The sequence below is a fragment of the Diceros bicornis genome, chromosome 17, assembly GCF_020826845.1.
Source record: "Diceros bicornis minor isolate mBicDic1 chromosome 17, mDicBic1.mat.cur, whole genome shotgun sequence".
Classification (NCBI taxonomy): Eukaryota; Metazoa; Chordata; class Mammalia; order Perissodactyla; family Rhinocerotidae; genus Diceros; species Diceros bicornis.
Genome location: NC_080756.1, coordinates 59,263,115 through 60,295,969, shown reverse-complemented (window position 1 = coordinate 60,295,969; position 1,032,855 = coordinate 59,263,115). Strand labels below are relative to the sequence as shown.

Sequence of the window (1,032,855 nt, the reverse complement as noted above, 5' to 3'; positions counted from 1 at the left end):
AATTCCAATGAATGTGATCACTGAGGGTGGGGCTGTGGGATTGGGGTTGATCTCATAGGATTATTTCCCTGGTTTGTTTTTCTTTCTCTGTTGCTTTAGATTAGAAGTAAAAGCAAACTGGGTAGGAAAAGGGGACTCTGGCAAAATACATGATTCCTACAGAAAAAGTGCCCAGACCATCATGAGTCTTCCTCCCTCCCCTCAAATTTTCTCTTTGTTTAATAATTTCATATGCTTCAGCCAAGTTTAGCCATGGCTGGGGTACCACTAACAGGCCCAAAATAAGGATAGAATAGAAGAGGAAAGGGGACAAAGAAGAATAGAATGTGAGAGAGCAAAAAGAAAAGCTGAAGGTGGTGTGAGGTAGGTACTCCCAGCTGCCTCAGGCAGCCATCCAGGCAAGCAAGTCAAACACTTTGAAAAGACAGAATTTCATTTTCTTCTTCCCAAGCAAATGAAGAAAATAAATGGAAAGTTTTCGATGTTTTATGTACAAAATCAGCACCTGGAGAGCTTGTTAAGTATGTCAATTCCCAAACACCATTCCCAGAGATTCCAATTCATTGAGTCTCTGGTAGGCCCAGAAATCAGATGTTCACCAGTCAGATTCCACAAATTCTGTTGCCATGGGCTCCACAGAGGCTTGGCTTCATGGATGTACAACCTGTGCAGTTGGGTCCCTCAAAAGGACCTAGACGTGGTTTAAATCTTGAAATCTGAATAAGAAGCCCCTCATTTTCATTTTATACTGGGTCTTGCAAACTATGTAACTGGTCCTGTCCCCATGGACCACATTTTGAAAAACACTGCAGTGGGGCTTAGATCTCAGGCTTCCGTCTTCCACCACTGAAAATACTAAGACAATTGTCCGTAGACCTATTAGATTTTCTAAGTCTGATAGACATCCAGCATCTGAATAAAATCACCTTACGCAATTTCTGCTTGGCACTCTTGGTTCAGGGCTCCCAGAGTGGGTTTGTTTCCAGAAGGAGAGCCCAGGGAGAGATGTAGCCATTGTTACAGGAAGCAAATTCCTGGAAGCAGTTGTTGCAGGAATTGGCAATTGTTTGTGCAAGGAAGGGATAAAGAAAAAATAGAGACCTCAAAAATATTACGTGGAAAAAAATCACCCTCAGGCATTTGAGGGGAGGCAAAATTGACCCAACAAAGGTAAACAGATAACTCTGAAATTCAATTTTCTAAAGAAAACTTTGGTCATTAAAAGCTAGAAAAAGTTAAAGACCTTTGGAACAAATTCTAATCTAATCTAATTCCAGCAATCCTTTCAGCAGTGGAGGTCAGTGGGTGGAGATTGGGACTTAAAGAAAATGTTTCTCAGATTGTCACAGTATTTTGTCAGAGAACTGAGAGAAAGAAGCTTTAGGACAGCTAATCAAAAGTCCACATCTTCCCATTCATTGTTTATCATTGGTAGAGCATCAACAACACACATTCCGTGGGTAAAAAAGATAGAACTATGGCAATGAGTCAGTTCCATCCTAGGCTAACAAACAGAATCAGTATACATTTTAGTTAAATCTAAAAAACAAATTGCTGTTGCCATTATAATTCAACTTGAATACACTCATCTCACCCAGGTTTAAGAGTCTGACTGGCCTTCAAGCAGAAGGAGAAGGGAAAGGCTGTATCATCTTTGCCTGGAATGGGCAGCTGGTTATTCAACGTTTCTTGTGGCTGTTTATTTTCATTCTTAAGTGGCTTCAGGAAGGTATAAGTCATCATGATTTTCACCATCATTATCATCAATGCCATGTCTACGTAATAATTATAATAACAATAGCTAATATACATAGAATATTTACTGTGTGCTTAGCATTTTCTGAGTTATATATATATAACTCATGTAATCCTCACCACAACCCCATGACATAGTACTATTGTTAGCTCCATTTTACAGTTGAGGAAACTAAGGCACAGAGAAGTTAGTGACTTGTTTAAGGTCACACAGCTATTAAATAGCAGAACCAGGGTTCAAACCAAGGGATGATGACTATATTACCCAAGGACTTAACCACTAGGCTATGTAGCAAAGGGCACTATTCTGGGGGCTTAATGAAGGCAAGCAAACAGTTGCTCTTGACATTTTGTGGGTTATAGACTCCTTTGAGAATCTAAAACCCTCAGAAAAGTAAATATATACACCACATGGTTACAGATTGCCAGAGGACTGCCTCTGCCCCTCCAAGACCATACATTTACCTTTATGACTCATCCCAGGTTAAGAATGCCTACTCCAGACACGAGTTGCTTAAAATTGTAAGGTAGCTGTCACTACCAAAGACAAACAGACTTTAAAAAATCTGATGGCTCTGTGAAGTGTAGACTCAGAGCAAAGAGAAACTGTAAGCCTTACCCTGCACCACGTCCTCAGATCCAAGAACTGAGCTATTTTTAAACAACAAACTTTAAAGCTTTTCATCAACTGCCAAATTATTTCAAGATGGGACAGTAAATCACGGTCACTTCCGGCATGTAACATGGTGCCTGGCCGGTACTGAGTGCTCAGTAAACGTTGACAGAGAGAGAGAAAGGGAGAAAAGGAGGACAAAGGCATGCTGATGCCTTTTAGTAGTGTGCTAAATGTGACTTCAAAATATCGTTGAACTTCTTTTTAACAGCATTCACTCATTCACTCATTTAATAGGATTTATTAAATATTTACTGTGTAACAAGAACTACGCTAGGCATCAAGAGTATGAATTTAAAAGTTACTGTATGGGCCGGCCCCGTGGCTTAGCGGTTAAGTGCGCACGCTCCGCTGCTGGCAGCCCGGGTTCGGATCCCGGGCGCGCACCGACTCACTGCTTCTCTGGCCATGCTGAGGCTGTGTCCCACATGCAGCAACTAGAAGGACGTGCAGCTATGACATACAACTATCTACTGGGGCTTTGGGGAAAAAAATAAATAAATAAAATTATTTTTAAAAAAATAAAAAATAAAAAAATAAAAGTTACTGTGGAACAAACACACCAAAAATGTGAGATCTGTGAAATGCCAGTTGTCGAACAAAACCAGCAATCAGAGAAGCATATCAAGGTTGAAAGCAAAATCTACACAGATGTTGCAAATTTGGTGAGGGAACTGCAATATTTGCCTTTACTTTCCAGGTGCTTTCTTCCCTAGTAACTCTCTCTCTCCACACCCACATCTTGATCACTCCTTCTCAGAATCAAGTTATTCCAGTTCTTCTCCAATAAACTCCTTAGCTTCATAGTCCTACTGCTTTTCATCAGTTCACTCATCAATTAAATACTAAATGTGGCATCTTTAAATAGCTGGTGTTCATTTAAATTTAGCCAGCTAAGAAATATGTTATAATACAATCCACAACCATTTGGGAAGGGGAGACTCACACACAGGACTTGTATGAAAATAATCTTACCAGAATAATGTGAAAACAGGTACAAACAAAGACAATTTGGGTTGCCACCATGCCAGTTGGATACATGATCCAGTAGGAACATGTGATTAAATTGGCCTGCTAAGAAATTTGGAGATCAAAAGTCCAGAGCAATGATTTTAGAAGATCTTGTTAACAATAGTAGCAAATAACAAGAGACCACTTAAACTCTTTCTGCTGACACTAAGAACAGTTGTTTATACTCTGTAGAGCTTGGATCTCTCTGTTTTACTCTGCTTTCTCTGTTTTAAAAATTGTTTTTCAAACTACACTAATGCATCCTTTTCAAGCCTGGGTTCAATAGCAACAGAGCTCCAGCTGTTGGGAAGCAACTTAGCTCTAGAGAATGCCATCATATGTCTATATTGGCATCCCTTCTCAGCCCCAATTCAGTTAGTAACTACAATTATACTTGGTCATTTCAACAGCTCTCAGCCTTGGTCAGCCCTTACCCCTATTAGTGCCTTCATACCTTCTTCTTGGGCTACTACAGCAAGTTCCTAATTGATCTCCCTGCCATCAATCTCACCACCCTCCAAACCACTCTATATATTACTGCCAAGGTAACCTTCGAAATGGATTAAGTTTGAAAACTTGCAAAGGCTCTCAAAGTCCAAATTCCCTTAAACTGAAAGCCAAGGCCCTCCACAGTCTGTCCCTAATTTACTATTCCAGAAATTCACTCACATTACTCCACGTACCATGCACTGTGATCCAGCCAAACCAACTATTTACTATTCCCAGAATATGTCCTTCACTTTCTGCCTCTCTGTCTTTCATTCCATTGAAAAACCTTTGCTTTCTACCAGCCTATTATGAAGTTCTTCCTAATACTGCCGGCATTCTGGGGCTGGCCCGGTAGCGTAGCGGTTAAGTGCGCACACTCCACTTTGGCAGCCCAGGGTTTGCAGGCCCAGAACCCCGGGCGAGCACTGATGCGCCACTTCTCAAGCCATGCTGTGGCGGCGTCCCATATAAAGTAGAGCCCAGGGCCAATCTTCCTCAGAAAAAAGAGGAGGATTGGCATTGGATGTTACCTCAGGGCTAATCTTCCTCATACACACACACAAAAAAGTGGGCATTCTTTTTGCAGTTTTACCCAACCTATTAAAAGTTAATTAATAAATTTTATAGTATGTGTATTTTACCACAGGTAAAAACATTTTTTAATTAAAACACACACAAAATTAATAGAATTCACTTTTGGCAAGTTGGCAGACCAGATAACCTGAAAATTCTCCTGCAACAAACACCTAGAACTGCTGCATAAATTCAATAAGCTTTCTAATAAAGGCAAAGCTGAATACTCAAGAAAGAAAGTTAAATTCCAAGGTGCCAGAAACATAAAGAGAATGAAAATCACTGTGGTAAATGTGAATTAAAGTTTCATTTGCCCTTGGAGGTAGGGGACAGGGGAAAGAAAAAAGCCTTTCCTGAGAAATTAATAACCATGTGCCTGTGCCTCATGTGAGCTTAGGGTTTAAATTTAGAATAATATTATTGAGGCTATAAAATAAGTATTTTAAAATTATAAAATATCTAAAAGAAGAAATGAAACAAGAACAAGTAGAAATGCAAAATAATCAAACTTCTAAAATTATAAATAAAAAGTGAATAGGTTGAACAGCAGATTAGATATAGCTGAAGAGAAAATTAGTGGACTGGATGGATTTACCCAGAAGGCATCACAGGATGAGAGAGAAAAAAAATAGAGATTTAGAGAGAAAGAGGATAATATGTCCACTATAACTCTAATAATAGGTGATCTAGAAGGAGAAAAGAGATAGAATGGAGGAGAGTCAATATTCAAAGAGATAGTCACTGATAATTTCTCAGAATTGATGAAAGATATGAATGTTCAGATTCAGGAATCACAATGAGTACCAATTACAATAAACAAAAAGAAGTTCACACCTAGACACATCATCGTGAAATTGCAGGCACTACAGACAAAGATCTTAAAATCTTCCAGAGACAAAAGACAAGGGAATTACAATTGGATGAAACAATGAAGGCCCAAAGATGATGGAATAATATTTTCAAATTGATGAGAGAGGGGGGCCGCCCATTTGCATAGTGGTTAAATTCGCATGCTCAGCTTTGGTGGCCCAGGTACACACTGCTCATCAAGCTGTGCTGTGGTGGCGTCCCATATACAAAGTAGAGGAAGCTTGGCACAGATGTTAGCTCAGGGCCAGTCTTCCTCACCAAAAAAAAAAAAAAAGTGATGCGAGATAAACAAAAAGCAACATCAATCTAGAATTCTATGTTCAGATAAATTCTCATTCAAGAGTGCATGCAAGGGGGCTGGCCCCATGGCATAATGGTTAAGTTTGGCACACTCCACTTCAGCAGCCCAGGTTCTCGGATTCGGATCCTGGGTGTGGACGTACACCACTCGTCAGTCATGCTGTGACAGCAACCCACATACAAAATAGAGGAAGACTGGCACAGATGTTAGCTCAAGGCTAATCATCCTCAAGCAAAAAGGAAAAAAGAGGAATATTGAAAACCGATGTTAACTCAGAGCGAATCTTCCTCAGGAAAAAAAAGAAAGAGTGCAGGCAAAATAAAGACATTTGCAATAAAACGAAGACCAGGAGAGCTTAACATCACAGATTTTCTCTGAAAAAACAATTAAAGTGTATACTTCGGGAAGAAGGAAACTGAACCCATAACGAAGGAATAAAATGCAAAAGACAATGGTAAGAATTCTCACCTACTTCTGGCAGGAGTGTAAATTTGTATAACCAGTTTGGAGAATAGTTTGGATTACCACTTATAGTTGAATATGTGACATCCTATGACCCAGAAATTCCACTGCTAGGTATAGAAACTCCTGTATTGTGTACCAGGAGACATACATACAGGAACATCTAATAGCATCATAGTTCATTATAGCAAAACCCTGGGAACAAGCCACATGGATAAATAAGGTGCTATATATTTACATAATAGAATAAACAGTGAAAATTAATGAACAAACAACAGCTACATGTATTAGCATAAATGAATCTCAAAACATAACGTGTTTTGATGTAAGCAAGTCACAGAAAAATACATATAATATGATTTCACTTATACAAAAGTTAAAAAATAGGCAAACTAACCAATGTATTGTTTAGGAATAGATATAGGGTTGGTTAAAAAAAAAAAGCAGAGAAATGATGAGAAAGTTTGATCAGGGAGAGGCACACAGGTGGTTTTGAGGCATGATAATATTCCATTTCTTGGCTTGGGTGCATTTTATTGCTGTTTTTCAAACTGCACATATTTTTTTGTTCATTCACTAGATATTGAGAGCCTGCTGTGGGTCAGGCCTCATGCTGGGTGTTGGAGATACAACAGTGCCCAAGTTAGACAATGCGCCAATCCTCATCAAGGAGTTTGGTATGAATTAGATTTATGAATTCCAATTACCTTTTTTGCAGAAATAGAAAACTGATTCTAAAACTCATATGAAAAAGCAAGGGACATGAAATAGCCAAAACAATCCTGAAAAAGAACAAAGTTGGAGGGCTCACACTTCTCAGTTTCAAAACTTACTTCAAAACTACAGTAGTCAAGACAGTATGACACTGGCATAAGAACAGACATATATATTAATGGAATCAAATGGAGAGTCCAGAAATAAGCCCATACATCTATGGATAATTGATTTCCGACAAGGGTGCCAAGACCATTCAATGGAGAAAGAATAGTCTTTTCAACAATGGTGCTGGGACAACAGATGCAAAATAATGAATAGACCCCTACTTCACACCATAAACAGAAATTAACTCAAAATGGATCAAAGAGACCTAAATGTAAGAACTAAAACTATAAAATTCTTAGAAGAAAACATAGTGTAAATCTTCATGGTCTCAGATTAGGCAACAGTTTCTCACCTAAAGATACCTAAAACATAAGCAACCGAAGACAAGTCGCTAAATTGAACTTCATCAAAATTAAAGACTTTTGGACCGGCCCCGGGCTTAGCGGTTAAGTGCGCCTGCTCCGCTACTGGGGGCCCGGGTTTGGACCCCGGGCGTGCATCGACGCACTGCTTCTCCAGCCATGCTGAGGCCACGTCCCACATACAGCAACTAGAGGGATGTGCAACTATGACATACAACTATCTACTGGGGCCTTGGGGAAAAAAAAGGAGGAGGATTGGGCAATAGATGTTAGCTCAGAGCCAGTCTTCCTCAGCAAGAAGAGGAGGATTAGCATGGATGTTAGCTCGGGGCTGATCTTCCTCACAAAAAAAACAAAAAATTAAAGACTTTTGTGTATCAGAAAAGTGAAAAGACAACCCACAAAATGGGAGAAGATATTTGAAATCATATTTTGATAAGGGTCTAGTAGCCAGAATATATAAAGAACTCTCCCAACTCAATAACAAAAAGACAAATAGCTCAATTTAATAATAAGCAAAGGATTTGAATAGACATATCTCCAAAGAAGATCTACCATGGCCAATAAGCACATGAAAAGATGTTCAACATCATTAATCATTAGGGAAATGCAAGTCAAAATCACAATGAGATAGAACTTTACACCCACTAGAAAGTCTATAATTAAAAAAAATATATACCAGAAAATAACAAGCGTTGGTGAGGATGTGGAAAAACTGGAACCCTGGTGCATTGCTGGTGGTAATGTAAAACGAGGCAGCTGCTGTGGAAAATGGTCCAGCAGTTCCTCAAAAAACTAAAAATAGGGGCCAGCCTGGCGGTGTAGTGGTTAAGTTCTCACGCTCCGCTTTGGCGGCCTGCGGTTCAGATCCCAGGTGCAGACTGATGCACCGCTCATCAAGCCATATTGTGGTGGCGTCCCATATAAAGTAGAGGAAGATGGACACGGATGTTAGCCCAGGGCCAATCTTCCTTAGCAAAAAGAGGAGGATTGCAATGGATGTTAGCTCAGGGCTAATCTTCCTCACAAAAAAAAAAACAAACTAACTAAAAATAGAGTTACCATATGACCCAGCAATATCTCTAGGTTTATAGCAAAGAGAATTGATAAGATATGTTCACACAAAAACTTATATACGAATGTTCATTGCAGTGTTATTTGTAAGAACCAAAAAGTGTAAAGAACCCAAATATCCGTCACCTGATAGTGGTTAAAAAAAATGTAGTATTATCCATACAATGGAATATTATCTGGCCATAAAAATGAATGAGGTACAGGGGCCGGCCCAGTGGTGTAGTGGTTAAGTTCGCGTGCTCTGCTTCGGTGGCCCGGGGTTCACAGGTTCGGATCCTGGGTGCAGCCCTACGCACCGCTTATCAAGCTATGCTGTGGTGGTGTCCCACATACAAAGCAGAGGAAGATGGGCACGGATGTTAGCCCGGGGCCAATCTTCCTCAGCAAACAGAGGAGGATTGGCAACAGATGTTAGCTCAGGGCTGATCTTCCTCACACACACACAAAAACTGAATGAAGTACTGACACATGCTACAACATGGATGAACCTTGAAAACATTATGCTAAGTGAAAGAAGGCCACATATAGTATGAATCCATTTATTTGAAATGTCCAGAATAGGTAAATCCGTAGAGACAGGAAGTAAATTAGTGGTTGCCAGGGACTAGAGTAAAAGAAGAATGGAGAGTGACTGCTAACAAGTATGGGATTCCTTTTGGGGTTGATGACCACGTTCTAGAATTAGATGATGATGATGATTGCACAACCTTGTGAATGTACTAAGAACCATTGAATTGCACACTTTAAAATGGTAAATGATATGCTATGTGAATTATATCTCAATAAAAAACAATAACAACAGCAACAACAAGAAAGATTTATGATATCTCTTACCATGTGAAAGCAGGAAGGGATCTTGAACATCATCTGGTCCAGCTCGATCGTTTTAGAGGGAAGGAAGCTGAAGCCCAGAGTAGGGAGTGACTTGTGGAAAGTGACACAGCTAGGCAGCTGCAGGGTGAGTACGGGGGCCCAGGACCTCTGCTGCCAGTACAGTGCTTTCTCTTTTTTCTAAATTCTTTAACATGTATGAAGATTTTCAATCATATATAAAAATAGAGCAAATGGCATCAGCTCCCTGTATCCATAACCCAGCTTTAATAATGATCAGTATGCAACCAATCCTACTTCATTTATGCCCTCACCCACTTTCTCCCCTCCCAGATTATTTTGAAGTGTATCTCAGACATCATATTATTCATACATAAACACTGTAGTATGTGCATGTTTTCATATATTTTCACTTGTATTATCTATTTCTCACATACACACATATGCATACAAAAGAAAAAAATTAACGATCTCTCGAAAAAACAAAGAAAGAATGGTGAGCAAAGAAACTGGTAAAGCCTTAAATAAGTCTAAATATGCATTCACTGTATAACTGTATATTATGATAACTGTATGATTACTGATGATGAATATATAAAGAAAGTGAAACTAAAGTACCTCACCAAACAGCATGTAAGATACAGTGGTGGTACCTAGAAGTAAAGCGTGCTAAGGTGCTCATATTTTTCAGGATGAGGTGCGAGAGGCTGAGTAACAATCAGCTCTTGTGCAGTGCACTGGAAAACGTGTGCAACAATGTTCATGGAATTCTTTATAGTAGCAAGAGAACTGGAAACAACCTAAATATGCATCAGTAGAGGAATGGATATATAAAATATGGTATATGCATACATTGTAATACTGTGTGTCATTAAAAGGACTAAACTAGATCTGTGTAGATCAGTGTACACAGATCTTGAAAATGCACCGACTAAAAACAAGCTGCAAAACAAGGTGAACAGTAAAATAGCATTGATTTGAATTAAAAAGAAAAAATTATCTGCTCCTAGGATGGAGAGGAAGAGGGAATAGGACTAAGAGTGGTGGTTAAAGGGATTTTTAGCTACATTCATAATATTTTATGTCTTTGAGGGAAAAAAAGATGAAGCACATATGACAAAAGTGTAACCGTTATAAATCTTAGATTGTAAGAATAGGGGTGTTTGTTATATTATTTATGTTTTCTACATTATTATTGGTGCTTAAACTTTTACAATATCTTTTAAATTTCTGAAAATTATATACATATATATTTTTTTTAAGGAGAATTAAGGAGTCCAAAGAGCAATCTAAACTTTTGGCCCAACGTCATCTATGCTATATAAATAGTCCCTGCTAAAAGGTGGACTTGATTGGAGCTATGCACCTATTCTATGGAGGGAAACCCAGCATTTTTGCTCTCCATTCTCCCATTTCTAGATTCTGACAAAGTTGATCCACATTTTCAGATTTCCTGTCCTCATGAATTTAACTCTGGAATAGAATTCTGGGTAAGTTAGAAAGGAACACTCTATTTGAAGTAAAGTCAAAGATAATATCATGAATTAAGGAGAAATGTTTATCTTGCATTTATTTTTGATATTTACTATATTCACATTGTCACAGTAGGAATAGATTCTGTTTGCAATATGTAGGTTTGTGGGAAAGGGTACAGCCAAATACTAAGTAGAGCAAAGGAGCTGAAGAATCAGAGCCAGGTGCAGAGGCTGGTCCTACGCAGGGTGGCATCCAGGGGTCATGACAAGTTCAGATACAGTTAGGGCAGACGTCAGCCCTGAAAACAAGGGACAGATGATCTATCTGGCAGTTGGGATATAGCAGTTGGATTAAGAGTATTGGGTGGTGGGTGAGATTAAAGATCAAGATATTGCTGTGGCAATAGTGTAATTGCTGGTTATCTGACCATTTATGTCAGGATTCCAGCAGGAATAGAGAGCCAATATTCTGGGAGAGGGATTTGGCAATGGCTAGTCAAGGTAATATGACTACATCCTAAGAGCTTAGGAAAGACTTTTGCATTAGTCAGGACTTGTTTGGTTCCTAATAATAGAAACTCAACTCACATAATTGGGTGGCATTGACTTCAGATGCAGTGGGATCCAGGGGTTTAAATGATGTACTCAGAACTCTTTTTCACTTGTCATCTATGTTAGTCAGATTTGCTATAATCATGCTATGTAGCAAGTAGCCCCCAAATCTCACCGCTATATAATGAGTGATCTCAAAATCTCAATGGCCTACAACAACAAACATCTAGTTTATGCTTGTAGGTCTGCAGATTGGCTATGATTAAGCTAATATTGGCTGCGCTTGGCTGGGCTCAACTGGACTCCAGGCTTTAGGCTGGCTATCAGTCTGCTCCGTGTCTTCACCCTGGGACTAAAGCAGAGGATAAACAGCTCCCAGGGCCGGCTCTTTTCATGGCAGAGAGCAGAAGTTCCAAAATGGTTGGTGGAAATTCTTAAAGCCTCAGCTTAGAATGGGCACACTGGTCATTTCCGCCCACAGTCTGTTGGTCAAAGCAAATCATATGGCCAAGTCCAGAGTCAGTGGGCAGAGATGTAAATCCCATTTACTCTAGTGGGAGGCACTGCAAAGTCACTTGATAAAAGAGATAGAGAGATAGATGATAGATAGATAGATAGATAGATAGATAGATAGATAGATAGATAGATAATCTCTCTCTACATATAATTTCAGGGAAAAATGAAGAGTTGGAAACAATAATCCAACCCACTGCACTCTCTCTGAACTTTGCTTGTCTCTGCTTGGCTTCACCCTGCGTGCAGGCTCTGTTGCCAAGGGCTGTCCCTGTCTCACTTTCTCCAAGTTTAGAAGCCCTAATGGACAGAGACCATCTTTCCAGGTAACTTTAGTTAAAAAAAAAAACATCTAAGAAGGGCTCTAGGGGCCAGCCCCGTGGTGTAGCAGTTAAGTGAATGTGCTCTGCTGCTGGCGGCCTGGGTTCAGATCCTGGGCACGCACTGATGCACCGCGTGTCAGGCCATGCTGTGGCGGCGTCCCACATAAAGTGGAGGAAGATGGGCATGGATGTTAGCTCAGGGCCAGTCTTCCTCAGCAAAAAAAAAAAAAAAAGGATTGGCAGGGATGTTAGCTCAGAGCTGATCTTCCTCACAAAAAAAAAAAAAAAGAAGAAGATGAAGGGCTCCAATTGTGCTGGCATGTGTTCTATACCTATCCCTGAACCAATCACCACAGCCAGGGAAGATGGCCAGCCTCTGGCCAGCCTCACACACCCACACTCTATTATCTAGAGTTTGGGAGGGGGATGGGATCAGCTTTGATAGCCTCACCATGATGACATAAAACTATTGAGGGGTGCCTAAAGGAACTAATACTGGGCACACATAAGTACTACAGTCTCCATTCTCAGCAGGAAACTAGAAGCCTAGGCAGGGAAACCAAGTAAAAACAGCCGTATGGTGTCAATGTGAGAGAACTAGGGAGGGAACGGCAGGCCCTGGGCACCAGAGTCACAGCAGTGGCCTCAGGCTGAGGCTTCTGTGCACTGATCCTTACTGTGGACCTGGGATGGGCCTGGTGGAGACACGGAGCTCTAGGAACATCCAGCGTTAGGAGCTAGAAAAAGCAATGGGAGGGGAAACAATGTCTGTTTAGCTGTGTAGGTAGAGTCAAAATGTTGTGTTTTGGGCCGGCCCCGTGGCTTAGCGGTTAAGTGCGCGCGCTCCGCTGCTGGCGGCCCGGGTTCGGATCCCGGGCGCGCACCAACGCACCGCTTCTCTGGCCATGCTGAGGCCGCATCCCACATACAGCAACTAGAAGGATGTGCAACTGTGACATACAACTATCTACTGGGGCTTTGGGGGAAAAATAAATAAATAAATAAAATTATATATAAAAAAAAAATGTTGTGTTTTAAAAGGTGAAAAAGTCAGTGCATCTGAATCTCAGGGAAAAGCTGTGTGCTCCAGCTGCAAGACTCAGACCCTGGCGCTGGCTGAGAACAGGACGGAATGACTACCGCAGCTCTGCAGGTGGGACTGCAGTGCGGCCACGTGGCTGACCTTTCACCAGGCATCAGGTGTGGTGCCCTCCATAAACTCATGACTCAGAGCACCGTACGAGGCATCATCTGATAACACACCAACAACTTCATGTTGAGAAAGGTCATAGCTGAAGGGAGAAACTTAAACTGGAGTAGAATCTTTTCAAATGAGATGTAAATTATATCATCTCAAATTAATGGAATGAAGTCTAAACCTTCAGTGATTTTTAAATTATGTGCTCAGTATATACACAGTGCATGAACAAATACGTCGTTGGGATTTCCTCCATTGAGCAGTTTTGTGAAAGACCTGTACCACGAATGTGAAAGAGGGGAAGATAAAAACTGAGGGGAATGAAGGGCGGCAGCCTGAGGGGCGGTGCAGAGTCGTACAATGAAAAGGTAAGGGCGGGCACTGTTAGAGTTGAAAGCAAGTGAAGAGAAGGTGATTGCATGGTTTCTCCAAGCTGAAGAACCTTTTGCAAGGTCTCCAAGGAAAACTGTAAAGGGCCCAAGCAGGCCCGAGCATCCTCTTTCTGTCTTGGCTTACTCTTGCTCCTTCAGGAGCTGGTTCTCCTCCACTCTCAAATTCTCAGCCCTCAGAAAGGGAGGTGATATTAGCACTTGCCTCTCCGCTTCTTTCAGAAAGAGAGTTAGGGTGGAGTGTGGAAAAAGCCAAATGTCACTTCCGGCCTGAGTTTTTGGAGGTATGTCAGACTCTAGAATGAGCTCTGTCTTTCTAACACCAGAACAAACAAGAGGTGTGAGGGGTTCTTTGGCCTGTGAAAGGGAGGTACCTCAACAAAAGCTTGTGGTGTTTCTCACAATTTCTTGGAGATCATTTGAGGGTGATACAAAAAAAAATAATGTATCAAGGATTCAAATTGCACCCAATTATTATAATAGTCTACTTCTCCCCAGTCCTCCTCCCTAAGCCAGAGCTCCTATTTGCCAGCCAAATAAACTACAACCGAAGTAAAAGGTCTTTGTGTGTGTGTGTGTGTGTGTGTGTGTGTGAGGAAGATTAGCCCCAAGCTAACATCTGTTGCCATTCTTCTTTTTGCTGAGCAAGATTGGCCCTGGACTAACATCCTTGCCTATCTTCCTCTACTTTATATGTGGGATGCCTGCCACAGCATGGCTTGATGAGTGGTGTATAGGTCTGTGATCGGGATCTGAACCTGCGAACCCCAGGCCGCCAGAAGCAGAGCGTGTGAATTTAACCACTACACCACTCAGCCAGCCTCAGTAAAAGGTCTTTTTAGACAAAGATCAAGCCAGATTAAGACTCTTTTAGCTAGGTTTCCCAATCAGTATCAGGTGTTTCAATTCCTCCCTTGTCTAGGTCTGAGGCAGTGACATGTCCATGCCATCAGACCAGGTGCTGATCCCATGGCGCTGAGTGGGAGGCTCAGGGTCCAGAGGACAGGCCTTGGCTGGGCACCCCAGAGGAGTCCTCTCATTGGTGGAAGTGGTATAGGGTGATGTGGCCTCACTTGGCTGTCACTCAGACTGTTATTTCAAAAGCAAGAACAAAATAAAGTGGGCTGATAGCCTTGGGGCAAGCAGAGATTGGGCCATCGCTACAGAAAGTTACAAAACCAGCATTTGGCTGGCATAAAGCAACAGCAATATCTCTTCCAGATACCAGACTCCCTCTGCCCTAGTTCTGTTCAAAGACCAAAGACCAGGACTTGCCCTAAAGCCCAAGCTTGAGATACGCTTGCTTGCACATATTCCGATGCTGACTTTGGAAAGAAATTCAGTTAGGATACTGGTGAAAAGGTCAAAAGCAGTGAAATGCCATCCAGCTGTAGATTAGCGAGGGGTGGCTGTGCTGGAGGGACACGTTATGTTATGTCATGTGCTCACAACATGGTTAGTAACAGACGTGTACGTGTGTATATCTATATATATATGAAAGTCAAAGCGGTATTTCACACTCTTGGCAGAAAATTTATAGGACAAAAATAAAGGAAGGTTTGGTTAAAGATTATGAGGCAGTAATAAGACCGGTGAAGCAGTGAACCTTTAAATGTCTAGTTAAAGGCTTTAGGCTTGTCAGGATTGTCAGTCAGCTGGGGGGGTAATTATTTTTTTAATTGTGGTAAAATATACATAACATAAAATTTACCATTTTGATCGTTTTTAAGTGTACAGTTCTGTGGCATTCAGTGCATTCACATTGCTGTGCCACCATCACCACCATCCGTCTCCAGGCATTTTTCTTCTTCTCCATTAACACCCCCACCCCAGGCCCCAGCAGCCACCACTCTACTTTCTGTCTCTGAATCTGACTATTCTAGGGACCTCACAGAAGTGGAATCACACAGTGTCTGTCCTTTTGTGACTGGTTTATTTCACTTAGCATAATGTCTTAAAGCTTCATCCATGTTTGTTGTTAGATTTTTACAGTCTGTTTTCCACTGATTGGACTGTTTGTTTTTGTTTTCTTGCTGAGGACTCTGACATTGAAAACAGGATAACCATCTGAAAGTTGGCCTGGCCATGGAGTTTCCTTCTCACCACCCTGAAATATACTTATTTTTGCCATATTGGACATTTTTCAGTGTTTTTTTCCTGCCTTGCTCACTACATAATTGGTGTGTTAATAGCTGTTCAGGGCTCTCAGCATGGCCCGCACTGAGAGGATGGAGGCATGCATCTCTCTCTCTTTCTCTCTCTCTCTCTCCCTCAGGCAGAGACTTCAGAGAACCAAAAGAAGCCCTTTCTTCCCCAGGCGCATGAAGTACTCCTGACCTAGAGGGCAGGCTGTGCTTACCTTCCTCTTGAAGCACAGAAGGCTCTTAATGCATGCTTTTCGTTTGTTTGCTCTTTATTTTATTTTTTTAATTTTTGTTTATTGCAGTAACATTGGTTTATAACATTGTATAAATTTCAGATGTACATCATTATACTTCTATTTCTGCATAGATTACATCATGTTCACCACCCAAATACTAATTACAACCCATTACCACACACTTGTGCCAAATTATCCCTTTCCCCCTCCTCCCTCCCCCCTTGCCCTCTGGTAACCACCAATCCAATCTCTGTCTCTGTGTGTTTGTTTATTGTTGTTATTATCCACTACTTAATGAAGGAAATCATACGGTATTTGACCTTCTCCCTCTGACTTATTTCACTTTGCATAATACCCTCAATGTCCATCCATGTTGTCACAAATGGCTGGATTTCATCGTTTCTTATGGCTGAGTAGTATTCCAGTGTGTATATATACCACATCTTCTTTATCCATTCGTCCCTTGATGGGCACTTAGGTTGCTTCCAAGTCTTGGCTATTGGGAATAACGCTGCAATGAACACAGGGGTGCATGTATCTTTACGCATTGGTGTTTTCAAGTTCTTTGGATAAATACCCAGCAGTGGAATAGCTGGATCATATGGTAGTTCTATCCTTGATTTTTTGAGGAATCTCCATACTGTTTTCCATAATGGCTACACCAGTTTGCACTCCCACCAGCAGTGTATGAGAGTTCCCTTCTCTCCACATCCTCTCCAACACATGTTGTTTCCTGTCTTGTTAATTATAGCCATTCTGACGGGCGTGATATGATAGCTCATTGTAGTTTTGATTTGCATTTCCCTGATAGTTAATGATTTTGAACATCTTTTCATGTGTCTGTTGGCCATCTGTATATCTTCTTTGGAGAAATGTCTGTTCAGGTCTTTTGCCCATTTTTTAATTGGGTTCTTAGTTTTTTCGTTGTTGAGATGCATGAGTTCTTTATATATTTTGGAGATTAACCCCTTATCAGATGTATGGTTTGCAAATATGTTTGCTCTTTATAATTATTATTTTTAAGTAGTACATGCAAATGGTTAACTACATACACAGTAAAAATGTGCAGTGAAAGCAAATCTCCCTCCCACCCCTGACCCCACTTCCATGTCCCCTTTCCCAGCAGTCAACCACTGGTACCCTGTCTATCTTCCCAGAGAGAGTCCACATGTAAACCAGCACCGTGGGGTCTTTTTTACACAAAAGATGTCATCTTATACCCACTGATCTGTATCATGCTTTTTGGAAAAATACAGAAAAGAGTGTCATATAGGAAGTTGCCACCATCCAGAGCTGATAAGAATGTTTGGTCATAGCTGTTTCTTTTTTTTTCCCTGCATAATGAAGTAAAATGTTACAGATAAAGTTGAAATATTCTGTGACCTTCACAGCCAATCCTATTCCCCCCCTCGCATCCCCAGAGGTGAGCATTATCGTGAATTTGTTATAACCTTTCAGTAATTTTGCATATTTTCACATGCGTACATATATATGTCTGTGAACAATATATAGTATCATTTTGTGTGATTTTTCAATTTAGATAATAACCATGTTTAATATTCATTCCCTCTATTGAGAGGCATTTAGGTTTTTTTCAGACTTTTACTCTCCAAATAATGCTGCAGGAAACGTCTTTTGCATATATCTTTGTACACACATGTGAGCGTATGTCTAGGATAATTTTGTAAAAGTGGGTTCACTGGATGAAAGGATATGCACATTTTTAATTTTGGTAGATTGCTCTAAAGAAGTGGTACCAATTTTTACTTCCACTAACAATTCATGGAGTACCTATTTCTCTACATCCTTTCTCACACAGTTTATCAAATTTGTGCATTTTTACTCATCTATTAGGTGAAAAATTGTATCTCCTATAGTTTAAATTTACATTTCTTATGTTATAAATGAGTTTGATCACCTTTTCGTGTGTTTGAAAGCTATGCATATTTCTTCCATGATTTTTTTGAGGTCCTTTGCCCATTTTTCTTTGGGTTGATGATCTTAATGACTTTTAAGTGTACTTTGCATGTATAAATGAAAATTAGCTCTTGGGGCCGGCCCCATGGCGTAGCGGTTAAGTGTGCGCGCTCCGCTGTTGGCGGCCCTGGTTCGCGCACTGATGCACTGCTTGTCAGGCCATGCTGTGGTGGCGTCCCATATAAAGTGGAGGAAGATGGGCATGGATGTTAGCCCCGGGCCCGTCTTACTCAGCAAAAAGAGGAGGATTGGCATGGATGTTAGCTCAGGGCTGATCTTCCTCATAAAAAAAAAAAGAAGAAGAAGAAGAAGTTTAAAAAAGAAAAGAAAATTAGCTCTTTGTCATATGTGCTGAAAATATTTTTCCAGTTTATTGCTTATCTTTTGATTTGTCTTGGCTATTTTTGCCACATGGAAATTTTAAATTCTTATGCAGTCAACTTTATCAATCTTTATTAATGCTGTAAAGGGCTGACACATGTATTGCTTTCTCTTCCTTCTCTTTGTCTCGCACCTTCCCATTTCCCCCAAATACCAAAATTAATCTGACACCATTCTAACCCAAATCATTCCTCATCTTCCTGGGTCTAGGGACAGATCAACAGCTGGAAGTCCCCCAAAGTTAATCCAGGTGAATCCTGGAGGTTCAACATAACCACCGAGGCTCCAGGTAGCCTTGCATCAACTTTGCCCTGGTGTGTATTTATAGAGTGTCCTAAGTCGGTCCCAAGCAGTGCCACGTCTGGGACTTCCTACAACCTGGAGGTGCCCCGCCACCACTCTGGTCTGCTTTGGCCGCTCTGCCCTAGTGTGACCTACACCTCAGAGGCATCACAGCGGTGCTGGCACAGGGGAGCTAGGACCATGGTGACCTAACACTTCTTTTTCATTCTTTTCAGCTCCTTAAAATACTCCCCATTGGAACCAGGAAACAAGAATGAACTTGATGGTGTTGGATTGGATTTGGAATGTGGTTATCAGTGTGAACTCATGATTTCCAATACATAAAGAAAGACACAGAGATAAATACAGATGTACAGGTGTATTTAAAATTTTGAATTTGCTTTTGTGTGTTCTTCACAGGTTTTACATACACATCTTTTCATCCTTTTCAGTAGTCATTCTCCCCTGGTTTGTACGGGCTGGGGCATGCTCAGCCATTTCCTTTGCTCTCTCCACATCTCTTCTGCCATAAACACAAGGGTCTGCACAAAATCTCATTATCTAGGCATTAAGAAATAAAAAATAAGACTGAGGAAAAAAAGATCATTGTTCATTGTCATGGACTGAGTGGCGCATCCCCTCACCCTTCTCGCCTTCCGCGGTCCTCAGCGGTTTGACATTCTGCACCTATAGAAGACTATAGTTTGCTTTCTTAAATTCAGAGGATACTTCCAGTTCCTTATATTCATCAGCAGGCTTGTAGGGGAATACAAACGGATCGGGCGACTGCTGCAAGCTGGAGTGTAGCCCAGGCCTGGGGGAGGGAAGGATGAGGAAGGCACAGTCCTTGTCCTTAGAGAGCTTGTGATGGAGGAGGCTAACTAGATACGCAGACGCTCTACTGCTGTGAGGAGGGAACTTTGGGGGGGTATGAACAAAACACCACGTCGGGACCCTCCTAGAAGTCTCTCTTATCCACAGCACAGGCTCTCAGGGAGGAAGAGGGACTTTATGGACAAGTTTGGAGGGAGAGGGGAGAGGAGTGTCAGAAACTCATGATCCTCTTTGCACCAGCTGAGCTCGAGTGGAGCAGGGTCAGCAGAGAGGACCTCAGGCGTGCAGGGAATGTGAGAGGGACCACGGAGGGGACAGGAACACAACAGAGGAGCAGCAGGGTGGAGCCGCCAAGGTCCAGAAGCATGAATTCATCACTGGGGTGAATTGGCCCAGGTATGTGATTTTCTTCAGCAAACTTTGCAGCAGGAGAAAAGAGAGAGAAATTGGACAGCTGTTGGCCAAGGGGAAGAGGAAATCCTGCAAAGTCATGCCCGTGTAAGCGCTTTGAATATATAAAAGCTGTATGTACACAGATGCAAGATACTGTTATTACCCCGTGGGGATCAGGAATCAGGTTGCTCAATTGCTCTGAGAAGGCTGTCTCCCCCAGTGGGCGAGAAAGGAAAGTGCGTTTCGTGAGTGGCTGATTCTGCAGGTTTTACCCTTGTAACTCACCTGCTGCTGAGCGCTGCTCTCTTAACAAGGCGGTCCAGGGGGAGGTGGAATTTGAGGGTGCTGGCGGGTGCGGTGAAAGTGACTGGGCAGGGGAGGGCCCTGGTAGGGGAGAGAAGAAAATGAGGGCAGGAGAGGGCAGACAGCCTGGGAGAAGGGATGTGATGAGACCGCAGGGCGGGTTTGGAGGCCTTGAAGGCGAGGCAGGGGTCGAGGGCTGGGGGTTGGGTTGGAGAGGGCATCTAGGTGTTGGAGCTGTCAGAGAATAAAGAAATGATGGGATGTGACAAGCTCCAAGGCTGTGGCCAGCCTGATGCGTTACTGATGCGGCTCAGCTTGCTGTCACGAGACAGGCTAGGAGGAAGATGGCAGCCGCGGGCCTCGATTCCCAGTGCCTTTGTGGAGAGGCCCCAAGGTGGCTGGAGGACAGCAGCCAAAATGGGGAGAGCACGGTCTGGCTGGAGCGTTGGCTGAGCAAGTTCTGAGTGGTGTGTGGAGACCCCGAGAGAGCCCCACAGCGTGACGGCACGGGAGAAGGAAGAGCCTCTACTCCAGAGGGCTGTAAACTAAATGACATTGCCAGGGAACACCCATAACTTAGTTAAGGCAAGAAGGAGGGAGAGTGTTTTAGGAAGAGTAATGTAAAGCTCTGTAAGGTTGCATTTTCGTGGAATCTTCTGGATGCTTTCCCTAGAACCAGAGTTGAATTTTCCATGGAGAAAATGAAGCTTAAGCTTCAGGACCTCTTCCTTGCCTTGTAAGGAAGGCCCTGGTCATAATTTTGTATTTGTAATTTTTAAAATTGCCCCCCACCGCGATTGTATAACCTTTAGCCCCCACAAAAGCTTAATCTACCTCTGCTTAGAACTCTACAAATTGGGGGAATGGAAGGACCTCGGTGTTCTATAAATCAGTACTGGGAATGTGAGGTACGACATGATGACTACAGTTAACACTGGTGTATCTGAAAGTTGCTAGGAGAGTGGATCCTGAAAGTTCTCATCACAAGGAGGAAAACATTTTTTCTTTTTTTGTATCTATATGAGGTGATGAATGTTAACTAAACTTATTGTAGTAATCATTTCACAAAATATGTTAAGTCAAGTCATTATGCTGTACACTCTATACTTATACAGTGCTGTACGTCAGTTATAGCTCAGTAAAACTGAAAGAAAAAAATAAAACACTTCTCTACTTGCAATGCAAAAAGAAAAAGAAAAAGAAAAAGAAAAAAAACCCTCAGTGTTCTGATTTCCAAACAATTTCCCTCTCCCTGTATTGTTAAAAGATAAGCACGAACAATGATGAGTGTTGTACCTGGGAGTGAAGTTTTTTCTTAACACATTTGGCCTGGACAAAATCTGAGGCTGGGTTCCTATGACCTCAGTAGAGGACACAGTTACCCAATATTCTTCAGCCCCGAGTGAAGGTTAGGTGGCATGTTAGCAGGATACGTGACTGTCATGCATAGGGTGTGTTCCTCTGGGCAGGTCACCAGTGACCACTGTGTGCCCATGGGTTCCTAGCAAACATGGACTTGGGTTTCTCGGCACAGCCACTTTGTAGGGATGACACCCTACCAATCTCCCTCTCCTGAGAACTGCGACTGCCCAGACAGCAGTCACTTGTACAGAACGTCCCCATCTTATGAATGGGCATTGTTCTCAGAAAGAGAATTTGTAAGTCAATTGTTGAGAATTGGAAGGCATTTCCCCAGATAAACAAGGGTATGTGTAACCTTTATTATTCAGGACAGCCCAAAGAACTTCTTGTGTCCCTGAAATCAAGGACTGTACAATGGTAACAGAAACCACACCCTGAGTAAACTTGTGTCTCTCAGAAAATGCCTTCCAGCTTCTAACCTGAGATCCTGGGAATCTTCTTCCCTCATCACAGACCCTCTGTGGACAAGAGCAGGGACCTTCCCCACCTCTCAGCCCTCCATGTGGCTGCCACGGTTTGGGGTGGAGGCCAGTGAGGAGCAAGAGCTGGGAGTGGAGTGGCCGGACCCACCCCGTGGAGGGCAGAGTAAATCTCAGAATTCCTTTTAGAATCTGGCTCCCTATCCACATCTTCTGAAGGCCACAGGGATACGCCTGCTTCCCTTCTGCTTCTAGTCAAGGTTTCTTTGCCCTTTTGAAGTTTCCTACAGCCTTTGTACCGTAGAAACAATGGTAAATAGACTGGAGGCTTAAAAAAATTGCTTCCTTTTGAGGAGGAGTAGAATGCTCATTTTTCATTTAATGGCCCTCTCAGGAAAGACCAAGGTTGACAAAGGGAAGAATGGTGGATTTCTGGGTATACAAAAGGCCAAACAAATCCAGGTTAAATTCCTTGCGTTTGTGGTTGGTTTTAATCAAGAGATGGTTCCCGAGATCTTATGTGTCATAATCTTATACTTTTTAAAAAATCGTTTTCTTTGATCTTGCCTTGATACAAGCTCAATGTATCTATACCGATATCTCAGTCTTTAAAAGGTTTATATTTTACAAAAGGCTTTCACATCCATTACCTTATTTGAGGTAAAGATATTATTACCTCTGTTTTATTGCTAAGGAAACTGCCTGAGATCGCTGAGCTAGTTGGTTGGGAAGCCAGGTCTTGTGCACCAAATCCGTGCCCTTGCTGATGTGTGTTAGAGGTTGGCTAATTCCCTAAAGGGAGGCAGGACTCACAGTTCTGTAGCTGAACTGAGTCTCCAGAGAGGATCTGGTTTTCTCGCTGTCTACAGCCTCTGCTAAATTATCCTAAACACCTAAATGACTCTTATTTTCTTACACTTCTCTAGGGAATGAAATCTAGAACTCGCACTTACCTGTCCTGGTTGACAAATAATAAACTCTCTCTGATTAGAAAGACATCCTTTATTTCCACCTTGGTTCTTTTTGTCACCAGAAAAAAGTTTGTTTGGCAGAGAAAGTGTTTTTTTACTATTTTGTTGGGAAAATACAATAAGGGGCTTAGAAAACAAGAGACTGGCCTGTGATTATTGGGTCTGTTCACAACAGCCCACAGAAGGCCTGAAATAATAACCAAGGCAAGGTTGGGATCGTGTACATTTCCAAGCACTTCCTCATCCTCTGTGGCAGCTAAGCCTCACGAGACGCCTGAAGGGCAGGCAGAGCTGGCGGCGGCGGGAGCCAACAAGCAGAGTAAACCCTGGAAGCCTGCTGTCTCGTCAAGGCTCTTGCATAAATGGACAGCAGAGCTGGACTAGAATTCCGGCCTCTCCCCCGGGATTAAAAAGCTAAGTCTCTATGCCCACCAAAAAGTCACGTTGAGGGGCCGGCCTGCTGGCGTAGCGGTTAAATTCGCGGGCTTGGCTTTGGTGGCCTGGGGTTCACAAGTTCGGATCCAGGGCTCAGACCTATTCACTGCTTGTCAGGCCATGCTGTGGTGGCGTCCCACATATAAAGTGGAGGAAGACGGGCACGGATGTTAGCTCAGGACCAATCTTCCTCAGCAAAAAGAGGAGGATTGGCAACAGATGTTAGCTCAGGGCTAATCTTCCTCACACACAAAAAAGTCATGTTGACTTTATAGATTAGCAAGGTTTTCATTTGGGGGAGTTCTTAATTCAGTGCCCAAGCCCAAATTCAGGACTGCTGAAGGCAGAAACAGAGATAATCCCTGGGGACTTTCCTTAGCGAGAACACGAAGCCCCAGTTGGCTGCTGCCAGGGGGTCCCGAGGCAGAGCCAGGGGAGTGTGTGCAACTCTGCAGTTGCTGGCTTTGCCCTGCTCAGGCCTGCGTGGGAACCAGCAACATTCAGACATTTCTCTTGAGCTGTGACCCATCAGGTCTGTCCAGACCTGCACACAAGCCACATGGCCTTGTACAATCTGATTGCAGTGCTACTTTTGATGCACGCCGTCTCTGTGTATCTCTCCAAAGCCAGAGAAGACAGGACACGCAAAGACGCAGGCCAAGCTTAGGCTTGGGTTTGCCTTGAAAAATCCCCCTCCTCATCTGATCATATAACGTGGTCCAACTGACCGCTTTGGAGATTAGAAACAGGTCCAGGAAGTTACGTTCACACATCTTGTTATGCAGGGTGTTTGGGGACAGACTGTACTGATTCTAGTCTCTTGGGAGACTGATCCAGGACAGTTTACCATTCCCTCTCCCAGGTTCATTTTGAGTGTGTAGACACTGACAAGTTACTCTGGATCCCCACCCTCAGCCCTCTAACAGCCCGATGCCCTGATCACGCTTCCTCTAAGCCCAACTCTTCCTGCAAACAGCCATCTCACTGCGTGGAAGGCTCGGTGTAGTCAGACATAATCACCTGTCAGCAGTTCTCAACCTAGTTGCTCAGCACTCACCCAAGGCATCTTTTGAAAACACAGATTCCCAGGTCCTACCCCTGATTTTCACTCAGCATCTCTGGGTCTGGGTCCTGGGAGTCTGCATTTTTAAATCTCCCCAGGTGATTTTAATTCAGCCAGATCGAGGGCAAGTAATTAGGCACACAATGAAATCCTTCCTCCTGGCACCACCAAAAGGGGGGGAAAATCACCACCCTCCCCATTTCCGCCCATTTCCGTACCACTTGGGACACGCAGTAGGCTGTGGTCCCAGCTCTGCTCAGTGTCCTTTCCAAGCCTCCTCTCTCGTAACACATAAACACCATCTTCCTTTGACCTGGGCTCTGTTCTCTCTGGAGATGGAGGGTGGGGAGGCCCGAGAGTGCTCCTTCCGCGCTCTCTTCTAAGACTTACACCCTCCTGCACTCCTGCTCTGAACACAGAAGCCCAGGCAGAGCTCTTCAGGGAGCAGGTCACTGCCCGCTCTCGGGAGTGGGGGCAAGAGGAGCTCGCCTTCTCACTAGGAATCATAGTACCTGCCTCCATTTCCCACCTCTGTCCCCGCGGTGCCTCAGTCCCTCATTCCAGAGCAACGTGCAGGCTCCCCGCCTTGACTGCTCTGACTGCACCACCAGCACGCTAGAGGGCCAGGGCTGTACTACGCTTAGAGAGAGGCCTTTGAGTGGCTGAAAATATGACACGGAATTCGAAAGTATTTTAGGTTGTCTCCTTTTCTTGTGATAGAAATTACTCACTTGTGGTGGGGAGTTAAATCTCGGCATGGACACTGACAGGCTGAAAGAGCTAGTTGGGAAGGGGTTCAGAAGCTCAGTTCATGGCTTCATCTGTTTGATCTTGGACATTTTCAGAACACTTCTGAATTTTAAAGACCACCACTACTCAAAACCTCAGACTCATAATACCTGGGAAAGTCAATGGAAAGAGAGTTTCCCTTTGTGTAAGTTCAGGGAAGCGGCACCATAGAAAATGCCCATTCTCTACTGGGAGCGTCTGGGGCCTCCTCCTGTGGGCTGGTACATTCCCACCTCCTGGGTGCAGGTTGGGTAGAAGGACATTTCTGCCAGGATGTTGGCTGCTACTGACTGAGAAAGAAATTCCTGGAGATAGGGGCTGGCCCGGTGGCATAGTGGTTAAGTTCTCTGCTTTGACGGCCCAGGGTTTGTGGGTTTGGATCCCGGGCAGGGACATATGTGCTGCTCATCAAGTCATGCTGAGACGGCATCCACATAGTAAATAGAGGAAGACTGGCAACAGATGTTAGCTAAGGGCCAATCTTCTCACCAAAAGAAGAAAGAAAGAAAAAAAGAAATGCCTGGAGAGAGACTTGACTGCTCCAAGGCTTTTGAGACACAAAAGAATCCCAACAAGCCGGGATGGGACGGGCTGGAAAGCGGACATTCCCAGTCCTGTGAGCTCAGGTGACCTCTTCAGAAGGAAGAGATGCTGCTCTGGCCCTGGGGGCTGAAGTCCAAGCCCAAGGTTTGACTGGTGGACCCAGGGAACTATGTGACCCCCTCTTCCCACTCTCGCTCCCCCACCAGCCTAATTCCATTCTTTCCCTCTGTTCTCAGACCCTATATGTCCACAGAGGGGCAAGCAACAAGCAACCTGACCCTTTCCCCTCAGAACTCTCTCTGATAATTGAAGGGAAGGGTGTTTTTTCTTGTTAAGCTCCAGGTTAAGGCTGGGCAGTCCATCCTTATCCCTCTTATCGCTTGGCCCTGACACCTAAAACCTTCCCACAGTTCATCTGTGTAGCTCCTTCCTGTCCCACCAAGAGTTCAGCTTATTGCCTCCTGCCAGCTGCCTGCGCTTTCTTCAAGGGCCATCCTATCTTGCCCAGCCTGAGGGCTTAAGTCCTTATGCTATGTTGTTACATTGCCAGAACAAATTAAGATTTTCAGAGAATTAGGGGCCGGCCCGGTGGCGCAGCAGTTAAGCGCTCCCACTCCACTGCGGTGGCCCAAGGGTTCACAGGTTCGGATCCCGGGTGTGCACCGATGCACCACTTGTCAAGCCATGCTGTGGCCGCGTCTCATATAAAGTAGAGGAAGATTGGCACAGAGGTTAGCCCAGGGCCAGTCTTCCTCAGCAAAAAGAGGAGGATTGGCATCGGATGTTAGCTCAGAGCTGACCTTCCTCACACACACAGACAAAAATTTCAGAGAATTCAAAAGAAAGCCAGCTCTCCTGTGTAAAATGAACCTCCCAGAAGGCAGCTCCATGGTTCATGCTGAATCCGAGCCACCTAGTGAGTTCCATCGTCCTAGGCACGTACTCCCTGAGCTCAGCTCTCCTCCAGCTCTCTCCCTGCTTCAACATGTGCATCAATATACTCTCTTCATGTTGTGCATAATTTTCCGTCATTAGCCCTGTACACTTTGTCTTTTTACTTTAGATTCGGGACCACCAAGTTCCCTCTGCAACGTAGAGGGGAAATGTCCCTCATCACTCTTCTCATTCAAGATTCAGGGTGGCAAGTAAGGAAGATTATTGTACACACCTTGCAACTTAGAAGGAAATGGGCCCCTCTTATCAGGTGATTAGATTCTATAATTACCCAGAAGTTCACTGAGGAACCAGAAAGAGCTCTGGAGTCAGCATCAATTATCAGCTGTGTGAGGTGAATGATGTTACTTAACCTCTCTGAGTCTTAGTTTTCCCATCTGGAACAGGTGGATAATAATGCCTACCTTACAGAGGTACTGAGAGAATTATACGTAAGTGAAGCAGCTGGTACACAGTAAGCACTCAATAAATGGTAGCTATAATTATTCCCCACCTCTGTAATGATAACCTTGAAGCATGCAAAGTATTCAGCTGCCTGGAAACTACTTAGGAGCAGGGAACAAACAGTGGCTAAACTCACCCCCGGGGACGGCAGCCGCTGCCTCCGCCTGTACTCCACCGTCACCCTGGACGTCTCGGCGGGCTAGGAAGCAGGACTAGGCACTCCCCTCGTGGTTTCCTTAACTGCACTACCCTCCACTTCAATCTTTAAGAAATAACTAAAATAACACGCAACTAATTCTTCCCAAACTCATCCAAATGATAAATTTAATTAAAACTCGGCTCTGCAGGGTCTAGATTCTGTTTCTGCCATCAATCCACGAGGATCCCCCCACCCACGGTTTGAACTAAGGCGTGAGCCACAGACACTTGGCTAGAACTGATGAAACGGCGACACCGTGTGGCCACACGGAACTGCAGTCCGGCCCAGGGTGTTGCTGTCTGATCCCAGGGTCTTGGTGCCGGCAGAGGAGCGCTGAGGTTCTGTCGGTTGGAAAATCAAATGAGGAAGCAAGCACAGCACCCTACAAATGTGAGGGGAATTCCTTCTTGCTTTACAAATGTGTCCTTCCTGTCCACGGCCTGAGATCTCAGGGCTGGATGGCTCGTGCTTTCGAGTCAGAAAGGACAAAAGCAGGCCAGCCATAGGGCATGTGTCGTGTTTCACGTTTGCCGTGTGGCGCCCCAGGAGCTGTGGACGATTTACAAAGAAACCTTCGGAATCCTTAACCCGCTCAGGTATTTCTTTTAGTTGTGTACCCAGACCGTGAAGAACTAGGAAAAGTATGAAGGAAGCAATTGATAGTGTACAGCTATACTGTCAAAGGGACGATATCTTTAAATCATTAACACGAATGATTGGCCCTTCAAATAGAGCTCGGTAGAAAAAAATTAATCTCTCTGTAGGATAGAATGTCAGCCAGGGCTGTCACTGAGTCTAGTCTAGTCACCTGCTTCCTAGCAACTCAACTCCCTTGATTCATCTCATCCCTGAAGTCATTCAGGGAACAGGAGCCTTCCTCTTCACACTCGTGGGCTCAGGTCTTTACCTCTTTGAGAAATGTCTCAGGACTTGTCCCATAATTTTGCATTTTCACAGATAAAGGACTCCTTACTCGCACTTCCAGGGTAAATACTTAGGGTCTCGCTGCACAACAAGCTGGGTTACACGTTCTCTGATCCAACCATCAGCAGAGAAACGGATGAGGACGGAGCAGCTCCTCCCGTCTCCACGAATTCTTAAACTTGTCTGCTTCATGGACTTGACCCACTGTAAGGTCATGGGATGGCGGAGAGAGCCCTGCACAGGGATTTGGAACAAGGACCGGGAAAGATTCAGAGCCATGCCTGTGGCTGGAACTGTAGTCCTGTCAACTCGGAAGCTGTCAGCTGTCATGTTTCCACCGGGAGAAGCAGCGGAAGCTGGTCTGCAGAGAGACAGAGAGGGGGAAGCAGACCACAGAGGAGCAAAAGGAGGGAGGGAGAGCGAGCCGAGGCATCTGAGTCAGCTCCTGAAGGGTCTGTGAGCCTCTCCTAAACATATCTCCCTTCTTTTAAACTGGCGCAAATCCATTTCTGTTACTTCCAACTTTCAGAGAACAAACTACACGGTGGCCAGGGCAGTTAATCTCCTTCTCCTTCAGTTTCCTCATCTGCTCAGTGAGAATCATCATTCATTTATTCATTCATTCAGCAAATCTTTATTGAATGCTTTCTCTGTGCTAGGCACTGTTTTAGGTTCCGGGAGACAGAGCTGGGAACAAAAGAGATTTTTTTTTTTTTTTTGGTGAGGAAGATCGGCCCTGAGCTAACATCTGTTGCCAATCTTCCTCTATTTTGTATGTGGAACGCCACCACAGCATGGCTTGATGAGCAGTGTGTAGGTCCACACCCAGGATCTGAACCTACGAACCCTGGGCCGCCTAAGCAGAGTGCATGAACTTAACTATTACACCACTGGGCTGGCCCCCAAAAGAGATTTTTTTAAAATTCCTTCCTTTATGAAACTTACCTTGTACTGAAAAGGCCTCCGGAGATAAAGTAAACATATGAGAGAAGACATAACCTTCAAATCAGGGACCAACCAAAGGGCTGGTTGACCCAACAGAGAGAGCACAGCCCCAGGTCTTAGAAAATGTCCCAGAGGATTAGTGGCCAGGGCCACTTAAAACAATACACAATCTTTTTGGCTTTAAGATACAATTGGATTAAAAGGATTCACCCTTTCTTTAGTATCTTTTCTTTTATATCTTGGTGCAGCTGCTGGAGGCCCCTTCTGATACTCTGCTGATAGGCCCCACACTCAAGCCAACGCTCGTGTTACTGCGGCTCCCCACTTGTTTGGCGGTGGGCAGCTTTCAGTCTATCTCAGTTATCATGGGGAGCAGTAGATAATACACATAAGTGACAAACTAAATTCACAGATAATTTTAAAATTTAATTTTGGCCACCACTTCTCCCTTTGTAGTTATTTATCGAAACTACTTAGAAAGCCCGCATTAACTGATTTGGTTCTATTTTCTGTTGCTGCCTCTGGGAGAGGTGCAGATAAGCAGAGTGAAGACCAAAAGGCAGGCAGCGGGAAGGAGACAGCAATGCCGTGGATAATCCACATGGCGAATGCCCAGACGCTCAGACAGTCTAGAACGTTAACTGTGAGGGCCCGGCTTCCATATTGCTGAACGCCTGGCCCTCACTCCTGGGCTAAAATCTTCTCACTTATGGGCAAATTACCCAGCATGTGTATGTAAAACACCCTTTACTTATGGTTTTAAGTATAAATATAATATAGAGACTCGTATGTAATTAAGGACTAATAAAGGACTTAGCAGCTGTGGCTGATGGCCCTTCTCAGCTCTCCAACATTCCTTCTAGATACTAAGCTGGTCATCACTAGCCAACCAGAGGCAGGGATTTCCAATACAGACAGACCATCTACCATCTACCAGCCAGAAGTGATGACAGTTATTTTTATTTATGATTTTTTAAAATTTTATTTATTTTTTTGGTGAGGAAGATTGGCCCAAGCTTACATCTGTTGCCAATCTTCCTCTTTTTGCTTGAGGAATATTGGCCCTGAGCTAACATCTGTGCCCATCTTCCTCTATTTTGTATGTGGGACGCTGCCACAGCTTGGCTTGATGAGCGGTGTGTAGGTCCACGACTGGGATCCGAGCCTGCAAACCCCAGGCTGTGGAAGTGTAGTGCACGAACTTAACCACTATGCCACTGGGCTGGCCCCGATTTTTATTTTTTTACTTATTCTATACCTCAAGTGCCTCTCCATCTCCCCCACAAAATTAATGAAAAACATTCATTCCTGTGTGCGTGGGTGTGCATGAGCGGGTGTGCACACACCCACCCCCACACACACACTGAGGGTCTCCCAAATACGTGACCAGTGTCAGTGGGATTTGGCAATGTATCACAGCTTGTTTTAAGATGGAAATGACTATTTTTTTCCACTCTCTCAGGATGGCATGGCTCTCTGCCCAAGAAATAGGTTTCTCTCTTGATAAACTCTTGCAGCTGTAAGATCTCTATCTCATGGAGCAATCTCAACCACAGATGTCTTGCTGGCCCTAGAACTCCAGGGGATGACAATATGATTTAAGAATGGAAGCAGGGCAGAATCTCAGAAGCAATAACCAATTTCGGGTTTTAATACAAGTAGCAAGTTTTGTTTCTCCCCTCAAAGAATGGAGAGTGGAGGCCCACTAAATGAACTCTCCAAGTGAGGACTCTGAATCCAAGTTTTTGAGACTTTCATGACAATGCCTTTATGAATGGAGGCCTGCCCTAATCTGAACCCCCGCTGGGCCTGCCTCTCTACCCCCCCATCTAAATGGAGGCAGTCAGGCCTTTCTCCCAATCTTATCTTGAAGACAAGGTGAATACATGCAGACAAATAGCTAAGCAAATATTGCCTTATTATATTCGTAATGGATCTGTAGGCTCCCCTACCAGTTCCAGGCAGAGGACAGTGGTGGAACATCCCAGGGCAAATCAGTTCTGCTCTGTGCCAGGATGCTCTTTCTCCTCTCATCAAAAAGTCTCCCTGAGATGGCTAGAACTGCTTGGTCCAGGCATTACATCCAATGCAATGATCTTCCAATTAGACTACACGGTAATAATAATACATGTCAGGTACCAGGGAATCCTACACAGGGTTGCCGAGAGCACTGGGTTGGGAATCGGGACCTGGTGCCTGTCTCCCTAAGGATCTTGGGCTAGTTCTTAATGCCTGTAAGTCCAGTGTAGTCTTTGGACCACGAGCATAGGATTCCCTCCTGTCCTTGTTAAAGACAGTAGTCCCAGCTCCACCCCAGACCAACTGAATAAAAATTTCTGGTGCTGGAGGCCTAGGACTCTGCATTTTTGCAGTACACTAAGCTTTGGGACCTGTTCAAGATTTGGAAGTCTTTATCTGGAAACGCAGGAGCTGGAGATCTGACTGCCATGTTCTCTTCCTGCTCTAACATTCTATGGTTCTGAGCAGAAGCTCGTTTTTTTAGGTTGGTCTCCATATTCTCCAGCCACATTCCTATGGCATTACTCATCACTTTACAGACAACTGCCAATCCAGCAGGATTCAACAAGCATGTGACAATAATTATAACTTCATCCCAACTTATTTTGAAAATTAAATATTTCCTAACTCTGGTTGTCAGTGGATACAACAATCACCCTGGTATTTGAACATATGACTTACTCCCCGTGTCAGAAAGAAAACATTCAATATTTACTCCATCCCCTTGCCATGACTGTGCAGGAAAACCTTGACGTGATAGGGATGATCCATCTCCCTTCATGAACATGGAAGTCACTTTTTGGGATTGTGGACAAGCCACTCTCAACTAATTTCCTGAAGATTCTAAGGATGAACTGGATTTCAGCGTTTAAACACTATGAGCACTCGATATAAGGTAACTCTCCAGGCCTCTACGACAGTGATACAGGAAAGAGCAATAATGCCAGCCAGTGTTTCAAACCCTTATTATCATTATTAATCTGTGTGATCAGTTAGTTCATTTGGTTAAATGCCAACTAATGAAGCCAAGGACATGGTTTTGATCTTTTGTAGGCCAGCTAACTTCAATCACTTTCTTTCATGGACCACTCATCTTGTAAACGTCAACCAAAGGAATCTGAGTAACACTGTGAGGAATAGTTACTGGTAAAATAACCCTGGGTCTGATGTTCTCTCACATCAAGTCAGAAGGTTCTTCTTTAGTTACTAAAGACACAAGTAGTACACATGGCCATGGATACCCTCAGGCAGAATCTCTTTTAGATTGTTTTTTAATATCATTTGTTCATTATAACCCAAGTTAATTTCTTAATTCTATTATTTCCTCAGAAATAAACTTTTCTAGAATAAAACTGGTGTCTTTATGTGGTTCCTGGCTCACCTGCAGGATGGTCACCTCAGTGCAGCCTGGATCAATGTCTCTCCCTGTAATTCCCCCCTCCCTTTCTAAGATATAGCATCTCCCTTCTCGGATCCCCGAGCTCTGTCTTACTCACTCTCCTGGCCCCACATACTGGAGTCCGCCACTGGAGACGGCAACATCAGTGGCTGCAGAGCATCCCCACAGCCTGTGCTTCACCCAGGACCCCGTGAACTAACCAGCGTTAACGTGGCGGCTGTAAAATGGAGAAAGAAGGGAAAGGGGAAGGCAAATGCGAGGTTTAAACTCAATCTCTAAATTGTTTTGTTCATAATAGTTATATTAATAGCTACTATTTATTGAATATTTAACCTTGTGCTAGCTCTTGGGGAGAGTGCTTCAATATATTACCTTATTTAGTTCTCATAACATTCTCCTGTCCCTGTCTCTAATCGAGCTCTGAAGTTTCAAGGGTAAAGGGTAGAGGGTAAAGTTTCCTTACCCTCTTCCATATGTGCACCACGTAGCAGGGCTCCATGGACAAGACCGAAAATAAAAGGAGACTAATGAAAGATAATCACATGTCCAAATAAGGAACGGGAGAGCAACTTCACTGAGGGGGATTTAATGTCAGAGAGAAACTGTACATCTGGGGCAGAGATGAAGAGACCGCGCCAGGCTGGCCAAGCCTGACCTGGCTACGCATCCTGTCATTCGTGAGGCCTCCCTTGACGGAGGAGGCGAAAGCAGCAGCATCACAAGTTTCCTCTCCCAGGCGGGAGCACAGTGCAACGTTAGTGCGGTCCAGTTTGCACCTGGATTTCTGCAGCTCAGGCACAAATATTCAGTTCATGTCTTTCCTAACGTGTCAGGCCAAATGACCCCCTTTCCTCTTGGTGCAGGGAATTGGGGCAGGAGCTAGTGATCTGTGGAGGAAGAATAATTCTTGCTGGAAAGACAGGCCTGGGAGTCTGGGGAGGTGCAGGTCCCCTTGTGGTCACTGGTCAGAGATGACTCGGACCTCTCCTCATTCCTATAACTGTGGATTCTGCAACTATGCACAGAGATGAAAAGGTAAGAAAGCACTGGGCCTCTTACGGAACCAATCTGTATTCTGGACAAGACCCTGAAGACATCACAGTTTAAGCTGAGTGCCTGCCACCTTCCAGAGGGCCTCTCGGCCTAATGGCTGGGGTCATAGGGCCGTCATCTACCCAGCAAAGACTCCAGACTTCCAGACAAAGCCATCTTCCCCAGCTAACCACCACCTCTCTCCTCAAGGCCATGGTGGAGAGACAGTGAATATTCCCGAGTCCCTACATCCTGAGAGTCCCCACCAGAGGGAGAGAAAAAGCCCTTTTTCCCACCCACTGGGAGTCGAGAGCCAGCAAAGTCCAATCCTCAAAGATCTCCAGCGTCTCTTAAATAAGCTTTTCCTTTTCATTTTCTGCTTTTCCTTTTCATTTTCTTCTTTTAATTATTTATCATCCATCCATTTATTTATACAAATATAAAATATATTCATATAGATTTATATAATATAAACTTTGTGAGGCAGAGTGGAGAAGAGGGCCAGAAGCGCGGGCCCCGCCCTGGCTATTTGCAGACATACTGGTCGACAATCTCGGTGCACTTCTTGCACTTGACAAAGCAGCACCAGTGGAACTTGCAGTGGCAGCGCTCCACCTGGACGCTCTTGAACTGGTCGTAGCCGCGGCCACAGCACATGAGCTCGCAGCCGTCCATGCCCTCCGAGGTCTTGTTGCAGAGGCGGCCCTGGGTGCCCAGGGAGCCTGTGGTTTCGTTGCGCAGGCAGTAGTCAGGGCTGGGGTCCACATAGACCAGGTCCTCCGCGGTGGGCTGGGTGAAGCGGCTGTTGACCAGCTCCAGCTTGCCTTTGCGCGTGATGCGCATGGCTGCCGCACTGTCGTACTTCTCCTTCAGCTGGTCCCCCACCTTGCGGAACTCGGCCAGCTGGAGCCAGCAGGTCTTGAGGCTGCAGGACCCTGAGACGCCGTGGCATTTGCAGGCTATGTCTGCCATCTTATACACAGCCTGAGGAGAGGAGAAGAAGGGAATGAGAAGGAGCATCCCGATGGACGATGTCGAGAGCGTGGGAGGGTCGCCACCTGTACAGAAGAGGGCTGATGGTGTGTGTGTCGGGGGGGGGGGGGGGGGGGGGGGGGGCGATAATTTTTCAAATGTATAGAGAGATCTTTCTAGGATCCTCAGGTGCTCAGATTGAAAGCAGACAAAAGGAGCACCACATAGAAAAACGCTGGGAGGCAATGTTGGTGTCTGATCAGGTACAAGGAGAACACCTGGAGCCCTTGCACATTTTACTCTGTTTCTTATTGCTTGAAATTTGTTACCATAAATGCGTCATCTTTACCATTAGGGAAAAAAAGGACATTTCTATCGTGATCAAAGTCTCAAACAAACAAACAAAAACCAACAAAACCTGCCTAGTTTTAAGCACAAGTCAGAAAAAAGAATCCAATTACTAGCCTATAACCGAAACTGCTGGCGTGGCCCCGGTTAGCCAAAAGCTCTCCCTGGCCCTGCCAAATCCCCTTAGAATTGAATTGTCCCTTTTTCTGTGTTAACATTTGGTCATTAACTCCACAGAGTCATCAGGAGCCTCACCGTAAACCATACCACATTTGTGAGCAAGACCACTTTCTTCCACCCCAGCAACCCCAGACACCCCCTGGGAGAGGCTGTGAGGGTGGAGGGAGAGGGGCAAGGCCCTGTGCAATGAAAGAGAAGGTCGGCAGGCTCACCTCTAGGGGTGATGCATTTGAAAACAAATTTACCCGGAAGTCACTGAACCACAACAATGTGGAGTGGATTGGAACTTGTTTTATCCCACATCAAAATTTAAAAGCAAGAGTAGACCAGAAAGCTGCTTACAAAGTGTTTTCAATGAAAGCATACTGGCGCAGTGCGTCAAATAACCCTGGCAGCAGGCCCAGAAGCGCAGATGGCAGGATAGAAACGCAAGCCTGCTGCAGAACATTTTCTTATGCTACAGCTATTGTCACCAACTGAGTTGAGACTCATTTTTCAAGGGCTTCTCTCAGATTTCTTTTCAAGAGTCCCCAGATTGCATCTTTATTCAGCACTATGCAGAGACCACTGCAGGTGCAAGAAATAGCTTAACCATCATCAGCTCATGTTACTATTGTCAAAACTCTTCCTGATTTTTTTCTGGTATGGAATTATGCCCACTATTTTATGGTGGAGAAACTGAAGCTCTAGAGAGTCTCAATCACCTGTTCAGGGCCACCCAGGAGGGAGTCTGAATGACCAGCACTTCTGCACTCCAGTCTCGGGGCTTAAACACGGCTTAGGGTGGAGGAGGAAGGAATGCTCCTCCCCAAGGTTAAAGGCACTTGGCTGGCAGCTCCAGGCCCACAGCATAAAAGAACCAACTCCCATTCCAGCAGGCACTTCAAAGACAGGGCCTGCAATTATCCTTCTGGCACAAATCCCCCGGGTCTGAGCCGGAGCCTGACATTCCTCTGGAAATGGTCCTTGGTTTAGAGAGGGATGTCAGGCATCTGGCACTCCTGGAAGGAGGAAGCATTAAGGGCCTAAAACTGTGTACCCTGCCGCTAAGTGCCTAAGAGGACAGGATAAGCATCTCCCCTGGGAGCAAACACTGAGGGAGATTTGGGGAAGGAGAGTCAGAGCAAGACCACAGATGAAGGATAGAGAGTTTAGGAAGACAGACCCAGAGGCAGAGTGTCACTGACTCCCACTATTCAGACATTCACTCCACCCTTCCTCTAGGAAGGAAGACATTGTAGAGACAGGAATATTTATATTTTTAAATATTTTACTATTGATAGTATAGATAAGCTCCTCTTGTAGGAGAAGGAGGAAAAATCCTAATTTGTGGCCCTTTCTGCTAACTGAAAAAGCAATAAAATGTTTTTTTATTTTCTAGTTTTACATTTTGCTCCCTGGCAAAGCACTGCCCCCCCCCCGCCCCCACCCAGTCCCTCTTCTACATCTATCTAACGATGTGACTGAGCTTGGTCACTGACAGGAATGTCACAAGAATTAGGCAGCTTTTATCTGGAAGATGCTTAGAAGCCCTTAAGTGACAAGGCAATATCAACCCACGGCTCTTGCCATCAATACCTAAAACGGAGTTACTTGAGACTGTTAAAGGCCAGGAGAAATTTCTTGCAAATATGCCCAAGATTTCCTCTGTGGTCGAGATGTCAGATCCTAGATATTCTATTTAAAAAAAAAAATCTGGTGGTAAAATACTAGTCCAGGGGATTTTCAATCCCTGCCAGCACTTAGTCCTTCCTGAGAAACTTCTTATGTAGGTGTGAGGAGGTGGGAGGTGAATACCTTTAGCCTCAGATGGTGATTGATGGCGGAAGCCTGTTCCTTGGAGAGAGGATAAAAAATAGAAGGGGACAAGAATTCCCAATCTGGAGCAGACAGAGGCAAAGGGAGAGATAAAGGGCTATGGAAGAGGTGTGGAGACGGAGGAAGGGGGCCAAAGACAGGGAGACAGACAGAGAAAGACAGGGAAGGTGTGTAAGTGAGAAAGGCAGATGGAAGGGAAGGCGCTGGCCGAGATAAGGGCCCAGGACAAACAAACAAACAATTAAGGGCAATAAAATAAGGAGCCAGCAGAAGTGGGGTCAAGACTGTGACTGAAATGGGGCCCAGATTAGGATGAATGCCTAGTCACCTCCACATCTGCCACAATGCTCCAACGATAGCTCTGAGCAGAGACAGGAAACAGCCTTGCGTGAATTTGACCTCTTACTAGGAGGCAATATGTGAATTTTTCTCTGCATATTCACATGAACCCACAGACGTAAGGCACAGTAAGAGCTGCTCCAAAGAGGCTAGATGGCTGATCGCTGTCCTCAGGAACTCACAGCCAATAAGATGAAGTGGAGTAAGCAATACCTCAAGAAAAGTATAAAACGCTCCACCGCAGTTCAGATGCAGAGACTACTAATTATGGAGGAGGGGAAAGATCTTAAGGAATAGGTGGTATTTGAATTGTGATCTCGAAAAATGGATAGAATTTGGGCATTCTAGAGATAAGGTGAAGATCTTAACCTTTTTCACCAATCCTATTCCTCACGGTTAGACACCCAAAGACTGGCAAATGGACAGGCAAACAGAGGAAGCCCTGGGAGACTGAGGCAGCTCCACAGATGCCCTCAGGGTGGAAGGTCATCCAGGACAGTTCTAGTCTCGCTGCCCTGGTTTAAACCATAAAAACCACAGGTCAGAGCATCGACCAGAACTCCCAACACTGCCATTGAGTAACACCACCCCCCACATACCCATATCTGGCTAAACAAAACTAGCCTCTGAATATGGGGCACGTAAGGAAGACACCGGGCAAATGACCACTTCTAATCTCTACTTGGCATCACATTTGACGTCTACTTGATGCTAAGTTGACACAAGTGTGCCATGTTCTACCAAGCCAACATCACAAGATCCCAATTCATATAAAAGACATTCCCAAGTCCATTATTTGATATGTGCTCCTATGAAACGTGAGTCAATTTATTAAAAATTGATATATAAACACATGTTTAGAAATATATCCATATCCTATTACTGAATCACCAATGAACCAACATTAAATTTCTGAATTTATTTCTTCTCAAGAAACTGCCGTTCTCACTTGTTAATTAGTTCGTATTTCGTCTCACTACAGTACCTTGCCTGGGGTCCCGAGCCAGCTGGCTTGACACAGACCTGAGTGTGGACAACACTCCCAGAAAGAAGTTTGTGTTGTTTCCTGAGAGGTCTGTGGTCCCCTGGCCCTTTGCCACCACCTGGCGCTCAGACTTCAGACCTCTCTATGGGGGGACCGGGATGGCCATCCATACTCCCCTCCACAATGGATACACTGGGCGAGCCCTCCAGTTTCCTGTGCCAGAGCCAGACCATGTCGGGGCAGCCAAGGAAAGAGGAGGCCAGAGCATGTGCTCAGAGGTGGGGTCTTCATGAGCACGGTGCAGATGGAGAAGGCATATGCTCCTCAGCACACCATAAAGGAAACCTGACGCTGTTGCCCAGGTATGCTCTGCACATACAATAAACCAAGCTCACCTCAAAACCTCCATTTTAGTTTCTACTGAAATTGAGGCTCAGAGACAGTCACATCTTGCATGAGATTGGTGAGACTGTCTACCTTAGCCTTCAAAAGATCGTTGCCTTTCACACTTCCACTTTTGTTTAAAATTCCTAGCATAGAAGTATGTTTGCCATTAGTACTTAACAGTGCTTTTGGACTGGGTTTCTGGATACATACGATAGCAGCTCTTAAAAGTCATCTCTGGTTTTACCTGAGCATCCAACAAACCAGAAACCTAGAGTAGGTCTAATGGCCTAAACTTCCAATCCTCCCATGTGTTCAAATGACAGGAGGGGCAGTCAAGACAAGAACTCCACTCCCTATGTCTGGAATTCTGATCATAAGACTGCACCTAAGTCCTGTAGGGACAGATGTCCTGTGGAGAAATAAATAAAGTTAAAACAATGACAACTGCACAATGACAAGTGCCCTTGGGAAATGGAGTTTGTTGAAAGGGATTAGTTGAATAATGTGGGCATCTAGGTCGGCAGTTGCAGGTAAGAATCTCCATAATCAAACCAACCCCCTTCCTTGATGGCCAGGCCACGGCTCCAGCTCAGCCCAGGAACAGCCCAGTTGGTCTGCAGTGTGTGTGGAGGTGGGGGAGCTCCAGCTTACCCTTCGACCCGCCTCGTTGTTCTGCAGGTTCATGAGCACTCGGCCCTGCTCCTCAGACCCCTTGGCAAAGTTCTTCTCCCGCTCCCGGGCATCCACAAACTCCTTAGCAAAGCGGTAGCCGTACTCCACATTGTCCCCACAGCCACCCCACAGCCAGTCCCGGGGAAGATCCTTGGGCCGTGCTGTCCGGCTGCAGCCACATGTGGAGAGCTCACCCTCGCGGCAAGCCCGGCTGATGGCGTTCACCACCCCCGCGGCACTCACTGCGTAGGTGAAGGCAGTCTCTCGGCTCCCTGCAAGAGAAGGCAAGAGAGGTGGTTGTGAAGGAGGTCAACTCTCTGGCGGGGCCCTTCCTTTCCCTCTGCCTGCTCCGGACCCAAAACCATCGCCTGGGCTATGACACTCCTGGGAGACGCAGCAATGTCAGGAGGGAGCACCTTTCACTGCCCATGGCTCTAATGGTTAGAAACATCTCTGGATAATGAGCTGAAACTCGCCTCCTCTGCCATCTGAACACACAGAATAGAATGAATCCCTCGAGTCCTGGCCTATACTAACATCCATTCCAGAGCCGTTTACATGACCAGTAGGAGGCAGACCTAAATGGAAGGGAGAGTGGGCATTAAGGAATTTATGGAACACGTGGGACGAACAGAATGAGACGGAGTAGAAATCTTGGGACCAATACCAGGACTCTGTATCTTAGCAAAAATCTCTCCCTCACAGATACCAATTTCTCCCCACTCCATGAGCCACACATCTGTCTTTTTTATTGCTTCCATTATCTAGCTAGACAGTGGCAGAGACCAGGAGCAGAAAGTGAACTAGAATCACAACGTCTAGAATCATCCAAGCTGTCTCCCTCTGTCTTCCGTAGGGTCCACGCCGCCTCCTAACCCGAGAGCATGGGGGAACCACATCTACAGGAGACTCAGCACGGTCTCTCTGAATATCCAGATCATTTCCAGTAGAAAATCCAAATTCTGTTCCTCTTTATTGCTGTAGTGAACTGCTTAAAAACTCATATGATGTGTGCTCTACTTCAATAAAAATGTTTATAAAAAGTAATATTCAGCCACCAGGGAAATTCAAATCAAAATCACAGTGAGATACCACCTCACAGCCATGAGGATGGCTATAATTGAAAAGGCAGATAATAACAAGTTGGTAAGGATATGGAAAAACTGGAACCCTCATGTCCTGCTGATGGCAACACTAAATAGTGCAGCCGCTTTGGAGAACAGTCTGGCAGCTTCCTCAGAAGGTTAAACATGGAATTACCACACGACCCAGCAATTCCACTCCTAAGAATATATCCAAGATAAATGAAAACACATGTCCACACAAAAACTTACACATGAATGTTCACAGAAGCATTATTTAAAATAGCCAAAAAGTGGAAACAACCCATATTGACCATCAATGGGCAAACAAAAAGTGGTATTACCCATACAATGGAATATTATTCAGCCATAAAAAGTAGTAAAGTTCTGGTACATGCCAAAACATGATAAACCTTGAAATTATTACGCTAAGTGTACCACTTAGCGTTTTGTATCTGTATTGAACCAGATACAAAAGGCCACATATTGTATGCTCCCATTTATGTGAAATGTCCATAATATGAAAATTCATAGAGACAGAAAGATTAGTGGTTGCCTAGGGTTTGGGGAGGAGTGGGGAGAGATGGAGAGTGACTACTAATGGGTATGCAGTTTCTTATAGGGTTATGAAAATGTTCTGGAGTTAGATAGTGGTGAGAGTTGCATAATCTTGTGAATATACACTGAACTGTACACTTTAAAATGGTGAATTGTATGGTATGTGAATTATATTTCAAGAAAGCTCTTATAAGAAATAATAAATAATACTCATATGGACTCAGGTATGGAGGGAAGGGAGTGGTTCTTAGTAGGAAACTGAGACTCAATCCTGATCTCAGCTATTAAACCAGGCGCAATCTTCTGCTCTCCGTTTCCTCCTCACCTGAGTCTCCATGGTCAGAAGTAGACACCCCACAACCCTGTCTTGGCAGGTGGAGAGGGAAGCAGTCTGCAATCACCAGTAGGTCTAGAGTCATCTCCCACCTCACCCTACTTTTTTTTTGTGAGGAAGATCAGCCCTGAGCTAACATCCATGCTAATCCTCCTCCTTCCCCCCGCCCCCCACAAAGCCCCAGTAGATAGTTGTATGTATAGCTGCACATCCTTCTAGTTGCTGTATGTGGGACGCGGCCTCAGCATGGCCGGACAAGTGGTGTGTTGGTGTGCGCCCGGGATCTGAACCCGGGGCCGCCAGCAGCAGAGTGCGCGCACTTAACCGCTAAGCCACGGGGACGGCCCTCACCCTACTTTTTGATTGTCTAGGCGCAACATGGTGAAGTCTGCAACCAGACCACACTGGGCAAGTCAGTTTTTCTCTATTAGCCAAGGGTCAGCTTCTGGTCAGATGTGGACTAGGAACAGCACGAGAAAAACCCAGATGATGCGGAAGTCACACTCGTGATCTAGCCATCAGGACTGACGTTTGAGTCAGTTTCGAACCACTGCTAGAGACCAGAGGTCTGTCCCGTCTAGAGTCAGATGGGAGTGAGCTCCCACAATGGTTAAGATGGCTAAGAAGCTCTTCGAGAGGAGGGCCTGGGCCCCTCTTTCAGGGAGTCATGCCTGAGAAGTCCTCCTAAAATGGAGCTTCAAGCCCCTGACCTGGCATCCTGGGTCAGGAAGGAGCCTCTGAAGCTGCAGCCCAGATCGACATTCCATCCACTGTGAGCAATCCTTCTACAGCATTCCTCAGAGAAGCAGAGTGGGTTCTCAAGGCAACCCAGTCTATCTTTTTTCAAATGACTCTAATCACCATTAGATTAAGCTGAAATATGCCTCCATATAACTTCACCTGCTGGAGCCACACTGTCGAACCCCTTTTCCAGTTGACAGCCCTTCAGTATTTAAAACAACTACTATGTCTTTTATGTTTCCTCTTTTCCAAGCTACATACGTCTGATTTCTTCTACCATTCTTTAGCAAACATGCTTTTCAGAGCTGACTCATTTGTCTCAGAATTGCCTTTTAAAATAATGTACCTGCAGCTGAGCATAATATTGCAGACGCTACGTGCCCTGACAGTCCTGGCCTATCACGGTAGCTGGGATCCCAGTCTGTTTGCGCATGAATTAGCAGTCTCTTGCAGTCACTGCGTCTGCCTCTTTGGGTTGGGGGCATCACTAGGCACTGTGTGCAGGTAGCTCTGCCTTCCTGGGGTAGCATTTGGGTCTCTGGTAAGCCTGGTAAGCACAGTGCTACTAGAACTACTCTCAGCAAGAAAGAGATAACTCGGGGCTTCACAATGGATAAGCAGTACAGCGGGCCTCTTTATATGTGAAACAATTCAGAGTGGAAACTCAAACCACCTCAAGGATAAAGGCTAATAAACCAGCAGCCATGGAGCTATGAGAGAGATTTTTGCATCTTCCCCCTACAAGGAGATAGCAGGACAATATCATGCTCTCTGTTCCATAGTAGCCCAACTACCAGGAAGGTACCCCCGTGTTCCCTTGGGCGGAGGCGGTGCACTGCCAATGGCTCCCTCTGAGCTGCTCTGCTGCCCTCTGGTGGTGGACTTTTGCACAGGTTTCAAAGAAGGAAGGAATCTTCCAGAAGTCATACACAAGATAGTAGTGAGAGGACTCACCAGAAGCTAGCTGGGCCCAGGGGGAGGAATGGAGGACAGCTTCCCAGGTAGCATAGCCTGCAGGGAAGCTACAAAAAGGAACGGTGAAAATAAGGCAAAGAGAAGGGTTCCATTTGTAACAGAATAGGGTACAGAGAGATTGGTGGATCTGCTTTCACAAGCCACTCCACCAGACAAATCTATACCAGAGAGTTTCTATTCCTGATGATCCCTCTGTTTCCTAAAGTAAAGCCTCCCTTTTTGGCCTTCACTCAAACAAAATAACACATGAAAGGGATCTAGCCAACGTCAGGCATACATTAGGCTCCAAACACATATTAGTTCCCTTAAAGCGATTGGGAGATGCTTCTGTCTACACCTGGGCCACCCTAGTTTCCTCACCTGAAACCCAGGGCAGGGAGTGCTGCTGCCCAAGAATTTTACAAGGAAGAAGGGACAGATACTAAGTGTGTCTGAGAAGAACTGATAAATTATGAACAAGTTCCACTGAGCCCCCAAGTCCATTCTTTTGAGAAAGTTGCCCAGGAAGACTGTCACATGAGCATTCCTTAATGGACCTTGAGTTGGTACTGAAGGAAGGAAGAGAGAAGCAAGGTTCAAAGGGTCCTTTCCCCTGGTGCATGCTTCTCAATTGTGGGCAAGGGCAGGAGGGGAAGGCAATCAGGGCAGGGAGGGGCCGTCCAGGCATCCTTCGTAACAACTCTCTGACATGCTAAATCATTCTTTGGGAAAGCCCCAGCCTCAGGTAACTCGGGAAGCTGCTCTGGGAAAATGTGAGACAGGGAACACAGTGCTCTAACACCTTCCTTTTATGGCCCTGGGAATAAGACCCAGTAGAATGGGGCCGGATTTCTCAATTTCTTGCCAGGGAGGGGAGGATTGCATTTCAAAAGGACCTAAAACAATTAGACCCCAGATCACACCTCCACCTAAGCAAGAGGTAGCCAAAGAATCCTAGACCAGGGGTGGGAGCGGGGAAGGGATAGGAATCCGGGAAGAGGTGGCCCCCTCCATCTTTCTTCTCCAGTCTGACCCTTCCCCCACTTTCACACACATCCCCTTTCAAATGAAAAAGCCAGGACTGGATCAGGGTCGATTTAATGACAGCTATTACCAATTTGGCTCAAAGTTTCTATCTCTCAGGGTCCAAGTGGAAGAGGCAAAAATCCTACTTGAGGGCTGCAATTTTCAGTTCTCTGCCCAAGGCTCTCAAAGGAGGCCCTTGTGCTGAGACAAAGGGCAGTGGTGCTGGGTGGGTTTCCTAATGCACTCTAACTCAACTCAGATGTTCTGACCCCTGCCCACAGTGAGTCACACACAGGCTGCCCCACACAGGGTGAAGCTGGAAGCAGAGAGCCAGCTGAGCGCCAAGCTGCGTGCTGAGACGTTGCCTGAGCCTCTGCCTCCTGCGTGTGTCTCCCTCTCTCCCTGCACACCACTTCCACCGAGACTCTCCCTGTAGCAGTCCTGAGAGACCGTGCTTGCACCCAGGCCAGGTGAGCACAGCTCCCTTCACCAAGGCCTGTCTTGCTGGCCTCTTACCTATCTGCATGACTCTCCCAAAGACAGACGCGTTGTCCACGGTGCTGCAGTTCCATCGCCTCTGCCGGAACTGGTACTGGCACTCCTTGATGCCCGTCTTTGCTCCCTCCCCTATGTAGGCCATGTGCTCCTGGTACAATTGGCACAGCTTTCTCTGGCCAGGGGAGAGCCCAGGAAGCTGGCTGCACACAGGCTGGGCACCGATGATAAACATCTCGGGTCTCTGCACCGGGTTCATAGCTAACGACCTACAGCAACGATCCAGAGAGAGGGGAAAAAAGGCCAAGGAGTGAGCATATGCTGTGTGCAGCCATAAGTTATGCACTCAACACATTTATCGAGTGCTTTCTGTGTATAAGGCTCTTTATTAAGGGCTTGGAAAGGAAAATTATTAAAAAGAGTCCTTGCCTTCCAAGGGCATTGTCAGGAAACTGAGGCATGAACACAGATGACATGTGAGATGTCAAATGCCTAAGACAGACTTGAGCTTCTGGATCCACCGTGATCAGAAAGGGAAAGAGCTCTTACAGCTGGGGAGAAGCCTGTATAAGGAGACAGCCAGAGTGTGAACTGGGTCGTAAAGAATGGTGGCTGGGGGGTGGTGGCTGGGGGGCCAGGCAGAGAAGGCGAATGAGAGGGAAGGGTATGCATTTGAGGCAGAGAACAGGACAGCAAACCTCCCCAGGAGAGTGCATGGCTTATTCAAGGGGAGGAGTGATCAGCTCACTTTGGCCCACGTGCAGGACATGTGATGGAAAGCAGTCAATTCCTTTCAACAGAACTCCCCTTATGCCTTTAAAATAGACTCCAATTGACATACATCGAAATATCTTCTATGTTTTCACTTCTGTATCTCACGCACACATCCCCTAGCCCACTCTTAATCAGTTCAGGGGCTCTCCCTTTGCTCATCGTCTACCAAATATAATAAAGAGTTAAGTTAGAGAAGAAGGCTGTAGATCTGCCATCTGAGTAAAAACGTGAGCAGGGCACAGACCTGTGCAAAATAGGTGGTGAGTGCTTGCGTTTCCATGTTGACTTGGCAACGACAACAGTCTTAAAAACAAAAAGAAAGTCACACATGGTCCTGCAAACCTCATCTGCTCTTCAGACTTATAAAACAGGAATTCTACTCTCCTTGCTCCCACCAGCAAAAAAAAAAAAAAAAGGATATCAATATTCTTATTGATCCAATAGCAACAAAAGAACTATTTCTAACAACCCATGAGAATAGAGGAAGTCTAGGAAAAGGGGAATGCGGACAGCATCACAGAAAAAGCCAAATGAACTAGTCCTTTATCCTCAGGGAACCTTTATCTCTGCGGGCTTGAGAGAGAAAAAGAGCTGTCCTGGGAACTTTCCCTGGGATAAAAGAGGTCCTTAGGATTCCTACGGATAAAGGAGTGACCACGACACGAGGGGACCCTTCTCCACATTTCAATTACCAAAGGAGGCGCAGGTGGGACAGGAGGACTGCAGCCCCTCTCACTCACCACCAGGAGCTGGCTTCGGCCGGAAGCTGAGCCCAGCTGGAGAGCAGCGCAGCGGTGAGCAGCAGCAGGCCGGGCATGGTGGGCCTCGGCCCTCCCCAGTGTCCTGGGGAATGGAAGACCCCCGGGACAGACGGCTTCCAAAACAGGGCTCCCTAGACAAAACAGAAGCGAAGGGAGAATCAGTATGGAAATGCAACAGATAGCGGAACCAGGAGAGAAGAGCGTGGGCTCTGGGATTCTAACGGCAATTTCTGCTCCCCCAAAGAAATTCAGCCTCTTTCCAATCTCCATCTCCTACCTCCTCTTCTCACCACAAGCTTGCCTTTATGTCTCTTACCCAAAAGTGTGGGAACTCTACTTGGGAACTAATTCCAAAGGAAACAATGAGCTGAGAAACTAGAAAAGAGGAATGAAAACAAATCATTTCAAGAACAGAGTGCGCCCTACGCAGAATTTAGGAAGATGCTTTGGCTGTTGCAATGCACACCTGCCCTTCTTCCAGAGCAGCCAAACAAATGAGTGCCATCGCATCCGCTCTTCCCTTTACCTATCACTCCAGCCAGAGATGTCTCTCTCTGACCATCAGGCTCTCTTTTGTGAGTCGGATTTACCTACAGCCAAACAGGAGTCCTCCCTCTCTACCTGTACCCTTCTTACGCTAAACAAGCTTCCCAAATCCCAACCCTTGTTTACCGGATTACTGGTAGAGAGAAGGGTGAGCACTTTTCACTTTCTCAAGGCAACTTCTCTGAGAAATGTAACAGGTGTACAGCAAACCGCCGCCTCTAAACCTCTGGCGGCTGAGCTCTGCCTTCCGAGGTGGCCCCTTCCCTTCCTCTGCACTCTGTGGCCCACAAGGGGCAGCCACGAACCCCTTTCCCAGGAGCACAGCCAGCAGCAGTGGGGGCAGAGCCAGCTCCTGCTCTGCAACCCTTGCATCAAACGTCTGTGCCGAGGATGTGTCTTCCAGAAGCAACAGCCCCTTCCCTGGTAGGGCTCGAGAGCTTCCCACATCTTTGCCGTATGCTTTTTGTAACTAACGCCTCTGCCTGTACCCCCAAAGAACACCTATCCTCAAACCCTTAAAAACACATAGAGAATCCATGCTTCTGGATCCTAGAGCAAGTCTATAAAAACACGCCTCCTCCCACGCACTCCCACCTCGTCTCTCCCTTAGCTTCCATCCAAGGCATGACCCCACATCTCCAGTGAGTCTTCTTCCCACGACTCCTTAACACCTCCAACCTTACACACGCAAACACACTCGCACACGTGCTCCAAGCTGCCCCACCCCACCTCACCGGGCTGCTCCCACGGTTCTGGGTCTCCAGGCTCTCCGGGAGGGGGCGGCAGGTGCTTTGGGTCATCAGCCCAGGGGATATTTTTGTCCTGGGGCCACCAAGAGAGGAAGCTGGCCTGAGCAGGATCCAGGGAACCTGGGCCACGGCCTGTTCCCCACCCCCTTTTGGTTATTCTTCTTGAGGTCTCAGCTGGGGCAGGGGCACCAACAGGCAGGTGTGTGGGGCCGGCAGGGAGCAGATCAAAGAAGAAACTTGCTCTTTCCCCTTTGTCATGCAGAGCCAGCTCGGAAATGATCCGGCCTCTAGGCAGGCCGACTAACAGCTCCCCACACCCAACTTTCCTAACAGACCTCTCTTCCTCCAAAGGATGCCCCTCCCCCTCCACCCTCTACCCCCCATAAATCCTCCCCTCCCTCAGGGCAGGAGGTCTGTGAATGCACCGACTGGAACCAAGAGAGATGGAGCAGAGATAGGGCTGGCACCAGAAGCTAATGGCTTTATGGAGGGGAGGGGACCAGGTCCAGAGTAGGGAGGACGAGAGAAAAGCTTCAAAGAGTTTCCTTGTCCAAACATCCTCAACTCCACCTACCAGTCCTCCTTGGGGACTAAGGAGTCAGAGCTGCCCCTATTCCCTGTGGTCCTTCTCCCTCCCCACACCCTCCCTCCCACCCATCCACATGCCTCCCCAGCACCACACCTCCTGCAGACCCCTACTCCCCGCCCCGACATATATCCTCACACATTTCCACACCAGATAGCTGAGTTCTTTCTCCCAACTGGTGACACGTCTTATCTCCATGGATTCCCCCCTCACACCAGCATCTCTCACTTCTGTCACATGCTTCCATCAGGCTCCTGTGAAATCTCTCTGGCTCTGCACGTCCTAAGTTCAACCGAGGCCACATTGGGGGGCCACTGTTTCTGAGCCAAGGACAGGAGTCAGTGCCTGCTAACAGTCACTGTGGCTTTGACTCCCCAGTGACAGGCTGACAGGAGAGCTAAGGCCACACTCCCCAAGAGCTGCTAATCCCGCCCCTCTGTGCCTTATAAACATAAACGGAGACAGGAGTCACTCTTGGCAGCTGTTGCCACCACCCTGTGCTTTCCATCAAACTCAGCTCATTAAAAAAAATATTTTCAAAACTTAAAAAAGAAAAAAAAAGACTGGTACATGTGATGGCTTCTCTCTCTGCCTTCCAGATGTGTGGCAGCTGAAACTGAACACCCCCACACACACAACCCCTCACGATGCTCTCTCTCCTGGCAGACCGACGTGAGCCACCCCTCAGAGTGGTCACAGAACCAAAGCGGGCAGCCTTTTGCCCTCGCTTATATTCTTTGCTTTCCTTGTGAGGGCTGGGAGGAGAAAGGTGAATGTTGGCGATTGGTTTCATCAGTTTTGGCAGAATGAAAACTTCTTGCCTCAACCTGTCTGGGGCAGAAGAAAGCTGTGTGGGGACTGATGGTTTGCTCATAATGAGTAGGACACATTTGGACACAGAAAGCCCTGTTTGTGGGTCACTGGTGAGTTTTACAGCAGATCTCAACCAGGAGAGGTCCTCCCGTGTGGAGGAAGAAAGATCTATTAAATACCCAAAAGAGAGAATTCCTTCTGCTGCCTTTGTAATAACTACAGATTTCCTCAGAGAACTAAAGTTTCCCCTTGCTATGAGACGTGTCATTTCACACACACCAAACACAGTTCAGGAGGAGGGAACCCAGGGTCTCTCTTCTTTAGTAGTGACAGGAAGGTCAGGGCGTGGGAAGATGCAACATTCTCCATCAGGACCCCTCCAGAGACCAGAAGGAGCTGGTCAGACATCTGCTCTGCTCTGCTTCTTCATTCAGTGATTCATTCGTTCCATAAATTCATGAATCAAACATGTGTTGGAGGCCTAGGATGTGCCAGTTTCTACTCTAAGTGCCAGAGACATAGCAGTGAACAAATAAATACGTAATATGTTAGGTTCAGTGAAGACTACGCGGAAAAATCAAGCAGGGACAAGAGTCAAGACTAAGGGGGGTAGTTTTCATTATTTAGGGCCTTGGGGAAAGCCATACGCTGAAGTATGTGCCCACCCATCGCTCTGCACACCACGATGTAGGTGAAGGTAACAGGGATGGAACCCTGTGCACATCTCAGGCCCTCTGTGGCATGTCCACATTCTTACTGAGACTGCCTCGCCCCGCTTTACCATCACAACCAAAGGGGCACACATTTGGAAATAGGAACTCCAGGTTCTCTTCCTTTTTCTGGTTGGACTCAGTCACCAATTTTCATTCCCTTAGGAGGCTGTGGCCATCCAGCCCAGAGATAGGAGAGCAGGGAGAAAGACCTGGACGAGTGGAGCTGAGACCCTAGCAACTCTGTGCTTTCCACACACACTTCAGACAGCGCCTGAGACGAAAACTCCAACCCACGGGACAAGGGCTTGAAAAGGTCACTGGCTGCTCATAAAAACCACTACCGGTATCTTCAGAACTGACTTCCCTCAAAGCCCAAGGACTCAAGCATCTTATGAATTGCATGGGAAATGGTGTAATATCCCATACCTGTCCCCGTGCCCTAGACAAGCACCCTCACACCTAGAAACCTACTGAGAAATAACCAAGAACGTTGATGGGAGCCTTTTCACGGTTGCCACTAGCTACTTCTCACGGTGTGACCCAATGAGGAGCTATTGAATGTGTAATTTAAAAATACATTTGCAATTTTGTTAACATTCCTGGCATAGCAAGGTAGACCATCTTAGCAGTCTTTGAAAAGGGAACGCTTCCCTTTGTGAACTCCTGGCTGCACTGCTGTGAAGTGTCTGCCTGTTGTTTGATGGTTTCTGTGTGTGGGGGGGGGGGGGGACAGGTGGAGGAGGAGCACAAGTGACAGAGCTGTAATCCTGAGCCTTCTCTCCCCCAGGTCACTCCATTTCCACCACCATAAAGAGTAGAGAAAGACTCCTAATGGATCTCAAAAGACTTGACAAACGTCTCCTAAAATGTACCTCAAGTTCATTCATTTCCTTCTCTATTTTCAAGTAAGTGCTCGCCCTCCTCACATCTGAACACCAGAACAGTTCTTTGTGGTCTAACCCACGTAGCTCCAACACCATTTTTCCTAAAATACTATGCGTATATTGTAATAGTCCCGTTTGAAAACTTATAGTGGTTCTAAGTTCTCCAACCATTCTAAACTTGCCAGCCTGGCCTGATTTTCCCTCTCATTCTTTCCCTGAATCTCCCACTATGGGGTCTCTTTTCCAATCTCCTCCTACTCCTAGAACAAGCCCTGCTTTCCCCCAACAAGACCTCATTCTGATCCTCCTCCCGGGGATGCTTTCTCTTCTTCTGCAATCCAAACCGTAAACTACTTTCAAGTCAATGCTCAAGGTTCATTTCCTCCATAAAACTGTCCTTGATTCATCCAACACCATGAGAATCTTTCCATTTACTTGGTATTTCCTTAGCATTCAGAAATACAGGTTCTAGTCTGCACTGCCCTATCCCAGACATGCTGCCTTGGAACTGTATGTATTTCTTACCTTCCCGGTAGATCCAAAGTTTCCTGAAGGTGCAAACTTCTCACCTACTTTTTCTCTGTGCCCCATTGGGCCTAGTACAGTTTTATGAGGCAATAATAAAGGGTTCTTGGTTGATAATCAGTGGCAATCCTCATATTAGTTAACATTTGTTGAGCACCTGCTACACACACTGAGCCAAGTGTTTTACATCCATTTTTCTAATTTTATCTTCACTAAAATTCTATGTGGAATATGCCATTATTATCCCCACTTTGAATAGAGGGACACTAAGCTGTAAAGAGGTTAAGTAACTTGCTCGTACAGCAATTGAATGGCAGACCCTGGCTTGGAATCCAGATCTTTCTACTCTGCCCCAAACACAGGCACGTACATCACATGCTTGGTAATTCCTCCCTGGCCCTGGAACATAACGCCTCCTCTGCCTCGCTCTCCTTCTTTTCACCATTGCTCCATTACGAAGGCTTGAATAGCAAGGCTGGCAGATAACAACATCCTGATTTATAGGAAGCAGCACAAAAAGCAATGCTTATAAAAACCATTTGTTTATAAAAACTTTGCTGATTGCAAAGTTACTAGTATAAACACATACACACAGCCTTGTAGGGGGAAAAAAGCCAGACTTTTCCCCAACAAAAATGATACGTGGATGGAGAACAGGCCAGGCTGCTTAAAGCTGGAGAAATTAAAATAGTATCATAGTTTTAGAGAGCTCGTGTTTATGTTTATTTAGGGATGGAAAAGACAAATGAAGCCAAGAGATAAAGGTCTGGGAAGACGGACCCTGACGTGGTGCGAGGGCTCAGGGGAGACACTGGCAGAGGTAAGGAGCAGAGGGGTTACATGAAGAAATGTAAAGTTTGGGGAGAAAGTAGAAAGAAGTTTTAGATTACTCATAACAGAGAAATTGACCAAGGGACTATGTCCTCAGCAAGAGAAGACTCTACTGTGATAGCATAAAATTGCCTTACCTTTCAATGAATACAGCTACCAAGAGCTCTTTTTAAAACTCAGATTTGACCATGTGACTTCTGTGCTTAAAACCCTTGAAAGGTTCCCCATCTCATAAAGGATGAAGTCAAAACGCCTCACCACATTATACAAGGCCGTTCAAAATCTGATCCCTGCCAACCTTTCCATTTGGTTCTAGTTTTCACTTTGCCCATATATACTTCCTTACCCACCCCTCATCCTGTTTCTCCCCTTTGTGCCTTGCTGACTTCTGTTCTGGGAACAGTTTCCCCTCTCTCTGTGCAGAACAGGCTCCTTTGTCCTTGAGGTCACACCTTCAAAGAAGCCTTCCCTGACCATCCCATCCAAAGAAGGCCACCACCTCCATCATTTCCATCCTAGATTCTTGCATGTTTTTGTCATGTGGCATAATTTGGCATGCTAATTTATTTGTGTTTTTGTTTCTTTCCTCAAAAGTCCTGCAAATGGTCTTGTTCACCATTTTCTCCCCAGTGGTTAGGATAGTGTCCAAGGGTACCCAGTAGGTGCTAGATAAGTATTTGCTGATTGAAGGAAGAGAAGAGCCCTCTTTGGCTCTCAAGGAAATAGGAGGCAGGCCACTAAGTCCAGCCTCTCATGGAGACAAAGGAGTCCTTTTGGCTTGTGTATGGCCCAGCCCACTGACCAGGGAAAAAGCTGCTTCTACTGGCATATACCTTTATTTGAGAAGCTACTGTCAGCTGCTAACTGAGATTTTGGAGATTCCAGGTCCCAGCTTTGCCTCTACCTTTTCCTCAGAGGAAAACTACCACTCAGCCCATGAGTACCTCTCAGCTTCTGATGCTGCTTATTATAAGATAAAGTAAAAATGCAAGAGACGATGCTCCTTGAGGGCTTTGCTCTAGTTGGGGGGAAACATGAAAAACCTACTCCGAAAGGCAGGACACACGAAGTACCTGAGGAGTCCACGGGAGCGACCACAGCAGATGTGGATTGAGAATGTGTAGGCTTTAAATAGGAGGAAAAGAGCGAGAAGGGTTTCACACAGAGATGGAGCTCGGTCAAAGAGAAAAGATTTCAAGCTGCTTTTGGAAGGGTAGGAGAGAGACTGCGATCAAGGAGGACTTAGATAATTTCCAATGTTCTCAGAATTTTTCTGGTTCATTAAATTTATGTAGTCCCTCTGAAATCGGATATTGAATTCCCACTGAGTATTCCTATCAGTGGCCCAGGGAAACTCTCATGATCATATGCTTCCAGTTTCTGGGGGCAACACTGCAGGAATGCGGCCAAAGGCTTAGGAGATCAGTCATCTTTGGACCATGAAGTGATGGTGAGTAATCCTAGAGAGCCGAAAAGTATAGAAGTTAAGATACTGATTGATTACACTCTTTCCTGGCAATTCTGCTTATTTTCTGTCCTCCAATTCTCTTCTGGATCCAAGTCTAAAGTCTTGGTGTCGTTTTTGACTCCTCCCTCTCCTTTACCTTCTATGTCAAATCAATTGTCAAGGCCTCTTAATTGTGTCTCCATAACATTTTTAAACTTCATTCCCTACTCTCCATTCCTACTGCCATACTCTGAGCTACTACAAAAGTCTGCTAATTGCCTTCTTTTCCCTCCGACAAATGTAAGTGTCTTTTGTCCCACTCTTATCTATTGAACGATTGAATGAATTCCTTCCTCACTCAGTTCTCTAATTTCCAACATAACAGTCAGCTACTAGGTTTCTCAAAGTATGGTCCCCAGACTAACAGTATCATTATCACTTGGAAACTGATTAGACATACAAATTCTCAATCTCAACCCAGACCTACTGAATCTGAAACTCTGAAGAAATGCCTAGCAACCTGTTTTACCAAGCCCTCCAGGTGCTTCTGATGCCCATGAAAATCTGAGAACCACTGTCATAAAGCCATCCATAGTAATATGTAATAAATTAAAGCAATAAATCTTTCAAGTAACATATATGTATTATAATGGCAAATTTCTACACGTCAATGCCTAAGGCCAGTGGTTCCTTACCTGGAGGCTAAAGACCTCTGGGGGCCACAGAACCACAGAACATGTGCAAGCCAAGCTCTATCTCTAGAATGAATAAATATGTCCACCTACTTCTACTCTGATGGTCTACATGTATGTAGACCCTTGTAATTCATTTAAAAGTGTTACCGACGATTGTGGCGATAGCTGCATAACTCCAGGAATATATTAAACAACATTAAATTGTACACTTTAAACAGGTGAATTATATGATATGTGAATTATATCTCAATAAAGCTGTTACATTTTTTAAAAAGTGTTCCGATGATGCAGCAATTCCATTCTCCTGGAGAAATCTACCCACTGGTACACCAGGATACATGTCAGAAATAGCAGTGCCGTTAACAGCCTCAAACTGCAAACAACACACATATCCATCAACCATGGATGGACCAATTGTGATATATTAATGCAATGAAATATTAGGCAGTAATTAAATGCATTAGGCAGTAATTAAAATGAATGAACTACAGTTACGTGCAACAACATGCATGAATCTTACAAACATAATGTTGAGAAGAAGCAAGTCACAAAAGAATATATAAACTATGATTCCGTTTACATCATAACTTTACTATTTAGGGATCCATACATAAGAGGTTAAGCTATAAAGAAAAGCAAGGAAATGATTACTGTACACATCAGGAGAGCGGTTTCCTGGAGGGTGGAAAGAAGGGATTGTGATGAGGACAAGACAAGGGAATTTCTGGAGTGCCAGTAATGTTCTATTTCTCAACCTGGGTAATGGGTACCCAGAGGTTCACTTTATAACAATTTACTAAGTTGTGCACATATGCTCTATACACTTTTCTGTATATGTTACATTACACAAGGGTAAAAAACATTTTTAAATGGGAAAAAGTCTTATTAATACCTAATGGTTTGAGGGGATCTTTATATATTTCCTCAGTGGAGAGTACAACTATAGTCCCACGGGGCACAAGATTTTTTTGTGTGTGTGGGGGCCTTAGAAAAGGGCCCTCATACTAAAAAGAAACCTCTCCCTTAAACGCATGCTGGAAAATTTAGGCACAGAGATAGCCACATGGGGTAACTACGTGAGGGCAGGTGGGGCTGGCGGGGAGGGAGCAGGTCAGGGCAGAGCACACAGCTCCTTCCACGGAGTGCAAGGCCTGGATTAACTACACGTGAAATAGCAGGCCCGTGGCCACGCCAAGGCCACGCCAGGGGCTGGCTCAGTGCGTGGTTTCTTCCATTCTCCCTCCAGGAAGCAAGGATCCGGCAAAACCACTTTCTGGCAAAACCATCTCTGTCTCACCTTCTATTTTTGGTCAATTTTTACTAATTTAGTCCTGTAGCTAGCTGTTTCTCTTATATGAATTTTTTTTCATAGATACTTTTGTCCCTTAAAAATACTTTTTAAGTAGAGACCAAAGATTAATGCAATGATGTATGCAAGACTTTATTGGAATATTCCATAACCTCTTAAAAGAATCCCCAGCTGCTCATCTTTTTTCTCAGCTCAATTAAGGCAGCCTTACCCTGCCAGCCTTAATTCTTTCTCCCAAGGGTCTCTCTCTGTCCCCAGGTCTCCCCAGTCCTCTCTTCTAAGCTCTGCTCAATGAGTCCTCTCAGCCCTAAGGCTCAGCATGCCTTTGTGTGATCTACTTTCTCCACATTTGGTGGAGATGAAAATAAAAAAGTTTTTTGGAGGGGGTATCCCAGTTTCCACCACATCACTTCGCAGCAACCCTTTGGGAAGCCTTATCTCCCAAACAGTCAGTGTCTTTTGCCATTGCTTCTCTGGCTTGGGGGAGAAATAATGCCTTGGGGGTGGGGAAAATGGGAGACAGAAGGTGGGTAGGAGTGAGGAGATTTTAATTCTGGCCCTCGAGGAAAATGCAAAATTGCCCCTCCTCAAAAATGTGTTTGTCATTCACGGTGATAAATTTCCCAGATTTGGGAAGTATAGAGCAAAATGACCCAATCACAGTGCAGGGTGGCAGGGACACAGAAACACATCCTGAGACCTCTGCACTGAAATCGAGTTCTTGACATTTCAGAGAGTGGCCTCCTCACACCCTGCTAGAATAAATCCCACCAGACAACCAGAGCAAGTCCCCAACGTCAGGTCCCTGCAGGAGCGGCAGACCCCAGCTGACTCCTCCTCTTATTGGGAAAAGCAGTTTTCTTCCCCGGGTACCAAGCAAAACTCCATCAGAAGTCTTATTCTGTACAGAAGAGAAGAAAGAGGAATTTCTCCTTCCCCTGAATCCTGATCAATTAAAATCATTTCAAAAGATGCTCCAGAGGGGGCCCGGCCTGGTGGCGCGAGCGGTTAAGTGCGTGCGCTCTGCTGCGGCGGCCCGGGGTTCACCGGTTCGGATCCCAGGCGCGCAATGATGCACTGCTTGGCAAGCCATGCTGTGGCGGCGTCCCATATAAAGTGGAGGAAGATGGGCACGGATGTTAGCCCAGGGCCAGTCTTCCTCAGCAAAAAAAGAGGAGGATTGGCAGATGTTAGCACAGGGCTGATCTCCTCACAAAAAAGAAAAAAAAAAGATGCTCTAGAAAAGAAGGGAGAAACGTCTGGCCATGGATCAGTGTGGTATAGGAAATTATTTTAGAAGCATGGCAGCCATGGCTGTGGACTTTGTTTTCAGCGGGGTTGGAGAGTTGAGGGGAAGCTGTCTGGATGCTCTCACATCTCTCCAAGGAAGCTATTATCACTGGGTCTGTGATTGTGGGGAAAAACATTTACCTGGGCAATTGCCACCCACTTCCACAAATTCCACGGTTTGGATAGAGTGAATGAGGCAAATAAATGGAATTCTGGATCCCCATCATGGGTAGGTTGATGACCTCTCTCAACGCCATGAGCTAATTAGAATAAAAATGCATCTTTTGCTACCAAGTAAATGTGTTCCTATTTTTGCAAACTGAAGTATATTTTCAAAGGACTTGGCAAAATTGTACTATTTAAAAAAGCAGGGATCACCAACTGGCGGACACCCAAATCTCTTTGGCTAACACAATGTTTTAAAATTTTTGGAATATGAATGCATTGGGGGGGCAGTGCACAGATTCTCTAATTTTCCAAAATCCCCACTATTCTCTGTTGCATTTTTCCTGGCTGTTTCACACATTCATTTTGTCTATCAGTTGCCCAAAGCTGATATTAAGTATGCCACACAGTTATTTAAAGGAACCTTAATATATGTATTACATATTATAATTCTATTATATATATTACTTATGTAATAGTCCTTTTACTATATGAACTATCTATAAACCTGGATTTGCACATGTGGGGTTTTCTGAAAGCAGTTATATCGATTCTTCTTTTTCCTAAACAATTCTGTCATTTCATCCCAGACACTAAGTTTGGATGAGAAGTTATTGCTTCACCTATCCCAGTCTTCCTGCTCACTTTAAATCTTACTGAAGCTGCCAATCTTCTGTTTCAAAAATAGGCAATTTCCATTTGGAAAAATGGGGTAGTTATTTCATTTTTATAAACAAGTAGGAGGTAAGTATTGCAGTGAAAAGAACAGCAGAAGCAGCAGCCCTGGACCCACAGACGCCTTAGACGTCGAGTGCCGGGGACCACCCTCTAGCCGTCATCAGTCAGTGCACAGGGAAAACGGCGGAGGAAGCCTGCGGCTGCATGGGCTCCCATGGTGAAGCGGGGAAGGAGAGATTGCCAGCTAATTCCCCCCGTAACTTACTGCTCATGCAGAAATGACGGCTGGTTTTTTATTTGGGGAGGAACCAATAACTCTAAGTGATGTGGATCTGCTTATTGCTGCCCCTAGCTGTCGCTCCTATGTTTCAAACTGATCGTTAGATTGTGCTGTGAAGAGTTCCTAATCCTCAGAGGGAAGAAGTGCCAAGCAGCTTTCTAATGAAAACCCCGGGCAGACAGAGTTCAGCCCCTCTCAGGCACAGCCCCACTTCCTTCCTCACCGGATGAGAACATTCACAGCCACGCTGGCCACCTCTTCTCATCTCTCCACAGTCAGTGATGAGACACACACTTTCCTTTGCCAAAACTAGAGTCACTGCCAGCAGTCTTCAGACCAGGTTTGTGGGTCTCACAGGTTCTGGGTTTTGGAGTGAAATGACTTCTGCAGCTGCCTCCAGAAAAGGTATGATCACCAAATTCAGGCCTGGGCAGGGCAAAGGGCTTCTGGTTCACCGCCGAGATGCTTTCTTTTATTTTATGGCTTTTCCAGGCCTCTTTCCACAGGACTCCCAACCCTCTTGCTAAATTGCTCCCATGGCTGCCTGCTCTCCTGGTAAAGGCTGCAGTGATGGAGGTCAAGCCTCCGTCCGTGCTGCTTCAATGAGGGACTCTGCAGAAAATGAAGGTGCACACAGCACACAGACGGTCCCCGGCAAGCACCTCGCATTCAGCATCCACTCAATAAAGGTTAAATGTTCATCATCTAACAAATACTTATCGTGGGCCTACTGAGCACCTCGCACTATAAAGGAGATTACAATAAACTAGTAAAATGTTACTTTCCTAGGACCTCAGTGTCGCTGTGCTGTCCAATATAGTAGCCACTGGCCGTTATGTGGCTGTTTACATTTAAATGAATTAAAATTAAATGTTCAGTTCCTCAGTAGCAGTAGCCACATTTCAAGTGCTCAATAGTCACATGTGGCTACTGGCTATTGTTCTGGACAGAAGAGATTATAGGACATTTCCATCACCACAGAGAATTTATGGGTGGTGCTGGTCTGGAGCGGAAGCCAGGTAAGAAAACAAATTACCACTCACACAACCAAAAGCTCCACCTGAAATCTACTATTTCCGTTTGGTGTAATAAGGCCATAATAGAGGTAACATGCAAAATACTACGGGCACTTGGGTAGGACAACTAACTCTAACTGATGGCCCAGGATCAACACCTGCCTACCAGCCTGGGAGATCAGCGTTTTCTAGCCCAACGACAACCTCCACTTCTCATCTTTATACTTAATCATTAAGAAAAGCAGACACTGTAATGATGTTGGGAGCAATTTCCCATTATCAGAACTAAATGGGTAGCTATTTTATATTTGCTACTCAGAGTAAAGGAAAAAGTTCAGACTCAGTGAAAATGTCAGAAAGTAATTTAAGTGGAATTCTTTCTGTGACTCCAAATCAAATCAATAAACATTATTGAGCATCTACTAGGTCTTACTCGAAGACAAGTAAGAGAATTTTTTATAATCTTGTAGGGGTGAGGTAAACATGTACAAGATTATTATATTTAGTAGCGTGATATGTTATAATGGAGGTGCCAATTTCTATCCAATTGTTATCCTAATAATTATACCCAATTATTAGTCCTAAAAAAGACTAATAATTCCAAAGGAGGGGATGCTTCAATGGAGGTGGTATTTGAACCTGTCCCTAAGAGGACAGGCAGGATTCCCACAGCTGGAGATGGAAGAGTGAAACCCTCCCACCGGGCAAAGGTGCAGAGGCTTGAAAATGCATGATGCATTTTGAGAATGGCAAGAACATCACACAACAATTTCATGTCCAAAATTCAATTATAGAAAACAGAGAGAGAGAGAGAAACAAAGCCAAAATTCAAAGAAAAACAAAAGTCACTAATGCTTGGTGAAGGAGGACCATCATGCTGGGACCTCCTCATGGAAGACCTTAAGGCCCCTCCAAGGAGTCTGGGCTTCATTCTGTAATCTGTAGGAGCGATCCAAGACATTTCAACAGGAGAGAGGCACCACCAGATCTGTATTTAGGAAAACTGGCGATAGTTTGCTAGTGCTAATGATTGATGGAGTCTAGAGAGAGTCTAGAGGTGGGGAGCCCAGCTGGGAGGGCTAATCCAGCAGAAATATGATAAGTGGCAGAACGAAAACATTGTCAGCCTGAGTGGAAAGCAGGGGAGAAGGTGTGGTCTGTGCATAATGCTGCCATGAGAATGACAAATGTTAGCAGTGGGAAGCAACCACCAGTACAGGCCCTCAGACCACTTACCTTTGGTCACCACTGAATTGAAATAAAGAATACTGATGGTAGTACACCTACATGTGCCTTTGGGGAGAGCCCACTGTTTCTGTGCTCATCTCCAAGGCTACATTAGGTGGTTGGAGCAGGGTTGATCCATGGGACCTGACCATCTTGCAAACACATGTCATTGATCAGAAAGAGTCACCACTACAGAAAAAACAAACAGCTTGAAGTACATATACCACCTGGGACGAGTCAGCAGAAATACCTTTATGAAAATTAACAAAAATTATAGTTAATAGTAGAAATAATTATTAATAACTTCGGCATTCCTGGGTGTATATATATATTTGTCTAATAAGTTACTTCAGCCTCATAAGATGTCTTCCCACTTTGGACCCTCAGAGCTATTTGTGGCAGAGCTCACTTGATAGTCACTAAAACTGCACACAGGTTGACTACATTCTCCAGCCTCCATTGCACTAAGATGTGGTCACATGACTGAGTTCTTTCTAATGGAATGTTAGAAGAAATGATGCCTGCAACTTCCTGGCCTGGCCCATAAAAACCTCTGGTGAGCAGTCCTCCATGTTCTCTTTCCTTCTTTCAGCTCAGTAATGGCTAAAGATAGAGTCCTAAGACAGAAGAAGCCCAGGTCCCAAAAGTACCACTTGGAGAACTGCCTGCCAGTGAGGAACATGCACTCTGGTTTTTACATGGGCTAGAAATAAACCTCTATGGTTTTAGAGCCAATTTACATTCGGGCGTTTGTTTACTACAGAAGCTAGCAATACCTTAACTAACACAAACTCTTACAACTCTTATGCTACTTTGTATTAGGCTCATCTATGTACTTCTTAAAAATCCCCTTTTAGACTGTAAACACATTATTTTTATCTGTAGTTGCTCAAATGGTTTCTAACTAAGACTATAAAAGGGACTTCGACTGTGGACGGATTGCTATCCTCATGAAAAATAGAGAGAGGGATCCAGCCGCTCAGTCACGTAAGGACAGAGAGTGAATGAGGAAACAATGCCTGAATTCCTGTTATTTGAAGTCTATGACATTTTGTCTGTCTAGAAAGACAGTAAATTATTAAATTTACTGGAGGTATTAAAACAGAAAAAAAGTTTAATCCTCTATTAAGCTATTTACCTACAGCGAGATCTAATAATAGCACTCATATCTTACTAATGCATTTCCAGCTCTTCGTAACTATGTGCCGCGGACAAGTCACACAACTGCTCTAGATCCCTGATTTCTCAAGTATAATTGAGAATGAGGGGCTGAAGCATATAATCCCTAAAGTCTTTTCCAGTCCTAACATTTCTGGCATCTATTAAGCAGTCAATCAATCCAGTTAAACTGGCTAATTAAGTTTACTGGGCAATTTATTACTCTTTCAAAGTAAATTATTTTTAAAATTTCCAACCTTTGATGAAAGTAAAGCCTAATAAAACACTAAACTAGGTTTTAGTTTTAAAAGACAAAAGTTAATTAACATGTTTGGATAGTATCATTTAAAAAAAATCTTTTCTCATGATAGGTGAAAAATGCTATCTCATTTTAAACTGCATTTCTTTGATTATTAGTGAAGGCATACACTTTTAGATGTTTATTAGCCATTTGTATTTCCTCTTTCACGGATTATTTAGTTTTAAGATTAGAACACTGCAGTAGGATCACAGGAGGGGATATGACCGCCTGCGTCTTTCAGCCAGCAGCCAACTAAAGGGGGTTAAAATACCTTCCCAGAAACATCACCAGCTCAACGGATGGAACTGTAGGACTCCTAGCACTGGTTCAGCTCCGTGCCTCCCAGAGCATGCCTGCCTTTCATTATGCGTTAAATTCAATGGAATAAAAGTGGCTGCAGGCATAGCATTGTGGGGTTCCATATTTATTCTCTTTCTGTGACAGCCGCATCCAATTTTCTCAGTTGAGAAGTCAAGGGGGTTACGAATTCCACCGAGGACCTGGAAATCCAGCTGGGCTGTTTGAGTTCCTTTCTACTTCTCCATGAATAAAGATTCTACAGAGGGGCCCTAAACAAATAATGCTGCTAATGACGTGTGAGGCAGATGGGTCCTCAAACTCAGTGGCCAGGGAGACACTGGCTTTGCCTGGCTAACTGCAGCGCAAAAACTTGTTTTTGCCAAAGAAACCTTGTAACTAGATATGCGCTGAAGTCACACGGAGAGCGGAAGTGTTGAATCAGAAGTCATTTCTTGGCTCTGTTGCTTTCCCAAACCTAACCATGCTCTGCAGCCACAGCACTGTCCTGACATCGCCCCTCGAGTCTAGGTGCTACAGTGCATGTGCAGTGACTCAGCCGATGGAAAAACAGCTCTCTCCTGCCATCTGGGTTCCATCCACAAAATAAAACAACATTGTTGCTTTCAAAAGCATTTATAAATTTAGTTTAAAAAATAGATTTAAAAAACTGACAGAGAGGGAAATTCTAATGAGGATCCTCTGCAAAAAATGCCCAGTAGCCAGTGTCCCCAAATTCAAATCAAGGAAACTGTTAGCAGGAGTGCTGTCAGATCTCAGCCACTAGAGCAAGCAAAGCATTCTCGATCTTCTGCAAAGGGCCTTATCCCTGTGGGTGTCACTGTCTGGAATGGCAGGAACAGGCAAACACAGCTGGATCTGAAGCTCTGTTAGACCACAAATGTGTGTTAACGGCACACAGCATTACCAGGGTTTCCTTTTCATCCCGGCTGCATAAGAGAAGCTGCATTTTTTCTCCTTGTACGTAGCACGTCCAGCTACACCACAGAAAGCCCATGCTCTGGGTGCACCCACAGATGAAAGCAAGAACAGGAATGTCAAAATGCATCCCAATGACAATTTCCAGCTTAAAATGACCAGACTCCTTGGAAAATTTCAGTGGTAAAATATATTCATGTTTGTGTCAAGAGAAACCACACACCCAACCCTAAAAGCCAGTATCAACAACCTAAAAGTCAATGGAAAACAGCACAGCATAACACAGCAAGTATAATGTGACCTGATTTGGTTCAGTGGAACAGCATGGAATGGTGTGCAGCAAATGATAAAATTATTGCATTCTTCCAACATTAAGAAAACATGCTCAAAGACTGAGGCAAAACCAGAAATGTCTAGGTGTTCCCTGTCCCAGCTCCTGCCCAATCCCAGGTTGCTCCCCATGACACAGATTCCCTGATCTATTCCTTAAAAAAATCTTCCTTTTCCCCTTTCTCTCCCGCTCTACTCCCCGCCTCTAACACATATTAACCAAAGGAAAATGATCAGAATTAAAGTCAATATTTATTGAGTGCTAACTGCATACGCTGTACCAGGGGCTGAAGGATGGGGGTGAGCAGAGGCCTGCAGGTGAAGAGTAACAAAGAAGGGCAGAATCCTCGCCCTCGTGCAGCAGGGAGAGCAGCCAGGCTGGGCAGGTCCAGCAGGGAGTGCCAATCACAGGCTAGAGAGGGTGGTGGGGCTGAGGATAGGGCCGGGTTACCATCCCTATTCAATTCTGGGCAGCAGCTGCTGCAGAATCTCTACCTGTTTGGTTAGCCTGTTGAACAAACAGAACTTGTGATAATTTATATGCATAGAAGAAAATCTTCCTTAACCCATTAAACCCTCTCTGACATAAACAAACAAACAAACAAACAACTTCTTTATTGAAACAAAACATACATAGAGCAAAATTCGAAAATCTTAAATATACAGCTTGATGAATTTCTACATTTGAATACACCCACGAAACCACCACCCAGATCAAGTATCATTTAACTATGAGGCAAATCAAACTGGTATGCTGCTGAAAAATGCAGGCAGACTCCAGATGGATCTCTAACATGCCTCTTATTGTTGTTGTTGATTTTATTTTGATGTTGAGAGAGAGTTTACTCTCTTTTTATGGGGGTGGAGGAAGGTCCACTCAAGTAGGCTCTAGGAAACACTCCCCTAGCAGGCACACAGATACTCATTCAGGAGGGAATTTTCTACTTGTTTAGGGATCTTTCAGGATCCCTAACATTTAAGAAATGTTTAAGAAAACATTCAGGCTTCAACCTACGGCTGCCACATGTTTGCATCCTTATGTTTAGGAACAGGGTGTGAAGAAGTTTAAACTTTTATGTGTAATCTGGGTGCTTTCTCCTGCAGAACACCACAAACTTAATTCCTGGCAACATTTTTTTTTTTTTGCAAGCCATTTATTTTCCATGGTAGAACAGCAATGGCAGACAATGTTATTTTTAGATCTTTAATTCTCCCTCTTCCAGCTTTGTCATCGAATTTAAATGAACAGGATAAAAAATAAAACTTGATTTTTTTTTAAAGAAAAATGAAACAAACAAAAACATCCTCAGTTTGGAACATGATCCATGCATTAGAATTGAACAATCAGCCCTCTCCCAGAGCCACGGATAATTTAAGATGATCTAATGTTAACCAGGTGATTCTTTATATTGGTCAAGGATTAAGAAATGCTCAAATTTTAAGCAAAATTACTATCTTACAGTACACAGAAAAATATGAGTTAGCATATTAATTCATGTAGTAGTCACAACTTTCTATCAGTTTATGACACCTTACAGGATGTTTTTAATAAATGCTATGTTAATATTGAAAACTATAATGGTCAGGATATTAAGTATAGCGTTAGGAAGAAAATGTGCAATTTCTATAGCGAAGGCTTACAGACTAAAACATGTTGCTGATGAAATCACAACGCAAGCTAATTCAATTTTGGCTCTGCTAGCTACGACAATTTCTTAGTTTATACATTATTTTTCAAAGATATATCAAACTTTTTAAATTTATAGATATAAAATCAGGAAAATGGAGAAGTAGGCTGAAAGAGGATCCCAAAGATTGTGTTTTCCATTTTCCCACAGCACTTTAACAGTCACTAACATGCTTGGGTGACACACATAATCACTCTATTTAAAATGTCTACTTTTCCTCCCTTATTGCAGTTATAGTAATCCTAATCACTTAGTAGCATAAGTGATCAAATTTCTGTGTACTCTTCTGCCAATGTCTGATTACCCTTCCAATTGCACACGAATTTTACTGAAACATCAAGTACAAGGGTGTAGGTGAGTGTGCCCCTTTAAGGGGTTCCAAGATGCTCTGCAGATCACAGGAAAGACACACTCAACCTCGACTGTTCCCACAGCTCTGGGAAAGTCACGTCTTTATTCTACGCCTTATTTTCTCCATTTGTAAAAAAAGAACAAGCGTTGTCATTCAATGTCTACACAGTGCTCTCAAAGCTTTACAGAGAAGGTGTCATCTAATTACTAGGTTTCGTTATTATGCCAAAATGTTGACAACTCCAATTTAGGCTCCCTCAACCAGCTAAATCAAGGAATTCTTGATGGTTACAAGAGTAGGCACTAATTACTGGAGTAACTTGAATGTTTTGGCCTTAAACGGTAAGTGAAGTTTAAAAATAAAAAGTAAACAACAAACAAAGAACCTCACTGAATTTCTAGGTCTCAAGACTGAGACAAGTTGTTCCAACTTTGGAAAAAATTTGGACAGGGTTTTCCTACTGTTTTCATGTCCCTCATACAGGGGTGAAAAGCCAGTGCTTGGTGTTATGGACATCTTTGGGAATAACTGGTATTCAGGAAGGCAACAGTAGCACATAAGATGAAGATCTGATTTTTATCTCCTAACCGTCTTTTCTGGGGTGTGAAGAGTTAACACTAACAAGGTTAATTTTGCTTTTTTACCCCTTGAGATTCTGGCTATTTTTTTAAACCTTTAACCCCTATCCTCTCAGCAGGAAAGGGGACCCGGCTGTGAACTCTGCGACGGGGTGGACCCCTAATACTCCTCTGGGTCTGGCATTACGTAAGAAATGTAAATGCTCTGGTTCATCCAAATAGAACTTTCCAGCAAAGCCTGGCTCAGCGCCAGCATCTTTTCAAAAAGAGAATAACCTTCAAACTCTGGCCCACTAAGGGTTTAGACAGCAGAGTTCAGGCCTGATGTGGAGTTACAAACCAGGTCTGAGTAAGATTGATCTTGATCCCCTCCTTGCCTTTTGAAATATTTATCAAGATATGACAAACCTATGAGGATTCTGGTTTAAATGACCTTTACCGGCAGAGAACACAGCCTCGGACAATGGAGAAGCAGTCAAGTCAGCTGTCCGCTCCAGGGTGGTGGAAGCTTGGAATCTAGTCAGTCTTTGTTAGTCACACAGTCTGTCCCTACTTCTCCTGCAAAAGAGAACTGAAACTGGTTAAAAATATTCCTTCTCCATTCCCACTTCAGCTCTCTGTCCTGAAGCTCTGGAAAGAAGCCTAGATGCAGTAACTGTCCTGTCCCACAAACATAAAACGGTACTGGATAAAAACGGATATGCAGGAGCCTCGCTTGAGACCGTCTTCCTTCCCCTCCTCTCTCCACATGTCCTGCCTTCCTGCTTCCCCTTTCTTCTCTGCCAGCAGACTAACAGTTATTCCTGGTAGTATTTTCCCTCTCTTCAGATCCTGCCACTCTCTTCTTGCCCGCGGCCACACTCCTCTTTTCTCAGCACTGCCCCTCCATGCCAAAACCTCCCTGGGGTTCTGCTCACTGAATCTCATTTGGAAGAGCGGTCACCGACACCAAAAGTGGTCTGTTTCATGGATAAAGGGCTAATAGGGAAGCAACCACTAGAGGGTGACATAACTATACACAAGCACATTCCCTTGGGACTATACAAGGCCAGAGCCAGTCAGGCATCCAGCTGTGGGCCTGGAGGTATAAAATGGATATCAGCACGTCTACCCACAGTGTGCACACTCACACAGGCGCCCCTTTTCTCTCTCTGTCATACACCCACACACACCCACACACACCCACACTGACCTACTCTGGCTAGCAAATCAACAAGGGCCTTCAAGTGTTTCACATGAAAGCCACACCTCACCACGGCCCAATACTGCTCACAGCACAGTCAATATCTAATTCACTGCTGACCATTGCTTTCACGGACCCCTCTTTATGTGGTGTCATACAGAAACTGCATCCTAGCAAGGTGGAACAATAAACTTATATTGTTAACGCAGCAAAGCACAGTGGTTTAGAATGTGGTCTCTAGATCTAGACTATGGAGTTCAAATTCCAATTCTGATAGCTGTTTGGTCTTGAGCAAGTCACCTCCCTGTGCCACAGTTTCCTCATCTGTAAAATGGAGAAAATAATGGAAACTTCTTCATACATTGTGCAGGTTATCTATTGTGAAGAATAGATAAGTTCATATATGTAAAGACCTTAAAAGAATGTCTAATGCACAATAAATGCTCAACAAATATTATCTTTTCACTACAGTCAGGAACTGTGTTAGGAGGTTACATGCATTATCCCATTCAATCCTCACAAAATTCCCAAGATAGGAAAATCGCTAGTGCCATTTTACAGACAAGAAAATTGAGGGTCCAAGTGGTTAAATAACTTGTCCAAAGTCACAGAGCTAAAAAGTCATAGAGTCAAGATTTTAACCCAGAATCTGTCTGACCACAAAACCCACATTCTTTTCACTATATCACTGGGGAAAAAATTCAGTCTTCATACTAGAGGACTAAAAGACAAAAGATGGGGGAAAAATGGTTTTTCTTCTATATTACTTTTATTTTACTAAAAAGGGAGAGGCTTTAAGAAGTATAATTTATCAAAAGTTTCAAAGCATGAGAAAGAAAACTGGGTAGTAGGAGGTCGTTCTACCACTGGTTCTCAGTGCTGTGGTCCCAGGTCAGCAGTATCTGCATCACCTGAAAACTTGTCAGGAATGCAGATGCTTGGGCCCCACCCCAGACTTTCTGACTCAGAAGCCTTCAAATTATTCTGATGCATACTCAGGTTTGAGAACCACTCTCTAAGCAAAAGACAGGTGAGAGCTGGTAGTGAAAATACAGGTCAAGGGCAACAGGAGGGATGCGTGTCTGGCAGAAGAGAAGTTTGGGACTACCTCTTGGCGATTGAATGAACATGCTACTCTCCCTGACTTAGGGAGGAGAAAATGAGGTGCAGAGAGATAGATGGCTTGTTCAAAGTGAGAGACCATTTCATTAGGCTCTTGCACTTTCGCTATGTTTCCACTCCTTTAACCTGCATATTTCTTAAAAACAGGAAATAATGTTTAAAAAATGTTTAACTGTCAGCATATGTGTATCTGTACAATTTTCGGGCACATCTCTGTGGGGTTTCTTCATGGCGCATTTATAAAAGAAAAAATAAAAATGGCATTTTTAGGTGCCTGCTATGTACCAGGTTCTACACTGGGCCACTCCTTTCTCATGGATTTTTTTCCTCAATGAATTCTCTCAACAGCTCTGTGAACAGGAATTACTTTCTTTTCTTTTTTTGTGAGATCAGCCCTGTGCTAACATCTGCCAATCTCCTCTTTTTTTGCTGAGGAAGACTGGCCCTGGGTTAACATCCGTGCCCATCTTCCTCCACTTTATATGGGACGCCGCCACAGCATGGCTTGCCAAGCACTGCGTCCGTGCACCACCGGGATCCGAACCGGCGAACCCCGGGGCCGCCGCAGCAGAGCGTGCACACTTCACCCTTTGTGCCACCAGGCCAGCCCCTACTTTCATTTTACAAATGAGGAAATTTAAGTCACTTTGCCGTAGGTCATGCAACTATAATGGGAGAGCTAGAATTCCCATGCGCAACTTCAGACTCCAAGTCTGGTGTACATTTAGCTCACAAGGCTGCCTTGGGGACAGAGGTGTGCTAAGGAGCCCTCACGTCACAGGCACTTAAGGGAGACTCACGCATGGAAGCCACCCTGTCACCGGGGCCTTCCTGGGGGCCAGGCAGAACACTCCGAAGGGCTCCCCCCTTTCCATCGCTGCCTGGATATGGACCACCAAGCTCTATTGTCAGAGAGCGGTGAACTGGGCAAATGAAGAGAAAGACAGTTGATTAAAAACAATTTTTTTTCAAGGCAATCTTGGTTGTAAAAACAGTAGCAGAAGTCCAAACCATGAACTAAAAATTTCTAACTTCACATACTGAATTCCAACTCCAGATAAACAAGAGTTAAAATAAATGTTCCTTATTTTTTGGGGAAAAAAAAAAGCTAAGAATACCTTGAAAAAGTGATTTTTAAAATTAACCTGGGGCCGGCCCCGTGGCTTAGCAGTTAAGTGCACGCGCTCTGCTGCTGGCGGCCCGGGGTTCGGATCCTGGGCGCGCACCAACGCACTGCTCCTCTGGCCATGCTGAGGCCGCGTCCCACATGCAGCAGCTGGAAGGATGTGCAACTATGACGTACAACTATCCGCTGGGGCTTTGGGGGAAAAATAAAAATAAATAAAATTAAAATTAACCTGATGCCTCAATATGGAAGAACCATAACAGTGTATACAATATATGGTTGCTGTTATAGTCTTCTTATTTTTTTCTAAACAAGTAAGGAAAAACAAGCCTGTTCTCTAAATAAGTTTCCACCCTATGTAATGACCTTCCTCCCATCAACACCTATTCAAATTCTAGGCTTCCCCGTGGTGATCTCTAGCCTGAAGACATTTTATTTATAATATCACTGTTGGAACTTATACCACTAACTAATACGGTCACTCTCAGTAGGTATTTTCTAGCTCATTGCTGGGTCCCAAGTCCTCAAAGGCAGAAACACCATTCATCGTTGTCTACTTCGTAGCACAAAGCACTGCACGTAAATTGTATTAACATTTCCTGAACCATTCAGTGATTGAAAACCCACCTTTCTAAGTGTTCAGTGCCCTGGAAATGGCTACGTTTACAACTCAGCTTGTTTTTTTAGGGTTGTAACAAGTACCTAGGTGTTTGATTATATTAATAAATAATAGCTGACATATGGGATTATTCCATCAAAATATTTCTAATCCTTTGGTCGAGTGCCTGAAAATATGAAAACATATATTAGAGTTAACACTCAAAAGCTGCAAATTACAAATTACAAATGGCAACCCCATTTCCACAGTAGAGGAAGGGAATGACCATTCAGCAAGGGGTGATTGTTAATAGCACGCCCTTTCACTCTCATGAGTTTTTTCCCTTTGGACAATAAAGTGTAAGTCATCCTAATGGGAGGGCTCTAGCTACTCAGACCTCAAGCCCTTATTTTTATTGTGGTGGATAAAGCCCATGTTTACAGGATAGAGCCAACTAATAATTTGGGAGAGAGTAAACAAATATTTTGAGGTGTTCCTGGTAATTTGTTGATTTGAAAACAATTTTCACATATTTTTCCTACTTATTTACATCTTTATTTCAAAATGTTTGTTCTGCTTAAATCTTCTCATTTCTAATTGTGGTGAAATATATATAACATAAAATTTACCATCTTAACCATTTTAAAGTGTACAATTCAGTAGTGTTAAATATATTCACATTGTGTAACAAATCTCCAGAACTTTTTCATCTTGCAAGACTGATACCCTATACCCATTAAACAACTCCTCATTTGCCCCTTCCACTAGGCTCTGGCAGCCACCATTCTACTTTCTGTTTCTATGACTTTGACTACTCTACACACCTTATGTAAGAGAAATCACACGGTATTTGTCTTTTTTTGTGTGTGTGTGAGGAAGATCAGCCCTGAGCTGACATCCATGCCAATCCTCTTTTTGCTGAGGAAAACCAGCCCTGAGCTAACATCTATTGCCAGTCATCCACCTTTACCTCCCCAAAGCCCCAGTAGATAGGTGTATGTCATAGTTGCACATCCTTCAAGTTGCTGTACGTGGGACGCCGCCTCAGCATGGCGGGACGAGCGGTGCGTGGGTGCGAGCCTGGGATCTGAACCCGGGCTGCCAGTAGCGGAGCTCGAGCACTTAACCCCTAAGCCACGGGGCCAGCCCCAGTATTTGTCTTTTTGTGACTGGCTTATTTCACTTAGTATAACGTCCTCAAAGTTCCTCCAGGTTGTAGCATGTGACAAGATTTCCTTCCTTTTTAAGGCTAAATAATATTCCACTGTATGAATATACCACATTTTGTTTATCCATTCATCCCTCGATGGACATTGGGTTGTATCCACCTTTTGGCTATTGTGAATAATGCTATGAACATGGGTGTACAAATTGTTCTCCAAGATTCTACTTTTATTTCTTTTGGATATAAACCCAGAGTGGAACTGCTGGATTACATGGTAGTTCTATTTTTAAGTTTTTGAGGAATCTCCATAGTGTTTTCCACAATGGCTGTACATTCCCACTAACTGTGCACTAGGATTCCAATTTCTCTACATCCTCACCAATACTTTTTACTTTCTGTTTTATTAATAGTAGCCATCCTAATGGGTGTGAGGTGGTATCTTATCGTGGTTTCGATTAGCAACTCCCTAACAATTACTGACATTAAGCATCTTTTCATGTGCTTTTTGGCCATTTGTATGTCTTCTTTGGAGAAATGTCTATTCAAGTCCTTTGCCCATTTTTTAATCAGGTTATTTTGTTGTTGTTGTTTCTAGTTAAATCTATTTGCAGTCAGTGAATCAAGTCCTCACTCTCTCTCATCTTCAATACTCAGGAGGTGCTCTCCTGCTTAGAAATACTTAGGAATATGGACCAGCCCATGGCTTAGCGGTTAAGTGCGCGCGCTCCGCTACTGGCGGCCCGGGTTTGGATCCCGGTCGCGCACCGACGCACCGCTTCTCCAGCCATGCTGAGGCTGCATCCCACATACAGCAACTAGAAGGATGTGCAACTATGACATACAATTATCTACTGGGGCTTTGGGGAGAAAAAGGAGGAGGATTGGCAATAGATGTTAGCTCAGAGCCGGTCTTCCTCAGCAAAAAGAGGAGGGTTAGCATGGATGTTAGCTCAGGGCTGATCTTCCTCACAAAAAAATAAATAAATAAAAATTAAAAAAAAAAAAGAAATACTTAGGAATAGACAACGTTGCTCTCAAGAAATCTTGAAGTTGGAAAGGCACCATTTTATAAACCTTAGAAATTTATTGCTGGGTCGGCCCCGTGGCTTAGCGGTTAAGCGCGCGCACTCCGCTGCTGGCAGCCCCGGGGTTCGGATCCTGGGCGCGCACCGAGGCACTGCTTCTCCCGCCGTGCTGAGGCCGCGTCCCACATACAGCAACTAGAAGGATGTGCAGCTATGACATACAACTATCTACTGGGGCTTTGGGGGGAGAAAAATAAATAAATAAAATCTTTAAAAAAAAAAAAAGAAGAAATTCATTGCTATCGATTGTCCAGAACTCTTGGAGAGGTTTTGATATGTATGAAGTCTTTCACAAAGATATGATATTATTGTTATTGTTCTCACTCATTTTAGTTCCACAACATTGACAGAGTGCCTACTACATAGCAGGCATTGTGCCGAGGGTGTGCTAGAGTTAATATAAAACACACACACAAAATTTTAACTCCTTTGATCCAACACCCACCAGCTAGACTCTGGGTCACTATTTTTGGATACATATATTCTTGAATGAGGAATTTAAAAAACTACAGATCTCTTCTGATCTTTCCAGCCAGATCTTCTCTCTCTGTATGAGGAAGTATACATCCTTAAGTAAGCCTGATCTTTGGGTTGGGCTTCTCAATTTTCCCAGGCCCCACTCAGGTGAAAAACACACCCTATCTGAAAATATAGTTTTTTTTTTGTTTTTTTTTTTTTGTGAGGAGATCAGCCCTGAGCTAACATCCGCCAATTCTCCTCTTTTTTTTGCTGAGGAAGACGGCCCTGGGCTAACATCTGTGCCTATCTTCCTCCACTTTATATGGGACGCCGCCACAGCATGGCTTACCAAGCAGTGCGTCGGTGCACGCCCAGGATCCGAACCAGCGAACCCCGGGCCGCCGCAGCGGAGCGCGCGCACTTAACCGCTTGCGCCACCGGGCCGGCCCCTGAAAATATAGTTTTAAAAAAATTCTTGGTAAAGTTTTAGAGACTCCCTGTACAAGGCTATCACCTCTGCTTCTAAACAGAAGTTCACAGCTCATTCAGGAAAAACTTCATTCTGGCTGCAACTTGTTAAACCACATACAAAAATCTCAACCCGTCTTCAAAACATGAACAGCTATCCACAGGATTTTCTCCATTGGTATACATCTTCTCCAGACAATCAGAGTCTCTGGTCCATGATACCTTCCATCTATTTTTGTGTCCCCCATCTGAGCCTAACCCAAAACCCCCAAGAAGCCACTGCATGTAGAAATGTTCTTAATCTCAGGCCTGCATTAGGAACAATGCATAATGCCAGGGTTCAGGAGACAGCAGGACTAACGTAGGCTCTTGATCTCACAGAGTGTTACTGTCGGAAAGGACCCTGGAGATTATCCAGTCAAACTGCCCTAGTGTTACATGAGGAAACTGAGACCTGCAAAGGGGAATCATTTTCTCAACGCCACAGTCACCAGGTCTTCAGACGCAACATAGGGCTCATGTGATGCCACGCTTCTTTCTCCCACTAATGTTCATTTTCGGAGATGCTTCTTTTCCTTTTTTTTTTTTTTGTGAGGAAGATCAGCCCTGAGCTCACATCCATGCCAAGCTGCCTCTTTTTTGGCTGAGGAAGACTGGCCCTGGGCTAATATCCGTGCCCATCTTCCTCCACTTTATATGGGACGCCGCCACAGCATGGCTTGACAAGCGGTGCGTCGGTGCGCGCCTGGGATCTGAACCCAGGCCGCGAGCAGCAGAGCGCGCGGCACTTAACTGCTACGCCACGGGACTGGCCCCAACTCCTTTTCCTATTTACTGAACACGAAAATAATCATATTGCCGAAAATCTTTAGAATATATGTTTGAATGCCTTAAATAAAAGGCTCTGTGTTAATAAAATTCTAGACTTCAACTCAAGAAAAAGTTTTGCTAGAACTAGGACCAGGTGGCCAACTTCTTGAGAAAGTATTTCCAGGCACCTCTGAACAACTCCGAAGACTTGAGAGGAATGGCCCATCTAGAGGAGGAAACCCACTAGGCTCCTTCTCCTTAGGTCAGGCCCCCCACCCCATAAACCCTCCCAACCTCCCATGTGTTAAACCGGATTAAGGTGTTTTGGATTAAGACTCTGACATCAACACAAACACATCTACATCCACAGAAGAACAACAAAAAAAGTGAGTTTCACGTAGAGTCTAAGGTAAAAGTTTAGACAGAAGTGACTGAGACAAATACAAGCCTAGGTACACTCCAGGAGAAGAGTATAGGCCCAGGTATGCCCCAGAATTGTGACACTTATTGCCACAGCGCATCTGGCATCATCTGGATGACTAACAGAACAGCCTGTTACTTCAGGAAGGTTATAAAAATCTATGGGCCTCACACCATGTGTAACGTGGGTCAGGGAGGAAACTTGTAAGAATTTTTGCTTCTGCATTTCCTGGTTTAGGAACACGAGAGGTGGGTGAGGGTCTAAAATGTATTATGCCTACTAGTGAATCTTTATGCATTTGGTCTAGTATTGCTCTCTACAATCTCATATACTTAATACGGAAATTAATATGGAATCAAAATCTTGTTCAGGTCCTCAAAGAGTCAATGAAACATTTTCCTTTTCTGATAGACAAATCAGGTTGTCTTGTATCTAGTTTTGTGGACCCATAAATTCAATAAAATTAAGGAGGGTCATTTTCCCTGATCCAAAAACTCTTGGTTTGGGGGCAGTTAAAATGAAACTCTGAAATCCTATCCTCTGTGTGGGCATTTAAGACCCAGGAGCCACATTCTAGAATGGAACATTGCCCTGGTTCCATAAAACAGTTGATAAACCAACAGATATTGGCTGGAACACCTTAAACCAAGTCCAATTGTCATTCTATTTTATAAAAATGTAAATTTGTATTAGCACATACAAATATATTGACTATCAGCACACTTGGGCCATACAATTTATATATATTCTAAGAGGCTGATGAGAAAGAAAAAGATCATAAAACAAGGCGTAGGGAAGGCTGCCCTTCTAAGTGCAAAGCAGGCTAAGGAGCTGCGAGGGCATCAGGGTGGCGCTCCGACAGTCCACAGTTCAGCAGCGAAGCGCGGAAGTGGAGGCAAGTTTTGAGGTATAAAGTACTCACAGCGCTGTCTGGAAACAACCAGAAGATGCTAGGAGGAGGTAGTAATGGATAATTCTAGAATGAGGACTGGAGAGGCTCAGTGTCAAGTTAAGGTATGAATGAATAAAGCCGAGTTTCTCCGTAATATAAGACACAAGACTGGAGAGAAAGGAATCGTAGGAAACAGCCTCACTGGGGAGAACTGGGGTGTGATAACAGAGACGTGTTAAGGGGCATTAGGGACAGTAAAAAAAGGAAGGAGAGTTGGGGTGACGGTTATTGAGTACTACTACTGGGAGGAGGGTCTGGTAACGATAATAAAAGGAGAAGGGTGTAAAGCAAGGGTCAGGAACTGTAGGAGGAAACTATGGGAAAAGACTGTGCAGACGTCAGCAGCAGAGAAAAAGAGAAGGAACAGGCTTGGGGCGTAGCCCAGAAAGGGAAGGGCTCAACAGCGGGCTACGGGGTGAAAAGCAGACGGGTGGGGAAGCGCTAGGCTGACAGCTGCTCTCAAACGGCGCCTACAGGGTTAAAAAGCAGGGGCGGCGAGAATAGGAAGAACTCGGTTTCCAGGGAAACGGCTCCTCCAGTTCCGGCAGCGCCGGCCCGTACCACTGCGCGGGCGCGCGGGGGGAGCGCCGAGGGGCGGAGGGCCGCGCGAAGGCGCAGTCGAGCCGAGGGTACGGCCCGGACTCTACCAAACGCGCGGCCCGCCTGCCCGCCTGCCGCCCCGGGGTCCGCGCCGAGCCGCGCTCCGGCCGCCGCGGCCGCGGCGTCCTCCGAGCCGGGGCCGGCAGCTCCCAACTGCCCGCGGGCAGCGGGGGGAGAAGGGACGTGCGCCCGGTGGCCCGGGTTGGCCTCCTGGTCCCCCCGCCTGGCGGCGGAGTGCGGGCGGCCCGGGCTGGGAGGTTTGAAAAGCGGGCGAGAGACAAAGGCAGCAGGCAGCCCCCGCGGCGCCCGGAGCCCGTGCGCGCAGCCCGGGGCCCTCGGCGGCCCGGCGGCAGGAGGTGGAGATGCGGCAGGGGGCGTGGGAGCGGCGGCGGCGGAGCGGCGCGGCCCGAGCGCGGCGCGAGTAGACCCCAGGCGGCGGTGGCGGCCCGGCCGGCTCGGGAGTGAGTGAGGGCGCCTTCCCCGCCCGGGATGTGAGGACCGAGCGGAGCCCGGGGCGGGGGGAGGGAAGGGAAGGGAGGCGAGGCCGGCAGGAAGGAAGGACGGACGGACGGACCAGGAGGAGGAGCGGCGGCGGCGGCCGGAGCCGGAAGGCGGGGAGGGGCCGTCCGTTGGGCCCGAGGCGGCGGTCGGGGCGAACCGCTCTCGTCGCCTCCCGGGGCCGGAGCGGCGGGGCCGCGCCTCCTCCCCCCAGCGCCGCGGAGGGGGGAGGAGGAAGATGGAGACCCACATCTCGTGCTTGTTCCCGGAGCTGCTGGCCATGATCTTCGGCTACCTGGACGTCCGGGACAAGGGGCGCGCGGCGCAGGTGTGCACGGCCTGGCGGGACGCCGCCTACCACAAGTCGGTGTGGCGGGGGGTGGAGGCCAAGCTGCACCTGCGCCGGGCCAACCCGTCGCTGTTCCCCAGCCTGCAGGCCCGGGGCATTCGCCGCGTGCAGATCCTGAGCCTCCGCCGCAGCCTCAGCTACGTGATCCAGGGCATGGCCAACATCGAGAGCCTCAACCTAAGCGGCTGCTACAACCTCACCGACAACGGGCTGGGCCACGCGTTTGTGCAGGAGATCGGCTCCCTGCGTGCCCTCAACCTGAGCCTCTGCAAGCAGATCACCGACAGCAGCTTGGGTCGCATAGCGCAGTACCTCAAGGGCCTGGAGGTGCTGGAGCTGGGGGGTTGCAGCAACATCACCAACACCGGCCTCCTGCTCATCGCCTGGGGTCTGCAGCGCCTCAAGAGCCTTAATCTCCGCAGTTGCCGCCACCTTTCCGACGTGGGCATCGGGCATCTGGCCGGCATGACGCGCAGCGCGGCGGAGGGCTGCCTGGGCCTGGAGCAGCTCACGCTGCAGGACTGTCAGAAGCTCACTGATCTTTCTCTGAAGCACATCTCCCGGGGGCTGACGGGCCTGAGGCTCCTCAACCTTAGCTTTTGCGGGGGCATCTCGGACGCAGGCCTCCTGCACCTGTCGCACATGGGCAGCCTACGCAGCCTTAACCTGCGTTCCTGCGACAACATCAGTGACACGGGCATCATGCATCTGGCCATGGGCAGCTTGCGCCTCTCGGGGCTGGATGTGTCCTTCTGTGACAAGGTTGGGGACCAGAGTCTGGCCTACATAGCCCAGGGCCTAGATGGCCTCAAGTCCCTCTCTCTCTGCTCCTGCCACATCAGTGACGATGGCATCAACCGCATGGTGCGGCAGATGCATGGGCTGCGCACGCTCAATATCGGACAGTGTGTGCGCATCACGGACAAGGGCCTGGAGCTGATTGCTGAGCACCTGAGCCAGCTCACTGGCATAGACCTGTATGGCTGTACGCGAATCACCAAGCGCGGCCTGGAGCGCATCACGCAGCTGCCCTGCCTCAAAGTACTCAACCTGGGACTCTGGCAGATGACGGACAGTGAGAAGGTCAGGTGAGGGCGGCAGCACCACCTCCCCTCGTCCCGCCCTGTTCATCCCCACCCCGCCCCGTCACCACCACGCACCCCCCCCCACGCACACTTATACATAGATCATTGCGGTGGATGAGATGGAGGCAATGACACGAAGCCTCAGGCCCATTTTCTCTTCCCTTCTCCAGCATCCCCGCCCACTACATGCCCATTCTCCTCATTGTATCTGGGGTTCCCCTGCTCCCCCTCCCATACTCCCCTCTCTTTTTCCCAGAGGATAGAGAGATGGACTCAGCTACTTACCCACCCACTCCTCTCTGCGGGGGGATGGAGGACTGACTGAGCTACTGTATTCCCACTGCGATGCATTTGGAAATGGGGGTGGGGGTGGGGAGTGACTAGTCCTTGCGACCCTGGGGAGCTGAGGAAAATGTCTGCCTTCACTTAAAGCTTTCATTTGAATACTGTGATCTGGTTTTTATTTTGAAATGTATAAAAAAGCAAACGCAACTGCAACGGCCTTTTCACCTTCTTCCACTTTGTAACTAATCCCAGTCTCTTCTCATCACTGCTCCTTTTACAGTACTCTGCTATTCACGATCATTTCATTTTTATTGTCTGTCTTTTCCTTTTTTTATTTTTTGAAGAAATTTGAAATCATGGTCCCTTTTTTCCGCTGAATATATTCTATATATTATATATATATAAATTATATATATATATATATATATATATATATATGTCTGGCTACCTCGTTTTAGTTTACTTTTTTCTCTGAAGCCCTGGAATTCTACAAGAGAGATATTTTGAGACTAAACATTTTCGTGCCTAGACTGGAAAGATGCCCATTGGGTTTGTACGTCCTTTCTGTTTTGGCTTCTTCCCAAACCCCATCCATCCAGTGTGTCCCCTTTCCACATTCTGGCTATAATTTTCTTTTTCTCCTTGTCTATTGGGATTTTAGGGCCCAACCCTGTTCCTAAATCTTGACTTAATTTATAGCACAAATGTGTGGGAGAAATGAGTGGAACTGTTTTTTTTGTTTGTTTGAGATGCAGATTGTGTCTTGAAAATGATTATTATATATGCAAATTCTGCCCTACCCTCACCCTCTTCTGAGTTTCCCCACAAAAAGGTCACACGGTGAGGCTTCCTGTTGGAAGCACAGGAGCAGAGTTGGCCTTCAGAGCCCCTGGGGCTGTGATGTGAAGGGGAGGAGACTGAAATTCTCGTCTTATCTCTTGTTCTGTTAATAAAATGGGAGTTTGTGGGTTTTAAAAAATTCTGTTTCTAAATGGAGGAATAGGTGACTTTATTTTGGTGGGGGTTGGGACTTGTGGCTTTAAAAAAATCGCTTTTGAGTAGGATGTATATTTTTGTTGGATTTTTTGTTTATTTTTTTAGAATCCTCCACAGCAACATGAGAGATCATGGAGTTAAAGAAACCCAGAGACCTTTATCAATTAATTGTACTGTTTGTGAATTTGTATAAATAATAACAAAGATCCTCTTAAAACGTTTATATTCTTACAGTAAAAGGTTAAACTGATATTTATATAATAAAAGAGGAAATATGAAGTATGTTTTTGAAAAAAAAAAAACAAAACACCTTGTATCTGTGAATTATTTTTAAGGCAGTGTGTGTTTGGGTACGTGCCAGAGTAGGAGGTGCTGTTCGTGTACTCTACAGTGAAGGGAAATAAGGTACAGAGTTTGGTGCATCCTACGTGGTCTGAGTAAGCTCGTGGTTCAAAATTTATTCTGTATAAGGTTTACTACTGACATCTAAATGTTTTGTTTCTAGAAATGTGATTAGACTGGAGATTTATATAATTTTTGGTTTTAAACTGTCAACAATATGGAAATTTTAAAAAATTGAACAAAATGAAACTTTTTAAAAAACCAGATTTGTAAGAGTCACAATTTCCCCAGGGTGGCCAATTTTTCTTTGGGTGGAAACAAGATCTAAGGGTAATGTTGAAAAAATGGGTCATGAGATGTGGAAGTGGGGAAGAAAGATGGGTTTCTTTACACTTTTGAGTGAGTGTGGGGAGCATGTGAAATGATGAAGGGTGGAGGGAACTGAAGCCATTGTTCAGGAAAGTTACAAGAGTGCTGTCCTTGCTCGTGCTCCCTTGCTCAGTCATGCATGCTGAACCTCCAGTGTGAGTGAGGGTCCAAATGGAAAGGAGGAGGGCAGTTCTACCCCTCTTTTTAACATTCTCCTCCAGGCCTGGCTGTATGTAAGCCCTTTCCTGGGGGATGGGGAGTTTGGCCAGGAGTTCCTGCACATTTGCATTTTAAGCACTTCCAGCGCTGAAGCTGCCCACTCATCCACCCTGGTCAGAGTTCTCAGGCCGAATTTGGGGCAGATAAATGAATACCAACAATTCTAGCAAAGAGTTCCCTTTGGTAGACAATAACTAAATCATCGGACACCCTGTGGTTGGGCTGTGGAAACGAGGGAGCATAAATGCTCAGACGGTGGAGTAAGTCATATTTCCTGGTTTCACATAGGTCTGTCTTAGTTGTTTGAGATTTCTTTTTTGAAACAAAACATACTGATCCCAGCAAGAGCTGATAAGAGTAATATAAAACTTTCCTCGATCTACACCTCTTTCCAGGAAGAGAGCTAGAACCGAGGTTTCTCTTGGAGTAAGATTGTTTTGTAAAATTTCCAAGCTTTCTGCTTGTGCATATCACAAAAGCTGCATTGTTCCTTTTTGGAGAGCCATCACAATTGGGTCTAATTGAGCCTGACACTAGATCCATCTTCCTTTTCTTTGGGGAAGGTGTGGACCTCTTTCTTCCCTCTTAGGTTACAGTGCTTATTGCCCGAAAAAAAAAAATGTGTGAACCCCAGTAAGTAGTAGGGACTTTGAATTAGGGTCAGCTTTCTAATTTAGCATTTGACACTATGATGCATGAAGGTTACACAAGCTGTAGGTCCTGAGATAGTTTTTCTTCCTCCAAGAGACTGCATGGCTGTACAGATGCAGTCAATAAAAATGTGAGCACCTCTCAAGTCTTAGACTCTGTGTTCACATTCTTCATATTAATACGTAAAACAGTCCTACCAACTGTAACCGAAAGGGTTTTCTGCTTTTCTGTTTTGTTTTGTTTTTTACTTTAAAGGTTAAATATAAATTTGACTAAAGGTCAGTAAGTTAATGTTTGAAAGTTAAGATCATGGGCCTAGTATCCTCATCCTGAATTGGACATGCTTAAGAATACATCTGGAGTGGCTCTGGAAAAGATGAATAAACCACTTTCATTAGTCAAGGTTAACTGCTTATCTCAACCTTTTTGGATGAAAAGAAATGAATATGGTGTGCTTTGCATGGTGCTTGTAAATTTCTCCTTTTAGTCCTCACAGCAATATGCTGAAACGGGTAAGCTGTTTTCCAGATAAGGCCTACTACTTGCCTTAAGTTATCCAGCCACTAACTGAGGGGAACCAGGACTCAAACCAGGTCCAGTTCCCAAGTCCAGCTCCCTTCTGCGCCATGAGATGGTTCAGTTACTGATCACACCTTGGTTTCCAGTAAGGTGACCTCACAGAAGTGGTTGGTAGCTGTCTGAACACAGATGGACGAGCTCATGCCACAGGGCACTACTTTAAAGGGAATATGGGTGGATGCCATCTCCACCATACCTACAGGAATGGAAAGAAATGCTTTTCAAGAACAGAAGCACCAAAGAAAACCAATTGATACATATTTTATGGGTGGTACAAAAGTTAAAAGGCACTTCAGGGCAATTTTTAGAATAACACAAAAAACCTGATTCACACATTTGCTGAAACTTCAGAACTGAAAAACCAAACTAGGAACTTAGTGTAAACTTCATCATTGAGAAGTAATCAGCCTCATAGAAACTGGGTAGTAGTTGAGAAAGTGCTCCGTATACTTGTCTTTTCTAAGTGTCATTGGGCTATTAATGTCTGTACTGAAAAAATGATCTACAAAGGCAACTGTGTGACTCAGTCTCTGCAGACCCCTAAGGACCATGACAGGCCTCTAGCTAAGCGTACTGGGCATTTTGGCATAGTTCACCCTGCAGTGCACTCCTTCCTGCCGAATTCCTCAGGCCTAGGGTTGGAGGAGGGCCCACTTGATTTATTCCACATTTGGCAACAGCGACAAGGATGCTTGCCTAACTTACAGTACTTGCCCTTAAATAGTTAAGAAAACTCAAACTGATAATATTCTCTCATGATTCAAGTCAACAACAAAGATCTGACAAAGCAAATGTTCCTTTTATTGGCATTTCTTTTTAAAGGTAAGAACTTCTCTTAAATAAGGACGTGTGACATGTAAATTGAAGCATGGCCTAGCCCCCAAACTTGGGGCTTTCCTGCAATGGTTACTAGACAGGTGCTGGTCTGGGAATATAACTAAAACTTTTCACTTTTGACTTAGAGAATTTGAACTCAGGTTTTCAAAGGAGAAAGAGTAGTGGCCCCCAGGGACCACTGTGTTTCCAAAGAAGAAGAACCTCTTGATTACAAGATCAGATTTGTAAAACAAGTCAAGACCTCAGGCAGCTTCTGACAACCGTCCCTTCCCAGTCCCATGCAAGGGAGAGCCCTGGCCTCTGCTCTCAGCTGCTCTGCATGAAAAGGGGAGCTACAGTGAGTCATCTAGTGGTCACTCTCTGTTCTTTCTCTTCCCTGCATCAGACATCACCCCCTTTTAACAGTTAATTGTATCCCTTTAGTAGAGGGCAAGACCTACATTTTGTGCCACTGTGAACCTCTGAGGAGTCAGGGTGAGGCTTTCTGATGAAATAATGTGGATCACGGGATTAGAAATTGGAACGTGCATTCAAACCTAAGCTTATGCTTGGGCTGCATATTTATCTCATTTTTGTCAACGTACTTGTTCAAATATTAGGTAGCGAGTTAAATTTTTTGAAAAGTGAATGTTGTCAAACAGATGAGACATTCATATTTAGATCAGTGCCAACTATTAATAATTTAGAACTTATCAAAGGTAAGTGCACAGCTGGAATAAAAGCATATACTCTGAGGTCTTGGATTGAAAAACGGGTATTTGTAGACAATTGGTAAATTTAAATGTCCACAAATGATCAGTTTTAGTCTTTTCCTGTTTTTCAGGGATTGCTCTGATTTTGCCTGGTGGAGTTGCCTGTACCAACCCAGAACATTTGGTACTGTATAAAGCTGAGTCTTCCAGTTAAGGTGCAAGAGAAAATAAGAGATCTTAACTGCACAGCACTAGAGTGGGGTATGTTAAGCATCCCCCCAAATAAAACAAAATAGAAGTGGAATTCCTCTGCCTGTGTTTGTTAACCCAGAAAAGTGTACATATTTTCTTTAAAAAAACAGGACAAGTTTTTATCTCATTACCCTTCCACTTTAATTTTCTAAGGGACAAATGCCAATATCCTTGTAAGTTTGCTTTTATTTGTGATAGTGGAAAGTAGTCTCAATTACAGAGAAGAGAAGAATGAGGTCTTCTGTGGCAGCAGCAAAGAAACCCAGGTGAGAGGTGCTAGGGATGTGAGTGGGATCTGCTGGAAGAATTGTCATAACGCGGTGCTCAATTTCTCTATCTCAAAATTTTTGTTTACCAAATCTGGCAGATATTGTACATTTAATTTTATAAATGAGGAAAGAGGCTTGACAAGTGAAAAGATCCTGTCCAGGTGGTGCGAGGAGTCAGTATCAGCACCGAGGCTGCTCCAGACTGTCAAGACCACAGCAGAGAGCGATCGGCGTGCAAGTAGCTCTGACTTTTCCCAGAGACGTGACCAAGCAGCACCCTGACCTCTCGCTTCAGAAAGGTGCTAAACTAGAGCATGTTATTTTCATTTGGAGTAAAAGAAACCCCAAATGCTGAAAGTTATTATTACTATTTAATGAGCATTAAATTATGCAAACTCAGTTTATGTTCTGCAAGCATTACATACAGGGTTATTCAAGAAGCTGAAAAAGTAGTGCAAGTTGGTAAATGGGCTACGGGGTACCGAAGTAGCTAGTAGTGTCAAATCTGTCACCTGTTGTCCTCGAGGATTTGAGCCAGTTTCAAAAACACTGCTTTGTCACAAATAGTAATATGAAGTACAAACGCTGGAAGTCTGTGCTTGTGACAGCCTCAAAGCTAAGAACTTACATAAGTTAACATGTTTACAAATGTCTGTCACAGTGTCCTTTCATAAAGTAGAATCGGGTTGCAGGAATACTAGCTATTTTCTCTTCATCCAAGAATAAAAAGGGTTGACTTCACAGATGTTTTAGTTACAAATCCCTCTTGTCCAGAAAGAGTAAAAGGGTCTAATTTGTTAATATCAGGCACTCTCTTATGTTTATTACTCCTCAATTTATGTAATCCACACTCCAGAAGGATCAGGCCTAGCACACAGCCGACTGTCAATGATTACTACTCATATCGTGGATCTAAGTTACTAAACTGGACTGTGGGAAAACAGTTCTCGGAGACCAGATTAACTTTTTTATAAATAGTATGGAATCATTCAATATGGCTTGGAAAGCATTGTTTTCCTCATCTAAGAGGAATGTGAAAATATTTACTACAAAGGTACATAACAATATTTCTCCTGAGGAAATCTTTACCCCAAACTGGCATTTTTATGTACACATTTGTGTAGGAATAGCTGCCTGTTTCCATTTTGGTCTCTAAATAGGGAAGAACCAAAAAAATTAGTCCTGATATTCCTTAGAATCTTTAGTAAAATCACCAAGGCTAAAATTGGACAGATGGGTAAAAAAAGGGAGGAAGTGCAACAGTTAAGCCCCTCAAATTCTTAATGTTCTTGGATGGAAGACAACCTAATAGAGTCTTCCATTTTCACTACAGTGTTTGAAAGCTGAGCTTCATAACTCAAAAGCCCACTGCTGTGAACTACCAAGAAAAAAGGACCAGTAGATGTGTCTTATGCAAACAATATGAAAATGACAAAATTAAAGTGACAATTTCTAGTTCTTCTAGTTCATTTCAAATGCATAAAATTTAGACAGAGTCTTTCAGGAATCTGTAAACACAGCATGGCCATGTTCTGTGGTCTCCTGAACTTTATGAAGCTTGTAGCTTGCTGTTGTAGGAAGCAGAGAAGCCTTCACGTCTCCTGGCCTGGAACAGACAGATGACTGGCTCCTCCAGCCCTGGCTCACGTCTGCACACTGGAGCCACATGCCCTGCCACTGTGCTCAGAATCAACTGGCGACAATCAGAACAGTGTGACCCAAAGGAAGGCCGCTGGCCTATCTTTTTGCCACACACATGGGTCTCGTTTCCAATGGATTCACAAGAGGAACTGCAGAAATTTACTATAGTAAGGACGACACAGGACTTAGCAGCAAACAGCCTCATCGCTGCTTACTTTAGAAATAAAAATGTGTATATGCAAATTAGGAGCTAGAAGTCAAGCACTACACTTCACTGAAAGGCAGGGGTGGGAAATCATTTTTGTCTCTTTCTGGATTGTTCTTTGACCTTCCCCCCCCCCCAAAAAAAAACCTCTCCCACCAACTGACGCAATTTACCCTCCCCACTGTGATGCAGCTACGAATCATGTCCACACCAGATTAGGTAGCTAGGAGTCTGACCCTGTGTTTTCCTTTACCCAAAGTTTAAGATGACTTCAGGATCCACTAAAAGGCAGAAAAAGTATGGTTAATGCAAAACTCTATAAATACTTGTTTTCCAGTGTGGAAGATGGAAAGTGGAAAGAGATGTCTTTACCCACCAAGTCTGCACGCCCCGTGGGTGGTCAGCAGGCGGCAGCATTGTCTGTGAGTTGGAGGCTATTTCCAGCGGGAACCACGACCTCCTCCCCTCTGACAAATGCCCTCTGGTCAGCCCCCACCCCTCCAAAGAATTCCCCCAGGGCATAAGAGTTGACAAGAGAGGAATCTCACGTGACCAAAAGATAAAATGAAATTTTAAAATAGTGAAACGGCTCAAAGGAGCCCCAGGTGCTAGCATTTGGTTTTTGGACGAGGTAACCCATGCGACCTCCTCATGAAGGTTCCTGATTTAGTTCCAGCTCTTCGCCTGGAGGCTGTGGAAATCAAACCTCAACTTCTAATTTTCCGTAAAGACCATTTCATACAAATCCTGTTAGATTGCCATATTTGGGAAGTTTGGGAGAACCATTGGGGAAAAATTTTACAATCATATATGGAGATATCAATTTTAACAGCAAAAGTACTAGCTTTTTTTATTACAAAAAAAAATAGAAAGTATACTGCCTGTGATGAAAAATTCTAGAGATCTTTTGAGGAAAAACAAAAATATTTTTAAATTTTTAGGAGTATCTATTTTTATTTTTTTATTATTAAAATGAGAATCTTTATTGCCCAGATGAAGACATCTTCATAGAATCTAAAGGAGTCTATGAAACTGAAAATGATTAAGAGCCCTGATAAAGAAGTAAGGCTGCTCACATACCTAAATTCCTCCCCTGGAAAACAGACATTAGGAAAAGGTAGCAGAAATTAAAAGAAAGAGAAAGAACTTCCAAGCCAATTTGGCTGGATTCCATAAAATACCACAATAAGGGACAGGCTGAGGGCAGGAGAGGCCTGGGGCTCTGGCCCTCATGGCACTCCATAGTCTGGCCTCAGGGAGTCAAAGCGTGGGTCTGAAGGGCAGTTGGTGCAAATGTGGAATAAACACGTGGAAGGTGGAAATCCCCTGTGGCTACTTCTACCAAGCTGAGTAAGCGGATGAGGCGCAGCTTATTAACTTGGTAATACAGAGGTCATTTTTGGTTAGAGAATGAGAGAAAAGAAAAGAAAAGCTTCTGGAACTCAGGGCCCAGGCATGTAGCAGATTACGATTCCTGGCACTATCTGTGATGGTCTTATAAAAGAAGAAAAGCTCCCCATGCAGCTTTATGGACACCGTAGCTGAAATATGCCCTTGTTAGTGACCATACCAAATGAATACAGATCCAGGGAAAACAACCAAATAGGAAAAGGAGTGGTAGCGGAAAGAAAAGAGACCAAGTATCACTCCACACAAAGCTGAGGAGGAGAAAACGGCAGGCTGAGGAGCCAGGATAATAAAGACACATTACATGAAATTATTTTATTTATTTTTTTTTTTGTGAGGAAGATCAGCCCTGAGCTAACATCCGTGCTAATCCTCCTCTTTTTGCTGAGGAAGACCGGCTCTGAGCTAACATCTATTGCCAATCCTCCTCCTTTTTTCCCCCAAAGCCCCAGTAGATAGTTGTATGTCATAGTTGCACATCCTTCTAGTTGCTGTATGTGGGACGCGGCCTCAGCATGGCCGGAGAAGCGGTGCGTCGGTGCGCGCCCGGGATCCGAACCTGGGCCGCCAGTAGCGGAGCGCGCGCACTTAACCGCTAAGCCATGGGGCCGGCCCTCATTACATGAAATTAAATGAGAGAAAGTATAAACTATTTAAGGACTAGCAGTTCCTAGAGGTGGTCGTTGGGATGAACTAGGAGGGTTGCTCTTTGATCTGCAGTCTCCAAGGACAGCTTTCCTGGGCTAGCACATGATTCCAAGAAGACAGGCCCTCTCTCTGGTTGTTTGAATCTGACTTGAAACAAAAATTCCAACTAATAGGTCACCAAGCTGCCCTGAGGTGAACCTGTCACTGAGGAGATGGATGTACGGTGACAGCGTCACACACCTGAAAATGTCCTACTCAGAGACAAGCTGTTACTGCCCCACCCTCCTCGGCCATCATCGTCTCTAGCCATGTGTTCATGGCAGTCAGGAAGAATGTTGTTTTATCTATTATCCCACTTTTACAGGGAGAAATAGAAAACAAGAGTTTCCAGGGCAAGCTGTTGACATCCCTCAACACAGGCCCTTCAGGTAGCAGCTGGCTTCAGTGGCCTGAACACTGCCCATCAACCCCACATGATTCAGGCTTCTACGCTCCATTCTGGCCAAGAAGGTATAGCTGACAGCTCTAGTAATCTCGAGAAGATAGACTTTCTATTTTAGGTAACTTTCCCCAAATCCTCACCTTAGAAAGCTCCCATGGCACAGTTTGCAAATCCACATAGCCCGGATACTTACTTGCAGACTGGGCAGCCACTGCTACGGCCTTCTTAACCTTCCTCTGTCCTCTTAGTCCCTCCCCCACGAAAAGAAGTGTCCACATAGACATCCATTTACCCTTTCGAGTGATCCAGCACGGCCCCTTCCCTGTTCCTTGATTTCCTGCTGCCTCGTCTGTGGAGACGGTGGAGAGGGGCACGGCGAGTTTTGTGATGGGAGGGTTCCAGGTAACGTGGCTGTGCAGGACCTGTAATGAAGCAAGTCTTATGGCCTCTTACACACCACTGAGCAGGTCTCAAGCATCACCTTGCCATCCTCCCTGATTTGGGTTGCCTTCCCCTTGATGCTGCAGAGTTAAAGCCCCCTCTGCCATTCCCAAGCCTGTTAGCTCCCACTCCTGTGTTCATTCCTACTTCTGCACCTGTCCGGAACTTGCAGAGAAACTAAGGCACTTGTGTGCAAATGGCTGCAAACACCTTCCCACCCTTCCACTAGTGCCAAAAACAAGCCTGCTAATGCTAATCTACCCCTTCACTTGCAGCTCAACAGCTTTTCTCCTTTAAGCCCCTGATAATGGTTTTACTAAAATCCCCTTTTGATGGAAAAAAATCCCAGCTGGACATTTCAGGCCTCAGCACAATGTACAAGTCTGCAGGTCCCTTTCCCTACCTCACAAAGGCCTCTAATCAAGTGGAAAATGTGCTGGAGGCCAGAGGTTTGGGTCTGCAATTATTTTTTAAGGGATTACTAGAGAAGAATAGTGGGCAGCAAGGACCTCCCCCGCTTTGTTTTCCTGCTTTTAGACAGATTGAGCCAGTGTAGCCGTCCAGATCTCCAAGAACAAGAGCCTCATCTCTCCCTTCCCTAGTGGAAGGATATCATCTTTGAACACCATCACTTGGAAAAGATTTAGAGAGTGAGGAAGCAATACGCAGGTCCTATTCTGACCCCATTTAAGCCCTTATTTATAAAACCACTATCAAACAGGATCTCATGTGTGAGGAGAGCACTCATTCATTAACCTCTCACCCCACTTGGTATGCAGAGGGGAGAGTTCGCACCCTGTCCATACACTGCTAAGATTGGCAGCATTCATTCGGGCTTCCCAGGCTTTGGAGGGCAAGAGGTCATGTTCCCAATCTTGCCAGATATCCTTCTTCTTATTTATATACATTGGCCCTTCCCCTCAACACGAAGCAAATATCCAAAACTCCTAATGCAAGACATGGATAAAAATATAAACTGCAAACCATTTTTATTAGCCTATTTGGAATCTTCGTTTAAAAATGTACACTACAGAAGGGAGTTTGTCTTCTCTGTATATTGTGAAGGACCTTCTTTGATGTCATTTATACATGAATGTTCAGTAAGAATTAATTGATAAAGATGAACATTTCAGCTTGGCCCTAAGATCTCATCATTCTGTTTCAGCATAGAGAGACTGCTCATCCTGTTAAACCTAGGTGGTTAGTATGGATGCAAATACCCAGTAACAAGGAAATGGTCACAAATTCTTAAACTCATTCTGGGATGATCAAGGATTAGGCTGTTCAACTCTGAAAGCCAGAAGTCAGCATATATTTCAAAATAAATACCAGGCTGAGTAATAATTTTCAGGTTCTTTCTTCCAAGTTCCTAAAATACCTTTGGTCAAAAACAACTACAAAAAACAAAACAATAACTCTCATCTGTCTTCATCAGTATAAATGCCTTACTGACATATTTTGCCTTATTGATTTTTCAGTTCTCCCTCAGAAGAACCCTAAACAACTGAGAACTAGAAAGAGAGAAGCACAATTATAACATTTAATATATTACATTTAACACTTAATGAAAATATTGTACTAGTATTTGATGTTGGCCTTCATACTTCTTTGGATGGGTGTTACAGGAAGCGGGGACCATATAGTTTCTCTAAAGAAAGCAAGCAAGGGTGGACCCTCTGGAGTCCTCTCCCCAAATGACAGAGGCTTGCAGAATCACTTCTGCTAGCTATCAAAATGTTCTGACAGCTTCTTCCAAGAGTGAATAATCTTCACCCCACTTTAGATGTAGAAGAACTTCTTTAGAAAGGTGAAGTGATACATTAAGGGCATCAAAGGAGACAGCGGACTGTCTCTAAAGCAGAGCCTTAAGAGGGCTGACTCCTTAAATAAAGAGCAAGTCCTGAGATAAGTCTGCCTTCCAGGGAGAGTTGTTCTAAAGCTTCCTCTCTTGGATTCACTTCCTGAATCATTACTCAGAATGCCCCTTTACTTCTTTCCTTGGCCTAGCACCATTATTTTGGTATTCATCAATATTCTTATACTTCTCTGTCCTTTTAACATACTATATTGAACAAAATATCAGTTGTTTCAGAAGTCGCTCTTCCTATTAAAACCAGCTTAGGGAAGAGTAAAATAGCAATTTGGAAACAATACTTTGATAAAATGGTTGACAACAACGCATCTCAGATTTTTCAGGGCAGTTGAAAATTTTAGTACTTCGAAATATAAACATCTTTCAGCCTCTCATTAGATCACAAAAGTATCTAAAAACCAACTTAAGACCAACTTTCTTAATTTTCCATTCAAAGAACAAGACCAACATAATTAGAATTAAGAAGTACAAAGTATGGGCTTTCAAAGTAACAGAGAAAATTTTGGTCAAGGTCTAAAGAGAAAAAGAAATGATATCTTGAGTTTGAAATGCTATTGGTCCAAAGTTCATTGTGTCTAACTGGCATACGTACAACAGTTGGGAATTCCCTTGAATCCACGAAGAAGACAGGAACTATTACTTCTCCAGATCGCACCAGGTGGGGGAACCTACAGGGAGAAATGGAGCCTCACTTCTCTATGCTATTTTCTCTAGCTCCTTCTCTCATGGTCTTTATAACCGAGGTCTGCACCTAAGTCCTGCTCAAATTGTCTCTGTTGTATTGCTTTATATTTCTAAAAGTCTCTCTGTTCACTCATTTTCCATCATAGGGGCACACATATCATCGGGTTCACCTAACTCTCTAAACCACTATCTTCTTGCCTAACAATCTCAATTCAGCATCTGCAGACCCTGCTTGGGATGGCTGCACTCCTGACTTTGTGGCTCTCTGCTTCCCCTGCTCTGGCCCCAAACCCATCCCCGGCATCTCCCAATAGCCATGGAACTTTCCAGAATCATCCAAACTCGTGGTGGCCAGATGAGTGATAACTGCCATTATGGTATTTGATTGGCAATCTCTACATTACAGTTTTAAAATATTATTCTTACTAAAATATGCCTGCCTATTTAAGGCTGCTCTTAAAAGTGATACATAAATCCTTATTTTTAAAAATCCTTATTTAAAAAATTGTCCAGGGCCAGCCCCGTGGCGTAGCAGTTAAGTATGTGCGCTCTGCTGCTGGTGGCCCAGGTTCGGATCCCGGGCGCACAGTGATGCACTGCTTGTCAGGCCATGCTGTGGTGGCGTCCCATATAAAGTAGAGGAGGATGGGCATGGATGTTAGCTCAGGGCCAGTCCTCCTCAGCAAAAAGAGGAGGATTGGCATGGATGTTAGCTCAGGGCTGATCTTCCTCACACAAAAAAAATTGTCCAGAATAGAAAAATTTGGATGATAAGGCAAAGTTGCCCTTCAATCCTCATCTGATGCCACTTCCCTCCCCTGAAGTCCCCCAGCTGACAGAGTGGGCTGTCTCCTTTTGGACCCAGCTCCAGCTTTCAGAGTTACCAATAGTAGTGAGGTGACAAATGCCCCAAATTTGGGTCTGATAGAGAATCTTATTCCTAATTTGTATAAGATCTTGAAATTAAGCATTTGTCACCACAGGTTAAGCCCCCAAAGGGTCTATGGTAATGAAGCAACATTAAAAATATCTCTCCCCTGGTCTCATGCTTAAGAATCTCTTCAAGTTCCTCTCTGGGAATTATTATGAGTTTATCTACATAGTGCTGACAGTCAAGTGGCAGGACTGATAACGCTCGTGCTTGGTTTTATCAGTTATAGAGCTAAAAGTACTTTCAGAGCCTATAAAAATGCTAACAAATATTCCTTCTGACCAACCCATCACAGCACACCTTCACAATCACAAGATCCATCTGGTTTATTGGGATTAATTGCTAACTAATAGTTAAAATGCTAGCGTTTATGAATGACTTTTTAAAAATACGAATTAGTGTGGATTCAAGGCTATCTTTTACTTAGTAAATATTTCTTTGGCAGTTATTATAGGCGGGAGTCCTGTGCCAAGGGCTGGGGGTACAGAGCAATGTCTCACACTTTCTTGTATGGAGGTCTGCTTTCTTGAGTGGCAGAGAAAGAAATGGAGTTTCACTGGGAACTGCTCCCAACCCACAGCTGATTTATCTGTGCCGCAGCCTGTAATTTGGATATGCCCACGCGAGTGTGTCTCATGTGTGTTTTAGGGAAAAAAAAAAAGCTGGGGGTTGCTGCTTCACAGAATTCACTTCAGACTCTCAGCGCAGGAGGGAGCCAGAGCCAGCCAGTGGTGAATAAGGAGGAAGAACCAAGGTTAGACACATACCACACGAAATTCCCTCTAACTGCCCGAGGGGCAGCCTCCTGGTCCGTGCCTGAACTGCTGTCCTCTTTCCTCATCCCCCACTCCTCCAGCTGCCCTCCATGTCAGTTTCAACATGATCTCACTGGTACAGAAATATTGAGTGAGGGGCTAAATGAGCACACAATGGCCCACCCCCAGGCCCCGTCACTGGAACTGCCCCCTGCCTTTCGCTTGGGTCAGCTTAGCCAGCCTGGACTTGATCAGCGTAGCACAAGCTAGAATGTCTCCAGGGGAGGTCAAGCCAAACCAGGTCCTTGATTTAAATGACCATTTGAATTATTCCCTGCTTCATCTCCAGTAATTTTGTTTTATTAGAGAGAGCATTTGTGAGAAGAAAAGGAAATATTTGTTTTCCTCTTGCTATTCAAAGCTAGTTAAATGTAAATAGAAAAAACCTGTTGGGCTGTGTTGAGGCATTGTGTACAATTTGTCATGTGCATCTCCGTGTTGACACAAACACACATGCTCGTGGGCTTCACAAGCAAGGGGAAGCTCTCCTGAGCTGCTTCCTCAGGACAGGACCTTGTCTACCCAAGATCCTGCAGAGGAAGAAAGCTCAGAGTCTGTGCCCAACCTGCATACCACTTTGTAATAATTCCCCAGGATCCAAGCACAGACAGTTCCCCAAAACACTGCCACAGAGACGGTACCCCTCCCGTCACTCTTCCTCTAACGCGCACATAAAAACTGATTGCACACACTCCTCTCGCCCTTCTCCTCCCCAGCAACCACCAGGTGCCTTCGTAAACTCCCACGACGGTCAGCTCCAGACACTGACTCGGCATGGACAGGAGCCAACAGCAAGTCCAGGGGCAAGGATCACAGTGTGCTTGGGGGCGGAGGGGGTTGACTCCACTCCCAGAGGCCTACATGGGCTTCAGACACAGGCTTGTTGAAGCTGTGAGCACAGGATTCTCACTGACCAATGAGGAGGAGGACTTTTTCCCCAGGGGATCCTGAGCGGCACAGTGTTAGTGTTTATTCAAAGTACCATTAATGCCAGCCATGCACAAAGCTCTATTGCTGTGGCTGGCATGTTCAAGACCAGAGGTAGACAGACAGACAGACGGACAGACAGACAGTTGGAAATACTTTCTTTTTGTTCAACTCTTGATCAGCATCTCCTGAGAAGCCGAACTACTATCTCAAAGTGAAATAAAGGAAACCCCGTGAGCAAAGGAGGAATAAAGCTGTGGGGGAGCTTTATTTTTATTTTAATTGAAATTTTTTTCTCCCTTGGAGTTTTGTTTATCTGTCCATATATGTCCAAAGAAAATATTATTCTTTGAGTCCAGAGTGTGCTCACATTTGTTTGTACAGATTTTTAAGGGCAAATAAAAGATAAGCAGGGATACTTTTGATACTTACTGTTGTCTTTAGATGATGTGTTTAGATCTTTCCCATCTAGTTCAGGAGCAATCTGTTTATCATTACTGGCCAAAACGTACTTTTGAAATACACTATTAAGTTCACGAAAGATAACTTGTAAAAGAAAGCCCCTAACTTTTCTAATGATCTCCTACCAAAACCTTTTCAATAGCCATAATAATGCTCACACTATACTAAAATCACATCAGGACACCAGGGACTGCGAGCAGATCAAGTCTCTAGGTAAGGCAGGATCCTGCTGACGGCACACTGGCATGGCCGTGTCCCCAAAGCTTTCTGCCCACATCCAACCATTAAAGCAAGCCCTAGGCAGGACTGCAAAGCTTCATGTGGTTCATCATCACTGATGCTCTGGGATCTCTGAGGCCCTGAATTTCAGATCCCTCAGAAAGTTCTGAAGACTCCTTTAGCTAACTCGTTGGGGTGGCCCTCATCAGCTCTCACTTGCGCTCACTGTCCCTGCTTCCTAAGGTGCTCCTCTGCGACCAGCCTTAACTTACTCCAGCTTCTCACTCACACCACTGTTTCTCCAGATGTGGTCTTTGGATGACCTACATAAGAATCACCTGGGTACTTGCCAAAAATGCATTTTTCAGGAGGAGGGGTTCACAACCTCTCTACTCTATCCTGAGAGATTTCTTCCTAAAAATGTAATCAGAGCATATTGCTGTGCTGCTTAGAAACCTCCACCAGCTTCCTGCTGCATCAACCATAGTCCCAACTCCTTACCACAGTACTGCAAGCCTGCAGGGCCCCAGTTACTCTTCAAGCGCCATGGCCGTCCAGACCTCATCCCCCTGAATCCCAGCCTCTTATTCTGGACACAAACAGCCCTCTCACTCTTGTGTGACCTTGTGTATGTGTATGTTGTACCCTCAGGCCTCGAATGTTCTTTCCTCCCTGTTTGATAGGAGAATCTTCCTCACCCTTCAAGGCCTGGCTCAAATGAACTTCGTAAAACCTTCTATTACTTTCTCCTCTTTGTCCCCACAACGTGTTCTCTGAGGCACCAGTATTAGCACTTCTGCCACTGATTGTAATATCTTCTTTGCATTATTTCCTCTCCCTAGAAGGATCTCCTAGTCACGGATGGTCGGGGTGGCATTCAATTGACAAGTATGAAAGGATGTACTGAGTTTCTACCAGGTGCCCAGCTCTGTGCTAGGGACTGAGGACACGGCAATGGACAAACCTTGGTTCCAGTCTCACAAACCTTATAGCCTTATGGGGAAGAGAAACAGTTAGTAAGTAATTACCATAATGTGTGATGAATGTTTTGATAGGAAAAGTACCTAGTGCAGGGTTGGGGTGAGGAACCCAAACCAAGAGGACTTTACCTGGCCTAGGGGTCAGAGAATGCCTCTCAGACAATGCCAAAGCACTGCTGCCCACACACTCGGAGGCTCTGAACAAATTTACCTAAGTGAAGTGTCACTTAAATGAGGATGATCCTCAAATGTTCAGCCCAGACCTCTGGACCCACAGGCCCAACTATTATTAGACACTTCTACTCTGTATCCCACAGATATCTCAACCCAACCCATCTAAAACTAAACGTCTTCCCTCCCAAACCTACTCCACTTGCCCAAATAATCTACAGCCTCCATAAAGGCACCACCTGGTTGGCCAAACAATAAACCTGGGAGTTATGTATGATTCCTCCCTCTCTCTCCTTAAACCATACGCCCAACCAGAGCATCCTAGCCTGTCAATTCTGCTTTCTAGATTCAGAGTGCTTTACCCTCCTCTCCATCCCCCCACCACTGTCCTAAGTTAATCTTCATCATTTGTAACATCTAAAAGTGATTTTTCTAATATACAAATCTGATTCTATCACTTCCTTGGTCACAATTCTCCAATGGTTCCTTCTTGCCCATAGGTTAAAATCTAAATTCTGTTGCCCACCATCCAAGGCCCTTGGTGATCTGGCCCCCTCCTTTCCTCTCCACTGCTCCCTGCCCCCAGCCTGTATGTGCTGGCAGCACTGAGCCCCTGCAGTTGTGGTTGCTCCATGGCACATCCTCTCACACCCTGGCCTGTGCACAGGAATGCGGCAGGACCCCTGGACTTGGTGGTCCAGTGCAAGGGACTTTGTGAAGTACCAGGCGGGCTGAGACCGAAGGACAGTTGAGGGTGCCTGGTGCATCTTACCTGGTAACCAAAAAAGCCAAAAGTATAATGAATAGTGTTTTGATAAGATCAAAATGTTCCTGCATTGAAAGAGGCACATTATTTGCATTAAAATGTTCCCTGCATCAGATTGCAAAGGTGGAAGAAGAGAATTTTCGGGATGAAGAAAAGTTCTGTATCTTGATTGTGGTGGTAATTTCATGGAGGTATAGATTTGTCAAAACTCACCAAACTGTATTCTTTAAATGCATGCAATTTGTTGCACATATAAATTATATCTCAATCAAGTTGTTATGAAAATGTCTCCTCTGTGAAGACTAACTGTTGCATGAATTGTCAAACGCTCACCTAAAATGTTCTCTCTCTGCCTACCTGCCTGTCACCTCTCCTTTTTTCTTCACTACCTCCATGAAGCCATTCTTGACTCCCCCAGGCAAACTTGGGTGTCATTTCTCTTGTCCCCCACAGTTTTAGTCATCCCTTCTCGTCCTTGATGCTGAGGTCTCTGAAATCCCCTTGATAGAAGAACTGGCAGTTAAGGAACTTAAGACTTTATAGAAATGATAGGCTTGCGGTGGAGAGGTCTCAAGTGACGAAAGCACAGGAACTGTCTTGTCATTTTGGTAGCCCCTGCACTCAGGAAAGTGCTTCGTATATAGTAGGAGTTCAATAAATATCTGAGGAACAAGTGGAGTAGACAATAATACTCTACATTAGGCTCAAGTGATTCTTACTTGAAGAAGACAGATGGAGCTATTGTCTGCCATGGCAATGACTCCAATGGGATTTGCGGTCTCACTTGCACTTACCTTGCTAGTGAGGACTGTATTAAAAACCCAGATTTATTAAAAAGTCACTCTTTGATAACTGCTGTGTTCCTGACCCAAGGTAACCATTTCAAAGTCAAAGAAACAACATACATGATTAGAATATTTCAAGTATCTTTTTTAAAGCATTATTTGAGTTCATGCAATCGATGGGCTATGCTGCTTAAGCTTTGCTCATTAAAAAAAGTAAGTGTTGGGGCCGGCCCGGTGGCGCAAGCGGTTGGGTGCGCGTGCTCCGCTGCGGCGGCCCGGGGTTCGCTGGTTCGGATCCCGGGCGCGCACCGATGCACTGCTTGGTAAGCCATGCTGTGGCGGCGTCCCATATAAAGTGGAGGAAGATGGGCACCGATGTTAGCCCAGGGCCGTCTTCCTCAGCAAAAAAGGAGGAGGATTGGCGGATGTTAGCTCAGGGCTGATCTCCTCACAAAAAAAAAAAAAAAAAAAAAAAAAAGTAAGTGTCCACAACTGCTACCATACAAAAACCCACTTTTGGAGATATATACAAGTGTATCTAAAACCTAAGATACACAAGGGCCGGCCCGGTGGCGCAGCAGTTAAGTTCATGTGCTCCGCTTTGGCTGCCCGGGGTTTGCGGGTTCAGATCCTGGGCGCGGACCTGTGCACCGCTCATCAAGCCACTGAGGCGGCGTCCCACACAGAGCAACTGGAAGGAGGTACAACTATGCCATACAACTATCTACTGGGGCTTGGGGAGAAAAAGGAAACAAGGAGGAAGACTGGCAACAGATGTTAGCTCAGGGCCAAACTACCTCAAGAAAAAAAAAAACCTAACATACACACAAGATAAAACAGTTACTGAAGGACCATCCAGTCAAATGGTCATAGCAATACTGATTACTAATGATACACAAATGCCACACAGGGAGAGGACTACTAACAGTAATGGCATAGTTAATTTGCCCTTGTCTTGCAGTGATCTCTCACCCCAGACTCAGCAGACAAGGGTAAGAGGAGCTGGACTCTGCGACAACCCTGCGGTCTGTGCTGTGGCCCTGCCATCATGGCTTCCCCCGTCATTACCACAGCCACTTGGGAAACCGCCAAAGGGATAAAATCAAGAGAGACAGAGGAAAATTAATAGCATTTGTTCTCCATGATCATATCATCAAAGATTTATTGAACATTTACTGTATGCTCGGACTAAAACAGGCAAAAATGGTCAAGAAACTTGAGTTCTATTCTGCTTTGCTCATTCAGTCCTTGGCTTAACTCGATTGACCTTCTCTTGCCTCACTTTTTTCACTTGTAACTCCAGACAAGATGCTAGACTTAGTCTTCGCCGGTAGATCCAGGAAAGACTCTAGGAATCACAGAGTGAAATAAACTTCAGTTCAGCAAGGATGTGCTGCGAGTGTGGAGCGTGCAGCTGGTGACGCCCACATCCCCTCACCTCCACCACTTCAGGGCACAGGAGCCCACCTGTTAACTGCCAGACCCTGCATTTCTTTGCAGAGCCCTCTTTGCCCATCCTGGTAGGAATTAAACAATGAGAATTAACGCTCCTTGCGACAGCCCTCAGCCAGTGACTGACAGGAAGTGGGGTAGAACCACTCCAGCCCCTGAGGCGTGTGTTCTACCCTGGCTGAGTTCCCCAGCGGGTTCAACCCCAAAGCCCCCAGTGGTAACCGGCTTGGCAACGCACCCTTTACTGGCTGCCTTCCCTTCTCAGTCTCACTCTCCCGCTCCCTGACCAGAAGTTCCCTCACCTCACAAATAATCTACACAAACAACTGCTGTCTTTCCTCACCTTAGAAAGGAAAGAAAATGAAAAGGAGAAAAAAGATGAGGTAAGACAAAGAGATAGGATGAATTTAAGCTACCTCATTCCTTTTACTTCACACACAGTCTCCATAAATACACATACATATGCATACAAAGATAACACTGACTATATTAGCATGTGTAGCGATAAAGATGCACCCATCTTCTCCTTTCAGTTCTGTAAGAACTTTAATGTATTCTCTACACAGCACCCTTACAAAAATGTTTTTAAGATTATTATTATATTATTAAAGATAATTATTAAAAGTTATTCTTGATGTCCCAGGACTATACTTTGTGCTGCCCAGTCCAAAGTGACCCCAAAGAAGCAGAGTTTAATTATATATGTATGTATATGTGTGTATATATCTATATGTGTATGTGTGTGTGTGTATACATATATGTAAAACAATGATATATGTAATGATGATATATATTTCTGAGAAAGAAAACTATGATTACACAGCGATAGCTGGACACACAAGGAATTCACAACTCCCCAAAGAAAATGCATCTGGATGACCTGCCTAGCAATTCCCCCCTGAGATATAGGAATGTCTCCATATTTCATTCCCTGTTGCTGCCCTGAAACAGTTTCAATCACTTGACAAATCATTATCATTCATTAATAACGTTTACTGAGCGCCCATATGTGAAAGAAATTCACTACACATTTCACAGATACAATTCCTTTCCCCAAGGACTTTTCATTCTAATGCAAACAACATAGAATATATGTCTTCCTTTTACATCTTCTGTTTGGGTTTCTTGTTGTGTCTTTCTCTCTCTTTGGTCCAGAGGAATAATTTCCTGGTTTTATAAACTAAGTTGGATCATTTCACTTCCGTGAGTCAGGGAATACTTTATGAAAGAGTAAAGATTTACAGAGTACAAGGGATAAGAGATGAAGGAAGCTCAGGGGAAGCACACTCAACTGGCTGACCCGTGATGCCTGCGCCTCCTCAGCATGGAAGAAGATTCCTGGCTGTGGGTCACCTTATGCAGGGATCAAGGAATAATCACTGGGGACAAAAGGCGCACACGACAAGAAGAGGTCAACTGACAACAAGCCAATGTTGTCCCATCAGCACTGTTCTCAACGCCTCATCTCAAATTACTTTGTCAATTTGATGGGACCAAATTCTCTCTGTCCCCATTTCAGAGCCACAGAGACTGAATTCTGTACTATATACACTTTAGGAAGTCTAGAGAGGTGGAATCTAATTTTCTCTTCCAAGGCTCTCTATCAGGCCTGCCTTAGTTCAGCTATGATGGCCAAGGTGTTGGAGAACTTTGTCCCTTTTGATTGTTCTAGAAACTGCTAGGGACACTGATAAGAATCCTCTCCCTGCTGCCCAAAAAGACCTTCTGGTTTGAATTCTGGTATAAGGGTCCCAAGACATGAGCTTCCCTACATTCTGAATCTGGTGAACTTGGACTTTTGGTGTAGGCAGGCTTCCTAAAAATATGAGAGTATCATCTGGTGGTGTAGACAATTTGATGGTAAACCTTATACTGAATCCTGCAGGTTTAGAGGTAGTGATTATCTAGTTCAGTGGCTTTAAACTTATTTTTTTTAAGAAACAGAACTCTGCTTTCCCACTAAAATCATATGTTGAAGCAACAGAAATAAAAACATTTACGTAGCTGAAACTTGGGGAAGAGAGGGATCTCCACACTGGCCCCTAAGTAAGAACTGTCTCAAAAACCACTGTCTTGCCCAGTCTCTCCATTTTGTGTGTGTGTGTGTGTGTGTGAGGAAGATCAGCCCTGAGCTAACATTCATGCTAATCCTCCTCTTTTTGCTGAGGAAGACCGGCTCTGAGCTAACATCTATTGCCAATCCTCCTCCTTTTTTTTTCCCCCAAAGCCCCAGTAGATAGTTGTATGTCATACATCCTTCTAGTTGCTGTATGTGGGACGCGGCCTCAGCATGGCCGGAGCAGCGGTGCATTGGTGTGCACCCGGGGATCCGAACCCGGGCCGCCAGTAGCTGAGTACGCGCACTTAACCGCTAAGCCAGGGGGCCGGCCCCCAGTCTCTCCATTTTACAGACGAGGAAATGGTACACAGAGAGATCGGGTAAATTGCCCAGGGTTACAGAGCTAGGGACCAATCCAGTTTCCTGATGTGAATCTTGTGCTCTTTCTACTTTGTCACCCTGTTTTGAGAATCTATTCTGAACCTATGGAACTACATGTGGCAATATTGAGCCACAAAAAGTACTGACTCAATGCATTCATTAAAGACTCCCTCCTGTTTATTTCCTGAGAATGAGAAGTTTTTAGTTCTTTGTACCGCATTAACTCCAATTGGTAATTTTGCATTCCTCCTGGCAGAAGTAATATAGGTCAGATTCCATTAGACACATATCACTATAATAAAAAAAAATTCAACCCAGCTTATGGTCTACAAACTCCAGTCAGATCTAATCAGCAAGAGTTTAGTACTATACTACAAAAGAATTTGGACAGTGTTTTGGATTTTACTATAAAACGATTTTGCCTATACTGTATATACTGGCTTCACGTTGGTTGATTCAATAATTCAGACAACAGTTGGCTTCCAAGTTTGTCACCATAAAAGTGGCTGCATATTACAATTCAACACTAGGACATCACTACCCAGACCCCTGAGGAGTTATCCCCACACTTCATTTAGTTTCACCAGGTAGTCAGATATGATATGCAATTTGCTACCCTGTCACAGAGAAGAGAAAAAGAACCACTAGCACTCCCTAGGTCCACCCAAGGCCTCCATGCGGCCCCTCAGGGGGCCCTGTGATTCCAGCTTTGTCAATAAGGAGTCGGGTTATTTACAAGACAAGAGAATTTATTTTAATATGTCCAAGGCCGTTTAAAAAAAGGGAAGGTGGGGCCGGCCCGGTGGCGCAAGCGGTTAAGTGCGCGCGCTCCGCTGCGGCGGCCCGGGGTTCGCTGGTTCGGATCCTGGGCGCGCACCGATGCACTGCTTGGCAAGCCATGCTGTGGCGGCGTCCCATGTAAAGTGGAGGAAGATGGGCACAGATGTTAGCCCAGGGCCGTCTTCCTCAGCAAAAAAAGAGGAGGATTGGCGGATGTTAGCACAGGGCTGATCTCCTCACAAAAAAAAAAAAAAAAAAAAAAAAAAGGGAAGGTAAGTGAGAATTTGATAGAAATGTATGTACATGTTTGAGGAATTCAAGGACATGGAAGTGGGCATGGAAGTAGGATGAGGTAGGGCATCAGACTGATAGGCTGACACCTCTGTGAAAGAACCTGTTGGGGGGGGCCCTCTTACTCATTCCTACACCACTGAGGTTGGGGGAAGGGGTGATGTTGCAGTTTCAGAAAGGATTGGTCACGGAAGAAACAGCAATGAAAAGGAGGCCACAGGAATGAGGAAATCGTCTACATGGAGTATAAATTCAAGGCCAAGATCCAAGTAAAACACGGAATTGGAAAGAAAAAAATAACAGAAACATTTCAGATGACAAAGCTGAAACTCCATCTCTGAGATGTGAGGTCCCCCTCTCACGCCTGACAGCTAGAATCCGAGCCCTGTCATTTCTAGACCCTGAGTCCCTGACACGCGATGCCTCTGGTACAGACGGAACCCCTCACTGTGCAAGTGATCTGGGCAGGGGACTAGGTGTGTGGGGCCAACTCACATCCCCTACTCAGGTTTCTCAACCATTAGCTTGTATTTGAAACCCGGTATTAGAACAGTTCATGCTGGGACACTCTCTGAACTCTGCTTGCCCTGGTCCTGGCACTTCTACCCTACAAAGGGACAGGAATTTTAATAGCATTGAAAAAACAAGAGAAAGGGGATGAAATACTTGTAAAGCTTTTGGTAGTATTGAGTCATATACATATAAGCATGCAAGTGCTGAGAGTACTGTACGTTCTATAACATACACAATAAAACTTTCAGTACAACAACCTTTTATATTACCTCATGGAGCAGCAAGGCTAAGATAGAGTTAAGAACCAAACAGAAGCCTCTAAACATCTGGGACTTTTGAATACCTTTGCACTATATATTGTTTTGGAGTGACCTACAGCTTTCTGAAGAAAGCTGAGCACTCAGAGCATGTAGACTCTGCAGCACTGTTGAAAGAGCGCTGGGGTTTAAAACTCAGTTACACCAATTATTTGCTATGTGACCTTGGGCATGTCTTCTAACTTCTGGTCCTCAGTTTCCTAATCTGTAAAATGGGAATATGAACACATACTTCATAGGGTTATAGTTGGAATAAATGAAATGAGATGATGTATGCAAAGCACCTACTATAGAGCCTGGTACATAGTAGAGGCTTCATTCCTTCAACCAGTATTAGTTGAGCACCTTACTATATGAAAGCACTGTGCTAGGTGCTGGAGATAAGAGTTAGCACAGACAGACCTAGTACCGTCCTCTTGGAGCTCTCAGTATGTCTAGTCACTGAATAGGAGCACTTACTGTGAGCTGTTTGTCCTGACGGAGGTGTGCCGGTGGTACCACATAGGTTACAAGATAAGAGAGGTACAGACTCTGTTCCTCAACTGCTTAAATCTGATTGAAAAGGTAAGAGAAACCATATAACTGGATGGCTCTGCCACTAATTATGTGACCTTGGGCAAGTCATTTAACAATTTTGGAGCTCAGTTTCCCCATAAGTAAAATTAGGAGACTGGATTGGATTCATGGTTCTCAAACTTGACCATGTATCAGCATCTCCTGGAAGAGCTTTTAAAAATACAGATCCCAGGGCCCTACCCCAGACCTGCTGATCAGAATCTCCAAGTGTGGGGCTCAGGGGTCAGCCAGGATTTTTTAAACGTCCGCAAGTGATCAAATGCAGATATTTGGGTCTTGGTCCTTCTGTAAGATCCCTTTGAACAGTCAAGTTCTATGATAAATTACTGTACCACAAAGCTGAAGCTAAGAGTGCCACAGAAAAGTCACCAGTAAATGCTATGAGAGTTAGGAAAAGGCGGGAGGCGGTAGCACGGAAGAGGAACTTAAGCTGGGCCTTGGATGAGGACTACAATCTGAATTTGAGGAGACTGAGAAAAGGAACAGTATGAAGAACAGAAGCCAAATATTCGGCCGGAGGATAAAGTGTTTGAATGGGAATGATGGGACATGAGGTTGGCAAGGTAGATTGAGACCAACTTCATTAATTATTTCATTCATTCATTCATTCATTCACTATGTGACCTTATTTGGAAACATGGTCTTCATAGAGATGATCAAGTTAAAATGAGGTCATTAAGGTGGGCCCTAATCCAATATGACTGGTGTCCTTATAAAAAGGGGAAACTTGGACACAGACAGAGATGCGTGGAGGGAAGACTACGTGAAGAGACACAGGGAGAAGGCCTGTGAAGGTGGAGGATCAGAGTGTGCATCTACAAGCCAAGGAATGCCAAAGATGGCCAGTGAACCACCAGAAGCCAGGACAGAGGCATGAACAGATTCTCCCTCACAGGCCTCAGAAGGAACCAATCCTGCTGATGCCTAATTTCAGACTTCTAGCCTCCAGAACTGTGAGACAATAAATTTCTGTTTTTTTAAGCCACCCAGTTTGTTGTACTTAGTTACTGCGGCCCTAGGAAACTGATAATGTAATGGCAAAGGGAACAGAGGCAAAAGAACTGTTAGAGATTGTGTATTAGAGGCTTGACGATTCATTTTCTGGATTGTTGCATTAACCAGTAATTGTGTACCTAGATTGGTGCCTGGCACACCTCATTTAGTATCATCCAGGATCAATAAATATTTGCTGAGTAATTAATGAGATGTTGAGGGAAAAAAGAGAGTAAAGATGGATTCTTGGGGAGAATGGTGGGATATGGGAGGAAATGCACATTCAGCCTCAGACACGTAAACTTCTCCAGATGGAGATATCTAGAGGCAGCTGGAACTCAGAAGCGAAACTTGGGAGAAAGTCTGGGCAGAGATTAAGTTTTGGGAATCATCCATATAGAGATAGTACACTACACACAGTTATGAAAAATTATATAGGAAAAGAAAAGAGCTAAAGGCAGACTCACCGTAATTTAGGGTCTCAGAAAAGGACCGAGAAAGAAGAGAGGAAATAGACAAGTCTGGTGGCACAAAAGACGAGAGGAGATTTCAAGGAGGACTTAGCTAAAGAGAAATGGAAAAGGAGACACGAGTTTTGACATATCTCAAGTTATTTTCCTTCCATATAATAATGGGTCTTTTTTTTTTTAACATAAGTCGATAACAAGTCTTGAATGCTTTTAAATGGAGCAGCTTCTGAATTTCTTAAATTCAAGAAAAGGTTCTGGGGAAAAAAAGTGGTAGTGTTAATCTTGAGTGTTTCCATAGCAATCTTAACCTGAAAAGCTCGAAGAGTGTTGGCTCAGGCAAATAATCTGGTGGCAGACATCACCTCCCAAATGTCACAGATAAGAAGGCTCAGAGGATAAAGATTTGTAGCAAAGTTTTACCCAGAAGTTCAGGTGAAGAGCTGGGATTCCTGGGGCAAATATTCAAATCAAAGCACCAGCCAGATCATCCATTTATTCGTTCATTCAACACATTATTGACCACGTGGCACTGCACTAGAAGCACAAAGATGAATAAAATCATCAAGGAGCTTACAGTCGAATGGGGAAGATAGACACGCTATCAGGTAGTTTAAAAATACGTTAAAGACTTTAACTAGAGAAACTTCAAAAAACAATAATGTTCCATCGATGGATGACTGGATAAACAAAATATGGTATATACATACAATGACGCATAGAGGAACCTTGAGGACATTATACTAAGTGAAATAAGCCAGATATGAAAGCACAAACATTGTATGATTCCATTTAGACGAGGGAGCTAGAGTAGTCAAATTCACAGACACAAAGAAGAACGGTGGTTGTCGGAAGCTGGAGGGAGAAGAGAGGAACGGGGTGTTACTGTTTAATAGGCACAGAATTCCAGATGGGGATGATGAAAAAAGTTCTGGGGCCGCCCCGTGGCTTAGCGGTTAAGTGCGCGTGCTCTGCTGCTGGCGGCCCGGGTTCGGATCCCGGGCGCGCACCGACGCACCGCTTCTCCCGCCATGCTGAGGCCGCGTCCCACATGCAGCAACTAGAAGGATGTGCAACTATGACAGACAACTATCTACTGGGGCTTTGGGGGAAAAAAAAAAAGGAGGAGGATTGGCAATAGATGTTAGCTCAGAGCCGGTCTTCCTCAGCAAAAAGAGGAGGATTAGCACGGATGTTAGCTTAGGGCTGATCTTCCTCACAAAAAAAAAATAATAATAAATAAATAAATAAATAAATAAATAAATAAATAAATAAATAAATAAAAGTTCTGGAGATGGACGGTGGTGATGGCTACATAACAATGTGAATGTACTTAAAACCACAGAACTGTATGCTTAAAAATGGTTACAACGGTAAATTTTATGTTGTGTACGTTTTACCATGATAAAAAAACCCACAATAATGTTTGTGAACCTATCAGGTAACTGAATAAATTGAAAATCTTTTTCCATGAGTCCGTATCAGAACATAAGCTCGTTCAGCTCAGTGAATGGCTAAGTTCTTATGCTTACAGATACTATGTTGAAAGGAAAGTATCCCACTTTCTATTGCCCAATTTGACAGCTAGCAGCACCCCATGGATCAAAAGACACATGGAGGCCTTCTTGACTGTGACCTTGTGTGTAACAGGTTCTTACCCTGCACAATTAGGGATCAAATGAAGCTGATACAACGTTCCAGGGGTTCACTAATTACTGCCCCTCATCAGGGAGAAATAAGGACACCCCGAACTGGCTCCCTCCTCCCACTGCCACAGAAGTGAAATTTCTGCCACAGCCCTCTCAGAAAGCGACCAAACTCGGACTGCAACCAGGGATAGTGTCACCTAACTCAAACGGCATGTTACTACTGACATTAACTACTAACATTGGTCTTAATAGCGGGCATTCCAAATTTCATTTTAATACACAGAAAAGGTATGGAGGGGGCCGGCCCCATGGCTTAGCGGTTAGGTGCTCGTGCTCCACTGCTGGTGGCCCAGGTTCTGATCCCGGGCGCGGCGCCAACGAGCTGCATCTCTGGCCATGCTGAGGCCGCATCCCACATACAGCAACTAGAGGGCTGTGCAACTATGACATACAACTATCTACTGGGGCTTTGGGGGGAAAAAATAAATAAATAAAATCTTTAAAAAAAAAAAAAAGAAAAGGTATGGAGAAGTTCAGTGACTGACTCTGTCGAATAATGTCAATGTCAAATTCAAGGAAAGAGACTAGGTCTAAGCTGCTATTCCAGTACATACTTCACATTTTAAAGTTTTTATTACTTAAATTAATTAGTGTTTGCATCTTTTAAAGTAACTTTGAGTTTTACTTTTTGTGTGTGTGTGTGTGTGAGGAAGATCAGCCCTGAGCTAACATCCATGCCAATCCTCCTCTTTTTTTTTTTTTTTGCTGAGGAAGACTGGCCCTAGGCTAACATCCATGCCCATCTTCCTCCACTTTATATGGGACGCTACCACAGCATGACCTGACAAGCAGTGCATCGGTGCGAGCCCTGGATCTGACCCCGGCCGCCAGCAGTGGAGCGCGCGCACTTAACCACTACGCCACGGGGCCGGCACCGGGTTTTACTTTATTATATGTTTACCTTCAGAAATGTTAAGAATAAGAAATGGGACGGAACAGCACTTAAAACTCTATCACCTAAAGAGAACGAATATTAATACTTTGCACAAGATTTTTAGCTATAATGTGTCCTATATTCATTTTTTTTTAAGTTCAAATCCTTATATGGGAATTTATCATTCTCCCTAGGTACAAATGGCAAAGTGTCATCTAAAAGGAAGGGTCAGGTGACTCTCCAGCATCTCAAATCTGTCAGGAGGGAAGCCAGAATTAGAATTCAACTCTCCTCAGCCATCCGGGCCTCTCTGCCACTCCAGTAACTATCTGGATGATCAGAGTCATCGCCTACCACAGCCAGAACCCCTGGCTAAAAATACAACCTCCTTTGAGATGGTTTCTGTTATTTAAATGTTTGAGAGCAAGCCAGAGCCTGGCCTGGGCACTGAGCGAACACCTGGGTGAGGGACTGGCCAGAGAACCACCCGCAGCTGGAGGCCAACTGGGCACTGAGCCTCTCCAGCCAGCAAGGCCTCCCTCCACGTCCTCCCCCTCCCCACACACCTCCGCCTTCAAAGCCTTCCGCCCCCTCTTTTGCCAGATCACAGCTCTCCTTCACTCCTCTGCCCTACCTCACTTCCCCACTCTGCCCAGGATAATCATTTCTCCTGCTTTCTTTGTTCCTTTTCTTCTCGTCACGTCTCCACCGTCTTCCTTTTCCACTCTACCCTGCACCTGGAAGAGTGTTTCCCTCTCTTGCTTGTCGGTCAGTCAGATGGTTTCCTCTGACTGCTTCCTCAAAAGCCATTTGTCTCTGAAAGGCTTCCATGGATTTCCCACCCCGGTGGCTTTGCTGCAGCTTCCCCAGACCAGTTAGCCTTACCAGAGAAGGGTCATTCATTTAATCAGATTCACCAAGACTGGCTCTGGGTCAAGCACAGTACTGAATGGGCAGGGGTCTCTGCCCTCAATGGCCTGAGCCTGGTGAGGGGACAAACCAAAATCAAACAGTTAAAGGAATGTGCTAGGCTGTATGCTAGAGTTTTTGTGTACAAGCATCTCTGGGAGCTTTGAGGTAAAAACCAGCCCTGCCCCGGAAGATCAGGGAGGCATGAAGAAAGGGCTGTTCTGGGTGAATCTTGTGGTAAATGTAGTGTCTGACAGGCTCTCAAGGCGCAAAAGGGCATTGCAAGTAGCAGTGAGGGCATGTGCAAAGGACTACCTGGGCAGGAAGGGCTTGGAACTCCACACCCAGGAGTGAGGGCCAAGCTCCTCGTGGGGCTACCGTGTGCTGCTCGCATGTCCCTAGTCAAAGGCGCTTAAACCCACTACAAGCTGACCAGATTCTGTATCTAATTCTTATGTTCCGTTGGGGAAGTTCAGAACAGTTTTCCCTAGGCGTCAGTTCACAGCACAGCTAAAACCATTGCTGCATGCACTGTTAACGGTTCATAAACATTACACAGAGTGGCATCATCACAATGGCCCATTAAAGCCACGACACAGTCCCCAGAGTCTACCTAAAAGACGACTAACCCCAGTGAAGTCAGGTTCTCAGTACTCGTGAGTTTGCTCATCTACTAAATACGGCAAGGGATTAGACCAGGGACTTGCTCTGACAAAGAGGGTTCCACAGTCAACTGAGTATGGGAAACACTCCCCTTCCTGAGGGATTCATGGCACACATGGACACATTCAAGTTCTGTGGTAAAAAAAAAAAAGTGTTTAATTTGGCTGAAATGAACACATCTCAAACTTATTTGATCACAACACATTTTTTCACCAAATAGCTATTAACCTGTAGGGAGGAGCACATGCTGGAAAGTGTTGGATTAGATGATTTCCAGCCTACCTTTCAGCCATTAAAACCCTCAATCTTCATGGATTAAGAATAAGTCACTGGGGGGCCGGCCCCTGGCTTAGCGGTTGGGTGCGTGGGCTCTGCTACCGGCGGCCCGCGTTCAGATCCCTGGCGCCCACCGACGCACCGCTTCTCCAGCCATGCTGAGGCCACGTCCCACATACAGCAACTAGAAGGATGTGTAACTATGACATACAACTATCTACTGGGGCTTTGGGGAAAAAAAAGGAGGAGGATTGGCAATAGATGTTAGCTCAGAGCCAGTCTTCCTCAGCGAAAAGAGGAGGGTTAGCATGGATGTTAGCTCAGGGCTGATCTTCCTCACACACACACAAAAAAGAAACCAGTTTAAAAAAAAGAAAAAAGAATAAGTCATTGGGCTGGAACTGGAGTAATCAAAATATAATTGGGTTTTATATATATATTAACATTTACTCTAAGAAGAGAATGAAACTGGAAGTGGGGCATGGCTTTATGAGAAGGTGTGATGATGATGATGAAGGGTGAAGCAGGATGCCCAGGGGACCAGACGTGAGGACAGAAATAATTCAGAAAGCAGGAAAAGGAACAAGTCCTGAGGGGAAAACAAATTGGTTAAAAGATAAAGCTAGGAAAACCTCGATCAGAAAAAAAAAAACCAGTTCTAATAAGTTGGGAAAGTGCAGAAAGTATGAGACAGTTTCACAGAAACTCTCGGGCACCAACGAAGGCTGAGACAGGGATCAGGAGGCCATGAGAACAGCCTCTGCCTCAGACTGAAAGAAATCCGTGTCCTCAGGGACCACGATGGGGAGAAGGAAACTCAGTAGCAGGCAAGGGAAAAGTGAGGAGAGCCTAGTAAGAAACATAGGGTGAAGGAGGGGAAGGAGAGAAAGACTCAGATAACCTTGGGGTGAAAAGGAAGGAAACAAGGGCTGATGAATCCCTGAAACTGGGCAGACAGACTGTGGGAACAGCAGGGTCCTGGTTCCCTGTAATCTACCCACTTGGTGGGAATAGTTACCGGTTAAACCCCTCCCCTGTGTTCCCAATCCCTCTCCTTCTCTGGGACCTTGTCCACTAACCACAGTCCTCTCTCAAGCATCTCACGCCCCTTTGTAACCCACTTCCAAGCTTTCCTTGACTCTGCCACCCACCTCAAGTTACTGCCCAATTTCTAGCCTTCATTGCCAAACCTGTTGAAAGAAGTTCCAGTGCCACGTTTACCACCTCCAGTTTAACATAGCCAACAGTGAATCCACCCACTTCCCCTTCAATCCATCCCTAACTTAGTTACTCATGTGAGTGCCACAACCATGTTCCAGTCAGCCAGTCTTAGAGCCACAGATACGTCCCCGTGACTACGTAGGTGACAAGTCTACCTTTGCACTGTCTCTTACATCTGCGCTGCTCTCCAGAGTCTCACCGCACCACCTGACCCCGATTACAGTGGCCTTCTAAATGTTCTCCGTGGTCTCATCCTGGAAGGCAGATACTCACACGCAAGGCCCCACTCCCTCTTCCTTACCAGACACCAGTCAGAAGACACAGTGAGGGAAGACAGCGCTCCTTCCTGCTGAACCAGACTTAGTCTCACAATCCTTCTTAACAAGTACACCACCCTAGGAAGCCACCATCAGTCCACTAAAGTTGACACTAAAGATGACACTCAAGCCCACCTTTCATCACAGTTTAACAACTTTGAAATCTGAATGCAAATGTCAATGCTGTCAGCCAAACGAATTTCAGTGCTGCAATTATGCAGTCACGACATAATTGCTATTGCCCCTGAATGACAGAACTTGGTCACAGTTGTTCATGTTGTTGTCACTTCAGTTGAGTAATGTACATTGTTGGTACTATGCACACTGAGTTTAACTGTCATTTGAAATGTCTTCAAAAAGATGACACCATGATTTAGCATTGAAACACAGTTATTGGTACACAGAAAGGTATAGAAACAGAATAGTAGAATATAAATTTTATATTACATAAAATGTTTGTCACTGGAGGAATGACCAAAATTCCATACCTTATTGCAAAGCAACAAGCAAAAGCTTCATGGGACCTAAGAAAGGAAGATACCCACAGGTAGATGAAGTTGGGTTACTTCTTACTAAGCCATCCTTATCACAGGCCAAACAGTGTACCTATGCCCCTGGAGGCAGGAGACATGACAAATCCCTCAGAACAGAGCAAAGAAACTGTAAAGCAAGAGAGGCCGGCATAAATTCCTATGTTTCACAGGACTATCTTAAAGGCACTATATCATAGGTGATTGGCAGTGTTTTTCTTTCTTTGTGATACAGAAAATAAAAGCACAGCATAAAACCAAAGGCATGTTGGAGTCAATGAACTCTCGGTTCATGTCACACTTACAGCTGCGTGATTTTTCCATGGAGTCCCTAGGCCAAAAGAAATACCTAACAGGTCCATTTATTAAGTAGTTAACTCCAAACAACTTAATAAGCATTTACGTTCCAACAACTTAGTAGCCATTTGAAAAGATGATACACATACATTGAAAGAAAAATATTTTTATTTTATTCTTAAGGAACTTCACAATAACCCTTCCAAGTGAATTCTCATAACCTCCTTTAGGGATGAGGAAGTTGACACCCAAAGAAGTTCAAAGACTTTCCCACGGTCCCAGAGCTCATCAATGGTTCTGCCTTGTAATACACTAATTTGCATAGTATTTTTTTCTCTCTCCTGTAGAACATAAGCTCCTTAGAGGCAAGAACTACGCCTCAGTCATGTCTGTAGTCAGCAGAACCTAGCATAGCATCTTGCCACAAAACAGACGGTGAATAAATACTTCTTGAATTAAATAATCTCTATCAAAAGAACCCCTCTCATTATAGCATCTTGGCATTTTTAGTCGCTAACTCTCTGTTTGCCACATTGAAGAGGATGGTAAGAAAAAGGTACCAAAGGAAACGGAAAGAAGAAAGGATGGTTGATTGTACAGCCTGGACATAGGTGGCCAAGAGTTACCCAAGTGGTGACCCCTCCTGGCCAACAGCAAGTTTGCCTGGGGATGTCTTAAACTTAGAAGCCACTCCCGAGCTGCTCAGCCTTCTCAAATTCCAATATGCAGTGCCCCACTCGGCTCTGGAGTGCCAACGTGAACTCAACTGAAAGGACTCGTGTCCTCAGCCACCCCAGCATGCACACCTCCACTGTAAAACTAAGGCAGTGTGACCACCAACGGGTTAATCACGTGTGTGCTGAAACCAGCTACACCAACGGGCATGTGGAGAGCCACAGGCAGGTGCCCAGCTCCCGGTCGGGGTCGGGGAGCAGCTTGCTGTCACTGCTTCAGAGCCGACGTCTGAGGCCTGACTCCCCGAGGTGGCAGTCCAGGGCCTCTGCGAAGGAGATTGCTGAGTTCACTTTGCTTGTGGAAACAGCAGCTTCCATCACAGCTCCGACCACGTGAAGCACCTCCGGGTGGGCCCTTACAAGGCTCTGCATTAAACGGTTCCAGCTGTACTTCAGGACCCGCTCTGACTTCTGCTGTAACACCCAACATAGTAAAATCCCAACCTCACACACGTAGTTTACGGCATGGTTGTGAGCCACATTTCCCAGTTATCTGTCCTAAAAAGGGTTTTTATTTCTCCTCTGGAGGAAGATCACCTCTGAAGAAAGTGCCAAGCGTGTTGGAGGGAACTGGCTCTCCACAGGAATTCATTTAATTCACTTCACCTCGTGTACCCTCCTCAATCCTGAACCTGAGGTATGTATGTATGTTTAATATGGGGTGGCTGACAGAAAATGTCTCCCCAGGGAAAGGGCCCAGGAGAAACTCCATAAGGATTAAATGGATCTACCCTGCTGAAGTGCTGACAAGCCGCTGCAGTCTTGAAATGACAGCAAGTTAACACAGGATGCATAGATCTCCTGAGACCACAGGAATCATCCGGGGAAGTTACATGAGAGACAGAAAGCTTAGTAAACAGGACTGGACAGAAACAATCTGGGGGCCACATCGTCAATCAGCCTGGAGACCTTGCAAAAGCCCCAAGGGAGAAGTTCCTGCCTTTCTTCTCCCAGGCCTCCCGGTTCTCTTACTGCCCATTCTGATGTGGGCAGTTGGGGCAACAGGGTGGCAAAAAAAACCCTGACAGAACCTCCTACGATCCTTCGCATTTGTGGAAATGAGAGCAGCGTTCAAGGTAGTCTCACGTACATGACTTCATTTGATGCTCACAATACCCCAGTGAGGTGGAGGGCACACATTAGCTCCCGAGGAAACTGTTACTCATGAAAAGTAAGTATTGGCCTGAGGTCAGACAGCGAGTTCTCAAATCCAGATCTCTCCAAGTCAGGACTTGTCCACTCCATCTTTAATCCAAACATCTCAAAGCATTCTTACCACCACACAAATGGGCAAATGGCAGAGTAAAGTGATTTGCCTGAGATCACACACACATGCAAAGCATTATCATATTATCACCTACTCTTGGAAAAAGAGTCCCATAAACCGTAAGGTTGTTAGTTGATGGAAAGAACAGGCTAGCATGGGAGACTTTACTCACCACCAATGACAGACATGCCATTGAAATATAACTCGTAGAAATGCTTTTCAGAATATTTAACAAGACAATAATATTCAATTAGAATTTTGTGTTATCTCTAATTAGCTCCAATTATCTTAAGAGGTATCATGAAATACAAAACTAAGTTAATTTCAATTCACATTTATTTAAAAGACATACACCATGCAGTATTTTGGGAGAAAGGAGAGAAGAGGTGTCACAACCCATAATTATAAACGTTTCCATTCCAAAAAGTTTACTTGTATTTTCAGAGGACTTTTATTCACCCCTAAGCTTCTAAAATTGTGCAAAGACACTACAGCATAATGCTCAAGTTACTGTGGCATTTGAACATCCCTAAGATTCCTGAGCTCTAACCACTAGTGCCTCACTCAGAATGCTCCCATTCAACAAGCCAACTGTCAATGGGGCTTTGATGCACAAGAAAGTCCCTAGGCTTCTGAGCTCCTGGAACCCTAATGATATTAGTTAGTGACAATTACAGGATTTCCTACTTACTATACAAGAAAACAACATTAAATACTCCAAATATATGAAGATTTATGCTGTGTCAATTTATAATAGCTTGACTGGATTTTCTAAAGATGTTCAGGTTACTTCCTCTATTGATAACTAATGCAGGATGCCTCAGAGACCTGTATTAGCTGCTTAACATGCTTCAAACTTCCATCCTTAGTGGCACAAACAATGCACCCAAAAGTCAGTAACCCACAAAACAGGAGTAAGTATTTGCAAATCATATATCTGATAAGCTACAATATATTAATAACTCTTACAACCTAATAATTAAAAGACAAATAATCTAATTTTTTCAATGGACAAAGGATCTGAATGGATATTTCTCCAAAGAAGATATAGAAATGGCCAATAAGCACATGAAAAGATGCTCAACATCATTAGACATTAGGGAAATGCAAATGAAAACCACAATGAAATACCACTTCATACTTGTCTTAGTGTGCTCAGGCTGTCATAACAAAATACCATAGACTGTGTAGCTTAAACAGCAGAAATTTATTTTCTCAAAGTTCTGGAGGCTGGAAATCCAAGATCAAGCTGCAAGCATGGTTGAGTTCTGGTGAAGGCTCTGTTCTTGGTTTGCAGACAGAGCTGCCTTCTCACAGTGTCCTCACATGGCAGAGAGAGAGAGAGAGCATACTCTGGTATCTCTTTTTATAAGAGCACTAATCCCATTATAAGGGCTCCACTCTCATGACCTCACCTAACCCTAATTACCTCCGAAAGGCCCCATCTCCAAATATCACCACATTGGGAGTTAGAGCTTCAACATGTAAATTTGGGGAGAACATAATTCAGTCCACATAGCAATACCCATTAGGATAGCTATAATAAAAAAGACAGATAGTAACAAGTGTTGTCAAGGACATGGAGAAATTGGAATCCTCATACACTGCTGATGGCATTGTAAAATGACACAGCCACTTTGAAAAACAATCTACCAGTTCCTCAAAAGATTAAACATAGAGTTACCAAATGACCCAGCAATTCCACTCCTTGGTATGTGCCAAAGAGAAATGAAAACCTATTTCTACACAAAAACTTGCACACAAATGTTGATAGCAACATTATTCATGATCACCAAAAAGTAGAAACAATCCTAATGTCCAATAACCAATGAAAAGATGAAAATGTGGTATATCCATTCAATGGAATATTATTCAGCCACAAAAAGAAATGAAGTGCTGATACATGCTACAACATGGATTAACCTTGAAAACATTATGCTAAGTGAAAGAAGCCAGTACAAAACACCACATATTGTAGGATTCATTTTTATGAAATGTCCAGAATAGGCAAATCTATAGAGACAGAAAGTAGATTAATGGTTGCCTAGGGCTGGTAGGGCGTTGGGGAAAAATGGAGTGACTGCTAATGGGTATGGGGGATAAAAATGTTGCAAAATTGATTGTGGTGATGGTTGCACAACTCTGTGAATATACCAAAAACCACTGTATTATACATTTTAAACGGGCGAATTGTGCGGTATGTGAATTATATCTCAATAAAACCATCACACATATATAAAAAAGTAACTGGTAGTTACCTGTAGAATCCAGCTGAAACATGCCTTAGGAGTAAGGACCATGCCCTTGATGAAGACCTCTTCTAGACACAATCTAATAAAATCTAAAACCAAGTCCTAACAAAATCTGCAGGGAAGATTGAGTCACAGTTTGAGTCCCGCCAAGTTAAAGTTTGTGCTTTCCACAGATCCACATTAACAATGTGTCAAACCAAGCCTATACTGGCAAAAAGTGATCAGCCAGTAATTTAACTGTCTGCCAAAATAAGAATCAACACACTTCAGAGAATAATAACAAAATCGAGTCTTTAAAACATATTATCACAATGCCCAATATTCAATGAAAAATCTCTAGACAATAAATAAATAAATACGAAAAAGTTGAGAAAGAAAGCCAAAATACACTAAATTTGGGGCCAGCCCGGTAGCGCAGCAGTGAAATGCACGTGCTCCGCTGCGGTGGCCCAAGGTTCGCCAGTTCAGATCCTGGGCGCGCACCAATGCACTGCTTGTCAAGCCAGGCTGTGGCCGCGTCCCATATAAAGTAGAGGAAGATGGGCATGGATGTTAGCCCAGGGCCAGTCTTCCTCAGCAAAAAGAGGAGGATTGGCATCGGATGTTAGCTCAGGGCTGATCTTCCTCACACACATACACAAAAAATACATTAAATTTGACAGGCTTTGATGTTGAACTTAGCTGACAAAGATTTAGAAGCAGCTATTATAACTATATTTAAATTATTAAAGGAAAATATGTTAAAAACTTAATAAAAATATGTTCTTAATGTGGAAATAGACATGGAATCTCAGGAGAGAAATGAAAACTACATAAAGAACAAAGTGAAAATTAAAGAACTAAAAAGTGCAAATCCTAAAATGAAAAATTCACTGGATAATCTTAACAGCAAATTGGAGATGGTAGAAAGAAGAGTCAGTGAACATTAACACATCAATAGAAATGATCTAATCTGAAGAACAGAAAGAAAAAAATAATTAAAGAAAAATGAACTAAATTTCAGCAACATGGATGACAATACCAATCAGCCTAATATAAGTATAATGAAACCATCAAGATAAGAGGATGAGAATGGAGCAGAAAAAAATATTTGAAGAAATAATGACCAAAAATTTCCCAAATTTGATGAAAACCACTAACGTATAGACCTAAGAAGCTCAACAGACTCCAAGAAGGATAAACATAAAAAGAACCATGCCTAGGCACATCACAGTCAAAATGCTGAAAGACGTGATAAAATCTTGAAAGTTATGGGGATTGTGGGGTAGAGGAGACACATTACAGGGAACAAATATCTTGTAGAAGACAGCCAACTTCTCATCAAAAGCTACAGAAGACAGAACACAATGAAATGACAGCCTTAAAGTGCTGAAAGAAAAAAAATGAATTTTATATCCAGCAAAAATATCCTTCAAAAAAAGGACGTAATAAAGACATTTTCAGATAAACGAAAGCTGAGGGAATTCATTATCAACAGACCTGCACTACAAGAAATGCTAAAGGATATCCATCCAGCTGGAAACTTGGGTCTACTGGAAAGAATGAAGAGCACCTGAAATGGTAAATAAGAGTGTAAGTATAAAAGACTCTTTTCTTTCTTCTCATAATTTACTTTAAAACACAACTGACTGTTTAAAAGCAAAAGCAATAACTCTCTAAAGGGGTTTATAACATATGTAGAAGTAAAAGATATGACAACATACTACAGGACGGGAGCAGGTAAATGGAATTACACTGTTGTAAGTTTATCACGTCTGGGAAGCACGGACTGTGCAGAGGTACTCCAAATAGACTCTGACTGGTTAAGGATGCATATAGTGAGCCCTAGAGCAATCACACACACACACACACACACACACACACACACACACACACACACACAAAGCAGGGGAGAAGATGAATGGGAAACAAATAGCAACATGGCAGACTTTAACCAAACCATATAAAAAATTACATCACATGATCAAAAGTTAACATCACCAGTAGTAAGAAACACTGACATCAGGACCCCCTGATATGATGTGTTGAGAAGGGCACAACATCACTTCTGTAGTATTCCTGCCAGAAATGCATAACCATGATCTAACCACGAGAAGACATCAGACAAGCCCAAACTGAGGGTGGAACCGTCCATAAATGTACACATCAAAAGTGTCCAAGTCACGAAAAAGGAAGTGTCACTGACTGGAGGAGACTAAGGAGACACAGCAACTAAATTTAATGCGAGCTAGTGAAAAAGATATTATGTAAAAATTGGTGAAATTGGAATAAGATCTGTGAACTACTTAATAATACTGTAACAAGATGAATTTCCTGTTGTTGGTAATTGTACTATGGTTATGTAAAATGTTAACATTAGGGGAAACTAAGTGAAGCGTATACAGGAATTCTCTGAACTATTTTTGCAATATTTATGTAAGTCTAAATGTAAATAGACTAAACATTCCAATTAAAAGACAGAAACTGTCATATTAACCAAAATCTAGAATAACCCAAATGTCCATCAAAAGTGACTAAACCTACTATAGCATTCATTCAATGGTATACTACTCAGCAATAAAAAGGAACAAACTACTACTCAGCAATAAAAAGGAACAAACTACTAATACTTCAACAACATGAAAAAATCTCACAGATATTATGCAAAGCAAAAGAAGCCAGACACTGGGTCCGGCCCAGTGGCATGGTGGTGAAGTTCACATGCTCCGTTTTGGCGGCCCAGGTTCGTGGGTTCAAATCCCGAGGGTGGACCTACACACTGCTCATCAAGCCACGCTGTGGCAGTGTCCCACATACAAAATAGAGGAAGACTGGCACAGATGTTAGCTCAGCAACAATCTTCCTCAAGCAAAAAAAAACAGGAAGATTGGCAGCAGATGTTAGCTCACAGCCATCTTCCTCATCAAAAAAAAAAAAAAAAAAAAAGAAGCCAGACACCAAAGAGCTGAAAGAAAAAAACAGAGAATTCTGGTATGATTCTATTTATGTGAAATTCTAGAACAGGTAAAACTAATCTAGAATGACATAAATCAGATCAGTGGTTGCCTGAGGTGGGGGGATGGCATGTAGAGATTATAAAGGGGACCAGGCAACTTTCTGGGGAAGTAGAAACAGTATCTTCATTGGGATGGTGGTTTCATGGGTGTATAATTTGTCCAAATTTATTGAACTGTACACTTACAATGTATGAATTTTATTATATGTGAATTACACTTCAATAAAATTGATTAAAAAGAAAAAGTAAGGAGCATCCCCACCATTCAGCTGTGGCAACATAGGGCAGCACATGAAGAAATAGGACAGAATATATGAAGCTTACGAGTTTTGACACTGCTAAGACTCTCCGTAACCCCCAAATGCAAACAGATTGTGGAAGCAAGTGGATGATACTTTTTCAAGCAGGCCTCCTGGGCTTTTAAGCATAAAAACAAGATGTCACTTAAGACTCCTCCTCAGCATGTGGGATGGTTAACAGTACACTGCAACAATGTCACTTGAAAGAAAATATTTAAAAGCTGTCTGCTAAGGTTTTGACGAGGATTCTCTTGATTTGGTTATAGTACAACAAACTATGTATCTGAAAATGCAACGTTATTGAGATCAGATTACCATCAAATTGATGTGTTTGTGTAGCTTATTAATGCCATGCTTAAGTATGAAAATAACACCAACTCTATCCCTTCTTTCCAGACACAGCCAAGCTTTTGATTATGTCAGCAGAACTAGTCACTGGCGATTGCACAATAGCATTTTTTGTGGTTGTTTAGAAGCATAATTAGAATGAACATCTACTGGGAGCTTTCTATGCACACAGCCCTGCTAAGTGTTTTTCATGCATTTCGTTTAATTCTCATAATAACCCTTTAAGGATTTTTCTTTTTCCTTTTTTTTTTTTTGTGAGAAAGATTAGCCCTGAGCTAACATCCAATGCCAATCCTCTTTTTGTCGAGGAAGATTGGCCCTGGGCTAACATCCGTGCTGATCTTCCTCTACTTTATATGGGACGCCGCCACAGCATGGCTTGACAAGCGGTGCGTAGATGCACACCCAGGATCCGAACCTGCGAACCCCAAGAGGCGGGGAAGCACACGCACTTAACTGCTACACCACCGGGCCAGCCCCCACTTTAAGGATTTTAACAGACGAGGAAACTGAGGTGGAGAGTGTCTGGGTAACTTGCTCAAGGTCACCTCTGTGCAGTGGTCACACTGCTGGTGAGTTTTGGGGTCAGGATTGAGCCAGCACATAATGGGCTGCAGAAGTTGATTTCTTAAGCACTGTGCAGAAGAGATTAGACTTATTCTTTCATGATAAAGATACTTGTGTTAATGTTAATGATATTTTATCAGAATACTTTCCAATGCCAAGGCAGGGAAATGGAAAAATATGAAATGAGAAAAAGAAAAAAACCTTGTACTCTAATTATAGGATGTAACTTCTTTTTGATCCTTTGGGATACTATTTCACCTCACCGGACAAGCTTCTACAAGGTTTTCAAAGACTCTCTCCTAGAAACAGAGAAATAAGAAGACAAGTGCCAGGTATGAATCCCTGGTGAGTCACCTGGGGCTATATTTTGTGAGTGGATTTAAGAAGTCTCTGGGTCACATTTCCACTCTGCTCATCCTACAGGTAGGAACAGTGATTTACATTGGTTACAAACCACTTTCATACACACTGTCTCAATCCTACAATAACTCTGATAGGCAGGTAGGGGGCTACATTGTGAACCCATCTATGAAAGAGGAAAGGGAGACTTGTCTAAGGCATCTTTTGCCCAAGATCCCTGGAAACACGGGGGCAGTAAGCTAAACTTCTGATTGACAGCTGGCTGCAGGGAGGCTGATCCTCCAGCATCAGGGTACAGGGTCCATGGGACATCTAGTCTTTGCCTAGAATTTCTTATCTCAATTTTGACTCTTAGTCCATAGATGTTCATCATGAAGGTGACACTCTAAATACTCTATTTGGCAAAAGAACAGAAGCACGCTTCCAAGGGAACCACCAAGGCAGGCACCAGGAAAAGACAACAGGTCATCTTAGCAAGCAGTGATCAATGACATTACCTTATTTCACAAAATTTAAGAAGCTACTCATTCTAAAATGCACCATTATTTGTACCACTAAGAAAGAGAAGTACTCCCAATTAAACTATGACACATTGATTTTAAGATGCATCCTGACCTCAGATATGTTAAAATGTGTCTTAGTATTGATGAAATATGGTAATTCAAGACCAGCTTTCTCCAACAGGGGATTATAACCTTCTTAGAAGTCACTAGCTCATTAATTTACCAATTTTATTGAGTAGTAACAACGCTGATAGCCTAGACTGTCAGTGGGAAGAGAGGAAAGGAACAAAGATCACTTCCGCCATCCAGGAGCCCACCTCTCAGACTGGCTTCTTCAAGGAAAATTCCAAGAGCCCGGAGCTGCTGAGCTCTCAATAGGTCTTTGGTAGAAGTAGCTGCCATAAAAGTGAATTTTCAGGTCTCCTTTGTCTCCTCAATGTCAAAACAACCAAATTCTAAAACACCCCGTTCTTCTGGACCAAACTCTGAACAGGTATTTGGAGCAGCTAGGTGACAATTTCTTTACACTTTCATTTTTTTCAATAAAGAAGGGAGCTATCACTGCCTGAGTACATACTATGTGTCAGGAATTGCCCTAATTCACATAAATTATCATGCTGAATTCTCAAAATAACTTATGAGTTGGACATTATTATCCCTGTTTAAAAGATGAAGAACTGGGAACTCAGAAAAGCCAAACAGTTGGGGTAAGGTCAATCAGGTTGGGAATGTGAGTCAGGATTCAAACCCAAGGCCGTTTGCCCCCAAAGGCCATGTGCTTTCTACTGGACAGGGGACAGAAGGCATGGAAGGCAAAGGCTTTTCTAAGCTTGAAAATCACTGCTAGACTAAACTGAAGTCTGGAAGGCTGCCATTCTATTTAAACAACTCCACAGTAAATAACAAAAGCCCTTCTGCTACAGGACACCTCCCTCAATTTGAGAACCCGTTTAATCAGTAGGATGGCTGTTCACCTCTCTGAGGTGATTTCTAGCTGCATGTAGGGGCTCACCTAAGATCTACTGAGAAGACAATTTAACCAGCCACAAAGCTAGTAGTGAAGATAAGATGTGAATACAAATCACTCCAATACACGACAAAGTGTGGAAAGGGCCATCATAACGAATGTTCTCTGAACTGTACTAGCCCTTTGGGGAGCCAACTCCCAGCCACAGAGACATCACTTCTGACAGAGGAGATCAGGGAGATGGCATCTGAGCTGCGCCTTGAAGAACAGGTAGGTATGAACAGGAAGAGAAGGAAGGGGAAGGGCTTCTGAGGAGCAAACAGTCAGAAGCAGACTTCGAGTCTGGTGCAATGTAGGGAAGCACTGAAGAGAAAGGCAGGTTAGGGTAAGATTTTGAAGGGTACCAAACACCAGAGTAAAGACATTTTATTAATTCACTAGGGAGATGAGGAGTCACTCAAGAAGTCTGAGCAGGAGAGGGACCTAGAGCAGCAGCATGACTCGTCTGGGAGCAGGTGACAATGTCCTGGTGAGGAGTGGACCAGGGACAAACGGCCGGTGAGAAAGCGAGGCCATAATTCACATCTGATGCATAAGGGCTCACACTCGGGCAGTAGCATGGACACAGGATGCAAAATGGAAAACAATTCCAAAGGATTGAGGGGAAACGAAAATCAGGCAAGACTGTCGGGAAAAAAGCAGAGACACTTTAGAACAGTGGTCCTCAACCAGGGCAGTTTTGCGCCCACAGGACATGTGGCAATGTCTAGCGACATTTTCGGCTGTCGTCACTGCGAGGCGGATGCTACCGGCATCTAGTGGGTAGAGGTCAGGGATGCTGCTAAACATCCTACAAGGCACAGCACAGCTCTCCTCAACAAAGAAGTATCGGGTCCAAAATAATCAATAGTTCCATGGTTTAGAAACAGTTTTAGAACCATAAGGAAACACAAGCAGTAAAGATGTTACACTCACCATGCAGCTCATGAGCCAAACAGGCAAAGAAACCGCTGAACCTGGCTCTGCACAGAGACGACCACTCACAGGACACAAGCACACACGTCTTCATTCCCTCCTCTAACCTACACTTTCGTGCACCTGCTATTGGCCAGGCCTGTAAGCCCTGAAGATAAGGAGACCAGGCAGGGTCCTGGCCTCAGGCATTACCACCCAGAAGGGAGAAGCATGTAAGAAACCTACACCTGTCTGAAAATACATATGTGCTTGTGCATATACATGTATAAAAGACTGAAAAGGATTGCACCAAAATATTATCAATGATTAACTTGGAATTATCGTTTTTATTTTTCTTCATATTTTTCAAGAAAATATGAATGAATTGAAATTGAAAACATGAAAAAAATTCAATGTTTTTCAGTGAACGTTTTAATTTCATCAGTTATAAGAAACAGAGGTATGTCCTAGGGCCACACGTCCTCACCAGCTGCCCCACCTCTGTGGTCTGGCGAGGGGAAGGGGAGAAGGACAGGAAGGCACAGACCAGAGAAAGGACTGCCTCCTCGATGTCAGACTCGTCCGTGTTGACACGCAGACTTCTGTTGTTCACTCTTTTAATTCCTTCACCCACTACATGTCAGGCATTGTCCGTGTGCTCCACATACAACAGCGAACAGAACAAACATTCCTGCCCTTGTGGCGTTTCTGTTCCAGTAAGAGGAAGCAGACAAGAGAACAAACAAGTAAAATATAAAAAATATGTACGTTCAGCGGAGAACTCTGGAGAAAAATACAGCAGAGAAGGGGGCTCGGGAATGGGTGGGAGGGTTGCAATTTACATGGGGAAGTCACAGAAGACCTCGTTGGGGTGACATTTGATGAAAGATCTGAGGAAGGAGTGGGGAGAGGAGGGAAGGGCAGAAGGAACAACAGGGTGCAAAGCGCCTGGTGGGCTCACAGACAGCAAGGAGGCCAGTCTGCTGGAGCGAAGGGAGAGAAGAGACGAGGTCGCAGAGGGAAGCAGGGGTCAGATCACTCGGGAGTAAGCCACTGTGAGGACTCTGCCTTTTTCCTGCCCGAGACTGAAGGCCATCGGAGGGCTCTGAGGAAAAAAAAACACGATTTGACACGTTTCAACAGGACGCTGCAGCTGACTAAGGCAGGGAGACCAGTTAGGAGGCTATTACTATAATCTGGGAGAGTTGCTGCTGGTGGAATGAGCCAGGAGCAGAGGGGGGAGGAGGTAAGAAGTGGTGAGGGGTCTGGGTATCTTCTGAAATTAGACTTGGCAAGATTCACTGGTGGACTGGATGTGGGCAGTGAGAGAAAGAAAGAAATCAAGAATGACTCCAGGGTTCATGGCATGAGCAACTAGAAGGATGAGATGGAGAATTGCCAGTCTGAAGGACAAGGAAAGGAACAGGCAGGAGATGAAAATGTGGGATTAGTAAAAGTGCAGATGGTATTTACAGCCATCAAAGTGTATATAGAGAAGAGGTCGAAGAAGAGAAAGAAAACCAGGAAAGCTGCTGCCAGTAAAGGAGAAGGGAAACTAGGAGAGTGAGGTGTCCTGGAAGCCAGATGAAGATCCTGCATCAAAGAGGAGGCAATGATGCAACTGCCCAGGGCAACCAAGGACCAAAGAGATGAGTTCTAGTAACTTCTAAGGGTGCCAGTAGTCTGGAATGACAGCCTAGCAAGGTAGATGACTGTGTGCCTGGGATACAAGGCACTGATCACGGAGCACTCATGGAACTCCTAATCCAGTTCCTTCACCATCTCCCAATCTGGTCACATGTGGGTGAAAAATACCCTACTAGTAATGGCAGCACGGAGGAATGTTCCAGTTCCCCTTGAGAGCAGCCCAGGATCCAGCATGAGCATAAGGTCAAGTCAGCTTCCTCTCATGGATCTACCACTGGCCTGAACAGCTTCCTCTGGCTTCCTGTACTTCCTGCATTTCGGCTCTATACTGCATCTCAAAACCAGCTGTGATGTATGTGATTGCAAGATGGGTCTTCAGCACAGGGTATGGGAGAATAAAAGACTTGAGAGATTCTGGAATGCCACGCACTTGCTACTTGTATGCAGTAAAAGTTACTAGAACAAAAGCTACTGAAGTTCAAGAACTATACATCTCTAGCACCTGGGACACGCCTGAGTCAATATTTATTACATGAATAATTCAACAGTCAACAGAAAATTATTAAGGATGGTATATTTATTAGGCAAAATGGGCCTATTTCTAGCAAGGAACATGCTACTTGCTACAATTACAACTTTGCTACGATTACAAAGTTCACTGCCCTAAGATCAACAATAACAGATATTTACCAAGCACCTCTTAAGCTCAGGCACTGCTGAGACACTGTTTTAGCTCTGAGGATGTGTGGAAAACAGGACAATCATAGGGGGAGCAGACATTTAACAAGAACTAATAAATAAAAAAGAGAGTTACAGATGGTGATAAGGGCTCTGGAGAAAACAGTGAGAAACAGAGAGGGCCTGGGGGTGGGCGGCAATTCTGCCTGGCAGGGCCTCTTTGAGAAGCTGAGACCTGAAGGGCAGGGGGAGCCATCCAGCACAGAGAGGGCAGGGTGGTGGAGGCAGAGGGAGCAGCAGGTACAAAGACCCGAGGGCACACGGGGTGTCTGTGCAGCATCATGGACGCCCACATGGGGCGTGTTCACACCACTGGGTGTGAGAGAGAGCCGTGCGAGATGAGGCTGGAGGTCAGGGCAGGAGCCAGGCAATGGAGAGTTTGGTGGACCATGGTGTGGAGTCTGGGTTGTATTAAAAGCTGCCGTAGAGAAAAAGAGGGTGTTCTCTGGGATGTGTGAAAACTCCTTGTTAATATCAGGAATGATAGACAAAGTCTGTAGAAAACTCCATTTGTAATGGCACTGTACCTGATACCTCTGAAAGAGATGGCATTCTCTTAGAGAAGCCAGGAGATTAGGTTCAGAGCAAAGCTGGGAGTGAGTAGCCCCTGGGCTTTGATGAGTTAAAGGACCCGACCCAACCCCCCAGATGAGGCCTCACCTCCATTCTGGAGAAAGGCCTGTAGCCAGGAAAGCACGTGGTCCCCACCTGTCAGCCTGAGGTCCCCTGCAGTCACAATGAAGGTCTCGGACAGCATCCAGCCAACAGGTGTTTGGTAAGGCTGACTCAGTGAGTTTTAAATGTGAGTTTTAAATGTCTGAATTCGGATACCTTTAGGTGGGAACACACTCTCCAGTTTGCAACAGGGAGCGTACCTCCACTCACTAGGGTATTATAAACCCTCCCATCCTCCCTCACTCATTTCGGCTACCTGCTTGTTCCTGGGGGCACCTGAGGATGAGACCCTGACAGTTTTTCCTTCACAGGTATATTATACTGTCTCACAGTGGTAGACAGACCTGGCTGGACTAGGGGGAAAAGAAAACTCTCAAATCTGATCTTCCCTTTTATATTTAAAGCTTATTTTAGTTTTGATTTTGCAGAGGTTACCTTTTTAAGAATAAGAAAATACAACATGTCAAGATTTTAAGTGGTTTCCAAACATAAGGAATGTATTAGCATCTGCTTAGTTAAAACAACAGACTTGTTTGAGATGGAGTCAGCAAGACCCCTTCCTTCTCAGCTAAGACTTGCTCAATCCTCAACATCCAGGACCATATCAGAATCTAACTCTCCCATTGACAGTGTCCCACTTTTCCTTCCCTTCATGACAGCCAACAGTGAACATATATCCTCTCCTGTCATTGGTCATTCCACAAACTGGGAGCCTCTACTCCCATCGGTGTAATGATCAAAATGACATCTACACCTGACTGGACACAGTCAATGGTCATGAGAGTCATTTCCTTCGAAAATTGGCAAGCACATGCTGACATAAGCAATGCGTATGCTGCTAATGTCCCATATGAAGCAGCTCACATCTTTAAATGCAGAGCAAGTCAGGGGTGGGGGGCCAAGGAGTTCTAACCGCCCTGCCATTGGACCCTCATCAACAGCACCATAATAGCTAACACTTTCACAGCCCTGCAAAGGGCATGGTGTCAGTGCTTCACATCCTCCAACCCTCACCGCAACCCACCTCACCGCAACCACAGGAGAAAAGTGTCAAGTGACCGTTTCCGTTTCACAAGTGACAAAACTGAGGCATGGAGAAGTCAGGTAACCTGCCTGCCTAAGACTACAGAACTGGCTACTAAGTGCCAGGGACTTAGTCTGACACTAAAGCCCTGTCTCCATTGTCTTAGCTGTCTACAGCCTCCTGCCCCAAGGCACATCCTGATAGTACAATCTAGAGCCCCCACCACCACCACCAGTTCATCAGCTCCTGCTCCTGAGTGTGACATGGCATTTTCTAGTTCTAAACTTAGACATAAAACCTCTTTAAAGGTTTAATTACTTTGATTACAGGTCTTGTACCCCAAACAAGATTTGTATGAAGTATTTAGTAATTCATCACTCAAATTTTCCCAGGTGAAACTTCTCAACGAATATGGATGAGGTGTAGATATTAGCGATGTCTACGAAGGGACTCAACTGTACTGCCACCTCCCGCAGCAATGGAAGCCTCTTATCATCTCTGAGTATTTGCTGGGAAGAGAAACGGGTGGGGGTGCACGGATCCTGGTTCAGACCCAGCAGCAGGAACAGAGCCCAGAGCTCAGAGCCGCCCTGCGCTCCTCCCTGAGCCTCCGGCTGCGCTCTGCGGAAGGAGGCAGACTGACAGCAGTCAACAGGATTACCCCAGCTCGTGTCAGAAAAGCTTTGTGACCATATTTTTCGCTCCCCCAGCAGGACTCAGAGCAAATCTCCTGACTGAATATTCCTGATAACTAAGTGACGTTTAAGTGACGTTTAGGGGCTAAAGTTTGTATACCGAGAACTTTAATCCACTGCCTTTTTTAACGTAAGCCCAGCTCTCGTTTCCCAGGCCTGGGGAAATTCCCTCCTGACCCTTTATCAATTAGCCGGACAAGACTAACCTTTGAGGGGTTAGCATTTCGGGTCAGAGAAGCCGTAGAGCAGAGAGGACTGGAAACTCGTTTAAGAATGGACTCCAGGTGCCCCCCTCTAGAGACTCAGGCACCATCCCCCAAGTCGCCGAAGCTGGAGACAGAGCCTCGTGGTAATCCTCGGGATGCCGACGAACCACAGAGGCCCCTGCCAGGCCGGAGCCCAAAGCCAGGAGCTCAACCTGAGCCTCCAGGAGATCACAGGCCCTGCGGGCAAGAACAGGGCTCGGGGAACAGTAACCCCGCCGGGCAGCGGGCCAGCCGCCCTCGGGGACGCGCCGCCTCTGATTGGCCGCTGCCCCGCCCCAGGCCTGGTCCACAGCAGAGGGATTTCCAAAGGTGAACCAGCTAGAGCTGTTGACCACGACAGGGTGTTAGAGCTGGAAGGGGCCTCTAGGACAGTCTAATCCAACGCCTTCATTTTACAGAAGAGACAACCGAGGCTCCGAGAGGAGAAGCTACAACGCGCCCCCTCCCGCCGCCCAAAATAAACCTCCGGGGCAAAGCTTCAAGAAAAGACAACAGGACATACAGGCTGCTTGGGTTCTTGGGGCTTTGTAGGTTTGGGGGTGCAAAAAGAAATTCTGAGAAAACACCCCTGTGCCTTTAAGGGCTGCAGTGCTGAACGCACTGTACTTGCTCAAAGGGGGTCCCAGGGCCTGTGGGCTGGGCTGGGCAATGAGTACAGTCGGCATGGCCCCTGAGGACCTTCGTGGCAGTCTGAATCTAGGTTTCCTGAAGCCTCCGTGCATGGCATTTGGAGGGGTCAGGGGAGAGTCTCCCCCAGTGCCAACCAGGTTCCAAATCACCCAGGAGCAAGAGTTGGGAAAAAAGCCACATGGGTGGAGAAGCAGGAAGGAGAGAGACCAACTTTAGAAAGTCTAGAGGAGGCTTCCTGCAGCACAAACAGACCTGATTGCAACGACGGGGGCCAAGAAGTCAGGAAATGCTGCAGGGGGCCGCCAGCCCAGTGGCGAGACCGCCAGCCAGTGGGTCAAACTGGGATGGAGGGGGCAGAGGTTTAAATTTAGCGAGGTAAACAGAGCCGGCAGTGGACAGGACCTGGTAACAGCAAAGCCACCACCTGCGCCGAGCAGTCAGCGCTTCTTGCTGAAGGGCAAGTGTGGCCAGAACTGTACCAGATGGCAGGTCCGCTTTCGGGGCTCCACCAACTTGCTGTCCTCGAGTGGGCAGACAGCTCCTCAGAGCTCCTCAGAGATGGGTAAAGAGTGTACTGTTACCTGAAAAGGTAGCTCAGATGCAAACCTATCAGGCTTTTTCATCATTATCACAGTATCTAGTCTCAACCCTGCTCCTGGATTTTTCTGGACTCTTGAATGCAGTTTGAAGATGCTCAATAGAAGCCAGCTGAGGACGCCCTTAGGTGAGGGTGGGGAGCCCCATATTCTCTCCTCACTAGGGGATTTTTACATCTATTGCTGTTGTGAGTCTTGAGAGACCTGACGGAGTTACAAACACTACAACCATCCACAACCACAACAATGCAACTCTGAGGACTGTGTTCAGGTGTGGGGCTGGGACAAATGGGGTTTGAAGACCAGTTCAAAAGATTAAGGAGATAAATGGCAGGGAGTTTGAAAAGGAGACAGGGAGAACAAAATCAGAGGAGCGACAGGAAAGCTTTTGTGGACATCCTGGTTTTTATTTCAAAGAAGGCAAGTATCACTTCACGCAAAATCTCCTCCCCTGCTAGAGATGGCAGGCCATGACAACCCAGAAACCAGCAGAACTGTCCTGGAAGTAAAAATTAGAACAGACTAGCCTGGTCCTCTGCCCTCCTTGGAGAAGAGCAAACAGAAAATCTTTCCACTGCACTCGAGTAGGAGGAGGGTGGAATACCAGGTGAAGTACAATCCCCAATTTTTTCTTTTTGCAGCTTATGACTCCCAGCAATTTGGCAGTATCTGTTTAACTTATGCTTTAGGGATAGAAAAATTTTTAGAAAACACTTGTTTCAAGTCAATAAGATACCCTTGGAGATATTACAACAAACAAATGAACTAAATAGGGGACTGGTTTCAGACACCTTGAGCAAACACCTAACTCACACACCCTCGCTCACATATTCATACTCAAATATCTAAGAAATCAGAGCCTGGGAAAGCAGGAAATCTACAGATGGAAGAGGGCCAGGAAGCTCTTCCAAGGCTGGCTCCTGTCCCCTGGCGGGCAGACCCCACAGTGTGTCACACGCCCTCTGTCTGATTTTCTTTAGGAAAGGAAAGGGAGCTGTTGCTCATGGCTGCCCTTAGGTATTTATCACATATTGTCCTTTTAGGTCCCTTTGCTCCGTTCGCCTCCTACCCTGGTGTCAGCTCCACCTGCGCCTTTTAGCAGGAACCTGGCTTTAAGTCTCCCTCTTGCCTTGGGCTGCTGGACATGACCTCCCGGCGAGGAGCCCAGCTGCATGCTTCCCTCACGACTCCGCAGAGCTCTCTCAGCACTGCCTTTCCTTGGGAGGAGACACACCTCCTGCTTCTTGCTATTTATAACCACAAATCTTCTGTGTCAAAGAGAGAACAGACACTATTTTGAAATGGAGAAAAACCACCACTCAGCCTTCCACCTCTCATGGGTCGGTGTGTTTGCCAGGACTTGTGTGCGTGAGTCTGGACAGGCGTGTGGGCACAAGCTCAGGGCCTGGCACCCCCTCATCCATGCCTGAGTTTGGGAGTCTTGCCTTTGATAATCTGAATCAGACAGCAGCAGGAGTGGCTGGGTCCAGAAAAGGGTCCTCAGGCTTTGTGAGGTGTGCCCACTGCTCCCAGGGACCCTATGTTGCCTTAGGGCCAGCCACAGAAGGGGTCACCCTAAGCTCCCACCCATATGTGTGCACCAGTCCTGGTATTTGGCCAGGAGCGTGACCCTGCCCCACTGACCCAGAGTTTTCTGCACCCATACTGATGGCATGGCACAGATGTCCCCTCAGGGCTCTGTCAAGTGGGCACATTCCTTGGCGACTGGAGCAGTTCAGGGGATTGGTAACATGATCCCGAGCCTTTCTCCTCCAGGTACCAGGCTGAAATTACTACCAGAGCGGCAGTAATTGAAAACTGTTGCCACCATGGCCAGGTGGCCAAAGCAGTGAAGATGGCACCGGGGGAAAGCGGTGAGCAAATCCCCCATTCACTGCCCGGTAAACACCCCACGGCCTGAGCCGCCTCAGTTTCCCTCTCTGTGAAACAGAACAAACCATGCTCCAAGCAAACGGAATGACCTCTCACATGGTCTGCAGGATGAAAGTATCTAGGAAATTTGGCTCTGACAAGAGTGCACGGCCAAATATCCACTGAGGCTCCACAAGAAGACGGAGGAGGTCCCTTCTCACTTCTCCCAGGGCGGGGATGGATGCAGCCTGAGGAGCGGAGGAGCAGTGAAAGAAAACAGAACTCGGCACACCACTCAGGGCTTTACCTGCTCCGGCTTAGGCAGGAATTCTGGCACCACACTAACCCTACTCGCGGAGGTTAAAGTAATCCAGATGTAGTCCTCGCCCCAGTCTGGTGGATGCGGGGCGCAGACCTCAAGCAGAGGATTCCAGCTGGCCCGACAAGCCAGGAAAAGTGGGGCTCCGAGGGGCTCACACTTCTCGGACAGCCGCGGGCAGTCCTGGCGCACGCCGGGGGCGGCGGCTCCCGCGCTCCTCGGCCGCCACCTTCGGAGACGGAGAGCCGCGAGCGCCCGAGCTGCCGGGAGAGGCGGGGAAGCCCTGCCTACCTGCCCGGCCCGAGCGCCCTCCGCGCCCAGCGCCGCACGCCCGCTGGGGGCAGCAGCTTGGTCCGCGGCCGGGGCGGGAGTGACCCTTTCCCCCCACCCGACGGGCTGCCCCCCCCCGCCCCCCGATCTGCAGCCCAGCTCCCAGCCCAGCTCCAGTCTGCCCGCTCCCGGAGCCGCCGGCCGCCCGCTCGTCCCTCCGCGCGCCCGGGACCCGAGAGCCCAGACCCCGCCGGCCCGCGGGCCGGGAGCTCTAGGAAGTTTCGGGCCTGGCCGGGGAGGGGCGGGGGCGGAGGCCGGCGGGCGCCCCTTTCCCACCGCGGGCAGCGGGCTTACCTGCATGGCCCGTCAGGCCCGGGGCTCCGGCTCGCCGCGCTGCTGGGCCCGCTCTTCTGCGCTCGGTCGGCGGGGCGCCGCGGCGGGAGGCGGCCCGCGGGGTCGGGGCGGCCGGGGCAGCCGCCCCGCCGGGGTAGCCGCGCAGACCCTGCCCGCTCCTCTCAGCGCGCGGGCCGCTCGGGCCGCCGCACCGGACTCGGCATCCGCCGCCGGGCGCGGGGCTGCTGGCGCGGGCGGGCGCGCTCCGCTCCGGGGGTCCCGCCGAGGCGTCGGCCCGCCCCCCGATGCTGGGGCAGCCTCCCGGGGTCCGCGGAGCCTAGCCGGGCGGTCCGGCCCTCGGAGTCCGCGCTGCGCCCTGCGCCGGGAGGGCTCCCTGCTCGGCGCCCGGGACCCCCGAGCTCGGCGGGCGGGGCGCGGAGCCCGCGGCCGAGCCGGAGGAGGCCCTGGGCCCTGGGCGCCCGGCGCTGGCCGCCGCCGTCGGTCGTCGCTGGGCTGCGCGCCCTGCTCCGGAGCGCGGGCCCCGGAGAAGTTTCGGCCCCGAGTTGGCCGCGGGGCGGGTGGCGGCCGAGCTCGGAGTGCAGGGGCCCGGGCTGGGCGAGCGGCTCCCGGGGCTCTGCCGCCTCCGCCCCGCCTCCCGCGCCGCCTCCCCGCCCCCCGCGCCGCGCCGGCCCCCGCGCTGCTTCCCAGCGGCCGAGCCCGCGACACTCCTCCCGAGGGCTCCTCCCGGGCTGGGACCGTGACCTCCGCACCTGCCCGCCGCCTGGGTGCCCTCGCCCTTCCCCTCGGCGCCTCGGCAGAGCGGCCCGGGCCGCGACGAGGGGTGCGGATGCGGAGCCCCCGCCCCGGAGGACCCCGCCCGGCCCCCTTCCCCGGCCCAGCACACCGCTGCCTTTTTCTCCCGGAACTCGACCTGGTCCTCCGGGAGGACCCGTGGACTCACCACGGCCAGCAGCCCCCTCAGGCCGCCCAGCAGGAGCACCCACCTCAGGGGCTGCGGAGCTGGAGGCTCTGAGAGGGGAGGGAGTCACATCAGTAGCTCTTATGTTTCCAGCAAACACTTGCACGCGCTTTATCCTCCTCTGTATCCCCCAAAGAAGTAGCGTGAGCTATTATTTCCGCTTTACAAATCCAAGTCATTCGTCTCCTATTCCTGGACGCTTTTCCTTCAGCACCAGGCAGAGAACTCTCTGGGATAACGAAATCTGATGGAGGGGCACACCAAGAAAAGCGTCTCCAAATGGGACACGCGTTCTCTCATCACTTCTGTGATAGCTTTAGGGCTGAATTATTCACCTGACTTTTTATGGGGAAACCAAAGCACAGAAAAGTGGCACGACCGGCCCATAGTCACTAAAGGGAGTTAGTGGCCTGAAAAGGTTAGTAGAGTCCAGTTTTCAGCCTCAGTTAGACGGAAGTTTAAATACTTTTATTGAGCTCGCCAAGCCCTGTTGGGGACCGCATAGCACCCCTAGATGAGCTGCCCGGAGCTGGCCAAAGTCCCGGGTGCTGGAACTCAAACCCCGGCTGCTGCACCCTGTTTCAGACCCAGTAACAGGGCACCCACGGGAGTAGTCGGCCCGTTTGAGGCCTGCCCTCCAACGCCTTCAGTTTACATTCGGAAACCCCCTTCTCTTCCCTGAGTAGGATGTTACCCTGCTAAAGAAATTGCCTTTGAATGCAGTACAGTGAGAAAAAAAAATAGTAATAATAGAAGGCTTTGCCTTTCTTTAGTTAGTAACCAAATAAGGTGACAGCCTTCCCCTTTCAGTGAGAGGAGGGGCAGCAGGGAGGTTCAGGGACTGAGGGACCAGGAACCCACCACACTGGGTTGGCGACAAGAAGCAATTGTCCTCTGGGTTTTACAATAAGGAGAGTAAGAGCTGTTTTAGCAAATACCTGACTAATTAGAGGAAAAGGCTTCCTTGGAATTGTGCTGGCTTAGGCCGGAGGTTCACTCTGACTTTTCTCACCTCGCAGTGAATGGGGTTTATGAGACCAGGTCCAGCAACCTTAAATGAAGGGCCTGTAATTGCCATGGGGATGCCTGCCTTCACCAAGGGGAGCTAGTTTCAGGCTTTATTTTTGGGGACAGATGGGACAGGGAGGAGAGCTGGTCTAAAACAGGCATACAAGCTTTGAATCCACTTTGTCAAATTACCAAGAGGCTCAGTTCCTCTCCTCCTCGGAAACAAGCATCAGTGCTGGGGTTGCAGTCTTTGTGGGAGGTCAAGGGAAGGCCCTGTCCAGGAGGCCCTAATCATTCCGGAATGTAACCTGGGAGAATTTGGGGATTCACTTTATACACAAGTTTATTGAGCCCTAAACACTCAGAGATGACAGAGACCAGTTCCCAACCTGAGGAGGTTTAAAGTCTGAAGGAGTAGGATAGGGGTGGGGGACAAAATTCTGTTGGGGCCCAGAATGAGCACAAGAAGGGACGGCTCTGCTTGGTCCCCAGCTGACGACCCAGGAGAAGAGCAGGTGACGGATGACAGCAACCTCAGCTGAATGTCCCACATGTCTTCCTGCACCTCCCACCGTCTTGTCCAAGATGAGTCAAAATTTGTGGTTCAGAGAGGGAAGCTGTAGCGCCCCCAGGAAAGGAGCCTGTGGCTGAGTAGCTGGGAAAGCATTTGAATGAGGAGACAGTGGGCCAGATTCCCAAGGGAAGTGGTGAGGGCCCCGTTGCTTGAGTCACTGCACCGCTGAGGCCTCTCCAGCCGGCCCGGGAGGCAGTACTGATGGGAATGTGGACAGATCTCACCCATGTTTTGTCTGTGATTGCTGGGTGGGGTCTCTCGTCTTCTCCCCCAAATAAAACATATCCCGACTTAGCATTTGTGGTTTAAACAAAGAAAGAAAAAACAAATACTTGGACCTATGGAAATTTGTAGTGATTCCTGCTCTGTTTATTGGAGACACTGTTCCCCTTCCTGGTCATGCCCTCGCAGCCCACCAGCCACACTCAGAGGTCCCTTCCAAGCCAGAATGTCTAACAAAAACCCTGTCGGAAAGAGTCAGAGAGGAGCCGGCCTCCTCCTTCTTCTTGGCTCTCTGTGGTTTTCCCATGGGGGTATATCTCGGGGTAACCAGTGGCCCTGGGGCTGTGCGTTCTTAGGGCGCTCGTTCCCTTCCCCATTCCCAACACCAGGAGCAACAGCATCAGGGAGCACCGAGGGTCCTGCTGCTGCTGGTGGCAGGAGGAGGCACCCTGCGGCGAGACAGTCCTCCACTCCGCCTCAGGCTGCTTTCCTGGCCCCTGTCAAAGGCGTTATTTGGGGTGCACAGAAAATTTCTTGGGGGAACCAGCCTGATGAGCCTTCGAAGTCCAGAATAGGACGGAGAGGCAAAGCTGATAAGCTCTTGTCCCAGCAGCTATTTCACAGGCATTTTACCTCTATTGTGGTCATTTTACCTCTATTCAGTGTTCATTTTGTGCTTGCTACCTGGATGTTTTTCTAAGAACAAGGGCTTAAAAAACTCATAGATTCTGACCCAAATATCCAGACACCATCCATGGACTACCCCCCAGACCCACAGCAGTTGAGACACTTTGGGACATCTGGATCCGTGGGAACTCTAAGAGCTGAAGGCAGCAGGATTGGTAAGAAGAAAACTCCGCTATCGTGAGTTCAAATCTGGCTCTGCAGTTCACTTGTAGGGAAAATGTTCGCACTAAGATAACAGCAGCTGAAGGAATTTGTATAAAGGCAGAAGGAGAGCTGAACTATTGACAGTCTTAACGTGTGCAGAGAGCTTACCAGTTTATAAACTGCTTTTACATTTTCATCTTAATTGAGATCCACCAAATGAGAACAGTCCGGCTCATCTCACTTGGAGGTCTCTCCTTGAACCACTTCTCCCCAAAAGAGACCCTAGCGCCCTCCAGGGAGCGGGGTTACTGAGCAGGAGGCTCCAAATCAGCCCACATGGGAAATCCGGCCTCACCTCCTGTGTGATCTTGGGCAAGACACTGATCTCTCTGAGCCTCAGTTTCCTCATATGAAAGGGAGTGGTGGTCAGATCATCTTCCTCGTGGGACTATGAGAGTTAAATAGGACGATGCAGATAAAGAAACTAAGAAGCAGGTCTTCCCTGTAGTGCGCACTGCGTAAGTACTAATAATGGCGTTATGACTACCAGATGGACAGGACCTGAGTTCCCGTTTGGACAGTCTAATGTTGCTCTCAGTCCTTGAACTCCTGGATTTTAATCCTCACTTTTTCTCCTAAGAGAAAACAGAGTCCTAAATTGTTCCTTGAATGAATTACTGCTTTACACATATCTGAATGAAGCAGTTGAAGGTGTCACTAAAAACTGGCAAAATCCAGAGACACCCACTGACTGGGCTGGCGGAGAGTTGTCACCCCATCAGCATCACTCATCAAGGTCTGGAAAAAGAGAATGAGAAGTACTAATGAACGTGGTCTTGTTAATAGACTGCTCCAATGCTTAACCAAAAACTGAGGTACTAGGGGCCAGCCCATGCCTAGTGGCTAAGTCTGGCATGCTCCACTTCAGTGGCCTGGGTTCACAGGTTCAGTTCCTTGGCGTGGACCTACACCACTTGTCAACCATGCTGTGGCAGTGTCCCACATACCAAGCAGAGGAAGACTGGCACAGATGTTAGCTCAGGGAGAATCTTCCTCACCACAAAAAAAAAAAGAAAAAAAGTGAGGTACTATTTGGAATTGGAATCCACATAAAACACTGCTACCACAGTACACAGTTATATATCCTAGTTGTAGGTCCTTCTAGTTGCTCTATGTGGGATGCTGCCTCAGCATGGCTTGATGAGCAGTGAGTAGGTCCACGCCCAGGAGCCAGACCCACAAACCCCAGGCCGCTGAGCCAGAGCGGCCAACTTAACCACTACGCCACCAGCCCGACCTCTGCTTTCCCTTTTGAGACTCTAACGTCCCCACGTCCCTCCTGTTTTCCCCCTTCTCGATGTGACCTCAAGTCCTTTCCTGTGTTCTGTACTGAGGGACGTTCCAGAGGAAACGGAGACAGGGTACCTGCCCTCAAGGAGCTTTGCTGTCAGGGTGGGGCCAGGGTATAAGCACATGGACAGTTGCCCATGTCGTGTATCCCCAGGGGCCCAGGCAGCTCCCGGTGTCAGGACCAAGGGTGGAAGCCGGGGCTTCCCTTCTTTCTGAGAGCTTCCTTCTCTGGGTCTGAGTGTCCTCGCTAAAGGAATCTACGACTGAGTCAAAGGGAAGTGGAGGAAGATGGAGGTGTGGGTGGAAGACAATGAACTTGACTTGATACATATTTCGTTTTGCGTGTCAGTGGGGGCATTCAAGTGTTGACAGCAAGAAAGAGAGAGCTGGAAGGAAGGTTAGAGGTCAGGGTAGCTGGAGATGTCGTCTCAGTGAAGTGAACTGATAAATATGAGGGCCCAGTGGCAAGGGGTGGAGGGAGGGCCACATGTGTGGATGACCCTACAAGTTTACGGGAGGGCACCGGGAGGGGCCCCGGGGTCAAGTGATGGGTCTTCACAATAAGGGAGCCCGGGACACACTTGAAAGCAGAGAGAAGAAACGTGAGGAGGGTGAGAAATTCCTGTTGTTAGAAAGAGATGGGAGAGGCAGGGAGCGAGACCTTCCTGGGTGGGAGGAGGGGAGGTGGGGAGCTCACTAGGGGTTATCATTCCAGAGCTGAGGGGCCCCTTCTTCCTCCCTCTCTGGAGACCCTTAGGATGACAGGAAAGGCAGATACCCAAAGAGAGGAGTTCGCAGTGAGGAGCCCTCTTCGAGGAGCACCAAAGTGGCCCCGCGTGGGAGAGACACCTCCGCCTTGTGACTAGAAGGTGTCTCAAGGTCATTGCTCTCAAATATCTCCTTGGGGGGCTTCCTAGGGCTCTGATGGGTTGAATTGCTGCTCTATCAGAATCTCCCAGGAAAGAATGTTAAAAACACAGATTCCCAGGCTGCACCTCAGGCCTTCTAAATATGCGTGGTTGCAATCTGTAACTTTTAAGTCCTCACAGGCAATTCTAACCCTCAACCCAGCTTGAGACCCAGCCACGGGGTCCCAAAGGTCCAGCACTGAGCAAGCCTCCTGGGAGGGGGAGAGGTGCCTGCTGAAAGGTACAAATGTAAACCTGGAGAAGGCCGTGGCCCTCCCCTGAGCCCCAAGAAATGATCAGTTAAGTTCCCTCAGGCTACACTGAAGTGGGTGGGGGAGCGAGGGGGCTATGGTAGAGCCTGAATCGGCCTGGTTTTCTGCCTTGGCCTCGGCAAGAACCAGGCGTGGTGCCCTCATCCTACAGGAGACTGGGTTCCGGTTCCGCTGTGGCCATGTATTTGAGAGTTAACTTTTGCTAAATCGTACTAATAAGGATGATAAAGGAAATCCACAGGTAATCCAAACGTCTCAAGGTAAGTAGTGGTTTGTCTCCTGACCTATAATTATCATCAAAAGCATCTATAAACTCCTGAATTCCGCTCCCTGAGCTGGGATGCTTTGCTAGGCAGTTTCCCATCTGAAGCCTTTGTTTGGCTTGAGGAAAAGTGGTTGTACCACAAACAGTGACAAGGGAATTTTCACTTGTATCATTGAAATGGACAATAGTTAAACATTCAGAATGTTAAATTTAAAGCATTATATATAATATTATATAATTAAAGCATTATATATAAAATTCAGCATCCTGCATTAGTCCTTGAGGTTCTTACATATATTGATCAATAAAAATGACTCATAGAAAATAGCAATCAGCTGCAATGTTCATTAGACTCCAACATTTCTCCCTTTTTCGATGTCCTTTTCAAAGCTTCATGCATTGACCGTAAAGACAGTGAGAGAAAGATGATTACCAAAGAGACTGAAATTACATTCAGTATTTCCTTTCAAGTTTCACATATGGGCCTGAAACACCTTTGATTCTAAGAGAAGAATGAAGACAAATACCATTGGTTTTCACAGGCTCCAGTACAGTGTGCTGAAGGTGCTGACTTACATCTCCCAACCCTGAGTAGGTAGGAGGGAAAGAGATAAGGAGAGAACAGGGCAAGAGGCGACTAGCCCAGGTTGGAGAAAGCGCTGCCTAGTGACCTCACCCTCATGTGAAACACTGCAGATCTCTTTCATGTCCACACTCCTACCTCCCCTTTTAATTTCCTTTTTGTCTTCCTTGAAGCCTGGCAACCATACCTGTATCCCCACCTGCCTATTTCATTCTTGGGCTGCCATCTGTGGTGCGTTTTAAGCAGGATTTCTGGAAACAGAAAAGATACCAGACCCACAGCAGATGATTCTCCAGTGGTGGAATTTCAGGCACCGTGGCATCCAGTGGAGGAGATATTTCAGGGCCCCAGGGGTGGGTGGCGAAGCTGACCGGAGCCTTCCCATTACCTTCAGATCTTACCACCTAGACGGCTGCCTGCTCTGGTCCGCTGCCTAAGGCGCTTTGCTCAGGGCCCACCCCACCCCAGCCAGCGGCAGGCAGCCGGAGCTGCCTGCTCTGCTTCTTTAGTTTAAACATCCATCGGGGTTTGCAGTGAGTTACAGGGACACGGTCTCCAGAAGCTGACAGTGACGGCCCAAGTAATGGAAACCTATGCCAGGCAAGCCACAGTCCTCTGGAATTTCCCTCCCAGGGAAGGGTTTTGAGTGTGTGTTTTAAAGATGCCTTCAGTCTAACAATTAAAGGATCAGAACAAATCTGGTCACAATCAGTACTTTTAAACCTTCTCCCTTGGCACTTAGAGAACCCTCAGCATCACCCTGCTTGTAATGATGGCTGATGAGGGGCCCCAGACAGACAGAGGAAACTCACTTGCTCCAGATTCCAGGCACAAAAACATTTGCTTAGATCCAAGCAATGGCCTGACTGCCTTTTATGTGGCAGGGAGAGAGGAATGAATCAGGCAGGTTGGCAGTTGGTCCAGGATGGGTGGGGGGGGCGGTTCTTCTCTGGGAGCAGCTAAGAGCTGCCAGAAGTAGGAGAGGGGACTCTGGAGCTGGGGGAACTTGGGAATGGGATGTCCTGAGAGGGCGCAGGCAAGGGGAGCCAGTGGGCGTGCTGGGAGGACGGAGCTCTGCCTGAGAGGACCGTGGGTCACTTCACCAGCAGATGCCAGAGGCTGGAGGGGCCCTGGCGTTTTCACCGCTGTTTGAAACAAAGATTGTAATCTCAGCCTTGTCTTCCAGGGCCAAAGATGGGAAGAGGGAAGAGACTAACACCTAGTAAGGAAGGGTGTTGACACTGAGGCCCCTTCAGCTGCCACCAGCCTGCAGTGCCAGCACTGCTGAGGACTGGGTTCCAGAATCCATGCTACCAAGAAAATGGTCTTGCTGTAGGTTATGCCAGAGATGGTGTGTCTTCTCCCACACAGGTAGCACTATCACCCCAGTCACGCCCTTGCCCCCACGCTGAGACCAAGTTTTAGCCACAGAACCCCACTGTGTTTCCAATCTCAGTGGGGTCAGGGAGTGCTGGGCTGACTGGTAGCAATAAAGGATGTTTTGAGCGGTTGAACCCAAAGGCATAAACTGGCATCCTGGGGTTGGGCCAACCCCAGGACAAGCTATGGGGCAGCCCCGTGCATCACCCCTTTGTGTCCCAACTCCTCGTCACTTAGGGCTGCTTCCTCAACAGGGGGAGCCACTTCACCCGGAGCAGTCTCTGCATCCCCTATTTGACCGCTGTGCTGCTCCAGAGGCAGCAGAGAGAGAAAGAAGGAAGGCAGGGGAAGTGATTCTATCTGGTCCTTGTTCTAACTAGAGGAGATGTTCATCTTCTCTGAACCAGGCCCCAGCCACCTCCTCTCTGCTCTCCCTCCAGTAGCCCCTCTGGGTTATCAGGATCTTTCATTCCAGGGGCCCAGGTGTGGTAGTTGGGGTGGGGGTGACGGTGTTGTCTGAGTTGGGGAGGGAACACCTGCTCCAGCAGAATCCAGCATTAGAACTACTGTCTTGGTGGCATAGATTCTGGAGTCCAGCCTGCAGGAAAAGTTTGTGGATTAGGATAGTTTCCATGGCTATTCAATGAGGGTGCTTTGTCAATAGCACTGTAATGTGCGTATAAATGTTAGGTTTTTTTTGTTGGTGTGTTTTTTGTTTTTTGTTTTTTGTTTTTTTTTTGTGAGGAAGATTGGCCATAAGCGAACATCTGTGCCAATCCTCCTCTATTTTGTATGTGGGACGCCACCACAGTATGACTTGATGAGTGGTGTGTAGGTCCATGCCGGAGATCCAAACTCAAGAACCCAGGGCTGCCAAAGCGGAGCACGTGAGCTTAAACACTACACCACCAGGCGGGCCCCAAATGTTAGTTTGTATATGTATTCTCTTGGCATGTGGTGTGAGGCAGAATGTGGGGGGACACCTGCAGCAATCCAGGACTAAGTTCCCCGGGAGATTTATAACGTCAGGACACCAATCCGTAATAAACAGTCCTAACTGAGCACTTACGGTGTGCTAAGGCATTTAATCCTCACAACAACACTGTGAGGTTGGCACTATTACCCCATTTCACAGATGAGAAAATGGAGACCCAGCGAGGTCAAGTCACTTGCCCACAATTGCACAGCTAGCAGGGATCCAGGTCGGGCTTCACCCCCAGCTGTAGGACAGCCTATCCGGAGAGAGAATGAGGAGACTCCTTGCTGCTGGTTAGGCCACGCTCTCTCCCCCAAACCACCACGGACCAGGAAGCAGTTCTCCATTCCTGCTTCCCTACAGTTGCTCAGGCATGGGAAATCTGCCCTGGCCCTAATTCTACAAATGATGGGAGAGGAAGAGTTGGACTGGAACTTGAGAGAAACGCGGAAGATAAAGTACTTTTTATAGATAATTTGTTCAAGTTCATGGTGAGGCAGGAAACCAATTTTCCCCAAACTAAGAATTGAGGAACGAGCAGCTCTTTGATTCTTAACCTCAATCTCTCATCCCTGGGGCCAGAGATGTGTTGCTTTTAATAAAGCAATTTTGAGGCCGTGCTTGGAGCTCAGGGAACAAGGAGCCTGAAGTCTGCCCGGGCTGTGAATGGGTCAACCCATGAGAAATGGCTCTGAGAGCTGGGAAGGGCTGTGTTTCCTTCATTTGATTCTTCCTGTTTCCTTTCTCACCTCCACCAAGCTGGAGGCTGCAAAGAAATCAAAGACCACACCAAATCCCAGGGTGGGGAGCTCCCCCTAGTGGCCCAATGGACCCACTTGCTGGTGGCCCCTGGGGTCTTGACAAAAGAAGGGAAGGAAGCAGATGTTTGAACGAGTCCAGAGTCTGGCATAAGGGAGAACCGTCTACCTCTGGGTATATACCCAAGAGAAGTGAAAGCAAGGACTCGAAGATATTTTTGAACACCCACGTTCATAGCAGCGTTATTCACAGCAGCCAAAAGGTGGAAACACCCATGTGTCCCTTGATGGATGAATGGATACACAAAATGTGATCTATACATACAATGGCATACGATTCAGCCTTAAAAAAGAAGGGAATTCTGACACATGCTACAACAGGATGAACCTTGAAGACATTATGCTCAGTGAAAGAAGCCAGATACAGAACAAATACTGTGTAATTCCATTTACATGAGATACCTAGAGTAGTCAAACTCAAAGAAACAGGAAGTAGACTGCTGGTTGCCAGGGAATAGGGGGAAGGGGGTATTTAGTGTTTAATGGGTACATAGTTTCATTTGGGGATGATGAAAAAGTTCTGGAGATGGATGGTTGCATAACAATGTGAATATGCTTAATGCCACTGAACTGTACACTTAAAAATGGTTAAATGGTAAGTTTTATTTTATGTATATTTTACCATAATAATAAAAAACAGAAAAAAGAGAGAGAGAATGAGTTTACCTACTTTTGTGGAAAAAAACACACCTTTTTAAAGGTTCCTAAAAAATTTCCCAAATCACCCAATTTAAGTTGAAATTTCCTGTGCTTTGTCTCAGCCTAGAATGAAATCTAGAGTGAATATTGTCTTAAAATCCACTCAGTTTGGAAGAATAAAATGGAAGGAATTACTCTATTTGATGTGAAAACTAACTGTATAGTTAGAGTAATCAAGACAGTATGGTCTTAGTGGAAGGACAGACAGATCGGTGGAACAGAGCAAAGAACCCAGAAACAGACCCACACAAATATGCCCAACTGATTGTTGACAAAGGTGCAAAAGCAAGTCAATGGAGGAAGAATAATCTTTTCAACAAATGGTGCTGGAGCAACTGAATATCTATGGACTAAAAATATGAACCTCAACCTAAATCTCACACTTAATACAAAAGTTGATGTGTTCATCATTAACCGCTATGGAAACACAAATTAAAACCACAATGAGGTATCACTACACACGTATTACAAAGAGCTAAAATACAAATAGTGACAACACCAAATGCTGGCGGGTCATGGAGAAACTGGATTTCTCATACCTTGCCAGTGGGAATGTAAGATGGTACAGCCACTCTGGAAAACAGTTTGGTGGTTTCTTAAAAAACTAAACTTACGCTTACCAAACAATCTGGTAATTGTACACCTGGGCATTTATCCCAGAGAAACGAAAACTTATGCTCACACAAAAACCTGTACATAACCTTCATAGCAGCTCTATTTGTAATAGACAAAAATTGGAAACAACCCAGGTATCCTTCAACGGGTAATGTTTAAACAAACTGTGGTATATCCACATGGTAGAATACTACTCAGCAATAAAAAGGAACCGACTATTGATACATGGAACAATTTGGATAGATCTCAGAGGTATTACACTGGGAAAAGCCAATCTCAAAATGTTACATACTGCATGATTCCATTTATGTAACAGTCTCAAAATGGCAAAATTATAAAGATGGAGAACAGATTAGTGGTGGTAGGGGTTAGGGTTGAGGTGGGAGGGAGGAGGATGGGTGTGGCTATTAAGGACAGCACAAGGGAGATCTTTGTTGCAATGGAACAGTTCTGTATCTTGATTGACAAGAATCTATACATGTGATAAAATTGCATAGACACACACACACACACACACACACACACAAATGAGTAAACTGGTGAAATCTGAATAAGGTCTGTAGCTTGTACTATGTCAGTTTCCTGGTTTTGATGTTGTGCTATAGTTATGAAAGATGTGACCATTGGCAGAAACAGGGGGAAGGATACAGGGAAACTTCTGTACTATTTTTGTAACTTCCTATGAATCCTTAATCTCAAAAAAAAAAAAAGATTGGAAAAAATCCACTCAGCTCTTCAAGAGACAAGGAAGAAAAGGGAAGTGTCATGGAGCATTTACCCCTTGTCGGGATCTGAGCCAGGCACTCTGCGTGGGTCTTCTTATTCCGTCCTCCTCACGGCTCTGTGAAGTATGTTATACTCCATTTTATAAAGGAGACCAAGGCCCAAAGTGGCAGAATTGTGTTTCAGACCAAGTCTGTCTGACCTTAAAGTCTGTCCTCTTTTAGGGAGCTGAAGTATATGTGAGCTTTTGAGGTTGTGGGCTTGCAGAGAATAAATGGTCAAGTTTTGCTTTGCCTGCCAAAATTAGCACCTTCTCAGAGATGAGCCCTGTGCACTTTATTTCAGTCATCATTAACTGAATGGCTCGTCTCCTCAGGTTCTCCTGTTTAAGGTCATCCATATAAGCTAATCAGAACAAAGCTCTGCCTTCCGAAAGCTTATGTCCTCCTTTAAGCACCACTTTTGTTACGTCGCTCTCCAGCCCATAAATCTAAGTGGCTATTGAATGAAGGCTAAATCCTTCTGCTTGGACACTCAAGGCCCTGACCAATTGCCTCCTGAACAAACGTCTGGTGTTTCCTCCCACTGCTCTCCACGTGAACTGTCTCTTCTAACTGAAACAGTTCATGGCCCCCATACTGACTTGCCCACAGTCTTTAGCTCCCATTGGTCCTTTCACTGTTCTTAGCCCATCTAGATTCTGTCCATTTTTACGGGCCTGTCTTCATTGCCCATGGAGGCCACCCTGACTACCCCAGCACCAGGGCATTTCCCGTTCTTCACACTGAGGTACTTAGGCCTCTGCCTAGCATGCAGTAGGCACTCAGCACAGGCTTGTTGAGTAAGTGAATTGTGAACTTGTCACATATGGCCTTATATTGACATTAAGTGTATATTTATGTGTTCCTTTGACCCTTCTCACCAGAAGGTAAGTTCCTTAGCTTACACTGTTTCATAACCTCAACAGCCCTTAGCTCAGTTTGTTACTGATTTTAGAACAGCCACTAATAATGAGAACTTGTTCTCACACCCACAACTGGACATCCATCTTCACCCCTGGTCAGCTGTTGGGACGATCTTGCCTCAGACACAGTCACTGCTGAGGGTGCTGGGGGCCTGAGGTCCAGTCGCCACTGACTTTCTAATTCTTGCTTCTCCTCTTCTTTTGTGGAGAAGTTTGAGTTGCAAAGGTCCCAAGATGTACAACCTCTTCACAATAGCCCATCCACCCACCTCTCTCCTCATGATTATTTCCTCAGCAATAATCTTCCTTGGGGGGCTGACTTAGCTCCTTCAGTTTCAAGCCCATGTCTGGAATGGACTTAGACACCGGCGCTCATAGCCTTGGTCTTCTATCTCTCAGGATGAGGGAGCTATAGAAACTGTTAACTGAAGAAGAATTAGTTACACTGGGGAAAGGGCTGGGGCTGCTGCTATGAGTGGGCCTGACCTCATCGCCATGCATAACATAAGTCAGGGCTGAGGCCTTGAGGGAGACATGCTAGAGGGAGAAAGGTGTTTGTGGAGCTCAGAAGACTGGAGAACGAGCTTGTATCAGAGATAGGGGGTAGGAAACGCTGCTCTCCTTTCTGCTCTCCACACGCTTCTCAGAGAGCTCCAGGAGCCCTCTTGAGCCAGTAAGATGTAGAGGCATCTGCTCAGGGGGGCCTTTCAGAGGGAGGTTCTGGGTGTTCTTGAGCCTTGGTGCTCAGGAGTCAGACCGAGGTTCTGCCATCCAACCTCACTCCCCAGAAAAACACTGTGGAGTCCACATGTAGAGGTTCTTGGAACGGATTCAGCCACCTGTGTCGATGCCGAGGTCTCTAGTGTCCCTCCTGTTCTCTGGTCAGGCAGAAGAAACAGACCCAGGATCACAATTCTGGGGACTAAGGTGGCTTTGTAGAGGGAAGGAGTAAGAGGGAGGGAGTGGTGGCCTAACCTCCACCTCTGCTTTCATTGGTTGGTCAGATCCAGGGCACCAGAAGGAATAGGTGAATTAGCTGGAAAGGTGTTGCCAAAAGGTACATTTCCCTCCTCTACACCGCAGTGTAGACACACACAGTTCTAACTGATAACACCCCATTCCTGTGCCCAATATGGCAGCACTCTAGCACGACCTGTGCAGAGTAAGCCTGGTAAATTCCCAGGAATCCAGAATTTCGATAAGAGGAAAATTATAGTCTCTCCAGATTTTTCTCTGGGCCAAATTTCAGCCAACTATAACTCAGGGGCTGAGTTCAGCCCACCACCTGTTTTTGTGTGGCCTGCAAGCTAAGAATGGTTTTTACGTTTTTAAGAGGTTGGAAAAAAGTTTTCTTAAAGAATGATATTTCATTCTTCACGTGAAAATTATATGAAATTCAAATTTTAGTGTCTACAAATGAAGTTTTATTGGAATGCACACCTCCGTTTACATACTGCCTATGGCTGCTTTAGTGCTGCAGCAGCACGCCTGAGCAGTCGCGTCAGAGACTGTAGGGGCTGCAGAGCCTGAGATCAAGACTGGCTACAAAATGAAAACGTGGAGCCCTTTGTTAAAAAAATGATTAAGACTTCCACGATGGCAACAGGAGAACATTAAACCAAGTGTGGGGTGTGGGCCCCTCTAAACCCAGGGTCCAGTGTGACTGCCCAGGAAGCCAGCCAGGACTGAAATATTTACTATCTGTCAATTTACTTACAGCAATTTTGCTAGCCTCTGCTCTAGGGGTTCAAACACCGACATGCTTTTTTTTTTTTCATGATTAATATTAATCTCTAGCAAAAAATTTAGAGGAAATTATTAAAGTGTTTCTGGATATTTTGAAAAGAAATTATTAAATACTAGGACTCCGTATGGATTCACTAAAAATATATTATTCCAAGTTAGACTCATTTTCTTTTTTGATAAGATTATCTATTGGTGCGGGAGGGTGGATGAGGCAGGGCGGGCCAATGCCGTAGTTATGCGCCTCAGCCCTTCAGTTCAGGCACTCATCCCGCATCCGTACCAAAGTATCAGGGAACATATGTGACATTCTCTTCATGCATGAAGTTAAAATTTAAAAGTATAAATATTTTTGAGTCTTCTTATTTCTCAGATACCACGATAGTTCATTCGAAAGTCTACTCCATATGCCTTATTGTTGGGTTGAGAAGTTAATTTTGAAAGTTATTTTGAAGTTATTTGGGCTTTTTCTCAAGCCATTTCAGAGGCTGTGCCTGAAGTTGAATACATATTAGCATTTTTGTCAGATACAGTAATTGAATTTGGTAGAAAGCTAGGCAGCAGATACAGTTTATGGCTCCAAAATGGGGAATGGGGGTGAATCCCCATCTAACCCCAAAGGCTCATATCTACACCCTGTAATTGCTGGCAATTTTAGAATCCACATGAACGTTATAGTTTGCAAGCTGCAACATGGTCTTTTGCTGTCTCTACTCGATAACATCAGCTTATTAAATAAAATGTGAGATGTAGCTTCTGTAGGAGGTCCTGATGGGGTATCCATTTCTAGCTGGAGCGAATAGTACTGATCTTTGCTATTTCTAGGAGAACAGATTTATTCTTGTTGAGGTAGAAAGGGCTGGGGCATGGGATCCGCGCTCAGCTTGTGCCTAGCCTCTAGTCGACTAGCTCTTGGGTTAACCTTGGGGAAGATGTGCTCTTCACTGGCCGTGGACAGAGAGGTTCCCTGAGCAGGGGAGCACATTGTCAAGGCTAAGGCAGGAAAGAACTGGCTGTAGGGAAGGCCTGAGCTGGTGTCTGATTTAGCTGGGGTCAGGCTGCCCCAGCTCAGAGGTCTCATGTGCCATGCTGGAGGGAGCCCTGGGCTGGAGAGCGGAATCTGGGGCTGCCACTAGGGACCGTGGGACCTTGACTGCATTGCTTAGTGTTTCTAGACCTCCTTCTGTTTAAAATGAAGAGACTGGACAGGATTATTTCTAAGACCCTTTCCAGCTCTAATCATCTATGAATCTATAAGGAAGACTTGTTCAAAAATAGAACTGGCTGCCTTAGAGAATAAGAGGGGTTGTATGTAGCGGAGGGGATCCTGCAACAAAAAGGAGGTAAGGGTGACCCCACTGCTCTCTTACAACGCCTGTAATAGAAAGCAGCCTTTCTTTATTCTAACATAAAATGAATTCCTCAGGAGGTTTCTGCTCTGAACCAAACATATCTAATAAAAAAGAGTTTACTCAACCTCCTTGTGTCCATTTGGAAAATGGAAGAATCACTCAGGTATACTTTAGGGTAGACACAGGGAGCCAAAGGAGTGGCCAGACAGCCTGGGGCAGCAGGGATGGAGAGGGCCAGAAGCCCCTAGGCTGCTCGGGAAAGGGAGTGGACAGGCAAAGTGCTCCAGAGACACTAGCCCTACACTGGGGCCAAGGCTGAGCACAGGAGGTGGGAGGCCCCGGGATGCTGGGCCAGTGAGCCCCGAGGAGCCTTGGTGCCAGGCTGACCAGGCTTTATCTTTGGCTAGAAGGAGCCTTTGAAAGACTCTAGACCAGGGAGCGACAATGGCCAAAGCAGTGCCCAAAGCTGCAAGGATTTGGTATGGTGGGAGACTTTAAAAATTTAAAAAAAAAAAAATTTTTTTTTTCTACAAACTAGGAAGAAATTTATTTTTTATTCTATTATTTTTTCCCCAGTTTTATTGAGAAATAATTTACAGACATCACTGTATAAGTTTAAGGTGTACAGCATGGTGGTTTGATTTACATATACTGTGAAATGATTACCACAATAGGCTCAGCTAACATCCATCTTCTCATTAAAAAAACACAAGAAACCAAACTCATAGAGAAAGAGATCAGATGTGTGGTTGCCAGAGGTGGAGCGGAGAGGAGGGGGAATCGGAGGAAGGTGGTCCAAAGGCACAAACTTCCAGTTACAAGATGAGTGAGCACTAGGGGCGTCCCATACAGGCGCTGCCGGTAGCTGACTCAGCTGCACGATACATGGGGACGCTGTGAGGAGACTAGGTCCTGAGAGCTCTCGTCACAAGGAGAAAATCTGTTTTCCTTTTTTCTTTTCTTTTTATTGTATCTATGTAAAAACTTTTTATTGTGGTAAAAAATACACAATATTTATAATTTTAACCATTTGTAAGTACACAATGCAGTGGCACTAAATAAATGCACAATCTTGTATAACCATCACTACAATCTACACCCAAAACTTTTTCATCACCAACAAAAACTCTGTTCTAATTTCTGTCTGTATTTATTATTTTTTACAAATTTTTTATTGTGATAAAATTTATATAACATCAAAGTTACCATTTTAACCATTTTTGTGTATAATTCAGTGGCATTAAGTACATTCACGCTGTGGAGCAACCATCATCACCATCCATCTCCTGAACTTTTTCATCTTCCCAAATTGAAACTGTGTACCCATTAAACACTAACTCCCCATCTGCCCCACCCCCAGCCCCTGGCAACCTCTAATCTATTACCTGTCTTTATGAATTTGCTTAATCTAGGTACCTCATATAGGAGGAATCATAATATTTGTCCTTTTGTATCTGACTCAGTGACTTAGCATAACGTCTTCAAGGTTCCTCCATGTTGCAGCAGGTGTCAGAATTTCCTTCCTTTTTAAGGCTAATATTCCATTGTATATATCTATTTTGTTTAACTATTCATCCATCAATGGACGCTTGGGTTGCTTCCACCTTTTGGTTATTGTGAATAATGCTGCTATGAACAGAGGTGTACAAATATCTCCTTGAGGCCCTGCCTTCAATTCCTTTGAGTGTATATGTCCGGAAATGGGATAGGCATATGGTAGTTCTATTTTAATTTTTTGAGAAACCACCATACTGTTTGAGGGCAACCTTTGCGAGAGCCCCACAAGCTATATCCAGAGAAGATGTGGAAGACCCTGGAAAGGCAGGAGAGGAGGAGCCCAGGCTGGGGGCCAGGCAGGCCTGGGCCTCCATCCACCTGGCTGTACCGGGCTGGGTGACTCCACATAAGTGGCATCCCACTCTGAGCCTCTGTTTCCCTTCCATTCACTTCTAGAACACATTTTTATTGAACACCCAGAATGCCCCAGCCTCTCTTCTAAGCACAGGGATACCCTGATGATAAAATAGATGTGGACAGTGTTCTCATCCAACATCTGGATACAACGTGGACAGTGCTCCCCAGTAACATGTGCAAAGGGCTGGCTCAGTGACCAACTCAGCACAAGCTCGTAATAGAGTTCTTTCCTTCCCGTTAACTTGGCAGCTGGATGATCAAGGATACTGTCTGTTCTCATATAAATAACCTCCTGCTGAGGTATTTAAATAAATAACTCCCTTCTAATTCTCACTTTTAAACTCAAAGAGGGCCACTGTGAAAAAATAACAACAAATCCAAGGGGTGCTTGTTTGAATGAGGAGCAGTCTGTGAAGGCTGGTGCAAAGCAGAGTCGGCTCAGGCCAGACTGCTGCTCATGCTGGGGCGGGAGGCATGAGGGGGACCGTGGGGAGCCAAGGGGCCCAGGCTTGCCCTGGTAACTAAACTTACTGCCAGTCAACAGTGACTGAGGCAAACCTGGAAACAAACACATATCAGCAAACCTCAGAAGGATCCCAGAGCAGCTGCTGAGAGACACAGAACAAAAGTAATGGAGTTTGGGTCAGGAAACTTCTCCAGCAACCGGCCCAGCTGCCAACAGCGGAGATTTTGTGTCTTGGGGACCCAGGAAAAATCCTTCCCAGTTCTGCTGGGAACAGATCAAACCTTGAAACCGCCCCTGGTCCACACCTGAATACAGTGAACTCCTGCCTGCAGACCAGTGCAATTTCCAGCCCCTATGGTTTGCTGATCTGGTTGCTACATAGGGAGGCCAAGAGAAGAAAACATTTTTGCGGTGGGATCTTTTTAAGCAAAGGGGGAAAATGGGAAAGAAAGAAAGGGCAGCTGCTGAGAAACGCTTGCCAGGTTTGGGGATGGCACTGCCTCCACAGACCAGATTAGCAGCAGATGTGGGAGAGGAGGGCCAAGGGAGAGCAGGCCTCGTCTTCCTTGGGCCGCAGAGTAGCTCCCGGCTCGTAGCACACGCCTCTCCTCTCTTTCAGTCTTAAGCCGGGGAATTCAAAGAAACTCCAGGAGGAAGTAATTACATTTAATAGAAGCCTTGGTTTGCAGACACAGATATCCAGTCAAGAATATTTAATCGCTATTTACAGAGACACCTACAAACACACATATATGGGAAATTATTCCAAGGGAATTAGAGGAAGTCCTGCCAGACCCACCCCCATGCCTCACATCTTTGAAGGTTGCAGAGAATCTGGGCAAAGGTCCTCCCGCTCCCAGGAGACAACACTGAGGAGAATTATAAGAATGTTGTGGCCAGTCCCAAGCTGTGCTGATGACTTTTAACACCTTATAATAAAACCAATACTTTTGTTAAGACGGGAAAGATCAAGCAGATCTCCTGAAGTTGTTCTGCCACTGAAGTCTAACACGGTTGGAAGATCAGCGCGTTCCCACATCCACCACCTGAGGCTCCCTCCCTTCCTCCTCGCACCGTGGTCGTCTAGAGGGCCTCATGGCTCCCTGGGGTCAAAGAGCTCAGAGGGGCCAGCTCAGGGACGGAGGGCCTACGTCAGGTGTGGAAGGGACGGCTCCTGACCAGGTGCCGCAGGGCTCTGCAGAGTTGGGCTCCCGCCCTTGGCAAGCTTGTGTCAGAGACGGGAGAGGAGGCACTTGCAAGTTCAATGACACAAAAATCACAAGAGACCCTGAGAATGCAGAAACGCCCTCAGGAGTTGAAACAGATCAAGCACAGGAGGTGGGCCAGGTGCTAGCGAAGGGCCTGAGCTTGGCAGGGCCCTTATGGGAAGACGTCGTGGAGCTGAAGCCGGGTGGGAGGTAAGAGTGCTTCCCTCTGCCCTGTGAAGGCTCTCCGGTGGGTCCCCTACACCCTGATTCCCTCCTGAGTTACAGTGCTCACTGCTGATTCCTGTCTTTTTTCTCATTCTTCATCTGGATTTAGAAATCCTCGCAGGCAGGAATCTTATTTCCGTGTCTTGTGAGACGCTGAGCGTGGTCCCTGCCCCCGTAGAGAGGCAGCTAGTCTTTGGAGGAGGGGTCCTCGTGGTGGGTGGGGAGGAGCCCAGCGGGGGAGCAACAGGAGCTTCCCTCTGCTGCTTGTATCTCACGGCTACTCAGTGGGCAATTCTGGCCAGCTCTGGGACCCGCTGGAGTAGATGCTCCCCTCCCTTGCCGTGAATCCTTGAACCATAACCAGCCTCCATTAGTTAAGAAAATAGTGTGAGGAAAGGTAGAAAAAAGAACCAGTAGTTTAAAGGCCTCCCCGGGCTCCCGCAGCGGCCTCCCTGGTCGGCTGGGTGGGTGGCAGAGTCCGAGGTTGCGGCCCTCACTCCTCCTTCTGTAGGTCGGCTGCCTTGGCTGACTCCCACCCACTGTCTTCCTCCACCTGATTCCTCTGGATCAGCTCAGAGGAGCTTTACTCCCAAGACTCTGTCCAAGTTGGCGAGAGTCACACATTGGCCTGTTTGGCTTTTAATAAAGTTTATGATTTAAATCTTGTGCTCTTAACACCTTCTTTGCAAGCCTCAGAGGGGGAAAAATACTGAAGTTGTTTACTCATTTCCTTCATAACATGGAGACCCTCACACTTGGCCAAAGCCTGTGTGGGGTGTGTGTGTATATTAACATAGAGTGAGGTTGTATGGCTGTGTGTACACACACACACACACACTCAGAGGGAGAGGGGGAAACTTTAGAAAGACTGGCTGCATTTCAGTCCCTGGCAAGTTCCCCAAACATCAGATGAGCCCTTTAGCCTGATGACATTCCTCTGAAGAACTAATATCTGCATTAGATGCTGAGTCTTTGCTCCCTCACCAAGGTCAGTGAGGTAAGGAAGGAGCCTTATCAGACTTCTCTAGAGCTCCTGGAGGGAATTAAAGTTCAGAGACACCAGGGGACCTGAGCAGAGTTCGGCACAGGGGAGTGGAGAAGGCCATGGTAAGATCCTCAAACAGGATCCTGAGGCCCCAAGGTCAAATGCTAGCTGCTTCCCTCCTACTGCTTCACAGGAGATGCAGGCAGAGGGACCTGCTGCTCCAGCCCCGGCCTAGAAACAAGGAATTTGACAGCAGGCAGCAGACGGGACTCCCCATGACATGAAGCAGCTCTGGTGCTGGCTTGTTCTGAGCTGTTCCGTCCACAGGGGAAGTTCAGTTCATAACAGATGTCCGTGCTAATAGTCCAGAAACAGATACATTTCTAGTGACATGGGCTAAAACTGGGCCAGCTGTGGAAAAGAGTCTCCCGGAACACAAAGCTTGTGGGAGGCCGACAGGTGAGCAGAGCAGTCTGAACCACTTGGTAGGCCCTAGTGTGAGCACGAGCGTGTGACACTGGCATGCAGGGGACACAAAAGGAAGAACAGACACATTCCCTGTCCTCAGAGGCCTTTTATAGGCAGTGAGCGGACAGGGAGAAGAACAGGCCACCGGTTTGGGTGGGAGGAAATGGAGATCAAAGTGTCCTCTCACTTCCGGGGTTGAATGGGGGCCACTCAGGCGCCTTCTGCAGGTTTCAGTACACGTGGGAGAGCTGGGAGGTACTGGAAGCGGGTTTGTTTGTACGCTGCGGCCGGAGCTCCACGATGTGATGTCCTAGCTGAAGAATCCAACGTCAGGCTCCAGTCTCCTGGGTCTCTTTTGTCACAGTGACTAACAGGCAGGACAGACAAAGCTCGCATTCAGGAGCCCATCCCTGCAGGAGGGTAACACGGCCCCAGCTGATGAGGCAGGCACATTGGCACCTGGGTTTTCTTCCTCCTAAAGCAGAAGCAATATGATTGCTGGCATCTGACTGCCCTGGGGGAGGGGACTGCAGCCCAAGCCCAGGGACCAGGTTCCCAGGAAGGCAGGCCCAGAGCCCTCTGATGGTACTCTCTGAGTTCAGAGAGGGCCTGGGGGAGCCTGGAACAGGGGCAGAGTGAAGAGGGCAGCAATCCCCTGCAGGAGATTCTCCTTCTAGGCCTCAGTTTTCCCATCTGTAGATAATTTCTACATCCACGGAGGATTCCAGATGGCAGGAAATAGCCCTTGGAGTAGACCCTGGTCAGAGGGGGATGACCTTCTATAAAGGTGATGGTCCCATTTTCAAGGCTTTATAAGGCGAAACAATATGTGGATTTCCTCGCAGGCCACAGGGATAATCCTACTCTACACATGGCGGTGCTGCCCAGCAAGAGCTTCCCAAGCAAGAGACACTCACTCAAGCTGATTTAATGCAACCAAGGGCTGCAGGGGGCCCACCGTGTACTGTGTGTGGGGCTTGATGCTTCCCATGCATCATCTCATTTACCTTCACTACACACCTGTGAAGTGGGCAGCATTATTTCTATCTTAAAAATGAGAAAACTGAAGGTCAAAGAAGTCAAGTGAATTCTCCACGGCCACACACCTAATAAGCAGCAAAGCCAGGGTGGGAATGTAGGTCTTCCAATTCCTGGCCCACTTGCCTTCACGTTCAAGGCCAAAGTTCCCATAGGCCAAGCCCTACTTTGCCCTGAAATCGAGAAGCTGTTTCTCTCCCATTCAGCGGGATAAGCATCCCGTTCCCCACAAACCCCGAAAGCCCCACAGAGGCTGCACTTGGGCGAGGAGCTGGTCTGGCCTGAAGACAGCCTCCCAGAGACGGCCCAGCCCCTCCTGGACAGGCTGTCCTTTAGGCAGCTAGCACCATGGGAATGTCCAGCGATGAGCCCAACTGATGAGGAAGGCTGACTGGTTTCTGGAGTTTTCTTTTCCCCTAAAGAGTCAGACGACTCCTAAAAGCTGCAGGATCCTCCTGCCATCAATGCTTATGATAACAATCCAAGAAAAACTGGATGCAGTCACCCATTCACCCTGGAGCCTGCCCCATGTTTTCAAGGTCTCTGCCCACTCGGTTCACCATTTACCTCAACGCCTGGCCCTGTTGCTGTGGGAGGGGCAGCAGTGGCTGGAGCACTATCACAAAGTTCTCCTTTCTGGGTTGTGTTCCCAACACATGTACGCTGCACAAACGCACAGTAAGGAGTCGTCCAGGGACACCAACCCGTTAAACCATGCACACAACTTCAAGTCCAAGTTAAGGTTGCAAACAGATTCCCTCCAAAGCCTCATTTCCCACAACCCTTAAGAATAAAATCCTGATAAAAAAAATTCAAGCCCAAGATGAATGAAACAGGAACCACCTCTTGAGTGTAAATTCCACCAGAGGCCAGAGACGGCTTTTTGGCATGGAAACTCTGCAGACAAGGGACGTTTTCCTCACACGGCCAACTCTCCCTCTTAAATGGAACATGGCTCAAGTTCTTCGCCCTCATAAGCAAGGCTGAGGAGACTGAGCGCTGAGACTGAGAGATTGGAAGGAATGTTAATTCAGGAGGGGAAAGATGAATGTCAGCACACTGTCATGAACAGTTTGGAAGGAAAACAGAGCATTCATTTCACAGGAGGACCAGCACGAGGCTGGGAAGATCCCACAGTCGCCCTCTGAGCCACTGCTATGGCAGGGTAATAACTTTTTCCCCGCACACCATGGCAAAGGAATGGTCTCTGTGGACGGGGAGGGCTGATGTGGCACTACCAAGTCTTCAAACCTCATTCCTTTCCCACGAAGGGCCCAAAGAAGGTGAGAACATTCATAGCGTTTCATCACCTGATTCTTGGTGAATAAATGGCTTCCGGAGCCTAACAGGGCACGAACTCCTGGTGGGACTCACATCCATCCTGCTGGTGAACAAGCCAGGTGTATTATTTCCTTCTTTCCTCCGAAATCCCAAACCACTTCCTGGCCTCGATGCCTCAACTCCTCCAAGGCTGGCAGGAAGTCTCCTCAGTGTCTCATATCACACATTAGCCTCCTACCTGGCTTTGAGCCTTTGATGGTGCTGTGGACTAGTGGAAGGAACTGGAGAGAAAGGTCTCTTTGGAGAGAGACCCACTCAGGTTTGAACTCCAGGTCCATCACTTCCTGGCTGTCTAACTTTGGGCAACTTCCCTTGACAGCTCCAGGCCACAGCCTTCTCTTTACTTTCTCCAGCTGCCCTCAGGGTCAGCAAAGCTGGAGACTTTCCAGAGTGGACACGCCCAGATGCTTTTTTTTTTCTGAGGAAGATTCGCCCTGAGCTAACATCCGCTACCAATCTTCCTCTTTTTTTGCTTTATGAAGATTAGCACTGAGCTAACATCTGTGCCAGTCTTCTATTTTGTACGTTTGTCATTGCCTCAGCATGGCTTGATGAGTGGTGTGTAGGTCCGTGCCTGGGATCTGAACCTGTGAACCCAGGCTGCTGAAGTGGAGCGCATGGAACTTTAACCACTAGGCCATGGGGCTGGACCCCAGGTGCTTTTTTTTTGATCAGCCTCTTGTGGTGGCTGTGGTTAGGGTCACTGGTGGTGTGGGTAATGCTCTCCTAAACTGGCCTTCCTTTCCAGAGTGTTTCACAACATGGGCTAATTCAACCTCCTTTTAAGCTACATTTTTGGCCACCATGCGCCTTCCTTCATGCTCTGAAACCAAGCAGTATTCTATCTATTGACATTGGTCTGATTGCTTCCAAACACCTCGTGTCCTTTCCTACCTCCCTGTTTTAGCTCAAGCTATCTTTTCTGCCTCCTCTCATCCCTGAACTCCTTTGCTGGCAAAATTTATCTTTTAAGGTCAAACTCGAATGTCTCTGAAGAGATTGCCTGCTCTTCTGTGCTCCCGCAGGACGTTTTATTGAGATTAGTTTCCTCCACTGGATTATGAGCTCCCTGAGAAGTGGCCACAATAGTGGTTTAAAGAGCACAAGGTGGGTCTGAATTCTAGCCCTACCACTGATGAGCTGTGTGACCCTGGGAAACATGAGTAACCATTCTGTGCCTCATCTGTAAAATAGGGATAATAGCACCTACCTCATGGGATTGCTATGAAGATGAAATGAGATACAACAAGTACAGCGCTGAGGACTGAACCCGACACATGGGAGATGTCCCACTAGCTATGAGTATTTGCACGCCTGGTGCCTAAAACACATGGGTATGAACACTCGACTGAGTGCTACAGTGGCAGTTTGTGTATGTGGATTACCTGGATCCTGGGGAAAAGTCCACATGTGATGACTGCGCACGTACAGTTGAAAGATGTGACTATTTAACTTACAAAAATTTCAAACACACAGAAGAAGAGAGAGAATAGTATAATGAACCCCATGTACCCAACGCCCAGCTTTAACAATTATTGACTCACGGCCAATCTTTTCTGTATCTATAGCCTGCTTCTCTCTGCCTCCGCAATACACACACTGGATTATTTTAAAGCAAATTGCAGATGTGAAGAAAGCAATTTTATGCTTTAGACTCTTAAAGGAGCTTCCAAAAAGGAAAAATGTCATTATGTATTTTCCTCATTATGGCTTGTGACCTAGATGAAGGCAACATTATTTTAGAGGGCAAGGGTGAAGAGGGGCCGAGAGATCAAGGGCAGACAAGGGCTCCAGGCTGGAGTCCAGGGCTCTGTCCAGGACATCCGGGAAAGCTCGTGGATCTCAGACCGCTTCCTCAGAACACTCCCTCACCCCAGGGCCTTCTTAACCATCTTTGAGCTAGCCTGAGATATTCCACCTCAAAAATCGAATAATAGCAGTCTTTCCCAATTCAGAGAAAAAACCAAGTTAATGGATGGAATTCTCAATTGCAAGTTCTCCTCTCACGTATTTTCCTTAAACCTTGTAGTCTCTGTGTCCATTTGTCTGCAACCGAGTGCTGCTAGACCACAGAGTGAATAAACAAACAGTGAAAAAAAGATTAACGGAGAACCCTGGAAACAGCTGACCAGTGTAATCTGACAGCTTTCTGTGGACCCATCTTGTGGTTGTGATTGTGTACTGTGCAGTATGATACACATTCTGCTAGGAAAACCGTTCCTGCTTCATGATGGAATGATGAGCGACATCAGGTTCTCGGTCCTGTAAACAGTGCCATCTCCCAGGTGTTCCTCCACCTGGCAGAACTTCCGAACAGCTGCTCCGGCTGGAGAGAGCCAAGCAGGGGCAGAGCCTGGGCACTGGGAGACCCTACAGCAGGGGCACCGTTCGACCCTCACACTCCAGTTCTCAAGTGGCAGCGCACCGAGGGCAAGAGAATTTACAACGGGAGAGGGACGCAATGCAGCAAGCAGGCTGATTCCTTTCTGGGGCAGACACAGAAATGAAGCTAACCAGAAAACTAATTCTCATAAAAGAAATTCCCCAGGATAATTTCTTATTGAGCATAAGGCCCAAGACAAATATCAGAGCTGGAAATTTTTCCAACACTTGGCTCCCTTTCACTCTTGGTATTCACACTTTCTGTTGGCTGACGCAGCGCACACATCCCAGAGTTACTACATCAGAGTGCACCCCAGCGAAGCTCCAGTCCCAGTTCTGAACAACCCCTCAAGTCGTGGCCTTCCTCACTGCTCTCTTCCATCTGGGCATGAGCAGTGCTCCACGGTCCTCGGCAGGGGGTGCGCACTCCAAGCTCGGGAACACAGGTGGATCCTAAGCGGAGAACCTGGCTCGGGCCTAGGGTGTAAAGAAGGAAAGAGGGAGGTGGAAATTGACTTGGAAAGGCAGTTATGGGGGCTGCCAATTCAGAGTTCAGGCGGGACCTAAAGGAGGCCTACTCTTCTCTCTGAGGAGATCACCTCACCAGGCCCGTCAGAGCTGGGTGTGGTGTCAATCCCTCCGCCCCTCCCTTAACCCTGGGCATCCCTGGTTCTCGGGTTACCCACCACTGGAAGTGACCTCTTGGGGACTGCTGGCCTCTCCTTGCTTTTCTAGCATTTGAGGACACATGTCACTTGGCTTATCAGACTGGATGAGACTTAAAGAAAGATACAGCACATGATTTTTAAATAACTTTATAATTTCCTGATGGGTTTAGTTTGTGAATAAAAAAGAAAAAAATGAACAAAGTGTTTACAATAATTATCAAGGCAAAGTTGACTATAACACAATTTCTTTGTAATGTCATTATCCTGTCAGTAACACGACTCTGGCCATCACACACACACACACACACACACACACACATACATACACACACAGTTGAAGGCAGCGGGTGCATTTGCATCACAGACACCACCATTGCGGTTGCTATTGTCACCAAAAGGAACTCAAGCTACAAGGAGTCAGTACCCAGTGCTCCTCAGCTCCTCACTAAAGTGCAGCACTTCTCTTTTGAAGCAGAGGGGAGTGAACCCCAGAGAGACCCCAAGTCTCCTGGTGTGCTTGGCAGGTTCCTGGCTAGTCCTGCACGGGGGAGGCAGGCCAGACCAGGCCAGAATGGGTGGTGTGTTGCCCTCAGGTGGGTCTAGCTGCATTAGAGGATGGATGCAATACTGGTGTGGTGTGGAAAGAGGGGCTGGGCTCAGAGGGCTTGCTCTGGCCCAGGGGTGGATTCTCTGGCTTTAGTAGAGTTCACTTCCTTTCCTGACCACGGTATCTCTGGGGCCAAGAGAGACCGCCTGGGCCTGGATCTGGGGTCTAAAAAGCTTTAAAGGGAAAGAATCTAGGGACTGAAGCCAGAAAGAACTGAGATCTGAGTACAATTCATTCGCCTGGATTGCAGGCTCCAGGTAGCCCGTGCTTGGCCCACACTGGATGGGTCCCTGGATGATATAGCACCAAGTGGGCAGGAAAGAGGTTCTGTGGCCTGTACAGGGCTGCTGCCAGGTGTGGGGCTTGAGAGTCAAGCCCAGGTTACCACACAGTATTAGGCACACTGAGCTGGGACCAACGTGGGCGTGAGGGTGGTTATGCAGTCACAAAGTTTGAAATCTCTACCCAGAGGTCCTGAGGATGTATAGGAAAAACTCTGGCACAACGGGGACTCTCTGAGCCCCAGGTTCCTGTTCCTTTTACTCAGCAGTTGCTTCCTTCACCCAGGCAGTCACCTACCTGGAGTGTGGTCATTGTGTTGCCCAAGCAGCCAGCCCAGCTGCCACCTAAGCCAACTTAGGAGGAGGGGGAGTTTGGCTGCCCTATAGCTTGAATTCCTTTATTAACATGATATTGGTTTGCATTTTCTTTAAATACAGCTCTTTAATTTTTCAGTTCTACAACTACTTTTCAATATCTTAATAATCTCAACAATGGACAAAATGTAAGTGCCCCAATTCTCTGAACCACACAGACAATATCGACAAGCAGAGAAACGAGAGGAGGTGGGAGGGGACAAAAATCCGCTCCTCCCAAATCAATCCTAAAACCACCTCTCCCCCAAAAGAGTCAGGGGGAGAAATACCTACAGCAGGGTCACAGCACTCGCCAAATACATTGGGGAAAAATCAGGAGACACTTGGTTACAGCTTGGACACTAAAAAGTTTGGAAACAGTTTTTCTTAAAAAGCATAAGTAAAGAAGCCATTTTGTTCAGAAGGATTTCCTTGTAATATATATATTTTTTTCCCCCAAATATTCCCTTAGTTCACATAGGGGAAACTCCAGATTCTTTTTCAAATATTTCTTTGAATGGTTCAAGTCACTGTCCTGAGAAGCCCGGGGACTGGCAGTGATAGATGGGTTAGCCTTGCAGGCTTTGCAAAGGGCAGCGTGCTGCACTGCCTCTATTCTCTCTTCTCATCGCCTTTTCCATAGTTCTGAACTCCTGTAGGTCGGGAGATGAGGATGGGGAGGGAGACATGAAAGTTACTGATATTGCTGACACAGGGCCCACTGTGACTTTGGAGGTGCCATGTGAGGGTCACAATTCACATGGCAACATATTCCTCAATTTGCTCTTTCCTCCAACACCCCAAGGGTAGCCAGTGGGTCCATGCTTAAGTAATGGAGTCAAACAGGAGGGCAGGATGGTTCTGGGATCAGCAGGACTCTCTAGCAGCAAATCCAAATGCCAATCCTGACCATCCACAGGGAAGGGATTAGTTCAGCAGTTGACTAAAACTTTGTGATGACTTCCTCTTCCTCTTCTCTCACTCTGAGGAGTGGATGAGCCAACGAGCTCCTCACTGAAAACCAGACAGACTTTTATTGACAAGAAGTGCCAAGTCACATCGCCACTACTGACACTGAAGGTGGTCTTGGGTGCAGTCTGCTTTACTAGTACTTCTAAAGCTCAAGTGTAAGGAAGAGAGAGAAGCACTTAGATCTTCTTTAGATTGTGAGGTACAAGGTCAAAGGTTAGAGCCGAGATAGATTTGGGGAATCCCATTCATATTTCTTAATATGTTAAAGACCAATTAAAAATTGTTTCCATTTCAAATGGTATCCAAGTCCTTGCAAATCTCAATTCAGATACTTCATTAAGAACTCAATGAGTACCTGGGACAGAGGTATATGAAAAGATGAGAAAGTCACATTGTATTTCTTTAGTCATGAGTCCCAGGTTGGATTCTACCCACTCTTCTTCTTCTTGTCCCCTTTAAGATGACCTTGATTTGGGGTACATATCTTTAGGTGCTGAGGGGCAACTAGATTTGCCAGTGGAACGGATGAGTTTGGTGAACATTACAGGCACCTGCACTGCGTTTTCAAGGCTACCGACCTTCAGTAGCAGTTGAGGGACCTTGTGAAATCATGAAGACCAGAAGAGGGTCATGGGATGACAAGTCTTTGTGTGATGGGAATTGTGCATTTAGTATGTTGGCTCAACGGTCTAAACTCAGTAAGATACTCTAAATGCTAGAAACTGTATTAACTTTGCCCCTATAATATAAAGACAGGTCACGTTCACTGTTAAACTTTAGCCAGAGACTACTTTCATCTATGACCAAACAGTCCCCAGAACCACGTGAGATGCCAGGATGACCACCCAAGAAGAATCAAGGAGATTCCCTGCTACGGTTCATGGAGACTAGACAAATGATGTCTGCCCCAGAAATTTTTCTTCTCAGAAGCACTTACTTGTCCAGAGGACTTCCATAAGGTTTTGGAGGAAACAACAGGAAGGGTTGAAATGAGAAGGGGAAGGAAGGAGGTGCAGTGAGAGTCATGTACCAAGTGGGCAAGAGTGGTAGGTACTGTATTTGATGGTAAAGGTAGAATAAGCGGGATCCAGGGAGACCTGCTTGATGCCTTCCCTTGCCAGACCAGCTAGAGAGCAGCCAGCCGGTACCAAGCCAGGCCATCTCTTTGGGCCTGGCCTCTTCTCCTGATTTCTCTGTTCTGCTGTAGTCCTGGGAAGGATGTTATCATACCTCTGTTCTTTGCATTATGATACATCAAGTGAGATTCTAATATTCTAGCCCTAAAATACTGGGGGCTTTCTACATGATTTATGGGCAGTGCAATAAATAAATGGAATTGAGGTAACTGACCACAAACAACTATGGCACTTACTATCTAACTCCTGCACCCTCGCTCTGGCCAGCCTGGAAGCATCTCAGTAAGAAGTTTATGAGCAGAGTCCATTTAACCCTTTGATAAAGAACACTCTACAGCTTCTCACAGGGAGAGATTGTTTTACAGCGGGGAATCAGGGCAGCTGCAGATTTGACCATATAAGTTAATGGGACAGTCAAGGGCTGCTAGTGGGAAGATACTGAACTGATGGCTGTGATGACTTTACAGGCAGCATCAGATTCTTTGGGTGAGTAACTAGGGAAGGGGAAAGGAAAAAACGCAAGACAAAAACATTTAGCCCAGCAACTTTTATCAGAAGATGTGAGTGTCTGGTGGGTGTCTGGCCGTACAGGTGGTCACAGGGCTAGATTTGGGTTAAGTGGTCTAGTTCTTGGTGCCTGACTATTTATGATTGCCATTGTCTATGCTTGGGAAAAATGTCCTTCAAAATGCCAATACTTCCAACTGGATCTGCAACTTCGCGGTCAATTTTCTGATATGCAACATGGAGCTGGCCAAGTTCCACGATGTGCACAAAGATGTGTTAAGAAAACACTATCCGCTATCGTGGCCTCCTAAACAGAACACTCTTTCAGGGTAACAACAACAAACAAAAATCCTGAATCACCAAATGGAGTCCTGCAGGCAGTAAGTGACTCAGCCCTCTGCCCCCAAAACCCATCAATTCCATTATAATGAGAAATGCTGATTTGTGAAAGATTTTTCTAGAAAAGATACCTCCTATTAGGATGGGAGAGGGGAAAGGTATGCCTTTTACTGCTATGACTCAACCAGGTATGTCTCATAGAATCCTTTACACCTCTCCCTCACTGAAAAGATACTTCTTTCAAAGATGGGTGCCTAACAGTGACTTGCATGCAGTAGGCATTTCATATATTCTTTGAATCAAAGAAGGGAGAAAGGAATGTCTGTGGGATGAGAAACATTCATTTGGGCCAGAAGGAGGTTCCAGGCAATGCACGAGGCCCACGGTTCTGGGAGTGCCAATCAAGAGTGAAGCTAAAAGGGTGGAAAGGTGGGTCATGAACTTCAGTGACCACTGGGCTGCAAGAGCTTGGAGCATGCATGGCGGGAAGGCAGAAGCATTCTTTTGGGGCTCAGGGGCCTAGAATGCTGATCAGGGAGATGTTTGGGAGGAAGCAGCCTGACCCCAAGGAACAGTCGGTCATCTTCTACAGAGGCAGAGCCACAGGTGGTGATGACAGTGCCTCAGGTCAAACCCTCTTCTCTTTCAATTAGAGACATATGATCTGACAAACCAAGTATAATCGGGTCAAAGGCCTTAAACAAGACGGACGAGGGGAGAACTGTTCACACCACCCTCTTGTTCACTGGTTGAGGAGAAGAGCAAGGACAAGTGTGACAGAGACGGCTGGGTGAAGACTCGAAACCTGGGGTATTAGTGTTCACTAAGCCATCATGAGGCCTGCTTGCAGCTCCTCTGCGTAAAACGTTATACATGAAAAGTAAACAAAAGAAACAGTAAAAACAAGTGTCAGTTCTCTCTTTTCCCCTCTCTTTTATTCTAATCCTCTCTTTTTGAGATTTTTTTTTTTACCCTTTTAGGAGAAAGCACCTGTTGTGATATTAGAACAGTTAGCTCTCTGGTCCAGTGGGAAGCATTCTCTCAACATGTTGAACTCCAAGTAGATTCCAGATTTAGTTCTCATGTCAAGTACAGAGGTAAGAGGGCTCTCTATTACATGTCCCTCTGTAATGGCAGAGCCACCAGCTTCCACAGTTCTCCACTATTGATGACTGGATGGCAGTTCTTCATGGAGACTCAGCCACTTACCTGGACACCAAGAAAATTAGTGTAGAGACAACATCCAAAGTAGAAAGGCAGAGTAAGATGACAGACATAGAAACGGTGCTGGAATCACACTTGAAGGACTAACCAAGACAGGATAGAGTTTGTAGTGTTTGTTTGGTGTCAAGAAGTTTCTGGGTGCCTGTTCCTTGTAGTTCTCCTTTCTTGGCTCCTGGGTTCACTCCATCGGGCTGCTGGGCTGGCCAGTCCCCATGAAGCAAGGTCAGGATGACTCTTCTAATGCGTTGACCACTTGCTCCAGGATGTCAGGGCAATGATCTGCTATCTGCTGGAGAATGGCATTGGCAAACTCCTGCAGTTCTGCATTGTCCCGTTCACCTTTTTCTAACTCATTCTGAAGCTGAAAGAAAAAGGAAAGATGGATTTCAGATAAAATAAAACAATCCTATTTGCACTGAGTTAAGAATTATTGTTCATCAATAAATGACATTTACAACATGGATGAACCTGTAGGGCATTATGCTAAGTGAAATAAGCCAGACAGAGAAAGACAAATGCTTTCTTTGGTATCACTTATAGGTGTAAAATCTAAAAAAAAAAGTAGAACTCATAGAAACAGAGTAGAATGGTAGTCACCAGGGATGGGGAGCAGGGGAAAGTCTGATAAAAGGGTACAAACTTTCAGTTATAAGATGAATAAGGTCTGAGAATCTAATGTATAATACAGTGACTATGTTAATAATATTATATAATTGAAACTTGCTAAGAAAGTATAACTAAAGTGTTCTCATAAAGAAAAAAAGGAAACGTTGAGATGACGGATGTATTAACTCGATTGTGGGAATCCTTGCACGATGTATACATATGTCAAATCTTTGTGTTGTACACTTTAAATATATCACAACTTTCTTTGTTAATTACACTTCAATAAAGCTGAAAAAAAGAGAAATGACAAAAAAAGGCTCTTTCTACGTGAAATCTTCCTGCATCAAAATTAACAACCAGGAAAGTGTAAAAGTAAATATCATACATCTCTTTATCAACACGAGGCCCTGACGTTAAGTGACTAGTCCAAGACCCAAAGATGGTAATTTGCAAACTGGAACTCCAATCCCAGGCCTCTCGTTCCAGGTGAAATGTTCTCTCCACTGTGTACTGTGTATCAGGAGCGGGAGAGGGGTACATGGGTGATCTCAGATAGGATCTTAATCTTGCGTAATGGTCTTTGACCTAGGGAAACTTATAATTTTAAAGACTTTCCTCATTTGCTATGTACCATTCTTATTCAGTACATTAGACTATCCTACCTTAGGCCTGCTAATTTAGCTAAGGAGATTATTTTGAGAAACATAAGATAGTCTTCCTGTTTGTTTAGGAGCAAGTTCATTTCTAACTTCCTATTGTTTTAAACACTCTTTGGCATGTCTTCTCAAACATAAAACCAACATTTATTGAGGGCCTACTATGTGCTAGGTGCTGAAAGATTAATGGATTTGGTGCTTGCCCTGAAGACCCATTTAGGTTAATGGAAGAGACAAACACACTAACAGATAATTACAACCCAGTATGGTAAGGACCGTAACTGAGGCATGTACATGTGCTACAGGGGAAGACATAAGAATGACAGTTTCATCCTGGAGGAGTCTGAGAAGATGTTACTAAAGGCAACATGTGATCTGGATCTTGAGAGCTGAATAGAAGTTTGCCTGGGAGATCAAAGACAGAAGAGGCTTTCAAGCAGATGAAACAAATGCAGATCCGCAGAGCTATGAAAGGGCTTGGCACAGATCTGGGGAAGAGTAAAACATTCAATTCGGTTGGAGCATAAGGTAAGGGGACTGGGGCAGAATAATAGGAAATGAAGCAGAAGACACAGACTGAGGCCAGATTGTGTATGTAAAGCTAAGGAGCTCAGATTTAATCTGGTTAAAACAACAACAACAACAGTAAGTCCAAGAGTTTTTAAAATGTGCGGTGACATGATTAGCTTCATTTTCTTAGAAGATAAGTACCAAGATAAAAACACGTGAGATTGAGTGGAAGGAAGAAAACGTCAAGGGAGGTTATTGTTACAAGCCCAGGTGAGATTTACAGAGGGCTAAAACTAAGGTAGGTCGGGGGACGTGGAGAGGAACAAATGGATGTGGGACTTTCCAAAGGTAGGACAGATAGGAGGTGGAGTTAAGTGAGAGAGAATGAAGAATAATTTTGACAGTTCCAGCTGCAGAAATTAGACAAATAAGATTGAAAACACAGGAGGCAGAGCAGGTTTTAGGGAAAGAGGGAAATTAAAAACTGAGTGTAAAGTGTAGTTGATAACATAGGCTGCCTGGGTTTCAATGTCAGCTCTGCCAATTATTAGTTTGTATGACCTGGACCTCTCTGAACCTCAGTTTCCTCATTTGTAAAATGGAGTAATAACATTTATACAGTTGTTTTAAGGACTTAATGTTTTAAGGATTTAGTGCAATGTACTGCACTTTAATGTAAAGTTAATGTAATGTAAAGTTGTTACTGCTGTTTTTATTAAATAGATAAGATTACCCAGAAAGAACATGTTGATTAAAAATCCAAAAGAATCAAGTTTTAATTACACTGTTGATAAAATCTAGATGCTCTAAGCCTGGAATTAGCATGCTACTTCTTCAAATATATCTAAGAGTTGGGAACAGATTTAGTAATCTTCTTTCTGGTAAATATTGACTTTAGTCAATTTACAAAGACCAGGACATACAAGGGTCAGATTTAGACCACATTAAGTCTTGGTGCATCTCAAGGTCTGGCTGAGATGAGACAATATATAATGATAAAAGGGACACTCCACCAAGAAGACATATCACTTATAAACATATATGCACCCAACACAGGAGCACCAAAGTACATAAAGCAACTATTAACAAACCTAAAAGGAAATATTAACAATAACATAATCATAGTAGGGGATCTTAACACCCCACTTACGTCAATGGATGGATCATCCAGACAGAAAGTCAATAAGGAAATAGTGGACAAACGAAAAACTAGACGAGATGGACTTAATAGATATATAGAGAGCACTCCATCCAAACACAGAAGATTACACATTCTTCTCAAGCATGCATGGAACATTCTCAAGGGTAGACCATATGTTGGGAAACAAGGCAAGCCTCTATAAACTTAAGAAGATTGAAATCATAACAAGCATCTTCTCCAAACATAACGCTATGAAACTAGAAATCAACTACAAGAAAAAAACTGGGAAAGTGACAAAGATCTGAAGACTGAACAACATGCCAATGAACAACCAATGGATCACTGAAGAAATTAAAGGAGAGATCAAAAAATATCTGCAGACAAATGAAAATGAAAAGACACCATGCCAACTCATATGGGATGCAGCAAAAGGGATCCTGAGAGGGAAACTTACAGCAATACAGGCCCAGCTTAACAAACAAGAAAAATCCCAAATAAGCAACATTAAACTACACCCAACAGAATTAGAAAAAGAAGAACAAACAAAGCCCAAAGTCAGCAGAAGGAGGGAAATAATAAAAATCAGAGCAGAAATAAATGAAATTGAAACAAAATAACAGTAGAACGGATGAATGAAACAAAGAGCTGGTTCTTTGAGAAGATAAACAAAATTGACAAACCTTAGCCAGGGTTCTCACTAAGAAAAAGAGAGAAGGCTCAAATAAATAAAGTTAGAAATGAAAGAGGAGAAATTACAACAGATACCACAAAAATACAAAGGATTATAAGAGAATACTATGAAAAACTATGTGCCGACAAATTGGACAATCTAGAAGAAATGGATAAATTCTTAGACTCATACAACCTCCCAAAACTGAATCAAGAAGAAATAGAGAATCTGAACAGAACAATCACAAGTAAAGAGATTGAAACAGTAATGAAAAACCAGCCAAAAAATACAAGTCCAGGACCAAATGGCTCCTCTGGAGAACTTTACCAAACATTCAAAGAAGATTTAATACTTATCCTTCTTAAACTATTCCAAAAAATAGATGAAGATGGAACAATTCCTAACACATTCTACGAGGTCAACATCACCCTGATACCAAAGCCAGACAAGGACAATACTAAGAAGGAAAATTACAGGCCAATATAGCTGATGAATATAGATGCAAAAATCCTCAACAAAATATTGGCAAACCGAATACAGCAATACATTAAAAAGATCATACACTATGATCAAGTGGGATTTATACCAGGGACACAGCGATGGTTCAACATCAGCAAATCAATCAATGTGATACAACACATTAACAAAACAAGGAATAAAAACCACATGATCATCTCAACAGATGCAGAGAAAGCATTTGACAAGATCCAACATCCATTTATGATAAAAACTCTCAACAAAATGGGTATAGAAGGAATGTACCTCAACATAATAAAGGCCATATATGACAAACCCATAGCCAACATCATACTCAATGGGGAAAAACTGAAAGCCATTCCTCTGAGAATAGGAACAAGACAAGGGTGCCCACTCTTGCCACTCTTATTCAACATAGTACTGGAGGTTTTTGCCAGAGCAATTAGGCAAGAAAAAGGAATAAAAGGAATCCAAATAGGCAAAGAAGAAGTGAAACTCTCCCTGTTTGCAGATGATGTGATCTTACATACAGAAAACCCTAAAGAATCCATTGGAAAACTATTAGAAATAATCAACAACTACAGCAAAGTTGCAGGGTACAAAATTAACTTACAAAAATCAGTTGCATGTCTATACTCTAATAACGAACAGAAAGAGAACTCAAGAAGACAATTCCATTTACAATTGCAACAAAAAGATTAAAATATCTAGGAATAAATTTAATCAAAGAGGTGAAAGATCTATACAACGAAAACTATAAGACATTACTGAGTGAAACTGATGATGACATAAAGAACGGAAAGATATGAATTGGAAGAATAAACATAGTTAAAACATCCATACTACCTAAACCAATCTACAGATTCAATGCAATCCCAATCAGAATCCCAATGGCATTCTTCACAGAACTAGAACAAAGAATACCAAAATACATATGGGGCAACAAAAGACCCCAAATAGCTAAAGCAATCCTGAGAAAAAAGAACAAAGCTGGAGGCATCACAATCCCTGACTTCAAAATATACTACAAAGCTATAATAATTAAAACAGCATGATACTGTCACAAAAACAGACACACAGATCAGTGGAACAGAACTGAAAGCCCAGAAATAAAAACCACACATCTATGGGCAGCTAATCTTCAACAAAGGAGCTAAGAACATACAATGGAGAAAGGAAAGTCTCTTCAATAAATGGTGCTGGGAAAACTGGACAGCAACATGCAAAAGAATGAAAGTAGACTATTTTCTTTTGCCATACACAAAAATTAACTCAAAATGGATCAAAGACTTGAAGGTAAGACCTGAAACTATAAAACTCCTGGAAGAAAACATAGGCAGTACACTCTTTGACATCGGTCATAGAGGGATCTTTTTGAATTCCATGTCTACTCAGACAAGAGAAACAAAAGAAAAAATAAACAAGTGGGACTTCATCAGACTAAAGAGCTTCTGCAAGGCAAATGAAACCAGAATCAAAATGAAAAGACAACCCACCAGCTGCGAGAAAGTATTTGCAAATCATATATCTGACAAGAGGTTAATCTCCATAATATATAAAGAACACACACAACTGAACAACAAAAAAACAAACAACCCGATCAAAAAATGCGCAGAGGATATGAACAGACATTTTTCCAAGGAAGATATACAGATGGCCAATAGGCACATGAAAAGATGTTCAACATCATTAATTATCAGGGAAATGTAAATCAAAACTACACTAAGATATCACCTTACACCCGTTAGAATGGCTGTAATCACCAAGACAAGACAAAAGATAACAGATGTTGGAGAGGTTGTGGAGAAACGGGAACCCTAATCCACTGCTGCTGGGAGTGCAAACTGGTGCAGTCTCTATGGAAAACAGTATGGAGATTCCTCAAAAAATTAGAAATACCTTATGATCCAGCTATCCCACTACTACGTATTTATCCAAAGATCCTGAAATCAACAATTCAAAGGGCTTATGCACCCGTATTTTCACTGCAGCATTATTCACTACAGCCAAGAAGTGGAAGCAACCCAAGTGTCCCTCGACTGATGACTGGATAAAGAAGATGGGGTACATATATACAATGGAATAGTACTCAGCCATAAAAAAAGACAAAATTGTCCCATTTGCAACAACATGGATGGACCTGGAGGGTATTATGTTAAGTGAAATAAGCCAGAAAGAGAAAGACAAACAGTGCATGATTTCACTTATATGTGGAAGATAAATTAACACACAGACAGAGAGAACAGTTTGGTGGTTACCAGGGGGTTTGGGGGTGGCCACAGGGGGTGAAGGGACACATTTATATGGTGACTGACAAACAACAATGTACAACTAAAAGCTCACAATGTTATAAACTATTATGTTATCAATAAAAAAAAATCATGTGATCACCTCAATAGATGCAGAAAAAGCATTTGACAAAATTCAACACCCAATTATGATAAAAACTCTTAACAAAGTGGGTATAGAGAGAACATACCTCAGTATAATAAAGGCCATATATGACAAGCCCACAGCTAACATCATACTCAATGGTACAAATCTGAAAGCTTTTCCTCTAAGATCAGGAACAAGACAAGGATGCCCACTCTTGCCACTTTTATTCAACACAGTATTGGAAGTCCTAGCCAGAGCAATTAGGCAAGAAAAAGAAATAAAAGGCATCCAAATTGAAATGAAACAAGTAAAACTGACACGATCTGCAGATAACATATTATATATAGAAAAATCCTAAAGACTCCACCAAAAACTGTTAGAACTAATAAACAAATTCAATGAATTTGTAGGACATAAAATCAATACACAAACCTGTTGCATTTCTATACACTAGTAAATAACTCAGAAAGAAATATTAAGAGAGCAATCCCATTTACAATTGCATGAAAAAGAGTAAAATACCTAGGAATAAATTTAAGCAAGGAGGTAAAAGACCTGCACGATGAAAACTATAAGACACTGATGAAAGAAGAATATAAAAATAAATGGAAAGATGTTCCGTGCTCATGGACTGGAAGAATTAACATTGTTAAAATGTCCATACTACCCAAAGCAAGATACAGATTTCGATGCAATCTCTATCAAAATTCCAATGGCATTTTTCACAGAAATAGAAAAAACAATCCTAAAATTTGTATGGAACCATAAAAGATCCCAAATAGCCAAAGCAATCCTCAGAAAGAAGAACAAAGCTGGATGCATCATACTCCCTTGATTTCAAACTATCTTACAAAGCTATGGTAATCACAACAGTATGGTACTGGCATAAAAACAGACACACAGAACAATGGAACAGAATAGAGAGCCCAGAAATAAACCCACGCATATATAGTCAATGAATTTATGACAAAGGAGTCAAGAACATACAATGGGGAAAGGACAGTCTCTTCAACAAATAGCGTTGGAAAAACTGGACAGCCGCATGCAAAAGAATGAAACCACAATCTTACACCATACACAAAAATTAACTCAAAATGGATTAAAGACTTGTATGTAAGACTTGAAACCCTAAAACTCCTAGAAGAAAACATAGGCAGTAAGCTCCTTGACAACGGTATTGCTGATGATTTTTTTGATTTGACTCTAAAAGCAAAGGCATAAAAAGCGAAAATAAATAAGGGGGACTACATCAAGCTAAAAAGCTTCTGCACAGCAAAGGAAACCCAATACAATATGATCTCACTTATGTGTGGAATCTGAAAAAAAAAACCAAAAAACAAAATGAAAAGGCAACCTACTGAATGGGAGAAGACATTTGCAAACCACATATCTGATAAGGTGCTAATATCCAAAATCTATAAGGAACACATACAACTCAGTAGCAAAAAAACAAACAATCTGATTAAAAAATGGGCACAGGTTCTGAAAGGATATTTTTCCAAAGAAGACATACAGAGGGCCAACAGGTACATGAAAATGTGCTCAACATCACTAATCATCAGGGAAATGCAAATCAAAACCACAAAGAGATATCATCTCACACCTGTCAGAATGGCTATTATCAAAACACAAGAAATAACAAGTGCTGGCGAGGATATGGAGACAAGAGAACTCTTACACACTGCTGGTGGGAATGCGAACTGGTGCAGCCACTGTGGAAAATAGTATGGAGGTTCCTAAAAAAATTAAAAATAGAACTACCATATGATCCATCAATTCTACTTCTGGGTATTTATCTGAAGAAAATGAAAACACTAACTCAAAAAGATATACGCACCCACATGTTCACTGCAGTATTATTTACAATAGTCAAGATATGGAGGCAACCTAAGTGTCCAATGATGAATAAATGGATAAAAAAAATGTAGTGTGTATATATACACACACACACACAATGGAATATTATTCTGCCATAAAATAGAAGGCAATTCTACCATTTGCAATAAAATGGATGGAACTTAAGGGTATTATGCTAAGTGAAATAAGACAGAGAAAGACAAATACCATATGATCTCACTTATGTGTGGAATCTAAAAAAAAAACAAACAAAAAACAAACTGAAATCATAGATACAGAAAACAGATTGTTGGTTGTCAAAGGTAGGGGCCTGAAGGGTGGGCAAAATAGGGGAAAGGGGTCAAAAGGTACAAATTTCCAGTCATAAAATAAAATTAATAAAATGTTATGAATTGAATAAAAAATATAAATATATAAAATAAATAAGTTATGGGGATGTAATGTACAGCATGGTGACTATGGTTAATAATAACATACTGTATATTTGAAAGTTGCTAAGAGAGTACTTCTTGAAAGTTCTCATCACACACACAAAAAACTTCTGTGTGGTGATGGATGGTAACTAGACTTATTGTGATCATTTCATAAGATATACAAATATTGAATCATTATGTTGTACACCTGAAACTAACACAATATTATATGTCAATTATATCTCAATAAAAAATTATAAAAAAATTATACTGTGAAAGTACTAGAAGCAAATTTAGGAGCATGTTTTACAACTTTGGGCTGAGGGACAGGTAAATGCTTTTTATTTTACTTTTTTTTGGGTGCAATGGACTGAATGCTTATGTCCCCCCCCCAATTCATATGTTGAAATCTCAATCCCAATGTGATGGCATTTTAAGGTGGGGCCTTGGGGAGATAATTTGCTCATGAGGGTGGAACCCTTGAGATTACTGCCCTTATAAAGAAGAGTTCAGAGAGCTAGCTAGTTGTCTTTCCACCATTTGAGGATACAAGGAGAAGTAGGCAGGCAACCAGGAAGAGGGCCCTCACCAGAACCAGACGACACTGGCGTCATGACCTTGGACTTTCAGCTTCCAGAATTGTGAGAAATAAATTTCTGTGGTTGATAAGCCATCCAATTTATGGTATTTTGTTATAGCAGTCTGAACTAAGACAAGGGGTAATGCTTTTAAAAAAAGCTATAAAAGGAAAAAAAAAAAAGGGCAAATTTGACTATACAGAATTTTAAAACATTTGTATGAAGAAGAAGAGACATAAGTTAAATTAAAATACAAGTGATGGCTTGAGAAACATTTATAATAAATAAGACAAAGAATAAAAAGACAAAGGATTGATATCAACATATTATGAAAGTAACTTAATAGAAAAACAGGCAGAGGATATGAACAAAAAACTCACAGAAGAAATACAAATGGCTAATAAGCACATAAAAAATACTCACCTTCATTAATAATTAAAAAAATCCACATTAAACAAGATGCATATTTATTTTTCCCCTATCACATTGGCAAAAGTTTCAAAGATTGTTAACAATCAGTGTTGGTAAGGATTTGGGGAAGTAGGTACTCTTACTAGTATTAATGGGAATATAGATTGGTGAGCAATTTGATCTTATTAACCAAATTTAGTTGTATATATCCTTTGACTAAATAATTCCACTTTTAAGAGTATATTCTATAGAAAGAGTATATTCTATATTCAAGAATGGGGGCCGGTCCTGTGGCGTAGTGGTTAAGCTCTCACGCTCTGCTTCGGCGGCCTGGGTTCACAGGTTCAGATTCCGGGCATGGACCTACACCACTTGTCAGCCCACATGCAGTGACCCATACGCAAAGTAGAGGAAGACTGGCACAGATGTTACCTCAGGGCTAATCTTCCTCAAGCAAAAAAAGAGGAAGATTGACAATAGATGTTAGAATCCTCCTCAGAAAAAAAAAAAGAAAGAAATTCAAGAAAGCAAGCACAGTATGTTTATCAAGGCAATTTGTAAGAGCAAAAATTTACTAACGACCTCAGTGTCAAACAAGAAGTGAGAGAGATCTTTATGTCTGGACCTATATATATAAAATGTATGGAAAGAAAAACACAAAACTATGAAGAGTGGTCAGTTTCAGTGGATGGAAGGACTTTTGATTTTACTCTATATACTTCTGTACTGTTTGATTTAATATCACAAGCAACATAATTTTATGATAAGAAATATATATATAAATATATAATATAAATATTCAAAGCTGCATGTAATTTAAAATGTGTAATTCTTATATTCTAAGACACTGAGAAGGGACAATAGAAATGTATACAATATTAATTCAAAAAGCATTGACTTATTTGCCAACGAAAAAGAATAAGTTCTGATACATTCTATAAACATGAATCACGAAAACATTATGCTAAGTGAGAGAAGCCAGTTACAAAAGACCACATATTATATGACTCTATTTTTATGAAATGTCCAGACTAGGCAAATCTAGAGTAGTTTAGTGGTTGCCTAGGGCTGGGGTGGGATGGGGTGATTGGAAGTGACTGCTAATAAGTAAGGAATTTTTTTTGCAATGGTGAAAATTGATTGTGGTGATAGCTGCACAATTCTGAAAACATACTAAACCTACTGAATTGTACAGTTTAGACAGGTGAATTGTATGGTGTGTAAATTATATCTCAATAAAACTGCAAAAAAACATTGATACTCCATGCAAATGCAAAGCACAGTGTAGTAAATGCCCACAGAGAAGTATGGCATGCTGCTGCCTTCCGTGTGGGCAGAAAGAAGGAGGAGAATGAGGGGAAAGTTTCTTGAAGAATGTGGCAGTTGATATTGGAGGACAGAAAAAGAGTCATCCAAATGGAAAACTAGTATGAGCTAAAAAGGCAAAGAGGAGGAAATGCACTTGGCTGTTCACTGCAGTCCAGGAACACAAGAATTACTGGGTCTTGACAGAAGTAATACCAGCTCTTTGAGAGTGACAAAAGGCCCCTGGGCTGGCCAGGTTTGGGCACTCTCCCTCAGAGGACCCCCTTCCACTATACGGTTTCAGTGAAGCCACACCTAGGGCACTGTGTTCCACTTCACGTACCTCATTAACAGAAAAATGGAGACAAACTGGAATAAGTTCAAAGAAAAATGGCAGGCAGGATTAAGAAGCTGAAAGGATCATTTTATGAGACAGGATTAGAAGAACTAAACAGTAGACCTGAACTAACTGAAAATGAAGGGGAGGGAACGTGATTATTACCTACAAAAGTCAGGAGGGTGTAAACAAGGAGCGGGATGAGTGACTTAGCACTGGAGGAGGAAGTATAACTAGAAGTGATGGGAAAAGATTAGGGGAAAAAACCCAGAGGTAGACTATAACGCTTTTTCCAAGGTGTAATGAATGGTTTGCCTGGGAAAAGGTATTTAAAAATAGAGAGGATCTGAAGAATCAAGAAGTTTTGAGACGGAAGTGCTCCGTCATTAGCCGGAGTTGCTTTCCGTCTGGTAGGCCTTTCTCTGTTCTCCAGGGATTATGCAGAGTTTGCATTTTATCTGAAAGCAGTATTACAGGTGGGCATGGCTGAGCAGGGAGAGATTTCTTCGGCACTTGATCCATTATATGCTAAAATTTCCTGTCTTGAAAAAAATCTCAAAGATCAACCTTTCTTGTGAAATTGGAATTACTTTTAAAACAAGGATTTCTATTTTGACTTTGAAATGCAAAGCTTTAGTCATTCTGAAGTCAAAGGAGTACAGGAACGTGTTGTTAAAACTTTTAGACCACTTACGGAAAAAAGGCAACACAAAGTAAGCAAACTAAAAACTTAGATGTGTTATATACAGCACAGGTGTGAAAACAAATCTTGAGATGGATTAGTATCTCGTTATTTTAAAATATTTCTTTAGCATGCACATCACATGTAAAAAAGGAAGTTTTTGTATGGCTTCGGTAGGCAGCAGTCCTATGGATAAATCGGGAAAGGTGTATTCTAGCTTCTAAAAGGTAATTGACCAGACCTCACTCAAGATATTCTTGTTCCCTCTCCGCCTTGCCCACTGCCCATACCCACCCCATCACGCTTGCCTATCTGTCTCTCACCTCCTCCCGAAAGAAAGGCTCATTTAGACTTAACACTAGAAAATAATTTCCCCAAAAATATAAGCATGTAATATTTGGAATCTAATGAAAACGCTTATTACATCCTAGCTGCAGTGAATTAAATCCTTCTCTCTCCCTCCTTCCCTTCGTGGTTAAAGCTACAAATCCAAACTTAGACTGAGTAATCCAACAAGAGCTTCCATTTCCGACTCTCTACTTTCTGAGATTGGCAGGCTAATTCCACCACTGCAAGTACTACAGTGAAAAATATTGTCTTCTCATTTACTTTCTTAAAAACAACATAATTGTACCTAGCACATAAGTTTATATGATCCCCTCTCTAGATATAAAGATGCAATTTTCTGTGTCTGTATTGAAAGCTGTGCACCTAAAGACAAACAACAACAAACTTAAAAACACTTCCAAAGTAAAATAATTCCCACTAAACTGCAAAACAAATTTGTTTCCAGAATCCTGCAAGCTTCTGTAACTTAAGCATTAAATCCCATATCTCAGCACCTTAGTTTCCTCTCTATCTAAAATATCTACTAAAATTTTACTACAAAATTTTCTTCAAGCCTCTTGGGCAACTCAAAATTTAGTGGAGAAGCCCCTTTCTACTAAACCTTAATTTAACTAAGATACTCTGGAGGAAGGAACTATTGGAATAAGAGATGTTCAGGTATGCACCTCCAGTAGAAAAAACATAAAATAACATGCTCTGCATTATTTACAATAGCCACGACTTGGAAACAATCTAAGTGCCCATCGACAGATGAATGGATAAAGAAGATGTGGTATATATACAACAGAATACTACTCAGACACAAAAACGATGAAATCTCACCATTTGCAACAACATGGATGGATCTTGAAGGTATTATGCTAAGCAAAATAAGTCAGATGGAGAAACACAAATACTGCATGATTTCACTCACTTGTGGAAGATAAACAAAACAATAGCAATCAAACAAACACAAAGATACAGAAAACAGATTGGTGGTTACTAGAGGGGAAGGGGTGGGGGGAGGGTGAAAGGGGTAAAGGGGATCATTTGGAAACTAGACTTTTGGTGGTGAACATGATGTAATCTATAGAGAAGTCAAAATACAATGATGTACACCTGAAATTTATATAATGTTATAAACCAATGTTATCTCAATAAAAAAAAATGCTCTGCTAAAAGAAATAGGGATTTGAAAATGTGGATCAGGATGACCACGAGGGCAGCAAGTCCTGCTTCTCCAAATAGCCTACATGTGGGGTCTGGTGCTATTAGTGGCAAAGGGCACAGCACTCACAATGGCTCAGGACTGTTCACTGTATAAGCAACCCGAGTCTGAGGAAACTGTTCCTAAGGTAAGGCAGCCACGAAACATCCTGTCTCAAAGTGACCCCACAACACTCCTTATTTCAGCCTAACTTGAGCCACCCTTCCATGTCCCCGTCCCTTCAATTAACTCTTGTGTTTCCACCCTCTCCCCTCCCCTGGTCTTTCCCCATGGTTTCAGAGGGCACTCTCTTCCTGAAAATACCTTTTGAATATGCATCTCTCACAAGCTAGTATGAATTTTTCTCTTTATTTCACCATCAAACATCTCAAAAAAATAGTCTACATTTGCTACCTCTGTTTCTCATTTCCCTCCGTAACATCTAAGAATTTAGTTTTTCCCATTTCACTGAAATTGCTCTCTCAAAAGGTCACTAAACTAAGACCTCTACATTGAAAACTAGAAAACATTACTTAGAGAATAAAAAATATCTTAAATGGAAGGATACAACATGATCATGGATTGGGAGACTCAATTAATTCTGCCCAAACTAATCTATAGATTCAATGCAATCCAAATCAACACTTTGGCAGGTGTGTGTGTGTAAACTGACAAGCTGATTCAAAGTGTAAGTGGAAATGCAAAGAACCAAGAATAGCCAAAGCAATCTCAAAGAACTAAGTTACAAGAAAAACATGAAGAACTATCATGAGGAAAAATACTACTATAAAGCTATAGTTATTAACACAGTTTGCTACTGGCATGAGGACAGACATATAGACCAATGGAATAGAAAAGAGAACCCAGAAAAATGGCCCAAATCTGGGAATAATGCAAATGTCCATCAACAACTAAATGATAAATTGTGGTATATTAATACAATGGAATACCATACAGCAATGAAAATGAATGAACCATACCTATGTCTATCATAATAGATGCATTTCATAAACATGATGTTGAATAAAAGAAGCTAGACACAAAAGAGTTCACACTGTATGATTCCAGGTATGTAAAGTTAAAAAATAGGCAAAACTCATCTGTGGTGTTAGAAGTGAGGTAACCTTTGGAGGGTGGAGTAGCGACTGGAAAGAGGCACGACAAGAGGATTCTGAGGTGCTGGTAATGTTCTGCTTCTTGTTCCAAGTGTTCGTTATATATATGAGTGTGTAAAAATTCAATGAGTTGTACACTTACGATTTGTGTACTTTTTTGGATGCATGTTATACTTCAAAACTTAAAAACAAAACCAAGAACCAAACCTCAAGGATTACCTAACAGCACAGTCCAATGGTCTTTACTCAGTCTTCATCCTACTTCAGCCCCTCTGTGATACTTGCCCCCATAACACTTCTTCTAAAATCTCTCTCTCTGCTTGACTTCCTGGCTCTCCTCCACCCGTTCATATATTTCTTCTCGGTCCTGCAGCTGTTCTTTCTGCTTCCGCCCACATGTGCAGAGGTTTCCTGGGGTCTAAGGAGACTTTCCTCTGTTCTTCCTTTGTAATCTCTGCTTGGGTAATCATGTCTATCTTCAGCTTTATAAAGCGGTAATAATAACAGCAACTAACTTACTGGACATTTATTACGGGCTAGGTATTGTTCTAAGAGTTTTAGTGCATTAACATACTTAATCCACTTTCTTTGCCAGTTTATTTCTTTTGAGGTGGGTTTTTCTGGGCTTTTAAAAACTTTTTATTTAGCACAAGAAATTTCACGCATATACAAAAGAAAAGAGAATAGTATAATAACCCTTATATGACCTAAAATCAACCATTATCAAGGCCTATCAACATAATTATAACTCTAGCTCCCTTCTCTCTCCTGAGTTTCAGACTCACATTTTTCAGATGCTTGACAAACATCTCTTTGTAAAGTTCCATTTATACATCAAATCATACTGTTCATACTATCTAATAAACTGTTCTTTTCACTTAATAATTACTACAAATAGTTTTTCATGTGATTAAGTGTTCTTTGAAAACACAATTTTAAAACGAGCTGTATTGTAATCCATTTTACGGATGTATTATAATTTATTTAACTAATTCCATTATTAGAAATTTAGTTTGTTTTCAATTTTTCACTACTACAAATATTAGTGTGTTGAATTTTCCTATATATTAATAGTTGGATATGTAAAATTGTTTTCTTAAAACTCCTGGGTCAAAGGGTATACACTTCTTTAAAGCTTTTGACATGTTACCACACTGTTCCAGAACAGTTGTACTAATTTTCAGCCCATAGGCAACAAATAAGGGTGCTCATTTCCTCCCTCTCTCAACACAGTGGGGTAACAGACACCCACCCCAACCCTGCCAATATGACACGGCTGTTTTCATTTGCAGTTCTTTGTACTTCTTTTCAGTTGTAGTGAGGCCAAAAATTGATGCAAAACATTTAAAAATATATTTATTGGCCCTTTCTTCTTCTGTGAAATTCCTGTTAACACCCTTTCTAGGCTATGTTTCTCTTGGTTTAGTTTCTTCTGGTCACAATTCTAATACAAGCTCTCAGATCATAGCATCTTTTGCCTATTGCAATAGGTTCACAACCACTTCAGCCCGGTTTGTAAGAGTAATTTTTCTAAAACAGGTTGATTTAGGTTCCCTCTTCCTCTTCCAATACCTTAAATGATTTCTTACCTACAAAATAGAGTCCCATCTCCACAGTCTGGCCCCATCCTACCTTTCCAGTTTCATCTCCTGGTATATATCCTTACCATTCCCTTGTCTTTGCTTTTACTTTGATGTGGTTCTCTCATCCTAGGATGTGGACTATCTTACCTCCTACACATCTCTCTTCCCCATCATACAACCTCATCTTTCACGGTTGAGCTCAGTTGCCCCTTTTCTCTGTGAAGCCTTCTCTATTCAGAGGCGAATACTGCTAAAGTATTAATTTTGTCTTGTGTTTCAAGAGTTGGCTATACGTTTAACTCCCCAACTATTCTGCTAACTCTTTGATGAATTTTTTTTCACATGCCAACGTTGCCTAGCAAAATACCCTCCACACAGCAGACAATTGAAAAACGACTGGTGAATAAACTAAAGGAACAGATGCTAATCCTGGGGGAAAACATGAATAATTTTCCACAGAGCTGTTTAAGATAAAATTTGAAGCATTTCCAAATTAAGACTGTCTGATGACACAGACCTTATAGCAGGGCACATAAACTATACACTGTAGCACCCACTTGGTTTAAAGTTCTCATAAGACGGAATATGGGACAAGAATAGGATCCTAAGGTGCCTGGCCTCTGGCAGAAATTTTCTGGCTTTGTCTGCTGAATGTTATTATAATGTATTCTGTACTTAGTAGCTATTCCAGCCCTCCCTGAACTCAGAGTAGTAATATGATTTCTAGAGGGACTCGAGCCAAGAATCACAAATGTAACAGCAACTCAACCTGAATGCTCAAAGCAACACACAGTGGAAGTGTGTGTAGCAGAAGGGAAGGAGAGTATGCTTCACCTCCACCACTGCTCAGAGGAGAAACAGACAGAGGAAGCTCAGAAAGAACCAGAGGCATTTCAGAAATGATGTTCTACAACCTCACACCCAACAAAAGCATTGTTATGAAAGGCTGGCTGTAGGGGAAAGCACTCAAGCTCCCTTCCTGCTTTCCATGTTAGGATAACTGTCAGAGAAGACAGCTGATGGCGTCAAGAATAAGGAACACAGCTGGGAAGGATGGAGGAATAGAAGTAGTATAGCTGAGGGATGGGCTATTGATTCAGAGAAATTGCCCCAGAACATTTACTGCTCAGCACAGGTCATGATTTTAGAATAGGTACTACATCTCTCCATAGCCAAGTAAAAGCATCAGGGAGAGCTAATAGAGATCCACAAAATAAGAAACTCTTAAAAGAGAGAAAATAGCCTTATTTTAAGGTAGACAACTCTCTATTCAAAGTCACAAAGGATGAGATGACAGAGGAGGATTACGGATGGGTATAATGAGGAGATGGTTACAAGAGAGGTTACTGAATGAATTCAGTTGTGGTTGGCAGTGACTCAGATTAATTCCTTTCTGTAGATGGTTTTGTGGTGGGCAGGAAATTATACAGAGATGCTTAGTTTGATTTAAGCAGACAAGAATCTGAACTTGAGGTTTTTAACAGCTAGGTCCCAGGATGCATAGGTCATGAGGTCTGAGCTGTAAACTGGCATGGTGATCGGAGACTTTCAGAGGTGACGGATCAAGCTGAAATTGTCCTCTATCTTAGCCAGATCTGGGCTTCAGCCCACAGGCCCAGTCAGCAGGCTATTTAACTATATCTGCTTAGGAAACATGAAGACATGAAATAACTTGTGAGTCTGGATTTTCAAACTAGAATAAACTGAAATGTATTTTGCCATAATATCTGTTGAATAAAACATAAAACTTATGTGGTCAGAGGGATCTGAAAGCATGGTGGATAGTTCTTGCCCAGTCATTTACTTTTCTACAGGTATCTGTAGAATCCCTCTAGCATTTAGTACCAGGGAAAAGTAAAGTTGCTTTTGAAGTATCTGTCCTAACGATTATTTCCCACAGATTAAGACTAACTCCAAAGTCCTCTCTTCCTGGATATTTCAAGTCTGAGCTTGTGGCCTGACTCTCCAAGTTTCTTTCTATTGTCTCCACCCGCCCCAGCCTCCCGTTGTGTAAAGCCTGAAGCGACTGCCTCCACGGCCCTGGGCTCTGTGTAGCCTGACTGTAAGTGGCAATGATCATGAGGTTGCTATTGGGCCTTCCCCTTCTCCTCCCTACCTTGTGATCACCCCCTTTGCCGGGCAATGTCTGGATCTGTTTCTGTAAGAAGGAAAGGCTGTTCTTGCTTAGGCCAAAAGTAAATAAGATGTTACTGCTCTTCCGCAACTCATCTTCAACAACATGCAAAATAAAAACAAGAGCTTAGCTTACTCCACCAAGGGGGCCTGTGTATACACGATCCACAGCCACAATTCCACTGCTAAACAGTCTGATATTTCACAGTAACCTCCGCAGGTTTCACTTGGTGACATAAAGGAACTTCCTCCTTTCCTTCCCTCAGGACAGAAGCATCAAGGAGGGAGGGAACCCCAAGTACTTTAAGCCTCTCAAAATATGAAACTCATAAAATTACTTTCTAGTATTATCAAGAGCACTTTATGCCTGGGACATAGAAGGTGTTCCCTAAATATTAATTGCATCAATGCTGGCCACATACCTTAGGGTACCTAGATTTTTCAGTGCTATATAACCATGCGTTTTTATCTTTAGTTTTCAAAGGTTAAAAACAAAACAAAAACAAAAACAAATCAAGAGCTTCTCTGCTTCCCAGCTATGGCACTGAAAACTCTGCAATGTGATACTGGCAACTCCCTAGCCCTGAAAGAGATAAAATGGTTAAGATTTTTAGTGAATCTTTATTAATACAAACTTTTGTTACTTTTCTACACTAACCCACTCCTCCCACAAAATATCAAACAGTGGAACTACTAGACCTAAAAGCAGGCTAATTCTGAAATTTAGAATCATGAACCTGGAAGGGAGCTAATAGAACCATCAGTCCAATTCTCTAACATCACAAGGAAGACAACCCAAGCCTAAGGAGGTCAAGTGGCTAGTACAGTTTAGGTGACAGAAGTATTTGCCTCAGGAAAACTTATGTATTATCCTTTAAGCCCAACCAGTGAGTGGTTAGGGGATAAAACTCTACTGTCTCCAGATGCACAAGTTCTCCAGAGAGGAACAGAGGAAGTCTCTCTTGCCTAAGAGGAAAGTTTTAGAAGAAATCTGGTCTTGCTAGCTCACTACTAGACCTCTTAGAGTTGTCATATCACTCACGGCTGCTTCTCATTCTTTTGAAGGTTAGAGTCAGTCATGATTTTGTGAAAGTCAACAACTGAGAGGTCAAGTAACTCAGGTAAAAGTGGACAAATGAATTAGGGTAAAGGGCAACCTATAGGACCAAAACACATGTTGCTAACACCTGTCACTCCAAAGTAATCTCCTTACATATAGCAAGAGCTAGAACCAGGAAGGACAATGGAAGCAACAATCCAGCTTCAGACAGTTATCTGTACATAAATCAGCACAAACTTTTGCTTTCTGATGAATCTATTTTGTATTTGCAGACGTCATTAATGTACTAATATCTTAATTTCTAACCTACATATGTCTAGACACTTCTAAAATGCTGGCTGCTTTCTTGCCTAAAGCATTCTTCCGTGACTCAGGTAATTTGAGTTTTTTCAATGTGATATTTTGTGTCTATAAGAACCTCCCAGGTTACCATCTTTCTTGATACGTTATATCTTGATACAGGTATTATACCTTGTCTTAACAAGTGGGGGAGCGGAGTGAATAGAGAAGGAGTATGGCAAGAAACAGAAAACATGGCTACAAAAGATAAAAGTGGGAACAGAATCCCCACCAAACGTTAACAGGAGATTTACAGTGGTCTGGCCGACTCCCTATACGTTAAATTTCAAGAGCCAAGAGAATGGGGAATCATCTCTTGTGTAAAAATGTTCCTGGAACACCAAAGGAACTGTGATGTATCACCCCACTCAAAGAACAAGCCAATTGTGACTACACTTGATAACACTGTATTGTATAATTGAAATTTGCTGAGAGTAGAACTTAAAAAAAAGTAAATATGTGAGGTGATGGATGTGTTAATTAATTCAAAGGGAGAATCCTTTCACAATACATATGTATATCATATCATCACATTATACACTCTAAATATCTTACAATTTTATTTGTCAATTATACTTCAAAAAAGCCAAAAAGAAAAAGAACAGATCAGTTACCCATCTGGGTGGAGTGCTTAGATGAAGCACAGTCCTGAGGCAAAGAGATAGATGAGATGGTCACTACAAGACTTTACCAGTCCAAAGACTTGCTGAGGTAGTACTCTAGTCCTGAGAAAGCATGGAGTGTTATAAACAAAGAACCAGATTTCCCAGCTGGGTGGAATTTCAATACAGTTGTCTAAGTTGACTTGGTAATATCTCACATTATCTCTTACAAATCTGTTAACTGATTTGAACAGAGATACTCAAATTAAGGGCCTGTCACTATCAAAATGGAGAAGAATTTCCCTCTTAGCCAAAGGGATCCATCAGAACAGCAGCAGGGTTCTGGGAATCGCAGACACAGCCATGCTAGCTAGCCAGCCCAGTGTATTTGGTTTGGCTCTTGAAATGAAAAATGTCAAAAGGGAAAGGATGAAAAAAAAAACTCCCAGAACAACTAATAGGAAATCTAACGCTGAAACTGTCAGGGCGGTAAGAACAAGCCTTTGTTGCAACTGAGATTTAAGTGCTAAACCAGCACCCATCCCAATACGTGTCCAGCCAACCTCTCTAGCCAAGCAGGAAGAGAGAGGAGGACGTTTCTTCCAGTCACAGCAGCACGTACTCAATGCACATTTTACGTCCAGGACTGCTGTCTGCTGTTTCCAGCACACAGTATCTGATTCTAGGGCCAGTGTGACAGGGAGAGACTGGAAACGCTCCCACAGGGAACTATGGATCTTGCTTTTCTTTCTTTCTTTTTTCCTTTCCTTTCTTTTAGTTTCAACCTGATACTGTCAGGGTGGTGTCTCCTGACTCTCTGGTGAGATGACGAAATGACCCTTTAGTGTAGTACAAGCTCCTGGCCCAGTAACTCAGAAGGGTCATAGAAGGGGTGCCATTACTGACCAAGGCTCTGAGGTTATGTGGGCTATTCTGAGTGATGGTACACATGACCATCTTATGGAAGACCATGTGCAGTGGAGAGGGGCAAGCATAATATGATGATACGGCAAGTTGTGGCTGACGTGGAGAAAGATGGTAGTGGGGTGGGAGTCTGGAGGTGCATGTTACTAATTTTGGATTGCTAAAGGGAAGAAAGGATGTGATGTGATTTGAAAGCCCTTGGGGAAGGGTGGGGTTGAAAGAAAAATATTCCCACAGCCCCCTAAAGCTCAGATAATCTTGCAGTCAGCAGTTTCTTAGGTGAAGAAGAGTGAAAACGAGAGACTCCAGGGACATTTCCAGTCCAATCTGGCTCAATCAAAGCTCAAGGTCCACCACACTTGTGAGCACAGTTCCCTCAGAAAGTGTGGGCAAAGCCATGGCATTCCAGGGCTCAAATGGCCTCACACACCTTTATTTCCACATGGAAGGAATGGCCAAACATAAGAAGGAAAGTCCACACCAAAGCAAGGACTTCTGGGAAGTTTTCCCTAGCTTATTGAAGAGGGGAAGGACCACCAGATCTTTCCTCTCTACTTCTTTTGCTGAGGAAGCAGCTGGCGAGGGAAGTGTGCTCAACCTTCAGAAGCAGCCGAGCGATGAAGCGAGCTCTACATGAGCAAGAGAGATGGAGAAGTCATGGGTCACCTCCCTGTGCACAACCCAGGGGGGCTAACCCAAATAAACAGGCCCTGCTACTCCCACATGTGGCTCTTTCCAATGATCCCAGTGCCCACAGGACTGCTGCCTGTGGGCTGCGGCATACTAGACAGTGCTTAAGAGCTGAGCACAAAGGGTTCAACCGACAGTGCACGGAGAAGAGAGGTGTTGGCAAAGCTACAGCCCTGAAGGAGACTCAAGAAACTTAATAGATACTTGTAATTATCTACCATTCACCTTTCTCCCCTCAAAGAAAGCCACAGTGCTTGGTCGGTCAGCACACAATGCCTGGAACAGATATGCATCTATCTGCTGTTATCCATTCCTGAAATGCACTCTGCTTGAGCTGGAAGGCAAATGCCCATGCAGCATCCTGCAGATGATTGAACATTACTGTAGGAGACCACAGGTATTATTAAAGCTTCCTCTGACAGGCTAAGAGGATTTTCTTCCAAGGGGGCGGCAAAGTGAAGTAGTCTGAAAAGGTCTGAAATGGAAGAAAATGTCCAGTCCCAAGTGTGCCACTTCCTCTCTCTGGCCTCAGCTTACTTACGTGCAGAAAGGAAAGTGGAGATTAGATGATCTCTAAATTCTTTCCAGCTTTAATAATCTCTGAATAAATATAGCTCATTCCTGATAAAATAACATTAGAACAGTGATCCCCAGCTGAGTGCCTGCAGGCTATTTCTAGTTGGAGGAGTTTCTCAGCTCACCAAGGCTTCTCACTGCACCTTCTCTGTGTCTCATCACAGGATGCGAGAGAAAACTCGTTACCTTATCTTTTCAACAATTCCCCACCTTCCTGCTAGGTGCATCCTGACATTCATCTGCGGTAAACTTACTTTTAGGAATAAATATCTCTTGACTCAAATTTAGGCTAAAGACTTGCAAAAGGTTGATGTGATTTCCCACATACTCTAGATGTATCAAATAGCCAAAAGTCAGACAGTTCTAACGATAATGAGCCATTATTGCCAGGCCTGGGTTACACTGAAGAGGAGATTAATCTGGTTTTTAATTTGGCAGTTTTGCCCTTTTTTGAACTCTTCTTTTCCCAGTTACTTGCTGTTCTTATCATTCTAGCGTTCAGGTACCCTAGCATGCTAAGGTGATAGTGACAATGTGCTACCCTTTCTAGAAATACCTGCATTTAAAAAGGCAGTACGTTGGAGGGATGCTTGATTCAGAGGAATAAATTGAACCAGTGAAATTTCAGGCCTATAGGTAGGAGAGACGAAGTCAGGCAGGAGCCTTATCAAATATCTCATCACACTATTCTTAAGCCACTACCACATACTGCTCTTCTGTAAGTTGGCAATAAGATGTTAGCGTCTGAAGTTTGGCTCAGGGTTTACACTAGAAAACGGTAAGATTTTTTTTCAGTCTGGTAACATTAGAAACACTATTTATCTTTAATGAGACTCCCTGAAAAATCCCATCAATCAAAAACTCATCTTTAGAGTAACTAGGCATCACAGCAATTTACAGCAAGATCTGCTATCTTCAGTGTTAAAATTAAAGGTTGTCTTTCACCAGAAGAGCACATGCTAGGTAGGGGCATTTTCTTTCGTGCCCAGGTGGTCTTCTGTATAAAAAGAGGTAGACAAAGCAATAGGATAGCATTTATATAATGTAGAAGAATACCACAATCCTATCTATAGAAAATTCCCAATTCCATTCATTCAATGAACAAGTATCTCCTTCACATTTTATACCTTTATGTCTATTACACAGCTTTTTAAGAAAAGTCCAGTTACTACCTTCTTTTTAAACAGCACTCTGGATTCCAGTCGCCAGCAGGCCCTGCATCTCCCCTAAGGGAGTATTCTGTAATTGGTGGATGTGAGTAACCCTACCTTTTAATAGGCAGGACCCCATGATTTATTTGGAATGCTGTTTCCAGAGTTTTTTTGGAAGTCAGTTGTTTGAAACTCTGAAACAATTACCTAAGTAGTAGTTAGGTTCCCCAGTAGTCCCCACGAGAATATTGACCCATAATGTTTATTATCAGCTGAAACGTGCTCCCCCACCCCCACCCTGTCAATTCATATGTTGAAGCTCTAACTCCCATAACCTCAGAATGTGACTGTATTTGAAGAGGTGATTTAAAGAGGTGCTTAAGTTAAAATGAGGCTGTTAGGGTGGGTCCTATTCCAATTTGACTGGTGTCCTTCTAAGAAGAGGAAATTTGGACGCACACACAGACACCAGGGATGCACATGAGCAGAGGACAGACCACCTGGGACACAGCAAGAAGGTGGCCATCTGCAAGCCAAGCAGAGAGGCCTCAGAAGAAACCAATCCTGCCAACACCTCCATCTTGGACTTCTGGCTTCCAGAACTGTGAAAAAATAAATTCTGTTGTTTAAGCCATCCAGTCTGTGGTATTTTGTTATGGAAGCCCTAGCAAATTAATACAATGTTGTTGGTGTACAGTGTCACAGAACCTAATCACCATTCATAACATTTTACATATTGGAAGATGCCTTCTGAGTTCTAACTCCAGACATCAGAAATACATCTTCACTTGCCCCAGTGGCAAGTGAGTGTGGCCTGGTCCCATCTTTCCTACTTAGCACTGGAAAGGGATCGGGGTGAAAACTTTGCTTCTATGGCAGTGGCCCCAGCAGCAGCACATTCTTATAAGGGGTGCAGGAGATTCTCTTAGAGGCTCAGGTTAACAGCAACAATAGCCAGAACATCTCGCTAGTGGCTGCTGTGGAAGGCTGGGTCATTCAAGTAGAAGAGACCCTGCACTAGTGAATAATATAGAAAGGGAGGTTGTGGCAGTATTTCCCCCAACTCTCTGGGGGAAGTGTTACGGGGCACAGGGGAGTCAAGTAGGGAATGGCAGTACCGTCTATTTGTATGTAAACTGGAGACTGCTTACATTTCAGGGTACTCCTTTGATTTTACACCTGGGAGAAGGTGTAATGGTCCCACCCCCTTTATTTTTTTTAAGTTTACATAGGTTTCCCTTAGAGAATTATCCATATATCCTTAAGTGTGCTGGAGCAGAAAATGGTTGAGAGCCCTTGGCATACACCATAGTAGATACTGTCTATAAGAAATTTAAGTTACTTCTATTTCTAGACTGTCCCAATAAAACAGGTACCACCAAACTTTTTGTAAAGAATTAAAGAGTTTGGAAGAAAATTAAGGACAATTTATTTCAAATGCTCTGACTGAAATGGAAAACTGTCATTTCTGAAGTTTCTAAGTTCCACTGGCTTTAAGTTTGCAGTGCCTATGCTGGTCATATTTTTTTGGCATTCACAAGGATTAATTTTCTTCTTTGCTTAGCTGGGGGAGTATTATCTCTGGAAGACGACATTAGAGACGACAGACCCGTATTTAATGTACTGGATTGTAGTAATTGTCAAGACTCATTAAAATTCCAAGATGGTAAATAATTGCTCCTGCAGGAGCTCTAGGAAATCTGGAGTGCAAACCTTCTTCTCCCGTGGGAATACTTTAAACACAAAGGAAAAAATGCAATTAGGGCAGCTAGCAAACATTAGGATCTCTATAAATACAGAGCTTTGTAATTAAAAAAATATTCCATATTCATATTATAGAAGTCTAAAGAGTCTAGTGTGAGGCCAAGGTAATAAAAAGTAGACTGAAAAAAGGTTCTTGCATTCTTTGCTGCAAAGCCAAGGGTGCATGAGACCTGAATTCAGAGTAGGTGTTTTATGTTCAGTTTTATTTAGTCCCTGTGAGTTGGGGGTGGGCACCAGTAATAAGGATCAAGAGCTGCCCTAGTCAAGAAGTGGAGGGTAAGACCCATAGACAAAACAGAAACAGCAGAATTCCTCTTCTCTGAGACAAGTTAAGGAAGGAAATGGTTGGAGGGATTTTTTTTGTATCAAAAAAGTTTTGGCCTAGCTTGGTCTCTCAATATTCTTTCTCTCTCTCCACAAACAAGATTATTCTACATTTAGCACAAGGCCTATAGTTTGCCCCTATTTAAGTGCATCCTTTCACCTGTACACCATAAGGCTGCTCTCACACTGGGAGGGAATTAAGCAAATAATGCTTAATATCAGTGTAATTTCAACTATGTAAAAGAGTTCCTGGGCTGGCCCAGTGGCATAGTGGTTAAGTTTGCGTGCTCTGCTTCGGCGGCCCGGGGTTCGCAGGTTCGAATCCCAGGCACAGACCTATACACCGCTCACCAAGCCATGCTGAGACAGTGTCCTACATACAAAGTAGAGGAACATGGGCACGGACGTTAGCTCAGGGCCAATCTTCGTCACCAGAAAAAAAAAACAAAACAAAAAGAGTTCCTTATCTCCTCTATATTCAAATCCTCACTGCCTCTTCCTTTCCCTAACTTAGTTTTAGGGGATTTTAGGCAGCAGATTTGTGTCTAGGGCCCAACTTAGCACCTTGTCAGCCCCCGTCCTCTCTTGTGGAGTCTGCCCAGCTCTTCCCTATCCTCCTCCTTTTTTTTTGAACAAGCTTTTCATTGCCAGATTTTCAATATCTTGCCATCCAACTGCAAGACACTCTGCTCTTTGCATAAAAAGGTTAATGGCAGCTGTTAGAGGAAGGAGAAAGTGCCAGACTGTGTGAGAGCAGAGAGCAGAGAAAAAGTGAGGCTACTCCACAGAGTTTTTCTCATAAACTTTTTAAAAGACACACACATGTACACACATACAACCCCACTCTCAAGCCCAGTCCTGATACAGAAACACATTTGTCTTCATGGTTCTGCAGTTCTTTTTGTTGGATTGTTGGTCTTGCCAATCTCAGCCTCTCACACTCTGCTGGTCTAAGTCTTTTGGACAACAGTTCAACATCGGAGCTGAGGAAACAAGTTCCAACATCACAAAAAGAAGAAAACCAGATCAGAAACAGTCAGGCTGGGAACCAGAACAAAGTCTGTTGCTTCACAAAGAACCATTCCTCTTTTTTCTTTCTTTCTTACTTTCTCTCCCTGCTGCCTCTTATCCCTTGCCCCCCAACAGCTCACATGTCCATCTGGCTCACTTCTGCGGTACAGCAATTTGTGCAAATACATTTGAGAGAGAAGAATGAAATGTCATGTGGTGACTGACGACTGATGCATTCCCTGAGTGAGGGAGAGGACTTTTAGGTTCTATGCCCAATACTGCCCAAGCATTAACACCCCTGATTCACCACCTTGAAAAGAGAGAGGTACAAGTCAAAGAGTGACCGATCAAAATCGAAAAAACAAATGGATGAAGGAATCCAAGGAGAGGACAAGGTCTGAGCCAAATTTTGGAACAATACTTCCCTGAAAATTAAAAATGGCACTGTGTGCTGGGAAAGGGAGCTGGAATCCAAAGTTCCATGACCCACTGAGCGGCCTGGCTGATACAAGTTCATTCCAGTGTGGTCGGCCCCTGATGGGAGGCTGGCATGCATGGTGGAAAAAAAGAATTTGTACTCTAGGGAGAAATTACACTTTTAGCTTTTTAACAGAATCTGCCTATCAGTCAAACTGCTTCAACAAGTTCAAAAGGACACTAGTAGTGGGGTCTGGGTTTTCTATTTTTGTTTTAAATTAAACTATCATTGACATACAGCAAAATGCACAGATCTTTAAGTGTACAATTTGATGAATTTTGATAAATACATACACCCACATGACCATCTCCCCAACTAAAATATAGAACATTTCCATCATCCCAGAAAGTTCCTTGTACTCTTTTTTCAGTCAATTCCTATAGGCAACCAGTGTTCTAATTTTTATCACCATAGATTAGTTTACCCTGTTCTTGAATGTCATATAAGTGGAATTGTACATTAATTACATATTCTTTTGTATCTGGCTTCTTTTCCTTAACATGGTGTTTTTGAGATTCATTCATAAAGTTGCTTGTATTAGCAGTTCATTCTTTTCTATTGCTGAGTAAGTACTCCATTATATGAAATATAATAATTTAAAAAAATCTATTCAGTTAATGAACGTTTGGGTTATTTCCAGTTTTGGGCTTTTACAAATAAAGCTGCTATGAACAGTCCTGTACACATCTTTTTGTGGACATGTGTTTTCATTTCCCTTGAGTAAATAAGAATGGAATTGCTGAGTTACAGGATGGGTACACATCTAATTTAAAAAGAAACTGCCCAACAGTTTTATAAAGTCTTGTATCATTCTCACCAGCAACGTATCAGAATTCCAGTTGCTCCACATCCTCACAACAATTTGGTATTGTCAGTCTTGTTAATTTTAGCCACTTTTGTGGTATTATAGTACTGTCTCATTGTGGCTTTCATTTGTGTGAGCATTTTTTCATGTACTTACTTTGTGCCTTTTCTTTTGTGAAATGTCTATTCAAGTCTTCTGTCCATTTTAAAATTATGTTGTTTTGTCTTTTTATTACTGATTTTTAAAATATCTTCTGGATACAAATCTTTTGTTCAATATATACAGTGTATTTTCTTCCAGTCTTTTGATGAACAGAAGTTTAAAGTTTTGATAATGCCCAATTTTTAATTTTTTTCTCTTACATTTAGTGGTTTATTTCTCTGTGCCTGCTGAATTGGGGGTAGTTTTAGCAACATATGTGACATTTGGCTAATATCTGGAATTAAAACATATTTCTTTATGAAGGCTTAAAAACAACCACCTATTGCTAATCTTTGGTTACAAAGGATGAATTTTAGAGCCAAAACCATTGGCTTTACCTAAAATTCCAGGGCTACTAAGGTTTTAAAAATGAAAGATGCACTTTCAAAAATATTCAACCATACAACATATAGGTCATATATGTTTACTGATAGGATGAGATGATCTGTACTAAATGGGCACAATACTGACAAGTATGATAGGGTTGGGGAAGGGGTGCTAAGTGTTTGGGACTCAATCTTAGTTTTTAAATCTTCTCTGAAAGGAAGTTCTAAAACATTCCTTTGAAATTTATTCCATATTCACAATTCTATAGTCAGATTCTTCCTTATGTTTAACCGAAATATTTCTTTTTATACTTGAATATATTCTCTCATTCTGTCCTCAGTAGAAATAGAAAAAAGGAGAAACATGGGCCTCCTCACCATTTAGACAAAAGCCTTCATCCTATAACTGAGTTCTATACCTTTGTAAGAGGTACCTCTTACCTCTATGTAAGCTGCCCTTTCTAAACAATTGTTTATTTTTTAATACTCCTATCTTCCTCTTTTCAAGTCTTTTACCTTTGTTTTTTTGTGTGTGTGGAGTATGAGCTAGGATGTCACATTCAAATATAGTCCTAAAATTTGGGGGGCTATTTTACATACTCTTTACACTAGAATAACAGACAACCAGGGTTGGAAAAAATCTTAGAAATAATCTGACTCAAATCACCTCCCAGTGCTGAATTCCTTCCATAACCTGACTGAGCAGCTTCTCCTCCACGAAGAAGAACTTATCTCATATATTGCTGTCCATTCTTTTTGTCGACAGATCTAGGAAGTTTTTCTTTTTGTTAAGCTAAAACCTGCCGGTTTATAATGTCTGCCCACCGGTCGTGGAATAACACTGAATCAGTTTATATACAAAAAGTTTATTTTTTCACCTGTAACTGATTGTACATCTTGCTGCTGCCTGTGGGTAGTACCTTGGGGTCATCTAGGCTAATACACTTAGTATTCTCAATACTCTTAGGCATCTCCACTCTCACGAGAGGATGAAAATATGAACTCCAGATTTACTGACTTAAATTTTAAAAAATTTATGTAACTATAAATAAAAACCATGTAACTATAACTCTGTATGTAATTGTTAAATTCAGGTTACAAATTGTTTGGCAGGAATACCCACTTGTGTTCTTCTCAGTACACATTATCAGGAAGCCCATAATGTTGATTTGTCTCACTACTGGTGATGTTAACTTTAGTCCCTTGGTTTAGATGGTGTCTGCCAGGTTTTTCCAATGTAATTTAACTAAAAGAATTTTGTGCTAATTAATTGACATAGATTTTTTGTGAAGAGATACTTTCGGACTAGCAAATATCCTGTTCTTCAACAAACTTTTACCCATTGGTTTTCACATTCATTGATGATTCTTGTCCAAATCAGTTATCACTATGATGGTTGCCAAATAGTGATTCTCTAATTCCATTATTCCTTCTACATTTATTTGCTGGCATTCTACTATAGGACACAGCTTTCCTTTCTCCCCAATTTGTTTATTAATTCATTTCCTTATACCATACAGATTTATAAATTTCTCAATGGGTTATAATCTTTTACTATCATTATTTATTTTGCAGCTCAAATTCTTCAATATTTTGCCATTGGGAGCCCCCATATCCTTTCGACATAGCCCCAGAACTCTTGGAAGACTTCCTTACTTTCTGGTATAACAAGATGTTCTGGATTTATGTTATACTTTGCTACACATAAGCCCTAGACTCAGCCTTATCTCCAAGGAGCCTTGATTCCTTTAGGTGGAAAAAGCCATCTAGAAACCAAGATTTGGGTGCTAGATGAGCTCTTGTTACTGGTGTATCACTGCTTCTATGTCCTCTCAGTAGATAAAGCTAGGAAATATATGTATGTATACATGTAGCTGAACACACACATATTTACACACAGAGATATCTAAATCTATTTATCTATCTATCTGTTAAAAACCATGGGTCCATATTAATATCTCCAACAACAATCCAACACCACAGGGTTTGCCTTTACCCTTTCTATATTTGTTACTCCCTTCTATAGTGACAAACCTGGCTCCCATTATCCTCAACATATTTCCTCATTTGCTCAATCTCTTTGTACACAACCAATCTCCCAACCATGTGCACCATCATTTTGGTCCTGGACTACTAGTTCCACCATGACAGCTGAATCCTCAGCCCTGCCAAAAATGCTGGCCATGCGGGTTGAATCTTTGGCCCCAGCATGCCAAACATGCGAGCTGTGCTGGCAGAATCCTTGGTCCCACCAAATATATAGGCCCCAATTCTTGGATCCATCTCCAGGCCAAATATGCCAGCCATGGTGACTAAATTCTTAGTCTCTGTTCTGCTGGCCGTTTTGGCAAAATTAGCTAAAGCCTTAGCCCCAGCCCCACTGACCATGCCAGCTGATTCCTCAGTCACAATAAAGGGGAAGGGGCAGATTGGCTGACTTTTAAAGTATAAAAACAATTTAAAAGGAACACATAATATCTACATTCTCGTATTTGTCAGGGACTAAGTCCTTAAACCTACTACTGCTTAACATATAAAACATTTTGTTGAGACTACTAATATTTAGGGAGTATTGCCTAAATACTTTCCAAAGACTTGAAAATTTATTACTTATGTTAAATAATATATTAGATATCCAAGTACTTGGGCAGCAATATTTAGGGTTTCCCAAAGAATGGTTTTTATTGAAATAAACTCTGGTGTTATGATATTGTTGAGATATTTTAAAAAATGGGCATACGAAACTGATTTTTGTATATAATGGAAAGATGCTGAAGATTCTTTACAATTTGATCTTTTAGGAGGACTCATGGGGAAGAAGCTTTTTTCACGATCATTTCAATAGATGCAGAAAAAACATTTGACAAAACACAACATCCTTTCATGATAAAAACACTCTCAACACAATAAAGGCCACATATGACACAATCACAGCCAACATCATAATGAGGAAAGTTTGAAAGCTTTTGCTCTAAGATCAGGAACAAGACAAGGGTGCCCACTCTCACCTCTCCTATTCAACACAGTACTGGAAGTCCTAGTCAAAGCAATCAGGAAAGAAAAAGAAATAAAAAGCATCCAAATAGGAAAGGAAGAAGTAAAATTGTCTTTGTTTGCACATGATATGACCTTATATATAGAAAATCCTAAAGAGTCCACCAAAAAACTGCTAGAACTAATCAACAAATTCAGTAAAGGTGCAGGACACAAAATCAACATACAGAAAACAGTTGTGTTTCTATACACTAACAACAAAACATCTGAAAAAGAAATGAAGAAAACAATCTCATTCACAATAGCATCAAAAACAATAAAATACTTAGGAATAAATTTAACCAAGGAGGTGAAAGATCTGTATCCTAAAAACTACAAGACTTTGATAAAAGAAATTGAAGAAGACATAAACAAATGGAAAGATATAACATATTCACGGATTGGAAGAATTAATATTGTTAAAATGCCCCTATTACCCAAAGTGATCTATAGATTCAATGCAATTGCTATCAAAAGTCCAATAGCACTTTTCACTGAAATAGAAAAAACAATCCTGAAATTTGTATGGAGTGACAAAACCCTGAGTAGCAGAAGCAATCCTGAGAAAGAAGAACAAAGCCCAAAGTATCATACTTCCTGATTTAAGACCATACTGCAAAGCTACAGTAATCAAAGCAGTATGGTACTGGTATAAAAATAGACACAAAGACCAATAGAACAGAATTGAGAGCCCAGAAATAAACCCCTGCATGTATGGTCAACTAATATTTGACAAGGGAGCCAAGAATACCCAATGGAAAATGATAGTCTCTTCAATAAATGGTTTTGGGAAAACTGGATAACAACATGCAGAAAAATGAAAATGGATCCCAATCTTACACCACTCACAAAAATTAACTAGAAACGGATTAAAGACTTAAATATTAGACCTGAAATTGTAAAACTCCTAGAAGAAAACACAGGGGAAAAGCTCCTTGACATTGGTCTTGGCAGCAATGTTTTGGATATGACACCAAAAGCACAAGTAACAAAAGGAAAAATAATTAAGTGGAACTATATCAAACTACAAAGCTTCTGCACAGCAAAAGAAACCATCAACAAAATGAAAAGGCAAACTATGGAATGGGAGAAAATATCTGCAAATCATATATCTGATAAGGGGTTAATATGCAAAATACATAAAGAACTCATACAACTCAATAGCAAAAAAAACCAAACAACCTGATTAACAAATGGGCAGAGGAATTGAATACACAGCTTTTCCAAGAAGACATACAAATGGCCAACAGGTACATGAAAAGGTGCTTGGCATCACTAATCATCAGGGAAATGCAAATCAAAACCACATGGAGATATCACCTCACATCTGTTAGAGTGACTATCATCAAAAAGACAAGAGATAAATGTCGGCAAGGGTGTGGAGAAAAGGGAACCCTTGCTTGTGCATTGCTGGTGAGACTATAAATTGGTATAGCCAGACGGAAAATAGTATGGAGGTTCCCCAAAAAATTCAAAATAGAACTACCATATGATCTAGCAATCCTACTTCTGGGTATGTATCCAAGGAACTAAAATCAGGATCTCATGAAGATATCTGCACTCCTATATTCATTGCAGCATTGCTCACAACAGCCAAGATATGGAAACAACCTAAGTGTCCGTCAACAAATGAACGAATAAAGAAGCCACGGTATATACACACAGTGGAATATAATTCAACCATGAGAAAGAATGAAATCTTGTGGTTTGTGATAACTTGGATGATCCCTGAGGGCATTACGTTAAGTGAAATAAGTCAGACAGAGAAAGACAAATACTGTATGATAACACTTATCTGTGGAATCCAAAAAAGTCAAACACAGAGAAATAGAGTGTAGAATTGGTGGTTACCAGGGGCTGGGGGTGGGGGAAATGGGCACACATTGGACAAAGGGCACAAACTTCCAGTTTTAAGATTAACAAGTTCTGGGGATCTAACATACAGCATGATGATTATAGATAATAATACTGTATTATACACTTGAATATTGCTAAGAGAGTAGATCTTAAATGTTTCATCATAAAAAAGAAATGGTAATTATGTGACAGGACAGAGGGGTTAGCTAATGCTATGGTGGTAATCATTTTGCAATATATAAATGTATCAAATCAACACATTATACATCTTAAACTTAAACAATGTTATACGTCAATTTTATCTCAATAAAGCTGGGGAAAAAACAAAGAAATTTCTTTCAGATCTCAGGACCAGAAACAGTCATACTTTTGTTTAACTACTGGTTTGTTTTAATCTTGTAGGATACTACAAATTGCATAACTAGTTAAATTTCTCTCTTGACAGTGCCTGAGAGCTCACTCCTAGATTCACCTTATTTTTCTCTAACCTCATTTTCCCTTGATTATTAGAATCATGGATACGGGAATGCAGAAGGGAGGAAAGTTCTTTAGGATATTCTGATATCCTCTACCCTTTCTGAGAAACACTGCTTCAGAATCACTCACTCACTTGGGACTACTGTAAGATTTAGAATTGAGTTTCTGATTACTCATTCCATCCTTTTGAAACATGTTCCCCTTTAACCTTAAAGCTGAACAAATATACTATTATGACTATAATTTCTAATTTTATTTAAGAAGTATAAATATATAATGTGAACTAGAAAAAAAGTTATCTCAAAGAGATAAAATAACGGCCTTCATGCATACAAGATATTTAAAAACAGGCTTTTCTGGCCATAAAGTATCTGAAATGTGACTTAGTCCAAATTTATTTAGTTGTTGGAACTTGACAAGATTGCAGATAGAGGCAAAGTGGCCTTAAATTCATTATTTGAACAAAGTATGCTTGGTAAAGTCTAGAGAAAGAAAACCAAAGGAATAGGATCTAGATACTTAAGTCTTCAAAATATAACTTGCATGTATCTATTCACCTGCCAATCAAAATATTTAAAGTGTATAAAATTAACTATAGGTAGCCAAAACCAAATTTATTTAATCTATGGTGACTACGTGACTCTGGCCAGAGTATGTAAAATCACAATACATAAAATTTCTTCAAACTAGGATACTTTGACTCAAGAACAATATTATGCTCCAAGTTGGTTACCACATTCACTTTATAAACTATATGAGCCATTGTACTGGTGACAAGTTGAAAAGTTGAAGTTTACTATAGCAGGGAAATCATGTTACACAACACAGCAGTGCATGGATAAGAGAGCCATATAAGACATAAATGTTTCCTCACCTCATTGTAAAGCTGAAAACAACCTCTTGCAGCTATGAGAAAGATTACACATATGAGTGTGGTCTTTCCAATATCTGCATCTGCAAATATCTGGAGTGTCCCACCTTGTTGCATCTTTCTGAAACTAAGGAATTGATATGTAGCATATGTTCAACATAACCTTTTAAAAACATACACAACATTTATGTTAAACTCATCATTATCCCTCCCAAACACACCAAGACCCAAATCCTTGAGCTCTATGAAAATAACTAAGTTTGAAAATTTAAAACCTCAATCTGTTTGCATTTATAATGACGGGAAAAGCCATTTGTCTGAAAAGTTTTAGTTGAAAATTTCCCACAATTTTCATGTAGTTCTATAATACTTGACCTAAGAACCAATAATTCAACTCCTTGTAAATGTTAGTTCTCTGTTAGCTAGTGTCAATGCTAGATTCATGGAGACAGTAACAAGGTCTCCTCCCAAGAGTTAGCAAGAGGGCTTGGCAAAGAAATGAAGGCACCTTATGGAAGGAGGAGAAGGTAGAAGTGCAGTGTAAGAAATGTGGACCTAGAATTTCAATAATGAGCTATAATTCTGGAAGATAACAAACAGTGGTCAAATACAGGACTGTCCTAAAATAAACAGAGAAGATGCTTAAATCTAAAACTGAACTTATAAACTTTTTCTTAGTGCTAGTCACCTTGTACCATAATAGCATTCTACTTTGACACCACTTCAACCTATTTTTTCAAAGAAAGTGTTTTTAGGGACTGGCCCGGTGGCGTAGTGGTTAAGTGTGTGTGCTCTGCTGTGGCAGCCCGGGGTTTGGGTCCCGGGCACGCACCAACACACCACTTGTCAAGCTATGGTGGCGTCCCATATAAAGTGGAGGAAGATGGGCACAGATGTTAGCCCAGGCCAGTCTTCCTCAGCAAAAAGAGGAGGATTGGCGACAGATGTTAGCTCAGGTCTAATCTTCCTCATAAAAAGAAAAGAACAAAGAACAAAGAAAGCGTTTTTAGGGCTCTAGAGCCATACATAAAATGGTATAAGTGTTACACTTATCTGAAAAATTTCAACAATGGCTCTTCTTCCAATACCAAGTGACTAGAGGGCCTGGGTTCAGTAAACAATAATGAATAGAAAGATAGCCAGAGTAGTATCACAGCATTTATTTCAAATTTAAATCAACATTAAACAATATTGCATACTGTTTATGGAAACAAATATGTGTATTAAAAAGATAAAAATATGGACTGTGAAAATGCACACCCATTAAGGAAAGTGGTTGCCAATGCAGATGGAAAGAGACAAATGCAACTGAAAAGGGGTACGAAGAAGACTTGAAATATATTTAGCGTTAAAAAAAAAAACTCTGAAGCAGATATAACAAAGTAGTATTTGGTAATTCTGAGTACAAAGGTGATGTCATATTAATCTCTATACTTTTTCTGAATGCTTGAAATTTTCATCAAAAATAATTTGGTACAGCCACATATAAAAAATAAAAGAGCCTAGGGACCAAAATTGGCACTAAATATATATTCCATAAAAAATGGCAACTGTTTATAAATCAATGTGACCTCAACAACAACAAAAAAGAATACCCACCCATGCACATAAAAAAATGGCAACTGTAGGTTTTCACAGAGGAAATCATATGGAATCCTACGCAAAAAATTTCTGTGACTCCTAAAATATATATATTTAAGACTGCTCTCTTGGATCACAACGTGGATACAGAATGATAGGAAGCTTGAAATTAAGAAAGCCCAGATATGACTAGAGATGTAGGGTCAGAAATTTTTATGCTCAAGATTCTAGAAAAAGAAAATTTCAAAATTGATGTGGGGGTCATCAGGCTGATTCTTAGTAAAATATTAACTTAAAATAATGATGATAGTAATAGCAATAACAACTGTCATCTACATGCATTATAGTTCTCACAACAACACTATGTCCACCGAAAGGTGAAGGAATAGGTAGAGATGTTAAGAAAACTAAGATCAGGGAGTGATGTCAGCATCATGGTGGAGTCGAGCTTCCCCCATTGAACTCTCCCCCTCTAAGACACAACAAAAAGAGCATTCATATCCCAATAGAAGCTATTCACACAACACAGGGGACGTCTGAGGCAGCCAGGCAGCTGTACACTTGAGGACCAAGGTGCTGGAATCCCCAGAGTAAGTGGAAGGAGGTAAGAGGAGCTCCCTTCCTTCCCTAAGGACTGCGACACAGACTGAGATTAACCTGGCTCTCAGAGTGGGTGGAGGGGCAGCTTGCCACATGAAAACCGGCGCTCTCCAAGACCCTTCACAGCCCGTGGTGATGCCCCTATGGAGGCAGCAGAACTGTTGTGAGGGTACTTTCAACAAGCTAGCCCCTCAGGAGAGCAGAGAGTGATAGCGAGGTGAGAAACCTCTGAGATAGGGGAGGTGAAAGTAAGCACCCTCCCCGACCCGGCCCACCCGACCGGCACTTCAGCACAGCGGTGCTTCAGCGCAGCCCCATCCCCAGAGGCAGCAACCCCCAGGTGCCTGGTATCCACCAGCAGGGGCAGCATGACTGTGCCCTGCTCCCACAGACAGCAGGCCCCAGGTGCTCGGGCCCAACCAGCAGCAGGGCAACCCAGCGCCCCCACACCAGAGGCAGTGGCAGCTCAGGCCCCACCACGCCACAGCCCCAGCTGCTCCGGCTGGACAAGGCCAAAGCCCCAGCTGCCCCGGCTCCACCGTGCCACAGCCCCAGCTCCTTCGGTTTGACCGCCCCCCGGCTCCAGCTGCTTCGGATGGGCCTGTGCTCAGGCTCCAGCTGACTTGGCGCCAGCAACTTTGGCCCACCACACTCCAGTTCCAGCTTCTTTGGCCGAGCGGCGCTCCAGCTCCAGTTTCTTTGGCCCAGTGGCCCTCCAGCTCTTCCTTCTTTGGCCAAGCGCACTCCAGTTCCAGCTTCTTCGGCCCAGCGGCGCTCCAGCTCCTCCTTCTTCTGCCCAATGCACTCCAGTTCCAGCTTCTTCAGCCCAGGGGCACTCCAGCTCCTGCTTTTTCAGCCCAGCAGCACTTGAGCTGCAGTTGCTTCAACCCACCTGCACCTGAGCCCCAGCTGCTTTGGCCTAGCTGTGCTCCAGGCCCAGCTGTTCCCATGCTCCAGCTCCAGCTGTTCCTATGCTTAACCCGAGCAGCCTCCAGCCAGATCAGCCAGGGACTGAAAAGAGTGCCTGTGGATTGAAGTGGGCCAGAATACATAGCCCTTGACCCCTACCCAGCAGCAGCAAGAGGAAACTGTGACCATATATTTTCACTATGAGGAAAAGTAAGCCAACACTGACAGGCACTATGCAAAAATATATTAAATCTCAAGACCGAAAGGAAAATGACAAGCACCCAGAAGTCAACCCGGAAAGCACAGAAATGTATAATCTTAATGACAGAGAATTCAAAATAGCCATCAAAAAAAAGCTTAATGAAATACAAGAAAACACAGACAGACGATTCAATGAAATCAGGAGTCTCTTCACAAAAGAGATTGAAACTATTAAAAGAAAAACCAATCAGAAATCTTAGAGATGAAAAACACAATAGAGGAGATAAAGACAAATCTGGAAGCCTTAAGCATCAGGGCTGACAATATGGAGGAAAGAATTAGCAATGTTGAGGACAGCAATCCAGAAATGCTCCAGATGGAGGAGGAAAGAGACCTAAGACTAAAAAGAAATGAAGAAACTCTCCGAGAAATATCCGACTCAATTAGCAAATCCAACATAAGGATTATAGGTATTCGAGAGGGAGAAGAGAGGGAAAAAGGAGCAGAAAACTTGTTCAAAGAAATAATATCTGAGAACTTCCCAAACCTGGGGAAGGAGCTGGAAATACCAGTGAATGAAATCAATAGCTCTCCTAAATATATCAACACGAAAAGACCCTCTCCAAGGCGTATGGTAGTAAAGCTGGTAAAAGTCAATGACAAAGAAAAAATATTAAGGGCAGCTAGCCAAAAAAAAAAAAAAAAACAAAAAAACATACAAAGGATTTCCTATCGGGCTCTCAGCTGATTTCTCGCCAGAAACTTTACAGGCTAGGAGAGAGTGGAACGATATATTCAAAATTCTGAAGGACAAAAACTTTCAGCCAAGAATACTCTAGCCAGCGAAAATATCCTTCAGGTATGATGGAGAAATAATAACTGACCCAGATAAACAAAAGCTAAGGGAGTTCATTGCCACAAGACCCCCACTACAAGAAGTGCTCAAGAAGGCCCTCATCCCTGAGGAAAAAAAGAGAAAGAGGATTCAAAGTTTTGAACAAGGAGGAAAATACGTCAACAAAACCAGAAAAATTGCAGTCCTCTATCAAAATAGATTAGCAAACACTTAATTATAAAACCAAAGATCAAGGAAAGGTAAGCACCAAGCATAAATATAACCTCATCATGTTAAACACAAATGCACAACACAAGAAGGAATAAGATGTGACAACAATAACTTAGAAGGCGAAGAAGAAAGGGATCAAATCGACTTAGTCTAAGGGAATAAAAGGCCATCAAAAAATGGACTTATTACATGCGCAAGATCTTTTAGACAAACCTCATGGTAACCATTAACCAAATAATCAGAACAGAATCACACATGATAAAGAAAGAGAAAACTAAGAGAAACCCTATACAGAACTACCAAACTGAATTGGTAGTCCGAAACACACGGGATGAGAAACAAAAGAAATGCAAAAGAACCAGAAAGAGAGTGATAAAATAACAACAACAAGCCCCCATATATTAATAATTACCCTAAATGTAAATGGACTGAACTCTCCAATCAAAAGACACAGGGATGGATTAAAAAATAAGACCCAACAATATGCTGCCTCCAGGAAACACATCTCACCTCTAAAGACAAACACAGGTTCAGAGGGAAAGGATGGAAGACAATACTCCAAGCTAATGGCAAACAAAAGAAAGCAGGTGTTGTCATACTTATATCTGACAAAGTTGACTTCAAGATAAAACAGGTAATGAGAGACAAAGAGGGGCAATATATAATGATAAAAGGGACACTCCACCAAGAAGACATATCACTTTTAAATATATATGCACCCAATACAGGAGCACCAAAGTACATAAAGCAACTATTAACAAACCTAAAAGGAGATATTAACAACAACATAATAGTAGTACGGGATCTTAACACCCCACTCTCATCAATGGATAGATCATCCAGACAGAAAATCAATAAGGAAATAAGGGACTTAAAGGAAAACCTGATGAGATGGACTTAGATATACACAGAGCACTCCATCCAAACACAGCAGATTACACATTCTTCTCAAGTATTCATGGAACATTCTCAAGAATAGACCATATGTTGAGAAACAAGGCATGCTTATATAAATTTAAGAAGATTGAAATCATAACAAGTATTTATTCTGACCACAATTCCATGAAGCTAGAAATCAACTACAAAAAAAACTGGGAAAGTGACAAAGCTGTGGAGACTCAACAACATGCTACAAAACAACCAATGGATTATTGATGAAATTAAAGGAGAAATCAAATCATATCTGGAGACAAATGAAAATGAAAATACACTGTACCAACTCATATGTGATGCAGCAATAGCAGTCCTGAGAGGGAAACTCATAGCAACATGGGCCCACCTTAACAAACAAGAAAAGCCCAAATAAGCAACCTCAAACTATGCCTAACAGAATCAGAAAAAGAAGAACAAACAAAGCCCAAAGTCAGCAGAAGGAGGGAAATAACAAAAATCAGAGCAGAAATAAATGAAATTGAAATAAAAAAAAACAGTAGAAAGGATCAACGAAACAAAGAGCTGGTACTAACAAAATTGACAAACCCTTATCCAGACTCACCAAGAAAAAAAGAAAGAAGGCTCAAATAAATAAAATTAGAAATGAAAAAGGAGAAATTACACCAGATACCACAGAAATACAAAAGATTATAAGAGAATACTAGGAAAAACTATATGCCAACAAATCAGACAATCTAGAAGAAACGGATAAATTCTTAGACTCATACAACCTCCCAAAACTGAATCAAGCAGAAATAGAGAAGCTGACTAGACCTATCACAAGTAAAGAGATTGAAACAGTAATCAAAAACTTCCCAAAAATTAAAAGTTCATGACCAGATGGCTTCTCTGGAGAATTTTACCAAACATTCAAGGAAGGGTTAATACCTATCCTGCTCAAACTATTCCAAAAAATAGAAGAAGATAGAACACTTCCTAACACATTCTACGAGGCCAACATCACCCTGATACCAAAGCCAGACAAGGACAATACTAAGAAGGAAAACTACAGACCAATATCCCTGATGAACATAGATGCAAAAATCCTCAACAAAATATTGGCAAACCGAATACAGCACTACATTAAAAAGATTATACACCATGATCAAGTGGGATTTATACCAGGGACACAGTGATGGTTCAACATCAGCAAATCAATCAATGTGATATACCACGTTAACAAAACGAGGAATAAAAACCATATGATCATCTCAATAAATGCAGAGAGGGCTTTTGACAAGATCCAACATCTATTTATGATAAAAACTCTCAACAAAATGGGTATAGAAGGAAAGTACCTCAACATAATAAAGGCCATATATGATAAACCCACAGCCAACATCATACTCAATGGAGAAAAACTGAAAGCCATCCCTCTGAAAACAGGAACAAGACAAGGGTGCCCAATCTCACCACTCTTATTCAACACAGTACTGGAGGTTCTGGCCAGAGCAATTAGGCAAGAAAAAGGAAAAAAGGAATCCAAATAGGCAACAAAGAAGTGAAACTCTCTCTGTTTGCAGATGACATGATCTTATATATAGAAAACCCTAAAGAATCCATGGAAAACTATTAGAAATAATCAACAACTATAGCCAAGTGGCAGGGTACAAAATCAACGTACAGAAATCAGTTGCATTTCTATATACCAACAGCGAACTAACAGAAAGAGAACTGAAGAAGACAATCCCAGTTACAATTGCAACAAAAAGAATAAAACATCTAGGAATAAATTTAACTGAGGAGGTGAAAGACCTATACAATGAAAACTATAAGACATTATTGAGATAAATCAATGATGACATAAAGAAATGGAAAAAGATTCCATGCACTTGGATTGGAAGAATAAACATAGTTAAAATGTCCATACTACCTAAAGCAATCTACAGATTCAATGCAATCCCAATCAGAATCCCAAGGACATTCTTCACAGAAATAGAACAAAGAATACTAACATTCATATGGGGCAACAGTAGACCCCGAATAGCTAAAGCAATCCTGAAAAAGAAGAACAAGGCTGGAGGCATCACAATCCCTGACTTCAAAACATACTACAAAGTGACAGTAATTAAAACAGCATGGTACTGGTACAAAAACAGACACACAGATCAATGGAACAGAACCGAAAGTCTAGAAATAAAACCTCATATCCATAGGCAGCTGATCTTTGACAAAGGAGCTAAGGACATACAGTGGAGAATGGAAAGTCTCTTCAATAAATGGTGTTGGGAAAACTGGACAGCCACTTGCAAAAGAATGAAAGCAGACCATCTTCTTTCGCCATACAGAAAAATTAACTCAAAATGGATCAAAGACCTGAAGGTGAGACCTGAAACTATAAAACTGTTGGAGGAAAATATAAGTAGTACACTACTTGTCATCAGCCATAAAGGGATCTTTTCGAATTCCATGTCTACTCAGACAAGGGAAACAAAAGAAAAAATAAACAAGTGGGACTTCATCAGATTAAAGAGCTTCTACAAGGCAAATGAAAACAGGATCAAAATGAATAGGAAACCCACCAGCTGGGAAAAAATATTTGCAAACCACATATCTGACAAGGGATTAATCTCCATTATATATAAAGAACTCACACAACTGAATAACAAAAAAACAAACAACCCGATCAAAAAAAGGGCAGAGGAAATGAACAGATACTCCTCCAAAAAAGATATACAATGGCCAATAGGCACATGAAAAGATGCTCAGCGTCACTAATCATCAGGGAAATGCAAATCAAAACCACACTAAGATATCATCTTACACCTGTCAGAATGGCCATAATCACCAAGACAAAAAACAACAAATGCTGGAGAGCTGTGGAGAAATGGGAACTCTAATCCACTGCTGGTGGGAATGCAAACTGGTGCAGCCTCTATGGAAAACAGTATGGAGATTCCTCAAAAAATTCAAAATAGAAACACCTTATGATCCAGCTATCCCACTACTGGGTATTTACCCAACGATCCTGAAATCAATAATGCAAAGAGGCTCATGCACCCCTATGTTCATCGCAGCATTATTCACTATAGCCATGACATGGAAACAACCCAAGTGGCCCTCGACTGATGAGTGGATAAAGAAGATGTGGTACATATATACCATGGAATACTCCTCAGCCATAAAAAAAAGACAAAATTGTCCCATTTGCAACAACATGGATGGACCTGGAGGGTAATATGTTAAGCGAAATAAGCTGGAAAGAGAAAGACAAACAGTGCATGATTTCACTCATATGTGGAAGATAAACCAACACGTGGACAGACAGGACTGCTTGGTGGTTACCAGGGGCTCAGGGAGTGAGGGGTGGGCACAAGGGGTGGAGGGATGCACTTATATGGTAACTGACAAAAAATAATGTACAACAAAAATTTCACAATTAAAAAAAACAAAAACAAAACAACAAAAAAGAAAACTAAGATCAAACAGATAGGCAGTAGAGGTAAAACAATGCAAATCTAAGTCTGTCTGACTCTAAAATGTGTGCCCTTAACTCCCATACTACCCTGAAGCTGCCACCAGTAGCACATGACACTACTGTACATGTGTTTGCCTGTTATCCAAGCACTCATCTATCAAATTCAATCCAATCAAAACAAATAAATTGCACCCAAAGAAAATTCCAGAGTATAAAATTTGCAGGCAGACTTACAAAACTCAAAAATTAATAGTCACTGCTATGAAGAGATTCAAGGCAGAGCCTAGAAAGGAATTCATCACATTCTGCCATCTAGCTATTCTATAATTATCATTCAGATACCACAGGAAGTTTGATACGTTGGAAAAAAAAAAACCTTAACAGTTCTACGGGTCTAAATAATCTTCTAACTTTCAAAAATGGAATGTTTTACTGCATAAGTCAACCCCAGTTTGGTCAATTTTATAGCACCAGGAATAAAACAACATCAATCATCACATTTTCTAAATGGACGATTATGGAATTCTGACACAATGATAAGACTTTATTTCCTAATTTTATTAGCATTTACTGTGTGTTAGAAAGATTAGGAGCAGAGCAGGAAACCTGAGAGGGCCTTCCCTCTATGGTGCAGGTGTGTGAGGCCTGGCAGGGTTTGAGGGTAGAGCAGGAGTACTACCATAGGAGAAAGCTATCCATGCTCTAGGCCCTGTTTGAGCACAGCTGGTAATGGGCACCAGCCATGAGAGGATGGGCACACAAAACCCACCTGCAAAAATTATGTGCCAGGGAGAGGCAAGAAACCCTTCAGTGCCTAGAGCCTGACCCTGCCTTGACAAGAAAAGCTGTGTGCTGCTGAAGGCAGGGTAGGAAACCCTCATGGCCCCTGTTCCTAAGCAAAGATTGGCTGCCACTAGAGTAGTAGAAAATCTACCCTATCTCTTGCATTGACAAGGCAATCTGTCACTAGAGAAGAGAGAGGAAGTCCACTAGACCCCTAAATTCTGACCTGATTCAAAGCAGCAGTCGGCTGCTATTAGGGAAAAGGGCAGGAAATCTATCTGCAGTCTAGGCCCTGTACTGAAGAGCAGGGAGAGGTATCTGTTACTGGGGTGAGGCAGGGACACTGAGACCCAGGCTGCCTAAGACTGAAGCTGGAGCAAGAGAATGAAGAAATCTCCCCTGCTCCCACCATGAGTCTTGCACTGAGTAACAAGTAAGCGAAGCCTGACATTTGGAGAAGGGCAAGAGCATAAAGAAAGAAACCTCTGTGGTGCAGGCATGAAGGACCTACTGAAAGCTGAGAACAAAGTAGGAAAACTGAGAAAAATTGGCACTCTAGAACTTATATTAAATGTAGGATAGTGGCAATCTACCACTGGAAAATGTAAAGCCTGTCGTACAATGACGATAACTACAGCAAAAATAAAACTCAAACCTGGCTCAATTACTGACTTATTTGACTCAGCCCCCAATGCTAACAGCCTGATGGAAGAAGAGGAATGCCTATTTCCAGATGTAAATATTATTTACCTCACATATAATATTTCATATATATATGTTCTGTTCTTTCACATATAATATTTACCATTTAACAAAAAATTATGAGACACAGAAAAAAAGCAAGTGAACCTGAATAGAAAATTATCCAAACTGATAGTAGGAATCTCCAAACATAACGTGAAAAAAACAAAAAACAAAACAGAAATCCAGGAGATGTGGGACAAAATCATATGATCTAACAAGTATGTAATTGTACTTATAGAAGGAGGAGAGAGAAAGGGGCCAAAAAATGTTTGAAGAGATAATGGCCAAGAATTGTCCAAAATTAATGAAAGACAACAAAACACAGATCCAAGAGACTCAGAGATCCCAAACAGGATTTTAGCACAAACAGGAAATATAAAGAAAAACACAAGGCACATTATTTTCAAATAGCTGAAAACAAAAGATAAAAAGAAAATCTTGAGGCGCTGGCCCGGCAGTGTAGTGGTTAAGTTCGTGTGCTCCACCTTAGTGGCCTGGGGTTTGCAGATTTGGATCCCAGGCGCAGACCTATGCACTGCTTATTAAGCCATGCTGTGGCAGGCCTCCCACATATAAGGTAGAGGAAGATGGGCACGGATGTTAGCCCAGGGCCAATCTTCCTCAGCAAAAAGAGGAGGATTGGCAACAGATGTTAGCTCAGGGCTAATCTTCCTCACCAAAAAAAAAAAAGAAAGAAAATCTTGAAAGCAGTCGGAGAAAAAAGAAACATGACAGAGTGAAAAAAATATGACTATAGCAGACTCTTCAACAGAAACTATGGAAGCCAGAAGAAAATGGAACAATATTTTAAAGTATTAAAAAACAAAACCAAAACAATCTGTCAACCTAGAACTCTATAGCAGAATATCTTCTTTTTTTTTTTTTTTTTTGTGAGGAGATCAGCCCAGTGCTAACATCTACCAATCCTCCTCTTTTTTTGCCGAGGAAGACGGCCCTGGGCTAACATCCGTGCCCATCCTCCTCCACTTTATATGGGTCGCCGCCACAGCATGGCTCGCCAAAGCAGTGCGTCGGTGCGCGCCCGGGATCCGAACCAGCGAACCCCGGGCCGCCGCAGCGGAGCGCGCGCACCCAACCGCTTGCGCCACCGGGCCGGCCCCATATAGCAGAATATCTTCTATACGTATAGAAGAATATCTTCTATACGTATAGAAGAATATCTTTCAAAAAGAAGATATATTAATTTGCTAGGGCTGCCCTAACAAAATACCACCGACTGGGTTGGGTTCGCAACAGACATTTATTTTCTCATAGTTCTGGAAGTTAGAAGTCCAAGATCAAGGTGTTGGCAGGGTTGGTTTCTTCTGAGGCCTCTCTCCTTGGCTTATAGATGGTCACTTCTTGTTGTGTCTTCACATGTTTTTTTTCTCTGTGACCTCACAACCTATGCAGTCTCTCTGTATGTTCTAAACTCCTCTTCTTATAGGGAAACCAGTCAGAAGGGATTAGGGCCCACTTTTAAAATCAGCCTCATTTTAACTTAATTATCTCTTTAAAGGCCCTATCTCCAAATATAGTCATATTCTGGGAGTTTGGGCTTCAACAAAAGAATTTGGGGCAGGACACAATTCAGCCCATAACACCCTGCCCTCTGTACCCCCAAAGTTCATGTCCATCTTACACACAAAACACATTCACCCCCATCCCAACAGCCCAAAAGTCTTAACCCATTCCAGCATCAACTCTAAATCCCAAATCTCATCTAAATATCATCTAAATCAAGTGTGGGTGAGACTCAAGGTATCATTCATCTTGAGGCAAAATTCCTCTCTAGATGTGAACCTGTTAGAACTAGACAAGTTGTCTGCTTCCAAATACAGTGGTGGGCCAGACATAGGCTAGACATTCCCATTCCAAAAGGGATAAACTGGAAAGAAGAGAAAGGGATCATGGGTCCTAAGCAAGTCCAACACGTAGCAGGGCAAATTCCATTAGATTTTAAGGCTTGAGAATAATCCTCTTTGGCTGGATGCTTTGTCCTCCAGGCCCACTGGGGTGGTAGCTCCATCTCTCTGGCCCTGGGTGGTAGCCTGGCCTATTGAAACTGAGGAAATAGCCCTGCCCTCCAGAACTAAGGAAGAAGAGAGAGCCTTGTCCCCTAGACCTGTGCCCTCTGGGCTGGTGGATATATGTTGTCTTCAAGAAACTCACGTTAAATATAAATATATGGAAAAAGATTTACCATGAACTCACTAACCTAAAGAAAACTGGAGTGGTTACGTTAATATCAGACAAAGCATACTTCAGAGTATGGAATATTACCAGCTATGAAGACAGACATTATGATAAAAGAGTCAATTCATCTAGAAGACATAAAAATCCTTAATGTGTATGCACTCAATAACAGAGCTTCAGGATACATAAAGCACAAACTGATAAGGCAAGAAAAACAAACAAATCTGTAAATTTAGTTGGTATGGTAGCTAGCCTCTAAGAAGGTAAAGGAAACAAAACAACTCAGGGAATCTTCAGGTATAATGTTATATTTCTATAGGCCAGGCAGTTCCAGATTATAGGGTCACTACTCAGTATGGAGTCTGACTGGTTCCTGACATCAATAGTCAGATTATCCAAAGCTATTGAATGGCACTGAAGAAACTGTCTTGGGTCGCCAAATAAATAATCAGCAAAGTATATACTAAGCATTTTCTACACACATACTACTGTGCTAGAAATAAAAGACATCGTTCTGACAGTGAAGAACTTACAATCTAGTTGGAGAAATAAGAGTCACAAATATGAAAGACAATATAATAAACTATGCAGAACTGACTAGAATTCAGGCACTCATTTAAGTTACTGAGCAAGGACCAAGCACCTGACGTGGTGCTAATTTTAAGATGAAAATGATATGGTTCACATCCTCAACAGACAGAAAGCCTAAAATGGGAAGACATATGAAAACAAGTAAGTATAAGTGTTATAGGTACTACAAAAGCCCTCAAGAGGGAGTGGCACATTCTGCCTGGAGTTTCAGGAAAGAATGCATACAAGAGGGGCCAGCCCAGTGGCGCAGCAGTTAAGTGCGTGCCCTCCACTTTGGCAGCCCGGGGTTCACAGGTTTGGGTCCTGGGCGTGCACTGTTGCACCGCTTGTCAGGCCATGCTGTGGCGGTGTCCCATATAAAGTAGAGGAAGATGGGCACGGATGTTAGCCCAGGGCTAGTCTTCCTCAGCAAAAATAAGGAGGATTGGCAACAGATGTTAGCTCAGGGCTGATCTTCGTTGCAAAAAAAAAAAGAATGCATATAAGAAATGATGTCTGAGCTGAGTTTAAAAACTCAGATTCCTATTTAGGTATTCCACAGAGAGACAAGGTAAGGAAGGGCATATCAGGCAGAAAGATTAGTAGGAGCAAAAAGAAAGAAGTATGAAAACTGTAAGTAAAAATGTTAAAAAAATTAACTTACATTAAAAAATGCATTACATTAAAAAAAATGAAATGCATTACATTAAAAAAATGTAAGTGGTTGGATATGTTTAAGGATAGGGTGAGAAGAGATGTGCATTTAATAATTAGGCCAAATGAAAGAAGGCCTCGTATGATATGATAAGGAATATGGACTTTATCCTATCTGCCTTCGTCTTCCTCTCTCTCTTATTCATTCAACAAACATTTACTTAGTGGATACTATATACTAAGCACCGTTCGTGGTACAGAGGAAACAGCATTGAAAAAGATAGACAAGGCTCTTGTCCTGTCCTCATGGGGGTGCTATTGTGGGGAGCATGGTGGCAGTGAAATGCACTGGAAATACCGAGTTGAATAACACAAATGTCAGTTGCAGAAGGCTCTACGTCCCTAAAACAAAAATATATACAATATACACATAGAAAATAAACCAATATGCATATTTAGAAGTGATTAATGTCTTATGTTTCTTGGGCTTCAAAAACCAAAGTCCAACTTTGATCACAATACTTTCATAGGCAAATCATTTTGTGTTATTAGAGGTCATCTTTCTCAATAGCCTGCATTATTCCCTTAAACTTTCTTTCTTTCACTTTCCATGTCTGCTCTCTATTCCGATACTCATCCTGTTGTCTCTGTTTCCTTTATTCACGGTTTTTGTCTCCAGATTAGCCTTCTCATTTCTTTATTGAAATAAAAAAATCACAACATGAAAAAAAAAGAATCATTGGATTTTTACAGGCAACAGTAAACAGAAAATGTAGCATGGGGGAAAACCTAAACTAATTCACCTAGTGGTTCTTTTACTTAAAAACTTAGTTATGTTGTAACCCACAGTTCCCTAGAGACAACTGAAGATACATGCTACCAACTTGTCAAGAATCCCTTATCCAAATATCCTTAACTCAGACTTTCCTTCAATGGCCGTAATTATTAGTGGCCATCACTTCTATGAAATAACTATGGCATGTTAACAGATTGTCCTTAACCCTTTCCCTTGTAAACCAGCCCTTTCTGATACTTGAGCAAATTACACTGAGGGAAGAATAAAGTGGCACTTCCTTCAAATGGTAATTTCTATTATCTGTTGAAGAACTAACCATTGCTAAGAATCTTGAATCTGAACACTGAATTTCCCAAGGTAGCTCCTGTTGCATCAACCTGAATTGTAGTTGCTTTTTAATAGGGTTTTGTCAAAGTTCAAGTGAGAGACTTACCTCTTCCTGGGTCATCTTCTGCAGCTCATTCTCCCAAGCTGCCTGGTCATCGTCCAAGTTATAGGAAGCTGGTGGAGTGAGTCCACGAAGGATCAGGGGGTCTCGGTCATGGCAGAGGGCTGTCAGGTGTCCAATATACAACTTTAATTTGCTTCTATTTTGGTCAAGTTCTAAGAGGGGCTGGATGATCTGAGGTGAAAAAAATGAGGAAAGTCAAGGTCAATTTGATACAAGAAGTTCAAATATCTTTATGCCTCCCAAGTCAAAAAAAATTGACCAAAGACTAAAGCTCTGCTAATCACTATTGAGATCTTCAGGCTTATAAAAAGAAACAGTTCACACACTTGCACATTTACACTGTCACACCCCCCATCCCACCCATTCTGGGAGATGGGTAGGGAATGTTGGCTCCGTATATCAACCCGAGACTGAGAGTTCCGTACTTAGGGAGGGGATTAAGCACAGGACTAACTTGTTTCTACAGAGATGACATTCCTGATAACAGAAAGACTCCAAGTTACCTCACAATTTCTCTTTCCATTTATTTAAGAGTAGAGTAGGTTACAAATAATTGCTAGTGAAATTTGCTCATCTGAAAGCCTGGACAACATACATTTCATGTGTTCCTCCACCTCCCAAAAGGAAAGAAAAATTCTGTCTCTGGAGAATGTGCATGTTTTTCTTGGCCAAGAGATGTGATGAGTGAACTCATTACTAAATCTGCCTCATCCTGGCTTAAGCTCCTTTCCTTCACTTCACAGAGGCTATCCGATATTTTTTTCAAACAGTGATTAATAAATCCTTTGTAATACCAAACACCTAACTCACAGCCAAGGACTCTCTGCAGTTCTCTCAGTTGTAACGTTGGTTCTATGTTTTTCCTGTTCTCTACTGTTTTTCTACTCCCTTTACCCTGGATGAATAACTATCCCTTTGACTCTGTTTGGAAGCACATTAAATGACAGACGACTTCTGCCCCAGAATTTTGTTAGACAGCTCTCATGACAATTCTCTGGCCAGGTAACTTGGTAGTTAGTCAAAGCCTGAGGTGTTTAGGAAGAGCTGGGCCAGCTCTCCCATCTCAGAACACTGAAATGTTAGAGCAGCATCTGCGTGATATACAGCAGCTGTGAGAGCTGCAAAACCCTGCCAAAATGCTAGTGATTCTCAAAATGTTCCCAGGGCTTACAAGGCAGAGGTCTGCACCTGTTGCATGTCACTAGGCTGGCATTTCTCATCAACAGGACACCTATGACACACCTCATGAATAAGGAGCTCAATAATCTTCAAGTCAACAGAAACAACGTCTGGTATTACTTTCAAGATGACACTGATTTCTCCCTGGCCTCCTCAGAGAACTGTTCCTACTACTTTCCTTTATTTCTTTTTAAGAGTTTTTTTTAAGTGAATAAAGTTTATGTTTTTTATTATGAGATCAATACATATTTTACTCTGAAAAATATGGAGAAAGAAGTACAAAAGAAATAAAAAAATAGCCTATAGGTCCATTTGCAACAGTTTTGTGATTTCCTTCCAAGTCTTTTTTTTTTTTTTTTTAAAGGAAGGGGCAGTTTGTAATTTTATTTATTTATTTATTTTTTCCCCCAAAGCCCCAGTAGATAGTTGTATGTCATAGCTGCACATCCTTCTAGTTGCTGTATGTGGGACGCGGCCTCAGTATGGCCGGAGAAGCGATGCCTCGGTGCGTGCCCGGGATCCGAACCCGGGCCGCCAGCAGCAGAGCGCGCGCACCTAACCGCTAAGCCGCAGGGCCGGCCCCCAAGTCTTTTTATAAGCTCATGTAAGTCAACTTTTAACAGTATCATACTTCACATTTTGCTTGATACACTGTTCACCCATTTAATGTCATAATGTGAGTACTACTTACGACATTACGTATTCCTGGAAAACATGGTTTTTAATGCTTGCTTTATAAATACACCACATTTCCTTTGTTTCTCATACTATTTCCGGGAAATAATTGAGAGGGAAGGGCCCGAGTTTAGTGGCTAAAACAATCTTTAGCTTACTCAAGAGATCAGAGTTCAGAGTTTAGGCCTATATCATATAACATAGAAGTTGGAGCCTGGCTAGATAAATGAGAAAAAGTGATTCAATTTAGCGTTATTTTCATTTTTAAAACATACACATGCACACACAGTTCTTTAAGGATAAAGGTGAAACACTTGGGAGCTGGTGTGAAAAGCTCTTGGGCTCTATCAGTAGGCTCATGGTACCAGTTCTGAGCTGGCATTTCCTACCTATGATAGGCATATCAACACTGCCAATCTCAGAAGGAAGAGATTATTTCAATAAAGCAGAGGATTTGGAGACCACCAATCTCTGTATTTTACTTCTGACCATAAATGCATACTCATTGTAGAAAATTTAGAAAGAACTTCAAAGTGCAACCTTTAAAGCAAATTTAAAGGAAATTTGTTTTTTTTTTTTTTAGTAAGTCAACCTATTTTTTTTTTGAGGGAGATTGGTCCTGTGCTAACATCTGCTGCCAGTCTTCCTCTTTTTCTTTTTTCTCCCCCAAGCCCCAGTACATAGTTGTGTATCATAGTTGCAGACTTGCAGCTCCTCTACGTGGGACGCCGCCTCAGCATGGCTTGATGAGTAGTGAGTAGGCCTGTGCCCAGGATCCGAACTGGCGAACCCCAGGCTGTTGAAGCAGAACACGTGAACTTAACCGCTACGCCACCAGGCCGGCCCCTAAAGACAATATTTCTTTAAATGCCTGTACAGTTTTAGTTATTTGCACTTCAATAACTAAACTGGCTAGTCATGGTTCTACTACCACACCCCTCATGCCTCCAAGCAATGCAGCCCTATTTCATTTTCCATTTTTTCTTAGCTTGGCCTTCTCTATCTTCTTTTATAGATGCATTGATAAAAAATCACTTTTGGGATTTCCACTGGGTTTGTGCAATTTAATAACCATTCCATGTGTATGTGTGTGTCTGTGTATAGTTGCCATCACATCTGGGCTGCAAGGCTGAAAGAGCTGATATTAATTACTGTTTGGATTGGAAAGCTGGCATAATAAAGTATGACCACTGAGGAAGGGGACAATGTGATAAATGGTAGTAATGAAAAGATCAAATTTCTTACAGTAAAATAAAATTTAGAAGGATGCTAGCTCACTACTGTATGACTGTGGATGAAAAAATTGACTTTAGATCTCTGTTCTTAATAAAAGATGAATTTCAAACTGATTTAAATGCATTTTATGTTTAAGTGCTAACTGATTAAAAAATATGATAGTGTTTTGCAATCTGTAATTTTTCAAAGTCCAATTGAAAACTCAAAAAATGATGGAATTTGAAATTTTTTTCCAGGATGAAAATTCATTCTACGCAATAGCCAAGATGTCTGTCCTTTTTTCCCTGCCAAAGGGAACTGCTTAAAAAAAAAACTCCAAAACAAAAAACTATGGAGGTTATTATGTGAAAGTATATGAAACTGCCCCACTAGTATAGTTCCCAAATCTATATATAAAAAAAAATCACTTTGGCATCTCTGGGACACATTTAACCATGTCAATCATGTGGGAAATGCCCTTATCTCTTCCTTTTCTCCCCTATCTAACTTGGGTAGGCCACTTAGAACAGAAATTGCGTTTCCCACAAGGTAGAAACTGCCACTGTCTAATCTCAAGAGGGAAGAGGGACACTTGCCAAGTAGAAAGAGGATGCCTTACAAGATCCATAAGTCATATCTTTTGTCCAAATACAACCTCAGTAGATTGGCAAGGAGTCCTACCAAAAACCATCAGAAACGTGATCAGGCCACATTAGTTCTACAGCTATGCAGAACTATATCTTTTTTGGCAAAAACAAGTTAAAAAATGAACTTGTCAAGATAACCTCTGCTTCCATCAAATATAATGCTAAAACAGCAATATTCCCCCAATCCTACATTTACCAAGTTGTTAAAGAAAAGAGTTTAAATCATAAAAAGGGATGAGAGATTTTTGGTTGATATACTGAGAGCTTTGTTGCTTCTTGCAAGGATTTATTTGCTTACATATTAATCCTCAAATTGGCTTTGGAGGCCAGCATTTGACGACATATGGTGACAGAGGACAGAGATCTTCTGAGGTTGTTTATTTTATCCTTCCCATTTAAGCAAGGTTAGATGGCTAACGGTCTTCTGGAAGACAGGTAAGTTGCTCCTATACTGTTTAATGCAGATTGTAACTGAAAATTCTATAGTATTCCATTTCTGCAACCCATTTATCTATGAGATTTGAACACACTTTCTTAGACCATTTGACTTTTCAGTACCAGGATGGACTGTGCGGACCGAAAGGCCCCTAACCAGTCAATTATATGGCCTGCTTTTCTCTTCCTATCTTACTGTTTCTGTGTCAGACATTTACTCTAAGTACAGGTTAGTTGGTTGCAACACATTCTATGGGCTCATTTTGAGAGGAACGCTCATCATAAAGACTTGATGAATAGGTACTGAGTATTATTTGAGGCTTAAGGTATTTGCCCTTGGGGTACTAATGTTTTGTTGTTTGGAAGATGTGACATTTTTTAAGCTAATATTTATTGATCATTTACTGTGTTCCTGGCAAATTATTTTAACATTTACTATGATTCTTCTGTGGCTAGCCCACTGCCCTTAATTGGCTATAAAATATTTTTGCTCTTCTTTCTATCTGCTGAAGTCTTCAAAAGCAGGTTCAACTATCCATATATTAACTGCATAAATGCTAGTGGTACTTTTGACTTCTCAGTGGGCTACCATTACACTGCTGTCCCCAACACAGGTACATCAAGAAAGTCCCAGAACAACTAACATATTAACTTCCCAGAGACATTATTCTCTTAATGGCATTCTTGTGCAGAGGCCCCAGCAGAGAGCTAAACTCTCAAAAGTGAAAAAAGAGGCAAGGGGGGCCGGCCTTGTGGTATAGTGGTTAAGTGCACGTGCTCCGCTGCTGGCGGCCCCGGGTTGGGATCCCGGGCGTGCACCAACCCACCACTTGTCAGGTCACGCTGTGGCGGCCTCCCACATAAAGTGGAGGAAGATGGGTACGGATGTTAGCTCAGGGCCAGTCTTCCTCAGCAAAAAGAGAGGATTGGCATGGATGTTAGCTCAGGGCTGATCTTCCTCACCAAAAAAAAAAAAAAAAAGAGGCAAGGGAATAAAATTCATCAATCCAGCCTCAAAGTCTTTTTTTCCTCAATAACTAAGCTTATCTTCTTGGTTAATAATGTACTTCAGGCTCAAGAAGATGAAGGACAGTGTCAAGTCTCTTCACAAAGGTTTGGAGCTTTGTGTTACATTCTCACTTAAACGTATCTACTTTGTGAAAGAATAGTTCTTTGAAAAAATATAGTAAGCCCTCATAATATTTTATCAAATCATACATATTGAAACTAAAAAATTACATTTAACAAGCATGTAGTGAATGCCTTTGTGCCATATCATATCCAGTATTAGCAGATGGCAAAATTAAGAATAAGATGTGGTCCTACTCTACATTAAAAAGAAAATGAAATAATAGAACTAATGTGTTGAGGGTATATAAGAATTAAAATGTGTAAATTCATGATTTATCCTTGTTTTAACTTTAATTTTGAAGTTTACTTCAAGCAAGCCCTTAAATTGTTAAATAAATCTCTTTGCCTCGATTTGAGGCTTAGTCTGATTTAGTCTTCACATATAAGGTTATAAAATTCAACAAGTTTTTTATTCTTTTTTTTTTTTTAATTTTATTTTTTTATTTTTCCCCCAAAGCCCCGGTAGATAGTTGTATGTCATAGTTGCACATCCTTCTAGTTGCTGTATGTGGGACACGGCCTCAGCATGGCCAGAGAAGTGGTGCGTTGGTGCGCGCCTGGGATCCGAACCTGGGCCGCCAGCAGCGGAGTGCGCGCACTTAACCGCTAAGCCACGGGGCCAGCCCAAGTTTTTTATTCTTAATGGTCTCTGAGATCCAACCTCTTACTGAGCCTTCCCATATGAAGCACAAACAGAAGGATAATTAATGGATTCTCTGAATGCTTTTAGTGTTACGGTCCTTACTCATTCTTAAACCTAATGAATGGAAAAAAATATACATTTGAGAATAGCCCTCATTTTATACCTCTCCTGCAAGAGACATACTGGACAAAGACATGCCTAGCAAGTCTGCATCTTCATAATAATCTATAAAGAAGTCAAAATTTCAGAATAGTTTATAAGATACGCCTATATAATCTCCATCAAAAAACAAACCTTATCATTAACAAGGAGAATCCGGAAAGTTTCAGTAGCTTTAGACTGAGTATGTGCTTAGCTAGAGGGCTACAGTCACTGAAAAAAAAAAGTTTCTATTACAACATAGGTGCCTTTCTTTTAGGGGTAAGACAATAAACTTCTAAAACTTCAGGAAAAATTAAGATAACCTAACGTAAAATTAAGATAATCTAACGTTAAAGGAAAGAAACTGCAGAACTCCAAATCCTAACCCACTTCATAACTATTTCTCATGTATATTTATTTGACTCCCCAAACAAATTTTATAGAATGTGACTGTCTCACATTTATCTTCCAAAACAAAAATAAAAAGTCATGACAGGGGGCCAGCCCAGTGGCGTAGCGGTTAAGTTTGCACGTTCTGCTTTGGTGGCCCAGGGTTCACTGGTTTGGATCCTGGGCACAGACCTACTCACTGCTCATCAAGCCATGCTGAGGCAGCATCCCACATAGAAGAACTAGAAGGACCTACAACTAGGATATGCAACTATGTACTGGGGCTTTGGGGAGGAAAAAGAAAAAGGAAGATTGGCAACAAATGTTAGCTCAGGGCCAATCTTCCTCAAAAAAAAGAAAAAAAATCATGACAAAAGCAAAAATTGCAAAATGATATTGCTTATACCATAAATGTCTACTAAGTACTTAGGACATTAGTTCTATACTAAGCAGGGTCCCTTCCTCAGCATCCCTTATAGATGACCTACTATTATTACTTGTTTAGTTAATGAAATATTTGGTCCAGGAAATCACTTAGGCTCAACTAATTTTTTCATTCTCCTTATCTATATACTGGTGACAAAGATTCTCTCTTTGACCAAACTTTGGTCAGGCTCCTCTGAACTCTCTTCTCAACTAGGCCCTGACTTTTGGGCTTTTGTGTTCATCTCTACATTGTCCAATTCCAGCAAGAATCTGCTCACGTTGGTTCATCAAGAATCTCCCATCCTCGACATTTGATCACCCTCAATTTCTGATCAGGTTCCTCATCCTCCACTACCCCTCAGATGACATCTGATCATTCCGGCCTGCCTTAAGGAAGAATTCTGTTAGGTTGGTTTAGCCAGAATCCCCCTGTGTCCCTGATGTTTCTTCTTAGTAAGTGTCCATCCACTGTCCCCTACCCTGCTCCTCGGCTATAAATTTCCACTTTTCCTTGTTGTATTCTGAGATGAGCACAATCTCTCTCCCCACCTGCAAAACCCCATTGCAGTGGTCCCTATACTTATTATGATGGTCCTGAATAAAGTGTGCCTTACTGTTCTTTAGTAAGTGAACAAATAATTTTTTCCTTAACACTGGTTAAATGAGAGGAATAGTAAATACTGAGTTACCATTAGGAGTTCAGGTCCAGGGACCACTAGGTCACCAATGTGGATAAATGTTAATCAGAAATCTTACTACAAATAGAAACATCTGGTTCTAAAAGTAAAAACTCTCTCCAAAGGTTTCAGATACAAAGGGATTTATGATTTGTTAAAGTATAAGTGTGTATGAAAATTGCAAAAGGCTATAGGTTTTGAAATATGAAAAAAAAGTGGGAATTATTTTTTAAAATAAAATGTGATCATTTCCTCTTACAGCTCAGAAATCTGTTGTCACTTTTTCTTCAAGCATACGTTACTACAGCAAAACAAAACAAAACATCCCCTATTTCTTGATTCAGATATGGAGAGAAAAAATTCTGTACTCAAAGTTGTAAGGAGACAGGAAACAGGGTTTAGAATAAAATGAATCTTGAAATCTGAATTATAGACTTGCTAACTGCATTCTGCCTATTTGCTATTCATTTAGTTAAAACCTATCCCATCTTATGCAGTCAGCATAATACATGCTACTCAAATAGAGAGCAGAGTGGTGGGTGCCTGCCCACTAGTGAGGGAAGGAAGTCTCCTGCTATTCATGTGTTTACGGAGGATGTTAAGGTTATAGGTATTTCAAGTACTTGCTGCTTTAATACTTGGAAACTTGTAAGATACATGAAAATAAGGTCATTCTCCAGCAAGAAGGCAGACAAGTAGGTACAGATGAAGACAGTGTGGATGAATGGGCATTGAGTGGAGAGAATGCTATTTTGAGGCACAGAAGCTATTATAAGCTAACCAATCAAAGGGACACAGAGTATGCACCCTGAAGGGATGGTCAGATGAAAGACAGTGAGATAACTAGAATCTAGAAAGCCACCACTCTGCTAGATTTAGAAATGCTAGAAGCATGTGAGTGTTCCAATATTCTTTTTCCTTGCTCTTCAAAGCTAATAAAGATGGGAGAGCATCTTCAATTCAGTTCTTGGCTTGAGGCTTGCCTCTCCAAAATAAACCACTTATTGTATTTTAGTGAACAAGTAGCGGTTAAATATTAGTGTGTGTGTATACAGATGCACATATATAGAATAAAATAGCTGAATGACTTCCCCACTGTACGGTAAAGTCCCAGGGCTATACACTTATGAATGAGAAATTATGGGGGGAAAAGTCTAGGCATGGGAAAAAATAAGACAAAAGAGGGAGAACACAGGTTCATCTTTTTGAGCAGACGAGCCAAATGAAGGCTGATGCTGAATTTAAAAGGAAAAACTAGGTAGGCAGTTGGCCATAGGCAACAATGGTGGCCTTCAACTCCTTACATGCCTGTGCACATACTCAAGTGCTGAAACTGATAACTCACACTCCATTCTGATCCTTTGGGGTCTGGTACCTAAAGTACCCAGGCTATAACTGTTAGCTATACTCAAGCACAACACCACTTCTTGGCATTATTACATGTCTGCTCGACAGATGGATCTGAAAAACAGCAACATGCTTGTTTCCTGCTGGACAAAACACAGTAACAACCTTATTACAACATTTCATTTTCTTCTCTCTCTAATACAATATACCAATTGTATTGGAAGTGGAGGGGAAGGCCAAGTGGAGTTGCCCAGAGTAAACAAAAGGAACCTTCTGACCTTGACAGTATCTCAATAAATAAGGAATAATGAAACAAAGGATGTGAATCTAGATTATAGGGAACACAGCCATTGGCTCCTTCTCACAGTCTATAGGAGTATAGAGAAGAAAAGAGCCAAGTATGATTATCTTAGTAACAATGAGATGTGATAGCTTCTCTGTACAAGGGCTCCCAAACAGAGGCCAGTCTCGGGAGCAGACTTTTCTGTGATTAGCAGTTATTTCAAGGTCACATTAAAGGTGCATATGTGTGTGTGTATAACAGAAGAGCTGGCGGAGTAGAGAAACAATTTGCCATTAGTCACATTATTATTTCAACTCCAGTGTCAAATCAAACACAACAGATCAGGGAGATATTTAGAAGTCTACTGCTGAATGCTCAAAGGTTGTGGCCACTGAGAGTCTTATTCTGTGTCTGAAGCCTTTGATAGACATGGCTCTTCAGCAAATAGTGCTTAAGAAGAACTTGACTTAAGAGGGTAAAGGTGGGAGGGAAGGAGAGTTTACCTATCACCTGGAATGCAGGGGAGAATGTGTCTGTAGCTGTGTATAAACATCAGAAACAGGCATCTGTGCTACTTAGAGAAAGAAATTACATACAGGGATTTGATCTCAATGCTAAAGTCGTAAATAGCCAGGAAACAAACTCTGACAGGCTAGAAACATTTGTGATTTGGTGTGTATGAGAACGCACATGTATATATGCCTGCAGAAGCAAGAGGGTGCAAGGACAAGATGGGAGGAAAGATCTGAGCAAAATGGCCCTTAGCGAATATTTTCAGCTTTAGTACTGCTTAGAACTCTGCATAACTGAGAGGATGGAAATGTTTCTGAATATTATAAAAGAACACTCCAAGAAGTGAAACCAGTACCAGGACAGGAGGCACAAAGGGTGTCTCCTTAACTTCTTCCTCTCATTACTATAAATTAAAATAAAGCTAGGCTCTCAGTGAGCTAACAGCTAATTCCAGGAAAGGCATGGGTATACACCCCCCACCTCCACCCCAGCAGCTTTGTTTTGTATCCACCACTATTACTCTCTTCCTTTCCTCTTGTACCTCCTCTCTCCTCCTGACCTACCCACACAAAGAATCTTTATTTCCACTCCCCCACCCTCCACACACATACACACCAAAAAATGTCATATATCTGAGAAGCTAAGAGGGATCTTGGCTGCTCTGACAGAGTTGTCCTTCCTGGATTTGTCTGCCACAGTCAATGAGGAAATCATATTTAAAAAGCAAATTCTTTCAGAAAATTTTATAGACCAAGAACAAATCTCATGGATTAACGATTTCCAGACATCACCCCTCTCACCTTGGGAGTAATACAGGTTTTGGGTGGAAAAAAAAGATTTGAGAAAAACAAAAATTAGGAAGACTATTTTCTCTACCCATTTTCTTTGAGTATAAAACCTCCCATATAGTCACTGAATTAATCTCCCCCTCTTCCCTCTCTGAAAGTGGCTTAATTGCTTAGCATAACACAAAATCGGACAGACATCACCATTTCAATATTGCTAGTTGTCGATGCTTAAGCAAAATTTTATTATTTGAGGATATACAGACATACCTCGGAGACATTGTGGGTTCGGTTCCAGACCACCGCAATAAAGTGAATATTGTAGTAAAGTGAGTCACGTGAATTTTTTGGTTTCCCAGTGCATATAAAAGTAATGTTTATACTATATTGTAGTCAATTAAGTGTGCAATAGCATTACGTCTAAAAAAACAATGTATATACCTTAATTAAAAAATACTTTAATGCTAAAAAATGCTAACCATCATCTGAGCCTTCAGTAAATCATAATCTTTTTGCTAGTGGAGGGTCTTGCCTCGATATTGAGGGCTGCTAACTGATCAGGGTGGTGGCCGCTGAAGATTGGGGTGGCTGTGGCGATTTCTTAAAATGAGACAACAATGAAGTTTGCCACATCAGTTAAGTCTTCCCTTCATGAATGATTTCTCTGTAGCATACAATGCTGTTTGATAGCATTTTATCCACAGCAGAACTTCTTTCAAAATTGGAGTCAATCCTCTCAAACCCTTTATCAGCTTTAAGCTTTACCAACTACTAAATTTATATAATATTCTAAATCCTTTGTTGTCATTTCAACAATCTTCTCAGCATCTTTATCAGGAGTAGATTCCATCTCAAGAAACCACTTTCTTTGCTCAACCATACGAAGCAACTCTTCATCTGCTAAAAGTTTTATCATGCGATTGTACCAATTCAATCTTCAGGCTCCACTTCTAGTTCTAGTTCTCTTGCTATTTCCACCACATCTGCAGTGACTTCCTCCACTAAAGTCTTGAACCCCTCAGAGTCATCCATGAGGGTTGGAATCAGCTTCTTCCAAACTCCTGTTAATGTTGATAATTTTGACTTCTTTCTATGAATCATGAATGTTCTTAATGGCATCTAGAATGATGAATCCTTTCCAGAAGGTTTTCAATTTACTTTGTCGAGATCCATCAGTAGAATCACTATCTACCTACGGCAGCTATAGCCTTACAAACTGTATTTCTTAAATACTAAGACTTGAAAGTTGAAATTACTCCTTGGTCAATGGGCTGCAGAATGGATGTTGTGTTAGCAGGCATGAAAACAACATTAATCTCGTTGTACATGTCCATCAGAGCTCTTGGGTGACCAGGTGCGTTGTCAATGAGCAGTAATATTTTGAAAGGAATCTTTTTTTCTGAGCAGTAGGTCTCAACAGTGGGATTACATTCAGTAAACCACACTGTAAACAGACGTGCTGTCATCCAGGCTTTGTTGTTTCATTTATAGAGCACAGACAGATTTAGATAGCATAATAATTTAGATTTAGCATAATTTTGAGGGTCCTAGGATTTTCAGAATGGTAAATGAGCACTGGCTTCACTTTAAAGTCACCAGCTGCATTGGTCCCTAACAAGAGAGTCTGCCTGTTCTTTGAAGCTTTGAAGCCAGGCATTGACTTCTCTTTTTTAGCTATGAAAGTCCTAGATTTCATCTTCTTCCAATATAAGGTTGTTTTGTCTACACTGAAAATCTGTTATTAATTATCTTAGCTAGATCTTCTGGATAACTTGCTGCAGCTTCTACATCAGCACTGGCTGCTTCACCCTGCACTTTTATATTATGGAGACGGCTTCTTTGCTTAAACTTCACAAACCAACCTCTGCTAGCTTCAAACTTTTCTTCTGCAGCTTCCTTACCTCTCTCAGCCTTCACAAAACTGAAGAGAGCTAGGGCCTTGCTCTGGATTAGGCTTTGGTTTAAGGGAATGTTGTGGCTGGTCTGATCTTCTATCCAGACCACTAAACTCTCTCCATATCAGCAATAAGGCTGTTTCGCTTTCTTATTCACGTGTTCACTGGAGTAGCACTTTTAACTTCCTTCAAGAACTTTTCCTTTACATTCACAACTTGGCTAACTCTTCGGCCAAAAAGGCCTAGCTTTCAGCCCATCTCGGCTTTCAGCGTGCCCTCCTCACTAAGCTTAATCAGTTCTAGCTTTTGATTTAAAGTAAGAGATGTGCAACTCTTCCTTTCAATTGAACACTTACAGGCCACTATAGGGTTATTAATTGGCCTAACTTCAATATTGTTGTTTCTCAGGGAATAGGGAGGCTTGAGGAGAGGGAGAGAGAGCGGGGAATGGTTGGTCGGTGAAGTCAGAATACACAGAACATTTATCGATTAAGTTCACTGTCTTATATGGACGTGGTTTGTGGAGCCCCAAAACAATTATAATAGTGACAACAAAGATCACTGATCACAGATCACCATAAAAAATATAATAATAATGAAAAAGCTTGAAATATTGCGAGAATTACCAAAATGTGACACAGACATGAAGTAAGCAAATGCTGTTGGAAAAATGGAGCTGACAGACTTGCTTGACGCAGGGTTGCCACAAACCTTCAATTTGTAAAAAATGCAATATCTGCAGAGTGCAATAAAATCAGGTATGCCTGTAAAACTGACCATGACAAAAGAGGCTCAGCACAGAAATCCTACAAGTTGTGACTGATGTTATAAGTTAACAGCCACAGGAATTCAGGATTAAATAACCTGGGGCATGCCAAGCCTTTTTGTGTATATATAATCCAATCTTTGGAAGAAGGGCCCATGTGCCCTGATTCCCTCTGATCTAACACAGGGCTCATTAACTGCTGACTGAGGATCAATTCTGAAGCGTAGTGGCAGAGTGGAGCAGGCCCACTAGAATGTGAGAAACAGAATGGTCAGAAAGCCAAATCCTAGTGTTCTGACAGAGCTGACAGACCCTGAGAGAAAAACAGCCGAGTACTAGCAAGTGAAAAAATGGGGTGCAGGCAGGCTGAGGGAGAAAGTTCCAAGGAACCAGAAATGGGGTATATCTAGACTGAAGCACGTGAAGCTACATGACCTAACAAAGAGTAAGTAGGCTCCTAGTATAGTTGTAAAGTGACTTGTCGGTGGGGAAAAAATCAGTTAAGTTTGTACAGAATCTTCGTATTTGTTTTATCTGCCAGGCTCTAGCACCACTATTAGTAGTCATAAAAAAGCTATCATACACATGGACTCATATCTAAATTTTGTAGCAATTTTAGTGAGGAAATACAAAGGAAACCGTGTTTCTGATATAATCAGAGTACCTAATATATTACGGGTGCTTAGAAAACAGGAAACAGAATAAGAGTGAAATAGAAACTCCAACTCTAGAGATCAAGCAAAGAAGAAAAGGGACAAGAGAATGCAGAAATACATCTTTTCTTCACTATGTTAATCTGCTCATGTTATTAGTGCTTTTCCTTGGTCTCTTTCCAGGGAGTATCCTTTTGGTGTCATAGACTTGAACAGCAACTAACAGGAGGAATAGCTCTCTCCTTGCTTTAAGCAGTCTGCACAAATATATGCTCCACACAATTTGGGGAGATTCTTCATACTCAGTTGCCTTGTGAGTTTCAGCAGCTATAATCTTCTTATATATGAGATGCCACTGCTGACAAGAAATAGAAAGCCTTTCTTAGATCATCCGCAGGGAGCAAAGTCTCTGCTATCTTATTCACCTAAGCAATAAGATCTCATGCCACTTGGTCTGAATCACTTTTGTTATTTGTTTCTCTAATAAACCATCCACATATTATTTCCCAGATGTACCATTTCAAAGAATACTGCAAAGCCATCCTAAGGCTGACATGTGTGTCTCAGACAATGTCATGAGTTCAATGCTGTACATTCTTCTACAAAGGTTTTCAGTTTCCCCTGATTTCATTAACATGCCAGTCTCAATGATCATATACTTCCGTGTATGAGAACCAAGCATCAGGTTCATGCATTACTTAAAACACACATGCATGTACGTACACACGTACAGACACACACACACACACACACACACACGCACACACAGAATGTGGTCTGATCGGCAGGGGCCAAGATCCTCTGAACTGGAACTCCTGCATCCTAGTATCTCTTGGAGCAATTACAACTTGTACTTTCTAGGAAAGCACAGTTGTTTGCCTAGCTGCTTGCCTTGACCGTTCTCATGAATTACCTCCCTAATAAATTTTTTGTTAGTTAGCTATGGAATTAAATTAACTTAGGTGGTCCTCTGCATCTCATGATCTTAACTAAGAATTTTACCTACTTGAACATTTCCCTGGCAAAAGCTGTTGTGGCATCTCACACCTTACAGCACTATATGTCAAGCAGACACAGTGGTCTCCATTCGTTAGTGCCAGGGAAGGCAATGTGGCTAGCTGTGGCCATGGCCATAAACATCACCCATTCAAATACTGTAGCCATAAGCATGCAGGTCCTTGGCTGGTAATCATGTTGACTACTGGGCATCTAGTTCCAGAGACTGTGGCAAAAAAAGGCTTTTTTACCCAGAGGCTTCCCTCATCAGAGACAGATGTGTATCACTTACGTTACGTGCTATAAAATCTTTGTACTGTACTGATGACTCTGTGAAGCACTGCAGAACTACAGAGTAATAAAGCACACTAGTTAAGAGCATGGGTTCTGGAGACAGACTGTTTGGCTTAACTCCAGCGTCTGCAACATTCTAGCCACGAGACCTAGGACAAGTTACTTTGGAGATAGTATAATTCATGGGATTGTAATAATCCATACCACATAGTAAGCTTCTTCAATAATTATTACCTATTATTATTTCCAAGAATTTGTTTCACCATCTGTAAAATGGGAATGATAGTGCTCGTTCTTGTGAAAATTTGAGTACATGTAAAACACAAGTTATTCTTTTTTGTGAGGAAGATTAGCCCTGAGCTAACATCTGTTGCCAATCCTCCTCTTTTTGCTGAGGAAGATTGGTCCTGGGCTAACATTTGTGCCCATCTTCCCCCACTTTATATGGACGCCACCACAGCATGGCTTGACAAGTGGTGTGTCAGTCCACGCCCAGGATCTGAACCTGAGAACCCCGGGCTGCCGAAGCAGAGTGCGTGCACTTAAGTGCTACGCCACCGGGCCGGCCCCCAAGTTATTCTTGGTAACTCTAACTGATATTCTGACCTTAAGGACATCTCAACCCTATCATCTGCATTTAGCTTTACCAACAGCTGTGGATGGCCAGATAATGGCACATGAAGTGATGAGAAGCACAAAGAATTGGATGAGCAATACAATAGACCAGAGGTTGGTAAATTATAATCCATGGACCAAATCCATTACCACTGCCTGTTTTTGTACAATCCATCAGCTAAAACTGGGTTTTACACTTCCAAATGGTTGAAAAAAAATCAAAAGAAGAATATTTGGTGACATGTGGAAATCATATGAAAATCAAATTTCAATGTCCATAAATAAAGTTCTATTAGATCATAGTCATGCTCATTCACTGACATATTGTCTATGGTTGCTTTCACACTACAGCAGCAGAGCTGAATAGTTTTGACAGTGTATAGCTCACAAAGTATGAAGTATTCACTACCTGGTCCTTTACAAAAAAGTTTGCCAATCCCTGCAATAGATCAATTCCAGACAAGAGGGTAACTATTACATTAGAGAGGAAATTCTTATAATTTTCTCACAGATTAGTTAAGAAATAAATAATAATTACTGTTTTTAAAAAATTCAATTAAGGGGCTGGCCCAGTGGCGTGGTGGTTAAGTTTGTGCCCTCTGCTTTGGTGGCCCATGGTTCACAGGTTCGAATCCTGGGTGCAGACCTATGCAATGCTCATCAAGCCATGCTGTGGTGGCGTCCCATATACAAAGTAGAGGAAGACTAGCACAGATGTTAGCTCAGGGACAATCTTCCTCCAGCAAAAAGAGGAAGACTAGCAATAGATGTTAGCTTAGGCCAATCTTTCTCACCAAAAAAAAAAAAACAAAAAAATTCAATTCATAATGAATATTACCTGTATCAATAGTAATATCAACACAAAATAAAACATTGGCTAAACAGAAAATTGGATTTGGCAGCAGGCATAAAAAGAAAATACACAGTTGCAGAAAGTTATAACTAGTAAAATTTGATATGGACAAAAACTCTGACTGATAAATAAAATCATTATAAAATTTAAATATGGAAAAGAACTGATACTAAAATGATTCAGTAAAATATGAATATTGAAAAAGTTGGACATTTTCAACTACATGTATGGAAAATTGATAGGGAAATTAAATCGAATTAACTTAGTTTCAGCTCCAGCTGAAATGTTCAGTGAAAATTCCTTGACATTGGCATAACCTGATTTAAATGTCTGTGAATAGGTAACGTGTTTCTGTTGACTTTAACATTCTCAAGGTTAAACAAGTATAAAATACTAATTGGATCAAATCAGCATCCTGTACTCACTTTGAGTCCAGAACATAAAAGATGGAAAGAATTTTAGAGATCACCTAGGTCACCTACCCTCTTTCTCCTTGCCTCACTTTCTAAATGAAAAATTTACGACCAGGAGAGGTAACCTGATCTGTCAATATGCTTAGAAGCTAAGTTACTCAGGTCTATGCATCACAGCTTGATGCTTCTCACCTTGACCAATTATAGAACAGGCAGGCATCATTTTATTACTTTTTATCTGAATAGTTCCCGTGGGCAAGTTAACTTTCTGAACTATAACTGGGGTTTCAGATTGTGTTATTTATTTCCTAATCCAAAGAAGACTGGAAACAATTTGGGACATGTCTAAGAAGAACCAAAGCTTCTTGATAACGAAGACATTCCTACTTCTCTAACTCTTCCATCGTCGCACCCATTCAGGCCCACAGCATCACTTTCCAGGACAAAGGAAGAAGCTCTTAACTGGCTTTCTTGTTTCCAGTATTCTCCCCTTTCTGTCCATCCTCTCCAGACTGCAATGGAATACTAAGGTCCTTATGATCCACCTGCTGCTGACTGCACCAGCCTCATGACTTGTCACTCCCCTCTAGCCCCAACATCCCATGGTGGTTCTAAAATAAGTCCACAAATTCTTGGACATTCCTCTTTTCAAAAAGTAGAGCTTAAGACACCCTTCCCCATTAAATGTGGGATGGTCTTGGTGACTCGCTTCTAAGGAACAGAATGCGGTAGAAGTGACAGTGTCTAACTTCTGTTCTAGATCATAAAAGGCATTGTAACTTCCTCTTTGTTCTCTTTTCCTGAATCATATTTTGGGTGAAGTCAGCCACCATGTCATGAGGCCACTCCAGCAGCCTTATGGAGAGGTCCATATGGTGAGGAACTAAAGGTTCTTGCCAACAGCCAGCATGAACTGTGGGTAAGCCATCTTGGAACTGGATGCTCCATTCCCAGTTAGCTTTTGGATAACTGCAGTGCCAACTGACATTGACTGAAACACCATGAGACACTCTAAGTAAGAACTACTCAGCGAAACTGCTCCTGAATGCCTGACCCACAGAAACCATTGAGATAACAAGGGTTTATTGTTTATTTATGCTGCCAAATTTTGGGGTAATGTGTTATGTAGAAACAGATAATATACATCCTAAGCACTATCTATAGCGAACTACTAAGAGTATGCCAAATTTGTTATGCTGTTTATGCTTCTATATCTTAGCAAATGTCTAAAATTATATCTGCTTGGCAAACGCCTATTACTTCTTCAAGAGGCAGCTCAAGTGTCACCTCCTCTGTGAACCCTTGAGTCTCTTGTGGAGACCTGGGTTTTCCTGTTGCACCTTATATAGTTTTTTCTGTGGAGAAAATCTGTTGTTTAGTATTTGTTTTATGGTCTTGAAACATGTATTTTAATCCATATACCCAGTGTACTGTAGGTACATGGTAGGCTCCCAATAAATATTTTTGACTTATTTTTTTCATTTTTAAGTCAGTTTTAAACCAAACAATAAACACTTCAAACCACACTTATGGAATTATTCTATGTGAACTTAGGACCCAGATGCCAATGATAAAGGAGTGTGGAGAATGTGCTTTTCAGTTTTTTAAAACATAAAGTCAGGAAAAAACATCCTAGTTCAATTTCTGGAAGATATAACAATATGAATACTAGATTTTAAATATTGACCCACCAATAAAATGACTATGAGAATTTAAACATTTAAGAGGTTTTCATTTAACACCTAGAATGCCAAAAGCAAAATCTGAATAACTTATTTCATATTCACATGAAAAGGAACCTAGCTAGTCTAAGAGCTTTCTATGTTTGCCAAATCCGTCCTCATGCAAAAAGTTTGTGATTCCAGTCTTGAAACTGAGGAAGAGTGGTATATGTTCAGTGTTGTCTATCTTTCAGTGAAAAGAAATGAAGCCTTGCTAACAAGTGGTTTGCCTTAAAACCTGAATATTCACCAAAAGAACCAGCCAACTGTTTTGAATATTTTAAAGACTAAGCCTCTATTTGTGCTCTGCTTTGATCTTCTCTGATAACAGGAAGACAGTGCTACAGTCCAGCTACACCTCAATCAAGTGTGCTCATCTAATTTATCCCAGAAATGCTGACTGCCAGGTCCAGCTGGAAACTTTAGTTTTGCCATGCTAAGATCAGGAAGAAGAAGGAAGACACATCAAGGGAGAATAGCTCTTTTGTTTTGGTTGACAATGCATTTTTGTGTCCAAGAAAATATTCCTTTAACCCAAAACAGATAGTAATCCTAAAGACAGAGAGACTGTATAGAAAATAACAAATTAGTGAGGAGCTGAGGACAAGTTAACGAAAGGAATACTGTAAAATCCTATTGCAACAAGACTGCTGTTTAATAGTTCAGATAAAATGTGAATCAAATCATACCCACCAAAACATAACTCTATAAAATAAAAATGTGATATAATAGGCAAGTGTTAGACCTGTCTTACAAAACTGGTATTTTTAAAAAGGAGTCCTCTCATATATTAACTGAGGGGTGTGGGTAGTGAACTTGATATATTCTAGAAGGTACATGAGATATTGACTGGAGCTGAGATCAGTCTGGGAAACTGATACACATGAATTGTGTCAGGTTAGAGGATAACCTGGTAGGGTACGGGGGAAATTAAAAGATTAAAAATATCTACTCCTAGTGCATAAAACTTTAAGTAAAATACATGCAACTTTTCTTCAGGGTAAAAACTCACCACTGTTTTCATTCAATAAATATTTACTGAGCTTAGTAGTGTCACTAATCCCATTCATGAGGGCTCCACCTGCATGACCTAATTACCTCCCAAAGACCCCAACTCCTAATACCATCACATTAGGCGTTAGAATTTTGAAAGCTGTATTTTTTTTTGTATATATTCTTTATCAAGTTGAGGAAGTGGCTTAGCGGTTAAGTGCACGTGCTCTGCTACTGGCGGCCCGAGTTCAGATCCCAGGCGCGCACTGATGCACTGCTTCTCCGGCCATGCTGTGGCGGCATCCCACATATAGCAACTAGAAGGATGTGCAACTATGACATACAACTATCTACCAGGGCAATGGGGGAAACAAAGAGGAGGAGGATTGGAAATAGATGTTAGCTCAGAGCCGGTCTTCCTCAGCAAAAAGAGGAGGATTAGCATGGATGCTAGCTCAGGGCTGATCTTCCTCACACACACACAAATGTTAAAAAAGAGACCCAGAGAGCTCCCTAGCACCTTCCACCATGTGAGAACAAGTGAGAAGGCATTATTTATGAACCAGAAAGCCCTCAACAAATGCTGAATCTGCTGGCACCATGATCCTGGACTTCCCAGCCTTTTGATGTGTGAGAAACAAATGTTTGTTTTTTATAAGCCAAAAAAAAAAAAAAACAAAACATCTAACATCATACTTAATGGTGAGAAACTTGATGCTTTCCCACTAAGATCAGGTACAGGCAAGGATGTTCCCTCTCACCACTCCTTTTCAATATTATATTGAAAGTTATAGCTAATGCAATAAGACAAGAAAAGGAAATAAAGATATACATATTGGGAAGGAAGAAATAAAACTGTCTTTGTTCAGAGACAACATTATTGTCCAGTAGAAAATCCAAATGAATGAACAAAACAACTCCTGGAACTAACAGGCAATTATAGCAAGGTTGCAGGGTACAAGATTAATATACAAAAGTCAATTGGTTTCCAATATACCAACAATGAACAAGTGGGATTTGAAATAAAAAACACAATGCCATTTATCTTAGCATTAGTATAATTAAATACTTAGGTATAAATCTAACAGAATTATGTACAAGATCTATATGAGGAAAATTACAAAACTGATGAATGAAATCAAAGAACAACTAAATAAATGGTGAGATTTTCCATGTTCATGGATAGGAAGATTCAATATTGTCAAGATGTCAGTTCTTCCCAACTTGATCTCTAGATTCAATGCAATCCCAATCAAAATTCCAGCAAGTTATTTTGTGAATATTTTCAAATTAATTCTAAAGTTTATATAGAGAGTCAAAACTCAGAATAGGCAAAAAATTTTGAAGGAGAAAATAAAGTTGGAGGACTGACATTACCTTACTTCAAGACTTAACATAAGGCTATAGTAATCAAGAGAGTGTGGTATTGACAAAAGAATAGACAAATAGGTCAATGGAAAATAAAGAACCCAGAAACAGACCCACACAAATATGGTCAACTGATCTTTGACAAAAGAGCATAGGCAATACAATGGAGCAAGGCGGTCTTTTCAACAAATGATGCTGGAACAACTGGACATCCACATGTGAAAAAGATCAATCTAGACACAAACCTTACACCCTTTACAAAAATCAACTCAAAGTGGATCACAGACCCAAATGTAAAATGCAAAACTATAAAACTCCTGGAAGATAATATAGGAGAAAACCTAGATGACCTTGGGTATAGCGATGACTTTTTAGACACCAAAGGCATGACTCATAAAAGAAATAATTAGCTCCACTTCATCAAAATTAAAAACTTCTCTGCAAAAAACAATCTCAAGAGAATTAGACGACAAGCCACAGACGGGGAAAAATATTTGCAAAAGACACATCTGATAAAGGACTGTTATCCAAAACATATAAAGAACTCTTAAAAACTCAACAGTAAGAAAACAAACAACCCATTAAAAAAAGGCCAAAGATGCTGACACCTCACCAAAGAAGATATGCAGATAGCAAATAAGCATATAAAAAGATGCTCCACATCATATGTCATCAGGAAAATGCAAATTAAAACAACAATGAGATACCAGTACACACCTATTAGAATGGCCAAAATCCAAGAAACTGTTCACCTCAAATGCTGGAGAGAATAACAGGGACTTTCATTCATTGCTGGTGGGAATGCAAAACGGTACAGCTACTTTGGAAGACAGTTTGGCAGTTGTGTTTACAAAGGTAAACTTACTCTTACCACATAATCCAGCAATCATACTTGTTGGTATTTACCTAGAGTTGAAAACTTATATCCACACAAAAACCTGCACCTGGATGTTTACAGCAGCTTTGTTCATAATTGCAAAAACTTGGAAGCAACCAAGATCTCCTTCAGTAGACTAATGGAAAAACTGCGGTACGTCCAGACAATGGAATACTATTCGGTGCTAAAAAGAAATGAGCTACTGAGCTATGAAAAGATATGGAAAGTAGTTACAAATTAGTCCAACATACGTATGTTGTTACTAAATGGGATCAGAGTAGGCCATCCCAAAATATGCCACTTTGGCATAAGGATTGTTTTGAGCTGAAGGCAATTAGCTCTTTGCCCTCCTCCTTTCTGTCTTTATTATTATTATTATAGTTGACATACAATATTATATTAGTTTCATGTGTACAACATAGTGATTCAACATTTATATAAACGATCACCATGGCAAGTCTAGTAACCATCTGTCACCATACAAAGTTATTATAATATTATTGACTTCCCTATGCTGTACATTACATCCCTGTGACTTATTTTGTAACTGGAAGTTTGTCCTTCTTAATCACCTTCATCTATTTCGCCCATCCCTCACCCCTCTCCTCTCTGGTGACCATCAGTTTGTTCTTTGTATCTATGAGTTTGTTTCTGTTTTGTTTGTTCATTTGTTTTGTTTTTTAGATTCCACATAACTATTATCAATTTTTAGTTTGTGGTTACCATGAGGATCAGATATAACAACCTATGTATATAGTAGTCTGTTTTAAGTTGATGGTTGTAAGTTGATGGTTGCTTAAGTTCAAGTGGGTTCTAAAAGCACTACATTTTTACCGCTCCCCCACTCTACGATTTATGTTTTTGACGTCATATTTTACATCTTTTTGTTCTGTGTATTTCTTAACTAATTATTGTAGATATAAACGATTTCACTACATTTGTCTTTAACCTTCAAACTAGCTATATAGATGATTGGTTCACTGTCTTGACTATATGTTTGCCATTAACAGAGAGTTTTTCTTTCATAATTTTCTTATTTCTAGTTATGGCCTTTTCTTTTTCAGTTAAAGAAGTCCTTTTAACATTTCTTGTAAGGCTGGTTTAGTGGCGATGAACTCCTTTAGTTTCTGTTAGTCTGAGAAACTCTCTCTTCTTCAATTCTGAATGATAACCTTGCTGGGTAGAGTATTCTTAGATGTAAATTTTTTCCTTTCAGCATTTTGAATATATCATGCCACTCCCTTGTGGCTTGTAAAGTTCCTCTTGAAAAATTAGCTGACAGTCTTATGGGGCTTCCCTTGTATGTAACTAGTCGTTTTCTTTTGCTCCTTTTAAGATTCTCTCTTTATCTCTAATTTTTGACATTTAATTATAATGTGTCTTGGTGTGGGTCTCTTTGGGTTCATCTTATTTGGGACTCTCTGTGCTTCCTCTACTTGGATGTCTGTTTCCTTTGCCAGGTTGGGGAAATTTTCAGCCATTATTTCCTCAAATAGATTTTCTGTCCCTTTCTCTCTCTCTTCTCCTTTTGAGACCACTATAATGCAAATGTTAGTATGCTTGATGCTGTCCCAGAGGTCCCATAAGCTATCCTCCTTTTTTTCTTTTTGCTGGTGTGATTGGGTGATTCCCACTACCCTGTCTTCCAGATCACTGATCCATTCTTCTGCATCATCAAATCTGCTGGTTGATTCCATCTAGTGTATTTTTCATTTCAGTTATTGTATTCTTCAGCTCTGATTGGTTCTCTTTTATATTTTCTATCTCTTTGTTGAAGTTCTCACTGTGTTCATCCATTCTTCTCCTGAGTTCAGTGAGCATCTTTATGACCATTACTTTGAACTCTTTTATCTGGTAGACTGCTTATCTCTGTTTCACTTAGTTCTTTTTCTGAGGTTTTGTCTTGTTCTTTCATTTGGAACGTATTCCTATGTTATCTCATTTTGCCTAACTCTGTGTTTGTTTCTACGTGCTAGGTAGATCAGCTACATTTCCTGGTCTTGAAGGGGTGGCCTTATGTAGAAGGACTCCTCTGGGGCCTAGTAGTGCAACTCCCTCCCAGTCACCAGAGCCAGGTGCTCCAGATGTATACCCTGTGTAGGCTGCATGTGCCCTCCTGTTGTACCTGGGCTGCAATTGCTGCAGGTGCACTGGTGTGCCGGGGCTGGCTTCCCCAGGGTGGGAGCCACTTTGGAGGGGCTCTGGTGCCATTCAGGGCTGCCTGCCAGGTGGGGCAGTGCAGGAGTCACTTTGGAGGGGTGTCAGCCGGGGCAGGTCCACAGGGGAATGCTGGGGTGGAGCAAGGTAGATGGAGAATGTTGGAAATGGTGCTCACCAGGGTTGGGCTAGCTAGGTAGAAAGAGAGTAAAGAAAAAAAAAAAAAAAAAAAAAGGCACCCACCAGTGTTTCCATCCCCAGAGAAAGTTCCAACAAATCCCTGCCCATCTGGCACATGCCCTAAAATCAGTTAATGAATCTTCTTCATGTATAACTTAGGCACTTTTCAAACTGCTGCCTCTGTGCTGGGACTCAGAGTGAGTGAGTTTGTGCATGTGCCCTTTAAGAGCAGAGTCTCGGTTTCCTAGAGGCTTCTGCTCTCCTGGACGTAAGCCCTGCTGGTCTTCAAAGCCAGATGTTATAGGGGTTCTCTTCTCAGCGTAGGTTTCCTGGGCTGGGGAGCCCAATGGGGGCTTGGGCCCATTGTTCTTCCAGGAGAACTTCTGTGGTCGTGAAATCCCTCCCGCTTGTGGATCACCATGCCGGGTGTGTCCCCCTTCCACCCAACTCGATGTGGCTTTTTCTTTATATCCTTAGTTACGGAAAGTCTGTTCTGGTAGTCTTCAGGTCATTCTCAGCAATAGTTGTTCTATATATATAGTTGTAGTTCTGGTTTGTCCATGGGAGGAGGTAAGCTAAGGATCTTCCTACTCCGTGATCTTGATCTAAACACAAAGATCTGTTTTCTCCTTTCTGTCTTAAAGCAGGGCATAAGTTTTCCTTTATAGAGGTAACCTAAATTTCCATTTGTAAAGGTGTCTCTCTCTCCTGTACTAGGAAAAGAACAACTTCAGAGACAACTCTTATCACCTGAGGCTTATTTGCAACAAACCTTACTAAATAACCCTTATTTACCATACATTTCCAAGTTACCTTCCCATAACTTACCCCCTCCTCAGAAGCCCCAAATCCCTTTACTCCACACTTTACATTCTTTTGTTAAGATGGTATATAAGCCCCAAATTCTAACTGCCTCCTTGAGTCACATTTTTTTGTAAGCTCCTGTGCATTCAAATGTAATTAAATCTGTTTTTTTCTCCTGTTAATCTGTCTTTGATTAGTTTGATTCAACAGGCCTCAGTCACTGAACCTAAGAGGGTAGAGAAGAAAGCTTTTCCTTCCCTACACTACCTTGGGGTCCCCTTCTACTTGTTTAGCTAGGTTTATTGATATTCTTAATTTTGTTTTTCTTCGTGAGGAAGATTAGCCCTGAGCTAACATCCACGCCAAACCTCCTCTTTTTGCTGAGGAAGAGCGGCCCTGGGCTAACATCCATGCCCATCTTCCTCTACTTTATATGGGACGCCACCACAGCATGACCTGACAAGCAGTGCATCGGTGCGTGCCCGGAATCCAAACCCAGGCCACCAGCAGCGGAGCGCATGCACTTAACCACTACGCCATGGGGCCAGCCCTTCATTAATTTTTAATTGAATATTCTTACTCTCCTTTCTCTTATAATTAGCATAAATACAAAGGCATAATAACCTCTTTAAAAAACCCTTCTAGCTATGTTTCCTTATTGGAGTTGGGTCATATTCTGGCTTAGTCAGTCATATCTGGGTTCAAATCTGGCCTCTACTATCTCGAGGCTATGTGAACTTGGATAAGTTTGCTAAATTCTTTCTCTGCAGTTTAGTTTCTTCAGCAGTAAAATAATGAGAATGGTTCTATCTTCTAGGATTATTGTGTTGGATTGAATGAGAATATACTTATTAGGGGCTTATAAGCTTAAACTAAGTGTTTGGGACTTAGGTAGTAGGTATTAGGTATTCTTTAAATGGTAACTACAGCATCACCATCTTTTAGTCTGTATTCCCTAATGCTCATGTTGAAAATACCTCCATTTTCAAAAATCTTTTTGGATTCGACATAAGTTCAAGCTGATTGAGACCAGGAAAAAAATGAAGCAGCATCTAAATTGTGTATGTATACAGTTATATGCTAAAAATAAGAAGCGATGGTGGCTTAAACACGGGTCCTATAGAAGAGACTTACTGAGTATGGTATGCAGAGACAGCTGGGGGAAAGCTTGGCACGATAACAGCAGAAGACAGAGTTTTGAGACAGCTAGAGAGAATCCAGGATGGAAAGATTAGGAAAGGAGGGAGTAGAACCCTCTGGAAAATCATGAAACGCAGAAATAAATGAAGATGTTAAAATTATTTTCAGGAAGGAGAAAGGAGAGAGGAGGAGAAGCATGAAAGGCAGAAAGCAGGCTGTGTACCTAGGACAAAGAAGAACCAGCTAAAGACATTTCTGAGGAGAGTATACAGGAAATGCTATTAAACTGGTGGTGTAAGAACAGTCTGAATCCAAAGCTGAAAATTAAGGAACTCTCACCCAATCCTCCTATTTAAAGGAAGAAGAGAGCCAAGACGAAGAAAAAGAGAAAGTAGGGAAAGAGGGAGGGAGGTAGTGAGGAAAGGGGGAAGGGTATCATGTATAAATGGTCAGTGTGTGTCTTCAGGTTAAAGACATTAATAATTAACATCAATCAAGCAATCATGATATACAAAGACACTGTTTTAAAGGCTTAATATTATCTCATTTAATCATCCAACAACCGAATGAGGTAGGTATATTATCTATTCCCATTTTACAAATTAATAAAGTTAGGTACACAGAGGTATGGAGCAAAGCAATCTGGTCCCAAAACCCACATTCTAACTAGGACCCTAAAGCACCAGAACTAGATGAGGAGGCAATCAACTCAGAACACAGTGATTCAGACAATGTCCAAGGGAACCTGGTTGCTATTTCAATCTTCTGTAAAGCTCAATATATAATTGTTCTTGTGAGCCACTCACATTTGTAGTTTTTCTGAGCCACTCACATTTGTAGTTTTTCTATTTGAATTACGGCTACCCTGTATTACAATAGAAGTGTGGGTGGGATATAAACATGGAATGAATGAAAGGACAATAACATCCTCTGTTTTAGTTGGGCTGGTTTCCATACTGGCCCTGACATATCATATTCTCATTCTTAGGGTCTTCCTTCAAGTTGGTTCCTATCCAAGATTCTTTTCCTTTCCCCTTCCATCCATCACACTTGACCCAACCTCGAAGATCTACTTCTTGTCCTTTCTTAATCTCTACAATTCCAAATTCCTCACTAGATAACTAGGCGGTTGCATTTATTAAAAAAATACCAGTGGGGGCCAGCCTGGTGGCGCAAGCAGTTAAGTGTGCACGCTCTGCCGCGGCAGCCCGGGGTTCGCCAGTTCGGATCCCGGGCGCACACAGACGCACTGCTTGTTAAGCCATGCTGTGGTGGTGTCCCATATAAAGTGGATGGGCACGGATGTTAGCCCAGGGCCAGTCTTCCTCAGCAAAAAAAGAGGAGGATTGGCATCAGATGTTAGCTCAGGGCTGGTCTTCCTCACCCAAAAAAAAAATACATATATATCAGTGAAGTGATTTCAGAAACCCTCTTAGGTTTCTTTTAGTAAGGGAAATTCCTTGCTGGTAAAGGCAGTTCTGTTATTTCCCCACATGGGAATACAATTCAATTCAACATGCCTCTACTGAGCGTCTATCTTCTTGAAGAAACTACAGTGTGAAGCAGAAGAATCCTTCTCTTTTTGGTATGGTATAGTGAAAAAGCATAGTATCTGGAGTCAGTCCTGGGTTTAAATGTCTGCCCCTTGTTACCTGTGTAGTCTTGGAAAATTATTTAATTTCTATGATCTCTGGTTCCTCTTTTATAAAACATGTTCTTAGGACGGCTGTAAAAATTAAATATGAGATAAGAGATATGAAAGTGTCTGGCCCATAGTGTTTAATAAATGTTCCTTTTCTCCCTCTCATTTCTCTGCAGCTAGGATCTTCCTTCTTCCTGAATTCTACGGGCTTTTCTAAGCTTTTCAAGAAAGAAGCATCTTGCTAAAATCTCTGATCTACTTCTGAAAATATGAGGTCAAATTCTTCTTTGCCTGTTCTGTCAAAAACTGGTCCTGGTATTGGTCCAAATTGTTTAAACAGTTGGTCCAATAAACAATTTGGACCATTCTGACAAAATATTCCAATTCACTATCCCATTCAATTCTGCAAGATGACTAACACCTCCCTTCTACAGATATATTCTCTAGAGACTTCCACTGTAGTACTCATGCAATGGAATAATTTTAGGATGTTTCAAACTGGTAAGGAAATTATGTGGACAACCCAACTAGGACAGACAAAAAAGAAAAGGAAATGCCAAAAGAAAAAGAGACACTTGTTTTAAAACACTTGTTTTAAAAGCTTGTGTTAACATTTATATCGTCTCTAACTAAAAAAGAAAAGTTTCATAACATACTGGTCCACATCCTGTTTTGGGATGTTACAGTGCTGATCTAATAGGCATGCAACCCATTTCCAGATTTTAGTCAATGAAATGGTCTTACATCAAGATCAACTGCTAAGCCCCTTGGCAGGTTCATCCTTCACTTGAGGCGCCTGGCACCAGTTTACAAAAACTGCTTCCATAGGATGAAGTCCAGATAGAGCACATGGCCATGGTACCTACTATGCTCCAGGCTCTTCTTGATGGCTATGAACCACAGGTTAGCAGGAGAAAAGTTTCCACCTGAAGGATGTTCAGTTAGCATAGAAAATATTTCTGAATTACATTCAACTCCTTCTTATTTAGCATGAAATCATAGGAGCTAAATTCTATGACTTAACTATGACTGCCCTTCAAATTCTCAACACTTCTCTACAAATCTTTTTTCTAGACGCTTTTCTTATCTCCTCTTTCAAAACTTCCCTTTCTTGTACTAGTAATGCTGATATTAAAACTAATAGCTAATTCTATGCTCTTGCTTTCAAGGTAAATTTTACTGTTTCTTCTCTGGATTTCATGAATTCAGAAGTTAATGAATTCAATATATATTTACTGAGGGCCTAAGGTATACCAGGCATTGTTATAGATGATGGGAATACAAAAGTAAATGATAAGTCCCTGTCCTCACCGGGGCCTACACTCTACTGTAAGGGGAAAAACATAAGAAGAAAACTCAAATTAAAGGGATAGAGAGTGGCAGGGATACATTTCACATGGATTTCCTATAGGCTGAGGGGAGGGAGAACATAGCTCTGTCACTTTTTCTAAGAGGAGGCAACACTTGCTTCACACTGTGTGTCTTAGGAGGGTTGCTTGGTGGCAACGAATTCTTTCAAAGGAAGTTTCAGTGACTAAATTCCTTTTATAGGGAATTTCTTTATAAAATTCAAGATGTTTTTCCTAAGGGAAAAAATTCCTCAACATATAGGAGATTAATCTTTTGAAGATGAAAAGGGAGATACAATCATCAATATGTCTTGGATATCTCCTTCACTGTCATCTCTTTCCAGACCATAGAAATGCCTGGGGACCTTAAAGTCACAACTGCCACATCTCCCTTCCAAACCTCCCTTACCTATAAAATGAGGGCACTGGACTAGATATTAATAATAACTAACATTTACTGAAAGATTACTATTCCCCAGAGATGGATTCAAGTTAACCATGACAACAGCAACAGCAAAAAATAACAACAGCACGAACAGAGTACTTGCTGGTAGAAGGCACTGTTCAAAGCATTTTACATATATTAACTTATTAATCTTTCCAACAACCCTATGGAGTAGGCACTAGTAATAAACCCATTTTTACAAAACACTGGGACTCAGAGATTAAGTTATTTTCCCAAGGCCACAGAGTAGGTAGAGGAGTCTACACTCAAAGCTGTGCAGTCTGGCTCCAGAGTTCATGCCTCTTACAACTCATTTGCTTCTTACAACAACCTCATTCTAAAGATGAAGAAATTGAAGTACAGAGAGATTAAACACCTTGTCCAAAGTCACAAGCTAATAAGTGGTGGTGTTAGGATTTAACCATAGGCATTCCGCTCCAAAGCCTAGACATTTAACCATTATGCTCTACCACTTCTGATGAAATGGCCTAGACCCCTTTCAGCTCTATACTTCTATGAGTCTCTTCCTGAGTACTGATTATATCTAATAACGCTCATACTTTGCTAGTATATATGGTGTTTTAAACATATGCTTTAGATGGAAAACATTATGTTCTTAAGTTTGATAAAATAAATCATCAATTTCAAAAGTTTGAAATTTGGTTAAGAAAATCTGTTCTCTGTAGAATTAGCAAGGAAACAAGTAAAGGAAACTGGATAGCAAGTAAAGACTTCTGCAATATTTTAGGGGTCACTCATGCATTTCTCTAGGTAAAAGTCTTATGGTATAATGATATTTACAGCACATTTTAGAAAATTTGAAATACCATATCATAGAAACTCCAGCTATGTCCAGCTAACATCAGCTGTACTGTGTTAAACCAATGGCAGTTAATATTTTAGTGCAGTAAGTTCCACAGTGCAGTAATTGGAAAAAACAAAATCAGTAACATTTGAACTCTTGCTAGGAGTTACTCTATTATGGGAGAAGAGAAAGGAAAATGGAGACTTCAGGAATAAGTCTATGTGAAGAATTGTTCAGTTTTCAGTCTCCTGGTGAAGTTACCTGTGGGCCTTGTTTCCTAGAAAACTAACAGGTTTCTTCTGATTGGCTAGAAAAACGGTGTACAACCAAAATACGATCCTGTTCATGTATGTGGTGGAGGTGCTTCCTGCTAAGGCATGCGAAGAAGCTCCTATGTTTTGCCAAAACAGACAAGGCAGGTTCATTTAGAAGGAGGAGACTGGTGAACTACATTCAACTACTGTATGGCCCCCACGTGCTTAATGATGACAAATAACTACCCTTGTAGGGTGTAGTGTAGATAAAGGGAATTAGCACACTAATTTTCTCAGCTTTAGCTTTGTCTGGTATGCAACATTCTAACCCAAAGAGCTTTTTGGTTGGTATTGTGCATTTCACATTCTTTCACACCCTCAGGATAAAGTCACTTGGAAAGTTTCCCATCTTCACAGTATATGCCCCTTTCCACAACTTACCTTATCATCCTTCTTGGCTGTGTTTGCCAGTGAGAGGTCTACACATGTCCTCATCATTTTAACACATACAACACCAAGACACAGACTTTTCAGGGAGAACTGACTCCAAAAGAGCGAGATCACCAATAAGAATGGGCAGTGAATCCAGGGAGTGCAAGGCCACCAATATGTGTGAACTTATTAATCATCATTATTATTTTTTCTAAGAAAAGGATTTCCTTAGTCAAACCTCCAGGGCATCAGATCAAAGGGAGATACTGCCACAGCTGGACTACATTTTCTAGCCAATTGGCCTGGAAAGGAGAATCTAGACAGTGTCCTGGCAACTGTTTAACACAGCAGCAATCCATAAAAGAGAGGAAAAAGAATTCTTTAGACAAATTTTTTTAAAAGTCTTCCTTTATTTCTCCTTATTTTTAGAGACAGCTTGAGAGTAATGTCAAAGCCCTAGGGGATGTCCTAGGTACTCACTCTATAAGAATTACTGACCCAGAGAATTCAGAGCATTCTTCTATAGATAGAAACAAAAGGTTTTAGTTCATAGTACAGGTTTTTTTTTTTTAAAGACTACATATTTAGAATTAATTATCATAAGAAGTATATCCCAAACCTACTGGCAGAGTATTTGATCAATTTTCTATTTCCAGTTTGATATAAGTCACTATAAACCTTACCAGGACACTGTAAAATCATGCTAGATAGGGAAGGTAGTTTATTAATAAAATCATAATAGGACCAATTTAGTTACATGCCCCGGAAGTTCTCCCAAATGTGTATAAAAAGAAACTATAAAAGTGACTATTAACACACAACAAGAAAAAAAGCCACAAAACCCAAACCCCACCAAGTCAGAAGCATAGCAATACACACAGGAATCATGTGAAAATGAGAAAACAAACAGCATACCAAAGGATTTCATGAATTACAGAGAAACAAGATGTGAGAATGACTGTGTAAAAAATAAAATAAAATAAAAGCAAACAAACAAAAAGCATTTCTATAGTTAAGGAAAGCTGTTTCTCACCGTTCTGAACAAAATGGCTGAACTAAGAGCATCTGATTGGCTATGCCCATATACCCTCCTCCTCATCCTATGGGGAGAGATGACAAAGGGAACATGCCCCAGAGCAGCATGGGAATGAAAAAGAGTTGGTTAGTATTTAAAACAAAGACATAAGCATAATGTAGTAGAAGAAAATGGTCTCTTAATTTCTTGACTATTTTAGATTTTAATTCCCTAAACTACCAAAATTAGTAATTGGTTTGTCATCACACTTCTACTCTTCCTACCTTTCCAAGATGCTCTCTCTATCCCAGGGCTGGATCTGGGCAAAATTATCAAGTTGGACGCTTTTTATTTTTTGCCTTTTCTTCAACCCTTCTCCATTTCTGCTTGCCTCCCACTACTCCCAGGCATCCAATTCCTTGTATTTATTACCAAAACTTGTTTCACAGAAAGGATCTAATACTCATCTTATATACCCTGGCATAAATTTAATTCTAAGTATCAGGAAGCAGGCGGAGAAAACAAAATGCTTTCTTGGCAAGGAAAGACTGCTGACATCAGGCAGACGGCTCTCCATTTTGCCTAAAGACTGGTACTGTTTTCTCTCTAAAATATAAGGCTTGCCTCAACTGTTTAGTAAACATCATCATACTATGACAATACCTTCTCAATCTTAGAAAAAATTGCCATTGGATATCATTGCTGCTTTCGTCTGCAATATTTCTTCTTCTTCTTCTCCTAAGACAACGCCATGGCTATCATTCAGTGGAGATGTTTAGTGAGGGAGTTTCCCTGACTCTAGTCATATGGCTGTAATTACTTACTATCACTTTTTTTCCTCAGCTACATATTTTAAAATTGAGTGTGATGGAGATGTTGAAATCTGATTTTTGGCAATGGGATATGAGGTAATCTGGTCACTACTCTCCCCATCCATCATTTTCAAGATCTTGGGAGAGTTCCCTTTTTCCAAAAAACTGGAGTTGAATACGGTTCCCTTCAGACTCATCAATGCCTCTTTTGCATTGACGAGAAGCTGAAGGCAACAATTTTCCTTGAGAATGACATATTCTGGAGGGATCCACCAAGGAAGTGGGAATGAAGAAACTAAGTTTCAATCTTCACGTTTAATAGGTGATGAGCAGAGATTTTAAAATTGCAATTAAACAATAATTACCTCAACACTGAGTTGTGCCTCATTGAGATCACAAGGAAAGAGTCTTGTTTTTCTAATAAGGCATTGTTTCTTTAATAAGGAAAGCAGGACAGTTACAAATTAGAATGTATCTCTGAGAAGATTAAACTTTTTTTTCGCAACCCAATTCAAAGATTCTTTATTGTCCTCAAATCTTTTGAATATCTCCTCTTAAAATATTCAGAATCATCCATCACCTTCCTATATAGAAAGTGAATCTGTGTTTTAAAAAAAAGTGAAGGAATTTTCAGAAACTGATTATTTTTATTTTTCTAACTTATACCCCAGAATTTGTAACATGCTAGTACAAAATACACCAAAATAAAAGCATACTAGTTTTTATAAAACATTCAAGAGCAGTCTTACCTGGTCTGGGGAGGGTTTATGATTGGTTTGATTGGAATGGGAGGATTTGAAGTGGTCATCCTCATAGTTATCAGCCATTAGCTTCATTCGATTTTGTGTCTAAGAGGAAATGATTCATAAGGTTAAGTTTAGATAAAATTTCTGATATGCTGTAAAGTAACAAATGCCTTAAGAACGTCATAAGAAAGGACAAAACTAATCTTGTCTGAAATAAAATAAATTAAACACAGGATTTCTGAGAATATTAGGGCAAAAGTTTAGGCACTGCCATGAACTGAACTGTGTCCCCCCAAAAAATTCATGTTGAAGCCCTAATCCCCAATGTGACTGTATCTGGAGACAGTCTTTCAGAGGTAATTAATGTTAAATGAGGTCATAAGGGTGGGCCCTAATCTGATAGGACTGTGGTCTTGTAAGAGGAAAAGAGAGCCCATTCTCTCTCTCTCTGCCGTGTGAGGACACCATGAGAAGGCAGCTTCTGCAAGCCAGGAAGAGAGCTCTCACAAGGAACTGAAACAGCCAGCACAGTGATCCTGGACTTTCTAGCCTCCAGAAATGTGAGAAAACAAATTTCTACTGTTTAAGCCATCCCATCTATAGTATTTTATTATGGTAGTCTGAGCAAACTAAGACAGGCACCTAAATTGGTACAGGAATTCTGGGGGGAGAAGTAATCTCCCCAAATTAAGCACTTTATGCAGTGTTTGCTTTTTAAAGTGTTTAAAGTACTTAAAGTCTTTAAGTGTCTAAAGACTGGATTATACTATACAAAGGATAGGACTCTATAACTCTATTTTTTCACTTTAATATATTGGACTCATCTATCCATGTTGTTACTATAACAACTACTTATCCTTTTTAACAACTATTTCATTTTTGGGGATGTTATATAACACAGAGACCATAAATATTGGAGAAAAAAGTTATCATTATCTGTAAATGAAATGATTATATACCTAGAAAATCCAAGAGAATCAACTGAAAAATTATTACAACTTACAATAAAGTTTAGTAAGGTGATCATAAAGAAGCTATGTATATAAAATTCAATAGTTTTCTTTATACCATTAATAAACAATTCAGGTTTCGAAAATAAGTCACAGATTCTGAAATCTTTCTCCTCAACCCTAGGCTAGAAGAGGATTATTACCCCACTGCCTTTTCTCCACATTTACCAACAAGGAGGACTGGATTGTGTGTGATTGGTTAATTTAAGCTCTGAATAAATGAATTTATATATATAGAGAGAGAATTAGAGAATTCACTTTGCAGAGCAGGCAATTCATAAAACACAGGTTACATTACGCATAAAATCAAATAGCAATATATATCGACTAATAAAGTATCGACTAATAAAGTATTGTTAAAATTTGAAATTTTAAGAGCACTAAAAATAAACTTGCTAACATTGTATGATTTAAAACGTTCGCTGTAGATAATCTGAAAAATAAAAATAAAAAAAGAAAAATCACCTGTAAATCCCTATAATCAGTGATAATCAGTATTAATATTGAGGTGTATCCATGCAGCCTCTTCTCTATGAAAATAAAAAGTAGCATGCTCTTCTGACTTGTCCTCTATTTCTGCTACAATATGGTATTTTAAAAATTACTGTATCTTATAGTATATTTTGATATCTGGTAGGAGGACATGCTGTCCTTCCCCTCCACCAATTCTGCTTTGTCAAAATTTGATTGGGTATCTTTAACACATTTTCTTTTCTAGATGAATTAAAAATATTTTGTCTAGTTCCATAAAAAAGCTTACAGAGATTTGTGGTATTTTTGCATATAATGATGCCTATGCAAGGGCTCTAGAGCCAAATTGCTTGGGTCTGAATTTCAGTTCTGCCTCTTACCAGCTATCTAAGCTTGAGCAAGCTACTTAAATGCCTGAGCCTCAGTTTCCTCACTTCTAAAATGAGGATAACAATACTTTCTCCCCACAAGACTGTTGTGAGGATTAACCAACCGAGTTAATACAAGCACATAAAATCTACACCCAATAAATTTTAGCTGTTACCATCACTATGAACATTTTTTTTTGGTCACTAAATATTATTCTAAAATCTAATTTTAACTGGCTGCATAGTATTCAGTTGAATGGATGTTTAGTTAGTCCCATATTGTTGGGCATTTAGGTTCTTTACATTTTTATCTAATAATATATGCACATTTCTACGCCAGTTCCTCTCTCCCGTATATAATGATAGCAAAGAAAAAAATTGTCTGTGATATCAAATTTCTCTTTTCTGAGATGACTTACAGTGACTTTGAAAATATGTAGGGTAATTTTTCTTATGTCACATGATATTGCATGACAAATGGAAAGTCTTCTACATAGCAGTTCTTGAGAAAGAGGGAAGGAGAGCAGAAAGGGCAAAGAGGTGTACTCAGAAAGTGAGCAGAGCACTTGCACGTCATTCCTGTGGTTAAGAAACTTTCCTATGTCGACTTTAACAGGAATGTGCAGTGAAAGGATACTTGGCTAGTTACTTTCTTAGAACATGACACACTTAAACCTTTAATACCTGATACCTTCTGTAAGTTTAAAAACTTAAAAAGAAGTACTAATAAAGCACACACAAATCTAGTTTCAAGGCAGAATGTATTTCAAGTACTTCTTAGGAATGAGTATGAAATCCTCCTGAAGGAACTGATCACAGTAGACAGATTAAGACCAAAGATTACTTATTTGATCTGTGCAAGCGAATGAAGAAATAGTCATAAAAACTTACCTCTCCATTTCTAAAAGACATGAAGATTTTCAAAGTTTAGTGTTACTAGGTCTAGTATTCAGAAATTGGGTGTGAAGTCTGTTTCCCCGTATAGTCATGAAGTTGAGCATTAAATATCTGACAGCTCACAGAGCATTATACAATCATACAGATTGTATAAATGACTCTCTGATCTTAAGGAGCTCTTGCACTACGTTCTTGTTAAGATAAGACCAACAAGCAAAAGGAGTAAGTCCTTTATGTTTTACTGACATGAAAAGTACTTTATATCTAAATATTTTCCTTCTTGAACCACACCATGTGCCTGTGCAGATAGTTGAACTCCCCTGGTCCCAATGACATAAGGAATAACATTGCCTGAACGAAGGAAGGAAAAAAAAAAGAAAGGAAGAAACTTGCTGAAATAAACTTCTTTAGCTGTAAACACATATCTATGTGTATAGGCATGCACACTCTCCCAGAGGAAAAGAAGTTCATGGTTTATTCTGTTAATCCTTTCTTCTAAGATTAAGATGTCAATGCCCAAACAAGGTGTTACAGAAACTATATTTCACAGAAAAATACTTATTTAAGCTAAGAAACAGTATATGTTAGTTATCCAAACCCAGGCCTTAGAAGAAAAGGTTTGAAATCCAAGCAGAGTTATTTGGTTGTTTACTGATCTTTGCTTTTTGGTTTGTGATAATGCTATTAACCTGCCTAAATAAGTTTTAGAAATAATAATCCTTAGACATATTCTGAAATTTTTCTGAAAATTTTAGAAAACATATCACAAATAAATCTTAACCTTAACTAATTTGGGTTATTTCCAATTATAATTATCTTTAAGAAAGTATTAAAATTATTTCCACATACGTTTGTTAAATCTTGGAAATAATTTTATTATAGTGAATTTTAATTACATTTTAATTTGTTATATTGGTATTTGATATACAAAATGAAAAAAAGAATAATCTCTATCAATTCCAATTAGGTGGTCAGATTCAGTGTTGGTTATAAATTGAACAAAATCTCAACAAATTACCTTTGAGCTTTATTATAAACTTTGATTCATGAAAAAATATAAATTAGTCATTAAATATTCTTGAGTTGTTCTATGTGTTTGTCTTTTTATATACACTTGACTGAAGATTATCTTTCTAGCTGGGAAAGCTCCTTTTCCATTGGTTGAACAGCTTTGGGAAGAACTCACATAAAGCAGTGGGGCAGAGGGGACAGCAACAAGATTAGAAGAAATAACTGTTGAATTTAGCCCAACAGCTGTCACAGACAGATTACCTTTACATCCCATTTTATTTTCTCAAATGGACTGTAAAATCTATAATAGAAAAGTGTGTCTTCTACTGATTTTGTTTTGATTTTTAAATAAATCAGTTTGGTAGTTTAATTTTGGGCCTGATTAGTATTTTTCATTTATTGATGAAATCTTGAAACTTATTATCCTGCATATACTTTCTATCATGCACCAAGAAAAATGAAACCATGAAGAATCTCAGCTGTAGCAACTCAAAAGCTGACCAACTCTCATTATTGTCATGTTGTTTTTAAAAACTTTATTATTATTTTGAATATTTTTGTACATTTATATGGTACAAGAGTTTGTAACAGTAAAAGTAAGTCTACCTTCTACTCTTGACAGTTTCTCTCCAAAGGGCTACCACAGTTACCAGTTTCTTGGGTATATTTCCAAAGATTTCCTGACATTCCATGGTTACATAAGTGTGCATACACACACATGCACACATACACTTTTCTGTCCAACAAATGGTAGCATACTCTATTCACTGTTCTGTGCTATTTTTTCCCACCGAACTAGATCTTGAAGAACCTTCCATATCAGTAAACAAAGAGCTGCCTCATTTTCTTTGCTGATTTGCTGATGCACATTTAGATTATTTCTAATGTTCTGCTGTTACAATGTTGTTAAGAATAATCTTGCACATATGAAAACCTGACAAATTTGAATTGTCAAAATTAAGTATCATTATGTTATATATCACTCTTCCTCCAGATAACAGCTTTTCCCATAAGGTAAAAAGCCTAAATTTGTTTGGTCATATAGCTGGAATGGTTAGAAAGTACAGGCCCCTAGGACACACACCTGGTTTCATAGAAAGGTAAAGAGGGGTGAGAATGCATAAGAACATCCATATGTCTAGTGGACTTCTACTTAATTTAAATAGAGAACAATGAAAAATATTGACACTAAAAAATGTATACAGCTGTTAGAAAAATTTATTCCTATTTGATATGGAAAAGTCAAATGTATTCATATATAGTATTTGTACCCACTCTATTATTTCTAAGGCTTACGGAAATAATGACATGTGTATATATATTCTCACTATTTGGAAAACATCTAAGAGTTATAGTTGCAGGCTCTGTTTACCAGCCTAAAACGGTTTCTTAATCTTTCAGTAGAGACCTAAAGAGACATCAGACTAAATCACTGTTAAAATTATTATACTTGTGACAAATATGAATATTATAGAGGCATTTTGTGAGGCTCCTTATGAATAAGTTGTTCTTCCAAACTGTTCTATGATTTCCTTTACTTTGTTTCTTGTGATCAGAGTCACATCTTCATAATGAAGAGACACATAGAGGACAGCATTATGTCAAATACATCACCATGCAGAGAGCACTGTGAGCTCCCCTTTCCTTCCCCAGGTCTTCTCACCATTCCAGGTATAACTCTCTGCTTGGTATTTCTTATCTGTATGAATGTAGTCTTTTTTCACCGAGTTGCTCAATCTAAAATTCTCAGAATCATTCCTAACGACTCCTTTTCCACTAATGTCTATATCCAATCAAGCCACAAAGTCCTATTGATTCTGTTTCTAAATATTTCCTCTGTAATTAATTGCACCATTTCATCTGCATTACAACTGGTGTACTATTTTGTTGCTTCTCTTAAATTGTTGTCACAGTTACCTTCCAATAGCAAATTTGATCCTGACGCTGTCCTGATCAAAAGAAATATACATATATCCACTGTCAGCAAGCAGCCACCAGAGTCCAGTCCTCACAGTGAATAACAGAGCAAGGCCCTTCACTGTCTGACCACATCCTACCATTCCAGTCTCATTTTCTCAAGGCTTTTTATAATATATTGAGATTATCCTATTTTTCTCCTTCACTTTAAATCTAAATATTAAACCATCCCTAAATTCCTGAGATAAACTGTATCTAGTAATAGTGTAATATTTTTACACATTGCTGAATTTGCTAATGTTCTATTTAGAATTTTTGTATCTATATTCATAAAGTAATACTGGCTTTTTTGTATTGTCTCTAGTTTTAGCATCAAAGTTATGCTAACTCATGAAATGAGTCAGGAAACTTTCCTTTCATTGTATTCTTTTGGAACAACTGTTAAAAGATAGGAATTATTTGCTGTTTGATGTTTGGTGGAATAAACCTCTAAAAACAACTAAGCTTTGTACCTACTAGTAGGAAGATTTTAAACTGACTTAAATTTGTTGGTTCCAAGGACTACTCAGGTTTGGTAAGTTACATATTGGCATAAAGTTCATCCTATTTTTCTATGATTTTAAAGGTCTCTTTTGTAGCTGTAGATGTGTCTCCTTTTCCCTTCCCAAATACTGTTTATCTGTATCTGGTCTCTTATTTCTTGAACAATCTGTCCCCCTATCTTTGATATCCAATTTAAGTCACTAAATTCTGTCTATTTTGTAAGTCTCCTCCATAAATCAGCTTTGTTAATCTTCTATATGGTTTCTTTGTTTTTCTTTTCATTCATTTCTGCCTTTATTTCCTTTCTTCTTTTTGGGGGGTGGACGACTTACTTTGATGTTATTTTTCTAATTTCTTGAGGGATGCTTAGCTCACTAACTTTTAATCTTCTAAAATATGCATGTAAGGGTATAAATTTTTCCCTAAGAACTGCTTTAGCAGCATCCCACAAATTTTGATATATAATTTTTCACTGTTGTTCCAAATATTTTGCATTTTCCCTTAGGATTTATAATTTGACTCATGATTATTTAAAAATGAGCTTTAGGGGCCGGCCCGGTGGCGCAAGAGGTTAAGTGCGCACGCTCCGCTGCGGCGGCCCGGGGTTCGCTGGTTCGGATCCCGGGCGCGCACCGACGCATTGCTTGGTAAGCCATGCTGTGGCGGCGTCCCATATAAAGTGGAGAAAGATAGGCACAGATGTTAGCCCAGGGCCGTCTTCCTCAGCAAAAAAAGAGGAGGATTGGCGGATGTTAGCTCAGGGCTGATCTCCTCCCAAAAAAAAAAAAAAAAAATGAGCTTTAAAATTTCCAAATGTATAGAATTCAGTTGGTATATTGTTATTATTGATTTCTAATTTTACTGTATTCAGAGAACTTGCTCAGAACAGCATAAATTCATAAGCATTTGTTAGACTTATTCTAAGATTTAGTATAGAATCACTTTTTATAGATGTTTCATGTGTGCTTTTAAAGAATATATATTTTATAATTGTTGGGTACAGGGCTCTATATGTACTCAGAGATAAAGACTGTTAATTGTATCTTTTATATCCTTTTTAGTTTTTTCATCTGTTTGATCTGTTCAGTTTCTCAATATGATTGTGAACTTGTAAATTTCTTTTTTCCAGCTATGTTCTTAGGTCCATAGAGCTTCTTTGGTAAATATCACATATGTTCTTTGATTATACCTTTTAGGTAAATTATTCCTTTTGTAAATATACATTGAATATTTTTATACCTAATATTGCTTTTCTGCTTTAAAGCCTACTTTGTCCAATAATCATAGAGCTCTACTGGCTTTATTTGGGTAGTGTCTGCCCAGCATACCTTTTACAAACCTATTTTACTCTTTTTCATTCTGTATCATTTTATTTTAGGGGTTTCTCAAAAATAGCATATTCATTCATTCAACAAATATTAGGTGTCTGACATTGTTCTAGGTGCTGCGATAAATGAACAAAGTCCCTGCTCTCATGGAGCTTACATTTTAAAGACTATTGGCTGAACTTAAAAATAGCCTATAGCTGGATTTTGTATTCTTCCATCTGTCATCAAAAAAATGTAACTTTCTTACATTTAATGTATTACTGATATATTTAGATATATTTTTAACATTATTTTTGGTAACACATGTATTTATCCCAACACCTCTCTTTCCTAACTTCTAGTGAATGGATCAACAAAATTTTTATTCATTCTTTTCCTTATTTTGAAGTTTTGCATTCTATTTCTATCACTTTACTGCTTACCTGTAATATTAGCATATATAGTTGACAAGTCAAAAGTTATCATATCTCTATTCTCCTTCCTCTACAATACAAAGATTTTATATAATATTCCCACTGGTCCTACTTACCATTTATTGTTTCTGTCACTCTGTTTTTAATCTCTCATCAAATTTGTCACTGGTATTGAATTATGTATTATGTTCAACGCTCATTTAGATTTGCTTATATATGCATTCTCCCCACTCCCCAGCATTGTTTCTGGTATCTCATCTAATTTCTTTCTCACTGAAGTAGTTCATTTTTAATGAGCATAAATGATAAACTCAAGCGTTTGAAAGTATTATTTTATCCATATTTTGGGTGCAGAATTTTAAATTTGCATTTATTATTCCTTATCACTTTGAAGATATTTGTTACCCCACTCTCTTATGCCTTTTATTGATTCTATTGAATCTGTTGACAAATTCTTGTATCTTTGTAGGTTATCTGTTCTCTCTGGTTGCTTGTTAACACATCTTTCTCTTTGATGATCTATAGTTTCACTAAAATATTTCTGTGTGTAAATATTGATCTTTCTCAAGACTTGTAGCGCCTCTTCAGTCTGAAGATTCATGATTTTCACCAATTCTGGAAATATGTTTTTATCCATTCTAATATTGTCTCTTCTGAATTTTCTCTGCGATATTCCTCAAAACTCCTATCAAATGAATGTTGTACCTTTTCAGTCTCTCTTCCATGTCTCTTAATCTCTCTTTCCTATTTTCTATCCTGTTTTATCTCTCTGTGCTGTATTTTGGGTAATTTCTGCAGTGTTTCCTTCCAAATCATTAATTTTCTTTTCAGATGTCCACTAATTTGTCCATTAAGTTTGTAACTGAATGACTAGATTTTTTGTTTCGTTGTATATTGATTATTTGGCAAATCTACATATAGTTTTTTAATAGCCTATTTTTTCTCCTATGTGCCAAGCACTGTTCTAAGAGCTTTAGGTAACTTAATTAAATTAATCCTCATAGCAACAACATGAAGTAGGTACAATTATCATCCCAATTTTATAGATGAAGAAACTGGAGTACAGAGAAACTAAATAACGTGGTAAAAGTTCACGTGACAAATAAGTCACAGGGCTGGAACTCGAATACAAACAGTTTAGCTTCAGAGCCTGTACTCTTTTTTACAACTAAAAATGTTGTATTTTATATTGAGAATTTCTAAACATACACAAAAGAAGAAAACAGAAACAACCCCCATAGATCCATGTCTCTCTTCAAAAACCATCATTATACTGCTCTACTTGTTTCCTTTATCTTCCCTTCTCTTTATTTGCTAGAGTATTTCTTCCTTTTTAAAAAAGTTTTTAAATTTGAGATAATTGTAGATTCACATGCAGTTGTAAGAAATAATACAAAAATAGCCACAAAAATCTTGAGACAGGAAAACAAAGTTGGAGGACTCATACTTCCTGATTTCAAAAGTTACTACAAAGCTTACAGTAATAAGACAGCATACTAAGCATAGAAAAACAGATCAATGGAACAGAACTGAGAGTCCAGAAACAAACTTGAACGTTCACAGTCAGTCAGTTTTGGACAAGGGTACCAAGACAATTTAACGGAGGAAAAAATACTCTTTTCAACAAACAGTGTTGGAACAAATGGACACACACATGCAAAAAAATAACATATAAAAGAATGAATTCAAAATGGATCATAAACCTAAATGTAATAGCGAAAACTATAAAACTCCTTTAAGAAAAGACGGGTAACTATTCATGACCTTGAGTTATGCAATGATTTCTGAAATATGACACCAAAGAGCACAAGTGGCAAAAGAAAATGCCAAATAAATTAGACTACATGAAAATTAAATAACTTTATAGTGCAAACTATACCATCAAGAAAGTGAAAAGACAACCCACAGAATGGGAGAAAATATTCACAAATCATATATCTGATAAAGGATGTGTATCCAGAACCCTTAAAACTCAACAAGAAAACAACAACTCAATTAAAAAATGAGTAAAGGATTTGAATCGACATTTCTCCAAAGATATACAAATAACCAATAGGCATACGAAAAGATGTTCAACATTATTAGTGATTAGGAAAACGCAAATCAAAACCATTATGAGAAACCACACCCACAAAGATGGCTATAATAAAAAAGAAAGACAATAATAAGTATTGGTGAGAATGTGGAGGAATGCTTATATAATGCTAGTGGGATTGCAAAACAGTACAGCTCTTTGGAAAACAGTTTGGCAGTTCCTCAAAAGGTTAAACATAGAGTTGCCATGTGACCTAGCAATTCCACTCCTAGGTATATATCCAAGATAATTGAAAACATATTTCCACACAAAAAATTGTACATGAATGTTCATAGCAGCATTATTTATTATAGCAAAAAGGAGAAATAACCCATTTATCCAACAACTTATAAATGGATAAGTAAAATGTGATTTATCCATAGTGGAATATTATTCAGCCATAAAAAGGAATGAAGTACTGATACATACTACAAACAGATTTAAATTGAAAATATTATGCTAAGTAAAATAACCCACACAAAGGGCACATATCATATGATTCTATTCATATGAAATGCCTAGAACAGGCAAATCTACAGAGACAGAAAGTAGATTAGTAGTTGCAAGGCCAGGGGTAAAGAAAGAATAGCTGAATATGAAGAAGTTAAGTATCAAAATCAATAATGCTTTCAATTTATTAAAACATATTGAATATACTAATGCTACAATGGCAATCACATTGCAACATAAATGTATCAAATCAAAATGTTGTACACCTTAAACTTACATAATGTATGTGTCAAATATATCTCAATTAAGGGCCGGCCCAGTGGCACAAGCGGTTAAGTGCGTGTGCTCCGCTGCTGCGGCCCAGGGTTCGCTGGTTTGGATCCCGGGCGTGCACTGACACACCGCTTGGCAAGCCATGCTGTGGCGGCGTCCCGTATAAAGTAGAGGAAGATGGGCACGGATGTTAGCCCAGGGCCAGTCTTCCTCAGCAAAAAAGAGGAGGATTGACAGATGTTAGCCCAGGGCCGATCTTCCTCACACACACACACACACACAAAATATATCTCAATTAAAAAGAAAAGTACTACATATATAAAAAGATATGAGACTGAATGATACTAAAGAAAAATAGATACTAAAAAAAATTTAGGAGTTTGTGGTGACGGTTATATATCCCTGCATTTACTAAAAAACATGGAATTGTATACTTTAAATGGATGAGTTACATAATCAATGAATTACGAGTTTAAAAGGTACTTAAGGGGCCAGCCCGGTGGCATAGCAGTTAAGTTTGTGCGCTGCGCTTCGGCAGCCCAGAGTTCGCAGGTTCGGATCCCGGGCACAGACCGACACACCACTTGACAAACCATGCTGTGGTGGCGTCCCATATAAAGTAGAGGAAGATGGGCACAGATGTTAGCCCAGGGCCACTCTTTCTCAGGAAAAAGAGGAGGACTGGCACTGGATGTTAGCTCAGGGCTAATCTTCCTCACAAATAAAATAAATAAATAAAATAAAATAAAATAAAAGGTACTTAAAATAAGTAAATAAATAATAAAATAAACTAACGTGCAGTCACGTGAATAATGCTTTTGCTCTTAAAAAATAGAAGAAAAGTTACCAGGGGCTAGGGGGATGGGGGTGGGCACAAGGAGTGGAGGGATGCACTTATATGGTGACTGACAAACAATAACGTACAACAAAAATTTCACAATAAAAGAAGAAAAGAAAAAAATAGAAGAAAAGACAGCAAAACTAATTTGTCATCACTGAAGTTTGCTAGGGCATCAACTCATTAAACACACACACGCTCTCATATTTTTTTTGCCTTCTTATGAATGGAATTTCAGGGTAACAAAATAGCTCTAATAGATGAGGAAAAAAGTTAAATACAAAATAATTTCCATTAATAAATGTGGAAATCATCCTGTGGGTTTTTCATATGGTATTAGGGTTTCTTTGTCCTTTTGACATGGTCTTTATTACTCTTGCTTTCTGGCAAAGAGGTGCTAAGTTCATCTTGTACATTTCTTGTCCCGGATCTGGAATCAGCCATTTTTCCAAAGAGCTCATTCAGTTCAGTGGGAAACCACAATGTGGGTGCTAGGTATTCACTGCTGCTTACTAGGCCGTTTCAGTAAGAGCCAGGAAACATTTACTTTTTCCTCTTAAAGAGGGAGAAATTTATAAATTAACAATAATATTTTCAATACAGATTTAAGATTCTAGATCTTAATTTTGAAGAATAAGTTTTTACTTAACTTCTTTGTATCCTTTTGATTTTTTTCCTCCTATGCTGAAAAATCTTGGTTCCTAACAATAATAACATAACTACTTGTTATTTGCTTTATCTATCAATATAATTCTTTGAAAACACCAAGACCAGTACAGTTACTATCAATATGCCGGCAGGATGAACTTTAAAATTTCTTTGCTTTTTTTTTTCACTTGTCATTGGAGTATTTTCTACTGAGGATGTACAGAGAAAAATCTCTATTATATAAGGTTAGTTTAAATAATTCTTTGCTCCATGTGGCCATGTCAACAATTTAATATATAATTAGATTCATTTATTTCAGTTTGTTTTTGAATTTCAAGAATTGCTTTTTCCCCCCTTTCTAATCCGATTTTATTTTTGATTATGTAAAACATTCATATGATTCTAGAGCCAAAACTAGATAACTAGGTACATTCAGAGAAGGCTGGCTTCCATTCCTGTCTCTTCTATCCTGTTCCTTTCCTTTTTTGTATGGAATTTTTTTGGGTAAAACTTTGATTTATCTTTATATTACTTATTTATGCAATTATAAGCAAATATACACTCTTACAAACATTTATCCATTTACCCACCTTTCTTACATAAAAAGTAGAATATTAAATATACTATTCTGCATCTTGCTTTTTCATTTAATAATATATTCTAGAAAACACTCCATATCAATGGAGATCTTTTTCATTCCTTTCTACAGCTGCAGAGTACTGGATATACTATAACTGATTCAACCAGTATCTCATTGTTGGACATCTGGGTTACTTCTAACCTATTGCTATTACGATACTGTAGCAAAAATTACAATAGCGAATACTGAATTATCTTGTACGTATGTTATTGTGTATTTCTGAAGATGTATCTCTGCGATGGATTCCTAGAAGTGAAGCTTCTGGGTCAAAAAGTCAAAGCATAGACAAGTAATTTTACCAGTATTGCCAAATTCCCTCTATAGGAGGTGCACATTTTGCACTCCCACCAGTAGAGTATTAAGAATGCCTGATCTACACAGCCTTGTCAACTGAGTATGCTGTTAAACTCTTGATTTTCGACAAATGGTACCTAAGTTTGCCTTTACCTTACTATGAGTGAGGCTGAGCATCTTTTCATATGTTTAAAGACTATCTACATTTCTTCCCTATGATCTTCTATTCATACCTTCTGACTGTTTTTCCCCCTATTAAACTGTTATTTTCTTCTCAGTTTTTAGGAATGCTTTTTATTAGGGATATTAGTTCTTTGTGATGTAAGTTGCAATTTCTCTTCTGTAGTCTGACATTTGTCTTAATTTTCAGAGCCCATACTCTTAACTACCACGCTATACTGCATCCACTGTTCTTTCCTTATGATCCTTATACTTTATCTCTTTAGTTGTTTTAAAATCTTTTAAAAATGTTGCTCCTCTATGATCTCAAGTCTTTAGAGAGGTAATCTTCCTGTTTGTTTCATCTTCCTCATCTTAAGGGGCACTTATTTTTTTCTATGGGATCATTGTGAAGTTTGTGCTGTTGATACCGTGATTGTTTCTGCTAGGCTCTAAAGGGGCATATAAGTCTGGGATAAATTTTATACTAATATTTCAGGTAGGAACTTCCCACACCAAGTGGCAGTATAAATTTGTACTCTAAATGTGCAGGAGGTACAGGCTTCAGAGTTTTGATATCTTATAGGAGACTTTGGGTTTCTTCCCAGAGTCACGGCACAGAAAAGCTCCTTTGTCATTCACCAGCGGTAAAGGTTTGACTGAATTAGTCTTGCTTTCCCTTGTATTACACTCCTTTCACTGTCTTATCCTACAGCAGAGGTTCAGTTCCAACTCCTCACCTCTTGTAATCCTAATGTCTCATCTCCTTTCCCTGTGTAAGCACTAAAACCAAAGCTCCTAGTCATAACTGGGTCATAACTAGTTATAACTTCCCAGGGCTGCTGCTGCATTAGTTCAACACCTCATCTCTGCCTTTCAACCCCCTCCTGGATTCCGACACCTGAAGATTTTCCTTTCTTTCAATGAGCTCAATCATGCATCACAAATTTTGAGAAGTGGTTAAAGCTTATCCAGCATCTTAAAGCTTATCCAGCATCTTTAGGCTTAAAACAAAAGCGTTTCAGTGTTATCTGAAACCTCTGTCAGATTCTAATAATCTGTTTACAAATCTTTTCTTCCAATAGATTGTGAGTTTATGAGGGCTGGGACAAAGACTCATTCACCTTTGTTGCAATCCGGTTCCTAATAAAATTGCCAGCATATATAAGATCCTTAATATATGTCTGTTGAATTTAAGAATCTATTTTCCACGGTTGGTACAAAGGGAAAACAGGTTAGTAGTTCCCACTTTTCCTACCATTTAGGACTATATTTTATTATTTTTCCAGCAGTGAACTTCATATTTTGAAAGTTTTTTCTATCAAATTTATCTTTATTAAATAATATACTTTTCCATTTGCATTAATTAAAAATAGATATACTTAGTAAACAGAATTTCTCATGACTACGAAAAATCCAGCATTACCACAGTGAGTTATGTCAGCCAAGAGGAAAGAAAATAGACATTTTCACTAACTAGCAGAGTTTTAACCCAAATAAAGACATAATTGCTGCTACTTAGTTTCAAAAAGAACCTCGAAATCCAGGGATCCTGATTTATAAGCATTTATAAAGTTTCTTCTTTGATTTCCTCATATAAAAATGGATTTAAATATGAAAACGAGAACTTTTGATTGCAGATATTCATATACTTATTTTAGTGATCAGTGGATTTTTCTTTTTTAAAAGGCTTCATGTAATTTTATTCTCTTATCTCAAGAGTACTCAGATATATCACCATTGAAGGCATTAAGCTCTTAGGATCCAGTTCTTTCAACATATTCTGTACTTCCTACCAAAACTCTACTTTTTTCTTCTCTTGGTAGAAAGCAAAGAAAAATCAAATGCACACTAAATTGTCTATCTGCTTGTTTGCAGGAGCCTAGTCTCTTCCATCTCATTATGATCATTCCTAAATTCTCAGAATGGCTGTGTGGGATGCCTTGCTTCTATAACACAATACAGCTGTGAGGATTTTCAAGCATAGTTAATAGGTTTCACTGAGCTGAAGATATTTCTTCTCAGCCACCAGAAAGAATATATTAATCTTAATGGTTAATCCTGATTATCATGTACATCCAACACTTTCCTCTATGCCATGCAGACTTTAACTTTAAACTCTGGAGGATAACAGCCTACACTTTCTCTCTTCAAACAAATATTAACATGAGGATAAAGATATATTCAGCATTTTTAAATTAAAACACATTTTTTATAAGAATTTCTATTACATTCCTAATTTTTCAGAGCTGTTCTGTTTTCTGGCAAGGCCATGGTGTGTGACTGCAGTACACTGGGGTGAAAAAGTCAGAGTCAGATCCCCAAAGCCATTCCTAAAATTAGGTGAGGAACTTAAGTTCCAGGAATGAAATATCTTGTAGGCCAACTTGCCTATACTGACCCAAACCAATGTCTGAAATTAAACTGTTCTAAAACAAAGTGCAATTAAGACTTTATTCCTGATCACCGCCTCACTTTCTAACACATATTTCCTCAGCCTTGCAATAAACCTAAAGTAACCCTAGTTCAGTTTTAACATCACAAGGATCATTTCTCTCAGTTGTATCGGTTCTCAAAGAAACAGAAGCCCTACATTCTGAAAAGCAACCAGAATGTTTAAGGGGAATATTAGCTGGATCCAGTGAGACTCACCATCGTATCTAAGGAAAGAAGAAAATGTAGGCAGGTGTTCTCTGTTATTCTAGAAATCAGAGAGTATTTACCACAGGGTTTTGTCTATGGTTTAGGTTATCTGGGTTGATGAGTACATAATTAAAATTTTACAGATACAGAAGGCCATGAAAAAGAGAAGTGACACTAAATTTCTTCACCTGTAACAGAAAATACAGGCTTTTTTTTTTTTTTTTTAAATCTTAGATGTTATTACACACAAGTTAAAAAAAATCATTTTCTCAAGGATGATGGCACAAACTAGAGGTATCACTTACAATGCACCCCAATCCAACAACTTACTTCTGACAGCAGAAAAGCTTAGTATTCTCCCTTCAAATAAAAGATTTTCCTTAGTAAATACACAGAAATTACCTTTAAATTATTTAATGCTTTTTATTAAAAAAAAAAAGCATTTTATCCTGAGGAACAGCTAAGCAGGCAGAGGGGTGCTCTTCAAGAATTCTAAGCATTTTAAACACATACACACAAAGAAAAAAACACACTTTAGATCAGAATCAAAATTCTTCTAGTAAGAAGTTTTTAGGGAATTTTATCTTTTCTTTTTACAAAATCATGGTTCATGTGTGGGAAAGGAAAGAATGGAATTGACTCAAAATACGTTAACTATAAACTGTACACTCATGTGCACGTACACTGAAGTAACACCTGGGGGATGTGAAAGCATTCAGATTCTTACTGGAAACCATCCATACTGAAAGCAATTGACATAAGGCCAAACTCCGCAATACCATCTTTTCTTCCTGTTCTGTGAGAATTCATTAGAAAGGGATTTCTCTGTACATATGTGCTTGCACAAACTTTTATATGTGGTTAAACTGTTAAAATTGGCATACAATGACCAGTGCATTCTTGGTGTCTTCTCTATTCTCCAAAGTTACTTTTTGTGTGTGTGTGAAATTGAGCTAAGTGGCTTTTAGTCTTTTGTGTAAAAGGAAAAAAAGAAAACGGACATTTATTAAAATCAGGACTTTCTAGGGAAAAAAAGCTTAAATTATAGAGAAGTATCTTAAATGATTTCATATATTATTGAAATACATGAAATATATATTTCATTGAAATACTTGAAATTGTTGTTGAAATACTTCACTTATCATTTAATGAACTCAAGTACTTGAAAAAATTTAATTTCTAGAAATAAGTAAGAAGTATCAGGCATAGATAGATTATAACAAGGAGTGGATACCTATTAAGGACTATTTAAAAGGAATTAGAAGCTGAATAAATTAATGATACTAGACAGCAGAACTTGTCTGCTACTAGAGGTATCATTTTCTAAAACACATAAATATGTGACTAGGGGTTAGGGGTAGGGTAGTGATGAAAATTATGATTTCAAAACAGTTGGGTTATCTGAATGCAAGCACTAAAATTCAGTCTACTAATCACTTAGATATCTAAACCCAGAACATATCTTTTGTTTTCCTAAAGAAAAAAGATAGTTTTGCCTAAGTTTTCCTTCAAAAATAAATGTAGCTATAACTTGTGCCTTCGTAAGATGGAGCAGACGTAATTTTCCCTATACCTTCCAATAAATACAAAAGTACAACTAAAAACTCTAAGCTATATATATACATATACAACTATATCCACACCTGCACAAACATAAAAAAGGTGGAGAGAAGATGGCAAATTGGTTAGGGACACTGGGACCTAAAGAATCACACAAATGGTAAGTTTCCTGGATTTTCTTTTTGCCTCATATGTCCAAACTTGGAGCTGCAGAAACTGGCAATCTGGAAATGCCAACAGTCACAGACAACAAAAGCCCGTGTTCTCTAGCCAAAACAGTCTAGAAAATAAAGGGGCAGCCTAGCAAGATAGGAAAATTTTAGACAATAATCACTACTCGAAAGTCCACAGAAAAAACCGTGGCGCCACTGCCACTCATGGCAGCAAAGGCTGAATGGTGAGTTGAGATTTCTACCCTCACAACCTCCCCTGCCCCTGTGGAAGGTGTCAGAGAAAGCCAAGGAGGGAGGAAGGGCTTTCACCCCCAGCAGGCAGTAACAAAGTCTCCCCTCCACCGTGTCAGTGGAGACAGGGATGGATCCTCCCCTGAGAATTGTCAAGGGAGGCCTAGTGGAGAGTCAGGACTTCCACCACCACACAGCAATAAGAAGGCCCCCCTCGCCCTCCAACCTCACTCTCCACCCTACAGTGTTTGTAGAGGTATTCCTACTCCTCCCAGGCAGGAATATGTCAGTGGAGATGTAGTAGATATGAACTCACACCTCTGCCCAGGAGTAACAGCAGCCCCCACTCCTTGGGTGTCAACAGAGGCCAAGTGGGAACCTGGACTTCTACCTCCACTGGGCAATAATGAGGCAGTGCCTCCCTCTTCCCCGGCTGAAGTGTATCAAAGAAAACCAGCTAAAATAGAAAGTTTAGGAGTGATGTCAGCATCACAGCAGAGTGAGCTTCCCCCATTGAACTCTCCCCCTCTAAGACACAACAAAAAGGACATTCATGTTCCAACAGAAGCTATTCACACGACACAGGGGACATCTGAGGCACCCAGGCAGCCGTACAACCGAGGACAGAGGTGCTGGAATCCCCAGAGGACATGGAAGGAGGTAAGAGGAGCTCCTTTCCTTCCCCAAGGACTGCGACCCAGAGACTGAGACCATGCGGCTCTCAGAGAAGGGGGAGGGGCGGCTTGCTGCGTGAAAACTGGCGCTCTCCAAGACCCCTCACAGCCCGAGGGGATCCCCCTATGGAGGGAGCGGAACTGTTGCAGGGTAGTTTCAACAAGCTAGCCCCACAGAAGAACAGAGAGTGACAGCGAGGCGAGAAACCTGAGATCAGGGAGGCGAAAGTAAGCACCCCTCTCCCACCCAGCTGGCCCAACAAGTGCTTCAGCTGAGCCCTGTCCCCAGAGGCAGCAGCCCTCATGCACCTGGGCCCCACTAGCAGGGGCAGCGTGACCGCCCCACCCCCACAGGCAGCTGCCCCCAGGTGCCCGGGCCCAACTAGCAGTGGGGCGAGCCTGTGCCCCTGCACCAGAGGCAGCGGCAGCTCAGGCCCCACCACACCATAGCCCCAGCTGCTCTGGCTGGACCTCACCACGGCCCCAGCTTCCCCAGCTTCCCCATGCCACGGCCCCAGCTTCCCCGGCTTACCCATGCCACGGCCCCAGCTCCTTCGGCTGGACCGTGCCGCCGACCCCTGGCTCCAGCAGCTCTGGCTTGGCCTGTGCTCAGGTTCCAGCTTACTGGGCGCCAGCAACTTCGGCCCATCGCACTCCAGTTCCAGCTTCTTTGGCCCAGCAGCGCCCCAGTTCCTCCTTCTTCGGCCCAGCGAACTCCAGTTCCAGCTTCTTTGGCCCAGCGGGACTCCAGCTCTTCCTTCTTCAGCTCAGCGCAGTACAGTTCCAGCTTCTTTGGCCCAGCCCACTCCAGTTCCAGTTTCTTTGGCCCAGCACACACCAGTTCCAGCTTCTTTGGCCCAGTGGCACTCCAGCTCTTCCGTCTTTGGCCCAGTGCACTACAGTTGCAGGTTGTTTGGCCCAGCGGCGCTCCAGCTATTCCTTCTTCAGCCCAGCCCACTCCAGATCCAGCTTCTACTGCCCAGCAGCACTCCAGCCCCTGCTTCTCTGGCCCACTGCCACTTGAGCTGCAGCTGCTTCAACCCACTTGCACCTGAGCCCCAGGTGCTTCAGCCCAGCTGTGCTCCAGTCTCAGCTGTTCCCATGCTCCAGCTCCAGATGTTCCCACGCAGCCTCCACTCAGCTATGCCTTAGATCAGCCAGGGGCTGACGAGAGTGCCTGCGTATTCAGGCGGGCCAGAATACACAGCCCTTGACCCCTACCCAGCAGCAGCAAGAGGAAACTGTGACCATATATTTTCACTATGAGGAAAAGTAAGCCAACACCGACAGGCACCATGCAAAAATATATCAACTCTCCAGACCAAAAGGAAAATGACAAGCACCCAGAAGTCAACCTGGAAAGCACAGAAATGTATAACCTTAATGACAGAGAATTCAAAATAGCCATCATAAAAAAGCTTTTTGAAATACAAGAAAACACAGAAAGACAATTCAGTCAAATCAGGAGTTTCTTCACAAAAGAGACTGAAACTGTAAAAAAAAAAACCAATCAGAAATATCAGGGATGAAAAACACAATAGAGGAGATAAAGACAAATCTGGAAGCCTTAAGCATCAGAGCTGACAATATGGAGGAAAGAATTAGTAATATTGAGGAAAGCAATGCAGAAAAGCTCCAGATGGAGGAGGAAAGAGAACTAAGACTAAAAAGAAACAAAGAAACTCTCCAAGAAATATCCGACTCAATTAGGAAATCCAACATAAAGATTATAGGTATTCAAGAGGGAGAAGAGAGGGAAAAAGGAGCACAGAACTTGTACAAAGAAATAATATCTGAGAACTTCCCAAACCTGGGGAAGGAGCTGGAAATACCAGTGAATGAAATCAATAGCTCTCCTAAATATATCAACACGAAAAGACCCTCTCCAAGGTGTATAGTAGTAAAGCTGGTAAAAGTCAATGACAAAGAAAAAATATTAAGGGCAGCTAGACAAAAAAATAATAATAATAATAACATACAAAGGATTTCCTATCAGGCTCTCAGCTGATTTCTCGACAGAAACATGACAGGCTAGCAGAGAGTGGAACGATATATTCAAAACTCTGAAAAACAATAACTTACAGCCAAGAATACTCTGTCCAGCTAAAATATCCTTCAGATATGATGGAGAAACAATAACTATCCCAGATAAACAAAAGCTAAGGGAGTTCATTGCCACAAGACCCTCACTACAAGAACTGCTCAAGAAGGTCCTCATCCTTGAGGAAAAAAAGAGAAACGTGATTCAAAGTTTGGAACGAGAAGGAAAATAGGTTGACAAAACCAGAAAAACTGCAGTCCTCTACCAAACACTTAATTATAAAACCAAAGATCTAGGGAAGGCAAGCACCAACCATAAATGTAACCTCATCATGCTAAACACTAACTCACAACACAAGAAGGAATAAGATGTGACAACAATAACAGAGAAGAGGAAAGGGATCGAATTGACTTAGTTGAAGGGAATAAGAGGCAATCAAAAAATGGACTATCACATCCACAAGATTTTTCAGACAAACCTCATGGTAACAACTAACCAAATAATCAGAACAGAATCACACATGATAAAGAAAGAGAAAAGTAAGAGAACTGCCATACAAAACTATGAAACCGAATTGGTAGTCTGAAACACACGGGATGAGAAACAAAAGAAATGCAAAAGAACCAGAAAAAGAGCAATAAAATAACAAGAAGCCCTCATATATCAACAATTACCCTAAATGTAAATGAACTGAACTCTCCAATCAAAAGACACAGAGTGGCAGGATGGATTAAAAAACAAGACCCAACAATATGCTGCCACCAGGAAACATATCTCAGCTCTCAAGACAAAAACAGGCTCAGAATGAGAGGATGGAAGACAATACTCCAAGCTAACGGCAAACAAAAGAAAGCAGGTGTTGCCATACTTATATCAGACAAAGTTGACTTCAAGATAAAACAGGTGATGAGAGACAAAGAGGGGCAATATATAACGACAAAAGGGACACTCCACCAAGAAGACATATCACTTTTAAATACATATGCACCCAATACAGGAGCACCAAGGTACATAAAGCAACTATTAACAAACCTAAAAGGAGATATTACCAACAACACAATAATAGTAGGGGATCTTAACACTCCACTCTCATCACTGGACAGATCATCCAGACAGAAAAGAAATAAGGAAATAATGGACCTAAATGAAAAACTAGATGAGACGGACTTAACAGACATATACAGAACACACCATCCAAACACAGCAGATTACACATTCTTCTCAAGCGCACATGGAACATTCTCAAGAATAGACCATATGTTGGGAAACAAGGCATGCTTATATAAAAATAAGAAGATTGAAAGCATAACAAGCATCTTTTCAGACCACAATGCCATGAAGTTAGAAATCAACTACAAGGAAAAAACCAGGAAAGTGACAAAGCTGTGAAGACTCAACAACATGCTACTAAACAGCCAATGGATCATTGATGAAATTAAAGGAGAAATCAAAGCATATCTGGAGACAAATGAAAATGAAAATACATTGTACCAACTCATATGGGATGGAGCAAAAGTGGTGCTGAGAGGGAAACTCATAGCAATACAGGCCCACCTTAAACAAGAAAAAGCGCAAATAAGCAACCTCAAACTACGCCTAACAGAATTAGAAAAAGAAGAACAAACAAAGCCTAAAGTCAGCAGAAGGAGGAAATTAATAAAAATCAGAGGAGAAATAAATGAAATTGAAATTAAAAAAACAGTAGAAAGGATCAATGACACAAAGAGCTGGTTCTTTTTTTTTTTTTTCTTTTGTGAGGAAGTTCAGCCCTGAGGGAACATCCATGCCAATCCTCCTCATTTTGCTGAGGAAGACCAGCTCTGAGCTAACATCTATTGCCAGTCCTCCTCCTCTTTCTCCCCAAAGCCCCAGTAGACAGTTGTATGTCATAGTTGCACACCCTTCTAGTTGCTGTATGTGGGACGCGGGCTCAGCATGGTCGGAAAAGTGGTGCGTTGGTGTGCGCCTGGGATCCGAACCCGGGCCACCAGTAGTGGAGCACGCGCACTTAACTGCTAAGCCACGGGGCCAGCCCAAGAGCTGGTTCTTTGAGAAGATAAACAAAATTGACAAACCCTTAGCCAGACTCACCAAGAAAAAGAGAAAAGGCTCAAATAAATAAAATTAGAAATGAAAAAGGACAAATTATAACAGATACCACAGAAATACAAAAGATTATAAGAGAATACTATGCAAAACTATATGGCAACAAGTCGGACAATCTAGAAGAGATGGATAAATTCATAGACTCATACAACCTCCCAAAACTGAATCAAGAAGAAATAGAGAATCTGAATAGACCAATCATAAGTGAAGAGATTGAAACAGTAATCAAAAACCTTCCAAAAAATAAAAGTCCAGGAACAGACGGCTTTTTGGGAGAATTTTACCAAACATTCAAAGAAGACTTAATACATATCCTTCTCAAATTATTCCAAAAAAGAGAGGAAGATGGAACACTTCCCAACACATTCTATGAGGCCAACATCACCCTGATACCAAAGCCAGGCAAAGACAATACTAAGCAGGAAAACTACAAACCAATATCCCTGATGAACATAGATGCAAAAATCCTCAACAAAATATTGGCAAACAGAATACAGCAATACATTAAAAAGATCATACACCATGATCAAGTGGGATTTATACCAGGGACACAGGGATGGTTCAACATCTGCAAATCAATGAATGTGGTACACCACATTAACAAAACGAGGAATAAAAACTATATGATCATCTCAATAGACACAGAGAAGGCTTTTGACAAGATCCAACATCCATTTATGATAAAAACTCTCAACAAAATGGGTATAGAAGGAAAGTACCTTAATATAATAAAGGCCATATATGACAAACCCACAGCCAACATACTCAATGGGGAAAAACTGAAAGCCATCCCTCCGAAAACAGGGACAAGACAAGGGTGCCCACTCTTGCCACTCTTATTCAACACAGTACTAGAGGTTCTGGCCAAAGCAATTAGGCAAGAAAAAGGAATCCAAATAGGCAACGAAGAAGTGAAACTCTCGCTGTTTGCAGATGACATGATCTTATATATAGAAAACCTGAAAGAATCCATTGGAAAACTATTAGAAATAATCAACAACTATAGCCAAGTGGCAGGGTACAAAATCAACTTACAGAAATCAGTTGCATTTCTATATACCAACAACAAACTAACAGAAAGAGAACTCAAGAAGGGAATCCCATTTACAATTTCAACAAAAAGAATAAAATGTCTAAGAGTAAATTTAACCAAGGAAGTGAAAGACCTATACAATGAAAACTATAAGACATTATTGAGTGAAATCAATGATGACATAAAGAAATGGAAAAATATTCCATGCACTTGGATTGGAAGAAGAAACATAGTTAAAATGTCCATACTACCTAAAGCAATCTACAGATTCAATGCAATCCCAATCAGAATCCCAAGGACATTCTTCACAGAAATAGAACAAAGAATACTAACATTCATATGGGGCAACAAAAGACCCCATATAGCTAAAGCAATCCTGAAAAAGAAGAACAAGGCTGGAGGCATCACAATCCCTGACTTCAAAACATACTACAAAGTGACAGTAATTAAAACAGCATGGTACTGGTACAAAAACAGACACACAGATCAATGGAACAGAACTGAAAGTCCAGAAATAAAACCTCATATCTATGGGCAGCTAATCTTTGACAAAGGAGCTAAGAACATACAGCGGAGAAAGGAAAGTCTCTTCAATAAATAGTGTTGGGAAAACTGGACAGCCACTTGCAAAAGAATGAAAGCAGACCATCTTCTTTCGCCATACAGAAAAATTAACTCAAAATGGATCAAAGACCTGAAGGTGAGACCTGAAACTATAAAACTGTTGGAGGAAAATATAAGTAGTATACTAGTTGTCATCAGCCATAAAGGGATCTTTTCGAATTCCATGTCTACTCAGACAAGGGAAACAAAAGAAAAAATAAACAAGTAGACTTCATCAGATTAAAGAATTTCTACAAGGCAAATGAAACCAGGATCAAAATGAAAAGGGAACCCGCCAGCTGGGAAAAAATATTTGCAAACATACATCTGACAAGGGGTTGATCTCCATAATATATAAAGAACTCACACAATTGAACAACAAAAAAACAAACAACCCGATCAAAAAATGGGCAGAGGAAATGAACAGAGACTTCTCCAAAGAAGATATACAGATGGCCAATAGGCACATGAAAAGATGCTCAACATCACTAATCATCAGGGAAATGCAAATCAAAACTACACTAAGATATCACCTTACACCCGTTAGAATGGCTATAATCACCAAGACAAAAAGCAACAAATGCAAGAGAGGCTGTGGAGAAATGGGAACCCTAATTCACTGCTGGTGGGAATGCAAACTGGTGCAGCCTCTATGGAAAACAGTATGGAGATTCCTCAAAAAATTCAAAATAGAAATACCTTATGATCCAGCTATCCAAGTACTGGGTATTTACCTAACAAACCTGAAATTAACAATCCAAAGAGGCTCATGCACCCCTATGTTCATCGCAGCATTATTCATTATAGCCAAGAAGTGGAAGCAACCCAAGTGGCCCTCAACTGATGATTGGATAAAGAAGATGTGGTATATATATATACCATGGAATACTACTCAGCCATAAAAAAAGACAAAATTGTCCCATTTACAACAACATGGATGGACCTGGAGGGTATTATGTTAAGTGAAATAAGCCAGAAAGAGAAAGACAAACAGCGCATGATTTCACTCATATGTGGAAGATAAACCAACACACGGACAGATAGAACTGTTTGGTGGTTACCATGGGCTGGGGGGAGGGGGTGGGCACAAGTGGTGGAGGGATGCACTTATATGGTAACTGATAAACAATAATGTATAACAAAAATTTCACAATAAAAATAAATGAATAAGTAAATAAGTAAATAAATAAATAAATAAAATAGAACGTTTAAATAAGATCTAGAGCTGCATAATGTAATACCTGAAATGTCCTGGCTTCAATAAAAAAGTCACTCATCATACCAAGAACCAGGAAGACCTCAAACTGAATGAAAAAAAGACAACTATGGTTAAAGGCACACCAAGGACTGGAAACATTCTTCTCCTCCATATACGGTCTTCTTCTGGATCACTTGTCTCAACCAGTGGAACCATCTCCACTTACTCATCCAAATCAGACATTTGGCTCCGGCCAATGGTGTGTGAGTAGAAGTGACCTCAGGGCCCACGCATAGAAGTAACAGCACTCAATCCTCCAGCTAACTCTTCCTATGCCACAGTGACTAAGGAGGACTCACTCTGAAAGAGATAAGCTATAAAAATTTAAGTAGGTCTGGATCATTGTATTGCTGCATGGAGAGCAACCACCTCATCGAGTCAGCAAGACCTGCAGTAGATTCCGCATAACTGAGAAATTAACTTTCACTGTGTTAAACCACTGAGATTAGGGGGTGTTTGATACCACATGATAGCCCAGACTACACATTACCTCGCCATTTCAACTGTGCTGTACTTTTTTTAAATTAAAAAAATTTTTTTTCTTTTTTTTTTTTTCCTTTTTTTTTTTTTGATTTTTATTGATATTTTAATGGTTTCTAACATTGTGAAATTTTGGGTTGTACATTTTTGTTTGTCCATCACCCCATATATGACTCCCTTCACCCCTTGTGCCCACCCCCCACCCCCACTTCCCGGGTAACCACAGTCCAGTTTTCTCTGTCCATGTGTTGGTTTATATTCCACATATGAGTGAGATCATACAGTGTTTGTCTTTCTCTTTCTGGCTTATTTCACTTAACATAATACGCTCCAGGCCCATCCATGTTGTTGCAAATGGGACGATTTTGTCTTTTTTTATGGCTGAGTAGTATTCCATTGTATATATACACCACATTTTCTTAATCCAATCGTCAGTCGAGGGACACTTAGGTTGCTTCCACTTCTTGGCTATGGTGAATAATGCTGCAATGAACATAGGGGTGCATAAGCCTCTTTGGATTGTTGATTTCAGGTGCGTTGGATAGATTCCCAGTAGTGGGATGGCTGGATCATAGGGCATCTCTATTTTTAATTCTTTGAGGAATCTCCATACCGTTTTCCATAGAGGCTGCACCAATTTGCATTCCCACCAGCTGTGTATGAGGGTTCCTGTTTCTCCACATCCTCTCCAACATTTGTTGTTTTTTGTCTTGGTGATTATAGCCATTCTAACGGGCGTGAGGTGGTATCTTAGTGTTGTTTTGATTTGCATTTCCCTGATGACTAGTGATGTTGAGCATCTTTTCATGTGCCTGTTGACCATCTGTATATCTTCCTTGGAGAAGTGTCTGTTCATTTCCTCTGCCCATTTTTTGATCGGGTTGTTTGTTTTTTTGTTGTTCAATTGTGTGAGTTCTTTATATATTATGGAGATCAACCCCTTGTCAGATGTATGTTTTGCAAATATTCTCTCCCAGCTGGTTCGTTGTTTGTTCATCTTGATTCTGATTTCATTTGTCTTATAAAAGCTCTTTAGTCTGATAAAGTCCCACTTGTTTATTTTTTCTTTAGTTTCCCTAGTCTGGGTAGGCATGTCATCCGAAAAGATTCCTTTAAACCCAATGTCAAATAGTGTGTTGCCTATATTTTCTTCTATGAGTTTTATAGTTTCAGGTCTCACCTTCAGGTCTTTGATCCATTTTGAGTTAATTTTTGTGAATGGCGATAGCACATGGTCCACTTTCATTCTTTTGCATGTGGATGTCCAGTTTTCCCAACACCATTTATTGAAGAGACTTTCCTTTCTCCATTGCCTGTCCTTAGCACCTTTGTCGAAAATTAGCTGTCCGTATATGTGTGGTTTTATTTCTGGGCTTTCAATTCTGTTCCATTGATCTGTGTGTCTGTTTTTGTACCAGTACCATGCTGTTTTGATTACTATTGCTTTGTAGTATGTTTTGAAGTCAGGAATTGTGATGCCTCCTGCTTTGTTCTTTTTCTTTAGGATTTCTTTAGCTATTCGGGGTCTTTTGTTGCCCCATATAAATTTTAGTATTCTTTTTTCTATTTCTGTGAAGAATGTCATTGGGATTCTGATTGGGATTGCATTGAATCTGTAGATTGCTTTAGGTAATATAGACATTTTAACTATGTTTATTCTTCCAATCCACGTGCATGGGATATCTTTCCATTTCTTTATGTCATCGTAGATTTCCCTCAATAATGTCTTGTAGTTCTCATTGTATAGGTCCTTCACCTCCTTGGTAAGATTTATTCCTAGGTATTTTATTCTTTTTGATGCAATTGTAAATGGTATTATCTTTTTGAGCTCTCTTTCTGTTAGTTCATTATTAGCATATAGAAATGCAACTGATTTTTGTAGATTGATTTTGTACCCTGCAACTTTGCTGTAGTTGTTGATTGTTTCTAACAGTTTTCCAACAGATTCTTTAGGGTTTTCTATATATACAATCATGTCATCTGCAAATAGTGAGAGTTTCACTTCTTCGTTACCTATTTGGATTCCTTTTATTCCTTTTTCTTGCCTAATTGCTCTGGCCAAAACCTCCAGTACTATGTTGAACAGGAGTGGTGAGAGTGGGCAGCCCTGCCTCGTTCCTGTTCTCAGAGGAATGGCTTTCAGTCTTTCCCCGTTGAGTATGATGTTAGCTGTGGGTTTGTCATATATGGCCTTTATTATGTTGAGGTACTTTCCTTCTATTCCCATTTTATTGAGAGTTTTTATCATAAATGGATGTTGTATCTTGTCAAATGCCTTCTCTGCGTCTATTGAGATGATCATGTGGTTTTTATTCTTTGTTTTGTTGATGTGATGTATCACGTTGATTGATTTGCGGATGTTGAACCATCCCTGCGTCTCTGGTATAAATCCCACTTGATCATGGTGTATGATCTTTTTAATATATTGTTGTATTCGGTTTGCCAATATTTTGTTGAGGATTTTTGCATCAATGTTCATCAGCGATATTGGCCTGTAATTTTCTTTCTTTGTATTGTCTTTGTCTGGTTTCGGTATCAGGGTGATGTTGGCCTCATAGAATGATTCAGGAAGTGTTCCATCTTCCTCTATTTTTTGGAATAGTTTGAGGAGGATGGGTATTAAATCTTCTTTGAATGTTTGGTAAAATTCACTGGAGAAGCCATCTGGTCCTGGACTTTTATTTTTTGGGAGGTTTTTGATTACTATTTCAATCTCTTTACTTGTGATTGGTCTATTCAGATTCTCCATTTCTTCTTGGTTCAATTTTGGGAGGTTGTATAAGTCTAAGAATTTATCCATTTCTTCTAGATTGTCCAATTTGTTGGCATATAATTTCTCATAGTATTCTCTTATAATCCTCTGTATTTCCATGGTATCCGTTGTAATTTCTCCTCTTTCATTTCTAATTTTATTTACTTGAGCCTTTTCTCTTTTTTTCGTAGTTAGCCTGGCTAAGGGTTTGTCTATTTTGTTTATCTTCTGGAAGAACCAACTCTTTGTTTCATTAATCCTTTCTACTGTTTTTTTGGTCTCAATATCATTTATTTCTGCTCTGATTTTTATTATTTCTCTCCTTCTGCTGGCTTTGGGCTTTGTTTGTTCTTCTTTTTCTAGTTCTGTTAGGTGTAATTTAAGGTTGCCTATTAGGGCTTTTTCTTGTTTGTTAAGGTGGGCTTGTATCGCTATGAGTTTCCCTCTCAGGACCGGTTTTGCTGCGTCCCATATGGTTTGATATGGCATGTTATCATTTTCGTTTGTTTCCAGATAGTTTTTGATTTCTCCTTTAATTTCATCAATGATCCATTGGTTGTTCAGTAGCATGTTGTTTAATCTCCACATTTTTGTCACTTTCCCAGTTTTTTTTTTCCTGGTTCATTTCCAGTTTCATAGCCTTATGGTCTGAAAAGATGTTTGTTATGATTTCAATCTTCTTAAATTTATTGAGGCTTGCTTTGTTTCCCAACATATGGTCTATCCTAGAGAATGTTCCATGCGCGCTTGAGAAGAATGTGTAGTCAGCTGTTTTTGGGTGGAGTGCTCTGTATATGTCTACTAGGTCCATCTCGTCCAGTTTTTCATTTAAGTCTCATATTTCTTTATTAACTTTTTGTCTGGATGATCTATCCATTGCTGTAAGTGGGGTGTTAAGATCCCCTACTATTATTGTGTTGTTGTTGATTTCTCCTTTTAGGTTTGTTAATAGTTGTTTTATGTACATTGGTGCTCCTATGTTGGGTGCATATATATTTATAAGTGATATGTCTTCTTGATGGAGTGTCCCTTTTATCATTATATATTTCCCTTCTTTGTCTTTCTTAACCTGTTTTATCTTGAAGTCTACTTTGTCTGATATGAGTATGGCAACACCTGCTTTCTTTTGTTTGCCATTAGCTTGGAGTATTGTCTTCCATCCTTTCACTCTGAGCCTGTGCTTGTCTTTAGTGCTAAGATGTGTTTCCTGAAGGCAGCATATTGTTGGGTCTTGCTTTTTAATCCATCCTGCCACTCTGTATCTTTTGATTGGAGAGTTCAATCCATTTACATTTAGGGTAATTATTGAAATATGAGGGTTGAATGTTGCTGTTTTGTCACTTATTTTCTGGTTCTTTTGCATTTCCTTTGTTTCTTGTCCCATTTGTTTTGGACTGCCAATTCAGTTTGGTTGTTCTGTCTTATGATTCTTCTAGTTTTCTCTTTGTTTATCATATGTGGTTTTAATTTGATTATTTGTTTAGTGGTTACCTTGAGGTTTGGGCGAAAAATCTTCTGTATGAGATAGTCCATTATCTGATAGCCTCCTATTTCCTTATACTAAGTCAATTCAGTCACTTTCCTCTTCCCCTTCTAAGTTGCTCTTGTTATACCTTATTCTATCTTGTGTTGTGGCTGTGTGTTTGCAGTGATGAGGTTAAATTTATTTTTGGTGAATTTCTTCCTTTGATCTTTGAGTTTAGTATTTAAGTGGTTGCTAACCTATTCCGGTAAAGATCTACTATTTCTCTGATTTTGTCTACCTACTTTTCTCCTTCCTCCAAGCTTTGTGTTCCCTTTCTCTTCTTGTTTTCAGGCCTGAGGGCCTTCTTGAGTATTTCTTGTAGTGGCGGTCTCGTGGCCATGAACTCCCTTAGCTTTTGTTTATCTGGGAGAGTTACTATTTCTCCATCATATTTGAAGGATATTTTTGCTGGATAGAGTATTCTTGGCTGAAAGTTTTTGTCTTTTAGTATTTTGAATATATCATTCCAGTCTCTTCTAGCCTGAAAAGTTTCTGTTGAGAAATCCGCTGAGAGCCTGATGGGAGTTCCTTTGTACGTTATTTTTTGTTTTTGTCTAGCTGCCCTTAATATTGTTTCTTTGTCGTTGACCCTGGCTAGCCTTACCACTAGGTGTCGTGGTGAAGGCCTTTGTCTGTTAATATATATAGGAGTCCTGTTGGCTTCGCTTACTGGTATTTCCTGCTCCTTCCCCAGATTTGGGAAATTTTCAGCTATTATTTCCTTGAATAGGCTCTCTGTTCCTCTTTCCCTCTCCTCTCCCTCAGGAATACCTATAATTCTTATGTTACATTTTCTAATAGAGTCCGATATTTCTCGGAGTCTTTCTTCATTTCTTTTTAGTCTTAGTTCTCTCTCTTCTTCCATCTGGAGTATATCTGTATTCCTATCCTCTAAAGTACTAATTCTTTCCTCCATATTGTCAGCTCTATTCTTTAAAGATTCCAGATTCTCCTTTATCTCCTCCATTGTGTTCTTCATCTCCATCAGCCCTGATAGGTTTTTCTTTATGATTTCAATCTCTTTTGTGAAGAAACTCCTAATCTCATTTAATTGTTTGTCTGTGTTGTCTCGTATTTCGTTGAGTGTTTTTATGATAGCTATTTTGAAATCTCTGTCATTTAGTTTATGGATTTCTGTGTCTTCGGGGTTGATTTCTGGGTGCTTGTCATTTTGTTTCTGGTCTGGTGATTTCATATATTTTTGCATTGTGGTTCCTGTGTTGGTTTTGATTTTCCTCATCCTGGAAGTCTCTGGTTGCAATTTCCACCTGCCGCCACTGTCTGGTGGTAAAGGGCTGTGTAGTCTAAGCCCCCTGCGCTCTGCCCCAGTTTTTCTGCTGCGATCCGCAGTTTTGTTTTGTTTTGTTTTGTTTCTTTTCCCCACTGCGATCCACGGGTCCAGTCCAGTTTATTCAGGTCTGCCTCGGACCGCTAGATCTGGTCGAGCTGCAGACTCCGGGTTGCGGGGAGGGGGGAGCTCTCTCTTTTGCCCTCTGGGTCCCTGACGTGGGAGGCTTCTCGTTTGCCCCTCTTTATCCGCTCTCTGGGTTGCTCAGATGTTGATGGTAGCCCTGTGGCTCCTCTGAGCCCTCTGTGCGGGAGTTTCCCACTGGCTGAGAGCGCCCGAAGAGCTACAGTTTCCCGCCGAGGGCCGCCCCTCCCCCCTCTCTGGGAGCCGCGCGGACCGGATCGCTGATCTGATGGGGAGGGAGCGGAGTTCTCCTTACCTCTCCCCACTTCCTCCGGGGGCCCAGCACGTTCCGCTCTCAGATGTGCGGCAGTGTGGATCCCTCCGCTCCAGCTTTTGACTGTCTGGGATTCCGTTGTTGGTCTGTGGCTGTTACTTTTGTTGTATTTTGTGGGGGAAGAATTCACGGGAAAGCTCACTCCGCCATGATGCTGACGTCACTCACTGTCCTGACTTTTTATAAAGATCTTTCTTTAACTCCACTGAATTTTTGATGTCAGTATAGAGTAGGTTTCAGGCAGTACTCTCTGGTAGTTCACTTACTACTAGATGTCAGTAGCAGAGCAGACTCCTCAGGTCCCAGAGAAGAATGGAAATACAAAAAGTATAAAGAACCACAGGTTTAATGCTGACAATAATTTTCATAATACATTATGAATATGAGAAATTAATATTTGAGAAGAAAAGGTTAAAGCCTAAAACATTTTATGTGATGTAATTCAGAAGAAGTTATGGATTTAAAAAAAAATAACCAATCAAAAATTTGGGCTTCTCATCATGAGTGAACTGATTCATATACTTATCTTACTTAGACCTAATTTGGCATTAACCTATTACAGAAAGTAGAGCATCTGCTCATGGAACTCACGAGTTGAAAAGTCCATAGTGAATACCATCAACAAGCACTAAGTTTCTAGGGTAATCTGTGATTATGAAAAATTAGCATTTTAGAGGTGGCTTCTCTTGGTAATTTGTAAAACAGGGATAAATCCCATCATTTTTTTGTGTGTGTGAGAAAGATGGGTCCTGAGCTAACATCTGCCAATCCTCCTCTTTTTGCTGAGGAAGATTGGCTCTGGGCTAACATCCATGCCCATCTTCCTCCACTTTATATTTTACAGATGAGGAACATGAATCTAAAGAAGTAATCGTGTAACTGGTAAAGGGACGCCGCCACAGCATGGCTTGACAAGCGGTGTGTCCGTGCACGCCCGGGATCCGAACCGGCGAACCCCGGGGCGCCATAGCGGTTGCACTTAACTGCTTGCGCCACCAGGCCGGCCCCCACATCATTTTTTTTTTGTTTCAGGTTCTTCATGGGCAGAAAGAGAAGGGAGAGATTGGAGTATAAGTAAATACCCTTTCCTATCTCTCAGGGGAACAAATGAGTGTCATAAGAACTTGAAATAGCATTGTTTGTATTATAATTTCAATACAACCTTTATAATTACCAACTGTCTGGAATTTCCACGTATGATGGGAAGAGTAACAAGAGAATTGGTTATACCAGAGGGGAGGGTGGGGGAGAAGGGCAAAAGGGATAATTAGGCACATGTGTGTGGTGATGGGTTGTAATTAGTATTTGGGTGGTGAACATGAGAACATGATGTAATCCATGCAGAAATAGAAGTATGATGTACACCTGAAAGTTATACAATGTTATAAACCAATGTTACCACAATAAACAAAAAAAAAATTAAAAAAAAGAAGAAGAGAATCGGTTCTAATTCTGGTTCCACCACTTAGTCCTTGTGGAAATTTCACCAAAAAAATTTAATCTTTTGGGGTCTCAAATGCGTCATCTATATAATGAGGATAATATTATCCAGAGTTGTGGTGAGGACTAGATATGATATATATAAAGCAACTGTGCCGAGCATATTACAGTCAATTGATAAGTGGCAGCCATTTTTGTAGTTATTCCATTTTCACACAATTCTGAAAAGTTATACCAGCCAGGGATAGTATGCAAATGGAAAGCCACAAAACTAGAAAGTGAATGAAATAGAATACATGCTTGGGAGTTATAATTTTCCTAGTACTGACAACTTCGGGCAGGCGGGCATTGAAATGATGCTCTTCAATGATGAAAATGTAAGATTTAAGAAAGACATATTAGATTTATTTTTTCAAATGCTATTATTATAATGGATCATTAAAAAAACAGGTAGAAAAAAGGAAGGATAAAATGTACTATTGTACATCTTGTTCTCCTAACTGCTCTGAGAACTATGTTCTTCCTCAGAAGAGTAGAACACAATGTGCTGGTTGCGTAATTCTGAACACTACAGCCATATTGAAAATTAAATAAAGTATCAGAGATGACTGAGAACGAGAGCCAGTTACTGAAACCTCCCTTCCTTCAATGTAACGCACATCACCTAGAGCATGGTTCTCATGTGGAACAGGGATCTTGGAGAGGGAACAGAAGTGGGGATCTAAGTGTTTTAAGTATTTAATTTCACACCAATCCTGTAAGGTAGGTAAAGTTATCCAAATTTTACAGATGAGGAACATGAATCTAAAGAAGTAATCGTGCAACTGGTAAAGCGACAGCTAGAGCTACAACCTAGGTCTGATTAGCTCTCTACCAGGCCGTTACTGGGAAGTAAGACATTCATTTTCCATTAATACAATATTTGACACACAGTAGATGCTCAATAAATCTGAAATGAATGGGCAAATAAATCACGTAATGCAAGGATGATTTGCTGAGGCTGTCAGCAGGAAAAGATGGTAAGGCCAGGGAATATCCTCTACAGAATGGTTTTGCCAAATGTTGAGAACAACTAGTACTTTAAAAACTAGACTGTAAGCTTCTTCAAGACAAGTACTGTGTCTTGATATCCCTCATGCCTAGAAAATGTTGGAATAAAAGAATATATTGTCTGACATTTAATCCTAATGCAGAGTATTATAAAATTGTAGTTGTAAATGAGATTGTCTAGACTCAAATCAAATCAGTGTAAGTTTGTAGCCTTTACTCTTATAATGTTATAATTGACTTTTAAAAACAGAAAAAAACCATCTAGCCTGTCTTCAAAAGCCCAATCTGCCCATGACACATCTGTAAACAGCACATACAGGCAGAGCCAGACTCCACACTAACAGCAAATACAATATGGAGGTTGTAAAATTCTTGAGGGGAAAGGAGAAAATAATGCTGAGAGAAAGGCTATCTTGTGACAGCTGCTGCGGCTAAACAGATTGTGTTACTGCTTTCCAGGTTTCTATCTGAGTTTACATTAAATCCATCATGGGTGCCTGACAATCAGAGTGGGGGCTTCTTCATGACTTATAATCTGAACACATTGGTTGGCACCTACCACAGCACATCTGGAGTCTGTTAGACAATCTTTAGTTTTTATTTTTTTCACTGGCCCTGGCCCCTTCCTCTGATGTGGCCTCTCCAAGTGCTGCTTTGCCACGAATGAGTTAAGGAGACAAGTTACCCTGGAAGGGTAAGTAAATTGGGACTATCTTAGAGGGTGACCCCCAAATCTGTAAATCCCTTGTTGCTTCACTTCTTTCTGAGAATAGAAATCACACATGAATGCCAAGAGCCCATCAGGCTGGGGCAGCTCCATGTACTGGAAAGCCTGGTCAATGCTGACTTTTTCCTTATTAGGAAATGGCCTTTAGATTGAGGCACATTCCAGCAATTCAAAAACTAGAAGCTTTAAATTAAAACAACATTGGTGCCATATCCTCTTTCCAAAAGGCCTCTCCCTTGTCCAAAAGTTAGTACATACACTTAGAGAAATTAAAGAATCAAAATGTCTTTGGCACGACCTGTTCCTTCTTGCTCACAGCATCCCAGACACCTTTTGAGAGGGCAAGAATATGAAACTTTACATGGAAGGGAGACAGAAAAACACTGTTAGGAAGGACCCCCAAGAACCACATTATCTTTCTCCGTACAAAGATTGCATCACTACGGAATATTCAGGGCATATATTTAGTTGTAAAGATATCAGGAATCTTTTAGCCACTCCTTTCTAAGGTTATAAGTTCATGGATTACTTAATATCCTTAACTTTCACCTAATAAAAACATATCATCTTGAGAGCTAAGTAATCAAAAGCCACTGTGAATGAGATACAGTACTCTTGGCTGCTAGACATTTTATTCTATTTGGTGTCTTAAGGTGGAGGGACCATAAACTACTTAAATCATATGTCTATATATTCAGGCCTAACTACTTAAGAGAACTCACATTACTAAATATATATACTTACAAACTAGTGAATGAATGCCTTTCCTCAACAATACCCTTCTATTCCATATTATCAGCTTTCCCCCACTGCTTTATTGAGGTAAAACTGACAAATATAAATTGTATATATTTAAGGTGTATGATGTGATATTTTGATATATGTATATATTGTGAAATGATTACTACAATGAAGCTAATTGATGTTTTCATCACCTCACATAATTACCATTTTTGTGTGTGTGGTGAGAACACATAAGATCTACTCTCAGCAAATTTCAAATATACAATACAGTATTATTAACTATAGTCAGCATGCTGTACAATTCGATCTCCAGAAATTATTCATCTTACATAACTGAAACTTTATGGCCTCTAACTAACATCTTCCCATTTGCCCCACTGCCTAGTCCACGGCAACCACCACTCACATTATCAGCTTTGATAAGCCAAATTTCAGTTTTGAACTACTGGACAGATGTCTTTAATAATAAGCACATTCTTCTTGTTTTACTTAACAGGCATCCAAATACTGGATGATGTCCTCTTTCTGTTACAAATTATTTTAGGACACTGGAAAAGTTTTCTTTTACTTGTAAATAAGCAATGGGTTGTTTTTTCTGGTTATTTATCTCTCCTATAGAAAAGGGACATCTTTTGGTATTTTCTTGGCAAATCAACCACATAAATAAATATAAAGTCTATTTCCAAGCAGTTTTTTTTTTTTTTTTTTTTTTTGTGAGGAGATCAGTCCTGTGCTAACATCTGCCAATCCTCCTCTCTTTTCCTTTTTTTTTTTTTTTTGCTGAGGAAGACTGGCCCCGGGCTAACATCTGTGCCCATCTTCCTCCACTTTATATGGGATGCCGCCACTGCATGGCTTGCCAAGCAGTGCGTCGGTGCGCGCCTGGGATCTGAACTGGCGAACCCTGGGCCGCCACAGCAGAGTGCACACACTTAACCACTTGCACCACTGGGCCAGCCCCCAAGCAGTTTTAATATGGGTCTACAAACAGAGAAAATATCTTGTCTAAATATTGATACTTGTTAATTTGAACATTAAATATTATGCCAAAATACTATCAACTGATGACTGATCCTCCAAAGTTGAAAAGAAGAAATTCTCTCACTTGAAAAATTTTACCAGTCTGATTACTTCAGGCAGAAGAGCAAAACCTAGGCAGGCAAAATGCACAGAAAATGTGACTGAGAACACACGAGACAATACTGGACGACAGGATTGTAGACACTGCAAATAGTACAGAAATGGCCAGTGAAGAGCATTAAAGATAAAGAAGAGGACTCAGATTTAAAAATTCAGCTTTCGGAGGAGTGAAGTCAAGATGGCGGCGTAAGCAGACTCTGAACTCACCTCCTCCCGTGGACACAGCCAATTTACAACTACTCGTGGAAAAATGACTCCTGAGAGAGAACTGAAAACTGGATAAGAGGAACTCTTGCAACAAAGGACAACCCTAATTGAGGTGGAAGAGGCAGAAACTCCCTTCTGGAGAGGAAAAACGCTGCCTTCACAAGCCGCCAGCTTCACAGCCGCCCGGGAGCAGCCCACAGGTACGCAGACCTCCCTGGAGGCATGGGGCCCTGAGCCGGGGAGCGCCCCCACTGTGGGCATTTGGTGGACCGAGCACAATCGAGATGAGTGGCATAATATCTGACTTCGCCTGCTACTAAAACATTGGGGAGTACCCCCAGAAAAGCTGGTTCACAAAGAAATTAAAACCGGCACTTAAAGGGCCCATGCACAAACTCACCCGTTTCAGAAAGCAACCGAAAATCACCAGAAAGAAAGGTGCATAGTGCTTTGGTGAAAAGACACTCACCTGATAGGCCCTGAGTGCATCTCCGTGAGAGGTGAGAACTCTCCAGGGACTGGGACATTGGCGGCGGCCATTACTGTGGCCTGGTGTGGGCGTGCTGACACAGACGCCATTGGAGTTCTCCCTGGGGCCTGCTAGCCCAGGGTCTGCCCCACTCACTAGAGCACTGATTTAATCCAGCTCAGCAAGGGCAGGCTGCCCACCCTAGAGACTGGCCCCACCCAACAACAAGCCCTGAGGCAACTTGTGGGCCTGCATAGATGGTGACTGGATTCTCTGCAGCCTGGCAACTGCGCCCACTTCAATGGGGCAGGGCGTGCACAAGGAGCGGGTGGAGAGTGTGGGGCACTGGTGGAGTGTGTGGGGCTCCCACTGTGGAGAGACTGGGTCCACTTCAGGAGCTCAGGGCGTGCACACGGGGCAGGACTGTGTTGACTGTGTGTGTGGGTCGGTGGGCGGCAGGGCCTGTCAGCTGCAGAAGACTTGTGTTTCTCAAAGACTCACATAGGGGGTTTGCCCCACTTTCCAAAGCCTGAAACAATTGGGTGCTCCCATGCCTGACGCCAGCCCCATGCAGCTGCAATCCTCAGAGAGCTGACAAGAGACCTAAGGCTGGAGGCTTATAGCAATTGTAAGCCCGTGAGCCTAACAACCTGCCACGCTGGGGGCCTACTCATTTAAAAGAAATACTGCAACACAAATGTGGTATTAGAACTTGCAGCCAACTGTGCTGGGGCTCCCCACACATGATAAAGAGACTGAAGGACCCACAACAACTACAAACAGTTGAGCATTACAACAGCTGACCAGGAGCATAACTCGGCCTACCTGGGGGCACACAGGGAGAGCAAACAGGCCACAACAGAAGGACACACGTAGCCCACATAGGGGTCACCCCTGGAACATGGAGAACTGAGGGAAGCACACTGCAGGACTCCTAAGGCATCACTTGTATAAGGTCACCTATCGAAGAGCAGGAGAAGTAGCTGACCTACCTAATACGTAGACACAAGCACAGGGAAAGAGGCAAAATAAGGAGGCAAAGGAATACATTCCAAGTAAGGGAACAGGACAAAACTCCATAAAAGGAACTAAGTGAAACAGAAATGAGCAACCCACCCGACAGAGAGTTCAAACTAAGAGTGTTAAGGATGCTCACTGATGTGGGGAGAAGAATAGATGAACTCAGTGAGAATGCCAAACAAGAGAAACCCAAAGAGCCCCACACCAAGACACATCATAATCAAAATGTCCAGAATTAAAGATAAAGAGAGAATCCTAACAGCCGCAAGAGAAAGACAAGTAACATACAAAGGAAGCCCTATAAGGCTATCAGCTGACTTCTCAGCAGAAACCTTACAGGCTAGAAGAGAGTGGCATGATACATTTAAAGTGAGTGGCATGATACATTTAAAGTGAAAGGAAAAAACTTACAGCCAAGAATACTCTACCCAGCAAGGTTATCATTCAAAATGCAAGGAGAGATCAAAAATTTCCCAGACAAGCAAAAATTAAAGGAGTTTGTCAACAAGAAACCAGTGCTACAAGAAATGTTAAAGGGCCTGATTTAAGGGGAAAAGAGAAGACCACAAATAGGAAAAATTATCTGTTTCCATGATAAGAGGCTAATGGATACAAATGCACAAAAAAGAGATTAGATATGTATCAAAAACATAAAATGAGGGACGAGGGGAGTTAAAGAGTAGAGCTTTCAGACAGAGGTCAAACTAAAGAGACCGTCAATTCTGTATAGAAGGAGAAAGGAACAGAGAAGGACTACTAAAACACTGAGGAAAAAAAAAGTCAAAAAATGGCAGTAAGTACATACTTATCAATAGCTACTTTAAACGTCAATGGAATAAATGCTCCAATTAAACGGCATAGGTGGCTGACTGGATAAAACAACAAGACCCATATATATGCTGCATACAAGAGACACACTTCAGACCTAAAGACACTCACTCACAAACTGAAAGTGAAGGGATGGAAAAAGATACTCCATGCAAATGGCAATGAAAAGAAAGCTGGGGTAGCAGTACTCATATCAGACAAAATAGACTTTAAAACAAAAACTGTAAAAAGAGACAAAGAAGGGCATTACATAATGATCAAGGGAACGATCCAACAAGAGGATATAACACTTGTAAATATCTACGCACCCAATGTAGGTGCACCTAAACATATAAAGCAATTATCAACAGACATAAAAAGAGAAATAGACAGTAACACAATAATAGTAGGGGATTTTAACACTCCACTTACACCAACGGATAGATCATCCAAACAGAAGATCAATAAGGAAACACTGGCCTTAAATGACACACTAGAACAGATGGACCTAGTAGATATATACAGAGTGTTCCATCCAAAAACCAAAGAATACACGTTCTTTTCCAATGCACATGGAACATTCTCCAGGACTGATGACATATTAGGCCACAAAACAAGCCTCCATAAATTTAAGAAGACTGAAATAATACCAAGCATCTTTTCTGAAAGACAACCTAACAACTGGGAGAAGATATTTGCAAACCATACATCTCAAAAGGGGTTAATCTCCAAAATATATAAAGAACTCATGCATCTCAACAACAACAAAACTACCAAACCAATTAAAAAATGGGCAAAAGACCTGAACAGACATTTCTCCAAAGAAGATATACAGATGGCCAACAGACACATGAAAAGATGTTCAAAATCATTAACTGTCAGGGAAATGCAAATCAAAACTACGATGAGATCTCACCTCATGCCCGTCAGAATGGCTATAATTAACAAGACAGGAAACAACACGTGTTGGAGAGGGTGTGGAGAGAAGGGAACTCTCATACGCTGCTGGTGGGAGTGCAAACTGGTGCAGCCACTATGGAAAACAGTATGGAGATTCCTCAAAAAATCAAGGATAGAACTACCATATGATCCAGCTATTCCACTGTTGGGTATTTATCCAAAGAACTTGAAAACACCAATGCGCAAAGATACATGCACCCCGTGTTCACTGCAGCGCCATTCACAATAGCCAAGACTTGGAAGCAACCTAAGTGCCCATCAACGGATGAATGGATAAAGAAGATGTGGTATATATACACAATGGAATACTACTCAGCCATAAGAAAGGATGAAATCCAGCCATTTGTGACAACATGGATAGACATTGAGGGTATTATGCAAAGTGAAATAAGTCAGAGGGAGAAGGTCAAATACCGTATGATTTCCTTCATTAAGCAGTAGATAATAACAATAATAAACAAACACATAGAGACAGAGATTGGATTGGTGGTTACCATGGGCGATGGGGGGAGGGAGGAGGGCGAAAGGGATAATTCGGCACGTGTGTGGTGATGGGTTGTAACTGGTATTTGAGTGGTGAACATGATGTAATCTATGCAGAAATAGAAGTATAACAATGTACACCTGAAATTTATACAATGTTATAAGCCAATGTTACTGCAATAAACAAAACAAACAAACAAACAAAATTCAGCTTTCTCCTTAGTTTCAAAGGGAAATATTTTCCCCCAGTTTTTAAATTGTGGTAAAATATACATAACATAAAATTTATCATTTTAACCATTTTCAAGTGTATAGTTCTGTCCATTAAGTACATTTACATTGTTGTGCAACCATCATCAAAAGGGAAACTTTTAGCTTTTCTTTTCAAAGATGACAGTCCTTACATAAATTTTAAGTATTAAATCTGGGGACGGTTTAGGTTGGAAAAGAAAAGGGCAATATTTGCTCTTAACTTCAAGCTTACCTAGCCCTGAATAACTAGAAATTGTTTAAATAAAAATATACTTAGTGCCTTCTGTAGTAGGAATCTGACTGGATGTCAAAAAAGAGCCTTTTTTTAATTTCAAATGGGCAGAATTTCACTAACTTCACCTAGCCATTGCACACAGTTAAAAAACATTTTCATAGAAAACTTCTGACATCTTCTAAACCAGTCCTTTCACCAACGATACTCTACATTTCCTAGACATAGCCAGAGATTTGTGAAGAAGATCAAAGTCTCTGCTTATGAAATTAACTAGATACAAAGATCAGATGAGACCTTAAAATACAAGCTGGCAAAGACATGAGTTCCACTGCCCCTCCTCCACTGGACCCTCCCTGGCATTTAATTCTACCTGCTGCTTGAGCTGCTGTACCAGGCGATCCTTCTCCCGCTTCAGAGCAGCCACCTCCTCTTGGGTCTTTTTCTTAGAGGATGAAAGCTCCAAAAGAGCTATATTGGCATCTTTTTCACTAATGGCAGCCAGAAGAGCTTCTTGCCTGCAAAAGAAAGAAAACGCCAAGACTTTCATTTAACCCTCACTACAGTCCTTTGCAGTTACTATTATTATTACCCCCATTTTATGGGTGATTAAACTAGGGCTTAGAGAGCTTGTATAGCTTGCCCAAGATCACACTTGAAGTAAATGGTGCAGCCAGGAATCCCACTCAGGTTTTTCTGACTCTAAATGTCTTTATTATGTTGTTATACTGACATCTTAATAAAGAGTTCCTAGATGTAAACTTTAAAAGTAAAAAAAGTTAATGACTTGTTTTTAAGTAAGAATAATCCTGTCACCTATACACTTTTCCCATTTAACTCATTCTTTGGATAAGTATTCTATAGCTTCCCAGCAAATTGAGGCATTACTGAAACTGAAAACACTTTTTTATGCATAGGGTGTGTAACAAATTGTAAATGTTAGTAAATAAGATTTAGAAAAATCAGCCAGCCATCTGTTCCTGGGGCTTTCTGAATACCTATAACTCTTTTTATCTCATCAATGCAAATAAGTTTCCAGTCGTGGCTTTATTTGGCAATAAGCTGTACAATCTGACACAATAACTTAAACTTTACAGATTCCTTGTGATTTAGCTAACTACTTTTTGGTTCATATCCAGAAGGAAAAGAAGATGAAATTTAGTAGGGAGTGAACATGAGAAAATAACAAAATAATCAGAATGAAGTTGGTGAAGAATTAGTCTACAGTCCAAAATGCATTCCTCAATAGATCATCTTCTATGTAAGTCATCCATAAGAAGACAGATTTGATTTACAGGAATTATATAAGTGGCCTGAGCGTTTGATCTGAGGAAATGCTGAATCTGAGAATGCACTGCCCAAGTTTAACCTTGCTTCTGACTTTTGTTAAGATAATTATGCCTCAATAGCAGTCATAAGGAAGAGTTTTGGTTTAGCCACAAACTAGAAGACTATCTCTTAAATTTTCTGAGAAGGATATTCTGTATTCTGGATGGGTAGATCTGGGGAACTCCAAACAAGCGGTACTAACAAATAGCGATTATAGATCAGTTTACATCATGGAAATGAAGATCTGTTTCACCAGTCTTTGCTGTTGGAAGGGAAGAAGATTCTCAGTGACTCCAGTATAACTTGCCACTATCCTCACACTCTATATAATTCTAAGAAACGGCAGATGGCTTATCCCATGAAGCTCTAGTAAACACCAAAGGGATAGCGATAGTCTAAATATATCCACTGACCACTTGAAAAAAATGTTAAGTGGTGAAATGAGCTTAAAGGTGAAGGAGTTCAAGATGGTCTCACTATGCACAGTTTCCTGTTGATTGCTGTCATCTGTTCCCTTTTGGGAAGCTCGAAGACTGACAAAGCTGGAATGAGAAATGCGCTTTCTCAACAAGGGTGCTGCATTTCTGTGCACCAATAGTCAGAATTACACACTTAGCAGCAGGCAAATAACAGAAGATGAATGAAAGATAAATTACTCTATTCAGTTAGACCGAGTCATGAGCACCTTCGCTGAATACAAGATACAAAGGTACTGGGATCTGAGTTCCATTCTGTGCTTAAGGAAAGCACCATCATATGAAATAGTAGTAAAAATTATTCTATATTGTTGAAGCATCTTGACTGAATTCCAAATTCTTTTATAAATGATATGCTTGGCTAGTTAGCATGGCACAGTTAATCTATGGGTAAAATGTCACATTCCCAAACTGCAATAGGATATAACAGGTGACAATTCACATTCTAAATTTTAAAATAAAGAATGTGGCACTGGAGGCTGAGCCATTGGAATAATGCCTTTTAAATAAGATATAATTTGAAGTTTTTTCTTTTTATATACAATTCAAATAGAAATTTTATTATGTCATTGATGCTATTTATTTTTTATTGAGCATTGCTAATATACTATGAACTACACAGAATCAAACTTTCTCTCTCATACCCATGGATCTCACCTTCTAAAAATTCCCTAACAGATTAACATACCATTGTCCTTTCCATTTTAAAAGTATACTCTTGACATTGATTTCTTCATGTGTCTGTGCTTAAAAAGGGCAATTCATAGTCAAGAGAATAAAATGTTTTGATTATACATTGTACATGTAATCATATAAACTCTCAGTATCTTTTATGGGTATATTAGCTTTTAAGTTCTTCTTTTGTTTTTGGAAAGTGACAGAGATAGTATTAATATCTTGTCTATAATTTTAGTACATTTGAAACGGACACTTATAGGGAAGAACAACCTCTTGAAAAAAATTTGGAGGAATAGTAAAGGTGATAAATAGTAACAGCCATCTAACTTTTTGAGAATAAAAAAAATTATTCTTCCCTTAATATATCTGATAGAAAAGACCATATGGTGTAGTTGAACTTACGTGGTTAAGTTTTACAGAGAGCACTCAAAAGTATCTAAACTACAAAATTTTGTTAAAGGCACCCTGCTTTTCAGTGGGAATGGGATTCAAAGTGAAAAAAAAAAAAGCAAACTACAAAAAGAATCTTATTGTAGTAGCCACCTACTCCTAATATAATTGCTTCTTTGAAAAAATATATTTTCTGATAAAAGTAACACGCATTCAGGGCCAGCCCGGTGGCACAGTGGTTAAGTTCGCACGCTCCACTTTGGTGGCCTGGGGTTTGCCAGTTTGGACCCTGGGCGCGGACATACTCACCGCTGATCAAGCCATACTGAGGCGGTGTCCCACATAGAAGAACTAGAAGGACCTATAACTAGGATATACAACTACGTACTGGGGGCTTTAGGGAGAAAAAAGAACAAAAAAAAAAAAAAAAGAGGAAGATGGGCAATAGATGTTCGCTCAGGGCCAATGTTACTCAAAAAAAAAAAAAAAAAAAAGTAACATGCATTCATTGAAGAAAAACTGGAAGATACAGGAAGAAGAAAATAAAAATACCAGAAATAGTTCTTTTTCAATCAGAGTCAATTGCTTGAGATCTGGAAGTCACCTATTCCTATTCTAATATGGCTATTTTAAAGAAAAATGAAGCTTGATGGGGATTAATAATTGACTTAAAGAGCTTTACTAACTAAAGGCTATCCACAGAAAAGGAGGACTTGCTGGTGGAGCAAGCTCTGACTTCATTTCCCATGAGCCCCTAGGGAGTAATACAAGCACATAAAATATGAAAGGTAATATATGTATGCCACAAGCCCAGGGCAATATAAGAACTGCAACGCTCTTCCTGCCAAATTACTCCTTGTTCTGTTAGTGTCTTTTCCTCAGTAAAAAAGAAAAAAAAATTGAAAATGTGGACACACAACGTTTCAAAGTGATTAGCAACCCCCTACTGCATGATTAACATGCCATATTACTTGCATAATGAGTACTAGTAGCAGAAATCCAACTTTTAAGTCATTCAAGTGGTCTATTCACTCCCTCCCTGGTGCTTTAAACTACCAGAAGAGTTGAACCTGCCCTTTGACCTGCAAATTCTAATAGAATCAAGATGTCTCTAAAGTACTCTGCTGTGGAATTTGAGCTAAAGAAATAGTAAGACCACCCCCTATCCCCTTACCCCTTCTGAGTAAATTTCAGAGAAAAGAGGCAAACATCCAAGGCAAAAGGAGCTCAAAATCTTTCTGATAATTCCTGAATCCTTGAGAATAATACAACATTAGCCTTCTATCACTAGTAAATGAGATACATAATCAGTGTTGGAATGATGGTAGTTAACAAATTAAGAGTGAGTCTTAAATATGTGTGTGTGTTTAATAGAAATGCAGGACAGAAAAGGAGTATGAATGAAGGGGTGTTACCAACGTTTATATTCCCCTCTTCCTCAACTGGATATTTCAAATTGAATGATTAAATAATCATGTTTCATAAATTCCATAATCCTGAAAACATCAGGAAAGAGATCAGATGAAAACAAGAATGAGATCAGTAGCTTTGGACGTATTATTGTCATGGACATGTAGTCACAGTTAAATGACTCCAATTTTAAGATAAATGTGAAACCTAGATTCTCTTATAAATGCCTCCTTGATTCTGATGCCTCCTTTACTTGTTATTTAACGAATCAACTACCCAGAGTGAGTAGTAAACTACTAGGCCATCTCTTCCACTCTTTCATCTCATTTCCTGAAGAAATCCTTTCAATCATTATTTTCTCCAACTTCTCTCACAGAGGTCTCAGAGAGTATGGCAGATACACTACCTTAATTAAGCTCAGTGAAAACCAGTCTGGAGTTGAGGCTCTGTGGGTAAGCCTGACTCAAATGCCTGATCTTTCAAACTTTGGTCCCTGAACGTATATTATCTCCTCTTGAGGTCACCTTTATTTAGATACCCAGAAATATTTTTAATGTAAAATGTCAACACTACATAAAGTTTTCCAACCACCATAACAGATTTCCCTTTCAATGTTAATTAAATCACCATATTCCTTGGTCCATATGCTTACAACATTTAAATAATTGATTTCTTCTTTGCTCTCCATAACCAACATTCAAGTTTTGTTGGTTCATCCTTTCTAATAGTTTTTAACGAACTCACTGCTTTGTATCTGCATGTTCACTATCAGAGTCACTACCAGCCTTTTATCATGGCCTGTATTATTCTTAAAACCCCTTCTCTGATTTCCCCATCATTCGATACTGTCCTACTCTTCTAACGTCATTTTATCAGGTTTCTTACCACATCAAATGCTTTGGCCAAATATTTGACCAGCTACCATTTTCAACCTATTTCTTCCTCACTGTTCTCCAAAGACCATGTGTCACCGAGTTACTACTTGTTTTCACTTAGGTTTATGCTATGCTCTCTACCTGAAATGGCTGTAGCTTTCTCTCCTTCAAAATCTGGTTCCTCATCTGACTGCTCATTTCTCTCTATTCATCATTTCCTTTCAGCACTTTCACAGTTTAGATTATATTAACAGGCCTTTGCTCTGTAAATGTCCTTCAATTAATTCTTCTACATGTGCAGGGTCTGCTTCCCCAACTATATACTATATTTATGGCTTATGTCTTCAAAAATTTCTTTTACTATTTCTATGACTTTATTGGTCTTTTAATTTATTAGCTTACTAATTTTTAAAATTTTTTAATTGTGGTATCATACACATAACATAAAATTTACCATCTTAACCATTTTTAAGTGTACAGGTCAGTAGTGTTAAGTACATTCAGACTGTTATGCAACCAATCTCCAGAACTCTTTTTATCTTGCAAAACTTAAACTGTACCTATTAAACAATTCCCCATTCTCCCCTCCCTCCAGCCCCTGGCAACCACCATTTACTTTCCATCTCCATGAATCTGACTACTCTAGGTATCTCATATAAAGGAAATCATACAGTATTTTTCTTTCTGTGACTGGCTTATGCCACTTAACATAATGTCCTCAAGGTTCAGCCTTGTGGTGGCATGTGTCAGAATTTCCCTCTTTTTCAAAAGCTGAATAATATTCTACTGTATGTATACACCACACTTTGTTTATCCATTCATCAGTCAATGGACATTTGGGTTGGTCTACCTTTTGGCTATTGTGAATAATGCTCCTATCTTTAATTTTTTAAATATGTTATTTTCCTTCTAGTGTCTTGGCTCATGGCTTTGAACACCAGAAGCTTGCAAATATTATTAATTTTTTGCATTGCATGTGCCTAAATGGCTTACAATTTTTTTTCCTTTTATTTGGGCAGCAGTTACTCTCCATACTCTGCATACCCTGACATTATTTGCCAGTCTTCCTCTTTTGTCTAAAGCCTTCGCTTAGAAATAACTGGAATACAAAATCCATGAAAGCAGGATCTTTGTCTGTTTTGTTCACTAATGTATCCCAAGTGCCAAGAATAGTTCCTGGCATGGAGCAGGCTCTTCATAAATGTATCTTGAACCAATAGCTCCTTCAATTATAACTCCATTTCTATTTGTTGTGGTGGTTTCCCAACTGTTCCAATGTTTTCACTTATTTTGAAGCTGTGTTTCACCATATTTTTAAGGCTTTTTTTTCAGTCCAAAAGCACGGAAGGCAAGCAAGCAGAGAGTTCGAGTTGAGAATACCAAATTTTGAAAACATGAAAGAAACCAAGACTAGAAAGAGACCACAAGCTCTGGCCAATATACATTTCATTTAAGAAAGAGTTTTGTTTTTCTCTACCTAAATGGATGACAACTAGAGTAGTAGGTTCAATTCTGGATGCCATAATTTAAGAGGCAATGTAAAAGTAGAGGGTATCCAAAGGAAGGTGAGAGGAAGGGGTTATAAAAGGGCATGTTAATCCAAAAGGATTTACCCATACAGCATGATAATTATCAAAATAGCAGGAACAGGAGCCAGCCCTGATGGCCCAGCGGTTAAAGTTCGGGGCTCTCACCGCTTCAGTGGCCCGGGTTTGTTTCCCAGTCATGGAACCACACCAGCCGTTTGTCAGTTGCCATGCTATGGCGGCAGCTCACATAGAAGAACTAGAAGGACTTACAACTAGGATATACAACCATGTACTGGGGCTTTAGGGAGGAAAAAAAAAAAAAGAGGAAAACTGGCAACAGATGTTAGCTCAGGGCAAATCCTTCTCTGGAAGAAAAAAAAAAATAGCAGGAACAGGAATAGCAGAAATAAGATATTTAATCTGTTTCTCTACAGGGTACAAATGACACTAAAGGGAGGAAAGTCATAAAGATAACATTTCAGTTTATAAAATGGACATATTAACTCCTGTTAATAAATAGAATTGGGAGATCTAAAAAAAGATAGAGGTTCCCATGACTAGATGTTTAAAGAGATTATCAGAGATACTGTATAAGTGATTTTGGTCTGAGTGGAGAGTCTGTCCTTCTTAACTGTAAGATTTCACTATAACTAATGAGATGAGATAGTAAATGATAGGTACCAATAAACCATCTGGGCAGTAAATGCTGAAGTAATACGGTAGTCAAGAAATTACCTTCAACCAAGGACATGGGAATTGAGATGGGCCTTATTTTGACAAATAAGAAAGACAGAGAAAGTGGCAAGTGTAAAAAAGTGTCCTCATATGGGAGGACACACTGCAGAACTAGATTAGAGGGTTTCTATAGGGAAAGGAACCAGTGAGAGAGAAGCTGAAAAGGTAGCTTTGAATCAGAGTACAGATGATCTGGAATGGCAGTAAGGAATAAACATAGATTGTGAAATCCTTGAGAGTTCTAACCAGAACCTGCCAGGCAGAGGGTACTCAAAATGCTAAATAAGGAATGATTTGATTTTGAATATATTACAGGAGCATCAAAAGTTCCAGAAAAGTAAACCAAGGTTTTAGAAAGACTAACTTGGAGACAAAGAGGAAAGATTAGAGAATTCTGGAAACAGAAAGGTCAGCATGCTACTGTTAGAGATGTATTATGAGTAGAATTCTTATATTACAAAAATTATTTTTAAAGAACGAAGAATAAAATGCTGCTGTTTGACTCTTGGATTCAAGAGTCACAGGGAAGACTATGATAAATTGCTATACTATTCAATGAATAGGAAATATTTAAGTATCACATTTATGTTTTGCTGCTGGAAAGTAACTTTCAAATGTCACCAAATATAGACTATTTTAGGGCATTTAATCCAATAGTGCATGCTGGGGTCCTGCCTAGTGTAACCTTGCAGCGCAGTGGCAAGGCCTTTGCACGGCACAAGTTTGAATCCTCTTGTTCACTGCTTATCTCATGTCTCCTGAAACAAGGGAAAGAAATTGATCTATATTAAGAAATACACTGACATGAGGATGTGTAGAGAAGTTATCCCAATATGGCCTGACTTTTATTTTTCAGAAGTCCCTGAAAACAATCAAAATCCACATAATAAAGGCAGAAACTGCTGATAGTTATAGCTCAGTAAATGAGGTTGACTGAACAAAATTTTGTGTGGAAAACCTGTGTTCAGTTTTTCTCCTCACTTTTTCTGAAAAATGAGCATTCCAACCCACTACAGATTATGACAAGTTTGGAAAACTTAGTTTTACTGTGTAAAACTTCTTTTACAAAGCTTCTGTCTGCTTCTCAGACTGGCAAAAACTTGATGTCTGTACCTCCATTAGTTAGAAAAAACAAAAGCTTGTATTTTTTTCATTTGTTTAAAATATATAAAAATTAATTGTAATCTAATCCACAAAGAGATAAAAAGTAGATGAGTGGTTGCCAGGGACTGAGGGTGGGAGCTGCAGAATGACTGGAAAGGAACACAAGAGAACTTTTTGGAAATGTATTATAGCTTGACTATGGTGGCAGTTACACAGTATATGCATTTGTTAAATCTAACCATACTGTACACTTAAAAGGTATGCGTTTTATTATATGTACATTATAACTCAATAAAGTGATTTTTAAAATCAAGAAAATTGTCTGAATGAGCAATGTCATACCACAAACATTACAATAAGCACAATGTATTTTTTTATTGTGGTAAAATATACATACGATAAAATTTACCATTTTAACCATTTTTAAGTGTATAGTTTTGTGGCATTAAGTATATTTACAATGTTGTGCAATCATCATCATGATCCTTCTCCAGAACCTTTTCATCTTCTCCAACTAAAACTCTGTAACCATTAAACACTAACTCCCCATTTCCTCCTTGCCCCTGCCCCTGGCAACCACCATTCTACTTCTTGTCTCTATGAATTTAACTACTCTAGGTACCTCATAAATGGAACTATATAGTCTTTGTCCTTTTGTGTCTGACTTAGTTCATTTAGCATAATGTCTTTAAGCACACTGTAAATTTATGCTTCCAAATTTAAGTGACCTTGAAGATAAAAAATACACTGTATTTTTCCCAAGTCTTTTTTCTAACTCTTTTTCTTTACCACCATTCTCCAAAAAAGAAAAATAGATCTCTAAAAATTTATGCCTCTTATTCAGTCATTGTAGGACTAGGAAGGTGATGGTGGGAAGAGCCATGATCAGATGGACTGAGCAGATGAGGAAAGGTCTGAGGTAGAAGCACTGACCAGACTTGGTGAATGATGGTAGCCTCTTTGGGGTCCTGAGGCTCCTCTTTATTAAGTCTAGTGCAAAAGTACAATATACAAGCATGGCTTCAGTGCTGCTAGACTGGATATAACTTAGAATTTCTGTGAATGACTTGTTTTTTGTTGCTTAATGTTGAAAACGTCATTTATAGCGATATTGAAAATCTGTTCAAGAAACTGGAGGTGATATTTATAGGAGTTCCAATATTTGGTTAAACTTGAAATAAATATTCAATTGTACAAAAGCCTGTCCACTCTTTCATAGAGCTGTAAGACAATGACATCTGAAGAAGTACTAGCAACAGAATAAAGCAATTTGGAGATAAAAGGTCTAAAATAAAGAATGAACCTCAGAAAAAATAGAATAGCTTTAAGAAGCACTGGAATCCAGCACCTCTTCTATGAATATTTGTCTTGACATGAGTACAGCCATGTTTGGCCGCTCCATTGACCTATAGCCACCAGCACACAAAGAAATATAAAGCGGCTTTCTGTGTGGTGGGAACTGGTCTTTTCCCAGGAACTGGCCTTTCTCCCGTGGAGAGAGTTGCAAGTTGTAACATTTCAAGGCTCTTGGAGCATCGTAGCACGGGATGGACTGGCCATCTGTGCCGGGCTAGGTCGATAACCAGAGAGAACAATGCACGTACACAATTACTGGGCTGGGACGATAGCCAGGGGGCTCAGTGCACGTACGCCACCGATAACCATTTGTGCATGGAAACACTAAATGCTTGCTCTGCAAACTCTGTAATTGCTTACTCTGAAAATTACTGATAGTATAAAAAATGCTGGAAACTGAGCCCTAGTGAGAGTTCCACCTGTGGAAGGGACGCCTACAGGACGTGTGATCTTTGCCCAGCTGTGTCGATTGACAGGACTCTCCCGGCAGTGGGGCGTGGATGTTGTGAGTAATTGATTTATTATGAAGTAATTGATCTGATGTGTTCTCTTTTCGGTCAACCTGGTGTTTCTCTTTCTGGTTGATTTGTGTCATTTCCCTTCAGTCGATCTGGTGTTTCCCTTTCCGATCAATCTGATGTTCTTCCCTCTTATTATATGACCTATTCGAATCTGCTGCTATCTCAGCCGATATGGATGTTTTCCCTTTCCAGTGGAGCTGGTGTTTTTCCCTTTTATTATTTGACCTATTTGGATCTGTTTGCGGACTATCGCCTTTACTATCCTCTATATAATAAAATATACCTTCGGTCCATTTGTTTGGAGTGGAAAGTTTCTTTTACGTCTCCGATCGAATCCTCGAACCTCTCATAACAATATTTTAAATAAAACTCAGCTTCCCTGACTCATTTAAACAAGGTCCCAATAAACTCTGGAAATTCTTCCTACTCTTTCTCCCCGCATATTTCATTCAGAGTCAGCTATTAGTTTCATCCCTTATTGTGTTGACTAGCTAACAATAAGAAAATGCTTTTCAAAAACTGCACCTTCAGCTTTTGTATGGATAGTCACAGTTTTATACATGATGCATTATGTGGTCCAGTATTCCAGAGTTTTGCTTTTCTGGAGGCATTTTCATAAAACCAATTTCATGAGAAATTTTTCATTCTATATTCATGACTGTGGAATGTGAATTCAAACTAGAGTTTTAGATCTATGTCTTGTTTACAGTACTGAAGATTAAGATGGCAGGAGGGATCTGGGTATTTAAGCACAGCAGAGAAGGTGAGGTTGGCATGCAAAACTCATTTTGCCAAAGCACAGATTTCCATAAATTCTTTATCAGCTTAATACAAATAGGCTTTTTTTTTTTTTCCTTCAGGCCAGAGATGAAATAGCATGACCTCAATTTGATGGCTGTATCTCTGAATACCTTCCACTCATCTTTTATGCCCATCTTTTCAAGTCTATGTTTACTCTCTCGATAAAGCCTTCTCAAGTTCTATTTCTGGCATCTTTCACTTGTCTTATCACAAAGAACTTTACTATCTATACCATATTGTTTTGGAAGAGGCATTGCTGGTAGGTTGAAGACAGCTTTTTAAAAGGAAATTTTACACATATTTAAATCTTGAGTACTCAAGTAGAGTGTAAGTTTCTTGAGTACACTGTATCCTCTACATATAAGCTCTTCCTATAGTAGGCACTCAGTAAATTAGAGTCAATTAATCATAAACTGAACTACTCCAGAACTAAACATCTTTCTTGGTCTACTGTCTCTAAACCAAAGTTAGGACAGCCCATTTACCTGAACACAAGAGAAAAGAAGATAAATGATTAATTGTCGCAGTATCCATTCTATATGCAACAAAGTAGACCTTCCAATAATTAAATAAATAAATTTTAATCAATGCTGACACAGTTATTTAATGACAGAAAGCAAATACCTTTTTGCATATGAACTCATCTAGAGTCACTGTTATGCTCATTCTTCTTTATGCTGACCTTTTAAAGATGAAACTTGCTTGAAGAAGTCCCAGTACATTAAAGGTCGTTAGAGCCCTACAGAAAACAGCATCCCTTTCTGACTCTATTAAGAAACATCTACAATAAAAACTGAATATGATCATAGAGGGAAAGCACAGTATGATTTCCAAGGAAGCAGACACTTGCATAAAGTCAACTCCCATAAGATTTCTGAATGCAAGCCTTTTCACTTAAGCTACTCTGCAATTTAACGTCTTAATGATTCTTCAGAGGGAAAAAAAATCTAATTTCTTTTAGTTTGTCAAAAAACACACAGGAAATTTATCCCATTCATATTCCATATTGTCTTAACAAACAGGAAAAGCATCTTTAAGAAAATGTATACAGTAGAATGTATACAGTAGAAAAAACAAGGGAGAAACATTTTAGTTACTCTAGACTTTATAGATATTGTAGTAATATACCACAGCAAAGTAAAAATGGATGGAACCTCACCAAGCAACATCAGAAGCTCTCAAAAATTATACTGGAAAGTCCCCAAAAGCCAGCTACTGAGAAAAGTAATTTAACAACTTTGCTAGTTCATTTTTTAGGTATTTTTATATGCTGAGCTATAGATCTAGAAGCATGAATTACTTTACTTACTTACTAGCCTATGACCTGACACTTAGAATCCTACTACCACAAACAAAACAAGATGTAAACACCAATTATCAAATATCTGAAGTGCCTACTATGTGCCAGGTTTTATGCTAAGTACTACTGATACACTGAAAAGATGACTTCATAGAACTGAGTCTACCACAGAAGCTAGACATGAAGCAAAATTATGTACATGACTAATAATTATAATGAACTTACATCTTCTCAAACACCACGTCTGACCGGGCAAGAGAAACAACAGAAAAAATAAACAAATGGGACTGCATCAAACTAAAAAGCTTCTGCACAGCAAAGGAAACCATCAACAAAACGAAAAGACAACCTAACAATTGGGAGAAGATAGTTGCAAACCATACTTCTGATAAGGGCTTAATCTCCAAAATATATAAAGAACTCATGCATCTTACCAACAAAAAAACTACCAACCCAATTAAAAAATGGGCAAAAGACCTGAACAGACATTTCTCCAAAGAAGATATACAGATGGCCAACAGACACATGAAGAGATGTTCAAAATCATTAACTATCAGGGAAATGCAAATCAAAACTACAATGAGATATCACCTGACGCCCGTCAGAATGGCTATGATTGACAAGACAGGAAACAACATGTGTTGGAGAGGATGTGGAGAGAAGGGAACTCTCGTACACTGCTGGTGGGAGTGCAAACTGGTGCAGCCACTATGGAAAACAGTATGGAGATTCCTCAAAAAATCAAGGATAGAACTACCATATGATCCAGCTATCGCACTGCTGGGTATTTATCCAAAGAACTTGAAAACACCAATTTGCAGAGGTACATGCACCCATGTGTTCATTGCAGCGTTATTCACAATAGCCAAGACTTGGAAGCAACCTAAGTGCCCATCAAGGGACGAATGGATAAAGAAGATGTGGTATATATACACAAGGAATACTACTCAGCCATAAGAACGATGAAATCCAGCCATTTGTGACATCATGGATGGACATTGAGTGTATAATGCAAAGTGAAATAAGTCAGAGGGAGAAGGTCAAATACCGTATGATTTCCTTCATTAAGTAGTAGATAATAACAACAATAAACAAACACATAGGGACAGAGACTGGATTGGTGGTTACCAGAGGGGAAGGGGGGAGGGAGGAGGGTGAAAGGGATAATTCGGTACATGTGTGTGGTGGTGGGTTGTAATTAGTATTTTGGTGGTGAACATGATGTAATCTATGCAGAAATAGAAGTACAATGATGTACACCTGAAATTTTTACAATGTTATAAACCAATGTTACTGCAATAAACAAAAAATTAAAAAAAAAAGATGTAATTATAATGAACTTCTTTTTGCTCTCTAATATTAGACGTCACACAAACTTTAATAAACTATTTTTAGTTCTACTGATGATACCCATGTGTCAAAATGTTAGAAAATTCCTTCTGTATTAGAAAACAAATCAACAAAATCTTTTTTTTAATTTTTATTTGTTTATTTTTTGTGTGAGGAAGGATTGGCCCTGAGCTAACATCTGCCAATCCTCCTCTTTTTTGCTGAGGAAGACTGGCCCTGGTCTAACATCCATGCCCATCTTCTTTATATGCGACGCCACCACAGCATAGCTTGACATGCAGTGCGTTGGTGTACGCCCGGGATCCGAACCGGCGAACCCTGGGTCACCATAGCGGAGCGCGCGCACTTAACCGCTTGTGCCACCGGGCCGGCCCCAAATCAACAAAATCTTTAGCTAAGTGTTCTTTTAATGAAGTCTGGGGCACCCATTTTAAATTTTATACATGGACAACAAAAAGACTGACTTTGTTAAAACTGCAGCAAATGCTGAGGCACTTGCAAAATGCAGCTGTCCATATGGGAATAATAAATATGGCATAATCTACATTCCATGATTAAATCAGCTTGCCCCAAAGTAAATGGACTCGATTCCAGAGCTTCCTTGGGACTACTGAGAGTTTAATATTACTAATACAAAAAGACGCTCCTTCTTATCCTGTATTTCCCTAAAATACTGCAGAAGTTATCCAGTTGCTTCCTTCATGAAATATACCTATACTTGTACTTTAAATGAAAGATAAGTTCTTCAAAGAATTTATTTTGGGAAGTTATATAAAAACATTTACTCTAATGATGCTGCCAAATTTATCTTTAAAACTGGCTTCAAAATCTATTACATTATATAAGTATTTGGAATTATGACAAATATCCTTTTTATTAAACTGAATTTTAATTTTGACATCAAATCTGGGGCACTGAAGTTAGACAACAAATCAGGATGATATCTCTTTTGGACCACAATGAGGTGTTAAGTTTATATTTATTCTCAGGGGCATCTTGTAAACTGGCTCTGAAAGTAACTTGCAAAAAAAGGCTTACAAATATATTCTGAGCAAGGACAGCATCAATGGAATAAGTGTAAAACTGTCTAGATGACTATTTTGAGACTCAGTTGGATCCTAAGTTCCAACATTCTTATTTTAAAAAAAATATTCTTACCACTTCATAGACAAGCCTCATATTCTTATGTATATATCAAGACAACACAATCTCCTCTATACAATGTTACATCTAGAGATTCCCTCCCGCTGAATACGACATCCAGACTCTTTTGATATTCTAAGTTTCTTTACTTTTGAATTATACTTAATCAAAGTAGCTCATTGCTTATGTAGCTAAGTATGCCCTCGCCTTCTCCCTTTCCTGCTGTCTAGGAAGCAACATGGTAGTGAGCCACCTTGGATTACGTGAATGAGGGTAATACCCTAGGGATGGCAAAGCAACAAGAGAGGATGACTCTGAACCTCTGATAACTTCACAGAGCAGAATTACTACACCAGTTTGGACTCCCACATGAAAGACACATCAATTTATATATAGTTTACTCTGTTATTTTCATCAAAGTTGGTGAACATATATCCTAACTATGTTTTGTATACATGAGGCAAAGTCTGTAAATAGTAAAACAGACAATATAACTGGAAGCTAAAAATTAGAAAAGAGGGGCTGGCCCGGTGGTATAGCAGTTAAGGTCGTGCATTCTGCTCTGGTGGCCCAGGGTTCACTGGTTTGGATCCTGGGCACGGACCTACTCACTGCTCATCAAGCCATGCTGAGGTGGCATCCTGTATAGAAGAGCTACAACTCTACAACCATGATACACAACTATGTACTGGGGCTTTGGGGAGAAAAAAAAAGAAAAAAGAGGAAGATTGGCAACAGATGTTAGCACAGGGCCAATCTTTCTAAAAAAAATTTGAATTAAAAAAAAACACTTTAAAAAAATTAGAAAAGAAATTAAGAGATCAGAATTACCCTCAGAATATAATCAAAAAAAAAAACCTAGAAGAGAAAGAAATACTTTGTTAAGATAATGTTGAGTCACTTGGAATGTCATTTTATTTATTGATTAGAAGAAGATCTATTAAAAATTTACAGAATCCACAATAATTCGTAAAATAATGGCACACAGTACCTTTTTTAAAAAGAAATCTAGAACTATAAAATTAGTCAACTACCAAATTATACATAAAACGTATCTACATATTCTCCACGTTAGAGGATTCTAGTGATGATGCATCTTGTGTGATACCCAAATACGTAGAGATCAATAGTCTCTTCAATATATTATGCAGGGAACTACATTTATGGTGAAACATTATACCAGAAAGGAAAACAATATCATTTAGGAAAAGTCGTAGATTTTTTCTCTATAGAATCACACACAGTTCACCAGATTAACTTGTCTCTGTCTCTGGTTCAGTGCAGAAGTGATTCCTGGATTCTACCTAATGTCTACCTGTTTCCAGAGAGAACTCATAAAAATTAAGAACATGTGTTTCATTTGATCTAAAATGTTGATCGTTCAGACTCTCACCATGCTACAATTACTGATACTCATCTTGAAAGAAAAACCCTCTGTGGACTCTACTCTTCCCTAAGGCTGCTATGCTTTCTTCTTTCCCCTCCTGGTCAAAATTTTTGGGACTCCAATATAATACTAATGACAATTCCGGATTCCTGATTTCAAGATGGCAGAACAAAGACCTATCTGCTCCCTTCTCCTCTAGAAAATCACGCCAAAACAACAACAAAAAACAGAAACAAATCCTATCTTTGATGATCTAAGCAGATTTATGTTATGCCAAACTATAATATACAAAGATAAAATGGATAAGGAAATTCTTAGCACGTGAAAATCAATCCAAAGCACCTACTGAGGGAAATATCTATAAGAGGGAAGTAGATTTACCTTTGGAACACAGTAAGAGCTCAAGAATGGTTAAGTCAAAAGCTGTGGAAAGTTGTGTAACTTAAAAATATGTCAGACTTGCTTCACAAACAGTGGTTCTCAAACATAAAGAAATTATTAAAAATGGAAGTCTGTGCTCTATTCCTGACCTACTAAATCTGAATTTCAGGGGATGGGCATCTATACTTTTAAGAAGCTCACCAGGTAATTTTGAGACCGACTCATTTACAGAAAGATGAACTAATTTAAAACAACAACAGTAAGGTATTAGTTATCCCAGATTCACCATACCCTTGCCAAGACTGGGCGTTTAGCATTTGTATTTACTTTTCCTAATTCAGTAAGTATATAAAAAATCTTCCAATTCCATAGTGAAAATGATCAATTATTTTTTTTTTTTGTGAGGAAGATCAGCCCTAAGCTAACATCCATGCTAAACCTCCTCTTTTTTTTGCTGAGGAAGACTGGCCCTGGGCTAACATCTGTGCCCATCTTCCTCCACTTTATATGGGACGCCGCCACAGCATGGCTTGACAAGTGGTGCCTCGGGTGTGCGCCCGGGATCTGAACCCGGGCCACCAGCAGCAGAGCACATGCACTGAACCGCTATGCCATGGGGCCGGCCCAATCAATTATTTTAAACTCTTAAATTCTAATGCTATTGCAGAGATTCATAATATGGACCAGTACTGGACTTAGAAATATCATGCAGAGATGATTTTTGTAGTGTGGTTCTATCCAACAGAGTGTTTGAAAAAAAGTTTAGGCGAGCATCTCATAATGCATTCACAGGCAAATTTCTTCCTATCTTCATGGCAAGGGCCATTACAAGACAGACAGATGAACTTGGAATCTTTTGCTTTCTAAATCTCTGCCTTTAAAAATAGCTGGCAAGCCAAGGGAGTTTGTGTAGGGGGGATTTACTCAAATCCTATCAAAATCCCTTGTGAATTATGTCTTAAATCCACTGATTCGTGTTGGAGATCTGGGGGGAAAAAAAAGCTTAGCGTGAGCCTCAAGAGATAAAGCTAAGTGGTGGGTTCACGGTAACATCTGCGGATGATGTGTACAAAAAGATTTCTACTAGCCTTTTCTTTCACTTTGACTTTACTATTTCACAATAGTATGTCCTTTCTGCCTCATGTCTGATAGTATAATATGAACAGACAATTTCAGAACACAAACCTCCCTTATAAAGATGCAGTCCCTTCAAAATGAGGTACACCTGTTATTGCTATACTAACACTTTTGCGCTCTACCATTCGCTGTGTCTTCTTTTCTTAGGAAGTCTCTGTTTCCAAAAGAAAATAAAGTCCTCTTATATTGTTTCTCGGAACTCAAACTCCGGAATACCTCCATTTATTTAGATGTCTGTTTTAAGAATTATTGAATGCTTTAAGCAATTAATCCCTGCACTTTGTCACTGTCCCACTGTTTACTTAACCTTTCCAGTCGTAGATGGATAACATGTCCATACCAGCTGTCCATGCTGTGCTACTGTGGGGGCTTGCTTGCCTTTTCCTTAGCTTGCACTACATCTCAAGTCTGTTTGCTATGACATTTGCTAGAAGAATGCCAGTGGTGTCATGGCATTCATTTCTCCACCTTCTCGCACAACCAAGAGTTAAATGTATCTTTTTGTGTGTGTGTGTGTGTGAGGAAGATGAGCTCTGAACTAACATCCGTTGCCAATTCTCCTTTTTTTGCTGAGGAAGATTGGCCCTGGGCTAACGTGTGCCCATCCTCCTCTACTTTATATGGGACGCCGCCACAGCATGGCTTGACAGGCGGTGTGTTGGTGCTTGCCCGGGATCCGAACCTGCGAACCCTGGGCCACCGCAGCAGAGCACACGCACTTGAACACTGCACCATGGGGCTGGCCCCTAAGTGTGTCTTGATTTCACAACATAGCCAACATTATACAGAATATCTAATGTTTGGATTTGTGGTACACTACCTAAAAAAAAGTAGAACTGTTCCAATGAGTAAATATCTAAGATATTCTTCAAGCTGTATATGAAAGTTATAGGGATATATATGAGTGACTACTGGGGTGCACTGAGAGATGACTCACGACACTGGGGATGCTGAGACCTTGAAGGTCACCGAAAGCACTTGCTGGCCAAAATAGATGGAAACACACTCTATAATTTATTACCTTCCTGTATTAATGATTCAACAATTTCATCATTCATATGCCATCAATTTTTTGGCAAAAATTATAAGAACAGCTCCTCTCCTACACAGGTTTGGAATGAAACATCTGGTGAGGAAATTCTGTAGAAATGAGCAAATGACTATGCTTGCATTTGACAGATGAATTATTATTATTGTCAGCTGGGATGATCTTGTCTTCTCTGCATCCTCCCTTAGGTTCTAGCTGCTTGTCAAATGCCAGACATAATTTAGAAAACATGGTTACTACACTTATTCTTCCTTTTTATATATATATGTAAGGGGCACATGGTTACAGTAGGCATAAAAGGATGGGGCATGTAGAATCTTCTGATACAAGTGTTTTTTAAAACATCTGAATTTTTCCTGCATAGCAATGGTATTATTTTTAATAGGGAAAATATGCCCCCAAATAGTAAAGCAATAACAATCACTGCCTACTGAGTCACACATTTACTTCTCAAAGATACAAGAAAATGACAATTGCAAAAATTAATTCAAAACAAGTTTTAGAATTTTACTATATGTAAACTAAAAAAAATTTTTAAACTTTGCCTAGTATTTTAACAAGAGTAGTAAAGATTTGAAAACTATAGGAAATGATAACTATTACTGCTTGTATTTTGTATATGTCCTCTAGATATTTTCCTCCTTGACTGAATATTTTATCTTAAAGGATCTCTATTTTGCCTTATGTTATAGCAACATACACATTTTTCCCATTCCTAAAAGCTAATCGATGGCATGACCTTTATCATGTCCACCTTCAACTCAGCCAATCCTTAACTCAGCTGTAGTGCCTAACTGGTGCCTTCCTCACAGGGGTAATTCCATTTTCCAAACTGCCATTCTTTCTGTGAATAGTTAGCTCAGCTGATCAGAGCAAGAGTAATAAAGAGAAAATACTTTCTCTTATCATTTCCAGTCTGTTCCATAGCCAAAATTTTCACCTCTAGCACATATAGTTATTCTGTAGGTCAGCATTTCTCAAAAGGGTATTCCACAGAAGGATGGCAAGAGATATTAACAAATGTCCTATGAAAAAAGATTTCCATGGTCAAATAAATAGAAGGAACATTGGGTCTAATAGCATACTGGTGCAGAACTTATAAGAGCTTCTTATGGTGTAGGTTACACATCTTTAATAGGAAACTACATTTTAAAGTAGAGGTTGCCCAACTACTGCCCACAGACCAAATCTGGCCCACCACCTGTTTATATACAGCCCATGAGCAAAGAACAGCTTTTGCATTTTTAAATGATTGAAAAAATAAAAGAATAATATTTTTGTGACATAATATAATATATAATAATATTTTGTGAAAATGATTTGAAATTTGAAGTCCGGTGACTATAAATAAAATTTTAATGAAACACAAACATACCTTTGTTCACGTTATTTTCTATGGCTGCTTTAGCACTACAACAGGAAATTTGAGTGGTTGTAACAGAGACTGAACGGTCTACAAAGCCCAATATATTTACTATCTGGCCGTTTACAGAAAAAGTTTGCCAACCCTGTTATAAACCATTTTCAAACTTACTTGACCATAAAACCCTACTTCCTCGTTTTCCAAGTGGAGCGCCAATTAACACCTTAAGGCATACTCGTATTCTAAGAAAACAGTTTGGAAAGTTGGTGATTTAAGGATAAGCCAACGGTTCCTCAAGAGAATGAATAAAAGAGTCTGAATGAACTGGATAAAAATTTATCGTGATCAACACTGTCAGCCTGATTACTCCAGAGCCAGATACTCTGCTAAGCACTTTACACGGATTAAATAATTTAATCTGTACAACAACCTTATGAACTTCAGAGAGGAGATATTTAGTAGGCAATTGTATTGATGGGCCTGCAGCCCCTCAATAGTTAAAGATGGATGTGGAAACGATGAGCACAGAAGATAGTTGAAATAATAGGAGTGCATGAGACCACCAAGATCAGAGGAGGGGCACATAGCACTAGTGGAAGAAAAGTCTGTAAAGAACCAAGGGGGAACAGTCTTAGAGGCAGAAGAAAACAAGGAGAAAGTGGTATCTTGGAAGCCAAAGAAAGAAGCTTTCAAGAAATAAGAAGTGACCAAATACTTGAAAGTGTTTACAGACAAGTCAAGACAAAGAATGCAAAATTTTCATTGGCTTTAGCGGAGAATGTTACTAGTTAATTTGGAAAGCAGTTTCAGTGCTGGGAGAAGCCACACTGAAAAGGGTCAAGGAATAAACAGTAGAAAGAAGTGAAAAGAGACCATAAATTAGTCTTTCAAGATCACAGAGAGCAAAACTAGAATCACGGACTTGGAACAGCAAAGACCTTACAGATCATCAAATCCATCCATGAAAATCATTGCTTGATATTATTCTGTCACATTTCCGTCAAGTGGCCCTCCAGCCTATGCTTAAACATATTTAAAGACATGGAACTCTAGCTATGGCAAAACAGCCTATATCAGCTTTGATAACCTAACTCCTAGAAGTTACTTTATAAAATCAATCCTGAAAGCTGTCTCTTTGTAACCTCTTTAGTACTATCCTTTTAGGTCACATTAAAGAAATTTAATCACTCTTCCATGATTGTTCTTAAAATATCTGGAAATGCTATTCTGTCTCCTTAGTGCTAAACAATTATTTGCCAAAAGTTTGGCCAAAGTGCTGTGGCTTAATTTAGCTCTACACTAAGCCCAAGTACACCGAATAAAAGTCTCATAGAGCTGGGTGATCTGTATGAACTGGCACCTGATGGGCTGATTTGCTGATAAATTTCTAAAATAAGTAGATATGTCTAGATACTTTATTTAAAGCAATCTGTAAGGTGTATCATATGTAAAGTCTAGTCTTAAAATCTCAGATGTTGGCCCTCCCGCCTTGATTACTTTGGAAAACAAAGTTAAGGCTTAAGAAATTTTTATAAAGAGTACAAACAACAAATGTGGATCTTCAATGGCTCATTTATGATTAAACTGATACTAGGAAATTTTACAAAGATTAAAACATAACATTATCAGGGAATGTTCCTGCTTGAATCAGATGAGGGAAAATGAAATGACCTCTTGTGAAATGTATCTCCTGTTAATTGGCTAGGAGTTCCAATATCTTCTCTATGGTAGTTTCTGTGTCAATCTCTGCAGAGCAGGAGTCCTTAATGAACCATATCTCTGCTACTACCCTAGAAAGTTAAAACAATTGAAAGCCTTTTGTGAAGGAAAAAAAAAAACCAACATAACACTATATCTTAATTTATAAAGTTCATTATTCGATTTGTCCAAATACAAATGTAGGTAAAAAGACTTGATTGATTCTCATACCCTAAAATCTTATCACAATGGGAACTAAGACACTGGATTGAGCACACATGCTTAAATAGCATTTAAGACTACACTTTAAAAAGAAAAAAGATGTTTCAAACTTAAAGTAGTCCTATTCTAGAGTAAGTACACACTGTCTTACACAGGAGATCATGAATATAAGAAGTATTATTTGTATGTATTTTGAAAGAAACAAAAAGAAAGCAACAGAAAGATTAAGTAAAAGCAAGTGTTACAGTCTCCACACAAACCCCAGATGCTCTCTAATTATGTGTATTGTTTTTATTTTTGCAGATTTCTGTGATTACTATGTGCACGTGCCAGCATACTTGAGGATACGAGAGCCTAAGAACGAAGGTGTAGGAGAACGAGAAATTATTTGGAGATCTACTGACAGATCTCAAGTGGATGTTTTCTGGATTAAGAAAATGAATTCTAAGAACATTCTAGCTATAAAAATTCACCATTCTATGTAAAATATAAGTATATAAATTCACAAACTACACATGATGACATTCAAACCATTCACAGTCTGGCTCTAACCCAAATTTTCCAGCCCGATGCTTTAGTCATTTGGAAATTTCTGATGTTACCTAAATATATGCTTTCTTTTCTTAGTGCCTATTAATCCTTCTCACTTAGAATGCTGTCTTCTAATGCGTCTTGCCCCTGCTGGTTCAGCTCAGTTCAGTACATATTTATTGTATGTCTTCTATGTGACAAAGGTCACACTAAGCATTGAGCCAAGATAAGGACTCAATCTTAAAATATTATCCTGAGAAATTTTCTAGGTAACTGGAACAGGGTGGCACGATGAAGTCTTATAGTGGATGGAGCCTGGTGAGCTCTAATAGCCCTGTGAGGCAATTAGGTGGGTAAAGCCTGAAGCTTTCTGAAGCTCTGGGGAGAAGAGGGAATTTTGGTACATTATGTTGGATTTAAACTGGTGGCCTAATGGATCTTTGGGCCTTTTGAGGCAGTATATATTAAGCAGTGATTTACTTATCAACTGTTTAACCATATTAAAAAAAGGAACTGGTTGTTTTCTTCTGAACAGTTATTTGCAAATGACACTTATAAACTGAAAAATTAACCAGTTGGGTTTATCATGTATATCTGGAAATTATTTTCCCCTACATTTCATTAATAATGTCTCTCCACTAAAAAAGAGAATCTTAAATTGCCTAATTTAAGCATATAAGTCTTTGTATTCTGGATACTTTTGTTGAAAAATAAACATGTACCATTATTTTATAAAACATATGTGTTTAAAAATTTCAAACATCAAGAGAAGACTGAGGAGACAGGCCAGAGACTGGGAGAAAATATTTGCAAAAGACACATCTGATAAAGGACTGTTATCCAAAATATACAAAGAACTCTTAAAACTCAACAATAAGAAAATGAATAACTTGATTAAAAAAATGAGCAAGAGACCTGGACACCTCACCAAAGAAGATATACATAAGAAAAGATGTTCAACATCATATGTCACTAGGGAACTGCAAATTTTTATTTTATTATTTTTTGTGTGTGTGAGGAAGATCAGCCCTGTGCTAACATCCATGCCCATCTTCCTCCACTTTATACGGGACGCCGCCACAGCATGGCTTGCCAAGCAGTGCGTCAGTGTGTGCCCGGGATCCGAACCGGTGAACCCCAGGCCCCCGCAGTGGAGCGCGCGCACTTAACCGCTTGTGCCACTGGGCAGGCCCGGGAATTGCAAATTAAAACGAGACGGCACTTCACACCTATTAGAATGGACAAAATCCAAAATATGGACAACACCAAACGCTGGCGAGAAAAAAAGGGACTTTCATTCACTGCTGGTGGGAATGCAAAATGGTACAGCCACTTTGGAAGACAGTTTGGTAGTTTCTTGCTCACAAAACTAAACCGACACTTATCATACCATCCAACAATCATGCTCCTTGATATTGATCCATACGAATTGAAAAACTTATGTTCACACAAAAACCTGGAAAGGGATGATTACAGCAGCTTTATTCATAATTGCCAAAACTTGGGGAACAACCAAGATGTCCTTCAGTAGGTGAGTGGATAGACTGTGGTACATCCAGACAATGAAATATTACTTGGCGCTAAAAAGAAATGAGCTATAAAACCATGAAAAGACATGAAAGCAACTTAAATACATACAGTATTACTAAGTGAAAGAAGCCATTTTGAAAAAGCTACATACTCTATAATTCCAACTATATGACATTTTGGAAAACACAAAGCTATAGAGACAATAAAAAGATTAGGGGTTGCCAGGGGTTGGGGAGAGGGAAAGATGAATAAGGAGAGCACAGAGGATTTTTAGGGCAGTGAAACTACTCTATATGATACTACAATGGCAGATACATGTCATTATACATTTGTCAAAAGCCATAAAACGTACAAAACTATGAGTGAACCCTAATGTAAACTATGGACTTCGGGTGACAATGATGTCAATGTAGCTTCATTGATTGTAATAAATGTACCACCCTGGTGCCCACAGTTGATAGTGGTGGAGACTGTGCATGTATGGGGATGGGGGTATATGGGAACTCTCTGTACTTTCTGCCTAATTTTGCTGTGAACCTAAAACTGCTCTGAAACATAAAGTTTATTAATTAAAAAAATATATCCAATAACTAAAGTCACAGTTAGTTAAAAGTTTCTGTTGAGAGGATGAAAAGGTAAGGTACAGACTAGGAAAAAATACTTGCAAATCACATATCTGACAAAAGACTAGTATTCAGAATAAAGAACTCTTCAAAACTCAACAGTAGAAAAAAAATCTAACTAGAAAATGGGAAGAAGATATGAAGAGATATTTCACTGAAAAGGATATACAGATGGCAAATAAGCACAAGAAAAGATATTTAACATCATTCTCCATTAGGGAAATGCAAATTAAAACCACAATGAGATATCACTATATACCTATCAGAATTGCTAAAATAAAATTAGAGACAACACCAAATGCTGGTGAAGAGCGAAAAAACAGGATCACTCATACATTGCTGCTGGGAATGTAATATGGTACCACCAGTCCGGAAAACAGTTTCTTAAAATATTAAACATGCAACTACCATATCACCCAGCAATTGTACATCTGGGCATTTATTCCATAAAAAGGAAAACTTAAGTTCACCCAAAAATCCATACACAAACGTTCATAGCAAGTTTATTTATAATAGCCAAAAACTAGAAACAACCCAGATGTCCTTCAACAGGTGAATGGTTAAACAAACTCCAGTACATCCATACCACAGAATAAATAACAGAAAGCAATGAGCTATTGATAGACACAACAGTCTGGATGAATCTCTAGATAATTATGCAGAGTGAAAAAAATCTGAAAATATTACACATCGTATGATTCCATTTATATAACATTCTTGAAATGACAAAATTACAGAAATGGAAAACAGATTAGTGGTTGGCAAGAGATAGGAAGGGACTCGGGTGAGAGGGGAATGGCTGTGGCTATAAAAGAGGATCTCTGTGGTGATAGAAATGTTCTATGTCTTGATTATATCAATGTCTATATCCTGGTTGTGATATTGTACACAAGAACACATCTTGGTTTTATAAGATGTTACCATTGGGGAAACAGCCTAAATGGTACACAGGATCTCTCTGTGTTATTTCTTACAACTACATGTGAATCTATAATTATCTCAAAATAAAAAGTTTAATTAAAATAACAGACTATTTCATTCAGATAAATTAATTATTATGTTGTCCATTTTGGTTCAATATTTGGTTACCTCATATAAACCCTAAGTGCAATTCTAATAGAATCTCTTTATTAGTGCTGGAGAATCAAATGAAGTTCAAAAAGCTAGGTAGAGGGCCGGCCCCGTGGCTTAGCGGTTAAGTGCGTGTGCTCCACTACTGGCGGCCTGGGTTCGGATCCCGGGCACGCACCGACGCACCGCTTCTCCGGCCATGATGAGGCTGCGTCCCACATACAGCAACTAGAAGGATGTGCAGCTATGACGTACAACTATCTACTGGGGCTTTGGGGAAAAATAAATAAGTAATTTAAAAAAAAAGCTACATAGAATTCCAATTTTATTGTAATACTGGCAATCAGAAAAGGATGACTGATCATTGGCTTAGTAGTCCAATGCAGTATTTTCCAAACAACAACAAAAATTGCTTGAAAAACCTGTGGGCAACAATCTAAAACATTCAAGTCAATTCCACTTTATAGAAGTAAATCCAAGAGAAAGTATGAGTGACAACAGGACTAGACTACATTTCAGAGCTATTTTTCATATTTGTAAGCAATGAATCAAAGACTGGGTAGCACACAAAAAGTCCAAGGACACAATCCAAGAAAGATGCTGAACTTAACCAGTTCTAGAACTGTAGATCCCTATAAAATAGAAAGAGATCTCTCGGACATGACATGAGCTGTGGCTGACTCTGCCCTAGCTCACTTTATGCATTTATGGCAGTTTCCCAGTTAAAGACCCATCCCAGAAACCATGTGTGGCTTACATATTTGCCATTCCTACTATGGTATGGCATAAATAAATCATGGGGCTTGGGTCAGTGCGGCCAGCCTGTAAAGTGATTCATGGAGCCAGCAGTACCATCCCCTAGGACTGTGTACTTTATTACAGTAAACCTCAGAACAAGATACAATTTCCTGACTCAAGAAGTAGCCTTTAATTCAGGACACCTGGACAGGCGTAGCATCACTTAAAAAATACAATAGGTCTCAATCCACCACTGTTTCTCAGTGCTGGCCTACACTTGCCCCAGGCCTGTTTCTTTTAACACTAAATACTAAATTCAAAATGAATCCTTTCTGAGTGAATTATCATGGTAACAGAACCATAGAATAAACTTAAATGCATCCCATTTCTTATCTCGTTTGTCCTCTGTTTTTCCCTGAATTTATTTACTCACTCAAGAAAATAATATTTCCCATGTCAAATTTCCCTCTCAATCCTTTTCCCAGCCTTTAAAACTCATAAACCAACAGCACCTTTTGGTGCCTAAAATAAAAAAACAAAGGACTGTGAACCTGGTTTCTCTGTAGATAACCCAATAAGGAGCACTAGTTAGCCTGAGCCTGGAGACAAAGGGCATTCTCTCAGCTTGGAGACCCACACTGCAATCAGTGGGCTTATATAGATATTATGTATACTTTAAACCAAGACTGACAACAGTTCCACAGTCTTTTTTAGGAAAACTGGAAATAGAACCAGTTGTAAAGGTCATGAGTTTGTTGAACTTCTAAGGGCTTTTTACATTAAGCTCTCAGTATAACCACCAAGCTAAAATCTTTTATGTTCTCAACTCTTTGAATAAAATGCTTAAAGCAGCTAAAATAAACAAAACCACATTACTAGTTATCAAAAAGAACTACTTTTAGGCCAAGATGCCAAACAGTTTTTAGCTAGACAAAAAACTACTAATCCTAATCAGTCTCACTCTATGGATTTACTGAAGCCTCCAAGCCGAAGGCCAATCACATACCAATATTGTTTTATGCTTCTTGTAGAGACTCTGGAGGAAAAAAAAGGGTTGGGACTCTCTATTATGACCATAGAACTGGCTCCAGTGCCTCCCTGATCCTTTAGGGGTACAACTGAAGCAAATCTACTTTTATTCAATAATGACCTACTTGATTGCATATGTTTGGGGAACATGCAGCCAACAATAAATTTAAAAAGCTGCAGTGCTTTACTACATTCCTTTTCAATAAGAAACAAGCCAAGAGAAAACATGGAGTCTAGCTCATTAGCTTCTTCACACATTCCCAAGTCATTGAATTGACTGGACTGTAAATACGCATGAGGTGTTCAAAAATTTGAGCATGGCAACTGGAGGTCAAGGTAAACTACAATAATTAAATCATACATATATCAAGCTTTCCAGTGAATCAGAAAGAGAGGAAAGAAATGACTATGGGAATTCTCAGTAACTACAAACAAACTACATTTTGATGACAATGTGATCTCTCATATACCTCAAGGCACACAGGTCTTTGTAAGTCCTGAGTAGGAAATCTTATCACATTATGTTGTAAGACATTATGCAATTTTTTCCTTAAGCTGATTCTTCATCATTTACCATATAGTACAAGGTTTCTAAAACTAATTCAGTAACAAAAGTTCTTTAATTAATACATATTAAAACTTCCAGAACAAGAGAGGCACTGACATGTTTCTTCTTAATGACCTCTGGCTCACTTCTTGCATCTGTGTTTTGCTAGAAAGGACATCCAAACCAGGAAGAGGCAGTGGCAGATCAATTACATTGGTCATGGAGTTATTTCTCACTAGGAAATGCCACAGGCCTTTGTAGCCTCCCAGACAGTGTAAATAAACACTGCAGATAACATGCTATAAAATGAATCACACTCTAGAGAATCAACTAATTGGAGAGATATATGAGAAACTAGCATTTAAAAAAAAATAACATTCATTTCTAGATAAGCCTTGAATTCTTAACCTGGCGGCAAAAAGATACTTTTTGTGGCTAATGTGAAAATTGATACCAATCACAAAATTTATTTAGTATTTTGTAGGAAATATATCTTAAGGACCATCAAAATAGATGTGTTTGAGTTTTATAGAATTTCTCTACATAGAAATTATTACATTATTTCAATTTCCCTCTTCAAAGTAGTTAATTTTGATTTGGGTGCATTTTAAATTGACCAATAAGTTAAATACACTTTGAAAAAGTAAAAAAGTACCTGGCACTAAAACATATTCTAGTATTTCGATGACATATTTCAAGAAGATACATTTTGAAAACTGCTAAGAGTAAGTCTTGACAAAGATGAATAATTGCATTTGTCTCAATTCTATCACTATTTAAACACTGGACTACAAAATACCATCCTCATTGATCCTGGGTGCAAGTCTAAAAAACAAAAACAAAAACCAAAAACGTCAAAACCATCTATCTATTAAGTAAACAAATGTCACAACACACTCTGTTTCCTATACATTACATCAACTGACTGATAATATCTACTTACTCTATTAGGGTCATTTAATCAGTGGTTCTCCTAGAAATGAGAGGAGGATTGTCAGTTTTTTGAATTGGGCCATAGTTGACCAAATTTTTTAACTAAAACATGAAGCTTCTTCCCATCATTAAGGACTATGATCACTTCTGAAGTTTACCATGCTTTTCCTCCTCAGTTTCCTCCTTCGTAAACAGGGATCCATATTAAATAGATATGAACATTAATAAATATTCGTAAATAGCCCTGAAGAATCTGTAGTGATATAATGAAATGTGAAAAAAAGAACAGGTTTTCATCAAAGGAAAACCCTTTGGTTATTCTCTCCAGTATTAGTGATTTCTATCGTTCAACACACAGCTAGACAGAGAGACAAACCTACTCCTGTTAGTCAGGTCCACTTCTCGCCCAGGCTGCCTACTGTCACAGATTCTACCACAATGATAAACTGGTATTGTGTAAAATCTACAGCTTTTAGATACATGTGTAAAGAAAGAACATAAACATTTTATGTGTAACATGAGCACTGGCTTATTAGAAATGATACTTTTCAAAACTGTATGAAGGAGAAGATTAAAGTCATTTAAAGTTGAATGACAAAAATATATTTTCTTTTTCCTAATTAAGAGTTTTATGTAAAATTAATATTATCTTTCTAATCCTGTGATCTTTTGACATCATAGGGCAACTGCTTCTCTCAATTTGCAATAAAAAATTGAGCAAATATTAAATAAACATTGAACAGACTATGAAAATATATACACAAGTAAAAAAAGAAGACTCAATTCTTAATTTCATTTGGCTATGTTGAACTTCTCTAGTATCTTCAATAAAACAGCTGTAAGTGTTAGACGCTATAGATGCAAATTGAAAGAGACATAATCTCTGCACTCAGTTTATAATCAGGGGTAGTCAACTATGGCCCACGGGCCAAATTCACCCTGCTGCCTGTTTTTGTTTGTTTTAATTTTTTAATTATTATATATATTTTTAATTGTGGTAAAATATATATATATATAAAACATAAAATTTACCATTTTAACCATTAAGTATACAATTCAGTGGCATTAGGTTCATTCACAATGTTGTGCAACTACCATCACTATCCCATTTCCAGAACTTTTTCATATTTTAAACACACTGTACCCATTAAACAATAACTCTCCATTCCTCATTCCCCCAGCTCCTGGCAACCTCTATTCTACTTTCTGTCTATATGAATTTGCCTACTCTGAGTACCTCAGATAAGTGGAATCATATAATATTTTTCCTTTTGAGTCTGGCTTATTTCACTTAGCCTAATGGTTTCAAGGTTCATCTATGTTGTAGCAGGTGCAGAATTTAATTTAAGACTGAATAATAGTCCATTGTGTGTATATACCACATTTTGTTTATCCATTTATCTGTTGATGAACACTTGGATTGCTTCCATCTTTTGGGTATTATGAATAATGCCGCCACAAACATGGGTGTGCAAGTATCTGGTTGAGTCTCTGCTTTCAGTTCTTTGGGATATAGACCTAGGAGTGGAACTGCTATACTACTTGTTTTTGTAAATTTGTTTGGAACACAGTCACATGTATTTATTTACATATTGTCTATAGTTGCTTTTACACTACAATGACAGAGTTGAGTAGTTGTGAAAGAGACCATACGACCCACCAAACCTAAAATATTTTCCATCTGGCTCTTTACAGAAGAAAGTTTGTTGACTCCTGTTATAGTTCATTATAGTAAGATGTGGAAGGGATGGAGAAGAAGCTAATTTGTTTTATAAAGTTATGTGGGCTCTGTGTGTGTGTGTGTATTTGGTGTGCACATAAGCATGCGTGCGTGTATTCTGGAGGGGGCAAAGGGAAGGGAATCATTAGACGCCAACAATACTACCTTGGAAAAAATCATTCTGTGTTTTCACACTGAGGTTAGGGTCACTATGCTAACTCACTAAATTAAAGCATTTAGTTTAGGCTTTTCAAACTATACTATTGAGCTTTACATTTTATGATTATAGCTTAACTATAGTTCCTTATTTTCTCAACATTGTATTCTCCCTTGGCTTCTGTGAAATCTTACTGGTTTACTATCTAACTCATATCACTTCTTCTCTGTCTCCTTTGCTAGATCCTTTCCCTTCCCCAAAACATTGAAATCCCCAGTGTTCCATCTTAGGCCCTCTTCTCTTCTCATTTTATACTCTTATTCATTCCCTTTTGTTTGAGCTCTAGGCCTACAGATATCTAATTGTCTACTGGATAATTCTATCTTAATATCCTATATCTCAGTGGACCACATCAACATCCACCTAGTTTCTCAGGCCAGACATCTAACAGTCATCCTTAACTCCTCTACTTCCTAACTTACCACATCCAATCAATAAATTATGCCTTTTCTGTTTCTTAATTATTCTCAAAAAATCTCTTAAACCTCATAAGCACTGCTTTAGTTCAAGATCTCAACACCTCTACACTACAGTGTTTCCGTGACTTTAATTTTGCCCTTTACACCTCATTCTCCACACCAGAATCATATATCTGAAATGTAAATAATGAACATCACTTATATGTTCAAAACATTTAATAGCTCTTTAACAATACCAGGATGGAGTAGCCAGCCTCCAACATGGCCCCCAATGATCCCCATGGCCTGATATTCACATCCTTTTGTAGCCTCTTTCTATATTATACCAGTGTTGACCTGTGTGACCAAGAGAATATGGTAGAAATGATGCATATCACTTCCAAGGTCAGGTTATAAGAGATACTGTGGCTTCTGTCTCTGGTGCCCTCTCACTCTTAGATCACCTGCTCTGTGGGAAGCCAGCTGCCATGCTGAGAGCAGCCCTACAGAGAGGTCCATTCAGTGAGGAAACGAGGTCTCCTGCAAAACAGGCAGTGAGGAAGTGAGAAGAATTCTCACCACCCATGTGAGTGAGCCATCCTGGCCATAGCTCCTGAAGCCACAATCAAGATGACTGCAGCCTGGGCCGGCCCCATGGCTTAGCGGTTAAATGCACGCGCTCCGCTACTGGCGGCCCGGGTTTGGATCCGGGCGTGCACCGACGCACCGCTTCTCCGGCCATGCTGAGGCCGAGTCTCACACACAGCAACTAGAAGGATGTGCAACGATGACGTACAACTATCTACTTGGGGGCTTTGGGGGGAAAAAAAAAATAGGAGGAGGATTGGCAATGGATGTTAGCTCAGAGCCAGTCTTCCTCAGCAAAAAGAGGAGGATTAGCATGGATGTTAGCTCAGGGCTGATATTCCTCACAAAAAAAAAAACAAAAAAACAAAAAAAAGATGACTACAGCCCAAGCTGACACCTTAACTGCAACCTCATGAGAGATCTTGGGCCAGAAGCGCACAGCTAAGTGGTTCCCAAATTCCTGACCATCTGAAACTACGAGATAATAATTGTTGTTTTAAGCCACTAAGTTTGGGGTAATTTATTATGCAGCAATAGATAACTAATACATAGGATAAAGGACAAATGCCTTAGCATGGTACATAAGGCTCTTCATGAGCCATGATTGTATCTCTCTCTCTCTCCCTCCTCCATTATCCATTGTAATTTATGTTCCAATATTACTGAACTACTTGTAATCTCTATGTCTTATCAACTGCTATCCAGCTTTCAAAATCCTTTTCTGATATCACAACCTCCTAGAAGTTGTCTCTGATCATCAATTCCTATCTCCTTTTATGTGTCAGATAATTTGACTACTGCCAGAATTCTGTGCTACCTTTATACATGGTACATACAGGGCCAGTGGCAAAGCACAACTTCTGCTATAGTTGATATGTGAATGGTACACTGTGGCCACACACAGTAGCTTTATGTATAAGCTCCCATTTTTTAACTTGATCATGGTTTAGCATATTTGTTTATATATCTCTCCTTAGCTCCTAAAATAGGTATTCAATAAATACTTGTTGAATGAACAGACTTGTGTTAAATTATACAACCATATTATACAAACACTTAAAATATACAACTTTAAAAAATGAGAATTGTGCAGATCCAGCAATTATAACTCTCAACTCTTATTTTTAATTATACCAACTCTAGACAGAAACTCTTTACCCCTAGAAAAGGAATAGGCTATAGTGATGTAGAGAATGTGTCCTAGGAACCTATATTTAAAACACACAAAACATTTCTGTTGTTGAAAGAACAAAATATGTGAATTTTAGGTCCTGGAGTTGATTAGTGTTTCCCAATCCTTTTCACTTCATTGAACACACAGAAAGGGATAATATTTGTACGGAAAATTGAGATACACAGAGGAAGCTGCTCTTGGCCCACGTGTGAAACCTATTAGTCAGACAGCAATATGCTGCAGCATCCTGGTTCATATATATGGTATCCTCCTAGGTTGCCTTTCAAATTAAATATGGCAACTTTGCCTAAAGGTGGCAGATTTCAGAATTTCTTCCCCAATACTTAAACGAAACAAACCAAACACTGTAAAAGCCTGCAAAATACTTACCTGCAGGAACCAAACAAGAAAAAGGACATAATCTCAACTTTACCTGCAAGTAATAAAATGGAACAAAAATTCTGGTGGGGAATGGAAGAGTTCTTAACTTGATTCTAAGCCCCAAAACGATACAAGGGTCAGAAGTGAGGTGACAAAATCATAAGAAGTCCCAGTAATATCCCCAAATTTGTAGAAAAAAAGACTGAAAGGGTGAATTGACATTTCAAGAAATCAGCCAGGAGAAAACACGTATCTACAGAACCTGCAGTACAGGCAAGAAAAACTACCAGGATATGTCATCTACTAGGGATCACTAAAGAATTTTGCAAATGATCTGAACTCACTCTGACCAGGATGAATACAGGACATTTATCAAAATTTCAGAAGAAAAAACCTGAGCCGAGGTGCTCCAACAAGTACCGTGCAAGGCTCTAGCTGAGTATTGTCACTGCTCCCCACATTGCTCAGGCTACGGAAAAGAAGACTGAAGTCAATTTCCAGCCCTTATACTCTGACTCAGCGGAGGAAGCAACCAGATTTCAGATAAGGTGGCCATAAGAAGGGTATCAGGGAACGTTCACCCACTCTACACTAGATGAAACATGTCCAAGAATTTCATAACCAGCTAAATAACTCTTCAATTATAATGGCAAAATAAATAATATCAAGCATGCAAAAACAAAAAATGAAAATAATTCAGTATAAGTCTTTCCTGAAAAAGCTGATTAAAGATACAATTCAATAAACAAAAAGATGAATCACAGCAAAGAATTCAAGAAAGCAAAGAGAAAATGTGGCAATAGACAGGTAATAAGCACTGAATTTAAATGTAGAACCTAGACTAAGTAAATTTGAGAATTACAGTTATAAAATCAAATGCAAATGTTAAAAACCTTGGCGAAGCTAAAATAAAAATATATCTTTAAAAATCTGAGAGGAATAAGTGTTCATTTCCTCATTTTTTTTGAGCATGGGGTAAATTAATACTGATTAAATGCTGTTGAAAAGCATGACTGTAATCTCTTAATGTTTTCTCTTATCCTTACAAGGATGTCTTTGGAATTCTTCTACACAGTAAAGAAATATTCAATTGAAATTCCATTTGTTTATTCTATAAAAATCATGTAAAATCAAATTCAACTTTTATTCAAAATGGCATGTTATTATGATCCTGTTACTTTTTCCTCCTATTTTTCCTTCTGTGTATGTGCACAGAAATATGACAAGAATCAATACTCACCTACTACAAATGATGATTATTTCCTAAGCAGTTGACTTTGGTTTTTTTTTTTTTGTCATCTTCTATTTTTTGTTATTGTTTAAATTTTTAAAAAGAATAAAATAATAAATAATTACAGACCTCTGATTTGAGGCACACACTACGAGACATAAGGAAAAGCACGTGCTTCGGACTACAACTTTCCCATTTACTAGTTGTGTGATCCTAGACAAGTAACTTCTTGAATTTCATTTTTCTTAACTATAAAATAATACAAATGTCTAAACTTCTCAGAGAAGTTTTTAAGATTGAGACATTTTAAAATAATACACCTCTATTTCAGCTGTGACTCTGTCACATGGTAGGCACTTAACAAATGTTAGTTTTCCTAGAGAACTCAGGTTGTGACAACAGAAATAGAAAGAAACCCAATAACACTCCAGGTTTTGTGTTTCTCTCCAATTATATCTTTTAACCTTTAGTCAAGAGTCAAATGGATGAGTTTTATTTCCCAAGATTAGCGTGGCTAAGGACTGTTTGCTTTGTTAGAACCTGAGGACCAAAACGTACTATAAGGGCTTTCACAACATAAACTTTCCTGCGGTCCAGAGGCTTTCCTTTCCTCCTCTTGAGAGATCAACATCTTCTTGACTCAATGCAAAGAGATTATATTTAACGTATATTAAAAATCTCCTTTCTCCCACTGACATGTTGACAGAATCTATTGCATCCTGAAAGTAAAGGTCATGATTAGCAAAGAAAAACCACCACCACACAACTGGATCAATAATCTTAAAAAAAAAAAAAAAAAAAAGCCCCGCCCATAAACTGGACACGTCCCCCATTTAGTCCATAAAACTATTTTAACATGGTTAGATGTTTTGTTTATAAATAAAGATAAAAATGTTTTTACATATGAAATCCATAATTTAAAAGATAAGCCTCAGAATACAGTTTATTTCAGCATATTAGCATGTAGTTTAGAAGCATTATTAAAGAGAAGTCCAGCACTAACAGGAATTATACAATGTGCTAATCTCTCCTGGCACTGCAGGGAATGAAATAAAAGCATGTGAGACTTGAGTGAGGAGGAGGAGAGAAAAGAGGATGCAGGACACAGAGCTTCAGAGAGGGTAGAAAGGGTAGTTAAGTGACTGAACAATGGAAGTGATGAGTTAATAACAGCTACATAACTTCCTAAAAAAATGACTCAATATCAGGCCTGCCCGGTGGTGCAAGTGGTTAAGTGCGCGCGCTCTGCTGCGGTGGCCCGGAGTTCGCCGGTTCGGATCCCGGGCACGCACCAACACATCGCTTGTTAAGCCATGCTGTGGCAGCGTCTCATATAAAGTAGAGGAGGATGGGCATGGATGTTAGCCCAGGGCCAGTCTTCCTCAGCAAAAAAACGGAGGATTGGCATTGGATGTTAGCTCAGGGCTAGTCCTCCTCACACACACACAAAAAAAATGACTCAATATCAATACCAACATAACTAAACTCTAAAGATACAAGACAATCTGCTTCAAGGAAGAACAGAACTGCTGTTTTTATGGTAGATACAGTATTCCTGATGTAGCTTATAGGCATCTTTTAAATTAAAAGCATCATGATGACTGAATGGGATATTTTCATGCCAAAATAATGAGCAGCAGAGTTCTGAAACTGTAAAATACAAAGATTGATACCAAAGCTGCTATAATTTGAATGTTCCATGAAATGTTTTAAAATTAGTGATACAGGTAAAGGAGAGAAACACTAATTGCAACAAATGGTACTCTCTTTGGGGGGATGGAGCTTGTAATGGAAAAAAATGGTCACTGGCTTATGAAGCTTATTTGCACAGGGCTCTGTTGATCTCATCTTGCCTACACGAGAAATCCTCAGAAGAGCTTAAAGTCGGCTTTAAGTCCAGGTGCTTCCATTCCTGTCTCTCAAAACAGGGACATTTTCTTAATAAACCTTCCAAAGCTGCCTAGTGCCAGGTCTGGTTAGTTTAGGAGCTGGAAGGAAGACGGCATGAGTGAGAAGCAAAAAAGACAGATAACACAGATACTGGTATTTATTTCATTAAAATTCTATGAGTGTGCTTAATTCTTCAATTTAGAGAGTATTCCCATCTGGACTCATCCAACGGATTGCTTACTGGTGTTCTGCTCTAGTCTCTCCCCATTCCAATCTATCCTTAACAGGGCCAGCATTACCTTCCTGAAATATGGATTGGATCATATCACTTCTCTTATGACTACAAAATAAAAATTATAATTAGTAGCATGGCATACAAGGCCCTTGCAGCTTTATCCTTCGGGATTCTCCCCAAATATTCTTTGCTCCAACAATACTAAATTTCTGATAGTTCCTCAAAAATACCTTAATATTTTATACCTCTACGACTTTTCATGTTCTATTTTCTCTATTAAGGATACTTTCAATGCACTCTTCTCTTATTTATCCTTTAAGAGATAGCTCCTTTGTATCTATTATCATAATATATTACAATTTCCTGTTTTCCATGCCTTTCATCTATGAATTCCTAAAACAGACCAGTAACTGGCACAAACTGGCACCAGTAACTGGCACATTCTGTGAAATATAAGAAGAAATTCTTAAAAATATTTTTCCAGGGGCTGGCTCAGTGGTGTAGTGGTTGAGTTCATGCATGCCACTTTGGCGGCCCAGGGTTCACAGGTCTGGATCCCGGGCACGGACTACACACCACTCATCAAGCCATGCTGTGGCCGTGTCCCACATATAAAATAGAGGAATACTGGCAGACATGTTAGCTCAATGACTATCTTCCTCAAGCAAAAAAGAGGAAGACTGGCAACAGATGTCAGCTCAGGGCCAATCTTCCTTACCAAAAAAAAAAAAAAAACCCCAAAGTTTAAGCAAAGTTTTGAATATCTATTCAGTAAATCAGAAACAAACTTGTCAACAGAATTACCTTAAGTATGCCAGGCTGATCTCAAAGCCTCAAATTCTCTGCCTATTAAAAAATATAAATCCTGTCACACACTACAACATGGATGAACCTTGAGGACATTATGCTAAGTGACATAAGCCAGTCACAATAAGACAAATACTGTATGATTCCACTTAAATTAGGCATCTAAAGTAGTCAAATTCATGGAAACAGAAAGTAGAATAGTGGTTACCAGAGGTTGGGGGGAGGGAGGAAAAGAAGAGTGTCTAGTGCAAGATGAAAAAGCTCTGGAGATCTGTTTTACAACAATGTAAACAATATAACACTATGGAACCGCACATTTAAAATAGTTAAGATAGGGCCGGCCTCGTGGCTTAGTGGTTAAGTGCGCGTGCTCTGCTACTGGCGGCCCGGGTTCGGATCCTGGGTGTGCACTGACGCACCGTTTCTCTGGCCACACTGAGGGCGTGTCCCACATACAGCAACTAGAAGGATGTGCAACTATGACATACAACTATCTATTGGGGCTTTGGGGAAAAAAAGGAGGAGGATTGGCAATAGATGTTAGCTCAGAGCCGGTCTGCCTCAGCAAAAAGAAGAGGATTAGCATGGATGTTAGCTCAGGGCTGATCTTCCTCACACACACACACACACACACACACACAAAAATAGTTAAGATAGTAAATTTTATGTTATGTGTTTTTTGTCTCTAAAAAATTTTGAATTAAAAAAAGACAATTCCTGGGGCTGGCCTGGTGGTGTAGTGGTTAAGTCTGCGCACTCCACTTCAGTGGCCACACTTTGGGGTTTGCGTGTTTGAATCTCGGGCGCGGACCTACACACTGCTTATCAATCCATGCTGTGGCAGGCATCCCATATATAAAGTGGAGGAAGATGGGCATGGATGTTAGCCCAGGGCCAATCTTCCTGAGCAAAAAGAGGAAGATTGGCAACAGATGTTAGCTCAGGGCTAATCTTCCTCACCAAAAAAAAAAAAAAAAGACAATTGCAAATTAAAAAAAATATTTATATATAAATGCCTTTCCACTTTGATTCAAGTCCAACGTTTCCTTGTTGATTTTCTATCTAAAAAGATTTATCCATTATTGAAAGTGGGGTATTGAAGTTCCCTACTATGATTGTATTATCTATTTCTCCCTTCAGATCTGTTAGTATTTGCTTAAGATATTTAGGTGCTCCCATGCTGGGTGCATATATAATTATGATTGTTATATCTTCTTGATGGACTGATCCCTTTTTATCATTATATAATGACCTTTGTCTCGTTACTGCTTTTGGCTTGTTTGGTTCCACATGCATGGAATATCTTTTTCCATTTCTTAACTTTGAGCCTATGTGTTTCCTTAAAGCTGAAGTAAGTCTCTTGTAGGCAGCATATACTTGGGTCTTGTTTTTTTGTCCAACCAGCCATTCTATGCCTTTTTATTGGAGAATTCAATCCATTTACATTTAGAGTAATTATTATATGTAAAGACTTACTAATGCCATCTTATTCATAGTTTTCTGGCTGTTTTGCAGTTCCTTTGTTCCTTTCTTCCTCTCTTGCTGCCTTCCTTTGTGAACTGATATTCCAAAGTGGTATGCTTTGATTCCCATCTCTCTATCTTTTGTGTATCTACTGTAGGTTTTTGCTTTGTGGTTACCAGGAGGCTTAAATAAAACATCTTATAGATCTAATGGTCTTTTTTTTTTTTTTTTTGTGAGGAAGATCAGCCCTGAGCTAACATCCATGCCAATCCTCCTCTCTTTGCTGAGGAAGACCGGCTCTGAGCTAACATCTATTGCCAATCCTCCTCCTTTTTTTCCCTTTTTCTCCCCAAAGCCCCAGTAGACAGTTGTATGTCATAGTTGCACATCCTTCTAGTTTCTGTATGTGGGACGTGGCCTCAGCATGGCCAGACAAGTGGTGTGTCTGTGTGCACCTGGGATCCAAACCCGGGCCGCCAGTAACGGAGCACGCACACTTAACCGCTAAGCCACAGGGCCAGCCCCCTAACAGTCTATTTTAAACTGATAACAACCTAACTTTGATCACATACAAAAACTCTACCCTTTGATCACCCCCTGCCTTTTATGGTTTTTGATATCACATTTTACCTCTTTTTATATTGTGTATTCATTAACAAATTACAGCTGCTAAACTTATTTTTAATACTCTTATACTTTAACACCAGAATTTTAATACTCTTGTCTTTTACTAGAGTTAACACACCACATTACTGTATTAGAATTTTCTGAATTTGATTATGTACTGCCCTTTACCAGAGTGTTGTATATTTTCATATGTTTTCATGTTACTAATTAGCATCCTTTCATATCAGCTTCAAGAGCTAACTCCTTTCAGCATTTCCTGTAAGGCACGTCTAGTGGTGATGAATTCCTTCAGCTTTTGTTTGTCTGGGAAATCTTTATTACTCTTTCATTTCTCAAGGACAGCTTTGCCAGGTAAAGTATTCTTGGTTGGCAGGTTTTTTCCATTCAGCACTTTGAATACATCATCCCACTCTCTGCTGGCCTGTAAGGTTTCTGCTGAGAAATCTACTGATAGCCTTATGGGGGTTTCCTTGTAAGTTACAAGCTTTTCTCTTGCTGCTTTTAAGATTCTCTGTTTGTCTTTGATTTTTTTTTTTTTTTGGGTGAGGAAGATTGGCCCTGAGCTAACATCCATTGCCAATCTTCCTCTTTTCGTTGAGGAAGATCAGCCCTGAGCTAATATCTGTGCCCATCTTCCTGTCCTCTATTTTGTATGTGGGATGCCGCCACAGCATGGCTTGATGAGTGGCGCATAGGTCTGCGCCTGGGATCCAAAGTTGCGAATCCCAGGCCACTGAAGCGGAGCACATGAATTTAACCACTATGCCACTGGGCCGGCCCCTGTTTGTCTTTGATTTTTGACAGTTTATTATAATATTTCTCAGAGAGGATTTCTTTTTTTTTTTTTCCTAGTTATATTGAAATATAATCGACATACAACAATGTAAAAGTTTAAGGTGTTCAGCATAATAACTAGACATACATATATTGCCAAATGATTACCACAATAAGTTTAGTTAACATCCATCACCTCATATAGTAACAATTTTTTTTCCTTATGATGAGAACTTTTAGGATTTACTCCCTTAGCAATTTTCAAATATACCAGACAGCAGTGTTAACTATAGCCATCATGTTGTACATTGTATCCCCAGTACTTACAAATGTTATAACTGGAAGTTTATACCTTTTGACCACCTCCACCCTATTCCCTCATTCCCCACCTCTGGTAACCACATATCTGATCTCTTTTTCTATGAGTTTGGTTTTTGTAGATTCCACATATAAGTGAGGTCGTACAGTATTTGTCTTTCTCTGACTTATTTCACTTAGCATAATGCCCTCAAGGTCCATCCATGTTGTCACAAATGATAGGATTTCCTTTTTTATCGTTGAATAATATTCCGTTGTGTACATATACCACATTTTCTCTATCCATTCACCTGTTGATAGACACCTAAGTTGTTTCCATATCTTGGCTATTGTAAATAATGCTGCAATTAACATGGGGGTGTACAAATATTTTCAAGATCCTGATTTCATTTTCTTTGAATATATACCCAGAAGGGGGATCGCTGGACGATACGGTAGTTCTCTTTTTAATTCTTTGAGGAATCTCCATAGTGTTTTTCATAGTGGCTATACCAATTTACATTGCCACCTACAGAGTACAAGTAGTCCCATTTGTTTATTTTTGCTTTTGTTGCCTTTGTTTTTGGCATGAAATCCAAGAAATCATCACTAAGACTTTTGTCAAGGAGCTTACCTCCTATGTTTTCTTCTAGGAGTTTTATGGTTTCAAGGCTTATATTCAAGTCTTTAATCTATTGTGAGTTGATTTTTATGTATGGTGTAAGATAGTGGTCTGGTTTCATTCTTTTGCATGTGGCAGCCCAGTTTTCCCAACACCATTTATTGAAGAGACCATCCTTTTCCTATTGAGTATTCTTGGCTCTTTTGTCATAAACTAATTGACCATATATGCATGGGTTTATCTCTGGGCTCTCAATTCTGTTCCACTGGTCTATGTGTCTGTTTTCATGCCAGTACCATAGTGTTTTGATTACTATAGCTTTGTAACATAGATTGAAATAATCCTAATCAAGTGAGATGCCTCCAGCTTCGTTCTTCTTTCTCAGGATAGTTTTGGCTATTAGGAGTCTTTTGTGGTTCCATATAAACTTTAGGATTTTTTTTTTTATTTCTGTAAAATATCCCATTGGAATCTTGATAGGGATTGCATTGCATATATAGATGGCTTTGGGTAGAATGGACATTTTAACAATATTAACTCTTCCAATCCATGAACACAGGATATCTTTCCGTTTATTTGTGTCTTCTTCAATTTCTTTCACCAAAGTCTTGTGGTTTTCAGTGTAGCTATCTTTTCACCTCCTTGGTTAAATTTATTCCTAGGCATTTTATTTTTTTGATGCTCTTGTAAATGGGATCATTTTCTTTATTCCTTTTTCAGATAATTCATTGTTAGTGTATAGAAAGGCAAGTGATTTTTGTATGTTGATTTTGTATTCTGCAACTTTACTTAATTCATTGATTAGATCTAACAGTTTTTTGGTGGTGTCTTGAGAACTTTATACATATAAGATCATGTCATCTACAAACAGAGAAAATTTTACTTCCTCCTTTCCAAAACTGATATTTTTTATTTCTATTCCTTGTCTGATTGTCTGGCTAGAACTTCCAGTACTATGTTGAATAGGAGGGACAGGATTTTTTAAATTGATTTCTTTTTTTTTTGTGAGGAAGACTGGCCTTGAGCTAACATCTATTGCCCATTTTCCTCTTTTTATTTTGGCTTAAGGAAGACTGTCCCTAAGCTAACATCTGTGCCAATCTTCTTCCATTTTGCATGTGGGACACCACCACAGCATGACTTGATGTGTGGCGTTTAGGTCCGCGCCCAGGATCTGAACCTGTGAACCCCGGGCCACTGAAGCAGAGCATGCGAACTTAACCACTACACCACTGGGCCAGCCCCTAAATTGATTTCTTTCAGTGACTTGCAAGCTTCATGAACTTGGATATCCAAATCTCTCCCCAGATTTGGGAAGTTCTCAGTCACCATTTCTTTAAATAAGCTTTCTGTCCCCTCTCACTCTCTTCTCTTTCTGGAACTCCAACAATTCACAAATTGGTCCTTTTGAGGAACCCATAGATCATGTAGGGTTTTCTTCATTCTTTTTTCTTTGCTCTCCTCTGACAGGATATTTTCAAAGTTCTGGTCTTAAATCTCACTGAAATTTCTTCTATTTGAACAAGTCTGATGTTGATGCTCTCTATTGCATTTTTCATTTCATTCATTGAATTCTTCAGCTCCAGAATTTCTGTTTGGTTCTTTTTCATGATTTCTATCTCTTTGTTAAACTTCTTGTTTTGTTCATGTATTGTTTTCCTGATTTTGTTAAACTGTCTTCGCGTGTTTTCTTGCACTTCGTTGAGTTTCCTTAAAACAGCTACTTTGAATTCTTTATATGGTAAATCATAGATCTCCATGTCTTTGGGTTCAGTAACTGGAATATTATCATGATCCTTTGACGGTATCATATTTCCTTGATTTTTTATGCTTCTTTGAGTTTTGTGTTGCTGTCTTCACATTTGAAGTAGTAGCCACTTCCTCTAGTCTTTACTAACTGTCCACTGCGGTGTGTCGAAACTTATATTTTTTTGATCCAATGGATTACTGGATCTTCTCCCATGGGAACCTGAACTTCAAAAAGCCTCTCTCTTCTGTGGGTGATTGTCTAAGTCAGTGTTCTCCATGGGCTCCCAGACCATGGTCAACAGAGACTGGAGCTGGTTCACCAGTCACTTCAGGGTCCACAGCCAGGAATGAGGTCTATCTGCCTATTACGCAATGCACAGGTGGGTGACTCCTTCCAGGTTCCCTTGGTGTACAATGGTGAATTCCACATCTCCCACAGAGGCTCCTTTGTTATGGATGGATGCCAAATATTTGTTGTTGTAGGGGCAGGGGACAAAATCGAGAAATGTCTCATGTCACCATAATGTTGACACCATTCCTGTCTTTCCACTTTGAAAATATACTGTTCCTTTCAAAAAAGAACTGTAGACAAGATTAGCAAGATAACAGAAATTGCTTCCTGTAGTCTGAAAATGGCTTACATAAATGTTCTATTTGTCTCCATGGAATTTTGTATTGTTTGTAAGTGAACCTGAATACCTTAAGACTGTCCTACTTCAATCATTTATATTATGTCCCATTTCAATAATTTATATTATCTGCTTGACCACTGAATACATCTGATTTTGCTACTATACACTTACAAGATTGAAAAGCTAGACCAAACAACCATGGCAGAATCTTCTCACTTACACAGATTTAACAGTACAGTCCTCACATTCAGGTAGCTGCTTAAAAATTTAGTTATTTCACAAATTCAAAAGCATGGCAGGTTGGTGGGAAAGGACTAGTTCCAGCATACTGCTAATCCTGGAAGTCTCTCTGGTTTCACCCATCCTGGCTCTGCTGAATAAATGTCTGAGCATTTGAGTGTAAAAATCTTGGAACCTAAGTAGGGGTTACCACTGTGGCCTGTGCAGAAATCTGGGCTAGCAAGGGCACATCACCACAGCAGAGTAAAATTACCCACAGAACTATGCAGGACCAATTATCCAAGCCAAAAACAAATGAGCCATCCTTGATTCCTTCATTTCCATCATCCCCAATATCCAAGCCATTAGAATGCCAAAGGTTCAACCTACAAAATATATTGTAGATTTATAAGCTTTAAAAAGGATAAATTATACCATGCCAATACCTTGGTTAAAATTCTTTGATGGCTTTCCATTCCATTTAGAATAAAATTCAAACTCCCTTAAGACCTTAACTGACCTGAGTCTTGCCTACCTCTCTGAACACATTTCTTATAAATCCCCTTATTTATTACACTCAATGGCCTTGTTTCTATTTTTCAAACTGTCCAACCTCAATCCTGCCTCAGGGCCTTTACATGTGCACTATCTTCTGCCTAAAAACAGCATTCCTGGACCTCCTCATCTAAATTTTTTCCCCACACACCATCAAGCCCCTCCAGCAGTCAATCTCTATGAAAGAACTTTTGTATTTTCTTCCTGTTACTTAATCATTGTCTAAAACTACCTTATTTATTTGTTTACTTATTTTATGACCTCTCCCCTCAACTAAAATGTAAAGTCCATAAATGCAGGGACCTTATCTGTCTTGATCATGGGTGTGTCTCTTGATATTAGAAGACTTTCTACCACACAAGGAATATTTAATAAATGTTTGGTGAATTAATTAATCTATCTTCAATAATTATATCAACTGTTAGTAGTGATTTGAACTTTCCAATTATCCCTTTGAGCTTGGTCTCTGAAAGCTCTTCTAGTTCAATGGAGACCCCACTGAAATGATACTAAAGAAATACAAAGAGGAAATAACTTTACTGCTTTGGGTGTATTTCCTATTTGTATTTCTGTAGTATCAATATCAGATGAGAGAGTTCAATAAATTTCAAGAAGAAATAACAAGAAAGCAAGTATGCTGACAGATGAATAGAAATGGAGGAAACTGAAGACCAGGATAAATGCAGTAAGGAGCTAAAGATAAGATGAGAGCAGATCTTCCCCTGAAAAGCTCCAAAGAAATTCAGGACTCAAAACCAGCATGTGTGAGGGATAGAAATGATAAGACACTTGAGAAAAATACGGGGTTTCATTCACAGTCTGTCAAATGAATAGGTGTAATAGTTGTCCCTCTTCACTTTCCTATCCTCTCGTATGGGACAAGCTGCTTATTATTTTCTCTACCTAAAACAAGCAAGCAAAGAAATCTGAAAGGATCTTCTCTATGATACTAAAGAAACTACTTGGGGAGATATAAGGCTGTTTATGTCAGGGTTGGTGCCCCTAAGTAAATTATTCATTCTTGCCTTTGGTGGGGAGCCTCCAACCTAACAGCTGGATTTATGCCCAACCATCCTAAAGAGATGTCTGCCAACTGACAAGTTGTGCTTCTGCATATAAAACTACTGTCAGCTGCCTCGTTCAGGAGAGACTTAGGAGGGAAGTAAACCTACTAACAATAGCACAGGAATCTTAATTCAGCCACCTAGTGCAATCAACTCAGTTCTTAAATATGAATGGACAATTAAGGATCATCAGACATATGCGGTAAACCTCCAAAATGAAAGAGAAAATAAACAAATCTAATAACTCAGCCAGGAGGAAACACAATTCAGGAAACAGAAAAAAGTTTTGAAAAAGGTCTAAGTACCTTTCTCAGAGAAATTAAAAAAGATATTGAAGATACAATACAAGATTAAGAGGCCATGAAAAAGAACATTCAGATTATAAGAAAATTAAAATGCTTATTATCAAAACAAAAAAAAATTCAAAGGGACTGAAGGTAAAGTCAAGAAAATACACCCAGAACTAAAGGAAGAAGAAGAAAAAAATAAAGATTTAAAAACATAAGAGAAATTAGGGCTGGCCCCGTGGCTTAGCGGTTAAGTGCACGCGCTCCACTACTGGCGGCCCGGGTTCGGATCCCGGGCGCGCACCGACGCACTGCTTCTCCGGCCACGCTGAGGTCGCGACCCACATACAGCAACTAGAAGGATGTGCAACTACGACATATAACTATCTACTGGGGTTTTGGGGAGAAAAAAAAAGGAGGAGGATTGGCAATAGATGTTAGCTCAGAGCTGGTCTTCCTCAGCAAAAAGAGGAGTATTAGCATAGATGTTAGCTCAGGGCTGATCTTCCTCACAAAAAAACAAAAAAATAAAAAAAAGAGAAATTGAGGATAAATCTAGGGAGATCTCAAGTCTACCTACTAGACATTTTAGAAGGCGAGAATAGTGAAAATGAAGGAAAGGAAATGACCAAAGAACTAATACGAGAATTTTTCTGAGCTTAAACAAAGGTGGGGAAAAAAGACATGGATATATCCCCAAATCCAGGAGTCTTCAGATTCAAAGACTTCTGGCCAAGATGTTTTAGTAAATTCACGCTTTGAGGCACAAAATACATAGCCACAACAAATAAAATAAAAGCCACAGATGGGCTCAGAAATACGCGTGAACAAGAAATGGAATAGAAGTACAAAGTGATACGCAGGGCTGAAGCCATGGCCTGCCAGGAACCTGGATCAGCGAGTAGGCTGGGGTGGCTAGGAATCTGACTCCCACTGCATGATGGGGACTAAAAGCACTTTACAGGAGACACAGGCTGATTACTTAAAAGTAGGAGCCAAAATCCTCTACCCCTCACCCTTCCCAATTGTTAACTGCTCTCTAGAATTTGGGCATAGTGAATCAAGACAACAGCCTCAAGAACAGAAACAGAACCGAGATATTTACTGCCTCTGTGACTTGATCTTTGTGAAACCCTCAATATCACCTTGGGTCAGGAACCACTATTATACTGAAAATGGTCATGGTACCACTATTTTTAAGTGCCCCAAACTAAATACTCTATGTTTCCATCAACATTGAATAAAAAAGTAGATAGATAAATATCCATTTAGATAGATAAATAAGTGGTAAGTCACACAATGTAATACTAAATAGCATGAGATTGAAAGAACTATTAACTGCATGTAACAACTTGAATAAAAATGTAAAGTGAAAGAATCCAGACCCAAAAGAATATTTACTGTATAATTCCATTTATATATAATAAAAAACAGGTAAAATTAATATATGCTTTCAGAAGTCAGAATGCTGGTTAATCAAGGGAGGTGTTACTGATTAGAGGGGAGCACAAAGATGGCTTCTGGAGTACTAATAATATTCTGATTCTTGATCTGGGGTCGGGTTATATAAATTTTTCAATTTGTGAGAATGTAGTGAACTGAACTGACACTATATACATTCTTCTGTAAGTGTAGTATACTTCAATAAAAAAATTTAACAAATAAGTTATAAAATTAAAAACTAAAGAAGTGGGAGCCTTATCATTGGATACAGCTAAAGATGAAATCAGTGAACTGGAAGATAGTATTAGGAATTCACTCAGAACACAGAACAGAGAGATAAAGAGATAAAAACAGACAAGAGAGAGGCTGACCTGGTGGCGTAGTGGTTAAGTTTGCACGTTCCTCTTCTGTGGCCCAGGGTTTGCATGTTCGGATCCTGGGCGCAGACCTATGCACCTCTTATCAAGCCATGCTGTGGTAGGTGTCCCACATATAAAGTAGAGGAAGATGGGCATGGATGTTAGCCCAGGGCCAACCTTCCTCAGCAAAAAGAGGAGGATTGGCAACAGATGTTAGCTCAGGGCTAATCTTCCTCACATACATACAAGAAAACAGACAAGAGAAATTAAGAGACACGGAAGAAAGAATGAGAGACTCTAACGTAAGTCTACTAGGAGTTGCAGAAGAAAAGAACTCTGGAGAGAATGGGGAAAGAATAATATTTGAAGTGATAATTGTAGCTAATTTTCCAAAATAGAAGAAAAAGAGGAGTCTTCAACTTTAAAGCATTATTGTATGTACTGTATAAAATGAATAAAAATAAGTTCAACCGTCAGAATTTAGGAACCGAAGGCTGAGGGGATGAGAAGTGGAGGGAAGGGTAGAGGTACTGATAACCTTATTTTACATAGTAACTAATCAAAGAGAGCCTATGAGAAGTTGACAGAACAGAAAGTAGAGTATTAAGTGTATGAGTTAAAGTCACAGAGGTAACAAATAGGAGTACTAAAATAACTATAATAATAATGTGAAAATTGGGACAGTGAGGGAAGGCAGTCAGCAGTTTAAGTGAGCTAAATCTTAACCTTCTGAGTCACCAAGAAATAATAGTACAAACCTCAAGTCCAGAGGGATGAAGAAACCTCAAAAAGAAAAAATAATTCAATCTAGGAGGTAGAAATGGGGACAAAAAAGGTAGTATTGTTGCTTTTCCTTATAAGTCCTTCTGTACTATTTGGTTTTTCACCATCGTCATGTATTATGTTGATTATGTATCTCAAAAAAGAACGTTATAGAAAATGTTGATCCTACAAAAAGTGAAGTTGCTATTCCTAGTTACATAAAACAAAGGATACTGATTAAAATTTCAGCATTGAGTCCACTGTTGCTGGCTCTAGGATTTAAATATCCCCATCTCAGCTTATATAATTTGCTTCCATAGGGAAATGTTAAACTATTCTCCAGAATGTCTTTAAAGGAGAAACCACGCATACTAGAAAACTGAGGTCAAAAGTCTTGGGAGCTTTTAGCTTAAATCATCTTTGACTCCTCCGTTTCCTTCAAACTCCACATATCCCTTTGTCATTAAATCTTCTGTTTATTCTAGCTCCTCAAATTTTCTTCAACCTCTACTTCTAACATAACCCCAATTCATTATTACTTGCCTGAATTACTTTAACATCTCATTTTTTGTATCCTATTTCTTCACATTTTCCCCCTTTCTAAACTAGGTAAGATTTAGAAGAGCAGGATTAGGTGGCAAAAGGAAGCCGAAGTTTTAGATCTGTTCCTTTCCATTTATTAGTGTAATTGGCAAAATTACTCACTTTATTATAGCTTCAACTTCCTCAACGACAAAATGAGTATACTGAAGTCAGCTCTTTCACAGGCTGCTGTGAGGCTTCCATAAATTAACTTACCACAATATGCACTTGGAAAATGTGAAATAGTATGACAATTTATTATTATTATTATTGTTGTATTTATTTCATCTTTTTGCATACCAAACAGGCTATCATTAAATATTTGTGCGATGGGTTTGGTTTAGGCTGTTATAAAATTATTTTTGAGATATTAGATGAATCTACATTGAAGAACTGAGAAAAAATATAACTTTTTCTAAGATTAAAAAAACTTTTAAATAGACATTTATTCCTTTATCATATGAACTCTATAGGAGTTCCAAGAATGAAAAAGACAAGAACTCTCCCTTCCTCCTTGAGAACAGAGACTGTGTCTTATTTACATTACACTGTCAGGATGCAGAACTGCTCCTAACACTTACTCAAGATGCTTATGATTTAACAGAAAAGAAAACATGTACACAGATAATTTCAATCTGTGGTAGAAAATAAGCAATATGAGAGGTTCAGGTCAAACTCAGAGAAAGTAGTGACTACTTCCTGCTGTGGTATCAAATTGACAGAGAAGAGGGGAGAGAGGGAGAAAGAAAATAGAAACGGAGGGAGTGAGGGAAGGAAGGAAGAAACAGAAAGAATGAAAAGTGAGGTACTAAGCAGTTCAGGCAGTGGTGAACAATAGGGAGAGGCCAGATTAAGAAGAACCTTGAGTAACATGCTAAGGAGCCTGAATTTTATTGAAAGCAATGAATAAATAGCCTTTGGAAAAATTTAAGGGGAAATAACATGACCATATATGTGTTTTTAAAAAGTATTAATCTGGGAGAAATGGAGGAAAAGGGCTAGCAAAGGGCAAAACTAGTTAGAGGATCAATTAATTAAGATGCTGTTGCAAAAACAAAAGTGATAAAATATTAGAAAAACTGCTATAAAGAGAGAAACAAGATGACGTGGAGATATAATTCAAAGTTTGAATCAACAGGATATATGCTTGAAAAAGCTGTGGGGGATAAGAGAAAGTAAGTAGTTAGAAATTATTTACTAGTTTCTGCCTTGAACAATGGAGTGAATGGATTACATTCATTGATGTTGAAAATACTGGAGGAAGAGTGTTCTTGTAAAAGAAAATGATGAGCATAATTTTAGACATGTTGAGATTATTTGTGGAATGTTCAAGAGGTCATTTACAGTTGGCAGTTGATACAGAGGTCTAAAGCTTGGAAGAGAGTATGGGCTGGAGAAAACAATGTATGGGTATGTGTCTATTTGTACTTGGAAGTCATCAGCACTTATAGATGGTAGGTGAAGTTTTAAATAGCTAAAATTACTTGGGGAGAAAACATAGAGGGAGGAAGTATAGAAGAAGAAGAGAGCTGAAAATGGACTCATGGAGAGCATCAACTTTAAGGGAAAGAAAAAGGAGCTCTTTAAGTAATGGCCAAAGAGGTAGGAGGAAAACTAGGATAAGTAATTAAAAGAACCGAAGATGAATCTTTGAGTAATGTGAAGAACTTTCTATACAATTTTTTGGGGGGTTGGATATCATTTAATGCTGTATTAGGGTAAAAGGCCTCTAAATGCTACTAAAATACTTGTGTAAGTATACATTTATTCTGCTAAAAGCAATCTATAAGAACACCGTTAGAACATAAAGATATGAGAAGTGACTCTAATGGGATGGGTCCACAGAGACATATGAAAATCACTCTAGTTACTGTAATAGAAATGTCTTATACTTTCCTTCTCCAGAGTAACTGGCCCTTAAAACATAAACGGGTTATAAATTTGAATTAATGCAGCCATTAGTAAACATATGACAGATTTAGAACTAAAACCAGGCCACTAAGATAGGATATAAAATAACTTGAAATTGTGTTGATTTTCAATATTAGATATAAAGAGAGTTAAATAAACAAAAACATCCAGCATTTATGGACCACTATAAATGAGGTAACATGCTAAGTGCTGTACATTCACTACCAACCGAAATACTTTAGTTCTATTAGCGCGTAGGTTAACTTACTTTTGAAATTATTTTTTAAAAAACAGCACAGTAAAGGATTATCTAAAATTGAGTCTGGACTAATGTGACTGTGCCACACTCTTCATTTTGGAGAAGGACATGTAGAAGGAAGAAGTTCTACTTTGTGTTGGCAATCCCTAACCTTTCCAAGAAAGAGAAACAATGAATTTTAAAAGACTGAAGAAATTATCCTATGAACTACTCGTAAACAGGAAACAAAAAAGATACTTAGTTTTTAACCCAAAACATTTGTCCTTACAAGCAGTTCCTATTAAAACTCAAGGGAGAGGTTTTTCTCTATCTCTAAAGCATCAACTTGCAAACACAAACATGGCACCTAGTCTGTTCCAAGCTCTTCTCACATATAATCTTTCTCGCTTTGATAAAGAATGTTTAAACAAAGTTCAATTTGGAAACAGTACTATCATGCAGGATAAAAAGTTTGCCTCCTTTTTCAACTCAGATTAATTGCTTTTCTGCTTCAAAGGTACAATACCAAGGTGACTTTTTGTTATGAATACCTTCAGCTTTACAGATTCAGGATTATCCCAAACCTGACTAGACATTATCAGCCAATGATCAGGCAATTTAAGTGTAATAATGGGACTTAACACAGTTAGTTATTCAATCTAATTTGTCAGGTCAAGGACTGTTAGGCCAGACTCTGATTTAGCCCTTTTCAATTAATAGGGTTTGAGTAAAATGTCTTGCTTCTAACCTTGTTCCACTTTTCCACAGGCTGCTAATCACAATAGTGAGGATTCTTCTACCTTACTTTCATAAAATAAGGATTCAGAGAAAAACTTGTAAAAGATTCTGACATACTTTAAGGAAAAGAAATTAAAATGTATTTTTAGGACTACTGATATCATAATAAACTTTGGCTCATTTTCTCCAAAGGAAAGAGAAGTTTTTGGATCATGAATATCAAAGTAAAAGATTGCTGGTTTTAACTACACTCAGGTCCCTGAAATCAATAAGGTTTATTTGACTTTAGAATGAGTTTGTTTACTATGAAATCAAAACAAATATCAAATTGAAGTAAGTGTATACAGTGGTAACAATTAATGATCAAATAAAGAAATGAGACAAAACTAAAGAAGCAAGCAGGCATGGGGAAGTGAAGAGGAATGAGTAGACAAATTGGTCTATTATCTTGTGTTAAGAAAGAGATTAAAGATAAATTATATTCATGAAAGAAGAAATGCCAAGTCAAAACTGCAATCCTTAGATTATTCTTAATCTACACATTTTCCTAAAGTAAGAGGAATAAGTGGTTGGTATGGTCAATGTTAAGAATTACAATCCTTAAAAATATAATCTGAAAAACAAATGATTCAAAGAAAGTTAAAATATATATAATATTCCCTTTACTAAATTGTTTTCTCCAACCTCTGCCCTTGTAATGTTACACTTACAGGGTTTTATGAAACATGCCTTCCCTTATAAGCTTACCAATAAAACCAGTTGTCTTGGCTTCTGAGGGTTGTTTTCCTATGTCAGGGAAAATGCTAGTTAAATAGAATAAGAAACAAAGCAAACTCAATGGTTACTGGACAAGACCAGCAACTTTGTCCAAACCTCTGGGCACATAATCACTTGGCATTTTTTCAACTTTTCATCTAGTAAAAAATAGCACACTATGGGTTCCTTGAAATTTCCAACGGAAGCTACACGAGACCAGCCAGTTTCTTTGGCCTCTGGCAATGTGCATCAATACAGACTCCTAGAACACTGATACAAACTGCTTTTATTCTTAATGTTTTCTTTTTAAAAATGTGTTTTTTTGTTTCTTCCTTATCAAATCTCCTAAACTGATGGACCACTACTGCAGTTTAAAGACAAAGGGAAACATGGGTGGGGATAATAAAATAATTTTTGACAACTTCCCAAAGTTCATGTTCTCCTAAAAAACCAAAAAAAGGATGCTGAAGAACTTCTTTATGAATACCGAAAGACAAGTTTTTCATTATATAGTAGGACATTGTCTATCAAATATTTCTTTAAATCAGTGAACCAATTTCAAGCCATTGATCAATCTTTTAATTACTATGATAACTGCCACAATCTCAACTAATAATGATAATACTTTAATTTTCACAACTCAAAGAAGCAGTTGCTATTATGCTCATTTCAGAGATGGAAAAGACACAGGTAAGTTAATTAACTTGTTTAAATTCACATAGCTAAAAACTGGCAGAGATTTATATCTAACTTTGACCTATATTTCTCTATAGTAACACTATGAGCAGGAATATGGTTACAGAAAACAATTTAATCTAACAAGACTATAAATCTAAGAATCAATTTACAGAAGACACTATTAGTGGAGAAATATGTCAAATGTCTCAGTGATACAATTAGCAAAATCCAGATCGCAAGGCTAACATCTTTTGTTTTTTTCAATAAATGTACTGGAAGGGGGAACAAGAGGAGGAGGGAGAACTTAAAACAGATTTAAGAGACATATAAACCAACTGCCATAAACAGACTGATCTGGATGCTGAGTTCAACAAACTGTAAAAAATCAAAAGTACAAACCATTAAAGAAACAACCTGGGAAATGTTGACAGTAACTTTGATGAGAATAAAGAATTACTGTTAATTTTTTTTTAGCTGTGATAATGATACTGTTGCTATGTTTTAAAAAAGAATTCTCTCAGAAATATATAGGATAGTCCAGGACCAGACGGCTTCCCTGGTGAATTTTACCAAACATTCAAAGAAGACTTAATATCTATTCTTCTCAAACTCTTCCAAAAAATTGAGGAGGGGAGGGAAGCTCCCTAACTCATTCTATGAAGGCGACATTACCCTGATACCAAAACCGGACAAGGACAACACAAAAAAAAAAGAAAATTACAGGCCAATATCACTGATGAACATTGATGCAAAAATCTTCAACAAAATACTAGCAAATCGCATACAACAATACGTTAAAAAGATTATACACCATGATCAAGTGGGATTTATTCCAGGTATGCAGGGATGGTTTAACGTTCGCAAATCAATCAACGTGATACACCACATTAATAAAATGAAGAATAAAAATTGCATGATCATCTCAATAGATGCAGAGAAAGCATTTGACAAGATACAGCATCCATGCATGATAAAAACTCTGAATAAAATGGGTATAGAAGGAAAGTACCTCAACATAATAAAGGCCATATATGAGAAACCCACAGCTAATATCATCCTCAATGGTGAAAAACTGAAAGCTATCCCTCTAAGAACAGGAACCAGACAAGGATGCCCACTGTCACCACTCCTATTTAACATAGTACTGGCAATCCTAGCCAGAGCAATCAGGCAAGAGAAAGAAATAAAAGGGATCCAAATTGGAAAGGAAGAAGTAAAACTGTCACTATTTGCAGATGACATGATTATATATATAGAAAATCCTAAAGAATCCACCAGAAAACTCTTAGAAGTAATAAACGAATATGGTAAAGTTGCAGGATACAAAATGAACATACAAATTTCAGTTGCGTTTCTATACACTAACAACGATTAGCAGAAAGAGAAATTAAGAATACAATCCCATTTACCATTGCAACAAAAAGAATAAACTACCTACGAATAAACTTAACCAAAGAGGTGCAAGATCTGTACACCGAAAACTATAAAACATTGCTGAAAGAAATTGAAGAAGACACAAAGAAATGGAAAGATATTCCGTGCTCTTGGATTGGAAGAATTAACATAGTTAAGATGTCCATACTTCCTAAAGCAATCTATAGATCCAATGCAATCCCTATCAAAGTTTCAACAACATTTTTCACAGAAATAGAGCAAAGAATCCTAAAATTTATATGGAACAACAAAAGACCCCGAATAGCTAAAGGAATCCTGAGAAAAAAGAACAAAGCTGGAGGTATCACACTCCCTGATTTCAAAATATACTACAAAGCTATAGTAACCAAAACAGCATGGTACTGGCACAAAAACAGACACACAGATCAATGGAATAGAATCGAAAGCCCAGAAATAAACCCACACATCTATGGATAGCTAATCTTTGACAAAGGAGCCAAGAACATACAATGGAGAAAAGAAAGTCTCTTCAACAAATGGTGTTGGGAAAACTGGATAGCCACATGCAAAAAAATGCAAGTAGACCCTTACCTCACACCATACACAAAAATTAACTCCAAATGGATTAAAGACTTGAATGTAAGACCTGAAACTATGAAACTTCTAGAAGAAAACATAGGGAGTACGATCTTCGACATCAGTCTTAGCAACATATTTTCAAGCACATATCTGACTGGGCAAGAGAAACAATAGAAAAAATAAACAAATGGGACTACATCAAACTAAAAAGCTTCTGCACAGCTAAGGAAATCATCAACAAAACAAAAAGACAACCTAACAATTGGGAGAGGATATTTGCAAACCATACATCTGATAAGGGGTTAATCTCCAAAATATATAAAGAACTCATGTATCTCAACAACAAAAAAACTAACAACCCAATAAAAAAATGGGCAAATGACCCGAACAGACATTTCTCCAAAGAAGATATACAGATGGCCAACAGACACATGAGAAGATGTTCAAAATCATTAACTATCAGGGAAATGCAAATCAAAACTACAATGAGATATCACCTCACGCCCGTCAGAATGGCTATAATTAACAAGACAGGAAACAACATGTGTTGGAGAGGATGTGGAGAGAAGGGAACTCTCATACACTGCTGGTGGGAGTGCAAACCGGTACAGCCACTATGGAGGACAGTATGGAGATTCCTCAAAAAATCAAGGATAGAACTACCATATGATCCAGCTATTCCACTGCTGGGTATTTATCCAAAGAACTTGAAAACACCAATGCATAAAGATACATGCACCCCTGTGTTCACTGCAGTGTTATTCACAATAGCCAAGACTTGGAAGCAACCTAAGTGCCCATCAGGGGAGGAATGGATAAAGGAGATGTGTTATATATACACAATGGAATACTACTCAGCCATAAGAAAGGATGAAATCCAGCCATTTGTGACAACGTGGATGGACATTGAGGGTATTATGCAAAGTGAAATAAGTCAGAGGGAGAAGGTCAAATACCGTATGATTTCCTTCATTAAGTAGAAGATAATAACAAAAATAAACAAACACATAGAGACAAAAAAAAAAAAAGAAATATATAGGATAAAATGATATGATGTCTATAACTTGCTTCAAAATAAAACAGAATGGGGGAAGTGAGAATATAGGTAAAATAAAATTAGGCAAAAGTTGATCATTGTTGAAGATGAATGACACATAAATACAGGGGTTCATTGTTCTTTTTCTTCTACTTTTGAGTACGTTTTAAATTTTGCATAGTAAAATATACTCGATGTCTTGAACACTGAAATCACACAAAATGTTATTACTTGAATTATAGATCGAGCATCAGAAATTTTAAAACCATCTTATACTTTCATTTGAGTGGCTTAAAAAAAAAATCACAAAAAATTTTTAAAAACCCAGTTGTCAAAGCAAAGGAAGAAATATACAGCTCTTGTTGTATAATAGAAGGGACATTCCAAGTCATCATAGAAAGTATCCTATTCTGAAGTAAAGATTTTTGGGGCCGGCCCAGTGGCTTAGTGGTTAAGTGCGCGTGCTCCACTGCTGGAAGCCTGGGTTTGGATCCTGGCCGCGCACCAACACACCGCTTCTGTGGCCATGCTGAGGCTGAGTCCCACATACAGCAACTAGAAGGATGTGCAACTATGACATACAACTATCTACTGGGGCTTTGGGCAAGAAAAAAAGGAGGAGGATTGGCAATAGATGTTAGCTCAGAGCTGGTCTTCCTCAGCAAAAAGAGGAGGATTAGCATGGATGTTAGCTCAGGGCTGATCTCGCTCACAAAAAAAAAAAAAAAAAAGATTTTTGTAAGAGTATTTATAAAAGGAACATGGAACAATATAGAGGGGGTATCATCCATTACAATAATGATATTTAAATTTTTACTACAGATAATTATTTTTAAAGATTTTATTTATTTTTCCCCCAAAGTCCCAGTAGATAGTTGTCTGCCATAGCTGCACATCCTTCTAGTTGCTGTATGTGGGACACGGCCTCAGCATGGCCAGAGGAGCGGTGCGTCAGTGCGCACCTGGGATCCGAACCCGGGCCGCCGGCAGCGGAGCGCGCGCACTTTAACCGCTAAGCCATGGGGCTGGCCCATATATAATTATTTTTAAATTTTAGAGAATTTCAAAGCCCACCAATATTCCATGTTTAATACATTTCTAATAATTAATCAAAAACATTTTTTTGTACATTCACATTAAGTTGTCTACTGTGTGGGCTACAAAGTATATGTCTATGAAGGGCTGCTACCAGAGGAGGCAGAGTATGTGAAGTGGGGACGGATGGATGAAGTAAATACTTCATTGTGGTGAAGCCTGAAAATAAAAAAAGGTCAGTGGAAGTATAAACTAAATTTGGAATAATAGGACATTCCCCAGCATTCATAACTGGAAGATTTACTGTAAATATTGACATTATTTTCAAATAAGTTTGAGATTGTTAAAAAACATTTCCAGAAATCAAATAAACAGGAGTAGCTAATAATTCTGGAAAGTCTAATTTGGCATACTGTATGTATTAGATAACTTTTTAATGGAAGGAAGGAAAGATACATATGTATATTTTTCCCTGGGTAAAATGTGGGCATAGTCAATTCTCTGCAACAAACTTTCTGCCCACACTCAGAGAGAAAACTTAGTAAAGAATACATACACACAGGCACACACACAAACTCTGAATTCAAGCCCTACTTGCAGTGCTTCCTCTTTGACTGGATTACTCTCAGTGATTGGCACTAAGACCTGTGATTTACTCTATTGAGAGTAACATAATGTATATTCTGCTTTGGTATTGATGAGTGACAAGTTACACTTATAACAAGGATCCAGGAAAGTCTACCTGTGTTAACATCCTTGAAATGTATTCTATTAAAAAAGTAAAAGGGGTCGGCCCGGTGGCGCAAGCGGTTAAGTGCGCGCGCTCCGCTGCGGCGGCCCAGGGTTCGCTGGTTCGGATCCCGGGTGCGCACCGACGCACTGCTTGGTGAGCCATGCTGTGGCGGCGTCCCATATAAAGTGGAGGAGGATGGGCACCGATGTTAGCCCAGGGCCGTCTTCCTCAGCAAAAAAAAAAAAAAAAAAAAGAGGAGGATTGGCGGATGTTAGCTCAGGGCTGATCTCCTCACAAAAAAAAAAAAAAAAAAAAAAAAAGTAAAAGTCTTGGTGGGCTCCAGAGTGAGGCATGCCTACTGTCTGGGTTCCTTTCCTACCCAGGCAGTAGGGCAGACTTTTGAGTTCATTATCACCTCATCAGCATGTCTGTAAACTGCCAATGGTGAGAGAAGACTAAGCTACTCACTAACTCTTGGACTTTTTGACCTCTCTAAAGCAAAAGCAAATCCCTAACAGATGGATACTTTTCAAACCTCCTATATCCATTTTAATTTATTGGATCAATTAACTCAACTCAGAATAGGAAATGACTAACACTAGATATGCCATTAAATGGGCATATACCCTATTGTCAGGACTAAGAGTAGGAAAGTCAAGATGTGAGTTGGCGGGAGACAAGAGCACTGACTCACCTTTGATATAATGCTAATAACTGCGGTCCAAGTCTGACAGAGATTCAGAGCTTACAAGGTAAAGCAGCAGAAGTGAAATCATGTAAAAGGGGTGAAGTTTGTTGGGAGGGAGAAATAGCAAACAATACAGGTCTCAAGAAGTAGTTTAATGTTGCACATTTAAAATAAGGAATAGAGAAGACAAAAAGAAAAGCAATCATTCTTTCTAAGCAAAATATTTTCCCAGCATCTTTTCTATTTTGGAATGTGGGTTTAAGTCTTTAATTTTTCCCTGGGTAAAATATGGCCACAGTTAATTCTCTGCAACTAATTTGCTATACTTTCTGCCCACACTCAGAGAGAAAACTTAAAGAATACTGAGAAAACAGAATTTAGGTATAAAATGTAAGAGAATGTATTCTAGATATGATTGAGTTTTCCTTATACAAATAGCAATTGATTCCTAATGTTCACAATACACGGGGAGTCTTTTTCAAATGTTGTGACAGCAAAAGGAATTATAGACAATGACCATTTCTTTACATTGAAATATAATTTTATTTATTTATATATATACACCACATGTATATATAAGTACTTTGAAAAGTTACAATATGTAAATGTAACGAGTTGTTATTTTCAAAGTTAATATCTTACCTTGGCTAAAGGGAAAGCCAATACTCAAAGTGAAGGCAAAAAACATTATAAGTAACTATAAAGTGATACCTTTGGCTGCAAGCTTGCTTTCTTCTATCACCAGCCTCATAATTCAAGTCATCACGCAAGTGTGTTGACATTAAAATTATTTGGGTTTCAGACACTACATACTTATGTCCAACATTGTTTGTCAAAAGTTAAATATTCACATTCCTCACAAATATATACTATATACCAATTTGACCTCTCTTTTTGAAGATACAAGATTACTTTACAAATGTAATTTTTCTTATTGTGGTGCTGAACAAGCCCAGCAATGAGAAGAGAGATGGTAGAGAGAGTAGGTTTCTCAATTCCTAGACTAGTTTTCTTTTTATCAATCCACTGTTAAGGCATACAAACTCTTATATATATACACATATATATATTTGTGTGTGTGAGGAAGATCAGCCCTGAGCTAACGTCCATGCCAATCCTCTTTTTTTTTTTTTTTTTTGCTGAGGAAGACTGGCCCTGGGCTAACATCTGTGCCCATCTTCCTCCACTTTTTTATATGCGACGCTGCCACAGCATTGCCCGACAAGCGGTGCATTGGTGCGTGCCCGGGATCTGAACCTGGGCCACCAGCAGCAGAGCGCATGCACTTAACTGCTACACCACGGGGCTGGCCCCCGCACACAAACTCTTATTAATCTTTAGTCAGCAAGACTAAGAAAATCAAATGTGGAAAAGGAAGTCAGAGATAATTGAATTAATCCAACAAAATCATGGATGGTTTAGCTGTTCTAAAATGGACAAACTGAGGTTAGCAAACTGGAAAACCAAGTTAAAAATGAAAGTTTAGAAAATATAAGCTTGCTCAGAATGGAAAAATGACTATAGAGGCAAGTTACAGCAGCTTTCAATAAGGATAAAAGTTCAGAATTGAAAAATTTTATCAGTTGAGAAGAGGTGAACCTAAAAGAAACTGCTGAGATTTGTGGAATTATCGTTACTGAAGATGTTTATGCTGGAACTCAACACCTACCTTTCTGGAATGGGGTCAGTGTAATGAAGCTTAATTCTTAGCAATTTCTATAAATACATACTAGATCTTAACAGGATGGAAAAAAACATTAAGCAATAGTTTTTGTTTTTTTCTCACTGAAAATTGTATACACGAGAATAAATGAATGATAAATAAATAAATAACATGATAAATAACTTTGAATAAATGAACAACCACATATGGTTCTTGCTTGATATAGTGGAAAGAATCCAGTGGCAATCAAAGTTGCAGATCTGGTCCCAGTTCTGTCACTAAATTGGCCTTTTGACTGGGCATAAATCACACAGCCATTCTGAATGCCAGTTTCCTTAAATGTAAACTAAGAGAATGGAAAGAAAAGAAGGAAAGCAACATATACTGAGAGCCCACTATGTACCATGCATTCTTAGTTATTTTCACAAGTGATAATATTCATTTTATGCTTACAACATCCTTGTGAATTAGTTATTAGAATGCTCATTTTCATAAGTTATGAAAGTTGGTTCAAAGAGACTAATTTGCCGAAGGTCACACCTTTAGAATAGGTAGCAGAGCCAAAAGTTTGTGTCCAGCTCTATATGACTCTGAAGTCCATAATTTAAAAAAAAAAAAAACTGCACTGCCTCTCAACAGCCTCAAAAGGTACTAGTAACATTAATTCTCTGTGGTTTTGCTGATTAGACACTCGCCACCCCTTTGGCCACTTCCTTACTGAAGATCTTTCTTCTGGCATGCTGTACTTGCTCCCTAACAGGTTCTCCCTGCTCTGGTCTCTATCCTCCCTCATCTACTTCCCATATTGTGCCTAGAGTGTCATTCCTAAGATATACAAATTTTATTTTTATACCCTTGCATAAAGGCTCAAAACACAGGGAAAATACCAAAATCTTTGGAAACACATATTAATGTCTTCATAGTCCACTTCCAACTTTCCCTCCTAACATCATTCCAGACATAATGAGCTACGTGCTACTGCCCAAACACATCTATGCCTTTCGGAATGCTGAAGACTGGCCTAGAATGCTCTTTCTCTTTCACCTATACAGAAAAAAGTTTCCTCAGCCTTTGAGTGTACAGTCATGTGTCGTTTAACGAAGGGGATACGTTCTGAGAAATCGTTAGGCAATTTTTGTCATTGTGTAAGCATCACAGAGCATACTTACACAAACCTAGATGGTATAGCCTACTGCACACCTATGCTCTATGGTACTAATCTATGGGACCACCATCGTTTATGCGGTCCTTGTTACGTGGCGCGCATAACTGTAGTCTGTCTCCATCAAGTAACTTTCTCCATCCACACAGTTACTAAGCTGACCAGCCCAGAATGTATTTCCTCCTCTTCCCTACTGGCAAAAATCCTACTCAATCTTTAAAGCACAACTCAATTGTTACTCACCTCCTCTGTGATCTATCACCCCCCAAATTCCCAATGAGCTGATTCTTCCTTTGAACTTCCATACAGTGTCTCATTCATACCTTTATAAAATATTATATTAGTTTTGAGGTTGTCTTCTCTATTGTAAACTCTCAGGGTTTTATTTATCTTTGTATTATTGTCCCCCTCTTATCACCTATCAGTGTTTGGCAAATAATAACTACTTAATTTAAGTTTGTTAAACGAATAATCTGAGAAGAGTAGCCCTTTCATCATCAGTAATAAAACGTCCTTGCTTCCTTGTTGACTCTGGAGTAGCCCCATTTCTAGCAAAACATATCAAACCTCAAGAGTTAAAAAATCATCTTATTTAGGTTGTGTGTATGGTGCAAGGGTGTGGGAAGGGAGAGGAGGAGAGAAAAGATGGTAGGCTGGGACCGGATTATGCAGAGCCTTACAAGGAGTTGGGACTTTATCCTACAGGTGATAGGGTGCTACTGAAGGATTTTTAATTTGAGAAATGACATTGCCATATTTGCTTTGTGGAAAGATGTTTAACAGCAGAAGAAAGTCTGAATTAAAAGACAGAGGAATCAGTAGGCAATTTAAACAGGTGAGGTGTGAGATGATGAAGGGCCTAGACTAAGATAGTGAGGACAGAAAAGGGATAAACTGCAGGGGCAAGGAGGGGTAGGGAGAAGAAAGAATCAAGGTTTTCAAGTTTAGGGAATAGGATGGAAGTTAGTATCATTATTTAAGGTGGGAAATATAGGATGCAGAATAGATGTGCTGGTAGAAATTATGAGTTAAGCTTTAGACATGTTAGAATTTAAAATTCCTATAGGAATTGAGTTGAATATGCCAAATGGCCATATAAAAATATAAGCTCAGAGAGCTTTAGGATAAAAGGTTTGAAAGACAAAGATACAGAGAGAGAAGAAAAAGAAAAAAGTAAGCATCATTATTTATTAAGTGCATTTGACATGCCAGGCACTGTTCTAAGGGCATAGATGTGTTAATTCATTACATCTTACAATATAGGAGGGAGCTACTATTACCTCCATTCTAAAGATGAGAACATTGAGACAGAGATTTTAAGTACCATCTTACCAAGTTTACACAGATGGAAATTGGTGGAGCTGGAATTTGAACCCAGGCAATCTAGTTTCAGAGCACCCCTTCTCTAACATAACCTCTTAGTAGTAAGAGGAAAGATTGCCCAGAGTGAGCTTGTAGATGGGAGATGAGCAAGCTCAGGCTGAAAGGGAATACCAACACTTAGGAGTGGGAATAGTTCACTTCCACAAATATTTACTAAGTATCTACTATATAACAATTAATGTGAGTCAGGTATTGGGAGGTATAAGGGTAAATAAAAAACAATTCACAGTCAAGTAAGGGAAACAGATTTACACACAAACAACTAAAATATAGAATGATGGTTCAACAAAAAGAGGTCATTATCCAAGTATTAAAAGGAATAGCTGAAGACAAACAAGAAGTATGAGAGCAAGGTATCACAGAGTCAAAGGGAGGAAACTGTGTCAAGAAGAAAAAGAGGTGGAGGGGCAGCCAAAAAAACCCCCAAAAACCAAAAAAAACACTGTACCCAGCCAAAAAAAAAACCCACGAAAAATCACACACACTATATCCAGCCAAAAGAGAAAAAAAGGGGTAATTAATAGAGTAGCAAATACTACAGTGTCCACATTGAATAAGGACCAAAAAGATACTAGTTTGCTTCTTAACTTTTGAAAGTAAACAAATTTTGAAATTTCATATTTAAAAAGATGGCATCTTCAGTTAAGTATTTTCCTCCAGGTGTAGATTAGAAATTCCCATAATTCTAAACACTGCATTATGACTAATTCGAGTGTCAAATACCTTAACAGTGGGATCTAAGTCCCTCACTGCATCAGGTAGGTAGATATCAACTCACGTATATAATCCTATATGAGCACATTTATTCAACCTCCTCCCACAAACTTAGGAGCAGATGACTGATTACTTCTCAAAGCATTAAAACACAGAAAATGCTCTGAACATTGGTTCCAATAGGATTAGCACTGCTGAACACAGTATGGAAACAAGTAATCCCTTATTTCTAGGAATACGGTATTAATGTGGAAGTGATTCTTAGTCTTTTACTTAATTTTATTAGCACAAAAGGAGAGAAATGCTTAACACTGTGTAGTTGAGTACAGTGAATTCAATAAACTTACGGACGAGAAGTAGAAAACGGTAAAGGAAGACAAACATTATACTCAAGTGTTATTTATAAAGGCTTCTAAAGTATCTGCATGCTTTCCCAGTATATCACCTAAAACTACGGGTGAAAAATACTCTATTTTAAGTGTCCATAGAGAACTTTCATCAGGAACAGAACAAGCTGTAGAGGTCTCAAATTTCTAGGAGTGAAGCTATGTGCCTGTAAATCATTCTCAGCAGTAAAATAGATAATTCAAAGCAGAAGCTGCATTTTCTACGATGACAGTTCAATGTATAATTGATTAAATAAAAACATCATTGACAATCAGGCTCCACACTATATATGTGCAGTAGGCAACTGCTACTTTTATAAGAGATATCTGTGTCTAACATGAGAATATGCAGCAAAAGAAATTTAAGCTTGAGATAAAGTTACATACATATATATTTGTAGCAAAGTGAAAGTCACTTGTTTTGTAATAAGTGCTGGAGGAAAAAAAGACTCTGAGAAAATAGTAATAAATCCAACCTGACAATACCAGGAGTAAAAGGCAATCAAGTACAGTCAATGCTCCTTATTCATGGTAGTTATCTTCTCTAACAGAGCTGAGAACGTTGAATTAGCAAATACTAAGCCACTGCTCCTAAGGAAAAACACAGGGTTAGCCTCCTGCAAGCTTCTCGTTACATTTTCATCAACCAATCAACACATAACCGTGTTTAATGTGTGTTTTTGTTTTAAAACATCTTATTTAATCTAGTTCATATAATTCATCTAGTTCATCTAATTAACAGTGAACTCATGGCCAAGAGCACTATAACTCTTGCCTGAACGGAGCTTAACTACACACGTATTTTCTCTATAAGGCATATCACAGCCTTTGTGTGCTTAGGAACACCACATAGCGTTTTGTGCAAAAATGTGAAAAATGTAGCACTAAACAGACAGTGGAAAGGACACTTACTTATATTATAAGAGCTGAAACAAGAAGGCAAAACATCACTTTGTTCAACCGCAGCTGGCAATGTGCATGTGAGTCAAAAATTTTTGCCACTCTGCCCAGGTCCGTGAATGACTGTGAAAGCATCATGAGTATTGATTTTGGAGTTGCAAATAAATTTTAGCAAGTAGGTGAATTTGTAAATACAGAATCCACGAGTAATGAAGGTTGACTGTACTTGTTTCACAAATGTATTAAGTGAAAACAAACTTTTATTTTCCACTCCATTAATCAATCCTGCTTCCTATTAGAGTGACTATGAACTGGCAGGGGCCATCTCTTCTGGCTTTTGTTTTTGTTTCTAGTTTAGAAAAGAAGCAATGTAGCTACATATCAAGAAATTAAATTAAATGTAGGACAAAATACCTGAGGGATTCACTATTCTTCAATCACAACATTATAAATTCTTGAATAAGAACGTGTAAAGAAAATTGTGAATAAAATCAGTAAAGACTGAGTTTATAAATAGATCTGAACAAGGAATTAAAATTCGTAATTCTTTACCTCATCAGGTTACACTCTACAAGATAAGGTTTCTCTTGCCAATTCTAAGATAAATTTCATTCCTAGTGGATTCTTGAGATGGAAAGGTTTGGAAAGGCAAAAGTCTGACTCTATTTGTCATCAGTACTCTTCTAACAACTCAACAGCCTAATACTATATATGAATACTATACCACTGATTTCATGTAGACATCTTTGTTTCTAAGAAAAATAAAAATGTGCTCAATAGTCATAGAAAGAGTGGAAGAATTTACTAAGTACAGATATGGAAAAACTGCTGCTTAATAAAACTCTACATTTTTCTAGAGTTTTAAAATGGGAGTTCACTTTTCCCTAACAAAGGCCTATGAGTAAACACAGCTGCAGTAAGGAGTCTGAGAATCATAGGACATATATTTTTTAATTATCACTCTAAGAATGGCAATGGGTATTGTCTAATTTGTGTTACAACAGTAGAGTAACCTTCCTCCTCCCTGTCTCCATTCTTTCAAAAAACTTCTATGTCATGTAATGTGCTACAACTTACAAAAATTAAAAACAACATGGCCTCTATAAATTCAAAGTCTGTTGGAAGAGACTATAAGTAAAGAGGCAAATAAAATATAATGTGGTCTATTTGTAATTTCTCCAAACCAGAAACAACCCAAATTTCTATCTATGATTGAATGGATAAATAAACTGCAGTATACTCATAGACTGGAAAACTACCTAACAATGAGAAGAAGCAAACTACAACTACAGATAGGGGTAGCAGAAAGCAGGAGAGAGATCATGAACAGCTACACAAACCATACTAAGAAAAATCTATTTTTTGTGAGGGATATGAGAGGAGGGGATAGGAACACTGAAGATTTTTAAGTAGAAGATTCAAAATATCTGAATTTTATACCAATCATTCTGGCAGGCAATGTGAAGAATGTATCACAATGAGAAATGAAGACCACTTAGGAGGCAATTAAGGAAATCCAATCAACAATCATCGTGAAGGTACAAATTATGTTAGTGACAGCAGGAATAAGGAGAAGAGGACAAGAGAAATCAAGTATATAGAATCAAAAGGACTTGGTGTCAAATGACTGTGAGAAGAGAGAAGAGTCAAACATGAGTCCCAGAATCATTTTGGAAGGAGCAGAAGGCAAATTAGAAAAGACTGCTGGAAAGTTTATTCCCAGTAGTTTCTATTGACATCTTTGACAAGGAAACTTTTAAGAAGTCTTTGAAGTAACAAATGATTTGAGAGGGAAAATAATGGAGCGAATGTGGAAGAAACACAAGACATTTTAATATATTGTAGTGATAATAAGTACTTGGTATTTAAAAAGTTGATATTCTTGTACTATGTGTGCATATATATCACTAATTCAAAATTTCTTTCTTTACAGGAATTACCCAGAAGCTATTACTGGCTAAATTATTGAGGCTTATAAGTAGATCCAGTTTACACACACACAGACACACACAGACACACACACACACACACACACACACACACACACACACACACACACACACAGCAATATAAGACTGCAACACACATGCCTGATAACATATGAACCTGTCCTAAGGATTGCTTGCATCAGCCATAGCTTCTGAGGAAGTGTTTAACTCACTGAAGCACTATAACAGTTCTATTCTGTATTCATTTATATACATATCAGTTTCCCACTCATGTTCATTTTTCCACTGTCTAGTAATATAAAAGAAGTCACTGTCAGAAAATCAAGCCAAGGTACTGGCCTCCTTGCTAGTAACACAAATGGTTCACTTCTGCCTCCATATTCGTATTTCAAGAGAGTGGAACAGCTAACAGACATTCTATGACTAAGTTTTATCCCTCTAAGTATTACCTCTCAGGATTTCATATTACAGGAATAACTCTGGCAGAAAGAATGGAAGAAATCTAAAGGAACTTACAATTTACTTACATGCATCATGCGCTGGCCACTGTGTTATATACTTTCCCATACAATTTCTCATTTAATTCTCATACTTCTTTATTTAAGACAAGCATTTACTTGTTTCATTTACATTCATGAGGAAACTGAGATTCAGAGTAAATTAAATGTTTATGCCTAAGGTCACAGTGTACATTTAAATTTAGTTCTAACTTGAAAGCTTATGCTTTTACCACTACATTAAAGAAATATTTAAAATATTATATAGGTAATACATTTACATAGTTAAAAACTAAAAAATTATTTTAAATAGTGTGTATGTGTATATATATGTAAAAACGTCCCTCTCACCCTTGTCCATCATTTTGCCCCCGGCCACTGACCCAGATAACATATAACTATGTATATGTCTGCATATATATATTCTTATGCTTTCCCTTTTTAAACAAATGGTAGCATACTATGCACACTTTTCCATCTTGCCTTTTTTCATTTAACAATATCAACTAGAATTACAGATGTATATACCGTCTAACCTTATAATTCCACTTCTGGGATTTCATCCTACAGAAATACTTGTATATATGTGAAATAACTTTCATACAAGGTTACTCTTATATTTATGAAAATTTTGTATTATTACAAATTTATTATTATTTTGTAGCATTGTATGTAAAAGAACGAAGTGTTAGAAGTAACTTATATGTTCATCAATGGAGGACTAATTAAATATAGTACTATGGAATCCTACACTACTGGAGGAGAGAGTGAGCAATGATATGGAAAGATATCACAAATATAAAAATAGGTCAGCAAAAATTTAAAAGATAGATAATATAAAGTATGCCCAACAGTGTGGGGATACGTACACTCTCATACACAGTTCTTAGGAGCATATCTGGGTAGAGCCTTTTTTTAGAGCAATTTAGCAACAGGTATCAAAATAAAATATGCATTATGTTTTGACTCAGCAATTCCATTGAAGAATCAATCCTACAGAAACATGCTGACATATGTGAAAAGATGCAAGTATAATAACATGCTTTGCAGTATTGTTTGTAATACTGCAAAACTGGAAATAATCTAAATGACCTTCAGCAGAGAAATGATTAAAAAAATAATGTAACATCTATACAATGGAACACTAAACAGTTGTTAAACAGAATATTGCAGATCTTTATGTTGACATTAAAAAATAACCATGACACATTCTTCAGTTAAAATACTAATTGCAGAACAACGTATCTAACATTTCATCTATATATATACGTAATCAGAAAAACAAAATGTAAAATAAAATGAAACGAGAATCCTCCTCCCACCACAAACACATAAACAGACACACAAATATTCTATATGCCTTTCCACTTCTACCATAGCTTTAGCTACTTTGAAAATGAAAACTTATTACAGGTAAGTAAAGAAATACAGGATTTAAGCATGCCAAGCACATCTTTGCGATGGCCAAAAGTTTGAAAACAAGAGTCAAATTATTAAATTTCTGAGGCCTTTATTTTCTAATGATAAATGACTCATCATGTTTCTTTCAGTGACAATATCGTCACCTAAATAGAAAGACAAAATCTGAAATAACACATTAGTACATCGAAGTCTTGCCATAAAACCCAAGTGATATTTTTAGTAATGTAAGTTTATGGGACTGACCAGCTATGTATGTATGGACACCAATTGGTAAATTATTTGAAAGAAAAGAACATGTATCTCACATAGCACCTAACAGTGTTCTGCATACACAAAGGGCTTAATACATAAATAACAAAAAGCAATGAAAAACAGAAATTCTGTAATATAGAAACTCAATCTGGGTCATGTGATAACAGACAATCACCTGTTTTGGGGATTTCAAATCAGTAACCAAATCAGAGATGGAGTGAGTGATCAAGAATTTTTCTATTTGGTGTGTGAAGCAAAGCAGAAAGCTAACCAACAGAGGCAAATACTATCCTTAAAGAACACATGCAAAAATATACCCATATATAACATAAACAACACAGATGAATTAAACATCAAAACTGATTCTTAAATTATAATCTTGCATAACTAGATAATATCACTGTCGATTTTTCAAAATAGGCAATAAAACTGACATTGACTTGACACTAAGGAACGAAAAATGAAGAAAATGATCACTGTGAAATATAAAATAGCAGAAATAATAAGACAGCTATCATAAAGAAAGCATCAGTCAGTTCAAAAGTCAGGAACATGGAAGAAACACGGCTGAAAACCCTCTTCTTTGGGAACTTTTCCCTCTTTTTGTTGGGGAAGACATATTCTGACACTTAATTGTTCCCACAGAGGAAATGCTTTTCTATAAACTCTTCTTCAAAATTACAGAGAGCTGAGAATTACACAGTAAATTTCTGGCAGCTAACCTTGGAGAGACTGCTGCTTGGAGCTGCTACACCCAAACACTAAGCTTCTCAGCAAACAGGGCCTGCTGCGGCCATAAACAAATCTCTGTGGAGGGCCCCACTGGAGATCTGCAAGTTCTATAGCCAGTGCCAACACCCCTTTGAATACTCCAAAGATTCACTTGCAACTCTCCATAAATTGTCAGTTTCTCTTGGCTCCAGAGACAGCTTCACCTGCAGGGTTTCATTTTTCTGTTTGACACCTTAATGTTGATTTTCCTATATACTACAAAAGATCCCTCTCCAGTGCTTCTCACACAATTACACAATCACTCCATTGTAACTCAGAAGAGGATTAATGACTGGGTGTTATTTTATTGTAGTTTTGATTAATCCTGACTTTGTTTAATTTGTGACCCTTGCTGGAATCCCAAGGGCTGGGAATTAGAAAATGCACACTGTACCACTGTAGTTCAAGCAGTTTAAACTTGCCAATTTACTTCATGCCTCATTAGCCACAAAAGCTATGAAATTTTAGTCCAAAAACAGCTTCACATTTTTTCAGGGTATGGGTACAAAATTCTGTATGAGCTTTTCATTCTGATTTAAATATAGTAAGCCAGTAATTAAGTCTATCCTGGTTATGCCCGTAGGGCTCCCATTCCAATTCGCAGGTATCTCAGTAAAATATCAAACTCACGCAAGCCACATAATGATGCAGCTGTCCTGACTTCCCAAGGATTAGAATTAGTTTTTGTGAAAGGTTGAAGAGAAAATCTGACTCTTTAGATTGCAAAAAATTACAATATTCTTTGACAAATTCGTCTTTGGAATTAAAAACAAATTCATACAAATAAATTTAAACTAGTTTGTGTTAAATCTTAAAGATATCACATCACGGAAAAGGTGCCATAGCTTTTAGTTACTTACTAGTTAAGAACCAGCTACTTATAACATTCTTATACATAATTTATAATACACAACATTTGATATAAAAGCTTTACCTTTTGGAGTTCCCAGAATCAAGAAATTATTTACGAGAAACTATAGAAAATGGCCTTTTATAGGACACTTGATTCTGCTAATTGATTAACTAAAAAAAAGTTTATTAAAGAATGGAAAAATTATACATATAAAAGTACACTGCTTCACCAAATTTTGACGAAAGCAAGGTCCAACCTCGCCATATGATGCAATGACTTAAATTCAGCATTGTCTTTTTTTGTATTCTGTCCACTTCTAGTTTTGTTAAAGTGAGGCTAGTACTTAAAGACATTTGAAAGCAATTTTAATTTAAAACACTTTTAGATTAAAATATCCCCCCAATATTTAATAATTATCTCACTTTTCCCTAATTCAACAACAAATTTTAAATGGCTTCCCTGTATTCTCTTTCCAAAACATTGAGCTTTAGTTTCATAGAAATAGTTTTTTCTTACAGATATGTCATTCATTTCATATAATAATGAAAGTACCTAATTACAATATCAAGAATACCTTGAATAAACATGTGTGGGAACAAACATAACTAACTTTTAATAAGCACACAACTCAACAGGTTAACTGAGATGTGCCGGCTATATGTGAGCGTAGTCTAATAGCTGTTCTAGCATGCTACTTATCAGTATCTTTAGCAGAGTAAAAATAAAGCCTCAATTAATCTGGCAAGTAGGTTAAAGGTTAAGTAGAGGTTGGTCACAAGGGCTTCTTATATATTTAATAGTAGTGCTCAGTTAGTCTAAAAGTGCCCATTAGCGTAAAAAAGATGTTTGCCATTTCAAAACAGATTTGTGTTTCTAGAGATAATATAATTGGTAGCAGTTTTATGAAGTGATGAGAGGCAGGAGCCCTGATCACTTCCCTGTTTTTCGTTAAAGTCAATTACACCATATGTCTCTTCTCTTTCTCTCTCTCTCAATGTACCAAGTCTAGAATATAAAGAATAGAATATTTTACAGGCAGAACAGCACAAGAAAAGGAAAAAGTCTGAGGATTAATTTTGGAAGGGGCACACCTTCATACATTAAAATCTTACAGAAAAGCTTCTGAGTATGTTGTTTACTAACTAAAATGCAACAAAGAAATAGAAGACAGAGCAAAAGGCTCTTATGAAACCTTTGTTAGACCATTAGGTGAGTTTCATTTGGAAATACTTTATTCAGGTTTCACTATAGGTAAAATAGACAATACCAAAATGGACTGATTAAAGCAAAAATCAACTAAACAAAGAAACTCACAATAGTTATTTTTATTTTAAAAAGGTTACATATCTGTATCTAATTAAAGATGGTTGCCATTGTACTCCTAATACAATGTGAAAAAAAGACAACAACTAAATGTTCACAGCTTCCATTTTCTTTAGAAGGAAAAAAGTTTGACAGTAAATGTATATTTATTTCTTAGAAAGCTGATGTGATTTAATTACTACAGGAAAGGAAGAAACTGGCTGGAGTTTAAAATACCTTGTATCAATTTGCCAGGTCAATCATTGTGCACTTGTCTAAAATTTTATTAGGAAAAGTTCCTTGAAGTAGAACTGCAGAGTCAAAAGGTCTGTGCATTTTTAAAGCTTTTGATAAATATGCCCAATTGCCCTATAGAAAGTTTTACTACTTCAGACTCCTACCTTATCATATATGAGAGGCTTGTTTTTTTACATTCTTATTGTAATGGGGTATTATCATATCTCTGCTACTGTTAGATGTTTGAGAAAGCCATCTTTTTAATTTAATTTTCTTTTGTCATAAGTAAGGCTTAATATTTTCTTATAGTTTTATTGACAATCTGCATTTACATTTTCGTGAATTGCTTGTTTATGTTCTTTGCCCACTTTTCTATTAGGGCCTATGTTCTCATTCCATAGATGAAGAAATAGAGGCCCAGAGAGGTTAAATAACTTCCTTAAGGCTCTACAGTGATTTAATCATATTCCTGGAGTTAAAATCTTGGTATCTTTCTAATACAATAGGTGTGTAGGATGCACTGCTGAAACACTGATAGGCAGTAAGCTTAGCATGTCAGCAAAGCAGACTCACCACACCCTCCAGCCCATGACTACCACCACAAAAAAGAGAAAAAAGTATTTTAAAAAGAATATTTGATATTTTTGAAAAAATACTGAAAGTCATAGGAAAAATCAGACCGTTTCTGATCCTCTTTACATATATTTTTTTCAATTTATTATAAAGTTTGAGTTACATATGGGAAGTAAGCTTCTTTCCAGTGAGTTGTTAGCGCCTTTAAAGGCCTGATTCCGCTCTTATAATTCTTCCTTGGCTAAAGAGCCTAATATGCCAGGCAAAATGGAGTTATAATATGTTTCTGAAAAGGAGAGATGTGGCAGACACTGCTGGTTGCCTGTTCAATATCCATTCCATCATCCTTGTTACTAATAGAATCTGGATTTTGAATTAGAGAGTCCCTGCACAACTAAAACATGGTTTTCCAGACTCCCTTGCAGCTGGTTGAGGGGTAGGGAGGGCATACTACATAGTTCTGGCCAATAAGAAGTAAAAGGAAATCTAGTGGGTGGGTCTTTGATAAAAGAGTTAGGCTCAAGTTTGCAAATAACTTTAGTCCCTTGTACGTGTCTTTCTTCATAGTCTGGAATATGCATGCAAGGCCTCAGTGCACAGTCATTTTGCAAACATAAGGAAGAAAGACATATATTAGGGATTGTGGAAAAGAAATAAAGAGCTCAGACCCTTCTGGTATCATGGAACCACTAAGGCTGCACTAGATTGCCTACCTTCATACTTCTTGTTAGGTGAGAAAAATAAAACCCTGTTCTATTAATATTTTCTTATACTTTTACTGGAATAGGGACATCATTAGAATTTTCATTAAAAATGAACAAAGACAATCCTAAATTGTATTAAAGTAACCTGTCAAAAGTAACAATTGAGGGCCAGCCCGGTGGCGTAGTGGCTAAGCTTGCGCGCTCCGCTTCGGCAGCCTGGGGTTCACAGGTTCAGATCCCAGGCGCGGACCTATGCACTGCTTATCAAGCCATGCTGTGGCAGGCGGAAGAAAATGGGCACAGACTTTAGCCCAGGGCCAATCTTCCTCAGAAAAAAGAGGAGGACTGGCAACAGATGTTAGCTCAGGGCTAATCTTCCTCACCAGGAAAAAAAAAAAAAGGTAACAAATGAAAAAAATCATTCTAGCATTTATATGTCAGATAGCTTAGAGCTGAGAGGAGATTTAGCAAGACTGGTTGCAGTTATCCAGGGATAACACGATAAGTGGTTAATGCAAGTGGATGCAGAAGAAGCAGAAAGGAAACAAAATCGAAGAGATTTTGATAGTAAAATGTTTAAAAACAAATTCATGTGAAAGAATAGACCAACCCATAACTATGGTGGATGATTCATGTCTAAAGTTAAATGTTGGGCCAGCCCTGTGGCTTAGCGGTTAAGTGCGTGCGCTCCGATGCAGGCGGCCCAGGTTCGGATCCCGGGCGCGCACAGACGCACTGCTTCTCTGGCCATGCTGAGGCCGCGTCCCACGTACAGCAACTAGAAGAATGTGCAACTATGACATACAGCTATCGCCTGGGGCTTTAGGGGAAAAATAAATAAAAAAAAAAATAAATAAAAAATAAAGTTAAATGTGATTTAACAGAGGTAAATATTCTAGGAGTGAGGAAAGAATCAACTAAAGTCAATATATTAAATCAAACAACTGTTTTACTTCTCTGAGAAACAAATACATTTTGAGAGTCATTGTCACCTTCAGTGGGTTAGGAGGTTACAGGCAAATATATCACTTTCTTTTGCCTCTGGCAACTGTTTTTTTCTATCACCTTTCATTTATGCTTAAGGCCAGAGGTCAAGCTCAAGGTACTGAAGTGGCATTCAGCAGTACTAAACTCAGAACAAAAATTCTATATGGGGAATGCAATCACACTTCTGATTACAGATAAAGAGCCCCATATTCCCATTACTGATGAAATAATACAAATAGTAGCCATAAACAAGAGAAAACGCACTGCAGGGAAAAGAAATTACGCTATCTGACCCCTGAACTGAGATGTAAAAGACAAAATGATGTTCTTGGGGGAAAAAACGGATATATATTTTTCAAACAATGCAATTATGTATCTTGGGTAGCATGAATAATAATTGGTTTAATTTTCCATAGTACAAATTCAATCATATAAAGCCAATGGAAAAGTTTTTATATTACTCAGACCTAATCAAATTCCATTCCATCCAGCTGTTGAAAACACTTATTTTTAGCCACAGTAAGAAAGAAAAGCATGGCTAGTTCAACTGAGTCAGAAGGATAAATGATAACTCTATACAATAAAGCAACTGCTCCTTTTTGAGCAAAAAATAGAATAGTGCTTGTAAATTTTCTGCTATGGATAGCAACCATTTCCAAGAATTTCTAGTCTAAAATAATCTGTACAAGTCTTGGTTACCCAGAACCTATAAAGAAAAAAAGCCTGATTTTTTGTGTGATGCTTGCAGGCAAAAGAAAGGTTCCCTTTAATAAGGCAACAATGGATCTGGGTTAGAAGTGACGATAAAAACTGTATTGATAAATTATTTTCCTAGACAATCTAGAAACACCAAAGGCCAAAGGTACATCTCTCTCTTGCTCTCTAGGCTCGTAAGGTCTTTCATACCTCCCAACTAGAGAAAAAAAAAATTCCCTACACTTGTCCATCCCACCTCTACTATTTTAGGTTGCTACATTTGACTCTATTAACCAATAACCTCTGCCACATTAGACTTAGAATGACAATAATCAACCTACGCCATACTATGTAGCTGAAAGCAATGACTTTAAGGATCTGACTCATTCCAAGTGAAACCAAACACTTTTTATTGTGTTTCTTAAAGAACAAGGTCTCAATGGGAAAATGGGAAAGGAAATAAGAAACCACTCAAAAATAGTGCATTCATGTATGTCAATCCGTTATATTCAATCAAAATTATAAATTCAACATCAAAGACGAAGCAGACTAAAATTTAAGCAAATTACCTCAGAATTTATGTGTAAAATCCTTGACATGGGCTAAAAGGCCCTGCATGATGTAAGTCCTGCTTTCTTCACATATCTTGAATACTTTCGTCCCATTTTCTATACTTAACCACACTAGCTTTCTTTCAGATTCTTGAATAATCTAAGCCTTGGTACCACTGGACCTCTCCTCATGCTGATTCCTCTGCTTAGAATGTTGTTCTCTTCCTCTAATCCCTTACTGCCCTCCCTAGTCATATGGCACTCCCACTCATTCCTCACCTCTTTTTTTATCTAAATCTTTAAAAAATCTAACATATTTTTTCAGTTTACTGAGATATTACTGATACATAACACATGTAAGTATAAGGTGATGATATGCATGTATACTGCAAAATAATTACCACAATAAGGTTAGCTAACACCTCCATTCTGCCACATAATTACCATTTCTATTTTTGGTGATTACAATTAAGATCTACTCTCTTAACAACTTTCAAGTATATAACACAGTACTGTTAATTACACTCACCAAGCTGTACCTTAGATCCCCATAACTTACTCATTTTATAGCTGGAAGTTTGTACCCTTTGACCAACATCTCCCCATTTCCCAAAGCCCAAGCCCCTGGCAAACACCATTCCACTCTCATTTTTATGAGTTCAGCTTTTTTAGATTTCACAAAAAAGGAGAACATACAGAATTTGTCTTTTTCTGTCTGAGTTACTTCATTTAGCATAATGCCTTCAAGGTCCATCCACATTGTCATAAAAGGGAGGATTTACTTCTTTTTTATGGCTGAATAATATTCCACTGTGCATATGTGTGTGTGTGTATGTGTGTATACACACAACACATTTTCTATATTCATTCATCTGTCGATGAACATACTGGTTGGTTCCATGTCTTGACTATTATAAATAATGCTACAATGAACATGAGGGTGCACATATCTCTTCAAAATAGTGATTTCATTTCCTTTGCATAAATTCAGAGAAGTAGAATTACTGGATCATATGGTAGTTTTATTTTTAATTTTTTAAGGAAACTCCACACTGTTATCCATGGTGGCTATATTTTCCATACTGGTACATTTCCAAAATGCACCAACTTACATTCCTACCAACAGTACACAAGGGTTCCCTTGTCTCCAAAGACTCGTCAACACTTGTTATCTCTTTTCTTTCTGTTGCCATTCTAACAACCGTGAGGTGGTATCTCATTGTGGTTTTGATTTGCATTTCCCTGATGATTAGTGCTGCTGAGCCTCTTTTCATGTACCTATTGCCCATTGTATGTCTTCTTTGGAAAAACATCTATTCAAGTCCTTTGCCCATTTTTCAATCAGATTGTTTTTCTGCTATTGAGTTACATGAGTTCCTTATATATTTTGGATATTAAGCCCTTATCAGATACGTTTTGCAATATTTTCTCCCATTTTGTAGGTTGCCTTTTCATTTTGCTGATTGTTTCTTTAGCTGTATAGAAGATTTTTGATGTAGTCTCACTTGCTTATTTTTGCTTTTGTTGCACAAGCTGTCATAATCAAAAAAATGTTGCCAAACCAATATCAAGGAGTTCTTTCCCTGTTTTCTACTAGTAGTTTTATGCTTTTGGATCTTACATTTAAACCTTTAATGCATTGTGAGTTAACTTTTGGGAGTAGTGTAGGACAGACAACCAACTTCATCCTTTTGCATGTGAATATCCATTTTTCCTAATACCATTTACTGAAGAGACTATCCTATCCCCATTGAGTATTTTTGGCTCCCTGGTCAAATATTAGTTGACAACAATCCCCATATACGCACGGGTTTATCTCCGGGCTCTAAATCCTGTTCCATTGATCTGTGTCTGCTTTTACATCAGTACCATAATGTTTTGATTACTAATAGCTTTATAATAAAGTTTGAAGCCAGGAATTATGATGGCTCCAGCTTTGTTTTCTTTCTCAGGATTGCTTTAACAATTTGGGACTTTTGTTGTTCCACGCAAATTTTAGTATAGTTTTTTCTATTTCTGTGAAAAATGCCATTGGAATCTTGATAGAGATTGCATTGACTCTATAGATGGCTTTAGGTAATATGAACATTTTAACAATATTAATTCTTCCAATCCATTAACATGGGTATCTTTATAATTACTGGTGTCTTTTTCAATTTCCTTCATCAAGGACATAATTTTCAGTGTACAGATTTTTCACATCCTTGGTTAAACTTATTCCTAGGTGTTTCATTATTTTTGATGCTACTGTAAATGAAATTGTTTTCTTTATTTATTTTTCAGAGAGTACACTGTTAGTGTACAGAAACACAATTGACTTTTGTTATGTTGATTTTGTATTCTGAAATTTTACTAAATTTCCTTTTTAGTTCTAACAGGTTTTTGGTGGAGTCACTAGTGTTTTCTATATATAAGATCACATTATCTGTGAAAGGAGACAATTTTACTTCTTCCTTTCAGATTTGGATGTCTTTTATTTGTTTTTCTTGCCTAATTATTCTGGCTAGGACTTTCAGTACTATGTTGACTAGGAGTGGTGCGAGTGGGCACACTTGTCTTGTTCCTGATCCTAGTGGGAACTTTCACCGTTGAGTACGATGTTGTTAGCTGTGGATTTGGCATATATGGCCTTTATTATGTGGGGGTGCACTCCTTCTATACTCAATATGTTGACAGTTTTTATGATCAAAGGATGTTGGATTTTGCCAAATGCTTTTTCTGCATCTATTGAGAAGATCATATGATTTGGGGGAATTTATCCATTCTAGGTTATCCAATTTTTTGGCATGTAATTGTTCATAGCAGTCTTTTATGATCCTTTGTATTTACGTAGCGTCAATTGTAATGTCTCCTCTTTCATTTCTGATTTTATTTGAGTCTTCTCTCCTTTATTCTTAGTTAAAGATTTTTCAATTCTATTAGTTTCACTGATGACTTTTCCAGTTTTTCTGCTATTTTGTTTATTCCTGCTCTTTGTTATTTCCTCAGTTCTGCTAAATTTGGGCTTAGTTTGTTCTTTTTTTCTAGTTTCTTCAAGTGTAAAGTTAAATTGTTTATTTGTGATCTTTGTTTTTTCTTAATGTAGGCATATATCACTAAAAACTTGTCTCTTAGAACTGCTTTTGCTGCATCTCATAAATTTTAATATATTGTGTTTCCGTTTTAGTTTGTTTCAAGATATTCTTTGATTTAACTTTTGATTTATTCTTTGGCCAGTTTGGTTGTTCAGGAGTGTGTTATTTAATTTCCACACATTTGTGAATTTTAGTTTTCCTCTTGTTGTTGATTTCTAGTTTCATACCATTGTGGCTGAAAAAAATGCTGGATACGATTTCAATCTTCTTAAATTTATTAAGACCTGTTTCATAGCCTAACATATAATCTATCCTGCAGAATGTTCCACTTGCAAGAGAAAAATGTGTATTCTGCTGCCATTGGATGGGAATGTTCTGCAAATGTCTGTTAGGTTCATCTGATTTAATATGTCCTTTAAGACCAATGTTTCCTTATTAATTTTTTATCTGGAGGATCTGTTATTGAAAATGGAGTATTAAAGTCCCTTACCATTATTGTATTGCTGTCTACTTCTCCCTTCAAATCTGTTCATAACTGCCTTATAAAGTTAGGTGCTCCTATGTTGGATGCACAAATATTTACTAATGTTATATTCTCTTGATAAAGTGCCCTCTTTATCACTATATAATGATCTTCTTTGTCTCTTATTACAGTTTTTGACTACGCTTATTCTCTTTTGTTTTCTACTCACACGGAATGTCTTTTTTCATCCCTTTACTTTGAGCCTATATGTGTACTTAAGGCAGACGTGAGTCTCTTGCAGGCAGCATATAGTTGGGTTTGTTTTTTTTGGAAGAAGATTAGCCCCGAGCTAACATCCATTGCCAATCCTCCTCTTTTTGCTGAGGAAGATTGGCCCTGGGCTAACATCCGTGCCCGTCTTCCTCTACTTTATATGGGATGCCGCCACAGTGTGGCTTGACAAGCAGTGCCTTGGTCCACACCCGGGATCCAAACTTGTGAACCCTCAGCCGCCGAAGCAGAGAGCATGAATTTAACCACTACACCACTGGACTGGCCCTGGGTTTTGTTTTTTAACCATACAGCCATGCTACACCTTTGGATTGGAGAATTTAATCCATTTACATTTAAAGTAATTATTGATAGGTAAGGACTAATGCCATTTTATTAGTTGTTTTTTTGGCTGTTTTGTAGTTCCTTGTTTCTTTCTTCTTTTTTTGCCATCTGTCTTTGTGATTTAATTTTCTATAGTGGTATGCTTTGATTCCCTTCTCTATCTTTTGTGTATCTACTGTAGGTTTTTGCTTTGTGGTTATCATCAGTCTCACACAAAACATATAATAGATATAACAGTCTATTTTAGGCTGATAACTTAACTTCAATTGCACACAAAAACTTTACCCTTTTGCTCCCTTCCTCATATTTTACATTTTTTTTTTTTTTGTGAGGAAGATCAGCCCTGAGCTAACATCTGTCAATCCTCCTCTTTTTGCTGAGGAAGACTGGTCCTGGGCTAACACCCCTGCCCATCTTCCTCCACTTTATATGGGACGCCGCCACAGCATGGCTTGACAAGCAATGCGTCGGTGTGCGCCCGGGGTCCGAACCAGTGAACTTAACCACTTGCGCCACCAGGCTGGCCCCATATTTTACGTTTTTGATGTCATAGTTTACCTCTTTCTACACTGTGCATTTATTAACAAATTATTGTAGCTATAGCTATTTTTAATACTTTCGTCCTTTAAACCTTTAATGTAGAGTCATGTGATTAAAGTACCACCATATTATGGTATTAGAGTATTCTAAATTTGATTATATACTTACATTTACCAGCATACTTTATATTTTCATGTTTCCAATGTTACTAATTAGTGTCCTTTTGTTTCAGCTTGAAGAACTCCTTTCCACATTTCACTACCGTAAGGCAGGTCTAATGGTGATGAACTCCATCAGCTTTTGTTTGTTTAGGAAAGTTTTTACACCTCCTTCATTCCTGAAAGACAACTTTGCTGGATAAATTTATTCTTAGTTGGCAGTTTTGTTTCTTTCAGCAGTTTGAATATATCATCCCACTCCTGGCCTGTGAAGTATCTGCTGAGAAATCCACTGATGACTTATGAGGGTTCCATTATACGTGAGAAATGTTTTTCCCCTTGCTGTTTTTTTTTTTTTTTTTTTTTTTTTTTTGGTGAGGAAAATCAGCTCTGAGCTAACATCCATGCCCATCTTCCTCCACTTTATGTGGGACACCGCCACAGCATGGCCTGATAAGCGGTGCGTTGGTGTGAGCCCGGGATCCGAACCTGGGCCACCAGCAGCAGAGCACACGCACTTAACTGCTACACCACGGGGCCGGCCTCTCTCTTGCTGTTTTTTAAATTCTCTTTCTTCTTTGATTTTAGACAGTGTTATTACAAAGTTTCCTAGAGAACATAATATTGCTTTGAAATTTTGTGGTGACCTATCAGACTCATGAACATGGATGTTCAAATATCTCCCTAGATTTGGGAAGTTCTCAGCCATTATATCTTACATCAAATAAGCTTTCTGCTCCTTTCTTCCTCTCTCCTCCTTCTGGGACTCCAATAACGCATCGATTGTTTCCTTTAATAGTGTCCCATAATTCACATAGGCTTTCTTCACTCCTTTTATTCTTTTTTCTTTTTGCTCCTCTAACTGGATGATTTCAAATGACCTGTGTTCCAGTTAAGTAATTCTTTCTTCTGCTTGGTCAAGTCTGCTGCTGAAGCTCTCTATTGAATTCTTCAGTTTAGTCAATATATTCTTCAACTCGATGATTTCTGTTTGATTTTCTTAAATGGTTTCTATTTCTTTGTTGAACTTCTTATTTGCTCATGTATTGTTTTCCTAATTTCATTTGGTTGTCTGTGTTTTCTTGTAGTTCACTGAATTTCTTTAAGAGGATTGATTATTCTGAATACTTTCTCAGACAATTCATAGATCTCCATTTTGTTAGGGTCAGTCATTGAAGTTTTATTAGTTTCCTTTGGTGGAGTCACATTTCCCTGATTATTCATGATCCCTTTGGCCTTGCATTGGTTTCTGTGCATTTGAGGACGTAGAAACGTCTTCCAGTATTTATAGACTGGTTTTGGCAGGCAAAGCCTTTCACCAGTCAGCCCATTCAGAGATTCTAGGTGGGCCATCTGGTGGTGTCTGTGAGCAGGCTGGCTGCTGGAGTTCTTGGGTGGGTGGGTCTGGTGCCTGGGTCTGTGGAGGCAGGCCTGCTGCTTGAGTCTGTGGTGACTGGGACCTGGGTCTGCATGGGAGGACCTAGATTCTGGGTCCACTGGGACAACCAGGTACCAGGGACTACTGGGGTGGGCCTCGCATCTGGGTCTGTGGGAGGTGATCTGGTATAGGAAGGGCCAGGAACCTGGTTTTGTGGGGGCCAGCCTGGAGGGCCAGTCTGGATCTGTGGGAGTTGGCCTCTAAGGTGGGGTGGCTGGAGGTTAAAGGGGCTGTCCTGGGGCTGGAGTCAGCTGAGAGCCTGGGTCTGCAGTAGCTGGTCTGGAGTCTAGGTCTGTGGGGACCAACTTAGCACTGGAGTCGCTGGGGATCTGGAGCCAGGAGAACTGGCCTGGTACTAGGGTGGGTTGAAAGTGTAAGTCTGCGGTAGTTGGCTTGGTGCAGGGCCCAGCTAGGAGCCTGGTTCATGGTTGCCCACCCGGAGCATGGGTTCATGGGTGCTTTTTGGAAGCCTGGGGCCACAAGAGCCACCCCAGGCCTCTGGAGCCAGCTGGTGCTGGGATGTGCTGGGAGCCTGGGTTCAAAGGAGCCAGGAGGCACTGGCGCTAGGTTCACAGGAGCCCATAGGGAGCCACCTAAGGCTGCAGCAGTTGGCCTGGTCCTGGGGTAGACCAACTCTGGGGTCCATGTTGAAGTCAGGTACTCATTTCACTCTCCTTTTCCCATGAGGAGATTGTCTCTCTCTGTACTAGGCTGCCTTTCTCTGTGCCAGTTGCCTGGGCTTGGGGGACGGGTGATGGGAGTAATGTGAATCTATCTTTCTTACACTCCTCAAAGTGTCTTTTCTTATTTCTGTGCTTTACACAGGTGCTGTAATCCCTCACATGAATCCGTGACACCTGTAATAATATTTTCGTGTAGGGATAGTTGTTCAAATTGATGTTTTTGGCAGGGGCAAGAGTGCTAGCAATTCCTATGCCACCATTTTGCTGATATCACTGTCATTCCTCAGGTCTTAAATGCCACTTCTCAGGGAAAATCATTGCAGATGAGCTCAGACTCCCTCTCATAGATTTTCATTTAACACTATACTTTTTGTTAATTAGATAGTACAATCATAATTAAATTATTATTTGCTTAACATGTCCTCTCATCATTAGAGTATTAGATAAAGGGACTGCATACATCTTGTTCAAAATTATATTATTAATGTCCAGTACGGTTCCTGAGACATAGGTACTATTATAGACATTTATTAAAAGACAGAAAAAAACAAAGAATAGGAGGGAGGAAGAGACAGAGGAAGAGTAGAGGATGAGAGAACTGGGAGGCAACTGAAACTCTTACTGGGAAAACTTTTTTATTATCACTAGCTTTACAAAAAAATAAGCCAAGATATTCCATCATTTGTTCTAATAAAAAAGATGGCTTCTATATCCTCCTAAGATAGCATAACCTAATAACCTGGACTAAGCATTATGTACTACTCCACTAGCTACAACTTCAGGAAATTATCAACTACAATTAAGTGTAGGGACACACTGACAGAAATATTCTACTAGAAATAACTACTGGTCAACTGAGACTGACCTCATATCTTTAACACTATTATAGTGTGATAAAAGCAAATATTAATAAACTTAATATTGTATGAATGGAACAGGAACGAGAAGTTAGTGGTCAATTTTTCTTGCAAAGCAGTTGTGTCTGTTATAGGACTCCTGGAAATTCTAGGTTGTCCGAGCAGGCGCAATTAGGTGAGACAGGCAGGATTCAAATCCTGGTGTGTCTATCCTTAAAGTTCATACCAGAAAGGATACCTAACTGCTAAAAGTTATGAAACATGAACTTGATTACGGGCCTCCTGTATCCCTGTAAAATGTTCCTGCTCTTAGGGTAACATTATTCATTCTCCAGATTTTTATGCCTCTCTTCCCACTCTCACTCCCTTGAGAATTATCTGATTGGCACGTTTTGTAGAAAGAAATGAACATGCTCATTTCAGCCCCTCTGCCCTCCTCTCTCTGGATTCGCCTGTTTTTGCAGAATGTACATCCTGTTCTGCTCTCTGCCGTGTAGTAAAATGCCTCCAGTTATTCAGCTGTGCTAGTTGATAGACCTAATACAGGAGTGAGACATTAGGAAGGTCACTTGGCTGCAAATATAAAGTCACGTACTCTAATCAGCTTTATCAGTATAAAGACAATATTTTCATCTCCCTTGTTCTGACTCCTCTCTTTATCTCCCAACTGGATCCAAATTCAGAAGGGTAAATACAGAAAATCTCTGGCAAAGGATACAAAATACATCTGCCCAGGAGTAAAAATTCAGAAAAAAAATTCAGACTCCTTTAGATAGATATATACATAGATAGATACACAGATAGATAGATAGATATAGAGTACCATTTTTAGAGGTTGAAACTATGTTTCTTTCCAATCCCCCAATGTCCTAACTTCTGATTATTCATTGAGATTCTAGTAATAAATAATATAGCAGTAATTAACAGCCAAGGTCTGTTTCAAGTGTTTTACATGTATTGACTTATTTAATCTCCTCAACACTGTGTATTATTATTAATCCCTACTTTATATGTCAGGAAACTGAGTAACTGAGAGGTTAAATATCTTGCCTTTGGTCACACAGAAAGGAAATGGTGAAAGCTATTTTAAAACCAAGTTGGGTCCCAAAGTCTATGCCCTTAACTAGTCTTCTTCAGTTTAGTAGGTCTTGAGGAACAAGATTTAAAAAAAAAAAGTAAACAAGAATAAACAAGAACAGAAAACATCAGTGCACATAGTAAAAGCACTGTTTTGTTAAATGCTCGTTTCAGCTGTGTGTGTGTGTGTGCATGAGAGTGAAAGAGGGAGAGAGGAGAGAGGAGAGGAGAGGAGGAGAGGGGAGGGAGACAGAGAGAGAAGGGGAGAGGGAAAAGATGTAAAATGTTTTTCTTACTAGAGTTGGAGTCAAAAAACTGTGAAAGCCACTGTTCTTAGTTAATATGCCATGCTGTCTACCCATAGGCAGGCGAAGAGTCATGGTTACCCTGTTAGCAGCTTAGTATACAATTTACCCACTTTCCCTATAGTCTGGCAGGGCAATAATTATTCCTGAACGGAGGTGCCATCAATACTTATTATTAGCTAATCTTACTCTCTACAGTACTACCATGGTTCTCAAATTGCTCAGTGAACTTACAAGGGCACTGCAGAATATTTTAAATTTAAGAAGGAAACATAGTGACATTTGTCAGACAACATGAAAATTACTAGCTTGAAGTAGCGTACAGTTTTAACACTAGATCATGCTACATTCCAAAAAGGACACTCTATCTTTGTGAAACTGTGTTTTCAATGGTTGCCGTGATTAAAAGCACAGCACAGTAATGCACAGAAATCAATGTAGAACAAGAAATGAAGGTGGCAGTGTCTAATCTGATTCCAAGATTTCAAAAACCGTGCAGTGCCCAGCTGCACACATCCCATTAGTAAGTTATTGTGGTGATTTAAGAATGAAATTAAAATATTTTTCCTTTTAATTTATGTATACTATTATTTTTGAAGTAATTAGTAAATTGATAAGACACAAATATTTAAATTATACAAACCTAATTACCATTAGGAACTGTTAGGTATTTATTTTTGCCTAGAAGTCATGAAAAATTTACTGATTGTACTGAAACCAAGAAAGTTTGGGAACCTCTGCCCTACTATAAGTAAATGGACTTCCTTTAAGCAAGTTATAGGATAAAGTTTAGCATTTAAGTTTGAAGAAATTTCAAGTACTCTTTCATTTTGTGCATGTGGAACAACATAAATGGCTTTTGTTTTTCATTAAAAATTCTTCATCTTAATATAATTGAATATGAGCTCTTTTTTCTTTATCTCAGGTCTTTATCTGCTTCTAATCTGTTATAATACTCTAGGATCCAAGGAAAATTGCCTATGATGTAATCACAACTATTCATGCAAAAAACTTATAGCTAAAAAAGAAAAAGAATCTCAACTGCAAAAATATTACAATTCAGCAGCCACTCACCTCTCATCTCACCTCTATCCCTGAGAGTCTAGGACATTGCCCTAACTTACCAGCAATACTGCTGTTTTTAAAATAATGAAATAAGGTCTTAAATATGCACAATGAGCATTCACACCAATGTGACCTTAGGATTTATCTCCTGATATTTTGAACCATGTTGTCAGTATTCAGACGGGATTTAGAATAAATCAAAGCTACGGCTGTCATATGACATTACATCTACAATAGAATGCAATAAGATACCATAATATCTTCATTTGGTACTTTTTTTTAGCCTACAGTTCAGTTCTAGTCAATAAAATACACAGTGCTTTCTAAGTTGAAAGCCTCTATCTTTAGTACTTCTTTAAGAAGCTGAGATGGAGGAGGAACACCACAGAGGATATGATCCCTCTAATCTAAAAAGCAAGTAAAAAAATGCTCAATTTTAAATAAAAAATGTTGGGCAGCATAAAGTAATCATCAACTTATTTAAAACAGTGATCGGTGACTAAAGGGATGCTCTGGTATTAGTTTAAAATAAAAACAAAACATAGCTCTGGAATCTTCTTATGCTTTAAAAGTAAAAACAAAGACGTCATTATTAGCAAGATGCCATAGGGAAGCACCCAAAACTAAAAAGCAGTAGGAGGAGGAGAAGCTACTATAGCAAAGAAACTCCTTCAAACTAACCACACCCCAAGAGGTAATTGTAAAGGGAGGAATCACTTCATTCAAAACAAGTGTTAATTCTAATCAACCCCAAGTTCTAAGAGAGACAAACACCCTACCTAACATGATTCTAGGGCCTCCGGACTTACTCAAGACTTCTGTTCAAAACTGCAAAGCAGGGAGTGACGGGGCTCCAGAGTGTGGGGTTGAAAAGAAGGAAGAAAACACATGCTGACTCAATTCAGAGTCAAATCACAAAGAACTTACTTTATGCAACACTTACTAAACTTGACTATTCCTTCTTTATTTATTGGCCCAAAATTAAGTGACCTAATTAACTATCTTCAGGAAAAAAATTAATCGATCTTTATTTTCAATCCAAAGAAACTGACAACAGCTGACACTTGCTAAAAGAGCTCTCATTTTAGTGATAAAAGAGATGGGATACTAATGAGGACCATATTATAAATGGTTTCTAGGGCTGCTCTTGGTCTGGAGCCCATCAGCACTTCCCAGAATGGTGACTGGGAAGAAGAGGGTATTTGCCCACACAATCCCCACATGAAACCTCCCCCAAAACAACCATGCCAAAATATTTCCATTGTTTGCATGTGATGCAGAAGTTTGTGTGTGTTGTGCAATTATTTGGATACTTTATAACAGATGGAATAACAATAAAATGAGGGGAAAATACTCTCTTAACTAGCACAGACCCAATCAAAATATGTATATTTGTCCCGTAAAGAAACTCTCTGATTAGGCCCTCTGCCACATCTGGAAATTATTGACAGCTTGAACCATATTACTTCATCACAGTAGGACTTCATCCCTAGCAAGAAGAACTACAGGATCTACTTAAAAATACAACAATAATTTAATCCTTTTCCTGGTGTCTTAGAACTTTAGTACTGAGGGGTTTAGTCACGTTAAGCCTGCCAATAAAATAAAAACAAAACAAATTAAAAAATCAGACCTAGAAATAAAAAGAAATGTCCTCTAGCACAGTTTTACATGGAATGACGGAAATACACAAGCACAGTGTGACTTTCTTATCTCTCCAGAAAATTAGTAGCCAAAAACGTTTACTCCTCCAGTTTCTACTTCAATATTATTGGGTTGAGCAATTACCACATGGAACAAGCCCCTTTAATATCACCTGGTCTCTTCCCAGCAGTAAATTCCACTCCCAGGCTTGTCATGGCTCATTTAGATAGTACAGTGAGTTTCCTCTGTAAGTCTGCTCCTAGAGCTGACAGAGTTTAAGATATAATGAGATACGAAGTTGTTTATCATGAGGCAGAATGAAACTCTGAGCCAAAGCAATACGAGCTGGGTATCATGAGCAGGCTGGGAACAGAAAGGTTTTTTTTTTTCTTTGAAGTATATTGGAAAAATCAACTATTCCATAAAACACACAAAGTTCCAGTAAAGACAAGTTTTTAAGCACAAGTAACTCTCCACCTTACAGAAAGTTAAAAGAACAAAATAACATTTCAGAAATAGAGATGAAGAGGGGCAAGTACATCTTTCATCATAAAATTTTGGCTCAAGAGAGTTGTAATTTACCCCATCCCATAAGAAAGGGTAGAAATTTTGCAACAGATACTCTGTCTAAAAACTAGCAATCAAAATTCTTGTTATGGATCTTGAAGATATCAGGAAGGAAAAGTATGTTTATAAAAATAAAGGCCAACAAAAATTAGGAAAGGAGAGAAAAAGACAAAAAAGCTAACATACTGAAAATAAATTTGGTTTCAAGTGGAACTTACGCTTCTAATAAATATTATGAACTAAGCAACATAAAAGGACTCGCCTCTATTGCTCCAAACTCATGAAAATACTGCATAAAATAAAAAATAACAATTACGTATCAAGCATGAGCTAAACGAGGAGAAGTGCCAATACTGAAGACAGAACTTAAAGTCAGAGCATTGATGAGAGCTTAAGAGGAAATGGTTCATGAGGGGTAAAAAGCTGGGTTCTAGGCTCTAATAGTTAAGGACCTGGGAGGAGATCTCAGAATTCAAGCTAAGGGGCAGACAGAAATAATCTATGTGTATAAAGCTAAAGAAAGTCACAATGGTTGGCTCCATTTGTAAAATGGGGACCAGAAAAACTGTCTACCAGCTCAATGGAGCAGCTAAGAGTCTAGAGCTATGGGTAGGAAAAGAAATCATCCACGAGAAACCACTGGTGCATGAGACACACACAGAATTCCACGCACAGATATTCACACAAAAATTGGTTCAGACACACAGTATTTGGTCCCTGCACAAACTCAAAGCTGATCTGAAGAAGTAAGACTCCTGAGGAAAGTAGCCCAACAGAAGATGAGCTCATAATCAAAGATTACAAACCATATGAAAAAACAAATCCTCATGAGAGGAAGTGAAATGTTACAACAAACAGGAGACTTCATACTGTAAAACTAGAAATAACTGAACTGTGTTAAAAGGCATTTAAATAAACACAACAGAAGCTCTCCTAACAGAATGCCATGTATCAGACTCTCCAGATTAATCAACATCCTCTTTCTTCCTTCCAATAAATTCACTGATACCCACAGCATACTGAAATATGGCAACTAGAAGGCAATGTAGAGAAGACTGTATTGGGCTGCCTAACTAACATCCATACTCCCAACTCCCACCTTCTCCCTTCCAATTTTTTTCATGTATCCACCCCTTCCACAGCGTGACTCAGAGATAAAGATCCTATTTCCAGATTTCAGAGGTAAATTCTGATTAGAATAAGATAAAAAGTAATCCCATTTTCCCTTCCCAATGACTTGGCATGTGATTCAGTCTGGCCAAATGACGTGAAAGGGAAGTCTACTGTGGGAGGAGGCAGGAGAGAAGAACTTTTCACATTTCTACTGTAGTTGTATTTATGCCTCCTTTGCTGATCTTTTATAGACTATGTTTACTCACTACAATGCAATAATATTGTGAAATCAACACTGAATACTCCCCCCTAATTTTATGAAATGAAATCACCACATCTTGGATAACACATGGATTAAGGAGAAAAGCTCAGGAAACCAAAAGACATTTATAATACACAAGGAGAAAATTCTATAAATCAAAATTTAGATACAGCTAATGGAAGTCTAAGAGAAAATTTTAGGGGGCCGGCCCGGTGGCGCAAGCGGTTAAGTGCGCGCGCTCCGCTGCGGCGGCCCGGGGTTCGCTGGTTCGGATCCCGGGCGCGCACCGACGCACTGCTTGGCAAGCCATGCTGTGGCGGCGTCCCATATAAAGTGGAGGAAGATGGGCACAGATGTTAGCCCAGGGCCGTCTTCCTCAGCAAAAAAAGAGGAGGATTGGCAGATGTTAGCACAGGGCTGATCTCCTCACACACACACACACACACACACACAAAAAAAAAAAAAAAAAAAAAAAAAAAGAGAAAATTTTATAGCCTTCTATAATAACTGAAAATATTCAATTCAAGTAACTTGAAAAAAATAAACACGGCAAATGTAAGGAAAATAGAAGAAAATCATAATAGAACAGAAACCAGTGGAGTAAAAACAAATACAAAATAGACATTAAACAAAATCCAAATCTTAAAAAAAGGTTCCTTAAAAAAACATATAAAGTATACAAACTTCTGGCAACACTGAACAGGAAAATAAAAGATAAAAGTCACAAAGCATATGAATGAAAACAGGGCATAAATACAGTATAGATTTATTTTTTTTAACTTTATTTATTTATTTTTCTCCCCAAAGCCCCAGTAGATAGCTGTCTGTCATAGTTGCACATCCTTCCAGTTGCTGTATGGGGGACGTGGCCTCAGCATGGCCGGAGAAGCGGCGCGACGGTGCGCGCCCGGGGTTCCGAACCCGGGCCGCCAGCAGCAGAGCGCGCGCACCCAACCGCTAAGCCACGAGGCTGGCCCAATACAGTATAGATTTAAAAAGTACCTACCAATCAGAAATAACAGCATTGGACTGTTAGACAAGTGAGAAATAAACTTTTACCGTGTTAAGCCACAGAAAGTTTGGGGTGAGTTTTTTTACAGCACCTTGTGCTACTCTAACTAACAAAACTAATAAGGGGCAATAGAGTATACAAAATTTTTTTAATTAAGCAATATTTTTAAGCAATTTATTTAAGCAATATTTTTTTTTAAAAATAGTCTTTCTATACACCAGCAATAAAAAACGAGAGAATTTAACAGAAAAAAAATATCATTCATGATAGCAGCGCACGAGGCATCTAGGAATAAATCTAACACAGATGTGTAAGAACTTTACTGAGATAAAGCACAAGATATTAATGAAGGTCATAGAGGAGAACTTAAATAAATGGATAAATAGGCCTTATTGGTGAGTGCAAGACTCACTGTTATAAAAGTACCTAATTCTGCCAAACTTAGTCTATAAAATCGATGCAAATTCCTATCAGAGTTCCAAGAGGATTTTTTTAAAGGAACTAGTCAGTGTCATTATAAAATTCATATGAAAGAGTAAAGGTTCCAGATGAAAGAACACTGAGGAGAGATTTGTTCTACCATATACCAGAACCTAAAAATAATCGTATATAAAACATTAAGGAATGAGTTAAGCAATAACAAACAAGTGAAGGGAAAACTCGACAGAGCCCAGAACAGACTCAAGCACATATGGGAACTTACTATATTATATGGGTGATACTACAACTGGCTTTGCATAGGGAAAAACTAAAATAAAAAACTTTCCTTAAACCAAATATTTCAGATATATTAAAAACTTACATGTGGAAACAAAACTTTAACACATATAAAAACAATTCTATTAAAATATCTCCTCCAGGATAATATATCTATTTATGAATTTACCAAAAGATGCACCACACTCATACTGGCTGTTTAGGTTTTATGTTCACCCACAGAACCCTATGCTTTGCCCTGTAAAAAACTGTGTGTAGTTAAGTCTATGAGCGCTGTAAAGTTAGGAAACATATATCATCTCAATGAGTGTTTTATCCACAGTGCTTAGCATAGTTTTGGAGCATGCAGTAAGTCTAGAAACAAGGCATAAGTAATGTAAAATGCTCCAAAAAACAAAACAAAATAAAGAGCAAAGTGACGGGGGACTAGTGTTGACTGGGAAGATTCAGGCAGGTTGCTTTCGAGCTAATGTGATTTGGTGTGAGCCATAAGAAAAGGGTGAAACCGTAAAAGGCAGAATTATGGAGAACGCATTTGACACAGAACCATTTCAGCAAAACGTGAAGGAGGGAGAATATAAGTAAGTTTGAATAGTTAGATGTTTCTGGAAAATGGAGATAACAAGTATAAAAGGAAATAAAGCCAGATATGTATTTAGGGACACAATTCTGGAGGGCTGATTGAAATATGGAGCTTCTGAAGGTTTCTAAACATAAGCGCAACATAATTAGATTTTTGTTCCCAGTGAAAGTAGGAAACTTCTTATTTCCATTGAGCAACTGATTAGAAAAAAATGTCTTGAATATATGCCTATCTATTAGAAAGGTCATGACAGTACTTTTATCCAGTTCATATTCAATTCAGTGATGTTGATTACACTGCTCACCCCCAAAGATGAAAAAAAGAAAATGAAAGCAATAACATGAGACTTTATTATATTTCATATTATGGGAGAGGGAATCATGGTATGAAAGGAGTATTTCTAATATCTGCCTTTTAACAACAACAAAAAAGTGAGTGAATAGAGATTTGATTCTATTTTTAAAAAGATAATAAATAACATCCATAAACATATCTGAATCAATCATACTTTTATGACAAAAGAAAACTATCCTATTTTCACTGTCTCATTTTTTTAAAAATTTTAACCCTCAACTCCAAATTTGACCATGGGATAAAGGCAATTTAACAATCCTGAGGATTACAAATGTTTCATAAATGAGCTAAGAAAATACAAACACAAAGAAAATATAAACAAGCAGGACAGTAAAACGAAACCAAAAAAAAAAACAAGAAATAATGAACGAAAAGGAAGGTATGCAGGCTGGATGTACCCAAAACAGAGGAACACCAAAGGGACTACTGTATATCTGTATACTTTGAGCTTGAAAGATAACACCGAACATGACACCAGACCCCTGAATAACAGGCAGATGTATTCTGGTAGGTTCACTCCAGATGTGAACGCTTTCACCTGTGAACTCAAGCTTAATTTCAAGATCAGAAGCGTTTGCTATCTCTGCTAGCTAAGTAAGCACCTTGCTCTAAAAAGTAACAGTATCTTTAACCAGAAAATGCATGGCCAGAAACACACTGAGAAGAAATAACTTCATTCTGGGTGGAAAATTATACCAGTGTGGATGGGGTGTTATAAGAATGTCATTATGTGGAAGAAAGGCGAAGAAGAATGAATCCAGCCACAATTGCTTTCACATGCATAGCAAAGATATCCTCTGCTAAAAGGAGAGGTTTATCTGTTGTCTCTCTGACAATGACTTACGTATAAAACTGATGTCTGTCACAAATATTTTCCATAACAACTGTTCCTAACCCAACAGGCATCTTTTATTTAATTTCCTAGAATATTACACCAAAAAGAAAAGATGAACTCTGGATCTAAACAATGTTTAATCTGTCTTAAACATCTAACTTGTAGAAAAGACAAACAATATAAAGGCTATTTAAAAGAATCAGTTTTTTGGCTATATATCCTCTGAGAATAATTACTTCGAGGATAAAATAATTTAGTACAATTCAAAAAATATTTACTTAGTGCCAATTATGTGTTGGGTATTGTACTTGTTTCTGGGGATTCAAGATGCACAATGCTTCTGAATGTCAAGTGTCTGGAGGAAGATAATAAAGCCTACAAATAAATGACTATAATACAATTGGGTAAATCCTATAGAAACACAGATATAATAGAAATTTGACTATCATCTCTAAAGATTCTATACAAAATATTTTCCACATCAATACTTTTTATCTTTATCATTTAATTATATTCATTTTCTTAATGGTGTCTTTTAATGAATAGCTTTTAATTTTGATTAAGTCCATTTTATCAACTTTTTCTTTCATGATTACTATATTTTATATACCTAAGAAATCTTTGCTCACTCCAAAGTTTCCTGTTTTCTTTCAGAAGATTATGGTTTTACCGTTTATGTTTAGGTTTATGATCCATTTTGAATTAATTTTTGCATAAAGTATAAGGTCCTAACCTCATTTTTACCCAACAGACTTCCAGTTTTACACTTTTATCAAAAGCTTTTCGTGAATGTCCTGAGATAATTATATGATTTCTTTCATTATTGTTAATGTAGTGAATTTAATTAATTCGATTTTTGAATACTGAACAAGCCTTGCATTCCAGAAATAAGCCTAACTTGGTTGTAATATATTAACTTTCTTATTTATGTTAGATTTAAGACTTTCTTGGGAAATTTCATGTCAATGTTCCTAAGGGAGACTGATCTGTACTTTTCTCTTTATGTAATGTCTTTATCAGGTTTAAGTGTGAGGGTAATTCTGGTCTCATAAAATAAATTAGGAAGGAAGTATTTCCGTCTTCTCTGTTTTCTGAAAGCATTTATATCAGACGGGTATTATTTCTTTCTTAGATGTTTGGTAGAATTCACCAGTAAAGTAATCTGGGCCTGGAATTTTCTCTTTTGAAACATTTTTTATTACAAATTCAATTTCTTTAATAGATACAGGCCTGGTCAATTTTCTGTTTCTTTTTGAGCCAGTTTTGATAAATTGTATTTTTCAAGGAATTTGTCTATTATATCTAAGTTATCAAATTTATTGGCATAAAGTTGTTAAAATAATCTCTTCTCTTTTTAAATACCTTTAGAATCTTGATTGATTTCTCCTCTTCCCCTCTCTCATTCCAAATATTGGTGATTCATGTGTCTTCCTTTTTCCCCTTGATCAGTCTTGCTAGGGGTGCCTATCAATTTTACTAATCCTTTGAAGAACCATGGTTGACTTTGTGAATTTTCTGCGTTGTTTTCTATTTCCTTGACTTCTGCTCTTTATTATTTCCTTCGTTCTATTTACTTTGGTTTACTTTGCCCTTCTTTTTCTAGTTTCTTAGTGTAGAAATTGAGATCACTGAATTTAAACTTTCTTCTTTTCTAATATACACATTTAAAGGTATAAATTTCACTCTAAGTACCACTTGACCTGGATAACACAAAATTTCACATTTCTATTTTCATTCAGCTCAAAATGATTTCTCATATTCCTTACGACTTCTCTGAGCCATTGTATTTATTTATTTATTTATTTATTTGTGAGGAAGATTAGCCCTGAGCTAACATCCATTGCCAATCCTCCTCGTTTTGCTAAGGAAGACTGGCCCTGGGCTAACATCTGTGCCCATCTTCCTCTACTTTATACGGGATGCCACCACAGCATGGCTTGACAAGTGGTGCGTCGGTCCGCACCTGGGATCTGAACCTGCGAACCCTGAGCCACCGAAGCAGAGCACATGAACTTAACTGCTACGCCACTGGGCAAGTGCCCGAGCCATGGTATTTAGAATTGTATTAAGTAATTTCCAAACATTTGGTGAATTTTCCAAAAACCTTATTAACTTCTAACTTAATTCCACTGTGGTCAAAGAACAATTCTGACATATTTCAGTCTTTTAAAATTTATTAAGATTTATTTTTATGGCCCGGCATATGGACTACATTGGTGAACATTCCATGCAGATTTGAGAAACATATATATTCTTCAGTTGTTCAGTGTACGACTCTATAACTATTTTTTAAAATTTTTTTTTGTGAGGAAGATCAGCCCTGTGCTAACATCTGCCAATCTTCCTTTTTTTTTTTTTTTTGCTGAGGAAGACTGGCCCTGGGCTAACATCCATGCCCATCTTCCTCTACTTTATATGGGAAACTGCCACAGCATGGTTTGCCAAGCGGTGTGTCAGTGCACGCCCAGGATCCGAACCGGCAAACCTCGGGCCGCTGCAGCAGAAAGCACGCACTTAACCGCTTGCGCCACGAGGCTGGCCCCCTACTATAACTATTTAAATAGGTCAAGTTGATAGTTTTCAGATCTTCTATATTTTTACTTTTGTGTTGTTTTTTTGTTCACTTACTCTATCAATTTCTGAGAAATAGGAGTTACAATTTCCAGCGATGACTGATGACTATATTTGTCTGTTTTTCCCTTTTCTTCTGTCAGCTTGCCCTTCAGGTATTTTCAAGCTCTGTTACTAAGTGCATGCATATGAAGGATTGTTATGTCTTTCTGATGAAGTATCCCCTTTATCATTATGATATGTCCTTCTTTATCTCTGGGGATACACTTTGGAAGTATCCTTTATCTGATATTAATATAGCTATACCAGGTTTCCTATGATTACTGTTTACAAGGATGATTTTTTTCCATTCTTTAATTTCAACCTATTTGTGATTATTACAGTGCATGTCTTGTAGATATAATTGCCTCTTTTTTTAATCCATTCTAACCATCTCTGTCTTTTAATTGGAGTGTTTAGTTCATTTGATTTTGACATAACTATTGATATGCTGAATTCATATCTATCATCCACTTATCCCTTCTATTCTTTGTACCTCTGTTGCTCCTTTCCTGCCCTTTTTCTTCTGTGTAAATGAAATAATTTTTATTCATATATTTTATTTCCTCTATTGGATTTTCAGGTTTTTGGTTTTTATTTTTGTTTTTGTGGTTAACCTTTCGTAGTTGCTCTAGAGCTAACAATATACATTTTTAACTTTTCAAAGTCTATTTAGATTAGAAATTATAAAACTTCACAACTGATACTTCATATTTTCCAGTGCACAAAGTTAACAACCTTACAACAGTATAAATCTACCCCCCTAATCTTTTGTGCTATTGTTGTCATATCTTTCACTTTTACATACATTATAAACTCCACTTTACAACATTATTATTCTTGTTTTAAATGGTCACTTGTCTTTTAAGGAAAGTATGAGAAGAAAAAATAAATTTTGTACATATGTCAACTCTATTTACCATGTCTGGTGTTCTTCATCTCTTCCTGTAGATTCAAGCTCCCATCCAGTTTCATTTCCTTTCAGCTGGAAAAACATCCATTAGCATTTCTTATAGGTGTGTTTTCTAGAGACAAATTTTATTCATAGTTGTTTATCTGAAAATGCCTATTTAACCTTAGTTTTTTTTTTTTTAAAGATTTTATTTATTTATTTATTTTCCCCCCAAAGCCCCAGTAGATAGTTGTATGTGATAGTTGCACATCCTTCTAGTTGCTGTATATGGGACGCAGCCTCAGCAGGGCCGGAGAAGCGGTGCGTCGGTGCGCGCCCAGGATTCGAACCCGGACCGCCAGTGGCGGAGTGCACGCACTTAACTGCTAAGCCACGGGGCCGGCCCTTAACCTTAGTTTTTTAAGGGTGATTTTTATTTGACCACAGAATTCTAGTTTCACAATTTCTTTCCAGTACTTGAAAAGAAGTTCCATTTTCTTCTGATCTCCAAGGTTTCTGATAAGAACTCAGCTATGATTGTTTCCCTTTACATACTGTATCTTTTTTCCCTTGCTGCTTTTGTCTCTTTATATTTTGTTTCCAGAAACTAAATTATGATGTTTATAGATGTGGTTTTCTTTGTATTTATCCTTTTTGGTTTCACTAAGTTTTTCAGATCTGTAAATATATGTGTGGTTTTTTTTAAGACTTTATTTATTATTATTATTTTTATTTTTTGGTGAGTAGATTAGTCCAGAGCTAACATCTGTACTCATCTTCCTCTATTTTATATTTGGGACGCCTGCCACAGCATGGCTTGACGAGTAGTGCACAGGTCCTCACCATGGATCTGAACCTGCAAACCCTGGGTGTCTGAAGCGGAGTGCATGAACTTAACAACTACGCCACTGGGCCAGACCCTGAGACTTTACATTTTTAAAGCAGTTTTACATTTAAAAAAAATTGAGAGACAGGGAAAGAGATTTCCCATATACCTCCTTAAATCAATATATTTTAAGTCAAATTAGAGAAATATTTCAGCCACTATTTTTCAAATATTTTTTTCTACCCCTTTCTCATTCTTTTATCCTTCTGGAGTTCTAGTTACATATACATTAGCCCATTTAATATTGTCCAACATGTTATTGAGGCTCTGTTCATTTTTTAAAAACCCTTTTTCTTCTTATTTTTTTGTTTGTTTGTTGGTTTTTGTGAGGAAGATCAGCTCTGAGCTAATATCCATGCCAATCCTCCTCTTTTTGCCAAAGAAGACTGGCCCTGAGCTAACATCTAGTGCAAATCTTCCTCCTTTTTTTTTCCCTTTATATCCCCAAAGCCCCAGTAGATAGTTGTGCATCATAGTTGCACATCCTTCTTAGTTGCTGTATGTGGGAAGCCGCCTCAGCATGGCCGGACAAGTGGTGTGTCAGTGCGTGCCCGGGATCCGAACCTCGACCGCCAGTAGCGGAGCGCATGCATTTAACCGCTAAGCCACGCAGCCGGCCCCACTTTTTGTTTTTCAGATTGGATAATTTCCATTGATCTGTTTTAAAATTTATGGATTCTTTCTTTTGACAGTTCCAATCTGTCATTAAGACCATCCAGTAAGTTTTTCATTTAAATTTCAGTTTTCAAATTTCCATTTTTTAATAGTTTTCCTTTCTTGGCTGAGATTTCCTATCTGTTCTAACATTAACATGCCATTTTCCTTTAAGTCTTTGAAGCATATTTGTATGAGTGACTCTCAAGTCTTTATCTATTAAACTCTATATCTAGGACTTCTCTGAGTTGATTTTTACTGTATGCTTTTCTTCACTATGGGTCACATGTTACTTTTTCTTTGCATATATGGCAGTTTTTAAAAATCTAATATAGGATATTATAGATGATACATTGTAAAGACTCTGGATTCTATATTTTCTTCTGAAGAGTAATGATTTTTATTCTAGTAGGTAATTCAATTAATAGCTGAGCCTCTTGTACTTGTAGGCTTGGATTTACCCAAGATATTTCTCAGACTCTCTATCAGGTTATTTCCCAGACCTCTATATCTTGGTGGGACTCATTCCCCAAATTGTATCTCCTCTGTAGACTTTCTTGGGGCTTTAAGTTTTGTTAGTCTGAGTCTATAGTAGGCTTTATTGTAGGGCATGATTCCTACTCCTAAACCCTAGCTTTTCTCTTATCTTGGCAAGATGCCTGAAGTTTTAACAAGATTGGTTTGAAACTCCAAATTCCCCAGCACTGCTCTGCCTCTAGTATCACAATTCCACTTTCATCCCCATGGCAGCCAATGTCTGGTAAGTCTTGGTTAGTCTCATTCAGTGAATGTGCAGCATACTCCTAAGTGAAAAAAATTCATGGACACGTAACCCCCAATTTCTTCTCAGTATACTATTTATATATGTTACTTCTCTGATTTGCGCAGAGCATTTACAACTACAGAATCAAGGGACCTCAGAAAGTCACCTAGTCAAAGAACTATGTAATTTTTAAAACCACATGGATCTTAGAGATTGAGAAAACCCTTTCATTTCAGAATGAGAAAATGACAGACCTGAAAAGTTAGCTGCAAATTGGATTTTCATTTGTGAGCAATCATGCTTTTCAAATCTTCACCTTTACAAATTTCAAAGTGTTTTCATTACTTTATCTCATTTGATCCTCACAACAACCTCAGCAGGTGGGTCTACATGTTATTATCACTGTTTTAGAGGTAAACAAATTGGCTCAAAACATAAACACAGGCTTCGGCTTCCAGAGGGGGTATTTCCCATGCCGGGAACTGGGAATCTTCCCCCAGCCTGCGAGGGAGACCTGAACTGCGCTGCGGCCTGCGGACAATCCTTCACATATAGACTGTGTTTGGCTTGAAATCTTCCCGTTTTCACTCCATTCAATTGACTTAGCAGGGTTTCAAGAGCAGCATTTGTAAATTTGCAGACTGGCCCTGGGCTAACATCTGTGCCCATCTTCCTCCACTTTATGTGGGATGCCGCCACAGGATGGCTTGACAAGTGGTGCGTTAGTGCGTGCCCGCCATGCGAACTGGCGAACACCAGGACACCGCGGCGGAGCGCGCACACTTGACTGCTTGCGCCACCGGGCCAGCACCGATGTTTTAATATTTTTGATTTATTCGTGCAACAACATTGGTTGAGCATCTACTGTGAGCTCAAGTGTTGTTCAAGGAACTGGGGATACAGAAGTAAACAAGGGGAGGAAGTCAAGAAGGCGGCGTAGTCAGACTCTGAACTCACCTCCTCCCACAGACACAGCCAATTTACAACTACTTGTGGAAAAATTACCCCTGAGACAGAACTGAAAACTGGATAAGAGGAACTCCTGCAACAACGGACAATCCTAATTGAGGTGGAAGAGGCAGAAACTCCCTTGTGGAGAGGAAAAATGCCGCCTTCACAAGCCGCCAGCTTCATGGCTGCCCGGGAGCAGTGCACAGGTACGCAGCCTCCCTGGAGGCGCGGGGCCCTGAGCTGGGGAGCGGCCCCGCTGTGGGCATTTTGTGGACCCAGCACAATCGAGTCGAGTGGCATAATATCTGACTTTGCCTGCTACTAAAACATTGGGGAGTACCCCCAGAAAAGCTGGTTCACAAAGAAATTAAAACTGACTCTTAAAGGGCCCACGCGAAACTCACCCGTTTCAGAAAGCAACCGAAAATCACCAGAAAGAAAGGTGCACAGTGCTGTGGTGAAAAGAGACTCACCTAATAGGCCCGGAGTGCATCTCGGTGAGGGGTGAGACCTCTCCAGCGACTGGGACATTGGCGGCGGCCATTGTTGTGGCCTGGTGTGGGCGTGCTGACACAGACGCCATTGGAGTTCTCCCTGGGGCCTGCTAGCCCAGGGTCTGCCCCACCCACTAGAGCACCGATTTAATCCAGCTCAGCCAGGGCAGGATGCCCACCCTAGAGACTGGCCCCACCCAACAACAAGCCCTCAGGCAACTTGTGGGCCTGCATAGACTGGTGACTGGATTCTCTGCTGCCTGGCAACTGAGCCGACTTCAGAGGGGCAGGAGTGGGTGGAGAGTGTGGGGCGGTGTTGGAGTGTGTGGGGCTCCCGCCCTGGAGAGACTGGGTCCGCTTCGGGAGGTTGGGGCACGCACACGGGGCAGGACTGTGTTGACTGTGTGTGTGGACCTGTGGGCGGCAGGGCTTGTCAGCTGCAGAAGACTTGTGCTTCTCAAAGACCCACATAGGGGATTTGCCCCACCTTCCAAATCCTGAAACAATTGGGTGCTCCTGTGCCTGAGGGCAGCCTCACCCAGCTGCAATCCTCAGAGAGCTGACAAGAGACCTGAAGGCTGGAGGCTTATAGCAATTGTAAGCCCCTGAGCCTAACAACCTGCCACGCTGGGGGCCTACTCACTTAAAAGAAATATTGCAACACAAATGTGGTATTAGAACTTGCAGCCAACTGTGCTGGGGGTCCCCACACCTGATAAACACAGTGAAGGACCCACAACAACTACAAGCAGCTGAGCATTAGAACAGCTGGCCAGGAGCATAACTCGGCCTCCCTGGGCGCCTACAGGGAGAGCAAACAGGCCATAACAGAAGGACACATGTAGCCCACATAGTGGTCACCCCTGGAACATTGAGAACTGAGGGAAGCACACTGCAGGCCTCCGAAGCCATCACTTACATAAGGTCACCTATCCAAGAGCAGGAGACGTAGCTGACCTACCTGATACGTAGACACAAGCACAGGGAAAGAGGCAAAATGAGGAGGCAAAGGAATACATTCCAAGTAAGGGAACAGGACAAAACCCCAGAAAAGGAACTAAGTGAAACAGAAATGAGCAACCTACCTGACAGAGAGTTCAAACAAAGAGTGTAAAGGATGCTCACTGATGTGGGGAGAAGAATAGATGAACTCAGTGAGAATGTCAACAAAGAAATGGAAGATATAAAAAAGCACCAATCAGAAATGAAGAATACAATACTGGAAATGAAAAATTCACTAGAGGGACTCAAAAGCAGAGTAGAGGATACAGAAGAACGGATCTGTGAGCTGGACGAAAGACTAGAAGAAATTACCCAAGCTGAACAGGTAAAGTAGAAAAGAATGAAAAAAAGTGAGGACAGTCTAAGGGACCTGTGGGACAACATCAAGCGCACTAACATCCGTGTGATAGGTGTCCCGGAAGGAGAAGAGCGAGACAAAGGGGCAGAGAATCTATTTCAAGAAATAATAGATGAAAACTTCCCTAACCTAAGGAAGCAAACAGACATCCAGGTACAGGAAGCACAGAGAGCCCCAAAAAAGATAAACCCAAAGAGGCCCACACCAAGACACATCATAATCAAAATGGCCGGAATTAAAGATAAAGAGAGAATCCTAAAAGCTGCAAGAAAAAGACAAGATACATACAAAGGAAACCCCATAAGGCTATCAGCTGACTTCTCAGCAGAAACCTTATAGGCTAGAAGAGAGTGGCACGATATATTTAAAGTGCTAAAAGGAAAAAACGTACAGCCAAGAATACTCTACCCAGCAAGGTTATCATTCAAAATGGAAGGAGAGATCAAAAATTTCCCAGACAAGCAAAAATTAAAGGAGTTTGTCAACAAGAAACCAGTGCTACAAGAAATGTTAAAGGGACTGATTTAAGGGAAAAAGAGAAGACCACAAATAGGAAAAATTATCTATTTCCATGATAAGAACATAATGGATACAAATGCACAAAAAAGAGGTTAGCTATGATATCAAAAACATAAAATGAGGGGGAGGAGGGGAGTTAAAGAGTAGAGCTTTCAGACAGAGGTCAAACTAAAGAGACCATCAATTCTGCACAGAAGAAGAAAGGAACAGAGAAGGACTACTAAAACACTTAGGAAAAAAAAGTTAAAAAATGGCAGTAAGTACATACTTATCAATAGCTACTTTAAACGTCAATGGACTAAATGCTCCAATTAAAAGGCACAGGGTGGCTGAGTGGATAAAAAAACAAGACCCATATATATGCTGCATACAAGAGACACACTTCAGACCTAAAGACACTCACAAACTGAAAGTGAAGGGATGGAAAAAGATACTCCACACAAATGGCAATGAAAAGAAAGCTGGGGTAGCAGTACTCATATCAGACAAAATAGACTTTAAAACAAAAACTGTAAAAAGAGACAAAGAAGGGCATTACATAATGATCAAGGGAACGATCCAACAAGAGGATATAACACTTGTAAATATCTACGCACCCAATGTAGGTGCACCTAAATATATAAAGCAATTATTAACAGACATAAAAAGAGAAATAGACAGTAACACAATAATAGTAGGGGACTTTAACACTCCACTTACACCAACGGATAGATCATCCAAACAGAAGATTAATAAGGAAACATTGGCCTTAAATGACACACTAGAACAGATGGACCTAGTAGATATATACAGAGCATTCCAACCAAAAACCAAAGAATACACGATCTTCTCAAATGCACATGGAACATTCTCCAGGATTGATCACATATTAGGCCACAAAACAAGCCTCCATAAATTTAAGAAGATTGAAATAACACCAAGTATCTTTTCTGACCACAACGGTATGAAACTAGAAATCAACTATAGGAAGACAATCAGAAAAGCCACAAATATGTGGAGTTTAAACAAAGTGCTACTGAACAATGACTGGGTCAACGAAGAAATCAAAGAAGAAATCAAAAAATACCTGGAGACAAATGAAAATGAAAATATGACATGCCAGAATTTATGGGATACAGCAAAAGCAGTTCTAAGAGGGCAGTTTATAGCAATACAGGCCTATCTCAACAAACAAGAAAAATCTCAAATAAACAATCTAACAATGCACCTAAAGGAACTGGAAAAAGAAGAACAAACCAAGCCCAAAATCAGTAGAAGAATGGAAATAATAAAAATAAGAGCAGAAATCAATGAAATAGAGACTAAGAAAACAATAGAAAAAATTAACAAAACCAAGAGCTGGTTGTTTGAAAAGATCAACGAAATTGACAAACCTTTAGCTAGACTCACCAAGAAAAAAAGAGAGAAGGTACAAATAAGTAAAATCAGAAATGAAAGAGGAGAAATTACAACAGACACCTCAGAAATACAAAAAATTATAAGAGAATACTATGAAAAGCTATATGCCAACCAATTCGACAATCTGGAAGAAATGGATAAATTCTTAGAATCATACAACCTTCCAAAACCAGATCAAGAAGAAGTAGAGAATTCGAATAGACCAATCACCAGTAAGGAGATCGAAACAGTAATCACAAACCTCCCCAAAAATAAAGTCCAGGACCAGATGGCTTCCCTGGTGAAATCTACCAAACATTCAAAGAAGACTTAATACCTATCCTTCTCAAACTCTTCCAAAAAATTGAGGAGGGGGGGAAGTTCCCTAACTCATTCTATGAAGCCAACATTACCCTGATACCAAAACCGGAGAAGGACAACACAAAAAAAAAAGAAAATTACAGGCCAATATCACTGATGAACATCAATGCAAAAATCTTCAACAAAATACTAGCAAATCGCATACAACAATACGTTAAAAAGATTATACACCATGATCAAGTGGGATTTATTCCAGGTATGCAGGGATGGTTTAACATTCGCAAATCAATCAACGTGATACACCACATTAATAAAATGAAGAATAAAAATTGCATGATCATCTCAATAGATGCAGAGAAAGCATTTGACAAGATACAGCATCCATGCATGATAAAAACTCTGAATAAAATGGGTATAGAAGGAAAGTACCTCAACATAATAAAGGCCATATATGAGAAACCCACAGCTAATATCATCCTCAATGGTGAAAAACTGAAAGCTATCCCTCTAAGAACAGGAACCAGACAAGGATGCCCACTGTCACCACTCCTATTTAACATAGTACTAGAAGTCCTAGCCAGAGCAATCAAGCAAGAGAAAGAAATAAAAGGGATCCAAATGGAAAAGAAGAAGTGAAACTGTCACTATTTGCAGATGACATGATTTTACATATAGAAAACCATAAAGAAACCACCAGAAAACTTTTTGAAGTAATAAATGAATATGGTAAAGTTGCAGGATACAAAATCAACATACAAAAATCAGTTGCATTTCTATACACTAACAATGAAGTAGCAGAAAGAGAAATTAAGAATACCATCCCATTCACAATTGCAACAAAAAGAATAAAATACCTAGAAATAAACTTAACCAAAGAGGTGAAAGATCTGTACACCAAAAACTATAAAACATTGCTGAAAGAAATTGAAGAAGACACAAAGAAATGGAAAGATATTCCATGCTCTTGGATTGGAAGAATTAACATAGTTAAGATATCCAGACTTCCTAAAGCCATCTATAGATTCAATGCAATCCCTATCAAAGTTCCAACAACATTTTTCACAGAAATAGAACAAAGAATCCTAAAATTTATATGGAACAACAAAAGACCTCGAATAGCTAAAGGCATCCTGAGAAAAAAGAACAAAGCTGGAGGTATCACACTCCCTGATTTCAAAATATACTACAAAGCTATAGCCACCAAAACAGCATGGTACTGGCACAAAAACAGACACACAGATCAATGGAATAGAATCAAAAGCCCAGAAATAAACCCACACATCTATGGACAGCCAATCTTTGACAAAGGAGCCAAGAACATACAATGGAGAAAAGAAAGTCTCTTCAACAAATGGTTTTGGGAAAACTGGATAGCCACATGCAAAAAAATGAAAGTAGACCCTTACCTTACACCACACACAAAAATTAACTCCAAATGGATTAAAGACTTGAATGTAAGACCTGAAACTATGAAACTTCTAAAAGAAAACATAGGCAGTACGCTCTTCGACAGTACGCTCTTCGACATCGGTCTTAGCAACATATTTTCAAGCACCATGTCTGACCGGGCAAGAGAAACAATAGAAAAAATAAACAAATGGGACTCCATCAAACTAAAAATCTTCTGCACAGCAAAGGAAACCATCAACAAAACAAAAAGACAACCTAACAATTGGGAGAAGATATTTGCAAACCATATATCTGATAAGGGTTAATCTCCAAAATATATAAAGAACTCATGCATCTCAACAAGAAAAAAACTAACAACCCAATTAAAAAATGGGCAAAAGACCTGAACAGACATTTCTCCAAAGAAGATATACAGATGGCCAACAGACACATGAGAAGATGTTCAAAATCGTTAACTATCAGGGAAATGCAAATCAAAACTACAATGAGATATCACCTCACGCCCGTCAGAATGGCTATAATTAACAAGACAGGAAACAACATGCGTTGGAGAGGGTGTGGAGAGAAGGGAACTCTCATACACTGCTGGTGGGAGTGCAAACTGGTGCAGCCACTATGGAAAACAGTATGGAGATTCCTCAAAAAATCAAGGATAGAACTACCATATGATCCAGCTATTCCACTGCTGGGTATTTATCCAAAGAACTGTTAAACACCATTGCATAAAGATACATGCACCCCTGTGTTCATTGCAGCGTTATTCACAATAGCCAAGACTTGGACGCAACCTAAGTGTCCATCAAGGGACGAATGGATAAAGAAGCTGTGGTATATATACACAATACACAATACACAATACACAATACTCAGCCATAAGAAACGATGACATCCAGCCATTTGTGACAACGTGGATGGACACTGAGGGTATTATGCAAAGCGAAATAAGTCAGAGGAAGAAGGTCAAATACCGTATGATTTCCTTCATTAAGTAGTAGATAATAACGACAATAAGCAAACACATAGAGACAGAGATTGGATTGGTGGTTACCAGAGGGGAAGGGGGGGGGGGGATGGCCGAAAGGATAATTTGGCACATGTGTGTGGTGATGGGTTGTAATTAGTATTTGGGTGGTGAACATGATGTAATCTGTGCAGAAATAGAAGTACAATGATGTACACCTGAAATTTATACAATGTTATAAACCAATGTTACTGCATTAAATAAAAAATTAAAAATAAAATAAAACATAAACACATTCTTTGCTACTAAGAGCATCTTATAATACTCTTTTACTCAGGATCCTCGAATAGGAAAAGCTTATGATTAAATGGATGGATTATTACCCTCTACATCCAAAGCTTGAGGGAGGTTTTGCCCATTTACAGAATGAGAACCTATCTATATGGTACTCTCTGAGAGACACTGAAAAGGAAGCTCCTGAAAGCAAAAGAGTAAAAGAGACCCAAAAGATCTCAAACCAAAAAAACTCTCATACTGGTATATTATATAACATATTTTCCTAAAATGGGTATTACAATTAGGTTAAGGGATTAGGTTACCTACCTGCAACAATTAACCCTTTAACTGATTCCCCTGTATTTAACAGAAGGGACTAGGAGTGACCCTACACTTCAAGGAGAAGAAAAAATAAAAAGATAACTAAGAAGTAGAACAGTAACCCCACTCCTTTGTTGCTTGGGAGAAAGAGGATGACTTATATTCTTAATTTCATCCCTGCACAGGTGAGGACATTCTTGCACATAAACCATATATTGATAGGGGGAGAGAAAGAATTATAAAAGCTGTAAAAGAGAGGTACTTTGGGGCTTTTATCAGAAAAGCTCATTTCTTTACTTGCTACTTAGAGATTACTCTAGCCATTTGAGGCGTTTTACATGAAAAGATCATTAAGAAGCATGATTTTTTAAAGAACTATGGTTTCTTCTGTTTGGAAGTTACATCTGACCCTAAATGACTAAAAAGCGGAATGGATTTAGGCTTTAAGGTGGAGAAAGTGATATTTAGGGATACCTGTAATTTATTAATTACAATTCAGGTCACAAGAAAATAAAAAGATTTGAGAAAAACATTTGTAAAACTCATGCCTCATCTTGAGAGAAGCTGAGCATCGGGTCAAAGTTCAGAGCAGGAAGAGGTAAGGACTCTAATAATTACTACATTTAATAAACCCATTTCCACCACTGTCCTATAACAACTCAGAGCCCCAACTAAACTATTAGCTCTGTGAGGAAAGATGTTAGGAACAGTAAAGATCACACATTCTATAAGGTGAGTAGCACAAGAGAGCTGGATATCAGGGTAGAAAAAGGCAGGGCAGAATTAAAAAGTTAACCAAGACTAGGGAGGAAGTCCCAAAGTCCCAAGAGATAGTTGATTGTAGACACAAACTTTGCTTTATAATTTCAATTAGGACTTGTCCCACCAGTGTTACTTGTTTATAGCTACGCTGTACAGCATACTTTTTCTTTTTCAAGCGCAGAAAATTTCTATATTAATTTCTGTGATTTCCTACAGAATATTTAAACCTCAGTATTTTATGCCACTGTTAAAAACGCTTCCAACTCCACTAAAAGTCCTTTAGCACATATCTAATGACTCAAATAAATGCATTGGGTGGGAGTATAAATGAGTGCACCTTTGCAAAAAGTATACATGTTCTTATACAACTTAGAATGCATTTTAATTTGTTGCTAGGATATAATTTGCAGAACTATTTTCAATTTGGTGGTTAATTTGGAAGACTGGCATAAATCCACAAATGAGATGTTTTTTAATGTCAGCAAGTGTACAATAATAAATTTTAAAATGAAATACTAGGGGGTATTAGGAGATAAAATAATTTAAAATACAGTCTTATCTTAATTATTCAAGGTATGATAGATTGATCACCTAACTATACTACCCCCAAATAGCCTGAACTTTTTCCAGTAACCATTTTTTATAGCTTTCTTAATTATAATCATACTCTACATTTCGCTTAAAAGGCAAGGATTTTTAAATATCAGAATTCAGATTACTGGACACGTCTTAGGTCCTTATAAAAATTTATTTTCTGTTTGTGGGAAGTCAGATCTTTCTTTAGCCAAAAGGCATCTCAAGAGTATGTAATTTAGCCCATAGAGGTTTGGATTTCTCTGCCAAGTTTATTAATGAGATGCTACTTATCATACAGCTCTGGATTCTCAAAGAAACTAAAGAGCTCTTCGACAACTTCCCCAAACAAACCAGTTTTCAGGGTAGTCAAATTCATACTTTGATAAAAACTTTATTCAAAATGAAAAATGAGTCTTTTAAGCTTTATTCGTAATGCCAACAGAGGGTGAGATTGCAGTAGGAGTTTGAATGCAGGGAAGTGGAGAATGAATCAGCTCATCTAGAAATCTTAATAGTGAAGCTCATGACCTGAACTGATACTTAAAATTTATTATGGTTATTAGAGACATTTTTTTTTTTGTGAGGAAGATTAGCCCTGAGCTAACATCTGTCACCAATCCTCCTCTTTTTGCTGAGGAAGATTTGCCCTGGGCTAACATCCATGCCCATCATCCTCCACTTTATATGGGACGGTGCCACAGCATGGCTTGACAAGTGGTGTGTCGGTGCGCACCCGGGATCCGAACCTGCGAACCCAGGGCCGCTGAAGCGGAGCACATGCACTTAACCACTGCGCCACTGGGCCGGCCCCTACAGCTGTTGTTATTTTATGATTTTTCCCCTTTTCCCATTCATCCTTTCTTTCCTAGGGAAAGAGGTTAACACAAAAGTGGAACAAAAAAATAATGGCTAACAAAACCACAGCATAAGGAAAAGACGAACCAATATGGGATCTGCCAATAAAAACATTCCTTCTCTTCAGGACTAGCTATCGAACTCAAATGTTTCTACTGAATCACTGGCAGGCTACCAAGCGAACAGTTTCCTATCTCCCCAAACTCATGGCCACCATTTATCTGTAACAGACACTCAAAATCATAGTCATAAATGATAGGGATAGAAAAGAACTGTTAGATTATTCCTCTTGGTGTGACTAGATCAGAATTATTCCAGAAAACTAGACTAGTCTAGTGCTTTGCTGAAAAATTTTCTATACAAATAGTCCCATTTCCTTTTCCTCAGGGAAGACTTTTCTTATTCTAGATTCCAAGTCACATATATGCATGTTTTGGTCTCTTTTGCACATTGCATTCCCCTCATATTTCTTCTACATTTCAAGTTCTCTGGTTATAATGAACAAGCCCTTTTACTTGTACAATTGTCAATAATTAAACAACGTAAACATTTAAAATATGGTAGGTCCTGCCATGATTACAGAATGTAGAATCTAGTTGTCATTCCCAACAGCCACATCTAGAATACTGCCTTTCTCCTTTTAAAGTTTGCTTAAATAATTATCTGTTTCCCCACAAATCATCACCAGAAAATAACTTATACCAAGCGAATAATACCCACTATTTTTTTTATTTTTATTTTATTTATTTATTTATTTTCCCCCCAAAGCCCCAGTAGATAGTTGTATGTCATAGCTGCACATCCTTCTGGTTGCTGTACGTGGGACGCGGCCTCAGCATGGCCGGAGAAGCAGCGCATCGGTGCGTGCCCAGGATCCGAACCCGGGCCGCCAGCAGCAGAGTGCGCGCACTTAACCGCTAAGCCACGGGGCCAGCCCTAATACCCACTATTAAGTGCTTAGTGTGCCAGGCACTGTTCTCAATTCTATATATTAATAATTTCTTATTTTATTGTCAGGAAAGCTCTGTGAAGGAGAAACAATTATTATTGCCATTTTAAAACTGAGGAGACTGAGGGGCCGGCCAGGTGGTGTAGTGGTTGAGTTCGTGCGCTCAGCTTTGGCGGCCTGGCGTTCGCAGGTTCGGATCCCAGGTGCGGACCTACACACTGCTCATTAAGCCATGCTGTGGCGGTGTCCCACACACAGAGTAGAGGAAGACTGGCAGAGATGTTAGCTCAGGGACAATCTTCCTCAAGCAAAAAGAGGAAGACTGGCAAGAGATGTAAGCTCAGGGCCAATCTTCCTTACAAAAAAAAAAAAAACACCAACAAGAGACTGAGGCATAGAGAGGTTAAATTACTTGCTGAAGTCACAGAGCTAATAAGTGGTGGAGTCAAAATTCAGATTCAGGCTCTTTTATTCCAGGAAGTATGTTCTTACTAGCTGCTATTAGTAATTAGAGGCAGATATCACGCAGAACTACTTGGAGAGAGTAAACTCCTTACAAATTGACAACAGAATGAAGTAAATTCTGAGCAAAGTTGTAGAAACTGAGATAACCCCAACCAAGGACAGATGATTAACAGAACTTGTTCCACATTAGGGAGAGAAGGAGGCCAGAATACAGTAAAAGAAAGTCTATTCCCTTGGTCAGCTACATAGTGAAAAGGAATCGAAAGTTCATTGTATCAGAATCCACAATATGTCATACACAGTGTTTTCTGTATAATTATACTTATGTTACTGTATAGTTTTCAACTGAGGTTTTATGAATCATTACTTTATATTTGTATGCCAAATTTTTAAAATCTATGTTTTTAAAAATACATAGGGGTTTCAATTCACTGTTCTAGATGGAAAGAACAGAATAACTGTTGTTCCCCACTTGGTAGAACCATATAGCTTGGTCTACAGGGCAGTGCAATCAGAGAACATCTGTGAAGAACCACTACTCTCTCAACAGAATATCTGGATAGAGGATTAGGCCTAAAGGGCTGAGATAATTTATTAAAAAGAAGGCATTAAAAAACCATTTACTAAGATATGAAAAAGAAAGACACAACAAGGGAAAATTTAAGTGAAAATTAAAGCAAGGACTACTTTAAAAACTTTAAGTTGGTAAATCTGCATGACACTAAACTTGTGGAAAATCTAAGAACATCACCATGCCACCATAATATACCCTAAGCAATTGAAGAAGGTGATTTAAGAGGTCATCTGTCAGAGCCAAGTTTTAACATTTTATTTCTAGAACTTTTATTTAATGTTTGTTTATTAAATTTCTATACCACTTATAAATTTCTCTATATACTTTAATTACTTATCCCATGCCTGATTGTGTGAGTGCTTATCTTGCCAACAACAGTTTTTCTAATCATAGTATTTTTCAGAAATGTAACCTCCAACCTGGGTTGGCAAGGGAAATTCATAATAGAGTTTAGTACTGTGGTACCAAAAAAACAACAACAAAAAAATCACACACAACTCTTTTTTCATGGTTTGAAGTCAAGCATTCTTTTAAAAATTCCTTCATATTTTTTCAAAGTCCTAATAATAAAGGAAAATTTGTATACAAATACACCACTATTTTGCTTTAAATAGATATTTGAACTGAATGGGAAATACCTGACAAAGTCAAGATATTGGTACACAGAGAAAACAAAACAAAATTTATACACTGCTGCTTCAGCAAGGCCTGTTTCTGCTTAGAAACATCACACATGATACCTTGTTTACTGCAACATTATATACATCCTTCCTCCATTTTCTTAATTACTTTGGGCCCTGATTTAATTTTCTTGTCGAGTCTATATTTTACCATGTTCTAGGAATGGTTCCCAGACCTCTTTAAATTGAATGATTTTACCCTTTATCGCCCAAGAGTTACATCTGCTACTCCATCTCCAAAATATCAACCTTTGAATTTTACCACCAGTGATTAAAAATTTGTCTTACACCTCCTTTACTAATTTGCTCCTAGGAAGCCTATTTGCAAACTTTTTTTTCTCATGATGACACTCAGAACCCCAACCTAACCTCTCCCTACTCTCCCAGCATATCAATCTATTTCTGGCTTTAAGCAGATCATCTGTAATGCTTTTCTCAAAGGTTAGAATATCTTAACCTTGCACTGTGGCCTAATAATCCATAAGCACAGATGATACCCCAACATTTGCTTCCTTGACTCTTGGGTTGCTGTCATGAAATCACAATAATCCTGTCCCATGAAAATTCACACTAATGTATCGGGCAAGATCCTCTGCTGTTCTATAATTCTGGTATTGAACATTCATTGATAGTTCAAAGTAGCAGAAAAGAAGAGGTGATGTTAGGGGCCGACTGGGTGGCGCAAGTGGTTAAGTGCACGCGCTCTGCTGCGGCGGCCCGGGGTTCGCCGGTGCAGATCCTGGATGCGCACTGACGCACCGCTTGGCAAGCCATGCTGTGGCAGCGTCCCGTATAAAGGGGAGGAAGATGGGCACGGATGTTAGCCCAGGGCCAGTCTTTCTCAGCAAAAAAAAAAAAAAGAAAGAAAGAAAGAAAGAAAAAAAGAGGAGGATTGGCAGATGCAGATGTTAGCACAGGGCTGATCTTCCTCACAAAAAAAAAAGAAGAGGTGATGTTAGCTTAAAGTACTAGCTGAGCTGAGAAAAGTTTGTTTACTTTAGGTCAGAGACACTGTGTACTTATGCAGAAGAAGAAGGAACTAATAGAAAGTGAACAAGATTACGTGAGAGAAAACTGACAGAGGAAGATTGCAGAGGAGGGGACCAGTGCTTAAAATCTGTAACAGAGCTAAGAAGCTAGCCTTATGAAGGAGAAAGAATATCTCCTATGAGACAGAAGGGAAGACAACAAAAATACAGGTAAATGTTGAGGTAAAGAAGGTAACTGACGGATCCCAGGATAGACTTGGTTTCAGTAAAATGGTATAGGACAATTAGGTAGAGGTGAGGGTTGAGAATAGTAAAGGAAACAGTAGTACTGGACCTTCAGAAGGACGTATTTGTTCTAAAGAGAAGTAAACCAGAACTTTTCAAAGTCACAGAGAAGAAAAAGAAGCATCCATTATGTACTAGCAGATGTATACATGCTCCACAATAGATCATCTCAAGAAGCCACAAGATGTGGGGGAAGTATAAAAATGATGTACAGCAAGGTTTTGCTAAAAGTGACAATTTTGTAAAAATTGACTGGAGAGTGCAGCAAAATTTTAACTGTTAAATATGGGTATAGGTATATGAAGGCATTCATTATATTATTCTCTCTACTTTTGTGTACCTTTGGAAATGTTTGCGATAAAAAATGTTTTAAAAAATTGTCTAGCCATCATATGATCTCAAGACCAACAGTCATCTTCCTCAGTAAGCTCAATAATTTGCCTAAACTTTCCAGAAGATTTTAGAAATTTCAGACATGCAACTGGATACAGATACATATACTCTAAAGGACTTTAAAAGTTAATGAAGAGGAGGCAAAATAATTCTATTTGACCAGGATTTGTTCCAAATTTGTTCTATGGATTGAGAAACACAAGTTAGCATTAAAATTACGCTAAGGGTGTCAGGGGTAATAAATAGTGCTAGAAGATGAAGGTAATGAGGAAAAGTATTCATACTAAGCGCATGCCTGAAGAATAAGATTCTAAACACTTACTTCATCTCCAGAACTTCCTCTAAGTGTTTCCTTCTCTCTGCCCGAAGATTGGTCAAATGAGTTTCCTTTTCTGCTAGAGACCGTTGAGTGGAGGACAGCTTTGCTTTCATGGACTCTAGTTCCTGCTTTACTTTCTCCATAGCCATCAGTAACTCCTCCACCTGTGATAAATATGGAAAATAAAAAACTGAACATTTTGATCAATTAAAGTCAGAGGAGCTGGATAATGAGCAATTCTGGGTCCAGAAAAACGAAGACACACACACGTCAAAAATTCTGTACTCTTTCTGGATCAGACATATATCTCAAGAAGATAGAGCAGATAAAGAAATAACTCTCTGATCATCCCTCCACTATAATCCTTCTCAGTGTAGGTCGAAAGAACTTCATTTTCTTTTTGGTAAATGCAAGGCATGTAAGTTAGCAGTTCAAGAAGTCACAGTCTGCCACAGACAATCTCTTTTAAGGAATTTATTTAGAAATTGCCCATAAATTTCCATGAAATAATATAATGCAGATAAAAATATAAGGAACAAATCATAATGAATATTTTTAGAAGGATTTTAGGAAATAAAAGACAAACTTGACTAATAACAGATTCAGTTTAAACATAAATGAGTCATCTTTATTCATCCAAACTAAGATTTTTCTGTTTACAGAATCAAAAAGACTTTCTTTCTTCTTCTTTTTTTTTTTTTGTGAGGAAGATTAGCCCTGAGCTAACATCCATGCCAATCCTCCTCTTTTTGCTGAGCAAGACTGGCCCTGGGCTAACATCTGTGCCCATCTTCCTCTACTTTATATGGGATGCCGCCACAGCATGGCTTGACAAGTGGTGCATCGGTGCATGCCCGGGATCCGAACCTGTGAAACGAAGGCTGCCGAAGCGGAGCACGCGCACTTAACCACTACACCACCAGGCCGGCTCCCCCAAAAAGACTTTCTTTTTAAAGAAATTGCTAGAATTCAATCAGATAATTTCTTGCTCTAAAGCCAGGTAGGTAGAGTTTTTTCAAAGAAGGCAGGAAGAAAAAAAAAGAAAAATATATGACCAGATAGAGAGGAGACAGAATACCTTTAAAAGACCTAAAAAAAAGACCCAAGAGAAAGAAGATAGAATGCTAAAACACAAGAAACTAAGACAGCAAGGTTTGTACTTCATCAGTTATTTCCACTTACTCTGGGTGGTTCCCAAATCAGAATTATTTAAATAAACATGTTCAACTTAATTCAGAAGCAAAAAATATGCTGACAGAACTATCTGTTATTAACAAAAAGCAACCTCAACCAGGCAACTGCACCAATCACAATAGTTTACTTCAGGTTGCTACCTGCTAAGAAATAATTTTGGTGACAATCCTTTTCAGAGGTAGAGGTGAGTGTAGGGAGAGATAGGGGATCTGCCATTCACTAACTCCTACATAAAACCAATTTGTGTGATATGAAAACAGAGCAGTCTGGAGACAAAACTATAGTATAACAAATCAGAGTTGAAACAGACCCCTGGATATTAGCGCCTCATACCTAACCAAAGTCTCCATGTTGATTGCTAACAGCTGCTAAACATTGCTGGTAAACAGATACATTTAGTTTTTTCCGCACCTGAATAAGTTTACTTTGTGTATCTTTTCAGAAGTGATCAAGTTAATGTTCTCAGCTAATAGCATCCTGACAGTCCCAGTTGCTGTGAGAATATATATTACTATGCAGATCTCCTCGGATATGTATTCACATATCTGCAAGTTTTACATGGACATATATCACTATCTGACCTTTTGAAAACTGTCTATACAAATGATTCCATTTTATCAGTTTAATTCACATAAAATCTTATCTAAAAATGGATTGAAATGATACACCAACGTATGTTAACACACAATCAGCAATCTACACCACTATTTACAGAAGCTCTACTAAACAAAGTGTGGGATGTGTCCATCCATCATGAACTTAACTTAAACATATCTCAAAAAAATCCCCCTCCTATCCTGTCTTTAACTTCTCCAGCTTGGAGAGATATCTTATACATACACAAGCATGTACAAATAACTTATTCCTCCTTTTTCTACACAAAAGGAAGCCCACTCTATAAATACTCTTATGCATCTGAAATTTTCAGTCAACTTTTCATTGAAATACAACATAAATACAGAAAAATACACAAACAATAAATGTACAACACGAAGAATTTTCTAAGTGAACACACCTATGTAATCAGCACATGGACCAATAAACAGAACGTTACTAGTACCCCAGAAATTCCCCTCATATCCCCTTTCCAGTTAGAGAGTAACCATTATTCTAATACTCTCAATTAGTTTTGCCTATTCAACTTCATACAAATGGAATTACATAGTATATAATTTTAAGTATAGATTTTTTTCCACTCAGTGAGATTCATCCATATTGTTGGGTAAAATTATAGTTCTATAATTCTCATAACTGTATGATATTCCACTGTGAGAAAATAGCAAAATTTACTAAAGGCATTTGTGATAAATAGAAATCTTTTAATTTAATGGAGTTTAATTTTTTCCTTTATATTTCTTTTACGTTCAGAGCTTTTTGTACACCGAATAAGAAAATTTTGCCTATCTCAAGGTCATGAGGATACTGTTCTATTCTTTCTTCTAAATCCTTTATTGGATTACATGTTTCACATTTAGATCTATAACATATATGCAAGTGATTTTTGAATATGGTGTAATAGGTCAACATTCATTTTTCTCAATATGGATATCCAAATGACTCAGCACTATAAACAGGAGAACTTCAGTCATGGTGGGAAGGTACTTTGGGCCTACTTGGCAAAAGATCAGAAATTATTTAAAGACTACTTATAAACTGTAGGAAAAATAATTTAACAATGCTTTATATTCCACATAACCAACTTTAAATTTCATAAATAAGCAATGTGAAATATTATATGCATATTTTAGAAAAGCAATATGTCCATATCCTAGAACCAAGGGCAAAACACATATCTATATACACACCCCCTAGGAGCTTTGTAAGTGCAATTATCCAACTGTATCCCTTAAATCCCCTGTGATAGATAATCACCATTCTTATTTAGTGTTCCTTATTCCTTTGCATTTCTTTATTTTTACCTCTGATGATATATTCCAAAATAAAGCACTGCTTAGTTTGATCAGTTTATGAACATTGTATAAATGGAATCTTTTGACTTGATTTCATCCAACATTATGTTTTTTCATGCATATAAAAAAAGGGTCCACCATATGTGTATATTCCAGAACGAAGAGCAAAACATACACCTATATATTCACCACTCAGGAGTTAAAATCAATGACAGCCAACAGCACTGAGCACCACGACATAGAGATTATGGCTTCCCGCTAAATTGAATGGGCTCCTTGGAAAAATGGCTGATTCCAGATTTGGGGCAAGATATGTACAAAAAAAGAACTTTGTACATCGCATGCTAGAAAGCAAGAGAAATAGGGATCATGACACAGAAACCCTGATAACAAAACCAGAAAAACACAGCACAAGAAAGAAAGAAAATTATAGAGAAATATCCTTAAGAATACAGATGCGAAAAATACTAGAAAACCAAACCCAGCAACATTATAAAAATTGGGATTTATCCCAAGAATGCAAGGTTGACTTAACATATAAAATCAATACAATAAACCATATTACTAGAATATAGGCCAAAACCCCGATGATTATCTCAATAGATATAGAAAAGCATTTGACAATTTCCAACACCCTTTCATGATAAAAACACTCAACAAACTAGGAATAGAAGAGAACTTCCTCAACCTGATAAAGGGCATCTATGAAAAACTCACAGTTAACATAATTTTTAACAATGAAAGACTGAATGCTTTCCCTCTAAGACCAGGACCAAGAATAAGACCAGGATGTGTGTTCTCACCACTTCTATCATAGAGATGATAGCCAGGAAAATTAGGCCACACAAAAAATTTAAAAGCATTCACATTGGAAAGTAAGACATAAAACTGTCTTCATGTCTCTTGAAGATGACATGATCTTATAGAGGAAAAAACATAAGGTATCTACCAAAAATATTATAATAAACACGTATATGAAGGTTGCAAGATACAAGATCAACATACAAAAAAAAATTTTATATCCATACACAATCAATGAAAATGAATTGATTTCCCGAAAATGAAATTAAGAAAACAATTCCATTTAAAATAGCATCAAAAAGAAGAAAGTACCTAGGTATAAATTTAACAAAAGAAATGCAAGACATGTATACTGAAAATTACAAAAAATTGTTGAAAGAAATAAAAGAAAATTTAAATAAATAGAAAGCCATCATGTTCACAGATAGAAAGACAATACAGCTAAGATGGCAATATTTCCCAAATTGATCTACAGGTTCAATGTAATCTTTATAATTCTTTTTTTGCAGAAATTAACAAGCTGATCCTAAAATTAATATGAAAATTAAAGGGAGCCAGAATAAGAAAAGTAATCTTGAAAAAGAAAAATAAGGTTGGAGGACTCATACTTCTTGACTTCAAAACTTACTACAAAGCTTCTGGGTGGCATAAGGATGGACAGAGAGATCAATGGAAAAGAAGTGAGAGTCCAGAAATAAACCCTAACTTTTATGGTCAATTGATTTTTGACAAGAGTGTCAAGGCAATTCAATGAACAAAGAATAGTCTTTTGAATGAAAGGTGCTTGGACAACTGCCCAAGGCTCTACATTTTAAATTTCCCATGCTGTTGACTTCTTGACAAATACAGGTCACTTGTCCTATACAATGTCCTACATTTTGGATTCAGGTGACTTTTTTTTTTTATGGTGCTACTTATGGTATTCCTCTTATCTTCATGTTTCCTATAAACTGAAAGTTTTATCTGAAGGTTTCATTAGATTTAGGTTTGATTTTTTTGTCTTTTTGACAATAGTACTCCATAGGTAAGGTTGTATACTTCATGTTACATCACATGAAGAGACATATAATGGCTGTCTCTTTCACTTACACTGATCAGTGGGTTCAGACGCAATTGCCTGATTTCTTCCTTATAAATTTCTCAATAAATTTTTTACCAAATTCTTTTATCATTTCAATAATAAATCAATGAGGTTAAACATGTTTCATTTGTTTAGGGACCATTTGTGCTGCTTCTTCCTTGAAACTCTCAGACGAATCTCCCCTGCCGTGTCCCGCCACCACTCCACCCTCCATACTCCTGTCTTGACATGAGTACAGCCATGTTTGGCCACTCCATTGACCTACAGCCACCAGCACAAAAAGAAATATAAAAGCTGCTTTCTGTGTGGTGGGAACTGGCCCTTCTCCCACGGAGAGAGTTGCAAGTTGTAACATTTCAAGGCTCTTGGAGCGTCGTAGCATGGGATGGACTGGCCATCTGTGCCGGGCTGAGACGATAACCAAAGAGAACAATGCACGTACACAACTACTGGGCTGGGACATTAGCCAAGGGGCTCAGTGCACGTACGCCACTGATAACCATTTTGTGCATGGGAACACTAGATGCTTGCTCTGCAAACTCTGTAACTGCTTATATAAACTGCTGGAGACTGAGACCGGATGAGAGTTCCACCTGTGGAAGGGACACCTTGCCCAGGACGTGTGATCCTTGCCCAGCCGCGTTGATTGACAGGGCTCTCCCGGCAGTGGGGCGTGGATGTTGTGAGTAATTGATTTGATGTGAAGTAACTGATTTGATATGAAGTAATTGATTTGATGTGTTCTCTTTTCGGTCAACCTGGTGTTTCTCTTTCCGGTTGATTTGTGTCATTTCTCTTCAGCCGATGTGGATGTTTTCCCTTTCCAGTCGGGCTGATGTTTTTTCCCTCTTAATATTTGACCTATTCGGATCTGTTTGCAGACTATCGCCTTTACTATCCTCTATATAATAAAATATACCTTGAATCCATTTGTTTGGAGTGGAAAGTGTCTTTTACATCTCCGATCGAATCCCCGAACCTCTCATAACAACTCCCTAGCTTGTTTTTCTCATTTTTGTTGATGTGGAGGAGTTTTAAACATATAAATGCATATATATTCTAGATACCAATCTTTCATCAATTATATGTATAGCAAATTTCTTCTCCCAGTTTGTGGCTTATGTGTTCCTTTCATTATGGTGTCTTTTGATGATCAGAAATATCTTAAATTAATATAATCAAATTTACTAAGCCTTTATTTTAGGATTTGTGACTTTTACATCCTATTTAAGAAATCCTTTCTTATATCCAAGGTCATATGATATTTCCACTTTTATATTGCCTTCAGTAGTAGATTGAATTAGGGGTATCAATTATTCATTCCTCTAAAGTATTGGTATACAGCCACATCCTTGCCATGACCTCATGATAGGAAGAGTACACTTCTTTGATCCTTGATTTTGGCTTGGCCATGTGACTTGCTTTGGGCAAAAGGATGTTAGCAGACAAGACACAAGTGGAGGCTTACAACATGTGTGGTCAGGTTGTATTTCCACTATTGCCAAGAAAACAACATTCTGAGAAACTGTTGTCTCTCAGTTGGGTCCTAGAATGAGCCACATGTGGCACAGGCAATTTAGTCAACAACTAAAGCAGAGCCAACCATAGTAACCCTCCAATCTATGTAGCTGAGAAATAAATGCTTATTATTATATGTGTATTAGTCAAGGTTCTCCAGAGAAACAAAACCAATAGTATATATATTGAATACAGTACACGTGTGGGTATATGCATATACATCCAAACACACACACACACACACACACACACACACACACACACACACACATACTGATTTCAATATATATTCTACTGGTTCTGCTTCTCTGGAGAATACTGACAAATAAATCAATATTAATATAATTAATTATAATATAATAATATATTGATATAACATCTTATAACATTATAATTATAATAATATAATACATAAGATTTTTATATATAATATATATTATAAAGTATGTATTTTATAAAAAATTATATATGATATATATTACATATATAAAATTAGCTCATGTGATTATGGAAGCTGACAAGTGCCAAGATTTGCAGAGTGAGTACACAAGCTACAGACCCCAGAGAGCTAATAGTGTAGTTCCAGTCCAAAGGCTGGCAGGCTCAATACCCAAAAAGAGCCAATGCTTCAGTTCAAATCCAAAGGTAGGCAAAAGATGATGTCCCAGTTCAAACACAATCAGGCAGGTTTTCCTTTTATTCAGGGGAGACAAATCCCTTTTGTTCTATCAGGACTTTGACTGGAAGGCCTGAATATTAACAGGATGAGGGTCACTCACATTAGGGTGGGCAACCTGCTTTACTCAAGCCTATTTATTTAAATGTTAATCTCACCCAAAAATACCCTCACAAAAACACCCAGAGTAAGGTCTGACCAGATATCTGGGCACCCCATGGCTCAGGCAAGTTGACACATAAAATTAACCATCACAATTTGCTACTGTTATTTTGTGATTGTTTGTTATACAATACCTGACTGAGAAGCTTTCCAAGAATTTTAAAGTATTGCATGTCACATTTAGTCTTTAATCCACCTAGAATTGATTTTTGTGTATGGTGTGAGATAGGGGTCCAATTTCATTTTTCCCCATAGGGATATCCAAATGTCTCAGTACCATTTATTGAACATCCATTCTACCTTCACCTTTGACATTCATCAAGTATTCCCATTAGCATAAGTATGTTTCTGTGATTTCTATTATGATCCACTGGTTTGCCTACTCCTGTATCAAAAATATACTGTCTTAATTATTATTGCTTTATAAGGCTTGATATCTAATAAAACAGGTCTTTTTTCAAGAGCATCTTAGCTATTCCTGAATTTCTGCAAAAAATATTTATTGAGTCTAATTACTGAGTCCAGGTACTGTTCAAGAACAGTTCATGAAAGAGAGATATATTTAGGATTTCACTATATTTCAAAAATTTTTATAATTTTCCCCATTAAGATCTCGAACATTCTGAAGATATTTATTCCTAGATACTTTATGTTTTTTTAAATGTCACAGTAAATAGTATTTTTTTAAAAAAATGTAGTTTTCTGTTTGGTGCAGGTTATAAAAATGCAACTGATTTCTGAACATTGATACTGTATCTAGCAGCATTCTTAAATGCTCTTATTTATCTACAGATTTTCATTTATTATGGAGACAACCATATCATATATGAATGATAGTTTTCTCTCTTTCCTTCCAATTCTTATAATATTTACTTTTTACTTACCTTACTGCACAGCCTAGAATGTCTACTACAATACTGAAAAGAAATGATGACAGCATGCATTCTACTTTAAAAGTTTTACCCATAAGTAAGTAGTTTAACTTTTAATAGATGTCCTTTATCAGATGAAGGAAATTTCCTTCTATTGATAGCTAGTTAGGAATTTTTTCAAATTATAAATTAATGGAAGCCTGGGTCCAAGATGGCAAAGTAGGAAGACCCTGAACTCACCTCCTCCCATGGACACACCAAATCTACACCTACATATACAGCAATTTCTCCTGAAGGAGAACTGAGGGCTAACTGAAGCTTCTACACAACAAATGATAGAAGGACCACATAGAGCTGGGTAGAAGAAAGGGAGATACAGTATCAATGGGAACCCCACCCCCAACGTGGCGACCTATAGTAGAGAGGGACATCACTGAGGGGACCATGCACAGACGCGCCTACGCTGGGGTACAGTGAAAAAACAGTAGTTTAAAGGGCACTTCGATTGTACAAAAAGGAAATCCATTTACTAACCCTGGAGTGTCTGTCAAATGGGCAGAGAACTGCTGGAACTCTCTCCAGGGTCAGAGGCAGTGGCAAGTGCCACTTTGTGTGTTCCTCTTCCACCTTAATAGCATGTGTGGAAGCATGGTTCAGCTGCTCTAGCTGGCCTGCCAACAACACCCCAGTGTGTCCTGGGGCCCTGGCCCACACCAGCTCCAGTCGTTGTTCTGAGGTGGCCCCAGCATGGCACACCCTGGGCCCTCCAACCACACCAACTCCAGTTACCCTGCCAGGGTTTCCTCAGCATTGTCTGCCCCAGGACACCCCTAGCCCAGGCCCACTCCAGCCAGCCTGTCAAAGCCGCATAGCACAGGCAGTCTACACAGAGGATGCTTCTACACAAGGCCACCCCTTCAAGACCAGGAGAGGTAGCTGTTTCACCTAATTCATAGAAACCAACACAGAAAGTCAAACAAAATGAGACAAAGGAATATGTTCCAAATGAAAGAACAAGATAAAATCCTATTAAAAATCCCTAATGAAATGGAGACAAGTAATTTACTTTATAAGGAGTTCAAAGTAATAGTCATAAAGATGCTTACTAAACTTGGGAGAAGAATGGAGGAACACAGTAAGAACTTCATCAAAAAGTTAAATGATATAAGAACCAATCAGAGCTGAACAATACAATAACTGAAATAAAAAAAATACACTCTAGAGGGAATCAACAGCAGATTAGGTGATACAGAACAGATCACCAATCTGGAAGACAGAATAGTGGAAATCACCCAATCAGAGAGCAAAAAGAGAAAAGAATTTAAAAAAGAGGATAGTTTAAGGGACATCTGAGACAACATCAAGCATACTAACATTTGCATTTAGGGGTCCCAGAAAGAGAAGAGACAGACAAAGCGGCAGAAAACATATTTAAAGAAATAATGGCTGAAAACTTCCCTAACTTGGGGAAGAAAATAGATATCCAGGTCCAAGAAGAACACAAAGTCTCAAACAAGATGAACCCAAAGAGATCCACCCCAAGACATATTATAATTACAATGGCAAAGGTTAAAAAGATAAAGAGAGAATATTAAGGGCAGCAGGAGAAAAACAACTAGTTACACACAAGGGAACTCCCCTAAGACTATCACCTGACTTTTCAGTAGAAACTTTGCAGGCCGGAGAGAAGTGGAATGATATATTTAAAGTGCTGAAAGGAAAAAATTTACAACCAAGAATACTCTCCCCAGCAAGATCATTCAAAATTGAAGGAGAGAGAAAGAATCTCCCAAACAAGTAAAAACTAAAGTAGTTTATCACCACTAAACCAGCTTAACAAAAAATATTAGAGGGTTTTCTTTAAGAGGAAAAGAAAAGGCCATAACTAGAAATAAGAAAATATATGAAAGAAAAACATCTCACTGGAAAAGGCAAATATTTAGTAAAGGCAACAGATTAGACACTTAAAAAGCTAGTATGAAGGTTAAAAGACAAAAGTAGTAAAATCAGCTATAACTACAAAAGTACCTAACAGATACACAAAATAAAAAAATGTAAAATATGACGTCAAAAACATAAAACATGGGGGGGTGGGGTAAAAATGTAGAGCTTTTAGAATTAGAATTTAGCTGACTATCACAGTAAAAAAAACTGCTATATAATATGCAGGTCAATATATATGAACCTTATGGAAACCACAAACCAAAAACCTACAATAGATACAAAAAAAATAAAGAGAAAGGCACCCAAACTTAACACTAAAGAAAAGCATCAAACCACAAGGGAAGAGACCAAGAGAAGAAGAAAGTAACAGAGAAGAACTACAAAAACAACCAGAAAACTACTAATAAAATGGCAATGAATCCATACCTATCAGTAATTACTTTAAATGTAAATGAAGTAAATGCTCAAATCAAAAGACTTAAGAGTGGCTGAATAGATAAAAAAATAAGACCTATCTATAGGCTGCCTACAAGAAATTCACTTCAGATCTAAAGACACGGATAGACTGAAAGTGAAGGGATGAAAAACGATATTCCATGCAAATAGAAATGAAAAGAAAACTGGGATAGCAATATACATATTAGACAAAATAAGACTTTAAAACAAAGATTGTAACAAAAGACACAGAAGGGTATCACATAATGATAAAGGGGTCAACCCAAGAGAAGATATAACATTTGTAAATATTTATGCGACCAACATAGGAGCACCAAATATATAAAGCAAATATTAACAGACTTAACTGGAGAAATTGATAGTAATACAATAATAGTAGGGGTATTTAATACCCCATTTACATCAATGGATAGATTATCACACAGAAAATCAATGAGGAAACACTGGCCTTAAACAACACATTAGACCAGAAGGACTTAAATAGATATATACAGAACGTTCCATCCCGAAACTGCAGAATACACTGTCTTTCAAGGGCACATGGAACATTCTCCAGGATAGATCACATGTTAAACCAAAAAACAAGTCTCAATAAATTTAAGAAGATTCAAATCTTACCAACATCTTTTCTAACCACAATATAGTACAAAACTAGAGTTAATTACGAGGAGAAAATTGGAAAAAACACAAACACGTGGAGACTAAGCAACACGCTACTAAACAACCAATGGGTCATTGAAGAAACCAAACATAAAATTAAAAAATACCTTGAGATAAATGAAAATGGAAACACAACTTTCCAAAATCTATGGGATGCAGCAAAAGCAGTTCTAAGAGGTAAGTTCAGAGTGATACAGGCCTATCTCAAGAAACAAGAAAAATCTCAATTTGACTTTATAGCTAAAGGAACTAGGAAAAAAAGAATAAACAAAGCCCAAAGTTAGTAGAAGGAAGTAAATAATAAAGATCAAAATAAATGCAAATAAAGCATTTATAAATGCAAAAATAAATGAAATAAAGACTAAAAAAAAATAGAAAAGATCAATGAGACTAAAACCGGGTTCTTTGAAAAGATAAACAAAATCGATAAACCTTTACCCAGATTCATCAAGAAAAGAGAGAGGGGGTCCAAATAAATAAAATCAGAAATGTAAGAAAAGAACTTACAATTTAAACTACAGAGGGGTCAGCCCCATGGCTTAGCAGTTAAGTGCGCGAGCTCCACTACTGGCGGCCCGAGGTTCAGATCCTGGGTGCTCACCAATGCACCGCTTGTCCAGCCATGCTGAGGCAGCATCCCACATACAGCAACTAGAAGGATGTGCAACTATGGCATACAACTATCTACTGGCACATTGGGGAGCAAAAGTGGGAAAAAAAAGAAGGAGGAGGATTAGCAATAGATGTTTGTTCAGGGCCGGTCTCCCACAGCAAAAAGAGGAGGATTGGCATGGATGTTGGCTCAGGGCTGATCTTCCTCATGAAAAAAAAAGGAAAAAGAAAAAAAGAAACCACAGAAACACAAAGAAGCATAAGAGACTGCTATGAATAATCATACACCAATAAATTGGAAAATCTAGAAGAAATGGATAAATCCCTAGAAACACACAACCTTCCACGACTGAATCATGAAGAAACAGAAAATCTAAATAGACTGATTACAAATGATGAAATTGAATCAGTCGTTTAAAATCTCCCAAAAACCAAAAGTTCAGGACCCGACAGCATCACAGGTAATTTCTACCAAACATTTAAAGAAGATACCTATTTTCAAAATATCCCAAAAAACTGAAGAGGAATGAACACTTCCAAATGCATTTTACGAGGCCAGCAGTGTAACACTGATACCAAAACCAGACAAAGACATCACAGAAAAAGGAAATTACAGGCCAATATCCCTGATGAACACAGATGCAAAAATCCTCAACCAAATATTAGCAACCTTAATTCAACAATACATTAAAAGGATTATACACAAAGATCACGTGGGATTTATCCCAGGGATGCAAGGATAGTTCAACATCTGCAAATCAACCAACATGATACACCACATTAACAAAACGAAGTATAAAAATAATATAATCATCTCAATAGATGCAGGAAAAGAATTTCACAAAATTCAACATACATTTACAATAAAAACTCTCAACAAAATGGGTATAGAAGGACTGTACCTCAACATAATAAAGGCTATAATTGACAAACCCACAGCTAATACCACACTCATCAGTGAAAAGCTGAAAGCTTTTTCTCTAAGATAAGGAAAAAGACAGGGATGCCCACTCATGCCACTTTTATTTAACATAGTATTGGAAGTGCTAGCCACAGCAATCAGGCAAGAAAAAGAAATAAAAGGCATCCAAAATGGAAAGGAAGAAGTAAAACTGTCAATATTTGCAGATGACATGACACTATATATAGAAAACCTTAAAGACCAAAACTATTAGAGGGCAAGCCCTGGTTGCCTAGTGGTTAAGTATGGCATGCTCCGCGTCGACAGCTCAGGTTCAGTTTCCAGGCGCAGATCTACATGGCTGGTCAGTGGCCACGCTGTGTGCTGGCAGCCTGTGTACAAAACAGAGGAAGTTTTGCCAGAGATTCTAGCTTGGGGCGAATCTTCCTCAAGCAAACAGAGGAGGATTGGGAATATGTTAGCTCAGGGCAAATCTTCCTTAACAACAACAACAACAACAACATCTCTTAGAACTAATAAATGAATTCAATAAAGTTGCAAGATACAAAATTAATACAGTCATGCGTCACTTAACGACAAGGATACGTTCTGAGAAATGCGTTGTTAAGCAATTTCGTCATTGTGTGAACATCATAGGGTATAGTTACACAAACCTAGATGGTAGAGCCTACTACACACCTACACTACATGGTATTAATCTTATGGGACCACCATCATATGTGTGGTTTGTTGTTGACCAAAACACCATTATGCAGTGCATGACTGAATACAGAAATTGGGTGCATGGCTATACACTAATAATGAGCTATCAGAGAGAGAAATTAAGAAAACAATCCCATTTACAATTGCATCAAAAAGAGTAAAATGCCTAGGAATAAATTTAACCAAAGAAGTGAAAGACCTGTACTCTGAAAACCATAAGACACTGATGAAAGAAACTGAAGATGACATAAATAAATGGAAAGATATACTGTGCTCACAGATTGGAATAATTTATATTATTAAAATCTCCATATTACCCAAAGCAATATACAGATTCAATATAATCCCCATCAAAATATCAATGGCATTTTTCACAGAACTAGAACAAAGAATTCTAAAATTTGTATGAAAACACAAAAGACTCCAAAGTGCCAAAGCAATCTTGAGAAAGAACAAAGCTGGAGGTGTCATGTTCCCTGATTTCAAATTTACAAAGCTATAGTAATCAAAACAGTATGTACTGGCACGAAAACAGAGACATAGATCGATGGAATAGAATAGAGAGCCCAGAAACAACCCTATATGTATATGATCAATTAATCTATGACAAAGGAGACAAGAATATGCAATGGGAAAAACACAGTCTCTTCAATAAATGGTGCTGGGAAAATTGGTTAGCTATATGAAAAAGAATGAAACTGGCCTATTATCTTACACCATATACAAATATAAATTCAAAATGGATTAAAGTCTTGAATGTAAGACCTGAAACCATAAAATTCCTAGAAGAAAATATAGGCAGTCAGCTCTTTGATATTGGTCTTAGCAACATTTTTTGGACCAATCTCCTTAGGCAAGGGCAACAAAAGCAAAAATAAACAAATGGGATTACATCAAACTAAAAAGCTTTTGTACAGTAAGGGAAATCAACAACAAAATAAAAAGGCAACCTACTCAATGAGAGAAGATATTTGCAAATCATACGTCCGATAAGGGGTTAATATCCAAAACATATAAAGAACTTACACAATTTAATATCAAAAAACAAACAACTCAATTAAAAAATGGGCAGAGGACTTCAATGGACATTTTTCCAAATGGCCAACAGGCACATGAAAGGATGTTCAACATCACTAATCATTGGGGAAATGCAAATCAAAATCACAATGAGATACCACCTCATGTCTGTCAGAATGGATAAAAAGACAAAAATTAACAAGCGTAAGGAAGGACATGGAGAAAACGGAACTCTTGCACCTGTTGATAAAAATGTAAACCAGAGCAGCCACTATGGAAAGCAGTATGGAGGTTCCTCAAAAAATTAAAAATAGAATTACCATACAATCTAGCAATTCCACTTCTGGGTATTTATCTGAAGAAAACGAAAACACTGATTTGAAGAGATATATGCACCCCTGTGTTCACTGCAGCATTATTTACAATAGTCAAGATATGAAAACAGCCTACGTGTCCATCAAAGGATGAATGGATAAAGAAGATGTGGTATATATATATAATGGACTTTTAATCAGCCATAAAAAACAATGAAATCTTGCCATTTTCAACAGCATGGATGGACCTAGAGGATATTACACTAAGTGAAATAAGTCAGAGAAAGACAAATACTGTATGATCTCACTTATATATGGAATCTAAAAAACAAAACAAACGAACAAACAAAAAAGAGAAACAGATTCATAGACACAGGAAACAAATTGATGGTTATCAGAGGGAGGAAGCGTTGAGGGGCAGGTCAAATAGGTGAAGGAAATTAAAATGTACAAACTTCCAGTTATAAAACAAATAAGTCACGGGGATGCAATGTACAGCATAGGGAAGATAGTCAATAATACTGTAACAACTTTGTATGGTGACAGATGGTAACTAGACTTTTCATGGTGATCATTTCATAATGTATATAAATATCATAGCACTATGATGTACACGTGAAACAAACAGGATATTATATGTCAATTATATGTCAAAAAAATCTTTTTAATTATAAATCAGTGTAAAGTTGTTGCATTTCTTGAGATGATCATATGACTATTCTATCATATCTAATGTGGTAAACTATAGTACCTAGTTTTCTAATGATAACTATCTTGAACTCCTGGAATAAACCTAACTTCTTCAAGCATATTTTTCTTTCTCACTAATTTTGGATTGGCAAGATTTTGTTTAGGAATTTTTGCACTAATGTTCATGGTTGAGACAGGCCTAAACTTTTCTTTTCCTGTACTAACTTTGTCAAGTTTTGATATGAAATTATGTTAGCCTTATAAAATACACTAGTGATTAACTGCTCCCTCTATTTTCCGGAGTTGTTTCTTTAAGACTGAAATTATTTGTTCATTGTATGTTTATTAAAAATCACCAATATAACTCTCTGGGCTTGAAATCTTTGGGAAAAGATTTTATTACAGACTCCTTTCTTTCAGGTTCTCTTTTTCATATTCAGCTAGTTTTGCTAAGTCCCATTTTTCTTGGCATTTCCTCATTTAATCTAAATTTTCAAATGTACTGGCAAAGATATCTTTTTAAAGGTATCTTTCTAAAACCTGCAGAACTTGTAGTTGTGAGCCCTTTATCATTCCAAAAATTGTTCAATGTGCCTTTTTTCTTTTTCTCTTATAGTTTCATGAAAGGCCAATTTTCTTAGTGTTTTCAAAGGACCAATTTTGGACATTATGGATCCTTTTTTAAAAAGAAGGGGAGTGTTGGTAGTCTATTAGACTCTCCACCTTGGGCTGCCATGGACCTTTTCTTTGTCCTGCCAAAATACAAAAACCACTGTTCAAGTTCAACAGCTTACCAAGTACTTTTCTTTGAATACCCTGTCTATTTATGCCCTGACCTGAGAATTTCTTACTTTCTTGCCAACTTATGAATGCATATTTTATCAACCATCTTTAATTGTTTCTGTGGAAGTTATTTTCCAAGCATCAAGTCTGCTATGTCTATAGACATTTTAGCTTTCATTCCAAACTTTCACATACAGAATTTTGCCTGTTAGTAAAACACGATTTTTTTAAATATTGCTTAATTTTCCCTGTTAGTAAAACATGATTTTTTAAAATATTGCTTAATTTTCCCATCCACGTGAGTGCCAGACCCTCAAGGTATTTCTTCTTCAGATCATACATCCAAATAAGTTTTAAAGCATTTCAGTATTTAAGGCAGGAATGGTACCATAAATCAGGATTTCCAACTAATCATCTGATTTGCACTCTGGCTCCAAGTCAGGGAAATAGTTTCAAGGTCAAATTGACATATTTCACTTTCTGTTACTTTTCCACAATCCCAGAGGACACATTCAGCTATCTCTATTTGAATATCTATTCCATTACCTGCCCAGCACACAGCAGTTGTTGTATAGTTTTAGGTATAGTCACTGAGAAATAAAGGTAATGAAAGCTGAATGGAAGAAGAGATATATATACACCACATTAAACAAGGAAGAAACTCTCCACAATTTTTAAATGTGCTCCAGGTCACAGTACAATTTTCAAAAGCATATGTTTTAAGACATAAAAAAAGCCCAAGCCAGAGCTGGGATTCAAGTACGCAACTTAACAGCCTCCAGTAACATATTAAGGAGAAAGCACAGGGCTTGATAGTGCAGTATGCCAGCAGGACCAGATGGTTTGCTTAAATCACAAGCTAATAAACTTTTACTCAGAATAAGAAGGGAACAAATTATGACTTTACCACAGACCCATTTTCCTTAAGAAAGCAAAGGAATTGGGTGCTTCAGGTGCTGGCAAAGATGGCATCTTCAAGTTTTCCACCTTCTTCTGTTCCACAACCAAGAGCAAAATACTTTTTGTAGTTTTCAAGATGCTTAAGGAAAATCTTGTTATAGTTTCTTGGGAGAGTAAGAAGCATAAGTCTCCAAAGGAAAAAAAAGGATTAGAAGAAAAAAAGAGTGGTACAAAAAGATTATTTAGAGGTTAGGTATTCAACATGTCAGTCGGATTTTCATTTGAGAGTTCCACTACTTTTCTTGATTTCAACGAAATTCTAGATCAAGAACCACTCTTATATACAATTATAAAAAAAAAAAGTTACCAAGCTTCTGAGTTAAGGAGCATTTTTGAAGTATTAGTGAGAATTTACATACATACATATACACATTCTACCATCCTCTCCTAACAAACTCCTAAAAGGTGTCTCACAATTACTACTAACGAGAATTTGAATTTACAGAATTCCTAAAAGAGATTTATACTAGTATTTATACTAGAAACCTTTTCTTTATCCCAATACGTTCTTTTTGCCAACGCTTGGTAATTCTTTGACAAGATATACATCAACAGTACGGTATTTTATGAATATGGAATAGCTATAGCTATTACAATAATCACAGCAGCAACTTACATTATTTGAATAGTTTGAAGCGTTCTAAGTGCTCTTCATAGGTATGATACCACTAAATCCTCACAATGATCCTATCAGGTATTATTATTATCCTCATTTTTACAGAAGAGGAAACAGGTTTACAAAGTTTAAGTGCCTTATTGAAGGTCATACAGCCAGAAGAGGCAGAGCTAGGATTCCAACCTAGGCAATCACACTCCATTGTATTCACAGTTAATGCTGCTTTGCTACAATGTATCAGTGTTCAAGAAATTCTAAAACAGCTTTCCACAACTATATCTAATGAATCACTCTGGGGGGGTGTTCTCATACGCACTTTTGCATCTTTCCAGCCAAACTGAATAGAGAGGGAAGCAAAGACAGGGCTAATGATTTAGGTTAAAGCAAAAAGAGACAAGTTCAAATGACATGGCAAGATAGTTGTAGTGGAATACTTGAACAGAAAGATAAAATTATAGGATACTGTGATTAGAGGAAGATGCTGTAATGAGCAGATCTGGACGTAGACCAGATGACAAGGTCCAGGATGCTGGATATGGAATGAAGAAAGTGAATGGAGGCAAAGGCCATTGTCAAGAAACTGAGAGGACAAAGTAATAAATGGTTTATTCATGTAGATGCTGAAGTCAGTGAGGTAACAAAAGTCTTCAATGAAAAGCTTCAATGTTATAGCTGAACAGCATGAGCCTCAAAGAAGCAGGAGTTCTTATAAGAAGGTGATAGGATAATGGTCTAGGATACAGCAGGAAATAAGAATGATGAGAGTCCTATCTCCAACCCTAAGGTTCAGAACATACACTTACTTATCACCAGAAAGGGTTGTCGGGAGTTTTCAGGGGAGAGGCTAGATTACACTTCAGGCAAAGAAGGTGAAAGGTGGTTCAAGAAGGAAATTAAAAATGTATGTGCCAGGGCCTGACACAGAGTAGACACTCAATGAATATTTGTTGAATGAGTGAACTAATGAATTTAGATGAATTTGTGAATTTTGGTGACTTAGTCGAGAGATGTAAAAGGGATAAGAAGAGTTAAAGAGTTGGGTTAAGGCAAGAAAGTACTGAATAATATAGAGATGATGGTTCAGTAGAGTATAGATAACTGGGATCTTATTTTTTGGACAATGGTGAAATCCAGGATGAGAGGCAGAGAAAAATTAACTCCACTAGGTTCTTTGACGAGGGTGGGCACTGGTCCCTTTGGACTATAACTTCAAAATAAATCAGATGCTACCAAAATAAGAATTTAAAATTTTCATTTTTTCTTTTAGTCCCCGTTTAAATGCATATATGACTTACACGATAATGTTGATTATAATTTTCTATTCCATTTATTGAACATCAGATAGTCTAAGTGATTCTTGAGGTAACCTAACAGATGCCACTGAATTCAGCAGGATATTAAACTCAGGAACTGCCAGGTACTACTGCTATCTTTTATGCCTGACTTTACAGAGGACCCAAATATGAGTAGGGGTCACAGATACAGCATTGAAGAAGAAACTATAAAACCCATATTTCCAGGGGCCGGCCCTGTGGCATAGCGGTTAAGTTTGGTGTGCTCCACTTCAGCAGCCCAGGTTCATGGGTTCAGATCTGGATGCAGACCTACACCACTCATCATCCATGCTGTGGCAGCGACCCACATCCAAAATAGAGGAAGGGTGCCGGCCCTGTGGTGTGGCGGTTAAGTGCACGCACTCTGCTGCTGGCAGCCCGGGTTTGGACCCCGGGCACGCACCAATGCGCCGCTTGTCTGGCCATGCTGAGGCGGCGTCCCACATACAGCAACTAGAAGTATGTGCAACTATGGCATACAACTATCTACTGGGGCTTAGGGGAGAAAAAGGGGAAAAAAAAAAAAAGAGCAGGAGGATTGGCAATAGATGTTAGCTCCGGGCCCGTCTTCCTCAGCAAAAAACAAAAATAGAGGAAGACTGGTGCAGATGTTAAGTTAGGGCTAATCTTCCTCAAGCAAAAAAAAGAGAAAGATTGGGAACGGATTGTAATCTCAGGGCGAATCTTCCTCAGCAAAAAACCCCCAAAAAACCATATTTCCACAATTCAACTTTGGGAGTGTTTGTAGATTTCTTGGCTTTTTATATATTGTTGCATTTCTCTAATAAGTCAACACTGCCAAAGGTTTGTGAGAACAAATAAAATACACAAAGGACACTTTAAATAATTAATGTGCTCTATGGGTGAGGAATTTACAAAATGTTTTCACCATTTCTCAAAATATAGCTCATATTTCCATAGGACACTTAACAATGATGGGTATTTCTATAAAAGCTTATGGTTTATAAGTATCCACAGAGTAAAGACTGACTTGTAACATGAGAAAAATTCACATTGATTGACCATATTCCTTCAATGGCAACTGACTTTAAGTCTCCAGTAATATGCTGTGGTAACAAATCTTCAACTGAAAATAAATTTAAAAAGAGTGGAAACCTGACAATATGAAAGAAATGTTTCCTTTTTGAGCCATCTCAATTTTCCTTTTTTTAAAAAATCAACTCAGAGGCTTGGGTAGATAAATCCTGTAATAAGTACTCATCATGCCTAAATGGAACTTGAAAAATCAGACATCAATAAAGTGTGGATGCACATATTCAAAGCAAAGCAAACGTCCCCCTGGTGCTATGACTCTCATCATCTTATGTCACAGAGGGTGGAAAGAGGCTTTAAGAAGAACCAAGGTTTGTCTCATTGCCAGTTCTATTTAGGTGATTTTTTTTGTAACATAACATCAAAACTAAAAACTAAAAATTTGAATTAAAGCACTGCAAATTATTTTTTTCAGAAGACTGTTATTTTATTAACGTCTCCTATAATTTGCTTATTTCAGCAACAAACAGGTTGTACCAGAATCAAGTAAGAAAAAATATTAATAATTTCCTGGATCTACATAAACTCCATGGCTCCCCTCTACTTCTGGAAGAAAGAAGAACAGAAATAATCTAAATAATATCACATTTTCTTTCTACAGCAGCAATAACAAAGAAGATGTGGCAACCATCATTTTACACTCTTCTGCATCTGGGTCTGGGAACTTTTTATATTTCCTTAGGTTTTATGACAAATGAGTAATTTGGGAAAGGAATACAAATAGAAGTGGAATCACAAGACGTTCCCTTGAATTTCAAACTCTGGTAAGTTCTCTTCTGAAAAAAAAAATTTTCTGCATTGCCAGGAAGTCAAGATAACGGCACGAAGTACATGCTAGGAAGGCTATATAAGTTGTCCAGGTTTTGGAAAGAAATTTCCTTGTTAGTTGAAATTATTTGGTCATTTCACACGAGAAAACATTAATTCCATTTTATTACAGAAAACAGCAATCCCCTCACTAGCATAAAGACACCAATAGAGAACAGAGCATCCAGGGCTTAAGTATTTTTTCTAAGAACAAATGAACACCTTGAATAAAACAGCTTCATACTGTTTCCTTAAGTTTTGAACACGAAAAATAAAAGTCTACTGGCATTTTAACTGAAATTTTAATCCTTCTCATCTCAACTGCTGAAAAAAAATCAAACAGCTACCTAAAAGTAAACAGAGTGATATTTCATTAATTAGAGATACACTTTGTGGAGCAAACATATTATTTCAATATAACTCCTGGAAAAGGTCTCAAAGAAAATACTGGCAAATGAAATGATAGTTATTGGACCTTATCCAAACTTTACTATTAGCCAAAAGAGAAAAGCAAAAGGGTGAGATTTAATGTCTGGCAACCCAAGGATACCAAGAGGGAACTCATAAGTATCACATGAGTGTGTGCATGTACACACACACATACTCAGATACATATAGAATTGTTTTGGCCATAGTAATAAGCTCCATCTTTGTATACTGCCTTTGTAGACTACCAAAACACTTGCGGAGATAATAATTTGCTCCATACAGGTGAGGCTACAGAGGCTTAGAAAGATTATGGTACTTACCCTAAATCACAGCTAGTAAATAGAAGAAAAAAACGAATGCACATCACTTGACTTCTGGTTCAGCACACTTGGCACTAACCTTTATTCCGTCTTTATTCATTAAAGAGGGCGGAGATAAGAGAAAGGAACAAGAGAGGGCCAAATAAGAGCTTGAGACATGCCGCACACGAAAACTATCTGTTGTGTAGAATAAATCCTGCTGTGCGTATTTCTCTAGGAAAATATGTTTCATTGAAAACATCCAGGAAGGTGCAGCCAAGGAGAACATACATTGCATATAAAAATAAGTGGAAAGCCATCTGGCTCTCATGACTTCACCTTCAGCCATATCTTGGATGACTGCCTCTATCGTCAATAACTTGGTTTATCAAACTTCTCAGTAGGAGATAACAGAATAAGGGCCAAACACCCCAAGAGCTCATTACAAGCAAACTAAATATCATGTTATAGATCTGCCACATAGATTCCAAAAGTGCTTCCCAGCGCAGTAGTTGTTATGTAGTTTAGACAGAAGTATAAAAACATGTCCACTTTGAAACTCAATATCTACAGACTCTGGCACTCATCTCTGGTTGTTTTGGGGTGTGCCAAGGTTTTACTTCTTTTCCACTACAGCTAATTTTTTCATTTGATTATAACTTTTGAAAACATAGACATGGTACTTTTTTTTTTTTTATTGATGTTTTAATGGTTTCTAACATTGTGAAATTTTGGGTTGTACATTTTTGTTTGTCCATCACCACATATATGACTCCCTTCACCCCTTGTGCCCACCTCCCACCCCCACTGCCTGGGTAACCACAGTCCAGTTTTCTCTGTCCATGTGTTGGTTTATATTCCACATATGATGAGATCATACAGTGTTTGTCTTTCTCTTTCTGGCTTATTTCACTTAACATAATACGCGCCAGGCCCATCCATGTTGTTGCAAATGGGACGATTTTGTCTTTTTTTATGGCTGAGTAGTATTCCATTGTATATATACACCACATTTTCTTAATCCAATCGTCAGTCGAGGGACACTTAGGTTGCTTCCACTTCTTGGCTATGGTGAATAATGCTGCAATGAACATAGGGGTGCATAAGCCTCTTTGGATTGTTGATTTCAGGTGCGTTGGATAGATTCCCAGTAGTGGGATGGCTGGATCATAGGGCATCTCTATTTTTAATTCTTTGAGGAATCTCCATACCGTTTTCCATAGAGGCTGCACCAATTTGCATTCCCACCAGCTGTGTATGAGGGTTCCTGTTTCTCCACATCCTCTCCAACATTTGTTGTTTTTTGTCTTGGTGATTATAGCCATTCTAACGGGCGTGAGGTGGTATCTTAGTGTTGTTTTGATTTGCATTTCCCTGATGATTAGTGATGTTGAGCATCTTTTCATGTGCCTATTGGCCATCTGTATATCTTCCTTGGAGAAGTGTCTGTTCCTTTCCTCTGCCCATTTTTTGATTGGGTTGTTTGTTTTTTTGTTGTTCAATTGTGTGAGTTCTTTATATATTATGGAGATCAACCCCTTGTCAGATGTATGTTTTGCAAATATTCTCTCCCAGCTGGTTGGTTGTTTGTTCATCTTGATTCTGGTTTCATTTGTCTTATAAAAGCTCTTTAATCTGATAAAGTCCCACTTGTTTATTTTTTCTTTAGTTTCCCTAGTCTGGGTAGGCATGTCATCTGAAAAGATTCCTTTAAAACCAATGTCAAATAGTGTGTTGCCTATATTTTCTTCTATGAGTTTTATAGTTTCAGGTCTCACCTTCAGGTCTTTGATCCATTTTGAGTTAATTTTTGTGAATGGCGATAGCACATGGTCCACTTTCATTCTTTTGCATGTGGATGTCCAGTTTTCCCAACACCATTTATTGAAGAGACTTTCCTTTCTCCATTGCATGTTCTTAGCACCTTTGTCGAAAATTAGCTGTCCATATATGTGTGGTTTTATTTCTGGGCTTTCAATTCTGTTCCATTGATCTGTGTGTCTGCTTTTGTACCAGTACCATGCTGTTTTGATTACTATTGCTTTGTAGTATGTTTTGAAGTCAGGAATTGTGATGCCTCCTGCTTTGTTCTTTTTCTTTAGGATTTCTTTAGCTATTTGGGGTCTTTTGTTGCCCCATATAAATTTTAGTATTCTTTTTTCTATTTCTGTGAAGAATGTCATTGGGATTCTGATTGGGATTGCATTGAATCTGTAGATTGCTTTAGGTAATATAGACATTTTAACTATGTTTATTCTTCCAATCCACTTGCATGGGATATCTTTCCATTTCTTTAATAGACATGGTACTTTTGTTGAATAAAAAGGAAAATGAAGCTGAAATTCAGGGACATACATATTTCATGAACTTCCAGGACAATATAATCAGGCACTACATTATCAAAAATTTTTCAAGAGGAAAAAACTACGATAAAAAAGACAAGCACAGAGAGAGAGAAGTCAAGACGGCGGTGTAGGCAGACTCTCAACTCACCACCTCCTGCAGACACAGACAATTTACAACTACTCGTGAAAAATTACCCCGAGACTGAAAACTGGATAAGAGGAACTCCTGCAACAAAGGATAATCCTAATGGAGGTGGAAGAGGCAGAAACTCACTTCTGGAGAGAAAAAACGCCGCCTTCACAAGCCACCAGCTTCATGGCTGCCCGGGAGCAGCCCACAGGTACGTAGCCTCCCTGGAGGGCGTGGTCCTGAGCTGGGGAGCGCCCCCGCTGGGGGCATTTTGTGGACCCAGCACAATCAAGACGAGTGGCATAATCTGACTTCGCCTGCTACTAAAACATTGGGGAGTACCCCCAGAAAAGCTGGTTCACAAAGAAATTAAAAACGGCTCTTAAAGGGGCCACACGTAAACTTACTCATTTCATAAAGCAACCTAAAATCACCAGAAAGAAAGGTGCACAGTGCTTTGGTGAAAAGAGACTCACGTGATAGGCCCTAAGTTGATCGCAATGAGAGTGAGACCTCTCCAGGGACTGGGACATTGGCGGCGGCCATTGTTGTGGCCTGGTGTGGGCATGCTGACACAGACGCCATTGGAGTTCTCCCTGGGGCCTGCTAGCCCAGGTATGCCCCACCCACCAGAGCACCTATTTAACCAGCTTAGCCAGGGCAGGCAGTCCACCCTAGAGACTGGCCCCACCCAACAACAAGCCCTCAGGCAACTTGTGGGCCTGCATAGATTGGTGACTGGATTCTCTGGAGCCTGGCAACTAGCCCACTTCAGTGAGGCAGGTCCTGCACAAGGAGCGGGTGGAGAGTGTGGGGCAGTGGTGGAGTGTGTGGGGTGTGTGGGGCTCCTGCCGTGGAGAGACGGGGTCTACTTCTGGAGGTCGGGGCACGCGCACGGGGCAGGACTGTGTTGACTGTGTGTGTGGACCTGTGGGCGGCAGGGCTTGTCAGCTGCAGAAGACTTGTGCTTCTCAAAGACCCACATAGGGGGTTTGCCCCACCTTCCAAAGCCTGAAACAATTGGGTGCTCCTGTGCCTGAGGTCAGCCCCACCCAGCTGCAATCCTCAGAGAGCTGACAAGAGACCTAAAGGCTGGAGGCTTATAGGAATTGTAAGCCTCTGAGCCTAAGAACCTGCCACGCTGGGGGTCTACTCACTTAAAAGAAATACTGCAACACAAATGGGGTGTTAGAACTTGCAGCCAACTGTGCTGGGGCTCCCCACACCTGATAAAGAGACTGAAGGACCCACAACAACTACAAACAGTTGAGCATTACAACAGCTGACCAGGAGCATAACTCGGCCTCCCTGGGCGCCTACAGGGAGAGCAAACAGGCCACAACAGAAGGACACACGTAGCCCACACAGGGGTCACCCCCGGAACATTGAGAACTAGGGAAGCACACTGCAGGCCAATACAAAATCAACATACAAAAATCAGTTGCATTTCTATACAGTAACAACGAAGTGGCAGAAAGAGAAATTAAGAATACAATCCCATTTACAATTGCAACAAAAAGAATAAAATACCTAGGAATAAATTTAACCAAAGAGGTGAAAGATCTATACACCGAAAACTATAAAACACTGCTGAAAGAAATTGAAGAAGACACAAAGAAATGGAAAGATATTCCATGCTCTTGGATTGGAAGAATTAACATAGTTAAGATGTCCATACTTCCTAAAGCAATCTATAGATTCAATGCAATCCCTATCAAAGTTCCAACAACATTTTTCACAGAAATAGAACAAAGAATCCTAAAATTTATATGGAACAACAAAAGACCTCGAATAGCTAAAGGCATCCTGAGAAAAAAGAACAAAGCTGGAGGTATCACACTCCCTGATTTCAAAACATACTACAAAGCCATAGTAACCAAAACAGCACGGTACTCGCACAAAAACAGGCACACAGATCAATGGAATAGAATTGAAAGCCCAGAAATAAACCCACACATCTATGGACAGCTAATCTTTGACAAAGGAGCCAAGAACATACAATGGAGAAAAGAAAGTCTCTTCAACAAATGGTGTTGGGAAAACTGGATAGCCACATGCAAAAAAATGAAAGTAGACCCTTACCTTACACCATACACAAAAATTAACTCCAAATGGATTAAAGACTTGAATGTAAGACCTGAAACTATGAAACTTCTAAAAGAAAACATAGGCAGTACGCTCTTCGACATTGGTCTTAGCAACATATTTTCAAGCACCATGTCTGACCGGGCAAGAGAAACAATAGAAAAAATAAACAAATGAGACTACATCAAACTAAAAAGCTTCTGCACTGCAAAGGAAATCATCAACAAAACAAAAAGACAACCTAACAATTGGGAGAAGATATTTGCAAACCATATATCTGATAAGGGGTTAATCTCCAAAATATATAAAGAACTCATGCATCTCAACAAGAAAAGAACTAACAACCCAATTAAAAAATGGGCAAAAGACCTGAACAGACATTTCTCCAAAGAAGATATACAGATGGCCAACAGACACATGAGAAGATGTTCAAAATCGTTAACTATCAGGGAAATGCAAATCAAAACTACAATGAGATATCACCTCACGCCCGTCAGAATGGCTATAATTAACAAGACAGGAAACAACATGCGTTGGAGAGGGTGTGGAGAGAAGGGAACTCTCATACACTGCTGGTGGGAGTGCAAACTGGTGCAGCCACTATGGAAAACAGTATGGAGATTCCTCAAAAAATCAAGGATAGAACTACCACATGATCCAGCTATTCCACTGCTGGGTATTTATCCAAAGAACTTTAAAACACCAATGCGTAAAGATACATGCACCCCTGTGTTCACTGCAGCGTTATTCACAATAGCCAAGACTTGGAAGCCACCTAAGTGCCCATCTTGGGACGAATGGATAAAGAAGATGTGGTATATATACACAATGGAAAACTACTCAGCCATAAGAAATGATGAAATGCAGCCATTTGTGACAACGTGGATGGACACAGAGGGTATTATGCAAAGTGAAATAAGTCAGAGGAAGAAGGTGAAATACTGTATGATTTCCTTCATTAAGTAGTAGATAATAACAACAATAAACAAACACACAGAGACAGAGATTGGATTGGTGGTTACCAGAGGGGAAGGGGGGAGGGAGGAGGGCGAAAGGGATAATTGGCACAAGTGTGTGGTGATGGGTTGTAATTAGTATTTGGGTGGTGAACATGATGTAATCCATACAGAAATATAAGTATAATGATGCACACCTGAAATTTATACAATGTTATAAACCAATGTTACTGCAATAAACAAAAAATTAAAAAAAAAAAAAAAGACAAGCACAAATGCATTACGTTAAGAATTACTGTTACGGGGCCGGCACCATGGCTTGCCGGTTGAGTGCGCGTGCTCCACTACTGGCGGCCCAGGTTCGAATCCCAGGCGCGCACTGATGCTCCGCTTCTCCGGCCATGCTGAGGCTGCGTCCCACATACAGCAACTAGAGGGATGTACAACTATGACGTGCAGCTGGCTACTGTGGCTTTGGGGGAACAAAAAAAAAGAAGAAGGGCACGAGGATTGGCAATAGATGTTAGCTCCGAGCTGGTCTTTCTCAGCAAAAAGAGGAGGATTAGCATGGATGTTAGCTCAGGGCTGATCTTCCTCACAAAAAAAAAAAAGAATTACTCTTACGAACTACTCAGGTATTTAGAGATTTTTTTTGGTCATACTACCACTTGTGGTTATTTCCTGGGGGCTTCAGTTTTCCTTTAGAATTCCTTTAGTTGTTGTCTACTGACCCCATCTGGCAAAATTATAGGGGAAGTAATAGTGGCTAAAGGTTCTGCCTAGTCAACTTTTTTATTTTCTGTAAAGAGAAATTTTAAGAGAAATAAGAAAGCAGGTCAGGGCAAAAGAATCTAAGGAGTCTTAGCTTTATCCTTTTACAATACATAGGATGAGAGGGAAAACACATAATTAAGAAAAGTCATGCCATTGACTTATAATGACTTTAAATCATAAATTTCAGCTACTCCTCACTCTCACTTCATATCACATATAAAACCTCCACATTTTTACTGCCATATTATTTATAAAGTTTTCCTTTTTCTTTCTCATGTATACTAAACATGACTCGATCAAAGGGATATCTTTTAGGGTTATCTGTATTCTAAGAAAAAGAATTTATGCTGCTGCCTTTTCCTCGTTATTCCTGAAGATGCTCGTTAGTATTTTGATCTTTTATTGAAAGAGTTTTATTAAAACTCTGAGATCTTTTTTAATAGAAAGATAAAGTAATTATTTTAAAATTGTATTCAGCATAACTAGATGAATAAGATTTTAAATAGTACAAGGTAGTTTAAAATTTTAAGTACAGAGTTACTAAAAGTACAGAAATATCAGTTTAAAACCATGCAAATCAGCCTTGAGATTACAGGCTTTAGTTGTCTGCCATTCTTACTATCAACATTCAGAATTTGATTCTACTCAAGCGGGTCAAAATTACAAGGAGAAATTGAAGGAGAGTTTTAAAAACACATTGAGAGTTTCATTTTATTCACCATCTGACTTATTCCACATTTGTGAAGATTGCTAAAACTTTAATACAGAGTTTCAAATCTTCTTTTGAACATTCATTCTCTGAGACATTTGAGTTTTTAGACTTGCTCTTATTTGAACATATTTGGGTAATTTCCATTAAAAAGTGGACTGAAATGTAGAATAATATTGGGTTGCCATTACTATGGACTATATCATTCCTTTAACTTAAAGCCATTTCATACATCTTTCTAAGATCAAAAGACGGAGAAGTCTAAACATGGAGATTTCTCCTATGGCAGGGTACAGCCATTTAACAACTTCTTTCAACAAGCCAGAGATGGCAGAATTCTCTTTGAAGTGGCAGCCCTGTTGGCCTTTGAAGTCCCTTGTCAATTACAGAATGGCTCTGGGGGGTTTGTTTTGTAGCCAGCTGTCACCATGAAGGCAGACATGACGTATTTCCAGCAGTCTCACTTCAGGGTCTGTCAAGTGACTGATTTCATAACCAGTCACCATAACAAAGGAGATTCAAACTCACTGACATTAGAGCAAGAGTCTATAATGAAATTTACTAGGTTCCTCTTGACAGAGCTTGATTTAAATACTGAAATGATTACATAATTGATAAGAGAAAATGATTGTGAATTTAACTGTCACATCTCAGGAACATTAAAAATGTACTTTCCATATGTTTATCAATAAATAACATCTGTTTTTAAATGAAATATCTTTGAATAACAATATCTTCAATCTTTACATTGATGAAAAATGATGACTTCTGCAGAAATCAGTAAACTGCTTTAAAAGCACAGTTTTATATTGCTAACTTACAACTGGACTTTCTTATAAGACTGAATGATTCTATATAGTTCTCAGAAACATGTTTGTATTTGTAATATTTTTAGACTCCTCAGCTACTCACCTCAAAAATCCCCATCACTACTGACACAGAAATCAGTTTAAGACTTATAAGGGGAAGTAAAGAAAAAAGAATTTAAAGATACATTAAGAAACTTCTATAAAATGTAAATGTAGCCCATTATAACACTATATAAAAAGAAATAATCTTAATATTATAAATCTATTTTTAAGGCAGAGAGAGATGAGATAAAGGTTGAAAAACCTAATGTCAAATTTACCAATGATGATCAGAAGTATTAGACCTACTGGAAGGAAATAAAGTAGGATCAAAAAGATTTTCTACTAATTTGATCACATTTTATATCTGCTCTGTAGAATGTTTTAAATTTTTATGTGTTTTTATGAACATGGCTTACTGCTATTTCAGAGTTGAAGACCAGACGCTACACAAGACTTTTAGCTAGCTCCCACTACCTGAAGTTCAACAACAGTGGGGCTAGAGTGTTGCACATTGACCCCATAAGACACAGTAAGTCCTCTATTTCCCACTGAAGTACAGGTCAGGGATAATGATGATTTCTAAATTTTATTTTTCCATTCTGGCTACCATACTTTAAAATCAAGCACTAAAAAAGCCAAGTTACTTTCAAACAAATAACATCTATTCTAATTTTTTAAATCTACAATTCTGAAATCTTTGAGTTTTTTTGGTCAGATGACAAAGTGCTTCATCAAATCCTGTGGAAAGGAATTGCAACAAAGAATAAAAACGTAATAATTCAAAATATTTTTTTGGTAACTACCAATTATGAAATTACCATTAAATCTTAAATTGTTTAGTAAATAAAGTGATGCTGCTGTGATTAGGGGTGCAAGCATTCAGGAGCTAAGAATAAAATTTCATTCATTCGTTCATTCACTCAATATATTCACTGAATGTCATTATATACCAGACATGGTGGTAGGTATCAAGGATACAACAATAAACAAGACACAGCCCCGGCCCTCAAGGAGCTTTCATTCTATTAGAGAAGACAGAGACAGTCTCTTAAAGTGATGAATGTAAGTAAAAATAAGTAATAATAACAGTGTTGCTTTACAACAAATAGTACAGGGTACTGCTGAAAAACATGGGACAGACTATAACTCAGACTTGGAAGGTCAGAGAAGGTTTTATGGAAGGAGAAGTAGGATTTATCCAGATGAGAATAAAGATGAAGACACTGCTTCATAAAGAAGAACATGTAATTTAATAAATGCAAAACATTCTTCGTTCCTCTGAAAAAGGACACAATGAGCACTGATGCTCTTTTTCTGTCCAGGAAACACTAAATATATCTAAGATTTATTGCTTAAATTATTAAATCATACTATTAAGAAAGTATTTATCATGGTGACTGGTAGTTAATAGGTAATCAATAAATGTCAGTATCTCAAGCCTTGTAATTGTATTAAGAGTAAAATGCTATGTACTTCCTGTGTGTCATATTTTCTAGTAATAAGCCAGTCACATATTTATGGAGTCATCAGAAGCTTAGTTTGTAGAAATATAGAAAGTAAACAGGCAAGTACTCAATTTATGTGCATTTGAGATTAACTTGAAGAAGCCTGTATATGGTGAATGGCTAACACAAAGTTAAAGTAAAAGAAGAAAATTGAACCATATGTTACCCCCCAAGTTTATATTTTTAGCTCAGAGTACTCTTCTGAGCTAAATCCATATATCCAACTGTGTACTTGACATCTTCATGCGAAAGAGGGCACAGACATCTCAAATTTAACATATACAAAGCTAAATTCCTACCTTAAACTCTTCCTCCTCTAGTTTTCCCCACAGTTCAATAAACACCACCACTAACCACTTAGATCCTCATGGCAGAAAATGTGGGGGTCATCCTTGTCAAATCCCTCTCCCTCATCTTCCACGTGCAATCCATCAGCAAATCCTGCTGACTCTATCTCCACATAGATCTCTCCATCTCCATTGCCAATACCCTACTATGCCTCTAGATTATGCAATATTTTCCTAAGAGGTACTCCCCCTTCTACCCTTGCTCTCCCTCTATTTATTCTTCATATAATTGCCAGTATAATCTTTTTAAAATGTAAAATGGATTTTTATCACTCTTTTGCTTAAAATGATTTAAAGGCTAACCATTATGATTAAGATAAAATCTAAAATCATTTACAAGACCATCCTACATAATCGGTTTCTGCCTACATCTCCAGTTTCATGTCACACCATCTGTTCTTTCACTCATTCACTCACTCACTTGTTTAACGACCCACTTAGCCACCAACTCACTTCTACTCAGTATTCTCCACTAACTGGTCTTCTTTTGGTTCCCTGACTATACCACACTCTTCCCATAATTGGGGTGTCCACACATGTGGTTCCCACTGAAGTAAACTTCTTGCCATTCTTAATCTCACTAATTCCTACTTACTTCACCTCTCAATTTAAATATCAGTGTCTTAGCAATGTTTGCCTGACCCTTCATTCTAAATAAGGCCCCCTTGTTATACTCTTTTACAAAATACTATACTTTTATTTACTTCTTTGTGTCATAATTTTAAAGATGTTTATATCTGTGATCACCTAATTAATATCCCTAATAATGTATAAACACTATAAGAAAAGGGACCATATTTGTTTGGTTCAGTAAAATATTCCTATTTTCTAGTACATAGTAGGGTCTCAATAAACATTAACTGAATGAATAATGGAGTAATGGAATAAACGATACCTCTGAAGCCATTAAACTCTTAACAATGCTGGGGTGGCATATTCTCACGACGGACAGATGTCTCTTTCTCACTTCTATAACTATTCTACTCCTTTTTCCTACATTAATTCCATCACTCACGCTATAAACTTAAGTGTCTAGTATAATATGAATATGGAGTAATACCCACACAATTATGACATCTCTTGAAAGTGACCTAGTCTTTTACCCAGCTAGTCTTTCATCATTATTTCTTAAAGGAAAAATTACTTTTGACAAACATGTTTTTAGACCACAGATGTTTTTTCAAAAACAAAATGGAAAAAGGACCAACTACATTAAAAAAGTGCTTGTACTTTTATATTTCAGTACTACAACTCTGTCAGGCTCAGAAGAAAAAACTAAATAGTAGCTGCTAAGTATGTATATGTATATATACAGGTATCCATTCATCCAACACATTATAGAGTTCAGCTGCCCAATGCACTAGCCACTAGCAAGATGTGGCCATTTAAATTTAATTAAAATTAAATAAATGTGAAAACTCAGTTCTTCAGGTGCTCTAGCCACATTTTAGTATTCAATAGAAATGCATGGCTAGGGGCTATCATATGGGACAGGAGAGATATAAAACATTTCCAGTGTTTCAAAGTTCTATTAAACAGTGCTGCTATGAAGACTACAGAGGCTTCAGTAACCAATGAGCACTCGTGAAGAAAAATGTATCTTCACAGAATTCACTTTTTGTCAAAAGAAAAAAAGTAACTTCTGTTTGGAATTCAAATCCTTTTAATAAGGAATGGTATTTACCTACCACACCTGAGCACTAGGAGTATGCATCACTACTGAAATAATCACTATTTTCTAGGTATTTTCAGTACACAGAAAATGTGTGTGTGTATCTGTGTGTTTAAGAGAAAAAAGTCATAAATATTCAAACAGATATTTCCAATTCCAATTTAAGATTATGAGGATCAAACACTTAAAAAAATTTTCTAATCCTAAATTTTCTGTATCCTCTTACTTCTAGGAATAAGGTCTAAGCATTATGTTCTAAAGTCCATATTATGTTTTCAATAGTGCTAAAAAAGTATTTTTTTCCTTTCCCTCTCTCCTTCCCTCCCTACTTTCCTTCCTAAAGGAAACCATAGAATACATGACTTTTAAAAATGAAAAATAATAGCATTAGGGTTGGATTTCACAGCACACATTTCTAGCCATTTACTAAAGCTACCCAAACTATTTTTATGAGGAAAACCTAAAAGTAAATTGGAAAATACTAGTGGTAGTATTTTGTAGTACAGAAGTATCAGTAGCTAATGTTTATTAAGTGCTTACTATATGCCAGACTCTAGGTGCTTTATACATATAACCTCTCTTTAATGTGGCAGATAAAATGGCAGATAAAATAAGTATCTTTCTTTGACAATTAGGGAACTGACCCGGAAGTAACCTGCCTGAGATCACAATTTGTAAGTGATGGAACCATAATTCCAACTGAGACTTCTAACTCCAGAACCCACTTTCATAGCCACTATGTAATGCAGCTTCCCTAGAGTTCTGGAGTGGCCTTCTGAACTGGAGACCCCGAGTATAAAATCTCTGTACCCAACCAACCACTCGTGCCTTTCTTGGACTTGATTCTCCTAACACTCACTATGCCTAATTTCAGCTTTGTAGGGTACAAGTGTTTTCTCAGGTGAAAGCAAAAAGCCTGAGGGAAAGCTGGTTTCAGGGCAGAAATCAAGAATGCTGGATTTGGATGGTTTCAGGTTGAGATGTCAATGAAATAGCAGAGTGAAGCTATGAAGCAGATTTAGTTTGGATCTCAGAAGAGAGAACTGGGCTGAAAATATAAATCCAATGTCACAATAATTCTCCTACTAATGATAATATAGCTAACATTTCTTCAGCACAATTTCTTTGTTCTTATCCTCAAACAAGTTGTTCCCTCACGCTTTCTCATCTCAGAAAATGGAGCTACTATCCTCTCAGTTGTCCAGCCAGAAATGAGAGGATCATCTCTGTTTTCTCTTTCATCCTTACCCATACATGCATTCACCAAATCTTTTCAGCTCTATTTCCAAAAGACATTCTAAATCCATCCACTTTTCTCCAGCTCCACTATCACTACGTAACTTACTCAGCCATTGCCTAATCTGCCCAGCTTCTTCCTAGACCAGGAGTGTCTAACACAATTTTGCTTGTATGCTCCCTAAGAGTTTATATAACTGTGATTTTAACTTGATATCTAATTTTTTTCACATCAAAAGTTTAAAGAATTATAAAAAATGTAATTTCTTAGATATTTTTAAAAAACAAAGTATCAATCTTTTAAAAAAGAAAGTATCGAATGAAATATAAATACCATGGCGACTTAATATCCATTATTAACTATTTAAAAACTGTAAGGACAAAAGGTTCTCTAACAATTAAAATTATTACATTTGCCTTTTTCTCTTTGACCTTGTGTTTCCATTCCATTTCTCCCTAAAATTTTATACTAATGAAATTTATTTTATGCTAGACTGCTTGTATGGATGCTCTCTTGCATTTTCTGCAACAAAAATATGTATATAAATTTAAATTTGATATTTACAAAATTTCCTGTGTTCATAACTCTGTTAAAAAATTCTTTTGGATTGAGTTATCATCACAATTACTAGTAACATACAATCAATCAAACTAATATAAATATTAGATATTTTGAGAGACTATTAAATGCGTCAAGTAAAATTTTATTAAAAATGTATCTCATCATTAAATGTATTTATCTTAATGAGATTAATGGAACTTTTATTTTTATTAGTTTAGATATCCCTTGATGAATATTACTTATTGCTAGAAAGACCCAGGGTTTAGTATCAATTCTACGTATGTTTCATTGTCACAGGTGTAAGCACTAACACACCTTCACATAAAGAAATAAATAGGAATGGAAGGAGTTTTGTTATAGTAATATAACTCAATTTTTTTGCACTTCTTCAGATTTATATACCCCAAATCACATAGTAGCTTATCATAAAAAATTATTTATAATAATCTATCAGCTGGCAACTTAATTAGGTTGCCTTTCAAATCTGTTGAAAACAAAGAACTGTAAACAATCTGACTATTCTTACCCATTTTCTCAACACCAATATTTGGAATTATGCCTTTGTTATTGTTCCAGAGGTTTTTTTCTTCCCCAAAAGAATACAGAATGGTAAGATTCAGGAGAAGTGTGTGTATCGTAAAGTGAGGGATGTAAAACTGTGAAAGGGGAATTGAAAAAAGAGAATCTGCACATCTTACATGCCTTCTTAGGCACATCAATTTGAGGGGAAAGCACCTTTAGAAGCTGAGGAGCTGCACCTATGTGCCTTTTGGGAAAATGCTCGTGCATCCAGGTGTATGTGCATCTCAGTTTGAAGACCTCTGGCTTCGGCTACTCTAATATCCATCTCATCTTCTTGCTTCCACTCTTAGCCCTGTTGAATCCATTTTCCAACTAGCAGCCAGAATAATCTTTTAAAAACACAAATCAGAGGGTGTCATGCCCTACTTAACCCTCTTTAACAGCTTCTAACATGTTAAAAAAACACACACTTCTTGCCACCACTTACATAAGGCCCTGCATCCCTTGCATTGCTCCCGCCCACCAGCTGTCCTCACACATGTCCAGCTCTTCCCCACCTTACTGCCATCCTAGTGCTGATTCCTCCCCACACTTCAGATGGCAGGCTTCTCATCCTTCAGGGCCCAGGTTAAATGTTACTTTGTCAGAGAACCCTCTCTGAGCACTCAATCCAAAATAGGTTCTAACCTCTCCAACCTCCACCAAATTATTGTCTATAGCAGAAAACCTGTTCTTATCCTTTATAGTACTTTGTGACAACTTGTAATTAAATGTTATTTGTCAGGTTATTGCCTGTGTCCCCTTGTGAACTGTAAGCTCTCTTAGGGGAGAGACCACAGCTGCTTTGTTCACCATGATATACCACCCAGGACTACCGCAACACCACTGAATACTCAAAAAAGATCTGTTGAATGAATGAATGAATGAGCAAGCAAACTCATGAAGAAACATTGTTCTGTGCTTAAAATGCCTCAATAGTTCTCCATTGCCTTGAATATAAAATCAAAATTCTGGAATATAACATAAGACTAAACATGCTTCAGCATGACCTGCTTGTGTGCACTTCCCTCTCCTACCCTCCCTCTGTCCCTCCCCTAGATCGTGCCACTCATATCTATCCTGAACTGTAGCTACTAACCACTAGTATATAAAGTTTCTCGGATGCTTCCAGTTTTTACCTATGCTGGTTGCTCTACATGTAATATGTTCAATATCCTTCCACCTCTTCTTTGCCTAACTCTTTTTAAGACTCAGCACATGCATCAGCCATCTCCTCCAGGAAGCCTTCTATGGAGCTCTCCAATCTGGATGACATGCCTGCCCTTCCTTTTCTATTCCTAAAGCTCTCTATTCAGATCACTACCATGGTACTTATCAAATTGAACCATAATTATAAGTTCATTCTTCAGCCTTTTCCAATAAACTATGCACTTCCTGAGGCAGAGGCTGTATCTATTACCGTTTTATTTACAGTGTTCAGTGTAGCATCTATAAAAATACATGGTATTCTATGTTGTAGAAAAGGTAGCATAAGTAAAAGTATCATTATTTCATTTTCTGAGCATTATTGTCACTTAATTAAAAATGAGAGAAATAAACTTCCTATAAATATTCAGATCGCTTTAGGATTATGTTTATAAAACCGAAGAATAAATTGTCCACTCTGGAATAGCTAAAAGTAAGACGGCAATGGGAAGGATTGGGGAGGACAATTATAGTTCTACTATCACACATCATCTTCTACAGGCTACCCAGCTACCAATGCTGCTTCAGTAGTGGTAACTGTTCTATTTGAAAAAATACTGCTGGGTACTTGACCGGGGAGATCTGCAGTCAACAGAGGATTTAATAAATGTTTAAGAATAAAAAAAGATGGGACACTCAGTAGTGGCTACTGTGCAGACTGAACTCCATTCATGCATGTGTCTAGCTCTACTTCCTCTGCAACCACGTCTGACAAACCAGATATGGGTGAAATTGAGAAACTCGATTAAGTCAAAAATGAAAAAAATACATATGCAAGAGAAAACTGCACTGCCTTCAAAAGAAACAATCGAACAGGAGAAGCAAGTAGGCGAATCATAACGAGGCGTGTGCCGCCAATGTGCACTATACAGTCCCCAGGCAGTGCCTTCCTACCTTACTTCTTTCAGCTATTTAACTTTGTGAGATGCAAAGAGGTTGGATCAAGTTTAAACGACTGTGCTGCCCGTTTCACATCAAAGAATCAAGAACTACTGACAATAAAGGCCATGCCTGCCTCTCCCATCTGCCTGTCTGGCTGGCAGGGAAGGAAAAGAACTTGCACGTTGAAGGAAGAAGCTAGGTGGGACAACAGGGAAATCTAGAGTAAAACCCAAGCTGGCCTGAGGCGTCCTGCAGACTGTAAAATGCAGTTTAATCAAGAGTGTCATTTTTTTGTTCAAATTATTTTAATTATTGGAATGCACAATTTTTAATATGCAAGTAAAAAGTTTTAAAACCTGAATTAAAAAAATGAAAAAGATGCAGTCCTTAAAAATGCTCATTAATCTATAACTATCCAGCAAAACAGGCCAAATAATATCAAAATGGCAATGTGAAAAAAAATGAGTATCACTATTAAAAATGAGCTTTTAAAATAAAAATCAGGGGCCGGCCCGGTGGGACAAGCGCTTAAGTGTGCGCACTGCGCTGCGGCGGCCCAGGGTTCGCCAGTTCGGATCCCGGGTGCGCACCAATGCACTGCTTGGCAAGCCATGCTGTGGTGGCATCCCATATAAAGTGGAGGAAGATGGGCACAGGTGTTAGCCCAGGGCAAGTCTTCCTCAGCAAAAAAAGAGGAGGATTGGCAGATGTTAGCTCAGGGCTGATCTCCTCACAAAATAAATAAATAAAAATAAAAATAAAAATCAGAACTCATGCATATGTTAGTTACACTGAAAGGATATATCATTATCATTGTTCAAAACATTAACAAATATTTATTTAGGAACAGATATAAATCCAGCTTACTGAGCCACAAGAAAAAGTCTTATACTTTAGAGGCATTTTTTAAACCTTTAGTTAGCAATCTATTTGCAAATGGCTCCTTCAAAAACTAAATTTACATTCAAAGAATACCAGTGAAGATATTAAAACACTCTTTTCAAGTGCAAAAAAAAAACCATTCCAACAATTTTCAGTTCACAGCAGCACTGCTGAACCAAGGATACTGCTCCCTACCTCCTGATAGTTCTGTGACTTCTTTAAGAGAACAAATTCTACTCTATGCTCATTTTAAGAAAATGGACTTGGGGCTGGCCTGGTGGTGTAGTGGTTAAGTTCACATGCTCCGCTGCGGCGGCCCAGGGTTTGTCGGTTCAGATCCCGCACATGGACCTACACACTGCTCATCAACCCATGCTGTGGTGGCATCCCACATAAAAAATAGAGGAAGATTGGCACAGATGTTAGCTCAGCAACAATCTTCTTCAAGCAAAAAGAAAAAAAAAAAAGAAAGAAAATGGACTCTCACATTCAACAAAACACAACACCTGCCAAAACTTAAGCAGAGAGTAGTTTCAGAAGGAGAAAACCCATGTGAAAAGGAATAAAGCAAAGTAAAGAACTCCCAGGGTTTTCCCCATAAGATTATTCACTTTTACCTCTCCATTTGCCAATAGAGGTTAGAGGACATCTTCCTTCACTGGATCATTAAAAACTTCTCTAAATTTGGGGCTTGGGCTCAATACAGAGCAACATGTATTAGGAATAAAGATACTGTAAGGGGATTCTGTAAGAATATGGCAAAGGCATCAAGAAATGTTTTCCTTTGAGAGTTTTTCCCTGCTCAAACTTTAAAAAGTTCTGTATTTTATTTTAATAAGAGATAGGGTTCCCAAACAATTTTACTCTGCTCTTTGAGAAATCAAGAGATGCAGATATCCTCCTTCTATCAGAGGGAGTCATTTCTTCTCAGAAGCTAAACATAGGCAAGAGACAGATAATTTTTGGACCTGAGAAAGATACTAAGAATAGTGTCCCTAGCCAAAAAAAGCTTCACCCATTTAATATATTTCAAACGAATATGTGTAGATTACCTTATCTTTTTTTGCAATTAATACATATAAGTAAAATTAACAGTGGGGCTTGAAGACAGAAGATAAAAATAAGAAAAGAATAGAAGATGAGAGCTGGGGGACAGTGGATGAAGGTTATACAGCCTCAGAAGTACAAACGTAAAAGCAGTTTCTTCATACCTTAAACCACTTAAAGCCTAAATGACTGGTCTCATGCAATATTTCACTCAACAGCTTCAGACAGGCACTGAGTAGCAGAACAGTGGAAAAAAAATAAACAAGAAAGAGGGAAAGAAAAAAGCATGCAATTAAAAGCAAATTATATATAGCCACTTGGGAAGAGTTTCACAGTTTCTTACAAAGCTAACTATAGTCTTACAATAGAATCCAGCAATCACACTCCAAGATGTTTACCTAACTGAGTGCAAAATTTATTTCCACACAAAAACCTGCACATCAGTGTTTATAGAAGCTTTATTCATAATTGCCAAAAACTGAAAGCCTTTAACATGTTCTTCAATAAGTAAAGGAATAAACAAACTGCGGCACATCCATACAATGGAATATTATTCAGAAATAAAACAAAATGAGCTCTCAAGCCACAAAAAGACATGGAAGAACATTAAATGCAGAGGCTAAATGAAAGAAGCCATCATACTACATGATTCCAATTATATGACATTCTGGAAAAGGCAAAACTATAGAGACAGAAAAAAGATCAGGGATTGGAGAGATAGGGGAGGCATGAACAGGTGGACCACAAGGGATTTTTAGGGCAATGAAACTATTCTGTATGATACTGTAATGGTGGATACATGACATTATTCATTTGGCAAAACCTATAGAACCGTACAACATGAAGAGTGAACCAAGATGTAAACTATGGAGTAATTAATAATGTATCAATATTGGGTCACCAATTTTAACAAATGTATCACACCAATGCAAGACATTAATAACAGGGAAAACTGAGGTGGCGGAAGGAGTATACGGGAACTCTGTACTTTCTGCTCAACTTTTCTATAGACTGAAAAACTGATCTAAAAAAAGTCTATAATAAATAAATGAATGAATGAATGAATAAATCCACAAAAAAAGCACATTATAACCAGTTCACAGAATAGCTTAAAAAAAAAACACATAAAAGCAGTCTATATACCATAATGACATGATCTATTATTATCATTAATAGACAAAATTTCTACACAATCTCTGATATGTAAGACTTGTCACTAAATAATGATCCTGAAGCAGAAAGAAATCTTTATAGAAAGAAAAAAATGGAGAATAGTTTGAAAATAAAGGGAACAATGTAAAAAAAGTAAGAATCAAGGTAAAAGAAAATCCCTCCTCACTCCGGAACAATGGCTGTCCCCTTCCATTCTCTGAAGCTCTCCACTACCCACTACTCTATCTAACTGTACATTAGGAAATATTCAAATAGAAAGTGGACTAAGGCATTTATCTAATAACAGGGCACTGAAAGATATTCATTCTGTGAAAAGATCAATTTTCCTTCAGCTTTCCTTCAGCAAAGCTAATAAATGTCAGTTTGTCTTTCTTTCTATACTTTCTTTCTATATGACTCGAAAGAAACGATATCCTCACATCTAACACAGTTTTAATGGAACCTCCTTGTGGTACATACTACAATATGTCCGCTTTGAAAATGTACCCTTCTTCCTTGCGATACAACTACCTTAACTCACAAGAGCACTGATGGTCTGATCAAGGGGTTCCCCAAAAGATTCATGTTACCCTCTCATTGAACTTTTTACCTGTTTAGCATTTATATTTCTCCAACAAAGAAACAAAAAGGAAACAATCACTGAAAAAATTAAATATCATGAATCTCTGTGTGCGGTAGATTCAAAACCTCAAATCACACTCTCATAATGGGAAATGAGATTAGAGCCTTCACTTGTTAAAACTATTTCTTCCATTCACATCTCCCATCTTTAGTTATTTTTCCTAATAAAAAGTTAAAAGCAAGAGTATGGGGATCTAAAAAGATGTAAAAAAATATATAAAACAAACAGCAACAGCAGAGCTCTTTAACAAGTCACCTCAAGGTTAAGATATGCAGACCCGGGACTCTCAAGTGTCATGATACCTATGTCCTTCATACCTGGTAATAACTTGTTAAAACTTTTACTGTTTTTTTGAACAAGGCAGAGTATAAAATAAATAATCTATCTGCTATTTAAAATTAACATCTTTGACTCAGAAATATTTGTATTTTCCCATTCCATTTTAAAGCAGGGTTGTGCCCAGTCTTGTAACAGACAGACAAGTTCCATTTCATCTCATCAGATATGAGCATATACCACATAAATATATATGAAATAAGTTCCAAATTATTAATGCAGAGACCTCTGCATTAACACAAGTCAATTCTCATGTAACTATATTTCAATTCTTATTTAAATCTAAATACTACTTGATGAAGTGCTTTTGAAACCCTATAAACATAGATTATGTATAGTTTACCTAAACTATACTGGTTAGGTTTTACCTTTTGTTTAACCAGCAGCATTGCCAGTAACTGTATAAAATAGCAGACCTGTTTTTCAGCATTGGTCCTGGCTGATTCCTCTTGTGCTAGCACCATTTCTCGCTCTGCAGTTATCTGTACACTTTCTCTTAGTGCTTCTTCCAGCTCTTCAATCCTGTCATCCTTCTTACGGAGACTGTCCTGGAAAATGATGGAAGACTAGGTGAAGTAGACTAGTAAGTCAACCCAAGGAGAGCCTATTTATCAAGAAACGGGTATTTGCTTATTAAATGTTCTTCCCTTCAGAAGTAAACCCAGGCCAAAAAAGATATCTTCAAAGAGGAAAGAATAAAACAAGGGAAGAAAGAAGTAAAGGAGGTTGAAGAAGTATATTATTAAGAGCAAAGGGTCAAGCTAGTTAAGCAAGAGAAACTTGTGATCAACTTGTTCTCCATAACAGAGAGAACAAAATTGTTTGTGTTAGGCAGCACAGGTAGCAAGGGCTTGATTATTTAATAGCGCAAAGTTGTTTTTGAACTACTCTCTAAACTGTGCTTAAAGCCAGCTTTGATGAAGCCTAAGTAGTAAGACTCTACATCAAAACATTCTCTTTCCCTGCAAAGTTAAGCCTAGATGAAAAAGTTAAGTAAGTAGCATGATCTTTCAGACTATAATCCTCATACAGACATTTGTTGGCAAACTAATTTTTAAAAAAATGAAAAAGGAGATTTTTTCCTAATGAATTCAAGAAAGCCAAATTTTCTCTTAATCTCACATGAGAAAACTAAAAATGATAACTGGATGTTAAATGACTGGTCTGGTTCAAGATGAGTAATTTAGTTAGCCAACCAAACCCTACTAGGCCTGATATTCTACACAGGTTTAAAAAGTAACTTTTGGGGAGGTGAATATGGATTTCTATCAGAAAGACAGACAAAATCCTACAGGACTTTAAGATTACGTAAGATAGGAGATTTTAAAATAAGAAGGATAAATGAAGGAGCATTTAAGAGGATGAAGAACTGGATTCATCAGGTTATTATAAGCATTTTGTTTTTTAATTCTTATAGAACCAGAAGATTAAGAATAAAGTGCTACTTTTGATTAATATATGAAACAAAATAACAAGATTTTCTAAATCATTCTCCAACTTTCAGAATACTCATATCAGCAAAAGATATCAAAGGATTTAGTATTTTGTCTATGCAACTCTCATTTAATTATATAGTAGTCCACTTTTATAAGTACAAGGTAAAAGAAAGTCCTTTTTTGACAACTTCAGGAATCTTTTGTCTTCAGGAATCTAGAACTTGAAATCTGCCAAAGATAAATCAGATTTTTCTCCCAAATTTGAAGGAATGGCATCTATTACTTAACATCTTTCCTATTAAAAAGGTGATAAATCTTTTGCACTCTCTCATTTTTCTTAATTAAAAAAAATGAGATTTAGAAAAAAGAATATTCACATTTTGGTGATACATGTTATGTTCATTTTTTTTAAATGTTTTCGTTCTTCTCGGAGATAATGTTACAAAATATTCTAATTTAGTCCCATAAGTAAGGTTTTGTTTTATGCAGGGCAGTTTAGCTATATCAAAAAATGTTCTTTGTTAAAATCTTAATGCCAGTTTGCTTGCCTTGAACAGCAGAGCACAGTGAGGGTTTCTAAAACGATGCCAAGCCAAGAGGGACAAGAAATAATGACAGTAAAAACAAAGGCCAAGGTAGGTTCTTTTGATTCAAAGAACATGAAATGTAACGAAAGGATTATGCGGAAATGGATGGATGCAATGATCAGTTAGTTCAGTCCTCTCAAATCCTCTAATGAATAACTACATTTGGAGTAACATGGATTCTGAACTACAGATTGCTGTAAGCAAAAAGAAACACTAATGTTTCCCATTATCAACTTGCTGTGAATAACTCAGTATTATGTTTTTGTCCAGTCTATTATATCCTTCACTCTTAAACTGTCTTTTGAAGATCTCCTGAGACGCTTCTGTTATCCTAACATAAATTGAGGCTGAAAAAGTTATTCCAAATAACTTCCCAGGAACCAATTTCAAACAAACAGGTTAACTTGCACTTCGGCATGGATTGAAAAACAGCCTTGTGGCCTTATCAGTAAAACTTTTTTCAGAGAGAGGATGATTAGTAATTTGTCATAATGCAGATGATCGGTGCAGGTTTTCATACTGAAAGTTTCCTCGAAACCAGTGTAAAGCCAGAGCCAACAGAGGAGCTCAGTATGCAAGACCAATTACTTAAGAAAAGTCTTCTGGACTTAACGGCAAAGCTTGGTTCAAAATATTTCTCTATAATAAGGACAAAGAACAAAAGCCAAGTGAAACCACAAATAAAGAGAAAAGGAGAGGATTGTTAAACAATATTTACGAGATACTATAAATTGCATAACATTTCAATGTAAAACTAGGTATGGAACCATCTGCTCTAAGGACACCATAGTAAACCAGGGTAGTAACGGGAGAACAAAGATAGCAAATGCCCTCATCACGTTCATCGACAAAGTCCTTGACTACTTAATCCATCTAGTGAGTGAAATTTAGCTCCAGTTCTGTTTTTGGAATCTTAAGAGATATCTGCTAAGGCAAACCAAGGAAGTTTCCTTTGTACTGAACTACACCTTGAATCTATTTCATTTAATAAAATATTGAACCAGTGCCAGAAATAAACAGAACCTTTTAGTTCTACAAATATTGAAGCCCTAAACACACTGCTAGGTCATATTTATAATTATTCTTTCTCGAAGACTAAGTACATTCTTCTGTACTTAGATTATAACATGAGTACTCTATTTTTTTTAAGTTTAGAATACTAGAGAAAAGATCTTAAAAAGTTTTAGAAAGGCAAAAAATGATTACTCACAAAGAATAAAAAATTGGAAGGCAATGGAATTTTTAATGGCAACACAGGAAACTAGAAGACAACTGAGGTAATACCTTCAACCTCTGAGGGAAAGATGATTTCTGATCCAGAATTCTATATCCAAATTATCAATCAAATGTGAGGGTAGGGGGCTGGCCCAGTGGCACAGCGGTTAGGTTCGCATGTGCCACTTCAGCGGCCCGGGGTTCGCCGGTTTTGATCATGGGCGCAGACCTACTCACTGCTCATCAAGCCATGCTGCGGCAGCATCCCACATAGAAGAGTTACAACTCTGCAACTATGACACACAATTATGTACTAGGGCTTTGGGGAGAAAAGGGAAAAAGAGGAAGATTGGCAGTAGATGTTAGCTCAGGGCCAATCTTCCTCAAAAAAAAAAATGTGAGGGTAGAATGCAAAATCTGAAAAAAGTTATCTCACATTACAGACTCTCTCAGAAAGCTACCAGGGATGTGCTCTATCAAGGTGAAGAAGTAAACCCAGAAAGAGGAAGACATGGGATCCAGAAAAAAGGAGATCTATCACAAGTGAGTGGTGGTAAAGGGAACCTCAAGGGTGACAGCAAGGCTAGAGAATAAGTACAGTTTGGAGCAGAGGAAAGAAACTTGAGGAAAGATGTTTCCAAGAAAAAAAGGGGATGTATAGATTACCTGAGGTTATCCCTTTAATAAGGGATGATGTCTTTTACAATAGAAACAATATTGGGAGAAATGTTACAGTTTGAGAAAGGAATTTGGGAAGAAACTGGTGATATGCATACAAGTAACTAATAAAACAAACAAAAATCCCAAAGCAATTATTACCACCAGGAAAAACTAAAAGTACAATAAAGGAAATGTAATCACAATATGATATGTGCCTTAGACACAAAAATGTACAACTTGATATAACTATGGGAAAGCTAGAAAGAGGGAAGTGTGTGGCGTGGGGCTGCGTAAAAAAGCTAATTCCTCATCATTCATGATAAGAAGTCAATAGGTAACTAATGTCCAAATAAGAAAAATAATGAAACAATAATATAAGAATATTATTTGGAAAGGTGGAAATAAACAGCAGAAGAAACAACTAAAAGTGATTGTCTCAGAGGAGGAGGAATCAAGGTTAGACAAGAATGAGGTAGAGACTATTATTATCTATTATAAGCCATGTAGTATTATTTCACTTTCGGTATGATATAAATACATATTGTTCTGAAAAAAATCAAAATCAAATTAAAAAATATGTTAAAAGAATAGCACATTCTGCAAATAAACTAATAAGAATATAAAGAGAACTTTGGGAAATAGTTATAAATGTGGTGACTATTTCAGATACTGATTTTTTGTGTGTGTGTGAGGAATATTATCCCTGAACTAACATCCGTTGCCAATCCTCCTCTTTTTGCTGAGGAAGATCGGCCCTGGGCTAACATCCATGCCCATCTTCCTCTACTTTATATGGGACGCCACCACAGCATGGCTTGACAAGCGGTGCGTCGGTTGGTGCCCAGGATCCGAATCTGCGAACCCCGGGCTGCCAAAGCGGAGCGCGTGAACTTACCCGCTATGCCACCGGGCTGGCCACCAGACACTGACATTTTAAACATATGGGTTACCTATTTACTGTGGAAAGAGAAAAGTAGACTAGGCAAATATATCTCAAGACAGAGCTAATGGCAAAAAAAAAGTTTAAGAGGAAAAAATGTATGAATTTTAAGTCGTGCTCTTCAGTTTTTTTATTGAAAAGTCCTGTGAATTCCTTCATGCCAATAATTTGCATGAGTCAAAATTATGATGAGAAATACCTTTTAGTCTTTAGGTAACTGTTGGATAGTCAAAATAAGAACATTTTTTAAAAGGACAATATATTGCAATAAGTTGTGCTATTATTCTGAAGATTCTAAACATACCTAAAGCTTAAATAGCCCAAGAGCAGATGTCTGAGACACAGCACCAAGCCAAGAGCTTTCAAAGTTGTCCCCTGTCCCCCTTTCTGTGCAAATAGTTTCCCTTTTCTTTTCATACCTATTAAAATACTAGTCAGTAGGGGCCGGCCCCATGGCTTGGCGGTTGAGTGCGTGCGCTCCGCTGCTGGTGGCCCGGGTTCGGATCCCAGGTGCGCACCGGCGCGCCGCTCCTCCGGCCGTGCTGAGGCCGTGTCCCGCGTACAGCGGCTGGAGGGATGTGCAGCTATGACATGCAGCTATCTACTGGGGCTTTGGGGGAAAAAATAAATAAAGTTTAAAAAAAAAAATACTAGTCAGTAGATTTTGGTGATAAAGTTTGACACAGAATTCTAGTGATAAAACTGTTCATCTACACTATACGGTGTATTTTGATTTGAAGGAAGAGAAAAATCTCTAATCTGTTCAACGCCTGAACTTTGAGTAGAAGTGCCAGTTATCACCAGCTTCTCTGAATATGTGTAAGCCAATAAAATGTCAGTTGGTAAATTCAGAAACTGTGAAACACAACTTGGTATACTTCTGCTCTCAGGCCCAGGCTCAAGGAAGTAAGAGGATGTGCGGAAGTCCTTCTTGGTGGCTCAAATAGTGAGAGTGATTATACCAGGTACAGCCTAAGGCCCTGAATATGCACTTTACATTCCTAACTATACTTTTTCTCTCAAAAAGTCCACATTCACCAGTCTTCAAGAGAAATCATGAGGCAGTCATGCCATTCTGACTCTCTGATCCTAGAGAAATCTACAGAGAATCTCTGAAATTCCTAATCCCTACTATCCCCAGGATATTCCACAGGTTTGAAGGATCTGAGGCATTCAGAAAGTAGAAAGATGACTTACTGGAACTAAATGTAGATAGCGATTAAAGTTAAGGTATAACATGCCACATTAAAGTTTGAGAAAATCAAACTTCCTGTTGTTTATATGCATTGTTGATTTGCTTCTAGCTTGGAATAAAGTCTTAACTTCCTCAGCTAAATACATTATTTGTGCTGTCCAATATTGAAACCACTAGTCACATGTGGCTACTGAGCACTTAAAATGTGGCTAGTCGAAACTGAAATATGCTACAAATACATACTAAATTTCGAAGACCTAGTACCAAAAAAAAAAAGAATGTAAAATATTTCATTAATAATCTTCACATTGACTATATACTGAAATCGTAATATTTTGGATATCTTGGATTAAATAAAATACATTTTTAAAATTAATGTCATGTTTTTAGTTTTTTTAATGAAGCTATTAGAAAATTCAAAATTATACATGTGCTCACCTTATATTTCTTCTGGACAACGCTACTAGCTAGAACAGTTTTTACATATGAAATGTATCTATAAAAGGCTATACAACACATCACATTTTATATAAATTCATAACTCTTTTCTTAGCTTATCAGCACACAAATATGAGTTACACTGAGAATCCTTATGGCCAATACTGCCAAAAGCTCTAACAACCCTCAGTGGTGTTACCATGATCATGATTATATCATGCTATCATATCACTGTGGTGATAACATTAATAAAACAAATTCAAATACCACTTACTCTTCTGACAACAGAGAAATCAAAATGTGCATTAAAGGGAAAAAATTCAGGCATACAGCAGATCACTTTAATATCTAGGATATAAAGTATCTGTTATTAGTTTTTTATTGTTATATAACAAGTTACCTCAAAACTTAGCAGCTTAAAACAGTGACCATTTTTTATCTCACACAGTTTCTGTGGGTCAGGAACTCAAAAGCAGCTTAGCCAAAAAGTTAGCAAAAAGTCTGGTTCCAGGGTGTATCACGGGATTACAGTCAAGACATCAGCTAGAATTTTGCTTCCACTTACATGGCTGGCAAGTTGGTGATAGCTACTGACAAGGGGCCTCTGTTCCTCTCCACAGGGCTGCTTCAGTGTCATTACGACATGGCACCTGGCTTTCCTCAGAGCAAGTGATCCAAGAGAGCAAGGCAGAAGCATCAATGTCTTTTATGATCTAGCTTCAGAAGTCATCACTTCTGACATTTTCTGTTGTTCACATAGATTAATCCTGACACAACGTGGGAGAGGACTACCCAAGGGCATGAATACCAGGAGGTAAGTATGATTTGGGGCGATCTTGGAAGATGGTTATCATAGTACCCAAGGGTGTAGCTCCAGTACAAGAAAACTGGATTATCAATAAAGCAATGAAGAATGAAAGCAGAGATTATCAAAATTGCTTCTGAGAGAAAAATATCTGTTAGGATAACAGGACCTTTACTACAAAGACACAGCTTTTGATTACATTAAAACAGAACTCAATATGCCTAAATGTAAAAGGCAGATATTAAGGAGACTTCACAAAATTGAGATATGGATCAGCATATCGTTGGATATGAGATAAGCAAAATATTCATTCTGTCAGGAATTATTCAGAATAAAATCTGCAACTGGATTGAGTTTTAATGAGAGACGTTTTCTTGTGATTATGGTAAAATTTAGAGTAATCCAGCTTAATTCATTAATAAGTACTAAGAATACTCAATGACATGTCAATCAAAGTTCAACTGAAAAAAACTATTGGGCAAATATTTAGAGAGCTATACAATATTAATAAGTTTAGTCTTTACATTTTAGTGAAGTTCCTTCCTTTTGGGAATCAACTCATTCTTTAAGAAAATATGAGAACGAAATATTCAGAGTCCTGTTGGCCCCACTGAGTAAAGACTCTGTTCCCTCACGAATTTTCATTATAATTGATTCTTTAAGACAGACAGGTGGAAAAGTCACAAAATTTAGCCAAAAGTAAGAATTTAATTTAAAATTACAAAGAGAGGAATTATTTGTACTGTTTTGAGTTACTTTCTAGCACTCATTATTTGGAAGAAAAATATTAAATTGGCAGCCTGGGGGAAAAAGACTAAGTAGAGAAAGAGTATTCAATTTCATTTACCTGCTCTAATTTGGATATTTCACCCTGTTTAACCAATTCAGGCAACCCAAAATTCTGACATAGTTATCTGAAGACAGTAAAGGAACATGCTTTACCATTTTAAATAGTTCATATCACTTAAAATGAAAGCAATATCTTTAGAATTCTACTTCAACTGCTATAAATTATGTTTGCACTCATCAAAACTAACACAGACCAGTTTTCCTACCACTGGATTAGGTACTGAAGCCTACTTATTATGCCAACATTCTTATTAACAAAGGTCAAATGAGACCATTTCATTCACAGAGTATAGGAATCAAAGCAGGAGGTTTGTGTGATTTGTTTTTGGGGAGATGGTAGAGGGAGAGAGAGAGGAAATGGGAAGCTACCAAAGAATTCCTCATATCCTTAAGTAAGAAGACCCCTATATTCAAACGAGATTAGGGCAAAAACTGTGACAGCTGTAAGTGCAACTTCACTTAGGCAGACCCTTTAGCAAAACCCATACTACTCCCCAATACATTCCTCTGAACTTTGCTTCTTGACATCAGCTCTGTCAACATCAAGCTATATAGCTCTGTAGCTGTAAGACTCTAGTCTCCACTGCCTTTCTTTCAAATCAAACATTCAAAAAGGAAAGCAAAGGCAAAAAGAAAAATAGCAACTAAAAATTAATTTTTGGTTCTCTTCAAACATCTCCCTCAAAATTAAAAGGAAAAAGGCTCAATAATACAGTAACATAAAAAGAAATCACTTGATGATGACAGATCTTATTAAGCTTTTCCCTCTTTCAGCTGCAGAAAGAAGGTGACTGCAGATTTCACACAGATTATCCAAGGTAACACAGCCTCCCATGTTCACTCATCCCTTTCCCAACTCAGACTCTGCCATGGTTATGGAGGTCATTTATTTGGGTTATTATTAAGAGCTGCCTCCTTTGGAGTAAATACCACTTACCAGAGAGACTTTAATACGTTCTGAAAGATATTAACGTTAACTGCTATCCATTATCCTTAATGTAAAGAGACAGTAGTTCTTTATCCCCCTCAACCCCACTGCTTATTCTTCCTCCCTCTTCCCTATCCCCAAGCATATAAACACATGCAGAAGATTTCATTAAAATCATTCAACATGTCAGAATTCAATTACCAATTGCTCAGAAGCTTAGTGGGGAAAAAAGAAACTGAAGCCAGATGCATCGATGAACTCAATGTTAAGAAAAGAAAGCTAGCCTAATACACAGAATTTAGATACACACCAACTACTTTTTATTATAAGGAAATGTTTTGTGTTAAAATTTAAAGATATTTTCTTCCTCCTTCTCTTTTAAAGTCCCTCAATTATCTTCCCCCCACCCCCCGTTAGAGCAGAACTCTGTTATAACCTCAATAGTTAAAAATCAAAGTCAAAATAAAAGCAGATGAATTTCATTAAAGAAATGGGAACACACATATAAAATGATGTTTTATATAAATAACTTTTGCAGAGCATCTAATACAAATATTCCATATACATTGGTGAGTTTCTCATCTTGAAAACTCTGGTACTGGGTATCAGAAACTCGGGCAAGGACATGGGGTTTCCCTAATCTTATGACAGGTCTCCTCTGATTGGTAATTGGCAGCTTGGCTATCAAATGAAACTGAATTCTGGCCACGTGGAAAAGTATCTATAAAGTACATTTCAAACACTGCCGAGTTTCTTGACCTTAGGACTTGTTTAGCATTTTTTCTAAATGGTAAAGAGCGGCACAGTTTGAGCTAAAAGCTCTAAAAAGTCGCATACACGCCAACAATTTGAGTAGGTGCTTCACCTGAAGGAAAACGGAATCTTCAAGTTAATTTCAGCAACCGTCCAGAGTGTTATAAAAACAGACGCTGATCTGCATGTACACTTTTCCAGTGTAATCCCTAACTCCATCTAATATTTGTCGAAAACACCGTGAAAACTCACCTATGCCCATAGTCTAGACAGAAAAAGCCCTGTTTTTGCCAAGAAAAAAAATTAATTAAAAAGAAAGAAATGATATAGAATTAAATCTTTAACTATGTCGAGAAGGTCTATTAAGAAGAAATCAAAATTTATTTTTACAACAAGAAGAACATTAATACATTAGAGGTATCTAGCATGTGACACATCACATAGTGTCTCTAGAAAGACATCAGACAATCTTAACTTTTTAAAAAGTTTTCTTAAATAATTATCCCCATGGCCAATGTGAAAGCCAAGGATAAACAGTCTTCATCTCAGAAAGGAAAAAAAATCTCTTACCAAAATGGAAGAAACTTTTTTTGTAGATAGAACAAATCAAATCAAATTTTAAAGAAAAACACAAATATTTCACTGATTCTGCATCTAAAAGAGAATAGGCCTAAATATATGTAAAGCTGATTTCCCCTATCTATATGTATTTCTATTGTTTTCACTTTCTTTGAACTAATATTCTTAATACAGGTTTCCCCACTATCCGAAAGTAGAGCGTTCCTGTGAAAGCTTTGTAAACCGAAATGGCATCAAGTGAAAACATGCAAAAGCATTTCGTAAAAGTGAAAATCGCCTTCGGATTTCTTTTGGTTAGTGAAAACAGGTACTAACATAGGTCTTTCTTAAAAGCAAAGTGGCGTAAAGCGAACTTTCGAAAAGCAGGAGACACCTGTATTCACTGGTCTCAGGAGAGCTGACTCACAAGAGCCACAGTGTTCTTTCAGCAGTTTCATTAATCTCCCTGGCAGTACCCTCTCCCAAGGTTAAATTCAGATACTATCTTTGTTATAAAAACAAAGCACCAGGGGCCAGCCTAGTGGCGTGGCAGTTGAGTTCGCGCGCTCCAATTCTTGGCCCGGTGTTCACAGGTTCGGATCCCAGGCGCAGACTGACACACCGCTTGTCAAGCCATGCTGTGGTGGCGTCCCATATAAAGTAGAGAAAGATAGGCACGGATGTTAGCCCAGGGCCAATCTTCCTCAGCAAAAAGAGGAGGATTGGCATCGGATGTTAGCTCAGGGCTAATTTTCCTTAAAAAAAAAAAAAAAAGGCACCAAACCACTATTGATATGAGCCCCCTTGTCCACCAGTTCAGTCTACTTTGCCTTATTAGAATGTGACTAAACTAAAACTTGCAGTTTTGTCAAAAGATAAAGTGACTGTTACTGCTTAAAGAATAAAAATATATACGGTAAATATTCTCAACTCAGGGATGACAACTTTTCCTTTGTTAAAATATGTGAGAGGTCCTTAACATGTAAACCTATGAAATTTTAGGAATATCAGGATGCTAAATGTAATATTATCATACAAAGTTTTTTTTTAATTTGTAACTAAATTTTAAAATTTTATTTTTAATATTCATAGCAACAATTATAGCTATAATTAATGAACAGCTATGTAAAACACTGTTTAGAAAAAGCTAGAAAGAAATTTAAAAAATAGCCCTTAACCTAAGGCAGATATAAACTAGTTAAGAAGGGAAAAGAAAAATGATTAAATCACATGGGAGCAATTATAAAATAATGTATTAAAAAATATAAACAATAAAGTATAATTAAACATACAGGCTGAGGAACAATGGAAAAGACAGTAACAAGAACAGGGTAGAAGAGTTCATCAACAAAGGTTACTTTTAAGCCGGAATCCTTAGGTGGTAAAACTGAAAATCCACAGGAAAAAGATTCTGTGTAAGTAGAAGAGCACAGATTAGAAGACCCATAAACTATAACTATCAGCTTGTCCAGAAGAGAGTAGCTATGCTAGTGAGTCTCTCACCTAAAAATGAGGTTAGAAATTCTTAAAGGGTTTGGTTGATGGAAGACTCGAAAGGCCAGGCTAAGATGCTTGTGAATGAGAGTTTTTGACATCTGTCAATGCAATTGAAATCAATAAACATTTTTATAGAAAACCAACTATGTGCAAAGTACCAAGACAGGGTTCCCAAGTATATGGCGGCAACAACACACAAACCATTAACATATAATACAAACTAAGATAAAATAAGTCCTAAAATCAAAGCAGAAACAAACTCTAATGGGATTACAAAAGAGGGTATGATTGGGGCTGGCCCGGTGGCATAGTGATTAAGTTTGCACACTCCACTTTGGTGGCCCGGGGTTCACAGGTTTGGATCCCGGGCGTGGACCTACAATACACACCACTCACCAAGCCATGCTACAGCAGCGTCCCACATAAAAAATAGAGGAAGATGGGCACAGATGTTAGCTCAGGGCCAATCTTCCTCACCAAGAAAAAAACAAAAGAAAGAAAGAAAAAGAAAAAGAGGGTATGATTAGTTCCAACTGTGAGGATTTAGGCAGGCTTCACAAGGGAGGGAGCATTTGATCTGAACCTTAAGAAGGGTAGGCTTTCAACAGGTTTTCTAATCCCAAAATCACTATCAGTCAAATCAGCTAAAATTATGCTTCCATATAATGTTTACTGGGGAGGCTCTTGTTGCTGGGATATACCTAACTTCAGTTCTTCTTACAGCAATTACTTATGAATTGCACTGTAACACACCTTTTGACATATCCAGTACAAAAGAATGTTATAACAAGCATTTTTAATGTTCACAGTGAGGAAAAAAACATTTCTTATTTATCTCTATATCCTCACAGCACTCAGCACAGTGACAGTTCCATAACAGGCACTCAATAAATGTATACTGATGACAAGTACAGATTATTCTGAAATCTGATTTAGGCATTAAAGTGAAAATGGTTTACAGAAAATGTTAATGAAACAACTAAGAATTGAATTTAACTAATATAGAGCTAAATTCTTGAGTAAGGGACACAGAAAGTTTGGCAAAATTAAACACACAACATCAACAGAAGAGGCACTATAATAGAAAAATATGATAATTGGAAAGGCTCATCACCAATACCTGTCTCACTGTTTTTGTTTTGTTTTTTGCTGAGGAAGATTCGCTCTGAGCTAACATCTGTGCCAATCTTCTTCTATTCTGTATGTGGGCCACCACCACAACACAGCTGCCGATGAGTGGTGTAGGTCCGTGCCCGGGAATCTAACCCAGGCCACTGAAGTGGAGCACACTGAACTTAACCACTAGGCCACGGGGCCAGCCCCCTATATTGATGAATATCAACTAGAATTGTAAAATAGTTTCAATGTATGTATCAACCATGCCAGAAATACTTTAAATAACCATTGTGTAATCATGTCTTAAACTAGTCAAGTACATACCTAAGGAGACATTCCAAAGATCTTGTGAGAAGCAGTGAATTTTGGTGAGTGTGACAGAAAAACTGGCTAAGTATCTGGATCACTATAGGACTATCTACGATCTCCAAGGTCAATAAGGCATAATGGAAGGAATCTATCTACCTTAGCCCATGGAGATCAATGTATATTCTCTCTTGATTGTTATGGATACACTGGATCAGACCACTCAACTATGTCCTCCTTCTCAGCCTCTCAGCAGCATTAACATTAATGTACTTACTTCCTCCTCTGGAGACAATTTTCTCTCTTGCCTTCTGTGATGCCATACTCTCCTTTTCCTCTCCCACTTCAACTGGACTTTTCATTTTATTTTCCTTTCAAGCATGACCGTCTCCTACTTTACCCTATCTCTAAATGTTGAGGATCCTACGGGCTCAGCTCTAATTCCATGTTCTTTTGTTAATTTTGTTAATTTGTTAATTTTACCTCTAGATGATATCACTGATTTTTATGGATTTCAATATGATTTTTAAGCTCAAGTCTCCAAAATTAATTTAACTACACCAGACTTCTCTAAACTTCAAATCTGTACATCCAACTGCTTGCTCGATATCTCTGTTAGGATATCTCACAGATACCTTCACATGTTGAAAATGGACTTGTTCTTTTTCCCGGGCAAACCTGTTTATCATCACCCCTAGGGTTCCCCCACCTTATTATTTAGCATTAGCATACATCCAGTTACTCAACCCAGGAACCTAGGAATCATCCCTGATTCTTTCTTTTCCTTTAGTGCCCACATTCCAATCCATAAGAAATTCCTGATCACTCTACCTAAAAAAATCCACCCTCTCTTCTTTTTCTCTTCAGAGCCTCCCCAAACCTCTATCATTAACTCTCACCCTCATTATTACTATAGAGCCTCCTACTATGATGTGAGCTCCTTGAGAGGAAGGAGCTTGTTTGTCTTATATGATTACTATTTCTGGCACAGAATATTATGCAGCACAAAGTAGGTGTGCAATACATATTTGTTGACAAATACTTTCTTTGTAACCACTCTTATTCCATTCCAATCCATTCTCCAAATATTACAAAAAATAATATTCACAAAATGCAAATTGGATCCTGTCAGTCTTCCACTTAAAATGCTTCACTACTCATAAAATCTAGACTTCTTATCATGGCCTATAAGGTCCTGCAAGATTAATACCCACCCTTGCCTATTTTCTCCCTTACTCATTCTGATCCTTGAACATGCCAAGCTTTTTCTTACCTTAGGGATTCCCTCCACTTTAAACACCGTTTCCTCTGCTTTTTACATGGCTTCTTTAGATCTCATCTTAACGTCACATCATCAAGGAGACCTTCTCTGATAGTTCTATCTAAATTTGGTGCCCATCATCTTTCCCTTCTCCATTATCTTTCACAGTATCCTGTTTATTTTCTTGTAACACTTAACCATAATTTCTATTTACTTATTTGCTTAGTTTCATCATTACTTTTCTCCCCCATGAAACAATACACTCCAGAAGGGCAGGGAACATGTCTTTTCACTACTGTATAAACAAACTTTAGCAACAAAGCTCTACACTTAGCACTCAATCAGTTTATATTGAATAAATGAAATACATCAAGTATGTCTAAAGAAAATAAGTAAAATTAAATCTAATATCTGGAGGGATACAGACCAAAGTCTATCAACTCTAATAATAATGGCCATATCATCATATCATCACAGCTTTAAGATTTGGCTTCAGAACAATCAACGTGCTCAACTAAATTCTACATTGAACTATGGCCTTATGATGTCAAACAAATATGGAGTATACAATAATATCTGCATTGCAAATTTAGAAATGATATATGAAAAAAGCCCAAGATATCTATCCTGTATCATTAAATTTGGTAGTAAGATGTTTTTGAAATTCACAGCTGACTTATTTCAAGGGGATGGGAAAGGGAAGTGGGTGATTAAAAATGCTAAGGAAATATAGAGTCAATGACTATTTTTAACAAAATTTTTATTCTAAACTAATTACAGACATACATAAAAGTTGCAAAAATAGTACAGAGTTCCCATATACCCCTCACCCAGCCTCCTCTAATATTAAGAGCTTACATAACTGTAGCACAATGATCAAAACTAGAAAATTCACACTGGTGCAATACTATTAACCAAACTAAAGACCATCGTCTAATTTCAACAGTCTTTCCCTAACGTCTTTTATTTGTTCCAGGCTTTAATGTAGGATCCCACATTTCATTAGTTAACATTTCTTGTTTCCTCCAATCCACCTATAACTGTGCTCAATCTTTCCTTGTCTCTCATGATCTTGACATTTTTAAAGTGTACTGCTCACTTACTTTGTAAAATGTCCCAGAATTTGGATTTGTCTGGTGTTTTCTCACGAGTGGAATGAGGTTATGCATTTTTTGGAAAGAATAACACAGAAATGTATTTATCTGCTTCTCACTGCATCATATGAAAGGGTTCATGATGTCAGTATGTCCCATTACTGGCAATGTTAACCTTAATCATTTTGTTAAGGTGGTGTCTGCTAGGTCTCCTCACTGAAAAGTTACAGTCTTCCTTTTATAGTTAATAAACATCTTGGGGAAGATATTTTGATACTATGCATATGCTGTTACTCTTCAAACGTTCACCCACTAATTTTCACAACCATTGACAGATCTTGTCTGCAACAATTATTACTGAGGTGTTTGCTTCACGGTGATTTTTTAAAATCTATTTCCTTCTACATTTATTAACTAGAAATCTTCTATAAGAAAGAGTTATCCTTACTCCCCGTTTACTTATGCATTTGATTATTATCAGTATGACTCATGGATATTTATTTCTATGGATTAAATTCAAATATTATCAGTATTTATTTTTTTACTCAAATTGTTTTAGTATGGGATATTAGGAGCTCCTTCAGGTTGGCTCCTATATTCTTTCCACAAGCCCCCATCCTTTTGTTGAACACTTTCCTACTTTCTGGAACCACAAGGTTGTCGAGGCTCACTGTGTATTTCCCCTGCCCCAGCCTGGAATCAACCACTTCTCCAAGACGCCTTGGTTCATTTGATTGCAGAAAGGTGTATAGAAACCATAACCTGGGTGTTAGGTATGCTTACTGCTTCTAAGCCCTCTTAATGGACAGACTTAGGAAATATATGCATGTATAATAATCCCATGCATATATACACACCAACATCTCTATGTCTTTCTATCTGCATATAAATTAAAGACCATGAGTTCATACTAATATCTCTGATTCCAGTCCAACACCACAGGGTTCATTTAAGTCTTTCCAATACTTTACTTGTTTGCAACTTCTTTCTCAAATAATGAAAAACTCAGCCCTCATTATCTATAATAAATTTCTTTATTTGTTGAATTCTAGTATACAGATAAAGTGGTTTCAGAATGGCTAATCTATCCTCTGTGAGGAACACATTTACCACTAGATTACAGCATTTATGTACAGTTTTTTTGTCTTTTGCTTTACAGTATTCAGTCAAGAAAATGTCTTCCAAAGCTATTTAGGTTAGTTCCCTTCTCAACCCCTTTGACGGTGGTTATATTACCCATTTATAAAACAGGTTCATCTGTTAGTACTTGTGTTCCTTTTGGGGTTCCACCCTACATCTTGATTGGTTGTATTTAGTTTTTAGAGTATGTGAAACATTACTACAGTTCTAAGAGTCAGAGCTATACAAAGAGATATGCTAAGAAAAGCATCACTTTCTCCTCAAATTTATCACCCCAATCCAATTTCCCCCTCCTTTCCACCCCTCTCCCAACCATTCCTGTAGAAAACTGGTCTCTTTAGTTTCTAGTTTATCCTTTCTGTTTTCTTTTACAAAAAAGATCAGACATGTGTGTACTTTCTTATAATAAGAACAGCATACTATAGATAGTATTTTGTGCTTTTTTTTTCTTTTTTCACTTAACAGGATGTCTAGAAATCACTCTATATTGGTTCATTAGAGATCTTCCTCATTCTTTTTTAAAGCTGCCAGTCTCCAATATGTGAATGTACCATAATGAATTCAAGCACTCTCCTACCTATGAGCAATTGAGTCGTCTCCAATATTTTGCAATTACCAACAAGACTACAATTATATTATTGAAGATGTATCTTCACAAACAGCTAGACACTGGATAGCTGGGTCACTAAGTAACTGCATATGTATATGATAATTATAACCCACATAAAAAAATCACTTTTGGGACTGCATAATTTTTAAGAGTATAAAGGAGCTTCTAAAACCAAAAAGCTTGAGACTAGTTAATACAGATCATAGCAATAACTGTACAAAACACAAAGGTACAAACAGGATACAGGCAAGTGGCAATGTGATATCTTAAGAAAGGGTATTCATAACTAAGGCCAAGGTAAACAAAGCCAGTGTTTAGAGTCTGTGGGATCCCTAGATTTTCTCCATTTTGGGATATCATTTTCATTTTATATGTAAGGAATTTGTTTAATCTCTTCAGAACACTTTTAATGCGTTGAGCCAAGAACAAAGAGTAAAGTAACAACTTATTTCCAAACCCACTTTCTGCCAAAAAGGAATACTTTTAGTTCCATCTGAAGTATTCAAAAAACAAAAACTGGAAAGAAAGTTATTTTTTAAAATATTTTCAAGATAAAACATGAAATTTTGAACTAAAAATAAACACAGGGCCGGCCCCGTGGCTTAGCAGTTAAGTGCGCGCGCTCCGCTGTTGGCGGCCCGGGTTCGGATTCCGGGCGCACACCGACGCACCGCTTCTCCGGCCATGCTGAGGCTGTGTCCCACATACAGCAACTAGAAGGATGTGCAGCTATGACATACAACTATCTACTGGGGCCTTGGGGGGAAAATAAATAAATAAAATCTTTAAAAAAAAAATAAAAAAAAATAAACACAGTCAGGCCGGCCCTGTGGCTTAGTGGTTGAGTGCGCGCACTCCGCTACTGGCGGCCAGGGTTCGGATCCCGGGTGCGCACCGACACACCACTTCTCTGGCCATGCTGTGGCCGCGTCCCAAATACAGCAACTAGAAGGATGTGCAACTATGACATACAACTATCTACTGAGGCTTTGGGGGGAAAAAAGGAGAAGGATTGGCAATAGATGTTAGCTCAGAGCCGGTCTTCCTCAGCAAAAAGAGGAGGATTAGCACGGATGTTAGCTCAGGGCTGATCTTCCTCACAAAAAAAATAAAAAATAAACACAGTATAGCAAGGACAATAAATGTGCAAATTCTACGTGCAACTATCACGAATAAACCTCACAGAGGATGCTGAACAAAAGAAGTCACTAAAGAATAAATACAATGCCTCTATTTACATAAAGTAAAAATATGCAAAACTAATCCATACTTTTTATTTAATATATACACAGGCTGTAAAGAAAAGAAATAAAAATCACAATAACGATCTCCTCTGGAGGATGAGGGGAAATAATGATTGGGAAGTAATATATACATGATTTCTGGGATGCCAGTAATATTCTAATGCCTGAGACGATCACTTTATATGTACTATTTGCATCGTGTGTGTGTGTGTGTGTGTGTGGGTGCTATGTACTTTTTTTAAAATGTATTTTATTCTTCAAAATAGAGAAAAGTAAATAAAAAAGTAGTACTACTGCTTTTTTGTCAAACTATAACTTCTACCAGGAAGAGTGAAGCCACAGATGAACTTAACATCATAATTGGCAGTCACTGAATAACAAAAGATGAAAATGAACCTTCTAGATTAAACCAAGTTTTAATCTTCACAAACAAAAGAAAACACATTATGTGTTTATTAACATGATTAGTAGAATTAACCTTTGGATGCCAAGGTGGCATCTGACAAAGACTAAATATTGATTACTCATCAAAGTTCAAAACATTAAATTTCTTTTTAACATAATAAAGAATATATTTTAATCTTAGAATTATTATTATGCCTATCATGAAAATACTAAAATAATTCCTTCCCTTTACTTCTATTTCACAAAAACATCAACAGGTGGATCCAAATGTATATTCAGAAATTTAAAACACACAAAAAAATTCAGGTAATAAGAACATTTTTTTAATACAAATCCCCAGTTAATTGCTTTTCTACTCCCCCATGAATTCTACTATTAGCCATTTCTCCAAATATCCCTAGCTTCTTTTAGGGGGAAATGATATTTAGAGATCACAATCTGGGTGCTAGGGATACTCACTACCACTGGGTTGTCATTTGCAATAACACAGTTAAATAAGTAGCAGAGCTAGTTAGTAAAAGAGATAAGATCAGATCCACAGTATTCTATTTGTAGTCCAGTGCTCTTTATACTATATTTGAATGAATTACATCCACGTGTATCTTGTATATGGCCATCAGCTATCATTTTTAATAACTTTAATATCTATCACTTACTGAGATACTTTGGACAAGTCACTCATCCACTCTAAATTAGTTTTCTCTGTATGTAATATATAAATAAATAATCTGACTTAGTTCTTTCTTGGATTATATAAAGAGGAAATAAGAGGTTACATGTGAAAGCTCGTTTGGTGTTATCATAACAACTGATAGAAGATTAAAAACGCATCTTTCGGTTTACAAAGATAGACTAGCAGTAGAAAACATCAAATGGGGGACAGAAATGACAAACAGTTAAGAGGCTAACACAAAGAAGGGCTTGTCTTATAAATCTTTTCTATAATTAAAAGCTATGTGATCCTAGTTCAAGAGTCTGAATTGAAATCCTAGAAATAGTCTAATTATTAAACAATTTCATAAAGTACAAAGATGCCAATTCAAACTTGTGAGCAATGAAATAATTTCCTATAGTCTAGTGAAATTGTTAGCAATAAAGAAAAAATAAGACCCTCACCACACAGAATATCCTAAAATAATTTAAATTAAGTAGTAAAGGTAAAAAATGAAAGCCCAGAATATCTTAAAAATATTTATAAGTACAGTCATGTGCCACATAACGACCATTCAGTCAACAATGGACTGCATGTACAAGGGTGGTCCCATAAAATTGGTACCACATAGCCTAGGTGTGTAGTAGGCTATACCATCTAGGTCTGTGTAAGTACACTCTATGATGTTCACACAATACTGAAATTGCCTAACAACACATTTCTCAGAATGTATCCCTGTCATTAAGCGATGCATGACTCGAAGTATTTATATGTTCTCAAAATGGGGATGAACTAAGTAAAAAAGCCACCACGGAAAAGAGATAAATTTGAATTACATTAACAAACAAATTAAAATTTAAGACAAGAAAATATATTCAGCCTCACTGGTAATCAGAGAAACATAAATTAAAACAAAAATTAAATATTTTCCACCCATCAGATTGGAACAAAAAAATAAAAAAGAAGGAAGAAAACTGACAGCATCAACTGTTGCTGGCAAGGGTGAGGGCAAACTGGTATGCTGCTTTTTTCAAAAGTTGATGCATTTGAGAAAACTTACACTGTTTCTGTAAAGAGTATGTATTTTATAAACAGTAAAAGTTACATAAAATAGGAAAGAAAAAAAGAAAAAGTTGGATTTTCATGTCTGAAATGAATTTGTTGTAAAGCCTAAAAATGGCTTCCACATAACAGATAACTCCTCTAAATCTCTGCAGTAAAGATTTCCTGATTATGCAATTGTGGCATAAACATTCTATCATACCCAACTAGAAGTTGTAACAAGAGAAAAACAATCTGGCAGTGGCTTAGCAGTCTTAGCAGGAGTTTCAGAGATTTCCAGCAAGTAAATGGTATTCTTCTTGAAAACCTAAACCTTCATTCTGACATGCTAGAGATCCAGGAAGGTTCGGTTAAAATCATAGCTGAGCCACTTATAAAGTTGTGTGCATTTAGGTAAGAAATTCAAGTTCTCTGAGTCTATTTCCTCATCTGTAAAACGTGCACAAAACCATCTGCCCCACTGAATTATTGTGAAGGTCAGAAACAATGAGTGACCAGGGCCTAGTTGCAAGAACTGGGCACATAATTGGCACTTATAATGTGGTCACTGCTACTATTGTTACCAAGCCTGGTTTAACTTAATGTGAATAATTGGGTTTGCAGATCAATTATCACTTCATTGAAGTAAAAAAGTATAGTATACACGTCCTGTATGACTGTGAAATATGCTCTCTAAATTGAGTTTTTTAAAAGGAAGGAAAGAAAGAGGGAGCAAAAAAAAGGAAAGAGAGGTGGGGAAAAAAGGAAGTTAAACAGACACAAACCAAGATTAGCAGTGCACTTTAATGAAGGAAAATGGTAAATAGTTATACTGACCACCCTGAAGCTCAATAGAACCCATGTATTAAACTGACATTGAACTTACCAAATAAATGTGATCAATTCGAAGCAAGATGAACTTTGTCCTATGCTGAGGTGTCCTCACAAAGCTGTGGAATAAAACTTGCCTTTTCTATTTAAAGCCATTCCTTTATTGCTAAAGAGTTGGTCTGAGAGGAAGGCAGCAAGCAGGGTTAGAAAGAGAAAAAAGAGGAGGATAAAGATGAAGAGAAAAACAACATGCAATTATGGATCAAATCTCTTCACCCGATCCTTCCAGATCCTCCTTGCATTCTGACCTGTAGTTGTTGGGAGCTGTCAGTGAGATTGTCCTCCCTTCGTCGAGCCTCCTCTAGCATCTGTGCACTCTTCTTCTTTTCCACCTGTTCTTTGTGCTTCAGATTTGCTACTTTCTTATTCTGGTCTTTCACTTGCCTATTGATAAGGAGGAGAAAAATCAAGCTATTCATATACATGCGTAGAAAAATATATGTTTATTTACAGACTTGCACCGCTGACACCAAGGAACAGCTGAAAACCAACAAAGACTTCCTGCTGCAAAATTTTCCCAACACTTCCAAATTCTTTCCTACCAATGGGAGCAAATTGCTAACAATGATGTTTCAGGAAGATGTATTTCAGCATGTACTTTATGAAGCACAATGAAATCATAAAACAAAAGAAAGCCATGTGATAGTCGGAAATGACAGAAAAAAGAAACCAACTCAGAGATTTATGTTGGAAATATGGAAACAGTCTCCTGACATCAATGCTATCAAATAGTAGAATGGCTGATTAAGAAAGGTTTTGTAATTCAACTCTAATTTTACTATTGTTAACTATTTCAAACTTTCAAAAGGCTATCTATAATGTATATGTATATGAAAATAATGATAGAAAGATCTGGGAACCCAGCTTAAGCAAGAGAACATTATCTTTACTTCTGAAACTTCCTATCCTACTCCACTGCCTCCACACTAAGATAAAAATAACCTATATTCTAAATTTTGGGTTTAAAATCCCTTTGCTTTTATTATAGTTTTGCTACACCTATGGATCTTTCATTTAGTTTGCATGTTTTTGAAATTTATATATAAAGTTGTTAATAAACTGTTTTTTCTTTTCAATATATGTTTTGAGAATCATACTGTTCAATGAGTGTAATGTATTTTTTTATCCCCTCCATTTTCACTGAAGTATAAAATAATATATGGCAATTGTTTTAACCCATTCCCAAGGTGATGGGCAATTGGGTTGTTTTTGTTTTTCTTACTATTACAAACAATGCTGCTAGGTACATTCTGATATCTCTGTGCAAGAGTTTCTCCGAGGTAGAGGCCTAGAAACTAAATTGCTAGGCCATTTAGTACGTACACCTTCAATTTCACTAATTACTTCCAAGAAGCTGTATTGATTTATACTTTCACTAGTAGTGCATAACAGTGCCTGTCACACTTCTACACATCCACTAATACTTGGTACTATCAGACTTTCTTTTACCAATCTAGTATATATAAATAATATCTCGTAGTTTTAAAATGCACGTTCCTGACTACTGAGGCTGAACATCTTCTCATATAGTATCAGGCAATTCCTGTTTCCACTTCCATGAAATAGCTATTTATGTGTTTTGCTCATTTTTCAATTAAGATATCTTTTTCTTAATGACTTATAAGTATTCTTCATATATTCTGGATAATAACCTTTTACCTGTTGTATGTTATATAAATATTTTCTTTCAATCTATGAATTATTTCTTTGATTGTTTTATGGTTATGTTTTCATTCATAAAATTTAAAAATTTTAACTTTCAAATGTACCAATCTTCTTTATGGTTTGCAATTTTGTGACTTTTTCATAAAATCTTCCCCATCCCAAGTTCATAAAGATATTCCCCTAAAAATTTTGTAACCTTGTCTTCCACACTGAAGTCATTAATCTACCTGTAACTGATGTTGTGTATGGTATGAGGTAAAGATATAATTTCATTTTGGGGGTATGGTATGAGGCAAGAACAAAATTTCACTTTTTACATATATTGATAACTAATCGTCCCAGCAGTACTTACATGCATTGCTATTTCTGTCATATACAAAGTTTCTACATACATGTGTGCCTGTATTATGAATCTCTAGTCTGGTATCTTTGTGTATTTCAATGCCAGATCTATACTACTCTAATTACTATACCTTTACAAGAAGTCTCAATAGTATCCAGTAAGGCAAGCCTGCCAACCTTGTTTTTCTCCAGGACTATTGTGGCTATTCTTGGCTCTTTACACTTCTCATATAAATTTCAGAACCAGACTGTCAAGTTCTATTAAACCAACCAACCAACAACCACGGCAACCAAAAGTCAACAGCAGCCTATTGGAATTTTGATTGAAATTGCACTGAATTTAAAAATCAACTTGGGAAGAATCAACACTTCCATGCTCTTGAATCTTTCAATGCATTAACATGGCATATCTTTCCAGTTATTTAAGCTCTCCTTAAAAGGCTTTCAACAAAGTGTTATAATTTCTTTGATAAAAGACTTGCATTTCTTTTATTCCTAGGTACCTTATATGTTTTGTTGTCATTTTAAATTCCAGACATCATGTCATTTACACACGGTTCCTTATATAAAGTACTCTAGAAAAAGTACTCTTTCAACAATGTATTAACAAAATTGACAATAATTCCTTGTCATCATTCAATATCCAGTCCATATTTAAATTTCCCCAGGTGTCTCAAAAACATTTTTTTAATAGTGGCTTGTTTGAATCAGAATCAAAAAAAAGGTCCACAGCATTGTGTTTGTTAAATACTTCAAGTCTCTATTAATCTAGAGGAAAGTCCCTCACCTCCCCCTCCCCTGTTCCCTTTTTTAATGGCACTGACTTGTTAAAGAAGCTGAGACAGGTGTTCTGTAAAATGACTCCCATTTTGGACTGTCTGTCTGCTTCTTTATGGTATCATTTAACTTGTTTCTTTATCTCCTGCTTTTTCGTTTTTCTTTTTTGGATACTTAAAGACTTGAGCAGATTCAGTTTCAACTTTTTAGGTCAGAATACCAAATAATGGTGTTGTATACTTCATATTGCCTCACATCAGAAAGCATATAATGTCTGGTTTTCTCACTCTTAGTGAGGCTAAGATTCACCAATGAATTAAGGTAGTGACACAGCCTGGTTTCTTATGTGTGTAAAGTTCACCTTTTACCAACTTTTCATCTAATGGTTGGTTCCATGCACTGAGGAACCTTTCCTGAATAAATTATTTCAATGATATATTTTTTAAATTAAATTTTCTAATGTCTTCTTGTTAGCATGTAGACATGCACTGGATTTCTGTATATGGATTTTATATCTGGCAAACTTGGTAAATGCTCCTGCTATTTCTAATAATTTTTCTGTGGATTATTTTGGGTTTTCTATGTAGACAGTTATATAATACATAATGATTTTTTTTTCAATCTTTACACTCTCTTTTTTCTTATCTTATTGAACTTGCTAGACATTCCAGAACCATGATGAAAACAAGTAATGAGAGTGGGTATCTTTCTCTTTCTCCTGATCCTAAAGGAAATGCTTTTTACATTTCACAATTGACTATGGTATTTGCTACAGTTTTTTCTGTAGAAACTTTTTATCTATTCCTTGTCTGCTAAAAGTGGCCATTGTTTTAGTTGTGAATGAGTGAATGTTGAATTTATTGCCATGCTTTTGGGATTTTCTAATGTTAAACCAATTTTTTCACAAGATAAACTCTATTTTGTATTTTGCATCACATTTACCACTACGAATTTCCTTACTTCCTTCCAGCTCAACTACACATTTATAAAATTCATGAAAAAAATCTGGCATTTTTATTGTTTTGTGTAACGAAGGTTTCTCAGAGAATACGGTTAATGACATTGTCAAAAACAAAGCTGCGGGGGCCGGCCCGGTGGCGCAAGCGGTTAAGTGCGCGCGCTCCGCTGCGGCGGCCCGGGGTTCGCTGGTTCGGATCCCGGGCGCGCACCGACGCACTGCTTGGTAAGCCATGCTGTGGCGGCGTCCCATATAAAGTGGAGGAAGATGGGCACCCATGTTAGCCCAGGGCCGTCTTCCTCAGCAAAAAAAAAAAAAAAAAGGAGGAGGATTGGCGGATGTTAGCTCAGGGCTGATCTCCTCACAAAAAAAAAAAAAAAAAAAAAACAAAGCTGCGGAAACCCCTCTTAAGGTTTTGAACACCCATTCTCTTTCGGGTGATTTGGATATGATTCTACCTATAGGTCATAAAAAACTTTTTTGATAATTTCTAAATGCTTCTTCAGCATAGAATTTTAATTATGAGAAATTATTCAAAACTAGTATATTAATGACATAGATGGTAAGATAAAAAGTCATTCTCTGATGGAAGTGCACACTGATAAGATATCCAAAAGTCACATTTCATATCTTCACTTTCTGCCATCTTGAATATCTAGAGAAAGATACAGCCACAAAGAATATAATAAAACCAGTTACCACTAGAAAAAAATGGAAGTAATGTCTATATTTGATTCTCCTCATTCCATGTTTTCTGTGCTAATATTTCTATTTTTATTAATCTGATATCATTCATATCAACTAATGGAAAAAACAGATTGAGATCTTTGCATCAGAAAAGACAAAGAAATGGAACAAAATTTTGCTTTCATGAATTGAACTGCTCTTTCTCAACATTAAATGCCTCATAACATTGGTTTACTAAATGCAAAAATTTTGCTGTTTTAAGAGAGAAAAAAATTTTAAATGGTATATAAATTCGTTTTACTTTGCAAGTGTGAATTATTCTGGACGGTGCCTGTAGCAATAGCCTGGTTATTTGGAGCAGTAGGACGCATGGAGTAAGCAGCCTAATTAAAACCACTTGACTCTATTTTGGTTAGAAGGCATGTATTATAGGCTAAACTTTTGATCCAATCAAAGCCAATTTCATTCTTCAGCACTTTTTATCATAATTATACCTGAGAGTGAGTGATTTTTTTATCCTAACTTTACCCCCAAGTCATAGAACTGTCAGGGTATTTTTTAGTTGTGTTTCAGAAAAGAGAAGTAAAAAATTCATTGTCCCTATCCTATCCCCAACCACCACCCAACTTGTGTGTGTGTGTTGTTAAAAAAGATTATTTTGATCTTCAAAATATTGGGCAAATAATTTTAATGATTAGCTCCATCAACTCCAAAAAGACATGATAAAGTGCTAAGTAAAAAATACAGACTATCAAGCTGAATACAGAGCATAATCTTAAACATATGTGTGTACATGCATAATCAAGAAAAATAATTAAAAATTAAAAAGGAAAAAATTTAGGGCATTTAAATTTCTCTCTTTATGGTTTTCTATAGTCATGAAATTTTCTACAATAGACATAAAAATTTTTTTTATTTTGAAGTTACATCTTTTAAAAGTGAGATATAATTATATCTCAAAATAGGGTCTTCATCCATATCAGACTGGATAGAAGGTAGTATAGTGTGGCACATTTGAATTTCCCTTATATTTTTGGTCTTAAATTTTCTATTTCTTAACCCATTTTCTTTTCATATTTTCAATTTCCTTTAATTTAGTTTCGTAGCTATTACTTCTACATTTTTACTCTGTACACTAAAAGATAATTAAATATGAAAATAAAATGATTTTATCTAAGTCAGGCAACCAAGAAAAGTATAGAAAACTGTGAGAGGATTAAATCAATCCCTCTCCTATTGCCTCCTTCTTCCCCACCGTCTTGCATTATTTGTGTGTGCACACGTGTACAAACACGAGCATGAACATATATATAGTTCTGAATTCGTGAATTAACTAGAGTGGATGATACACACTACTTTCTTGCCTCACTAATATCCTTTTCAATATTGTTGCTCAGGGAAAGGACACAAAAACATATCAAAACAAGTTAAAAGTAAAAATGGAGGCCATTTCTTGAATGTATATTTAGGAATAAATATTCTGAGACATAATAGAACCTGTGAAATATGGAATTTCCTTCTCTTTACTTATAAATAGATCAATATATAATTTGATTTAAATCCCAGTTCACAAGAAAATCCAAATGTTAGTAAATCCATACTTTAAAGTGCTACTAGAAAGAAATGGATTGAACGGCTTAGTACAGACTTAACTCACAGACTTCTGTTGTGCCTGAATTAATTTGTGATAAATTCGAAGTGAACTTATATCTTTTACTATTATTCAAGCAGGAAAAGAGGAGAAATGAGATTCATAAACGAATTAATCCCTTAAAATCAGATTCTCAATGGATGAGTTCCCAACTACTATAATAAACAATGAAATGATGACTAATAGATTTAACTCTCTCCCTGCAGATATTAATAAACTAAAGTGTAAAAAGAGAGAAAAGTAGAGATGGAAAGGAAACAGTTTAATCTCTATTGGTCTCTGCCACAAGAAGTTTTATACAATGTGGTCCACCATCTGGCTATTCAAAGTGTGATCCATGAACTCTCATCATCAGCATCACCTGGGAGTTTGTTAAAAATACAGAATTCTCAGGCTCATATCAGATCTACTAAATCAGAATCTGCATTTGAACAAGATGCCCAGGTGATATAAACACACACTGGTCTACCACACAGGCTATGCCAGGCAGGCTCTGCCTCTATTTACTTTGTTATTGTTCCCTCAGCCTCAGTCTCTCCTTATTTTCCCTCTTCTTCACTTGTCATTCTTTCTCGATCATTTCTGATTCCATCATACTCCCCTAGGAGAGAACCTGCTGTCAGAGATGCCAAAAGAAAACAGTGTTTCAAGGAAGGGAGTGTGTAGAACGATGCTGAAAGGTAAAGCAAGATGGTGACAAAGAGTGATTTTTGGACCTGGCAATGTGGATACACATTACTGATAACCCTGACAAAACGAGTTTCAGGAAAGTGATAAAAATAGATTTAAAAAACAGATAAAAATAGAAACCTGATTTGATTACCCTGAAGAAAGGTGAGGAAATGCAAATAACAATTACAGTCGATTCTTCTAAAAAGATTTGCTGAGAAGGAAAAGAGAGAAATGCAGTGCCAGTTAGAAGGGGATATCATGTCAAGCGAAAGCCTTTTAAAGATGTAGGGTGGAAATTTTATGGCATGCCTGTGATAATAACCCAGGAGAGAGATAAATTTTGAAAAATAAAGGAGAGAGAAGGATAATTGAGGGAGCAGCATCCTTGAGCTGAGAAACTAGGATTGGATTAAGAGAAAAAGTAGTCGAGCTGAACTTAGATAGGAACAGTGACACTATTGTAAATTAGGCAAAGCACATAGGTACAGATGCACGGAAGTTGGTAGATTTAATGGTAGGAAGATGCAGTGGATAGCATCCGATTATTTTAATTTTCCCAATGTAATATGAAGTGAAACCAGCAGCTCTGAGTGGGAGGGGAGGGATTTTGTAGATTTCACAAAAGAAGACAGAATATGATATAATCATCTCTGAGACTGGGAAATCAAATTTAATAGGCATTTGTACTAGGACTGCCTATATAATTGGGAGCACACTGGAGATATGTGGCCATAAATTTAAAGTGAGACCAGTCAGCACAGTTGTGTAATTTTTTTTTCCAAGTAATATGCAGCTGCTCAGTGCGGAGGCAGTATAGGTAGATCCTGGATTGGGGTTTTGCAAGGCAAGTATGGCAGAGGAAAGAAGCAAATAAGGGTGTTTAGAAGGGAGTGATTACATTGCTGGATCATGAAATCTGAGCCAGGTAAGGAAGGAAGTGAGGACATAAGAGATTTAAAACAAAGGAGTATGTTGCTATATCCAGGTCCTAATGAAGCCCAAGAATTGTTGGAGTGGGAGACAACTAGAGTAAATGAAGTGAGGGGACAGGAGGTGGTGGTCAGAGCTGCACTGTATTTTTCAGCATCACTAAACCAAGGTGGAGAATTCTGACAGGTAACAATCAACTCCACATACTTAAATACATAGGAAAGGAAAGAGGCAAGTTTTACTCTAGCCAGAACAGCTACACAATCCCCAAATCTAAATGACACTGCCCAGGAATGGTACCAGACCAGAGGAAAGGAAAAGCAGAGAACCTATTCTCATATATCATGGTATAATTTGTGGAGTTGTTTTATTACAACAGTCACTGCCTGTTTCCCAAATTGTGTAAAGATAAGAATGCAGTACTGTTGATATATTCAAAATCAATTTATAAAGTCTGAAAAAAACAGACCAAGGATATGACCTAACGCTACGACTCTACTGTGCCAAGAATCTTAATATCTGATAGAGAAACAGAAAACCAAAGAAAATCCCTGCCTTAAAACGTTGACTTGGTTATTTGGACCTATGACAGAATAAATATTGTCAATTGTTTTCATTTTTTTTTTTAAAAGGTGGGGGGAGGCTGCTTTATGATGCTCACTCTGGATTTCTCCCTGATTTATTCATAATGACAGAGGAAAACACCAAGCATTGTTATGGAGAGTATCCATTTCTTTTATGCATTATCTTAATTTCTATCATTGTCTAAAACAGGACATATAACTTAGACTTTTGAGTAAAAATTTGGTACCAAGAGAAAAAAACATATATATCCTCGTGCCCACTTTTATTTTTTCTCCCTTTTTAATTACATTTATTTTATTCTTCTTCCCCAACACTCCTAATTTTCTTCTCCCTTTCATGTTTTTCTGCTTATATGCCTCAGGTCTCATAGAATCAAGCAGGGATTCAACCCTTCTGGTAGAAGTTAGACCTATGGACGTTACTGGCCCAGTGACTCAGGAAAAGTAATGTTCTAGCATGAACAGAACAATGAAACAGACAACATGGCTTTCTATTTCCTGCTATCTCATTTTCCTCTTTCTATCCGAAAGTGCTTTTGTAGATATTAGCCCATTTACTTTTTTCCCCCCTAAGGCTATGTCAGTGATGAATGCTGTAATTGCTACAGTTTAATCATACTGCACAATAGCATATTAAATTGTGTAAGAAGAAAGAGTACACCATTCATATTTTTCACATGGTGATTTCACAGGGCTGTTTAAAAACTAATTTAACTTGGACATTTCACAACATGCATAGTGTAGAAGTACTGGCTGGAGGCTACTGTGGGAACCAACGCATTAACAAAAGCATTAGTAAAAAGCAGATATATTAAGTAGATAATAGTAACAGTTTTTCTCTGGTGCAAATAAATGCTAGGATGAGAAACCTCATAAGTGGTTTTCTTCATAATTTTGTTTAAAATACAATAAAAATCATTAAATCAATTGGGTAGAAGACTATTAATCACTAAAGCATTCCACTGAAATGGGAGGAAAGAATAAAGTTTCAAGCTTCTGATTTCATTAATAAAGGATAAGCCTAGAGGAAGAAAGGAAGGAGAAAAAATCAAAATTGTAATTTATAAATCTGAAAATGTACAGGACAATTTATTTTCATTACAAAACATTTACATTCCACTTCCAAGGGTCCTTAACCAATAAGGCTCTAATTTTTTGTAAAATTAATGTAATTTTACAAAATGTAAATGTTAAATTATATTAATTTTAACATGATTTAATTTATAAAAATTCAGTATGTACACAATCTAATTATAAAAGTTTAGTTTACATTCCCCTGCTTTTTGCTTTTGTTGGATTCATACTGACTACATAATAAAATTCAAATTCCCTTAATTAGCATTCCCTTAATGATCAGGTCATCTATATTTTTATCACTCCCTCATGCAGTAAGTTTTTTGTTTTGGAGTGTTTTTGTCTTTCCATATATTTTAATGTCCTTACCCTTTCCCTTGCCTTGTCCCTGCCTAAAATACATGCACTCACTCTTCAAGATGAAGATCAAATGGCAGCATCTTGGCAAAGCTTTCTAGCACTCTCCTAAGCAGAAGTGCTTCATTCCCATGACTGAAGGGTCTGCATCTAAACTATAGTACAAGTATAACGTTATAGCAAAATATTTTCTAGATTCCCTGTTCATAAATTATAATACTTAAAAATATACAAATATTAAATCTAGAGTTTACAAATTAAATATAAGGAAAACTAAAATACACAATGAAATGCAAATTACCAATCTTAATTTAATATGCAGTTAAATCACTACTCACAGTACACTCATGGTACTTACTACTATGGTCCAAGTTCTTTTGAGTCATAAGAAGATTAAATTGTCCCAAAACTTTTCTTTGTTAAATTGCTAAAAACAAGTTTGCTTCATACAGTGCATCATAACATCATTTGAACTTTGCTTGAAACAAAAATAACATTATGTGTTAGTCCACCACTCTTTTCTCTTGACCCATAACAATTACAGCAGTAATACTTGAGGACAACACAATCATAACTACAAAAATGGATGATGAAACTACATATGCTATTTAGTTGTAAGACATTCACTCAGATGATCCAAAATATGTATATAAATTATGTTTTTATTGTCACGGAAATGGAAATGCAAAATCATAACATCTGCACGGTAAACTTGTAAATCTCAAAACATATTCATGGTCCACCAGGATGTGAGGACCTCTAATGGAAACACAATGATGAAGAGGTTAAAAGCAAAGGTTTTAAGGGTTAGAGAGCTCTGGGTTAAACACTAGCTCATCATTCATTACCTATGTGACCATTAGTTCTTTAAATTTCAGAGTTTTTTTTTATCTTTTTAATTTGTGATATGGGAATAATGCTCATCTCTCATAGAGTTGTAATGTGGAATAAATAAGATAATGTATAGAAAATGCATAGCATAGGATTTGGCACATTGGAAGAGGCTAGTAACATTCATTCTCTCCCCCTCACACACACACATATTTACCTTATTATATTTTAATATATAAATTTAAATAACTAAATTCCCCAAACATTAGCCTTCAGAGAATCATGGAATATGCTTTTTCCTTTTTGTAGGTAGGGGGAAGGGGTGTGTACATGTATGTGTGTTTGCTATTGAATGTTCTGTGTTATATGTTCAAATTTAAGTCTAGCACTATGTTAGATATAATACTATAATAACCCTATAAGTTACTCATTATATACTAAATACCTTAATGTTTATCATCACATTATCTTATGTGTCACCTTATTCAAAACACTCTTAGGAGGTTTTATTAAGTCCACTTTATAAATGAAAAGACCAAACCTTCAATAAAATTTAGGAATTAGCCCAAAATCACAGTTTTACACATCACAGAACTGGTATTCAAATCCAGATCTGTCTGACTGCAACTGTTGTACATTTAACCTCTCTGCCATAGTTAATAATAAGCAAAAACTGCTTATTTTGTAAGATCTTTGACACCAAACATTGAATGAAGATGGTTTATATAATACATAAAAAATAAAGTAGAAGGTGGAAACCCATTGCTTTATAGAGTTGTGACCTTACATAGCTTCCTTTGTTCTTAAGAAATTTCATCTTTTAGTGTTTTTGCCTCTTTCCAAAAGGGCAGCACATCTTGGCATTCTCAGATTGATTCATTTCATTTTTTTCAGCTGAACTCTTCTGAAAGTGAGCTTCAACTTTAAGGTTAGTAGCATTTCTATGCACTTTGTCTTTTAAAACACTACTACTTTCTCTCCACTTGATAAGTGACACAATAAGTCTTTAGACCTTCCATAGGACTTGTCTCTTCATGAACATCAGACAGTGAATGTGAAAGTATATTGTAAACTATTAGATACTAAATAAATGTAAGACATTATGATTTATTTTATTTTATTTTTTTACTTTATGTGGACAGCTCAAAAAGAAACCAAAAGTTTTAGGCAGAAAGAGTCAGGGAATAATTCTACATCCAGGAGAAATTATCTCAAGGCCATATGGTTGCCAGAAAATTAGACCAAATGCTAGGTTACAGGTGAAGACGACTAATCTCATCAAAGCATGGAATGAGGATTACCAATGAATTAAAAAATATGTTTAAGGCATTGCCCAAGGAGAAAATGGACTCTGGACTATAAGAGAATCTACATTTGCCTAAACTTTAAGTCTGCTAAGTTCTTTACATTTTCATTACTCATTAAATAGAAAAATATTTGGTTAAACATCACTATCATCTATCAAACACTAGGGACATAATGCCATGAATAAAAATAATTCCTGCTCTCAAATACCTCCCAGGCATCCAAGCAAATGCAGTATGTACTAAGTACTATGAAAGCATACAGCAAAGGGAACTAACTTAATCTAGGGGTAGGCGTGGTGGTGATGATCAGGAAAAGCTTCCTAGAAAGTCATATATGAATTTTCCCAAGGGATTAGTCCAGGTTACTAGGCAGGGAGAACAGTATGAGTAAAGCCCAGATGAAAAGGAGAACGTATCATGTTGGAGGAAAACCGCATTCAGTATGACTACAGCCTCAACTTGGAGGAACCAAGTAGAGAAAAAGGAAGCTAAAGGTAAACAAAAGTCAAATAATTACATCATACTAAGCAAGGAATTTGTAGTTTGTCCTAAGTGTGTAAGACTTTGCGTAGAGAAGTGATATAATCAGATTTCCAAAATTTTGGAGAACAAACTGAAGGGGAATCATAATCTGGGGGAGAAGGGGACAATTAGATAGCTTTTACGGTAATGCAAAAAAGAATCAATTTGACTTTGTCCTAAAGTTGCATCAATAAACTAAACTAATAATGAGAACAGACAAGCTAGTATGGTTTATATTTAATTAACCTCCTTGAAATCAGGTAACGATAGCCTGAGGTGAGTTTTCCTTTCACAATACATTCTACAAAAGTTATTTTGATTATCTCCAAACTATGTCACCATGACCACTTTCCCAAACCCATTATTCTTTGCTTCTAGTTCTCTTGGAAAGTCATTAGGCAAAGAATTTTCCTTTTCAACTCAATTTAAAAAACACATTTGAAAAGAATCAATTTTCGCTACCACTTTCAAAATAGAAGTTTAACAAACTTCTTAAGTGATTTTTTAATTTAGAAACTCATAATAACTAACACTGAAACGTTCAACACCTAGACCAAATAGCTAGTTATAGCATCTTAACAATGTCTTTTGTGGCCATTGGTGGCAAATATCCCAACAACAGAAACAAAAAAAAATCCCACCTTAATGAAGAAAAACAAAGTGAAGAAAATTTAAGCAGATATATTTCTTGCTGCCTATGACAAAGGTCAAGTTCAATTCCACTAGACTTATACTTTAAATATGAAATCTGCTTGCAAAAAGAAACTACTTTAGTGATCTTTGCGATCATGTTCTAAAATCCCAGACAAGAGCCGCTCTCCGCTACTGGCGGCCCGGGTTCGGATCCCGGGCACGCACCGAGGCATCGCTTCTCTGGCCATGCTGAGGCCGCGTCCCACATACAGCAACTAGAAAGATGTGCAACTGTGACATACAACTATCTACTGGGGCTTTGGGGGGAAAAAAAAAAAGGAGGAGGATTGGCAATAGATGTTAGCTCAGAGCCAGTCTTCCCCAGCAAAAAGAGGAGGATTAGCATGATGTTAGCTCAGGGCTGATCTTCCTCACAAAAAAATAAAAAATAAAAAAATAACAATATAGCGACTCTGTTCTTAATACAGTTGATAAGAAGTATCCCACGGATTTCAAACGTTTTGAAAACAAGTCTGTAACAGTCACTGCTGAATAAAACATGGGTAAAAATAATATTGAGCTCAATTTGTTTAGACCTAAGAGTGAAAGAGATGACATTTATAGGCCTTACCTCCTGCAAGTCTTGTCTTTAGCCAAATGTGCTGCTATATAATAAAAAGGAAGGATGAATTCTAGACAAATCATATATTTGCATCTATTCATAGTATTATTTCTTTGTCTTCATTCTCTGGGTATCATGTCATTGATCAGGAACTAAAGAGATGTATGTGTTTTAAGGATAGAGAATGTGAATCTTCAGTTATCATCACTGTAAATAAAATCCCTCTGCTCTTTACTGAATGGAAAGGGGGACAGACAAGGGCAGGAGAGGACAAGGGAGGAAGAGAGGAAACAAATAAATCTATCCAAAATGGAAATGCTAAGTGGAGACACTAAAATACAAACACAACAGATAAGTATCACTATTAACACAAAATAGGTGGCTAAAACAAACATCGAAGGGTTAAGTATGTTGCCTATAGTCATATAATAAAGTCACCCAAACATCCAATCCAATCTCAAACCATCAATAAATTATACTCTCTTGATGACCTACCCAATTGGAGTTGGCAAAACCATAATTAAAATGGTGAAATGCTTCTGTATAGAAAAAAATACTGCACTAAATTTCAATCTGGAATGAAGAGATAGCTTTTTTACATACTACAGCCAAAATGATCTTTGCCACTGGAAAAACAAAACCTGCTTTATTCCTTAGAAAACAAACTTACTTAGAAATAAGTATGGTTTAACGGCATTTACTGCTAGAGTAAAAACAACTAAAATGAACCAACTAAAAATATTATAACTAACATAGCTCGTAACTCAGAGAATTATGTATATACCAATGACTTCCATGGACAAATTCTTCTGGAGCATTTCAAAGGGTTTTGTTCAGAGACACTTAGATCAAAACTTGTCATGCAAAAGACAAAATATGGCAAAAACCAATAAAACTTCAGTAAAAATATGTGTAGAGAGCACACAAAATGGAAGAACTTATGCTAAGGACTCATGAAAGGGCACAAGAAAATGGAGTTATGGGTGTACTGACAATGCCTTGACACACCCAGAGATAACCAGACAGCACAACTGCAGATCTGGATAAGATGTGCAAGCAGCACAAAAGGGAGAAAGGGAAAAACACTGATGCCAGCGTGTCATCCCAGAAAGAGGACTATATTTTGCCTTGCTGATTCCCGTGCCTCTTGCCGCTCCCGTCGGCTGGACCAATTTCCCATTATGGACTTGCTGGACTGTGACAAGGACTTTGTGGACTTTGGTTTGTAACCCCTTGCATACTGAATGCTGTGTATGGTGTTAATTAATATGTTTTTATGATACTCGTATGATTTAATTATGTGATGTTTGATTGAGTCTCTGTAAAAGAACACCGGGCTATTACTGCTATTCCTGGACCTCAGTCGTTTGCAGTGAGATCCTCTGAATTTACGCTAATAAATTCTGGCATTGTGGAAAGACACAAAAGTGAGTGGATAATCCATTATTAACTGCTCATTACAATATGAGTCCACTTGAAGCTTAAGTTAAGTTGAAAGTTCTTCAAACACAAGGTACAAGCCTTCACAACATTTTTTCTACTAAAACTGAATTGTTTTCAGATTTTGCCATACTTGGGATTACTTACTGGTACCCATACTGTTTTACTATACTATGTGGAAAAAAATGTTTAGAGTAGAAAATGGGAAAATCACTTTTAAAATGCAGTAGCTGTGCTTGCTATTTTTACTGCAAACTTGTAAGATTTCTTCTGTTACGAAAATAGTTTATTTGAAATAGGAGTTCCATAAAAATTTAAACAAACAAAATAAAACCGAGTCTTTGGTGGTAGCAAGGCAGGTGACCAATAATGTAGATGAAAAAGGAATTTTTTACAAGAACATGAGAAATACCAAGAGTTAAGAAACATGTAAAAGAAGAAAAGCAAAATAGACTGAAAAATCTCAATGAGGTGGTAAGAGAGCTAATAGAAAACAGTGTCACATAAACTACGAAAGAAGAGTTTCTAGAAGGAAAAGAGATAGTCAATACTACGTAACACCCCAGAAAGGTCAGTAGGCCCAAGACAAACAAGGTCACTGAATTTGCCAACTAGCACATCACTGAAGCAATTTAAGCACAGCAGTGAGAGAAGAATCCAAATTACGTTGGCTTGAAAAATACATAGAAAATGTGAAAGTGGAGGCAGCAAGCATAACGGTTCTTTCAAAAACTGTACCAGTAAACAGGAAAAAAAAAGTAGAAGGTTAAAGTAGGATATTACAGTCAATTGAAGCCAAGGAAAAGACATTGGGAAGGATTATTTATGTTTCTTTTTAAGGATGGGGGAAACCAGGATATGTTTTATGTTTGGGAGAATCAGTGGAAAGGAAGAGAATGGAAATAAGGAAATGAGGAGAAGAGGATTTAATTTATTTTATTTATTTTTTTATTAATTTTGTTTATTTATTTTTCCCCCAAAGCCCCAATAGATAGTTGTATGTCACAGCTGCACATCCTTCTAGTTGCTGTATGTGGGATGCGGCCTCAGCATGGCCGGAGAAACGGTGCGTCGGTGCGCGCCCGGGATCCAAACCCAGGCCGCCAGTAGCAGAGCACGCACACTTAACCGCTAAGCCACAGGGCCAGCCCAAGAGGATTTAATTTATGAAGCAAGGTTTTGAAAACTGCTAAGAGGGAAGGAATGAAGGGAACAGTTAGATCTAGCCTTGGAAAAGAGCTGGGACATTAGTCCCAATGAAATAAAAGGAAGTTCAAGATGAGTGAAGATATAAATTTCAAGATTGCTGATACTCTAAACTCTATTTACTTGGTAAAGTAGGATAGGTCATCTGCTAAGAGAGAAAGAAGAAGACTGTAAATCTGACTGAAGAAGCTTCTTCATGAATTAGATTAGTATAAGTAATTATGAAAGAAAGGTTTTATTTTGTTTTTTAACATATATACACCCCACACAAATCGCTTGTTTTTAAATGAGTCAAAGATAAGGGGACTTTTTCAGAAATATCATTTAGGTCCTCAATTTAAATACTGAGAAGAAATAGCAGCGAGTAGAAATGGAAAAGAGAACTTTTTTCCAAAAAAGCCTCAACATCATCTTTCCACCTATAATAGAAATTTTAGCACCTTAAAAGATAAGCAGAGTCTTAAAATATCATTACAGACAAAATATGTCCTCTCTTCTCATTTTCTACACATATACAACTTTGCATTGGGATTCTACTTTGCACTTTCTATTAATACTGGTATGAATCAATAAAAACAATACAGTTTTAAAAAACCTGAAATATATGACATTGTGCTATGATATCCTTGATCAAACAGGAATCCATGAAAAAGGCAAAAAGGAATAATCATAATAGCTCCATTTATTGATTTCTTACCCTGTGCCAGACACTAAGTGCTATTTGTATTAACTCATTCAATGTTTACAACAACCTTTTAGATTAGATAATTATCCCAATTTTACAGATGAAAAATCTACCTAAGAAAATTAAAGCAATCTGGGGCTCCATAGCTCATACTCTAATTCCTAGTCTAGAGTGCATATGACATAAAGAGCCCTGAGGTTGAAATGAGAAGATCTGGCTTCAAATCTAAGTACCATCACTTACTAGTTGGTTGACCCTAGAAAAATCATGTTCATTAATCTTAGTTCCTCATCAGAATAACAATCTGTCCTGTATAACTCATATGCCAGCTGTGAGACCCAAAGAGCTTTTATAAACAGTAAATATACATGATGTCATTATTAATAAATAACATTATTTATTTGTGAAGTTTGAAGGAGGAAAGTGTTCATCACCCAAATCCAGAAATCACTCCAAACAGGAATGCTGCTGTGCCTTGAAGGGAGAAGGCTGGGGCGATCCCTGTGAGCTGTGCTCCACTGAACCCGATGGTATGTCTGCCATCTGCATTTCTCTTTGGGCCATTCAAGGTGCAGACTGGCCATGAAATAAGATTGAAGGCCTACAATCTTATACCCATAAATATACATGATGTCATTATTATTAGAAAATAGCTGCTAGGTAAAATGCATATGGTATTAATACCATTTTCTGAACCATATCAGAAATTCTCACACCTTAATTTACACTGCTAAGGCTCATATGCAAAATAAATAACTTTTAAAATGCAGGTTTCTGATTGTTTTCTGCCAGCTTCTCTTACTAATTTACTTACTAACGAAGACAGACAAGTTACTTAACGGGCTCTGAACTTGTGTTATACACCTAAAAAGTGCAAATAATAAACCTCTCTACGTACTTGCTGGGAAGATCAATTGAAACAAAACATGTAAAGTTCCCACCATAGTGCCTCTGGCACATATAAACAGTAGTCATTGCTTTTGTTATCACTAGTTCTGGTTGCTTTTGTTATCACTAGCTCTACCATTCTACCATTCAGCAGAATCACAAAAAAAACCCCAAATTTAAACGGAGTGTGTGTGTGTACGTTTGTGTACATGAAATAATTCAAAGGTTCTTATACAAATCCACAGACTGTAGCAACTTTCCCTCCATCATTCATGCTGCACTTGACCCTGCTATTCTAACATAACAGCCAGAATGTCTTTGTGAAATTTTAATTAAGTTAAAACAATATTTTGTTTTCTCCTCATTCCCCTGGTGGCTCCTTTCATCTCCATTTCTCTCTCAGTCAAAACCTGGTCAGTCTGATTCTTGCTTTCTGACTACTCCCACTATCTTTTGAAGCACAGAACTCTGAATCCACTCTTCTGATAAACCTAAAACTCTTGCCATTTTATGCAACCATAACTAGATTTCTAGACCTCTCTTTCCTGGAGTAAGTTCTATCATGTCAGTTCCTTATTACAGTTCAAGATAATGTTAGTGTCCAATGTTCTATTACATATCTTTGTATTAGTATAAGCATACTGACCTTGAGGTGAGACTGAAGGAAACAGCAAATCCAGGAAGAAAACGTGAAAGAGAAAGTTAGAAGGCATTAATAAGGACAATATTTAGAAATATTATTATTCATAGATACAGACAAAACATAAAGCACAGGATTAGCGAAGGGGAAGAAGACACACAGATTCTGCACAGGCACTAAAAATTAGTAATTTCAGATTTTCAATTCTCAATAACTATTAGATTTGCATATTAGATTACACCATTGTACCTTAATGTAAATTTCTAAAGGAAAAAATTTTGTCTAAAATTTATCATTTCCTCTGGTGGGGGAAAAAACAATTTCTTAAACACAAAGGAAAAGAAGAGAAGGTTAGCTGCTCCCCTTTTCATTTAGGTTAGCTTAGTTTGTGAAATTGTGATTTCACAACTTTAGTCAGCTTAGTTTTACACACACCCACCTTATAACTGACTACTCCTTCATCCACTCTGCTCCATTTCTTGGATCCAAGTCATCCATGAACAAAAGCAAAAAATCACTGACAGCTTCAGTTATTCTGAAGAATACAGAACTCTAATTTATTTTCCAAATAAATCTGAAATAATTTTCTCAAATGTGAGAACAATCATTATTTTTCTAATTACAACCAATATTTCTCATTCCAAATCTACCAAAATCACCTCAAATGGTGCAATCTAAAAGCAATAATGAAGAATATATGGCTCTATAAACATCAATTCATTTCCAATACTGCTCAACAGTAAGAGATGCAAAGTAGTCATGCTTAATATTCCTACATAGCATGAACCCCTTGTGGTTCATTATTGCTTTTTATAATAACAAGCAGAGGCAGTATTTCCTTTATAAAAATTAATCAATTTCACTGAGATTTAGTATAATCCTTCAAATACTTAGACTTCCAATGGCCAGTGCCATCCAGATTGTCTTCAGGATCTAAATTTTACTTTAAGAATCTATAACAAGATGTTTTCTCTTGAATGCCAGCACCATTTCAATTTGTACTTTAATGTTTTCTAGTGTGTCAGTACTTAAAAAGAGAATTTATAAAAGTCATTTTGAGAATAATGAAAGGTAAGGATGACAACATTTATTATCCCCATTATATAAGATAAGGAGATGAAAAACAGAAACAAAATGACTTCCTCATAATCACACAGTGAGTAAGTGGTAGATCCAGGATAAGAACGTAGGTCTGCTGACATATCACCCAGGCATACTTCAAACATTCTATGATGCTTATAGATTCCTAAAGAGAATCTACAAAAATCCATGGATCTTTGGGATATATAAAACAGTGTAGAATGCAGACAACGTTCAAAGTAAAAGGAGGCCAATCTCTAAAATTATTATTGTTGGTTATGACACAGTAAGTTAGAATAATTTTAGATCAACAATGACACTAATTGAAATCTCCTATAGATTTATATAAGACACAGATATATCCATGGGGGAAAAAAAGAAGTTTATTCCTGTCAACAGTGAGCAACTTTAAGAACTTTCTTGCCTATCTTACTGTTTGTGAGTCATATTTCACTTTGGCATCAAACTACAGCTCTTGGGAAGTAATTTAGGAGAGAAAAATCTGCATATAGAATAACTATATATGTCTAATGCTTACACTTTTAAGTAAAAATTTAAGGTAACCACTAAACACAAATCCCTATCAAGCCTGAGTAACAAATTATAAGGTGCTGTGCCCACAAGAAACTTTGGAAGGATGACCTAACAAAATAGAATACAATAGAATTGACTGTGTAAAACTGTGTAATTTATTCTTCTTTTAAATGAAATCAGTGAAATTCATCAAGGAGGAAGAAGAAAGAAACAAGCAGCTTCCCTGGAAAGCAAGCTGAAGCAAGCAGGATCAGATAAAGAACCAGTCATCTTCAGTTAATAATACTCTCAGCATCTTTCGTTTCCTTTTTTTTTTTTTTTAACACAGCCCATTCTTCCTCAAGCAAGAACACACAACCACCACAGCAGCAGCAAACATTTCTCTTCACTTCAACTACACTAAGAACATATTCTCTGACACTATACTTCATAGACCAAAGACACAGAACCATAAATTTAAAAGTAAGGAAATTCTTCTCTAAGGAACCATTTCCCTCATGAATTGTATACTAGATTATGCCAAAGAGATATAACCTTAATATTAATTTCTATATGGAAGATCTTTGAAGACATTAAACTGAATATCAATTCAAGCTTTCTTTATGGAAAAATATTTACAAATATGTAGGTTTATATTTTCAGGTTATACTGTGACATTGATGCCTGAATACACTGTGATACTAATATAAAATAATCACAAACATAAAGCCTATTTTCCCAATGAAAAGGTCCAAAATTTTTTCAGGTCAACCTAAACGAATAAACGTTCAAGATACTGGTAAAACAGTCAAATATCTAACTATAATAGTAAATATATTCATTTGGTTACACACCTATTTGAAATGGAATACATGAGAAAATAATGTTAATTTGGAAATACTTTCTTCCACTCCCACATTCATTGAAACAATTTTATTCACTCTCTTTGCAGGCATCTTCAATATTAATTCACCAAGCATAGAAGATGCACCATTATATATGTATCACTAAGAAAGAAAAAAATTATATCAATTAAATTATACCATGCCATTATTTATACACGTATCTCAGTTTCAGAGATGTTAAAATGTAAAAATAAAAGTTAGAATTGGTACTTCATTGTAACAAGAGGAAAGAGGTTGTCTATACTTTTGTTTACCCAGAAGATCAAAAAGTAATCCCAGTGAATATTAAATTATATAAGAATATTCTATGCCTGTGAATTTACTTATACTTTTCCTTCTGTAAAAGTATATGTACAATTGTGAGCAAATAACAAACACAAAAAAAGAATATAAAAATAATATTTTCAATATAACTAACAAGTATATAACAGACTATTAAATCTACATCTGTTTGATGAAAGGTCTGAGTAGACGGGCAATGGGAGGATAAAACGGAGGAAATGTGGGATGACCGGATAGTGAAATGAGAAAGGAGCTCTGCTCTACGTTTTAACATATATATTCACTGGGTCCTCAGTAATGTACAATCAAGGACAGAATGTGATAAATACTATAAGAAAAGTACAAATAAACGAAAGAGACATTACTACGTAAGGGAGGTCAGTAAAGTTTGTTTTTGTTTTTTTTTTCCCCAAGGGGTCAGAGTCTCACAAATGAAGAAGGGGAAAAATAATTTTAGTCAAAGAGAAAAGAATAAGAAAAAGTAGATAGAAAAAAAAGCATTCATCTCGGGGGCCGGCCCGGTGGTGCAGCAGTTAAGTGCGCGCACTCCGCTTTGGCGGCCAGGGATTTGCAGGTTCAGATCCCGGGCACGCACAGATGCACCGACTGTCAAGCCATGCTGTGGTGGCGTCCCATATAAAGTAGAGGAAGATAGGCAAAGATGTTAGCACAGGGCCAATCTTCCTCAGAAAAAAGAGGAGGATTGGCGTCAGATGTTAGCTCAGAGCTGATCTTCCTCACTGAAAAAAAAAGCATTCATCTTCTAATTTTGAGGTCCATTTTTTAAGAAAATAGAGTTAATTCTACTAAGACTATGAAACCAAAAATTGGAAATATCATAAACTAGTTCAAGTCTGTCAATACATTTTAGAAGATTTATGAAAAATAAAAACAACTCCATTTTCATTACATAAAATTTCAGATACTAGTAATCTTTAAAAGCAAATCAAAAACTCAAAAAGCCATATCCCTTGAGCCATGAGATTTAAGCCTATCAACTATCTTCTCTAATTCCTCCAAATACCACCAGAAAAATTTTCTCTTGCACACACACACATGCAAATAACACCCCAGATTAAATGTCACTGCTGACAGGATAGGAAAATGACCTCATTCTTTGTGTTCAAGCTCAGTTCAGTATGTTTATCTTGATCTATGGAAGTACAGACTCCTCTCACTTACCAAAATGAGGTCAAAAGTTACTGCTTTAGCAGTTCAGACAGTTAATTCAGGAGCTAACTACCCTGAGCCTAAATTCTGAGCAAACTGAGAACACCCCTACTTTAAAAATATCAACTAAAGTAGCTCCAAATCTTATGAATAGATCATATACCACTTTTTAAATAAAACCAGTTGTTCATAAATCAGAATGTAGTTCCCTTGGAAACAATATTATAAATACAGGTTAGGTTTTCTTGCTAGTTCATAAAATTTAAGTTTAATCATGATTAAAAGTCTAGAACTAATAGTTCTAGATGAGGTCTGGAAAAGATGGTTAGCAAAGAAAATAAAATTAACCATCACAAAGTGGAAAAACTAAGTTTCCTCCATTATAACTACTTACAAGACTGGCCCAACAATGCGTGTGCGTATATCTACTCATATATATATACACACATACACACACACACACACACACACACACGAATGAATAACAAAACTGATCTCTGGTTCTTTGCCTTCTTCAGAGTAGTCATAGTGGCAGTACAATATCCTGGCTTTCCCTCTCCATTTCCTATCTCTACCGACATCCGAGTTCTGGGCCTGAAATTAGCAGTTTAGGATCCAAAATTACTGAATAGCCTTCCAACCAAATGAGTTCTCAAGCCATTATAATTTAAAATTGGTCTAAAAAATTAAAAGACCAGACTTAAGAGTCCACAGTTGAACTAGAAGCCCCTTCTCTATGATAATCCCATATCCTGAGGCACACATTAATTGAGTATGTTCAGTACTACTTCCCAGGAGAGCTCAACCAGCCCTGAATCTGAAACTCATCACTGAAATTTCTAGCTACTGGACAAGCTATGGAAGAATGCCTCTGCTAGCATCATCTACAAAGGAAACGACAATAGCCGCTCTTTGTTGCAGTCTTAGTCTTCTGGAGCCAGAAGTATCTCTTTACTGAGTCCAGACTGACAGAATGGCTAAGAGTCACATATGTGGAAAAACCGGCACCTGGCAGCAAAGCAACCCACACGTCAGTTCCAAAGCATCTGTCCTCTAAGAGGGCATTCCAGCGTGTGGGAAAAGCCTTTGGCCTCAGCAAGATCCTCAAGTGAAGAGCCTCTGAATCATCTAGCTGTCTACATCCTCCCCTTGCAGAAGGTGGGCTCATTAATGAAAAGTGAACACACAAGGTTCAAAAGGAGAAAAGGTAGAAAAGACAGATTCTGGAATCCTTCAGCACAACTCTGCTACCACCTACGTACTTACGTGATATAGGACCACTCACGCAGTCCCTCTGGGCCTCAGCCTCCTTATCTGTATCAAAAAAATCTATATAACAACCCTTTCCAAAAACAAACAAGAAAGTCATGATGCAAGAAGGGGTAGCTAAAATTAACAAATATAACTTTTACACAAATTGCATTAAAATTTTGGGGCATCTTGCTTAGAAAGATAGGATCTACCTGACATATAACAAATGAAACACATGAGGCTTACAGAGTTCCTGCAGGAAATCTCCACCCAAAATATGTGCCAGTTTGCTTTTTAGTGTTTCTAATAAAGAATAGAAAAAGAATTGCTCATTGAATTCAAATGGGGTAAGAGTAAAGCCAATATTTCAAAGTGAAACATGACCATTTCTGCCACAATAAAAATTTATTTTTAAAAAATCAAAATATATTCCTTTTTAAATTATTTGCCTGATTAGGGGCAAAAATCTGCTGTGTAATGCCCCTTTCAAAAAGCAAAGGGGTGAGATCTATTCCTGACATTTTGGTGGGCATGGGATGAGAGTAGAAACAAAGGAAGACAGGATTAAAACAAAGGAAAAGCAGGACAGAAACCTGTGTGGACATATCTGAAAATAACAGCATAACAGAATAATTTATGACTGGTTTAACTGGACCCTCAAATTACTGCCTTATTTTAAAAGAATCAAAATGGGCATAGCAAGTGAATCACTCCTGATCTACAGAAGTAATTAAAACAGTGAGGAAGTCATTTTTGGATTCGTAAGGTATTAAGTAGACAAAAGGACCCCAACCTTGGTCAGGGCCCCTAAGCTGCTTCTGTTCTAGCACTTTCAATCCTTATTTGACTTCCCAAAACTTTAAATCTTTCCAAAATGGTTGCTTCTACTATAGAGAAAAAAAAAAGAGGAAATAAGTTTGCAAATAGCTATAACAGTTTGAATGCTTTTGGCTGCAAATAACAGAAAATTCTGCTTCAAAATGGCTTAAACCATAAGAAAATGTACTATCTCACATAACAAGAAGTCTAATTTCAGGAATAGTCCCCTAGGGTGCTGGCTCTGCTTCTCTGGTTTTCCTGCCTCTGTCACCCTCTGGATGACTTCATCTTAGGCTGATAGAAGGTCACTGCAGCAGTTCTAATCATCATATCCGGACATGATAATGTCCAGAACAAAGTGGCCACCTTTCTTCTGGTAAATCTTCCTTATAAGAAAATCATTTCCCAGAAGCCTCTCTGTAGTTTTCCCCTCAAATCACTTAGGGATTATATGCTCAATGTGTAACTAGTCACTGGAAAAGAAAGTTCTATTACCTTGACTGACTTAAATGAAAAATGATCTACTCCTGGAGCTGGGGGTATAGGAAACTACAAAACTGGGGATTGTGTTAGGATAGAAGAGCAAATGGATGTTTGGTTGGTGTAATACATTCTTAACTCCAAACAAAAAATGGAAAGCAGAAAACTAAAAGCTAAGATAAAGTTAATTTAAAAAGTGGTTCTCAGGGCCAGCCCGGTGGCGTAGCACTTAAGTTCGAGCGCTCCGCTTCGGAGGTCCAGGGTTCGCAGGTTCGGATCCCGGGTACGGACGCACCGCTTGTCAAGCCATGCTGTGGCAGCATCCCATATAAAGTAGAGGAAGATGGGCACAGATGTTAGCCCAGAGCCAATCTTCCTCAGCAAAAAGAGGGGGATTGGCAACGGACATTAGCTCAGGGCTAATCTTCCTCACACATATAAAAAAATGTGCGTCTCAGATCTGTGGTGCTAGGGCTAGGGATGGGAAGAGATTTGCTGCAAAGGGATATGAGAGAACTGTTGGGGGTGAAGGAAATGTGCTATCTCTTGACTGTAGTGGTGGTTACACTGGTGTATACATTTGTCAAATCTCAAACAAAAAGCTTAAAATGGGTACATTTTATTGTATGTAAATTGTACCTCAATGAAGTAGGTTTTTTTAAGGGCTTCTGAGGACTTCTAAAGAAAAGAGCCTCTCCTTGAAGTGTCTGCTCAATCACATTATCAGAAGATCTTTCCTGACCACCCCATAAATATAGCAACCACTCACATTCTCACACCCCCTTATCCTGCTTACTCTGCTTTATATTTTCCATGGTATTCATCACCACTTGACATTTATATCTTTAGTTTCTATTGTCCATCTCCTCCCAACTAGATTATAAGCCCTATGAAGGCAGAGATTTTATCTGTTTTGTTCCCTGGTGTGTCCACAGCCCAGAACAGTAACCAGCAAATAAGAGCCTCCATAAGTAAAAAAATTAATTCACCAAGTAATGAAGAAGGAAAGGGTATATTTTGTGGCAGAGAGGAGAGTAGGTTGTGGAGAGAAAAACCAAACTCACAGATTGGATATTATTTCAAGAGCCTGATAACTATAAATCCTATTAACAAGGGTATTTTTAGAGACACATATTTAAAGGGAGAGTAACCAGGCAAAAGGAATAAGGAATAAAAAAAACTACAAGGCTGTTAAAGATTAAAGGTTTATAAGAAGGTATGTCCTTTCTTCTCATCTTTTAATTCCTCTGCTAAATTGCAAAACACACCCCAAAATGAAATCTACATCCATGAAAATCCCAGTTTTATATTCTCCAAATCAGGAAATATAGTAAATCCACATTTTCTATTCATTATTTAGGTTACACAATAATAGATTCTATTATTCTTTTGATCACTAAAAATTCCTAACTTTGATAAATCAAAGACAATCCTTGATACCTAAATTATATGAAAATCAAAAGATGGCTGCCATTCACTAAACACTATAAAAGTTTCTAAATGGTATGTTGAATCCAATCTAAATGAACTTCATATTAGAATGACCCAAGGATTTCTGCTGCAAACACCAAATTCTGCAGATTCATTAGTATTTCTGTACTAGAAAAAAGGTAATAAAGCAAATACAAAAGCAAAACTTATGAAGCAAACACAACACATGGCATGGGAGATAATGTTTCCAGCATACTGCCATGACAGGAATATCTGGCTAAAAGGAACGGCATTAGTGAAAGAGAAGACAATTAACAATTCTTTCAGGAGTCTGAAAAGATACTAATATCAGAATTCTATCAGCCTACACTACTAAATATTTTAAACATTATGCCAAAGAAAAGCTATTCATTATGAATCTAAATAGAAACTCTAATATGCTCACTTTAGAAGAGAAATTTCAACTACATTCAGTTCCTGAGGCTAATCTAAACCCATCTACAAACTTATAAAAGGACATTCCAAGCTCTAGTTTTGTTTTTGTTTTGTTTTATTTCCTTAAATTGACCTATAAAGACTATCCAGAACTACCAGGTGATGACTTTCTTGAAGTGTTACCTTCAATAGGCTATAGTTCCCAGTTATTTAATCAAACGCTAGTCTAGATGTTGCTATGAAGGTATTTTGCAGATACAATTAAGCCTCTAATCCATTTAAGTAAAGGAGATTATCCTGGGTAATCAGAGTGGGCATAAGTGAATCCTTTGGAAGGCACTAAAAGCAGGGCTTAGGTTTCCCCAGGAAAGAAAAGAAATTCTGCCTGTGGACCAGTTTTGGCCTGTGCCCACAGGAATTTTACCCTGCTGGTGATCTCTTCCTGACAGCTTACCATACAGATTTCAGACTTGCTTAGCCAGCCCCCCACAATCATGCAAGACAATCCCTTGTAATAAATCTGTTTATATGTATATATATCTTCTACTGGTTCTGCCTCTTTGGTTGAACTCTCACTCATATACACCACAGTATGGAATATGATTTTAGAAGTAATACTTCTTAAACTTAATTGGAGAAAATATTTCATATTTGCAGATGTATGGGTGAGCAGACATAATCCTCTTTTTAAAACTGCAGTAGGTCAAGACAGTGGTACAACACTAAATCATCTCCTAACAGAAACTACTGTTGTTCTGTGAGAGTAATGTAAGGGAATATTTGTTTTCCTCAAGACCACAAAAATAGGTCTAGGAATTCTTCATGATTTAATCTAAACCTTTTACTACTGGAGATCCTTACATAAATACTAGGAAACTTGAAAAGAATGCTAAGAATTTTCTTTAGTTCAATGATTATAACAGTCTGCTTTTATTTTTGCAATTAGAAGCTTGCTGAACACTTTTTAGAAATGAATTCTACATCCTGAATTACAGTGGAGCACTACAGTTGCCTCAGTTAAGGGGCTACTACTTAAAGGGCATTCCAGCACAAAAACAATCACATAAAAGATGGGCTAGAAACAAAGACTAAGACAATTATAAACAATATCAGAACCTTACCAGAGAGAATACACACTTTATCCACAAGCAAGGTACAATTCAACTTGATATATAAATGGCTGTTCTTTAATTCTGATCAAGCAAAATTCCCAGCAAGCCCCAGCAGTAGCAAGAGCAGCAGCAGCAATTCAGTCTAGTACAGAAGTGTAGCCTTACAGAACACTCACTTTCCCAGGAAGTCCCAAACAAACCCCCCTGACGGTGCAGGGACAGAAACCTGGCGTGGAAGGTACAAACTGCGGGAGACTGACTTTCTGAGAAACAGCATGGCCAAGAGGGAACACACATATGAACACAAAGAGACCAAAACCCCAATGGAATAGGACCATGATAAGACAAATCAAAAGAAAAGTGAAGAAACGCAAACGATAAATTACAGGGAGACAGACACCCACACATAGGAAATGGTGGAATGGCAACACAAGAAGCAAATGGTTAGTACGAAACACAGCAGCCACACACATGCACCTCAGTACTAAATCTGGGAACAAAAGACATAATATAATCCTAACTATTTTTGACTATTTATTCTTATTTTAAACTATGTTGCTCAGTAACAAACTACAAAGCCAGTGGCAAAAACAGAATTTTAAAAACTGTTTCATTCTTTGGTAACCAAGAAACTTTGTCTCAAATCCTAAAACAAAATTACAGTGCTGCACGACCAGAGAACAAACCTGGACAGCGCTTTTTCAACCTTATAAACTATATTCTGTGCAAAGAGTATGTCATTTACAACTCTTTCTCAAAATACGAAAAAATAGTGGCTAATAAAAGCTATTTGGTGTGCTTTGGATATCAAATATCGATTTAATCCTATTTCTTAACTCTCATTTAAATCTTGTCCATCTCCCCAAATCAGGATTAGGTCCAAAAATGAATCAAAATGTTTTCAAGCAAGCCGTCTGGAATAGCAAAGCAATAATTTCAATGTAGATTTCTAATATAAGAAATCAAACTGAAAAATGAAACTTTATCAAGGAATTTCTTTTCTGAAATATTGAAATATATTTAGTTGGAAGTCATTAATCCATCAAAAGTATTGTATTTTAAAATCTAGGCACTACTGCTGCTGATGTCAGGCCAACACAAAAGCAAAGAGAGGCATGTATTCATGCAAGTATGTAAGGTGTGTAGGGGTGTGTGTGGGTGTGTGTGTGTGTGTGTGTGTGTTCGGGGGGGAGTAATGCAGTGTAAATATGGATGAAGACATAAAAAAATGCACATAATCTAATCTTGAGGTTCCGGTAGTTTGTTAATTCTGACAAAGAATTTTATCTGTTCATCTTATCCACTATAAATAGACTATAAATAGAGTTAATATCAAAACAAGAGGAAACAAGTGAGTAGGTAAGCAGCCCATGTTATTCACACTTTCAATACAGGGAAGGAGAATTGTTAGGGTTGGACTTCATTGTTTTAGTTTCTTGAAAATCAAAATTCTATGGGTACAGAATAGGAGAAAAGAAAACTTCTAGGGGAAAATATCAAGTCTTAAATTCAAGTAGCCCCCAAATTTAAAACTTAATAAACTTATGAAAGGAGTCTAATACTTCCCTACTTTCAAGAGCATGAAAATAAAATATTCCTAAGAATCAGGCCCCATGGAGCCACCAAGATTAGTGACTTCATTCTGTCACTGACAGTCTCTGACTGTTCAGAATACAGGTGATTAATGAAGTTCTACTGAAGAACTGTTTCTGCATCTGTGAATTTACGTTAAATATACGGTGTAAAAGAAGAGGTCAAGAGGCATATGCTCAATCTTCAGTATAAAACATCCTAATAAGAAAAAAGAGGACAAAGAAAATTCCAAGAGAGCTGTCTCACTGGATCTGTTCAAACGCAGCTCATTTAGATGAATTCAAAGTCAGAGCTCTGTAAAAATCAAATCCAAGTCTCCTAAATTGTCCTCAAAATGTCCCTCGACCTTCTAAATTTGACCTATGCACTGATGTAATAGCCTGCTTCTCTACAATACAAACTGTGAAAAGTCTAAAAATTCATAATCCAAAGGAGTATGAGCTCAACAAAAAAAGTCTAAACCTATGAAAAAATATTAATTCCTTGAACTTGGGGCTCATTTGCTCTTTAGATAGACAGATAAATAAAGAGCAAGCAGCTATTTGTACTCTCTTGATTAGCTGGTAGAAAACTTTAGTTTCTTAATCAATGAATACTTTCTGTCTTTCCAATCAATGATGCTGAAGTCCATAGTTGCCCAATTTATTCCCATTCTGTGTTGCCTTTTAGAGACTGCAACAATGAAATTACACTGACTCAGGATAACAAGTAGATGGGGCCAGCCTGGTGGCGCAAGTGGTTAAGTGCACATGTTCCGCTGCAGCGGCCAGGGGTTCGCCGGTTCGGATCCCGGGCACGCACCAACGCGCCGCTTGTCAAGCCATGCTGTGGTGGTATCCCATATAAAGTGGAGAAAGATGGGCATGGATGTTAGTCCAGGGCCAGTCCTCCTCAGCAAAAAGAGGAGGATTGGCAGATGTTAGCTCAGGGCCCATCCATCTCACAAAAAAAAAAAAAAAGAATAACAAGTAGATAATAAAGTAACATCAACCACTCAAGAATCTAAATTCAAAGAAGCAGATATATTGAAAGAGTATGCCCCCCAAAATACATAGTTTTAAAACCATAACTTTAACATTTCTAACATAGTGCCCATTCAGCTTCCCTTTCCCTACCTTTCCAACTCAGCGATCTTCTTATCTTTATCATTCTTCTCATTTTCCACCTCCTTCAAGATTTCCAAAAGGCGGTCAACTTCTGCCTGGGCCTTGCTAGATTCATCTTTGTACCTGGCAATCTCTCTCTCCAATTGCTGTATTCGGTCACTCATCTCTGGACTGGCTCTGGCTTCCAATGTTGCCTCATGTGCCTATAAAGAAAAGTGTTCAAATTCTATCAGATAAACGTACAATGGCAGAAGGCAAACCACGTCCCAAAGAACTATATATATTCCAATTTAAATAGAGTATTATCAAAAATCTAATAAGCTAGTCTTCAATTTATAAGGTTTTTCTCTGTTTAAATACTACATAGACAAAATATTAGTAATAAATGAAGAAATAATTATCTTAGATCCTGAATGAATTAGTTATTTTAAAATAGTACATCTCTGAATATTTATTAGGCCCAAAACCATCATAAGCCAAGAGATGCTTCAGAGTCTAGTGAGATGTACTAACAAGCCATCAGACTACTATTGATCTCTCCAAGATAATGTCAGAAGGCAACATCAGGGGGCAGCCCAGTGGTGTAGCGGTTAGGTTCACACACTCCACTTCGGTGGCCCAGGGTTCACAGGCTCGGATCCTGGGCACAGACCGACGCACCGCTTATCAAGCCATGCTGTGGTGGCGTCCCATATAAAGTAGAGGAAGATGGGCATGGATGTTAGCCCAGGGCCAATCTTCCTCAGCAAAAAGAGGAGGATTGGCAACAGATGTTAGTTCAGGGCTAATCTTCCACACACACACACAAAAAAGGCATCACCAGAGATTTACTGCTGATCTTACCATAGCCAGTACCAATGCTGAGATCTAATTTCCACTTGAGCCTTACTTCCCTTCCCTTCTCCTATATACTGCTTTACCAAGCATGTATGAATCATATGGCCTTGAGCACCTAGAATCATATACAGTCATGCATCACTCAGTGACAGGGATACATTCTGAGAAATTTGTCGTCAGGTGATTTTGTCATTCTGTGAACATCACAGAGTGTACCTACACAAACCTAGATGGTATAGCCTACTACAAACCTAGGCTATATGGTACTAATCTTAGGGGACTACCACTGTACATGTGGTCTGTCAACTGAAACCGCATTATGCGGCGCTGTGGCGTATGACTGTAGATACTGCAAGCGTGATGCCATAACAATGGACTTAGGTTAAGAAAATGGCTATCACCACGTAGGTACCTTCCTAAGGCAAGGATTCAGAATTTTTCAAGATAACACAAGATGAGGTCAGAAATCAACAATCACATTTAGAACCGAGAAACGATTTTTTATTCAGGATCCTGTTGCAATGGCAACGAACACCTTCAATGTGTTTTAGAATACAAAGCAGTTTCAATAAATAAAAACTAATTTTCAAGTCTTCAATTTTCCTCCTGAATCTCTAAAGCCATGCGCGTATAATGTATTTAATCAGAAGGTAAAGGTTAAGATATTTTATTTTCCCTTATTCAACAGACAACAAAACACACTTAGTCCCTTAAAATGGTTTGAAAAAATATTAAAGGGGTAAATATATATTCTTAGGAAATACTTTGGAAAGCTCTGAGGCAAAATACCTTGAGTAAAAGACAAATGTTTCTATAAATTGGGCTAAATCCTTTGTCAAAGCAACAGCTGTACTTTTAAGATTAAGTCCTTTACCAATATCTTTTGTGACAGGTTTAATCAGTTGTGAAAATTCACAATTCCTAACAGTGGCCTTTAAAGGAGATTCTATTGGCAGACATGTATTTTAATGTGTTAGCAAAATTCTGCCCTTAAGTGGTGTAGTTAAAAGCCACAACAAAGTAAAAGCAAGGGGAAAGAGAGGCAGCCCTGAGTGAATTAACTCACTACGCATAAAACAAAGCAAAAGCGACAGAAATGCGAACATTTACCAAAGTTTGGGGGAGAATTTTGGTCTCACAGAAACTTTCCCACTTTGTATCTACCTCAAGATACTTTAGAAAAGAATCATTAAAAAAGAAAAACTCTAGAGTTCCTATTCAAGGAAAGGAGAGATGAGAAGGTCAAGTGTATTCACTTTTCTATAGGGCAGTAAAAAATCACTTGTGCAAAATACAGAAAAAACATCAACAAGGACTTTATGGCACCACTTTGTCAGGTCACTGACTGGCTTGGATGGGTGGCTTAACACTATTTCAGGATGCTAAAGGGAAAGAAGAGTCAAGGAGAAAAGAACGAAAAAAAGTAGAAGGAGATGGTATGAGAATAGAACAAGCAAGAAAAACATAAGTAAAAGTAAAAAATATGGTTAAAAAAAAACTCTACTAAAAAAAATCAGAGTCTATTTCTTTCCAGAGGAGGGAAAAAAAAATTTATTAGCATTTTAAAAAATTCCAATAATACAAAAGTTGAATTTCAATGCTTTCCTCAATAATTCTGAGGTTATTATTTCATGCTGAAGATACAAAATACCAAAATACAGGCATAGGGTAAAAATTTTTAAGCTATAAATAGGTCAAAAATGATTTCAATTTATCATTATTTCAAGACCAGTCATTTCCTACTCCAAACAAAACAGAGAAGAAAATTCAATGATAAGCACAGCCTTTTGAATAAATATATATTAGAACACCAACTTTACACCAGTTATGGTTCTTAGCAAGAAGAAAATATGCCAAATATTACTTCAGGTAAACCTATAACTAAACTATAAAGCAAAAAAGACTGCTAATATAATAGACAAAGATAACAAAATTCTAGGCCTAAGAAGCTACCAAGAATTAAAATTTTAGTGAATAAAAAACCAACTGACAATATTTGTCCAGCTGTTTTTTTTTAATTGAGATATAATTGACATACACATTATATTAGTTTCAGGTACACAATATAATGATTCAATATTTGTATATATTTCAAAATGATCACCACAATAAGTCTAGTTAATATCCTTCACCACACAGTTACAAATGTTTCTTTCGTGTGATGACAACTTTTAACATCTACTCTCTCAGGAACTTTCAAATATACAATATGGTATTATTAACTGTAGTCACCATGCTGTACATTACATCCCCAGGACTTAGTTATAACCAAAAGTTTGTACCTTTTGACCACCTTCACCCATTTCACCCACACACCACCCTGCCCCCCACCTCTGGCAACCACCAATCTGTTTTCTGTATTTATGAGTTCAGGTTTTGTTTTGATTTTTATATTTCACATATATGTGAGATTATATGTTATTTGTCTTTCTCTGTCTGACTTACATCACTGTCCTGCTTTTAAAATGTAGTAATGCTAGGGAAGTATTTATCTACTAGAATGAGATAAAATCTGAAATGCAATACTTAACTATTGTTTTCAGTACATTTTATTACTTAACTCTTATCTCAATCTTACATTAGGAAATATGCTCTCATTTATTCTAAAATATTTTTTAAAGTCAAGGTGCTTTTTTTTTCAATACAGGAAATTTCCAATATAAATTAATAAGAGTTTAAAACACTTAGGTAATATGATAAAATACTCAAGTTCATTTGACATCTAGCAGAACTAAGAAAGCTGTAAAAGACACATATATTGTTAATTAAGACCTCTGTGATTTCCTCTCAAATTCCTGGGGATAGGTAACTTATTAATTCCATAAATGTGTTAATTAATAAAACCTAAATCTGATTCCCAAATATAAGCAATAAATTGGGTTTTTATTATGATTTTAGATTTTATTCTAAATGGCAAAATTCACATAAATATCCTCATAAAATAAGAATGAGTAGGTCTGTTCCACGTGGAAAACTACTGTAACTTCAGCTCCAACATGGAAAAAGCTTGGAAGTCATAACTACCATCGTTACAACAAGAAAAAGTTGAAAAACTTAAGAATCAGTGAATTTTCTTGGACCTGTGAGAGAACTGAGGTCACAGGACAAACTTTCACTCCAAAATCAGGACACAAAGGCAAATCCATAAAGTCGAAGTTGAGATCTGCTTACCTAGAACAGAAGCTGTTAGTAGAAAACACTTAAATGGTAATTTTGAGGAACTGCTGGAGGCTGAGTGTGACAAGCAAGAGAGTGAGAACGTCCTAGGTCCACAGTTTTAAGGGAGCACCACACACTTTCATGGGCTTTACTTCCAGGGACCCCCACCAGGTTCTCAGTGAAGAACTGACAAAAATACCCTTGTGGTTCTGGCAGGGAGAGGGAAAGACTAACAACTGTGACCAAAGGGTACTCTATCCAAAGACTGACTCTCCAGGAATGAAGATTTTAACAGAGCTTTATCTTACTTGGGGGAAGGGCATTTCTCCCACTCTATCCTGCTCTAGCTAAGGGGGAAAAGAAGCTAAGAAACCTTTGTGAAGTTCACAGTCAGGGACACAGGTTCATAAAAGACTGAGACTTAGATTACAGAACGCTCCCCCTCACCTTACCACCACCTATAGTGCACCAACGTAATTACAGGGGATCACAGCTGAAAGAGCTGAAAGATACAGACTCTCTCTGAAGAGAGAAGCCTAAGCCAACAGAGGAGACAAGGACACTAGAGGAATTTGAAGCCTCTGGCACCTACAACTACAGCAAACATTAAATACAGCTCAACTTCCAGCCAAATTAAAAACTCACACACAGGCCTATGACCTCAGTTTCTACTATCTGATACATCACATCTGACTTTCAACAAGGAATTACAAGGCATGCTAAAAGGCAAGAAAAAAAACACAGTCTGAAGACATACAGCAAGCATCAGACATTTGACACAGATGTTGGAATAATCAGACAGGGAATTTTAAATAACTATGATTAATAGTTAAGGGCTGTAACGGAAAAAGTAGAAAACATCCAAGAATAGATGGGTAATATAAGCAGAGAGGTGGACACTCTAAGAAAGAATCAAAAGGAAATGCTAGGTATAAAAAATACATAAGAGAAATGTATGCCTTTGATAGGCTATTCAGTAGACTGGACCTGCCCAAAGAAAGAATCAGTAAGCTTGAAGATAAGTCAACAGAAACTTCCCAAACCGAAAGGCAAAGAGAAAAAAAAGAAATGAAGAAACAGTATAAGACATCCAAGAACCATGGGACAATTTCAAAAAGTGCAACATACACATAATTGGAATACCAGAAGGAAAAGAAAAGAGAAGAAATATTTTAAGTAATAATGTCTGAGAATTTTCCAAAGTTAATGGCAGATAGCAAATCAGGAAGCTCAGAACATCAGGCAATATAAATACTAAAAATCTATACATAGGCAAGTCATAACCAAAAAGTAGAGAATGAAAGACAAAGAGAAAAGCTTAAAGGAAGTCAAAGGGAAAAAACACCTTACCAATAGAGCAATAATGTTATGAATTACAGTGGACCTGTCATCAGAAACCACATATGCAAGAAGATAGTAGAGTGAAATATTTAAAATGTTGGAGGGAAAAAGAAAATACCAACCTAGAATTCTATGTCTAGTATTATTATCCTTCAAAAGTGACAGATATCCAATCACTATGAGGTATACCTGAAACTAGTAGGATATTGTATGTCAATTATACTTCAATAAAAAAAAATTTTTTTTAAGTGAAGGAGTAATAAAGACTTTCTCAGACAATCAAAAACTGAAGAATTCATTGCCAGGAGACCCAATATATTTAAGATATATTAAAAGAAGTTCTTCAGGGAGAAGGAAAATGATTCAGGTAAGAAATTCACATAAACGGAGAATTAGAGATGGAATAAATGAAGCTAAAATTACATCTTTTATTATTCGTACTTCATCTAAAAGGTAATGATTTAAAGTAATACTAAACGTATTGGGTGATTATAGCATATGGGTAATGAAATGAATGACGATAATGTCATCAGGGAAAGGAGGAAGGAATTGGGAATATTCTTACGGTACTTGCACCACACATAAAGTGAGACAGTGTTATTTGAAGGTGGATTTACATTAGTTAAAAATACACATGGCATGATTTTTTGAATATGACACCAAAAGCACAGGCAACAAAGACAAAAATAAACAAGTGGGACTACATTAAACTAAAAAGCTTCTGCAAAGCAAAGGAAACTATTAACAAAATGAAAAGGCAACCTATAGAACAAGAGAAAATATTTGCAAATCATATACCTAATAAGGGAGTAATATCCAAATATGTAAGGAACTCATACAATTCAATAGCAAAAAACCAAAAAATCCTATTAAAAAATGGGCCTTTGACCTGAATAGATATCTTTCCAAAGAAGACTAACCAATGGCCAGCAGGTATATGAAAAGGTACTCAACATCACTAATGATCAGGGAAATGCAAATCAAAATCACAATGAGATTACACCTCACACCTGTTGGGATGGCTATTATCAAAGAGACAAGAGAAGGCCGGCCCGGTGGCGCAAGTGGTTAAGTGCGAGCGCTCCGCTGTGGCAGCCCGGGGTTCACTGGTTCGTATCCTGGGCGCGCACCGATGCACTGCTTGTCAAGCCATGCTGTGGCGGCGTCCCATATAAAGTGGAGGAAGATGGGCACGGATGTTAGCCCAGGGCCAGTCTTCCTCAGCAAAAAGAGGAGGATTGGCAGATGTTAGCACAGGGCTGATCTCCTCACAAAAATAAAAATAAAAATAAAAATTAAAAATAAAAAAAAGACAAGAGATAAGTGTTGGCAAGGGTTTGAAGAAAAGGGAGCCTTTGTATACTGTTGGTGGGAATGCAAATTGATAGAGCCATTATGGAAAACAGTATGGAGGTTCCTCAAAAAATTCAAAATGGAACTACTATATGATCCAGCAATCCCACTCTTGCATATATATCCAAAGGAAATGAAATCAGTATCTCAAAGAGATATCTGTACTCTCATGTTCACTGCAGCATTATTCACAATAGGCAAGATATGGAAACAACATAAGTGTCCATCAACAGATGAAAAGATAAAGAAGATGTGGTATACCTATATATACATAAATACAATGGAATGTTATTCAGCCATAAAAAAGAAGGAAATCCTGCCATTTGTGACAATTATGGATGAACCTGGAGGGCATTGTGCTAAGTGAAATAAGCCAAACACAGAAAGACAAATACTGTATGATGTCATTTATACATGGAATCTAAAAAAGGTGAACTGATAGAAACAAGAGAGGAGAATGGTGGTTGCCAAGGGCTGGGGGATAGAGAAAATGGGGAGGTACTGGTCACAGGGCACAAACTTTTAGTTATAAGATGAATAAATTCTGGTGATTTAATGTACAGGACAGTGACTATAGTGAATAATACCATATTGCATACTTGAAATCCGCTAAGAGAATAGACCTTAAAAAGTGTTCTCACCAACCTAAGTGTCCACTGATGGACGAACAGATACAGAAAATGTGATACACACACACACACACACACACACACACACACACACACACACACAGAGAGGAATATTATTCAGCCATGAAAAAGAATAAAATCTTGCCAATTGTGACAATATGGATGGACTTTGAGGGCATTATGCTAAATGAAATAAGTCACACAGAAAAGACAAACACCGTATGATCTCAGTTATACGTGGAATCTAAAAAAAACAACAAAAACATAACACTAAGCTCACAGATACAAGAGAACAGACTGGTGGTTGCAGAGGCAGGAGTTGTGGGGTGGCTGAAATGGGTGAAGGGAGTCAAAAGGGACAAATTTCCAGTTATAAAATAAATAAGTCACGAGGATGTAATATATAGCATGGTGACTACAGTTAATAATATTGTATATTTGAAAGTTGCTGAGAGAGTAGATCTTAAAAGTTCTCATCACAAGAAAAAAATTTTGTAACTATGTATATTGACAGATATTAACTAGATTTATTGTGGTGATCATTTCACAATATATACAAATATCAAATCATTATGTTGTACATCTGAAACTAATATAATGTTACATGTCAACTACACCTCAATTAAAAAAAAGTTTTCTCATCACACAAAAAAATGGTAACTATGTAAGGTGTGGATGTGTTAATAGCTTGATTTATTGTGGTGATCATTTCACAATATATACAAATATCAAATCATTATGTTGTACATCTGCAACTAATAGAATGTTACATGTCAACAACACCTCACTTAAAAAAAAGTTTTCTCATCACACAAAAAAATGGTAACTATGTAAGGTGTGGATGTGTTAATTAGGTTGATTGTGGTAATCGTTTCACAATGTATACGTATATCAAATCATCATACGCCTTAAATATATACAATTTTGTCAATTATATTTCAAAGCTGGGGAAAAAAAAGAGTCAAAATGCATATAGCAAATTCTAGGGCAACCTTTTAAAAAATTTCAAGAATATAATTGATATGCTAAGACAGGAGAGAAAATGGAATTATATAAAATGCTCAATTAAAACAGAGAAGCAGAAAAGAGGTAAAAAAAAAAAAAAAGAAACTGAACAAACAAAACAAACAGAAAGCTAAAATTACAGTCTCCTTCCTGAAGTAGGGCACCATGGAAGCAGTAATAATAAGAAAACATCAGTAATTATTTAAAATGAAAAGAAATAATTATCCAGAATTAAACAAGGGAAAATATGAAAAGAAAAATGGCCATGGGTAGAAAAACAGGTAATAAATCAAAGAAGGGGAAAGCCATTAACCTCTTCTACCCAAAGTTTATTTTTTCTCATGAACCTAAATATAAAACCTAAAATATAGGAGACCATATAAATAACCAGCTATAGATGTATCATGATAACAAGGAGATTAAAAATAAACAAAAGGAGGGGAGCTGGCCCTGTGGCTTAGCGGTTAAGTGTGCGTACTCAGCTGCTGGTGGCCTGGGTTTGGATCCCGGGCGCGCACCAATGCATCGCTTGTCCGGCCATACTGAGGTGGCGTCCTACAAACAGCAACTAAGAAGGATGAGCAACTATGACATACAACTATCTACCGGGGCTTTGGGGATAAAAAGGGGAAAAAAAAAAAAAAAGGAGGAGGATTGGCAACAGATGTTAGCTCAGGGCCGGTCTTCCTCAGCAAAAAGAGGAGGATTGGCATGGATGTTAGCTCAGGGCTGATCTTCCTCACACACACAAATAAATAAATAAACCAAAGGAAAGAAAATGTGGGACTGTCATAAACAGGGGAGTTTGGAATATTAATGAAAAACATTACTCTTGATAGTTACCACTCAGTTTTATAACCCTAAATATATTTAACAGCCTTACCTTCAATATTCAGGTATTAAATAGAAAATTAACTCCACCTTTTTAGTGAGGAAAAAAACAGCCAACTATCAAATCTGAAATAGTTAAACCAGAATCCTTAATCACAAAAAAAGTATTTCCCTACTTATTCAAAAGTAACTTTAAGACACCGGATTTTCGTCCTTTCCTTAGCTCAAGAAATGATTTTATTTTTGGCATATCCTAAATGATGATTATGAGGGCATCATGTTGAATGCACTCAATATATGGAAAGAGATCAAAACTTGAAGTCTCAAGACTAGGCTGTACCCCTTTTTCATTAGTTATGATATGAACTGTACCCAGTTAATGTAACTGCTCCCAAGTCTCAGTTCTAATTCTCACAGAGTTGATAACTCAGAGAAAATGAATATGAAAGTGCTTTGATAACTATAAATTGCCATATAAATATTAGAGAGGTATAAATCAAAGAAATGGACAGTAAATATCTGCACCATATCCTGATATTCCCCAGTGTAGGTAACTATCACTGTTAAATTATCTCCCTCTAGGAAGCCTGATGCTAATAAAAGGAAAATATCAGATAATTGAGATTTTTACATTGTAGTCTTATATTTCATCCATAAAGGACCTGTATATTTTAATATTCCCCTGAACTGTCAATTTTCTAAGAGTTTGGGAATTCTCAGGAGTAAAATAAAACAGGCTAAGAATACTAAGAGACTTAATCCAGGTATAAATGGTATTTTGAACTTTAGGGGATTATTACTCCATTGGTAAGTTATTCCATATAAACACTGTAGAGTTTTCTACTATGTTCTTATTTAAAGCAAAGCAAGAAAATAGAAAAGTCTTCTTTAACCTTTTTCAACTGTGATTCCATTTTCAGACACTCCTCCTTCTTCTGCTCCAAAGCAATCTCTAGTGTCTTAAGCCGTGAGTCCTTCTTCAGTCCTGAGGAAGCCAGGGAAGAAGCATGCTCTTTCAGATCCAAGAGTGAAGCCTAAAAGAAGCAACACAGATCTAGAATAAATACTAACTATAAACAAAAAGGGCCTTCAAAATTTTTAATTTATTTTCTTGGTGGTTTGTACTTTCTTTCTATTACCATATGCTGACATATTTCCATTTCAAGAACACAAAATGTTTTCAATATTAGCTTTAGCTTTCAAGTGCTAACTAAAATAAGATGAATTCCCAAGAAATACCAATTGAATAGTGATTTAAAGAGTTCTATGAATACATATCCATTTCCACAAAATAAATGGAAGTAGATTGAACTTTGTAAATGTAAATAGTCAAGCTTAGTAGCTACACTGACTTAAATATAAAACACTTTCCCCTTTTAGAAGAAAAATTCTACTAGGAATTTAAATTTCCATAAATTTTCCTAAAGATAATAGAAAGAAAATCCTGAGAATGTCCCTAAGGCTCATGCATTATTATCTGATCACAAGGCATTAGGCATTTTTACTATTTAGGTCACATAATGGGACTCTCCAAAAGCAAGATCAAAGCACAGTAAGTCACCTAATTGGTCAACAATCATTAAGATTTCTCTGCCAATGTAGAGATGCAGTTTAAGAGGCAGTTTAAGAGCTGTTGTAAATAAACTGTCCTCCTTTTGCATATTCCTTTTGTCTGTCACTTTTCTTACCATTAGTACAATGTTTCTCCAAATGTAACTGGGCTTCAGTTATTTTAGGATCTATAAAAATGTCATTAACAAGTGAGAAACCAACTCTCAATACACTGAAAGAGATTAAGACTTAGAAAATAAATGATCCAATCTACTATGTCTCTGCAAAGTTTCCTGAAATATCCCTTACGGTCTTCCCAAAAGGCCTGCTCTAAGAATATTAAGAAAATCTTCCATCAATTACTTTTTTATATGTATTATGTAAACACCAACAACATATACACACAATGCACTGGCTATGCAAATGAAATAATTCCATTTTGGGATCTTAACCTCTTTCTCTGAGAGATCGCCTTGCAATAGGCTGACTTTTTCTTTCAAGTCCTTAAGATCTCTTTTGTAGTTATCAATTTCCTCTTGTTTCTCTCGCTCATCTCTGTCCCGCTGCTCCTTTAAGCGTTCAATTGTCCGCTCCTGATGAGACAGTACATAAATACATGAGAAAATTTCTTTCATACTTGTATCATATGACTGTAATTCAGCTTTTAGCTGATAAACTTTCACACTTCCATCCTCCATTCAAAAGACAGTGATAAATTGTTTTTGTTTTTTTTTTAAAGATATTGTTTATTTATTTTTTTCCCCCCAAAGCCCCAGTAGATAGTTGTATGTCATAGTTGCACATTCTTCTAGTTGCTGTATGTGGGACGTGGCTTCAGCATGGCTGGAAAAGTGGCGCGTCAGTGGGTGCCCGGGATCCGAACCCGGGCCGCCAGCAGCGGAGCACGTGCACTTAACCGTTAAGCCACAGGGCCGGCCCAATAAATTGTTAATAATTTACTTTTTAAAGAATTCATCCTTCCTACCTATCTTGCTTTAACCAAGATCTGGTTTTGTTCTTTTGATTCCCCTAGGTTTCTTTTCCTGTAATCTCAACTAGTATTAGATGTCCCTAAAGTATTCTTTTGGAATTATCCCATTTATTCAATTCCCAAGTAACCAAAAACTTACATATATACCCTAAGGACAATAAGTAACAAATATTTCTTCTTTATAAGTACTTCACATGTTGCCTACAAGGCAATGGAAACAACTCACAATTCATGCACTAAAGGAAGGAAAAGGTTGGGGAGATTATGATATGTTCAGCTTAAAGCATAAAGAAGGGTAAACAAAGGAGAAACCATTAAAACTTCTTTCTGTCAACAGATACTCAGGAAGTTTGAAAGTTGAAGTAATTTAAGTATATTTCTGGGTATTATTTCTGAATATATTCAGGGATCAAGACTTGATCCCTGGCAGGCAGCCTGAAGCATTCTGAATCCAAGAAGCTTAAGGAACAGTGACCCTATTCTTTTTTAAAAATCCAACTAAAATGCCCCATCAAGATTCCTTAAACCTCCTTCCAAGACATTAACACTTGTCATGTTGGGCCACTTCTTTATTTAGTCAACTATTCCTGAAAAACTAGGTTTGCTCATAAAGGCAAAATGAAATAGCAAGGCCAAGACTAGAAAAACAGCAAGTACAGTATATTAATAACTAAAATCCATGAATACATTAGGTATCAATATGGCATAGTAAAGGAGAACTAATTATACATTGCCTCCTGATGGTCAATGTCTGATATTCCCACATCCCTGAATTCTAGCTGACCATATAAATAAAAAGAACTTTTCTTTTTCTTCAGAAGATAGTAAATAGGGAACATATGGCTGATTCTTTAGAAATTTCAGCCACTGCCCTCTAGTGTGGAATCCATCTTGCCCAGCAACAGATGCTTAAATTGGCAACAACGAAATGGATTTTCTTTCCCCTTAGACTATATATGTCAGCAATAGTCCAGAGAGCTCTGTTCCCTTTTGCCCAAAGGGATTTCTTCTCACTTTTATATCCAAGTCTCATCACTAGAGAAAATTTTAGATTAATGAGAAAGCAGAAGAAATGTGTCTATGAAGAGTCTGGACCAGTCACTCACTTTCTCTGCAAGGGCCTCCTCCAAAGTTGTCAAGGCAGTGTCGGTGTTGGTGGTGTCAGCCTGCAAGGATTTGACTCGTTCTTTCAAGCTGCTCATCTGCTTTTCCTTATCTCTAAGTTGCTCTTGAAGATTTTCAATCTGAGTGTGCATATACATTTAAGAGAAAAAAAGGAAATTAATACAAATACAAATAGTCACAATAAAAATCATTTTAAGTTGGAAACAGGTAGATCAGGGTTGTCTCTGAGTATAAAGGTTTTAGAACTGCACGCAAAACTTTAAACCCAGAATTTATAGCCAGAACAGAGAAAAGATGCACACATGGGTATGGGCACACACGCATACACATAAATCTCTAAAGAAATAAGGAAAGTAGGTAGGGAAAAGAGACCCACCATAAAGAGATGGGAATGGAGAGAGGAACTATACAGAGGAAAGCCATGAAAAATTGGATTACTTCCCCAAAACAACAGTGTAAATGCTGAGAGGGATTCCTTCACAAAGAATCAAGGGACAAGAGAGACTGAAACAGCTAGACAGTAAGAAAAACAAATCAGCTGTATAAAGGAAAAATTGTTCTTAAATGCTAGCGTTGTTAGATTTTTATATCATCTTTTATCTAAACAGCAAGCATTTTCAATGAAATTTCTTATTGTTATACATTCCTTCACACACATTTATATGCATTCATTTACTCAAAAAAGTATTTACTTAATTCTATACTATATGCCAGGCACTAGTGATACAAAAAAACAGGAACATACTCATTTTTATTATGTTATGACAAGAGAACCCCGCATTATGTAGCTGGATCCAAGCTATCAAGGGGCTTGTGTGCCATCCTAAAGAGCACAAATTTTATTCTATACAGATGGGAACTATTAGAGATTTTTAAGCAAAGAAATGGTCTGGTCAGTTCTGCATTTGAGATAGATAATTCTGATGGCTGTGGAGAAGAAATTTAAGGGAACTTGCATGGAGACAAGCAAGACAATTAGATTTTATCAATTCAGGTAAGAGACTTTGGAGACTAAATGAGCTAAGAGAGATGGAAAAGAGGGTATGGGTTTGAGAAACAGTGTGGAAATAGCATTCATCACTAGGGAGATTCAAGTACACATAATGAAAAATATTAAACAAAAATATGAAGGAATTGTAGAGAGATATTCTTAATAAACTAGAGGAAAACAATAAGTAAGGCAATTATTCTAGAACTCACAAACTTCATTCAATCTCTCAACACATATTTGAGCTCCTGCTATGTGCCAGGCATTTTTCTAGGTGTTGCAGACATAGAAGTAATCAAAATAGGCAAAAATTCCTACCCTCAAAGAGCTTACATCCTAATATGGTAGACAATAAATGAATGAATGAAATGAACATAGTATGTAGGATGGTGATAAGTTCTATGGAGAAAAACAAAGCAAGAGAATATAATCATAATCTCCTGTTGAGCTAAAATCAGAACTAGCTAGTTTATTTTACATGGCTTTCAAAAAGCAACATTAATGTTATCTCCTTTGGGAAGACTTTCTTGCTCTTACCCCATTAGATGATCTCTGTCTGTACTCCATCACACATATACATGTTAAATATACATACACACACATACATACTTATCTCCATTCTTTATCTATATATTTATCACATTTATCTCCAATATTCCACCTATCTATATATTATAACATTAATCCTTAACCATACTGTAATTATTTGTTTTATACATGTCTCCACAAATAGACTGGATCCTGCCCCCTACCCAGTTTTGTATCTTCATATCTGGCACACATCAGTTCTATAATAAATATTGGTTCATTAATCAGTAAATGAATAATATATAAGCTTGGACCTTTACAAACTATATTTAGGCATACACATAAACTCCTGCCAAGAAAGGAACTACAAAAGATCCCTAGATCCAACCTTCGGATAATTTCCTGCATTAATCAACTTAGTATACGCTCTTTAAGGGTCCGCTTCATTCCACAGGGGAAGAAAAAAAAGTCCCTCTCTAGAGTCAATGTGAATTCCACAACCAGAACAAATAAGCTAAGCAAAAAGATTTAATAAATTTAGAATAGGGTACTATGAACACTGTAAGGCTTGGATTTTCATTCTTTAACAAAGACAAAATCATACAGGTAAACCACTAAAATGGGCTCCAGTCTTTTCATCACTAATAAAAGTCCAAAGCCTATTGTGAGAGAAAAGACCATCAGAGATGAAAAGCATTAATCTTCCTTTAGTTAATCAGACACTACTATTGGAATCTCATATGGATCAATATGGATCAATAGTAGTGGTAAACTCACAACTGCTAAAGAGAGTTTTGCCACTCAAAAATCTAGTATTCCATATACATAGAGAATGCAATGACCTGGTATTCACATGTTTAAACAGCTGTACAGATCATTCCAGTTGCTAACATATAAACCTTATACAAAGACAAGATATGATCATGCTGTTGATTAGACTTTCTTATCAAGAAAGAGCTGGGGCCAGCCCGGTGGCATAGTGGTTAAGTTCGTGTGCTCCGCTTTGGTGGCCTGGGGTTCATAAGTTTGGATCCCGGACACGGACCTATGCACCGCTCATCAAGCCATGCTGTGACAGGCATCCCACATATAAAGTAGAGGAAGATGGGCATGCATGTTAGCCCAGGGCTAATCTTCCTCAGCAAAAAGAGGAGGATTGGCAAAGGATGTTAGCTCAGGGCTAACATTCCTCAGCAAAAAGAGGAGGATTGGCAAAGGATGTTAGCTCAGGGCTAACCTTCCTCACCAAAAAAAAAGTAAAAAAGAGCGGTACTAGAACCATTATTTAAAATGAAATTGCACAGAACCAACCAAGCTTTACATACAAGAAAACATATTTGTTTTATGAGCCCACTTAATATACAAATAGCCCTTATATGCATAATAAGAATAATACCCTTCTTTCTCCTCCATCATTAGTATCTAAGAAAGAAATTGAGGGGTTAAACTGTTAACAATTCCATTTGTATAATTTATATGTAGTCGAACTATTAAAGTAATCCATTATTCTTTGCTGGCAAAAACTTTTCCTAATATACGCAAGTGCAGAAGCTGCTAGTTTAGTAAAAATTTAGTAAAATCCACATCAACAAGTTCTCCCTAAGCTACTTTCTTCTTCAATTACCCAGCTGTCTAAACAAATTGACTGTTGAGTTGGAAGAGAGGAAAGGATGGCTATTCTTGGACTCCTATTTACTTCTAAGGGGAGGAATAAACATTCCATAGTGAAAGGAACTGACAAAATGAAGAACAGTGGACACTAAAATTGCCTCCTTTGGGCTAGTTGCCATCAGTGAGGAAGACTTGAAATAGACACAGATATGTACAAACTAGCTGCATAAGCACTGAACAAACCCAAAAGATGCTGTGTGTGGTGTGTCGGAGGAGGGGTGTGTACAAAAATACTTTTCATTTACCCAGCATCATGGTGGATAACAGTTGAGCCCTACTGAAAGCTCCTTTTACATATCCTAGCATTGGCTGTGATTCAATTGTGCCTTTTGATCAAGGATCTCCAGGTTTACATGTGTCACTAACCAGCTGGTGTATGAATGCTACCAGATTATTCTTGCCATTATTCTCCTCTTTTTCACTAATCTAATGTGGAGGTTGTAAAAGCTGTTCTCCCTGATAGTCCCATATCATATCACTTCAGTATTTATTATGCAATTTCTATAAAATACACAGTGGAGATCCTATTCTATACTCAGTTCAATTGTCCACAGGATCTGAAATATACGATTTACAAAAAGTTTTGAATACAACAGCCAAGAGAAAAACTGGATCAGTTATGCACATTGAATATTAATGATAAAGATTATTGTTTGGAATCATATTAAGTGAAAAAATACTCCTTTAAATATCCTAAAGAATATTCTAAAAAAAATTAGAATATCCTAAAAAAACCCTCTCCATTTTGTAGGAACAGAAACCACAGAATCTCTAAAATAACAATATGATAACAATAACAACAACAAAAATAATAATAATGGTGGTGGTGGTGGTGGTGAGGAAGAAGTAGTGGTGGTAACAGGGACCACTAACACTTAAAAAGAGTGTAACAGGTACGCGTCAGGTACTGTTGTAAGAACTTCATATTTAACAACTATTTAAGCATCACCACAAGACTATGAGATAATCACTTGGCAATCTAGCTCCAGAATCCTATTCCTTTTTTTTTTTTGTGAGGAAGATTAGCCCTGAGCTAGTATCTGTTGCCAATCCTCCTCTTTTTGCGAAGGAAGATTGGCCCTGGGCTAACATCCATGCCCATCTTCCTTTACTTTATACGGGACGTCGCCACAGCATGGCTTAATAAGCGGTGCGTAAGTCCACACCCGGGATCTGAACCTACAAATCCTGGGCTGCTGAAGCGGAGCGTGCGGACTTAACCACTATGCCACCGGGCCAGCCCCCAGAACCCTATCCTTAGTCACTATGCTATAAATAATATGTTCTATGATAAACGAAAAAAAGAAAAACAATCACACAAAGGTGACCCTAGCATCTTTCCATAAACTATGGAAAACAGACTATTTTAATAATACCACGATATTGAAATTCTGATATCAAGTATCTTTGACTTTGCCCATCAGCTTTAGTGTTTTGTGTTTGGATATACATTTGTCCCATGGAAGATGTACTTTTGCATTTGAAGTGGTTTGGTAAATCCACCCTTCATTCTTTGCTTCAGTAGGGGATAACGTTTTAATGTAAGTGACCATAGTAATAATATACTATGTTACCCCTGACTTTCAAGGGGTAGAAGGAAACTAGTTTACTTATATACATGGACTAAGGAATACTTGACAATGAAATAGCTAAAAAGCTTTTCTTCCTTTTCTTAAATAACTTATTTTTAATAATTTTGAAAATTAATAAAATGATTGTTGCAGAAAATGATAGATTTTATAATTCTGTTGGCATTTTTTCTACTTTTGCATACCCTAACTGATATAGAAAGACATCATTAAGTACCTATTAGCATGTATTCAATTTCTGCATGAGTAAAATTTTGTAGAGATTGAAGGAATTGGTGTTTATTCTATATATCTGTGTCCTTGATGATAAATAGGAAGGGGGAGGTCAACCAGATTTATACATATAGTTTATTATCATAGAGAAGAACTAACAATGAGAACTCAAGAAGGAAATATTTTTTAATTAACTATTTAGAGAAAGAGGACATTTTTCTTAAAATAACCTCTCTAATCATAGTATAGTTCTATTAACTGGGTTGGAAAGAAAAGAGAAATAACCTAATTATTCTATTATAAAGAGCCTTTCTTCTCCTTATAGAATTCTATTTTACAAAGAGAGAGAAAAACCAATGAAACCAGAGGAAGACTAATGCCAAATGCATGCTACACGTGAATGCATCAAATCTGCATACCAACTCCACATTGGTACAAATTTCGTGACATCTTTTGTTTTGGTTTTTATCAGCATTGCCAGTTGTCAGGAACTATCATGTTTCAACGGGGGTAATTTATTCTTAGTCAAGTGGAAGTGATTACTCTGCCTTTGCGGCCCTAATCACTGAGTTAAGGTAGAAGAGACTTCCTCTAGGATAGTTCTAAGGACAAGGAATCCCAAAACACTTCTTGCAATCACCTGGCTACTTTAAACATCATTTAAAGGAAAGAATTTTTTTGATGATGACTCTGCAGTTGTTCATCAGCATCAAATTTATTGTATGAAGCAAGTTTATTCAGAAAGGTTCTGACCTTTACCTTCTTGGTTAATAACACCTTTCAGTACTAATGGTAAAGTACAGTCTGGATGAACTGGTCATAATCAGCTGGCAAAAAGGGATCTACGGTAATTAAGAGAATCTAAAAAGGAAAAATTCACTAAGTCCCCTAATTTCTAACCAATTGTTTATCTACCACCCTACACTCCGGCAAAACGTACTAAAAAGGCACAACTATAATTTACCAAAATGAGCAGGTCTTGCCCAGACTATTTATATTGGCATCTAAATTTTACTTGTCCAATCATGCGTTTCCAATGCTTCGTAGAAGACACAAGAGCAACAAAGTCATGAGAAACTCTAAGCAGTGTTTTAAACTCAATTTAGGTTGTCAAATGTTTCCATATCTATATTCTCAATTACTGTTTACAGTCTTTAATAAGTACAGCCGATTTTGGTTGGCAATCAATTATTTCCTTGGTTGAGTTTCCCTCTCAATTATGCTATTCTCTCATCATATAAGTTACGGAGTGAATAACTGTAATAAAGACATAGCTAGCTACGTCATATTGGGCAAGTTATTTGATCTTTCTAATTACCTATAAAACAAAAGACCACTAATATTCCTTTCAATTCTAAAATACAACTATATTATTATGATGGGGAAGATGAGAACATCTAAAAAGTAATAAACTTCATCAGAGTACTACTATATTTTATCTTAAAGACTGTTCAAATTGAACTGTACAGGAAGTATAGGTATGATGTCTAGAAAAATACATTCCGAGTCCACTGCTCCAGACAGATTTTATTAATTGCTGGGTGAAGAAGTAAGTTACTTGATAGACTTGCTCAATGGGACAGATAATGGAACTAGGGACCTCTTGCATTAAAATAACTGGATAATATAAAGCAAAAGCTGGTAAAACCAAAAGTCACTGCCAGTCAAGTTCTGCTCAGCAGTCAATTATGGAAACAGCTCAATACTTTTTTTATATTTGGCAGGCATATATAAAAACTTGACAGACATTCCTGTGCTAAAATTGCTCAAAAAAACAAAAATCCATAAATCCACAATGGCAATCCTTCTGAGGCAGTGGCAATGATGAGATTGCACTTAGGACCTCACATTATATAGATAATTCTCATTACCTATATGAATGGCATCCCCTCAAGTTGTACAATAACAATGGCTATCTAGATACAACAGTCTTTTTTTTTTTTTTTAATTTTTTGTTTATTGCAGTAACATTGGTTTATAACATTGTAAAAATTTCAGGTGTACATCATTGTACTTCTATTTCTGCATAGATTACACCATGTTCACCACCAAAATACTAATTACAACCCATCACCACACACATGTACCGAATTATCCCTTTCACCCTCCTCCCTCCCCCCTTCCCCTCTGGTAACCACCAATCCAATCTCTGTCCCTATGTGTTTGTTTATTGTTGTTATTATCTACTACTTAATGAAGGAAATCATGCGGTATTTGACCTTCTCCCTCTGACTTATTTCACTTTGCATTATACCCTCAATGTCCATCCATGTTGTCACAAATGGCTGGATTTCATCGTTTCTTATGGCTGAGTAGTATTCCATTGTGTATATATACCACAGCTTCTTTATCCATTCATCCCTTGATGGGCACTTAGGTTGCTTCCAAGTCTTGGCTATTGATACAACAGTCTTAGATCTAACAGCTCACTATATTTTAGTGATGAAAGAACCCAGTAATTTTAAATAACTAATTAAAGCAGACACACTAGGCTTATTTTCAAAAAAAAAAAAAAAAAAAGCAACCACTATTCCTTGTATTATTTATTAACAATAACAAAGTTGAGAAAAACCAAATATATAACAAAGGGAGGCTAGCTAAATTAAATATGATCTACCCACTGGAGAGAATATTATGCAACCATTATAATTCATATATTTGAGGATTAATTAAGGATATGGAAACCTGTTTATTATATACTACTACATGAAAAAGTTATCAAAATGTATATACAATATCATCCCAATTTGAAGTAAGGAAAAGTTTATTCTTACATAGAATTTTCCTTATTATAGCTTTTCATATTTTTCAGATATTTAGAACGGACATTCATCATTTCAACGATAATGACAAAAGCAATAATATTATAAATGCTATCCAAGAAATTTTAGGATTTATGATAAGGAATATGGTTAGGATTATGATGAGGGATTCTCTTATCACATGCACTTATCAACATGGGAAGTCTCTAGGGGTCTCTGTGGGACATATCAGCAACTCTTTATTTAAACACACCTTTCCTACTGTGTGACCAAACAAACTGAGCTGTCAGAAACCGTGGGGGTTTTCTGCAAAGCCAAAGAAAGACTGGGAGACAATAAATGAATTCAAAGAAACCAAGACTTGCAAAACTTACTTAAAATAGAAGGTCTGAAGGAAACAGTAATTGGATGCTTCACATATTTTAAGTCTAAATTCCAGTTCATCTCACCAAATTTTTATTTTAGCCAGGCCTACTTTTATGGCCTGAAGTAAGCTAATTTGTGCTAATATTCAACCCTAGTGTGACAATGCTGGGATTCCCAGGAAGCAGACCTTGAGACAGATTTTACTGTGCAAGAAGTTTATTAGAGGGTGCTCTTGAGATCAATACCAGTGGAAAGGAAGGGGGGCAGGGAAGCAGGATTGTGCAGAGGAAGAAATGCAGCTGCCACGAAGTCCCAAAGGATTCAGACAACCCCATGAGGAGCTCTGAATCTGGGATGACCTTTCAGAGCTGTCCCAAGTCAGGACAACGGATTCAAGCCCTTGTAGCCTACAAGGATCAATCACTGGATGCCAATGGGAAGGGGTATGCCCTTGTGCAAGGCAGGTTTCTTTAGCCAAGGCAGCCTCCACAGGGACTAACAACTAAGGGCTGTGTCAACAGCACTTCCAGCATCCAGGGGAATATGTCCTTCAACCCTCAGAGGGGATTTGGGTTACTCATCACAACATCCATTATACCATTATACCCAGCAGCTATACTCTTTCTAGTTAAATTATACTTAACATGAAATTGTAATTGCCCTCAATTTATGTTGTATTTGAACCAGATACATAATTTTATGGCTTTGTAAAACCTAGAAACCCTTGTATCCCAACTTGGTTGTTTCATAGAGGGTGGGCATTTTTAATCAGGACGTAATGGATGGCCTTCAGTGGTTTATGACATCCCAATCCATATAAATAAACTATGTGCGTTTTTACACAGAGAGAGCCCATAGCTTTCACCAGATTGTCAAAAGGGTAGGAGAAGTTACAAATCGTTAATCAGTGGCATTCTTTTCAAATACCCAGAATGTTGTGTAAAATGGACAGCCACTTCACTTAAAACTGCTTGCTTAGCTGCTTTATAAAAATACTGTTACTAAATTTGCGTTGCATAAAATAAGAGTTTGGCCTGGGTGGGACGTGGGGAGAACAGGTCCAAACAATAGTTTCTCACCTATATGCAATGGAAGCCCAAGAATCTTATCAAATTTAGCAAATTTTGCTCAGTAAATTTGGATAATTTTTCTAATCTGAAAAACTCCTCTAGGAAAAAATTATTCTCCTCTAGGAGAAAAAACTAAGGAGGTCTGACAATTACAGGGGGTGAAACAGATAAAGGACAAAATACATGTCTGATGCTTGAAGCTATTTTCTGGTTAGGGTATACATATTGGTGTGGCAGAGAGAAGGAACAGCACAAAAAGCTACTTCATCAAAGGTTGATTTAATAATTTCTTCAGGTGGTTAATTATTTCAACTTCTCAACTAGAGTTGACAGGTACCTGGGCATCTATCCAACCAGCCATTCCCACAGGTGAGAATACAATGCAAGTTAACTCATGTCAAATTATATAGCAGTTTTTAAGCAGAAGAAAATATTGACTATACTTCAAAACTTTAATCAAGCATTTTTTTCAAATCCTTTGTCCCTTTCTAGATACTTATCTATGGATTTATTACTCTGACAAGTTCCTGCTACAAGGTCTCCTGAGAGACCACTAAGAACAACTTTTGTCACAATAGGGACCTGACCCTTCCACACTGACTTGTTAATTACCATTTTTCAAGTTTAAAATTGTGTTCAGTCAAAACAGAAGTCAAGGCACTCTGAACTAGAGCTTGCAAGACTCTGAGAATACTAATATGGCATACTATCAATAGAAAATGGACAAAGATAAACATAAATCCTCAAATTATTCACTAAGTTACTTACTAGTACATAGAAATGATGTTTCAGTAAGGGTCAAAATTACTTCTATGTTGTACAAAGCATTACCAATATAAGCCTTTGAATAGTCCTTATTTATGTTATACCCTAGCACTTGAAAATAAAGCATTTATCCAAAGGCTAAGTTCTCTCAGGTCCATTCCTATTGCCTCCATGATAATGGTAGTAGAACAAGTTTCTACATTTCTCCAGGTGAAAAATACAACACAATTTAAAAACATCCATCCTTATCCCAGGAATGCAAGATTGGTTCAATATATAAAAATCAATCAATATAATGTACCATATTAATAGAAAAAAGAACAAAAACAACATGCTCATCTCAATAGATATAGAAAAAGCATTTGACAAAATCCAACACCTTTTCATGATAAAAACACTCAATAAACTAGGAATAGAAGGGAATTTCATCAATGTGATAAAGAGTATCTATGAAAAACCCACAGTTAACATCACACCTAATGGTGAAAAATGAAAGCTTTTCCCCTAAGAAAAAGAACAAGAAAAGAAAAGAACAAGATGAATATAACGCCACTTATATTCATCATTGTACTAAGCAATTAGGGAAGAGCAATTGCGGAAGAAAGAGAAATAAAGGCAGCCATATTTGAAAGGAAGAAGTATAACTATCTCTATTTGCAGATGGCATAATCTTATATATAGAAAATACTAAAGAATCCACTGAAACACTATTGCAGCTAACAAGTTTAGCAAAGTTGCAAAACAAAAAATCAATATGCAAAAATCAGCTGTATATCTGTACACTAAAAATGAATAATCTAAAAATGAAATGAAGAAAATTTCATTTACAATAGCATCAAAAAGAATAAAATATTTAGGAATAAATTTAAAGACATACAAAACTTGTAAATTGAAAACCTCAAAACATCAATAAAAGAAATTAAAGACAACTTAAATCCTGTGTTGATCAATTGAAAGACTTGATATTGTTAAGATGGCAATAGTCCCCAAACTGATGAACAGATTCAACGCAATCCCCATCATAGAGTTCCAAAGGCCTTTTTTATGGAAATGGACACACTGATCTCAAAACTCATATGGAATTACAAGGTACCCCCAAAAGCCAAAACAACCTTGAAAAGGGAGAAAGGTAGAGGATTCACAGTTCCCAATATCAAGACCGACTATAAAGCTACAGTAATCAAGACAGTGTGGTATGATACATAGATAGACATATAAATCAATGGAACAGATTGAGAGTTCAGAAAGGAATACATGTCTATGGCCAACTGATTTTCAGCAAGACCATTCAATCAGGAAAGAAGAGTCTATTCAACAAATGGTGCTGGTTCAACTGGATATTCACATGCAAACTAATGAAGTTGGACCCATACCTTACACCATATACAAAAATTAACTTGGAATGGATCAAATGTAAAAGCTAAAACCATAAAACTCATAGAATAAAACACAGATGGAAATCTTCGTGACCTTCAATTAGGCAGGTCATATCTAAGAAATGACACCGAAAGCACAAGCAACCAAGGAAAAAACAGACAAATTGGACTTTATCAAAAGTTAAAAACGTTGTGCAAAGAATGCTATCAAGAAAGGGAAAAGATAATGCACAGAATGGGAGAAATATTTGCAAATCACTAATCTTATACGAGTAAAGTCTCCAGAATACATAAAGACTTCTAGAACTCAACAATAAAGACAAATAACTCAATTTAAAAATGTGCAAAGGATTTAAATAGATATTTCTCCAAAGAAGATACATAAATGGCCAAAAAGTACAAGAAAAGACGTTCAACATCATTCATCATTATGGAAATGCAAATCAAAACCACAATAAGATTCCACTACACACGCATTAGAATGGCTATTTAAAAAAGAAAAATAAGGGGCCGGCCCGGTGGCGTAGTGGTTAAGTTCGCACGCTCCGCTTCGGCAGACTGGGGTTCGCAGGTTTGGATGCCGGTCACAGATCTACACACCATTTATCAAGCCAGGCTGTGGCAGGCCTCCCACATATAAAGTAGAGGAGGATGGGCATGATGTTAGCCCAGGGCCAATCTTTCTCAGCAAAAAGAGAAGGACTGGCAACGGATGTTAGCTCAGCGCTAATCTTCCTCACACAAAAAAAAGAAAGAAAAATAAGTGTTGGCAGGAACATAAAATCGTGCAGCCACTTTAGAAACAGTTTGGCAGTTCCTCAAAAAATTAAACATAAAGTTAATATCAATTCCATTCCTAGATATATACGTAAAAGAAATGAAAACATACGTTCATACAAAAACTTGTACATAATTGTTCACATAATCATTACTCGTGAATAGCCAAAAAATGGAAACAACCTAAAAGACCAAAAACTGATGAATGAATCAACAAAACATGGTATATTCATTACAATGGAATATTATTCAGCCATAAAAAGGAATGAGGTACTGATACTTCCTACAACATGAATGAACCCTGAAAACATTTATATGAAATGTCTAAAATAGGCAAATTCACAGAGACAAAAATTAAATTAGTGGTTGCCAGAGGATAAGGGGTTTTGACTGCTAACACACGTGGGTTTCTTTTGGGGGTCATGAAAATGTTCTGGAATTGGACAGTGGTGATGGTTATACCACGTTGTAAGCATACAAAAAAGCGACCAAATTATACAGTTTAAAATGGTAAATTTTATGATATATGAACTATAAATAAATTAGAAAAAAAAATCCATCCAATTAACCCCTTAATGCTAGCTTAAAAGTCAAAGTTCCACAATATCCATCAATGAAGTGTGAAACTACTCTAAGCCTGAGATTTATCTTACTTTACTCCCCAAATAACACAAATCAATTTAGCCAAGTTTGTTCTTAATGGACTTAAAAATTCTTTTGCATTCAATGTGTCATCTCTGCACCAATTCAGTCTGATTATCTTCTAGATGGAAGTCTCTTCCATGTTAGATAACTAATATGCAAAAGTTTCCCTCTAGAGAGTTTTACTTCTCATCTAAGGTGAATTTCCAAAATAAATATGCAGCATTAATTCACCTTCTGCTGTCAGTCCACCCTTTCCAAACATCTTATTCCTCTGTACCCTTTTCCTACGAATTATTTTCATACCCTGTGATAATTCCTGAATTGGGTAAAACAATTTTAAACTGTTTACAAATCCTTCTGGTCTGAGGTGACTTCTATTGGGAGCAATGAATGATAGTAGCCCTAAGAATAACAGACTAAAACACTGAACAGAACATGGAAACAGAAAAATTCTTCTTCTATTCTTACTAATAAGGCTGCAATGTCATAAGATAACAGAAAAGGGAATAAGAGCTTTATCACCATACCACACAAAAAAATCTCACCCTCATATTTTCAATCCTTTATGCAATGTTTTTATTCATTTGGAGCAGATATTTTCTAAAGATGGGCACAACAATATCTCCCACCTTCAACACTCTTCTGCGATGTGGCTTTGCCAGTTCTTCATTAAGAAGTAGAGTCTACTTCTTGACTCCCCTGAATCAAGGTAGGTCTTTTGACTACTAGGACCGACAGAACACAGCAAAAGGAATCCTCTGCCACTTCTAAGTTTAATTCCTAGCATAACTCTTAATTGGCCAGGCGGCTTCCGCCTCTAACATCTGTGACTGTATAAGGCAGGTGCCACATAAGAAGTATGACTACCAGCATCATGCTGTGAGATACCCAGGGCATGTGCAGAAGCCCTGAGGCAAAAGATGCCATGTAGCCAGGGGCCAAGGAGTACCTAGGCAGAATGTATTCAAGTGAAGAAGCCATCTTGGTAGTGGATCATCTAACCACAGACACACTCAGCTGTCACCAAACAAATTAGGAACAAACTACCCAACTACCCTTCCTGAATTCCTGACTCACAAATAAGTGAGCAAAATAAAATGGTTGTTTAAGCCGCTAAGTTTTAGGGATAGTTTATTATGCAGCAATAGGTTTTTCTCCACCAATGTATTGTAAAACAATTCTATTACTATTGTTGTTTTAACTACTTATATCTGAAGTTTATGGTTTCTAGATTATCAGAATGTAGGGATAAGGGGTGTTGTGTCTTGTTTTATTGTTTTTATCTTTTAGAGAGGAGTGTTCTGGAAGTGGAAGGGATGGTGAGGAAGAACATATCATAAGTAAAAGATATTTTATAACAAGGTAAACTAAGATCCTCCCTTTTTTAGGGAATAATTCTTTGATCATTATAAAATGTCACTTGTATAAGATCAGCATCATTTAAAAACCGTTATCTGTTGACAAATTGGAAGTTAAATCAGACTTTGCAAGTTCAAGTATCTACCTCCTTAAGGTTTACTTGAAAAAGAGAGGAGAAAAATGTTATATGAAGCAAAGTAAATCCATATGGAGTATATTCCTCCCTAGAAATTTCATCATCGGGGCCAGCCTGGTGGCATAGCAGTTAAGTGCGTGTGCTCCGCTTCGGCAGCCCAGGGTTCACGGGTTCGGATCCCAGGCGCGCACCAACGCACTGCTTGTCAAGCCATGCTGTGGCAGCGTCCCATATAAAGTAGAGGAAATGGGCATGGATGCTAGCCCAGGGCCAATCTTCCTCAGCAAAAAGAGGAGGACTGGCATTGGATGTTAGCTCAGGGCTGATCTTCCTCACAAAAAAAAAAAGAAAGAAAGAAATATCATCATCAATCAGACTTCATTTACTATGCACTCTCTTTTTTCAATAAAATGATATTTCAAGAATTTAGCTATATATATTCTCCATAAACAAAATTTTAATTAAACTGAGTTCTATTAAAAAATTGTAAGTAAAAGAAAGAAAAAGGAAAATTCTAATGCCTAAGCATATTAAGTTTCCAACTTAAAATTCAATTAAGGCCTGACTTGGTCTTCTCTTAACTTAGTTTCATTAACAGCTGGGTTGTGACTTAAAAATAATAACATTTAGGAAACACTGCAATTAATTCTTATTAAAAATAAAATAGCACAATTTTAAAAAGAAAATATTAATTTTCTCTAAATAAATTAGTAAAAATTGTTTTTGATGATAAAACATATTCTCTTTTCCATTTTATGATATGGAAGAAGTGAAGAAACTAACACTGCCTTAGTCAAGACTCCACAGAAAACAAATAGAATATATAAAGAACCTATTCTTTCTGACTTCCTACTCAAAACAAAATAACAGATGAGACTTAAAGAACCAATGCAGGACCAAAAAAACAAACAACAAAAGCCTTCTAATTCTATGAATCAATCAGCTTTCTGCTACTGTTAAATCTAAACTCTAAATACCAAAACCTAGGAAACTGGAGAAGCAAGCAAAGCAAAATAAACAGAAGTTACAGAAGCACAGAAGAGAATGATGATAACATCTGTGTCAGCAAATTAAACTCCAAGCTACATTATCATTTATAATCAATCAAGCAAGAAGCTATACAATTTTGAGCTGAATACAGCTCAAATTCAAATGCTCAATTACATTTTCCAGGTCAGTGATTTATTACAAAGATAAGAAATTTACTGTAACACAAAACTCCTTTAAACCACAGGGGAGAACCCTGGGAAGGAGGAGCCCAATGCTAATCCCATTGTACAGCATACCTAGCTATCTGCTATTGTCCCATTTCATTCTCTGAGCACAGGGTTATCCCAGTGCACACAAATACATACACTGCCTAGAAAGCTGGGAGACTATGGGCAGGCAGTGGTGGCCTAGACAGAGCCAAAAATAGCCCATAGTATCTGACTCACAATCCAGCCATTATCACAGCTGCTATTGTTCTCAGAAAACAACGATTTTTTTTTTGAAAATGCGTATCAAATATGCCAAAAGTAATGCCAAAGTAATATATTGTTTCCTGGTATTCCTCCTTAAATATACACTTATAAATATTTGTGAAAAAAATGATTAGAGAATGCAGATGCCAAAGAACAAGAAGAAGATGAAAGCAAAGTTACCATATCTCTCTTCCTTAAGTGTCTGAATCAAGAAGCAAAGTAGGTTAAGTGTTGTGCAGAATTAAGACATCTCTCCAGGAATATCCGAAGTTCTCCCTGAAAGGTTATACTTCAATATCCCACTGCAGATAAATTTCTAAAGTTGCTGACAGAAAATCTTCAGGGCCAGAGGAAAGAAAAGTTGAATTCTATTCATTAGTTTTCTAAATAAACTAACAGGACAATCAAGATGAGTATATTCACTGAAAACTTTCTCATTGTCTAAGAACTGGGAATAATTTTCCCAGAGACCAGGTAATATGAGAGTTCATAATAAGAAAGAAAAGGCATTCAAAGACAGAGCTCTGCCAGTAATTTTTAAGAATCCATATTACAAAATGTTTGAAGAACAGAGGTGAAATCCCAAAGCGTAACAATCTGGAATGGAACATCACTCCACGTTTTCATCCACACTGCCCTCTCGGCTTGGATGTCTTACCTCTTCCCCATCTGCCTACCAAACTTTCATTCATCTTTCAAGATTCAGCTCCTAAGACTTTCTTAGACACCTTTCCCACAAGGTCAAATCCAAAACTCCTTGCTTTGTGCCGTACTGTACACCATTCATATCATAACTTCAACTCCCACAACTCTGAGATTTTTAGAGTAGAAACCACATCTTATTTCTTTGTACTTAGCACAGTGGCCTAGTATATAGCAAAAGGTACTATGCTGAATGCATGAACAAAGACAGTTTAGGAAGACTGGGAAGCCCACAAGAACATAATTTTGACTGTGCAACTATAAACGTACTCAAGAGGGGGAAAAGAGGACAAAGAGCAAAGAATATTCCAGCATATACAAATATATACATTCCTTAGAAAGCTAGGAAAATGTGTGCGTGCTGGTGGTCCTGAAAAAGCCAAAAACAGGTGAGTATATCATGTAGCTCATACTCCAGGCATAACTATAAGAAAGAATTATACAGAGTGATCTCTCCAATTGACTCAGATTTTTAAGACAGATTTATAAGAGTCTAGATGAAGAACAGAGAGGAATATGAATTTATAAAAAAGCTAGACCTGCAAACAAACTAGGCTTACAAAAAAAAATTCTACAGACAACAAAAAGAGCTTTTAGATTGTTTTGATAAATATATCAATCTGATAGCGGTTTCTTACAAGATACCACAGAAGTCTTTTTTGGGCCTATTCAACATTTTATCACTTATATGAAAGTATAAAGAATATGCTGTAGAAGGCATAAAATTGAAGAATCAAGATTCAACAAGATGCTCAAAGATTAGAGAAACTGGCTGAATTCAGCAAAGTAAAATTTAATAAGAATAAACAATATTAACACCTTACATCCACAGTATGTAACAGGTTCCAAGGTACTTTCATACACATTACCTCATTTAACAAAAACCCCCTGAGGTAACTATTATATCCTGTTTGTAGATGAAGAAATTGCAGGTTGGTGAGTTTCATTGAGTTGCCCAATATCATATTTCAGCTAGGCCCAAGAAGAGAACATTAATAACGTTCTAATCATCTCTCTTGTAATTAGATCCAAAATTCCAACAGGACAAGTATAGTAGGGAGGAAAAATGAGTTTAGACAAATAACTGCCATCAGAAAAATTAACCAGGGTAAGTAAGAATAATGGAAAAAACAAATTTTTCTCCTAGAAAAATAAGATTTGGGGCTGTCAAATAGCAAGCCTACAATATCTAAAAAGCCATCCTGCAGAAGAAGGATTACACTTGATCGATATGGCCCCAAGCTAATCTCAATCAGCAAATACTAAAAGTAGCTAAAGTCTGGTTCAAGGAAAGAGAGTCAAAACTGTTCAAGTTATTCATTCACCATAATCGGACATATTTGACCATAAGCTGAATAAATCCATTTGCCAGAGACTTTGGAGGAAAAATTTAATCAAATGGACAGCTGGACTTTATCAAATGAGGCTCTACATCTGTATCAGACATTGTTTCAAATGTACAAATGAACTTCTAGGGAAACGTGGTTCTGATTTTAGGATTATAAAATTAAGAATAAATTTAGGGGCTGGCCCCGTGGCTTAGTGGTTAAGTGCGCACGCTCCGCTGCTGGCGGCCCGGGTTCGGATCCCGGGCGCGCACCGACGCACCACTTCTCCGGCCATGCTGAGGCCGCATCCCACATGCAGCAACTAGAAGGATGTGCAGCTATGACATACAACTATCTACTGGGGCTTTGGGGGATAAATAAATAAATAAATAAAATTATAAAAAAAAAGAATAAATTTAAAATAAAATATAGGAAAAATTCTTTTTCAATGAAGATAGATGTGTACATATATATATAGAGAGAGAGGTTTTCTTTCTAAGCATTTTTATTACTAACATTCAAAGAAAAGGAAAAATATAAAGTATATAATAAACACTCACATACCGCCATGCAAATTTAACACAAGTTAATCTGCCTCTAGTTATTTTAAATTATATTACATAATATTTAATATATCTATATTTGTTATGAAGTTTAATAATAAATTAAACACACACAAACCCATTACTCATCCTAAGAACGAGAACATTACCTAAACTACTTAAGATACTTATATATTCCTCCTTATCCCACCTCTCTGCCTTTCCCAGCTCTGGAAGAAATGACTCAGCTGAATTTTTATCCTAAATATTCCCTTTCCTTAAAACAAAAATAATATGTTCCATTGTGTGACTATACCACAATTTACTTACTCAATCTTCTGTCAATGAACATTTGCACAGTGTTTCCTCAGTTTTATTTTGTTTTGTCTTTTTCTTTTTTCTTTTTTTTTTTTTTGTGAGGAAGATCAGCCCTGAGCTAACATCCGTGCTAACTCTCCTCTTTTTGCTGAGGAAGACCGGCTCTGAGCTAACATCTATTGCCAATCCTCCTCCTTTTTTCCCCCCAAAGCCCCAGTAGACAGTTGTACATCACAGCTGCACATCCTTCCAGTTGCTATATGTGGGACGCGGCCTCAGCATGGCCGGAGAAGCGGTGCGTCGGTGCGGCCCCGGGATCCAAACCTGGGCCGCCAGTAGTGGAGCGCGTGCACTTAACCGCTAAGCCACAGGTCCAGCCCTGTTTTGTCTTTTAATCCAAACGAGGTTACTATGAGCATTACTACACATGTCCTAGAGTTCATCTAAGGTAATATGTATCTGGAAGGGCATGCTCACGTTTAATTTAATAAGGTAAGTGCTTTCCAAAGTACCTGTACCAATTTAAAAACTCAACAGCATTGTGTGAGAAACTCAGTTGCCATATTTACCAACACTTGATAGTGTCAGACTTCTTAATTTTTGCCAGCATAGTATAAAATGGTAGGTATAAAATGGTTTCTTAATCTGGTCTTATTTTACATTTCCCTGATTACTAATTACAGTGAGGGTAAATAACTTTTCAAATCTACTTGCCATGTATATTTCCTCTTATTATATATATTTTATTAATACATACATAGGCTGTAAAAGTACAAAAACATGTATCCTGATCTAAGGCATAGGGGCATGCATAAACACTAAAATGAAGTGTTTATCTCTGAGATAGAAAGGAGGAGAATGCTATCAAGGAAAGATATGCCAAGGAACTTCAACTGTACTTGAAATTTTACTTCTTAAGTTGAGTAATTACAATCACTTATTGTATCATTCTCTATATGTTTTTGTATCTCTGTAATAATGAAATTATAAAATATAAAAAGATAATATAAACATATGGTCAACAAGCAAGAACTTGGGAAATACAGCATCCACGACCTTTCTTGAAAAAGAATTCAAAGAAACTCTTGGGCAACCAAGAATTTAATAAAAATTTAAACCTTGGGAATAGTTAAGCTATGATGCTAAAAGACTAGTAATAAACACTTAATTCATTTAAACACAGAATGAAGGCTAAACAATATGAATTAAAATTACAGAAAAGAATGTTTTTCCCCCTCAAAAAGCAACACAGGTAAATCTGTATTATGGACTCAGCAAAAGACAACAAAGCTTACCAACAAAAATTAGGAAGGGGAGATTATAAATAAACTAATTATTTTTCATAAAAAAGTAGTCAATAGATGTGGATTTGTTAAATCAAGACAAAAAAATTAAACACATTGCTTAAAATAATAGAAAGATTAAGGAAACTAGGCACAAATTATAAACTTTTCCCACTCTATTAAACTATTGTAATCAAGGTTACCAATGACCTTTGCTTTATTAAACCCAATGGTCAATTCTCAATTTCCATCTTATTTAACTCATCAGCAGTATTTGACAAAGCTGATCATTCCTTCCTCTTTGAAACTTTCTTGACTTCTGAGACATCACCTTCCAACCAAAATAGTAACAAGATTATTTTTTGGAAGAAGGGAATTTGACAAAATGATACTAAAGTTCATCTGGAAAAAGAAACAAGTGAGAAAAGTCCGAAATTCCTCCAAAAAGGAAAGTTAATAAAGCAAAACAACCTACTAAACATTAAAATGCATTCTGAAACTATAACAATTGAAAACAGTTTGATACTGACACAGAAAGAGAGGCAGATAAATGGAACAGACCAAAATCCAGAAACAGGCCCAAGTTTATATGATAATTTGTGGCATTTCAAATCAGAAGAGAAAAGGTAGATTATTTAACAAATGTTATGATTACTGGCTGGCCATATAAAAACATAAAGCAGAATCATTACAGCAATATATAAATTCTATAAAACAGTATTTAGGTGTAAAGAAAAAAGAAACTTTAAAAGTACCAGAAGAAAGCATGTATTAATTATTCAATAATCGTGGCATGCATAAGTACTTTCTGAGCATGACCTAAAATTGAGAGGACACAAAGGACTACTAAATTTGACAATTCCAAAACAAATACCATAAATGAAGTAAAAAAGAAAATGACAAGAAAATATATTTGTAAAACATGAAGAAAGAGGCCAATCCACTAACAGGGAAAGAACTCCTATAAATCAATAAGGAAAAAATAAACCATCTAATAGAAAAATGTAAAAAAAACATGAATATGTAGCTTCCAAAACAAAGAAACCCTACGAAAAGATGTTCAACATGCACTCAAATTTAAATATAATAGTAAGCAAGAAAATAGATATTTTCTTTTATTTTTTGTGAGGAGATCAGCCCTGTACTAACATCTGCCAATCCTCCTCTTTTTTTGCTGAGGAAGACTGGCCCTGGGCTAACAACCGTGCCCATCTTCCTCCACTTTATGACGCCGCCACAGCATGGCTTGCCAAGCAGTGTGTCAGTGCGCGACCGGGATACGAACCAACGAACGGGCCGCCGCAGCGGAGCGCGTGCACCTAATCGCTTGCGCCACCGGGCCGGCCCCTGAAAAGAGATATTTTAATAATTTTATTTATTTATTTATTTTCCCCCAAAGCCCCAGTAGATAGTTGTATGTCATAGCTGCCCATCCTTCTAGTTGCTGTATGTGGAACGCGGCCTCAGCATGACCGGAGAAGAATGACCAGAGAAGCGGTGCGTCGGTGCGCGCCCAGGATCTGAACCCGGGCTGCCAGCAGCGGAGCACGCGCACTTAACCGCTAAGCCACGGGGCCGGCCCTAGAGAGATATTTTAAAATTGTCTATTAGGTCAGTCGAAATTTAAAAAGGTTTGGTAACAAATGTTTGATGAAGCTATGCAGAAAGACATTCTTAACATAAACAAATACAAGGTTTTTGAAGAATAATTTGGCATCTATCAATTTTTTAGATGCATACAATCTCTAATCATGAATAAGGTATATTTATATCATTATGTTATACCATTATAACAAAAATATAAACAAGAAAAAACCCATTAAAAAAAGAAAAAATCTATAAACATTTACTTATAAAGCTATAGGCCATTAGTTAATTAGATTATGGTGCAAGTATGACACTGAAAACCACACAGGCATTAAAAACAAGGTGAAGCTACATATAAAAAGACATAAAAATATGTTTATTTTCAAATGAATAAAAAGTATGATTCTAGTGGTCTTAAAAAAAAAGATGTGTAGCACATATATACCTATACGTGCATAGATATTTTATAGGGTGCACAAAGAATTGTTAACAATGGTTACATATCCAAGGAGCTGCACCGAGAGGGTAAAAGGATAAGGGAAAAGACTTCCATTTCATTTGTTTTTGTACTTCTTGAATTTTCTTTTTACCTTAAACATATATTACTTTCATAATTTTAACATTAGTTAATTTTTTTAAAACCACGTTGTCATTTCTTAGTTTTTTTTAATTGAGGTATAATTGACATATAACATTATATTAGTTTCAGGCATACAACATAATGATTTGATATTTGTATATACTGCAAAATGATCACCACAATAAGTCTAGTTAACATCTGTCACCATACATAGTCACAAAATTTATTTTCTTGTGAGAACTTTTAAGACCTACTCTCTTAGCAACTTTCAAATATGCAATACAGTATTATTAACTATAGTTACCAAGCTGTACATTACATCCCTATGATATTTATTTTATAACTGGAGTTTGCATCCTTTGACTTCTTTCTTAGTGCTTTAAAAGAATTACTTATCTAGATTTTAAAAGAGTTTAATACACATTTCAAATATACTAGTTGTTCTACATTATATATAAAAATCAGACAAAAAAATTTCAGAGGCCAAAATTTCACAATGACCGTGCAACACTCTCCTCTAAAGAATATTTCAGAATTATTTTCCCTATTAAAAAATAACTGCTGGCACACTGGAAGTCAGTAGCAAAGTTATACCAACAATCTACAGTGAGCATAATCTAGGCCTGACAGCAAGCCAAAACATTGATGTATAATGGCCAAGAAAAAAAAAAATACTCAAGCTGTATAATATGTTTTGTAAAGCTAAAAAGTGTCAAAGTCCCCAATTAAAAGCAATATAGGGGCAGTTCCTCACAAGGTAAACATAGTCTAACCATATACCCAGCCATCACACTCCTACGTATTTACCCAAATAAGTTGAAAACTTATGTCCACACAAAAACCTGTACATGAATATTTATAGCAGCTTTATTCATAATTGATAAAAAATGGAAGCAGCCAAGATGTCTTTCTACAGGTAATTACATAAACAAATTGTGGTAAACCAAACAATGGAATATTATTCAGCAATAAAAAGAAGTGAGCTATCAAGACACGAAATGAAATGGAGGAATTTTAAATGCATACACTAAGTGAAAGAAGCAAGTCTGAAAAGGGTACACACTACATGACATTCTGGAAAAGGCAAAACTATAGAGACAGTAAAAAGATCAGTGGTAGCCAGGAATTGGGAGAGAGATGAATAGGTGGAACACAGGAGATTTTTAGGGCAGCGAAATTATTCTGTATGATACTGTTTATGGTGGATCCATGTCATTATACACTTGGTAAAACCCATAGAACTGTGCAACACAAAGAGTGAAACCTAATGTAAACTATGGACTTTTAGTTAATAATAATGTATCAATATTGGTTCATCAATTTTAACAAATGTACCACATCAATGCAAGATGTTAATATCTGGGGAAACTGTGGGCAGGGAGGAGCGAATATACGGGAACTGTCTATACTTTCTGTTCTATTTCTCTGTAAACCTAAAACTGCTCTTTAAAAAAAATATCTATTAATTTAACAACAATAATAAAAAAATCAATATGGGGTACCTCGAAGGCACAGGGAAGGGAAGAACCAAGGGAACGGCACTTGGCTGGGGGTTGTAGTCAAGATGACACAAAACTAGGCCATGAGGAAGATCTGGGAGGATAAGCCCAGCATCCAGATGCACTAGCTTGGCCAGGAAGGGACTTCTGAACATGTGCTCCTCCTGAATTCACAGCGATCCACTTCTTTTGTCCTCTCCAAGCTCATGCATTCTTCAAGTCTTGGTAACTGGAATGGTTATCTCTTCAGGCTCAAAAACAATCAGTGAAAAAGGAACCAAAATAAATACTTCATTATGTGTCTAGATTAACCTGGGAAAACTGTGTGGCTGTTGACTGGATTGTTTCTCTGAATCAGCTGCTACTCTAGTTTTAAAAGCTCCCAACAGGCAACATGAAATCCAGAATCTTCTCAGAACAGGATGGGGGTAATTCTGAATATATCATCAAACAGTAAGAGTATCAAGCTCTGGAAAGAGTCAAAATATAAAAAGCAAGAAATTGCACAGCTTTGTCCACATTGGTGTGATACCCTGATAATTATCTAACAAATTCAGCATGTGTCCATCCGAGTTCCAGAATAACGAGAACTCTTGGGATTCATCTGATTTAAGAAATATCTTTAATTACGGCTGAGAATCACCTCCATGCTCTTTATACAATTAAGTCCTGGAGTCTTCTCACTGTGTCTGTTCATGTGATGTATGGCTCCCACCAATGTGAAAAGGAAGGATAACTTTGTTCTGTGGGGAAGACAACTATGAAGGAAGGAGCTGTGAGTGTGGAAGAGAGAGTCACACAGAATGCCCCCACCAAACCAGCCAGTGGACAGTCTTTTCCTGGAGGCCTCTAACAGATCCTGGATGCTAAAGAAACTGCAGGAGCTTGGGATCTGGGAGCTTCCAGGAGCTTAAAATCTCTCTTGCTCTGGTCTTTTCCATCATCATACTTACCACGGTCCTCTCCCATGCCTTTGTGCCTACCACCATCTTCCTTGCCAGGAAGCTCCACACTCCAGCCATTTCACTGGCTCCCTGGCCATGACCAATCTCTTGGTTTTCATCTTGGTCATATCCATCAGCATCATATATACCATCACCCACACCTGGAACTTTGGCTAAATCCTATGTGACATCTAGCTGTCTTCTGGCATCATGTGCTGCATGGCCTCCAACCTGCATCTCTGCATCATTGCTCTGAATAGGTACTAGGCCATCACTGATGCCCTATAGTACAATAAACGCCAGATATTCAGCCTCCATGGTGACCATCATCTGGGCCGTCTTCATCTGTATCTCCATCCCATTGCTCTTCTCCCAGATCTCCTACACCATCTACTCCACGTGGTGCCTTCTACATCCTGTCCACATTGCTCATCGTCTTTTACATGGCCTTCTGAAGTCACCACCATTTCACCACGGCCCAACTCATCATAGTTCACTCTACTTCCTCAACCCTAGCCTCCAGGAGGGGCACTTGCACTCAACCAGCTCCCCTCTGTTTGTCAACTACACAAAAATCAAGCTGGCTAACAGTACCCTGGAGCAAGAGGATGTATGCAGCTCAAGAAAGAAAAGTACATCATAAAAATAATTATAGCTCTTTTGAGAACCTTAAAGTATCTCTCAACTCAATGTGTACATTTTATTTAATTTTATGTGGATCTAAAAATCAAAGCTAGTTGTATTTTATCAGCAAACAATGGTCCAGGAAATACACCACAAATGTTGATTCTGCTCATCTTAGTATAGTAACTTCTACAACAAAATAAGTAGACAGAAGATAAAGGCTCTAAGCATTGAAAATGAGAAGTATAGACGTAACTATCATAAAAGAAGCAGTACTAATCTAACCCAGTTTTGAAAGCAGCTGTGTTATCTATTGGATAACTGTTTTAAGACAAATCAAAGTGTGTAACACGACAAATTAGTGAGGCAGGGTAGTATACTAGAAAGAGCACAATTACTGGCCTTCCACTGCCTCCTGCGAAAGATAAACATGCTAGACAAAGAATAATACGTGTACTATTTGTACGATGTTCTATAGCATCAAAAAGTTTTACACACATATTACCACCTAATCATCCCAACAGGGAAGTTGCTGTAATGGGAAAAGCTGCATTTTGGAATCAGACCAACCTTGTATCAAAATCTGAAGCTACTGGGGCTGGGCCTGTGGCACAGCGGTTAAGTACGTGTGCTCCACTGCTGGCGTCCCAGGGTTTGGATCCTGGGTGCACACCAATGCACTGCCTGTCAGGCCATGCTGTGGCAGCGTCCCACATAAAGTGGAGGAAGATGGGCACGGATGTTAGCTCAGGGCCAATCTTTCTCAGCAAAAAGAGGAGGATTGGCACAGATGTTAGCTCAGGGCTGATGTTCCTCACAAAAAAAAAAAAAAAAATCTGAAGCTACCACTTCTTAGCTAAACAAATTTGTACAAATGAAACTCTCTTATCATATGATATGTCTGGACTTTGTTTGCTTCAGGATTGTTTTTGTTTTTGCTTTGAGGTTAGGAATAGGGAAGCATGGGAGATAGGATACCAAGGTATAAAAGTCTTCTATTAGTGGGTACTGAAATAGTTTAACAGGTCAGGACTAATATTTTTTTATTTCCTTTAAGAAATGGGAGAAGACACTTTAGAGTACATTTCATAAAGTTAGAGTAAGCACATTTTGTGAAAGTTTTGTTTTAGCTAAATCCTCTAAAGATCTATACTATATGTAGACACAGATGAATGTGTATACTATATCACATGTAAAATATATTTCTTGGAGAGAAGTCAAGATGGCGGCGTAAGCAGACTCTGAACTCACCTCCTCCTGCAGACACAGCCAATTTACAACCACTCGTGGAAAAATTACTCCTGAGATGCAACTGAAAACTGGATAAGAGGAACTGCTGCAACAAAGGGCAATCATAATTGAGGTGGAATAGGCAGAAACTCCCTTCTGGAGAGAAAAAAACGCCGCCTTCACAAGCCGCCAGCTTCACGGCCCCCCGGGAGCAGCCCAAAGGTACGCAGCCTCCCTGGAGGCACAGGGCCCTGAGCTGGGGAGTGCCCCCGCTGGGGGCATTTTGTGGACCCAGCACAATCGAGACGGGTGGCATAATATCTGACTTTGCCTGCCACCAAAACATTGGGGAGTACCCCCAGAAAAGCTGGTTCACAAAGAAATTAAAACAGGCTCTTAAATGGCCCGCACGCAAACTCACCCGTTTCAGAAAGCATCCTAAAGTCACCAGAAAGATAGATGCATAGTGTTTTGGAGAAAAGAGACTCACCTGACAGGGCCTTAGTGCATCTCGGTGAGAGGTGAGAGCTCTCCAGGGACTGGGACATTGGCGGCGGCCATTGTTGTGGCCTGGTGTGGGCGTGCTGACACAGACGCCATTGGAGTTCTCTCTGGGGCCTGCTACCCCAGGTCTGCCGCACCCACTAGAGCACTGATTTAATCCAGCTCAGCAAGGGCGGGGAGCCCACCCTACAGACTGGCCCCACCCAACAACAAGCCCTCAGGCAACTTGTGGGCCTGCATAGATTGGTGACTGGATTCTCTGCAGCCTGGCAACTGAGCCGACTTCAGTCGGGCAGGGCATGCACAAGGAGCGGGTGGAGAGTGTGAGGCAGTGGTAGAGTGTGTGGGGCTCCCACCGAAGAGAGACTGGGTCGGCTTCGGGAGGTCAGGGCGCACACACGGGGCAGGACTGTGTTGACTGTGTGTGTGGACCTGTGGGTGGCAGGGCTTGTCAGCTGCAAAAGATTTGTGCTTCTCAAAGACCCACATAGGGGGTTTGCCCCACCTTCCAAACCTTGAAACAATTGGGTGCTCCCGTGCCTGAGGCCAGCCCCACCCAGATGCAATCCTCAGAGATCTGACAAGAGACCTAAAGGCTGGAGGCTTATAGCAATTGTAAGCCCCTGAGCCTAACAAACTGCCACGCTGGGGTCCTACTCACTTCAAAGAAATACTGCAAGACAAATGTGGTATTAGAACTTGCAGCCAACTGTGCTGGGGCTCCCCACACCTGATAAAGAGATGGAAGAGCCCACAATAACTACAAACAGCTGAGCATTACAACAAATGACCAGGAGCATAACTCAGCCTACCTAGGCGCATACAAGGAGAGCAAACAGGCCACAACAGAAGGACACACGTAGCCAAGATAGGGGTCACCCCGAGAACATTGAGAACTGAGGGAAGCACACTGCAGGCCTCCTAAGGCATCACTTATATAAGGTCACCTATCCAAGAGCAGGAGACGTAGCTGACCTACCTAATGCATACACACAAGCACAGGGAAAGAGGCAAAATGAGGAGGCAAAGGAATACATTCCAAGTAAGGAACAGGACAAAAGTCCAGAAAACAAACTAAGAGAAACAGAAATGAGCAACCTACCCGACAGAGAGTTCAAACTAAGAGTGTTAAGGATGCTCACTGTTTTGGGGAGAAGAGTAGATGAACTCAGTGAGAATGTCAACAAAGAAATGGAAGATATAAAAAGAACCAATCAGAAATGAAGAATACAATACTGGAAATGAAAAATTCACTAGAGGGTCTCAAAAGCAGAGTAGAGGATACAGAAGAACAGATCTGTGAGCTGGACGAAAGACTAGAAGAAATTACCCAAGCTGAACAGGTAAAAGAGAAAAGAATTAAAAAGAGTGAGGACAGTCTAAGGGACCTCTGGGACAACATCAAGCGCACTAACATCCGTGTTATAGGTGTCCCGGAAGGAGAAGAGCGAGACAAAGGGGCAGAGAATCTATTTCAAGAAATAATAGATGAAAACTTCCCTAACCTAAGGAAGGAAGCAGACATCCAGGTACAGGAAGCACAGAGAGCCCCAAAAAAGATAAACCCAAAGAGGCCCACACCAAGACACATCATAATCAAAATGTCTAGAATTAAAGATAAAGAGAGAATCCTAAAAGCCACAGAGAAAGACAAGTTGCATACAAAGGAAAGCCCATAAGGTTATCAGCCGACTTCTCAGCAGAAACCTTACAGGCTAGAAGAGAGTGGCACGATGTATTTAAAGTGCTAAAAGGAAAAAACTTACAGCCAAGAATACTCTACCCAGCAAGGTTATCATTCAAAATGGAAGGAGAGATCAAAAATTTCCCAGACAAGCAAAAATTAAAGGAGTTTCTCACCAAGGAACCAGTGCTACAAGAAATGTTAAAGGGACTGATTTAAGGGGAAAAGAGAAGACCACAAATAGGAAAAATTATCTATTTCCATGATGAGAGGGCAATGGATACAAATGCACAAAAAAGAGGTTAGATATGATATCAAAAACTTAAAATGAGGGAGGAGAGGAGTTAAAGAGTAGAGCTTTCAGACAGAGGTCAAACTAAAGAGACCATCAATTCTGTACAGAAGGAGAAAGGAACAGAAGAAGGACTACTAAAACACTGAGAAAAAAAGTTAAAAAATGGCAGTAAGTACATACTTATCAATAGCTACTTTAAACGTCAATGGACTAAATGCCCCACTTAAAAGGCATAGGGTGGCTGAGTGGATAACACAACAAGACCCGTATATATGCTGCATACAAGAGACACACTTCAGACCTAAAGACACTCACTCACAAACTGAAAGTGAAGGGATGGAAAAAGATACTCCATGCAAATGGCAATGAAAAGAAAGCTGGGGTAGCAGTACTCATATCAGACAAAATAGACTTTAAAACAAAAACTGTAAAAAGAGACAAAGAAGGGCATTACATAATGATCAAGGGAACGATCCAACAAGAGGATATAACACTTGTAAATATCTACGCACCCAATGTAGGTGCACCTAAATATATAAAGCAATTATTAACAGACATAAAAACAGAAATAGACAGTAACACAATAATAGTAGGGGATTTTAACACTCCACTTACACCAACGGATAGATCATCCAAACAGAAGATCAATAAGGAAACACTGGCCTTAAATGACACACTAGAACAGATGGACCTAGTAGATATATACAGAGCATTCCATCCAAAAACCGAAGAATACACGTTCTTTTCAAACGCACATGGAACATTCTCCAGGACTGATCACATATTAGGCCACAAAACAAGTTTCCATAAGTTTAAGAAGACTGAAATAATACCAAGCATCTTTTCTAACCACGACGGTATGAAACTGGAAATCAACTATAGGAAGAAAATCAGAAAAGCCACAAATATGTGGAGATTAAACAAAATGCTACTGAACCACGACTGGGTCGATGAATAAATCAAAGAAGAAATCAAAAAATACCTGGAGACAAATGAAAATGAAAATACGACATGCCAGAATTTATGGGATACAGCAAAAGCGGTTCTAAGAGGGAAGTTTATAGCAATACAGGCCTATCTCAACAAACAAGAAAAATCTCCAATTAACAATCTAACAATGCACCTAAAGGAACTGGAAAAAGAAGAACAAACGAAGCCCAGAGTCAGTAGAAGAAGGGAAATAATAAAAATGAGAGCAGAAATCAATGAAATAGAGACTAAAAAAACAATAGAAAAAATTAATAAAACCAAGAGCTGGTTTGTTGAAAAGATAAACAAAATTGACAAACCTTTAGCTAGACTCACCAAGAAAAAAAGAAGGCACAAATAAGTAAAATCAGAAATGAAAGAGGAGAAATTACAACAGACACCTAGGAAATACAAAAGATTATAAGAGAATACTATGAAAAGCTATATGCCAACCAATTCGACAATCTGGAAGAAATGGATAAATTCTTAGAATCATACAACCTTCCAAAACTGGATCAAGAAGAAGTAGAGAATTCGAATAGACCAATCACCAGTAAGGAGATCGAAACAGTAATCAAAAACCTCCCCAAAAATAAAAGTCCAGGACCAGACGGCTTTCCTGCTGAATTCTACCAAACATTCAAAGAAAACTTAATACCTATCCTTCTCAAACTCTTCCAAAAAATTGAGGAGGGGGGGAAGCTCCCTAACTCATTCTAAGAAGCCGACATTACCCTGATACCAAAACCAGACAAGGACAACACAAAAAAAGAAAATTACAGGCCAATATCACTGACGAACATCGATGCAAAAATCCTCAACAAAATACTAGCAAATCGCCTACAACAATACGTTAAAAAAATTATACACCACGATCAAGTGGGATTTATTCCAGGTATGCAGGGGTGGTTCAACATTCACAAATCAATCAACGTAATACACCACATTAATAAAGTGAAGAATAAAAATCACATGATCATCTCAATAGATGCAGAGAAAGCATTTGACAAGATACAGCATCCATGCATGATAAAAACTCTGAATAAAATGGGGATAGAAGGAAAGTACCTCAACATAATAAAGGCCATATATGACATACCCACAGCTAATATCATCCTCAATGGTGAAAAACTGAAAGCTATCCCTCTAAGAACAGGAAGCAGACAAGGATGCCCACTGTCACCACTCCTATTTAACATAGTACTGGCAGTCCTAGCCAGAGCAATCAGGCAAGAGAAAGAAATAAAAGGGATCCAAATTGGAAAGGAAGAAGTGAAATTGTCACTATTTGCAGATGACATGATTTTATATATAGAAAACCCTAAAGAATCCACCAGAAAACTTTTACAAGTAATAAACAAATACAGTAAAGTTGCAGGATACAAAATCAACATACAAAAATCAGTTGCATTTCTGTACACTAACAACGAAATAGCAGAAAGAGAAATTAAGAATACAACCCCATTTACAATTGCAACAAAAAGAATAAAATACCTAGGAATAAACTTAACCAAAGAGGTGAAAGATCTGTACACTGAAAACTATAAAACATTGCTGAAAGAAATTGAAGAAGACACAAAGAAATGGAAAGATATTCCATGCTCTTGGATTGGAAGAATTAACATAGTTAAGATGTCCATACTTCCTAAAGCAATCTATAGATCCAATGCAATCCCTATCAAAGTTCCAACAACATTTTTCACAGAAATAGAACAAAGAATCCTAAAATTTATATGCAACAACAAAAGACCTCGAATAGGTAAAGGAATCCTGAGAAAAAAGAACAAAGCTGGAGGTATCACACTCCCTGATTTCAAAATATACTACAAAGCTATAGTAACCAAAACAGCATGGTACTGGCACAAAAACAGACACACAGATCAATGGAATAGAATTGAAAGCGCAGAAATAAACCCACACATCTATGGACAGCTAATCTTTGACAAAGGAGCCAAGAACATACAATGGAGAAAAGAAAGTTTCTTCAACAAATGGTGTTGGGAAAACTGGAGAGCCATATGCAAAAAAATGAAAGTAGACCCTTACCCTACACCATACACAAAAATTAACTCCAAATGGATTAAAGACTTGAATGTAAGACCTGAAACTATGAAACTTCTAGAAGAAAACACAGGCAGTACGCTCTTCGACATCGGTCTTAGCAACATATTTTCAAGCACCATGTCTGACCGGGCAAGAGAAACAATAGAAAAAATAAACAAATGGGACTACATCAAACTAAAAAGCTTCTGCACTGCAAAGGAAACCATCAACAACACGAAAAGACAACCTAACAATTGGGAGAAGATATTTGCAAACCAAACATCTGATAAGGGGTTAATTTCCAAAATATATAAAGAACTCATGCACTTCAACAAGAAAAAAACTAACAACCCAATTAAAAAATGGGCAAAAGACCCGAACAGACATTTCTCCAAAGAAGATATACAGATGGCCAACAGACACATGAAAAGATGTTCAAAATCATTAACTACCAGGGAAATGCAAATCAAAAGTACAATGAGATATCACCTCACGCCTGTCAAAATGGCTATAATTAACAAGACAGGAAACAACATGTGTTGGAGAGGATGTGGAGAGAAGGGAACTATCATACACTGCTGGTGGGAGTGCAAACTGGTGCAGCCACTATGGAAAACAGCATGGAGATTCCTCAAAAAATTAAGGATAGAACTACCATATGATCCAGCTATTCCACTGCTGGGTATTTATCCAAAGAACCTGAAAACACCAATGCATAAAGATACATGCACCCCTGTGTTCACTGCAGCGTTATTCACAATAGCCAAGACTTGGAAGCAACCTAAGTGCCCATCTTGGGACGAATGGATAAAGAAGATGTGGTATATAGACACAACGGAATACTGCTCAGCCATAAGAAACGATGAAATCCAGCCACTTGTGACAACATTGCTGGACATTGAGGGTATTATGCAAAGTGAAATAAGTCAGAGGGAGAAGGTCAAATACCATATGATTTCCTTCATTAACTAGTAGATAATAACAACAATAAACAAACACATAGAGACAGAGATCGGATTGGTGGTTACCAGAGGGGAAGTGGGGAGGGAGGAGGGCGAAAGGGATAATTCGGCACATGTGTGTGGTGATGGGTTATAGATAGTATTTGCGTGATGAACATGATGTAATCTATGCAGAAATAGAAATATAATGATGCACACCTGAAATTTATACAATGTTATGAACCAATGTTACTGTAATAAAAAATTAAAAAATAAATAAATAGAAATAAATAAATAAAATTAAATATATTTCTTATTATGTCTCATGGCCTAAAACTTGAGCCACTGACTGTGATAGAGCAATCAAGATCTAAAAGCCATTGCCAAAGGGTTGCAAGGATTAAACAAGATTATGGATATAAAGGGGCTAGTATAAGTGTTGCTGTTCTATTTTTACAAACTATGACTATCTCTGGATAAAGATGTGCTAATTCGAACTTCAAACCTCCAGTCACAGTTATTAAAAGCTTATTTTAAAATGTTTACCTAGTTAAAAACAAAACATGCATTACTTCCAAACAGTCTTTGGGTTCTAATCAATACACTTGTTACTTGGCAAAATCCACCAACATTACAAATGCATATCCTTTCACCCAGCAATTCTACTTCAGGGAATTTACCTAGAAATATACTTCACATATGAATAAACTAAATGTGTACAACATTTTTTTTTACTGCAGCATCATTTTATGTAACAGCAGAAATTTTAAGCAAACTAAATATCCATCAGTAGAAACTTTGTTAAATAAATTTTAGCACATCCATACAATGCTGTTGGTAACAACAATGAGGAAGCCATTGGAAGGAGTTTCAAAATACATTAATGAAAAAAAAAAAAAAGAACAGGCAAAAAGGAAGGGTAACACCTGTGTTGAAAGAAACATTTTTGCTCTAAAGGGATTATGCATAAAATGTTTCCGGAAGAATACAAAAACAAGTAAATAGAAAAAAGAGAATATATATTTGTTTGTATATACATAGACTGTTTCTGGAAGAATATATAAGAAATAGGTAAGGGGAAGAGAGCAGTTGAGGTGAGAAGGATAGATATATATATATACATGTATGTATGTGTAAAAATTTAAAACAATAAATTAGAATCCACTAACAAGATATAGTCAACTGATATTTAGAGTGATCAAATTTTATGCTTACTTATAGAAAGCAAATGAAAACCAAACTAATATAATGCAGGACAAACATAGGACATGGTCCTCTACATAAAAGAAAAGCTGCATTTGAAGTTTAGCAAAGAAAGTTTTACTCCTTGGCTATTGTTAGAGGTTAAAAATAAACTGGGACAATGTCAAATATTTCTAATCTGTCACCTCAATGAAGATCAACAATAAATACTAGTGTCTACTATATATAACTGTTATCTCTAGCACTCCTTAATTAAGCTCAAAAAAAAAAGGAGGCACTTACTAGTACTTTCCTTATCTATTCCATAGTTAGCCTCTTTGCAATAATGACTAAGGTAAAAAAGGAAAGAAATTCATTCTTTCCTTGACACATATACATTATATGTTAATTACAATAGCATGTTTTTCTATTCAAAATTGTAGTCTTATTAATCACATAGATAGAGTTGCAACCATCCCAAGACCATGTATTATACTAATTCATGTCATTACAGTTCCAATACAAGAAAGAAGATCAGAAGAGGCAGAAGAATGTCAACGCTAACACTTGGGCAATTTACAAAGCACCTTTTGAAAAGAGCAGCATGGAAACTACTACTGAAGATACTAATAGTGTTTACTTTAAAATTTTAAAAATTGAATCTGCATAGCAGTTTCTACCTATTGTAACAACAGTCTCAATTATTAACCATAAAAATATAAATAGAGGAATGAGAAAGAAACCTTGACAGCATTTAGATATAAGTTGGTGGTAGGAATGAGGATGTATGTCAGATGCGGGACACTAAACTCAGAACACCTGCACCTTACCTTCTTCTGAAGAACATTAACCTTGCGCTCCTTCACATCCAGCATGTCCTTGAGGTCATGTATCTCTCCAGCCTGTGTCCCCTTCTCCTCAGCCATATCCTGAATTTGTTTTGTCTTCTTATTCAGCATGGTTTCCTTCTCTTCCAAACGCAATCGGAGAGCATCCACCTAAGAATGTAAGATTTTTACAAATGATTAATTAAAAGAAGGGAATGTAATTCCTTTCAAATAGATGTGTATAGTTGCCCAAATGATACTTATGTAGTAAACTTTCATTAGAATCAAACACAGTCCCACTCTAAATATAATTATTACTACTTAGAAATCAAATCCTAAAACTTTGTGAGCACTTTTATAATAAAAATAAAATTTATATCAGTTAAATTTATATCAGGATAAACAGACCTGAATCAAGGGGACAAAATAGAGAATTGTTATAAAGAGGTTGAGTTTTGCTACTTCTATGAAAGTTGTATAATCCGCAACTATGTTTCTCAAACTTGCTGTGCATTAGAACCACTTGGAGGGTTTAAAGATATTGCCAGGCCCAGCCACCAGAGTTTTTGATTCAGCAGGGTTGGGGCTCAAGAATTAGTATTTTAACAAGTTCCCAAGTGATGCTACACTGCTTTAGAAAATGTAAAATTGGAAAGAAAACCATAAGCATTACCAAGCATGACACTTGCTGTATCAGATAACACAATCTAGCTGTAGGACGTGATGCTTTTAGGGCAGACAATCCCATAATTCACTTAGATATCTGTACAAGGCAAAGCAAAGGTCTACTTTCAGACCCCAAGACTAGTCAGCTAAAGTCTGGTGTCCAGTTATCTTTATTCCTGAAGTTTAACAGCTTTTGTTAGATGTAACTTTAAAATAAATAAAATCTAATCATAGTCCTTTTTTTTTTTTTTTTGGCAAGGAAGATTAGCCCTGAGCTAACATCTGCTGCCATTTCTCCTGTTTTTGCTGAGGAAGATTGGCCCTGGGCTAACATCCATGCCCATCTTCCTCTACTTTATATGTGGGACACCTGCCACAGCATGGCTTTATAAGCAGTGCCTAGGTCCGTGCCCGGGATCCAAACCTGAGAACCCCAGGCCATCAAAGCAGAGCATGCCAACTTAACCACTACTCCACTGGGCCAGCCCCACAGTACTTATTTTTAATTCTATTCACAGTAAATTTCATTAAGCATACTCACACACCAAATTTTTCTGGTTTTTTTGCTTTTCCGCTAAGGATTTATAATTCAGCAAACAGTTACACATTTAATTATAGCAAAACAAGGAGGTGGATTTCTTTCATCTTAAGACAGTGAGACATCTTAAGACAGAAATATAACGTGAGTCATATACGCAAGCCACATATCAAATTTTAAATTTTCTAGTAGCCACATTAAAAAGTAAAAAAGAAACAGGTAAAATTAATTTTAATAATATATTTTATTTAATCTATCTACAATATTGTCATTTCAAGCATGTAATCCATATTTAAAAAACTGTTAACTTATTTTACATTCTTTGTTTCATACTAAATCTTCAGCGTTCAACGCACATTGTAATTTACACTTAACAGCATATCTCAGTTTAGACTAGCCATACTTCAGGTGCTCAACAGCCACATGTGGCTGGTGGCTACCACACTGACAGTGCAAATCTAAGATATCAAGTATGTTTCTACAAAACATCTTTAGTCTTGAACTTGTCCTATATTATTTTTCCTGACTGTGGATTAACAGTTAATGGCTTAAAGAAAAAACAGGTAATATGGGTAATGACTCATATTTAGAGTACACCAAAACTCTCAGGAAAAATCTAATATTATATCTAAACTATAAGGTATTTGAGAACCAATACTATGTGTATGGTGGTACTTACAGCTCAGTAAGCATGGAAAATTTCCTCCTCAACTGCTATAGTTGAGTCACTATGTACTTACACATTATGTTGGACTATGCTGGGAAAACAAAACACGTAAATAAACCAGATTTCACTCTGCTAAACTACATTTCTACCAACCACTTCAATGCCACCAGTCTCACCGAACCAGAAACTGGGGAAGCTATGTTTTTAGGTACCATTTATAATCCTTCACCACAAGTTCTACCATGCCCCCTCAATAAAAACTCTTTCACCTCTAATCTTCCTCTGTTCTGCTTCAATGAACGATATACAGTTAATCTTATCATATTCTGGAAAGGCCCACCTAAGAACTTTCAAACTCTGAAAATCTTATTTCTGAAACAATTCTTTTCTTTCTTCTATGCCTGCTAAATCTACTCTTTGTTCACAGCATAACCTCTGATCTATCATCCCTATGTTTTTTTCCTTATTCATGTCTATTCTGGTTTTACTTGTTTTTCTCTCAGCCTGAACAGTCATTTCAAACACAGCCTCACACCATCTCCCTTTTTTTTCAGTCACATTTGCTTTACAAATCTTTACTTCTATATTAAACAGCTTTCTTTATTCTACCCTCAAACTTCTGACCCTTCCTACATATGGTCATGTATATGCTTGCCAACCATATACATAGTATATTAAAAATCCTTACCATTCTATCCTCAAGTATCGTATTTTCTTCCCCTGCATTCTCCCTGTGGAAAATTTCACTCTCCCATGGCAATCTGAGAAGCTGATACTTAGAGAGGATAGCAGGCCCAAGATCTCATAGCCATAAATAAGTGATAGAGAAGGGATTTAAGATTAAATGGTCTGTCTCCAGATCCTATGATCTTAACAACTAATTCTATAATACACTTCTCCTCTCAGAGCTAGACAAAAAAGAGTATATATTGTATGATTTCATATATGTAAAGTTCTAGAAAATGCAAACTAATTACAGCAATGCAAAGCAGATGAAAGGTTGCCTGGGAATGAGGGCGGAGGGTGGAAGTAGTGCAGAATATCAGGGAGAGGCAGGAGAAAGGGATTACAAAGAGGTACAAGAAAACTTTTGGGGGCCAGCCCCTGCGGCTTAGTGGTTAAGTTCAGCGCGTTCCACTTCGGTGGCCCAGGTTTGGTTCACAGGTGCAGACCCACACCATTCGTCTGTCAGTGGCCATCCTGTGGTAGTAGCTCACATACAAAAAGAGGAAGATTGGCAGCAGTTGTCAGCTCAGGGCAAATATTCCTCAGCAAAAAAGTTTAAAAAAGAAAACTTTGGGGACAATGTTCATTATCTTGTCTGTGGTGTTGGTTTCACAAGTGTATGTGTCAAAACTTACCAAACTGTACATTTTAAATATATGCAGTTTATTTTATGTCAATAAATCTGCTTTTTTGAAAAAGTAAAATTAGAAAACATGGTAATGGTATAGGAATAAACCAACAGACTGTCGCAACAGAAGTGCAAGCCCAGTTACAGACCCACACATACAGGGACTCATACATATATAAAACAGAGGTGACACTGTAATCAGTGAGGAAAAGATAGAGTATTCAATAAATTGTTGAATTTATTCAGCTAGACAATTGGCTACCCATAACGGGGAGGAGAGAGGATCCCTAACTCATATCATACACAGAAATGAATTCTAGGTGAATTAAAGATTTATATATGAAAAGCAAATCTTTACAACTTTTAGAAGGAAATATAGGAAAATACTTTTAAGGTATTGAGGCATGGAAAGATATTTTTTAAAAGACACAGAATGGACACATCATAAAGGAAAAATACTGATAAATCCAACTATGTTAAAATTTAAAACTGCACATCATGATACCATTTTAAAGTGTTTATATTTTTATGTGCCTGAAATAGTTCTTAGTAAAAATAAAACTAAGGAAAATAGAGGCATATTTATACTTGCTTTTAAAAATGTAGATATTTTGTAAACTGGCCAAAATTAAACATGACCCAACACAGAACTACAATTTTTAAAATTTATGACCATTTACAATTGCTCCAAAAAAATTAAATTCTTAGGTATAAATCTAATAACACATGATAGGATCTGTATGCTGAAAGTTAGAAATGGCTAATTAAAGAAATCAAAAAAGATCTAAATGAGTCCTTCCTTTGAGTACTATATGAAATGTAAGCCTACCTAAAATTTTCCTCCAGGACAAAGAAAAAGAAAAGATTACTTAGCAGTGATTTAAAAAAAATGTGTTTTACTAACAAACAGTAGAACTACAATAAGTCAAGCCCAGTGAATCCAAGAGATGTTACACTAAAAATTTCCACTTTTGGTGCCTGACTTCAGCACTGAAGACCTCAGAGCAAGAATTAAAATCCAATCCAAAACAAAGATGAATTATATGATTACCACTGAGTTCTCCAATGGTCCTTTCTAAAGTGCAAGATGACAAAAGTCTTTAAGTTTCCCTTGGTTTTCCTTCATCTACCTACTACAATCAGAAACACTTCACCAAGCAAAGAAGAAAAAAGGTCCAGAAGAGAAATGTCAGAACAGACTGAATATTAATTCAATCGGGAGAAAAGGACTGCCACCACAGAGCAAAGATCTTTGTAGAATATGAAATTCAACAACTAGGCTGCTCAAGATGCCAAAAGAACCCACTGACCCTTATCCACTTGGCATTCAGGCACAGCTCAAGCTGGCCTGGCGTGGCTACTAATCCTATTTGACAGTATCAGATTTGGTTCCTATTAGCTGAATCCATTACAGGGCATCAGTCACGGTGAGTCAAGAGGGTGCTTATTGAATCCATTGACCCTTCTGCATAGTTATAAGAGGTCAAAGTCTTAGAAAAGTATACATGTCAAAAATTTAAAAAATAAATAAATCACACACTAAATAATTTGTACCTAACTTCTACATTCTAATTTGTATTTTGTATACTATATATTCCACCTCTAATATGTATACTATGTATTCCAATAACCACAAGCAAAAAAACTCACCTAAAGCAACTCACCTAAAAAAAAATTTTATGCAACATCCCAGAAATACACTATTCAATTCTTATTATAAAGGCAAAAATCCCTGACATTTAAACCTGTAGATAAGTCTTAACTGCCTAATTTCCTTGTCTCTCAGTTCTTCTGAGCATTAATAGCAGAAAAATGAAAGGCTTTCCGTCCGTGGGTCAGGAATCAGAACACAGCAGGAAAACATCCCTTATCACTTCTAAATGTTTCTCATTCTGATGGTACCGAAGTCTCATAGGACAATAACTGTTAGACTTCATATTGCTGCTTCTTTACGAAAAGTACCTAGATGCCCTTGTTCCACTTTTACATTAGATCCCTGACTCAGGTAAGTGACCTGGAAATGTGCCAGTGCTAACCAGTCATAAAAACTGGCATGCCATTTTGAGGGAATGTCAGGTATGAGACCCACATACGTGACACAAAAGGACACAAAAAAGTAAAGAATGAAAACTCTTGTTATAAACATATAAACCTTTGGTATAAGAATAGCTGGAAATGCAGGCTTTGATATAAGAAATACTTCATATCACAAATATTGAGCACAGAAATTACCCAAGTCCATACTTTAATTACTAAAGGATCTTTTCTTTACTAAGTATTCAATTCAAATCACCTGTGTACACTTTTTCTTAGTCTGCTTTTTCGTGCAATGCAGAATTTAAATGTGCTGGTCTGGAGATCTGACATAAAAACAACCACAAAAACCACCTTGCTACTACTAGATTAATTGCTCTGAATTCTAACTGATCTTTTCGTTTGGAGTGAACTAAATTCACAGTATAATTTTGCGTGAGGTCCACATTTTGCAAACCACAAAAAACATATTCAGGAAAGCCCCTCAGAGACTCAGGGACACAGTCATCACCCTAACACCATTCCTGGCAGAAGGAATAAGACCTTGTTTATTCACATCAACTGAGCTGGAGGAATAGCATCCACCCAGCTTGCCAAGCACAAAGGTCTGTGGCAAATACGTATGCCAAGTTCAACAAAAACAGAAGGTTTTTCTCTAAAAAAATTTCTCTACCAATGGACATGAACAGAAAAATGGCTACCTTGCTGTTTTGGCTTCTCACTTCTGATCACAAAACTATTATGTCAACCTATCTTAACCTTCTTTTGTTTTACATCAATAAATAGATCTACCTAAATGAATATTAGCAGTAACAACTGCATGGAAACAACAGTTTGTTTCCTGTAATTCCTCTCTTGGCTTATCAATATGACTCACCCCCTTTCTAATTCTCTGACCACACCTTTTCAGTTTTCTTCACTGGATCCTCTGTCATTTCCCCCTCTTCACATCTCACTTTATACAACTTCCTTTGGAAAACCCAATTCAATCCTAAGGCTTTAACCACCACCTCCATAATGACAGCTTCCGAATCTTTATTCCTAGCCCCACTCAGTTCTAAAAACTTGAGATTCTAACAAAATTTTCTATTTAAACCAGATCTTTCATTGAATATTTAGTTTAGAATGAGATTTTTTTTAGAACCTTTTCTTTTAAAGGATCTTTAAAGATCACCTAATACAGCCAAACATTAGTGTAAGTTAAATCTGAGTGCTAAGTATCTATTACATTATTTTCTGCATTTTTTCTGTATTTGGCAGTATTTCATAAATTTTTAAAAAATTAAATAATCTAAATTCCTAATTTTAAAGCTGAGGAAATCAAAGCCCAAACTAAGTGACTTGCCCAAGATCACTGTGTATAATTTCCTATCACCATATTTCCCATTGTTCCTATCTGGAAAGGAGGCTGAATGAAGGGCATTGGGCCATGAGATTGACAACGTACACAAGTAAATCTTTTTAAAAGGCTTTGAGGCAACAAATTGCATTGAGCTCTGAAGTCTCATACCTGACAAAACGTTGAAAAGCTCAGAGAAACATCAAAAAGGCCAAGGGTAGAGATGGGCCATTCCAGAGTACACGGTTTATCTGTATTTTGTTTAAAAAAAAAAAAAGGCTGCAAATATATAATCTAAAACACCAATGTTGATATCGTCTCCACCCACTTTCCCTTGAAAATTCGTAGCAAAGAAGACACTATAATGATTATACAAAGTATACTGTAATAAGCTGTATTCAGGTATGCAGCCCTAATAGGAATGTTAATACTCTAGGTCTCTGTAAATGCAATAAAGCAAGACAGTCAGCCAAACTAGTTCTTCTACCTTGATTCCTCTAAGCCAACACATCTCTAACACTTCCTCATTGTGGTATCAGAACTAAAATCAACTAAGCCTTATAGCCCTCTCTATTTGAAAACCCCTAGAATCTCAAAGAGAGAATCTCCATATTGGAAGAACCCTTAAAGGTCACCTGATTCAATCTCTCATCTAAAGCCTGAATCTCTTTATACAACACCCCTTTTAAGCAGGCTTCTCTAGTATTTGAACACCTCCAATAAAAACCAGGTACATGGTTCCTCTCTAGAGGCTGCTCACACTCTGCTTTTAACAAGTATAGTAAAAAGCTATCTCTTACCTGTACGTAAAAATAATATGTTTTTCTACAGTTTTATCCACTGGCCCAAGGTCAACCCCTTAGGCCAGCCGCTCTTCCACATAACAGCCATTCAGATACAAGGTGACTATCATGTACTCCCAAGAGCATTTCTCTTCCAAGATACCCTTCAATTATTCCTTAGTATTCCATGGTTTCAGAATCTTTGCATCTAAACATGCCTAAATGTGCCAATGTCCCTCAAAGCATTGTTTCCAGAACTCAATATTTTAGGTGTGGTCTGATCACCTCATCCTTACTTCTAGACACTTCTAAAACAATCTAAGATTGCATAAAGTTTTTGTTTTTTTGTGGAGTTTTTTTTGGCGAGGTGACTTTGGCAGCCACTTTACAGATATTGAAGGATTACTTAAAGTAGACTGTTTTGTTTTGTTTTGGTTTTAACGGTTTTTTGGGTTTTTTTTTTTTTTTGGCTAGCTTTTTGTTGGAGAAAGGGAGGGACAGAAAAATAAAGAGTTTTACAGTCATCCTATTAAATTTTATCCTGCTTGATTTAGCCCATTACTCTCCTTTAAAGTTCTTTTGGAAGGCTGAATTTCTAATCTAACAGGCACATTACCCACCCCACCTGACATTTTTTTTCCATCCAATTCATTAATAAAAATATTTAACACAGAACAGTCAAGGTTAGAGATACAAGATACAAGGTTAGAGATACAAGAAACTTATACGTAGGTTAACACATATCATTAAACACCATCTTTTGGGAAAAGTCATTTTACAGCTATGAAGAAACCCAATTATCATCTTATCCAGCTTACATTTCTCCATCTTATTTACATCAACTTGCCAATGCTTTGAAGATGTATAGATCTACTATGTCTCCCATATATTCCTGATCTTCCAGACTAGAAATCCTTTATATAGAAAGAATATAAAACGAGTCTGAGATGATCTAGTTTTAATGCTGACTTTTAGCGATCACTGTTTCTACTTCAAGGTCCTCCAATACTCCATTCTAAAACTGCACTTAGGAAAAAGATTAGGTTGTGCATAGATTTGGCAATCCTTTCTTTCCTTTTTTGAAAATCAAAATATTTGCTCAAAGCCAATCGCAGAAACCTGTCTTCATGATTCCTCAGTGATGATCAGTAACAGATCAGTATTTTTATTTGCACCTGGGATTTAAACTGTCCTAACCAAAAGACAAAAAATTTTATAGCACTTCTCAAACTGAGGAAACTGTTAAAATGCAAACTCTGATTCAGGAGGGAGGGCTCAAGATTCTGTGTTTCTAATAAGCTTTCAGGTGAGCCTGTACTGCTGCTCTTTGAACTTTGAGTGGCAAGGTTGTAAACTTCTTGGATGCTTTCTTATAATTTCTCTTTTCACACAACATGGGCTTCATTTTCATGTTTGCACTGTTGAAATATACATTCTACCCTTTTCAGTCCTATGATGTTCATCTTGATGGGGACAACAAAAATAATCTAGATGCAGAATTTCAGCTGCTCTATCATCTAGCAACATTATACCAACAAGTAGAAGCAACCAATAAGCTCCTCCTTTTATGATCTTTCTCCAAAAGTCTTCACTTTTATTGGATAAACTCCAATTCATTTTGGAGTTTTGGTTTTAACAGCACTATTGTTGTTAGGCCTGTGCCAAAATCTTATATTGATATTTGATTATCTTTTCCTACTTGTCACATTAACATCATTTTTCTACTATTCTTTTGTGCATCTCACTCCTTCCCTCTAGCTACAATTTCTTTCTTTTTAGCAATCCTTTCTATGTAGATCCATGGGTAGTAAACTCTCTGTTTGTGTTAGTCTGAAAAAATATCTTTATTCTACCTCCACTGATGAATGACAGTTTAAGCTAGCTACGGAATTATGAGCTGCCAATGTCTTTCACTAAACGTTGAAGATTTTACTGCACCATATTCTCACTCCTGTTGTTGCTGTTGAAAGGTCTGCTGCTGGCCCAACCGTTAATCCTGTGTTGGTTAACTATCTTTTCTCTCTGGCAGCTTTTAAGCTCAGTTTATCTATGGTTTCGTTATGATGTATGTAGGTGTGGATATTTTCCTGCTCAAGAGTTCTTTGTTCCTGAACTGAAGGTCCATTTCTATCAAGTCAGCAAAATGCTCAGCAATTATCTCTTTTAAAATTGCCTCCCATTCCTTCTATCTTCTCCTTTTGAAACTCCCTTAGACTTCCATTTCCACAGACTTCTCTTTAATAAATCTGTCTTTTTATCTGTCCTGTTGCTCTCTGGATAATATCTCATCAGATCTACCTTCCAATTCACTAACTGTCCCTGCAGCTCTCTTTAATCTGCAGTTTAATACATTGAGTTTTTCATTTTAGTTATATGTTTCTTGTCTAAAATCCTATACCGTTCTTTTACAACATGCCTGGTATTATTTATAGTGTTTTGCTTTGTTCATGTTTTAAATCCTTCCTTCATGTATTTAATAATAATAATAATAGTTAATATTTACTGAGTGCTATGTACATATATTAACTCATTTAATTCTCACATTTTTTTTAATTTTTTGTTTATTGCAGTAACATTGGTTTATAACATTGTAAAATCACATTTTAATTTAATTCTCTATGAAGTAATGCCATTATTCTCACAAATGAGGAAACTGAGGCACAAAAAATATAAACTTACATAACAAGTAAGTGGCAAAGCCAAGATTAGAAGACACTACACCAAACAGCTAGTACCTACCTTTACTACATTGCATCAGCTTTTACTCTTAATAGACCTGAAACAACATCCCCGAAAGTTGTATCTGTTCATCCATTCTGAAGACTGCTCCCATGCTTATTAGTCCATCCTTTATTTTAGTCATTTAATTTACAGTTTCATTCTATTATCCAATGTTCCTAAGGGTCTAATCACTCTATTTGTTCTTACTTCTGATATTGGCTCAGAACAGATTTAATTCCACAGGTGATTAAGTAATTTGGGGTTGTAAGTTCATTCTAAACAGGGCTTTTATCTGTGGGAATCTGTGTGGACTAGGTTGAAAGCATGTTCCCTGAGAGCAGCTATGTATATTCAAATTCAAACCTGCATGAGGAGAGATTTTTTCCCCTAACTCAAAGGTCAGGTAAGTCAGTTTCTTATACTGTCAATTAATACTGGTAGGAGGAATTTTTCCTAGTCCACCCTTTCTCAGGAGTGTTCTGGATTCATGCAGGGGTCTCAGTTTCAAATCCCAACCCCATTTAGGGCCAAGGTCTATCTGCTGTCCACACATTACCATTAAAATCCAAGCTCCTTGGTTACAAAAATAATAACCCCTCAGAACAACCCTGGTGTAGAGTCCTTGTTGACAAACGCTCATTGTTGGAAGGAATGAGGAGAGACATCTGCCCTGTCAGAAAGATCAGCCAAATCAATTCTGAGACTCAGTGCGGTAATAAACCACATCCAGCTTACCCTCACAGGAGTTACATAGTCAGAATTACTTTTTTCAAACTTTTATCAACTTGGAGAAAGAACTATATTACTCTCATTCTTCAATTCACTTAAAATTATCATTGATCCATGCAAAGTTCTACTGTTGTTTTATTTTATAGTAGTCTCCCCTTATGTGTGGTTTCGCTTCCCATGGTTTCAGTTACCTGCAGTCAACCACAGTCCAACAATATTAAATGGAAAATTCCAGAAATAAACAATTCTTAAGTTTTAAATTGTGCATCATTCTGAGTAGTGTAATGAAAATCTCACAGCATCCTGCCCAGGAAGTGAATCACCCCTTTGCCCAGCTACCTGTCCATTAGTCACTTAGCAGGCATCTTGGTTATCAGATCGACTGTCATGGTATTGCAGTGCTTGTGCGGTTCAGGTAACCCTTATTTTACTTACTAATGGCCGAAAAGCACAAGAGTAGTGATGCAGGCAATTCAGATAAGCCAAAGAAAAGTTGCAAAGTGCTTCCTTTAAGTGAAAAGGTGCAAGTTCTCTGCTTAGTAAGGAAAGAAAAAAAATCATATGCTGACGTTGCTAAGATCTACAATAATTTTTATTACAGTATATTGTTATAATTGTTCTAATTATTAATTATTGTTGTTAATCTCTTACTGTGCCTAATTTATAAGTTCAACTTTATCATAGGTATGTATGTATAGGAAAAAACAGTATATACAGTCATGCTTTGCTTAAAGACAGGGAATGATCTAAGAAACGTGTCATTAAGCAATTTCGTCAGTGTGTGAACATCATAGAGTGTACTTACAAACCTAGATGGTATAGCCTACTACACACCAAGGCCATAAGGTACTAATCTTATGGGACCATGGTCATATATACAGTCCATCACTGACCAAACAGTTGTCATACAGTGCATGACTGTATAGGGTTTGGTACTATCTGTGGTTTTAGGCATCCCCCTGGAGTCTTGGAATGTATCCAATATCCATTCTCCCTTCAATATGCAGCCATTCTAAAGCATTTAATATGTTCTTGAATATGCATGCATGTTAGAAATATAGAGGCTTCTTTTTGTATACATATGTTTTTAATTTATATGAACGCTATATAACTCATTCTGTGTTTCTTACTTTTAAAAAATATATATCCATGGTCCTATGAATACTTTTATCTAGATCATTGTTGTTGACTTTTACATAACATTCCATGGTACACATCCACTGTGTTTTACTTACCCAACTCCCTTAGTAACAAATCTGTTGGTGGCCTTCAATTCCCTGTTCTGTAGTGAACATCCTTATACATGTCCTCTTGTGGACCAGTGGGAAATTTTCTCTGGGGAATATATCCAAGAGTGGGATTACTGAAACCAACTATGCCGTCTATGCTCCTGTTAGCCCAAATCCTTATAAGCATTGAATATTATCTCTTTTAATTCTTATCAATCTGATGAATGGAATGTAGTATTTCATTGTCTTTAAAATGTGCATTTCTCCATTTGCTAGTGTGATTGAGGATCTCAAGCTGTATTTGTTAATCACTTAGGTTTCCTTGTCTGTTAACTGCCTATTCAAATCTTTTCCTCCCTCTCTATATTCTCTACCTTTTCCTTACTGATTTGCAAGCATCTTTTTTTATTCTACATGTCAATCCTTGGGATTTCGGGAGGCAATGAAAATATCTTCTCCCAGTCAGTCACCCATTTGTTAATTTTGCCAATGTTGTTCTTTCATTCTTTCTTGAACAGAAATACTTAAATTTGATGGAGTCATTTAAGATATCCTACCTAAAATGTAACATTTTCATTGATTAGCTTTACAGCTTTCTCTTTCACATTGAGGTCTTTAATCAATCTGGAGTTCACTGTTTTACACGGCATGAGGTAGGTGGCTAACTTTATTCTCCATATAGTATGTCCGTTTTCTAACACTTGTTTAATTCACACTAGTTTATGATACCCCCTCCATATACATGTCTCTGATTTCAAATTCTCTATTGTTTTTCACCAGTCTATCTGCCCATTCCTGTGCCAGTACTACACTATTCTGGGGTGTATTGTTTGGTTTGGTTTGGTTTATGGCTCTGTAGTATATTTTCACACCTAACAGGACAGGTCTCCCATGTTTTCTTTTTCTTCACTTTAATGCTAGAGCTTTATCTGTCCATATAATTTTTTTCTAATTTTAACTGTGGTAAAATACACATAAAATTTGCCATCTTAACCATTTTTATGTGTATAGTTCAGTGAAGTTGAGTACATTCACATTGTTGTACAACCAATCTCCAGAACTCTTCATCTTGCAAAATGATGCAAACTTGCAAAATTGCAAAATTAAAACTCTGTACCCATTAAACAACTCTCCATTCTGCCCTTCACCGGCCCATAGCAACCACAATTCTACTTCTATCTCTATGAATTTGACTTCTCAAGGTATCTCATATAAGTAGAATCATACATCTTTTTGTGACTCATCCATTTACATTTTAAAATAAAATGAGTTCCCCCAAAAATACTGCTGGGTATTTTCGCTGGAGCTGCCAAAAAAAAAAAAATTATACTAGGGAGAATTGATGTCCTTACAGTATTAAATTATACCGTCCAATGATATCGTATATCTCTTAATTTGTTTTTCCTCATATCCTTTTGTAGAGTCTTGGGCTTTTTTGCTTTTTCTATTTTTTGGAACAACTTGAATATAAAAATGATTATCTACTTTTGGATGTTTGATAGAACTCTACTGGAAAGCCATCTGGGCCTTAGGATTTGGGAGAGAGATAGGATTGTGGTTTACCATTTTAAAACCTATAATGATCGTTGTTCGTGTTTTCTATTATCCCTTAACCTACTTTGTAATATTTTCCAGAAATGTATTTCTTTCCTCTGGCTTTTCAAGCTTATTAGAATATAACTGTTGATAACTGTATTATTTTAAACTCTGTGGTACTATATTAGTTACTTTTCCATTATCATTCTGTAAAATTATTCCTATCTGATTAACGTTTTTCAAATAACTAACTCTTGGTTTGGTTTTGTTTTATCCTATGGTCTATACTCTACTGATTTCTGATTTAATATCTGTTACTCTCTATCTTCTTGTTCTTTTGGATTTAATTCTGTTGCTTTTTTTGTGGTTTCTTGATTTGAATGCTTAGCTTATCTGCTTTCATTATTTCTTGTTTTCTGATAAATATGTTAAAAACTAGACATTTCCATCTAAATACTACTACTTTGTTATATCCCACAGATTTTCCTTTACTTTCTATTCCATACACTTTGATATATAGTGCTTTCACTGTCACTCACTTCTAAAATTTTTATATTTCTACTTTAATCCAGGGGTCATTCAATAGCACATTTTCAGATTCCAAATTATTTTGGTTTTGTGTTGCAACTCTTTATTACTGATTTCTACTTTTGCTGCATTAGGAGGTCAGAGAATACAGTCCATGTGCCTTTGATTCTTGGGAATTTTGAAGTTTCCTCTGTGACCCAGTACTTGGGTTGATTTTTATGAGTGTTCAATTATGAGCGAAAATATTGCTTATTCTCTATTTGTTAATACATATCCAGTACTTTGAGTTTACTAATGTTATTAAAATTTTCTAAATTTTTGTTTGCCTTTGTTTCATCAAATTCTGAAAAGAGCATGTTCAAATAACCAACTGCAACTGATGATTTATCTATTTCTCCCCATTGTTGTTTTATATACTTACAGGCATATTGTTAGATGTATAAATGTTCATAATCACTACATTTTCCTGATCTATTGTTCCTTTTATCAGTACATAACATTGCTCTGTGTGCTTTATAACTTCTTCTTTGTCTTAAAAGATAATTTAATAATGTTAAAACAAAACAAATTTGGGGGGTCATATTTTCCTAATATACCTTTTATTTTTAAATTTTTTCTATCCTTTTACTTTTAATTTTGCTGTTTCTTTTTGTCTTATGTTTAACTCTTGTTGACAACATATATCTGTATCCTATTTTGTAGCCCAACTGAGATTTGTATTTTGATCTAAATTTAACTCATTTGCATTTATTGTCTTTCCCATTACTCACATCTATTTCAGCCAATTTTTTTCATGCTGTCTATATATCGCCTTGGTTCCTGCCCCCCGCACCTCCATTCTATTCCATTCTCCACTGGATAAACTGAGTTTTATACTGATGGTCTGAAACTTCTACATTCCATTTTTATTCTCCTAGTGTACTAACAGACATACTTAAACTTACATTTTACTGTCAATTTCTTAAGCTTATCATTATCTACATCTCCCCAAATAAGACACTGCCCCATCACCACCGTGAGTGGTGCCAACTCACCATTTGGAATGGGGGAAGTAGTGGTGGCAGGAAGCAGCCCCCCAGATCAGAGAGCCTCTGCAGTAATTAATCTGCACCTCTGCTCTCCAAAGCTCTTTTTCAAAAGCTATCTTCTACCTCAGGTAGAGAGAGGATGTGGAGAGAGGAGAAGGCATTCAGAAGCTGGTCAGACTACCTTCACAAGTTGGCTTGAACGGCACACCAACATTACCCTGCAGTACCTGCCCACTCCGCTACCCCATAACTCATATGGGGCTATGCACTGCTCACAGTGGTGATGGGGCAATGATCCACCTAGAACAATCTGAGACAGAAAAAGGACCTGAAAAATATCCCAAATCATCTCATGACACTCAGTCTTCTTTTATTCTGAGCAGCTGTTTCATACACACACACACCCCCCAATCATCTTCTGTTACACAATTTTTATGCAAATTTGTCAAGATTCTTCAACTTCCCTCACTTCTGTGTTATCTCTAGGGTTGGATAGGGGAGAGAGACCTGTCAGCCTTTCTGTTTTATTCACCACTGTATCCCCAGTACCCAGAAGAGTCCTTACCAGGTATCTACAAATAACTGTTGAATGAATGAAAGAATCAATCAATAAATCTTTCTCTTCTTTCATAAGCTCATGTCATGAAAGCATGTTCTCTTTTTCTGAAGCTATAGATTTCCATTATCCTAAATTCTAGGCTACAGCCTTTTCTCATCTCTGCTAACATGAATTGTTTCCTTTTCTCCCACTTTTCTTTGTAGCTAGTTCTCAATATACCAATCAAACAAGAGTCATGGTCTCTATAGCATATCATAATTAGCAGAGTTAGAAAAGATAGGTTCTAGTCTCAAAACCAATACCAAGTAGTCGTACAGGCCATCAGCATGTCACTTACTGTCTTCACACCTCAGATTCCTCACAGGGAGGCATTACAGCATTATGATCAAGAACATAAGTTTTGAAGTTTTAATTGGTCAGGTTCTGAAGCCCAGGTAATCAGGCAATAAGTCATGCAACCTCAATCTCTCTAAGCTTCAGTGTGTCCATCTATAAAATGTTACAACAATTCTTTATTTCTTAGAAGTTTATTGTGAGAATTAATTGAGAAAATCAATGAAAGTATGTGCAACCTGCATAGTGTACAAAAAGCATTCAACATTAGATATTATCATATGTTTTTTAAATTATGGAAAGACTATACGATCTCTAAAATACACTCTAGCTCAAAGAATGTATTATTAACTCTAAGTATGCTGAGGAAGTCAGAATTCTAGCTTGAAGAGGATAGCATACTGGGGTACCAGGTTGGGCCAATGAGCAGAAGGTGCATGTCAAACAACAGCATCCAAGATCCAGTGCCTGAAAGTCCTGGAGCTAGGGCAGTTCTTCACTTCAGACTGGATACCGACTCCTTGAATCACTTCCTCTAATCATCACTAAGGTATGGATGATAATGTCCACCTATAATAAACAGAACCCCAAAACTCAATGTCTTAGGGAAGTAAGAAAAAACGGTACTACTCTGAGGCAGTAAGGTCTCCATATTTTAATTTATTGATAAAATCAGTTCTGCTCTGCACATTGAGAACTCATCCAGAAAATAAATTCAATGAGATGTCCTTGGTATGTCATCAAGATTTACGAACAAGAAAGTGGGCATAAAATAGAAAAATTCCTGTAAATATTGTAACCAATACTGAAAGTCCCTGGGATACTAGTGAGATTGGCCCCAAGTGCCAATCAAAAGGAATGTACTAATTAAACATTTTACCTAATTTTCACTTACAAAAGCAAGACAACAATACTTATCTTGCCTAACCCATACTATTACTCTGAAGATTAAATAAAACCATAGAGAACAAATAAAATAAAAGTGCTTGAAAACTGTAAGGTAATTAAAAAAATGTTTAACCCATTGATATTTAATATTTCCCTCCAAGTGCAGATGAGGGCTACACAATTAAACATCTATTCTAATCTTAGGAAGTTGGTTTATTATTATCCTTATTTACAAATGAGGAAATGGAGGATTAAAGAGGTAAAATAACTCAACCAAGGTCATATAATTAATAGATGTAGAGGGTTGTGTTTCTTCAAGCATTGGTCTGACTCCAAAGCCCATGCTTTTGACCACTACGTTACTAAATCCAGACCACTTCTGTGAAGGTCAACAGATTAAAAGAGATGTTCATAAAATAGGAGCAATCCCATAGATACTGTATATTGTACACTGCCCAACACAAGAGGGCCTCATTCCCTGGACCCTGAACAGGTAGAAAATCACATCTTTTCCCACATCCCTTTTTTCCTTAAATAATTTCAAAATTTAAACAAACTTCTTGATCCATGTTCTCTTTGATACATGCTTAATTTAGTGATTTGCAAGTTACATCAAAGTCTACTATTTGCTGCAGAAAGGAAGACAAGATCAATTAAGAGCAAAATGTGAGGAGGAAGTGAAGATGGCGGCGTAGGCAGACTCGGAACTCACCTCCTCCGGCAGACACAGCCAATTTACAACTACTCGTGGAAAAATTACCCACGAGACAGAACTAAAAACGGGATAAGAGGAACTCCTGCAACAACGGACAATCCTAATTGAGGTGTACGAGGCAGAAACTCCCTTCTGGAGAGGAAAAGCGCCGCCTTCACAAGCCGCCAGCTTCATGGCCGCCCAGGAGCGGCCACAGGTACGTAGCCTCCCTGGAGGCGCGGGGCCCTGAGCCGGGGAGCGGCCCCGCTGGGGGCATTTTGTGGACCCAGCACAATCGAGACGAGTGGTATAATGTCTGACTTTGCCTGCCACTAAAACATTGGGGAGTGCCCCCAGAAAACCCGGTTCACAAAGAAATTAAAACTGGCTCTTAAAGGGACCACGCGCAAACTCACCCGTTTCAGAAAGCAACCTAAAATCACCGGAAAGAAAGGTGCACAGTGCTGTGGTGAAAAGAGATTCACCTGATAGGCCCTGAGTGCATCTCCGTGAGAGGTGAGAACTCTCCAGGGACTGGGACATTGGCGGCGGCCATTGTTGTGGCCTGGTGTGAGCATGCTGACACAGACGCCATTGGAGTTCTCCCTGAGGCCTGCTAGCCCAGGGTCTGCCCCACCCACTAGAGCACCGATTTAATCCAGCTCAGCCAGGGCAGGCAACCCACCCTAGAGACTGGCCCCACCCAACAACAAGCCCTCAGGCAACTTGTGGGCCTGCATAGATTGGTGACTGGATTCTCTGGAGTCTGGCAACTAGCCTACTTCAGTGAGGCAGGTCGTGCACAAGGAGCGGGTGGAGAGTGTGGGGCAGTGGTGGAGTGTGTGGGGCTCCCACCGTGGAGAGACTGGGTCCGCTTCGGGAGGTCGGGGTGCCCACACGGGGCAGGACTGTGTTGACTGTGTGTGTGGACCTGTGGGCGGCAAGGCTTGTCAGCTACAGAAGACTTGTGCTTCTCAAAGACCCACATAGGGGGTTTGCCCCACCTTCCAAACCTTGAAACAATTGGGTGCTCCCGTGCCTGAGGCCAGCCCCACCCAGATGCAATCCTCAGAGAGCTGACAAGAGACCTAAAGGCTGGAGGCTTATAGCAATTGTAAGCCCCTGAGCCTAACAAACTGCCGCGCTGGGGGCCTACTCACTTAAAAGAAATACTGCAACACAAATGTGGTATTAGAACTTGCAGCCAACTGTGCTGGGGCTCCCCACACCTGATAAAGAGACGGAAGGGCCCACAAAAACTAGAAGCAGCTGAGCATTACAACAGCAGGCCAGGAGCATAACTCGGACTCCCTGGGCACCCACACGGAGAGCAAACAGGCCAGAACAGAAGGACACACGTAGGCCACACAGGGGTCACCCGTGGAACATTGAGAACTGAGGGAAGCACACTGCAGGCCTCCTAAGCCATCACTTATATAAGGTCACCTATCCAAGAGCAGGAGACGTAGCTGACCTACCTAATGCATACACACAAGCACAGGGAAAGAGGCAAAATGAGGAGGCAAAGGAATACATTCCAAGTAAGGAACAGGACAAAACCCCAGAAAAGGAACTAAGGGAAACAGAAATGAGCAACCTACTCGACAGAGAGTTCAAACAAAGAGTGTTAAGGATGCTCACTGATGTGGGGAGAAGAATAGATGAACTCAGTGAGAATGTCAACAAAGAAATGGAAGATATAAAAAAGAACCAATCAGAAATAAAGAATACAATACTGGAAATGAAAAATTCACTAGACGGTCTCAAAAGCAGAGTAGAGGATACAGAAGAACAGATCTGTGAGCTGGACGAAAGACTAGAAGAAATTACCCAAGCTGAACAGGTAAAAGAGAAAAGAATTAAAAAGAGTGAGGACAGTCTAAGGGACCTCTGGGACAACATCAAGCGCACTAACATCCGTGTGATAGGTGTCCCGGAAGGAGAAGAGCGAGACAAAGGGGCAGAGAATCTATTTCAAGAAATAATAGATGAAAACTTCCCTAACCTAAGGAAGGAAACAGACATCCAGGTACAGGAAGCACAGAGAGCCCCAAACAAGATAAACTCAAAGAGGCCCACACCAAGACACATCATAATCAAAATGTCCAGAATTAAAGATAAAGAGAGAATCCTAAAAGCCGCAAGAGAAAGTCAAGTTACATACAAAGGAAACCCCATGAGGCTATCAGCCGACTTCTCAGCAGAAACCTTACAGGCTAGAAGAGAGTGGCACCATATATTTAAAGTGCTAAAAGGAAAAAACTTACAGTCAAGAATACTCTACCCAGCAAGGTTATCATTCAAAATGGAAGGAGAGATCAAAAATTTCCCAGACAAGCAAAAACTAAAGGAGTTTGTCAACAAGAAACCAGTGCTACAAGAAATGTTAAAGGGACTGATTTAAGGGAAAAAGAGAAGACCACAAATAGGAAAAATTATCTGTTTCCATGATAAGAACCTAATGGATAAAAATGCACAAAAAAGAGGTTAGATATGATATCCAAAACCTAAAAGGAGGGAGGAGGGGAGTTAAAGAGTAGAGCTTTCAGACAGAGGTCAAACTAAAGAGACCATCAACTCTGTATAGAAGACGAAAGGAACAGAGAAGGACTACTAAAACACTGAGGGGAAAAAAAAGTTAAAAAATGGCAGTAAGTACATACTTATCAATAGCTACTTTAAACGTCAATGGACTAAATGCTCCAATGAAAAGGAATAGGGTGGCTGAATGGATAAAAAAACAAGACCCATATATATACTGCATACAAGAGACACACTTCAGACCTAAAGACACTCACAAACTGAAAGTGAAGGGATGGAAAAAGATACTCCACACAAATGGCAATGAAAAGAAAGCTGGGGTAGCAGTACTAATATCAGACAAAATAGACTTTAAAACAAAAACTGTAAAAAGAGACAAAGAAGGGCATTACATAATGATCAAGGGAACAATCCAACAAGAGGATATAACACTTGTAAATATCTATGCACCCAATGTAGGTGCACCTAAATATATAAAGCAATTATTAACAGACATAAAAACAGAAATAGACAGTAACACAATAATAGTAGGGGACTTTAACACTCCACTTACACCAATGGATAGATCATCCAAACAGAAGATTAATAAGGAAACATTGGCCTTAAATGACACACTAGAACAGAGGGACCTAGTAGATATATACAGAGCATTCCATCCAAAAACCGAAGAATACACGTTCTTTTCCAATGCACATGGAACATTCTCCAAGACTGATCACATATTAGGCCACAAACAAGTCTCCATAAATTTAAGAAGATTGAAATAACACCAAGTAGCTTTTCTGACCACAACGGTATGAAACTAGAAATCAACTATAGGAAGAAAATCAGAAAAGCAACCAATACGTGGAGATTAAACAAAATGCTACTGAACAATGACTGGGTCAACAAGAAATCAAAAAATACCTGGAGACAAATGAAAATGAAAATACGACATGCCAGAATTTATGGGATACAGCAAAAGCGGTTCTAAGAGGGAAGTTTATAGCAATACAGGCCTATTTCAATAAATAAGAAAAATCTCAAATAAACAATCTAACAATGTACCTAAAGGAATTGCAAAAAGAAGAACAAACAAAGCCCAAAATCAGTAGAAGGGAAATAATAAAAATCAAAGCAGAAATAAATGAAATAGAGACCAAAAAAAAAAAGAAAAAAATTAATAAAACCAAGAGCTGGTTCGTTGAAAAGATCAACAAAATTGACAAACCTTTAGCTAGACTCACCAAGAAAAAAACAGAGAAGGTACAAACAAGTAAAATAAGAAATGAAAGAGGAGAAATTACAACAGACACCTCAGAAATACAAAAGATTATAACAGAATACTATGAAAAGCTATATGCCAACCAATTCGACAATCTGGAAGAAATGGATAAATTCTTAGAATCATACAACATTCCAAACCGGATCAAGAAGTAGAGAATTTGAATAGACCAATCAGCAGTAAGGAGATAGAAATAGTAATCAAAAACCTCCCCCAAAATAAAAGTCCAGGACCAGATGGCTTCCCTGCTGAATTCTACCAAACATTCAAAGAAGACTTAATAACTATCCTTCTCAAACTCTTCCAAAAAATTGAGAAGGGGGGGGAAGCTCCCTAACTCAATCTACGAAGCCAACATTACCGTGATACCAAAACCAGACAGGGACAACACAAAAAAAGAAAACTACAGGCCAGTATCACTGATGAACATCGATGCAAAAATCCTCAACAAAATACTAGCAAATCGCATACAACGATACATTAAAAAGATTATACACCATGATCAAGTGGGATTTATTCCAGGTATGCAGGGATGGTTTAACATTCACAAATCAATCAACATGATACACCACATTAATAAAGTGAAGAATAAAAATCACATGATCATCTCAATAGACGCAGAGAAAGCATTTGACAAGATACAGCATCCATGCATGATAAAAACTCTGAATAAAATGGGGATAGAAGGAAAGTACCTCAACATAATAAAGACCATATATGACAAACCCAGAGCTAATATCACCCTCAATGGTGAAAAACTGAAAGCTATCCCTCTAAGAACAGGAAGCAGACAAGGATGCCCACTGTCACCACTCCTATTTAACATAGTACTGGCAGTCCTAGCCAGAGCAATCAGGCAAGAGAAAGAAATAAAAGGGATCCAAATTGGAAAGGAAGAAGTGAAATTGTCACTATTTGCAGATGACATGATGTTATATATAGAAAACCCTAAAGAATCCACCAGAAAACTTTTACAAGTAATAAACGAATATGGTAAAGTTGCAGGAAACAAAATCAACATACAAAACTCAGTTGCATTTCTATACACTAACAATGAAGTAGCAGAAAGAGAAATTAAGAATACCGTCCCAGAGAGTGACGTCAGCATCATGGCGGAGTGAGCTTTTCCGTGAATTCTTCCCCCACAAAATACAACAAAAGTAACAGCCACAGACCAACAACGGAATCCCAGACAGTCAAAAGCTGGAGCGGAGGGATCCACACTGCCGCACATCTGAGAGCGGAACGTGCTGGGCCCCCGGAGGAAGTGGGGAGAGGTAAGGAGAACTCCGCTCCCTCCCCATCAGATCAGCGATCCGGTCCGCGCGGCTCCCAGAGAGGGGGGAGGGGCGGCCCTCGGCAGGAAACTGTAGCTCTTCGGGCGCTCTCAGCCAGTGGGAAACTCCCGCACAGAGGGCTCAGAGGAGCCACAGGGCTACCATCAACATCTGAGCAACCCAGAGAGCGGATAAAGAGGGGCAAACGAGAAGCCTCCCACGTCAGGGACCCAGAGGGCAAAAGAGAGAGCTCCCCCCTCCCCGCAACCCGGAGTCTGCAGCTCGACCAGACCTAGCGATCCGAGGCAGACCTGAATAAACTGGACTGGACCCGTGGATGGCAGTGGGGAAAAGAAACAAAACAAAACAAAACAAAACTGCGGATCGCAGCAGAAAAACTGGGGCAGAGCGCAGGGGGCTTAGACTACACAGCCCTTCACCACCAGACAGTGGCGGCAGGTGGAAATTGCAACCAGAGACTTCCAGGATGAGGAAAATCAAAACCAACACAGGAACCACAATGCAAAAATATATGAAATCACCAGACCAGAAACAAAATGACAAGCACCCAGAAATCAACCCCGAAGACACAGAAATCCATAAACTAAATGACAGAGATTTCAAAATAGCTATCATAAAAACACTCAACGAAATACGAGACAACACAGACAAACAATTAAATGAGATTAGGAGTTTCTTCACAAAAGAGATTGAAATCATAAAGAAAAACCTATCAGGGCTGATGGAGATGAAGAACACAATGGAGGAGATAAAGGAGAATCTGGAATCTTTAAAGAATAGAGCTGACAATATGGAGGAAAGAATTAGTACTTTAGAGGATAGGAATACAGATATACTCCAGATGGAAGAAGAGAGAGAACTAAGACTAAAAAGAAATGAAGAAAGACTCCGAGAAATATCGGACTCTATTAGAAAATGTAACATAAGAATTATAGGTATTCCTGAGGGAGAGGAGAGGGAAAGAGGAACAGAGAGCCTATTCAAGGAAATAATAGCTGAAAATTTCCCAAATCTGGGGAAGGAGCAGGAAATACCAGTAAGCGAAGCCAACAGGACTCCTATATATATTAACAGACAAAGGCCTTCACCACGACACCTAGTGGTAAGGCTAGCCAGGGTCAACGACAAAGAAACAATATTAAGGGCAGCTAGACAAAAACAAAAAATAACGTACAAAGGAACTCCCATCAGGCTCTCAGCGGATTTCTCAACAGAAACTTTTCAGGCTAGAAGAGACTGGAATGATATATTCAAAATACTAAAAGACAAAAACTTTCAGCCAAGAATACTCTATCCAGCAAAAATATCCTTCAAATATGATGGAGAAATAGTAACTCTCCCAGATAAACAAAAGCTAAGGGAGTTCATGGCCACGAGACCGCCACTACAAGAAATACTCAAGAAGGCCCTCAGGCCTGAAAACAAGAAGAGAAAGGGAACACAAAGCTTGGAGGAAGGAGAAAAGTAGGTAGACAAAATCAGAGAAATAGTAGATCTTTACCGGAATAGGTTAGCAACCACTTAAATACTAAACTCAAAGATCAAAGGAAGAAATTCACCAAAAATAAATTTAACCTCATCACTGCAAACACACAGCCACAACACAAGATAGAATAAGGTATAACAAGAGCAACTTAGAAGGGGAAGAGGAAAGTGACTGAATTGACTTAGTATAAGGAAATAGGAGGCTATCAGATAATGGACTATCTCATACAGAAGATTTTTCGCCCAAACCTCAAGGTAACCACTAAACAAATAATCAAATTAAAACCACATATGATAAACAAAGAGAAAACTAGAAGAATCATAAGACAGAACAACCAAACTGAATTGGCAGTCCAAAACAAATGGGACAAGAAACAAAGGAAATGCAAAAGAACCAGAAAATAAGTGACAAAACAGCAACATTCAACCCTCATATTTCAATAATTACCCTAAATGTAAATGGATTGAACTCTCCAATCAAAAGATACAGAGTGGCAGGATGGATTAAAAAGCAAGACCCAACAATATGCTGCCTTCAGGAAACACATCTTAGCACTAAAGACAAGCACAGGCTCAGAGTGAAAGGATGGAAGACAATACTCCAAGCTAATGGCAAACAAAAGAAAGCAGGTGTTGCCATACTAATATCAGACAAAGTAGACTTCAAGATAAAACAGGTTAAGAAAGACAAAGAAGGGAAATATATAATGATAAAAGGGACACTCCATCAAGAAGACATATCACTTATAAATATATATGCACCCAACATAGGAGCACCAATGTACATAAAACAACTATTAACAAACCTAAAAGGAGAAATCAACAACAACACAATAATAGTAGGGGATCTTAACACCCCACTTACAGCAATGGATAGATCATCCAGACAAAAAGTTAATAAAGAAATATTAGACTTAAATGAAAAACTGGACAAGATGGACCTAGTAGACGTATACAGAGCACTCCACCCAAAAACAGCTGACTACACATTCTTCTCAAGCGCGCATGGAACATTCTCTAGGATAGACCATATGTTGGGAAACAAAGCAAGCCTCAATAAATTTAAGAAGATTGAAATCATAACAAGCATCTTTTCAGACCATAAGGCTATGAAACTGGAAATGAACCAGGAAAAAAAAACTGGGAAAGTGACAAAAATGTGGAGATTAAACAACATGCTACTGAACAACCAATGGATCATTGATGAAATTAAAGGAGAAATCAAAAACTATCTGGAAACAAACGAAAATGATAACATGCCATATCAAACCATATGGGACGCAGCAAAAGCGGTCCTGAGAGGGAAACTCATAGCGATACAAGCCCACCTTAACAAACAAGAAAAAGCCCTAATAGGCAACCTTAAATTACACCTAACAGAACTAGAAAAAGAAGAACAAACAAAGCCCAAAGCCAGCAGAAGGAGAGAAATAATAAAAATCAGAGCAGAAATAAATGATATTGAGACCAAAAAAACAGTAGAAAGGATTAATGAAACAAAGAGTTGGTTCTTCCAGAAGATAAACAAAATAGACAAACCCTTAGCCAGGCTAACTAAGAAAAAAAGAGAAAAGGCTCAAGTAAATAAAATTAGAAATGAAAGAGGAGAAATTACAACGGATACCATGGAAATACAGAGGATTATAAGAGAATACTATGAGAAATTATATGCCAACAAATTGGACAATCTAGAAGAAATGGATAAATTCTTAGACTTATACAACCTCCCAAAATTGAACCAAGAAGAAATGGAGAATCTGAATAGACCAATCACAAGTAAAGAGATTGAAATAGTAATCAAAAACCTCCCAAAAAATAAAAGTCCAGGACCAGATGGCTTCTCCAGTGAATTTTACCAAACATTCAAAGAAGATTTAATACCCATCCTCCTCAAACTATTCCAAAAAATAGAGGAAGATGGAACACTTCCTGAATCATTCTATGAGGCCAACATCACCCTGATACCGAAACCAGACAAAGACAATACAAAGAAAGAAAATTACAGGCCAATATCGCTGATGAACATTGATGCAAAAATCCTCAACAAAATATTGGCAAACCGAATACAACAATATATTAAAAAGATCATACACCATGATCAAGTGGGATTTATACCAGAGACGCAGGGATGGTTCAACATCCGCAAATCAATCAACGTGATACATCACATCAACAAAACAAAGAATAAAAACCACATGATCGTCTCAATAGACGCAGAGAAGGCATTTGACAAGATACAACATCCATTTATGATAAAAAACTCTCAATAAAATGGGAATAGAAGGAAAGTACCTCAACATAATAAAGGCCATATATGACAAACCCACAGCTAACATCATACTCAACGGGGAAAGACTGAAAGCCATTCCTCTGAGAACAGGAACGAGGCAGGGCTGACCACTCTCACCACTCCTGTTCAACATAGTACTGGAGGTTTTGGCCAGAGCAATTAGGCAAGAAAAAGGAATAAAAGGAATCCAAATAGGTAACGAAGAAGTGAAACTCTCACTATTTGCAGATGACATGATTGTATATATAGAAAACCCTAAAGAATCTGTTGGAAAACTGTTAGAAACAATCAACAACTACAGCAAAGTTGCAGGGTACAAAATCAATCTACAAAAATCAGTTGCATTTCTATATGCTAATAATGAACTAACAGAAAGAGAGCTCAAAAAGATAATACCATTTACAATTGCATCAAAAAGAATAAAATACCTAGGAATAAATCTTACCAAGGAGGTGAAGGACCTATACAATGAGAACTACAAGACATTATTGAGGGAAATCTACGATGACATAAAGAAATGGAAAGATATCCCATGCACGTGGATTGGAAGAATAAACATAGTTAAAATGTCTATATTACCTAAAGCAATCTACAGATTCAATGCAATCCCAATCAGAATCCCAATGACATTCTTTACAGAAATAGAAAAAAGAATACTAAAATTTATATGGGGCAACAAAAGACCCCGAATAGCTAAAGAAATCCTAAAGAAAAAGAACAAAGCAGGAGGCATCACAATTCCTGACTTCAAAACATACTACAAAGCAATAGTAATCAAAACAGCATGGTACTGGTACAAAAACAGACACACAGATCAATGGAACAGAATTGAAAGCCCAGAAATAAAACCACACATATACGGACAGCTAATTTTCGACAAAGGTGCTAAGGACATGCAATGGAGAAAGGAAAGTCTCTTCAATAAATGGTGTTGGGAAAACTGGACATCCACATGCAAAAGAATGAAAGTGGACCATGTGCTATCGCCATTCACAAAAATTAACTCAAAATGGATCAAAGACGTGAAGGTGAGACCGGAAACTATAAAACTCATAGAAGAAAATATAGGCAACACACTATTTGACATTGGGTTTAAAGGAATCTTTTCGGATGACATGCCTACCCAGACTAGGGAAACTAAAGAAAAAATAAACAAGTGGGACTTTATCAGACTAAAGAGCTTTTATAAGACAAATGAAATCAGAATCAAGATGAACAACCAACCAACCAGCTGGGAGAGAATATTTGCAAAACATACATCTGACAAGGAGTTGATCTCCATAATATATAAAGAACTCACACAATTGAACAACAAAAAAACAAACAACCCGATCAAAAAATGGGCAGAGGAAATGAACAGACACTTCTCCAAGGAAGATATACAGATGGCCAATAGGCACATGAAAAGATGCTCAACATCACTAATCATCAGGGAAATGCAAATCAAAACAACACTAAGATACCACCTCACGCCCGTTAGAATGGCTATAATCACCAAGACAAAAAACAATAAATGTTGAAGAGGATGTGGAGAAACAGGAACCCTCATACACAGCTGGTGGGAATGCAAATTGGTGCAGCCTCTATGGAAAACGGTATGGAGATTCCTCAAAGAATTAAAAATAGAGATGCCCTATGATCCAGCCATCCCATTACTGGGAATCTATCCAACGCACCTGAAATCAACAATCCAAAGAGGCTTATGCACCCCTATGTTCATTGCAGCATTATTCACCATAGCCAAGAAGTGGAAGCAACCTAAGTGTCCCTCGACTGACGACTGGATTAAGAAAATGTGGTATATATATACAATGGAATACTACTCAGCCATAAAAAAAGACAAAATCGTCCCATTTGCAACAACATGGATGGGCCTGGAGCGTATTATGTTAAGTGAAATAAGCCAGAAAGAGAAAGACAAACACTGTATGATCTCACTCATATGTGGAATATAAACCAACACATGGACAGAGAAAACTGGACTGTGGTTACCCGGGAAGTGGGGGTGGGGGGTGGGCACAAGGGGTGAAGGGAGTCATATATGGGGTGATGGACAAACAAAAATGTACAACCCAAAATTTCACAATGTTAGAAACCATTAAAATATCAATAAAAATCAAAAAAAAAAAAAAAAAGAATACCGTCCCGTTTACAATTGCAACAAAAAGAATAAAATACCTAGGAATAAACTTAACCAAAGAGGTGAAAGATCTGTACACCGAAAACTATAAAACATTGCTGAAAGAAACTGAAGAAGACACAAAGAAATGGAATGATATTCCGTGCTCTTGGATTGGAAGAATTAACATAGTTAAGATGTCCATACTTCCTAAAGCAATCTATAGATTCAATGCAATCCCTATCAAAGTCCCAACAACATTTTTCACAGAAATAGAACAAAGAATCCTAAAACTTATAGGCAACAACAAAAGACCCCGAATAGGTAAAGGAATCCTGAGAAAGAAGAACAAAGCTGGAGGTATCACACTCCCTGATTTCAAAATATACTACAAAGCTATAGTAACCAAAACAGCATGGTACTGGCACAAAAACAGACACACAGATCAATGGAATAGAATTGAAAGCCCAGAAACAAACCCACACATCTGTGGACAGTTAATCTTTGACAAAGGAGCCAAGAACATACAATGGAGAAAAGAAAGTCTCTTCAACAAATGGTGTTGGGAAAACTGGATAGCCACATGCAAAAAAATGAAAGTAGACCCTTACCTTACACCACACACAAAAATTAACTCCAAATGGATTAAAGACTTGAATGTAAGACCTGAAACTATGAAACTTCTAGAAGAAAACATAGGCAGTACGCTCTTTGACATCGGTCTTAGCAACATATTTTCAAGCACCATGTCCGACCGGGCAAGAGAAACAACAGAAAAAATAAACAAATGGGACTACATCAAACTAAAAAGCTTCTGCACAACAAAGGAAACCATCAACAACACGAAAAGACAACCTAACAATTGGGAGAAGATATTTGCAAACCATACATCTGATAAGGGGTTAATCTCCAAAATATATAAAGAACTCATGCATTTCAACAAGAAAAAAACTAACAACCCAATTAAAAAATGGGCAAAAGACCTGAACAGACATTTCTCCAAAGAAGATATACAGATGGCCAACAGACACATGAAAAGATGTTCAAAATCACTATCAGGGAAATGCAAATCAAAACTACAATGAGATATCACCTCACGCCCGTCAGAATGGCTATAATTAACAAGACAGGAAACAACATGTGTTGGAGAGGATGTGGAGAGAAGGGAACTATCATACACTGCTGGTGGGAGTGCAAACTGGTGCAGCCACTATGGAAAACAGTATGGAGATTCCTCAAAAAATCAAGGATAGAACTACCATATGATCCAGCTATTCCACTGCTGGGTATTTATCCAAAGAACTTGAAAACACCAATGCATAAAGATACATGCACCCCTGTGTTCACTGCAGCGTTATTCACAATAGCCAAGACTTGGAAGCAACCTAAGTGCCCATCAGGGGAGGAATGGATAAAGGAGATGTGTTATATATACACAATGGAATACTACTCAGCCATAAGAAAGGATGAAATCCAGCCATTTGTGACAACATGGATGGATATTTCGGGTATGATGCAAAGCGAAATAAGTCAGAGGGAGAAGGTCAAATACCATATGATTTCCTTCATTAACTAGTAGATAATAACAACAATAAACAAACACATAGAGACAGAGATTGGATTGGTGGTTACCAGAGGGGTAGCGGGGAGGGGGGAGGGCGAAAGGGATAATTCGGCATATGTGTGTGGTGATGGCTTGTAATTAGTATTTGGGTGGTGAACATGATGTAATCTATGTAGAAACAGAAGTATAATGATGTACACCTGAAATTTATACAATGTTATAAACCAATGTTACTGCAATAAATAAGAAATTTAAAAAATAAAAAATCAAAATCAAACAAAAAAAAAGAGCAAAATGTGAGAACTTTCAAAGAGCTGGTTCAAACTGACTTTTATGGGCTCTAAGATGAGAAAGTTGCCTTGGAAAAAGTGACCTTTGCCAAGTGTCACCAAAGTAATTTGAGGAAAAAAAAGTAAACGCTAATAAATAGGCACATTACATTCATATAATCATCCCAAATTCAAAAGGAAGTTAGCTTTTATACTGTTATCTTTCATGATGAGACAGTTATCTTTGAGCAGTTGTCCTAGTAACTTACAGGAGTAATCACTGAAACTCAGTTACGCCTACAATGGCTAAAAACAAATATAAGAACCATTCAAGAATGACCACAAATACAGCTTTATTCTCTATGGTACAAGAAACCAATCACAAGCCCATCTGTGTGAGACCGAGCTAATAAGAACATTATTTGAGAAGGGTACAAAGAGAAGGATGGATTGTCAAGGGGAAAATGTCATTTATCAGACTGTGTGTGACATGCTTTTAAACGTTTGTATTATCATTAACCAACTGCCCAGGTCTCTGGTTCGCACATTTGCCACCTCCATCCAAAGTTATCATTGTAGCAAACTTGGAAGTAGGCTCACCTCTAAGACACTGGCACCCTCTTCTGATCTTTTTGTAGTACTGCATGCATACCAGTTACTGAAGTGAAAAACTCTAATAAAGCCATAAATTAATAACTTTGCAGGTAACACTTTCCAGATAATTTTTTATTTGCAATTCCCTGAATAAACCTAAATTTACCTTAATAAAAATATGAAAGAGCAGACCTTCTAATAAAATTTATGTCAATGAAAAGAAAACCAACTATGTTCTCATAACATTTTAAGTTTATATATAATTAGCTGATTTTATTATAATTATAATGACAACAATAACTAACATAGCAAAGACCTCACTGTATGCCAGGCACTAGTTGTGAATAAACTAATTTAATCCTAACAACAACCTTATGAGGTAGGCACTCCTATTCTTTTCATCTTATAGATGTGTAGTTAAATAACATGCCCGGGATTGTGCACCTGGTAGTAAGCACTAAGCTGAAGTTCAAACTCAGTAACTATGACTCCAGAGCCAGAGGCTAATTTATACCCGAAATATCCCTCTGAGGTAGAATGGAGCTGATATCATAAAATGAAACACAATTACAATAGAAAAACTGTAAGTTATAAGGAAAACTACAAAGACATCATTCAAATCTCTCATGTTTAACAAAGTCCCAAACTGTACGAAAATCAAATACTACATGCAATAGTTTTGGTCATTTTCTCATTCCTCCTCAGTTGAAGATTCTGATCTTCTGGGTCTATGATGTTTTTCTGCATTCTTTTATTCCCCATTCCTTTTTCTATCAAACTATGCCCTTATTTATGTATGATCTGGTTCTTTAAAAGAAGAGAAAAAACTAATCCATACTGTATGCTTTATTTTTCTTAGATGAAGCAGAACTACTTACCTATTCCTAACTAAATTCTCTACTTCATTGAAATCTTTAAAAAATGTTTGCATTAAGACAGTAAATCCAAATAGCATCATCAATTCTGTTTCATAGCAAATATGATAGATTCTCATCTGTCTGAATTATTTAGTGTATTCCTACCTGAAATTAAGGCTGACAGACTAGATAATCTTCTAAGATTTTAAAAACACTAACTTTATTTTCAAAAAGGATGTGAAGGTACATTGTCTAATGATCTGTAGTTCAAAACGAGATCTAGAACATTTCTAGATTTCATAGTATGCCTACTATTCTACTACTACTACTAACAATATCAAAAATTAAGAACACTTCATAATCCAAACACAGGGTAACAAGCTCAATGCCATTCATGACTGCAAGTTTTATGATGGGTGGGCACAAAAGCTTTATTTAGATTTCTTTTTTACAACTAAATATCTTTTCATTTCATAATGTTAAAGTATATTTAGAAGTAGAGACTAAGTGATAGTCCAAAGTATTAAAAACATATATAAACTGCACCAGCTTTAATTAATTTGTTAGATCCAAGATCAACAGAAACAAGATGATTATATTTTAATACAATAACTGAATCACATTGTTCAAGAATTAACCATAACATTATTCTTATCTCCCAAATCTAAACAGAACTAATACAGCATAGGTAATAATACATATGAAAAGGTGTCAAGGAATCAACTCCCTGCAAATCTGAGAATTCTTCTTACCTCGGTCTGTAGGATGGCAGCCCTTTGCTCCTTAGCAGTCAAGGACTCCTTCAGCACTTCAATGTGTTGCTTGCTGTCTGAGAACTGGTTCGTGAGTGTTTCTAGCTTTGTCTGTAGGGCTAGTAGTTCTGTGTCCTTTCTGGACAGCTCCTGCTTCACCTGGCCAATCTGGAAGAAAATAAAATGCTGTAAGGAAAAAAGAAATGACACAACCACCCCTGATCTGGATTTTTGACAGATCTGAGTCATGAGATATGAAATTAAAGGCAGTATTAATTTTATGACAGGATATAATTCATCTTTTCGCATCATCTAATCTTGGATTACCACCCCTTCCCCCCAAAAAACAAAGCTTATTCAACTAATAGAGAAATTTCCTATAAATTTTCATTTATTGTGTCTCCTAAACATTTTTTTAAATCCTTTAGAAAAGGAATGGAGAGAAAAATCCCAATTCAATTAGATGTCTATGAGATAGCAGTAAGCATCTGAAAACCACTGTGCTGATAAAACAGTTTTCATTTTATTAAGTCAGGCCTCTTCAGAATATAAAGCAGGATTAGTGTAGATGTAATAAAGAAGGAAAAAAAGGAACCTCCTAGTATTGCTATCTAAATTTAAATTCAAAAGCTAGTGCTACTGTATTTTTTTTCATTAAGTTTTTTCTTAAAGTCATGTCATGCCATACCAACTAAATGGATAAAAGTTATTTGACCTAAACAAAGAATGTATAAAATTTCATTCTGTAGGAATCTACATGTGTAATTTTAATTTGAATTACTATGACAGAGTAATCCATAAATCAACAGGTACCATTCATTCTCCCATAAATTTCTCTCATCTTAACTTAGAAAACATTTTATTTCAAACATCTCCTTTATACTTCTACTGTGTTTCTAAGAATTCTTAAAATAGTCTTTTATTCTAAAGGTAAGCCAAAATAACAGAAGTCAGACCTGCTTTTACATTATGTCTACTGCCTAGCAAGGTAGCTGTGCACTAAAAGACAGACTAATCATTAGAAGCACAAACGTGACAAGAAGTCAATAATTTCAGTATCACTGACAAAATGAAAAGCACTTTTTTTTAATTGAATGTATCTAAAGTATTTTAATTGTAATAATCTTAGGTATAAGAGACAAAGCTTTTGAGAATAATTTCCCATGAGAAAGTATGAAATAAATTTTACTTAATTAAAATTAGACTAAAGAGCACTAAAAATAAATTTCTAATTTACTCTTCTATTTCAGCAAGAAGACAAGCATTTTTCTCATATGCATTAAATCTCTATTTACAGATAGTTATTCATTCATTCAACAAATATTTATGTGTGCTTATTATATGCAATGTACTTGAGGATACTAAGAACACCAGTGGAAGATAATCGTAAATGGCAGCTATTTTCATCTGTAATATAGATATGTACCCAGGAGTTACCACACACTGTAATGGTGTAGCATCTTTCATGACATCCCTTTACTAACAAAACACACATATTAGTATTATTCTATTCCTAACATACAGAACACACTAAAAACACATTTGTTGTATGAATGAATATTCAGGAGAAACGTTCAAAGTGTTATCATTTCCTCAGCTAGAGATCTAGGGCTTAAAGATAACTCAAATTTCCAGCTACCTCTAATCATGTGATCAAAAATAAATATAAAATCTCAGTTTCCTCATCATCTGCTTTATTAAGTAATCTTCAAATAATGCTGTATTGACCATAAAGATTGAGAAAGAGAAGAAAATACTCTAAATGGAAAGCAGAGTTTAGAAGCACAAATTTTCCTTAAAAGTTAGGAGCACAAGGCTTTGCAGCCAATCACACATGAGGATGAGTGTGTCTTTGAGTAATTACCTCTCTAAGCCTTGGTTTCCTAATCAGTAATATGGAGAAAGTAAATCAGTGCCACTGTACTATTTAGATATTAAAATAATGTATGGAGTGCGCTTAGCCTGTTTGACACAAAGAGAAATGAATAATAGTAGCTGAGGAAAAAAAAAAAGAAGTTATAGATCAACTTCTCTAGATAATACATGATCACCATAAAACAAATTAGACCCTTTCAGAAAAAATATTTCACTTTTCTATCTATACTATAAAGTGGTCCATAAATAGCAAACATACCAAATTAGCACAAGTTTTTTTTTTTTTTCTTAATGCTGCATTCCAGTCTTATCTCACAATTATTTTCAGAAGCAGTTTTTCTGACACTTGTGTGACAAATGTGTGCACGGCCCAGTATAGGGCAGTAGAGTGAAGAGCTTACCAGCACAGATTCTGGAACCAGATTGCTTGTGTAAAAATCAAACTCTGCCTCTTACTAGCTGTGTTTCCCAAGCACCACTCTGTTACCTCAGCTTCCTCATCTATAAATTGGGGTTGATAACATACCTACCTTAGTCAGTTATAAAATGTTTATAAGTGCTCATGTGTTAGCTATTCTATTATTAACTATTTTATTATATTTTGAAATAGAATTTTAAGTTCTTTAGACAGAAAACTGAACTATATTTAGAGACTTCAAATAAGTTTCATGCTAATTCTAATTTACTAGATAATTCTAAATAAGCTAATCACTTTCTACACATCTGTTTTAAACAAAGTAACATTTGTAGCAAAATCACCTAATGGGCATGTAAAGATGATGCCCATATATGAAGGTAAAGCATTTTACTCAAGAATTTCCAATTCAAATAAACACTAGGTGATGGACCTAGAACATTTGGATATTTTTGTACGTAAGAAGAAAAAGAGACTACCATTCATATAAATCGAGTATCTAGTAACAGAAAAGGAGCTGAGAAAAAACAAGCTTTGAAGTTCCATCCATACAATGACAAAAGCAACCATAAAGAACCAGGTATAGGGCTTCCAGAACACATGAGGGCTCACCGCACACAAAGTGACATATGGGTCAAACTGGTGAACAAGAGTCGGTTAAAGAGCAAAGCAGGCTGGTTAGTGCTAGTATTGGGCAAAGCTGCCAACCATAGAGAATGACAGTGTAAGTCACCCAGAAACCAGAGCCAGCAGGGTCCCACTGTGGGATCACTGCATACAGAGTAAATCTTACGGCAAAGACCTCAGCCTGAAGACCAGCCGCTCTCTTTTTCAGCTCCTCCCCTTGAGCCTCTTTCGAACTTAGTTCCTCCTTCAGTTGCTCTACCTGTCACGACATTGTTATTCTTTTTTACTTATGCGTCAACTTAGGTCTTCTTCTTATCTGCTTTTAAGCCAGAGCAGTAACTGCAAATAATAACAACTTATATAACACAATCAAATCTCTTCCCCTAATTTCCTTTTCAAAGGACCCCAGATGGTTTCTCTATTTTCACAGGGTTTTTTAAATGGACTGGAATGTGCTAATCAGCAAATAGGAGCAGAGATTATATTGTAGTATATTTTGTTCTCAAATTAGGGTGAAAAATTCAAACTAATAGAAAGTTGAATATGTGAATTTTTCAGTTCTAAAATTAACATGAAATTGGCAGCAATCATCGATAACAGATTCTTAAAATAATAGAGGAATATTCTACAGACTTATGTGCCAGGTACGGCTACCACAGCAAGAAGCCAGAAACTAGAGAGTGAGAAACTTGACAGTTTTCACTTCTGAGAAACTGTGGAACTAATACAATTGGGATATGAGGGTTGGGGAGAATACTTATTTTCTAGCTAACATTTTATAATTACAATGATGATTTTTAATTAAACCACAACAAACCTGATAAATTGATAACTGTAATAAACTAAATCCTCCAATTTGCCTAAATAGTTTATAGAATCAAACTAAATGACTTTGGATCTAAGGAAGGAATACTGTGACCTAGTTTATAAATACAGACTGATATGTCTCAATGGTATCTATCTTACTGTACATACACCTGAAGGGCACATGGGAAACAATAAACCTGATACAAATGGATCTTCTCAAAGGGATAGAGCAAAGGGCTTTCCTTTATGGAACTGTATTTGAAGGGAAAACATGATTTTACTTAAGCCATTTCAGGAGAAAAAGAGGGGGGAGGCAGTGCTGGGTTCAGCCTCTTAAGAGTTTTGACTTTTTTTTTGTTTTTTGTTTTTTGGTGAGGAAGATTGGCCCTGAGCTAACATCTGTCGCCAATCTTCCTCTTTTTGCTTGAGGAAGATTGTCACTGAGCTAACATCTGTGCCAGTCTCCCTCTATTTTGTATGTGGGACACCCCCACAGCATGGCTTGATGAGCAGTGTGTAGGTCCGCATCCAGGATCTGAACCTGCAAACCCTGGGGTTGCCAAAGCGGTGTACGCAAACTTCACTAAGCCACCAGGCTGGCCCCTAGGGTTTTGACTTTTAAAACACTTCACAAGAGGTAGAGAACTTGATGTCTCATATAGTGAGAAAAACTCACCTGGATGTAATTCTACTAAACCACCACAGAAGTACTGATGGATATAAAATGTTAAACTTTTATATAAATACTTAGCCTCATACAGGTAATTTTCTCTTAAGTGAAAACACGAATAACTACATGACATCAGTAATTCTGCCTTTAATTCTGGGAAAGTTCCATTTGAAACAATTATGTTAGAAGCATTCTTCCCTGAAGTCTGATAAAACAGTGTGAAGTTCATCATCACTAAGGAAGTAGGAATATGCATCAATTTTTCAAACCCCATTTAAAAATTACAGTATCACACACCATTACCTTATTTTTCATAAATTTAGAATGGCTCCGATAGACCTCCATTTGCTTCATTTCTTCCTCCCGTTCTTCAGTACTCAAAGCCCCATTTGATTTCAGCATCTGAATTTCCTCTTCCAAGTCTCGGAGCCCACGCTCCATAGAGGAAATTTTTGAATCCTGAGGACATTGGAAGATTTAGACATTAAAGTATTCACAAAAAAATCAGAGAAGTTGACTCGATCTTCACAGATGTTAAATTTAATAAAGATAAACACATATGCAGAAAAATTGCTGCCTAGCAATTGGTGCCTTGCTTCCAAATTATATCCTTTATGGTCATTTGGGTGGGAGAAGGAGGACTCATGTCTATAATATGATTCTTCCTCTATCCCTTCCTCCAGTCTACACCTTTTCCATTAAGTTGAGAGAATTAACTAAAGAAGTAGAAGCAATGGAAAACTGGTTAAAGTTTCTTTGCACTCTGTGGTCCACAAATTTCTAGTGAAAAATTTTGTAATATTAACAGTAAAAACTTTTCTAGCTATATTTTATCATTTTACTTGGTGACCCCTAAAAGGTTTATTTCTGCCCCCAATGGTGGGAGGAGAAGGAGAAGAGGGCTTCAAAGATTTATACAATAATATGTGTAACTATATTTACAATAATAAAGATTTTATAACAACCCATTGCACAAAAACAAAGAGGTGAATAATTATATTAACAGTTACAATTTATCATATTAGTAATCTTATTGTCTATACTTATCCATACATTTGAAATATTTCATAATAATTCAAAAAAGAAACATCACTGTCCTTGTAAATCACCACCACAAATTATCAACTCCCAGTAGAACATCATTCTATAGTCAATTTCTTGGTTTTGTTTATCACAGTATCTAGTTTACCCCTGGATTATTTTAGATGTTATCAATTACAGAAAGATTGCTTTAGACGGCATCAATTACAGAAAAACTCCTACAAAGAATGGATATTTTCATATCTTTAGTTGCATATGCTTATTCATCTAAGAAATAAAGACCCTAAAGAGCATAAATAAAGAGCTTCATTTTATTTCGAATTTTAGAGAAACCACTCCTTTAGGAAGTAATTTTGAGATGGACTTCCTTTTGCACTTTACCTCAAGGATTTCTTGACTGACTCCTTGCTATCATAATTCTTAGAGCATGAAGATAAAAGTTAAAGGATCTATCATGAGACAATTACAACTAGTTATTTTTAGGTTCAGGGGAGAGGAAAGGAATGTACTCCCCTGTCTTGCACTGCATTACCTTTAAAAATATCACAACAAATATTTTCTTTTACAAATCTATTCAATATAACTTATGTTTGGTTCAAACTTAAATGTATTGAATTAATACAATCAGAGACATTCTAAACCTAAACCAAGATTTTGATTTACTTGTTTAAAATTAGTGGGTCTCAGGCAATCTCTCAGCCTATAAAGAATAAATAAACTACCTCAGTTGCACTATCTGATTCACTGCTGCACTACCTAAAATTCACGTTTTTGATGTGAGGAAGAGTGGCTCTGAGCTAACATCCACCGCCAATCCTTCTCTTTTTGCTGAGGAAGATTAGCCCTGATCTAAGATCTGTGCCCATCTTCCTCTATTTTGTATGTGGGATGCTGCCACAGCATGGCTTAATGAGCGGTGCATAGGTCCGTGCCCGGGATCCAAACCTGTGAACCCCAGGCCACCAAAGCGGAGCATGTAAACTTAACCACTATGCCGCCAGACCAGCCCCTAAAATTCACTTTTAAGATTACTATAAATCTTCCTGGAAATATCAGGATGTAGTCCCTCAAGAATGACTAAAATACGAGGCATGTGCACGTGACTAACTGCAAATGAAAGAAAGTGAAATGTGGTTCACCTCTGACATCAGCCTGAGTGGTAATGAAAGGGGCCAGCAGAAAGAGAGTGCATTTCTAGCACCACTGGTGCTCCACACAAGACAAAACAGCCTCCAGCTAAGAACTCCAGCTCTGCACATCACATAGACAACCTCTACCTCTACAAAAACCCTTGCAAGGCCCTTGCCAAGAAACATTATCCATCTTCTCCCCTAACCCCAACACAGATAGATGCAGCTCTTGACCAGATCATGCACCAGGAAAAGCTACTCCCCAGAAAGGGGGCATAACTGCAGCTCTGAAAGCCATGAGGTAGGCACTAACTAATCAAAAAAAGAACCTGCCAGACTACTCTCTGAAATCAGGAGACAAAATGAATGCCTAATATGCTCAACTAGTTCTAGCACCAACTCAACCAGTTCTCAGGCTGGGTTTATTTGAGGACAGTCCATCCAAGGAGGTTTCTTATTCCTAGAATGTGTAATAACTAAGTAAATAAATTCCTTTTCATCTTACTAGTCTGTATTTCCCCAGCCTTAGGTCTTCCATCATTAATCAATCAAGCCCACTGAGCCTACTGAAATTCTCTGCTCCTTGTTAAATTTCCCAAATCCTCAACTGTTTTCAAAAGTTGTCTCCCTACCCCAAGTAAAACCTGGCTTTCCCATAGGATATCATTCCCCTGAACTCTCTCCGGTGAAGGTCACTAATCCCCCAGCACCACAAAGGAGCAGGGAAAAAGTGGGCATCCTCCTGATTCCTCTCTGCTGTTCCCCTTTATTTAAAGCTCATACTCCTTTTCACTTTACCCTCCTTACTGCTGCCATCTAGGGACTTTCCAATCACTCTTGCCCATTTTAAGTCTGGCACCTGGCTCACAATCAATATTCCCTCCAAATGCCGTTCTTGCCATCATCCCAGGATTTCAATATCCAAATTCCTTGATGTCTTTAATTCCAGTGACCTCATGCTCCAGTCCATTTTAGCTATCCAGTTTATAGGACTATACTCTGGATCCCATCATCACCTAGGACTCACTTCCCAGGCCCGTCACACCATCACTCTGTTCTTCAACCTCACAGAGATCTCCACTTCTCTGACTTTCAGATTTTCTCCCAACCTGTCACTCCATTCTGAACTGTCTTCCTTCCTATCCAGGTGACATTCCTGGACTGATCACGCAAACTACTCTTTCACTATCACTCTCAATTCATTTGCATCCCAACAATTCTGCTGTATCTCCCCAGCAAAACTCTAACCCTAGAGCAGTACAGTAATTCTTCCCTGCTCCTCCACTGCTAAAGGAAAAAGAAAAAAAAAAAATCAGAGAAGAAGGGAGGAGGAAGCAGAGGGGAAGAAGGGTAGAGAGGGAAAAGATGGAAAGAGGGAAGAAGGTGAGTGAATGGAGAAGGAAGGGAAAGAGAGGAGGAAGAAGAAGAAAAGGAGGAGAAAGAGGAGGAGAGAGAAAAGAAATTATATCACCTTGAAGACTGGGGGGCCCTTTTACTGTCTATCAGTCATCTTCCTTTCTCATTTCCCCCACAGACCGTTCTAGATCTACATAATTCTCTCAAGCTCATGCCAGACTCTCAGCAACTCAACTATTTCAGTTGTAATTTCAGCATAATATCCACCAGACCCCACTGAGCCACTAGAATCTCTTGCTTCTTAGCAGAATGGCTGAAAGTTAACACAACTTAAAACAGATCCACTGCCGATTAATACCATTACACTTCCCCATTCTGTCAAAAGGCGAGTAAAATAATTTTGTGAACATAGGTACATTCATGTGTTTTATTCTCAGGTTTCAACAGAGATTATGTACCAATACAGTTGTGGGAAATGTGAACATGCAATTAAACCTTCCTAAAGGCTCTTTATAAGATTATGCTCAAGACTACTAATTGTCTAACTATAAACAGCCCAGAATCCACTAATTTGGAATTTGTTTGGTAAATCCTTTCCCGATTGAGAATAAAGACGTACACAATATACACAAAGTTTTAAGAGGAAATCATCCAAGAGAACAGTTCTCATAACTGTATTTGAGAAGCATCTATTTACATAAAACTATTTATATACCAAAAACTAAATATTTTTGTCACATCAGCAAATATTAAATGAAGGCCCAAAATGCACAGTGTCAAACTTTTTAGGGGATATGAAGAAATTAAAGAGAGAGAAAAGAGGTCCTTATCTATAAGAGTCTTTTAGCTTAAGAATATGTTGTTAATAAAAATAATAATAGCAGCAGCAGCTAACACTGATTGAAGCTCTACTATGTGCCAGGTCCTGTTCAAAGTGTTTTACTTGTTTTAACTAATTTAAACCTCAAAACAAACCATGGGATAAGTACTATTATTGTCATCATTTATTGATAAAGAAATTGAGGCATAGAGAGGTTAGGTAACTTGCTCTATATCATATAGTTAAGTAAAGCCAGATTTTGAATCCAGGAAACTTAACTCACAAGGCAAGATCTTAAGCACCAATCACCATTTCATACAGCCTAAAGATTTCTAACTGTTCACTAACTTCAAGTAGAGGTTTTCAAAGTATGGTCCGTGGAACCCTGAGGGTCCCCTCCTAGACCCTTTTCAAGAAGTCAGCATAGTCAAAACTATTTTCATAATAATGCTATGACTTTATTTGCCTTTTCCACTGTGTTAACATTTGCACTAAAGATACAAAAGCAACAGTGGGCAAAACTGCTAGTGCCTTAGGACAACACACAATAGCACCAAACTGTACAAGAAGTCACTGTATTCTTCAATGTCGGGCACTTGCAGAACACAAAAAGAAGGAAAAGTTTTAAAAAACTGCTTCACTTAAGAATGTCCTTGGTTATTTTATTACTTTTAATAAATCTCAATCCTTGAGTACATATCTTTTTAATATTCTGTGTGATGGAATGGGAAGGAGCTAGGCTCCTGCTATATACTAAAGTATGATGGTTGTTCCTAGGAATAGCATTTGTGTGCTTCTTTGAGCTGCAAGCTGAATTAGGTACTTTTTTCATGGAGTATTAGTTTTTCTTCTTTGTGAGGAAGATCAGCCCTGAGCTAACATCCATGCCAATCCTCCTCATTTTGCTGAGGAAGACTGGCCCTGGGCTAACATCTGTGCCTATCTTCTTCACTTTATACAGGACACCGCCACAGCATGGCCGGACAAGCGGTGCATCGGTGCACGCCAGGCTCTGAACACAGGCCGCCAGCAGCAGAGCGCTCGCACTTAACCACTACGCCACGGGGCGGGCCCCCTGGAGTATTATTATTATTATTTTTAAAGATTTTATTTATTTATTTTTTCCCCCCAAAGCCATAGTAGATAGTTGTATGTCATAGCTGCACATCCTTCTAGTTGCTGTGTGTGGGACTCGGCCTCAGCATGGCCGGAGAAGTGGTGCCTTGGTGCGCGCCCGGGATCTGAACCCGGGTCACCAGCAGCGGAGCGCGCGCACTTAACCGCAAAGCCATGGGGCAAGCCCTGGAGTATTATTTTTACTTAAAAGAACAACTGACTACTCAGACTTGATATCTGGCAGACATTTTCTTAAAAATGAATGAAATGAGCCTGTCATTTTAAGAGAATAAAGGGGTCCTGAGATCAAAAGGTTTCAGCATAGCAGATTTAAAGAAATTCTGGGGGCCAGCCAGTGGCGCAAGTGGTTAAGCGCGCATGCTCTGCTGCGGCGGCCCAGGGTTCACCGGTTCGGATCCCAGGCGTGCACCGACGCACTGCTTGGCAAGCCATGCTGTGGCGGCGCCCATATAAAGTGGGCACAGATGTTAGCCCAGGGCAGGTCTTCCTCAGCAAAAAAAGAGGAGGATTGGCAGATGTTAGCACAGGGCTGATCTCCTCACAAAAAAAAAAAAAAGAAATTCTGGACAACCCTTTTCGGCCCAATTTTGAGTTATGGTCTACAATTAAAAGGAAATGAAACTGAAGTTCTTTTGAAGTGTCATTTTCATTAGGTCTTACTATGTCTTCTCAACCTACAAAATGAATGAAATATTATTACATACCACTTTCTAAAACTCACACATGAAAGTGTGTGATCACTTAAAAGTGTAAACTGATTCATAAGATTCTTTATTAGAGTCTCACTCACCTTCATTTCAATAACAGTTTGCAGAGCTTTTGTTTTGGCAGAATCAGGAGCATTCTCAAATCTCCGATGCATCTCCTATACAAGAGAAGCAAAAAAGAGAGTAAATGTCCTCCTTTTCACTCTCATTTTTTTTAAAAGGGAAGGCAGAGGAGGGGAGCGAAGAGGGAGTAGATGTGTGCAAAGATGATTACCCCAGCCTTACAAAACACTCTGATACCTTTCTGTCTCCCCAACCTTTCCCTGTGGATCACGGAACCCACAGACCGCATTCAGGCTAAGGAGGCATAGGAGGGTCCCCATCTCTGAACACCTAGTTATTTAAAATTAGTCACACAGACCCCAGCTACTGCAACAGTTGAAACCGTTAGAGTCAATCTTCCACACGACTCCAAGACATATAATCAGAACTCCAAACAATCCAAAAAGGGGATCAGAAATATTCCCTTTTTAAAAGAAGAAATAAAAGCAGCTACAATCAGCCTGTATTGCACAAAGTGACTGAAAGCATTTGTGTTGACAACATCCTTTCCAGAGCATCCACCCCCAGAGTAACAACCACCTAGCTACCTATGATGAAAATCTTTCTCCAGTGGGGCTACAAGTAAAAAGAAAAAGAAGATAAGACTGTTGAACAAGTTTCCTAAGTAGTTCATGTATAGAAAATGTCAGAAAAACATAGCTATTTTTTTATCCAAATTTTACTCAGTTCATGATAAGGAAGGAAGGAGGGGATGATAGTAATATTACAATTAGGGTCTTCAAGGATCACCCTGAGGTTACCAGACCACCTCAGGCTATTTTCTTGACAGACTTTGTGAATGTCTCTGAGTTAGTCAGTATTTCCAAAGAACACTGGGACAGCCTCTAGTGACCCCAGAGAATACACAGATGAATACTTTGCATCTGAACAGTGCTAAACCATAATGTATAATACTTTAATTATACTTTTCACCTAATTTACTCATTCTTGCCTGACCAGGAAGAATAGTTTGAGAGAAAAAGAAAATAGAACTACAAACTTCACTAAGTTGCTTCTTCCTGAAAGAGTAGTCTCAATGAACTGACAAAAGCTCTAAATCATCAACAGGCAACAGTTTCAACACCAGTAATTTCTGAACATCCACACTCCCCATCTGGCTGCTGCTACTATGGTGCAAATCACTATTAGTACACACCACCTTTCTGCTACCTCTCTCCCTAACTCCAATCTTAAATATGCAACTAGCTATCCCTCTTGTACGTTTAACAAACACCTCAAACTCTACACGCCCAAGACTAAACTCTTCGTGGTGCCCCAAAACCTGCTCCATGCTCCCAGTTACTCAGGTTAAAATCCTATGAGTCTTCTTAATGCCCTCCTTTCTCTTTCAAGCCACAGGCAATCAGTCAGGAAATTCAGTTAACTCTATCTTCAAAACCTATCAAAAATCCAAACACTTCTTGCCATCTCCAATACTACCACTTTGAATGAGCCACTAATGAAAATATCCTTTTAATCCAACAATAACCTCCTAGTTAGGCTCTCCACTCTTTTATCTTGCTCCCCTACAGTGTATTTTCAACAGAGCACTCAGAATGACGCTTTTAAACATAAATTTGATCCTCTGCTCAAAATTCTGTCATGGATCCCCATCTGACTCAAAGTAGAGCCAAAGTCCTCTCCATAGCTTACAGGATCTCATCTCTTACCACTCGATTCCCTCAGTCACTATGCTTTAGCCACACTGAACTCCTTGTTGTTCCTCAAATACGCTAGGCATTCTACAGTTCCTTAGGACCTTTACACTAGATGTTCCTGTTGCCTACACTCTCTTTCCTCAGCTCGTGGGGGAAAGACTTCATCTCCTTCAAGTCTTGGCGCTAATGTCTCTTCTGTATTATTAGGTTTATTAGAGCAGTGATAATCACATTGTGGTTATGCAAGAAAACATCCATGTTTTAGGGATGCATATTGAAGTCTACAGAGATAAATTACATTGTGTCAGGAATCTGCTTTTAAAACCTTCTGTGAAGAAAACAAAAAGGAAAAAAAGATACATGAAGCAAAGTATGGCACAATTTTGGTAACTGGTGTATCTGAGTGATAAGTATATCAACATTCATCGTACTATTCTCACTACTTTTGTGCAGGTTTGAAATTTTTCATCAAAAATTAATGTTTAACGTTCTCGGTGTAACCCACCATTTTAAAACTTAAAACTGACAAAAAAGAAGAGTGACGTCAGCATCATGGCGGAGTAAGCTTTCCCGTGAATTCTTCCCCCACAAGATACAACAAAAGCAACAGCCAGAGACCAACAACGGAATCCCAGACAGTGAAAACCTAGAGCGGAGGGATCCACACTGCCGCACATCTGAGAGCGGAACGTGCTGGGCCCCTGGAGGAAGTGGGGAGAGGTAAGGAGAACTCCTCTCCCTCCCCATCAGATCAGCGATCCCGGTCGGCGCGGCTCCCAGAGAGGGGGGAGGGGCGGCCCTCGGCGGGAAACTGTAGCTCTTCGGGCTCTCTCAGCCAGTGGGAAACTCCCGCACAGAGGGCTCAGAGGAGCCACAGGGCTACCATCAACATCTGAGCACCCCAGAGAGCAGATAAAGAGGGGCAAACGAGAAGCCTCCCACGTCAGGGACCCAGAGGGCAAAAGAGAGAGCTCCCCCCTCCCCGCAACCCGGAGTCTGCAGCTCGACCAGACCTAGCGATCCGAGGCAGACCTGAACAAACTGGACTGGACCCGTGGATCGCAGTGGGGAAAAAAAAACAAAAACAAAACAAAACTGCGGATCGTAGCAGAAAAACTGGGGCAGAGCGCAGGGGGCTTAGACTACACAGCCCTTTACCACCAGACAGTGGCGGCAGGTGGAAATTGCAACCAGAGACTTCCAGTATGAGGAAAATCAAAACCAACACAGGAACCACAATGCAAAAATATATGAAATCACCAGACCAGAAACAAAATGACAAGCACCCAGAAATCAACCCCGAAGACACAGAAATCCATAAACTAAATGACAGAGATTTCAAAATAGCTATCATAAAAACACTCAACGAAATAACAGACACTTCTCCAAGGAAGATATACAGATGGCCAATAGGCACATGAAAAGATGCTCAACATCACTAATCATCAGGGAAATGCAAATCAAAACAACACTAAGATACCACCTCACGCCCGTTAGAATGGCTATAATCACCAAGACAAAAAACAACAAATGTTGGACAGGATGTGGAGAAACAGGAACCCTCATACACAGCTGGTGGGAATGCAAATTGGTGCAGCCTCTATGGAAAACGGTATGGAGATTCCTCAAAGAATTAAAAATAGAGATGCCCTATGATCCAGCCATCCCACTACTGGGAATCTATCCAACGCACCTGAAATCAACAATCCAAAGAGGCTTATGCACCCCTATGTTCATTGCAGCATTATTCACCATAGCCAAGAAGTGGAAGCAACCTAAGTGTCCCTCGACTGACGACTGGATTAAGAAAATGTGGTATATATATACAATGGAATACTACTCAGCCATAAAAAAAGACAAAATCGTCCCATTTGCAACAACATGGATGGGCCTGGAGCGTATTATGTTAAGTGAAATAAGCCAGAAAGAGAAAGATAAACACTGTATGATCTCACTCATATGTGGAATATAAACCAACACATGGACAGAGAAAACTGGACTGTGGTTACCCGGGCAGTGGGGGTGGGGGGTGGGCACAAGGGGTGAAGGGAGTCATATATGGGGTGATGGACAAACAAAAATGTACAACCCAAAATTTCACAATGTTAGAAACCATTAAAACATCAATTAAAAAAAAAAAAAAAACTGACAAAAAAGAACCCGCGTGTCCTTTCCCTCCTTTTTTTTGTCCTTATTTTACTTTTCCTTTCTCCTATAGCACTTATCCTCTAACATATTATATAATTTGTTATCTGTACCATTTATTTTCTTTTTCCCTCTACAAGAATATACACTCCACAAGGCCTTTGTTTCATTCATTGATGAATCCAAAGTGCCTAGAACAGTAGCTGCTACACTGGTAAGTGCTTAATAGATATTTAAAGAATGAATGAATGAATGAATAACGAATGGTTACCAAACTTGCAAGACTTAGCTAAAGAGAGAATCTTTTTTCTTTTTTTTGTGAGGAAGATCGGCCCTGAGCTAACATCTGCCAATCCTCCTCTTTTTTGCTAAGGAAGACCGGTCCTGAGCTAACATTTGCCAATCCTCTTCTTTTTTTGCTGAAGAAGACTGGCCCTGGGCTAACATCCATGCCCATCTTCCTCCACTTTATATGGGACACCGCCCCAGCATGGCTTGACAAGCGGTGCGTTGGTGCGCGCCCGGGATCCAAACCGGCAAACCCCGGGCCGCTGCAGCGGAGCGTGTGCACTTAACCGCTTGTGCCACCGGGCTGGCCCCAAGAGGGAATCTTTTAACCCTTCTTACTCCTGCGCTGAATTATATGCACCTCCTCTTATTTCTCATACAGCTTTCTACACAGCCCTCGTTTAACCACCTACAACATTATATTTGGAATAATTTTCTACTCTAACATACCAGATTGTGAACTCTTTAAGGGCAAAAACTGTCTTTTGTATTCCTCAGACACTATGTGACAAGTAAACAATCATTAAAAATTATTTCTGGGGTCCACCCGGTGGCGCAGCGGTTAAGTGCGTGCACTCTGCTGCAGCGGCCCGGGGTTCGCAGGTTCGGATCCCAGGCGCGCACCGATACACCGCTTGTTAAGCCATGCTGTGGCGGCATCCCATATAAAGTAGAGGAAGATGGGCACGGATGTTAGCCCAGAGCCAGTCTTCCTCAAGAAAAAAGGGGAGGATTGGCATTGGATGTTAGCTCAGGGCTAGTCCTCCTCACAAAAAAGTAAAAAAAAAAAAAATTATTTCTCCTCAACATCCATTCCTCTTTTGTTGGATGAAGAAATGAGTGAATACATGAATAAATTATCAGCTAATTTCCATCTTCACCTCTCTATTGGACAACTCTCTCTACCATACCAAATAAAGGACTTCCTTGTTTCTAAACCTAACAGCTGTGGTCAGTCCACACCCTTTCTGAACTCCATCTAGTAGCTGACTTTTTTTTTTTAACCATCTAGTTAAAGGAGGAATATCTTTAAATTTTTCAATTGGCTTCCATTAAAGAATTATCCCAGCTCTAAACGCTTATTCTCTCTGCCGTTTCCCCTATCTTACCCACAGACAAACATTTTCTAAATTCCTGTCTTTGGAACTCTAAAGATCTTGGAAAGTTTCCCAAGGGATACTTGAGAGCTGAAGAATAAGTAGGACTTAACAGTAGGCAAAGTGCAAATGTAAACGGGGAAGAGATAGAAGAACTCACAGATATGTACTCAGCCAAATGTAAAACGTAAGAAATGAGGACAAATGGAAGTTGAGAATCCGGAATTGCCCTGCACGCTGCTCACATATCCCTGGAAAGTCTTTGTGAACTCCAAAATATACAAATACCTCAGCCTGAAGTCTGCTAGTCTATACAAGCTACCTATCTCATCTTCTTCATTTCCCATTCATTCTTCTATTTAATTAATTGTAAAATATTTCAGACATACAAGATCCCTTTACTCATGAAAGCAGCTTCTTTCTCTACCTCTCCATTCAAACAACTCATCAAGATCACCAATGAATTCCAGGTTGCCAAATCTGGACATATTTCTGTCCTCATCTTGCTAGAACTCTCAGAGGCATTCAAAGCACGGCCCACTCCCTCCTGTATTCGTGTTTTCTCTTGACTATTATGACACCACACTCTCCTGTTTTTCTTTCTATCTCTCCAGCTGCTCCTTCTCTGTTTCTTGTGCAGGTTTTTCCTTCTAAATTAGACCCTCAAATACTATAGTCACCAGGTGATCAGTCCTAAGCCCTTTTCTCTTTTTCATCTAAACTCTCTAATCTACTACACTGCTTAAAATTCAGTTGAGATGCTGGTTAATTTCCAGGCCTGCCCTCTGCTCTGATTTCAAGACTCATATATCCAACTGCCCATCTGACATCTCTGTTTAGATGTCTAATAGGTAACTCAAATTTATTTTATCTAAAACAAAATTCTTAATTTTCTCTTCCTTAATCTTTTTTTTTTTAATAATTTTATTTATTTATTTTTTCCCCCAAAGCCCCAGTAGATAGTTGTATGTCTTAGCTGCACATCCTTCCAGTTGCTATATGTGGGACGTGGCCTCAGCGTGGCCGGAGAAGCGGTGCGTCGGCGCGCGCCCGGGATCCAAACCCAGGCCGCCAGCAGCGGAGCGCGCGCACTTAACCACTAAGCCATGGGGCCAGCCCACTCTCCTCCTTAATCTAACCCCTCATCTGATGAATCTGATGAGAGATGAGTCTTCTCCATCTTGTTAAATGGCCCCTCCCTCCCTGTGGCTCAAGCCAAACACCAGAGTGTCTCCTTTCATTCCTCCCAGATCTTCATTTTCCACAACCAATTCAACAGCCGGTCCTAATTGTTCTATCTTCAAAATATTCCTTGAATTTATCCATTTCATTACATTTCCAGTCTAGTTTAAGCCTAGGTTACTAAAACAGCCTCTAGTTAGTTCCCTTCCATTTCCTTTGTCCATTTTCAAGAGGGCACCAGAGTAATCTCGACAAAGCATCAACAAATCATGGCACCAGTCTGCTTTAAATCCTTCAGTGAGTTTCGCATTTACTTCTCACTCTCTACAAGATCAACACGATCTCACCATAAGAGATAGAAGACTGCCCCTCCTGTCATAAACTATTTTAAAATTAGACAAAATGCATGAAATAACTTTTCAGACATTGGAAAACAAGCAGCATAGGACTATGAACCTTGAGAGAAGAGAAACAAATAAGCTGTGGCCCAGACTTGCTATCTAGTATGTGATGCAGGAATAGGAAGCCCAAACAGAAAACAGCAGTCATGCAGAGCTCAGAAGACAGATCAATGGGTAAGACTCCTAAAGACAGGGGAAATGTGCAAAGCAGAATAACACAGAGAAGGATGCTAGCCCGAAAAGAAGCAGTGTCTAATCTCACACGGACCCCTTGAGTCTTTGGCCAAATACCAAGTGTGCATGCACAGGGCAAGACTCCAAAACATCAGACAAAGAACAGATACCCGAGAACAGAACAACCACCTGAGAGCTATGAGTTGAGCAACTACCTTAACTCCCACGGGGCTGGGAAAATTCAACTTCCAAACAGCCCAAGTGGAGAGGACATCAGAGGCATTTAGTAGAGACACCAGAAAGGCCAAGCCTTAGGAGCAAAGCTAAATCGAGCCCAAGAGGGAAGGCTACCTAGACCAGCCCTAGCAGTTTAAAAGCAAGTCTTGTAAGGATCAAGTTAATCCACAATTAAATTAACCCCTGCAAGACAAAACACTTCATATAAGGAAGACAGTAAAATCCAGAACACATTAACCCAGGACAAAATCTGAACACATGAGTTCAGGCCATAATAATCTCTCACCTCTATTAAACCAACAAACTTATCAGCTTCCTCCCAGCCTCCAGTTCGTCCACATTTAATCTGTTCTCCACACTGTAAACACGGGGATCAACTGGGCACTCAGTAGATATTTAATAATATTTGTTCAATAAATGAGTGTAAAACTTTAAAATGTATAAACAAAAATAAAATGAATCCTGCTAATTGTAAATAATCTTCATCTATTAATAAAAATCCTGTAACCTATACTTTACATTTTTCATTTGGTATTTCTGTATCTACTTTAAACAATTAAAACTGCATTTCTTTGAAAATACCTCACTATTCAAATACTGAACTAATTTTATCTGACCTCTTCCCCATTACCTAGTTCTAAATTAGGCAAATTTCCAAATGCTTTAAGGTGAAACTATTATAATTTCACTTTAAACCCCAGCAAACGTGAGTAAAACATGAAGAAACCAGAAATTTATTTGAATAAAAAAATCCTTCTCTGCTAAGGAACTAGGATGCATTTTAAACCATTCACAGGCATAAAGTTTTCCTATTAAGACATTTTAAAACCTATCACTAGTAACAAATTTCCATTCAGAGGGCTACACATTAAAGCTCACTACAAACACATCTTGCAGTCAGTGAGCTGATAAACTCCCCCTTCCCACAGAGCACATCAAGCCTCTGACTCATGTACTGTTAATAAATAGAGGAGACTCTGGTAACAGAAATGAATGTGCTATCTAAACAAATGTAATAAGTAGAATAAGCTATCTGCTCACTTTATTTTACTCCTCTGGGCCTGAAAATTTTCATTCAAAAAAATTAAAGTACAAGTAGAATTATCTAGATCTTGTTATACTGTCAACTGTTGTAGACAGTAGAAAATATGTTCATTTTCTGTCATTAATTTACTAAAAAATAATGACTAAACTTAGAAAACAAACAAGTTAGGAATAAAATTTCATATTTCTCTCTTTAGTAGTTTTTTCTTTTTAAAAGTAAGTCAACTTTTACTTACAACTGAGAGAAAGGAGTATTTGTGACTGAAAAGTAGTACTTAGGTCTGAGGTTTCTTTTTTTCAAGTTTCACGTTTTAGCCTCCAGCACCCTTGGTTCAAGGGTAGAAGCTCCAGATTGCTTGTGAAGTCCCTTCACAGATTCAATCCTCCAAACAAGTTCTGGGTTTACTGTACTCACAACACAGAGGACACAGAAATGAAAAGGGAAGAGTAAACATAAAGAATCCTCACTACTTTTTCTGTATCTTAACTCAGCCAATGTCAAACAGCACTGTGCTTCAACCCTTTACCATCTCTAATAATGGCATTATTCTGAGAAAACTTATCTTCTTGTCAAAATGGAAATAGGGCACAAATGACACAAAAAGGCAAGGGTGGTGGTGGTGGGGGTGGAAATAACCTGAATAAATAAGGTATGCAACTGTTCTCGTTTTCCAAAATCACTACAAAAGAGCAAACTATCTAAGGACCCTTTTTTAGCTTTTTTAATTTTTCCTATTCTTTGCTGTTGTTTCTATTTTTTTCTATTTCTTTTTTTTCCCTCCATTCTCCTCTGCTTATACCTTAAACAATTGCCAATGATACAGACAGGTATTCCTCAGATATGCTAGTTAGAGTCAGAATTCCCAGCCTAGAACCTAGTCAAATACTAGGAGTTTTAACCTCAAACATTTCTGCAAACCTTAACATGATAGCTGTTGTACTAACAAGGTTTGTTGATTGAAATATTATAGAGACAAAAACTAGCATGCATGTAATAATGTTTTAAAACAAATCTATATTATATTCATCACAATAGCATCTACACTTTAAAAAAATAGGAGCACATACAGGTCTGAAATACATCATTTATTTGGCCTACAGACAATGCTTGGTATGCCATATGGATTGCAGATCTCAACATTCCATAGCCAACCTAGGCATGTTCTGCCAAGAGACTGAGAACCAAAATTCGGGCCCCAAACTTTGGTGTATAACAGAATCACCTGTAAAGCTTGCTAAAACTCCATACGCCCAAGCCCCATGCACTAACCAAGTCTTGATTGTAGTTCAGTATTTTTCCAATAGAGGTCTTCACTATTCTATCAATAAAGGAACGGTACTATAGTAAACAATACAAAATCTAACAATAAGCAGTCACATAACGTAATTTCCATACAAACAGAAAATTCAATGCTTGATTTAAATTTTATTTTTTCTTCTTTGGCTTTTATTTGGGGGAATTATTTACCTGTTATCTACAGAATCATGTTCAGAAACAAAACGGAAAACTAATCCAGATGTTACTGGATACAAATGCCATTTTAATGTTACTGTATTTCATCAAATCTCAGATGCCACTGATTGTAGGACACACCATTGTTTTATGTGCTAGGAAAAAAAGGGGGCAAATGCCTCCAAATAAATGATGACACAAAGCTTTATCATTCAGAATTTTTATTTTATACTGATTGCAAGAGTTCTTTTTTACTTATTTAACCATAGAGTTTAATTATATATTATTTTGAAGTGTTTTTATAACTTTCTCCATACTTTTTGTTTCAGTGCTGATTCACAGCATAATATTACTGAATACATACTGAACAACAATTAAAGTTAACATGAGAAATACCAACAATGCTCACATCCTCAACTGAAGTGATAACACAATGAACAGCTATGACTACATTTGTGAAGGTACCGGCAAATAAATCTAGCAGGACTGCTGCCTGGCTGCCAGAGATCATACAATGCCATCAAGGGTAAGAATACTCAATTTCATATTGTTTAAATGGGAAAAACTGTGAGTCTTAGAATTGATGAAATAGCAATTTTTTAAAAGATGGACAATAATCCAATGAACAACAAAACCTAGAGATACCCTGGTGTTGATACACTAGTGACAGAATGTACCACAGTCATTTCAAGTCACCATTCACCTAACGTAGATCAGAGCTGTTAGGTTCTCTACTAGACTTCCTGGTTCATTTTTTATTTTTAATGATTTTATTTATTTATTTTTTTTCCCCCAAAGCCCCAGTAGATAGTTGTATGTCATAGCTGCACATCCTTCTAGTTGCTGTATGTGGGACGCGGCCTCAGCATGGCCAGAGAAGCGGTGCGTCGGTGCGCGCCCAGGATCCGAACCCAGGCTGCCAGCAGCAGAGTGCATGCACTTAACCGCTAAGCCACGGGGCCGGCCCCCTGGTTCATTCTTGACTCTTCCTCCCCCATTTATTCTCAACACAACCAGAGTAAATTTTAAAAGCTAACCAGATTTTATCACTCCTTTGATTAAACAATAGAATGGTCTTCTCTTGTATTTTGAATAAAATTGTTGCATTATCTGCAAGGATCATGAAGGCAAGTGCTTTGTCTCGTAGAGGGCATGGATTTTGTTTTGTTCCCTGCTATTTCCCTAATACTTTGCACACATTAGTGCTCAATAAACATCTGATGAATGGAATGAAAGAATCTGGCCCTGGCTACCTGTTCAACCTCTCATCTCATGCCAGTCTTCCCCTTATACAATATGCTTTTGCCATCTAGCCTCCTTGCTGTTCCCTCAAAAATTCCTTCCCATCAGGCCTTTGAAACTGTTAACGCTTCTTCATGAAATGATTTTACCCAAATGCTCAGCAAGACTGTCTCCTTGCCTTTCTTCAGATCTCCCTTAAAGGGTACCTCCTCAAAGATGCTTAATCTGTTCACAGAAATCCCCTCCCCCAACATAATTAGACTCCATTCAATTCATTAATTTCATCTCATAATTATCAGTTTACTATCTCTCATCAGATTTTTAAGTTCTAGAAGGGCACAGACCATGTGTTCTGACATGAAAAATGTATACCTAGTGCCTATCCCAGGATCAAATACATATTAGGTGCTCAGTAGATACTTGTTGAGTAAGGGAGAAAGGAAAGGTGGTACCAAGGGCTTCTAGCATCTTATTGTTTTGGAAACAATCTTTATATGTTAGTCTAGCCACATGTTACAAAGCTTTACCCCAAATTATCATTTTAACTTTTGTTAATTGTATTTTCCAACATACACAAATTTAATTCTTTAAGGTTCTTGCTATGACAATGAAAGATTCTTTCCTATCTCAAGATTATATTAAAAGCTTTTTACTTCCATTTTCTTCTAGTGTTTTTATTTCTTTTTAAGTAGCTCTTTACTTCAACTGGAATTTTTTTGAGTGTGTGTGAGGAAGATCAGCCCTGAACTAACATCTGCCAATCCTCCTCTTTTTTTGTTGAGGAAGACTGGCCCTGGGCTAACATCCATGCCCATCTTCCTCTACTTTATATGGGACGCTGCCACAGCATGGCTTGACAAGCGGTGCATCGGTGCGGGCCCGGGATCCAAACCAGTGAACCTTGAGCCACAGCAGCAGAGCGTGCACACTTGCACCACCAGGCCGGCCCCTGGAATTTAATTTGATGCAACTATGTAACTGTTTTCCAAATAGATGGCTATTATTCCAAAACATTCATCATATACTTAAAACTATATTATTTCTAGATTCTATTCTGTTTCATTGATCTAGCTATATATTGCTGTGCCAAAACCCTACATTTTAATATCACTGGGTTTAAAACATATATATCACGAACTGTTTAAGCAAGTGTTCCTGTATTGTTGTTCTTGCAAATAAACTCCAACATTATTTGGGCACATTTCAAGAATATGCCCACTTGGATTACATTAAATTTATAGATTTGGGGAAAGTAACATCTTTATATTAAATGTTCCCATCTACACGGTAATGAAAAATCAGCCCTAACCTTTCTACCACCATTACTGATATTATTTATTCCATTTCCCACCTAATTGCACTGCCTAACACTTCCAGAATAATGCTAAACACTGATGAACACAACGATCTTTGACCTCTTCATAACTTCAATGGGTGTGTCCAGTATGTCACGGTAAGCATGATGCTATTAGTTTGAAATATGTTTACAATATACATTGTTATCATTTATTTAAATCGTGCTATAAAAGTATCATTCAATTCTTATTTTTAGTTCACTTGGTTTAGTTTTCAATAAAAATGTCTAACATTTTATCTAATGTCTTTGAGACACCTATCAAATACTACAAGGTTCTCTTTTTCTTTTAACTGTTATAAATTATAATTGTGTATGATATATTGAGGCATTCTGGCATTCATAGAATAAACTCCTTTTGGTCAGAGTATTACCCTTTTATCATAATGCTAATTCTATCTGCTAATATTTTATTTACAATTTCTGTATCTAAACTCATAAGCAAAACTGGTTTGGGGGTTCAGTTTGTTTTCTAATCTTCATCAGGTTTTAGTATCTAGTGGTCATACTGGAAAAAAAGAACTGGAAAGGCTATCCTTCTTTCTGTAAGCTCCAGGTTTAAATTTCTTTGCCTATGTTTCAACTTATTCAACTAACACTTCTTGAGTAGCCACTGTATATATGTTAGACACTGAAAATATAAAGATAAAAAAACATATATCTTTGATGCAAAAAATTAAGTGAATGATGAATAAAACATACTTGTCAGTGTACTATAATATGACTGGTTCACCTACACATACGTATAGAACTGCACAAGGAATTCTTCACAGGAGAACTGAAATTTGAGCTAAGTCTTGCAGATAAGGAGGAGAAACAGAAAGGAGAACAAGCATTCTAAACAGATGTTACTGAAGCAATCATTCCCACTTGCTCTTAAATAATTTTAATTCATATGACTGTATTTTCTATAAGATGATGCTATGTTACTAATAGCAACTGGAATCATATGTTGGTATATTGACAAGACCTGTATTTCTTTCCTCTTTATGTACGTAAGTGGGACTTGATATTTGTAGAGCTTGTTATTTGAAAATCACTCTTAAATTCATGTTTTTTTCCACCATTTTTTCAAACTCACCATATTTCTGACTGTTCTCTGCCAGAATAACACTGTGGCTTTTCACAGTCCTAAACTATTCACCATTTATTAACTCCAACACTCAAAAATAAATGGGTATAGGTTGAAATATTCAGAACAGAAGCAGTAAAAACGTAACAATCAAAGGTCATCATGATGCTGGTACAGTTTTCATGTTGCATGCTGTTTGAGATTATCACAGATTCTCTTACAATGTTCTATGGCTAGGCTCTGGGTTATCTCATTAAAATATAAAGTCTTCAAAGTAAACTGAAAGAAATCCAAGATGTGCCTATAACATAGTCGATAGAAAATTTTCTAAAATAGTAAGGTCTGGTAATTTGAAGGGCATAACGTCCATAGCTGCACATTAACCATAACAATACAGTATAAGCTGTTGGGAGGATAAACTGGTCCAATCACTCTCGAAGATAAGATTATTCCAAGTTTCTAAAATGTACACACTCTTTGATTGAGCAAATTCATTTCTAGGAATGTATCCTAAAGAAAAAAATTAATGTACAGGAATATATGATTAAGGATATTCAGTACAGGACAGTTTTAAAATACTGAAAAATTAATAGTAGTCTAAATTTTCAACAGTAAGAGATAGTCAAATAAATGCAATGGAACACTATAAATTCATCAGAAACTACAAAACTCTACACATACTGACAAGGAAATTTATCTTTGTCCACTGGTCAAGACAAATTATTAAAAAAAGTAGGTAATATTACATTATGCATAGTTCCACTATCTAACACAGTAGCCTCTAGCTGCATGTAGATATTTAAAACTAATTTGATTGATTAAATTTACTTTTGGGGCCAGCCTGGTGGTATAGTGGTTAAGTTCACCCGCTCTGCTTCGGCGGCCTGGGGTTCCCAGGTTTGGATCCTGGGCATGGACACACACGCCCCTTATCAAGCCAAGTTGTGGCAGGCATCCCACATATAAAGTAGAGGAAGATGGGCAAGGAGGTTAGCCCAGGGCCAATCTTCCTCAGCAAAAAGAAGAGGATTGGCAACAGATGTTAGCTCAGGGCTACTCTTCCTCACCACCCCCCCTGCACAAAAAATTATTTTTAAATTAGTTATATTTAAATAAAATTCAAAATTCAATTTCTCAGTCACACTAGCCACATTTCAATTGCTCAAAAGTCACATGTGGCTAATGGGTAGTGGCTACAACACTGGACAGATACAAAACGTCCTCATCACAGAAAGTTATATTAGACAATAGAGTATTATATCTTTTTAAGGGAAAGAAACATAGAAATAATGAAAGAATGTATACATAATAAAAATGACTGGAAACATATACATAATGAAAATTAACAGTTTTTACTAGGTAATGATGCCTTGGGTTTTAAGTTTTTGCTAATCTATTTTCTAATTTTACTATAATAAACTATAATGGATTTACTGTGTAATAAAATCATGTTTTTACAAAACAGTGAATTTCTCCTTCAAAAATAAAAATGTCCCCACTGTAAATAAATATTTCAGATTTTTTACAAAAGGAGAAATTATAGAACAAACTACGAATTTAGAAGTATTCTTTTAAAGTCACTGTTTTGCTGCTTTGGGAATATTCCATTGGTTTAACCTCCTTCTACACATTTCATTTAAAAAGGAATTATTCAGACTGGCACTAACACAGTTCTGAAATTTTTTTTCCCCCTCTCCAAATGTGAAAGTTATCTGAAGTCTCTGACCACATATAGAGAATTACGGCTGTTCATTTTTTTTAATTCAACGTAAGATGAAGTCCTCATTTATGCTTTCTTAAAATGAAGCATTACCTAGAAAAGTGAAAAATTATCAATAGTCACAGTGGTCAGCTAAAGTCTGAGTTTCCTCTCTAAAAAATAAGTGACAGTGTGCCTCTATTTCATTCTTTCTCACTGTGCCTCCATGGCAGCAAATGATTTTTATCACATACCTTTTACAGCAAGGCAACAGTTTCCATGGAAACCACAGGGCAAACATCCATTACTGCTGCCAAGAACTTTACAATCACACCTAAACTGAGGTAACTGCTTACTGTCTCTTACTAATATTTTAAAATTGAGCAATAGATAGCTACTCTGATTCTGGTTTTGTTACATGTATCTGTATGAACAAATCATGAGATGAGTAATCAGGAAAATTCTGTGCCTCTCTAGCAAGAAAATGAGTCTATAGAAACCGGGAGCTGGGGGCGGGGGGGAAGACCCGGAAAGTTATCAAGCTAGTATACGCATCAGTCAATGTCATCTTATACTAGAGAGCAAATCAGAATAGAAATCAGTAAAGCACGTAAATATCCAAGAAGAAATTCCCTTCCACTAGCTCAGTAGAGCATATAAATTTATCTAGGCCAAGATGCTGATTAATGAAGGAAAAACAAGACAACAATAAGTCATAACAACTGAGAAAAGTGGTCACTCACCTCTCTCAACATATTGTTCTCTTTTTCCTTCTGCTCCAAAAGGCTTTCTAGGTGGTGGACGTGCATCTCTGCCTCTGCCAGTCGTCTTGTTCTCTCATGATCTTCCTCGGTAGCCTTAGCAGAAAGTCCTTTGCTCTGCAACATCTCCAGAAGTTTCTTGATGGATTCATCCCGAGCATTTAGGGTTTGCTTCTGAGTCTCAATACGCAGCTCCATTTCCTCCAGAGTCTTTCGAAGAAGGAACAGCTCTTTGGCCTGGCGCTCATGCTCAGCCTGTAGCCTCTGAAAGTTCTCCTCCGTCAGCTCTGCAACACAAGGTTCACCAGTCCTACTGCTACTATCTTGCTGAAATAGCTGGTTCAGGTCCCTCTGGATCCGCAATTCATCCTGGAGAGCCTGGATTGTCATTTGCATGTGCTAGAACCAAGACAAAAAGGAAACTCCAAATCAGCTTTCCTCCTCCAGTAACAAAAACAGAGCAGATTGAGGGGAATCAGGCTACCAGGGTTCTCAGAACCCTGCACTTAGCAAATCAGGATTCACGTCATTCTATTTTACATTGTCTTAAAAAACGATTGAGATAATCTGTAAAATGTCAATAATTTAACTTGTGTTTATTCCCAACAGGAAACAAGTATGGCAGCTCCTCACTTTGCATAAACCATGACAAACTAAAGACACTGTTCAAAATTAATAGACAGTATTACATAGAACTGAAGAGGAGGGGAGGGGAAAGGCAGGGGAAATCTACAGGAATATAAACACATCTTACAAAAAATCTCACCAAATAATACAAAGTATATCAAAACATACATGACTTTTAAGTATTTTACAATTAAATTTACACATTAAATAATAAATACTATCATTTAATGAGTAGTCTACTAGCCAGATTGTGCCAAGCACTTTTTATGTATTAATTCATTTAATCCTCACTATGACACGTACTATTATTTCAATTTTATTGATGATGACACTAGGCTTACAGAGATTTAAGGAACTTGCCCAAGATCACACAGTAAGTGATAGAGCTGGCATTCAAATCAAAGCAATTCTCCCACCCCAATGAAACTAGTACTACCCAAAGGTAATAACATAACTTGAAGCTTTAAAAAACAAAACAAAACTGAGACTATGTGAGCTTTTTATACAGAGGAAGATAACAATATAGGCAAGTAATTAAATGAAGATGTTAATGCAGATAAACTACTAAAATGTTTGAGAGGATATATCTTTAGCCTATACCCCTAATGAAGGTATATGAATCTTTAATCTGAATGGATACATTCCAGCACCTTACACAAAGACTCTAAAAGGATGTTACATCAAGAATCATATTTTTAGAAATGAAGAAGAAATAAAAGATCACTTTTTATACTCAAGGTATTCAAAGCCTGGCAGTGTGCCACAGTGGAAAAAACACTAACCCACAATCAGAAGACGAGAGTTTTAGTTCCAACTCTCACACTAACTAGCTACGTAATTTGGGACACATTGCCATCTTTCTGGGTTTCAGATGCCTCATATTTAAAATGAGGATATAAATATCTGCACCATCTTTCCACAGAGTTAATAATATCATGGAAATCTTTGTGGTGTATATTTTAAAAGATACATTGTTTAAAAATTTTGGCAGAATGGAAAACAGCAGTATAGTAAATATCTCAAAAAAATGATTTTGCAAGTGTACAAAGATGTATATATAAAGATACTCATTGTTTATAATAGTGACAAAATTAGAAATAAGCTAAATGCATATTAATAGGAGATGAGTTAAGTAAATGGGAAATGTCCAAAACTTAATACTATGCATCAATAAAAAATAACAAGGTAGATTTATATTTACTGATGAAAACTATGGTCACAATATATTATTTTAAATGTAAAAAAAGACTATATAATAGCAGGTACAGGATGATCTCAACTCTGATTTTTAAAAGAGTATATACATGCAAAGAAAAGTCTAAAAGGATGTAAACAATTACCAAAGACTATCTCTGGGTATGGGCAGCTTTTACATTTTTCTTCATACATTTTTGTACTATCTAAATCTCCTACAGTAAGCCTATAATCCTTTTGTAATTAAAAAAAATGACATTTTTACCTAAAAATAAGAGAAATAGACTTCAGAGATGCCTGCTTGGATGAAGAATACTGTGTTCAATTTGCTCCGCTTTCATTAAAATGAAGGGAACAATAAATATTTACTATAAACAAAAAGTAAAATATTCATAAGAAATAAAGATATTTCTGGAAAGTTACAGAAGAAAAAATTAATGGTTATTTTTATTAAAAAAGAAAGAAAAACTGGAATGGTTGAGAAACAACTTGTGAGAAGACATTATATATTTATTCTATTCCTCCTAAAATTTTTTTAACTGAGGTATAATCGACATTTTAATTTTGTTAGTAACAGCTTTATTGAGATATAATTCATCTGCCATAAAGATCACCTCTTTAAAGTGTACAATTCAATGGTTTCCAGCATATTAAAAGTTATATATCGATCACTACTAATTCCAGAACACTTTCACCACCCCTAAGAGAAATTCCATACCCATTAGCAGTCACTTTACATCTTCCCTACTCCTAACCTTCCTCTTGAATTTAAGCTAAATAGATGTACTACCCATTCAAAAATTAAATTTAAAAAAATGCCTACCAGGGGCCGGCCCGGTGGCGCAAGCAGTTAAGTGCGCGTGCTCTGCTGCGGCAGCCCAGGGTCCGCCAGTTCGGATCCTGGGCGCGCACCGACGCACCGCTTGTTAAGCCGTGCTGTGGCAGTGTCCCATATAAAGTAGAGGAAGATGGGCATGGATGTTAGCCCAGGGCCAGTCTTCCTCAGCAAAAAAAAAAGAGGAGGATTGGCATGGGATGTTAGCTCAGGGCTGGTCTTCCTCAAAAAAAAAAAAAAATGCCTACCAATATATTTTCAACCTTATAAAGGAATGAAATTCTGACACATGCTACAATATGGATGAACCTTGAGGATATTACACTAAATAAAATAAGCCAGTCACAAAAGACAAATATTACATGATTCCACTTAAATGACATATCTAGAGCAGTCAAATTTATACAAACAGAAAGTAGAACAGTGGTTGCCGGGGCTGGGAAGAGGGGAGGGATGGGGAGTGACTGTTTAACGGGCACAGAGATTCAGTTTTACAGGATGAAAGAGTTCTGGAGATGGATGGTTGCACAACAATATGAATGTACTTTATGCCACTGAACTGTACACTTGAAAAATGGTTAAGATGGTAAATGTAAGATGTATTTTACAACAATAAAAAAAATTGGGGGAAAAAGACATCTGCCATAGAATTCCACTGTATAAATATTAAATAATTTATTTATAACTATTGATAAACATTTAGGTTGGTTATTTTTCACTATTATAACAGGCACCTTCATATGTACATCTTTGCACCTATATCCAAATTGTTCCTGGGGAAAAATGCTCAAAGGTGGAATTGCTAGATTGGAGGGTATGCAGTTATAATTTTGATACATATTACAAATTATCTCTAAAAGACTCTGTACAGATTTAAACTTCCCCCAAACAATATCTGGGAGTGGGCACTTCTCCATACCTTTTTTTTTTTTTTTTTTGTGAGGAGATCAGCCCTGTGCTAACATCTGCCAATCCTCCTCTTTTTTTCTTTTGCTGAGGAAGCCTGGCCCTGGGCTAACATCCGTGCCCATCTTCCTCCACTTTATATGGGACGCCGCCACAGCATGGTTTGCCAAGCGGTGCGTCAGTGCGCGCCTGGGATCCGAACCGGCGAACCCCGGGCCGCCGCAGCGGTGGAGCGCGTGCACTTAACTGCTTGCGCCACTGGGCCGGTCCCCACTTCTCCATATCTTTGAAAACTTTGGGTACTTTCTTTTTCTGGCATTTCTTTGATTACAAATGAGGCTGAACATCTATTCACATATCTACTGGCACTTTGTATTCCTTCCTTTGTGACTCATCTGTTCTTGTTCTCTGCCCATTTTGTTAGTGTGACATTTAACCTGTTTTCCTAATTCATTTTAGGAGCTTTTTATATCAGAAAAATAACCTTTTGCCTGCTGTGTATGTTACAGAATATTTCCAAGTCTGTCATTTTTCTCTTAACATAGTTTATGGAGACTTATTTTTAAATAGACAATTTTTTTTTTTTTTGAGGAAGATCAGCCCTGAGCTAACATCCATGCCAATCCTCCTCCTTTTGCTGAGGAAGACTGGCCCTGAGCTAACATCTGTGCCTATCTTCCTCTACTTTATGTGGGACGCCGCGACAGCATAGCTTAACAAGCAGTGCATCGGTGCACACCCAGGATCCGAACCAGGGCCGCCAGCATGGGAGCACGCGCACTTAACCGCTATACCACGGGGCCGGCCCTAGACAATTTTTTTAATGTAAAGATATCAACATTTTCTTTTATAGTTTCTGGTTTTGGTATTGTGCTTACAAAGTAGTAAACTTTCAATTCTGGTAGTCTTCAAACTCTTGAAAAGTATTGCTTTTTCTTACCAAGAATATATTTAAAATAAAATTATCAGGGGCCGGCCCCGTGGCTTAGCGGTTAAGTGCGAGAGCTCCGCTACTGGTGGCCCGGGTTCGGATCCCGGGCGCGCACCGACACACCGCTTTGCCTGCCACGCTGAGGCGGCGTCCCACATACAGCAACTAGAAGGATATGCAACTATGACATACAACTATCTGCTGGGGCTTAGGGGAAAAAAAGGAGGAGGAATGGCAATAGATGTTAGCTCAGAGCTGGTCTTCCTCAGCAAAAAGAGGAGGATTGGCAAGGATGTTAGCTCAGGGCTGATCTTCCTTGAAAAATAAATAAATTAATTAATTAATTAAATTAAATAATCAGGTATTTTAATTAATGAATATGATTTTTTAAAAGCATTTAACTGCCAGCATCACACTATAAAAAGTCTCAACAGTTGATGGAGTTCAAAATCCTTAATAAAAAAATGTGTCAAAATGCTAATTCTCTGAAGCCTAGAACCAACCCTAGTTTCCTTCCTTACTTCTGGAAGTCAAAAAATCCAGTTAAATCCTGAGCGAATTTATCCCAAAGGGAAAGATCAGAAGTTAAATTCAACAACGAAACTGATTTCTAGGTACAACTTTCCTCCTTTTTTGGACATTCATCACCAATTCATTCAAGTAAGGAGAAACAGACATTGACTACAGCTAATAGTATCACATACACTTCAGCACATACGATTAAATCTAGTACGGCCATTAGTATTTTGGTAAAGAAAGAAAATACAACTACTAATGTGTCCATTTCTTCAGCTCTGCTTGCACCCATTTTACTATGGTATAGAATTAACACAATGCTCTGACTGGTAGCCTAGAAGGCTACACAGCAATTTTCTCCACTGAAATAGGAATCAACGTTCCTACTTGAGGCTACACTCAAGCTAGCTTTACTTTTTAAAAAGTCCTGCCAACTCCCTTGGGAGAAGAAAGAAGAAGCAGTCTAGAAGCCAGGATACTCTTTTTCCAGCATCTTCATACAGAAGAAAAAAAGGGCATATCTGCACATCTCACAGACATTTACAATGACCAGCCAAGAACAGATATGTACAATTAGTAGGAAGATATCAAATGTAAGATATTAGGAGAATTTCTATTTGGGAATTCTGCTCATGACACTCTCCAAAATGATCTCACACTTCTCATATTCCAAATACCGACACTCACTAGTCTACTTCTTTTCACTCTAATATTAAGTTTGATCTGGAAAGACTGGAAAGTAATGGCTTAAAATTTACTCCAAGGATTATGCTATTATTACACCAAGCTATATCTCAATGGAATAGTAGAATATTGTGAACAACAATAATGAAAACTCTTAAATCTCTGATAGGAACTATGACTTAGAAAAATAATACATCTGCAAAAAGGACAAAACATCACAACAACACTTCATATATTTTAGATAAATATTAGAAGCTCTTCTGAGGGAGAACTTCCAACAAATAAACTATCATTAGTTACTTGGAACAAGACAATGATTTGATCCAATTTATCTTGATTTCTAAAATGACAGAACTACGTAGTCTAGAACTATTTTTAGTTAGAGAAAGAGAATATTAGAGATATATGAAAATAGTCATCATTACAAACAATATATCACAGAGAACTCAATGCACTATTTGTGAAGATAACCAGTTAGAAAAAATACCAGTATTGCACCCTATTACATTAAAGAACAATTTCTTTCTGAAACATGTAAATAAATACATTGAGTAAACTTTATTAATATAATATGCAAAAGAGCTTATAATAATCTTACTAAAGTCATTTGAGTCAAGCTTCCAGCTTCCTCACGCTATTTGATGTTCTGATCTGTGCTACCACAATACTGTGTCCCTAAGAACAGCACTTACCAGACTGATCTGCAATTTATTTCTTTGTATCTGTCTTCAATAAAATGTAATAGGTCTTGGGACTGTCATCTTTTTACTCTGTGGCACAGCACAGTGCTTGGGATAAGTGTTCAATAAACTTTTGATAAAAGATTGACAAAAAAAAATTTTGAGAAATTATTCTGAAAGTAAATGGCTACTGGATAGTAGATGCAAATCAAGTCCCTGGAAAGTCCTGTCCTTTCCCTATAATACAGTAAATTACTCCTATTCTGTAACAATTAGTTCTTTACCAGCTAACACAAATAATTCTATGTTAAATACAAACTGGCCAAAATACAAAACACAATCCTAATAAAAAATGTTAATTATATACTGTAGGTTTATTTGTGCTTGATCCAAAGAGCATTTTCAGATAATTAATAGTCAACAAGAATCTTTCATACTTTTAGTACTATACAAAGCACACAAAAAGTATAGGATAAAGTTCTTGTCCAAAAATAAAGCTTACAAATCAGTAAAACACGAAAGTTATACACACACTCACTCACCAGCACTATACCCTATTATAAATTTTAAATTAAGAACAATATTCAAGAAAGAGATATGCGACACATATAAAGCACTTATTATACATGCCATATATTCAAATGAAGTTTAGAATCTATAAGATCACTATGAGCTAGAATCATGAATCTTTAATATGAAAAGAAAGTGTTCTAATTTCTATCATTTTAGAAGAAACTTGGCAAAGTAATTTAATGAGTCTGAACCTCAGAGACTAAGACAGAGGAAGAGCCTCTGAGGTAATTTATTTCTTCTGATTATTAGTCTAGTATTCTTTCAGTTGATGACAAAGATTTATTTTCTGTATAGCAAAGCACACTAAACTCTCAAATATTAAACCAAAACCAAGTTCTCAGACTGGTCTAAACACCAGCAATAGACAGACTACAATGCAAGAAACAAGCACACCAGAACTCAAATGGATAGATTAAATTGTTTAACCTTCTCACCCTTTACTTTGAGCTTATCGTCCTCTAAAAAAGATGTCGGAGTCAAGAAAACAAACAAGGAATTATACTAGAATTCTAGCAACTAACGCTCCGCTACTGAATCCAGGAAAAATAAGAACATCTATCTTTATGCTAGCACAACCCAGAATGGAAGTTCAAGAATAAAGGAAAATGCTATCAAAACGGGGAAGTCCTGGGGCCCGCCTGGTGGCATAGTGGTTAATTTCATGCGCTCCGCTTTGGTGGCCCGGGGTTCACAGGTTCGGATCCCAGGCGTGGACTTACCACTCACCAAGCCATACTGTGGCAGCATCCTGTATACAAAATAGAGGAAGATGGGCACAGATGTTAGTTCAGAGCTAATCTTTCTCAGCAAAAAGAGGAGGATTGGCAATGGATGTTAGCTCAGAGCCAGTCTTCCTCACAAAAAAATATAGGCAAGTCCAAAGGTCATAATACATTCCATACACTATGCGCTCATCAAGATAATCAACAACTTGGGCCGGCCCCGTGGCTTAGCGGTTGGGTGTGTGCACTCCGCTGCTGGTGGCCTGGGTTCGGATCCTGGGTGCGCAGTGACTCACCGCTCCTCCGGCCATGCTGAGGCCGCGTCCCACATACAGCAACTAGAAGGATGTGCAGCTATGACAGACAACTATCTACTGGGGCTTTGGGGGAAAAATAAATAAATAAAATCTTTAAAAAAAAAAGATAATCAACAACTCAAGAAACAATAAACTGCTTTTAGTATAAGTTCTAGAAATCTCAAATAGCTTTTAGTTACCAAAGCCCCATACTATTTATAATTTACCTCTTAACCTCTACATAAGCAGTCTCCTCTGCCCTTTCCCTCTCTTTCACTCCCAGCTAAATCCTACTTGTCCTTTCATTCTTAGCACAGGCATCATCTCCTCTAGAAAGCCTATTCTGACTCCTCAAACAGAAAAAGAAAGGAAGAAAGGAAGGAAGGAAGGGAGGGAGAGAGAGAGGGAGAAAAGGAGAAAGGGAGAGAGAAAGAGAGAGAGACAGAGAGAGAAAAAGAGAGACAGAAAAAAAGAAAGAGAGAGAGAGAGGAAGGAATTGATGGAAGAAGAAAAGTACAGAAAGAAGAAAAGATAGTACTCCAAACCAGAAATTACAATAGTAAAAATATCATACTAACCAATGTCAGAGTTGGAGAGATTCATTCCATTTAAATAACATCAAAATAACTAAAAAAACAAAACAAAAACACTTAAAAGTAAAATTGACCAGCAGAGTGATCCTGTAACAACCATTTCCATAGTGTTTGAAACTTGAGAATGCTCAGCAGTAACAGCGCAATGGCAGAACTACAAGGGTCCATGAAGATACTGCTTATTCCCAGCAGCATCTGAAGTATCAACCTCACTTCTTTCTTGATTCTCTACAACCCAAAAGTTTCCAACACCCGCAACAAAGGTAAACGAGATTAACAAAATTCCCAAATTTAGTCACAGAAATACTAGTATATGAATCAACAAACAGAAAGAAGACTAAAGAAAGAAGAGTTAGGTGATACCAATCAGCCATGAAAGTGGTAACAGCTAATCTCAGCAATGCTGTTACTGGGAGTGGATTTTGCTGAATGAACACACATTGGAGGCAAGAAGCTTGGCTATCTGAAGAGAGTCCCTGCCAACACTGAGCTGCAGCACACAACGTAAAGCCGACAGTGGCTAATGTCTGTGTCTAGCAGAACTTTGTCAACACTGAAGTCACTGTGTACCCAAAGCTTATCAGAAGCTATAGAATTTCTTTCTTCTCTTCCTCCAGAGACAGAAGAAGTGAGGAAGACTATTTGAAATTGAGGGAAAGTACAAAGAGATCATGACCTTACAGTCTTATGGAAAAGCATTCATGTACAGTGCTATTGTTTAAGATGCTTTCACATACTCTATCACCGAAAAATTTTAAATTGAGATGAAGCCAAACAAAATTATTTATATAAATAATTCTCTATGGGGGAGAAAATAGCATAAAACATACATAAAGAACATCAGTAAACCAGAATAAACTGACCAAAATTATTCACATCTTTTTTGAAGACTTACATTCTTAGTAATGTGCTTTCCTATAAAAATCAAATATAGCTATTAAGCAAATCAAGATGAAACAGACTAGACTAGGCAACAGACATTACAATAGTCCACTAATATCTGTATTATTAAGCATTCAGCAATCCTGGTAAATACAAGATCAACATGTAAAATTTAACTTCATTTCTCTACACAGGAACAAATCTTTAAAAAGTATAATTAAAAAGAGAGAAAGAAAAGCTTGATAAGAACAAAACGGCACCTGGGGATAAAAATAACAACAACACGTCAAAGCTTTTATAGAGAAAATCACAAAACACTAAAGTGTAAATATAAATATTTATTGTATACAATCCCTTAATATATTCCATGGCAACCACCAAATAAGGTGTGTCTAAGACTCTTGCCCATGCTTCTGTAAAAATGTTAGGTAGATAAAAGAAATCTTTAAAAATTAATGAAAATTTTTTGAAAAATTAATGAAAAAACAGAAATCAACTTAAGTAGTAAACATAGTACAAAAGATTGCTTCATGTTTTAGTAGCACTGTTGAGAGCAAACAGGAATACCAGACAGAAGCTTCATGAGGTATTTAAAAGGAAAATAATTTGCTTTCTTGACTCTCACCAATTCTATCACATAAACTCCAATAAATACATTTGCTACCATTATTTTCAAACATTTAACTCCTGCATTCACATTTACAGAGATTTTACTTACCATATTGTATTTGCAATTCAAATATTTAGGTCTATGACCACAAAAATCTTTCACCATCACTTCAGCTGACTGTACACTTTTAAGGAAAAGATATTTGGATATCTATGTTAGAAAGCATTGCTCATAAAATTAAAAATTGATAAATTGGACTTCATCAAAATTAAAATTTTTTGCTTATCAAAAATGACCATTATAAAAATAAATTGGTAAGCCACATACTGGGAGAAATGGTAACTGTCAAAGGACTTGTATACTGAATATACTAACAACTCCTATAACTCACAAATAAAAAACAAACCAATGTTTTAAAAATGGGTGAAAGACTTAGATTCTTCAAAAAGGAAGATATATAACTAGCTAATATGCAAATGAAAAAGTGACTAATATCAATTGTAATTAGGGAAATGAAAATTAAAACCAGAACGAGATACTACTACACACCCACTGGAATAGCTAAAATTTAAACTAATGCCAGTATTGGTAAGGATGTGAAACAACCAGAACGTGAAATTATACCAACACTCTGGAAATTGGTCTGGTAGTTTCTCATAAAGTTAAACATGCACCTACTCTATGACCAAGCAATTCCACTCCTAGATATTTCCCCAAAAGAAATGAAAACGTCCACAAACACAGCTGTATAAAAATGTTTATAGCAGCTTTATTCATAAGAGGCAAAAACTGGAAACAACTGCATCAACAGAAGAATGGATAAACTGATTATGCAATATCCATACAATGAAAACTACTCAATATTAAAAAGAGTGACTACAGATACACGCAACGACATGAATAAATGTAAAAAACAACATGCTGAACAAAAGAAGCTACACCTAATAGAGTATAGACTTTATGATTCCTTTTATATGAAGTTCTAGAACAGGGAAAACTAATCTAAGGTGAGAGGAATTAGAACACTATTTGTTAAGGGGCAGGGAAGATATTGACTGGAATGGGATGCAAGGGAACTTTACGGGATGATGGAAATGTTCCATATCTTGATAAAACAGTGGATTACACAGGTGTTGGCATTTGTCAAAACTCACGGAACTATGATGCTTAAGATCTGTGTATTTCACCGTATGTAAACTATATCTCTACAAAAAAAGACTATTAAAAGAGAAAAAGTAAAACAAAGAGAAAAACAAATAAATATTCAAAACAATTTCTTAACAAGTAGGAACAACTTCCCTTAAAAGAAGATAATTTAGTTGATTTTGAAGAACGCTTCCAATTCTAACATGCTTTGTAGTACCCTCTATCACCTAATTCAATTGTTAACTTGCATTCTTAAAAAAGTAAGAGAAGAAAGCAGAAGCTTGGGGTTATAAACTCATTCAAACATACGACAAAGTAAGGAAATCACTGTCAACAATTTGCCTTATTTGCTTCAGATCAATCTCTCTCTCACTACTGTTTGTTTAAAATTCACATAAATGATGTCATTTGCACATGGTTCTCTTTGCAACTTGTTTTTCCTACTCAACATAATGTCTTTGAGAACGTAAATTGGTGCAGTCACTATGGAAAACAGCATGGCGGTTCCTCAAAAAATTAAAAATACAGCTACCATATGATCCAGCAATTTCATTTCTGGGTATTTATCCAAAGAAAACAAAAACATTAACTCAAAAAGATATACGCACCCCTATATTCACTGCAGCATTATTTACAATAGCCAAGATATGAAAACAACCTAAATGTCCATCAATGGATGAATGGATGAAGAAAATGTAACAAATATATATACATACACACATACACATACACACAACAGAAACTTCGGCCATAAAAAGAATGAAATCTTTCCATATACAACAACATGGATGGACCTTGAGGGCATTATGCTAAGCGAAATAAGTCAGACAGAGAAAGACAAATACCATATGATCTCACTTATATGTGGAATCTAAAAAAAACCAAAAAACAAAAAATACATATACACACACACACAATATACATATACATACCCACATAAACACATACACACACAATTATAATTGCCAATAGGGATAAAAGTTGCAAATTCAAGGTAGTAAGAGAATACATAACAAAAAGACCTGACCCACCTTGGGAGGTTCAGGGAAAGTTTACCCAAGAAAGTGATTAGGGGGCTGAATGAGATTTGAGGAATGAATTAACTTCTGTTAGCTATTTAACGACATGAAGAGACATAAAGACATGAAGAGAGGACAACTTATGTGAAGACCCTGAGGAAGGAGGGTGTATGGCACATTTGAGGAATTAAGGAGACTGAAGCACAAATGACTTTAAGGAAGTGTGGCAAGAGTTTTAATGGACTTTAAGTGTAGTAGGAAGCCACTGAAAACTTTTGAGCAGAATATTATCACCCCCATCATCATTACTAATATTTATCAAGTGCTTACCACATGCCAGGCACACATTACCTCACTTAACTCTTACAACAATCACATGAAGTAAGAATTACTATAACCATTTTACAGATGAGGAAACTAAGGTTTGGAGAGACTTAGCAACTTGCCCAAGGTCACATAACTAGTGAGTGGGGAGCCAGAATTCAAACATCACGTGCATTTTTAAAATCTAAAACTGACTGCAATGTTGCTGCACATTAGGGGAAAAGAGAAAGACCTGGAGAAAATGAGAGACTGTTACAATAATCTAAGCTAACAATGATGATGATCGAACTAAGATAATGGTAGCAGGGGTGGAAAAATGGATGGGCTTAGTGAAATACTTAAGACAAAAAAAATCACCAAGATTTGACGGCAAGGTGGGAAATGAGGGAATCAAGGAACATTCTGAAGTTTCTGACTTAAACATCCTAGATAAGTGTGTGGTGCCATAAACAAATCGGGAAAAAATAAGAAGGACCAGAATTGAGGAGAGATCATGAGATGAATTTTAGGTGCCTTTGAGATGTTGAGAAAATGTTTCAAGTGAGCAATTAATTGGCTATGTGGGTCTGGAGCTTGGAGGAATGATATGAGCTAAAGATATAAATGCGGAGGCTCTGATACACAGATGTTAACTGAAGCCACTCATAATAAGTGAATGAGCCTCTCTAGGAAAAGAAAATAGAGTAGGAGGAGACAGTCATAGGATTGATCCTACATTAAATGGCAGGTACACTATGAGAGGCTGGCAAAGGAGACAAGAGAAGCAGTCAGGGAACTGGATGGAAATCACGAAAAAACAGTGTCACAGAAATTAAAAGCGGTAAGACCCTTTCTCTAGGTTAAGGGGAGAACACAGACCAAGAAAGATTTGGCTCTGGGTTCAATTCCTGGTTCCATCAGGTTAACTTCATTTTTAGCAAAGCGATTTAAATACTCTGAGCATTAATTTATTAATCTATGCTATATATATGAAACTTAACCTGCAGGGTTATTATAATAATTAGCAATAATGTAGAGAGACAGCACCTATTACATTGTAAATAATCAATAAACGGTAGTCACTGTTGTTGCTGCTGTTGTTTGTAAAACCAAAAGGTTTGCTTAGTAGCTTTTCGAATCAGGCTCTGTAAAGCCCTAGGGGTTCTGGAGCGCATCTTCAGGGAATGCCTGGCAGGCCAATACTGGGGGACCTGGGCTCCCCAGGCCTGTCTCAATTAGAACAACTCTGCCTTCTTTTTTATTTTATGTCTTAAAATAAGTTTTGTTTATATACCAGAATAAAATTTGTCTGAAAAAAGGGGTCTGCAGCTTTTTAAAAAAATTTTTGAAAAACCCCTGACTGGATCATCTCAATAGTCCCTTCAAATCATTTAGATTATAGCTTACAATTCTTCACCAAAGTAAAATATATGAGAAATAAGAACAAAACAACCCATCTGATAACATAATCCCCAAGATGAACTTACAATTTATAAAAATTACTTTAGAATAATGGTTACGAATCAATTAGCTTTGTTTATCTACTGAAAAATGGAACTCTTCTTCAAAAAGTACAAGAGAGGGCCGGCCCCCATGGCTTAGCGGTTGAGTGCGCGCGCTCTGCTGCTGGCGGCCCGGATTCGGATCCCGGGCGAGCACGGACGCACCGTTTCTCCGGCCATGCTGGGGCCGCATCCCACATACAGCAACTGGAAGAATGTGCAACTATGACATACAACTATCTACTGCGGCTTTGGGGGAAAAATAAAATAAATAAAATTATAAAAAAAAAAAAAGTACAAGAGAAAATTAGAAGCTAGAGACAAAACACATGGCCCATATCATCTATAAATGTTTAAAATACATACACACACTTATAATGGAATCATTGTATAATATACCACAGCACAGAAAACTGAAAGTAACCCATTTATTACCACAAATTTGTCCAACAGAGGAATGTCCTTATCAACACTGTATTTCTTTACTTACCAGTATAAGCACAAATAAACCAATCAACCTTTCAGAAGTCATTTTCTTTCATGCCAAATCTTCCAAATCCAGTTCTCATGTTCCTCATTATTATTAAGTGAGCTGTTAAAATGAAGACAACTATTGATCGACCATCAGCTCCTATTTAATTGCTCAAAATTTCCTTCATACACTGTCATAAGAATCTAGAGAACAATTCAAGCACACAATTTTAAAGTAAATAAAAAGAAAGATACAATTAAAGCCTTTAAAAACTACAGCCTGTCTTATTATTGGCTGATTGATCTGCCTCTGAAAATTCTCACTAGCAAATACTATTGTTTAAGAGAACCAACAATATTATTTAAGAATGTAAATTCCAAAATTGTAGTTAAAAAAGGATATTACACAATACATATTTGATTATGTCCTAAATGAAAAAGACAGCCAGCGGCTGGGACACAAAATCTGAGAGGCTCTGTAAAACCTTCGTCCCATTTTAAGACCAACTACTAGGATGTCTGTGCCACAGAGTTTCAAGCTAAGTGTTCCTGAGAATTTTCAGCTGCACCAGAGGGGCAACTGCTCAAGAGACTAAAACTGAAGAGTATGTGGGATAATTACCACAAAGAGGACCAGACACAATGATGACATGAAAAATAATTAACTATAAACAATCGCATAAGAAAGGGATATTAAAAGAAAGTTTTTAAAGGTACTAATTTCAATGAGAAAAGGGTGGTGAGATTTTTTTGATGCTCTACTTAGCATTTTCCTTCATGTAGGCATATCAAAAAGAAAACTACAAGTAATCTGAATATTAACCAACCTTATTTTTATTTTTTTTAATTTCCAAAGGCTATTTTTTAGTCTCTGAATGTTTCTTTTTTTTTTTTTGAGAAGATCAGCCCAGAGCTAACATCCATGCCAATCCTCCTCTTTTTGCTGAGGAAGACCTGTTCTGAGCTAATATCTATTGCCAATCCTCCTCCTTTTTCTAGTTGTATGTCATAGTTGCACATCCTTCTAGTTGCTGTATGTGGGACTCCACCTCAGCATGGCCAGAGAAGCGGTGCATCAGTGTGCGCCTGGGATCCGAACCCGGGTCGCCAGTAGCAGAGTGGCTACTTAACCGCACACTACTTAGCGTGCACTTAACCACTAAGCCACGGGGCCGGCACCCCAACCTTATTTTTTTTTTTAACCTTATTAACCAACCTTATTTTTCATGAAAAAGAAATCCGTATGTGATTTTAATGCAGCTTAACTCTTTTCTTCACTGTTCACACAGTTGCAATCTTAAGCAAACAAAAAATAGCTGAATATGAGACTATGGTGCTTCAATAGCAGTAATGACACTGGCCCTAGTGCAATTAACCCTTTATCCTCAAAGACAAAAATAATAAGAAATATCAATAAACACCAAATTGCAGGAGTAACAGCAGCTCAGTTATCTTCCTTTAAGCATTTGAGTAAAGAAATTTATTAGAGTTAGCCACAAAGCCACCAACTACAACAAAATATTTAGGAGGAGGAAAAGTCTGAAAAGAAAAGCTAATGATATGTTAAAGACCTGAGTTAATAAAACCTAGAACAGTACTTCCTTTCCTCACTCAAGCAATTTTAAATCCTTAGTTTCCTTCATTATAGCTGCACTATAAAAAAAGAAAAAGCATATAGCTATACATATGCACTAGTAAGGGGAAACTGCCCACTCAGTGAAAAATACTTAATATCTCAGCTTTATAATATTTAAAACTCATTGTGTTAGCAATTTTAAATTTTGTTGTTGCTGTTGATAAAATGAATAGTTTGTGGTATAACATTCAGACACACTGGGGTGAACGCCTCAGCAGTGATGGGAGACTGTCACACAGAAAGAAACTGATAAAACGCAAATACATTAAGAAAAATGGCACACAAGTTTCTCACTGTAGGAAAAGGGAATTACAAACATAGAAAGTAAAAAAAAAAAAAAAAAAACTAGAAATGAATCCTGTGGTGTTGGACTGGAATTGAAAGTGTCAGTGTGAACTCACGGTTTTCAATACAGAGAGATAAATATATTATAATATGTGTGTAAATGTATATGTATAAGTATGAATATTCCTGCGAGCGTGCGCACACACACACACACACGCACAGATAGTCCCTAGCTCTGTCCACTGAGAGGGACCGGGAGCAGAAAATCTCAATAGCAATGAGCACATCTGAAGTTCAGATCTTGGTTTCTAAACATTTTCCACAGAAAGGAACCAAGCCTCCTTAAAAAAGTAGCTGATTCCAGGCTGAGGCATGGAAAGCACAAGGTGAGTCTCGAATCTTCTGTTAGGCCTGAAAGAAATCAAAGAATAATGGGAAGATGTCAAATAGACATAGGAACAAGATTGAATGGGCTCCAACTGGCCAATTCTGGGACAAACTGAGGATCAAAATGAATAATGATGGTTATATACAACCAACTGAAAAAAACAGGAACCCATAAATCCACATAGATATAAATAAATTGATAGTTTGATGAGAACTGTGATATTTATTTAGTCTCAAAGTATCTCCTCACAAAATATTTATTAATTACAAAGGGAAAGAGCAACTGCACATGGAGAAGCCTGACAGACATGACCTTAATCAACAGATGAAAGAGATCGTCATTAGTAATGGGACAAATCAAAATCATGTGTCACGTGACAGGATGCAATGACAAGAATAAAGCATAACTTCGGTGATATTCTTTCCAATAATACACAACCTGAATATATCATAAGGAAACATAAGACAAATTCAAACTGAAGTAGAGCCCATAAAATTACTGGTCTATAATCTTTAAAGTATCAAGGTCCTGAAAGACTGAGAAACTGTCCTAGATTGAAAGAGACATGCAACTTGTGACTCTGAACTGAAGCTTTTTCTATAAAGATCATTATTAGGACTACTGATGAAATTTGAACAGTCTGAAGTTTAGATGGTAGTACTGTATTAATATTCTGAATTTGATGGTTGGATTATGGTTATATAGGAAGAGGTCTTTGTTTGTGGACCTTTTCTCTAAGTTTGAGATTGCATTTTTTTAATTACTCAAAAAATATGATGGGAAAAAAATTTCACTCAAAGTAGGAAAAAAACCTTACAAATTACACAGTAGTAACCTTGACAAAAAATGTGTGTGACAAATGAAGTAAACTATAAAACTTTGCTGGAAAATGTAACAAGGTTTCAATCAACAGAGAAATAAGCCATACTTGAAAATATTTCCAAAATAGTTTGTAGGTTTGACACAACACTGATTGTGGTTGAGTTAGAAAAAATGTTTCCAAAGTTCATTTGGAATTTATTCAGTAAGCCAAAAAATATTCATTGAGTGTTTACTACACGTCAGGCGCTAGAGATACAGTAGTAAGCAACAAAAACAAGATACCATCATGGAACTGATATTCCAATGAAAGAAACAGTAAACAAAACGCCAAGCATGTTATTTACTGATTGCGATTAATGCTACTGAAGAAATAGGATAATAAGGCAGATGAAGAGCAGGCTGTCCTACTTTAGATACAGTGGTTAGGGAAGGTCCCTTTGAAGAAGTAACATATAAGCTGAGACCTGAGGCAGCTGGCACATAAGAAGAGCGGGGTGAAAATACCTGGCAGCACATAAGAATAAAGAGTTGAGAATGGCAAAAATAATCATAGTTGAAGGAAACTGTTTTCAATGCCAAACCAGCCATTAATACAAATTATAAAACTGTAATAATCAAATCAATGTAGTGCTGGAAAAAGAATATGAACAAATAAATCAATGGAAGAGGTCTTACAATAATGAAGCACTTAATAAAGAAAAAGGAAATGCCACAAACCTACAGAAAAGGGACTGATCTTCACCACACACCGTTTAGAAAGCTTTTCAATTATTAGGAAAACATCAAAATAAATATGTTCTTCTCACACAAAATTATAAAATAAACTCCAGGCAAATTAAAGAACTAAAAGAAAATATAGACATATTTAATGATATGCAGACAGAGAAGGGCTTTCTAAACAAAAAAGAAATGTAAGAAATTATAAAGAAAAGTGTGGTGCATTTTACTGCTTAGAACAGTGTATATGAAAAAATAAAAACTAGAGAGTGACGTCAGCGTCATGGCAGAGTGAGTTTTCCCCCTTAGACTCACCCACTCTAAGATACAACAAAAAGGACATTCATAAACCAACAGAGGACATTCAGACAACACAAAAGACATCTCAGAGACCCACACACCCTTACATCTGAAAGTGGAGGTGCTGGTACCCCCAGAGGAAGTGGAGGGAGGTAAGGAGAACTCTGTCCTTCCCCAAGGACAGTAACCCTGGGACCAGGACCACACAGCTCTCTGAGAGAGGCGGGAGGGGCGGACCTCCACAGGAAAACTCGCACTTTGTAAGTTCTCTCACAACCCGTGGGAAATACCCATATGGAGGGGACTGACCTGTTGCAGGAGTGTCTGCACCAAGCTACCACCCCAGGAGAGTAGATAGCGAGGGAAGAACAAGAAGCCCCTGGGATCGGGCAGATGGAAGAAAGACACCTCTCCCTGCCCAGAGCACCAGCACAGCCAGTCAGTCAGAGCGCCTGCAGATCATGGCAGGCTCAGAATACACGGCCCTTGGCCCCCACCCAGTGATGGCAGGTGGAAGCCGCACCCAGATATTTTCAGAATGAGGAAAAATAAGCCCACACCCTCAAGCACTATGCAAAAATATATTTAATCTTGAGACCAGAAGGAAAATGACAAGCACCCAGATATCAATCCTTAAGGCACAGAAATTTATAACCTAAACGACAGATAATTCAAAATAGCTATCATAAAAAAGCTCAATTAACTACAAGAAAACACAGATAGACAATTCAATGAAATCAGGAACCTTTTCACAAAAGAAACTGAAACTATAAAGGAAAACCAATCAGAAATGTTGGAGATGAAAAATACAATGGAGGAGATAAAGAAAAACCTGGAATCTTTAAAGAACAAAGCTGACAATATGGAGGAAAGAATTAGCAGTACTGAGGCTAGGAATGCAGAAATGCTCCAGATGGAGTAGGAAAGAGAATTAAGACTAAAAAGAATTCAGGAAATTCTTCGAGAAATATCCAATTCAATTAGGAAATGCAACATAAGGATTATAGGTATTCCAGAGGGAGAAGAGAGAGAAAAAGGAGCAGAGAGCTTGCTCAAAGAAATAATAGCTGAGAACTTCCCAAACCTGGGGAAGAAGCGGGAAATACAAGTGAATGAAATCAACAGATCTCCTAAATATATCAACACGAAAAGACCCTCTCCAAGACATATAGTAGTAAAGCTGGCAAAAATCAATAATAAAGAAAAAACATTAAGGGCACCAAGGCAAAAGCAAATAACGCACAAAGAAAGTCATATCAGGCTCTCAGCTGATTTCTCAGCAGCAAGTTTACAGACTAGGCAAGAGTGGAATGATATATTCAAAATTCTGAAAGACAAAAACTTTTAGCCAAGAATACTCTATCCAGTGAAAATATCCTTCAGATATGATGGAGAAATAATAGCTATCGCAGATAAACAAAAGCTAAGGGAGTTCACTGCCACAAGACCCCCACTATAAGAAACGTTCAAGGCCCTCATGCCTGAAATAAAAGAGAAAAGGGATACAAAGCTTTGAGCAAGGAGAAAAATAGGTAGACAAAATCAGAAAAATTGCAGCTCTCTATCAGAATGTTAACAAACACTTAATTATAACACCAAAGATTAAGGGAAGGAAAACACCAAAAATAAATATAATCTCATCACTTTAAACACAAAACTCACAACACAAGATGGAATAAGTTGTAACAAAAAAAACTTAGAAGGGGAAGAGGAAACGGATGGAATCAACCTGGTCTAAGAAAATGAGAGACCATGAGAAAATGGACCATCTCATTTACGAGATTTTTTTATACAACCTCATGGTAACCACCAAACAAATAATCAGAACAGAGGCACATACGATAAATAAAGAGAAAACTAAGAAAATCATCATACAGAACGACCAAACTGAATTGGTAGTCTGAAACACACAGGACAAGAAACAAAGGAAATGAAAAGAACCGGAAAATGAGCGATAAAGTAGCAACACTAAGGGCTCATATATGGATAATCACTGCAAATTTAAATGGATTGAGGGGCCGGCCCTGTGGAGTAGCGGTTAAGTGTGCGCTCCGCTGCTGGCAGCCCGGGTTCGATCCTGGCCGCGCACCCTGGCACCGCTTGTCAGGCTATGCTGTGGCGGCATCCCATATAAAGTGGAAGAAGATTGGCACAGATGTTAGCCCAGGGCCAGTCTTCCTAAGCAAAAAGAGGAGGATTGGAGCGGATGTTAGCTCAGGGCTGATCTTCACATACATACATACATAAATAAATGGATTGAATTCTCCAATGAAAAGACACAGAGTGGCGGGATGGATTAAAAAACAAGATCCAACAATATGCTGCCTCCAGGAAACACATCTCAGCTCTAAAGACAAATACAGGCTCAGAGTGAAAGGATGGAAGACAATACTCCAAGCTAATGGCAAACAAAAGAAAGCAGGTGTTGGGGCCAGCCTGGTGGCGCAAGCGGTTGAGTGCGTGCGTTACGCTGCGGCGCCCCAGGGTTCGCCGGTTTGGATCCCGGGCACGCACTGACACACCGCTTGGCAAGCCATGCTGTGGCGGTGTCCCATATAAAGTGGAGGAAGATGGGCACGGATGTTAACCCAGGGCCAGTCTTCCTCAGCAAAAAGAGGAGGACTGGCAGATGTTAGCTCAGGGCCGATCTTCCTCACACACACACAGAAAAAAGCAGGTGTTGCCATACTTAGACAAAGTAGACTTCAAGATAACACAGGTAATAAGAGACAAAGAGGGGAAATACATAATGATAAAAGGGACACTCCACCAAGAAGCCATATCACTTATGAATATATATGCAACCAACACAGGAGCACCACAGTACATAAAGCAACTATTAACAAACCTAAAAGGAAATTTTGACAATAACACAATCATAGAAAGGAATCTTAACACCAAACTTACATGAATGGATAGATCATGCAGACAGAAAGTCAATAAGGAAATAGTGGACTTAAACGAAAAACTAGACGAGATGGACATAATAGATATATAGAGAGCACCCTATCCAAACACACCAGATTACACATTCTTCTCAAGCACACATGGAACACTCTCAAGTGTAGACCATATGTTGGGAAACAAGGCAAGCGTCTATAAATTTAATAAGATTGAAATCATAACAAGCATCTTCTCCAAACATAATGCTATGAAACTAGAAATCAATGACAAGAAAGAAACTGGGAAAGGGACGAAGATGTTGAGACTGAACAACATGCTACTGAACAACCAATGGATCACTGAAGAAATTAAAGGAGAGATCAAAAAATATCTAGAGACAAATGAAAATGAAAATACACCACACCAACTCATACGGGATGCAGTAAAAGTGGCCCTGAGAGGGAAACTCATAGCAATGCAGGCTCACCTTAACAAACAAGAAAAAGCCCAAATAAGCAACCTTAAGCTACACCTAACAGAATTAGAAAAAGAAGAACACACAAAGCCCAAAGTCAGCAGAAGGAGGGAAATAATAAAAATTAGAGCAGAAATAAATGAAATTGAAACCAAAAAAACATTAGAAAGGATCAATGAAACAAAGAGCTGGGTCTTTGAGAAGATACACAAAATTGACAAACCCTTAGCCAGACTCACTAAGGAAAAAAGAGAGAAGGCTCAAATAAATAAACTCAGAAATGAAAGAGGGGAAATTACAATGGATACCACAGAAATACAAAGAATTATAGGAGAATATTATGAAAAACCATATGCCAACAAATTGGACAATCTAGAAGAAATGGATTCTTAGACTCATACAACATCCCAAAACTGAATCAAGAAGAAATAGAGAATCTAAATAGACCAATCACAAGTAAAGAGGGTGAAACAATAATCAAAATCCCCCCAAAAAATAAAAGTCCAGGACCAGATGGCTTCTCTGGAGAATTTTACCAAACATTCAAAGAAGATGTAATACCCATCCTTCTCAAACTATTCCAAAAAATAGAGGAAGATGGAACACTTCCTAACACATTCTACGAAGCCAGCATCACCCTGATATGAAAACCAAACAAAGACAATACTAAGAAGGAAAACTACAGACTAATACCCCTGATGAACATAGATGCAAAAATCCTCAACAAACTATTGGCAAACTGAATACAGCAGTACATTAAAAAGATCATACACCATGATCAAGTGGGATTTATACCAGGGACACAGGGATGGTTCAACATTCACCAGTCAATGAATGTGATATACCACATTAACAGAACAAGGAACAAAAACCACATGATCATCTCAATAGATGCAGAGAAAGCATGTGACAAGATCCAACATCCATTTATGATAAAAACTCTCAATAAAATGGGTATATAAGGAAAGTACCTCAACATAATAAAGGCCACATACAACAAACACACAGCCAACATCATACTCAACAGGGAAAAACTGAAAGCCACTCCTCTGAGAACAGGAGCAATACAAGGGTGCTCACTCTCACCACTCTTATTCAACATAGTACTGGAGGTTGTGGCCAGAGCAATTAGGTAAGAAAAAGGAAAACAAGGAGTTCAAATAGACAATGAAGAAAGTGAAATTCTTGCTGTTTGCAGACATAATTTTATATATAGAAAACCCCAAAGAATCCACCAGAAAACTATTAGAAATAATCAACAACTACAGCAAAGTTGCAGGGTACAAAATCAACTTACAAAAATCAGTTGCATTTACAAACTCTATTAACGAACTAACAGAAAGAGAACTCGAGGAGACAATCCCATTTACAATCCCAATAAAAAGAATAAAATATCTAGGAATATATTTAACCAAGAAGGTGAAAAACCTATACAAGGAAAACTATAAGACTTTATTGAAAGAAATCAATGATGACATAAAGAAATGGAAAGATATCTCATGCACATGGATTGGAAGAATAAATACTGTTAAAATGTCCATACCACCTAAAGCAATCTACAGATTCCATGCAATCCCAATCAGAATCCCAAGGACATTCTTCACAGAAATAGAACAAAGAATACCAAAATTCATATGGGGCAACAAAAGACACCGAATAGCTAAAGCAATCCTAAGAAAAAAGAACAAAGCTGGAGGCATCTCAATCCCTGACTTCAAAATATACTACAAAGCTAATAATTTAAACAGCATGGTACTGGTACAAAAACAGACACACAGATCAATGGAACAGAACTGAAAGCCCAGAAATAAAACCACACATATACGGACAGCTAATCTTTGACAAAGGAGTTAAGAACATACAATGGAGAAAGGAAAGTGTCTTTAATAAACGGTGTTGGGAAAACTGGACAGCCACATGCAAAAGATGAAAGTAGACCATTTTCTTTCAAGATACACAAAAATTAACTCAAAATGGATCAAAGACTTGAAGGTAAGACCTGAAACTATAAAACTCCTGGAAGAAAACATAGGCAGTACACTCTTTGACACCGGTCATAGAGGGATCTTTTCAAATTCCATGTCTACTTGGACAAGGGAAACAAAAGAAAAAATAAACAAGTGGGACTTCCTCAGACTAAATAGCTTCTGCAAGGCAAATGAAACCACAATCAAAACAAAAAGACAACCCACCAGCTGAGAGAGAAATATTTGCAAATCATATATCTGACAAGGGGTTAATCTCCACAATACATAAAGAACTCACACAACTGAACAACAAAAAAACAAACAACCCAATCAAAAAATGGGCAGAGGATATGAACAGACATTATTCCAAGGAAGACAGACAGATGGCCAATAGGCACAGGAAAAGATGTTCAACATTACCAATTATCAGGGAAATGCAAATCAAAACAACTCTAATATATCACCTTACACCCGTTAGAATGGCTATAACCACCAAGATAAAAAATTACAAATGTTGGAGAGGCTGTGGAGAAAATGGAACCCTCATTCACTGCTGGCGGGAATGCAAACTGGTGTAGCCTCTATGGAAAACAATATGGAAAGTCCTCAAAAAATTAAAAATAGAAAGCTATCCAGCTATCCCACTACTGGGCATTTACCCAAAGATCCTGAAATCAATAATCCAAAGGAGGTTATGCACCCCTATGTTCACTGCAGCATTATTCACTATAGCCAAGAAGTGTAAGCAACCCAAGTGTCCCTCAACTGATGACTGGATAAAGAAGATGTAGTATATATATGTGTATACATATTTATATATAAACATATATACATATACACAATGGAATACTACTCAGCCATAAAAAAGACAAAACCGTCCCATTTGCAACAACATGGATGGACCTGGAGGGTATTATGTTAAGTGAAATAAGCCAGACAGAGACAGACAAACACCACATGATTTCACTCATATGTGGAAGATAAACTAACACATGGACAGAAAGAACAGTTTGGTGGTTACCAGGGGGAAGGGGGTTGGGGAGTGGGCACAAGGGGTGAAGCGACACATTTATATGGTGACTGACAAACAATAATGTACAATTAAAATTTCAGAATGTTATAAACTATTATGACATCAACAAAAAAAAAACTAAAGAGCAAATTACAAATACTAAAAATTATTTACAGCAAATGTGAAAGAATTTTATCCTCACTATATAAAAAGCCCATATAAGTCAATGAAATACTAAGACCTTCCTCTCCCCAAGAAAAATTAACAATAGGAATACACAATTCACAGCTAATACACAAATAGCCAATAAACACATGAAAATGTAAACAAAGACATGCAAATTAAAGCAAGATAATACTTTTTTAACCCATAAACAGGCAAAAGATTTTTTTTTCCAGGCAAAACATTTTTAAACATTCTATTAACAGGTAAGGTGAGACAGGCATTCTTACACATTGCTGATGATCATCTAAAGAGGTCCAATCTTTCTACAAAACAATGTGTCGATGGGTATATTCATCTCTTTTATCTATTGTGCCACCCTCAGGAGGCAGAGGCTATCTTTTAGCAATGGTGCTTTTCTCTCCAAATATAACATAGATAATACAGTAATATGCAGAATCATTTTTGTAACATTTTCTCATTACAAAGTAACAAATATATGTTAAACATTTAAGAATATATAAATTTATATGGGAAAAAACTCTCCTGTAATTCCTTTGATCCTCTTTGATTGATATATTCAATTTTTTAGCACTCTATCATAGGAAAATAATCAGAAATGTGAAAACGTATTAACAAAGATGGCCACAACAGTATTACATATGACAAAAATCTGAAAAATCCTAAATGTCTAACAATAGAAGAATGGCTAAAAGTATGACAACTTTATGTAGTCATTTAAAATAATGTTTCTAAAGAATATTTACTAACATGGGGAAATGTTCATCTCATATTAAATTTTGAACAGTAATACAGGAGTGATGTCAGCATCATGGCGGAGTGAGCTTTCCCGTAAACTCTTCGCCCAATAAGATACAACAAAAGGAACAGTCACAGACCAACAACAGACTCCTAGACAGTGAAAAGCAAGATCAGAAAGATCCACACTGCCGCACATCTGAGAGTGAAACAGGCTGGGCCACTGGAGAAAGTGAAGAGAGGTAAGGAGAACTCCTCTCCCTCCCCATCTGATCCCGGTCCGCGTGGCTCCCAGAGAGGGGGGAGGGGCGGCCCTCTGCGGGGAAACTGTAGCTCTTCAACATCTGAGCACCCCAGGAGAGCGGATAATGAGGGGCGATCAAGAAGCCCCCACGCCAGGGACCCAGCAGGCAAAAGAGAGAGCCCACCCCCTGCAATCCGGACACTGCAGCTCAGCTAACCACACCAGACCAAGTGGCTGGCGGATCACAGCGAACAGCCAGGGCAGAGCGCAGGGGGCTCAGATTACACAGCCCTTTACACCCATGCAGTGGCGGCGGGTGGAAATTGCAACCAGATATTCCCAGGATGAGGAAAAACAAAGCCAATACACGAACCATAATGCAAAGGTACATGAAATCACCAGACCAGAAGGAAAATGACAGGCACCCAAAAACCAACCCTGAAGACACAGAGATCCATAACCTAAACGACAGAGATTTCAAAAGAGCTATCATAAAAAACCTCAATGACACACGAGACAACACAGACAAACAATTCAATGAGATTAGGAGTTTCTTCACAAAAGAGATTGAAATCATAAAGAAAAACCAATCAGTACTGATGGAGATGAAGAACACAATGGAGGAGACAGATAAAGGAGAATCTGGATCTTTAAAGAACAGAGCTGACAATATGGAGGAAAGAATTAGCATTATAGAGGATAGGAATACAGATATGCTCCAGATGGAAGAGGAGAGAGAAGTAACACTAAAAAGAAATGAAGAAAGTCTACGAGAAATATCTGACTCTATTAGGAAATGTAACATAAGAATTACAGGTATTCCTGAGAGAGAAGACAGGGAAAGAGGAACAGAGAGCCTATTCAAGGAAATAATAGCTGAGAACTTCCAAAATCTGGGGAAGGAGCAGGAAATACCAGTTAAGTGAAGCCAATAGGTCACCTAAATACGTCAACAGGCAAAGGCCCACTCCACGACATGTAGTGGTAAGGCTAGCCAGAGTCAATGACAAAGAAAAAATATTAAGGGCAGCTAGGCAAAAACAAAAAATAATGTACAAAGGAACTCCCATCAGGCTCTCAGCAGATTTCTCAACAGAAACTTTACTGGCAAGGAGAGACTGGAATGATATATTCAAAATACTTAAAGACAAAAACTCTCAGCCAAGAATACTCTATCCGGCAAAAATATCCTTCAAATATGATGGAGAAATAGTAACTTTCCCAGATAAACAAAAGCTAAGGGAGTTCATGGCCAGGAGACCTCCACGACAAGAAATACTCAAGAAAGCCCTCAGGCCTGAAAAAAGAAAAGAAAGGGAATACAAAGCTCGGAGCAAGGAGAAAAATAGGTAGACAAAATCAGAAAAATAGTAGATCTTTACCGGAATAGGTTAGCAACCACTTAAATACCAAAATCAAAGATCAAAGAAAGGAATTCACCAAAAATAAATATAACCTCATCACTGTAAACACACACCCACAACACAAGATAGAATAAGGTATAACAAGAACGACTTAGAAGGGGAAGAGGAAAGTGACTGAATTGACTTAGTATTAGGAAATATGAGGCCATCAGATAATGCACTATCTCATACACAAGATATTTTTTACAAACCTCAAGGTAACCACTAAACAAATAATCAAAACAAAATCACATATGATAGACAAAGAGAAAAACTAGAAGAGTCATAAAGACAGAAGAACCAAACTGAATTGGCAGTCCAAAACAAATGGGACAAGAAACAAAGGAAATGCAAAAGAACCGGAAAATAAGTGACAAAACAGCAACATTAAGCCCTCATATATCAACAATTGCCCTAAATGTAAATGGATTGAACTCTCCAATCAAAAGATACAGAGTGGCAGGATGGATTAAAAAGCAAGACCCAACAATATGCCGCCTCCAGGAAACACATCTCAGCTCTAAAGACAAATATATCCACAGAGTGAAAGGATGGAAGACAATACTCCAAGCTAATGGCAAACAAAAGAAAGTAGGTGTTACCATACTCATATCAGACAAAGTAGACTTCAAGATAAAACAGGTTAAGAGAGACAAAGAAGGGAAATATATAACGATAAAAGGGACACTCCACCAAGAAGACATATCACTTATAAATATATATGCACCCAACATGGTGCACCAATGTACATAAAGCAACTACTAACAAACCAAAAAGGAGACATTAACAACAACACAATAATAGCAGGGGATCCTAATACCCCACTTATATCAGTGGATAGATCATCCAGACAAAAAGTCAATAAAGAAATAGTGGACTTAAATGAAAAACTGGACGAGATGGACCTAGTAGATATATACAGAGCACTCCATCCAAAAACAGGTGACTACACATTCTTCTCAAGTGCACATGGAACATTCTCAAGGATAGACCATATGCTGGGAAACAAAGCAAGCCTCAATAAATTGAAGAAGATTGAAATCATAACAAGCATCTTTTCAGACCATAATGCTATGAAACTGGAAATCAACCAAGAAAAAAAAACTGGGAAAGTGACAAAAATGTGGAGATTAAACAATATGCTACTGAACAACCAATGGATCACTGAGGAAATTAAAGGAGAAATCAAAACCTATCCGGAAACAAATGAAAATGAAAATATGCCATACCAAACCATAGGGGATGCAGCAAAAGCAGTCCTGAGAGGGAAACTTATAGCAATACAAGCCCACCTTAACAAACAAGAAAAAGCCCAAATAAGCAACCTTAAATTACACCTAACAGAACTAGAAAAAGAAGAACAAACAAAGCCCAAAGTCAGCAGGAGAGAAATAATAAGAATCACAGCAGAAATAAATGAAATTGAGACCAAAAAAACAGTAGAAAGGATTAATGAAACAAAGAGTTGGTTCTTTGAGAAGATAAACAAAATTGACAAACCCTTAGCCAGACTTACTAAGAAAAAAAGAGAAAAGGCTCAAGTAAATAAAATTAGAAATGAAAGAGGAGAAATTACAAGGGATACCATGGAAATACAAAGGATTATAAGAGAATACTATGAGAAATTATATGCCAAAAAATTGGACAATCTAGAAGAAATGGATAAATTCTTAGACTCATACAACTTCCCAAAACTGAACCAAGAAGAAATGGAGAATCTAAATAGACCAATCACAAGTAAAGAGATTGAAATAGTAATCAAAAACCTCCCAAAAAATAAAAGTCCAGGACCAGATGGCTTCTCTGGTTAATTTTACCACACATTCAAAGAAGATTTAATACCCATCCTTCTCAAACTATTCCAAAAAATAGAGGAAGATAGAACACTTCCTAAATCATTCTACGAGGCCAACATCACCCTGATACCAAACCCAGACAAGGACAATACAAAGAAGGAAGATTACAGGCCAATATTGCTGATGAACATAGATGCAAAAATCCTCAACAAAATATTGGCAAACTGAATACAGCAATACATTAAAAAGATCATACACCATGACCAAGTGGGATTTATACCAGAGACAGAGGGATGGTTCAACCTCTGCAAATCAATCAACGTGATACATCACATCAACAAAACAAAGAATAAAAACCACATGGTCATCTCAATAGACGTAGAGAAGGCATCTGACAAGATACAACATCCATCTATGATAAAAACTCTCAACAAAATGGGTATAGAAGGAAAGTACCTCAACATAATAAAGGCTATTTATGACAAACCCACAGCCAACATCATACTCAACAGGCAAAGACTGAAAGCCATTCCTTTGAGAACAGGAATGAGGCAGGGCTGCCCACTCTCACCACTCCTCTTCAACATAGTACTGGAGGTTTTGGTCAGAGCAATTAGGCAAGAAAAAGGAATAAAAGGAATCCAAATAGGCAACGAAGAAGTAAAACTCTCACTATTTGCAGATGACATGATTGTATATATAGAAAACCCTAAAGAATCCGTTGGAAAACTATTAGACATAATCAACAACTACAGCAAAGTCGCAGGGTACAAAATCAATCTACAAAAATCAGTTGCTTTTCTGTATGCTAATAACAAACTAACAGAAAGAGAGCTCAAAAAGATAATACCATTTATAACTGCATCAAAAAAATAAAATATGAAGGAATAAATCTTACCAAGGAGCTGAAAGACCTATACAATGAAAACTACAAGACATTATTGAAAGAAATCGATGATGACATAAAGAAATGGAAAGACATCCCATGCACATGGATTGGAAGAATAAACATAGTTAAAATGTCTATATTACCTAAAGCAATCTACAGATTCAATGCAATCCCAATCAGAATCCCAATGACATTCTTCATGGAAATAAAAAAAGAATACTAAAATTCATATGGGGCAACAAAAGACTGCGAATAGCTAAAGCAATCCTAAGAAAAAAGAAGAAAGCTGGAGGCATCTCAATCCCTGACTTCAAAACATACTACAAAGCAACAGTAATCAAAACAGCATGGTACTGGTACAAAAACAGACACACAGATCAATGGAACAGAATTGAAAGTCCAGAAATAAAACCACACATATACGGACAGCTAATTTTCAACAAAGGAGCTAAGAACATACAATGGAGACAGGAAAGTCTCTTCAATAAATGGTGTTGGGAAAACTGGACAGCCACATGCAAAAGAATGAAAGTGGACCATCTGCTATCGCCATTCACAAAAATCAACTCAAAATGGATCAAAGACCTGAATGTGAGACCTGAAACTATAAAACTCATAGAAGAAAATATAGGCAACACACTATTTGACATTGGTCATAAAGGAACCTTTTTGGATGACGTGCCTACCCAGACTAGGGAAACTAAAGAAAAAATAAGCAAGTCGGACTTTATCAGATTAAAGAGATTCTACAAGACAAACGAACCAGAATTGCATGATTCTGAACAGACAACCCACCAGCTGGGAGAAAATATTTGCAAAACATATATCTGACAAGGGGTTAATCTCCATAATATATAAAGAACTCACACAACTGAACAACAAAAAAACAAACAACCCAATCAAAAAATGGGCAGAGGAAATGAACAGACACTTCTCCAAGGAAGATATACAGATGGCCAATAGGCACATGAAAAGATGTTCAACATCACTAATTATCAGGGAAATGCAAATCAAAACAACACTAAGATATCACCTCACACCTGTTAGAATGGCTATAATCACCAAGACAAAAAACAACAAATGTTGGAGAGGATGTGGAGAAACAGGAACCTTCATACACAGCTGGTGGGAATGCAAACTGGTGCAGCCTCTATGGAAAACGGTATGGAGATTCCTCAAAGAATTAAAAATAGAAATACCCTATGATCCAGCTATCCCACTATTGGGAATCTATCCAACGATCCTGAAATCAACGCTCCAAAGAGACTTATGCACCCCTATGTTCACTGCAGCATTATTCACTATAGCCAAGAAGGGGAAGCAACCTAAGTGTCCCTCGACTGACGATTGGATCAAGAAGACGTGGTATATATATACAACGGAATACTACTCAGCCATAAAAAAAGACAAAATCATCCCATTCGTAACAACATGGATGGGCCTGGAGGGTATTATGTTAAGTGAAATAAGCCAGAAAGAGAAAGACAAACACTGTGTGATCTCACTCATATGTGGATTATAAACCAACACATGGACAGAGAAAACAGTATTGTGGTTACCAGGGGCAATGGGGGTAAGGGGTGGACACAAGGGGTGAAGGGAGACATATATATGGCGATGGACAAACAAAAATGTACAACCCAAAATTTCACAATGTTATAAATTATTAAAACATCAATAAAAAAAAATTTGCTCCTCAACATACTTTCAGTTGTAGAAAATCCAAAAAAAAAAAAAAAGTAATACAAAGACTGTGTGTGTTTACACTCACATAGACAAAAGACACAAGTATAATCTCAACTGTGTATGTCTATGACATTCAATTACAAGAGAATTTTTTCTTCCTACAAATGTTTATGTATTCTTAAAATGTTTTACTGTATGTATTTATTAACATATGTATTTAACATATGTATTTACCGTACGTATTAATATATTGTAATGAGAAAAAAATGTTATAAAAATGACTCTACAAATTACCATATTATCTACTCTGTGTTTGGAGAGAAAAGCAACATTCCTAAAATACAATGTCTGCTTTCTGAAGACAACAAAATTGTGCTGTATAAAATAAAAGAGACTGAATACAATACTCTCCTTAAACAATACGCAAATCAATATTCTTAACAGTACTACTCCGATAATATGCCCTTCCATGTACTCCAAAGTCAGTCTCTTGGGAGTAAAGTTAGTCTCCAGTCAAGAAACTCTGATTACAACCACATGAACATTTAGTAAACTATTTGTTTACTACAGTTGTACAGTTAGTACACTAAACCTAGGAAACTTGCTGACCCTTCAAATATTCACTAACGAGGGACATTTAAAAGCTATTAAGCAATAGTTTTCCTTGAGATTTGGCCTATATGTAAAATCTGCCAGATATCAACATCCTTTCCCCACCCAGTGTCATCAAAGTTCTAATCAAGTTCAAAGTTCACGTAAGTATAAAACTTAGGCAGCAAATAACCTGAAATCAATAAATATATAAATATGAATATATTGCTTCATTAGGCAATATAAATGTAATCTCTAGACACAAGAGAAACTCTCATTTAAGCAATACACACAGAGTTTACAGACAGACAGTAACAAAGAAACTGTAAAATCATCTTATGCTCTAACAAAGCACTAGTAACAGTTTATGCCTATTATTCAGAGACTCTAAGGTCACTGTTTGACATTTGGAACAAGACTATATATAACAGGATCTTTGAAATCAAAATGTCAAGCTGACACTACCAGCTATGGCGATTACTCTAAAAACAGCAGCTGAAATGGAACACAATGAAAGTGGCCAACTCCAAAAGACACACATACAGTCTTGTTTTGCAATAAAGTGTGTTTTTATATTATGAATTAGCTCATACATGATCATGGTAAATAGAGGACTATCATTACATCAAAGTTATGTTGGTTCATAAGCAATTTTTCCTAGGCAAAGGAATAACAAAGGGCAGAAGTAGAATTACAGCCTTCAGTAGGAAGGGAAAATGCCCTCAGCTTGGCTGCTACATAAACAGGAATCCTTCCAGCTATTTTAGGAAAATTAAAAGTGAGCACCTGCAGCAGGGCTCCCTCCTACAGAAGCACACCTCTGAGCATTCTGTTCAAGGCACGTTGCATGTCCTCTTGCGCTCAGAGATCCACTTCCATCTGCATTGTCTCAGCAAGCCAAGCAAGCGTTTCTGCTCAATTATTTTTATGAGTTTTCAGTATCTGCTGGAGCAGCCTCCAGTCACAATGCCCCGCTACCCTGGGGCTATCCAAGTTATCTCCTGAGGTACCATTTATCATTTCTGTTAACTGTCCTGGTTATAAAGTTGCACATATTTTAAGCAGTCTCCCCCAAACCCTAACTTTCCTATAGTGAAATTTTATACAACTCGATGGTCTCCATGTAATAGAAGAAACACCCACATTTAACACTAGTGACTTTTCAAGCCGACTAGCTATAAAATGAGTTGTAAAATTAATTTAGCAATTGACAATCAACATTTTTTTCAGTAAAACAATAAAACTTAAAATATCTAAATACATCTCTCATAGAAAGAGCAAATGTTTTTTCAAGAAAGTTATGTTTTATATATTATATAACAAAATATATATATTTCTACAATGGGTTATGATCAAAAAAGTGCTTAGTTTATGCCAAATTAAAATATATATTGCTGAAATAATTCAAAACATTAGCTGTCACTAAATGGCTTAAGAATAAATATTAATGTTAACTATTAAATGTTATTAAGAGTCCTCATAAAAATTACCACCAGTTTTTAAATTCAAAGTGCTACTGAAAGAGGCAAACCACTCATATAATGTGTTCAATGGACCGTCATACCTAAAACATCAACATCTGACAAACCCAAAAAGACTATATTTAACCATGATTTAGAACTAGGTACCAAAAAAAAAAAGGAAATAGACATAGACTATCAAAAAGGAAATTCTTTTCCAAGTTAAAAAAAAAAAAACTAATTTACTATTTCTATTAAACAAATCACCCATTTAAACTATTTCGTACAACACATATTTTTGTTAAATTTTTAAATGTAATTTTCATAGTTTCTTTTAAATCAAGAATATCAAACTTCAAATACATGAGGTCACAAATACAAACACTTTTTCTACAGCAGAAAAACGTCATCACTTACAATACTGAAAACTGGAAGATAAAACACAGAATTCAAAAAAGTGCAAGCTCAGGATCAGATGCTTCAAGCTGGCAATTTCCAAAGTATCCAATTCATATAACAAATCTAAATTTATGACTTAAGATGCTCTAAACATAACCAGAGCAAGGTAAGTAACAAGAGTGCCCCCTACTGGCCAGTCTTTGATTAGATTTCAAGAGCTCACTTTTAATTTGATTGATAAACTAGGTTTAAAGTGGTTCAAAGTAAATATTTTAAACTGTAAAGATTTCTTTTAAACCCACTAATATAGTTCTTTGTTTTTCTTGTTCCTAACACCTATCTTGCAGCGCTGCCATAAGAATTAAGATCAATATATGTGAAGCTTCCAGCCTACAGTAAATACTCAACAAAGGACAGTTATCATCACCATCATCTTTGTAACAAACATCTGTTGTATTTAATGGCTGTTCATACACTTTTTAAAAAATAATTTACTGAGGTGAAACTCACATAATGGATCATTTTAAAGTAAACAATTCAGTGGCATTTAGTACATTCCCAACGTTGTGCAACCACCACTTTCATCCAGTTCTAAAATGTTTCCATCACTCCAAAGTAAAACTCCTTACCCATTAAGCATTTTCTTCCCATCCCTCCCTCTCCTCAGTCCCTGGCAGCCACCAACTGGCGTTCTATCTCTGTAGATTTATCTACTGTAGATATTTCATATAAATAGAATCACACAATATGTGACCTTTTGTATCTGGCTTCTTTCACTTAACATAATGTTTTGGAGGTACACCCACATCATAGTATGTATCAGAATTTCATCCCTTTCTATGTCTGAATAAAATCCTGTTGTATGTATATACCACATTTTGTTTATCCATTCATCCACTGATGGACATGTAGACATTTCCACGTTTTGGTTATTTTAACTTATGCTGCTATAAACATGCATATACATGCACCTGTTTGAGTATTGGTTCTCAATTCTTTTGGGTGTATACCGAGGAGTGAAACTCCAGGGTCATATGGTAATTCTATATTTAACTTTTTGAGGAAGCGCCAAACTTTTCCACAGCAGCTAAACTATTTTACTTTCCCACCAGCAATATACAAGGGTTCCATTTTCTCTCCATCCTCACCAACACTTGTTATTTCCCGTTTTTTTTCATTATCATAGCCATCCTAGTGGGTGTGAAGTGGTACCTAATTGTGTTTTCTGTTTGCACTTCCCTAATGACTAATAATGTTGAACATCTTTCCCTGTGCTTGTGCTCATAATCTGTTAAATAGTCTTTCTACATATGAAGAAATCCCCTTGTTATAAGTCCTGCTTTCCCAATGCAAGAGTGAAAACTCAAATTCCCACACTCCCTTGTAGCTAGACCCAGGCATGTGACCAGACTCTGCCAATCAGATGTACGCATAAAAGACTGATACGGAATTGAGTAACAAGAGGAAAGAGGCTCTATTTCCATTTTTACTGGTACAGATGATGACAGATTAATCCAGCTCTGGAGACAGGAACAGCAGCAGTTGCCCAGTGATTACAAGGTCAATTCTTGGCTCATAAGTGGCATTAAAGCGTCAACTGAAATATTTCCTTCAGGGTTCAGTGAAGCAACAGCGATAGTGGAGGTTTCCTCATCAGCATAGTGTAGAACATTGTAGAAGCTAAGCCTCAAGCCTAATTCTCCAGTCCTACCGGCAATTCTGTGAGCTACTCAATATCCATTTGATAAACTCCTTTCCTATTACATCAATAATCTTGGAAGAAGCCTTAGATTTGTTCTACCTAGCTCCAAACTGAAAAACCTAGGATAAATGTCAAGTAGTTAAACAGATGCAGGTCTAGTTCAATTTAAGAAAATTTCCTAACAGATACCAAAATTTTTTTTAAAAAATTGAATAAATTATCTTAAAACAGAGTAAACAACCAGTCTCTGCAAATTTAATGTTGATATTACATCTATCAAAGATGTGTGAACGAGGTGGATGTAGAATTGAACAAGATAGCCTTTAGGACTTTTTCCCCTCTGTATTTCTACCAAGTCTCCTATACTAAAGTGTGAACAACTTAAAGATAAAAATCACACCTTTGGAGCCCACTGAATATCACTCAAATATTTACTAATTTACTAGCAACTAATTCTAGCTTTTGTCACGTAACAATTCATATAAACGTTAGGACTAAATCTTATTCTTCATTATTTTTTACTTTACTATATAAGAAATACATGTCCATTATAAGAAAAACAAAAGAATTATAAACAAAAAGAAAAAGAAATCCAGCATCTTACTTATCTGAGAAAAATCAGTGAAAATATTTTGGTAGGTATCCTTCAAAATAGTTTTTCCTATGCTGAAATTCACCTTTAAAAAAAAGATTATAATAATAATAAAAGTTATAGCTAATATCTAATTAGTGCTTACCACATGCCAGTCCCTATTCTAAACGCTCTATATATTTTAACTCATTTAATCCTCACATCTCGCCCATGATGGACTATTATTATTTTCACTTTACAAATAAGGAAACCAAGACACAAGAAGAAAAGCGACCTGCCCTAGGTCACTTGGATAATATGTGGCAGAACCACTCAGCAGTCTGACTCCATACTTTGTGCTTTTAACACTATGTTATAATGATTCTATACTGCTTCCAAAAAATTGATCATAGTATACATACCATATATATTCCCCTATTATATCTTTCTATTTCAATAACTTTTTTAAGTCCTGAAATTGTGGGAAATACACTACATATTTTAAGATATACTGATTTTTAAAAATTATATATAAAATACCAAATTTAAGAAAATCCTTAACATTAAATCATATTCCACTTATATGAACAAGTTGCACTTTAGTTAGGAAACAGCTTCTCTTATGAATAATTCAATTCTTGAAGTTAGTTTAGGCCAAAATACTCTAGAATTCCTCCCCTCCAAAAAATTCATTTTTATGAAACCACAAAGCATATAGATTTCATGATAACATGGTTTTTAAATTCTCAAATGCATGTCTCTGTTTCTCTCTCTTTCTTCTCCCTGCCCTCTTAAAAAAATCTCTCAAAGTACCCAGCATACTACTGGCATTCATAGTAGGCACTCAATAAATATTTATTGATAGACTGGTTAGACAATGCTACGTTGAAGAAGAGAATATGCAGCAACAAAGGTCATCTTGTGAGAGTGAATGCAGCTGGACCTCCTTTCTCTCATCAGGAAACCACACAGATACCCACAAAGCATTCCATCCCAGATAATGTATAGTGACATACTACGAGAAAAACAACTAACTCTGCCAGCCACTTTGCCTAAATGCTGAACTTTGCGCAATCTAAGGTCAGGTAAATATATAAACAGGCAAAGTACAAACTAAAGTGAATTTTTTTTAAAAGGGGGGCAGGGGGGCAGGAATCTTAGTGACACAAAAAATAGGCAAAATAAAAACCCTAAAGGGCTTGCTACATGCAGTTCCTAACCAACTGCAACTGCTCTGTGATGTCCATCCTACTACACAATGTGCCTAGGACCTGGACATCATCCAGCCTTAGACCAGCCCTCTACAAAGAAGGAAGTCAGTTACTGACTGGTCCTAGATTTCAACGTTAAGCTAATCCTCATGAATTGAGAATTATGATAGTTCAAACTTTGAATACATGATTTTTATAGTATATAACATTTAAAATAATTTCCTCTTTGTGAATTTTCAGATCCTTATCCATGAATATGAGGAATTCAGCTAAAAATAATATAATAATATATATATTTTTCCAAATCTAGAAGGCCAGGACCCTAGAGATAACATAGGTAGTATGCTTTGACATGCTGGTCCTAATTATTGCACACACTTGAAAGATGAGCAAATACTATCTAGCAAGTTAAGGCTAGCTTAAAGACTACTCGCCCATTTGCCCAAAAAAAAAAAGAGGCAGCTTCCAGAGAAAAGAAACCAAATCACCAGACTGTATGAAAACTGAAGCAAACACCTCAGTAATTTACAAGGTCTCTGCTTTTATTTGTCTTCTACTACCTGCATATACTTAGTATGTGAGCTGCAAACACAAGCTGGCCTCCCTGTTAAAAGAAAAATGGAAAGGATTATTTTCCTAAGGTCTACCTCAGGAGTGAAGATAGTTTTAGCAGGAGGGAACAAAGAATCCAAGAAGGAAATCAAACAGGACAAAAGTCTGGAAAGAAAACAGAAACAAACAACTGCGTCAAGAGGATAAATACAGGAAATATGTGATATGAGGAATGAACGAATGGATGCATAGATGGATGGATAAATGGACAGATGGATGAACAGACGGGAGGGAGGAAGAAGGAAAAATTGAAGCTATACAAAGATTTTCATCAAACAATAAGTCCACACTTTCCAAAGCCATGTACAAATATTCACTTCAAAGAACAGTGAGGAAAATTCAAGGAAGCTAGGAATCCTAATATTAGCTCCAAGATGAAAAAGTATATAGAGGTGATTAAAATAATGCATACAAAAACAGCATCATTTCTATCTCACAAAACTAATTTGGCTGGCGAGATCGCTACAAAATGAAGCCTCTATTTAAAGCATGACAAAAAGCTAGGCAAGACTAACCAAAACTGTCTTAACTGGGGCGGCCCCGTGGCTTAGCAGTTAAGTGCCCGTGCTCCGCTAGTAGCGGCCTGGGTTCGGATCCCGGAGCACACTGACGCACCGCTTGTCCGGCCATGTTGAGGTCGCATCCCACATACAGCAACTAGAAGGATGTGCAGCTATGACATACAACTATCTACTGGGGCTTTGGGGGAAAAATAAATAAATAAAAACTAAAAAAAAAAAAAATGTCTTAACTGTCCCAGAATCAAGTTGATGGCACTGATTACGAATTCAGTGTTTGTTGAATGACTAATACCCATCAATATTTTTTTCCTTTTGATCCATATATTTGTGCAAAATGTCAGTTATATTTAGGGAGAACAGTTTGCTTTAGAACTGAACAAATGATATAGTTATCCCTTCAGGTTCTGCGTTCCTATGTTTTCACAACACTGTCAAATTTTTTACACCACCCTACATAGCAGCTTACCCTTTCTCCTCCCAGGTTTCTAGACACACAAATTCAGCTTATTAATTCTGTGAACTATTCAAATAAACTATTTAAATTTTTTAAAAAAAGGATAAAATGATTACATCTGACAATTTCATTTTAAATATATATAATACTTTTTAATGTTTTTCTCAGATTGAGCATATAATCTAGAGTGTACATTTTTCTGTCTTTATTTCACTTTGTTGCCTAAAAGACAGATCAAACAAGTTAATAGAGCACAGTTGCCTCGTCAAGATTTTAGTAGTTTAACCTAAAGAGCACTGATGTCAAGCCCAGAAAAGTTGCCATATTTTACTCCTTGTACTCAAAAGTGTGAAATAAGATACAGCAGCCTATTATGATCAAAAAGGGAATATTAATTCATAATGAATATTTCTCCACACACCATTAACATTTGCTAATTCCAGGTAATGGATACATGGGTTTTGTGTTTGTTTTATTATTTTTAAAGTTTTCTGGATACATAGAGAGAAAATAAACCTAAGTCTAATGTTCTAGGTTTCTAGCTCAGTTGTCTGAAGTAGTGTTTCTTCAATTGAGACGCCTGGACCAGCAGCATAAGCATCACCAGGGAAATGGTTGGAAATTCAAGTTCTTAGGCCCTACCCCAGGCCTGCTGAAGCAGAAACTCAAGGTGGGGTCCAGCAATTTGTGTTTTAACAAACTCTCCATGTAACTGTGATGCACACTTAAGTTTGAGGACCACCTGACTAGATAAAAGATCTTACCATTTACCAAGAACAGAAAACAAGAGAAGCAGGCTGGGGCAGAGGACATAATTAGGATAAAGAGCCTTGGTACTTTACCAATTCACCTTCTTTTCCCTCCTTCCTGCCACACCCCTAGGTAGCTTCCACTACCTTCCTTATTTCTAATTCTACCCAGATAAATTCATTCAGCACTCATGAATTTATGCTTCTTAGTCTATTTACATTGTACTTTTTTTTTTAATCTCTAAATTCTCAGCCCAAAATATACATGATGATTACCTGGGAGAGCGTTTTAAAAATACGGATGCCCAGGTCCTATTCCAGACCAATTAAATCAGATTTTCTAGGAGTGCGGACTGCCAGAAAGCATCTTAAAAGCTCTCCATGCAATTCTAGTTTGCAACCCAGAGCTGAAAACTACTCAGACTAAATGCAAGTTTTTGTCTCTATTTGATATATTTCCAAGTAGGAGAAAACTACTTGTATCAGAATCACCAGGGGCATATTTCTCAAAAAGATATTCAAGATAATCTTCAGTGATACCTACATATATGACCTTTTTTTAAATAGCTATGTATTTACTTTTACTTTTTTTATTGCAAGTGATATGTTTTCCATGTATGGCAGGAAGAGTTTCATTTTTAAATAAGATTTCATTTTTTAAAAGTGAACCAATTTTTTTTAAAAAATAAAGAAAGAATAGTACAAAGGATAGGGCAAATATTACAAGATGGTGAGCAAAGAAAATCATTTGATTAACCTCGACAAGGTGCCTATTCAAAATACAGATTTCTGAGCCCTACTCCAGCAGTTCTAAATGAGAAACTTTGGGAGTGGGATCCGGAAATTTACATTTTTAACAAGTGCTACCAGGTGAGTCTTATTCACTAAAGCTTGAAAAATGCTCTAATAAAAGGTATTTGAGGGCCGGCCCCGTGGCTTAGCGGTTAAGTGCGCGCGCTCCGCTGCTGGCGGCCCGGGTTCGGATCCCGGGCGCGCACCGACGCACCGCTTCCCTGGCCATGCTGAGGCCGCATCCCACATACAGCAACTAGAAGGATGTGCAGCTATGACATACAACTATCTACTGGGGCTTTAGGGGGAGAATAAATAAACAAATCTTTAAAAAAGAAAAAGGTATTTGAGCCTTTGCCACTATGAGAGAACAAGTTTGGATGTAAAAGAGAATCCTCTCATTCCATTCATTTTACTACCACCACTCCTGGCTGAAGGATGAGCCTCAGCTACACCTCCCGGTTGAGGAAGAAGTACAGTTTTCTGCTTCAAGACTTAGATCCCATCCTGACTTCCCATTCCATCCTTTTAGTGCAAGTCCCTCAGAAGCCAGAGCTCATTCTAATTTTGCTTTCTTCTTTTCACTCCTCTCATCCTGCTTAACACCAGCCCTAACTCTTGAGTATTCCCACTCCAATATGACCACCTTTTCTTCCATGCTCATTCACCTTTCCAGTTACCCTGTGAAGCTAATTCTTTACAAATGTCACAAAATACTAGCACAATCTAATCACCCCCAGGTTATATCTGCACTCTCAAATTCCAATGATAAACATTCTCTATTCAAATTGTAAATTTTCTTTAGATGTTCGTATATTATGGCATGGTTATAAACCACCTCACTAGACAGAGGATTGAAAATAGGTTTCAGTTCATGTACCAACTCTTATCCATTAGTAGTAGCCAGTGGTTCTCAACCTTGACTGTACATCAGAATTACCTGGGGAGCCTTTACAAATTCCCTTATGGAGGCCACGCCCCAGTCCCAATTAAATCAGAATCTCTCGGGGTAAGGGTGAGACCAGGCATCCTTTTTTTTTTTTTTTTCTTTTTAAGTTTCTCAGATGCATGCAGCCAAGGTTGACAACCATTAAGCTAGGTTCAGCTAGAAAGAAGACCAAGACAGATTTAGAAATTATCTGCCCTGGGTGGGCAACATTTTTGCCATTATTGCACTAGATTCACTCAGCCATATACAGAAGACTCTGACAGAACAGTGGTTTCTGAAGACAGAAATTTCATATTCCAACACTAATGAGGGTAATGTGCAAGTATTTGTTTATATTTAACTTAACTTTTTTTTGGTCAAGAAATACCCTATAGGGGCCAGCCCGGTGGCTTGGCAGTTGGGTGCGCGCGCGCTCCGCTGCTGGCGGCCCGGGTTCGGATCCCGGGCACGCGCCAACGCACCGCTTCTCCGGCCATGCTGGGGCCGCGTCCCACATGCAGCAACTAGAAGGATGTGCGGCTAAGCCATACGGCTATCTACTGGGGCTTTGGGGGGGGGGGAATAAATAAATAAATAAATAAAATTATTTAAAAAAAAAACAAATACCCTATATTTGTTTATTCTAATTTGGCAGGTGTTTTTTAAAGCCAAATACCATACCTCCAAACACGAACAGAATTTTTATAGAATTAAACTGGCTCAGATTTAGACTTATAATTTGCCTCAGTGTCTAAGATGATGTCATTTATATCCACCAATGAACAAGAGAAATACTGAGCAAGAAAGTTAAAATGGAAACACACTATTGTCCGTATGTACCACAAAGCATATTCAAATATAAGTTCAAAGTTTAATACCATACATCACAAACAATTTCAACTGCCTTTGGAATCTCTGGGATAATAAATCCCTTTCATGATTATATTCATTATATTCAGTAAAGGTAGATTTACTCATTCAATATCTTGTACAGACTGCAGTCTAATATACTACAAATATTTGAGTATGTGCAATTCAGATTTTAAAACCTATTTTGTAATAAATATGCCACCAAAAAATACTTACTATACAACAAGTAGAAAGTATATTCTAAAAAAAGTAACAAAATTCACTTTACTAATGGTATGACAAAGAAATAATGTTTAATTTTAGGAAGCTGCAATTCTTCTACTAAATGAACACTTGGCAAAGAGAGTCACAGTTGTATCCACTTCCTGCCATAAATGCCAGCAGCAAGTACATCCAATTTCAAGTTCCTCTGAAGCCAATGAGTGGGCAGAAGACAATCATAGCCAAAATGCGGAACACAGGGTATCCATTCTTTGAAAAAAATCAGCAGTGGATTATAACCAGGAGGGGAAGCCATCTGTCACAAAAAAAGAGGTGGCAGTAGCTGTCAAGGACTATAACATGCCACCTCAACCTGGGCAGAGTCAAGTTTTAGATTTTAATTCCAGCTAACTCTTGTAATAAGCAATAGTTTTCAAAATTATTAGTGTCAAATTATGAATGGAATGGGTAAGAGGAAGAAAAACCACCAACACTGTAATTCTACCAACATTGTAACTCTATCTCGCTATTAGGAAGGGCAACGACATAGCAAATAGAAACCACAAACATGCAACAATTCAAAAACAAGTCAACACTTGGACAAATTCAACTCCCTCTACTATAGAAAGCACTGACAGTTTTATCTGCATTATATTTCTTTACATTTGCCCAAAATGAAAAAGAAAGCAACTTCCCAAATATGAAGGTAAAAGTGAACCTCAAGTCAAAAATCAACCTTTAATTACCACCCCATCCTTCACCTAACCCCCTTCCTCCAGTCACCCTAATCACACCCCAAATCCTGCAAGCACCACAGTCCCTTCTTTGGGATTCCACCTATTATAAGATAAAATCACTGGGCAATTAAACAGATTTGAAAAAAGACTCTTCCTTAAGTATCAGTCCTATCTTCTCTATGGTCTTAAACCCATTAAAATCAGTTTCAAACATAGCAGGTTTCTAGGCTTCAGAGGATCACAAAACTAACTGAACATTAGTTACCATCATTTTTAAATCTCAAAATACAGGTGATGTTTAATTCAGATAAAGTGTAGCCACTAGACCTCTATTTATTTAAATCAGCATTTTATACTGTCATTAGAATGTATAAAAGCTGTTTTTAAACACAATATATTATTTGTGAAATTATAATTGGTCACACTAATTCTAGTTTAGTCACTTACTTGCCAATATTCCTTCCTTCATTTAAGCAGTCTTTTTAACCTCACTTCCTCCCCTCGAAGCCTTCTTCTCTAAAAGGAAAATAGTTATTTCCTCTGGAATAGATTCATTAAATATCCAACAACCAGTAACTCAATTTTTCTTGTACACTTTGGCTTACAAAACCATATTTATTCTAAAAAAAAAAAAAAAGCAATAGCCATTAAATTTTCTTAATTAAAGTATACTTCAATAAAAGTGTAATTTTTAAATTAAATCAATGACAGGAGGTATACTTTATGCTCCTTAAGAACAACATAATAAATACTTATTTATGATGATGGTGAAGAACAGAATAAAGTTACCTTACACCAAGTTAATAGTGCAATTTATTATGCTAATTATACCAAAAATGAAGTCAATGTATGGTACAAAAATGACATTTATTTGGTCAAAAATTCAATAAGACATCAATAAGTAGATCATCTCAACAAACAACTCTGTGGGAAACATCTACTGAGTTAAACAAACAAAAATGTTCATATATCATAAAGCAATTAATGCTGACTTCATTCAACTACTCAATGATAACATTTTGAGCAACTACAGAACAAGGCTATTTTCCTTTTTTCTTAAAATAATTAAGGTAAATGTGAAGAATATATTCAGTGTCCTCTTTGTTTCTTTTTTCTGACAGTCTAGTGCAGTAGGAAGGAGCACAGATAGTGGAGCAGACTCTGGGCTTGAATCCTGCCTCGGCCACTTAACAGCTGTGTGACCTTGGGCAAGTTACTTATTCTCTCTAAGCCTCAGTTTCCGTATCAGTAAAATAAAAATAACAGTACCAAATAACATTTTTATGAGGATTAATAATATAGGAAGAGCATATAAAATAGGGCCTGCTTCTTGGTAAACACTACACAAAAACTATTACTACTTATTCGTAATAGTAGTTGTCTGTTAGCTATTACTATTTATTCTGTAGTCTAAACCAGATGTCGGCAAACTTTCTCTGTAAAGGGCCAGAGAGTAAATATTTCAGGTTTAGAGGGTCATATGAACTCTGTCACAACTACTCAACTATACTATTGTGATGGGAAAGCAGCCATAGACAATACATAAATAAAAAAGCATGGCCGTGTTCCAACAAAACTTTACTTAGGGACACTGAAGTTTGGATTTCATACAATTTTTGCATGTCACAAAATATTATTCTTCCTTTGATTTTTTTAAATCATTTAGAAGTGCAAAAACCATTCTTAGCTTGAGGGGGATGTACAAATTCTGTGGGCAGGATTTGGCCCACAGGCTGTAATATAACAACCCCTGTTGTAAACCAATGCTTCTTAAATACTAGTCCATGACCAAGTTTCCACCAATCCTTAATAAAATTGTCACTGTAAAGTTAAAATTTTCTTGGGAAGAACTGTCCTTTACTCAGATTATGCAATTCCAACTCCTTTGGTGTTAACAATGGTTTTCCTCTTATAAAATGACGGTAAGAATATGTGGTCATTTATCTTTTTTTAAATTGTCTTTATTTGACAATCCCATACCAGCCTCCCTCCCCCACTTTTTTTTTTTTTGGGGGGGGGGGTGTTGTTGTTGCTTATTTTTTATTTTACTAGTGTGAAATCCAGGTCTGGGAATCAGTAATATAAAGTTTTATGCTTAATCAAAACAAGAAAAGTACTGATATGTGTCATTTACACCTGCTGATATAGAATAAATATTTAAACTAATCAAATTCATCTTTACCATCTGCTCAATTGACCACCTATAGATCTTTTCTCTGTCCTTTCTCTCAATTTAATGTTAACTCCTTTCCAGAAGCCTTTAGATCCTAGGATACTCCCATTCTTGTATTTCCTCCTCTAACTAAAATATAGAGGAATTTTAATGTAGTCGTTCATGCTTAATTAGTGACTGAATACACGTTAATTTTTCAACAAATATCTTATACAAGTACCTACATTTGAGTCAGTTATTCTTAGTTGAAAACACCACAATGACATTTTAGTTGGCTTTGTAACCAGGGAGACCAAGATCTGTCACTTCCCAGATACAAGACATGAACAGGTTCTTCTCTTGATTTCTAGTTTCCTCACCTATAAATGAGGACAATATCACTTACCTACAGGATTGTTGTTGGGATTAGAAGTGATATAAGAAAGAATCTAGTATGGTATCTATAAATGCTCTATAAAAATAGTTATTATTAACATGTTCATTGGGTCTCTATAAGCTGTACTCAGAGACGTGTTTGACAACAGTGTCACTGTAAGACATTATTTTCATTGACAAACCTATTACGATATTTTTAAGGGTACAACAGCAGATGATATACAAAAACCAAGGAGAACATCGGAGGTAGTGCTACATTTTTTATGTCAGCGGAGTAAATAATAGAGATAATGTGAGCAAAGAGCACTTTTCAGTGACATACACTTATGTAAAATTTCAGCCAAAAAGAAAGTAGCACAGCACAGAAATTAATAGGTTGAAATACACAGAATGAGTAAATATAAGCATTCTGTGTTTCCCATTCTCAACAAATCTCCGATTGGTTAAGTGTGCTTCTTACAAAGGCACACAGTTTAAATTATTTGCGGAGAGTTTTGGGTCCAGCTAACCAGCCAGAAACTCCTGACCACAGAAAGAAAATACAGCAGTAAAAAAATTATTTCCAGCAGTATTACATTCCTTTTGGGAAAGCACTCTATAATTTATGGATGAGTCATTGTGGAAATAAAAATGTTAAGTAATGGATATGACTGTAACTGAAAATCCTGAGAATTAATTACCCTACTTAAAGTTCCTGGTAACTCCTTCAGGAACACTAAGGCTACACTGGTAGTGATTAGTTATCCAAATGAAACTTATTTTTCATTGTGACCCAATTTCTAGAAAAACTATATAGGTCCCATGCTACTGTTTCCCTTCTCATAGCAGATTATAAGGTACATTTCATACTTCAAAAAATGTTATACAATATTATTTGTATTTATGAAATATTTGACTTTTTTCAAATTCAATTAACATTTATTGCATTCCATACCTATTATGTCAGGTAGTCTTATCCATAATTTTATACATATTATCTCCTTTAATGTCATTTAACTATCACAACAACCATAAAAGCATTTTCTCCATTTGACAAGTGATGAAACTCTTTGGTCTTTCTTTCTTTCTTTTTTTTTTTTTTTTAGTGAGGAAGATTGGCCCTGAGCTAACATCTGTTGCCAATCCTCCTGTTTTTTTGCTGAGGAAGATTGGCCCTGGGCTAACATCCATGCCCATATTCCTCTATTTTTTGTATGTGGGATGCCACCACAGCACAGCTCGGTAAGCGGTGTGTATGTCCGCACCCGGGATCCGAACCTGCCAACGCCAGGCCGCCGAAGCGGAGTGCAAGAACTTAACCCACTATGCCACTGGGCTGGCCCCACTTTGGTCTTTATATGCAAGCACTGATTTTATGCTCCCTACCTTGGAAAGAATATCAATAGTCAAGTATTTCTCATTCCCAGAAGCATTTAACTTGGTTATATGAATCAGTCTTGAATTAGGGCATTACAATCAAAGTGAAGAGACACTTAGAAAATTCCATCAGGATAACCGACAAAAAAAAATCAGATAATTTTAGAAGTAAGGAAGAATCTCTAGAGACCACCTTATCCAACTCTCTGGGCTTTACAGACAAGAAAACTAGGTCCAAAAGGATTAAACAATGTTCCCATAGTCATACACCTAGTTACTGATTAGTAGAGCCAGGATCAAAACAAGAATGCAAGTCTCCTTTTTTAAAATTCAATGTCCTATCCACTACACCAGTGATTCTCAAGATCAACAGACAGAACGCCTCCTCTCCCTTTATATAACAAATATTTTGCAATGTGCCCTTTACTAGCCTGAAATGAAATTCACAGATAACAAGCCCACTGTCATATGCAATCAAAAAAATTAATATGCTCAATAAAAGAAAAATAAAAGGAAAAAATTTTATAATAAAATAATTATGTCTGTTAATATGTAAATACTGCGGTACAGCAAAAGACACATGCACTCGCAAATAAAGGGCAATAGGTGGTAGCACTGGCCAACGATGCAATGCTGCTGTTGAGGTGATTTTCTTTTTTTTTTTTTCTGGTGAGGAATATCAGCCCTGCGCTAATATCTGTTGCCAATCCTCCTCTTTTTGCTGAGGAAGACTGGCCCTGGGCTAACATCCGTGCCCATCTTCCTCTACTTTATATGTGGAACACCTGTCACACCACGGCTTGATAAGCTACGCGTAGGTCTGCGCCCAGGATCCAAACCTGCGAACCCCCCAGGCCGCCACCGAAGCGGAGCAGAAGAACTTAATCACTACAACACTGGGCCTGGCCCAGTGATTTTCTAAAATAATAAAAACTGTAAGTAAAGTTTCAAACAAAACAAAGTACAATCTTCCATCAACTTACACTGCTAGAAAATTCAGTGTATAATGAAGCCATTCAAAAAATGCTAATGTGCTTATAACACATTTAGGTAGTTAGGATTTAGGCTCAGGGCATTATAAACAGATTTTTTACCTACACAAATTTCTGGCAAGATATTTGAAAAATCATATGGAATGAGGGAGGAACTTTTCAATATACAGGCCTATCCTGAGCATTACAGAGTATCTAGCAATCTAGATATCTCTAGCCTAAATCTCTACCCTATATCCCAGAAATGCCTTCTGCCTCCAAGTTATTCTAGGAGCCAATGTTCCCTCAACTTTCTAACAACTGAGAACTAATACATTACATCTTGAAAATAAGTACCTACCATCAGAAATATCAAAAGAAATTCAAGAATTTATTCATTGCCATTTAAGTAGATTATCTTTTACCTGCTTCATCTTTTGAAAATGTTCTGTACCATGGTTAACATATTTTCATAGAGAAACAAGAAATATACCCCACGAAATTACACAATAGAAAAGACGGGAAAAGCTCATTAAAGTGTGCTTCTCTCCTAAGAATTTGGCACCTATTCTAAGTTCCTACGCCCAGGAAGAAGAGCCATGTGGCAAGAATAAGTTACTAATTATTCTGGTTATCAAATCTATGAAAGATGATCAAAACTAAGAACATTTTCTGAATATATTCTTCCAATTTCTCAGATTTTAAATCCTACACAACAGTTTTCACTTAACTCCAAAAAATATTTTTCTTTGAAACAGAATGAATGCTGTAGGAGGTTTATAATGTAAACATAACGCAACTGTGTAAAAAAAAAATTAAAAATACTATGCTTATGCAGGGTACAAAATCAACTTACAAAAATCAGTTGCATTTCTATACTCTATTAATGAACTAACAGAAAGAGAACTCAAGAAGACAATCCCATTTATAATCACAATAAAAAGAATAAAATATCTAGGAATATATTTAACCAAGAAGGTGAAAGACCTATACAAGGAAAACTATAAGATGTTATTGAAAGAAATCGATGATGCCATAAAGAAATGGAAAGACATCCCATGGATATGGATTAGAAGAATAAACACTGTTAAAATGTCCATACTACCCAAAGCAATCTACAGATTCAATGCAATCCCAATCAGAATCCCAAGGATATTCTTCACAGAAATAGAACAAAGAATCCTAAAATTCATATGGGGCAATAAAAGACCCTGAATAGCCAAAGCAATCCTGAGAAAAAAGAACAAAGCTGGAGGCATCACAATCCCTGACTTCAAAATATACTACAAAGCTATAATAATTAAAACAGCATGGTAGTGGTACAAAAACAGACACACAGATCAATGGAACAGAACTGAAAGCCCAGAAATAAAACGACACATCTACGGACAGCTAATCTTTGACAAAGGAGCTAAGAACATACAATGGAGAAAAGACAGTGTCTTCAATAAAGAGTGCTGGGAAAACTGGACAGACACATGCAAAAGAATGAAAGTAGACCATTTTCTTTCGCCATACACAAAAATTAACTCAAAATGGATCAAAGACTTGAAGGTAAGACCTGAAACTATAAAACTCCTGGAAGAAAATATAGGCAGTATACTCTTTGACATGGGTCATAGAGGGATCTTTTTGAATTCCATGTCTACTTGGACAAGGGAAACAAAAGAAAAAATAAACAAGTGGGACTTCATCAGACTAAAGAGCTTCTGCAAGGCAAATGAAATCAGGATCAAAACGAAAAGACAACCCACCAGCTGTGAGCAAGTATTTGCAAACCATATATCTGATAAGGGATTAATCTCCACAATATATAAAGAACTCACATGACTGAACAACAAAAAAACAAACAACCCGATCAAAAAATGGGCAGAGGATATGAACAGGAGGAAGACAGACAGATGGCCAATAGGCACAGGAAAAGATGTTCAACATTACTAATCAACAGGGAAATGCAAATCAAAACAACACTAAGCTATCACCTTACACCCGTTAGGATGGCTATAATCACCAAGACAAAAAATAACAAATGCTGGAGAGGTTGTGGAGAAAAGGGAACCTTCATTCACTGCTGGTGGGAATGTATATTGGTGCAGCCTCTGTGGAAAACAGTTATGAAGAGTCCTCAAAAAATTAAAAATAGAAATACCTTATGATCCAGCTATCCCACTACTGGGTATCTATCCAAAGAACCTGAAATCAACAATCCAAAGAGGCTTATGCACCCCTATGTTCATTGCAGCATTATTCACTACAGCCAAGAAGTGGAAGCAACCGAAGTGTCCCTCAACTGATGACTGGATAAAGATGTGGTGTATATATATACAATGTAATACTACTCAGCCATAAAAAAAGACAAAATCGCCCCATTTGCAACAATATGGATGGACGTGGAGGGTATTATGTTAGGCGAAATAAGCTAGACAGAGAAAGACAAACACTGCATAATTTCACTCATATGTGGAAGATAAACGAACACACAGACAGAGAGAACAGTTTGGTGGTTACCAGGAGGAAGGGGGTTGGGGCGTAGGCACAAGGGGTGAAGGGACACATTTATATGGTGAGTGACAAACAATAATGTACAACTAAAAGTTCACAGTGTTATAAACTATTATGACATTAATTTTAAAAAATGCATTTAAAATAAAAGTTGCTAAAAGAAAAAAAATACTATGCTTAAACAAATATTTATCCATGACCAGCTAATCAGAGTTGCTTTCATTTTAATATCATTATCTGAGACCAACAAAAGGAATGATTAGTGTACAAAGAAAAAAATATATATATAAATATATATCTATAAATACTTGTCCAAAACTCTTCACCCCAGATAATCTATAACATACCATTATTTATATTTTTTGACAATGAAAATACCTGAATTACAGACACATCTCTTCCTTGATTTCACAAAACATGAAAGAAAAATCCAATATAAACAATGAAGAACTTACTTAACCTGAAAAAATATTTCCTTCAGCTATGCTTTTAAGATACTAAGAAAATGAAGGACCAAGTTTCTTCATTACAAAATTTTACAGCATGAAGGAAAACTTAGAGATTAACTTGTCCAAATCCCTGCTTCAGGGCAAAAAATGTGTAATAAACCGGTGACAACCTATCATCATATCTTATGCTAGTAGTATCAGAAAATAAAAATACATAATTTCTCTTTTTTACCACATAGAGAATTTAAAAATCAAATCAAAATGAAACATACAAAAAAACAGGCCTAAACATACACAATGTAACTTTAGCAGAAGGCAACACATACCACGGGTTCAACACTCAAAAATACTCCCTTAAGTTTAAAGGGGTGGGGAAAGAAGATACTGTATTCCTCAAGCACGAACTAGGTAATAAAGAGTTACATAAAATTTTCCATGAGAATGGCTTAATATGCATTGCCTGCCAATACTCTCAGTCTTTAAAACTGAGCTCAGAGACTTGCAGAATTTTACAATGCTTTCTAACAATTAAGCAAATGTAATACAGATTCCCATTGTCAAGGAATTCTTGATGATCTGCTCTCTTCTTTTTCAAGGCAACAAATTATAATGTTCAAGTACTGCTCACAAGATAATTTTTAAAATACACAGTGATTCCTGAAGAATTTAGGTCTTCTTTCATTTAGAATTATGGATATGGCTGTATTCAACAGCTCCCAGAGAGTGGGAGAACAAAATTAAGTATTAGTGTGGACACAATTACAACCATCAATTATCAGGATGTCCTTTTCCTTTCTTCACAGTGAAAACTGGGTAAATGATGAGACAAAGAGGAATCTTGACTACAAAACACTCAATAAGGAGAATACACACGGTTAGCCAACTATAATTACTGGCTAAGACAGCCCACCCGAGGAACCTTTCTAAGCTAAGGACAGAGAAATACATGCTGTCAATCAACAACAAACAAGTCAGGAAGAAAACACTGGATCTTTTGACCTTTTTCAACTTGTTGCTCTTTCTTTCACTGATGTTTCTACTAACGGTTACTATGTATTTCTAGAAGTCTATTATCTTCATATTCATTTTACCCTACAAAATAAGACACAGTTTGAAAAGAAAAATCCAGAAGAAAATGTATGTATTCTTTACATATATCCTCTAAATCGCTAAGTCACTTTAATTTTAATGTTAATTCAGGAGTCCAAAAATTCAAGAAAGCAAGTTACCACCTTGTAAAGTTTTCACATTGTTTTCAGCTTTATTTCTAGTTATGGCAGTTTACCAGAAAAATGTAACAGTACAAAGAAGGTGTTCAATATTTGTTAAATCAACAAGTAAATATTAAACATTAAAACTAGTACTTAAAAACAGATGAACACTTTCATGGCTTATCAGAAAAAGGGAGGCATCTTTAATCACAGTTAATTGAGAATGCACAACCAAAAAACATTAACGACAGATCTCAAAGCAGGATTTTTCATTTAACGTGCATGGATAAACTTACCTCAAAACTTTAAAGAAGTACTTTTTCAGCTTTCTAGAACAGCGAAGCTTTCTCCTATTATTTAATATTGTCTGGGCTGAATTTTGGCCAATTAGATTTCATCCAGTCTTTTCCCATTACTCACTATTACTGAAGAAATAATGAAATTTCCTAAACCATGGCAAGAAGCAAAAGCCTTGCTGATGTCAAAAACCACATTTTACTACAATACCCAACAGATAAGAGAAGAGGGACATTAGCTAAAGAATAATCTAGTCAAGGCCCTCTTCCCAAAGTCAGAAGACCCCTGTAAGGCCTTTAGACTTGTAGTCCCTTCTCCCTGGAACATTTAACCCCAGACAGTCACATCATTCAGGTCTCTCTTTGCTCAACTAACATCTTCAAAGAGACATAGAGCACTTCTGCTGCATACTGAAATACAATGGTTGTCTCAATGAACACCATTTTCACCTAAAAGTCTAAACTGACAACCTACGATTCTTCAGACTCAGGTATACGGCTGAATTTTCCTCAAAAAGTAATGAAACAAACCTGTCACTTCAAAGATGATAACTGACAATATTTCTTGCCAATGATAAAATTTGAGCTTTCAAGCAAAAACCAGAATTTTCGAAAAGTTGTATCTCCCAACCAGAGATAGGTAGCTTGACAGGCTACCAATACTTAAAGACTTTTCTGATGCGAAAGGAAGTGATATTAAGAGAGAATTTTTTTAATTTGTCTAATGAAATGTGTCAACATTTGGAAGATCTGCATAACTCACTGAACCAATATTTTCCAAATGACCAATACACAATGTTACAAATGCAGGAGAAGGCATATGTATTATTCATGTATATCCTCTACATGTAAATTAGATCTGTTGAAATTGCAAGACAGACCAACATATTTTAATGTAACAAAGTATGGAAAGCTCACTGATAAGGTTTCAGATTCCACACTGCAACTAACTTTAAGAAACTACACTTGCTGATGAAAATGTTCTAAAATTAGATTATGGTTATGGTTGCAAAGCTCAGCAAACTTATTTTTTAAAAAATCATTGAATTGTACACTTAAAATTGATGAATTTTATGGTATCTAAATCATACTTCAATGAAGTATTAAAGAAAAAAAACTACTGCTTGTTCAATTTTGGTGCCATTTCAAAAAATATCCACAATTATCTGAAAAGGCTTTTAAAATACTCCTACCTTTTCCGACTACATATTTATGTGAGGCCTGATTTTCTTCATATACTTCAACCAAAACAACAAATTGCAACAGACCACTGAAAGCAGAAGCAGATATGAGAATCAGCTGTCTTCTATTAAGCCAGACATTAAAGAGACTTGCAAAACTATTTTTCATTAAAAATGTTATTTATGTTAACATTTAATGTGTTTGTTATTATTTTTAAATATATAAATAAGTATTTTTTAAATTTCTGTTTTAGTTTCTAATATGGCAAATATTGATAGATAAAGCCTACATAAACAAAAGCTGCTGGGGACTCCTTAATAATTTTTACATGAGTACAGGTGTCCTGAGGCCAAAAAATTTGAGAATTGCTGCTAAAGGGGACCATACAAGTGCCCGAGGGCTCATCCAAGACTAGAACAAGTTATCCAAGGGTGATTTCAAAGCAAAATAGGCTCCTGCATATTACACACTCTGGAAGCATATAAGCCACCAGCCACTGGTAAGGGACAGTACAATGTGTACATCAAGGCTGAACTATTTCTCACCTTCTCAGCCTACAAGGTTTCCACAGATGAAATTAAGCTGGACAAATGTCATTTCAACCCAGTATTCTCTACCAAATGTCAAAATGTAACAAAACTTACATAGAGCCTATTATGTAGGAAAGACTACCAGAACAAAGAGAAAGGGAGGTAGTTTCAATAAGCATTATTGCTAATAACATGTAAAAATAAAAGGAATAGATCTATGTTAAAGACGAACGTTCAAACTCCAAAAAGAAAAATGAAAATTTTTAGAGAGGCATATAGCAGCATAGAAAATGAGAAAAATACAATTCATAAAACCATTTCTAATCTTGTCCATAAGGGAAGAACAGAAGATTTTCAATAAAAAGTTAATCATTTCCTTGCTGAAAGCACATTTTCTGCAATACTTCTTTTTGACAAGTTTACTCCCAATTCATCATGCAGAGGTACATGATCTTCAATAAACTTGTTAATCAAAATAAAATAAAGGACATCTATCAGCACAAGTTCATCACAGGAATACAAACCATTATTAACCTTTTTTAATGAATATAGTCAGCCCTCCCTATTCACGGATGTGAAACCCACCGATATGAGAGCAGGCAGGGGGCCGGCCCCGTGGCGTATCAGTTAAGTGCACACTCTGCTGCTGGCAGCCTGGGTTGGGATCCCGGGCACCAATGCACCACTTGTCAAGCCACGCTGTGGCGGGGTCCCATATAAAGTAGAGGAAGATGGGCACGGATGTTAGGCCAGGGCCGGTATTCCCCAGCAAAAAGAGGAGGATTGGCATGGCCTTTAGCTCAGGGCTGATCTTCCTCACAAAAAAATAAAAAAGAGAGAGTGGGCTGTATTGACTACAGCACACCATTTTATATAAGGGACTTGAGCATCTGCGGATTTTGATATTTGTGGGGGTTCCTGGAATCAATCCCCTGCAGATACTGAGGGATGACTGTAATGACTTTCAGGAGTTGAATCACTCAAGTTATCCTGCCTTCAACGAAAAATACCACAACAAAGATAGAAGATCAAAAATAGCTGGGCAAGCAAATACATATAAAACATGTACCATGTAATGGCTTCTCTCTTCCTCTCCACTCCTTACTCCCACAAGCAGAGACATGTAGCTTCTGATACTGAATTAACTAGATCAGTATATTTTCCAACATTAACAAGCATACATACAATAACACTTAGGTGCATGTACCTAAGACCACAGTCATCAATCTCTTATTTCCAAATGCTTATGAAAAACTTCTACTCAAATAATTAAAACTAAATTCACCATTTCTTACCCTAAATCTTTAGAAAGTTCCACTTTCTAATCCCTATCCATTTTTCAACAATAGCAAAAACATTTCCCCAATCTCAATACCACAGTTCATCATAGTCTTCTCTCTTGCCATCATAGCCGTCTCTCTTGCCATCATAGCCTATATCCAAACATTTCTTTGAAAATATCTCATGGATGTATACCTTTTTCTCCATTCCTATTACCCAAATTAATCCAGGCCTTCCGCAACAAACTCATTTCCTTTCCCTGCCTTCCTCCCTTCAATTCACTCTGCTAACAGCAATAAAAGCTGCTTCTAAACAGTATTTTTTGTTACATCATTCATCCCCTCATTCAAGAACTCCTTAGGGCAACTTTCTATTACTTTCTTCAAATTGTTCTTCAAATAAGTCAGATTAAGAAAGAAAAAATTACACACTTTTAAAGGATTAATTGAATTATATCTCAATAAAGTTGTCATAAAAAGAGAAGGGGAGGGAAGCAAGGGAGGAAGGGATAAAACAGGGTGGGAGGATGGGGGAAACTCTCTACATGGTTCTCCATGAAGTCCCACTTTATTCCATACCACTTCAGGCATTCTGAAGAGTTGAAAGACTCAGAGCACCCAGTTGTCAGAGGTAATCTGGCCTCCCAGTAACCAATTCCAGTGATGGTCAATCATTACTTTCTGAAACTTACGCTTCCATCAATTCCAGTGATGGTCAATCATTACTTTGTGAAACTTACGCTTCCATCAAATGGATATAGCTTTGCTAGAAAATATATTCCTCCATGGAGCCAAAATCTAAAACCGTAATATCTGCACTCATTTTTCCAGTTTTAGCCTTTCAAAGAAAATACCAAAAAAGAAAGAAAAGAGAAAAAAACTTCCTTCTACGTGGCTGCCCATCAAATAAACAGAGAATAACTAAAATGTCACAAGTCTCCTCTTTTTTAGTTCCCTCAACCACTAGCTATAAAGCATGGTTTCTAGGCCCCTCCAATACTCTTCTGAGCAAACAGAGCACCCATAACATGATGTCAAGTTCCAGCAGCAGCATGATTTTAAAAAGTAAAATGGAACTATGACATCCCTTGATCAATATTAATATAACTAAAAACTAAGTTCATTTTCTGGTTTCTTTCACATAAGAGAATATAAAGTGGGTTTCCCAACTCATATTTAAGCTGCTATCTGCAGTGACTGTAAATTAGCAAATCCCTAAAAACAATTCTATTTCATTGAGATGAAATCACACACTAGATTGCACTGTGAAATACAAGAGGGGGCGGCGGGGGGAAGAGACTGCAATCCTCTGTTAAATTCTCTTATTTCCTCACAGATAAGCCATGTCAGATATTTGCACAACATTTTTTATTAGATTCATGGAATCATTTTTCAAAATACTCCACTACATTCCAGGTAAGCAAACTTACCAACTCTACAAGAAGCCAATTTCCCATAACCACTTATATATCTTTGTACATGACAAGATCCAACGGATAAATAGCTTAAATTTCTATAAGCCACACATGAACAAATTTTGCTTCTCAAAATGATTGTTAAAGCCCCAAAAGGAATATATCTTTTTTACATTTGATTTAATTTTCTCAGGGCATTCTGCTAGTGCCTTTAACACACCCCATTTCTGGAACACCAAAAAAGATCAAATCTATCTGGAAAAAAGACTAGAATACAGATTTATCCACAGTACTCTAAATAATCATTCATAATTCATCTCTATGCTAAAACAGAATTATCAAAAAGAAAAGCTAAACAAATAGTCCAAGATATAGATCTCAGATTTTAAGATCAGACTTTAAATGACAATGAAACAATTAGCAACCTCATGAAAAAGCTTAGTTAAATTCAAATAATAACGGCTTTCACCATGTGACAAATCAAGGTACAACCTAAAATTATAAAAGTGTTAACAGTCACTAATGTCCAAACAGTGAGAAAAACGACAAAACAAAGATTTACACAGAGTAAGTCTACCTTTTGTATTTCTAAACTTGAAATTCTCTTGATCCCTAAATAAATAAAATCAAAATCCAAAAATCAGAATCCTGAATAAACTCAAACTCCAAAAAGAAAACAACACACAAAATATTAAACTCCCTTGCCGCACTATAATATTAAACAGAATGTACTCTGATCACACAAAATTCCAAAGAAAGTGCTTTAAAATAATTATTTTTAAAATAAGCTTCCAACTAAATTCAACATACAGAAATACTACAAGACATAATAATCAAAAAGAAGTATCACAATATCTTGTTAGATGTTAGAACAAAATAAAAAATATAATCATCCAAAGCCTTAGTTTCCCAATTCAACCAAGCTCACAGCTGGATTTTTATTCTTCATCAAGTAAACATATACTAAAAGCCTTTCTCATTCTCAATTTACAAAAGAAAGAGAAAAGGCATTTCCTGTTGAAACATATATTGTTTCCATCTCTCCAACCACCAGTATTTGAAAGTTCAGTTACAAAAGGAGTAGGAGACATAAAAACAGCTGGGTATTTATTTTAGAAATAATCTTCAAAAAGAACTCCATAATAATGAACCATACACATTAGGCAATTCTAAGCAAATGTGTTTTTACATTTGACTGGATTCCAGACCAAGATCTCTGTGGCGCAATCAGATCAACCATTTAGAACCCATCTAAATCCCCAGTCTCAAACTGAAATGGGGAAATTTATTTAATTACTGTAAATCCTAATAAACCAACCTTCTTTGTAAACTAGAAAATGTCCGACCTCTGAGGGCTATGGAGGGTATAATGAATGCAGAGTTTAATTAGGGCCCACTGCTGGCTCACTATAATTTATTAATTAGCATTATCAGTTCTCCATATCTCACTGCAGTATTTCACTTCACTTTAAAATTGCACCCTTCATTTTTTGGACCAAAGTTATACAATTCTAGGATTGTGTGGTAATTATAGTGGGTGCAAGAAGAACATATTCCTGCCAGCACTGGTGTTTAATTAGGGCAAGAGGTGGAATCCAGATAAGACAGTGATCATCCTCCTTCAGCACATAGGGTTTTTTTGGCATCATAGTCCTGTGGACTGCTTCACTTCTACTGGACTCAAGTGCTGAGTCCCCACTACAGTCTTTTCAGAAGATTCAAGTATTTTACCTTTGAACATAGCTTGATAATTAGAAAGAATATTGCCATTGCTTTTTACCCACACAGCTTTTAACGTACAGGCATAACCGGCAGCCTCAATTATTTCAAAATAAAGATGTACCCCAATAATTTTTTTCCTTGTTAAAATGGACATTTCCAAGTTGCTCGATAATAAAAACCATCTTGGTGATAGGTATATTTTCAGCATTATCAGAAAGGTACATTGGAGGCTAGCTAATTCAATGATAAATCCAGTAACCTCAATTCAACTTCTATCAAAATCCACTTTAAATTTTATATATATATATAGACACACACATCTATACACATTACATTTACATCTATACACACACACATACTGTCAATCTATTTTGAAAGGCAGAACCTTTAAAGGGAAGTGTTTATTCATGTGTAATTTTATTAATTTATTAATAAGAATTTATAGCTCAGCCACTTTTCAGGTAAACAGAAGTAAACTTTTATTAACAATACACTTGAGATTGGACAATACTAAAGTATGACGCTTAACTGCCTAAATACATATAAAGTACTTCATATTTGAGCACCGACACACCATCGGTAGATACTCCAAATTAATTAATCTTATTTTTATAAAATTAAAAGAATCTAATATCCTCCCAGGAATGCAGATACAGTTTCTAAAACCTATGCTACATTGATACTTTACAACAAGACTAAATAAAGCAAACTCATTTTTTCTCTCTTGATATCTACAATTCAATACCAAACTATAAAAATTTTCAGAATGTACTCATTTTATATTCAGGAATGAGAAATTTTTGGTGGTGTACTTCACTTTCTGACAACTTAAATGTTAACTAAAAAAACTACTACCCCATTCTGTTGTCATCTATCATATGAATATTTTATCTTATGCCTCAGTGATTCTCAAGGTGAGGAGACATCAAAATCACCTGGACTTTTTTTTAACTAAACATACCTAAGATTTTAAAAACCTTTTTTCCATACACATATTCCTTCTACTGAAGGTCACTGTCACAATTAATGATCATTATGTATAGGAGTCTGTCACAACTCTGAGCTGTAATATGGGAAAAAACAAAAAAAGGATGAGAAGCACTGAGCCAATGGTCCCTTGTTTTTTTCCCCTTCTTTCACAATCGAGCTCAAAAGTAGCAATAGAACCATCGCAAATTCCCTATGGCAAATGAGCAACAGACTAGTTTAAGAATTAGATGTACTAGATTCTAAAGATCCCAAAATCAGTTTACAATCAGAACCACCAGAGAAACCTGTTTAAAACACATGTTCCTGGACTCCATTTCCAGAGACATTTACTTAGTTGGTATGAAGCTGGGAATCTATATTTTAAACAAATATATCTGTTGATACTGATGTATCTGAGCCAGCACTTAGGAATCCTGTCCTTACTTTTTAAGATCTAACACTGGGGTCTATTTCAGTTCTTTTCTTTCTTTTCACATTTTTAAAGTCTTGAAGACTCAAATGCAAAGAACATCCTAAGGAATACTTTTTAAAGGACATTTCCTCTTTTTTAAGAAGGCTGTGTCGGGCCGGCCCCGTGGCTCAGTGGTTAAGTGCGCGCACTCCGCTGCTGGCGGCCCGGGTTCGGATCCCGGGCGCATGCCAACACACCGCTTCTCCGGCCATGCTGAGGCCACATCCCACATACAGCATCTAGAAGGATGTGCAGCTATGACATACAACTATCTACTGGGGCTTTGGGGGAAAAAAATAAATAAATAAAATCTTTAAAAAAAAAAAAAGAAGGCTGGGTCTTTAAGAGCCTTAGAGATTTAAGACTACTAACAAAACATTCAGATTTTGTGTAGTGAAAAATTAAATTTAATCACTGGTTAAAAACTAGAAGCAAAGCAGTTTGGGGTTATAATATATCTGAGAAAGAATAAAACTGTAAATTTTAAATATTTTTTAAATCTCTGATTCAAATGAATTCAAGGTTTAGTTTTTAATTCATATTATACTATCAAATAATAATTTGAAGATTTAAAAATCTGAAGATTTTTAACTGTGATATTAGTTAAATTAACTGGTACAGTCACAATAGTATATAGGCATTAAAAATAATGATTTAGATACATATCACAGGGCTTTACTAAATACAGTAGAAATGTTGTTGGCTAAAAAAAGGTGACAACAAAACACCTACAATATTCCATTCATGTAAAATTTATATGTGTGTATGCACAAAGTTCATTACGGAGAAACATCAAAATGTTAACAGTGGAATAGCAAAGTTATCAGAGATGGGAGGATCTGGACTAAATTTTGCTTTCTTATCTATGTTTTCCTGTATTATTTTTATGATCAGAAAAAAGAAGCTAACTTTATTACTGAAAAAGTAAGTCTGGGGTTTTAACATACAAAACAATGTAACTAGAGATCTTTTTCAAATAACCAAAACAATAGATCTGAATGTCTGAACTGAGGATTAGTAATAGAATGGTAAAACAATCAACAGAAATCTTAAAATTAGATTCACTTCATCAGTGACAGAGATCATTTCAAATTCCTCTACTTCTTAGCATCATTCAAGAACACTGCAGAAATCCAAATAAGTTTATTACTGTCTTCATGATTTTTATTAACCTAACCCAAAAATAAAATATAATATAAAACGAGGTAGCTACTTCAAAATTCTCCTTTAAAAGTACAGGAGAGGGCCGGCCCCGTGGCTTAGCGGTTAAGTGCGCGTGCGTGCGCTCCGCTGCTGGCGGCCTGGGTTCGGATGCCGGGCGCGCACCGACGCACTGCTTCTCCGGCCATGCTGAGGCCGCGTCCCACATACAGCAACTAGAAGGATGTGAAACTGTGATGTACAACTATCTACTGGGGGTTTGGGGGAAAAAAAATAAAATAAATAAAAAGTACAGGAAAATTTTTTCACGGAGGCAAACTCAAACTTGCAAGTGTAAGAAAATTTCTAAAAGTCTTTTAAACAAAAAGTATGGTTAAGTTTTTAATTGCTGGAGTTTAAATATGATTTGTTCAAATCTTTGAAGTCATATGCCGCTGAATGTGACATGGCTATGGCCAAAACATCAACTATAACCTGGAAGAGTGTGGAAAAACAATAAATAAATGTTTCATATATCCATAAGATAGCACTTAACTCTTGAACTGCAAAGCCCATAATTATAATGCCTACTTATCTCAATTATTCTCTAGAAGCAACCAATCACACCAAGTTTGCTTTCTTCCACCTTAAATTTGAAGAATTAAAGAAAAAGAAAAAAAAGCTACATAAGCATCCTGAAGTTCAACTTTCACGAATGTCAACAGAAAGAACTGCTACTCACTGTAGCAGTAAATAATAAATATTTACATAATCCATGTTATTTTTTTTTAACTAATTTCCATTCTGTGCTGTCAACACAGTGATTTGCCTTGTGATAGTTTTTTTGTTTTTTTTAAGACTGACTTGTTTGACCTTAGGGTAAATCTTAATGCTATATCTCACACTTAAATTACATAGCCTGAATAATTTTGATAAAAGATCCTAGAGCGTGTGGCAAAATTATATTCTCACAAGAACAGAAAAACAGATAATATATGCTGAAAGAAAAGACAGGAAGAGAAAGAGAAGCCAGGGAAAAGAAACAAGCAAGAATGGTGAGCAAGCAGACATGGCAACCAGAAAAAAATGAAGGCACAGGACCAAATCTGGAAAAGGCTGAGAAAGGGAGGACAGAAAATACTAACATAAATAGGAAAAAGAAAGATAAATGAACCAAGAAGGGAAAAACCTAAGAAAGAAAAGAAAAAGAATGGCTCATTTCATTTACATACATGAATTCAGCCAATAAAGGTAATTATACATATAAAACTAACCTGGTTTTCCTCCTGCACAACTCTATACTGTTCCTTCCAAATAGTGATTTTGGAAGCTTCATCTTTTCTCAGGGCTCGTTCTTTCTTCAGCTCTGGGCTCCAGAAGGTCTTGATGCTATTCATTGAAGAACTTAATTTGCTCTCCTTTACTTCCACATCCTTCCTCAAGAGATCATTTTCCCTTAATACTTCCTTCAGCTGTGTCTGCAGATCCATGATTGTGTTATCTCTTGCCTGACGAAGAGAATGCGGAACGGTGGATGCCATACTCACAGGAGGGAGGTGATGCTCTCCAAATGCTATGGTGTCACTAGCAACCCCACTGCTAGCTATATTGGGGCTACTGCCCATAGCAGTCATCCTAACACCATAAGGCAGACGTCCCCCAGAACGGCCAAGTGTCATGGTGCTTTTAGGTGTTTCTGAACCCACATTTTCATGGTCACTTAAGTACATAGGGCCAGATGTGGCATAGGCAGCATTTAAGGATTGGATATTCTCCATTGAAAGGGTTTTTCCACTGCCACCTCCAACATTGCTTCCAGAACTCCCTCCTGTACTATTCGTTCGACGATGACCCAAGCGAGGGGAACGTGGAAGCCTAGGTGAACGCCCAGGGCTCTGGTTGCTTGGTTCCACCTTCCCAACTGAGCGAGCACTTCCATACATGGTTGCAAGATGAATTTAGGTGCCAGAAAGGTGTAAAGCAGAAAACAAAATATGGAACTCCGTGAAGTTTCTCTATGGCTATAACTCTGCTTAAGGCTAATCAGAAATAACAGGTCCTCAGCTGTCCAGTCTTGAAGAAATATCTTACACCATATCTGCAATGAAAATGTCACACATTAAATAAACAACTTATTTAATTTCACAATAAACATTTTTAAAATATTTCATATGTCTCAAAACTGAATACTGAAACCATACCATGCAAATGGAAGATAAAAAGAAATAAGAGATACAAAGATTAGCAAGGAAAAGATAAAACTCGGGGCCGGCCCAATGGCCTAGTGGTTAAGTTCGGCACACTCCACTTCAATGGCATGGGTTTGGTTTCCAGGCGCGGACCTACACCACTCATCAAGCCATGCTGTGGTAGTGACCCACATACAAAATAGAGGAAGATTGGCACAGATATTAGCTCAGGGCAAATCTTCCTAAGCAAAAAAAAAAAAGATAAAACAATGTTTGAAAAATGATTTTCTGACTGGAAAACCCAAGATCATCAACTAACAGGTAATCAGAACTGATAATAGAACTCAACAAATTGGTCAGACACAAGATCAATATATAAATATCAATACTTTCCTGTATATCGGTAATAACAATAAGAAAATGCAATTTTTTAAAACTCCCATTCACAACAGCAACAAAACCATAAAAACACTTTGATATAAATCTAAAAAAAATGTGTGAGCATTTTTGGAAAAAACTATAAAACTTTACTGAAAGAACATCTGAACAAAAGGAAAGTTATCCATGTTCATGGATGAAAAGACAAACACCTTAAAGGTGTCAGTTCTTCCCCAACTACTTCAAATTCCAATGCAAATCTCTATAAGATTCTTCACATAACTAAACAAGCTGGGTCTAAGATTCAAATGGAAGAGTAAAGATACAATAATAACCAAAACAATTTGAAATAGAACAAAGAAGGAAGATGTCTCCTAAATAGCAAGATAAATTATAGGTCCATGATCCTTTATTTGCAATGCAAAAATCCAAAAAGCTCTGAAAATAAGTTTCTTTCTTTTTAACTCATTTAACTGATAGGAGGCCATTTATTGGTTATGTGTGTCTCAGTGTGATTATTCCTACATTTTATTAAGAAAACAATGTATATGATGACAGGATACCACATAATGCCCACTGGGTATTATGTGGAAAAAATCTGGACTCCAAAACCTATCTGACCCCCAGGATTTCTCAAAAGGACTCATAGTAGCCTTTTAAAGCTATAGTAATTAAAACTCTATAGTACTGGCCCAGGAATAAAGTCTAAATTATATATGTGAGTTTAGTATATGCTAAAAGTAAAATTTCAAAACAGCGAGGAAAGGAAAAACCACTCAATAAATGGGGTTTGAACAACTGGTGTTCTTGGAAAAAAATTAATTACATCCCTACTTCACACAGTACACAGAAATAAATTTTATGTACATTAAAGATATAATTTTAAAACCATTAAAAGTACTAGAAAAACACTTGGGAGAATATCCTTGGGAACTTGAGTTAAGGTAGGACTTCTTAAATAAGAAACAGAAAGCAAAAACTATAAAGAAAAACAACTGATATACTTAATTATGTCAAAATGACAAAATATTATACAAAAAAATACCATAAGCAAAATTAAAAGAAAAACCAAAAACTAGGTGAAAAATATATCTAACATATGTATAAAAACCTGCATACAAAATATATAAAAAATTCCTACATAAGAAATGCCAAACTTGAAACAGCAATGGTAAGATGGGAAGGGAACTTGTATTGTAAGGAGAGGTTGGGGCGAAAATGTTTATGAAGGCTTTAGCTTCATTTATAAAGCTTTTATACTCATACTACAATAAACCTTGAATATGTTCATATTCTACAAGTAAAATTAAAACAAATTTTAAAAACATATCATAGCTATCTGTTTCCCACACTTCTCTCCAAGATAAATCAAGACAGATTAAACCAGATCTCTGTGATTTCCTAACATAATTCTACCACAGAATTGGCTTAGGTCAAGTAATAGGTTTCAGCACATTAGATAGTATTTTCCAAAAATCCACCGTTATGTAGAATTGATTCTTGTAAGTGTTTCTTCATTGAAAATGCTATCCAAGTACATCACAGGGTCAAAAATAAGATTTTAAAGGGTCTATATATTCTAGCCAAACTCAAACAGGTTAAAGATCCTCAGAAATGTGAATAACTGGCAGTCTCATCTCTACATAAGTGACATTACATCCAGTAAAGACAGCCCTAGGGTAACAACAAGCAGGACAGGAAATACCCTGAGCCCAAACCTTTAAGGTTCCATCTCAGAAACAGCAATAATACACTAAGTTCAGGAATTGCAACATTCTGTCAGCAATACGAGGAAATTCCTTTCCGGGACTAACCTAACTCATGAAGTAAAAATTCCTTTTCATGATTAATCTGGACTGTAACATAGGCGACAAGTAATAATCTACATATTACTGTTTGAATGAATTATTTTTCAAGATCAGTGAGGGAACCTGAATACTGATTAAAATAAGAGAGCCATTCATTCATTATCCAGAACCCCTTGAATGATAACAAAAGCTAATATTCAGTGAGTGTTTACCACATGCCAGGTATTGTGCTCACAATTTTATAAGATTTAATTTAATATTTATAAGCCCCCTATAACATAGGTACTGTGATTATCTCCATTTCACAGATAAAGAAAAGTGAGGCCTTTGGGTGTTACATGACTTATCTAAAGTCACATAGCTATTAAGTGGTAGGGTCCAGATTTGAATTAGGGCACCTAATTCCACAGCCCTGGAGGCTCTTAACTGCAATGCTTCACCAACACCATTGCTGATGTTAACATCTCGATTGTCCATAGGATATTAAAGGCTTCCAGAGTTTTCAGGCAGTGTGTCCTGCTAACCCAGTACTCTAAAGATTTTATTTATTTATTTTTTTCCCCTTAAAGCCCCAGTAGGTAGTTGTATGTCATAGCTGCACATCCTTCTAGTTGCTGTATGTGGGACGCGGCCTCAGCATGGCCGGAGAAGCGGTGCGTCGGTGCGCGCCCGGGATGCGAACCCGGGCCACCAGCAGCGGAACGCCCGCACTTAACCGCTAGGCCATGGGGCCGGCCCTAACCCAGTGCTCTAAACCTAAACTTTAGGGCATATTTTAGGTTTTCCCAGGTGTAAAGCTTAAATAATCTCATTTATCTGTCTATTAAAGAGAAAGTCTTTTTTAAAAGATGGTGGGCAAAAGAACAAATAAGTAAAACTAACAAAATAAGGAGTAATAATGCAGAGTTTCAGGAATCATGTCATCAGAACTTTAAACTGCTACATTCAAGAAAAAAATTCCCAACTGTGCTTTTGTGCAGAACTCTATTTTCATGTAGTCGAGTAACTAAATCACACTAAATAGGCTAAGATCCAACAACAAAAATTCACATCAAGTTTTCAACATTAGCAGGTGCACTCTATGTTCAAGTCACTTTCAGATCCAAAACAGCATTTGCATGTGGAGTCTTTGTTATTATCAGAACTATATTCATTTATACAACAAAAGAAGGAAATTCACTAGCTCTGTCAGAAGCCCTCATACTGGCTTTTTAATCTCATGAGCCTTAGGGAAGAGTTTTTAAAAAAAATAAATTTCTTTTCAAAATACGCCAGACACACAACCACAAAATAATAATTATTAGACTTTAAAACAGCTGACAAAAAAGAATTTTGACCAAAAAAAAAGTTACAAAGTATGATTTCATTTATATAAAATTCTAAAACTAATCTATTATTACAGAAAGCAAATCAGGGCCGGCCCCGTGGCTTAGCGGTTAAGTGCTCACGCTCTGCTGCTGGCGGCCCGGGTTCGGATCCCGGGCGCGCACCAATGCACCGCTTCTCTGGCCATGCTGAGGCCGTGTCCCACATACAGCAACTAGAAGGATGTGCAACTATGACATACAACTATCTACTGGGGCTTTGGGGAAATAAATAAATAAATAAATAAAATTACTAAAAAAAAAGAAAGCAAATCAGTCCGTGCCTGGGGATGGAGGTGAGGGAGGCATGGATCACAAAGGGGTAGGAGGAAACTTTTGAGGTGATGAATATGTTCATTATCTTGACTGAGGTGATGGTTTCATAGGTGTATACACGTCAAAATTCATCAAACTAATACTTTAAATATGTTCAGTTTATTGTACATAGATTATACCATGAAAGTTTGAAAAAATAATTTCACATTCCAAACTCCCTTGCCTTTGATTAATCCAAAAGAAACACTTTCACTGATTATACACCTGGAATCCTGATTGCTGCTGGAGAAAATCATGCAGCTGTTCAGTTTGAGCCCATAATGTTGCCCCCCACAGTCCTGAAAGTCCCTTAGTTAGCTTCCTAGACAATATTTTGTTAGCTCTCTATCTAATATCTGTTGTGGTGGTTATTTCAAACCTTTTCCCTCTGCCCATCAGACAGAACATATGAGTCTCCTGGGTCAGAGACAAAGAACTTGATTACTCACAGCACAGCAAGCAGTATGAGCATCACGTTTGCATTGGCTCCCTTTTACCCTCAAGTCCCACAAGGTGTCACAGAAAGGCCCAGGTAGATGCTACACATGCCAGTGGGCTTGCATCACAGCTGAAGAACATTAAGATTAGGGAATCCACCACTTTTACAGTAAGCAGTAAGTAAGCCTGCTCTCTCCCAACAGGAGACATTACCTCATCCCTCAAGGTGGCTTGTTGCAAACACAATCCTGACAAAAGGTCCAGGTTAAGAGCAGACAGAGCCTTGCATCCTTAGCATACCCAGCAAGACATGCAAGAAAGAAGAGACCCATGAAAGACTCACTCTCCTGACAAGTATTTGTGGTAGTTTTAAGGTATCTCCACAAATTCTTTAATACTCCTCCCTTCAAGAGGGGAAGCAAAATACCTCTCTGTGAACGTGAACTAAGCAATTTGCTTCTGATGATGTACCACTTCCGTGACACTGGAGCTTCTGTCTCGGTCACTCTCTTGGATCACTCACTTTGGGGGAAGCTAGCTGCCATGCTGTAAGGATATTCAAGCTACCCAACAGAGAGAGCCACATGGTGAGGAACTGAGGCCTCCTGCCAAAAGCCACATGAGATAGCTTGGAAAAGGATCCTCCAACCCCAGTCAAGTCTTCAGATGACTGCAACCTCATGAAATACCTTGAGCCAGAACCACCCAGCTACGCTCTTCATAAAAACTGTGAATAATGTCTGTTTTATAAGTTTTGAGGTAACTTTTTATACAATAAGAGATAACTAATACAGTATTGTTTCCTGAAACTTTTGTTTCAGGTGTGCATATGTAAACACATGTGCCTACTGGATCACAATTTAAAATGTATTTCTTTTTGCTGGTTCTAAACAATTCTCAACACCATTGCCAGAATGACCTAAAACAACAATTCTCCAAGTGGGTCAGGAACCCCCAGGAGTCCCAAAGACCCTTTCAGGAGGTCCATAAAAGCAAAACTATTTTCATAATACTATAATTTTTTTGCCTTTTTCACTGTACTTTCTCACAAATGCATAGTAGTGTTTTCCAGAGGCTACATGACATGTGACATTAGCCCAGTGACAGCTAACAGAATGTGTGCTGTCTCCTATGTTTTAAAAATTTCTCAGTTTTACTTTCTAATATGGTAAATAGTAACAGATATAGTTTACATAAACAAAAGCTATTTAGGGTCCTCGTTAATTATTAAGAGTGTAAAGGGATGCTGGACCAAAGAAGTTTAAGAACCACTGCTCTAAAATTTAAATATGACATAATCACACACACCTACATAGTTCCTTTGATGGCTTCCCAAAATAAGAATCTAAATTCCTTGGCAGTGCATATAAGATTTTTCAGGATTTGGGCCCAGCCTACGTTTCTAAAGGCAGGTCCCTTCTTAACCATACTCCTTTTCCACGTGACAACCATGATCAACTACCTGCAGTTTCCTCAAATACCATGCTCTCTCTTGCTTCTAGGACCTTCCTCTTCCCCATCAACTAGCTAACTACTTACCATTCATCCTTTCAAACTAAGTTTAACAGTCACAATCCTACACAAACCCTTAAACCTCTTAGTCTAATTTAGGTGCCCCTCTTCAGGAACCAGGGGCTTTTAAAATAATGTACTTACTATGTTTTAGTTAATTACTTCTTTAAAGGCAAAGGAATGTCTCATCTCCAAAACCTAGCACAGTGCCTAATGCAAATCAAGTATGCAACAAATGTTTGCTGAATCCACAAGTTAACCTAAATCCAAATAAAATTTCATTAAGATAGTTCTTATACATTCAGAAGGTGGTAGTAATCTTGAAATTCGTTTATGGAAACTGCAACTAAATGCAATGTAAGACAAATATAACGGAAGCCTTTTTACCATTTCCTTCACGTTAATAAACCTTATTTTGAAATTGTAACCAAATTCCATACACTGACAACCTCCTTCTCTATATGTATTGCTATATATTTTTGTCCTCTAAATTTATGCCTTGAAAATCATACAGAAACTTACTAAATGGTCAAGATTTCAATTTTGTAAAAAACAAACTGTTCTTCTTAACATAAATAAAAATAGGAAATTCTGTAGCTAAATCTTAATTCCAAGAAGACAGCATAAGCTCAACAAGAACAGACTAATGTCTCTCATCTTCTAGAAAAAAAAATTAAAATTTCACACACACACAGCAATCATACACAGAAAATATCATGCCTATGGGTACAAATCTGCTCTCAATACTGAAAAATCTCTATTAAATTATATGTCAAGTTAATACTATAGCCACAGACCTACGAAGTACTTAAAATTAGTTTTCTTATCCTATATTTTGAGTTTTAAAAAATATCAGCACAGCATTTAAATCTCTGCAAGTTTGCCCAGATTTATGCTTAGAAAAATTTCCTAAAATCTAATTCTGATAAGAACATTTCCAGAAATCTGGTCTATCTTCAATTTGATGTTTGTTGTTTGTTAACAACATAGTTCCACAATCAATTCATATTTCCATATTCCCATAAAAAATGACAATTTTTAGAGCTTTTCTATTTTCACTAAAGAAACATTCTAACTCAAAAACAGGCTGAAAGACTCACAATACTGGGTTTTCCTTCTGAAGGCACAATTGTTTCTCAGAAAAGAAAGTTAAAAAAACTAAAATTAATTCAGTTTTGGTGCTATATACTTATAAGCAAATACTTTAAAGATATATAAGACAATCAACATTTAAAAGGATTAGATTTATTTTTAAAATAATAAAGTCATTTTTTTAAACTTCTCCAAATGAAGTGGAATGGCAAAAGTTAAAAATACAATTCCAAATCACGAAGTAACAGTGCTCAGAATACATGGACATAGTAGTTTTTAGACTATCCTCAACACAGTTGCTCTTCGTATTAAAGCAGATTAGTAACACTATGCTCAAGTATGAAACCAAAAAATAATGACTTGATATCTTTTCTACAGAGTAAGTGTAAAAATATGCAGTAACAAAAATGCAATGCATAAACCTTAAATATATTTCATCCTAACAAGGGCCCTGTGAAATAATTCTTATTGTGCTCCTTAGGCTTAGTCATGTAGTGACTAGTACAAAAGGCTTGGGCCAGTTCAGCTCCACTATTTAAATGCATAGCTTTGAACAAATAAACGAATCTCTTAGAGCCTCATCTATGAAATGGACAGAGCATCTTCCTCAAAAGATGGCTAAAAAAAAATTAAATCAGTGAGTAAGTATAAAATATCTGTTTCTTGGTAGGTTTTCAATAAATGTTAGTCATTACATTTCTAGAAATTTATCTTATACAGATTTTCACACAAATGGGAAAACTGAATAAGAATAAACTGTAAAATTCTTTGAAATAAGACTCTGGTAATAGCCTATATAACTATGGGAATATGGTGTAGTTATTAAAAAGAATAAGGTAAATCTAGGGCCAGCCCCGTGGCCTAGTGGTTAAGTTCAGTGCACTCCACTTTGGCAGCCCAGGTTTGGTTTCCGGGTGCGGACCTACACCACTTGCTGGCAGCCATGCTGTGGCAGCGACCCACATATAAAATGGAGGAAGACTGGCACAGATGTTAGCTCAGGACTAATCTTGCTAAGCAAAAAGAGGAAGATTGGCAACAGATGTTAGCTCAGGGCAAATCTTCCTCAGGAAAAAAAAAAAAAGAATAAGGTAAGTCTATATGTACTGACAAGAGATAGAAGATACACATTTTTTAATTTATAAAAAGAGGAATATAAGAATTCATGGAGAAAGGTGGGTTTTTCACATTTTTATTTTCTGTACTGATAGAGGTTTTAACATGAATATGAATTGCTTTTATAATTTAAAAAGTACTTACAGACCCACAAATATATGGACAACTCATTTTTGACAGAAGGGCAAACACAATACAGTGAAAAGAGTAAGACAATAATGCTCCCGACAACAGGAGATCTGAACAGCCCTTACATTTTCAGGGCTGCCACAGTCCACCCCTTGCATTGCATAATTACTTCTCCACACAGGGACAGGAAGCAGCTTCTCCCTGATTCTCATAGCCCTCTGTTTTTGAGGAGAAATCACAGAAAGATGAAGGTCACTGGAACAAACTACAACTGCTGTTAGTCTCAAGAGCACAAATGGTACTCATCTTCTCCTCCTCTACTATTCTAAATTGCACTCATCCTCAGTTTTCACTTCAGCAGGTCTTAGTGGCTTATCTGATAGCAACCCAAACGTTCATTACTAAGAGGCCTAAGCCCTTGGCAATCGTAGTCATCCCAGGCCAGGGTTGCTGCACATGTCCATTCACAGTTAAGATGGGGCAAGGGAGACCAAAAAGTGCCCAGCTGGATCACCTAGGTTCTACTACACATATTATTCCCTGCCCCTATTATGTTCATAATAGTGAAAAATTAATCTAAACATCCAACAGTGGGACATTGGCTATATAAGTTAAGGCACAACTATAAAATGGGTTACTCTCTGTAATGGGTTAAATAGTGTCCCCCAAAAATTCATGTCCACTGGAAACCTCAGAATGTGACCTAATTTGGAAATAGGGTCTTTGCAAATGTAACCAAGTTAATATAAATTCATACTGGATTATGGTATGGTAGACCCTAAGTCCAATGGTGTTTGGGTTGGTGTTTCTCTATGAGAAAAGAAATAGAGATTCTGTCACAGAGACACATAAGAAAGACCACGTAAAGATGGAGGCAGAGATTGGGGTGATGCAACTACAAGTCAAGGACCACCAAGGATTGCCAGGAGCTGCTAGGAGCCACCAGAAGCCAGGAAGAGGCAACAAGGGATTCTCTCCAGAGCCTTCAGAGAGGGCTAGGCCCTGTCTACACTGATTTTGGACTTCTAGCCTCCAGAACTGTGAGATAATAATTTCTGTTGTTTATATCACCAAGTTTGTGGTACTTTGTTACAGCAAACCTAGAAAACTAATATACCATACCATTATAAATGACATGGCTCTACACTTAATGATAGAGAAAGATGTTTATGATCTGTTGTCAAACCAAAGAGAAAAAAGAAAAAGTTATAAACACATATTCCACCTGAGTTTGTTTTTTTTTTAAGTTAAAGCAGGATATACAACTCTGGGTGTAAGATTTCTGGTGGTGATTGCACTATCTCTCCAAACCATAAATTTTTTTCTATGGGCACCTACAGTCCTCCCTTGGTATCCGCAGGGGATTGGTTCCAGGAGTCCCCCCACACCAAAAACTGCGGATGCTCAAGTAGCATCGGTGGTTGGTTGAATCCGTGGCAGCAAAATCCACGGCCATGGAGGGCCGACTGAACTATTTTTATAATCAGTAAAAAACAATAAAACTATTTGTGGGATGGATGGTATAAAGATATTCAACAGAAATGGTATATTTGCCTAAAATAAGGCTCTAAGTACTAAAAAGTCCCACTATCACTTCTAGAATAAAGCCAGAATGGTTTCCTTATAGCCAAGTTCAATGGATTTTCTTTACTTCTACTGCATTTAACATTACTGACCACTTCTATCTTGAAACTTTTACTTGGGTTTCTCTAATTCTACTCTTCTGGTTCTCCTACTATCTCTCCAAGACAACTCCTTTTTCGTACATTTTATTGGCTCCTCTTCCTCTTTGTTGTGTTAGTGCCCGTGAAGTTGATTCCAACTCCTAGAGACCCTGTGTACAGCAGAGCGGAACCCTGCCCAGTCTTTTTGCACCATCCTCTTCCTTCCACTGAAATCTATCCACCATGACTGACCCTGCTGGTATTTGAGATACTGGTGACATAGCTTTCAGCATCACTGCAGCTGCCACAGTATGACAACTGAACAACAGACAGGTGGTGTGGTTCCCTGACCAGGAAAGGAACCTGGGCAGTGGTGGTGAGAGTGTGGCATCTTAACCACTAGACCACCAGGGCTGGCTCTGTGTTTCTTACTATACGATAAACTCTATGAAAATAGGATTTTTATACACACACACATCCCTTGTTCATTAGTGTAGCATCCACAGACCTTACTACCATACCTGGCACATAGCATGCATTCAATAATTGTATGTTCACAGATAAGATGGACAGATTTGTGGAAGGAAGGGGAGGGTGGAAAAGAAGAGGGAAGGTCAGGCCATCAAGGATGTCAAAGCCAACCTACTTTAGACATTAAGTATCTTTATATAACATCCATTCTCCAGCATCAACCTGAGACAGAGTTAAAAAGGAAATCAATCTACATATCATACAAGCTCTACCAATGCAGGAAATGTCAACTAAAGGTTAAGTTAGAATAAGAAAGTAGTATCCTGTTTGTGTAATTCTGTCATTTTTACAATAAAAATTTATTGCTTTTAATAACCCATTTCTCTTATTTTAAAACCTTTCTATACACGGGGGTGAGATTTTGAGGTTTTCCTCCCTTTTTTTTTTTTAATTTTATTTATTTATTTTTTTCCCCCAAAGCCCCAGTAGATAGTTGTATGTCATAGCTGCACATTCTTCTAGTTGCTGCATGTGGGACTCGGTCTCAGCGTGGCCGGAGAAGCAGTGCCTCGGTGTGCGCCCGGGATCCGAACCCGGGTCGCCAGCAGCGGAGCGCGCGCACTTAACCGTCAAGCCGCGGATCCGGCCCCTCCCTTAATTCTTTAGTAAAGTTCCTTCTGAAAAATTTCAATTTTAACTTCTCAAGGGAAAAGTGCTTTTTCTATCCTTTAACCAGAATATACAGATGGCCATAAAGAAGTAGTAATAGTGAGAATAATCCACTTCAAAGCCTTCAAAAGGAACCAAGGAAATGCTGCTGAGCCAAAGAGAAAAACATGGAAGGTGGAAGAGGCATAGCTGTGGAGGTCAATTCTTTGTGATCTAGAGTTTTTCTTTTTTTTTTTTTTTAATTATAATTGTTTCTTTTTTTTTAAGAGCATTTACTTATTTTTTTGTTTTGTTTTCTGAGGACGACTGGCCCTGAGCTAACATCTGTTGCCAATCTTCCTCCTTTTTTTCCTTTTTTTCTCCCCAAAGCCCCAGCAGATAGTTCTATGTCATAGTTGTACACTCTTCTAGTTGCTCTCTGTGGGACACCACCTCAGCATGGCTTGATGAGCAGTGCGTAGGTCCGCGCCCAGGATCTGAACTGGCAAACCCTGGGCTGTCAAAGCAGAACATGTGAACTTAACCACTATGCCACCGGGCCGGCCCCAGAGTTTTTCTTAACATCCTAAATCATACTTCCCATATTCATTACCAAATCTCCATGAGGTCTTAAAACAACAACAAAACTGAGTTCAGATCCGGCCACTACTACATATTCACATCACAAAGCCTGTCAGCTAGGTTAGGAAAACCATAAAAAGAAGAATGCTAGAAAATTCCAGAATCATTTTTCCCTACAAGAGAAGCATTGGTCCCAAAACCTATATACATGCTGAGAGAGAATAGCCCCCAGCCCGGCCCCACCCCACAGACACCCATATACACCCACTCAGAATCCTGGAGTATACCCAGGGACCTAAAAATAAAAATAGTTCCACACACAATGATTGTATGTTAGCCTTTAATTCTCACTCTTCCCACAAATAGCTACAAGTGTAATGCAACTACAAATAGCAGTCTCTTACTCTTTCCTCACAGATTAGGATAATAATAGTTCTCTACAACCTGAGTCGCCAAAGAAACACCAAATATTCATAAATTAAACTAAAGCAGAAAGTCCTTTAATAGCAACACAGTAACCTACTTCAAATTAATTACAACTGGATAGGCTGACATAGATGTGCTATGAGATATTTATAAGGTAAACTAGAAAATATATCACCCATTAGCTATTTAAAGCATTATATGTGAAATTCTGACCTAAATCTCAAAATTGCTAGTCCAACCTGCTGTGATGGGTTATATTCATCACTAATTAGCATTCACTTATTATCAGAAAATGAGTTGAATATTTTTAAACACTGTATTTCAAAATTTTAAAAAATTCTCTTTGGGGCCGGCCCCGTGGCGCAAGCAGTTAAGTGCACACACTCCACTGCGGCAGCCTGGGGTTTGCCAGTTCGGATCCCAGGCACGCACCAACGCACTGCTTGTAGAGCCATGCTATGGCGGCGTCCCATATAAAGTAGAGGAAGATGGGCACGGATGTTAGGTCAGGGCCAATCTTCCTCAGCAAAAAGAGGAGGATTGGCATCAGATGTTAGCTCAGTGCTGATCTTCCTCACAAAAAAAAAAAGATTCTCTTCATTTTGTTAAAGGGTTATAAATGTCACTAGGAGCAAGAAATATGCTGCTATCTTAAGTGCTCTATGAAAAGATTAACAGACCAAACTTTTAAAGTCCCATTCAAGTACAATTTGGCAGAATCTATCAAATAAATTTTAAATGTGCATACCCTCTGACCTAGAAGTCTCACTTTTAAAATTGTGGGGGGGCCGGCCCCGTGGCCGAGTGGTTAAGTTCAGCGCACTCCACTTCTGCAGTCCAAGTTCAGTTCCCGGGCACGGACCTATACCACTTGTTGGCAGCCAGGCTGTGGCAGCGACCCACATACAAAATAGAGGAAGACTGGCATAGATGTTAGCTCAGGGTGAACCTTCCTCAAGTAAAAAAAAAAAAAAAAAAGAGGATGATTGGCAACAGATGTTAGCTCAGGGTGAATCTTTCTTGGCAAAAAAACAAAAAAGTATTCTCTGTAAGACATATTTCACAGGTTCAAGGATATATGTGCAATGATGTTCAATTATTGCATTATTTGTACCCGGAAAAAAGAGAGAACAACTTAACTTTCATGAAGAGATTTGTTAAATAAATTATGGTATCTCCAAACTATAAAATAAAATACTGCTGTTAAAAAAATTTCTTAAGTAAATCTCTATATGTGACAATCTCCATAAAGACATCTGTAATATATTGTGAAATGGACAAGAAAGCAAGTTTCAGAAGGATTGCATAATACAATCCCATCAGTATACAAAAGTATGTACATAGGTATGTTTGTATACACACAGAAATGATTTGGAGAGTAAGAAGCTATTTCTGAAAGGTCAGATGGAGCCACTGTTTCCCTTCCATATATTACTTCTTTCCTTTTCTTTCTTTTTTAATCGTTTTAACAGTAAGCATATATTGCTTTTACACAGAACACACACACACACCAAAAAAAAAGTCTCACTATAAACTAAGGGCTTAAATTAGGACCTCAACCATTCAGCACTATTATATGGTAATTAATAGACTGGGCTCCATGCTGATAAAATCTGTGAGGAGTAGGAAGTTAAAAAAAAAAACCTGCAAGTTAAAGAAAGCACAGATGTCTCTGCTTCCACTCTCAGCATGTAGCATATCAGATTTGCTAACACCACGCATCAGGTTGTATGACCTTAATCTGATTCTCCCAGAGACCAAAATTACAGAACTGTGTGGCTAAAGCAGCACTGTTTTGGTGACATACCTACCACAAAGAGCACCTCTGCTAGGAGCAGCAACAACACAACACTTGCCACAGTTGCCATTTCATTCTTTTTTATGGAAGGGTGAGAAGGTAACTCAAGTTAATTGTGGTTTTTAATAATTCTTATCAATCAGTTAATCAAGTTAATTGTAAGGTCTATCAAAGTTATCACCATGACAAACACATCGTCAAGCAGATACTTAGAAGCAAACACAAGGTTATTAATCATAGTTGTTCTCTACTTATATCAGCAATCTGTGCCATGTAGTTCAAGAGAATCAAGTTCTAGGTTGTGTAACCTTCCCCAATGACTCCAGTCCTCACTGATACCCTGATTTCTTAAAATCCTAAAATATGAAATTGTTTGTAGTTATATTATCTTTCACTCTGTACCACATCTCATACTACATTATGATCAGTTCAACACAAAGTTCAACAAATCTTTCCAGATTGATTAAACTAAACAAACACAGTGAACAGATGCACGTGTTCACAACCACTTATCCACAAATGTGAATTCCAAAAATCTCTGAAAACCCAAAAATTCTATAACTGATTTGGTGGCAAAACCACACCTGAACTGATGCAGAAATACCAATGTGTCTGATGAAGAAATTGAGTGCCCCCTAAGCTTGTTTGGAAAGTTAGATAATATGCATCATACTGCCTTCCTAAAATCTGAGAAATTCTGAATTCTGGCCCAAAAGATCTTGGATAAAAACCTGTATTATTGGATGAGATTAAACAACCACAGCATTGTTGGTAGAGACATTTATAATTGGCAAGAGCTACCCAAGGAGTTTTTATATTTTATTTCTTAAGCTAAGTGTTAGGTAAACAGGTATTAATTATACAATTCTATCTTTTTGCATATCTGAAGTATTTCATAAATTTTAAGTGAAAAATTTTAGGTATCCAATGTTTTATTTTATTCCTTAAAATAATAAAAGCATTTGTATTCAAAGTCTTCGTTTTCTTCCTTAAAATGGTTAAGAGCATTTGGGAAGCAGAAAGTTTGAAAGTGGTTATGTTAAGGGTCTTAAAAACGTTCATATCATTTGATCCAACAATTCCATAAACAGGAAACCAATCTACTTATATGATCCAAAATGCAGAGAAAAAACCAGCTATATTATGAATTATGACATACCAGCTTTATTAGTACTCATTCAATTGGGAAATGTTTAAGTGAAATCTTTATGATTTAACACAAGCCTACAAAAATATATTTACAACCAATGTCTGACATAAAAAACGTTTATAATACAGTAAATGAAAGTGGATATATAGGCAAACCTCAGAGACCGCAGGTTCAGTTCCAGACCACTGCAATAAAGCAAATATCGCAATAAAGCGAGTGACAAGAATTTTTTGGTTTCCCAATGCATAAAAAAGTTATGTTTACACTATACTGTCATCTGTAAAGTGTGCAATAGCATTATGTCTAAAAAAACAATGTACATACCTTAATTTAAAAATACTTTATTGCTAAAAATTGCTAACCATCACCTGAGCCTTCAGCGAGTTGTAATCTTTTTGCTGGTGGAGGGTCTTGCAAAAAATGCAATTCCGACGGACAAAAACTAGATTATTGGGGCTGAGCACAATGCAGTCTATACAGAAACTGATATATAATAATGTACACCTGAAACTACACAATGTTATAAACCAATACGACCTCAATAAAATAATTTTAAAAATGTGATTCTGCAAGGCGCAATAAAGCTAAACGCAATAAAAGGAGGTATGCCTGTACATTTTAACATCCAGTAGATCCTCGATTTTGCTAATATACATATAAGCATAGCAGAAAGAATGGTAGGAAATCTTTTTACTTTATTTTTAATACCCGCCAAAATTTTCCAAATGGGTATATAACTTTTTTTGTGTGTGTGTGAGGAAGATCAGCCCTGAGCTAACATCTGATGCCAATCCTCCTCTTTTTTGCTGAGGAAGATTAGCCCTGGGCTAACATCCATGCCCATCTTCCTCTACTTTACATGGGACGCCACCACAGCATGGCTTGACAAGCAGTGTGTGGGTGTGCACCCGGGATCCGAACCTGGGAACCCCGGGCCTCCAAGGCAGAGCACAAGCACTTAACCACTGCGCCACCGAGCAGGCCCCCATAACATTTTTTAAAAGGAAAAATATTTAAAAGATTTAAACAGAAACAAAAGGAAAATTAAGGTGAGCATTTCTTTCTTTGGGACCTGGTCTCAAAATCCTTCCCAACATAGCACTTCCAGCTGCCACCACCAAACACAGTTGGCATATAATATCAAACCTATCTATTGGCCCTAAAAGCATCATAAAAATTTTTCATTATTTGCAAGAATACAGATGCAAGATGTCTAATATTATTTCAGACCTGAGTGAATATATGGGAAATACTGTGAAGAAGACAGCAAGATTTCCTAGCACACTGGAGGTATACAATTCATGAGATAAGCACTACAAAAACATTTCTTGTCTTCTCCAATACACTCAAGGAACGGCACACTGCCAGATATAATGGGCAACACAGGACTCGAGGAAAAGACTTGGAAAAACAATTTGTGGAGCCATTAAAAATCATAATTCCTTCCTCCTTCAACCTGGGATAGTCTATTTGTCTCCTGTTACCATGCTTCTCTGAATAAGCTCTACCAAGGCATTTTTTAAAAATAATTCTTTACACGTATACACCCAAATGTAGAATTACAGACTCTTTTTTTGTTGTTTTTTGGTGTGTGTGTGTGTAAAGAAGATCAGCCCTGAGCTAACATCCATGCCAATCCTCCTCTTTTTCCTGAGGAAGACCGGCCCTGAGCTAACATCTATTGCCAATCCTCCTCCTTTTTCTCCCCAAAGCCCCAGTAGATAGTTGTATGTCATAGCTGCACATCCTGCTAGTTGCTGTATTTGGGATGCTGCCTCAGCATGGCCGGACAAGCGGTGCGTCGGTGCGCGCCCGGGATCCGAACCTGGGCCACCAGTAGCGGAGTGTGCGCACTTAACCGCTAAGCCACGGGGCCAGCCCCAAATTACAGACTCTTAAATACTATAGATTTAGCCCAGAGTACTACAAAATCATAAATTTAAGAGTATCCAAAGCGATTCAAGCAGAATTCAGTGGTTTCTGGAATAACTAAGAAAGAGTTAGAGCATAATACATTTCAAAATTCCAGAATTAAAACAGGCTTTCTATTACAAAGTTTACCTAAGTGAAACTTTACAACAGAAATATCATGTTATATAGCACATTTTTTAAACAACCTTTCACATCATCATATAAAGCATTTAACATAGTACATGGATCATAACAAGCACTCATCAGTATGAACGATAAGCATATTTCCTCTAGTTTAAGATATACTTTTTTTCATAAAGTTTCTGAAAATGAGATTCAGCTTATAACAACATGTATAATTAAAATAGATTTTTTTCCTAAAAAAAGAATTATTAAATTGATGGTACACTCCACAAGAAAGAAATGGCAACACAGAAATGGGGAGACATGGTATTATACGTGGTCAACACTTGCCATGAATACTTCCTTTATCCTTCCAGCAAACCTTTCCAGGAGAAAGATATTACTATCCCATTTCTAGATGAGCAAACCAAGGCTTAGAAAGGCTCCATAAGTTGCCCAAGATCACACATTTAACTCTGAAGTTAGACTCTTTTTTTTTTTTTTTTTGAGGAAGATCAGCCCCGAGCTAACATCCATGCCAATCCTCTTCTTTTTTTTGCTAAGGAAGACTGGCCCTGGGCTAACATCTGTGCCCACCTTCCTCCACTTTACACGGGACGCCCCCACAGCATGGCCCAACTAGCAGTGCATCCATGCAACCGGGGAACAGAACCCGGGCCGCCAGCAGCGGAACATGTGCACTTAACCACTACGCCATGGGGGCGGCCCCTCAAGTCAGACTCTTAACCATAATACACTGCATCTTCATCTACTATTTTACACTCACCATTTATATATTTTTCTAATGGAGCACTGAGAAGTTAATATTGGTTTGTCCAAAATCACATCCACATTTCTCACAGTCCCTGCCATCTGGCTCTGTTTCTACACCTCTTTTCTGAGCTCCAGACATGAATTTCCAACTATCAAGAGAATGCACTTAGTTATTCCAGAGCTGCACTGTCCAGTATGGTAGCCAATAGCCACAAGTAGTTGCTGAGCACTTGAAATGTGGCTAGTGAGACTTGAGGAACTGAATTTTTAATTTTATTTCATTGCAATTAAAAGTTAAATTTAAAAACTGATAGTTCAGTTACTAGAAAACTTTTAAGCATTTTTGGAACAAGATGGGTATGTGAATCCACTTTTCCAACTGTAAATCTTATGAAATCTAAATACAGATCAAGTATTTCTGACAAAAACTTAGCATCTGAATTAGGATATGCTGTAAAAGAAAAGTATACAATTGATTTCAAAGACAGTATGAAAAAAATGTAAAATGGCTCATTAATAATTTTTTAAATATGTTTCAACATGTTAAGATGATACTTTAGATGCACCAGGTTAAATAAAATTTATTTAAAAAATTACAAAAACTAATAGTTTCTTTTTACTCTATAATGTGGCTACTAAAATTTTAATTGCCAATTAATTTACTTCAATTAGTTTACTGGTTAAGATTCCACGCTCTCACCACCACGGCCTGGATTTGCTTCCTTGTCAGGGAACCACACCACCCATCCGCTGGGTTTTCATACAGTGGCAGCTGCATGTTGCTGTGATGCTGAAAGCTATGCCACCAGTATTTCAAATACCAACAGGGTCACTCGTGATGCATAGGTTTCAGTGGAGCTTCCAGACTAAGACAGACTAGGAAGAAGGACCTGGCCACCTACCTCTGAAAAAACTGGCCATAAAAACCCTATGGTTAGCAGCGGAGCATTGTCTGATATGGTGACGGCAGGTCAGAGGATGGCTCAAAAAGACCGGGCAGGGTTCTGCTCTGCTGCACACAGGGTCGCTAGGAGTCGGAATCAACTAGATGGCCTAACAACAAAAAATTTTTAATTACTGGCTCACATTATAAATATATGTTAGCTCACAAATATAATGGCTCACATTATATTTCTATGGACAGTACTTTCTAGAGGTTCCTATTGCTCCCACCACAGCCATCAATAGCTCAATGAATGACATCACCATCCCTCTAGCTCAGTGCTGTCCAACAGAACTTTCTCTGATCATGGAAGTGTTCTACAGCTGTTGAAGACTGGATGGTTGTGGTGGTAGCAGTGATGACGGCGTCTGACTCACAGAATCTCTTAAGATATTGTGAACCCAGAGTTCTTAGAAGACTAAAGAATAACCTATTATTTTGACTTTCCTCTGGAGGAAAAGGTAGTAGATACCAAAAACTGCAGACCAGTGTTGTACAACAGAACTTTCTGTCACAAAAGAAATGTTCTGTATCTGCACTGTCCAATAGAGAGGCCATTAGTCCCATCTGGCTATTGAGCATATGAAATACGGCTAGTGCAACCACAGCACTGAATTTTAAATCTTATTTCATTTAAATTAGTTTAAATTTAAATAGCCGTACACAGCTAGTGGCTACTGTATTGGACAGCACTGCTTCTAGTCTACTTGATCCATCTGAAAGTCTGGGAGTCACCTTAGTCTCCTCCCTCCCTATCAACTGTCCTTTCCCCCACAAAAGTACACGTACACACACACACACACAAACACACAGATACTCAACAACCCAGTCCTGTGTTCTTTAAAGCTTTCAACTCTGTATGCTTCTCTATCCTCACTGTCACTACTTTAGTTTTCAGTCTTTAACAGGATTAAAGGCCATAGCCTCCTAGCTGGCCTCCTCACTTAGCCTCCTCCTATCCACTCCTTGCAAAATCTAAATATAAACTTGTTATTTCCTTTATTCAAAAGTCTTCAAAGTCTTGCCATTGCCCTAAGGTAAAATTCCAGACTCTAATACGATTTACAAAGCCCTTCATAATCCAAACCCAATCTCCAGCCTCATCTTTCACCACTCCCTTCCACGTTCCAGTTCTTGCCCATATTAACAGTTACCATGTTCTATTAAAATTGCCTGTTTACTTGTCTCCCTTCCCAGTCACTAGCATCAGGGCAGAGACAGTGTCTCAAACATTATAACGCTAAGATGGAGCACAAGAGAGTCATAGTACACGAAGGAAGTATACTAGATTTTCCATACATACTTTCTGAATGAGGGAAGAAAGGGGGAGAAAAGAAAAAAGGAAACAGATGTGTACTCTCGGACAACTATGAAAACAAAAATTTTGTAAAGCAGATATTTTTGCTATACTACTTAAAAGAACTGTAATATGAATTTGTTAAGAATCAACTCCTCATTTTGAACTTTTCAAGGAAATTCCTGATTGATGCTTTAAAAAAATACACATATGTACTTGCTATATAGATATATATAGTTATATATTATCTGCATTTGTGAATTTAAACCTAAAGAATAATTTATATCCATTTTCAATTAACTTATTTTTTTTACTAAGCAGTAGGGGGTTTTTTTGTTTGTTTGTTTTTGGGGATTTTTTTTGAGGAAGATTGGCCCTGCACTAACATCTGTTGCCAATCTTCCTCTTTTTCTTTTTTCTCCCTAAAGCCCCAGTACATAGTTGTATATCACAGCTGTAGAGTTGTAGCTCTTCTGTGTGGGACGCCACCTCAGCTTGATGAGCGGTGAGTAGGTCCACGCCCAGGATCCAAACTGGCGAACCCCGGGTTGCCGAAGCAGAACACACGAACTTAACTGTTATGCCACCGGGCCAGCCCCCAATTAACTTATTTTTAATAACAACCAAGGAACGGATAAAAATTGCTACTCAATTAAAATTAAGAAGTATCAAGCCCTAAGCATAAGAATAAATAATCAAATTATTTCAGAATGGATTCAGAAACTTGGCAATACTATAAAATTTACTACCAGCAAACCACTAGAAAAGCCAACAGAAAAACCAAGTGGAACGGCCAATAACTCTACTTTCAATAACTCTTTCTACTTACGCAGAGGAGAAAAACACCAAGCAAGGGTTCAGCCTAAATTTAAGACAGCAGTTTAGAAAACGGATGCAAAACTATTTGAAATATTCAAAATTACCTGCCACTAATGAAAGTGAATGAATATTCCCATGAAGGTAGAAGTCACCTGTGTAGCATCTGAAAGGATGTATCCTAAACGATCGGAAGGAATGTACTCAAAAAGATGTAAAACATAGCTACTTCTTGTTTCAGAAGAAATCCTATGAGTCTCTTAGATCTTTAATACTTCATATTGATTAATCATAACTTCAAATTAGTCTTTCTTCCTTGAAAAGGTCAGCAACAGTAAATTCTATACATACAAGGAGAAAATTATATATATACACAAGGTGAAAATAAGACAGGCAGCCAGGGAGAAGAAAGTCTCTATCAATTTTTTTCAAATAAATGAAAGCTTTTAAAAGAAAAAAATGCTAAGAAGTTCTTTAACCAGTAGAAATGAATTTGAAAATCCATGCAGTTAGCCACATTAACAGGTTAAAAGAAAAAAAAAACCTGATTGTCTCAATGGATATGAAAATGCATCAGGTAGATTTTAACATTTATTAATGATTAAAAATCTTAACAAATCAGGAATAGAAGGAAACTTGCTTAATCTAATAAAGGATACGTGCAAAAGCAAATAACAAGTATTTGTAGGGGAATGGCTCTGCTGTTCCACATGTAGTGACCTGCAGTTTATTTGATTCCCCTAGAACAGGAGAGGATGGGAGGCCTATAAGAATCCGCTACCAGGCCATTTCCCACCGCTTCCCTATCTCCCTTAGAGGCTGTCATGAACCCATCACTGTCTGGATTACAATGAAGCATCAGAATCAGCCTTGCTCATCTCAGAACAGAGTTGCAGAATATGAAACCCCTTAGCAGCAAATTAGAATAGGCTCCTCATCAACAGGGTATCTCACAGCTCACACTGTAGTCATCAGCAATGTTTTCGTTTTGGTGTTATCCTTTTTGGTTATGGGACAAGGGTCACAGGGAGCTGGCACCTTTGGCTTATTTGTCTTTCCATTGCCCATCTAAGTGATAAACTGCCTAAATCTAAAGGGCTCATTGTATGTATATCAGTCAAACCAGTCAGGCCTATGCCTTGGCCTTGCCTTGTCTTGTGTGTGTGTGTGCTTGGCCATAACATACTTAATAGTGAAAAGTGCATCAATTTCCCTTTGAGATGGGAAAATAATAAGGATGTCTCCTATCACCACTCTATTCAACCACATGCCAGAGATCCTAGGCAAAAGTAAGGCAAGAAAAAGGTGTCAGAATTGCAAGGAAAAATACAAAACAGTAATTATGCACAAATGACATGATTATATAAGTAGGAAACCCAAGAGAATCTATAGATAAAATTATCAGAATACATAAGATTTTGGGAAAACACAAAGTCAATATTTAAATTCAATTTTGTTCCATATACCAACAACAAATAGAAAATAAAATTTATTTTAAAATCCCATTTATAGGCTGGCCCCAAGGCTTAGCGGTTAAGTGCACGTGCTCTGCTGCTGGCGGTCCGGGTTCGGATGCCGGGCACACACCGATGCACTGCTTCTCCAGCCGTGCTGAGGCCGCATCCCACACACAGCAACTAGAAGGACGTGCAGTTATGACATACAACTATCTACTGGGGCTTTGGGGGAAAAAAATAAATAAATAAAATCCCATTTATAATATCATCAAATACCTAGGACTAAATCTACAAAAGATGTGTAAGAACATTGCACAGAAAACTATAAATCATTACTGAGATCAAAAAAACATAAATAAATGGAAATACCATATTCAATGATTAAATATTATATTATCAACAAGTAATTTTACCCAAATTAATCTATAAATGCAATGTAATTTCAATCAGGATCCCGACATAATTTCTTTTTTATTTGCTGAGGAAGAGTCACCCTAAGCTAACATCCGTTGCCAATCCTCCTCTTTTTCTGCTTGAGGAACATTAGCCCTGAGCTAACATCTGTGCCAATCTTCCCCTATTTTGTATATGGATCACTGCCACAGCATGGCTGACGAGTGGTGTAGTCTGCCCCTGGGATCCGTAGGTCTGCACCTGGGATCCGAACCCCTGACCCAGCGCTGCCAAAGCAGAGTGCACCAAACTTAACCACTACATTACAGGGCCATACCCCCAACGTAATTTCTTTTTAACTTGACAAACTGATTCTAAAATGTATATGGAAATACAAGACCAAGAATAACCAAAACATTCTTTTTTTTAAACAGCTTTATTAAGTCATAATTTACATACCATAAAACTCATCCACTTTAAATGTACAATTTGATGAGTTTTATTAAATTTACGCAGTTGTGCAACCATCACCACAATCCAGTTTTAGAACCCTTCCATCATCTCAATAAGCTCCATTATGTACATCTGCAATTAATCCTCACTCCCACCTCTAGGCCCAGCAACCATTGATTTATCTTTTCTAAAAATTCCATGTAAGTAAAATTATAAACTGGCAGCTTTTTCACTTGGCAAAACATTTCTGAGTTTCATTTATGTTGTTAAATTTATCAGTAGTTCCTTTTTATTGCTCAGTAGTATTCTATTGCATGAACATTCTATATTTTGTTTATCAACTCGCCAGCTGATGCCTTTCAACTGCTTCTAGCTTTTGCTATTATGAATAATGCTGCTATGAATATCTGCATACAAGTCTTGTCTGAACATATGTTTTCTTTTCTCTTGGGTAGATATCTAAATAAAGTCAGATGGTTGAGGACATACAGTAAATATATGTTTAATTTAAGAAACTACCAAACTGTTTTGCAAAATGGCTGTAACATTTAACATTCCCACCAACAATGTACTAAAGTCTCAGCTTCTCCACATCCTTGCAAACACTTGGTATTTCAATCGTTTGATTTTAGCCATTCTAGTGCGTGTGTACTGGTATCACACTGTGGTTTTAATTTGCATTTCCCTAATGACTAATGATGGTGAGTATCTTTTTCAAGGGCTTATTATCATCAGTTTATCTTCTTTGGTGAAATGCCTATTCAAATCTTTTGCCCATTTTGTAGGAGGCTATTTGCATCTTATTTAGTTGTAAGATGTCTTTAGATATTCTGGATGCAAATCCTTTATCAGATATATGATTTGCAAATATTTTCTCCCATTCTGTGGTTTGTCTTTTTTATTTTCTTAATGGACTCTTTCAAAAAACTAAACTTTTTGAGCCAGCCCTGATAGCCTAGCGGTTGAAGTTCGGCACTCTCATCACTTCAGCTGCCCAAGTTCATCTCCCAGCTGCAGAACCACACCACCCATCTATCAGTTGCCATGCTGTGGCGGTGGCTCACACAGAACAACTAGAAGGACTTACAACTAGGATATACAACCATGCACTGGGGCTTTGGGGAGGGAGGAAAAAAAGAGGAAGACTGGCAACAGATTTAGCTCAGGGCAAATCTTGATCTGCAAAAAAAATAAAAATAAATAAATAAAAAGCAAAACTTTTTAATTCTGATAAAGGCCAATTTATCAATATTTTTCTTTTATGAGTCAAGCCTTCAGTGTCATATCTAAGAAATCCTTTCCTAACCCCAGGTCTCAAAGATTTTTTCCTATGAGGTAAGGTTTTAAGTTCATTTTTTTGCACATTGATATCCAATTATTGTAGTACCTTTCGTTGAAAAAACTACCTTTCCCTCTATTGAATTACCTTGGCACCTTTGTTGAAAATCAATTAACCATAAATGTGTCAGTTTATTTCTGGACTCTCTATTCCATTCCACTGATGCATATATCCATCCCTATGCTGATATTACACTGTCTTGATTACTGACCATGACAGTCACTGACAGACATTGAATGTCAAAGAAGACATTTTTGCAAAAAACAAGGATGGAAGCACTTACTCTACCAGGCATTAAGCTTACTACAAAGCTACAATAACTAAGACAGTCTGGCACTGGACCAAGATTGAGAAACCAGTGGAACAGCACAGAGAGCCTTAACTTATACAAAGCAGTTGAAGAAAACAAAGGAATTGTCAGTAAATGGTGCTGAGAAATCACCTACCCATATGGTGAAAAAACAAAGCTCATCTTCTACCTCACAGTATACACAAATCAATCACAGGCAGATCACAGAGCTATATGAAAAAGGTATAGCAATGACACTTCTGTAAAATAATAAAAGAGACTAATTTTATGCCCTCAGGGAAGGAAAGATTTCTTAAACAGGACATAAATATCACTAAGCATAGGGGCTGGCCCAGTGGCGGAGAGGTTAAGTGCACGCGCTCCACTTCAGCGGCCCGGGTTTCACAGGTTCAGATCCCAGGCACGCACAGACACACCACTTCTCAAGCCATGCTGTGGCAGCATCCCATATAAAGTAGAGGAAGATGGGCACAGATGTTAGCCCAGGGCCAACCTTCCTCAGCAAAAAGAGGAGGACTGGCATCGGATGTTAGCTCAGGGCTAATCTTCCTCACACACACACACAAAAAAAACAAAAAACAGAGAGAGAACTAACCACACAGCAAAACATTAATTGGACTACACTAAAATTAAGAATCCTGTTCTTCAAAAGACACCATTATGAGAGCAAAATGGCAAGCCACAGATTAGAATGGAAATATTTGCAACACAAATAACCAACAAAGGGCTCATATTCAAAATATATCAGTAACTCCTATAAGTCAATTAACAAGAAAGACAAACAGAAAATTGAGCAAGATATTTGAATAATCACTTCACAAAAGGTTTTCCAAATGACCAAAAGACATAAAGATATTTAACTTCATTAGTAACCAGTGAAAGCAGACCAAAACCATGAGATACTACTATAAATAGTATAAATGAAGTATCCTTGAAGTATAAATAATTTCACCAGAATGGCTGAATTAATAACACTGACAATATCAAGTATTGGCAAGGATATACAACAAAAAGAAGTCTCAAATACTACTTTGGGGCATGTAAGTTTGTACAATAACATAAGAAAATGGTTTGGAAAATTATCTACTAAAATTAAACATATGCATACTCTATCATGCAGCACTTTCACTCCCGGCTATGAAGGCATCAGAAACATATGCACCAAAACTCTTGTACAAGAATGGTCATAGCGGCATAATTCATAATGTCCCAAAACTGGAAACAACCTAAATACCCATCATGAAATAATGGGTAAATAGTGGTGTATTTATACAATGGAATACTATTTAGCAATGAAAATGAACAAACTACACCTACACACAACAAATCTTAAATTTCACAACCAAAATGTTGAGTCAAAGAAGCAAAACATAAAAAGATCTTTACAATATGATTTCATGTACATAAAGCTGGAAACCAGGCAAAACTAAACTATGGGTTTATAAAAGAAAAGCAAGAGGGGCCGGCCCGGTGGCGCAAGCGGTTAAGTGTGCGCGCTCCGCTGCGGCGGCCCGGGGTTCGCTGGTTCGGATCCCGGGCGCGCACCGACGCACTGCTTGGTAAGCCATGCTGTGGCGGCGTCCCATATAAAGTGGAGGAAGATGGGCACGGATGTTAGCCCAGGGCCGTCTTCCTCAGCAAAAAAAGAGGAGGATTGGCGGATGTTAGCTCAGGGCTGATCTCCTCACAAAAAAAAAGAAAAGCAAGAAAATGATTCTCATAAAAGTCAGGACAGTAGTTACCTTTTTGGGGGAAGGAGTGGGTTGTGACTGGGAAGGGGCAAAGAAAGTTTCTGGAATGCTGGCAAGGTCCTAATGTTTGACCTACATGATGGTTATGTAAGTGTTTGTTTCATAAGTTGTTAACCTATACATTTGTTTTATATATTTTCTATATGTGTGTTATATTCAAGAAGAGCTTCAAAGAGGAACTGATTCCTTCAACCAATAAGTTATATAAGGGGCCGGCCCTGTGGCGTAGTGGTTAAGTTTGCACGCTCCACTTCAGCGGCCCAGGGTTCCCAGGTTCAGATCCTGGGCGTGGACCTACTCACAGCTTACCAAGCCATGCTGTGGCAGGCGTCCCACATATAAAAAAGAGGAAGATGGGCACAGATGTTAGCCCAGGGCCAATCTTCCTCAGCACAAAGAGGAGGACTGGCAACAGATGTTAGCTCAGAGCTAATCTTCCTCGCCAAAAAAAAAAAAAGTTATATAAAATTATGTTTAAGGTCCAAACTTTTATTTCTTGAAATGTTTTCACAATTTCAGCGATGTTCAACTGAAGTTAGACAAGTTTTTTCCATTAGTTATCTAATTTCCACACAAGGACTTTCAAACAAAAAAGAAAAATAATAAAATATGGAGAAAATGAAATATATATATATATATATATATATATACACATGAAGGGCCTGTCAGATGAAAATCACTGCCTATTCATCACAGAGCACACCATAATAAAGAAAATTAAAGGGAATACAAGGTTTAGTTTCATTCTTGATGAACCACTAAAAATGAGAGTTCATATGGACTTTGGGTGATAATGATGTGTTAATGAAGGTTCATCAATTATAATAAATGTACCACTCTAGTAGCAGATGTTGATAATAGGAGAGGCTATGCATGTGTGGGGGTAGGGGGTCTATGAGAAATCTCTGCACCTTCCACTCAATTTTGCTGTGAACCTAAACTGCTCTACAAAATAAAGACTTTTTTTTTTTTTTTTTTTTTGTGAGGAGATCAGCCCTGTGCTAACATCTGCCAATCCTCCTCTTTTTTTGCTGAGGAAGACGGCCCTGGGCTAACATCTGTGCCCATCTTCCTCCACTATTTATATGGGACGCCGCCACAGCATGGCTTGCCAAGCAGTGCGTCGGTGCACGCCCGGGATCCGAACCAGCGAACCCCGGGCCGCCGCAGCGGAGGGCGCGCACTTAACCGCTTGCGCCACCGGGCCGGCCCCCAAGACTTTTTTTTTTTTAATGTGTTCAAGAGTTGCTATATCTCTAAAGCACAGCTCTGATCATGTGTCTCCTAATTAAAAACTTTCAACAGCTACCAACACAGTATCTCAAGACTGGCAGGTACAGTCTTAAAATCACCTAGCAAACATTCAATCAATGTTTGGAACCTGACAGGGGATGCACTACCTCACAAAAACATTCACACCATCACTGGACAGCATTACTTTTACAAAATTAACAGGGAATAGTAAAATGGAAGGTGGAAGAGTGGGAGAAATCAAGAACACTACACATATTTCTGGCTGGAGCAACTGGTAGTGTTATTTAATGAATTAAGGAACACCAGAGAAGAGCAGGAATCACACATTTAGTTTGGACGTGCTGAGTTTAAGTGGCATCCAAATGAAAATATTGAGTAACAATGGTCCTTAGACTCAGGGGAGAGGTAAAAGCTGAAGACAGAAAAATGAATACTCAGCATACAGATGAAAAATGAAACAGCAGATGAGATCATCCATAGAAATTCAAACATTTAATGAATGGGTACAGAAAGATCAACAAAGGTGACCGAGAAAGAGAGCCCAGAGAACCAGGAAGAAAAATAGAAGCATGATCTGAAGATCGCAAAAGAAGTCAGAGTTTTACAGAAGAAGGAGAAACCAACTCTGTCAAACGCTGCTGTGGTAGGCAATCTTGAAAACAGCTCTGACTGATCTCTGCCTCCTAGTAGAACTCATGTTCTTATGGAATTCCACCTTGCGTGTGTTGGACCTAGTGACTCCCTTCTAAATGAACAGAATACGGCAAAAGCAATAGAATATCATTTCCGAGATTAGGTTACAAAAAGACTCTGGCTAACATCTCCCTTCCTCCTCCACAGAGCTCTCAATCAAGAAGAAGCAAGGTGCCGTGTTGGGAGTCCTATTTTTGTTGTTAGTGCCAGTAAAGTCGATTCCGATTCCTAGTGACCCTGTGTACAGGAGAGTGGAACCCTCACCTTCCGGCAGCATAGCAGATGGTGTTCCACTACTATTCAAAGGGTTTTCATGGCCAATTTTTTCAGAAGTAGGTGGCCAGGTCCTTCTTCCTAGTCTGTCTTAGTCTGGAAGCTCCACTGAAACCTGTCCACCATGGGTGACCGTGCTGGTATTTGAAATACCAGTGGCAGAGCTTTCAGCATCACAGCAGTACTGCAGTCGTCATAGTATGACAACTGATAGACGGGTGGTATGGTTCCCTGAACGGGAAATGAATCCGGGCCTCGGCAGTGAGAGCATGGAATCCTAAGCGCTAGACCACCAAGGCTGGCAGGTTATCCTACACAGAAACCCAAATGGCAAAGAGACTGATTTCTTCAGCAAACAACCAACAAGGACCTCAGGCCACATGAGTGAGTTTGGAAGCAGACCCTCCCCCAGTCAAGCTTTGAGGTGACTGTAGTCCTAGGCAACATTTAATTGCAGTCTTATGAGTGACCCTGAATCAGACACATCACATTCAGATGTCTGACTCCCAGAAATCGTGAAACAATACATGTTTCTTGTTTTAAGCTTGGGAGTAATTCGTTACATATCAATAGACATGTAGTACAGCTGCTACGAGGTTAAAAAAGAGGACAGAAAAATAGCCATTGGCTTTAAAGACATTAATAATCGCAGCAAAACAGATTCAGTGAAACTACGGAGACAGCACAAGACAGAAATGGGTTGATAAAAAAATTACAGGTGAAGAAATGGAGATGTATAGCAAATGTAGACAACTCTTTCAAAAAAGTCTGGCTGTAAAGCAGAGAGCAAGAGTGAGAGAAAGTATGAAATTGGAGAAGAGTTTTTTGTTAAGATGAGAGACTTTTTAAAGTTTAAGTGACGAAAATAAGAAGCCTATAGGACGGAAAAAACACACTCTCAAGGAACTCCATTCTATTATCAAGAAACTCCTCCAAAAGTTCTTACTACCTCTCCACCTTGGCTGAAAACTGGCTTTCCCAGGACACCCCTTCCCATGCAGCCCTTTAAAGTGGAGGCTATTAAGTCTCTCACACTCCACATCCAATACTGGGAAATGAGCCTGGTACCCTTCTTTGTTTCAGTGCCACCTCCAGACCATTATTCCTGAACCCTAACGTAAAATCCTTGTTACTCTGATTCTCGTGCTATTCAACAATAATCTTCTACCTCCACCTCTTCACTATCAGCTAATGACCACCTGGACATCCTCCACGCTCAGTGAGGCTATACTGGCAACTAGTTCCCACTGCCACTATCTTCTATGCTACCACTCCTGGGTCATTTCAATACACACATGGATGAGTCATCTAACACCAGTTCCTCAAAGGTATCATCCTCAGTAAGCAACTCTCTATTCTCTGGGTATAGCCATTCACACTCAGTTGTGAATTCACTTAATTGTATTATTATCCATTCATTCATCAAATACTTATTAAGTATCTAGTATTTGCTCAGTAGAGAACACATGACAGATAGTCCCTGTTCTCATAAAATCTAGGACTTATTTTTTCATATTTTCCACAAAGACAGCATGAAAAGATCTAGCTGAAGTCTAGATACATTATAACTACCACATTTCCTTTATTTATCAGTCTAGGAACCATGTCAATTCTAGGAAACTAGAATTATTGTCTAATGGGACCTAGTGAACCCATGCTGTGATCACTACTTTCCTTGACAAGGCTTCTAAAACTACCTTTCAAATAATCTATTCTAAAACATTGCCAGAATTCAATATTAGATTCATCAATCTATAAATGCATACCTGTGCTGTCCAATAGCCACTAGTCACAGTGGGTATTTAAATTAATTTAATTTTATTTTTTTTTTGTGAGGAGATCAGCCCTGTGCTAACATCTGCCAATCCTCCTCTTTTTTTGCTGAGGAAGACTGGCCCTGGGCCAACATCCGTGCCCATGTTCCTCCACTTTATATGGGACGCCACCAGAGCATGGCTTGCCAAGCAGTGCCCGGGATCCGAACCAGCAAACCCCGGGGCTGCGGCAGCAGAGCGCGCGCATTTAACTGCTTGCGCCACCAGGCCAGCACCTAAATTAATTTTAGTAAAATTAACAATCCAGTTACTCAGTCACACCACCCACATTTCAAGTGTTCAATAGGCATATGTGACTAGTGGCTACTGTATTGGATGGTGACGATTGAGAACATTTCTACCATCACAGAAACTTCTATTGGACAGCGCTGGTCTAAGGTTTTTAGTACTCACTTCCTTCCTCCCAGAAAAAAATTAAAATGACAGGTGTCATCCTCCACTCTCCTGAGAACTCTCTGGGGCTCCATAACATCCTAAGGAATTCCATACATCAGGCATCATCATCACCAACATCGTAATCACCATCACTATCACCCTATTGTCGTCGTCAGTGCAGCTGATTTTTATTGAGTTATTACTATATTCTAAGGACTTTATTAAAAGCTTTATGAGTATTATCTCATTTATTCTTCAGAACAATCACATGAAGTGGGACTATAACTTCCTCATCCTTAAAATGAGAATAAACTGAGTTTTAGACAATAAAGTAACTTACTCAAAGTTATACTGCTAGGAAGTGACAGCAATCTGTAGAGAGTGTAAGCACATTAATAATGTAATTATTTTGCCTTTTTAAGGCACACTTTTTAACAAAAAGGAGGAGTGAGACCAACACCTCATGCTAGCACTCAACATTCCAGCCAGACCAAACTATTTTCAGATCACTCAATTTGCCCTACAGCTTTCTTGCCTTTGGGTTCTGCACATGCTGTTTCCTCTGCTTGCATCCTTTTCATTTGGCCAAATCCTGCTTATCCTTAAGATCTCATCTTAGATCTACCCACAATCCAGTTTAGGGATCTATCCTATGAGCTGATGCAGAATGCTGTATGTTACCTATTAAAGCACTTATCACCGCAGACCACAAACTCCTGTTAACTTTTCCTCTTCTCCCACTAGAATGAAACTCCTTAAGAATAAGAGACCCTGTCCCTTATTTATCATGGACTCCATCTGGCCTAGCCCAAAACTTGGAACACAAAAGGTACTCAAAATTACTTAATAAATGAAGGAAAAATAAAAAGAAGATGGTTAGATAATTAAATCATTTCACAACTATTCACTCAACCAAATAAAACATTATCTAATTTGACTTTTACAAAAACTTATGCTTCAATTCAATGAGAGAATATTAATAGTACACATTAAATGGCTTCATTGCCATTTAGTTGGTAACAAAAGTATTTCACAAACATTTTTCCCACACAATATGCAAAACAAAACTTAAAAACCAAAGGTCAGGGGAGTAACTGCTAATGGGTTTGGGGCTCTTTTTGGGGCAATGAAAATTTTCTAAAATTGATTGTGGCGATGGTTGCACCAAAAAAACTGAATTGTACACTTTAAATGGGTGAATTTTATGGTATGTGAATTATCTCTCAATAAAGCTGTTATAAAACAAAAACAAAACACCTACAGGTAGCTAGAATTAAATTATGAAAACAAATATTAAAGATGCAAAAAAAATACCTAGAAGATAAAATACTTGTTATATTTAGGCATTTTAAAATAGCTAAATACCATATTATTGCAAAAATTTCACTGGTTAAGAAAAACAAGAAATTGAAAACAATGACTGCCTTCAAGAATAACTGGATGGGACAGGAGAGACTTACTTTTCCCTGTGTACTCTTTTACATCTTCTGATTTTAAAAAAATAAGTATACATAACATTAATAACAACCAAGTCATATCTCTCCTTAATACTAGTAAACATTCCCAGGCTGCCTATTTTGTTCTGAAAAGAATAAAGAATGAAATATATTTTAAAAAATCACTCCAGGGAAGTAAAAAACTGAAAGATTCTTACATTTGTCTCATCTCCCACTGAAAAGCATTTAGTCATTTCTCTGTTACTAGACATTATAATCAAGCAGAATTCTCTCTTACCCAACACTCTGACACATCTTTAAACAATGACACAGTTGATCATTCCCTCCTCCTTGAAACTTCCTTTCCTTCACTTCTCGTACATCACACGCCCCTGGTTTTCCTGCTAACTCAATGACCTCTTATCATTCTCCTTTGCTGGGTTCCTCTTTACTTCCCCAGAGGTATCTAGAAGGTAAGTTCCATGAAGGTGGGGATTTTTGTCAACTTTGTTCACTACTGTATCCCCAATGTCTAAAAAAGTACTTGGAACCATAATAAATTACTGTTGAATGAATAAATGAATGAATCAATGCCCTAAGGCTCAGATGTTGAAGAGCCATAGAAAAAAAATCATATTCCACATAACCTTTATGCTAAGTTTACTTTATTACATTATATTTCTCTTAAAATTGATAATCAATGTACTGGTTATTATTTGATTAACCAAAATACTTCATTCCTGGTCTTTCTCCATCAATATTTTTGATACACTATGTGTAAAACACACATTTAACAGCTCTTATACTAGTTCTAAAAGCATAAACATATCGTAGAGGAGGAGCAGTTGTTGCTAAAAGCTTCAATTGTTTTCAGTATTAATGTTGAATTAACAGACTGACATATTTATCTTAATTTAGTAATTTAAAAAAAGGAACACCTGAGTAGACTCAACAAGGATATCAGAGTAACGACTAAAAAGTGACATTTCTTGAAAGATAAAAAGTAGCGGGTTTTTTAGGTATAAAAAATTCTAAAGAGAAATAGATCACTTCTACCTTACACTTTCCCTCAAATCATATATTTCATTCCTACAAGAAGAATAACATCCCACAGTCAGCCATGCAAATGTCATTTTAGCAATATACGCACCAAGTTTCACCCAGTATCTTAGTTCGAATTTGTCTCGTGTACCCAATTAAATCACAGTAAAATTTAAAAGTCAAAACTAGACATATGAACTTTAATTTTTCCATCAAAGTAATCCCAAATCAAAACTATTCATTGTACCAACTTATAATTTGATCTGTCTGAATACAGTTAATTAAATCTTTTATTTATAATTACAAATTGGACCACACCCTTTCTCACTTAATAGCTATTATATCATCTGCTTCCTATAAGTCTCTTCAAGCAGAAGTATTTGCTAGAAGATAATAGTCTGCTCATTAAGTAGGCATGTTAAAAAAGGCAATGATCTGCAACTACTGACACTCACATCTGTATATTTCTCTCTTGGGTGACAGGAAAGCACTTCTCTGGCTATGTTCCCAAATAAATTGAGTAAGCCTTGGGAAAGTCACTGCTTAAATTCCATTTCATGACGGTTTCTCTTCCTCCATAAATGAATTATTGAGAGTCATGCCTACTTCCATCCATTACATAATACATGTTCATTACATGACCTGTTTTCTGAGCAAGAAATAGCTCAAATGACACTGATAGGTAAGGTCAGTGATTATTAGATAGTATAACCTAATAGGGAGCAGGAGTCCAGAAAAGAAGATTCTGATTTGATGTGCTAAGTTGTGAAACACTGATGTGAAGAACACTGAACGCTGTTTACTGTAGTAACATCTCCCTATGAAGTGACAGACACATGCCCCCAAAAATGTTATTAAAGAGCATTTTAAAAGCCCTTGACTCCAAGAACACTTCTCAGAAATTGAGAGGTCTACCAGAAAAAAAAAATTATTCCACTTCATTTTCAAAGTGTCTAATAAAGACATCTGCAATTGAGAAATAAAAATAATCTCAAATAATTAAGTGCTGAAGACTTAAAATGTCTAACATCAGGTCTATTGAAAAACAAGCTGTAAAAGACAGCAGTGCTTTAAAACATTTAAGCATTTTTCATATAATTGGCTTCGACAGAACTGTTCAAATTGTTCATTTATCTATCCAAAGCAGTCAACCACAACCACCTGCAACTATTACTCAGAAATGTGTCTTCCAAAGCAACCACTTGATTCTCAGGCCTTCTCGTAAGGGACCAGAATAAAGCTAGTAAAAGAGATGGTATAAAGAGACCTTTCAGGTACAGAAAAAAGACTGGAAGATAACACCTTTAAGGAACTAAGTGTAATGGGACCTATTCCTTTATGTTGCTGCCAGAATGAAGTTGTCAACCCAAGATATCACTCTTCTTGAAGGGTCTAAAACTTCAAATCCATCCACGCTCATAATTTACCCACTCCGAGCCAAAAGCAGAGAGATTCTCCTCCCCCCGGGACTCACCCACCCACCCCCCGCCAGGATGATAAAAAGAAAAATAACCAAAACCCTAAAGTAGAAATGTCAGACCGAGTGCAATCGCTTCTCCAAATGCCTCAAAGGCAACATCCACAGCTCACCTTTTTGAAATACAACCCTTCACCTCCTATCTTACCATTTACACAGAGGGAAAAAAAAAAAAGAATTCTCACCTCTTTCAACATTTTACATCAATCACCTAAACCCAGATCTACCCTGACCGCACCCCAACCTCCTCATGGCTCCCCAATTCCTCCATCTCGCCACTACCTCGCCCGCAACATCACGCCTCATAAACCTTCCCCGCTCGGTTCTCCGAGCGCCCAGAGCCCCCGTCTCCCACCTCCCGCCCCGGGTTCCCCACATCTATCGCCTCAGCTCCCGTCCAAACCCGGAGCCCGGCCGGGTGGAGCCCCCCGGTGGGCTGGGGTGGGGCCCGCCCCTCCCGGACTTCCCCATCCCCCCGGCAGGGAGCGGAGGGGGAGGGGGTCCCGAAGCCTCACCTACAGCTCCGCCCCTGCCCGGGGGCGCGCTGCCCTGCCCTACCCAGGGCCGTGAGGGAGAGGCAGGCGAAGAAAAGGCAAAAGCCTCAGCGCCTGCGAAGGCGGGAAGCTCTAGGGCCCACCCGACTTCCGAGCTGCCGCCACCGCAGCCGTCTCACCCTCCTCAGCGCGGCTGCTGCTACCGCCCGGGCGCCGCCGCCGCCGCCCCCACCACCACAGCCACAGTACGGCCCCGGCGCCCGCAGACGTCACCGCGCCCCGCCCCCTGCGCGAGACACCTAGCACCGCCCCCAGGCCCGGCCGCGAGGCGCCGCGAGCTCCGCCTCCTCCGGGCCGGGCCGCCTCTGTCTCTGGCAGCCTCCTGGGAGTACGGCTCGGCGGCCCGCTGGCATCCGGCGCCTCCTAGGGGAGGGCGGCGAGGTGACGCAGGGTCCCGGCGGTGGCCGCGCGCCGAAGCAGAGTAACGGGCACGGGGCAGACGCACGCACACCCCCACACACACACACACACGCGGCCCCTGAGGCCGCGGGAGGGGAGAGCCGCAGCCGGCTCGGGAAGAGGCGGTAGGTGGGAGCGAGGCAAGGCGGCGCTTGTCTCCTTCTGCTTGCCGTAGGAAGTGGACGGGCCAGGCCCGAAGAGCGGAGTCGTCGCTTTCCCAGACCTTAGAGCTGCCCCACCCCCTCCCTCCCGGGGCCGTTAGACAAACCCCGGGGCCGCCGGCGCCGTCGGGGCTAGCTCTAAGGCTGTCAGTACGTTCCCGGTTGCGCGCCCGCGGCCGCAGTGGGCACCCTTTGTCCAGGGAAGTTGGATTTTTCCCCACCCTTAGCTTTGGCCGCGGAAGCTAGTAATATGATCTGAGGTACTCGGGACTGTCCACACGGCCCTAAGGAAAGAATTCAGGCGTCGTGGAAGAACCACGCCAGTGTGCGTCGTTTTTCTGTAGTGATTGTCGCAGGAGAGGAGAGCGTGGGCGGAAATTAATGTGCAGGTTCAGTACCTGCGATGTGCCAAATGCGGTGCTACAGTGTCTTACTGAGTCCTCACCACAGCTAGGCAAGTCTACCAGGCAACTGGTACCTTGTTTCAGGCAAGCCAGTTCTCTTGTGCTGAATCGCAGTCGGGTTTTCTTTTGTCGGAACCATGCAAAGAGGGTAACTGCATCCATTAAGGATGTCGATAAGCTATCTCTAAACCAAGAAAGGAAGAGTGATGTGAATTGTATTTATTCCCAGCGCTCCAGTGTTCATTGAAATAATTTAAAATGCCCTTGAAAGGAATTGAGTCATCATTTTACCCCTACTTTCCGCCACCGCAGTTAACCAGTTTACGCTCCCTCATAATCCTACTAACATTTTCCCGTTTCTCCTCAGTATTCACATTCATTCTTCACCAAATTCTACTGTTTCATCCTGCCCAGGCTTTCTAGTTGTTCCCTCATAGGATCACCACACACTTGGATTCTTGCAGGTCCCTGTCCTGCTGTACAGTCGCCCCCTTCAGCACATTCAACATATGGCTACCAATTGTTAGGCTGCTGCCAGAGAAGGAGACTGACTATATGGCTCCCAAATAAGCAACCTGAAATATTTCATTTTCTTGGGCATCTAGCTATTGGCCCAGGAAAAGCCATCCCTCTTTGACTGTTTTTCAGGATCTTTCTCATCTGGCCGCTGATGTGCCGGTCCTGTTACTCCCCAGCAGAGTGGTGAGGTAAAAAAAATAATAAAGTGGAAGTCATATCCTTCTAGTTTTCATTCTGCCACTCTCTACTTATGCGGCCTTGGGGAAATCACTTTGCTTCTCGGTCCTACTTTTCTTAACTGTAAAATGAGGTGTGAACTAGATGTCTGAGATCCATCATAGCCCTAAAATGTGTAGATCTGGAGAGTTTGAGATGCTATGCACTAAGTTATATATACACAGGAATACTGTCAATATCACAGACTCAGAATTTTTCTTTTTTTTGCCATTCCACTGGTTGTTTTTTCTTATTTCCTACTCTGCCTCAGATATCTTTTTTTTTAACCTACATTTAGGATTTTTTTAATTAAAGCTGGCTAACTGAGCACATACATTCATTGCCTTTTCTTCCTGAGACCCCCAAATAAAATGATAATTAAAAAAAATGATGCACACTCATACAAAATAGAAAATGGGAAGGGGGCCACCAAAAGATAATTTATTTTTAAATTTTACTCACAGAAAGTGAGTGCAGTCTGACTAAACAAAATGGAAGGAACCATAGTGTGGAATAGGTGTAGGAGGTGCTGCAGCCAAGGAAGGGGGCCTCTCTGCCAGAGATGATTTAGGGAGACTGAAATTTGGAGACACAGACAAGAGAGAGCAAGCGTGAGAAGCAGGGCTGAAAACACGGAGACTAAATAAAGGTTTCTATACAGAACAGCAGAACCCTCTGTATATCTCAGCTACAATAGCTAGGCAGTTATCCCAAGCTAAAAGTCAAGAGTTCTATAATCTCTGGGGAGGACTTGGGCAGCTATTTGCGCGTTTAATGACTCAGAGTAAAGCATTCTTCATTCTGGCACAATAGCCAGTTTCCTATCCACTTACCCTAGAGTGAAGTTGTGCAAGTTCAAAAGACCCTCCCAAGTTCACAAGATTCCTAATCAGTATTCCAACTACCTCATCTTAAATATGAACAGACACCAAGGATTATTAGATATTTAAGGGAAGTCTCCAATTTGTTGGGGAGGGGGAGGATAAAAAGAAAATGTGACCACAGAGGAAACAAGGGAAACTTCAGAGAACTTAAAAAGAAATAATTGAGGGCCAGCTGGGTGGTGTAGTGGTTAGGTTCGGGGGCTCCACTTTGGTGGGCCGGGGTTTGCAGGTTCAGATCCCGGTTGCTGACCCATGCACTGCTTATCAAGCCATGCTATGGCAGGCATCCCACAGGGAGATGGGCACGGATGTTAGCCCAGGGCCAATCTTCCTCAACAAAAAGAGGAGTATTGACAGTAGATGTTAGCTCAGGGCTAATTGTCCTCACTGAAAAAGAAAAAAAGAACTAATTAGTATGCTTACAGACTTATATTACATCTATGAAATAAGAACAGTATGTTCAGATAAATTAGCAATCCAAAAATAAAAAGTAGGTCTTGAAATTAGAAATAAGAAATTGCTAAAATTATAAATTCACTTGAAGTGTTGAAACATAAAGTCAATGAAATTTTAAAGAAAATAGAAGAAATATGCAAAGAGATGGAGATTGCAAGAGAAAATATAGAAGAAATAGAGAGTTAATCCAACAGGACTAATATTACAAAAGAAAGAGAAAATAAAGTAAATAAATAATGGAAAATTACCCTAAAAGTAATGGAAGAAAATTTTCCAGAGCTGAAAGCATCCACTAGTGCAGAGCAAAAACAAAGAAAAAACAACTTTGTGAAATGTTATAACTCTAAAGATAAAGAGAAGGTCCTAAATTTCCAAAGAGAAAAAAAAAAGTGACCTATAAAAGAACAAGAATCAGGCTAGCATTAGAATTCTTAACAGCAACACTAGATATGAGAAGATAACAGGCAAAGACCTTCAAGTTTCTGAGAAATGTTTTTTGAACTTCAAATTCTAAGAAAAAATTTTTAATTTTCAAAAAAACCCTCTATACCTAGCTGAATTATCATTAAGTGAAAGAGCAGAATGAAAATATTTTCAGATATGCAGGGACTCATTAAGTTAAACTCCTATGTACCCTTTTTTGAAAGAGTTACTTGAAGATGTGCTTGAGGAAAATGAGGTAGAAAACAGGTATCTGACAACATCATATCCAGGAATCATTAGATCTAATTCAGGAAAACAGTGAGGAAAAGTCCCAAGAGCAAGGCCAGATTGGAATGGAAGGATAGGAGTTCTGGGAGAGAAATCTGAAAAAGAGAGAATTCAACTGAATAATTAATTACTATGATAGAAAGCTTAGAAAATGCTGTTTTCTGGCGTTCAACTTTTAGACTTGACCTATTAATAAATTATAGATAATCTTGCTGTAGTTAAAGCATAGTTTATAAATTATATCAATGTTGACAATATAAAGGTAAAAGTATAGCTGACAGTTTTAGATGTGGAATGTAGGGAGGAAAGGTAGAGGTAAAGGTAGAAGCATTCAAGAGATTGTGTGTATAGTTGGCAGAACCAGAAATGGTTGTTAAAATGTATTGTTAGAAGTAGGAAAACTAACCATGGAGAAGCAAGGAATTATTAGGCTATACTGAGAGGATAGGAAGACATGAGCGAAGTACAGGGTTTATAATGAAGCTAAATCATCATCTATCTAGGTAGTTCATCAAGAAATAGTAGCAAAGACAATATTAAAATGGCAGTACTCCCCTGTTTGTTCTATAGACTCTATGCAATCCTATCAAAATCTCAGCTGCCTTTTTTTGTGTGTGGAAATTGACAAGCTGATCCTAAAATTCACATGAAAATGCAAGGGAGGGGCTGGCCCCTTGGCTTAGTGGTTAAGTGCGCGCGCTCTGCTATTGGCGGCCCGGGTTCGGATCCCGGGCGCGCGCCAACGCACCGCTTCTCCGGCCATGCTGAGGCCGTGTCCCACATACAGCAACTAGAAGGATGTGCAGCTATGACATACAACTATCTACTGGGGCTTTGGGGTAAAAATAAATAAATAAAATTAAAAAAAAAAAAAAAAAGAAAATGCAAGGGACTCAGAATAGCCAAGACAATCTTGAAAAAGAACAAAGTTGAAACACTCATTCTTCCCAATTTTAAAACTGACTACAAAACTACAGGAATCAACATAGTGTGGTACTGGAATAATGATAGACATATATCTCAGTGGAAAAGAATTGAGAGTTCAGAAATAACCCATACATTTATGGGCAATTGATTCAATGGGAAATAGTTTTTTCAATAAAGCTGCTGGGACAATTGTATATCCACATGCAAAAGAATGAAATTGGGGGGCCGGCCCGGTGGTGCAAGTGGTTAAGTGCTCACGCTTCATTGCAGCGGCCGGGGGTTTGCCAGTTTGGATCCCGGGCACGCACTGACACACCGCTTGGCAAGCCATGCTGTGGCAGCGTCCCATATAAAGTGGAGGAAGATGGGCATGGATGTTAGCCCAGGGCCAGTCTTCTTCAGCAAAAAAAAATAATAAAAATAGAGGAGAATTGGCAGATGTTAGCTCAGGGCTGATCTCCCTCACAAAAAAAAAAAAAAAAAAAAAGAATGAAATTGGACCCCTAATTCACATATACAAAAATTAATTCAAAATGGATCATAGGCCTAAATGTAAATGCTAAAACTATAGTACTCAGAGAAAACATAGGTGTAAATCTTTGTGACCTTGGATTAGGCAATGGTTTCATGTAAGAAAGCACAAGTGACAAAAGAAAACAATAGAAAAACTGGACTTCATCAAAATGGAAAAACTGTTATTTGTATTATTGAAACTGGTGGACAGTTATTAATGATTAGATAGCTAGTAACTAAAGTTTTTTTGGCAATTATTAATTGTAGTCTTTATTTATTCACCTGTTCATTGTTAGCTGTGCTGCTTATTTTTAAAAGACAAGTAGACAGGCAATATATTATCCAACTCCCACTAGGTTCCTCATAGATAACATCTCCCTGACACTTGGTCACCATGGTAACAGATGCCTGAGTTGTTTTTCAGGAACTAAGAGTTGACCCTTGTCCTGTTTGGGCCAGTCAAGATCACCAACCCACCAACTGCGCCTGTGCAGGTGTCTGATAGGTGAACTCCTGACATCAGGGAGGCAAAAACTCCACCCCCAGATCCTGTTAATGCCACCATTTTGTGAACATGCATCCTATGAAGAGCCAGGAAGCTTGACTGTGCTTCTCCTTATCTCCAATCATCCATTCCCACATTTCAGACCACCCTGCCCCTTTTCCCATAAATATGCCTAGTCCTCATTTTTGGGGAGGCAGATTTGAGAGTTGTTTTCTCATCTCCTCACTTGGCTGCCTTGTGAATAAACCCTTTCTCTGCTGCAAACTTGTCATCTCGGTCATTGGTTTTTCATGTGACGGACAAAATGAACCTGGTTCAATAACATTATTCAGCCTTAAAAAGGAAGGAAATTCTGATGCATGCTACAACATGGATGAACCTTGAAGACATTATGCCAGGTGAAATAACCCAGTCACAAAAAGACTATATTATATGATTCCATTTATAGGAGCTACTTGGAATAGCCAAATTCATAGAAACAGAAGGTAGAAGGATGGTTGCCAGGGGCTGGGGATGGTAGGTGGCCATCTGCAAGCCGACCAAAGCTGCCAACAACAACTTGATCATGGATGTCCAGCCTCCAGAACTGTGAGAAGTAAATTTCTGTTTTTTAAGCTACCCACCTGTAATATTTTGTTATGGCAGCCCTACCAGACTAATACAGATTTTGGTACTGAGAAGTGAGGTGCTGTTGTAACAAATACCTAAAAAAATGTGGAAATGGCTTTAGAACTGGGTAATGAGTAGGGGATGGAAAAGTTTTGAGGTGCACATTAGAAAAAGCCTAGATTGCCTTTAAGAGAGATTGTTGGTAGAAATATGGATGTTAAAAGTGATTCTGGTAACAGACAGAAATGAGGAGCATGTTATTGGAAACCGGAGGAAAAGTGACCCTTATTATAAAGTGACAATGAACTTGGCCAAATTGTGTTCAAGTGTTTTGTGGAAAGTAGAAGTTAAAAGGGATAAACTTGGATATTTAGCTGCAGAGATTTCTAAGCAAAGAGTTGAAGGTGTGGCCTGATTTCTTCTTATCAGTTATAGTAAAATGCAAGAGGACAGAGATAAATTGAAGGAACTGTTAAGCAAAAAGAATCCAGAATTTGGACAATTCTTAGCGTATCTGTGTATTGTGATTTATAAGAAATATATATTTGCCCATTCAGATGGCCAAAATGTATTTCTCATATATATTTGGTCTTAATCCAAGGTTCTTGGCTCACAGCTCCTAAAACCCTTGGAATTTCCTCAGCCATAAGAGCAATGGGAGCATCTTTTGTCATAACATTTGGTCTCTTGTCCTAAATGCCTGAAATCACTTCAAAACCGTAAAGTTGAAATGGGTGTCTTGTTATTCATAACAACCCCTTTCCGCCACAACTGGGTTTATGTTAATGAAGTGACTTTGGGGAAGCACCTAATGATGGGGGCTGGATGCCAGGGGAACCAACCAGGAATAGAGGGTTGGCAGTTTCAGTCCTGCCTCCTGACCTCTGGGGAGGGGAGAGGGGCTGGATGTTGAATCAATCGCCAATGGCCCATGATTTATTCAATCATGACTGTGTAATGAAACCTCCGTAAAACCCAAAAGGATGGGGTCTGGAGAACTTCTGGGTTGGTGAACACATGGAGTTGTGGGGAAAGTGGTGCTTCTGGAGAGGGCATGGGAGCTCTGTGCCCTTTCCCCATAACTTGCCCTATGCATCTCTTCCATCTAGCTGTTCCTGAGTTATATCTTTTTATAATAAACCAGTAATCTAGTTAGTAAAATTTTTCTCTGAGTCTTGTGAGCTGCTTGAACCCAAGTAGTGGGTCACGGGAACCTCTAATCTATAGTCAGCTGGTCAGAAATACAGATAACAACCTGGACTTGCGATTGGCATCCTGAGTTGGAGGGGGTTGTTGGAACCTCCAACGTGTAGCCCATTGGTCAGAAGCACCGGTAACAACCTGGGCTTTCAATTGGTGTCTGAAGGAGGGAGAGTATGGTAGTCTTGTGGGACTGAGCCCTTAATCTGTGGGATCTGATGCTATCTCTGTGTAGTGTCAGAATTGAATTGAATTGTAGGACACCCAGTTGGTGTCCAGAGAATTGCTCCTTGATGACGTGGGGAAACCCACCTCCCTCCCCACATGCTGGAATGGGTGCAGAACCCAATTACTATCCATATTACAAAAATGGAAAAAGTATGCTCTGAACACACACCAAGGGTGTGACTGGAAAATATTTAATAAAGAGATCACGGGTGCAACTCATGGGTTTAATCAGCTAGCTCAGAAGTAGCCAGGAATAGAGATGGGATTATACGAGCAGAAGCTGCCAGCTTGGACTCAAGAGGACAGAGGCAACAAAGTGAAGCAAGACTGTCCAACTTCTGGAATTCTATAGGACAGGACAGTAGAGCTATCCGGCTGCCAATTCACATTATCCTTCAAGAAAAGGGAGAAATGACACCAAAAGCAATTCAGAGATCAGCAAGGCTGCCATTCCCACCATGGGCTGGAGGGTACAGGTCTGAGGGGCAAGGCTGTCTCCTCAGTTTCAGTGGGCCACGCTGCTACCAACCAGTGCCTCAGGAACGAAGCTGCTGCCCAGGGCTGAGGGGGCGGAGCCACCACTCAGGATCATGGGGATGATGCTGCCACCCCAGGGGGCCCAGAGGGCAGAGCATTGGGCCAAAAAAGGATTATTCTTGAGCCTTAAAATCTAGTGGAATTTGCCTTGCTAGATTTTGGACTTGCTTTGGACCCATGCCCCTTTCTTCTTTCTGATATCTCTCTTTTGGAATGGGAAGGTCTATCCGTGCCCGTCTCACCACTGTATTTTGGAAGCACATAACTTGTCTGGTTTCACAGGCTCACAGCTGGGGAGGAATTTTGCCTCAGGATGAATCATATCTCAAGTCTCACCCATACCTGATTTAGATGACATTTAGGTGAAACTTTGGACTTAGAGTTGGTACTGGAATGAGTTAAGACTTTGGGATGGGGGTTAATGTATTTTGCACATGAGAAGGAATGAATTTTGGATATCCAGAGGGCAGAGTGTTTTGGACTGAATTGTGTTCTGCCAAAATTTATATGTGGAAGCCCTAACCCACAATGTGACTGTATTTGGAGACACAGCCTTTAAAGAGGTGATTAAATGAGGTCATATCCAGTATGTGGTATTTTGTTATGGCAGCCCTAGTAGACTAATTCAGACACTGTCAGAAAAGTGAAAGGACCACACACAGAACAGGAAAAAATTTTGCAAACCACATATCTGATATTATATCAAGAATATGTAAATAACTCTTAAAACTCAACAATAAAAAGACAACCCCATTAAAAAATGGGTACAGGATTTGAATAGATATTTCTCCAAAGAACATACAAATAGCCAATAAGCACATGAAAACATGTTCAATATCATTAGTCATTAGGGAAATGCAAATCAAAACCACATTGAGATACTACTTCACATCCACTAGGATGGCTATAATAAAAAAGATATATAATAATAACTGTTAGTGAAGACATTGAGAAATCAGAATCCTTGTACACCCCTGGTGAGATTGTAAAATGGTATAGCCACTTTGAAAAACAGTCTGGCAGGTCCCTGAAAAGGTAAACATAGACTTACCATAAGACCCAGCAATTTCACTCCTAGATATATACTCAAGAGAATTTAAAACATATGTCCACACAAAAACACAAAAATTTAGGGGCCGGCCTCATGGCCTAGTGGTTAAGTTCGTCATGCTCCGCTTCAGCAGCCTGGGTTCAGTTTCCAGGTGTGGACCTACACCACTCAGCAGCAGCCATGCTGTGGTGGTGACCCACATACAAAATAGAGGAAGACTAGCACAGATGTTAGCTCAGAGTGAATCTTTCACAAGCAAAAAGAGGAAGATTGGCAACAGATGTTAGCTCAGGCTAACTTTCCTCAGCAAAAAACAAAACAAAACCACAAAAATTTATATATGAATGTTACAGCAGCATTATTCATAATAGCTGAACAGTGGAAACTAAATCATGAATAAATTACAAGAAATAATAATTTTTAATAAATTGCTGGCTTGCAGCCAAATAAAGGAGTTGTCCTCAAAGACTCAGTGGCTTACAAACAACAAATATTTATTTCTCACTTAGTTGGAAATTGACAGCTGGAGGGAGGGGCAGTCAACTGCTGTATTCTAGGTGCAAGTCAAATTCAAGTCAGCTCCACATGTCTCCCATTCAAGGACCCAGACTAAAATAGTAGTAGTCACTTTTGCTTTGATGGAAGGCAAGCACACCAGAGGCTAAGCCGCTGAAACTCATTTGAAGCCTCTGCTCAGATGTATCATTTGTTCTGTGTGCTCACATTTCATTAACCAGAGCAAGTTACAATGGCCAGGTCCAATATAATGGTGTGAGAAAGCATACTCTTCTCTTGGAGTAGAAGGAGGGGAGAAAAAAACGGAAGGAAAAAGACATGCCTTTACCTTTAAGAAAACTTCCTAAAAATTGTGCACACCACTTCTGCTTATATCCCGTGGTAAAAGCCTAGTACATGGTCATTCCTTGCTCAAGGGCAAATTGGAAATAGAGCCTTTATCATGAATGGTCATGTACCCAGTTAAAATGAAGACGTCCTTTATGCAATATAAGAAGGAGAAAATGGCTTTTGGGAAGTAACAATCAATCTCCGCTACAAACTTCTAAAAAAAATACTGACATTTAAAAACTTGATAGACACATTGGATGCATCTGAGGAAAAAATGAAGTGGAAGATACAGCTGCAGAAACTACCTAGAATGCAGCACAGAGAGACAAGGAGATGAAAATATGACAGGTTAAAGACGAGGAGGATAGAAAAAGCAGTTTCCTAATTTAAATCTATTTAGAGTCCCAGAAGGAAAACTGAGAGAATGGAGGTGAGCTTATATTCATAGAACCAATAGAAGACATAAATCCACAGATCAAGAATCACTGGGTATACTAAGCAGGATAGGTCAAAAGAAACTCAACCTAGATACATTGTAGCAAAACTGAGAACATAAAAGACAACACATCTCTCTTTTTTTTTTTACAACACATTTTAAAATTGTATTACTTTCCTAGGGCTGCAGTAACAAAGTGCCACAAACTGGGCAGCTTAAAACAACGGAAATTTATTGTCTCACAGTTCAAGAGGCTATAAGTCCAAAATCAAGGTGTCAGCAGGGCCATGATGCCTCTGAACTGGTAGGAAAGAATCCTTCCTTGACTCTTCCTAGTTTCTGGTGATTTGCCAGCTATCCTTATCATTCCTTGGCTTGCAGTTGGAGCACTTCAATCTCTGCCTCCATCATCACATGGCATTCTCCCTTCGTGTCTCTGTGTCTCTTTCCCTCTTCTTATAAGGACACCAATTATATTGGATTAAGAGCCCACCTTTCTCCAATACAGCCTTAACTTAACTGATTATATCTGCAATTACCCTATTTCAAAATAAGGTCACATTCTTAGATACTGGGGGTTAGGACTTTAATATATCTTTTTGAGGAATATAATTCAACCCATAACATCAGACAAATTAAAGATCAGCTTACATACAAAGAAACAGTAACTAGACTGACAGCAGACTTACTAACACACAAGGGAAGCCGGAAGACAGCAGAATGATATCTTCAACTGCTGAGAGAAAATAACTGTCACCTTAGAATTACATACCCAGTAACACCATTTTATAAGATCGAGGACAAAATAAAGACATTTTCAAATAAACAAAAGCACACGGTTTATTACCAATTGATCTTCATTAAAGGAAAATCTAGGGCCGGCCCCGTGGCTTAGCGGTTAAGTGTGCACGCTCCGCTACTGGTGGCCCGGGTTCGGATCCCAGGTGCGCACCGACACACCGCTTCTCTGGCCATGCTGAGGCCGCGTCCCACATACAGCAACTAGAAGAATGTGCAACTGTGACATACAACTATCTGCTGGGGCTTTGGGGACAAAAAGGAGGAGGATTGGCAATAGATATTAGCTCAGAGCCGGTCTTCCTCAGCAAAAAGAGGAGGATTACCATGGATGTTAGTTCAGGGCTGATCTTCCTCACAAAAAAAAAAATAAAAAAAAGGAAAATCTAAATGATACTTCAAAAGAAAAATAATCCTAGAAAAAGTTCTAAAAGACAAGAAGATGGTGATCAAAGAAATTAGTGAACATGTGGGGATATCTAAATATACATTGTTTGTTTATAACTTCCCAAAACTGATTGAAGAAGAGTAAGCCTGAATGTTCCTATGAAAAATAAATTTGATTGGTATTAAAAAACTCTTCCATTAAAAAAAAGGAAAAGGTCCAGAAGGTTTTACAGATCAGTTCTACAAGATATTCAAGGAATAACTCATATTAAACTTATTCCAACTCTTCCAGAGAATTTACAAAAAATATAGTGAAAGAGAAGATGCTCCCACTCCAACTCATTTAGTGAACTTAATAAAATATTGATACCAAAGTCAGACAAGGACAGTATAAGAACATTAAATTATAGAGCAATAATACTCATGAAGAAAGGTGCAAAAATATTAAGTTAGTAGCAAACCAAATACAACAATGTATTTAAAAGACAGCATATTATAACTAAGTTGGGTTTACCTAGGTGTACAAATGTGATTTAATATTAGAAAATCAATCATTGTAATTTGCCACATTAACATATTAAAGAAAAAACAATCATATCAATAGATGCAGAAGATATATTTGATAAAATTTAAATACTCATTTATGATTTAAAAAACTCAGCAAAACAAGAGAGTTTTAATCTAATAAAAAGCTATTTTAAAAATGCCTATAACAAACATTATCTTTAGTGGAAAAACATTAAAAGCATTCTCTTTATTTATTTATTATTTTTTTCGAGGAAGATCAGCCCTGAGCTAACATCCATGCTAATCCTCCTCTTTTTGCTGAGGAGGACCGGCTCTGAGCTAACACCTATTGCCAATCCTCCTCCTTTTTTTCCCCAAAGCCCCAGCAGATAGTTGTATGTCACAGTTGCACATCCTTCTAGTTGCTGTATGTGGGACGCGGCCTCAGCATGGCTGGAGAAACGGTGCGTCTGTGCGGCCCCAGGATCCAAACCCAGGCCACCAGTAGCGGAGTGTGCGCACTTAACCGCTAAGCCACGGGGCCGCCCCAAAAACATTCTCTTTAAAATCAGGAACAAGACAAAACCACTATTGTCTCTTCCATTCAAACTTCTATCATTGTCCTAACTAGCACACTAATACAGGAAAAGAAATTTATAAAGATCAAAAAGGAAGAGACAAAACTGTTATTATTCACAAATAATATGATTGTCAACTTTAGGGCTTTCTACATAAAAGAATTGACAGACTAAATATTAGCCTTAATAAAATAACTTAATAATATATCTAGATATAAGATCAACATACAAAAATCAAGCGTATGCTACACCCTGGTTAGAAATATAATTTTAAAAAAGATATCCAGGGAAAAAGATATAAATGACACATAAACATATGACAAGATGCTCAACTTCACTTATGATAAAAGAAATGTAAATTAAGAGTACAATGAAATATCATCTCATTATCAGATTGGCAAAAATTCAAAAGCTTGGCAACACACTGTTGGTGAGGCAGTGAGGAAAACACACTCTCATACATTGCTGGGGAAAATATAGAATGGGGCAACTCCTCTAAAGAGTTATTAGGCATTATCTAACAAAACTACATATGCATGCACCCTTTGACTCTGCTATCCCTTTTCTAGGGATTTACCCTAAGTAGACACCTCCACAAAGTGTTTAAAACATCAAACAACATGTACATAATGTTATTCATTCAGGCATTATTTGTGGTAGTAAAATATTGGAAACAAGAGTTGGACAAACTGTGGTAAATACATACAATAAAGAAATACAGTTGTAAAAAAGAATGAGGAATGTTTCTATAGACTGATATAGAGTGATTTATAGAATATATTGTTAAGTGCAAAAGAGTATATAGTATGCTACATTTTGTGTAAGAAAAAAGGAAATGTTTGCTTATTTTCTCAAAAAGAAACACAGGGAGGATAAATAATATACTGATTAATAGTTATTGTATTCATCTGCTAAGGCTGCCATAGAATACCACAGCCTGAGTGGCTTAAACTACAGAAATGTATTTTCTCACAGTTTTGGAGGTTGGAAGTTCAAGATCCAGGTGCCAGAAAAGTTGGTTTCTGATGAGGCATCTCTTCCTGGCTTGCAAATGGCTGCCTTCTTGCTGTGTCCTCTCACATGGGCTTTTCTCTGTGCATGTGCATAGGGAGAGAGAGAGAGCTCTGGTGTCCCTTCCTCTTCTTATAAGGACGCCAGTCTTATCTGATTAGGGCCTCACCCTTATGATCTCATTTAACCTTAATTACCTCTCTAAAAGCCCTGTCTCCAAATATAGTTACATTAGGAGTTAGGGCTTCAACACTTGAGTTTTGGGGAACACAATTCAGTCCATAACAGTTACCTCTAGGGGGTGGGTGGAATGGATAGAGATACTAATGAGATTTCTCTGAGCATTCCTTTTTTTAAAGTTTAACATTTTTAATCACATAAATGGTTTATGTATTTTTAAGAAGTAAATTAAAAACTAATGAAACAAATGAACCTAATTATATCAAATTGATAACACAACCATACTGACAAAAATTTCATTCAAGTCACTTTTTTTTTTTTTGATGAGGAAGATTCACCCTGAGCTAACATCTGTGCCCATCTTCCTCTAGTTTGTATGTGGGACACCGCCACAGCGTGGCTGCTGATGAGTGGTGTAGGTCTGCGCCCAGGAACCGAACCCAGGCCACCAAAGCAGAGAGTGCCAAACTTAACCACTAGGCCATGGGGCTGGCCCCTCAAGTCACTTTTGAACATAGTATTCTGATTGTACACCCTTAGTGGTATATAGTCTAATAACTACAAAGAAATTTTGAAAGTTACTTAGATTTGTCATTGGTGGCATCAATGGAATAGTAATTCTGAAACTATTTTGCCTTTATTGTAGGATAGAGCAAATTAATAAATATATTGATGCTATTATGGAAGACATGAAATTCAAATATGGAACGGGGGAAGGTGAAGAAGAATCCTGTGGCGCTGGATTTGGAATAAAGGGATCAATGTGAACTCACGATTTTTCCCTCTTGTTCTGTCCACTGAAAGGGTCTAAAAGCCAATAAATTCCAGCAGCAATGAGCACATCTAGATCTTTCTTTCTAAATACTATTCCCCTCTAAAACAAAACAAACAAACAACAGCAAAAAATCAGAACTCCTAGGAGATATGACAGACTCCAGGTATGGGGGAAATAATTAGTAAGTAATCTGTAGAGTGGTATTCTGAGACTATGCGAATGAACTGAATAAAGAACTACAAAAGTGAAAAAATATTTTGACAGTGGAGAGATCTGGCAGACATCACCTTAACTGAGTGATTAAACTTAGCATCACTAATAATGGAACAAACTGACATTATATGCCTTCACATGGGATGCAAAGGGAAGCACACAACATCATCTACTTAACATTCTTGGCCAAAAATTGTTTAACCTGAATCTAATCATGATGAAACAGTCAATCAAAGCCATTGTCAAGAACTACGAAGGGTCTGAGCCAGCCCTGATGGCCTAGTGCTTAAAGTTCCGTGCGCTCTGCTTCGGTGGCCCGGGTTTAGTTCCCGAGCATGGAACCACACCACTCATATGTCCGTAGCTATGCTGTGGCAGTGGCTCACACAGAAGAACTAGAAGCACTTATAACTAGAATATACAACCATGCACTGGGGTTTTGGGGAGGAAAAAATGGACTACGACAGTGTCTTGACATGAGTACAGCCATGTTTGGCCGCTCCATTGACCTATTGCCACCAGCACAAAAAGAAATATAAAAGCTGCTTTCTGCGTAGTGGGAACTGGCCCTTCTCCCACGGAGAGAGTTGCAAGTTGTAACATTTCAAGGCTCCTGGAGCATCATAGCACGGGATGGACTGGCCATCTGCGCCGGGCTAAGACGATAACCAAAGAAAACAATGCACGTACACAGCTACTGGTCTGGGACGTTAGCCAAGGGGCTCAGTGCACGTACGCCACTGATAACCATTTTGTGCATGAGAACACTAGATGCTTGCTCTGCAAACTCTGTAACTGCTTATATAAACTGCTGGAGACTGAGACCCGGTGAGAGTTCCACCTGTGGAAGGGACACCTTGCCCAGGACGTGTGATCCTTGCCCAGCCGCGTCGATTGACAGGACTCTCCGGGCAGTGGGGCGTGGATATTGTGAGTAATTGATTTGATGTGAAATAATTGATTTGATATGAAGTAATTGATCTGATGTGTTCTCTTTTCAGTCAACCTGGTGTTTCTCTTTCCGGTTGATTTGTGTCATTTCCCTTCAGTCGATCTGGTGTTTCCCTTTCCGATCAATCTGATGTTTTTCCCTCTTAGTATACAACCTATTCGGATCTGCTGCTATCTCAGCCGATGTGGATGTTTTCCCTTTCCAGTGGAGCTGGTGTTTTTTCCCTCTTATTATTTGACCTATTCAGATCTGTTTGCGGACTATCGCCTTTACTATCCTCTATATAATAAAATATAGCTTCAGTCCATTTGTTTAGAGTGAAAAGTGTCTTTTACACCTCTGATCGAATCCCCGAACCTCTCATAACATAATTGGCGCTGTGAGCAGGATTCGATTAAGGAGATGCCTTTCCTATTCAAACGAAAGGTAACTGAAGCCAAGGTGGAAGAAATTCCAGGATAGGAGGACTCTCCCTTTTGCACTCTGGCTGGGGAGTGGGCTCATAGGTCAGCGTTATGTGAAGCTTGGGATGCTCGTCTGCGACAATTTGAACCGTTGGATCTGACCAAAGCTTTGCAGATGGTAGGAAAAAAAGAGATGATGTTTCTTTTCTGGCACGGCGAGGTTAATGTTTATTGACTGTTTATCGTCGGGCTATAGATGATAGGGATAAAATACAAGGGAGAAGGTACTCTTAGAAAAAGAAGTTTCAAATTTACAGTCCCGGCTGATGTCACCCAAAATAAAAACTCTTTCCTTGCTGTGAGCCTGGCATTCTAGTTTTATTTGGCCCCTCTTAAGTGACAAATAGAGAGCCTAAATATATATCCAATAATAATTGGGCGAGCCAGCCGGGAGGTTCTTTGTCCGTGGCTCGGTGGGCCTGGGCCGGGTGGGATGTCCTGGGAAACAGTCCAGCAGCTGCCTAGGTGATTTGCCCTAGGGACTGCTCCCAGTGCTTTCCATCTGACCTGGCACCGCTGACCCTGGGCACATTTTTCTTATGACAGGGAAACAGGCTCTAAAATTATTTGTTTGTTTGTCTATTTGTTTGTTTTTGCTTACACCAAGAACTCCCTTCCCCTTCATCTGGAGTCCTGTCTGTTTAAGAGGCAGGGCTATCCCTACTAGAGTGAGAATAATTGTAGGACTTTTACCCAGAATCTGTTAGATGCATCTATCTGTTCTGTTTGAGATCCCATTTAACTGTCTGTTCTATATGTTTATAATTTTAAAGGGGAGAAGTTCCATCTGTCCCCAAGGAGAGCCCTCTGGGCCACCTCTTGGCTAAATGGGCTATATTCAGCTAAGAGCCCATGTCCAAAAAGAAGATAATTTTTTCTTGTAACACCACATGGCCACAATATTCCATAGACTCCAGAAAGGAAAAGTGGCCAAAATGGGGCAATTTCAGTTTACCAAAACTGATGTATTTGCTTATACAATTAGAAAAAGCCAACTAAAAAGTTAAACAACTAGTGGGAAGCCTATTTTAATCCTTTGAGGTTTTTAAATAAAATCAAAAATACTATATTGCCTCTTTAAGAAAGAATAATTAAATAATTAAACATGCCAGCAGCCGAAGCTAAATCTGCTGCTCCTCTCCCCTCTCTTGCTGAGCTTCCCCGCTTCAACTCCCCCGGAATTCCTGATCTAAAATTAAACAAGTAAAAATAAGTAAACTTTTAAAATAATTTGAAATTGAGATGGCTATTCTAGAAAATCTGTTTCAGGTGAGTTCACCTTAAAGGTCACCCTTAAAAGAGAGGCTACAAAACCTCTCATGATAAAATACAATCTTTAATTAATACACAGAGACTTCTAAAAGACAAAGTTATTTCAAAAACAGCTTCCAAAATCTTTTTGGTAACTTAAAGCTTTAGAGTTTTGCTAAATTAAGTTGATAAAAATTTATTGAGTCTCTGGGTCATTTCCACATAAGATAAAACATTAAAAATTGGTTACTAAGCACAGATTTGTCTGCCTATGGTTTCTTATCTTAAAAAAAAAAAAAAACTAAAAGATTCTTATGTTTATTGATAAACATGTTATGTGCATGTTGAAAAATTTTCTGTGAAAAAGTACACATTTCTAGAAAGTCTATATACAAAAAGCAAAACATACATCTGACAAGGGGTTGATCTCCATAATATATAAAGAACTCACACAATTGAACAACAAAAAAACAAACAACCCGATCAAAAAATGGGCAGAGGAAATGAACAGACACTTCTCCAAGGAAGATATACAGATGGCCAATAGGCACATGAAAAGATGCTCAACATCACTAATCATCAGGGAAATGCAAATCAAAACAACACTAAGATACCACCTCACTCCCGTTAGAATGGCTATAATCACCAAGACAAAAAACAACAAATGTTGGAGAGGATGTGGAGAAACAGGAACCCTCATACACAGCTGGTGGGAATGCAAATTGGTGCAGCCTCTATGGAAAACGGTATGGAGATTCCTCAAAGAATTAAAAATAGAGATGCCCTATGATCCAGCCATCCCACTACTGGGAATCTATCCAACGCACCTGAAATCAACAATCCAAAGAGGCTTATGCACCCCTATGTTCATTGCAGCATTATTCACCATAGCCAAGAAGTGGAAGCAACCTAAGTGTCCCTCGACTGACGACTGGATTAAGAAAATGTGGTATATATATACAATGGAATACTACTCAGCCATAAAAAAAGACAAAATCGTCCCATTTGCAACAACATGGATGGGCCTGGAGCGTATTATGTTAAGTGAAATAAGCCAGAAAGAGAAAGATAAACACTGTATGATCTCACTCATATGTGGAATATAAACCAACACATGGACAGAGAAAACTGGACTGTGGTTACCCGGGCAGTGGGGGTGGGGGGTGGGCACAAGGGGTGAAGGGAGTCATATATGGGGTGATGGACAAACAAAAATGTACAACCCAAAATTTCACAATGTTAGAAACCATTAAAACATCAATAAAAAAAAAAAAAACTAAAAGGTTCTTACGTTTATTGATAAACATGTTATGTGCATGTTGAAAAATTTTCTGTGAAAAAGTACACATTTCTAGAAAGTCTATATACAAAAAGCAAAATATATGTTGTCCATAAAAAAGATATAAAAAATAGAGATATTTTTGTTTGTTTTATTAAAAAAGATAAATTTGTCCTAAAGTACTAAAAAAAGAAAAAGGCATGGGACAAATTCTAAATGTAAAAAATAAGTGACAAAAGGTTTATAAAAGTAAAGCCCTGAAGAGTTTTGCACATGATCAAGTTGGCTAAAATAAGCTGATAAAAAATTAAAATTTGACTTTCTCTCTTATAGAGATAATTTTCTTAAACTTTTAGTCTGCTCTTTATACAGAGATTAAAAGGTGTTCTTTTAAATAAGTCTATGTAAAAGACGAAACACCTGCGTTTTGTTAAAATAATTTGCTATAAAAGGACTAAAGTCTCTCCATTAAAGTTTTTCTTTTTGTTTTTTGACTGTTTTAACTCTCTGTTTGCCTTTCACTATTTTTGTTATCAACTTGATTAAATAAATAACTAGGCATTATTTCCTATTTGACCAAGTGTTTTAAAATCTTTTGATATTTTTGATAAACTTCTGCCAAAATTAAAGTTTTTTTAACTTAAAAAGAAATTACAAAAAGACATATGATTATGATGCCAAAATACAATTGTTACTATATTTCATGTTGATGCTCACAGTTCTTTAATTTCTGCAGAACAAAAATATAACTCTTATGCTGATCAGCTGGTGCAAAGTCATGCAACGCACAACACAGGCTTAGCACAATGGGTCCACAAAAGAGTGGACACTTGGGAGAACAAACTTCATACAGGTGGGCACAACAAAGGGAAATCCTTGTCACCCATGATGATATTGCCACTGCAGTACAATGTCAGTTATGCCAACAGTTAAATAAATGGGGAGTTCCACACCCCTACCAAGGTCATATCCAAAAGGGATTATTTCCCGCCCATACATGGCAAATAGATTTTATTGAACCATTGCCAAATTCTTATAGATATAGTTATGCCTGCACTGCTGTTGATACATATTCTAGTTATTTATTTGCTATGCCAGCTAAAGTGGCCACCCAACAGAGTGCCATAAAATTATTAGATACAATTAAGTTATATTATAAAACACCAAGACAAATTCAGAGTGACAACGGTTTCCACTTTACAGGTAAGTTGATTCAAACTTATACCAAAAAAAATTATATAAAATAGATTTACCATATACCTTATTACCCCCAAGCTGCAGGCCTCATAGAACAAATAAATAGATTGCTTAAATAACAATTGAAAAAACTCAGTCATGGCTCATTAAAGGGGTGGCACAACCATCTAAGTACTGCTCCTCAGTCAAGGTTATTACCACCAAAGATTACAAAAGTGACAACTGCCACCCATGAGTTTATGACCTTAACCTATTGGCCCCTGACTCAGTCTGCTAAACCGCCTTTTCGTGCCACAGCCGAAGCGCCTAGATTAGGTTTATCTACTGTTCATTCTATTCAATTGCCCCCTAAGAAGCAGTCTACAGTCCCTACTGGGATAAGGATACAATTTCCTAAAAACACCTTTGGTTTATTAAAAGGACGCTCTGGACTAGCAACAAAAGGTATTGATGTACTAGGAGGAGTCATTGATCCAGATTACCAAAAAAAAAATAAAATTTATATTATATAATGATAGTGACACAGTACTAACTGTAGAGTCTGGGGAACGAGTGGGACAATTATTGGTGCTTCCCCTCCTGACTCCAAATGTGTCACAAGGACAACCTCCAAATAAATTAACTAAAAAAAAATGCAAAGATTTAGGTCTACAAATAGATAAAAATCTACAGCAAAAGTGTGGGTGACGCATCTGCCCAATGCAGCTCCCCGTGCCGCAAAAATAGTGGTCCAAGGGCCCACTACAACACTCATAGTTATATATCCAAAAAATAAACAGTTATATCATGTTCCTAAAAATTCTGTTTCCTGCTGTGTTCGCTATGCTATGCTGCACTTCCATGTCTGCTGCAGACCTACACACCAACTAACGTCTCCGTAGCACAACATTTGACCCTGCACTGCTGGACCAACTGCTCTGCACCAGTGAGACCTATAACCTGGACTATAAATGGCCAAAAAATTTGGTCTCAAAAACATCAAGCAAACTCAATATAAGATAATTTCTCTATTACCCTGCCTTCTGCTACCCTCCGTGATGGGGGCTGGTCTGGACTTCTACAAGCTAGTTTGTTAGGCCTAAGTCTTACCTTATCTAATGTTATCTTTGATGCTATACATAATTTACAAGATCAAGTTAATAACATTTCATATTCTAAGGGGTTATTTGATTGGTTACCTTGGGGTTTGGGTCCTTTATTGTGAGATAGTTTTATAATTATTATAGTCATTAGATTTTAGATTCTTAGATATGCCTTATATACTTGTGTACAAAGTTCATTGTCTGTGCATATGGTGTCTTATGGTTAATAGAGACGGCCACGGCCAAATATGTCTCGACATGAGTACAGCCATGTTTGGCCACTCCATTGACCTATAGCCACCAGCACAAAAAAAATATATAAAAGCTGCTTTCTGCGTAGTGGGAACTGGCCCTTCTCCCACGGAGAGAGTTGCAAGTTGTAACATTTCAAGGCTCTTAGAGCGTCATAGCACGGGATGGACTGGCCATCTGTGCCGGGCTAAGACGATAACCAAAGAGAACAATGCACGTACACAGCTACTGGTCTGGGACGTTAGCCAAGGGGCTCAGTGCACTTACGCCACTGATAACCATTTTGTACATAACAACACTAGATGCTTGCTCTGCAAACTCTGTAACTGCTTATATAAACTGCTGGAGACTGAGACCCGGTGAGAGTTCCACCTGTGGAAGGGACACCTTGCCCAAGACGTGTGATCCTTGCCCAGCTGCGTCGATTGACAAGACTCTCCCGGCAGTGGGGCGTGGATATTGTGAATAATTGATTTGATCTAAAATAATTAATTTGATATAAAATAATTGATCTGATGTGTTCTCTTTTCGGTCAACCTGGTGTTTCTCTTTCCGGTTGATTTGTGTCATTTCCCTTCAGTCGATCTGGTGTTTCCCTTTCCGATCGATCTGATGTTTTTCCCTCTTATTATATGACCTATTCAGATCTGCTGCTATCTCAGCTGATATAGATGTTTTCCCTTTCCAGTCGAGCTGGTGTTTTTTCCCTCTTATTATTTGACCCATTCAGATCTGTTTGCAGACTATCGCCTTTACTATCCTCTATATAATAAAATATACCTTCAGTCCATTTGTTTAGAGTAAAAAGTGTCTTTTACATCTCCGATCAAATCCCCAAACCTTTCATAACAGAAGGGTTTGAGGTTTTACCCTACTTGCAAGGTAGAAAATTAGCCTGCCACAGCTTCATGATGGCAGAAGATACAAGAATCCTGGGTGGGTCAGAGACTGAGGACAGTTTATCACTCACAACAGTAGCAGTAATCAAAGTATCATTATTTTATTATGCCAGTTTCCTGAGCCCCAGTTCCCACAGGATGAAACAAGAGCAGGTGATGCCTGCACACACTGTGGGCTGAGTTATAAGACAGGAATCCCAAGTTTAGGGATCCCCAATTCTTTTTATAATAGGCAGCAAGCAAACCTGTTTGACTTCTGCCATAGAGAGAGACATAACCTTTATGATACTGGATAATAACAAACAAACCTGTCCCGATGGGAGATATTATCTCTAGCTTCCAAGACTGTTCATTATCTAAATACCTTTGAAAACATAATCCAGAATGAAAGGAGAGTTAGTGCTTCTGCTCACAAGTCATGAAGAAACATGAGACCATGGAGAACTAACTCCCAGCAGCCAGTTTGTAGGATATTCTACAAAACAACTGGCCTGGAATTGTTAAAAAAAAAAAAAGTTAATGTCCTGGGGCTTCCCCGGTGGTGTAGTGGTTAAGTTCGACACGCTCTGCTTTGGCAGCCTGGGGTTCGCAGGTTGGGATCCCAGGTGTGAACCTACACCACTCATCAAGCCATGCTGTGGTGGCAACCCGCATACAAAATAGAGGAAGATAGGCACAGATGTTAGCTCAGAGCCACTCTTCCTCAAGCAAAAAGAGGAAGATTGGCAACAGGTGTTAGCTCAGGGCCACTCTTCCTCACCAAAAAAAAAAAAGTTAATGTCCTAGGAAATGTTGTCAGTGTCCTGACCATATTCCCTCAACGTTCCCACTTCAATGTGCTTCAGCTCCCAGGCTCCCAATGTGTCTCACTCCTAGGTTTTTCATTTCTTTGTCTGAGGGCTTTTTTCCTAAACCTCTGCCTAAGGCAGGCTGTGGGGAATTAGCACCCCCATGAGCAGCCCTCAACCAATGACTGAGAAAAGTTAGCATGTAAATATTCCAGTTCCCTTGCCCTCTGAGTGAGATAACTCAGACGTACATGTTTTACACGAATTCCCTGAGTTCCCCAATAGCATAAAGCAGTTTTCTTCAGTGGTAACTGGCTTGATAACACACCCTTTATTGTCTGCTTTCTTTCCCTGTCTCACTTCCACACTACTGTACTGGTATTCCCTTGAATCACCTCTCAAATAAGCTACTTGTACTTGAATCCTTGCCTCAGAGTCTCCTTCTGGTAGAACACAAAATAAGGCTTGTCCATGTGGAAATGTCAGATATGCAGTTAGATATGAATCTGGAATTCAGAGGTCAGGTTCAGGAAATTTGTGAGTCATCAGCAAAAAGATGGTATTTGTTCTGGTTACCTGTTGCAGCAAGAGAGATTACCCTAAAATTTAGTGGCTGAAAACAACCTTTTTTTTTTTTTTTCTTTTTTTTTGTGGCTAACAATTTTGTGGATCAGAAATTTGAGCCTGTCTCAGCTGGGAATTCTTCTGTTTCACATGGTATCACCTGAGGTCACTCACTCCATGGTATTCAGCTGCCAGATATGCTTTAATGTGCCACAACATGTAAAGCTATGAGCCAAGATGAGAACACCAAAGGTGTGAATGGGGATGAAGTCCAAGCACTGAAACTTCCAATGCTAGGAGACCAGTGAACTGAGGAAGAACAAGCAACAGAGGTTGAGGACTATGGCATATGTTGCTGATAAATCAGTAAGATGAGAATTAAAATTTGGCATTGGATTTAGTGATGTGAACATCATTGGGCACCTTTTTTTTTTTAAATTTTTTGTTTATTGCAGTAACATTGGTTTATAACATTTCAGGTGTACATCATTTTACTTCTATTTCTGCATAGATTACATCATGTTCACCACCCAAATACTAATTACAACCCATCACCACACACATGTGCCGAATTATCCCTTTCGCCCTCCTCCCTCCCCGCTTCGCCTCTGGTAACCACCAATCCAATCTCTGTCTCTATGTGTTTGTTTGTTGATGTTATTATCTACTACTTAATGAGTGAGATCATATGGTACTTGACCTTCTCCCTCTGACTTATTTCACTTAGCATAATACCCTCAATGTCCATCCATGTTGTCCCACAAATGGCTGGATTTCATCGTTTCTTATGGCTGAGTAGTATTCCATTGTGTATATATACCACATATCTTCTTTATCCATTTGTCCCTTGATGGGCACTTAGGTTGTTTCCAAGTCTTGGCTATTGTGAATAACACTGCAATGAACACAGGGATGCATGTATCTTTACGCATTGGTGTTTTCAAGTTCTTTGGATAAATACTCAGCAGTGGAATAGCTGGATCATATGGTAGTTCTATCCTTAATTTTTTGAGGAATCTCCATACTGTTTTCCATAGTGGCTGCACCAGTTTGCACTTCCACCAGCAGTGTATGCGAGTTCCCTTCTCTCCACACCCTCTCCAACACATGTTGTTTCCTGTCTTGATAATTATAGCCATTCTGACGGGCGTGAGGTGATATCTCATTGTAGTTTTGATTTGCATTTCCTTGATAGTTAATGATGTTGAACATCTTTTCATGTGCCTGTTGGCCATCTGTATATCTTCTTTGGAGAAATGTCTGTTCAGGTCTTTTGCCATCATTGGGCACCTTGACGAGAACAGTTTATTCAGATGTTGAGTCAAAAGTTTGATTGATTGGTTCAAGAGAGAATGGAGTGGGTGGAAATAAAAATTGTGAGTATTAGCAATTCTTTAGAGAATTTCTGTTATAAACTTGAATGGGTGAATGCATCAGGAGCTGGTGGGGAAAGTGAGGTCAATATTATGTTTCCATGTACCTTTTTCCTATTCCCAAATTCCATTTGACACCATCCATTTCTGGTCACTTATGGTTTGGAATTTGTAGGTGAAAGAGGCATACTGATTGGTATAATAATTTGAGATCCTCCTTTATTATCTATTTTATTTGCATAATGAGAAGATAACTAAACTTGCTTTAAGTATCTCCTAAAACATTTTAAGTCCAAAATTGCAGGGAGGAAAATGAGAATGGTTTTTAGTCATTGTTTAGCCATATATAATATCATGTAACTTTATCCTTTGTATTTGAAGTCTTTTACACCTGATAAATGTCCATATTGTATAGGTGAAAAAGAATTTGCCACAGTAAGGTTTATAGTTGTACTGTTCATCTTTTTTTTAAATTGGGTTATATCAGCACATAGCATTTTAAGGTTTTTTTTGAAGAAGATTGGCCCTACGCTAACATCTGTTGCCAATCTTCCTCTTTTTCTTTTTTCGCCCCAAAGCCCCAGTACATCGTTGTATATCAGAGTTGTAGAGTTGTAGCACTTCTACGTGGGACGCCGCCTCAGCATGGCTTGATGAGTGGTGAGTAGGTCCGTGCCCAGGATCTGAACCGGCAAACCCCAGGCAGCAGAAGCGGAACACACAAACTTAACCGCTACGCCACGGGGCTGGCCCCCATAGTTGTAGTTTTATGTCAAATTATATAATCACAAATATTGGAAGCCAGTATAGCAGAGCAGTTATGAGCAAAGGCTCTGGAATCAGACTGCCTAGGTTCCTATTACAGCTTCATTTCTCCATGCCTCAATTTCCTTATCTAAAGTGGAGACAAGAATAGTAACTATCCCATAAAGTTATTATAAGGATTAAATGAGAAAAAATATATAAATGCTTAGACTAGTAAGCACTTACTTAGTATGTAGTAAGTACTTGATAAGATTGCTACTATTATTATTGAGCAGTGAATCAGTCAGGAATGCTTTCACTGTAAGTAAGAGGGGACCTGATTTACAGCAGCTTAAATCAGAAGGGTTTGTTTCCCTCACATAGCAGGCACCCTGGAGATAGGTGGTTGCTAAAATTGGTTCATTTCTACAAAGCCAGGGCTTGGCTTCTCTTCAGTTCTCTTGGACTATCCCTGATGATTGCAACACCACCAGTCATCCCATTCTCAAACAAAAGCATTCGGAGGCCAAAAGCAGGGGCAAGAAAGGGCAGAGAATTTCTCCTCCTGTGCCTTTCTCTTATTAGAGAGGAAACCACTGCTCTGTGTGTTGTGTTGTGTTTTTGTTTTGTTTTGCTTTTCAAGTTTGTCTTAGTTTGAGAAAGCCCCCTGGCCGTCAAACGAAGGTGCTGGCAGTCGGAGGTCAGGTTGTAGTAAGTGCCCTGATGTGCTACAGTCAAGGGGTATGGGTGAGGCACCAACTTGCTGCCACAGCTGTCTAAAAGGCATCTGAAGGTACACCCGAAATTTATATAATATTATAAACCAATGTTACCGCAATAAAAAAATTAAATTAATAAAAAAATTAAAAATAAAAGGCATCTGAAATCTGACATATTCAAAAACAAACTTCTGATTTCTATCCCCAAATCTGCTCCTCCCACATCTTCCCCATCTCAGTAGATGGCAACTCCATCCTTCCAGTTATTCAGACCATATGCTGGAGTCCTCCTTAATTCTTCTCTCTTACATTTCACATTCAATTAGTTAATACATTCTGTCAAGTCTACCTTCAGATTACATCCAGAATCCAACCACTTTCATCACCCCTATCACTACCACACTGACCCAACCCACCATTTTTTCTTGCCTGGATTATTTCAATAGTTTTCCGACTGACTCCTGATTTGCATATTAAGTTGACATTTTCATCTGGATGTCTAACAGGTAACATATTAACATATTCAAAGTAGAACTCTTGATTTCCTCCTGAACCTGCTCCTCCGTCTGTCTCCCCGTTTCAGTACATCATATCACCATCTACTCAGTTCCTCAAGCCAAGAGCCAGGTATTAGCCTCAATTCCTTTCTTACTTTATCTCCATTATCCAAACTGTATTCAAGTCCTAAGATTCTCTATGAACACATTTCCCAAATCTGTTATCTTTTCTCCAACTTTACCAAACCAATCCCTCTGCATCCCCACTTGTTCTCCTGCAATCAATTCGCCGCACAACAACTGGAATGATGTTTTCACCCAGATCGGATCATTTATCTGCTTAAAATCTCTGAAGGGCTTCTCATAACACTTAGAATAAAACCCCAAATCTTTACTTATAAAGTTGACATGATCTGACCTCTGTGCCATCCTCCCCACCTTGTACTAATCTCCCATTGTCCCATTCCCCAAACTCCTTCCACCTCCTGAACGTTTGTGTTTGCTGTTCCCAGAGCCAGAATTGCTCTTCCCCCAAACTTAGCCATGTCTGTCTCCTTATTGTTACTCAGGTATTGACATAAAGTCATCATCAGATATCACCCTCATTTAATGTTGTCTTATTATTACTGTTCTTTCCCCACTAGAAGTAAGTTCCGTGGTGGTATAAACTTTATCTGCTTTGTTCACAGATGTGTTCTTAGTGCCTAGAACAATGCTAAGTCATCATAGGGCCTAATAAATGTGTTAAATGAATAAAATTATCTATTTAAATATAATAGGGCAGCATAGTTAAGAGGCACTGGAATCAGACTGGGTTTGAGTTCCTACTCTGTTACTCCCTAACCTTGCCAATTACTTCACTTCTCTAAAATGCACTTTCCTTAACTGTGAAAAGTTTTGAGTAGTTTTGAAAATTAAATGAGATAATACATGTAAAACACAGCATCCTGTTGAGTAAACAATAATGTTAATGTTATTTTTATTTCTTCAGCATTTCTCTGTCAAAGTATTAACTGACATGCCTAAAGGCATCTTTCCCTGGTGAGTAGAGTGGCAGTGACTGATAAGCAGTACAGCTGCCATCATACAATAGACAAGGACAGGAAATAAAAAGAATACTCTGTCCTCTGGGGATCGAGGGCAAATTCAAAGAAACAGAATGTTATTACCAGATTTGGAACCTGGCCGAGTTGCTAATACTAACATAGTGATGCCTGAGGAAAATGTCACCCATTGTCCTGAGGCCAGACTCTATCCTATTACTGAAGCACCCCACCCGCCTCTATTTTATGTAAAATAAAATGACCTCTGAATCACCACTTCCATTCCACATGACCCAGATCCTTCCAATTTCATCCTGCATTAAGTGTGAAAGTACATAAAAGGCTTGCCAACCACGTCACGTCCTGGCCCAAATCATTAGTATTCTGTGGCAGATAGCATTTTCCAAAATGGCTGTCACAATATTTTCCATCTCACATATTCTTACACTGCAGCTTTGCCACTCTCCCACTGAGAGTGAGGTTATCTTTTCTCCCCTTGAATCCGGGTGTGCTTATGGCTAGGGTGGATGTTACGTGACTTCTAAAGCTAGGTCAAAAAGGCAATGCATCTTTCTGCTGTTCTGGATTGCTCACTTTTAGAGCTCAGTCATATGCCATGAGAAATCCCAAGCAGTCTGCGGAAAGGCCCATACGGAGAGGAACTTAGGCCCCCAGCCCCTATCCACAACTGAAATCTGAGCTGAGAGCCAGCGCTTGCTCGCCAGTCGTGTGAGTGAGCCATCTTGAAGAGCAGATCCTGCAGCCCCCAGTCAAGCCACCCCAGCTGATGCCACAGGAGCAGCTGAAGCTGCCTTGCCGAGCGCAGCCCAAAATGAGACACATGAGCAAAGTAAATGTTTTCCTCTCCAAACAAATATTTATAATACAGGAGAAAATGAATATGGATAGAACCAATTTTTCCCAGTGTCTACACCAAAGTGGTAATTCTTAATTAGTAAAAATTTTATTTCCCTTTTCAGATTCTTTTAATTCTTCAATTTAAACATTATTTACTCGTTAATCTCTGAAATGTTTGTTGGTTGTTCTATTTTTTTTACTGAGAGCTGAAGGTAGTTTTCCCAAATAACGACTTTTGTCTGCATAGAATTCTTATGCTTCTCTCCTTTTACCAGGTGGGCTTATTGCAAGGTGTGGAATTGAGAGTGAATGCAGCAGATATTACTGAACGTCTATTAAGTATCAGATATTAAGGTGTGTGCTTGGGCTGGTCCCATGGCTTGGTGGTTGGGTGCGCGCGCTCCGCTGCTGGCGGCCGGGGTTCAGATCCCGGGCGCACACCGACGCACCGCTTCTCCGACCATGCTGAGGCCGCGTCCCACATACAGCAGCTGGAGGGATGTGCAACTATGACATGCGACTATCTACTGGGGCTTTGGGGGCAAAAAAAAAAAAAAATCAATAAGCTGTGTGCTTTACATGTTACCTCATTTAATCCTCCCTAGATTCTGACTAGTAGGTATTATTTATTCTCATTTTAAGAAAAAGAAAACTGTGGTTCAGAGACTTAAAGCAAAAAGCTCGAGTTGTAGAGCTCCCTAAATCCAAAATTCACGCTTTTATACAATTTTAATATTTTTCTCGCTGAGGTGAGAATCCAGCGATTTTATAGGAAACATTGTTATGGATGGATCTTGCCTCAAGTTTAAATACTGTATCAGAATGTGTTTAGTTACAAGTAACAGAAAGCCCACCCAACAGTGTTCTCATCCAGAAGGACATTTATTGTTAACAAGAGGTTTGGAAATAGGAGATTCCAGAATCTGCACTGTCACTCTAATTGGAACTTGCTACATAATTTGTGAGGCCCAGTGAGAATGATAATCCAAGGCCCCTTGTTAAAAATTATTATTATTATTATTATTATTATTATTTTTTGCTGAGGAAGATTAGCCCTGAGCTAACGTTCGTGCCCATCTTCCTCTACTTTACATATGGGACACGTGTCACAGCATGGCTTGATAAGCAGTGTGTGGGGATCCAAACCTGTGAACTCTGGGCCGCTGAAGCGGAACACAGGAACTTAACCACTACACCACCGGGCCGGCCCCTAAAAATTATTAATAGCTTCGGGACAGAGACAGCAGAGTGTTAAACCAAGAGCAGAGTCATTCTAAGTGCTGAGGCCTGCGTGACTTGGCCCATGAAGCCAAATCCGGTTCTAATGATGTCAAGACTCTGGGTTGGCATCCACAATTTTCTTGTCCTTTCCTATTTGGACACAAGATGGCTGCTGTAGTGCCAAACAGAAGTGGATGGACAGAAAAATTCCCAGAAGACGTCCACTTGCATTTTGTTGGTCAGAACTAAGTCACGTGGCCACCTTTTGTTCAAGGGAGTCAGGGAAAGTGAGTATCAGGTGAAGGGGAACTGAATTGCCACAACAGACTTAGATCAATTGAGATTCAGTCCCGAAAGAAGAGTACATTGCTGTCCCAAATCAGCGTTCTATTAGTAAAGATGAAGGCTTGGGGTGACAGCCATTGGGCAAGCAATCACTGTGTCTTCTACAAATATGTTTTCAGAGTGTCAGAGCACATTAAACTTTTTTATATCCCGTGGTTCAGCCAAATTGGATACAATTTGTCCTGCATTTTTATTGACACTTTTTCCTCTACTTAGAAGGCACCACATGGTGGGCATGATGCAGTCTACTCAGAAAATGATAAATAATGTACACCTGAGATTACACAATGTTATAAACGATTATGAACTCAATAAAATAATTGAAAAAAACAAAAGAAGTCACCACACATGTAATTTCTTATGTATCTAAAACTTACACATTATTTCAGTCTATTGAAAAGGGCATTTCTGTCATGTAGAATTATCTAGTTCTCCCAGTAGGGTGCAATTGTTCCCACATCTAAACCCTTAAGAACTTTTACTTTTAAATTCTAATAGGCATATTTATCTTATCACCTCTATAGTGACTACTGTTTTGTCTGCCTAGCACTTGGTAAGGCATCTTGCTAATCAAGCCATAGTAATGGGCATGTGACCTAAGCCAGACAATCAACCTTTCTCTATAATTTTTCAAATTGTATCTAGGAAAAAGAATCCCCTTTCCTCACTGGTCACATTATTGAGAAGTTGCAAATATGGAATGCTTTAGTCACATCACTCATGGATCCCTAACCAAGGCCACATTTAAGGGAAAATTCTAGATTAAAGTTTTAAGTATGAAAAATTATACCATCAAGATTTAATTTAGAATTTTAATAGAAGATGTAAGATAATATTTTTGTGATCTATAGCCAGGAAGGGGCTTTTAAATACAATTGTAAAAGTACAAACCAATAAGGAAAAATATCTATGAATGTTATTATATAAAATTTAGGGATTTCTGCTCAAGAAATGACACTATAGACAAAGTTAATAGGCAGCTAACAGAATAAGAGAAGATATTTACAAAGTCAAAATCTGACAAGAGATTGACGTCTAGACTCTCAAATAATATCTGTAAATCAACAAGAGAAATGTCATGACCACATAGAAAGAAAAAAAACATATCAATAGAAGAATGATATAAATAGCCAATTTAAAGAACAGAAAATCAAAAAACTTAGCAGGCACAGGAAGAAATGCTTAAAATCTCTAGTAATCAGAAATGTAACTTAAAACAAAAATAAGGTATATATTTACTCCTATTAGACTGCCAAAAACTAGAAAGTCAAGTTTTGGCAGGGATGTAAAATATAGGAACTCGCATGCACTGCAGCTATTGTGGAGCACAATCTGTCATTACATAGGCAAATAAAGTATATGTCTATGACCCAACAATTCCAGTCTTGTGTGTATATTCCAAAGAAGTTCTCACACAGGTTTATATAGGGACATGTATGAATATGTTTTCTGTAGTATTATTTATGCTGATGGTGAGTTGGAAGCAACCTGGATGCCCATGGTGGGGAAAGTAGATAGGTGAAACGTGGGGGAGGTTACACCATGTAAAATTCTATGGCAGATAGACACAATGGATTAGATATAATAGTGTGTTAGTTTTCTAGAACCACCATAACAAATTACCCCAAACTGAGTGGTTTAAAACAGCAGAGATTTATTCTCTGAAAGCCCGAATGCTAGAAGTCCAAAGTCAAGTTATTGGCAGGGCTACTGTCTCTCCAAAGCCTATAGGGGAGGATTTTTCTTTGCTTCTTCAAGCTTCTGGTAGTGTTAAGTGTTCTTTGGCTTGTCACATCATAACTCCCATCTCTGCCTCCGTCTTCACATGACTGTCTTCTCTTTGTGTCTGTGTCTCTGTTTTCTTATAAGAACATCAATTACATTGGATTAGGATCCACTCTTAATTGAATATGACCTCATCTTAGCTTGATTACATTTGCAAAGACCCAATATCCAACTAAGGTCACAGTCACAGATACTGGGGGGTTAGGACTTCAACATATCTTTTTAGAGGACACAATTCAACCCACGACAAATATCAAGAGAAACAATCTTAAAAACATGATGCTGGGGGCTGGCCAGGTGGCGTAGTTGTTAATTTTGCTTGCTCCATTTTGGCGGCTTGAGGTTCACAGGTTCGGATCCTGGGACTGGACGTACACACCACTTATCAAGCCATGCTGTGGCAGATGTCTCACGTATAAAGTAGAGGAAGATGGGCATGGATTAGCCCAGGGCCAATCTTCCTCAGCAAAAAGAGGAGGATTGGTAACAGATGTTAGCTCAGGGCTAATCTTCGTCACCAAAAAACAAACAAACAAACAAAAACCATGATGGTTAGCAAAAAACAAAAATAAGATATTATATTCAGTAACACTGATAACTTTAAAAATACATCTACCCCAAAATTTATATACCAAAATGTGTAGAATAAGCAGTTCTTAGAAGGAAACTTATAGCTTTAAATGCTTATATTAGAAAAGAAGAAAGATTTAAAATCAAAGGCCTAGGGTCCAGGCCCCATGACCTACTGGTTAAGTTCGGCCACACTCCGCTTTGGCAGCTCGGGTTTGGTTCCCAGGTGTGAACCTACACCACTTGTCGGCAGCCATGCTGTGATGGCAACCCACATACAAAATAGAGGAAGATTGTCACAAATGTTAGCTCAGTGCGAATCTTCCTCAGCAAAAAAATAAAATAAGTCAAAGGCCTAGCTTCTACTATAAGAAACTAGAAAAGGAAATGTAAATTAAACTAAAGTAAGCAGAAGAAAGGAAACAATAAAGATAACAATGAAATTAAAAAATGGAAATATAATTGTAATAATTAACAAAACCATGAGCTATTTCTTTGAAAAGATCAATAAAATTGACAAATTTCTAGCTAGACTAATCAAGAAAAAAAGAGAAGACACAAATTACCAAAATCAAGAATGAAAGGAGGGGCCAGCCTGGTGGCACAGCGGTTAAGTGCGCGCGTTCCGCTTCATTGGCCTGGGGTTCGCAGGTTCGGATCCCAAGCGTGCACTGATGCACTGCTTGTCAGGCCATGCTGTGGCGGCGTCATGTATAAAGTAGAGGAAGATGGGCATGGATGTTAGCCCAGGGCCAGTCTTCCTCAGGAAAAAGAGGAAGATTGGCATCGGATGTTAGCTCAGGCCTGATCTTCCTCTCACACACACACACACACACACACACACACACAAAGAATGAAAGGAGACATCACTACAGACACTAAAAGGATGATTAGAGAATACTACGAACAACTTTATGCCAATAAATTCAACAACTTAGATAAAATGAAAAAATTCCTTGGAAGGCAACCTACCAAAGCTCATTTGAGAATAAATAGATAAAGCAATATTTGTATATCTCTAAAAGGAATTGAATTTGTGGTTAAAAACCTTCCCAGAAAGAAAATTCTAAGTCCAGATGATTTCACTAGTGCATTCTACCAAATGTTTAATAATAAAATAATATCAATTCTATATAAACCTTTTCAGAAAATCAAAGAGAAAGAAAACTTCCCAGCTAATTTTATGAGACAAGCTTTAACCTAATATCCAAACTAGACAAATTAAGAAAAGAAAACTACAGACCAATATCTCTCATGAACATAGTTGCAAAAACCTCTAACAAATTTTAGCAAACCAAATTTAGCAATATAAAAACCATCATGGCCAAGTGAGGTTTTTTCCCCAGGAATGCAAGATTGATTTATCAGAAAAATCAATCAGTGTAATTCATGTTAATAAACTAAAAAAAAAAAAAAATCATATTATTATCTTAATAGCTGCCTAAAAAATATTTGACAAAATTCAAAACCAGTTCGTGATAAAAACTGTCAGCAAAGTAGTAATAGAAAGGAACTTTCTCAATCTAATAAAAAGCAACCAACCTACAGCTAATTTCATATCTTTATTTATTTTTAATTATTTTATTGAGGTCATATTGGCTTATAAGACTGTGTAAATTTCAGATGTACATCATTACATTACAGCTTCTGTATAGACTGCATCATGTTCACCACCAATAGTTTAGTTTTTATCCGTCATCATACATATGTGATCTTTTACCCCTTTCGCTCTTCCCCCATCCCCTTCCTTTCTGGTAACCACTGGTCTGTACTCTTTATCTATGTGTATGTTTGTTTGTTTCTCTTCCACATGAGTGAAATCATATGGTATTTGTCTTTCTCTGTCTGACTTATTTCACTTAGCATAATACCTTCAAGTTCCATCCATGTTGTCACAAATGGCATGATTTTGTCTTTTTTAAGGATAAATAGTATTCTGTGTTTATGTATACCCCATCTTCGTTATCCATTCAACCATTGATGGATACTTGGATTGCTTCCAAGTCTTGGCTATTGTGAATTATGCTGCAATGAACATAGAGGTGCATATATCTTTTTGAATTCATGACTTCACGTTCTTTGGATAAATACCCAGAAGTAGAATAGCTGTATCATATGGTATTTCTATTTTTACTTTTTTTGTGACATCTCTATACTGTTTTCCATTGTGGCTGCACCAACTTGCATTCCTACCAGCAGTGTATGAGGGTTTCCTTCTCTCGACATCCTCTCCAATACTTATTATTTCTTGTCTTGTTAATTATAGCCATTCTGATGGGTGTGAGGTGATATCTCATTGTAGTTTTACTTTAAATTTCCCTAATAATTAATGATGTTGAACATCTTTTCATATGCCTGTTGGCCATCTGTATATCTTCTCTGGAAAAATGTCTGTTCAGATTCTCTGCCCATTTTTGAATCAAGTTATTAATTTTTTGTTGTTGTTGAGTTGTATGAGTTCTTTATGTATTTTGGAAATTAACCCCTTGTTGGATATGATTTGCAAATATTTTCTCCAAGTTGGTGAGTTATCTATTCATTTTGCTGATGGTTTCCTTTGCCGCGCAGAAGCTTTTTAGTCTGATGAAGTCCCATTTATTTTTTCTTGTGTTTCTCTTGCCTGAGGAGACATGGTATTAGAAAAGATACTGCTAAGACTGATGTCAAAGAGTGTATCGCCCATGTTTTCTTCTAGGTGTTTTATGGTTTCAGGTCTTACATTCAAGTCTTTAATCCATTTTGAGTTAACTTTTATGTATGGTGTAAGATAACGGTCTACTTTCATTCTTTTGCATGTAGCTGTCCAGTTTTCCCAACACCATTTATTGAAGAGACTTTCCTTTCTCTATTGTATGTTCTCGGCTCCTTTGTCAAAGATTAGCTGTCCATAGGTGTGTGGTTTTATTTCTGGGCTTTCGATTCTGTTCCATTGATCTGTGTGTCTGTTTTTCTGCCAGTACCATGTTATTTTGATTACTATAGCTTTGTAGTACATTTTGAAGTCAGGGATTGTGATACCTCCAGCTTTGTTCTTTTTTCTCAGGATTGCTTTGGCTATTCGGGGTCTTTTTTTGTTCCATATAAATTTTAGGATTCTTTGTTCTATTTCTGTGAAGAATGTCACAGGGATTCTGATTGGGATTGCTTTGAATCTGTTGATTGCTTTAGGTAATATGAACATTTTAACTATGTTTATTCTTCCAATCCATGTGCATGGAATATCGTTCCATTTCTTTATGTCATCATCGATTTCTTTCAATAATGTCGTATAGTTTTCATTGCATAGGTCTTTCACCTCCTTGGTTAAAAATATTCCTAGATATTTTGTTCTTTTGTTGCAATTGTAAATGGGATTGTATTCTTGACTTCCCTTTCCTCTAGTTTGTTATTGGTGCATAGAAATGCAACTGATTTTTGTATGTTGATTTTGTGCCCTGCAAGTTTGCTGTAGTTGTTGATTATTTCTAATAGTTTTCTGGTGGACTCTTTAGGGTTTTCTATATATAGAATCATGTCGTCCACAAACAGTGAGAGTTTTACTTCTTCTTTTCCAATTTGGATTCCTTTTATTTCTTTTTCTTGCCTAATTGCTCTGGCCAAAACTTCTGGCACTATGTTGAATAAGAGTGGTGAGAGTGGACATCCTTGTCTTGTTCCTGTTCTTAGAGGGTTAGCTTTTAGAGTTTCACCATTGAGTATGATGTTGGCTGTGGTTTTGTCATATATGGCCTTTAGTAAGTTGAGATACTTTCCTTCTATATCCATTTTATTGAGAGTTTTTTTCATAAATGGAGGTTGGATCTTGTCAAATGCTCTCTCCTCATCTATTGAGATGATCATGTGATTTTTTATTCCTCATTTTGTTATGTGGTGTATCACATTGATTGATTTGCAGATGTTGAACCATTCCAGTATTCCTCAAATAAATCCCACTTTATCACAATGTATGTTCCTTTTAACTTATTGTTGTAGTCTATTTGCTAATATTTTGTTGAGGACTTTTGCATCTATGTTCATCAGCGATATTGGTAGGTAATTTTCCTTTATTTGTGTTGTCCTTGTCTGGTTTTGGTATCAGGGTAATGTTGGCCTCATGAAATGAGTTAAGAAGCACCCCATCCTCTTCAATTTTTTGGAATAATTTGAGAAGGATAGGAATTAACTCTTTGAATGTTTTGTAGAATTCACCTGATAAGCTGTCTGGTCCTGGACTTTTGTTTTTTGGGAGGTTTTTGACTACTTTTTCAATCTCTTTGCTTGTGATTGGTCTATTCAGAGTCTCCATTTCTTCTTGATTCAGTTTTGGGAGGTTGTATGAGTCTAAGAATGTATCCATTTCTTCTAGGTTATCCAATTTGTTGGTGTATAGCTTTTCATAGTATTCTCTTATAATTTGTATTTCTGTGGTGTCCATTGTAATTTCTCCTCTTTCATTTCTGATTTTATTTATTTATTTATTTATTTATTTATTTATTTATTTATTTATTTATTTATTTATAAAGATTTTATTTATTTTTTTCTCCCCAAAGCCCCAGTAGATAGTTGTATGTCATAGCTGTACATCCTTTTAGTTGCTGTATGTGGGACTCGGCCTCAGGATGGACGGAGAAGTGGTGCCTCGGTGCGCGCCCGGGATCCGAACCCGGGCCACCAGCATCGGAGCGCGTGCACTTAACCACCAAGCCACAGGGCCGACCCTCTGATTTTATTTATTTGAGCCTTTTCTCTTTTTTTCTTAGTGAGTCTGGCTAAGGGTTTGTCAATTTTGTTTACCTTTTCAAAGAACCAGCTCTTGTTCCGTCGATCCATTCTATTGGGTGTTTTTTAGTCTCTGTTTCATTTATTTCTGCCCTGATTTTTATTATTTTCTTCCTTCTGCTGACTTTGGGCTTTGTTTATGCTTCTTTTTATAGTGTTAGATTATTTATTTAAGATTTTTCTTGTTTCTTAAAGTAGGTCTGTATTATGATATACTTCCCTCTTAGTACTGCTTTTACTGCATCCCATAAGTTTTGGTATGTTGTGTTTTCATTTTCATTTGTCTCCAGGTATTTTTTGATTTCTTCTTTGATTTCTTCACTGATCCAATAGTTGTTCAGTAGCATGTTGTTTAGTCTCCACATATTTGTGACCTTTCCAGCTTTTTTCTTCTAGTTGATTTCTAGTTTCATACCATTGTGGTCAGAAAAGATGCTTGATAAGATTTCAATCTTCTTAAATTTATCAAGACTTGCTTTGTTTCTCGACATATAGTCTTTCTTTGAGAATGTTCCATGTGCACTTGATAAGAACGTGCATTCTGCTGTTTTTGAATGGAATGTTCTATATATATCTAAAGTTCATCTGGTCTAGTGTTTCATTTAAGGCCATTGTTTCCTTGTTGGCTTTCTGTCTGGATGATCTATCCATTGATGTTAGTGGGATGTTAAAGTTCCCTACTCTTAGTGTGTTGCTGTCAATTTCCCCCTTTAGGTCTGTTAATAGTTGCATTATATACTTTGGTGCTCCTGTGTTAGGTGCATATGTATTAATAAGTGTTTTGTCTTCTTGGTGGAATGTCCCTTTTATCATTATATAATGTCCATATTTATCTCTTGTTATCTTTTTTGTCTTGCAGTCTGTTTTGTCAAATATAAGTATGGCTACTCTTGCTTCTTTTGTTTGCCATTTGCTTGGAATATCATCTTCCCTACTTTCACTCTGAGCCCATGTTTGTCTTTAGAGCTGAGATGTGTTTCTTGGAGGTAGCATAATTGTTGGGTCTTGTTTTTTAATCCTTTCAGGCACTCTGTGTCTTTTTTTTTTTTTTTATTGATGTTTTAATGGTTTCTAACATTGTGAAATTTTGGGTTGTACATTTTTGTTTGTCCATGACCCCATATATGACTCCCTTCACCCCTTGTGCCCACCCCCCACCCCCACTGCCCGGGTAACCACAGTCCAGTTTTCTCTGTCCATGTGTTGGTTTATATTCCACATATGAGTGAGATCATACAGTGTTTGTCTTTCTCTTTCTGGCTTATTTCACTTAACATAATACGCTCCAGACCCATCCATGTTGTTGCAAATGGGACGATTTTGTCTTTTTTTATGGCTGAGTAGTATTCCATTGTATATATATACCACATTTTCTTAATCCAATCATCAGTCGAGGGACACTTAGGTTGCTTCCACTTCTTGGCTATGGTGAATAATGCTGCAATGAACATAGGGGTGCATAAGCCTCTTTGGATTGTTGATTTCAGGTGCGTTGGATAGATTCCCAGTAGTGGGATGGCTGGATCATAGGGCATCTCTATTTTTAATTCTTTGAGGAATCTCCATACCGTTTTCCATAGAGGCTGCACCAATTTGCATTCCCACCAGCTGTGTATGAGGGTTCCTGTTTCTCCACATCCTCTCCAACATTTGTTGTTTTTTTGTCTTGGTGATTATAGCCATTCTAACGGGCGTGAGGTGGTATCTTAGTGTTGTTTTGATTTGCATTTCCCTGATGATTAGTGATGTTGAGCATCTTTACATGTGCCTATTGGCCATCTGTATATCTTCCTTGGAGAAGTGTCTGTTCATTTCCTCTGCCCATTTTTTGATCGGGTTGTTTGTTTTTTTGTTGTTCAATTGTGTGAGTTCTTTATATATTATGGAGATCAACCCCTTGTCAGATGTATGTTTTGCAAATATTCTCTCCTAGCTGGTTGGTTGTTTGTTCATCTTGATTCTGGTTTCATTTGTCTTATAAAAGCTCTTTAATCTGATAAAGTCCCACTTGTTTATTTTTTCTTTAGTTTCCCTAGTCTGGGTAGGCATGTCATCCGGAAAGATTCCTTTAAAACCAATGTCAAATAGTGTGTTGCCTATATTTTCTTCTATGAGTTTTATAGTTTCAGGTCTCACCTTCAGGTCTTTGATCCATTTTGAGTTAATTTTTGTGAATGGCGATAGCACATGGTCCACTTTCATTCTTTTGCATGTGGCTGTCCAGTTTTCCCAACACCATTTATTGAAGAGACTTTCCTTTCTCCATTGCATGTTCTTAGCACCTTTGTAGAAAATTAGCTGTCTGTATATGTGTGGTTTTATTTCTGGGCTTTCAATTCTGTTCCATTGATCTGTGTGTCTGTTTTTGTACCAGTACCATGCTGTTTTGATTACTATTGCTTTGTAGTATGTTTTGAAGTCAGGAATTGTGATGCCTCCTGCTTTGTTCTTTTTCTTTAGGATTTCTTTAGCTATTCGGGGTCTTTTGTTGCCCCATATAAATTTTAGTATTCTTTTTTCTATTTCTGTGAAGAATGTCATTGGGATTCTGATTGGGATTGCATTGAATCTGTAGATTGCTTTAGGTAATATAGACATTTTAACTATGTTTATTCTTCCAATCCATGTGCATGGGATATCTTTCCATTTCTTTATGTCATCATGGATTTCCCTCAATAATGTCTTGTAGTTCTCATTGTATAGGTCCTTCACCTCCTTGGTAAGATTTATTCCTAGGTATTTTATTCTTTTTGATGCAATTGTAAATGGTATTATCTTTTTGAGCTCTCTTTCTGTTAGTTCATTATTAGCATATAGAAATGCAACTGATTTTTGTAGATTGATTTTGTACCCTGCAACTTTGCTGTAGTTGTTGATTGTTTCTAACAGTTTTCCAACAGATTCTTTAGGGTTTTCTATATATACAATCATGTCATCTGCAAATAGTGAGAGTTTCACTTCTTCGTTACCTATTTGGATTCCTTTTATTCCTTTTTCTTGCCTAATTGCTCTGGCCAAGACCTCCAGTACTATGTTGAACAGAAGTGGTGAGAGTGGTCAGCCCTGCCTCGTTCCTGTTCTCAGAGGAATGGCTTTCAGTCTTTCCCCGTTGAGTATGATGTTAGCTGTGGGTTTGTCATATATGGCCTTTATTATGTTGAGGTACTTTCCTTCTATTCCCATTTTATTGAGAGTTTTTATCATAAATGGATGTTGTATCTTGTCAAATGCCTTCTCTGCGTCTATTGAGACGATCATGTGGTTTTTATTCTTTGTTTTGTTGATGTGATGTATCACGTTGATTGATTTGCGGATGTTGAACCATCCCTGCGTCTCTGGTATAAATCCCACTTGATCATGGTGTATGATCTTTTTGATATATTGTTGTATTCGGTTTGCCAATATTTTGTTGAGGATTTTTGCATCAATGTTCATCAGCGATATTGGCCTGTAATTTTCTTTCTTTGTATTGTCTTTGTCTGGTTTTGGTATCAGGGTGATGTTGGCCTCATAGAATGATTTAGGAAGTGTTCCATCTTCCTCTATTTTTTGGAATAGTTTGAGGAGGATGGGTATTAAATCTTCTTTGAATGTTTGGTAAAATTCACTGGAGAAGCCATCTGGTCCTGGACTTTTATTTTTTGGGAGGTTTTTGATTACTATTTCAATCTCTTTACTTGTTATTGGTCTATTCAGATTCTCCATTTCTTCTTGGTTCAATTTTGGGAGGTTGTATAAGTCTAAGAATTTATCCATTTCTTATAGATTGTCCAATTTGTTGGCATATAATTTCTCATAGTATTCTCTTATAATCCTCTGTATTTCCATGGTATCCGTTGTAATTTCTCCTCTTTCATTTCTAATTTTATTTACTTGAGCCTTTTCTCTTCTTTTCTTAGTAAGCCTGGCTAAGGGTTTGTCTATTTTGTTTATCTTCTGGAAGAACCAACTCTTTGTTTCATTAATCCTTTCTACTGTTTTTTTGGTCTCAATATCATTTATTTCTGCTCCGATTTTTATTATTTCTCTCCTTCTGCTGGCTTTGGGCTTTGTTTGTTCTTCTTTTTCTAGTTCTGTTAGGTGTAATTTAAGGTTGCCTATTAGGGCTTTTTCTTGTTTGTTAAGGTGGGCTTGTATCGCTATGAGTTTCCCTCTCAGGACCGCTTTTGCTGCATCCCATATGGTTTGATATGGCATGTTATCATTTTCGTTTGTTTCCAGATAGTTTTTGATTTCTCCTTTAATTTCATCAATGATCCATTGGTTGTTCAGTAGCATGTTGTTTAATCTCCACATTTTTGTCACTTTCCCAGTTTTTTTTTCCTGGTTCATTTCCAGTTTCATAGCCTTATGGTCTGAAAAGATGCTTGTTATGATTTCAATCTTCTTAAATTTATTGAGGCTTGCTTTGTTTCCCAACATATGGTCTATCCTAGAGAATGTTCCATGCACGCTTGAGAAGAATGTGTAGTCAGCTGTTTTTGGGTGGAGTGCTCTGTATATGTCTACTAGGTCCATCTCGTCCAGTTTTTCATTTAAGTCTAATATTTCTTTATTAACTTTTTGTCTGGATGATCTATCCATTGCTGTAAGTGGGGTGTTAAGATCCCCTACTATTATTGTGTTGTTGTTGATTTCTCCTTTTAGGTTTGTTAATAGTTGTTTTATGTACATTGGTGCTCCTATGTTGGGTGCATATATATTTATAAGTGATATGTCTTCTTGATGGAGTGTCCCTTTTATCATTATATATTTCCCTTCTTTGTCTTTCTTAACCTGTTTTATCTTGAAGTCTACTTTGTCTGATATGAGTATGGCAACACCTGCTTTCTTTTGTTTGCCATTAGCTTGGAGTATTGTCTTCCATCCTTTCACTCTGAGCCTGTGCTTGTCTTTAGTGCTAAGATGTGTTTCCTGAAGGCAGCATATTGTTGGGTCTTGCTTTTTAATCCATCCTGCCACTCTGTGTCTTTTGATTGGTGAATTCAATCCATCTACATTTAGAGTGATTATCGATATATGAGGGCTTAATATTGCCATTTTATTTTTTGTTTTCTTGCTGTTCTATGTTTCCATTGTTCCTTTTTCCTTGTATTTCTGTCTACCATTTAAATTTGATGGTTTTTCTGTGATGCTTTTATCAGTTTTCTCTTTATTTATGATTTGTGATTCTGCTCTGATTTTTTGTTTTGTAGTTACCATGAAGTTTCTAATTTCATGTTTAATGATGAAAGACTGAATGCTTTTCTCTAAGATTGGGAAATACTTAAGGATGTCTGCTCTTATTATATCTATTCAAGAGCCTAGCGGAATCCTAACCAGCGCAAGAAGGCCAAACAAACAAATAAATAAACAAAAAAGCATACTGATTGAAAAGGAAGACATAAAACAGTCTTTACTCATAGGTGTGATGTAAGTGTCCATGTAGAAAATCTTAAGAAAACTACAAAAAAGCTACTAATAAGTAAGTTAAGCATCGACATAGGATAAAAATTCAATTACATATAGGCAGACTAGTAACAAATAATTGGAAACTATAAAAAATACCATTTCAATAGCATCAAAAATACAAAATACTCATGGATAAACTTAATAAACTGCAAATACTGCTGAGGGAAATTAACAAATACCTAAATAAATGGAGAGATACACCATATTCATGGACCAGAAGACTCAATATTAAGATATCAACTCTCCCTTAAATTGATCTATAAATTCAATATAATCCAGAGAGAATTTTCAGCATGATATTCTATAGAAATTGACATGCTTATCCTAAATTTTATATTAAAATGCAAAAGATCTTTAATAGACAAAACAATTTTGAAAAAGAACAGAGTTAGAGAACTTAAGCTACCTATTTCAGGCCTTACCATAAAGCTACAGTAATCAAGACAGTGTGGTATTGGTGTAAAGATAGGCATACAGATCAATAGAACAGAATAAAAAGTCCATAAATGCAGTCTTATGTATTTAGTCAACTGTTTTGTTTTTTGACAAAGCTACTAAGACAATTCAATGGGGAAAGGATAATCTATTCAATAAGTGGTGCTAGAACAATTAAATATCTACACACAAAAAAATGAATCTTCACATTTACCTCACACTGTATACAAAAGTTAACTTGAAAAGGAACACAGACTCAAATACAAGAGCTAACACTAAAAGATTTCTTGAAGAGAATTTAGGAGGACATCTTTCTGACATTGAGTTAGCCAAAGATTTTTAAAATAGACATTAAAATCACAAACTATTAAAAAATTGATAAGTTGGACTTCATCAAAATTAAACATTATTGTTCTTCAAAAGACACTGTTAAAAAATACAAGAAAAACCACAGTCTAGGAGAAAATATTTGCAAAACATATATCTGATCAAGGAGTTGTATCTAGAATATATAAAGAACTCTTACAATTCAATAACAAGAAGACAATCTGATTTTCAAAAAATGGACAAATAATTTTGCAGACATTTCACCATGGAATACATAAAGATGGCAAATGATGACCACCATCATTAATACTTAGGGAAAAACAAATTAAAATCACAATAAGATACCACTAACTACATACCTACTACAATGGCTAACCTTAAAATGATTGATAATAACTACTGTTTATGAGGATGTAGAATAAGGGTAACTTCCATACATTGCTATTAGGAAACCAAAATACTACAGCCACTCTGGAAAAATAGTTTGGTAGTTTCTTATAAAGTTACCCTCAACATAGCCGTTCCATTCCTAGATACTTATCCAAGATAAATGAAAAACAAGTCTACACAAAGACTTGTTTTGGAATGTTCATGACAGTCATATTTATAATATTCAATTATTATAAACAAATTGTGATGCATTCATGCAATGGAATACTGCTCAATAATGTAAAGGAACAAACTCCAGATATGTGAAATAACATGATTGCAACTCAAAAGCATTATGTGAGTGAACGAAGCCAGCCACAAAAGCCTGTATTATTCCACTTATATGAAATTCTAGAAAGAGCAAAACCAGTGATAAAAGAAGATTAATAGTTACCAGGAGCCTAGGGGTGAAGGAGGAGTATAGGGAACTTTTGGGAGTGATGCCTTCAAAGGGCACAAAGTAAGTTTTGCAATGATAGAAATTTTCTATATTTTTATTGTGGTGGTGGTTGCATACAATTTGTCAAAACTCATTGAAATTAATATTTAAAATTGGTGAATTTTATTGTACACAAATTTAACCACAATATAGCTGATTAAGAAAATCAAAAATAAGTAATTTTCAAGAATTTATCAAAAAAGGGATATACATTAAACACATCAATGTGATTGCTGGGGTGGAGGAAGGAAATGAGGGTGGTTTATGGAGATTAAGGGGAATAAATAATTAAGTAAGAACAAAAGAAGAGCCTTACACAGACCAGTGCTGATAATATTTTATGAATTGTAGAGTATGATGAACTCAACCTTCTACATCTGAGGTTAAGAGAAAGAAAAAGAAAAAAGGACAATTCATATAGAGACATCCTAAATAATTTCGGCAGGCACTTCTAGATGCATAACCCGAAGTCTATTCTGGTCTTCTCTCTTGCTACCAGAACCCTGACTTTGTTCAGGATGGTATTATGCTTGGATGAAAATACTCACTTCCCCAGGAAGAGGTGTCCACATGACCTTGTTTTAGCCTCTGTGATGTAAGTTTAATGCTTGATGGCACTATATAATGTTCGTTTCTACAAAAGCTTCTAAATATTGTCAGACTCAGCTAACACATCTTTTGTCATTTTCCTTCTGGAACATGCATGTGAGGTTGAGGTGGAGCAGCCATATAATGATAAGGAGGCAAAAAACATGTGGATGAAAGCCACATGTTAAGATGGTGAGTCCAAAAGACAGAAGAAGCCTGAGTCATTAATGACTTGATGAAGCTGCTATGCTAGATTTAGATTAGATCTCTAGACTACCTATTATGTGAGAAAAATCTACTTCCATTTGGTTAAACCACTGTTGTGGGGTTTCTGATATACACAAATGAATGCAATCTTAGTTGCTATAATAGTTATATCATTTCAAAGACATAAATCAAGTTGATTCTTTTATTTTTTTTATTGAGATATAATTGACATATAACATTGTGTAAGTTTAAGGTATACAACATGTTGATTTGATACATTTATATCTCGTGATATGATTACCACCATAGCATTAGCTAACACCTCCATCATATAATTATCATTTCTTTTTTAGAGTGAGAACATTTAAGATTGAGTCTCTTAGCAACTTTCAAGGATATAATACAGTATTATTAGCTACAATTACAACACTGTGCATCAGAGCTCCAGAACTTACTTATTTTCTAGCTGCAAGTTAGTATCCTTTGACCAACATCTCCCCAATTCCTCCACCCTCCAGCCCCTGGTAACTATCTTTCTACTGTCTGTTTCTACAAATTCGGGTTTTTAGATTCCACATGTAAGCGATATCATACAGTATTTGAGGTTTTCTGTCTGACTTATCTCACTTAGCATAATGCCCTCAAGGTCTATCCATGTTGTCTCAAATGGCAGGATTTCCTTCTTTTTTATGGCTGAATGATATTAAATCATGTATATATATCTTCTTTATCCATTCACTCCTTGACGAACACTTACGCTGTTTCCATATCTTGGCTGTTGTGAATAGTGCTTCTATAAACATGGGAGTGCAGATATCTTTTCGATACCCTGTTTTCATTTCCTTTGGACATATATCCAGGAGTGGAATTGCTGGATCATATGGTAGTTCTATTGAGCATTTTTTGAGGAACCTGCACACTGTTTTCCATAGTGGTTGAACCAATTAAAATTTCCACCAACAGTGCACAGGGGTTCCTCTTTCTTCACATCCTTGCCAACACTTATTTCTTATCTTTTTGATGATAGCCATTCTAACAGGTGTGAGGTGGTATCTTATTGTGGTTTTTATTTGCATTTCCCTGATGATTAATGATGTCGAGCATCTTTTCATGTACCTGTTGACCATTTGTATGTCCTCTTTGGAAAAGTTTCTATTCAGTTCCTCTGCCCATTTTTTAATTGGATTATTTATTTTTTTGCTATTGAGTTATATGAATTCTTTATAATTTTGGATATTAAACCTTTATCAGATATATGGTGTGCAGATATTTTCTCCCATTCTGTAGGTTGCTTTTCATTTTTTTGATTGTTTCTTTTTGCTGTGCAAAAGCTTTTTCATTTGATGAGTCCCATTTGTTTATTTTTGCTTTTATTGCTTGTGCTTTTGGAAGTTGATTCTTTTAAATGAAACATAAAAACTAAGACACTAAAAGAACAATTTATGAGGGCTATCTTTAAGATTTGGACTGAGAGATAAAAATACTTACATTAAGTCGTTTATTCTCCCTCCCGTTCACCCCCAACATTGGGCATTTATGGATCACTTGCTCTGTGCCTAGCATCATACAAGATTTCTACCAGGAATTCGCAGTCTTAAGGAGAATACATACAAATAAACAGATAAATTATAGTATAATACAGTGAAAGCCTTATGTAGATGAGGAATTTGTCAAAAAGAAAGACTGAAATGATACCAGGCATAGAGCCCAGATTCTTGCAGATTTCTTTCAGGACTTAAACAATGGTGCCTAAGTTTTTCTTTCTGTCATTGATATGCAAAATCTTTCCTTCAAACTTTTCTTAGTTTAAGAACAATTGCATACAACCAACTCTTGATTTTACTTGGCAATGAAAGGAACTGATATTTTGTCAAAATTGACTTCAGTGGAGCCATTTTAAAATGGAGTCAGAGCTGTCTTTCCAGAGAAACTGCCTTGCAGTCTTGAACCTTGGACTGCCTTGCAGTCTTGAACTTTGGACTGGGCCAAACCTCTGGACTAGGCCAAAACGGCAATTGATCTCCAAGCAAGTGTTTGAGAAGTCAGCAGAATGGACATCCTGATCACAAAGACTGAGGATTGTGGGCTTTCTGAAGATAAAATCACTAGTTAATCTATGTTTAGCCAAGACTAGTTCTTTGCCTCCAACTCCAATTAAAATTCTTTGTAATACGAACCTTTCTTCTTTGCCTTTAAAAGCCCCTGACTTTTACTTGCTAGCAGGACACTATTTGGGTTTCTACCTACTTCTGTGTTCCCCGAACTGCAATTCTTTGGACTCAAATAAGCTCCTTACCTCTTGAACTGGTTTCTGATTTTTATAGGTTGACAATTTCATGGACAATTAAAATATGTAGAAATTCCCAGATCACATTGAAGGCAATAACCTAATCTGCCTAATGTTTTACCAGAACTGTTATAGCAAAATATGCTGTAGTTCTTTCCCACTTTCTGGTAGAGATATTAATGAGTTGTGAGAGGGCCAAACTGTGGACATTCAGAGGGAAAGGGAAGCAAGAGCCTGAATAATCCAAGACTACATATATATTAGTGTCAGAATAAGAAAATAAAGAATACCTCCTAATAAATGCAATAGATTAGCTCAACTATAGGTTCAAACATAAGAAATTGCGAATATTTAACCATTTTTGACCTGTAAAAAAATGGCTATTTCTTGTGGTTCAACTTCTATGTTAGGCAAAAGAAGAAGTAGGGAGAAAAAAGTGGCTGGATCAATTTGCATAAGTCCTGCACTCTACCTTCTAGGGTTCATTTATTCAATAAATATTATTGAGCATCCCACTGTGTGTCAGCCTACTATACTTCAGTCAGTTAGCACATAGTGTTGAAATTAATTTCTAGGCCCAAGATGGAGCCCCTCCTGCCCAGGTGCCATGTCAGCAAATGGAAATTTAGTTAACTTTTGTGTCCCTGTAAATGCTCCCCTTGCCCAGAAACACAGTCTATCCAGTCAGCCAATACCTAAACACCAAGCCAACTCTGGACTCTATACTTATTTCCTTGTTCCTTATTCATTTTCTACTTTTCTCTTCCTTGTTCCTTATTTTTTATCCTATGAAAGCTTCCTGCCTTCTGCTCCATTTTGCAATTCTCTGGATCCTTGGGAACAGAGATTGCCCACTTCATGAATTGTTAAATAAAGTTTGTTTGTATCACCTAAATTGTCTTCTTTAATCATTTTTAACAATAATATCAAAGAAGACAGCATCATAGATCAGCTTTGGAATGATACAGGGACAAGAAGCCCCAGGCCTTCCACATGTAGCTTTTCTGAATTGCTTTTGTTAAATCATGAAGTTCCACTGTTGAGAAGGAACTTAGAGGCCATTTAGTCTCAGGCAGTAAATACAGAACAAGAAGCAATTTGTCAGGATATATATTTTCTCCAATAAATAAGGTAAGAAAGTTACTATTGATCACTGACCCTCCTTAAAACAATGAAACCAAAGGGCAATCCTTTTTGACTATAAAAGTCTTCTCTCAGAGGAGTAATAATTGAGTTAATGGATACAGAGCTAGACTTATTCTCTGTAGAAGCTACAAAAATGTATTAAAAATAATTGTTTTACATTTGTAGAGAGCTCTCTAGTTTATGAAGTTCTTTTCAGTGATAATAATTATGTTTTACATTTGTAGGGAGACTTACAGTTTACAAAACTCTTCCACTCATGAGACTTTATTTATCTTCCCCCAAATTCTGTGAAGTGGATAGGACAGGTATTATCACCTCCATTTTAAAAGCATTTCAGGGCCGGCCCCGTGGCTTAGCGGTTAAGTGCGCGTGCTCCGCTGCTGGCGGCCCGGGTTCGGATCCCGGGCGCGCACCGACGCACCGCTTCTCCCGCCATGCTGAGGGCGCGTCCCACATATAGCAACTAGAAGGATGTGCAGCTATGACATACAACTATCTACTGGGGCTTTGGGGGAAAAAATAAATAAATAAAAATTATAAAAGCATTTCATATTAACATAATTTCAGCCTTAAAGAAAAGTTGTAATAGTACAAAGAATTTCCATATACCCCGCACTCAGATTCTCCAACTGTTAACTTTACCACATTTGCTTTATATCTATTTCCCTACTACATTGTAAGTTCCTTAAAACTAAATATGCGTTCCGTTCTCTTTATATTCTCTATAGTTCCTTGCACAGTATTTTGCACATAGTAAGTGCTCAGTAAATACTTGTTGAATGAATTCGATACAATTGGTCTCCTCATCATTTGGGAAACTACAACTAAAACGCTGTCGTATGAAAGAGGCATTCGGCTTGTTCCATGTGGTGCCAAAGGATGGATTAAGAAGGGAAAAATTTTGATATACAAGCACTTTCTTCCAATTAGAGTTGTCCAAAAATAGATTTGCTGACTTGTGAGGTGAGGTTTGCTATTTTTCGTGGCTTCCACCAGCAGAAATGGGATGAATATTGAAGATGCATAGGGTAGAATCTTATTCCACTCTGGAAGTCTCTTAGTGGCAAAAGCATCAACTCTGAAGCCAGACTGCCTGAGTTCAAAGTCTGGTTAAGCTGCTTACTACCTGGGTGGTTTTTGGCAAACCACTAAATCTCTCTATGCCACAGTTTCTGTATCTACAAAATGGGGATAATTTCTTTGATTCTAAGGTACAATTATTTTAACATTTCTGAAATCAGGGTGTTTATTCCAATTATTGCCAGCCAGATAGCAGCTGTGACATAATTGTCAGTTTGTATTGTTTACACTTGAAATGAGCCATCTTAGTACACCACGTGTATTGAATTTGAATTCCTTTTAAAACATCTTTCAAAATGTTATAGTATAAATTGGCAATGAAACTAAATGTTTTTGTGTATGCAAAAAGGCAAGGAAACAGAGCAGTGGGTGTAAATTTCAGATTAGTGAACAAATATTTATTGTTTCAGTGTTTTTTCCTTTCTTAAATAAAATAATGGTAAGTCTTAAACTTGACAACATCTTGGATTCAGTGAATCTGGTACCTTATTGGTTACTTCATAAGGTTATCTTAAAGATTGTGAGGATTAAATGAGTTAATATATGTAAACTGCTTAGAAGAGCACCTGGCACCAAGTTAGCTCCATATAAGCACTATTGTTATCATATTTTTATATATTTAGTCACCATTAATTTCAACAGTTGCATCCTCTAATCTAGCTTCTAATAGGATGTCATAAGCAGTAAGGTCATGGAGATTGCAAAAGGAGAACTAGGGGTTTCTCCAAGGTGAAAATATAGTCTTGGAAATTAGGAACCAATGCCGTTAAAAGTGGAGTAAAGGCTCTGACAATACAGTGAGTGCTTGTAGAACCAAACTCTTTAAACTGTTTTCAATGAAACTGAATGCAGATGAAAAGACTCAAATAAAAATATCAAGATTATGGTGGCAGCATTGGCCTTATCTCACTCTTACTCTCAACAATTTCTGTGCTGACCCACATTTCTCTTCTGCCACTTCACTGTCTGGCAGGGGTTCACCATTTTGAAGATCAATCACTTATAGAAGACCCACTTCATTCTGAAGTTTGCAGCAACAGGAAGAGAGCCAGTGCTTCTCTGAACTTCCTTGCCTGCCACTGCCTCAAATGCAGCTAAAATAACTTTGCCCAGGGAGTACATTAGTTGGGAAAAGATGTTTTTCATTGAGGCGGGGTAGTTCTGATCCCAGCTGGCTTCAACTCAGGACCGCCTAATTTGGATATTCAGCCCAGGGTAGGCTTTGTGGAATGATATTTATTGAAAGAATGCAATATGGAGATTTCCGCTTGACAACTGCTACACTGAGTTCTCAAAACCTCTTATTTCCTGTTAAGAAACAGGCAGTAGAATGCATAGGAAATTGAAGGCTAATTGGGGGTGCTGCTTCACCTAAGACCCACACCTATGTATGAAATGTCTCCTAGTATGTCAGCTCTTGCTTTTCAACAAACAATAGTTAGTGAATCATGTATTAAAATTTCACTAGTCTTGTTTCAGGCGTTAAGTTCACTTCTGCTGTAACTTCAGTAGGGTCGAGCGATGGAGGAAGGGTGGGAGGATAGAGGGAAGCAGTAGAGGAGTTAGGGAGACATTCTGCAGTCTCTCTCACTCTAGGATAACAATAGGCTACAGGAATGAAGGATCAGTAAGCTCTGGAAATAATTTAGATTGATACCCTGTCTTCTCCACATCCCTCCTTTCTGGCTTTAAAAGACTAAAGATTCAGTCCTCATTACACTGGGTTGATAACACAGGTAGGAAAGATCGATTTTCAATACAGCTGGTTTAGGTGTGTGCTTGAAAGAAGATTCACAAAAACAATCAGCAGTACTGCAAGAGGGTAGAATTTGCACAACTCACAGAAGTGTGTTCTAAGGTTATGGAATAACGCCCCCGTCCTGAGGTATGACTCAACCTGTCCCGTCTCTACCTCAAAGAAATATGCTCGGGATAAAGCACAATTTTAAAATCCTGGAGCATTTTAGAAGGAAGTTGTTTGATAAACACCAGATTTTTTTTTTTTTTTTTTTTGTGAGGAAGATCAGCTCTGAGCGGGCATCCATGCCAATCCTCCCCTTTTTGCTGAGGAAGACTGGCCCTGGGCTAACATCTGTGCCCATCTTCCTCCACTTTATATGGGACACCACCACAGCACGGCCTGACAAGTGGTGCATAGGTGCGCGCCCAGGATCCGAACCTGGGCAGCCAGCAGTGGAGCATGCTCACTTAACTGCTACGCCACAGGGCCGGCCCCAACACTAGATGTTTTAATATGGCTAATTCAATTATTGTGAGGCACCTTGAGGAAGTATCAGGATGTCAATCTGCTCCGAAGTCATGTAAGAGGTATTGAAGGCATATATCAAAAGAAACAAAGAATGCCTCAGCTGCCATTCAAACACAATTTTTTTTTCTGATTGTAAAAAATAATACCTGCTTATTGTGGATGGGATACAGAAATGTGTACATTTATAGAAAAAAATAAAATTACCTATATTCCCCTTGCCCAGAAAAATCTGATATTTCCTTTTTGCCTTTTTAAAGAATGAATACATACATAATACAAATGATACAAAATTAGTATCATATTGCATATACAGTGAAAAGGAGGAAGACTATCCTCTACCCACTCTGGGTTCTTTCTGGCTGGGCTATAAATTAAATTGCCATGAGACTGAATAGCAGGAGAAAATCAAATAAAGCTTTCTATATAATATGTATACATGGGAGAAACCAGGGAAACTGAGTTTCTCCACAAATGGCAGAGGTTTTCACCTTAAATAGCATATTCAGGTAGACAAAGGAGGAAGTTGGGGGTTGGGGAGTCAGCTATGGGAGATCACCAGAAAGCACACTAATCAAGAGTATGCAGATATAAATCCTCGCCTTCCGCACTGACAAGAGTTTCTAGAAATAAGGTCATTCCCCCTTCTTCCTGGTACAGAAAGGGAGATACATTTACAAATGGAGATTTCCCTTACAAATGTAAATGTCTGGTCTTAGCAAGGACCCTCCCAGTCTATTGCTTTTAGGCAGTTTGGGGGAAGGTCAAATGTTCTTCAGAGAAAATAATCAAGGTAAAGAGATACTTTGAGGTGTCCAATTCTGATTTCCCACAACAATATTTTTAAACTTTTTATTTGGAAATAGTTTCAAGCTTACAAAAAGCTGCAAAAATAAAAATAGCACAAAAAATACTTGTATACCCTTCACCTAGATATGCTTTATGGTTAACATTTTACTCCATCTGCTTTATCGTTTGTTTTCTCTCTCTCAGTATATATATATATAAAATTTAAGTTACATACATCATGGCTCCTTTACCCCTAAATACTTCAGTGTGTGTTTCCTAAGAACAAGCACTTTTCTCGAACACAACCACAATTTTCAGCTTTATAAATTTACATTGATTTAAGAATTTTCTCTAATCTACCATTCATATACCAATGTCATCAATTAAGCCACAAATGTCCATTATGGCATTTCCCCCCTCCAGTACAGGGTCCAGTCTAGAGTGAGGTATTACATTTAGTTGTCAATTCTCTTTAGCCTCCTTTATTCTGGAACATTTTCGTAGCCTTTATCTTTTATGACATTGACATTTTGAAGAATTCAGTGCCTCTCACCCTTGCCCCTAACACATAGGGAATTTTTTCTTGTAATTGAATGTTCCTATTTTGGGTCTGTCCAATGTTTCTTTGTGATTAGATTGAGGTTACGCATTCTCTGTTGGAAGACATAGGTGATGCCGTCCTTTTCAGGGCATCACATCTGGAGACACAGTGTCCTGCTATCCTTCGCTGGTAATGTTAATCTTGATCACCTAGTCAAGGTTTGCTTAATTTCTCCACCACATTATTACTGTTTTTTTTCCTCCTTTGCAGTTTGTAAGTCTATGGGGAGAAAATTTAGGATCATGCGAATATTCTGCTCCTCATCAAATTTCCCCTTAGATTTAGCATCCATTGATGATGCTTGTCTGATTCAATCTTTACCATGATGGTTGCCAAATGATAATTTTCCAACTCCAGCATTTCCTCAACATTTGCTAGCTGGCCCTTGTCATTCTGCTATAACAAGAGACCTCACTTTTCCCCAGTTGTTTATCTTTTTTTTTTAATTGGGAAAGACTCATTGATAATTCTCAATACAATTTTCCCACATGTCCAAAAGTCAGGTAATCTATTAGCACCATTTTTTCCCCTCTGTAGATGTTCCATCTGGAGCTCTTCATCTTCCTTTCCACTCCAGACTGATGGTCCTCTGGCCTACTGCATAGCTGCCTTCCTGAGGTTGTTACTTCCTATCATCTCAGGAATTCCATGACCTTTCTTCTGTGTTGGATCCTGTTTCCTGAATCCTGTGCCTCTCTCTTTCTTAGTTTCCTTTTACATTTTGATGAAGACATTCTTCTCCAACCCTCTGAGAAAAGGTGGCAACAAGTTACACTTTTTTGAGGATATGTGTATCTAAAAATATCTCTACTTTTTCTTTCACTTTATTGACAGTTTGGGTATTGAATTCTAGGTTGGACGTTATTTTCCCTCAGAATTTTGAAGGCATTGCTTTAGTGTCTTTTAGCTTCTATTTCTGCTCTGAGGAATTCCAATGCCATTTTGATCCCTGAAACTTTTAATGTAACTTGATACTTTGTATGTAATGATAATTTTTTTGTTTTCATTCTTGATATTTTCATTTAAAAGACTTCTTCTACCTCTTATGATCTTAAATTTCTCAGTGTAGCTCCTTTTTAACTCACCATATTGAGCCCTGGGGTGGGACCTTTCAATATGAAGACCCGTGCTTTCAGTTCTGAAGCTTTTTTTGTGTTTTCTCTTTGTTAATCTCTTCCTGGTATTTTCTTATTCTCTCTTTCCAGAACACTATGTCAGATATTGGACTTCCTTGATTGATGCTTTAATTTTCTTATTGTTTCTCTTTTATTATCCATCTTTTTGATCAACCTTCTGGGAGATTTCCTTAACTTTACTTTCCAACCTTATAAGTGAAATTTTTATGTTATATTTTTAATTTCTAAGAACTTTCTTTATCTAATACATTTTTTTCTTATAACATATTGTTCTATTAATGAACAAGAATACAATATTTTTTTTTTTTTTTTTTTTTTTTTTTTTTGCTGAGGAATATTCGCCCTGTGCTAACATCCATGCCAATCTTCCTCTGTTTTTTAGTATATGGGCCACCAGCACAGCATCACCATTAACAGAGTGGTGTAGGTCCATGCCTGGGAACCAAACCCAGGCTGCTGGTGTGGAGCACACTGAACTTAACCACTAGGCCACTAGGGCTGGCCCCCAATATCTTCTTATCTGAGAATATTATTTATATTTCCTTTGAATTTTTTTTTCTGTTTACCTTGTCTCTTGGGTTTCTTTACATTTGTTTTTATAGCTTTTACATCAAAGATATTCCTTGTGATCCTTTACTGTCCTCATATTTAAGAACGAGGTGTTAATCATGTCATTGTAAGCTTTTTGAGGGTATGAAAGCTCTCTGATTTGTTTCATTGTAGGCAAGCTTTTAAGAATTATTTTATTTTAATTTAAATTTTTAAAATTGTGACAAAATACATATAATATAAAATTTTCCATCTTAGCCATTTGTTAGTGTACAGCTCAGTAGTGTCAAGTACATTCACATTGTTGTGCAACAAACCTCCAGAACTCTTTTCCTCTTGCAAAACTGAACTCAATATCCATTAAACAACAACTCTCCATTTCCCCTTCCCCAAGCCCCTGGCAACCACTCTTCTGCTTTCTGTCTTTATGAATTTGACTACTTTGAGTAGAGTTTGAGGAGAATTTGACTCTTGTAAGTAGAGTCATACAGTATTTGTCTTTTTGTGATGGGATTAATTTCCTTAGCATGATGTCCTCAAGGTTCATCCATATTGCAGCACAAGTCAGAATTTACTTCCTTTTTAAGGCTGAATCATATTCCATTGCATGTATTTACCACATCTTGTTTATCCAGTCATCTGTCAATGGACGCTAGGATTGCTTTCTCCTTTTGGCTATTGTGTGAATAATGCTGCTATGAACATGGATGTGCAAATATCTCTTCAAGACTTTTCTTTCAATTCTTTTGGGTATATACCTGGAAGTGGAATTGCTGGGTCATATGGTAATTCTGTTTTTAATTTTTTGGGTGTGTGTGAGGAAGATCAGCCCTGTGCTAACATCTGCCAATCCTCCTCTTTTTTTGCAGAGGAAGACTGGCCCTGGGCTAACATCTGTGTGCATCTTCCTCCACTTTATATGGGATGCCGCCACAGCATGGCTTGACAAGCGGTGCATTGGTGGATACCCAGGATCCTGACCGGCGAACCCTGGGCCGCTGCAGCGGAGCACGTGCACTTAACCACTTGCGCCACCGGGCTGGCCCCTGTTTTTGATTTTTTGAAGAACCACCATACTGTTTTCCATAGTGTTTGCACCATTTTACATTCCCATCAACAGTCCACAGGGGTTCCAATTTTTCTACATCCTTGCCAACACTTGGTATTTTCTGTTTTTTAAATAATAGCCATCCTAATGGGTGTGGGCAAGCTGTTTTATGTATATAGTTTTGGACTCTGTTTTTCTACAGAATATCATCTTGAACATTTTTCCACAACAATAGACATTTTTCTAAATGTGATTTCTAGTGGCTGTATTATTGAATAGATTCCATAATGCAGTATTTTAATTTGTTTCCAGTAATTTTTCAGGGATAAATAATGTTGTGCAGAATATTCTTATAAAGAAATCTTTATGTACATCTTTGGTATTTTCCTTAGTTGATAAGGTCCTGGAGGCTGAATTCCTGGATCAGAGGGTATATATTTTTAATACAAATTGCCAGATTGCTTTCCTGAAAGGTTGCATCAGTTTCTATTCCTACTAGCAGCGTGAGAGTATCATCTACACTGAATAGTATCAGACAAAATTATTTCAGTGTATAATCATAAATACAAGAATATACATACAGCAAAAATACACATCAATTGATAACCATGGGTAACTCTGAGAATAGGACTGGTTTGGCTGTGAGTGCTCAAAAAGAGTTAGGTTTACTTTTATTGTTTGTATTTTTCAGTAAGAATGTACATATGTAATATTTGTATAAAAATAAATATTTTAATTTCCTAATTTAAAATGCAAATAGGTGAAATGATACACTTATTTTAATATGTATGCTTTTTACTTTTATTAAAGTTAAATCTTTTTTTCAAATTTATTATATTTCTCCTTTTGTGAAATATCCACTCATTTCAGTTGCCTATTTTTCTTGAGTTGTTAGAACTTTTCCTATATGAACTCTCTTTACCACACATGTTAATAATATTTCCCCCTTTTTCTTGTTTACTTCTAAAGTTTTGTTTATTTTCTATTTCCGGAAGTTTAAAAAGTTTTATGTAGGTAGTTACATTTATCCATCTTTTACTTAACGATTTATTTCTTGGCTTTTATACAGACAATCCCTGACTTAGAATGGTTGGACTTAAAGATTTTTTGACTTTATAATGGTATGAAAGCAATGTACATTCAGCAGAAACAGTACTTTTTTGATTTTTTTCTTTTTTTGGTGAGGAAGATTGGCCCTGAGCTAACATCTGTTGCCAATCTTCCTCTATTTTTTCTACGTGGGACACTGTCACATCATGGCTCGATGACTGGTGTGAAGGGCCGTGCCTGGGATCTGAACCAGCGAACCCCGGGCCACCGAAGCAGAGTGTGCGAACATAACCAGTATGCCACTGGGCCAGCCCCACGAATCCTGAATTTTGATCTTTTCCCAGGCTAGCAATATGCTGCAGGATACTCTCTCCTGATGCTGGGCAGTGGCAGGGGAGCCACAGCTCCCAGTCAGCCACGCGATCACAAGGGTAAACCTACAACCATCCTGCACCCCCACAACCATACTGCTTTTCACTTTCAGTACAGTATTCAATAAATTACATGAGATATTCAACTTTTTATTGTAAAATAGGCTTTGTGTTGGATGATTTTGCCCAACTGTAGGCTAATGTAAGTGTTCCGAGCACTTTTAAGGTAGGTGAGGCTAAGCTATGATGTTCAGTAGGTTAGTGTATTAAATGCATTTTCAACTTATATTTTCAGCTTACCATGGGTTATCTTACCCATCCTAAGTTGAGGAAGATCTGTAACTCAGAAAGCCGTTCTCCCTTCTGAGGTCGGATATTCATCTGTATATTTTTTAGTTTGTTTTATGTGCATCTTTGTGTGTTTAACACTTCACCCTTGAATTCAATTGTAATTTATTTTAGTGTATATTTTGGTCAGGAATGTAATCCAAACAGTTAACTAATTGTACCAACACCATTTTAAAAGCAAACATTCCTTTCTTGGTTGATTTGAAATGCAACCTTTATCAAATAAATTATTTCTGCATTGGGTCTGATTCCAGGCTTTTTACTCAGCTTCCGACGGTGTTACTAAGAAGAGTGAGAAGTCATCCAAGAAATGATTTGCCCTGGATGGAATATTACTGCTCAGACAACGAACCATCTGATTAAAGGGGGTTTATTGAAACAACCAATTTGTAAAACGTAAGAGAATGATTTTGTTGGAGTCCTTAGTACTTAATTTGGGTTTGTGATGACTAAACTTTTTAATCCTGTTTCTGAGCATTGCTAACAGGATATGCAGTCATCACCCAGTTGCAAGGCACGGTTCCAAGGGACATTCTAAAGAAGCACTCCCTTCCCACAAGTCGCCACACATTTCCCTCTGGTCCTAGCTAATGTAACACGCCATCCGGGGATCAGTGGGTGTATGCAGCAGTGGTAGGAGAGAAAGGAGGCTTGGTGAACAAGTATGTCCACATTGCCTTGGTTTTGCTGTGCGTGTCTGGGGTGGAAACTACAGAGCTCTGACAACCATTATTTTTTTTTGTGAGGAAGATCAGCCCTGAGCTAACATTCATGCAAATCCTCCAACCCTCCTCTTTTTTGCTGAGGAAGACTGGCCCTAGGGCTAACATCTGTGCCCATCTTCCTCCACTTATATGGGACGCTGCCACAGCATGGCCTGACAAACGGTGCATTGGTGTACGCCCAGGATCCAAACCTGGGTCGCCAGCAGCAGAGCACGTGCACTTAGCCACTACGCCGCCACCGGGTTGGCCTCTGACAACCATTCTTAATAAGACTTAAAAGCACGGTTTTCCTTTCCTGCAATATCCCTAGTGTGCACCAATAATACCAGGAAGTTCTTCGCCCGCCCCATCACCGCACTCTGACTGGGACTGGGTTTGTGAGGTCCTGTGGGAAGGGGCGAGAGAAGTGGGCCCTAAGAGGCCTTAGATTAAGCCGCATGCACCGGGCGAGCTGGCCGGACCCGCCAGGGGGCAGCAGAGATCTGGGCGGCCGTAGAACTGGAGGCAGGCGTCGGGGAGCCACAGGCAGAGAGAGCGAGGCGGAGACAGCGGCTCCGAACGCAGCGGTCAGCATCGCGCTTCCAGCTTGCTTTACGGCTGTCGAAAGATTGCTTTGCGGCTCCTCTCCCCTTCCGACTTGAATTACGGCTCCCCCCTCCTGTTCTTTTCGCCCCACCCCCGGCTCTCTCTCGATTTGGACCTTCTTCCCAGGGTTCTCTTGTGCTTCGTTCCCAGTTTCCTCTGCGCGGCTGTGGGTAAACTCCATTCCCTTCGCATTTAGTCTAGGGGAGCTGCGTGCGTTCGCCGCGCGCTGCGCGAGGCGCGTAAGTGGGAAGGGAAAGCGGCCCCGCTGGGGTGGTCGGCGCTGGGGTTGTGGAGCGCGGGGCGGCTCGGATCCTGAGTCAGGCGCCGGGGGCGGCGGTTGAGCTCGCCTGCGGTGCCCCCAGAGTGGCCGTGAGACTGGAGGCCTGTGCTGACTAGTCCAGTGGGGGTTCAGGAGCAGGGCTTAACTGCGAGTGGGATTGGGAGGGGCGGGGTGCAGGGGACTTGCGCCGCCACACGGGGCGCACGCACCAGGACCCGCGACGGGGTGAGGGCGGCGTCCCGTTGCTTGGGGCGGTTCCCTGCACGGGCGCCAGACCTTTGCTTGCTGCTTGTTGACAGGCGTGGAGAGCGCTGAAGTTTGTGTCGGTAGCTGATCGGAGTTGGAAGAAGTGGCTGCGGTTGGGCAGGAATTACCCATTTAAAAGGAATTTGACACTCAATTTAGACGCGTATTCAGCCTTTCTAGATGTTTTCAAAAAAGTGGAGATATAGTTCATATACTATTACATTCATACTTTAAAAAAAAATTTTCTCTTCTTTTTACTTTTTGTGAGGAAGATCAGCCCTGAGCTAACAACTGATGCCAATCCTCCTCTTTTTTTTGGCCGAGGAAGCTTGGCCCTGAGCTAACATCCTGCCCATCATCCTCTACTTTATATGCGACGCTGCTGCCACAACATGGTCTGACAAGCGGTGCCTCAGTGCGCACCGGGGATCTGAACCTGCGAACCCCAGGCCGCCAGAGAGGAGCTCGCCCACTTAAGCGTTTGTGTGGTGGGGCCGGCCCCTAATTCATACTTTTAAAGTGAACAATTCAGTGGTTTTTAGTATATTCACAAGGTTGTGCAACCATCACCATTGTCTAATTCCAGAACATTTTTGTCACCCCAAAAAGAAACCCCCAACTCATTAGCAGATACTTCTCGTTTCCCCCTAACCCCAGTCCCACTAATCTACTTTTTGTCTCTATGAATTTGCCACTTCTAGAAATTTCATATAAGTGGAATCATACAGTATTTGTCCTTTTGTGTCTGGCTTATTTCACTTAGCATAATGTTTTCAAGGTTCATCCATGTTGTAGCATGTGTCAGTACTTCACTCCTTTTTATAGCTGAATATTAATATTCCATTGTTGGGATATACCACATTGTGTTTCTCCGTTAATTGATGGGCATTTGGGTTGTTTCCCCTTTTTGACTTCCTAGACCCTTTTAAGGTGTCTACTCAGATGAATTGGATTACATCAAAATTTGAAACTTCTCATCAAAGACAACTCTAAGAAAATGAATAGGCAAGCACTGACACCTATCTGACAAAGGACTGATATCCAAGGTATGTAAAGAACCATTAGGGTTCAAGGCCTGGGACTAATCCTCTGTGGCCTGCCCTACCCTCTGCACCTGTGGCTTCATCTTCAAGTCATTCTTCTTTTTTCATGAAGAGTAGCATGTGTTTACAGCTGGGTAGTTTTATTAGCCCATTTCCTGCCAACAGTGTATGAGAGTTCTAGTTGCTTCACATCCTTGCTAACTTTTGGTGTTGTCAGTCTTTATTTTTAGCCATTCCGCTGGATGTAAAGTGGTATGTTATTAGGTTTTAATTTTAGTCCTTGATTACTCATGATGTTGAGCACTTTTTCTTGTGCTTATTGATATTTTTATATCTTCCTTTGTGAAGTGCCTGATCAAATCTTTTGCCCATGTTTTTTTTTTTAAAGATTTTATTTATTTATTTTTTTCCCCCCAAAGCCCCAGTAGATAGTTGTATGTCACAGCTGCACATCCTTCTAGTTGCTGTATGTGGGACGCGGCCTCAGCATGGCCGGAGAAGCAGTACGTCGGTGCGCGCCCGGGATCCGAACCTGGGCCGCCAGCAGCGGAGCGCGCGCACTTAACCGCTAAGCCATGGGGCCGGCCCTTTTGCCCATTTTAAATTGGATTATTTGTCTTTTTATTATTGAGTTGTAGGGGTTCTTTATATATCCTTTTTATATTATGGATATCAGTCGTTTGTGGTTGGCTATTCATTTTCTTAGAGCTGTTTTTGATAAGCAAAGTTTTACATTTTGATGTTGTCATATTTATCATTTTTTTCTGTTATAGTTATTGCTTTCAGAGTCCTGTCTAAGAAATCTTGGCCACCTCCAGTTTGTGAAAATATACTTCTGTATTTTCTTCTAGAAATTTTATAGTTTTAGCTTTTATGTTTAGGCCTGTGATCCAGCTCTAGTTTTTGTGAATGGTGTGAAAATTATTTTGTGAAAAATATTAAATTTTTTTCCCACATGGATATCCAGTTGTTCCATCATCATTTGTTGAGAGTGCCATTGTATTGCATTGATAACTTTATTGAAATTCAGATGTCTGTATAAATGGCAGTTGATTTCTGGACTCTCTCTTCTGTTCCATTGATCAATCCTTATGTCAGTAACACACTGTTTTAAATATTATAGCTTTATAGTAAGTCTTGGAGTCACATAGTGTAGGCCAACAACTTTGTGGTTATTTTTTAAATTTGATTTGGATAGTTTAGATCATTTGCATTTTCCATATAAATATTAGAATCATCTTACCAGTTTCTACCAAAAAGTCTGGTAGGATTATGATTGGGATGGATTAACATCTTAATAGTATCTAGTCTTCAAATATATGAACATGTATATCTCCCTTTTTATTTAAATCTTCTTTAATTTCTTTTAGTACTGTTTTGCAATTTTCAGTGCAGGGGTCTTACACATCTTTTGCTAAATTTACTCCTCAGTATGTTTTTTTAAGTCTGTGGAAGATGGAGCCATCATTTGCGTTGTTACTCTGTATGTAACATGCCATTTTTCTCTGACTGCTTTCAAGATTTTCTCTTTATTTTGGGTTTTTAGCAGTTTGCCTATGGTGTGTCTAGGTGTGATTTTCTACGTATATCTCCTGCTTTGAGGTTTGCTGAGCTTCTTAAATCTGTAAATTATGCCTGTCACCCAATTTGTGAAATTTTGAGCCATTATTTTTTTAAATATTTTTTTCCCATTCTCTAATCCCTTCTTTTGGAACTTTAATTATATGTGTGTTAGCCATTTTGATATTATCCCGCAGGACCCTGAGGCTCTTTCATTATTTTCAATCTTTTTTTTTTTTTCTCTTCTTTAAATTGTATAATTTCTGTTGAATATCTTAAGTTCACAGACTTTTTTTTATCTCTAATTTTGCGTTTTGTGAACAGAATTGACAGTTGGGATGATTTACAAGATTCTTTGTTCAAGAGTAGGTCCTATTTTGTAAGTGTAGTGAGTATGGTTTCTTAGAGGGCTTTTTAGGAGAGATGGTTGTCTGTCCCTTGACTTTTAAATTTTCTCTTATTTTATAGGATCCTAAATTTCCCCTCTTTTGCCCTTTACAGAACAGTTTCAGAGGGCATCTGTCATTCTTTATCACCCTCTTCTCCCCAGAAACATTGACTTTCCAAGACTGCTTCATTGAGTTCTGCATACACGTGCCTCTTTCTTTTTCCTACGCTGCTCTGATCTACCAGAACTCTTTGTCGGTATCTTCATACTTAGTGTGCATTTTCTCTTTCCAGGAGTGATTTTGGTTCTACCTTAGGCTCTCCATCCTCCTCTTCTCTCTTCTATGCATTTCCCTTCCCATCTGGGTCTCACCTTGCTCTCCTTAAAGAGTTGGAATGAGAGTTTGAGAAATAATCTCCAGCAGAAATTGATATTTATTTTTCCAACTTCCAGGCAATTTGAAGCTTGTAGTATTTTCAGTCTTCTAATTATGTTAGAAGATATGAGATATTTGTGGTGTTTTTTGTTCCTCTTGTTGGTCTGTATAGTTTTTGGAGGATGTGTTGGGATATTTGGATTTATGTACCTGCCATAACCTTGGCTATCAGGAAATCTTTCCTAACATTTTATTTTGAAAAATTTGAAGCCGTCAGAAAAGTTATATGATGAACGTCTGCACATCCTTCGCCTAGATTTATGAATTTGTTATTTTGCTTTATTTCTTTCTCTCCCTCTCTTTACATACACACTTTATTGGTTGAATGATTTGAGGAAGTTGCAGAAAACATGACAGTTTACTCTAATACTTCATCGTATGTCTCCTATTAAGATCATTTTCCTGTATAACCATAATATGATTATCACACTCAGTAAGTTTAACGACAATACAATACCATCATCTAATATGCTCTCCATCGTCAGATTTCCTCACTGTCCCAAGAATGTCCTTTATTCCTTTATTTTTCTGATCTAAAATCCTATCAGGGATCACCCAGTGCATTTTAGTTGTCATGTCTTTTTAGTTTTCTTTAATCTAGAAGAGTTCACTAGCCTTTTTGTTTTGCTTTGTTTTGTTGTTTGAGATATTTACATTTTTGAAGGATCCAGGCCTTGTAGATTTGAACTTGTCTGATTATTTCCTCGTGATTAGAGTTATGCTTAGATTGGTGGAAATGCTACTTAAGTGGTGTTGTGACCTTCTCTATACATCCATCAGGAAGCACTTGATGTGACTATTATTGGTGATATTAAGTCTGATTACCTGATTAAGGTGGTTATCTGCCAGATTTCTCCACTGTAAAGGTATCTTTTGCCCCCCCTCCCTTTTTCCTCCAAGTGCAAGTGGTTTATTTGGGAGATGACCCCAGGACATACTGGTAGAGGAGAGGGGAAATGAGAAGGGAAAGACAAGGCAGTCAACAAAGGGTGCATTGTCCAGCTGGTTACCACTGGTGGGCAAGCAAACCTAATTTCACTGGGGAACTCTGGAGCCAATGCAGAGCTCACAGCTCAGTGTTATCTCACAGAGGGGTAAGAAATCTGGATCTTTAAACACCAACTCCCGTCAGTTAGTGTTTGAGGGCTGCTCCAGGGGCATGTGTTCTCTGGCACTTCCAGCTTAAATGGGCCCTGAATGCCAAAGAAAGCCCTCAGGTAAGGAGTTGCACATGTTGGCATTTGGGAGTTAGGCCAGGGTGCACTATTGTGGTAAGAACTGAAGGAATAATTAGCAGAGCATCAATAGTGCCTGCTGTACCTGGGTACCCCAGAACCTAGAGCTTGAGGCAAAAGCTTATGTGCTATTTTTTTTTAGGAAGTGCAATTCCAGGAAGCAGAAGTGAGGGAAAAGGGGATTGAGGACAGATGGATGAGTAAGTCAGTTCCAGGGTACATTTTCTAGCTGGCCACCCCTTGGCAACAAGTACAACTTAATTGCTTGATCTCCTAAAGCTGTCTCCTAGGAAGATGTTTAAAGTACTGCATCCCAGGACAATCCACCCAAAGGAAGGAAGGAGAATTTACCCCTCAGCTGTGTATCTCGTTGGTAAAGGCTGCCCCATGGTACATTAACTCCCCAAAACTTCCAGGTTGTGCATGTGTGGGCATCAGGTGGGTCCCATAGGTTCTCACACCTCAAAAGCAAGAGGGAATCAAAGGGTGGGAGGTGAGAGGTACCCAGCATGAGCAGGAAGTAAGGGACCATAGTGTTGTGCCTGTGTGCAGTTGGTTAGAACCCATGCATATTTGGTCCAGCTAATGGCAGCCAGGGTGGAAAAAGTGGGCAAGGGCCTCAGAGACAGGCAAGGCCAAGAAGATTTGAGGTGCTGCATGAGATACGCCTGATACATTCGGCTTCTACTTTTGTTTAACAAATATGCACATATATTCACACACATACAACACTCATATACAAACAATCACATGTGAAAAAAGACAACAGCTGTCTCTTGCTGGTGAGGATCCAGCCAAATTTTACTCACTCCCTTATTTTTTGATGTATGTTTAAAGCTTTCTACAGACAAAGATATTTTAATTTTATAGGGGAAAATAGTTGTGCACAGTTTTAGAAAGGAAGGCAGAGCAGTAAACATTTTTTTCAAAGTAGACACTAGCAAAAAAAGGAATGATTCCGTGTTTTATTTTATGGGCAGAGATAAAAGGTTGAGTCTTTTAAGATATTGTTTAGAAAAGTAGCAACAAGTTGCTTTTTAAATGTGAGAAGTGTAACTCTTGCCATATAAAATTAGTTTCTAAAGAATTAAAAAATATACTTTGTTTATATATCTTGCATTATGTATTTAATTCATTCATTCACTCATCTATTCATTCATTTACTTACTCACCAACATTTCCCTTTCTGACCCCCTTCTATGAGCAAGGTACTGTGCTAGTCACTAGAGGTGCCAAGAAGAATCAGGAAGAATCTCCCACCTTCTAGAGGCTCATATTGGAGTGGGGGAAAATGGACGTGGCAGAGACAGAACTCAGCAAATATTCTGATACTGTCTTACGTTTCCTAGCCTCCATTGCAATTAAGTTGGGGCCATGTGACAAGTTCTGTCCAGTGGACTGTGACCAGAAGTGATGCATATCAATCACTTCCGGCTTAAGGTAGCTATGAGCTGCTGTGATTCCTCCAACTGTGTCTAACCCTGCAGCGATGACCTTGGAGGTCACATGTGCTAGATGACACAGCTACAAGATGGACAAGGCCACCTGACTGCATTAGATTGTGCATGAATGAGATATAAACTTTTATTGTGTTAAGCTATTCCCCTTCTTTTTTTTTATTATTGTGGTAAAATATACATAACATAAAATTTTATCATTTTAACTATTTTTAAGCATGCAATTCAAGTGGCATTAAGTACAGTCACAACATATACCTCTTTTTTTTTCTTGTAAAATTTTTGTTTTACATTATTGTTTGTCAGTCACCATATAAGTGCATCCCTCCACCCCTTGTTCCCACCCCCACCTGCCTAGCCCCTGGTAACCACCAAACAGTTCTATCTGTCTGTGAGTTGGTTTATCTTCCACATATGAGTGAAATCATGCACTGTTTGTCTTTCTCTTTCTGGCTTATTTCGCTTAACATAATACCCTCCAGGTCCATCCATGTTGTACCCCTTTGTTTTTAATGAATAACCAGACGGGTGCTCATTTGAGACTTTGTGAATATCCTGTTTCCCAACAACTTTTTAGTCTCCAATGATGATTCTTCTTGGATGCTATTATCCCTCCTTTTAATATGATAAATTTATGAGGTCGATCTCATTGATACAGTCATGTGTTGCATAACAACATTTCGGTTAACATTGGACCACATATATCATGGTGGTCCCATAGGATTAGTACCACACAGCCTAGGTGTGTAGTATGGTATACCATCAAGGTTTGTGTAGGTACTATAGGGGAGGAAGACATTTTCCTCTACCTTTCTAGGTTCTTCTGGCTGGTCTAAGAATTAAATTGATAGCAGACCTTAACGAGAAAAACAAACAAAAGTTTAGTAACATGTATATGTGGGAGATCAAAATTTGGCCACCCTAAAATATATCTCTTTACCTTGATTGTTTTCTCTGAAGGACATTTGACCTCCCCCACTAACTACCTAAAGAATTTGACATGGTGGCTCCTTCCTGGAACAGATCTTCTATCATGATGGCTGTAAAGATAATGTAAAATAGATGTTACAATGGGAGGGGCACCAAGCCCCTTTTATCAAAAACTCTGTCTCTCCCTGACCACGTTATCTATAGATGACCCCAAAAAGAATTGTCCTCCTGCCCTCTGAAGTCCCAGGCCACTACCCACCCCCAACACGCTCCTCGCCTTTAGCTGCAATACTTAAGCGGGCAGCTTAGACAGAGGGATGAGTTGCTCATTTCTGAGTTTCTCCCATGTATACATGTTATTAAACTTGGTATTATTTTCTCCTGCTAATCTGTCTTGTTAATTATTTGGCCAGCCATAAGAACCTTAAGGAAAAGGGCAGAGGGAGATTCTCCCTCTTCCCCCGACATATACATGGGAGAAACCCAGGAAAACCTAGTAACTTGTCAAAATGGCCGAAGCCCTTACCTCAAATACCTCACCTCAAAGAAGATGTTGGGGGTGGGGCGAGTCAGGGCCTTCAAAGGGAAGAAAGGCAATTCACAACTAGGTGAAAAAAAGCAAAGAGTTTGGAAAGCAAGTGTTTGGCCACACAGAAACAGAAGAACACAGTGGGGAGCCCAACAAACAGGCTTTTCTAGGTTCCTCCCTGTCTACACCTAGTTCATGTGATGCTAAGGTGATAGCTCGCTTCCTGAGACAGGTTTTTTTATCTGAGTTCTTTTAGGCAGTTAAGGGGGAGGTAACAAGCAAACCGGGTCTTTTGTTTCTTAAAAATCATCAGCCTAAAATAATCCTCATGTGAAAGGGACATATTTTGGGGTGGCAAATTTTGTTCCCCTTCAGTATACTCTATGATGTTTGCACAACAACGAAATCACCTAAGGATGCATTTCTCAGAACAGATCCCCGTTGTTAAGTGACGCATGACTGTATTCCCTTTTAAAGATGAGGAAATTGGGGCAGAGAGGTTAAGAAATTGGCCAATTTAAGTAATTTACCTAGTGGAACTGGATATTGAGCCACATCTGACTCTAATGTTCAAAGCATGCTTTATAGCAGAGTTGGCACACTATGGCCTGTGGGGCCAAATCTGCCCCTCTTTATTGGGACACAGCCATGCCCGTTCATTTACATATTGTCTGTGGTTGCTTTCATGCTAAAGTGCCAAAGTTGAGAGGTTGTGACAGAGACCATATAGCCTGCAAAACCTAAAATGTTTACTATCTGGCCCTTTACAGAAAAAGTTTGCTGACCCCTTTTTTATAGAGTAGGTGTTTAAATTTTTTATTGTTATTTTTATTAAAATAACACATGGACATATTGGAAAATGAAATAGTGCTAAGAGTTTTATTTTGGAAAAGGAGATCCCTGTTGCGCTACAATCCCCCCCAGCACCACTCCTCAGAGACAGATGTGTTTCATTGTTTCAACTATCTCTTCTGGCATTCACAGTTACATTCTAAATATCCTTATTCTACTATTTCTGGATTTAACAATTTTAGACACTAATTGTTTTCTAACCTAGTTTAGGCCACTATCCTACTTTTTAGTGCTAGATTATGAATAAATTTATCATTTTTACCTGAAATGTAATGTTTTATGGTCATTTAAATAGTTTTCTGCATTTTCATCATAATGTACATAAGAAAATTGACCTAAATTTAGCAATAACTAACATTTATTTAGTCCTTCATATGTGCCAGGCATTATTCTAATGCGGTTTTCATGCAGTATCACATTTCATCATTACAGAACCCCTAGGGAATGTAGAGACTGTTACCATCTCCGTTTTCTAGTTGAGGAAACGTCATTTAGAGAGATTATGTGATTTTTTTTACCTTGGTCAGGCACCTAGCAGGTGATAGAGCCAGAAATCGACATTTAGAACTTGAGCCCTTAAACATTATATTGTAACGGCCATGTGGAGAATCATACTACTTGACATTCATAGATTTGTGATTCTACTATTAGCAAATAATCTGAAGATTTATACCATCTAAGTTTGCTGAGGCACAATTTTAAATGTTTGATTTGAGACAGGTGTAGGTAGGGGTTGTCAGGTAGTGGGTCAGGCAGTTGCAGATGCTTTTTCTGAGGGTAATTCTTATTTTCTAATGGACTGGACATTTGCATGGTCTCAGTCTAGTGCACTGGCTCTCAAACTTGAGCTTGTGTCAGAATCAGCTGGTGGGCTTGGTAAAGCACTAATTCCTGGACCTCACCTCTACTTTCTGATTCAGTAGGTCTGGGGTAGGGCCTGAGAATTTGCATTTCCAACAAGGTCCCAGATGATGCTCGTGCTGCAGGGGACCAAACTGTTGTAATACTGTGGTCTTCCTGGATGTTAGGGGTCTTCTGTATCGCCTTCTCTTGCTTTTAATTGTTGCATGTCTGTTAGTCTTCTCCCACCAGCTAGCTTGTTAGCTCCTGGGAAGCAGTTCAGTGACTGTGGCTTCTATGTCTTTTTTGACCCCACTGAGGCCAGGCTTATGTTGCTCATATAGTAGATAGTAGTAAGTGGATTGTTTTCTCTCCCTTAGAGTGTTTTTGCAATTTTGAGTTTTTCAATTATAAACATTATAATATATAATTGTAATTCATTCTTAGTGTAAAAATCACCTTTAATAGCACCACCACTCTAGCAAAAATTTTAGTAGGAAGGTAGAAGCAAACTTTAAAGGATTTTCGGTGGCTTCTTAGACTATAGCGAAGCACTGAGGAACTTAGTCCTTGATTGGGGCAGTATTTAGAAGTATATAAATATAGTAACTTGTAGATACTTTATCTGGTTTTTAGTAGAGGCTCCTGCCTTATACCTTTAGCATTCTTTGAGATCTTTTTTTAATCTTCTGTTTATATAGAGGTCAACCAGAATCAACATGTCTGGGACTGAGGAAGCAATACTTGGAGGCCGTGACAGCCATCCTTCTTCTGCTGGTGGCAACCCTGTATTATGCTTTGGTCAGGTAACTGGCTTTTTCATACCTGGAAAGAAACGTTAGGTGAAAAAGGTGTGAGGAAGCAATTTGTAGAGCACTGTCATATTTATGTGTGCTCTTTATTGTTATTAGTTTTTTCCTTTAGATGCATTATTATTTGGGAGTCTTTAATGAACTCTGAGGGCATTTTGAAACTTTAGCATCAAAAGACTAACAGTACTGGGGATTACATTTACATTGACATTTTATTTATTTTTTGGATAGATTACATATTCATATGATATAACATTCAAATTAGACAAAGACCCTGTGTGAAAAGTCTCACTATTTCCCTATCACTGCTGTCCACATCTCACCCAGTTCTCTTTTTTGGAGGCATCCAACATTTCTGGTGTCCTATTTCTTTGTGGATATATGTTATGGATATAAAAGAGATTCTTGCTTTGTCCACCCAAATTCTATCTTTGTCTTTACCAGAGATCTGTTTGTGAGTATTTATTTTACTTAAATAGGGCAAGGGAAAAACTACCCAGGGGACAAAAATCAAAACAAGTAGTCATGTGTTTATTAGTGTGTAGGATGGGAAATGGCCGGTTAGAGGAGCGTATAAAACTTTGGAGGCGACAAATGGGAGCAAGACTTCCTGTCATGGCTTCTCTCCCCCACACCCTTGCCTGTATAAACGTTATATCCAGACTTGGAGGCGGGAAGTCTTAGCTTCCCAATTCTGGCTTGAGAAAGTTTTGTCAGGATGGTAGTAACACCTAAGGCAGTGGTTCTCAAAGTGTGGTTCAGTGACCCCTGGGGGGTCCACAAGACCTTTTCAGAGTCCCTGAGGTCAAAATGATTCTCATAATAATACTAAAATACTATTTGCCTTTTCCACTCTCCTTGTCTCATGAGTGGACAGTGGAGTTTTCCAGAGACTACATAGCATGTGATGATATCATTGCTCTGATGGCTAGTAGAATTGTGCCTTAAAAGTTTCTCAGTTTTAGTTCCTAATATTGCTAGGTAGAATCCACTTAAGCAAAAGCTCTTAGGGTCCTCAGTATTTTTTTGTGTAAAGGGGTTTGGACACCAAAAGGTTGGAGACTTGCTGATGTAAGGAATGGTGGAAATGTCAGTTTAATTTTCCCTTTCTGGATTTTAGTACCAATACACAGCAGAAGAGTACCAGGCCATCCAGAATGCTCTGAGGCAGAGGCTGGGCCCGGAATATATAAGTAGCCGCATGGCCGGAGGAGGCCAAAAGGTAGGAGAGTTTATATGCCTTAAGAGTGGGTGCCCATATAGCTGACCGCCCAGATGATCTTGCCAACTCCCTCTCTGGGTCCTTATGGATTCAGAAGGTCTCTTGTTGGGGACTGGCCTGATGGCATAGTGGTTAAGTTCACGTGTTCTGCTTCGGCGGCCCCAGGTTCGCTGGTTCGGATCCTGGTTGTGGACCTACTCACTGCTCATCAAGCCATGCTGAGGCAGCGTCCCACATAGAAGAGCTACAATTCTACAACTATGATGCACAACTATGTACTGGGGCTTTGGGGAGAAAAAAGAAAAAGAGGAAGATCGTCAACAGATGTTAGTGCAGGGTCAGTCTTCCTCAAAAAAAAAAAAGAAGGTCTCTTGTTCACTGTTACTAGATGTTTCCTAGTGTCTTTGGGAGGGGTGGGTTCCAGCCGTCCTTGTCATCTGAAGTGACCCAAGCATTGTCTTGAGACTACCTCCCTCAAGACAGAACATTAGTTCTAACTGGCTCCTTCTGGAAGATCTTTGAAATAAGTTCACTGACAATTTCCCTGTAATGTTTAAGGTTAGTTTTGCCAAAACAGCTGGTAAGGAATAAATTAAGTAAATTTTGATCCACATTTAAGTATGGCAAGGAATTTTAACAAGCTTTTTTTTTTCTTTAATTTTTTTTCTAGGTGTGTTACATTGAAGGTCACAGGGTAATTAATCTGGCGAATGAGATGTTTGGTTACAATGGCTGGGCACACTCGATCACACAGCAGAATGTGGGTGAGTGTGCTTCCTGGCAGTTGACTTCTTCGTCTCCCTTACTTTGGCATTGTCTGATTTCTGACAAGAGCGCTTTGTGGGTGAGGATGCAGGGTAGGTGTAATTGGTTGCCAGCAGGAGGAATATGGGTGAGGTACAGGGATCAGCGTCCTCTTCAACTGGTTCTCTTTCCCACTCCTAGATTTTGTTGACCTTAACAATGGCAAGTTCTACGTGGGAGTCTGTGCATTTGTGCGAGTCCAGCTGAAGGTGAGGGTGGTGGAGCAGACCTGCTGCCTGCAAGGATCGGGGGTGGGAAGAGAGAAGGAGCAGGTGGGGAATTCTCTGGACCGTGGCACAGCCGAGCTAGAGAGCTAGATCCCAGCGCTGTGTCTCAGCCAGTGTTCCTTTGATGGTGGTATTCAAACATCTTACTCATGTGCCCCCTACAAGAATTTCGAAAAGCTGTTCTCTTGCACATTTTAAGTTGACCCCTAAAAGTTTTCACCATAAATATAAATAGTTGCAAGGGTGTATTTTTTGGCATATGGTAAAATTTGACATTCTATAATAAATCTGTTACATCTTTTTAAAATGTACCAATGGATTCTATGTACCATAAAGGATTAAATACTGTCATCCATTTAAAAAAATACATGAGCAAGCTATTCCTTAATTATCAGAAATTTTATGTTGTTTGTTCTTTAACTCATATTTCCATTCCATTTCCCCATTGGCTTTTATGCTAATATATATTTATGATTGAAAATCTTTTATTAGTAACCTTATGTTTGTCTGTGTGTGTGTATATACGTGCGTATAAAAATAATTTTTGGTGGTAAATTTCCGGTGACCTTAAGGCTCTAAATATTAGACAGTTTCTTCTGGATTGAGTTACTATTATAGGTATTATTAACACACAATTGATCAGTCAATTGTGTTTATGTTGAAGAGATAACATACCACATCAAAATTTTTGTACTTAATAAAAATAAAATTTTATGGAAAATGCATTGCTTAATGAGGTGAATGAAACTGTTTTTTTTCTTTTTAGTTAGTTTATATATCCATAGTTTCATATTACTTATTCCTAGACTAAACACTCAGCATTATTTCTATTCTGATTTCTTATTTTTATAAATAATACTGAAAAACCCCTTTCACATAAATGAACTGGGAATGGAAGGGGTTTTGTTATAGTGTCATTCATTTCTTTGAATACTTTCTGAGTTACATTTCAAAAATCACAGAGTGCTATCTTCAAAAATTATATTCAATTCTTTATCAGCTAACAACTTGATCAGGTCCACCTTCACTTTTGGTGAAAGCCAAGAAATGGATACCACCTGACTCGCAAAAGGATTTGCTGTCCAACCATTAGAGTCTGTTAAATACAATATTTCAAATTTTCCTTTTGTTTGGTGTACCAGAGGTTTTTATATATACCTTGGGGTAATGCACCTTAGTAAGATTTGGTGTGGGTTAGATATGTGCCTTTTTTATGTAAAAGAGAAGGTGGGAAAGGAGAATTGCCTGGGCACTTTGACCACAAGCACATTTCCAGGCAGATCAGGTCTAGGAAATAGTACTGGAACTTGATTCTTTTATAGCTCTCTGTGCCCGTGTGCCCTTTGGCAAGTCCCCTGGGTTCTTTATGCCCAGTCTGAACACTGCTGCCTGAGGAAAAGAAGAGCTGTGGAGCCAGGGACAGGACTGCAGCTTTTCATGTAGATTTTGCACTCTTCTTCTACCCCCAGGATGGTTCATATCACGAAGATGTGGGCTATGGTGTTAGTGAGGGCCTCAAGTCCAAAGCCTTGTCTTTGGAGAAGGCAAGGAAGGAGGCAGTGACAGATGGGCTGAAACGAGCACTGAGGTAAGCAAAAAGGGTTGGATTCCAACTTGCTTCATTTCAGCTCTTGTTTCAGAGGCGTTTTCTTTCTTTTTTTTTGAAAAGATAATACATTCACATGGTTCAAAAAGTCTCACTCCCACCCTTATCCCTGTCTGCCCTGTTTTTCCACTCTCTTTTGTGTTTTCCCAGGTCGTCTTTATGCCTGCATCTCCACTTTTTTGGGAATATGTGGTAGAATACTATATTTTGCATTCTGCCCTCCTCTATTCCGTAATGTATCTTAGAGACCTTTCCACATGAGTACACTGACAGCTTCCTCATTTTCTTGAAGATACCTAAACAGTTCTTCATTATGTACACATAACATAGTTAACTTAGTTACATAGAGCAGGGTTTTTAACCTTTTTTTTTTGGGTCAGGGATGCCTTTGAGAATTGAAATGAATTGAATCACCAGAAAAAAACATGTATAAACATGTACAAAAAATTTGCAATACCATAACCTGTGGGGAGTCTGTATATCACAAGTAAAGAACTTTACGAGAATTGTGCCCATAAGTGTGTGTAGCTCACTATTATTGGGGAATTGGAACAGTCCTCAGAGAAAATCTCTGCTCTGGAATTTTCTCTTCATGTCAGGAGGTAGCCACTGGGTTTTTTTGTAATGGTTTCTTAGTCTTTTCCTACTCATTGCCTCTTCTAGAGGGCAGGGATTTGTGACTGTTATGCTCACTGCTATATTCGCAGAACCTAATACAGGGCAGGAACAGGGCAGATGCTCAGTAAACATTTTTGAATGCATGTTAGTGTCCATTTCCTCTGCTGTAGTTGAGAAGCAACTTGCACAAAGGTTGTAACTCTGGTCTCTGATATTTACATGTAACAATTGTCAACCCTGTTTAACTTTTTTTTTTTTTCTTACCCTTAGAAGTTTTGGGAATGCACTTGGAAATTGTATTCTGGATAAAGACTATCTGAGGTCACTAAAAAAGCTTCCTTGCCAGGTATGTTAGAAATGGATGAATGGAATGCATTGCAGTAAAGATAGAACTAATTCCCGTGTGTCATAGGTTGAATATTTAAGGATGGAGAGAGAAGTGAAGACTCAGCTATTTAGAGGGTCTGGAATGTATATGTCAGACTTCTTTGAATATTAGAGCTAGCAGGAACCAGTCACCTTATTTTACAGATGAAGAATTTGAAGCCTATAGAATTGATGTTAACTTGTCTCTTACATAGAGAGAACTCTGGTTGGGAATGGTCTGTGAAACCTCAAAAGGAGCACATAGCCCTCTGCAGCACCACTGTCATTTCCTAGAAACAGTCAGAATCTCACCTGTTCAGCCTTCTTGCTTTTCCTTAGCTCTGGTGTCTTTAAGGTGTAGATCTCCCTTGTTTCTACCAATGCCTATCACACTATCTGAGTGTTTGCTTTTGGAGAATGGGGTCTGAAGTTTAGCATCCCCAGAGTCACACTTGACCTGGGCTGAGTCCGGCTTTAGAGTGTTCCTTTTGCCTGGTGGAGTGTGGCTGCTTTCTCTGTGGCATTCTCCAACGTCCCTGCAGTGCTGCCACCCATTAGGATTGCTGCTATCAGGGCGATCCTATGCAATTCTATAGTATCAGGGCAATCCTATACAATCCTACGCTATCAGGGCAATCCTGTACAATCCTACGCTATCAGGGCAATCCTGTACAATCCTACGCTATCAGGGCAATCCTGTACAATCCTACGCTATCAGGGCAATCCTGTACAATCCTACGCTATCAGGGCAATCCTGTACAATCCTACGCTATCAGGGCAATCCTGTACAATCCTACGCTATCAGGGCAATCCTGTACAATACTACGCTATCAGGGCAATCCTATACCAGGGCAGCATTCCCTATCTTGTGCTTGAGGGATTCTTTTTCTTGTGGAGCTCCTAATAGAGGTGTGTGTCAATTGGCATCTGTCAAAACTCCATTTCTTTCCTTTTTTAAAATCCTTTTTATATATAAATATTATTGGACTCAGTTTGCTAGTATTTTGTTAAGGATTTTTGCATCTATGTTTACAAGGGATATTAGTTGTAGTTTTCTTTTCTCATTTTTATTGTGGTAAAAAACACACAACATAAAATTTACCATTTTAACCATTTTTAAGTGTACAGGTTAGTAGTGAAACAGATCTCCAGAACTTTTTTATCTTGTAATACTGAAACTCTATACCATAAAACAACTCCCCTTTTCTCCTCTCTTCCAGCCACTGGTAACCACCATTCTACTGTTGCATGAATTTGACTACTTTAGATACCTCATATAAGGGGAATCATACAGTTATTGTCTTTTTGTGACTGGCTTATTTCAGTTAGCATAGTATCATCAAGTTTCATCTACATTGTAGCATGTGTCAAAATTTCCTTCCTTTTTAAGGCTGAATAATATTCTATTGTATATATATATACACTACATTTTCTTTATCCATTCATCCATCGATGGGCATTTGGGTTGCTTCCATCTCTTGGCTGTTGTGAATAGTGCTATTATGAACATGAGTGTGCAAATACCTCTTCAAGACCCTGCTTTCAATTATTTTGGATATATATCCAGAAGTGGGGTTGCTGGATTATATGGTAGTTATATTTTTTATTTTTTGAGGAACTTCCATACTGTTTTCTATAATGGCTGCACCATTTTGCACTTCAACCAACAGTGCACAAGAGTTCCGATTTCTCCACATCCTTGCCAACAATTGTTATTTTCTATTTTTTTGATAGTAGCAATCCTAATGTGTATCAGGTGATATTTTATTGTGGTTTTTATTTGCATTTCTCTGATGATTAGTGACACTAAGCATCTTTTCATATGCTTCTTGGCCATTTGTATATCATCTTTGGAGAAATGTCTCTTCAAGGCCTTTGCCTCTTTTTCGGCTGGGCTATTTGATTTTTTATTGTTGAGTTGTAGGAGTTCATTTGTCTTGGGAATTATTGGGTCAGGTCAGAGGATAAGCATATGCTTAGTTTTTGTAGATTCTTCCAGTTTTCCAGTATGGTTGTACTAATTCACACTCCCATATAGCAGTATATGAGAGTTCCAATTGTTCCATATTCTTGACAGTACTTAGTAGTTTCAGTCTTTTTAATTTTTTCCCCGATGTTGCTCCCTTCTCCCTACAGCCCCTGGCAACCACCATTCTACTTTCTGTCTCTTTGATTTTGACCACTCTAAGTGCCTTATATTAATGGAATCATACGTATTTGTCCCTTTGTGATTGTCCTATTTCACTTAGCATAATGTCCTCAGGGTTCATCTATGTTGTAGCATAAGCTCATCTCTTTTGAATTTACTTCTTAATGTAGATAAATTTCACAGTATAGTTTTCATTTTCGGGTTATCTTTATCAAAATATAGTCATCTCAATCTTTCATATTTAATTATTCTATCAGTATCAATATTATGAATTGAGAGAGAAGTTTTCCCAAGTGAAAAACCTCTGGTTTCTGTAGTGCTCATGGCCGCCTAGAAGTAAAACAAGTTGGTATACGCCATGAAGTACATGATCATTCCTTCTCACATTTGGTGAGAGGCATGAATGACCCCAAGTTGGGAGATTCCCTGCAGCCTTGGCCGGCAACCTATATGAGTGCTTTCCAAGTTTTCTTCTTGTCATTTGAAGGACACTTAATTGCACCACAGCATACCTGAGGCTTCTTCAGTGATGAGTGTTGTGTCTGCAGGGGAAGTCCTGGCAGAAAGGGCAGAGAAGGTATAGGCCTCCACAAAGACTCTGTGACCATTTCCATAGAAGAGAGAGAAAAAGTAGACAGCTCCAGTTGCCAAGGAACGATTCAAATTAGATTTGACATACCATTTGCCCTAAATCAAAACTAAAGTTAAGATTCCTTTTTATCAGAACTTCATTAATACAGAGTGGTATAAAGTAGAAAATGAAATTGTTTTACTCCTTCTCATGTAATTAAAAATATTACTTGAAGTCGTGGATCCTTTGTCTCTGCTTTTCAGGACCTGCTAGGAATGACGGAGGATTGTCAAATGCCATTTTTCAGGAATCTGGATCTTTAAGGCAGGGAAAAGAAAGGAAGGGGAAGAGCAGTTGGAGGAAGTTATTTCCCACCCCCTCTTTCTTCCCTCATTAGTTGCCTCTTGAAGTGGATTTAACTAAAGCAAAGAGACAAGATTTTGAACCATCTGTGGAACAAGCAAGATACAGCAGCTGCCGACAGAACATGGCTCTGGGACCCCCAAAACCACAGGAGGTGACCTCCCCTTGCAGAGCAAGCCACTCAGATGATCCCCAGGGGGATAAGGACAGCAGATCCCGGTATGGGCCTAAGTTCCCCCCCTTTCCTCTTCTGCTCCTTCTCATGTGGTCTAAGTTACCTCCATTTCTACCTTCAGAGCCATCAAGTTGTTTTATATGCTCCCTCAGGAACCATATATTGTTATTTACTCAGTTAATTCAGGAACTCACTCCCACCTTGTTGCTCTTCTGATGCAGAAGCCTGCCCTCCTCTGCTATGGAGAGTGATGCCACATACCAGCGGAAGCTCCGGCAAAAACAGTTGCAGCAGCAGTTCCGGGAGCAAATGGAGAAACAGCAGCAAGTTCAACCATCTGCTCCATCAGTTGAAAAGAAGAATCAGGGTGTGCGAGAAGGGTGGGAGCAGAGGCCCTGGGGAGGTGTACTGTGAAGGAGGAAGTCTAGTCAACAGAGTAACCTGGTCATTTGTCAGTTAGGTCCAAACCAGAACTCAATAGGACTTCTCTCAAGTTACACACAGGATAGATGAGTCTAAGAAATTAAGATAACAAAATCCTGCCATGCATTTCCCCATTTCTAAAGACATTGATCTTTTGTAGGGGGAAGGAAATGGGCCTTGACATAATCTGGAACCAGAAATTTCAGGGTACAGAATTTTTTTTGCTTCAGTTACTTTTGCTGTCTCTGCATTAGAAAGCCTTTCTGAGCTGTCCTTGAATATGATGCAAAATTGGGTTTGAAGATAATGGGGGCTCTTGGCAATTATTTATCCAGGAACTTGAGTTTACAGGCATACCTTGGAGATATTGTGGGTTTGGTTCTAGACTACCGCAATAAGGTGAATATTGCAATAAAGCTAGTCACACGAATTTTTTGGTTTCCCAATGCATATAAAAGTTATGTTTACACTATACTGTCATCTGTTAAGTGTGCAATAGCATTATGTCTAAAAAACAATGTACATACCTTAATTAAAAAATACTTTTATTGCTAAAAAATGCTAACCATCATCTGAACCTTCAGCAAGTTGTAATATTTTTGCTTGTGGAAGGTCTTGTAAAAAAATGTAATATTTGCAAAGCACGATCAAGTGAAGCACAATAAAATGAGGTATACGTATTTCAGAGTCCAGATTCAGTGGGAGTAGTAGATACAGATTTTTTTTGGAGTCTTTCCCAGAGAGTAGAAACAAAGACAGGGCTTATCCCAGACCAACTGGACTTTGCCCAGCTTCTCCCTAAGAATTATGAAGATTCATAGATGACTTGCTTCACGTTTAGTTCACTAATATTCCCTCAGTTTCACTTTGTGTGAAACTAATGTAGGAAAAAACCCCCAAAACAACTTCCTGTGCTGGGGATATTCTTAATAAGAATTATTCTAGATCTTGAGCTTCCAAACCATTGCAGAAGCTCCTGGGGTTGAGGGGTAGAGAGTGTCCTCCAGGACTTTTCCCTATCCCTAATCAGACAACCACTCAGTTTATATTGGCTTTACACTAGTCCCCCCTTATCTGCAAGGGGTATATTCCAAGACCCCCAATGCATGCCTGAAACCGTGGATAGTACCGAACCCTATATATACTATGTTTTTTCCTATAAATACATACCTATGATAAAGTTTAATTTATAAATTAGGCACAGTAAGAGATTAACATTAATAATAAAATAGAACAATTATAACAATATATTGTAATAAAAGCTGTGAATGTGGTCTCTCTCTCTCACAATATCTTCTTGTACTGTGCTCACCCTTTTTGTGAGGATGTGAGATGATACTCTGCCTCTGTGATGAGATGAAGTGAGGGGAATGACGTAGGCATTGTGGCATAGCATTAGGTTACTGCTGAGAGGGCGATACATCGGAAGGAAGATCACGAAGCCGTGATGATGTTGATGGTTGCGGATCCAACGAGAGATTCACATCCCAGGAGGGATGGAGCCAGTGTGAGATTTCATCACACTACTCAGAACGGCATGCAATTTAAAACTTATGAATTATTAATTTCTGGAATTTCCCATTTAATGTTTCAGACTGTGGTTGACCATGGGTAACTAAAACTGTAGATAAGTGGGAACTACTGTACATACTGCATTTTTGCTTAAGATTTTGTTTGAACAAGGGTTATAGCTTTAGAAAGTAAAAACTGGACCACATGGCTTCTAATAACCCTTCTATTTTTGCTGCTAAAGGAGAAATAAACTTTGTTTTTTTTCGCAATTTGGTGAAAAGAAAAAAGAGTATTTTTAACTTCATATATAGAGCTGTAGGTAGGACTGGGACTCAGGAATCTTGAGTTCTACTACTGGCTGTGCTATGAACCAGTGTAACTAGGCAGCTTTGGACTTCTGAGGCTGTTCCCTCTGACAATTTAGTTACGTGATTCTATGATTTTGTCCTTTCTCTTGTGTAAACTGCAGCAGCGCTGCCGATGCCTCCTTTGAAGCACAGCACTCCCATAACTACTGTTTCAGAACCACTCACTGAGGACTTCCTTGCAGGTCAGTAGGGCTAAAGGCATAACTGAAGTATTAGTACCTATGAAATGCTTGGATGCTGCCGTGCTGTATACTTTTGGTGGTCACAAATACATTTTATTTTATTTATTTATTTAATTTATTTTTGAGGAAGATTAGCCCTGAGCTAACATTTGATGCCAAGCCTCCTTTTTTTTTTTTTTTTTTTTTTTGCTGAGGAAGCCTGGCCCTGGGCTAACATCCATGACCATCTTCCTCTACTTTATATGGGATGCCACCACAGCATGGCTTGACAAGCGGTGCATCGGTATGCGCCTGGGATCCGAACCTGCAAACCCCGGGCCGCTGCAGTGGAGCGCGTGCACTTAACCGCTACGCCACTGGGCTGGTCCCACAGATACATTTTTTTTTTGGTGAGGAAGATCAGCCCTGAGCTGACATCCATGCCAATCCTCCTCTTTTAGCTGAGGAAGACTGGCCCTGAGCCAACATCATCTATTGCCAATCTTCCTCCATTTTTTCCCTTTTTCTCCCCAAAGCCCCAGTAGATAGTTGTATGTTGTAGTTGCACATCCTGCCAGCTGCTGCATGTGGGACGCAGCCTCAGCATGGGTTGGTGCACGCCCGGGATCTGAACCTGGGCTGCCAGCAGCGGAGTGCGTGCACGCAACTGCCAAGCCACGGGGCTGGCTCCCCACAAATACATTTTAAGAGAGGCATAAAAATCCTCATTTCTATCTGTCACAGTTTTAGAAAAAGGGAAGGCGGACCTGAAATGGATTGATGGCAGTTCTGACTGATAGCACATATTCAGTGCCTCTCTTGTCCTAACCTAAGAGGATCTTCAGTGTACTATTAGGGGTAGGGGAAAGAGAAATTCCAAAAACGATCATAGGGCACTCATGATGTGAAATTTCTTGTGACCTGGTTTTCCAGTGCTTTATGTGAGAATACTTCTTTGTTGATGCTACATGTTCCTGTGATCTCTGTCCTGGCAGACCATCTTGAAATGTGGGATATGGCTCCAGATGCAGGGGACAGTGTTGTCAAGCCCTTGTCTAGACCAGAACCACCCCAGACCCCTGCCACACCAGTCCTGAAGAATCAGATGGTGACTTGGAACACGACCCCACAAAGCCTCTGCCACCAGAATCCACAAGCAAAATCTGGACCCTGGCACCTCCAAACTCACAATGTTAACCAACACATAACAGGTGGCAAAGTGTTTTAAGAACAAAAATTGAAGGGGGAACCTGGGTTTAATTCTATGAATTTTAAAGGAAGAATGACATTTCATTTTACAAAGTTGGGTAGAATCATGCCAGAGGAATATCAGTGTAAGCAAATGGAAGATAACTGGTTATTACTGCACTTGGTCTAGTGTTACAGACGGATCTGTCCTCCTTGTAACAATTGTCATTCTTGGGCTTTTAGTTTAGGTTAACTAATACAATTCAAAAATTATTAGCTGTCAGTTTATTCCTTATTTTAAAATCATGGCAGCTATATTGAAACTTTTTTCTTTCCATAGGAAACTGTGATTCCTATAGGAAGAACCAGGACATGAAGAAAAGGAAATTGGATCCATCGTAACTGAGGCTCAGGTCCCATCATTGGACTCTGTCACAAAGGGACTTTCGAAAACTACTTTTTGGTCGTGAAGTTGTTCATCATTCCTAGGGAATGAGCTTTATTTCCAAGGATTTACCTTGCTTCATTCTGAACTTTACCAGAGGATTTGACCATTGGGACCTACTGCAGATAACGCTGAGCAGTGGGAAAACAAACACTTTAAAAAAGCTTGTCATACACTGCAGTGGGGAGGATCCATGGAGATTAAATACCTTTTCTTTGGCTCTTGAGGCTCTTCACTATTTATTCCTAAACTACTATGTTAATAAAGATAGAAATTTTAGAAATCACCAGTGGCTACCTGCCCTCAAGCAATATAAGCCATACTACTAAGCACCAACCTGAACAACTGCCCACATTAAATTATTAAGAGTCATCTCTGCCTTCTTTCATTTTCGGGCTCCATGTTTTTAATGTTGCTCACGTGAGTACTGTGTATCATGCTAAGAACAAAGGCTATAGTAGTGTTTTACTATTTTGCTATCAGTCCAAGCTACAATCTTCATCTGTGATTATCTGTCATTTATAGGTTTGTCACTATCCTGCATTTTTTCCTAATCAAGGAAATAAATGCTCTAAGACCAAAGAAAAGGCATTTTAAGAAAACAAAATAAACTCGTTACTTTGTTACAAAATAGAAAATGTAAGTAGCTTTTTATATTTCCTCATTTCAGATGTGAGATATAACCCACCTTAACATAAACTGTTTTTTCATTGTGTTCACATGTTTCATAATTCTTTCTCCCAAATAATGAGTTTATAATTTTACTTTTTAAGGTGCATTTTGGGCTGTGCCTTTTATCTAATCTTGAAGCAGTGGTTTTTGTTGTTTTTTGGATCACAGACCCATTTGTGGGAAGCTGTGAACCTGAGGTAAGAACTGTGATTAAAGTACAGGAAGGCAGTCAACCATTCTGTTCCTTTGGAAGATGAAGCGGCAGTAGCTTACCCTGATCTCCCTTTTACCTTACCTGTTGCATAGATTTGGTCATATATTCATCTTTTGATTTTGATATCCTTACCACTTTCTTCAGAAAAAAATATCATCTTCCTTGTCTGCAGCATAATCTTAGTTCAGGTCAGAATTGCCACTAAAAATAGTTCCTGGAGTTAGGAATCCAGTTATAAACTGCAAACAACTCAAAACCAATCTAATGAGATCATGAAAAAGGAATTTGCTAGAAATGAAACCCCACAGCTCAACAAAAGCAAGTTTGGTTTATTTGAATGGTTTCATTAAATAAGTCTACAAAGGTAACAAACTGAAGCACAAGCGCAATCTTACAAGAAGCGCAACACCCAGAGTTAGTGCAAAATGTACAATTCACGGCTGCTGAGAAACCCCCAAGGTCTGAATTCAGTTTATTTGTTTTTTTAAACAGTGTACATTGTTAAATAATGTAAGGAAAACATTTATAATTCAGAAAGTTTTTATAATGTGGGAAAAGATACTCAAAGTGTACTATTAACACAAAAATAATTTAAACAGTTCAGTAGCACTAGTTCATTCCTCTAGGCTTCAGTTATTTCATCCACAGGAGGGGAAAAAAAATCGACAGTAAATAAAGCCAGTTCTTTCTGTGTGTGAGTGAAGAATGTCAAACCAAAATAAAACAATAACGTGCTGCATTTGGTTCCCTCGTTCCTCTGGTAGAAGACATTGTTTCATTCGTCTCAGGTGGTCCATTTCTCATTCACTTGACACCTTCTTTGTTCTATTCTTCCTCTCATCTCCCCAAGAATTATAAGCAAAGAATAAATAAGTAAACAATTTTGAAGCAGAGCTTGGAACCCCTGCCCTTTTCATTTCTATCTTCTTAAAACCTTCAGCTGTCATTGGCATCTTGGGGGCGTAGCCTAACTTAATAAAGAAAACAGGACCCGTGAAGGAATGACAGGATAGGACAGCCAACCAGGCTCTTCCTATTGTGGTGATTCCTGGGATGTGCCGTTGAGGTGGGTAAGAGGTTGGAAATGTGTCCATTTCCCAACTCAAGAGTCAAGAGAAGAAGCACCCAAAAAATTAAGAGTCCTAGCTTCCTTCCCCATCTTCAGAGATAACCGAGATCCTAAACATAGCCAATTAGGAGAGTATTTCCTGAAAGCTCAGAAAATAACAGAAGTGCCAACGAGGTCTCACAACTAAATAATACTGGTTGGTTGCAGTTATTAAGGGGAATATTTGTTTATATGAAAATGTGAGAATATCAGTTGCAATTCTAGAAATAAAGGTGGCATAATAGATTATGATCCTGCAACCATTTGGACATTAAACAGGAAATAAGTAGGAATAAGCATTCTTTCCTAAAAAGCCTAATTCAGGTGTGGGTCCACTTTTTCCACAAAATATTGTACCCCAAGCTGAGAAATGCATGGTACATTTGCAACAAGAGGAAAGCAATCCAAACAGTTTTTCTTAGAGCAACTTTCTCCATCTATGACTTTTCCCAATCACGTTTCTCAACTTAAAGTAGCCCCCAACCCCCTTCCCTTTATATTCAGCCATTTCTTCTAGGTCTTGTCTGTTCAAGCCCAGCTCAAATAAGTAAGGCTTATGGTAGCCAATGGCCAGGCATCACATATCTTCAAAACAAGTTTGTTCTCCCACTCTTTAGTCTTTCTTTTTCTCTTACTTATCACACACTACCCTCAATCTTTTAAATTGCCCAATTTTGTTACAACATCCTGCCTCACTGTTCCTGAAACAGAACTTTCTGCTTTCAATCACTGATGTCAACTTAACTTCTCACTCTACTCATCTTCCACCTGCTCTAGACAAAACTGTTGAATGACTTAAGAAAAAATACTCTTTCGATTTCCCTTTGGCATAATCTACTGCTGGGGTCACATGGACCTTGGATTTCCTTCCACATGCCCTTTGCTGATCTGGGGTCTGATGAGAAGTTGATGCTAATGGCAGAAGCAATAGAAGTCCAAGGCACTAAAATATCCAGCAAGCAATACTGGCAGAACAGAAGTATTCAAGTACAGTAATTTATACAATTTTACATTCACATTTATTTATCTAATACAATGGAAATACAAAGGAAAAAGTTAAAGTGTCTCAATAAGTAAAGGACAGAGCTAGCTTTTTTTCAACTTTTTAAACCTTTCATATTTTACTCTTAAAACTACTGTTGTCCAACAACATTTATATATCACAGTGTTTCCACATCAAAACTGATGGCAAAGTTACATGTCCGCAGGGAACTTAAGTTTTTTTCCTAATTGCTAATGCTGCAGTCAAAGCTGCTAATATCATTTGCTTAAAGCACTAATGACCTATCATAAGAAAGGGTTGAAACCTCAGTCCCCTGGTGTTTTTCAATGGGTTCTAAAGAGAAAAAAAAAAAGAGAAAGAAAGAAAAAAAAAAAGCAAGTGTAAGGAGAGAGCCCAATAGTTTTTTGTCTTGTGGTTTAGATTCTTGACAGAATAAGGGATTTGCAGTGGGTAACAAAATTAAGAACTCTACCCACTTGAAAATACAGATGGGGTTTGGTTTTCCATTGAGCTCTCGAGTAGCTTTCTAATAAACACAATTCTCTTTCCTAGCCCTCACTGTTATGTATAGATCAACAGGAAAGCATAGTTGGAAGCTGCCCCATCACAAGAAACCTGCTCTTTCCTTCCCACTCCAATAAATGGTGAAGGTAGAGGGAGATTCTCCATTCTGAGGGCTCTAAGCGGTATTAAAAACATTCCTTTCTGGCAAGAAATTACCAGATAAATGCAGCACTAGTAGTTAGTATATAGGCTACTCTTTCCAATCCCCCCTCCCACCCACACTCAGCAGTCCATCTCCTGCCCCCAAATCTACTCAGTTAATGTCTCTAGGTCTAAGTGGTCCGCAGGTTGGAACCTGGGGGGTTGCTGATGGATTTCTGCAAATTGCTGATGTTGAAATTCTGTAAGGAGGCAGTTCCCACAGGTTGGAACTGGCCAAGTGGCTGTGGTGCTGGGCCACCCGTCCCACTCCACTGAGTGCCAAAGGGGGGAGCTGGAAAACCGTACTGCTGCGGAGGGCACATAGACTTGGTGAAGTGACCTAGAGAGGTAGCTGATGCTGCAGAGATGGGGGCAGAGCCACCCAAGTTTGAGGTCATGGAGACGCACAGCTGACCAGGTGCGGAGAACTTCCTTGCCATTCCAGGGCCCTGAAAACAAATGACTATGTGTAAAGTTTGGTATAACACCCATGGGTGTGAAATGGGTGGTACTAAAATATAATTCTAGAACTGGGACTGTTTTACAGAGTATAGCAAAACAAAAACCAAAACAAAACCCTCATAATTATTGGCTCTTTACACTTAGCAAATAGGGGTGGTGATAACTATTCTGATTGGAAGTGGGCAGTGTCATGTGTATGTGTGTGTATGTGCATGCAGTTCAGGGTGCTGAAGGAAAACAGAAAAAAAACTGAGTTGACCAATAGGGACCTAGGGATTCAGGGAATGAAAAATAAAAGTGTACCTGAGTGATTTTTGTCTTGTTTGTCTAAAAGTGTTAAAATTCATGAGCTACTAAAGAAGGTCATGGGATGAAATGTTAATTCATAATTAATGTTAATTAATTTAGTTTATATTGTCTCTGATTCAGATATATGTGCTAAGTGATACTCTGATAGATCAGGAACATGGCAAAAAGGGAAGCCTCACCTCATAATTCATGTGTCCTTTGCTTCCTCTCCTGCCTGAAAGAGTCATAGCATCCCGGGCCCAATTGTCTACCAACTTGTGCAGGTCATCTGTGAATGTGCCCTTCCTGCTTGATGTCATGGCAGGAGGCTGAGCTTGGGTGGCTTGGCTGTTCACTGTTCCCCCGACGGTATTTGTGCTGCTGGTCCCTAGAGTTAGAAGAAGGAACAGAAGACAATCCATTAAAAGGAGCTTGGGTTATAATTTCAAGAAGAGGAAAAACTTCACAGGATGATGAATGGCAAGCCACAGAATGGGGAGAGGATGAATTGGGAAGCCATGCAAGAAAGGAAGGTTCCAAGGTCTTATTTAACCAAATGTTTTTGCCTAACAGGGTAATGAAAACAGATTTTCTTCAGGAGTTGCAGATCAGGCTAAACAACTCAGGATGATGGTAGGCACAAAGGGTAGGGACCTCTTTCAGCCCATTCACATAGCATCAGAGTACTGAAACTTACTGCAAGTACTCTATTTCCAGCATCACATTGATGAGAGAGGTCTGGTATGGTCAATGAGGCTACTTGCTCTAGAAAATTGCAGAATGCAGGGCAAAGGAAGAAGACTTCTTGAGTACGGAGGCAGGGTTAAAGTAGGACTTAAAGGAATGCAAGGATAGGTGCTTGGCCCAGGAAAAGATGGGGTTCCCAATCCACGTGGACACTGCCACAGATTTTAGCCATTCTTTAATAAAAAGAGGTAATAGGAGAAATAGCATGCTCTGTTCAAAAAACTTTTTCACCTGGACCCATAAACATGAATTTGTAAACATAAACTTGGGAGGAATTAAGGCTTCAACCTCTCCCAATTTCCTATGAGTAAACAACCAAGATTACTCATGAGGAAGGTTCTCTATGGTGTGCCTGAATCTTTCAACTCCAGGAAGACATGGAGATGACCTCAGTTTCAACTGGTTCAAGGATTCTAACCCCCTTTCCCTCCTCTTCCCAGAAGAGCAAGCACTTTCATGTGGAAGCAACAGGAACATTCAGCTGAGGTAGGGGTGCAAAGGGGAGGAGGAAGCTCTGAGGTTGTGATATAGGAATTCTATTTCTATGGTTTGATGAGAAAGAAAGGAGTCTGTGTCCTGCCTGATTTCGGCTCTGCTGGAGGGCACACTGAAGATTATTCGAAGAGGCAAGTTTTAGGGAAGAGGGAAAGAAGAGTCATGGTCTTGTTTTTTTTCCCTCGCCCCCCACTTTCTTACCAGATATCACACTTGCTGCAGAATAAACAAAAGCTACTAAAGTAAGTTGTGAGCCACTAGGCCTTAAGATATCCAAGTAATGCTGGGGGCTAAATAAATGCATAGATTTTCCTGTTTTCAAGCTCAAAGCAGCACCAGAGCACAGCAGCATACCTGAAGCAACTCTGCCATTTAAAAGCCCTTTGTAATCCATCACTGCTCTCAAGTCAAGTTTATAACCTACCACCCAGGGAATGGCACACACAAGCATGTCTGTACTGGAGTGACAGCTAATTCTGAGGTGAAGCTGCAGAGTGAGGAAAGTCACATGCTTCTTACCACCATGGCAAGACATGGAACTACTGCAGTGTGTATTAGCTCACTTCTTAGTGCCTGCTGGAGCCACTAGGGGATTGCTATTGCACATACAGTGTGAAGAAGAGTAAGTTCCCCTATAGTACAGGAAACCCAAGTGGAAAAGTATAAAAGCACAGGAAACAGCCTTCCTCGAATAGCAAGAGTGAGACGGTGGTGGAGTGGGAAGCGCTGGCAATGATGACGGCAGTCATAACAAAGATGAAATCCAGAATAAGCATATCACATGCACGAGGACTATTATCCTATCTGAATGATTACTGCTTGGTGAGCTTGATGATGAGTGAGACAATCACAACAAAACCCAGAAATAATCACAAGTGAGCAGAGCGGTCAAAAGCCAAATACAAGCAGCTCAGTAGAGGTGGATGCTGCTTCTTCACAAAGAGCTCATGCTAGGAGTCACACCTCTCTAGTCTTTGCTAGTCACCTTTGATACTGTGAGGCCCCTTTATAACCAAATTTCACTTTTCATTTTAATATATATTACACAACACTGGATTCTGAAAGCGGTGTTTATAGAGTGAAGGAGAGTCAATCACACAGTTAACTTGCTTATTCCGGCTTCTGAAAATAGGCTTTCCCATTAAAGAAGGAAGCAAACAAACACATCCCTTTCTGAACAGAAATTAACTCTTGGGAAAAGGTGACTTGACTATAAAAGCTTGGAGAATGGGTAGTACATTTAATCCATTTTAGTAGTAAAGTGTTTAAGAATACTTGAAATACAGACATTTCTGAGAACACTGCTTGCTTTCCAGAGATTATACTAACATTTAAAAGTTCTAAAAAGTAGTGTATGCTTTACCACCAAAAACCCACTTTTGATTTTCTCTTGCCATAATACATTTCCCCCTTCCCCACTCGCAAGCTGTCAGATCCTAGTAACAATAACCTATTATGAACCACAACTTACTGCCCAGCATCTCAAGTATAGAGTTTTCTGGTTGACCCTGTGGGTGGCCTGTTGGGTTGTTGAGCTGTCTGCATCTTAAGGAGAAGCCACCAGTCTAAGAGGCCAAACTCTACAAAGTAGCGTTTCTCTCCTCACCAATCTAGCAGATGTCTCCCACTACAATGTGAGAGTATGGACTTTTGTATGCTTTGATCACTGCTGATTTTCCAATGGGCAGAATGGTGGCTGGCACATATTTCCTGACTAAAGGACTCCCTTTCCTAAAGCAGCCAGGTATCCCTGATCTCTCCATACATACCCATGAGCATCATCAACCCATAACTGTCACAGAGCTAGGTTCACAGGGGGTCATCACTGAGAGCATTTACTACGAGGTGATTTCTTAATCTGAAGGATAGCCAGTGGTCAGCAATTAAGCTCATTAAAGAATATATTAGAAAGGGGTGCAGAACTAGACAAAGAAGTTGGGAATCAGGGAGCTGTGAGGCTTCAGGGTTCAAAGAACTCACAGATAACAGGCTTTGCAATCAAGGACCAAAAGTAACAGAAAAAAAGATAATTACTACAGAGCTGGTTGCAAGGACAGACTTTTTTCACCATCTTCCCTGAAGCACAAAGAAAGAGCAATGTGTTAAAGATAAAGAAACATCAGCATAAAATATTTAGAATCTCCAAACAGCACACAAAGTCCCAGCAAGAGAAAGCAGGAGGGGAGACAGATTGGTAGAACCTGGGAGCCCTTGCCATAGATATTGTTCTATGGGATGTATCTTACTGGCTTGTTAGCCTTACCATGGTTATCTGATGGACTGTGGTACTACCTGGAAGACAGAAGTTGTTTCCATACCCAACATTTGTATCTAAAAGTGTAATGCCCTGCATTAACATTCTAGGATGGGGGAGGAACACCAGTCTCAGGTTTCACTGCTTGAATTTCAAATAACCAAGCAGTCTTTCCAGGGATCCTGTCCCACTTTCTGTTTCTCCTGCTGGGTTGTTAAAAAAGCACCCAATTAAATGCATTAGCAATTCTACTATAGTAGGCTGATAAATAGTACCACTGTTACAATTTTAAGTTAATTTAAATTGGGTAATGTATTTCCACATCCTAGACATACATACTAACCCTTTCCCATCTTGAAAAATCTTTAAAATTATGTGGAAAACAAGCAACTTTTGAACGTAAATAAAGCATTAAGCCAAGCCGTGCTTCCAAACCATTATCTATTTTGAGAGCATAGAATAATGCATCCAAAACTAAGACCCCCATGCCTATTGCACCTGTTTTCTTTCCATATTTGCTTTACATCTGCCTCTTGCGATTTGTTCACCAAGGCTTATGTGATGTATACTCACGTGCTGTCAACAGATGTCAGGTCTCTCATTTTAGACTCAAAATGAAGTGATAAGATTTAATATTTTTAACCAGTTTCATTTGAGCAACAGTGTAATACCACCTACCTTTAAGAGTGTGATGAGAATTTACTGAATTAATTAATTTGAAGTGGTACCTGTCATATTATACTTCACAAAAAAGCCTTGGTTGTCTTTCTTCCTTTATAGACATTTCAGGCTGAATAATACAGGCCTGACATGTCACATTCTACTTCAAGACACTTGTCTCCTATTATCAATGCCTTTTCATCTTTCTAGCTGGACATATAAATTAAGTGCTTATATATGTGTTAAGGTGCTAATATGCTTGGTCCAGCCTAGTCTAATCAGAAGAGCTATTGATCTGAGTACTCAAAAATCACACATGCTTGGAAAACTACTAAATTGGGTAATGCCTTCACCTTATTCTTTGTTAAATAGCCCTGGCCTAGTGATATGTGAGGCCCAAGGACCTCTGAACCACACTCAGAAACAGTGATGGCCTTAGCACATGCATTTATAAAGCACTGCAAAAACCACATCAGAAGTTTGAGGCCTTAACAGAGAAGATCTTTATCCAAAGTGTAATAAAGGTTTTCTACTTGAGCTTTATTTTTAAAATTTTTATTCCAATATATATTTATTGACTACCTACTATGTGCCAGGTAAGCACTGGCTAATCAGAGGGAAATGATGTGTGCTTCCCAAGTGCTACCTGTTTTCGTGTAAATGATCCAATTTGATTTGTACAACAATCCTAGGAGGTAGGTATCATCTTCATTTCACACATGGGGAAGATGGGCCGGAGAGGTTGGGTGACTTGCTAATGAGCCTTGTTCTTAAGAAGAAAGCTGAGAAATTCCAGCAATCATGTTAAAAAAGACCAGTTTCACTTGCAGGTGCTGGGCTTTGGTCTTTAATAGAATAAATGCTTTATCAGAATAACCATACTAAAACCCTTTTTGAACTACTGATTTTGTGGAGTTAGAGGGTAGTGGTGGTGAAAGGATCCAATGAAGAGATTCTAGCATCTTTTCAACTAATAGATGGTTAGGCTTAATTGAGAAGAAAAAAAAGATTCCAACCTATTCTGGAAAAAAAAAAAAGAAAAGAAAAATAGAGTGTAACTTTTACCTGATGCTAGGATCTAAGTGCATCAGTGGTCAAGATGCTATCTGTCTAATGCTAGAGCAAGGGGCAGTACTGAATAAGACTGTGGAGTTCAGTCTTCATTATTTGAAATGACCCAGCAGTCGATATAGCCTTGACACCGTATCTACCCTCTGTCACAAATCTATGAAGAAGCAATTCTACCAGGAAGTTATTTTTTAAGTTTATAGAAACCTATCATTATTTCTACATCTTCTAACATAATTAATATAGAGACCCAAACTTCTGAGGGTAATAGTAGTTCAGCCAAGCCACTGACTAGATGATATACAAAGAGACAAATGAAAATGGACTGCGTGATACATCAGATCCAAGCAGCAGAAAAACAAGGACGAGGAAGGAGTAAAGGTGTTACACACAAAGAGCCAAGCAGGGCGTACTCAGAAATCGGGTCCTCCTGCCACCAGGTTTGAATGTCACCTGCTCAGATGCACAGTTAAACTTCGCATAGCCTGTGAGAGGGGAAAAACAGGGAAGAACAGAGAGAGAAGAGACAGAACACAACTACAAGATGTTAGAAACTTGAGGCTGGAGTGGTGAAACGCACTCAGATGGCACACAGAAGAACAAGATTCTAGGGAAAGGTCAGATATGTAGGACAGGAAATATTAGGCCTCAATTCCCCCTACCTGCAAAATGCTGAAGCTTTTCCCAGTGGGAATAACGTTAGCTAGTTTGCACTCCTACCAACAAGTACATTCATCTTGTGAAGAGATGATCTAATGGTTAATTTCTGTGATATTGTGGCAAAAGCACCTATGCTAGTTATCTACATTTTCTTTCATTCTTTTCTACCCAGACACCCAACTCCTTTCAATTTGTGTTCTAACCTAACGTTACTAGAAGCTTTTTCCTCTATAGGAATGTTTTGAGTGATCATTAATAAACAAAACTATATCTGGAAAGTAGATTATGGATAAAAACCTGAATTGCAGGGCTATTCATCTTAGTATGCTACTCTCAAACTTAGAAGTTGAAAAAGTCTACACCGGCTAAGCAAATGCACTAGCTTTCAGAAACTGCTAAAACTCCTTAGAATTTGGTCCAGGAATTCTCAGTCTAGTACTTTTTTTTTCTTTTTTTGTGAGGAAGATCAGCTCTGAGCTAACATCTGTGCTAATCCTCCTCTTTTTTTTTTTTTGTGCTGAGGAAGACCGGCTCTAAGCTAAGATCTACTGCCAATCCTCCTCCTTTTTTTTTTTTTTCCCCAAAGCCCCAGTAGATAGTTGTATGTCGTAGTTGCACATCCTTCTAGCTGCTGTATGTGGGATGCGGCCTCAGCATTGCCGGAGAAGCGGTGAGTCGGTGCGTGCCAGGGATTCGAACCTGGGCCGCCAGTAGCGGAGTGTGCACACTTAACTGCTAAGTCACGGGGCTGCCCCTCAGTCTAGTATTAAAGCTTAAGTTCCAATCACAAATGAGTCATTTATTTAGTTAAGTCCTCATATAGGCGGCAGATGTAATTTGTTACTGTAATCCCTTGAAGAAAGCTATTTCACCTGATGGGAGCAACAAGCCCACCTAATCTAATCATCACCCAACTTCCTGTTTCAACCCAAAGATCCCTAAATGTGCAATACACAGGCTGTGTTCTGGTCAGCTGGTCTTCCAACCCACCTTAACAATACGTGACTCATCAGGCTTTTGTTCCAGATATGGCAATATCTCCATTTTAATGTTTTTGGAAGATGATGGTTGCTCTGATTTCTTACCTTGACCTGGAGCAGAAAGGCTTGGTACTGAAATGGCACCATCACTGGTGAAGGCTGAATAGAGGTTGTCACTGGAGGGAGATGCCTTAAGGGGCTGTAACAGCTGATTCTGCCCAGTGTCTGGGATGTTGCCAGGAGGGTGGAGGGTCTGCTGGGGGTGCAAGACTGAAGCTGCACTCTGACCAGACAGGTTACCTGCCAAAAGATAAAGCAGCATGAATAAATGTGTACCACCTTCCCAATGCACTTAATAGGCACTGCTCTTATTCCTCCACTTTGTCCCACTGAGTGATTAATAATGGGTCAAAAGCTGTAACTGAAGAAAGAACAAAAGCCTCACTAACAGGAGGGGAAGTGAGGAATCACAGGAGCTTCAGGGCCATAGGATAAACTATCCCAAAAGGTTTTTTAGCTTTAGATAACCTAGATGGTTCACAAGTCTGAGCTGAGTAAGAAGACTAGAACATGCAGTGGATACGAGGGAAGTCCATTGTGCAATTCCATGATGGCTTTTTTTACCCTATTATAAGACACTGAGTTGGATCATGATACAAATAGGTTTGGTAGGCAGTCTCTACTTAGTCTTTCTTGTAAGCATGTGTCAGATCAAGTATAAGAGGTATCAAAAAGTAATGCAGATGACTAGAATAATGTATATTTAAAATTGTTCTTAGTAGGTGGCTTTCAATCGCTAGTCAAGTGTCTTGAAATTGACTAACTTCTCTGTGCCCTAGTAACTAGTGGAACAGAAGTCCACTCAAAAAGTACGTCAAAATTGGGATCAGAATCTAAATTACCTGATATCTCTTATAATCATATCTCTACTAATGGATTGATTCTAATGTGCTAGAGAAAAGGTTTGGGTCTCTGAAAGCTTCCAGAAGATGGAAAGCTGCTATGAAGTTTGCAACTGCTCTCCAACATATTTAAATTAGACCTGGAGAGCAAATATGAGGTTTAAACTTATTTCAATCCTTTTCACTTTTCAACTAATTATCTGTTAACATTACCATAATTTCACCAAAATGTAAAACCTACCATGATTAAAATAGACAAACTATAGTTTATTAACAAGAGATTATGATTTAACTATTTTTTTGATTACAACCACTAGCAAGTTCTTTATTCCAACATAGATGAACGAAATAAAAACTTTAATCAAGGAAATTACCTCTCAAGACATACCCAAATAGCTATATGAAATGTTGTTTTTTGATTACAACCACTAGCAAGTTCTTTATTCCAACATAGATGAACGAAATAAAAACTTTAATCAAGGAAATTACCTCTCAAGACATACCCAAATAGCTATATGAAATTTATACTCATCCAGTTGCAATTATCACCAATTCATTCATTAAAATGAAGAATCTACCTGAACTTTACTAAATAGAGAACAATGTATTTTCTTCCAACTGCCCAAGAGTTTGGTGAAGTGTGAGTTATATGAATTACCAGGCAAAGCTAAATGTTTTATCCTTAGGAACTATAAATGAAGACTACCAGTAGACAGCAATATGGATTACAATGGAATAAGCCATTGTACGCACAGAGTCTACTCCCATACACTCAAAAAGAGGTACTATAAATATGGGGATTAAAGAGGTAAACGAAACAAGATTATTAAGAAAGTCAAACTCCTTTGAAATTTAACAAAAACAGCAAATGTTCAATAGATTATATATAGTTGGAGACAGAAACAAGAGATGGGACAGCCGTGGCTGACCTGGTCCAGGGCTTTTTACCTGAAAGCTGGGGGCTTTTATTCCCCAAGGAACTGCTGCGACTAGATTTGCTGCCTTTGCTTTTAGTGGGTCGCCTTCTTCTCCCTGAAAGGGGGGCAGCTGGAGGAATAATGACAGCAGGGGGAACCTTGCCCAGTTTGGTATACAAAGATTCAATTTCATGCTTCTGGCGACTCTGCAGGTCTTGAATCTCTTTAAGATGTCTATGAAAGATAACCAAACATAATTCTTGTTTGAAAAAGGTGGTTATAATATTTTTGAATTAACATATTCTTTGACCTCCGATTCAAGTATTTACTTACTCATGAATCTTTTCCCTAAATGTACTTAATCTAATTTCCACTACCTTGAGATTCTAGTTTGTCAGTACATCTTGCTGGCCTCCATTATCTAAGCCAAATTCCGACAAGCTCCTAGCCAACAACAAATGATTGCTGATGTGTTAGGAGGAAAAGATACCCTGACTTTAGAGGCTATATGTAGGAGTACTGAATTTGCTACTCTGATCCAGTTTGTTAAATATGACCAAAAAAGCTGTCAACATCATCCATATCTCAGTGCCATTACCAGATTCATTTGGTAGACTAGTAAATAGCTAGGATTAGGTTAATAATGATAATAATACAGTAACACTAATACAAAGGTGCTGAAGGAGTTCTATAACTAGAGATGCCATTGGTTCGTATGAGTACAAGAGACTCAATGAGAACTACATTCAGATAACTAGTTTTTGCATATCACCCTCTCTTTAAAAGAAATGAGATAGAAGCATATTGCAGTGAAAAGAATACTAATCTAGGCACCAGGAGCTGGTCTTAATACAATCGTGTTATTATTCTCTCGCAGGAGAAAATATACTTACTTTTCTCGTAGTCGTCGCAGCTCTAACTTTAAGTCTTCATCTTCAATATCTGACTCATTGTCACTACTCATGTAAGAGGAGTTGAATGAATTACTAAGGCTTTGACTTAGATTTTGGACAGGAAGGCTCTTTGAGCTCAGCTGATGGGGGGAGTGTGGACTACCCGAACCATCATCCGCATCCCTACTTAGGAAGGCAGCCTCCAGGTCAGACGACGGCCCGTTAAGATGAGAAGGCTCCGACAGTTCAGGTTTTTCTTTCTTTGGTATCACAGCAGGAAGAACAGCTTGTTCCAAATCCACAAAAGGAGGAGATGCCATCGATCCCTCTTTCTTTACCTCAGCAATCTTGTCTTCAGTTTTTGATACAGAGAAACGACCTACTTTGTTTGCCGTAGTTGTCACCTGAAAACGTCCAACCTTGGTAGGCTGCCCAGTTTCTGACTTTGCTTCTGAGGCAGGAGTTTTGTGGGCACTATCTGGCATATCCGAAGAGATGCCATGAATGGTTATCCCATTAGGCTCTGGCTTCACCAGGGTACTTTCTGGACTACTACTTGATAGCACTGAGGACTCTGAAGTGCTGGATTCAAAATGAACAGACTTTGCATCTTCTGACTTAATTTTACCCTCTTTCTGGGCATCATCCATTGCAACTGAAACCTGATGGGATGAGACCAAAGTGAGATTAAAAAACAAAGTCCCTGATATTCAATTTTTAAAATGGACCATAAAAAAATTGAATCACTTTATTTCCCAGTCAGTCAGTAGGCTGATTATCTGTTTACACAGTCCATCTTTGACTGTGAAAATAAAGTGACTATCATTATAAAGAAGAAACTATCTGTACTGAGATGTACAGATTAGATGTAGATTCTGAGTGCTTGGCTAAGCTTACTAAGTAAATGATTTACTTTCATATTTCATGGTATGCACAGGACTCAGATTCAGGTCTTAGTGAAAATACAAAAATCAACAGGTCATGGAATCTTGAAGGCTGCTTGTGAATAAGAAAAACTACAGGGGCCGGCCCCCTGGTGTACTGGTAGAGGTCCAGTGTGTCTGGTGTGCTCTACTTTGGTGGCTCTGGTTCCCAGGTTCGAATCTCGAGCATGGACCTACACCACTCGTCAAGGCACCTTGTGGCGATGACCCACATACAAAGTAGAGGAAGATAGCACAGATGTTAGTTCAAGGCTAATCTTCCTCAAGCAAAAAAATAGGAGGATTGGCAACCAAAAAAAAGAGAAAAACTACAAAGATGAAATCTAATAAATGTTAAACGCCAGCTAAGCTTCAAGAATCTACACAACTAACTGCTACTAAAAGGAGGATCCAGATCTTTGTCCTAGTTTGTCCATATATTATAAATACAAACTCAGCCCAGCTATAAACTCTCAGAACCTCAGTTTACAAATGAGAAAAATAACACCTAATATCCCCAACTCCAAATGCTATTATAAGATTAATCAGAAAGTCATCGCAAAAGCAGTGAAAGAAAAAAAAAAGATTTTTCAAAGCTCATTTGGCGCTACATACTAAAAGCCAGAAAATGTTCACTTCTTGGGCCAGCTGGGAAAATAAAAACGATATGGTATCACTTGATGCTGACTCAGTATTTTCACTTCAGAAATTAATCCCAAGAAAATTATCCTAAACATGGAAAATGTTTTTTATATACAAAGATGTTTACTATTACTTTACTTATTATGTTGGAAAAATTAGAAACAACCTAATGATTAACAATAGGAGACTGGTTAGGTAAAGCAAATACTAGATGGGAAAAAAAATACAAAATATATTCAGAGGAGAAGCAGGGTCAATTTTAGATATACACATGTTTATCTGAGGAATGGAATGGAAGGAAATAGATCCCAAAAAAGTAATCCTGGGGTAGCAGAAGGATGGGCAGATAGCATGGCTATCTACTGTTTCTCTACTATTCTAAGTATTGTATATTTTCTCTAATTAGCGTGTATTATTATTATTATTATTTTTTGGTGAGGAAGATTAGCCCTGAGCTAACATCTGTTGCCAATCCTCTTTTTGCTGAGGAAGACTGGCCCTGGGCTGACATCCATGCCCATCTTCCTCTACTTTATACGTGGGACCCCTGCCAGTGTGTGGCTTGATTAAGTGGTGGGTAGTTCCATGCCCAGGATCTGAATCTGCGAACCCCGGGCCACCAAAGCAGAGCACACACACTTAACTACTATGCTACCAGGTCAGCCCCAGCATGTATTATTTTTAAGAGGGGAAAGTGATAAACAGCTTTATAAAAGAAACATATCATTGAATTAATTGGCAATTATATCCAGAAAGGTAGGTAATAATTTTATTATATACACACTCCCCCAAAAGAGGGAATCAAGAAGAAGTGATTGTCTTACCTGAAATCGCCCCATCTTAAAAACACCAGTTCCTGAAGTAGTTGCCGGGACAGGACCTTCTGTGACTTGAGAAACTGAAACCAATACATGGAGAATGAAAAGAACTTAAATTAGCATCTCTTTTTAGTTAGCTTCTTTTCCCTTTGGCCAGAAATACAGCAAAATGAAACTACGTATCAGATGAGGAAAGTCTTTAGAAGCAAGGAAAACTTCTTATCTCCTTTTCCCCTTAGGCTTTGTCCAACAAGGCGAAACAGTTATTGTTTGCTCTCCTACAAGATACCTTTAGTATGAAAGATTATACTGTTTGTGAAAAACTGTCACAGTCCCAGGGCCTGCCTGGTGGCGCAAGCGGTTGCGTGTGTGCTCCGCTGCGGCAGCCCGGGATTTGCCGGTTCGGATCCCGGGCATGCACGGATGCACCGCTTGTTAAGCCATGCTGTGGTGGTGTCCCATAGGAAGTAGAGGAAGATGGGCGCGGATGTTAGCCCAGGGCCAGTCTTCCTCAGCAAAAAAGAGGAGGATTGGCATCAGATGTTAGCTTAGGTCTGGTCTTCCTCACACACACACAGACACACAGACACAAAAACTGTCAAAGTCTGAAAATATATCATTAACCCTCTACCTTTCCTTTTACACATGGACAGATGATATGTCATTGTTTGAAAGAATAAAAGTTACATATAAGCAAAGCAGCTTCACAGCTTAACGACAACATTAGGAGATATGATTAAAACTAAGGTTAACAAGCAGTAAGAACTCAATTATTCATTCTTTAACTCAAAGATATAAATAAATGAAGGGAACAATGAGATTTTAAAAGGATATTAAAGGATTAGAATATTATAGGATACTAGGATATTAAAGACCCATTTTTAAATGAAAACTACGTATGGCAAACTGGATTAGGCACTTAGGCGACATCCTAGAACATGAAAGTACAGGTGTCAGAATCACCGATGAGTAGTTTTGAGCAACTTTAAAGCCATCTAGGTCTTCCTTTCTAGGGACAATCACTTGTTTGAGTTTCTTTTTAGAGATAATGTAGATACATACCAGAATTTTCTTTATTTTCTACAACTAGTAGAATACTGATTTTGATATTTTCACTTAATGATATAACTTAGAGATCATTCCATATCAATATCTCATTCTTTTTAATGGCTGCATAGTATTGTACTATATGTATGCATCATATGTATACTTTTGTTAATGTACCATATTTTAACTAGGCTTCTACTGACGGACATTTAAGTCATTCAGAACTTCTTGCTATTATATAAGTGCACTAATGAATATTTTCTTATAGATCTGTGGAATAAATACCTAAGAATGGAAGTGCTGAATCATTTCCATTTAAAATTTTGATAGACTTTACTAAACTCATCTCCAAAGAGACTGTACCAAGTCACTGGTGGCTACTAAACTTCTGAATTTGCCAATGAGAGGTGAGAAATGCAATCACTTGTAGTTTCACTTTGCATTTCTCTTATCATGAAGGAAGTTAAATATTTTCACGTCTAAGTTTCGTTTTTCCATACCTTTTGATTATTTTTTGGTCCATGCTGAATTTATAAAACTCTTTATATTAGCAAAGCCAGTCCTTTTTGTGATATGAATACACACACACACATTTCCCAGTTTTCCATTTATCTTTGGACCTAACCGCATTTTTTTCCCCATGCAGAAAATTTAGATCTATTACTGCTTCTGGGTTGGGTAGTAAACATAATAACACCTTTCTATATATCAAGGATCAGCAAACTATGATCTATGGACCAAATTCAGCCCACTGCTTGTCTTTGTAAATAAATTTTATTGAAACAAAGCCAAACTCATTCATTTATGTATTATTTATTGCTTCTGGGCTATTATAGGAGATTTGAGTAGTTGTGACAGAGACTATATGGCCAGTAAAGCCTAAAATATTTACTTTCTTGCCTTTTCCAGAAAAAGTTTGTCGACCCTGCTCTAGATAAAAAACAAAAAAAGAAAAATATTCCTTTTATGTTTCCTTATTTTATATACTATTTTATGATATCATATTTCATTTTTGATCCATCTGGAATTTATTTTGATCTAGGCTAGCAATCAATCTTTGCTTTTTTTCAGATGGCTGTCCAGTTGTCCCAAACTATTTATTGAAATATCCCATCTTTTCCTCACTAATTTGATAGGCGACCTTTTTCATATTCTGCCCTTTTAGTTTGTCATTTTCTAGACTTTTTATTCTGTTTCATTGATTTTCAAGTCACTTCTTTTAAAATGAAGAGAGCCAATTCAGAATGTTATTGTCTTAAAAATAATTTAATTTAGAGAGGTTTTAAGTGAAATTTAGCATTTAAGGAAGACAAGAAGTAAGAGTAATCAGGTAATCTTATTAATAGTTACACAGGAAAGTACATTTATTTCAGGTGGTGGTGAGGGAATGGATATACTGTAAAAAGGGAAATTAAGCATGTGCTATATAAAATCACACTCAGTATAGTTCATATTTAATCATTTTCACTTTTGAATATAAATGATTCTGAAGGAAAAGGTGACAAAAAATAGCTTAAAATTCCTTGGTTGTGTGGGACTGATGATGTGGTGAAGACATTCAAAACAAAACTTGAGAACAGTAGTAGTTGATGTGAACTTATGACTAAGCACATGGTGATAAAAGTTCTAATAAAATATTTAAGTTGGTATAGATAATTTTTACAAAATTAAGTTGGAAATATGCCTTTCTAAAGAGATTATATTTATGGACATGGCAATTCTAAAGACACTGGAAATAGATAAAAATAATGTTTCAAATGATTAATTGAAATCTTACATTTGTATTTCTACTATCTATGCTGTTCAAGCTTATCTGTATCTCTATATATCCAGTGTCACGGAAGCCAAGAGGTTACCAGTAAACTAACTTTTATAAAGATGCTTGAATTTCCTGATCTGCCTTAGTTAGCAAGGATCAAAGGGTCTTATGCTAAGAAACTATCATTACCCCTTGCATTCTCCCTACCCCCCAAAAATACCAACGTAAAAGATTCATTAATTTGCTAATATTATATGTTCTAGATATTAGTATCAATGCTCCTTGGTCATGAAATACATAAAAGTGTTCTTTAAAATAGTCTCAAATACACCTAGATTCTCAAGAATATCTTTCTTGACTATATTGACTATTTAGTCAATATAATCAATTATAGGGAGGTCTGGAAGCCGTGATATAAGAGGAAGAAGGATGATTCTCACCATCCTTCTGAGGCTGTGCTGCTGCTTCCATAACTGCTGTTGGAGCCACCACAGACACCGGCTGCAAAACACACACACACAGATACCACAAAATCTTTAGCTTTAGTCACTCAAACTTTTGTCCTGCTGCCTTTCCTCTGGTCTTTACAGAAGGCAGAAAGAAAGACAGTATATGTGAAGAAACACATGTCTGAGGCAATTTGTTTTTTTTTTTTTTACAGCCTAAAAATAAGTCTGATGTAAAGAAAGAGATTTTTAAGAAGAAATTTTGAGTCTTAATCCTTCTATGTTGCTTGCTTAATTTTTCTCATGGGATACTTGAAATTATAACTTGGATATTCATAGAAAAGTAGTTTTAATCAGAATGTTACTGTGTTACAAGCCTAAAAGAAGTTAAAATTTTAAAGTATAGCCTCCTCCAAAGCATAAATACAAAATCCATAGGATTGATCTGTAGTATAATTCTAACCAGAGGTAAGACAAGAAAAGTATCTTTCAAATCAAATATTTTCCATAGTTACACTGGGTCAGTGTTAATCTTTCATTAATCTGTCTCATTTCTGTTGGCTGAAACAAGCAAAGACTCCAAATACATGTTAAAGGTATTAATAATGGTCTAGGTTACAGTTTATGTTCCAGGAATAAAATACACTAGACTTATAGGAAGATTTCATTAAGATTTTCAAAACTTACACCAACTGCAGATGTCACTGCAACAGTCTCTGGACTAAGTGTTCTTCTCAATTGAGCATCAAGATCTTCCAAAGGTTGCTGGGACTAAATGAAAACAGCCACAGTAAGTATAGGTCTTTGGTATATTCAGAGCCACTATATATAGCCAATTTATATAGGATATACCGTTTTATGCTTTAGATTGACACAGTATAACATTTGTCTATTCACTGAATATAAAACTCAATATACTAAGTTCAACTCAGTTATACTGCTTGAATGATTTACCATCCTCTCAAAATTTTATGTCAATCTCGCAAGCCTTAGATAAATTCAGTTACATTTATGTTTTTACAGTTTTGAAGTCTTCTTTCTTACCTTCTGTTTGATGTTACTTAAAGTGATAGAAAAGTTGTCTATTTGTCCTCTCCTTAAAAGTATATTCTGAAAAATGTATCAAGATCTATTGGTAGATTAATTGTATCACATGCTCCCTATTTTCTTTTTCAGTTTGGTACATCTTTCTGAGAACTTGTCCTTATGAATAAAAGATGACATTAACATATTCTGTCACTATAAAGGAATATTATTTTTTTCTTCAGGTCTTAACAATCTATACTCTTATATCCTATAGACGGCAGCAAGGAGTAACTGGAGGTTGGGCATCCCATTTTGTTAATCAAGTCTTACTATCACCCACCCCAAGGCCATAACTTTTATCCTTTGCCACAGTCTCTAATCCCACATCTATTTGGGCTTCTATCATCCTATTCTTCCACAGCCTTCATTTATGCTTCTCACTCTACATGCAGGCACTATCCACTTACCCCCCCCGCCCCACGTCTTATTTGCTGTTTCTCATCACATTTTGAGCCCTCTTAGGAATTTGAATACAAGTTTTTAGTGAAAAAATAGGTTTAAAACTCCTAATTTACAGACTGTCACAATGCATTTTCTTCAAAATTTAGCAGCTGATGGATTGGCTTCTCTGTTGGAGTTATTACTTTATTATGGCAAGTTCCTTAAATTATGTTCTATTGTACATCCGGGATTAAAGAAGCAGGGACAAATTCACACTTCTCAAGTTAGCAATTTATTATGTTTTTCTTAAATACAATTCTAAAATAAATTCTTCATTTAGTTTCAACATTTACTAGCTTGTCCCACGTCAGAAGCTTTTTCATGGTTATAATGGATTCATAACGAGTACTTTCCTTAAAGGAATTCAACTAAATGTGTAGGGTAATAGGGTAGTGTGGGAAGGGGAAACAATAATTTAAAGATTGCGGGCAATTCCGACTACCAATGAGCACAACTGAGTGTGAGATGGAAATCTCACGTTCATGTCACTGGTTTCAGTTTCTCTGTGAGAAATCTCATGTTAGCTGAGCTGTGTGGTTTTTGTATTTAAAGATATAATACATATTTTTCATGAAACATGACCCTTAAACCCACCTATATGTAAGTCCATTACTTCAACAGGTGGTCACTGAAAGAAATGTCAAACACTCAAGAAAAAACTGGTAGCACTGAACTCATAGAAAAAGGGTATTACCAGTTATCAGTATGGTACACTTTCCTAAGAAACTTTCAAAGTTAATTTTGATTACATACAATTTTTTACTTCCACAAAGGTCTAGAACCTAATCTCACACTTAAAATGTAATTTCATTATTTTATAAAAGTGTGAATGATAGGAGGAGTTATATTTGTCTAGCAAAATATCAACTTTGCTATTTTCTTCCTTCATAAGATATGAAAAAACATTAATATCAAATGTTTTCTAGATGACTTGAAGCAACATTACAAACAAAACAACTGTGAAGCTTCTTACTTTAAGTAGGGCCTGGGTCATTAGCTACACTGTTTTAAAAGAAAGTTGTTACTAAGTTAAAACCAAATAGGAGCCAGAAGCCAAGATCATGACACAGAGAATTTAAATAAGCTCTGTGAAAAAGTACAGCACAAAAAGAAATTTGCCAAGTTTTGGTGTACCTGAGTTAATGAAGGTCCTGGAAAAGGTGGCAGCTGCTCACTGGGTAGAGTACCAGCTGGAAGTTCAGTACCCACTGGCAGTACCTACAGACAATGAAGGGAAATTCAAGTTCACGAGACACTAAGAGGAAAGACTACATACTGGAGAGCAAATCAACTAATTCGAATGCAGAAGCATAAGAATAAAATGTATCTGGTTATGGCATGCTTGTCACCTGGGTTACATTCTGGTATCTATCTTAAATAAAGGACATTATAACCATGATACTATCATAGGAGTTACTATGACATACCAGTAAAATGAATAGTAATATTTAGTAAAAGGTTATTCCTTATGGAAAATTGAGAGAACGAAGGCTATATATGGACATGAGAGGCACAGCCTAGAAAAATTCTTGAGCCACTTATTTGGTACAGCATTACCAGGCTTTTCTTAAAACAAACAAGACTTTTCTGAGAAAACAAAACAGTTCAGAAATAACCAAGGGGCAAGTCTGATAACAAAAGGCATCAGAAATCTACTACTACCAAGCAATTTGTATTTTGTCTGAGTGAAGCCAATATATTACCCTACTGTAAAAGGAACTGCACATCAATGGCAATGCAGAAAGATAAGTGAAACATTCAATACAGTAGAAAAAATATAGCCGTATTATTTGAAGATCAGAGAGAGTGAAGATGGCAGAATGAGAGGAAATCCACCATAGCAGAATTAGAAAACATTGTCTAGTTATTTTATTCCTAGGACTGGATTCTTTTCTCGTCCTTTGTATCAAATTCATCACCAACTTCCAACTTTTTATAAACCCCAAATTGTACATCTGTGGAATCTAAGCAAAGCAGAAAATTTGTTTCATTCTCATTGAAACAAAGATTTTGAACTGCTGTTACTATATATAATTGTCAGCAGAAGCATTTAGCTCCCTTTTGGGATACAGATTTCTTCAGTTTGTACCAATTAGGAAGAAATGCCTGTATTTTACCCAATTATTACACATTCTTAGAACATTGTGCAGTATGATTAACCCAAAAATCCTGCCATATTTCAAAAGGAAAATATCTTGTGTTCAATGTACATATACCCTAAAATCACCTTGAATTTATTTAATAAATACTGAGAGCTGACTATAAGCCAGGCATCTTTATAACTACATTTCTAGTATGTAAGGCTGAGTTGAAAAAATGCACTTATTAGGGAGAAAAAAAGTGATCACACTTATCAAATTATTTCAAAACAAGAATCTTACTGGAGCCTTAGTTAAAGGTGGCTTTGATGGAGCAGTTCCAGGTTTCACTCCTGGTGTAGTGCTGACTGGGGCTGAAACATAGCTGACTGGGGTACAAACCTGCCCAGGTGTGACCACTGGTATAACTGACAAACCAGTTGTTCCTAATGGCAAACTGGTTGGTGGTAAGCAAGTACTTGTAGTGGATGTCATGAGTTTGCTTGGTGCAACAGCAGTGGTTGGGATGCCTGGCGCGACAGTGGTCTCTACCACTAATGATGTCTCCAGTGAGACAGAGGCATGTTGAGCTCCAGATGAACTGTGTTCACTAAAAAGAGACCGCAGCTTTTCTTCTAGAGTCTTTATGTCATCAATCCCAGGAGCTTTGGGTTGTGTATCAGCATCTATTTCAGGACAGTGAGTATGGGGCTGATTGGGAAGCAAAGCTGGTTGAGGCTGACTATGAATTAGTGTCTGCTGTACAGCAGGCACACTGGCAACAGGTTGTGCCAAGGGTGGTATACTAGGTACTTGGGGTAATAAAGGTGTAGAAGTAGGTCCTGCTGCTTGGGGAAGGACAGGAGTAGAAGCTATAGCTGATGAGATGACCAAAGGATGCACTCCACCAGGTTGAGAAACAGAACTAGATAGTCCTGCTCCAGGGGAGGAGGATGATGCAGAGAGGGACAAAGCCAATCCAGTTGTACTGCTATGAGATGTTTTATCTAGTGAGTGTGCACTAATCACCACTGTTTCAGCTAGAGTAGGAGCAGAGGTGCTGCTGCTAAGCTGAAGAGGCGGCTGTGAAGCTATGCTTGGGAATGGAGTGATAGTAGAAACTGATGTTAATGTGGCTACCCCAGTAGTACTGCCTGCTGCCTGCTGAGATAATACGGGTGGAGGCTTAGCACCTGGGGCAGCAGGACTGCCCATTGCAGAGGCTGAAGTTGTTGAAGCTGATATACAGGGGAAAGTGCCTATACTAGAAACAATGCTCCCAGATGTGGGAGCCTGAACTGACTGGGATGTTGTTGATATTGAGACAACTGCAGGTACTGTGATGCTTGAAACCATGCTGGAAAGTACTGGTGATTCAGATGCAGGTGGTATAGAGAGACCACTTGAAATTATTACACCTGTGCAGGTGGCAACTCCAGCAATTCCTTTTTCAGTGGGCACTATAATCTCAGACTGAACTACTGATGTGGAAATGTCATTAAGAGGGCAGCTAGTTGTAGGGACGGATACTGAAGGTGTGGCTGCTGCTGCAGTTGAGACTCCAGCAACGCCACTCATGGAAGGAGGTGCTACTGGAAATGTTGGTCCTGTATGACTAAAGTTGGGAGGTGCTGTATTGGGTCCTTCTGTCATTTGGGTACGTCTAAGTTCAGAAAAGGCCTGCTGTAGACTAAGGGATGAAGCAGAGTGAGACAAGTTCATTCCAGCACCATGAGACGTAGAGGCAGCAACTGCAATGGAAAATAAAAAATTTAGAATCAGTCCATTTTAAAAGAGTGGTTTTATTTTATTTATTTTTAAAATATTTATTGATTTAGTGTGTGTGTGAGAGGAAGAGCAGCCCTGAGCTAATATCCATGCCAATCCTCCTCATTTTGCCGAGGAAGACTGGCCCTGGGCTAACATCCGTGCCCATCTTCCTCCCCTTTATATGGGATGCTGCCACAGCATGGCCTGACAAGTGGTGTGTCGGTGCACGCCCGGGATCTGAACCCGGGTCGCCAGCAGCAGAGCGCGCGCACTTAACCACTATGCCACGGGGCCGGCCCCTAAAAGGGTGGTTTTAAAAGAGTGTCCTAAATCTATTTTTGGATTACCAACAGTGCCACATACCAACAAGGTTTAAAACCTTTCCCAAGGAAATGATAGGCTGTAAAACACTGCTTTGATCAAAATAAGCTAGCTTGTATGAATATTTATTTCTGAAAAAAACATAAAGTAACCTCAAAGCATATACAATAGTACTAAATAGAGAAACAAACACATACTACCATATCTACACAGTACTTATTACGTGGGCTATATCTAGTATGGTGGTCTTTTTGGGCTCTTTTTCTTTAATTCTCACTATTCATCATCTTTTTCCATCCTCCATATGTTTATCTGTTGATTATAGTCTCAATTTCCTACTCTTCTTTACTGTCTATGTCATCATTTGAACTACTGCTTGATGACCAAGCTTCCAATATAGCAGAGATACTGTACAATTTATGTAAAATTCTACACAAAGCATACGGTAGAATCACTTCTTTACCCGTATCTGATATTTCACTGGTGAAAACTTTTGATTCTCGTAATCGACTTTCTGGCACAGGACTCACTATAAACCGTCTTCCGGCAGAATGAACAACTTGAGTTAAAGAACTGGTAGGAATGCCTGGTTAAAAAGAAACAAACCACCTGATCACATTATTATTATATGTATTGTCACCAACACGAAGCTTCAAGATTTCATTATTAGCACACAACTTCTTACATCAAAGGTAAGAACAAACATGAAAAGAAAAAAAATTCACCTATTTGCTGTGGCATGGAAGATGCAGGAATTGGTTGTTTGAATTCTCCTTCCAATTTCTACAACAAACAAAGTGAGTAATTCATTCTCAAAAGCAATCTTAATGATTAGGCAAAGCAAATTGCCACATGCAAAGAGAATATACATGTTTGATAATCTCAGTCATAGGTGTAATGTGATATCACTGGACATTTTGCATGGCAAATTTAGCACTATTTAGAAATATTTTAAATAAACAAACCTTCACTATGGTAATGGTGAACTTACTTGAGAACCTGAAAAGCCATAGTCATCTTTTTCCTGTAGACTCTCCAATCCTTGGTCACCCTCTGGTTCCACACTGACATCCTCACTGAGCATTTCATCAGCTTTTTCAATAATTTCCCTCACTTGATCCACAAATGACTCTCTCTCTATTGCTAGAATAAAGTCATTGTTCACCTGTAAAAGAAATGCGATTTCAGTCTGATTAGTAGTGTTTCTTAAGCTTTAAGTCATTCAATCACCACTTTCATGACTTCTGCCCTATCTGTATACCACTTGCATTATTATTTATTTGATATTAGTTCTTCAATATTTAGACAGACATGTACTAGACAAAAACATCTCTAAATCATAAATTTGATGTTCTAGTTACATTCACATTGAAATAAATACATAATTGTCAAAATAGATGACAAAATATTACAGATTTGCCTAGGGCAGGGGATAGTACACTTAAGTTCTGAGGCAAAATTTAGAACTTTAAATGCAGACATACCATAATTGTTGCTATCTCCTCAGGGTTGTCACCATCTAAATCAAATTTGAATGTAACCATTTTCCGATTGTGAGTCTCTAACTGACATTCTACTACTCGGTCACCTTTATTTGAAACCTAAAAAGAAAAAAGAAAAGGTACTTCATATCTCAGAAGACCATATTCAGCTTTGCTACTGAATTTGAGAAAGTAATGCAGATTATTACTTGAACTTAAGCCTGATGTTACCACTATTCCTTGAAGCACAGGTACTTTTGCCTCTTAAACTGGTAGCAAGAAAATATTTAGAAAATATCAGCCTTTGAGCTACTCACTTACTTTCCACTGAAGAGTCTGGAAGGAATATAAAGTCTTTGTTCTACAAATTAAAACTCCATTCTTTTTCTAAAAGGTAATACCTTATCATAGAAATATGAAATTTCACAATATCATTTAGGTGACGAGAAGATCTCAAACTTTCATTAATACACCTAAGCTCTAGAAATATTTAAATGATAGTAACTAACTATATGAAACCCACAAATCAGTAATACTTACATTCAAAATTCTCAATTTTGGGCGTGAAGTCTTTTCATGACGAGAACGACTTCTCACAGATTTTCGATAATGCCGTTTTGTGGTTCTCCCTTCATGCCTTCCACTGGATGTTGGCACATTCTCATTGCCATCACTCATACCTGAAGCAACATCTGAATGTGCACTTGAAAAAACAAAAGTTCAGTTTACAATATAATATTTAAATATTTGATATTTTCAAGTTTCACACCATCCTATCTACCAGTCAAGAAAGGAGAATTTTACTTTTGCATACCTGTCTATAGAAGAGACCAAAGTGGTGGGCTGGGTAGGTTGTGGCTGTGCTACTGGAACTGGCTCTGGAGGAGCAACCTGAGTGACTCCCTGAGTACTCTGTGAATAGAAAGGATAATTCAAATCTTGGCAGTAATATATTTTATTTATTTTTCACCATCCCCAATAAGCTACTCTTTTTTTTCTTATCCCTCCCCTAAGTCCTAGAAGCACTAAATTTACTAGTAATTCTCAATATTCAGCATCTAGAGACAGTGGTCTTAAAATTCCAAAGGAAGTTTCTATAGCTAGTCTCTGGTATAGACTGCATGGTGTGACATCAGCCAACATAGTTGCTAGGTAGTGAGAAACTACAACTTGCCATGCAGCCAGCATCTTACCAGAAGTGTGCAATAAGGCAGGCAGAGCAAAGTGCAAAGATGATTCAGATCTTTCTCCTAGTAGGGCAAAAATGATTACTGGGAGCACAGCGGGATAAGATACTCTTATGACTGCCAATGGCAAGAATTTGTGAAAGGATAAGAATAATGGCTAAAGTACTAGCTAGAGAAGTGAAGTGCTAATAGGGTTAATCTTCTCCAAGGCACACTCACTTCCCAACAGAACAGCCAGTGGCAACAAGGCCCCCACATTGGCATTTCATTCTGCTGTAAGAAAAAGTCATTCAAAAGTTAGTTTGAAATAGTCTCCAAGTGAATTCTAAACCAGGGGAACCTATGTTTCTCCTTTGTCATTTTAATCCCATTACATATGTTTTAGATATAAACATGCAGAAATTCTATTTACCTCCAGAGCTGCCTGCTGGGAGGATGTAGCGGGGGCTTGTGCTAAACTCACTGCTGGTTGGGACACTTGAACCTGTCCTCCTATACTGCCCACAGGAACCAAAAGATTTGATTCCACATAAGGCTGCACCACTGTAGGAAAGTAACCTGGTGTAGCCAATGCTTCTGCTGGCATGGGAGGGGATAGGACTGTAGAAGGGATGCAAACAGAAGCCACGCTGGAAGAGGGAGCAATATTTGAATCTCCTGGGTATTGTGGTGGCAGTCGAGGTGGGAAGCCCTGTGATAGAAACGAGGAAGGTGAGTTAGTGCAGGTCAGGTCATCAAACTAGCAAAACAGCAAGAGATGCAGGAAAAAAAAAAAAAAAAAAAAAAAAAAGAAAGCACACAGCAAAGAAGAATAGTAGTCCAATCTCTTTCTAATAATTTAAAGAATATTTAAAGATGATTCTTGAAATGAAATGACAGAATGGTTTCAATTTAGGGGACAGGACTCTACTACTTTAAATTGCTGGTTTTTTTCCTCCTGGAAATTATTTAAACAGGAGGAATAGACATAATCCCTTCTAGAAAAATATCTACTTTCTAGCCAATCTCATATGAAAGAAGGTAAAAACTCTTCAAGGTATTAGTCATCCCAGTCATACCATGACATGCTAATCTTCTAAATCCAAACTCTGAAGCTTTTTTTCGATACCATGTTAGGTACTCTACCTCTAAAAAAAAGTAGCCTGATGTACTCTATTATTAGCCATATCTGGCATTCAATTAGCTTAGGTTGAATATTTAGAGAACCATTTTTCTCCCAAGATGTGTCTTGAGAAAAATGGAAATGAATTATCAGACATCATCACCCTATCCTTTCTCAGAATTTTACTATTTTAGCCTCTCTAGTTGAGATCAGCATCTTTTGTTGCTGCTAGTTATTCTGATACTCAACTATGAGCTTTTCAAGTCCTTGATGGTCTACGTGATGGTTTTAGAACCAAACCCTCTGGTGCCCTCCTTTTTGATAGCCAACACAATACCTGGTACAGAACATCTCCAGAGGGAAGTGGAACCTCAGCAGCTTGTCCAAGGTTAGCTGGTATTCCCATGGACTGAACTGCTGGTTGCAGGAGCTGTGGGTGAACCTGACTTGGCAGCTGAGTCACAGGCTGCAGAAGGGTTGGAAGCTGACTAGGAACCACAGTTGATCCCCCTGGGATCGTAGCTGCTGTAGCAGATGAAGCCAAGGTGAGCAGAGGCTGATTAATGCCAGCTGCCATTGTGATGGGAAGGGAAGAGAAACTTGTCTGAGACACAGACACATGAGGAGTTGATATGGCAACTTGAGAGACAGGGTACTGAGGAAGCAAGGAAGCAGGGAGTGGCTGTCCCATTGGGAGGAAATGAGCACCAGAATGGACTGGAACAACTGAGGGTTGTGTCGCAACTGGGATGTGAGGTTCGCCTTGGATAGGTGGTACTGGCTGGGAAACTGGAAGCTGGGAAGGTAAAGAAAAACAAAACAGACAGACTTTAAAAAAAAAAAAAAAAAAAAAAAAAAAAGCAAGGTTGCCAAAAGCACGATTCATGTATTAGCCAAAAAAAAAAAGAAAAAACAATCCTGCACACATTAGTGTAAGTTAATATGCCACATAAGAATAGGGAAAGGATGGCAGAGACAAAGAAGCTGATAGAATGGCTACTATTCCAAATCTGTTGTTGTAGAAAATTTTGCTAATGCTTCATTGTTAACAATAAAAAGCAGACCCTTCTATAGGTGAGGTTTTTTGTTTTTTATAGCTTTACTGAGATATATTTCACATACCATAATCCATTAGCATGTTTGCTGTCACTAAATCTATGACTGCTTTTATAGCAGTTATTGAAATTCAAATGAACTCCTTCCAGTGGAATTAGATTTCATCCATATTGCTTCTACAATTCTCAAGTCTAACACAGGCCTATAAAAGTAGGTATAATTTCCATATGTCATTGATTCTAGAATGCAATCATCCCTCTCCACCACCTGGTCATTTTAACATATGTGAAATTAAGATATATCTTACAATTAACGGTGTATCAGTACTCAGTGTTACATAAAATAATGGTGCATTTTACAATTGATAGTACCTCATATGCTATGAAATATTACAGGAACAACAAATTGTGCCAAAATACAAGCACAACAAGCCCCAATAGTAAAGTTGAAAAAGGGTCATTCGGAAAAGCACATCTTTTATGGTGTACTTTTCAAGTGATTAGAAGGACAACTTGGAAGAAACACCATTCCGTATAAGGGGTTTTATGACTTACTGTCAGTAGGCAGTGAGAGATGAAACAATGCATAAATACAGCATAGTTGCAAATGTAGAATATTAGATATAACTGACACAATACTAGAAAATGTCATAGGTTCAGTTACCAAAGCACCTTTATTTAACCTGTTAGTTCTAATACCTGTCAAACTGATTTTAGACTGACATGTCTAAAAGTTAAATTTTTAAATTTCTAAAAGTTAAATTTTGGATTGTTACTGCTGTCAGTATGTACCCATTTACATTAATCAATGCATATGCACAGACGGAGCAATTTTGACTTCATTTTTGCAGTGATAATAACAAACTTTCAAATTTCACCATTAGAGAAGGTAGAGGCCTATCCACATGAAAGGGCAAGGTACTTGGAGATCCCTTTTAGCATCCGTTTAGAAATTAAGAGTTTACCTGTTTTCCAGCTGACACTTGAGGCAAGACCTGTGGAGCTTGAGGTTGACTCACTGGCTGTGCAATAGTGGCCTCACTGGAGGTGGATGTCTGTGGAAGTGAATACTGCATTGTCTGTTGAGGAGGGGCTGTCTGCTGTATTCCTTGCTGCTGAAGTAAAATATAATTATTCAGTTTTATTTCAAGTTTTTATTGGCATGTTTCTAAGGAAGTATGTTTGCCTAAGGCCTTTAGTGTCTGTAAATGACAACAATTTTAATAATCAAGACATGCACAAACCCAAGTTCATCAAGTCCCTTTTACGTTTCTTTTTCCTTTGGTGTTCTTTCTTTATTTGTGATGGTAACACCAAGAACAACTAATCACTGTTTCTAAACTTGAGTCACCCCAACAGTAGGTCATTTACAAAGACCTTTAGATAGTATACCCAAATAGATCCTCTCTCCTCCAACTCCCCCACCTTTTTTTCCTAGTTCTTGGTATCAGCTCTCATTTTGGTCCTATATTAAACTAATCCGATCTCCTCCTTCAATCTCTTTCCCTTAATCTATTCTATCAACTGTATAATTAATTTGCTTGAAGAATAGCTCTAACTACAGCTACAAAATAGTGAGAAAAGTACTGAATCAGGAATTTTAGCTTTACCATTTACCAGCTGTAATACCTTAGAGATTGCTCATTTTACTGCCCAAATAAGGTTTCCTTCTTTGAAAACAAGGACGCTATCACACAATTCAGTAGGGCAAAGGGAATGATATTTGGGAATCAACTATATGCTAGGAACTCTGGTATAATACACCTAAACTTAATGCATGGCACATAACTATACCCAAATATTAAATATTGTAATAAATTAATGGCCCCCTCTGGCCTAACAAAAATCTGAACTTCATAGCTGACTTTCAAGACTCTAATACCTAGAACTAATTTAAAACTAATCTTTAAATACTAAACAACACCTCTTTGTAATAAAAATTTTAACCAACATATTAGATTATAAAGTTAAATGAAAATACCCCAACCCCATTTCTCCAGAGGCAACCATTATCAGTAGTTTGATGGATCACTTTTATGGATTTTTTTCTACACATAAGTGGTCATTTACACACAAGTATATTTTTCTTTGTTAAAACAAAACAAAACATGCCCATTCTATAAATACTGTTTCCTAATATGCTATTTTCATTGTGTTTATCAATGGCATCAATATCTTAATGATGAAAGTTTTTTTTTTTATTTTTTTGCTACTTAAAATAATGCTATAATCAATAGCCTTTTATATACGTCTTGGTCCATACAACTAACTGGTTACTGCTAGTATAAAGATAAGCTATTTGTATGTGTGTGTATATACATATTTTTTAAATTGAGATATAACTAACATATAACATAATCAATTGATACATGTATATATTGTAAAATGATCACCACAATAAGTCTAGTTAACATCCATCACCACACATCATTACAAATTTTTTTCTTGTGATGAGAACTTTTAAAAACCACTCTCTTAGCAACTTTCAAATATACAATACAGTATTATTAACTATAGTCGTCATGCTGTACACTGCATCCCAAGGACTTATTTATTTTTGTTTGTATATTTATTATGTATCTAGCCACTTTAACAAGTATCCTAGATTTTGTTAGGTGATAATCTAGAAATATTTTTACTCTCCTGATATTTATTCCTTACTTCTTTCTTATTATACCAGTTAAAAATCACCAATAGGATCCTGAAATATAATGGTGACAGTCATGTTTGTTTTATTTTTATTTAATTATTTCTGATAAGGTATTCTTACTTTAACTTTAAAAAAATCAGGAACACATGGCTATTGAATTATATGAAATTTATTTCAGCAACTAAGATATATCATATGTCTCCAACTATAAGGCAATTCTGAATATAAGACAATTTCCCCATTTTCCCACCGAGAAAGAAGAACTAAAAAATTATAAAACCTTGTTGGTCAACTTGAATATATTTAAACTTTAAGGCACTCACATCCACAAGTATCTGTCATTAATTTACATACCTAAATAAGATTGCATATTACATAAATATACTAATTTAGAAATATCGCTCCTTCTCCCTCATTCAAACTCTTCACATGTAACACACCAGTGTCTTTATCTTCAATGGAGCTACACTATGAATACTCTAGTTTTCTGGAGCATAACATAACACTTTCTCTTTAAGTTGTGTCTTGGGATAAAATTTGCAGTGACAAGCATCTGTCTGAATGATATTAGGATATTTGTATTTTTTTGCATTTGTCTTACAGGTTTATATGCATGTAATGTTTGTATTAACTCCTTAATGTGATCTTTAAATAAGCTGTTTACAATGACATACAGGACCTGGAATAGTGAAGTTGTTCCCCTAAGAATAAGGACCAAATCTATGTTTAACTTCTTGGCTTTTATTTTAAAACCAATTCTGTCAAATGTTGTCTATAAACATTTCCAACTACATACACTATTTAAGGTTCTTACAGGCAAACTTGTTCTCACCAGTTTTATTTTATTCCATTAACATTTTTTTGGTTATTGTTCAAAATAAAGGGCAGTGAGAGCCCTGTAATATGAAAGTATGATAAAGATTTGAATATATGGTGATTCCCTTCTTTACTAATGGAAAGGGATAAATTTGAGGAAAAATTCTCACCTTATATTTGGGCATATAATTAACTCTCTCTCACCCCATTAATGTGGAACCACGCTTACATCAAGATTTAGACTCAATCAGCTCTTTCCTGAATCTATACCTTCACTTATTTGTGTTCTACCTAAACTGAACTGAAGGTTTGTTTTTGTCTCACATTTTTCTACCTCTGTGCCTTCTATCTTGCTTACATTGCCCTTTTTTTTTCTCTTTTGGCCTAGAATAGTCTTTATTCTTACATCTGAGTCTAACTCATAATCAGAGACCAGTTCAAATGCTCTCTCTTTCATAAAGCATTCCTGATAGCACCCACACTGCTCGGGAGAGATGTAATTTCTCTCCTTCTATGACATAATTGTGTAGTAGTTAAATGGTGAGTTGTGGAGTCAGGCTACTTGGATTTAAATTCTGTTTTTACCTCTTTTAAGCTATGTAAGCTTGGGTAAATTACTCAGCTTCTTCAGAACTTATCTCAGCTTTCTCATCTGCACAATGGAAATAAAGATAATATCTATACTTATAGGGTTCATATAAGGATTAAATAAAAGGTAGATACAGGTAAAGTGCTTTGAAATTGTATATAATGTCAGCTATTATCATTATTTGTTTTGTAGGAGTTGACATATATGTTTACTAGATTATTTAGGCTCCCTCAAAGTAGTCATATCTGGTCCATCTTGGTAGACCCTCAATGCCTAGCACATGGCCCTTCAGAGGATGAACTCAATTAGGAAAAAAACTGTTTAAATAGTGGTAGTGGGGTAAGGACTATCAAAAATGAGCAGCATTATAGACATATTCCCTTACTCTTTAAAATAATTGAAAGGCATGTATGCCAGTTATACCTTAGAGCATTTAGGGAGAAGTGGCACCTCCAGGTAGGCCAGGAGTATATGGTGATTTTTTGTGCACAATCACACTGGCTAATAATCAACACTTCAGCCAAACAGGTATTATTTAGCATAGCAGCGTGGCATCATGTTTTGCATAAACTTGCTTCATGAAACCAATTCAAACAGCCTATACTGACTGTGTACTAGCTGCTGGACACAGGTGCTTGATGAAAAAAATGTTCATGAGCCTCATTTGAACAGAAAGTAAGAAATATCTGAAGACTCTACATGTGCTCTATGGAAAAAATTATTAAGTAAGTAAGGTAGCTCATGACCTTGCTTGTGGCAACAAATTATTAAGTTTTCCAGTAGAAGGAGGCTATTTTTGGTACTTCATTAAGAAACAGTATACCACTAGAAGGCACTCTTGAAAAAAACATAAAAAAAGCAATCTTTTATTGATTATATTCCAGAAGCCCATGAAATAAGGTGAAGTAAATTACAGTTAAAGTACATTTCTTTCCTCACTGTAATAAAACTAGAGATATAGTTTCTTAAGGTGGGGTTGGGACCTGACAGTATGTAAAACAAAAATCACATCTAAAAATAGATTCTACCCTTGCAATGTACCCTTATAGTACATAAGGTTTACAACCTTTCTTTTTTATATATGGAACCCCAGTAGCTAAAATAAATAAATGCAGCATCTTGGGTAACTTTATAGAATATAACTCCCTGTAAAACTTTAATACAGAAAAAATAACACTATTCTAGAAGTCTTTTTTTTTTTTTTAAATGAGTGTTTGCATCACTCTAATTGTATTTATTTATTTTCCCCCCAAAGCCCCAGTAGATAGTTGTATGTCATAGCTGCACATCCTTCTAGTTGCTGTATGTGGGACGCGGCCTCAGCATGGCTGGAGAAGCAGTGCGTCAGTGCGCGCCCGGGATGTGAACCCGGGCCGCCAGCAGTGGAGCGCGCGCACTTAACCACTAAGCCACGGGGCCGGCCCTATTCTAGAAATCTTGAATTTTAAGTTCTATCCATTTACTGGCTATGTGACCCTGGAAAAGTTAAACATTCTAGATTGCATATGTTTATATAAATTGAGGGCTCAATTTTATGATTTTATTTAACTTAAATATCATGCTATATTTAAAATAAGTCACAAAATAAAAGTATCTTTAAAAAGCATCACTGAAACATAAATTAATTTTTGTTTGTACTGTAGAGATTGCCATTTAGCCATATTTTTTCCCGGAAGGGTCAACCACCACTTAATTCTTTTAACCTGACATTTATGGAATTACCCTCCCCTACTCCCACGTACTTTTCTCACCAGTGAACCCAATGACTTATTTCACTATCTTTTTCACTTGGTAGTAAGTATACACATATATGTCTAAATACAAGCTATATAACAAATTCCTTTGGAAAAGGAAAAACAAAGGACACACTTATATTTGCTCAGTTTATTGGTGTTGGTCTGTGTCCAAAGACAAGCAAATTAGGAGACTAGTACCCACAATAGTGCTTCTGTTCTCCATCAGCTTTAGGTGACTTTTAATTTGTATCCTTATTTGGGGTTGTTAATATAATTAAAATAGAATTTGTTAAGGCTGGCAAAAATGTGACTACTCGAACTAACCATAATAATATATAGATTCAGATACTTGTCTGGAAGGAAGGGTAGAAGCAAGATAAAGCATATAATTCCCAGCCCTTAAATTCTGTAACAGGGAGGTGTTGGTCACAGAGTAAATGTATATATAACCAAACTAATCTTATACAAGGAACATCATAATCTAGTATCAAATGACTAATTGATCACACACTGGACTGGAAGCAGGCCATCTGTATTAAGAATTAAAAGCTTTGTTTCAAAAATTAATAGAAACAGAAGCCAATTCATAATCTGGCGGCTCAAAAACACACTTCGTTAGGGAACCATCAATGAAATAGTTCATCGGGAAGTTTTTATGACATGTGTAGTGGCTATAAATTTTATTTGAAACAGCTAATAAATATTCAATTGTGCCAAAAAAGGCATTATTCCCATGCAAATAATTGCTATTTACTAATATCAGTGATGAACCATAGATATTTAATTTTAGAATTAACAGTTTTGCTGTTGAATACATCAGCATTGTATCAATCTCTTGTGTTCTTTTGAAAACAAACTCCCCAAATCAGAAGTTTAAAAAAATTTTAAAAGTTCCTGAAGTAGTTGTTCTTAGGCTTTCAATCAGTGCTTCTTAGCATAAGATCTGATACCTGCTTCCACAGACTAGAAATAATTACAAAGGAGTGCAGTATTGTTAGAGTCAAGAACAATGATAGCAATGGCAAAATGCTCATAAAAGGACAAGTCATAAATATAAGTAGAAACAAAATTGATATTCTTTGTACGATTGAATTATGTGTAGAATTATCTGTTTAAGAAGGCAGATGAATTATAATATATCAGTAATAATGATTCTTTTGAATTTCAATGTATGTCTAATCTAGCAGATTGTTCAAAAACACATTTAACAAAAGAGAAGATTTTCTAAAATGTTATTGGACACGAGGAATGTTATGCCTCTTGATTTTCTTTCCAATAACTTAGCAAGCTATTTATATCAGGAATCTAATTCATGAAAGATGTAAAACAGAGTTTGGGCTACCTCTAACCCTTAAAACGTAGCAATGAGTTGTTCTCACCTGCTGAGAATGCTGTATGGGCTGGGAAGATGGAACGCCTGTTAAGCTACTTGAGGATGGCTGACCCTGGCTCTGCCCCTGTGCCTAAAGGAAAAAAGTGAATACAACAAATTAGAGAAGCCCCAAGCTAAGTGCATAGAAAGATCAGGCTTTTGCAATAAATATTTAAGCTCCTGAGCTTGAGCTTGAGCTTTTGCTTGAGCAAAATGAAACATTAGCTTGCTTAAGGATGTATGGGAGACAATGCTGGGAAATCTTTTGTAAGGAAGAGTTAGAGAACGATCATATCATAAAACATATTCTGATCCCATTCAAAAACCACTGATGCGTTAAAACCTAACCTCACTGCTGCTCAGGCTATAACTTTTGCTGGCCAAAATATTATGATTCATAACAAAATTATTATTGAAAATATAATAATCAGGAAAAAATAAGACTATCAATGAGGAAAAAACTCTGTATCTGAACAATTAAAGAAAAAAGGGTATTTGATAATACTTATTTGGTTCCTTTTGCTACTTCTTGTAGTGCCATGATGACTTTTATCAAAAATGTAAGAAGTCTGTTATCATCAACTGCCAAGTACATAGAGCAATGATTCTCAGCCAGAAGCGATTTTGCCCCCCTCCCTCAAGGGGACACGTGCCAATACACGAAGACATTTTTGGGGGCCACCCAGTGGCATAGTGGTTAAGTGCGCGCGCTCTGCTTCGGCGGCCCCGGGGGTTGCGGGTTCGGATTCCAGGCACGCACCAATGCACCGCTTGTTAAGCCACGCTGTGGTGGCGTCCCATATAAAGTAGACAAAGATGGGCACAGATGTTAGCCCAGGACCAATCTTCCTCAGCAAAAAAGAGGAGGACTGGCATCAGATGTTAGCTCAGGGCTAGTCTTCCTCACACACACACAAAAAAAGACATTTTTGGATGTCACAACTGGAGGAGGTGGCTGCTATTGGCACCTAGTGGGTAGAGGCCAAGGATGCTGGTAAACATCCTACAATGCACAGAACAGCCACTCACAATGAAGAATTATCCAATCTAAAACATCAATAGTGTTGAATTTGGGAAACCCTGACCTAGAAGAAGTCTAAGTTAAAATAAATGAGAAAGTGAGAAATAAATGCAGGACTTTATAAATAGGTAAGTTAAGGAAATGAAAAGGCCCACCTGTGCCGTTCCATTTCAGTTTAGAGGGGTTTCTTTGAAGCTAACTTGGATATGACATCACATTCCACTGCATCTTAACCACTGTAAATATTCATTCTTTCAGCAATGTCTGTAAATTAACTATCTGATATTTGAAATTTTACTTTGGAAAGTTTAAAGAGAATGGCTGGCAGTGCATTAAGATTTACAGTACGGGCTGACAACCAGTGTATTAATGTGAGTATACTGCATGCCTATGCAGTATAATTTTCAAGTTTCTGGATCTTTCTGCTTCTTGGTACTATTCTAAGTAACTGATACTTTATGTACATTTTCAGGGTTGTTTATGCCCCTAATGGCGGAAGAATACAGGAAAAAAGTACAAAGAACACATATTACTTTATAAAAGAGTGGAATGTTTAAAAGATCCAAATGATGTCTTGAATATATAAGTGCCAAGTCTCCTATACAACTGCATAGTCTCCAATATAGATTTTATAAGACTTATACATTTAATAAAATATATCAAAGGAATATATGAAATAGTTAATACTGACTCCACTTCTTGAATCCTATTATGTCCATTACTTTGTCTTTTATTTCCAAGAGTGCATATGCTCATCGACATAATAAATAAATAAATTCAATCTGTTAAGGAAAAAACCAAAGCCTAAGATATCTAACCTTTCTTAGCTTGTAACACATTATCACCAATTCTTAAAACAAAACCAAACACCCACACTAGATTCTAATTGAGTTGCTAAAAATTAGAATCAGTCAATTTTATGGATTAATATTTTATTTGGACATATAATACACAGTGACTTGTTTGATTGAATGCCATTTTAAAAAAGCATCTTCATTTGTTAGGACAAATTCCTAAGATATTTTCTTTCTCTGTCTTTTAAGATCTTTCCACACTAATGAAAATTCTGTGTATTCTTAATACTGCTTCAAAAAAAAAGTATTCCCTATTTTCTATTCTTTTCATTTTACTGGAAAAAAAATGTTATCCTTTCTAATTTTTTTTTTAAACTAACCATATCTGTCTCTAGGGAGAAAGAAATACTTCACATTAGTATTTGTTAATAATCAATGATGAGTCAACTTTACATTATAGACACCTGCATTTTCACTAATTGAAAATATTATACATACAAATAGAATTTATTATGACGAGTGACTAAAATTCTAATTTTTGTGTTCTCTTTTCCAACGGTTTGCACATTTTATAGGTAAATAGACACCTTCTCTCTCCTATTTTGTTCTTAAACACAAGCAGTTTATGATCCCCCCCAAATGGAGAAACTCTACTAAAATTAAACAATATCCTCATAAATGGAAAAGAGGGATAGAAAACTTAAATGTAATGGTAGGATAGTTTAAAAGAATTGTGGAAGTTTTCCTATAACCTGTGGATGGAGTGCAGATCCTCCTGAAGAAACTGAGGCAGATAAAACCTGCTGAGATGTGGTTCCTTGGGGGAAACAGAAGAAAAGTGGGGATTCTTGTAACACTGTCTGAGGCAGACGGATATAGGGTAACGAGACGTCAGAGCCAAAAGGTGCAGCTGCTCCCCCTGTAGGGGGAGGTGATTGAAAATCACTGGGGTCTGAAGAAGTAATTTGTGAGGAATCACTGGAATATTCTGGGCTTCCTATTGGCCAGTTCTGTCCGATAGGCTCTACCACAGAAACGGTCAATTCTGGGGCATGGTAATTATGCTGTTCTTCAGTCACAGGCTGCAGGCGGCCATGTAATCCAACTGATTGAGGAGGTGGTTCTTCCTGATTCAAGTCCACTGCAACCTGTCGATTTCGGTAAACACGCTGAGGTAAAACTCCTCCTCCTTCTCCTGAAGAGGAGCTTGGAGTGTGAACGTGAAACTCAAATACACAATTGCTTCTGCTCTCATTGTTATGAGTTAACACAGCGGGCGCAGAATGAGGAACAAAGATAGGGTGAAATTTCAAACGTGTAGCATCTGTACTGATAGGTGCAGAAATACTAGAGAGGGGAGATCCCAGACTCAGTCCAGAATCTAATCTTAAATTCTGAAGGTGTCCTACCAGAAAAGCCTGTCCAGATGGAAATTCAAAGACAGAACTTGAGGTAGGACCCCCTTGTACTGGCTTCTGTTCAGGTATCTGTTTCATATGACTTGACAGCACTGGTGAGTTGTATGGAATACCCTCATACTGTTCTGCCACCTGGGTCTCGTAATGTGCCCCAGCTAGATACACTGCTTCCTGAGGAATAAAATAGTGAGCTTCTTCTGGAAGTACTAGTCCAGGTCTATAGTCATTGTAAACTTGAGTTGGTTCAAACATAGGATGGACCTGTATCTCACATGGCTCTCCAGTTATTCTACTGGCTGTAGTACCCAACATAACTACAGCCTCTGGTGTCCAATTAGTTGGGCTGCCACCAGGTGGAAGAAGATTTTGGCCAACAGTCCTCAGCAGGGGTTGGAAGTGGTGAGTTTGGGCTTCCAGGAAGGAGGTGCTCTTACGCCGCTGGGAAATGGCCACCTTCGGTGGACAGGTGGGAGGTGGTGAAAAAGAAACTGGACGTTCATGAATAGTTGGGAAAAATATCTGTGATTCTGGGTATGTTGGGGTCCCCCCACACGGATGCGCCATGGACTGAGGCTGTATCAACATGAATAAGACAAGTAATTCATACATTCATATGTGAAATTACATTAGACATGCAGAACTGGGTAGCTCTCTGTAACCCTATGAAACGGTTACATCAAATTTATAATTAATAAAGAAATAACAATGCTTTTGGAAATTATGTGCATAGTAAAAATCCATTAAATACATCCAGGGTCAATAAAATTATTCTGTGAGACTCTGCATTAGATGACAGCTGCTTTTCCACAACTTTCCTCTCTCAAAGGAAATGGAAGAATTTAACTTTCTAAGTAGTTATTCTGTTTTTACCCACAATTAATATGCTTACTCTTAAGACAATGTAAATTACATCAGTGGAAAAAGAGTTAAGGGAAGACAATAAGCCCAACAATTTTTATAATATAAGAAATATGCTTCAATTTAGGCTACTGTACAAAGTCTTCCTATATCCTATATTCTTATTATCCTGTGCTGTGTTCAGGGCTTCAGTGTTACTTTCATGGTATTACTACTAATAGCATGTCTTCTAAGTCAAATCAAGAGATTTTTGGTGGATAGTTAAAAACACACAACTTGACTAGTGATAGTAATGTCTTTTCCCTGTCTATTCCAAACTAGATGCAACTAATTTTACTACATGAAACATGTTACAGATGCCAAATCACTAAATTTCCACTTTTCTGATCCTACTTAAGGGCTGAATAATTTGGTGTTCAAATCAGGTGAAAAGGACAATATAAATAATAGCTGACTTGATTTAACAGCACTTTTTGTTTACAGAAGCAGCTCTAGATTTAAGACTAAATTTAGAATCTTACCTTGCCAAATGCAAACAGTGTACACTGTAATAGCTCACTTTCATGGACTCTTGTTTAAAAGAGTAGACCAGCTTCATTCTTTCAATAGGGAAGACCCCTATCAAGTTAGCAAAATGGCTTAACTGCTACTTCTTCACAACAGCTAAAAGAAGGTTTCTATTTTGAATCAAAATGCTTTATTTTACTGTTGTTTATTTGAGTATCCCAAAGCTATACAATACTATACAGTTAATCATTCTCCTAGGTAAAAATCTGAAGATTTTGGGCTTGCTAGATCAAAATATGTTAACTATATTCTCTATCTGGAAAAGCAGCAGCAAGGTCCCACAGTGTATAAAACAACTTTAAAAGATAGATCTTTTATAGACATGAATGGGGCCAAAGAAAATCATATGTATTATATGTGTATCTAATGCATTCATTAGCGACAAGGTCCTATCTTAATTTAAGGAAAAAAACTTCCATGAGGGAACATTATGTGGCCTTTTAGTTTGCTGACATATTATTTTAAACAGCCAACAAATTACAATCAATTTCACTCTTCAATTATTCTTCACTGACTATGGGAACAAATGGACTCATCCAGCTCCATCAGTGTCTCTACAGAATCAAGTGAGGAAAAAACATGTTTGGATAACGTCTGATAAAGAGAAAATCTGCTTTTGATTAAGCCAACAATAAGTTTAAAATTAAATAATACACATATTCTTTACTAGGATATGAAAATGCAAGGATTTGTGTGTGTTGCTGGGGGATAGCGAAATATTTTACTATAACTAAATTTTATTGTGCACACACTGATATGTGCTAAGGGTGTTACAAGCATTCTCTCTCATTACCTCCTTGCTTTTTTTCCCCTTTAAAGTCTTATAACAAAAGTTTCCTATAGGAAGAACTGGTATCCTAAAAGCATAACATATTACTAAGTTTAGTTATGTTCTTTATTTAATTTTTATTAAAATTCTTGATGCCTGGATGTATTCATTGGTAATAAATTTTCATTTGTCAGGAAGTTTATGGTTACATACAGTACTGACAAAGAGGGAAGGCAGGCTGGAGCATTGGTGCTTGCGCTGAGAGGCAGAGTGCATAGGCAGGACACTCTCCAATGCTTTAGAAAGCTTTTCGGCAAAAGTTTCCTCAGGGGCAGTCCGAAGGAGGGAAGGAGAAAGAGGTGCAGACAACACTGGTGGTGGGGTGGAAGGAGCACTGGGAGAGATGCGGGACAGAGAGGGTACAGCAGAAAGATGGGGAACACAAATTGACATGCTACGGCCGTGACGAGGCTAAACAGAAAACAAACACACACATGAAAAACACAGTACTTTGAAAACAAAATAACCAAATGCACAATGATAACTGGGTATAGTTGACATAAAAATGTTCCATCCTCCCCCAATTCCACAAAGCCAATTTTTTTGAGGAGAGATATAATTCCACAAAGTACACCTGGCAGATCACAACTATTCTCTCTACACTATTGGTCAAGTACAGGTTTTTTTTATGAACAATCACGATAATTATCAATTATCTTCCTAAATATTCTGAAATAACATCAATTGTTATGAGTGTACGAATAAGAATGACTGACTGAGGTGGCAGAACAGACACGGAAAACAATGAATATTGGCTTGCAGTTTCTGCAAACTTATTAAGACTAAACAAGAATGAATTCTACTAGTTTAATGTACATTATAAGATGTAGATGATTTTAAGACTAGAATACCTTGCAGGAGCTCTGCAAACATCAGAAAAGGGTTCTCAACTCTATTTTAGAAGGTATCAGACTAAAAAAGTTGTTGGCTTACACTATTTTATTATTACACTTGCCTATCTTTATCTGTATGGGTAAAAAGTCATTTTCTACTAGGAAAAGCATTAGCTTTCTAGAAGTAACTCACAATAGATACAGGAAACACTCTGTATTTCTATTAAAGTAGTCAACAGAAAAATATTTTAAATGTGAATCTCTAAAGAATAACTTAAAAAATTTTTCAGGCATATCTGAGATTCAACTTAGGTTTACCAAGTTTGAGGCATCTTAACATAAAGGTTTTAATATAGCTACAAAGCAGTACATCTAATACTGTAATAAGGCTGTCCTGAGCAAGTCTGCTATTTCCTTTTAGGTATTGTGAACTGCGTAACTAATTACATTTTCTTTTCCAAAATTGGTTGCATAGAATGCTTTGAGCCAAATTTGTGGCCTACCTGTAGTGAGTATGTAAGTATCATCATATGATTACTTAATCTCATTCCTGGTTCTATCTTTCTCTACCCTTGTTTCTCCTTTATTCTAATTTTTTTATTCCACTTGTAATTGATATATTGCTGTAAGCCACAGTAAATTCCTTCTAGAATATGAAAGGAACAGAATTATAAAATTTCAAAACAATCCTCAATACTTAATAACTCTTCATGATACCTCCACAGAATATTGTCATTAAAAGGCAAAACTGTCATTAACAGTCTGCTCTTAGAGCATCAATAAATATAGCTATGTTTGTGGCTCAAATATTTTAAATCTTCATAAATGGTCATTCCATTTCCTTTTCTAAAACAGAGATCCAATGTCCATAACCATGTGATGAGGGAAGCCAAGAGATTAAAAATAGTTGTTAAAAAATCTAGTTATGATGATCCAGAAAAAAATCAATTAGAATAAGAGCGGAAACTGACAAGAAATGCTGACAAATAATAATTGTCAGATCAGAGAAATATCTCTATATAGTCTTTATAAGTTCTTCTACCCTACCTAATTATTTTAAAGGTCAGAAAAGTAGACTGTTAAAACATTAGGACATTAGCAGTTTTCCATGTGTTACTGTGGCCATTCATCTTGAGACCTAGCCAATGGTGAATGGACTCAAATAAATAAATATCTTTTATTCTAAGCTGTACAATAAAAAACAAGAGCAAGCACAAGTATTTTCTTAACAGAGCAAGATTTTCATTTAATGAAGAACAAGAGTTCCAAAAAATTCAGACTAAAACCTTTCTGAGAAAGAGTGAATATCTATCTGTCAAAGATCTCACTAAACAAGTGCTATACAGTGATCAGTTATACTCCAATTCCTTCCTGAGGCCGATGATGTATTTTATTTACCTCTGAAGACTTCATGGAGGGTCAACAAAAGAAATGGGGTATTATCTGATGATCTACTTTAACATCTTCTATGTGAGAAGCAAGAGTGGCTAATATAAAATATGGGATAATAATGTGCGTGTATATGTGCCTGTGTATGTGTGTGTGTATATATATATATATATAAATGCATAAAATATTTCAAGAAATAATCTCCATAAGTTGATACTAAAAATAAATCAGTAATAAAACAGATACCAAATAAAGGGAAAAAGCAAATGAACATATACTGGGGAAGGAACTTGTGTCCAACATAGACTTTAAGGCAGGAGCACACACAGCAACTGATGACACAAGCGCTAAATTAAATGGTCATACAAATAAAGGATTCCTTCACTCTAGAGTACTCACATGCAGCATTCTATAATCGTTTGAAGGTCTTACCTGTGTTTTATACAATAAGAAATCTCACAGAAAATACTTAGTAATTCTTTTAATAAGTATCCTCATCCCCACCCCCAAACCATTTATTTGTATGTCCAACTTAGGCTGCTTTTAACAGTCTCAACTCTGAAGTGCTAAAGAGAGTATTATCTTTAATTGAACGCAGATTAGTCTAAATCTTGTACATAGTTTCTCCACATAAGAAGTTCAGCTAATTCCCACACATTAATGTATATATCCTATTCTGCCTGAACTACCCCAATTATATTCTATAATAAACCTATCTCCTTTAGAAATACACCATTTATATTTTGTACTGCAGACTCATGCTGTTCTTTGGATAGTAGAAAGAATCTGAATTTAACACATTATCTATTGGCTCTCACTATAGGCTTACACTCTCTTATGCAGTTACTTACCATACTTGAGGGTGGATATACCCCATGGGGCTGAGATTGTGCTTGGACTATAGAAGCTGTATGCCCTGGGAGCGTGCCAGTAGAATGTGCCTGTTCATGTTGGGAACCATATGAAGCGGTCTGTTGGCTGCTCACTCGAGATTCTGTGAAGACAGAAGATCCCTGACCACTGTCAACCGTCCCATCAGCTGAAGGAGAAATGAATTGCCAAAAAACAGAGAGAGAGAGAGAGACAAATCACGAAAAGGAGGTTCACATTTTCCCATCAGAAACCCATGACTTGAGGATTAATTAGTTTTATTTTTGCACAGATCTGAACTAAATAAAAAGTGAATATTACTTATTTTACTAAGTAGATTTCTATGTTTAAATGAGGGATCCATATGGAAAAAAGTCTCAATGTCTTAAAAAAATTCCCTGGCTATCACAGACTCTCATTACTTGAAGAATAAAGGAAATAAAATAGAATGTTGTTAGCTTTAAGTTTGACACAGCTTTCAAAGTCTGATCTTTGGAGACCAGTGGGTTCTTAGTATTAAGCAGGTAGCTCAATTAATAACTAGTGGTCTCATTAGTTTCTAGCTTATATGTTATTCAGCTTTACTAGAAGAGCTGAACCAGATTAATGGGTTTATTTATAAGTGGGCTAAGATAAACTCCTTCATTTTTCATTATTAATTACACTTTATTTTAAGGAACTGTGAAAAGTAGAAATCTACAAATTGGAACTTCCAAGATGTTGGAATCTATAAAATTATTTTATTTCCTAATCACATTTCCTCACTGTCCAATCCTTCTATTCTATTAGCCATGGACATAAGAATAGAAAGAAAAGGTAGAAGGCAACAATTTCAAAGTTCTTATACATTGGATTCATAATTCAAAACCAAGAGGCCAGTGCAAAATGATGAACAAGAAGATAAGTCAATTAGGAGTATCATTAACATACTTGTCCACTTTCCAAAATACTTACATAATACAGATATACTAGGTGGTTGGTACTGTAGTTGTTGATGTTGATCTGCCTCAGGTTCTTCAGGTTCTACTTGTGTAGAAACTGAAGCTGAAGTGGTTGAGGCAGTTGGTACACTGGTGCTAGCAGAAGGGAGCTGCTTGATTCCTGCTTGGGGAGCACCTGATTGTTGTTCCACCTGCTGTTTGAGACTGCTCTCTTCCTGCTTTCTTTTTTCTTGCTCTTCCCGCACCAACTGCCGCTGCTCTCGTTTTCTCTTAATTAATGACACTCTATCCTTGATGGCTTTCGCCATGGTCTTGTGATCACCTTCACAGACATACCCAGAATCTACCTACAGGATAAAAGGGTACATTAGGAAGCAGTAGAATATCAAAAGAAAACAAAGCAAATATAAAACAAAAAAGGTACTTTTGGGGAGAAATGTAGAGAAGAAAGGGAAGAAAGAACTCTCTAAGACTGGTCTTAACCAGTGTGACATAAGTGGTCTGCATTATGCATTTCCCCATCATCTTTGTAGAAACTCACAGGGTGGATCTATCTTCACTCCTTACAACAGAACAATAGGGAACCTAAAAACGAAGTTGTTAAACCAAATAAGGTTCATTCTATTCTATTTACTTTATTTCCCGCTTACATGTAACAATTAATATTAACTTGTGTTGCTTTTACTTCCTTTCACTAGGCAACCACTTAACCAGATAAAACAACTGTGGTAAAAATAAGGTTAAAACCCCCCCCGCACAAATTCTCAAATAGTTATAAAAAACCAACAATTAAAAATAAGTATCTCTTGGGCCAGCCCCGTGGCTTAGTGGTTAAGTGTGTGCGCTCTGCTGCTGGCAGCCCGGGTTCGGATCCAGGGCGTGCACCGATGCACTGCTCCTCTGGCCATGCTGAGGCCGCGTCCCACATACAGCAACTAGAAGGATGTGCAACTATGACATACAACTATCTACCGGGGCTTTGGGGGAAAAATAAATAAATAAATAAAATTATAAAAATAAGTATCTCTTAAGGCAACTACTATTAAGTGGTTCTTATAAATTCTAGTAGAGATACTCTTTGCATGAAAAATGGCTATTTTAGGCACTACAGCAAGCTTAAAATTGGTGAAGTGTTTCCTTTTTGAAGAGTGATCTCTTAGACATACTTCAAAAAAATGATTCACCGAAGGCTGCCTACTAATAATGGATCTTGAAAACTCCCTTCAAAGTAAAAACAATTTATGATCTATTTATAGGGTTTATCCAGATGACTCATCAAAGGCTAATGTATCAATATTTAAAAAACATAAATTGTCATTCTAACTAAATAGGCTTATACAAAATAGGAGTCATTCAACCTTACAGACTTTCAAAATTACTTCAGCATGCATTCTAGTTTGTTCTACCTACCTACCTATCTATTCTATCTATCCATCCATCCTTATACATATCTATGTCTGTATATTTTTTCCTCAAATAAAAATAACTTTGGGGCCATTAATCAACACAATTTTATATCAATGGGATATGCCATACACTCTGCTTCCTAAACTGTTCTTCTGCTCAACAATATCAACGTATAGAAATCTACATCAATTTTTTTTTTTTTTTTGTGCAGGAGATTGGCCCTGAGCTAACGTCTGTTGCCAATCTTCCTCTTTTTGCTGAGGAAAACTGGCCCTGAGCTAACATCCATGCCCATCTTCCTCTACTGTTTTGTATGTGGGATGTTGCCACAGCATGGCTTGATGAGTGGTGTGTAGGTCTGTGCCCAGGATCCAAACCTGTGAACCCCAGCCACTGAGGCAGAGTGTGCAAACTTAACCACTATGCCACCGGGCAGGCCCCTATATCAATTTTTTAAACAGCTGATTAGTGTTAATTTACCATTTCTTGAGCAACATCTTCTGGCACATCTCTCTCCAAGTCAAAGGAAAACTCAATAGCTTCATTATCTTTGTATTTTCCCTTTAATTTCTTAATATCTTCAATACGTAGCCATAATTTAATGGCTATCTTTTCTCCATCATCTTCTTCTGCTAATTCTACCCGTACCCCTGTTTCTTCCTGGAAGAAGGCATGGTTCAAAAGGTCTTTGATAGAATATCTTCCAAAGAGAGGGAAAAGAAACAAAAACAAATGCTATTAGATTGAAAAGATAATTTTCAACTGTGGCTGATATTTGTTGTGCTCGGAATAATGAACAAAAGACTGTGAAAAGGAAAACGGGAAATTTTATAACTCATTTCTACATTGCTCCATTTGAATAGTGATTACAGAGTTTGACTCTCAAGTTACAGAACATCATAACAATCTCATTTATGAATAAGAGCTGAAAATGATACTTTTTTAATCTAATGATCTGATCTCATATTAGTTAATAGTGTACTAATAATAGCAAGTAATACACAGAATATCATAGCTTCAAAATACCACATCATCATTTATATAGCATTTATAGTTAATAAAAACTCTTCATACGTAAGATCTCATCTGATCCTTGACCAACATCCAATGACATATCATTTCCTGCTTTTTAGGAAATGGAGGCTCAGAGAGGTTGAAAATCTTGCTCAAAGTTATAAAAGTCATAAATGGTGGAATCAAAATTCAAAAATAAATCTTTTGATTTCAATACCTTCTACTACAGCAACCTTTATTTACCCCAATAAATTCTTTCAATTCCTTGTTCAACAATTTGTGTACCAGGCAAGCAGAAGTCTGATTGTGGAACAATCTTCTTTAGACAAATGGTTTCAAAATAGCAGTAATCAGTAAACTGTTCTATCCAGAAAAGAAACAGAGTAATATGTTCTAAGACTGAAAACAAATATTCCTTTGTCTATAGTAAAAAAAAGTTCTTAAAGAGATTAAAGACTTTCCTTTCCAATCAGGGTATATAAAACTAGAAACCCAAACTAAATTTCTACTAAAAAGCCTTAAAGATCCTGATGTTAAGCTCTTCCAAATAACAAAGTTATGAATCTGAGACTGGAGAAGTGAAGATATGGAATTCTTTAATTTGGCTGATATACCTGACTGCTCACATTCTTCAGGAGGTAGATTATGCTCAACTTACAATTTTTATTTGTGCTGGCTGGTCTTTTTCTTTTTTGGAGGCTGGGGGGGTACGGTGAAGGTAGATTATCTTTCAAAAACAGACACTGGACCTTTGCCATGCCTAATGGGTGATGAATCAGCTATATGGCAGATCAGATACTTGCCACTCCTCTGAGAAAAGTCCTCCGTTAGCACAAATGACTAAGCCAGATCTCCTCCTAAGCTTTGGGTGAAGTCGTCTCCTTTTACTCAAAGGAATTTTGATGTTTTGCTCTTCTTCAATTCTGGCATAATGACAGCAAATCAAGACTTGTACAGTTGAGTTGATTTTAAAAAGCTAAGATTTTATTTCACCTTTTAGAATTCAATGGGTAGAGGACTAAGGAATAGATCTGCTGTGTTAGAGAGGAACTGAACCCCACAGAGTTTTATAAATCATGGTAATGCTGTAAGCAAGCAGTTTTCACTGAATATAGTGGCTATATTTAAGGTGGTTCTGGTTGGCAAACTCTACTACACCACATTTTTACAAAATTTCAGTATATCAGATCTGAATACTACCTTCAATGGACAGAATTCTACTTTTAAAGATATTACATGACATAAATGGAGAAACTAATAACAACTAAAGTATCAAATATACCTTAGATTGAGTGTTATATTCAGAGCATATTATATTTGAGGTTTTTGTTTAAGCAATACCCAGGTCAAAAGAGGCACCTTACCTTTCATCTTTGTTTTGCCGTATGCATCCTTCAATAATTTCCTTCACTTCAGGAATTGCTACTTTGTCAAAACTGGCTGGCTTCACCCCCTGAAAATCATAAAAATAGCAACAGATACACATTAATGAAGGTAGGGCCTTTGAACTTGGATTTTTTTTTTTTTTTTTTTGGGCAAGGAAGACTAACCCTGAGCTAACATCCAACGCCAATCCTCCTCTACTTTATATGGGACGCCGCCACAGCATGGCTTGACAAGCGGTGTGTCGGTGCACGCCCGGGATAGGAACCTGAGAACCCCGGGCCACTGAAGCGGAACACGCACACTTAACCGCTGCGCCATCGGGCCGGCCCCTGAACTCTGATTTTTAATTGCCTCTTAAGGTTTTACTAGATTGCCTTCTTACCATCCTGACTTTTTTCTGATTTGCCTGCAGGAACTGGTCCATGCAGGGTCATAGTTGGGTATGGCAATTTAGCTCCCACAAGAAAACAACAAGGAACGGTTAGATAGTGGGGTCACTTACTTCCATGGCCTCTATATGTGGCTAGGGAAAAACTCAGGCTGTTGTCAACATCTTCTACTATTTCAGGTAAAGGAAGTTATTGGCTAAAAAGAAGCCCAAATATTCTAATTGGTTAGAGGATCTTTCGTTCAATCTTGTTCCCTAACATATTAATCAACACAGCATTTAACTATTTTGAACAGTGAACCCATGTGTGGGCATAAATTCATATGCTTAGATTGACAGGTATTCTATTATTATACAAAGTACTCTTTAATAAACTCAAAAATGTAGAAGGAGTTAAGTATTTGGATTGGTTTGCAATGATAACCGAAGAGCAAACTGTCTTGTTTGTAAGAAACAGAAAATGAAAAGTGATATATCAGACCCATATGAATGACAAGCTTTCTAATTAATTTCAGAAGAAAACTCAATATCACTATTACATGTAATACTAAATAGCATCACAGTAATAATTGAGAATCTTCACAAAGTGTAAATTCTTTGCAAATAAAAATTTCAGGAACGTATGAAAAACATACGTAAGATATAAAAATAACAAAATACTCCTATCTGAGAGGTGGTGTGGAGAAAAAGGTCTCATAATCCATTCCTACCTCATCTAAGTAACCACACAATTGAGCTGAAGTAGCTACACTGATATAGTGTCCAAGTGGTACTGTAAATCTATAAATACACAGATCACAGGGAATGGGAAACAGGGGAGAAGGAGCAGAAAAGTTTAAATATATATAAATTCGAATCATCTATAGTCTCAGTGACAAGATATACAATCATGCACTGCATAACGACATTTCAGTCGAGGATGGACCGTATATACAATGGTGGTCTCACGTAGCCTAGGTGCGTAGTAGGCTATACCACCTAGGTTTGTGTTAGTACACTCTATGATCTTTGCACAACGACAAAATCACTGAACGATGCATTTCTCAGAACATATCCTCGTCATTAAGCAATGCATGACTGTATTAAAAACAAAATTAGTGATAATTATTTGATAAATCACAGAAACGCATAATCTCTCATAGATTGAAATGAAATACATCAGATGGTTAGCTCTAAAAAGTCTTTAAATATTAGAGTTGTGGGGGATAATTCTCATTAATTACTCACTGCATTATTCAAAAGTCCTGATTTGGAGGATTCTACCTCTAGGACTAACTTTCCACAGCAAGGAATTGTCTAATAGGGCTAACTCTAAAGTTAAATCCACATATTTAAAAGGTTCATTTCTGAGCAGTGACTACAAAGATCACTATTTGTACTTTTCTCAATCTTCTTATTTTTCAAATTCAGCTAACTAAAAGTTCTCTGGTAGTAGAAACAATGGAGATTTTGTTTCGTATTTGTTTCTAATTTTCTACAATAAACATGTAAAACTGTATAAAAGCAAACTTTTAAGATGCTATTTACAGATATAGTGGGAAGAGCAATCTTAAGTACTCTATATTAAGTTTGTAGAACATTCACTATTGGTAGAAAATTATCTGCAAGATCGTTCTTGTAATACATAGTTGGGCTCTGCATGTACAGACATTCCAAATGTTACAGGAAAGTGGTTAAAGAGAATATAGAACATGATTAGGAAAAATGTTCCTTCTTTCATAAACACATATATTTTAAGGGAATGTAGTTTGGCCTTCTGCCAGAAAAATTCCACATATTAAGTTAACAAAAGCACACACATATTGATTATATTAAAAGACTCTTCTGTTTCCATTTCGCATAGTCGTATTGCAAAGATGAAAGGAATGAAGAGAAGACTTGAATTCAGTGTGAATTGGGTAAGTAGAAGCAGCTCTGAGCTTCAGATTCCCTGTCTAGCAAATGTGGATAATACCTGTCCAACTTACCTACCTATATTCACGGTAGCTAGAATCAAATGTGATATCTAGGTTGAAAGCTCTTTGAATTATTAAGTTTGCTGACCTAAAGCCACCTCTGAGTTCAAAGGCACTCACCAAAGATAATAAAGCTCAGGCTTAAAAGGAAGTGAAGAATTCTCTTGAAAAATAATCACCAAGACCCAACCATTTTGGTTATCCTTAAAAATAAATAATCCTCTTATTAATCCTACCCATGCAAACATGCACAAACTCATGACTTTACAAATAGGAATTCCTATTTACAAACAGAAATACTAGTTGAACAAATGAGATATAAGGTCATAATAGCAAAACCCGTAACTGTGCCTCATATACCACCTTGAATCTACTAGGTTAAGCTGCTTTCAAGACATACACCAAGATTTAAGTATAGAAAATTCCATACCAATATTATACAACATATTCAGATGCCACTGCTGCCTTGAAAAACGTATTGCAGGTACCAAGGTAGACAATAAAACTGAGATACACCTTATCAGCCCAGCAGCTAGTATTAAAAGATTAAGGCTGCTTACTGTTGCCCACTTAGATAAAGAAAAAGTTAAGAAGAAAATTCTTCTTTATATCAAGAAGCCAGGATTATCAAAATATCTAGCAGAGGTATTCTGAATCATTTGAGAAGAAGCAAGAATATACAAGGATTGTATATTAAAAATGACCCAAAAAGGGTAAAAATGAGTATGAAACCTCGCTGACCCTGAAAGTGATCCACAGGAAAGCCATCTGGGACATATAATAGAAAGCTGCTTAAAAATAAACAAGAACAGGTTTTGGGGCCGGCCCGGTGGTGTAGCAGTTAAGTGCGTGCGCTCTACTGCGCCAGCCCGGGGTTCGGATCCTGGGTGTGTAGGGACGCACCGCTTGTCAAGCCATGCTGTGGCGGTGTCCCATATAAAGTGGAGGAAGATGGGCACGGATGTCAGCCCAAGGCCAGTCTTCCTCAGTAAAAACAGAGGTGGACTGGCGATAGATGTTAGCTCAGGGCTAATCTTCCTCACAAAAAAAATTAAATTATATTAAAATAAACAAGAACCGGTTTTGATATACTTCTCATACTCATAGGCTTCTTGTTCCTAAGACATGAGAGAACTTAATGTATTTTTTTATAACTGATATTTTTCTTAAATTAAAGTTGGTCTAGATTATCCTAAAACATGATTTTAAGCACCAGACAGAACAAAGTAATGATTAGAAAATGTTTTAACAATAAGACTTTATCTTTTTTTCCTTTTAGTTCATATACTTCAACAAAGACAATAACTTAGAGCCTAAAAATTCTCCAAATGTCACCCCTTTTCTTTATTCCCTGATTTAGCCGCACGCAGTCCTATTTTAGTCTTATTCTGACCATTGTAAAGGTCGAGTTTTATTCACCTCTTCTGAATGAGGTTCAAAAACACAAAACAGAAAAGAGTACTAAGGTAGATAAACTGGGCTAATATTTTACACATAAGAAAAATTAAGTTAATTAAAAACACATACCCTCTCACTCCAATCTTCCAGAGCTAGCAACCCATGGGCTCTATAAACATTCTTACTTAACTTTTTTAATTTACAGGGTCTCTCTTTAGGCAGTAGTGCCATATTATGTTTTTTGAAACGGGACATTAGCATATTTCTCTGCATTAAACAAAAGTACTTCTTGAACATCTAATGTATATCCATTCAAGATACTGTCGGGGTTACACAAAATTATGTATTCTCCTAAATAAAACAAAAAACAAAGGGCACTTTTGTGCAATCTTAAATGGAATATTAAAAAAATAACAATTGTGACTCACCAAAGGCATATCAAGAGTTGATAAAAGATAAAAGTTTATAAAAATGTTGCTTTATTTGAACTAAGAAAAACCAAAAAACATACACATGCATTTTATAGACTCTGAGTTTTTCTTTGAATTCTGTATACTTAGGGTTTGCCAACTAATCGGCCGGAAAAATAAAAGTGAGTCATAATATAGTGTTCTCTGGTTCAATCTTCTAGCTCTTAAAAATTGTCAGCATTTGCTTCTTAAAAGCTTAAGTTTCAAATGTGTTAGGGTAACATTTAACTTTTTTTTCATGAAGTAAAACTTTTCCTAACTATACAGAATTGAGAAAAGCCTCCTTCTTCCTCACACAAAATATACTGTAAGTTAACTAAACTACAAAATTCTAAATATTTTAAAAAGCATTCTGAAGTAAACAATTTCAATACTTCAACCGAAACTTTCTACACCTATCACCAAATGGCTACAATATACCTTCTGTATAAATTGGAAATTCTTACCCACCTCATTTACACAATCCTTTGGAGGACAGCAGCAGCAACGAGAATTTACAATGACAAACACTGAGCAAAAATCTTTCTTTGTGAAATCCATCAGAAAAGGCAAAATAGACTTGTTAGAGTTAGAGGAAAACGAGGGGGGAAATGGTAAGAGGTAAATTAACAGAGTAAATTAACCCACAGCATAAGCAAAGCAGACATCAAAATCAGACTGAAGCAAAGTTTCTTCTTTAACACTAGCCATGCTTCCTCAACTCTCAGATAGGAGTTTGCTCTGCTCAGCCAACAATCTACTTATTCTAGATCGGCCCTTTAAACAAAACTACACGCTAAACAGGAGGGAAACTGTTCTACTATTCCTCCTGCTTCTCTTCCAACAGCAACAGATCTCTAGACAAGTAAAATGTGGTTCTGACTTGCTCAAGGCTCCACCCATTATGTCCCCAGGTTCTGCCTTCTTGACATCAAAATCTACACTAGAAATCTATTTATCTAAATATTCCCTTCCCCACTAATTATGTTGAAACTGTGCTTCAAAAGAAAATGGGGATTGAGTTCAATGACCAAAATGTAAACTCAGAATTTGTAGCCAAAAAACACTGGACAGACAAGGAAATCACAATACTGGGGTTGGGTTCTCAGTTCAACCTCTCATATACCAATTCTGTGTGACCTGGACCATATCCCCTTAAACCCACTTGAAAAGTACAGATAATAGTTCCTCTGTTTACCTAATTTAAAAAGTGGTGATACTAAGGTAAACTGCCTTACCTTCTCTCATGGTACATTAAAAGAAAAAAAGAAAAAAACAGCAGTGAACACAGAAGCGGTAAGAATTTATTCTCCCTTTCCTCTATTATTAAAAGCCTCAATATGCACATCTACCTAAAGACATTTCCATTTGCCAGGAAGATCTCATGGACCCAAATAACTACTACTTTGATTTTAGTGATTAAGGAAAAGTTTTTCTTCATGGCATTTCTACCAACAAAGATGGTAGAGAGAGCACTGTTCATTACACTGTTATAATGGGTAATAGAATAAAGTTCTATCCCCTGTCATTTGGTAAGCTTCAATCCCCATCAAGGCAGTGGGTACTAAGGTTTCAATTGCTCAACGACAGTAGCCAACGATAAGGACTTGGAAGCTATTTGGGAGGAATATTTCTACTCTAAAGGCTAGAAATGACTATTAATTCTAACAAGCTATCTCAAAGTAGTTGCCACTGATATCTGGCTCAACACAATTCATCACTACTAAGTAGGTAGTCTAGGATGTCAGGTATTGGTCAGAAATACAGCAACGTGGTCCAGCATTACCTTTAACTTACGTGTTTAAGCAAGCCTGCTTAGGACTATGATTAGCTAAAAGAAAATGAAAGAGCTAGAAAACAGGTACCTTGTTGCCTGCTTCATAGGTTTATCAGATATAAAGATGTGGGTAAGATTTTTTTTTTTTTTTGTGAGGAAGATCAGCCCTGAGCTAACACCCATGCCAATCCTCCTCTTTTTCCTGAGGAAGACCGGCCCTGAGCTAACATCTATTGCCAATCCTCCTCCTTTTTTTTTTTTTGGTCCCTTTTTCTCCCCAAAGCCCCAGCAGATAGTTGTACGTCATAATTGCACATCCGTCTAGTTGCTGTATGTGGGACGCCGCCTCAGCATGGCCAGACAAGCAGTGCGTCGGTGTGCGCCCAGGATCCGAACCTGGGCCACCAGTAGCAGAGTGTGCGCATTTAACCGCTAAGCCACGGGGCTGGCCCAGTGGGTGAGTTTTTAAACTCTACTGGGCAACAAACAAAACCAAAACAAGATAGCTTTTTTTGGACAAAGGTATAATGAAGGCAAAAATATCTAGGTCTATAAAAACCAGGCTTTTCTGTATAGCAAAATAAGAGTTTTCAGTATATACAATAAAAATACCATTCACATACAGATAACAGTTCACATGTCTGAACTCTAATTCCTCTTTTTCTTAAAGTCAGTGCCTTTCTCTGGATTTCCCCATTTCTTTCAACGGTATCATCACTATTTCCACAATCCAGAATAGAAAACTTAGTTATTATTGGATGCTTCTTCTCCCACAATATTTAGGTACTATTATTCTCTATGAGCCCCCTACACAAAGATAAATGTTTAGAACAGCTGATAAACAGTTCTGCTAACGGTACTCCTACTGCCCCTCCAACAGCCAAAGATCTCTGGCCAGGCAAAACGCGATTTTTACTGGCTCTTTTGTTACCTCTCAAAATCATTGCTTCTTTTGCATAACAATTATGACCACCAAAGTCCAGATTATCAATACATCACCTCTTTAAATTTAGACCAATTTAAGACAGGCCTCACTGTTCTGATTCTCTCCATCTCTAAGTTGTATTTCACATCGTGGCCAGCTTGACCATCTGGCTTCATTTAATTATCTGACCTTTAACCCTTTCCAATCATCTGACATCATTTAACTCACATCACACTGCTCAAAAATGGTAACAGTTCTCCACATCTAGAAGATGGCCATAGGATCACAGATCTAGAAAGAATGTGAGTGAGAGTCCCTTCTTGTTCAAGTGAGACAATTGTGGGCCAGAGACATGAATGTCATGACAAAGTTAGAATTAATTCATTAATTCTAATTAATTCAACCAGCATCTATGGAGTATCTAGTTTAATAGGTATAAAACAACTACTAGATATATGCATTATCTTCAGCACCTAGAATAAAACAGAGTCTATATTCCAGTGGGTAAGGGCCTAGTCAATGGTAAAGCAAAAACTGGAATCCAGATTCTACAATGTCTAGTTCAATGTTACTTCTAGTCCATGTTAGTGCTTTTAGTTTCCTTAATCTGGTGTGAAAAGCCCTCACAATCCAACTTCTACCTACTACTCTACTCCTATCTCCCTAAAATAAGTCAAATTGGTTACTTGTTCACTGAATACTTAACGTACATTTTCACTGACAAGAATACTCTCTCTACTCCTCCTTTTTTAAGCCCAGTCCTACACTTCTTTCAAGATATATCTTAAATCATATATACTATAATGAGAAAGCAGCAATTACAAAGTATCTACATGAATCTTTTGGCATATAAATTATTTACAAGATACCAGAAAACTTGACACTGTTATAACGTACTTAAATATAGAAACCATCTTTCTATATCCTACCAGTTTTTATTCTATAGTCGAATGCCTTGTGAATTATAGATCAACATTCAGTGTGGATAAGTAAAACTAGCTTTTCTGAGAAATTCTGAAATAAGAATTTCACAATTGTCTTTTAGTACCTAAGACCCAGAACTGTTTGGTTTAAGATTAACGATCTGATTAAGATTAAGAACTTTTAATCTTAATCAAATCACAGTAGAGTAATGGAATGACTCTGAAAATCATGCAAAATGTTCCCAAGATACAGCCCATGATACACAAAGTTTTACATGTACAATCCAAATTTATTGGGTGGAAACAGAAATCAGATTTATAAAGGTACCATTTCAGCTAATTCCAGTGGATTTAGATCTCTGTGATAGCACAAAAAATTCCAGCTGCCAAATAAAAAAATACAAAGTTTTCCTCAACTTTTCAAACTCTATCTAATCAGGAATCAGTCTCATTTGTTTCTGTAAAAAAGTAAGGTGAACTGCAATCTGTTATATAAAAACTAAGAGGAATTTCACCCTAATTGCTTTAATTCTGTTTTTCCCAGACAGAATGTTCAAACCCGGCAATCCAAAGGCTAATGAAATCAGTGACAAAGTCAAATTACACAAACAAAGTAATTAAAAATCCCCATTATTTCTACCTTGGTTGTTACGAGGCTGGATTCAGCCAGATTCTTACCGGTATGAACCATTAGTTTACAGGAATTTGAACATACCTTATGATCCCATTGGAAAACAAGCCTCTTCAAACTCCCTACCAAATCCAGCTAGCTCTATGAAAGGAAATTAGTTTACCTCATGATTCCCCAAGGCTCATTACTCTCTGGATACATGAAAGCTTGTGTATTGCTCTACTTTTCATATAAAAAATGCACTATCTTTCATATAAAAAAATTGATACCACTGCTTACTGTAGTTTCTATTCTTTTAATAGCAGACAAAAATTGTGCTAAGTACATTACTACTCTTATTTGGATCTTCTCATTACCAATGACAGAAATTTTCAAGATAATTGAAATTTTTCTCCCTTGAAGAGGGATCATGAACCCTTTACACAGGGCTCAAACCTGCAATACTAGTCTTATGCTACCCATGTACCTTAAACTTTTTACTCTCAGATTTTTTTTCCTTGAGGTCTAGAAAAAAAGTTAAAAAAAAAAATCAAGCAGGTAAAGAAAAACATTGTAAGGTTTGTATTAGTATTATGTTAGAGAAGCTTGATTTCTGACCTTATTATTATTTCTCCTGGGCAAAATGCTTAACCTCTGAATCTATTTTCTTACCTGTGAAATGAAGATATCTATTTACCAGGATACAAACGATTAAAATAAGATAGTATAAGTAAAGCACTTTGCAAGGTGATTGCCAAGAAGCAAGATTACAAATAAACGTTAGCTCATTTGCTCTCATTTAAAACTGGACTTGTAAGTTCATTGAACATATTTTAATCATTGAATTTGCTCAATGTCTCTGGAAAAAAGAATACAATAAGAGACAGCTTATTTCCCCACTAAGCATGTCCCAATGATATTAATGATAACAACGGCAATGTCTAGTAAGTACTGATTGATAACTGCATGTCAGGCACTTTGCTACCTTCTTATATGCATTTCGCATTTAATCTTCATAAATACCTTAGGCTCAGAGAGGTTAAATAACTTGTCCAAGGTATCACAGCTAAGAAACAACGTTGCTGGGATTTGAACTCAAGCAGACTCAACTTCAGAGCCCATTTCCTCCACAGGAAAATTGTGTTTCATTCCCTATAGTTCTGTATTCATTTCACAAATACTGACTGACTGCCTATGACTTACCAATCTCTAAGCACTAAGAATACAGCAAAGAACAAGCCAAATAAAACCCCCAACCCATAGAATTTGTATCCTAATTGGAGCTTTAGATAAACACTGCAAGGCTGTGATAAAAGTCATAAAGAAAGACAAAACCATAAGGGGTTAGAAGTAAAGTGTGTGCACATTTAAGAACATTTTAGGGGGCCTGCCCCATGGCTTAGCAGTTAAGTGCGCGAGCTCTGCTACTGGCGGCCTGGGTTCGGATCCCGGGCGCCCATCGACGCACTGCTTGTCCGGCCATGTTGAGGCAGCGTCCCACATACAGCAATTAGAAGGATGTGCAACTATGACACAACTATGTACTGGGGCTTTGGGGAGAAAAAGGAGGAGGAGGATTGGCAATAGATGTTAGCTCATGGCCGGTCTTCCTCAGCAAAAACAGGAGGATTGGCATGGATGTTAGCTCAGGGCTGATCTTCCTCACAAAAAACAAAACAAAACCAAAAAAAGAACATTTTAGATAGAGCGGGCAGGGACGGCCTCTCTGAGCAAGTAAAACTTAAAGTAGAGACCTGAATGAATTGCATGAAGAACAACATGCAACAGTTTATTATCAGTGCACTATAGAATGTAATTATTAAATCATAATCTACATTTACCCCCTTCACATCGGCACTTACAGACAGGTTTAAATGACCTCAGGTCACAGACTGACACTGTATAGGATTTTGATATGAGCGGGGGATCTGGGATCAGAACTCTGTTATTTTCTAGATATGTAATCTTGCGTTAGCCATCCTGCGTTTCAGACTATTTATTTATAAAGTGTTGATAATAGTAGTATTTATCGCCCCCAGGGTTGTTGGAAGAATTAAATTACATAATATATGCAAAGTGTTTAATGCAATGTCTGGCACATAGGATGTATATTTATTAATATACTGCTATCATCTGCTATTTACATGGTGGTGTACCACTGCAGGGTCAGACATGTAGTTGTAAATTGATCTACAGAGGAAAAAAGAAACCTGTCTTGAGAGGCTCAGTTCTAATGGGGGGACAATAGTTAATACAAATTTAATTATATTAATAAAACAGAGATAGAGCATGATGGGGACACAGAAGAGGGAACAATATTGGCATGATTTTATTCTAAGGATCCTAGAAATATTTCTGGTAAAGTGTGCCAGAGGCATGAGGCTACTGGCTTATTCCTTCATACAGATTTATCTCAGCATCCCTTTCACAGTAGGTCAATAAAGTCTCAATTTAAACATACTTTCTCAGGAACACTGTCTTTGACCATCTCAAGGAGATTAAAACCCCTTACTTCATTATGTCCATAAAATCCATCTGCTTTACTGTAATTACTACTTCAATGATTACCTTCTCTACTAGAAGGTGGGAGAACACTGCACACTGCTGTATCCCCAACATGGCACATAGAAGATGCCTAGTTAACAGCTGTTAAACAGACTCTGGAGCGCGTCATGGCGGAGTGAGCTTTCCCGTGAACTCTTCCCCCATAAGATACAACAAAAGGAACAGTCACAGACCAACAATGGAATCCCAGACAGTGAAAAGCAAGATCAGAAAGATCCACACTGCTGCACATCTGAGAGTGGAACGTGCTGGGCCCCCAGAGGAAGTGGGGAGAGGTAAGGAGAACTCCTCTCCCTCCCCATCAGATCAGCGATCCCGGTCTGCACGGCTCCCAGAGAGGAGGGGAGGGGCGGCCCTCTGTGGGGAAACCGTAGCTCTTCCGGCTCTCTCAGCCAGTGGGCAACTCCCATACAGAGGACTCAGAATTGCTACAGGGTACCATCAACATCTGGGCACCCCAGAGAGCAGATAACGAGGGGCGAACGAGAAGCCCCCCACCCAGGGACCCAGAGGGCAAAAGACAGAGCCACCCCCCTCCCCGAAAACCCGACCCTGCACAGCTCAGCAGACCAGACAGACCAAGCCATCCAAGTAGACCAGGCCAAGCGAAGGATCGAAGCAGAAAAACTGGGGCAGAGCACAGGGGCCTCAGATTACATAGCCCTTTACCACCACACAGTGGCAGCGGGTGGAAATTGCAACAAGAGATTTCCAGGATGAGGAAAAACAAAGCCAACACAGGAACCACAACACAAAGATACATGAAATCACCAAACCAGAAGGAAAACGACAAGCACCCAGAAACCAACCCTGAAGACACAGAAATCCATAACCTAAACAACAGAGATTTCAAAATAGCTATCATAAAAACACTCAATGAAATATGAGACAATACAAACAATTCAATGAGATTAGGAGTTTCTTCACAAAAGAGATTGAAATCATAAAGAAAAACCAATCAGTACTGATGGAGATGAAGAACACAATGGAGGAGATAAAGGAGAATCCAGAATCTTTAAAGAACAGAGCTGACAATATGGAGGAAAGAATTAGCATTTTAGAGGATAGGAATACAGATATGCTCCAGATGGAAGAGGAGAGAGAACTAAGACTAAAAAGAAATGAAGAAAGTCTCCGAGAAATATCTGACTCTATTAGGAAATGTAACATAAGAATTATAGGTATTCCTGAGGTAGAAGAGAGGGAAAGAGGAACAGAGAGCCTATTCTAGGAAATAATAGCTGAGAATTTCCCAAATCTGGGGAAGGAGCAGGAAATACCAGTAAGTGAAGCCAACAGGTCACCTAAGTTGGTGTTGAACCTATAGAAGGCCTTGTGTGTTTAGGAAGAGGTGGTTTGCTGATTACTAATAGGGTATACATAGTAGATCTGAGATGGAAACCAGACATCTGGAGTGGTAGAGATGGGGCGGCGGGGGGGGGGGGGGGGAGTGGTAGGGGGGAGTTTGCATTAGGGAGCCCTATGCTAACATATACTTTAAAAAATTAGTTAAGGGGGCCGGCCCCGTGGCGTAGTGGTTAAGTGTGCACACTCCACTGCTGGCGGCCTCGGTTTGGATCCCAGGCACGCACCAATGCACTGCTTGTCAGGCCGTGCTGTGGCGGCGTCCCAGATAAAGTGGAGGAAGACGGGCACAGATGCTAGCCCAGGGCCAGTCTTCCTCAGCAAAAGAGGAGGATTGGCGTGGATGTTAGCTCATGGCTTATCTTCCTCCCCTCTCCAAAAAAAAAAAAAAAAAAAAATTAGTTAAATTTACATCCAAAGCAGACTTAAGAGAAAGTACAACACTTCAAGGTGTATTTCAACACAGAGTCATCACTATTGCTTATATAAATCATTGTATAATCTAGGCACTTATTTAAATCCCCCACATTTATCTCAGCACCCAAGATTTGAGAAAAACTTTTGAAAATTAAAAAAAGATATAGCCCTTTTTATTCATTGGAAGCCAGAAGATGGGAATGGAGGTTGATGAAATCAAGACAGCATTTCCCAGATAAGAAATATAATAACTGACACAGAATAATGGACTGTAGATAACACAGAACTTAATTTTCACAGCTGAGAGGAAAAATAAAGCACAAGTGAATACATGCAATACCCTTAGAAACTAAGAATTCTAACAGAGTTCCAACTGACTTAAAGAACTCAAGCTTTTTATTCCATCTTTTCTACAGCTTATTATTTTGCTTTTTAAAAAAGCAACTGCTAATAAGGAAGAAAAAAATGCAGTTAAATAGAGTTAAATTTCTAAGTCAATATGGTTACTTATAATCCTAGTAAAAAGGTTCCATGAACAATGGAATGATAATTTATCCAAATAATGTTTTGGTATTACATTATTTAGCCTACTTTTTATTTGTTTAACCAAAAATAAGGTATACAGAACTGAAGGGACCTCAGGTGCACTGTTCCAGCTCAAACTTCTCAAACTTTAATGTATACATTAATCATATTTGGATATTGTAAAATGCAGGTTTTGCTTTAATCTGTCCGGGATGGGGCGAAAATTTTACATTTTTAACAAGTGCAATAGGATGCTGATTCTGCTGGTCTGGGGCTGCACTTTGCATAGCAAAGATCTAAACAGTGATTCTCAAAGTGTGGTATGAAGGCCCCTGAGGGTCCCCAAGACCCTTTCAGGAGGCCTGCAAGGTACTTCCTTTTCCAATAACATACCTGCGTGAGGCTAGATTTTCTTCAAACACTTCAACCCAAACAATATATTCTAACAGACTGAATGCAAAAAACAGGTATGAGAATCTGGTTGTCTTCTTTCTGACCAGACATTGAAGAGATTTGCAAAAAGGTAAAAATGCTGCTCTTTTCACTAGATTTTTAAAATTAGTTTTGGAAAAAGTTATTTTTTGTGAAAATGTTATTGATGTCAACATATATTGTGCTTATTATGTTATTTTTAAATTAATAAATACATTATAAAATTCTGTTTTAATTTTTAATAAGGTAAAATAGATATAACCCAAGTAAACAAAAGCTCTTTGGGACCCTCGATAATTTTTATGAGTATAAAGGGGTCCTGAAACAAATAAGTTTGAGAGCCATTGAGTTAAATCATTCAAGTCTGGCGGCTGTTACCTTGATCCCTTCTCAAAAGATCTCAATGGACAGGGGCCAGCCTGGTGGTGCAAGCGGTTAAGTGTGCACACTCCACTGCAGCAGCCCGGGGTTCGCTGATTCGGATTCCGGGCACGCACCAACGCACTGCTTGTCAGGACATGCTGTGGCGGCGTCCCATATAAAGTGGAGGAAGATGGGCATGGACGTTAGCCCAGGGCCAGTCTTCCTCAGCAAAAAAGAGGAGGATTGGCAGATGTTAGCACAGGGCTGATCTCCTCACAAAAAAAAAAAAAGATCTCAATGGACAGAATCTCAAACCTTTACCAGCAGGCCTTTGCAATGTCTTATAATCTTGCCAAGTTCTGTATGTTCAACTATGATTTTTCTGTCCTTAGTCTCCTCTAGGTCAAGAAAACAATTGCTGAGCATCTCCCTCTTTCAATTAAGCATATAAGCCTCTTCTCTCAAGAAATCAAAAGGAATAGTTCTAAAAATTGAAAATGATGAGTCTCAATCAGAAAGGACTCAGAACATCAGGAATTGTCTTGAAACATCTGAGGGACTAACAAGGGAAATTATGACTTGATTTTCCCTACGAAATCTCAGAGAAAAAAGTGAGAGTAATTATAGGGTAAAAATTATGGTGAAATACTTTTCAACTAAATAAAACACAGACCTAGTCCTGTAAGAGAAAGAGTTACTTAAATTAGGTGTTTAGAAATTACAACTATGAGATTTGAGAATCAATGGAAGAGCATATAAATAGATGACTTTTTAAAATGTCTTTCTAGTCCTGGAATTTTGACTCCTTCTAACTACTAAAGTTATTGTTTTCTGCTTCATTCGTACCAAATATTTTTTCCCATCCTATAAAATGTATTGCTTTTACATGTGTATCAGTTTCTACTTACTACTATTCAATTTCATTTCAGTAGGATAATTTTGTTAATATTTCAAAGGTGACCTTAAGTTTCATTCCTCTTTTGCAGGGTAAATTCAACTCTCCCAAACTCACTTTAGTGTCTAACTGACTATATTTGAGATTCCTTTAATTGAATCACTTATTCTCTAAAATATCAGAGTGCCTACAAGGTGCCATATGCTATGCTAAGAATACAATATGTTTAAACAGATTTAATATATCAGGCTCTAGGACAATACCTTTTAAGACATTGTATATTTCATCCTTCCTGTTCCCCATCTCTCTCTAGAGGTGAGGGTAGCTATAGGTTCAAACAGTTTAACAATGAAAAAAGGAGAAAGAAACTACAGAAGTAAAGGGAAATAAAACCTGTTAAACATAATAAATGTGGTATACCCATACAATGCAATATTATTCAGCCACAAAAACGAATAAGTACTGATTCACGCAACAACGTGGATAGACCCTGAAAACATTACGCTAAGTCAAAGCATAACACAAAAACAAAGTTTAACACGAAAGGCCATATATTGTATGATTTCATTTGTGTGAAATGTCCACAATAGGCAAATCAAATCCACAGAGACAGAAAAGTAGATTAGTGGTTGCCAGGGACTAGGTGGAAGGAAATGGGGAATGACTGCTAATGGGTATGGGGTTTCTTTTATGGGGTGATGGAAAGGTTCTGGCATTAGAGGTGATGATTGCAGAACACTGTGAATATACTAAAAACCACTGAATTGTAGACCTTAAAATGATTTAAACAGTTAATTTTACGGTATGTGAATTTTATCTCAAAAGAGAAAAACCTGCCAAAAAGCTGAAAATGGTAAATACTATACTGAGAACATGGAAACAGTGATAAGGGTCTTTCTAGGTTCTATTAAACTAACACCGAGGACTGCTTTCATTTGAGAAGGGGATTTTCTTCTCATCTGAGCTCAAGTATGCATCTGTAAATGAAGATGCATTTGTTTACTAGACAATGTCTTAAGTGCCTTTTCTTAAAAATCTAATCTGTTTTCTTTACTTTTATCAAATTACTGCTTATATAAATTTGTATCTGATCTTATGGCAGTGCTGTCCCTCACAGTCTAAAGCCAAAGAACTCTGAAACACACTTTTAGCCGTGAGCCTCTGGTGAGCAACTTTTTAATCAGTAGGGTTTAGCTCTATTTTTCACCTACTCATTCTCCAGTCATTAATTTTAACGAGTTAATCACATTTGCTGGGTTAGAATACAGAATAGCGATAAAATTTAACACAGGTCATCCATAAAATTTGCATTTAAAAAAACTGGTACTACCATATAATTTATAACTTGAGCTCTTTAATTTTTTTTAATTTTATTTATTTATTTTTTTCCCCAAAGCCCCAGTAGATAGTTGTATGTCATAGCTGCACATCCTTCTAGTTGCTGTATGTGGGACGCGGCCTCAGCATGGCCAGAGAAGCGGTGCCTCGGTGTGTGCCCGGGATCCGAACCCGGGTCGCCAGCAGTGGAGCGTGCGCACCTAACCGCTAAGCCACAGGGCCGGCCCCTAACTTGATCTCTTTAAATAGCAGAGTTACTTTTATACTTCATTTTACACACAAAAAATCTAAAATTCCATGATCCCCTGAGACATTTTAAGTACCAATCTTTATTGTTTAGAGAAAAGAAATCAGGAATTGAATTCACAAGATTAGTCAGAGACACTTATCACTAAATAATGGAGACAGCCCAGTCAATGCTTAGTCAGTATCTCTAACAGCAGCCTACAAAACAGTAGAGCCACTGTCTGTGGGTATATAACGAAATCTACCCCAGTTTCAAATTAGAAATACTGCAAGATCAACAAAGAAGGCTGGTGGCTGAGAGAAAGCCAGGAATGTTTTGTTTTTTTGTGTGTGTGTGAGGAAGATCAGCCCTGAGCTAACATCCATGCCAATCCTCCTCCTTTTGCTGAGGAGGACTGGCCCCGAGCTAACATCTATTGCCAATCCTCCTCCTTTTTTCCCCTTTTTCTCCCCAAAGCCCCAGTAGATAGTATGTTGTAGTTGCACATCCTGCTAGTTGCTATATGTGGGACGCTGCCTCAGCATGGCCAGACAATCGGTGCGTTGGTGTGCGCCCGGTTCCGAACCCGGGCTGCCAGTAGCAGAGTGCACGCACTTAACCGCTAAGCAATGGGGCTGGCCATAGGAATGTTTAAGTATATAGCTATCTTATCTATACTTCATTCTCCTACTCTGTTCAGTATCAAAACATTCAGCACCGGTGGAAGGTAAATAAAAAATAACGTTTCATAAACCCTTGTGTTTAAAATCTGGAATGATCAGCTCAAGCAGTAATACTGGGTTTGTTTAAGATGTTATTTATTCTTAGGCCAATACCAAGAATAAGTATGGCCAGTGAAAAATGGTTATTACATTAAAACCTCTTATGTTTTCATTACAGAATTAAAGTGATAGTTCTACTCTTAACAGAGAGAAAAGACTGCCCACACATTTTCAGAGCTAATAATTTAAGTAGCTACTTGCTTGCACTGAGATTCTCGTGTCTACTATACATACAGAGGCTAATAGCATTCTAACAGAACATTTCCACAACTTTTGCAGGTTATTAATTACTTACAGAACTCTTTAAAGGAGAATTTTTTAAGAAGTTCTGGTGACACGTGTTTAGAATAGGAGTCAGCAACTACTTCTGTTAAGAGCCAGAGAGTACATATTTTAGACTTTTTGGACAATACAGTCTGTTGTAATTACTCAACTCTGCCATTGTAATATATGAAAACAGGCATAGTTAATACAGAAACAAACGAGTATGGCTGTGTTTTATTACATTACTTACCAACACTGAAATCTAAATTTCACACATCATGATATAGTATTCTTCTTTTGATTATCTCCTGAACTATTTAAAAATGTACATAGGCTATACAAAAATGGGCAACAGGCTGCATTTGGCCTGTGCATCATAGTTTGCTAGTCCCTGGTTTAGAGTATGATGGAATAAAGAAAATTAATAGATGCAAAGTTAGTAAATAAAATATACAAACTATTCCATATACAAATTGTAAATTTTATAGTCCTAAAGTTTAAAGTTATGTATTTAACCTCATAATCAGGTTTGATGTTCAGTCTGATCTTATTTTCTTAAGAAGATATGCATTTATAACAGGTTTTTATTTTCATAAATGTTAAGTGGAAAAGAAGAATTTAGCTTAATTGAATTCATCCATCCACTTTGGCCATCTCTACCGCAACTCCTTAATTCAGACCATTAATCCTTCCCTCAGATTACTGCAATAGCCTCTTAACTGGGTTTTCAGCTTTAGTGTTTCCTCATAAATCTATTCTCCACTCTGCAGCCAGAATAATCTTTAAAAAATTTAAAATTTAAGTCTGATCTTATGACACCTACCCAGTCTTAACGTGCTGCAATGGTTCCCCCAGTGCTCGAGTACAGTCTAAGCTTTCCTCTCCTCCCTTATCCCTTGCCTCTTCCTTTTCCTACTTCCAAAATCTCTAGACATACAAATTATAGATTTCTCACATGCAACACTATCTTAGTCTCCCTATTTCTTTAAGATCATTTTTTTAACCTGTCCAAACTCAATTAGGCACCACTCCCACGTGCTTTCGTTAAGTACCTATCCCTAGAATAACTTTTTATACCATATGGTAACTGGTTTCCATGTCTGTTTCCCTTCCCAGTAAGCTCTTGAGAGACAGGGATTATGTTTTACCTCACAATAATATTCAATACCTAGGATCTAGAAAAAAGTCTGGAACATAGGAGAGACTTAAAGTATTTGCTGGATGAAACCATGAACTGTTATGAGATGAACTGTGTTCCCCAAAAAGATATGTTAAAGTCCTAACCCTCAGCATCTCAGAATGTACCCTTATTTGAAAATGGGATCACTGCAGATGTAATTAATTAAGATGAGGTCATCCAGAAGTGGGGTGCACCCTTAATGCAATCTGACTGGTGTCCTTATAAGAAAAGGAGACACAGAGACAGATGAAGGGAGAATACCATGTGATGACAGAGACAGACAAGCCAAGAAATGGCAAGGATTGCCGGTAAACAATCAGAAGATAAGAGGCAAGAAGGACTCTCGCCTACATGTTTCAGAGGGAGCATGACTTTACTGAAACCGGGATTTTGGACTTCTGACCTCAGAACTGAGAGACAATAAATTTCTGTTGGTTTAAACCACTCGGTTTAAGGTACTTTGTTACTGTAGCCCTAGAAAACTAACACAAGGTCTATGCTCAAATATTTGGTGAAACCAATTTAAATTGCAGGTATATACAATTTCCTGTGTCCCTCCACACCCCCACTATCAACTCTTCCTTGAAAGTTAGATAAAAAAATCAATTGATATTAGCAGACTTGGTGAGGTAAGTTTGATGCAATATAATGTGATAGAACAAGTAATTAAATTCACATATTTGGATTCAAACAAGAATTTGTACAAGATCTATCAAAACAATTGGGTGGTTCACATTTTTTTAAATTCAATGTTTTAATTGTCAACCATCCTGTCATTTCTAGCAAAATTGGGATGGTTAATGAAAGGAAATAAAATCCCAACCAACTTGAAAAAAAGGGCAAATTATTCTTAGGAAAAGTAAAAACATAAAAGTAATTTACTTATGAAATTTTATTTATTATTCCTATAGTTAAATTTTAAAAATAAGAAAACACTTTTATTGGTTATTTCACTGGAAAGTTGAGAACTGTGTGTTCATCTTCTCTCACACATACATAGACTGTGTAATTACAATGGCAGTGGAATCTGACATCATCAAGAGATGCTCTTTTTTCTCATTAGAAAATCCCCAGAAGCAGGGCCAGCCCAGTGGCCTGGCGGTTAAGTGCGTGCACTCCACTTCAGCAGCCCTGGGGTTCACAGGTTTGGATCCCGGGCATGGACTGACACACTGCTTGTCAAGCCATGCTGAGGCAGCGTCCCATATAAAGTAGAGGAAGATGGGCACGGATGTTAGCCCAGGGCCAGTCTTCCTTGCAAAAAGAGGAGGATTGGCATTGGATGTTAGCTCAGGGCTGATCTTCCTCACAAAGCAAAAAAAAGGCGGGGGGCCAGCCCTGGTGGCCTAGTGGTTAAGTTCAGTACTCCCTGCTCCGGCAGCCTAGGTTCAGTTTCCAGACACAGACCTACACCGCTCTGTTACCAGCCATGCTGTGCTGGCAGCCCATATACTAAAAAAAAAATAGAGGAAGATGGTACAGATGTTGGCTCAGGGCAAATCTTCCTCAGCAAGAAAAAGAAAAAAAGAAAACAATAAAATTCCCAGAAGCCAAATACTACCCACAGTCTCTTGTTTTTCCAACTTTATCCCCAAACCTTTGTTGATTAAACAAGTCAGTCATTTTTCTTAATTCTTTCTCACAGGTAAAGCATATATTCGCTCTTGCCAAGTCTTACATTTTTTTAAGAACTATCCCTATTCACAGATGAAATGATCTTGTTTATAGAAAATCCTAAGGAATCTACTAAAAAAATACTAGAATTAATAAATTAGTTTGGTAAGGTTGTTAGATTCAGGATCAATATTAAAAAACTAATAGTATTTGTAATGAACAATCAAAAATTGAAATTAAAAAAAAATTCCATTTACAATAGCATCACAAAAAAATACATTACTTAGGAATAAATTGAATAAAAGAAGTACAAAACTTATACTCTGAAAACTATAAAACATCATTGAAAGAAATTACAGAAGATGTAAGTAAATGGAAAAACATCCCATGTTCATGAACCGGAAGACTTAGTATAGTTAAGATAGCAATACTCCCCAAATTGATCTGTAGATTCAATGCAATAACTATCAGGATCCCAGCTGACTTCTTTGTAGAAATTAACAAGCTGATACTAAAATTTATATGAAATTTGCAAAAGACCTAGAACAGCCAAAATTTGAAAAATAGGAGGACTCACACTTCCCAATTCAAAACTTACTACAAGGCAATGGTAATCAAGACATATACAGTCATGCATGGCTTAGTGATGAGAATACATTTTGAGAAATGGATCTTTAAGTGATTTTTGTCATCATGAGAACATCATAAAGTATACTGAAGGACAACAAAATTTGCCATGCCAAAATACATCTCTTTCACATGAGGATTATCTTAGGCTGATTATTTTTAAGAAACAAAAGACTCAGAAAATTTTTGTCACCTCTCCCTTAAATGCTTAAAAGAATTCAGATAAAAAAACGAGTCTCAGGGGCCAGCCCTGTGGCGTAGTGGTTAAGTGCATGTGTCCTGCTGCTGGCGGCGCACATGCAGCTCCCAGGCGCACACCGACGCACTGCTCATCAAGCCATGCTGTGGCGGTGTCCCATATAAAGTGGAGGAAGATGGGCATGGATGTTAGCCCAGGGCCAGGCTTCCTCAGCAAAAAGAGGAGGATTGGCATGGATGTTAGCTCAGGGCTGATCTTTCTCACCAAACCAAACAAAACAAAACAAAACAAAACACAAAACAAAAACCTGTCTCAGGAAGTGAACTATCACCTTAGCATCACACGAACTAGGTAAAGTAGGCAGGGAGGAACCTAGAAAAGCCTGTTTGTTGAGCTCTTCTCCGTGTTCTTCTGTTTCTGTGTGGCGAAACACTTGTTTTTTGAACATTTTCTCCTTTTCACCTACCCGTGAATTGCCTTCCTTCCCTTTGAAGTCTCTGCTTCTCCCCACTCGCAACATCTTTTGTCTTTGGCTTAGGATGGTATTTAAGGTGAGGGCTTCAATCATTTTGACGAGTTACTGGGTTTTCCTGGATTTATGTCATGTATACATGTTATTAAACTTTTCTTTCTTTTTCTCCTGTTAAGGTCTTATGTCAATTTAATTCTTAGATCAGCCAGAAGAACCTAGGAGGATAGAGGAAAATTTCTTCCTCCCCTACAGTACTTACACAAACCTAGATGGTATAGCCTACTACATACTTAGGCTATGTGCTACTACTGTCCTATATCCGGTCCATCATTGACTGAAATGTCATTATGCAGCACACGACTGTAGATCCATGGAATAGAACTGGGAGTCCAGAAATAAACTTATGTGCCTATGGTCAACTGATTTTCAGCAAGGGTGCTGAACAAGACTATTCAATGGGGAAAGAATAGTCTTTTCAACAAACAGTGCTCGGACAACTGGACAGTCACAAGGAAAAGAATAACGTTGGACCCTTACTTCACACCATATGCAAAAATTAACTCAAAATGAACCAAATGCCTGGAGAGTGACATCAGCATCATGGCGGAGAGAGCTTCCCCCATTGAACTCTCGCCTTCTAAGACACAACAAAAAGGACATTCATATTCCAACAGAAGCTATTCAAACAACACAGGGGACGTCTGAGGCACCCAGGCAGCCGTACACCCGAGCACTGAGGAGCTGGAATCTCCAGAGTAAGTGGAAGGAGGTTCCAGCTGACTCGGCGCTAGCAACTTCGGCCCACCACACTCCAGTTGCAGCTTCTTTGGCCCAGCGCACTCCAGTTCCGGCTTCTTTGGCACAGCGCACTCCAGTTCTGGCTTCTTTGGCCCAACAGTGTTCCAGCTCCTCCTTCTTTGGCCCAGCGCACTCCAGTTCCAGCTTCTCTGGCCCAGTGGCACTTCAGCTGCGGCTGCTTCGACCCACCCGCACCCGAGCTCCAGCTGCTTTGGCCTAGCTGCATTCCAGCTCCAGCTGTTTCCACACTTCCTCCGCAGCAGCTTCCACTCAGCCACACCGCATATCACCCAGGGGCCGACAAGAGTGCCCACGGACTGAGGTGGGCCAGAATACACAGCCCTTGACCCCCACCCAGCGGCAGCAAGAGGAAACCGAAACCATGTATTTTCACTATGAGGAAAGGTAAGCCAACACCGACAGGCAACATGCAAAAATATATTAAATCTCCAGACCAAAAGGAAAATGACAAGCACCCAGAAGTCAACCGGGAAAGCACAGAAACATATAACCTTAATGACAGAATTCAAAATAGTCATCATAAAAAAGCTTAACGAAATACAAGAAAACACAGACAGACAATTCAGTGAAATCAGGAGTTTCTTCACAAAAGAGATCGAAACTATAAAAAAAAAAAATCAGAAATCTTAGAGATGAAAAACACAATAGAGGAGATAAAGACAAATCTGGAAGCCTTAAGCACCAGAGCTGACAATATGGAGGAAAGAATTAGCAATATTGAGGACAGCAATGCAGAAGTGCTCCAGATGGAAGAGGAAAGAGAACTAAGACGAAAAAGAAACGAAGAAACTCTCTGAGAAATATCTGACTCAACGAGGAAATCCAACATAAGGATTATAGGTATTCCAGAGGGAGAAGAGAAGGAAAAAGGAGCAGAGAACTTGTTCAAAGAAATAATATTTGAGAACTTCCCAAACCTGGGGAAGGAGCTGGAAATACCAGTAAATGAAGTCAATAGATCTTCTAAATATATCAATATGAAAAGACCCTCTCCAAGGCATATAGTAGTAATGCTGGCAAAAGTCAACAACAAAGAAAAAATAGGGGCAGCCAGACAAAAAAAAATAATATACAAAGGATTCCCTATGAGGCTCTCAGCCAATTTCTCGACAGAAACTTTACAGGCTAGGAGAGATTGGAACGATATATTCAAAATTCTAAAGGACAAAAACTTTCAGGCAAGAATACTCTATCCAGCAAAAATATCCTTCAGATATGATGGAGAAATAATAACTATCCCAGATAAACAAAAGCTAAGGGAGTTCATTGCCACAAGACCCCCACTACAAGAAGTGCTCAAGAAGGCCCTCAACCCTGAGGAAAAAAAGAGAAAGGGGATTCAAAGTTTTGAACGAGAAGGAAAATAGGTCGACAAAACCAGAAAAATAGCAGTCCTCTATCAAAACAGATTAGCAAACACTTAATCGTAAAACCAAAGATCAAGGGAAGATAAGCACCAAGCATAAATAGAACCTCATCATGTTAAACACAAACTCACAACACAAGAAGGAATACGATGTGACAACAATAACATAGAAGGGGAAGAGGAAAGGGATCAAATCGACTTAGTCTAAGGGAATAAGAGGCCATCAAAAAACGGACTATCACATCCACGAGATTTTTTATATAAACCTCATGGTAACCACTAACCAAATAATCAGAACAGAATCACACACGATAAAGAAAGAGAAAACTAAGAGAACCCCCATACAGAACTACCAAACTGCATTGGTAGTCCGAAACACATGGGACGAGAGACCAAAGAAACGCAAAAGAACTGGAAAAAGAGTGATAAAATAACAACAAGCCCCCATATATCAATAATCACTCTAAATGTAAATGGACTGAACTCTTCAATAAAAAGACACAGAGTGGTGGGATGGATTAAAAAACAAGACCCAACAACATGCTGCCTCCAGGAAACACATCTCAGCTCTAAAGACAAACACAGGCCCAGAGTGAAAGGATGGAAGACAACACTCCCACCTAATGGCAAACAAAAGAAAGCAGGTGTTGCCATACTTCTATCAGACAAAATTGACTTCAAGATAAAACAGTAATGAGAGACAAAGAAGGGCAATATATAATGATAAAAGGGACACTCCACCAAGAAAACATATCATTTTTAAATATATATGCACCCAATACAGGAGCACCAAGGTACATAAAGCAACTATTAACAAACCTAAAAGGAGATATTACCAACAACACAATAGTAGGGGATCTTAATACCCCACTCTCATCAATGGACAGATCATCCAGACAGAAAATAAATAAGGAAATAACGGACCTAAATGAAAAACTAGATGTAAGATGGACTTAACAGACATATAGAGAGCACTCCATCCAAACATAGCAGATTACACACTCTTCTCAAGGGTGCATGGAACATTCTCAAGAATAGACCATATGTTGGGAAACAAGGCATGCTTATATAAATTTAAGAAGATTGAAATCATTAACAAGCATCTTTTCAGACCATAATGCCATGAAGTTAGAAATCAACTACAAGGAAAAAACCGGGAAAGTGACAAAGCTGTGGAGACTCAACAACATGCTACTAAATGGATCACTGATGAAATTAAAGGAGATATCAAAGCATATCTGGAGACAAATGAAAATGACAATACACCATACCAACTCATAAGGGATGCAGCAAAAGCGGTCCTGAGACGGAAACTCATAGCAATACAGGCTCACCTTAACAAACAAGAAAAAGCCCAAATAAGCAACCTCAAAGTACGTCTAACAGAATTAGAAAAAGAAGAACAAACAAAGCCTAAAGTCAGCAGAAGGAAGGAAATAATAAAAATCAGAGCAGAAATAAATGAAATTGAAATTAAAAAAACAGTAGAAAGGATCAATGAAACAAAGAGCTGGTTCTTTGAGAAGATAAACAAAATTTACAAACCCTTAGCCAGACCCACCAAGAAAAAAAGAGAGAAGGCTCAAATAAATAAAATTAGAAATGAAAAAGGAGAAATTACAACAGATATCACAGAAATACAAAAGATTATAAGAGAATACTAGGAAAAACTATATGCCAACAAATTGGACAATCTAGAAGAAATGGATAAATTCCTAGACTCATACAACCTCCCAAAACTGAATCAAGAAGCAATAGAGAACCTGAATAGACCAATCACAAGTAAAGAGATGGAAACAGTAATCAAAAACCTCCCAAAAAATAAAAGTCCAGGACCAGATGGCTTCTCTGGAGAATTTTACCAAACATTCAAAGAAGACTTAATACCTATCCTTCTCAAACTATTCCAAAAACTAGAGAAGATGGAACACTTCCCAACACATTCTACAAGGCCAACATCACCCTGATACCAAAGCCAGGCAAAGACAATACTAAGAAGGGAAACTACAGACCAATATCCCTGATGAACATAGATGCAAAAATCCTCAACAAAATATTGGCAAACCAAATACAGCAATACATTAAAAAGATCATACACCATGATCAAGTGGGATTTATACCAGGGACACAGGGATGGTTCAACCTCTGCAGATCAATCAATGTGATAGAACACATTAACAAAACAAGGAATAAAAACATATGATCATCTCAATAGATGCAGAGAAGGCTTTTGACAAGATCCAACACCCATTTATGATAAAAACTCTCAACAAAACGGGTATAGAAGGAAAGTACCTCAACATAATAAAGGCCATATATGACAACCCACAGCCAACATCATACTCAATGGGGAAAAACTGAAAGCCATCCCTCTGAAAACAGGAACAAGACAAGGGTGCCCACTCTCGCCACTCTTAATCAACACAGTACTGGAGGTTCTGGCCAGAGCAATTAGGCAAGAAAACGGAATAAAAGGAATCCAAACAGGCAACGAAGAAGTGAAACTCTCGCTGTTTGCAGATGACATGATCTTATATACAGAAAACCCTAAAGAATCCATTGGAAAACTATTAGAAATAATCAACAACTACAGCCAAGTGGCAGGGTACAAAATCAACTTACAGAAATCAGTTGCATTTCTATATACCAACGACGAACTAACAGAAAGAGAACTCAAGAAGACAATTCCATTTACAATTGCAACAAAAAGAACAAAATATCTAGGAGTAAATTTAACCAAGGAAGTGAAAGATCTATACAATGAAAACTATAAGACATTATTGAGCGAAATCAATGATGACATAAAGAAATGGAAAAACATTCCATGCACTTGGATTGGAAGAAGAAACATAGTTAAAATGTCCATACTACCCAAAGCAATCTACAGATTCCATGCAATCCCAATCAGAATCCCAAGGACATTCTTCCAGAAATAGAACAAAGAATACTAACATTCATATGGGGCAAAAAAGGACCCCGTATAGCTAAAGCAATCCTGAAAAAGAAGAACAAGGCTGGAGGCATCACAATCCAGCAATCAAAATATACTACAAAGCGATAGTAATTAAAACAGCATGGTGCTGGTACAAAAACACACACACAGATCAATGGAACAGAATTGAAAGTCCAGAAATAAAACCTCATATCTATGGGCAGCTAATCTTTGACAAAGGAGCTAAGGACATACAGTGGAGAAAGGAAAGTGTCTTCAATAAATGGTGCTGGGAAAACTGGACAGCTACTTGCAAAAGAATGAAAGTAGACCACCTTCTTTCGCCATACACAAAAATTAACTCAAAATGGATCAAAGACCTGAAGGTGAGACCTGAAACTATAAACCTCCTGGAGGAAAATATAGGTAGTACACTACTTGCCATCAGCCATAAAGGGATCTTCTTGCATTCCATGTCTACTCAGACAAGGGAAAAAAAAAAGAAAAAATAAACAAGTGGGACTTCATCAGATTAAAGAGCTTCTACAAGGCAAATGCAACCAGGATCAAAATGAAAAGAGAACCCACCAGCTGGGAAAAAACATTTGCAAACCGTATATCACAAGGGATTAATCTCCATAATATATAAAGAATTCACATAACTGAATAACAAAAAAACAAACAACCCAATCAAAAAATGGGCAGAGGAAATGAACAGAGACTTCCCCAAAGATATACAGATGGCCAACAGGCACATGAAAAGATGCTCAACATCACTAGTCATCATGGAAAGGCAAATCAAAACCACACTAAGATATCACCTTACACCCGTTAGAATGGCTATAATCACTAAGACAAAAAGCAACAAATGCTGGAGAGGCTGTGGAGAAATGGGAACGCTAATCCACTGCTGGTGGGACTGCAAACTGGTGCAGCCTCTATGGAAAACAGTATGGAGATTCCTCAAAAAATTAAAAATAGAAATACCTTATAATCCAGCTATCCCACTACTGGGTATCTACCCAACGAACCTGAAATCAACAATCCAAAGAGGCTTATGCACCCCTATGTTCATTGCAGCATTATTCACTATAGCCAAGACATGGCAGCAACCCAAGCATCCCTCGACTGATGAATTGATAAAGAAGATGTGGTATATATACACCATGGAATACTACTGAGCCATAAAGAAAGACAAAATCGTCCCATTTGCAACAACATGTATGGACCTGGAGGGTATTATATTAAGTGAAATAAGCCAGAAAGAGAAAGACAAACAGTGCGTTTCACTCATATGTGGAAGATAAACCAACACACGCACAGATAGAACTGTTTGGTGGTTACCAGGGGCTAGGAGCATGGGGCACAAGGGGTGGAGGGACGCACTTATATGGTGACTGATAAACAATAATGTACAACAAAAATTTCACAATAAACAAAATGAACCAAATGCCTAATTATAAGAGCTAAAAGTATAAAACTCCTAGAAGAAAACACAGGGGGAAATGTTCATGACTTCGGATTTGGCAATAGATTCTTAGATATGATACCAAAAGCACGAGAAAAAGAAAAAAAAAGTAAAACATATAAATTGGACTTCATCAACATGAAAAACTTTTGTGTTGTGTCGGACACTATTAGGAAAGTGACACTATTAAGAAAAGACAACCCACAGAATGGGAGAAAATAATTGGAAATTATATATTTGATAAAGGACTTATATCTAGAATATACAAAGAACTCACATAATTCAATAACAAAAAGATAAATAACCGAATTAAAAAATGAGCAAGGGAGCTAAATAGGCATTTTTCCCAAGGCGGGAGGGAGACATACAAAACAGCCAATAAGTACATGAAAAAGACGTTCAACATCATTAGCAACCAGAGAAATGAAAATCAAAACCACAATAAGATAGCATTTCAAACCTACTAGGATGGCTAGAAGAAAAAAAAAAAAAACAGATAATAACAAGTGTTATCAAGGATATGGAGAGATCCTAACCCTCTTACAGTGATGATGGGAATGTAAAATGGTGCAGCCCCTTAGAAACAGTCTGGCAGTTCCTCAAATGGTTAAAAATAGAGTTAGCATATGACCTAGCAATTCCACTACCAGGATCATATCCAAAAGTTTTGAAAACGGATGTTCAAACAAAAACTTGTACGTAAATGTTCGTAAGCAGCTCTATTCACAACAGCCAAAAGGGGGAAACAGCCCAAATGTCCATCAATGGGTGAATGGATAAACAAATTGTGGTATATATTACTCAGCCTTGAAAAGGAATGAATTACTGATAATCCTACAACATGGATGAACCCTGAAAACACTATGCTAATTGAAAGAAGCTGGTTACAAAAGACCACATATTACATGATTCCATTTATACGAAATGTCCAGAATAGTGAAATCTACAGAGACAGGAATAGATCAGTGGTAGCTTAGGGCTGGGGGGATGTGGGTATAGCGGATGACAGCCAAAGGGTATAGGATTTCTTTCTCAGATGATGAAATTATTCTAAAATGACTGTGGTGATGGTTGCACATACTCGTGAATATACTGAAAACCACTGAATTGTTCACTTTAAGTGGGTAAATTATATGGCATATGAAATATCCCAATAAAGCTGTTTAAAAAACCTAAATGTACATTTCTGGTGAGCATATACAATAAAAAAGAAAAATCATTCCTAATCAATACTCTGACCCAGCACATTATGTCACACAGAGAATAAATCAATCAATAAAATCCCCAAAGGGTCTATAAAATTTAATAAAAGCCATAAGCACAAAATATTAGATTAACAAATTTATAAAAGTCACTAAAGGATAGAAAGCAGATTTTAGAACTACTGAAAGCCTATGACTTGATTATGTAGAAAATTCATACTTATAAGTGTCAAGAGCTAGATATTCAGCTGCACAAGAAATAATTTGTTGCATATTTCCTATTTAATTGAAAAGCTGAAGAAATAAAACAAAGTCAAATTCTTTTAAAAAGTCCTAATAACAGATTTTGGAAATTTATGCAAACAACGCATTTGAGCCTTATTAAACTAACCAAAGCTAATTATTACTACTATCCTCCCAATCTTTCGTGGCAGAAACTCTTATGTGTCAAATCATTCTAAAATATCAAGAATCTATTGAGATAGAAGATATTTCAGAGATCATCTAGTTACATGTCTAATACAATAAATTTATTTTTAAATTTTTTCAAATGTATCTTCTTATACAATTTCAACACATTGCTCTTCACAACAACCTTAGTAGGCCTGGCAGTTATGATGACCATTATCAGATGTGGAAATTAAGGCTCAGAGGTAATTTGCCTGAAGTCACATAACAGAGACATCTTTTACTCTTTAGTAACATTGCTCATACAGCATGTTGATCTATAAACTTACTTTGATTCATAGCAACTTTTGTTATCTTTTCCTCAGGTTTGAATCTATTAGCTTGTATCTTCTCCCTCATTACTTGGTTACTTATTCTACTATAAAAAAATCAGACTGCTTTGGTATCTAGTCATGCAGTTCAGGCAAAAAGAATGAATTCGTGCCACAACACACCTAGTTCAGCTTCTCAATCTTAATTTTCCATCTACTCTAGACATGAACCTTGTTATCACACTAATAGAGTTATCAACTGTTTTCATGCATGTGAATGTAAGCTCCATGTGAGAAGGGACTTTTTAACCTCATTACTTGGTGTATCCTCGGTACATAGTATAGTGCTTGGTCACAGTTTATAATGAATAAAAGTATTCACAAACAGATGAAATCTGTCAAGTGGACAGGATACCAAATAAGTAATATTTCTCCCATGAAGCCTCACTCACTTGTGTCAACATACCTCACCATAGTCTACTCTTCAAACATTGGTATACAGAATTCAGAATATAGAAAACTGAGGACTAATAAAGCTTTTTAAGCTATTATAGTTTATAACAAGAAATAAGTAAGTCATAGATGAGAATTGCTCTTTTATACTTACATACACAAGTACAAACAATGAATTCATTGTTTACATAGTAATGTGTATCAATGCTAAAAAGCAATTCTGGAAGCTTGGTGCTGTTTCCCAATTATTATTTCCTGGTCAGTTCAAAATTCCATAGATGTTATTTTTAAGCCTTTACCACCTTTAAAGATCATCTTTCATTCTACACCCCAGAGAAGATGACTTAATTCATATTTCACAGAAAATAACCAGGACCTACTCCTAGCACCTGTACCAGGTACTGTGCTAAGCAACCTGTAGGGGAGTATTAGTATCTTTCTTTTATAGAGAAATTAAGCGACTTGCTCAAATGAAGTTTATTTTATTTTATTTTTTCCCCAAATCCCCAGGAGATAGTTGTATGTCATAGCTGCACATCCTTCTAGTTGCTCTATGTGGGACGCGGCCTCAGCATGGCCAGAGAAGCGGTGCGTCAGTGTGCGCTCGGGATCCGAACCTGGGCTGCCAGCAGCGGAGCGCGCGCACCCAACCACTAAGCCACGGGGCCAGCCCAAGTGACTTGCTCAAGATCATATAATAAGAATAAGAGAAGGGAATGTGAACCCAAGACTGCACCCCCAAAACCCATCTTAATATCTTACCTCATCTCAAGAAAAAACGTCCTTCTTAAGGTTTACCTTATGCCTTGCTCCAGATCCCACTGAATCCTGGCTATTGCTCTATCAATTACCCCCCTTCTACTGTAATTTCAACCTTTCTCTTTTCCTCTTGCTACTTCCAAAAGCCTATAAACAAATGGAGGTCTCTTTCACCTGTGAAACATAACAATACAACAGCAGCAAAAAACACTTATAAGGAGACACTAGTTCCTCTTAATTACAGACCCCTAAGTCTTTGCTCTGAGATGAAAGACAGGATTTTGGAGCAGGAAAAACCAATTAGTGATCCATTCTTGTCCCTTCCTTCCAACCACAAAACAACATCCTCACCCTATTTGATCAATTTGCCTTTCCTGTAATTGTACTATGGTGCTCACCACCTCAGTGTTCATGTACACACTATTCTCATTTCTTAGAATGCTCACTGTTATTCCCCATTCTCTCTTTTTGCCAGTTCCGTCTCCATTATAATACTCATCATACTGTAATTACAACTGTTTGCTTATACATTTATCCTCCATATTGGAGCTAGTTTTCTGAAGACAGAGAATATGAATGTTATTCATCTTTAATTACCTGGTGTCAAGCTCTGGACCTGGCACACAGCAGGGATTCAGAAAATGTTGCATATATTTGCATTTGAGACTTATATTTGGGATAGTGCTAGGGATAAGGATTCATTTCATATTTAAACAGAAATACTTTATAGAGGTAAGATTACAAATTTTAAAGAAGAACATAAATCAGTAAAAATAATAAACAGCAAGCACTTATATAGTGCTTATTATATGCTAAGCACTATTTTAAATGCTTTACATTAATTCAATTTTTGAACTTATAAGTAAAATAATCAATTACAAATAAAATTCTATGATTCAGATCAATTGAGAAGCTCAGCTCAGAGAAGGCAAAGATCATTATGCAGTAGAGCCAATCAGATAAAATTTCATCAGAGAAGTTTGTTAAGTACAGTATAAAGTATTTTTTTTCTTTCTTTTTTTTAAATTTTATTTATTTATTTATTTATTTTCCCCCCAAAGCCCCAGTAGATAGTTGTATGTCATAGTTGCACATCCTTCTAGTTGCTGTATGTGGGACGCGGCCTCAGCGTGGCCAGAGAAGCGGTGCGTCGGTGTGCGCCCAGGATCCGAACCCTGGCTGCCAGCAGCGGAGCGCACGCACTTAACCGCTAAGCCACGGGGCCGGCCCATTAAGTACAGTATAAAGATCAACTGGATAGCAGAAGAGCATGTAGAGAAAGCAAATAGCATGCACAAATGGATAGCAATAAAGGAAAGGATGTGGCATATGTTAAGATAATAAAGAGGACTGGCTTGACTAAAAAAAGTGTTTAGATGAAGATGAGGCATAGCAAAAGATAATTTAAGAATTTGTACATGCTTTGATAAGCAAACTGGTATCATATAACATAAGTTCCTTATACCAGGAAGAGACAGCAAGAAAGTTCAACTAGTTTAAGTGAAGCAGAAAAACAAATTTATAATGTAAACTACTCCTGGAAGATAGTGTAAGGAAGATGTGAAATCAGAATTCTGACAATGGGAATGAAGAAGACCTGCATCTTCTAAGAGTTATTCTGAACCAAGAATCTGATAAACTGGAAGGAGTGAGTAAAAAAAACAAGGAGTCAAATATACTTCTTGAGGTTTCAAGATTTCTAAATAAAATAAAGGGGGAAATCATCCAGTAAATAGCCCACCCCACACCCAAAGAATAAAAGGGAAAATTATTATGCATTGGGGGAAGAAATGGGAATAATAATAAAAGACCTGAACTTGGAATACTGATATCAAACTCTAAGAGGCAAAGCAGATGAGCTTTCTAAGGGTAAAACTGTAGACCAGTGATAAGGATAATTATCATAATTATCTGAAGGCTAAACAAACTACATTTCTCCTGTCCCCACTCAGCCTGAGTTAAGGATCAATGCTTTAGAAAGCCCTATCATGGATTAGAAACTGGGGTGGGTGGGTATTGAAAAGAGGCTGATAAATATAACAGTAAGGCCTCAGGACAGAGACTTGGAGACAATAATAATAATTGATAGAATACTATTGCAGCTATAAAGCCAAGAATAACTTGAGTAACTCTTCTTTCTACACAAACACCCTAATGCTTATCATTCACACTGAATTAAATAAATTAACTGTCCAAAGTAGCTCCACACACATCATATAGCAGAATCACATATAAACACACACAAAAAAGACATTAAAGGAATAGTCACAGCAATTATAATTAATGAGGTAATCAAAGATTTCTCCCAAGCCTTTTGTGAAGATGTAAAACTAATTTGGTCTACCTAAAGCTAAATGTTTCCCATCTGTTTTCAGAAATATACTAAATTACCATTCTAATCAGCTATCAAAATCTAAACAAGCAATTTATAATCACATCTAATATACCAAAATTCAATGAAATTGCATCACTAAAAATAGGTTAACTAGAGGGCCTGCCTGGTGGCACAGTGGTTAAGTGCGCGTGCTCTGCTTCAGCAGCCCGGAGTTCGCAGGTTCGGCTCCAGGGCGCGCACTGACGCACTGCTTGTCAAGCCACGCTGTGGTGGCGTCCCATATAAAGTAGAGAAAGATGGGCACGGATGTTAGCCCAGGGCCAATCTTCCTCAGCAAAAAAGAGGAGGATTGGCATTGGATGTTAGCTCAGGGTTGCTCTTCCTCACCAAAAAAAAAAAAAAAAAAAAAAGGTTAACTAGATACCATGTGCCTCTTGATGTAATATAATACGAAATACACAGCACCACGTATTAAGTATTCTTGCAAAAAAATTTAAACTAAATTCTATCAATCCTTTGGAACAGTGGGTCTCAAACCTGTTTCTCTCAGGACCCGTTTACGTTCTTAAAAATTACTGAGGATCCCAAAGGGCTTTTGTTTATGTATTATATCTATTGATATTTACCATGTTAGAAATTAAAACTGAGAAAGTTTTAAAATATTTAATTCATGAAAAATTATAATAATGAACCTATTAATATGTTAATAATATATAACCTTTAAAATAAAAAACTCAATATTTTCCAAAACAAAAAAAACTCAGAAGTTTGGTATGGTTTTACATTTTTGTAATCTTTTAATATATGGCTTAAGAGAAGACAAATAGATTCTCATATCTGCTTCTGCATTTAATCTGCTGCAATATCATACATCATTTAGCTTCTGGAAAACTACATACACTCTTGTATGAATGAGTGAAAAAGACAAAATTATTTTTACATCATTGACATCCTCCCAACTACTTTAAGGTAAATTTCTGTTTACAGAAATATGGAAGATAGAATAAAAGTTAAATGACATCATAAGGAAGCAAATCAATAAATACAGAATGTATTCCTTAAAACACTTCATCTAATTTCTTCAACAAATCAATAGAACACAGAAAAAGAAAGTGGGGGCAATAGTTCTAGATTAAGAGACAAAAATAAAATACCTTCTGTGGACCTTGATGAGCCCCATTTTGAACACTGACTATAAACAGACATCTCTGAAACACTGGGGGAAACAGCTGAATAGATTAGGGTATGAGATGATCTAGAAATTACTGTTAATTTTTTTCAAGGGTATGATACGGTTATATAAGAAAAGATCTGTATTTTTTAGAGAAGCATAATTAAGTACATAGTGGTAAAATGAAACAAAGAAATAGAGAAAGAGGACAGATGATGCAAGTGTAGTAAAAGTGGTCCTAATATTCATGCTGCATTGAATAAACGGGAATTCACTGTACTATTCTTGTTACTTTTATATATGTTTGAACTTCTTCATAACAGAAAAAGTTCCAAAAATATTCAATGGAATTACTTGGCTTAACTTTTATGCCATTGTGGAAAGCCTCCACATTCTTACAGTAAATTTCTTTTAGTGCTTTATTATTATGGATCTAACAACTATGTTTCACGTTTAAATTGGATAACTCTAGAAAATATCTCTTTTGGCAGCAGAGATGAACCACCATGTGTAATTTAAACTAGAGTAAAGTTTTAATTTATATTTCAACACTATGGGTACTTACAAATGATTTAATAAATTAATAAATCACTTTTAAGCCATTCAGGGAAAGTCTATGAACAAAGCAGCTTCAGTTAGGAGTGTTACTTTTAACTCAGATAATAAGCTTTATGGCGGGAGGGAATGAGAACTCAGATGAATAAATAGGGGGTTGAAAAGTAGGTAATGAGAGTATTTTTAAACATAATATATCTCATAATAAAGGTTTAAATAAGTGCAGGGAGGGTCCAGGATAAAATGATGCTTCTTTGATCTTTACCTCTCACTGTATCTTTTGCTCTCCCTATATCATGAGCAATAAAATACCTCAAAAATCCCTCTCCCTCAACAGCTCAGTATGTTTTCTACTATTGTTTCCTTTTGCATGGTTTGACGTTATCCAGCTTGGGAGTCTTTCTTAGATGTAACCTAAGCTCACCAATCAGTTAGGGGAAGACTTACACTGGTCACTCGACGGTAGATCTGTGCAGCATTTTGACACTCTGAGTAAGGGTATTCAGATGTGGCCATCTCAAGCATGCACATCCCAAAAGCATAAACGTCAACGGATTCATCATATTTCTCTTCATACATCTCAGGGGCCATGAACTCCGGGGTACCTTAAATTAAAACAACAATTCAGACTTAATATGAGCAGAAGCTGCAGACACCACTTACCAGTGGGGAGAAGCAGAGGGAGTTGACCTGCAAGAGAGAAGAAAGTGGAAGAGAGGAAGAAAGAACGAACGAATGAAAGAATGAAAGGAAGAAAATGGGGGGGTGGGGAGAGGAAATCTTAGTCAGATTTAATATCTTATAGATCTGCCGCAAGGCCTTCATAAGAAACTGGAACAGGGTCAAGCGTCTATTTATTTACTGTTTCAAATGGATTACTGTTATACAACACCAAAATAGAGCCTTGGATAAGAGATCAACTAATATAACTCATATTGAAAGCATATGGAAGGAAAAGGTAAGAGACTAGCAAGGAGCAAAGTAGATATAATGGCATCTACCTGTAAGATAGGATGATGGGTTAAAAAACATCAAACTACTTGTCTGCCCCCTACCGTATGGTAGCTGTAAGGTTAACATTTATAGCTAGTCTCTTGCCATTAACATTCCATCTGATCATTTTCACTTTTAAGGAGGCCTTGCAGTGGAAAACTCAATATTCAATATATTTTTTAAAATAATAAAATAAAGTATAATTGTCTATAAAGGCCACTCACCAGAGCCCTTTTCTTCATATACTTACCATTCCACCTGCAGTATACAAATAAGCCTACTGCAGGTACAAGAAATATAGTGAGGGACATCCTACAGGCAAAAAACAAATACACACACACACACACACACACACACACACACACACAGAACCCAAATACAGACTGAATTATGAGCACAGAGTGCATGATCCCACAGACCAGGTTTTCAATGTTTCCAAAGAAATTAAGTCTGGATACTTTGAATTATAGGATATTTCCAAGCAGAGGCTTGCACACTGTGATTTAAACAAAAAAAGAAAAAAAAAAACAAATTCTCTTGTGCCAGAGATTTTTAAGATGCTAAAGACAATCAAAGAAATGTTTCCTGTAAGGAAGGCAAAAAAGAAATTGAGCTTTAAATAACTCTTTTCCCATTCTTCTTGTTAATCTATTGTAAGGAAACAGAAAAACAGCATTCCAAGTTCAAGTTACATAATATTCCAAGGAGCATACTATTTTATAAGGATGTGCAAATTACTGGTGTTCTATGCTTTATTAATACATAGGATTCTAGCCCACTTAAAAATTGTTTTCTTGTTGTTGTCATCATCACCTTTTGGGGAGAGTACAGTGTTTATGAAGATTTCAAGTTTTCAAATTGTTATATCCTCTTCAGAGAGTGAAAGCTTATCAAAATAATAAGCATTAAATTATTTTTCCAGCTGCAACTCTCTAACATATAGTTAAAAGTCTGAAAGGACAGCCTTGTTCTTTAGATCAGTGATTCTCAACAGGGGGCGATTTTGCCACCCAAGGGGATATTTAGCAATGTCCAGAGATATTTTTGGTTGTAACAACTAGCAGGAGGTGGACAGCGGGTGTGCTACTGCCATCTAGACACTGGCATCTAGCGAGCAGAGGCCAAGGATGTTGCTAAATACTCATATAATGCACAAGATGGTCCTTACAACAAAGAATCGTCTAACCCAAAATGTCAATAGTAAAGAGGTCGAAAAACCCTGTTTAAGGTATATCATATCTTCTGAAGAGTAGGACTAAGAAAAAAGTTGATAGAACCAAATTTTCAAAATGAACTGTCATATTTTCACATTTAAAAATAATGTTTCAATAGGCAAATATTTTTGAATATACATATATATCCAACAGACATTTTTAGAAATTAAACTACACATAAATTCTATTTCTCTTATAAGAAAGAAACACCCTATACCTATTATATAAATTAAGTATATAATACTAATAAGTATCAACAGCATGACCCAGTAAGATTGATAGTTACACAAGGTTTTGTCAACGAAGTTCAACTTACTTCTCTTCATATAACTTTATAAAACATCAATAGTTTTAAAGATGATTCTAGAAACATAAATATAGAGAACTCTACATCTTATAAGTAGAACTAACTGATCACTTCCTGGGTTCAAACTATGAATTTTTGAAGGTTTATTTCACGTAATAAAAGCTCTGACAGGATCAGGTTTCTAAATAAAAAGAACGTCAGAAGCCAGTTAGGCTGCAAGGTACACCTGAAACATACCTATCACGCTCTTGGCAAAAGAAGCCCTCTTCAGGGTTGCCAGACCTAGGTCTCCAATCTTGACTGAGCCTGTAGGGCCAGTGATAAAGATGTTGTCACACTTAAGATCTCGGTGAATAATAGGTGGAGTTCTAGTATGAAGAAACTGAAGTCCTTTAAGGATCTGACGGCACCAGCTTCTTAGAACTTTGATCTTCATCACCTTAAACCTTTTCAGGTACCTAGAAAAGGCAAGGTATACACCAAAAAGGTTATCAATGATGTGAGTTTACCGCTTTTAAGAATTCCATTAAATTCTAGCATATCTGAGATGGGAATATCAAATTAAGAATATTAAGATTCAGTAACTTGAAAGGTTAAGTGATACGTTCAGTGAGGTTAAAGGGGAAAGGATAATAGGTGGTCGGTAAGCAAATTCTGGTAACAGCACAAAAAATGAATTCCTTCAAATTAGATCACTATTAAAATGACTTAAAAGTTAAGTAGAGTTTGACTTCTGATAAATGATAGGGCAATTCTTACTGGACACAGATAATATGAACTCTAGAAAAAATATATACAAAACAACTACTTGAAGGCTTTGGAGAGCAATCAAAATCAGGCATAAATTGGAAGGGAGTTCACACAAGGAAAAAGGAAAAGCACTGCTTGAATTTCCTACTATCTATAACTTGTCAGCTGAAGGAAGGCTCCAGTTTGACTATGCAGGTCAGCTCACACCTGGATAGAAACCTGTAGCCTTATTAGCTGAGGAATATGAGGACAGAGTTCGAGATGACCATAGCATCCAGAATAGTGCTATCCAACAGAACTTTCTGCAGTGATAGTCTGTCCAATACAGTATCCACTAGACAAACGTGAATATTTATATTTAAATGTAGATTAATTAAAATAAAAAATTCCATTTCCCAGCCGCACTAGCCACATTTCAAGTGCTCGACAGCCGCCTGGGGCAGGTGGCTACCATTTCAGTCAGTGCAGATTATAGAACATTTGCATCACCACAGAAAGTTCTATTGGACAGCAGAAATCTAGAAAGTGAAGGAGGGAAATCCCAGAAAGGAGATGTGCAAGGGGAGCCCCAAATTCTGCAAATTTACTTTGCCCAAATCTCTGGTTGACCTCTAAGATATGTACATGTGGGGCAGATTCCAAGTAGCCCAGCTAATGCTAAAAGAACAGAACAGAGATTTCTGATGCTACCCACTGCAAGGAAGATAAAGTTTGGGGATTGAGTTCAGATGCATATTTTACCTGGAAATAATCAGAAAAAAAATGAAGAACACTTAAAATGGTAAATATAAAAGATTACATTTTCCTCTAACTTTAAAATACATATGACTATTTACAGGAAAATTTCTAACATTGTATTATAGGGTCTATAATATATATAAATGTAACATATATGAAAACTACAGCATAAAGAACAAGTATTAGGGATAAATGGAACTATATTTGTGCAGGGTTTCTTTATTTTACATGAAACTGTACGGTATCAATCCTAAGCGTGTAAAAAAAAAAAGTTGAATAAATGCAATCTCTAGAGCAACAGCTTAAAAACAAAACAAAACAAAGAGGTTTAAGTACAAAGCTAATACAGGAACTAAAATGAAATTCTACTTCATTTGGGTAGGGTAATTAAAGAAAACTAATGGTGAAAGTTGGGTTATGGTTTAAAAAAAAATCCAAACATAGTTACTTCTGGAGGGTGAAGGAAAGACTGCCTAGGAAAAGGCATAAGGGCATTTACTGAGATGATGGAAGTGTTATATATCTTAACAGTTTTGATTACGTGAGTGAATGACTTTGTCAAAACTCACTGAATGATACAATTATGATTTACACTTTTCACCATATGTAAATTTTACTGGAAGGAAAAACAGCATAAAAATACCGGAACTTCATAGAAATGCATACTGAAGTGTTTACAGGTGAAGCATACTGATGTCTGCATGTTATTTTATCTTTTTATTTTTTTTTTGCGGAAGACTGGTCCTGAGCTAACATCTGTTGCCCATCTTCCTCCTTTTTTCTTCCCAAAGCCCCAGTAGATAGTTGTATGTCATAGTTATACATCCTTCTAGTTGCTCTATGTGGGACGCTGCCTCAGCATGGCTTCATGAGCAGTGTGTAGGTGCACACCCAGGATCTGAAGAAGCAAATGCCGGGCCACTAATGTGGAGCATTTGAACTTAACTGCTACGCCATCTGGCCAGCCCCTGCAACTTATTTTAGAATGAATAAAATTAAGATAGATTGATAAATGGATGATTAGATGGACATATGTGATAAAGCAAATGTAGCAAAAGTTTAGTAAATTATAGAATCTAGCTAGTGAGGATGTGTGTGTTCACTGTATAATTCTTTCAACTTTTCTGTATAATTGAAAATTATTATTATTATTATTTTTTGTAAGGAAGATCAGCCCTGTGCTAACATCTGCCAATCCTCCTCTTTTTTTTTTTTTTTTTTTTTTTTTGCTGAAGAAGACTGGCCCTGGGCTAACATCCGTGCCCATCTTCCTCCACTTTATATGGGACACCACCACAGCATGGCTTTCCAAGCGGTGCGTGCTCGGGATCTGAACCGGCGAGCCCCAGGCCGCCGCAGCGGAGCGCACGCACTTACTACCTGCGCCACCGGGCCGGCCCCTGTATAATTGAAAATTTTTATAATAAAATGTTGGGAAAAAGTTGAGGCTGGCTTGTATCACTTTGACATCTATAAAATGATGAAGTACATAAAATATAATAATATTACTGTATATTAACCTTACTAAATTGGTTTAGAATCACTGAAATTTTCTATGTAAACGATTACATAATCTACAAACAAGGGCAGTTTTATTCCTTCCTTTCCAACCTTAATGTCTTTTACTAGTTTTCCCATTTTTTAAGCCTTATTGCAATGGGTGGGCCCTCTAGAACAATACCAAATGCAAGTGGTAAAAACAGACATCCTTGCTTTGTTCCTAATCTCAAGGGAAAACAGCAGGTATGATGCTATTAGCTATAGTTTTTTCATGGATGTTCCTTACCAGTTTGAGGAAGTTCCCTACTATTCCTAGTTTGCTAAGAGTTTTTACTCATAATAGATGTTAAATTGTCAAATGCTTTTTCCATATATATTGAGATCATCATATGGTTTTTCTCTTTTATTCTGTTATTGTCAATAATATTGACTTATTCAATGTTAAACCAACTCTGAGATTCTGGGATAAACCCTATTTGGTACTGATGTATTGTGATTGTTGGCTTCAATTTGCTATTATTTTTAAAGGATTTTTGTACCTATATTCATGATGGACATTGCTCTATAAATTTCTTTTGCTATAATATCTTAGGTTTTGGTAGTGTTATGTTGGCTTCATAAAATGAACTAGCACTGATTCTTCTGCCTCTATTTTTTGAGAAAATTCAACAGATTGGATTTTCCCATTTTTTAAATTACGATAAAATACATATAATGCAAAATCTACCATTTTTAAGTCGTATTAAGTATATTCATATTATTGTGCAATCATCCCCACCATCCATCTCCAGAACTCTTTTCATCTTGCAAAACTGAACCTCCATACCCACTAAATAATAACTCCCTATTCCCCCTTCCCCTCAGGTCCTGGCAACCACCATTCTACTTTCTGTCTCTATGAATTTGACAACTCTAGGTTCCTCATATATAGTGGAATCATATAGTATTTGTCCTTTTGTGACTGGCTTATTTCACTTAGCAATATTGTCCTCAAGGTTCATTCATGGTGTAGCATGTGTTAGAATTTCCTTCCCTTTTAAGGCTGAAAAATATTCCACTGTACATATATATCACATTTTGCTTATCCATTCTTCTTCCACTGATGGACATGTGGGTTGCATCTACCTTTTAGCTATTGAGAATAATGCTGCTATGAACACGGGTATACAAATATCTCTTTGAGACCCTGCTTTCAGTTCTTTCGGGTGTATATATACTCACAAGTGGAACTGTTGGATCATATGGTAATTCTATTTTTTTTTTTTTTTTTTTTTTTTTTTGTGAGGAGATCAGCCCTGTGCTAACATCCGCCAATCCTCCTCTTTTTTTGCTGAGGAAGACGGCCCTGGGCTAACATCTGTGCCCATCTTCCTCCACTTTATATGGGACGCCGCCACAGCATGGCTTGCCAAGCAGTGCGTCGGTGCGCGCCCGGGATCCGAACCAGCGAACCCCGGGCCGCCGCAGCGGAGCGCGCGCACCCAACCGCTTGCGCCACCGGGCCGGCCCCTGGTAATTCTATTTTTTTTAATTGAGATATAATTGACATATTAGTTTCAGACGTACAACATAGTGATTCGAAATTTGTATATATTGCAAAATGATGACCACAAAAAGTCTAGTTAACATCCATTGGCAGACAGTTATAAATTTTTTTTCTTATGATGAGAACTTTTAAGATATCTTCTCTAACTTTCAAATATAAAATACAGTATTATTAACTATAGTCACCATACTGTACATTACATCCCCGGGACTTATTTATTTTATAACTAGAAGTTTGTACCTTTTGACTACCTTCACCCATTTCACTCACCGCCCACCTCAGGCAACCACCAATCTACTCTCTGTATCTATGACCTTGTTTTTTCTTTTAAAAGATTCCACATATAAGTGAGATCATACAGTATTTGTCTTTGTCTGTCTGACTTATTTCACTTAGCATAATACCCTCAAGGTCCATCCACATGGTTCCAAATGGCAAGATTTCCTTCTTTTTTATGGCTGAATAATATTCCATGTATATATATACACATACCATAATTTCTTTATCCACTCATCCAGTGATGGACACTTAGGTTACTTCCATGTCTTGGCTATTGTAAATAACGCTGCTATGAACACGGGAGTACATATACCTTTTTGAGTTAGTATTTTCATATCCTTCAGGATAAACACCCAGAAGTGGAATTGCTGGATCATATGGTAGTTCTAATTTTAATTTTTTCCAGACTGCTTTCCCTAGTGGCTACACCAATTTACATTCCCACCAACAGTGCACAATGGTTCCCTTTTCTCCACGTCTTCACCAACACACTTGTTATTTCCTGTCTTTTTGATAACAGCCATTCTAACAGTCATGAGGTGGTATCTCATTGTGGTTTTGATTTGTGTTTCCCTAATGACTAGTGATGGTGAGCATCTTTTCATGTGTATTCGCCATTTGTATATCTTCTCTGGAGAAAGGTCTGTTCAAGTCCTTTGTCCATTTTTGAATTGGGCTGTTTACTTTTATGTTGTTGAGTTCTGGGAGTTCTCTATACATTCTAGATATTAATCCCGTCTATATATTCTAGATATTAATCCCTTTTGAGTTATATGATTTGCAAATATTTTCTCCCATTCTGTGGGTTGCCTTTTTACTGTTGATAATATCTTCTGATGCACAAAAGTTTTAAATTATCACGAAGTCCAATTTTAAACACGCTGGATTGTAAAATATTTGATATGGCATACATTTCAAGCAATGCTAATAACCAAAGTCACTTCCACTTTTGGTGGAGAGTATTAAGTTTTTCTTTCTATTGATGAGGATATTGAGCCCAAGGTAACACAACTATTACAAGACAGAGATGGCAACTGAATTCTTAAGCTTGGGCTACTGCTACTGCCTGACTAGCAACTCTACCTCTAAAGCTATTATGTATACTACCATCAGATAAGTCTTTATAAAGGAATGCTAATATAGTCCCTGGCACATCGTAGGTACTCAACTGTTTTCTGAATTATTCAATGCATTTGTTAACACTGCTAGATCATGATCAAAACCTTTCCAATGGTTCCCTACTACCCTTAATTAAAGCAGAAACTAATCTTTTGCCATGCATTCAAATCTCTCTTGTATATAGATATATATATACACACAACAGAATATTATTCAGTCATAAAAAAGAGGGAGATCTTACCATTTGCGACAACATGGATGGACCTTGAGGGTACTATGTTAAGTGAAATAGACAGAGAAAGACAAATACGGTATGATCTCATTTATATGTGGAATCTAAAAAAGAACAAAAAACCCAAAACTCATAGATCTAGAGGACAGATTGGTGGTTGCCAGAGGTGGGGGTGGGAGGTGGACGAAATGGGTGAAGGGGATCAAAAGGTACAAACTTCCAATTATGAAATAAACAAGTCATGGAGATGCAATGTGTAACATGGTGACTGTAGTTAATAATACTTTACTGCATATATTTGAAAGTTGCTAAAAGAGCAGATCTTAAAAGTTCTCATCACACGGGAAAAAAATTCTGAAACTATGTATGGTGACAGGTGATTGCAGTGATCATTCCACAATATATACAAATATCAAATCATTATGTTGTACACCTGAAACTAATATAATGTTGTATGCCAATTATACTTCAACCAAAAAAATTTTTTTAATTGAAAATAATATAGGGGCTGGCCCCGTGGCATAGCGGTTAAGTGCGTGCGCCTGGCTGCTGGTGGCCTGGGTTCGGATCCCGGGCGCGCACTGATGCACCACTTGTCTAGGCCATGCTGTGGTGGTATCCCATATAACGTGGAGGAAGATAGGCACAGATGTTAGCCCAGGGCCAGTCTTCCTCAGCAAAAAGAGGAGGATTGGCATGGATGTTAGCTCAGGGCTGATATTCCTCACTCACACACACACACACACACACACACACACACACAAAATTACACACATACTTTGACTCACATTTCACTTTTAGAACCCCTATTCTACAGAAAAAAATAAAGACACAGGTATAGGCATGATTACTGTGGCATTGTTTGTAAGAAGACAATGTGGACAAGAAGAGATCCAATTTGCCCCATACAACCACAAATGGGACATTTGCAAAGTCAGAGAAGCTAAATATGGTGAGAATAAGAAGTGGTGCTAAAAATAGGAATATTAGTTAAAACCCACCACAACCAAACAAGGAAAATGACAACCAAGCAATATCAATGCAGAAAAGACATAATTAACTAATTACTATATATATTATATACAAATGAACGAATGATCTCCCTGATACAGCATTTCCAAGTCCTTCATTACAGCTGACTCATGTACAAGCACTTTGAAGAAAAGCCTAAGTAGTTGAAAAGACCCACCACTATAACCATAGCTCCTCATCAGCTTTTCAGTGCTAAAATATTTAATATAAACTGACAACTTGTGATTAAGTGGGGGTAATTATAGTACCTAATCCACAAAATTGGAAGATTAAATGCTAACAACAATGGCTGCCCAATATTAGAGCATAGGAAATGATAGCTCAATAAACATAGAATATTAATAAACAGAGAGAAATTACAAAAAGGAACCAAATGGAAATTTTGGAGCTGAAAAATATAATAACTGAAATAAAAAATTCACTAAAGGGTTTTAACAGCACATTTGAAGACGCAAAAGAAAGAAGCTGCAAACCTGAAGACAGGTCAATTGCAATTATACAGTCTGAGGAACAGAAAGAAAAAAGAGTAAAGAAAAATCAAAAGAGTCTATGAGACCTGTGAGATACCACCAAGCTGATCTACATACGCATAAAGGGAATCCCAAGTAAAACGAGAGAAAGGAGCAGAAAGAATATTTGATAAAATAATGACCAAAAACTTTCCAAATTTGATAAAAGACATGAATCTACACATCCAAGAAGCTTAACAAACTCCAATAAAGATAAATTCAATGGAATTCACAATGAGACACATTACATTCAAACTGTTGAAAGACAAAGACAAAGAGAATCTTGAAAGCAGCAAGAGAGAAGCAACTTGTCAGACCAAGAGAAATCCTCAGTAAGATCATCAGCCAATTTCTCAGCAGAAACCATGGAGGCGAGAAGGCAGAGGAATGACATATTTAAAGTGCTGAAAGAAAAAAACCCTGTCAACCAAGAATTTTATATTCAGCAAAATTATCCTTCAAAAATGAAGATGAAATTCAAGACATTCCCAGATAAACAAAAGCCGAGAGAGTTCGTTATTAGTATATGTGCCCTACAAGAAATGCTAAAGCAAGTTCTTCAGGCTAAAATGAAAGAACACTAGACAGTAACTTGAAGCCATAAAAAGAAATAAAGTCTCTGGTAAAGGTAACTACATAGCTAAATATAAAAGCCAGCATCAATATATTTTTAGTTTGTAACTTCTCTGTTCATTTCCTACATGATTTAAAAGACAAATGCATAAAATAATAATTATAAATCTGCATTAATGGGAACATAATGTACAAAGATGTAATGTGTGACAATGAAAACATGAGGGAGGCAAAGCTGTACAGGAGCACAGATTTTGAAGGTTATTGCAGCTAAGTTGGTATCAATTCAAACTAGACTGTTAGAAATTTATGATATTAATTGTAATCGCCAAGGTAACCAATACAAAAATATCTAAAAATGTACACAAAGGAAATGGGAAATCAAAATGGCACACTACAAAAATCAATTAAATATAAAAGAAAACAGTAATAGAGGAGATGAGGAACAAAAAAGGTATTGAGAAATACAAAAAGCAAATAGCAAAATGGCAGAAGGGCTTCCTTATCACTAATTACTTCAAATATAAATGGATAAAGCTCTTAAATCAAAAGACAGTAGGATAGAAATATATATATATATGCGCTGTCTACAAGAGACTCACTTTAGAGCCAAGGACCCACGTAGGTTGAAAATGAAAAAACAGAGAAAGACAGTCCATGCATTTCAAATAATAACCAGAGGAGGGTGAGGTGGCTATATGAATATCAGACAAAACAGACTAAGTCAAAAACTGATACAAGAGATAAAGAATATCATATATTGATAAAAGGGTCCATTCATCAAGAAGATATAACAATTATAAACATATACACATCAAACAACAGAGCACCCAAATACATGAAACAAATATTGACAGAACTGAAGGGAGGAATATATAGTTCTGTAGTAATAGTTGGAGACTTCAATAACCCACTTTCAATAATGGATAGAACACATAGAGGGAAGATAATTAAGGTTACAGAGGATTTGAACAACACTATAAACCACTTAGACCTAACAGAAATATATGGTACATGACACCCAACAACAGCTGAATACATATTCTTCTCAAGTGCACATGGAACATTTCCTCAAGAAACCTCCCAACAAAGAAAAGGCCAGGACTAAATGGCTTCAGTGGTGAATTCTACCAAACATTTAAAGAAGAATTAACACTAATTCTTCTCCAACTCTTCCAAAAAGTAGAAAAGGAGGAAATGCTTCATAAGTCATTCTATGAGGCCAGTATTGCCCTGATACCCAAGACATCACAAGAAAAGAAAACTACATACCAATGTTTCTTACAAATATAGATGCAAAAATCCTCAACAAAATATTAGCTAACTGAATCCAACAGCATAGTAAAAGAATTATAAAAGTAAAAGGATTATAAACCATGACCAAGTGGGATTTATCCATGAAATGCATGAGCAGTTGTTAACCTTGTTGTATTCCTAATCTTAATGGAAAAGCTTTCAATGTTTCACCATTGAGTATGATGTTAGCTGTGGGTTTTAAGGATAACGACTGCTATTCAACATTGTACTAGAAATTCTAGCCAGTGTAATTAGGCAAGAAAAAGAAATTAAGGTGTCCAAATTGGAAAGGCAGAAGTAAAACTATCTCTATTTGAAGATGACATGATCCTATACATAGAAAATCCCAAAGAATATACACCCACACCCCCCAGAGTTAATAAAAGAACTCAGCAAAGTTGCAAGAGTACAAGATCAACACAAACAAATCAGTTGTGTTGTATACACCAACAATTAACAACTTGAAAAGGAAATTAAAAAAACAATCCTATTTGCAACAGCATCTAAAAGAATAAAATACCCAGGAATAAATTTAAACAAGGAAGTGAAAGATTTATGACTGAAAACTAGAAAACACTGTTGAAAGAAATGAAAGCAGGCTTAAATAAAATGAAGACATCTCATGTTCATGGATTGGAACACTTAATATAGTGAAGATGGCAATATTATCTACAGTGACCTACGGATTCAATGTATCTACAGATACATTTGATTATATCTACAGATACAATCAAAATTCTATCAGCCTTTTTGCAGAAATGGAAAGCTAATCCTCAAATTGATATGGAATTGCAAGGGGCCCCAAATAGCCAAAACAATATAAGAGTAGATATGTAGACAAATGGAATGGTATTGAGTCCAGAAATAAACCCATACATCTATGATTAAATGATTTTTGACAGGGGTGCCAAGACCATTCAATAGGGAAAGAATAGTCTCTTCAACAAATGGTGCTGGGACAACTGGACAACCACATGCAGCAGAATGAAATACACAAAAGTTAACTCAAAATGGAACAACAACCTGAATATAAGACCTAACCCTATAAAACTCTTAGAAGAAAACATAGCGGTAAATGTGCATGACCTTGGTTTTGGCAATGGATTCTTAGATATAACACCAAAAGCACAAGCAGCAAGAAAAAATAAATAAATTGGACATCAAAATTAAAAACTTTGTGCATCATAGGACATTATCTGGGAAATGAAATGACAGTTTTTTTTGCAAAATCATGTATCTGATAAGGGTTTAGCTTATAGAAATATATAAAGAACTCTTATAACTCAACAACAAAAAGATAAATAACCCAATTAAAAATTGGACAAAGGACTTGATAGACATTTCTCCAAAGATATATAAATGGCCAAAGATATAAAAAACACATAACAAGATGCTCAACACTTGGTTGAACTCATTATGATTTCACTAGAGAAATGCAAATCGAAACCACAACGAGATACCACATCACACCCAGCAGGATGACTACTAAAAAAACAAAAAAACAAAACAAATAAACAAAAACCCAAGTGTTGGCAAGGATGTGGAGAAATTGGGACCCTTATACATTGCTGGTGGGAACATAAAATGGTTCAGCCACTATGGAAAACAGTTTAGAGGTTCCTCAACAAGTTAAACATAGAATTACCATATGACTCAGCAATTCCACTCGTAGGTATATATCCAAAAGAAATCAAAACAGATACTCAAACACTTGTACACAAATGTTCATAGCAGCACTATTCATTATAGCCAAAAGGAAACAGCCCAAATATCTATCAATAAATGAATGGATAAACAAATTGTGGTATATCCACAAAACGAAATATTATTTAATCATAAAAAGAAATAAGTACTGATACATGCTACAACATGAACCTTGAAAATATGCTAAGTGAAAAAAGACTAACACAAAAGGCCACATATTTTATGATTCCATTTATATGAAACATCTTGATTAGATAAATCCATAGAGACACAAAGCAGTGGCTGTCAAGGGCTGGCGCAAGAGGGGAATGGGGAATTGTTTAATGGGTTTTAGTTTTGCAAGATGAAGAGTTCTGGAGATTGGTTGCACAGCAGTGTGAAAGTACTTAACATTACTGAACTGTACACCTAAAAATAATTAAGATGGCAAATTTTATATGTTTTTTACCACAGAAAAAAACATCCAATCCATAAATCCTAGAGATCCGCTAGTCCAACCCCTTATTTTACACATAGAGAACTGAGGCCCAGAGAATGGGAACAGCTTGCTCCAAGTCACAGTTGGTCAGAGGTAGAGCTGGGAGCAGAACTCATGGCTCCTACTCTAAGTCTAGCACTCTTTCCACTACACCCTCTTGCCGCCTTAGCTCTGAAGCTCAGAAACTATAACAATGATGGGAAAAGAGAATTTTAAACCTAAAAAGAAAAATGACTAAGAACTTAGATAGTGTGCAGTTAAAGAGTAAATACAATGAGTGGGAAGGGGAATGGGGAGTAACTGCTTAAGGGGTATAGGGTATTCTTTTGAGGTGATGAAAATATTTAGGAACTTGAACAGATATACACACCACTACTGCCACACAATTCTCCTTAATTCATTCAAATATTTATCAAGTTTCTGGCACAGTTTTAGAGGGTACAGTCTAGTGAAAGAAACAGACATGTGATAACAAGAAGCCTAAATGACTAAGAAAAAGTGTTGCCATAAATATTAGTGAAGTTGGGAGGGGCAATTAGAATTTGCAGGGGGGAATAATCTGTTGGCTTTTCAACATGTTAATCTTGAGAATCCAAGAGCACATACAAGTGACTATATCCAGGAGATACAAGACTATGTTTCAAAGATCTGGGATTAATCAGCTCAGTAGTATTAACTAAAGAAAGTAATCAAGAATAAATATACACCACAGAGACAATTTTTAAAAATCCAGTTCCTCCACAATAAAAAATTTACACTATATAACTTATACTAGTTTCCTCTCTGAGTACAAACAGATACTCTAAGAGACCTGGGATTCCAAAGGCATACTTCAACTCTTATCTAAAAACTCTTTATAATAGGGAATAGGGAATTGCTGCATTTGACCTGTCTATATTCCCGAAAAGGAGGATAGGTCTAGTTGTTTTTGCTTCAATTTCTGATGCTATGGGAAATGGAATTATCTAGTGATAATTTTCACAATACAATTTGCATTTGATACAAGAGCTGCCGAAATACAGCAAAAACTGGCCTACACAAGGTGATAAAACAGATGAAGCTTCTCAATAAGCTTCAACCTTCTTAATAAACTTCAACCTCATTTTAACCACTAGAGGGCTACCTTGTCATCTCAATTCTCATCCCTTAGCCAATAAATTTTAGAAACGCCAAGCACCATGACTTAAAAGAACTATGTTTATTCTGCAAAAACTTCTCATTTTAATACTTACCAATAAATAATTATAAAATCATTCTATACACCAGAGGACTTTGTGGGCAGGAAAATGTGCTAATATACTAATGTTTGGAGAGATTGTTCCCTCCTTAGTATGCTGGGCAACAAAAGCAGGACTGATAAGGCCTAAAATAAGAAAACTTAAGTTCTCTCATACTTCTTGGTCAGCTTTTATAATATTGATGGACTTACGTTTTAAGTGTTCCAGATGTCATAAGTTCAGTCACCAAAACAATGCACTTCTTTCCTTTTACTGTGGATTCCCAGGAATCATAGAATCGAACAATATTGGGATGCTGAAGACCCTTTAACATTTCAGCCTCTTCTTTAAATCTCTGCCTCTCAGACTTTGTTAACTTTCGATCCTAAAATCAGAAATCAAAACAAAATGTGGTTTAAAATAATAAAACACCAAGTCACACAGTTAAATTTAGACGCTAAACATGTACTAAATTATAACGATCAATAGTGTTAAAATAAAACAGGAACACTGTAACACTGAAGTTACTAATAACTACTAATTTCATCAGCCTGTCATATGAGGGAGAACAGGTTCAAGTGTAAATAAGAAAACTTTGGATTATAAAGTCACGCTTGAGATTTAGTATCTTTACTGTCTGTGCCTCAGACACAGTCATGTTTTTTACGTGCAGTTAACTTACCACTTCCAAAATAAGTTTTATTGCTAGAGATACACAATTTAATAACATGGAACAATTATGGGCTTTGGAGGCAGAAAGATCTAAATATAAATTCCAGCTCTCTCTTTGCTTTAATTAGAATTTACTTTATGAATAAATACTTTCACCTCACAGGACTGTTGTAAGAATTAAATAATCCACTAGGTATGCTTTCATCACATGTTTAAAGTGCCTGGCACTTCCTAAGTTAACTGACTTCTTATCTGAGATGAACTGGGGAAAAGCACTAAATTAAGTGCTTTTTATTAGGGAACAACAAATTAGTTGTTCTTCCCTTGACAAGGTCCCATATATACAAACTCGGAATTGTCCTGTAAATTAAAATTGAAACTATCTCTGTCATATTAATATTTTGTCAATGTATGTAATACATATTTTAACAAAATATTCCAGGCATAAAATAATGTGTCCATCATATGGTTAAATAATTAAACATTACGGACATAATTTAAAGCCTTCTGTGTAACTAGATTGTCCTTCCTATCACTACTGCTTACCCTTGAATAACCACTACCTTGAATTTGAACATACCATTCCCATATGGGTTTTTATACTTTATATGAAATGTTATAATTTCATAAAATGATATTATACAGTATGTATTCTTTGGAAGCTTGCTTTTTTCACTCAATATTGTTTGAGATCACCCATGACGGTATTCAAAGGAGACATTACAAGATATGTACCATATTACTGTAACTCAGCTTCATTATCACTGCTATGCAGTTATTCATTGTCTGAATATATAACAATTTATATAATCTCCTACTGATGAATCTTTATGGGCTGTTCGCCATTTTTTGCCACTACAATACTGCAACTGTGTTGCAATGTTAATCTCCTTTGACATACGTTTAAGAGTGTCTCTAGGACACAGGTTCTTAACTTGGGGTCTACAAACCCCTTTAATGCAGGTTTGTGAACTTGCGTGAAAACAAATCTTTATTTTTCATTAACCTTGAATTGAAATTTAATATTTCCTTCAATTAGGAATATATACACCTAATAGTATTCAGCAGTACCTGTGATTTTTGTCACAAACAGACCTAGAAATTTTCATATCACATAATAGTGGTGGTGGATTATTTCAAAATATCATTTACACTAATAATTACTTTTGAAAGTATGAAAGCTGTTAGATCTTCCAGTAGATCTTATTAGTATGCACTAATTACGCACACTGTAACACAAATTAAAAATTTTTGATAACTATTTCAACATAATTTTTTCCATTATAATCCTATGTATTTTATTATACGGACTTAAAACAAAACATTATTCTAGCCTTCCCTAGACTTCAAAAGAGATCTGAGGCACAAAAAAACTATTAAGAACAGCGATTAGGATACATGGCTAGCAGAAGAACTGCTAGATTAGACGGTATAGGCATCTTCAGTTTTCAATGGTATCAACAAATTGCTTTTAAAAGAGACTGTACCAATTTACTTTCTCAATAGCATTGTATGAATGTTCCCATTGCTGTACGTGGTCACCAGCTACTGGTATTATCAGACATTAACTTTTGTCAATTTGATAGGTGTAAAATCATACCCTGCTGCTTAATTTACATTTTCAGAATCAATAATAAGAGGGAGAAATTTTTTGTTTTCTTTGCAGACTATCTGAGATTCCTCTTCTGCAAGCTGCCCAGTCGTATCATTTGTTGCTTTATCTTATTTGTAGGAGTTCTTAATACATTCCGGATATTAATCCTTTATTGGTTTTGTGAGTTAGAAATAGCTTTTCTCAATTTGTGGTTTGTATTTTCACCTTGCTTATGATGTCTTTTGACTTACAGATGTTTTTATTTCACTGCAGTTCAATTTATCTATCTTTTACCTTGTGGTAGGTGGGTTTTATGTCTTCAGTAATTCTCTCAGACACTGAGGCCATAATTTTTATTTTTCTTTTCCTTTTTAAAATATAAATTTGTTTTGTTTGCTACATTTGGGAATTTATTTGTTGAGGAATTTATTTGGTTGAGTAAAAGAAGATTTGGCTGTTACTTTTGTTCTATATCAACCAATAACCCCAAAACCATTTGATGAACAATCCATCCTTTCCATATGTGTAGTTCTATTTCTGGATTCTATATTCTATTCTAATGGTCTGTCTACTCCTGCACTAACACCACACTTTATTGCTATAATTTTAAAATAATTCATAGCTAATAGGACTACTTCCTGTAACACCCTCTCCAACTTTACGTTCTAAATTATTTAGGTTACTTTTTATCCAATGAGAAGACTTTTATTTTCATAATGCAGAAATTATAGCATAAGTCAACTAAAACTATTAGAATATTATCAAGAATTTTCATTAAAGGCATATTACTTCAAATGACATTGAGACTGTATATTCTGTTCTCCAAAAACCGTTTTTCCCAAGTAGCATATATTAATTTTTTAAACCTCATTGAGGTAATTTGCATACTATAAAAAATCACCACTCTAATCACCCCTCCAATCTTACATGTTATTTCCCCTAATATTTTAGTTCCATCTTATTACTCCTTAAGTAGATACCATTATAACTATTACTTAAACAGTATATGCTTACTTGTATTTACCCACATATCTTTGTCCACCATTCCATTTTGCTCCTTACTCCCTTCTCTGGGTTCAATTTTCTTTGTTTTTGAAATATATTTTTCAAAATTCTTTCAGTGAATGTCCATTAGTGGTACAGTCCTAGGTTGTTTAAAATATTTATTTCTTCATCGCTCCTGAATGATAGTTTAGATGGATACAGAACTCTAGGTTGGTTCCTTTTTCTTTCGGCACTTTCAAGATATTGTTTCACGGTGTTCTGCTGTCTATTGTAGCTGTCAGTATAAATGTCCTCCTTTGCAGGTTATCTGTATTTTCTCTCTGGTTGCTCTAAAGACTTTTTTTAAAAAATTGTGCTCTGCACCTTCACTACTATGTATTGTTTTATTTATACACAATAGGGCTAATTGTGCTTTTTAAGCCTAAAGCTTCAAGTATTTGTCTTCAAGTCAGGAAAATTCTTAACTATTATGTCTTTGAATATTGCCTCCTCCCATTCTCCATTCTCTTCTTTGTAAGATTTTATATGTGTCTTTGTATGTGTTGTGTGTGAGGGTATGTGTGTGTGGAACCTTACTCTATCCTTCATATCTTTTAACTTCTCTCACTTTCCATTTCTTTCTCTCTGCTACCTTCTGGGCAATGTTCTCAGATCTACCTTTTAATTCACTAAGTCTCCCTTGAGTTATTATATTAACTTATTATTACCTCTCTTTAAAAATTTTTTAAAAATTAATCAAACTTTAAAGCCTAAAGGAGGCAGAGATGCAAAGGACATATGGCAAGGTCTCAGCCTCTACTCCAGAAATAAGAGATGAACACAACCCAGACACTTCCAACTGACCATTCAAGTCTTGGAGGGCTGGGTATATAGGTGAGAAGGGCATATATTTGGACATCCATAAAGAAAATAAAACATAAAGTCAAGCAGTTAGTCTGTTACCAGAAGCATCCACTGAGGGGTCTGATAAAGAGAACTCAGTCACCACTCCTGTCCCTACTCTCCCCTTTAGCATCATAAAACAAACCTAAGAGGGAAAAAAGAAGGAAAAAAAAAAAAAAAGCACTTACTAAAGGCTTCACGTGGGAAGGAATGCTGCCACTTCACCAGGCCCAGTGCCTGGGGAAGGGATTTGTTCCTCTCTACTCAGTGGTAATCCTACACATGAGGTTTTGAATAAGACATGAGAACCGGCAGCTCAACTTGCAATGATCCCATCTTATCTCTACCCCATCCCTGCTTCATAAACAGACAAGTTTTCCCAGCATCCTCCTTGGAATTTCCTCCCTCTCAGGGTCCTGGCTCCATCTCCAAATTATCACTATAAGATTGGCCTGTCTCAAAGTTCCACAAAAGCTCCCTTTCACAGCCCTTGATCATTTTTTATTCCCACTCCCAACCAGAGGCTGCAACTATCCACAAAGGCACATACCCTGTCCACTGAGACTCAGATCCATGGCAGCAGAACTATTCCATGCTGGGTTATTTTCCTAAAACATTCTTTTCCCAGAGAACAGACAGCCAGAGGACAAATCAAAGTATTTGGGGCCAGATGACTGAGGAAGGTAGCACTTGTCATTTAGTTTTTAATTGCAATGCATTTTCATTTCTTGAAGCTCTATTTGGGTCTTTATCAAATCAGTCATTCACTACCCCCTACAACACCATCTTGATGTTTTTTGTTGTTTTAGTTTTTAGTCCTTTAACTCTTTGAAAGTAACTTAGAGGCTCAATTCAATACCACTTTTATCTGAGTTACTGGGGATTTAATTTTGCCTATTGTTTTGGCTGCTGACATTTACTCACGGTGATTTGTTTCTTCATGTGATTTCCACTATTGGATAATATGAATCTTAAACCGTGATTTGTCTCTTGGAATATCCTCAGTTGTGGGTGTATCCCTGTAGACAGGCTCCAAGTTTGTTTAGGCCTAGTGCCCTAGGGATATTACTAGTCTTGGCCATGACTCGATGCAATCAGTTCAAATTTGAATCTCACACATGTATGAATACAGGTCCTTGATTATGAATTCTCAGGGTAAACTTTTTTTTTTCAGCTGATCTGGAGAAGATTGTCTTGTCTGTTTCAGAAACTGAATTCTTCTCTAGTCTGTCTTTTCATTAAATGTATAGCTCTTCAAGAAACAACTTTATTGGATCTCAGTTCCAATATCTGCTTGGGCTTGAGATTTCATCTATCCTCAGATAGATGGTTAATCCATGCCTCTTAGTTAAGATTGGCAACTGTCCCAGAAAAGCCCTAGTGTCAATTCACACTTTTCCCACTCTGGGTTTTAGTTTCTTCTTAGTTTTTAGACCTTGGAGATTATCCTTACATTCTTATAAGTTCAGCTATGCATTTAAAAGGATAGGTTTTTGTAGTCCTTTTAATTAAAATGTTCAAAATATCTGGTGTTTTATAGTGGGAAGAGTTTTCAGTTTGTTTGGTTTTCCATTTACTGACAATAGGATTTCCCAACATATTTTTTTTTAATTTTGTTTATTATACATTCTTAAATGGTGGTCATTTAAGGAAAATTTATATAGAAAACAGAAGAAAAATCTAGATCACTTGTTGTCTCCCTTACACATTAGTGAACCTTACTATAGTCAAATTAAGAAAATTTATTTTAAAGAAATTGTGAAAAGTTAGTCCAGTCTCCAGACAATTAGAAGACTGTAATCACATGAACCAAATGAATTATGATATTCTACCTACCATTAAGTGACATATAATTTTTATATTTTAATATATAGTCTACTTATGTGATTGTTTTGATAAGTACTCTGTCATCTGTAGCATGCAACACTCATTTTAGTCTTAGCAAATATTGTACATCTTCATAAATGTTTGCTTAAAGTTTAACAAATATTTGGGCACCCTATGTCAGACAACAGAATACGGTGAACATCAGAGACAAAGTTCCTGCTATCCTAGACTTCACAGTGTAAGAGGAAGAGGCATTAATTTTATTAAGTATAATGAAGAGAAAAAAATTGGGTGCTTTGAGGGTATATCACAAAAGACCCAATGCTGCACGCACAAGTGTGCACAGGCTAGAGTTATCCATGTAAGAAGAGAACCCATATTAGCAGGTTACCCTGAGGATTAACTGAGATCACAGTTCTAGTCATATAATACTAAAAATGCTTAAGACCACAAGAATCTGTAAAAAGTGCTAAAGGCAAACTTGGAAATATAGGATATAGATTAAAGGTGAGGAGACTCATAACTTTAATAAAAAGTGAGCTACGAAATTTAAATTTATTTATTTATTCATTCATTCATTCATTTATTTATTTTGTGAGGAAGATCAACTCTGAGCCAACATCCATGCTAATCCTCCTCTTTTTGCTGAGGAAGACCGCCCTGAGCTAACACCTATTGCCAATCCTCCTCTTTTTTTTCCCCTTTTTCTCCCCAAAGCCCCAGTACATAGTTGTATGTTATAATTGCACATCCTTTCTAGTTGCTGTATGTGGGACTGCCGCCTCAACATGACCTGACAAGCAGTGCGTCGGTGCACGCCCGGGATCCGAACCCGGGCCGCCAGGGAGCGCGCGCACTTAACCGCTAAGCCACAGGGCCGGCCCCTAAATTTATTTATTTACATTTGTTTATTCACTGATAGTTTAGAACCGCTGGGTAAATACATCATTACAGTAGACCATTATAATTGAATCTCGGAATACACATTATACAGGATAAGGTAGTATAGTGCTTAATAGTAATAACAAATATAAATTATGTAAATACAATCACTGTTGTACAAATAGCAAGTTAACTTTAACTCTGAATAATTTTCTGTACAGGGCTTTCACAAAATCCTTATATAGTTTAAAAGACATTGAATCTTCAATTGTGAAATGTTTTCTCTTAACTGGTATATAATTTTAGACAGAAATTATCACTAGCTATGAACTAAGATTGTAGCATAAATCATTCTACCTTGTTACTTAAATTTTAATTATAATTTAAAACCTACTTAAAGATTGTTTCTATCATATCTAAAATTCCAAGTTTTCGAAGTGTTCAAGGCCTGTAAATTCTTTCTGCTGAAAACTTAAAGTAATTTACATATGTCTTTCTCAACTACTACCATCCTATTTCAAGCCAACACAATCTCTTCTGAATTCCTGCAATAATCTACTAAGTCATTTCCACACATCTAATCTTACCCTTTTACAATGTGTTTTCCACTTTATCCATAGATAGCCAGAAAATTTTTAATGCCAATTTAATCAATTCTAAGGTATGTCCACTTAATTAATTCTTAGAAATACTGTTTTCCACATTTTTAACATCTCTGAAATTAAGAATGTGTACAATTGGAGTGTGAGATTCAATGAAATATTATATGTCATAACCCTGTTTAAAACTCTTTAATAGCTTACTACAGCCTTTAGGATAAAGGTGAAAATCACTGTGAGCTATATGAGGTCCCACTTATATGGTCCTAACCCACTCTTTGAACCTAATTGCTTGTCACTCTAATATTTTCCATTCTCAAACATGCCACGCTTCTTGCCACTCAGGTCCTTCATACATGCTGTTCCCTCTATTTAAGATGCCATTCTATCAACGTTTTTCGCCTAGTTAATGCCCAGTCATCCTTCAAAGATCAAATCAAGTCACTTCCTCAGGGACACCTTCCCCTACCACCCCTTACTCTAGGTTAAATCAAATGCCCTCCATATTTACACATGTTTTTATGAACTACGTATATGCCTCTTTAATAGTACTTGATCACAAGTAATATTATATTGAGGCTTACTCTAAAAGCAGTGACAAAACGCTTTTTCAGTGCTCTATCTTTAGCATCTGACAACCTAGCATAATGACTTGTTCAATAGCCACGTGTTGAATGAATCCATGAGTATGCTTTCCAAAAACAAAGCGTGTGTATATATCCTTAACAAGCAGTTAGCATCTCCCCAGGAATAAAAGAACATCCAATGACTTAAAAGAAAGGTGAGAATTCAAATTGGGTCTCTGAATCTCAGTAAGTCTAACACAACTCAAACACAATAACCAACTTGCATAAGTCACAGCTGCTACCATTTTGATTTTCAAAAATAATTTGTAAAAACTCATTGTAAAAAGGCTGACAGCTTATTTATAGCAAAGCATAAATAAAGGGGGTGGGGGGCCGGCCCCGTGGCTGAGCGGTTAAGTGTGCGAGCTCTGCTACTGGCGGCCCGGGTTCTGATCCCAGGCGTGCACCTACACACTGCTTCTCCGGCCATGCTGAGGCCGCGTCCCACATACAGCAACTAGAAGGCTGTGCAACTGTGACATACAACTATCTACTGGGGCTTTGGGGAAAAAATAAAAGGAGGAGGATTGGCAATAGATGCTAGCTCAGGGCCAGTGTTCTTCAGCAAAAAGAGGAGGATTAGCATGGATGTTAGCTCAGGGCTGATCTTCCTCACACACACAAAAAAAATAAAATAAAGAGGGGGAAAAAAACCCAAACAGGGACTTCTTCACCAAAAATCGACAACCAATTTTCCTTGAGAATACACTGAATGGCAATCTTAAAATTCTATGGGAATATTAAGATGAACTTTTATCTAATTTTGCCTAGAAGTCATTACACTATAAATAGAGGCTATTTTTACACATCTATTACAGATTTTTATCCTTCCTGAGAATTTCTGATGATTTATTTTAAGGGGTCTGAGAATCTTGCTTAAATCTTTAAAATTAGAAACATAGTTGCATGAGTACAGATTATCAACGAAGTGGGGAAAAAACCCAAACAAATAATTTGGGTCTCTTTCAATAATTTGTCAACTTGTTCTATATATAACTAAGTCTCCCATTTTTTATCTAGAAGCATTTCATAAAACATCTCAGAGAACTACATTATTTTAGCACTCAAAGGAATTTTTAAGACAATAGTAAAATAGATCAAAATTAACATAAGTATGCAGACCACTAAGAACAACTGGGGTTTTAAAAATAATATTTGCCAAGTGTTTGCTATTTACTAGCTGGTTGTTTTCTTTTGTTCTCATTAATTCTCAGAAAAACTCTGTGAGATATTAGGTAATATTACCTTATTTTAACAGATGAACAGACTCAGAAAATTTTATACTTCCCTCCAATCTACATGAAAAGTAGAACCAAGAATTAAATGATTTGATTCAAAGCTCATGTTCCATTCACTATACTAGACAAACATATCTTAAAAATTTTGTAAAGCTTCTAAAACAATTTTCTTCTCAAAAAAGCCATGTTAATGTTTTTGTTATTAACTAGAGATCCCTGAAAAGGATTAGGTACTTCACTAAATTATAGTTGAAGGTGAAATAAGAGGAACATACATTGTTTAAATACTACCAACTGTCAATCAAATTATCATGATAAAATTTTTTTTTTCTGTGAGGAAGATCAGCACTGAGCTAACATCTATTGCCAATCCTCCTCCTTTTTTTCCCCAAAGCCCCAGTAGATAGTTGTATGTCATAGTTGCACATCCTTTCTAGTTGCTGTATGTGGGACGCCGCCTCAGCATGGCCTGACAAGCGGTGGGTTGGTGTGCGCCTGGGATCCGAACCCGGGCTGCCAGTAGCGGAGCACGCACACTTAACCGCTAAGCCATGGGGCCAGCCACCAATAAAATTTTAAAATAAAGTATCAAATAAGATTTAGAACAAATTAGCCACAGTTGCTTTTTAGTACCTCTCTCCAGCATTATCAAGCTGGATATTCCTGGGCACTTGATAGACTATCCCAATTGCAGCATTCATTACCTTCAGTGTAAACTACAGCTGATGCAGCTAACCCACTCTATTCATTTCATTCATTTCTTTCCACCTACATAAAACTGTTTTGATAGGCTAAATGAACAAAATCAAGGATACTGTCACATGACCTCCCATAACATGCACAGTTCCAGGATGCTGAGGGGTGGAGATGGGGAGCCAGGCAACAACTAAAACAATTGTTCATCTCAGTACCATCCAAATAACAGTGCTCAGTGCTGATGTAATTTCTGCTTGGGTGAGAATCACAAGGCTAATACTTGGTACAATGGCCTTACAGCAATTTGCACATCTTCAGTTCCTTGCTTTTAAGAAGTTATTTTACTGTAAACATCCTCTGGAAACATTTTCTCTTTATCCCTGAATTTCAGTATTTTCTCAAGTAGCAATCCTATGCCTTCCTATTGTTTATTTTATTAGCCCTAAAAGCAAACCTTCCAAATGAATCGTGTGACTGAAACAGTAAAAATGGTTTTCATTAATGAAACCTGAAATATTCACTTTATTAGCTAACATCTGTACCCCAAAAATATCTGGCCCTCAAGTATTATTTAGTAACATTTAAACTTCTGTGCATTTTATTTTTAGCAATATTCAAAGTTTTACTGCTAAATTAAGACCACAAGATAATCTACATATCAAAATATGGGTGGAGAGAAGGGTCTGGAATTTCTTGATTAAAATATTTTAGGTCAATATTGGAGTCCTCCCTCCTTATCATTTTCTGCACCACACTGACTTAGCAAAGACCTGGGCATCTATTCCAAGTTTTAAAGTGATACTAATTGTTGCGTGTTGGGATATAGAAATAAAAACTTGTCTTCAGGCAGAGAGAACAGCAGTTTGAAACATTGCTTTCCCACGCAGCATGGGTTTCAGTTATCGTTTACAGAAAAAATTTTTTTAAAGAATTATTCTGTATTTTGAAAGGAAGAAATCATATAGATAATTATTTAAGTGTGGCATCTCTCTCTCACACAGGTCTACTTGGTCTAATAATAATTCAAAGACAACAGAAATATTTTGTACTTCTACATACTTCTATCTACTAAATACTTTGCCTTTTTAACTACAGATAACTTTTCTTAAAAACTCCAGAATAATTAAGAGATTGAAGGCCTGGGGAAAGGTGGGAAAATAATAGAAGCAAAATAATGATTCTCATGCAAAAACTCTTAACTGTTAACAACAACAAAAAAGAATAACAGGGCTTTTTTTTTTTTTTTGATGTTTTAATAGTTTTTAACATTGTGAAATTTTGGGTTGTACATTTTTGTTTGTCCATCACCATATATATGTCTCCCTTCACCCCTTATGCCCACTCCCCCACCCCCATTGCCCCTGGTAACCACAATACAGTTTTCTCTGTCCATGTGTTGGTTTATATTCCACATATAAGTGAGATCATACAGTGTTTGTCTTTCTCCTTCTGGCTTACTTCACTTAACATAATAACCTCCAGGCCCATCCATGTTGTTGCAAATTGGACGATTTTGTCTTTTTTTATGGCTGAGTAGTAGTCCAGTGTATATATATACCACATTTTCTTGATTCAATCGTCAGTCGAGGGACACTTAGGTTGCTTCCACTTCTTGGCTATGGTGAATAACGCTGCAATGAACATAGGGGTGCATAAGCCTCTTTGGATGGTTGATTTCAGGTTCGTTGGATAGATTTCCAGTAGTGGGATGGCTGGATCATAGGGCATCTCTATTTTTAATTCTTTGAGGAATCTCCATACCGTTTTCCATAGAGGCTGCACCAGTTTGCATTCCCACCAGCTGTGTATGAGGGTTCCTGTTTCTCCACATCCTCTCCAACATTTGTTGTTTTTTGTCTTGGTGATTATAGCCATTCTAACGGGCGTGAGGTGATATCTTAGTGTTGTTTTGATTTGCATTTCCCTGATGATTAATGACGTTGAACATCTTTTCATGTGCCTATTGGCCATCTGTATATCTTCTTTGGAGAAGAGTCTTAACAGGGCTTTTTAAAGTGTTTTGAAATACAATATGAAAATTAAACCTGGATTTTATGTGGCCTCCAACTACAAATTTCTTTATGACCTTCCAATCTGGCGCCCTTAGAGAGGAACTGGGTCTATCCCACAAAGAAGACAGTCTACATTAGTTGAATTTTCCTCAATAGGCCAATAGATATGATAGTGGAGGGACATTTAAAGAATGACATTGTGTCCCTTGCTTCTCCATGGAGTCTTCTAAGAACTATTCTGAAATAGTACCAGTTTCCGAAAGACAAAAAAAGGTCATCAAAAGAATAGTAAAAAGCAACCTGGTTGTTCTAACTCCTCCACCAATCTCTTCTCAATCCGGCTCATCTTTATTTGCATTTCATTTATTTACAAAAAGCTTCTCTGTGTTAAAGCAGCAAGAAAAAATAATCTACTTACACAAGAAAAACAAGAGTGTTTTCTCATACCAGATGCGTACTAATTTATATAGTTCTATCATTAAACCTCCTCCACTTCATCCCCAAATCTGGACCACAAATATGTAAACTTGAGCCCTAAAGAGACTCTCTCCAGCCCTCTCTTTTGTGGGGGCCCAAAAGCCAAACAGAATTCAATAATATCTAGAACCTGGCACATATAGAAAACTTTATGTTAATGGTAAAAATATAGCAGATACTTAACACAGCTGAACCACAAAAAGAAAGTGAACACATTTAGTCTTATTTGAAAATGGCAAACTATTTTACTAAATGACTTATAGTAACCATTATACTACATAGCCATTCACATAAATTCAACAAAGATTTACTGAAATAGATTAGATTGATTTGAATGCAAAGGCAATTAACTGAGAGGGCTAAACTCCAATTGTAGGTAGGGCCTTGTACTAAAATTTTCTAAAGAAAGCAAAAAGGCCAAGAAGGGGACAAGAAGGAAAGTTGAATGTGGACCAGAATAAAAACTGAAAAATTCCTGGGGCTGGCCCGGTGGCTTAGCGGTTAAGTGCATACACTCCGCTACCGGCGGCCCGGGTTTGGATCCCAGGCAGGCACCGATGCACAGCTTCTCCGGCCATGCTGTGGCGGCATCCCACATACAGCAACTAGAAGGATGTGCAACTATGACATGCAACTATCTACTGGGGCTTTGGGGAAAAAAAAGGAGGAGGACTGGCAATAGATGTTAGCTCAGAGCTGGTCTTCCTCAGCAAAAAGAGGAGGATTGGCATGGATGATAGCTCAGGGCTGATCTTCCTCACAAAAAAAAAAAAAAAGATGGAAAAATTCCTGCTCATTATTAGGAAGGAAATTTTACACTTTAGAGACAAACGTTATGCTGCAGCAGATATGAGAAAACCGTTTCCAAAATTTTTTCAATAGGGGTAATGAAGAGATGTCAAAGGGGAGACTAACAAAACAGAACTGAAAAACTCAAATGGAGTTATTAGCGCTGAAACTTAGTGGGTCATCTTGTTAAGAATCCGCCACCACAGGAAAGCAAATGTGGTGGGTGCACATTCCAAAGACAGCAAGAATCTCATCAAAGAATTCACCAAGACTGATATCCAAAACTTGGTTTCATTTTGTTCAGGAAAGAAATCAACAAAATAAATAAAGTCCAGTATACAAAAACACAACGTATTAGCTTTTTGGTGTGCATGATGAGGTATTCACTTAAGAAAATAAGACCAAGGCAAAATTTTTTTAAATCTTAAAAAAAAAGAGAAGACTATAAGTATAACATACATTAAGTATTTAAAGTTAATATGAATGGGTATCACCTTTTCTTCTAGGATCCTCTCCTCATCAGCTCAATCTTAACCTTTCCCTCTTTCCCATACTCACTTGAGGGGCAGGGAGTAAATATTTCAACTTTACAGGGAGACTCCGAAGTGCAGAAAGCAATAAAATTTGAAAAGTCAAAGAAAAACAAAAACAAAACCAGAAAGCTCGATTTGCACAAGTGCACCTGTCTTAACAGAGTTTTATGTTGAGAATAATAAACACTTGTATCTTCATGCTTGGCAAGGTCTGACTATTTTAATGTAATGTTTTACTAATTCTGGAATTCAAATTAATATTTACAAATGTCTACTGGCCATTTTATGACCAAAGATTCTATATCTCTAACCCTACAAAGTTTCTTCCACAAATCAGCTTATCCACTCCCATTTCCCTATATCTTTTTGTCTTCCCAGGAAATAAGGTTGGAACCATTTTCAATCCCTATTATTCTATCATTCCCCACATCTCATTTCCACTGTTGCAAGCTAGTAAAAGGTACAACTACCTCATGTCAAAGTAAGTATTGCCTAATTACTCTTTTCCCACTTCAACCTCTCCTTTAGATGCAGATGTTCCCCCAAACACTATTTTTACCACACCAGGTCCCCTGTTTAGAAAGAGTGAGTGTCAAATTAACCAATTTTGCCTAATTATAAGAATCTTCTGGAGCACTTGTTAACCAAGGATTCTAGGGCATTACCCAAGTCCCAGTGAATCAACCACCAGAGGCACGACTTCTTATGAGCAGTCAGTTTGGAAAATATTCTATTACATCAAATCCAAATTCCAAAGCCACTCAGATCCACCTTCTTTTTCAACACTTTCTGAAATAACTCATCACAGATAGGAGGGATTCCTATATTCTCACAAGCCATGCTTATCTCTTCTTTAGCACTCTTATATCTAAAGTAACTGACATGTCTTAGTTTCCTTCCCTGTAAAATGGAAACACCATCTTTCTGGACTAGCTATTTTGAGGATTCAACATGTTACATGTAAGCTTTTAAAACTGTGAAAATAATTACACAAAATAAGAACATTATCTTTATGGCAACTACTCCATTCACGGTGATTTATTCTCCCATATGTATTTCTGAACATTATTCACATTTGGCTATTTTTACACTGCAGTGAAACAGACTGTTGAAGAAGTCATCAGGAGAAGTTAGCATTTTCTTAATTTGGGACTACAGACATATGAAGGGTGGGTAAAAGAATTTTGTGCTCTTAGACAATTACAAATTTATATATGTATATTGTGGCTCAACTGGTGGACCAAAAGATTTCACGAGGCACTTTGCTTTTTCAATTACATTAGCAACCAAATGATAACCTAAGTGGTAATTTATAAATTCAATGTATTGTTAATAAATTAACTTTGGCTGTAGGTAGGTTGGCATGTCCTAACGTCAGCAAATTTCCCCAGTCAACTATTTACTCTGAATTCCTTTACCAGTTAAAGATAAAATTTCTGCAGTTACAGTTTGTAACTGAAAAAGACATTCTCATAAGATTAAGTTATTTATAAAGGAAGACTGACTGCAACAATTCGCTTTAGACTGGTAAGGAAACATTAATTTGATTTTAGTTGGTTTTAATTTGCATTTAAACTGAAAGTCTGTTTTGACGTTATAGTTGTATAAGATCTATGAAGCACAAGGGGTGTATATTTTGTTTTCTACTTACAGGTGTAAAATTTTAATAATTTAAGTCATGCTAAGGGGCCATAATTTTTTTTCCTTTAAAACATGTTTAACAATGAGACACCACTGCAAATCCGTTAGGATAGCTATTAAAAAAAAAAAAAAAAAAAAACAACCTAGAAACTAACAAGTGTTAGCAAGGATGCAGAGAAATTGGAACTCTTGTGCATTACTAGTAGGAATGTAAAATGGCACAGCCACTGTGGAAAACAGTACAGCGTTTCCTCAAAAAGCTAAACATAGGATTACCATATGATCCAGCAATTCCACTCTTAGGCATATACCCAAAAGAATTGAAAGCAGGGACTCAAACAGATACTTGTATACCAATGTTCCTAGCAGCATTATTCACAATATCCAAAGGGTGGAAACAACCCAAGTGCCCATCAACAGATGAACAGAAAACAAAATGTGGTAAATATGTACAATGGAATATCATTCAGCCTTGAAAAGAAAATTCTGACACATGCTACAACATGGATGAACCATGAGGACATTATGCTAAGTGAAATAATCCAGGTGCAAAAGGACAAAACACTGTATGATTCCACTTCTATGAGGTACCTAGAATAGGCAAATTCATAGAGACAGAAAGTAGAAAAGAGGTCACCAGAGGCTGAGGGATGGGGAGTTGTGTTTAATGAGTTCAGAGTTTCAGTTTGGGATGATGAAAAATTTCTGGATATGGATAGTGGCGATGATTGCACAACACTGTGAATGAATGTACTTAATGCTACTGAAGTGGACACTTACAAAACGGCACATTTTGGTAAACTGATGTTATATATATTTTACCACCAAAAAAACAAAGTCTAAACATTATTTGATTTTAGGAATTCTGCTCTTGACGCTTAAGAAAATGAAATGCAAAATTCAGGATAGCGGAAGCATGGGGATGCTACTGGGGAGAAGCACACTGAGAACTTCAAAGGTATAGATAATGTTCAACTTCTTACACTAGGTAAGTACTTGATGTACATGTTGAAATATATGAGATATTGTATATAATTCTTTTACACCTAAGAGAAAAAAATGTCACTGATCATCCATCAACTCCCTAAATAAGAGAAAAAATAAGTTACAAATTTCACATTTTCTTATTTTGAAGGCAAGTAAATAATTCTACCTCAATACTGATCTCTTGATAAGTCTACCTAAGAACTAGAAGGTTTGCATTGATTATTATCACAATCTAATCCAACTGTCGTTTCACCCAATTAATTGGTTTTAATGTATCTCTTGAAAAAATTCACTGTTAACAACAATGTAAGTGGGTATATGGAGAATTTAAAAATTTCAAAACTTTACAGGAACTTTTTAAAGCATACAGAAATGTAGAAAATATATATAACTATGTATGCACCTTCCCTATCTGTCACATCTTAATGTCTTGTCATACTTGCTTTAGATTATTTTTTATGAAATACAAATAATACCATTCCTCTCTCCCTCTCCCCATAGCCAGCCACTGTCTGGAATATGACATTTATCACGCCAGTGTATATTTTTATAGTTTTACAACATACGTACACATTCATGAATTATATACTGTACTGTTTTATATATTTTTATTTTTATATAAATGCTATCTCTGAACTTTTTCTAAGTCTCGCTTTTTGGCTTAGGATTTTTTTAATGAACTAATTTCCCATCCCAACAGAGAAGGCCATCACCAGAGTGTACCTGACTAAATAAAACACATATCCTTGTCAAATCTGCAGCAATAACTATGGATTTTCAAAGTAACTATTATTTATTTAACTATAGTTTGTAATACATAAAACTAACCTTTTAATTCGCATACTTTTAGAAGCTGCTTGTCAATCAGGGGGAAAAATATGCACATTTTCCTTTAGCTAAATCTTGTTCATCATTTTCAAATATGGATACTATAGGGGGGCTGGCCCAGTGGCGCAGGTTAAGTGCACGTGCTCCGCTTCAGCGGCCCTGAGGTTCGCGGGTTTGGATCCAGGGCGCGCACCAACGCACCGCTTGTCAAGCCATGCTGTGGTGGCGTCCCATATAAAGCAGAGGAAGATGGGCACCGATGTTGGCCCAGGGCCAATCTTTCTCAGCAAAAAAAGAGGAGGATTGGCATCGGATGTTAGCTCAGAGCTGATCTTCCTCAAAAAAAAAAAAAAAATTGAGACTATAGAGGAAAGCTCTTATTTATTGAACATATCCACCTAATTTTACAAAATTAGATCTGAATGCATTTTATGCATGGCCTCAGGCTGGCTGGAAAGTTTTTCCAAGAAAAAGGAAATCAGTTGCTGCTTCAAAAGTATCTTGTTTCCTACCCATCTTTACAATGAAGTTTTAGTTTATGTAGAATCACAGTATTTCATTTAGAAGCACACATAATTCCCCAGTCTTAACACTTAAACTCTGACATAAGAGATCAGTTCCAAACGGCTACATTTCCAGACTTATATTCAACAGTAACTGAAAATTAAGTAAAGGGTTTTTTTCCATTGCCTTCTTTTATTTCTAGAAGGGAAAAAAGATTGAAAACAAAATCAGATTTGTTTAGTATCACGGCTTCAGCACCAAGTCAAAGGCATATCTATAACCAATCATAATGGAACTCTATATTATCCACCAATATGTTATCTGTCCTAAGGTCAGCTCTACAAAACCCAATTCTTACTGAAATTATACATAGGGTCATTAAGTACCACACTAAAGCACAAACAATTCAAAGTATAAGAAGGGTGTGGCACCTGTACCCGAGAAACTCAAAGGGAGGTGTGAGTGTGGGGGGCTTCAGGATAAAAAAAAAAAAAAGCAGAAATAGAATTAACCACATTATAAGGTTGAACCAAACAAAACTGTCATTTTTGTCAGTTATAATGGTTGAATATAGGCTATGTCATATGATTCAACCGAACATGACTGAATTATTTTCCTTTTAATTTCTTCTCCCAGTGGTTTGGCTATCAGTGCTTACTTTTAAGTTGTCCAACAATATTCTTTAACATATCTAGTATCAGGATCTTTGGAGTACCTTACATTTGAGTTCAAAACACGTTTCCCATCTTCCTTACCTATTTCTTAGTTGTTAAAGTAATCTGGAGATTGATTTTTGCTTCCTTTTTGATGCCATAGATTGTTAGTCACAAATAACATGACATTTATGTTCCTTTTATAGCCATGTTTACAATTTTAACCATTTCATACATACTGTCAGTCATTATAAAATGACTTCAATTCTTGATGCCTTAATTCTTGTTTCAATACTCTAGTCCCTTTAAAAACAGTAGATGCCATGGTCTTCTGGCATCTAATATTGGAGTGAAGAGTCTGATTTTAGATCTTTAGTAAATAACATTAATTCCCTACCTAGATATTTATAAGATGCCCTTCCACCAATCTTTAGAGCTCAATTATTTTGCTAGAATGTGTCTAAGACAAGAGTCCCTTTTCTTGGTTTTTTAACTAGAATTAAGTGAGTTCTTTCTGTCTATATATAAAGAATTTTCTTTAACTCAGAAAAGTTTTCTTCTAGGCTATCAATTATTGATCCTTTAAAAATATCAATTATCCATATATTGTTTCTTGCTTCTCCCAACTCACTTATCTCACCATTACTATATTTCTTTTTTCATCTGCATTCTGAAAGTATCCTCCTCACTACTAATTTGACTTCCTACGGCATCAGCTCGTTTTTTACTAAGTTCAATGTGGATTTAAATTCTGCTATTGTTTTCTTGAATTGCCTTCTTTATCCCTCCTTAAAATATTCTGGTTTTCCTTCTCACATGCCATAAGCCAAGTCTTCACACCTATTACTAAATATGTTGGCATTTTGATTTATACTTTTGGATCCTGCATCATTCTTCTGGATTCTCTTCTTAGACTCATGCTTTTTTCTTTTGGCTCTTCGTCGAACAAGGATAGACCTAAACTTAGTGTTTATGGCTCCACTGTCTGCCACACATGTGGAAGTCAAATTCCCTTCTCATATTCACAACTCTGATATGCATAAATAGCAGTATTATTGCCAGTTTCTAGCAAGCTTTGATCTAGTGCAGATGTTTCTCAAACTTCCATTGTTTGCCTATCATTTTCAAAATTTTTTGCTAAAACCAATACCAGCTATAATAATATTTACTTGATATCTTTATTTACAACACATCACTATACTTAATACCTATTTTAGCATCCTCTTAACCAATTAGCATTGCTGGTTATTAAAACACTTCTTAGTATTAAAACAGTCATTCATATATCACCTAAAAATATCTTTTATCTCTAGCAGTATATGTACCATATTTTGGATAACAATGCCCAAGTATACTACATGCACAGTATTGGTTACTACCTACACAGCCTTCTCCTCCCACCACCCCATTTACTTTTATGTTTACATCCAGAAAATTTGTGAGGGGTACACACTTAGAGGCACGGAAAAAGGACATCTGGTTCATCTCACGTAAGAGTGGGTGAAGTTGATGACTGCTCAACTTTCTGGTTAGCAAGGGCCCCAGTCTGACTTTTGAACAAATAATGGAGATAGATAAGGTTATTTTTTTTCCTGCTGGTGGTCTCTATTTCAAAAAACAAAGTTGATATATATTCTGTGTGCTGAAATCAACACAGTATTTCTCTATCTGGCTCAATTTGTCTCATCATTAGTACCACTTATTCCCAGTTCTGTCTTTATGTCTATCAATTTTCATTTGTAGTAATGTTAGCTTTCATTCATTCCTAATTTCATGATTATTTGAGTGAGAAAAATAAGAAAAGCTGTATTTGGAGTTGCTAGTCAGCCACTATCTTGAAGCGCCCCCCTACACACACCACATTTTCAGCTCTGCTAAGCAAACAACCAAAGAGCTATACAATTGACACCAAGGAACAAGCTTGTCATTCCACAGAGAAAGGTGATTCAACATCATTAACATCATTCAAGAAGTTTGCAGGGCCAGCCCGTGGCTTAGCGGTTGGGTGCGCGCGCTCTGCTGCTGGCGGCCTGGGTTCGGATCCTGGGCACGCACCCACGCACCGCTTCTCCAGCCATGCTGACGCCGCGTCCCACATACAGCAACTAGAAGGACGTGCAACTATGACATACAACTATCTACTGGGGCTTAGGGGGAAAAAATAAATAAATAAAATTAAAAAAAGAAAAAGAAGTTTGCAGAAGTTTCCAACTCAAGATGGCAGTATCAACATCTTACTTTACCGCTACCTACTTTCCCTCCAGACTCTATTAACATGATAACCCAAAAAAGTTACAGAAATAAATACTAAATGCAAAACAATAAAGAAGATGGGAAAGGAGGCTTCAGCAGATAAGAGACGTCTGCAAATGGTGACATTCTGGCACAAGAAGTCATAGCCTAGAATAAAGTTGGAGGGTAACTAATAAGGGAGCCAATTCCTTCCTCAAAAACACCAAGAGGCCCAGGAAAGCAGAAAAATATATTTACAAGGGTCCGTTAACAACCCAACCCAATGGATGGAGGAGAAAAATTAAAAACAAAATAACCAAAAAGAAGGAAGCCCCTCTAGTCCTATAAGACAATTAAAAAATGTGTAAAGGATCTGAATAGATCTAATGGCCACAAAGATACTCAACATCGCTAATCATTCAGGAAATGCAATCAAAATCACAATAAAATAGCCACTTCCTCTGCACATTCACTCAAGGCTAAGTTTAAAAAGATACATAAAAATAAGTATTGATAAGGATGCTGAGAAACTGGAACCCTTATTCATTGCTGGTGGAAATGTAATGCAGTCACTTTGGAAAACAGATTGGCAGTTCCTTAAGATTCAATATGGAATTACCATATGACTTAGCAATTCCAACCTTCAGTATCTTCCCAAGAGAAATGAAAGTATATGTCCATACAAAAACTAGTGCGTTAATGTTCATAGCACCATTATTCAAATAACCAGAAAAGTGGAAGCAACACAAATGTCAATCAACTGAGGAACAGATACACAAAATGTAGTATACCCATACGATGAAATATTACTCAACCATAAAAAGAATGAAGTACTGATACATGCTACAACGTAGATGAATCTTGAAAACATTATGCTAAGTCAAAGAAGCCAGTCACAAAATACCATATATTGTATTATTTCATTTATACAAAAAGTCCAGAATAGGCATATCTATAGAGACAGAAAGTAGATTAGTGGTTGCCCACACCTGGAGGGGTTGGAGAGAAATGCGATTTCTTTTGGGGGTGATAAAAATGTTGTAAAATTGATTGTTATGATGGTCGCACAACTCTGTGAATAAATTAAAAACCACTGTATTGTATACTTTAAATGGGTGAAGTGTATGGTATGTGAATTATCTCAATAAAGCTGTTTTTAAAAAATGCAAATGTCAACTTAACAATAAAATAATACAAACCATCATCAAATGGATTTAAGAACTGCTATAATTAGTCAAATTTGTGGTCCCTCTTATCCAGTGTTCTGTCTCAGTGCCAGAAAAGAACATATATATAGTGAGAAAAAATGGTCCATTTCCTTTAGATGGAGAGTCCTAAAATCATACTGTCACTCATTATGAATCTCTATTATCTAAATCCTTTTAAAAATTGATATCATCCTCTCTTTTTACTTGGAATAATTAGTTACAGTGTTTACTATCTATTGAACACAGAAATATTATCCTTATTTTTGTCCTTAATTTACTATTTAGCTCTTCTGTGGGTGTTTCCTTATTTTAATATATGACAGTTTGGAAGACAATGTGTTTTCTCCTTTATAATTTTATAGACTTTTCAGGTCATCCAACCTTGGTCAGCTCTGTTTTATAAAGTTCTTCCATAAAAAGCTAACAGTTTGGTATCTCAACACTTCTAAAAACCACAGAGAAAAGGTCTGATTTGTTCGTCATGAAACAGCCCTTTAATCATTTGGTAACAGTCATCAGTGCCATAACTCCTAGGCCCCATATAAAGATTTTATTCTCTAGATTTAGAAGGTTGGCTGATTGTGCTCTACTGCTACAAGTTTATTTCTTAGGTATAGGAGGACAATACAGAAATATGCTGGCCTTGTTTATTAATAATAGTAGTAGTTACTATGTGTTAGTTTACCAAGAACTAGTTACCATGCTAAGGAATCCATATGTAGTCTCATTTAATCGTTGTAATAACCCTAAAAGGTAGATGCCATCATTATCCTCACTTTACAAATGAAGAAAACAGAGGCTTAATGGCTAGCTGGGTATTTAAATCCAAATTATGTCTCTTTCCTTAGAGTTCCACAGGACCTGATAAGATCTCCATGAGTTAGAGTTAAGGATAAAAAAATCAAGTCACAGAACAATGTTTATACATATATTTTTTTAATGTGAACATATACTTGTGGAAATGTGTGGAGAACTGGAAGCACATGAAAATACATGGTTGCCTCTGGGCAAAGGAGTGAAAGCAGAGTAGGGGCAAGAAGGAACTTTCAGGTTCTGCTGTAAACATTTACATATGGTTTTAATATTAAACAATGTAAAGGTAATCCTGTTTGTACTTTTTTTTTTTTTAAATGTTTGTTTATTTATTTTTTTCCCCCAAAGCCCCAGTAGATAGTTGTATGTCATAGCTGCACATCCTTCTAGTTGCTGTATGTGGGACGCGCCTCAGCATGGCAGGAGAAGTGGTGCATCTGTGCATGCCCGGGATCCGAACACGGGCCGCCAGCAGCGGAGCGCGTGCACTTAACTACCAAGCCATGGCGCCGGCCCTGTACGTTTTTTTCGTACGAGAGCAACAATATTACAAAAACGGAAAAATAGTTTTATTAATCAGAACTAATACACATAGTACTGTAGTTTTGTGCCAAGCTCTTTCACCTTTAGACCTTTGTTCTTCCTCAGCCTACAACATACATTATTTCCCTCCCCTGTCCATGTGGCTAATTTTTTCCCCCAGAAAACTTCTCTGACAAGCTCTCTCACTTTTGGGGGGCTGGGAGTAGGGGAGTAGTAGTGTTTAGGTATTACCAAGATCACTAAGAAAGCTCCTGTCCTTAGGTCTAGGTGGGGAAAAAGGCAGGCAGGCAGACAGTTTGCTGTAATGGGAAATGCCATATAGAGTGCCTTCTTCCATTGTGGGCACTCAGGCTACAGTTACTGAGTAGAATAAAACAGCTATTTCCAATTGGAGCGTGGAAGTGGGAGGGGGAGTATTATGAAGTGTTTCAAACATGGACTAATAAATGACTCTTGTATCACCACACATACGAAAATAAAAAGACTAAAAAAAGCAAACATCCTCCTTCAATTTAAGATTAGAAATGGACAGAAAATTATCAGGAAACAACATACCAATCATACTGATGATTAATGTTATATACTTTAAGTACAATGTCCTGTGCTAAGTAAGCTATAAACACAAACAATTTTATCCTCCCTCCTCCATATCTTTCACAAAGTAAATCATTAATAAATACCTGATGAACTAAAATGGCTTACCACATTAGGGTGACAGGTTACATATAAAATGTAACCTTTTATCAAAAAGAGGCTCTCTCAAGCAAAAAGAGGTCAAGTATAAAGTTAACCCAAGAATTATAGAAAACCACAGATCTAGATTTTAGGTAAGTTAAGTTGTACAAAAAGTTCTCACACAAGAGTTACAAAGAACCAGTATTTATAACGGTATTCTGATATCACTAAAATTTTGTGTGAAAATTTCCAGATGGGTCTCACTATTAGTGTAGTAATTATCTCTTTTTCTCTTAGTTACAAGAAGGACCTTTTTTATATGTTCATAATTTTTTTAAAACACATAGCGAAATTCTGTTACTGACATTTCTAGATTCTTTTCCAAGTTTGCTACTTAACTACTACATACTGTGGTATTAAGACATCCACAAAATTTACAATAACCTACTAATCCTAACAAAAACAGTTTTATATCCCTTTTTAAAATATCAGGCTCTCTTGGGTTTAAAAAGATCTTCAGAGTCAGCCCTGACGGCATAGTGGTTAAAGTTCAGCATGCTCCACTTTGGCGGCCCAGGTTTGGTTCCTGGGCACGGAACCATACTACTCGTCTGTCAGCAGCTGTGCTGTGGCAGCGGCTCACATAGAAGACTAGAAGGACTTGCAACTAGAATACACAACTATGTACTGGGGCTTTGGGGAGGAGGAAAAAAAAAAAGAAAGAGAGGAAGACTGGCAACAGATGTTGGCTCAGGGTGACTCTTTCCCAGCAAAAAAAAAAAAAAAGATGTTAAGACAATTGTCTCTAGAATCTTAACACAGCACATTTCCCTTAGTTCTCCACTACAGCTACAATTCATTTCCCTAAACAACCTGACTTCTAAATGAACCTCTACTAGCCAAACGATTTCAAGCAAATAATTTAATCTTTTTGAACTTCTACATCTTCATCTCTAACATTAGAAGAACGAGACCAGGAAGAAAGAACCAAAAGATGTACTTAAGTTCCATTCCAAAAAAAGAGAAAGGCAGAAAATGATGCTAAGGAAGAGAAGGGAAGAGAAAGGAAGGAGGGAGGGAGGAAGGGAGCGAGGGAGGAAGGAAGGATAGAAGGGAAGGAAGAGAGGGAGAGAGACAGAATAAACACTGAACAAAACAACACTTAGGCTGTAAACTCAATATCTCCCAAAGTTAAAAAAAAAAAAAAAAAAAGTTAACACTAAGGTATGAGACATCAAAAGATTTTCTGTCATTTTAAAACAGTGATTAGCAGTTTCCTATAAGGCCCTTATCTCACAGAATATGTTTCATTCAACTAAACCGGTTGCTACATGTTCCTTTTAAAAAAGTCCACGACACAACTTTTACATACACATACATAGAAGGTCAAGACAGATTCCTAGGGGAATACGTTAAACACGTTTGCTATTCTTAAAAAAGAAAACACAAGCAACAATGAGAATGGCTTAGAAGGATAAGGAAAAGTCTCCCTACTAATCTTCCCTTGTCCACAAAGCTCAGCTTAGAAATCACTTTATCCAGAAAGTTGTTTCCTTCTACTTTACTTCCTCTCCATCCCTCAAGACTGAGTTAAGTAGCAGGCATTGTCAGAGTTAAGTAGCAGGCATTGTCAATTGTCTACCAGCCATTCCCAAACCCCCTTCCTGCTAACCATGATCACTTATTTGGTTCAAGTACCTATCCTGTGCGAGAAGACAGGCAGGCTCCATCTCCAGTCCAAGGGAATGAATCATGATCACCCTAAGCCAATCACGGAGGTCTCATCTGCAGTACTTGATTTAGGCATGGGCATGGGACCACAACTCTGGCCAGTGAGACATGAGGCAATCTGAAAGAAACTGTTTCTTCTGCTGCTGAATGCCGACCAGGATACATGTGATGCCTGGGAATGGGACCATAAAGGGATTAGTATGAAACACACGGTGAGAATGGCAAAGAGATCTTTGGTGACATAACTGAACCAATCTATCTGGAAATGCCCTACCTCTTAGAAAACATTATAAATCTTTATTGATTAGAGTTGGATTTTCTGCAACTTGCACGCCAAAAACATCCTGAAAACTCTCAGTGCTTTCAGAAGACACTTTATCAAAGCAGAATTATCACAGAAATACTACGACAGGACTTTTCACAAAGACTATTTGCAACTTAAAGGCAAAAATGGTGCCTTGATCTTTGCAATGTCTAAGCTGAGAGTATATCCTCAATATGTGTTCCTTGGAAAACTGCTAGTGTATGTGTGCAAGGTAAGAAGGAGATGAAACTAAAAATGTTGGTTGGAGCAAGACTAAAAACCTGACCAAGCTAAGGAATTTAGACTTGATCTTGTAAACAGGCCAGCGTTTCCCAAAATGGTGTTCTGGCATATTAAAAGACATACCAACAAGAGTATCAAATGCTTTTGGAAAATGTTGGTGAAAGTAAGTTAAATAGGTTTCCTCAATGCAAGACTTCTTATGAACCTACAAGATGCAATATGCATTCTCAACTCCCAAATGTTAGTCAAGAAAATGCAATTTTAGGCAATGGTAAGTAACGTGAAACATGAAGTTTTGTTTCATAAAATTTGAGTCTGGTGGCAGTATAGGAAATGAAAGATTTGTATATATGATTGGGTGGGGTAGTGTGGGTACATGCAAAGGGTTAATGCAGCTGGATGCTGAACAGTCAGCTAGATTATTAAAACATCAAGATGAGATGATGGCCTAAATTAAGGCAATGGAGATGGAAGGAGAACAAAAAAGAGAGTCATTTCTGAGATAGGATAGGGTTTAATGAAATGGGAAGAGACAGAGTTGAGATATAACCACAACCATATAGTTTCTGCCTCGGCGAAATGAAAGGCAAAAGTGATACGATTAACCTGAGCATTGAATAGAGAAAGAAAGACTAATACAGGCAGAACTGGGGACAGAATCTAAATTTTACGCATATTAGGGTGCATTATTTACAACACTCTACTGGTTAAAAATTATGCTTTAATTTTAAACACAAAACATTATGTGGCCTTGTTTAACGTTATCTATCTATACACAGTACAATAGGACACTGTCATGCTTCTCACTTAACAACTAGAATGGAAAACCACTGGGGTTTTATGCTACAGCTTTTTCCAAATTTATGATTTTTATCATAAATCAGCAGCCCTGTTTGGTGCCATCAACAAAAAAGTACCTTCTCTCAAAATTATGGGTTGCCTATGAATCTTACCTCCTCACTTCCCAATCTATTTCTATTTCAGTTTCCCTACCCTTTCCTTCGCCCTTGATTTCACCAACAAAGATGTATTGTAAGCTCACTATCATCTTTCACTACTATGCCTTAATTGAAGGGAGCATGTGGTTTTCATATCTGAGCATTCAACTAGTAAGTATTCCCACAGAAAATGTTATAAACAAAGGTTAAAGTCTAAACAAATATTAACATTACTAGCACCACAAAGATGTACAGCATTTAATGGTGTTTTCTTCCATTTTAAAATAGGTTTCTTTTCCACGTGTAATATTTCAGATACTGTGTGGATATCAGCTTTTGCTGGCTTTTCTAGGAACAATCATTTCTAATACTGGCATTATAGGCCTTTTTCACTGAGAACTCAACAAATGACCCACAAACTTATAGAATATGATCTATGTATGTGTAAGTTGACCTCATGTTAGCAAGGTAAAACTATAAATTATATTTTACTAAAAATCTGGATAATGCTTAATTTCCATGTAGCATTACACACAGTAACTTTTTAATTTCAAGAGGTTGACGGGCAAGGACAATCTACCCTGAAACAATATGCCCATCTATGATGGTTTTACGTGTTGACTTACATACAATACTCACTTAATCAAACACTAATCGAGACATTGCTGTAAGGGTATTCCGTAGATGTGGGTAATACCTACAATCAGTTGACTTTAAGTAAAGGAGACTACCCTCAATAACATGCGTGGGTGTCATCCAGTCACCTGAAAGTCACTAAGAGCAAAACTGAAGTTTCCTGAGGAAGAAGAAATTCTGCCTCAAGACTGCAGTATAAGGTCCTGCAAGAGAGTTTCCAAGTGATGGCCTGGCCTGCCCTGTAGATTTCAGACTTGCCAGCCCCAACAATCATATGAGCTAATTCCTTGAAATGAAATAAATCTGTAACATGTGATATTGTGATTTAAAATAGGGAATATATATTCCACTGCTGTGTATTTATCCAAAGAAAACACCAATGTGTAAAGACACATGCACCCCTGTGTTCACTGCAGCGTTATTCACAATAGCCAAGACTTGGAAGCAACCTAAGTGCCCATCAAGGGACGAATGGATAAAGAAGATGTGGTATATATACACAATGGAATACTACTCAGCCATAAGAAATGATGAAACCCAGCCATTTGTGACACCATGGATGGACACTGAGGGTATTATGCAAAGTGAAATAAGTCAGAGGGAGAAGGTCAAAGAGCGTATGATTTCCTTCATTAAGTAGTAGATAATAACAACAATAAACAAACACATAGAAGACAGAGATTGGATTGGTGGTTACCAGAGGGGAAGGGGGGAGGGAGGAGGGCACATGTGTGTGGTGATGGGTTGTAATTAGTATTTGAGCGGTGAACATGATGTAATCTATGCAGAAATAGAAGTATAATGAGGTACACCTGAAATTTATACAATGTTATAAACCAATGTTATTGCAATAAACAAAAAATTTAAAAAAATATAAAATAAAATAGGGAATATATATTTGGTCTTCATCCCCATTCCTGGCACAGAGCTCCTAAAACCCTTGGAACTTCCTACATGTTAAAAGCTATTTTTTTAAGTGTCTTTTATTATGTTAATGAGGTGACATTTGGAAAGGCTCTAGGTAACCTAAGGAGGGGGGTTGATTGCTAGGGGAACCACCCATGTGATTAGAAGGTTAGAACTTTTAGTGGTACCCCCATTCTCTTGGGGAGGGGAGAGAGGCTGGAGATTGAGTTCAATCACCAATGGCCAATGATTTAATCAATCATGCCTATGTAATGAAGCCTCCATAAAACCCCAAAAGGACAGGGTTTGGAGAGCTTCCAGGTTGGTGAACACATGGAGATGTGGGGAGAGTGGCATGCCTGGAGAGGGCATGGAAGCTCTGAGCCCCTTCCCACATACCTTGCCTATGCACCTCTCCCATCTGGCTGTTCCTGAGTTATATCCTTTTATAATGTAGTAACTAAAATGGTAATGTAGTAACTAAAATGTTTTCCTGAGTTCTGTAAGCTGTTCTGGCAAATTAGTAGAACCAGAGCAAGGGGTCGTTGGAACCTCTCATCTATAGCTAGCTGGTCAGACACACAGGTAACAACCTGGAAATGCGACTGGCATCTGAAGTAGAAGCAGGGGCAGTTTTGTAGGTCTGAGCCCTTAACTTGTGGGATCTGATACTATCTCCAGGTAGACAGTGTCTGAATTTAGTTGAATTGTAGGACACCCAGGTGGTGTCGAAGAATTGCTTGGTGATGTGAAAAACACACACACAATATCTCCTAATAGTTCTGTTTCTCTGGAAAACCCTGACTGACACTCTCTCACACTCAATTTACACACACACACACACACACACACACAAAACGTGTAATTAAAGCATTCAGATATCCATGCCACCATCCAAGATGTTAACATTTTTGGGTTGAACCTGTCCAGAAGGTAAAAGAGGATGGAAGGAAAAAGAGAGGGAATACACAGACAAAAGTCAAAATAAAAGGAGATAACTCAGCTGACCAGAAGACATACTTGAGTCTTTACTAATAGAACAGCCCATATACATTACATAATAATGAAAATAGAATTGTAAAAAGGATAATGAATATCTTAAAACAGAAAGCAAATACCGATTAAGAACTAAGCAAAAATCAACCACTGGGACCCACAAGAACTATGCTTATTAATGTAGTTTCAAGCTTTTGTTAATAACTGATACCTAATAATGATTAACTTTTATTGAGTCCTTACTATGTGCCAGGCCCTGTTCTGTGCTTTACATATATTAACACATTTAAACCTAACAACACCCCTGTGAGGTAGGTACTGCTATTATCCTCTTTAAGGATGGCGAAAGGGAGGCCCAAGTGGGTCACAGTTAAAAACCAGCAAAGCCAAGCCAAGATCCAAATACAAGCTGTTTTGATCTAGAGTCTGTGCTCTTTTCATTACACAATACCACCTAAGAAATAAGAGGAACAGTATTATTTTTTAAAAGTAACAATTACTACTTAAAGGTTAGATTTCAACAAAAATTTTACAGTAATCACTCGAATAACAAACAACATATAACATACCGCCCACTAGGGATAAAAATGCATCAAAGAGGGCCGGCCCTGTGGCTTAGCGGTTGAGTGCTCGCACTCCGCTGCTGGCGGCCTTAGTTCCAATCCCGGGCGCACACAGGTGCGCCGCTTCTCTGGCCATGCTGGGGCCGTGTCCCGCATACAGCAACTGGAAGGGTGTGCAACTATGACATACAACTGTCTACTGGTGCTTTGGGGGGAAAAAAGAAAAAAAGGAGGAGGACTGGCAATAGATGTTAGCTCAGAGCCGGTCTTCCTCAGCAAAAAGAGGAGGATTAGCATGGATGTTAGCTCAGGGCTGACCCTCCTCACAAAAAAAAAAAAAAAAAAAAAAAGCATCAAAGAAAATCAAGTTAAGGAAAGGAAAAGCAGAAATAAAACATACACAAGGCACGAAGAAGACCAACGCCAAACACATCAATTATCAGTACAAATGTGAGTAGGTTAGGTTCTATTAAAAGAGACCTTTGGAACAGGCTTTTTCTTTTTTTTTTTTAATCTAGCTAAGTGTTGTTTATAAGAAATATACCTAAATTAAAATGACACAGGAAGGAAGAAGAAATATCAACAAATAAATGAGATAAATGCTAATGAAATGACAATATGAAAAAGAGAATTTGTTAGGCAGAAAAAATTATTTGAGTCAATATATTTTATATTAATGAAAGGTACATTACTCAAGTATACAACATTCATGCATTTAACTCAGCCTAAATATAAATACATATTATATAAAAACAAAAATTTTTAGAAATAAAGAGAAACTGATAAATTCACAATTATTACGACTGACACGTTTCTCAAATATTAGCTAATCAAGTAGTGTAACAAGGCAAGAATATATGGAATTTAAGCAATATGATTAATATAGAACATTTTCCCCTAAGAAACAGAACACACTTTTGTCAAATGACCACAAAACTTCAATTTTTAAAACACCCACATATTAGGCTATAAGTAGTTTTAATAAAATCCCTAAAATAGAAATCACATAAACCATAAGCTATTCTTTGGTTATACATTTATATAAACTATATATATATACGTAATATACATGCAATAAAACTAGGAATCCGACTAGCCTAAATGGAAAGATTTAAATCAAGATACCAACATCTGGGTTCCAAAAGCTTCCCCAACAGGCTCCCCAGCAGCCCAGTCAGATCACAGTGAGGCCCACAGTAAAAAAAGCCCCACCCATTAAACTTTTTAACAGTTTTTCAATGCCCAACTCAAATACCAGCAATCAATCAAGGCTCATCGGATACCTGAAGAAAGCCTTTAAAATCAAAGAGCAACTAAAATCAATAAACAGACAAAAAAAAAAAAAAAAGCGACTAGGAAAAGCACAAGCTATGAAAGGAAGTGAAAACTTCAAGAAGGAAAAAAACCTCTAAAATGAGAAAATCTCGTATACATGAAACAAAATGATCCTTAAAAAAAAAAAAAACAACACTCTTGGAAGTTAAAAAAATATGATAGGAGAATTGAAACTCAATAGCATCATCAAGCCAAAATTTTCCAAGAAGAAATCGAGAGAACAGAACATAAAGATATGAGAAACAGGAGAAAAAAGTTAAGTAAATTAGACCATTGGTGTAGGAGAACCAACATGTAACAGGAGTTCCAGAAGGAGCAACAGAGAAAATAGAGGGTAAGAAATAAAGCAACAAAAGGAAAATTCTCTGAATAGATGGTCAATGAATTTCCAGACACAAAGAGCCACGATGGAAAAAACAGAACCACACCAAGGCACATCACCGTGAAGTTTCAAAACACTGAAGACAAACAGAAAAACCTAAAAACTTTCAGAGGGAAAAAAGAGGTTACAGGGCACAGAGAATCCTACTAGCATCACACTTTAACAGCAACACTGGAAGTTAGAGGAAAATAGAGCAATGCCTCTAAAATTTTGAAGGAAAATTATTTCCAATCTAGAATTCAGTATATCTAAACTACCAATTAAGGAGGGGAGGAAAAGAAAGTTGTGAAGGAAGATATTTTCAGAAATGCAAGGTCTCAAAAAATATATGTATCCCAAAGGCCCTTTCTCAAACAACTTAAAGTATACTTTCAAAAATGAGGGAGGAGACCAAGAGAAAGAAATGGGATTCTGGAAACAGGATCCAACATCAGCTAGAGATAAAAGGAATTCCCAAAATGAATGAAAGGAGACCCTTAGCCTGGGCATCAAGCTGGAAAGCAACCAATACAGATTGGTGAAGGTTAGAAGTCTCTAAAAGAGGCATCTACAAAATGGAAGAATATCTAGAAGTTTCAATGTGTTGATAGGACATTTAAAAACAACTGGGGGAAGAATTTAGGGGAAAAAAATATAATAAATAAATAGAAAACTAAGCAAAGACGCAAAACATTAACTCCAGAGAAAGCAAAAGGTTCTACAATAAAGGAAAAGTAATCGTATTTATTATTAGGCTCAGCTTTGTACAGCACTTAAATAGTCATAATGATGTAAACATAAACACTAAATATTTCAACTTCATTGGGGAGATGACAGAGGAAAAGTATGCAGGAAGGGTGTGAGAGTTAATCCATAGTGAGAATCAAAACATAATGTCGAAAAGTGAAAAACCAAGAAACTGCAGTATAAGTATGTTACACAGATATATAGAGGTAAATACCAAAAGAAACAGCTCAAAAAAATTGCAAGTAGGTACCTCTGGGGACTAAGAAATAGGAAAAGCGGGTCAGCCCCGTGGCTTAGCGGTTAAGTGCGCGCACTCCGCTGCTGGCGGCCCGGGTTCGGATCCCGGGCTCGCACCGACACACTGCTTCTCCCGCCATGCTGAGGCCGTGTCCCACATACAGCAACTAGAAGGATGTGCAGCTATGACATACAACTATCTACTGGGGCTTTGGGGGGAAAAAAATAAATAAATAAGTAAATCTTTAAAAAAAAAAAAGAAATAGGAAAAGGAAGGTGGAAAGAGAACAGAGGGACTGTTATTTTTTGTAATAAGCTTCATAAAACTATTTACCTCTTCAATTTATGTGAGTATACAACCAACCATAAAATTAAAAACTTAACCAATGGTAGCCAGCCCTGGTGGCCTAGGGGTTAAGGTTCAGCATGCTGTGCTCTGATGGCTTGGATTCACTTCCTGGGCATGGACCTATACTGGTCTGCTGCTAGCAGCCATGATGTGCTGGCGGCCCACATACTAAAAAATAGAGGAAGATTGGCATGGACGTTAGCTCAGGGCAAATTTTCCTCAGGGGCAAAAAAAACTTAATTAGTGAATGTGCATACCCAATTACCTAGCAATTCCACTATGGGGATCCATCCTACACAAATATGTTTGCACTAAGCAAGGATGCCTAATATATTGTTTATACTGTTTAATAAGGTATAAATCTGAATATATAGCCTAAATGTCACCTCAAAAAATGATTAAATCATTTATGATATAGTTATATTAAAAGAGCTATGAAACTGTCCAAGAGAGTAATATATGGGGCTTGCCCGGTGGCACAGCGGTTAAGCGTTCATGCTCCGCTTCAGCGGCCCAGGGTTCGCAGGTTCGGATCCGAGGCACAGACCAATGCACCACTAACCAAGCCATGCTGTGGCGGCATCCCACATATAAAGTAGAGGAAGATGGGCACGGATGTTAGCCCAGGGCAAATCTTTCTCAGCAAAAAAAGAGGAGGATTGGCAACAGATGTTAGCTCATGGCTAATCTTCCTCACACACACACACACACACACACACACACACACACACACACAACAAAGGGTAATATCAGTGTGATACAGAATATTATCAAAGTTTAAAATTTGGGCAGGGAGAGGAAGGGGTGGTAACATCAATATTTCAATTTTTGCAAAAAGTTATTAATATATGTAAAGTTCATTAGTGACTGCTAATGTGTACAGGGTTTCTTTTTGGGGTGATAAAAATGTTCTAAAATCGACTGTGGTAACAGTTGCACAATTCAGGGAATACACCAAAAGCCAATGAATTGTACATTTTGGATGGATGAATTTTACGGTATGTGACTATCTCAATAAAGCTAACCAAAAGGGACAACTGATTTTTGACACAGGTACAAAAACAATTCAGTGAAGGATAGTCTTTTCAACAAATGGTGCTGTAATAATTAGATATCCATATGCAAAAATAATGAATTTTACTCTATACCTCATGCCATATTCAAATATTAATTCATAGACCTAAATGCAAAACCTAAACTACAAAACTTTTAGAAAACTGCTGTGATGTTGAATTAGGGGAAGCTTTCTTAGGTATGTCACCAAAAGGATAATCTACAAAAGAACAAATTGATAAATTAGACTGCATCAAAATTAAAAACTACTGCTCTTTGAAAGATATGTTAGGAAAATGAAAAGACCAGCTACAGACTGTAAGAAAATATTTACAAATTCATACACCTGTTAAAGGACTTGTATCCAGAATATATAAAGAACTCAAGAAATATATATAAAAAATATATATTGAATATATATATAAAAAATATATGAAGAACACAAAATTCAATAATAAAACAAACCAATAAAAAAAAAAGTTGGGCAAAATATTTGAACAGACACTTCACCAAAGATATCCAGATGGCAAATAAGCACATGAAAAGATGCTCAGCTACAAGTCATTAGGGCAATGCAAATTAAAACCACAATAACACACCACTACACATGTATTAGAATGTCTAAAATTAAAGACTGACCATACCATGTATTGGTGAGAATGTTTATCAACTGGATTCTCATACATTCTGGATGTAGAATGTAAAATGGTACCACACTTTAGCAGTATCTTAAAAAATTAAACATATACCTAACAGGCGACCCCACCTTTCCACTTACAGTATTTACCCAAGAGAAATGAAAGCACATATCCATACAAAGATTTGTATACACATATACATATGAGCTTTATTTGAAATAACAAAAACTGTAAAAACCCAAATGCCTATCAATAAGTTAATGGATAAACAAATTTCAGTACATCCATTCAATGGAATACTACTCAGCCATTAAGAAGGGATGTATTATTGTTACAGGCTACAACACGGATGATACTCTAAATAATTATACTGAGTGAAAAAAGCCAAAAAAAGGGGCACAAGGAAACTTTAAATACATGCAGTTTATTATATGCCAATTATACCTCAATAAAACTACTTTAGGGGCTGGCCCAGTGGTGCAAGCGGTTAAGTGCGCACGCTCTGCTGCGGCAGCCCAGGGTTCGCCGGTTGGGATCCCGGGTGCATACTGACACACTGCTTGTTGAGTCATGCTGTGGCAGCGTCCCATATAAAGTAGAGGAAGATGGGCGTGGATGTTAGCTCAGGGCTAGTCTTCCTCAACAAACAAAAGAGGAGGATTGGTGTCACATGCTAGCTCAGGGCTGATCTTCCTCACAAAAATAAATAAAACTACTTTAAAAAATAAAAAAATTTCATAAAAATATTCATTTTAAATGCTAAATTATACACCATAAAACAAGACTCATAATCACATGAACAACAAATATAAACAACACCATATGATAAACCTATGCATAGCCAACATTTGTCATTGTTAGTGCCATCGAGTCGATTCTGCGTACAGCAGAGCCGAACCCTACCCAGTCTTTCCGCATCCTCTCACCTACTGATGGTATATCAGACAATGCTCCACTGCTAATCACTGGGTTTTCACAGCCAATTTTTTTGGTAGTGGCTGGCCAGGTCCTTCTTGCTAGTCTGTCTTAATCTGGAAGCTCCACTGAAACCTGTACATCATGGGTGACCCTGCTGGTATTTGAAATCCGGTGGCATAGCTTTCAGCATCACGGCAACACACAGCTGCCCCAGTATGACAACTGACAGGGGGGTGGTGTGGTTCCCTGATGGGGAAATGAACCTGGGCTGCTGCTGTGAGAGCACCAAATCTTAACCACTAGACCACCATAAGAGACAACATACCAGAAGAAAATTCACTAAAATATTAACACTATTATTTGGGGATGGTGGAAATACAGGTAATTCAGTTTTTTTTAATTGAGGTATCATTGACATATTATATCAGTTTCACGTGTATAACATAATGATTTGATATTTGTATATATTGTGAAATGATCACCAGGAAAGTCTAGTTCACATTTGTCACCCTACATAGTTACAAAATACTTTTTTTCTTGTGATGAGAACTTTTAAGATGTACTCTCTTAACAACTTTCAAATATGCAATATACTATTATTAACTACAGTAGTTCCCCCTTATCCACAAAGGATATGTTCCAAGACCCCCAGTGGATGCCCGAAACCACAGATAGTACCGAACCCTATATACACTGGTTTTTCCCATATCTATGATAAAGTTTAATTTATAAATTAGGCACACTAAGAGATTAACATCAACTAATAATAAAATAGAACAATTATAACAATATATTGTAATAAAAGTTACTGTAGATCTTAGCAACCTCAGCATACGATTTTTTTTTTTCTTTCCTTATTAAGTGGAGAACTTTCACCTTTTCACTTAAAGGAAGCACTTTGCAGCTTCCCTTTGGCATATCTGAGTTGCCAGCATCACTACTCTTGCGCTTTGGGGCCATTATCAAGTAAAATAAGGGTTACTTGAACACAAGCACTGGGATAATGCCAAAGTCGATCTGATAACCCAGATGGCTACTAAGTGACTAATGAGTCACTTAGCGTATACAGCATGGATACAGTGGACACAGGAATGATTCACATCTCGATCAGGATAGAGCGAGATTCATCACACTACTCAGAATGGTGCACAATTTAAAACTTACGAATTGTTTATTTCTGGAATCTTCCATTTAATATTTTCAGACCACGGTTGACCATAGGTAACTAAAACCTCAGAAAGCAAAACCGCGGAAAAGTGGAGACTACTGTACAGTCACTATGCCATACGTTAAATCTCCGTGATTTATTTACAACTGGAAGTCTGTACCCTTTGACCCCTCTTACCCACCCCACCCCCAGCCCTGGCAACCACCAATCTGTTCTCTGTTATCTATGAGCTTGGTTTTTTTTTTTGGTTTTGGTTTTTTAAGATTCCACATATAAGTGAGATCACAAGGTATTTGTCTTTCTCTCTCTGACTTATTTCACTTAGCATAACACTCTCAAGGTCCATCCATGTTGTTGCAAATGGCAAGATTTCATTCTTTTTTTATGGCTAAATAATATTTCATTGTATATAAGAAACACGGGCAGTTTTTCTTTCCATCTCTAGATTTTCCAAAATGTGCAAAATGAGCAAGTATTAATATTCTAATACTGAACATCTTTAAATTAATTACATTTTCTTCAACTTGAAACTGAGGAGAACTCAGAGAATGCAATCTCACCCATGCTTGCAACCAGTCTTACTACTGATATGACATAATTTAAAACTTTTTTCACCAACTTCTTGAGATGGTGGGAAAAGGTTGCTCAAGAACAGTTTAGCAAGAAGTCCTCAGCATTCACAAGTAAAAAAATTGGAAACCTCAGAACTCAGTTGTCTAGTAATGGCAGCCAAGCCAAACATGGCTATTGAGTGCTTCACTGAAATGTTGCTAGTATGAATTGAGATATGCTAAGTGTAAAATATACACTGAATTTTGAAGATTTAATAGAAAAATACTTTATAATTTTTATATAGATCACATGTTGAAATGATACTTAGATATACTGCATTATATAAAATATATTAAACATTAATTCCACCTGTTTCTTACGTGTGTGTGTGTGTGTGTGTGTGTGTGTGAGCAAAATTAGCCCTGAGCTAACATCTGTTGCCAATCCTCCTCTTTTTGCTGAGGAAGATTGGCCCTGGGCTAATAACATCCGTGCCCATCTTCCTCTACTTTATATGCAGGATGCCTGCCACAGCATGGCTTGATAAGCAGTGCGTAGGTCCGCGCCCAGGATCTAAACCTGTGAACCCCAGACCACCGAGGTGGAACATGCAAACTTAACGACTACACCACCGGGCCAGCCCCCAAGTTTCTTACTTTTTTTTAATGTGGTTATTAGAAAATTTAAGCTACATATGTGGTACACATTATATTTCTATTGGACAGTGCTGATTTAGGACATTAATTTTTTAATCTACCTAATTTGTCATAGATAAATATAGTTAAGATAAAGTCTCTCACTACAATTTTATTTCCATCGTTTTCCTTGGATTTTAATTAGATTTCTAAATTCTAATTAATTTCATAGACTTAGGAACCCCAAAGTGATATATTCAATGATACACAACTAAGCCCCTGGGAGGATCCTCAATTTTAGAAACATTATTCCAACCAAATAGTTCCCTTGGTTTTCTCATCTACAGAATAGGAATGACAACATACTATGTATGGGATTAGTCAGAGAATTGAACGAGATGATACGCTACGGAACAACTAAACTGACACTGTTTATAGACTTGCTAGATTAAACAGTCAGCTATGTAGCTGCTTCTACACTATTCTCCCTCAGAATTCAGGATACAAATTCAAGCCTCAATGAAATGACAATTAGGTCATGAACTTTCAGGGTCACTTTAGGCCAAAAATCTCACAAATTAATCTCCAAAGCCAAGTCAATGATAAAATTTCACACGGTACTGTGAGTGTACTGCATTTTTTGGTTGTTATTTCAAATAATCCAGTCAAGTACACAAATTACCATTTTCAGATGAGGAAAAAGGCTCAACTATATCTAAGACAAGCATTTAAGAAAGTGGGATATCCAGGGTCACACAAATATCAAGTAATATTCCCAGAAAACTTTATTTTAGATTAAAAAAGTAAGCAAATCCCAGAAGAACTCAATCATGGAAGGGGAGGAGGAGATAAAGTAATCTGATAGAATGAGAAGATTGGCAAATTAAAAAAGAACAACGTATCTTGATGGTTAGAACACAAACGCAAAAAACTCATTTAAAATAACAGCACATGTATGCCTTAAAATTAAATCTGTATTCTCCACAAAATACCTTTCAAAAACTCAAATCCAAAAAGGTACTGAAGATTTTTAGTGCCACTGGTTTGTGTAATAGCCAATGTCTATTATAATGTGCCTATTAATAAGGGACTAAATAAAAAGCAGAAATAAAACTAACAGATCATTAAATTATCTACACTGAAGACCAGCAACTGCAGAACCACGTGTGTCTAACTTCAGCTGTTCTACAAAATCATCACCATTTGTTCCTTCCTAAGAATGAACACTGCATTCGGAGCTTCTGTTATGAATAACAAGCAATGTTCAGGAGCTAAAATTCATATAGCCACTTTTTTTTTCATTTTGTGGCAAATATTTATCAACAACTTACTGCTTGATTTAACTAGTTAGGTTAAAAAAAAGGATCTACCTTAAAGTTTATACTCTGAAGTGTTTTTCAAAGAGTAGATTGTACCTAGCCTTTTTTTTTTTTAATGAAATAGAATGGAAAACATAACTCATTACTAGTAAGGTATTTTGCGAAACTTTTGTCTTTTTATGTGTATATATGTTGGGTCATAATGCAAAATGTATTTCTTAGAATGGGTCGCAGTCAAAAAAGTTTGAAAGCCACTACAAAGTAGTCTATCTAGTATAGCAAAGCTACTACACATGTAGTAACTGGAAGAGGGTTTGGGGAAATCAGACTGAATCAAGTAAAAAATCCTCCTTTTTGATTGTTCAAGAGGATAAGAAGCATATTTAAGGCAACAGCCTAAAGCTGAAAGGATCCTTAAACAATTCTGCCTCTCACTTTATGAATACGACAACCTACTTACCCAAGGTCATTCTTCTACAGTTAGCATTAGAACCAAGTCTCCCATTCTAATTCTCTTTGTACTAAATTAGGCTACAGAAAGCCACTTAAAAAAAAACACACATTTAAGTGCTAATTCTGAATTTCCTATTTTGGTTTCTAATAACCAAAAGAAACTGCATATTAACACATACAACCATTTTCTCAAATACTGTTCTACCAGATTAATGACCGTGCCAGCTTTCCCATTAAAAGCTTTTTCCAGCTAGTTACCTGGTACTTAGCTTTTTATAGCACTTTTCTTTTCCCATTATGCTCAGTAGTGCATGCGATACACTACATTTAGGAATGCAACATACTGCTTTTGAAAATGCATTGCCAAGGCCATAATACAACTGAAATTTTCCTAAACTTCTATATTCTGTCCAAATTTTAGAAGCGAAGTACTGCAAAATTGAATTCAATCAGACCATATTTTTTTCTGATCTGTGTACCTCACTCAGTATAAAACACTATAAATATTTTAAGAGGTCTCATTCAGAACAGTAAAACCTCGGGCCGGCCCCATGGCTTAGCGGTTAAGTGCGCGCGGTCCGCTACTGTCGGCCTGGGGTTCGGATTCTGGGCGCGCACCAACACAGTGCTTCTCCGGCCATGCTGAGGCCGCGTCCCACATACAGCAACTAGAAGGATGTGCAACTATGACATACAACTATCTACTGGGGCTTTGGGGAAAAAAAGGAGGAGGACTGGCAATAGATGTTAGCTCAGAGCCTGTCTTCCTCAGAAAAAAAGAGGAGGATTAGCACGGATGTTAGCTCAGGGCTGATCTTCCTCACAAAAAAAAAAAAAAAATACAAAAAGAACAGTAAAACCTTAAAGTAAATGCAAAATACTTCATTCCCATCTCCTGACAAATCTTCACCAACAACTGAGTCAGTAAGAAAAGAGAAGAAACATGTAAGGATTGAAGTCTAAACAAAGGTGATCTTTCTTCAAAGAACTAAAAGGATTAAACACAAGTGGGGGGGCAGATTATCAGCACTTCATACTACAAGCAAAGATTTATTTCTACATCCTCTCTCCTAATATCCATAATAAAGTCATATTACTTGCAAAGAATCCAAAAAAAGGTGCCTCAAATTATTTCCATAAAGAACACTAATTGTTCACCCTTAAACAATTCTGTTAATGATTACCAACAAAATTCCAGATTAAAAAAAATTGCTAAACATAGGGAATGGCAGAGATATAAAGCTATTTCTTCTGAGCCTTATGATGACTAGTCAAACCATTAAGTACATAGCAATTTCAAAAAAATGCAGGGAAGAGGAAGAGGAAACGGAAGCTGACTGAGGTACAGTGACCTTCACACCAAAACAAAGGAGAGAAAATGTCTTAGTTATTCTTTATTTCTCAAAACTGCAGTATAGTGGTGGAGACATTAAAAAATACAATATTTTTATTCCATAGTCCAGTCAATTCACAAGATTGTGTATGAATTTTTTCTTAGAAGATTAAGGGAAAGAGAATTTATAAATAAATATATGTATGTATATTTTTAAATTATACTCACAGCAATATAACCTAGATTATTTTCCCAACAGGGAATTCTACATCTGAAAGCAAGTACCACTCACATGCCAAATATAAAAGCTGCCAAAGTTTACTCACTAATTTTTCTAAAATATAATGAAAAAAGTAAATCACTCAACTCTTTTGAGAGAGAATAGACAATACGATCACCACTTTTAGGAGAAACATATAATCAGTAGTGGTTTTAATACAAGAAAATGCTGTCCTCCTGAACGTGAGGGGGGAAAAAAAAAAATCAGACTTCACCCATTTTCCCTTTTAGAGTAGTAAAATAAGAAAACGCCTGCAAATTCTCATTCCTCAAACAATATTCCCCATTATTGCTTACTCCTCTCATAATGTTTATTCCTCCTTCAGTTCGAAGATTGTCCTAAATTTTGAATTTCCTGGCAATACTTGAATTTGTTAATATTTTTAGAACACCTCTGACCCTGTGGTAAGGTTCACCATGTTACCAGGGAGAAGTCATACCTGTGTTATTAGTCTACTACCAGTATTACTAAGGAGAATCAAAAATTTTTGTTCTAGAGGTTAAAATATACATACCTAGTGGTTTTTTTCTTAAAATCTTTCATTTTTCCATAGCTTGGTTATGTCAATCTCTTTAAAAAGTGGACATGTTCTAACCCATATTATTTTATTCAGTCGTTCATAATCTCAAACCCTAATCACAAGCGTTAGCACAATGAGTGTTTCCTTCCAATTTCCATGAATCACTTTTTAATAACAAATTATTCACTTAGTATGACAATCAAGTAGTCACAATATGTTAACTTTTTTCTAAGTTTATGTTATATTTAATATCTCATTAAAATATTTTACCATTAGCATATCAATACAAATTTTAACACTTTATAAGACTTTAAAAACTTAAGTATCAAATCATAATCACAAGTATGAAAAACCTGAATATTAAATACTATTAGAAAATAGCCCTCTTCTGGTTTCCCACAACTCAAGTAAACAGTTTAAACAAAATTTAACCCTAATTATAAGCAAAGATGTGAAATTACTTAGGTCAGAAGATAATTCCTCTTAAGTAAAAATATTATAATTTAAATCATTAGGAAACCAGGAGCCAGCTACTACTTATAAACTTCCAGCTAAGGCACTAAATAAGAAGTGAGGCTTGAAATCCTTCTAAAGCAACTAACAAAGTATCCATCGTCAAAAGTTTTGAATTATGTTTGAGTCATACATACCTGTGGCTACAACTCAAAATTAAACACTACTCAAAGCTTAGGTTTAATAGTACAACTCTGTCACATCTCAACAGGACAGAAAGACAGATGAAAAGCATTGCAAATTTTTGGAAGCCAAACGTTCTGAAGTTCCTTGAGTCTGTGGTAAGTTGTTTTTTAAAACAGCTACCATATAATATTAATATTTGTTTCACTGAGCAACTACAGTGAACTTTGATACTAAATATTTACCATCTGTCATTTAAAAAGAAATATCACACTTGTAGCAAGCTTTGCTTTCACTGTTTCTCTTCAAATGCTTCTCAGCTCATAATATCATAATACTTGAGAAATTACACAGCTGGGTAATAGTTCCATGGTAGACCATATCTAGCTCTACCTCCAAATTCTAGCAGACTATGCTTGGCCCAAAGTAACACAAGCATCTAACTCCACGACAAAATCTTGTCTTTCACACAGAAGCAAATTCAACTCCTTAGCGATTTAAAAACTGCAAATGAAAAGCACAGATGTTGACTGATATTATCCAATGAGAATAAGTAGCAACTAAAAGTAACACTGGACATCAAAGAATGAGTTTTAACATATGCACATAATTCTAAATAAATCACAGAATACTAGTAACAACAGGGACCAAGGTCATTTAGTCCAATCCTTTATCTTCAACACTTCTGAATGAACACCTACTCTGTGTAAAGAGGTCTTTGCAAACATTCTAGTCGACAATTATGACTCAAATACAGGATTATTGGCTAATTTTCTGCAGTTCCCATTCTTACCTAGATCCCCATTTTCTTTTATTGCCTCTCGGAAGTCCTTGGGAAACCACACAATTTCTCTCACAAAGCACCCGCCCGGCTACAAATGCCATACAAAGCAAGAACACGTTGAGATCCAATTTCAACTTCATAAACTTAAGATATAACATCAAACACCAGATTGAAAACTGAAAAATTATCAATTTGGTTTTTGGGTCACACACAGACAACCTGAACCATTCATTTTAGTGTGCACTACAAGGTAATCATAAAGTTTGAAGAGAAGCATGCTAGCTTTTAAAACAAGAACGAAAGGGAAAAAAAAAGAAACAAGAATGATCTGGGCTCAACTCCCACTTCTACCATTTGTTAGTCATGATCTTGGCAAATTACTGAATTTCAGCCTCCCCATCTGTAAAACAGTGAATGATCTCTATGTGGCACAAGAATTAAATGAGACTGTATTTAAAACACAGTGCCTGGTCCATGAATAGTATTCCCTCTTCCAAGTCCTTTAAACACAAACACACACACTTCAAACTTTTGATCAAACGTCACATTAGACCCTAGAAGGAGTTGCTAATGAAAATACAACTTGTCATAAGACAGAAATTTAAAGACAACTGAATTAAAAACTATCCTGTGTCACAAGAAACAGTATTACCTGATGCGCCATTCACCTCATCACATAAGTAATGTCTTAATTTACTCTCTAAATGCTAATAAAGAACACAGAAATGAAAGAATAACCACTAGTAATTGCAAAAGTAAAATTTTAAACACTGATGAGGTGTTAGTATAAACATTTTTTAAAAATCTATTTCTGTGCATATTAAGTTAAAATTTGGATCTTAATACTATAGCATAAATATGCCCACAAGGACAAACCAATTTTTTAATACCAACATCAGGAAGACATGAAATTAGAAATTCACTTATCAACTTCAGAGGGAAGAGTCACTATAATTAAAAGTAATAAAGAAATGTAGAATCAAAGACAATCCAAAAGAATTAGACCAATACAAAAGAATTAGAAGACAAGCCAGAGATTGAGAGAAAATATTTGCAAAAGATACATCTATAATAAAGGACTGCTATCCAAAATACACAAAGAACTCTTAAAACTCAACAGTAAGAAAACAAACAACCTGGTTTAAAAAATGGGGCAAAGACTTTAACAAACACCTCAGCAAAGAAGATATACAGCTGGCAAATAAGCATATGAAAAGATTCTCCGCATGTCATCAGAGAAATGCAAACTAAAACAACAGATACCACTACACACATATTAGAATGACCAAAATCTGGATCACCAACACCACCAAATGCTGACAAGGATGTGGCGCAACAGGAACTCGCATTGGTTGCTAGCAGGAATGCAAAATGGTACAGCCACTCTGGAAGACAGTTTGGCAGTTCTTACAAAACTGAACATACTCTTAACATCCTATCCAGCAATCATGCTCCTTGGCAGTTACCCAAAGGAGTTGAAAACTTATGTCCACACAGAAAGAGGCACACAGATCGTTTATAGCACTTTTACTCATAATTGCCAAAACCTAGAAGCAACCAAGATGTCCCTTTAGTAGGTGAATGGATAAATAAACTGGTATATCCAGACAACGGAATATTATTCAGCACTAAAACGAAATGAGCTAACAAGCCAAGACATGGAAGAACTTTTAAGTGCATATTACTAAGTGAAAGAAAATCTGAAAAGGCTCCATGTACTCTATGATTCCAACTACATAACATTCTATAAAAGGCCAACTATAGAGAGAATGAAAAGATTAGTGGTTGCCAGGGATGAGGGTGGGAGAGAAATGAATAAGCAGAGCACAGAGGATTTTTAGGGCAGTGAAAATATTCTGTATGATATTATAATGATGGATACTTGTAATTATATATTTGTCCAACCCCATAGAATATACAATACCAAGAGTGAACACTAAGGAAAACTATGGACTTGGGGTGATTATAATGTGTCAATGTAGGTTCATCCTTGGTTAAAAAAAGGAACCAAAAAGTGTGCCATTCTCGTGAGTGATGTTGATAACGGGGGAGGCTACGCATGTGTTGGGGGCAGGGGGTATATGAGAAATTTCTGTACCTCTCTCTCAATTTTGTTGTAAATCTAAAACTGCTCTAAAAAAATTAAGTCTTACAAAGAAAAAAAAATTGTACTGTTGACATTCAATTCCCAGCACTGAAAAAGATTTGCCAAAAATATAACAAAGGATTATTAATCTTGACTTGAAGAATTTATTAAAATTGATTAGGGGAGAAAAGCACCTGAAAGCAGGCAAAATATATCAAAAGACAAAAGAGGAAATATGATTATCAAATATATGGGAAAAAGTTCTGAAAAAATAAAATATAAAGCAATGAGAAAATTTTAAGATAATAGTATTTATTGATAAATGGGTAGTGAAATAAGAACTCTCACTTGGGTCACTGAAAATATACATAAGCATATATCTTTTGGAAAACAATCTGACAATATGTAGAAAGTATTTAAATGTTCATACCCTTAGAACCAATAATTCCATTTCTGAAATTTAATCCTTAAAAAATAGGTCTAAAAAGTAAAATCTGAGGTATTAATTTGTGTTTTGTTCGCAAGGCACTAGGTGAATTTCTTTCCCCTATTCCAAACCTTTGTGGTCCCCAGCCTCGGGGTCTTTTGTGTTATTTTAGCAATTAGAAGACAACCCCCTCAGCTAGCTTCTGTTTGAGAAAGCCCAGGCCCAAAGAGAGGACTTTAGCTGGACTGTACCAGAGACGGAGGGGATGGAAGGAATGAAGAAGTTTGAAGAGGTAGAAACTGGAAGAAAATAAGGGGATTAGAGAATTTGCCCAAGATCAATATCCTCACCCCCACTGGAAGTTGCACAGGGGTGGGGGGTGGGAGGTATGTGTGCGTGCGTGTGTGATGGAGAGACAATGATCCAAGAACTGTTTTAAAAAATTCTGCAAAAGATTCTATTACCCAAGATTCTATGTAATTTGGACTTCAAAAGAACCTTCCAGGCTTACATAAATGAGCATGTCAATGACAAGCAGTGTAGGTAGAAGGCTGGAAAGCCCTTTCCCGATAAGGTTCTAAACTGTATGAAGCTATCCAAGGACTGGGGAGAGGAAGAGTTGTACAGGGGAATAATGACTGATTAAACTAGGTGAGGATACAACACAGATTAAATTTTAGTAAAATAGGAATATCTTTCATAGTTACAACCTTATAGGACTCATACCTACTGTATTTATAATAGAAAAAATAACACTTAACAACAATGGGGGTAAATTATGGTGTTTCTGTATAAGGAACTATCATAGAGCTGTTAAAAATACTTGTACTAATTCTTATGTTACAATGCATTATAAAATCATCATGACATAAAATTATACATATACACATACCTATGATCCCAGCAGAACATAAGTTCCATGAGGGCACAGTTTTTTCTCTATTTGCCAACTAAGATAGCACTTGGCACACAGGAGTTCAATAAATATTTGTTGAATAAATACAAAAACTATTTTGAGGGAGAGGGAGAGATGAAAGGAAAATATTCCAAAATGATACACTGGCACTGTCTTTTAGTGATGGAACTTCAGTGGGGTTATTTGATTTTTATTTTTCCCTGTCTTCTAAGATGTCTCCAAGCATATATTACTTCTATAATGGAAAAAAACCAATTAGGAAGTAGTTGCCTTTAAATGCGTTAAGAATTTCCTATTATTTTCAAAACATCTTTGGTATGCTCTAGAGAAGACAATTGAAAATTTAAGTAAAGGAAGTAGATTTAACTTATCTTGAGCGGGTAGGAAGTAGAAAAACGCACACTAAGGCCTTTTTTCCCCCTGTAGTTTAGTCAATACACAAAACTAAACTTCCTCAAAGAACTTTCAATGTATTGTTATCAAAGCCCCTAACACTTGGCTTTTACAAACTTCTCAACCACAGTAACACTGCTCTAAAGCAAAAGATTGATTTAAAATAATTTGACCATGTCCAAAATCATGAGAGAGAGTGAATGAACCTTCTGCAAATCTCTGAGCAAAGGCTGAATGTGGGGAAAAAAAACAGCTTTGCAAAATATCAACCATGACTTTCAAACTTCTGTTCAGAGTGATCAAACGCATCAACGACCAATTTCCTAGATTTAGTTGTAACTAAATGTTGGCATTTGTGGGTCAAACATTCTAATTGATTTTCTTGTATTGAGAATTAAAAAGAAATAATACATACTCAAGTACGAATTTAAGTGTTGTTGTAAATTCTAACTTAAGATCAAAATGTTAGTTCTGAAATTGATGATGTCACAGCTGCATGTGCAGTGGTACAAAGTATCAAAAACAATTATAACAGTGTACAAACATTAGTTTGTATCTAAAATTTCAAATTTTCAACCTAAGAAATATTTTTTTCTGAGGTAAATCAGGCAAATTATGCCACCAAACAGCATAATCACAACTATGTAAACACACATACCAATTACGATTACAGTATACAAAAAGTATTTGTCGTTTATCTAAAAACCTCAAATTTCTAAATGAGAAAATGCTTTTGCTATGCAGTAAAACAAACTGTACCACCATACAGTATGATCACAACTATAAAAACAAAAATCAAACACACAGAAATTAAAACTGTTACAAATGGTAATGATGATCTCTAGATGAAGGGATTAATTGCAGGCGATTTTTATTTACTTTTTTTCCTAATTTCCCAATTTTTATAATGAGACTGTATTAGTTCTATAAAATTTTTTCTTAAAAAAATCTTCTTTTTGTGTGATTTAAGGATGGTTACAAATAACTAAGGTAGAAATAAATGAAGCTTATAACTCAGATAATTGAGTCAAAAATCAAATTAGCATGTAGCTGTAAACAATGACTATCAAAAGCCTTATACAAAAGAAAAGCAGGCCTCTGTGGTCATTAAATTACCATTTAGATTTGAAAAGCATTGTCTTGGCATCTCATATATTTTACAACTTTATTAAAATAAAGCAGTTAGCTATATTTTCACTAATCTTTTCATCCTTATTCGTTGTACAGGAACAACTAGTCGAAGAATTAACTATTTTGTAAAAACTTAATGCAAATAAGTAGTTAAACTACAAATATTGTATCTTTTATAAGTAAAAGATACCAAAAATCAATTTAACCTTTTCTTCAATATCATTAAAATATGAGTATGGGCACTACATTGGTTAACAAATTTAAGGAGTCACAATGGCCAGAAATTACTAAAGAATATAAATAAAGCAGCAGGTTTACACATTCAATATACGTCTAAACATGCATCAGTGGTTTATCTGAATAGACAAAAGTATTTCAAGATATTTGCAGTAACAACTAAAGTACTCAAAGAACAAGACCATAAGAAATATCATTTCTGATACAGACATGCTAGTAACTAACAAAAGACAAGATAAAATTTTAAAGGACTAAAGGCTGATTTTCATAATAATCAGATATTAAAAGCACCACAAACCAAAAAGAAAAGACTTTAAAAACCCCAATTTCTGTGTTCAGCAATAGAAAAAGAATTATGGTTTGTAAAGGGTGCTTATGAAATAAACCACAAAAAGGAAGGTGCTAAGGTATTTTTTAAAAGGAAGTAGTAAACTTCATTTACTGCAGCATCAGGTCTTTTACAGTATTTTATTTTAATAGACTAGTCTAGGTCAGTGGTGGCCAACAGAAATATGTGAACTATACATGCAATTTTATATTTTCAAGTAGCCACATTTAAAAAAGGAAAAAGAAACAGATGGAGTTAATAATATATTTACCCAATATATCTAAACTTCATTATTTCAACATGTAATCAATTTTTTAAAAAACCAGAATATTTTAACTTTTTGTTAATATTAGTCTTCAAAATCCAGTGAGTATTTTATACACAGCATATCTCAATTTGGATACTAAATTTTCATCAGAAAAACCTTAGAAAACAAATACTGAATTTGATACTAAGACTCATAGAAGTTATCTGTATTTACACGGAATGATTTTGAACGTGGGTGAGGGAAAAACTCTCCTTGATTACTGCACTCTTCTCCTACAATTACAAAGTAAATTCAGAGCAGTTTATATCATCTGTTTTCTTGTAAGGCTAAAAAGCTGTATCATATCCCCAACAGCAGCAACAGAAAGAATGTAAAAGGACAGACAGCAAATTAATTATAAAAGAGTATTGCTGTCAGAGAGGAAGATATCAGAGGAAGAAGGGATGCAGCCGTAATGCAGTGAGAAGGTGCCTGAGGGGACATCAGCCCAGAGGAGCTAAGAGACTGGCTACTCGGAACTGTTTTTTCTCTCAATACTTTCAACACCAAATGTGTCATGTTTTTTACACCATGCATTTTTCAATTCTCTGGACAGCAACTGGGTGTCCTACAATTCAATTCATTTCTGACACTAGGTGAAGTTAGTGCAGACCCCAGAGGTTAAGGGCTAAATCCCACAAGACTGCCCCTACTTCAGATGCTAGCTTCAAGTTCCAGTTTGCCAGCCAAACTTCTGACCCAGAGGCTATAAATCGGGGATTCCCATGACCCCCTCCCTCAGGTTTGATAATTTACTAGAGAGGCTCACAGAACTCAGGAACACTTTACTTACTGTTACCAGTTTATTCTAAAGGATACAATCCAGGAACAGCCAAATGGAAGAGAGGCATACAAAAGGCAAGGTATGGGAGGAGGGCCACAGAGCTTCCATGCCCTCTCCAATGCACCACTTTCCCAGCACCTTGATGTGTTCACCAACCCAGAAGTTCTCTGAACGTCACTGTTTAGAGGTTTCTATGGAAGTTTCATTACATAGTCATGACTAATTAAATCATTAGCCATTAGCGATTAACTCCATCTCCAGCTCCCCTTCCTCTCCATCTCCAGCTCCCCTTCCTCTCCCCGGAGGTGGGGGAGGTCTGCAAGTTCCAAACCTCTAATCATGCCTAGGTCGTTTGGTGACCAGGCCCTATCCTGAAGCTATCTAGGGGCCAGCCAAGAGTCACCTCATTAAAACAAAAGATATTCCTATCACTCTGGAAATTCCCAGGGATTTAGTTCTCTGTCAGAAAGTGGGGGGGTGGGGTGAGGGGGAGGGGGTGGGCTGCAAAGATCACATATATATTTCTTATTATGCCACAGCCACATACAGGAGGATTATGCAAATTCATACATATATTCAGGAAGATGAGAACCAGGTTTCTCACTCTTGGAGAAGGGAGGTGTATACACATACAGAAAAAGAGAAAAGCTAGAATGAACTCTACATTGAATTGGAATTGGATATATCAATGTGAACTCATGGCTTTCAATATATATAGATAGATATAGATATAAATATAGATGTATATACACACACACAGAAGCACAAACACACATGCCTACATATAAATATTTCCTAACTTTCTCTTCACTGAAAGAGTCTGGAAACAGCAATGCTCAGATCTTGTTTTCTGAATTCTATTCTACACTAAAAGGAAACAGGCTCCTTGGAGAAATGGGTGGTCCAGGGCTGGGCGGGGAAAGAATAAGACAAACCTGGAACATGTTGTGCAGAAAGCAAGGATGTAATCAAAAAATGACAGGGATATGTTAATAAAAAAGACACAGATGGCAGCTTAGCTTCTGGCCAAATCTGAGACAACCATTATTTTCGAAAGTATTTCACAGTAAGAAGTTTTTTTAAAAGTATTACTGCATCCATCACGTGAAGAGGAAAAAAATTATATCGTGTAACATTTAGCTAAGTTCTAGTTGTTAAAGAAATCATCTTTACTCATGAAGAGGGTTAAGGATGACGTGTTTAAAACTTTAAACTAATAATGTATTCACACTGAGTACATACTCAGTAAGATCTGTGAAAACTTTTAATAGTGGTATTTACGGGAAGTACAGCAGTTTCATTCCTGCCCTTATAAGAGAGATAGAAAATGGTCAAGATTCTTATCACAGAAATCAAAGCTATGCTTTAGCCATAAGATGTTGACCAGCAAAATACCACTATGTCCCCATAAGAGAAGGAAAAAAGAGGTAACAAGAAAAGAAAAATCAAGGGAAAAAAGACAATTCATACTGTCAGTGTCAGCAACTAAACTAACAAACTATAACCTATATCTCCAAAGTAGATAAAACTACTAAGTCCTATGGAAATTACACAACAATTAACATATCGATCTATTCATTGGTACTTCAACATCCTTAATTCTGCTTTCCTGGTGAGTAAAAATAGCAATGGTACCTAACAATTTTAGGAATTTAGAAGTCCAATTAATTCTTACCAACAATGTAAAACTTGAAAATGAATAATCTTTATACATAGAAGTCATCTAAAAACCACTGACAAAAATCTTACTAATTCTATAGTCATTCAATTTGTCCCTATTAGAAGGGAATTTAATACACACAGACCACTAGAAATATTCCTTCTCCTTAAATACTTAAGTCTAAACAGAACATTCTCTGCAACAACCAATGTAAATAACATCTAAAAAATTCTGAACACACCAAGTAGTTAATAAAACCAACCTGCCATCTTCCTCCTTATAAAATCTACATATGTACACTGGATAAAAGGCTATTTAAGTGGAGATTTATTTCATGAAGTAAAAGTATAAAAGGCATAAGATGCTCAACAACAAATTATAATTGCTAAATTGAGCAAAAGGACTTAGAATTCCACTAGAATTCAAACTCTTTTTACTGGCTTAATTAAAGTATTTTGCAGTGGAAAGAACAAGGACTCAGATATGCCATGTGATCTTAAACAAGTTATTAAACCTGAGTGAGTTTCCTCAAATATAAAATTAAGAAAATATCTGCCTTTTACTGTTGTGAGAATTACAAATAACATGCTGTGGGCATAGCACTGTGTCTGTCACAAAAAAGGGCTCTTATTAGATAGCTAAGTATTGGTAATTATTAATACCTTTCCAGATTAATTGACAAGAAACACTCGGCAAAAAGTCAAGGCCTGAAGAAAGTATATGCAGTATTTAGGTTTTTTGTTGTAGAAAAGTCCATTTCGACCACATCCTAGAAACACTATAATAATTCAGAATCTTTTTTGTAATGGCATTTTATTTGAAATCTGGCTGTTTCCTCAAGTGACACACAAAGATGGTCATTTCAGAGAGATGCGCCACTTATAAAGTATATATCACCATATAAATATGCATATATAGCATGAATGCAAGAGATTATAGGAGAGAAACAAACTGTTTAAGAATGAGCATATTACTCCCAACACTTAAGTGAGTATTCCAGAAACTAGTTGATAAATGTCATGAAGTAAGAAAACTTATTTGGATTGAATTTATCCACAAAGAATAACCAAAACTAAAACAATAATGGGCTTAGAACAGACTCTTAGGATAGATACTGAGACAGAGAAAGCAGATATGCTTTAACTTTTAAAGACCTTTCCTTGCTCATCTATCCATCTTATCCTTGATTACTCCTTCTAGTTACCCAATCTTTCTTGCCCCATATTCGTTCAAGCTTATCTAAACAAACAGCCTACTCTTATTGTCTCTACTTCTTAACCTTCCTCAGTCATTCCTTAAACCCACTGCAAATTTTCCACTCTTCTGAAACTGTAAGATCGCCAAATAGCTGGAGCAAACGTGACATAATGTCAATCTTTGTTAATTCTGCATGTTTATGTGAGTTTGTGATAATATCCTTTGTACATCTTTCCCAAAAAAGACTATTTTTCTTTATTATTAATACAGGATACTTTTTTTTTTTTTTTTGGTGAGGAAGATTAGCCCTGAGCTAACATCCATGTTGCCAATCCTCCTCTTTTTGCTGAGGAAGATTGGCCCTGGGCTAACATCCGTGTCCATCTTCCTCTACTTTATATGTGGGACGCCACCACAGCATGGCTTGATAAGCAGTGCGTAGGTCTGCGCCCAGGATCCCAACCCACGAACTCCAGGCCACTGAGGCAGAGCACGTGAACTTAACTGGTACGCCACCGTGCCAGCCCCAGAGGATACATTTCTTTTTTTTTTTAAAGATTTTATTTATTTATTTTTCCCCCCAAAGCCCCAGCAGATAGTTGTATGTCATAGCTGCACAACATTCTAGTTGCTATATGTGGGACGCGGCCTCAGCATGGCCGGAGAAGCGGTGCGTCGGTGCGCGCCCGGGATCCGAACCCGGGCCGCCAGCAGCGGAGCGCGCGCACTTAACCGCTAAGCCACGGGGCCGGCCCCAGAGGATACATTTCTAAAGTGTGTAAAACTTAAGTTATAAAAGCACCACACTGTATATTCTTTACGGTGTGTGAATTTTATCTCAATAAAGCTATGAAAAAAAAAAAGCACAGCTCAACTCAAGATCTAGATACACCACATTCCAATAGAACTTTCTGCAGTGAAGGAAATGTTCTGTATCTGAGCAATCCAATATGGTAGCCACATGTGGCTTTTGAGCACTTGAAATGCGGCTAGTCCAACTGAATGAATTTTTAAATTTTTTTTCATTTTAATTTATTTAAATTTAAAAAGCCACATGAGGCTAGTGAATACTTTATTGGACAGTGAACCTTCATATGCAGAAATCTAGGATATTACCAGCTACTTAATCTATTTATGTGCTCCTCCCTTACTCAACCTCTTCTCTCACTTAGATAATCCCGAATTTTGTTAATGACTTCTTAATAGCCAAATAGTCAAATGCAATATATAATTTCAGCAGCTTAACTATTCTACACTTCTTTTTTACTCCTTCTAAAATCCATTATCCACAATTACTACTACGCAAATTGGACTTCTCTGCTATAGTCTTTTCTTGAAATTTTATCCCTTGATATTACCATTCTCCTAGTGTTCTATTTAGTCTAACCTCTGGGCTCTTTTTTCCTTTGCCCACCTACTAATTATTCCTATTTTGCCCTAGGACCGTTATTCTCCCTGTCTTTTCCTCTCTTTCTCTCTCTCTATATATCCTCTCCCTAGATGATATCATTTATTTCCATTATTTCAGCTATGACTCATAGAGCCATTTGGGAGTCATTAACCTCTATCTCTACCTCCGACCTCTTCTTTGAGCTTCAGTAATATCTCCAACTACCTACTGAACTTCTTCCTGGAGGTTTCATGAGTACCTCAAACTCAACACGTCATACTGAATACATCGCCATACCCCTTTCCCTTCTCAAAAAAACAAAACTATTCTTTCTTATTCCCTCCCTCAGTTGACAGCATCATCATCTATCCCAATTGGCGTTTTTCCTCCAAACGCCAATTAATCACTAAACCCTGCATATCTTACCTCCTAAATATTTAAAGATTCCACTCCTCTATTACTGCCCTAGTTCAGACTCTAGAAATCTCATACTCATACCCTAACTAAACTCTACACATCCCTTGTACTCCTTAAATCCATTCTCCACAATTACTACTATGCAAATCTAACCAATTAACTTCTTCGCTTAAAATTCTTTAGTTACTCTCTACTGCCTACAGATGAGTATTTGTGCGGGAGGGGAATGTTAAAGAGATGATCTGTTACATTTCCCAAATTTACCTTAATTCACAATGACTTACCAGTCCAATTAAGGAGAGTATCCACATAGGGATGGATATCTGAGGTTATTTAGCTAAAAACTATTAGCCATGAAGGTGATCTTGTCATTATCCCAAGCAATCTGATTACTTGTCTCCACTAATAGAGAAAATGTGCACATCAATAATAATTTGATTCACTAATTAGTTTCATCTCTCACTGTTTGGTTTATAGATTAGTTTGTGTTTGATTAACACAAGAACATCTACTATGCACATTCTGACAAAAACAGATCACCTGTCTCCGAGGAGCTGAATCTTGGCTGCACAAAAGGCATCTATAGAAATAGTGTGTTTTGTCTTAGGTAACCTGAATATGATGATTATACCAAGTAGATTTCCAAACGTTCTTTCTTAAATTATTCTTAAGACTTCTTAAATTCCTAGGAAAACTATATTTGCCTGTGATGACAGTTTATCTGAGGATTCTCTTCTAAAAATCATTAATTTAGCATAGCACATTTAATGTCAATTTTGTTGTGGTATATATATATACACACACATATACATACAATGGAATCCCACTCAGCCATAAAAAAGACAAAATTGTGACATCTGCAACAACATGGATGGACCTTGAGAGTATCATGTTAAGCAAAATAAAGCCACACAGAGAAAGACAAACACTGTATGATTTCACTCATATGCAGAAGATAAATACATGGATAAGGAGAACAGATTAGTGGTTACCAGGGGGAAGCGGGTAGGAGGTAGGGCAAAAGGGGTAAAGGGGCACATATGTATGGTGATGGATAAAAACTAGACTATTGGGGGTGAGCACGATGCAGTCTATATGGTTACTGATATATAATAATGTACACCTGATATTACACAATGTTATAAACCAACATGACTTCAGTAAAATAAAATAAAAAAATAAAATACATCAATCTTGCAATACCAAGCTTCAAGTCACAAACTGAAAATAAAATAAAAAAATAAAATATGTCAATCTTGCAATACCAAGATTCAAGTCACAACATCAAAAAGTAAAATATTTATGAAAGCCCATCTGAAAAATCTAAATTAATATAAATTAAGGGTGAGATATTATATAATCAATGAAGTCAACCACATAACCAAGCAAATTACTGACATTTTTCTTCTCATGTAGAACGTATCAATAATCAATCTTCTTAAAACTACATACAAAATTAAGTCTGCCACCCATCAAACGTACAATCCTCTTCCAAATAAAAACACTCTTAAGAGCTTCTGGCAATCTCCTCAGTCTGAAAAGCTGCTCCCCTTTTGTCTTAAGATTTGATAAAATTCCTAAACAGACAAAGCAAAAAGTTCCTAAAACCCAACTTTAACTTAGAAGTTTAAAATATTCAGGGACCAGCCCCGTGGCTTGGCGGTTAACTGCGCGCGCTCCGCTACCGGCGGTCCTGGTTCGGATCCCGGGCGCGCACCAACGCACCGCTTCTCCGGCCATGCTGAGGCCGCGTCCCACATACAGCATCTAGAAGGATGTGCAACTGTGACATACAATTATCTACTGGGGCTTTGGGGGGGGGGGGGGAAGGAGGAGGACTGGCAATAGATGTTAGCTCAGAGCCGGTCTCCTTCAGCAAAAAGAGGAGGATTAGCACAGATGTTAGCTCAGGGCTGATCTTCCTCACACACACACAAAAAAATTCCATTTGTAAACAGTGACAACATATGGCCCTCAAAATGCATTTTTTTAAGGCACCATCATTCTTTTATTATATTGTGTATGACACTTCATATTTTTCAAAGTACCGTCACACGGTATTTCAGTTGATCCTCAACAATCCTGTGAAGTCAGTAAGACATGTTACCAATAAATCAACATTACAGATTAAGTTCCTTACCCAGGGTCAGATAATTGGGTAATGTAGAACCCAAGTGTTCTGCCTTAAAGCTCTTTTCCATTATACTTTCAGTACTGTATTATACCATAGTAAACTCGCCAAATACAAGATTAGAGAATTTTCTGTGGACCAAAGACAGGCAAGGGCTATAGATGAAACAACCCTGGAAACTACAACTATTCCTAACTTAATGACAGAAAAAAATTAACATTTATTAAAGTATAGTATTGGGCACCTACTTATATTTTCAAAGAGCTCAAAGACTAGTGAAGTAGACAAAGAATGTAAATGATTTGCAATCAATTTGAAGAACACTATAAGAATGATCCCAAAAGGAAAAGATCTTAGCAAATTCTGGAAACCAGTAATTCAGAAAGGCTGACTTTTGAGAAAGTGACAGGTCATGAAATTAAAAAGGCAGAGGACAGGTAAAGCTAAAGAATTTGAAAGCACATTTGAAAGATGACATCATGTTCAACTCCAAAGTTCTTCCTATAAGAATGGTGGCAACAGTAAAAGTTTTGCTACATGATTTTTCAAGCATAAATGTAAACAAACAAACAAAATCTTCATAGATACTCTCAAAAAGCCTAAAAAAGATGCTGTATCATCATAGCTAATATTTATGTGCTAGGCCCTGTCCTAAATGTTTTACATAGATATTAATTCATTTAATCATCATAACTCTATAAAATAGATACTCTTATTACATTCCATTTTACAGACAGGAAACTAGCATAGAAGTTGTTCAAGGTGACACAATTATTAGCTGAGCCAGGATTTGAATCCAGGCCACTCAGTTCTTAAGAACTATGTTATACTGCAGAAAAACAGTACCCTTTTCAAATCGAAATTCAGGTCATGCTAAATCTCACCTATTCCTGCAGACTAGATTGGTCCTATATTAAAAAAAAAAAAAAAAAAAAAAAAACTCAAATAAAATGCAAGATGCTAAAAATAAATATATAGAACTGGTACAGCAAAACCTAGTAACTGTAATTATTATGAATTTTGTCATGGTATACTGACATTTTCAGAAACTATAATTTGAGCATAACCACTCGTGCTGCTTTTACAGCTTTATCCAAAAAATTTAAAAGCTACTAGAAAAACCCAAATAACAGGCTTAGGATGATTTCTGAAAATGAGAGCTCAGTTTTAGTTGAATGTTTCCATAGAGATTAACTAGGATGACTTTCAAATGACCAGGATCTTGCACTAGAATCTGAATATCAAGAAATGAACTCAGGGAGCAACAGACTGTCAACTTTTTTACACAAATACAACCTCTCTTTCCAAGTTCTCACACTAGGAACAACTGTGATACTAAAGGTCAGAAAAAAGGTAAATAAAAGGAAAATATTTAAACCTCTAAGACTAAGAACTAACCACATCATTAAAAATCAACCTAAAAGTAATTTAATTCTCAATTCCTGTACCACAAAAGTTACAGCAATAAATCTATATATATATTTTAAATCAAATCTTACCTAACCAAAATTATCCTGTCTTTAATTCTATTCTGTCCTGTGTAGAAAAAACAAAGGATTATTTCAAACAAGTTACCAATCATTCTTTAATTGGCACAGCAGTTACCCTTGAGTTATATGAATTTTATCCATACTCCTAACTGGTGACTCTGAGAATTAAAAAAACAAAAAACTCCAAAGACTATTCTCTGAAATCTAGTTCCTGGGGCTAAAAGTTACCGAAGATTCTCATCCTAAAGAACAAGGAATGTGGCACAAATTTAAAAAGTAAAGGTAAAAAAATCCTCAATATTCAAATGGGAAGATTCCATTTAATGAGTTGTTTTAGGAACTACAGCAAGGAAATAAGTCATGGTTTCTTAATCACAGAACCACATCCCATTTCTGCAGCATTGCTAAATGTTTTATAAAACATTAATATAATATACTCATGACTAGACATGAGCCGAACTTACTAAAAGCCAGAGAAAAGCAAGCACTAAGGATACTAGAGTTTAAACAAAATTGATGATTTGACCTCTCCTTTCAGGTAGATCTGGAAACAATCTCATTAATATATAATGTGAATATATCAAGTGAACTCAGCATTTAAAAGCAAGCTGGGGAGAAAAGTGCTTAAAGTAAATCATTCCTAAATCTCTGTGTATAAATACATTTTCTTTAAGCAAATTATGCTATGTTTCTTAAAAAAAAAAACAAGATCCCTCCCTAGAAAAGCAATGTAAACTCTGCAAAGTCCAGCAATAACATTTTCTGACCACGGCAACAGAGTATTAAAATTAAGGCACATCATTCACCTAATAAAACCAGGTAAAGATATCTGATAACTGCATCTTAAAAGATCTTAGTTATCACTTAAGATCTTGTGGTACCAGAGTATTACCTACATATTATTTATTAAGAATAGCTACTTGTTTTAATAGATAGCTATGCATACGAGACTCTAAAAATAAGCTTGATGGAAACAGGGTTTGATTTGTATACCATACTCATCCATTCTCCATCTCAAAAAGCCTATTTATTCCTTCATTTGAAGTAATAAAATCAACACCTGAATCAAAAGTCTGGGACATGCCATGGTTACAGCATCAGATTTCTCCAGAAACCCGACAACGATTTCAACACCAAAATAGAATTGCTTTGAGATTTACTAATTTGCCATCTACTAGACTACAAATGCTTTCACATTTCCCAAATTATTATATCCTAATCAGTTTAATTTTTATTCTTCACCAACTTAAGCAAGTCATTTACCTGCTCTATGATTTCAGGTTCTTTATTCATCAAATAAGTAGTTGGGCAGAACAACCTAAGATTTCTTCCAGTTTTAATACACTAACATTTTTAACTCAGCAACTGAACACAATGTTTCTCCTGTCTTCCTACAGAAAAATACGTATATTAGAAGTATACATTTAGTGAAAAAAGCTTCCCTTTCTTCCCAATGCTTTAGTAATCCTTGACTTGTCCTTTAATTTGGATCCAAAGACAAAAACTCAAACACTAACCTAGTGAATAGGTTATTAGGCAAATGTCCTGGTCAAAAAGCCAAAAACACTGCCCACCTAGTGCTAGAAAAGATCCTGAGGCTACGATAATCACATTTTAAAAACCAAAATGAAAAACTGTAGAAGCAGGGTCAAATGACACATGGAAGTTTCTAAACCAGAGTACCACTCAATGAGCTAGCATTCATTTGGTTCTACAGCCAAATCTTGAACTATTAAAAATATGGCAATACTATATATAAGGATATCAGATATTCTTTAGTTTGACCATGCCCATGCCTAGACAGAGAACAAAAATCCAAAACAGTCATAAGTTTTAAGAAAAACTGAGAAGCTTAGACAAAATTCTTATTGTGACGTTAGACAAATTGAGTTTTTTCCATTGTATCATTCAAGATAAGAAACAGAAAAATTGAGGTGATAAAAGAAAACACACATTACATTCTGAGAAGTCTTAAAAGTTAAATAATTGAAACTAACAAAATTAATCCATAAAGTGCTCAACATTTACTTGGGTCCAGTCTTCAGAGACAGGTAACAAATTAAGGAAAAAAAATTGCTAAAAAGCACCTTTTCAAATATGAAACTATATAACAGAAGAACAAAATCCAGGATCAGTAGCAATAGGCATTTTTGGTACAAAAAAAGAAATAGGTGTCCGCCTGTAACCTAAATTTTAGCCTGTAAACCAAAAGAAATCAGATCTAAGTTTCTGAGTATGACTGACGAGTAGGAATAAAGTTAAAGTTTGACAATTTTTTTAATTAAAATTTAAAAAATTTTTTGCTCCCTTTCCAACTCTAAACCACTAGAAAATTGAGTAGTTTTTATTTCACAATGCCTTAGAACTTCTATATCATTAACTGTAAAACTTAAGAAATTATTATGTTTCCAAAGAACTTGTCAGTTTTTAAGTTTACTTCCTTCCACATGTTCAGTTCATTTCCCTTCACATTTGATATGGTCTTGGTCATTTGCAAGGTGACATTCTAAGGGTTAAGTGTCAACATATTAGTTCATAAATAAATTCCTAGATCATTCAGTTACTTTCAAATTCTATTTCAGGTTGGTCCATCTTCTTGGCAAAAAGAATATGGACAATGGCATTTTTCATGTATAACATGGATGACTTTTCCATTCAATGTAACTCTGTTTCTTCCAACAATCCATGTTCACTTCCTGATGAGGGCAACATTCAATCAAGCTGCTACAGGTCAAGCAACAAGTAGCCCAAACCCAGCTATTTAAACCTGGAATATACTTGTCAACCACAATGACACACCATTATTTACACTATGAAAACCTCCCTGACAGGTTAAAAAGAAAGCATTGTGACTTCTTTGGACTCTTTGGAAAGCTCAGCTTAAAAACCTTTTATAACAAGATTAAAACAATAATGACAATACAACTCTCAAAGCACTTATATAATTTTATATGGGATCTTGTACTATTCACTGTCTAGTGAATGGGCTGAAAACATATTAGTTTTAATTAACAACATCAGATCACTGCTACCATAAGGCTTAAGCATCATTAGGTGGAACAAATCAAACACTTACTAGTACCAAAGCATTTATCTAGAGCAGAAAGTCTTTTTTATAGTTTATATTAAATGCGCGGGCAATCACTAAGATATATCCAAAGAAAGGTCATTCACCAACAAGGTGGTTTTTAAAAAGAACAGCATGATCTCAGGGATGGAAACACCCATCTAACACACCAGCAGCTCATCACTACAGAGCCTCTGATGAGATTGAAATGCACAAGGCAAGACGACTCCGTACTTTCCTAAAAAAAAAAAAAAAAAAAAAATCCCCACTAATTCCAAGTTTCCTGCCAGACACTAAAACAATAATAAGAAGGCAATGGGTTTGTACTAAGATGACTTGCACCACTCCTTCCTTAGTAGCAGATCTCTTTGGCTACCAATAATTCTTATCCCATTCAAACACCTAGATACATGCCCCAAATCCCAGTTTCAATCTCTTTCAAAAGTTGGCCTCCCCCTACTGAGAGGGAACAGTTAGAGAATGACATGTAGAGGATGAACTCAATTAACTGGCTTAACCGAGCCAAATCTGGGATCTAAACCACCGTGACTGTTACATAAGTAGATGGGGCTATACCTGCAGTTCACACCAGGCGACCTCCACAGTGGTTTCAGTGTCCAGACCTTTGTAGACCGTCTTAAAGGAGCCTCTGCCAATTTCGATGTCAAACTTGAGAAAGCGGCCATCATTGGACATTCCCACGGCCTTGGTCTCCAGCTCTTCGATATCATCCTGTTGCTGGCTCCGTTCCTCCTGCGGTTCCTTGGCGCTGCCGCCGCCGCTGCCACTTCTCGCCGACGGAGGCTCCTCTTTGCTGCCCACATGGCTGGGCTGGTAACCTTGGCGGTCTTTGCTGGTACTACCGGGGGCGGTCGCGGCGGCAGGGGCTGCGGCGGCCGGTTCTCCAGGGGCCGCAGCGGCGGGAGGCTGCTGGGCTACCTGGGCCGCGGCGGTGGCGGTCAAGGTCTCCTCGCGGTGGGGCTCCGGTGGAGCACTCTGCAGAACAACCCCGGCGACGCTGGGCTGGGGGAGAGAGAGAGGGAGGCCGGGCAGTTCCAACGCGGTGGCGTTGGAGTCGCAGATGACGCTGCGGCGGAAGAAGCGGTGCTCAGTGGTGGTCGTGGTCGCGGCCGCACCGCGGCTGTCTTTATCCATAGTGTGGCGGCGACGCCGGTACTCCTCAGTTCTGCCAGTCCCGGCGTCGGTGCCCGCGGCGCCTAGTTTCTCCCCCACCGAGGAATCGGAGCTGGAGCCATTCTTGGGGGCGGACGCCGGCGGCGAGAGGAACAGCGCGCTCGGGGTGCTGCTCTGCTTCTCCGCCGCGCCGCCAGACATGGTGGGTCCGCTGCAACGAGGCGAGCGCGCTCGAATTCGTGACGGAAGAGAGGGAGAGGGGCCGCCCCGAGGAGCGGGGAAGGTCCGCAGTCCGCTCCGACGGCTCCCGCCCCCGGCGGCTTCGGCCCGGGCGGCCGACTCCGCACTCAGCACTCGGGCCGCCCCGCGGAGAGGCGGGACGCTGGGCCCAGGTGCGGCGGCTGCTGCGGCTCAGAAAGCGGGCTCGTCGGCGGGCGATCGAGAAGCTGGGCCGCGGGGGTCAGCGCCTCCCGGTCCGCATCCATCCTGCGCCGGGCGGCGGCGGGGAAGGCTGTGGCGGCCGCGGCGCCGCAGTCATGAGGGCAGGGCCCCGAGCCGGGCCGAGGCGAGGCGGTGCGGCGGATGCGGCGGCGGCTCGGGTCCCGCGCCGCGCTTCCCGGGCTGGGCGCGCTAGGCCCTGAGGGCGGCGGCAACGCGCGTAAGGGACGAGCAGGGGCTCCCGAGCGGCGGCGGCTGCGGGGCCAAAGAGTGGGAGGGGCCGAGGGAGGCCGGGGGCTCCCGGTCAGTCAGTCAGCGGCCGCCGCCTCCCACACGCTCCCCCACCAGGGGGACGAGTCTCACAGAGCGCCCATCGCCGAGAGGAAGGGCCGGAGCCTCGAAGCCTCGGCGCCTGAGGAGCGGCCCCCCCTTCCCCGAGGCCTCCCCGCCGCCCCGGGTCTGGCAAACCCCGTCCCCTCCCGGGCCGGTGCCGGGGGCTGACGAGGGAGGGAACGGTGGGGAGGGGAGGGCCGCTCACCGCGGGGCCCGGCTCCGCTGCTTCTCTGGGCCAACAGTAGAGGAGACCGAGACGACTGGGTGAAAAGGGGTTAGGGAGAGAAAAGGAGTAGTCACCCCCACCAAGCGCCTTCTGTCACCGAAGATGGGGGTGCAGAGCGTCCGAGGGAGAAGAGTCGCGTCCGCCAGGGAAACTCTCCGCGCTAAATGGCGCCGGGAGTCTGAAGTCTCCACACAGCCTGCTCGGACCCCGCCCCCCGCCGCCCGGGGCAGCCCCACCCCCACGGCACTCTCGGGGCTCTCGCGCAGGCGTGCCAGTACCGAGGGTCCCTGGGACTTGTAGTTTCCACATTTGAGGACTGAAAGGGACTGAGGCGGAAGGAGCCTACGACTTCCGTGATGCCCTGCGGTTGCTTTATTCTGGTGCCTCATGGGAGTTGTAGTTTTCTTCGGAAACCGCCCCTTCTGGAAGGCTGATGGGAGCGTCACCGTGGGTTGCTAAACCTTATTCTTAAGTCAGCGCTAGTGAGGAAAATCATTATTTAGGGATTAATTGTGGAAGAAGGGAAGGAAGAAAAAAAGAGAGAGTGGCAGGACAAGAGGAGGGACTTCCATCATGCTCTGCTGAGGCGAGAGAGAGCTTTTAGGGTTGCCAGGCAATGAAAAATGATCTGTTGTTCATCTTTAATGGAGAGAGCGCGGTAGTGTTGAGTGACTGTAGAGGTTGGGGGGGGGGGGGAGGGTAACAGCAAAGCAGGAGAACCAGCGCGTGAGCCAGAGAGCCAGAGGGCTGAAGATTCCTTCTGTTTCTGTTAGGGTAAAAGAAACTTTGAGAAGATTGCACATGAGATTAATATTGATTAAATGGATTGGGGAAGGATACAGGGAAAATTATCTTCTATCCTCCTCCTTCCATAACAGTTAAGGCCGCGTTCTCAACTCCAGCCCAAAGACAGATATTCTGGCTCTCAAACATAGGCTGCCGTACCGAAATCTAGGATCATAGCAAACTCTTTGCTTTGCTAGAAAAAAATGAACGGTGCCGGGGAAGTGGGGATTCGAGAAAAGATAAGGTCTGCATAGCTTTGCTTCTTTCACCACAAACTTGACAGCTGAGTTGACTTTTGCCTATGTAGTTGGTTGAAACTTAATTTCCATCTTTCTTTTGCTTGGTGGCTTAGTAATACAACATCCCCTCTTTCTCTAGAGGTGCGTGAATGTATGTACACGTGTAATTTATACCATGGCTTTTACATAGAGGAAATCTGGATCCATACAGTTCAAAGTAATGGAATGCTTTTATTGAAAACATCCTTGGGCACCCTGGACCCCTTTGCTCCTTGCAACTACTCAAGATTGTACAGGCGGTGAGCACCAGGGGGCACCAGACAGAATAGGAAGCCAGACCTGCGAGCCAGATGACAGTTAAGTCTTAGCGCAACGGGTAAGAGCGGGAAGCCCTTAAATGTACGCAACCGCATCAGAGCGTCCACACGCTCCTGCCCCTCACCAGCGCCTGCTGTAGAAGGAACTCAGAAGCGCACGTCGTAGCGGAAGACTACACTAAGACTACACTGAGTATGAGTAGTTTGAAAGCCAGTTGACAGAAGATCCCTTAGTACTAGTTACCAAAGAAATGCCCACAACTTCTCTAGGTGGGCTCTACTTAGAGAAGTTTTACTATACAATTCATATTAATTCATCTGATACGTAAAATAATTGCACTATTTTTCAGTTTTTTTGTTTCTCAAAAGTTACACTTTCAAGTTTACAAAAAGTTGGTTTTAAAACAAAGGTTTGTTAGGTTTCACCAGGCTAGCAAATTGTGAACGTTTTAAAATATAAATTCAGTGAGGGCAAGTAGAGCACCCTCTGCGTTGGATACAAGTCCCTTGACAATCACTGTGCCCTGTCAACATGTTTTTTCAACCAGGAACAACTAAATGCGTTGTAAATAATTTAACTGTTGACTTAAAGCCATGCTTGCCCACGTGACAGCTTTTCCTACTTGTGCAACCCTTAGCTTTACTATGAAAACAGGTACAACTTGGAGTATAACTATATTGGGTACGATGCTTAGATTTAAAGGTTTAACTGTCTAGTGTGAATATTTTACTTTGTTGTTAGTGCCATCAAGTTGATTCCAACTCCCAGTGACCCTCTGTATAGCAGAGCGGAACCCTGCCCAGTCTTTTTGTGCCATCCTCTCACCTTCCTATGCTATATCAGACAATACTCTGCTGCTATGCACAGTGTTTTCATAGACAATTTTTTCAGAAATGGGTGGCCAGGTCTTTCTTCCTAGTCTGTCTTAATCTGGAAGCTCTGCTGAAACCTGTCCACCATGGGTGACCCTGCTGGTATTTGAAATAGCAGTGGCATAGCTTTCAGCATCATAGCAACACACAGCCACCACAGTATGACAATGGACGGCAAGTAGTGTGGTTCCCTGACCCGAAAACGAACCTCAGACGGAGGTGGTGAGAGCTCTGAATCTTAACCACTAGAGTTCCAAATCTTAACCACTAGACCACCAGATATTTTACTGCAGACACTTATTTGCTCAGTTCCCTTTGTAATGCTTACCAGCTTCCAATTAACATGATATTTTGTGTTACTCATTACTATAATATCCCTAATAGTACTTTTCCATTCTCTGTCATTTCAGTTATCAAGTAAAGAATTGACCGCTCTATAATCCATATAAAACATCAAATGATGTGAGTAGAGATGGCAGCAAGAAGCCAGGACACAATGGATGCTCTAAGCTCAGAGAGATGACTGCCTGACTGGTGGGTCTACAAGAAGAATACAAGTATTCTATTTTCTTTCACCATATTCTTTGTTCACTTTAGTCCTTGCTTATTATCTCACATTAATTCATGTTTCTTTCCATTTCTTGTCTTCACATTTTGTGTTTATATGGTCCCTGCCATTGGTAACTGGCTAGCAATGAAAGCCAGAGGCAGGTTTGATTTACACATGGCTGAACATAAAAAATCTACCTTATTTTGTATGTGGCATAATTCCTAGGGTAACTTCTTGAAGCGTAGGGGAAAAAATACCATCCTGAGAGCATTTCTCTTTTTTTTTTTGTCTCCTTTCCCTCATTTTCCATGCTCCTTTATCTTGCCTGTGGATAATTATTTTTTATTGAGGTCATAAAAGTTTATAACATTGTGAAATTTCAGTTGTACATTATTATTTGTCAATCACCATATATATGTGCTGCTTTACCCCTTATGCCCACCTCCCAACCCCTTTCCCCTCTGGTAACCACTGATCTGTTCTCTTTGCCCATATGTTTGTTCATCTTCCACATAGAGTGAAATCATAAGGTGTTTGTCTTTCTCTGTCTGGCTTATTTTGCTTAACATGATACCCTCAAGGTCCATCTATGTTGCTGCAAATTGGACGATTTTGTCTTTTTTATGTCTGAGTAGTATTCCATTGTACATATATACCACATCTTCTTTATCCATTCATCAGTTATTGGGCACTTCGGTTGCCACCACGTCTTGGCTATTGTGATTAATGCTGCAATGAACATAGAGGTGCATAAGTCTCTGAATTGTTGATTTCAAGTTCTTTGGATAAATACCCGGTAGTAGGATAGCTGGGTTGTATGGCATTTATGCTTTTAATTTTTTGAGAACGCTCCATACTGTTTTCCATAGCAACTGCACCAGTTTGCATTCCCACCAGCAGTGTATGAGGGTTCCCTTTTCTCCACATCCTCTCCAACGTTTGTTGTTTTTTGTCTTGGTAATTATAGTCATTCTGACAGTGTAAGGTGATATCTCATTGTAGTTTTGATTTGCATTTCCCTAATGATTAGTGATATTGCACATCTTTTTGTGTGCCTATTGGCCATCTGTATATCTTCTTTGGAGAAATGTTTGTTCATATCCTCTGCCCATTTTTTGATCAGGTTGTTTGTTTTTCTGTTGTTCAGTTGTATGAGTTCCTTATATATTTTGGAGATTAATCCCTTGTCAGATATATGATTTGCAAATATTTTCTCCCAGTTGGTGGGTTGTCTTTTTGTTTTGTTCGTGGTTTCCTTTGCCTTGCAGAAGCTCTTTAGTCTGATGTAGTCCCATTTGTTTATTTTTTCTTTTGCTTCCCTTGCCAGAGTAGACATGGTATTTGAAAAGATCCTTCTAAGACCGATGTCAAAGAGTGTACTGCCTATATTTTCTTCTAGGAGTTTTGTGGTTTCACATCCTACCTTCAGTCTTTGATCCATTTTGAGTTAATTTTTGTCTGTGGTGAAAGATAATGGTCTACTTTCATTCTTTTGCATGTGGCTGTCCAGTTTTCCCAACACCATTTATTGAAGAGACTTTCCTTTCTCCATTGCATGTTTTTGGCTCCTTTGTTGAAGATTAGCAGTCCGTAGATGTTTGGTTTTATTTCTGGGCTTTCAAGTCTGTTCCATTGATCTGTGTATCTGTTTTAGTAACAGTACCATGCTGTTTTGATTATTATAGCTTTGTAGTATATTTTGAAGTCAGGTATTGTGATGCCTCCAGCTTTGTTCTTTTTTCTCAGGATTGCTTTAGCTATTTGGGGTCTTTTGTTAACCCATATGAATTTTAGGATTCTTTGTTCTATTTCCATAAAGAATGACATTGGGATTCGGATTGGGATTGCATTGAACCTATAAATTGCTTTAGGTAGTATGGACTTAAAATTTTAACTATGTTTATTCTTCCAATCCATGTGCATGGGAGATCTTTCCATTTCTTTATGTCATCATCGATTTCTTTCAATAGTGTCTTACAGTTTTCATTGTATAGGTCTTTCACCTCCTTGGTTAAACTTACTCCTAGGTATTTTATTCTTTTGTTGCAATTGTAAATGGGATTGTATTCTTGACCTCTCTTTCAGCTAGTTCATTATTAGTGTATAGAAATGCAACTGACTTTTCTAAGTTGATTTTGTACCCTGCAACTTTGCTGTAGTTGTTGACTATTTCTAATAGTTTTCTGGTTGATTCTTTGGGGTTTTCTGTATATAAAATCATGTCATCTGCAAATAGCGAGAGTTTCACTCTTCCTTGCCAATTTGGATACCTTTTATTCCTTTTTCTTGCCTAATTGCTCTGGCTAAAACCTCCAGTACTATGTTGAATAAGAGAGACAAGGGTGGGCACCCTTGTCTTGTTCCTGTTCTCAGAGAGATGGTTTTTAGTTTTGCCCCATTGAGTATGATGTTGGCTGTGTGTTTGTCTTATATGGCCTTTATTATGTTGAGGTACTTTCATTCTATACTGCCTATGGATAATTTTTATTTTACCTCCTTGTCACGTGAAACTCAAGGAAGAAGGGAGAGTCAGCCAGTTAAACAATGGAGAATAGATTTTTTTAAAAACCTTTTTTATTATAAATGAAATAAGGTGGAGTGGGACTTGCCCCATATCAAAGCATATTACAAAACCATAGATTAAATCCCTATGGTATTGAGGTAAGCATAGACAATGGAACAGAGGAGAGAATATGGAAACAGACTCATGTATGTATAGGAATTTCGTGTATGAGGAAGATAGCATTTCAAGTCAGTGGGGAAAGGTTAACAAACAGTATTTGGACAATTAGTTATTCATTTGAAAAACAAATTAGGTTAGATGTCTACCTCACACCATTCACAAAATTAATTTCCACAGTTTAAAGAGCTAATTTTTTTTAAAGAGCTCTAAGAAATTTTAAAATATAGGAAAACATGGGATAAGAAAGGACTTCAAAGAACCACCCAAGAACCATAAAGAAAAATATTTGACTATATCAAAATCAACAGTTCTGTTCAATAAAAAACAAATTATGAAGTGACAGAGAAACTTTGGAACCTGTATAACAAAAATGTTTGCAAGGGTATGGAGAAACTCATGTGCTATTAATGATAGTATAAATTAGTACAACCTTTTTGGAGGGCCATTTGTTAATACTTATTAAAATGTATAATGTGCACAGCCTTTGACCCAGCAGTCTCCCTTTTTGGTACCTATGGTCGAGAAATACTTGCACATATGCACTAAAAATATATCTATAAGAAGATCCACTATGGCTTTGTCTGTAACAAAAAATTGAAACAATCTGCGTGTACATCTATAAGAAAACAATTAAACTATGGTATACCTAATTTTGGGAACACAATTTTGAAACAATAGAAGAGAAGGTGGTAAATATATATGTGGTGGGAGAAAAATAGTAAGTGAAAAACTCTAGTTGCAGAATAATATGTACTAGATCATATGTTGTATTAAAAAATTATGTTTCTATATCTATTTAAATGCACAGAGAAAAAAGTCTGGGCAGTATATATCAAAATGAAAGTAGGAGGTTACTTCTGGGGAGTACTCATGTATATATTGTGTGATTTTCTTAATACGTTCTTACTTATTGCAGACAGTTTGAAAAACACAGAATAGAATATGAAAGTAAAAATCCCCAGCAACTCTACTAGCCAGAGATATCAGCCCTTTGTATTTAGATGTCTTTCTTTCCAGACTGATAGAAATTTACTTATATGTTATATAAATTTATAATTGTTATAAGCATTTCCAATGTCATTAAATATTCTTTGGAAACATCATTTTTAATGGCTGCATGGTATTCCATCGTATGACATTACCAAGTATAAATTTATGACATCATCTAGAAAGAACATTGGGGAAAATATTTAAAAATTGGAATCCATATCATGTTCCAGGCCTTAACAAACTCTCACAGGAAGAGATTTAGCAGAATCACCTGGAAAGCTATTACAAAATACATCTGTTAGAGTATTTTACCACCACCACCCCACCCAATGTAGGTGTATTTTTGGTGATAGAATTCATTGCAAGCAGACCTGCACTACAAGAAATGTTTAAAAAAAAAGTTCTTCAGGAAAAGAAAATATTAGTAGATGGATTAATAAATTAGGATTTCAACAAGGAATGAGAAACACTGGAAAAAATAAATATATTGGGATAGAAAAGGCATTTTTTTTAGTCACATTAAAAGACAAATATCAATTTAAGCAAATAGAATGATAATGTATTATATACATATATAATATATATAGAAGTAAATGGATAACAGTTACAGCATGAATGACAGAAGGGGGAATAGAAGAATACTATTATAAGGTTCTTAACACTATGTATGAAATGGCATAATATTATTTGCAAGTAAACTATAGTAAGTTAAAGATATATACCCTAAACACTAAAGCAATCACTAAAATTATAAAATAAAATAAAGAGGTATAAGTAATAAGCCAATAGTAGAGATAAAATTGAATTATTAAAAAAATACTTGTCATTGGAAAGAAGGCAGGAAAAGAAGAAAAAGAAAAAACATAGGGCAACTAGAAAACAAAGAGCAACAGGAAGATTTCAATCCAACCACATTGACAATTACAATAAATGTAAATGGATTAAACTCTTTAAACTCTCCAATTAAAAGGAAGACGTTGACAGATAGGGTAAAAAAGTAACATCCTAATACATGCTCCTATTTTTTAAAAAGCCATCTTAAATATTAAGACACAGGTTAAAAGTAAAAGGATGAAAAAAACGTATACCATGCAAATACTAATCAAAAGAAAACAAGAGTGGCCATATTAATACAAAACAAAGACTATTAACAGGGATAGAGAGGGGTATCTCATAATGATAAAGGGGCCAATTCATCAAGAAGATATTTCAATCTTAAATAAGTATGCATCTAATAACAGAACTTCAAAATACATGAAGCAAAAACTCTGAAAAGAGAAAATAGAGAAAATCCACAATTATAGTTGGGTATTTCAAAATTCCTCATTCATTATTTGATAGAGCAAGAAGACAAGTCATTAAGGATATAGGGTAGAACATATCAAAATTTGCAGGATGAAGCTAAAGTAGTGCTTAGAGGGAAATGTATAACATTAAATGCTTATATTGGAAAAGAAGAAAGATCTAAAATCAATAATTTAAGATTCTACCCTAAAATGTTAGAAAGAGAATGGTAAATTAACCCAGAGTAAGCAGAAATAAGAAAATAATAAATCAAGAGTGGACATCAGTAAAATAGAAAGTGGAAAAACAATAGATTAAATCAATGAAACCACAAACTGTTTCTTTGAAAAGATAAATAAAATTGATATACCTATAGCTAGACTAATCAAAAGTAGAGAAGATTCAACTTACCAATATCAGCAACAAGAGAGTGGACCTCATGACAGTTCCTATAGACATTAAAAGGATAATTGGAGGGCCGGTCCCGTGGCTTAGCAGTTAAGTGCGTGCGCTCTGCTGCTGGCGGCCTGGGTTCAGATCCCGGGTGCGCACCGACGCACCGCTTCTCTGGCCATGCTGAGGCCGTGTCCACATACAGCAACTAGAAGGATGTGCAGCTATGACATACAACTATCTACTGGGGCTTTGGGGGAAAAATAAATAAATAAAATTATAAAAAAAAAACTATTAAAACATCAATAATAAAAAAAATTTTGTCCTTTTAAAAATAATGTTACAAAAATGAAAAGGCCACAAACTGAGAGTAAATATTGCAAAACAAATATCTGGAAAAATATTTGTAAACAGAATATGTAGAGAATTCTTACAATTCAACATTAAGATAAACAGTGCAGGGGCCGGCCCCGTGGCATAGTGGTTAAGTGCGTGCGCTCTGCTGCTGGCGGCCCGGGTTTGGATCTCAGGTGCGCACCGATGTACCACTTGTCAGGCCATGCTGTGGCGGCATCCCATATAAAGTGGAGGAAGATAGGCACAGATGTTAGCCCAGAGCCAGTCTTCCTCAGCAAAAGGAGGAGGATTGGCATGGATGTTAGCTCAGGGCTGATCTTCCTCTCTCACACACACACACACACACACACACACACACACACACACACACACACAAAAACAGTGCAATGAAGAAGTATGCAGAAGATATGAACAGATACTTTACCAAAGAAGATAAATGAATGACAAGCACATGAAAAGATGTATAACATCATTAGTCATTAAGGCAGGGAAAATTAAAGCCACAATGAAATATTACCACATACTCACTAGAATGACTGAAATTAAAAAGACAGAGACTACCAAGTATAAGTTGAACATACACTTACCATATGATCCAGCAAAACCACTGCTAGGTTTTTACCAAAGAGAAATGGAAACATATGTCCACACAAAGACTTATATGGAAAATTTCATAGCAATTTTATTCATGATAGCCCCAAACCGGAAAAAAACAAATGTCTATCAACAGGTGAAGGGTAAGTAAATTGTGATAGTTCCACATAAGGAACAACTACTGATATGTACAATAATATGCATGAATCTGAAAAGCATTATGCTAAATGAAAGAAGCCAGACGCAAAAGAGTACTGATTTCATTTGTATGTCAATCTAGAAAAGGCAAAACTATGGTAACAGAAAGATCAGTTCCAGGGTTAGGGGATGAGGGGAGGGGATTGACTGCAAAGCAGTGCAAGAGAACTTTCTGAGTGATGGAAAGTTTTCTGTCTTGATTTTGGTGGTGGTTACATGACTCTATTCATTCAAAATTCACTGAACAGTATACTGTAAATGGGCAATTTTTTATTGTACGTAAGTTATACCTCAATAAAGCAGATTTTTTTAATTGATGTTTTAATGGTTTCTAACATTGTGAAATTTTGGGTTGTACATTTTTGTTTGTCCATCACCATATATATGACTCCCTTCACCCCTTGTGCCCACCCCTCACCCCCCACCCCCCACCCCAACCCCCACTGCCCCTGGTAACCACAGTCCAGTTTTCTCTGTCCATGTGTTGGTTTATATTCCACATATGAGTGAGATCATACAGTGTTTGTCTAATAAAGCAGATTTTTAAATGGCATATAATTCTGCCAAAATTATTGAAACATAGTATAGTTTACAAAGCATCCTATTCTGTTTACAATTATTTGTCTTAATACCCAAGAGATGTAAAACATAATACTTAAAAAGTCTACATAAACTCTATGGGTGAAAATGAAATGACTAGTTCAGTTAGATAAACCCCTGAGCAGTGGTCGTTTTCATTTGTTTAATGGTTTGGAGGGGTAGGGATAACTAGGAAGAATACTGAAAAGAATTATGAACATAATCACTGCTCACCTTCTGAGTACCTTCTTGCCAATTAATAGAAAGATGAGCTTTCAGACTCCTTATGATCTCTCTTAAGCATTTGCATACATTATTTAGTCATTTATGATGGAGGAAAATTCTATGTGCTACTGCAATATTCATAATTTAATATTCAGTGATAACTTTCTAAATCTTAAAATGATGATCTTACTGAACATATTTTGCTCAATTAACCTCCACAGTTAGGTTCCCTCTGCAACTAGAGAGAGTATTTAGCAAATTCAATCGCAACAGCAATAATATTATTGTCTTCCAAATGTCTGTATGTGTTTGAAACAATCGAAGATATTGTAAATTTGCTCTCACCTAACTGCCCATCAAGGGACGAATGGATAAAGAAGATGTGGTATATATACACAATGGAATACCCAGCCATAAGAAACGATGAAATCCAGCCATTTGTGACAACATGGATGGACATTGAGGGTATTATGCTAAGCGAAATAAGTCAGAGGGAGAAGGCCAAACACCATATGATCTCACTCATAAGTAGAAGATAAAAACAACAAACAAACACACAGAGACAGAGATTGGATTGGTGGTTACCAGAGGGGAAGGGGAGAGGGAGGAGGGCGAAAGGGATGATTAGGCACATGTGTGTGGCGATGGATTGTAATTAGTCTTAGTCTTTGGGTGATGAACATGATGTAATCTATGCAGAAATCAAAGAATAATGATGTACACCTGAAATTTATATAATGTTATAAACCAATGTTACCACAAAAAATAAATAAATAAAACATTAAATAAATAAATAAATAAATTTGCTCTCTTAGAATGGCTGAGAATTAGGAAAAGAGCTCCAAGTTCTACATTGGGTAATACTCCACAGTAGACAGAACTGTACATTGTTTTTTTGTTTTCTTCTTTTGGTAAGGAAGACTGGTCCTGAGCTAACATCCATTGCCAATCTTCCTCTTTTTGCTTGAGGAAGATTAGCCCTGAGCTAACATCTTTCCCAGTCTTCCTCCATTTTGTATGTGGGATGCCTCCACAGCATGGTTTGATGAGCTGTGGGTAGGTCCATGCCTGGGATTCGAACCAGCAAACCCCAGGCTGCCAAAGTGGAGTGCGTGAACTTAACCACTACACCATGGGGCCAGCCCCTGTACCTTCTTTTAAGATGGTAAAAATAGTCCTTAAACAGTAGTCTCATTTTTCTCCAACTTGATCACACAGCTCATAAAATTATACACAATACAAGGAAACAATAGGGGAAGAAGATGAAGAAAAAGGAATCCGGGCCGTCTAGGTCAGCAGTGGGTGAGACTGCAGCAGATTTGCCTTTGCAGAGCTGGACCCTTCGTTGAACTGAATTATAATAAGTTGGTATTCCATTGTCAGAATGGCAGGTTACCTCAACCTACTCCCTTTTGGACTTCCTGTGAAGTTTCTTTATACTTTCTCTAGGAAAATCCTAAAATGATTATTTCTTTCCCTCTCCACTGCTTTCCCTCCTTCACCCTCTCCTAAGATACTTCTCAATTTCTTTTGTGTGCATATCTAGATTAGGTTCGCACTAGAGAGGAAATATGTCTAATTTCACATTTTGTACGCAGTGTAATTTTTATTCATCAATAAAGGTGCTAAGCAATAATAACAGACATGATGATAATAGAGGGCCACGTTAGGGATATGTGTGTGGAACCTAAATTTGGAATGTGGGGGTTACCTAGGGAAAGACAAGATAATGTTGCCTCATAGCTTAGTGCATGTTAGGAATAACTTCTCAAAGTAGACCTTTTCAACTGCCAGGCTGATTATAGCTCTCTATCTGTACATCTTTACAGCTCTTATCACCCAGTTTTGACAGAGGTATTAAGTTATGACAGAATAGGACTGGGGAATCTTATCACTTGTCTCTGCCTATAACAAACCAGGACAAGTTGAAGTGTTGGATTAGCTACCAAAAAGAATCAGGTCACAGTGCTGGCTTTGATTAGAAAAAATAAAGTCGCAGGTATTAATTAGAAGGAGGCCCAAAAGGTTGAACACTAGCCCAAAGAGAAATTTAAAAACCTTGTAAAGTCTTAGCTCCTAACTTATTGCCAAATCAATTTTGATTCAATTTTTTAAATGAAAAACAATGTCTTACCTTTTCATATTCCTATGATACATGGTTATTACCTAAAGACAGATAACATTCCAAAATAGACTGACTAAGATGTTTTCAAGTGTACAGGTCCTCTCAAGAAGCATCTTCTGGTCATCAAGTGACAGGAATGAAACATCATGTGATGACTTGTGGAAAAACACATCAGCTAGCCATGGGGATTGTTATTGACATTTCCACACGTTTAAGCCTTATTTCCACAATCAGATGTAAGCCTTCTGCAAACAAGCTCTGTGCCTCCTCACGATTGTGTCCTCTACAGCATCTATAAGGAGGCCTGGTCACTGCAGGTATGAGTTATGTGATTATTTAAAACATTACATTTAACTTTGTGTATCCACGACCACCCCCCACACACATTCATACGCACAAACTAGGTTTTTAATAAATTCTGTTCATCACAGCAGTAAAAGACAGACTTTTAAAAATTACATTATTTTGTCTCTTCAAAGGCCAGAAAGCCTTTTTATTTCTTTATTGCACTCTTTAAAAACTAACTTTCATTGTTTTATTCTTCCAGCAGTATACATGTTCACTTAGAAAATTTACAAAATAAAGATAAGCCAAAAAAAAAGTAAAAACCACTCATAATTCTACCACAAAGAGATAACCTGTGGTATCTTTTGATATATTTCCTTCCAATATTTTTTCTGTGCTTTTATGTGTCGGTATATGTTCTTCTTTTCTTTTTTACTGTACATGTTGTTTAATATTTTTTTACCTAACAATATAATCATATTTCCAATTTTCCATTAAAATTATCACTAATTTTTTATTTACAATATCATTTTAAATAACAGCATAGTCTTTTATCACATGGCTGAACCAAAACTTATTTAAACATTACCTCAGTTTTGGACTTTGAAGTTGTTACTAGTATTTTACTATTATAAATAAGATACTTTTGGAATATCTCTCTCTATTCCCAGGTCTAAAAGTGGAAGTTATGTGCAGTGAGGAATAGAGACAGGGCAGAAACGTAATCTGACTCCACTATCACAGAGACCTCCTTCCTCTCTCCGGGGCCTTGGCACATCAATAGAGCTTCTTTAAGGAAGATTTTTAAAAATTATTATTATTTAAATACTAAATATGAGATACAGAGCTTCATTTTCTTTACCTCTCCACATTAGCTTGAGTCACCCAGTCATCCAATTTTTCCTGACTCATCTTTATATTCATTCCTCCTTTCCAAAAATTGATTTCTCTCTTCACACAAATACTAATGACCGTTTACTTCATAAAAAGATCACTAAGAAAAAAAAAAAGAGCACTTCAAAGTTTAAGCAATCTGATAATCCCGTTGCATTTTAATTACATGTAGAAAATGTATAATTGGACTGGATATTATCACTAGAGCCTTCTCTTGAGGAGATAGGGTGAAGACCAAAATAAACTTCTTAATGAGTTTCTGTTTGTTGGTACAAGTTTTGTGTTAAAGGCTTTTGTTTTTACTGTTAGAAGCTCTGTAATGAGCCTCGTTAGAAATAGTTCAGTAAATGGATGGTAACTAGACTTGTTGTGGTGATCATTTCTCAATATATACAAATATCGAATCATTATGTTGTACACTTGAAACTAATACAATGTTGTATGTCAATTATACCTTAATAGAAAAGAAATAGTTCAGTGGGAGGAGAGATGACCTGCCAGTCTGTGTTGTTTTGGTCACATTAAGGCCCTCAAACTAATATATTCTTTTTCCATGACCACTGAGAATAACAAGAGTTGACAATGGGGAAAAGGTGGGGAAGGAAATAAGTAGGAAATTGTGACAAATAGACATGAGAGCCAAGCTCCATTTAAAGGTCAACAAATCCATTTAGATATTATGATAACTTGTCAGCTTCTAGCACACTATAAGCTTTTAGTATTTATTTAATATTAGCTGGCAATTTATGTGACTCTTGATTTAAGTGAGGCCAGCAGTCCTAATCCTCATGTTTGATTTAGGATTAAACAGCTTTCTAGCTGGTATGCATGTCTGTGTTTTTAAAAGGTGATGCAATGGCATATTCAAACTGGTTATTTTACTGTAGTTTTGATTCTACAGTGTGTTAATTGGTCTTTATGGGTTATTGTTCAGGACAGATCGATTCTAGTAGCATCTTATATTTTCCTAGTATCTTTCAAACTCAAAGCTCTTCACATAGTCATACTCTTATTTTCATTTGCCCACAATCCCTCTGAGGAAGGGAGGAGACTGGGATAAAACAGATGGGAGACTGAGACCCAGAAAGGGGAAGAGCTTGGCCCTAGTCACCCAACCAGTGACTAAACTTGACTAGTAGGTTCTCTTATGTCCAAATTATAACCTCCACCTAGACTAAGGCATTTGATCTTAGTGAATCTTAGGATTTTTTCCCACCTTTTATTTATTGGTTAGAAAGAAACTTGCCTATCTTAAAAACATACTTTTCTGGGAAAATAGCAAGTGCTAAGATTGCTCTATTCATTTTCTTTGATTGATATGTAATGTGGAATCAGGGTAGAAATACTGAGAGAGGAAACTAAATTTGAAGATGATTATCCAAGGGTTTTCCTTATGCTCAATCTGGGATTTTTAAAATACAAGGCTGTATAAGCACATGAATTCTCTAGGCAAACTATCTGGGTTCAAATCCTGACTGTCACTTAATAGCTATATAACTTGTGCAAGTCCTTAACCTCCCTCAGCCTCTTTCCTTTTCTATAAAATGGGGATAATAATAGTACTCATCTCATACAGTTGTCAGGTTAAATAAGTAAGTGGATATAAAAAATTTAGAACAGTCTCTGACTCTGCTCTATGTTAGTTATTATTAATACATTATGATTTGCACAAATCTTCTTAGGAGTGCAACTGTTACATAAAATGATAAATATGTATCAACCCTAAAACTAACACATTGTAATAATTCTCATTTCCTTTTCTGATAAGAGTTCTAATCTGGTAAATCAAGGAAATGTCATAAGACATAGTATCTTTATTTTTATCAAGACTTATTACAAAATCCCCTAGGTTATTTTTATGGACAAGATGGAGAAATGTGAGCTGAAAGATATCAGAGTAATATGGCTGTTATATTGGAGGGAGGTCCTCTGGCACATGCCACAAAATTCTGTCCTTGACCTGTACTATTCAACATTTTAATGAATGTCTGCAACAAACACTAAAAGAAACACCAACTAAATTTTCAGAAGACATGAGGCTTGGAGGGATTGGTGATTAATACCATGAGTATGAAATCAAGGTTTTAAAAGATCTTAAGAGGCTTGGATAATGAACCAAAATGATCAAAATAAAATTTTACAGAGATAAATATAAAAGTTCTAAACTTATATTTAAATAATCATCTGCTCAAGTAAGCTTTGGAGATATTTCATTGACAACAACAACAAAAGAAAGAAGGTAGAAAGGGAGGAAGGAAAGTAGGAAGGAAGGAAAGGAGGGAGGGAAGGAGGGAAGAGGGGAGGCAGGCAGGCCACCATTTGCCAAAATTAACAGGCTAAATACTCAAATCAACAAACCTGGGATAAAAGAAACCTTAGACTTTATCAAATATTCAATTAAGGAAGGTGATAGAACTATTATACTCCATAAATACTATTTAATAAGTGGGGTCTACGGTTAGACTTTAGACAATTCTCAAACTCCCTGAATGGGCTATGCAAATGTAGAATTTTTTGTCTACATTCTTTTAGGGGAAAATGTGCATACTTTTCATTGGACTCCCAAAGATGTCTTTCACTCCTCCCCCGTCAAATAAAAAGAGCTTAAATACCACTAATCTATAATGCGGTCTTCAGTTCTGAGCACTATTTTTAAAGAAGAAATTGATCAAACAAGTGCCAGTTAGTAGAGCCCAGGATAGCAAATGGCTTGGAAATCATGTCCTATGAAAACAGCTGAAGAAACCTGGGAAACATAGCATGGATAAGACAGTTTGTGTTGGGGACACAATAACATTCTTCAAATATCTGAAAGGGCAGAGGGGTAGAAGTTACAAGGAGACAGATTTCAGCTTAATATAAGCAAGAATTTGCTAATGCCTAAAGCTGCCCTAAATTAGAATCAACTGTCCTATGAGCCAGTGAACATCTTGTTACAGGAAATGTTCAAGCAGAAGCTGGATAACTGGTCTTCAGTCAGTGATATTGAAGAGAATTTCCACATTGGACAGTAGGTTGGTCTAGATGACCACCAAGGATTCTTTCAACTCTAGGATTCCTTCATTCCCTGATCTTTGTCAATGTTAGGCAGATTCCTTAGCACCCCTCCCTACCATCCCCAAATGTTCAGGTGTTTGTACATCACATTCAGAGGATAAAACTAGCTCTGTTCAGAACGGTGACGTTAGTATCATGGCAGAATGAGTTGTTCCCTTTGTCTCTCCCCTCTAAATTACAACCAGTAGGATATCCATAAACCAACAAAGGACTCTCTGCACAGCACACCAGAATGCCTGAGAGATCTACATCTATACATCTGAAGGTGGGTGGGCTGGACCTCCTGCAGGTAGTGGAACCAGAGGAATAGTGGCGGCAGCTCCCGAGACTGGAGGTTCTGGGAACTGCAGGTATGCCTGCAACCAGAGGGCCCAGGAACTGAAGTAACACCCATGAATGGAGGCCCCAGGAATCGAGGCAGCCCACACTCCCAGAGATACCAGGAATCACTGTAGGCCCATGACTGGAGGCTCCAGGAACCTCGACAATACCTGTAACCCAGCCCTCTCTCTGTTCTCCCCCTATGGCAATGCCTTTGACCCTGGCCCTGCCAGCAGCAGAGGCTTCATCCAAGACATCAATAACCCTGGCAGCAAGAGTGATGCCAGTGACCTGAGGTTCTAGGAATTGCACAGGTGCTAGAGACCAGAGGCTGCAGGATCCATAGCAGCACTCATGGCTCAGGCCCTCCCCCTGTCCCAGCAGTGGGGGATGGCGCCCACGGTGAGGCTTCAGGAACTGCAATGGTGCCTGCGACCCAGTCCCCAGCCACAGCGCCCCTGACACTGGCCTTATCAGCAATATGGACTTTGTAAAGGACCTTGGGCCCCTGGCAGCAGTGATGGTGCCAAGGACCTAAGGTCCCAGGAACCACGCAGGTGCCAGAGACCAGAGGCTTCAGGAGCCCTGGTGCTGGCAACCCAAGTACCCCTCTCCTCGTAGTGGTGGTGGTGTCACCCACAACCCCGGCCTACCTAGCAGCTGCAGTGACACCCATGAACCCAGTGCCCCTGGCAGCAGCATTGCCAGCACACCCAGATAGCCTGAAAGCAGCAGCGTGAGTGGCACATGCAGCAGCAGCACATGAGCCCATGGAAGGCCAGGTAACAGTGACAGCAACCATGACCCTGGTGCCCCCCAGCTACAGGGGCATCCACAACTTTGGCTCCCCCACTCATAGCAGCAGCACCTGCAGACTCAACAAACCCAGATGTGGTGGAGGAGCTTGTGACCCCAGTTCACATCTCTCTCCATTCTCTCCGCTCCCACCACAGTGGGGGAACCCATGACCCAGGTGACCCTGGAAACAGCAGAGGTGTTTGCCAGCCTGGTGACCCAGGTGGTGACACCCATGACTTCAGTGACATGGCAAGCAGCAAGGTGCCAGCAACCTCAGAGGCACATGAAGCACAATGACAACACCTCCAGCACAGGCAGTGGAGGGTGGAAAGTGCAAGGTCTCAAATACAATCAGAAGCAGCTCAGAATCAAAGTAAACAAAGCTTTACCCAAATAATAAAGGTGTTTGCTACTACAAATTCGCCGGCAGAGGAACAACTCATCAAGCGCCATGAAGAACTACAGTAACATAGTATCAAAAAAAGAAAATGACAACTCTCCGGACATCAAGCCTGAAGTCATGGAAGACTGCGATCTAGCTGATAGAGAATTCAAAATAGCTGTCATGCAAAGTAGACTTCAAGATAAAACAGGTAAAGAGAGACAAAGAGGGGCAATATATAATGATAAAAAGGACACTCCTCCAAGAAGACATGTCACTTATGAATATATATGCACCCAACACAAAGCACCAAAGTACATAAAGCAACTATTAACAAACCTAAAAGGAGATAGTAACAACAACACAATAATAGTAGGAGATCTTAACACCCCACTTACATCAATGGATAGGTCACCCAGACAGAAAGTCAATAAGGAAATAGTGGAATTAAACAAAAAACTAGACGAGATGCACTTAATAGACATATATATAGGACTCCATCCAAATACAGCAGATTACACATTCTTCTCAAGCATGCATGGAACATTCTCAAGGATAGAACATATGTTGGGAAACAAGGAAAACCTCTATAAATTAAAGAAGATTGAAGTCATAACAAGCATCTTTTCTGAGCATAATGCTATGAAACTAGAAATCAACCAGAAGAAAACAACTGGGAAAGTGACAAAGATGTGGCGACTAAACAACATGCTACTGAACTACCAATGGATCATTGAAGAAATTAAAGGAGAAATCAAAAAATATTTTGAGATAAATGAAAATGAAAATATACCATACTAACTCATATGGGATGCAGCAAAAGTGGTCTTGAGAGGGAAACTCATAGCAATACAGGCTCACCTTAACAAACAAGAAAAATCCCAAATAAGCAACCTTAAACTACACCTCACAGAATTAGAAAAATAAGAATGAACAAAGTCAACAGAAAGAGGGAAATAATAAAAATTAGAGCAGAAATAAATGAAATTGAAACCAAAAAAAAACAGTAGAAAGGATCAATGAAACAAAGAGCTGGTTCTTTGAGAAGATAAAATTGACAAACCCTTAGCCAGACTCACTAAGAAAAAAAGAGAGAAGGCTCAAATAAATAAAGTTAGAAATGAAAGAGGAGAAATTACAACAGATACCACAGAAATACAAAGGATTATAAGAGAATACTATGAAAAACTTATGCAAACAAATTGGACAATCTAGAGGAAATGGATAAATTCTTAGACTCATACAACCTGAGAAAACTGAATCGAGAAGAAATAGAGAATCTGAACAGACCAATCACAAGTAAAGAGATTGAAACAATAATCAAAAACCTCCCAAAAAGTAAAAGGCCAGGACCAGATGGCTTCTCTGGAGATTTTACCAAACATTCAAAGAAGATTTAATGCCTATCCTTCTTAAACTATTCCAAAAAATAGAGGAAGATGGAACATGTCCTAACACATTCTATGAGGCCAACATCACCCTGATACCAAAGCCAGACAAGGGCAATACAAAGAAGGAAGATTACAGGCCAATATCACTGATGAACATAGATGCAAAAATCCTCAACAAAATATTGGCAAACCAAATATGCAGCAATACTTTAAAAAGATCATACACCATGATCAAGTGAGATTTATATCAGGGACACAGGGACACAGGGACACAGGGATGGTTCAAAATCTGCAAATCAATCAATGTGATGCACCACATTAACAAAACAAAGAATAAAAACCACCTGATCATCTCAACAGATGCAGAGAAGGTATGTGAAAAGATCCAACATCCATTCATGATAAAAACTCTCAACAAAATAGGTATAGAAGGAAAGTATCTCAACATAATAAAGGCCATAAATGACAAACCCACAGCCAACATCATACTCAACGGGGAAAAACTGAAAGCTATTCCTCTGAGAACAAGACAAGGAACAAGACAAGGATGCCCACTCTCACCACTCTTATTCAACATAGTACTGGAGGTTTTGCTGGAGCAATTAGGCAAGAAAAAGGAATAAAAGGAATCCAAATAGGCAACGAAGAAGTGAAACTCTTGCTGTTTGCAGGCAACATGATTTTTTTTTTTTTAAGATTTTTATTTATTTATTTTTCCCCCCAAAGCCCCAGTAGACAGTTGTGTGTCATAGCTGCACATCCTTCTAGTTGCTGTATGTGGGATGCGGCCTCAGCATGGCCAGAGAAGCAGCGCGTCGGTGCGAGCCCGGGATCCGAACCCGGGTCACCAGCAGTGGAGCGCGCTCACTTAACCACTAAGCCACGGGGCCGGCCCAGGCAACATGATTTTATATATAGAAAACCCTAAAGAATCCATTGGAAAACTATTAGAAATAATCAACAACTACAGCAAAATTGCAGGGTACAAATCAACTTAGAAAAATCAGTTGCATTTCTATACACTAATAATGAACTAGCAGAAAGAGAGGTCAAGAATACAATCCCATTTACAATTGCAACAAAAAGAATAAAATATCTAGGGGTAAATTTAACCAAGGAGGTGAAAGACCTATATAATGAAAACTGTAAGACATTATTGAAGGTAATCAATGATGACATAAAGAAATGGAAAGATCTCCCATGCACATGGATTGGAAGAATAAACATAGTTAAAATGTCCATACTACCTAAAGCAATCTACAGATTCAGTGCAATCCCAGTCAGAATCTCAATGTCATTCTTTATGGAAATAGAACAAAGAATCCTAAAATTCATATGGGTTAACAAAAGACCCCAAATAGCTAAAGCAATCCTGAGAAAAAAGAACAAAGCTGGAGGCATCACAATACCTGACTTCAAAATATACTACAAAGCTATAATAATCAAAACAGCATGGTACTGTTACTAAAACAGATACACAGATCAATGGAACAGACTTGAAAGCCCAGAAATAAAACCATGCATCTATGGACAGCTAATCTTCAACAAAGGAGCCAAAAACATGCAATGGAGAAAGGAAAGTCTCTTCAATAAATGGTGTTGGGAAAACTGGACAGCCACATGCAAAAGAATAAAAGTAGACCATTATCTTTCACCACAGACAAAAATTAACTCAAAATGGATCAAAGATCGAAGGTAAGACCTGAAGCTATAAAACTCCTAGAAGAAAACATAGGCAGTATGCTCTTTGACATTGGTCTTAGAGGGATCTTTTTGAATTCCATGTTTACTCCGGCAAGGGAAGCAAAAGAAAAAATAAACAGGTGGGACTTCATCAGACTAAAGAGCTTGCGCAAGGCAAATGAAACCAGGATCAAAGTGAAAAGACAACCCACCAGCTGGGAGAAAATATTTGCAAATCATATATCTGACAAGGGGTTAATCTCCATAATATATAAAGAGCTCACGCAACGAAAAACAAAAAAACAACCTGATCAAAAAATGGGCAGAGGATCTGAACAGACATTTTTCCAAAGAAGATATACAGATGGCCAACAGGCACATAAAAAGATGTTCAGCATCACTAATTATTAGGGAAATGAAAATCAAAACTACAGTGAGATATCTCCTCATGTCCAACAGAATAGCTATTATTAAAAAGATAAGAAATAACAAGTGTTGGAGAGGGTGTGGAGAAAAAGGAATCCTTGTACACTGCTGGTGGGAACAAAATTGGTGCAGCCACTATGGAAAACAGTATGGAGAGTCCTCAAAAAATTAAAAACAGAAATACCATGTGATCTAGCTATTCCACTTCTGGGTATTTATCCAAATACCAATACAAAATACAAAAATACCAATTGAAAAGATACATGCATCCCTACATTCATTGCAGCATTATTTACAAAAGCCAAGACTTAAAAGCAACCTAAGTGCCCATCAATGGATGAATGGATAAAGAAGATGTGGTACATATATACCACAGTGGAATGTGGTATATATGGAATATATACCAATGTGGAATACTACTCAGCCATAAAAAGAGGAAGTCTTGCCATTTGCAACAACATGGATGGACCTTGAGGGTATTATGCTAAGTGAAATAAGTCAGCTGGAGAAAGACGATTACCATATGACTTCCCTCATATGTGGAAGATAAACAAACAAACAAACACGTAGATACAGAGAACAGATTAGTGTTACCAGAGGGGAAGGGGGTGGGGGGAGGGCAAAAGGGGTAAAGGGGAACATATGTACCATAATGGATGGAAATTAGACTTTTGGTGGTGAGCACAAAACAGTCTATACAGAAGTAGAAATATAATGATGTACACCTGAAATTTATATAATGTTATAAACCAATGTGACCTCAATAACAAGAAAAGAAGAGAAATATACTAACACTTAAAATTTTTGTGGAGGAAGTGTTTTTCAGAGCAAATTTCAATAGACATTTTAATTTCTTGATCAGTTTTTAAAATATAGCTCCGTATACCAATTCTAGTTTATCCACATTTATTTTTAATTCATGAAATTATTTTTTATCAGGATCAATTATTTTTTAAGTAAATGACTTGATTTTGTATCCACACCATAAAGTATTAAGTATAGATTCTGCTATTTCAAGCCTTGAAGATGGAAACCACATACTAGGATGCTGGAGCAAAAAGACATACAATATGTGAACGTCTGTGGTGGACAATCCATGGTCAATCATAGACTGGCCGCCCCCAGAGTTCATTTATATGTGAAAGAAATAAATCTTTCCTGTTTCTGCCACTAAAACAAAAACAAAAACAAAGAAAAAAAACTAGCTCTGTTCATTCTGAACGCTCAATAGGTAATTGAGAGATTAGTAAATTCCGAAACTATGTGTAAAATATTGGTGAAAGACCAGAATGAATTTAACGAAATGCTTAATTAAAAAAAATAAACATAGGGGCTGACCTGGTGGCGTAGTGGTTAGTGGCGGCCTGGGGTTCGCAGGTTTGGATCCCGGGCACGCACCGATGCACCACATGTCAAGCCATGCTGTGGTGGGGTCCCATGTAAAGTAGAGGAAGATGGGCACAGATGTTAGCCCAGGGCCAATCTTCCTCAGCAAAAAAAGAGGAGGATTGGCAACAGATGTTAGCTCAGGGCTAATCCTCCTCACACACAAAAAACAAAAAACAAAAAAACATAATGCAAACCCACAGTTACTATGGAGAGAGTTACTTAATGGAGTTACTTAATGGAGAGAGACTGAATGCTTCCCTCTAAGATCTGGAACAAAACAAAAATGTCTGCTCTCACCGGTTCTGTTCAACATTGACTGGAGGTTAAAGCCAGGGTAATTAAATAAGAATGGATTGGAGAGGAAGAAGTAAAACTGTGTCTATTTGCAGATGACATCATCTTGTATATAGAAAATCCTAAGGAATCTACTGAAAAACTATTAGAACTAATATCGAAATCAGCAAGTTTACAGGATACAAAATCCATATACAAAAATCAATTGTAGTTCTGTATAGTAGCAATGAAAAAACCAAAATGAAATTCAGAAAACAATTCCATTTACAATAACATCAAAAAATAAAATAATTAGGGATAAATTTAGCAAAAGAAGCGTAAAACTTATACTCTAAAAATTACAAAACGTGGAAAGAAATTAAGGAAGACCTAAGTAAATAGAAAGACATCTTATGGTCATTGATTGGAAGACTTAATATTGTTATGAGGGCAATACTCTCAAACTACAAATTCACCACAATCCTTACCATAATCCCAGCTGTCTTCTTTGCACAAATAAACAAGCTGATCCTAAAATTTGTATGGAATTTGAAGGGAATAGCAAACACAACCTTGAAAAAGAAGAGCAAAGTTAAAGCACTCACACTTCCTGATTTCAAAAACATACTACAAAGCAATAGTAATCAAGATGGGGTGGTATTGGCATACAGATAAACGTACAGATCAGTGGAATAGAATTGAGAGCCCAGAAATAATCCCTCACGTTTATGATCGGTTGATTTTCAACAAGAATGCCAAGACCACTCAGTGGGGAAGAATAGTCTTTTCAACAAATGGTGCTGGGACAACTGGATAGCCACGGGCAAAAGAATGAAACTGAATACCTACTTCACGCCATACACAAAAATTAGCTCAAAATGGATCGTAGACCCAAATTTAAGAGCTAAACCTATAAAACACTTAAAAGAAACATAGGAGTGAATCTCTGTGACCTTTAGTTACGCAATGGTTTCTTAGCTATGACACCAAAAGCGCAAGCAACAATAACAAAAATTAGATATATTGGACTTCACTGTTAGTAGGAGTGTAAAGTGGTATAGCTGCTTTGGAATACAGTCTGGCACTTCCTCAAAAGGTTCAAGACAGAGTTACCATGCAATTCCAGCAATTCCAGCTGGAATCAAGCTATTTATATATGTGATAAATGGAGATAAGAGGATAAAAAAGCTTAGAAAAGTTCCACTCCAAGGTTCATACCCAAGAGAAATAAACACATGTCCACACAAAAACTTGTACATGAATGTTCATAGCAATGTTATTCACAGTAGCCAAAAAGTAGCAACGACCCAAATGTCCATCAACTAATGAATGGATAAATGAAATGCAGTATATCCATACAATGGAATATTATTCAGGCATAAAAAAGAATGAAGTACTAATACATGCTACAACATGGATGAGCTCTGAAAACATTATAGATAATCTGCCCTTAATCCAATCTAGTATAGTCATCATCTTGGACATTAGAGTTTTCATTTCTAAAAGTTCAATTTGGGTCTCTTAAAATATCTTCCATGTCTCTACTTAACATATTCAGTCTTTCCTCTAGCCTTTTGAACCTATGGAATAGGGTTATAATAACTATTTTAATGTCCTTACCTCCAATATCTGCATCTGTTCTGGGCCAGTTTGATTAATTACTTCCTCATTATGGGTCATATTTTCCTGTTTCTTTGTATGACAGTAATTTTTTATAATACCATTCATTGTGAATTTACCTTGTTGAGTGCTGGATATTTTTGTAGTCCCATAAATATTCTTGAGCTTGCTCTGGGGCACAGTTATTTGGAAACAGTTTGGTCCTTTCAAGCCTTGCTTTAAAAATTTTTTTAGGGAGAACTAGAGCAGCATTTAGTCTAGAGCCAATTTTGCTCTACAACTGAGGCAAGATCCTTCTGAATACTTTACTTAATGCCCTGTAAATTATGAGATTTCCAATCTGGCTGGTGGCAACAAGCACTATTCTGTTCCTGTGTGAGTTATAGTTACATACTGTTCCCACAATACTTTCAGGTGGTTCTTTCCCTAGCTTTGAACAGTTTCCTCACATTCATGTGCTGGTGAGTATTCTACTGAATACTTGAGGTGGACCCTCTGAAGGTCTCTAGATTTTTGTTGCTGTTGTTAGTCATTTTTCTCTCTGTGTGTAGTGCTCTCCTTTATGGTATTTGGCCTTGCAAACTCTAGCTGTCTTAGTCTCCCTAGACTCTCAGCTCCATCTCCTCACCTGTGGGAATCTGCCAGGCTCTACCTAAATTCCACCTTTCTGTGCCACCATCTGGAAATTCTTTCAAGGCAGTAAGCTGGGCAATCATAGGGCTTACCTCATTTGTTTCCCGTCTCTCGGGGATCATTATTCTTCATGGCCTGATGGCCAATGTCTTGAAAATGGTTACTTAAAAAAAATATTTTGTCTAGGTTTTTAGTTGTTTCAGGTGGGAGGGTAAATTTGGTCTCTATTATTCCATCTTGATAGGAGGTGGAAGTCCAAGCTCATGCCAAGTTTAAAAAAAAGTTAGAATTAATTGGCTCCCATAATCCAAACACAGAAAGGAAGAAAGTATACTGGCCTTAGGGTTGACTGGATCTATTGACTCAAATTACACCAGAACACTTTCTTTTTCTCTCTGCCTCTGTCTTTACATCTCATTTCTACTTCTATATGTTAGCCACATTCTAGTGGAGGACATGGCCACTGTCAGCTCTAGAGCCCACCCTGACAGCCAGCATGCAGAGGACAAAGAAAGAACTCCTTTTCCATTTATTTATTATTTTTTGTGTGAGAAAGATCAGCCCTGAGCTAACATCCATGCCAATCCTCTCCTCTTTTTGCTGAGGAAGACCGGCCTTGAGCTAACATCTATTGCCAATCCTCCTCCTTTTTCCTCCCCAAAGCCCCAGTAGATAGTTGTATGTCACAGTTGCACATCCTTCTAGTTGCTGTATGTGGGACGCCGCCTCAGCATGGCCGGAGAAGCGGTGTGTCGGTGCGCGCCAGGCACTGAACCCCGGGCGGCCTGTAGCGGAGCGCGCACACTTAACTGCTAAGCCACGGGGCCGGCCCTGAAAGAACTCCTTTTCCATCTCCAACTTGGACGATTCTGTGGAAGGAGTGACCTGAGTTGGATGTATCCTACGTCTGTGTACCAACCACTAAGCCCTGGAGGGTACATTACAAAGATTGACCTAACAAACAACAGGAAAAAATACATATTGTCTACCTTACCATTGTACACATAGGTTTGGGCATGTGTAAGAATTTTCTTGGAATAACTTCCTAGAAATTGCTGTGGCAAAGGTTTTAGACAAAGCTTTTTTTCATATCGTCAACTTTCCCACCAAAAAGTTTATACCACTTTACCTTCCTATCAACAGTGGCACATTTCCCCTCACCATTACCAACGCTGGGTATTATTTTTTTTTTTCACTGTTGCAAAACTGACAGGTGAAAATGATATTTCACTGTTATTTTAATTTGGAATTCTTTGGTTAGTCCTGAAAGCAAACATTTTTCATAGACATTCATTCATACAGTGGATATTTACTGAGTGCCAACTATGTGACAGACACTAAATGTTTATTAGCCTTTTGTATTTTTTGTTTTGTGACTTGCCTATCCTTTGGTCATTTTTCTACAGGTGTTTGTCTTTTTCTTACTGATCTGTAAGAATTTCTCATATAGTAATGATGTCAGCTCTGTCACATATGTAGCAATATTTTAAAATTTAAGTCATCTGTCTTTGATTTTGTTTTTTATAACTTCTTGATGTGCAACTTTTTAATATATTTGTGTCAAATCCTTTATGATTTCTACCTTTGATGTTATTACTTTTCAGCTGGTCACATTGGGCATGTTAGCCTGTTTCTGTTTAAGACTCACCAAGTCATATGTAAAAATCAGCTTTTGGCACATTTCTCTTCTAAAGGTTAATCTACTCCTGCTTCTTAGAAGACTCCCAGGGCTGCAGGCATCGATTCAAAACATGTTTCTCCCCAAAGGCTAATTAAGAGAAGGAGTACTTCTGCTGTGTTTACCAAGATCATCACAGACTTGGGTTATAAACACATATTTTAGTTAATGATGTTCTCTGATTATTAACTTAAGAAAATCTATGAATAATGATACAAAAAAGTCAAATAACAACACATTCATTTTTCATTTATGACCTTTTAAATTTTGGTTTGATCTGATCTGATAGCTAACTTATTTCCTGGTAGTCCCAGGAGAAAAGCAGACGAACAGCACCCGCAAGTGTACCTGTATGCTTCTCTCGTACAGACCCGGTTATCTGGAACAAAGGTGGCAGCACCCGCAAGTGTACCTGTATGCTTCTCTCGTACAGACCCGGTTATCTGGAACAAAGGTGGCAGCACCCGCAAGTGTACCTGTATGCTTCTCTCGTACAGACCCGGTTATCTGGAACAAAGGTGGCAGCACCCGCAAGTGTACCTGTATGCTTCTCTCGTACAGACCCGGTTATCTGGAACAAAGGTGGCAGCACCCGCAAGTGTACCTGTATGCTTCTCTCGTACAGACCCGGTTATCTGGAACAAAGGTGGCAGCACCCGCAAGTGTACCTGTATGCTTCTCTCATACAGACCCAGTTATCTGGAACAAAGGTGGCAGGGCCAGGACGACCAAACCAATGAAATTCAATCCAACAATCTTTTATTGGATGCCTTCTGTGTGCAGAACAAATATTCAGCTGTAAACGCCAGTATGGCTGTGTGAAATGCTGAAGACCAGTGTCCATTTGAGTTGGTTGGTGCCTGTGCTGTACTGGGTGTTAACTATCTTGAATATCATCCCTGACTGTGAGGAAAACAAGGGAGGATGTCTTGAGATCCTCCTCTCCAGGAATTTGCAACCTGGTAGAAAAGCAGACACCAACTTTAAAAGCAAGCAAACAAATAAAACAAAACAAAACAAAAGCCCTTTAATGTAAGACAGATACTAAGTGATATATGCAAGGAAAATGCTATGGGAATATAAGGGGTCAGCCACAGAGGGAACCACAGGTGGATGATGTTGTTTGGTTGGTTAGTTGTTTTTTGTTTTGTTTTGTTTTGTTTTGTTTTTGCCCAGGTCTAATAAACTCTCATCTTCTTACCTTTTCTTCCACGGGCTTGACAAATTTTTCGAATAAGATTTTTAGACCCCTGTAGGATTAAATCAAGATGGGCATATTTGTGAGTGTATACTACAAGAAAACTTCCCTCACTTTATGCAAAGAAAGCCAAAGGATCCATCAGTCAGGAACCCCAAACCAATGAAGTGCAATTCAATTTAAAAAGACATTTGTTGGGGCTGGCCCCATGGCTTAGCGGTTAAGTGCGCACGCTCCGCTACTGGCGGCCCGGGTTCGGATCCTGGGCGCGCACGGACGCACCGCGTCTCCGGCCATGCTGAGGCGACGTCCCACATACAGCAACTAGAAGGATGTGCAACTATGACACACAACTATCTACTGGGGCTTTGGGGAAAAAAAGGAGGAGGATTGACAGTAGATGTTAGCTCAGAGCCCGTCTTCCTCAGCAAAAAGAGGAGGATTGGCATGGATGTTAGTTCAGGGCTGATCTTCCTCACAAAAAATAAATAAATAAAAAGACATTTATTGAGTACCTACTCTGGCAATGTCTGTAATTCCAGACTACTGGGTTAAGTTTCCTGGTGTAGCAGTCCATTTATTCTACTTCCCTAATTTCTATAGTCAAGAAGAAATGCACAGATCTCTCCACCAATCACAGACATAGCTGGATGGTACTCTGAGAGTCATCCAGCCCTTGTTCAGCCCATCTACACTACAGAAAGTTGCCAATTACTGTATGTCCCTTTCTCCTCCCCTTTCCAAACCTTAACTCCTAGATGAGGTTCTCTTCATTTTTTTCTCCGTTACTACTCTCTGAAAATTATGACAATTCAAAATTTCCCCTAGATTTTGAACTTTAAACATGACTCACAGCTGTACAGCAGATAATAGTGGATACACTGATTCTTGCATCTGCAGAGTGTTAGCTGTTGGTGGTTCACAGCTGAGTCCCCCTCTGAATGGCCCTCAGTAAGAATGCTGCCTTACGCAAGCTTACACCTCTTCCTGGGGCAATCAGCATTAAGTGACTGGTTAATAGGGATACAAAGGCCCACACCCCATTTTATTGGAGACAACTTTGCACTGTTATCCAGCACCCCATAGGCCTAGCTGAGGCCTCTGTTGGAACAGCATCGAAGTTCAACTTCTCCCTCTGCCCAATTCTGCTTCCCTTACTCCTGTACAGGTGTTGTTTCTAAGAGTACTCCACACCAAAACAAAAACAAAAAACCACAACACCCTGCACACCCATCTCTGCCTAGAAGTCAGTTGCTGGGGAGCCTTACTGACATAGGTTGTTGAAATATCTCTTAAGTAACATTCCAGATTCTTAGGACAAACTTCTAGCTTTGTTGAGATTGGCTTTTTCTATTGCTTGTGAAAAACATGGCCTGAACTGCCTTTTTCCAGACAGATAGGCAAACTTCATAGAGGCAGGAGACTGAGCGGTTTCTGGAATGTGAGAGGAACTTTCCAGAGTTACATTAAGTGGGATGACCAGACTGGCAGGTGCCTGCAATTAATCTTCCTATTCCTCAGTAAAAAGCAGATGACCCAGTGAGAAACATAGATCTCTGGATATGCTTAGGTTAATCCAATCCTGGCCAGCAAAACAGTCAGTCATTATAGTGAAGGAATCCCAAGAGCTAATTTCACCTTCTGCTAGAAATAACTATTTTCTCTTTCTTCTAGTAGGCCTCTCACTTATCCCTCTCCTGACTAACTTTTCTTGCAAGACTAAAAGCTGCTATTTGGAATCTTGGGAGTGGACCTTGATGCTTCTGATTCAAAACCACTTAATCTTGTGGAATTTGACTAATATCTCTCTTATTGCCAGCTGTCATCCATTCTTCTCTCCTTTGGCTTTGTGCCTTCTTTCAGCTTAGCTGCAAAGTGGAAAATGAGGGTAGAGTGGAGGGTAGAGCTTATATGCATGGAGTTTCTACTATGTACCAAGTACTGTACTGGGTACTTCACATACTTCACATTACCTCATTAAACCTTACAGTAACCCTAGCAGATATATACATCTTCCTTTTCCCCCCAACACACACAACACCAAGGTTCAAAGAGTTATGTAATTTAGTCATTTGAGATGTGTAACCTCTCCTCTTTAAGAAGTTTTCAGTCTCGTGAGGTTTGCACAGGATTGTGAAGCAGTGTCTAGGTTAATTCTAATGGTACTAATGTTAGTATTGGTAGAACGTGGTTTGATAGTGATCTGGAGTCAGATCTAACCTCTGAATATCTCCCGATTTTACTTCTAAATCCTTTACAGTCTTAGCTTTCCTAATGCTGTAGGTCAGAGGAGGTATCTGAAAGTGGGAGAGTCTCCTAACAGCTGACCAACATTTTGTTGTATGACTAATTAACTAACTGATTAATGAATTCATTTAGCAAGTATTTAATGCATCTTTATGGCCTACAATGTGCAGGAAGCATTATTGGGGGATGCTACAGCCCGGTAACAAAGAGCATAGACTCTGAGGTCAGACTACTTGAATTTGAATCCAGGCTCCATCACTCAGTAGCTGCATGACCTACTAGATATCTACCATACTAGATACTAGATATTAATCTTTTTGGCCCTCAGTTTTTTCACTTGTAAAGTGGAGATAAAAACATTTCATGGGGAGTAGTTGTGAGGTTTAAATAAGATTGTATGTGTAAGAGCTTGGCATACAAATAACTGCTTGATCAATGGCAGCTGTTCTCTTATTATAGGAGAAACAAAGTGACTGAAGAATGTATCCTGATTCAGGAAACACATAGTCTAGGAGAGAAGATAAGATGAGTGCATGAATAACTATAATACAAATTTAGAAAGTGATGGATAACATGGGGGTAGAAACCATGTGTAATGAAATTTAGAGGAAGGAAAGATTACTTCTAGGTGAGGAAATCAGAGAAGGCTTCTTGGATAAAATAACATTCAAGATGATGGATGATATTCACACTATTCAGTATTACACCTGTGAGTGACAACCCTCTTGTAAACCAGTAAGTTCTAGCCTAAGTTTAAAATGATACCAAATAACAGACTCCTGGTGCAGAGTCCTGGAATACAGCATTATGAGGCTGGGTGCCCACTGGACATGAGGATGTGCCTATGAGATAGTATAGGATAATACATGTCCAACCCACAGATTCTGCTTCCCAGCTGGTTCCACAAGGTTATTTTGACCCAGGCAAGACTTCTGCCTAGGTGACTTTAATCAGGACTCACTCTGGAAAAGACTCCAAATTAATGACTGTCAGCAAGAGTTTATTAAGTGCCTACCAAGAGCTCTAAATTATAGGTATGGGAAAGGATACCAAAAAAAAAAAAAGTGACCCCTCTCTCAGAGAGTTTATATAGTCTAATTAGGAAGATAAATTTAACATGCAAAATGACTTTTATAACATTTATTGTTCTTTCTCCTGTTTATAAAAGCAATACAAGTTCACTGTAGAAAATTTAGAAAATATAGAAAATTAAATAGAAGAAAAGCAAAATCATCCCAAATCTCACTACCCAAGATTAACCTTAGTTCAGATTATAAATTTTTATTCACACACCCCTCTCTCGCTCTCCACTGACAGGTATACTACCCTTACCCTCACTCACACTCACTTATAGGAGGAGGTTCTTATGCAAGTGGATCATAAATCCTCCCATTTCCTCTTTCCCTTCTGGAGATGTCTGCCTGGGAATGTGATTTGGCTTAAAGTACAGAGAAGTGTTTTTTTAAAAAGCTACTTCTCAGTGTAGCCATCAATCAACCAACAGCTCTGTAAAGTCTCCTGTTTCTCATACAGGTAGGCCTCTTGTATTACCATATAGGGTTAGGGGGAAAGAAAGTGACTGACACAGCTCTGCACCAAAAATGTAAAGCTATTCCCATTTGGGCACAGAAGAGTCAGTAAATATTATGTTGCATATGGGGAAATGGTTTTCTTCCATAATGTAGCTCCAAAATATACTGTATTTGGGAGTTAATATTAGTTGGGTATGCCTCTGTGTGTGTGTGTGTGTGTGTGTGTGTGTGTGTGTGTGAGAGAGAGAGAGAGATTCTGGATGACTAAGAAGAAATCCTCATTCTGAATCTCTCAGTGGCAGTGAGATCTTTAAAAGGACTCACAGCCCACTTTGGACTGATCTGTTGAAAGGAAGGCCCCCTGTGGTGGTAGTCTAGACTAAAGATCCTAAACTAGGAGCCTCATACATTGTTGGCCTGTACAGTGTTTAAAATTTAAATTAGTATTCAATGTGAAACCATCAGGAGATATCATATAAAATTTTGGATTTCCAGCTTTTATTGGAAGGAACGAAGGGAGGGAGGAAGGGAGGAAAGGGAGAAAGACCCTGCAATCCTGGGATCTTTTTTTTTAATTAAGGAAATTAGCCCTTTGGGTGTCATATTTTTTCCCAGCTTGTTATTTGTCTTTTTGAGTTGCTTTTTATTGTTGTTATTTGTTTTTGTTTCTATGCAGAAATTTTAAATTGTTATATAGTCAAATTTATCAATCATTACTTTTATGGCTTCTGAATTTTGTATCTTGTTGAGAGAGATTTTAGTCACTTGTGTGAGTTTGTTAGGTCTGCCATAACAAAGTACCACAGACTAGGCAGCTTAAACAACAGAAATTTATTTTCTCCCAGTTCTGGAGGCTAGAAGCCCAAGATCAAGGTGTTGGCAGGGTTGGTTTCTTCTGAGGCCTCTCTCCTTGGTTTGTAGATGGCCATCTTCTCTCTGTGTCTCCACATGGTCTTTGTGTGTGGCTGTGCTCTAATCTCTTCTTACGTAGACATCAGTCATATCAGATTAGGGCCTACTGCAATGACCTCATTTTAACTCCCCCCCTCCCAAAGCCCCAGTAGATGGTTGTATGTCATAGCTGCACATCCTTCTAGTTGCTGTATGTGGGACGCGGCCTCAGCATGGCCGGAGAAGCAGTGCGTTGGTGCACGCCGGGGATCCGAACCCGGGCTGCCAGTAGCGGAGTGCGCACACTTAACCGCTAAGCCACGGGGCCGGCCCGACCTCATTTCAACTTAATTACCTTTTTAAAGACCCTATCTCCCCAAATGGTCACATTCTGAGATATTGGGTGGGGGTTAGGACTTCAATATTTGAATTTTGAGGGAACACAATTCAGCCCATAACATCACTCAAGATTATTTTTTAAAATTCTCCCAGGTTTTCTTCCAGTACTTTTATAGTTTTATTTTTAACATCTAAATATTTGATCCATCTGGAATTTGTTTTGGTGTAAGGAATGAGGTAGGGATCAGATTCTTTTTTTTCTAGATAGTAACCTAAATGTTCCAACTCTGCTTATTAATAATCTTCCGCTCCTGTCTTGAAATTCTACCTTTATCTTATACTCAATTCCCCTGTATATCAGAGCCCATTTCTGGATACTGTTTTATACCACTAATCTGCCTATTTTTGTACCACTACCAAACATTTTTTGTTTGTTTGTTTTTTGTTTTTTGTGAGGAAGATTGGCCCTGAGCTAACTTCCGATGCCAATCCTCCTCTTTTTGCCGAGGAAGATTGGCCTTGGGCTAACATCCGTGCCCATCTTTCTCTACTTTATATGGGACGCCGCCACAGCATGCTTGACAAGCGGTGTGTTGGCGTGCGCCCAGGATCTGAACCTGCAAACCCTGGGCCACCACAGCGGAGCGCGAGCACTTAACCACTACGCCACCAGGCCAGCCCCCCAAACTTTTAATTATGGTAATTTTATAATATATTTTAATCTTCTAGAGCTAATCATACCCTATTATTTTTCCTTTCTAGAATTTTCATCACTATTTTTGCACATTTGCTTTTCAGCATTTACTTTAGCATTGCCTTGTCCAGTTGTAAAAAAATTCTGATAGCATTTTTATTGGGATAGGGTCAAATGTATAGATGAATTTAGGAAGACTTTACATGTTCATATTATTGAGACTTTAATGTCTATATTATTTCTTAAGATTGTTTACCCTTTTGTACTGCTTGAATTTTTAACCATGTACATGCATTATTTTTTATGACCAGGGGAAAACTCATTTCCATTCTAAAAAAAATTAAAAGTAAAAGAATACAGTAGGGGTAAACAATGATTAGCAGAGATAAATTTATCTAGAGGAGCCATTTTGGAGCTCCCTAAATTCTAAACTTCACAATAATTTCTTCCCTTCTGTTTATGAGTTAGTCTTGCTTTCTCACCATTAGAACAAAACAGATTCAGCAACACATTCTGACACAGTCTGCATGTTATACTAATGAGAAAAGTTAGTTCTCCCTTGTGCTCTGTCTCATTTCTGCAAGTTCAAAAGATACACTCCTCTCTCAAAGGTTGTCGAGGCTGAGATAGGCCGACTGTAAACTTGGCAGGTTTCCCCAACATTCCCCAGCCAAGGCTGTCATTGTCTGACTAAACGGAAAAGGGTCGGGTTTCTAGTGACAAAGGAACTGCTTCAGGTCCTCCTCCAGTCTCACCAGCAGCCAGCTGCTTTTCTCTCAGGAGCTCAAATGTCTTCCCTGGCCCTCTTGAGGAGATGCAAACCCAAGGAGAGATTGCAGCAAGCAATACAGTCACCTTAAATGGGTCTTTGTGTCTTTAATGCAGTGAGAAAGTGAATCAGGAGGTATACTTCTCTTTAAGAGGTCATTTCTAATGTTGTTTCTTGGTTCCCAGGTTCAGTAAAGGCCTACTAGCTCTATTTTCTTTTTTGCCCCCATTTTCGTTCATTCAGTCATTCACATTCAGCATGTATCTTAGAGTGATCATTCTAAAATGTAAGTCAGAACCGTGTCACTCTTCTGCTCATAGCCTTCCGTTGACTTTTCACCTCACCCAGAGTAAAAACCGAAGTCCTTATAATGGCCTACTCCTGGCTCTGTGTGATCTATCCACGGGGCCCCAACATCTGTGACCTTATCTTCAACTGCTCATCCAATTATTCACTCTACTCCAGTCACACTGGCCTCCTTGCTGTCTCCTTAATACCAGAACTTTCTTACCTCAGATAGCCACATGGGTCACTCCCTCACTTCCTTCAGTTCTTTATGCAAATGTCACCATCTCCCTGAGGCATTTTCTGGTCACCCCACCTAAAATTGTAAGCCCTGTACTCCCTACCCCTATTCCTGGCTTTATTTTTCTTCCTAGAGTTTACCACCATCTAACATACTATATATTTAGTTTCCTATTTATTATCTGTCTCCCCTTACTAGAATGTCAGCTCCATGAGGGCAGGGATTTTTGTCTGTTTGATTCACTGTTGTGTCCCAAGAGGCTAGAACAGTGTCTGCTATAAAGGCATGCATAAACATTTGCTGAAACTTGTGAACAAATTAGTAATCACACTAGGTTGGCATCAAGGACATCCCTTCATCTTCCAGCTACCTTTCCCCAAAGCGACAGAGGATTTGGAGTCTCTGCTTCCGTCTCATAGAGTAAGAGTTTAACTTTCTTGGAGCCATTATAGTAAGATGTGGGGATTCCCCGAGGCACCATTCCCCTTAACAGAACATTTTTCAAGGAAATTATCTTATTTGCAGAGTGAATAATTAAGATCTCTTCAAAAAGAAAGATAACAAACCAAATCTAGCTTTACCTACATTCAAACCTTTCCTTGGTTAATGGGAGAGAATCTCTTCTAGCCATGATGTGTTTATCTATCATGCATTTATTGTCATTTGATACGTGGCACTACTGAAGTCAGTTTGTTACTTAGTTCCCTTAGTGAGCGAGGGAGGGTTCTCAGATATTCATTTATTCAACAAATATTTATTGTTTGTAAAAAATATTACAAACTGAAAAAAGCACTATGAAGCACTGTGATACATGATAACACAGATGGACCTTCTTAGATACAGGCAGGGAAGGCCTGTCTAAAGAGGTAATATTTAAGCTGAAATTTGAGGATAAGAAAGAGCCAGCCAAGACACATATTGAGACAGAGACTTGGTGTGTTCTCAGAACTGAAAAAAGGCCAAGGTAGCTGGAGCAAAGTGAACAAAAAGAAAGAGGGCTCAAGGATGTTGAAGATGTTGAAAAGATAAGGCTAGATCATGGATCCCCTTGTAGGTCTTGGTGAGCAGTTTAGGTTTTGTTCCAAGTGCACTGTGAAGCCACTGAGGAGTTATTAAGCAGGTGGTGACCTAATCCAACTTACTGTTTTGTTTTTTTTTTTTGCTGAGGAACATGCCCTGAGCTAACATCTGTTGCCAGTCTTTTTGTTTTTTTTGCTTGAGGAAGATTAGCCCTGAGCTAACATCTGTGCCAATCTTCATCTATTTTGTATGTGAGTTGCTACCACAGCATGGCTGATGAATGGTGTAGGTCCACGCCCAGGATCCAAACTCATGAACCCAGGCAGCCAAAGTGGAGCATGCTGAACTCAACCACTATGCCATTGGGCTGGCCCCTCAACTTACTTTTAAAAAGATCACTCTGACTCTTCAGAGTATGGTGGCCACTAGCCACATGTGACTATTGAGCACTTGAAATAGTCAGAATTGAGATGCATTGTAAGTATAAAATACACATTATTTGATATATTTAAAATTGTACCTTTTAGATATAATGTACAGTTACACATTGTACATTGTACAATATGTAATAGTTTTATAATAGTTTGAATGTATTAGGTTAATAAAATATATTATTAAAATTAATTTCACCTGTTTCTTTTTAGTTTAATGTGGCTACTAGAAAATTGAAAATTATATATGTGGTTGTATTATATTTCTATGAGACAGTGCTGCTCTGGCTGTTGATGAAAAACAGATCTGAGGGAGAGCAATGGAGGAAGTGAGAAGACCAGTGATGCAGCTACTGCCAAAATTTAGAAATGATGGACTAGTTGGGTTAGGGTGTTATCGTGGGAAATGGAGAGAAGTAAACACATTTGAGAAATGGTTTCTGGTGGGGGGTTCTGTAGGATTTACTGTTGAATTGAGGATTATTCCCACATTTATGATTTGAGCAACAGGTTATATGATGGTGCTATTTACTGAGATGAGTAAAACTAGGGAAGGATTGGCTTTGGCGTGGTAAAGCAATCCTAAACCCAGTTGTGAACATATTAAGTTTGAGACACCTGTGAGATGTTCCAGTGGAGATGCCAGGCTGATGTTTAGTGATGGAAGACTGGAGCTCAGAGGAGAAGTTTGAACTGGACTAGAGAGAGAACATTTTGAGTTCTCAGCACATAAGTGGTACATCAGGTTAGGAAGCTTGTGTAGGCAGAGAAGAGAAGAGCTTTGTGTGGGTTAGTTGATTCATATACAATAAAGACTGTTAGAGCGTGGGCAGAAGACAAGGGGCCTGAAAGGAGAGCAAAAGGACGCAGACCTAAGAGGAAAATAAGGAGATTGTGTTGTCATTGAACTGAGAGTAGCTTGAAGAAAGAGAGAGTTCCCAGCTATGACAAATGCTGCTGAGAGATCAAATGGATAAGCACGGAACAGTATTCATAGGTTTAAGCAACAAGTGAGCCATATACTGTTAATAAGCATGATGACAAAAGCCATTTCTCAGTGGAGAGGTGAGAAGAGAAGCAAGATAGTAAATGGAAGGCGAAGTGGTAGTGTGTGAAGACTTAACTCTTTCAAGAAGTTTGGCTCTGAAGAGAGCAGAGACAAGGAGGGCACCTAGAGCAAGATGAGTCAAAGGGGAGACAGGGCTGAAGGAATGGTAATGGATGGAGTGAGATCAGTGACGCAGGACAGGGAAGAGAGAACCAAAGGAGCAAAGTCCTTGAGTTGTTGAGAGGAGATGTGATCTTAGACACAGGTGCAGGCAGAGAAAGATTTATTCTGAAGCTAATGAAGCGGAAGCCTCAGGGCTCCTCAATGGCATGGACGCCTTTCAAGACTGACTTTTTATTTGTAATTTTGCATTCTTTTTCTTAAAGAGGGCCTCCAAATTATATAGACTTCAGGCCCCCGCAAAATGTGGTTCTGCTCCAGCGTGAAGGGACTGACTTTTGCTAGGAGGGGAGATGGCCCTCTGTTTCCCAAACTTGAGTGATGACAGGAAAGTAAAACAATGAAAAAAAAGTCTCAAGATCCAAAGAAATCTATCAGAGGAACCCCAGGAATTTGTGTCCCTGTTTGAGAATCACTGATGTGTTTTGGACATTCAAATACCTGATTGGGGACCAGGAGACTTGAGATCTATGTCTGGCTTCACCTGCATCATGTGCAGGGCTGGCTTCATGAGTGTGCGACCTGTGCAATCACACAGGGCCCCATGCTTAGAAGGACCCTGTGCTTGGTTTAATGCTCTGCTGTCACTGTCTTGAAATTCCTCACAATATTTGAAAAAGGATCCCACATTTTCATTTTGTATTGGGCCCTGCAAGTTATGTAACTGGTCCTGGCCAACTGTTGATATTTGACATTTTTTTAAAGTGAGATGTAATTCACATACCATAAATACTTGACTTATTTGTGCCTCGCTTTCCTCATCTTCAAGTAACCATAACAAATTTCACCTCTTAGATAGGTGGTATGTCAATGAATGCAAAGTTCTTGGAGCTCCTCCAATGAGGTGATTCTTTCCATCAGGTGGGCTTTCATATTTGCCTTGCAAGCCACTGCTCATCATGCCATGGTTTCTTGCAGCTGCTGTTGAGGCTTTCTATTCTTAACCCACATTGATAGCATTTATTTCTTCATTTTCACACCATCAACCTTTTCCTAATGAAGCTTAAATATATTGATCACATCATCCTCTTTCCCAAGCTGTCTCTGCTTGCTAGGGTTTGGGTCTGTGAGTGATTGCCTTACGTGGAAGGCATAGCCGATACAAGTCCAAGACTCAACTGGGCAAAGTGAGTGCTTTCAGTTCCCTTCTTCTTATGAGGGTGCCTAAGACAACAGCTCAGCAGAGTTAGCAAGAAAAGGAAAAAAGAGAAGCAGGCTATTTGTAATATTTGCAGGAACCAAGGCACAAACACAGACAAAGAAACAAACTATAGAGTTAATATTTAAAATTTATAATTTATGCTAACAATCTGTTAAAATCTTATATCCTTCTACCTTGACAAATATATTTTCATTATGTTGGCTAGGTTTAAGTTTAGAACGTTTGGAGTAGCAAGAACTACTTGCACGGCCCCCAGCAAGGGAACATGATAGTGTGAGGTGAGCCAGCCTCCAGTCCTCTCCATGTCTCTTCCCATTCCTGGCTCAAAAAGTTTTGGGGGATGAGAGAGCAGTAGCCACAGAGGGACTGAAGGCAGAGGGGATGGAGAACTTCCAAATCTCGCCCTTGAGCTGAGCCGGGATTGTGAGGGTATCCAAGTTCTTATCATCATTATAGGGATTCATTTCTCAATATTGGAAGAGATGCGGGAATGCTGGGGTCAGTGGAAGGAAGGGCTCAGCTTGCGTGCCCTAGCCTATGCCCTGCACATCATTGGGTTCAACCTTACCTGCCTCTTGAGGTCCTCTCCCAGGAATGGCTGCCCAGCAGGACCAGGCCCCTTTCAGTGAGCTTGACAAGACCAAAGCAAAGGTGCAAGTAGAGAAGAAAAGGCAATGGCAGGAAGTTTTAAAGAATGGGTCCTGAGGCACTATATTTTCCAATCATTCCACGGGCTATATCAGCCTATGTTCCTTCACCAGAACAGGATTAAGTGCTTGCTATCTGAACAGGAGGCACAGATTAGTGAGCCAAGAATTTTCAGAGGAAGTTGTGGTGAGAAATAGGGACACTACTGTGATAGATGGATGTCTAGACTCTGAGGGTCTCTCCAGAGTTTCCACCCTAATAAGAATAAGCTTCAGCCTGATGTTAGGCTACCATTGTCACCAGCAGGATGGTAAACAGAATTTAGTCAAGCTCATGATAGTTGCCTTGCTTTCTAGTGTGTATATCAAGGAGATAATGAGAAGAAAAGGGAGTGCCAGGGGACATCATAGTGCCAGGTGAAAAGAATCTTTCTGAGAATAAAGTCAAGACAGAATAAAACAGAACCAATAGATTCAGCGAGCATGAGCAAATAATCTGATGACCATGGACCCAGCCTTGTCTGAAGCTTAGGAACTCTAACACTTATAGCCAATAAATTCCTCCTTCACTTTTTTTTTTGCATGAGTTAGTTTAAGTTGGTTTTCTGTCACTTGCAAAGAAAAGAGTCCTGATTAACCCTTGGAGTAAGGCTCTATATACATGAATGGAGAGTTGAGATGAGTTGAATAGTACAGGGAAGGTAATTCCAAATCATCGCCAGTCTGTGAGTATGGAATAAGTTGGATACATCACTTTGAATAAGAACTGATAAACATTCTCCAGGAATCTGTATAAGCACTTGACCAGAAGGATTAGGTAAACCATTCTTTCTAATCCCACTCCCTCTTACACTACTACCTACCACTTGCCATCACCACACTCTGTCCATTCCCACAATGTGCACACACCAACAGTTGCCTGGATTTCTCTACTGTGGAAAGTAAGGAAAGCAAAGAAAGCCATATATATGTCCACCAACCAGCTGACAGTAAGACTGTTTTTATTACTGACTCCCAGGATAGAGGGCATATTGTCTTAATTAAGCAATCACACTTACTGAGTTCCTGCTAAGTGTAAGGCATTAGGGCAGATATTGTGGTAGATGCAGGGAAATAGAAAACATTGATCCTTCCTTCAAGGAGTTTATAAAGTTAATTGGGAGATAAAACCTAAATAATGTGTATAGAAAGTTAAAACAAAGACAAGTGTTTGGAAAACAGTTTGGCAGTTCCTCAAAAAGTTAAACATAGAGTTACCGTTTGATTCAGCAATTCCATTCCTAGGTATTTACTCAAGAAAAAAGAAAACATATGTCCACACAAAAACTGTACATGAATGTTCACAGCAGTGCTATTTACAATAGCCAAAAGGTAGAAACAACCCAAATGTCCATCAACTTTAGAATGAATAAACAAAATGTTGTTTATACATACAATGGAATATTATTCCATAAAAACTATGCTTTTCTATAAAAATTATTATCCTATAAAAATTTATATTATTTTTTAAAAAGGAATGAAGTATTATGGTACAATAAGAAATATATATTTGATCTTTGTCCCCAGTTCTTGAGACAGAGCTCCTAAAACCCTTGGAATGTCCTAAGTGATAGGGGTGATAGGAGAATCTTTCATTATTCATAACCAGCCTTTTTTAAATATACCTGAGTTTATGCTAATGAGGTGACTCTTGGCCGACCTGTAGATAGCTTCAGGATGGGAGCTGGTTGCCAGAAAGATCAAGCCCTGATTAGAGAGTTGGAACTTTCAGCCCCACCTGCCAACCTCCAGGGAAGGAAGAGGGGCAGGAGATTGAGTTCAATCACCAATGGCTATTGATTTAATCAATCATGCCTAGGTAATGAAACCTCCATAAAAATTCCTAAACAACAGGGTTTGGAGAGCTTCCGAGTTAGTGAACGCATTGAAGTGCTGGGAGGGTGGCATACCCTATGTGCCTCCCCTCGCCATACCTTGCCCCATATATCTCTTCCATTTGGCTGTTCCTGAGTTGTACCCTTTATAATAAACCGATAACAGTAAGTAAAGTGCTTTCCTGAGTTCCGTGAGTCAGAGTCATTCTAATGAATTATCAAACCTAGGTGGGGGTCATAGGAACCCCTATATTGTAGTTGGCTGGGCAGAAATATGAGTAGCCTGGGTGCTACATTTGTAGCTGGTGTCTGAGGTTGGGGGCAGTCTTGTGGGAGTGAGCCTTTAACCTGTGGGGTCTGACGCTAACTCCTGGAGTTAGCGTCAGACTTGATTTAAATTGTAGGACACCCAGCTGGTGTCAAAGAAGTGGTTGGTGTCAGGAAGAAAGAACCTTAGAAGTATTGATACGTGCTGCAATATGGATGAACCTTGAAAACATTATGATAGATGAAAGAATCCAGACACAAAAGGCCACATATTGTATGATTTCATTCATATTAAATGTCCATAATAGACCAATTTATAGAGACAGAAAGTAGATTAGTGGTTGCCAGGGACTTGGAGGAGGGGAGAATTAGGAGTGACTGCTAAGGAGTATGGGTTTCTGTTTGGAGTGATGAAAATGGGAATTAGATGGTGGTAATAACAGCACAACTTTATGAATGTACTGAAAACTCTTGAATTATACACTTTAAAAACAAGTGAATAAACTTTAAAAAAGAAAAGCGAGGGGAAGGAGTATGACACAGTTATATATAAGAGAAGTTATCACACCAGTTCTCCCTGCATGGAGCAATGCATTGTGAAAGAGACACTATAATGAAAGACAGGAGAAATTATAGCTTCCAGTCAACTGACAGTGACTTCAAAATAGCTGATTCCATAAGAATGGCTATTTTCAGTCTATTGCCTTTGCTTAGCCTAGTACAGAAACCAAGTATTTCTGTCTTAATAGCCAAATCCTTGCTGACTGCTAACATTTACTTTCCTCTTAGTCTTGTGTCATTGGTTACAAGAAATCATTTGTTATTTTTGACTAAAAAAAAAAAATACAAGAGCTATCAAAAGACTGAGATTACTGTATTAGCCTGTGTTCTTCCTGGAAAGCAAGGATTGAGGCCAAGACTTGAGTAAAAGGCTTTTGGGGAGGGGAGGCAATAATCCCACGGAACTGGGAAGAGTAAAACAGGAAAGAAGGGAAAACCAATACAAAGGTGTATTCTCAAATTGGTGGTTGTTAGGAAACTGAGTCTCCATCTCGTCAGACCTTTTTGAAGAGCCATGTTGAATGGCCTCAGAATTATCCACCTGAGATCAGGAAAGACTGGTTCCTGATCCCGTTGGTCAAAGTTTGCCCCATGGGGCATTGACCCCTCTGCACTTCTAGGTTGTGTATGCATGAGTTCTGATTGGATTTTGTAGGTATTCCTCACCTCAGTCTCTGAGTTCTGGGGTGGAATATAAGAATCATACCCAAGAAAAGTTGGTTGCTTCAGCAGTGGCTGGAGTAAAAGGTGGGCTAATTAATAACAAAAAAATCACAGACAATGAAAGCTAGGAGATCAATAAAAGAAGGAATCATTTTAGGCTGCAAAGGTAGGCATCATGAAAGAGGTGCAACTTACATTTGTAATATTATGCCATATACAAAAACTAACTCAAAATAGATGAATATGGTATAAGGTAAGGCATGGACGCCTTTCAAGACTGGCTTTTTATTTGTAATTTTGTATTCCTTTTCTCAAAGAGGGCCTCCTTGTTCTTGGCTTTCCCATACACCTGTCTATTTCCTTTCATTTTAGCCTAGAGAGTGAAGATTGTACTCTTTTTTTGAGTGCGTGAGGGCTATGGTAGTAGTCTCAGATTATTAGAGAGTACATTTGGGGATCAATAACTGAGGAAGAAAGGGGGAGGAAGCAGAAGGGAGTAGAAGGAGAAGTTGAGCTGCAATGCAGGCCTGATGACAGCCTTATCCAACCCCACAGGGAGTTCTGGAACTAAAACGGCTCATCAAGTAATTCTGTGTTTGGCCGAAACAGCAGAATCTTTATACCTTCCTTGGTCATTGGATATGGGCTGCCTTGGGAAGGACATGACCTTGAGCAAGGGGGCTCTCTCTGCAGCTGAGACAAGCTCTGAAGCCTGCAGCTGTCAGTCACATTCCCGGCAGCTGGGACCAAAAGTCAGTCCTTGAAGGGGGAGTCTGGGTGGCCTTTCACCTTGTCTACCACAGCAGTTTTTGTGAAAGCCTGCTGAGGGAAGCTTCAGAAGCACAGAAGATCATGGGTCACAGGCACCAGCAATAATGTGGCAGTGCTAGTACAAAGCATATCATTCACTGTGAATTAGAGAGTCTAGGTATGGTGGTTAAGAGCACAGACTCTAGGGCCAGACGACCCGGGTTTGAATCCTTGGTTCTGTACTTCCCAGCTGGGTGACCTTGGTCAGCTTGCTTGACCTCCCTATGCTTCAGTTTCTTCCTATGAATTGGAGTCATACTAGAATCTATCTCAGAGGAGTATTATATGAATTAGATGAGTTAATGTATATAAAGTGCTTAGGATAGTTTCATGTTGAGAGCAAGCACTCTCTGTGTAACTATTATTATAGATGTAGGGAGTTTTATGAAGTCTCTGAGTGAAGATAGGGGTTTTAGAACCTGTAGAAACAGTGGGAAACTGGAAGGAAGTTGAATGATTCAGAGAACTAGGTGTAAAACGAACAATGAAAATGACCAAGGAAGCACTAGAGGATGAAAAATGAGATACACAGAGAAAATAATAAAAATGACTGGGGAAAAAAGTGTCCAGTTGAACATCAAAATCAAAGGGCAACAAATTAAACAATTTGAGAACATTATGGGGGAGTTGGTTCTCTGAATATTCTGAATATTTAAAGATCTTACTTGTAGCAAAATTGCTTCTGATTCCCACTCCCTCTTCCTCTTTCCAGTCATCCCACTGTATTTCACCTTGCTCCTACTCACGTTTCAAGTTCCAACCTCCTACTGACCAACTGCTAGAACTGTCATTGTAGGCACGTTTCAAATGCAAACATAGTGCACTCTATTAATAGAATGTGAACGTTGCCATGAAGCAGTCAAGGAAAAGATAAGACAAGAAGATCAAAACACAGAAGATGAGTATAAGCACATCATTCCATCAAGTGGTGGCTGAAGGCAAAGCAAATGTGCTGTAAGAGAAAATATCAGAGTTTAACCCCATGAGCATAATGCTGAGGAAATAGGCCCTCCCAGCCCCTTTCACACTGGGCCATCAAGAGTCCCAGAGGAAAAAACTGAACTGCTAGGAGTGTAGTAGAACTGTCAATAGCACACAGAATCAGTCTTGATTCTGTGACAGACTGAAGACTATGACAATGTTTATAAAAATCACAAACTGTTCAAGAAAGAACATTAAAAAAACAACAAAAAATGAGAATACCTTCATATAGCTAACTGCCAGTGATCTTGATTGTTCTGACTCGATGAGAGTCCTGCCACTATTCCATCATGAGGGCTAGACTTCTCCTCCCCAAACATTTCAGTCCTGCTGTGCTTCTGGTGAGGCCTGGAGGATTCTGTGGCGCTAACCCCACCCAAACCTGTGAGGAGGCAGTTCTCTTTGCTAAGTAAGGTCTGAGTTCTAGGCCATTTATTTGCATTCTTAGCGTGTGTATGGTTCTGCGCTGCATCAGGTACTAGATTTCTCTCCTGGCTTCCCAGAATAACAGCACATCTTTGAAAAGTGGCTAAGCTCTTGAGAAAACTCAGAACCAAAGGAGAGGAGCAGGAACTGATCCCCAAGTTTACAGTGCCATCTTTAGCCGCTATGCCAACAGTGGAAGTATTGTTCTCATCCCTCGATTGGCAGGATCCATTGTTCTCTGGTTACAACACGAGTGAGATAAACAGAGGCTGTGAGGCCCCAGCCTTTCCTCCTCCAAGGCCTGGGTAGTGAATGTGAGAAGCCTGGCAGCAGTACAGAGGGTTCTGACAGTTCTCAAAAGACAGAGTTGATGAAGATGGAGGCATAAGATTCACTCTTGAAACACAAAATATTATCTGCAAGAAAACAGTAGGAGAAGGCTGAGATGTTACAATGACTGTTATCACTAATATCTTCCTATATTCTGCATATGAAATAACTAGAGAAACAACAGCTTGGCATACAATTTATATACTGCCAGTGATCTTACTGCCAGTAAATATATATATATATATTTACATTTGCCAAGCCTCATGTAGTCTTTGAGTCAATTTCCAAGTTTATCTCCTTTTATTTATTATTTTTTGGTGAGGAAGTTCAGCCCTGAGCTAACAGCTGCCAATCCTCCTCTTTTTGCTGAGGAAGAGTGGCCCTGGGCTAACATCCATGCCCATCTTCCTCCACGTTACATGGGACGCCCCACAGCATGGCTTGACAAGTGGTGCGTCGGTGCACACCCGGGATCCAAACTGGCGGACCCCGGGCTGATGCAGCAGAGTGTGCGCACTTAACTGCTTGCCCCACCGGGCCGGCCCATATCTCCTTTTTTTTAATCTTAGTTTTCCTGCACCTTACCCCCTCAGATTCCTTACAATACGTGGTCAATTCTCATTTTTCACGGTAGTGATGTTCTATGAAGTCACTGCGAACACAGAATTAGTGAATGCTGAAATGCTGCTCCTAGGAGAAACACAGGGTTAGGTTCCTACAAGTCTCTGGTCACAACATTTTCTCAACTGATCATTTACGTGTGTTTCTGTTTAAAGACTTCTTAGGGGCTGGCCCCGTGGCTTAGCGGTTAAGTGTGCGTGCTCCGCTACTGGCGGCCCGGGTTTGGATCCAGATGCGTACTGATGCACCGCTGGTGCGGCCATGCTGAGGGGGCGTCCCACATACAGCAACTAGAAGGATGTGCAACTGTGACATACAACTATCTACTGGGGCTTTGGGGAGAAAAAAGGAAAAAAAAAATAAAGGAGGATTGGCAATAGATGTTAGCTCAAGACTGGTCTTCCTCAGCAAGAAGAGGAGGATTGGCATGGATGTTAGCTCAGGGCTGATCTTCCTCACAAAATAAATAAATAAATAAATAAAGACATCTTAATTTAATATGTATTATTGATTCATTAACATTGAAGCGATGGCCAATGGCACTATAACTCAGGCCTGAAGAAAGCTTACCTAACTCACCTATTTTCTCTGTAAGGCACATCACAGCCTTCTTGCACTATGCTTGGAGGCCATTTTAAACAGAAAAATCATGAACAAAAAGTACAAACTGTGATAAACATGGCACTAAATGGACCTCAAATAGGACACTTGTGTACAGACTGAAAGCTGAAACAAGAAGGCAGAGCATCATCTTGTTTGACAGCTGGGAAGATGCATGAACTTTGGAAAAGTGAGATTTTTTGCAGCTCTGCACATGTCTATGTATGACCTCAAAAGCACTGCTGGGATAGATTTTTGGGTCACAAATAAATTTTAGCAAGTAGACAAATTCTCAAATACAGAATCCTGTAATTTTACACATTAGCGAATGAGAATGTTCTGTTGGTGAAATCTTGCCATGGAACCAGAAATCAGGGAAACATGGTTCTATCAGCTTTCAGAACATGGAGAATTCTATTCTAAGGACACCTTGGGATGTGCTGGGCTTCATACAAAAGTGACACTGCCACATTCCCTAACTCCACTATCATTAGAACATGTACTGGGAGATGCTTTTCCATTATTGGACACATATTAGCCCTAAACCAGTGATTCTCAAAGTATGGCCCTAGATATACCAGTAGTATCAGCATCACCTGGAGACTTGTTAGAAATGCAAATTCTAGGGCCCCACCCCAGACCTACAGGATCAGAATCTCTGGGGGTGAGGTCCAGCAATATGAGTTTTAGAAAGCCCTCCAGGAGATTCTGCTGCACCCTCAAGTTTGAGAACATTGCTCTAAACCATGTAACTCATCTGGTCCCCCTGGTGGCTAATGGCCTACAGCAGGCCTGATTCATTGTCCTTCAGTGTAGAAAGAGGGACCTTCATAGTCAGAAGAACTGGGGTCAAATTGCACTTCTGCCTTTTATAATGGGGAGACCTTAAGTTACTTAAATACTCTGACCCTCTAGTTTCCTCATCTGTAAAAATGTAGAGATTGAAAGAAATAGGTGATGAGAAAGTGCTTAGCACACAAAAGGCCCTCAGGAAATGTTAGCCTTCTTTTATTTCCCTCCTTTTCATTATTCATTCCTGAATAAGACATGAAGGGTGAAGGAAAAAATCCCAGAGAGACAGTTTTCTTTCTTTAGAATACAATAGAGCTTGGGGTTTTATCTCAGAGGAAACAATGATGGTTTTTATCATTCTCTCTCCCTCTCCCTCCCCTGACCCCTCCTAACCCCCTACCGACCAATTGCTAGAACTGTCATTGTAGGCACATTTCAAATGCAAACATAGTGCACTCTATTAATAGAACGTGAATGTTGCCATGAAGCAAGTCAAGAAAAAGATGAGACAAGTAGATCAATACACAAAAGATGAGTATAAGCATATCATTCCAGATGATTCACATCATTCCCTCTCCCTCTCCCTGTCCCTCTCCCTGTCCCTCTCTCTCTCTCTCTCTTTCTCTCTCTCTCTCTCTCCCTCTGTAAGGAAAGCTGGTACTCTAGTCTCAGGGTGGCTATAAGGGGATAAACACACTAAAGTCCTTTAAAGAGAACTCAGACTACTTCACTGAGTCCTTTTACCTTAATAGACAGTTAAAAAGTAAGTCCTCTGGACTCATTGCATTCTTCCCATTTCCCTTCTGTCTTCTACATCCACCAGCAACTTCATTCTGCACTTCTTTTAGCCTAAGGAACTATGAATTCCTTTCACTTGGCTTGCTAGGATCCTTAAAGACTTTATTTGAAAAATGGGTGAGTATAGGCTCCTGCCAACCACCCCTCCAACTCTCCCCCAGATATAGCTGAGGGAGAATTCAGGTCTCAACTTGCCAGCCCTTCATCTTGAGTCATGCAGTCATTAAAATCAAAATAGAGCTCCACAAGTTATTGTGTTCAGAGATTGTAATTCTGCGTATTGGAAGGATTTTTTCTTTGAAGTTGCTTTTTTTGGTTCCTCCATAGGATTGTAGTTCATTTTCTTTGGCTTCCTGTAGTGACATTGTCTTCCTGTATTTAAACTCTGTCAGAGTCATCTTGTAGACCTGCTATTGCTGCCCTTATATAAAATAGTTTGTCCCAATCTTGATTCCTTTCCCCTGAGCATTGATAACGTTCAATAGGTTAACCAACATTTACAATGAGGGAGAGAGGGTTGCAATCTCGGAATTTTAAAGGTAAAAACCAAATGTTAAAAACCAATTGCCCTGTTCTAAGCCAGGGAAATTCCTTAATACAAGTTTAAAGACACCTCACAGCCTGCCTCATTCCATCCCGCCTTAATTTTTTTTATACTTTAACTCAGACTGCTTCAGCTAGACAAACCTGATTGCCATTTCCTTCCCTATGCAATTTTCTTCTCTGGAAAACAAAGCTGGAGGAAGCTGAGATTCAGAAAAGAGAGATGATTTATCCAGATCATGTTTTGGTCCAGGGTTCTTTCTCTAGAATCATACTTCTCTTTCCTACTCCTAAGTCATTATCTTAGGTCTTCCCTATTACCCAAAACCTTCCTTTCTCCTTTCCACCAAAGTCTGTCCTCGAACCTTTCAAATCTCTCTTGAAAATTCTTCTCCTCTAAGAAACCAGACCAGAGTGACGTCAGCATCATGGTAGAGTGAGCTTCCCCCTTGAACTCTCCCCCTCTAAGACACAACAAAAACGACATTCATATTCCAACAGAAGCTATTCATACTCCAACAGAAGCTATTCATACAACACAGGGGATGTCTGAGGCACCCAGGCAGCCATACATCTGAGGACTAAGGTGCTGGAATCCCCAGAGTAAGTGCAAGGAGGTAAGAGGAGCTCCCTTCCTTCCCCAAGGACTGTGACCCAGAGACTGAGACCATGCAGCTCTCAGAGGATGGGGAGGGGCAGCTTGCCACATGAAAAATAGCACTCTCCAAGACCCCTCATAGCCCGAAGGGATCCCCCTACAGAGGGAGAGGAACTGTTGCGAGGGTAGTTTCAATAAGCTAGCCCCTCAGAAGAGCAGAGAGCAACAGGGAGGTGAGAAACCGCTGAGATCGGGGAAGCCAAAGTAAGCGCCCCTCCCCCACCTGACCCACCCGACTGGCGCTTCAGCACAGCAGGGCTTCAGCTCAGCCCAGTCCCCAGAGGCAGTGACCCCAGGTGCCTGGGCCCCACCAGCAGGGGCAGCGTGACCACCCCACCCCCACAGGCAGCAGCCCCCAGGCCCCCCGGGCCCGACCAGCAGTGGGGCGAGCCTGTGCCCCTGCACCAGAGGCAGCGGCAGCTCAGGCCCCACCACACCACAGCCCCAGCTGCTCCTGCTGGACCAAGCCACGGCCCCAGCTTCCCCAGCTCCACCATGCCACGGCCCCAGCTCCTTTGGCTGGACTGCCACCCCCTCCCCCAGGCTCCAGTTGCTTTGGCTTGGCCTGTACTCAGGCTCCAGCTGACTTGGTGCCAGCAACTTTGGCCCACTGCACTCCAGTTCCAGCTTCTTTGGCCCAGTGGCGCTCCAGCTCCTCCTTCTTCGGCCCAGCGCACTCCAGTTCCAGCTTCTTTGGCCCAGCAGTGCTACAGCTCCTCCTTCTTCGGCTCAGTGCACTCCAGTTTCAGCTTCTTCGGCTCAGTGGTGCTCCAGCTCCTGCTTCTTTGGCCGAGTGGCACTTCAGCTGCAGCTGCTTCAACCCACGCGCACCCGAGCCCCAGCTGCTTCAGCCCAGCTGTGCTCCGGTCTCAGTTTGTTCCCACACTCCAGCTCCAGCTGTTCCCATGCTACCCCCGAGCAGCCTCCACTCAGCCATGCCTCAGATCAGCCAGGGGCCAATGAGAGTGCCCGCAGATTGAGGTGGGCCAGAATACACAGCCCTTGACCCCCACCCAGCGGCAGCAAGAGGAAACTGTGACCATATATTTTCACTGTGAGGAAAAGTGGCCAACACTGACAGGCAATATGCAAAAATATATTAAATCTCCAGACCAAAAGGAAAATGACAAGCACCCAGAAGTCAACCCGGAAAGCACCGAAATGTATAACCTTAATGACAGAGAATTCAAAATAGCCATCATAAAAAAGCTTAATGAAATACAAAAAAACACGGACAGACAATTCAATGAAATCAGGAGTTTCTTCACAAAAGAGATTGAAACTATAAAAAAAAAAAACCAATCAGATATCTTAGAGATGAAAACACAATAGAGGCGATAAAGACAAATCTGGAAGCCTTAAGCATCAGAGCTGACAACATGGAGGAAAGAATTAGCAATATTGAGGACAGCAATGCAGAAGTGCTCCAGATGGAGGAGGAAAGAGAACTAAGACTAAAAAGAAATGAAGAAACTCTCTGAGCAATATCTGACTCAATTAGGAAGTCCAACATAAGGATTATAGGTATTCCAGAGGGAGAAGAGAGGGAAAAAGGAGCAGAGAACTTGTTCAAAGAAATAATATCTGAGAACTTCCCAAACCTGGGGAAGGAGCTGGAAATACCAGTGAATGAAATAAATAGATCTCCTAAATATATCACATGAAAAGACTCTCTCCCAGGCATACAGTAGTAAAACTGGCAAAAGTCAATGACAAAGAAAAAATATTTGGGGCAGCTAGACAAAAAAAAAAAAAACATACAAAGGATTTCCTATCAGGCTCTCAGCCGATTTCTCAACATAAACTTTACAGGCTAGGAGAGTGTGGAACAATATATTCAAAATTCTAAAGGACAAAATCTTTCAGCCAAGAATACTCTATCCAGATATAATGGAGAAATAATAACTATCCCAGATAAACAAAAGCTAAGGGAGTTCATTGCCACAAGACCCCCACTACAAGAAGTGCTCAAGAAGGCCCTCATCCCTGAGGAAAAAAAGAGAAAGGGGATTCAAAGTTTTGAACAAGAAGGAAAATAGGTCGACAAAACCAGAAAAATTGCAGTCCTCTATCAAAATAGATTAGCAAACCCTTAATTATAAAACCAAAGATCAAGGGAAGGTAAGCACCAAGCATAAATAGAACCTCATCATGTTAAACACACACTCACAACACGAGAAGGAATAAGATGTGACAACAATAATGTAGAAGGAGAAGAGGAAAGGGATCGAATCGACGTAGTCTAAGGAGTAAGAGGCCATCAAAAAATGGACTATCACATCCACGAGATTTTTTATACAAACCTCATGGTAACCACTAACCAAATAATCAGAACAGAATCACACATGATAAAGAAAGAGAAAACTAAGAGAACCCCCATACAGAACTACCAAACTAAATTGGTAGTCCGAAACACACGGGACGAGAAACAAAAGAAATGCAAAAGAACCAGAAGAAGAGTGACAAAATAACAACAACAAGCCCCCATATATCAATAATTACCCTAAATTTAAATGGACTGAACTCTCCAATCAAAAGACACAGAGTGGCAGGATGGATTAAAAAACAAGACCCAACCATATGCTGCCTCCAGGCAAAACATCTCAGCTCTAAAGACAAATACAGGCTCAGAGTGAAAGGATGGAAGACAATATTCCGAGCTAATGGCAAACAAAAGAAAGCAGGTGTTGCCATACTTATATCAGACAAAGTAGACTTCAAGATAAAACAGGTAATGAGAGACAAAGAGGGGCAATATATAATGATAAAAGGGACACTCTACCAAGAAGACATATCACTTTTAAATATATATGCACCCAATACAGGAGCACCAAAGTACATAAAGCAACTATTAACAAACCTAAAAGGAGATATTAACAACAACACAATAATAGTAGGGTATCTTAACACCCCACTGTCATCAATGGACAGATCATCCAGACAGAAAATCAATAAAGAAATAATGGACCTAAATGAAAAACTAGATGAGATGGACTTCATAGACATATACAGAGCACTCCATCCAAACACAGCAGATTACACATTCTTCTCAAGGGCGCATGGAACATTCTCAAGAATAGACCATATGTTGGGAAACAAGGCATGCTTATATAAATTTAAGAAGCTTGAAATAATAACAAACATCTTTTCAGACCATAATGTCATGAAGTTAGAAATCAAGTACAAGGAAAAAACTGGGAATGTGACAAAGCTGTGGAGACTCAACAATGTGCTACAAAATAGCCGACGGATCATTGATGAAATTAAAGGAGAAATCAAAGCATATCTGGAGACAAATGAAAATGAAAATACACTGTACCAACTCATAAGGGATGCAGCAAAAGCGGTCCTGAGAGGGAAACTCATAGCAATACAGGCTCACCTTAACAAACAAGAAAAAGCCCAGATAAGCAACCTCACAGTATGTCTAACAGAATTAGAAAAAGCAGAACAAACAAAGCCTAAAGTCAGCAGAAGGAGGGAAATAATAAAAATCAGAGCAGAAATAAATGAAATTGAAATTAATAAAACAGTAGAAAGGATCAATGAAACAATGAGCTGGTTCTTTGAGAAGATAAACAAAATTTACAAACCCTTAGCCAGACTCACCAAGAAAAAAAGAGAGAAGGCTCAAATAAATAAAATTAGAAATGAAAAGGGAGAAATTAAACAGATACCACATAAATACAAAAGATTATAAGAGAATACTATGAAAAACTATATGCCGACAAATTGGACAATCTAGAAGAAATGGATAAATTCCTAGACTCATACAACCTCCCAAAACTGAATCAAGAAGCAATAGAGAACCTGAATAGACCAATCACAAGTGAAGAGATGGAAACAGTAATCAAAAACCTCCCAAAAAATAAAAGTCCAGGACCAGATGGCTTCTCTGGAGAATTTTACCAAACATTCAAAGAAGATGTAATGCCTATCCTTCTCAAACTATTCCAAAAACTAGAGGAAGATGGAACACTTCCCAACACATTCTACAAGGCCAACATCACCCTGATACCAAAGCCAGGCAAAGACAATACTAAGAAGGAAAACTAAAGACCAATATCCCTGATGAACATAGATGCAAAAATCCTCAACAAAATATTGGCAAACCAAATACAGCAATACATTAAAAAGATTCTACACCATGATCAAGTGGGATTTATACCAGGGACACAGGGATGGTTCAACATCTGCAAATCAATCACTGTGATACTCCACATTAACAAAACGAGGAATAAAAACCATATGATCATCTCAATAGACACAGAGAAGGCTTTTGACAAGATCCAACATCTAATTATGATAAAAACTCTCAACAAAATGGGTATAGAAGGAAAGTACCTCAACATAATAAAGGCCATATGTGACAAACCCACAGCCAACATCATACTCAATGGGAAAAACTGAAAGCCATCCCTCTGAAAACAGGAACAAGACAAGGGTGCCCACTCTTGCTACTCTTATTCAGCACAGTACTGGAGGTTCTGGCCAGAGCAATTAGGCAAGAAAAAGGAATAACAGGAATCCAAATAGGCAATGAAGAAGTGAAACACTCACTGTTTGCAGATGACATGATCTTATATATGGAAAACCCTATAGAATACATTGGAAAACTATTAGAAATAATCAACAACTACAGCCAAGTGGCAAGGTACAAAATCAACTTACAGAAATCAGTTGCATTTCTATATACCAACAACGAACTAACAGAAAGAGAACTTAAGAAGACAATCCCATTTACAATTGCAACAAAAAGAATAAAATATCTAGGAGTAAATTTAACCAAGGAAGTAAAAGACCTATACAATGAAAACTATAAGACATTATTGAGCAAAATCAATGATGACATAAAGAAATGGAAAAATATTCCCTGCACTTGGATTGGAAGAATAAACATAGTTATAATGTCCATACTACCTAAAGCAATCTACAGATTCAATGCAATCCCAGTCAGAATCCCAAGGACATTCTTCACAGAGATAGAACAAAGTATACTAACATTCATATGGGGCAACAAAGGATCCTGTATAGCTAAAGTAATCCCGAAAAAGAAGAACAAGGCTGGAGGCGTCACAAGCCATGACTTCAAAACATACTACAAAGCGATAGTAATTAAAACAGCATGGTACTGTTACAAAAACAGACACACAGATCAATGGAACAGAATTGAAAGTCGAGAAATAAAACCTCATATCTATGGGCAGCTAATCTTTGACAAAGGAGCTAAGGACATAGAGTGGAGAATGGAAAGTCTCTTCAATAAATAGTGCTGGGAAAACTGGACAGCCACTTGCAAAAGAATGAAAGTAGACCATCTTCTTTTGCCATACACAAAAATTAACTCAAAATGGATCAAAGACCTGAAGGTGAGACCTGAAACTGTAAAACTCCTGGAGGAAAATATAGGTAGTACACTACTCGCCATCAGCCGTAAAGGGATCTTTTTGAATTCCATGTCTTCTCAGACAAGGGAAACAAAAGAAAAAATAAACAAGTGGGACTTCATCAGATTAAAGAGCTTCTACAAGGCAAATGAAACCAGGATCAAAACAAATAGGGAATGCACCAGCTGGGAAAAAATATTTGCAAACCATATATATGACAAGGGATTAATCTCCATAATATATAAAGAACTCACACAACGGAATAACAAAAAAACAAACAACCCAATCAAAAAATGGGCAGAGGAAATGAACAGACACTTCTCCAAAGAAGATATACAGATGGCCAATAGGCACATGAAAAGATGCTCAACATCACTAATCATCAGGGAAATGCAAATCAAAACAACACTAAGATATCACCTCACACCCGTTAGAATGGCTATAATTACCAAGACAAAAAACAACAAATGTTGGAGAGGATGTGGAGAAACAGGAACCCTCATACATAGCTGGTGGGAATGCAAACTGGTGCAGCCTCTATGGAAAACGGTATGGAGATTCCTCGAAGAATTAAAAATAGAGATGCCCTATGATCCAGCTATCCCACTACTGGGAATCTATCCAATGAACCTGAAATCAACAATCCGAAGAGGCTTATGTACCCCTATGTTCATTGCACCGTTATTCACTATAGTCAAGAAGTGGAAGCAACCTAAGTGTCCCTCGACTGACGACTGGATCAAGAAGATGTGGTATATATACACAATGGAATACTACTCAGCCATAAAGAAAGACAAAATCGTCCCATTTGCAACAACATGGATGGGCCTGGAGGGTATTATGTTAAGTGAAGTAAGCCAGAAAGAGAAAGACAAACACTGTATGATCTCACTCATATGTGGAATATAAACCAACACATGGACAGAGAAAACTGTATTATGGTTACCAGGGGCAATGGGGGTGGGGGATGGGCACAAGGGGTGAAGGGAGACATATATATGGTGATGGACAAACAAAAATGTACAACCCAAAATTTCACAATGCTATAAACTATTAAAACATCAATTAAAAAAAAATGGGCAGAGGAAATGAACAGAGACTTCTCCAAAGAAGATATACAAATGGCCAATAGGCACATGAAAAGATGCTCAACATCACTAATCATCAGGGAAATGCAAATCAAAACCACACTAAGATATCACCTTAAACCCGTTAGAATGGCTATAATCACCAAGACAAAAAGCAACAAATGTTGGAGAGGCTGTGGAGAAATGGGAACCCTAATCCACTGCTGGTGGGAATGCAAACTGGTGCAGCCTCTATGGAAAACAGTATGGAGATTCCTCAAAAAATTAAAAACAGAAATACCTTATGATCCAGCTATCCCACTACTGGATATCTACCCAACAAACCTGAAATCAACAACCCAAAGAGGCTTATGCACCCCTGTGTTCATTACAGCATTATTCACTATAGCCAAGACATGGAAGCAACCCAAGTGTCCCTCAACTGATGATTGGATAAAGAAGATGTGATATATATATACAATGGAATACTACTCAGCCATAAAAAAAAAGACAAAATCATCCCATTTACAACAACATGGATGGACCTGGAGGGTATTACATTAAGTGAAATAGGCTGGAAAGAGAAAGAGAAACAGTGCATGATTTCTCTCATATGTGGAAGATAAACCAACACATGCACAGATAGAACTGTTACCAGGGGCAATGGGGGTGGGGGGTGGGGACAAGGGGTGGAGGGATGCACTTAATATGGTGACTGATAAACAATAATGTACAACAAAAATTTCACAACAAAAAAAATGTTGTCTAAAGCCAAGTTTAAACTTACCAAAGGTGCTAGAGAGTACCCAGAAATAATATATCTCCTTCAATTTGCCACTATTTGAAGACATGCATTTACACTTTCTAATAGTGTGAAATCCAGAAATACATAACCTTCAGTTCTCCTAAAAAAAAAAAGAAAAAGAAACCAGACCTCTCTGATCCTCATCTGGCTCTAAACACTCCCATTTACTCCTAGATCCTCTTTCTCTTCTAGGCATAGAATTATAAACTGTAGGGTGATAGAAATTTCTACCTTAGAGGATCAACTCAATTTTTATGAATAAGGAGTCCAGCTAGCTAAGTCGTTAGTCTGTGATCACTAAGCTAGTTAAGGAACAAAACCAAGTCTAGAACTCAAGTCTTTGATCCCTTAGCTCAGGATTCTTTCTTACTAGATGGAAATATCTATTTGTACTTCTTTTCTCTATTCATATTCTTATATCTGTCACCATTACCATCATCGTAATTATAATCAACATCATCACTCAGCAGTCCCAGAGCACCTTGCACAGTGCCAGGCAGTACTCTGTAACCGTTACTAATTGCCCAGCTCCTTCATCCTTTTTCCTTATATCCAAAATGATTCTAGCTTTATCACTCTGTGAATGTCCATCATCCTCAAGCATCAAGGAGACCAGAGTCGGTAAAATGAAAGAAACATTGCTACTGAAGCAGGAAATCCACTTATTAATCTGAAATACCAAATATCAAAATAGAACTTGCTGAACTGAAAGAACAGGGAAAATGGGGACCATATGGAACTTATTTCATGGAAGTTGACCCAAGTCTTGTCTGTTAGAATTCACAGGAGCCAATGCCAACTAGTGCAAAGATGCTGCATTTCAGAAGAGCCAGTTATACCCTGGCTATAATGCACTAGACAGCAATGAGCTCTTTACTCATGCTTGGACAACCTGACTCTCTTATGGCAATTTAGAATTGAGGCCTAGAAACACTGGTACTTGTCCTTTAGAGGCTATAATTGTGAAGTGATGCAAAGCTAGGGCCTGGATGGTCATGACTGATGAAGCTGTGAAAGAGAGAGAATGAAGCAGAACTTCAGAGAAGCAGAGATGAGACACTCAAAGAAGTAGACAGCAATCTTAGGTCCTGATTCCCACTTCTGGTTCCACCTCTTGTGATCTATAAGAAACCCAGTAAATCCACCAATACTCCTCTACTTCTACTTCTTCCTTTTTCCCCCTTGGCTTGAACCAGTTGAGTGGGTTTCTTTTGCAACCAAAAAGTCTTAACTAAGACCCTCTTCTTCTTCACAGAGCTAAAAGATGAACCAGGCAACTGCACATGGGTGAGAGGTCAGGGAGAGGGTTGCCAAGGATTCGAAGGCATTGTTTCCTTCTCTGTAGGAGGTAGTGCTTACCAGTCTGTGATTTTCTGTGAATCAGATCTCACAATCATAGATATTTTCCTCTGCCCCACCTTCTACCCCCATCCAGGCAAACACAGCAACCGTTGCCAGCCTTCAGCATTCACAGAACTTCATTTCCTCTCACGCACTTCCTTCTGCAGAACCTAGAAGACACTTTTGTTGGTTGGGACAGAAACAAGCTCAAAGCCTTGCTAAAGTGAATCCAACTGGTCTTCAGCTTTTTGCCTCTAATCTCCCTGTTGGGAGGTAGAGGGTATGTTGCAGAGATTCTCCAGCTTCAGTCACTAGCACACTACCTTTATGATTTTTGACATTTTCACATACCACCTGTACTGTAATTTTCTTAATATTTTTAAAAATACACTTTAAAGATTTTTTGCTTATCTTCACCTATAATATTCACTAATGAAACCATGGATTTGCTATGCATATTATATTTTTCTAATATATATTAAAATGCAAAACTATTACAATAGAAATATATTTTTTACCACCTAAGATCATCTCACGTGTACCACCTTAGGAAACATTAGTGTAGTGTGGGCTTTGGAGTCAGACAGGCCTGGTTCAGGTCTTGCTCTGCCACTTAATACCTATATGACCTTGGACAAGTCACTTAATCTCTCTAAACTTCAATTTTGTCATAATTATTGTGTCTTCCTCAGGATTTTGGTGAGGATTAAATGGGATACGTTTAAATATAGTGTGTTTCAACTATTCAGCACAATGCCTAGCACATAGTAAGTACTCAATAGATGTTAACTATTATTATTGTTGTTAGTGTACTCTCTACTTCTTCAGTTTGTCTATTCTTTATTTCCTTTCTTCTCTTCTCAATCTATGTTTGAAACAGGCACCAGTATGAAATGGGTTTGCTTACTGAAGTATATGGAATTTATATAAATCCCTTCAGAGACTAGAAAGCTAAGTGTGGAGCATCTGCTAGGTCCAGATTTGTTGTATCTAATGATGTGACTTATTATCCTATTGTGCTGATGTGGCTGAGACAATGACATTGTTTCTATAGAACCTAGTTTCCAAGGTGTTCAAAGCCCTCATGGATATTATCTAACTCATCCCTATTAAGGGTGGACAAGTGTTAGCTTCCTCATTTTTCAGGTGGGGGACTCAAGACCCTATCAGGCCTGACCCGGTTACTCAGCAACACTGTGGCAGAACCATACAGAGGAGTCCAGGACTCCTGATTCAGGGACAAGACATTGTCTTAGTGCAACATTCCCTAGGCTGACATGGAAGGTGTGAAGAGAAGTGAGCAGGAAAAGTGTTCCACGCTCAAATAAAAATTTAACACTGGATTAAACAAAGTTAAAACAGGTTTCTTTTCTGCACAACTTCTCAATCTTTAATGTGCTCAATTGCATTATGATTTGCCAACAGAGAGATAGAGAATACTTAATTTTCCAGATTTGACCACTAGGTATACCTACTTAGCAGTTCTTAAGATAGTTTTCCTCAGAGTACTAGTTTGGAAACAGGGCCTTAGTTGATCACATTGGCATGAATTCTACTCTTCTAACTCCTTTCTATTATAAAATCAAGCTGCTCTTGGAATGCTGAAAAATAACCATGTCTGAAATTACTCTACCCTCACATCACCCTAGACCCACCCTGGAGAATAAGATGTTATTCCTGTATCACAGGCCGTTAGATCCTGGGGAGCTGATTTCCTCCACAGCCTGTCTTTGAACATATGATTGCTGAGGTGTAATATTTCGACTTTACTTTGTTCTTTTTAAAATTTGTATATTTTCTTTTTTTTATTTTGAGAACTTAATACAAGAAAGTAATTATTTCTCATTTTTAAATATAAAATACTGGTAGAAAGTTAGAGTTAGAAGATATGTCACATTATACAGAAATGAAGCCAAATCCTACTTTGGCCGAGTTGCACAGCGAGACAACAGCACTCCTAGAAATAGAAGTGAAGGATCCTGTCTCCTAGCACAAGGTTGTTTTTCACTACTGAAATGATTCCTTTGCTTAAATTTACAGGATAGGTGCGTTACTGAGCCCTTTGAATTATCTTGACTCCATGTTTCTCATTTGGATGTTTAGCATAAAATACTGTGTGGGGAGTAGAGGAAGAGATAGTTGTGGAAACATCTGCTTTAGAAATATGAAATAGACCCCAAAATATATATCCACAGAGAGAACCTCCTTACTAACTGATGTGAGAGATCAGAGCTAACCCTGGGTTAAAGACTCAACTTGGTTATATTAGGCTTTTACGTAGCATAATGGCCATGCTAAGGATCATGAGCATGCTCTCCTGCAGTTCGGGTTCCCTTGCTGTAGGAGAAATGAAGCACAGTCAACAGAAAGAGGCTGAAAAGGAGGTAGTTGATAGAGAGAGGATTCACGCTTTTGTTTTCTGAAGAGGTTTGAGATAGCTTAAACAAAGGACATGCGTACAATAGTTAGTATCAGGATTGTTTAAAGTAAGAGGAAGCAAACCAGGAAGGCAACTATACATACTGAGTATACATTTGTCTCTGAGCTTCCTGGTAATTCTACTCCTCTAATTCCTTTCTGTTATAAATAAAAAGGGAAACAAGTTATAAAGAAAGGTGGATACCTACCAATTATCCATTAACAGGAAAAGATTTTCCTGGAACTAATCGTAAAAAATTTCTTCTCACATAGGATCTTATTTTAGGGGCTATTGTGAATATAACGGACAATGTCCTGCATAGTAGCTTTATAATAAATGCAGAAAATTTTCACAGGACTGTTTCCTGTAACAAGCTTAGACTGGAGTCAAGATTGTTATAGAAAAGCCTAGTGACTATGGTCTTTGATGAAGAGCATGATACTTATTATTTCTAGGCCTCAGTTTCCTCTCCTATGAAATGAAAGAATTGCCATTTAGATCAGAGAAGAGGTAGGGAAGCCTATCAAATTAATCTGCAGAGTTTATTCAAAACACACATGCCTTCTACATTATCCCTACCCCTGCATATCTAATGTTTGTGAAAAATCATTCCAGATGACTTTTTTAAAAATAGAAAACAATAATGAGAGTAATATAACACTCATGTACTCTCCACTCAAAATAAACAAATGTTAACATTTAGTCCTATGTTCTTTAGACCTTAAAAATGAAAAGAAGGAATAAAACATTACAGATAAAAATGAAGTCCCTGTATCAGTTAGAATGGGCTAGGCTGTACTGCAGTAACATATATACAATTCCACAGTTTTAATGGCTGAAACAACAAAGGTCTATTTCTCAGTCATGCCTCATGTTCACTGAGGGTCATCAGGAACTCTCTCGTGCATTGTCCTCACTCCAGAACCCAGGCTGGTAGCTTGAAACAATAAAATCTGAAACACTGCTAGTCACTACAGCAAAAGGAAAAAAATTCCACACAGAAGTAACACTTCCATTCACATTTTATTGGCCAGGCCTAACTTCAAAGAATGAAGGACATGCCTAGAAGGAAAGCTCGAATATTCATGAACAGACTCAATGACTGTCACAGTCCTCTATGCTTCTCTCCCCAGATTGATTTCCCTCTCCACTCAGAGGCAGCGACTATCATGCATTTGGTGAGTACCTAGACCCTATTTTACATTTTTACTACAAAATAAGCATTTATAAATAATATATAGTTTTAGTTTGTATATTTTATAAAATTTTTGTTAATGATATCTTACTTTTACAATGTTCTATAATTTTTTTAATTAACATTTTGTTTTCAGGATTTCACTATGTTGAACTATAGATCTGGTTTATTTATTTAAATGGCTGCATAGAATTCCATACTGTAAGTGTACTGTGATTTATTTATCCATTCCCTTACACATGAACAAGGCTTCAAGTTCTTATTGTTACTGTAGTTGGTATTGTAAATACGTTTGGGAGATTCCCTGGAAGTCTTTCTCAATTGGGTTTTACAAGACAAATCCTAATGTCATAATGCAACCACTGTGTGTAATGAATTAACTTCTTTCCTATGCATCTAGAATGATGGAGTGTTGAGAAAATAGTCACTCAAATAATTGTCTTTGTTTATGGTTCAGACGCAGAATCCCATTTGAGAAAGGCTGCTTGCAGTATAACCTAGCAGTGGATCACAAGGTCTTAGAATATGGACATTTTCAACTTTTCTAGATATTGCCAAATTATTCCCCAAAATGTACCCTGTAATTTCCATCAGATGTTCCTGAGAGTCTCTTTTTCCTACATCTGTACCAACACTTGCTATTGTCAGACATTTTACTTTTGGCCAATCCCATGAGTGTAAAATAGTATCTTGTTCTTTTAAGTTGCATGTCCCTGATTACCAGTAAAGTGGAGCATTTTTTCATATTTAGCAATTGAATTTCTTTTTCTGTGCATCACCTGTTCAAATTCTTTGCCCATTTCTTTTCTGGGTTGTTTACATTTTTCCTGTGGATTTATAGTAGTTCTTTATACATTTTGAATCTAATGATTCATATGTTACGTATGTGGCCATCTTCAGGTGATTCTCGTGTATTTTCCACCCACATATCACCCAGCACCACCACTAACGTCTTTTCTATCTCTTACATTTTATGTATCTATGTCATGACTTGACACAAATATACATATACACCCAAACCTAGGAAATTTTAAACCAAGCTACAAAGAATTCTACTAAATATATAGATGCATTTTATATATTCCTTCTATCCCTAAGTAACCTCTTCCCTAAACAGAGGACATACTCTGAATTTGTCTAAATTGCAAAGAACTTTTGAATTGCCAGATCTGGACATGGTTGTGTTTGGTTAAGCACAGTTATTATCACCCGAAGATCAGCCAGTCCAAATGCTCTCCTCATAGAGGCCTTCTTTGACCTAGTGAGCAACAGAACTGTTAAAATAAGCTGACCAGTCCTTTAAATGAAACTGGATTTATGGTTACTCTCTAACAGACTAAGGCAGAGCAGTCAATGGTGCCCTGTGCTCATGAATCGGCAGTAGTGTCTTAAAAAGGGAACGCTAGCTTAAAAGACATTCTAAGTGCAAAAATAGTGTGGTAATTATAGAAGTAACTGGAGAGTCAAATTTTTCCTAAAACATCATCATTATTAAAATAGACTATGTGCAGGAGTGTGTTAAGATCATGAAGTTATTTATGGTATTTTTTTCCTTTTCTCTAGTCTCCAAATATTCTATAATAGACTTATACTATATTAATAATTCAATAATCATAATGAGAACCCAAACCAATATGTAACCCGTTGTGATTACAAGGACTCTCAGTTTCTCCAGTAGGCAGTCACCTCAAGTGGGGGGTGGGGAGGAATGAAAGGCAGAAACATCTAAGGGTCTTTCCCATTTGTAAGCTTTGCAAAGTAAATTTGAAAGCGTTAGAAAACTGCAGGCTTACCTAGGATCCGGGAGGAAGTGGCCAAATGCTGTGACTGAGCAGGGTAGAGAAAAAGTACTGGTGATAGAGGGAAGGAACAGACCGGAGCGAGGAAGGAAAACGGTGGCTCAGCCAAGCTCGGGGGGGTCCTGAAATGGGTTTTTATGACTGGCTGAACAAGGCAGCACGGTACAGAGGAAAGAACGCCAGGAGATGTGATGTAAAAAGAGTCGAGTGTGAACCTTGGTCTGCTGTAACTAGTGTTTGACTATGGGCAATCCACTCAACCTCATCTGTGAAATGAAAGTGACGCCCAGGGTTGTCATGAGCCCCAAATGCGACAATGTCTGTGAAAGTACTTGGTAAACGCTGAAGTTCCATACTCAGGTTAGTTATTTTTAATGAGAAAAGGGCACCAGAGGAGTGCCAGCAAAGTGCAGAGAGAAAAGAAGCTCCAAGCCAGGGGCAGGGCAGGAAGGGTGCACACAACAGGGAACAGTGCCAGTGCACACAGCCCAGGAACCCAGACCGTGCCTGTCCCTCCCTATTCATTGTGATTGACCTGGGGTTACATAGAGATCCCAAGACACAGGGGATCTTGCTGGGGATCCTCAAGACACAGGGATTTGGGGGAAAGACACTCTGTTACATGCCTTGTATATATCTAAAGTCTAATGATGTTATTTCTTATTAAATCTCTTGGAACAACATTGGGTTAAGACTGCTTGCCAGCAAAGGGCACCAAGTCATCTAGAAAGACACATTTTGATAGGTGGAAACTTAATACCAAATGAGCAGGGATTTTTCCTACCCCAATGCCCTTCATCTTCTGTGAGGGGGGTGATATCACCAGCTATTGTTAAAAAGGAAACTGCCTCAGCCTGGTGTCCCTAACTCAGCTGCTTCAGCTCCCCAAAACTCAGTTGACTTCAGGGACAACCAACTACCTGAGTGTTCTTTGCCTGGCACACTCCTAAGGCTGTGGGTTGCATTTTGTGATTTTTCTGTCCCCTAAGAGGTAGCTGTACACTGTCTTCCTTTTAACCGCAGTTCACTAGCAAAAAAAAAAAAAATATATATATATATAGTGACATGTGGGAGGAAGTGTGTGCTGTGATAGGCCTTACTCCTCCCCCAGTTCTTGATCCCAGGGACCACAGACATGGCTGCCGTTTTCACTGAGGAATTAGGGCCTCCAAAGAAATTCTAATTTGCAGTGACTTAAGCTTGGCTCTTGGTTTAGAGATCCCTAGCTTTGGGAAAGGCCTACCTATTAGGTCTTTTCCTCATTACGCCGTTGTAGTAGCTCTAATGAGCTCCATGTTACAGATGTGGATACCGAGACTTAAAAGAGATTAAGTAAATTTCCCAGAGTCTGGACTGGTATATAGTAAGATTTTTAATATTAGCTTCAGAACTGGTTCTTTTTACATGTAGTTTTGTAAAGGGGGAGAGGGTGAGTACATAACCCCTATGGGGATATTTGAGCGTGTGTGTGTGTGTGTGTGTGTGTGTGTGTGTGTGTGTCTAAGAGGGAGGTTGAAAATTATATTCAATATAATAACATTATTTATGTTGGAAAATAAACCTTATTGCTCTCATTTTGCAAATTGTGAAAAGTGAAACTTGACAAAAATCTTGGCTGTTGGGGATATACAAAGATATCTTCTTTAATGTGGAGGACATTCAGAGCAGGGAGAGTGAGATGTTTGTGGTCTGTTTATCAGATGAGGGATATGGGTTAAGTCTCCACTGGCCACATGTTCTTGCTTTGGCTCATTGATGTTTTGTATGTAATATAATCTTGCAACGGACTTATTCTCAATGCTTTGCCATCTGGAACTATTTCTCACAAATAGCCACTGTTTTTCGTCTATATTTAATGACATAATCTATGGTCTGAATGCTGGTGTCCTCTACCGAATTCATATGTCGAAATCCTAACCCCCAAAGGTGATGGCATTAGTAGGTGGGGCCTTTGTCACAAGGATGGAGTCCTTCAAAGCTCCCCAGCCCCTTCCGCCATGTGAAGTTACAAGGAGAAGTCTATGACCCAAAAGAAGGCCCTCCCCCGACCATGCTGGCACCTGATCTCGGACTTGCAGCCTCCAGAACTGTAAGCAATAAATTTCTGTTGTTCATAAGCTACCTAGTCTGTGGTATTTTCTTATAGCAGTCTGAATGGACTAAGACACATAGCAGAAAAAGTACTCATGATATAAAATGGAAAAGAATGCAATATAAGATTTTAAATATAGTATAATCTCAATATTATTAAAATTTTTTTACTAATGTGTAAGTTAGTATGAGAGGTAGTGTGCCATAGTTGGAGAAAGCATGGACTTGCAATCAGAAAGGCTAAGGTGTGAATGTGGTCTCTGCTACTTCCTAGCTAGATAAACTCTCTGATCCCCGGTTGTCTTATCTGCAAAATGGAGGGAGTGGGGAAAGAATTACATTTATTTTAGAGAAATTGAATTAAATTAGAACTAATTTAAGTAAAATACTTGATACATAGAAAGCACTCAATAAATGATTTTATTATTATTTTGAGGAGGGAGTATAAAGAGCCAGCTTCATGGGCATATGACTGTGCAGTTGCACAGGGCCTGGTATGTGGAAGGGCTCTGTACCTGGTTTAATGCTCTGCTGTTGCCATCTTAAAATGCATAATAAGTTTTGAACAAGGGGCTCCACATTTTCATTTTGCACTGGGCCTTGCAAATTGTGTGGCTGGTTCTGGGAACACACACACACACGCACACACACACAGAGGGAAAAGATTGAAAAGCAATAAACCAAAATGTTAACAGTGTTTATCTTTGGGTGGTTTTACGGGTGATTTTTATTTTTTCACTTATTCTTCTGCATATTCTACATTTTCTATAATGAACATATATTACTTTTTTAGTCAAGAAAAAAAAGTGAATACATGTTCCGTTCTAAAATTGTTTTCCCCATTTTGCAGATGAGTGAAACCAAGGTAACAGATAGGAAATGACTCACCTAAGATTACAAAACAATTGATGTCACATTATGACAAATGCTCAGGAAACTACGCTTCCAGATCTGCACCCCATTCGCTTGGGTCTGAGTTACCCATAGTTTTTCTAATGAGAATCTCTTTGGGCATCTGACTTGGTTTGGGGAACCCAGCACTACAGCAGGCAGAAGAAGCGCCTCTCAAAAGCCCAGGATCCCTCACTCTGTGCTCATCTGCACGGGAGGTTCAGAAGTAGAAGCCAGCATCCCTGTTCTCAGAGGGCTTACATACTGGGTACATACGACCTAGTGATGTAAATACTGTTGTGCAGACTCTACACGTTGTTAAGAACAGCTGGGGGAGGATTTGGTTGTCAGACTGCAAGTGAGAGCAGTTAGCACAAAATCTTTTCATTGGGGCTGTTTACAAAGAAAAAATGAGAGATGCTGGAGTTTTGCTCCTTTTAATTTCTCCCAGCTACCCTCTCTGAAGGTGTCGAAAGGTGAACGGTGTGAAAGAGAGGGATGTAAACGTGCAGGGTGGTTCAGTTTGCACATTCCACAGCTCGCAGTATTAAAGGCCTCCTGTGACCAACTCCCACTGAAGGGGCTTCTTGATTTCACATATGCAGCAGCTCATGCAGCAGCTCACCCCCACACACTGATTTTTCCATTCTGTGCTTTCTCTTCCCCTTCTGTGTCTCTTGGCAAGTAGTCCAAATCAGACCCTTTGTGTCCTGCGGCCCACCTTCAGAATTCTGTGAACATCCATGCATTTGGTCCCTGCTTCACCTGACCCTTCCTCCTCCACAAACCAAACCTACAATTTAAGTTCCTCTCAGCAGCACAGTAAATCTTCATAGACGAATATTTTTAAGGAACCTCTAGAACTCATCTGTGGCAGAATTATCTAGGCCCAGACTGGAGACTCTGGGCTGAGATAAAGGAGAACAAGGGAAAGACTCAGGAGGATTAAACAGCCAGGCTTACACTGATAATATCATACGAAATTTAATATTAGCTCCATTTAATGAGTTCTTACTCTGTGCTAGGCAGGTAATTTGCTTTACATCCATGATCTTATTTAGTTTAATTCTCACAATGATCTTGATAAATTAGGTGCTACGATTTCCATTTTTACAGGGGGAAAGGAGGCAACGTAGTTTGCTCAAAAATACAGCTAGTCAAAACCCATAGAATATACAACACCAAGAGTGAATCCTATTTTACACTGTGGACTTTTGGTGATCATGATGTGTCTATGTAGGTTCATAAACTGTAACAAATGTACCAATCTGGTGCCTGATGTTGATTGTGGGGGAGGCTGTGCGTGTGTAGGAGCAGGGGGTATATCGGGGAACTCTCTGTATTGTGTGCTCATTTTTGCTGTGAACCTAAAACTGCTCTAAAAAATAAAGTCTATTTTTAAAAACACACATGCAACTAGTAAATAGTAGACTAGGAGTCAAAACTAGGTCTGTCTCCTTGGGTGATAGTGGGTTACTGTCATCAACAACCCATTCAGTTCCACTGCATGGGTAGCAATAATGATGGGTGTGCGTGTGTGTGTCACATCCTATTGTAGATCACACTACTGTATCTGTGTATGTGGCAGGGGTTGGGGGCGTGCATTAAGTAATAGCATGTGGAGAACAGAGAAAGAATAGGAAAGAAGAAATCTTGAACTGAGTCTTGGCTCCATCACCTGGTAGTTGTGTGATCTTGGGCAGGACACTTTGGTTTTAATTTCTTCCTGTGTAAATTGCAACTGGGTCATTGAGAGGGTCAAATGAAATAAAGTATGTACAGAGTACTTTGAAACCCTAAGCAACTATTCCCATATTAGTTGTCTTATACACACACACACACACACACAGACACACACACTCACATGTATACATCCATGAGATTAAAAGGGTAGCCAGGAAACTTAGCTTCTAATTCTGTAATTCCACCTTCACCAGCTGCCTCTGTCATCTGTAAGATGAAGTGGTAGGACTGGTTGCTTCATCTCGGAGGGTTTTTTCCATCTCTGAGCTCTGATTTCCATACTCTACTCAGAGTTCCACTATTGTGCTCTCTGAGCCTCCTGGCCCTGCCCCTTCTCAGCAGTCTTAGAGCCATGTGTTGTCCTCATAGCCCTTATAACCATTCCCCCATGCACCTTCCAGTTTTCATCCTCCTCACACCCAAACCCTGAGCCCTTTGTGCTCTTTGGGAAATGGTGCAGCAGTGACACTTAGACTTCACTGTCTGAGGAACACTTTGTCTGCAAAAAAGTCCCTGTGGGCCAGCATCCCATCTGCTGCTGGGATAGTGGCCATAATTTTGACCTTGCTTTTTAAATCTTCTTCTTCCTATTCTTTTTTTTAAAATGTCACTTCAAAACTTGAAAAACTCCACACAATTTTGTGACTTGTGATTGCCCACCCCTAACACACCAAAGGCCCTTAGGCCTCTGAAGGCTTATAAACCATGCCGCCTGCCCAGAATTTGAGTGGTTCCCAAGAGGTGCCTTAAGGGTAACTTGAGAAATAGAGAGTGGGATAGGTGGGACAGGAGTGGATGTGACCCTAAAATCCCAGCAACTTCACTTCAATCTGCTTTATATTAACTTCTGCATAAGATTTCATTAAGAAAAAGGTACCCTTCCTTTAAAAAGTTTGAAAACCACTAGTCTCTCTCCCCTGTTACTAAGAAGAGATCAGTGATTACCCTCCCTAAAGGCACCAAGAGAGGGCCAGGCCCCTTCTAACTTCATCACAGAGGTGAGAGGTGAGAAGTGTTCCACATCAACATGAGGAGGCTCTGTTATTAATCACCCATTGAACAGTGAGTCACAGTTAAAATCCCCCCACCTGAATGCAAAAGAACGAAGGGGAATTTTACTCACCACAACCAAGAGCATCCCCGGGCCTCATGGGGCATTCCCATGAGAGCTGTGTGTCTGAGTTCCTATTTATGTCAAATCAGGCTTTTGCCTAATGAACATCTATCAAGAGATGAGCGGCCAGGATGGGCGTGTTAAATATGTGGTGGCCACTGCTAAGCAATGTTCTGAATATACTGAATTTTGGTCTAGAGCTCCACTGTCCAATATGGTAGCTACTAGCTATTTAGATGTGAATATACTAAAATTAGATAAAATTTAAAATTCAGATCCTCAGTTATACTAGCCACATTTCATGTGTTCAATACCTACGTGTGACTAATGGCTGCTATACTGAACAGTGAAGGTGGAGATGTTCTTGAACATTTCCATCACTGCAGAAAGCTCTACTGGACAGTGCGAGAGTCACCCAACCTAATTCTTAATTATCCGTTTGGCCAACCTGGGCCCCTCATCAGCCCCTGTGCTGGAAGCTCTCTCCAGAGACCCCCAAAAAGTTTCCCTTTCCCATCCATCCTGGCCCTAGGATTCCGGGAGCAATGAGTTTGGAAGTGGCTGAAGTAACGTGTAAATGAGCATAAATGAGTTTGTAAGCACGTTCTGAAGTTTTCCTTTATTCTCATTTCTGTATCTTGTTTGTCATGTCTGCCCTGCCTAGTCTCCACTAACAGAGGTAAGGAGTAATCTTTCCTAATAATTTCCTAATTACATAAATATTCCATTAGGGATCCTTAACTTTTACATACTGAAATTCAGACCTGGATCTGAGATCTTACACGGTTACACAGGAAGTGTTTAATATAAACACACATTAGAAACAGAATTTAAGAGCTGAAGGGGTCTTAGGAACCATCTTTTTTGACAGTTTTACTTTTTACAAAGGAAAATATAAGGCCCAGAGAAGTTCAGTAACTTGTCTAAGAACACACAGTGACTCAGCACACACAGAGAAACCTAGGTCACCTGGTTTTCACCCTAGGTCTTTTCTCACTATTTGACATTAAGGGGTCTTCTTATTGCTGGCTTCTTCAGTACCCTACAACTCTTTGCTCCTCCTACACAGCAAGATACTCCTAGGGTCTGATTGTAGGCCCCCCCATTCCATGACCACTTCCTGAGTCACTCTGAGTGTTTACTTATCTATAAGTTCAAGCATGTTCTAAAAAATATACTTCCCAAGAGCAGTTTCCCTAAAAATGTCCCTTGGGCTTCATATTGCAAAAGTCACCCTAACAGTGAAAAGAAATAGAAATCTTTCCCGTCTAGATTGAATAGGCTCCGTGTAGGTATAGTTTCAGTATCACAGTCAAATGTCAGAAACTCCACTGTAGCTTAACTTTCCATGCACATGTCTCACAAGGGCCTGTGGGGGATTTTCTATCCCCATAGTGTTTAACATATTATCCTTGCAGTAGAGGCTCAGCTGTTACCTCTCAAATGGGAATTAGACTTGAAAGACATGGTCTGGATGATTGGACATGGCTGTGATAATTAGAACTCCAGATTCTCTTTCTGCTTATATTCTAGAGCAGGAGTCAGCAGACTATGACCTGTGGGGCCAAATCTGGTCCACTGTCTATTTTTGTAAATAAAGTTTTATTGGAACACAGCCACACTCATTTGTTTACATATTGTCTATGGCTGCTTTCACACTACAGTAAGAGTTGAGTAGTTGCAACAGCAACCATATGGCTTACAAGGCTAAAAAATATTTCCTCTCTGGCCCTTTACAGAAAAAGTTTGCAGACCCTTGGTCCAGAGTCACAGTAGATAAACCGCTTTCCAAATCCTGCTTGCTATTTACTTCCAAATGATGTTTATGAGGTGGGGAAAGGTCCAAATCCAGAAAGATCTTGCCAAACCAAAATCATTATTATAGCCAATTACAGCTGTTTCCTTTTAAAACCAATGTGCTTATTAATAGAAAAACTTTTAAAAAAATATATTTAAGTGCTTTTCTCTTTTGCATTTTCTTGATCTGATTTCCCCTCTATTTAGCCAGATGCATCCATATTATCTAAAGGGTGATCAGGATTGTCACAACAGGAATGCAAAGAGAAAGAAATAGTTGATATTTTGCTTCTGACATCCAGAATGAGGTTTTCTAGCAAGATGATATTTTTGATAGTCAGGCTTTGTTGAGAATAAGGATTTTCTAAATTTCTTGATTTCCTCTTTGAATTATTGTCATAGAGTTCCACATAAGGCACGTCCTAACCAAACAGGAAGAGAAAAAAGACCAGCCCACCTTTTCTGATCCTAGATAATGGGGAGTATGGGAAGAACTAAGGCAGAGGAAGAGAAAGCAGGCTTTCAGACATATGTCTCAATCTCTCCTTTCCGAGCCACGTCATGGATAAGGGCATGGGCTCTGAATCCTGATTGCCTGGGCAACATTAAGTTGTGCTTCTGTTTCCTCATCTGTAAAACAGTGGTAATAATATTACCTTCCTTGCAGAATCATTATGAGAACTCAGTGAGTGAGTGTGTGCTAAAGTGCTTAGAAGAGTGCCGGTCACATAGTGCCACAGTTGTGGGGGCAGGGAGTGATGGATATGACTGGTAGATTTGGGAAGAAATGCTGAGAAGAGAGTGAGCTCTACATCTCTCTCCCATTTTGGAGTCTGGAAGGAGATCACCTCAAAGGCTGTCCCTGCACGAACCTGAAGCAGCCACAGCAAAGCAAACTATTTACCAGAAGTGGGGTTGAGCTTACCTTTCTCCAGGATTGTCAGCAGTTCTCAGGTACCTGAGGGGGAAGAGGAACATTAGCTGAGTGTCTGGTAGGAGAGTTTCCAGAGGGGATTATCTTAGAGGATGGATCGCTGAGCTGGTACCACTGGGATGGGAGCTCATATGAGTCATAGCAGGTCTCAGGATAGTCCCCAATACCAAGATAGGGCAGAATCAACAAGAGAGCCCACTGGGTCCTCAAGAGCAGAGAAAGAGTGGGCCATGAGTTATCCTGGCCACCAGTGCCAGCATGGGCCCAGGAACAGGCCCAATCTCTCCTCAACAGTCACCAATTCAGGGGGCAGCCCAGCCCCGCCCAGCAGCTCTATAGCAAAAACTAGCAGAGATAGAAAGGCAACAGGGTACATAGAAGAGCCATCACCCCTCCACCACCAAGCATACGTAAACCACACCCCTCTCCCAGGCACTAGATGCCATCTTTGGGGGAGAGGGGTAGAAATCTGAAAGACTGGGCATTCTATCTAAACTGAACTGTTTACCATTTAAATTAAATCCAACTATGCTTATTTAGATCAGACTGAAATATAGTCCTCATCCCATTGTCCAACCCTCCCTCTTACCACTTGTCCAGCAGGGTGGGACTTATACAGACTTTAGATCATTTAATAGAAATAAAGAAATTCTCTCCCCCCTTTTTCACACATTTGAGAGTAGTGAGAGTAAATTTGTGATTTTGCTACTCTTATCACCCCTCTTTAAACTGTCCCCTTTAACATCGCCCCCCTCATGCACACTCACAGACATACCCACACCCACACATACACAGGCTGGTGTCTAAAACCAGCTTCAGGAACAAGCCAGAAGAGTTTTAGGCTCTAAAGTAAACCAGAGAAAGAAAACCTTTCCAAAAAAAGACTCACTCCTAGTAGCTTTATTTTAAAAGTAGGAAAAATGCAACTACTTGCATAAACAGAAAGTGAAGGTATAACTTTTTGCAGCTCTCTTTCTGGCTAATCAAGGGATAAAATGTGGGCATCAAACAACCTGCCAATAAAAATGTATTGTTTACTCGCTTTGTAGAATAAGGCTATGCTTTGGGGCCTATTAGGTAAACTACCTTTTTTTTTTTTTTAACTTTTAGGGACAGAGGGAATAAGAAAAGGAACAACAGAAGTCCCTAAGTCTTGGAATATGCTGGAGGTCACCCCACCCTTGGTCACTCCCCTAGTATGAAGGCAGACAGCATCCTCAGGTTGTTTTTCAAGTTCCTGACAAATCCACAGAGTTTCTATGCCAGTAGTAAAGTTACTAGCTCAAAGCAGGCTGAGTGACCTCAGGTGGCTTCTCTGGGACTGGAGGGGTATTGGAGCCACTGGAGAAAATGACGCTGTCACTACCAGCTCAAAAGGTCACCTACCAATGTGCCCCCCCCACACACACACACACTTGCACGTGTATGCTTGTGTACACTTCCCCCGGGGGCTGAGGCCAAGACAGGCATCCCATGTCAGATGGATGAATAGCAGATCTGTCCTGCCAGCTGTGTGCTCTCTCCCACCCAAAGAAAGCAGCAGAGACTCGGACAGCAAAGCCTGGAGTAGCCCATGCAGTCTGTTGCTAGCACCCAGTGTGTGTGAAGGCACTTGAGGGCAGCAGAAGATGGAATCAGGAAGAGAAATCATCGACCTTCAGGTAAGTTCTCTCTGGGAGACAGGAGAGTGGAGATGGGGAGCAGAGGTGGAGTTGGTGGAAGAAAGGATTCATCTTTTGGTCACTTGATATTCTCCCCCTGCCCATTCTCTTTCTTACTTATCCCCCTTCTCCAAATGCTCCCTAGGCTTTGTCTCTTTATTTTCTCTTTCTCTCCATTTCCCTCTCTTGTTCTTCATTTGTTTTGAAATATGTGAGAAACGGATTGTTTAAATCCTTATTGGCCTCTGCTGCTTCTTGTCAATCAAAGAGCTAGTCAGATTCATGTTACCAGAAAATAAATGATTTCGCTTTCTGCGCAGCGCTTTTCCCAAAATCCCAGGACAGTAAAGACTTATTTGAGAGTGGCTGGGCAGTTCTCTGGAGACAAGGAAAGATATGAGTTTTGGGGTTAGGAAGAAAGGCAGCCGGCCAACTTTGCATTTTACAGGTTGGAAAAAACTGGAGCGATTCCTCACCTCTGTACTCAAAGCTCTCCTGTGTAGGAGAGAGTGTCTCATTTGGGAAGAGCAAGAAAAGGCAGCAAGTATAATCTACTAGGACAGGCGTGGAGAGCATCAGAGGTTCCCAGTCTGCCAGGGTAGGGGAAGGGAATGGGAGATTCTGGTGAGAGGAGAGGCAGGTTGCTGGAATCGGCACTCCCTGACTCTTGTCTATTGAATAGAGTCGAGTCAGTGCTTCTCTAGGGATCACAGAGGTTGGATGATAAATTTTCATAGAGTTGGACAATTAAAGAGTGGACACGGACTTCTGAGATCAAGAATCCTTGGTCACAAAATCTTAAGCAGCACCCCAGTATATGCTTCAGATTAAAGAGGAGCTGCTGCATCTGTGTTGGGCAGGGTGGTAGGAGCCCGGCAGAGCCTCAGCCCTTGGCCCCTCCACCCCAAGACACCACCAGAGAAGTTCAAGGATTACTCGGGGTATTGTGTCAAAACCATTGATCTAGTACAACCGCATACCAGTGTCACTTTCCTCGATTTTCATCCAGCCCCAAACGTGGTCCCACCTCAGGGCTTGCTGGTTCCTCTGCCTGGGATAGTCTTTCCTTTAGCTGGTTTCTTCTAGTACATTCAGTTCTTGGCTCAAATGTTACTGCCTCAGGGAGACTTTCCCTCACCCCCCTGCCCCCCCCCCCCCGGCTGTAGAGGAACCATCCTCCCAATTTGTCTTTATCATTTGTTTTATTTCTTCCATAGCGCTGCTCACTATCTGAAGTTCCACTGTTTATTTACTGATTACTTATTTAAGCTAATCCATCTCATTAGAACTTAAACTCCATTAGAGCAGGACCTCCTCTGTTGCATTCATTACTGGATCACTAGTGCCCAGGGCAGTGCTTGGTACCCAGTAGTTGCTCAGAAAATATATGTTAAATGGTTGATCAGAAGGTTATCTGTGAGTTTCCACAACTTCCCATCCAGCTCTCTAGATCAAATTAGGTCTTGGATCTTTTTTGGAAACTGAGTCATTGTGGTCTTCCAAGAAGGTGAGCTTTGGGTAAGGACAGGTGGAGGTGTCTGTCCTCCAGTAGCATGATTTTACTCTCTCCTCATGTGGCAGCTGCCACATGAAATTCAGAGGAAAGACGTGTATAAAGACCCTAGAATATTATGTAGAATAAATAAATACTAGTTCTTCCTTTTTTTTTTTTTTTTTGGATGGTTTCCCAGGAGTGGTAAAGATCTATTGACTACAGCTAAGCCATTTCATCCATTCAGTCAACTAATATTTACTGATTAATGACTATATATTTCAATCTATGCTTGCTAGGTATGGAAAAGTTATCTTAGTTCATGAGATCATTATAGTGGGTTGAATTTCTGCTTGAGCTAAATAATGTTGCTCTGTTTTATAGCCCCAAGACTAATTCTTAAACTTGCAAATGTGTTATTTACCCCAGAAAGAAGAACTAGAAAGTATGTGAATGATTTACTGTTTTCCATCCTGAACACCTTAAAGCCCAAGTCCAAATAATGATGGCACAGTAGTTAAACCAGGGCAACTTTCTTTTTTTAAAATTTAATTTAATTTAATTTTTTTATTGTGAAGTTTTTGTTGAACATTATTGCTTGTCAGTCACCATATAAATGCATCCTTTCACCCCTTGTGCCCACCCCCCACCCCCTTTGGCCCTGGTAACCACCAAACAGTTCTCTCTGTCTGTGTGTTGGTTTATCTTCCACTTATGAGTGAAATCATGTGGTGTTTGTCTTTCTCTTTCTGGCTTATTTCGCTTAACATAATACCCTCCAGGTCCATCCATGTTGTTGCATTTGTGATTTTGCCTTTTTTTTATGGCTGAGTAGTAGTCCATTGTATATATATATCACATCTTCTTTATCCAACCTTCAGTCAAGGGACACTTGGGTTGCTTCCACTTCTTGGCTATAGTGAATAATGCTGCAGTGAACATAGGGGTGCATAAGCCTCTTTGGATTGTTGATTTCAGGTTCAAAAATATGGAACACTTCACGAATTTGTGTATCATCCTTTCACAGGGGCCATACTAATCTTCTCTGTATTGTTCCGATTTTAGTATATGTGCTGCCAAAGTGAGCACAGGGCAACTTTCTTTACCATGTAAATATTGCTCTCCTTTTTATAATCATGATCTTGGAGACTTCATTTATGTTAAGTACATAGATTAATTCCTATTGATAATCGTGATCTTGGAGACTTCATTTATGTTAAGTACATAGATTAATTCCTATTGATCACTACTCCATCACCAAAACAAACCAAACCAAAGGGAGAACAAACATTTATTGAGCTTCAACACTGCACTAAGCACGAAATAAGGCATGATACCTGACCTTAGAAACCTTACAATTAATTGGAAGAAACATACACAATTAACTATAATATAAAGGAACTGTTTAGTTACAACAGTGCTTTTATAAAAAATGCAGAACAATTACTACCAATGAGTAGTAAAGGTACTACTAATTTTTTATTATAATGGTTATCTTTGTAGTTTTAGTATGTCTTACAAAAAATGTAACTAATCCATCAAACCTGTGATTTTAAAATTTTTATTGCTTAGGATGAAGCTAAAGTAAGTGGCACAGTGTGTTTTAACACCTTATGCAGACCTTGACGTGGGCACACCCTGAATGTTTTAATAATTATATCTGTCTTAACTTTTCAGAAGTGTGGCTGGTTTGGATGACATGAATCACAGGTGTGTGTGTCTGTGCATATTGCTGCTTTCTTTTCACTCAAAACACTGAAATCACGAGCAAGGTACAACTGAAGTTTGGGAAACTCCAATCTAAAAAACATTAATTTAAGCCTCTACAATCAATGTTGCGGTGTTTCCCTAGGTCAAAATCTAGGAGACTGGGATGGCCAGTAGTTGTACAATTGTAAAACTGGTGGTACCACTGTTTTTACAGTGATACACAGTACTCAAAGCAAGTTGCCTTTACCAGGTGAGTGACTGGAACTGCCCCTCTCTTTCTACAACCTGAGGCTGTAGCCTCCAAGCCTCTGTCTTTCTCTCTGCCCTTTGTGGAAGCCCTGCCAGGGAGCTAAGACTGCTCCTCTCCCAGGCTCCAGACTTGACTAATTTCCATCTTTCCCCACCTAGAGAGGATGTACGAAGGGTTGAAGAAAATCCCTTTCTTCTCCTTCAACAAGTGTTGCAACTCCAGCCCTAAGTATGGAGTTCAAGCCCTCACCTTGCTCCTTCCCAAAATGGAGCTCCTCTTCTGCTTACAGTTTCCCTAAATAGATTCAGTCCTCTGCTCTCTTTTGTCCACCTGTGCTGGATATTGAGGGAGAGATGAAGATGGTCAGAGATGGTTTCCTAGTAAGGGAACTAAGACTTGGACATACTGAATGCAAATTCAATGCAGAAAAGGTTAAGTACAGCAGGAGACAGAATGCAATGGGAGTGGAGGTAAAGATTACTCATGAATAGAAGGAGGGCTGTAGATAAAGTACTCTGGAAGTATTTTCAAATGGAAGTCCCAGAAAACCATTTGGTAGTATGTATCAAGAGACTTAAAAATGACCCAGTAATCCCACTTCTAGAATCAGCCTAAGAAAATAATCAGATATGTGTTCAGATATGCAAGGATGTTCACTGAAATATTATTTATAGCAAAAAATGGAGTGTCCAACAATGAAGGAATGGTTAAATAAATTTTGGTACATCTCTGAATAGATATCATGGAATAATTTTTTTCAATGTTTGGGAAGAATATTTAAAAGGATACCAAAATGCTAGTCATATGTTAAGTCAAAAAAGTACGATACAGAAGTGTATAAACATTTTATCCCAATTTCCTTTTAAAATCATATAGAGTAAATTGTGCAGGAAAACTATTCACAAGAAATACACCAAAATGTTAATACTGGTTATTTCTGGGTTATGAATGAACTTATTTTCTTCTTTTACTTTACTTTTGTTTTTACTTTTTATTTCCTTTACACATTTTCTACCAACCCATATATTATATTTAGAATAGAAAAAAAACCCTGTAGTTTAAAAAAGAAAATTAGAGAAGCAGATGCGCCTGTATGCAAATGAGTAGATTTGTGAACATGAGCCATAGCAGATATATACATACAGATACACTTATTCCCCGTCTCCGATCACCATGGAAAATAAACAGCTGACTAATCTTTGTATAAGTAGACACCTCCTTTTAATTGGTTGTCCCACTTTTTTAAAGTTTTGCATAGTATCTCAACTCTTGTTTTTCATATCTGAGTACGCTCCATGAACAGACTTTAGAAACGTAAAATCCAGGGACAAACCCTCAGACCACTGAGTTTCTGCATAGCCCCTTCAGAGGGACAATGTGAGACACAAGTAGGAGGGCGTGAGGTGGTTGCATCCCTGATTTAGTTAGATCTTACACCTGACAACTTCAGTAACATGACCTACTACCACCCAAAGAAAAATATAAAAATCACTTGTATTAAATAGAGAGAGAGATACATGGCTAGATAGATACATAGATGATAGCTAGTTAGCTAGATAGAAAGAAAGATGACAAAAGGATTTGGGATGACTTCTTGGAGGAAGTAGTCATTGGGTGAACCTTGAAGGATGATTAGGACCCTGACTAGTGGAGGATATACTAGTGGTGAGAACAAAGGGTGGAAGCCGGAAATCACAGGGCATATTTGGGGAAGGATGAGGAATCCAATTTGTCTAGACTATTAGGTGAATGGAGGAAAAACAGTATGAAATATGATTATAAAGGTAGGCTGGAACCAGATCATGATGGACCTTGAAGGCCAAGTTACTGTCCTCGGGGATGAACTGACCAACGACTCTGGTGATTGATGTTTGTTGCAGAAGCATCTGGGCCCTCAGCTGGAAGTCCTGGAAAGGGGTGGGAAAGGAATAAAAAATGTGGCTGTGGCTCCCAAGACCTAAGCCCCACCCTAGAACTGGGCTTCTAAATGGGACCCGGAGGGGCCATTAGTCTAGGAGACCAAAGGCCATGTTTTATAGAGGAGAAAACTGAGGTCCAGAGATATGTAATGTTTAGTTGGGCCTTAGAATCTCCACATATGATCTGCCCAAAGTGAGCCATGACATTGGGCAGAGTATCCGACAGACAACAGACAAACTATTCAATATATACTGTATTTGTTGACTAATTCATATGTTCAATTTGCCATGCACAGTAATAGGGTCTTTCAAATACATAATGGAATCTAATCTTCCCAACCACTCAGTGGCCATTACTCCACTTTAATGGAAGAGGAAATGAAACTCAGAAAGGTCAAGTACGAGATCACAGAGCAGGAAGGTGGCAGGGCTAGGACTTCAACCTCGGTTTTCTCTTTGTATACTCTAGCTCAGTGGTTTTCAACTGCAGTCCCTGGAGCAGAAGTAGCCTTTCACTTGGGAACTTGTTAGAAATGCAAATTCTTAGCCCCCATTCCAGACCTACTGAATCAGAAACCCTGTGGACAGGGCCCAGCAGTCTGTATTTTAACAAATCCCTTGCTAATGCTGATGCACACTAAAGTTTCAGACCCTTAGACACATGGCTGATTGATGTAGGTGGGTGGGCAGTATGGAGGCTCCAAGACTGGCCTCCTTTCTCCCAGGTAATCCTAGATAAGCCAAAGGGTAGCACTTGCAGCAGACCTGGAGTAAGGCAGCCCATCCAGGATCAGGCAGGGATGTTGGCAAAGCACAGGGCGCAGGCCGGAGCAGATGCCAGGGAGGAGGAGCTGACAGTCACTTGTTGAGAGCACAAAGGATCTAGGCCTCACAAATCCAAACTTCTCGTTTCAATATGGGCACCACCGCACTGTCTCTGCTACTGCTTGCCTGCCACATAGTTGTGGGGATTTACAGCCACTCTGATGACAGACGGTTTGGGATTACTACTGCAGCCTGGGAAAGAGGTGTGTTGGACAGGCCTACCCCATTAGGGAGATTAAGCATAACAAAGGGCACAGGTGAAGATGGATGTCTCTCCTGTCACCCAGCCCTGCCTCTCATGGAAGGGAGAAGAGCACCTGCAGGCAAGAGTGAGACTTCCCCACAGGGCACCTGGGCACAGACCCCTGGATAGGGAGCACTTCTTTTCTATAGGGGTGGGGGAAAAAGAGCACAGGAGCATAGTATTCCCAAATGGTCTGCCCAGGACCTTGGGGATAGGAGTAAGGAGAGCAGGGAGCAGTGCTGGAACATCAGCCAGGTGAGAGAGAGTTGCAGCCTGCAATCTGGAGTATCTCTGCAAAAGGACTACCAGTGTCCTGAAACCGTGAGCCTCGGAGCCAGAAGTTCGCCAGGCTCCACGCCAAGAGAATGGAAAACCCCTCAGCCTCTCCAGAGGTGAACTCCCTGTTTCCACAACCCCCACCCAGGGAAGCAGGGTTGTTTACCTCCAGGTGCGAGGGTCAGGCTTTGGTCTTTGTTTTTGTGTGCTTGCCTTGTGCCCCTGACACAGAGTCCAGGGACCCATCGTCTGCCCGGATACGTTTTCAGTCCTAATCTGTACACAGCCAGGCTGGTCTCCTTCACGAAGCCAGGACCTTTCCCCCTCAGCTGCAGTTTCCTAGAAATGTGACTGCCCAGTGTTATGATTCAAACAAGGCTCAGTCCCTCGGGATAGCAGGGCTGGGTGGGGTTGGCAGTGTTGGACTTGTAATGCCGCGCCCTGTCTCTGTCTCTCTGGTTTTCACAGCATCTAGGTAATTTAATGCCCATCCATATCCCTTGTGGGGAACTGCCTTCAAGACGATTGGGGTGGGGATGAGGAACAGAAGTCTTGCGAAGCCGGTGTTGGTTGCCACAACAGAATCTCTGTGAACCAGATCCCAGGCTGCTCTAAGCAATCACTGGAAAGCCAGTGCCTTCCCAACCCAGGGAGCTTCCAAGCTTTCAGGCCCTCAAGGAGCAGTCAACAGGACAGAAGCCCCGAATCCTCTGTAAAAGCTGAGCATTCTCCTCTTCATACAGGAGAGAAATGTATCCTGGCAGTTGTGGGGGAGCTTGAAGAGGAGGTAGGGTGGCATTGAGGGGAGCAAAGCGTAGACAAGTAGAAACTTTCTGCTCGATACAGTTTCTACTGGTGTCCCCAAACCCTAAGGGTTAAGATTGCCTGTGCTGTCTCCACATGCTCCTCACAGTCATAGCAGCCAGCAGGGGGCTGTCATTGTGAGATTGTGTGTGAGAGAGAGACAGACAGACAGACAGAGAGACAGAGAAGAGCTCTGTCGTTCTGTTTTCCATTCTCCACGTTATCTGCAGCATTTTTCCTCCTCCCGCAAGAAGTCAGCCTCCTCCGCCACCATCCTGACGTGACCTACTTATCTACTCCCTTTTAAGGGAGGTACCCTGGAAGGGATCCCTGTCCAGGGCGGTCTGTCTGAGTCTGAAAGAGACAAGTTCTTTAATAAGGGAAACCCAGAAGCTGTAAAATGTGGGGCAAGGTAAGAGAGGGTTAGGCAAGGCGGGGGAAGAAGGGAAATGGAGGTTGGTGCAGCCTGAGGAGAGTGTTCAGTGGTGTGCCATTGGTTGTGATGACGGACTGACTTGTGCCATGACTAAGGGCAAGAGGCTTTGGCCCCATCAGAGTGGTGCAAGCAGCAGACGTTGACTGCAGAGACAGTGCACAAACAGAAGCAAAAATAAAATTCCAGCTGTTGCAGGTTTCCCATTTCTGCCCCTAGTTCACTGAGCTGTGTTATCTAACCTCTGAGCCCCAGTTTCTTTATCTGCAAAATGGGGATAATAATTTCTACCTCAGAAGGCTGATGAAAAGATTGAATGATTATCCC

General features: G+C 38.8%; 5 protein-coding genes, 1 non-coding gene and 1 pseudogene across 35 annotated transcripts; 3 read left to right on the top strand and 4 right to left on the bottom strand.

Annotated features, from left to right (window-relative positions):
- Nucleotides 1–34,076: 34,076 nt before the first annotated feature.
- Nucleotides 34,077–131,492, bottom strand: WNT5B (Wnt family member 5B). Of its 6 annotated transcripts, XM_058559125.1 has the most exons (6): nucleotides 131,371–131,492; nucleotides 87,652–87,781; nucleotides 46,187–46,338; nucleotides 44,694–44,941; nucleotides 39,462–39,754; nucleotides 34,077–34,765 (listed from the first exon to the last, which is right to left on the bottom strand). In XM_058559125.1, exons 3-6 carry the CDS (start codon nucleotides 46,261–46,263, stop codon nucleotides 34,307–34,309), a joined length of 1,077 nt encoding a protein of 358 aa, XP_058415108.1. In that variant the 5' UTR covers nucleotides 46,264–46,338; nucleotides 87,652–87,781; nucleotides 131,371–131,492; the 3' UTR covers nucleotides 34,077–34,306. The 6 variants fall into 6 exon arrangements, with proteins under 6 accessions (XP_058415108.1, XP_058415109.1, XP_058415103.1 ...); XM_058559126.1 differs by lacking the exons at nucleotides 87,652–87,781; nucleotides 131,371–131,492 and adding an exon at nucleotides 47,483–47,719; XM_058559120.1 differs by lacking the exons at nucleotides 87,652–87,781; nucleotides 131,371–131,492 and adding an exon at nucleotides 47,488–47,605.
- FBXL14 (F-box and leucine rich repeat protein 14) lies at nucleotides 75,783–79,412 on the top strand. Its single transcript, XM_058559127.1, has 2 exons — nucleotides 75,783–77,528; nucleotides 77,696–79,412. Exons 1-2 carry the CDS (start codon nucleotides 76,330–76,332, stop codon nucleotides 77,844–77,846), a joined length of 1,350 nt encoding a protein of 449 aa, XP_058415110.1. The 5' UTR covers nucleotides 75,783–76,329; the 3' UTR covers nucleotides 77,847–79,412.
- A 26,945-nt stretch (nucleotides 131,493–158,437) lies between the features above and the next one.
- ERC1 (ELKS/RAB6-interacting/CAST family member 1) lies at nucleotides 158,438–703,215 on the bottom strand. Of its 14 annotated transcripts, XM_058559106.1 has the most exons (20): nucleotides 703,035–703,170; nucleotides 686,279–686,429; nucleotides 666,763–667,586; nucleotides 603,716–604,132; nucleotides 587,908–587,982; nucleotides 581,937–582,092; nucleotides 580,332–580,415; nucleotides 577,240–577,407; nucleotides 544,585–544,752; nucleotides 509,773–509,910; nucleotides 508,128–508,268; nucleotides 507,018–507,158; nucleotides 496,979–497,172; nucleotides 466,570–466,705; nucleotides 445,117–445,248; nucleotides 403,011–403,171; nucleotides 289,276–289,420; nucleotides 247,217–247,315; nucleotides 213,484–213,672; nucleotides 158,438–164,087 (listed from the first exon to the last, which is right to left on the bottom strand). In XM_058559106.1, the coding sequence occupies exons 3-20, from the start codon at nucleotides 667,429–667,431 to the stop codon at nucleotides 163,950–163,952; spliced, it is 3,351 nt and encodes a 1,116-aa protein (XP_058415089.1). In that variant the 5' UTR covers nucleotides 667,432–667,586; nucleotides 686,279–686,429; nucleotides 703,035–703,170; the 3' UTR covers nucleotides 158,438–163,949. The 14 variants fall into 14 exon arrangements, with proteins under 14 accessions (XP_058415089.1, XP_058415090.1, XP_058415088.1 ...); XM_058559107.1 differs by lacking the exons at nucleotides 686,279–686,429; nucleotides 703,035–703,170 and adding an exon at nucleotides 703,193–703,215; XM_058559105.1 differs by lacking the exon at nucleotides 686,279–686,429.
- Nucleotides 440,386–440,616, top strand: LOC131416501 (thymosin beta-4-like; annotated as a pseudogene).
- A 59,555-nt stretch (nucleotides 703,216–762,770) lies between the features above and the next one.
- Nucleotides 762,771–787,038, top strand: RAD52 (RAD52 homolog, DNA repair protein). Of its 5 annotated transcripts, XM_058559100.1 has the most exons (13): nucleotides 762,846–762,861; nucleotides 764,068–764,194; nucleotides 773,120–773,224; nucleotides 774,351–774,452; nucleotides 775,123–775,216; nucleotides 775,398–775,465; nucleotides 776,953–777,071; nucleotides 777,978–778,053; nucleotides 781,191–781,375; nucleotides 781,553–781,698; nucleotides 783,736–783,816; nucleotides 784,791–785,006; nucleotides 785,324–787,038. In XM_058559100.1, exons 3-13 carry the CDS (start codon nucleotides 773,138–773,140, stop codon nucleotides 785,383–785,385), a joined length of 1,236 nt encoding a protein of 411 aa, XP_058415083.1. In that variant the 5' UTR covers nucleotides 762,846–762,861; nucleotides 764,068–764,194; nucleotides 773,120–773,137; the 3' UTR covers nucleotides 785,386–787,038. The 5 variants fall into 5 exon arrangements, with proteins under 5 accessions (XP_058415087.1, XP_058415083.1, XP_058415084.1 ...); XM_058559104.1 differs by lacking the exon at nucleotides 764,068–764,194 and having other exon boundaries at nucleotides 762,771–762,861; XM_058559101.1 differs by lacking the exon at nucleotides 762,846–762,861 and having other exon boundaries at nucleotides 763,162–764,194; nucleotides 777,981–778,053.
- Nucleotides 787,039–788,104: 1,066 nt separating this feature from the next.
- WNK1 (WNK lysine deficient protein kinase 1) lies at nucleotides 788,105–950,866 on the bottom strand. Of its 8 annotated transcripts, none has more exons than XM_058559090.1 (29): nucleotides 949,146–950,864; nucleotides 887,270–887,442; nucleotides 874,322–874,542; nucleotides 872,018–872,175; nucleotides 836,081–836,169; nucleotides 834,183–834,402; nucleotides 832,309–832,642; nucleotides 831,336–831,523; nucleotides 822,783–822,866; nucleotides 816,578–816,727; nucleotides 814,895–815,353; nucleotides 813,868–814,146; nucleotides 813,675–813,728; nucleotides 813,083–813,180; nucleotides 812,809–812,971; nucleotides 812,272–812,388; nucleotides 811,779–811,952; nucleotides 811,513–811,570; nucleotides 811,251–811,373; nucleotides 809,000–810,447; nucleotides 807,753–807,836; nucleotides 805,779–805,862; nucleotides 805,086–805,146; nucleotides 801,846–801,919; nucleotides 799,457–800,118; nucleotides 798,595–798,797; nucleotides 796,850–797,044; nucleotides 790,081–790,268; nucleotides 788,105–789,579 (listed from the first exon to the last, which is right to left on the bottom strand). In XM_058559090.1, the coding sequence occupies exons 1-29, from the start codon at nucleotides 949,902–949,904 to the stop codon at nucleotides 789,262–789,264; spliced, it is 7,218 nt and encodes a 2,405-aa protein (XP_058415073.1). In that variant the 5' UTR covers nucleotides 949,905–950,864; the 3' UTR covers nucleotides 788,105–789,261. The 8 variants fall into 8 exon arrangements, with proteins under 8 accessions (XP_058415073.1, XP_058415075.1, XP_058415081.1 ...); XM_058559092.1 differs by having other exon boundaries at nucleotides 816,578–816,724; XM_058559098.1 differs by lacking the exons at nucleotides 813,675–813,728; nucleotides 814,895–815,353 and adding an exon at nucleotides 825,343–826,581 and having other exon boundaries at nucleotides 949,146–950,866.
- Nucleotides 950,867–1,027,049: 76,183 nt separating this feature from the next.
- LOC131416584 (U6 spliceosomal RNA) lies at nucleotides 1,027,050–1,027,156 on the bottom strand. Its single transcript, XR_009222604.1, has one exon. It is a non-coding gene; the product is annotated as a U6 spliceosomal RNA (small nuclear RNA).
- Nucleotides 1,027,157–1,032,855: the final 5,699 nt, after the last annotated feature.

Bases quoted from the DNA above. Each gene is read 5' to 3' on its own strand.
- RAD52 (XM_058559104.1), top strand. From the start codon at position 773,138: ATGTCTGGGACTGAGGAAGCAATACTTGGAGGCCGTGACAGCCATCCT. The intron at 781,699-783,735 runs GTGTGCGAGAAG...TGTAAACTGCAG, and splicing joins AGTTGAAAAGAAGAATCAGG to CAGCGCTGCCGATGCCTCCT. The intron at 783,817-784,790 runs GTCAGTAGGGCT...CTGTCCTGGCAG, and splicing joins CACTGAGGACTTCCTTGCAG to ACCATCTTGAAATGTGGGAT.
- FBXL14 (XM_058559127.1), top strand. From the start codon at position 76,330: ATGGAGACCCACATCTCGTGCTTGTTCCCGGAGCTGCTGGCCATGATC. The intron at 77,529-77,695 runs GTGAGGGCGGCA...TCCCTTCTCCAG, and splicing joins ACGGACAGTGAGAAGGTCAG to CATCCCCGCCCACTACATGC.
- WNK1 (XM_058559098.1), bottom strand. From the start codon at position 949,904: ATGTCTGGCGGCGCGGCGGAGAAGCAGAGCAGCACCCCGAGCGCGCTG. The intron at 826,582-831,335 runs GTAAGTAACTGC...ATGTTGATACAG, and splicing joins TATATCCACCCTCAAGTATG to CCTCAGTCCATGGCGCATCC. The intron at 813,181-813,867 runs GTAAATAGAATT...TTCTATTCACAG, and splicing joins CCCAGCAGGCAGCTCTGGAG to AGTACTCAGGGAGTCACTCA.
- ERC1 (XM_058559107.1), bottom strand. From the start codon at position 667,431: ATGTATGGAAGTGCTCGCTCAGTTGGGAAGGTGGAACCAAGCAACCAG. The intron at 587,983-603,715 runs GTGAGTGACCAC...TCTCTTGTATAG, and splicing joins AGAACAATATGTTGAGAGAG to GAGATGCATCGGAGATTTGA. The intron at 247,316-289,275 runs GTAGAATTAAAT...ATTTCCTCTTAG, and splicing joins TACAGCAGCTCAAGCAGCAG to ACACAAAATCGAATGAAGCT.
- WNT5B (XM_058559120.1), bottom strand. From the start codon at position 47,553: ATGACCCAAAGCACCTGCCGCCCCCTCCCGGAGAGCCTGGAGACCCAG. The intron at 44,942-46,186 runs GTGAGTGAGAGG...TCGTTGCTGTAG, and splicing joins GCCGAAGCCAGCTCCTGGTG to GTCGTTAGCTATGAACCCGG. The intron at 39,755-44,693 runs GTAAGAGGCCAG...CTTCTCTTGCAG, and splicing joins TGGGAGAGTCATGCAGATAG to GGAGCCGAGAGACTGCCTTC.